The sequence below is a fragment of the Ovis aries genome, chromosome 1 (assembly GCF_016772045.2).
Source record: "Ovis aries strain OAR_USU_Benz2616 breed Rambouillet chromosome 1, ARS-UI_Ramb_v3.0, whole genome shotgun sequence".
Classification (NCBI taxonomy): Eukaryota; Metazoa; Chordata; class Mammalia; order Artiodactyla; family Bovidae; genus Ovis; species Ovis aries.
The window spans coordinates 248,800,910-249,954,342 of record NC_056054.1 but is presented as its reverse complement, the minus strand read 5'-3'; the positions used below and the strand labels follow the sequence as shown (position 1 = coordinate 249,954,342).

The 1,153,433-nt window shown below is 43.5% G+C and overlaps 3 protein-coding genes and 1 pseudogene across 4 annotated transcripts; 3 read left to right on the top strand and 1 right to left on the bottom strand.

The window, feature by feature from the left end:
• The first annotated feature begins 78,683 nt into the window (after positions 1 to 78,683).
• On the top strand, positions 78,684 to 83,822 carry LOC132657625 (uncharacterized). The gene is given in 4 exon segments (XM_060397452.1): positions 78,684 to 78,836; positions 79,026 to 79,397; positions 79,399 to 82,341; positions 82,597 to 83,822. Coding segments are annotated over 4 exon segments (4,521 nt in total). The 3' UTR covers positions 83,650 to 83,822.
• A 91,514-nt stretch (positions 83,823 to 175,336) lies between these two features.
• LOC121818565 (ragulator complex protein LAMTOR5-like) lies at positions 175,337 to 175,619 on the bottom strand (annotated as a pseudogene).
• Positions 175,620 to 250,641: 75,022 nt separating this feature from the next.
• On the top strand, positions 250,642 to 996,021 carry CLSTN2 (calsyntenin 2). Of its 2 annotated transcripts, none has more exons than XM_042236283.2 (17): positions 250,642 to 250,932; positions 527,609 to 527,731; positions 814,036 to 814,231; positions 815,594 to 815,802; positions 822,545 to 822,694; positions 868,782 to 868,967; positions 882,258 to 882,506; positions 890,119 to 890,240; positions 945,162 to 945,324; positions 960,943 to 961,109; positions 970,321 to 970,469; positions 974,816 to 975,033; positions 979,455 to 979,625; positions 980,116 to 980,261; positions 980,390 to 980,513; positions 981,795 to 981,979; positions 984,256 to 996,021. In XM_042236283.2, the coding sequence occupies exons 1-17, from the start codon at positions 250,827 to 250,829 to the stop codon at positions 984,454 to 984,456; spliced, it is 2,865 nt and encodes a 954-aa protein (XP_042092217.1). In that variant the 5' UTR covers positions 250,642 to 250,826; the 3' UTR covers positions 984,457 to 996,021. The 2 variants fall into 2 exon arrangements, with proteins under 2 accessions (XP_042092217.1, XP_060251229.1); XM_060395246.1 differs by having other exon boundaries at positions 974,816 to 975,039.
• An 89,113-nt stretch (positions 996,022 to 1,085,134) lies between these two features.
• TRIM42 (tripartite motif containing 42) lies at positions 1,085,135 to 1,111,477 on the top strand. Its single transcript, XM_004003296.4, has 5 exons — positions 1,085,135 to 1,085,475; positions 1,090,464 to 1,091,164; positions 1,096,119 to 1,096,942; positions 1,101,026 to 1,101,250; positions 1,111,391 to 1,111,477. Exons 1-5 carry the CDS (start codon positions 1,085,135 to 1,085,137, stop codon positions 1,111,475 to 1,111,477), a joined length of 2,178 nt encoding a protein of 725 aa, XP_004003345.2.
• Positions 1,111,478 to 1,153,433: the final 41,956 nt, after the last annotated feature.

The following is a 1,153,433-nucleotide window of genomic DNA, read 5'->3' as shown; positions in this document are numbered from 1 at the left end:
GAAGAATTGATGCTTTTGAACTGTGGTGTTGGAGAAGACTCTTGAGAGTTTCTTGGACTGCTCAGAGATCCAACCAGTCCATCCTAAAGATCAGTCCTGGGTGTTCATTGGAAGGACTGATGCTAAAGCTGAAACTCCAATATTTTGGCCACCTCATGCGAGGAGTTGACTCATTGGAAAAGACTCTAATGCTAGGAGGGATTGGGAGCAGGAGGAGAAGGGGATGACAGAGGATGAGATGTCTTGATGGCATCACCAACTCAATGGACATGACTTTGTGTGAACTCTGGGAGTTGGTGATGGACAGGGAGACCTGGCGTGCTGCGATTCATGGGGCTGCAAAGAGTTGGGCATGACTGAATGATTGAAATGAACTGAACTGAACTGATATAGTAAAAGCAGCACTGAATCAGCCAACCAATCAATGAAAATTTTATGTGCTGACTAAGGGACCAGCCTGTGCAAAGATTTATAGGTCTTGGTATAGTATAAAACATAGAACTCTCTATAATGCTTTATTGGTGTTTATTATAATTATAATTGATAAATTTCAAACTCAATAGTCTAGCATAGAGTAGGAAACTTAGTAGACATTTTGGTAAATGTCTAGTGAATCAAATTGCCTTCCTAGAGTTTGAATTAAAAAGATCAGCTTATGAAAAACCTAAATCACCAAAGTCCACTCAAGAAACCCTTCCCTGGGGCAAGTGGAGATAGCCTTTTCTCATCATATGCCATTTACCAAGCAGCCTAGAATGCACTCTTCAAAACCTAGTGTCTCCTTTTGAATTTGTTTAATGTAAAAATAATTACAGTAAGTCCCCTACATATGAAAGAGTTCTGTTGCAACAACATGTTCGTAAGTCCAATTTGTTCATAAGTCCAACAAAGTTAGCCTAGGAACCCAACTAACAATTGGCTATATAGTACTGTAATGGGTTTATAATACTTTTTGCACAAGTAATACATAAAAAAACAACAAACACAAAAAATAAAGAAAACGTAAAGTACAGTTCCTTGAAAAGTACAGTAGTACAGTATAACAGCTGGCATACAGGGGTTGGCATCAGGTGGAAAGGCAAGAAGAGTTCCTGACTAGATGAGAGAGAGAAGTGGGAGATGGCAGAGTTGAAGTATCGTTAGCAATAGGAGACAGAGGGCAAGAAACAATTTCATTCATGCCTGAGGTTCACATCTTTGAAAGTTTGCAAGGGTAGGGGACTTACTGTGTAGGTTGACAGGAAGTTGCAAAGAGTACAGAGAAGTCTGACATCCTCTTCACTCAATTTCTCCCCATAATTACATTTTATGTCATTGTAGTATTGATATAATATAAAAACCAAGAAAGAACATTGGTACAATGTGTGTGTGTGTGTGTGTGTGTGTGTGTGTGTGTGTGTGTAAGTCTTCCTTTGAACTGTAACTTTATTTTATCTGAGAAAGCATGGCAAAAGGTGTCACTGGACACAGCCCAAAGGCCCCTTGTAGGTCTTGGGATGGGGTGCTTCAGCCCCTCACATCCACACGAGGCCCCAGCAGAAGGAATGTAGGGAAGTTTCCAGACCAACCGGCCCTCACTAGCAGACAAGCAGATAAATGGATATAAAGTCAGAAAGACATTTCAGACCTTGAGATTGATGTGCTGCTTTTCCTAAACCCTGTCTCAGTTTGCTTTTCCCCTCCGCTTAGAGATTACCAGTGTCCCAGGACATAATTCTTGAATGGATCCTCAACCCTAGGCTGGGCGTGGTGCCTTCAGCCAGGCTCATAAACACAGCATTCCAAGGGTCCATCCACATTTATGAGAATGAACTGGGGTAGAGCCAGGCGCAGCTGAGACACCCACTACTTGCCCTGTTTATGATGCTGCAAATAACCCGCTTGCTGAGGTGTCGGTGATGGTATTTTATAGGGGTTTAGAACACCTCATAAAGGACTTTTATTCAGCATGCTTAATTTTAAATAGATCCTTAAATTGTAGGGCATCTAAATGCCAGTGTTCTCTGAATATTTATATACCTTCTTCAAAGAGAAAACAGCCAAGAAATGGCCAAGAAATGGGGACAATCCAGACTCCATCCCCAGCTACTTTACAGGGAAAAGTTGGGGAATGATGGGAGTCTGTTTCTCTCTTTGTAGTGGGGCTTTGAGAGAGATGTGGTAATCAAGAGCCAGAGAGAAATGATAGAGGAACCTCATCCTGCAAATAACATCACAGCTGGGGGTGAGCAGGACCCACAGAAGGCCACAGAACACGTGTTACTGCTAAAGAGCTGGGTATGATAAGGGCCTACTATGTACCAGGTTCATTTCAGAACTTAATTTAGTTCTCATCACAACCAAATTAGGCAAATGTTTTCATCTCCTCTCCTTGCTCAGTCATGTCTGACTCTGTGAGACCCCATGGACTATACAGTCCATGGAATTCTTCAGGCCAGAATATTGGAGTGAGTAGCCTTTCTCTTCTCCAGGGGATCTTCGCAACCCAGGAATGGAACTGGGGTCTCCTGCATTGTGAGCAGATTCTTTACCAACTGAGCTATCAGGGAAGCCCCCCATCTCCTCTCCAGAGAGGACCAAAGTGAACCTCAGTGTCACGGGGCCAGGAAGCAGTGGACCTACTTTCTGTTGGCCCTGGGGACTCACTCCCTAAGCTTCTTTTATTGCAAAATAGAATGAGAAGAGAAGTAACAACCTGGGTGAGAATCAAATGAAATTATCACCAAAGGTAGAGCCCAGTGCCAGGCTCCATTTGTCCATGTACCCTCATGCATCACTTACAATGCAGGTTCAAAAATTGATTATTATGAATTTCACAGAGCATTAAGCCCCAAGTGTGGGACCCTCCTAAATGCAGGGTGCATTTAGCTCTTGCCTCCATTTCACTTGGAGATTTTGTCACCCATTAATTAGCTCATTTTAAAACAAGGTAGTGGTGGAGGGGAGGCCCAAACTATTGGCATAAAATAGGCTCAAGGATGTGTTGTACAACACAGGGAATATAGCCCATATATTGTAATAATTGTAAAAGTTGTATAAAAATTAAAAATAAAAAGTTAAGTTTAAAAAATAAAAATTAAAACAGTGTAGTGATCACCTACAGGTGTGTCCATGCATCTTAGCAGCACCAGGGACACTGGCAGGCTGTGAGCTCTTCCCTGCCTGCGGAGCTCCTGCTCCGGTGGGGCGACAGAGACCCACGGCTGTGCAGCATTTCATGTGCTCAGCTTGAAGTCTGCCTAGAGAAATGGTGGGGAGGGAAACAGAGAAGTTCTGGCAGAGTAAACAGGATTTAGAAGAGACCTCAGAGAGGAGAGGAAGCAGGAACTGAATCCTGAGAGATGAGAGTCTGGTATGGAGGCATCAAACTTTTAAAATCATAGAGTTTGTGGTGAAAGAGATATCAAGCCAAAATCCTAGCCCTGCCTCTTGCTAGCTTAGTGACCATGGACAAGTTACTCAACTTTCCTATACCTCAGTTTTTTCATCTGTAGAATGGATATGATAAACCATACTTGTAGTAACAAAACAGTTCCCATCTGTGGGATCACATATGATCCCATATGGGGCAGAGCAGGAAAGGCTTTCCAGGTGTGAGAAGCAGAGAGAGCATAGGTGAGGGTACTTCAGCATCGGGGGAGAGCTGAGTGTGGAGGTAAGTGCAGGATAGTGCTGGAATGCAATGGATTTGGATGAAGGGTGCTTCTGAAGTTCCATGTAGAACAAGGGGGCTCTTTGAGAGGTTTTGAACAAAGGGGTGGCAGAGTCACATGAAGCACTGCCACCTGCATGTGTTGAAAGGCCCCTAAAAACATCCTTTAGGATACCCTATGTCCTACCAACTGTGGCTGTAGAGAGGGGTTGAAGTGAGGGGAAGCGTGGCACCTTGTCCTCTCTGCTGCTGTGGACTTGGCATCCCCCCTCTCTGGGTAGTATGTGGCAGCTGGCCGGCACATCCTTGGAAGGGCAAATGCTATCACAGCATTGATAATGCATCCCCGGAAAAGCCTCTAATAGAACCATTCACTGAGAAGTGAGCCAAGAGCTGGCACAGAGAGAGAAGTCGAGCCCAGTTCACTAATTACACTAACTTCAAAACAAACAGAAGATACGGGTGCAGCACACAGCATGGGGAAACATCAACATGCATAAACAGGAAGGCATAGGAGCCATATGTTGGCCACACTCCACCCACGCAGCTTCTCCAGAAGCCGGCCGTTCATCCAGCGCCGTCTGCAGATGACTGGCAGGAAAGCCCACATACAGATCAGAAATGAACAGACGCATCAACTCTACAGTGACTGCTGCCACAGGCCCCCATCTCTCCCGTCTGTGCTGCCTTGGGTGGTGGTGTGCAGGGCAGCCTCTTGGCCAGGTGGGAGGCTAACCCATCCGGGGGGCATTTGCTGGCTCCTCTCTTGACAATCTTAAGGTCTGAAGAGTGTCAATACTGGGATCAGGAGTGGTAGGTTTAGGGATTTGTTCTGCCTTTCACTGGAAGGGGAGCCTTAGACAGTTCTATCAGTTACTCTGACCTGATTTCCCTTAACTAAATGGAGAAAATAATGCCCACCTGATAAGTAAGTCTGAGTCACTTATCCTCTTAGCAAACATGTAGGCAGTTACTCTGGTCTAGATTACATACTGAGCCCAGGGGACTGGGAAGAGATAAGACAGGCCCTCAAGGAATGTCCAATCTAGCAGGAAAATGTTGCTATTTGCAACTACATAAATGGATCTTGAGGGCATTATGTTAGGTGAAATAAATCAGAGAAAGACAAATACCATATGATCTCACCTATGGTGGTTTAGTCGCTCATTCGTGTCCAACTCTTATGCGACCGCATGGACCATAGTCCATCAGGCTTCTCTGTCCATGGGATTTCCCAGGCAAGAATACTAGATTGGGTTGCTATTTCCTTCTCCCAGGAAGCTTCCTGACCCAGGGATCACACCCAGGTCTCTTGTATTGCAGGCAGATTCTTTACTGATTGAGCCACCAGGGAAGCCAGCTAGCAGGAAAGTGAAAGTGAAGTCGCTCAGTTGTTTCCGACTCTTTGTGACCCTGTGAACTGTAGCCTACCAGGCTCCTCCATCCTTGGGATTCTCCAGGCAAGAATACTGGAGTGGGTTGCCATTTCCTTCTCCGTGGGAACTTCCCAACCCAGGGATCAAACCCAGATCTCCCGCATTGGAGGCAGACACTTTAACCTCTGAGCCACCACGGAAGCAGCCCATCAACAGGCATTCATGCTGGGACTTCAGGCAGCCAGCAGTGAATGTCTAACTTAGCTCGAGAGGCTACAAAGGAAACTTCCTAGAAGGTCTCCATTTCTGTGTGAGGCAGGACACAGATCATGTGCTAAAAGCAAGGGCCATGAGGAGACGGTAGGAATAAGGGAAGGGTGTGAAATGACTGGGTGGAGGATGGGAGAAGCCATTGATCAGAGGCGGCTAAGAGGATCGTTGGAACAATTGAAGGAAGCCATGCATGAGACAGCAGGTGATAAACAGCTAAGGGTGATGGCACTGTCAGTTTTAAAAGAATTTACTTTAAAATGACGTAGGGTGCAGCATGCTTGGGGCTGGTGCATGGGGATGACCCAGAGAGATGTTGTGGGGAGGGAGGTGGGAGGGTGGGTCATGTTTGGGAACGCATGTAAGAATTAAAGATTTTAAAATTAAAAAAAATTTTTTTATATTTTATTATAATTTTTTAATTTCATTGAAAGAAGTAGAGTTGATTTGCAATGTTATATTAATTTCAGGTATATAGCAAAGTGATTCAGTATATTCTTTTTCAGAGTCTTTTCCATTATAGGTTACTTCAGAATATTGGATGTAGTTCCCTGTGCTATACAGTAGGTCCCTGTTGCTTAAGCATCTATGATATACATACACACGCACACACTAATGATTTTCTACAAGGAAGCTCCCTGGTAGCTCAGCTGGTTAAGAATTTGCCTGCAATGAAGGAGACCCCAGTTAGATTCCTGGGTCAGGAAGATCCCCTGGAGAAGGGATAGGCTACCCTCTCCAGTATTCTTGGGCTTCCCTGGTGGCTCAGATGGTAAAGAATTTGCCTGCAGTGCCGGAGTCCTGGGATCGATCCCTAGGTCAGGAAATCTTGTGGAGAAGGGAACAGCTACCCTCTCCAATATCCTTTGCCTGGAGAATTCCATGGACCGAGGAGCCTGGCAGTCTACAGTCCATGGCGTTACAGAGTCAGACACGACTGAGTGACTCTCATAAGGAAGCTCCACTTGGTATATTTGTTGCCTAACTTCTCACTCTGCATCCTATGTCGCTCTTGTGTGTATTCCTGCCCTGTCCATTTGCTCACATGCTCCTCTTCTTCCCTCTCCATTTAGGTAGACCAACCCTATGCTTCCAGTCTCTGCTCCATGTCTTCCTCCTCCAGGAAGCCACCTGGGATGTCACTGTATCTGCTGTGTGAGTATCTTCCCTTCCATCTGGGGGTGCAAGAGCCCTGGATGTCAAGTCCTTACACTTGGCTGCTTTTATATTTCCTTGGGTCTCTCTTAGGTGGCCTTCTGATGCCGAGGGGCACTCATGGCCCCACTTGAGAAGAATCAACAGGAGGGTCTGTTCTCAACAGCCAAGCAACAAGTTGGGAGAGAGACCATCTCAAAGACTGTCCTGTCTGAGCAATCAGGATGCTTCAAGTCTTGCAGGGCCAGGAAACTTCCCTGTCCATCTCTGGATCCCAGATGCTGGCACACACACAGGAACTTTGCTTCCTGCTTCCTCTTTTCCTGCCTTTCCCCTCTGATTCCCCCAGCCTTTGCAGGCATAGTCACTACGCAAAGACCAGAGGATGCATAGCTGAAGAGACAGTGTTCTCAAAATCTCACCATCTTGGTTCTTCTAGTTCCTGGTGTATGGTAGCTGCTCCCTAACTATTTGGTGATCTAAACTGAGGCTTCTACTGAGGAGATACTTCTGACTTCCTGGGAGATGAACCTCCCACATCTTTTCATTTCCATCATCCCTTGGTTCACAGACACATTCAAGCTTCTGTTCTGTGCTCTGAGACCTCAGCCCTCAGGGCTGATCTGCCCGTGGGGAGATGGACCAAGGGATCAGAATTCCAGAGGGTCAAGCTGCAAGCAACTTTTCCAAAGCACAGATGCTTCTAGAATGCCTGAGTTGCTCCACCAAGGTTTCATTTTTCACTCTCCATACTCTAATCTTCAGGGCATGAGCCTATTGTTGAGTTGTTGGGCTGGGTGGGGAGGGGGGCATCTGACTGTTTTCCTGCTAAGTGTCCAGTGCTGAGCAGAAATGGGGGACAGGTAGGGGGGACCAGTTCAGAAGGAGAAAAACTGCCCAGTCAGTAGGTGGTCTGGGGTACCCACCACAGCCCTTGTCATATCGAAGTGGGTCTGTAGGGCACACAGAGAAGTGCAGACTCTCCCCTAGGGGCAGGAGGGCTGTTGCAGAGTTCACAGGAGGTCCAGCTAAAATGATAATTTCAGAAAGACCACTGGATGGAAGAAGGGTCAAGGCTGTACGCTATCAGTTAGGGCTCTATTCCATGGAAGGTTCTATGCCAGGTGCTATGGGGAAAAAGGCTTGGAATATATTGGTCCCATCCTTACAGACCTGGGGACCAGGTCTGGGCAAATCCTTCATAGATGTTCAAATATTGTAGGTGAGATAGATCAAGGGAGGGGCAGAAGAGACCTCAAGATCAGAGGAGAGAGTGTATAAGCAGTGTGGGGGCTGTGCTTCCTGATGGAGGGGGCATTCACATGGAAGGAAGGAGAAGGTTCTGATAAGTCAATACAGTTAAGGTGAAGTGGCTGGGATAAGACACCTGGAAGGACTAGGACTAGGGCACAAGATGAGGCTCAGACTGGCAAGGTTTTCTCTTTGGCCAGAGGAGTGTATGAGACAAAGCTGGAGCAGACGGGAGGAGGAGGTCTGGGGCCTGCCAAGGAATCTGGGCCTTTGTAGAACTGAGAGCCCCAGGAGAGATATGAACACGGGAGGATGGACTTCAAAGGTGGCCAGGGTGTGTGGGCACTGGGTCAGATGGTCCAAGGGAGAATGAGAGCTCACACCATGCAGTTTGGTGGGGCAAATTGGATATGGTTATACCACTGGCTGCGGGCACTGGTGAGGTAAGAGTGGGGACACAAGGAAGAAGCTTGCCAGCCCATGATGGGGCTGCACGGGTGCTGAGACCATGGCGACTAAGGCTGGCCATTCCCTTGCAGGAGAGAGAGCAGGGGATAAACACCAGGCTTCTCTCTTCTTCCTGCCTTGCTCATGAGCTGAGCCACCTGGAAGTGAGCGGATCTCAGAGCCTGGGAATTGCAGCCTAAGGGGTCAGCCTCTCTGTCCCACAGAGCAGAGTCAGGGAAGAGAAAGTAATGGGTCTGAGGGAAACCAGCAAGACCAGTGTGGGCCTGTTCTGTGAGTGCTCCCCACACCCCACCCCAGTCCACGCCTGTCCATCTGACAGATCCTCTGTGGATACACTGCCGTGGGCTGATGGATAGCTTGCCTCTTGTGCTCTGGTCCTTGAGTGCCATATTTGGGGGCTCTGGGTCCTGGGGGCTGGTGGCAACTGAGGACATGGGGAGTGACCCCAGGGACAGGATGATCAATGAAGACCTGCCCGTGCTCCAGGACTCACCTCCCCACCCGCTCTGGACTCCTCGCTGCTGACACCTCTCACTCCCATTTGCCCAGTCTGCATTTCCCTGCCTCTTCACAATAATCACCATTGACAGCTATTGACTGGTGATGACAGGGCTGAAATCTGAGGGTGAGGGAATGAACACTTCCCTTATGTCTGGCTGTGCTGCTCCAGATGCAGCAAGGTGAGGCGTCCATCTCTTGTCTGAGTCTAAAGGCCAACCAATGCTCCCTCACCTCCGCCGCACTGCTTCTCCTTCCAAAAGGAACAACTTTGAGCTCTAGGTAAGAATCACCTCCTCTGGAAAGGCTGTACTGATTGCACCAGCCCCACAGTGGCTTTTCCCCCTTCAGTTGGACATCAGGTGTGTTTGGCATCAACCCTTTAATCGCAGGACTAAGATATTTAAAGTGTAGTTTCCCAAACTCGGTGTGTGTCACACCACCCAGAGGGCATGTTGAATCACAGACAGCTGGGTCCCAAGCCAATGTTTCTGATTTAATATGTCTGAGATGGGGCTTAAGAATTTCCATTTCTAACAAGTTCCCAGATACTGCTGATGATTCCAGTCTAAAGTGATGGTTACTGCTCAGTGGCCTCGTGACATTTCCTTGATGACTGAGTGAGAGTCTGTGGGGATGAGAGACCCTTTTTATCAGGAACGTTGCCCAGTGCTTTTTTGTTAAAAGCAGATGCTTAAGAAGTCATAGCTCATTTATTACCTGGAAAAGATTTTTTTTTTTCCTCGTGAGTGGCAGGGGAAGGAAAGAGACGTGTTTAATCTTATTGGCTGAATTTTATGACACTATAAAATCTTGAAATTTACCCTATAAAATGGCTCTTTCTCCTGCTGTTAAATGAGTTAATAGGAGAAGTGTTTACAGTAATATCTGCAAGATGGTAAGTGCTATATAAATGCTTATTATTATTATTGCTGTCAGAAGGAGGGGGCCATTGGAATTCTTCTGAACCCCCTTGACTTAAGTGTTATTGGTAAAAATGTGGAGACCACAAGGGCTGCCTCAGGCCTTGCACTATTAAAGATTTTCTTTTCCTGGAGTGAAATATGCCCAAATGTCAACAGTACTTACCTTTCCAGGGGTGGATTATGGATGAGTTTTATTTTCTTCTTTACACTTCTCTGCACTTCCCTAATTTTCTACTGCAAATATGTATTATTGCCATTATAGGTAGAAAAATGTATTTACAAAACCCTGGGCATCTCCAACACAGCAGTTCCCAAGACACAAATTCAGTGTACTGGGCTGAACAATCTTTTCCCCACCAGCATGAACATCATTCTCTCTGGGGGTTACTAATCATTCATTCTTTCATTTATTCATTTAAAGTGTTAATTGGGCATTTAGCATATGATGGATGAGTCATGGTGGAGAGGTCTGACAGAATGTGGTCCTCTGGAGAAGGAAATGGCAAACCACTTCAGTATTCTTGCCTTGAGAACCCCATGAACAGTATGAAAAGGCAAAATGATAGGATACTGAAAGAGGAACTCCCCAGGTCAGTAGGTGCCCAACACGCTACTGGAGATCAGTGGAGAAGTAACTCCAGAAAGAATGAAGGGTTGGAGCCAAAGCAAAAACAACACACAGTTGTGGATGTGACTGGTGATAGAAGCAAGGTCTGATGCTGTAAAGAGCAATATTGCATAGGAACCTGGAATGTTAGGTCCATGAATCAAGGCAAATTGAAAGTGGTCAAACAAGAGATGGAAAGAGTGAACGTCGACATTATAGGAATCAGCGGACTAAAATGGACTGGAATGGGTGAATTTAACTCAGATGACCATTATATCTACTACTGCGGGCAGGAATCCCTTAGAAGAAATGGAGTAGCCATCATGGTCAACAAAAGAGTCCGAAATGCAGTATTTGGATGCAGTCTCAAAAACAACAGAATGATCTCTGTTTGTTACCAAGGCAAACCATTCAATATCACAGTAATCCAAGCCTATGCTCCAACCAGTAACGCTGAAGAAGCTGAAGTTGAATGGTTCTATGAAGACCTACAAGACCTTTTAGAACTAACACCTCCAAAAGATGTCCTTTTCATTATAGGGGACTGGAATGCAAAAGTAGGAAGTCAAGAAACACCTGGAGAAATAGGTAAATTTGGCCTTGGAATGCGGAATGAAGCAGGGCAAAGGCTAACAGAGTTTTGCCAAGAGAATGCACTGGTCATAGCAAACACCCTCTTCCAATAACACAAGAGAAGACTCTACACATGGACATCACTAGATGGTCAACACCGAAATCAGATTGATTATATTCTCTGCAGCAAAAGATGGAGAAGCTCTATACAGTCAGCAAAAACAAGACTGGGAGCTGACTATGGCTCAGATCATGAACTCCTTATTGCCAAATTCAGGCTGAAATTGAAGAAAGTAGGGAAAACCATTAGACCATTCAGGTATGACCTAAATCAAATCCCTTATGATTATACAGTGGAAGTGAGAAATATATTTAAAGGACTAGATCTGATAGATAGAGTGCATGGTGAACTATGGAATGAGGTTAGTGATATTGTACAGGAGACAGGGATCAAGACCATCCCCATGGAAAAGAAATGCAAAAAAGCAAAACGGTTGGCTGAGGAGGCCTTACAAATAGCTGCGAAAACAAGACAAGCCAAAAGTAAAGGAGAAAGGAATGATATAAGCCTCTGAATGCAGGATTCCAAAGAATAGCAAGGAGAGATAAGAAAGCCTTCCTCAGTGATCAGTGCAAAGAAATAGAGGAAAACAACAGAATAGGAAAGACTAGAGATCTCTTCAAGAAAATTAGAGATACCAAGGGAACATTTCATGCAAAGATGGGCTCAATAAAGGACAGAAATGGTCTGGACCTAACAGAAGCAGAAGATATTAAGAAGAGGTGGTAAAAATACACAGAAGAACTGTACAAAAAAGATCTTCATGACCTAGATATTCACAATGGTGTGATCACTCACCTAGAGCCAGACATCCTCTAATGAGAAGTCAAGTGGGCCTTAGAAAGCATCCCTATGAATAAAGCTAGTGGAGGTGATGGAATTCCAGTAGAGCTATTTCAAATCCTGGAAGATGATGCTGTGAAAGTGCTGCACTCAGTATGCCAGCAAATTTGGAAAACTCAGCAGTGGCCACAGGACTGGAAAAGGTCAGTTTTCATTCCAATCCCAAAGAATGGCAATGCCAAAGAATGCTCAAACTACCACACAATTGCACTCATCTCACATGCTAGTAAAGTAATGCTCAAAATTCTCCAAGCCAGGTTTCAACAATATGTGAACTGTGTACTTCCTGATGTTCAAGCTAGCTTTAGAAAAGGCAGAGGAACAAGAGATCAAATTGCCAACATCCACTGGATCATGGAAAAGCAAGAGAGTTCCAAAAAAACATCTATTTCTGCTTTATTGACTACACCAAAGCCTTTGACTGTGTGCATCACAATAAACTGTGGAAAATTCTGAAAGAGATGGGAATACCAGACCACCTCACTTGCCTCTTGAGAAACCTGTATGCAGGTCAGGAAGCAATAGTTAGAACTGGACATGGAACAACAGACCGGTTCCAAATAGGAAAAGGAGTATGTCAAGGCTGTATATTGTCACCCTGCTATGTAACTTATATGCAGAGTACATCATGAGAAACACTGGGCTGGAAGAAGCACAAGCTGGAATCAAGATTGCCGGGAGAAATATCAATCACCTAGATATGCAGATGACACCACCCTTATGGCAGAAAGTGAAGAACTAAAAAGCCTCTTGATGAAAGTGAAAGAGGAGAGTGAAAAAGTTGGCTTAAAGCTCAACATTCAGAAAATGAAGATCATGGCATCCGGTCCCATTACTTCATGGGAAATAGATGGGGAAACAGTGGAAACAGTGTCAGACTTTATTTTTTGGGCTCCAAAATCACTGCAGATGGTGACTGTAGCCATGAAATTAAAAGATGCTTACTCCTTCGAAGGAAAGTTATGACCAACCTAGATAGCATATTCAAAAGCAGAGACATTACTTTGCCGACTAAACCCCATCTAGTCAAGGCTATGGTTTTTCCAGTGGTCATGTATGGATGTGAGAGTTGGACTCTGAAGAAAGCCGAACATCGAAGAATTGATGCTTTTGAACTGTGGTGTTGGAGAAGATTCTTGAGAGTCCCTTGGACTGGAAGGAGATCCAACCAATCCATCCTGAAGGAGATCAACCCTGGGTGTTCACTGGAAGGACTGATGCTAAAGCTGAAACTCCAAAACTTTGGCCACTTCATCCGAAGAGTTGACTCATTGGAAAAGACCCTGATGCTGGGAGGGATTGGGGGCAGGAGGAGAAGGGGACGACAGAGGATGAGATGGCTGGATGGCATCACTGACTCGATGGTCATGAGTTTGAGTGAACTCCGGCAGTTGGTGATGGACAGGGAGGCCTGGCGTGCTGCAATTCATGGCGTTGCAAGGAGTCAGACACGACTGAGCGACTGAACTGAACTGAACTGAACTGAACCCTTATTCTAGGATTCAAAGGGATAAAGTCAGTGTAGCAGGAAGTTAAGGACATGGCTTTGACATCAATGAGACGTGGTCTAACCCTAACTCTACCACCCACTCATGGGGTGACTGAAAAATTTATTTCCCTTTTGTGTCTCAGTGTGGTCATCTGTAATTGGGATCACAGTGCTCCCTTCTTTATTGGGTCTCTGTGAGGATGAACTGTGGGAAGTGCATGCCCAGAAGGCAACTGGCTATTGCAGGCCGACATTACTGGAGTCCCTGCTCCAAGAGCTAGCAGATCCAAGATATCCATGTTGGTGGTGACATCAGTGATCCCAGGTCACCCGCATGGTTTTCTCTGTTCCCATAGGGTTAGGTTTGGTGGGGATTGCCACCTGTATCTTTGAGATGGAAGCGGTGAAGTCTAGAGGATGAAGGGACTGGCTCAGAGGGCCACATAAACCCCCTACCTCCTGACCTGATGGGATGGACCTCTGTGTGTTCCTGGGCATGTAGGGTGATATAGCATCACCAACCTTCTCAGTGGATGGCTTTGCTTTTCACTCTGCATCAAGTTACTGAATCAGTTTAGCTGCCTTTATTGCAAATTCTCCAGCTCCAGTGTCCACTAAATCAAGGGAAGACTTTCTTCTCAGAGTGAAGGCCAGAAGTGGGACTAGAGCATGTGGCATCTCACACTTGCCACCACAGAAACGAGGCCCCACGGCACCATGTTAAGTGTGCTGAACTGCAGCCACCTTCCTTAGAAGCTGACAGCTGCCACCTGCAAGTGAGTATTTCTGTCTAATGAGCCCATGAAGCTTCAAATGCTAATGAAAACATCCTTCAACATTAATAATGTGATTAGGTGAAATTGGACAGTGATGGCACACTGAATGAAAAAGGGGTTCCTTGGGAATGTGAGAGTCAGTGGATTGTAGGAGGTTTGCTTATTTCAGGCAGGATATGCTATTTTGGGGAGCAGGGTGTCACTTCTCCAAGGGAGAGACTTGTTGGGTTTATCAAAGGGTGCTGGTGTCCTTCCCAGAGAGGAACCAATGTGGAGAGGGGGAAACTCAAGGTTTCTGCAGGGAAGGTGAACTCCGGTCTCAGCATTCTCGTCTGTGAAATAAGAGGAAAAATGACATCACCAGGGAGATATCATTATGTTATATATATATATATATATATATATATATATATATATATATATATACACACACACACACACACACACACATACATATATATACCACACACACATATATGCTATGTATAGACCACACATATATATGCAGCATTTTTGTAATAAATAAAAATGATGGGATGGAGAGGAAGGTGGGAGGGGGGTATTCGGGATGGGGGACACATGTACACCTGTGGCTGATTCATGTCAATGTATGGCAAAAACCACCACAATATTGTAAATTAATTAGCCTCTAATTAAAATTAATTAATTAATTAATTTAAAAAATTTGGTGGAGCTCCGTTTATGGCCATTGTTAGAGTAAAGTCCTCCTTGAATGAAATTTTTCAGGTGGGTGGAACTTGTGTGGGTTTTCTGGTTCCTTCTTTTACTGAGAAGGCTCTTTGCAGTCTATTCCATGCTTCTGCCTTCTTAGACACTGCTTACTGTTTATTGCTTTTTTGTTGTTTTATTTATCTTTTTGTTTCTCTTCACTATGAGGCTGTCAGTTGCTTTTTTTCTTTTATTTTTCATTATGGAAAATCTCAAACATATACAGAAGTAGAGAACATAGTATAATGAGCTCCCATTTATCCAACACCCAGCTTCAATAGTTATCAATTCAGAGCTCGTCTTTTTTTCTTTATCCTCTCTACCCACTTCCTTTCCACCCTGCTCCAAGTTATTTTAGAGTGAACTCCAGCTATTGTATCATTTCCTTGCTAAATATTTCAGGTTATACCTCTGTAAGATAAGGAATAAAAAAAAAAAGACACAGTACCATTATCACATCAAAAAATTAGCAATAATTCCTTGACTTCATCAAATGACCAATCTGTGTTCAAATTTCCCTGAATGCTTCATATATATTTTTAATACTTTGTTTGCATCAAGATTGAAGTAAGTGATGAGCTGACATAAATTTTTAAGTCTCTTTTAATCTACAGATTTCCTTATAAATTTTTTCTCTTGTGATTTATTTGTGAGAAAGGATGGTCTGGATCTTTTGTCTTGAAAAGTTTATCACACTGTGAATTTTGCTGATTGTATTTGTGTGGTCCAGTTTAATAGTTCATCTGTTACCTGTATTTCTTGTAAATTGGAAGTTAGATCTAGAGGCTTGATATATTCAAGTTCAGCTTATAGGACCACTTCACAGGTAGTGCTGTGCTTTATCAGAAAGTATGCAGTGCCTGACTGTCTCTCTGGGACAGTGACGCTCATTGCTTACACTATTAACTCATTGATAGTGGCAAAATGTTGATATACCAATTCGATGATGCCATCTTTGTTTATTAGCTGGAAATATCTGCAAATAGATGCCTCTCTTTGTGAACTCTACAGTTACTCAAGGGATAGTTCATTTAAGACAAGCAAATTAATGCTTGATTTTTACCCCCTCTCTTCACCAGTTTTTAAGATATTAGTTTGTCATTTGTATCTTCCAGTGATGACTAGTTTATTTTTGATTTTTATGAACTTGTGGATTGAAATGTATCTGATGATGAAATGTATCTGATAATGAAATCTATTCCAGTTATTATCATTATTGAAGTTCAAATTGCCTCCCCTTGGCCAGCTGGAGCCTCTTTGAGTTTGCTCCTGAGTTCTTTTGACCTGACCCTTCGAGAGTTACATAGTTTCCCTAAAGACTTTGTAGACTTATGAAATCTTTGCCCCAGACCTTTAATCAAGCATTTCTCTAAAGATTCTTGAACTTCCCTAGTAGCTCATATGGTAAAGAATTTGTATAGGAAAAATGCATATATATGTATATATATTTAAGATGTACTAGAAGTTGATATTGCAGCTACCAATTCAGTTATAGGACTATAGAACTACTTAACCTCATTAATCTTTTTAAAAAATTAATTTATTTTAATTGGAGGCTAATTACAATATTGTAGTGGTTTTTGCCATACGTTGACATGAATCTGCCATGGGCATACATGTGTTCCCCATCTGAACCCCCTCCCACCTCCCTCCCCATCCCATCCTTCAGGGCCATCCCAGTGCACCAGCCCTGAGCACTCTTTCTCATGCATTGAACATGGATTGGTGATCTATTTCACATAATAATATACATGTTTCAATGCTATTCTCTCAAACCATCCTATCCTCGCCTTCTCCCACAGAGTCCAAAAGTCTGTTCTTTACATCTGTGTCTCTTTTGCTGTCTTGCATATAGAGTCATTGTTACCATCTTTCTAAATTCCATATATATGCATTAATATACTGTATTTGCGTTTTTCTTTCTGACTTACTTCACTCTGTATAATAGGCTCCAGTTTCATCCACCTCATTACCACTGATTCAAATGCATTCTTTTTAATAGCTGAGTAATATTTCATTGTGTATATGTACCACAACTTTCTTATCCATTTGTCTGCTGGTGGACATCTAGATTGCTTCCATGTCCTGGCTATTGTAAACAGTGCTGCAATGAACATTGGAGTACATGTGTCTCTTTCAATTCTGGTTTCCTCGGTATGAATGCCCAGCAGTGGGATTGCAGGGTTGTATGGCAGTTCTATTTCCAGTTTTTAAAGGAATCTCCACACTGTTCTCCATAGTGGCTGTACTAGTTTGCATTCCCACCAACAGTGTAAGAGGGTTCCCTTTTCTCCACACTCTCTCCAGCATTTGTTGTTTGTAGACTTTTGGATAGCAGCCATTCTGACTGGCATGAAATGGTATACCTCATTGTGGTTTTGATTTGCATTTCTCTGATAATGAGTGATGTTGAGCATCTTTTCATGCATCTGTTAGCCATCTGTATGTCTTCTTTGGAGAAATGTCTGTTTTGTTCTTTGGCCCATTTTTTGATTGGGTCATTTATTTTTCTGGAATTGAGCTGCAGGAGCTGCTTCTATATTTTTGAGATTAGTTGTTTGTCAGTTGCTTCACTTGCTATTATTTTCTCCCATTCTGAAGGCTGTCTTTTCACCTTGCTTATAGTTTCCTTTGTTGTGCAGAAACTTTTAGGTTTAATTAGGTCCCATTTGTTTATTTTTGCTTTTATTTCCAATATTCTGGGAGATGGGTCATAGAGGATCCTGCTGTGATGTATGTCGGAGAGTGTTTTGCCTATGTTCTCCTCTAGGAGTTTTATAGTTTCTGGTCTTACATTTAGATCTTTAATCCATTTTGAGTTTATTTTAGTGTATGGTGTTAGAAAGTGTTCTAGATTCATTCTTTTACAAGTGGTTGACCAGTTTTCCCAGCACCACTTGTTAAAGAGATTGTCTTTAATCCATTGTATATTTTTGCTTCCTTTGTCAAAGATAAGGTGTCCATAGGTGTGTGGATTTATCTCTGGGCTTTCTATTTTGTTCCATTGCTCTATATTTCTGTCTCTGTGCCAGTACCATACTGTCTTGATGACTGTGGTTTTGTAGTAGAGCCTGAAGTCAGGCAGGTTGATTCCTCCAGTTCCATTCTTCTTTCTCAAGATTGCTTTGGCTATTCGAGGTTTTTTGTATTTCCATACAAATTGTGAAATTATTTGTTCTAGTTCTCTGAAAAATACTGCTGGTAGCTTGATAGGGATTGCATTGAATCTGTAGATTGCTTTGGGTAGTATGCTCATTTTCACTATACTGATTCTTCTGATCTACGAACATGGTATATTTCTCCATCTACCTGTGTCATCTTTGATTTCTTTCACCAGTGTTTTACAGTTTTCTATATATAGGTCTTTTGTTTCTTTAGATAGATTTATTCCTAAGTATTTTTTATTCTTTTTGTTGCAATGGTGAATGGAATCGTTTCCTTAATTTCTCTTTCTGTTTTCTCATTGTTAGTGTACAGGAATGCAAGGGATTTCTGTGTGTTGATTTTATATCCTGCAACTTTACTATATTCATTGATTAGCTCTAGTTGGGAAATAGACGGGGAAACAGTGGAAACAGTGTCAGACTTTATTTTTTGGGGCTCCCAAATCACTGCAGATGGTGATTGCAGCCATGAAATTAAAAGACGCTTACTCCTTGGAAGAAAAGTTATGACCAACCTAGATAGCATATTGAAAAGCAGAGACATTACTTTGCCGACTAAGGTCCGTCTAGTCAAGGCTATGGTTTTTCTAGTGGTCATGTATGGATGTGAGAGTTGGACTGTGAAGAAGGCTGAGCACCGAAGAATTGGTGCTTTTGAACTGTGGTGTTGGAGAAGACTCTTGAGAGTCCCTTGGACTGCAAGGAGATCCAACCAGTCCATTCTGAAGGAGATCAGCCCTGGTATTTCTTTGGAAGGAATGATGCTAAAGCTGAAACTCCAGTACTTTGGCCACCTCATGCGAATAGCTGACTCATTGGAAAAGACTCTGATGCTGGGAGGGATTGGGGGCAGGAGGAGAAGGGGACGACAGAGGATGAGATGTCTGGATGGCATCACTGACTCGCTGGACATGAGTCTGAGTGAACTCCAGGAGTTGGTGATGGACAGGGAGGCCTGGCGTGCTGCGATTCATGGGGTCACAAAGAGTTGGACGTGACTGAGCAACTGAACTGAACTGATGTTGCAGTTGCCATTTGCTTTGCTGTTTTGAGTTCGAGTTTATAAACCTTTTCTGTGTTTCCTGTCTAGAGAACATCCTTTAGCACATGTTGAAGAGCTGGTTTGGTGGTGCTGAATTCTCTCAGCTTTTGCTGTCTGTAAAGCTTTTGATTTCTCCTTCATAATTGAATTAGATCCTTGCTGGGTACAGTAATCTGGGTTGTAGGTTTTTCTCTTTCATCACTTTAAGTATTTCCTGCCACTTCCTTCTGGCCTGAAGAGTTTCTATTGAAAGGTCAGGTGTTATCTTTATGGGAATCCCCTTGTGTGTTACTTGTTGTTTTTCCCTTGCTGCTTTTAATATTTTTCCTTTGTGTTTGACCTTCATTAATTTAATTAATATGTGTCTTAAGGTGTTTTGCCTTGGGTTTATCCTGTTTGGGACTCTCTGGGTTTCTTGGACTTGGGTGGCTATTTCCTTCCCCATTTTAGGAAAATTATCGACTATTGTCTTCTCAAGTATTTTCTCATGGCCTTTCTTTTTGTGTTCTTCTTCTGGGACTCCCATGTTTTGAATGTTGAGGTGTTTGACATTGTCCCAGATGTCTCTGAGGTTGTCCTCATTTCTTTTAATTCTTTTTTTCTTTTTTCCTGTCTGCTTCATTTGCTTCCACCATTCTATCTTCCGCCTCACTTATCCTATCTTCTGCCTCAGTTATTCTACTGTTGGTTCCCTCCAGAGTGTTTTTAATCTCAGTTATTGCGTTATTCATTATTGATTGACTCTTTTTTATTTCTTCTAGGTCCTTGTTAAACATTTCTTGCATTTTCTCAATCCTTGTCTCCAGACTATTTGTCTGTAATTCCATTTTGTTTTCAAGATTTTGGATCATTTTTACTATTATAATTCTGAATTCTTTTTCAGGTAGACTCCTTACTTGCTCTTCTTTTGTTTGGTATGTTGGGTATTTATCATGTTCCTTAACCTGCTGAATATTTCTCTGCCTTTTCACATTGATTATATTGCTGTTCTTGGGGTGGCCTTTCTGTATGCTGGAAGTTTGTGGTTCGTCTTTATTGTGGAGGTTCCTTCCTGTAGATAGGGTTGGACGAGTGGCTTGCCAAGGTTTCCTGGTTAGGGAAGCTTGTGTGGGTGTTCTGGTGAGTGGAGCTGGATCTCTTCTCTCTGGAGTGCAATGAAGTGTCCAGTAGTGAGTTTTGAACCTTATTGATCTTACATGTGTATGTTTTTTCCTCTCATATTGCAAATACTATTTCTCAAAGTCACCAGATCATGACTCATTTGCTCTACTGCACAACACATACACAACAGTCCGAGAATAGCAATACAAATCTTTTGCAGTTCTTTTTGTCCTTAAGATATATTTCACTAAGGATGGATATAGAGTCAAATTGCTGTGTTTTAAAATCACTGGGAATAATCCCTCTCTGTGTGGTTATGCTAACAACTGAGTACAGAGTTAGATTCACTTATTTCATTTTGATTTTAAGGGATTGCTTTTCTAAAATTCAATTTTATTTCATACTTAGGCAAAATATTTACATGGTTTCAAAATTAAATCTCTAAAGCAAGGTATATTTAAGGATAGCTAGCTCTTAATATAAGTAAATCTGTTTTGTGTATTTATAAACCCTCCTTTTGTAGATATTGGTAGTGTACTACACATTTTTTCTACCTGGCCTTTTGCATTAATACATCTTAGAGATTTCCCCATTGACTCACTTCTTCTTCCTTTTAATGTATGATACCATATCTTGTCAGTTTCACTCCGCCTATCTCTATCAATCTACCTTCTACCTTGAAGTGATGAACCTCTGCCCTGGAGTGCAGATCTCCCAGATTACAAAGATTGTGTGTTAATAGGTTCTGAGTAAGGACCCATGGAGCTCTACAGTAGGGAATGGATCTTGTCTTTCTGCTAGGTATTATGGCTGCTGAGCCCCCAGCACACTTGTTGCTCAACAAAAAGTAGTTGAATTGTATCAAAATGTTTTAGATATCTTTACAACAAGCAGTCACTGTGCAATAGAAAACAGCATTATTCATAGTATTTGGTCCCTTTGGCAGGAAAGACATTGGTACTTGAAAATCATTATTTTGTTATTAGAATTTCTTCTGGAAAAACCTATCATTTCTGGGATCATGCAGGCTTAAGGATAAAAGCATCATGTGGCAAGACTCATTTTAATAAAAGTATTCCATAAACCAGGATGGGATTCATTGTTTTTCTTCCTTAACAGCATTTGATTGATTGATTCATCTAATCATGTGTTCACTTAATTTATAAAAGCTTTTGTGCATCTGCTACATCCAGACACCAAGATGGAAGCTGGAACTGAGGAGGTTTTGCTTCGTATTCTCAGTCCACGGACATCATTCCTCATCTTCATGGAACATTCATACACGGCCTGTCCATTCTCAGTCTCAGATGGTGATTCCTTCTTTGATAAGGGCTTGTTTTCATTCAAAAACAGGAGGATAAGGGGATGACAGAATGAGATGGTTGGATGGCATCATCCACTCTGTGGACATGAGTTTGAGCAAGATCTGGGAGTTGATGATGGACAGGGAAGCCTGGGGTGCTGCAGTCTATGGAGTCACAAAGAGTCAGACATGACTGAGTGACTGAACTGAACTGAAGGGCCTATTGAGACCCTGGGGGTGTTGAAGACTGCTACTGTCTGCAAACAGTTGTTTGGGTGTAAGGATGTCTTCAGCCTCAGTTCATCCTGCTGAAAGCATCTGTTCACATCTCATAGTTAAATCTTGAATGGACTCAGGTCCAATATATTCAGATCTTCATAAAATACTTGGGCATTTTTTTAAAGTGAAAACTTTTATTGGCTAAGCATTAATAATGTAGCTGTTTGTGGCCTGGAAATAATTGGCCCTTTTGTAAGCATAAAACTTCTCTGTTTTCTCCAGCTGACAGGGTCTTCAGTTTTGGGCCACAGCTTGCCTTGACCTCTGCAGAATCAACAACATAAGAACAGACTGGACATAGTATTGCTTTTATAATGCTGCAGTCTTCTGCCTCAAACAATTTGCTTTGAAAGGCTGTTACAAATTGCTGCGCACACACACCTCAGCCTGCGTTTTTTTTTTAAAATTTTACTGAAGTATATTTGATTTATAGTGTTAATTTCTACTGTACAACAAACTGATTTAGTTATACATATACATATGTTCTTTTTCATATTCTTTTCCATTATGTTTTATCAGAGGATATTGAATATGGTTCCCTGCACTTCCAGTAGTCATGTATGGATGTGAGAGTTGGACTATAAAGAAAGCTGAGCACCAAAGAATTGATGCTTTAGAACTGTGGTGTTGAAGAAGACTCTTAAGAGTCCCTTGGACTGCAAGGAGATACAACCAGTCCATCCTAAAAGAGATCAGTCCTGGGTGTTCATTGGAAGGACTGATGTTGAGGCTGAAACTCCAATACTTTGGCCACCTGATGTGAAGAGCTGACTCACTTGAAAAGACCCTGATGCTGGGAAAGACTGAAGGAAGAAGGAGAAGGATACAACAGAGGATGAGATGGTTGGATATCATCACCGACTCAATGGACATGAGTTTGGGTAGGCTCTGGGAGTTGGTGATGGACAGGGAGGCCTGGCATGCTGCAGTTCATGGAGTTGCAAAGAGTCAGACATGACTGAGCGACTGAACTGAACTGAACTATACAGTAGGACCTTGTTATTTATTCATTCAATATGTAATAGTTTACATCTGCTAACCCCAAACTCCTAATTAATCCTTTCCCTACTTTTTTCCCCTTTGGTAACCATAGTTTGGTTTTTATGTCTGTTAGTCTGTCTGGGTTTCATAAATAAGTTCATTTATTTCATACTTTAGATTCCACATATAATAGATATCATGTGGTATTGATATATCATATGGTTCCATATCAGAGAAGGCAATGGCAACCCACTCCAGTACTCTTGCCTGAAAAAATCCCATGGACGGAGGAGGCTGCAGTCCATGGGATCGCTGAGGGTCGGACATGACTAAGCGACTTCACTTTCACTTTTCACTTTCATGCATTGGAGAAGGAAACGGCAACCCACTCCAATGTTCTTGCCTGGAGAATCCCAGGGACCGGGGAGCCTGGTGGGCTGCTGTCTATGGGGTCACACAGAGTCGGGCATGACTGAAGTGACTTAGCATGGTTCCATATATCGTGGGCTTCCCGGGTGGCACTAGTGATAAAGAAGCCACCTGCCAATGCAGAAGACATAAGAGATGCAGGTTCGATCTAGGGTCTGGAAGATCCCCTGGAGGAGGGCCTGGCAACCAACTCCAGTATTCCTGTCTGGGAAATCCCATGAACACAGGAACCTGGTGGGCTACAGTCCATGGGGTCGCAAAGAGTTAGACACGACTGAAGCAACTTAGCATGCAAGTGTGTAACAGATATCATACAGTGTTTTTCTCTGCTTGATTTACTTCCCTTTGTATGATAATCTCTAGGTTCATTTCATTCTTTATTATGGTTGAGTACTATTCCATTGTATATATGTTCCACATCTTGTCTATCTATTCATCTGCCAGTGGATATTTAGGTTGTTTCTGTGTCTTTCAGCTTGCATTATTGAACTGCCTCTTGGGGCTACTGTGAGGATAATCCAAGGAGATAAAGACAAGCAGGAGGCAAGCCCACTAAGAAAGGGTAAAAGTCAGGACACCTCAAAACTGGTACACACACAGATGCAGGTAAACACACACTCACAGACACACTCAGATTCCTAATTAATACAAGTATACACAGATACACACACACACACATACACGCCCACATCCATACTCTCACATACTCATGCACATTCACCATAAACACTCATGAAACACACATTCATATGCACATCCACACACTCCCACCTAGGCTCAAATACATACATGCACTCATACCGTTCTTCATCATTATGGAGTTTGAAATTCTTATTTGAGATGGAAGTGCTTCTATTTCCCCACTGCTCTCATCTCCACTATGTTGAGAAACAAAACAACTGGATAGAAAGTCAGTTATTGCCACTAACTTGATCCTGAGCAGTCCACTGGGTAGCAGGCCCTCTATGGCTCCAACCCAAGGGATCTGTTTTGCAGCAAACTCTAGGCCCAGAGGGCTTCCCTCATAGCTCAGTTGGTAAATCATCTGCCTGCAGCACAGGAGACCCGGGTTCAATTCCTGGGTTGCGAAGATCCTTAGGAGAAGGAAATGGCAACCCATTCCAGTATTCTTGCCTGGAGAAATCCCATGGACAGAGAAGCCTGGCAGCTACAGTCCATGGATTGCAAGAGTTGGACATGAGTTAGCAACTAAACCACCACCACCACCTAGGCCCAGAACTAGTATCTGAGAATCAAGAGGGAAATGTGATTCTCTCCTCTCCTGCTGGAGAAAGTGAGGCAGAAAAAGTGTCTGGGAATTACCCAAGGTCATCCAGGAAGGTCAGAGGTCCAGAACAGAGTCCAGAAGCCAGTTACACTGAAACCATGGCCAGTCAGGCTTTGAACTGATGTGGCTTGCTCAATGCCCCCAGGACGAGTGGCTTATTTTTAGTTTCTTAACATTCACTACCATTAATGAATCCTGTAATCAAACTCATTAGTTGTGGTTTTCATTATTGAAAATGACCCTTGGAATAAGGCCTCTTACTCTGTTCAGAGGCAGTAGCTGTATATTTTGTGTCTCATTTATCAAACTTTTATGAAGTAGCAATTATGTGCATGCTTCATGATCCAGGCACACTCTGAAATTGCTGGGAATGTAATTTTTCTGAGCACTATTTCATTGCTGCCTCTCTGAGTGACAGAAAATCAAGCTGAGGGTACAAGGGAGATTCTGCCTTCAGAGAGGAAATTAAAGAACTGCCTGCTTCATGCAGGTTCTCTCCCTAGAAGACCAGTTGCATGGACACTTTCGTCTGGACAAAAGGGATCTAAAATTCAGAACCCCACACCCTGCAGGGATGCCTCCCTGTGTCACAACACAGGGAGCCATGAATTATGGCCAAATCAGACCTTCCCTGACCAGCCATCCCTCACTCAGCCCCTCTTTCAGTCTCTCCTTCTCATGAATTTTGAAGGAGCTGGAAAGATGAGGTTTCTAATCACTAAGGATCAATTTCTTCCTCAAAAAACTAAAAATAGACTTACCATATGACCCAGCAATCCCACTCCTGGGCATATATCTGGATAAAACTATAATTTTAAAGGATACATGCACCCCAATTTTCATAGAAGCACTACTTACAATAGCCAAGGCATGGAAGTAAACTAAATGTCCATCAAGAGAGGTATGGATAAAGAAAATGTGGTACGTATATACAATGGAATATTCAGTTCAGTTCAGTCGCTCATTCATGTCCGACTCTTTGCAGCCCTATGGACTGCAGCATGCCAGGCTTCCCTGTCCATCACCAACTCCCGGAGCTTGCTCAAACTCGTGTCTATTGAGTCTGTGATGCCATCCAACCATCTCATCCTCTGTTTTCCCTTTCTCCTCCTGCCTTCAATCTTTCCCAGCATCAGGGTCTTTTCAAATGAGTCAACTCTTCACATCAGGTGGCCAAAGAATTGAAATTTCAGCTTCAGCATCAGTCTTTCCAATGAATATTCAGGACTGATATCCTTTAGAATGAACTGGTTGGATCTCCTTGCAGTCCAATGGACTCTCAAGAGTCTTCTCCAACACCGCAGTTTGAAAGCATCAGTTCTTCAGTGCTCAGCTTTCTTTATAGTCCAACTTCACATCCATACATGACTACTGGAAAAACCATAGCTTTTGACTAGACGGACCTTTGTTGGCAAAGTAATGCCTCTGCTTTTTAATATACTGTCTAGTTTGGTCATAGCTTTTCTTCCAAGGAGCAAGAGTCTTTTAATTTCATGGCTGTAGTTGCCATCCGGAGTGATTTTGGAGCTCCCAAAAATAAAGTCTGTCACTGTTTCCATTGTTTCCCCATCTATTTGCCATGACGTGATGGAACCTGATGCCATGATCTTAGTTTTCTGAATGTTGAGTTTTAAGCCAACTTTTTCACTCCCCTCTTTTACTTTCATCAAGAGGCTCTTTAGTTCTTTGATTTCTTCCATAAGAGTGGTGTCATCTGCATATCTGAGGTTATTGATATTTCTCCTGGCAGTCTTGATTCCACCTTGTGCTTCATCCAACACAGCATTTCTTATGATGTACTCTGCATATAAGTAAGCAGGGTGACAATATACAGCCTTGATGTACTCCTTTCCCGATTTGGAACCAGTCTGTTGTTCCATGTCCAGTTCTAATTGTTGCTTTTTGACTTGCATACAGATTTCTCAAGAGGCAGGTGATGGTCTGGTATTCTCATCTCTTTAAGAATTTTCCACAGTTTGTTGTGATCCACACAGTCAAGGGCTTTGGTGTAGTCAATAAAGCAGAAGTAGATGTTTTTCTGGAACACTCTTGCTTTTTTGATGATCCTACTCAGTCATAAAAAGGAATGGCATGCCATTTGCAGAGACACTGATGAACCTACAGATTGTCATACAGAGTGAAGTAAGTCAGAAAGAGAGAAACAAGCATTGTATTGTATAACATTGCTTACATGTGGAATCTAGGAAAATAGTACTGATAAATTTATTTGCAAAGCAGATATAGCATCACAATAGCAAAGAACAAACATGGTTATTTATGGCGGGTGTGGGAGGAATTGGAAAATTGGGATTGACATGTATACTACTATGTATAAAATGAGCTTCCCAGGTGGTGCTAGTGGTAAAGAATCTGCCTACTAGTGCAGGAGACATAAGAGACATGGGTTTGATCCCTGGTTCAGGAAGATTCCCTGGAGGGAGTAGCAATCCACTCCAGGAGTTTTGCCTAGAGAATCCCATGGACAGAGGAGCCTGGCAGGCTATAGTCCATAGCGTTGCAAAGAGTCAGAAATGACTGAAGCAACCTCACATATGCATGCATGCGTAAAATAGATAACTAACGAGAATATCCTGTATAACTCCGCAAAGTCTACTCAATGGTCTATGGTGACCTACATGGGAAGGAAATCTAAAAAATAGTGGATATATGTATATGTACAACATATGATTGTACATATAAAGTGTATATGATTCACTTTATAGCAGAATCTAACACAATATTGCAAAGCAACTATATTCCAATAAAAATTAATTTATAAAATAATAATTCTGCATTTTTTTCTGAGCACCCCTGGGGTCTCCTATGTCAAGCCTCTGCCAACTACTGTTAACTTTTTTGAGAACCCATTTTGTTTCTTTTCCTCTGACCAATCATTCTCCATGTGTGATCCTTCAATGACCAGCAGCATCAGTACCTTCTGGGAGGTTTTAGATATGAAAATCCTCAGGCCCCAGCACAAGACACACTGAACCAGAAACTCTAGAGGGTGGGGGCCAGGGACCTGGCTTTAATAAGCCCTCTAGGGGATTCTGATACTTGATCCCAGTTTGAAAAGCAAACTGCAGATGAAGGGAGAAAGAAACAGCCAGGGAGTTAGCCCAGGGAGCATTTTTTCAGAGCTGGTCTCAGCTCTGTGATGAGGGATAAAACTGCGCTATGAGCAGCCTTCCTGGGCAGGAGGGAAGAGAACTGAGCACCTGGATCACATTGGAACCTGGGAGGGAGTGGGAGTGGTGGTGGTGGGGGGTCAGGTAGGCAGTGATGGGTCCCCTGTTCTTGGCACTATGTGAGGTGCTGACTAAGAACAGTGCCTGACCCAGTGGGTCTCCAACTTTGCCACATGTTTTAATATTGTGGAGACCTTTAAAAATTCCTGAGGCCTGACTCTCATCTTCAGATGTTCTGATTTAATTAATACAGGGGTGACCTGAAGATCGAGACTTTTAAAAGTTCCCCAAGACTTCTTGTTGTTGTTCAGTCTCTCAGTTGTGTCTGACTTTTTGCGACCCCATAGACTGCAGCGTGCTAGGATTTTCTGTCCCCCATCCTCTCCCAGAGTTTGCTCAAACTCATGTCCGTTGAGTCTATGATGCCATCTAACCATCTCATCCTCTGTCGCCCACTTCTACTCTTGCCCTCAATCTTTCCCAGCATCAGGGTGTTTTCCAGTGAATCTGCTCTTTGCATCAGATGGTTGGAGCTTTGGCTTCAGCATCAGTCTTCCAATGAATATTCAGTGTTGATTTCCTTCAGGATTGACTGGTTTAATCTCCTTGCTGTCCAAGGGACTCTCAAGAGTCTTCTCCAGAGCCACAGTTTGAAAGCATCAATTCTTTGGTGCTCTGCTTTCTCGGTGGTCCAACTCACATTTATACAAGACTACTAGAAAAACCATAGCTTTGACCATACAGACCTTTGTCTGCGAAGTAATATCTCAGCTTTTTAATATGCTGCCTAGGTTTATCATAGCTTTCCTTCCAAGGAGCAAGCGTCCTTTAATTTCGTGACTGCAGCCAAGTGCTTCTAATGTTTAGAAAGCTTGGGAACCAGGGGTTTAACTAGGAAGATCAGGTGCTCTAGTGGTGGGGCTGCAGGCGGTGGGGAAGGTGGGTGTAGCAGGCATTTAGCTATCTTTCTTGTGCCTGTCAGATTTTTATGAAATTTGGAAGGTTACCTACTCTGTTTAAAAGCTGGTCTTGGGACCTCCCTGACAGTCCAATGGTTAAAAATCTACCTTCTAATGCAGGGGGCACAGCTTTGATTCTTGGTCAGAGGACTAAGATCCCACTTGCCAGGGAGCAACTAAGCCAGCATGCCATAACTAGAGAGTCCCAGCCAGAGTAAGCCTGCAAGCTGCAATGAAGATCCTGTGTGTCACAACAAAGACTCAGTGTAGCTAAAATAAATAAATAAATAAATAAATAAATAAATAAATAATAAATGATCTTTGTGGTCAGAGTTGCCCAAGATAAATGCATGGGCACACAGAGAGGAGATTCCAGACAAATCATGACTTTTCCAAGGCAAAAAAAAAAAACAACAAAAAACAAAAAACAAAAAAACAAACAAAAAAAAACACACCGCTGCTCTGCTGGTTCACTGGGTTGTAAAAGTGCCACACCCATTCGGACCAGGTTCCCTCGGGAGCACACCTGTACTGGAGCTACCCTGAAAGCAGGACAGCTGCAGTGTCCCCAGGTGTCCCCAGTGACTTGGTGGTTACTGTCCACCCTCCTCAGTGGCAGGGCAGAACCCTGAGAAGAATGAAGGCTCCAGGGAACCACTGGCCTGGCTTGTGCCACATCCCTTCACTTCCTCAGCTCTGGACCTCTCTTTGTGGACATGAGAGTGATAATGCCTCCCCCATGTGTCTGGTGTGGGGATGATAAATTTGGCACCCAGTACCTGGTCTGTTCCTCCACATCTGTGTGCCATCCCCTTGCTCTCAGACTGGTCTTACCTGAGAAGCTCATCCCCACCAAAGTGTGGGTAGTGAGGTCTCACCTGAGCATACATTGAAAACACCTAGGGAGTTAAAACACTCATGCTTGAGTTCTTATCCAGGGACACTGATGTCATTGACCCGGTGTTGTCTGGGTCTTGGACTTTAAGAATCTTCCTAGGTATTACTGCTGTACAGTTAGGGCACATTCCAGTTTACAGAATAAATGATGACTGTCCAGGGTAGGCTTCATGATGCTTTGATGTTTGAATCAGGACCCAGGGAACCCTGGCCCAGAGGGGCATGTAAGGGCAGTGTGGGCTCTGAGGCAGGCCAGAGAGACAGGTGTTTGAAAAGAGAGTGCCTCATGGCACTCCATCCCACCTCCTCTGCCTTCCTAGAAGGCCAGCCTTGGCCAAGGCATCTGAGACCTGTTGGATGCCCGACTCCCTGCCTGCTCTCTTCAGCAGCCTCAGCAGTCAGCTTTGCTCGGGACTGGTCCAGAAAGGTGGGAGGTGCTCACACACCTACATCCATCAGAGTTCCCCTTGCCCTGCCAAGTCTCCTCTTCCCAGCTGCCATCACCACCCTTCCCCGGGGAGAGAGGCACTGCTTCCTTTGCTTCTCCATATCAGACTTATCGCTGATGCTTCATTTCTGGCTCTAGAAGAACTGAACTTACTTAGACAGGTGGTCCAAAGCCACAGGGTGACATGAGGAACGCCTCCCAATAGTAAGGTGATATGGCTAGGCCACACCATGGGATACCACATGTACCTTGTGGGTGGTGGAAGTCGAGAGCAGTTTAAAGTGAGAATGAACTGCTGTGAAGGAAGTAGCAGCTTGGGAAAAATTCTCAGCACTGAGTGTTGGATGGGACACAGGTGTCAAGGAAGCCATCCAAACCTGACAGAGAGAAAGAGAGAGAGGGCATTTTACCAAAGTGGCTGGTTCTCTCCCATTCATTGTCTTCCCAGAGAAACCACTGCTCAGCTCTAACCCCTGGAGAAGGAAATGGCAAACCACTCCAGTATTCTTGCCTGGGAAATCCCATGGATAGAGGAGGCTGGCAGGCTGCAGTCCATGGTCTCAAAGAGTTGGACACGACTGAGCGGCAGAGCACATGGGCAAGCACCCCTACCTTGTGCTGTGCACCGGGCTAAGATAGTGAACAAAAGCAGACTATTTATGAATTGATAAATCCTCCTCTACAGATAACTAGTAGCATAATATACATGTTCTCTACCTCGATGAAGGAAATTGAAGAGAATACAAAGAAATGTATCCTGTGCTCATAGATTGAAAGAGTTAATATTATTAAAATGTCCACACTATCCAAAGCAATTTGTCCAAACAGATTTAATGCAATTCCTATCAAAATACTCATGACATTTTTCACAGAACTAGAACAAGTAATTCTAAACTTTGTATTAAACTACAAAAGATCATGAGGGGGAGGCGAGCAGTAGGTGATAACCATGCAGTGCAGTTTTTTTTTTGGGTGGGGTCAAGTCTGGAATTAGGGAAGGCTCTGAGGAAGGGATTTTTTAACTGAGATATGAAGTACGAATTAACTGGGTCGACAGTGGGGTCCGAGTTTTCCTGCAGCTTCTGTGAAGGCTCTGAGATGGGAAGAAGCATGGTTCACTTCTGTTATGTGGCTGGAGCACAGACAGTGGAGGAAAGAGTTGGGAAGGACACTGTCAGAGGTGGGGACCACACCTGGAATAGTCTGTAAGGCCATGGGTTAGGAGTTGGGTCTTTATCACTTCTATTGTGGAGGTGTTCCTGTGCTAGGCTAGACTGTTTGCTCTCACTACAATTCCTCAGTCTCCTGGTACAGGAGGCAGGTCAATTTGTAAAATTACTGACCCCCAGGTGATTCTTCTGTACTCTCGATTTGAGAACCAGGGATTAAATAAGTGTGAGGTTGCAAGTGAACATAATTGAGTGACCTAATTCCTTTTAGGCTCTATCCACGTCAGTGCTGCACCCATCTCCCAGCAGAGGGTGGGGCTGTAGCCTCCGGGACCCAGCCAAGGATGGTTCTCTGGAGAGAGGATTCAGTTCAGTTTAGTTGCTCAGTCAGGTCTGACTCTTTGTGACCCCATGGACAGCAGCACGCCAGGCTTCCCTGTCCATCAACAACTCCTGGAGCTTGCTCAAACTCATGTCGATTGAGTCTGTGATGCCATCCAACCATCTCATCCTCTGTAGTCCACTTCTCCTGCCTTCAGTCTTTCCCAGCATCAGGGTCTTTTCCAATGACTCAGTTCTTTGCATCAGCTGGCCAAAGTATTGGAGTTTCAGCTTCAGCATCAGTCCTTCCAATGAAAATTCAGGACTGATCTCCTTTAGGATGGACTGGTTGGATCTCCTTGCTGTCCAAAGTACTCTCGAGTCCCTGGTAGCTACCATTTGTTTTAAGCCAACTGTTTCACTCTCCTTTTTCACTTTCATCAAGAGGCTCTTTAGTGCTTTGCTTTCTGCCCTAAGAGTGGTATCATCTGTGTATCTGAGGTTATTGATATTTCTCCTGGCAATCTTGATTCCAGTGTGTGCTTCATCAAGCTCAACATTTTGCATGATGTACTCTGCAGATAAGTTGAAGAAGCAGGGTGACAATATACAGCCTTGATGTACTCCTTTCCAGATTTGGAACCAGTCTGTTGTTCCATGTCTGGTTCTCACTGTTGCTTCTTGACTTGCATACATTTCTCAGGAGGCCAGTCAGGGGGTCTGGTACTCCCATCTCTTTAAGAATTTTCCACAATTTGTTGTGATCCACACAGTTAAAGGCTTTGGAATATTCAATAATGCAGAAGTAGATGTTTTTCTTTCCAGTTGAGCTATTTCAAATCCTGAAAGATGATGCTGTGAAAGTGCTGCACTCAATATGCCAGCAAATTTGGAAAACTCAGCAGTGGCCACAGCACTGGAAAAGGTCAGTTTTCATTCCAATCCCAAAGAAAGGCAATGCCAAAGAACGCTCAAACTACCACACAGTTGCACTCATCTCACATGCTAGTAATGCTCAAAATTCTCCAAGCCAGGCTTCAGCAATATGTGAACCGTGAACTTCCAGATGTTCAAGCGGGTTTTAGAAAAGGCAGAGGAACCAGAGATCAAATTGCCAACATCTGCTGGATCATCAAAAAAGCAAGAGAGTTCCAGAAAAAAACATCTATTTCTGCTTTATTGACTATGCCAAAGCCTTTGACTGTGTGGATCACAATAAACTGCGGAAAATTCTGAAAGAGATGGGAATACCAGACCACCTCACTTGCCTCTTGTGAGGCAAACCTATATGAAACCTATATGCAGGTCAGGAAGCAACAGTTAGAACTGGACATGGAACAACAGACTGGTTCCAAACAGAAAAAGGAGTACATCAAGGCTGTATATTGTTACCCTGCTTATGTAACTTATATGCAGAGCACATCATGAGAAACACTGGGCTGGAAGAAGCACACGCTGGAATCAAGATTGCTGGGAGAAATATCAATAACCTCAGATATGCAGATGACACCACCCTTATGGCAGAAAGTGAAGAGGAACTAAAAGCCTCTTGATGAGAGTGAAAGAGGAAAGTGAAAAAGTTGGCTTCAAGCTCAACATTCAGAAAATGAAGATCATGGCATCCAGTCCCATCATTTCATGGGAAATAGATGGGAAAATAGTGGAAACAGTGTCAGACTTTATTTTTGGGGGCTCCAAAATCACTGCAGATGGTGACTGCAGCCATGAAATTAAAAGATGCTTACTCCTTGGAAAGAAAGTTATGACCAACCTGATAGTATATTCAAAAGCAGAGACATTACTTTGCCAATAAAGGTCTGTCTAGTCAAGGCTGTGGTTTTTCCAGTGGTCATGTATGAATGTGAGAGTTGGACTGTGAAGAAGGCTGAGCACTGAAGAATTGATGCTTTTGAACTGTGGTGTTGGAGAAGACTCTTGAGAGTCCCTTGGACTGCAAGGAGATCCAACCAGTCCATTCTGAAGGAGATCAACCCTGGGATTTCTTTGGAAGGAATGACGCTAAAGCTGAAACTCCAGTACTTTGGCCACCTCATGTGAAGAGTTGACTCATTGGAAAAGACCCTGATGCTGGGAAGGATTGGGGGCAGAAGGAGAAGGGGACGATCCAGGATGAGATGGCTGGATTGCATCACTGACTTGATGGACATGAGCCTGAGTGAACTCCAGGATTTGGTGATGGACAGGGAGGCCTGGCATGCTGCGATTCATGGGGTTGCAAAGAGTCGGACACGACTGAGTGACTGAACTGAACTAAACTTTTTGATAATCCAGCGGAGTTGGCAATTTGATATCTAGTCCTCTGCCTTTTCTAAAGCCATCTTGAACATCTGGAAGTTCACGGTTCATGTACTGTTGAAACCTGGCTTGGAGAATTTTGAACATTAATTTGCTAGCCTGTGAGATGAGTGCAATTGTGCGGTAGTTTGAGCATTGTTTGGCATTGCCTTTCTTTGGGACTGGAATGAAAACTGACCTTTTCTAGTCCTGTGGCCATTGCTGAGTTTTCCAAATTTGCTGGCATATTGAGTGCAACACTTTCACAGCATCATCTTTCAGGATTTGAAATAGCTCAACTGGAATTCCATTACCTCTACTAACTTTGTTCATAGTGATGTTTCCTAAGGCCCACTTGACTTCTCATTAGAGGATGTCTAGCTCTAGGTGAGTGATCACATCATCATGGTTGTCTGGGTCCTGGCGATCTTTTCTGTACAGTTCTTCTGTGTATTCTTGCTACCTCTTCTTAATATCTTCTGCTTCTTTTAGGTCCATACCATTTTGCCCATCATCTTTGCATGAAATGTTCCCTTTGTATCTCTCATTTTCCTGAAGAGATCTCGAGAGAGAAGGTTGTCCTGAGCCATTAGCAGTCTACACTCACCACAGCAGGGATGGGTACAACGTCCCACCTCCTGGGCTGATTTCAATCCTATATTCTAGAGCCAGATGGAGCTGTGTTCCCTTTCATAAGCCATACCTTTATCCTCTCAGAAAGGAGGGACTACTTCCTGCGGGACCACAGGCATTACTTGGGGTGGTCTTGGAATGGGGGTGGTCACCCTTGAGGAAGGGTCCTTTGTGGTTCCTGAGAACTAGGCTGGGACAGCTCAGCATCTACGTTTCTGTAAAGGAAGAAACCTAGTGCAGCAGGAAAAGAAATAATGCTGGGGAACCTGGGGCTCCCAGCACATGACACACACTAGGCAGTGCCTCTGCTTAGGGCCAGGGAAAGACCAGGATGCAGAGACAGGGCCTTGGGCTCTAGTCTGGGCCCACCTGTTGGCTCCCCTGGATGAGGCCTCCATCATGGAACTTGCTGTGCGGTCTTCTCTATTGTTACTGGCTGTTATTAAATCTTTGCCATTTTTGTCAATTGACTGTGCTTTCTTCTGATTGGTCGCTGTGATTTGGAGCAGTACGCTTCTGGGATCTGTTGAAAATAGTCCCATGGTTGCTTCGTGTTGCCACCATGGCCAATAGAGAGGCTCACATCTGATAATTATATTCTTGGCTGGATGGTCTTGAAGATCCCCAGTTCAGGCCTACAGAGAACTCTCCATGAAATGTTCCCAGACCTGGCCCAAACACATTCTTCTTCCCTTTCTTTCAGCTCAGGAAGTTTTTTAGTTTTGCTTCTTCTTTCCTATTCAGGTCCACTGGCAAGTACAAAATATTATGTAATGATAGTTATGTTTTATTTTAATATACTATTGGTGGATCAATTTCTCACATAACCACTTGACTCCTTATGTAAATTATAAGCTCCTCAAGTGCAAGTTCTCTGGTTGCCCTATGTTCCCTAGGAGGCTTCCTACCCAAATGCCCTTTAATATAAGTCTGTTGAAGAGGATGTAGACAGGCCTCTATAATTTGATTGTTTTCTCCAATCACTGTTAATTTTGAAGCACTTGGCACCCAGTTGGTTCTGGCCTGCAAAGTTAATTTGTAACTTGGACAGTCATGATGGATGCTCTTGGTGCTCTGACAAGCTCCCCTTCACCAGGCAGGTACTCACCCTAACTTGGCCCCCCAGCACTGTGAGTGTTGGCTGCCCATGTGTCATAACCACTGTTCTTCAGGGAATTGTCCTCAGCTTAAAGGGAACCACACTGTCTGGGCGGTCCCACCAGGACTGTCTACCAAAGACTGACAGACTCTGGTTTAGGGAGTGAGTATACAAAAGGCCTGGAGAAGGCAATGGCACCCTACTTCAGTGTTCTTGCCTGGAGAATCCCAGGAATGGGGGAGCCTGGTGGGCTGCTGTCTATGGGGTTTCACAGAGTTGGACACGACTGAAGTGACTTAGCAGCAGCAGCAGCATACAAAAGGCCTACCCCTTGGCTCAAGGAGGGACTGGCTCTATGAAACAATCTGTGCTCCAGTGTGCTCCACGGGATCAGGTTGAAGCCAGACCCCACAGCTTGCTGGGTCTTCCCCTGCCCTGTGTGCCTCCCTCACTCCTCTCCCCCTGAGAATACAGCCCAGCAAAGACTCCATCTCAGAGTTCTGCTTCTAGGGAGCATAATCCCAAACAATGATGTTTGCATTTTATTCTAGTTTGGCTTAATTTAATCCATCAGGGAAAAAATGATCTATTCAGTCAACCTTCTATGTTGCTAGTTCTGGGCCAGGATCTTTGGAAGATTTAATAAAAAAAGGTCTTATCAACCCATGTACAGATCTTTCAGCAGCATCTTATTTTAGATGACTTGTAGTGTAGTCTCTTTTCATTCTGGAGGTGATCCAGGAAGTTCAATATTTCTGCATTTTCCAACGTGAACCTCCCAGGCAGCCTCCTCTGTATAGATCTGACTCCCTGGTTCTTGGGGCACCAAACTTATTTTCCCCAATATGGTCACTTTTGTGCATTTTCTGAGTTGTAAATTAGGACTCATGGTAAAAATGGAGCAGAATATTTTGAATCTGGATTTTCCAGGCAAATCCAGGTTATGCTGTCATGATGAGCTCTGCTCCTCAGTGCAGACAAGCTAGTGATGAATGGGCTCAGGTGGGGGTCCCCTAAAGAAGTGACAGGTGTCCAGTTCTGGGCAGAAGTATGGGGCTGATTTCTTGGGGAGCTGGGTCCTTTGGGTCCCCCTATCTGTAGGAACTGAAACCAGATTGTTTGGGTCGAAGTTACACATTAGAAAAGAAGTGGGTTTAGAGCATGGCATAGTGGCGAGGTCGTGGGACCCTTAAGGAGGTTGTGTTAGCTATGTGAACAGGATCAACTACTTAATCTTCTTGAGCTCCGGTCCTTCTCTGTAAGAATGGGCATGATGACAGTACCTAACTCAGTGGGTCATTGGGAAGATGAAATGTGATAATGTGTGCAAATTATTTTCCAGCAAATACCAAGAAAATGTTCCCATTGTTATAAGGCATACCCAGGCATGTTGAGCATCAGCCCTGCCACTTGGTAAGGGCTACCCTGATGACTCTCAGAGCTTTTGTTTTCCACTAATTTCTTATACTGGTCCTTGTGAGGTCTGTAAATGGGAATCACAGATCTTGGGGAGACCTCACATACTATAAATCTGACCATCACTACCAGCCTTTCCAAGGGCAGGCATGGCTTAGATGGTGTAGGTAGGAATGAGTAGAGATGGGGAACACCTCCAACCCAACCGAGAAGCAGTCAGGTTTAGAAGCTGGAGAGGACGAGGAAGATTGGCACCTTGGGGTAACCAATGGGGTCACACGGTCTGGGGTCAGATCCTAGTCCACCCCTCTCCCTAACTCTGGTAACTTGGACAACTCACAGATGTTTTCTGAGCCTCCGTTTTCTACTGTAAGATAGGGTAATATGGACCCTGCAGATAAGAATCTATGCTGCTATAAATAAGACACCTGATGTTAGAAGATTCATGGTAGTGAGCCACTGCTGTGTTTCTGGGTCAAACTCTCTACCCTGGTTTTGTCCTCAGCCATACTCCTCCCTGTCCAGCCCCACATGCTGCTCACAAAGCCCTTGATCCTGAATGACGAAGCTATGAAGTTCCCTCCATGGTGGGTTGGAAGATGAGGATCCAGTTTACAGAGAATGGGCCTTGCTTTGTGTCTCTGAAGCCTGTTGAGCCCACATGGCCCACCGCCTGGGGGTTGGCATTGCCGACAGTGATCACATTCCCTGTGCATTCCTCCATAGCCAGCCCAGCAGGGGAAAAGCCCTGTGGAATGCAGGCAGACACTCAGCCTTGCTCTCTTGCCCTGAGGGCTGAGCAGCTGCTCTCCAATTAAGCATCCTGGTTCAGATGAGGCCACTGACCCTGAGTTCACCTACACAAATATACCTCTTCAGGAATGCTGGGGACTTCACACAGGCCTCACATGGTTTCTCTTGGAGCTGCTGAGTTTCAGAAGCTTTCTCTGATCCCACAGTGGTAGCACCGGGTGCTGGAGTACTGGCTGTGCCCTCCGAGCTGAAAGGGCATACAGTGTTTCCCCATCAGTTAAACTGTGGCTGGCTTCCTCACTGGGGAGTGGGTTATCTTCTGGAAAGCTGTCATGACTTTGTCCTTTCCAACTTGCTTCTTCACTCTCAATATCCAGTGGCCCCTTTCCCTGGTCCGAGTTCCGTTACACCAAGGGTCAGAAAATTATGGTCCATGGGCCAAATATGGCCCACCACCTGTTTTGTTTGTTTTTTTTTTTTTTTTTTCCCATTAAGAATTAGTGCTTTATTTCTTTGTAAAATTATTTATTAAAAATATCTTGATCAATGTTTGCATTTTCTTATCATCATGTAATGCACAATACCAGGAAAGTATATCCTCAAGGCCTTGAATGGTTTTTATACTCCTTTCCAAAAATTTGGATCAATTTCTACCATTTTATTCTTCGAGATTTCAAATGCCATGAAAAATCCCCATGAGTTTCTTTAATGCCACCACCTGGTTTTTTAAATAAAGTTTTATTAGAACATGACTGTGCCCATTTGTGTACAAATTGTCTATGGCTGCTTTCCTACTATGCCAGCAGAGCAGAGTAGTTGTAACAGATACCATATGGCTGTAAAACCTAAACATTGACAGTCTAGCTCTTTACAGAAAATATTTGCCTACCTCTTCCCTATAGTATCTAGGCAGACTAGTACCAGATCCTATGCTGGCACTGGTTGGAGATGGAATTGGTTCAGGGAGTGAATGAGTCAGAACTTCCCTTCAGACAAAAAAGTCCCTTCTCCTGGGAAATATCATAAACATCTGACAGAGGCACCCCCAAGGTTGTGTAACACAGGTTTTCCAAGGCATGTTCTACAGAACTTTAGTTCTATAAGAGGCCCCCAGACAGAAGATTTAGAGGTCAAAGATGTTTGAGAAACACAATCCTTAAATTAACATCTTCTTAAAGAGGTACAATGTATCAGTTGAGTTCAGTTCAGTCTCAGTCCTGTCTGACTCTTGGCTACCCCATGGACTGTAGCATGCCAGGCCTCCCTGTCCATCAGCAATTCCCGGAGTTTACTCAAATTCATCTCCATTGAGTTGGTGATGCCATCCAACCATCTCATCCTCTGTTGTACCCTTCTCCTTCCTTCAATCTTTCCCAGCATCAGGGTCTTTTCAAATGAGTCAGCTTTTTGCATCAGGTAGCCAAAGTATTGGAGCTTCAGCTTCAATATCAGTCCTTCCAATGAATATTCAGGAATGACTTCTTTAGAATGAACTGGTTGGATCTCCTTGCAGTCCAAGGGACTCTCAAGAGTCTTCTCCAACACCACAGTTCAAAAGCATCAATTCTTTGGCTCTCAGTTTTCTTTATAGTCCAACTCTCATATCCATACATGACTACTGGAAAAACCATAGCCTTGACTAGACAGACCTTTGTTGGCAAAGTAATGTCTCTGCTTTTTAATATGCTCCCTAGGTTGGTCATAACTTTTCTTCCAAGGAGTAAGCGTCTTTTAATTTCATGGCTGCAGTCACCATCTGCAGTGATTTTGGGGCCCAAAAAAGTAAAATCTGCCACTGTTTCCACTGTTGCTCCATCTATTTGCCCTGAAGTGATGGGACCAGATGCCATGATCTTAGTTTTCTGAATGTTGAGTTTTAAGCCAACTTTTTCACTCTCCTCTTTCACTTTCATCAAGAGGCTCTTTAGTTCTTCTTCACTTTCTGCCATAAGGGTGGTGTCATCTGCATATCTGAGGTTATTGATATTTCTCCCAGCTATCTTGATTCCAGCTTGTTCTTCATTCAGCCTAGCGTTTCTCATGATGTACTCTGCATATAAGTTAAATAAGCAGCCTTGATGTATACTAGTATATTAAAGGCTATGAGGAGTCCTATGGATGACAGTCCTATTTACTTTATTCTACCATGTGTCTCTAATGGAAACTGGTCAGAGAATATATTTTATATGTGTACCCCAATTATAGCCATAGAATCTAGAAACAGATTTGGGAAACAATGGTTGAAGAGAAAAAGTCAACTTCATAGATTTGGGAAATTATTTATTTGTTAATTCCAGCAGCCTCTCATCTCACTCTAGAAAAGGATGGAAAGACCATTGGTGTAGGCTTTACTGATACTAAATCACTTTTGTGGGTGTTGCAGAATCTGGGGTGTCCAGAGTTTAGGGAGGGGCATAAACATCAGCATTATGGATGATGAGGTTAAATGACAGAAAGAAATCATTTTGCATCAGAAATCATTTGGGGCCTTATTGCTCCTCATCTCTCTCGTACTGGGCCAAAGTCAGTACCATCCACAGGGAAGAAGCCTGCCTGTGTCAGATTATCTCATATTCCAGGTGTGGAGAAGCATGGGCATCTGGAGGGCAGGCAGCCCCACCAGAGATCTGAGAGTATGGCCTGAGCCACGCACATGTGCAGCCATTCTTACCCATCTCCCCAGCTCACAGACTAGCAGGAGTGACTAGGAATGGGGAGGAATATTCACATCTGAGTGGTACTTCTGGCTGGAGTTTAGCGTTGGAGTTCCTACTTTGGGCCAAGGATACAGAGTCCCTCAAGGAGCTTACATCTAGTGGGAGAGGAAGACCCATAAGCCACTGCAGCATTCCATCATGGCTTCCAGACCCTGATGTGTGATGCTCTCCAGGAGACCTGTTAAGATCCTGAGTCAGTAAAATGAGAAGCCACCCTCTCAGAAGGCAGAGAGAGTGGGACCAAGGTAGGAAAATGACAGAAACATACTGAAACATTCAAACAAGGTCTGGAGAAGGAATTTCAGTTCAATTCAAGACTTTGGAGTGAGACCTTGTCTCTTAGGATGTTAGATGTAAGCTACAGGTTTATGCAGTAGAAAATTAACAAATCTGCAGAGCAGAATTAAATCCACTCAGAAAAAGAACAGACCACCTAACAAGTAATTCTAAACATCTGAATGAAGCAGCAATTTCTTGTTGATCTGATCAGAACAGAAAGACTTTTTAAAGGGAAAATAATTAAATGATGGAAGGGCTGTGGGAGCTTGGCCGTGTCCCACTCTGCCGATGGGTATGAACATTGCTGTGACATTCTGCATGCCACATGATCCTCCAGAATGCTGTTACCTTTTGACCAGATGGTGTCATTTCTCGAAATCTGTCTAAGGGAATGATCAGAAGTGGAGAAGAAAAAGCTTTATGAACAAAGATATTCATGCAATATAATTTATAATACTGAAACAATGGAAGCCATCTAAATGTTCAACAAGGTGGGTAGTAGATTGACCCCCCTCATACAATAGAGTATTTTACAGAATGTAAAACGATACTTACAAAGGTGTTTTTTAGTAATAAAATTCTTTTGATACAGAATTAAATGAAAAATGCATAAGTGTTTGTAGAGAATTATCTTTACCACTTATATATATGTATGATGTTTTAATGTTACAAATATATGTGTATGCATGGTGGGATGATGAGTAATTTTAAGGGTTTTTTTCTAGTATGCATTTTCCAGATTTTCTACAATGATCATATACCATATTTTTAATCAGCTTATTTGAGCCACTTTAGCATTCCAGAGAAGGGAAAGAACATTAGCCTGGAGTAATTGGAAGATGCTTCCTGAGAGAGCAGAACGCTAAGACAGGCTCTCTGTGAAATGCCCAGCGCTACTGTTAGAGGTAGATCAGGTAGGCTTACTCTTCCCACTTGACAGCTGGGGAGTCTAAGACCTGTGGATATGGCCTCACTCAAGGTCACTTCTGGAATTAGCAGTCAGGATGAGAACCCACCGCCCAATTCCAGGCACGTGGGTTTTTCATTAGGCCCAGCTGCCTGGTAATAGGAGGAGCCTGTGGGCATCTGCTCATTATCTCTCAGCCCTCGCCCTGTGATTATCAGAAGTGAATTTTTTATCTCGTATGACTCTTCGGAAGCGAGCCCGGGCCAGCTGCCCCTGGCCAGGCTGCCTTGCTCACTCGCATCTCTGAAATGGAGATGCAGTTTGGAGCTGTCAGCCTTTGGGGGTGCACTCCTCTGGGTTCACTGAGACTGTCACCTCCAGTTTAGTGAACACAGAACAGGTAACATGCTCTGCCTGTCAGCAGTGTCCCAAGCTTGGGGGACTCTGCAGGCCTGAAGGGTCTTCCAAAAGCAGTTACCATTGGAGCAACACTTAATGAGAACATGCAGACATGCAGTCTGAGTTCCTTGCAGGTTTCCTGAGGAAAAGCAGCAACAGAGGCTGGTACCAGGAAGCAGAATGTGGAGTGAAACAGCCTACAGAGAAAGAGTGGTGACTCGGTGTCAAGAACAGGAAATTCAGTGTCAGACAGACTTGGCTTTGAGTCTTACCTCAGCCTCCCAGCTGAGGTTCCTCGACCAAGTCACTGAATCTCAGCCTCAGTTTTCCTCATCTGTCAAGTGGGCATGATGATACCAACTTCACAGGGATTATTAAACAATCTGGCAATGATGTTCCACACATGTGTTATTATGACTAGTGACAATGATGATTTTAAAATAAACTTGACTATTTACCTTTAAATTCCCAAGTGGCATTAGTGGTAAAGAACCCACCTGCTAATGCAGGAGACATAAGAGATTCAGGTTCGATCCCTATGAGAGAGTCAATTCCTAGGCAGATTGATAAGAAGTCCAGGGGTCCCCAAGGAGAGCGGGGTCTGGAATTCTCAATGAGGAAGAAAGGACAAACGTTTTCTTCCCTCTACATTCTTAGGATTATATAACAATAATGTATCCTACTTGAGGACAGTCTCTGGAAAAAACCTTCTGGCTAATCCTGTTATCTTAAAATGTAAATTATGGGAATAGGTCTAGTGAGGTCTTTACAACCTCCAGACATTCTTTTGATTCATTGTAATAACTAATTGGAGAGTATATAACTCCATTGCTAACACTAGCAAGGGGGTACTCTTTCTGCCCCCTTCTGATGTCTATGTCGGAAGCTTTCTCTATCCCTTTTATACTTTAATAAAACTCTATTGCACAAAAGCTCTGAGTGATCAAGCCTCGTCTCTGGCCCCAGATTGAATTCTTCTCCTCCGGAGGCCAAGAATCCCTATGTCTTTTCATGGTTCAGCAACAGCCTTTCATCTTGGGGGCTCATCCAGGATTCTTTAGGACAAGGTAAGGATGCTTGGAGCTCTAGTTCTTTGTTCTCCTAGCGAACATGTTTTCTGCTGTACTTTACTAACTCTACGGTGTGCTTGTGTGATTGAATGACACGCCCTTCACGAAGCAAGTGAGGAGCCCTGCTCTGCGGTTCCGCGGTGACCTCATATGGCTTATGGCAGAAACCTGTCGGGGGTTTATATCGACCTGCCAATGCCAAGAGGCACCCAACGTCTGCTCTGGGGACCAACCAGAAATGGGAAAAGCATGTGGACTGAACTCTCCTTTCTCGGTCAAACTTTTCAGTCTCTTTGACCATTTCATAACTCCTTGGGAATTAGAAGTACTATCCTAATCTGTTGGATCATAGACTTTCAGGGGACTTGTGATCTACGCTGTTACTGTGTTCTATGATTTAGGTCCAAAACTTAGATTGGTAGTCAGGAAGTGCCTAACCTCTCTAGGAATTGAAAGTTCAGAAGTTAGACAGAGCTCTAGCTACAAGAGCATCTCTGAGGTTAAAGGTTACTCAGATTGGAACTGCAATGGTTCCCCCCCCCCCACCCCTTTGGTAGCACTAGCTCTTAGTGGACCAGAGGAGGCTCTTATACTGGTGCGGTGATGCTTGGAAGGAACATCTCAGTTTCATGTTTGTATCGGTCTTATTGTGGTCAGGAGTATACTCAGGGTCGTGCATAGGCACTCAGGTGACAAATGTTTCCCCCAGCAGTCTTAGCTTGGGAAGCATTCCGGAAGGTTACTCTAATTGCATCCTGGGTGGCATCAGAGGCAAGCAAGGTTTTAATGGTGAGGAGCCGGACGTCAGTCAGGGAAGCCATCAGGTCTACCCCTGGAGCTTCCCGCCACTCCCCTTCTCGATGGTAGAACCGGGAGGGACGAGTACGGCACCTGCGTCAGTAAAGGACAGACTAAGTCCGAGCAGGAAACAAAAGCTTTGGTATAAAGTCTGTCTACACCCCCATCTAGAGCAAGGAGGGATGCCCCCAGTGGGAAAATGGCGCTGGTCGCTTTTTTTCTCTCTTACAGATACGAGCTAACAATTACAGCCTCACTCCTTTAAACTGTATCCTGAAAAACGGATATATTTTATCCCCAGGGCTTAAAGAAGACACACCTGGTCTTCCTATGTGATACTGCATGGCCACGGTACCCACTGGAGGATGGCAAATGATAGCTGGTTAGAGGGTCTCTTAAGTATAATACTGTTTTACAATTAGACCGGTTCTGTAGAAAACAAAGGAAATGGGTAGAAGTAGCATATATGTTGCCCTTTTTCTCTCTGGGAAATATGCCAGACTTATGTCCTAAGGGTATAGATTTTGGTGTGACACCTTCAGCTTCCTCCTGTCCTCCTACTTTGCCCCTGTACCAGGGGCTCCAAACTGTGCAAACTGGAAGTCAGAGAATGCCCCCAAGAAAGGTTGCCTTGGTCTCAGTAAAAACCCAAACTGAGATTCAAACTGCCCAAGTAGAGGTCCAAACAACTCCTGTCTCAGTACGACCTCAGACTACTCTGGTTTCAATAGAAACTCAGACCATCGAAGTAAGAGATGCGATGGAGGACAGGAAACAAAGAGATAAAGTAAAGCAGGTTTCTCCAAACTATCCCTGGGATCATATGTGCAGAGCAGCCAGAGAGACTGAGGACCAGCCACACTTGCCTCTTCATGAAGCATCCACTGGGAGAAATTATCAGTCTATGAGAGTTAATAAGCCTTTTTCTTATCAAGAAATACAAAGAATCAAGGAGGATCTGGGAGACTATTTAGGGGACCCAGAAAAATATATTAGAGCTTTTAAAGGTGTTACTCTGCTTTATGACCTTATTTGGAAGGACCAACATTCAGAAAACAAAGATCATGGCATCCAGGCCCATCACTTCATGGGAAATAGATGGGAAACAGTGGAAACAGTGTCAGACTTTATTTTGGGGGGCTCCAAAATCACAGCAGATGGTGATTGCAGCCATGAAATTAAAAGATGCTTACTCCTTGGAAGAAAAGTTATGACCAACCTAGATAGTATATTCAAAAGCAGAGACATTACTTTGCTAGTAATGTCAAGGCTAGTCAAGGCTATGGTTTTTCCTATGGTCATGTAAGGCTGTGAGAGTTGGACTGTGAAGAAGGCTGAGCACTGAAAAATTGATGCTTTTGAACTGTGGTGTTGGAGAAGACTCTTGAGAGTCCCTTGGAATGCAAGGAGATCCAACCAGTCCATTCTGAACGAGATAAGCCCTGGGATTTCTTTGGAAGGAATGATGCTAAAGCTGAAGCTCCAGTACTTTGGCCACCTCATGCGAAGAGTTGACTCATTGGAAAAGACTCTGATGCTGGGAGGGATTGGGGGCAGGAGGAGAAGGGGACAACAGAGGATGAGATGGCTGGATGGCATCACGGACTCGATAGACGTGAGTCTGAGTGAACTCCGGGAGTTGGTGATGGACACGGAGGCCTGGCGTGCTGCGATTTATGGGGTCGCAAAGAGTTGGGCACGACTGAGCGACTGAACTGAACTGATGTATATCTTGGGACAAACGCTGACTCCCAACTCAGAAAGGTGTTTTGGGAAAAGTGGTTGCTTATGGAAATGAATGGCTTGGTAATGAATCAGCAGGGAAGAGGGAGGACAAGATAGCCACCCTCCCCACTGGGAATCAGGTGTCTCCAACTATAGAACCAGACTGGGACTACAATACCGTTAAAGGAAGATGGGATCAGAGACATTTTGTCAGATGTATTCTTGAAGGACTCAGGCAGGTGTGTGCTAAGCCTTTTAAACTATGGCAAATTGGCAAACATAGAACAGGAGAAGGAAGCTCCTGGTAAATTCCTAGAGAGACTGAGAGAAGTCCTTTGCAGATTCACTGAGATTGATCCCAAAAGTGAAGAGGGAAAAGTGATCTTAAAAGATAGATTTCTCACTCAGTCAGCTCCAGATATCCACTGTAAGCTATTAAAACGGGCGTATGGACCAAATCAGTCTTTAGATACCAGTCTGTTACAACTGGCTCAGACAGTAGGGAATATGAGGGAAAGAAAGAAAGGCAGAAAAAGACAAAGGAATAGGCAGAAGCCCTCACAATGGCTCAAGAACCATTCTTAAAAAGCCTGAGAAAAATGTCCAGGGGGACCTAGGTGGAAAGGGATGGGCTTGCTATTACTGTGGAAAGGAGGGGCACCTCAAGCGGGATTGCCCTCAGGCATCTAAGCCGCCCCCGGCTCTATGTCTGGTCTGCAAAGGACCACACCGGAAGAGAGACTGCCTCCAGAGGCATAGGTTTCAGGGGTTGGACTCTCAAGACAATCAGGACTGAAGGTGCCTGGGGGTCCCCACACAAGCTCCCATCCCAATTACACCTGAGGAACCCCAGATATTAATAACTGTGGGGGGGACCAATCCGCCGATTTCCTTTTAGACACTAGTGCAAGTTACTCTGTGCTTACTGAAGCCCCTGGCCCACTTTCTTCCTGATCCACTCCCGTAATGAGATTGTCTGGATGAGCCAAAAGGTATTATTTCAGTTCTTTTGTAAGTTGTGACTTACTCCGTGCTATTTTCACACGAGTTTCTGATCGTGCCAGAGTCTTCCTCAAGGCTTTTGGAAAGGGATATACTGAGCAAGGTCTATGCCTCTGTTTTCATGAATATGGAGCCTTCGCTTTCTCTCCCTTTAATTGAACAAAATGTAAATCCTAGAGTATGGGCTGATGGAAAATCTGTGGGTTGAGCACAAAATGCTATTCCTGTAGTTGTCAAGCTCAAAGACCCCCACTTATTTCCACAGAAGAAGCAGTAACCACTGAAACCTGAGGTTAAGGAAGGGTTAAAACCCATCATCCAAAATTTAAAGGAGCAGGGACTATTAATTCCCTGTAACAGTCCATACAACACTCCTATTTTGGGTATAAAGAAATCAAATGGTAAATGGAGACTAGTTCAAGATTTACAAATAATAAATGAGGCTGTAGTTCCTTTACACCCCACGGTGCCTAATCCTTATACTCTATTGTCTGAAATTCCTGAACAAGCCAAATATTTCTCAGTAATTCATTTAAAAGATGCCTTCTATTCTGTGCCTTTGGCAGAGGAAAGTCAATTTCCATTTGCCTTTGGGGACCCTACGCAGCCAGCTTCTCAGTTAACCTGGACAGTTTTGCCCCAGGGATTTTGTGACAGTCCTCGCTTATTTGGACAAAGTTTGTCACAGGGTTTACAAAACTTTAATAACTCCCAAGCAGTGGTATTACAATATGTAGATGATATTTTGCTCTGTGCTGAGACAGAGGAAGCTTGTTCATGAACCTCAGATTTCTTAAACTTTCTGGCAGGATGTGTTTACAAGGCATCAAGAGAAAAGGCTCAGCTGTGTAAACAATCTGTTCGGTATCTGGGCCTAATCATCTCAGAAGGGACTAGGACCATAGGCCCCGAGAGAATTAAACCTATAATAAATCATCCCTTACCTATGATTTTAAGGCAATTGAGAGGATTTTTGGGAATCATGGGCCACTGTTGCATTTGGATTCTGGGTTATGGGGAACTTGCTCAGCCTTTCTATACACTTATAGCTGAGACTCATCACCAGATGATCAACATCAAAATCAGATTGATTATATTCTTTGCAGCCAAAAATGGAGAAGCTCTATACAGTCAGCAAAAACAAGACAGGGAGCTGACTGTGGCTCAGATCATGAACTACTTATTGCCAAATTCAGACTTATATTGAAGAGAGTAGGGAAAACCACTAGACCATTCAGGTATGACCTAAATCAAATCCCTTATGATTATACAGTGGAAGTGAGAAATAGATTTAAAGGACTAGATCTGATAGATAGAGTGCCTGATGAACGATGGAATGAGGTTCGTGACATTGTACAGGAGACAGGGATCAAGACTATCCCCATGGAAAAGAAATGCAAAAGAGCAAAATGGCTGCCTGGGGAGGCCTTACAAAAAACTGTGAAACAAAGAGAAGTGAAAAGCAAAGGAGAAAAGGAAAGATATAAGCATCTGAATGCAGAGTTCCAAAGAATAGCAAGAAGAGATAAAAAAGTCTTCCTCAGCAATCAATGCAAGTTCAGTTCAGTTTAGTCGCTCAGTCGTGTCTGACTCTTTGCGACCCCATGAATCGCAGCACCCCAAGCATCCCTGTCCATTACCAACTCCCGGAGTTCACTCAGAGTCATGTCCATCGAGTCAGTGATGCCATCCAGCCATCTCATCCTCGGTCGTCCCCTTCTCCCCCTGCCCCCAATCTCTCCCAGCATCAGAGTCTTTTCCAATGAGTCAACTCTTCGCATGAGGTGGCCAAAGTACTAGAGCTTCAGCTTTAGCATCATTCCTTCCAAAGAAATCCCAGGGTTGATCTCCTTCAGAGTGGATTGCTTGATGCTAGTAAATGCCAATCCTCAGGAAAGATTGAAAAGGCTAATGACATTATCAAAAGATATCTGCGCAAATTAACTCAAGAGATGCAGGACAATTGGATTAAAGTTCTACCTATAGCTTTAATGTGGGCTAGGACTGTCTCCAAAAAGGAGGGACTGTCCCTCTTTGAATGTATTTATGGAAGGCCTTTCTTATGCACAGACATTGTTTTAGACCCTGACGCCTTGACATTAACTCATTATGTAACTCAGCTCTCAGCTTTTCAACAGGCATTAATGGAACTCCGGGAGATGACTCCTGACCCAGACTTTGAGTTAATCAAGCCTCTATTTGAGCCAGGAACTGAAGTCCTCATAAAAACATTGGGATCTGGGGGCCAATCCCTCGAGCCCCTCTGGGAAGGCCCTTACCAGGTTATTCTTTCTTCTCCCACGGCAGTCAAAGTGCCAGGAATTGATTTGTGGGTACATCACACTTGAGTTAAGAGGTGGCACCCTGACCAGAACTAAGTGGCATCATTTTATGTCTTTACTTTCTATGCTCTGACTTTGTACTTTTCAAATGGGACTGATAATCTGTGTGAGCCTACTTCTGCTGACTCCAAAAATCCGTTTGATCCTCAAAACAGTGCCTTCCTGTCCTGGGCTCACTCCTACTGCTGCTGCCCAGCAGTTAGACCGATGGTGGAATGCAGCGTAGGAGCGCTACCCTCTTTATCATTAGAAGGCTTCCCGAGGTGGACATCTCTACTTCAAGGAAAAAAGACTTTCCAAGTCTGCAAATACCTTCAACAACAATCGCATGTGATGCCTCTTAAACTGATGACATCTAACAACCCTAAGATGGACTGGTGCAACACTTTGTACTTTAACTATGGATATAATGTGACTTTTAATTTTGATTATACATTGTCTCAGTTTAACGACTATTTCACTACACATAAGGTAAATGGGTCTAGATCTAATGGTTTTTTACATGATGTTTATCAAATATGGGATGGGGTTATATGGTTAACTCCTGAAAAAGGAGGTCTAATATCTACTGCCACTATATGCTGGGAACAAATAGAGCCATCCCCAGAAGTTAGTCAAGAACTTAATTATAATGATTGGAAACACTTGGGATTTTTGCCTCAGGAAATATGTAATGTAATCATTCCCATGTTTTCCAACCTCAATTCAGGTCCTGCCTTTGCCTGGCCAGGCACTGATTGGGACTGGATATCTCAGTCACTCTGGCTTGCTCCAAAAGGGACCTATTGGATATGTGGCTCTTACCTATGGGCATGGCTTCCCCCTGGTTGGATAGGGAGATGCACCCTAGGTCTAGCTTTTACTCATGGCTTTATATTTTCAGTTGAGCTATTTCAAATCCTGAAAGATGATGCTGTGAAAGTGCTGCACTCAATATGCCAGCAAATTTGGAAAACTCAGCAGCGGCCACACGACTGGAAAAGGTCAGTTTACATTCCAATCCCAAAGAAAGGCAGTGCCAAAGAATGCTCAAACTACCACACAATTGTACTCATCTCACATGCTAGTAAAGTAATGCTCAAAATTCTCCAAGCCAGGCTTCAGCAATACGTGAACCATGAACTTCCTGATGTTCAAGCTGGTTTTAGAAAAGGCAGAGGAACCAGAGATCACATTGCCAATATCCAATGGATCATGAAAAAAGCAAGAGAGTTCCAGGAAAACATCTATTTCTGCTTTATTGACTATGCCAAAGCCTTTGACTGTGTGGATCACAATAAACTGTGGAAAATTCTGAAAGAGATGGGAATACCAGGCCACCTGACCTGCCTGTTGAGAAATCTGTATGCAGGTCAGGAAGCAACAGTTAGAACTGGACATGGAACACCAGACTGGTTCCAAATAGGAAAAGGAGTGTGTCAAGGCTGTATATTGTCACCCTGCTTATTTAACTTCTATGCAGAGTACATCATGAGAAACGCTGGACTGGAAGAAGCACAAGCTGGATTCAAGATTGCTGGGAGAAATAGCAATCACCTCAGATATGCAGATGACACCACCCTTATGGCAGAAAGTGAAGAGGAACTAAAAAGCCTCTTGATGAAAGTGAAAGAGGAGAGTGAAAAAGTTGGCTTAAAACTCACCATTCAGAAAACTAAGATCATGGCATCTGGTCCCATCACTTCATGGGAAATAGATGGGGAAACAGTGGAAACAGTGCCAGCCTTTATTTTTTGGGCTCCAAAATCACTGCAGATGGTGATTGCAGCCATGAAATTAAAAGACACTTACTCCTTGGAAGAAAAGTTATGACCAGCCTAGATAGCATATTCAAAAGCAGAGACATTACTTTGCCTACTAAGGTCCGTCTAGCCAAGGCTATGGTTTTTCCTGTGGTCATGTATGGATGTGAGAGTTGGACTGCGTAAAGGCTGAGCACTGAAGAATTGATGCTTTTGAACTGTGGTGTTGGAGAAGACTCTTGAGAGTCCCTTGGACTGCAAGGAGATCCAACCAGTCCATTCTGAAGGAGATTAGCCCTGGGATTTCTATGGAAGGAATGATGCTAAAGCTGAAACTCCAGTACTTTGGCCACCTCATGCGAAGAGTTGACTCATTGGAAAAGACTCTGATGCTGGGAGGGATTGGGGGCAGAAGGAGAAGGGGACGACCCAGGATGAGATGGCTGGATTGCATCACTGACTTGATGGACATGAGCCTGAGTGAACTCCAGGATTTGGTGATGGACAGGGAGGCCTGGCGTGCTGCAATTCATGGGGTCGCAGAGTCGGACACGACTGAGCGACTGAACTGAACTTATATTTTCAGAGCTTCCAAAGAAAAGCCTGCTAATTTACCACACCTTAAAACTGTATTTTCACTGGTATGATTATTTCGCTGCAGTATTTGTTCCCTCTCTGGGAACTACAGATGTTACGGTACGAGGGGATGCTTTGACTAGTTTTTCTCAACAAGCATTATAAGATTCTCAAAAAGTCTTAAAAATCTTTCAGCTCTTAATGCCAAATAAGCACAAATTAGAAAGGTGGTTTTACAAAACAGATTGGCTTTAGATATTCTGACAGCTGCACAAGGAGAAACTTGTGCCATTATTCATACCGAATGCTATACATATATACCTGATATGAGCACTAATGTTACTCATTTTACTAAACATATGAACAAGATGATTGAGGCTGTGGATACTCCTGAAGCCTCAATTGCCTCATTTTGGTAGACGTTAACTAGTTCCTCATGGTGGAAAACTATCTTAATTATAATAATTCTGATTTTCTGTTTTTTTTTTCTGTTTTCTTCCTGGATGTGTAACTGTGTAATTGGATTTGCTTCTAGTCTCATGAATGTTTTTAAGTTACAAATAGTTGTCCAAGCTCCTACGAGTGCCACAGCCTCCTCCAACTATTACTTGGGGCCCCTGGATCAGAAACCCTCAATATGAGGGTTAGGAGAATATGTTCCCTCAACAATTTAGGGACCATGCCCCTCAGTAGCAGGAAGTAGTTACGGAATGAAAACCATGCCCCTTTCCCTTGGCAACATAATTCTCCTAAAAGAGAAGGGGGGAATGAGAGAGTCATTTCCTAGGCAGGTTGATAAATCCAGGGGTCCCCAAGGAGAGAGGGATCTGGAATTCTCAAGGAGGAAGAAAGGACAAACTTTTTTCCATCTACATTCCTTAGGATTATATAACAATATTGTATCCTGCTTGAGGACAGTCTCTGGAAAAAACCTTCTGGCTAATCCTGTTATCTTAAGATGTAAATTATGGGAGTAGGTCTAGTGAGGTCTTTACAACCTCCAGACATTCTTTTGATTCATTGTAATAATAATTGGAGAATATATGACTCCATTGCTAACACTAGCAAGGGGGTACTCTTTCTGCCCCCTTCTGATGTCTGTCAGAAGCTTTCTCTATCCCTTTTATACTTTAATAAAACTCAATTGCACAAAAGCTCTGAGTGATCAGCCTTGTCTCTGGCCCTGGATTGAATTCTTCTCCTCCAGAGGCCAAGAATCCCAACGTCTTTTCGTGGTTCAGCAACAACCTGTCACTATCTTCCAGGACTGCTGAACTGGTGGGATGAAAGCCTGGGGTTCTCAGGGTGCACTTTGTAGAGCATCTGAGTGAATGGCAGCTCAGAGGAAGGCTTTTCAGTGTGACAGAGAGCCTGGGGCCTGCCGGCCTAGGTTGAGCTCTGAGTCTGGGTGGGTCTGCAGGCAGACCTACCACTAGATTTTGCAGTTTTGTGAGCCCATGAAGTCCTTGTCATACTTCAGGCAATTTAAGTTGGGTTCCTGACACTTATATCCATTTGGATGGTGACACATAGGGTAGCAAGCACACCAAAGGCCCACATCTAGCCTTCCCATGACTCCAAGTTCAGGGTTTATTTATAACAAGACTCTGTTCATAAAGGTTTGTCCAAAAGCTTTGATTCTGTGGGTCATGACCCCAGGAGTCAGCCCCGCCCCTGGCCAGGTTCATCATGAGATAATTCTGGTGGCATATACTTAGCACAGCTGCTGTGAGGTTTCTTTACTATTTATTAATGCATTTGTAGGGAACATCTACCCAGAGACACAGCAAGAAGCAAGTCTCATAAATCTTTTAAACTGACTTGAAAGTAAGGCTTTGATTTTTTCCAAATCCAGGGTAGAAAGGGTAGCTTCTCTGTTTCAAAAATATTTATCTTTTAAGCATCTTCAGGACCCTAGTTCATCAAGTGAATCTTCCTTTTAGCCATTAAAGTGAGCTGTTAAAAGCAGACAGAACGGAGATCTATTTCTCTTTCATTTTGCTACCGCACGGCTCCAGTTCCTTCAATGGGGTCCCTCTGCGGTGAGCCCAGACTGCTCTGACCTGCACTCTGGGTTACACATACTCTGTCTGGTCCCAGAGCAGCTCATATCTAGTTGGGTAGACAGAGTAAGTGGGAAATTGAACCACAGGAGACTAAGTGTGTTATACAGGGGAGCATGGGAGCTGTGTGAGCACAGTGGTGGGGTGTCCAGTCCAACCTGGGGATCAAGAAAGACATCCTGACACAGAACGGAAGAAATATAATGTGACAACCCTTATATGTGGAACCAAAAAGAAATGATACAAATGAACTTACAAAACAGACAAAAACAGACTCACAGACTTAAAGAAAAACTTATGATTGCCAGAGGTCGGAGGTGGGGATGGACATGTACACACTGCTATATCTAAAATGGATAACCAACAAGGAGCTACTGTATAGTGCATGGGACTCTGCTCAGTGTTATGTGGCAGCTTGTATGGGAGGAGAGTTTGGGGGAGAATGGATACATGTATATGTATGGCTGAGTCTCTTCACTGTTCATCTGAAACTATCACAGCATTATTAATCGGCTATATTCCAATACAAAATGAAAGTTTTTAAAAAAAGACTTCTTGGCAGAGGTGACAACTTACTTGAGTCTTGGAGGATGATAGGGATTAGGTAGCTGGAAAAGAGGAGGCATTCCAGGCAAAACAAATGGATGTCTGGTGGGGGAATGAGGAAGGAGAGCTTTGTTTATTCAGCCCCTTCCTGAAAATTCCCCATGTCCAACAGCCTTTGGAGCCCAGTGATATTTGTATCTTTGAAATAGACTCAGGCAAGCAGGGGTTATAGCCTCAGGCCCTGGTCAGAAATAGCAGAGCAAAGTCTTAAATCCGACGGGGTGGATGTACAGACACAGTGGACATGTGACAGCTGGTGGTGTAGGCGAGTGGCAGGTGATTCATTTGTTGTGTTCACTGCCAGCCCACATTTGTCACTGTTTGGTGTGAACCAGGCCCTAGCTGGACCCTGGGGACACAGACCTTGCCTTTGAGGAATTCACAGGCCAGATGGAACAGATGAAGCTGGTACCATGTGATCAGGACTCAGGAGATGCTGGCCCTGTGTGATGATATCTCTGTCTCTGGTAGAGATGGTACAAGGGGGTATGGGAACCCCAAAGGGAGCAGCTTCATCTGCCTGGAGAAGTCCCAGAAGGCTTCCTGGAGGAGGAGACATCTAAGTGGAGTCCTGAATGACAAAAAAATTAGTCAAAGAAGACGATACAGTGGGAGATTTATGGGGTGGAGGGGGTACAGGGGGTGAAATCCCGGAGGGGAGAGAAAAATCATTCCTTTAGGAAATTGAAAATGGCTCACTGTAGCCAGAGGACAAAGCTCTGGGGCAAGTGCGGGAAGGAGTGTGGCAAGATATGCCAGTCAGCAGTAGACTCAGACAGATCATGAAGGATAGTGTGAGGCAGAGAGGGAGAGTAGGACGAGAAATGTTACATAGGTAGAATCAGCAAGATGAGGCATGGGGAGAGGGTGTGAAAGGGAGAGCGGTGTCTGAGTGCTGCTATCAGGAGGGGGATGAAGGAGGCACAGTTCTCCATTCTGGATGTGAGAGCTTCAGTGGAGAAAAACTTGGTGCCTGGAGTAGGCGTCACATCTGAGTAGGCGTCACATCTCCTCTGGCCTTGAGAGGAGAAGCCACATCAGAGAAGTTACAGAAGCACTCTGAGTAGAGAATGACTGTAGAGAGTGGATGCTGTCTGGAGGGCAGGCACCCTGGTCTGTGCTATTGGTACTGTTGGTGCCAGACCAGCTTGGCACTGAGGTGTTTTTCCCGGGATGTGAGCTATTATCTCCACAGCCTTCCTGGAACCCACAGGGCAAGAGGTGACTCTGTTCAGCTGGAGGCTGAAATATTACCTGTAGAGTTCTCAGACCACCTATGGATGGTCCTTCCGTTCAGAGCCTTGGCTACAGCCAATGTATTCTGGAGTTTGCTTGATCACTGGAGAAAATGCTTTTGCTCTGCACCACAGAGGAGGGAGGAGATAGTTCAGAGCAACCTAGAGGAGGTGACACTAGCTCCTCTCTCCAGCAACAGAGAGGCCACGAGACCTCACCCTGTCTCTCCCATCAGATATCCAGAAATGCAGAAATGAGGCAAGTATTTCCAGGCAGGCACACAGTCTAACTTTTGAACTCAGCTTTTCTTCTCGATCTGGAGCCTCTCTGCTCAAAAGAAACCCTGACGCTGTGTCTCATATGCACCATCTCTGATTTCTCCTACAAGGAAGCATTTTGCTTCTTTTCAGGACAGGAATGGAGCAGGGGCAAGGCTTCACTGGAAGGAGGTGACTGCGGGCTCTGAACCCAGATCAGATGCCTCCCTCTTGCGTCTCCTAGCTGGCAGCTGTGCCTGGCAGGGTCTGGAGGATCAGCAACCCCTGGAATGCATGCAGAGGGTCTGGGAGAATGGCCGTGGTCTCGTCAGCCCTGAGACCGACAGATAGTTGTTATTTTCCTTTGGAAGTCTCAGTGCTGGGAGACTCGTGTTGCCTGCCTCCCATCTCAGTGGGAGCTTGGGAATCACAGGCTTAGTGGCAGCTGTGTTGCTATAGACGTGACTGTAAATATCCAGAGAATTATGTGGTTTCTGGTCCTCAGTTTAAGAAGTCATTTGCTGGATGATACTAATTAAGAACAGTCATTATACTTGAGAAAGCACCTTTTGGCCTCTCGTCTTAATTAAGTAGGAGAGAAACAAAAACGTGGCTTTGGGAAGCCTCCAGTCTCTCAATGGAAATGCCCAAGAGAGAGGAGACTCAGACGTGGTCTGGATGCTATTTCTCTTACACACGTGACTGAGTGTGGGGGGTGAGTATGCGTGCATCTTGTCTTCAGAGACCTGAATCCTGTATTACCTCCCAGCTGGAATAAAGACGTAACTGATAAGCACTGGATTATGTTCCCTCAAAACTCATGCAGAAGCCCTAACCTCTAGTGTCACTGTATTTGGAAATTTGGCCTTTGAAGAAGCAATTAAGGTGAAGTGCGTTCATAAAGATGGGCCCTAATCCCAAGCTGGTGTCTTAAGAAGAAGAGGAAGAGACCCCGAGGTGTGTGTGCATGGATGAGAGACCCTGTGAGGATCCAAAGAAGATGGTCACCTACCAGTCAAAGAGAGAGGCCACGGGAGAAACCCAAACTTCCAGCACCTTGATCTTGGGCTTCCAGGCTCCAGAGCTGTAAGAACAGTCATTTCTGTTCTGGAAGTACCCAAACTGTGGTGTTTTGTTATGGCAACTGGAGCTGACTGATACAGGGGGCTCCATCCCTTTAGCTCACAACAGGACACGGGCAAAAGGGCTCAGTCAGGAGGGTCAGACAGGCCCCAGAGGCCAAGGCAAGTGAGGCCCCCTCACTCTCTCGCTCCACCCAGAGGATGGCGGTAAGGACTTAGGTACCAGGGATGGAGCTTTGTGGTGATGGACACAGGTTTTTAGGCTCTGGTTTGCTTTCTCTCAGCTGCAGTAAGTACTCTTTTGAGAACTACCTATGCTGGATGCTCTTCTTTGGTTTGACTAGTGGGATCAGAGGAGCCCAGAGTCCCCTGTTACATCTTTCCTGACTTCTATCTCTCCCCATTCCCATCTTGCCCTGCCCTTGGACTCCAGCTGGGAGGTAATACAGGATTCAGGTCTCTGAAGACAAGATGCACACACACTCACTCCCCACACTCAGTCACGTGTGTAAGAGAAATAGCATCCAGACCATGTCTGAGTCTCCTCTCTCTTGGGCATTTCCGCTGAGAGCCTGGAGGCTTCCAAAGCCAGGTTTTTGTTTCTCACACCTCTATGTGGGAGTATGCACCTCTCTTTGCCTCCCTGGGAAAAGCCAAGCAGAAACCAACTAAGAGATAACTCATGCAGGGGACTCTGTAGTACCTGGTTTAGGCCAGCAACTCTGGCTAGTCGGGGAGTAAGAAGACCCTGCAGGTCAGTACTGGGCCGTGGGCCTGGGGAATGGGGCGCTGAAGCTGCTGGGGCTGCTTGTCAGTTTAGACTGGTCTCTGCTGCTGCTGTTTAGTTGATTGTTTTTTTCTGACTCTTTGCAACCCTATGGACTCTAGCCTGCCAGGCTTCTCTGTCCATGGGATTCTCTAGGCAAAAATACTGAAGTGGGTTGCCACGTCTTCTTCCAGGGGATCTTTCTGACCCAGGGGTCGAAGCCAGGTCTCCTACATTACAGGAAGATCCTTTACCTCTGAGCCACCAGGGAAGCCCAGATGAGTCTCTATCCTTGGCAAAAGGATTCGCCCTGCTCCACGAGGCTGCCTGTGCAGGGCTTGGGGCTGAGCTAGAGGGATGGTGTCATTGGACTGGAGTAGCCCCTAGGCCTAGTTCTCAGTGACCTTGCAAAGTGGTGGGGAGCTGGGGGAGGACCCAAGCCAGGGTTCTAGCCATGTCTATTTCTTTCTAATACAGAGCTGAACTCAAGAGTCTGGCGGGGGTTTAGGGGTGACTCAAACACTGCCAGGGGCTTCCAAGAAGATTGTTATGGCTAACGGTCTTTGCTCCAAGGCTGAAGCACTAGCCGAGAAGATGCTACCCACCCATCTCAGCAGAAGATTCTTGAAAAGCACCAGTCCCCCCAGCAGGAAGATATTTAGAGCCTGATGGTCTGACCTAGGTCCTCCAACACTCCTGGTTGTGATACTGACTAGGGATCTTGACCTTCTCCAATCAAGAGAAATTGACTAGAAACCAGACAAGAAATTCAGGCCAGGCTTTATTGGGCCCCCTACTCTTATACCCAGAAGGAATGAAAACAAGTAACATGTTCTCTTGCTCACTCCTCCAAGGTTAGGGCAAGCTCCGTCCATATATGGGGTGAGGGTGGGGTTGTGTCCAGGGGTTGGGCCAGAGGGGTGGCTTAGATAATTTGCTCACCCTTTTGTGATGTTAAGTTTAGGGGTCAGGAACAGAACCCTGCATTTGCTTCAGACACATTGTTTTTGCTCCTAGCTCTTCAGAAATGGCAGTTAGGGTTTTTTGTTTGTTTGTTTTGTTTTATCTTTTTGTATCTTCTGGTCCAAAATTTGCCCCAACTGCACATGCACACAGTTATTTTTAGTCCCATGTAGTCTGTATTTTGTGGCTCAAGGAGAGGCATGTCCAGGTCCACGCTTTGCAGTACTGCAGCAAAGGCTCCCGGGTCCCAGGTCTGTCTCAAGTCCTCGGCCCCTCCTTTCTTGAACCCAGGTATAGTCCCTACAAGCCTTCCTGAGACTGGTTGTCTGATCCCTGCCTACCTACACCCACGGTGGGTCTCCAACTCTGCTGTGGGGCTCCAGAAGGAGCACAAGATGAAACACCTCAGCCTGGCCCTGTGGTAGGGCATGGCCCAAACCCCATGTGAGGCAATACAAACTGGTTTGAGAATAGCTCCTGTCAGATGTCATCCTGACAAACACCGTGAATTTGAAAAATTTCTAACTTTGTCTTGCCCTCGAGGACAATACAAATTATCTCAGGAGATATATGGAAAAGGAAATGGCAACCCACTCCAGTATTCTTGCCTGGGAAATCTCATGGACAGAGAAGACTGGCGGGCTATAGTCCATGGGGTTGCAAAGAGATGGACATAACTTCAAGACTAGATAACAACAGCAACAGGAGACACAGCAGGGATCAAGCAAACTGGAGTGTGGACGGTCTGGAGTCAGCCCCTGGGGCATATTAAGTGTTCAAGGAGTGATGCCAGCATAATTATTAATAATGCAATAGCATCCTCAGCATCCCATGAGTGTTTAGTCCCTTCTCTTGGTTTTCTCATCTCTCTGGTCTTTGTCATCAGTCTCTGCATTGGTTCTCCCCTCCACTTACTGCACCCCTGTCCTCATGGCATCACCTACACAGAGAAGACATGCAGGTTGCTGGGAGTTGGGCCACTGCTTTTCTCCTATTCCACTGCCCACGTCTCTCACCCTATCCATGTCTCTCACTCTGTCCTCCCACTGCATCTCAGAGGGGCTGAGATGACTCCACCTGATGCCATCCCACATTTTAAGGCTTGATAATGTAGACACTTGAGTATGTTCTTTCTGCAGAGAATTGTGTAAAAAGATTAAGTGTTCTGTTTCCAATTGCATTTTGTGGGAAGTTGTTAGACAATAATCCGTGCATCGAAGAACATAACGTACTGGCATGAAGTCTTTATCAATGAGTTTCACATTCCTTAATGATAAGCTTTGGTAATAAAAAATAAGCTTTAAAAAAATTACAGCAAGCATTATCCTCAATGGTGAAAAATTGAAAGCATTTCCCCTAAAGTCAGGAACAAGACAAGAGTGCCCACTCTCACCACTACTATTCAACATAGTTTCAGAAGTTTTGGCCACAGCAATCAGATAAGAAAAAGATATATAAAAGGAATCCAGATAGGAAAAGAAGAAGTAAAACTCACTGTTTGCACATAACATGATCCTCTACATAGAGAACCCTAAAGACTCCACCAGAAAATTACTAGAGCTAATCAATGAATATAGTCAAGTTGCAGGATATAAAATCAACAAACAGAAATCCTTTGCATTCCTATACACTAACAATGAGAAAACAGAAAGAGAAACTAAGGAAACAATTCCATTCACCGTTGCTACGAAAAGAATAAAATACTTAGGAATATATCTACCTAAAGAAACAAAAGACCTATATATAGAAAACTATAAAACACTGGTGAAAGAAATCAAAGATGACACAGTTCAGTTCAGTTCAGTCGCTCAGTTGTGTCCGACTCTGTGACCCATGAATCACAGCACACCAAGCCTCCCTGTTCATCACCATCTTCCGGAGTTCACTCTGACTCACGTCCATCGAGTCCATGATGCCATCCAGCCATCTCATCCTGGGTCGTCCCCTTCTCCTCCTGCCCCCAATCCCTCCCAGCATCAGAGTCTTTTCCAATGAGTCAACTCTTCGCATGAGGTGGCCAAAGTACTGGAGTTTCAGCTTTAGCATCATTCCTTCCAGAGAAATCCCAGGGTTGATCTCCTTCAGAATGCACTGGTTGGATCTCCTTGCAGTCCAAGGGACTCTCAAGAATCTTCTCCAACACCACTGTTCAAAAGCATCAATTCTTCAGCGCTCAGCCTTCTTCACAGTCCAACTCTCACATCCATACATGACCACAGGAAAACCATAGCCTTGACTAGATGGACCTTAGTCGGCAAAGTAATGTCTCTGCTTTTGAATATGCTATCTAGGTTGGTCATAACTTTTCTTCCAAGGAGTAAGAGTCTTTTAATTTCATGGCTGCAATCACCATCTGCAGTGATTTTGGAGCCCCCAAAAGTAAAGTCTGACACTGTTTCCACTGTTTCCCATCTATTTCCCATGAAGTGATGGGGCTGGATGCCATAATCTTCGTTTTCTGAATGTTGAGCTTTAGGCCAACTTTTTCACTCTCCTCTTTCACTTTCATCAAGATGACACAAGTAGATGGGAAAATATACCGTGTCCGTGGATCAGAAGAATCAATATAGTGAAAATGAGTATACTATCCAAAGCAATCTATAGATTCAATGCAATCCCTATCAAGCTACCAGCAGTATTTTTCACAGAGCTAGAACAAAAAATTTCACAATTTGTATGGAAATACAGAAAAACCTGAAATAGCCAAAGCAATCTTGAGAAAGAAGAATGGACCTGGAGGAATCAACCTGCCTGACTTCAGGCTCTACTACAAAACCATAGTCATCAAGAGAGTATGGTACTGGCACAAAGACAGAAATATAGATCAATGGAACAAAATAGAAAGCCCAGAGATAAATCCATGCACCTACAGACACCTTATCCTTGACAAAGGAAGCAAAAATATACAATGGAGTAAAGACAATCTCTTTAACAAGTGATGCTGGGAAAACTGGTCAACCACTTGCAAAAGAATGAAACTAGAACACTTTCTAACACCACACACAAAAATAAACTCAAAATGGATTAAAGATCTAAATGTAAGACCAGAAACTGTAAAACTCCTAGAGGAGAACACAGGCAAAACACTCTCCGACATAAACCACAGCAGGATCCTCTATGTCCCACCTCCCAGAGTATTGGAAGTTAAAGCAAAAATAAACAAATGGGACCTAATTAAACTTAAAAGCTTCTGCACAACAAACTATAAGCAAGGTGAAAAGACAGCCTTCAGAATGGGAGAAAATAATAGCAAACGAATCAACTGACAAAGAATTGATCTGAAAAATATACAAGCAGCTCCTGCAGCTCAATTCCAGAAAAATAAACGACCCAATCAAACAAATGGGCCAAAGAACTAAACAGACATTTCTCCAAAGAAGACATACAGATGACTAACAGACACATGAAAAGATGCTTAACATCACTCATTATCAGAGAAATGCAAATCAAAACCACAACAAGGTATACCATTTCATGCCAGTCAGAATGGCTGCTATCCAAACGTCTGCTGCTGCTGCTGCTGCTGCTAAGTCGCTTCAGTCGTGTCTGACTCTGTGCGACCCCATAAATGGCAGCCCACCAGGCTCCACTGTCCCTGGAATTCTCCAGGCAAGAACACTGGAGTGGGTTGCCATTTTTTTCTCCAATGCATGAAAGTGAAAAGTGAAAGTGAAGTCGCTCAGTCGTGCCTGACTCTTAGCGACCCCATGGACTGCAGCCCACCAGGCCCCTCTGTCCATGGATTTTCCAGGCAAGAGTACTGGAGTGGGGTGCCATTGCCTATTCCGATCCAAAAGTCTACAAACAACAAATGCTGGAGAGGGTGTGAAGAAAGGGAACCCTCTTACACTGGAGAACAGTGTGGAGATTTCTTAAAAATCTGGAAATAGAACTGCCTTATGACCCAGCAAACCCACTTCTGGGCATATATACTGAGGAAACCAGAATCGAAAGAGACACATGTGCCCCAGTGTTCACTGCAGCACTGTTTATAATAGCCAGGACATGGAAGCAATCTAGATGTCCATCAGCAGACGAATGGATAAGAAAGTTGTGGTACATATACACAATGGAATATTACTCAGCCATTAAAAAGAATACATTTGAATCAGTTCTAATGAGGTGGATGAAACTGGAGCCTATTATACAAAGTGAAGTAAGTCAGAAAGAAAAACACCAATACAGTATACTAATACTGTATATGGAATTTAGAAATATGGTAATGATAACCCTGTATGCAAGATAGCAAAAGAGACACAGATGTATAGATCAGTCTTTTGGACTCTGTGGGAGAGGACGAGGGTGGGATGATTTGGGAGAATGGCATTGAAACATGTATATTATCATATGTGAAATGAATTGCCAGTCCAGGTTCGATGTATGATATAGGATGCTCAGGGCTGGTGCACTGGGATGACCCAGAGGGATGGGATGGGGAGGGAGGTGGGAGGGGGGTTCAGGATGGGGAACATATGTACACCTGTGGCGGATTCATGTCAACGTATGGCAAAACCACTACAATATTGTAACTTCAATATTGTAGCCTCCAATTAAAATAAATTTATATTTAAAAAATAGATATGTATTTTTTGATGAATTGTCCTAATATCTGTGCCTTACTTTATTATTTAAAATTTATTCCTATATCAGGTATATAGCATTAATTTAATGTCTGTACACTACAGTGTAATCCCCACCACAAGTCTAGTTACCATGCATCTCCAGTCAATTGGCCGCTACTACTCATCTTGCCTACCTCCAATCCCTTTTCACTCTGGTAACAACTGATCTGTTCTCTATCTATCAGTTGTTTTTTTGTCTTTGTTTTATTTTGTTTTCTCTCCTCTCACTCCTTCTTTCAGACCCACATATGAGTGAAATCATATGGTAATTAAACTTTCTCTGTCTGATCTATTTCACTTAGCATAATACACTCAAGGTCCATCCATGTTGTCACAAATGGCAGAATTTAATACTTTTTGTTGTTGTTGTTATACTCATTTGTTTTATTTTTAGATTTCACCTATAGATGAAAACATACAATATTTGTCTTTACCCGACTTACTCCACTAAGCATAATTTCCCCCAAGTCTATCTACATTGCTACAAGAGGCTACATTTCATTTGTTTCTGTGGTTGAGTAATATTTCATTATATATGTGTGTATATATATATATATATATATATACACACACACACGTATATATATATGTACATATATATTTTATATACATATATACACATAAAATACATATATATATTATATATATATATATATATATATATATATATATATATATAAAATCCATTCATCTGTTGATGGACACTTAGGTTGCTTCCATATCTTAGTGGTTGTAAATAGTGTTGCTATGAACATTGGGGTGGATGTATCTTTTGTATCTTTTCAAATCAGTTTTTTGTTTTCTTAGGATATATATCCAGGAATGGATTTGCTGGATCATATGGTAGTTCTAGTTTTAATTTTTTGAGAAACCTCCACACTGTTTTCCATAATTGCTGCACCAGTTTACATCTCCACCAACAGTATACATGGGTTTCCCTTTCTCGACATCACTGCCAAAATTTGTTGTGTGTTGTCTTTTTAACAATACCTGTTCTGACAGGTGTGAGGTGATATCTCATTGTAGTTTTGATTCACGTTTCCCTAAAGATCAGTGATGTTGAGCATTTTTTCATGTTCCTGTTGGCCATCTGTATGGCTTCTTTGGAGAAATGTCAGTTCAGGTCTTCTGCTCATTTTTTCCTTTTAATTTATTTTTAATTGGAGGATAATTGCTTTACAATATTGTGTTGGTTTCTCATATATCAACATGAGTCAGCCAGAGGTATATGTATGTCCCTTCCCACTTGAACCTCCTTCCCACCTCCCACCCCAGCCCACCCCTCTAGGTTGCCTCAGAGCACTGGAAGTGAACTCCCTGTAGCATTCAGGAAATCTCCACTGTCTATCTAATTTTTACATATGGTAATGTATATGTTTCAATGCTACTCTCTCAATTCATCCCACCCTCTCCTTCCCCTGGTGTGTCCACAACTCTGTTCTTTAATTCTGAGTTTTGCTCATTTTTAAGTTGGGTTTTTAATATGAATTCTATGAACTGTTTGTATATTTTCGGTTAACCCATGATCAGATATATCATTTGCAAGCATTTTTTCTCCCATTAAGTAGGTTGTCTTTGCAATTTGTTGATGGTTTCCTTTGCTGTGCAAAGGCTTTTAAGTATAATTATGTCTCATTAGTTTATTTTTGCTTTTGTTTCCCTTGCCTGAAGAGAGACAAAAAAAATATTGCTACAATATCAAAGTGTTCTATTTATATTTCCTTCTAGTTTTATACTTTCTGGTCTTACATTTAGGTTTTTAATCCATTTCAAGTTTATTTATTTATTTTTTAAATTTTATTTTTACTTTATTTTACTTTACAATACTGTATTGGTTTTGCCATACATTAACATGAATCCACCACGGGTGTATACAAGCTCCCAATCCTGAATCCCCCTCCCACCTCCCACCCCATATCATCTCTCTCGATCATCCCTATGCACCAGCCCCAAGCATCCTGTATCCTGTATCGAACATAGACTGGCACTTCGTTTCTTACATGATAGTATACATGTTTCAATGCCATTCTCCCAAATCATCCCACCCTCTCCCTCTCCCTCAGAGTCCAAAAGTGCCTTCTATGCATCTGTGTCTCTTTTTCTGTCTCACATACAGGGTCATCATTACCATCTTTCTAAATTCCATGTATATGTGTCAGTATACTGTATTGGTGTTTTTCTTTCTGGCTTACTTCACTCTGTAAAATTGGCTCCAGTTTCATCCATCTCATTAGAACTGATTCAAATGTATTCTTTTTAATGGCTGAGTAATACTCCATTGTGTATATGTACCACAGCTTTCTTATCCATTCATCTGCTGATGGACATCTAGGTTGTTTCCATGTCCTGGCTATTATAAACAGGGCTGCAATGAACATTGGGGTACATGTGTCTCTTTCCATTCTGGTTTCCTTGGTGTGTATGTCCAGCAGTGGGATTGCTGGGTCATAAGGCAGCTCTATTTGCAATTTTTTAAGGAATCTCCACACTGTTCTTTATAGTGGCTGTACTAGTTTGCATTCCCACCAACAGTGTAAGAGGGTTCCCTTTTCTCCACATCCTCTCCAGCATTTATTGCTTGTAGACTTTTGGATCACAGCCATTCTGACTGGTGTGAAATGGTACCTCATAGTGGTCTTGATTTGCATTTCTCTGATAATGAGTGATGTTGAGCATCTTTTCATGTGTTTGTTAGCCATTCGTATGTCTTCTTTGGAGAAATGCCTATTTAGTTCTTTGGCCCATTTTTTGATTGGGTCGTTTATTTTTCTGGAGTTGAGCTGCATAAGTTGGTTGTATATTTTTGAGATTAGTTGTTTGTCAGTTGCTTCATTTGCTATTATTTTCTCCCATTCAGAAGGCTTTCTTTTCACCTTGCTTATAGTTTCCTTTGTTGTGCAGAAGCTTTTAATTTTAATTAGATCCCATTTGTTTATTTTTGCTTTTATTTCCAGAATTCTGGGAGGTGGATCATAGAGGATCCTGCTGTGATTTATGTCAGAGAGTGTTTTGCCTATGTCCTCCTCTAGGATTTTTATAGTTTCTGGTCTTACATTCAGATCTTTAATCCATTTTGAGTTTATTTTTGTGTGTGGTGTTAGAAAGTGATCTAGTTTCATTCTTTTGCAAGTGGTGGACCAGTTTTCCCAGCACCACTTGTTAAAAAGATTGTCTTTACTCCATTGTATATTCTTGCCTCCTTTGTCAAAGATAAGGTGTCCATAGGTGTGTGGATTTATCTCTGGGCTTTCTATTTTGTTCCATTGATCTATATTTCTGTCTTTGTGCCAGTACCATACTGTCTTGATGACTGTGGCTTTGTAGTAGAGCCTGAAGTCAGGCAAGTTGATTCCTCCAGTTCCATTCTTCTTTCTCAAGATTGCTTTGGCTATTTGAGGTTTTTGTATTTCCATACAAATCTTGAAATTATTTGTTCTAGTTCTGTGAAAAATACTGCTGGTAGCTTGATAGGGATTGCATTGAATCTGTAGATTGCTTTGGGTAGTATACTCATTTTCACTATATTGATTCTTCCGATCCATGAACATGGTATTTTTTTCCATCTATTAGTATCCTCTTTGATTTCCTTCATCAGTGTTTTATAGTTTTCAATATATAGGTCTTTAGTTTCTTTAGTTAGGTATATTCCTAAGTATTTTATTCTTTCTGTTGCAATGGTGAATGGAATTGTTTCCTTAATTTCTTTTTCTACCTCCTCATTATTAGTGAACAGCAATGCAAGGGATTTCTGAGTGTTGATTTTATATCCTACAACTTTACTATATTCATTGATTAGCTCTAGTAATTTTCTGGTGGAGTCTTTAGGATTTTCTATGTAGAAGATCATGTCATCTGCAAACAGTGAGAGTTTTACTTCTTGTTTTCCAATTTGGATTCCTTTTATTTCTTTTTCTGCTCTGATTGCTGTGGCCAAAACTTCCAGAACTATGTTGAATAGTAGCGGTGAAAGTGGGCACCCTTGTCTTGTTCCTGACTTTAGGGGAAATGCTTTCAATTTTTCACCATTGAGGATAATGTTTGCTGTGGGTTTGTGATATATAGCTTTTTTTATGTTGAGGTACGTTCCTTCTATTCCTGCTTTCTGAAGAGTTTTTATCATAAATGGATGTTGAATTTTGTCAAAGGCCTTCTCTGCATCAATTGAGATAATCATATGGCTTTTATTTTTCAATTTGTTAATGTGGTGAATTACATTGATTGATTTGTGGATATTGAAGAATCCTTGCCTCCCTGGGATAAAGCCCACTTGGTCATGGTGTATGATCTTTTTAATGTGTTGTTGGATTCTGATTGCTAGAATTTTGTTGAGGATTTTTGCATCTATGTTCATCAGTGATATCAGCCTGTAGTTTTCTTTTTTGGTGGCGTCTTTGTCAGGTTTTTATATTAGGGTGATGGTGGCCTCATAGAATGAGTTTGGAAATTTACCTTACTCTGCAATTTTCTGGAAGAGTTTGAGTAGGATAGGTGTTAGCTCTTCTTGAAATTTTTGGTAGACTTCAGCTGTGAAGCTGTCTGGACCTGGGCTTTTGTTTGCTGGAAGATTTCTGGTTACAGTTTCAATTTCCATGCTTGTGATGGGTCTGTTAAGATTTCTATTTCTTCCTGGTTCAGTTTTGGAAAGTTGTACTTTTCTAAGAATTTGTCCATTTCTTCCACATTGTCCATTTTATTGGCATGTAATTGCTGATAGTAGTCTCTTAGGATCCTTCGTATTTCTGTGTTGTCTGTTGTGATCTCTCCATTTTCATTTCTAATTTTATTGATTTTATTCTTCTCCCTTTGTTTCTTGATAAGTCTAGCTAATGGTTTGTCAACTTTATTTATCCTTTCAAAGAACCAGCTTTTGGCTTTGTTGATTTTTGCTATGGTCTCTTTTGTTTCTTTTGCATTTATTTCTGCCCTAATTTAAAAATTTCTTTCCTTCTACTAACTCTGGGGTTCTCCATTTCTTCCTTTTCTAGTTGCTTTAGGTGTAGAGTTATGTTATTTATTTGACTTTTCTCTTGTTTCTTGAGGTATGCCTGTAATGCTATGAACTTTCCTCTTAGCACTGCTTTTATAGTGTCCCACAGGTTTTGGGTTGTTGTGTTTTCATTTTCATTCGTTTCTATGCAAAATTTGATTTCTTTCTTGATTTCTTCTGTGATTTGTTGGTTATTCAGAAGCGTGTTGTTCAGCCTCCATATGTTGGGATTTTTAATAGTTTTTCTCCTGTAATTGAGATCTAATCTTAGTGCATTATGGTCAGAAAAGATGCTTGGAATGATTTCGATTTTTTTGAATTTATCAAGGTTAGATTTATGGCCCAGGATGTGATCTATCCTGGAAAAGGTTCCATGAGCACTTGAGAAAAAGGTGAAATTCATTGTTTTGGGGTGAAATGTCCTATAGATATCAATTAGGTCTAACTGGTCTATTGTATCATTTAAAGTTTGCATTTCTTTGTTAATTTTCTGTTTAGTTGATCTGTCCATAGGTGTGAGTGGGGTATTAAAGTCTCCCACTATTATTGTGTTATTGTTAATTTCCCATTTCATGCTTGTTAGCATTTGTCTTACATATTGTGGTGCTCCTATGTTGGGTGCATATATATTTATAATTGTTATATCTTCTTCTTGGATTGATCCTTTGATCATTATGTAGTGGCCTTCTTTGTCTCTTTTCACAGCCTTTGTTTTAAAGTCTATTTTATCGGAGATGAGTATAGCTACTCCTGCTTTCTTTTAGTCTCTGTTTGTGTGGAATATCTTTTCCAGCCCTTCACTTTCAGTCTGTATGTGTCCCTTGTTTTGAGGTGGGTCTCTTGTAGGCACCATATATAGGGCTCTTGTTTTTGTATCCATTCAGCCAGTCTTTGCCTTTTGGTTGGGGCATTCAACCCATTTATGTTTAAGGTAATTATTGATAAGTGTGATCCCATGGCCATTTACTTTATTGTTTTGGGTTCGGGTTTATATGCCCTTTTTGTGTTTCCTGTCTAGAGAATATCCTTTAGTATTTGTTGGAGAGCTGGTTTGGTGGTGCTGAATTCTCTCAGCTTTTGCTTGTCTGTAAAGCTTTTTATTTCTCCTTCATATTTGAATGAGATCTTTGCTGGGTACAGTAATCTGGGCTGTAGGTTATTTTCTTTCATCACTTTAAGTGTGTCTTGCCATTCCCTCCTGGCCTGAAGAGTTTCTATTAAAAGATCTTATGGGCAGTTATCCTTATGGGAATCCCCTTGTGTGTTATTTGTTGTTTTTCCCTTGCTGCTTTTAATATTTGTTCTTTGTGTTTTGTCTTTGTTAATTTGATTAATATACGTCTTGGGGTGTTTTGCCTTGGATTTATCCTATTTGGAACTCTCTGGGTTTCTTGGACTTGGGTGATTATTTCCTTCCCCATTTTAGGGAAATTTTCAACTATTATCTCCTCAATAATTTTCTCATGGTCTTTCTTTTTGTCTTCTTCTTCGGGGACTCCTATAATTCGAATGTTGGAACGTTTCATATTGTCCTGGAGGTCTCTGAGGTTGTCCTCACTTCTTTTAATTAGTTTTTCTTTTTTCTTCGCTGATTCATTTATTTCTACCATTCTATCTTCTATTTCACTAATCCTATCTTCTGCCTCCGTTATTCTACTATTTGTTGCCTCCAGAGTGTTTCTGATCTCATTTATTGCATTATTCATTATATATTGACTCTTTTTTATTTCTTCTAGGTCCTTGTTAAACCTTCTTGCATCTTCTCAATCCTTGTCTCCAGGCTATTTATCTGTGATTCCATTTTGATTTCAAGATTTTGGATCATTTTCACTATCAATATTTGGAATTCTTTCTCAGGTAGATTCCCTATCTCCTCCTCTTTGGTTTGGTTTGGTAGGCATTTCTCCTGTTCCTTTACCTGCTGGGTATTCCTCTGTGTCTTCATCTTTGTTATATTGCTGCGTTTGGGGTGGCCTTTCTATATTCTGGGAATTTGTGGAGTTCTCTTTATTATGGAGTTTCCTCACTGTGGGTGGTGTTGTATCAGTGGCTTGTCATGGTTTCTTGTTTAGGGAGGCTTGTGTTGGAGTTCTGGTGGGTGGAGTTCTTCTCTCTGGAGTGCTATGAATTGTCCAGTAATGGGTTGTGAGACATCAATGGTTTTGGAGTAGTTTTGAGCTGCCTGTATATTGAAGCTCAGGGGTGTGTTCCTGTGTTGCTGGAGAATTTGCGTGGTATGTCTTGCTCTGGAACTTGTTGGCTCTTGGGTGGTGCTTGGTTTCAGTGTAGGTATGGAGGCGTTTGATGAGCTCCTATTGATTAATGTTCCCTGGATTCAGGATTTCTCTGATGTTCTTAGAATTTGGACTTAAGCCTCTTGTTTCTGGTTTTCAGTTTTATTTTTACCCTAGCCTCAGGTCTTCTCCATCTATACAGCACTGATGATAAAGCATCTAGGTTAAGGATGAAAGGTTTCTCCACATTGAGGGTCACCCATAGAGGTTCACTGAGTTACACGGAGAAGAGAAGAGGGAGGGGGTAGTTAGAGGTGACTGGAATGAGATGAGGTGGGATCAAAAGAGGAGAGAGCAAGCTAACCGGTAATCACTTCCTTATGTACGCTCCACAGTCTGGACCACTCAGAGGTGTTCACGGAGTTATACAGGGAAGAGGAGAGGGAGGAAGTAGACAGAGGTGGCCAGGAGGATAAAAGAGGGAAATGAAAGGGAGAGAGAGAGATCCGGCCAGTAACCAGTTCCCTGAGTGTTCTCCACCATCTGGAACACACAGAGATTCACAGGGTTGGGTAGAGAAGAGAAGGGGGAGGGAGGAGACAGAGGCCACCTGGTGGAGAAAAAGGAGAATCCAAAGGAGGGGAGAGTGGTCAAGCCAGTAATCTCGCTCTCAGGTAAAATTGGGTACTGAGGATTGGGTTTTTACATGTACAAAGTTGACAACAAATACCAAAAAGCAAAAATTAAAAATCTGGAGCAGAGATTAAAGAAAAGAAGAACAGGAAAAAAAGAAAGAAAAAACATGCAAACAAACAAAACAAATAAAAAAACAACAAAAAAAAGAAAGCCACAAGAATTATTAAAAATAATAATTAGAGAAATAGAGTACTTAAAAATCTAAGAAAGTTAAAAAAAAAAGAAAAACAAAAAAAGAAGAAAAAACAATCACGCAACCCCATCAACTCAAAAACAAAAACAAAAACAAGATTGTAAAAGTAGTAAGGGTATACTGGCCCTTTCTCTGGTGTTGTGGGTTGTGTGGGGTCAATTCCAAGGCAGTTCCCTCTGTTTAACTAACTCTGTTTGCTGGTTTCTTCTGTGTCTGATTTCCATCTTGACACAGGGAGGGCGGTGGTGGACACACTAGGCTCACTATTCAGTCGCGCTGTGGGGAAGGAGGGATGCTGCAAACAAATATTACTGGCGTGTGCTTGCAGTGTCTCATCCACTCTGGGCTTGCCCCTGCTCGCCACGCACACCACTCAGGCTCTACGTAGCTCTGCCGGGGAATCGTCTGAGGCTGGCCCTAGGCTTCATGCACCTCCCTGGTCTAAGCCGCTCAGGCTCAGCGCTCAGGAAGCCCTCAGAGGCGCAGATTTGGTTGGGCCTGCATCTTGTGCCCTTCCCAGGTCCAAGTAGCTCAGGAGTTTGGCGAGTGCCATCGCTGTGACTATGGCCTTTCCCTGCTGCTCAGTTTTCTGGGTGTACTGCTGGCGTTCCTTCTCAGGTGGATGATGACTGTCCAGAACCCCCAGAAGTCTTAGTTAACAAAGAAGCTTGCTTGCATTTTGGTAGGTAATGTCTCTCTTGGGCTGCGATTGCCCCCTTCCAGCCCTTAAGGCTCTGGCTGCCTGTCACCGGAGGGGGATGGTCTGCAGCCGGCTATTTCCGATCCGTCCTTTGTTCTGTGCGTGGTCCTGGCAGTGTCTTATGTTTGAGCGTTTCGCATGGTAGCTATCCGCAGTCTGGTTTGCTAGCCCAAGTTAGTTCTCTCTCTTCACGCGTGGGGTGTTCTGGCCCGATTCTCAAAAAAGCACTGCAGCCCGCACCTCCCGCGGCCCGATTCTTTAAAAGCACTGCTGGCTGCGCCTCCCGCTCCTCCTTGCCCAGCCCCCACTCGCTAGTAGTGGATGCAGGCAGTGGCGGATGCAGGCATCTGCGCTGCTTTTCTGCTGGGGGAGCTACTGTTGGGCTCGTAATCTGTTGGTTTTAATTATTTATTTATTTTTCCTTCCTGTTATGTTGCCCTCTGTGCTTCCAAAGCTCGCCACAGACTCGGCTGCGAGAATGTTTCCTGGTGTTTGGAAATCTCTCTTTTTAAGTCTCTTCCCGGGATGGGATTCCTTTCTGGGACGGAGCTCCCTCCCTACCTCTTTTGTCTCTTTTTTCGTCTTACTATATTTTTTCCTACCTGTTTTTGAAGCCAATGATCTGCTTTGCTGGGTGCCTGATGTCCTCTGCCAGCATTCAGAAGTTGTTTTGTGGAATTTACTCAGTGCTGAAATGTTCTTTTGATGAATTTTTGAGGGAGAAAGTGGTCTCCCCGGCCTATTCCTCCGCCATCTTAGGACCGCCCCTCAAGTTTATTTTTGCATACAGTATGAGAAAATGTTCTAATTTAATTCTTTTACATGTATCGGTCCAATTTTCTGAGCACCACATATTGAAGAGCCTATCTCTTCCCCATTTTATATTTTTGTCCCTTTTGTCATAGATTAATTGACCATAAGTATGTGGGTTATTTCTGGGGTCTGTAGTTTTGCTCTATGGATCTATGTCTGTTTTGTGTGACTACCACACTGTTGTGATTACTATAGATTTGTATTATCTTATGAAGTCAGAGAATGTTATAACTCCAGTTTTGTTCTGTTTTCTTCAGATTGATCTGGCTATTCATGGTCTTTCATGGTTCCATACAAAGTTTAGAATTACTTGGTCTAGTTCTGTGAACAATATCATGAGTATTTTGATAGCAATTGCATAAAATTCATAGATTGTTTTGGGTAGTACAGACATTTTAACAACATTAATTCTTCCAATCCATGAAAGTATATCTTTCCATTTCTTTGTACTCTCTCATTTTTCTTTCATTAAAGTTTTATAGTTTTCAGAATGCAGGTCTTTTACCTCCCTGATTAATTCTTATTTTATTCTTTTGATGTGATTGTAAATAAGATTTGTTTTCTTGTTTTTTCTTTCTGATAGCTCATTGTTAATGTATAGAAAAGCAACAGATTCCTACATAATAATTTTGTATCCTGCAACTTTACTGAATTAACTTATTACTAATAGTTATTTTGGTGGAGTCTTTAGGGTTTTCTATATATCATACCATGTCATCTGTAAATAGTGACTGTTTTACTTCTTCCCTTCCAATTTGGATGCTTTTGTTTCTTTTGTTTATATTTCTGTGGCTAGGACTTCCAGTACTGTGTTATAGAAGTGGCAAGAGTGAGCATCATTGCTTTGTTCCTGATTTTAGAGAAAAGGCTTACTCATTATTGAATATGATGTTTGTTGTGGGTTTGTCATAAATGGCCTTTATTATATTGAGATATGCTCCCTCTATTCCAAGTTTGATGAGAATTTTAAAACAACAAATGAATGTTGAATTTTGTCAAATGCTTTTTCCTGCATCTATTGAGATGATCATGATTTTTGTCTTTCCTCAGTTAATGTAGTATATCACATTGATTGATTTGTGAATATTGGACCATCTTTGCATCCCTGGACTAAATCTCACTTAATTATGCTGTGTTATCCTTTTTACATATTGTTGAATTTGGTTTGCTAATATTTCCTTAAGGATTTTTGCATTCACGTTCATCAGAGATGTTGGCTCCTAATTTCCTTTCTTATATGGTGCCCTTGTCTTGTTTAGGTATCAATGCTGACTTTATAAAACCTGCTTAGAAGGTTTCCCTTCTCTTTAATTTTTGAAAAAGTTTGAGAAGGACTGATATTAAAACTTTTTTGACTGTTTTGTAGAATTCACCAGTGAAATTATTTAGCTCTGGGGTTTTGTTAGTTGGGAGCTTTTAAAATTACTACTTCAATTTCCTTATTAATAATTGGTCTATTCAGAATTTTTAAGGCCTTTATTCATTTTTGGAAGATTGTATATCTCTAAAATTTTAATCTATTTCTTCTAGGTTGTCCAAGTTATTTGTTGGTAGTAGACTCTTATGATGCTTTGTATTTCTGTGGCATTAGTTGTAACTTCTCCTCTTTTATTAAAGATTTTATTTATTTGTTCCATCTCTTCTTTTCTTGGTTAGTCTACTGAGGGCTTGTCAATGTCATTTATTCTTTCAAGGAACCAAGTTTTAGTTTCATTGATCTTTTTATTGCTTTAGTCTCTATTTCATTTGTTTCTGTTTCTGTTCTTTATTATTTCCTTCCTTTGGCTAATTCAGGGGTTTATTTGCTCATTTATATGTAAAGTTAGATTGTTTATTTGAAATTTTTGTTTCTTGATGTAGGACTGTATTGGTATGAACTTCCTCTCAGAAATGCTTTTGCTGCACCCAGTAGATTTTGGTATGTCATATTCTGTACTTAAGCACAGGCGGCAGTGGCGGTGGGCCGGTGCACTAAGCGCGGCTGAGAGCTACCCCACGTCCGAAGTCAGGGACAGCGGCCCAGAGTGCCTAGCTGTGACGGTGCAGGAATGGCCGGAAGGAGCCACCCCACATCCAAGGTCAGGGGTGGTGGCTGAGAGGAGCTACCCAGCGTCCGAGGTCAGTGGCAGCTGGGAGGAGACACCCCACGTCCGAGGTCAGGGGTGGACGGGAGAAGCCACCTTGCGCCTGAGGCCAGGGGTGGTGACTCTGAGGAGCCACCCTGAGCCCAAGGCGAGGGGCAGCAGCTGGGAGGAGCCACCCACGCCCCAGGCCAGGGCCGGTGGCTGGGAGGAGCAGCTGAGCAGGCAGAGGAGGGCCTAGAGGAGCTATCCAACGTTAAAGGTCAGGAATGGTGGTGGTGAGGAGATACCCCTTGTCCAAGGTAAGGAGCAGTGGCTGTGCTTTGCTGGAGCAGCTGTGAAGAGATACCCCACGCCCAAGGTAAGAGAAACCCAAGTAAGATGGTAGGTGTTGCAAGAGGGCATCAGAGGACAGACACACTGAAACCATACTCACAGAAAACTAGTCAATCTAATCACACTAGGACCACAGCCTCGTCCAACTCAATGAAACCAAGTCGTGTCTGCGGGGCAACCCAAGACGGGCGGGTCATGGTGGAGAGGTCTGATAGAATGTGGTCCACTGGAGAAGGGAATGGCAAGCCACTTCAGTATTCTTGCCTTGAGAACCCCATGAACAGTACGAAAAGGCAAAATGATAGGATACTGAAAGAGGAACTCCCCAGGTCAGTAGGTGCCCAATATGCTACTGGAGATCAGTGGAGAAATAACTGCAGAAAGAATGAAGGGAGGGAGCCAAAGCAAAAACAATACACAGTTGCAGATGTGACTGGTCATAGAAGCAAGATCCGATGCTATAAAGAGCAATATTGCATAGGAACCTGAAATGTCAGGTCCATGAATCAAGGCAAATTGGAAGGGTCAAACAAGAGATGGCAAGGGTGAATGTCGACATTCTAGGAATCAGCAAACTAAAATGGACTGGAATGGGGGAATTTAACTCACATGACCATTATATCTACTACTGTGGGCAGGAATCTCTCAGCAGAAATGGAGTAGCCATCATGGTCAACAAAAGAGTCTGAAATGCAGTACTTGGATGCAGTCTAAAAAATGACAGAATGATCTCTGTTTGTTTCCAAGGCAAACCATTCAGTATCACAGTTATCCAAGTCTATACCCCAACCAGTAACACTGAAGAAACTGAAGTTCAACGGTTTTATGAAGACCTACAAGACCTTTTAGAACTAACACCCAAAAAAGATGTCCTTTTCATTATAGGAGACTGGAATGCAAAAGTAGGAAGTCAAGAAACACCTGGAGTAACAGGCAAATTTGGCCTTGGAATGTGGAATGAAGCAGGACAAAGACTAATAGAGTTTTGCCAAGAAAATGCACTGGTCATAGCAAACACCCTCTTCTAAAAACACAAGAGAAGACTCTACACATGGACATCACCAGATGGTGAACACCAAAATCAGATTGATTATATTCTTTGTAGCCAAAGATGGAGAAGCTCTATACAGTCAACAAGAACAAGACCAGGAGCTGACTGTGGCTCAGATCATGAACTCCTTATTACCAAATTCAGACTCAAACTGAAGAAAGTAGAGAGAACCGCTAGACCATTCAGGTATGACCTAAATCAAATCCCTTATACAGTGGAAGTGAGAAATAGATTTAAGGGCCCAGATCTGATAGATAGAGTGCCTGAGGAACTATGGACTGAGGTTCATGACATTGTACAGGAGACAGGGATCAAGACCATCCCCATGGAAAAAAAAATGCAAAAAAGCAAAATGGCTGTCTGAGGAGGCCTTACAAATAGCTGTGAAAAGAAGAGAGGTGAAAAGCCAAGGAGAAAAGGAAAGACATAAGCATCTGAATGCAGAGTTCCAAAGAATAGCAAGAAGAGATAAGAAAGCCTTTTTCAGCGATCAAAGAAATAGAGGAAAAGAACAGAATGGGAAAGACTAGAGATCTCTTCAAGAAAGTTAGAGATACCAAGGGAACATTTCATGCAAAGATGGGCTCGATCAAGGACAGAAATGGTCTGGACCTAACAGAAGCAGAAGATATTAAGAAGAGGTGGCAAGAATACACGGAAGAACTGCACAAAAAAGATCTTCACGACCCAGATAACCATGATGATGTGATCACTCACCTAGATCCAGACATCTTGGAATGTGAAGTCAAGTGGGCCTTAGAAAGCATCACTACGAACAAAGCTAGTGGAGGTGATGGAATTCTAGTGGATCTGTTTCAAATCCTGAAAGATGATGCTGTGAAAGTGCTGCACTCAATATGCCAGCAAATTTGGAAAACTCAGCAGTGGCCACAGGACTGGAAAAGGTCAGTTTTCATTCCAATTCCAAAGAAAGGCATTGCCAAAGAATGCTCAAACTATCTCACAATTGCACTCATCTCACACACTAGTAAAGTAATGCTCAAAATTCTCCAAGCCAGGCTTCAGCAGTATGGGACCTGTGAACTTCCTGCTGTTCAAGCTGATTTTAGAAAAGTCAGAGGAACCAGAGATCAAATTGCCAACATCTGCTGGATCATGGAAAAGCAAGAGAGTTCCAGAAAAACATCTATTTCTGCTTTATTGACTATGCCAGAGCCTTTGACTGTGTGGATCACAAAAAAGTGTGGAAAATTCTGAAAGAGATGGGAATACCAGACCACCTGACCTGCCTGTTGAGAAATCTGTATGCAGGTCAGGAAGCAACAGTTAGAACTGGACATGGAACAACAGACTGGTTCCAAATAGGAAAAGGAATACGTCAACGCTGTATATTGTCACCTTGCTTATTTAACTTCTATGCAAAGTACATCGTGAGAAACACTGTGCTGGAAAAAGCACAAGCTGGAATTAAGACTGCTGGAAGAAATATCAATAAACTCAGATATGAAGACGATGCCACCCTTATGGCAGAAAGTGAAGAGGAGTAAAAAAGCCTCTTGATGAAAGTGAAAGAGGTGAATGAAAAAGTTGCCTTAAAATTCAACATTCAGAAAACGAAGATCATGACATCCAGTCCCATCGCTTCATGGGAAATAGATGGAGAAACAGTGGAAACAGTGTCAGACTTCATTTTGGGGGGCTCCAAAATCACTGCAGATGGTTGTTTCAGCCATGAAATTAAAAGATGCTTACTCCTTTGAAGAAAAGTTATGACCAACCTAGATAGCATATTCAAAAGCAGAGACATTACTTTGCCAACTAAGGTCTGTCTATTCAAGGCTATGGTTTTTTCTGTGGTCATGGATGGATGTGAGAGTTGGACTGTGAAGAAGGCTGAGCACCGAAGTATTGATGCTTTGAACTGTGGTATTGGAGAATGTTAGGGATCAAACGACGGGCTCTAGGACCTGAGTCATGTTTACCAGAAAGAGACAGGACATGGGCTCATCCTGCCTGGCCAATCATGTAATGCCAGCTACTCCTGTAACTGAGACAAAGAACTGCCTGTATATAAGCCTCCATACTCCTTTGTTCGGGGCTCTTGTCGGGTTCCACTGTGTTGGATGAGACTTGGGCCCTAGCGCGCTAGAAATAAACTCCCTTCTTGCCTTTGCATTTCTGTGGTGGACTTGCTCTCTCGGTCAGTTCGGAGATATGGGCTCGGTGCATAACATTTGGGGGCTCGTCCAGGATCTCCATCCCACCAGGGAGGAGAACTCTCCTGGCAGAAGGGAGTAACCTTGCTAGGAGATGAGAGCTCTGAGCACCAGTGCTAACGTTGCAGAAGCCCAGATTAAGTCCGGGGCCCAGTATCATATTGGGGAGGCATCTGGGTGTAAAGTGCAGAGGCAAGTCCAGCGTAAGGCTGAGGCCCGGTATCGTGCCGGGGAGGTGGCTGGCCTTGGTTACTAGATCAAGTCTGGCATAAGGCCAAGGCCCAGTATTGTGCTGGGGAGGTGGCTGGCTCTGTGAACACCCTGCAGATAAGATTGAGTGCATTGTTGGTGGCCACCTTGCTTTTGTTATCTGTTTGTCTATTTGTGGTGTCTGCGTTGCTCTTTGTGTGCTCTGTTGGCTCCCAGTGTACTTTTCTGTGATCATGGGACAAACAACTTCTACTCCTTTATCTCTTATGATTAACTACTTCTCTGATTTCAAGTCTAGAGCTCAGAATCTTTCGTTACTGATGAAGAAGAGTGAACTGGTGACTTTCTGTTCCGCCAAGTGGCCCACCTTTGATGTCGGATGGCCACAAGAGGGAACCTTCAATCCCCAAATTATCCAGGCAGTTAAAGAGAGGGTGCTTACTCCTAGTCCTGCTGGGCACCCAGATCAGACTCCCTACATTCTGGTCTGGTAGGATCTAGTGAGAAACCCTCCAGAATGGCTTAAACCCTTTGTTCTCACTCCTTCTAAACCTCCTAAACCTCCCCATTCTTCTTCCCCAACTCTAACCTCGCCAAGCCCACAGGTGCTAGTCATGAAGGCTTCTGAAGAAAAAGAAGGAAAAAAGGACGAGAATCGACCAAAGCCGGTCTTCCAGGAATCTTCTCTGTATCCTAATCTGATAGATCTGGAGACCGAATTGTTCCCACCCCCATATGCGGATCCACATACGCCCTTGCTTCCACAGGTTCCACAGGTTTCATCGGGAGAAGCCAGGAGGAGAACCGAGCCTTCAGCTCCTCCCAGAGAAGGGGGCCCCGCCCAGGGAACTCAGGGAAGAACAAGGGAAATGGCCAGCGTAGCGGAAGAAGAAGACCCAGAAGTCCCCTCCTCCACTGTTCACGCGTTTCCGGTCCGGGCGGGGCCAGCCAGATAGGGTGGAGAGCGGACATATCAGTATTGGCCCTTCTCTACTAGTGATTTGTACAATTGGAAAACCCACACTCCCTCCTTCTCTGAAAAACCTCAGGGTCTTATTGATTTTTTAGAGACTATCCTTTTTACTCACAATCCCACTTAGGATGATTGTCAGCAACTGTTACAGGTGCTTTTCACTACAGAGGAGCGTGAGCGGATCCTGTCAGAAGCTCGGAAGAATGTGCCAGGGGTGGATGGGAGGCCCATAATACAGCCTAATTTCATTGAGGAGGGGTTCCCCTTGGTGCGACCCAACTGGGACTTCGAATGCGCTGAAGGTAGGGAGCGTCTCCGAGTGTACCGCCAGACTCTTATGGCCGGCCTTAGAGCGGGCCGCCAGGAAGCCAACTAATTTGGCCAAAATAAATTCAGTGGGGCAGGAGCCAAATGAGAGCCCAGCAGGCTTCCTTGAAAGGATAATGGAAGCTTTTAGACAGTATACCCCTATGGACCCACAGGCAGATGAGTCACGAGCGGCAGTTATGTTAGTATTTGTAAATCAAGTAGCCCCCGATATTAGAATACAGTTACAAAAGATAGAGAGGTTAAGTGAACAATCCTTGCAAGATCTAGTGAGGGCAGCCGAGAGAGTTTTTAATCATAGAGAGACCCCAGAAGAGAGAGAGGACCGCATTAGAAGAGAAGAAAGAGAATTTAGAGCTGAAGAAAACCATAAAAATCAAAAAGAGCTGGCCCAGATATTTTTTGCTGGGGTTGAAAACAAAAACAGGTTCCAAAAAGGGAAAACATTGGACTCAAAAACTGAAGAAAAAATGACAAGGCGTAAGCTTGAGAAAAACCAATGTGCGTTTTGTAAAGAGTTTGGACATTGGAAAGATAAATGCCCCAAGAAAAATCTAAAAGAGGGGCCCAAGAACCCCAAGAACGAGACTCTCTCTCCAGACAGTCATATCCTCTTTGCGGGTGAAGATAGCGACTAGGGGGGTCAGGGCTCGAAGCCCCTCCCCAAGTCCTGGGTAACTATAAATGTGGAGGGGAAACCGGTTGGCTTCATGGTGGACACGGGAGCCCAATACTCAGTCTTAAACCAAAAAGACGGACCCATGTCTAAGAAAAGTAGCTGGGTGCAGGGAGCAACTGGGACTAAACGATATGGATGGACTACAAAACGGCATGTGAACTTGGGGGCCCACCAGGTAACCCATTTTTTTCTGGTGATACCTGAGTGTCCAGCGCCCTTGTTGGGAAGGGATTTACTGTCTAAAGTAAATGCCCAAATTCATTTCGACCACGGACAAGTGTCGATTTTAGATGGGACCTGGCATCCTCTTCAGGTACTGTCTCTGGCATTAAAAGATGAATACAGACTCTACTTGCCAGAGGCCCCAGCGACAATAAGCCCCGAAGTACAACCATGGATTCAAAGATACCCTCAGGCCTGGGCTGAAACAGCAGGAATGGGACTGGTCAAACAGAGGCCCCCTATCATTGTGGAACTGAAAGCCAATGCTTCCCCGATGAGGGTACAGCAGTATCCCATGAGTCAAGAGGTTCGACAAGGAATTACTCCTCATATACAATGCCTCATAGACACTGGGGTCCTGAAAAGGTGCCGGTCCCCATGGAACACTCCCCTGTTGCCTGTAAAAAAGCCTGGGGAAACTGATTTTAGACCGGTTCAAGATCTATGAGAAGTCAACAAACGGGTGAGGGATATTCATCCTATGGTTCCTAACCCTTATACATTGCTAAGCAACTTGCCTCCAAACTACATTTGGTATACTGTTTTAGATTTAAAAGATGCCTTTTTCAGTTTGCCTCTTGCCCCCGCAAGCCAAGAGATCTTTGCCTTCGAATGGCAGAAAGACGGTGGTCAGACCCCTGTGCAGCTGACATGGACTCGCTTACCACAGGGTTTCAAAAACTCACCCATGTTATTTAATGAGGCCCTGGATGAAGACCTCCATGAGTATCAGGTTGAACACCCTACCATTGTTTTATTACAATATGTTGATGACCTTATGCTGGCAGCGGCTACAGAGAAAGAGTGCCAAGAGGCAACAGGTGAACTTCTCCAAACCTTGGGGACTTTAGGTTACAGGGCCAGTGCCAAAAAGGCCCAGATTGCCAAGCAAGAGGTTACATACCTCGGTTATAAAATAAAACAGGGCCAGAGGTGGCTAACACAGGCTATGAAAGAAACCATCCTCCAGATCCCTGAGCCGGCTAACCCTAGACAAGTGAAAAAATTTCTGGGAACTGTGGGATATTGCCAGTTATGGATCTTGGGGTTTGCAGAAAAGGCCAGGCCCCTATATGAAGGGACCAAAGAAAACAAGGACTGGAAATGGACTGAGCCAATGAAAGAGGCCTTCCAAGAGCTCAGGCGAGCCTTGCTAGAAGCTCCTGCCCTTGTCCTCCCTGATCCATCTAAGCCTTTCCAATTATTTGTAGATGAAAAGCGGGGGATAGAAAAAGGGGTACTAACACAGAGATGGGGACCATGGAAGCAACCTGCAGCTTACCTTTCCAAGAGACTGGACCCAGTGGCAGCCGGATGGCCACCTTGCCTCCGCATCATCACGGCCACCGCGGTCTTAGTCCACGATGCTGATAAACTGACTTATGGACAGAGACTCTTGGTCTACACTCCTCATGCCATAGAGAGAGTTTTAAAGCAACCCCCAGGTAAATGGATTTCTAATGCCCGCTTGACGCACTACCAGGCCTTGCTACTTGACACCCCACGGATTCATTTCCAAACGCCCTGCATTCTAAATCCTGCCACTCTTTTGCCCAATCCAGAGGAAAATAGCCCCCTCCATGATTGTGATGAGATACTGGCCGGGGTAACAGCAATACGAAAGGACTTAACCGATACTCCACTGGATAACAGTGAGCTAAGATGGTTCACAGATGGCAGCAGTTATGTGAAAGATGGACAGAGACGGGCGGGAGCCGCAGTAGTAGATGACTCTGGACAGACGATATGGGCAGAGGCCCTTCCCCAGGATACCTTAGCACAAAAGGCAGAGTTAATTGCCCTGATTCAAGCATTAGAGAGAGCCAAAGGAAAAAGAATAACTATTTTCACTGACAGTCGCTATGCTTTTGGCACGGTACACATCCAGGGCCCGATATATCGGAAACGGGGGTTTTTGACAGCTGAAGGAAAAGAAATTAAAAATTTGCCTAAAATCCATAGACTTTTAGAGGCTGTACAGATGCCTCGGGCTGTGTCAATAGTACACGTACCTGGACATCAGAAGGGTGACAGCCCCACGGCACGAGGGAATCATGCCACAGACCTGGCAGCTTGAAAAGTAGCTGATGAAGATTTCATCACCCCTGTGTTGGCGATCGGACTTCCACCTCCAGGTATGGGAACTCTGCCCCCAATCCCTGAGTATTCATCCACAGACCTTGCTTGGATCCAAGAACACACCAACCTTCAAAAAGGTGAAGATGGATGGTACCGAGACTCAGACGGCTACTTGATACTCCCTGCTCAGTTGGGACGGCAACTATGTGAGCATTTACACTTGTCTACTCATCTGGGAGAAAAGAAGATTCTGATGCTCTTTCAAACTGCGTGCCTGCAATTTCCCCAGCACCAGACAACTGTAAAGAACATAGTGCATGCTTGTAAGGCATGTCAACAGATGAGGCCAGGAAAAGGACAACATGCAGGACTGAGGTATCGGGGAGAAGGACCAGGGCAACACTGGGAAATAGATTTCACCAAGGTAAGGCCAGGCAAGTATGGTTACTGGTACTTGTAAGTGTTGGTGGATACCTTCTCAGGGTGGGTGGAGGCTTTTCCTACAAAGGGAGAAACCGCGATGATAGTGGCGAAAAAGATTTTAGAAGAAATAGTTCCCAGGTTTGGCTTGCCAGTGACCATCTGCTCTGATAATGGACCTGCTTTTGTGAGTCAAATAGTTCAGAGCCTTGCCCTAGCCCTGGGGACTAAATGGAAGTTACATTGTGAATACAGTGCACAGAGCTCAGGGCAAGTAGAAAGAATGAATCAGACCCTAAAAGAAACTTTAACTAAATTGGCTATAGAGACTGGCGGGGACTGGGTGACCCTCCTTCCCTTCGCCCTCTTCTGTGTGCCTAATACTCCTTATCAACTTAATCTGACCGCATTTGAAATTCTGTATGGGAGACCTCCCCCTGTATGTCCAATATTTGAAGGGAAGAAACTACCGCCTCCCTCATTGGGACAATTCCAAGAGGCCTTGATGGCCTTAAGCAAGGTGCACTCTCATGTCTGGAAACTGCTCCGGGAAATACATGTGGGTCAAAATAAGGGAACTATTCCCTCACATGACATTGGCCCAGGAGATTGGGTATGGGTCAAAAGGCACCAAACCAAGGCACTAGAACACAAATGGAAGGGTCCTTATGTTGTTCTTCTTACCAACCCAACTGCCCTAAAGGTCGACGGTATCGGGCCTTGGGTGCATTGCAACCACGTACGCCCAGCTACTTCAGCAGAGCAGGAAGATGCTAAAAAAGAATGGGAAGCGTCTCTGCACCCGTCCAACCCCCTGAGGCTGAAGCTCTGGCATCGTCGACAGGACCAAGACAACTCGTCTGGACCATCTTATGGATGACCATGTTACTCTGCTCCGAAGCTGCCAGCGTGAACCCGCACCAACCCATCAGAATCACCTGGAAACTGCAAAATGGACTAACATGTGAGATGCTTAACTCCACCACCACAATACATCCACCAAATACTTGGTGGCCAGACTTATACTTTGACCTGAAGCCGGTGGTGAATGTACCCTGGAAGAGGGGCAAGCTCCAGAATCATGCATTCTGGGCATGTCCAGGTGCACCCAGGCACAACTGGAAGATCTGTGGGGGGATACAAGACTCTTATTGTAAATCTTGGGACTGTGTAACTTCCAATGATGGGTCGGAGACTCCAGGGTATAGACGGTGGGATGTAGGAAATCGGGACTTGCTTAACTTCTCATTTGTAGGACCCGTACCTCCGTACTCCGATTGGGAAAAGGACCATAACTTTGCCCAGGTAAAAATAAGGTTTAACATTGACAAAGCAAAAAAAGAAAAGGCCTGGGTCAACGGGATATCACGGGGGCTTCAGACCAGAACTGACGGGTTGCCATACCGGGAGTATTATAATGGGATCATTGTTGTGAGTCAAGTTTTAGAACCGGTACAAATGTATAGTATCAGTCCAAACCCCGTTGAACATGTCCATGCAACTCTCTACCCAACAACCTCCCTACCTACATCCCAGGGACCAACAAAAGACCCAGAGGCGGGCCCCCTTGCTAAACTTGGACAAACAGATCCACTATGGAAATTAGTAAAGGCAGCTTATGCTACCTTAAATCAAACCCATCCTGAGGCAACTAAATCCTGTTGGTTATGTTACAACTTAATTCCCCCTTATGACGAGGCAGTAGGCCTCAACGCCTCTTACGACCTGGCCAACAGCACCAATCCTCCTCACTGTCAATGGGGAGACCGAAAAGTAGGCCTTACAATGAGAGAGGTATGGGGAAAAGGGTTATGTATGGGCAAGGTATTATCAGAGAGGTCTCTACTGTGTGCACATGTTGTTGAGCCTACGGACTTGCCCGTAGCCAGGTGGCTAATACCACGGATGGGAAGATGGTGGGTCTGTTCACACACGGGGCTGACTCCATGCTTACACAGCTGAATCTTTGACCCCAAAGAAAAATTCTGTGTTATGGTAGCAGTCGTGCCGACTGCTGTACCGACCAGAGGAAACAATATATGATTACTGGGCCCCAAAATTGACCCTAAATCCTCAAGAAAGAACTTACAAAGTCAAGAGGGAACCTCTTACTGCCATAACCATAGCAACTATGTTTGGTCTTAGAATAGCTGGGGCCGGAACAGGAATAACAGCTTTGTCCCTGCAAAGCCAAGGATTTAACTCCCTGAGAGCGGCCATAGATGAGGACATCACCCGTATAGAGCAATCTATTAGTCATTTGGAATCGTCTTTAACTTCCCTATCTGAAGTAGTTCTGCAAAACAGAAGAGGATTAGATCTGCTCTTTCTGCAACAGGGGGGACTCTGTGCTGCCCTAGGAGAAGAGTGTTGTTTTTATGCTGATCACACAGGAATAGTTAGAGAATCTATGGCCAAAGTAAGAGAGGGACTAGCCCAACGTAAATGAGATCGTGAGGCTCAACAAGGATGGTTTGAGTCTTGGTTTCAACAATCCCCTTGGTTGACCACCCTAATCTCCACCTTGCTGGAACCCCTGCTAGTACTTCTACTGATGCTTACCTTTGGCCCATGTATTATCAATAGACTTGTAGCCTTTGTAAAGGAACGCATAAATAAATACAGTACAGCTGTTTGTGCTTCGGCAACAATATCAAACTGTGTCTCAGGACCAAGAGGAAGATTCCTCTATATGATCTAAGGACAGGGGGGAATGTTAGGGACCAAACGACGGGCTCTAGGACCTGAGTCATGTTTACCAGAAAGAGACAAGACATGCGCTCATCCTGCCTGGCCAATCATGTAACTCCAGCTACTCCTGTAACTGAGACAAAGAACTGCCTGTATATAAGCCTCCATACTCCTTTGTTTGGGGCTCTTGTCGGATTCCACTGTGCTGGATGAGACTTGGGCCCTAGCGTGCTAGAAATAAACTCCCTTCTTGCCTTTGCATTACTGTGGTGGACTTGCTCTCTCAGTTGGTTCGGAGATACAGGTTTGGTGCATAACAGAGAAGACTCTTGAGAGTCCCTTGGACTGCAAGGAGATCCAACCAGTCCATTCTGAAGGAGATCAACCCTGGGATTTCTTTGGAAGGAATGATGCTAAAGCTGAAACTCCAGTACTTTGGCCACCTCATGAGAAGAGTTGACTCATTGGAAAAGACTCTGATGCTGTGAGGGATTGGGGGCAGGAGGAGAAGGGGACGACAGAGGATGAGATGGCTGGATGGCATCACTGACTCGATGGACATGAGTCAGAGTGAACTCCGGGAGATGGTGATGGACAGGGAGGCCTGGCGTGCTGTGATTCATGGGGTTGCAAAGAGTCGGACACGACTGAGCGACTGAACTGAACTGAACTGAACTATTCTGTACTTATTGTTTCTAGGTTTTTTTTTCATTTCATCTTTGATTACTCATTGCTTATTCAGTAACATGTTGTTTAATATCCATGCTTTTATGATTTTTCCCCTTGGGATTGATGTTTTGTTTTATACCATTGTGTTCAGAGAAGATGCTTAACATGATTTTAATCCTCTTGAATTTATTGAGATGTTCTTTGTGACTTAACATATAATCTATCCATATGCACTTGAGAAGAATGTGTATTCTGCTGGTTTTTGAATGAAATCTCAAGTGAGTTTATTTGATGTCAGTGGTGTATTAAAGTCCACTAATATTACTGTCTTGCTCTAGGTGAGTGATCACACCATCGTGATTATCTTGGTCGTGAAGATCTCTTTTGTACAGTTCTTCTGTGTATTCTTGCCACCTCTTATTAATATCTTCTGCTTCTGTTAAGTCCAGACCATTTCTGTCCTTTATTGAGCCCATCTTTGCATGAAATGTTTCCTTGGTGTCTCTATTTTTCTTGAAGAGATCTCTAGTCTTTCCCATTCTGTTGTTTTCCTCTATTTCTTTGCATTGATCGCTGAGGGAGGCTTTCTTATCTCTTCTTGCTATTCTTTGGAACTCTGCATTCAGATGCTTATATCTTTCCTTTTCTCCTTGGCTCACCTCTCTTCTTTTCACAGCTATTTGTAAGGCCTCCCCAGACAGCCATTTTGCTTTTTTGAATTTCTTTTCCATGGGGATTGTCTTGATCCCTGTCTCCTGTACAATGTCACGAACCTCCGTCCATAGTTCATCAGGCACTCTATCTATCAGATCTAGTCCTGAACTATGGTGTTGGAGAAGACTCTTGAGGGTCCCTTGGACTGCAAAGAGATCCAACCAGTCCATTCTGAAGGAGATCAACCCTGGGATTTCTTTGAAAGGAATCATGCTGAAGCTGAAACTCCATACTTTGGCCACCTCATGCAAAGAGTTGACTCATTGAGAAAGACTCTGATGCTGGGAGGGATTGGGAGCAGGAGGAGAAGGGGACGACCGAGAATGAGATGGCTGGATGGCATCACGGACTAGATGGATGTGAGTCTGAGTGAACTCCGGGAGATGGTGATGAACAGGGAGGCCTGGCGTGCTGCAATTCATGGGGTCGCAAAGAGTTGGACATGACTGAGTGACTGAACTGAACTGAACTGAACTGAAATGAATATTATTGTAATGCTTTCAATTTTCCCTTTAAGTTCAATAATATTTACTTTATAAAACTTGGTGCTCTTATATTGGGTGCATATATGTTTATAATTGTTATATCTTCTTCCTGGATTGATCCCTTAATTAGGTACTGCCCTTCTTTGTCCTTTATTGCAGTCTCTGTTTTAAATTCTATTTTGTCTGATATGAAAATAGGCATGCCAGTTTTCTTTTCATTTTCATATTCATGGAATATCTTTTTCTATACCTTAACTTTCAGTCTATTTGGGTCTTTACTTCTGAAGTGAGTCTCTTGTAGGCAGCATACAATTAGTTCTTACTATTATTTGTTAAATCCATTCAGATACTCTGTGTCTTTTGATAAGTGAATTCAACCCACTTACATTTAAAGTAGTTATTGACAGGTATATAATTATCACCACTTTGTTGTTTTCTGACTCTTCTTTATTTCCTTCTTTTTTCTCTTTTCCTTCAGGTTTTGGTGGTTTTCTTTAGTCCTATGTTGGCTTAGTGGTGAAAGAATCTGCCTACCAATGCAGGAGACACAGGAGACACCCATTTGATCCCTGAGTCAGGAAGATCCGCTGGAGAAGGAAATGACAACTGAATCCATTATTCTTGCTGAGAAACCCAAGGACAAAGGAGTCTTGCAGGCTACAGTCAATGGAGTCACAAAGAGTCACATGCTTGAATGACTGAGCACATTTAGATTTCTTTCTCATTTTCTTTGCATACTTAGTCTAAGTACTTTTCCTTGTGATTATCCTGAGGTTCACATCTAACCTCCTGTATAAATAGCAGTCTGTTTTAAGTTGACAGCAAGTTCAGTTTGAAGATGTTCCAAAGCTTTGTCTTTATTCCTCTCTGTTTTATTATTTTTTCTTAATATGTACATTTTATTGAAGGATAGTTGACTTACAATGTTTTAGGAGCACAGCAAGGTGAATCAGTTGTACATATATACATGTATTATTTTTGAAATTATTTTCCATTATATTTATTAAAAGATATTGACTATAGTTCCCTGTGCTATACAGTAGTCCTTTGTTGCATATCTATTTTTAAATTAGAAATCTAGCATTCTATTCATACTAAGTCAAATAAGTGGAATCAAGGTGTCATAAAAATTTTCAGTTAGGCAAAAATTCATAAGATTTCTAAAATACATAATTATACATATTATTTACATATATATGTATATAAAAGCTTTTCTACTAACCTTGATAATGGCTTGAGAAAGAACATAAAGAAAAAGCAGAGATGGAGAAATTGGAAAACATAACCTAAATGAAAGAGGAGCACTCAATATGAAATAGAAAAATTGAAAGTAAAAGATCATGACATAGTCCAGTTGTTTTTAAACATGACTGCTCACTAGAAGATCTTCCAAGATGGCTCAGTGGTAAAGAAAGAACCTGCCTGCCAATGCAGGAGATATAAGGGACACAGGTTTGATCCCTGGGTCAGGAAGATCGCCTGGAGGAGGGCATGGCAACCCACTCCAGTATTCTTGCCTGGAGAATCCCATGGACAGAGGAGCCTGGCGGGCTACAGTCCATAGGGTTGCACAGAGTTGGACACAGCTGAAACAACTTAGTTTGCACACTCTCATTAAAAACATGTTTGGAGCTCTGGAGGGGGTGGGGGGGGGAAGCAATACCTGGGCATTTGTGTTTTTCAAAAAATTCCAAAATATTTCTGATATGCATCTAGATTTTAAAAAGTGATTACAGGTTTTTCTATTAAACTATAGTTTTGGTGATACAGAGTTCTGTTATTTTCCTGTTGACCAATCATGATACCATGGTATTAAGTGAGTAATAGTTACAAAATCACAATAGTAAAAGATGTTTATCAGTTTTCCCAGTCCATTGCCAGTCAAAAAATAAAAGATAATCACAGTTTCCAGCCATAATGGGAACATGGTTAACCTAACAATATAAAATAGTTACATACAATCTAGCGGTCAAGCAGAGTGATGTGGTAAGTGGAAGTGTGTACACGCACATGTTTTCTTCCACTCGCCAGTCTATGTCTTTTGGTGGTGCATTTGACCATATTACCATTTTCTTAATTGTTTGGGGTTTATTTTCTGTAGATCTTTTCCTTCTCTGTGTCTCCTGCCTAGAGAAGTTCCTTTAGCATTTGTTGTAAAGCTGGCTTAGTGGTGCTGAATTCTCTTAACTTTTGCTTGTCTGGAAAAATTTGATTTCTCCACCAAATCTGAATGAGAGTCTTATTGGGTAGATTATTCTTGGTTTAAGCTCTTCTCTTTCATCACTTTAAATATATTGTGCCATTCTTTTCTGGCTTGTAGAACTTCTGTTGAGAAATTAGTTGATAGTCTGATGATAGTTCCCTTTTATGTTATTTGTTGTTTTTCCCTTGTTGCTTTTAATAGTTTATCCTTGTCTTTAATTTTTGTCAGTTTGAATACTATGTGTCTCAATGCGTTCCTCTTTGGGTTTATCCTACCTGGGACTCTGTGCTTCCTGGACTTGGTCTACTATTTCCTTTCCCATGTGGTCAACTATTTCCTTTCCCATGTTAGGGGAGTTTTCAGCTATTATCTCTTCAAATGTTTTTGCAGGTCATTTTCCTCTCTCTTATCCTCCTGGGACCCCTATAATGTGAATGTTCATGCATTTAATGTTGTTCCAGAGGTCTCTTAGGCTGTTTCTTTTCATTCTTTTTTCTACATTCTGCTCTGTGGCAGTGATGTCCACCATTCTGTCTTCCAGGTCATTTATCCATTCTTCTGCCTCAGTTAATCTGCTATTAATTCCCTCTAGTGTATTATTCATGTCTGTTTTTTTGGTCTTTAGTTCTTCTAGGTCTTGGTAAACACTTCTTTCATCTTCTTCATTGTTTGCCCAAGATCCTAGATCATCTTCACTATCATTATTCTGAACTCTTTTTCTGGAAATTTGCCTATCTCCACTTCATTGGGTTGTTTTTCTGGGGTTTTATTTTGTCACTTCATCTGGGACATAATTTTCTGCTTTTTCATCTTGATTAACTTTCTGTAATGTGGTTTTTGTTTTAGCCCTGTGAGATTGTGGTTCTTCTAGCTTTGTCTGTCTGCCCTCTGATGGAGGCAACTAAGAGGCTTGTGTAAGCTTCCTGATGGGAGGGACTGGCAGTGGGAAAAACTGGGTCTTGCTCTGTTGGGCAGAGCCTGTCTCAGAAAAGCTTTAATCCAATTATCTGCTGATGGGTGAGATTGCACTCTCTGCCTGGTAGTTGTTTGGCCTGAAGCAAACCAGCCCTGAGGTCTAAGGGCTCTATGGTAGGGTTAATGGTGATTTCCAAGAGGGCTTACTCCAAGGGGGAGCTTCCCAGACTGCTGCTGCCAGTGCCCCCATCTCTGTACCAATCCCCTGCTAATGCATGCCTCCAGAGGAGAACCTCCAATATTAGCAGGTAGTTTTGATTCAGTCTCCTGTGAGGTCACTGCTCTTTTCTTCTGGATCTTGGTGCATGCACGATTTTGTTTGTGACTTCCAGAGTCTCTGTTTCCTCCAGTCCTGTGAAAGGCCTATAATCAAATTCTGGTGGCCTTCAGGTCAGACTCCTTGAGATTCCCAGTCCCTTTGTTGGATCCCTAGGCTGGGAAGATTGGCATGGGGTTCAGAATGTTGACAATAATGGAGGAATTTATTTGGTATTATTGTTCTCCAGTTTATGGGTCACTCACTCGGTGGGTATGGGATTTGATCTTATTGTGATTATGCCCCTTGCACCGTCTTGCTGTAGCTTGTTTTTTGTCTTGGACATGGGGTATCTTTTTTTGGTGGGTTCCAGCCTCCTCTTGTCAATGGTTGTTCAACAGCTAGTTGCAATTTTGGTGCTCATGCTGGAGGAGATGAACACATGCCCTTCTCCTCTGCCATCTTGAACTGGAAGCAATCTACATTTCATTCTTTGATAACACATTTAATGTGTTAAGAGATATACATGTTATGTACTTATTTAAATTATGTGTCTATTTTATGTATTTATTTTATGTATCTCTCAGCTAATTTATTCAGTTACTTTTACTACTTTTGTTTTTTAATCATGTTTGCTTTGCAAGTGATAGATTCACTACCTTTATTATATATTTACCTTTTACAGTGAAATTTTACCTTTATGTGTCTTATTATTATTAATTAGTGCCATTTCTTTTGAGCTGCAAAGAGTTTCTTTGACATTTCTTATAAAGCCAATTAGGTGGTGTTAAATTCCTTTAGCTTTTGCTTATCTGAGAAAGTCTTAATCTCTTCTTCGTCTTGTTAGTGATAATCTTGCTGGGTAGAGAATTAAGGAACAGCCAAGAGGAGCTACTCCATGTCCGAAGTCATGGGTGGTGGCCGGGAGGATCTACCCTGCTTCCGAGGCCAGGGGAAGTGGCCAAGAGGAGCCACCCCGCAGCCCAGGTCAGGGGTGGCGGCCAGGAGGAGCAACCCCATGCCCAAGGAGTGGTGGCGCAGGAGGGCCTAAAGGAGCTATCCCACGTTGAAGGTCAGGAAGGGTGGTGGTGAGGAGATACCCTTCGTCCAAGGTAAGGAGCAGCAGCTGTGCTTTGCTGGAGCAGCTGTGAAGAGATACCCCATGCCCAGGGTAAGAGAAACCCAAGTAAGATGGTAGGTGTTGAAAGAGGGCATCAGAGGGCAGACACATTGAAACCATACTCACAGAAAACTAGTCAGTCTAATCACACTAGGACCACAGCCTTATCTAACTCGATGAAACTAAGCCATGCCTGCGGGGCAACCCAAGACAGGCAGGTCATGGTGGAGAGGTCTGACAGAATGTGGCCCACAGGAGAAGGGAATGGCAAACCACTTCAGTATTCTTGCCTTGAGAACCCCATGAACAGCATGAAAAGGCAAAATGATAGGATACTGAAAGAGGAACTCCCCAGGTCAGTAGGTGCCCAATATGCTACTGGAGATCAGTGGAGAAATAACTGCAGAAAGAATGAAGGGAGGGAGCCAAAGCAAAAACAACAGCCAGCTGTGGATGTGACTGGTGATAGAAGCAAGGTCCAAAGCTGTAAATATTGCATAGGAACCTGGAATGTCAGGTCCATGAATCAAGGCAAATTGGAAGTGGTCAAACAAGAGATGGCAAGAGTGAATGTTGACATTCTAGGAATCAGCGAACTAAAATGGACTGGAATGGATGAATTTAACTCAGATGACCATTATATCTACTACTGTGGGCAGGAATCTCTCAGCAGAAATGGAGTAGCCATCATAGTCAACAAAAGAGTCCAAAATGCAGTACTTGGATGTAATCTCAAAAATGACAGAATGTTCTCTGTTTGTTTCCAGGGCAAACCATTCAGTATCACAGTAATCCAAGTCTATGTCCCAACCAGTAACTCTGAAGAAGCTGAACGGTTCTATGAAGACCTACAAGACCTTTTAGAACTAACACCCAAAAAAGGTATCATTTTCATTATAGGGGACTGGAATGCAAAAGTAGGAAGTCAAGAAACACCTGGAGTAACAGGCAAATTTGGCCTTGGAATGTGGAATGAAGCAGGGCAAAGACTAATAGAGTTTTGCCAAGAAAATGCACTGGTCAGAGCAAACATTCTCTTCCAACAACACAAGAGAAGACTCTACACATGGACATCACCAGATGGTCAACACCAAAATCAGATTGATTATATTCTTTGTAGCCAAAGATGGAGAAGCTCTATACAGTCAACAAGAACAAGACCAGGAGCTGACTGTGGCTCAGATCATGAACTCCTTATTACCGAATTCAGACTCAAACTGAAGAAAGTAGGGAGAACCGCTAGACCATCCAGGTATGACCTAAATCAAATCCTTTGTGATTATATAGTGGAAGTGAGAAATAGATTTAAGAGCCTAGATCTGATAGATGGAGTGCCTGATGAACTATGGACTGAGGTTCGTGACATTGCACAGGTGACAGGGATCAAGACAATCCCCATGGAAAAGAAATGCAAAAAAGCAAAATGGCTGTCTGAGGAGGCCTTACAAATAGCTGTGAAAAGAAGAGAGGCGAAAATCAAAGGAGAAAAGATATAAGCATCTGAATGCGGAGTTCCAAAGAAGAGCAAGAAGAAGGAAGAAAGCCTTCCTCAGCGATCAATGCAAAGAAATAGAGGAAAAGAACAGAATGGGAAAGACTAGAGATCTCTTCAAGAAAATTAGAGATACCAAGGGAACATTTCATGCAAAGATGGGCTCGATCAAGGACAGAAATGGTCTGGACCTAACAGAAGCAGAAGATATTAAGAAGAGGTGGCAAGAATACACAAAAGAACTGTGCAAAAAAGATCTTCACGACCCAGATAATCATGATGATGTGATCACTAATCTAGAGCCAGACATCTTGGAATGTGAAGTCAAGTGGGCCTTAGAAAACATCACTACGAACAAAGCTAGTGGAGGTGATGGAATTCTAGTGGAACTGTTTCAAATCCTAAAAGATGATGCTGTGAAAGTGCTGCACTCAATATGCCAGCAAATTTGGAAAACTCAGCAGTAGCCACAGGACTGGAAAAGGTCAGTTTTCATTCCAATTCCAAAGAAAGGCAATGCCAAAGAATGCTCAAACTACCGCACAATTGCGCTCATCTCACACGCTAGTAAATTAATGCTCAAAATTCTCCAAGCCAGGCTTCAGCAATACGTGAACCGTGAACTCCCTGATGTTCAAGCTGGTTTTAGAAAAGTCAGAGGAACCAGAGCTCAAATTGCCAATATCCGCTGGATCATGGAAAAAGCAAGAGAGTTCCAGAAAAACATCTATTTCTGCTTTATTGACTATGCCAACCCCTTTGACTGTGTGGATCACAAGAAACTGTGGAAAATTCTGAGAGAGATGGGAATACCAGACCACCTAACCTGCCTCTTGAGAAATCTGTATGCAGGTCAGGAAGCAATAGTTAGAACTGGACATGGAACAACAGACTGGTTCCAAATAGGAAAAGGAGTGTGTCAAGGCTGTATATTGTCACCTTGCTTATTTAACTTCTATGCAGAGTACATCATGAGAAACGCTGGACTGGAAGAAACACAAGCTGGAATCAATTTTGCTGGGAGCAATATCAATCACCTCAGATATGCAGATGACACCACCCTTATGGCAGAAAGTGAAGAGGAGCTAAAAAGCCTCTTGATGAAAGTGAAAGAGGAGAGTGAAAAAGTTGACTTAAAACTCACCATTCAGAAAACGAAGATCATGGCATCCAGTCCCATCACTTCATGGGAAATAGATGGGAAACAGTGGAAACAGTGTCAGACTTTATTTTTTGGACTCCAAAATCACTGCAGATGGTGATTGCAGCCATGAAATTAAAAGACGCTTACTCCTTGGAAGAAAAGTTATGACCAACCTAGATAGCATATTCAAAAGCAGACATTACTTTGCCTACTAAGGTCCGTCTAGTCAAGGCTATGGTTTTCCTGTGGTCATGTATGGATGTGAGAGTTGGACTGTGAAAAAGGCTGAGCACCGAAGAATTGATGCTTTTGAACTGTGGTGTTGGAGAAGACTTTTGGGAGTCCCTTGAACTGCAAGGAGATCCAACCAGTCCATTCTGAAGGAGATCAGCCCTGGGATTTCTTTGGAAAGAATGATGCTAAAGCTGAAACTCCAGTATTTTGGCCCCCTCATGCGAAGAGTTGACTTATTGGAAAAGACTCTGATGCTGGGAGGGATTGGGGGCAGGAGGAGAAGGGGACGACAGAGGATGAGATGGCTGGATGGCATCACTGACTCGATCGACGTGAGTGAGAGTGAACTCCTGGAGATGGTGATGGATCGGGAGGCCTGGCATGCTGCAATTCATGGGGTTGCAAAGAATCGGACACGACTGAGCGACTGAAATGAACTGAACTTAGTCCTTTCAGCACTTAGAATATGTCATGCCGCTTCTTTCTGGCTGGTAAAGTTTCTGCTGAAAAATCTGCTAAGAGTATTATGTGGTTTCCTTTGTACATAGCTGTTTTTCTCTTGCTGCTTTTAGGATTCTGTCTTTATCCTTAGCTTTAACCATTTTAATTTTAAAGTGTCTTCGTGTGTATCTCTTTGAATTCATCTTCTTTTAAATTATCTGGAATTTCTGGACCTAGACATCTTTTCCTTGCCAAGGTTAGAGCATTTTATAACCCTTATTTATTCAAATAATTTTTCTGGCCCTTATCTCCCTCTTCTCTTTCTAGGACCCCTATAATACAAAAGTTATTCTGCTTGATATTGTCCCAAAGTTCAATTAAGGTTTCTTCACTATTTGATTTTTTTTTTTTTTTTTCAATTTGCTGCTCTGTCTGGGTGAGTTCCATTGCTTTGTCTTGTAGCTTACTGGTTTGTTCTTCTACCTCATCCAATCTGCTGTTGAACCCTTCTACTGTGTTTTTCAGGACCATTATAACTTCTGTTTGATATTTTTCTATATTTTTCACCACTTTGTTGAAATTCTCACTGTGAGTATTTTTATAATCATTATTTTGAACTCTTTCTCAGGTAGATTGTTTATGTCTGTTTTGTTTAGGTCTTTATCTTGTTCTTTTGATTGTAATATATTCCTCTCTCTCTCCATTTTGCCTAATTCTCTGTGCTTGTTTCTATATATTTGTTGTTAGTTACCTCTCCTAATCTTGAGGGAATGGCCTATGTAGATGTCTTGTGGGGCTTAGAAGCAGAATCCCACCAGGGCACCAGAGCCAGGCATTCATGGGTATCCCTTATTCAGGCTGCATGCAATGTCTTGTTGTGGTGGGGGCCATGGCTGCTGCAGCAGTGTCCTGCAGTGGTATGCTGGTGGGCAGGGCTGCCCTCCAGAACAGCTGTTAGCTCAGTCATGGCTGCTGCCAGGTGCAGGTGGGCAATCCCAGTGGAGGCACAGGGGTGATTCAGGCTCTCAGCAGAGTGTTTCTATTGATGCTAACAGGTTAGTGGGAATTCCCAAATGACACCCACTGGTTTCTTGTATTAGCATGGTAGCCTAAGATTGCAAAGATGGTTCCCATCAGTGTCTCAGTATCTTAACTGGATACTGAGTATCTTAACTGGTTCCTGCTACTCTGGCAGACATTTCAAGGTTAGTAAGTGGGCTCCTTTCTATAATCTATGAGCCTTTCAACCCAGAGTTTTTGTACTGTTTTTCTGATTCAGTGAGTCTGTACACAAGCCCTTTAAGAGTGAAGTTTTCATCCCCTATAGTTCTATAATTTTTCTGGAGGTATTCCCCACTGGTTTTCAAAGCCAGTTGTTTTCGGGCTTGTCTTCCCTGTGCTGAATGTAGGGGTTTGGACATCTGATGTGGAGCTCAGGTCTCTTACTCCTCAGGGGAAGGGCCACACGTTTGAGTTCCTTCCTGATTGTGGATTACCATGACTGGAGTGTAGTTTTTCCCTTGGTGAGTCTGTGTCTATGTTTCTTCCACCCATCTTAATGCTATCCTTTTACTCTTTGTTGTGGAAACTCTTTTCATACAGCTTTTCAGGTCCTTTTCAAAAGGATTTATTCCATATGCAGCTGTGGGTTTGTTTTACCCATGGGAGGAGATGAATTGAGGATCTTATGCCGCTATCTCAAACCCTCACTCTTCACCTGATTTCAGACAGTCAAACTATTAGAGAGAGAGAGAGTGGGTACATATGATGCAATTATGTGGTAAAAATATAATTTGATTATAGGTTAATGTTATATGGGTCTTCCTAATACAATTTGTTTTATATTCTTTAGATGAATGTTTTCTAGGCAGAATGAAAAACAAAGAATGGTTAAAAGCCATTTGATGCTATATAAAGTAAAAATAGGTAATGCTAATTGTCAACAAACATCCTAAATCAGGTATACATATATTTTGAAACTGACACATTTTTTATTAGGCATTTCAGGTATTTTTGTTGAGCCATCTGGCATCGAGTCACATTCTCAGCATTCATAGCTTTAGTTCTGAACAGTTTGCCCCAACCTATTTCTCATACCTGCTGTTTTCTGCCTCCTCATACTCTTGGCTGTGACTTGTAAGTTCATTCTCCTCATTCTACCCTTTCTTTCCCTGGCTTTGAAGGTAGGTCCTTGGGAGAGCAGATCTAGCTCTTGGAGCTGACCATGTTGTCTCTGGTGGCCTTGGTAAACACCCTCCAATTTCCTTGGTGAAAATTCTCTGATTCCAAGGAGGGTTCCTGATGCTCAGACAGAATTTGTATAAATGAAACAAAGTTTTCATGTGCTTATCTGTTATTTAAAACATAAAATTGGTAGGTCTGATCTTTTACCAAACTTACAGTTCTAGGATGGACTGCCTTAAAATACAGACCATGTGGCCCCAGTAAAAACCTCGGGGGTCCTGGGGGGCACCTCAAGGTAGAATGCAGACTGCTCTACAATAGCTGGAAAAATATACAAGGAGAGGCCCAGGGGCTGCCAGCTGGAGGACACATGGCCTGTCTAATAACACACTGCAGTCCCAGAAAGCAGACATAAGTTCCCAATACACACTCTCAAATCAAAAATCCCCAGTGCAGGTCTTTCCAAGTATACATGTTGATTTGTGACTAAGCTGCTTCCCACACAGGTAATGTCATATAGCATGCTTCTGGGTCAGCAGCAGTAGGAATTTCATTGTTTAAAAACTATGGACTGTCACAAGCAACTCAAGGCAGAAGCTAATGAGAAACCAGATGGTGAGTCCAGATATCTGACAGAGCTTCCTCTCAAACAGTTCAGTATTCATGTCCAACTGAGGCCCCCCCTGTTCCCAGAAACCTTTCCTGTCTTCTTTGGTGACAAGGAGCCATGCTCAGGGCTTTTTGTCCCTCTTACACCCTGCCACCCTTCCCTATGTCATGTCTTGCCCAGAGTGACCATTTTGTGATTTTTTTATCAGTTCAGTGAGCTGTCCTGGCTGTCCAAAACAGGACCTTCACCTTGCACAACCTCAGGGAATTCTATGAACTCAGAATACAAAGTTGGGAGAAAAAAGAGTGGCTAAAATCCACATCAGTATGGTAGCCCTGCCCCTTGAGGGGTAACATCTCACTTCCTGAATCTTATGAGCAATAATGAAGTCTTTTACTCAATCAGTGGAGATCTCTCATTGGTTGACTAAAATGTCTTAATATCTATCCATCAGCTAAGTCTAAACTAAATTAGACAAACACAATCTTCAAATGGACCCTAGGACAGGGACAGCTGTTGAGAGGTCAAGAAGCCTGGCCCTGCAGTATTCTGTTCTTTTTTCCTGGCTGTGGCTGGCTGCGACCCTGCTGACGGGGGCCACTGCCCTCCCAGAGACAGGAAGTCTTGTGTGAGACTCATCTAGTGCTATGTTACATGACCATGTATCCACACAGGTGGGTACTCACTTCCTTCACCAGAGGTTCTAAGATGAGAAAACTCACAGGTTGGTGACCCTTTGGGGAGACAGTATAAATGGTGTCCAAGATTGAGATTGTTCTCATAATAGCTGCATTTTGGAGAAAACCATGAGCCCCTGCTTAGAATGCAAGGCCTGGGAGAGGATTCCTTCCCTCTCAGTTCAGTTCAGTCGCTCAGTGGTGTCCAATTCTTTGCGACTACATGAATTGCAGCACTCCAGGCCTCCCTGTCCATCACCAACTCCCAGAGTTCCCTCAAACTCATGTCCATCAAGTCGGTGATGCCATCCAGCCATCTCATCCTGTTTTCCTCTTCTCCTCCCAGCATCAGAGTCTTTTCCAGTGAGTCAACTCTTCGCATGAGGTGGCCAAACTATTGGAGTTTCAGCCTCAGCATCAGTCCTTCCAATGAACACCCAGGACTGATCTCCCTTAGGATGGACTGGTTGGATCTCCTTGCAGTCCAAGAGACTCTCAAGAGTCTTCTCCAACACCACAGTTCAAAAGCATCAATTCTTTGGCACTCAGCTTTCTTCACTGTCCAACTCTCATATCCACACATGACCACAGGAAAAACCATAGCCTTGACTAGATGGACTTTAGTTGGCAATGTAATGTCTCTGCTTTTGAATATGCTATCTAGGTTGGTCATAACTTTCCTTCCAAGGAGTAAGCATCTTTTCATCTCATGGCTATAATCACCATCTGCAGTGATTTTGGAGCCCCCAAAAATTAAGTCTGACACTGTTTCCACTGTTTCCCCATCTATTTCCCATGAAGTGATGGGACCGGATGCCATGTTCTTAGTTTTCTGAATGTTGAGCTTTAAGCCAACTTTTTTGCTCTCCTCTTTCACTTTCATCAAGAGGCTTTTAGCTCCTCTTCACTTTCTGCCTTAAGGGTGGTGTCAGCTGCATATCTGAGGTGATTGCTATTTCTCCCGGCAATCTTGATTCCAGCTTGTGTTTCTTCCAGTCCAGCGTTTCTCATGATGTACTCTACATAGAAGTTAAATAAGCAGGGTGACAATATACAGCCTTGACGAACTTCTTTTCCTAGGTTAGGAAAGCTAATTCGGGCTCCCTTTGTGTGGTCATTCTGGGCTGCTATGTGTAATCTATCATGGGATTCCCAGATTTGCTGTGGGGCCTCCTGAGACCTGAACAGGGAGCAGGACAAAGGCCCCTCTACCTTAGTTTCCCCTTAGCTTATGTATAGTCCTCCCCACCTGGAGGGGAATTTCCGAACAAGCGTCTCACATCTTCTTCTACTTGTTTCACTTTCCCTTTCTCTTATTCACTAAGGGTGGGATTTCTGCTTTCAGTTCCTGTTTAAAGGGAGTTTCCCATACACCATTTCTGTTCCCTCCCTTTCTTCCACAACAGTGGCTGACTGGAGGCTGAGAAACATGGCGAGAAGTACATTAGCTTAATGTTTTCTGAATTCTATCTTTGACTATTTAAAACATTTATGTATTTATTTTTGGCTTCTCTTGGTCTTAGTTGCTCTGTAGACTTTCTGTAGTGGCAGTAATCGAGGGCTACTTCTAGTTTCGGTGCACAGGCTTGTCATTATGTTCGCTTCTCTTGTTGTAGAGCAGGGGCTCTAGGGTGTGAAGGTTTGGTAGTTGTGGTGCGTGGATTTTGTTGCCTCCTGGCATGTGGGATATTCCTGGACCAAGGATCAAGCCTGTGTCCTTCATATTGGCAGGTAGATTCTTAACCACTGGACCACTAGGGAAGTCCTTGAATTCTTATTTTGTCTATGAGTGTGTGTGATTATGCAACATGCATAGAATTGTGTCAACAATGTTTTCTTTCCTTGAGGAGCTCACCATTAACAAAAGAAGAAATAATCTAAAATTTTTTTTTTTAAATCACCAAACCTGTAAGGGAAACCAACAGCCAAAGCTAGTCATTCTAATCAAGCAGGAGAGCAGAGTTCTGGAGAACCTGTCTCACTTCTTTGGAGCATGGGAATCTCCAGCATGGAATGGAGCTTGGAGATGAAGACTCAAAAAAGAACAGTTGCTTCAGTGTCCTGGCTAAAGACCATATATTTGTAATATTGAAGTACATATAATAAGCAAAATTGTTTATTGGGGTTTCCTTGGTAAACCCCTTGTCAAGGGAATCATTTGCCTCCCTTGTATTAGAATCATTATTACTACTATTCACTGTATATTGTATAATGTATACTGTCTTGCCTTTCTTAGCAAAGATTCTGGTTCTGCCTGTGTTTCCCAATGGCTCAAAATTTGAAGCCTCACTTAAGCTAAAAAATATCTGACATTTCCAAGGAAAATATAATCAAAACTCTGATTTCCAGTTACTGTAATTATTTCTGCTGAGGACATGCATTGACTCATCCTCCCAATCTTGAACTCTTTGATCCTTATGGTGTACCAGATTAGCTGGTTTGCAGTTAAGTCAACCAGTTATGTATTCTTCACAGGCAAGGCTTTAGCTTTTAATCTGATGACAGATCCATCTCATGAAGTTTTAAGATGGTCCAGTGAATTCACTACCAATTTAACTCAGATGACCATTATATCTACTATTGCGGGCAGGAATCCCTCAGAAGAAATGGAGTAGCCATCACGGTCAACAAAAGAGTCCAAAATGCAGTACTTGGATGCAATCTCAAAACGACAGAATGATCTCTGTTCGTCTCCAAGTCAAACCATTCAATATCACAGTTATCCAAGTCTATGCCCCAACCAGCAATGCTGAGGAAGCTGAATTTCAATGGTTTTATGAACACATACAAGACCTTTTATAACTAACACCCAAAAAAGATATCCTTTTCATTATAGGGGACTGGAATGCAAGGAAGTCAAGAAACACCTGGAGTAACAGGCAAATTTGGCCTTGGAATGTGGAATGAAGCAGGGCAAAGACTAATAGAGTTTTGCCAAGAAAATTCACTGGTCATAGCAAACACCCTCTTCCAACAACACAAGAGAAGACTCTACACATGGACATCACCAGATGGTCAACACCAAAATCAGATTGATTATATTCTATGCAGCCAAAGATGGAGAAGTTCTATACAATCAACAAAAACAAGACCAGGAGCTGACTGTGGCTCAGATCATGAATTCCTTATTGCCAAATTCAGACTTAAATTGAAGAAAGTAGGGACCACCACTAGACCATTCAGGTATGACCTAAATCAAATCCTTTGTGATTATACAGTGGAGGTGAGAAATAGATTTAAGGGCCTAGATCTGATAGATAGAGTGCCTGATGAACTATGGAATGAGGTTCGTGACATTTTATAGGAGACAGGGATCAATACCATTCCCATGGAAAAATGCAAAAAAGCAAAATGGCTGTCTGGGGAGGCCTTACAAATAGCTGTGAAAAGAAGAGAGGTGAAAAGCAAAGGAGAAAAGGAAAGATATAGGCATCTGAATGCAGAGTTCCAAAGAATAGCAAGAAGAGATAAGAAAGCCTTCTTCAGTGATCAATGCAAAGAAACAGAGGAAAACAACAGAATGGGAAAGACTAGAGATCTCTTCAAGAAAATTAGAGATACCAAGGGAACATTTCATGCAAGGATGGGCTCGATAAAGGACAGAAATGATATGTACCTAACAGATGCAGAAGATATTAAGAAGAGGTGGCAAGAATACATGGAAGAACTGTACAAAAAAGATCTTCACGACCCGGATAATCACGATAGTGTGATCACTAATCTAGAGCCAGACATCTTGGAAAGTGAAGTCAAGTGGGGCTTAGAAAGCATCACTACGAACAAAGCTAATGGAGGTGATGGAATTCCAGTGGAGCTGTTTCAAATCCTGAAAGATGATGCTGTGAAAGTGCTACACTCAATATGCCAGCAAATTTGGAAAACTCAGCAGTGGCCACAGGACTGGAAAAGGTCAGTTTTCATTCCAATTCCAAAGAAAGGCAATGCCAAAGAATGCTCAAACTACCACACAATTGCACACATCTCACATGCTAGTAAAGTAATGTTCAAAATTCTCCAAGCCAGGCTTCAGCAATACGTGAACCGTGAACTCCCTGATGTTCAAGCTGGTTTTAGAAAAGGCAGAGGAAACAGAGATCAAATTGCCAATATCCACTGGATCATGAAAAAAGCAAGAGAGTTCCAGAAAAACATCTATTTCTGCTTTATTGACTATGCTAATGCCTTTGACTGTGTGGATCACAATAAACTGTGGAAAATTCTGAAAGAGATGGGAATACCAGACCACCTAACCTGCCTCTTGAGAAATTTGTATGCAGGTCAGGAAGCAATAGTTAGAACTGGACATGGAACAACAGACTGGTTCCAAATAGGAAAAGGAGTGTGTCAAGGCTGTATATTGTCACCCTGCTTATTTAACTTCTATGCAGAGTACATCATGAGAAACGCTGGACTGGAAGAAACACAAGCTGGAATCAAGATTACCGGGAGAAATAGCAATCACCTCAGATATGCAGCTGACACCACCCTTAAGGCAGAAAGTGAAGAGGAGCTAAAAAGCCTCTTGATGAAAGTGAAAGAGGAGAGCAAAAAAGTTGGCTTAAAGCTCACCATTCAGAAAACAAAGATCATGGCATCCAGTCCCATCACTTCATGGGAAATAGATGGGGAAACAGTGGAAACAGTGTCAGACTTTATTTTTTGGGGCTCCAAAATCACTGCAGATGGTGATTGCAGCCATGAAATTAAAAGACGCTTACTCCTTGGAAGAAAAGTTATGACCAACCTAGATAGCATATTCAAAAGCAGAGACATTACTTTGCCGACTAAGGTCCATCTAGTCAAGGCTATGGTTTTTCCTGTGGTCATGTATGGATGTGAGAGTTGGACTGTGAAGAAGGCTGAGCACCAAAGAATTGATGCTTTTGAACTGTGGTGTTGGAGAAGATTCTTGAGAGTCCCTTGGACTGCAAGGAGATCCAACCAGTCCATTCTGAAGGAGATCAATCTGGGATTTCTTTGGAAGGAATGATGCTGAAGCTGAAACTCCAGTACTTTGGCCACCTCATGAGAAGAGTTGACTCATTGGAAAAGACTCTGATGCTAGGAGGGATTGGGAGCAGGAGGAGAAGGGGACGACCGAGGATGAGATGGCTGGATGGCATCACGGACTCGATGGATGTGAGTCTGAGTGAACTCCGCGAGATGGTGATGGACAGGGAGGCCTGGCATGCTGCGATTGATGGGGTCGCAAAGAGTTGGACACAACTGAGCGACTGAACTGACTGAACTGAAAGCTTGCATATAATTTGATTGATAACCTAGAGCTCAAATATTGTCAATAGGGGAAATAAAGTCATTTGACAAATCAATTTCACCACTTGTTCAACTTTCTTATCATGAGTTCTCAACTTAACCACTGGAACTGGATCACTAAAAAAAAAACCAAAAATCTATTCTTAGATCATAACATCTGAGAGACCTAGCATACTCCTTCAAAATCAGTGTTGAATAATCTTTTAATATCTCTGATTATTTGCATTTATTTTAATATATTTTTGTGATCAAGAGCAATGCATGCATATTGTGGATGAAATGTATCTATAAAAGAGCACAAACAATGTAAAACCCATTTGAAAGCACCAAAAAGAGACCCACAATGAGCATTTTGGTGAATGTCCTTCATATTTTTTTTCTATTAGGTTGAACTGTGTGAAATTGTCGATAGTCGATCATTGTTTGTTTACAAAATGGCAGTTTCAATGGTTCCACCTCATACAGACATATGCATAAAAGCCTCCATACTTATTTCAAAACTTGATTATATCTGCCTAATATCTCTGGAATAATTATCTATGTTTAAGTATATCCTTAATGAAAGTATTGCATAGATTTTATTAAATGAGTCCCACCATTTATTTAGTTTAGTTTTTATTTGATATTTGTGTATTTCCTCTCTTCACTTTTAAAATTTGCTATTGTAAACAAGACTGCAATAAACATTCTTATTCTTATCTGACTGTTTTCTAAGAACAGAATTTTTAGAAGTGGATTTTCTGGGGTAAAAGAATCGAATGTTTGAAATAATAGTGATCATCGTTGTTCAGTTGCTAAATTGTTTCTGACTTTTTGCACCCCCATGGACTGCAACACACCAGGCTTTCCTGTCCTTCACAATTTCCCAGAGGTTGCTCAAATGCATGTTCATTGAGTCGTGATGCTATCCAACCATCTCATCCTCTGTCATCCCCTTCTCCTATCTTCAGTCTTCCCTAGCCTCAGGGTCTTTTCTAATGAGTCAGCTGTTTGCATCAGGTAGCCAGAGTATTGGAGCTTCGGCTTCAGCATCAATTTTTCCAATGACTACTCAGGGTTGATTTCTTTTAGGATTGACTGATTTGATCTCCTTGCTGTCCAAGGGACTCTAAAGAGTCTTCTCCAACACCACAGTTCAAAACCATCAATTCTTCAGAGCTTAGCTTTCCTTATGGTCCAACTCTCACATCCATACATGACTACTGGAAAAACCATAGCTTTGATTATATGGGTCTTTGTTGGCAAAGGGCTGTCTCTGCTTTTTAATATGCTGTCTGGGTTTGTCATAGTTTTTCTTCCAAGGAGCAAGCATCTTTTAATTTTGTGGCTGCAGTCCAAATATTGATGGTGGAGACTAAAAAAGGGAGGTGTAGGTCTTGGAAAGTACATTAGAGAGGGCTTTCCACAGGCCTCAGTTTGAAACCTCACTCATCCAATAGGCTAACTTGATTTTCTCCTTTGGTGAATTGTGTTATATTGACCTTAAAGGTTGATAAAAAGATTAAATAAAATATATTATACTAAGTGCTGCCTTCTTGGCCTCTGAAAGCTCAGAGGACATTAGGTTCATTCATACCAAGACTACTTAATGTAGACCATGATGATGTTTTGTCTAGAGTAACATAAACTTCAATGATGGCATGTCAGGCTTCATGGAGACCCATAAGGAGCCTAATACCTTCTCTTCTTCTTACTTATTTTCAGCTTCTTTTGTCCTAAAATCCCAGAGGCCATAGAATCTTTCTCTCTCTCTGCACTATTTGGAGGATAAAACTTTTTCCTAAATTCTCCACCTCTAACATGAGAAGAAAGAACCAGGAAGTAGTTAAGTGTAGGATTCATAGCACGGGGTTGCCTGGGACCAAGTCCCAACTTGTCCTCTCTGATGCTTTATTATCTCAGGCAGGTTAATCGACTGTTCTGTGTTCAGTTTCCTTCTTTGTTAGCAGGACTAACAATAACAACCCCTAGATCACCAGGAGGAATTAACACAGGTAAAACACTTAGAACAGTGCCCGGCACACAGTTTACATCCAATAAATATCAGTTATTACCAGAAAGCAAGCTCTGGAAGTGCAGAGATATTGACTACCTTGTTCACTGCCAATCCCCCAGTATCTGCAACAGTGCCTGGTATGCAGGAGGCTCTCATTCACCTGTTGAACAAATGAATGGTTCTCTGAACCCCGTCATTGACAAAGTATGGCTGTGGATATTGTTTATACCACTTTTGTTGTTTAGGATACAGCCATTCTAGAGTTTGCTCCTGACTTCTTTCTCTTTGGGAGAAAACACAAGTTTCTCAGGCATAAGTGTTTCATGTGACTTTAGCTTCAGAAGCACATTTCTTTAGTGCAGAGTCCCTCTGTGTCTGCAGGATCAGGCAGGTGCTTCCTCTATGCCGCAAGTATTTATGGATCTGAATCACATACCACAATGGCCAGATGTTTTGCTGTGGAGCATCACATGGGAGAGGGATCTCCAGCCATCAGAAACCTGGCTCTGAGTAGAGAGAACACACCACACACACACACACACTCCAGGTTCCCTGCCCTCAGCAGGGGCTCCAGTCTAGTGAGAGGCACTTCTCACCGTGAACCATGAATGATGATGAAAGAGTAAGAGAGTGGCAGAGAGAAATTATGGGAGAATGATGATGCTGAGTGACATCTCAGATCACTCAGCTCAACAGACTTTGCCAAGCATGTGCCATACTCCAGGGACTGGTCTCAGAAAAAAGCTTTGAACAAGACACAGGGAAAATGAGAAGACCATAAGCCACTCGAGGGCAGGGTCCCTCTTTCTTGTTAATCTCTGTATCCCAGGGTTGTCACAGGGTCCAGCTCAGAGAACTCAGTAAATGTTGAGTAAAGGTACCAATGGAAAATGAGTGCTCAGTTGTTGATGGATTGCACGAGCCCTTCAAGTTGTCTGAGTAGAAGAAAACAGCTGTTTCTAAGGGGTTAGAACTTGAGCATACCCGTGAGATGCCTGAAATGCAGGGCTCTAGAAGAAAAGTGACCTTGAATTACAATAAGTAATTTTTCTTCACCAAAATAATTTGGATGAATATCTTCTGAGAATAGAAGAATTTGAACTGGGGCTGTATGGCAGTCAGAAGAATAGCTGATGTGGACATGTAATGCCTGGAATCTGAAAATATTTTAGTTAGTATCTGCAAAGGGATTTTGCAGATGTGATTAAATTAAGGATCTTGATATAAGGAGATTCAGTTCAGTTTAGTTAAGTCACTCAGTTCAGTTCAGTCGTCTGAATCTTTGCAAACCTATGGACTGCAGCATGCCAGGCTTCCCTGTCCATCACCAACTCCCAGAGCTTGCTCAAAGTCATGTTCATTGAGTCGATGATGCCATCCAACCATTTCATCCTCTGTCTTCCCCTTCTCTTTCTTCCTTCAATCTTTCCCAGCACCAGGGTCTTTTCCAATGAGTCAGTTCTTTGCATCAGGTGGCCAAAGTATTGGAGCTTAAGCATCAGTCCTTCCAATGAGTATTCAGGGTTGATTTCTTTTAGGATTGATTTGTTTGAGCTCCTTACTGTCCAAGGGACTCTCAAGAGCCTTCTACAGCACCACAACTCAAAAATATCGATTCTTTAGTGCTCAGCTTTCTTTCTGGTCCAACTCTCACATCTATATATGACTACCAGAAAAACCTTAGCTTTGATTATATGCACCTTTGTTGGCAAAGTGATGTCTCCACTTTTTAATACACTGTTAGGTTTATTATAGCTTTCCTCCCAAGGAGCAAGCATCTTGGTGGTAATTTGTTACAAAAGTAATAGACAAAAGCAGAACATGGAGAAGCATAGGCTCTGAAGCTCAAGGAAGGAAGGAGATTGGAGAGGCTTTGAGGCTTATCAGTGCATTGGGCAGAAGTAAGTGCCAAGGGATGATTAGAAATGGGTAACAGGAGATATGGGTGAAGCAATCAGTCCAGCCAGACTATAGTGATTATCCTCATGATCAAGAATTTGGGCTTCAATCCTAAACCATTAGAGGGTTAGAAACAATGCTTCTCTGCATGCTGGGGAAGGGGTGGGGTGTGAGAGGAATGGCCAAGGTCAGCAAGGATGCTACTGTGGAGACCCAAACCATGGGGGTGCAGAGAGGAAGCCACTGGAAGGAGCAAACAAAAGTGATTTACTTTCAGATCCATCCTCCAGATGTATGAACACCAATTTTGAACAACCTCCCTGTGAGCATTATAATTAACAAGTCTTCTTAACTGATGCTGTGTAGGCTGCCTCTACCAGCCAGGGAAGAGTCTGATAGCATCTAAGGGTCTGATGGGACTCCAGGACCCAAAGCCCACATTGGGCTCTGCTGTTTCTGGATGCCTGTGTGGGACACTTGGGCTCCACATGTGATGATGGGCTCTGTCCTACATCTGGCCATCTCCTTATCTGCATCTTTAAGCCACAGAGCCAGAAGAAGGTGAGCTAAGGGTCATTTCAGAGTCAAGCAGAGGGGTGGAGTGTTTCTGTAAAAATGTCTTCCCACACTGGCCCATCCGTGGATGGTGAAGAAAAGAGATGAGAGGAAGAGAGAAGGAAGAATTTAGCAAACATCCCACGAAAGGGCTGGGCCACAGGTGAGGGTGTGCTAAGGAGGAGATTCTCATTGGGTCAAACAGAGTCTGAATGATGATGGTCAAATGCAATCCCTACAATGATAGAAGAAGAATTTTCCACAAGCACCTCATTGCTGAAAAAGAAGAGAATCACTGATGGTAGAAGAAAGACTACAGGGCATGGAATAACAAACTTTCATTCCACTCCTGGCTCCTTTATTAATATGATATCCTCCACTCATTCATTCATCAAAATAAATGAATGACTCACAGCATGTTGAAAAATGAAGAGGGGTAAAGGCAAGGTCTAGATACTGCTCTGAAGCATCCAAAGTCTGGTGGGGAAGAAAAGAGAAAACTGCGTTTTGGCAGAAGTGCTCCAAGGACAAGTGAGGATGCCTACTCAATAAAGGACAGCCAGGAATAGCTTCCTGCAAGAGCTCATGGTTGACCAGTGTCCGAAGGATGTGTAAGAATCAGGCAGGCAGAGAAGAGGAGAAAGGATATACTAGATATCTCTGGTTATGCAACATATTACCCCAAAACTTAGTGGAGTGAAACAACAATGAACATTTGTGAACTTAAATATCAATAACCTCAGATATGCAGATGACACCACCCTCATGGCAGAAAGTGAAGAGGAACTAAAAAGCCTCTTGATGAAAGTGAAAGAGGAGAGTGAAAAAGTTGGTTTAAAGCTCAATGTTCAGAAAACTAAGATCATGGCATCTGTTCCCATCACTTCATGGGAAATAGATGGGGAAACAGTGGAAACAGTGCCTGACTTTATTTTGGGGGGATCCAAAATCACTGCAGATGGTGACTGCAGCCATGAAATTAAAAGACACTCCTTGGAAGCAAAGTTATGAGCAACCTAGATAGCATATTCGAAAGCAGAGACATTACTTTGCCGACTAAGGTCTGTCTAGTCAAGGCTATGGTTTTTTCAGTGGTCATGTATGGATGTGAGAGTTGGACTGTGAAGAAAGCTGAGCGCTGGAGAATTGATGCTTTTGAACTGTGGTGTTGGAGAAGACTCTTGAGAGTCCCTTGGACTGCAAGGAGATCCAACCAGTCCATTCTGAAGGAGATCAACTGTGGAATTTCTTTGGAAGGAATGATGCTGAAGCTGAAACTCCAGTACTTTGGCCACCTCATCAGAAGAGTTGACTCACTGGAAAAGACTCTGATGCTGGGAGGGATTGGGGGCAGGAGGAGAAGGGGACGACTGAGGATGAGATGGCTGGATGGCATCACCGACTTGATGGATGTGAGTTTGAGTGAACTCCTGGAGATGGTGATGAACAGGGAGACCTGGTGTGTTGCAATTCATGGGGTCACAAATAATCGGACACAACTGAGCGACTGAACTGTACTGAACAGTTTCTGTGGGTCAGAAATTTAAGAGCAGCTTAGCTGGATTGTTCTGACTTGTGGATTCTCATGAGGTTGCAGTCTTCAGAAAGGCTTTGTCTGGGGCTGGAGGATCTGCTTTCAAGATGGGTCCTTCACATGGCTGTTGGCAGGAGGTTTCTGTGGCTTGAGAGTCCTCCTAATGTGGCTTCACTGAGCACGAGTGATATGAGAGTGAGTCAGAATCTGCGATGTCTCTTATGACCTAGCTTCAAAATCTCCCTACTGTCATTTCTGTTTTATCCTGTTGGTTATACAATCAGCATTTTCAATATGGGAGGAGATTACATGAGGGCATAACTGTCAGGGTGTGGGACTCTTTGGGGTAGGCTGCCATGACGGGCATTCCAGGTTAGAGGACTAGCATGAGGAAAGCCATGGGGCTGAGATCAGCATGGAGTAGTTAAGGAACTAGAAGCTGTTTGCTTTAGGGACAAAAAGTATAATTCACCTGGGTGGAGAAGCACAGGCCAGACCAAGGAGGATATTGACTGCACAGCCATTGAGAGCTTGGACTGTATTCTGTAGGTGGTGGGGATGGTCAGCAGGAGCTCATGTGGGAACTGGGAAGGTCATTCTAGTGGTCACGTAAAGGCAACAAGTTCAGAGACAGGGAGAAGAGCCAGAAAGTGACTGTGGTCATCCGTGTTAGAGCTGAAGGGACTCTCCCTGGGGACTATGGGTGGACATGTGTGTCATATCTAAAACACGGCAAGATTTGGAGAGTAGCTGAACATATAATGGGAAGGATGGGTGAAGTCAAGGTTTTTTCCCCCTCTTTCTGGTTGTCTAGGTAGATGGAAATGGCATTAACTGAGACTGGGGTCCCAGGGTGGGGTAGCAGAAGGGTCTGCTTTGAGGGTATGGATTTTAAGAGGCTTCTGGGGGTATTCAATGGTTTTTCCTAGAAGATATTTTGAGGCCAAAGAAAGCTTTCTGCATTGAATATACAGAGTGAAGTAAGCCAGAAAGAAAACCACCAATACAGTATACTAACGCATATATATGGAATTTAGAAACATGGTAACGATAACCTGATATGTGAGACAGCAAAAGAGACACAGATGTATAGAATAGTCTTTTGGACTCTGTGGGAGAGGGCGAGGGTGGGATGATTTGGGAGAATACATATTGAAACATGTATAATATCATATATGAAACGAATTGCCAGTCCAGGTTTGAAGCATGATACTGGATGCTTGGGGCTGGTGCACTGAGATGACCCAGAGAGATGGTACAGGGAGGGAGGAGGGAGGGGGATTCAGGATGGGGAACATGTGTACACCTGTGGTGGATTAATGTTGATGTATGGCAAAACCAACACAATATTGTAAAGTAATTAACCTCCAATTAAAATAAATAAATTTATATTTTAAAAAATAAATAAAAGCAAAGGAAAAAAATGAAAGACAAAAAAATTTTAGAAGAAGTGGCAAACCCTGGCCGTAGAATGTAGAACTTTTAATTGCAACTTAATTAAAGTCACTTTGGTTATTAATGGTTTGGACTTTGCTTGCTCAGGGTCTATACCCTATTCTAGGATTCACTGGAAAGCAGGGAGGGAGAGAAAGAGAGAAACAGAGAAGAAACAGCTTTTGCTGTGCACTTACAATGTATTCAGCACTGTCTGGAGTGCTTTCATGTGTATCATCTAATTCAAAATCATTGCAGCAGTATTGAGAGCTTATGCTTGGTCAGACACTCTCTGAAGAATTTTATGTGTATTCAAACATTGAATTCTCAGAGTGAAACTGTGAAGGAGGTACTGTTATATATAAAGGAACTGAGGTACAGAGAGGTTCAACAACTTGTCCTAGGTTTTCATTAGGCAATTTTTACAAATAACGAACTAGAGTCTGAGAGTTTGAGTACTGTGGCCCAGGTCACACTGTGATAAATAATAGAGCTAGGATGTGAGTGAGTGAATCCATGGTTTAACATCTACTCAACAAAGAGCTGAGGTCTGAGGCAACGGCTTTCTGGTTTTGCCCATGGCATCAAGGGAAAAAGAAAAGAGGAGTGAAGAAAGACCATGTACACACACACACAGACACACACACACACACACAGCCAAACAAATAAACCAAAAAACCTATTAGAACTAATAACAGAATTTGGTAAAGTAGTAAGATAAAAAACCAATACACAGAAACCTGTTGTGTGTCTTTCCATATACTAGTAATGAGCTAATGGAAAGAGAAAATAAAAAAAGTAAAGCTGTTTACAATTGCATCAAACACAAAAGATCTAGGAATAAACTTAACTAAGGAGGCAAAAACTTATACACTAAAAACTATAAGATACTCATGACAGAAATGAAGAAGACACAAAAAAACTGAATAATATTGTCAAAATGACCATACTACCCAAACCAATCTACAAGTTCCATACAATCTTAATGTAAATACCAATGGCATTTTTCACAGAAATAGAAAAAAACAAAACCCTAAAATTTGTATGAAACTTTAAAAGACCCCCAAATAGCCAAAACAATCTTGAGAAAAAAAAAAAACACAAAGCTTGAAACATTAAGCTCTTTGATTTCAAATGACATTGTGAATATATAGTAATTAAAACGGGATGGACTGGCATAAAAACAGACACATAGATCAATGGAATAGAACAGAGCCCAGAAATAAATCCACACGTGTAAGGTCAATTAATTTATAACCGAGGAATCAAATATATATAATGGGGAAGAACAATTAACTGCGCTGGGAAAACGGAACAGCTACATGCAAAAGATGACCACCATCCTATACCATATGACTTCCCTGTGGCTCAGATGGCGAAGCGTCTGTCGGCAGCGTGGTAAACTTGGGTTTGATCCTCGGGTTGGGAAGATCCCCTGGAGAAGGAAATGGCAACCCACTTCAGTACTCTTGCCTGGAAAATCCCATGGACGGAGGAGCCTGGTAGGCAAAGAGCTGGACACAACTGAGCAACTTTACTTTCACTTTCTTCTATACCATACACAAAAATTAACTTGAAATATTTCAAATTAAAGACTTGACTATATGACCTGAAAGCATAAAACTCCTAGAAGAAAACATAGGCAGTAAAGCTCTTCAACATCAGTCTTAGTGATGATTTTTTGGATTTGAATACCAAAAGCAAAAACAACAAAGGCAAAAATAAACAAGTGGCACTACAACAAAATCAAAAGCTCCTGCATAGCAAAGGAAACCATCAACAAAATGAAAAGGCAACTGGTGGAACCGGAGAAAATATTTGCAAACCATATACCTGATAAAAGGTTCATATCCAAAATATATAAAGAACTTATGCAACTCAATAGTTTAAAAAGAAAAAGAAGCAGTCTGATTTAAAAATGGGCAGAATTGACATTTTTCTGAAGATGACATACAGATAAGCAACAAGTATATGAAAAGATGCTCAGCATCACTAATCACCAGGGAAATGTAAATGAAAACCATAGCAAGGTACCGCCCAAGATACCATCTCACATTTAATTATTATCAAAGAGACAAAAAAATACAAGCATTGGAGTGGATGTGGGGAAAATGGAACTCTTGTGCACTGTTAACAGAATGCAAAGTAGCAAATTCACTATGGAAAATGGTATAGAAGTTCCTCAGAAAAAATTAACAGGAGAACTACCACATGATCCAACAATTCCACTTCTGGGTATTTATATGAAGAAAATGAAAATACAAACTGTGAAAGATACGTGCATCCACATATTCATTTGTAACAGACAAGCTACAGAAAAAAATTAGGTGTCCATCAATGGAAGAATGGATAAAGAAATTGCGATATAGATACACTGTTTTTCAGCCATAGAAAAGGTGAAATTTTGTCATTTTTGACAACATGGATGGAACTCCAAGGCATCATGCTAAGTGAAATGTCACAACCTCACTTATATGTGGTCTCTAAAAACAAAAACAAAAGGCCAAAATAAACAAACAACTTCCCCCATCATAGATGCAGAGAACAGGTTGGTGTTTGCCAGAGTTGGGTGTGGAAGGGGGTGAAATGGCTGAAGGGGATTAAAAGGTACAAATATCCAGTTAGACGATAAGTCCTAGAGATGTAATGTGCATCACAGTGACTATAGTCAATGCTACTATATTGCATATTTAAAATACATGCAATATATATATATATATATACACACATATATATATGCAAGTCAAATATATATATATAAGCCAAAGGCACATAAAATACTTTTTAATTTAAAAAATAATTTGCTTACATCAATATTGTAAATAAAATAAATAAATAAATAAAATAAAACAAAACCAAACAAAAATAATAATTTGTATATAGTAAAACTTTGCTTGTGTCTGTCAACATGTAGCTCACAGTTAAAATTTCACAATATTGATATAAGACATAGGAATATAGAAGAGCTACAAGAAAAACCCATGAATCCAAAACCAATGAGGCACAATGAAGATGATGGGAAGCTCAAACTCACCTGGGAAAGGTAGGTAGTATAGGTCCAGTGGACTATGCCATGTGGGAACATGGTCTTGTTGTTGCTGGATCTTTCAGATTTTCATCTAAAAGTCTAGGTATTAAAGTGAAAAACAAATTAGTTGCTAACACTGCAGGCAGGAAAAATATGTTTGTGATTTCACTGGATTCTCAGACCACCAGTATGTCATCTCCACAAAGACCCCTTGGGCTACGTTATGTGACAAGCCACTGGATAACTCCTATAAAATTAGATTTTCCCTCAAACCAGCTCCACCCACTCTGGGGAGTTTTGGGGTGGTCCTTGCTGCAGTGCTTGGACCCCGAGGGGGTTTTTCTGCTGGCTGCTTCTGATCTCGGAGGTCATTTTGGTTTTATTCATTCAACCAGTATTTATGGAGCTGAGGTCAGCACAGAAGACACAATGGGAAATAGGACAGACACGCTCTATGGTTTTAGGAGCTTGGAGTGTACTGGGAGGTGTGCACAACAGACAGCTAATTACATTAATAAATGCAAGATAACTCATGATAAGTGCCAAGAATGAGAGGCAGAGGCAGGAGGGAGGAAATGTAATGGGGGTTCAATTTAGACTGAAGAGAGTGGTCAGAGAAGGTCTGAGGAGACCCACGTGCTGAGGAGGGAGAGCCTTCTGGGCAGAGGAGCATGTGTACAGGACCACACAAGGCTGAGGAACCTGATGATGGAGCGAAGGGCTGCACAGCAGGAGCCTGAAGAGAGAGCAGGAGAGAAAACGACTGACCTGGGGGGCAGGGACCTGGTGCCCTGCCCTTGGAAGGCAAGGCGGGATTCCAGCAGGAGATACCTGATCTGATGAATGTGTCTCGAGGGCCCACCCCGACCCTCCCCGAATGCTGACTGTCACAGGTGAATGAAGACGACATGGAGACCATGGCACAGATAAGATAGGATGGAAGAAGGACATGGGTGGGGCAGTAGAGAAGGATAAGAGTAGTCAGAGACATGCTTGGACGCAGAGCCAACTGGGCACAATGATTACAATATATTTCAATCGCATATTGCTGCCTGAGATAAGCCGAGTCCCTGGTGGAGAGCGACATTTGCTCTTCCTTTCTTAAATGTTCTGGATCACTCCCCTTCCCAGAGAGAAGCCCTCTGACCCTGCTGCACCCACAAGCCTCATCAAATAAGGAGTCAGTGTCTGCAGACTAACATTTGCCTTCTGGATTTGGCTTTAAGCAACCAAGTGGTTTCCAAATACTTAACCGTTCTCCCCTTTAGGCTGAGTTCTGGGTGTGGGGAAAACCCCAGAATTTTCCACTCAGGAAATTTGCCTCCAAAGAGAGTAGTGATAGTAGTTATGTCACTAAGTGTCTGGCACTATTTTAAGTGTTTTACATGTGGTTGATCAATGGAATCAGGTTCATTGCTATCCCTGTTTTGCAGATGAGAAGACTGAGGTACAGAGAGGTGAAGTAACTTACTCAAGGATGCAGCTGAACCCAGACAGTCCATTGCAAAGTCTATGTACTTAAGCCCTAGTCTGCAAGTGTGAGCAAACACAGATGTTTTCAGAGGGTTGTCACATGTAGTTTCATTCTGTGTTGCTGTGAAAGACTCAGGAGGTGGTTCTGCCTGCATCTCCCTGACTGGTTCAGTGGGCAGTGCTGCCAGAAAGGATTTGTCCTGGGCATGCCCATCATGGCATCTGTGTGGCCAGAGTCCTTCTCCAGCCAGTGGGGCTCTGCCCTACTTCTGGTGGAAGAAGCAAGGTGGTGTGGCACCTCCTGCAGAGAGAGGGGAGGGGTGTGCTATTGACTGGACCACCTTTCAGCCCTTGATCCAGGAGAAATCTGTTTACAAAGTGCCAAGAGCCCAGAGGTGATCAGAAATGAAGGGCTGGCCTAGCAATGGGGATGGTTGTGAGCTGAGCCCATCAGCAGCTTTGCCCGGAGCTTTACCTGGAGGATACAAATGCATTTGGCCCATAAGTGACAAGAGGCCACAGGGGAATGTGCAGAGCACAGTGGGGAAGATGGACAAGATAGAAGGAATGACGGCAGAGACACCACAACCACACCTCCACACATGAGTTTTCCTTCCCAAACATCCCCTCTGAACAGCAATGCATTTTTCTGACAAGGAGTTTTCTTAGAAGGCTTAAATGCCTTCAGAAGCATTTTCCTGGTAAGGAGACTATAGGGGAACTAGGTTGTCCAGCTGTTAATGGGGACTTGCCAGCTGCTCTCAATTTGCATTTCCAGGGAAGCTGGTGCAGATGAAACCCCAGTTTTGTAAGCAGAAGAAACCCAGCTCTCTGGTTATGGGCTTCTGTGACAGTGACCTGTGTTTCCTCATTCCAATAAAGGAGGGACGGTTGGGACGCTTGGCCCATCTCTTCAAGCTCCCCAAATGCCATCTCTCCTGAGGACAGCATGCTTTGCTTTCTCTTTCAGATTCTTAAATTTCTGAGATACAACCCAGTCTAAGACAGTGTTTTTTGACGTTTGTTCCAAAGAACCCTAGACATCTGAGGTTCTCCCTCTTCTTCCTCAGTGCCCCCGCCCCCGCCCCGCCCCATCCTGGCCTGCACCGACTTGGTGTCCCAAGTTTAAACAAATTTGACGGGCCTTGATGTTGGTTTGTCCTCAGAAATTCACAGGGCACATAAGCATGGCATATAGTTCTCAGAATTCCATAACAAAGAAACTTCTTTAAGGTTGCAATTTCTCAAACTTCAGTGACAACAAAAATCTTTTTTCATATCATAGCTAGTAATAACCCATGGAACCAGGATTCTATGGAATAGACTTTGAATATTTTTAAACTAGGAGATCTCACGCATGTTCATTCAACATTCAACAGACTGCTTGCTGCTGAATTCCTTCTCAGGCTTTGTGCCAGACACTGGAGCCAAAAAAATGTCAGACTCAGATCCTGTTCTTAGGGAGCTTGGTTGGGTGAAGGAGACAAGGGGGACACAGAGAGCGGCCTCAGGTCACCTTGAGGCAGTGAAGGCTCCCTGGCGGAGGACGTAATACCTGAGATGAGTCTCTGAGAACAAGGGGTATACCACCAGACAAAGACCCAAGGCCAGAAGGAGCTGTGCTTGGCACAGAGCAGGCAATTAAAGCCACTCCAGTATTCTGGCCTGAATTCCATGGACGGTATAGTCTGTGGGGCTGCAAAGAGTTGGACATGACGGAGTGACTTTCAATTTCTTTCACTTTCAATCCAGAATGAACTAACACTCAGTGTAGTTCAGTGTAGCATAATACTCAGTGTAGTAAATGCTAAGCCATCACTTTCTAGTTAAGGGAAGAACACTATGGATTTTGGTTCTCAGCTAAAGCACCTTTAATGATTAAGCTATAGATATTTTTCAGGCTCATTTCCTTTGTAATTGAGAAACTGGTGATTTGGAAGAACCATCTTGGACCCCTATGCAAACTTACTGACCTGTTTCTGACTTCACTGGAGCATGTGGAGTTGATGGTGCCAAGGGTCAGTTTAGATAAGACTGGCCTGAGAACCTGGCACAAACCTGTCTGCCTGCCTTTGCAGAAAGTCAGCAGATGGAAGGAGAGGCTTATGCTTTCTGAACAGTCATTAATAAGCCACTTAGAAACCATATCAACAAACTCTGAAGAGAAACAATGTCTTCCAAGTGTGGAGGATATAATGTAATACTTCTGGTGCCTACTTATGCACCTAGCCCTGTCCTGGATGATTTCACACCCGTTTTCTCATTTCATCCTCCTATGATCCTGAAGGAAGGGAGATACTGTGGTCATTTTACCTAAGAAAGGAAAAACAAAAACAAAAAAATGAAAAACAGAACCTGTGGTTGGGGAATTAAAGTGACCAGCCAAGGGTGTGGCCAGGATATTGAGGAATGTTGGAGGCCAGATCTAGGTGTCCATCACACTGTTTTATAGTGTCTCCTTCTTACACTGTGGGGGTAAACTTTCACCTTGACCTGTGAGGTGATTCTTTTTGCAGAACTCCCCCTTTACTTGCAAAACTCCAGCATCTCTAACTGTGGTTTATTGGCTGCTTTATTAGCATTTAGTAGAGAACACAGAAAATATTAGGGTCCTTCAGCTCTCTTTTCATTTATCATGTCCTGGAGGTGAGTGGCTTTATATTTAGCATGTTATTAAGGCCAATTTTACCTCTGAATCAAAGGAGGACGTTCAAATTAGATGGGGAATGATTAAATGTGGCAGAGTCTGATTTTCTAGTAAGATGGGGACCCAAAGAAGCCTAGATGTAGAATTGGGATTTTCATCAACTGAACAGATGTAGGTACAGCTTTCACACGGGTGAGGGGCATGAAGCTGATTTCTCTTGCTGAGTCTCCCCTTGAAGAACAGTCCAGAGTTGAAACATTCTGGCACTGTCCTTGGTGCTGAAACTGTTTTTCTCTCCAAAGAGGTGAGGAAGGACTCAGAAAATCACATCTTGGCTTAGCACCTTGGGTAAGTTGGGCCCTCGTTTCTCTTCTAAAGCCACAGGCACCCTCTGGAAAAAGAAATTAAATCAATCCCTCCTGACCTCACCGCATCATTCCTGCACACATCAGCATGGCTGAATGGCAGAAACAAGACCCTGGTTGAGTCTGGGGCTCCATGGGGCCTCTCCCCATCATAAACTGCCTCCATACGTCCAATATGAACCCACAAGCTCATGAAGCTTGCTTCAAGTTGGGAGGCACAGACTCTGGGATATGGTTTACTGGTTTAATGTTTTTGGTTTTAGATGCAAAATATTTGGTTGAAAATCTTAAGATAGTTCCCAGGATATAAAATAGATTTAAATCCCCTGCTTTTGTTGAAGTAGAGGAGGTGTCTGAAACTCTGGCCATATGGTCCTACTCCAGTGAAGTCCCTTTTTTACATTAGATTACTTTGGATTAGAATGAAAAAGCAGGACCCTTGAGGCAGGGTATCCTCAGTACATGGAAGAATGTTTGGTATATCTTAGGTGCTCGAGGAATATTTGTTCATAATTGGAACATGTAAGACTAGTGGTGGCATTCCCTGGACCTGGACACAGTAAAGATGACACCAGAACCCATGTCAGAAGAATTAACTGATTATCACTTGAGAGTCCTCATGCTTCAATATACATACAATATAAGATTCCCGCTCATTCCTTGCTCAACTCTGTAGGTGATGACAGGGACAGGGCTAGTTTATTTCCAGAAATGGTACCTATTAACAGGAAAATCAAATGGAGCCTTATGATAGGAAGTAAAGAGTGGAGATATTGATAAAAATACCAGTGATTTTCATATCTGTTGGGGTCTTCTTAGGTACTTAGGTGTGGAAAATGCTCTCCACATGCATTTTCTCAGTTGAATCCTCAAAGTATCCCTACTATTTTAGAAGGACAACATAATTCACAAACCTACTGCCTATCAGTAGCATAGATCCCCTTGAGGCCTGCCAAGCTGTGAGTTTCCTGAGGGCAGGACTTAACTCTGACTTTGGTTGAGTTATTGCTATGTCTTTGCACAAAATTGAGCTTAGGGAACATCCACTTGCCTGAGATGAAAGAGATGGGTGAGAGCAAGGGCAACTAGAGACAGGGAGCCCAGGGGAGAAGCTGTTCTTATTCCCAACATTGAGGATGCTATGGTAACATGGTAGCATGAGAAGAAAAAGAATGTGTATATGTGAACATACATATGTACATATACATGTATGTATTAAGTACATACATATATATTAATAATAAATATTGTGTTTTTAAATAACAATTATTTAATAATAAATAATGTGTTTTTTAAAGCTAGTTTTAAATAAATTGAAATTAATGCTTTGAAAGTTAGGATTTCCTTTTTTAAAGTCAGTATATTCCAGGTATAATTTAATACATTGAAATCCACCCATTTTAAGCGTACACCTCAATTTTGACAAATGTATACGGTCATAGCCGCACTACAATCATTATATTGAGTCACTCCATCACCTCAAAAGGTTCTGTGTGCCTCTTTGCATCCATCTCCTCCTCCCACCTCCAGCCTCTGGAAACCACAGATCTCTACCTCTCCCTATAATTTTGTCTTTTTCAGAACGTTGAATAAATTGGATCATACACTATGAAGTCTTTTGTGCCTGGCTTTTAAACTCACCATAATGCTTTCCAGATGCATCCATGTTTTTACACGTGTCAGTAGTTTGTTCCTTTTTATTGCTGCCATTTCTATTTTCTTTTAGAATTTGTGTAATTGGTATTATTTCTTCCTAAATCCTTTGGTAGAGTTTTCCAGCGAAACCACCTAGGCCAAAACAGTATATTTTGAGAACAGGAGCTCATTGGCTATTTTGGATACCTTGGCTTTGGTGCATGTTCACTTTGCCCTTTCTTCCCTTACCTAGGAGGGGCTAGGTTGTCCACATATTCCCAGGAGACCGCCTCCTCCTACCCTCCCACCCTGCTGCTGCCACTAACTGCTGCTGGCTGGGTTGCAGATCAGAGCGTGCAGGTGGGGGCAGGAGAAGAGGGAAAGATGAAGATTCATCAGTGACTCAGGGCAAAAACTGGTGGGAGGAGTGAAATGTCAGGGAAACAGCATCCAGGGTTTCCAGAACAGAGATCAGAAAACAGGAAAACAACATGCCAACCTCCTTCCAGCCTGATTACTGGGGAGAAAATCACTTTATCAAGGTCACATTGCTGTTTACTATTTTCATCCTCCCTAGAAAGAGAAAAAGCAAACTTTAGAAAGAGACTGCTTCTCCAGGAGATTTCCAACCTTGTGTCCAGACCAAAGTGGTTTGGACAAGCTTTAGAGAAATACCTGATTAGTTTTAAGGGTTTAGTGGGCAAAACTTCCAGCTGCTTTGAAGTGTTCCTTGTGCTACAGGAAACGTCTCTGTATTTAACCCCCCAGGCTCTTCCCAATGGAAACAGTATGGATTTGACCAACTCTGGTCTCATGTCCTGAGGACAATTCTCTGTAGCTTCTTCCTGGAAAGTGTGCTGAGATTCAGTCCATTCTAAAGAAGCTCAGCCCTGGGATTTCTTTGGAAGGAATGATGCTAAAGCTGAAACTCCAGTACTTTGGCCACCTCATGCGAAGAGTTGACTCATTGGAAAAGACTCCGATGCTGGGAGGGATTGGGGGCAGGAGGAGAGGGGGATGACAGAGGATGAGATGGCTGGATGGCATCACTGACTCGATGGACATGAGTCTGAGTGAACTCCAGGAGTTGGTGATGGACAGGGAGGCCTGGCGTGCTGCAATTCATGGGGTCTCAAAGAGTCGGACACGACTGAGCGACTGAACTGAACTTAACTGAGGCCCCTATAGAACCTTTCTCCAGCTAATGCTGGAGAAGATACAGATTGAAAAAGAGACATACTCACAACAAAACTTAAACAACTTTCCAGATGGCTCAGATGGTAAAAAATCTGCCTACCAATGCAGGACGTGTGGGTTCAGTCTCTGGGTTGGGAATATCCCCTGGAGGAAGAAATAACAATCCACTCCAATATTATTGCATGAAAAATTTCATGGACAGAGGAGCCTGGCAGCCTATAGTCCATGGGGTTTCAGAGGGTTGGATGTGACTGAGCAACTGAACACACACACAACACGTAGGGCTGGTGTCACTGATGTTCTGATTATAATATACTACTCTGGAAGACAGGGGCTTGAAAATATCAAAAGGAGGGTGCTAGACATAGATAAAGGCATACCACTAGGGCAAACATTTCAGAGTGCCCGGACCAGATGTCTTTAGAAAGTTTTCTGAGAAGCTTGGCCTCACCCCCGATTCTTACCCTCATCCCTCACTTTGGTGCCCACATTATAACTTCTGCCATTAGCCTACCACCCATTCTACTTTCCCAGCCCTGCAGTAGAGTATTCTGGGGATTTTTTAGTGGGGAATTCATTCAAGTAAGCTGCTTATCCACTCACACTTTTGACAGTTGTCTATAGAGCAGCTCCAGTTTGTCTGATCCATGCTCAGTTAGGTGTCCTAGCTTTGTGCACCCATAACTCCATAGCACTGCCGCCCCTGCTGCTGCTGCTGAGTCGCTTCAGTCGTGTCCGACTCTGTGTGGCTCCATAGACGGCAGCCTGCCAGGCTCCCCTGTCCCTGGGATTCTCCAGGCAAGAACACAGGAGTGGTATGACATCTCCTAGGTGCATGTGCCTGGCCGATGGGTGGGCTACTAATGATAAAAAGCAGCTCACAGTTCATACCCATTAGGATGGCTATTATAAAACAAACAAAGCAAAACAAAATACATGTTATCAAGGATGTGGAGAAATCGCAACACGTGTGCACTTCTGGTGGGAAGGTAGAATGGTGAGCTACTGCGGAGCATATTACGTCAGTTCCCTCACCCCAAATTTGATGTAGAATTACTATATGATGCAGCATATCCATGTCTGGATATATACTCAAAGGACTTGAAAACAGCAACTCAAACTGATATTTGTACATCCATGTTCATAGCAGCTTTTTCACAATAGCTAAAAGGTGGAAACAACTGTCTTTCAGCAAATGCACAGATAAACATTGGAATGTTAAAAGTGAGAGTGTTAGTTGCTCAGTCCTACACAACTGTTTGCACCCCCACGACTTTAACCTGCAAATCTCCTCTGTCCATGGAATTCTCCAGGCAAGAATACTGGAGTGAATAGCCATTTCCTTATCCAGGGGATTTTCTGACCCAGGGACTGAACCTGAATCTCCTGAATTGCCATGTGAGCCACCAGGGAAGCCCAGTGGAATGTTAGGCATTCTTTAAAAGGAAGGAAATTCTGACATGTGATACACCATAGATGACCATTGAAGACATTCTGTTGAGTGGAAGTAGTCAGTCACAAAAGGTTATATATTGTATGATTCCAATTATATCTGGTGATTAGAGGGGTCAAATTCATAGAGACAGAAAATAGAGCAATAGTTGCCAGGCGCGGAGGCGAGAGGCAAATGGGGAGTTTTAGTTTAATGAGTACAGTGTCGGTTGGAAAGGTGAAAGAGTTCTGGGGATATTTGGTAGTGATGGTTGTGCAACAATGTGAATGTACTCACTGCCACTTCAAAATGGTGCATTTCACCACAATAATTAAAAAAACCAATCAAATCAATCCTCCTTCCTCCTGAACACAGGAGAGTGTAAAGACAAAGTTGCCAAGCTGCTTCTACACACTTGTTGGGAGGACACAGGAGATAAGAACTGCGAGAGTTCTTCGACTTTAGGTGCTGTCCAGATGTAAGGAAATAATAAAATTTCCTTGTGGACAGTGTTCTTTGGGTACTGTAATTAATGAGAAAGCTGACATAAACTGGATTATTAAAGAAAGAGAGGATTTCTTGGGTCATATAAGTAAAAATATCCCCTGGCAGGAGCAGTTCATCAGGGCTCTGACTCTGTTTCTGCAGAATTTTCTTCTACTCTCATTCATTGTCGGCTTCTCCAACTTCAAGGTTACCCTCTTGTAGCTAAATGACAGTTTTCTGAGAAACGATGTCCCCTGTGAGCTGAGAGAAGCAGAGAAGACAGATGCAGAAACACGGCTTTGGGACTCCTGCTAGTTTTCCATTTCTGGTTATAGACTTTTCTGGTTTCCAGTTGCTTCTGACCCTTGAGTGTTGAGAACTGACCCATGCCTTTAAGACAAATTCTCATTTTCTGTTTAAGCCAGCCTCAGTGAGTTTCTGTTACTTGCAACCAAAGAGTGCTAATGAACATGGTATTTGTTGTTGTTCAGTCACTCAGTTGTGTCTGACTCTTTGTGGCCCCATGGACTGTAGTTCACCAGGCTTCTCTGTCCATGGGATTTGCCAGACAAGAATACTGGAGTGGGTTGCCTTGCCCTCCTACAGGAGATCTTCCTGACCCAGGGATAGAACCCACATCTTCTGTGTTGGCAGGCAGATTCTTTACCACTGAGCCACCAGGGAAGCCTGGACATGGTATTACTAATTAATTTATACCTTGCCTTTTTTCCATCCCTCTCTTCCCAGGCTTTCAAATGAGTTATCTCTATGACAGGAACCATGCTCAGGAGTCAGGCTACACTCAGGATCCCTCATTAACTCTACCCCAGTGTCAAATCAGCTCATTATCCACAGGCAAACTTGGGTGCTTTGCCACGGTTACTAGGAGCTTTCACATCCCTCCTGAGCACAGCCCAACTGCCCTCCTGACTACTTTAAAGGGAGTACATTTGGAGATCAAGATGTGACCCTTACTAACCATGTCTCCCCAGACTTATGGTAAATCCAGAGAGTACAAGGGCTGGGTCAGCCACTTTGTGCCTGCTCCCAAGGCCCAGCAGGCAGTTGAGCTCACACTTGACTTTCAAGATGGATTGATTGAGTGATGGTGAAGAGATGGCCTTACATTTCTGATTTTTTACTAACAACTGTCCTCCATTACAAAATAGATCCCTTGACATGATAAGAATTTACATTAGTTTAGAGTAATTGCTTACAATGTTCAATTTTCTCTGCTTAATTGCATCTAAAAGGGAACAGAACTCAAGAAGGGACAAGTCTTAAAAGTTGAGTCTGTTCTCCAACTGGATCCTCTTATAAGAGCAGACATGAGTGACTTCTAGTTTATAAGAAGCTGAATGACATAGAGCCACACTTAGTTTCCATTTGGCCCCAAGGGTATGAAAAAAGGAGATGTCTGTTCTGAACAGAAGATAAACTTTTGGTTGCTTGCTGTGCTGTGCTTAGTCACTTAGTCATGTCCCCACTTTGTGACCCCACGGACTGTAGCTTTCCAGGCTCCTCCGTCCATGGGGATTCTCCAGGCAAGAATACTGGATTGGGTTGCCATGCTCTCATCCAGAGGATCTTCCCAACCCAGGAACCGAACCCAGGTCTCCCGCATTGTAGGCAGATTCTTTAACATCTGAGCCACCAGGGGAAGCCCTTTGGTTACTTAACCTCTTATTATTAAACCAAATTGTAGAACACATTGGGGACCTTTTTCCCTCAGGAGACAAAACAAAATAAATTCAAAACAAACAAACAAAAAATAACAGGCTCACCCTGCTGTTGTTCTGTTGATTATATTCTCTGCAACTGAAGTTCTCCAAGGAAAGTGGTCCTCAGAAACACTCTCTATCTGTCTATCTACCATCAATCATCTATCTGTCTTTTTAATGTGTAATCAGTTGAAGTGAATTAAGTGCTTCCACTAAGCAGATTAGGCATGGAGTTCTCTAGAAGGGAATAGGCATATGTATTAGGAAAAGAGTGTCATGAATTTTTGCATGTTGAGTCCAAGAACTCTTGATCTCAAGATGTGATAAAGAGATGTGTCTAGCAGCACAGGGGAAATTGTAAGTGCCTTCCTTAAATTGGAAGAAGAGAGCTGAGGCAGAGAGAAGATCTCCCAGAAGTCAGCCTCCATGGGCTTTCAATGTTGTTACCTTGGGAAGATAATTAAAATAATAGGTGTGGTGATGGCAGGGGGTGGGGTGAGATGGGAAGGGAGTGATAGGGAAATATAGTGTTTTTGAGAAGCATTAGGACAAGAAGAGCAATTTACAGCCTTTTTTTTTTTGTGCAGTCTGAATAACACCTCCTATTTTCTCTGCAAAAATGATAAAAGACAAGATTTAGGAAGTAAAAGGCCCAACCAGCCTAACCTTCTGCAAAGGTTCTGAGCTGTTGAAAAAAGATTCCACAGTTGGAAATGGCTGAGGTGTCAGCATGAGCCCTCTCCCTCAAAGCCACCACACAGACGTTTGTTAGAAGAGGACAGGGGACCATCTGCTGCTCATGGCCATGCTTTCCTATGCAGAGAGGAAATAGATGAAAATGTCACTGGCCAGAGTTAGTGCCCACTTCAGCTGATGAAGTAGCCAGAGGGTGTCTGCAGGCCCACACAGAGGCTCCAGAAGGGCTGCAATTTAGGATGAGGGCTTGGAAGGGGGCACGTGCCACCACAGAGCCTCCTGAAACATGAAAGACAGTGTTATGAGCTACAGGGATTTGTGGGTTGACTCAGATCTCTCCTCTTTCAAAATTAGCTAGCCATTCACAGGTAAGTATTTCCTGAGGAAGACAAGACTTCAACTTTGAATATAGGTCTGTTTGTATAATCTGTAATATCAGGGTGAAAAGGAGCCTATTTCATGGGGTTGATATGAGGAATGAATAAAACAATCTCAAGACACAACACTTGGCATTTATAGAGACTCAGTAACTTTGAGGTTACTGTTGGTATTAATGTTAGTGTAAGTAAGTATCTAATATTTTCTCCAAGACAGGAGAAACAGAAATCACTTGGAATCTTATTGAGCACAGGGAATTAACTCGGGGAACTGGCCATGCAAATAATAGAAGAGTTGAGGAGCCAAACAATGGGACAGTGAGGAGTCCCAGGGTTTAGCAACACCTGTCAGTGTTGCTGTCAGTGACGTCTCGTACAGTGAGCAATGAGACAATAAAGGAAGAGTCCGTGTCTCTGGAGCTGGGATAATAGGAAAAAGCTGTCAAGGTTGGTAACCCTTGCTGAGATGCCACCAGAGGTGAGGCAAGACATTCTTGCCACCCTCGAGTCTTCCGCTCATGCCTCCCATTATCTGAACCTACCTGGGAATCGGCTGGCAGGAAGGCCTGGGAAAAGCAATTCTGGATGTGCCAAGCAGAGAAGGCGAAGCAACGGGAATGGATAGGAGGGCAAACAAGCCCATGACCACTATTCTTCATAATGTCTGAAGAGCTGACTTGCTGTAGTCCTTGGAAGGTGGTCAAGGTGGTCTTTAGTCTTTGAAGCTTTCTTTTCCCCTGGGCTTGTCCTCTGCTGGTTATTTCATGCCTGTCTTTCTCATTTGAGCCTACTCCCAGAGCATTCTTTTTCTCTAGATGTCCATGATTGGCCATAGTTTCTTTAAACTGCTTCTCAGGGAATCTACACTGTAACATAGACCAAGACCATGAAATAAAGGAAGATACTCTAATGGCGACCTTTCAGGCTTTAGATGAATGAGGCATTTTTATTTTTGTTTGATTTTGTTTAATTTTGGGGCCTTCATTTCTAGAATCCTGAGGATTACAACACAGAAACTCTGTTTATGTACACACATTGTTTCATTTGTCATCACAATCCTGTTATGTGGGTGGATAGGAATTGACTTCTCTGTTTTTTCCAAAGAAAGCTCAGAGAGTTGAAGAAATATGTTCAGTGTGATACAGCTTTAACTGGTAGAGCGAGGATTCACATCTAGGTTCCTCTGATTCCCAAGCTAGGAGCCTCCCAGCTCTGCACAATGTCTTTCTCAAGGAAAAAAAATGGACTCAAGGACAATGTCATTCACGGGAGTATCTAATTCTTTCTCTTAGTGAAATGTCTACTTTATCACATGTTAAATTCTCATACACATGGGATGTGTTTCTGGGATTTTTTTCCCTCGCCAATATAAACTACTCGTCTAACCCTGCATGAATATCATGCTGCTTTAATTACTTTAGCTTTAGAGGCTATTATAATATATGGTGAAGAAGTTCCCCTCTCCCTTTTTCTCTTCTTCCTCTCTCTTTTTCTTTGTTATTTTATTTTATTTTACTTTACAATACTGTATTGGTTTTGCCATTCATCAACATGAATCCGCCATGGGTGTACACGTGTTCCCAATCCTGAACCCCCCTCCCACCTTTCTTAACATTATTTTTTGGGGGGCAGTTCTTGCATATTTTCTTTTCTAGGATGAACTTGAAATCTACTCATCAAATTCCAAAAAGAAATCTATTTGGGTTTTTGATTGGACTGCATTGAATAGCGAATTAATTTGAGAAGAATTTTCATCTTTGCAATAACAAATCTTTCTATGTAACAACTTGGGATATCTCTGCATTTACTCAATTCTTTTTCATGTCCTTTGATAAAGTTTTATGACTTTCTTTAAGCAAGTCTTGCACATTTCCTGTTAGATTTATTCCTGGATGTATTACAGTTTTGGTTGTGGATGTAAATAAGGTATTTCCTTCCATGACATTTGGTAATTGGCTATTACTAGTGTCAAGGAAGCTTCTGGCTGTTGTATGGTCTTGTATCCAATCACCTTCCTACACTCACTTGGTTTTTATGGCTCTTCAGTGCAATAACCTGAGTTTTCTATATAAAGAATCAGATTGTCTTCCCTGTTGTATTTAAGCTGTTCTTCTTTTTATGCCTAATAACCCCACCAAACACTTTGTAATTTATCCATTGCCTTTATATCCTGTCTTGAATTATTATAATGTCTATGTATTTTATTGCATGTAGTAGATTGTCTAAGAATAAAGATTGTCTTATTTATCTTTATGCCATCGCTCCCCATTCCAAGACCTTTGCATATTGCTTGGCATAAAGTATATAGTACATGCTCAATAAATGTTTCTGTAATAATTAGTCATGCCTTGTAATGTAGTGAGTTATTCATATTAACTTCAGATTGGATCATGTGTTAAAATAACATTTTGTTTCAACTAACTTCATCTAACATGACTTCCTTGTATTCTGAGGTTTTCTTCCTAATTCAGGAAATCAAATTGGAATCTCATTGCCCTTGGGAAGGGGGACCTCAGAGAACAACAGGGAATAGAGATGTCAAATTCTTGGACCTGGAATTGAAAATTCAAGCCCCCACAAAAAAGCAAGCTTTGTGGTTCTTTGAAGTTTCATTCCCCTTCCTACTCAATCCAATACACACACACACACACACACACACACACACACACACACACACTCACACAGACCCTAAAACTAGACAAAGGCTCTGAAGGGCAGGCTCTGTGAAGTTGCCCCCAAGCCAACCAGAAGAACCCTGAGCCTGGAGCCCTATCTGAGCAGGGCCATCAGTGACCGCAGTGAGGCCATGAGGCCTTTTGTGAATGAACAGAGGATGCTGCCCAGCCAAGGAGCTGTGCTGGTTGTCCTCTCAGATGTGGCCAGAGATATCACCCTTCAGTGTCAGTCAGCAGGTCAGTGTTGGCAAACTAGAAGGAGTGATGCTGTCCTGGGCCCCAAGACTTTGCTAAGTCTCCATGCTACCCACCTGAAGTCAGCACTCTGCTTCCCACAGGCCAGAGGGGAGAGAGGAGCTGGACACCTAGAGGGCTGACTGTGACCCAGAAAGAAAAGCCCTCTTCCTCTCCACCCAGCCAGCTCTTGGCAAGTGGCCTAAAGAAACTTGCTCCATGTCTCCCACTTGGTAGAAGCAGAGGGGAACAATTGTGTTAAAATATACGTCTTGAGGGCAGACATTGACTGAGTCCATGAAGGATGTTTTGAAAGATGGAAGACAAGAGGAGAAGGGGATGACAGAGGACAAGATGATTGGATGGCATCACCAAATTGATGGACATGAGTTTGAACAAGCTCTGGGAATTGCTGATGGATAGGGAAGCCTGGCATGCTGCAGTTCATGGGGTCACAAGGAGCCAGACACGACTGAGCAACTGAACAACAACAAATGAAGGATATGTATATGCTGGGTGAAGGTGTGGAGCAGAGCCTGCCCTGGAGATGCCAGTGGAGTGATGGCTTAGAGCCGCAGGACCAGGAGAAGCTCCTTCCTCCCCTCCACCTCAGAATGGCCACCTGTCTCACTTCTCCTTCCTGTGAGGTACCAGTTGGGAAATGGGGCTCTCAGCTGTCCTGCAAGCACATTCGTGGGAGCCTACTGCACTAGTGGTCCCAGAGCTTCAGCCTAACTAGCTCCTCACAATTCCTCTGGTGGAGAAATTAGTCATAGGGACCTGGACTCGGGTTTCAATGATCCTGGGAGCCCCCTTCTGTGTACAGTCACATGGAAATTCAGAAATGGGGCTGGGACTACTTGTGTAGTCTGGGGAGGTGAGGTGAGCACCATTAGCGTGTTTCAAGCTGGACCACAGCCCAGACTATGGTGACTGTAGAAAACCAGAGAATGTCTAAACTGGGAAGGCATTAGAGATGTTAAATCCAACTTGATTTTTGTACTGCTGGGGCTCCAAGAGAAGTCGTGGCAGGCCAGTGGCCCCAGAGATGATCAACGTCACCTTACAAGCCACCCCTCCCCACCCAGCCACTATGTCTTCCCACTCCTCTAGTCCACACCTCTAGGAAGCAGTTTAGGGAAAGGTGGGAAATTTCTGGGGAACACTGAGGGCAGGCATGGGGCCTTTGGAGGACAGGAAAGCTGCAGGCATGGAAAAGAGGGGCCCAGAATCAGGAAATTGGGAGGGGGAAGAGCAAGTGTCACCAACTTGATGGTGGCAACAATGGCAGCCTAAGCCAGGGGGTCAGAAACTGGGAGGGTGAGAGCAGGCTGGAGGTGGGGGAGGGGCAGAGGGGTCAAGAGGAGAGAACTAACCCTGCGGCACTAGTGAGACAAGGGTGTTTTTAGGGGTGACACTGGCAGATGACGCGGTGCAGGCAGGCTGCCCCGGTGTCACATTCAGGGCAGCCTCATCCCCTGTAAACCATGACCTTGCCCCCAAAGATGATCTGATTAACAGAGGAGCGCCAAGGCGGCCATGCCTGAAACCAGCTCGCAGGCAACCCTTCTTGCCACTGTTGGGACCTAACAAACGCCATGATAGGCTTCAGGGACTAAGGCAGGACTCACGGGAAAGGCTGAGTCATTGCCCAGTGAGATCATCCCCGCGGATGCCAGGACTTGTCTAATCAGCATACTCCTGGTAACCTGGTTTGAGTTTATCAGGACGTAAAAGACATCCCCCTGCAGCCAACAGCCAATTAGTAAATACCAGGAAACCCCTGCAGCCAATAAAGATTAGCCAATTAGTAAATACTAGGAAACTCCTGCAGCCAATCAGCTCTTGCCAACTCTCTGTTCTAAAACCTATAAATACTGCTGTAAATCTCGGCTTGGGGCTCCTTGCTCCACTCCACTGCGTTGGATGTGGCGGGAGCCCTAGCTCGAGCTAGAAATAAAACCCCTTCCTGCTTTTGCATTGCTGTGGGCGTCTTATTCTCTCAGTTTTGGGGACTCGGACTCTGGGCATAACAGCCACCTTCCATATTTCCCGAGGGATTTCAAAACGGTTAGCCGGAGGATGAAATTCCCACTCTGGTGTATTGGGTGTCAGCCAGGAGTGGGAAAGTATTATCCCCTACACATGCAGCCTCTACACACCCCTTACATCACACCAGGGGAGCTGCCAGCCTCCTGCTCCACTTGTGAGTAGGGTTTGCCCATCTCCATCCATCAATCTCCTAGTCCTCAGAACATCTCATTTCCCAGACACATTTTCTGTATCAGAGGGTCATGTAGACACTATGTTTAAATGTAAACATTTGAAATTTGTTATTTATCCTATACCTATTCCCAATAGGGATCTGAGCAGCTTACCCATGCGTTAGGGCAGTTAAGAAAAAGATTTTATAAAGAGCTTGGTGCAAATACATCAAAGAAGGAAAGGAAAAACTTGCATCAGGAAATCAAAATAAAAGATAGGGTTCTCTAAATGTAGCTCAAACTCATGGCATCCCTAGGCAAAAGGGGAGCACTATTGTTTATTTAATTCTATGTACCTGAGAAAAGCAAGCCCCCCGGAAGTAAACATCTCCTGCAGTGGGGTGACATGCCATATGGGAGGGGACAAACAAAGGCCTGAGATCCAGGTGTGACACTGGGCAAGGTCTTAGCTTCTTTGAGTCTAAGGTTTCTTATCTGGAAAATGAAGGCAATTATTGTAAACAGGGTGCCTGGTCGGCACACTCGCCTTTCCTGGCTCATAATCCTGGGAGGAAATGTGCTGGGGGGACCTTATTATATAAGAACCGGCGGGTGGCAGAAGAGACAGTGCCATCTGGGCAACTCCGCCTCCTCTCTGGCCTCATGGCCCAACCATCTCTTGGAAGAACATTCCTCCCAAAGGAAAGAAAAACATCCTCCTGAGCCCTGGACGTGGGAACAGAAGAGAGTTCTCTGCCTAGGACTGCTGTTTCAGACCCCGGTGCTGCTGAAGTGGGGTGATTCTGTCTGCCTCTGCAGCTTGTCTGGGAGCAAAAAGCTGGCAGCACCAGAACTGTGGAAGGTGCCTCTGCTGCTTCAAAAGCCCAGACATGACTGCACACCTCTGCGTCTGGCCACACTTTCCTGTCTGGACCATCCCACCATGTTCCGTGGGCTCCTGCTCCCTCTGGTGCCTCTGCTGTGGGACCTGTGTCCTCATGAGACCTGCTTTCTCATTCTCCTTTTCATACCAGGCCTCCTGGGGCACAAATTAAGATGGTGAGATGATTTCTGCCTGCTCATCTCTCCTTAAAACTGTCTCCCTCCTAGCCTGGCAAGACTTTACTAAAGGAACAGAAAAACAGATTCTCAGTAATGTAACACCAGTATTCATAATAATGACAGGGGCCAGCATTTGCTGAATGGTCAGGTGTTCTAAGCGTTATTTAGGGATTGTCTCATTTTATTCTTGAGAAGAATAAAACTCAAATCTCTCTTCATTTTGCATAAAGAAAAAATTGAGGCTCAGAGAACTTCAGCAACTTGTCCAGGGTCACACAGCTGGTACAAGATAGGAAAGGAAACAAATTTATGAACCTAAAGTATTAACCACTTCTCTCATCAATGTAGTGGTTACTCTAGGCTTCTTCTTTTGAGAACATTGCAAAAGAGCTCTCCTCTTTATTCTGCAAAGGAATGTATTAATCTTAAAAGTGGCTACTAGTGGACAAGGAATTTTGTGTTGAGTAACTTCCTAGGGCCCTTGGATGACTGTGTGGATATTTAGCCTCTCTGTACTTCAGTTTCCTCATCTATAAAATGAGTATAGTAACACATACATACTTCAGGGGTTGTTGTGAGATTTAGATTAGCTGCTGTGTGTAAAATGCTTAGAACAGTGCCTGGGACAGGGTAGGTGTGACGTGAATATGACTCTTACCCCAGTCATTATTGTCTGGGTGGTGGTGTCCATCTCTAGCCATGTTTGGAGGAGCAAGTCTTATAGGGGAAGCAGATGGACTCTCAAGAGGAGAGCAGCTGGTGTCATATGCATTCTGCTGTTCTGATTCCTCGGGAAACCCGACCTTGGCTGTCATAGAGAGGAGCAGCCAGGGAGCCCTGGCCAGCCATGGGTGAGATGACTCCTCCCTGCCGGGTTACTTCCGGTGATTTCCAACATCCTGGGATACAGGTGTCTTGTGGTTCTGATGCTGGGCCAGGCTGGATGCTATTTTCAGTAGCAAGAGAAGTATCCTCTGGCGTTCTTTGTGTCTGAGGGAGAAGGAGTGAATGGTTTACAGAACTGTCTGTTAGGTGTCACTTCTCATGTTCCCATGCTCTGTCTTGTCCGAACCTTGGGTTCTAAGTTGGATGATGTGGGGCCCTATGGACAAGGCATGCCCTATGGACAAGGAAACATGGGGAAAGGAGAACCGCCATTGATGTAGACCGTGAACACCCATCGTCACTGATTAGGTCCTTAGTGCCCTGAGTTGGGCTGCCACACAGATCTGGTGCTTCTGGGACATTCTCTCAGTGGTACTTATATTTTCATAAATTTACAACCCAATTGGCAGCTTCTGGGGGTAGTTGTTGGACCCCTGACTCCCACTGTGCACACGGCCTTGGGCATCTCAGGGCACTGAGGACCCTCAGGAGGTTGAGGCTTCAGTGGCCATTGGCATTCCTGCTCCTGGGGAGTCTGGGCCCTTCTCACAGATTTGTAATACCTCAGGACACTAAGGAAATGCAGATTGAGTCGGTAGATATGGATTCAGGCCCGTTGGTTTCCCGCTACTCCTAATTAACCTAGTTGTTGCTGTTCAGTGGCTCAGTGGTGTCTGACTCTTTGCGACCCCATGGACTGCAGCACCCCAGTCTTTTCTGTCCATCACTGTCTCCCTGAGTTTGTGCAAAGGCATGTCCATTAAGCCAGTGATGCCATCCAACCTTCTCATCCTCGGCCGCCCCCTTCTCCTCCTAGTTAACCTAATTAGTGAGATTAGTTTGAGTCCAGCTACCATGGTGTCAGCTCTTTACCTATTTTATTATTTGATTCAAGAAATGCTTTCTGCGCATCTACTACATGCCAAGTACTGGTAGGGCTTAGCCTGTGGAGGAGAATCAAAGAGACACAGATCCTGTCTCCTGGGAGCTGAGACCTGGAGGAGTGGGAGCCACGGGGGGGACACCCTATCACTATGTGAAGACAGAGACGTGAGGGGCGGGAAGGATAGCACCATGTGCCAGGCACAGCACAGAGACTAGTGCTGACAGTCACTGCTGCTATGCTTATTCTTATTTTTATTGTTATTGAAGTTGTTCAGATTAAGGAGTGACTAATTCTGTTGGCAGGAGTCGGGAAAGAGGCTCAGTGTGGAGCGGTCAGAGAGTCCAGCAGCCCCATGCTAGCCTGACCAGCTGCTCTCTGGACATCTTAGTCCTTCCCCTCCTCAGGCTTGCGGGTGGGGAAATGGAAAGAGCTTCCTGCCTGCTTCCCTAGGAGATGCTGACATCCAGCCAGTCCCATGCCGGCCCCAGCACAGGTGAGCTGATGGGTCCCTATGCTGGGGCTTTTCTGTTCCATCCATGGTTCTGGCCAGCCAAGCCTGCAGCCCACACTCAGCCAGACTGGGGAGAGCTAATTGGCAGGTGAGGCATTGCAGGAGGCCAGGTATCCTCGCCCCTGGCTGTCTCCAACGCAGCAGCAGATGGCCTGCCTTCTCCAGTCCTTCAGAGACACCCCCTCGCAATTACCACTCCACAGCTGCCATGCGCGAGGGTTAGCTTGGTGCTTCAAATGTGTGCCTGGAAGATTATGTAACCTGCTGGCAGAAGAAAGCCGCCACACTTGGAGAGTTTAGCAAGATTAAATGTGTCAACAGTCGGCTTTGAATATGAAATAATGCAAATGTCTCCTTAGTCTCGTTTGAATTTTAAAAAGTCAAGATTGGTTCATGTTCTGTCTAAAATCCTATAGATCGAGAGCACATTTAACCCATTCATTCATTCCACAAATGTAGACTGAGGGCTTACAATGTTCCGGACAAATGTGACACATGGAGAATCAAATATCACAAAGGATTCCTGCCCTCAAGGAGTTTGCATTCTAGCAGGTGAGACAGACAATAAGCACAATAATTATATACATAGTCTAGTAGGACAGAAGCTGGAAAATGCCATGGAATAAATTTAAAAATGAAAGCGGGGGAAAGGAGCTGGAGAGTTGGGGATTAGGAACGGTGCTGCACAACAGTAAGACAGTCAAGCAAGTTTTCCCTGGGAAAGTGAACTTGACATAGAGTGTTGAGGTGACTTTTCACTCTCCTAGTTGCCAGGCATAGTAGGTCTGAGGGAAGTGGCTAAAACTGCCCCAGGATGTCTTGAGACCTCTATCCCAGTCTTCCTGGGGAACCTCAACTCAATGAGATGCACCTGATCCCCACGTAAGGTGACCAAATGTCCCAGGTTATCGGGGATGGAGGGATTCCCAGGGCATGGGAAATTCAGAGCTAAAACCTAGGGAAATGGGGGTAAAGGGTGTCCCTAGCCCATGCCAGTGCTTCAGTAGAATCTTATTTGTAATTCAGCCCCAGTGAGCCCTCAGCCAGCCATACTGGACTAGCTGTCCAGGGCTCCAGCTTTGTCTTGGTGGTGGTGGTTTAGTCACTTTAGTCATTTCTGACTTTTGAAACCCCATGGACTGTGGCCCTCCAGGTTCTTCTGTCCATGGAATGTCCCAGGCAAGGATACTGGAGGGGGTTGTCATTCCCCTCTACAGGGGATCTTCCCAACCCAGGGACTGAACCCTGGTTTCCTGCATTGAAGGCAGATTCTTTACCACTGAGCCACCAGGGAAGCTCTTTAAATCACCCTGTGCCTACTTAAAAACGTTTCAAGTCCGATCATTTTATTTGATAGATAAACTAGAACTCAGAGAGGCTGGGAATTTAATCAAGACCAAATGGCAGAAAAGCATTCTCCTTCCCTCCTATGATTTCTAACCCACCGTTGGTGGGGCCCAGAGGAAGGAAAATGAACACTCATTTCCTATATGTTTTTAAGTGTCTCTAGGATAGTTTTCCTAGATAGGGGTTCCCTGGTGGCTCAGACGGTTAAGCATCTGCCTGCAATGTGGGAAACCTGGGTTCGATACCTGGGTCGGGAAGATCCCCTGGAGAAGGAAATGGCAACCCACTCCAGTATTATTGCCTGGAAAATTCCATGGATGGAGGAGCCTGGTAGGCTATACTCCATGTGGTCACAAAGAGTCAGACATGACTGAGCAACTTCACTTTCAGGATAGTTTTACTTGCAGGCATTGTAGAATAGAAAACATTTGCCTCAAGTGAAGTTTGAATATTCCCCAAGGATTTCCATTGTTGAGTATCCTCAGGGTGGACTGAGTTCAGAGCTCCTCCAAGACAGGTATTGCTATGTGCTCCTGGCACAGAGCAGATGGCCTGGCTTCTGGTTAGGATGTCAGCTCACACCATACTGGTGTTAACATCATTTCCATCACCCAGGCACTTCAAACTCAGCTTGAGCAGAACCAGACTCAGCAACCCCCATCTCCCTCACCTTCTAAACATGACCCTTCTCGCAAGCTCCCACTTCAGTGAAAGGTCTCAGCATCCTCTAATCACCCAAACTGGAAGCATGGCTGACTCTTCCTTCTTTCTTATACCCACAGTCCATGAATCACTCAGTCTTACCCCTGCCACCTCCCAAACCAGCCCCTGGTCCTCCTCCCCATGGCCACTGCTCCAGTCCACAATCATCTGGCACTTGGCAAAGCCTTCTCATTGGTCTCCCTGTCTAGGGCTTCCCTGATGGCTCACATGGTAAAGACTTCCCCTGCAGTGTGGGATACCTGGGTTCCATCCCTAGATTGGGAAGATCCCCTATAGAAGGAAATGGCAACCCATTTTCGTATTCTTGCCTGGAGAATTCCATGGACACAGGAGCCTGGCAGGCTACGGTCCATGGGGTCACACAGAGTTGGACACGATTTAGTGGCTAACACACACACTTGTTTTAACTGGACTCATTAACTTAACATTCCTTAGGAGACTCTGCCATTCTGTTTTCACTCATATCACTCCCTCTGGTGGACCCACCTTCTCATATTTCAAGGCTTAGTTGATGTCACCCTACAAGAGACTTTTCTTGACCCTTCTAGTTAGAACTAGTGTGCTGTGCTACCAAATGTCCACTAGCTTTCAACACCACCCCTAGCTTTCAAAGCTTGTCCTTGTATCATAGACGCTGGAAGCCTGGAAACTATATTATCCAGGTTCCTTTGCCAGCAGAGTTCTCGTTTAAATTCTTCAAATAAAAGGCTGGTGCATGGGATTTGGAAGTTAAAAGAAGAGGACAAGTCATTACTTACTTCCAGAAATGGCAGACCCATGCATGAGCAGATGGTGGCTTTGGGCCATTCTTTCTCTTCCTCATTTCTTGAAAGCTAGCATTAATTTTCCATTATCATGACTTCTCCAGATCTCCCATCAGTTTCATAAATATTGAATCTCTTGCAATAAATCTCTCCCTCTTGAAATAGGGAGAGTGATTTCTGTTTCCCTAATGGACATGTGTGGCTCAGGTGGTGAAGAATCTGCCTGCCAATGCAGGAGATGCAGTTTCAATCTAAGGTTTGGGAAGATTACCCTGGAGAAGGAAACGGCAACCCACTCCAGTATTCTTGCCTGGGAAATCCCATGAACAGAAGAGCCTGGTGGGCTACAATCTATGGGGTTGCAAAGAGTTGGAAACAATTTAATGACTAAACAGCAGCAATGGATATGTGTCCTCCTTACTTTCTTAGGTGCAATTAATCTTTACATATCCAACACCTGGTCCAGGATCTGGCAGTTAGGATTCTGGATTCAGGCACGTGAAAGGTGGGGTTTTCCTTCGAGAAAATAGAAGTTTATTTATTTATTTACTTATTTGGTCACACCACAAGGTTTGTGGGATCTTAGTTCCCTGATCAGGGATTGAAACTGATCCCTCGGCAGTGAGAGCAGGGAGTTCTAACCAGGAATGCCAAGGCATTCCATGAAATAGAAGATTTTTATCTGTAAATAGATAAAGAGGATTAAGGATTCAAAGTGTGACATAGCCTGGTTGGCTACAGTCCATGGGGTTGCACAGAGTCAGACATGATTTAGTGACTAAACACACATGTTAACTTCTGATATATGTTGTCTGAATCAGTCCTCATATAGTCCCTGAATTGTAGGTATAAAGATTGTAGAGGCATAAGGATTCAGATATACAAGGATTCAGATGGTCTTCTCCAGATGATGCTTCATTTTTTTGGACTGAGATGCCAACAAACTAAATGGAATTATTACAAACCTCATGCCTAAGAAAGGAATTGGAGGCTTTAGCTAGAAAGAATTTGTTCTAAAAGCAGTTGGGGAATTCCTGCCTGAAGACCAGGATGAATTAAAGAAAGCTTGCATAGATTTGAGAGGGAAAATGAGAATGACCTCAGAAGAATGATTCCAGCATGTTAAGGCAGATTTCAAGATGAGATATTTTTTGCAAGCAAGAAAGTGGGCTTGGCACAGGTTTTTTAAGAAATGGGTCAGATAGCTTGTGGAGTATGGCTGGACGGGAAGCCAAGGATAGGAGACTCATGGCTGAGAGAGGTCCAACTAGATCCTGGACTGGTGTCCTGAGTAAGAGCCGTGGTAGGGCCTGCTCACTACCATGTTCTAGCATCCAGGGTGGTTCCTGGCACACAAGAGATCCTTTGCAGATATTTGTTGGATGAGTGACTGTTGAGAAGTTGCATCCTGGTGGACATGAACTTCTCGGAGGGGAAGTGACACAGATAGGCAGGATATGTTTGGGTAATGGGTACTTTTGCCTCTGACTCTGGCTTCCCCTTGCTCTGAGGGACCACACATGACAACTCAGGAGAAGGCCATGACTACAAACATCTGGCCCTGAAAACAAAGAAATAGGGAAATAAAGCAAAGCACCAGGACCCAGAGCAATGTTAATCCTACCCATGGCAAAGAAGGAAAAGCGCAAGCTGAAGTGGCAGGGTATACACTGTAAAACTCAGCCTGAAAAGTGTCAGGGAAGCCCAGAAGGAGATGAGATTCCAGAGGGCTATCCCACTGCCACAGGAAACGAGACAGTAGGAAGAAAACCTTGGAAGATGAGGAAGGGCAAAGGTTTGCAGAGGAAACTATGACAGGAAGAGATGGTCTTCTCCAGATGTCTTAACAGCAGCTTCGGTTCCTAGTATTTCTGCAACTGAGTCAGAAACTAGGGAGATGGAAAGGGCCACAGTAGGCTTTACAAGGCCGGCAAGGGGACAGAAGCAGCAGGGAATACAGGGAAGGACTGGAAATACTCAGGTACAGGTGACAGTCCCATAGAGGAGTGTCAGGAAAGCAGAGGTACACACACCTGGCTTGGGCAAGTTCCTGCTCACAAGAAGGAAGGGGCAGGCAGGACTGATCACCTGTAGCAGCCTCAGGGCTGCCGGGAACAGAAGGCTCAAAGGGCCAACAGGAATTTGTGCGGGCATGCCCAGTCACTTCAGGCATGTCCAACTCTTTGTGACTGCATGGTCGGTAGCCAGCCAGGCTCCTCTGTCCATGGAATTCTCCAGGTAATACTGGAGTGGCTTTTGGAGGTTTTGTAAATATGGGCTAGATACGGAGGTGATGGCACCTCAAAGAAGACCTGGAGCCAGGGGGGTTGCACATGCCAGTCTTCCTGGCAATTCTAATGAGTCTGAGATGCAGAATATATTCTTTCTATGTCTCCATTTGTTTGCTCTAACTCCTTTCCCCCAGATGTCTGGCCTGCAGCAGAAACATGGGTTCTGAGAACATCGCATGGCTTGGCTAAATTTAGTGGGTGTATGGCTGGGGCTGGTTTATTCTTGTGTGCCCTATTGACTTTCAAACTCTTTGAAAAGTGCAATACATGAGTAATTTGGGGATTGAATAAATCCCATCTCCTTGTTGGGGGGTGGGAGGACACACCCATTCTGGATACACTAGGCGAAGAGCAGCTGCTCTGGGGGAGGGGGCGAGACACTCAGACTCCAGCTGGGGGAGCTCCACTGACCAAGACTCCAGGAATTCAAATTTCGGAGGAAAGGTGTTGATTTGCTGGGATTTTAATTTGCAAAAGGACGAGAACTACAATTTTGAACTCCAGTTTCTCTGCTAGAATTTAATAGTGGAGAGGGCTCCACAGTGCTCGAGTTCAGGGTATTTTTAAATTGCTCCTTTGGGTATTTTTATGCTATCATGTGGTGTTTGTGGTTGGGCTTCCTCTACCGAGCTATATCTGACAGCATGGCTTGAAATTTGAGATGGGAAATATAACTGGGGTGAATTTTTGGCCTTGACTGCAGTGGGGCCTTGGAGTGATTTTATTTAATACCCTGTTCTGACCATTTTGGAAGCTTCTGGGGGTAACAGCTGACTGCCCATTCCATGAGCCCTTGGTGAGTGATGCGTGGCATGTCCGGAAGTTGTGAAGGTCCTGCTCCTCTGCTGGCCTCCCTCCCTGCAAGGACAGGTGTCTCTGGGTTGACTGTAGACTTGACTGTTTAGCCTATTCAGATAAGTGGGCAAACTCAAGGTGGAGTTAGCCCAGAACCCTGATCCTGCCTGCCTCCTGTTTCCACAAAGAAGAGGCTTCCTCCTGCCATCTGCTAACTCTGTCGCATCAAGGACAGTGGAGCCGCTAACATTCAGAAGGACATGCATGGACCAGGAAGCAAAGTGGGAGTGTTCAGAAACTGCAGACTAATGCTTACAGCAAGAGACTAGCTCAAAGTGCCTCTGTGTGAATTTGAAAATGACGCTCCGTTTAGGCAGGCAGGACCAACAGAAACAGAGGTTGGTGAATAGATAACAGGTCGCAAAGACAAGCAACAAACATGCCCTTTCCACTTCCATAGAAAGCTTGGCGAGCAGGACTGGGCCTGGACTTCAGTTCCCACCTGCCCTGGCAGGGAGCACTTGTGTGCAGTGCACAACCTGTACAGCCTACACAACCACACACAGCTGCCCTGATGCCCTTTCCTGTTCTTGCACTGCCCAACCTCCAGTCACTAGGGTGCTTGCATTTGAAAGTCTCTACTTGGGAAGGGGTCCCTAGCCAAGGTCTGTCCCTGGCTCATACTGCTCTCTCTGTTCAACATCTTGGGGCTTGTGCTTTTCAAATCACAGAAGGGCAGTGAAGAAAGCAGCCTCTCTAATCCAGTCTGTTCAGGGGGCTCTTGTGCTTTTGGGGTGAGTGGGCTCCTCTCTGACCCAAGAGTATAACCTCAGCAAGTCCCTTCCTAGCTAGCATCTCTTGTGACTGTCTGGCTGCCAGAAAGGGCAGGAGGTGTGAGAGGAATAATGTATCAAACTTTTCTCTAATATCTAATGATAATGCTAGCTAATAATAATTGTCTCTTATATAATGCTTCCCAGGTGACTCAGTGGTAAAGAATCCACCTGTCAATGCAGGAGATGCAGGTTTGATCCCTGGTTCAGGAAGATCCCCTGGAGAAGGAAATGGCAACTGACTCCAGTGTTCTTGCCTGGGAAATCCTATGGACAGAGAAGTCCATGGGGTTGCAAAGAGTCAGATATGACTTAGTGACTAAACAGCAGCAGCAGCAGTCCCTTATATAATACCAACATAGAGTCTCATGATGTTCAAAGCCTTTTTTAAAGATAATTTTATATCATGGCTTCTGTCAGGAATGAACAACATGTAAACCCTCCCTTGGATCCATGAGAGAAACCACTCTGTTCTCTGCCTGAACCCTATCACTGTCTGGGCTGTGAAGTCCTATTTACATAACAGGGACAGCTCCATCAGGGTGATGTGGAGGTGGGGACAGACCAATGGAGATTAAAGCAGAATTGGAACCAGAATGTCATTCCAATGGTTAAACCAAGCCTGCTCACATGTGACATGATCCCAGAAAGGTTCTTTAATTAAGGGCTTTGTGAGATGGACAGGAAAGTGTATTGAACACGATGGAGCATGGTCACCACACAGAGGGGAGAAAGAAGTATTCGTCACATACATAAGCTATGAGAGATACGTGGTGATCTCTGATCACCATTTCTAAGCCTTGAAAGAAATGTTCAGAGAACCCAGGGGCCAGCCTGGACTGGTTCTTCTCCAGAGGTCCTATTGATAACTGTGTGTCCCTGGGTTCCAGAGCTGCCCGCACTTTTCCCCTCCAGACATTCAGTGCCAAGCTGTTGGGTTTTCTTTCAGCCAGCCTTCTGCATCCATCATGAGCACAGGCTCTAAAGAGGCTTTGCAATCCTCCCTTGAGCTTTGCATGATTCATCTTGGGTTTCATTTAGCAATCACTGCTAAGGCTGCAGCTTCTGCTTCTCTCTATGCATGGTGCCCTGCTGCCTGAGAGGTTTCCTGAGACCAGAACATTCGGTGCTAGAACAGGGAAGGTTCTGAGCAATTGGAGGTGGGTTGGTCACTCCACCTAATGCTGTGACTCTCCTTTCATTTCAGCATCTGTGTTCTCTGCTCCCTGATGAGAGTTCTTTGCTCACTCTAATGCCACCTTTGTACTTTCTAGCCCTCTCCACCAGCCAGCAGCTAAGACCTGAGTGGGCTGTGTTACAGTGCTTCCCTGGAGATATTGAATATAAGTTACCATAGATCATGAGACTGAGCTTTTCCCTTTCCATGTGTCCAGAGTCTACGGGGACACAAAGCCTTGCAAACTAAGGTTCTCCCTAGGGTCTGCAGGGTCCTCACATTTATTCCAGGTCAAACATCCCAAGGTCAGCCTAAGAGTTACATCACTTTCCTCAGTTTCTCTCGTTTCCATGGTGCTCACATGGCCAACTCCCAAACCTCTAGGATGTTTTGGTTATTTTTTAATATAAGTGAAATGACAAAAGTCTGATCTGTTGCTGTGGCACCTACAGCCATAAAGAACCATCCAGCTGTCACCATGTCACTTGACAAGGTGACTAAAATGCAATGTACATGATCTGCCAGGAATCAAGTGGCAAATCCATGTGTGTGGATTTAGCTGGGGGCTGGCGGGGGGTGGAATGTGTGGATACCATCAACTCCAGGGAAAAGCTAATCTGCTTGCAATTCCAGTCTCATTATTTCTTTATTTGCATTCAGTATCACAAAGTCATTCATGAGAAACACATTTTTAAAGCACCATTACTATAAAATTTGCTAAACTGACTGCAAACATCTTATCAGCAATGTATCCTGGAGGGTTTTTATTTTTTTCCTTTCTTCCTTTCTTCTTTTTTGTTTTCTAACTGAAACATTTCACAGCTGCCTGGGTCCTAGGCTAGGTCAGGAGTTAATAATGTCTCTACCTTGAAATGAACTTGGGCTGTTGCTGCCTGTCTCGTGAGTCAGGCAGCAGTGAGCTTTTCCTTCCTTATGGCTGAGGCAGGAAGCAGTGCATCATCATTACGGAGCTTTCGTTTTTACTTGATCTTGTGTCATCAAGTGTAATCAGAGGACCAGGGGTGCCTCAGCTCCTTGGAAGGAGATTTGAGGCGCATAAACATTTGGTTTACTGGTCTTGGGAGAGCCCTGGTACTCCTTACGTGAGGGAGTCGTCCAGGTAGCAAAGATGCTCTTGGAAAGAGAGACTTAAAAGGGGGAGAAACAGATTCCTGTTCAGCAGACAGTGTCCTGGAGTTAAAATAGCTTTGACCCTTGCCCTATTCTGATAGTACCACTGTTTTTAGTTTAGTTTTATAAGCGTAGAATTCAAAATTGTGTTTGCCTCTTCCCAGGCACGTGGTTTGCAAGCAGAGTCCAAAGCACCCCAGAGGATGAGGAGTGACTTGTGCCTGAAACAGTTGCTTTCACATTAGAGAAAATAATCCTCAGATTAGTACGTCCATCAGATTCATGAGTTTGAACCCTAGCTACATGTCACTGTGTGATCTTAGACAACTTACTGAGCCTCTCAGCTCCAATCTCCGTACCTCCAAAATGGAGATAATAAGTCTCAATCTTGAGGCTCATTGTGAAGATGAAAGACTAAGCTGTATAAAAATCTGAGTAGTGGTTATTTACTAGCATTATTAGTTTCCACTGTTTTTAAAGCTGCCATCTGAGAAGATGCTCATGCTGTTAGGAATCAATGCACTGGGGCTTTAAGAGCTAGGGCCACCACTTCCCTGGTGGTCCAGAGGTTAAGACCCCCTTCCAGTGCAGGGGGATGCAGGTTCAATTTCTGGTCTGGCAGTTGAGATGCTGTAGGCTGCAGGGCCACAAAACCAAAACACAAAACAGAATTAACATTGTAAAAAATTCAATAAAGGCTTTAAAAATAGTCTACATCAAAAAAAAAAAAAGGTTGGGGCTTGAAGAGCATCTTAGATTCGCTCACTATTGATGGGAACAGCCTCATCTATTCTGGTCTATGTGACAATCACAGAAGAGTGTTAGCTGCTCCTTATGTTTGTATAATCACTCCAAATAAACTTTTCTAAACTCACATTTCTTACTCCAGTTTGTGGGTAGGACAAAACTGATTAGGCACTTAGGTTTTAAGAGAAAAGATCACTTTGGGGAAGAACATAGATGTTTATAGGCCATTTGGAAAGCAGTCACAGCCGGAGAACAGCTAGCTTTACTCTTTGCCTGTGGTTTGAAGACAGGCCCTTGGGGATTGTGTTCCTTACACTCACGACCTTCATGGGGTTTGGAAATGGAACACTGGTGTTTAGCTGTCCTTGGGTTGGTGTGAAGGGTTGTGGGGCCCCAGAGGCTCTGGGCTTGATTGTAATTACCAGCTCTCCATGGAGACTGATCTCACCCCAGGAACCCTTGTGGGTGGAGGCAAACAGCTACAGTCTCAAGGTCATTGTTTGGGTCCTAGTTGAGCTCATTGGTGGGCTGAATCTTTTTTAAAAATATGCTGAATCTTTGTTCTCAGGACCCTGGTTGCAATGCCATCTCCCAGGGCAAGTGCTATCCTATAATATGTGAGCTGTTGTGCAAACTCTCAGACGCCGCAGTTCCTGCCATCAAAGAATTTTATGGGGGAGATGTATGTGTAGATATTTAATTACCTTATAGCATGATAAATGCTCTGAAAAAGGACATGTTATGTTAGAAGAGAGGGTTAAAGAGGTCCTGAGGACTCAGAGAGAGCCTCTTGGAAGACAAAGTTTTTGAAAGGTGGGTAGAATTTGCTAAGTGAAGAGAAAGAAAACATGTCGCAAAAAGGAAACAGTATACACACTTTTCAGGAGGTGGAGAAAGCACAGTACATTTGATGACTGAAATTAACTTACTGTAGTTGAAGGACAAGTGTTTGCTAAGGTTTGGGGTGTTGAAGAAGCAAGATGCATACTAGAGAGTGTAGACTTAAAAAATATTCACAACCCGAAAGTTGAGAGGCATGCTTTATTCCGTGGAAATTTTTAGGACTTAAGCCCAGGAGGCAGCATCTCAAGTAGCCCCAGGAAAACTTCTTTGAGGAGGTGAGGGGATGAGCTAGGTTATATAAAATTTTTGCAACAAAGGGCAGGTGGTCTTAATGTCAAAAGATTATTGTTAATTAGAGAAAACCAGATCTCCCCAGTTAAGGAATTTAGTGCTTTTCTACATATGGGAAGATGCAGGAGTCTGGGCTCACTGATATCATTCCTTTGATATACACCTCACCCATCTGGGGCCAGTGTTTCCACATCCTGCGCTTCCTTGAGGCTCACCGTAGGGAGTGGACGCAGTCTGATGACTGCTAAATGGCAGGTATTCTTTTCCTTCATTTGCTCCCTTAGGGCTCATTGGCTCACATTCAGTTCAGTTCAGTTCAGTCACTCAGTCATGTCCGACTCTTTGCGACCCCATGAATCGCAGCCCGCCAGGCCTCCCTGTCCATCACCAACTCCCGGAGTTCACTTAGACTCATGTCCATTGAGTCAGTGAGAGGACAGCAATTGCTGCTGATGGTGACATCCTTGTTTACTGATATGGCAGAAGATATTCTATTTCTCAAGAGGAAAACCAGAGCCAAGTAGCCCACAGGAAAGGGCTTGGAGCTTATTCTGAAGAGCAGAGCCACTAAATGAGTTTATGAAGAATGATCAGATTTATAGTAGAGAAAGTTCATTCTGTGGAATGGAATGTGGGTGTAGGTGAGACATGAGGTTGCCCTTAATTAGGGAAGTGACATTAGCAATGGATAGTGAAGCAGAGGTGTACTCATAGGATGAAGATGAAAGAATCAAAAATAAGACCTAAGTTTCTAGACTAAAGAATAGCTTAGAGAGGTTGATGACCTGGGATTCCTATTTGATTTTTTTTTTTTTTTGACTACAATTCTCTGGTAAAATGGTCTATAATTTTATTACATTCTTGAACATGATATAGTTATTTTAAAGCATATATTTGATTAGTTCACTATCCAGAGCATCTGTGGGGCTATTGATATGGACTATTTTTCTCTTGGATTTCACTGATTTGGTCTTGTTTCCTAGCATAATTGGTAATTTTCCTTATCTAATTCTGGACATTGTGTTTAAAAAGTTTTAGAGACTTGAGATGATGTTTTCTGCCTCCGAAGAATATGTTATTGTCATCATCACCATCTCTTTTTTTTGAAACTTTAATGAGAATCTATATCTATATCTATAACTATATATATATATATATATATATATATATATATATATACACACTAAGCTAAAGAAAATGTTGTTTCAGGTATTATGGGGCCAAGGGTTGGGATGTATATGATAGAACCAGAAAACACGATACATATAAGTAAAGATACATATGGTCACAGAACAAAAATTTTGTGCCTGGTAGTTGAATCTCAGTCTCCTCATCACTCAGCAAGCATGCTGGTAATCCCACTGCTGATGGGGAAGAGATGAACAGGCTCTGGGCGTGGCGGAGTTCCCTGTAATATATTTGCAGTTTGTAGTATATCTTCCTCTGAAATTTCTCATCACACTTACACTGCAGATTGGCTCTCTGGACAGCTCGACCAGCTGCAGGGTATCAGCCACCTCCAGATGGCCACCCACTCTACCTTGGGTATCAAATGTGCCACAAAGCCAGGGTTAAACTCCTCAGGGTTGGTGTGGACCTTGGTGGACTGGAGGTGGGGGGAGAAGCCATGGGGTCCCAACCTCCCATATGTGAGCTCAGCAGGCTGTGGGGGAGCAGCTCCATGTGACCGCAACCTGCTCTTGCCGGATTGGAAACAGAAAGAGAATAAATCTTCCTGCAAACAGATAAGATATGGCAAGATCACTTTGATTCAGTGCAGGACTTTCTGCTTCTGTTTGTCCTTAATTGTGAGACATAGCTTTTATGGGATCTCAACTGAAGCCCTGAATGTTTACCAGGGCCTCACTTATTACAGGCCCCAAACCTCAATTTTTGTCTTGCAAACACCATGAGGCTCCAGCACTCCATGCTTAGATTTTTACTGTCTTGGCAACTTCTTTCCACTTGGTTTCTCTGTGTCTCATAGCTTGGAAATTGTAAAAGGATTCAAGGAGAAATTCAGATTTAATGTCAGCTTTATCTCTTTGTGGTTCTTTTTCTCCAGGATCTTGGGTTGCAAGCCCTGGATTTTGTGTGGTTTCCTTGTGGCAAATTCAACTCCAGTTTGTATCCATCCAGCCCAGTGAAGCTACTGGATCCTTTAGATCCCTGATTTTTTTCCCTGACTCTATAGTCCCAGCTAGGAATTGATAAATGACTAAAAAAACTGTTGAATGCAGGACTCACCACAAAGCATTTCCCTCAAGTACTGAATATTTTATCTATTCTCTGATGCCATCAAACACGATTTTTGGATTTTTATCTTCCTCTTGCATTTTTTTCTTAGCTGGAGAATTAGTCTGATACAATCTATTCAGTCTCAACTAGAAGTATGAGTCTGGACTTAGATTCAATATATTTCTTTTTTTAAATTTTATTTATTTTTTGTTCATTTTATTTTATTTTAAATATAAATTTATCTATTTTAATTGGAAGTTAATTACTTTACAATATTGTATTGGTTTTGCCATACTTCAACATGAATCCACCACAGGTGTACATGTGTTCCCCATCCTGAACCCCGCTGCCTCCTCCCTCCCCATACCATCCCTCTGGATCTAAATGTGTATCAATATAAAGCTAGATTCCAATTCTTATAGTAATAGGCTATGCAAACAAAATTCAAAACTAGTTAAGAAATTTAAACCTACTAAAATCTTGGCTAACAAATTTAACCAGTTTTAAAAAGTGATTGCAAATAAAACTAGCAACATTAATTAGTTAATATTATAAGTGAATGGATTAAGGTATGTGATTACCTGCGAATGTCAGATTTTAATTGTGCTGTGGGATGATTCAATTTTCCTCTTTTCTCTGTTCTAGCAACTAAATAACTTAAACTCCAGTTTATACTATGAGCTGTGCCATTATTTGGCCTTCACTTTGCAAAAACATTATAATTATGCATAGATTCAAATATGTTCTTTTCTTTTGGGCTCTGAGCATTTAGAATAGTGTTCTTTGGCACTAACACAGAGATAGAAAAGAGCACAAATGTAGGCACTGAAATGGCAGCTCTGGCATCTGGGTGGTCATTTTAATATTTCAGGATGTATTTATGTTAATTTCTTAGATGATCATTCAAATGAAAATAGGAATTTGAAAAATTATCCTTGCTGAGGATTTGAAAACTATGAAAGTGGCCATGGACTCCAGCTATTGAAAATGCTCATCCGTGGGTCCCAATTCTCCTATCCTGGTTTGGTTTTTTTTTTTCATTCTTTTCACACTCACAAGTCGGAAATGCACCTGGCCCAAGAGTCCCTCCCTGAAATCTCCAGCATCCTTTGCAAGTACTCCGCACTCATGGAAACCTTCCCCACCACCAGCCCTTGGCCAGCACCCATCACTCCTCCTTCTTAGTAATAAGGAAACAGTGACTAAGGCACTGGTTTTTCTTCCTGAGAAAACTTGGGACTCAGGAATCTCCAGTGAGACAGATCCAGCCTCAGTCTCAAGTATTAATAGGTGTGTGTATGCGTATGTGTCTGAAAGAGAGTGTGTGTGTAATGAGTTGTTTGTTTTTAAAATTCTTCTGTTGAAGTCCTAACTCCCAGCACCCCAGAATATGACTATATTAGGAGATAGGGTCTTTATTTATTTATTTAATTTTTATTTTTACTTTATTTTACTTTACAATACTGTATTGGTTTTGCCATACATTGACATGAATCCACCACTGGTGTACATGAGTTCCCAAACATGAACCCCCGTCCCATCTCCCACCCCATATCATCTCTCTGGATCATCCCCTTACACCAGCCCCAAGCATCCTGTATCCTGCATCAAACATAGACTGGTGATTCATTTCTTACATGATAGTATACATGTTTCAATGCCATTCTCCCAAATCATCCCACCCTCTCCCGCTCCCTCAGAGTCCAAAATTCTGCTCTACACATCTGTGTCTCTTTTGCTGTCTCGCATACAGGGTCATCATTACCATCTTTCTAAATTCCATATATATGTGTTAGTATACTGTATTGGTGTTTTTCTTTCTGGCTTACTTCAAGAAGTGAGTAGATTAAATGAGGTCATTGAGATGGCCCTTATCCAATGTGGCTGGTTAATGATCTTTCTTTACATAGAAAGATATAGATATAGATATTTGGCTGTGCCAGGTTTGAGTTGCAAAATGCAGGATCTTTGATCTTCGTTGTAGCATGAGGGTTCTTAGTAGCAGCATGTGAGATCTAGTTCTCTGACCAGGGATCAAACGTGGGCCCCATGCCTTGGGAGCATGGAGTCTTAGTCACTGGAGCACCAGGGAAGTTTCTGGCTTAATGATCTTATAAGAAGAGATTAGGAGAGACACACAGAGTGTCACTTGTGACTCTTGACACTACAAGCCAAGGAGTGAAGCCTCGGAAGAAACAACTCCTCTGACACCTTGATCTTGGACTTTCAGCCCCTGGAATTGTGGGGAAAAAATTAATTCCTGTTGTTTAAGCCAATTAGTCTATGGCACTTTGTTATGGCAGTCCTAGAAACTACTAGAAAAGATGGAGAGGGAAGATGGGAGAGAAACAAAATGAAAGAGGAGACAAGCTCGGGGTCTGCCCAGCGTGTGGACATGGCCTGGCAGTGACAGGTGCATCCCAGCCTGGCTGCTCCCCACTCAGCAAGGGTCTGTGCTTTCAGCCAAGACATTGTCTGGGGATCAGGCTTTTATTATGGGATCTGCTTCACCACGGCAGCGAGAGGCAGTGGCCACCTTACTTTCCCTTAGCTCACGCCGTGCTTTCTGAACTAGCTGACCATGGAGACTGAATAGATAGGAAGGCAAAGCCACAGGCCCACAAACAAGAGCAGGAAGGAGACCAGGAGGCCAGAAAAACCAGAACTGACTCAGATCTAGGTACATTTTAAAAACCTTAACACACACACACACACACACACACACACACACACACACACACACACACACACATTTGTTGAAGCAAATTTTCCACAGCTGGCAATCAGTGTGGGGTCTTGGAAAAGGTGGAGTCATCATCTCAGAGTCAAGGAGACTTGAATTTAAATTCCAGTTCGGCCACTGACTTGTGGGTAACCTTGGACTAGACAGAAACTCTCTGAATCTGTGCTTTTGAATTAGTAGAATGGAGACACTGACACCTCTTTCACGACATTATTCAAGAATTAAATGAGAAAAGTATGTGATCAGAGGCTTAGCCTAGTGTCTGGCGCATAGTAGGAACTCAGCTGCTGTAGAAATAAAGCCTTTCTTCCTACAGTCCTTAATGCAGTGGTCTCATTGTTTAGCAGCCACTGTAAAGTGTAAATAAAAGACATCGGAGGAAGGTAATACCATCTGCTGCGGAGAGCAGAAGCAGGGGCCAGCAGGCTGGAAGCAGATGGGGCTAAGGATGTGGGGACACTTCTTCCTCAGAGCTGGCCCCAAAGGACTCTGCAGCCCAGAGACTCAGACGAAGGCAAGCAGACCCTTCCTACCCTTGCAGAATGCCTCAGGGTAAGATGGAACTCGGGGGAGGGGGAGGCTGGGGGCAGGCACCTGGGAAGCTGAAGGAGAAAGGTGGGGAGGCACTAAGGTGGGCTCAAAGGGCAAGGGGTCCCCTAGGGGAGGGGGTGAGAGGCGGAGCAGCAGCTGGTGTTCTGCATCTGGTTTCAGAGACCTGACCGCCAGGGGAAATGGAACAACCACAGCAGACAGAAGCAGAGACTAGGCAAAGTGTTTCTGTCTCAGGTACTGTTTCTCAGCAGGAAAGAGCACACGTGAAAATTCACTCCAGGGAAAAACCTACGCAAGCAAAGGCACCCAAGGCTTGACACCCACCACAGTGCTTTCAGTGGAAGAAAAAGCAAATGGTCTCTGAGGCATGATGGATCCTTACATACATTTATTCTTTTTCAAATGCCTGTTTGACATGAGAGAGACTGGAAGAGTCAAGTTATCTCAACAAGGCCACAAGTTGCTGACTCTGAAGTGGGAAAAGCTCCAACTTATGAATGGGAATCCTGATACAGAACACATATGTTGTTTATAAGAAATTCATATTTAACTCGTTGTACTGTAGTTTTATTTGCTAAATCTGACCACTATACTAATGTGACATGGCCAGTAAGAGGCAGAGCAAGGAAGAATACACAGCCTTTACTGCACTGTGAATTATCAATGTGCCAAGCATTTTTCTCTCTCTCTCTTTTTTTTTTTGTAAGGTACAGGAAATATTCTGTGTTTGCTTTTGTTTTTATTGAGTTAACATCAGGTATATAACCTTACATAAGTTTAAGTGTTCAACATTATATTTCTACTTCTGTATATAAGCATTTTTTAGAGACATATCTTTGGCAACCTAACTTTTTCTGGACTGTTTAGGATTTCTACTTTTTGAGTCAGTTTTGATAATTTATATTTTCTTAGGAAATCATCCACCTTTGGCTTGGTTAAGTAATTACAGTGCATTGACTTAAACTCCTTAAGCCTTCTTATTGTTTGCAATTTTATCTTTTTTGATCATTCCTGGTGGATCTACTGCCTTTTTTCTTGCCAAAGGCATAACCTCTCAATTAGCTGAAACTTTTTCCTAAGAAAAAACTTTTTATCTTATGATTTTTGACCATAGGGTTTTCTTCTTTTTTTCTCTATTTTGGTAATTACTTTTAAAATTTTATTATTTTCTTCTATCTCATTTTGTTTTATTCTGAATTCTTTTTATTTTCTTGAATTAGGTTTTAGTTCATTACTTAAACATATCCTTCTTTCCTAACATAACAGTAGGGTTACACATTTTCTATTAAGTATCACTATTTGGCTTATTCCCACAGGGTTTTAGCATATAATTTCTCACTTATTTCTAAATAAGATCCAAGTTTTTATTTCTTCTTTAATTCAAGATGATTTAGAAAAGAAACTTCAAAATTTCCAAGTGTATTTTTGTTTTTTTACATTTTATGGGCTAAGTTTTTCTTGACATTTGCTAGTTTTATTTTATGATTTCTATTTATTTTGTAAGCAACTGATGTTTACCTTGGGTGTTAATATACAAAGTTCTAAGGTATTTGAAAAGAATCTACATTTTCTATTTGTTGAGGATTAAGCTCCATGTCTGTGTGTATTAAGTCATTTGTTAATTGTTATTCAAGTCCTCTATAGATTTATTTCATATTTATCTACTAGATTTTATAAGTTCTGAGAGAAGTATATTAAGATTTGTTCAGGTCAGTTCAGTTCAGTAGCTCAGTCGTGTGCGACTTTTTGCGACACCATGGACTGCAGCACACCAAGTTTCCCTGTCCATCACCAGCTCCTGGAGCCTGCTCAAACTCATGTCCATCAAGTCGGTATGCCATCCAACCATTTCATCCTCTGTCATCCCCTCTTCTTCCTTCAGTCTTTCCCAGCATCAAGGTCTTTTCCAATGAGTCAGCTCTTTGAATCAGGTGGCCAAAATATTGGAGTTTCTGCTTCAGCATCAGTCTTCTAATGAGCCTTCAGGTCTGATCTCCCTTAGGATGGACTGGTTGGATCTCCTTGTAGTCCAAGGAACTCTCAAGAATCTTCTCCAGCACCACAGTTCAACGGCACTAATTCTTAGGTGCTCAACTTTTTTTATGGTTCAACGCTCACATTCATACACGACTACTGGAACAATCATAGCTTTGACTAGATGGACCTTTGTCGGCAAAGTAATGTCTCTGCTTTTTAATATGCTGTTTAGGTTGGTCATAGCTTTTCCTCCAAGGAGCAATTATCTTTTAATTTCACGGTTGCAGTCGCCATCTGAAGTGATTTTGGAGCCCAAGAAAAGAAAGTCTGTCACTGTTTCCATTTTTCCCCTATCTGTTTGCCATAAAGTAATGGGACTGGATGCCATGATCTTCGTTTTCTGAATGTTGAGCTTTAAGCCAACTTTTTCACTCTCCTCTTTCACTGTCATCAAGAGGATCATTAGTTCCTCTTCACTTTCTGCCATAAGGGTAGTGTTATCTGCATATCTGAGGTTATTGATATTTCTCCCGGCAATCTTGATTCCAGCTTGTGCTTCATCCAGCCTGGGATTTCTCATAATGTACTTTGAATATAAATTAAATAAGCAGGGTGACAATATACAGCCTTGATGTACTCCTATCCCAATTTGGAACCAGTCTGTTGTTCCATGTCTGGTTCTAACTGTTACTTCTTGACCTGCATACAGGTTTCTCAGAAGACAGGTTAAGGTGGTCTGGTATTCCCAGCTCTTTAAGTCTTTTCCACAGTTTGTTGTGATCCACACACAGGGACTTCCCTGATAGCTCAGTTGGTAAAGAATCCACTTGTAATGTGGGAGACCTGGGTTTGATCTGTGGTTTGGGAAAATCCCCTGGAGAATGGAAAGATTACCCACTCCAGTATTCTGGCCTGGAGAATTTCAGGTCAAAAAGAGTCAGACACGACTGAGCAACTTTCACTTCACTCACACAGTCAAAGGCTTTAGTGTAGTCAATGAAGCAGAAGTAGTTGTTTTTCTGGAATTCTCTTGCTTTTTCTGTGATCCAACAGATGTTGGCAAATTGTTCTCTGGTTCCTCTGCCTCTTCTAAATCCAGCTTGCGTATCTGGAAGTCTCGGTTCACAAACTATTGAAACCTAGCTTGGAGTTTCTTAATATGATTGCAGATTTGCCTATCTGTTGTATCTCTAGGAGTTAGTTCACACATATATGTATATACTTCATAAACATATATGTAACAAGTATATATATATATATACATATATATTAATATTTATATTTGGCTGTGCCAGGTCTTAGTTGTAGCACACATGTGATCTTCATTGCAGCATGCAAACTCTTAGTTGTTGCATGTGGGATCCAGTTCCCTGACCAGAGATCAAACCTGGGCCCCCTATATTGGAAATGCAGAGTCTTACCCACTGGACCACCAGGGAAGACTCTGTGCTTTGCATATTTTAAAATTATGTCATTGGTGCATGAAAGCTTTTTGTGTCTGTAGAATATCCTGTGGATGTTACTTTTTATCATTAAAATATACTTGCATTGTTTTACAGTAATTTTAGCCTCAAAATCTACTTTGTGTGATGTAAATATTGCCGTGCCTGCTTTCTATTTGTTTGCATTCACCACTCCTCTTTTCAACCTTTCTCTGTCTTTTTTAGGTATATGTATAAAACATAAAATTAGAATTTTATTTTTCATTCACTCAGAGTCTTCATTGTTTCTTTCAAAAAGCAGCCTCATTGAAGTATAATTGATATAAAATAGACTATACATATTTAAAGTGCGCAGTGTACATACATGAAATAATCACCAAAATAATTATTTTAAATAACTGCCTAATGATGTTTTAATAGGGACATTAAATACAATGACCATGATTGAAAAAGGACATGTTTCGCCTTATTTTCTTATTGTGTGCTTTTGTGCTATGATATATTATTTGTTCTGTTGTTCCCTAACCAATTTTTAATTCATTGAGACAGTTTTAATTTTTATCTAATATTTTACTTTCTGGTGATTTGGATGCCTTTCTACATGTGTCTCTCTTTTAATGGGTATATGTGTATGTGTGTGTGTGTGTGTTTTGTGTGTGTGTGTGTGTTAGTTCTTCAATTGTGTCTGATTCTTTACAACCCCATGGACTGCAGCCTGCCAGGCTCTTCTGTTCATGGAATTCTCCAGGCAAGAATACTGGAGTGGGTTGTTGTTCCTTTCTCCAGTGAATCTTCCTGACCCAGAGATCAAATCCAGGTCTCCTGCATTGAAGGCAGATTCTTTACCATCTGAGCCACCAGGGAATATATATATATATACATATAAATACATACATAAAGTGTATATTCAAATCTGTACTTCTCTATCAATATACTAACTGTCCCCAGTTTTTAAGAGAAGACTTTTTAGTATAGTTTCATTGAACCCAATTCCAGCCACATATTCCACATCAAAATGAAGCTGTTAGTATGTGTTTACTTCACCATTGTCTCTGTTCCTCCCCCACCAACTGGGTTTTGTTGGAATTGTTTGGAATTTGATTCCCAGCTTTTAGTTTTTAGTTTGATAGAATATCTTGTATCTTTCAATCCCTTACATTTTTCTATTCTGACTTAACCATCACTATCACTTTCTCAGTCCTCCTGGCTGCTGTCCTTACTCCTTGTCTATCCCTTGCTCATCCCCCTACTCCACTCTCATCATCATTCTGAGGGCTTCATCATCCACATTGGTGACCCAGACTATATTCTCAGGGCCTCACACCCTCCTTTCCTCCAATGGAGTGTTCTCAGATGCCATCACTGTCACCGTCTCAGGTGCCCATTCCCCAGACTGTCTTAATCAGTAACTGAACTCCATCTGCCGTGGTGATGTCAACCCTCCTTTCACCCCACTTCCTCATCTTCCATGTCTGGTTCTTCTGCTCAACCACTCCCCTTTCTGATCTCAGCAGTCTCTATCTTTCCATGACTGCCTCCTATCCTTCTTTCCCTCCCCATCCAGCTTGGATTCCATGATTCAGCTCTATAGCCCCTTTGCACATCTTTTTAACCAACTTGCCCCTCCCTCATGGTATTGAGTTGAATAATAGCCCTCTCCTAGGCACACCTACTTAGAATCTTTAAATGTGACCTTATTTGGAAAAAAGAATCTTGGCTGATGTAATAAAATATCTTGCATTAAGGCAGGTTTAAATCCAATGGCAAGCACTATTTATAAGAGAAAAGGAGCCACACAGAGTTAGAAGAGGGAGGCAGAAATCAGAGAGGGTGCTGTGTCTACAAACCAAAGAAAACCAAGAATTGCCAAGGATCTGTGGCAGTCACCAGAACCTAGGAGAGAGGCATAGGGTGAATTCTCCTTCAGAGCCTCCAGAAGCATGTAACCCTGCCAACCCCTTGATTTCAGTCCTCTAGCCTATGGAACTGAAAGAAAGTAAATTTCTAGTGCTCTAAACTACCATATCATTATGGCAACCTTAGGAAATTCACCCATTCTGCTTAAGTAGTTGATTGGAAAAATCCTGAATTGCTTAAAACTGACTACAGTAAGCCCCCTACACAGTGAGTGAGCTCCATTCTGAGAGTGCATTCATAAGTCCAAATTGTTTATATAAGTCCAACAAAGTTAGCCTAGTTACCCAACTAACACAATTGGCTGTATAGTACTGTACTCTAGTTCAGTTCAGTTCATTCCAGTTCATTTCAGTTCAGTTGCTCAGTTGTGTCCGACTCTTTGTGACCCTATGGACTGCAGCATGCCAGGCCTCCCTGTCCATGACCAGCTCCCGGAATTTACCCAAACTCATGTCCATTGAGATGGTGATGCCATCCAACCATCTTATCCTCTGTCATCCTTTTCTCCTTCTGCCTTCAATCTTTCCCAGCATCAGAGTCTTTTCCAATGAGTCAGCTTTTCACATTAGGTGGCCAAAATATTGGAGTTTCAGCTTTAGCATCATTCCTTCCAAAGAACACCCAGGACTGATCTCCTTTAGGATGGGCTGGTTGGGTCTCCTTGCAGTCCAAGGGACTCTCAAGGGTCTTCTCCAACACAACAGTTCAAAAGCATCAATTCTTTGGCGCTCAGCTTTCTTTACAGTCTTTACCATACTCTAAGAGGTTTTAGGAAAGGCAGAGGAACCAGAGATAAAATTGCCAACATCCGCTGAATCATGGAAAAAGGAGGAGAGTTCCAGAAAAACATCTGTTTCTGCTTTATTGACTATGACAAAGCCTTTGACTGTGTGGATCACAATAAATTGTGGGAAATTTTGAAAGAGATGGGAATACCAGACTACCTGACCTGCCTCTTGAGAAACCTATACGCAGGTCAGGAAACAACAGTTAGAGCTGGACATGGAACAACAGACTGGTTCCAAATAGGAAAAAGAACACGTCAAGGCTGTATATTGTCACCCTGCTTATTTAACTTCTATGCAGAGTACATCATGAGAAACACTGGGTTGGAAGAAGCAGAAGCTGGAATCAAGATTGCCGGGAGAAATATCAATCACCTCAGATATGCAGATGATACCACCCTTATGGCAGAAAGTGAAGAGGAACTAAAAAGCCTCTTGAGGAAAGTGAAAGAGGAGAGTGAAAAAGTTGGCTTAAAGCTCAGCATTCAGAAAACGAAGATCATGACATTTGGTCCCATCACTTCATGGGAAATAGATGGGGAAACAGTGGAAACAGTGTCAGACTTTATTTTTGGGGGCTCCAAAATCACTGCAGATGGTGACTGCAGCCATGAAATGAAAAGACACTTACTCCTTGGAAGAAAAGTTATGACCAACCTAGATAGCATATTCAGAAGCAGAGACATTACTTTGCCAACAAAGGTCCATCTAGTCAAGGCTATGGTTTTTCCAGTGGTCATGTATGGATGTGAGAGTTGGACTATGAGGAAAGCTGAGCACCAAAGAATTGATGCTTTCGAACTGTGGTGTTGGAGAAGACTCTTGAGAGTCCCTTGGACTGCAAGGAGATCCAATCAGTCCATTCTAAAGGAGATCAGTCCTGGGTGTTCTTTGGAAGGACTGATGTTGAAGCTGAAACTCCAATACTTTGGCCACCTCATGAGAAGAGTTGACTCATTGGAAAAGACTCTGATGCTGTGAGGGATTGGGGGCAGGAGGAGAAGGGGACGACAGAGGATGAGATGGCTAGATGGCATCACCAACTCAATGGACATGAGTTTGGGTGAACTCCGGGAGTTGGTGATGACAGGGAGGCCTGGTGTGCTGCAGTTCATGGGGTCGAAAAGAGTCGGACACAACTGAGTGACTGAACTGAACTGAACTGAAGAGGCTTATAATACTTTTCACACAAATAATACATTAAAAAAACAGACAAAATAAAGAAAACATTTTTAATCTTACGGTACCTTGAAAAGTACAGTACAACAGCTGGCACACAGGAACTGGCATTGAGTGAGCAGGCAAGAAGAGTCACTGACTGGAGGAAAGAGAGGAGGTGGGAGATGGTAGAGATGAAAGGTCATTAGCAATAGGAGATGGAGGGCAAGCTTCAATTTCATTCATGCCTGATGTGATTAGGTATAAGAACGCACATTCACATCTTTAAAAGTTCGCAACCTGAAGGTTCCTCACTTACATCAGTGCAGTCGGACAGTGCTGGGAAAACCTCATCAAGTTTCTGGAAATCCACACTTCGTAGGCTCTCCTCCTACCCTCTTGGCATACCTCAGTCCCCATTGCTGGCTCCTCCTAGCCAACAAAACCGAAGTGCCAGACTCCTTTCTACCAACACTCTCTCCTAGAGGTCCCAGTCACAGGTGTGAGAAAAACAGTCACTGAGGGTTCCCATTTATTGTGTGAGATGCCAGATTCATATATCTAAAGTCTCCCTTGGATATCTAGTAGACATCTCAGATTTAACAGGAATAAACAGAAATCTGAATTTTCTATTCCTCAAAGTTGCTTTCAACTAACTGTCCTCAACTCAGTAAAATACCTCAAACTCATGAATCATCCTTTATTCTTCTTTCTCACATATCCTGCATTCAAAATATCAACTTTAACTCCAAAATTTCTCCTAACTGAATCACATCATGGCCTCTCAATTTCTAAATCTCTGCTTCAAGACACAGCAATCTCTCCCCAAGACCATGGCAATGGTCTCTTGATTGATCCCTGGCCTTAGAACTTAGAAGTTTGATCATGATACTTCCTTCTCAAATTTCCTACCCCTCCCATTTCCATGATACCTCTGGCCTTTCTGATTATATGTGGTGAGAAAATTCAGCTCTGGACTATGATCTCATAGGATCCTGCCTGCCTGTGGTGGTCAGAGTGTGCTAACTGCTGAAACAAATTAACCCCAGTTCTCAACAATGGCTCAGACTGAAGCACAGCAGGATCCTATGATCCTTGTCCCACGTGTCCTCTGTATTTTGTCTGTGGAAAAACTTTAGCCAAAGAATAAGTTTAATGAAAGAAGTGAAAACATGCAGAAACAAAACAAAACAGTCAAAGGAGAACAAATAGCAGTTTAACATAGTCAAGGACCTTTTAGTTCCTTCTCAGGAGCTATAGGCAATATTCTGAGCTATAGGTAGTATCCTGTGAACTATATCATAGACACTGAAACCTCCACCATGTTTAAGAAGTTAATTACATCATGATCAGACTATAGCCATGGCATAAGCTGCTACAGTTCCAAGAACTGACCTCAAGGAAATGGTAACAAACTGACCCTGGAACTGAAGAATAACTGTACTTATAACAATCAAGATGACACTGGTCAGGGGCTTCCCTGGTGGTCTAGTAGATAAGGACCCACCTTCCAAGGCAGGCCACATGGGTTCTATCCCTAGTCTGGTAAGATTCCACATGTCTCAGAGCAACTAAGTCCATATGCTGCAACTACTGAAGCCCAAGCACCTAGAGCCTATTCTTTGCAACAAAGAAGCCACTGAAGTGAGAATCCCCTGTACCACAACTAGAAAGCAGCCCCCAGCTCACTGCAACTAGAAAACGCCCATCCTCAGCAATGAAAACCCAGTGCAGCCAAAAAAAAAAAAAAAGATGACACTGGTCACACAAACAGTGACCAATTTCAAGATGTCTTGGTACTGTTTCTGCTTATAACTCCCTTTCTCAGCCTGTAAAAGCTCTTGCCCATTGATTCCATTGATTGTCAATGGCAGGTGTCAGCCTTTGAACAGACGTCTGCCCTTCCCACTGGTTGCCAGCATTCAAAATAAAGCAAACTTTCCTTTTCGCCAAGCTTGCCTTTTTGTTGGCTTTTGAGTGGCGTGCAGCCAGACAGACCCCACTTTCAGTTACAAAACTATGGAGATGTTTGTTTCTTGCTCATATACCAGCACTGATTGGTAAACTTCAAGGATACAGGCTGCTGTCATCTTCAACTTTACGTCTCTTTGAAAGTCAGCCTGGGGGTCATTTTCATTCTAATTAGCTGGAAAAGGGGAAAAAAGCAGGGAGGAGTGCATATGGGTGGCATTGATGGGGCAGAATTGAGTGTCACTTCTGTTCGTGTTGCGCTTGCTAAAACTCTCATGATCACACATACTTTGATCTACCTTGTCCTGGAATAAGAACAACCTAGATTTCAGCGAGTTGGTAGTGGTCTCTGCTCCATTGCCTCCCTGACTTTCTCTTCCTCCATTCCTGCCCATGTTCCCTATGCCCAGCCACCCACTCTGTCTGAATGAGCAGAACATACCATCATTATTTTCATCACAAAGACTGTGTTTTTTTTCTGCTCAGAATGTTCTTCTCCTATAAGTATGCAAGATTGTCTCCTCCTTAGAAGGGGTTTCCCTGGTAGCTCAGCTGGTAAAGAATCCGCCTGCCATGCAGGATTCTATTCTGGGTTGGGAAGATCCGCTGGAGAAGGGATAGGCTACCCACTCCAGTATTCTTGGGCTTCCCTGGTGGCTCAGCTGGTAAAGAATCTACTTGCAATGTGGGAGACCTGGGTTCAGTTAACTCAAATGCCATCCCCAATTCTGCCAAAGCAGCGCCAGCATATCAGTTCCTTCTCCCGCAGATCACCCCCATCAAATCTTCACAACACTGAGCATCTGATTAGCAGCTTCTGGAGGGCAGAGCCCTGTCTTGCTCGCCACTTTATGCTGGAACAAAATGAGGGCTTAACTTTTTTTTTTTTTTTACTAACTCCTACTCTTTGAATATTTCATCCTGAGAGTTTTTGTTCTAATTAAAAAAAAAAAATTAGAGCACTCCCTCAAGTAATTTACTTAGAAATGTACTTGGGTGGCATCCATTATGAGTCTTCTTAAGCTGAAAAAATTCTTCCTCTTCCCACATGAATGTGTGTGTGCTTAGTCGCTCAGTCATGTCCGACTCTTTGCAACCCCGTGCACTATAGCCTTCCAGGTTCCTCTGTCCATGGGATTTTCTAGGCAAGAATACTGGAGTGGGTAGCCATACCCTTCTCCAGAGGATCTTCCCCAGCCAGGGATCGAACCCAGGTCTTCCACATTGCAGGTCGATTCCTTACCATCTGAGCCACTAAGGAATACTTTATTGAACAGTGTAAGATTCTTGGATCACAATGCTTTCCTTGAAAAACTAAACATACATTTTCCCACTGTCTTCTAGTGTCTAAAGTTGCAGATGAGAAATCTGTTGTGCTCTGATTCTCTTGCCTTTGAAATGAAACTTCTTGCCATGTTTGGAAGCCTGTAAGCCAATCTCTTTATTTTCAAAGTTTAGAATTTTTTTCAAGTGTATCTTTAAAAATTTGTATTGTTTTCAACTCAGAGTTTTTCCTTTTTTTAACCTTTTTGCTTCTCTTAGTTCTGTTCATTTATCTCTTTCTGAAACTATGCATTTTGCATCTTGAGTCTCCTGGATCTATCCTCCACATCTCTCATTCTTTCCACTCTTTTTTCTTTATATTTTCTGCTTTTGTGTAGTGAGATCATTCTTCTATTTCATGTTTTTTATTACTAATTTAGTTTTCAGTTGAATCAGTTCTACTCTTTAGTTCTTTTTTAAAGCTTGACATCTTTACTATAAATATATAGAAATACAACGCAAAAATTAAAATGTTACTGGCATCATATGACTGTGACCTTGTGAGATCTCTTAATTTTCCTTCAGCTTATTTTTTTAGAATTTTCTACACTTTTTAAAATCTATTTTTATTGTCACATAGTTGTTTACAATATTTTTTAGTTCTGCAACTGCATTTTTGAATTCAGATGTTTTTTTTGAACACTTACACAAATTCCTTTTGGTTTTCTAGTTGTATAGTTTTCTGCAGTTTCTATGAAATTCTCTTTAATATTTGTTTTGTTTCTTTCACTAAAGTTCCTCATTGGGAAGAAGTCTGGCTCTTTGCTTGGCTCCTCTTCATGCTCTTCACTTGGACTCATTCATTCCATATCCTTGTCTGTGGGTGTGGCTCCCACCAGCACATGAGCAGGTCAGGCTGATGGTCTTATATCAGTGCAGGATGGAAGAGCAAGGCAGAGGACAGGAAGGACTGGTTTTCGCTCAGTACTGAAGGCAGTGGCCTTTCTCTCTATGCCTTTGGTAGCTCACGGTCGATGTCTTGGGCCAATGCCTCCTGCTGGGTGGTCAGATGTCTTCACCCAGATTTGGCCAGAAAGGACTCCACTTTCCTTCCACTGGATCCTACCTCCTCCAGGTGGTTGAAGCAGGTCCCACAGAGCAGAAGTTGACCACCATACAGTCCCTGGCGACCTGAAAACTCAGACATGTGTTGGCTCCTCTTTAGGACTTGGACCTAAAGAGGATTAGGACCTCTCCCACCTAAGCATCATTTCTGTTTCCTTGTTGAGTTCCTGCAGGGGATGTGGTGAGAGAGGGCATCAGAAATAAGGGCTCGAGCTGCCATTCCTCACATCTCCTCCGTCACCTTGATTTATGTGTAACTGTGATCACCCTCTCTCTGTTGGCCTCACCCCTGCCCCCAGCTTCATTCCTGGGGCCGATGAGCTCAGGTCTGAGCAAAACCCAATGAGAACAAGGGCCCTCAGGGAACATCACCTTCTCACCTGGGGAGTGGGGTGGGATAAAGGGATTAGGGCCAGAAATGAAAGGGAGGAAAGATGGACACCGTGCACTATCTACCTCTTAGGAGCACTGTGGTCTGACAAGTATGAGAACGCCTCCTGCTCAGTGGACAGTATCCCAGCAGGAACTTGAGGGAATTAAGTCAGGACTAGGACACTTGGTTGGGCTTCTGCAGAGACCTCAGATCAGAGAGGTAGGAGGGTTCCCACATGATTCTCACTCTCTAGCCTACTCCCCAGGCAGGAAAGTAGGTGGGGAACAGCATTTTTCAGAAGAAAACTTTGCTGGAGTGATCATTCTCCTATTCTGCATGGAGACCTATCACGTACCATGTGGGAAGAAGATTGGCCAGGGACTCGGGATGTGAATCTCAGCCATCTCTCTCTTCAAGGAATGTAATGCACATAGCTTTCTGGTTGCTGGGTAGGAAATGTAATATATTTGGAAGGCAGGTTAGAGTTCATCTGGGAAGAATAAGTTGATTCTTCTTTAGCATTTATATGTCTTTAAGGCTTAGACATTCTTTAAAGTTTATCAAAAACAGGGTCATTGCTTCCTTCCAAACCACACTGATAAAAATCAAAAGTCAAGGAACCACATTTGTAATGCAAGCTGAAACAAACAGATGGTCTCCAGGACCTACCAACTCAGGCCCTGCTGGTATCACTGCTCTAAGTTAAATTAGCTGTTTAGCTGTTTGTCTTCTATGTGCCTGGATCTATGTTGTGTACTGAGAATACAGAGATGTTTAATACACAAATTCCTTTTCTCCAGAGTCTCTCAAATTGGAAAAGGGATATGAATTGGGGAAAGGCAAGAAAATAAAAAGAAAAGCAAGTAAATGAAATTATAAAGGGAAACATGAGATCTTCAAGGAGAAAAGGGGCCCCCAACCTAGCCTGGGATGGGGGTCAGGAGTGTTTCCATGGAGATGCTCTGAGCCACTTGTGTAAACTTAGCTGAAGGAACCTGTGATACTATCTGCAGGTCAGAGGACAATCCAGCCAAAGAGAATCTGAACAACTTCCCCACAATTCTGCCCTTAACCCCTCCGCAGAGGCACCGGATGTGTCTGGTCAGTGTTTGAATTCTGTATAACCATAACTAGGGCCAAGGATCTGCATGGGTGACCAGTATGAGTGAGCCAGAGGACAAAGCAGAGAGTAGAGATGAAAAGCCAAGTGCTTAGAAGGCAGGAGCAGGTCAAGAATGGCAGGCAGAGATAAGATTTGGGGGTTAGAAACTTGAAGGGAGCAGGCTGGAGTGGGAGCAGGTGTGTCTGCAATGCCAACCACCAGGAAGCTGAGATGCCACACTTGCTATACAAGTAGCAAGGTGACTAGGAAACTGACTGGAACCTGGAAAAGATGGAGGCGGGTGGTACCTGAATGATAGTTCCACCAAAAACTCCAAAACCTGGGTAACAGCTTCATGTAAAAAAAAAAACACCTTTAAGCATCAAGTTTCAAAAACTCCTTAAACTTGTAAAGACCCTGAAAGACCCTATGTGATCTTGAGTTTCCAGTATGAATTTCCAAATTTGAAAGATATTCCCATATTTTGGAACTTTTGCTAGTGTCTTGGAGGGACCAGTCAACAGCTAAGAATCACAGGACTCAGGGCTCCTTCTCCTCCTTTTCCCTTCTCTTAATGGCTTTATTGAGATGTAGTTGATGTACAATAATCTGCATATATCTAAAGTGTAAACTTTGGTAAGCCTTGCCATATGTACGCACCCATGAAAGCATCACCACAATAAACCACAAAAGCTTCATTCTGCATTTTCCTGCCTGCCAGCGCCAGGCAACCACTAGTCTACATTCTGTTATTATGTGTTAATTTACTAGAATTTTATATAAATAGAGTCATACAACATACACTCTTTTTTTTCTGTATGGCTTTTTTTGCTCAGCAAAACTATTTTGAGAGTCTTCCATATTGTATGTATCAAAAGTTCATTCTGTTTTATTGCTAAGTAGTATTCCACTGTATGGATATACCATAATTTGTTATCTGTTCACCTGATAACAAAGGCATCTGTTAAAGGACATTTAGGTCACTTTTACTTTGAGGCTATTAAAAATCAAGTTACTATGACGCACATAGTAGGTTTATTGTAAAGCTAGGAGCACACGTAAGAGCTCTTGGATAAATCCTTAAGAGTCCAATGACTGGATTACATGGTAAGTTAAGTTTTACTTATTGCCAAAGTGTTTTCCAAAATGATTCTTCTATTTACATTCCCACCAGCAGTGTATGAAACTTCTAGTTCCTTACCAATGCTTGCCATAGTGTATATATTTCATTTTAGTTATTTTAACAGCTTTGTGGTAGTATTTCAGTGTGCGTTTGATATGCATTTCCTCAGTGACAAATGTTGTTGAGTTCCTTTTCATGTGTTTCTTAGCTGCCCGTATATCTTTTATGGTGAAGTGCCTGTTAAAACTTCTGTCCCTTTAAAATGTTATGTTGTTTATTTTCTTATTTAATATATTGTAGATACATGTCCTTTATCAGACATATGATTTGCTTCTTTTAATCCTGTTAACAATGTCAGCAGAAGCTTTTATCTTGATGAAGTCCAATTTGTTAATTTTTTCTCTTATAGACAGTGCTTTTGCTGTCATTATTTAAGAAATATTTGTCTCATCCAAGGCATAAGTCTTATTTTAAGAAGGTTATAGTGTTCAAGTCTGCTCAAAATTGAAGCTCAGATGCATTATTCACAGAAAATCCCAAGTCTCTGATTTACTCCTATTTTCTTTGAAACAAAAGCATCCTCTGGAGACTTGCTTCATAGTCTGTATCAGCCTATGGAGCTGTCACCCAGAATTATCACCTCCCAGAGGCTCTGTTCTATTCCAGGTTATCAAGGGAAAGTGTTCTTTCTTAAGGACTAGAATGGGAGCCTTCAGGAGTCGCTTTCATATGCCACAAAGGCCATAAACTCAGCCTCTGTGCACCGTTGCTGAATCAAATCTCAGAGACAGAGTTCTGGGTGAAGTAAAAAGAAGAGCTTTATTGCTTTGCCAGGCAAAGGGGGAACACAGAGGACTCCTGCCTCAAATACTCTGTGTCCCAACCTGGAAAGATTTGGTGAGGAGTTTTATAGCAATGGTTCAAGGGTGGGATTGCTGATAAGATTAACATATATGTAGGGCAGCATGCTTTTAATCTAGTTTCTAGTTGTAGGGTAGTCTCTTGATGAGTTTCTCTGGTTTCCTTAATCTGGTCTCAGATGGTCTTCTCTGGAAGGAAGAATGCAGCATCTTCCATTTGTTTGGGGATTTTAATTCTATAAAGAGCTTAAAGATATTGTGTGTATCCCTTCAGGTGAACCATGACTTTACCTCAAGGCTGCACTATTTTTTCTCGGCTGCTCCTCCAACTGTCTCTTCATCCTCTCCTTTCCCTGACTGGCAGCTGTTCTAAGCATCTGCCCTTTGGAACTCAGAAAAGGTAGTGGGGGCTGAAACATTCTTCCTACTAACAAGAAATGGGAGACATAGAAAGGCTTCCATGCCCAGGAGTCACAGGATCTTGTTGGTTTCACTGCCGCCTCCTGCCCATCTCATGGTCTTGGCCAGTAGGGAAATGTATCTCATAGCAGGGAGTGTGATATAGTCTGCTGCACTGTGCCTTAGATTTTCCTTGTGTGTGTGTGTGTGTGTGTGTGTGTGTGTGTTTTCCAGAGTCTAGGCATAGGAGGAGAAGAAGCATGCTCCCAGCAATACTCAGGCCCCTATGTGAAACTGACTATGTCCGTAGAAAGGGAAAGGTGAACCACTATGACAGTACTGTTTTGCGAGTCTTCTCACAGAATCCTTCTTATGACCTGTGAAGATAAGTGTTACTGTCCCCATTTCATAACCTAGGGCATAGAGTCAGAGATGTAACATAACCTAAGTTACTCTGAAAGTAACTGGCAGAGTTGGGACTGGAGCTTGCGTTGAAACAGAAGGGAAGGGAGCAGGGCACAACATTTAAAAGAATGACATAGCCCTAGGACATGACATAAACTGAATAGAACCAAATAGATCCAAGATGGAGGAAGAGTTGACTTCCACTAGACCTTGAGCCTCAGTAAAAGTGTTAATGAAAGTGTTAGTTGCTCAGTCGTGTCTGACTCTTAGCAATGCTATAAACTATAGCCTGCCAAGCTCCTCTGTCCATGGAATTCTCCAGGCAAGAATACTGAAGTAGATTGCCATTCCCTTCTCCAGGGTATCTTCCCAACCCAGGGATCTAACCCAAGTCTCCTGCATTGCTCATTGTAGCAAGCTAAATGACACACCCACAGATGCCATGACAGTTCTAAGTCCATAAAGGTTAAAAAGTGGGCAGTGGCCCAATTCCTGGAAATCTCCACCCCTTTCCCCAAAAGCCTTTTCTGGATCATCAAAAAAGCAAGAGTTCCAGAAAAACATCTACTTCTGCTTTATTGACTAGGCCAAAGCCTTTGACTGTGTGGATCACAATAAACTGTGGAAAATTCTGAAAGAGATGGGAAAAGCAAACCACCTTACCTGCCTCCTGAGAAATCTGTATGCAGCTCAAGAAGCAACAGTTAGAACCAGACATGGAACAACAGACTGGTTCAAATCAGGAAAGGAGTATGTCAAGGCTGCATATTGTCACCCTGCTTCTTTAAATTATATGCAGAATACATCATGGGAAATGTCGGGCTGGATGAAGCACAAGCTGGAATCAAGATTCCTGGGTGAAATCTCAACAACCTCAGATACACAGATGACACCACACTTAGGGCAGAAAGCGAGGAAGAACTAAAGAGCCTGTTGATGAAAGTGAAAAGTTGGCTTAAAACTCAACATTCAGAAAACAAAGATCATGTTATCTAGTCCCATCACTTCATGGGAAATAGATAGGGAAACAGTGGAAACAGTGAGAGATTTTATTTTCTTGGGCTCCAAAATCACTGCAGATGGTGACTGCAGCCATGAAATTAAAAGATGCTTCCTCCTTGGAAGAAAAGCTATGACCAACCTAGGCAGTATATTAAAAAGCAGAAACATTACTTTGCTGACAAAGGTCCGTCTAGTCAAGATATGGTTTTTCCAGTAGTCATGTATGGATGTGAGAGTTGGACTATGAAGAAAGCTGAGCACCGAAGAACTGATGCTTTTGAACTGTGTTGGAGAAGACTCTTGAGAGTTCCTTGGTCTGCAAGGAGATTCAACTAGTCAACCCTAAAGGAAATCAACCCTGAGTATTCATTGGAAGGACTGATGCTGAAGCTGAAACTTCAATACTATGGCCATTTGAAAAGGCCCTGATGCTGGGAAAGATTTAAGGCAGGAGGAGAGGGGGACGACAGAGGATAAAGTGGTTGGATGGCATCACTAACTCTATGGACATGAGTTTGAGCAAGCTGAATTTGTGATGGACAGGGAAGCCTGGCATGCTGCAGTCCATGGGGTCGCAAAGAGTCGGACATGACTGAGCAACTGAACTGAACTTCCCTGAATGGCTGGAATACTCCTCCCACTCATTAGCATATGAAATTACCCACCCCTATAAAAACTGACAACCCCATATCCTGGGACCGCTCTCGCCTACTGAGATGGTCCATTGTCTGTGGAGCGTGTTTCTAAGTAAACTCACTTCTTATGTATCACTTTATCTCTCACCGAATTGTTTCTATGATAAGACAGTCAGAACCTGGGCTTCATTAAGTCCTGAAACCAGGTGTGTGACCTCAGCTGAAAGACCATGGGTTCAGCTCTCAATTTGAGTTGCACAGTTTCAGAGTCATTCACCCACTCCCTCCAAAGTCTCCTTCTGGGCATGGTTTACCTGCTCAAGGGAATGGAACCAATTTGCAGGCAATTCATTCAAAGGAAGGAATATTTATGTGCAACAGCTTCATAGGCAGGCCTCTGTTTCCTCAGTTCATGAGAGTTTCTCTGATTGGGACCCTAGGGGCTGTGTGAAGATGACTTGTTGCCACCCTCCTTCAGCATACTGGGCTTTGGAGTCAGAGAACTAGGTTTAAATCCCAGTATCATAATTTGTTAGCTGAGTTAACTTCACAATGTCTCTGATTGTTAACAGATAACAAATATTGTGAGGATATCTCTGAACCTGAGTTTTCTAGTCATTTAGAAAGAAATTTGATATATAAAGTTCTGCTGCCTGGAGTAATGACTGATGAAAAGGTGTCATGCCCTGCCAGTGAGGCCCAGGGATGCAGGCCCAGGTTGGTCCCGGCCATGCTGACATTTGCTGCCTGACTGGAAATATCCAAAATATCACCATTGGAGAGGGACTGTGAACAATTATTATAAGTTTTGAGTTCAGAGACAGAGGTTGAGAAAAATAAACCTCCTCACTCAAGGTGAGATTGTAAATTAAAATTCCCAAACCTAAGAGAAAATAAGAGAAAGGTGGATAATTGTGAGCTGAATTTACTCCAGGTGAAATCAATCTGACCATGGGAAAATTAATTTTTAAAAGGCATATTTAGAATCCTCAAAGAGATAAAGAAAAGACCTCCATGAATAAAAGACATTTAGAACTGAACATGGAACAACAGACTGGTTCCAAATAGGAAAAGGAGTACGTCAAGGCTGATTATTGTCATCCTGCTTGTTTAACTTCTATGCAGAGTACATCATGAGAAACACTGGGCTGGACAAAGCACAAGCTGGAATCAAGATTGCCGGGAGAAATATCAATAACCTCAGATATACAGATGACACCACCCTTATGGCAGAAAGTGAAGAGGAACTAAAAAGCCTTTTGATGAAAGTGAAAGAGGAAAGTGAAAAAGTTGCCTTAAAGCTCAACATTCAGAAAATGAGGATCACGGCATCCAGTCCCATCACTTCATGGGAAATAGATGGGGAAACAGTGGAAACAGCATCCGACTTTATTTTGGGGGGCTCCAAAATCACTACAGATGGTGACTGCAGCCATGAAATTAAAAGACTTTCCTTGGAAGGAAAGTTATGACCAACCTAGATAGCATATTCAAAAGCAGAGATATTACTTTGCCAACAAAGGTCCGTCTAGTCAAGGCTATGGTTTTCCCAGTGGTCATGTATGGATGTGAGAGTTGGACTGTGAAGAAAGCTAGTGCCGAAGAATTGATGCTTTTGATCTGTGGTGTTGGAGAAGACTCCTGAGAGTCCCTTGGACTGCAAGGAGATCCAACCAGTCCATCCTAAAAGAGATCAGTCCTGGGTGTTCTTTGGAAGGAATGATGCTAAAACTGAAACTCCAATACGTTGGCCACCTCAAGTGAAGAGTTGACTCATTGGAAAAGACTCTGATGCTGGGAGGGATTGGGGGCAGGAGGAGAAGGGGATGACAGAGGATGAGATGGCTGGATGGCATCACCGATTTGATGGACATGAGTTTGAGTGAACTCGGGGAGTTGGTGATGGACAGGGAGGCCTGGCATGCGGCAATTCATGGGGTCGCAAATAGTTGGACACGTCTGAGCAAGTGAACTGAACTGATGGAATTAAATAGGCAAAATGAAACAGGACCAGTGGATATAAAAAAAACCAAAACCTATTTGAAACCCTGGAAAAATAAACAAATGGAATATTAAAATGTAGTAGATTGGAAAAAATTAGAAGAGTAGACTAATTCAGAATATGGCATAAAAATATTAAAATAAAAAATCAGTTAGGAGACATGGAGAAACTGTAAAGTGAGTTATATTTTCAGAAAAAAGAATAAAGGAAATGATGGCATAATGAAGTATGCATCTTAAAAATTAAAAGAATAAAACATAGATGTAAATCTTTATGACCTTGGATTAGGAAATATTTTCTTTTATGACACCAAAAGCACAAGCAACAAAAGAAAATAATTGATAATCTAGAAATCAACAAACTTAAACTTCTTTGTTCTGCAAAGGACACCATCAGGAGAATGAAAAGACAGTATTTTTTCCAATTATATATCTGACAAGGGACTTGTATCTTGAGTTTATAAAGAACCTCTACAACTCAATGATATAAGGACAAATTGTTGTCATTTTTGTTCAGTTGTGTTCAACTCTTTTGTGACCCCGTGGAGTGTAGTCCACCAGGCTCCTCTACCTATGGGACTTCCCAGACAAGAATACTGGATGAGTTGCCATTTTCTTCTTCAGGGGATCTTCCTGACCCAGGAATTGAACCCACATCTCCTACATTTCCAGGATTCTTTACAGTGAGTGACCAGGGAAACCCCATAAGGACAAATAACCCAATTTAAATTGGGCAAAGACTCTAAACAGACATTTGTCCAAAGAAGATATGCAAATGACCAAAAGCACTTAAAAAGGTGCTTGACATCCTTAGCCATTAGGGAAATGGAACTCAAAACCACAACGAGATACCACTTCACATCCACTAGCATGGCTAGGATTAAAAAATCAGACAACAAATATTGTGAGAATGTGAAGAAATTGGAGCCCTCCTACACTGCTAGTGGCAATGCAAAATACCACTTTGGGAAATAGTCCAAAGATCCTCAACAGGGTAAATATAAAATTACCACATGATCTAGAAATTCTTCTCCTAGAAATACTCCACTAATAAAAGCTTTTGTCCATCCAATAACTTGTACTTGTTTATAGTAGCATTACTCATAATGGCACCAAAATGGAAACAACTCAAAAGTACATCATTGATCAAATAATAAATAAAATGTGGCATATCCATACAATGAAATATTACCTGGCACTAAAGAGAAATGAAGTGTTAACATGCTATAGCATCAGTGAACCACACGAATATTATACAAAGTAAAGGAAGCCAGTCACAAAAGACCACATATTGTATGATTCCATTATAAGAAATGTCCAGGACAGGCAAATCCATAGAGACAGAAAATTGATTGGGATGGCTTGGGGCTGGGAAGGAGGGTTCTGGGGAAAATCGAGAGTGGCTGCTATGGACGTGAGTCTGAGTGAACTCTGGGAGTTGGTGATGGACAGGGAGGCCAGGCGTGCTGTGATTCATGGGGTATCAAAGAGTCTGACATGACTGAGTGACTGAACTGAACTGAACTGAACTGAAATAAATTAGATCCATTCATTCTAAATCTCACCATTCATAAGTTTTGCCTATCAAAAGAAAAAACAATGGATTGATTACAAATAGTAATAATCAAACTTTTTTTCATTAAAGCATCCCAAATATAAAATCATAGTGAATATCTACAAATAAAAAGGGCAAGGTATACTTGAAAATACAAATAGAAAGAAAGCAAGCTATGTGGCATTTCCAATATAAGATAAAATCTAATTTCATGGAAACAGTGTTGTTATTAGAAATAAAAAGAAAACCCCCATATAGGTCAAATATTCTAGCAAGAAAGTATAACAATCATGAACACATATGCCATGATATATCATCCAATGGAATATATCACAGAAATGAAAATGAATGAGCTAGACCTTAAATGTATCAACATTCATCAATTTAAAAATGCATTGAGTGAAAAAACAAGGTATATCTCAAAACATGGAGAATGACTCCTTTATGTAAGTTCTAGAACATAGAACAATATAATATTGCAGATGAATAAACACACAGTCCATGATTTCATAATTTAATGACCTATTTGAATCAATGCTTCAATTCAACCACTGCTGCTTTAATACAGGAATTGCAGGGGTTGAAGGAAGTGATCCCCACCCCTACAGAATCTGAATTTGTACAACTTTTACCAATAACTTAATCAAACTGACAATCGGATTCAAATTTAAGAAGATGCACAGGATGCCTCCAACACGCCTTGGCTGCTGCTCCTCTGTGCTGGGAGTAGAAAGATGAATGAGCCCTAGCTTTTGTCATGAGGGACCTCTCAGCTCTCGGTGCTGAAGGAAAGGTCAACAAACGATGGAACAGATAGGTTGGAAAACTCTGAGAAAGCACACTGATTCCTCTCTGTGAGCTCAGGGAAGACCTTCTGGAGAAAATGCCTTCTGCACAGTCTTAAAGGATGAGTGTAGCTGTCTAGGTGAAGGTGGTGGGTGATGTTGACAGGAACAAAAACATGCAACCAGAGCAACAGGGGGTGCATGGAACCCTCCACCGTGCATGCCATACCAAAGTTTGGTATTTCTGGTTTGGGCAGGAAGTACAAGGTGCACATAACAAAGGAGGAGGGGGCATCTGTTCAGAGGAATGGATAGAGCAGATCACCAAGCACCATATACGCACGCCAAAGAACTAGAACCTCCACCTAGAAGGCAAGGGGACTACTGCAGTTTTTCCAGCAAGGTGTGGTTAGATTTGCCTTTTGGGATACCTCACTCAGGCAGCCAGATGGGGCTCAGGCCGGGACACAGGAGGTGACTTCAGAAGAGGGGGGAGATCTGAGGGAGAACCTGGTACTGGAGAAGTATGTGTAAGATTGTTAGGATTTGGTGAGACTGGCATGAGGCAAAGAAGAACCTGGAAATATAGCCCCCTTGGGTGACAGCTAGTGGGTCACCAACAGCCTCTAGGGATGGGTGACAGGATGAAGAACATCACGAGCTCATTCTCTGATGTTTCACAGTCTCGAAGGCCATGAGGAGATCCATCAACTCCCCTCATTCTCCTGACTACTAATTGTGCAATTTATGGAGGTCAGTGACAAGAAGCAGGGGTGTGTGGGGGGGGCGGGGGGGGTGGAGTGATTTGTTAATGATGTCAGCTTGTTGCTTTTTGATATTTCCTTGTAATAATTATTTTGATTTCACATAATCTATGACAAGGAACACTGACACAAGAATTGCAGTGGGAAGTTAGGCATCACTGAATTGTATAGAAATAAGAGAATTGCTAACATGTAGCCCTGACATTTTAGCAGTATCAAATCTGATTGTGTCACATTTACAAGGCACCGTGAGCTGCGATCCAGAGGCGGTGTGTTATCATTGCCTAACATAGTGTTCCTTAATTATCAGCACTCTCACACTTCCTGCACAGCAGATTGGAATCGCTAGAAATAGCACAAACTTGAAAATTAGCGTTTTTCTCTTAAATAATCAGGATGCTATATTTATAATTTTCATGGGATTGGAGTCTTAACGAAGGTAAACTAATTTCACACTCGAAGGTGAGATAGTATTTTTTTTTCTCTCTTCTTATTGTGTGATTTCCCCCACCCCTTTCCAGGGTCTATTTTTTCAGTTTTTAAAAATTTCCATAGCAAGAATAATCCTATTCATTTTCCCCTCCCCCAAAGGGTGTTTCTGCACTTGGCTTACCCTTGTGATAATTCACTGTGATGGCAAAGAACCCATGATGGAATGGAAGATTTGGTTTTTCTTTATAGTTACTCACCAGCCTGTGACATTAGCAACTAGTGATCACAGGGACTGCACAATTTTTAAACATCAACAGAAGTCAAAATGCTTTGTCTAGATCCCTGAGCTTTAAATTACATACAAACTACTGCCCACCAACTGGCAATTGAGTGGGAAAGGAACAGAAAAGAGGAAGAAAATTAAACAAAGGATAATGGATGGGATTCTGAGTGGTCCTTGGCACAGAAGTGAAGTATATAGAATCAACACTTGGAGGTTCCCTCTTTCTATGGGTCCCCTTGCTTCCTCTGTACCTACCTTATCCTGCATCACAGGCACACGATACCCTCGGGCAGCCCCATGCAAGCCCACCACCCCAGCATGTATCCTTGCTCCAGAATCCTTCCCCCACCACATCAAAACTGCCATCTTTTTTTTTTTTCCTCAAACCAGGTTTATTAAACTTAACAAAATTCTATATACAAGGTGACTTAAACCTGCTGCTTCAAAACATGATCCTTTCCTAACTAAATCCACAGAGTGTCAAAATGCAACCTACTCTAAAATTAACAGAAAAGTGCCCAATGCATATTACAAGAATGGTTTAATAGTTCTATGAGATAATTCACATAAGGTACGACTGAGTCACGTGACAGGCTGCAGAAGAACTGATATGCAAGAGAACTGATACGAGAGGTCAAGAGGCCATTTAGTGCACTGCCACTGTGATGCCATCGCGTTTCTGGATCATAATGTTCCCATTATCTGATTCTAAACACACCACAGGAATGTCAGTGGGGTCCAAGGTTAGCTAAGCTGCTTGCTGGGCTAGAACAGATATCACCCCAGCATGCTCATCTGACAGGGTTCCGCGGTACCCTAGATTGAGTCCTTGTGAATCTGTGCACAGGACTCCAACAATGGATGGATTCTTCATTGTGCCCTCCAAGTGCTGCTCTAAGGTAGCCTCCATCTCATCGCGGGTCGCCTCTTTCTTCACCCTGCCATCTTTATTTAAGGTGATACTTTCTGTCTTAAGAAGCAACCTACCTTTTGGAATGAATTTGTCTTTCCTTACAAATGCCTGGTGTCCAGCATCCTAGTAATTCTCGAGTTACTGGCATTTTTCGAAAGCGTAAAGAAATAAAGTGTGTTATTTCAAGTCCTGGGAAGAGGAAGGTGTCCTGGAGCTTAGATGCCTTCCTGTGGTTACAGAAGCTTTCTGGTAATCTGTCTGTGTGCAAGGCCAGCTTTGGAAGAATGCAAGGACTGCACTGTCAGCATCCTTCATGTCGCACTTACATGTTATACTTTTGGGTTAAGCTTCGCCACGAATGACAGGTTCTCCCTGGCAAAGACATTGTAAACTTGAGGCAAAGGATTGTAACTAATACATCTTTGTTTTTACACCATTGTTGCTGTGCACACTGCCTGACTGTTGTGGGTGTTCAATATATAGATGTTGATAATGAAAGAGAGAGAGTGAGAAAGAGAGCAAGACAAAGCAGCAGAGAATGCCAGACAAAAAACAGAGTTTTTAGGATGGGAAGGTATAGGATGTTTAAACAGAACATTGTTGAATAGAAGGCATAAGACACTAAGAGGAAATTTGAGAAAAAATGCAATGTAAAACAAAAGAGAAATATAGAACTCTAGGTTCTTAGGTTCAGGGTAGGAGGAGATCTTAGAGGGCACTGAAATCTACTCACATCCTAAACCAGAATTCTGTGCCTGTACTGTAGAAGGCTCTGTCTGTCTTGGGGGCTTTCCTTCTGGCTCAGATGGTAAAGGATCTGCCTGCAGTGCAGGTGATTGGGGTTTGATCCCTGGGTTGGGAAGAGCCCATGGAGAAGGAAATGGCTACCCACTTCAATATTCTTGCCTAGAGAATTCCATGGACAGAGGAACCTAGCAGGCTACATACAGTCCATGGGGTCGCAAAGTCAGACATGACTGAGCAGCTAACACACACACACACACACACACACACACACACACACACACATCTGAATGTCTGGATCATTCAGAACTCAGCAAGGTGAATGGTCAAGGAGGGTCTCTATGAGGCTGGTAGACATTGTAGGTTCTGGTTCTTAGCCTGTGATGTACGAGCTTCACCCTGGGGAATCACAAGTCTGAAGAGAGCCTGTAGGAAAAATTACCCCAGCTCACTTCTGGATGATCAACCTTTTCCACTCTCACGCTAGGTGCTGTGGGAATTCATTCCCTCCGAGATTCTGGGAGTGGGTGGGGCACTCAAGTGTGACCAGCCATAACACTGCATTTCCCTGGCCATTGTGAATGGTCCAGGGATGGGTGCAGGACCCAATCCCAATTCCAGAAAATAGAACAGAGCATTGGCACTTGTTGGGGCTGTTGAGAAAGAAACCCAACTCCAAATCATGATATACATAACAAGGGCTGCCTAGCAACTTTCATCATAGAGTGAACAGATTGGTGAATCCTCTCCTCAAAACACAACTAACAATGTGGCCCAAACAATGATTTGAGACTTCTTAAAATTGACCAGAGATAAACAGCATATTGAGAAGTGTTTATTCATGCAAAACCAACTGACCTTCAGGTATGAAGGCATCTTGTCTGGGACTGTTCTTATACCTTATTATTTCCTTCTGTCTTAATTTGGTTGCCTAGGTGGTTCTACCAGGATAAGATGGGGTGTCAGCACCAACAACTTAATCACAGCTGGGAGAAATATCTGTAAATCATATATATGTAAATAATTTATGTTAAGATATATAAAGAAGTCATAACTCAATAATAAGAAGATAAGAAAGCCAACTTAGAGACAGGTAAAAGGTTTTAAGTATACATTTTACCAAAGGAAATATACAAATGGCTAATGAGCACAGGAAAATGTGCGCAACATCATTAATCATTAGTGAAGCAGAATTTAAAATCACAGTGGGACCTGATTAAACTTGAAAGCTTTTGCACAGCAAAGGAAACTATAAGCAAGGTGAAAAGACAACCTTCAGAATAGAAGAAAATAATAGCAAACAACTGACAAAGGATTAATTTCCAGAATATACAAGCAGCCCATACAACTCAATGCCAGAAAAACAAACAGCCCAATCAAAAAGTGGAAAAAAGACCTAAACACACATTTTTCCAAAGACATACAGATAGCTAACAAACACATGAAGAGATGCTCAATATCACTCATTATTCAGTTCAGTTCAGTTCAATTGAGTCACTCAGTCCGACTCTTTGTGATACCATGAATCGCAGCACGCTAGGCTTCCCTGTCCATCACCAACTCCCGGAGTCCACTCAGACTCACGTCCATCGAGTCCGTGATGCCATCCAGCCATCTCATCCTCTGTCATCCCCTTCTTCTCCTGCCCCCAATCCCTCCCGGCATCAGAGTCTTTTCCAATGAGTCAACTCTTCGCATGAGGTGGCCAAAGTACTGGAGTTTCAGCTTCAGCATCAATCACTCATTATTAGAGAAATGCAAATCAAGACTACAATGAGATATCACCTCACACTGGTCCAAAAGGCCATCATCAAAAAGTTTACAAACAATAAATGCTGGAGAGGGTGTGGAGAAAAGGGAATGCTCTTGCACTGTTGGTGGGAATGTAAATTGATAGAGCCACTATGGAAGATGGTATGGAGATTCCTTAAAAAAAACTGGGAATAAAACCACCATATGACCCAGCAATCCCACTCCTAGGCATATACCTGGAGGAAACCAAAATTGAAAAAGACATGTGCATCCCATCACTCATTGCAGCACTATTTACAATAGTTAGAACATGGAAGCAACTTAGATGTCCATCGACAGATGAATGGATAAAGAAGCTGTGGTACGTATACACAATGGAATGTTACTCAGCCATAAAAAGGAACGCATTTGAGGCAATTCTGATGAGGTGGATGAACCTAGAACCTCTTGTACAGGGTGAAGTAAGTCAGAAACAGAAAGAAATATTGTATTCTAATGCATATATACGGAATCTAGAAAAATGGTAATGAGAAATTTATTTACAGGGCAGCACCGGAGAAACAGACATAGAGAATACTTATGCACGTGGGGAGAGGAGAGAGGGTGAGATGTATGGAAAGAGTAACATGGAAACTTACATTACCATATGTAAAATAGATAGCAAACAGGAATTTGCTGTATAGCTCAAGAGTCTCAAACAGGGGCTTTGTATCAACCTAGAGGGGTGGGATGGGGAAGGAGATGGGAGGGAGGTTCAAAAGAGAGGGGATATATGTATATCTATGGAGGATTCATGTTGAGGTTTGACAGAAGAAAACAAAATTCTGTAAAGCAATTATCCTTCAATTAAAAAAAATGAAAAAAAACCCACAGTGGGATATCATTGCCTATCCACCAGAATGTCTCTAATCAAAAGTTGTGGAAAGAGCCTCATACATCTCTGGAGGAAGAATGGATGTGTATAGCCATTTTTGGAAAAGTTTGACACTTTAAAAAAAGTTAAACATAAGTTTATCATATCTGCACTTCCACTCAAATATCTGACCAAGAGAAACACAAATGTATATCCACAGAAAGACTTGTACCCAGGGTTTCATACCAGCATTAGTTACAATGGGGCTTTCCCAGGTGGTTCAGTGGTAAAGAATCCACCTGCCAATGCATGAGCTGCAGGAAACTCAGGTTCAGTGCCTGGGTTGGGAAGGTCCCCTGGAAGAGGAAATGGCAACCAACTCCAGTATTCTTGCCAGGATAATCCCACAGACAGAGGAGTCTGGTGGGCTATAGTCCATAGGGTAGCAAAGGGTCTGACATAACAGAGCCACTGAACATGCACATTGATTGTACAACTCAACAAATTTACTAAAAAATCATTCAATTGTACAATTGTAATAGGTGAATCTTATGCTGTCTGAAAGTGAAAGTCGCTGTGCTAATTCTAAGTCGCTTCAGTAGTGTCCGACTCTGTGTGACCCCATAGATGGCAGCCCACCAGGCTCCCCGTCCCTGGGATTCTCCAGGCAAGAACACTGGAGTGGGTTGCCATTTCCTTGTCCAATGCATGAAAGTGAAAAGTGAAAGTGAAGTCGCTCAGTCGTGTCCGACTCGTAGCGACCCTATGGGCTGCAGCCCACCAGGCTCCTCCATCCATGGGATTTGCCAGGCAAGAGTACTGAAATGGGGTGCCATTGCCTTCGTTTCCAATTCTTTGTGACAGTCCATGGAATTCTCCAGGCCAGAATACTGAAGTAGGTAGCCTTTTCCTTCTCCCAGGGATCTTCCCAATCCAGGGATCAAACACTGCAGGTGAATTCTTTACCAAGGAAGCCCAAGAATACTGGAGTGGGTAGCCTATCCCTTCTCCAGTGAATCTTCCTCACCCAGGAATCAAATGCAGGGGTCTCATGCATTGCAGGCAGATAATTTACCAACAGAACTACCAGGGAAGCCTTGTATGTTATCTACACCTTAATAAATATGTTTAAAAAAAAATAAAAAGAAAAATGCCTAGCTTCACTAGTGTTCAGAGACATGCTAATTAAGGGGCCTAACAAATAACTTTGTAATCTATCATATGGCAAAATATTAAAGAGTTAAATTACATACCCCCCTGGTAAAGACTTAAGAAGAAAGTTGGAATAATTATTTTAGCTTTTGTACAAAGAAAAGTGAAAAACTATTACAATTAAAATGATCTATATTTTCTGGCTCTGTAATCCCACACCTAAAAAGATATTCCAAAGGAATAAAGATACAGCATTCAAGTATATATTTTAAAGGATTTTGTTACAGCTTTATATTTAGTAGCAAATTCTTTTATAAAAAAAACCTTGAAAAAAATGATTAATTATCAATGTGGAATGAGTAAGTTGTGATGCATCCATACTGTGTCTGTAGAGTTCAATTACAGCTAATTTGAAGATAAAGTGGGTTGATGTGCGGGATGAGGTAGGCACACAATGCTTGGAAGCTTGGAGGAGTGAAACCTTGAGTTTTCACAGATGACTCGCAGGACACCAGCGCAGAGCTGGCCCACCAAGGTTGCTGCTCTCTTTGTCACATCAGACAGTGACAGTGACTGACTGTACTATTCTCCATTATTTGCTCCCCTTCCTACTAAGAGAATTATACAGCTCCACCCAATTAACATAAAATTTGGTCACATGACTTGCTTTAACCAATGAAATGTCAGTTGGAGTGATGCATGTCGGTTCTTTATTCAAAAACTAGCCGTTTAAAAGGGAGGAAGGGGAAACTGTTATGAATTAAAAGTGACTTGAAATATCAGTGAAATATAACTCAAGGACCTTATTTATAACCTGATTAAACAAAGTATAAAAAAGCCTTTTTTAGAAATCAAAAAGGAAAATCTGAATACAAATTGGATGGTATTCAACAAATGTTTATTTTGTAAGATGAATTAAGTATTGTGATTATTTTTTAAAATCCTCATCTGATAAAAATATATGGTAAAGTATTTGTAGGCAAAATGTGATGATATTTGGAATTTACTAAAAAGAAAAAATATTGCAGCCCTCACTAGAAAGAAAGGAAGAATGGAAGGAAAGAGGGAAGGAGGGAGAGAGGAAGGAGGCAGAGGGGCGTCAGGTTTTTGTTGTTGCCATACAATTTATCACAAAGTCTTTACTGAATTTGTTACAATATTGCTTGTTTTATGTGGTTGTTTTTTGGTTTTGTTGTTTTTTTTTTTTTTTGGCCATCAGGCATAAGATCCCCAAGGGATCTTGTCTCTCCAACCAGGAATCAAACCCACTCCCCCTGCACTGGAAGGGGAATTCGTAACCATTGGACTACCAGTGAATCCCTTTGCCTCTATACTAAAGCCAGCAAAGTTGCATTTCTCAGGTCATTCTTTCCTAGTTACATCTCTTTTTTTAACTACAGTCAAGTAAGTTTCTCTGATTTTAAGAATTCACGTGACTAGGTTTGGCACATCAATATTATTCAGGAAAATCTCCTCATTTCAGTGTACTTAACTTAGTCACACCCTCAAAATCCCTTTTGCCTTGGAAGGTAACATAGTCCTAGAGGATAGAATGTGAACATCTTTGGGGGCATTTTTCTACCTACAGCAGGAAGGATTAATGAAAGAAGATTGGTGAAATGTAAATATTGATCATTGTTGAAGCTGGGTGATGGAAATATGAGAGTTCATTATATTTTTCTCACTTCTTTTGTGTATGTATGAAAATTCCCATAGTAAAAGTCTACAAAGAATGAGTTAAGTCTGTTGGGGCTGACTGCAGAGGATTTACATGATGAATTATAAGGTGGGAGAAGCAAACTTCAGAGAAGTGTAAGTAATATAACCCTAGTTTTATAAAATACACAGTGACTGAAATTTTATATATTTGTCTGCTTGCCCATCTTCTCTTTCTCCCTCTCTCCCTTTCTCCCCTTCATCTTATTAATCTCTAATTAAATGAACCTGGAAAAAGCTCAGATAGGATATTTAGGTAAGCTGTTAATATAGTTATAGAAGTTGTGTATATTAGATTAAGAGAGAGGCAAGCAAAACTCAAAAGTGGAGCCTATTATACAGAGTGAAATAAGTCCTTTGATTTTAAAAGTGAATATATAAATCCACTTATGAAAATGTTATATATGAAAATGTACATATGTATATAAAGATATGAGTGGTTGGTTATCAAAATCTAGTCATGACGTGGTAGAGGGATGTAACTTTTATTTTGCCCTTGTACTTTTCTGCACAGTTTTGAAAATATTTCACAATAAACATATATTCTAAAAAGTCAAAAGATACAGCCAAATGATTTTAATTGTGTTAAATAAAGAGATGTGAATGAGCATTGTCATCATTATTCAGCCAGGGCAACTCATCCATGTCTGCATCACTCTCCTGGCTCTAGAAGGCTCTGGAGTCTGCAAATGCATAGTCTATGTAAGGATGTGCCCCCCAAGTGAGGCCAGCTTGGCCACTTTGGCAAGCATATGCTGCCAACTTATTGAGAAATCTCATTACTTAGGGGATCAAGATGAAATTCCTTGTTCCCCAGTAAGTGCCTTCTACCTGGGTTATGTTGAATCCTTTTCCACTGGGAAACAGTTCTTTTAATTACAAGTTGGCTGCATGTATTTCTTTATTTTCAAAGGTTAAAAAGAATGGGCATTATTAATATTCCTAGTATAAGGGGCTTGCCCTCTACCTCCTACTTGTTCTTCTCTCCTACCTCCTCAACAGAGGTAGAGCTGAAATTCTAAACAGCATCACCAATGAAGATGATTTCATGTGGTCTAGAGGAAGGAGTAGGGTATAATACCCCCAAACTTTAGACTGTGTTGTTGGTGGTGGTTTAGTCGCTAAGTCATGTCCAACTCTTGCTACCCCATGGACTGTAGCCTGCCAGCCTCCTCTGTCCATGGGATTCTCCAGGCAAGAATACTGGAGTGGGTTGCCATTTCCTTCTGCAAGGGATCTTCCCGACCCAGGATCGAATCCAGGTCTCCTGTATTGCAGGCAGATTATTTACCAACTGAATATGAGGGAAGCCCTTAGACAGTGTTAGAAATATATAAAATTCAGTTCAGTTCAGTTCAGTCACTCAGTCATGTCCGATTCTTTGCAACCCCATGAACCTCAGTATGCTAGACCTCCCTGTCCATCACCAACTCCCGGAGTCCATCCAAACCCATGTCCATTGACTCGGTGATGCCATCCAACCATCTCATATTCTGTCGTCCCCTTCTCCTCCTGCCCTCAATCTTTCCCAGCATCAGGGTCTTTTCCAAGGAGTCAGCTCTTCACATCAGGTGGCCAAAGTATTGGAGTTTCAGCTTCAACATCAGTCCTTCCAATGAACACCCGGGACTGATCTCCTTTAGGATGTACTGGTTGGATTAAAGATACATATTAAATTTTTTGAACAACCTTTAAAATAATAAAAACAGATATTGTAACCATTAAGGAATAAAGGAGGATTAAGAGAAGTAAAACATAATCAAATCAATGGGAAAAGAGAAGTTTGGAAAGAGGAAAAAATTGACAAAAAACCCAAGGGAAACAATTAAAAAATTAGAAATCCAGATGTAAATTTATTTGGCTAACCTATTAAAATGCAAGGACTATCTACTATCATGTTGACTAAAAATCAAAGCCGTGTTTTAAAATCCATTTATCTGCTGCTTCTAAGAGTCATAAATAAAATGAATATAGAAAGTGTAAAAATAAAGGATGGAAATAGCACATCATGCAAATGCTAGCCCAAAAAAAGATGTTCTATCAGACAAAATAGATTTTAAGGTGAAAGCATTAAGATGCTGCATGACAAATGGTGTAATTCATCAAGATATAATAATTATGACCTCACGCTTCTAATAACAAGGCCTAAAAATAGGCAGGATTACAAGGAGAAATGGATAGTCCCAAGTCCTAGTGGGAGGTATTAATACAGAGTTGTCACAGACTGACGGATCAAGAAAACAAAATTTAGAGGCTTTAGGGCCCTTGAATCCAATGCACAGTGGTGCAATGCTTTAGACTAAATGTTTATGTCCTTCCAAATTTGCATACTGAAACCTAATTCCCAATATAATCATATAGAGAGGTGGGGTTTTGGGGAGGTGATTATGTCATGAGGATAGAGCCTTCATGAAAGTAAGTGATGCCCTTATAATATAGACCCAGAGATTCCTGTCTCCTTCCTTGCCTTGATCTTGGATATTGGACTTGGACTTTCCAGGCTGGAGAACAAATGAGAAATAAATGTGAATTTGTTTCTATGGTTTGTGTCTATGGTAGTTTCCTAATAGTAGATTAATGGATTAAATCTCATGGAGATAGAAGGGGAGGGAACATAGAGGTCCAGTCACCACCAGGGACATCTCAGTGAAGATCATATAAGCCTTAAATTTGATCTTTGCTCTCAGTTCATCCTAGTTGTGTTTCTGAAAAAATCTTTCACCCCACTGTCTTGAAAGGTCAGCCAAGTCTTTAAGGCCAAATCAAAGCCAATACAGACATTGGAATACAAATTGGAAAACACTATTTGCTAACCAGGTACATTTTCTTCAATATATATAAGCTTTGCATCTGCGACAGATGAAAGAAATGTTTCATCTGAAAATGAAGGATTGAAAAAAACAATATTAACATGAATAATGTTTACAATGTGCTGTTAACATTCCTTGTGAGTGAATCTCAAATGCTAGAGTGATTATTCACTCTACAAACAGCTTGCTTGCTTTGCAAATGGTTTGCCACCAGGCATATTTGAGTAATGAGCTCCTCAGTGCATTCTGCACAGGGCTCCTGTTCCCAAGAGTACTCAGTGGCAACTCTGGGGCTGGAAAGGCACTCCTTATCTGGGATACTCTGCTTCCTGCAGAAAGAATAGGTTAGTTTCCTGCAGCTGGGAATGGAACCATAGCCTGGGGTGAGCCTTTTCACCAGGCCACCCATTCCATGTGGTGCTAGGGATCCAGGAGCCACTGGCACTGCAGTTTATTTTCCTGAATCAGATGATTTTTGTTGTTTAGTTGCTAAATTGTCCCTGACTCTTTGTGATCCTATGGAATGTAGCCCACCAGCCTCCTCTGTCCATGGGCTTTCCCAGCCAAGAATACTGGAGTGAGTTACCATTTCCTTTTCCAAGGGATCTTCCTGATCCAGGGATTGAACTCAAGTCTCCTGCATTGGAAGGTAGGATTCTTTACCACTGAGCTACCTGGGAAGCCCTACAGGGCTATAAACCCACTGCAGTAAAGAAACTGGAGAAGGTTACGGTTATGATGCCAGCCTTGATGAGCAGAGCCAGGTCAAGGGGACAGGGGAGTTTGGAGTCTACTTTTGGCAAAACTCCCCTGAAAAAGTTGCAAACTAGAGAGATTTTCAAGAGGATGGACAACCCTACACATTTTGTTACTGATTCAAGCTCACTCTGCTAGTCACGTGACAGGTCAATTAACTGAGACAAGATGTTGAGGCAAGGAATATGACTTTACAGAAAGCCCACTGACAAAGAAGATGGCAGACTAATGTCTCAAAATAACCATCTTACTGGGGTCTGGATACCAGGTTCCTTCATAGAACAGAGAGGAAGGGCTGTGAGGAGGTAAAATACAAAAGGCCATTAATCTTACAAATATCTCCTGGAATAGCAAGCCTTGGGGAGGGGATGTGTTAATTTCTTCCTTTCTGCAGCCATCTACAAGCAGGCAGGGTCTTGAACAAAGGCATTTTGGTTTAACATGCAGACAGAGGGATGGGGGTTTCCTGAGGCAGGCCATTATGTATGGACAGTATGCTTTTAGAAGACAAAAGCAATGGGAAGCAAAAGTTAAAGTAAAATAAACAGACCCAGCATGGAGTCAGTTCTTCCCTGTAAAAATTTTAAAGATTTAAATTAAATCCCTAATACAGGCCTACTGTGGAAAAATGAGATAACACAGACAAGCGAAAAGAAATAAAATATCTTATAATTCTCTACCTAGAGACAGATATTTGCAATGAACATTTTGGACTCTTTAAACTTTTTTTTCAATGACTATATATCTACATATGTGTGTGGTTTCTTAACAAAAGTAGGAGCAGTCAACATTTTATACTTATCCTATATATAATGCCATATGTAATATATGATACTTCATTTCATGTAAGTACTATACTTCATCCATCTCCTAATATTGGACATTTAATTTGTCCCAATTTTTACCTATTATACTAAATGCACTTGTATACCCATCTTGGTACATTTCTCTGCTTAGAATAAACACTGAGAAGTGTTGTGTCCAGATCAAAGGGACAAGTCACCATAGAGGAGATTTACCAACTAATTCTTTCTCTACCAAGAATGGGATGATTCGGTTCCATTTCACCGATTCTGTGCCTCAACATTTTTTCATCTTTCCAGTTTGATTAGTGCAAAAGGTACCTTGTCTTTGTTTAAGTTTGCATTTATTCAATAGCTGGTAAGATTGTACCATTTCTGAGCCAAGGTCTCAGGAGACCTTGAATGTTTAGCATGCTCTCTTGTACCTCTGTCATCAACAGAAGACTGTATCCATGCATATGAGAAACACATGGAACAGAGTCAAATCACTCTAATTACCTGGGAATAGCAAACAGCTAGGTGGTCCCCAGAAGTGTGAGCAAGCCAATACAAAATAAAATTGCAGTTATTGCAGACATATGAGCAATGGATGCTTGTTTCTGTGAACACTTAGGTTTGTGATTGTTTGTTATGCAGCATTATTATAGCAAAAAATAACTGATACAACTGACGATGGTTGCTGCAAGAAAATTGAGATGGGTGTATGAGATGGGTGTGGCTATGAGAAGGATGACTGAAGAATGCAGCAGAAGCAACACATGCCTGTTACACTGAGACATTAAGGACTTGTCTCTCTCGTCTTCAATTGTTGAGATTTTAGATGCAGAACATGAAGGGGGCAAGGCTTCATTCTAAAGGAATGAATCCATAGGATGGCATTTCAGGTGATGCTGGAGGGAGACTAGTCTGGTCTTTTTTTGCAAACCAGACAGATTTTGTAGCCAGATTAGAGTTCTCCCAGGGCTCCTAAGAACATCATTGAGTGTGGATAAAAATGAATATTGAATGTGCTTTTAGCAGAAGGTCAATGAATTGTTTGGGGAAAGAGTTTTCTCTCCTCCCACCAAGGAATCTATCCTCTTAATGGTTCTATCAATAGTGCCCCTTAAGAAAGACACACACTAAGTGACATCTTTATGGAAGCTGATTGCCAAGCTCAGTCCCAAGAGCTAGGTTCTGAGAGCTCGCTGGGATTAACAAGAAACATAATTACAATCCAGGGGAAAATCTCTTATTTGATTGTGTAAATGATGTTAGATTTCCATAGAAATTTACCTCTTTATTTATTTCTCAATTACACAATACATTTCTTGGAAGAAATGGGGCAAGAGACATTAATACCTGTAATATGGCCAGATTTCTTATTGTGATGGTCTTATGGTGAAAGGAATTTTGTACCGCCTTGGTGAAGTCTTTCTCCCCTGAGGTTCATAGTTCAGGCGTTGCTCATGTGTTAGATCATGTTCAGGCATTGATCTAAGGCTGGGGCAACTGATTGGTCAGTTTGGTTTTCATCTTTTTTGGAAACAGAAAGATCAGAGAGGCTAAAATCCTAAAATCTCAACGCCTGCTGGTTCTCCCTCCTATCTGTGCTTTGTTCAGCTGCATCAGGTTCTGGGTTTTCCTCTCTCTGACCCACACACCTGTCACCTAGACCTTTGTTGTTGTCCCTATTTTTACCATACTCCCTTCCCCAAGCCCTGTTTGGGAGCTGTGAGTGGCACAGTGGAAAGAACATGGGTCTAGGCTCACACATCTAAACACCCATCCACACACACTGGATCTGAGTTTTCCTTGGGGCAGGGATTGTACAAAGTACATGATTCAGAGCAGTATTTTGCCCTCATCCTAATGTGGGAGATAAATATAAACCAACCAATAAAAATAGAGATAATGTGCTGTCAGGTAGCGATAAATGGTAGAAGCCAAGCAGAGTAAGGTATTAAAAATGAAGAATAGAAGATGGTACATGACTGATAAGGTAGTCAGAGAAGGTCTTTCTTAGCAGGTAATATTTGAGCAGAGACCAGAGTGAAGGGATTGATAATATGATGTGAGAATGAAGGAAAAGTTTAGGCTAGTGCCAAGTCCTGAGGTTGGACTGTCCTTGGAGTGTTTTAAAAAACAGCAAGAAGGTCAATGTGATAGCTGAAAGAGTCAGATGGAGAGTGATCAGAGATGAGCCTGGAAAGCTAGGCAGGGGCCAGGCCATCCAGGGCCTTGTAGGATACAGGCATTTCAGATGTCATTCTGAATGATGTGGGACTGGGACAGCCTGGCAGCATTCTGAGATGGAAGTTTATATGATCTGACTTACATTTGCAGGGATTTGCAGTGATGCTCTAGCTGCTGTGCAGAGTAGATTATAGGGCATGGCTGGGAGCAGGGAGAATGATGAGGAGGCTAGGGTAGCAGTCCTGGTGAGCAACTATGTTGGCTTGGTCAAGGCAGTAACAGTCAAGTGATGACTCATTTTGATACTGAGTCTGAAATCAGGCACAGCTTCTTACAAGTTGTTTAACTTCCCTGAACTTCAATTCTTTCTTCTAAAAATATTGAAGATGAAGACACTTCCTTTGTCATCATTTGGTTCATGGTGGGCTCTTGGTAACCTCTTGACTCTATAGCCCTCACTCTCCCTTCCAGATAATTGTCCTTTCCCCAAGAAGGAATGCTTACAGCTAGCTTGAAGTTGTAGGTGTAGAGGCTTGAGTTAGTCTTCTTTAGTTGTGAGTCAAAATCAACATGGTCCTTACAAGGTCTCTCTGTTGTTTAATTTTCTTCTTTATTCTCCATTTTTCTTTCCTTTCAACCAATCATTCATTCTTCATTGTTTAATGCAAAGTGAAAGTGAAAGTCGCTCATTCGAGTCCAACTCTTTGCAACCCCATGGACTGTACAGTCCGTGGAATTCTCCAGGCCAGAATACTGGAGTGGGTAGCCTTTCCCTTCTCCAGGGGATCTTCCCAACCCAGGGATTGAACCTAGGCCTCCCACACTGCAGGCAGATTCTTTACCAGCTGAGCCCACATTGCAGGTGGATTCTTCACCAGCTGAGCCACAAGGGAAGCTTGTTTAATGCAATAGCTTTTACAAATGGCATATTATCATTTTGTGTGCCTGTATTTTAAATTTACTTAAGTGGTAGTGTTTCATATATTTCAATTCTCCTTATTTTAGTGAGTTCTGTGTTTTCCAGATCCATCCTTGTTGCCATGTACATAAGTTGATCCATTGCTACTAACAGCTAACTGGTACATATGTCAGGATGTGCATACGCTATGATATACCTAACCACTCTTTCAACCCCCTGGCAACAACTCAGCATCCTCATACTTGCGCACCTTGGATTGTGTGAGAATTTCTTGAGATATATACTGAAGAAACAGGGTAGCTGGGCAATAGGTATTTCAACATCTAATTTAAATTAATATTACTAGACTTTTCCAGAATGGCTGCACCCCTCCCACCAGCAGTACACAGACATTTCCATACCCCATTCCCCTCCAGTACTTAGCATTATCCAGCTTTTCAATTTTACCAGTCACTAAGTATAAAGAGATAGTTCTTTGTTAATCAGTATTTCCCTAATAACTAATGAGTTTGAGCATTTTGAGTTTTCTTTCCTATAAATTGCTAAATTGTATCTTTGAACATTTTTAATAGGGGATTGCTATCTATATTCCTTTTGATTTATAGGAGTTTCTTGTGTTCTATAAATAATTAATTCCTTTTTGATATTAAATGCCATAAATATGTGCTTTCATTCTGTCATCTAATAACTTTCCAAAACGTCTTTCACTGAATTGAAAAATACGTAATTTTGATATGATCAAATCCAGCTAATTTTGCTGCATGGTTTGTGTTTTTGAAGCGTTATTTAGGAATTGTTATCCTATTTCTATGTCATAACAGTGTTCTAGATGCTTAGATCTTTTATCTATGTGGAATAAAGTGACATTTAAACAGAGATCCAGCTTTAATTTTCTTATATTCCATTTTTTAACACTGTTATTAAACCAACATTTTCTTTCATTTATAGTGTTATTTTGTTATGCAAAAGGTATGATAATGGTCTATCCTGGCTGTTTATTCTGTTCTATTGATCCATAATCTATTTGTAGAACAATGCCAGGCTGTTTTTATTACTATGTTTTTATAGTATATTTCATTATCTGATAAAGAACTTTTTTTGTTGTTATACTTCTTTATTAATATTATCCTATTTAACTATAGGTTTTTATTCTTCAGTAAGATTTATTGAGCTGTAATGTGTATACATCAACATTTACATATACCTTTCAAAATTTAACATTTAACTGAATACTTGAGATTTTTCTATGTAACATAATATCTCAATAATTTATGTGGAAGAATAAAATTCCAGAATTAGTTCAGACAACTTTAATATGTAGAGTATATTTTAGTGCCCCAGAAAATTTCCCTGAGCTCTTCTGTTAATTCCACCCCAACCCTGATTGTTTTCTGTTTTGTACTATTATCATTAGTTTTATGTGATTTAGAACTTTATATAAATGGAGTTAGCCTGAATTCTTTTATATCTAGTGTTTTTTATTCATTGATGTAAATATTAGCATTTCATTCCTTTTTGCTGAGTTGATTTGTTTTTCATTTGTCTCTTGATAAACATTTGGATTGCCTCTATTTTTATATATTATGTAAAAGTTTTTATAAAAATTAACGTTGAAGTCTTTTTGTAGACATAGGTTTTCGTTTTTTTTTTTTTTTTTTTTTTGATAGATACCTAGGAGAAGAATTGCTGGATCACAACAACAACAGCAGTGTAGGCTTATGTCTAACTTTATAAGACATTGCCAAACTATCCTTTAAAATTGAGGTAGGATTTTACATTCCACCAATAGTGTCTGAGAGTTCCAGTTGCTCCACACCCTCACTGACATTTGTTTTTATCAGTTTTAGACAGAAGCTATACTAGCGGATACGAAATGTGTCTCATTGTGATTTTTAATTTGCATTTCCTTGATGACTAATGATGTTGAGCACCCTTGCATGTGCTTATTGCCTAATTTTTTGTGAAGTGACTTTTCATATCCTTTGCCAATCTTTCTTCTTGAATTATCTTTTCATTGTTGACTTGTAGAAATTCTCAGCACATCTTCCCCACTTTGATCTGTTAGATATGAACCTTTTGTCAGATAAATATATTATGAAATTTTTTCCAGTTTGTATTTTGCATTTTCATTTTCTTAATGGTTACTTTTAATGAGCAAAAAAAAAAAACTTTTGTGGAAGCCTGATTTATCTTTTTTCCTTTTATGGTTGGTTCATTTTGAGTTTCAATTTTAAAATCTTTACTTACTCATGGTCACAAAGATATTACTGTATGTTTTATCTTATTCAAGAAAATTTATGTTTCTAGCTTTGGATCTAAATTCTCTTAAATTATTTTTTGTGTATAAGGATTTGCAGTAAAACATACAAAATTGGTGAGAGGAGAAATCTTTGAACTATTCCCAATCTTCAGAAAAACATTCAGTGTTTCACCATCAAAAGTAATTATTAACTGTATGCTTTTTTAAAAATTATATTTTTTAAAAAATTACATTTGCTAATTGGTTATCACTGGCATAAAGAAACATGTAAAGAAATGATCCCGACTTTTAGGGTTTAATTACTGGATTGCCTTTAATCCAGCATTTTGCCAAGCCTCCCTATACTGTTTGATCCTGCTAGTGTTTCTAGTTAGATGTTTCTAATATTTCTAAATAGTGATCATTTTATCTTTTTTTCAAAGTCTTTTATCCTCTTTCTCTTTTCCATTGGCCAGGACCTTTGTGCTCTGCTCATCAGTAGTACACAGTCATTTTATGTTACCTGACATTTCCTTGCCCCAGCTTCATGCTTTCCTGTCCATGGATAGACTGAACAAGACATTAACACTTGAGCCAAGCTGGGCCAATCAGATCCTATTTCCCAGGAATTTGGAACCGGAATTCAGAGTTGGTGGTCAGTCTCAGTTAGGGCAGGCAAATCAGAAAATGGTATAAACATTGTATGGAGGCAGAGACCAAAGTCACCTTCACACAGAACAGAGAGAGAAGGGAAAAGAAAGCAGTTTAAGAGACAGTACTGCTGGAGAGACAGACCAGCAGAGACAGACAGGACAGGGACAGAAGCACACAAATACTCTTGAACACATGAAGAGAAGAAAGGAGAGAACTAATCCTGGAGACCAAATACCCAAGGAGAAGCACACACCCACTCCCATAGACTCCCATAGACACACAGTCAGAGGGACAGACATACAGAGGCAAACAGAGATGTGGAGAAAAATGAAGAAACACACACAGCAGACATCGAGAAAGAGGGACACAGACAGACCGGAGTCCCAGACTTAGCGAGTCCATAGGCATCCATCAAGTCACAGAGGCAGAGATCCTGCAGGTTCCTGGCCTCTGTCCTCAGGGTTTGCTGGCTGCAGCTCCCTGGGAGGCCTGTCTGCAATCTGTGCCCTCAGGTTTGGTGAGAGTCCTCTGAATCCTCTTAACAAAGCCCACTTTATGGAAGCTTGCTTTAGAGGCTTCTCCCTGCAATGAAATGTACAATTCAGCCCAGAGGTCTCCTTGGCACTCCAGTTTTGCACAAACCTGATTGTACCTAAAAAGTTCAAAGACGTGACAAACTTAACCCTTCCAAATTGGAACTCTCAATTATTCCCTGCAGAACACAGTGCCTCCCTGCCTTCCCAGAAACCTAGGAGCCCCTTAGCCTCTACAGCCAACCAGCACACAGCACTGTCTTGTCATCTGCACCTCTAATCTGTCCACATTTCTCCGTCTCCACAGTCCTCCTCCTGATCTAGTACCATTTCCCTCACCCAGAGACACCATGGAAGCCTCCCCACTGATCTTCCTGTGTTCACTTTGCTCTCTCTCATCCACTCTTCACACAGCTGCTGAAACCTTCTTCTTAATGTTTAAATTGTCTGGTAACATACGTCTGCTTAAAACCCTTTAAAGGCTTCCCATTTCATGTTGCACAAAATTCAGCACCATGGTTTCAGGCCTCCATGACCTGCCCCTGTCCATTTCTGTTCTCACCTCACATGGCCCTCCCTCAGTCACTGGACTCCACCCTGACCCACCAATCTCACATTGACCTCAGGGCCTTTGCGCATGCTGTGTCTAGCCTGAAATGACTAGGGCCAGCTTACCAGGGCCAGCTTCTTATCATTTAGGTCTTAAGTGTCCTCTCCTTAGAGAGATTGGTGAGATGATTTACCATCTATGTAAGATCATCTAAAATAGCCCGTAGCCCCTTTCTTCTACAGTTTGATATTTTCCTTCGTGAGACTGATCTTTACCTTTGCTGTGCTGTGCTTAGTCGCTCAGTCGTGTCTGACTCTTTGTGACACCATGGACTGTAGCCCCCCAGCCTCCTCTGTCCATGGGGATTCTCCAAGCAAGAATACTAGAGTGGATTGCCATGCCCTGCTCCAAGGGATCTTCCCAACCCAGGGATAGAACCAAGGTCTCCAGCATTGCAGGTGGATTCTTTACCATCTGAGCCACTAGGGAAGCATCTTTACCTTTGCAGGTCTATTTATTCCGTGTGTGCGAGTTTCTTTCTGCTCTCATCATCTAAAAGAAGTCCATGAAGAGAGGGACTGCGTTTCTCAATCATATGGTCCTCACACAGTGCCTGACACATAGGAGTTTTATACCAAGTATTTGATGAATGAATAAGTGAAGGAGGGAAGAAAAAAAAAAGTAATGAAGGAAGAAGCCCTAAGATGGAAAGTGTGACAGCGAATGAGGAGTGAGTGGTTGTTAAGTTGGTCCTGGCCAACACCAAGTACCTGCGACACTATAGAAGGTCAGCTCCAGCGAGGCTGGGTCATGGAGGCAGTGAGCACAGCAGAAGCAGCACTCGATAAGGAGTCTGGAAGACCCCCCTCTAGGCCCACCTAGTTTCTGTGTTTGCGCTGGATGATGCCTGTGGTCACTGCTAGGTCCCAGCCCTGAACCTCCTCTATGGTGCCTTCAGGTCTGAAAGAAAATGTTGTATCTTTTAGAATTACACACTGTGTGGAGATGGTGCTTGACACTCGGCTTCCTCATCTCTGTGCTGGGACCTCCCCCGGGCAAAGCAGAGTCTACCACTGCCACCCCTCCCATCCCACAAAGGCCTTAGAGCCCCAGCTGCCCCTGTGGGGCCCTCTCTGCTGCCAGTTTGGGTACCTGCATGGTCATCTCTGAGGATCCCACCATGGCTGGCCATCTTGTGCCACAAAGTCTCTCAGACTCTCTCCTTGAGACATGTATCTTACCTCCTGGGGCAAAGATGCAAAGAGGCTGGTGTCGAGACCGTCAGTGATGAGGTCATTTTCTGTTTTCCATCTCTTTTAATTTGACTCTATTTGCAGACTTCATGTGAACAGAACAGTATTCAATCCTTCATGAAGAGATAAAGCTGCACCCACTGGATGTGGTGTGAGCTCCCTCCTCCCAAGTCTGTCTTGCCAGTGGGCTCTTCCCCTCCTGCAGGTCCTTGATCTTGAGGGCAGGAAGGTTCCAAGTACCCCTCAGCTGGGAGTGATTTATCCTCCTCTGAACCCCAGACGACTTGCCCTCTGAAGTCCTGAGATCACACTGGCAAGGGTGGAGTGTTAGGGGATGTCTGTCCACCCCACAATGGCCTCCTGTTTGGACAGAGTGCTACCCACTGCCACAGGGGAGAGGGTCATGGTTACATCAGGTGACCCGTCTCCACCCCACAGCTGATTGGACCAGGCTGGACACCTGACCCAAATCAGGCCGACTGGGTTCTGTGTCCTGGAAATCCTACTTTGGGTCTGAAAGGCATTGACTTCAAGTGGCAGCCATCTGTGCTGCAGTGTGGTGGCCACAGGTGAAGGATGAGGGGGTGGTGGGGCAGGGTGAGCTGACCCTAGTCTCTCCTGTCAGCCCTCGGGGAGGATCAGTGGCTCTGCCCTTTCCTGGGTCCTTGTATCTTTACAAGGACCTCTATATCTTTTTTTTTTTTTTCTACTGACTGTTTCTTTTTTTGTTTGTTTGGTTTTTGTTTTTACTTTATTTTACTTTACAATACTGTATTGGTTTTGCCATACATTGACATGAATCCACCTCTACAAGGACCTCTGTATCTTTATCATGAACACTTCCACAGCTTAAGTCTGTTACCAGTTGTAGCTAACTTGGGTAGGTTTCTGCTACTTCTGATCACACAGATATTTGTGTTATGATAGTCGCCTCGTCTTTCCTCTGAGTGTTAAGCCTCCAGAGGGCAGAAATCTGCTTCTAGACATCTTTGCGCCCTCATAATGCCTGCTTCAGTGTGATGTGTGCAGTAGGGATTCAATTAAAAATTTGTCAGATAAATGACCTTGTGTGTACTACCTATGAAAGAGAGCCACATGCCTCAATTTCAAGAAATAGTGACTATTCCTTAAAGCGCTTAGTATTTAAACAATGGATGCTTAAGAAAGTTATCCTTTTAATGCAAATTCGGGCAACCTTGTCTTGTAAGTAACAGTTTTTGTCAGAAACCTCTGCTTCAGAGGGCTTCCCTGGTGGCTCAGAAAACCAATACAATATTGTAATTATCCTCCAATTAAAATAAATAAATTTATATTTAAAAAAAAGAATCTGCCTGCAATGCAGGAGAACTGTGTTCAATCCATGGGTCAGAAAGATCCCCTGGAGAAGGGAATGGCAACCCACTCCAGTATTCTTGCCTGGATAATCCCAGGGACAGAGGAGCCTGGTGGGCTACAGTCCATGGAGTTGCAAAGAGTCAGACACAACTGAGTGACTAACACTTTCACTTTTTCCCCTTCAGAACCTTCCTTGGCTCTCACTGCCTGCTAAATTATATTCGCAGTCCTGGCGCTGCACTCCAGACCCCTCAGAACGTGGTCGGTGGTTCACACACACACCCTGTCCTGCCTCGTGCTGCAGTCACATCAGAGCTCTCCCGAGTCCCTCTGCTCTCCACTGTGCTCAGGCCTCTTACTACTTACAATGTTTTTCCCTCGATTTTATTCTAAAAACTTTTAACTTTTTATTGGAGACCAGTCTAGAACCTCAGTACCTCTTTTTAAGGCCTTTTCTGATTGATACTAATTCAACCTGCTCTGTCTCCCTCGAGAGCTTCTCAAAGCAACAGACAAAAGACCACAGCAGAGAGGGAAATATAAGCGCTGGGATATGAGTTCAAAGAACTGAAGGACAAGAGGTGATTCAGACCACAAACGAAACATTCCATCAATTACATAATTTCAACAAACTCTTCCTGAGAACTTGGAATATGCAGGCATGTGCCAGTTGGAGGCTTTTCTTAATGTTCCAGTGGCCCATCCCCCTACAACTGTTGACATGGACAATTGGTCTTTCCTCAATCTTATGTAAAAGGATAGGGAACTACAGCTCCAAGTGGCCTTTGCTCACCAGATTGAAGCACACTCATCCATTTTTGTAAAGCTATTCTGGAACTTTCAATAAATAAGAGCTTTGAGAGTTTAAGCAGGGGAGACCATGGGGACACAGAGCTGACCTCCTAAGCCTATCAGGGAGGACTTCCTGGAGGAGGTAAACTGAGTTAACTTTGAAAATTCTGGTCGAGTTGGTTTCCTGACAATCTACAAGCTGCTTTTGTAGCCTTCTGATCTCACCTTCCTCCTCCCCCCAGGCCTGGAGAGGTGACTGAAGTTTGGATGGTTCTCCTGCAGACCCTTTGGAGACCAATAATACCCTGGTGACTCTGATATGAACTATTAACTCTTTTGTACTTTATTTGCTAAAGAGTAGCATCGTCTCCTCATTTATTCCTGGTGCTAATTCAGACTTTCAGCAATTGAAGTTGTTATGGGTGAGGGGTCACTGGACCCAGGGTGACAGCTGGCAAGGACCAGCATTTGCTGTTTTCTCTATTCAGCACCTGAATGCAGCTGGCAAAAATCCATGCCACATGGCTTATGCCTGCTCCACAAGTCTCTCTGGGCCATATAAAGCTCTATAATATTCACTTTTTAGAAATCAAAGATTTCTTTTCAGGTAACGCATCAAGATTTACAGTACCGTGGACAAAATTAGACATCTGGTTAGGAATTCAATGCATGACAATCTGTCTTCCTCCCAGAGAGATGTTGTTGCACAAATCAGAAAATCATAGCCTGGCTGTATAATCAGCAACATTCCATTCTAGGAAGCATATTCTAGCTGGAATGATAAGATCTATTGAAGCTATGGATGACATTTCCCAAGGTTTCCGAACAGCTACACTTTCTGGGAACCTTGGTGGCTTTTCCAAATGTATCTGAAAATTTTCTAGTCAGCTCTGCTCCTCACTATGGAGCTAATACAGCCAAGGTCATGGGTTCATTTCAACAAGGGACAGTTTTCTTTATTTTCTACAGCTATATTTTCTATCTCTAAACATGCTTCAGTGAATAGATTCACTGAATCTATTCCATGTTAAAGACAAAGAAAAATTTATGAAACATACATTCTGGCTCCAATCTTATTTCTCAGATCCTTTATAGCCAAGCAGCAGTAATAAATTCTTATAGTGTTTACCATAATTACTGTTTATTGCACACCTACGCTTTGTCCTGTTTACCATAACTACTGTTTATTCCATATTTGCTCTTTGCCAAACACATTTTTACCTGATTTTACTTAATCACAACCCCATATGATTGGGATCAGTGCCCCTATTTCCAGGTTAAAAAATGAAGGTTCAGAAGTCAAGAAGATTTTTTAAGGTGCTGCTGCAAGGGGTGGGGGTAGGGGTGGGGAATTTCCAGCCCAGTCTGTTGCTTCATGGAGCCACTGCAATGGTTCTCTCCAAGGGCACCAGTGACTGTAGCTAAATGCGATGGAAAGTTTTCCTTCCTTACCTCATCTGACCTCTCTGCAGCATTTCCAACAGGCAACATTTCCGTGGCCCCACAGCTTTTGCGTTTTCCTCCATCTCCTCTGGGTGCTCCTTCTGTCTCCTGAGTGACACTCCTAATCTCTCCACCTCTTAATGCTGGTGTTCCCAGGAACTTTGTACTGGGTCCGCTTCTCTTCTCACAGTGTTCACACCTGGGGATGGTCTGACACATTCCTGTGGCTTCAACTGACACCTGCCAGCAGCCCACTCTTCAGAAATACTCCGTCTCTAGCTTGGTGCTCTCTTTTCTGTCTCAGACCTGTAGCTGCCACCACCCACTGGACATCAATGGGTCCTGGATGCCCTGCAGGCACCTCAAATTCAGTATACCCCAAAGAGGACTTGTGACACAGAAATCCAAAAGGACAATCAGGATCAATCTCATCACTGGGGACCCCAGGCACTGGGTCTCTTTCCTCATCCACACAGCTCTGGGTGGCCCACTCCCTACTGGCTAACCCCCTCTACATGTGCCTTGAGCCGCTGAGAAAGACCTTGTCTCTGAATGGTCCCTTCACTTCCTTTCTTGTGCCAATAGCTGACTTTCCCCCAAGGACCTGGTTTCCTCAGAAGCCTTTTCAAGTAGAGGCTGTCTTTTCTCTGTCAGAGCCTAGATTTGAGTCAGATGCCCTCCTCGCTCCTGACTGACGTATCCTAATGATCCTTCCTTCCTTCTTCTGGTTTCCCTTGCCTATCATCTGATTTGTTGCAATTATATACTGTCCTTTTACTCTTCTTCAGATATAAGTCATCCTTCTGGCCCACAATATTTATCTTCTTCACTTGCCATCATTTTTGGTAACTTTGACTTTTGTGCAATGAGGCATCCAATTTCATGAACTCTGTTGCTTACGTGCCTCATCTCCACTGAGATCGTCATCCACTCCACCTCTTCATCCACTCTCATGGACACACTGAAGACCTTCTTGTGAGTAATGACCATAGCCTCAAAGTCTTAGCCTAAAGCTTAGCAAACTCTGAACCCTGCCAACTTTCCCATCCGTTTCCTTTCCTGACTTCACTCCAGCAATTCCTTGACTCCCTGGGATCCTAACATGGAGCCCAGACAATTTCACTATCTGTCACCCCTGTTTCCCTTATTTTCAAATTTAAATTTCATCACTATTTATTCTTGGATACACCCTTGCTTCTCATTCTTCTCATTGCACTTCCCTGAAAAGAATCTGATTCCTGTTGGATAAAGTCAACTTTCTACCCATTCTACAGCTGCATCTTAGAAGCTAAACACAGCTGGAGGGAAAAACATCAGGTCTCATTTTGAATTCATCATCACAGATCACGATTAAGTCCCCAGATATACACAATGTTTCACACATTTCCTCTGTTCTCAAACTTCTGACATCTCCTTACTTTCAGTCTGTAATTTTGCTTCTTCTTTCACTGATAAAACAGAAAAGATGAGAAGACAACTCCAAATTTCCATCGGAACATCCAGCAACCTTTTGCCTCTAAAGACTCGGCCATTCCACGTAGGACAATGGAGGCATTCCTTTTGCTCCTGTCTGAAGCTGACCATTCCACCTGAATCTGAGGTTTTCTCCTAGACTTTTCCAGTCTCTCTCTCTTAAAATATCAAAGTTCCCTTCCCTATTGGCTCATTCTTAATAGCATGCAAGCATGCGTTGTTTTAACAACAAAACATTCTCTCTTCTGCCCAGTTGATCCCTTTAGTAGCAAAGCTCTTTGAAAATGTGTATAGTAACTGTCTCCATGACCCTACCTTCCATTTTTATTTTTGAGCCCACTTCAAAGAGCTTTTGTCTTCACTTATCCTAATTCCACTCTTGCTGAGATCCATGACATCCATATTCCCGAATTTAAGATCCAGTCTCTGTCTTGACATTCATCTCTTAGTAGCATTTGCATTGTCAATCACTCCCTCTTTCTTGAAGCCCTTTCTCCTCTTGACATCCAGGATACTGGAGTGGACTTCTCTCCTGAAATCTGGGCTCTGACTATCTATCTGATAGCTCCATTTGTGTGTCTAATTAGCATTCAAAACTGAACAGGATTGTTGATTTCCACCCAATCCTATGTCTGAATCTTGGCTCAGTCACTTAGGAGTTGTGAAATATTGGAAAAAAGTATTTAGTACCTCTGTGCTGCAGTATCTTGTTTGTAAACTAGGCAGAAAATATCACCTACTTGATAACATTTGCAGTAATGGCTCAGATAGTATATAATCTACCTGCAGTGTAGGAGACCCGAGTTCAATCCCTGGGTCAGGAAGATCTGCTTGAGAAAGACATGGCTACCCACTCCAGTATTTTTGCCTGAAGAATTCCATGGACAGAGGAGCCTGGCAGGCTATAGTCCATAGGGTCACCAAGAGTTGGACACAACTGAGTGACTAATACTTTCACTACTTTTCATGGATTACATTAGGTAATAACATGAAAAGCATTGATCTTCATCCTGGCCTATAGTAAGTGCTCACTAAATGATAGTTCTTATGTCTTGATCCCATCCTGGTGTCTCCTCTTGGGTGTTCTTCATTCACAGAATTGACATCAACCACTCAACTCAGAACCTGATAACACCCTTGATTGCTTCCTAGTCCTAACCTCTCACATCAATTAATAACCAAGAACTTTCAAGTCTACTTTTTAAATGTTTCTCAATGCCCCCTTCCTCCATTCCTGCCGCCCCATCTCAGCTCCTCTCTCGTCTGGCTATGGCTTCCTATTGGTTCTCAAGTCCTTTCCCCCCCTGCAGCCAGACTGAAGTGATTTAAAATGCTTCTCTGCTCGTATCACTCCTCTTTAATTTCTCCCCATTGACTGTAGAAAAAAGGTCTCAATTGCTCAGCATCACTATGTCTTTCTTACCAGTATAATACAAGTCATTTCAGTTTGGCCTAGGCTCCCTTTTCAAGCTTTCTGGCTCATCCCTCCTTACTTAATCTCTGAATCCAAGGTTCAGTTTTTCTGAACCATTTGTTAGCTTCAAAACTTGCCATGATTTCTTATCTCAAGGCTTTTGTAATACATGCAGTACCTTTTTTTCTAGGACACTGTGCTGCCCATTCACCCTACCTCTTTACCTGGCTACACATACACGAGGGCTCAGTCCAGATATTTCCAATTACAAGAGGCTAGCATGATTTTCCTGTTCTAAGTTGACTGCCCACTCTTGCTAGTGCTTACACTAATTCCTGTACATTGCTTATGATTTCCTGTTTCAATTATCTGTTTCCTCACCAGACTTTGAGCTCCTGGAGGGAGGGTCCTCATACTCAAAACCCTTAAAGGAATACATCTTTAATCCTTTGACCTTGAAATATTGTCAAGTTTCTTGATATTTTAGGTGTGCTCTTGATTGGATGGAGTGTGCTCAGTTGTGTCTGACACTTTGCAGCCTCATGGACTGCAGCCCTCCAGGCTCCTCTGTCCATGGGGTTTCACAGGCAAGAATACTGGAGTGGGTTTGCCATTTCCTATTCTAATTGGATGGAATACACATGTACTTTAAAGTGGGCCTGAGCATTAGTTCTTTTGATATTTGTAATGAGACTGTAGGATTCTATGGTCTCGAAGATTCTTTAGTAATTCTAAAATGCCAGGAGGGACTCCCTGGAGTACTGGGCTGTGTGCGGCCAGGGGGTGTCACCCACCAGAATGAAAAGGTTGAAGATGCTGGGGGATTCTGAGACCATACCTACTCAGTCTAAGATAGCTGAGCAAGGGACTTTCTTTACAGTTTTCCATCTACTTTAGAAACCATGCAGACACTGTCTAAATGGAAAGTTATTAACATATTTTCTTTGGAGAATGTCTAATATTCATTTTCCACCCCAATTTCTCAGAATAATGGAGAGGACAAGATAAAACAGTTAAATGGTGCCGCTCCCAAAAGACCACTTGCTCCACTTCATAATCCTGCTTCTGCCACCCTTTAGCAACAGTACTTCCTACAGCAAAGCCCCCCTTGGTGTGTTAACAAGGCCTCATGCTCAGCAATGGATGCTACTGCTGGCCTTACTGACTGTTACAACTGTTGAGCAGCTGTCTGGCATTTAGATGAACCTCATGCCAGGGAAACACACTCCATCACGAGTTTTTAGAGAAATTAGTTTATCTATTCTGGATGCCTCTGTGGACAAAAACTGTTGCCTGCCATATCAGTAAACAAAGGATGTTGTAGCCATCAAGCTAGCAGTCACTGCAGACATGACCTGTGCCCACTGAGGGGATTCAGGATGGACAAAAACAGGATACGAAGGTTCCTATCAAAAGAATGATTTCATTGAGCCTAGACTCTTGCATTTTCCCACGCAGAGAAGAGCACTTAATTTGTTAACTTGGGATGTCTGGTCTCTTTAATTAATGATAATCTTTGATGTTGCAACTACGTGGTTTTTGTGCAAAACTCTTGTGTATCCTGGCTCCTCCCTTTCCTCTTGGAAGCAGTCACTCAGAGCTATTTGAGAGGCTGCCTCCTGGGCTTGAGTCCTCAAAAAGTCCACCAAACAAAATAAAATGTAATTCTCAACTTTAGGTGGTGCATTTATTTTAGCTACTACGCCTTACTGGGTCAACACTACTCCATGCTGGGTCTCTGTGCTAAGCAGCAGTGACACAAAGAGGGACAGGACGCAGCCTCTGGCCTTAAGGAACTCACCAGCTAGAGGAGGAGACAGCATGGACAACAGTGTGGGATGTGACATGGTGGAGGGAAGGAAGCCCAGGTGTAGGAGTAGAGAAGCAAGATGCCTAATTGACCTGAAGCATCAGAGATTTCTGGAAGAATCTGAAGGAGGTGAATTTCAAGATGTCTTAAATAGCCTGGCAAAAAAAAAAAAAAAAGTGACAGGGGAGTTGATGATAGAGCATTAGGGTTAGAGAAAAAAAGTAAAGGCATGTGTGGATGTCTGACATAAGAAGGGACGGCATCAGAGATGTGCAGCTCCTATGCATTTTCCTGGGGTATGGCAGTGGGCGTGAAGAGGGAGAAAGGGAGAAAGAGTGGTGGCAAGGGCCACAACATGAAGACCTTGCATAAGGCAGGGAGTCCTCTGGCATTTGAGCCTTCCCTTTACTGAAATTCTAGAACACACAGGTGCCTTGCAATGTTGGGGGCTGGAATATTGCTCAATGTGATAAAGGGGCTGAAGATACTAAAGGATTCTGAAACCATCTCTACCTGTTCTAAAGTATCCAGGTAGCTGATTACACTTGTTCCTTTTTCCGCTGAGTTGTTTGAACATCATGTAGACACTATTTGAACAGAAAGTTATGGAATCTCCATTCTGTACAGATTTGCTTGAATTGTGAAGGCACTGGGCGCCATTGAAGATTACTAAGCAAGGAAGTAAACTGATTTATGTAGTCTTGTAAAGAGGTCAGTCTGCAGGGGTAGAGAGGATGTATTTGAGGGCAGGGGCAGGAGGCAAGAGAACCAGTGTCTTCATGGACCATCTGCAAGTAATGGAAAAGTCATGATGCCTTCACGTTTCTTCAGCAGGCTTGTGCAGGATGTTCAGCAGCCACATCCGGCATCACAGCTGGAGCCAGTGCTGGATGGCAGAGGGTGAGGGATCCCTCTAGAGTTCCCACAGAAGCAAACTGCAGCCCTTCCTGCTTGGGCACTCTGTCTGCCCAGTCACCCACTTCAGCCCCCGTCATCATAGTCACCTTGCCCTGCATCCTGACTGCCCCACCTCTGGCCCAATCCAACTTGCTCCAGACCCAAGCTCCTTACCCTCCTGCCCTTGCTTTCTCTGCTTCTGACACCAGCACCAATCTCCACTCATCTTCCCACACTAGAAGCCCGGTCTTGATTTTTCCCTCCAACCTTGGCCGGTCTACATCCCACCAACCTTGGAGTTCTGCCAATTTTACTTCCTAAATATTTCTGGACTCCATTGCCCTCAGTCCCAGCATTTGTTTCCCATGGACTGAGTTACCGCCAGAGATTCCTATTCAGCTTCTGTCTGTTGGGAGCTTGTCAATAATGCCTTTCTGAGGTGCCCTTCTGATTCCTCTTATTTCTCTACACCAAGTGAGTTCTATTCCCCTTTTAAGGCAAACTAGATATTGAGCCCTACAAGAAACCTAACTGGGCCAGGGGACTGTCATGTTCCAACAGCCTCCTGGCTTCCTTTCTCATAGCACTCTTCAGTGGCAGTGTAATTGGCTTCACTCCTCTCTTCATACGCTCCCACAGAATAGGATTCGGTTGCATTTGTTTCTGTGAGGTCTAAAGAACATGGAGGCTTGACACCAGTCCTAGTAGATACTGACATATTTGCTGAAGAAATAAATGAAACAGTAGGCAACATAACCGAACCCTGGTGCCTGGTCCTGTGCTTACTTGACTTAAATGGTCTCTTTGGGCTTCATATTATCCTATCAGGAAGGTGTTATTACTCTTATCCTTCTTTATAGGTGGGAAAATAGAGGTTTACAAGTGTCAGAGCCAGCATTTAATCCCAAGAAGACTTACCCTGGAGACTGTGTTCTTTATCATAATTGAAATCATCCAATACCATTTTGAAGAGAGCTGAGATCCCTAGGGCCATCACTGCGGAGCAATTGCCCTCTGGAAATGAAATTTGGGGGATCCAATGGATTCAGGGGATTTTCTTGGTTGGCCTTCAACAGCTGGGGAACTGAGTGGATTTTTAATCCATTCTCTGCTTTACTCCTGGGCCACAAGTCCGACTGCACTTCATACCATAGCCATCCACGCGTCTCACCTTTCCTCTTCCCTCTGCCTCTGGTCTGGCGATGGGAGTGTTGAATTACCTTTTCCTTCCAAGCTGCCTCAAATGTAACTTGCTGGGGACTTGGGGTGAATAGTGTGGAAACAAACCCTAAAACCTGACTCTTCCCAAAGCCTGATCTTGCTGAGGTCAGGGAGCTTCTCCCCACAGCCTGGCTCACCCTGCTTTCCAGCTAGAGCCATCAATCCACCCTGCCCCAAGGCAAGGGAGGTGGAGGTACTTCTCCATCTTTCATCCTGCTCACAGCTTAGCTTAGCTCAGGCCTGGGACACAGCAAGGAGCTCGATAAATACTTGCTGAATTCAATTGAAAACCATCCTGCAAGCAGAGACCAGTGATTTACCGTCTAGCCTGCTGGGGGATGTTCCAGCCATTCCCAAAAGGGGGGTTTTGTGTGAGATGTCCACTGCCTTTGCCTCCTAGAGTCCAGGAAGGGTAAACTCCCCGTGAGACTCAGAAGATTAATACAAGAAAAAAGTCGTCATAATACCTTTATTGTTCCCATTGAAGCCATTTTCACACATGGTAGTCTGTTAAGAAGCAGGATTGACTCATGTTTATTTCTACATCAAAGAATCAAATCTCAGTTTTTGTAAAGGTTTGGGTATCCGGAAAAAAAAATTGTGTGTGTGTGTTTGTGTGTGTGTGTGCATGTTGATTATTTCAGGGCATAAGGGATTAACTTCTCTGAGAGCACACAATTCTTAGTGGGGTTTGTGGATATAAGTTTAAGACTGTAATATCTGAAATATGATTCTCTGTTCAAGATCTAACTGATGGTCATCTTACAGACACTTGTAATTTCAGTCCCCTTAATTGTAATTTTTTTTTTTGAAAACCAATAAAAAGAATAATTTCCAAGAAGAGGAAACATTCCCAATATATGTCCTCTTTAGCTTCCTCTGGAGTGAACTGCATTAGCCATGACCTTGTCTGCAGGTAGAAGAAGAGGCCAGCTGCTCACACTGCCAATTTGTGGACTTCCATTTATTTCCAAGCTACCAAGTGGCTTGGGTAGAGCACTGGACTCAAAGGGAGGCAGGACTTTACAGTTGGGAGGGCGGAGAGCCTAGAGCTTGGCAAAGAGTACTCTGCTGAACTAAGCCAGGAGGAACTTGGCAAATAAAAGGATCTGATGGCCAGCAAAGCACATCATGGTCTGAGGACAGAGGCACAGTGTGGATTCCAAACTGCTTACCACCAAGGACTTGGGTGGAAATGGCCAAATCAGACACCTGTCAAGCACAGCCAGCATGTAAGCAATTTAATTTGGAGATCTCTGTCCAGGCGATAGGAGCATAGCTTGTCCAGAATTCCCATCTCTCTCTCTCTCCTTTTTTTTTTTTTTTTGAGTTATCAGTTTTTATAGGATATGTGCCCCAGTCTATGAAATCCAGAAGACTATGTTTCATTGCTCAGAACCACCAATGTATCTCTTTTCAGAAGTCCATTTTCATTTCCCTCAACACAGTATCCAGTTTTATTTTTATTAAAAGTAAAAATTTTGTCCCTCTCTCCAGTGCCTTTGCCATCTATGGAAGCATATTTTCCTCCTTAGTCTTTGAACAGGTGAGAGATTTAGAGTTTCTCACCAGCTGGGGCCATCTCCATTCCACAGGAGTGGAGGTCATCTGGAGGGAAAGGTCTTGGTATGATTTAAGTCAAGTTGCCTTGTGGATTTTCTCAGCACCCACTCCATTCTATTCTTCTCTCATCTCAACAGTGCCTGGAGAGGCTTCCACCTACTCCCCACCAATATAATATCACCCTGTGCAAAAATCCCAGGTGGAAATAAACTAAGAGTTTCAGCAGAACTGCAATGATATGACTCAAAATAGTGTGCTGCTTTGGCTATTTTCAGGTGTATAAGACTGTTTGTTTTCCTAAGACCCCGCTTTGTAGCTTAGGAGATGTATTTGGAGAGGCAGCACTTGCAGGGATAATCCAGAACTGGAATCCCAATGCCTCTCAGTCCTTTCCTGGATTGAAAACCAACTGGCAGGAGGAAATCTTGGATCTGTAGATGCGAGCTACATGTGAGATGCCTTTGCTGTTCCTGTGACCACAGTAGCAGTACACGTCGGAATGGTATGTGGCTGCTATGGTATGTGGCTGCTCTCCTTGGTATTTTAAGAAACTGTCTGTCACGGGCTCTAGTTAATTGTCATTTTCCCCACAATTTAGTGAAAACTGGCAGGCAAAGATGGTCTCCTTTTTCATAGCCTTGCTTACATGTTGAGCCCGATTCTAGGACGTTAGACACTGGGGTATGGAATCTTGGATTCTAGAAGGGAATTCTCTTCTGAGTCAGCCTCAGTTGCAAATGGTCCTGCCCCAGTTATTTGTTTTTGCCTCTAAAACCTCATCCAGCACTCAGCTTGCTCTCAGCTCAACCAGGAGTCCTGTCTTTGCTGGAAGTCTCTCTTCCATGAGCTGGTGACAGCAACACAGCACACAGCTGTGAAAACACAACGGTGGGGCATGGGGTGGGGGTGGAGATCTGCTGGACTCGGGAAATCTCTCCCTCGGAAAGTGACAAAACAGAGACTAAATCAAGAACATGCCCATGCTTGTCCCCGACCTCAGTGTGACAAATTAGGCCTCGGAGAGCAGTGGGCTTTTTAGACAGCACTCCACACCCGCGTCCTGGGAAGCCACCAACAGTTGTCTCAAATACCCTTTGAGATATATTTGGAAGGCAGATTTTCGCAAGTCCCATGTGTCCTGCTTTGTGAGCACCCACTGTGCCACTTACTCCAACGTCCTCCTGGTCCTCCTGCTTCCTGGGGAAATGGAGACTGCTGGTGAGACAGAGAGTCCCTCTGCCACCCTGCACTGGCCCAAAGCCAGCTGCCCTGACAACGCAAAACCTGCCAACTCCCTTCATACAACTAACTCGGGGAGGGGGTAGTATCTGTCATGTGGGCATAGCTGAGGGGGGAAGGCAGGGTTTAGCAGCCTTGATTCCTGTCTTCTGATGCTCAGCTTCTCCCTGGGGGCTCCTGGCAAGTCACTGCTGCAATCACCACGGTGGCCTCAGGTGGTGCCACTCCCTGTCTAAATTTTAATGACTTGCAGCTTTTCGCTTATTTCCCTGTGGGCAGCACCTGGTAACAGGCAGGAATATTTAACCAAGACTCCACTACAAGCTTCTGAATAAGGCTAGGGAAATAAGCACACCCAGTCACTCGCAGCGCAATCCATCTAGGTGTCCCGCGAGATGCCTCCTGAACAACCTCCCATAGCCAGAGGCCACCTCCACCTCCCACCCTGGTCAGCACACCCAAATCCCTCCTCTTCAGGCTCTTGTATGGACACTGCCCCTCTTCAGTCCCTGGTTCTTTTTCTAAGATACAGTATCCTGTCAGAAGAGCATCTGTTTCCAAGGGGAATGCCCTTCACTCTCAGGTTTCCTGGTCCCTCTCGTTATCAAAATCCAACACACATTCCCACCCTCTCCTGCAAACACCCAGTAGTGGGGTGGAGGGGGGGAGGAGGTAGAGACGAGAGGTAGGTGAAATCAGCACTTGTCATGCCCTCCTCCAAGTGGTCGAACCAAATAGAAGTATTGGTCTGGCCAAAAAGTTCGTTTGTGTTTGTCAGCCGCTGATATGGAAAAACCCAAACACCCTTTTTTGGGGAGGGGGGGGCAGGGGTGTGCAATCCAGTGGTAAGCAGCAAGTAGTGTGGTAAACAGAAGTGCAAAGATTTGGCATACCAGCCCATCTCTCCTCTCCTCCCTGGTTGAATTATCACATACTAACCTCCTTTGGGGGAGTGCCTGGATAAAGGATGGAAGAATCCTGGTGAAAGCCAAACATTTCCACACGGGATGTGTCATGTATGTATTTAATCATTAGCAATGCTTTTATGTCTTACACTCTTTTGTCATGATGTGAACCTTGTAGGGAAGAGTCATGAGTCATTTAAATTTTATTTTTGATTTTTGGAGGACAGAGGAGCCTGGCATGCTGCAGTCCATGGGGTCGCAAAGAGTTAGACACAACCTAGTGACTGAAAACCAGCAACAAATTGAAAGAGCTCTTGACAAACACTGCCGAGGGAGTCGAGACCAGAAGGCATAGTTCTGTGATGTTCTGTCTGGGACCTGCGGCCTGGAAAGAAGACACGTTTAGACCACAGAGATGTTTAACAATTACACTTTAATAATTTAAATTGCAGATACCACCCACAGTATCTAATGAAAGGAATAATGTCTTGAGTGCCATCTGTGTGTCTGGCTTGTGTTAGATGCTGGGGATAAAGATGAAAAGACTTGGCTCCTGGCTTCAGGGGGCTTCTAGCTCCAAAGGAAAGCCAATCCTGGTTTTCATCACAATCACTTCTGTGCTTTGCATTGTAGTTTTGTCATATATGAATCCATTCTTAAGACATATAATTTTCCTTGTTGCCTAGGTTTGAAGTTTTATATGAACTGAATAATGCCACGTATAGTCAGTCCTGTGTGCCTGACTTTTCTTGCTTGGCATGATATCTTGGAGATTTATCCATGTTTTTCAAGAGTATAGCAGTGGTTTGTTCCTTTTCATTGTCTTACTATATTCCACTGAATGAAGAGTCACAATGTATTTATCCTTTCTACTGTGCATTGATGTTTGGAATATTTCCAGTTTGGAACTATCACAGAGTGATAATAAACACACTCTTGGGTTCTATGTGCACAAGAGTTTCTCTAGGCTAAATATCTGGGAGTGGTTCTCCTAGGTCATGGGATATATATCTTAAATTTTATACCTAACGCTTTGTCAAATAATTGTGACACTTTCTACCTCCACCAATAGGATAAGATAGTTCCCATTGCTGTACATTGTCATCAGTGTTAGGTACTATCAGGCTTTTAATCTTGGACAATCTGGATTTGTAATTCTCATAATAAATAAGGATCTATATATATCTGGGATTTTAGACCTTAGTCACTAAGAAATACCTCAAATATCTTCTTAAAGCTAAGGCTCCTATTTTCACTCTCTTTATGGTACTAGATGAATACTTGCTTTTAATTTAATATAATCACACTTATTAATCATTTCCTTTGTGGTTAGTACTTCCTATGTATTGTTTAAAAAATAACAAAAAAACCTCCTCTAACTCAAAATCATGAAGCCAGTCTCCCATCAGTTCAGTTCAGTTCAGTCACTCAGTCGTGTCCGACTCTTTGCGACCCCATGAATTGCAGCACTCCAGGCCTCCTTGTCCATCACCAACTCCTGGAGTTTACTCAGAGTCGCTTCCATCGAGTCAGTGATGCCATCCAGCCATCTCATCCTCTGTCGTCCCCTTCTCTTCCTGCCCCCAATCCCTCCCAGCATCAGAGTCTTTTCCAATGAGTCAACTCTTCGCATGAGGTGGCCAAAGTACTGGAGTTTCAGCTTTAGCATCATTCCTTCCAAAGGAATCCCAGGGTTGATCTCCTTCAGAATGGACTGGTTGGATCTCCTTGCAGTCCAAGGGACCCTCAAGAGTCTTCTCCAACACCACAGTTTGAAAGCATCAATTCTTCGGCGCTCAGTCCATCTCTCACATCCATACATGACTACTGGAAAAACCATAGCCTTGACTAGACGGACCTTAGTCGGCAAAGTAAGGTATCTGTTTTTGAATACGCTACCTAGGTTGCTCATAACTTTTCTTCCAAGGAGTAAGCATCTTTTAATTTCATGGCTGCAATCACCATCTGCTGTGATTTTGGAGCCCAAAATAATAAAGTCTGACACTGTTTCCACAGCTTCCCCATCTATTTCCCATGAAGTGATGGGACTGGATGCCATGATCTTTGTTTTCTGAATGTTGAGCTTTAAGCCAACTTTTTCACTCTCCACTTTCACTTTCATCAAGAGGCTTTTTAGTTCCTCTTCACTTTCTGTCATAAGGGTGGTGTTATCTGCATATCTGAGGTGATTGATATTTCTCCCGGCAATCTAGATTCCAGCTTGTGCTTCTTCCAGTCCAGCGTTTCTCATGATGTACTCTGCATAGAAATTAAATAAGCAGGGTGACAATATACAGCCTTGACGTACTTCTTTTCCTATTTGGAACCAGTCTGGTGTTCCATGTCCAGTTCTAACTATTGCTTCCTGACTTGCATACAGATTTCTCAAGAGGCAGGTCAGGTGGTCTGGTATTCCCATCTCTTTCACAGTTTTCCACAGTTTATTGTGATCCACACACTCAAAAGCTTTGGCATAGTCAATGAAGCAGAAATAGATGTTTTTCTGGAACTCTCTTGCTTTTTCCATGATCCAGCGGATGTTGGCAATTTGATCTCTGGTTCCTCTGCCTTTTCTAAAACCAGCTTGAACATCAGGGAGTTCACGGTTCACGTATTGCTGAAGTCTGGCTCGGAGAATTTTGAGCATTACTTTACTAGCATGTGAGATGAGTGCAGCTGTGCAGTAGTTTGAGCATTCTTTGGCATTGCCTTTCTTTGGGATTGGAATGACAACTGACCTTTTCCAGTCCTGTGGCCACTGCTGAGTTTTCCAAATTTGCTGGCATAGTGAGTGCAACACTTTCAGAGCATCATCTTTCAGGATTTGAAACAGTTCAATGGGAATTCCATCACCTCCACTAGCTTTGTTCATAGTGATGCTTTCTAAGGCCCACTTGACTTCACATTCCAGTATGTCTGGCTCTAGATGAGTGATTACACCATCATGATTATCTGGGTCATGAAGATCCTTTTGTACAATTCTTCTGTGTATTCTTGCCAGCTCTTCTTAATATCTTCTACTTCTGTGAGGTCCAGACCATTTCTGTCCTTGATCGAGCCCATCTTTGCATGAAATGTTCCCTTGGTATCTCTAATTTTCTTGATGAGATCTCTAGTCTTTCCCATTCTGTTCTTTTCTTCTATTTTTTGCACTGATCACTGAAGAAGGCTTTCTAATCTCTTCTTGCTATTCTTTGGAACTCTGCATTCAGTTGCTTATATCTTTCCTTTTCCCCTTGGCTTTTCACTTCTCTTCTTTTCACAGCTATTTGTAAGGCTTCCCCAGACAGCCATTTTGCTTTTTTGCATTTTTTTTCCATGGGGATGGTCTTGATCCCTGTCTCCTGTACAATGTCACGAACTTCATTCCATAGTTCATCAGGCACTCGATCTATCAGATCTAGGCCCTTAAATCTATTTCTCACTTCCACTGTATAATCATAAGGGATATGATTTAGGTCATACCTGAGTGGTCTAGCGGTTTTCCCTGCTTTCTTCAATTTAAGTCTGAAATTGGTAATCAGGAGTTCATGATCTGAGCCACAGTCAGCTCCTGGTCTTGTTTTTGTTGACTGTATAGAGTTTCTCCATCTTTTGCTGCAGAGAATATAATCAATCTGATTTTGGTGTTGACCATCTGGTGATGTCCATGTGTAGAGTCTTCTCTTGTGTTGTTGTAAGAGGGTGTTTGCTATGACCAGCGCATTTTCTTGGCAAAAGTCTATTAGCCTTTGCCCTGCTTCATTCTGCATTCCAAGGCCAAATTTGCCTGTTACTCCAGATGTTTCTTGACTTCCTACTTTTGCATTCCAGTTCCCCTATACTGAAAAGTCTCCCATAGTATCTTTTAAATATAATTTTGCCTTTCATGTAGTTTTTTTTTTATGTGCTTGGAGTTGGTGTGTCCCATTACAATTTATGGAAAGGCATTATGTCCTCATTGGTATCCAATATTGTTTTAACCATATTTACATGGGTGTGTTTGTGCATGCTAAGTCACTTCAGTCCTGTCCAGCTCTTTGTAACCCTTTGGACTGTAGCCCACTAGGCTCCACTGTCCATGGGATTCTCCAGGAAGAATACGAGTAGTTTATCATGCCCTACTCCAAGTCGTCTTCCTGAGCCAGGGATCAAACCCACATGTCTTATGTCTCACTAGGCAGGTTCTTTATCACTAGCACCACCTGGGAAGCCCATTTGCATGGATATGTTTCTTTATAGGCAATTCTACTCCACTAGACTGTTTGTCTCTATCTTAATTACTATAGCTTTGCAATACATTTTGATACAAGATAAGGCAAGATCTACCAACAAGTTATGCAATTGTCTTGGGCTTTTTTGGCCATTCTTACGAATATATTTTAGATTAGCTTGTAAAGCTCCATAAAATCAAGAGATAAATAATTCTTTTTGGATTTTTAAACTTAGATATAATTAACATGTGAAAGTGAAAGTGAAGTTGCTCAGTTGTGTCCGACTCTTTGCGACCCCATGGACTGTAGCCCACCACGCTTCTCCGGCCATGGGATTTTCCAGGCAAGAGTACTGAAATGGGTTGCCATTTCCTTCTCCAGAGGATCTTCCCCACCCAGGGATCGAACCCAGGTCTCCCGCATTGTAAGCAAGACACTTTACCGTCTGAGCCACCAGGGAAGTAATACTGTGTAAGTTTAAGGTGTACAACCTGTTGGTTTGATACATTTATATATTGTAATCTGATTACCATAATAATGCTAGCTAACACCTCTCTCGGAGAAGGCAATGGCACCCCACTCCAGTACTCTTGCCTGGAAAATCCCATGGACGGAGGAGCCTGGCGGGCTGCAGTCCACGGGGTCGCTAAGAGTCGGACAGGACTGAGCGGCTTCACTTTCACTTTTCACTTTCACGCATTGGAGAAGGAAATGGCAACCCACTCCAGTGTTCTTGCCTGGAGAATCTCAGGAACGGGGGAGCCTGGTGGGGTCGCACAGAGTCGGACATGACTGAAGCGACTTAGCAGCAGCAGCAGCAGCAGCAGCAGCAGCAGCAGCAGCAGCGGCGGCGGCGGCGGCGGCGGCGGCAGCAGCAGCAGCAGCAGCAGCAGCGGCAGCAGCAGCAGCAGCAGCACCTCTCTGGCATCACATACTCATCATTTTTTCTTGTATTGAGAACAATTAAAATCTAGTCTCTTAGCAGCTTTGAAGTTTGTATCACAGTACTGTCGATTGTAATTGGTACACTGTGCGTTAGATCTACAGAACTAATTCATCTACTAGTTGCAAGTCTGTAGCCTTAAACCACATCTTCCCAGTTTCCCCACTTCCTTGTCCCTGGCAATCACCATTCCACTTTGTCTTTATGAGCCTGGCTTTTGTTTTCAGTCCCACATATAAATTGTATCATATGACATTTGTCTTTCTCTGTCTGAATTAACTCACCTACATGATGCCCTTATGGTTCATGTTGTTGCTAATGTCAGGATTTCCTTTTTTGTCATGGCTGAGTAATATTTCTTTGTATATAGTATACAGCATATCTTTAAAAAAAATTGATACTTGAATCACCGTATAATCTAGGAGTTCCACTCCTGGGTATATATTGAAGGACTAGAAATCGGTATTTTGAAGAGATATTTAAATCCCCATGTTCATTGTAGCAGGGCTTAACAGGTGGCCCAGTGGTAAAAAAGTCCTTCTGCCAATGGAGGAGACACAGGAGACAAGGGTTTGATCCTTGGGTTGGGAAGATCCCCTGGAATAGGAAATGGCAACCTGCTTCAATATTCTTGAGTGGAAAATTCCATGGACAGGGAAGCCTGGCAAACTACAGTCTATGAAGTCACAGAGTCAGATACAACTGAGCATACAAACATGCACGTTCATTATAGCATTATTTGACAAAATTTAAGAGTTCATTAATGGATAAATGGAGAAAGATAAAGTGAGATATATATATATTATATTGATATATTATCAGCACTTCTGAGTTCTTATGGGGATTGCATTGAATTGGTGTGTTCTTTTCAAGAGAAATATCTTTAAAATAAAAAAAAATACTTTTATGTCATAACTTGCTATCTCCAGACATTTATTTAGGTCCGTTTAATGTTTCTTGGTAATGTTTTATCATATTATCTGTAGAGGTCTTTTACTGTAATTATTTTTGAGGGTTTTTTTTTGATGTTTCTATTTAAAAATGATTATTTGTGGCTGCTATATAGCAAGGTAAATGATTTGTGCATATTATTTTTATATCCCATAACCTTGCTAGAAGCTCTTAATGGTTCTAATGATTTTTCTATAGAGTCTTTTACTTTCCGCATTCACAGTCTTATAATCCGCAAATAGTAAGAGTTTGTTTCTTTTTATTCTCAATCTTTTTAGCATCTTTTTCTTCTTTCTTTTTAAATCATGTTCACTAAATCCTCCAATGCAAAACTGGACAAAAGAGATAAAACTAGCATCCTTGCCTCATTCGCAGTCACAGAATAAAAAGCTTTCAAAGTTTAACAATTAAATATGACTTTTAACATGACTAATATGTATATTACTATATAACATATAGATTTATATATAATACACATATAGAGATATTTACACAGATATATATACATTCATATTAAAAGATGAGGAAGCTTCCATCTATTCATAGTTTCTGAGATTTTTTAAAAATCATGAATATATATTGAATCTTAAAAATACTTTTCTGCATCTTTTAAATTAGCATCTATTTATTTCTTTAAATATGTTAATGTGTGAATTACACTACTCTATTTTCCAAAATTAAATGAACTTTGTGTTTCCGAAATAAGTCCCAATTTTTAATACTGTTAGGTCAGCTTGATTATTCTCTTTTCTGGGGAAGGAAACTATTTGCATCTATGTTCATGAAGGGGTTTATCTTATAATTTTCTTTTCTTCTAGACTGCCAGTTTTGGTTATCTAGATGGTGTAAACTCACAAAGAAACTTGGAGCCATTCTTGCCTTTTTTAAAATTTAGGAAATTTTATTTAAAGTTGGAATTATGGGTTTCTTAAATGTTTATTAAAATGTTAACCTAGTGTTTTTATGAGAGGTTTAAATTACTGGATCACTTCCTATATTGTTTAAGTCAATATTCTTGTGTTTTTATTGTATTGGTACTTTATTGGTATTGGTATTTTATTGTATTGGTATAACAGATAGTATTTATATTGTTAATGTGTATTTAAATTATTACGAAGCCTTTCAAACCTTTTGAAAGAGTCTACAATACCTCAATGAGAATTCATGTATTAATATTTCACCTAGATTCACGGTCAACATTTTGACTCATTTGTGCTTTCCTGCTTCCTTTTTCTGTCTCACTGTCTCCATCTCTCCTTCACACACAGATACATAATGCTATAGATATACGTAATCATATCTTTTTTCTGTGCCATTTAAGAGTTAGTTGTATTATAGCTATATTTCACCCCTAAGTATTTCACTGAGTAGTGTTTTCTTATTACCACTCTTAGGTAATTTGCAATTGATATTACTCTCTTAACTGACATGCAATCTATATTCATATTTCCCCTAAAGTTCCAATTGCGTCATTTATAGGCTTTAAAGAAATGTTTATTGACCTATAATCCAGGAAAATATCACATTATACTTTTCATTTCTCATTCATTTATTTTAGTCACCTATGCCAGTTGGAATAATTCCCAAACCTGTTAAAAAACATATCTATCATAACATTGACATTTTGAAGACAACTCTTAATTTTTTAAGGATGTATTTATTCACCAAAGTTTTAAAATGTATCAGCATCAGTTTAGTGCAGTACAGTTCAGTCGCTCAGTCGTGTCGGACTCTTTGCGACCCCATGGACTGCAGCACATCAGGCCTACCTGTCCATCACCAAGTCCCGGAGTTTACCCAAACTCGTGTCCATCGAGTCAGTAATGCCATCCAACAATCTCATCCTCTGTCGTCCGCTTCTTCTCCCGCTTTCAATCTTTCCCAGTATCAGGGTCTTTTCCAAAAAGTCAATTCTTCGCATCAGGTGGCCAAAGTGGCCAAAGTATTAGAGTTTCAGCCACAGCATCAATCCTTCCAATGAATATTCAGGACCGATTTCCTTTAGGATTGACTGGTTGGATTTCCTTGCAGTCCAACGGACTCTCAAGAGTTTTCTCCAATACCACAGTTCAAAAGCATCAATTCTTCTGTGCTCAGCTTTCTTTACAGTCCAATTCTCACATCCATACATGACCCCTGGAAAAACCATAGCTTTGACTAGACAGACCTTTTTTGGCAAAGTAACGTCCCTGCTTTTGAATACGTTATCAGGTTGGTCATAGCTTTTCTTCCAAGGAGTAAGCGTCTTTTAATTTCATGGCTGCAGTCACCATCTGTAGTGATTTTGGAGCCCCCCAAAATAAAGTCTGACACTGTTTCCCCATCTACTTGCCATGAAGTGATGGGACCAGATGCCATGATCTTAGTTTTCTGACTGTTGAGCTTTAAGCCAATTTTTTCACTCTCCTCTTTCACTTTCATCAAGAGGCTCTTTAGTTCTTCTTCACTTTCTGCCATAAGGGTGGTGTCATCTGCATATCTGAAGTTATTGATATTTCTTCCAGCAATCTTGATTCCAGCTTGTGCTTCATCCAGACCAGCATTTCTAATAATGTACTCTGCATATAAATAAGCTGGGTGACAGTATACAGTCTTGACATACTTTTTTACCTATTTGAAACCAGTCTGTTGTTCTATGTCCTGTTCTAACTATTGCTTCCTGACTTGCATACAGATTTCTCAAGAGGCAGGTCAAGTGGTCTGATATTCCCATGTCTTTCAGAATTTTCCACAGCTCGTTGTGATCCACAGTCAAAAGGTTTGGCATAGTCAATAAAGCAGAAATAGATGTTTTCCTGGAACTCTCTTGCTTCTTTGATGATCCAAAGGATGGTGGCAATTTGATTTCTGGTTCCTCTGCCTTTTCTAAATCCAGCTTGAACATCTGGAAGTTCACGGTTCACATATTGTTGAGGCCTGGCTTGAAGTATTTTGAGCACTACTTTGCTATCGTGTGAGATGAGTGCAATTGTGAGGTAGTTTGAGCATTCTTTAGCATTGCCTTTCTTTTGGGATTGGAATGAAAACTGACCTTTTCCAGTCCTGTGGCCACTGCTGAGTTTTCCAAATTTGTTAGCATAGTGAGTGCAGCACTTTCACAGCATCACCTTTTAGGATTTGAAACAGCTCAACGGGAATTCCATCACCTCCACTAGCTTTGTTTGTAGTGATGCTTTCTAAGGCCCACTTGACTTCACATTCCAGAATGTTTGGCTCTAGATCAGTGATCATTCCATTGTGATTATCTGGGTCATGAAGATCTTTTTTGTATAGTTCTGTATGTTCTTGCCACCTTTTCTTAATATCTTCTGCTTCTGTTAGGTCCATATCACTTCTGTCCTTTATTGTGCCTCTTTGCATGTCTCAGAGACTGAGACAGAACTGTACTTGAGTGTCTCCTGTGGAGGTATGGGTCAGCAGTGGACTGCTGCAGAGGCAGGGGCTCTTGGGTATGACTAGGTGCAGCAAACTTGGGTATGGCATAAGCCATCTTGGAGGAGGTCGCGATTAACCCCACCAACGAAATGGCAACCCACTCCAGTACCCTTGCCTGGAAAATCCCATGGACGGAGGAGCCTGGTAGGCTACAGTCTATGGGGTCGCAAAGAGTCGGACATGACTGAGCAACTTCACTCACGTATAGAGCTGCCAGAACTTACACAGGACTGGGGAAATAGACTCTTGGAGGGCACAAACAGAACCTTGTGCACACCAGGACCCAGGAGAAAGGAGCAGTGATCTCACAAGAGACTGACCCAGACTTGCCCCTGATGGTCCAGGAGTCTCTGGCAGAGAGGTGTGGGTCAGTGGTGGCCTGCTGCAGGATTGGGGGTACTGAGTATAGCAGTGGGTGCATGGGAGCTTTTGAAGGTCACCCTTACCTTCATTACCTCCACCATAGTTTGGCCCCAGGTAAATAACAGGGAGGGAACACAGCTCCACCCATCAACAGAAAATTGGATTAAAGATTTACTGAGCATGGCCCTGCCCATCAGAACAAGACCCAGTTTCCCCCTCAGTCAGTCTCTGCCATCCAGAAGCTTCCATCAGCCTCTTATTCTTCTCCATCAGAGGGCAGACAGACAGAAAACCACAATCACAGAAAACTAACCAATCTGATCACATGGACCACAGCCTTGTCTAACTCAATAAAACTATGTATCAGCATAAATAATTCAGAATATCATCTTATTGTCTTTTTAAATGTCTAATAGCACATGTGGTTTTGCCCTCATTTTCATTTTTCATATTGTTCATATGTGTTTTTCTTTCTTTGTTTCCTGGATTAATCAGGGCAGGGTTTTGCCTATTTCAGTAATTTTTAATTTTGTTTTTGAAAATTGAAATATAGTTAAATATGTTAGTTTCAAGTATACTTCATAGTGATTTGGTATCTGCATAGAATAAGTCTAGTACCTGTACACATAATTATTACGATACTATTGACAATACCATTTATTACATCCCTGTCTTATCTATTGTATAACTGTAAGTTTGTAACTCTTAATCCCCTTTACTTGTTTCACCCACTACCTTTACCACCACCTTCCCTTCTGTGAACAACACATTTGTTCTCTGTGTGTTTGTTTTTTAGATTCCACATATAAGTGAGATCATATGGTATTTTTTTTTTATCTGTATGACTTATTTCACTGAGCTTGGCATCCTCTAGATCCATCCTTATTGTCACAAATGGCAAGGTTCCATACATATAGAGAGAGAAAGAGAGGGTCTGATCTAACCTGTTATTTTGGGCCAGTGTTTCCTCATTAATACTGTTTGGTTGATCTGTCCATTGATGGATGCTGCTGTGCTGTGCTCAGTCATGTCTGACTCTTTGAGACCCCATGGACTGTAGCCCACATCTGTCCATGGGATTTTCCAGGCCAGAAAACTGGGGTGGCTTGCCATTTCCTACTCCAGAGGAATCTTCCTGATCCAAGGATCAAAACCAAGTCTTCTGGGTCTCTTGCATTGGCAGGTGGATTCTTTATCACTGAGTCACCTGAGAAGGCCCTCTGTTCATGTATCAGTTCAGTTCAGTTCAGTCACTCAGTCATACCTGACTCTTGGTGACCCCATGAATAGCAGTACACCAGGCCTCCCTGTCCATCACCAACTCCCGGAGTTCACTCAGACTCACATCCATCAAGTCCATGATGCCATCCAGCCATCTCATCCTAGGTTGTCCCCTTCTCCTGCCCTCAATCCCTCCCAGCATCAGAGTCTTTTCCAATGAGTCAACTCTTCACATGACGTGGCCAAAGTACTGGAGTTTCAGCTTAAGCATCATTCCTTCCAAAGAACACCCAGGACTGATATTTAGAATGGACTGGTTGGATCTCCTTGCAGTCCAAGGGACTCTCAAGAGTCTTCTCCAACACCACAGTTCAAAAGCATCAATTCTTCGGCGCTCAGCCTTCTTCACAGTCCAACTCTCACATCCATACATGACCACTGGAAAAACCATAGCCTTGACTAGAAAGACCTTAGTCGGCAAAGTAATGTCTCTGCTTTTGAATATGCTATCTAGGTTGGTCATAACTTTTCTTCCAAGGAGTAAGCGTCTTTTAATTTCATGGCTGCAGTCATCATCTGCAGTGATTTTGGACCCCCCAAAAATAAAGTCTGACACTGTTTCCAGTGTTTCTCCATCTATTTACCATGAAATGATGGGACTGGATGCCATGATCTTTGTTTTCTGAATGTTGAGCTTTAAGCCAACTTTTTCACTTTCCTCTTTCACTTTCACCAAGAGGCTTTTTAGTTCCTCTTCAGTCTTATCTATTGCTCTTCCTCTTATCTATTGTATAACTGTAAGTTTGTAACTCTTAATCCCCTTTACTTGTTTCACCCACTACCTTTACCCCCTTCCCTTCTGTGAACAACACATTTGTTCTCTGTGTGTTTGTTTTTTAGATTCCACATATAAGTGAGATCATATGGTATTTTTTTTTGTCTGTATGACTTATTTCACTGAGCTTGGCATCCTCTAGATCCATCCTTATTGTCATAAATGGCAAGGTTCCATATATATATAGAGAGAAAGATGCCGTAAGGGTGGTATCATCTGCATATCTGAGGTTATTGGTATTTCTCCCGGCAATCTTGATTCCAGCTTTTGTTTATTCCAGTGCAGTGTTTCTCATGATGTACTCTGCATAGAAGTTAAATAAGCAGGGTGACAATATACAGCCTTGACGTACTTCTTTTCCTATTTGGAACCAGTCTGTTGTCCCATGTCCAGTTCTAACTGTTGCTTCCTGACCTGCATACAGATTTCTCAAGAGGCAGGTCAGGTGGTCTGGTATTCCCATCTCTTTCAGAATTTTCCACAGCTTATTGTGATCCACACAGTCAAAGGCTTTGGCATAGTCAATAAAGAAGAAATAGATGTTTTTCTGGAACTCTCTTGCTTTTCCATGATCCAGCGGATGTTGGCAATTTGATCTCTGGTTCCTCTGCCTTTTCTAAAACCAATTTGAACCTCAGGGAGTTCACAGTTCATGTATTGCTGAAGCCTGGCTTGGAGAATTTTGAGCATTGCTTTACTAGCATGTGAGATGAGTGCAATTGTGTGGTAGTTTGAGCATTCTTTGGCATTGCCTTTCTTTGGGATTGGAATGAAAACTGACCTTTTCCAGTCCTGTGGCCACTGCTGAGTTTTCCAAATTTGCTGGCATATTGAGTGCAGCACTTTCACAGCATCATCTTTTAGGATTTGAAATAGCTCAACTGGAATTCCATCACCTCCACTAGCATTGTTCGTAGTGATGCTTTCTAAGGCCCATTTGACTTCACATTCCAGGATGTCTGGCTTTAGATGAGTGATCACACCATCGTGATTATTTGGGTCTTGAAGATCTTTTTTCTTCATGTATATGAGGTGTTAAAAATGCCTGCTGTTATTATGTTACTGTCAATTTCTCTTTTTATCTTTGTTAACATGTGCTTTATGTATTTAGATACTCCTAAATGTGTCCATATATGTTTAAAATGGTTAACTCTTGTTGGATTGTTCTCCTTATCACTATGTAATGTCCTTCTTTGTCCAATCTTTGTTTAAAGGTATATTTTGGGTAATTCCTTGGTGGTACAGAACTTGGTGCTTTCCCTTGTTGTGGAACTAAAATCCCACAAGCTACACAGCATAGCCAAAAACTTAAGAAAAATAAAAAGATAAAAATAAATAAGAGACAAATATCATATGATATCATTTATATGTAGTATCTTAAAAAAGAGAGATATAAAAATTAAAAAAACTAGTCTATTTTATCTTATGTAAGTGTTGCTACCCAGCTTTCTTTTTGTTTCCATTTGCATGGAATGTTATTTTGTTTTACTTTAATTTATCCCTCACTTTCAACTTGTGAGGGTTTTTAGGTCTGAAATAATTCTCCTGTAGGCAGCATATATATGGGTTTTGTTTTCTTCACTCACCCTATGTCTTTTGATTGGAACATTTAGTTTTTCAATATTCAAAGCAATTATTGATGAGTATGAACTTATTACCATTTTGTTCACTGTTCATTGGTTATATCTGTAGATTTTTGTTCCTATCTTCTTTTCCTGTTTGGATTCCTTCTTGATTTTTTTTTTGTATGCATATCTATTACAGTTTTTTGGGGGGTTTTGGTCATCATGAGGTTCATCTTTAACAACATATATGTCACTGTGTGTATGATTATTTTAAGTTGATGCTCTCCTAAGTTCTTCAGGAGAAAAGGAAAGATGTACCTATTTGAATGCAGAGTTCCAAAGAATAGCAAGGAGAGATAAGAAAGCCTTCCTTGGTGGTCAGTGCAAAGAAATAGAGGAAAATAATAGAATGGGAAACACTAGAGATCTCTTCAGGAAAATTAGAGATACTAAGGGAACATTTCGTGCAAAGATGGGTTCCATAAAGGACAGAAATGGTATGGACCTAACAGAATCAGAAGATATTAAGAAAAGGTGGCATGAATACATAGAATAATTGTATAAAAAAAGATCTTCATGATGCAGAAAATCACAATGCTGTGATCATTGACCTACAGCCAGGCTTTCTGGAATGTGAAGTCAAGTAAGCCTTAGGAAGCATCACTACAAACAAAGCTAGTGGAGGTGATGAAATTCCAGTTGAGCTACTTCAAATCCTAAAAGATGATGCTGTGAAAGTGCTGCACTCACTATGCCAGCAAATTTGGAAAACTCAGCAGTGGCCACAGGACTGGAAAAGGTCAGTTTTCATTCCAATCCCAAAGAATGGCAATGCCAAAGAATGCTCAAACTACTGCACAATTGTACTCATCTCACATGCTAGTAAAGTAATGCTCAAAATTCTCCAAACCAGGCTTCCACAGTACATGAACTGTGAACTTCCAGATATTCAAGCTGGATGTAGAGAAGGCAGAGAAACCAGAAATCACATTGCCAACATCTGTTGGATCATTGAAAAAGCAAGAGAGTTCCAGAAAAACATCTATTTCTGCTTTATTGACTATGCCAACGCCTTTGACTATGTGGATCACAATAAACTGTGGAAATTCTGAAAGAGATGGGAATACCAGACCACCTAACCTGCCTCTTGAGAAATCTGTATGCAGGTCAGGAAGCAACAGTTAGAACTGGACATGGGACAACAGACTGGCTCCAAATAGGAAAAGGAGTACGTCAAGGCTATGTATTGTCACCCTGCTTATTTAACTTCTATGCAGAGTACATCATGAGAAACGCTGGACTGGAAGAAGCACAAGCTGGAATCCAGATTGCCAGGAGAAATAGCAATCACCTCAGATATGCAGATGACACCATCCTTATGGCAGAAAGTGAAGAGGAGCTAAAAAGCCTCTTGATGAAAGTGAAAGAGGAGAGGGAAAAAGTTGGCTTAAAGCTCAACATTCAGAAAACGAAGATAATGGCATCCGGTACCATCACTTCATGGGAAATAGATGGGGAAACAGTGTCAGACTTTATTCTGGGGGGGACCAAAATCACTGCAGATGGTGAGTGCAGCCATAAAATTAAAAGACACTTACTCCTTAGAAGAAAAGTTATGACCAACCTAGAGAGTATATTCAAAAGCAGAGACATTACCTTGCCAAGTAAGGTCTTTCTAGTCAAGGCTATGATTTTTCCTGTGGTCATGTATGGATGTGAAAGTTTGACTGTGAAGAAGGCTGAGTGCCAAAGAATTGATGCTTTTGAACTGTGGTTTTGGAGAAGACTCTTGAGAGTCCCTTGGACTGCAAGGAGATCCAACCAGTGCATTCTGAAGGAGATCAACCCTGGGATTTCTTTGGAAAGAATGATGCTAAAGCTGAAACTCCAGTACTTTGGCCACATCATGTGAAGAGTTGACTCATTGGAAAAGACTCTGATGCTGGGAGGGATTGGGGGCAGGAGGAGAAGGGGACGACCAAGGATGCGATGGCTGGATGGCTGGATGGCATCACGGACTCGATGGACGTGAGTCTGAGTGAACTCCGGGAGTTGGTGATGGACAGGTAGGCCTGGCGTGCTGTGATTCATGGGGTCACAAAGAGTCGGACACGACTGAGTGACTGAATTGAACTGAACTGATTTCTTTCACCAGTGTTTTATAGTTTTCTGTTTATATGTCTTTTGTTTCTTTAGGTAGATATATTCCTAAGTATTTTATTCTTTTCATTGCAATGGTGAATGTTATTGTTTCCTTAATTTCTCTTTCTGTTTTCTCACTGTTAGTGTATAGGAGAAGGCAATGGCACCCCACTCCAGTACTCTTGCCTGGAAAATCCCATGGATGGAGGAGCCTGGTAGGCTGCAGTCCATGGGGTCTCGAAGAGCTGGACATGGCTGAGCGACTTCCCTTTCACTTTTCACTTTCATGCATTGGAGAAGAAAATGGCAACCCACTCCAGTGTTCTTGCCTGGAAAGTCCCAGGGATGGGGGAGCCTTGTGGGCTGCCGTCTATGGGGTCCCACAGAGTCGGACACGACTGCAGTGTATAGGAATGCAAGGGATTTCTGTGTGTTGATTTTATATCCTGCAACTTTACTATATTCATTAATTACCTCTAGTAATTTTCTGGTGGAGTCTTTAGGGTTTTCCATGTAGAGGATCATGTCATCTGCAAACAGTGAGAGTTTTGCTTCCTCTTTTCCTATCTGGTTTCCTTTTATTTCTTTTTCTCCTCTGACTGCTGTGGCCAAAACTTCCAAAACTATGAATAGTAGTGGTGAGAGTGGGCCCCCCTGTCTTGTTCCTGACTTCAAGGGAAATGCTTTCAATTTTTTACCATTGAGGATAATGTTTGCTGTGGGTTTGTCATATATAGCTTTTATTATGTTGAGGTATGTTCCTTCTATTCCTGCTTTCTGGAGGGTTTTTTTTTTTTTAATCATAAATGGATGTTGAATTTTGTCAGAGGCTTTCTCTGTGTCTATTGAGATAATCATATGGTTTTTATCTTTCAATTTTTTAATGTGGTGTATTACATTGATTGATTTGTGGATATTGAAGAATCCTTGCATCCCTGGGTTAAAGCCCACTTGGTCATGGTGTATGATCTTTTTAATATGTTGTTGGATTCTGTTTGCTAGAATTTTGTTAAGGATTGTTGCATCTATGTTCATCAGTGATATTGGCCTGTAGTTTTCTTTTTTCTGTGGCATCTTTGTCAGGTTTTGGTATTAGGGTGATGGTGGACTCATAGAATGAGTTTGGAAGTTTACCTTCCTCTGCAATTTTCTGGAAGAGTTTGAGTAGGATAGATGTTAGCTCTTCTCTAAATTTTTGGTAGAATTCAGCTGTGAAGCCTTCTGGTCCTGGGCTTTTGTTTGTTGGAAGATTTCTGATTACAGTTTCAATTTCTGTGCTTGTGATGGGTCTGTTAAGATTTTCTATTTCTTCCTGGTTCAGTTTTGGAAAGTTGTACTTTTCTAAGAATTTGTCCATTTCTTCCAAGTTGTCCATTTTATTGGCATATAGTTGCTGATGGTAGTCTCTTATGATCCTTTGTATTTCTGTGTTGTCTGTTGTGCTCTCTTCATTTTAATTTCTTATTTTATTGATTTGATTCTTCTCCCTTTGTTTCTTGATGTGTCTGGCTAATTGTTTGTCAATTTTATTTATCTTCTCAAAGAACCAGCTTTTGGCTTTGTTGATTTTTGCTATGGTCTCTTTTGTTTCTTTTGCATTTCTTCCTGCCCTAATTTTTAAGATTTCTTTTCTTTCCCTGGGGTTCTTCATTTCTTCCTTTTCTAGTTGCTTTAGTTGTAGAGTTAGGTTATTTATTTGACTTTTTTCTTGTTTCTTGAGGTAAGCCTGTAATGCTATGAACCTTCCCCTTAACACTGCTTTTACAGTGTCCCATAGGTTTTAGGTTGTTGTGTTTTCGTTTCATTCATTTCTTTGCATATTTTGATTTCTTTTGTGATTTGTTGGTTATTCAGCAGCATGTTGTTCAGCCTCCATATGTTGGAATTTTTAATTGTTTTTCTCCTGTAATTGACATCTAATGTTACTACATTGCAATCAGAAAAGATGCTTGGAATGATTTCAATTTTCTTTTAATTTACTAAGGCTAGATTTATGGCCCAGGATGTGATCTATCCTGGAGAAGTTTCCATCTGTACTTGAGAAAAAGGTGAAATTCATTGTTTTGTGGTGAAATGTCCTATAGATATCAATTAGGTCTAACTGGTCTATTGTATCATTTAAAGTTTGTGTTTCCTTGTTAATTTTCTGTTTAGTCGATCTATCCATAGGTGTGAGTGGGGTATTATGCTGCTGCTGCTGCTTCTTAAGTCACTTCAGTCATGACCGACTCTATGTGACCCCATAGACAGCAGCCCACCAGGCTCCCCTATCACTGGGATTCTCCAGGCAAGAACACTGGAGTGGGTTGCCATTTTCTTCTCCAATGGATGAAAGTGTAAAGTGAAAGAGACATCTCTCGGTCGTGTCTGACCCTCAGCAACCCCATGGACTGCAGCCTTCCAGGCTTCTCTATCCATGGGATTTTCCAGGCAAGAGTACTGGAGTGGGGTGCCATTGCCTTCTCCGGGGCTATTATAGTCTCCCACTATTATTGTGTTATAGTTAATTTCCCCTCTCACACTTGTTAGCATTTGTCATATATTGCAGTGCTCCTATGTTGGGTGCATATGTATTTATAATTGTTATATTCTTCTTGGATTGACCCTTTGATTATTATGTAGTGTCCTTCTTTGTCTCTTTACAAGGCCTTTATTTTAAAGTTTATTTTATCTGATATGAGTATTGCTACTCCTACTTTCTTTTGGTCTCTGTTTGCATGGAATATCTTTTCCCAGCCCTTCACTTTCAGTCTGTATGTGTCCCTAGGTTTGATGTGGGTCTCTTGTAGACAACATATATAGTGGCTTTGTTTTTGTATCCATTCAGCCAGTCTTTGTCTTTTGGTGGGGCATTCAACCCATTTACATTTAAGGTAATTATTGATAAGTATGATCCCATTGCCATTTACTTTGTTGTTTTGGCTTCAAGTTTATACACCCTTTCTGTGTTTTCTGTCTAGAGAAGATCCTTTAGCATTTGTTGGAGAGCTGGTTTGGTGGTGCTGAATTCTCTCAGCTTTTGCTTGTCTGTAAAGCTTTTGATTTCTCCTTCATATTTGAATGAGATCCTTGCTGGGTAAAGTAATTTGGGCTGTAGACTTTTCACTTTCATCACGTTAAGTATGTCCTGCCATTCCCTTCTGGCCTGAAGAGTTTCTACTGAAAGATCAGCTGTTATCTTTCTGGGAATCCCCTTGTGTGTTATTTGTTGTTTTTCCCTTGCTGCTTTTAATATATGTTCTTTGTGTTTGATCTTTGTTAACTTCATTAATATGTGTCTTGGGGTGTCTCGCCTTGGGTTTATCCTGTTTGGGACTCTCTGGGTTTCTTGGACGTGGGTGACTATTTCCTTCCCCATTTTAGGGAAGTTTTCAACTATTATGTCAAGTATTTTCTCACGGTCTTTCTTTTTGTCTTCTTCTTCTGGGACTCCTATGATTCGAATGTTGGGGCGTTTAACATTGTCCCGGAGGTCTCTGAGGTTGTCCTCATTTCTTTTAATTCTTTTTTATTTTTTCCTCTCTGTTTCATTTATTTCTACCATTCTATCTTCTACCTCACTTATCCTATCTTCTGCCTCCATTATTCTACTCTTGGTTCCCTCCAGAGTGTTTTTTTATCTCATTTATTGCATTATTCATTGTATATTGACTCTTTTTTATTCCTTCTAGGTCCTTGTTAAACATTTCTTGCATCTTTTCAATCCTTGTCTCCAGACTATTTATCTGTAACTCCATTTTGTTTTCAAGATTTTGGATCATTTTCACTATCATTATTCGGAATTCTTTATCAGGTAGATTCCTTATCTCTTCCTCTTTTGTTTGGTTTGGTGGGCAGTTATCCTATTCCTTTATCTGCGGAGTATTTCTCTTCATTTTCATCTTGCTTATATTACTATGTTTGGGGTGGCCTTTCCATATTCTGGCAGTTTGTGATTCCTCTTTATTGTGGAGTTTCCTCTCTGTGGGTGGGGTTGGATGGGTGGTTTGTCAAGGTTTCCTGGTTAGGGAAGCTTGTGTCAGTGTTCTGGTGGGCGGAGCTGGATTTCTTCTCTTTGGAGTGCAATGAAGTGTCCAGTAGTGAGTTTTGAGATGTCAGTGGGTTTGGTGTGACTTTGGGCAGCCTGTATATTGAGTCTCAGGGCTATGTTCCTGTGTTGCTGGAGAATTTGTGTGGTATGTCTTACTCTGGAACTTGTTGGCCCTTGGGTGGTGCTTTGTTTCAGTGTAGGTATGGAAGCATTTGATGAGCTCCTATCGATTAATATTCCCTAGGGTCAGGAGCTCTCTGGTGTTCTCAGGATTTGGACTGCCTCTGGTTTTCAGTCTTATTCTTACAGTAGCCTCAAGACTTCTCCATCTATACAGCACCAATGATAAAACATCTAGGTTAATGATGGAAAGTTTCTCCAAAGTGAGGGACACCCAGAGAGGTATGCAGAGTTACATGGAGAAGAGAAGAGGGAGGAGGGAGATAAAGGTGACTAGGAGGAGAAGAGGGGGAATCAAAAGGGGAGAGAACAAGCTAGCCAGTAATCACTTCCCTATGTGCTCTCCACAGTCTGCATCCCTCAGAGATGTTCACGGATTTACACAGAGAAGAGAAGAGGAAGGAAGGAGACAGAAGTGGCCAGGAGGATAAAAGGGGGAATCAAAAGGAGAGAGACAGATCCAGCCGGTAATCAGTTCCCTGTGTTCTCCACAGCCTGGAACACACAAAGAGACTCACAGAGTTGGGTAGAGAAGAGAAAGGGGAGGGAGGAGATAGAGGCGACCTGGTGGAGAAAAGGAGAGTCCAAAGTGGGAGAGAGCAGTCAATCCAGTAATCTCGCTCCCAGGTAAAAATGGGTACTGAAGATTGGGTTCTTAAAGGTACAAAATTGACAACAAATACCAAAAAACAAAGATTGAAAATATAGAGTAGAGGTTAGATTCTCAAAAATACAATATTAAAAAAATGAAAACAAAGTCACAAAAACTATAAAAAATATATACATGAAGTTTGCTTTAAAAATAGGGTCTTTTTTTTTTTTTGCAAGGTAATAGTAGGTTATTGGAGATAGCAATGGCAACCCACTCCAGTACTCTTGCCTGGAAAATCCCATGGACAGAGGAGCCTGGTAGGCTGCAGTCGGTGGGGTTGCTGGGGGTCAGACACGACTTAGCGACTTCACTTTCACTTTTCACTTTCATACATTGGAGAAGGAAATGGCAACCCACTCCAGTGTCCTTGCCTGGAGAATCCCAGGGATGGGGGAGCCTGGTGGGCTGCTGTCCATGGGGTCGCACAGAGTTGAACACGACTGAAGTGACTTAGCAGCAGCAGTAGGTTATAAAAATTTAAATTAAAGGAGTACTAGAGCCATGAAATTAAAAGACGCTTACTCCTTGGAAGAAAAGTTATGACCAACCTAGAGAATATATTCAAAACCAGAGACATTACTTTGCCGACTAAGGTCCATCTAGTCAAGGCTATGGTTTTTCCTGTGGTCATGTACGGATGTGACAGTTGGACTGTGAAGAAGGCTGAGCACCAAAGAATTGATGCTTTTGAACTGTAGTGTTGGAGAAGACTCTTGAGGGTCCCTTGGACTGCAAGGAGATCCAACCAGTCCATTCTGAAGGAGATCAACCCTGGGATTTCTTTGGAAGGAATGATGCTAAAGCTGAAACTCCAGTACTTTGGCCACCTCATGCGAAGAGTTGACTCATTGGAAAAGACTCTGATGCTGGGAGGGATTGGGGGCAGGAGGAGAAGGGGATGACCGAGGATGAGATGGCTGGATGGCATCACGGACTTGATGGACGTGAGTCTGAGTGAACTCCGGGAGATGGTGATGGATAGGGAGGCCTGGTGTGCTGCAATTCATGGGGTCGCAAAGAGGCAGACACGACTGAGCGACTGAACTGAAGAGGACTTAAAAGTAAAAAACATTTAAAAATTAAAAAAATGATAATAGTAAAAATATATCTAGGACTTTCCTTGAAGCTGTTGTGGACAGAGTGGGGTCAGTTCATTTTCAGATAGTTCCTTGATCCAGCTTGTACTTCTCAAAATCTATAGGCCCCTTCCTATGTAGTCGGTGCTAACTACAGGGTTTTAATCTATTGCACCTGTCTCTTCCAAAGCGGTTCCCTCTGTTTATTTTAGCTTCTTCTGTTTGCTGGTCTCTTCAGTATCTAATTTCTGCCCTGACACAAGGGGGCGATGGTGGTCACTTTTTTAAGGCTCACTTGTTCACTCGTGCTGTGGGGAGGGAGGAACACTGAAAACAAATATCATTGGCATTTGTGGAGTGCTCTCAGTGTCTCGGCCACACTGCGTTTGCCCCTCCTCACAGCATGTGTGCTTTCCCAGTCTACACTGCTCAGGCTCTAGGTTGCTCTGCTGGGAACTGTGTGATGTTGGCCCTGGGTTGCAGGCACTTCCCAGGTCTAAGCCACTCAGGTTCAGGTTCTCAGGTACTCCACAAAGGCGCAGACTTGGTTGGGCCTGCACTTTGTGCCCTTCCCAGGTCTGAGCAGCTCAGGTGACCAGGTGCTTGGTGAGTGCAGTTGCCCCCAGTTGGAGGCTGCGTCTTATCACCTCACCCATCCCAGCCACTTGGTTTTCTGGGTGTATAAACAGGCACACCTTCTCAGGTGTGCTGTGTGTCTCTTCTGGGGAGCTGAACTCTGGCTGCGACCCTCCTGGTGGATGTCAACCATCTAGAATCCCAAGAAGTCTTGGTTAGAAATGAAGCCTGCTTGCAGTTTGGTAGAGGATGCCTCTCTAGGGCCATGATTGCCTCCTTCCAGCTCTGGCAGCCCTCGCCTGCCTGTCTCTGGCGGGGGATGGGCAGGTCCACAGCCGGCTGACTCTGCTCAGTCCTTTGTTCTGTGAACATGTCTGGCAGTGTCTTAGGTTAGGGCTTTTTGCGGGATAGCTATCCCATAGTCTGGGTTGCTATCTCAAGTTAGTTCCCTCAGATTGCCGGCATTCAGGCCAGGTCCTTACCCTAAGCAATGCAGCCCACGCCTCCCTGTCCAGCCCCTGCTTGCTAGTGGCGGATGTGAGCGTCTGGGCTGCTTCTCCACTGGGAGTTGCCATTAGGCACATAATCTGTAGGTTTTAATTATTTATTTATTTTTCTTCCCAGTTATGTTGCCCTCTGAGATTCCAAGGCTCACCACAGACCTGCTGGTGAGAGTGTTTCCTGGTGTTTGGAAACTTCTCTCTTTTTAAAGACTCCCTTCCTGGGATGGATCTCCATCCCTACCTCTTTTGTCTCTCTTTTCATCTTTTATATTTTGTCCTACCTCCTTTTGAAGACAATGGGCTGCCTTTCTGGGTACCTGATGTCCTCTGCCAGCATTCAGAAGTTGTTTTGTGGAATTTGCTCAGCGTTCAAATGGTCTTTCGATGAATTTGTGGGGGAGAAAGTAGTCTCCCTGTCCTATTTCTCTGCCATCTTAGGAACGCCCCCCTTATTGTCCAGTATTTTGGTCCTATCCTATTTCCTTCAAATTTAGCACTGCACTTGTTACTTTACCATGTGAATTTTGGTTTATATTTAAACATTTATTAACACCTTTCTTCCCCATTTGTCTTAGTTTCCTGTTGCTGATGTAACAAACTCCACAAACTTAGTGGCTTAGAACAAGACAAATTCATTATGTTATAGCTCTGTAGTTCAGAAGTACAAAATGGTTCTCAACTGGATCCACACCAAGGTTTTTGTAGACCTGCATTCCCATCTAGAAGCCCTAGGGAGAATCCTGTTTTTCCTTGTCCTTCCTGGCTTCTAAAAGGTGCCCACATTCCTTGACGAGTGGCTCTCTTCCTTTATTTTCAGTGTTAGTATGTTACGCCATCTTTGCATGAAATGTTCCCTTGGTATCTCTAATTTTCTTGAAGAGATATCTAGTCTTTCCCATTCTGTTGTTTTCCTCTATTTCTTTGCACTGATCGCTGAAGAAGGCTTCCTTATCTCTTCTTGCTATTCTTTGGAACTCTGCATTCAGATGCTTATATCTTTCCTTTCTCCTTTGCTTTTCACCTCTCTTCTTTTCACAGCTATTTGTAAGGCTTCCCCAGACAGCCATTTTGCTTTTCTGCATTTCTTTTCCATGGGGATGGTCTTGATCCCTGTCTCCTGTACAATGTCACGAACCTCATTCCATAGTTCATCAGGCACTCGGTCTATCAGATCTAGGCCCTTAAATCTATTTCTCACTTCCACTGTATAATCATAAGGGATATGATTTAGGTCATACCTGAGTGGTCTAGCGGTTTTCCCTACTTTCTTCAATTTGAGTCTGAATTTGGCAATATGGAGTTCATAATCTGAGCCACAGTCAGCTCCTGGTCTTGTTTTTGTTGACTATATAGAGCTTCTCCATCTTTGGCTGCAAAGAATATAATCAATCTAAAGGACAGAAATGTTCTGGACTAACAGAAGCAGAAGATATTAAGAAGAGGTGGCAAGAATACACAAAAGAACTATACAAAAAAAATCTTCACGACCCAGATAATCATGATGATGTGATCACTAATCTAGAGCCAGACATCTTGGAATGTGAAGTCAAGTGGGCCTTAGAAAGCATCACTATGAACAAAGCTAGTGGAGGTGATGGAATTCCCATTGAGCTGTTTCAAATCCTGAAAGATGATGCTGTGAAAGTGCTACACTCAATATGCCAGCACATTTGGAAAACTCAGCAGTGGCCACAGGACTGGAAAAGGTCAGTTTTCATTCCAATCCCAAAGAAAGGCAATGCCAAAGAATGCTCAAACTACCACACAATTGCACTCATCTCACATGCTAGTAAAGTAATGCTCAAAACTCTCCAAGCCAGGCTTCAGCAATACGTGAACTGTGAACTCCCTGATGTTCAAGCTGGTTTTAGAAAAGGCAGAGGAACCAGAGATCAAATTGCCAACATCCGCTGGATCATGGAAAAAGCAAGAGAGTTCCAGAAAAACATCTATTTCTTTTTTATTGACTATGCCAACGCCTTTGACTGTGTGGATCACAATAAACTGTAGAAAATTCTGAAAGAGATGGGAATACCAGACCACCTAACCTGCCTCTTGAGAAATCTGTATGCAGGTCAGGAAGCAACAGTTAGAACTGGACATAGAACAACAGACTGGTTCCAAATAGGAAAAGGAGTGTGTCAAGGCTGTATATTGTCACCCTGCTTATTTAACTTCTATGCAGAGTACATCATGAGAAATGCTGGATGGGAAGAAACACAAGCTGGAATCAAGATTACCGGGAGAAATATCAATAACCTCAGATATGCAGATGACACCACCCTTATGGCAGAAAGCGAAGAGGAGCTAAAAAGCCTCTTGATGAAAGTGAAAGAGGAGAATGAAAATTTGGCTTAAAGCTCAACGTTCAGAAAATGAAGATCATGGCATCCGGTCCCATCACTTCATGGGAAATAGATGGGGAAACAGTGGAAACAGTGTCAGACTTTATTTTTTGGGGCTCTAAAATCACTGCAGATGGTGACTGCAGCCATGAAATTAAAAGACGCTTACTCCTTGGAAGAAAAGTTATGACCAACCTAGATAGCATATTCAAAAGCAGAGACATTACTTTGCCGACTAAGGTCCGTCAAGTCAAGGCTATGGTTTTTCCTGTGGTCATGTATGGATGTGAGAGTTGGACTATGAAGAAGGCTGAGCGCTGAAGAATTGATGCTTTTGAACTGTGGTGTTGGAGAAGACTCTTGAGGGTCCCTTGGACTGCAAGGAGATCCAACCAGTCCATTCTGAAGGAGATCAACCCTGGGATTTCTTTGGAAGGAATGATGCTGAAGCCGAAGCTCCAGTACTTTGGCCACCTCATGCGAAGAGTTGACTCATTGGAAAAGACTCTGATGCTGGGAGAGATTGGGGGCAGGAGGAGAAAGGGACGACCGAGGATGAGATGGCTGGATGGCATCACGGACTAGATGGATGTGAGTCTGAGTGAACTCCGGGAGATGGTGATGAACAGGGAGGCCTGGCGTGCTGAGATTTATGGGGTCGCAAAGAGTCAGACAAGACTGAGCGAATGAACTGAACTGAACTGAACTGATGTTGGGCCAAGTCTTTACCATGCTCTCATTCCTCTGATCTCCTCTTCTGTCTTCTTCTTCCACATTTAAGGATGATTTTGATTACAGTGGGCCCACTCAGATAATCCTGTGCAGTTTCCCTATTTTAAGATCTGCTTATTGGCATCTACTACCACCTACTACCTTAATTCCCCTTTGCCATGTAAGGTAATATATTTGCAGATTCCAAGGAGTAGGATGTGGTCATCCTTGAGGCCATTATTCTGCCTACCACACCATTTCTTTTTATAACTCAGTGTTTCCATTTTGGATTATTTCCCTGTTCCTTTGCGACTTTATGTTCATGAGAATAATTTTGGTGATAAATTAATTTTTGTCTGAAAAAACATTGTTTTATCTTCATTTTTTGAATAACAATTTTGACAGTACTCTTCTTTCAGCATTGTGTGTCCCGGCTCCCACTATTGCTACAGAAAGGTCAGCATCAAATTGCTGTTTATTTGTAGGTAATCTCTCTTTGTGTATAGTGTTTTCAAGTTTCACTTTGATGTATTTTGGTATAGATTTTTAAAGGTACTTATCCTTTTTAAAATTTATTAGAATTTCTGAGCTAAAAACTTGATGACTCTCAACAATTCTGGAATGTTTTTAGAAACTTTTTTTTTATGGTCTCTTCCTTTTTTCTCTCTTGGCCTCTTCTGGAACTCTGCATCTATCTCTCATGTCTTTTGACCTTTCTTTTATGTTTTTTACTCATAATCTCGCTGGCCTGAATTTTGAGTAATTATTTGCATCTATTTTGGAGTTCCAAATTTCTCTCTTCAGATACATATAATTTGTTGTTTAATTTGTTCATTTTGTTTTATATCTCAATAATCACACATTTTTATTTCTAAAGGTGTATTTTTTTCTTTATAAAAGAAAGATTATTCATTAGTGGTTTCCTCTCTGTTCTTTCCAAGCTTTTCAAAACATTTCTTTAGGTATACTAAATGTATTTAGATTTTTATGTCTCTAAATTTCAATATTTGATTTCTGTGTATTTGCTTTTCCTACCTATATACTGGTTTGTAATCATATAGGTATACATAGTTTTTTTTTATCTTGTGCTGTTCATTTTATTCCAGACTTTACCTGTGGTAATTCTTTGAGGGCTACACAAAATTTTATTCCTCAATATATTTTTCCCACCAGTTATAGGTGATACTGGGCCTTCCCTGCTGGCTCAGAGGTTAAAAAAAATCTGTGATGCAGGAGACTGCCTGCAATGCAAGAGATGAGGTTTAATTCCTGGGTCAAGAAGATTTCCTGGAGAAAGAAATGGCAGCACACTCTATTCTTATCTAGGAAATCCCATAGACAGAGGAGTTTTGAAAACAAATCAAACATTAAACAGAAAACCTTTTTTAATAATACAAATACATGCAAGGGATGGTTTATATCTATGGATGCTCAGGAGAGATTTTTTTTTTTCACTTACCCTGGGCTAGGGTTTAGTCAGATAGGTGTCCTTGCTGTCCCTTTCTGTGAGGTTTATTCCTCAGCCTCATAGTAAAGGTGTAGCCTCTTAAAGTGGAATATAGACTTAAGGTTCTGAACATCACAGGACAGGCAGACATTAAAGGTCTACAAGATTGGCAAAATCACCAGGGCAGAGCCAGATCTGTGGCTCACATACTTCCTAGGGTTTCACGTTTCACTGAATTTTTTATTTTGCAGAATCCTTATTTTTGTGTCAGCTCAGTAGTGTATTTAAAACTTTTCTGATTTGCCTATTATTTTATATCTAATTATCATATTGTTGAAAACAGAAACTTACAACTTGTATTTTATTCTTGCCATGATATATTTGGTTTTCCCATTTGTTATTTCTATTTAATTTAATTGCTGATTAATAGTCTATTGAATGAATATATCATAATTGAACACATTTTCTGTTGAAGGATATTTCTAGTTTTTTGTTTTCATAATCTTGAAAAATACTTCAATGAATATATATATATGGACGTGAGTGTTGGACTGTGAAGAAGGCTGAGCACCAAAGAATTGATGCTTTTGAACTGTGGTGTTGAGAAGACTCTTGAGAGTCCCTTGGGCTGCAAGGAGATCCAACCAATCCATTCTGAAGGAGATCAGCCCTGGGATTTCTTTGGAAGGAATGATGCTGAAGCTGAAACTCCAGTACTTTGGCCACCTCATGCAAAGAGTTGACTCATTGGAAAAGACTTTGATGCTGGGAGGGATTGGGGGCAGGAAGAGAAGGGGACGAAAGAGGATGAAATGGCTGGATGGTCTCATTGATTCGATGGACGTGAGTCTGAGTGAACTCAGGGAGTTGGTGATGGACAGGGAGGCCTGGCGTGCTGCGATTCATGGGATCGCAAAGAGTCAGACACGACTGAGCGACTGAAATGAACTGAACTGAACTGATATACATGTTTTCATGTGCATGTGTGTATTTTTAAAATATATAATTAATAGTGATGGCTAAATGTTATGGGTAGAATTGTATTCTTCTCCCCCACCCCCCCGCCTCCCCAACGCCCCCGCCCCACAAAAGTCTCCCTTACTCTCAGTACTCAGAATCTGAACTTACTTGGAACTAGTGTCCTTGCAGATACAATTAGTTCAGTTAGGATGAAGTTATGCTGGGGTAGGGTGGGCTCCTAATCCACTATGACTGGTATCCTCGTAAGTAAACAACCATGTGAAGACACAGAGACACAGGAAGGCGGCCGGACGAGAGAGGAAAAGATTACAGTGATGCTGCCACAGGCAAGGAACAGGGTTACCAGAAACTGAAAGAGACAAGTGGAGGGCCTTCCCCTAAAGGCATTAGAGAGAACATAACTGACACCTTGATTTCAGATTCTAGCCTCCAGAAGAGTGATGGAATAAATTTGCTTAAGCCAGCCAGCTTGTGGGACTTTGCTACAGTAGCCCTCTGAAACTAACCCAGATCTCAGGGTATGTTTGAGTATTTAGTTTTAGTAGGTTCTGCCCAGTGCTTTCTAATGTGCAATTACACTTCCACTATCAGGGTATACGTATTACCATCACTCTTCAATCTCACTAGTATATGGTTTTATTGGACTTTAATGACTTTTCTAAATTGGAAAGTGTGAAATAGTGTCTGCTTTAGTCCGCTCAGTCTGCTATAACAAAACACCACATCTGGGTAGCATCTAAACAAGAGAAACTTATTTTTGCCAGTTCTGGAAGCCAAAAGTCCAAGGTCAGGGTGCCAGCATGGTTGGGTGAGGGCCTTCTGCTGGGTTGCCATCTTCTCTCTGTATCCTCAATGGCCCAAAGAGCCAGGGGTGTCTGTGGGATCTCTTTTCTAAGGGCATCAATTGCACTTATGAGGATGGAGTCTAATCACCTAATAATAATCTAACCACCTCCCAAAGACCCAAATCCTAAAATCATAATCTTTGAAGTTAGTACTAATTCGGGGGGGAGGAAAACATTCAGATCACAGCAGTATCTTTTATCATTTTTAATTTCTCTTTCCTAATGACCTGTGGTATTGAGCATCTTTAGTGTGTTAATTTGCCTTTCAGATTTATTTTTCTATAAATTACCAGTTTATAAATTCACCCTCATTTCTTAATTGCTTAATTTATTCTTATTGATTTCTGGAAATTCTTCATATATTCTGATACCAATCTTTTGTTAGTAATAAGGATTGCAAATATCAATTTTCACCTCATGGTTTCACATTTCATTTTACTTAGGGTGTCTTTTAATGAACAAAGGTTCCTAATTTCAAAGTACTGAATATGTCAATACCTTTCTTCATGATTTGTGCTTTTTGTTTTGTGCTTAGGAAATTCTTCCCTACTTTTAAGCTATAAAAATACTCTCCTAAACTTTCTTTTAAAATTTATAATTTTGCATTTTTCAGATGAAGCCTTTGTTCCATCTGAAGATCTTTCATTGCTGCTGCTTGACTCATCATCTCTCCTTTCCCCCACTAACCTTAAATAATATATTGTTTTTTACATATGTGTTGAACTTTCTTTTTTAAGTTTTTTTTTTTTTTGATGTGGACCATTTTCAAAGTTTTCCTTGAATTCATTCCAATACAGCTTCTGCTCTATGTTTTGGTTTTTGATTTTTGGCTGTAAGGCATGTGGGATCCCATTCCCCACTCCACTCCATGACCAGGGATCAAACCTGAACTCCACCCTCCACAGTGGCAAGTGAAGTCCAAACCACTGGAAAAGGAGTATGTCAAGGCTGTATATTGTCACTCTGCTTTTGTAACTTGTATGCAGAGTATATCATGAGAAACACTGGGCTGGAAGAAGCACCAGCTGGAATCAAGATTGCTGGGAGAAATATCAATAACCTCAGACAGGCAGATGACACCATCCTTATGGCAGAAAGTGAAGAAGAATTAAAGAGCCTCTTGATGAAAGTGAAAGTGGAGAGTGAAAAAGTTGGCTTAAAGCTCAACATTCAGAAAACAAAGATCATGGCATCCAGTCCCATCACTTCATGGGAAATAGATGGGGAAACAGTGCCAGTATCAGACTTTACTTTTCTGGGCTCCAAAATCACTGCAGATTGTGATTGCAGCCATGAAATTAAAAGACACTTACTCCTTGGAAGAAAAGTTATAACCAACCTAGACAGCATATTAAAAAGCAGAGACATTACTTTGCCAACAAAGGTCTAGTTAAGGCTATGGTTTTTCCAATAGTCATGTATGGATGTGAGAGTTGGGCTATAAAGAAAACTGAGTGCCGAAGAATTGATGCTTTTGAACTGTGGTGTTGGAGAAGACTCTTGAGAGTCCCTTGGACTGCAAGGAGATCCAACCAGTCCATGCTAAAGGAGATCAGTCCTGGGTGTTCATTGGAAGGACTGATGCTGAAGCTGAAACTCCAATACTTTGGCCACCTGATGTGAAGAGCTGACTCATTGGAAAAGACCCTGATGCTGGGAAAGATTGAGGGCAGGAGGAGAAGGGGACGACAGAGGATGAGATGGTTGGATGGCATCACTGGCTCGATGGACATGGGTTTGGGTGGACTCCGAGAGTTGGTGATGGACAGGGAGGCCTGGGTGCTGTGGTTCATGGGGTCGCAAAGAGCTGGACATGACTGAGTGACTGAACTGAACTGAACTGATCTGCATATCTGAGGCTGTTGATAATCTTGATTCCAGTTTGTGATTCATCCAGCCGACATATTGAATGATGTACTCTGCATATAAGTTAAATAAGCAGGGTGATAATATACAACCTAGACATGCTCCTTTCCCAAGTTTGAACCAGCCTGTTGCTCCATGTCTAGTTCTAACTATTGCTTCTTGGTCTGCACACGGGTTTCTCAGGAGACAGGTAAGATGGTCTGATAGGGATTTAACCTCTTTAGGGATTTAACAAGCATACTTGTGGGCAAAAAAATTTTAATTCTGAACTTTCTATTCTGATTTGTATGTTATTTTTACCTAGTATTTTGCTGCTATTTTGTTTTTAGGTCATGCAAATTACTCATTATTTTAACTTTTTTTGTTTGTTTCATTCCTTAGATCTTATTTAGATATATCCACATGTTTTTTATTGTACACACATCCTTCTTCTGTCTTAGAGTTTCCTTCTGTGAGAGACAGCTGATAAACTAGCAGTGGGTGCCTGAAAGCATCTTTGTTTCATATTTATTCTTCAACAACAGCTCAGTTATTTAAAGAATTTATTAATTAGAGGCATGTTTTCAGCACTTTGAAGATACAGGCATCTGATCAGTTTCTATGAAGAGTTAAAGGAAGCCTTAATCTCTGTTTGTAAAATACAATTTCATATTCGTGTATATGAATCATGTTACATAAATCTTCAAAATCCTTAATCATTGTTTGCACATTTGCTCTTTGTAAAGCTCTCTCTCTTTTTCCTGCCCTCCCTTCCTCCCTCTTTCCCTCCCCTGCTCCAGGTAGCTGCAGTATTAAATCAACCTTTAGACCAATTTTAGTAAAATGAATTTACTTTGGATTTTAGTAGTCTGATTTAAGAGTATTCATCTCCAAACTCTAAATCCCAAAAACAGCTTGATATTTTTTACAATAAAGTCAGCTTCCAACATTCAGCTGCTCATGGATAAAAGCAGGAAGGGAACCACACTTTGCCATTTAGGAAAAGCATCGGGTTTTTAATGTCCTTCAATTCCTCTGCTGGCAAATATATACCGTTTATCATGTGCCTCCACATGACACTGCTTTTTGACATTCCCAGATGCTGTAGAACATCATGTGAAGGTGCTATAATATATCCTGTCCCCTTTGGACACATGATTCACTACACATTACCATGCCAACCTGGAAAAGAATTTCTTAAATATTGAGAAATATGAAAGACATAAAACTTTAAAATTACTTAGGTGAAATGATTTCCTTGGAGCAGTCTAGCAAGCTTGGATGGCTGTGAATGAGAAAGAGAAGGCATGGGTAGCCTCTTTCTCTGAACCAGGAAAGTAAAGAAGTGTTTACCCTTTCACTTCTCTCTTACTAGGACCTCTCCAGTGGGCTGTTGGTGTGGAAGGCACTTCCTGGTTCCCGGTATGGTTGGCTCCAGGCATTTTAAGCACCGATGTTTTTATACTTATTAACTCCCATGTAACGGGACATGGTCTATATGAAGCTCTGGATCAGGAATCAAGAAAATTAGAATCTACCCCAGGCTGTGTGACTTTAAGCCAACAGTGTAACCTCTCTGGGCTTCCATTACCTTCTGTATAAAATGAAAATAAAACTTTCACCACATACCCATTAGCATACTCTCTTACTCTTTACCAACATCCCCACCAGTAACAATGTTTTGAGTTTTCCAGCATGAGGCTGACAGAGCAGGTAGATTTAGATATCAGTTAAGTTCAATTCAGTCGCTCAGTCGTGTCTGACTCTTTGCGACCCCGTGAATCACAGCACGCGAGGCCTCCCTGTTCATCACCATCTCCTGGAGTTCACTCAGACTCACATCCATCGAGTCCATGATGCCATCCAGCCATCTCATCCTAGGTTGTCCCCTTCTCCTCCTGCCCCCAATCCCTCCCAGCATCAGACTCTTTTCCAATGAGTCAACTCTTCGCATGAGGTGGCCAAAGTACTGGAGTTTCAGCTTTAGCATCATTCCTTCCAAAGAAATCCCAGGGCTGATCTCCTTCAGAATGGACTGGTTGGATCTCCTTGCAGTCCAAGGGACCCTCAAGAGTCTTCTCCAACACCACAGTTCAAAAGCATCAATTCTTCAGCGCTCAGCCTTCTTCATAGTCCAACTCTCACATCCATACATGACCACTGGAAAAACCATAGTCTTGACTAGACAGACCTTAGTCAACAAAGTAATGTCTCTGCTTTTGAATATACTGTCTAGGTTGGTCATAACTTTTCTTCCAAGGAGTAAGCGTCTTTTAATTTCATGGCTGCAGTCACCATCTGAAGTGATTTTGGAGCCCCCCCAAAATAAAGTCTGACACTGTTTCCACTGGTTCCCCATCTATTTCCCATGAAGTGATGGGACCGGATGCCATGATCTTTGTTTTCTGAATGTTGAGCTTTAAGCCAAATTTTCACTCTCCTCTTTCACTTTCATCAAGAGGCTTTTTAGCTCCTCTTCGCTTTCTGCCATAAGGGTGGTGTCATCTGCATATATGAGGTGATTGATATTTCTCCCAGCAGTCTTGATTCCAGATTGTGTTTCTTTCAGTCCAGCATTTCTCATGATGTACTCTGCATAGAAGTTGAATAAGCAGGGTGACAATATACAGCCTTGACGTACTCCTTTTCCTATTTGGAACCAGTCTGGTGTTCCATGTCCAGTTCTAACTGTTGCTTCCTGACCTGCATACAGATTTCTCAAGAGGCAGGTCAGGTGGTCTGTATTCCCATCTCTTTCAAAATTCTCCACAGTTTATTGTGATCCACACAATCAAAGGCTTTGGCATAGTCAATAAGGCAGAAATAGATGTTTTTCTGGAACTCTCTTGCTTTTCCATGATCCAGCGGATGTTGGCAATTTGATCTCTGGTTCCTCTGCCTTTTCTAAAACCAGCTTGAACATCAGGGAGTTCATGGTTCACGTATTGCTGAAGCCTGGCTTGGAGAGTTTTGAGCATTACTTTACTAGCATGTGAGATGAGTGCAGTTGTGTGGTAGTTTGAGCATTCTTTGGTATTGCCTTTCTTTGGGATTGGAATGAAGACTGACCTTTTCCAGTCCTGTGGCCACTGCTGAGTTTTCCAAATGTGCTGGCAATTTGAGTGCAGCACTTTCACAGCATCATCTTTCAGGATTTGAATCAGCTCAACAGGAATTCCATCACCTCCACTAGCTTTGTTCGTAGTGATACTTTCTAAAGCCCACTTGACTTCACATTCCAAGATGTCTGGCTCTAGATTAGTGAGCACATCATCATGATTATCTGTGTCATGAAGATTTTTTTGTACAGTTCTTCCGTGTATTCTTGCCACCTCTTCTTAATATCTTCTGCTTCTGTTAGGTCCATACTACTTCTGTCCTTTATCAAGCCCATCTTTGCATGAAATGTTCCCTTGGTATCTCTAATTTTCTTGAAGAGATCTCTAGTCTTTCCATTCTGTTCTTGTCCTCTATTTCTTTGCATTGATAGCTGAAGTAGGCTTTAGGGAATGGCAAGCCACTTCAGTATTCTTGTCTTGAGAACCACATGAAAAGTATGAAAAAGCAAAACGATAGGATACCAAAAGAGGAACTCCCCAGGTCATTAGGTGCCAAATATGCTACTGGAGATCAGTGGAGAAATAACTCCAGAAAGAATGAAGGGATGGAGCCAAAGCAAAAACAATACCCAGTTGTGGATGTGACTGGTGATAGAAGCAAGATCCGATGCTGTAAAGAACAATATTGTATAGGAACCTGGAATGTCAGGTCCATGAATCAAGGCAAATTGGAAGTGGTCAAACAAGAGATGGCAAGGGTGAACATCGACATTCTAGGAATCAGTGAACTAAAATGGACTGGAATGGGTGAATTTAACTCAGATGACCATTATATCTACTACTGCAGGCAGGAATCCCTCAGAAGAAATGGAGTAGCCATGATGGTCAACAAAAGAGTCCGAAATGCAGTACTTGGATGCAGTCTCAAAAGTGACAGAATGATCTCTGTTCATCTCCAAGGCTAAACCATTCAATATCACAGTTATCTAAGTCTATGCCCCAACCAGTAACGCTGAAGAGGCTGAAGTTGAATGGTTTTATGAAGACCTACAAGACCTTTTAGAACTAACATCCAAAAAAGATGTCCTTTTCATTATAGGGGACTGGAATGCAAAAGTAGGAAGTCAAGAAACATCTGGAGTAACAGGCAAATTTGGCCTTGGAATGCAGAATGAAGCAGGGCAAAGACTAATAGAGTTTTGCCAAGAAAATGCACTGGTCATAGAAAACATCCTTTTCCAACAACACAAGAGAAGACTCTACACATGGACATTACCAGATGGTCAACACCAAAATCAGATTCATTATATTCTCTGCAGCCAAAGATGGAGAAGCTCTATACAGCCAAGAAAAACAAGACCAGGAGCTGACTGTGGCTCAGATCATGAACTCCTGATTACCAAATTCAGACTTAAATTGAAGAAAGCAGGGAAAACCACTAGACCATTTAGGTATGACCTAAATCAAATCCCTTATGATTATACAGTGGAAGTGAGAAATAGATTTAAGGGCCCAGATCTGATAGATAGAGTGCCTGATGAACTATGGAATGAGGTTCGTGACATTGTACAGGAGACAGGGATCAAGACCATCCCCATGGAAAATAAAAGCAAAATGGCTGTCTGGGGAAGCCTTACAAATAGCTGTGAAAAGAAGAGAAGCGAAATGCAAAGGAGAAAAGGAACGATAAAAGCATCTGAATGCAGAGTTCCAAAAAATAGCAAGAAGAGATAAGAAAGCCTTCTTCAGTGACCAATGCAAAGATTTAGATATAGCACACCTGAATTGGTCTGGCAGGGCATGTGAACTGGTGCTTCCTGTGCCAGTGGGTCTTGTGCCAGTGGGTCTGGTGGGTCTGGCAGTGATGTGGTCTCATAGGTGCCCATATCTGTTAAATTTTTCCTGCATAGATAACACTAAATACAGAAGAGTCAGAAAAAAGCAGGAGTGGTTCTAGGTGAGGACGCACTCTCACTAGGGATGGTTTCATTTACTGCATCTCTACCATTTGGGAGGGAACGGATTCGCCTCTTTACAATTCATTTAACCCTAAAAATAGTCTTGTTACATTAAGTTACATGTTGCACCTCCATCTGTAGATGAGGAAACTAGGCTTAAACAGAATAAGCAGTTTTCTTGAGTCATATTTAGGTAGATAATAGTAGAGGTGGGTTTGGAATATAGGCTTGTGCAATTCTAGAAATCATTCTTTTTCCATTAAGCCCCATTGTTTCTTTTTCTTGGCCATACAAATCTCAACATTTAAGCTACAGAATGGGACTAATTGCACATTACTCACAAACTTATCTCACCACATTTCCCTTCTCCCAGTCTTTGTTGTAGGGACCAAGTTAGAATAAGTATGATTTAGTTACTCTTGATGCATTACAACCCACCTCAAAACTTAGTGGCATAAGCAACTGTTACAAAGCAAAGATGCACTGCCTAATAGGCATAGAATATGGCATCAGCTTTTGAGAAAAGAACTTTTAGTGAGAGATCAACCAGCAAGGAGACAGAAGACAAGGCTCTCAAATATGTCCTGATGTGGGGTTCAAGGGTGAAATTTAAGGAGTTAGGGGAATTTCAAACTAGGATTCTGTTTGGTTCATCTTGAATTAATCCCTACAAGCTACTTGCTGTTTGGTACCTGGATTTTCCTTATGTTTGGATTTTGAAGGACTTCCTGCTTCATACAGAGCTTTGGTAGCAACATTTCTATTCTTTGAGTTCTGCAGATGGAAGTTTCTTGGTTTGGGGCTAATCCTGGAGACAGGGGTTTCTGTCTTGCACATTCACAGTTCCGTCTATATAAAATAAGTCAAGATTTGATTAATCAGCAACCTATTTAAGGAGGCAAAACCAGTGTAAGCTGGGCAATGTTTTACATGCTGTTTCACAACAATTTTGTTACATACACTATTGGTTTCTGTGCGTCAGGAATACAGACAGGGTATAGTGGAAATGACTCTGTTTCATGATGTCCCAGGCTTTAGGTGGAAAGATTCAAACAGCTGAAGGTGACTCAGCACCTAGGAAGTGGGATTACCTGGAGATTCTGGGATGATGCAAATGTTGGACTCAGCTGGAGCTGTCAGTGCACTTACACATGGCCTCCTCACGTGGCCTGGTACCTTCACAACATGGCTGGCAGCCTCAGGTCATTGGACCTGCCAATGGAGACTCTAGGTTCCAAAAGTGAGCATCCCAGTGAATAAGGCAGAAGGTTCACTGCCCTTATGATCTAGTCGGGGAAGTCACAGAGCATCGCTTTTGCCAAATTCTATCTGAGGAAGCAATCGCAAGCCTGTTCAGGTTCAAGACGGGAAAAGATAGATCCATCTGTCAATGGGAGAAGTCACTGAATTTTCTGGCCTTTTTTTTTTTTTTTTTTAAACACTGCAGGGTATAAAGGTCCAAGGAAAGTATAGGAGAGTGTGCTGGAATAATTCCCTGGTATAATCAATGACACCTTTGTTTTCAGTCAGGCACTCTGCCTCGCCAAGCATAGAACATTCATGTCTAAACAATGTTGAACATGAACTGGATTTGGTCGTGAACAAGCTTGTCTCGCTTTCTCTTGAAGATAAATGCGTAAACTCTAAAAAGCTCCTTTGGCAGAGGCAGCGTCTGCAGGAGCACTAAAACATCTGAGAGATGTTGAAAATTCAGTAACCTGTCCAGCTGCTTGTGGGTCATGAAGGCTCAGCCTTGCCTGCCCAGATGGGGGAGGGGAGCAATAAATGACTCCAGTTCTTTAAGAAGCAGGTTTTTGACCTTTCTTTTAAAGTTAAGTATTTTTAGTTAAATTCAATTTGGGTCATGTAGAAAGCCGCAGTTTAATTTTCTTTTTAAAAATAAGTTTCCATAGCTGGTATAATTTATTTTCCTCAATCATCCAGTTTAAACTATTCAGGGGCTGTGTTTTGGTACTTAATTGGGCAAAGCATTAATGACCCTGGTGAAAATGAGAGGGAATTGGCTGTGTTTATGTCAGGCATGTTCCCATTAGATTCTATTTTCTGAAACAGTAGAGTTATTTATTTATTAAAAACTATTGACCCAAATAAATTGTCTGAGATTCAATACCACTTTGCCAGGTGGGGCCCTGGGCTTGGAGCTTAAAGTGAGCAAAGCCTTACATCATCTGCTTACCATTTTTGAGAAAGATCTGTAAAAGAACACGCCGCAGTAGCTAGTCAAGAGTAAAGGGGGCAGCCTCAACAAATTCAGAGATTTGTACTACTACTTTGGTTTCAGTTGGTTATTAAATAATTGTTTAATATTCAGAAATGATGGTGGATAAGGATATTTTTGAAAGCTGAATTCCCAAAGCTACCTCTTCTGACTTGAAACTACTTTTAAAAATAATTCATTTTATTGATATACAGTTGATTTACAATGTGTTAATTTCTGCTGTACAGCAAAGTGATTCAAATATATATATATATATATATTTCATATATGGTTTATCACAATCTTTTCCATTATGGCTTATCAGAGGATATTGAATACAGTTCTTTGTGCTATAGAGTAGGACCTTGTTGTTCATCCATTCTACATACAATATTTTGCATCTACTAACCCTAAACTCCCAATCCTTCCCCCTTGGGAATGCAAGCCTGTTCTCTATGTTTGTGAGTCTGTGAAATTACTTTTTGTTGCTTACTTATCCTACATGCTTCTCTCAAAATGATAATGTGTGAGAGAAAGAATTTCTATTAGGCAGACATTAATTCATATCCTGCACAATTAAGTTAATGTAGATAAATTACTCAAACTTTCTTAGACAGTAACCTGGTCAGAACAAAGTAGGAAAATAACAACTGTTGTTGAGAGGATTAAATTAAGTATGGGATGCAAAACCCCTATTGCAAAGCCTGGCACAGAGTGAATTGGAACATATTAACTGTTGGGTTATATTATCCACTTTTTGTATCTGCAATGGCCTAGCACAGGCAGAGGGCATAGCTGTGCTCCATGTGGATGATGTGGGCTCAAGGCTCTTGTGGCCCGAGAATTTCCAAGGCTGAACTTACTCATTTTCATCCCCTCCATGCCAGGTTGTTGGTGCCTTTCTTGCAGAAGACATAACTCAGGTTTATGACTGGCATTTCAGAGACTTGGGAAGTAAGGATGAAATGGAGACATTTTTACAATTATTGAATGTTGACTATGTGCCAACATGTAGTCAACATACTAAGAGTTCTACATATATTTTATCATTTACTTCTTGTAATGACTTACTTATGAAGTAGGTGTGAAAGTGAAAGTCACTCAGTTGTGTCCAACTCTTTGTGACCCATGGAGTTCTCCAGGCCACAATACTGGAGAGGGTAGCCTTTCCTTTCTCCAGGGGATCTTCCCAACCCAGGGATTGAGCACAGGTCTCCCACATTGCAGGTGGATTCTTTACCAGCTGAGCTACAAGGGAAATGCTCCTTAATCAACCACCCCAAAACGTAGTGGCTGAATGCAACCACTGATTACTTTTCATAAGTCGGTTGGGCAGCTCTGATGTGGGTCAGAATCGGCTGGTCTTGGCTGGGCTTGCTCGTGTTGTCTGCGTTCAGCTTGTGGGTCAGTTGGTGCTGATGACCTTGGCTGAATGGATAGCTCAGCTTCACTCTGTGTGGTCTCTCACCCTTCAGCAGGTCACCTCTTGGTTGACCTGGAAGAGGAAGAGAAAACATGCATGGCTGCTGTCTTACTGGCCAAAGCAAATCATATGGAGAATATATCCAAAGGGAATGAATTCAGGGGGGTATAAACAAACAGGAGCCATTAGTGTGCTTGATTTTTTACAACAGGCATAAATTATCCACCCTATTCATAGAGGAGAAAATAGAGGTTAGCAATGTTGTTAGCAACTGGCCTACCTCCTGGTATCTTTCTCTGCTGTGTTCTTTCTGGTGATCTGCTGCATGGGGGTGGGGATGCTTCCCCATCAGCTATATGTTCTCTTCTTTCTCATTATTTGGTCTGATTTGAAAGTCCATGCAAAATTTTGGAAACTAGCCAACTGTTCTTAAAAAACTCAACAGAATGACATCAAAAGACAGCACAGGTAAGTCAGTAAATAAGTTTATTTATTAGAAAATGAAGGGGAGGCTGATATATAATTGGATGGAGCATGAAGTTGTTGTTTAGTTGCTAAGTTGTATCAGACTCTTTTGTGACCCCACAGACTGTAGCCTGCTAGGCTCCTCTGAACATGAGATTTCCCAGGCAAGAATACTGGAGTTGTTTGCCATTCCCTTCTCCAGGAGATCTTCTCCACCCAGGGATAGAACTGGCATCTCCTGCACCGCCAGGTGGATTCTTTACCACTGAGCCAACCTGGGAAGCCCTGGGTGTAGCATAAATAGAAGAAAATGAGACACGTCTATATTCTTCCTCTATTTGCTGGCCTCCCTGATTTTGCTTGGGTCAAATTTCCTTCTTCTCCATGCCATTTTTTCTGGACCCCAACACCAAGTCTGGAAAGGGCAAGAACCTGGTGTGGGCCTGAGGCATTGTTTAGCCCTTTGACCTTGGACAAGGAAGTTTGCTCCATTTACTCCTGTGTGAAAGGAGAGTAACAGCACAGACGTGGGTTGTGCAGGTTAAAGGAGATGTGCAGGTGAAGCACCCTTCCTGGGTTGAGGCTTTCTGCAGCCAATGTGATTCATGGCTGCACTCCAAGCACCTCTCAGTGACTGGAAATGCAGAAGAGTCCACCTGAGCAATGGCAGTAGCTCTGGGTGAGCTGCCAGGCTGGGTGCAGAGTGACTGAGCAGCAGGAGGGCTGTTAATGGATTTTATGGCTTTGTTGAGTACTCCAAACTACAGTTATTAATTATAGGATGCTGTTTAGACACCGTTGCAGCATATACATTTTGTTAATTGATTTGTATAGGCTCATATCTAGCAACATAAAGAATGTGCCTACCACACACAAAAAGGCATTGTAATTGCCTTTTACTGCCTTCTTTGGCTTCTCACACAGGAACAAACACTTTAAAGAGAGGACGGACAACCCTCCTGGGTCTTTGGATGGTCTAATGTCTAATTTAGTGTCCAGTGGCAGGGTGACATTATCTGTCTAGGTGCTCAGTAAAAGGGATGAATCAATGAATAAATAACTTGGTTCTCTCTGGATTTCTCTACGTCCTTATTTGAACCCTGACTTGTGTGTGATATTGGCACTGCATACATGTACGCGAATATGGTCAAGGATTTCTTGTGAGCCATTAATTAGTGTTTATGGAGTACCTCTTTGAAACCTCTATGGCCTGGGGTTGGGGAGGGTCGTCCGGAGTGCATGGCCCTTGTACTCTGGGAACTGACAATTACGAGGTGTTACAAAGCATGACGTCAGGTGGCCAGGTCTTAAGATACGTGGAGTGACACAGAAAGGTGGTAACTTCCTGCCTGGGCACCATACTGCAGCGAAGTTTCTGTCCCACTGTAGCCTCGGCAGGCCCAGCGCCCCAAGTCTGCCTTCTGTGATCTGGTCCATCAGCCTCCGGGAGCCTCGGCTGTCCCTGCATCTCCAAGATGGTGCGGACTCCGGCCACTGCCCTTCCGGTCCGCGGTGATGCACACGGCTCGGCAACTCCGACCAGCGCTCGCAGCACTAGCGCTCTCCAACTCTAGCGTGGGCCGGGCGCCCTCCCCAGACCCGGCGGCATAGAACGCCCAGAGTCCCGGCCAAGGGCGGGACTGGCAGCAACGCCCCCGCTGCTCTCGGCGCGGATGTCAGCTTCAAGGGCGTGGCGGGGCCCGGCGCCCTGACTCCCCGCGGGCGACGCTCAGGCTCCCGGGAACCACGTCCGAGGGAGCCGGTCATCCCTTGAGGCAGTTATTCGCGAGCCGGAGCGAGAAGGGAGCGGGGCCGGAGGGCTCCCCGCAGCCGCCCACCCGGCCCTCTGGGAGCCGAGTCCTGCCTGGACCAGGAAAACTGGAGCAGGAGCGCCCCGAGAGCTCGAGGACGGCGGGGAAAGTTGGGGGCCGGTGCCGCGGAGCCGCGAGCTCACGGCCGCCACCGGTGTCCGCGCCTCATGAATATGCAGGAGCCGCCTCCCCCCGTCCGTGACGTCACGGGCCGTCCCGGGGTGAGCGCCGGAGCCGCTCCAGGTCCGCGCCAGTGAGCGCGGCTGCTGCCGGCGAGCGGGCGGCGCGGCGGCGGACGCCGGAGACCGAGCGCGGCGGCTCCCGAAGCGCACCCAGCGGCAGGGCGAGGCGGCTGGCGGCCCGGCGCGCACCGGGAGGGGAGAGCCGGCGCGGGCCTAGGCGGCGGCGGCGGCTCTGAGGCGGCGGCGGCGGCGAGCATGCTGACTGGGAGGCTGTGCTGGGTGCCGCTCCTGCTGGCGCTGGGCGTGGGGAGCGGCAGCGGCGGCGGGGACAGCGGGCGGCGCCGCCTCCTCGCGGCTAAAGGTGGGTGCTGGGGAACTTTCTTCGTCTTCGAGGAGGGAAGCAGGGCGGGCTTGAGCGTGTAAGCAGCGGGCACCCGGGCTCACGCTGGGTTTGCACACCCTTCCTTGCCGCAGCTTCCCAGCGCCCGTGCGCCCAGGTTGCCCGAAGTGAGCGCCCTGCGTCGGGGACTAGATAGATTTCACTTGCGGACGCCGACCCAACCCCTGGGTGGGGCCTAGGGACCCTGGGGAAGGCGAGGTCTGGGGAGTCGGGATAAGTTTCGGGGCTGTCTGCCCCGGGGTGGGGGCGTAGTGGCTGAGTCGCGGGCTGGTGCGGCGCGGAGAGGCAGTTGTCTGCTCCAGCCCAGAGGGAGTACTCAGCGGCAGTGCCTCTAAGGAGAGAGCAGGGCTCGTCTCCCAGCTCGGGGATGGGGTGGAAACTTGTGGCCTCCAGAGAAGGCTCCCCTTGGCTGGCCTCAGGCTCCCCCAGGGCGGCTCTGGCTCCCCTGGGAACGCGCGCCCTCGGGGTGGGCCGCCGAGTCCAGGAGAAGTGCGGGATGTGATGTTGCCCACAGCCTCTGCGACTGTGCTTCGGCACCCGAGCGCAGAACCTGGTGACCTCCCTCCCCGCTACTCTGGTTCGCTTGGAGTTTTGACCTCTCGGCCCTTCGCGCCTCGGAGGAAGCAAGATCCGGGCGAACGCCTGGCGCGGTCGAGAGGCTGGCGAACGGCGGAATTTGCTGCCTTGGAGTGTGGGGAGGAGCGCTGGGGTGGGGGCGACCAGAGGGTGAACTGAAAACGGAAGGTCACATGCTTGCTGGACGATGGTGGGAGAGGCAAGGGAGGAGCAGAGCGAGAGGTTGGCGGCGGTGGGCGCCGGAGAGGCAGTTCTGGGCTGGGGCGCCCAGGTTTGTGCTAACTTGTTGATTCTCTGCGCTTTAACTGGGAGAGCGTACGCTTGGTTTAATGGTTGTGGTAAAATTTGCCCGTTAACCAGCTCCGGGAGGACCGTGGTCATTGACCATTGTCAGAGGAAGGAGGAGTTTGCTCTAGAAGATAAAGAGACGCCCTACTAGAGGCAATCTGATTTGCAAGCTGGCTTTACACTGTAGCTTCCATTTGACCCAGGAGGGAATGTTTTCTGTGTTTAATTACCCTTGGAGGGTGGGGAGAGTACGAGGCAGACAGTTCGCCTCCTGAGAACCTCGGAAATGCCTCTTCCGCAACTTGAGAGTGATACAATTGAGGATAGTAGAGTTTCTGTTCATCGTGTAACCTTTTAGTTTTGTGGTGACATGGTTTTTGGTGACATGATTTTATAAGCCGGCATCCTATTTCTTTTCGTCCCATCCCCCCACCCCCATCCTTGAGAAGTAGTTTCGTTTGGTGGAAGACAGCGGAAAACTGATGATGAAAATTTCTCAAACATGTGGCAAAGGTAAAGGAATGTGTAAAGAAGTCGCCCATCACCCCGAGAGACTGTTGTTTTTGTGAAAACGGAATTAATGAAGTTCCAAAGCTTTTGCTCTCCTTCCCCAATATAAAAACTTTGTTAAACAGGCGAGTGATGTCTATTTAATTTTTTTGTCACTTTGTAGCAGAGCAAATTGTGTCTGTATGAGCAGATGTCTGCAAACAGGGGGTCTCACAGCAAGTGAAGAAAGAAGGGAAAACTTGTTTGCGAAGAAGACCTGGTATGCTAATGCATTGCGGGGTTCCCAGGTTAGAATGGAAAACGGTACAGATAAAAGAGAACGATTGAAAAGAAAAAAAAAAATCTAGGCTCTCAATGATTCACGCTCATATGAATAATTATGTGCATTTTAACCAACACTTTTCATCTTCCTCTCTTAGAACATATTCATTTCGTGCTGAAAACAAGCCATTTGTCTTTCTGGAGTGAAAAGTTGATTGGTCTGCTGAGTGAGTTGCTTTCTGAATCCCCCGTCTTCCTTCTTTCTCTTTCCTACCACTGGGGGGCTGCAAAGGGCGTTGTTAGCTGCATTTTTTTTTTTTTTTTAAAGACAAATGAGTAATACTTGATCAAAACAGAGACATTTACTATGACACTTCAGTTGGGAAGTACAGAGCTGAATTTCCTTATCACAATGTACATGCATTTTACGTTTCCAAATTTCAAATTATCTCTGAAGAATGTGTGAGACACTGAAGGTTATGCTTTGTATATGATGCATCCTGCCACTGACTTTGCAGTTTCTAACGTTCATGTTGTTGTTATTCCCATACTACTAAGGAGGAGAAAAGTCAGGGAGGCATGTGAAGAAGATTGAATGAAAAATACCCTTCTTTTCCCATACAGTTCCGAATTCATGTGTAGAGGAAGATTGGGAGTGGGGTGTCAGGCTTCCTGGCAGACTTGAATACATCCTCTGGACAACTGTCTGCAAGCACATCTTCCTGGCGTGGGCTCCTATATGATGTTGTGTTTGAGGTGCACAGCTGGTTCTGCCTTTGTGTTTCTTGCTTCTTGCCTGTAGCAAATTGAGCAGCTAAGCCCTGAGAACTGTTTTTGCAGGATCTCTGCAATTTCAGTGCAGACGTATTCCCGACTTCAGAAATAATACAGTGGCCAGGGAGCTATTATAACCCCTTCCTTTTACTCTTCTGTATCTTGGCTATTCAAAATAGGCAAACACTTCCAGGATGCCTTGAAAGAACCAGATCCTATGCGAAGCTGAGAGGGCATTGTGGACCCAAGGAGCCTCTGGGGCAGAGAAAGACATGTCTTATCCAGGGAAAAAAGACAATACAATAAACATCTTAAGATTTGTGTCAAATTTGGTGATATATCAGTGGTCTCAGGTCTCATGAGCCTGGTACGAAAACCCTTTTCAGTTCTCAAGATCTAGGCATTGATTGTTCAGGACAATACCTGAGTATGTGCTTTGCTTAGTTGCTCAGTTGTGTCTGACTCTGTGACCCCATGGACTGCAGCCCACCAGGCTCCTCTGTCCATGGGGATTCTCAAAAAAAAAAAAAAAAAAAAAAAGAAGGCTATTTTTCATTTTCCAAGAATACTGGAGTGTGTTGCCATGCCCTCCTCCAGGGGATCTTCCTAACCCAGGGGTCTCCTGCATTTCAGGTGGATTCTTTACCGTCTGAGCCACTAGGGAATCCTAAGAATTCTGGAGACAGTAGCCTATCCCTTGTCCAGGTGATCTTCCCAACTCAGAAATTGAACCAGGGTCTCCTGCATTACAGGAAGATTCTTTACAAGCTGAGCCACTAGGGAAACCCATACTTGAGTATAGACCATCAGTAATAACTGATGTTGTGTCTGCCTATGTTCCAGAGCCTGGCTCAGTGCTTTGGAGGGTTCTTAGAAAATATAAGAAGACCACCCCCATTCCCATCTCACTACTGCCTTGCTTTGAGAGCTTTGATCTGGTTGAAGAGACAAGATGTTTATGTGAAAACTTTAAGAGAATAAGAGTAGGCTGCATTTGTACCAAGTGTAGTACCATATGATGGGGACGCAGACAAGGGAGATGGGGGTGGGAAGGGGCTTGCAAGTACAGCATTTGGTAATAAGGAGGGGAGAGGACAGAGCGGAGTTGTAGCAGGAGTTGTATAATTGTAGTAATTGCAGTTTGTGGAACCTCTCCTTAGTGTAACAGGCACTCTGCTAATCTCTTTACTTGGACTGTCTCATATTTACAAGCCATGCAGGGCTGATGTTGGTAGCCAACTTCACAGAGAAGAAACTAAGTCTGAATGAGGACAAATGACTTGCCAGGACTACCAGTGAAGGTTGTGACACTGGGGTGAGAATGAGAAGGCTCATCACACCCAGTGCCCCCTGACTATTCATCATGGGTTCTCCCCTTTGGGTTTAAAGGCAGATCTGGCGGCCATGAGGAAGCTGACTATATCTCTGAGATCCCTAGGGGCCCTATGGTCCTGCTCACAGTGCGAGAGTCCAAGGCTGTTGTCTCGAGGGGCCGGTCAAGAGGTGAAGGGAGTGGGCCTTGTTCTTATCCATAGAAACCTTCTTCAAGCAGCAGCCTCACCCTCCCTCTCACAGATTCAGAAACCATCCCTGTCTATTCCAAAGTGCACGTGCAGAACCTCCTACAGGGGCGAAAGTGGTGTGGGATTTTTGTGGTGAATTGTCCTGTATCATCTCTGGGAAAGTAGCATGTGACTTCTAGTGATGTGACAGTAGTTTCCCCAACAACTGAAGCACAGTGACAAAATGTCCCCAGCAGTGCATCAGAGGGCACATGCTGACTTGCACTCATCCCAGAGTACCTGTGCTTCTTGGGCCAGGATGGGCTCATTCCTGCCCTGGGCCCTTTGGACTATGTCTTTGGGCTGTAAGGTCACTTTCCTCATCCTGATTCCTTCTGTGACTCAAGACATGGCCAGGGCTGGACATGGTCTCCCCTGGGAGCCTCCTCTGACTGGTCCCCCAGACTGCAGCTCTCCCTCTGGAGTACCTGTGCTCCTCGTCTGGTCCATCACCACCCTGTAAGCCCCCGAGCTGGAATCTCATCCTGATTCTCCCTGCGTCTCCAACGTTATCCTTCTGCCTGGCCTCTGGAATATCAGCTGAACAATCAGCAGTGATTGGTTTAGTGAAGCCACCTGTTTGCAGTTGCGGTGGTATTGTTTCACAGATATTTTGGATATTTTCATTTTTCTTCTGTCCTCTAGGAAGGAAAATTTGGGCTCGGTAACCAGAGAAACCTGGGTTCTAATCTTGGCCCTACCGCTTCCCAGTTAGATAATCTTGGGCAAATCAGTTTATCCCTTTGAACCTCAGTTTCTTTATCTATAAAATGGGGATACAAAGATCTGCCTTGCCAAGTAGTTGGCAGTATAGTGTTTAGAAATCACTTAGTGCAGTTCATGGCATGTAAACAGAATTAAATATATGGCGACTGTAATTTCTGATCATTTAAACACTGGGTTCTAGCATCTGAGATTCTCTCTGACCTCTTGATAGTTCAGTAGCTTTGTTCATACCTTCCCTCCATTCAAACTCTGTTTTCTCTCTCTCTGTATACATGTACACAGAGACATTTGACTTGAATTGTGAAAATACTACTCTATGAATGCCTTTGAGTCTGGGACCCATATCTCATCTCATTAATCTCTAAAGCCCTGGCACTTAATGTAGGGTGAGCTCTGAGGAAGGACTTGGCAATGTATGTTATCTAAATAAATAAACATCTCTCAATGCTGGTGCTGAAGGTATGGGATTCTGGTCTTTGGTGTGATTTGGGTTGTTAAGAGAAGTCCCTTGACCAGTAAATATTTTCCTCCCAGCCTTGCTGTCCCAGGAAACAGAGAAGCATTCTTTTGTTTGTTTAAGACATTGACAATTTCTGTGATGATGCATGTTTATGTGGAAAGGGGTAGCTGAAGCTGTGATAACCAAATGACAGTTTGAGACAGATTATTATTTTATAATTTATTATTTAGCCCACCACTAATTGGAGCCTGTGGAAATTGGAATGGTGGGTTTGTGGATGGATCATGAGAAGACTGATCTGGGGGAAGTATGCTGAACTGAAGACACAGGCACTGAATAGAACAGAAGTTTGCTATCTTAGTCAGCTAGAGCTCCTGTAAAAACAAACAAACAAACAAACAAAACCAATAGTACAATAGATTGGGTGGCTTATAAACAACAGAAATTGATTTCTATGGTTCTGAAGGAAGGCAGTCCAAGACCAGGGTGCTGGTATGATTGGGTTCTGGTGAGAGTTCTCTTCTGGGTTGCAAACTGCCAACTTCTCATTGTGTCTGATGTGTGGAATGCAGAGAAAGGAAGCAAGTTTTCTCATGACTCTTATAGGGGCACTAATCCCATTCATGAGGGCCCCACCCTCAAGACCTCTTCTAATCCTAGTATGCAAGGATTTGGGTTTTAAGGAGAGGGTCTCCCAAAGACCCTCTCTCCTAATACCATCACATTGAGGGGTAGGGTTTCAACAGGTGAATTTTGGGAGAACACTGACATTCATCCATACTATTCCATCAGGGAGCAATAGGCAGAAGAGGGCAGTCATCAGAGGAGAATGCCTGGGAGAGTGAGACCAACTCAAACATGCAGTGGGCCCCATTTTTAGCCATATCAGCCAACAGCTAGCCATTTCTGTCTCCTGTTATTCTGTGGGGGGAACAAAAAGATAAAGCAAGTTTCAGATGTCAGAGAGCTCACACTCTGTCTAGGGCAAACATCACACATGACACAAACTTTTGAAGAACTCTGTAGCTTCTGGGGAGAGGTCAGACTGTGCATGAAAGACCTTGAAAAAGTCTTTCAGGAAAGACAGAAATTGGCAAGGATAGGAGAAACTAGGAAAGATTTATGGAGTACATGAAAGTGGTCTTAACGGGTGAGTAGGCATTTATAAGAAGATGGGGTTGAGGGGTAGGGCATGTAGATGCAAAGTAAGAATGCCCATGTCGGTGCATGGGCAGGAGCGAGGAGGGAGCCCAGCCACGGAAAAATGTATTTCTGCACAGAGATTACAGAGCTAATAAAGGAATGAGTGTTTATTGAATGCATACCCTGTGCCAGGCACTGTTTTAAGCACTTTGCATGTGACTGTTGGTTTGATCTTAACCCCAATTGGATTGATGCACTGATTATGTAGTTTGAATTACTATCCTGTATATACAGAGGAGAAAACTGAGACTCAGAGAAGGGAAGTAACTTGCCCAAGGCCCCACAGCTTAGTGGTCATGGGACTGAGATGTAAACCCAGAACAGTGTGGCAGACGTGGACTTCCCATGTCACATGAGCGTACCTAGTAGCATGATGTGTCTTCAGTCTGAGGAAAGCTCTGAGTGGGGCCAGAGGGGCTCTGCTGCCCTGGAAGGCATCTCCTCACAGTCCGAGAGCATTTGGGTTTCACTACAAAATTGCTGAAAGAATTGTTTTTCTGGAAGCCTCACTCTCTGATTGACTTCCCCATCAAGAGTGAACTTAGCCTCTCGTCACCCGGGCAGCTGGAGGCCTTCCTCCATCCTCCCCACCCACCCCCATCATGCTTGGCCTCAAGCAGAGAAGGCAGCTGTCTGCATTGCGTGGTCCATTGGCCGGGTCCCTTGGGCCAGGAAGGCCTCCCAGGAGTCGTTCATTTGGGTTAATCATGGTCCTCCTCTGACTCCCTTTTTTTTTTTTTTTTTTTTAAACAGCCAGGGTCAAAGAAAGCTACCATAGACATTTTCAAGTGTATTAGATATGGCTGAAGCCTGGACTCGGTAGAATGAGGAGGTGAGTGTGGCAAGGGTGGGAGAGATGGTGTAGATGGAGCAGCAGGTACCCCGACTGCTCCTAAGGCCGCCCTTCCTTCTGCTGTCATGGCTGGATTTGACACATGTCAGCTGTCTTTTTCACAAGTACCCATTTTACATACTGGCAAATGAACATCATAGAATACGTTGGTTCATCCCAGCCCTCCAGGTCATCACAGAACACTGGGCTGAGCTCCCTGTACTGTATATAGAGCGGCCTCCCACTAGCTGTTTTACACATGGTATTGAAGACACTCTGTTCTACAGATGAATCAGGGGAATTCTAACCACACCAAGATGTGTGAGGGAATCAGGTGCGGCAGATGCTGTTGGAATTCTCACTGAGAAAGCATGTGAACGCTACTCTCATTGCTTCTAAAAATGCTTAATTGGCTGAAATTTAACTTAAGTTTTGCTGCCTTTTTTTTTTTTTAAAAAAAGCCCACAACACATCATTTTTGGTGACTTCTGCCACTTTGCATTTCCATGCTGTCTGTTGTATTATAGAGTTAAACCAATCTGCAGTCTTCCAAGTAAGTGCTACAAGGAAATCATTGTGGAGAAGGTAGGAAAGGCATTTTCTCCCAGTCTCCTGACTTGGATTCACTGATCAGTGTGAGGATCAGGATGCATCACACAGCCCTCTGATAGCTGCTTCTTCCTGTGCCAAAAGGACACTATGGCATCTCCCTCCTCTACTCAAGAAAGTTCTGAGTATCCACTTGCTAAGGGCTCTGAATGCCCTTTGGAAGGATAAAGTGTCTAAGCAAATAAGGTGATCAGATTTAAGAAATTGCCTGTGAGACTTCAGGGCTCAAACTCCCCTCAAACATAGCCCTACATCTTTCTGCCCTTATACTGTCTTATCAATTCAATTAATGATATTTTCAGAAGTCTGAATTTAGCATTAAGGCTCTTCCTTGTTCTTTCATGTTTGGGCTGCATATGGTGCACAGCGGGTGGTCACCGTGGTTATGCAGCAGTTGCAGGCCCATAAATTTTTAGGGTAGAACCAGTCAAAACTGTTAATGTGATGTCAAGTTGATGTGTCATTTTCCAATTTGCATGGATAACTGCATTGCAGCAAATTAATTAAAACAGATAAATGTTAATCTAATGCATGTCTCCTTGTAATTAATGAAATATAACCATTATAGGGGTATATGATTTATTATTTTAATTTATAAAATGCTGAATTCTCCTATAAAGTTAGATACAGTAAGAGAAGAAGCTGACCCATATAGAGCGTTAGGAAAAATAATCACATTTCTATAAATTAATCACTCTCTAAAAGGATATAGTTCATTAACACCATGAACTGAAAGTGTTAGATGTAAATTAGATTAACCTTTTTAGTGACACTTCCATTTATATTGCATATTCTCTTCAAACCCCGAGCACTTTACATATATTAATTCAATTAACCCTCCCCAGGCCCTTTTTAAGTAAGTATGTATATCAAAGTTGGAACGGAGGAGAAATGAAGCCCTTCAAAAATATTGGCGTTCTGGCCTTAAAGTGCATTGTTTGTGATTTCCTCTGCATCAGTACGGTTGGCACTAGACTTCTGTAGCTTGAGAACATGGCTAGGTATTCAGGTTCTCTTGGGCTGTCAGGAAACACTTAGCATGTCAATCCTCACCTGAAGCCAGAGATGCTTCTACCTGATGCTCAGGCTAGGTGCTCTGAGGAAGCTTCTGCCTATTTCACAGAAGGCAGCCCAGCTTTGGGTGTTGACAGGGCAGCCTCAAGTGGGTGTGCGTAATGGGAAGTTAGTGCCCCACTGGGGCATCAAGGGTCATCTTGCCCTGGGCCCCTGCAGCTCCTCCTTTTCATTCTGCCTTTGACCGTCTGATTGCTGAGGACAGGCTGGTGAACAAAACCTTGGGAGGTGATCAGAAGAAGAAAGGAGGAGGGTCACTGGATGGGAATGGACCCAGACTCTTCATCTGGAATCTCTACTCAGACCTGTCAGGTTGGGGGCCAAGATCGCTGTCCTTTTACCTGCTGGGGTGCAGAGTGAGAGTGTGAGAGAAGAGGAGTCCCTAGCCATCCAGATAAAAGCCTGCTTTTCAAGGAAAGTTTGCTGAGTGAGGACTGGGGTCTCTGTAGCAGCTTGTCACCTGCTCTGTCCCTCTCTCATGGGACCATGGAGACTGCACAAAGGAGAGAGGGAGCAGAGCTTGTAGTATTAACACGAAGAATCAGGGGAAGGACTTCCCTGGTGGTCTAGTGGTGAAGACTTCACCTTCCGATGCAGAGGGTTCAGTTTGGTCCCTGGCTGGGGAGCTAAGATCCTGCACACCCTGCCGCCAAAAAACCGAAACATCAAACAGAAGCAATGTTGCAACAAATTCGATAAAGACTTTAAAAATGGTCCATGTCAAAAAAAAAAAAAAAGAAAGAAAGAAAGAAAAAAGGAATCGGGGAGGAGGCTCTGTATGCATTTCCTTAACTTGATTGACTGTGTGTTTGGATGTGTTTGGTGGTTTGTGCTTCTGAATGTTTGTTTATCCAACCCTTTCTGCTTCTGAGTTCTCCAACCTGCAAGTGCTCTCCTAGGGACAGATTTTCATTCTGTTCCACAAACCCTTTGAAAGACAGTGTGTTTCAATTAACCACAGCCTCCCCTGGAGCTAGCGGTTCCAGACCTACCAAGTTCAGTTCAGTTCAGTCGCTCAGTCGTGTCCGACTCTTTGTGACCCATGAATCGCATCACGCCAGGCCTCCCTGTCCATCACCAACTCCCGGAGTTCACTCAGACTCACGTCTATCAAGTCAGTGATGCCATCCAGCCATCTCATCCTCTGTCGTCCCCTTCTCCTCCTGCCTCCAATCCCTCCCAGCATCAGAGTCTTTTCCAGTGAGTCAACTCTTCGCATGAGGTGGCCAAAGTACTGGAGTTTCAGCTTTAGCATCAGTCCCTCCAAAGAAATCCCAGGGTTGATCTCCTTCAGAATGCACTGGTTGGATCTCCTTGCAGTCCAAGGGACTCTCAAGAGTCTTCTCCAACACCACAGTTCAAAAGCATCAATTCTTCAGCGCTCAGCCTTCTTCACAGTCCAACTCTCACATCCATACAGGACCACTGGAAAAACCATAGCCTTGACTAGATGGACCTTTGTTGGCAAAGTAATGTCTTTGCTTTTCAATATGCTATCTAGGTTGCTCATAACTTTTCTTCCAAGGAGCAAGTGTCTTTTAATTTCATGGCTGCAATCACCATCCACAGTGATTTTGGACCCCAGAAAAATAAAGTCTGACACTGTTTCCCCATCTATTTCCCATGAAGTGATGGGACCAGATGCCATGATCTTTGTTTTCTGAATGTTGAGCTTTAAGCCAACTTTTTCACTCTCCTCTTTCACGTTCATCAAGAGGCTTTTTAATTCGTCTTCACTTTCTGCCATAAGGGTGGTGTCATCTGCATATTTGAGGTTATTGATATTTCTACTGGCAGTCTTGATTCCTGCTTGTGCTTCCTCCAGCCCAGTGTTTCTCATGATGTACTCTGTATATAAGTTAAATAAGCACGGTGACAATATACAGCCTTGACGTACTCCCTTTCCTATTTGGAACCAGTCTGTTCCCTGTCCAGTTCTAACTATTGCTTCCTGACCTGAATACAGGTTTCTCAAGAGGCAGGTCAGGTGGTCTGGTATTCCCATCTCTTTCAGAATTTTCCACAGTTTATTGTGATCCACACAGTCAAAGGCTTTGGCATAGTCAGTGAAGCAGAAATAGATGTTTTTCTGGAACTCTCTTGCTTTTTCCATGATCCAGTGGATGTTGGCAATTTGATCTCTGGTTCCTCTGCCTTTTCTAAAACCAGCTTGTACATCTTAAAGTTCATGGTTCACGTATTGCTGAAGCCTGGCTTGGAGAATTTTGAGCATTACTTTAGTAGCGTGTGAGATGAATGCAGTTGTGTGGTAGTTTGGATATTAATTCGAAGGAATGTATCACTAATGATTAGATGTCACATAGAATGTGAGAGAGCAATGTTGGCGTGTGCGACTGTTCTGGAATTAACATACTCTGGTCCTCACACAAGGACAGAACCCACCCAGTCCTTGAATCTCAGTTCATAGTGCTCTGCCAGCACTTCTTGGCACACTTATCTGCTGTAAAATGCTTGAAATTCTCTCCTCCATACCCTTTATGGGAGGATTTAAGAATCAGGACTCTCAGCCAAGAGCTAAAAGACAAGCCATCACTCAGGAAATTCACAGAAATGTTAGGCAATGAGAGAAGATACTGAGTTTGCGGTTTATTGTATTAAGTTTCCTTCTTTCATTCCTTCCTACTTCCCTTTCTTCCTTCCTTCATCTTCATTTCTTCCTTTCTTGTGTATTTTTGTTTGTTTGTGGGAGCGTATGTTGTCATTTGGTACAAGGAAGGAGGCTAATCAGAGATTTATAGAGTTGAAAATAATTTTACATTGAAGACCTAGATTTCCCTTTCTTTTTATTGGCTTTTTTTTCCCCACAAGCAAACCAGTGATTTTAGCTTTATTGCACCATCATCAGAATTATCAAGATGGTTGTTTCTTGTGTATTAATTTTAAAATGACATTTAAGTCTTTTAAGTAGTCTGTTCCTCTTTTGACTAGAGATCATGAATAAAATATTTTCTTCTTGAAGAGCCCCCTGCCTCCCCTCTACCCATCTGCCAGTACTTAAATTCCAGCCCTCTTTTGTGGAGGAATTCAAGCCAGACACTAGCCAAGAATCTTTGCTTGAAGGTGTTTTCCTGGAGTTTTGCCTTCAGATGCATCCCACCTCTTGTCTCAGAGCCCGTGAGGGAGAAGGGGAGGGCTGATGGAATTGTTGGGTCACCTTCAGCACCCTTCTCATCTACCATTTTCCCTCCTGAGATATCTCTTCCTGCTCCCCGGTTTCCACCGGGATCTCTCTCTTCAAGACCTTGGAGGACCAAGGGCTGCTTTTGGAGGTAAGATTTGGCTGCTCCCTGGGAGCCACTCCTTAAAATACCACCAATATTAATGAGAATCATCTTCCTCCTAATCTTACAGTCCGTTTTCTCAGTCCAATGGGAAATGTTAATAGAAGTATCTTTAAAAGACTTGGCTACTTCTGTAGATTAGAACCATCTAATCTTACTAAAGATAGAGGGCTCACTATGCAGTCACAGCTTCAAAACAAGTCACCTGTTCATACTCCCAACCAAATGGGCCCTGATAGAGGGAATTTGGAGGTGCCACTGCCCCTGTCTCAAGTCTCCTAGACCTGATGCCTTAATGCTCTATTTACATCATCTTATCAGAGAGGAAACACTCTGACTTTCCTGTAAGCTAAGGTAATGGGACATGATGCATGATCTCACTTGGTGATGTATGCATTTAGAAAGAGGGAACACAGCTCCACCCGTAGGGATAAGCATTTGCACGCTGGTGGCATTTGGGGCAGCATGGCAGGCTGCCTGGAGGCTGTGGGGGATGTGTGAGACAGATGGGTCTCTGCCATGGCACTCAAACTGTATTAGAGCGATTTAGCTCCTGTGCTCAAATTGTGGAAGCCCTCCAGGGATGAGTCTATTTGACCCACCTTATGTCATCCAAAAGCTGGCAGTGGCAGCTACAGATCCTTAAAAATCTGGGCTCCTGCCCATGCTGACTGCCAGCTCTACTGGGTCTTGATAGCTTTTCACTCTTAGGTCCTGGCATGGAGACACCATGGTGCTTAGTGTGTGTGGTTTCCATGGCTGTGGGTGAAAACATGCACTTGAACATCCTTTCTCCCCAGAACTAAGGCAACCGTGATTTCTGGGAAATTCAAGCCCTACCAATCTCCAGCCAACCCACCTGAACACTTAAGTAAGTACCCCAGGAGGCATGGGAGGAAGTCAACATCCATTGAAATGCAAGAGCCTCAGGTGTGCAGATAGGGGTGCTCAGACTCAACCACAGAAGCACTGCCTGAATATGCTCATCCAGCCCAGCATCTCCCCTCCATTAGCTGCAACGACTCAACCTAGTTCTCTAGCTTGATTGCATCTGCTGAAAGGCAGGAGAGGGTATCTCCTGAGCAGCGGCCAGCACACCTCACTCAGCAGTCTGTAGCACCCTGATCCTTCTCTGTCTGTTGTTCTCCATGTGTTCTTCAGTGCCCTGGACTGTTTTTTCCTCTGTTCCTTGCTTCTTGTGACAGGCACCATCTATACCCCTGACTCTTTCTACTGCAGCCAGCTCAGGATGGAGGGTGAGGCTGGAGGGTGATGGGGAGGCAGGGCATCACTGCTCAGAGAGTACTTGGTAATTTGGATTCTCCTGGCCTGACTACTTCTCTATGCCTCCACCTCGTGGACTGATTCCTCTTCAATCCAATTCTATGCAGCCCTTGTCACACCCAGTCCATCACCCCCGGGTCAGAATTCCTCTGTCTCATATCATCAATTTCAGGATAATGTCTGCTCCTTGTGTGCACCCAGATGTTCAGTCATCTCTGACTCTGTGCGACCCCATGGACATGTCTCCTCTGTCCATGAGATTCTCCAGGCAAGAATACTGGAGTGGGTAGCCATTTTTTTCCTCCAGGGGATCTTTCCTACCCAGGGACTGAGTTTGTATCTCTTGTGTCTTCTGCATTGGCAGACAGATTCTTTACCATTAGTGCCAGCTGGGAAGCCCTACTTTCCTTGGCTTATCCCAGAAGGCCTTTCTTTAGTGGGTGCCCACCTGTTCCTGGGCTAGAAGGTGTGCTTATGTGCACAGGGCCCAGCTCCTAGCACAGTGCCTAAGCAAGCGGATGAGTGAATCTTCTCTTCTCCTCATGCTTCAGCCTGACGCAAGGAAGGAACTCAGTTCCCTGCCTCCTGGGCCTTCTTGTGCCTCTGTCAGTGCGCACACCCTACTCTATCTGCTTTTGCCTTGCCTGGCAGCCTGGTGCCTCCTCTAGGATGCATCTCTGGGCTCTCCCGGAAGGTATTCTTACCACTCTCCACCCCCGCCTCCATTGCATAGCTCCCATATGTACTTTCACTGCAGCACTTAGCAGCTTGCCCACCTGCTTGCTCCTAAACTGCCTGATTCTTGAAGTCAGAGTCTGTGGCATCCTCATGCTGTGTCTGCAGAGGTTTAGAGTCTAGCACAGGTCAGTTTTCATTCCAATTCCAAAGAAAGATAATACCAAAGAATGTTCAAACTACCACACAATTGCACTCATTTCACCTGCTAGTAAAGTAATGCTCAAAATTCTTCAAGCCAGGCTTCAGCAATACGTGAACTGTGAACTCCCTGATGTTCAAGCTGGTTTTAGAAAAGGCAGAGGAACCAGAGATTAAATTGCCAACATCTGCTGGATCATGGAAAAAGCAAGAGAGTTCCAGAAAAACATCTATTTCTGCTTTATTGACTATGCCAAAGCCTTTGACTGTGTGGATCACAATGAACTGTGGAAAATTCTGAAAGAGATGGGAATACAGACCACCTGACCTGCCTCTTGAGAAACCTATATGCAGGTCAGGAAGCAACAGTTAGAACTGGACATGGAACAACAGACTGGTTCCAAATAGGAAAGGGAGTACGTCAAGGCTGTATACTGTCACCCTGCTTATTTAACTTATATGCAGAGTACATCATGAGAAATGCTGGGCTGGAGGAAACACAAGCTGGAATCAAGACTGCCAGGAGAAATATCAATATGCAGATGACACCACCCTTATGGCAGAAAGTGAAGACGAATTAAAAAGCCTCTTAATGAAAGTGAAAGAGGAGAGTGAAAAAGTTGGTTTAAAGCTCAATGTTCAGAAAAATAAGATCATGGCATCCGGTCCCATCACTTCATGGGAAATAGATGGGAAACAGTGGAAACAGTGGCTGACTTTATTTTTCTGGGGTCCAAAATCACTGTGGATGGTGATTGCAGCCATGAAATTAAAAGACGCTTGCTCCTTGGAAGAAAAGTTATGAGCAACCTAGATAGCATATTCAAAAGCAGAGACATTACTTTGCCAACAAAGGTCCATCTAGTCAAGGCTATGGTTTTTCCAGTGGTCACGTATGGATGTGAGAGTTGGACTATGAAGAAAGCTGAGTGCTAAAGAATTGATGCTTTTGAACTGTGGTGTCGGAGAAGACTCTTGAGAGTCCTTTGGACTGCAAGGAGATCCAACCATTCCATTCTAAAGGAGATCAGTCCTGGATGTTCATTGGAAGGACTGATGTTGAAGCTGAAACTCCAATACTTTGGCCACCTGATGTGAAGAGCTGACTCACTTGAAAAGACCGTGATTGTGGGAAAGATTGAGGGCAGGAGGAGAAGGGGATGGCAGAGAATGAGATGGTTGATGGCATACATAACCGACACAATGGACATGGGTTTGGGTGGACTCCAAGAGTTGGTGATGGACAGGGAGGCCTGGAGTGCTGCGGTTCACGGGCTTGCAAAGAGTTGGACATGACTGAATGACTGAAGTGACTGACAGGTAGGTGGGTGGGTGATGGCTGGAGTTCCCTAGAACCTAGCTCATTGCTTTGTGGGGATATAGGACTGGGATAGAGTTTCCCTTAACTCATTTTTCTTCTTCATTCCTGGGCCTCCAGTCCCCATCTTCCCAGTGCAAGCCCACCTGAGTAGGGCTGATGGAGTATGAGGATTTGGTTAGGAAGTCAGTATAGTCTAGGTACTGCTGTCACTGGCCTGAACTGGTGCATTCAGGGATGGGGAGCTGGAGCCACACTGGGTCAGATGACATGTTGGGGATGAGACAGGTTTGGGCTTGGGAAGCTAGATGGCTTAGGGCCTTGAACCTCTGAGGCTGATGCTTCAAGGGGCCATTTCCAGAGTGTATATGCTTCTGGGATAATTAAATTAAGGTTCCCATCAGTGAAAAGGCTTAGTCATGAGGCTCACTCTAATCTGTAGCACTGAATGCAGCCTGTCTGGGAGAGCATCTTCTGTCCTTGCATTGATGAGAATTAAGTTGTAACCATCAGCTGTGTGTGTGCATGCTAACTCACTTCAGTCATGTCCTGACTCTTTGGGTCCCTATGGACAGCAGCCTGCCGGGCTTCTCTGTCCATGGGATTCTCCAGGCAAGAATACTGGAGTGGGATGCCATACTCTTCTCCAAGGGATCTTCTCCACCCAAGGATTGAACCTGAGTCTCCTGCGGCTCCTGCAGTGCAGACAGATTCTTTACCACTGAGCCACCCGGGATGCCCAGCCATCAGCTACTGCAGGTCTGATGCTCTGCCCAGCGCACTCTCCTGTGTTTCTCAGTGGATCCTCCTTACTCCTGTCAGTATCCTCTTAAGCCCTAGAATGCAGAAGTCCTACGTGTATAAAGCATGCCTCCTTTTCCAAAACAAGTAATTAAAAGTGATTTACAGTTGATGATATCAAATGCATATGTATTGAGAGGCAAGGATGAGTTTTTAGTTGGAAAAGCTTTGTCATCAATGAGAGTGAGATGGCTCCATGTGATAAGGCCCTTGGAGTTCTGCCCCCAACAGGGAAGTGGGCAAGCAGGAAGAGATGCTGACTTCTGGCTGGGCTGAGATTCCCAGGCTGCTAACATAGTTCACCAAAAATGAGCAAGTGGGAATCTATCAAAGTCAAAACATTTACTTCTGGATCTAAGGATATGCTGGTTCAGTTCTGAGCATTAAGGCCTTGATACTCTGCATAGGGAAACACCCAAATCCAGTGCTTCTGAGGCTGGTGTTGGGAGGGGAAGCTCCTGAGGTTCTTCCTGGTGATGTGGACTGTGCAGGGGGAGGGTGGGGTGGTCAGGAGGCTAATAGCCCTGCCTCTGACACTGAAACCCCCTTTCTCCTTGTGTGCTCTGTCACTCAGTCAGGTCTGACTCTGCGACCCCCCACTTCCCATCCCCCTCACCCATGGACTGTAGCCTGCTAGTCTCCTCTGACCGAAAGAGTCCCTAGTCAAGAATGGCATTGAAACATGTATAATATTATATAAGAAACTAATCGCCAGTCCAGGTTCTATGCAGGATACAGGATGCTTGGGGCTGGTGGACTGGGATAACCCAGAGGGATGGTACGGGGAGGGAGGTGGGAGAGGGGTTCAGGATGGGGAACACGTGTATACCTGTGGTGGATTAATGTTGATGTATGGCAAAACCAATACAATATTGTAAAGTAATTAGCCTCCAATTAAAATAAATAAATTTAAATTAAACAAACAAACAAACAAACAAAAGAATACTGGACTATGTTGCCATTTCCTTCTCCAGGGGCTCTTCCTGACCCAAGAATCCAACCTGTGTCTCCTGCCTTGGCAGGAGGATTCCTTACCAACTGTTCCACCTGGGGAGCCCCAAGTTTTTCTGTCAATTGTGCTGCTTGGGCAGGGACCTGGACAGGAAAGAGCTGCCCCCTTCCCATGACTCTGGCTCAAGGGAAAACAACATTACCCTCGAGCTTGGACCCAGCTGAGTTCGACAAAGGGTCAGGGCACATAACAGGGAAATAAGCAGAAAGAAACATGAATCTAAACCACTGGTTTGCATTGCTTCAGAACCAATGGCTCCTTTTTACAACGCATATTTTGTAGTTCTCCCATTATTATCCTGAAATGAAATCTGCTGATATCATTGCTTGCTTGTATATATAATTTAACAAATCAGTGTAATGCCTTAACTGAAATATAAAGAAACTAAAAGGAAAATAATGTGTTATAAAATAACATATGATGCTTGCACCCAGCTTACACTAGAGGAGATAGTGAATTAGATGCTTGCTGTGAATTCCACAGTTACAAATGCAGATAGATCCAGGTGTGTTATATCGGCAAGTCAGATACTGTGGTCAGTGTTGAGGGAATGCGCTGTTAAGAAATGGTGACGTTCTTGTGGTGAAGTTCTGAACAAGACAGTATGCTGCTGCTGCTAAGTCGCTTCAGTCATGTCCGACTCTGTGCGACCCCATAGACAGCAGCCCACCAGGCTCCCCTGTCCCTGGGATTCTCCAGGCAAGAGCACTGGAGTGGGTTGCCATTTCCTTCTCCAATGCATGAAAGTGAAAAGTGAAAGTGAAGTCACTTAGTCGTGTCCAACTCTCAGCGACCCCATGGACTGCAGCCTACCAGACTCCTCCGTCCATGGGATTTTCCAGGCGAGAGTACTGGAGTGGGTTGCCATTGCCTTTTCCGACAAGACAGTATACTCTGGTCTTAATTCATAGGATGGTTATATTCCTGAGAAACTTAGAGTTTATTAAAGCTACACAAAGAATTTTTAGCTGACTCATTCTAGTGCCCTTTAGTATAAAGAAGAGAACAGTGGAGCTCTAAATGGCATGCTGGGGGATGTTCAGGCCAAGAGGTGCCTGGAATATACACGCCCCCCACCCCTACCCCGCAATACACATACACACACAGACTTGTAAGTTTCTGCTTCTAAGCTGGATTCCATATATGCTTGCAGGTGAAATTACCTTCAAGCATAGACAACTTCTGAAACTATAGTCTTTCTGGGGACCTTTTGGGACATAGGGGAAAATATTACCAACTGGTAGACAACTGAAAGAGGTTGTCCCATTTCACAGGAAGACTTTCTGAAGCATAAGGTCTTTCCAGGGGGCATGTTGAAAGACCACATCAACCGTGTGCTGGAGCATCATTTAAGGGGATAGACTAGTGGCAGAGAGGACCGCCACATTGCCCAAGATGGAGACAGGCTGGGAGCAGGTGACATGTTGGGGTGACATGGGTTGCATACGAGATGGTTCAGAGCCTTGGACCTCTGAAGCTGATGATTTTGGGGGCCATTTCCAGAATGTACATCTTTCTGGGATAATTAATGTAAATTAACTTTCCCAACAGTGAGAAACCTTAGTCATGGGCTCCCTCTGGCATCCATAGCACTGAATACCAGCTATTTGGGAGAACGTATTTTGCTTTAAGTATGGAGACATGTCTTTTTCTTTTGCTTCTCCTGCTTCTCTTTCTCACAAGCAGAAGAGTAGGGGAAATGAGGAGGACAGGGGAGCAAACCACACTGGGCCCCTTCTTCAGGAGACTAGAATGCCTTGCCTTTTCAGGGGGAGCAGGAGGTCTGTGAAAGGAGATTGGAGTTTCAAAATGCATTGGACTAAGTCTTATTAATTGAATGAAAAGCTATAGAACTGGGCTAGAGTCTCTTTAAGGCAGTTGCAATCCAGTGGGAGGGAGGAGCTTGACAGTACTGTTGGGGGCAAAAATAACAGCATTTCATGTTCACATCCAGATGGATTAAATGCTAACAAACTGCCTAGAGTATTTATTATGGTCAGTGCTGATATTTCAGAGATAAAACGCTGTCCTCTTGGGTGGAAGATTCTTCCTTAGTGTTTTCATTGATAATTTAGAGGGAAGAGAGTTTTTATTTTGTTTTTAATCCCTAGGTATCTGTTTATTTTTTCTCCCTTCCTTCACATAAGCTTGAAGGTGCTCCTAAGAGAGAAGCTGAATTGCCAAAGAGAGTTTCAGTAACTTTGAGATGAAAGTGCGTTTTAATATTTTGATTTAATGGGAAATGGTATATCCCCATAATAAGTAGTTCAGTGACATTTGGTAGTTCTGTAATATTTGACTTTGAGTTGAGTTTATAAAAATTTCAGCCCAACAGTAACTTCAGGGCACTAAGGGCTGTATGTCTTTCTGAAATGAGAAGACCTGGTTGACATTCTGATTCTAAAATCAACATCATCTCTTATGCATCACCATATTTTCAATCATAATGGACCATGGGCCTTGCATTTAAAAGCCTTTTCCCTGCAAGCTCCCAGCATTGACTGGGAAGGGCGAGTTCTCACGCTCACTCTTCCAACTTAACTTATTAAAATGCTCCCTTCTCCAAGGCTCTTTGATTTTTTTTTTCTCTCCATATTGGCTCCTTGGAGATTTTTTGAGAAAGTGGAGTCTTTTTTAACTTCATGGAGAGTTTACATCCTGAGTCACCTGAAATGGCTGAACTTGGAAAAAGTTCAGGCAGGAAGAGCCTGAGGTTGTATGAAATTGCTCTGACAGCCAGACAAAAGTATTTCTAACAAAATTTGGGGAGTAAAAGAGATGTCTAGGGCATGGTGTTCTGGTATTTCTTGGGCACTTCAGGATAATTCAGACCCTCTCTACGTTTGTTTCTGATTTCAGCATTAGCTCAATCTTGAAGGAAAGCAATGCTCTAAATAGATTATATCAAGAATCCGATATATCACTTGTAGGCAGCAATTCAAGTCAAGGGTTGCACTCAGGTAGTTCTAGGATGCAATGGTTTTGTGGAGTATTGTGGGGTTTTGCTTTTAATTTTTTTAATTAAAAAAATTTATTTTTGTAACTTTGTTGTTGTTTAGTTGCTAAGTCATGTCTGACTCTTTGTGACCCCATAGACTGTAGCCTGCCAGGCTCCTCTGTCCATGGAATTTTCCAGGCAAGAATATTGGAGTAGGTTGCATTTTGTTCTCCAGGGGACCTTTCCCACCCAAGGATCAAACCCACATTCCCTACATTGGCAAGCGAAAGCATACTGGTTCTTTACCACTGAGACATCAGGGAAGCCCCTCCCCCCTCTTTCTTTTTCTTTTTTAGTGGAGGAAAATTTTATTTATTACATAAATCATCTGTTTTGAGTGTATATTTCAATGATTGCTTAAATAAATTTACCAAGTGGTGCAGCTGTCATCATCAATCCATTTTGAAACATTCCTGTGACCCCAATAAGATCCCTCATGCCTATTTACTCTGTGTTGTTTCTGTTGTTATTTCTTTGTTTTGCCAGGAGGCTCAGGAGCAGACCTCCTTCTATCAGAGGGTAGTCACAAAACCAGGTCTATGATGGCCCTGTATTCTACCCATAGTCAGCCCAGGATGGGGAAAGGCTGGCTCTTTCACCCTGTCCCCACCACCCAGCTGGGCTGGAGGAATAGAATAGCTGTCGGGTTCAGTGGGGCCTGCTGCCAGTGACTTAGACTTAGGGACCTCCTGCCCAGAGGGGATGTGAACTCCAGGCTGGACCACACAGCAGATCTCAACCCTACCCACTTCCAAGCGTCCACTGGCAACAGACTCTGCAACAGGCAGGTTGGGTAGAGACTAGTCAGTAGCCACAAGGTGTATGTGGCCACTGAGGGCGCCCTGCCCACAGTCCCTCTGCTCCTGCTCTTTTCATGGATTCAGGCCCAGCTTTCAGCACTAATGGCCCTATGCCTGTGTGCTCTCACTGGCCAGAAGACCCTGCTCTGCCCTTGTGTGGGCTAGATCAGAAGACTCAAGGAATTAACACCCCCAGGAATGGTCCTCTGCCAGTGACTGACAAGAGGTAGGGGATCTATAACCCTACTCCCTGGTCCCTCAGATGGGAGACCATCACAGCCTCTCACATGGTGTCTCAGGGGTCCTTATGAGATCTGGGTTCCACTTGTCCAGTTTCCACTCTCTCTTCCTGAGTCACTTCTCCTCTCCTCTACCAGTCTTTCTGAAATCATCTCCAGATAAACTGTGCATGCGTGCTCCGTCACTTCAGTCGAGTCCCACTCTGTGACCCCATGGACTGTAGCCCACCAAGCTCGTCTGTCCATGAGATTCTCCAGTCAGGAATACTCGAGGGACTTGCCATGCCTTCCTCCAGGGGATCTTCCCAACCCAGGGATTGAACCCAAGTCTCTTATGTCTCCTGAATTGACAGGTGGGTTCTTTACCACTAGCGCCATCGGAGAAGTCTCCAGATAAACTACCTGCACTCAAATCCTGAGGGAACCCAAATAGATAGAAGGAGTGAACCAGAGAAGGCATTTTATAGGGAGCACTTGCTGCTCTCTGTGGACTTCCCTGCTGTTCTCTGTAATAAATCTGACAGGTTCTGAAAGCTGGAATTCCTTTGCAAATTTAGTCAGACTCGCTTGGTAGCTGTGAGGTCTCCTGGGCCATTTGGAGGCCTATGTGATCCCTGACTGGTATTTCCCCTTACTGAAGTTGGGGCATTCCCATGCTGTACTTCACCTGGTCTTCGATCCAACCCAGGGTGAGGAGGTTTCCATGTAGCGAGGCTGTGTGCTGGGCTCTGCAGCCCAACAACCCTGGACCTGGTTGAGGTGGGTGGCTCTTCCTTGGGGAGCAGAGGCCCAGGACTCTGGAGGTCCCTTGAGGGCAAGGTTGCCCCAGCTCCTTAAGATCTGGGCTAAGGTAGATTCTCCCTGCCCCCACCCTGGGGGGAATGAGTTAAATTAGGCTGATGCCCGCAGCACACATCATCCCTGAGTCTGGGGCAACATCTGGTGCCTCTGATCGCAGCCAGATTTCTCAAGAGTCTATTTTCAGCATTCTCCCAGAGCACCTATGAGTGAATTTGCAAAGCAGGTACCTCTGTCTGCCGCACTTCCTTCACTGATGTGGAGCAGCTGGCAGAGCTGAAAATCTCTCCTCTCCACCCACCCTGGCTTGCCTTTGTGTCTAAATGACTATGGTCATTCTGTCATTTCAGGGAAGGCAGAGAAAAATCCAGTGGCTGCAAATGCTGCCCTTTCTCTGAGAGACTGAGTGCACTGAGGCACTGTTGGCTGAGCGGGTTGACAGGAATTAGTCCATCCGCTTAGCTTCAGTCACATGGGTCATCTCAAAGGTATGCGATTTGGTGTTTTTTTATTTTTTTGACAGCCAAATGACTTTATTTCAGGGTGAGTGTTCTCAGCATATAAATATATGTAAATAGGCCATTTCAGGTACTGAGGACAACACCTGATTTATTTTAAAAGTTGTCTTAACTCTGGGTGATTGACTGTTTCATGGTGTGTGAATGGTGTGTAAATCTTGATTTGGTGTATTGGTCCAATGTTATGTTACTTAGAAACAATGGGATCTTGGAAACTTCTCTGAGGGTCAGATTTCTCATCTTTACAATGCCTATATTAAATCCTACCTTGAGACACCGTTAGTAAATAATGTAAGCCAAGAACATAAAAACCTTGGCGTAGAAGAGGCTGGTGTCTGATTATCTATTGCTACCTAGCAAACTGCTGTGCTTAGTCGCTCAGTTGTGTCCAACTCTTTGCAACCCTGTGGACTGTAGCCCACCAGGCTCCTCTGTCCATGGGGATTCTCCAGGCAAGAATACTGAAGTGGGTTGCCTTGCCCTCCTCCAGGGTCTCTTTCCAACCTAGGGATTGAACCTAAGTCTCCCGCATTGCAGGCAGATTCTTTACCCTCTGAGCCACCAGGAAAGTCTACCTAGCAAACTACTCCTAAATAATCCATATAAAGCAGAAACCATTTTTAAAAACTGTTTTGGGAGTATAGTTGATTTACAATACTGTGTTACTTTCAAGTGTAGAGCAAAGTGAATGTTATACATATATCCATCTCTTTCAGATACATTTCCCATATAGGTTGTTAAGAATAAGAACATTGAATAACGTTCCCTGTGCTCTATAGTAGGTCCTTGTTAGTTATCTGTTTTATGTATAGTAGTGTATATATGTGAGTTCCAATTTATTCTCATAGAGCCTGTGCCTTAGGAATTTACACGTTGGGTGGGGGTGGGGGGTTAACTTGTCAGTGCTGTGTGATGCCGGTGGCTTTGAATGACCAGGTCTGAGTTGGGATCACCTGGAGGTTTCTTAACTCCCGGGCCTGGTGCCTAGTCTGGGATGACTCTGGACTGAATTTAGCTAGAGCTACTGACCAGAGAAGGCAATGGCACCCCACTCTAGTACTCTTGCCTGGAAAATCCCATGGATGGAGGAGCCTGGTAGGCTGCAGTCCATGGGGTTGTGAAGAGTCGGACATGACTGAGTGACTTCATTTTCACTTTTCCCTTTCATGCATTGGAGAAGGAAATGGCAACCCACTCCAGTGTTCTTGCCTGGAGAATCCCAGAGATGGAGGAGCCTGGTGGGCTGCCATCCACTTGCTGCGGTCCAGCCCCGGTGGATCCAGGGTAATTTGAAGGGGAGACGGAATCAGCGTCCTAGGAAAAAACTTATTTAATTACAGATATAAAGAGAGATTAGAAAAGAGTAGTGTAGTAGGAAAATTAGTGGAGAATAAGAGGCTGAATGACTTGGTTTACGTGGAATACCAATAAAACTCCAAGACCAGGAATTTGCACCACCTACGTAGGCCACAGGCGTCTTTCCGTTCTCCCGAAGGAGAGGAGGCACTGAGGCCTCCCCGGTCAGATCTTAGAAGCCCAGGCAAAATTAGCAGGCTTGGTGAGTACCCATGCTCCAGATAGGAATTCAGCCAGAAAAACGGAAAACAAGAAAGAAATGACATGGGGGAATCAGTCTTTCCAGAAACTGATCCATTTTCTTTATTTTCAGGTTCGCTTATATACTTTTTATTATACATAGGGATGAATACAGAGTCACACGGGGTCAGCAGACCTGACCCTTGTCAAAATCAGCTGCTTCATATAAAATTATACAAAGGTCTTAGGGGTTTTACATCAGCTTCTGGCCATGAGGCCTGCTGACATTTTATGGCCCTTTCTGATACTGGTCAGTCAACCAGAAAACTTATTTTTTCCAGGGGTGATTTTTTCTTAAACTAGGTGCCACCCTCTGAAGGTACCAAATAAAGTTGCATTCCTATAGGGTGAGGGTGCAGGGGGTTATAATCAAGAAAAGGAATTTACTTAGCCTAAGGTTTAACATGATTAATATCAAAGGTTAATACTTATTTCTCCCATATGCTAGTTATATTCATTATAAGGGCAGGGAATATGGAGATTTAGCAGCAAATATTGGCTCAACAAATGAAAAACCCTTCACCAGTATAATTTCTAATCAACCCACTATACTATACTAATAATTTTCTAACTTCTCAAAAGAGTCTGTATATAGAAAGTTTAAAGCATCTCATGCCTCTCACGGTTGGGAGGCTGTAAACAATCACATGTGGCCGGACGAACCTGCTCAGGCAGGCTAGAGAACCCTCAGAGGAGTTTGTAAGTTGAAACACTCTTGTCACGCCTGGAGCTGCAAGTTAACTCCTTCTCCGAGAGAGGTGGTGGGGGGTCAGCCCCCCGTAAAGTCAGAGGTATAGGTGAGAGCATAAAACAGTAAAGTAGGCACTCTGGTTTTGGGGGTAGATGCTCGGGAACAGGGTGTCTCCTGAGGCTCGATCTCGCCTTTGCATAATGTCGAGCCTCCTTCCTTATGACCTTTGCCACGGGTGGAGTTCCTCACGCTGGCTCCCGGCAGTCGCACAGAGTTGGACATGACTGAAGCGACTTAGCAGCAGCAGCAGCAACTGACCAGAGGCTGCACATGGTTCAGCTTGCTCCCTGCAGGAAGCATAGGCACACTTCTTACCAGTATACAGAGTAGAAGCTGCAGGACCTCCTGTGGACCGGCTGCATCCCTTTCCTACGTCATCTGGAAATAGGCCCTGCTCCCCTCAGGGGTTCTCTCAGTAGATAATGACTTGCTTTTCCAACTTCACTCTGTGTCCTTGACCTTGGCTTTAGCTAGAGTCGCCTCTACTCTCTCACGCCTGGAGACAGAGGATGGAGGACACTCATTTCCCAGGCATAAGGTCCTGAGCCCACAGTACGAGGTGGTCGGCGTGCACAGTGGGGTCTCTGGAGGGAAGATGGGGCTCCGAAGGAGGTGCTCCCCAAAGGCTAGAGGGAAGGAGGTGATGGGGTAGCCAGGCCTTGAACATAGTTGCACCCATCAACTCAGGTCAGCTCTTCCTCCAGGGACTCTGTGAGGTAGATCTGATAACCCCCTGCTTTATAGTTGAAGAAGCGGAGTCTCTGATAACTCTCAACAAGTTCCCTAAACTATGGTGTTCGGATCGTAAACTGGATCTGTGACTTCTGAGTCTAGGCTCTCAGTATCACTCAGGTGGCAGATCTGTGACTCCTGAGTCTCGGCTCTCAGTGTCACTTAGTAGCAGCCTCCCACTTGGGGACACTCTCCATGTTCTCTCTATTTATTGTGCGCTCACCCTTTTCCCTGACTCCATTCTCTAATCACCGAGGGCAAAAGCATGTCTTCTCCTCTTACATCCTCCTCCTGTACGCTCGGGAGTGCCTCCGAAAATTGCACTGGGGCCAGGCAGAGAGGCAACCATGACTTCCAGGAGCCCCTCTGGCGATCCTCTGTCTTATGAGCCCCATCAGCTGGCCACCGGTGGACTGAGCGCAGCGAAGGCATTGTTGTTTATGCTCTAATCTTGAAAGGAAATTTTCTTCTCATTTATTGTTGAAGCATTGATTTTGAAATTGAAACACAGAAGGTCTACTAAAGGGATGTCCCATTTGGAATGCGCTCCCCCCCCCCCCCCCCGCCCCGCGTTTTCAGGTTAAAAGCAATAACCAGGAAGCAAATAGAAAGGAAACCCTCCAAAGAATTTGTGAATGGCTCTGACAGGTTAAAGCTGCTGGATAAATGTGGAATTTACATGACAAAAACCTGAGCACAATGCTGATTGTCAATCACCAGTAATAAGATTCCCTGAAAAGCTTAAGATCTTAATTAAAAAAAAAATCACTTAATTTATTTTTGCTGGTAAGTGTCCTTTTGCCTTAGGAACTTCTCAGGCTGGAATAGTGCTCTCTGTAAACTTCACTTCACCAAGGCTGGGTCTGTTTCAGCCCTGACCCTGAAACACCAGCTCCTCTTCCTGGTTGAGCAGGCTGTTTGGAGTACAGAAGTCTTGGGTGAGGGACTTCCCTTGTGGTCTAGTGGGGTCTCCACACTCCCAGTGCAGGGGGCACAGGTTCAATCCCTGGTCAGGGAACTAGATCCCACCTGCTGCAACTGAAAGCTCTCTTGTGCTGCAGCGAAGACCTGGTATAGGCAAATAAATAAATATTAAAAAGAAAAAGTCTTGGGTGAATGTCTTTGATTGGAGAGACATAAGAAGATCTAAGTTTTGATGGGGGAAACCAACAAGCTGAGAGATAAAAATAGATGATTCTGGGGACAAAGGCAACACAGACATTGAAATATACTGGTGAGTCAGGCTGGTGGAGGTGATGGGGGGCGGTGATGAATGCTCTGGAGGCCCTTCCTGCCTTGGGGCTGCCCAGCTGTCCAGCCTCATCGCTGGTCAGGGCCTGGTACTTTGAGGTCAGGGATGGAACCAGGTGTTTACCCCTCCAGGCACCACTACTTCCTCCCCTGAAGGGCATGGGATGCTCTCACCTCCTCCCCACGCACAGCCTCCAGCCCAGACTTCCACGGAGGAGAGAGATCAAGTCTCCTCATTGGGGACTTTTCTTTGACACTGCCTTTCTCCCACAGTCATGTCCTAGCTCTAGGAGTGAGAAGTGTTAGTCACTCAGTCTTGTCTGGCTCTTTGTGAGCCGATGGACTGTAGCCCCCAGGCTCCTCTGTCGATGGATTTCTCCAGGGAAGAATACTGGAGTGGGTAGCCATTCCCTTTTCCAGGGGATCTTCCCCATCCAGGGATCGAACCTAGATCTCCAGCATTGCAGGCAGATTCTTTACCGTCTGAGCAGAAAAAAGCCCATCCTGACTCTAATCTGTACTCAAATAGAAACTTGCTATTTGTGTGTTTAAATTTGAAAATCTGGATTTGCCTACCAGATAGTGAAGCCCATAAAGGAGCACTGCTCATCTCGTAGTATATCCCTGTTCCCCAGTACCTGGTAACTGACAAACTGTTGACTGGGTGGGTGAGTGGACAAAGGAGTGAGTGACTTGTTGATTCAATGAGATGCTTTGGTGTGGGGCCTCTGAGAGTTCTGGAGAGGGCAAATGATGTCAGGGAAAGACCCAAAGTCAGCAGAGTGTGTGTGCTGTGTCAGACACAAGCTGAGACCGGGCTATCTGCCACTGCTGCTATCTGAAGGCCTGGAGAGTACAGGACCCCCTTTCCAATGGTGAACCTTGCTGCTCTGGGCTAGAGGGGCTGGGCTAGCACAGGAAACATCCTCAGGTGCTCAGGGTCTCAGGAACCCTATGGGAGCCCATTTGTCAGACTCTTCAGTTATGGACTTTCCTTGTTTTTCTGGTTCTTTTCACCTGCTGAGTCACCTGCCAATGGGGAACCCCGTGATTGATATTGATCTACACTACAGATGCAGCCAGGGCCATATGGAAATAGGGCTTAGCCAGAGTGCCCAGGCTGCTTGCGCTCCTTCACAGGGAGCATCTGGGGCCAACTGTCACTCAGAAGGCTGGTCAGAGCCAGTGCCCACTCCTGTCTGATCTGGAGTCTGGATGCAGCACTTCACCGGGACAGGATCGTGGCCTCTGGAACCCTTGCTGCTTAGTGATGTCTCCTGGGAGGCTAGGGGGTGGGGACTGTCAGTGAGGACCGAGAATGTTGCTGGTCCACTCTTGGGAGGGCTTATTGGCCATGTGAGGTATTTGCTCCTCCTCCAGTGCTTGTCTAGGAGGTGTGGAAGCAAGTGATGTGTGCTTACACTGTCCTAGCTTTCTCTTTCTGCTGTCCCTGTGGTCTCTTCTTCTGGCTCAGTCATTACTTTTCTCCTTTGGCACAGTATGCATTTCTGTACAAAAGACTGAAATCCACTGTAGAACGAGGTGGGGCAATCACACCACCTTGTTAAAATAATCACCCCACCTAGATAAAATAATACATGTGAATTCTGCCCAAGTGGTCATGATGAACTTGAAGACATGATATATAATATTTATATATATACATAATAAATGCATATATATTTATGTATACTAAATATATGAAAATATATAATAAAAATATATATAAATTGTACACACACACACACACACACTTAGGTCATAATTTACTTGGTGGGGTTTGGAAATGGCATTAGGAAAGGGAGATACCACTAAGAACCTGTAGAAATGCACACTTGGCAACTCTGTGCTCCTCCTAAGGGATCAGCATGTGTCCCCGTAGAGTGAGGATTAGACAATAATGTCACACAAACCCAGCACATCTGGGAAAATAGATACTCCATGGAGCATTGTGACCTCATGCCGTGTCTGCACAGGTATACCATGTCTCATCAATTCCAAGCTGACGATTGTTCTTTCCAGTGTTAACACCTCTGAAATCAAGACGGGTCTTCTGATGGATGGCGATGATGAAATGTGGTAAGTGACTGTGACATTCCTTTGCCTGTTTGCTGTCAGATCTGTCCTTGCCTTTCTGTTGCTGGACTCTGTAGGGAGGACACCATTATCCCCAGTGGCCTTGCCAATTGCTTCTGCCTCAGGACAATCCATGGGAGACCTTAGTGGAAGACTGGAGAATGTGGAAAAGGGAGAAGCCAGAGAGTTCCTCCCTCTGCTTATTGTCCTGGGCAGTCTCCCCGCTGCCACACAGCTCCTGTCCCTGCCGATGGCCCCACCAAGATTCCCTGTTCTGTCATGTGGCTCCAGACCCTCGGCTCTGGTGACCTTGGCACTTCTGTTTGCCCCTTCCAGACCTGGGTGGTAGTGGCTTCCTGTCTTGCCACTTGCTATTTAGGTTCTTTGTTCTCTGTCACTTGGGTAACTGATTCTCTGCATGAAATTTCCTCTTTTTGAAGTATCTAGTTGTTGTTTTCCTGGTTAGACCCTGACTGACACAAAGATGCAACGTCACATGATTAAACATCGAGGAGTCTTGATTACTCTTCCCCAGATCCCCACATTCTCTTGAATCTGGTCAAGTTCAAGTCACCAGAGGCCCCTCTGATGCCAATCTCAGAAGATACTTGGAGATCTGCAGTAGCTGGCAGTATAGCATCCCCCTTTATTGAATCTCCCCTTTTCCCATGACTTAGGACATCCCCCCTCCTTCTCTTTGCCTTCTGAATTTCCTCAGTATTCTTTGCCCAGTCATCTCTTTTGCAAGTCGTGTATTGTTAGGTACTGTAAGGTCCAGGGTCATCCTCGGCCCTTTACTTGCCCACACCTGTGGCTTAAGATACACTCTCTCCACAGCATGGAACTGTCTCCCAAGCTGCAGACACAGAATTCCACTCTCCTCTAGCCACACGCTTTGGGGTGTCTTCACATCCTTCAAAGTTGAAGTGTTCTTGGCTGCACTCACCTTCTTCACCCCTGACCCCATGCCAGCTCATCTTCCTGTGTTCACTGTCTCAAGGGATATAGCCTCATTCATCCTGAAATCTGTACTGGAATCATCAGGGGGTTATTGTGGACCCTTCTCTTCACTTTACCTCCTCAGTCCGGCTGGTTTCCAAACTCTGTATCTGGTGGTGTGTATAATTGTTTAACTAGCAATCTTGGATGTGGGTAGGTAGCTTCTCTGATTTGTAGCATTTGCTGATATTCCCATCGTGGCTGTAATTGCAGGCTACCACTGTGACATCACTGAATGTGGACTTGGAAAGGGATGTGCACAGTCAGTTTTTGCAAGCTATTCTGAGCCAGCTCTGCATCTACCCTCTTATCCCCATCTTCTTTGTCAGCCTCATCAAGCCCCTATTGATGTATCTTCCCCCTTGCAGGCATCCTTCACCCGATTGGAGTATATCAACCCCCAAGTAAAAAGCTTTGAGAGTTTCCCATGGCTTAGAAAAATATCAGAGGCAGAGTCTGCTTGGCCTTGATTCTGGAGGACATGGCAATCTCTCCACCCTTAGGTCTCCTCCCAGCCTTAACACTGTCCTTGAGCCCTCAAGGAGCCAGGATACACCTGCTGACTCTCTTGACATTTTGCCTTCCTTTTCCTTACCATCCATCATTTTACCTGTTTTGGGTGTTCAGTCATTTTATTTTTTTTTAATATAAATTTATTTATTTTAATTGGAGGTTAATTACTTTACAATATTATACTGGTTTTGCCATACATCAACATGAATCTACCACAGGTATACACATGTTCCCCATCCTGAACCCCCCACCCTCCTCCCTCCCTGTACCATCCCTCTGGGTCATCTCAGTGCACCAGCCCCGAGCATCCAGTATCATGCATCGATCCTGGACTGGCGACTCATTTCATATATGATATTATACATGTTTCAATGCCATTCTCCCAAATCATCCCACCCTCGCCCTCTCCCACAGAGTCCAAAAGACTGTTCTATACAGCTGTGTCTCTTTTCCTGTCTCACATTTTAGAATATTTGCTTGGGCTCTGTGTGACAGTGAGCATGGAAGAAGCCATGAGATGAGCAGTTTTGTATCTGGGGCTCTCAGTTTTGTATAAGGGGTAGAGCTCAGTGTGTCAATCACTTTAGGCACCTGCAAAGATGCTTATGAAATAAATGACAGTTTAGAGGGTTGCATCTTTGGGAAATTATTAAAGAAGTCTTAAAAACCTGAAGATTCTTTTGGATGTATTGGGTTGGCCAACCCAGGATATTACATTAGAGAAAATAGGTTCAAACACATAGCTCTCCCTTTCTCCAATGGATAACCCTTTCTTCTAGAAATAACATGAATTGGCTGAATATCTCCCTGGGCTGGACAGTGGCAATACAGGGAAGAGCAGGACCTGGCTGACCCTCACAGACTCATGAATGACCATGGAGTCCCAGTACGTCTCTCTACTGTCCATTTAGAGGGGTCAGGGAAAGGCTTCCAGAATTGATCTCAGCCAAGGGTAGTTAGTGCTTTGGTCTCATCTTTCTCTTTAAAAATGGAACCTAAATCCCCCCCAACCTTACCACCCACCTCTTGTTTTGTTCTTGCTCAGTCGTGTCCAACTCTTTGCAACACCATAGGGTTCTTGTTTTGTTGGCATTTTGGTTAAATTAGATGACTCTGAAAAGCTGACTGCATAAGAACATGATATGACATTACTGTTCATTGATGTCATTATGGTGTGTGTGTGTCCTTGCTCTCTCCCTCGTTCCTGGATGTTATGGTCCAGTGGGTGGGAGAGACGGGGAGGTATAAACAAAGGGAAAGACCCCACCTCTGTCTTCACATGGCTTACACTCAAAATGTGGATAGAAGTGGAGCGCTAACAAAATAGAAAATGCAAGTAGGTGACAACATATGGTGTTCTTCGGTTGGTTCTCTAGGTTTCCTAAAAGGAAGGAACATGGATTCAAGTTACAGAATGGCAATTTGCCTTAAAGACACATCTACATTTTCACAGATGGGAGGATTAGAGAAATGCAATCTGGTTCTTATCCTCATAGCAGGGTTTGCTTTTTCAAGGAATAGGAGAGACTAGATGTTTCCTTGAATGTTATTTTCTTTTATAATTAAAAAAATACATTCTTCTTTTAGACAATTAAGGAAAAGCATAAAAAATAGTAACAACATTTATAATTTTACATACAAAGTTTAAAAATTACCATATTTCCTATCACTCAGAGATAATCCCCAAGGTATTTCTGAGATTTTTCTGTGTATAATTTTCTTTTGCATAGTTTAATTTATATCATATATACCACTTATATCTTACATTTTTAACTTAATATTATCACATAAGTATATTTCCAGGTTATTAAAAATGCCTCATGAACATTGCCTTTAATGGCTACATAGTGTTTCAGTATGTGAGTATACAGTAATTTATTTGAGCAGTCATTTTGTCAGATATATTAGTAGTTTCTATTTTTTTTTGTTGTTTAAAATAATTCTGTAGTGGAAATTTTGTATCTCTTTTTGTGTCCTTAAGGTACAATTCTAGAAGAGGTATCCAAGGATAAGGACATATTAAGGTCCCTGATACATTTAGCCAAAATGCTTTCCAAGAGGGGCTCATGGTTTATCTTCCTATTTATATCACTTTATTTCCCTAGCCTCTATTATCATTTTCTTAACAGGTATAAAAACTGCACATACTTCAAGTGTACAGTTTGGTCAGTTTTGACATACATAGGCACCCATGAAACCATCCCCACAACCAAGACAATGAACAAATCTATCACTTTCAAAATTTTCTTTTTGCCCCTGCAAACTTCTCCTCTGTTTGCCCTTCCCTACCTTGCTCCCACCCCACGTGTGTGCATGCATGCTAAGTCACTTCAGGCATGTCTGACTCTGCAATGCTATGGGCTGTAGCTTGCCAGGCTCCTATGTCCATGGAATTCTCCAGGCAAGGATACTGGAGCGGGTAGCCATGCCCTCCTTCAGGGGATCCTCCCAATCCAGGAATCAAACCCGTATCTTTTAATGTCTCCTGAATTGGCAGGCAGGTCTTTACCACTAGCACCACCTGGGAAGCCTTCCCACCCCACAAACAACCACTATTCTGCTTCCTATCATTCCAGGTTAGTTAGCATTTTTTATTTTATATACATGGAATTATGCAAAATCTACTCTTCTTTTTGTCTGGCTGTTTTTAGTTGGCATAATGATTCTGAGATTATTCTATTGTAGCATGTGTTAATAGTTCATTGCTTTTTATTGCTGAATAGTATTCCATTGTATGGATAGACCAACATTAGTTTATCTATTCAACTGATGGACATCTGGGTTGTTTCCAAATAAAGCTGCTGTGAACATTCATATATCAGCTACTAGTGAACATGTGTTTTTCTTTTTGTTGGGCAAATACCTGGAAATGGAATAGATGAGGTGTATGGTAGTTATATGTTTAACTAATTGGTGTCTTTCATTAGTAGCAATTATCTCTTAGGGTAAAACATTGATGCATTAAAATGATAATAATGATAATACTTATGATTATGATTATTATTTATTGTTGTCCAGTCACTAAGTCATGTCCAACTCTTTGTGACTCCATGGACTGTAGCCCCCAGGATACCCTGTCCTTCACTATCTCCTGGGAATTTGCTCAAACTCATGTTCTTTGAGTGATGATGCTATCCATTTATCTCATCCTCTGTTGTCCCCTTCTCTTCCTGCCTTCAATCTTTCTCAGCATCAGGGTCTTTTCCAGTGAGTCAGCTCTTTGCTTCAGGTGGCCAAAGTATTGGAGCCTCAGCTTCAGCATTAGTCCTTCCAATGAATATTCAGAATTCATTTCCTTTAGGATGGACTGGTTTGATCTCCTTGCTGTCCAAGGGGCTCTCAAGAGTCTTCTCCAGTATCACAATTTGAAAACATCAATTCCTTGGTACTCAGCCTTCTTTATGGTCCAACTGTCACATCCATACATGACTACTGGAAAAACCATAGCTTTGATTAGATGGGTCTGTGTCAGCAAAATGATGTCTCTGCTTTTTAAGATGCTATCTAGGTTTGTCATAGCTTTTCTTCCAAGGAGCAAGCGTCTTTTAATATCATGGCTGCAATCACTGTAGTGATTTTGGAGCCCAAGAAAATAAAATCTGTCACTGTTTTAACTGTCTCATTGAACACTGCACTTGTTCCCTGATCAAAGTTGAGGTTGAGGAGTGGAAATGAGAGTGACAGAGACCTTCTTCTTGTCACTCTTTTGGGTGTTGAGCAGAGTGACTAAGGGGGATCCTCTGTGCACAAAGTGGTTTCTAAACCCCTGCTTCTCACACTGGGTCTGTAGTTCTGTCTCTGCTCATTATACCCCAGCCCCCTCCCCTTTTCCTCAGAAAAATAGACTCGTGTCCTTCCTGCCTTTGATTGGCATGTTCTGCTTAGATTCAACTTTCTCTCTCTTTACAGTACTTTGTGCTGAAATGACATAGTCCTCTTCCAATCACATCACCTCCTTTCCCTCTTCTGCACTCACTACCCTTCCTTGTATTAAGTGGAGAATAGAAGTGGTAGGTGAGGGACTGTGGAAGAACCGCACTGCAGGAGTGACTGGGAATTCCATGAAGCCAGTCTGGTCTTTCCTGCTTGCTGTCCTTGGCTCGGAGAGACAAGATATTCAATAAAGAATTGTTGAACAAATGAATACATGAATTTACATAAGGGGAAAACTAAGTGTCATCAATGATCACAGGACAGAATGATCAAGTCTACTTATTTGGGGCAGTCAGAGAGGGTTTCTGGAAGCATATGGTACACAGAATGCAATACAAGATAAAATATGAAATGTTAGATTGTGTGCTTCAGAAAGCATTAGTAGAGGTGGGGAATTGCACACGCCATGACATTGAAAGCTTATATAAACATATGGGCCAGAATTATATCCATTTTTCTGGTGAGCCACCAAGACTTGGAGATTAGGGGAAACCTGCCCAAGGTCTCAGCTAATGTAAGTGAGTTGACAGTGTACACAGCCTTGAGGGGCTGGGATGGGCCTTGAAACAGCAAGAGAAAGGATGAGATTGTTTTCATCCTGTAAGTGGTATGAGATACTTGCTTTTAGTCCACTGATCCTGCAGATGTGAACCCCTGTCCTCTGCTGGCTGTGGCCAGAGGGCCTGCTCTGCCCTTCCTCCCAGGAGCACAGTATGTAGTGAGGTGTGGCCTGAGACTGTCCCCTTTGCCCATTGTGGCAGCCCCAGGATGCCAACTTTTGCATGGCCTGTCTTGGGGCCCTGCACCCCAGCATCTCTGGGTTTACTTATGAGCCAGGAAGATGGACAGAGATGTCTCCATGCTCGTCTATCCTCATCTTTCTCTGAGCCGCTCGCCACGTTGATCCTAGAGAGAGAAGATCATAGGGAGAAGTTCTGATGCATCTGATAAGGACTCCTGTTGAGTCCCATCTACTATTGTTTTAGGGTTTGTTTCTTTAGGGTTTGTAGTCAGATCCAGAAGACCTTTGCTTTCTGCTTTGCATTCTGGCCTGTGGGAAGGACATTGTCTGTGGTGCATGAGTCTCTCAACAAAAGGTTGAGACTCAGCTTGTCAAGGAGCTCTTTCTGGATAGTGTCTTGGGCTGGGAACTGGAGCAGGCTCACCCTTAAGAAGCCTGTCCCAGGCTGATGCAATGTTTGGCACATGGTAGCAGCTCAATGGCTATGGGAGTGAATAGTCTTATATGCTGGCTTGGATGACATCACCAGGGCAGAGGTTACCCAACTTTCTCAGCTCAGGATTTTTCTCCACAGCACCCCCTGCCCAAAAAAACACTGACCAGTGCTGCTTATTAAATTGATTTGTCCCCCAAATTTAATAACTATTTATGCCCTAACAATGTAGTGCCTGCAAGGTGCCACACGATGTCTCAGGCCATAGGCTCACACTGGACACTGCCATCCTTGTATCTTGTTCCACATTAATTTTTACACAGTTTCTGCCTTTTATCATAATAATCCTGAAATTCTTAGTTCACAAAGATGGCATCGTGAACAGAAGGCAGCCATCTAACGTTGAAACTGAAATGCCTCAAGCTGGTTGTTTGCATGGCACCTGGCAGATGTCGCATATTTAGAAAAATCCAAAACATCGAGGGGCATCTCTGGGAGGTTGTGGTGGCTCCCCAGGGTGTCTTTGCACATGGTTTGGGAACCATAGCCGCAGCATTGCTGTCCTCCCCCAGCTCACCCTGGTGTCGGGTGGATGCTAACAGTGTCCTTTGTCTCAGGGCTGGAGCCCTGCAGGAAGTGCTCTCAAGTGCCTCCTGGTCTAAGAGGAGGAAGATCCTCATAGAATCTAATCTGGACCAGGTTGGGGGTCAGGGCAGTTGTTCTCCATGGCAGAGGAAGAGCCCGTTTCATTTAAGAAAGTGCGTGATTACAGGATGAGGAAGGGTGGTGTGGGACTTGGTGTGAGCACGTGTTCTAACGAACCCGGAGAGCCAGAGGACACTTGGGTGGGGGTGATATTGGAGCTTGGGCTCAAAGCAGGAGCTGGAGGAGGCATTCCAGGAGAAGGGGCTGCTGCCTTGAAGCAGACTCGAGGGCAGAGCCACCCAGAAGGGGCTCCAGGGGGGTGGTGGGGAGGGATGGTCTGGTCTACATTTCCTGGCCAGGATGCCGTCGGAGGGGCAGTGAGACAGGCTCATGCCTTGAAGGGCAGACTCCTGTGTCTTCTCCCCTGTCCTGCAGGCTGTGTGGCCCTAAACCTTTCCTGGGATGCTTTGTCTTCTCTCTTTCTCCCTTTTCTTTAAACAAATGAGAAAGGCATTTTAACAAATGTTAGCAACTGCTTTTTCCAGGAGGGTTGACTCCACCTCACAGCCACACGTCTCTGGCCCATGGCAGCTGCCTGCCTTCTCTTCTCTCGGGAACAACCTGCTTTGTCCTTCAGAACCACCAGCTGACAAATGCCATCTGATGCCTCTCTTGGGCACCTCCATTCATCTTGATGGCAGGCTTCAGACGACACCACCACTGTGGGTATTTTTTACTTTGAGACTTTCTTCAGTGATTTTATTTTGCGTGCTTCTGCTTTTACTGCCACCTTATCTAGGTCTCTGGCAAGTTTACGTGGTATCATTTAGTAAAGAAAATATTCTTCTGCAGTTTGGTTCAATGGCTGCTTAAAAGAATGAATGAAATGAATGAATGAAAGGCTCTATCATTTGCTCATGTGGTTCTGCAGGTGAGGCAACGATTGACCCTCTGACACGAGCACTGTCTGAACCCACCTCTCTGCCTTTGTATCTGGGGCAGTACCTTTCTCAAACTTGTCTGTGACCTGGAAAGGAGGGGCATTTGGGTTTGTGAGCGAGCCGTGGGTCCTTTGCAGCTCTGAGCAGAAGCCAGGCTGATCTGCCTCTCCTCTCATCGGGGGTGGGAGCAGCCCACATCACACCTGGGGCTGGGGCTTCTGCTCATGGTCTTGGGGCCTCTGCTTTTCTGAGCGCTGAGGAATAGGGTGGGTGGGTACAGGGCAGTGCTTCATCCAGATTGGAGGCAGAGTGGCCTGTTCTGGTTAATAGTATCAAGACAGGGAGGCAAACACATGCCTTTCTCAGAGCTGGCCCAGCCCTCTTGAGAACTAGATAAGGCACCAGATTTCCAGCTTTCTTCCATCCAGGGACCTGCCTGCCCTCTGGCAGGGAGGGTAGAGCCCTCCCATAGTCTGGTGCTCTTTCCACATGCCACCACCCCATACCCCACCCCCCACCCCCACATCCCACTGAAGCCCCCGGATGGTCCTACAGTATTCTTCAACGTGCCCTTCTCTTGCTGCCTCTGTAAATCCCATGTCCTGCTCACGCTGCTGCTCTCTTTCATAATCAACTTGCCCTGACAACCTGCTGGATGATGGTATGATGGCTGACCCACTGTTCTGCTGTTTATTTCCTCTGGAAGGTGCTGGCACTTTATCTGCACTGGCTCCTGAAGGACAGGAAGTGCTGGGGGAACTCGCACCAGGAGCATGGACCAGGTAGTGGGAGGGGTGCCCTGGGCTCTGACTTCCCGTGACCAAAAGACAGAGGGAGACCTGGGCTCTGGGGGGCCAGCGTTGCCATCCGAATCGGTCTTGGCTCTGGGTAGGGATGACATAAAATTCCAGTCTTAGCCCTTCTGTGCCTGGGGGGACTGCAGCAGCCTCCTACTCAGGCCATAGCACTATTATCCCCTCACAGTCTATAACCCCCTTCACCTTCTCTGCAGCTGTAAACTTGGTCCTCAAACCCAGATCCCAGTGTGCTGTTCTTTGTTTGCATCCCTTCAGCTCTTCTAATCATATGAGGTTGCAGTCAAAGCTCTTTAATTGCGTTTCTAGTCCTTTATGAAGTAGCCCCAGCCCAACACTGGACCCTGTGAGTGTCATTCCCACACATACACCATGACTGCTATTACCTCCTACTCTGCTGATGCTGTTCCCTCTGTCTGGGATGGCCGTTTGTCCCCTCCCCACTCACATAGCCTGCTAATTCCAATTCATCTATTCAGATTTACCAGGCGAAGCCTCACTCCTTCTGGAAAGCCCTCCCGGGGTGCTGCAGCTTGGTGTGGGGGGGCCTTCTCTCTGAGCTGGCACAGAACACTGCAATTCCTTGGAGCACAGACCACACTGCATGCTCATAGTTTATTTATTAATTTGTCTAGGTTTTACTAGAGCATGGGATCCTTGAATCAGTGACTACAATCCTCAAAGGTATATGTGTGTTTGTTGATAGACTGAATGAGTGAAGGGAAGATGCCCAGAGTCAGGCATGTGGTTTGACTTTTGGGTGTCTGTTTGTGCTTGGGGCCTGCCAGAAGCAAAGGATTGAGAGAGGTTACTAGTTATAGTGAGATAAGGAGTCTGCCCCCAAGTCAGATTCCCAGACTGTCTGCACTGGGAATCCAGACTATAAATCAGGAGAGGAGAATGTGAAGAGGCACAGATGTGTTGCAAGTACATTGAGGGTGGAGGAAACTTGTAGCTCTTTAAGCTTCAGCCTGATAATTGCCACCATCCCTGGTAATGGCCTTGGCAGGGCTTGTTTCAGGCCAGTGCTCCTGAACACCTGCCCCTGATCATGGCGGGAGTCAGGGACTGGCTGGATTACGCAGGGATGTTGGGTGAAGGGGATGGATTTCTGGAAGAGAAGAACAAGGACTACTTCTGAGGGATCTTGTGAGTGGGAGGCCTCCTGTCATTCCTCTCCCTTCTTCTGTGACTGGTCCAACGGCAACCTGCAAGATGGCCTTGTCTTCTGAAGCTTCGAAATCACACCCATTAGGGTGTGGATAATTTTTCAGTTGGTTATGCCTCTACCTGAGCTCTTAGGTACTGAGGTCAGATCAGCTGTCAGCAGTGACCACTGTCATCTCCCATCTGCATCACAACACCCAGGCATCCAAGGAAGGACCACCAGAGGGTGGTCACAGCTGTCACCCACATGTCCTTCAGGAACAAGCCAAGGGAATTTGGCCTGTGAGACTCAAGGTGGCTACAGGACAAAACCTCATACATTCTCTGGAAGCCTAAGTGTGTTTCCTTTGTATAATTATGTTTCCAAAATTGTGAATGTCTTTCTCTCTTCCCTCTGCGTTAGTAAAAGCTGTTTTGTTATTAAAAGTGGCTGCCAATTTATTCTTTGCCTAAAAATGAGAACTCCCAGTTTGCCAGGAATATTATACTCCAATTGTGTTTTGGATATTTTGAAGTTGTAGCAAAGAGCTGTTTAAAAATGATGAAATCACTCCATGTTTTTACACATCAGACTAATATTAACACGTGAGAACACGCATGTAGTCACTACCAGTTTGTCTTACGGTCCATTTGTCAAGTGGGCCTGCTAGTTCTGTGAAAGTGAAGCGAATCACATGAGATGATTCACACCTCTTAGGGTCTCACATTCCGGTTCTCTAGAAATGGGGGCGTGAACAGAGGGTGTTGGGTGTGCCGAAATGTTGTGTAACATAAAAGCCATACTGTTGTTATCCTTGGCAAGTGTATAATCTCTTCTCCAGTAAAGTGGTCAACAAAAAGCCTAGTTTGTTGTGAAAATAAAATGATGTCTATGTCTATGTAGGTATCACACATATATACATATATCTTTGTATATATGTATATACATAAAGACTTATAAACACACATATATCTGTATAGCAGCAAATGTTATTAAATATTTAGTATAATCAAAGAACTTAATGATTGGTTATTTGATTTAAAATAGGTTGAGAAACCTAAATGGGTCTCTCTACTTGGGTGGCATTGTATGCCTTCTTGAACATATGAAGTCTTCGAAGAATTTAGCACTCACATTGGAGGCCATGGGGACCAAAGAATTAACTGGAGGCCACAAAGTAAAACTGGAGGTTAGCATTAACCAGAAATCCACACTTGTAAGAACTGGGTTCCTTGGAACTATGGAATATTAGTTAATGAAATTCTGGGGACAATAGAGGGTTAATCTTCAAACATGTTCTCTTCTACAGTCCCTTTAGGATGTTAGCAAAGTTTCAAGAAAAATAATCCATTGAGGACCCTTGGCATAAATATGGTCCTCGTGACCACAATCTTCTGAGAGCTCCATTAATTTATTTCTTTATTCTTCTTCTTAAATGGAAGACAGAAGGTAACATTTTTATGACTTTGTGTTCTGGTTAGTTTGAATCTTGAAGTAGTCCAGAAACTCAATATGTGGAATATATGGCTGTATAAAGTCAGGGAAAAGTATAAAAAGAAATTAAATATATTTTAAGAAACTCCAATGAAAAATTATTGACATTTTAATTCAAATTCATGTTGGTAAGTCTGTTCTGTAGCAGCAGCAAAAGACATAAACTCTTTTTATTTGTTCATAACTTTGAGCTATAAAAAAAGATCATTATTAACATTTTTTTCTCATATGGTAGCATAGCCTTTAAGTTTAAGAGCTTGGAAAAGTGAGAACATGCTGAGTATTAAAGTCATCATGAAATTGTATAGAGCTTTGTATATAATGCTCTTTTTACTCCTTCAAACACGTTCTTATGCATTTTCTTATGTGAGACTCTCACAACCTGCCTGTGAGATGGGCAGGGAGGGTTTGTATATTCCCATTCATCAGAGCTGGATACCAAGCCATGAGAGTTAAATGACTTGCCCAAAGTCACCTAACTAGTAAATGTCAGTTTTTTGTTTAGTTGCTCAGTCGTGTCCAACTCTTGGCAACCCCATGGACTGTAGCCTACCAGGCTCCTCTGTCCATGGGATTTTCCAGGCAACAGTACTGGAGTGGGTTGCCATTTCCTTCTCCAGAGGATCTTCTCCACCTAGGGGTCGAACCTGGGTCTCCACATTGTAGGCAGATGCTTTACCGTCTGAGCCACCAGGGAAGTAAATGTCAGGGCCACTATTAAAAACAAGGCCTCTCGAGTTGTCAGTCACTGCCAAGTCCTATCTATTCTGCCATCAGATAGCTCTTACTCCTTCTAGTCTCATTGTCCTAGTTCAGTTCAGTCGCTCAGTAGTGTCTGACTCTTTGCGACCCGATGAATTGCAGCACGCCAGGCCTTCCTGTTCATCATCATCTCCCAGAGTTCACTCAGACTCACATCCATCGAGTCTGTGATGCCATCCAGCCATCTCATCCTCTGTCGTCCCCTTCTCCTCCTGCCCCCAATCCCTCCCAGCATCAGAGTCTTTTCCAATGAGTCAACTCTTCTCATGAGGTGGCCAAAGTACTGGAGTTTCAGCTTCAGCATCATTCCTTCCAAAGAAATCCCAGGGTTGATCTCCTTCAGAATGGACTGGTTGGATCTCCTTGCAGTCCAAGGGACTCTCAAGAGTCTTCTCCAACACCACAGTTCAAAAGCATCAATTCTTCGGCGCTCAGCCTTCTTCACAGTCCAACTTTCACATCCATACATGACCACAGGAAAAACCATAGCCTTGACTAGACGGACCTTAGTCGGCAAAGTAATGTCTCTGCTTTTGAATATGCTATCTAGGTTGGTCATAACTTTTCTTCCAAGGAGTAAGTGTCTTTTAATTTCATGGCTGCAGTCACCATCTGCAGTGATTTTGGAGCTCCAAAAAATAAAGTCTGACACTGTTTCCACTAGTTCCCCATCTATTTCCCATGAAGTGATGGGACCGGATGCCATGATCTTTGTTTTCTGAATGTTGAGCTTTAAGCCAACTTTTTCACTCTCCTCTTTGACTTTCATCAAGAGGCTTTTTAGCTCCTCTTCACTTTCTGCCATAAGGGTGGTATCATCTGCATATCTGAGGTGATTGCTATTTCTCCCAGCAATCTTGATTCCAGCTTGCGTTTCTTCCAGTCCAGCGTTTCTCATGATGTATTCTGCATAGAAGTTAAATAAGCAGGGTGACAATATACAGCCTTGACGTACTCCTTTTCCTATTTGGAACCAGTCAGTTGTTCTATGTCCAGTTCTAACTGTTGTTTCCTGACCTGCATACAGGTTTCTCAAGAGGCAGGTCAGGTGGTCTGGTATTCCCATCTCTTTCAGAATTTTCCACAGTTTATTGTGATCCACACAGTCAAAGGCTTTGGCATAGTCAGTGAAGCAGAAATAGATGTTTTCCTGGAACTCTCTTGCTTTTTCGATGATCCAGCAGATGTTGGCAATTTGATCTCTGGTTCCTCTGCCTTTTCTAAAACCAGCTTGAACATCAGGGAGTTCCCAGTTCATGTACTATGGAAGCCTGGCTTCGAGAATTTTGAGTGTTACTTTACTAGCGTGTGAGATGAGTGCAATTGTGCGGTAGTTTGAGCATTCTTTGGCATTGCCTTTCTTTGGGATTGGAATAAAAACTGACCTTTTCCAGTCCTGTGGCCACTGCTGAGTTTTCCAAATTTGCTGGCATATTGAGTGCAGCACTTTCACAGCATCATCTTTCAGGATTTGAGACAGCTCAATGGGAATTCCATCACCTCCACTAGCTTTGTTCATAGTGATGCTTTCTAAGGCCCACTTGACTTCACTTTCCAAGATGTCTGGCTCTAGATTAGTGATCACATCATCATGATTATTTGAGTCATGAAGATCTTTTTTGTACAGTTCTTCCGTGTATTCTTGCCACTTCTTAATATCTTCTGCTTCTGTAAGGTCCATACCATTTCTGTCCTTTATCAAGCCCATCTTTGCATGAAATGTTCCCTTGGTATTTCTTGAAGAGATCTCTAGTCTTTCCCATTCTGTTGTTTTCCTCTATTTCTTTGCATTGACCGCTGAAGAAGGCTTTCTTATCTCTTCTTGCTATTCTTTGGAACTCTGCATTCAGATGCTTATATGTTTCCTTTTCTCCTTTGCTTTTTGCTTCTCTTCTTTCACAGCTATTTGTAAGGCCTCCCCAGACAGCCATTTTGCTTTTTTGCATTTCTTTCCTTCATCCTAGCCTGGCTGTTATTTATTCTTGGGAAGGCTGCATCTCCCCCCTAGTTAAACTACATCCCAACCCACCCGATCTGTTGGTCATTTTCTTATTCCGTGTTAGACCTTGAGGACCTCCCCTGTGCCCCAGCCAGATTTCTTTTACAAGAGCATCTTCATGGCCACTGGAGAGTCTTCCGGGGCTTCCTGTTGCCAAGCATATAATCATATCCTCCTGCCCCCACCTGTCTTCCTGCCCTGCTTCGCCTTCTCTGTTAGGCCTCTCAGCTGCAGCCTGCCTGAGCAATCGTCCTCTCTTGGGTCCTGCCTGCTCTGCTCTCCTGTGTCATATGTGACATACAGTCCCCCTGCACCACCACTCCATGCATCTGTGCCTGTGGGCATAGCGGCAAACAAGACTTTCCCAGACAAACCATTATCCACTTGCCCCAGATTCAAGGATCTCTCCTCCCTTGATCTCTTTGTAACCACATTGTAGAATTGATTGCCTGTCTCCTGCAATGCTGTAGACTGGCTTTGTTCCCCTTATAGAGCAGCCAAAAGGCAAGAACCTAGGTACAGATTACCTAAAACATGGGATGCCAGCCTTTGAGTCAGACCAAGTCACTCAGCCCCTCTACAGCCACGGGAATTTCAGGCAGTCATTAGGTCTTTACTGGAGTCACCTGTATGGCTTCTAGAAAAAGAGGTCTACATCCCACTCTGAGATTGTCCTGTAGGTTGGGCTGGAGTGTGGCCCGGGCATCAGGATCCAAAGAGGCCCTCGGACGATTCTGATGAACAGCGTGGGTTGAGAGTCACTGATTAACTCTGCCTGAGCAGATAGACTGGGGTTTCCCTGGTGGGTCAGATGATAAAGAATCTGCCTACTACACAGGAGACCAGGGTTCAATCCCTGGGTCAGGAAGACCCCCTGGAGAAGGGAATGGCTACCCACTCCAGTATACTTGCCTAGAGAATTCCATGGACGGAGGAGCCATGGAATGGCTGTAGCCATGGCTACAGTCTGTGAAGTCACAAAGAGTCAGACATGACTGAGTGCCTGACACACACACACAGATACAGACACAGACAGACAGACACACACAAGCAGATAGGTTAGAACTTCCTCTTGGATAAAATGGCTCTTGCCCAGAGTTCCTGGCATTGCAGGCAGCCGCATGTGTAAAGCATCTGGTGTGAGGTGCTCTCTTTATTGGAGAAGGAAATGGCAACCTCCTCCAGTATTCTGCCTGGAGAATCCCAGGGACAGAGGAGCCTGGTGGGCTGCCGTCTGTGGGGTCACACAGAGTCGCACACGACTGCAGCGGCTCAGCAGCAGCAGCAGCAGCTCTGTTTATGCTGCACATGAAGGTTATAATGACAATGATTCAACATTGCAGCCTCCACAGCACCTCACACCCTGGCCCAAACAAGGCAGGTGCTCAAAGCCCAGTTCTAAAGTATGAAACGTGAGAACAGTGTGTGTTTGTGACAGCGGTGTGATGTGTCAGTAACCTCTGGTGACCATTTTGGTGACGGCGCTTGTCGCAAGTGGCCTGTGAACTGCCCAGCGAGGCTCATCCTGAACACAGATACACTTGGCCCCTGTTGGTGGCACCTGCAGCATTTGCACACAGTCCCTCCCCTCGAAAGCTTCAATCTTTCAGCAAGAGCTGAAATCTTGCAATCCTACTGGGCAGGCAGGAGTTTAGGTGCTGATGCTGTGGCCTCTCTTTACCATGTCATGATGGGCCAGTGGCTGAGGAGGATGCTCATTTTAGAAATAGTTCTTAAACATAATGATGGGGAAAAGCTTTCCGGAAAAGCTCAAAGAACAACGACAAGATCCATCGAACCCCTGCCCCTTGCCCTGTGTCAGATGCGTTGCACAACATTATAGAGGGCCAGTGGACTCTGTAAAAACCTTGAGCAGTCAACACTGCCTTTAATGGTAAATTCTTGCCTTGAGGACATCAATCAAGGGGAAGATTATGGTTTAGAATTATCAGGCTTTCTTCCTGGCATGCATATGCTCTTCTCAGGGCTGGATAGCTATTAGGAGTCCTTCCTGAAGCCAGAGAAAAGGAATGACCGCTGAAGATTTGGGCTCTCACTAAATGAAATGCTTATAGAATAAATACACCCCTGATTAGGAGGGGTGCTGAGGAGCCTCAGTACTCTGCAGGGCTGGAGAGGAATGAGATGAGAGGCCTCATAAAAGAGCAGTCAATTATTTTAAAGATGAGTTGGCATCTTTTAATTCCTCACCAGATAATGAAATATCTATTTGAGCCTGAGGCCATTGTATCATTTCTGGTGTGTTCAACAAAATTTATTCAACAGTCATTTATCGAGTGCTGCTCTGTGCCAGGCCCTGGGCTGGGGCTTGGAGACACTCAGAGGAATGAGCTACAGTTGCTGGCTGTGGAGAGATCTCCTGGGGGTGAAGAGCAGCACCGGCTGCCTGGAGGAGGTTGTGGCCTCAGCCAGGCTTGAAGGTAGGGGAGAGGTTACACCTAGTGAAGGAGTAAGAAGCCTCTGTCTTGGTGTGCTGGGCTCACCCAAGGACACAGCCGTGCCTTCACAGGCGGGCAGGTGCTCTGGGTTCTGAGCCCACCTGTGGCTGCAGAGTGCAGACCTGGCCCACTGTTAGCAGCCTGGACAGGACTGAGCCTCCTCCATCACTAGGCAGTGGACCAGGAGGACAGGAGACACACATCCCAGCCCCAGCTCTGCTTCATGCCTGCATATGACCTCAGCCAATGAGGCTCTAGTGTCACCATCACCATCTGTGCAGCCTCTGACCATCTCCTAATCGCTGACCTTGGGGGCTGAAGAGGGTCAGAGACCTTCTGCGTCTGCAGGGGCTTCCTGAAGGAAAAGGTCTAATGTGCCCTGAGGGATGCAGGTGGCACAGGTTGGAAGGTCCTCATTTATTTGGAGTCATGTGATTATGAGCATCTTTCTGAGGATTTGAGTTCCCCATAAGTGCTAAGTCTAATGAGAGGAAAGAGTGCAGCCATGGATCCCAACAGTGGGCTGCACGGTCAGCTCTGTCAGTTGCTGACAGCGCCACCCAGCTCCTTTTCAGAGCCCAGCTTTCTTCTCAGTAAAATGAGCTCAATCCCAGTTACTCTAGGGTTTATGAAGATTTCTTAAGACTATCAATACAAGCCCTTAGCAGAAGGTCCCCCAACCCTTGCCATCTCTCAGTAAATTGTGGTTCAGTTCAGTTCAGTCGCTCAGTTGTGTCCAACTCTTTGCGACCCCATGAATTGCAGCACACCAGGCCTCCCTGTCTATCACCAACTCCTGGAGTTCACTCAAACTCATGTCCATCGACCCATCCAGCCATCTCATCCTCTGTCATCCCCTTCTCCTCCTGCTGCCAATCCCTCCCAGCATCAGAGTCTTTCCCAATGAGTCAACTCTTCGCATGAGGTGGCCAAAGTACTGGAGTTTCAGCTTTAGCATCATTCCTTCCAAAGAACACCCAAGACCAATCTCTAGTAGCATCCATTACCCTGTGCAAATCCCATGGTACAAGGGGTGCCTGATGGGGAACTTGGAGGTGATGCTGGCAGTGCCCCCAACTGCCTCCATCAGGGACAGTGTGAGGTTTGTAGGTTTGTAGCAGGTTTCTCCTGCTTCAGCCCTCAGTTAGCTCCCAGCAGTGGTTATTAAATGAATGACTGGATGAATGAATGAATGAGTAAAAGTCCAGAACTGGCCATCTGGTATTTTTCTCTAGGAAACATTGCTAGCACATCTGTCTTTATTGTTAGAAATCAGCAGTTTCTTTCTTCTACCTTGAAAAAGGAAAAGGATTCCTGCAGAGTTTTGTCTATGAGTGAGATGTTGGATAGTTGGATTCTTGATTGGATTGGTAGGAAAGGGAACCTACGCTTATTCAGTGTTTGCTGTGAGCTGGGCATTGGAGACTTTCCTGATGGATGCCAGGGGCGGGTCCTTGAATGCAGGGTCCCTTGATTCTGAGGCTGCAGCCCTGAGTTGGGTGCTCTGGTGGGGCGTGGTCTGCCTGGAACCACGCCCACACTGCTGCCAGGTATCCACATCAGACTCTGAGGACTGGTGGCCTCCTCTTAGGTGATGATTTTAGGAGGGGATGTCTGTCCTACCTAAAGACATGGTGTTGGGGGCAACAAGATGAAGGACTTGTCCTCAGGAGCAAAGGGTTATCAGACAGCCTGTGACACCTGAAATTGAGCTGTGGGCAGGGGGAGACCAGGAACTTGGAGTTCCCAGCCTTGCTTGGCTGGGAAAGTAACATTTCCAGGAAGCTGATATTACTCACTGGCAGGTTTCTGGGAAAGGATGGAGCCTGTGGTTATGTTGGGAGGAAGAGCTCAGCTTGGAATATGTGTGATCAGGTGCTGGGACTGGGCAGAAAGCGGCTGGATTGTCCAAGACACTCAGTTTTTGTTGTTCCTGTCACAAGTGGCTGATTTTGTGGCTCAACCCAAACCAAGGTGCTTATTTTGTTGTTGTTCAGTTGCTTAGTCATGTCCAACTCTTTGTGACCCCATGAGCTTCCCCATGGGGAAGCTATACTAAGCTTCCCTATCCTTCACTATCTCCTGGAGTTTGCTCAAATTCATGTCCACTGAGTCGATGATGCCATCCAGCCATCTCATCCTCTATTGCTCCCTTCTCCTCCTGCCCTCAATCTTTCCCAGCATCAGGGTCTTTTCCAGTGAGCAGGCTCTTTGCATCAGGTGGACAAAGTATTGGAGCTTCAGCTTCAGCATCAGTCCTTCCAATAAACATTCATGGTTGATTTCCTTTAAGATTGACTGGTTTGATCTCCTTGCAGTCCAAGGGACTCTCGAGAGTCTTCTCCAACACCACAGTTTGAAAGCATTATTTCTTCGGCTCTTAGCCTTCTTTATGGTCCAACTCTCACATCCATCCATGACTACTGGAGATACTTGAGAGAAAGCAATTTGATATAAACATTTCAGGGAAGCTTTGCAAAGCCACATGAAGCTGCAGGTTTGGGGCCTGAAGATGATGCTGTCTATTCTATGAGAACTGGTTTGGGAAGGGGAGTCACAGGTCAAGGACTCAAATTTCTGGTCCTCTGGATGAAACCAAGATACTTTCAGCCACAGGACTTTCCCTCTGCCCTCCTGCCCCCACTAGACAAGGTCCCAAAGACATTGTCAGCTGTCCTGCTCGGGTTGGGGAGAGGTGACGTACCCAGGCTGTTTCCTGCTTCCCCGGAGGTCACTGGGTGATCTCCACAGAGCCCCCCGAGGCAGAGAGGAGGTTTCCGGGGAAGAACAGCAGCATCCTGCAGTGACAGCATTTATGCTTTTGCTAAATGTTTTACAGCATGTATTGCACTGAATAAATTGAATTGGGCAGAAAGGCTTTTAGCCTATTCATCAGTCCAAGTGAACCCCTGTTAAGAGGTAGAAATGAGCTCTTATGGGGATAATAGTCAAAAGAAAACAAAGTACAATAATATTCTTCTCTTTCCAAATGATATATAAAATCAGTTGCTCATGAGCCCAGCTTCTCCTCCTATAATTTATTCTGGGAGATCAGGCCTGGCAGGGAGGCAGGGGGCAGGTTGCATGCTGGCCGCCCTGGTAGAGAGACTCCAGATATTTATCTTAGAGAGGCGAACTGAGGAGGAGAGCTTAGAGGGTGTGCTGGGCACGGGTTCAGTAGGCCCAAGAGTGCGGAGCTCTAAGAAGAAGGTGGGGCTCTGCCTCCTCTGAGCAGCGGCCTAGTTCATGCTGTGTCTCATTAAATCCCCAGGCTCCTGAGTCTGTAGAGGAGGAAGCTGAGACTCTAGGTGAGCAAGTATCTCCTGAAAAGCTTCTCAGCTGCTTAGAAACAGGCTGGAAGTGATCACTTGGCCCCTGGGCCTGGAACTAGAGCTTTTAGGAGCCGTAATGAGGGTGGGGGACAGACAGAGCTCCCAGTGTAGAAAGTGCAGGAGTTGGGGGTGGGGCTGAGGAAGTCTGCTAGGCTGCACTTGGCAACAGGGAGTTGGTGGGGAGAGAGACTCAGAGGGAGCCAGGCACTAGGGTGGGGAGAGGGGAGGGCTGTGCTTGACTGTGAACTCCCTCAGGCAGAAACCACAGCTGTGGTGGGCCCCCTGGCCCTGGAGAGCACAGAGTGGGCACTCATTAAGTGTTCATGAGCTGAAGAGTGATACTATTATTCTCAGTATTAATTGCAAATATGAAATAGCACCCTGGTAGAGGTCATTCAACTGAATTAGAACTAAGCGACTGATGGAGACTTTCCAAAGTAACACTCGTGAGATCTTGATTCTAAGAAAGGACCTGTGGGATCTGACCCTTGGGTGTAATGATGGGAGTGAAAAGCTTCAGACTTAAACGCAAGGTCATGCAGACCAGGTACTGCATCTTGGTCATCCATGGGTTCCAGCATCCAGGCCAGACACAGAGCATGGGGCTCTGTGAGTGCTCGTCCAGTGAGTGGATGAATGAATGGACCGTTCCCTCATCACTCTTCCATAGTGGGCGCATCCTCGGTGAGTCAGAAGGCCTTGTATCACATGTGTGGACTCTCCTCCCTGGTCTCTGGGAAGCCAGCTGAATCATTGCTACAGTCTTTGCAACATGCACAGCCAGAAGTCTTCATCAAGCTCTCATAGGGTATCAGGCACTTGCTGAGGGCTTTGGACATCTGGCACCATGTAATCCTCACGACTCAGTTAGGAGGCGGCGGTTAGGATGCAGAGACTGAGACTTAGGGTAACGTTAAGCTGACTTTTCCATGGAGCCATGGTATGAGTTCACATCAAAAGGCTGAGGAATACATGACAGTACATGGAATAAATGACCGTGACCGCTCCATGTACATTATGGATGTTTCATAATTTATCCCAGACTGTCGTCAAATATTTCTGCAGAGCAGTCAGAGCTGACAGCTCCACCTGGAAGCTGCAGTGAAAGTGTGTGCTGCTACTGCTGGGTCAAGAGCCTTTCCAGTGACAGTGCCATTAGCTGCCTCCCTCTCTGGAACCACCCAGAGACGAAGGCTCAGCCAGGATGGACCACACCATCTAAATTTGCCACAAATCTGAATATTAGGTGAGAATTACTAACAGCTACCACTTAAAGGAACAGGTGCTGTGCTTGGGGTGCTGGGCCAAGTGCACAGACGTGGAATCCCACAGAATCCTTGTAATGATGCAGGGAGGAGGCGATACTGTCCTCAGCGTATGGAGGCTTGGGAAGCATCAACAACTCGTCCAAGGCCACTCAGCCAGTGGTGACAGAGCCAGGATTCCAGTGGAGTCTGTCTGAGCCTAAAGTCCCTGCCTTTTCCACCTGCCCCCACCCTGGTGTGCCCACCAGCAGGCCTGTGATAGATTCACCCAGCAGGCAGATGGCTGGGGCGGGAGAAAGAGACATATGGTCTCAGGTCCTGTCTAGCATGCAGCCTGCCGTGAATAGGTCACCTCACCTCATAGGCCTCTTTTTCCACATCTGGAGTATGGGTACATGCAGGCATGCTAAGTCGTGTCTGAGTCTCTGTAACCCCATGGACCATAGCCTGTCAGGCTCCTCTGTACATGGGATTTTTCAGGCAAGAATATTGCAGCGGGGGGTTGCCATTTCCTTCTCCAGGGGATCTTCCTGACCGGGGAATTGAACCCTCATCTTTTGCATTTTCAGGTGAGTTCTTTACCACTGCGCCACCTGGGAAGCCCATATTTGTAGTATTCAGTTCAGTTCAGTTCAGTCGCTCAGTCGTGTCTGACTCTTTGTGACCCCATGAATCGCAGCCCGCCAGGCCTCCCTGTCTATCACCAACCCCCGGAGTTCACTTAGACTCATGTCCATCGAGTCCGTGATGCCATCCAGCCATCTCATCCTCTGTTGTCCCCTTCTCCTCCTGGCACCAATCCCTCCCAGCATCAGAGTCTTTTCCAATGAGTCAACTCTTCGCATGAGGTGGCCAAAGTACTGGAGTTTCAGCTTTATAAAGGGAGCTAAATACACTTTGGTTGATGACTCTGGGGGTGCGCGTCTGTAGCTATATGTCTGTTGAAGCGCCTGCATATGTCTTGGCGAGTTAGAGGCTTAAAACCCTCCCCAGCAGACATTCTTCCTAGAATGCAAATATGCAGTCTGCTCCTTTGGAGACCTCCAGTAATGAAATGCCCGCCCCCTCCATCTGCCTCTTCTTCCTGCTCCAGCCTCTTGCTGCCTGGGCGTGGGGCCTGGGAAGGAGCAGCAGTTGCTTGCAAATAGGAATCAGTGGGAGAGAAAGGACAAAACCTTCCACCTCCAGGGCCTGACTGGCAGCACTAACACTGATTTGTAGGTGAGAATGGGAGTTGGTATGTTTCCTGCTGTTTTCTCTCTTTTTCCTGCATCTACCTGATCTATTATTCACACCACACTTCCTTAAAAATGAAGGGCTGGGCAGTGCTTCAGAGCCCCTTGGGCAAGCCCACAGGAGGTTGGGCAGGGGTGGGACAGGGACTGAAGAAAGAAGGGACCACTGAGGAAACCAGCTCCCAGTGGGCACTGCTGACAACACTGGGGCCCCAGCCACCACAAAACCTGAGACTCACCATCTGCCCTCTTTTCACTTGTTCCCTTCAGAATCCCACAGTGGTCTTGAGCAAAATGATGGTGTTAGTCATAAGCAATGTCAACTGGTGTGGATTTTTATACCTGTGCCTTTTTCCCTCACCTGTGACTCTCCAAGGCACCTGCTAGATTAATATTCTGGTATTAGGATTACCAAACTCCAAGGGCATCCTTCTAAGTCACAGGCTTTGCAGCCTTTAGGGGACTGTCCTTCCCTTGTGCTGACTTTTTACCAGGTCTGTTTGGCCTGGAGACTGGGAGCCATGCACCCGACCAGGCAGCCTGGGCACTGCAGGAAAGCCACCACCCAGCAAAGAACAGACTTGTAGTTGCTTCTGTGTACTGGCCAGGGAAGAGGCCAATCATATTATTTTTAATTCTTCACCTGCTGAGAAAAATAAAGCTTTGGATTGGAGGTGATGTTCCCATGCTCTTTGCTCAGCGTGGTCCCAGTGTTTCCCTGGCTGACCTGTTTCCATGACATGCGGTGACCCAAAGGGCAGTGGCACTGATAGTTCTCCTTTTGACAGTGGGAGGGGCTGGTTCTGAGGAAGACCCCCAGACATAGCATCAGCTCTATGTGGAGTTCAAACAGCAAAGGAAGGGCTGGTGCCAAGTTGAAGGAGTACTGAGAGGGACCCTTTTCTCAACAGAGCAGAAAAGCAGAAAAAAGCAAGGGACCCTCTGAGCTCATCTATTCAGTTGTTTTGAAAACTAGAATCCAATGAAATGCAATACCTGCTGTTGCCAGGTACTCAGCTGGGTCTTTTCCACACGACTGGGGAAAGCTGTTTTCTCAGGAGCTATTTGTGAATTTGTTTTTGAGATGTTGCTCTGGGGCTACTGTCTCCTTTCCTACTAAAAACTCCCTGAGTGCAGGAGCCAGAGAGAGTCAGAGAGAGAATGAACTTATGAACTTAAAGATTACAGGTTTAGATTCTGCTTAATAACTTACTGAAACTGGGTAGAAAACAAGAAAGGCAGAAATCAAGATAGTTACTATGTTTGGAAAATACAAAATATTGTACAGAAAAAGAAAAGTGAGGCATCTGTATGATTTAGCTGGGAATGACATTTGCACAGTCATAATCATGTAAACACTGAATAGAGGGCAGCAGAGGACGAGATGGTTGGATGGCATCACCGACTCAATGGACCTGAGTTTGAGCAAGCTCCGGGAGATGGTGAAGGACAGGGAAGCCTGGTGTGCTGCAGACCATGGGGTTGCAGAGTCAGACATGACTTAGTGACTGAACAACAACAACTTTGGGCCAAATAGAGTGTAACATAGCCAGCTCTGCTGGGAAGATTGGGGATGATGTTTATGTGTGTATATGTATGTGTACACATGTATGTATGTGTTGAGTCTATGCATGTGTGTGTGTGTGTGTGTGTCCATATTTAGGTGTATGGTGGAGAGAGAACATGAGATAAATTCTCTTCTTCCAAGGTGGAAAGATGTTGCCTAGAGATGAAAAATGAAGTAGCAACCTAAACACGTTTGTTTGGAGGTATGGAGGTAAATAATGAAAGAAGCAGTTGCTTTTGGGAAATAGGCAGTGGGGCTAAGGGAAGATTAGAGGTGACTGCTGTTTTGTTAAAGCCTTGTAGGACAATTTGATTCTTAACTCCGTGTATTTTGGATTTTGATAAAAGGTAATCATACATTTAAAAAAAGAAAACATTTAAAAATGGATACACAACACCTAGTGGATCCCACCTGTTCACGCCCCAGGATGTGAACACCCACTTAGGAGGAGCAAGCTTTGCAGCTTGGTCCCCTGACTTCTGAGGCCTGTTTAGCAGTGGCCTCTGATCCATGATAAATAACCAGGGCTCCAGACCAGGCTATGGTGCCTGCCGGCTCTCCCTGCCTCCTCTGTGAGGGCCTTGTTAGCAATAACCACTGCCCAGCCCAGCAGAGCCCTGAAGATTTCTCACTTGTTCTCTGAGGGTGTGCAGGGCAAATATGGGCAGTGTTGTTGTCCTCTGTCATTTACGTTTCCTTGTTCATGGAACTCAAGATAACTGGTTCTGGTCTTTTGCATCGAGCAAGTAGCTGAAGACCAGGTTCATACAGAGAGCTCCATATGGGTTTCTTGCTCAATTCTGTGAGCACTAATTTTAACTTTGGAGAACTGAGATGAACTCTTCATTTTAGTACTCCATCACCATCATTGTCATCACAATCATCAAGTCATCAGATGGTATTTCCATTTACCCACTTGTCCAAGCCATCTTTTAGTCATATTCTTTTACTCTTGTCTGTTCCTCTCACTCTACATCCCACCCATCAGGAAATTCTGTGAATTCTGCTTTGAAAATGCATTCACAATCCATCCAGTTCTCTACCCCACCAGTCACTACCTTGGTCCAGGCCATCATCATCCTTCTCCTGGATCACTTTAGTAGTCTCCTGACATTTCCCTGCTCCCACCTGGGACCTACAGTGTGCAAAAGGAAATCTTAAAACTCAAATGCCTTCTAGGGGTGCCGAGAGCAGAACCTAAAGTCCTCGCAATGATTAGCAAGGTTCTGTGTGACCTGCCCACCTGTCTGGCTTCATTGCCTGCCATTCTGTTCCTAGCTCACTGTTCTTCAACCACCCTGCCCTTCTTAAAGCTCCTGACCCCTTTAAGCTTGCTCCTGCCTCAGGCCCTTTGCACTTGCAGTTCTCTGCTAGAATCATCCTCTAGGTAATCATGTGCTTTTTTTCAGATAGATCTCCGCTTCCATGGAAGCTCATCGGACAGGCTTTCCATGATGATCATGTGTAAAATGGCAATGCTTCTCCCCCACATCATGGTCTCGCCCCTTCTACTTTATATTTCTTGAGAATGGTTTCCATTTCTATGCTATATTATAAATGTGTTTATCTTCCTCTTTGACAATAATCTCCATGAGAGCATTTGTCATCTTAACCCCCGATACAGCCACAGTGCCAGCACACACTAGGCACTTGGTAGATATTTGTTGACTATCCCATTGAGTAAATTGTGCACCCACTGTGGGAAGAGCACTTCCAGGCACTATAGGATATAAAGGCATTGGGCTTGTGCCATGCAAATGATTCATAACACCCAGTGACCACGGGGAGTGACCCTTACTAATTTCCAGCAGCAGTTGTGGATGTAGAGTAGCCTTCTTAGTTTTCTTGTGTAACTCTCACCTGGATTTCTGGAATGAACAGTGTATGGTATTATGGAGGGTGGGGCAGAAAATAGAGCCAAGAATATCCTGCCATTGAGAAACCTTTATGTTATTTGATTGGGCAGATCAAAGTGATCTCTGTCTATGGGTCATCTGCACATATTGGAGTCTTACTGTTGTTTCTCTGTGGCCTCATCGCTTTTCTTTCAAGCTTGTTGGAAAATGTCATATTTTCAACTGACTTTCTGAGACAATTTGGCTGTGTGCACGTAAGTGATACAGCTCCCACTCCAAGACTGACCTCTTTGTGAAAATGTAGTGATATTTAACAAATATTTTTGAGCATCTGCTGCATTCATAGTTCTGTTCTAGGAAATAGAGGTGTGGATGGAATTAGCCTCTTTATAGGGGCTAAAATGACCCATGGAAAAGAGTATACATCTATGTGGGTTTAATGCCCTTTGAAAGTATAGTCCTCCCCCATAACTTTTATCATTGCCCATGCTTCAGGGTGACTATGTTAAGTTCCCATTAATTGGAGTTTCTTCTTCAACAAATGGAATACTAGACATTAATTCATGGTCACTGACTATTCCTCAGCTCAATTTTCTGGCTATATATAATTAGAATTAAATGGTGAAAAAGATTAGGCAGACTAAATTAAAAGAACAAAAGAGTCTGGGCTTCCAACTTGTGTCCCTGCATTTGCTAAATCAACTTCAATTTGTTGCATGGAGATGTTTAGCTGCTTTGTGAAGGAAGATAGTTGCCTTTTCAGAGAGAATCTTTGCTTTTCCCAGTCATCCATGTTGACTTTGGACATTTTCATGGACAAATGGACAAGACATTTCCATGTCTTGCCTGGGCTCATGCTGCAAGGTAAGCAGATAAAAAGTATGTTTCTAAGGAATGGCTTCCCTGGTGGCTCAGATGGTAAAGAATCTGCCTGCAGTACAGAAGACCCAGGTTCAATCCCTGGGTTGGAAAGATCCTCTGCAGAAGGAAATAGCAACACACTCCAGTATTCTTGCCTGGGGAATTCCATGGACAGAGGAGCCTGGTGGGCTACAGTCCATGGGATCACAAAGAATCAGACATGACTGAGTGACTAACGCTTACTTACTTAGGCTGGGGCTCACAGGTGGAGATGGCAATTCTGTCTCCAAGGCTGCCGTACGCTGGCCCCTCCCTCTCTTGCTGGTCAATATCTGTCCTCAGTATTCAAACATGGCCTGTAGGAGAGTTGTCATGATTTGTGTAATCCTTTCCTGCTATTGGCAGAACAAAGAAGAATAGGCCCTGAGTGATAAGGAGCTTGCTAATTTAGCCAATAATAACTTGGTTTCTATTTAGGAGAAGTTGAGTATACTGTGGGCAGCTTCTCCTAACCAAATTTTAAGTGTTCATCAGTAAATTAAAATACACGGCTAATATCTTATCTCTTTGTGTGTTTGTTTCTGGTTGAGTTCTCTTTTTGGGGGGGAGGGGATATTATTGTTTTAATTTTTATTTATTTGTTTTAATTTTTGTTGAAATATACTTGATTTGCAGTGTTGTAGTACTTTCAGGTATACAGTAAAGTGATTCAGTTATATATACAGGGAGTCTTTTCAACCCATGGATTGAACCCAGGTCTCCTACATACATTGCAGACAGATTCTTTTAACATCTGTTCCACCAGGGAAGCCCGTGTATATACGTATATACATATGCATATATACACACTCACACGTATATACGTGCATATTCTTTTTTTTTACATTCTCTTCCATTATAGGTTAGTACAAGATGTTGAGTATAGTTTGCTATGAGGTCTAGGGACCTACAGCATAGCATAGCAAACTATACTCAGCATCTTGTTCTAACCTATAATGGAAGAGAATGTTAAAAAAAAAAGAATATGCATGTATATACGTGTGAGTGTATATATATGCATATGTATATATGTATATACACAGGCTTCCCTGGTGGAACAGATGTTAAAAGAATCTGTCTGCAATGTATGTATATCAGTTAATCCCAAACTCCTAATTTATCCCTCTCCCCTTCTGCTTTGGCAACCCTGAATATGTTTTTGTGTCTGTGTGTCTACTTCTGTTCTGTAAATAAGTTCATTTGTGTCCTTTTTCTAGATCCCACATCTAAGCGATGTCATACGGTATCTGTCTTTCTGTCTTACTACACTTAGTATGATAATCTCAAGGTCCATCCATGTTGCTGCAAATGGCATCATTTCATTCTTTTTTTATGAATGAGTAATAGTTCATTGTATATATGTACCACATCTTCTTTATCCATTCATCTGTCAGTGGACATTTAGGTGGTTTCCATGTCTTGCCTATTGTAAATAGTGCTGCTGTTATTAATATTGAAGTGCGTGTATCTTTTTGAATTATGGTTTCCTCTGTATGTATGCCCAGGAATTGGATTGTAGGTTCATATGGTATACAAACAGAAGTCCAGGACCAGATGGCTTCACAGCTGAATTCTGTCAAACATTCAGATAAGAGTTAACACCTATCCTTCCAAAACTATTCAAAAAAAATTGCAGAAGAAGAAACACTTCCAAACTCGTTCTATGAGACCACTATCACCCTGATACCATAAGCAGACAAAGATACCACACAAAAGAGAAAATTACAGGCCAATATCTCTGATGAATGTAGACACGGAAATCTTCAGCAGAATACTAGCAAACTGAACCCAACAATACATTAAGAGGATCATACACCACGATCAAGTGGGGTTTATCCCTGGGATACAAGGATTTTTCAATAGCTGCAAATCAATCAGTGTGATACACCACATTAACAGAAGAATAAAAGCCGTATAATCATCTCAATAGATGCAGAAAAGGCTTTTGATAAAATGCAACATCCATTTATGATAAAAACTCTCCAGAAAGTGGGCATAGAAAGAACATACCTCAAAACATTTGTTGTTATTATTGCCATATATGACAAAACTCTAGCCAACATCATACTCAACAGTGAAAAGCTGAAAGCATTCCTTCTAAGATCAGGAACAATGCAAGAATGTCCACTCTTGCCACTTCTATTCAGCATAGTTTTGGAAGTCCTAGCCACATCAATTAGAGAAGAAAAAGAAATAAGAGGAATCCACATTGGAAAAGAAGAAGTACAACTGTCACTGTTTATAGATGACATGATGCTTTACATAGTAAATCCTAAAGGTGCCACCAGAAAACTACTAACTATGAAAAAAAACTACTCATCAATGAATTTGATAAAGTTGTAGGATACAGAATTAATACACAGAAATCTGTTATGTTTCTACTCTAACAATGAAAGATCAGAAAGAGAAATTAAAGAAATAATCCCATGTACCACTGCACCAAAAAGAATTAAATAACTAGAACTAAACCTATCTAAGGAGGCAAAAGACCTACAAAAACTCTGATTATTTTATTTTTAGATTATGAGTAGCCTAGTGAACTTATCATATGCTCCAGTTATACTTCAGAGAAGTCGTTTGGTCTTGGTTTTTATGTTTATACTTGTGAATGACAGTTTATCATAGTAATATTAAAACATTTTAATATTTTTTCAATTTAAAAGCTTTCATAGGTTCCTAAGTGCTTCCCTGGTGGCTCAGACAGTACATCATCTGCCTGTAATGCAGGAGACCTGGGTTTTATTCCTGCGTTGAGAAGATCCCCTGGAGAAGGAAATGGCAACCTGCTCCAGTATTTTTGTTTGGAAAATTCCATGGATGGAGGAGCCTGGTAGCCTACAGTCCATGAGGTAGCAAAGAGTTGGACATGACTGAGCGACTTCACTTCACTCACTGAATGAATGCACTATCCTTAGTATTTAAATACTTATGTGGGGACTTATTTCTGCTGAAAGAATATTGTTGAGAGTTAGATCTTTTAATAATGCTTGGAAGGGCTTCCTTATTTGATATCTGCAACCTAACAAGCTGTCATAGATCTGAGAAATAGCTGTGCACCAGGGCAAAGACTGCCAACCCTGCCCCACCATTGAGTGATGGGATCTCAAATGTAATCCGTTTGTGAGTAGTCATCCATCTATAGTTCATTGAGTTGCTACTAAAGTCCTCCTGTGACTTTATTAGCAATGTAATGTAATTAAATCATTGCATTTAATGTATTGTAATTACACCACAGATAAAGATTAAAGTAGATTTTGCTGCATCCTATGAAGAAGAAATGTACCTACAACAAAGGCCCAAGAGAGAAAAATCTTTAAGGGTTCAATAAAAATTAATAGGAACTAGACATAACCAGATACTATTGAGATAACTTGACTAATGTTATTAGGCAGATACCAGATTTTGGTTCAAAGAAAAATATGTATTTCCCTGGTTTCCTAGTGAACAATACACTCAGTTCAGTTGAGTTACTCAGTTGTGTCCGACTCTTTGTGACCCCATGAACCACAGCACGCCAGGCCTCCCTATTCATCACCATCTCCCAGAGTTCACTCAGACTCACATCCTTCGAGTCCGTGATGCCATCCAGCTATCTCATCCTCTGTCGTCCCCTTCTCTTCCTGCCCTCAATCTTTCCCAGTATCAGGGTCTTTTCAAATGAGTCAGCTCTTCGCATCACGTGGCCAAAGTATTGGAGTTTCAGTTTCAACATCCATTCTTCCAATGAACACCCAGGACTGATCTCCTTTAGGATGGACTGGTTGGATCTCCTTGCAGTCCAAGGGACTCTCAAGAGTCTTCTCCAACACCACAGTTCAAAAGCATCAATTCTTTGGTGCTCAGCTTTCTTTATAGTCCAACTCTCACATCCATACATGACCACTGGAAAACCAATAGCCTTGACTAGATGGACATTTGTTGACAAAGTAATGTCTCTGCTTTTTAATATGCTATCTAGATTGGTCATAACTTTTCTTCCAAGGAGTAAGCGTCTTTTAATTTCATGGCTGCAGTCACCATCTGCAGTGATTTTGGAGCCCCCCAAAATAAAGTCTGACACTGTTTCCACTCTTTCCCCTCTATTTCCCATGAAGTGATGGGACCAGATGCCATAATCTTAGTTTTCTGAATGTTGAGCTTTAAGCCAACTTTTTCACTCTCCTCTTTCACTTTCATCAAGAGGCTCTTTAGTTCTTCACTTTCTGCCATAAGGGTGGTATCATCTGCATATCTGAGGTGATTGATATTTCTCCCAGCAATCTTGATTCCAGCTTGTGCTTCCTCCAGCCCAGTGTTTCTCATGATATACTCTGCATAGAAGTTAAATAAGCAGGGTGGCAATATACAGCTTTGACGTACTCCTTTTCCTATTTGGAACCAGTCTGTTGTCCCATGTCCAGTTCTAACTGTTGCTTCCTGACCTGAATACAGGTTTCTCAAGAGGTAGGTCAGGTGGTCTGGTATTCACATCTCTTTCAGAATTTTCCACAGTTTATTGTGATCCACACAGTCAAAGGCTTTGGCATAATCAATAAAGCAGAAATAGATGTTTTTCTGGAACTCTCTTGCTTTTCCATGATCCAGCAGATGTTGGCAATTTGATCTCTGGTTCCTCTGCCTTTTCTAAAACCAGCTTGAACATCAGAGAGTTCACGGTTCACGTATTGCTGAAGCCTGGCTTGGAGAAATTTAAGCATTACTTTACTAGCGTGTGAGATGAGTGCAATTATGTGGTAGTTTGAGCATTCTTTGGCATTGCCTTTCTTTGGGATTGGAATGAAAACTGACCTTTTCCAGTCCTGTGGCCACTGCTGAGTTTTCCAAATTTGTTGGCATATTCAGTGCAGCACTTTCACTGTGTCATGTTTCAGGATTTGAAACAGCTCAACTGGAATTCCATCACCTCCACTAGCTTTGTTGTAGAGCATCATGAAAACTTAAGAAACAAAAGCAGCCGATAAAAACCTCAGAGGTGAGCTCTTTCTAATGTAAAGTCTGCCTCTAATCTATTTTTTCCTCTGATATTACTGAAAGGGCTTGGGGTTGGTTATGACATGATCTGTTTTGATCAGTGAAACCTGAGTATGTGTATGTTATTCGCCTTTCATAAGCAGCCACTCATGTGGAAATCTGTTTATAAAAAAGAGTGGTCTGAAAAAAAAAAAAGATGGGAAGGGTGGTTTTCATCTGATTTAATATAATCTAACCACATTAAAATCTTAATTAGGGAAGAAGTTTTAAGCTGTGGGTCTCATCTGGAGAAATATGCCTTAAAGCACTCCTAAGAGAGAAATGAGCTTTTCCCTTAATTCAGTATCATAACTTGGTTGGCTCACATATTCATTCCAAGGCCTTGAAATAATCCCCTGTTTTAACCCTACAGCCACAAAAATCCACATGTGATTATATTATGAATTTGAGGGACAGGAGAAATTATTGCATATTACTGAGACTATTTTCCTTTGGATTTCTAAAAATACAGAATTTTAGATGTAGAGTTCATTTTTACTAAATCTTCAAATGCCTGTGTGACTTAAATTTCTTGCAGAGTCAAAGTGCCACTTTTCTTTTGCTGCATTATAGTATTAAATGGTAATAATTGAGTATATAATTTTTAATGTATTTTACAATCAAATCCCAAATTACTTAGAAGATACTGTGTATCCTGTTTTGTTTTGTGTAAAGTGCTTCACATTTTAAAATGGGAGCTTATCCAATCAATAGCATGTTATTAACTTTGCATATTTGTAATAATATGAAATTCAGATCCAGCAGTCTAATGTTTCTGAAAATGAATATATAAAGCAATATTATTTCTTAATCATTTGTAATTTGATTCAGTCTTCCCAAATGGTCTCCCTTCATTACATTTCTTTTTTTCCTCTCTGGGTTCTCTCTCAGAGCCAAAAGTAAAACTTACTAGAGTCACTCCATAAATTAATCTGTCTCTTTAATGAGCCAAGTGATGGTTATTGATGACAATGGCGTGGTCAAAAATCCTAGTCATGAGATTGAGCAGAGAGCAGGAGGGACCTGGTGGGGAAATGTGTTTGAGGATGTAGTTGGCAGGTATCCAGTACAAGGCAACCAAGGAGACTAATACACTGTGATCTTGCCCGATAGCACAGATTCTTACCCTGGGACTCTTCTCCAGGACAATCTGTGGTTATGGAGGCTACGGATGGTCAGAGTCCCTCACAAATGAGGAGTAGCATCAAAGATGCTGTTCCAAGACGGTAGAGTGTCATCTGCCAAAAGAGACACAAAGACATGTGTCTGGTCACTCTGCTTGCATTTCCCCTTCAGCCATTCCAGTCTCAGTTCTGTAGTCATGCTGGGCTTCCCTGGTGGCTCAGAGGTAAAGAATCAGCCTGCAATGCAGGAGTTGCAGGAGATGCACATTTGATCGCTGGGTCAGGAAGATTCCCTGGAGAAGGGCATGGCAACCCACTCTAGTATTTTTGCTTAGAGAATACCATGGAGAAAGGAGCACATCAGGCCATAGTCCATAGGGTCACAAAGAGTCAAACATGACCGAAATGACTGAGTATGCATCTACCACCAGCTCACTCCAGTGGGCCCTTCTCCTTTCTTGTACTGCTGGACCTCACAGCAGTGTTTAAATATAGGTGTCCACCTCTTCTTCCCTGAAATGCTGCCTGCTGGGGCCCCAGACTTTGCATTCCTCTTCCTTCTCACACTCCTCCATGCTGTAAGCTTTCCCCTTTCCAACTCCTCTGACCATTTCACGTGGCATTTCCTTAGGTTCTCTCCATGGTGCTCTTCTCAGCCCTCCCTGTACCACCTCATCCCATCCATTCCTCTGATAAGACATCAATATAATCATTACATGAAAGTTTCCAAAAGCTGCACTTCTAACTCCAGCCTTCCATCTCTAATTGTGTGCTTGATATTTCCACCTGGGTCCCAGCTGAATATCTCAAAGGTGAACAGAGCTCATGTTCACCTATTTTCCATCCTCAGCCTCAAGCATTTTCCTTTTCGTATTTGCACCATATCCTTGCTCTAGTCAAAAATCTTTTCAAAAAATATTCCAAATCAGCAACAGTGCCATCAGCTTTGCCTCTAAAATGTGTGTGCCCACTTCTCATCACCTCCACTGCCACAACCAAGTACAAATCACTGTATTCTGCCTCTTTCACCTGCATCACCTGTTACCTGGTCTCCTGCTTCTGATTTCCTCACCCACCCAACAGTTCATTATTGTTGAGTCACTAAATCATGTCTGACTCTTTGCAATCCCATGGACTGTAGTCTGCCAGGCTCCTCTGTCTATAGGATTTCCCAGGCAAGGATACTGGGGTGGGTTGCTATTTCCTGCTCCAGGGGATCTTCCCAGGTGAGGGATTGAACTGTGTCTCCTGCATTGGCAGGTGGATTCTTTACCAGTGAGCCACCAGAGAAGCCCCTGACAACCATAGGTGATTGTCCATAGGTGATTATCCATAGGTGATTGTCCTCTCAACAGTGGATCCCCTATGCTCAGTGGCATGTGGGATCTTAGTTCCCTGACCAGGGATCGGACCCGTGCCTCCTGAAGTGGAAGTGTGGAATCTTAATCGCTGGACCAACAGGGTAGTCCCACAGCAGAAACCCAGGCAAATCACACAAATATGAGTGTGTTTCCTTGATAACCAGAGAGGAACACATGTCTAATCTACCTCCCAGGGTGAGGATGACACGAGAGGAGAGGTGTTGAGGAGCTGGAGGGGCTGCAGTGCTACATGACACCCAGGTGGTTCATTTATCCTCTACTACACTTGGATGACCAGGCTTGAGGTTGCACTGTCCAGTGTACTAGCCACTGGTCATGTGTGGGTATCGTAATTTTTTTCTAAAGAAGAATAAGATCATCTCACATTACTGCTTTAAACTCTCTAGTGGCTGCCTACTGTACTCTGCCTAAAGTCCAAACTCGGCCGAGATAAATGAGGCTCACAAGGGCAGAGTGGAGTAGACTGAGCTTAGCATGAGGAACTGACCATTCTGTCTAAATAAGGACAAAGTAAGAAACATCCCAAATAAAGTGGTATGGAACAGAAATAGAGTTTTTTGAGCTTTATTTCTTGTAAAAACCTTCCCAGATGGTAAAGAATCTGCCTGCAATGCAGAAGACCCGGTTTTGATTCCTGGATTGGGAAGGTCCCCTGGAGAAGAGAATAGCTGGCTGCCCACTCCAGTATTCTTGCCTAGAGAATTCCATGGACAGAGGAGCCTACTGGGCTATAGTCCATGCAGTAGCAAAGAGTTGGATACGACTGAGTAACTAACACTTTCTTAGGTATTCTTCCCAGCCTTACATCAGTCAATCATTAGATAAACAGGCCTTCTGTGTTGTTCTCTAGATTGAGGTTTCTAATCAGGAGTCCATGGGTGTGTACCTCCTGAAACTCTTGACAGTGTTTGCAAAATTGTGTGTGTGCGTATGTGATTGTGTTTGTGTTCTCCTGTGCATTTGTTTTCCTGGAGGGAGAATCCCCTACTTTCATCAGCTTCTGCAAGAGGTCTATAGCTGTCAGTAAAAGTAGCTGATTTAAATGTAGTGACCTGGGGATATTGTTGTTGTTGTTTAGTTGCTAAGTTGTGTCCCACTCTTTGTGACCCCATGGACTGCAGGCAATCAGGCTCCTCTGTCCATGGAATTCTCCAGGCAAGAATACTGGAGTGGGTTGCTGTTTCTTTCTCCAGGGGATCTTCTTGACCCAGGGATCGATCCTGTGTCTCTTGCATTGGAAGACAGATTCTTTACCACCAGGGAAGCCAACTTAGGGATAAAGTTAAGGAAAAATGGTAGTAGAATCTTGGTTGCCCTGAGGTTCATTTAGGTGTCTGTGTTTGGGGCCTGATTGCCCTAAGGTCAAGCTTGTGTCATCCAGTAGGACTTCCTGTGATGAAGTCGGTATGACAGCTCCTATGTTCCTTTGAAATTGACTGGTGCATCTGAGGAACTGAACTTTTATGTTTATCTAATTTTAATTAATTTAAATTAAGAGAGCCACATGTGACTAGTGGCTAGCACATTAGACAGTGCCACCTCAAGCCTGATTGTTCAAGTGTAGTAGACACGAATGAATCACCCTGGTGTCATGTAGCACTTCAGCCCTTCCCACTCCTCAACATCTCTCCTCTCATGTCATCCTCACTCTGGGAGGTAGATGTGTTCCTCTCTGGTATTATTGAGGGAACACACTGACATCTGCATGATTTGCCTGGGTTTCTAGGAGATGACTGAATTTTTATAGAATAAGTCCCAGAATGTATTGAAAAATTTACAGTAAGTTATTACATGTGCATAAAGGTTTCTGTCCTGAATCATTACTATAATTATTAAGAATAACAACTACCTTTTATTACATGTCTTTATTGGATAGTTACATATTCCTGGGCACTATGTTGTGCTAATTAGTTTTCACCCACCTCTTTGATGAGGCCCAGAGAGGTTCAGATCTTGCCCACTGTAAGTGGCAGAGCTGAGCATCTAACCTTGGGTTGTCACACTCCTGTAGGCAGACTCAGGCCCCTTGCTCCCCTTCACTTGACCCTGGGTCTAGCAGACTATGGGGAGGTTCTGTTCACCCTGCTGCCCTGTTTGTGGAGCACATGGCGCTTTCTGTCAAGTCTGGTAGTGGAGACTGGTTTCCCTCCCCTTTAGCCCAGACTGTTTAGAGCCTGATAAACTTGCTCTGTTGCTCTGGGCAGGGCTCCCTCTCCCTGTGTTTCTTTATGAAGTTGTGCGTTCCTGTGCCGCTTGATTGTGCTCAGCTCTGCCCTTAGCAGCAGGCCAGTGTTGAGGCGTTCTTGTCTGGGTGTAAGGAATGATTCTCTTGTGATTAACACAACTCTGGCATCAGAACATGGAGCACCAGAGAGCTGGGTTTGTCAGCAGCATCCGTTGCACACTTAGGGGCTGGCTATGGGCTGGTGTTCCTGGACCATATTTGAAAGGTGGCAGAGATACCAGAGAAACAGAGTTGCTTTGAGAGATGGGTATCTGCCAGGAAAAAAAAAAAAAAAAAAAGATGCATCTGGTTATCCTCAGTGACTGTACTTATGTACCCTCCTTGACTTGAGGATAGATCATTCATGCCTATTATCTAGCTTGAAGTTGTTGAAAAGACCCCCTTTGGCATAGCAGTCCTAAGAAGAGCAGTCACCTTTAGTGATGTCAGTTCCTCTATCTTTTGGAGAGTCAAGTGTTTTTTAAAAATCCAGCAATCTGAAAGTATAGCTGCCTTTTCTTTTCTTCTTATAACATTTGCAAAGATCTTAACCAATTGCTGTGCCTAGTGCCGGGCCCTTACAAACTGTTGGTGGTGGGTGCTTTGGCAGTATGGATTAACTGGTTCTTAAAATGTTGCTACCCCTCACTCAGTAACTGAAGCCATAAAAATTTACCCTAAGGAATGAATATGAGACATGGGCGTAAACTTATGTTTAAAATGTTAATTATGGCATTATCTAGTAACAGCAAACCACTAAAAATAGTCAATAAAATTCATTATTCCCATATTTTAGCTCGCCTCCTGTGTAATTCCACCTTTCTCACCCTCTAGGGTCTCTATCCAAGGGCTGTGTGTCATTTTGTCATTGGATTGGAACTTATATTTTATAGATAGCTGAGACAGAAAAGGAAAAGCACTTCTTTAATACAATTTTTCTGCAAACCAGCAAACAGGATGGAGATGTTGCTGCTGGTGGTGGAATTTATCCACCTTGAGCGGTAGAAAGTTAGCAGGTATCCTGCCTCTAGCACCCTTGATCCTCCTGGTGAGGCTTGTTGAGGTGCCAGACACATACGCAAAAAGCAAATTGCACACCTTGAGGGCAGCACGAAAGTCATCAAACCCTTCTAAGTTCAGCGTTTGAGCTGCAGAAACTGGAATTAATTAAGGTTTTTATTTCGTCCTGGGAAATCTGTCCTACCTGTGTGGCAGCTACAATTGTTCCTGGACTTGTACTGCACTAATAATCTATAATATACTCTACCTGAGTCGGTTCAGTCCAGTCACTCAGTCATGTCCAAATCTTTGCGACCCCATGGACTGCGGCACAGCAGGCTTCCCAGTCCATCACCAACTCCCAAAGCTTACTCAAACTCATATCCATCCAGTCGGTGATGCCATCCGACCTTCTCATCCTCTATTGTCCCCCTCTTTTCCTGCCTTCAATCTTTCCCAGCATCAGGGTCTTTTCAAATGAGTCAGTTCTTACCATCAGGTGGCCAAAGTATTGAAGTTCCAGCTTCAGCATCAGTCCTTCCAGTGAATATTCAGAACTGATCTCCTTTAGGATGGACTGGTTGGATCTCCTTGTGGTCCAAGGGACTTTCAAGAGTCTTCTCCAACACCACAGTTCAAAAGCATCAATTCTTGGGCACTCAGCTTTCTTCACAGTCCAACTCTCACATCTGTACACGACCATTGGAAAAACCATAGCCTTGACTAGACGGACCTTTGTTGGCAAAGTAATAACTGTGCTTTTCAATATGCTATCTAAGTTGGTCATAACTTTCCTTCCAAGGAGTAAGCATCTTTTAATTTCATGGCTGCAGTCACCATCTGCAGTGATTTTGGAGCCCCCCGAAAGAAAGTCTGACACTGTTTCCACTGTTTCCCCATCTATTTCCCATGAAGTGATGGGACCAGATGCCATGATCTTTGTTTCCTGAATGTTGAGCTTTAAGCCAACTTTTTCACTCTCCTCTTTCACTTTCATCAAGAGGTTCTTCTTCACTTTCTTCCATAAGGGTGGAGTCTTGATTCTCTTTTCTCTAAGTTGGGTTAGATTCCATCTTAGCACTGGGAGGGTGATACTAGCCAGCCCCCAGCTCTTCTAGCTGTATTAACATTGTAGAGCTGGCATTTTTCTACAGACATATGAATAGGAGTGCTGTTTGGTTTACTGAGGAGGATGGAACTGCTGTAGCTCCTGCCCTTGCCACCCTGCTCCGCTTTCCTCTCAAGGAAGCACTGACTTAGAGCCACCAGCTGGTGTGAGAAGCATTCCCTTCATCTTATTTGTCCCAGTTAGACTCTGCCTTTCATTAAAAATGGGCTTCCCTGGTGGCTCAGCTGGTAAAGAATCCACCTGTAGTGCGGGAGACCTGGTTTGATCCCTGGGTTGGGAAAACCACCTGGAGAAGGGAATGGCTACCCACACCAGTATTCTGGCCTGGAGAATTCCCTGGACTGTATAGTCCATGGGGTCACAAAGAGTTGGACTTGGCAGAGTGACTTTCACTTTCATTAAAAACAAGTAACAAAGAAACAAGAGGGGAAAAAAAGAAAAACAAATCATGCTAGTCTTCAAAAAGATGAGCAGTCTTCAGCTGGGTGGAATTTTAAAGTACATTACAGTGTTGACAGCAAAGTCCCAACATAATGAAAGGAACCTCCAAATATCATGACTCCATGCAAGGTCCATATCCCATAGTAGTTGTGGGGCTTCAGTACATGGTCAGTTTTCACTTCTCATGAAAACTGATCGTGGTCAGTTTCACTTCTCTTAATAAACTCAAAAATTTATTAAGCACAGATACACACTACTGTATTTAAGGTAATAGGACCTCTATATAGCACAGAGAATTATATTTAATATCTTGTAATAACCTGTAATGTGAAGAATCTGAAATCCAGTTATATATATATAATATATAAACTTGACAGGGAGGCCTGGCGTGCTGCGATTCATGGGGTCGCAGAGTCAGACACAACCTGAGTGACTGAACTGAACTGATATATATATAAAATTGAATCACTTTGCTGTACACCTAAAGCACTGTAAATCAACTATACTTCAATAATAAATAAAATATTAAAAAATAAATAAAACATAAAACCTTCCTCCCATAGGTTTATTAAGCATCTACTATATGTTGATTGCTCTGCTAGATCATGAGATACAAGGATGAATAAGATGTAGTCCTTTCCACAAGGATTTCATAGTTCCACCAAACTGTGGAAGCATGGGGGAGGAGCAGCTAAGCTGGCCTGTTTGTGGGATTTGACAGGTTTCCTAGAGAGGCAAGGTGATCCTGTAATAGGGGCCTGGGCATGGAAAAAATGTCCAAGCACCATCAGAGAGCGTGGTGGGGCTCTCTGGACACTAAATATTATCCCTGTGCAAATGGAAGTCTGCTGCTGTTTGGTGGGAACTTGCCTGGATTTGGAGATTTTCATATGAATAAAGATCATGAATAAACATCTACTTCTGCTTTATTGTCTATGCCAAAGCCTTTGACTGTGTGGATCACAACAAACTGTGGAAAATTCTTAAAGATACGGAAATACCAGACCACCTTACCTGCCTCCTGAGAAATCTGTATGCAGGTGAAGAAGGAACAGTTAGAACTGGACATGGGATGGTGGACTCGTTCAAAATTGGGAAAGGAATATGTCAAGGCTGTATATTGTCACCCTGATTTTCTAACTTATATGCAGAGTACATCATGAGAAATGCTTGGCTGGATGAATCCAAAGCTGGAATCAAGATTGTTGGGAGAAATATCAATAACCTCAGATATGCAGATGACACCGTCCTTATGGCAGAGAGCGAAGAGGAGCTGAAGAGTCTCTTGATGAAAGTAAAAGAGGAGAGGGAAAAGGCTGGCTTAAAACTCAGCATTCAGAAAACTAAGATCATGGCATCTGGTCCCATCTCTTCATGGCAAATAGATGGTGAAACAATGAAAGCAGTGATAGACTTTATTTTCTTGGGCTCCAAAATCACTGTAGTTGGTGACTACAGCCATGAAATTAAAAGATATTTGCTCGTTGGAAGAAAAGCTATGACCAACCTAGACAGCATACTAAAAAGCAGAGACATTACTTTGCAAACAAAGGTCCATGTAGTCAAAGCTACGGTTTTTCCAGTAGTCATGTATAGATGTGAGTTGGATTGTAAAGAAGGCTGAGTGCTAAAGAATTGATGATTTTGAACTGTGATATTGGAGAAGACTCTTGAGAGTCTCTTGGACTGCAAGGAGATCCAAGCAGTCAATCCTAAGGGAAATCAATCGTGAATATTCATTGGAAGGACTGGTGCTGAAGCTGAAACTCCAATACTTTGGCCACCTGATATGAAGAACTGACTTATTGGGAAAGACCCTGATGCTGGGAAAGAGTGAAGCAGGAGGGGAAGGAGATGGCAGAGAATGAGAAGGTTGGATGGCATCACTGACTGGATGGACATGAACAAGCTCTGGTAGTTGGTGATAGACAAGGAAGCCTGGCCTGCTGCAGTCCATGGGGTCACAAAGAGTTGGACATGACTGAGTGACTGAACTGAACTGAATGGTTACTGTAAGGCCGGACCCCCAGGGCCATGATGGGCCGCCCTTCCTCTCCCTCCCACCCTCAAGAAGGTCCCTAAAGGAAGGATCCTCCCAGATCCCGGGGACCAATGACAGCACACTTTGCCAGCTAAAGCCGCCTCACCCCAGCCATGTAGAAGGACCTGTCAGCCCGCAATGCCACGGCCTGGTGGCCTATCCAAACCCCTGTCCATCTAGCCTGACCATCCTTCGCAACGAACGTAAAAAAGCCACCCCCAACATGGTCCGGGTGCGGACTTCCTCGACCTGCCTCGTTCTTGTCCGGGAACCCGTCTGGGAGCGCGTCCCCATTAAAAGCCTGTGAGACACTCTTTTCGGTGTCCTGGTCGTCTTTACCTAACAGTTACAATGCTGCTTTTCCGTGTAACATCACAGACCCATGCTTCCTCTTCTGCTCAGTTTTCTCCCATGCTCTGGGGCTGTGGTTTTCCTCTCTTCCTCCCTTTTTGATGGTATTTGCTCCTGTGTGGTTCTCTGCTCCCCACTTGCAGAATGCCTCTGTGTAATCCTTGTGCTCCTTCCCTCCATATTGCCTGTTACTGAGCTCTCTTACTCTCCATGCTCTGAATCTCTCTCTGCTCTGTCTGCTCTCATTTCTACTGCCTGAAGTAAAGGCTGCTTTCTGCAGGAACCAGAGTTCTTAGGACCTATGCAGGTGAACATGTCCCTGAACCTCCTGAGCCTTCTGGTTTCTTAGCTCTAAAAGGGGGAAGTGAGAATCAGTTGGGATCATGTACTCACCAGTTCTGCATGGAGCCTTACTACATCTGAGGGGCCATCAAGTGACAATCTCTCTCTCCTTTTTGTCCTGTTTTTAAGAGAAAAAAGTCAGACCTTTAATAATTATAATTAAAAAATAATAACAAAAGCTTACAAACAGCAATACCACATTTTGTCCCCACTTCATAGTGATGGGATAATAGCTGGTACAGGATACAATGATTCAGAATCAAAAATGAAAACAAAAACCAAGTCAACCCCTGGAACAACCCACACTGCCAATGACTTTCCATATGGAATTCAAACAAGTAGTCAAATGACCACTTGTGGAGTTCCTTGGGTTTTCATAGTGGTTTTCTTTTGAAGGTAAAATAAAATAGGGCACAGATAAAGTTGTACTGGACCAAGTTTCCACTGTAAAGTACCACCACAAAGCTTTTCCCATCCACCCTGCAGCTGCTGCTGCTGCTTAGTTGCTTCAGTCGTGTCTGACTCTGTGCGACCCCATAGCCCACCAGGCTCCCTCATCCCTGGGATTCTCCAGGCAAGAACACTGGAGTCAGTTGCCATTTGCTTCTCCAATGCATAAAAGTGAAAAGTGAAAGTGAAGTCACTCAGTCATGTCTGACTCTTCGTGACCCCATGGACTGCAGCCGACCAGGCTCCTCCATCCTTGGGGTTTTCCAGGCAAGAGTACTGGAGTGGGGTGCCATCACCTTCTCTGTACCCACCCTGCAGTCCATAGTTTTTCCCATTTTTCTCCTTTTTGAAAGGTTCCTGCCAGTAACAGTGTAATCCATGTGCCGGGCAATGAGGAGATATTGAATGAGATATAAAGATATATAAAGCAGATATAAAGAATGAGTTTTAAAAGTGTCACTTTATATACAAATTCGGAAATCATTTTGCCCTTCCATATTTCTTTTTCCTTACAAATTGCTTGATTTCCCAGCCAGATGGCCGAAATATAAACTGTGTTCACCCTTGAATTGGTAAGCAGAAATGTCTACATCCTGGGAATCCTCCCGTTGGTTGCAGGCTGCAAGGCATTTTCGGTAAGCCTTGTTCTGTTACTTTAACTTTCACTGTTATTGTCATTGGAATCCTTTTTTAAAATGCCCCGAGGGAGTATAAATGTCATGGATGTGTTCATTAAGAAGCATTGTTTGTCCTGAAAGTCGCATTTGAATATCAATAGGTTTGGGCCTGATAAAATACCAGGAGAAGGCCAAGCTACTGCCATAATACGTTGCATGGTAAAAGAAGGGTGACCACTCCACGGAATATTATAGCCATGCTGAGAAAAAAAAAAAAACTGCCCCAAAATAAGATATGCAAGAGTGTTTGCAGATTTATGTGCTCCTACGATTCATCCCCCTTACTTTGTATTTATCCATAGGTCTGGAAATGTGCCTGATTTAAATTGTCTGAAACCTTCAGAATTATACCCTTTGCAATTGTCCTGCTAAATGAAAGAAGTTACCCACCATGTAAAAGATGAGCCTTTTACTGCCAAGTTCCTGGTCTATCAGTAAATAATGAAATGCTTCATAAAGAGAAGGAGGCTCACTACCGGGAGGTCCAAGCTGAAGGCCCTACCTGGATGAGTTAAAGGCAAACAGGTAGCTGCTGTGTGAAACAGGTGAGCTGAGGAAGGTGCCAGACAGAATGCCCTTGGAATTCTCACTGGAATGGTTTAACTCATATTTCCCCCAGACATGCCACGATGACCATTGTTGGCACACAGAATGACTTTAAATGAGTGTAGCGATAAACTGGCTTTATGTTAATAGCTGTGTCTTTATTTAATATTGTCTGAAAGCATAGCTAGCATATCAAACTTATGATATAAAGTTCCCTTTTAAAATAAAATTATTTAAATGAACAATTTGGCTCCATTTAAAGAAATATTTGGACTTCCCTGGTGGCTCAGAGGTTAAAGTGTCTGCCTGGAATGCAGGAGACCTGGGTTTGATCCCTGGGTTGGGAAGATCCCCTGGAGAAGGAAATGGCAATCCACTTCAGTACTCTTGCCTGGGGAATCCCATGGAGGGAGGAGCCTCATAGGCTACAGTCCATGGGGTCACAAAGAGTCGGACACGACTGAGAACTACACACACACGCAAAGAAATATTTTAAGTAAATACTGCTACAGGTGGCACATGGCTATAGTAGAAATCATGAGAGTGTTATGCAAATAATGGTATTCTGGAAAATGTTGGTTTTAGCTTGTTTGGGTAAATATGGATGTCATGTTGATGGAAATCCTTGCAAGCACATATTGTCCTTTCGGGGCAATATATTGCATAATTGGATGTACTGCTATTTTATATGTGGCTAATTTCAGAAGCTAAAACAACCATATCTATTAAATGCTATTTTATTTGATTAATAAAAATGCTAGATTGTTTTGGGATTAAATAAATATAAAATGCTAATTGGATATAAAATGCTTATTTATGTGATCATAGGCATTGCCATAAAATTATAAGACAGTTATTACTGTTTAATATTGCCTTAATTAGAAGTGTTCTTCCAAAAGTTAGAAGACAATAAGCTTCTCCCCATAGCAGTTCCTGAGGAATCAATGATGCTGCAATGAGATTAGAAATCAAAATAAAACAGGGGGAATTTCTTTTTCCTGAGAGGGCATAGGGAGATGTTAAGCTGTATTTTTGGAGGCCAGTGTTTAAATAGACTGCCACAGAGTTGTTAAATTTCACTTAATTTATAGAATGTCCACTATGTGCCATGCTGTTAGGTCTCCAGGGAAGTGATGTTCATGTGAGGCAGAATTGTTTCAGGAGCAAATAATTAAAAAAAAAATCTCAAACTGGCTCAAATAGACAAAAGATTGATAATTTCACGCAATGAAAAGCCTAAGGGTAGACTTCAGGCATGACAGTATTCAGGTGCTCAGGAAATGTTATTGGGACATGGCTTCCTCCATCTCTCTGCTCTAATTTCGTCTTATCTCTCCAAGATTCTGTCCACTGTGGTGGCCCCTAACAATATGAGCTCCACTTGAGAGCAGACTCTCAGAGCACACTAGCATCCATCAGGGCTCAAGACCACATGCAGCGCAGAAGAGTCATTGCTTCTCTCGCACTTCCACTGTTGCTTGTCGCTCTACCTCAGGGTGCTCACGTACCCTTTAAGGTCTCTGCTCTTGCATCTTCTCTTCTTACAGTATTGCTTCTCTTCCCAAGCCCATCTTCAAGTCCTCTGTCAGGGAGGAAGGCTGATGGCCTATGCCTGAGATCTTAATTGGGGAACAGTTCCTGATCTTTGTGTGGTTGGGCACGGTTTGGCAGCAAAACTGGTGAAAGGCTGTGGTGCAGGCCTTCTTTCTATCTTTTTCTCCCATAGAGAGATCTAGTCTAGTCTCTTTTCCTTTTCCAAGAATACCTCATGGATAATTTAAGCCAAATCCTTCTTCTAGGCCTGGGGGTCTCCCTTCCTTTTTTTGTTTCTATCTGCAGAGAGGTTCTGGAACATACTCGTCCCAAGATTCTGATCCATGTGACTCTATAGCCATGTGGCCTCTGCCTTACATCCCAGCTCAGCCTGTACCACAGACCTCTGCACTGGGGGATCCTGGGGGATCCTGTGCTTCCCACTACCGTGGCTTCCTCTCCTGACCTGAAAACAATAAGAGGGGTAAGTAATGCTCAGTTCAGTTCAGTCGCTCAGTCGTGTCCGACTTTTTGTGACCCCATGAGTTGCAGCACTCCAGGCCTCCCTGTCCATCACCAACTCCTGGAGTTCACCCAAACTCATGTCCATAGAGCTGGTGATGCTTTCCAGCCATCTCATCCTCTGTCGTCCCCTTCTCCTCCTGCCCCCAATTCCTCCCAGCTTCAGAGTCTTTTCCAATGAGTCAGCTCTTCACATGAGGTGGCCAAAGTATTGGAGTTTCAGCTTTAGCATCATTCCTTCCAAAGAAATCCCAGGACTGATCTCCTTTAGAATGGGCTAGTACCCAGCTAATCCTGAGTCTGTGGATAATGAGCAATTGGGCACCAAAACCTCACTTTAACCCCCAACATGCCCTCTACTGAAGGGCCTTTTGCCCGAATATGTCCCTAGTTCTCCCACTCCACCAAAAACACAAAAGAAACTCATATACTGTGCCTGCACCTTCCTGAGTGTTATTTATTCACACTGATTGATTTTTTAACACAAATTCCCTAAACAGTGGGCAAATTGTGGGCTTTACTGAACAAGCGTATCTTGGTTTAAATCCTGACTTTGCAACAAACCAATTATGTGGTTTTGGACCAATTTGTATCTTAGTTTCCTTATCTGTTAAATGAGGCTAAAAATACTGGCCTGGTGGTCTTGGGATAAATTGACAAAAGTGTGTGACAAGTGAATGGTAAATGCAGGCTGCAGCAGAAAGAGACTTGTGGCTGGTGCTGGGAACCTATAGAAGGAGGACTTGTCCCCACAGGCTGCTTGCTGGGGCTTCCTGGGCAACCGAGGACGTCTATGGTAAGATCTTCCCTGGGATTTCAGGAAGGTCTCCCAGTGGAATGCTGGCTTAGCCTGGCTCAGTCCCCAGGGATGCTGGCCCATCTGACCTTTGTACCTGCCAGGGTCCAGATGAAGAGCAAAGCTCACTCACAGATGTTTGGGCAGACTCAGAACTTTTGTGCTATTCCTGAAACCATCCAAGTCTTAGGACTGGACTCTGTGTCTTCCTATAGAGAAGTGCATTTGCCTCCCAGAAGTTTCAGCTTGCTTTTACCCAGTCCCACCTAAAGGGCTTCCCTGGTGGCTCAGATAGTGAAGAATCTACCTGCAATGCGCGAGATCTGGCTTTGTTCCCTGGATCAGGAAGATAGTCTGGAAAGGAAGGCAACCCACTCCAGTATTCTTGCCTGGAGAATCCCATGGACAGAGGAGCCTGGCAGGCTATGGTCCACCGGGTCACAAAGAGTCAGACATGACTGAGCAACTAAATACTTTCACTTTCTTTTTCATCTTTGATTTGGCTTAGAAACTGCCAGTAACCTCTCCTTGTGTTTCTGTAATGTTCCATCCTTTTCATCATACTTTCACATCTGCATTACCTGATCCTTACACCACCTTGGTCGATACTATCCCATTTGACAGCTGAGGAAATTGAAACGTGATGTCTTACTTTAGATCTCCTAATTTCTGATCTCATGTTTACTGTATTACTCTGAGTCACATATCTTGTATTCTGTCTTTATTATTCTCACATGGAGACGATGTTTTATGAGGCCTTAACACTTATTATTCTGCCCTAGTTGAGATCCTGGACTGTAAGCAAACCTTCCAGAACGTGCAGTGCTCTTGAGAGGACTAGTTCTCCTTGTCTCCCCCTTGCTAACCACTCTTCCCCCCAGCCTCTGCTCCTATTCAATGCTTATATGATATTAACACCAGGTGCATCCTTTCTGCATTTTTTTTTTTTTTTTTGCTTACTTGAGACTTTGGGATTAGAGAAGTTAATTAGGCAGTCAACAGCATTTAGTGAAAATATACTCTGTCCCATACTCTGCTAGGAAGTGAAGGTGTTATAAGAATTACGAGATGTTTTCTTTGCCACTGGGGAGTTTACAAGAGAGAGAGAGAGAGATGGTCCCTTCCATATGGTTTCTTCCTCTTCTTTCCTTCTTTTAGATCCTGATATCTTTCCTAAATGACTGTGGTCTTGGGCTCAAGACTTTGGCTTGGAACCAGAAGAACACCGTTCATTACTGGTGTCCTGACCTTTGGTTTTTCTGATTTGTGGGGTGCCTGTTCTTAGCTGTGTCTCTGACTTTGAGGAGCTTTTGGGGGGCATTTGGAGACTTGAATGCCGATACTCCACCTATCCAGGCTGAGGTCTTGCTTGCAGCAAGCATTCAGGGATGGGTTAGAGGGATTACATTTCTTTCCATAATTGCTGCTTCCTCTCCTGACCTGCAAGGAAGAAGAGGGGTAAGTGATGTTAGTAGCCAGCTAACCCTGAGTTTATAGATAATGAGCAAATGGGTACCAAAACCTCTGGGACCCCAAATTACCCAGTCACCCATGAACAGAGATATTTCTTTGGGAAATTGGTTGTCATTTCCAGCCTCCACACCTCACAGAATAGCATATTTCCCACATGTCAAGTTAAATATGCTGTTGTTTATTCTGATTTTCCCTTTCTCTTGGGAACCAAGCAGGGAGGGGCTTGTGCCCAGGGCTTTGTCAACCAGGGAGCCACATGGCAGTTTTATGGACTTTGCATCTTGCTACATCAGCTGACTTTTCTCCTTGTGTATGATCCCTTGAATTTTTCTTCTCTGAATTGTCAGTGGTTCAGACAATTTTTTTTTTCAAGCCCATTTGTGGTTCAAGACCATCCTGATTGGGCTTCTTTGTACAGAACTTGGCCACTTTTCCACATGCTTCATCCCAGATGACTATAGGAAGAGCTGTGTGAAGAAGGAGCTTGAAGTCTTAGCAAACCACTGATGTCTGTCATGGGCAAAACAAGGAAAAGTAGCCATACGTGCTATTGTGTTAAGGTATGAAGGGGGATGGAAAATCTCTGCCTACAGTTTTCTAATCTGTAGCAGTGTGGGTGGTAGGTTGGCACTTTTTATAGATGGCAGTGTCTGGCAGTCATCAATATTCCATTGCACTTGCAACCCAGATTTTTACAACTGGACCTTAGATATACAGAACTGGATTAGTCATAGTTCTTTTCATGACACACTGTTATCATTCACCCTCTTTTATTTATTAAAAATATAATAAACAGTGTGAACTTACAACTCTAACTAAGAATTGTATATTACCAATAACTTACGCCTGTCCACGTGTTCCTCCCCTACCTCAGCTGTATGCCTCCATTACTCTGGAAAGGTGACCATGATTCTGAAGGTTGAGTTTATTAAACTTCCTTGTTTATTTTTTTTAAGTTTTTAAAATCACACATGATGTCTAAACTCCAAACTGTTTGGTTTTACTTGTATTGAACTTTGTAAAAAAAGCATCTTACTGTATATTGTCTTCTGGGACTTTTTATTATGGCCAACTTTAAGATGTTACTGTTTGTATCTATATTTCAGTGTGACATATGCGTACTTTATTTGTCCATTTTGCTGTTGATGGCCTTTGGGTGGGTGACTATCCAAATTTACAAGATGATTCCAGACTGCTTTTCAAAATACTTGTATCATTTTATAACCCTACTGACAACGTGTAAAATGGCCACATTACACTGCATTTTCTTGAACACTGAATATTGGCTACTTTCTTTTTTTTTTTTTTTTGTTGGACTACTTTCTTATTTTTCCATTGAACAAATGTCAAATGAAATCTCATGACCTTGATTTCCAATTTCTTGATTGCTACTAAGGCCTAGCATTTCTTCATATGTTATTAGCTGTAAGTGTTTTTGCTTCTGTGAAAATGCCTGTTAACATTTGTTGTTCATTCTCCTATTGGGTTGTTTGTATTTTTAAAATTTTTTGTGGATATTTTTATAATGACACTAGCCCTTTGTTGGTTGTCTATTCCACTGATACGTTCTCTGGGTTGTAATTTGTCCTTTTTATTTCTTTGAGTTATCTTTTGCTGAACAAAAGCTTTTCATTTTGATGAAGTCATATATATCAATTTTTCTTTTATTGTTCAGTTCAGTTCAGTCACTCAGTCGTGTCTGACTCTTTGCGACCCCATGAATCGCAGCACGCCAGGCCTCCCTGTTCATCACCATCTCCCGGAGTTCACTCAGACTCACGTCCATTGAGTCCGTGATGCCATCCAGCCATCTCATCCTTGGTTGTCCCCTTCTCCTCCTGCCCCCAATCCCTCCCAGCATCAGAGTCGTTTCCAATGAGTCAACTCTTCTCATGAGGTGCCCAAAGTACTGGAGTTTCAGCTTTAGCATCATTCCTTCCAAAGAAATCCCAGGGTTGATCTCCTTCAGAACGGACTGGTTGGATCTCCTTGCAGTCCAAGGGACTCTCAAGAGTCTTCTCAAACACCACAGTTCAAAAGCATCAATTGTTCGGTGCTCAGCCTTCTTCACAGTCCAACTATAACATCCATACATGACCACAGGAAAAACCATAGCCTTGACTAGATGGACCTTAGTCAGCAATGTAGTGTCTCTGCTTTTGAATATGCTATCTAGGTTGGTCATAACTTTTCTTCTAGGGAGTAAGTGTCTTTTCATTTCATGGCTGCAGTCACCATCTGCAGTGATTTTGGAGCCCCCCAAAATAAAGTCTGACACTGTTTCCTCTGTTTCCCCATCTATTTTCCATGAAATGATGGGACCGGATGCCATGATCTTCGTTTTCTGAATGTTGAGCTTTAAGCCAACTTTTTCGCTCTCCTCTTTCACTTTCATCAAGAGGTTTTTTAGCTCCTCTTCACTTTCTGCCATAAGGGTGGTGTCATCTGCATATCTGAGGTGATTGATATTTCTCCCAGTAGTCTTGATTCCAGCTTGTGTTTCTTCCAGTCCAGCGTTTCTCATGATGTACTCTGCATAGAAGTTAGATAAGCAAGGTGACAATATACAGCCTTGATGCACTCCTTTTCCTATTTGGAAACAGTGTGTTGTTCCATGTCCAGTTCTAACTGTTGCTTCCTGACCTGCATACAGATTTCTCAAGAGGCAGGTTAGGTGGTCTGGTATTCCCATCTCTTTCAGAATTTTCCACAGTTTATTGTGATCCACACAGTCAAAGGCTTTGGCATAGTCAGTGAAGCAGAAATAGATGTTTTTCTGGAACTCTCTTGCTTTTTCCATGATCCAGCGGATGTTGGCAATTTGATCTCTGGTTCCTCTGCCTTTTCTAAAACCAGCTTGAACATCAGGGAGTTCACGGTTCACGTATTGCTGAAGCCTGGCTTGGAGAATTTTGAGCATTACTTTACTAGCATGTGAGATGAGTGCAATTGTGCGGTAGTTTGAGCATTCTTTTGCATTGCCTTTCTTTGGAATTCGAATGAAGACTGACCTTTTCCAGTCCTGTGACCACTGCTGAGTTTTCCAAATTTGCTGGCATATTGAGTGCAGCACTTTCACAGCATCATCTTTCAGGATTAGAAATAGCTCAACTGGAATTCCATCACCTCCACTGGCTTTTATTGTTAGAACTTTCTTAATCTAGTTTAAGAAATCATTTTCTGTTCCCCAAACAGAAAGATAGCTAAACACACATGTGCACAGTGTTGGTTTTGTGAATGATGAGTTAGAGATCCAGTTTTTACAAATACAGAACTACATTTTCCAGCTCTGTTGACTGAATTATACCCTCCTTTCCCCTTATGTTCATGCTGTCTCTTTTATACATTAAAGTATAAGTTCCATGTATGTGAGGATCTCTTCCTGAGCCCTCTGTTCTGGTTTATTGGTCATTCTTCTAGTCTTTATCAATGCCCGTCTGTCTTAGAGATCACACCTCTATATTTAATCTCTGTGGTCTTTGTATGTGGTACATTCCTTCACTGTATCCTTTTGCAATTGTGGTGGAGGCTGTACCTTGTCTATTTCTCCTTAATATACATTTAGAGTCAGTTTGTCAAATCCCTTAAAAAAGTTTGCTATTGTTTTCGAATGGAGTTGCATCAAATTTATAGGCCATTTTGGAGAATACTGACATCTCCCTAATGATGAAAATGTCCTTTCCATGAATGTGGTATATGTCTCAAAGAAGGAGCAGCCTGGAGATAATAGTTTTCTCAGGATCCTGGAAGTACAGGGCACATGTTTAGACCGCAGTAACCCCTTCTTTCTTCTTGCCAGTTAGAGGTTTTTATGGTCTTATATTGAAAAAAACATTTATGGCCGTCTGGTTTAAAGTTTTCTCTCCTGTTCCCAGGGAGATAGATTCTGAAAATTAAGATGAAACCATGTCTATAGAGTGCCTGGTGCATTTCTGGCCCAGGGCGATATCTCAGTAATGGGAACAGGGTATACTGCCAGGAAATGGGGCTCCCTGCGCTTAGGAATCATGTGGACCTGGCTTTGCATCTTTGCACCTACCAGCTAAAAGACCTGGGTCAGGGACCTCATGTCTCCTAGCATCAGTTTCCTTTGTGGAAACTGGGGTAGTAGAGTTCATAACACAAGGCTCTGGGAAAGTTCTGTAACGTGTGCAGTTCAGTGTTTGGCACTTGGCAAAGATGGGAGGTCAATAAAAAATGCTTCCCTCCCCTGAATTATGGTCAGACTAGTGGCTCAGATGGTAAAGAATCTGCCTGCAATTCAGGAGACCAGGGTTTGACCCCTGGGTTGGGAAGATCCCCTGGAGAAGGGAACGGCTACCCAATCCAGTATTCTTGCCTGGAGAATTCCATGGACAGAGGAGCCTGGTGGGCTGCAGTCCATGGGGTTGCAAGAATCAGACAAGACTGAGCGACTAACACTTTCACTTTCAGGACATTGACCATCCTCCTTCTGCTTCGGGAACTGCAGGGTCCCTTCCCATTAGGGTCCTGCCATCAGCCCTGCCCTGGCCCAGAGGGGTCTCAGAAGCTGGAAGCCGTATTTTCTCAACTGATGTTTTGATTTATATTCTGGTCACATACAGAGGCGACACCAGATCTAAATAGGTTTCTAGAAACCTTGAGGCTAAGTTTCAAATGAAATTGCCTCTGATAGGAAGAGCAGGAGCTTCAGACTCAGCTTTCCTCTCCCCCTGGACCTTGTGGTTTTGTGTTCTGAGGCCTCCAGTGGCCCCATTACTTGCCTGTCCCCATGGCCTGCCCGGCCTGGGGCAGACGTGCTGCTGTGCCTGCCCTTTGGAGAGGAGCTGTCTCCACGCAGCCACCTGGGGCAGTCTCCATGGTGATGGCCTGAGGAGCCCAGACGTTTTCTGATCCTGACTCCTGGGGAACCTGGGCATGGGGAATAGATCTGCACCCTGTACCTGCCCACCTCAGGCCCCAGGGCTGTTCCCCGAACTGTGCAGCTCTATAAGGAGGAAGCTGAGTCTTGACTGGGGCCTCTGTGGTTATCAGCTTGCTCAGAGAAAAGCAGCCGTTCTGGGCACCTGAAATGGACCTCAAATGTGCTGGCCAGGATGGGATGAGCTAAGATAGTGTGTCTGATATATCCTGGTGAGCTCTGATGCTGTTGCTGACAACCCTTAGCCAAGTCAGAGATAGACACGTTTGTTATTTATTTCACTTTCATTAAATAGAGGAAAAAGTGCAACCAGAAAAGTAGATGTTTGCAACTTTCATTTTCAACTTACCATGAGAATTCTATGGATGGAACTTTAAAAATTCTAGATCTTCCCTTTTCTCTGAGCTCTCTGTTATTGCACAAATGGAAGGAAACAGACAGCACATCTAATGAGAGTTGACAACGTGTTGATCACTGTGATGAGCACTTTATATAATCATTTCCTTAAAGCTTCACTGCAGTGCTGCAGGGGCAGCGATGGTTAACAACAGAACTGCATTGCAGAAAAGGGGCTGAGCCCCTGATGTTGCTGTTTGGATTCAGTCAGCCCAAGTAGAGAAAGTTGCTGATATACAGTGGTACTCATCAGATAGTACCCATCCCTTGGGTAGTGTTGAAGATTTGACACCTTGTTAGCTTGGGTGACCTTGAGGAAGCGATTTAGTGAGTACTTACCTTAGAAGGGGCTTCCCTGGTGGCTCAGTTGGTAAAGAATCTGCAATGCAGAAGACCCGGGTTTGATCCCTGGGTCAGGAGGATACCTAGGAGAAGGAAATGGCAACCCACTCTAGTATTCTTGCCTGGAAAATCTCATGGACAGAGGAGCCTGATGGACTATGGTCCGTGGGGCCTTAAAAGAGTCGGACATGACTGAGTGACTAAACCAACTCAGATGAGATCATATGATATACCTTGGAAGGCTGTTGTGATAAATAAATATAATGAATTAATGAAATTAGTAAATATATGAAATGTTAAGATAGTGCCTGGCACATAGTATACATTCATTTAACACTAGCTATAAATTAAATAATATGTAGTAAGTCATAATCATCAGTAATTAATACAGTTGTGAATAATGTTATCAGATATTGAAATTGTTGTCTCATTTTATCTATGTCTCAAACCGTAAAACAGAGGTTGACCAAATGGAGAGGATCAGATAAGAGACTTAACAGAGCGTCAGGGTCCAGATGAGTTTGTTCTTTCTGGAGTCTGTAGATGGTCCTGTTTCAGCTGTCGTCACTGGATAATGGCAGTGCAAAGCATCTCTAAGACCAAGCTGTTTTTGTGTGATCTCTGGGTCCTAGAAGGGATGACACTTGCTCTGGTGGAGCAGCCTGGGCTTCTCATCTTGCTCTTCCCTGACCAACATTATCTCTTCTTTCTTCGCTTTCCCATCCTGTGCTCTCTCATCATGCCTGGGAGATAGAAAAAGCCACTTCATGAGTCCTCATCCTTCTCTTTCCATCTTCCACGCTGACCGAGGTCTTGTGAGCTTAAGAGTTCAGTATTAGGACCTTTATACCAGGGTTCTGCAGTTGTTGGCATGTTTCTTGATTCTGGGGCAGAGATGGTTGGGAGAAGCACACAGGTGAATACTTCAGACTATCCTCCTGACTCACTTTAAAAAAGCATACAGGGACTTCCCAGGCAGTCGAGTGGTTAAGACTTCGCCGTCCAATGCAGGAGGTGCAGGTTCAATCCCTGACTGGGGAACTAAGATCCCACATGTCTTGTGGCCAAAAATCAAAACATAAAACAGAAGCATTATTGTAACAAGTTCAGTGAAGACTTTAAAAATGGTCCACATCAAAAAGAAATCTTAAAAAGCATACAGTGTTGGCTTATTTGTTCCTGTTTTGTACATGGAGAAACTGAAGCTCAAAGTTTTAGGTCACTTACTAAGCACACTATACACTCATCTGGTAAGTGACCCAGTAAGTAACCTCAGAGGAAGGTGAGGTTCAACCCAGGTCTCTTGAAGGTCAAAGCATAGTTCAACTTTACGTGTGTGCTAGACCTGTTCGATGTTTCCCACATGTTTTTCCCGTGATTCTTTTTTCTCTCTGCATGTTAGTGTGACTGCCTACTCATCTTGTCTTCTGCTTGTGTCCAGTTTGTTGTGAAATACACCCGATGAATTCTTGATACATTGCATATTTTGGTTCTAAAATACCTTTAAATTTTTTTTTTTATTACACATTCCAATTTCGGTTGCAATTCTTCATTTTTTCATTCATTTTGTTTATCTTTTCTTCTATTTTCAACATGTTAATCACAACTATTTTTAAAGTCCTTATCTGCTAACTCAATATTGGGATAGTACATGGGTCTGTTTCTGTGATCTGTCTTCCCTTGATTGTTGGTCAATTTTTCTTGCCTCTTCGTATGTTGTGTAATTTTTTATTGTATGCTGGTCATTGAATGTAGAAAACTGTAGAAGCTCTAAAATTATTTTCTACCAGAGAGCACTTCCCTTTCTTTGTTAGGTAGATAAGGGGAGAAAATGATGACTTCAATCCAATAAAACATATACATTCATATACAATGCATCCGTCAGTGCTTGGTGACTCTTTGATGTTTCCATAGTCAGGCAGCTTCCCTCATGGTAAAGAGGAAGCTACAGTTTCTCTTATGCCAAATAATTAAACAAGTACCTTCAATAATATGCAGTCTTCTTGTTTATTCACATAATTAAAGACAAAGAAAAGAGATAGTCAATCAGTTGGAAGGTGGCTTTCTTAATGTAAGCAGATGACTGATCTGACCTTGATTTCCATTTATGACAAGTGCCATCTGGAGAGCCCTCCAGGGGAGGGCAGACACAGATAGGGTGGGATGTGGGAGAAGTCAGTAGAAATTCACCTCTGGCCATCTGGATCCCAACAGGGAAACCCCATCTAGCAGTCAGTGTTAAGAGCCAGTCATAGAGGCAGCAGGAAGGGTGAACCTTTAGAATTATTTGGGAGGTCTTTCTCTAGAGTCTTTCTCTAAGGTTGGGGCCCTCTCAGGGACCAAGTTTCTTGCCTTCATGTGCTTTCAGTAATTGACTAGCATGATGAAGCTCTTCATCTGGGAATGAGCACTTCAGGAAGATGTCCAAACGGGAAAAAAAAAAAAAAAGAAATTTTTTAGGCAGGAAGAACTGGTTTGTAGCCTCTCCAATTAATACAAGTAAAACACAATGTGATGTGCTTCTTGTAATAATTTGGTTACGAAGTGAAAAGAAGAAGTGAAAGTGTTAGTCACTCAGTCGTGTCTGACTCTTTGCAACCCCATGAACTGTAGTCTGCCAGACTCCTCTGTCCATGGAATTCTCCAGGCAAGAATACTGAAGTGGGTAGCCCTTCCCTTCACCAGGGGATCTTCCCAACCAAGGAACTGAACCCAAGGTTTCTTGCATTGAAGGCAGATTCTTTACTGTCTGAGCCACCAGGGAAGCTGACCTTTGGTCATTTCACGAAAGACCCATTCGATTTATTTGTGGGGACTCCATAGTTTCTTTTTGGGTGCTGAGCAAAGTATTGAAATCCAAAACTCTTCTCCATCCCGGAGCAGACACTGTTGTTCAGTCTCCACAACATGGCCATCTAACATGCCCCTTCTCTTGGCGCACTGGAACCAAAGGTTGTGATTCACAAATGAGTATGATTACATCAGGCAGCCCCCACATCCTAAGGGCATTGGAGAAGGCTGTGGAGGAGAGAATGGTAACCAGTAGCCATCCCTGGGTATTACCACAACTGGGAAAGGTGGCCCCAAGAACCCAAGAGTAGGGGAGCTAAACCCTACAGACATTGGCCTGGGGATGGCAGTAGCTCTGGGTAGAATAGTTTTGAGCAGGACAGTGCCCCATAATTCCATGGCTATCACTGTGACCACCAATACCCTCATGTCAGACAGGGCCTTGGTCTTAAACTACATGCATGGGCTGGCTTTTGTCCCCCTCCTCACTCCAGATCCTCCCAGCGTGTGTTGTGATTATTGGTTCCCCTGTTCACAGTGTTTCCTATCTGTTCTCTAGCTTCTCTCCCTGTCTTTTGTGTTAGTCCAGCCTCTGGCTACATATTCTCTGGGTCCCCACATAGTCCTGCCAGGCTCCTGACCTCCTCTCACCCTTTGCCCAGTAGGATTCATGCACGGAGCCCCCCATCTGCCCTTTTTTGTGTCTCCTTTTCATCCCAGTAAACCTTTGAACTGACAGCCTAATACATGCTTCTCCTACACTCTGTGCTGTGTAAGTAAAACAAGATGCTGAAATTCTAAAATTCAAAATGCTGCTGTACAGCTACATTCTACCTGAGGAGACACAAGTTTCTCAGTTCGTAAAAAGATGGGGCTTTATTTATTTATTTATTGTTTATATAGAATTTTTAAAAAAATGTTATTATTGGAGTATAAGTGCTTTAAAATGTTGTTAGTTTCTAATGCACAGCACAACATGTCGGATATATGTATGCATATATCCCCTCCCTCTGATTCTCTCTCCCATCCCTCCCTTCTAGGTCATCACGAAGCACTGAGCTGAGCTCTCCGTGCTATACAGCAGTTTTCCACCAGCGATTTTACACATGGTCGTGTATATGGGGCTTCTTAGTGGCTCAGTAGCAAAGAATCTGCCTGCCAATGCAAGAGTTGTAGGTTCTATCCCTGAGTTGCAAAGGTCCCCTGGAGGAGGAAATGGCAACCCACCCCAGTATTCTTGCCTGGGAAATCCCATGGACAGAGGAGCTTGGTGGGCTGTAGTTCATGGGGTCACAGAGAGTCAGGCACGACTTAGTGACTAAACAACAACAAAGTGTATGTTTATCAACACTACTCTTCCAGTTTGTCCCACCCTTCCCTTCCCTGCCTATGTTCACATGTCCATTCTGTATATCTGTGACTCTCTTTCTGCTCTGCAAATAGGTTCATCTATACCATTTTCTAGATATCATACATATGCATTAATATGAGAAATTTGTTTTTCTTTTTCTGATTTAATTCACTTTATATGACAAACTCTAGGTCCATCCACATCACTCCAAATGACCCAATTTTGTTCTTTTTTATGGCTGAGTAATATTACATTGTATGTAAGTACCATATCTTATTTATCCATTCAGCTGTTCTTGGACATTTAGGTTGCTTCCATGTCCTAGCTATTGTAAATAGTGCTACAGTAAACACTGGGGCTGTTGTTTAGTCTCTAAGTCATGCCCAACTCTTTTGTGACCTATGAACTATAGCCTGCCAGGCTCCTCTGTCCATGGGATTTCCCAGGCAAGAATTCTGAGATGGGTTGCCATTTCCTTCTCCAGGGAATCTTCCCAATCCAGGGATTGAAACCATGTCTCCTGCTTGGCAGGTGGATTCTTAACCACTGAGCCACCAGGGAGTGAACACTGGGGTACATGTGTATTTTTGAATTACAGTTTTCTCAGGGTTTATGGAGCTATATTTAATTATGTGCTAAATGATGTGGTGCTGATAAGTGCTGGAGAAAATATGATGAGGGAAAATTAAATACAGTTTGAAATGGGAGAAGTAGATCTTGATCTGGCGGGTGTGTTTTCCCTGAGTGTTGGACTTTGACCAATGTCACCAACTGGCAAGGTGGCTGGCGAACAGCTATAGTAAAAGAAATGACATGATAAACAGAGTTGTAGGTATGCCAACTGACACATACCAGAATGGTGATCACTCACAGCCTCTGTTGTTGACAGCTTCGTTGGAGCAATATTGTATATTTGATTTAGCCTGGAGTTAACAATATTTAAGTTCATTCAAGCTACTGCTACTAACATTAGCAAAATGATGGTTCAGGAGCCAGAGTTGATATATTGATATTCAATATAACAGACACATTCTCGGAAAAGCGGCTCCTAGTGCAATCCCTGTGGAGCTTTCACAGTTTCTCAGTAGGGTTTCCATGGATCCCTGGGTCTTAATGAGAATGTGGTATTCATGAGCAGATAAAGAAGGCTGACCGATGGCTTTAAATCAAATCAGATAGTTTTCTTGTGAGATATTTTGTGTTCTTCTTTCTGAAAAAATTAAATTGCAAGAAAAACCTCTTGGCCACAGATTTTATAATAATCTTTGTCCCACAAATCTAAAATAATCTTATGAAAAATTCAAAACCTGGTTTCTTAAAAACCTACCAGGCTTTCTTCAGTATGTGGATCTTCTAGCTGGGAAGAATTTCCTTTGTCCCTATGCAAATGTCCATGGAAGAAGTTGTTCTCCAAGTCTCTGGAGCCTTAGCACACATCATGCTGCTGCTGCTGCTGCTGCTGCTGCTGCTGCTGCTGCTGCTGCTGCTGCTACTGGTGCTGCTGCTGCTGCTGCTGGTGCTGCTGCTGCTGCTGCTGCTCCTGCTGCTGCTTAGTCGCTCAGTTGTGTCTTATTCTTTGCAACCCCATGGACTGCAGCCTGCCAGGTTCCTCTGTCCATGGGGTTTCCCAGGCAAGAATCTAGAGTGGGTTGCCATTTCCCTCTCCAGGGGTTCTTCCTGACCCAGGGATCTAACCCACGTCTCCTGCTTGGCTGGTGAATTCTTTACCACTGAGCCACCTGGGAAGCCTGCAGGCACCATGGGATCCATTTGAATCTCTCTTTCTGGCTGTAGAGCACCTCACCATGTTTGCTGCATGCCATTTCTCCCCTGAATAAGATACACAATAGGCTGATGTTTTCTAATCAAGCATGGTCCACTTGATTGCCTCTTGAATTTATATCTTCACTACCTCTTCCCAGATGTGTGACATTTTCTATTCTGTGAACATTTTGTGCCTCAGTTTCCCCATTTGTCACATGGGAATGATAGGAGTATTGTGAGGCTGATAAGCACTGATAGGAGTATTGTGAGGATTGTATTTAATTTTTAAGCACAGTGTCTGGTTAGGAATGATAATAAATAATAGCCATATCTGGAGAAGGAAATGGCAACCCACTCCAGTACTCTTGCCTGGAAAATCCCATGGATGGAGGAGCCTGGTAGGCTGCAGTCCATGGGGTCTTGAAGAGTTGGACACAACTGAGCAACTTCACTTTCATGCATTGGAGAAGGAAATGGCAACCCACTCCAGTGTTCTTGCCTGGAGAATCCCGGGGATGGGGGAGCCTGGTGGGCTGCTGTCTATGGGGTTGCACAGTCACACAGGACTGAAGCGACTTAGCAGCAGCAGCAGCAGCAGCAGTAGCCATATCATAAGGACTAGGGTGAGATGAATAAAGGATCATCTGAGGGGTACAACTTATGGAGACACACACACACACACACACTAATCCTTGGGAATAAAGCTTAATACTATTTCAATGCTACATTTTAGAAAATCAAAATTAATTCTAAAATCCAGGATTTAAAATGTCAAATGTTTAAATAGATATAAGATTGGTGTTACTGATTTTTCCTTTTGACTCCAGTACAGCTGGGCATGACACTGGTATGTAATTATACATCTATATATCTATGCCTGTTCCTGTCCTTTTTTTCCTGTTTGGCCCACCATGAAGCCTCTCTTCCTCCATCATCCACTAGGGGATCTGAAAGTGAAATAGAATGGGGTGGAGGGATTGTTCATCTTGCAGGATGGTTCCCCCAAGCCATTGGGCTTGCTGAAGAAATAGCATTCAGAAAAGCATATGTGTGTCCAGGAGGATGCAGGGCTGAGTTGGGACTGAACAGTGCAAAGTGTAAGCCCTGGCCAGGGTGCGGGGTGGGAACAAGACACAAGGAAGCAGGAGAGGTAGGTGTTTTGGAAGCTGGTGTGGTTAGCACAGCATGAGTGGTACCCAGAGGGTCGCTGGGCCTGGTTGCCCTCTCAGAGAGTAGCCTTTTCCCTCCCGCATCCCATCCCATCCCATCTTCTTTTTGAGTTTACGGTAGTCCAAGTAGAGGCGTATGGTATCCCTTCATATATGAATTTAATTCCTTCATTTATTCATGCTTCCAGCAATTTTGAAAAAGCACAGAAAGAGATCAGTTGAGTTAGTGCTGGGGATTCCACCATTCCACTCCAAGTAGGTGGGCTACAGAGCGAGCAGATCTGGGGGCAGTAGGAGGCTCAGCCTAGCCTAGGTTCCCAAGTACCCCCCATGGTGTGAGAACCTTGCAGAGCCGGATGCGTCCTTGTGTTTGTGCACCTGTGTGTGTATATGGGAGGCTGTACACTGTGGTAACTCTCAGTGAACCGGTAACCACTCCCTTTGGCTTCAAGGCAAGCACCAGTGACCTTGCCCAGGAGTGGAGGAAGGATGCTAGCTGGTTCTCTGTGCCATCTGGACAGGTTAAGGAAATTCCTGTTAATCCAGCTTCTGGTTCATTTCCTCATGCTTCCTAAATTATCCAACCACTCTCCTAGATCTTCTTTCACCCTCGGCACATGAGGAATCACACACAGAACCTTACTTGCCTGACCATCCATGAGTTTCATAGCATATGCTGTATGCTTAGAACCTAGCATTGGGGGAGATGCAAGTTTTGTTGTAAGCATTCATCTACTCATTACCTGCTGATAGTTAGTGAAGACTCTTGGTCAGAGACTATGTCAGCTTCAAGGATGCCAAGCCTAGTGGGATACTATCTGACCTTTAGGAGCTCATGTTTCAGTGGAGAATGACCACATGTAAATAGCTGCTTCTGGCATAGGGCAGGTAGTGTTAGAGGCATGATTCTGTGGGGTGATGGCCCTTCTTCTTTCCCAGGTCCTTGCGTTTGCCCCATGAGTGTCCCATGCTTCTTTAAGGGAGCAGTTATGAGCCATCCAGCTGTCCCAAGAGCTACAACCTTGTCTTGGCAGTGGCCAATTTATCATGCCCCTGGCATCCTTTTCCCTTCAGCTGGTGTTCCAAGGCTCAGCTCACTTTCCGCTCCTGCAGTGTGCATCTCATGACATTTTCAGCCTCCTGTGAGCTCCTTCCATGCTTTTCTGAGTGAGGAGGTGCAGCCTGGTGGGTGAGGAACCCCAAGAAGTTTGTGGGACCTGGAAGGCCATGTAATATATAGATAGCTGTTCTTATAACTTATAGGGGTCCCCAGGGCTCAGGGGCTTCTCTGGTGGCTCAGACAGCAAAGAATCCACCTGCAATGCAGGAGACCTGGGTTTGATCCCTGGGTTGGGAAGATCCCCTGGAGAAGGGCATGGCTACCCTCTCCAGTATTCTTGCCTGGAGAATCCCCATGGACAGAGGAGCCAGGTGGGCTGCAGTCCATGAGATCACAAAGAGTCGAATATGACTGAGTAACTAAGCACAGCACAGGGTTCTGGGCCAAATTTGGCAGGCTGTCCATAGCACTTGCTGTTGGCTTTCTTCAAATCTGCCAGGATCAGAGCCAGTGCTTTGCCTCCATCAGGACCTCCAGAGTTTCAAAGTTAACAGAATTTTCCCAAAGATATGAACAATCAGTGGATTACAGTTTGGCTGCAAAAGACATCAGAGAGTGGGTAGTGTTAATTGCCTAGCCATGCTATTAGTAATGGTGACAGCGTAGCTGCCCAGCCACTGGCTTGGTTATCTAAGGCCATATTCTGTGTTCTCCTGAAACATCTGGGAGAAAAATGGATGATGCAATCAGTCACCACAGAAACTGATTCAAATGACATTTGTTTGCAGATTTGCCCAAATATTTAATTTTTTGGCATACATAAACTTTTTTTAAATTACTTTGTTGGCATTGTACAAATACAAGCCTGTTGACCTAATTTTTGCATCAATGTAAATATTTTCCTTTACCAATATTTAACTAATGTGCTGTGTTACAGATAGCTGAACAAATATGAAATATGTCATGGACTTCTGCTAAACAAATTGTAGCTGTGACATTGAAGAAAGGTTCATTTCTCTCCAATGTTTAGAGGAGGAATATGTTCTTATCTACTATGCTTATCCAGCTACACTGTTTTCTCTGTCTTAAGGTTCTGTTTCCTAATTATCCATCTTGATCTTAAAACTGACCTTGTTGAGTCATTGCTTGCTTTAGAAAGATTTCTTTTTATTCCTTTTTATAGTGTATGTAATTCATGTGCACGGTACAAAAATAGTTCAGATAAACAGATCTAAAAAACAATTTAAATGCATCAATAATCCCATCACCCAGAAATAATGACTGCAAACATCTTGTTTGGTGTTTATCTGTTCAGAGGTATTTATTTGCCATTCACTCAGTAAATATTTATTGAATTCCTATTTTGTACTCAATACACATGAAATCATCCTCAATATATTTTTTGAGGCCCACTTATTTCTCCTAAGCATGTACATCTTCTCAAGTCAATAAATGTGTGTTTGCATCATCTTTTAAAATATCTTTCAAGTCTAAGTGCATATTGATATATTCTGTAATTTTAAAATTTCAGTTATTGTAAGTTTCTATTGTTATAAACATTGCTGCCACAAAGATTCATGTTATTATTTCTTGGCACACTTATCTGTTTATTTTGGAAAGATTTTCATATTTGTATTTACATCCAAATTGTAAAAGAAGGTGTAGAATCTGCCCTGCATGCTTGAGTCCCTGGTAGTGACATTGCTGTCTCAGCAATGCAGTCTCGCTTGTGCTGTTGTGCCTGCCCAGCCTCAGCTTCCTGAGGTTTCCATTTGATCATCCTTCAGTTTCTATTTAAATGTGACATTCTCAGAAAATCTTTGCTGACTCCCCATTAGGTTAGTTCTGTATTGTTATTGCAACCACCCCCAGCCCTTCCAGAGTGTCTGTACTTCTCCTGTCTTATTAAGATCCCTGAAGACAGGGATCCTGTTGTTGGGCTGTCTTTCTAACCAATTAGTATGGCGCTTGGTTGGATTCAAGTATTTGTTGGATGAGTGAAAGTACTTCTCTGTGCTTGTCTTATGTTTTTGTTTGATTTTCGCTTCCGTCTTTCAGGAGATTTCTGTGCTCTGCCCCCAGTTAGGAGGTCTTGCTCTTCTTCTTTGTGTTGGTGTAGAGACTTTTTCTAAGATGGGAAGATATTGGTTCACATGCATGAAAATTCTAGCGGTGGGATGGGCTTCAGGTATGGCTGGATTTCTGTGCTCCATGATAGTTCCCAGATACTCATCTCCCCATTTCCAGGCCTGTAACCTGGCCTCATTCTCTGGGAGGTATTCTGGGGAGGGCAGTGACTCTCAGTTGCTCTTTTGCTCTTTCCTGAGAAGTCCGTCAAACATGGGTAGAGGATTCTGAGTGGCCTGACTAGGGTCCCAAGCCCTTCCCTGAACTGTCTGTTGGGCCCAAGGAGGTGAGATCCTGTGAGCTTGGGGTCCCATTGGGAAATGGAAGGAAAGTCAGGATGATAAAGCTGCCCATTATCACTGTCCACTCCACCACACTCTTAAGATATCATGCGGTCCTCAGCATGTCCGACTTCTCAGGACCTTGCTTTGCGGCTATTGTTGACACTTTTCATGCAGAACATTAGAAAAATAGTGCTGGTTTGATTGTTGTGAAGACCTGATGAAATAGTGGATATGGATATGGAAAGTGGATATGAAAGCACTTCAATGTTTATAAAACAATTTGAAAAAGGAAGGGGCTCTAAAAACATTGTAGATTTGGACATCCCTTTGGCTTTGCCCCAGAGGTGCAGAGGGGTGGCCTGTGTGTCCCAGAGGTGTCCCCTGGGGGAGGGACATTCGCTCAGAGAACCTGGTCCCTTCCCCATCTCCCCACAGTTAGAGTCTGAGCTCTAGCCCAGGCCTCCTCAGGCCCTCTTGGACAGAGTCAGGGACCCTGTCTGGGCTGGAGCCCCAGCACTGCTAAAAGGGCAGCAGGTTAGAGTATAACATTTCCAGGGATCAGTTGTCCCCTGATTGGTGGGATGGTTGTATTAGAGTTAGGTCTGTTACAGCTACTCTGCTGGCGTTTTAGTGGGTGTCTGGTGTCAGGAAGGGGGTCCCAGCAGAGCTGAGGAGCTGGTGATAGAGCATGAGGAAAGGTCCGTCCTCCACCCCCAGGTGTGCCTCCCTGCAGCCTTGACCCGCAGACCACCTGTTCCTCCAACTCCATTTCACTTTTCCTCAGACCATGAATCTGCCCATTACTTGCTATGTGACTTCAGACTCACTGCTGAATCTCTCTGAACCTTGGAATCCATCCTCTGTAAAGCCATCCCAATGGTGTACTTTAAAATGAGATAGAATGTGGATGCCACCTGGCTCCAGGCTTAGCATAGACTGTACGTTTGCTTATCACTCATGATCTCCCTGGCTTGGTCCTTCCGATGACTCCCATAGGACTGCTTGGCTGCAGATGGTGTGCCAGAATGTAACCCTGGTCCTTCCTGAACCCCTGAACCATGGGGGCCCCTTTCTCTGGCCACCGCCACCCTCACACCAGGGTTTCACAGAGTCCCTCCAGGAGGGGTAAGTGTCTAGGGAAGTGGGATCTAAGGGCTCAGGTGGCCAGGGCAGTTGGGGTGGCCTGAGAGGGGACTATGAGGGAGAGGACTCTAGAACTGGGATGCAGAACCATCCTGGCCAAGAGAGTGAGGCCAGAAACGCCTCTGGGGGAGCTGAGGGGCACTGCTGTCCATCAACGGAGGAAACCCGAGGTGCTACTTTGGCTGGGGGTGTGCAGGAAGCTGTTGAACAGATGGAACCACAACAGGAGATGTGACAACACTCAGCCCAGCAGAAGATGTGCCAGGGCACCTAGCCCATCACATTGCCTCTATGTACCATCTGCACTAAGAATGCCACAGCCTCCTGTGTTCTCATAGTACAGGGACTGTCCAGAATGGGAGCTCAGAAAGCAAGTGCTTACAGAAACAATGATGAGAGATAGGAGGGAGGAAGAGAGAGAAACAAAGGAGAGAACAACTGAATGAGAAGGTCTGCTGAGAGCAAGGGGGTGGAGTCAGAGGGAGAAGAGGTAAGAACCAACTAAGTGTATCAATAAAACCATAAAGAAGGCTGAGCCCCAAAGAATTGATGCTTTTGAACTGTGGTGCTGGAGAAGATTCTTGAGAGTCCCTTGGACAGCACAGAGATCAAACCAGTCTATCCTAAAGGAAATCAGTCCTGAATATTCATTGGAAGGACTGATGCTGAAGCTCCAATACTTTGGCCACCTGATGCAAAGAGTCGACTCATTAGAAAAAGACCCTGATGCTGGGAAAGATTGAACACAGGAGGAGAAGGGGACAGTAAAGGATGAGATGGTTGAATGGCATAACTGACTCGATGGACATGAGTTTGAGCAAGCTGTGGGGGATGGTGATAGACAGAGAAGCCTGGTGTGCTGCAGTCCATGGGGTCATAAAGAGTTGGACATGACTGAGCAACTGAACAGCAAAAGGATGCATCAGAAAACACAATGCACACATCTTTTTCTCTTTCAGGACAAGCTCTCTGAGGCAGGCTGTCCAGAGCTTGAGGGACCACTCAGCTATGCCACTGAAGTCCCCGGTGTTCTCTTTCTCCCTTCAACTGCTGACCGTGTATTTGCTGTCCCTGGGGCCTCAAGGCTGCTGCCTCGGCTCCAGATACTCATCAGGGTTGGGGGGATGTAGAGGGAAGGGGAAGCTGAAAGGAGGGGTCCAGCTGCACTGGTCCATATTTTCAGGAAAGTAAAAACTTTTTTGGACACCTAAGCAGACATCTGTTTCTAACTCATTGGATGGAACCGTGTCTCCTGACAATCTCCAGCTGCAAGAAAGGCAAGTCACTAGCTTTTGCTGCCTCTCTGATGAGACAGTTGAGTCAGAAGGGTTGGAACAAGTGTAGGGTGAGCGACAGCCAGTGCCCTTGATCCCACGCGCTTACCCCAGATGACTGAGTTGGCTGCAGGCTGAATTAATCCAGTGAAGGAGGTTAGGAGGCAAGAGGCACTTTAGAGGGAAACTGATGAGCCTGAAATTCCAAAGTGCATCTCTACAGAATCAAAGCTGGCCCTGGAAATGCAGCCTGGAGGTGAGACTGGGCATAGAGTCTTGGAGGTGGCCGTCATAATTGCACAACCATTGGTGAACATGTAAAGATTGCTGTCCTGATCAAGGTGTCAGGAGGGTGACAAACCGGGGTTATCAGGGCAGGAGCCAAGTGGATGGATAGTTCAGGCATGGCTGTGGGAGGGGAGCCATGTCAGGAGAGCATAACTGGGGAGTGTGGCGGGCCCTGAGTCAGGAGGCAAGCCATGTCACTTCAGGCAGCCTCCTTGGAGGCTAATTGATGAATCTAATTCTGGGTGAGGGAAAACAGCTGAAGGGGCTCTGGGCCTTGGGGCTGAGGCTAGAGTCTGCAGGCTGTGCTGTCCATGGACCCAGACTATGGGAGGTGCTGAGATGGTGGGTAAAGGCAGCTGAGCTCGGATGGCTTTGAGTGAGAGACCTAGATGCTTCACCCAGCTTTGTGTTTGGGCTCACAAGGATCCGGAGGGTATCACTGAGTGTGGGAATAGAGAGAAGCGCATGGAAATGGGTGGGTGATATGGAAATAAGTGCTTTGGGTGCCAACTATTGAAATATCTTCTTTTCCTGAGGCTTTTGCAACCCAAATATATATAAACTGCCTATATGAACACACCGTGGCATGTGACAGACAATATGATTCTTGGATCTTAAGTTTTAATTTAAGAAAATTTAATTGCAAAACACTAAAAATAATCGGAAACATAAATAGCAGAGCAGGCCTGTCATCATCACCAAACTCAAAATTGTGAACTGGAAAGAGTATGCGGTACTGTAGAAAATGAACCAGTTGGGAAGATAAGCTGAGTATCCCAGACATCCCCAACCTGTGCTGGGGGTCAGGGGGTTGGGGCAGGGTCCATGTGTGCCTGAATCACTACAGCCTCCTTCCAGATGCCCGGCTAGAGCTCAACCCTGGGCCTCATCGCCCTCCTCAAGTATTCCTTGATGCTTCTGTGATGCAGATGTTTATACCAGCCAGTGCCCGTCACCCCTTGCTCCCTCCACCAGCATCCAGGACCAGCCAGTGCACTGCCCTTTTGCTGAGAGGGGAGCTGCTTCCTTCTGTCTGCTGTTATGTCCCTGGTGGCCTTTCCCTCCCCCACAGCTGAGAGAACCTCGGATGCCCTCCTGAATCATCTGGACGTTATCAGGATGGGGCTGTGACCAGGGCAGTGTTGCAGGGAGGGGGGGCAGGGCTGGTGGTGAGACTTGTAAATTGCTGCAGGAGGGACCTGCGCAGGTAGGAGGCGGATGGTCCACTGGGGATCCAGGGCTTAGGGAGGTAGCCTTGGGTGAGGGATGGCAGGGAGGATGTGGTTTTAAATAGGGGTTCAGGATGGTCTCAGTGAGAAGCTGACATTGAGCAAAGACATGAAGCAGGTGAGGGAGGGAGGGAGCTACATGGGTGTGGGAGAAGAGCATCGGGCTGTATAAAGGCCACAGTAGAACATGTGCCTGGCATGTGTCTGAGGGACAGTGAGGAGGCTGCTGGGACTAGAGGAGAGTGAAAGATGGGGGAAGAGAGGAAATGAAGTCAGAGGTCTGATGGGGATGGAGGGTGGGCTTCTGCAGGGCTGTGCAGTCATTGTGCAGGGACTTTGCATTTCCCTCTGAGTGAGATGAAGGTCATTGCAGGAGTTTGAGTAGAGGAATGACATGACCTGATTTAGATAGCAAATGAACACTTGGGCTGCTGTGTGTCAAAAATCATGAAGGGTCCACTTCCAAGCTAACAGATTTACCTGCCACAGTCTCATAGATGTTGGCAGACACAAGCCTCCCGATCAGAGATAAAGGGTTTTTATTACTTACAGGATAGCAGGCAGCATGGCTCCTGCCTCTTGTTCACATGTGCTCCCTGAGTCATACTGGGGCCATTTGGTGGACGCCGTGCACACAGTGTGTCTGCGTCACAACTGAGGAATCCCACCTTTAGGAACATATAGTCTTATGAGGGGTTCCCACATTTAGGAACATATAGTCTTACGAGGGGTTCCCACCTTTAGGAACATATAGTCTTATGAGGGGTTGTTGGGCAAAGCGGCCCCAAGTTTGTCCTGGAGTGAGACAGCATCTTTATTATCTTGTTCAAAAGACAATCTGCCCTCTGTCTAGGGAGGAGGTACTGTCTCTCTCCTCTGAAGTCTGTTTCTATAACCATCCTTGAAAAGATAGTCCAGGACAAACAGTGTCACAAAACACATGGAATTAGCATGAAAAATTACCACCTTCCCCCGCTGTCTGGTGGCAGTAAACTAAGAGGTGGGAAAGCCGGAGGACCCAGCAAGAGGATGTTGCTTGGAAAAACATGATGGTGTTTGGACAGGGTCATAGCAGTGCAGGTTGTGAGAAATAAAAGCCAGATTCCGGGTATATAGTGCAGGTAAAGTCACAAGATTTCTTGACAGGTCTGATGAGGTCTGTGAGAGAATAAAGAGATGAGGAGGACTCCATGGTTTGGGGGTGGAGCAATGAAAGGATGAAATTTCTATCAACCCAGCAGGGAACATGGTGGGAGGAACCTGGTGGGAGGACCAGACGTTCTGGTCATGTTGTGTGTGATTTGCCTATCTGGTCCCGTCACTTCATGGGGAGTAGATGGGGAAACAGTGGAAACAGTGTCAGACTTTCTTTTTTGGGGGCTCCAAAATCACTGCAGATGGTGATTGCAGCCATGAAATTAAAAGATGCTTACTCCTTGGAAAGTTATGACCGACCTAGATAGCATATTAAAAAGCAGAGACATTACTTTGCCAACAAAGGTCCATCTAGTCAAGGCTATTGTTTTTCCAGTGGTCATGTATGGATGTGAGAGTTGGACTGTGAAGAAAGCTGAGTGCCAAAGAATTGATGCTTTTGAACTGTGGTGTTGGAGAAGACTCTTGAGAGTCCCTTGGACTGCAAGGAGATCCAATCAGTTTATCCTAAAGGAGACCAGTCCTGGGTGTTCACTGGAAGGACTGATGGTGAGGCTGAAACTGCAATACTTTGGCCACCTCATGCAAAGAGTTGACTCATTGGAAAAGACCCCGATGCTGGGAGGGATTGAGGGCAGGAAGAGAAGGGGACGACAGAGGATGAGATGGCTGGATGGCATCACCGACTTGATGCACATGAGCTTGGGTGAACTCCAGGAGTTGGTGATGGACAGGGAGGCCTGGCGTGCTGCAATTCATGGGGTCACAGAGTTGGACATGATTCAGTGACTGAACTGAACTGAACTGAAATAGCTCAGAGAGCAAGACTATAGACTGAGCCCAGAGACCATTGAGCTGACCTGTCTGCCTTGCTGTTCTGATCAGGGGGAAGGACTCCAGGCAGAAGATGCTCTCAGTGGCTGTTTCAACTTTCTGGTCACCTGTCCTCTTGAGCCTTGGAGTAGACGTCCCCTTTCAGTTCCCTGTCTGACCCCTGCAGGGCTGTGCCAGGAGGTGCAGAGCAGGGTACCACATCAGTCTAGGAGGAAGGGTGTCTGGGAAGGTGTGCTGATGCTGTGTAGGGTCTGGAGGATGTGGGCTGTTATCTGGGGGCAGCAGAGGGGAGGGCTCCCTGGACAGGGAGTGACATGGACAGAGGCTTGGAGGGGAATGAGAGCTTGAGTCTTCCAACAGCTTCAGGATCTAGAGACTTCCCCCAACCCCCAGGCATACATGGAGGGCTGTGCACGCGCCAGAAGCCCATAGAGACTCAGGACATAGGGTCAGGAGTGGGAAGTGCAGTCCCATCAGCCCCTGGAGTTAAATGTCAAGTGATGCCTTTCCAGGAAGGAGGAGGATGGCAGTGTTCCAGAGGCAGCCAAGTGGAGAGGAGACCTGGAATGTGATGTTCTTCATTGCTAAAGCCGATTGCACAAGCACAGCTGGCCACAGCACTGAGTCGGGCCTTTCCTTCTACCTGCAAGTGATGCAGACAAGTGTCCCTCCAAGGGAGCCTGTTCCAGGGCCTAGGAGTACTTTTATTGTCTCATCCTTTTTACAAACATGAGACCTAAGCCTGAGCCCAACTGTGGGGGGAGAGGCTCATCTTGGTACCTTTGCAGACCAACCAGTCTATGTATATATGCTTCTCGGATGGCTCAAGCAGTAAAGAATCTGCCTCAGTGCAGGAGATTCAGGAGACACAGATTCAATCCCTGGATCAGAAAGATCCCCTGGAGGAGGAAATGGCAACCCACTCCAGTATTCTTGCCTGGAGAATCCTATGAATAGAGAACCTTGGCAGGCTGTAGTCCATGGGGTTGCAAAGAGTCGGATACGACTGAGCACAAAACTTGTGTATATATGTAAAATATGTGGTGGCTCAGTGGTAAAGAATTTGCCTGCCAATGCTAGAGATGTGACTTTGATCCCTGGGTTGGGAAGATATGCTGGAGAAAGAAGTGGCAACCCACTCCAGTGTTCTTGCCTGGGAAATTCCGTGGACAGAGGAGCCTGGTGGGCTGTAGTCCATGGGGTCAAAAGAGTTAGACACGGCTAATCAACTGAGCAAACACACATATATATCATACACCCACACATATATACACACAGGATATATATATGATATATATACACAGTGTTTATATTTGTTTTTGTGTTTGTTTTCTTCCCTAAGAAAGGAAGGAATGGAGTGGTTTGTCCTTTCAGGTTGATCTACAATTATAACTTATAATCACAGGATACTCCTTTCCCTGCATTTTTAAAGAAAAACATTTCCTGATATTCCACTGTAGCTGCCGAGCGATCAGCTGTGGTCACATCAGATGTGTGTCTGGAAGATGCTCTAATCTGGTGTGATGCATCCATTCATAGGTGTCTAATCCCAGAGGAAAACCCACTTGCAGCTGTGACATGATGCTTCCCTCCCGGAGCCCGCAGTCTGAGGGGGTGTGTTTTGTGGTAATTGTGGGAATTTTAATATTTATAGGAGACTTTGCTGAAGATCCTGGGAGGGGATGGGGGTTGACTGTGATAAGAAACTTTTATGAAGCTGGGAGGCATTTGATTGGAGTCAGTTAAAGGAGTGCCCTTTTCTAGGGCTGCAGCCTGCTCTGTGGGCAGAGTGAAGGATGCCTTGGGGAGCTGTGGGTCCCTACGAATCAGTATGCTCTGGTGGCTTTCTGGGTAAGAATGTGGAGGGGAATAGGAAGAAGAAAGAGGAGAGTCTGAGGCCAGCTAAGGGTCAAGGCTGAGCTCCTCACTTCCCACCTGCGTGGCTTCAGTGGCTATTTCCATCTGTGTCTGGAGTTCTTCCCCAGTTTGTGTGTCAGCAGTGATCCTTCCAAGTTGGGAAGGTGTCATTGGGGCTCATTCTTGTCTTAACATTCTTTGGTCAGCTGTACATCACTCCAGGTAAGGAGTCACCTGAGCAGAAAGTGTGTGTTGGTGACGGAGACACAGCTTGAGGGCAGGTTCTGCTGCCTGTACCGTCCCCTTCCCGCTGGATGGCTACCCTTAGCCCTGCCTTAAAGGAACTCTCATCCCCACTGTGCACACCCTGTGCCACATGTACCTCACACAGTCTGGCACTTGGTAGGTAATGCTTAATGATGAGTACTCAGTGATAAGTACCACATCGTATGGGACCCTCAGCTTTCAGGTTCTTTTCTGTTCTGTATTTTTCAAGTGCTTATTGCACTGATGTACAAGGTGCCGCATCTTCCCAGTTAATGAATTGTTACATGTCTGTGAAACCTTGAGCCTCTCTGGCTCCTCTCTTCCTGTTGCTTCATGAGGGAGACATTCTGATGATCCTGGAGGGTCTCTCCATCTTTGATGGTTTGGTGTGTAGAGCCACTCAGAGGACTCTTCCCTGGTCATGCAGGAGAAAGGTCAGTCCTGCTTGCTTTCTGAGCCTCAACCCATCGATGTAGAAGAGAGACTACTGATAGTTAATTTTATATTTCAACTTGGTGGAGCCACAATGCCCAGATTTTTGATCCAATATTAATTCGGATATTTCTCTGAGGGTGTTTTCAATGAGATTAATGTACAAGTTGGTGGACTTTGAGTAAAGTAGATTGCTCTCCTTAGTGTGCTGGGCCTCATCCAATCAGTTGAAGGCCTACCTAGAACAAAAGACCAACCTCCCCTGAGCAAGAAGGAATTCTGCACAAATGGCCTTCAAACCTGAACTGGCTCTTCCCTGGGGACTTCAGCCTGCCATCTCACCCCCAGACTTTGGACTTGTCAGTCTCCATAATCCCGTGAACCAATTCTGTATCTATCTATATTTATCTGTATCTGTCTACATCTATCTGTGTGTGTGTGTGTGTGTGTGTGTGTGTGTGTGTGTGTGTGTTAGTCACTCAGTTGTGTCTGACTCTTTGAGAACCCATGGACTGTAGCCTGCCGGGCTTGTCTGTCCATGGGATTCTCCAAGCAGGAATACTGGAGTGGAGAGCCATTCCCTTCTCCAGGGGATCTTCCCAACCCAAGAATTAAGCCCAGGTCTCTTACATTGCTGGCAGATTCTTTACCATCTGAGCCACGAGGGAAGTCCCTATCTGTTTACACACACACACACACACACATACACCTTATTTATTCTGGAGAAATCTGTTTAATATAGATGGCTTGGCTGGGTCTTAAAAAAAAAAAAAAAAAAAGACATTTCTTAAATACGTATTCCCAGGCAAAGCAGTTTGAGCTTCATCTTGTTTTTACTGCAAGTCACTAAAGAGTTTAAAACAAAAGAAGGTCTTGATTGGATTTATATATTAGAAGGAAGCTCAGCCTTCTAAGTGGGTGGGGAACCTAGGGGCTGGGGAACCAATGTATTTATCCAGGTAGGAAATGACAAATTTGGTAGCAGATATGGGAATGGAGAGGAGGTCTGGAGTGGGGAGATATTTAGCCAGAGGAACTAATAGAGATTAGTTCATCCCCCCATTGCATGGGGAATGAAGAGAAAGTCAGGATGAATCTGGTTCCTGGGTATCTTGGGGATGCCACTGCCTGATGGTACGGAAGGAGGAGGATTGGGCTGGGATAGTAGGTGGAGGAAGGTGATGGGTTTTCTGGGGGGCATGTCAAATTGTGCTCCTTTATCCTGAGGGACATGCCCATGGAGCATGGGTTTGGGAGATGTCACAGCTGAGGGGGGGCTGAAACCCTGCGGAGGATGTAGACCTTGTCTGTGTTGCTTCCAGAGCATCATTTGCATGGGACACCTGTCTGAGCGCCTTGCCTGCCTCGCTCAGTCTAGTTCTCCCAAGGGCCAAACACAAAGAGCCAGTTAATGCTGAGGGGGAAATTCAATACCTGTCATCAGAACTCAGCAAAGGCATTAAACACCGCCTGATGCCAGCCAAGTAAAACAAATGAAAAAAGACTCTGAGACAACCCCACCCTAGAGGGAGACAGTGCCTTGCTTGTGCTGGAAGGAGTAGGGGAAGGGTTTTCTGTGTGTGTACACGTGTGTACTCAGGTAGAACCCTCATTTGTGTACACACATCATTTATGAATAACTGAGTCTCTGTAAACTAGCCATCAAGTAGCTCATTTTAGCTTCACAGACCCCCCTCTCTCTGCTGCCTTTGACAGCTGTTTTGTTCCACTGACACACGAGGAGAGTGAGGGCCCCCTGCCTGTAGACAGGCTCAGAGTGCTGTGATGGGGGTTGGGAGGCAGCATTTCTGGCTGGAGTCTTCCCCTTTGGGTGCCCTGTGGGCTGCATTCCTCCCAGATGTCAGGTCCAAGGCCAGCAGGCTTTCTGTTGTGACTGGGAGCCGCGTCCCTCCTCCCTCAGGCTGGCCGGCCTCTGAGGCAGGACTCTGACACTGGGGTTATAAATGTTTCTGTCTGGGTGCATTATCTAAATTGTTATGTATCACCCTGGGTAATGGCAAAAGTAAAAACCGCTGTTAGCTCAGTGAATAAATCCTCGATGTTGATCAATCATCGCGTGGCGTCGACTCTTTTAATAGGCACAATTTACACGGAGACTTGGCAGCCTGCTCCGTCTTCTAATTGCAGATGGAAAACGGATGCCGATCTCTGCTGTGCCGTAAAAATGTAAACTATAAATGACTTAAATGCTTGCATGCTCCCTTCTCCACCCAGCACTCATTTCTACCTCGTATTTTGATACAAATTGGAGGAAGAAACTACTCTCCTGTGAGATAATAACTTTTATGACGTGGGGCTCCCGGCTTCTCCCATCTGATGCCCTCAATCCTTCTTGGAGCCACGGTTTTACCAGGTCTCTCTCCGCGGGGAAAGCATCCTTTGCAGCTACACGGGCAGTCCCCTGCCTCTTAAGTGCTTTGATGCTGTTACATAGTGTTAAGTACTCTGAGTTACTGCCCCTGTGCTCATTAATGTTCCTGAGGGCTGAAGGGATTGGAATCTTCCAGAAGAACTGAACTCCAGCACAGAGCCCTGAGAAGAAGTGGATTCTAATGGTGGCTGTGGTGATGATGGGCTGGAAGCGAGTCAGGAGAGCCAGGTCCACACAGGTGACTCAGTGAGACAGTGCACCTGCAGCCTCACCAGGAGCCAGGCTTCTTTCTTTCTACACTTGGCCCTGGGACACCTGCATGCCCTATTCTGTTAGAAAATTCCTCGTCAGAGGTATATACTTATTGTTTTAGTAGAGGCTGTGTGGGCTGTGTGTACATGAATGTGTCTCTGTGTTTTAGGGCTAGTTTCTGTATTCCAAGAGCACTAAGGGAGTCCATGGGACTTTCCTGGGATGATTTGAGGGAGCCCCATGAAGTCCCCTCTCCTTATGGATCTAAATACTTTCTCTCACCCACATGCCACTGTACCTGCTATTCTACCCATAAGGGGTGCATTTTAAGGCAAGAAGACCCCCTTTCACGTCCAGAATGGAGTTCTCCCTTGTTCATACATTCAAGTTCAGGGAATTCCCTGGTGGTCCAGTGGTAAGGAATCCGCCTGCCAATGCAGGGGACACAGGTTCAATCCCTGGTTCGGGGACGATCCTTCATGCCTCAGGGTAGTGAAGCCCCGGCACCACAACTACTGAAGCCCCGGTACCTAGGGCCTGTGCTGTGCAATGAGAGAAGCCACTGCGATGAGCAGTCCGCAAGCTGCAATGAAGAGTAGCCCCTGCTCGCTGCGGCTAGAGAAGGCCTGTGCACAGCAACAAAGACCCAGTGCAGCCAGAAATAATAAATAAAATTTTAAACAGAAACAGATTAGTTCAGATTACAGTGTGGAGCCGTTGATCGTTAAAACCATTTTTAAAAGGCCATCCAACACACTTCTGGGGAGAAGCACAAAACCAGAGCCAGAGTGCAGTGTAGCCAGCCAAGCAGTGGGCGGAGCTGGGACCCAGGCACTGAGCTTCTGAAGCGTTAGCCTGACAAGATGCTAAGGGAACGTGGTGCATGCTGGTCTGTAATGATGGATGAGGATCCAGAGCAAGGCTCAACAAGGATCACACCCCCGGCCTGAAAACTGGGCTGCCTCTGGTCCTTCCTTCTTGGCTTGGGTCTGGTTCTGTTCCTGAAATGCAACTGCATTGAAGATCAGATGGAAATCTCTCTAACACAGGAAACTTGGTGTTGTTTTCTTGGGTCTGAAAGAAAAATTGCTGTTTGGCTCTGGACCAGCCCTTGCTTTCTCCGAGCCTGTGTCACCTTTTGTAATATGGAGAGCAGGCTAGATGGTCCTCTGAGGGTGGGGCTGCTCTGGGTCCCTGATACTCTGGAGCATTGGCCTCCCCCCACCTCGAGCCCTCAGCAAGTCCCGGGCCCACATGCGACTTTGTGGGGGGCACTGCCCTGGCTTCACGGGGCAAAGGAGCCTGCTGGTACAGCTTTCAGTGGCATGAACTGCATCTGCTGCCCTGGAGGTGCTCAAGCTGGGCACCAGGGCACCCTCCTGGGGGCAGGGTTCCCAGGGAAGTGCTGACTCCTTGTTTACCTGGCGGCTCTCCAGGGATGTTGTGTCTCACCCCGCCCTGCTCCTCTTAGGCACCACTACTTCTTGGCAGTAGTCTGGTCCCAAGTGAAGAGAGCTCAGACTGGAATTGCTGACCCTGGGTGTGGCCTCCACCTAGCCCTAGACTTAGGGTTCTGGGCCCTGCTCGGGGCTTTGGTGCTACCCTCCTCCCTGACTCACAGTGACAGGGAGGGTCTTCTGGAGATTGATGGGGGTTGGAGGCCATCAGCAGAGGTTAAGCACTCAGCCTCTGAAGCCAAACTACCTGGGTTCCAACCCTGGCTCCATTCATTGTAGACTATAGCCAGTCTGGGACTCAGTTTCCTCATCTGCAAAATGGGGATAAGTAAGGATACCTACTATGATGAAGATGATTCAGTGAGGGAGTCCACGCAAAGCTGTCAGCACACATCCTCACTCAGCATTAGCATTCATTAAACTCCAGCTACTTTCTGGCTGTTTACTAATAAGATGTGTAAAGGCTGAGCATGGAGATGGCGTCCATGCTCTGTTTCACATGTGAGCGTCCCACAGCACTAGGGGCCTCCTACCCAGGGGCCTACCCTTTCTCCTCCCCTATGTCAGTCCCTCACACATGTGGGCAGCCTGGGAGTCTTGCCCCGGGAGATGTGGACAGAGCTGCAGGCAGGGCCCACCTCAGCCATGTATCCTTTTCCCCGTGCAACAAGGTTTTCTTTTCCTGGAGATCACAGATGGGTTGAATAACTTTTCTGCAGCTCTCTGGCATCTTCAGCCTGGCCCCAGTGGAGGGTTGGTCACCAGCAGATGCTCTGTGGTGTAGAGAGCAGGCTAGAGGGTACCCATACCTCACATAGCTGGGTCTGTGTAATGGCTTCTTGTCACTACCCGGCTGTTCATTTTAAGTCTCACAGTGGTGCTGTGGGTGAAGGAGACACAAACATTGCACGTAGAGATGCACAGATCCGAATCTCAGCTCTGTGGACTCGAACCAGTTACTTGGGCTTTCTGGGACTCAGTTTTGTCATCTATAAAATGGGGATGATAACCCTTATCTTGCATGATCATTTTTTTGTCTCAAGATGCTATATGTAAAGCATCTGACCCATATTTGTTGCTCAATAAATAGTGGTTGCTATTTTTGTTAAATGAATATACCCAAGGCTAGGGATTTGGCCCTTTAGAATATACTCTTGTGATCACTTACAAAATTATTTGAATTAGGATTTTAATGCTGGAAGAAACCTACTCAACTGCTTGCAGTTGGCAGATGAGAAATGAACCTAGGATCTACCCGGTCAGGAACCTTGCTGTTTTTGGAATTCTTTCCCTTTAGCTGTGTATTATTTGTCAGTAAACAGGATCTTTGAAACTGACCACAGTGTTGTTCCTCAAGTCATGTAGTTTTGTTTCCATTTGCTATGTGGGGTACATAAGAATTTTGATCAGCAAAATTTTATTCATGGAGATGCTGACCCAAACTAAAGCTGTGTCCATCCAGCACTAGGTCTTAAAGTACACCCACAATGATGAGGGTGTGTGTGCAGAGAGAGGATTCACTTTTTTCCAAGTGTTTGCTTTGTAAGGAGGAGGTCGGGGGTTCGGCTCCGCCTCTGCACCTTCTCCAGCCGTGTGACTGCGGCAAGGTGCTCATTCCATCTGAGCCTCAGCTTCCCCAATGGAGATGAAAACAAACAAATAGCACATCTGTGCAGGGTTTTGTTATCCTTGATATTACAGATGGTTATTTCTGACCTCACACTGCCTCCCAATGGATGTCGGTGGATGATGACGAGGAGGGGTTAAATCATTCTTCATGAGCACAGCAAGAGGAGGAGGAGGAGGGGGCGACGAGAGCTGTGCGAGGAAGAGGTAGAGGATGTGTTCAGTGTGATGTATGATGCAGGCCTCTCTGAGATCTTCAGTAATGTCCGTCTTGCTGGGTGTCCTTCCTGAGAATGGGTTTGCTTAAAGATGGAGTTGATTGTGAGATGGGTGTGGAAGCAACTCACGGGTCATGCAGGAGGGAAAGGATGCATGGCTCAGAGCCGGGTGCTCATGGGAACAGAGGCGGTACCGCTGTGGAGTTTAGTGAAGGGTGGCCTTCCCTGGTGGTACAGTGGGTATCAGTGCAGCGGACATGGGTTCAATCCCTGGTTTGAGAAGATCCCATATGCCGTGGAGCAACTGAGCTCGTCAGTCACAACTATCGAAATCCACGCGCCCTAGTGTCCGCAAGCCTCAGCTACTGAGCCCACGTGCCGTAGAGCCTGTGCTCCACAATAAGAGACGCCATCAAAATGAGAAGCCCACGCACTACAGTTAGAGAAGTCCCTTCTCTCCGGAACTAGAGAAAGACCTTAGGCAGCAACGAAGACCCAGTGCACCCTAAATAAATATTTTTAAAAAATTAGTGAAGGGCATCCCTCTCCCTCCCTGCTCCAGGCAGCCCATCCTGCTTCCTGGGCGGGAGTGGTGGGCAGTGTCTGTGGACCACCTCCTCTCCAGCATCTCCCCTCACCTCCTGCATCTCTGGCAAGGGGTGGGAGGAGATTGAGTCCCTCACCCCACTGGAAGGGTGTTGATGAGCCCTCTTGGATGAATTCAAGCCTCGGCATTTCAGTATTCTTGACATGAGGATATATCGCTATGGAAAATATTGGAGTTGGAAACTATTAAAGTGTTTTCTGAAGTCAGGCTGCGGACCACAGATTTATAGGGAAGGGTTTTGTTAGGGGGGAAAGTGCCGAGAGCATAAAAGCCAACCATACCCAATATCTTTCCCAGACAGAAATGATATTTCAGTAGGTAAAATAAATAGTATATGGAAGTGCTTGCAAATACATCACCGCGCCCTTTATGTCCTGTGCAGGGTGTGTATGTGCAAAATGTGTCCCCAGGCCCAGAAAGCAGAAAAAGAACTAAACAGACAAAAAAATGTGCCTTCCCATAAAGGGCCATCTTTCCTCTGCTTCGTCTCTGTGTCACAGAGTGTTAGCAGCTTTGAGGAATGGAACTGCCGCTTGTTTCTTGTTGGATTGGTCGCTGAGACAGGAGGAAGGTGGCTGGAAATGAAGCTCCCGCCCCTTAGGGCCCCGCGCCCTACTGCAAGGTGACACTCGGAGGCTGAGTGGGACCTCTGTCCCTATGGTTCCCCTTCCTTCACTCACTCACTGTTCCCCCCGGAGTGTCTGAGATCCAGAGCCGGCTCATTGTTTTACAGATGGGTACCAGGGACCCACAGAGACGTGGGGAGGTCCCCATCTCATTCCCTACTCCACACCGCCCTGCTTGGGGCGCCTCCCTGCCTCCTGGCCGAGAGCCCAGATTCCTGAGTCAGACCTGTGACAGTGACCTTGGGAGCCCCAGCACACAAGCACCCACAGGGATAACCTCCCCTTGATGGACGGAGGCCCAGGCATCACAGGTTAGATTCGGGAGCACAGTGAGGCTTCCTGTTCAGCTGCATGTTTCAGGAGAACCTGGAAAAACATGTTGGTCCTTCTCCTGCAGCTTTCGGCATAGGGGCTTCATCAGAGCCCTCCTGAGCCCGCAGGCCGAGTGGAGGAGCCCGAGACACAGCTTTGCCTTAGATGTAGCAGTGGATTGCCTAATGTCCACCCAGAACTCCAGAAAAGAAAGTGAAAGTGTAGTTGCTCAATCATGTCTGATTCTTTGTGACCCCATGGACTGTAGCCCGCCAGGCTCCTCTCTCCATGGGATTCTCCAGGCAAGAATACTGGAATTGCTTGCCATTCCCTTCTCCAGGGGATCTTCCTGACCCAGGGATTGAACCCAGTTCTCCCGCATTGCAGGTGGATTCTTTACTGTCTGAGCCACCAGGGAAGTCCCCCAAAATGGCTTTAATTGGAAATGGGATTATTGCAGGTATACCTCGTTAAGGTGAGGTTCTGCTGTGTTACACTGGGGCCTAAATCCACCCACTGACATCTTAATTAGGAGAGGATGTAGAGATGCAGGGCAGGCAGCCCAAGTTGAGGAAACGGGGAGCCCCCAGAAGCTGGAAGAGGCAAGGAAGGGCCCTTCCCTAGGGTCTTCGGCATTCAGAAGCCCCAGGCAACGCCTCGATCTGGGGCTTCTAGCCTCTAAAACTGTGAGAGAATGAGTTTCTAACGCACCCAGTGTCTGGCAGTTTGTTCCCACAACCCTGGAATCTCTGCAGGTAGAGGGGCTGCTCCTGGATCTGCCTCTTTGAAGAAAGCAGATGGGGTGTGGGGGTTTAGCTGAGGGGTAGAATTTGAGGAAATGAGAATGTTTCAAACTGAGTTTTCTATCTCAGAGGTTGTGTTAGTCAGGGTTCTCCAAAGAAACAGAACTGATAGGATGTGTTTACACACACACCCCACACATGAAAAGATTTGTTTTGAGGGATTGGCTCATGCAAAGATGGAGACTGAAAAGTCCCACAGTCTACTGTTTGCAAGCAGAGGACCCAAGAAAGCCAGGGGTATAGTTGAGTCTGAATCTGAAGCCTGGGAACCAGGAGCTCAGATTGCAAAACTTCCATGTTGCAGCTCTAGCAACCAGGTGGGACGGAATGCCTCCTTTCTTTCTCTGCTTTTTTTTTTTTTAAATAAAGTCTGTATATTTTTCTTTCTTTTTTTTTCCTATTTTGTTCTATCCAGGCCCTCAGTTGAGTGATTGATGCCCACTTGTGTGTGTGCTATGTCAATTCAGTCGTGTCTGACTCTCTGCCAACCTATGGACTATATAACCCACTAGGCTCTTCTGTCCATGGGATTCTCCAGGCAAGAATACTAGAGTGGGTTGCCATTCCATCCTCCAACGAATCTTCCCAAGGAGGGATGAAACCCATTCTCTTAGGTCTGCCTGTACTTGGTAGGTGGGTTCTTTAACACTAGTGCCACCTGGGAAGCCCACCTGCACTGATGGGCAAATGACTTCTCAGTCCATTGATTTAATGCTAATTTCCTCTAAAAACACCCTCCCAGACACACTCAGAAATAATGTTTGAAAGCTTTCTGGGCACCCTGAGGTCCAGTCAAGCTGACACATTGAATTAGCCATTTTAGAAGCTGCGTCTAAGTTGAGCATGGGCCCTGCAGAGTGAGTGGTGGTGCTCCCATGTTACATTTTAAAAAGCCCCACTGGCAGTTATGGGGCAGCAGACTATTCAGGATGTCTTCCTTCTGAAACTGTGCAATGAGTTCAGTGGATCACTTCCATATTCATGCTGTTCCATCTTAAAATTGTTTCCATCTCCTCTTTTCTCTGCCTCCTCCCCAAACTTCCAGGATCTGGAACATTCTCATTCTGAGACTCCAGTACATTCTCTCAGGCTTTTCTAGAGGTTTCTCTCCATCTGTCTGGAGTGAGAGTGGAGGTGGTCTATAGTAAATATAGCAAGGAAATGTTAATTTTTGAAGATAAATGAATTCTCTCCTTTGTTGTTTTTTCCCCTGCATTTTTACATTTTAAGTATGGCAGAAATAATGAGTTTTGTGATTCAAAGTCTGGTGTCCATATGGTATATAAGTGTTCTTAACATTCACAGCTGAATTTAGGTCTGTAAATGATGCCGAGGGGAAAGAGAGCACCCGTGACGATGTCAGGCCCACACATGCAAGGCCTGTGCCCCACATGTTGACTTTTAACTTTCTTGTTTGAAATTTGAAGTCATCCTCATAAAAACATCATCAGGCCTTTAGAATAGTCTTCCCCAAGGTACCTGACTCAATGAATTAAGAACTCGGTAGGGAATTTAGGGCTTGGATAATACCTGTATGTAAGAAATGCACAGATACAAAACACACAGATGAGACGTGCTATAATGCCGATGTCTAAGTATTGTCAATTTTGAAATTAAATTTCCCCCAAAGCTTTGGCATTTGTGTTATTCTTGTCTCTTCTGTTGGGATCATTACCATTTGATTCTTTAAGGATTCCCCTTATTTCTGCTCCCCATCTGCTGCTCCCTCTGTATCACCTGGTTAGTCTAATACTGAGTTCTCCAAAGACTCAGGTTGGAGACCTCAATGAATTTCAAAGTTGCCACAATGCAGCAGATAGAGTTCCCGAAGGCCAAGTTCAGAGAAGCCAAAGCTATTTCCGAGAGGTCACAGTCTCAACTGCTTCTCTTAGCACTTCACCTTGGCCCTGCATTTTCTGTTTTTTTGTGCAGTGATAAAACATACCGTCCATCACTGCATCTGGCACCAAGAATTGTCAGGAGCTATGTGCTGGCAAAAACAGTAGAGTGGGGTGCAGCAACAGAGCTGGGCTGAAGTCACCCTTTCCTGTCTGGAGGGCTTGCTGAGTACCAGGCACATACTAGCTGCATGCTATACCCTATGTCACCTCATCCACTTGGAAGGTAGATAATATTACAGAGATGGGACTGGAGAGTTAGGTCACTTCCCCAGTGTTAGGCCTCTGGTTAGAGGTACCATTGGAGAAGGCAATGGCAACCCACTCCAGTACTCTTGCCTGGAAAATTCTATGGACGGAGGAGCCTGGTAGGCTGCAGTCCATGGAGTCGTGAAGAGTTGGACATGATTGAGTGACTTCACTTTCACTTTCACTTTCATGCATTGGAGAAGGAAATGGAAACCCACTCCAGTGTTCTTGTCTGGAGAATCCCATGGACAGCGGAGCCTGGTGGGCTGCCATCTATGGGGTTGCACAGAGTCGGAAACGACTGAAGTGACTTAGCTTAGCTTAGAGGTACCGTATATGCCCCGCAATGACTGCTCACAGAGTCCCCGTGCTTTCTTCTTTCCCTCATACTCTCTTTTAAAATTTTTAAAATTAATTTTTTATTGGAGTAGACTTAATTTACAATGTTGTGTTCCTTTCTGCTATATAGCAAAGTGAATCACCCATACATATGTAAATATCCCCTCTCTTCTAGACTCCATTCCCATATAAATCATTACGGAGCACAGAACAGTATTCTTTGTGCTATACAGTAGGTCCTTATTAGTTAGCTATTAGTTTACATATGAAGTGAAGTGAAGTAAAGTCGCTCAGTCGTGTCCAACTCTTTGCGACCATGGAGTGTAGCCCACCAAGCTCCTCCGTCCATGGGATTCTCCAGGCAAGAATACTGGACTGGGTTGCCATTTCCTTCTCCAGGGGATCTTCCCAACCCAGGGATCGAACCCAGTTCTCTCATATTGCAGGCAGACGCTTCAACCTCTGCACCACCAGGGAAGCCCATATAGTAGTGTGTATATGTCAATCTCAGTCTCCCACTTTATCCCTTCCCCCTTTGCCATAAGTTTTTTTCCCTACATCCGTGACTCAGTATCTGTTGTGGTTCATTTGTACCAATTTTTTAGGTTCCACATGTAGATGATAGAGTATGATATGTGTCTTTGTTTGTCTGACTTGTTTCACTCAGTATGACAATCTCTAGATCCATCCATGTGACTGCAAGTGGCATTAATTCATTCTTTTTTAAAGGCTGAGTAATATTCCATGGTGTGTCTACTCTTTATTCATTCCTCTGTTGATGGATATTTAGGTTGCTTCTATGTCCTGGCTATTTTTTTTCTGGCTATTTTAAATAGTATCTTTTCGATTTATGGTTTTCTCCAGATATGTGCCTAGGAGTGACATTGCTGGTATGGTAACTCTATTTATAGTTTTTTAAGGACCATCCATACTGATTTCCATAGTGGCTTTACCAATTTGCATTCCCACCAACAGTGTAGGGGGCATTACCGTTTCTCCACACCCTCTCCAGCATTTGTTTTTTATAGATTTTTAGGTAATGGCCATTCTAACTGGTGTGAGGTGATAATCTCACTGTAGTTTTCATTTGCATTTCTCACCAATGCTGACTCTTGAAATCTGGGTGTATGCTGAGCTGCGTCATTGGGGAACTAAGAAGTAGTCAGAAGTGGGGAGTGCGGGGCACACTTGCAGCCTCCATTTTCCCTGTCTTCTAATGGATCCAGGAGATCTCCTCTCAGCAGGCGGGTGGAAGACTCAGAGAATATGAGGCTGAAGGGGCGGTGGAGACTCACCCCCTACATTCGTCTGTTGAGGCAACGGCCCCAGGGTGGGAGGACACAGGGCTAGACGGGTGTCTGACACTCAGTGTTCCTTCCTACCCCTTTTCAGAAAAATAGTGTTGTCCCCTCACTGGAGATGATGTAACTGAAATCTGCACTCCTGAATGCACTTTTGGAATTGTTCATTAAAACTGCATGCCAACAACGTTTTCTCTAAGGACCCTGAATGGCAGATAAATGGCATCTTCCGCCCACGTCCCCTTGGTGGGACACAAGATTACAGTCAGAGAAACAGGGTTAAGGGCTCTGCAGCATAAATTAGGCTCAGGATGAGCAGCCCTGGACGAATGGTGGGTGCATTTCCTTCCGTTCCCTTCCTTTTTCATGTCAGCCCTTCTGCTGTGGAGATGTCAGCTTGACACTGCCTCTTCTAGCTTTTATTCATCTTGGAACAACTTGACAGCCCCATGTCAAAAGGTTAGGACACCCTTCTGCCAAAGACCTCAACAGCTATGCCTGATGTTTTTGAAGGCCTCAAATAAATCCAGGTAAAAGACTGATATTCTTAGGAAGCCAGTGGGGGCGGTGGGAGGGGGTCATGCTTTGCTTCAGTTTCATTTTGCTACAAATCAAACTGAATTTTATATGTGGTATCTGAAGGGAAGACAGTCTTGTACTAGGAAGATGGGCAGAGCCTTGTTCTGTCCTTTTTGGCTATTTGCTGATAAGCAACATACAGTTCTCAATGGATTGGGCTGGGGTATACCACCATTTCTTTGGGGCGGTGGAGGTGTGGGCTATCCAAGTCCTGGTGGCCACCTGGAAGGGTCCTGGGGAGGAGTCCCTACTACATCTACTCTTGTTGTCCTAAGTGAGGAGATTAATCATTTGGATAAAAGTTCTGAGTTAGGACAGATATCTTTTGCTATCCGACGCCTTGATACTTTGCTGTCTAACTTTCAGGAACCAAATCAGTTCAGATAATTAAGTGTGCATCTATATTTGAGAGAAGCATCTAAGTAGATGGGAGAAATATCTAAGTGTGGGGGTTCGAAGATCAAGGGATATTTGTAGTTTCCTAATTCCAGGCAGCTCATGACACCAAGGATGGCATCCATAGGTTGGAACTTGTTGTAACGGAGAGGACACAGACTCAAGAAGCTGTTTGTTAGAGCTGGGTCTTCACTACTACTACACAGTGGAGTGGTGTCATCCAAAGCTGACCTTGGGAAGAAATCAGGTGGCTGGCAGCTTGCATGATTTGAGATTGCCCTGGGGAAGATTCCTATGTCTTCAAGTAATTCTCTGCTCAGCCTGAATGATCTGTCTAAACAGTCAGAGAGGCAAAGCTGGCTTTCAATCCAGGCAGTCTGCTTCTACTCTCTGTGCCCACGGCCACTGCACAATTGACTGGGGACCTTGGATGAATTCCTCCTCTTTCTGGGTCTCAAGAGCCCTCTGGGAAATGCAGAGGTTAGATTCCAGGAGCTCCAGACTTCTCAACTGTCCTTGTGCTCTGTAGCTGAGGGGACAATGTGGCACGCCTCCCTGAGCCCAAAGCAAGCGCAAGTAGGTGGGAGGGATCCTCTGACCTCATTCTCCCCCACCCCAGAGAAAAGGAGAGTGCTGCCCCTGGAAATACTGTGTGGGGCTTGTCCTGAAAATTATGTCTGTGCAAAATGAACAGGCTTGCTGGGGCAAATGGGCCCATAAATATACTCAGGGGAAAAATTAATTTGTGAAACATCTATTTCCCATGTAGCCTTTTTATGAGTCTGTGTCAGATTTATTCTTGTTCTCCTGCTCTGTCTTTGCTCCCACCAAGCTTAGGTTCCAGGGCCAGTAAGTACCATTTCTGGGTGGTTCACAGGGGGTGCAGGTGGCAGAAGTTTGGGCACACCTGTCTGCCTCCTGCCAGCTGGGCATCAGGTGTGGTCTAGGGTCTGCGGTGGCCCAGGGCCCAGAAGACCTGGTCTCCAGCCCCACATCTACATATGTATGATGCTGGGCCAGTGGTTTGGTCTCCTTGCCCCTCATGTCCCCCATTTACCAAATCAAAGGTAATGGAATACTCCTCTGGGTTAGTTTTTGAGAATGAGTTGGTGTGTGTGTATGTGTGAGCAAAGTGAAAAGTGCTGTTAAGATGGGAGAGACAGCCTGGCCCTGGGTCCAGTGGAATCTGGCTGCAACACTTACTAGCCTGTAAGCCAGCAGGAGTCCTTTTACCTCCCTGAGCCTTGGTTTCTTTATTTGTACGATTGGAATCATGACCTCTACTCTAGAGAGCTATTTCAATATTAAAAAAGAAACAGGCCTGGCACATGGCAGATAGCATATAGAAATTATAATATGCTCTGGGACACAGATGAAGAGAACACTGAGGCTGCACAGACCTCCTTTGTAGACCAAAGGGACATAGTGTGGTGGCGGGGTCAGCCTAACCGCATCAGGGACCAGGCAGCAGTCTATAGCTGTGCTCTCAAAGACAGTGGCTTCACAGTGATAGCCAGAGCAGCTTTATTCAATACCCACCTTGGGCCAGGTGCTGGGCTTCAGAAAAGAGCCTTCCTTTTCTGCTGTAACTTTCCTGGGATGTCAGGCATGCTATTCCCCACCCCCAGCCCCCATTTCAGTGATGCATTTGTCTGTCTTCTCCAGAGGCCATGAGCATATTCTTAAGGTGCATGCAAAACGCCCGATAATTTAGTGTGAGAGCAGAAAATAAACACAAATATTGCTTATCATTCTGCACGCCTCCTTTGCTCACTCTAATACCACTGATGAAACAGGCAGCCATCAGTTTAATAAACAGTAGACTGAAAAAAAAAAAAAGAGAGAGAGAGAGACAGAATATTCCTCAGGGCTCTTGGGATCTTGGATGAGCCAGGAAATATCTGAAATTGTGTTTTATGTCTGTGCAAAATTCCCTTCTTATGTGTGTGCATGTGTATACTCGGTGAAATGCTGAGTTTTACCAGGGAGAGGGTTCATAGCACTCTTCATATTCTTAAAGGGCTGAAGCTCAAAAGGTTGCAGCCTATTAACCTACTGAGTCACTGTTTTTTTAAGACAGGAGGAGGTTGAAGTAATTAGTTGTATCATAATGAACGGAAGAAAATGTCTCTCATTGCCCTTTAACAACTTGAAAGGGTGCAAACTTTCAAGACTTCAGTGAAGGTTTTCAATTAATGTTGAGTAAATTTGCATTTTGTAAATGTGATCAAATGTGTATTACTCTATATTATAACATTTTGAGATGCTGACAGAAAGCACAAAGGCAGAACATGGGGGTTAATGCTGACAGTCTTAAGTCAACTTTCTGTTTGTTTTAGAGATGGCTTTTCAGCACATAGAAATTAATAAGTAATTTTTTTGGTGACAGCCTGAGGCAGCTGACTGAATGCTTAAATCCAAGTCTCTGCCATTTGGAAAGGAGCAAATGATTTTTGTAGAGGTTGTCTCTAGCAGTGGGGAAGAGGGAGTTGCTATGGGGGAGCATCTAATGGGAATTCTTATATTTTAGTCATTAACCTAGAATCAGGATGTCACCATCCTGTCAGAGAAGGAGGAAGTAAAAATCTCAGAGACCACAGGAGTCTTAAATGCCAAATTGAGATCAAAGTTTGAAATAAGGCTGGTCATCCCTACAGAGGTTCCCAGTGCTGTTTCCTTGGGAATGATCCCCGTCCTGCCATAAGGCATCCCATGTGGATAGTATGTCTTCAGATGCTGACTCCAGGGGCCTTTCAGGCTTAGGGAAGCCTGCTCTGCCTTCCTCTCCTTCATCAAAACATTTCCTTCAGCTAGAATTCTAGCCTCTGGAGGTCCAAGAGAGTGAGGGGTATGGAGGAAGGGCAAGGGAATGTTTTTAGAGTTTAATATCCATTGATATCAATCAACTCCCCTCTCCCTCTTCATTTAGTAATTCATTTATTCTAGGGGTAGAGACATACATGAAATTAAAGGATGCTTTCTCCTTGGAAGAAAAGCTAGGACAAATCTAGGTAGCAAATTATAAAGCAGAGATGTCACTTTGTCACAAAAGTTCATATAGTCAAAGCTATGATTTTTTCAGTAATCATGTGCAGATGTGAGAGTTGGACCATGGTCTGAGCACTGAAGAACTTGTGCTTTCAAACTGTGGTGCTGAAGAAGACTCTTGAGAGTCCCTTGGACAGTAAGGAGATCAAGCTAGTCAGACCTAAAGGAAATCAACTCTGAATATTCATTGGAAGAACTGATGCTGAAGCTGGAGCTCCGATACTTTGGCTGCCTGATGCGAGGAGCCTACTCGTTGGAAAAGACTCTGATGCTGGGGAAAGATTGAGGGCAGGAGGAGAAAGGGTCAACAGAGAGTGAGATGGTTTGATGGCATTACCAAATCAATGGACATGAGTTTAAGCAAACTCCGGGAAATGGTGAAGGACAGGGAAGCCTGACGTGCTGTAGTCCGGGCAGAGCTGGGCAGAATCAGACATGACTTAGTGACTGAACAACAATTATTACCTGGTTTAGGAATTAATTGACACATGAAAGATATCATTTTTTTTCTTAATCATACATGTTGGAAGTTTTTTATGAAAAAAAAAAAAAATTCCTTGAGGAATTTTCAATTCTGGCCAGCTTAGATGCTAGTCCTATGGCCTATGTCAGCTAAGGAACTTACACTGAATCTCTGCCTCCTTTGTGATTCTAATCTATCTCAAGACTAGAAGAGGAGAAAAAAAAAAAAGACAGGAAGAGGGCTTATAGATCTCAGTGGCACTTTTTCAAGGGAATCACTAAGTCCGTAGGATGGCCCATTAGTTGGAATGGCTTTCTTTCATGATACTGTAAGCTTTTTGTGACGCATACAGGGTGAGAGCCTCCTAGAAGACCTTCCTTCCCCCCGCCCTCTGCCCCTGCCAGTCATTCCCAACACAGCAGCACTGTGAACACAGAGGAGACAGCATGGGCGAGAGGGCGGACTTTGGATTTGGGGTTTGAGTCCCAGCTCTAAATCTTACTAGCTGGGAGATTGCTCCATCTTGGATAATAATAGAACCTGCCTCCCAGGGCTGTTCTGTGGCTTAAGTGAGAGAGGATCCACCACCCTCTGCCTGCCTCCTCAGCCTCCTCCTGAGCTCCCTGCCTGGCGTCCAGTCATATCTGTGTCCTCTTCATCCCTGGGAAGTACCACCTTAAGACAGCTCCTTTCTGCTTCGTCCATCTTCTCCCCAGCTCACCTCTCCAACTGTGTGGGTGCCACACGCTTTTACATCTTTTGCGTCTCAGCTGGACGGCCCCTGCCCTGAGCCACGGTGTTGGACCAGGCCCCCATCCTAGATTCACAAAGTAGCTTGGTCTTTGGTCTTGGTACATTTATCACCACTTGTAATTATACATTTGTGTTTTCTTTGATCGAAATCTGTCTCTCCCAGTAAACTGTGAGCTTCACAAGGCTGGGGACAGCTTTTTTCGCCTGTTTTGCTTCCTAGTGCCTGGCCTGGGGCTCAACACCAACTATATGCTGGATAGTATCTACTGAATGAGTGGCTGAACATTTACCTTCTGAAGCCCTGGCAAGCATATTACATTCTACTTAAGTTTTGTTTCACTTTTCAGAAAGGTTTCCATTCCATTACAGGCATAAGTCTTTTTATTACATTTTGCTTTATTGCACTTTGCAGATAGATATTTCTTTTTTTTTTCCTTTTACAAATTAAAAGGTTTCTGGAAGTTCTTTGTTGAGCAAGTCCATGGGCGCCATTTTTCCAACAGCATCTGCTCATGTCATATCTCTGTGTTGCCTTTTGGTAATTCTCAAAGTATTTCAAACTTCTTCATTGTTATTATACTGGTACAGTGATCTGTGATCACTGATCTTCGGATGTTGCTATTGTAACTTGCTGAATGCTCAGATGATGGGTAGAATATTTTAGCAATAAAATATTTTTAATCAAGGTATATGGATTTTTAAAGACATACTTAATAGACTTCAGAATAGTATAAATATAACTTTTATATGCACTGAGAAACCAAAATATTTGTATGCTTCCCTTTATTGAGATATTTGCTTTATTGCAGCAGTCTGAAGCTGAACCTTCAGTATCTCTGAGGTATGTTGTATCTAAAACCTTCTCAGTCCAGCCCCAAATCCATAGAGTGATTTACACTGCCTTTAATTAGTATCTGCTCTGGGACAGCTTGGCTCAAGTCTAGAAGAATCCCATGGCCTTGTCAAGTGTTTGCCTTGAAGATTCAGATGGTATTATACATCGCTGCCTTTCCTTATTGATACATCTGTTTGAAGTAAGTGGGAATTAATGATATCCTGGGATACACATAAAAATACAGGTATGTAGGTAAAAATTCCAACCTGCTGTAGAGCACAGGGAACTCTACTCAATACTCTGTAATGACCTATATGGGAAAAAAATCTGAAAAAGAGTAGATATACGTATATGTATAACTGATCCACTTTGCTGTGCAGCAGAAACTAACACAACATCATAAATCAACTATACTCCAATAAAAATTAATTTTTATAAAAGTCCAAATCTGGACACAACTAAGACATTTGGAAATATTTGGATTTCTACTTTGAAATTCTACTTTCCTTCCCCTATTGTGCATGAAGTAGACATAGTATTAATGTCCAAACTGCAATATCACATCAAATGCTCTGTCCACCTCCATTATCCTTTTTTTTTTTAAGTTTTTATTGAATTTGCTACAATATTGTTTCTGTTTTATATTTTGGATCTTTGGCCATGAGGCATGTGTAATCCTAGCTCCCTAGCAGGGATCAAACCTGCACCTCTTCACTGGAAGGTGAAGTCTTAACCACTGCACCACCAGAGAAGTCCCTCACCCCCGTTATTCTAATCATGTCAACAAGGACACTAGGTCTGTTTTTACAGGAGGTTGAAGATCAGATAAAATGTAAGACATTCTGTCACTCATTTCACTCATCAGAATGTTTCCAGCATTTAGCATGGTGTCGTTAATTTTGACCTACATTTTAGATCATATTTATTTATAAATGAGAGTATATTTAGTCTAATTCCTAAACAGTATGCACACTGTGAGAGGTAAAGAGAGATAATATTTTTGGATTAAAATGTATATGATAACTGTAAAGAAGTAAAACATACAGAAATGTATATAGAAAATAAAAGTCTTACATAATCCCTGCACCCTAAGATAATTACAGCTTACATTTTGGAGCATATAATTTTAGCTTTTCTCTTGTGTTATATGTACATACTTATATACCAATTTGGAATTATACAATACATACAATTTTATAACTTCTTTTTGTCTGAAAATAAATATTTTAGGGACATATTTTACCAATCTCAATTATATTTTCACACTTTTAAAAAACTTTTTGAGATTGGAAAATGTCAAACAGATATGACCAGAAACACACCACTGTTGTGAACCTTCACATACCTGTTTCTTGGGTTCAACACTTTTGATTCATCTACCATGGAGGTATTTTTAAGGAGCTCTTAACCATCGTACCCTTTCTTTCGTGACGATGTGAACCTAGATCTCTAAGAGATAAAGGCTTGTCTTATTAAATGCATACCCACAGTGTCATTATCTCACTTAAAAATTAATAGTAATTCCTTATTACCATGAAACATTCATTTACTGTTCAAATTTCCCCAATTGACTTATAAAAGATTTTTACAGTTCATTTTGTTTGAATAAGGTCCAAATAAAGTCCATACATTGCATTTGGCTGATATGTCTCAAAGTGTCTTTTAATTTAAAAGTTCCCCTGCGTACACATGTGCCCTCCTGGCTTTTTCCTTGCAGTTTATATGTTAATTTTTTTTTTCTGTAGAGTTTCCCACAGTCTGAAATTATGTCCCTATGGTATCCTTGTAACATATTCTTTTCTCCTCTTTATTTCTTGTAAATTGCTAGTTAGCTCTAGAACTTGGCTAGGTTCTGGCTTGAAGTTTTGGCAAGATACCCTCGTGTGGCATAGCAAACATCCATCAGATGGTATGTAATGTCTGATTGTCCTTAATTCTGTGGTGTTGGTAGTCATTAATGATTATTGCTAAGTAATTATTTCAGTAGAGCCTGTGGAACAGTGATATTCCAGTTTTATCATTTCTTCTGCACTTATCAGCCAAAATACTTTTATTAAGATAAGTTTCCCTTTAGTAACTGTTTGGCAGATTTAAAGTAAGGAGCTGGTTCCTTAATCTTCCTTACTCGAAGGTAGCTAATATGTGTTTTATGTTCTGTGAACACATGATTGAGGCACATTTGATGTGCTTTTCAGTTATAATTCAGATAATAATGTTTCAGTTAGCATGATTATTAATACTCAAATTGTCCTATCTGTGGTCAGTACATCACCCTCCCTTCCCTCTCCTAGTCTCCCAGCTTCTCTGGAGACATTTCTAGAATAGGGACTGTTTTTCATCTGTAAGCCAAGCACCTTCCAATGTAACACCCCTTACCTCTTATATCCATGATGTTCCAATTCCAGGCCTCCCTCCAGACTCACTTCCTTCTCCTCCCACGGCAACACAGAGATGGTAGGCAGCAGCAGAACAGCCAGAAAGACGAAATCCAGATACGTGTATTCTCTGCTTGGGAGAAAGTCTCACCATGACTGAAATGAGGAGCAAGATACAGGCTCTGCCAGACAGAAAGTCGTATTAACTAAGAGAACCAAAAGCCACCTGGACCTGACCACATCAGGTGAGCGATTGCCTCCAGGTCACACCTTCAGTCAGACCTTATTTCCTTAGGGAACAGATACTCCCCCAAGATTACTTTTCTTTTTGCAAAGAAGATACAAGAATCTGGATTTTCAGCATAGCACTTTTAGGCTGGCGCTGCATTCCCTGCCAAGAAGGTGTCTTCACAGCCAAAAAGCCTCTGCTTAATGTCCTTGCCCATCAGGCAAGCAGGGGAAGGGATGACTGAGGCGGTCTTCAATGCCAGTTCCTACCTGAGGAGGCTCCATGAGTAGGAGTCTTAGCAAGTTGGCACCTGGGCTGGCTTTCAGCACTGGTTTCTCTCTCCCAGAGGAACTATGTAAATGGAAATCATACCCACTGCCACTGAAAAGACAGCATCAGGCTGGTGCCTGGGTTCCCTGAGACACAATTCCATAGACTTTGATGACATCCTTGCTTTTTGTCCTGGCAATATACATAGGCTGCATGTGGCTCCTCTGTTCATCTCCTGTCCCAGACCTAGAATTAGACATTTCTCGAAAGCGTCTTTTTTGGAAAATGTTTTTTAGGTAGTAGGGATGCCATTGCTGCTGGGTTTTTCACTGTTTCTCATCTTTTCATTAGCTAGAGCTTGAGGAAATGTATTTAGTTAAGCTCTCTGAAATTGTCATGTTATTGGTTAAAGTGATCCAATATTGGCAATTTCACATGGCTTAACCTATTTTTAGAGGAAACACATTATGAGTCCAAACTGATCTGTTCCAGTGAATTTGTCTTTACTTAACTTCATTGATTCTGACAGTCTGAGCCACTTATCCCCAGATATCTGGTGAGGCTAGTTCCTACTAACTGCTCTTCTTCTCTTAAGGGTTTCTGGGCTAGTGTTGATTTTGAACTCCCTCCCTCCCTCCCTTCCTTCTTTCCTTCCATCCTTGTGTAATGGCTGCAAATCTGTCCCTTGCATCCACCATAATTTATTTGATCCATTTCCTTGTCCTGAATATTTTGATTCTATTTTTTCTCATTATAAATATGGCTGTGATGAATATGTTTGAATATAAATCCTTCCTGGGTATTTCTTTCTTTTTAAAAAGAATAATTTGTTGATTTATGACTGCGTTGACTCTTGATCGCTTCTTAAGGCCTTTCTCTAGTTGCAGAGAGCAGGTGCTACATTCTGGTTGTGGTGCATGGGCTTCTCACTGTGGCGGCTTCTCTTGTTGTGGAGTGTGGGCCTTAGGGTGTGACGGCTCAGTAGTTGTGGCACATGAGCTTAGTTGCTCTGTGGCGTATGGAATCTTCCCAGACCGGAGATCGAACCCATGTCCCCTGCATTGGCAGGTGGATTCTTAACCACTGGACCACCAGGGAAGTACTCTTGTGTATTTCTGATTATATCCTTAAAATGAACTCTTTTGTCCATGGGATTATCCAGGCAAGAATACTGACGTGGGTTGCCATTTCCTTCCCCATCTAGGGGTCAAACCCACATCTCTTCTGTCTCCTGCTTTGGCAGGCAGGTTCTTTGCCACTCTCGCTGGCAGGCTACAGTCTATGGGGCAGCAAAGAGTTGGACATGACTCAAGCGACTTAGCACACATACAAGATAAGCTCTTAGAATGTGGAATTTCTGGGTCAAGAGGCAGAGGCCTTTTAAGGCTCTTGGGTACATTTTGCCAACTTACTTTGCTCTTCTGCTTCCACCACTGGAAGGTTTTTGGTCCAGATTTTCATTCCTAGTAGCATGTCTATTTCTAGTTTGTATGTCCATCTTTTGCACATGAATACCTGTGTTATTTACTACTGTACTAACAATAGTAAAAAAAAAAAAAAAAAAGGAAAGGAAAAAGCATGTGACTCTATTTGTAAATAAATTAGTGTTTTAGTTTATAACCATGCATGGCCTTCCTATAGCTAATTCAGATTTAGGGCCTATCTTAGAAACACTATTGATTTCTTTCTCCACAACATGCCCTATATCTCTCCGCTGCCACCAGGTAATTTGTGGGGTTGAAAACAACTTGAGAACTGGGACTCTAAGGGGGAGGAAAATTCTGTTTTATGTGTGTAGATGTATATTACATGTGTTTGGACATATATAGAAAGTAAATGCATATGTATGTTATAAAGTATTTAATTTATTAAATAAGTAGGAACAGATAAATAATACCAACTAGATTAAAAGATAACAGTAAAAACTTCTAAATGTCAAAAATATCAAACTATGCCTAAATTATTTGGAGTTAGATAAATTAGAGCTTTCCTTCTTTTATTTTAAGCTGTTTAAAGAAATCAAAGCTCCAGTATTCAATCAATATTCCTTTGTCCACTAAAATTCATTATTTGTCTGCTGTAAGCCAGGCATTGTAGGTGAGGTTACACACTTCATACACACTCAGCTTGATTTCTGAGCTGCTAAATCTGCTGGATTTTGCACTTGCCTGGTCAGTTTCTCCTGTGCCTTGCACACAAACTGTTTTCCATAGCTGTGCCTTCCTCACCTCATTCCCTTTAGTATCTTTTTTATGCTTTGCTCTCCTGAGCACAGCTGAGGCAGTCCTGGCCTGAGGCAGGCTGTAGTCCTCAATCTAACTTCTCTGTACCGTTTGTCATAGAAACACAAGAGAAGTTGTAGTCTACATCCTTGGGTGCCGGTGTGCAAAGAAAAGAACAGTCTGAACTCTTTCAAGGTGCCAGACCATACATTGCGTATGTTAAATAGAGTCAGCTCATCCAACAGAACTGTTGCAAGGTGCAGATTTCCACCCCTGGTATTATTTTCATATGCTGTCTCTCTGCCTGGAAGGTGGGAAGAGGAAGGCCAGTGACTAATGTGCCCATGCTTGCCCATGTTAGTATTCCTCCCCGAGCAACCCAGTCTGACCTTATGCGGATGCTGCCAGGGCTCTGGATGTTTTATTCAGCGCTGATGTCTTTTCCCATTGGCAAAAAGAAAGTTCGAGTGGCCAAGCAGTTTGAAGAGATTAAAGAAAATGGACCCCTTCTTTAGAAACGTGCTTTTACTTCTCATTTAGTGTGAACCCAGTGGCGAAAGGAAAAGAATCAAGTCTTGCCTTGGAGGCTGTTGATAATGCAGTGCAGGTGACAGTCCCGATGAGGGGCAGAGGGCATTTTTCATGATTACAAGGTGGAGCGTGCAGGATCTGGCTGTTAGGCAGGCCTAGCCATGAATCAGTCATGTCTGGCGTGATAGGGGGGATGAGGAAGAAAATGCGGCTTTGTCATCCAACTCCTATTGCCAATAGCAGTGATAAATGAAGGAACTGAGCCCCCTCCAAGGCAGGCAGCCCATGTGGAGAAGAGGCAATGTAATGAATATTGGAGATACCTTCCTTTGTGCTTCCGTGAGCTCTCCATGTGATACATCAGCCCTACCATTCATCACGTTACATCTGTAGAGCAGTGGGGTGACATAAGAGCTCATTTTTATCATCTTGAGATAGACAAGATGTGGTTGTGACTTTAATTAACAGACTCACCGCAAGTTTATTTAGAGTCTCTTCCCAAGGCTGTGTAAGTACTGTCTGTGAGGGTCACTAGGCCACGTGGGGCTAGCTGTGGCTGAGAAGGCCATCTACTTTGCATGAAGGACTGTCTGGTTCATATATGATATGCTCAGTCACTTCAGTCAAGTCTGACTCACTGTGACCCTATACACTGTTACCCACCAGGGTCCTTTGTCCATGGGATTCTCCAGGCAAGAATACTGGAATGGGTTGCCATTTCCTTCTCCAGGGGATCTTCCCGACGCAGGGATCAAATCCACATCTCCTGTGTCTCCTGCACTGCAGGAGGATTCTTTACCCACTGAGACACCTGGGAACTGAACTCTCTGGAAAATGAACTCTCATATATAGAGTTCATTTTACAGGAAAAAGACTCCAGGAAGGTTCTGGTCTCTCCAGGAGGTCTGGAGCCTACAAAAACTCAGTTCAATTTTAGACAAGATCTTTGTAGAGGGCAGTCCTGGAGGAAATACAGCTTTCCTTTTATACTTTGTGGGGAAGGGTAGGTGATGCAGGAGGAAAGATGGGAAGCGAGGTCTTGTTTGAGGTTTCATCACGTGTGAGTCCCTGGCTCTTCTGGCCCTGGCCTGTCTCTTTACAGCCAGCTCCTTTCAGTGCTTATATTTTGCCTAAAATCCTTGCAAAGCCTCAGTCTCTCTTGCTTCCACACTTTTGTACACATTATCCCTCTGCCTGACAATGTTTCTTCTACCTTCTGGGTCTGACCATCTCCCACAAAGTTTTTAAAGCATCTCTGTGTCATTATAGACAATCAATGCCATTGCTTCTCTCTATTCACCAGGCAAGCACCAGCTCAGTGGCAGGGGTCCTGTCTGTCTGGGTGTCTGTTGTGTCTTAGCATTCCCAGCCTAGATTATGCAGAGCCGGACAGAAAAACCTTTGCTAAAGAAGGAAGACAGACTGAGCTGTTTGGTCATGATCCCTCCTGCTCCACCACACCCTAGTCCTGAGTCTTTATTCTATTTTAACATAAAAGCTTTATTGAAATAGAATTCAGAAGTCATAGAATTCACCCATTTAAAAAGTGCTATTAAGTAATTTTTATTATACTCACCGAGTTGTGCAGTCATCACTGCAATCAATTTTAGAACATTTTCATCAACAGAACCCTGTGCATATTAGCAGTCAATACACAGTTAAGTTCATTTGCTTCATTATACATTTGAAACTAAAAAGAATCACATACCCATTAGCAGCCCCCCTGCTACTTCCCCAGCCACCCGCCACCCCCCCCAACCCCTGCAAACACTAACCCAGTTTCTTTCTTTGTGGATTTGCCTATTTTGGCCATTTCATAAAAATTGAATGATACTGTCTATGGCCTTTTGTGTCTGTGTCTTTCATTTAGCACAACATCATTCAGGTTCATCTGTGTTGTGGGATGTCTCAGGACTTCATTCCTTTTATTACCAGGTAACATTCCATTGTGTAGATATATCACCTCTTATTTACCCGTTCACCAGTCCATGCACCACCAGTCCCAGCTGCAATTCTTAATGATAGCTCTGCTGTCACCTCCTCCAGGAAGCCTTTCCTGGCTCGTCTCTGACTCAGTTCTGGGACAGTTTGCTTTCTGCATCTACCACTCGAGGAGGTCACTGTAACAGGACTCATCTATCATTTCTGCATGCTTAGCAACCAGCCGCCCTTGGTGTTGCCTCCTCCAGCTGTCCCTTCTGAGTGATTTTTTTTCACAAATGCCTACCTTCTATGTTATTTATATTGAGAAATTTATAAAATAAAGGAAAAGGCAAGAATATTTGGTAAATGTCTGTGTTGCTTCCATCCAGATTGCTGCATCATCTCATATTTCCTTCAAGTCACTTTGTCTCTCCTGAATTAAAAAAAAAAAAAGGATTTAAAACTTTGAGTAATTTATATCCCCTTTGACCATCAGTCTTGGCCATACTCTTCCCTCTCTCTCCCTTTCCGTGGGAAACATTATCCTGTCAATTTTGTGTGTCTATTCAGTTATATACATGTAGTCATGAAAAAATCAGTAGTCATCTTTAGGGTATATTTTAAGTTTTTTTTTTTAAATGATGCCACAAAGTGTATATTGAATCTATAACATTCTTTTCATGTTAGCCTAACTCTCTGTGTTGATATATAGATTCATAGTTCCTTCTTTCTAACTGCCATACAGTATTCCACCTGTACTTTTCATTTACATAATATTTTCTGTTAACAATTTCATTTCTTATGGAAATTAATCTAAGAAGGAAACTGTGTCACCTCTATAAATGGAAAATGATTATTGCTTGCCTTAAATAAAGTTACCAGGAAATGAAGAAAATTAAAATTGAAGTATGAAGTATAAAAAATTGACCAGAAGACTATTGTTCCCATGATGACTGCACAGGAGCAGGAAGGGAATAAAGCTAAGAATCATGATCTAAAAGGACACATATTTGTCTGAAATACTAGCATTATTTATTTAAATGAAAGCTGATAGGGCTTGCTTTAAATATTGATATAAGGAAATTAAAAGTATACATAGCCTTTAAAATTAAAATAACACTGTCCGGGCTAACCCCTGCTGTCAGCTTGTATGCCATGGTTGTACATGGAAATTGCTTTGGGAAAGACGGTTTAGTTTAGAGTTAAATGATCAAATGAATGAATACATCCAAGAATGAATGGTCTGCAGTGGAATTTCAGGCGTCATGCCCACAACCCACGGGTGATCAGTGGTGAGCTCGAAGGCTTCCTCAAGCTCCGCACAGAATGGCCCTCAGACTTGGCTAGTGTCCTGCTGACAGGAGTGGCAGCCAACCCGAAGTAGCACTTACAGGAGCTTCTCAAATATCAGCTTATTTCTCACGACAACCCTAACAGATAGATACTCTCAGGATCCTCCTCGTTGTATGAATAAGGAAACAGATAAAGAGAGGTTAAATAGATTGCCGCAGATTACATAGCTAGGGAGTAGCAGAGCTGGCTGTGGACTTGGGAAAGGGGACACTGGGTTCTGGATCCTTCCGTCTGCTCCACTGGGCTTCTGTCCTGTTAGTGGAGCCATGTGAGCCCCTCTTCTGGGGTGGTCCTGTGTTTAATGCCTCAGTGCAGGTTGGAGAGGGTGCTGGCAGATTTAGCGTCCACTCTTGCTGGGGCCAACGCCCTCCAGCGACCTCAGCCCTGCCAGCCTGGGACAATGACCAGACTCAGCTCCCACCCACCACTCCGGCTCTCCCAGATACTCATCTCCTGATCTCTGGCCCCACCTAATTCAAGTCTCTGTTCCCTCCTAGTCTGACCAGCTGCACCTCTCTGGCCAGCACTGCCCCATCTCTTGGGGAACCCCAGACAGGTGCTACTGGCTGGAACTCGAGTCTGAGCCAGAGAAACAATCAAAGGGACATGGCAACATGGAGAGCAGGAAGTTAATTCTGACCGAGGCACAGAAGGCATCTCCACGGAGGACACAGTGACCAGCAGGCCCTGCAGAGGGCCATCTCTGAAGAGGAATAAATCTCCTTCAACTCACCCCTCTCTGGGTGGCCTTTGACTGACTTCTTTGTCTTCCTGAAGGCCGTTGCTAAGGAAATTCTGAAGTTTCACAGTAAAACCAAGAAAACCATCTTTTAAGGCAAGTTTTCAAATCCCAGGTGCATAAAATCAATGTGTGATAAACAGTTTTAGCCTCTCTTTTTAAACCATCATTTATAATCTCCAGAATAGAGTGATTATTTCCAGAAGGAGAGACCAAAACCAGCCCCTTATCAAATGCTTGTAGGGACTGCATGTTTTACCTTTGTTATCTTATTTCACTGTTTCAGTCTAAGGGGGGCGCCTCACCTCCCTGAAGGGGTGGATGCTGCATGTAGGGGGCCAGGTGAGGGGCTCATGGCACAGAGCTAAGAGAACCCTGGGCCGTGGTCTCCATGACTCCAAAGCTTCCTGACAATTACATTGGTTTGGGAGGAGCCCAGTGGGATCCCAGGGGCTAGATGTGAGCTTAAAAGGGTCATGAGGGGACTTCCCTAATAGTCCAGTGGTTTAGACTCCATGTTCCCAATGCAAGGGACATGGTTTCAATGCCTGGAAGGGTAACAAAGATTCCACATGCTGTACAGCGAGGCAAAAAAAAAAAAAAAAAAAGTCTTGGGAAGGCAGGCAGGCTGTGCCCCAGCTCAGAGTCTCAAGAGAGTGCTAACAGTAGTGACCCTGGGATGGTGAGCCACCCACTTGGCACTCTCTAGGTTCAAACACTCTTACTTGTGGTCCAATCACCTGCTAAAGCTGTTATTACTTACTGAGTCTTGTACTAAATATGTCAGGGGCCTCTGCTGGGAGGGAGCAGGCAGAAAGAAGAGAGTGCAGTGCAAAGAGAGGAACGGCAGGAGCAGCACAGGCTTGAAGGTTACAGCTGGGCTTGATTAAGGGTCTGTGGTAAGGCGACCACCCAGAGCTGGGCCCGCAAGGTTTCTCCTTCTATCTGAACTCAAAGCATGGGAGCTTGTTAGCCCCTTCCTTTCCCTTCAGGCCTGTCTCCACTGTCTCTGTCCCATCCTGAGCCCTGGGGGACCGACCTCTGGAGGTTGTTCCTCCAAGTGCCCTTCCCTCTGGCTTCTGGCCAAGTCTGACCGGAAGAAGTTACCTGCTCGTAACTTACCCAGGCCTCCATGTCCCCATTGGTCAAAGGGAGAGGATACCAGTCTCTATCTCAGAGTTTTGAGGGTTAAATGAGATCACCTGTATGCACTGTTAGCACAGTGACTGACCCACAGTAAAGTCTTAACTGTATGGTTTTCTCAGCCTTAGACTAGATGACCTGGGATGAGTCAGTGAAGACCTTAGCGCCTCTGTTCTCAACCTGTGCATGGAGGCTAATAGTATCTCCCAGACTTGAGTAGGACACGGGGACCCACTTGAAGGATTAACTGAAAAGAGTTAAGGAAAGGGCTCTTTATTACATGAACCATATGGAATCGCCAGTGATTTGGCCATTTCTGACCTACAGACACAGCAGTTTCACATGGTTCCTAAGTGTGAGCAGTGTTAAAGGGGTGTCACTATTGAGGAAGGGCGAAGCACCCAGGCCTCGCAACATGGCAGCCATAGCGCCCCAGCTGGAGGGGTCAGGGGAGAGTGGTTAGCAGCAGCAGTTACTGGGCCCTGCCCAGAGCTGTGACTGTTGAGACAGGCCAGCCCCCAGCAGCTGAGACCCTCTGTAAAGGAGCAGGGACCACAGTGGGACCAACAAAGGGACAGAGAAATGAACACCCCTGCCACTCACTCCTGCTGCCATTTCTGAACTCTCCTGGCACCTCCCTCTGGTTAAACCCAACCAGACAAAGGGCACCGGGGGCATGAATGAATCAAACCATAGACGTCAGCCTCCCAGACATGAAGGAGAGGTGGAGAATGGGTCTGCGGGCAGCAGAGGGGAGTCACCAGCTCCTGTACTTCTGTTCAGAAGAGACCCTGACAATGGGTGGCTGCTTCCTTATCATCCTTATCCCTACTAATGTTGGGGGGATTGAAGATCAATTACGGTGAACAGGGATGCAGAGGTTCAGAGAAAGAAAGAAACGGCACTGGACCAACCACAAGAAAAATCCACACAGAGAGGCCTTTAGAGATCGTCTTGGATTTAACACAGGCTTTGGCACTCCCTGACTAGGACCCAAGGCCAAGGGAGGCAGGAAACAGCATCTAATCCTCATTCAAAGTCCAGGCCCAGCTGATGGTGTGAACAGTTTCAAGGTCTTCAGTAGAACTGGGCTTTAAATGGCAAATTGCTCCAGAGAGAGGCTATCAAGAAAAGCCATCAGTCTTAGGGCCTCTGCAGTTTGCACAAGTTTGCAGACCTTCCGGACTTTTTCTGATGAATGGAAAACAGTTGGACCTAGATAAAATATCACAGACTTTTATGTGCATGTGCACTCAGTCACATCCGACCCTTTGCAACCCCATGAACTGCAGCCAGCCAGGCTCCTCTGTCCATGGAATTTTCCAGGCAAGAGTACCAGAGTAGGTTGCCATTTCCTCCTCCAGGAGATATTCCTGACCCAGCGGTTGAATACGCGTCTCTTGTGTTTCCTGCATTGGCAGGTTGATTCTTTACCAATGTGCCACCTGGGAGGTCAACACTACAGGCTTTTATGAAGCCCCATTACAATCAAACTTGAAAACCCTTCCTGCCTTTGGTCAGTGTCTGATCCGTCCTTGGCATGGCCCCTGGGACTCTTCCTAAAAGTGCTCTCATCATTCATCCATACCCTACCTGCACAGTCGCTGGGCCCTGACCAACAGGCAGGGGAAGAGGGAGGAGCAGTGAGCTGTCTGCGGGCTGCAGGGGCCATTGGAGGGCTTCATTCACACTTGTGTTTCTCCATCTATACTCTTAGATGTGGCACTCCCTTCCTGCAAGAACCGTGTGATCATTTCCAGAGAACAGTATACCTGGCATAACCTGAAAAGTTTCAAGAGTATTGAGGCCCAGGTCTCACCTCATTTACATCAGAGATGGTGATGCCATTGGCTGGAGGGTGACTTGAGTTCTGGGACTGTTGTAGACACTCCCCAGGTGACTCTAGTGTGTACCCAGCATGAGGATCATGGTCTTCAAGCAGGGATACTCTTGAGCTGCATTAGAAACCCCTGCAGGGCTTGGAAACCTGGATTGTGGGGCCCCATACCCAGAGTTGCTGGTTCAGTAAATCTGAGGTGGAGACTGAGAATTTCTCTAAAGTTCCAGGCAAAGCTGATGCTGCTTGTCTGGGGACCACACAGACAAGAACCACACAGTAGAACTACTACCTTAGTTGAAACTGAGGTTCTGAGAGTTTAAAGGATTTGCTTGAAGTCAAACGATGCTCAGTGGACAGAGAACTGAAGTCTGTCTGTCCATTTTCGGGCCTGGCTGGTTGAGCCTGTGCAGTGGGCCAATATTTTCTTCAAATATTTCTGATGTCAGATTATCACAGGAGCCAAACCTGCTCCCATCCCATTCTAAATTTAGTCTTTTAAGTCTGTGTTTGCTAGACTTAACAGATCATAAGAATCCCGGTGTGGGGGAGAGTGGGAAGGGAAGCACTTGTTTATTTATTTCCAGCCAGTTGTGTCTCCCACCACCATGAAGTGGATTTGGAAACATCCCCTAAGGGATGCATTGGCCTTCCTGAACTTCTCTTTGAAAGTGTCTCATTTCCCTTCTCCTGCTTGGAAGATCCTTGACATGGGCTTGGAGCCTAGCAAACCTGGGTTCCAAGCACAGCTTGTCAATTCACAGGCTGTGTGGTCCAAGACAGGTGACCTAACCTCTCTGAGCTTGCTTTCTTTCTCTGACAGCCCCACTTCTGCTGCAGGATATGGGGAAGATAAAATAGCATGCCCTGGGTGTGAGCACAGCACCTCATTTCTGTCCCCCATCCCAGGCTGTGTGGTAGGGACAGACATAGCTGTCCAGGAAAGCACAGCCAACTATGGGCCTGCAAGAGTGAGCACTGACCCCTCCTACAGGTGGGGCGCACAGTCAGGTCTCCCAGTACATCCATATGGGCTCCCTGTCACTCCTGGGTGCAGGGAAGATGGGCACTGAACAGAGCAGGCCTTGCCCCAGAGGTTGACCCTCCCAGTCAGCAGCCCCGCTGTGCCCTCACTGTGCCTCTGCCATCCTCTGGGCCCTGGATAGGAGAGAATTTCATGCCCCTGACTCTGCACCTTGGTGATGGATGTGTGTAAGTGACCTTGGCCCCTCAGCCACCGTTGGCGCACACAATGATATAATTGAATTTGTATACACTGTAAATTTTATTAGAGGAAAGCAATCTAGTTCCGATTCTGATTCTCTAGAGTTACTGGATTGTATCGAGGATAAACTAGCTGCTCAGCTGGACAGGGACAGAGGTCGGGGCCGTGGTTACTCTCTCATTGGCTTTCACTGGGTGTGATAAGCACAAGTGTAAGCCAGTGCCAAGAACACTAGACGCCTCTAATGTGGCAGGGAGCCCAAAGGGAAGGGGCCATCTGAGAGCTGCTCATAACAGGGTCTCCACAGGGAGGAGTCCTCTCTCCTGTCTGACCCTCTGCCTCTGTCTGCCCTATTCACCATGGCCCATCTCTCTTCCCCTTACTCCTCATGGTTCTGCCTCAATTCCTGTCCCTCAGAGCCTCACAGCTTTGTGCAAACAACTAGCCTACCTCCATGAGCCTCAATTTCTTCATCTGTAAAATGGATTCAATAATACTTGTCTCAGAGGGATGTGGTAGAATAGAGTGAGATGATTGCTTTCAAGTGCTTGGACACAGTCAGAGTTAATGAATGTGAGGAACTTCTGCATCATGGAAACCCTTCTTGGGTGATTGAATGTCTTCTCTGCAGACACAAGTGTTCTACCTATCTTCTCAGAAGGAGGATTGAGACTGATCCCAGTGGATGGCCACAGTTGGTTCTCTGTCTGGTTGGAAATTCCCGGAACACAGGACAGGGTGGTGAGTGACCACAAGGGACTGATGGTAACCAACAGTACCATAGTGCTTATGGGAAGAAGAGATCCTTGGGGACCCATAGAGTCAGCACAGGCTTCCTGGAAGAGTTGCGGGTAAGCAGGGCCCTTGTGTAGAAAATAAATTTATGGTTACCAGAAGGTAAGGGATGGGGAGGGATAAACTGGGATATTGGGATTGATTTTAACACAATCAGTTCAGTTCAGTCGCTCAGCTGTGTCTGACTCTTTGCGACCCCATGAATTGCAGTACGCCAGACCTCCCTGTCCGTCACCAACTCCTGGAGTTCACCCAAACTCAGGTGCATTGAGTTGGTGATGCCATCCAGACATCTCATCCTCTGTCATCCCCTTCTCCTCCTGCCCCCAATCCCTCCCAGCATCAAGGTCTTTTCCAATGAGTCAACTCTTCTCATGAGGTGGCCAAAGTACTGGAGTTTCAGCTTTAGCATCATTCCTTCCAATGAACACCCAGGACTGATCTCCTTTAGAATAGACTGGTTGGATCTCCTTGCAGTCCAAGGGACTCTCAAGAGTCTTCTCCAGCACTACAGTTCAAAAGCATCAATTCTGTGAAGTGCTCAGCTTTCTTCACAGTCCAACTCTCACATCCATACATAACCAATGGAAAAACCATAGCCTTGACTAGATGGACTTTTGTTGGCAGAGTAATGTCTCTGCTTTTGAATATGCTATCTAGGTTGGTCATTACTTTTCTTCCAAGGAGTAAGCGTATTTTAATTTCATGGCTGCAGTCACCATCTGCAGTGATTTTGGAGCCCAGAAAAATAAAGTCTGACACTGTTTCCACTGTTTCCCCATCTATTTCTCATAAAGTGATGGGACTGGATGCCATGATCTTCATTTTCTCAATGTTGAGCTTTAAGCCAACTTTTTCACTCTCCTCTTTCACTTTCATCAAGAGGCTTTTTAGTTCCTCTTCACTTTCTGCCATAAGGGTGGTGTCATCTGCATATCTGAGGTGATTGCGATTTCTCCCGGCAATCTTGATTCCAGCTTGTGCTTCTTCCAGCCCAGTGTTTCTCATGATGTGCTCTGCATAGAAGTTAAATAAGCAGGGTGACAATATACAGCCTTGACGTACTCCTTTTCCTGTTGGAACCAGTCTGTTGTTCCATGTCCAGTTCTAACTGTTGCTTCCTGACCTGCATATAGGTTTCTCAAGAGGCAGGTCAGGTGCTCTCATATTCCCATCTCTTTCAGAATTTTCCACAGTTTATTGTGATCCACACAGTCAAAGGCTTTGGCATAGTCAATAAAGCAGAAATAGATATTTTTTCTGGAACTCTCTTGTTTTTACGATGATCCAGTGGATGTTGGCAATTTGATCTCTGGTTCCTCTGCCTTTTCTAAAACCAGCTTGAACATCTGGAAGTTCATGGTTCACATATTGCTGAAGCCTGGCTTAGAGAATTTTGGGCATTACTTTACTAGCATGTGAGATGAGTGCAATTGTGTGGTAGTTTGAGCATTCTTTGGCATTGCCTTTCTTTGGGATTGGAATGAAAACTGACCTTTTCCAGGCCTGTGGCCACTGCTGAATTTTCCAAATTTGCTGGCATATTGAGTGCAGCACTTTCACAGCATCCTCTTTCAGTATTTTAAATAGCTCAACTGGAATTCCGTCACCTCCACTAGCTTTGTTCTTAGTGATGCTTCCTAAAGCCCACTTGACCTCACATTCCAGGATGTCTGGCTCTAGATAAGTGATCACACCATCATGATTATCTGGATTGTGAAGATGTTTTTTGTACAGTTCTTCCGTGTATTCTTGCCACCTCTTCTTAATATCTTCTGTATGTAAAAGGTTAACTAATAAGGACCTACCTGCTGTATAGCACAGGGAACTGTAGTCTTACTCTGTAATGACCTATATGGGGGAAGAATCTAAAAGAGTGGATATCCCCAGATGGCCCTAGTGGTAAAGAATCCATCTGCCAATGCAGGAGATGAGGGAGATGCGATACCTGGGTTGGGAAGATCCCCTGGTGTAGGAAATGGCAACCCACTCCAGCATTCTTGCCTGGAAAGTCCCATGGACAGAGAAGACTGGTGGTTATAGTCCATGGGGTTTCAAGCAGTTAGACATGACTTAGTGACTGAGTGTGCACACCCACATGGGTCTGTCTGTAGGAGACCCTGAACACTCTGTGTGTGTGTGTGTGTGTGTGTGTGTGTGTGTGTGTGTTTGCGTGCACACAAATGTTCATCATGGACAAATTTATTGGCAGAGCTTGATTCACAGAATTCTTGAGTAGCAGAGACTAAGCTCACCCTGAATTTGATTTCCACTCAACTTCTCAGAAACCTGGCTATTTCTGGAACACACCTGGGAAATGCCTGTAGGTTTATGGACTGTTGTTTCTGAACTTGACAGAAAAATTGGCTTTGATTTTGTTGAAGGTTTTCTATTTTATTAATGTTGGGTTTTCCCTCTAGATAGGAAGGCAGTGCACTGATGTGTAAACCTCCATTTTCACCTTTTTTTTTTTCCTCTCAGATTTCATTCTACTTCATCACCTGATGCCTGCTATCTCAGGCTTCACAGAGATGAATGGCAGTGTCCAGAAACCATTTTCTTATTCTTCTTATCTTGTTTGCTTAAACCTTGGCTCAGGGGGCCTTCGTCTCCCTTCAGGAGGCCTTGGGTTTTCACCTGATTTCGAGCCACCATCACACAGCAAACAAGTTCTATGTATCTTTTCAGATTGCAGCATTGAAGCAGGCCTTTGGAATTAGAAAAAGGTATGTGTTCATGAGGAAAGGCTTGGTGGAGGAAGAGGAGCTTAAATTTCAGAAACACAGAGCTGTGTTAAAATCTTGTATTGCTTCTTCCTAGTGGTGAGACCCTGGGCAGGTTAACCTACCCCCTAAGCCTTGGTTTTTGTATTTGCAATGAGGAAATAAAAATGCTTGCCTGCATGCTTATAAGGGGAAAGATTAAAATGAATAGTAAAACAAAAATATCCAGGATAGTACCTGACACATAGTAGATGCTCAGTAAATGATGCCTTTTCCCTTTTGATACCTTAGATAAGAAAACATAAACTGCAGACAGAAATGGCAACCCACTCCAGTATTTTTGCCTGGGAAATCCCATAGACAGAAGAGCTTGGCGGGCTATAGTCCATGGGGTTGCAGAAAAGTCAAATATGACTTAATGACTAAGCAACAATGCCCCCTTTTCCTTTTTGTAACCATAAGTTTGTTTTCTATGTCTGTGAGTCTGTCCTCTGTTTGGTAAATAAGTTCATTTGTGTTGTATTTTAGATTCTACATACAAATGATATCACATGGTATTTATCTTTCTCTGGCTGACTTACTTCATTTAGTATGATGATTTCTCGGTCCATTCATGTTGCTACAAATGGCATTATTCATTCTTTTTTATGGCTGAGTAATATTTTATAGCATACATGTATATATGCCACATCTTTATCAATTCATCTGTTGGGAACAGTGACTGAGATCATGAACTCCTTATTGCCAAATTCAGACTTAAGTTGAAGAAAGTAGGGAAAACCACTAGACCATTCAGTTCAGTTCAGTTCAGCCACTCAGTTGTGTCCGACTCTTTGCGAACCCATGAATCACAACACACCAGGCCTCCCTGTTCATCACCAACTCCTGGAGTTCACCCAAACTCATGTCCATCGAGTCCGTGATACCATCCAGACATCTCATCCTCTGTCATCCCCTTCTTCTCCTGCCCCCAATCCCTCCCAGCATCAAGGTCTTTTCCAATGACTCAACTCTTCTCATGAGGTGGCCAAAGTACTGGAGCTTCAGCTTTAGTATCATTCCTTCCAATGAACACCCAGGACTGATCTCCTTTAGGATGGACTGGTTGGATCTCCTTGCAGTCCAAGGGACTCTCAAGTGTCTTCTCCAGCACCATAGTTCAAAAGCATCAATTCTTTGAAGCGCTCAGCTTTCTTCACAGTCCAACTCTCACATCCATACATGACCACTGGAAAAACCATAGCCTTGACTAGATGGACTTTTGTTGGCAAAGTAATGTCTCTGCTTTTGAATATGCTATCTAGGTTGGTCATTACTTTTCTTCCAAGGAGTAAGCATCTTTTAATTTCATGGCTGCAGTCACCATCTGCAGTGATTTTGGAGCCCAGAAAAATAAAATCTGACACTGTTTCCACTGTTTCCCCATCTATTTCTCATAAAGTGATGGGACTGGATGCCATGATCTTCATTTTCTGAATGTTGAGCTTTAAGCCAACTTTTTCACTCTCCTCTTTCACTTTCATCAAGAGGCTTTTTAGTTCCTCTTCTCTTTCTGCCATAAGGGTGGTGTCATCTGCATATCTGAGGTGATTGCGATTTCTCCCGGCAATCTTGATTCCAGCTTGTGCTTCTTCCAGCCCAGTGTTTCTCATGATGTACTCTGCATAGAAGTTAAATAGCAGGGTGACAATATACAGCCTTGACGTACTCCTTTTCCTGTTGGAACCAGTCTGTTGTTCCATGTCCAGTTCTAACTGTTGCTTCCTGACCTGCATATAGGTTTCTCAAGAGGCAGGTCAGGTGCTCTCATATTCCCATCTCTTTCAGAATTTTCCACAGTTTATTGTGATCCACACAGTCAAAGGCTTTGGCATAGTCAATAAAGCAGAAATAGATATTTTTTCTGGAACTCTCTTGCCTTTTCGATGATCCAGCGGATGTTGGCAATTTGATCTCTGGTTCCTCTGCCTTTTCTAAAACCGGCTTGAATATCTGAAAGTTCACAGTTCACGTATTGCTGAAGCCTGGCTTGGAGAATTTTGGGCATTACTTTACTAGCATGTGAGATGAGTGCAATTGTGCGGTAGTTTGAGCATTCTTTGGCATTGCCTTTCTTTGGGATTGGAATGAAAACTTTCCTATTCCAGTCCTGTGGCCACTGCTGAGTTTTCCAAATGGAGTTCCTTAAGAGCTACTAATAGGACTATTTAATTGCAGTGTAATTACTGGCAACTAAGCTGTGGACTGAAACCCAAAACGTTGGGAATGGTCATATTTGGAGAAATTCAGGCTAGTTAGTAACGACCTATTCATAAAAAAAAAAAAATGTGAACTATTCTGTAGCCTTGAACAGTGCTGGATTCTTAGGACAGCTCCTTGGAAATCACTTAGGGAAGTGCTGCTGCTTTATGGATGTTGAAAGCATGATACCAAAACCCAAAATCACTTGGCTGGAACATGAAACACAGAGTAGGCCCTAAGATCCTAACTCTTGAATCCTCCTTCCTAGAATCCCCCCACATGCCAGAGCCTCTTCCTGGAACAAGGGGTTTCCATGCACTGCCCCCTAATTCTGCAGCTTCAACAACAATTTCTCTAGGACACACCAGCCTGCTCATCTCCATATGATGCACTTTATATGCATTGACTCATGGAGCCTCATGACTCATGAGACAGGTGTCACCATTTCAAAGAGGAAGAAATTGAGGCCCACAACCATAATATGGACCATTCAAGGTCACTTAGCTGTAGCTGGTGGTGCTGAGATTTGAGCTAAGGGCTTCTGACTCCTGAATTAATTCCATTCACATGGTGCCGTATTGAAAAGAATTGCTGGAAGCAGCCCACATGTAGGAGCCACATGGGAGCATTTGCAACAGCATCTGTTCCACAGCTGAGTTGATCAAGTTAGAAAGAAATGGGTACTTTTCGTGCCCTCCCCAGCCTTCCCTGACAGTAGCAATGCCTTTTCTTCCCAGATCCCTTTGGTCACTGATGCCATCAAACTGAATTTTTTAGTGTAGAAATGTTACATCCTACTCTTGCATAATATTTCTAGAAAAGTTAATTGTCTCATTAGTCATATTTGCATTCTGTTTTAATTGCATCTTGAGAGCAAATGTATTCATTTTCCCCCTATGTTATAGTTTTCTCTTTAATAGCCTTTTAGCAAAGCAGAGTTCAGAACACACAAAGAATATCTTGCTTTCTTAAAATATTCCACCTTCTGAAAATGTAGGGCCCAATTTTCACTGCAGCTGTAAGCTAATTATCAGATACAAAATATGGATCACAACTAATTAATCAGGATCTGACCTTCTTTAGAAGGCATAGATTCCTATAAACTAGGTTACCATTACTAAAGACATGGAGATTTAAATAGGAATTCAAGAACTGTGGTAACAAGTGGGTATGAAATGTTTATATTTCTAACAAATGACAAAGGCAAGAGATCATTTTCCTAGGCTTATGTCTGGTGAAACCCACCATCCACAGAGCCTCATTAGTGGGACACATAATGAAACATCCATTTCATTAGCATTCTAGAATCTTATATTTGAAAATAAGGATGGGTGCTTTCAGTTTTCAGTTTTTCAAAAAATAGACACTGTATACCTGCTGTTTACAAGAGCTCTGTGCTGCACAAGGTGAAAGATTGTTAAGTAGCTAAGCCAGCCTCCTTGCCCTAGAGGGGTCCTTTTAAGTAGGTGGAAATGAGATGTGGTCCCAAATTTCAGGCAGGGATCACTGAAATCCTATGAGGGCAGCTGGCTGTGAAAGCATCAAGGAAGCGCACTAACAATGGAGCTGGGTTTTGATGGGTCATGAGGATTTCGTTAGACAAAAGAGAGGATGGAGGAAGCGTCTCGGGTGGGAGAAGATGTTGAGAGGGAGATGGAAAGACACATGTTTAAGGAATAGAGGAACAGTATTAAGATTCGAGTGTCTATTACCAAGGTCTTCATGGTGGCATTGTGATTGTGCAGAACACAGATGCAAATTTCAAGAAACGTTCACACAAGTTTATTCTCCTGGGGAAGGACGCTGTAACTTGTGGTTTTCTTCACAAGAAGGCCAGTGATTCCCCTAAAGTTTAGGCTCTCTGGCCTGGAGGACAGTTTTTGTGAACTGAGCATTCAGGGAGCAGGAAGAAAAATGCCAAAATGCATGTTAGGGACTTCCCTGGTGGTCCAGTGATTAAAACTTTGCCTTCCGATGCAGGGGGTGCAGATTAGGTTTCTGGTGGGGGAGCTAAGATCCCACATGCCTCAAGGCCAAAACCCGAAACATAAAACAGAAGCAATATTATAACAGATTCAATAAAGACTTTAAAAATGGCCCATATCACAGGCACGGAAATTGAAACTGTGATCAGAAATCTTCCAGCAAACAAAAGCCCAAGACCAGATGGCTTCACAGCTGAATTCTACCAAAAATTTAGGGAAGAACTAACACCTATCCTACACAAACTCTTCCAGAAAATTGCAGAGGAAGGTAAACTTCCAAACTCATTCTATGAGGCCACCATCACCCTAATACCAAAACCTGACAAAGATGCCACAAAAAAGAAAACTACAGCCCAATATCACTGATGAACATAGATGCAACAATCCTTAACAAAATTCTAGCAAACAGAATCCAACAGCATATTAAAAAGATCATACATCATGACCAAGTGGGATTTATCCCAGGGATGCAAGGATTCTTCAATATCCACAAATCAATCAGTGTAATACACTGCATTAACAAATTGAAAAATAAAAACTATATGATTATCTCAGTAGATGCAGAGAAAGCCTTTGACAAAATTCAACATCTATTTATGATGAAAACCCTCCAGAAAGCAGGCATAGAAGGAACATACCTCAACATAATAAAAGCTATATATGACAAACCCTCAGCAAACATTATCCTCAATGGGGAAAAATTGAAATCATTTCCCCTAAAGTCAGGAACAAGACAAGGATGCCCACTCTCACCACTACTATTCAGCATAGTTCTGGGAGTTTTGGCCGCAGCAATCAGAGTAGAAAAAGAAATAAAAGGAATCCAGATAGGAAAAGAAGAAGTAAAACTCTCACTGTTTGCAGATGGCATGATCCTTAACATAGAAAACCCTAAAGACTCCACCAGAAAATTACTAGAGCTAATTAATGAATATAGTAAAGTTGCAGGATATAAAATTAACATACAGAAATCCCTTGCATTCCTATACACTAACAATGAGAAAACAGAAAGAGATATTAAGGAAACAATTCCATTCACCATTGCAATGAAAAGAATGAAATTATTAGGAATATATCTACCTGAAGAAACTAAAGACCTATATATAGAAAACTATAAAACACTGATGAAAGAAATCAAAGAGGACACTAATAGATGGAGAAATATACCATGTTCATGGATCGGAAGAATCAATATAGTGAAAATGAAGGCCAATATCACTGATGAACATAGATGCAAAAATCCTCAGTAAAATTCTAGCAATCAGAATCCAACAACACATTAAAAAGACCATACACCATGACCAAGTGGGCTTTATCCCAGGGATGCAAGGATTCTTCAATATCCACAAATCAATCAATATAATTCACCACATTAACAAATTGAAAAATAAAAGCCATATGATTATCTCAATAGATGCAGAGAAGGCCTTTGACAAAATTCAACATGCATTTATGATAAAAACTCTCCAGAAAGCAGGAATAGAAGGAACATACCTCAACATAATAAAAGCTATATATGACAAACCCTCAGCAAACATTATCCTCAATGGGGAAAAATTGAAAGCATTTCCCCTAAAGTCAGGAACAAGACAAGGGTGCCCACTTTCACCACTACTATTCAACATAGTTCTGGAAGTTTTGGCCACAGCAATCAGAGCAGAAAAAGAAATAAAAGGAATCCAAATTGGAAAAGAAGAAGTAAAACTCTCACTGTTTGCAGATGACATGATCCTCTACATAGACAACCCTAAAGACTCCACCAGAAAATTACTAGAGCTCATCAATGAATATAGTAAAGTTGCAGGATATAAAATCAACATACAGAAATCCCTTGCATTCCTATACAATAATAATGAGAAGGTAGAAAAAGAAATTAAGGAAACAATTCCATTCACCATTGCAACAAAAAGAATAAAATACTTAGGAATATATCTACCTAAAGAAACTAAAGACCTATATATCAAAAACTATAAAACACTGATGAAAGAAATCAAAGAGGACACTAATAGATGGAGAAACATACCATGTTCATGGATCGGAAGAATCAATATAGTGAAAATGAGTATACTACCCAAAGCAATTTGCAAATTCAATGCAATTCCTATCAAGCTACCAGCGATATTTTTCACAGAACTAGAACAAATAATTTCAAGATTTGTATGGAAATACAAAAAACCTCGAATAGCCAAAGCAATCTTGAGAAAGAAGAATGGAACTGGAGGAATCAACATGCCTGACTTCAGGCTCTACTACAAAGCCACAGTCATCAAGACAGTATGGAACTGGCACAAAGACAGAAATATAGATCAACGGAACAAAATAGAAAGCCCAGAGATAAATCCACACACATATGGACACCTTATCTTTGACAAAGGAGGCAAGAATATACAATGGAGAAAAGACAATGTCTTTAACAAGTGGTGCTGGGAAGAGTGGTCAACCACTTGTAAAAGAATGAAACTAGAACACTTTCTAACACCATACACTAAAATAAACTCAAAATGGATTAAAGATCTAAATGTAAGACCAGAAACTATTAAACTCTTAGAGGAAAACATAGGCAAAACACTCTCCGACATAAACCACAGCAGGATCCTCTATGACCCACTTCCCAGAATATTGGAAATAAAAGCTAAAATAAACAAATGGGACCTAATTAAAATTAAAAGCTTCTGCACAACAAAGGAAACTGTAAGCAAGGTGAAAAGACAGCCTTCAAAATGGGAGAAAATAATAGCAAACAAAGCAACAGACAAAGAATTAATCTCAAAAATATACAAGCAACTTATGCAGCTCAATTCCAGAAAAATAAAAGACCCAATCAAAAAGTGAGCCAAAGAACTAAATAGACATTTCTCCAAAGAAGACATACAGATGGCTAACAAACACATGAAAAGATGCTCAGCATCACTCATTATCAGAGAAATGCAAATCAACACCACAATGAGGTACCATTTCACACCAGTCAGAATGGCTGCAATCCAAAAGTCTACAAGCAATAAATGCTGGAGAGAGTGTGGAGAAAAGGGAACCCTCTTACACTGTTGGTGGGAATGCAAACTAGTACAGCCACTATGGAGAACAGTGTGGAGATTCCTTAAAAAATTGCAAATAGAACTGCCATATAACCCAGCAATCCCACTGCTGGGCATACACAACGAGGAAACCAGAACTGAAAGAGACACATGTACCCCAATGTTCATCTCAGCACTGTTTATAATAGCCAGGACATGGAAACAACCTAGATGTCCATCAGCAGATGAATGGATAAGAAAGCTGTGGTACATATACACAATGGAATATTACTCAGCCGTTAAAAAGAATACATTTGAATCAGTCCTAATGAGGTGGATGAAACTGGAGCCGATTATACAGAGTGAAGTAAGCCAGAAAGAAAAACACCAATACAGTATACTAACACATATATATGGAATTTAGAAAGATGGTAATGGTAACCCTGTATTTGAGACAGCAAAAGAGACACAGATGTATTGAACAGCTTTTAGACTCTGTGGGAGAGGGCGAGGGTGGGATGATATGGGAGAATGGCATTGAAACTTGTAAAATATCATATGTGAAGTGAATAGCCAGTCCAGGTTTGATACATGATATTGGGTGCTCGGGGCTGGTGCACTGGGATGACCCAGAGGGATGGGATGGGGAGGGTAATAGGAGGGGGCTTCAACACATGTACACTCATGGCAGATTCAAGTCAATGTATGGCAAAACCAATACAATATTGTAAAATTAATTAATTAAAAAATAAATAAAATGGCCCATATCAAAAAGAAAAAGAAGGGGGAAAAAAAAAAAGAAATGCATGTTTCAGCAGAGTTTGGTGGGCCTTGCAGCCATGGTTCCACAGCTGGACTTTTGGGGACTCAGCTGGAGTAGGAGGCAGGATGGGGTAGAGGTGAGAGAAGCAGGAGCTGAGCAGAGGCTGGAAGAAGCAGAGAGGCCAGAGGGAGGTTGCTGTGCTTCTAGACAGATAAACAAGGATCTGGGCCAGGGAGAGGAAGCTACCAGAAAGTAGATCTGAAGAGTGGACAAGCTGTGGAGGACAAGGTGAAAGGCTTTGGTGTCAGAGGAAAAGCAGGTAGACATGCAGAAGCAGAGAATGATGGTGGCGTGTGAGCTCTGGGGCCAGACGCCAAGTTCCAACTAAGTCCTGCTGCTTTTCACTCCTGCAACTTGGGGCAGCTTACCTAACCTTCCATACCTCGGTTCCCTTAGCTGTGATACTGACTCCTCCCTCAGAATTGTCCAGTAAGCATCAAATGGACAGAGAAGCACCATGTACCTGGACCAGCCATGACGAGAGCTCAAGGAGCCTGCACTCTCATCCCTTGGATGCCAGCAGCTCCATGTGGGCAGGGCTTCAGTGCTCTTGCACTGTAGTCATCCTAGTACCTGAAACCATGCCTGGGACACAGATGTGTGTCCAAAAAGTGTGTTCAGTGAATAGATGACTCATGGTGATGTGCCAGGAGCTGGGACACAGGCATTCTCTTCCTGGAGGTAAGTGTGATTCTGAGCAGGGGGTAAGTGAAAGCCACACGAGAGGGTCCTAGGGGACCATGTGACCCCATCCCAGCCTCCTCCTCAGGACTGTGTGTTGAGCCCTTGCACACTTACCATCGTGTCCAGTCTTCCCGGTGGCCTCCTCTGAGCATGACAGGATAGATATGATCATCCCCATTTTTCAGAGGAGAGGCTGAGGTCTGGGCAGTGAAGGAACTGGCTTGGAGGCCAGCTGGGTGGGCTGCTCCTTGGCCCTGGGTCTTCCCATCCCATGCTGCTTTTTGGATCCTCAATCTGTGATTTCCCAAGTTGCAACAGAAGCATTTAGTTTACTAAAAAAGCAAAATGTCTGAAGAGAGTACCGATAGTAAACAACAAAAATTAGGGACTCATAGTAATGCAGAAAGCTTATTCAGTATCTAAATGTTTCACAGAATTATGGGGTTAAAAATAACATTGTTAGAGGCAGAACTCAAGAGGAGCTGACATCATGCCTCAGCCCTGCCCGAGCAGCTCTGTGACTTTTGACAAACTGCTTCATCTCGCTGAGCCTCGGTCTCCTCATCCATAAAATGAGGATAATGAGACTCCTTCACGGCTGTTAGGAGAACTAAATAACATGTTTATAAATAACTCGGCAAGGTTCTTGGCATATAGGAAGAGCTCAATAAAGGGTTGTTATCTTTCTTTCTTCTATTATTATGCCTTATTTGTGCAGATAGCCTGGCTTTGAGGGGATAATATATGTACTGTTGTGAAAGCAGAAAGGCTAGTCCTCCAGCTGTAGGAGAAGAAACATGGCAGTGAGGGTGTGATATTCCTGAGGAGGTGGGGTGTGAGGATGAAGGAACCTGGGTCAGTAGAGGAAGGCTTTTTAGGACTATAACCAGGGCTGCCCGGCTGCTTACCTGCTAAGTTGCTGAGGGCTTACCTTGATAAAATCCCCAAAGTCCTTTCAGAAGTGAACTCAGCAAGGGCAGCCTGGGCTTTCCCAGACATGGGGAAACCCTGGATCTCAGGGGTCTTGGCTCTGGCTGTTTGAGTCACTGAGCCTTGCAATGGCAGGGCCAGATGAGATAGCTAATGTGATGGGGCCTCACGGATGCCTGGTCCAGAGGAAATGCTTCCCATTTGGCTGTTAAAGCGAGCCCTTTAGAGCCTGAGCCCATCACCAGTGGGCTGCCCTCTGTGGGTAATGAGATTTGTTGTTGCCCTGGGTAACTGTTAACCACAGTGGTGAGCAACACAGGGAAACATTTGGGTGTGACAGGCATACATACTGAGTTCTGGGTGTGAGTTTCATAGTGTGCCATTCCTGTCACTCATTCAACATTTTCTGAGCATCTCTTAGGGCCAAATCTGTGCCAAGGGAACCTGGAAAAGATGAACCTTGATATCTGCCTTCAGTGAATTTCCAGCCTAGAGGACAGAGGAGGAAACAGACTAGGACTGGACACTGACACTAGACTAGTGCTTTGGCAAAAGGAAGCTCTGAGCAGAGGGGAACAGGAGGCGACACCCCCTTACTCTGCCTGGGGGCCAAGAAGCCTTCCCTGAGGGAATCCCAAGCTTTTCCCCAAGATTTCAACCTTCTCAATTCACATGAAAATAGTAAGGCGGATCATTTTCTCAAAGTGAACTTTTCTGGATGAAATTCTATTTTGTAAGCAATGAACAGTTAAACCTTCAAAGGAGAAGAATTAAAAGGCAGGAAGATAAATGTATGTGAACGGACAGTTTCCTTTATCTGGAGCATCAGTCAGTTGCTAACACAGGTTCACAAATCCACTCAGCACCCATGCTCTGTAACATGGAAATGAGAAGCTCACTGCAGAGAATCAGTTTGCACACTCCCTTTTGGATGTTCTTGAGTTAATAAGCAGTGGATCTCTCCAGATCTCCCTGGAGGGCCCAGGAGGTGTGGGATTCCATGGCTGTGGATAGCACACAGGAACCTGGCTACCCTCACCCCAGCCCAGTTTCTCTCCAGATCTGGGGCAGGTGTTCTTCTAGAGCAGGAGGTGGGAAGTCCCCTGTACCACTCTTCTGGGCTGGAACCCCCTCCAAGAGTACTTGCACCACCCTTCCTCTAAGACCTGAATAAAGCCCACCTTTCCAAGAAATCCCATCCAGACTGTTGTAGCCTACTGGGATTTGACACAGCTCTATTCTGCACCAGTCAGATGGGAAGTCCTGCCAAGGACTGAATGGACCATGCTGTGTCTTGCCCCATTATTTTGCATGTGCAGTTCTCTCTGCCTGAAACTTCATTGGCACCCATGATGCTTTTTCAAGACTCATCAATGTGCCCAGAAGCCTGTGCTCACTGGTCCTGACATTGATCACACAGTATTTATAAATGATTGTGTATGCAGCAGCTTCCCTTACAGACTGAGACTTCTTGCCTATTAGCAGTCCTCAAGCTGTAGGAATTGCTACCCCATAATTATAACAAGTGGCAAAGAACCTGCCTGCAAATGCAGGAGATGTTAAGAGACATGGTTTTGATCCCTGGGTCAGGAAGATCCCCTGGTGAAGGAAATGACAACCCACTCCAGTATTTGCCTGAAGAATCCCATGGACAGAGGAGCCTGTCAGGCTACAGTCCATGGGGTCACAAAGAGTTGGACACAACTGGAGCAACTTATCATGCATGCAATTATAACAACAGCAACAACAACAATAATAGTTGTTATTATTATTAATAATGGTGGTGATGAAGTGTAGAGAAGGAATTCCAAATGAGGGCTCATCAAGAGATGAGTCCAGCATTTGGGAAAAGCCAAGAGAATGGTGAGTGTGTACTGGGAGGCCCAGGCACCCAGTTTCCAAAATGCTGGGTGCAATGACCTAGTCCCCTCTAAACATGTGAACACTCTTCTTTGAGAAGCACCTTCTATCTGATTCTAAGTTACCAACCTCAGCAAGTCGCAGGTAGCCGGGAAAAGGCGCATTCTCCAAGCAGAAAACTTCTACTCTATAGACAAGCATGCCTCTCACCCCCTGCCACGTATTATACTGAGGGATTAAATTCTCTCCCTAAGCTGCTCAAATACAGTTATAAAGAACACATGCACGTGATGTGGGCTTTAATTGCAAAGACAAATCAAGCCCCACCATCTTCTCATGTGGCCACTGAAAGATCATTTAATCTATTGCTTGGTTCCATGTGAGCAGACTTCAGGAAAACAAATAATAAATACTTGTAATTGCTGCTTTGAGGGCCTCCCTGGCTGAGCAGGCAGGACTGCAGACTGTGCAGTCTTCCTTTTCCCTTGCCCTGCCTTGGCTCAGCCTCACCTTTCCTCCCACAGCTGTCACAAGTCATCAGAGGACTAAGCTCTGTGCATACCACCCTCGCCCCCAGGTTCCCCTCACTGTAAAGTCATCCTGTGCTAGTAGGATTGGAGATGGTGTCTGGTCCCAACTCTGCCATGACCTTGGCTGGATCACTTCTTCTCTCTGGGCCTATTTCCTAGTCTATAACCTCATCTATAAGGCTTTCTTTTTTTATTTTTAAATTGAACTTTAGTTGATTTACAATATTATGGTAGTTTCAGGTATGCAGCTGTAAATGGGAATCTCTCATTCTTTATATGGCTGAGTAATATTCCATTGTATATGTACTATATCTTTATGCATTCGTCAATGGACCCTTAGGTTGCTTCCATGTCTTGGCTATTGTAAATAATGCTGCTTTGAACATTGGGGTGCATGTGTCTTTTTGAATTAGAGTTTTCATCTTTTGGGGGTATATGCTTAGGAGTTGAATTTCTGGATCATATGGTAACTCTAGTGTTTTAAAGAACCTCCATACTGTTCTCCATAGTGGCTGCACCAACTTACTTATCTGCTGCTGCTGCTAAGTTGCTTCAGTTGTGTCTGACTCTGTGCGACCTCATAGATGACAGCCCACCAGGCTCCTCCATCCCTGGGATTCTCCAGGCAAGAACACTGGAGTGGGTTGCCATTTCCTTCACCAGTGCATGCATGCATGCTAAGTCGCTTCAGTCATGTCCAACTTTGTGCGACCCCATAGACGGCAGCCCACCAGGCTCCTCTGCCCACAGGATTCTCTAGGCAAGAATACTGGAGTGGGTTGTCATTTCTTTCTCCAAACGTACACGTCTACTAACAGTGTAGGAGGGTTCCCTTCCCTCCACACCCTCTCCAGCATTTATACTTGTAGACTTCTTGATCCTGGCCATTCTGACCAGTGTGAGGTCATACCTCAGTGTGTTTTTGATTTACATTTCTCTAATAATTATACTGCCAGAGTTTTTAAACATGTTTTTGTACCATAGACCTCTTGAGGAGTCTGATGAAATATATAAACCCTTTCTCAGAGTCATGGTTTTTAATTAGCAAAGTAAAATATATTGGATTATAAAGGGAACTAATATTGAAATAGCTATCAAAGATTTATAAATTATCATGGTGTAATATATATGCTTATTTATTAACACATTAAGCAACAAAATCTAGTTGTGAGTATAATACCTATCCTAATTCTCAAGTAGCAATGGATGTAAATGATATTCTGAGATGTCCATGATAACTGTGATGGGACACAAAAGCACCTGTGATTTCTAATAGTCACAAAGTCGCTTCTATTAGTCCACAGCTAGGACTGCTGGGGTCTGCTGCCTACATGCACAATGAGGAAAATCCTGAACTGCTGTGAGATTAGTGAGGATAAAGATGTAAATATTCCCCCATTCAAATTTTAGGCACCCCCTGAATTGTACCCACAAATGCCAGTAGTGGCCCCTGGACTTCACTGTTTCTTTGGGCTCTTCCAATCGTAGCACTTTACTGGTGTCAGACTCTGCCACAGGTAGGCTATGTCCTTCCAGCTTGAGCCCCAAGCTAGAGGAGAAAAGGACTGATGGACCCTCCTGACCCCATGTTGACTGAGCACCTGCCACTTACCGGGTGTCACCCTAAACCTATCACTAGGGCTGGGTAAAGTCCTCCTTCATCTTAGGAGAAGAGTGTTAAAATGAATCATACAACAGATAAATACATGAACAAAGGTTCAAAATCCCGACTAAACTTCTACCAGAAGCCTGCTCTACAACAGGAATATCTCAGCCACCACCATGTTCTGCCATGTCTAGTCACCCTCTGAAGAAGTGCCATCCTGCACCATCAACCCTGCCCTGGATATGTTCCCTCTCTGAACTCGGATTCTTTATCAGTGAAGGGGGCTGCGAACTACTCCATAGGATCAAATGACAAACACAATCAGGCAGAACCACCTGCAGTGATACGGGCACTGGCCCCGTGTGGACGAGTCTAGCTGTGGCCTCTGGGTGCTGGAAGTCTTGCATCTGGAACATGGGTGTCCTGAGACTCTCCAGGGCCTTTGCTCCTGCTGCTCTGGATCTGGTCTGGAAGATGGAGCACCACCATTCACCACCTTGCACTCTGAGCAGCGATGGAGCATGAACAAGACACACAGCACTCTGGGAGGTGTCCTTCTGATATCGCTAAGGGAGGACTTCCAAGGCCCTGTTAGTAAAGGCCTTATCTCTAGCTGTTAGAAACTCTTCACTTCCCTCCCCAGCCCTAAAAAAGTCCACTGATGATTGTACGCATTCCCTGTTACTAATAAAGATTTTGGGAATTATCTTTCTTATGCAAAACATTTTGGATATCGTTTCTGATTTTATTGTTTATCATCTTAGAAGCTTCAGGCTGGTTGCTTAACCTCACCGTGCTTCCAGTTATTCCTCTCTGAAAAGTGAAATAAAATGTCTTTTCCTGCTAATGGAGCTATAAATGGGAATCTCTCATTCTTTTTATGGCTGAGTAATATTTCATTGTAAATGTATTATATCTCTCTGGAGGTGGGAGGGGGGTTCATGTTTGGGAACGCATGTAAGAATTAAAGATATTAAAATTTAAAAAATAAAAAGCTAAAAAAAAATAAATGTATTATATCTTTGTAGTACAAAGATATGTTGTAAAAAATGTACTATGTTGCAGGATTAACCAGGAAAATCAAAGCAAAATGAAACCTAATCACATGGAAAGAAAAAAAAAAAAAACCTGACACTTTCTTAAACAACTTTTGGGTACAAATGAAAATTAAAATCACAATTACAAGCTATTAATAGAGCAACACTATATACCAAAACTTATGGAATGTGACCAAAGCTATCCTTCAAAGCAAATCTATAGCCTTAAATGCTTAATAATAAATGAGAAAAAATGAAAATAGATAAAGCATTCAGTACAAGTTAAAAAGAAGAAATCTAAGGAAATTAGGGAGCAATAAACCATAAATATAGTAGAAATTAATATATTAGAAAAACTGAAAAACATTAGAATTTATAAGTGAAGTTAAAAGCTGATTATTTGAAGAAACCAATAATATAGACATGTTCTTCTTAGATATAATCAAGAAAATAAGACAGAAAGCACAGATACAGAAGATTTAAGATGAGAAATGGAATATAACCATGGTTATAAAATTGGGCCAGAGCTTCCCTGATAGCACAGTTTACTAACTGAGAATCTGCCTGCAATGAAGGAGACCCCAGTTCAATTCCTGGGTTGGGAAGATCTGCTGGAGAAGGGATAGGCTACCCACTCCAGTATTCTTGGGCTTCCCTTGTGGCTCACTTGGTAAAGAATTTGCCTGCAATGCAGGAGACATGGGTTCAATTCCTGGGTTGGGAAGATCCCCTGGAGAAGGGAAAGGCTCCCCACTCCAGTATCCTGGCCTGGAGAATTCCATGGGCTGTGTAGTCCATGGAGTCGCAAAGGGTCGGGCACAACTGAGCAACTTTCACTTAATATATTAGAAACATCGAAAAACCTTAGAATTTATAAGTGAATCTAGAAGCTGATTCTTTGGAGAAACCAATAAAACAGACATACTCTTCTTAGATATAATCAATAAAATAAGAGAGCAAGTACAAGTATAGAAGATTTAAGATGAGAAATGGAATATAACCATGATTATAGAATAGATTAAATTAGAAGGTCATAAAACTTGCAGCTCTAAGCTAAATTATAGGGAAGATTCTGAAATATTTGGCATTCTGAGAAAATGTATATGATCATATTTGACTCAAAAAGTTAACTTGGCTAATAGCCATGGAAGCAATTTTAAATGATGTTTAATGAATTATCAAGAAAAATACAGAAGTTTTCAGAGAAGGGTCAGAACAGACTGAGTCAGGGTTTTACTGGAGCAGGTACATGGATTGGCAAGACAAGGAGCAGGACATGATTCAGGGGCACAAAGATCAGAATGAAGTCTGGTGGTCAAGGCCAAGGGCAGGTATGTGGGAGGTGAGGGCAGGTGAGACAGGGTCTGGGACAGATTGGATCTAGAGACCCATCCAAAGTGTGCTACTTTTGAGGCTCAGATCTGGCCATCTGGATCCTACCCTTATCTTCATGGTCATCCTGAGAGAGAGCCCTCACCACCTCTTCACCCTTGAGTTTTGTGACTATCGATGGGAAAGGGTTTTGCAAAGCTTGAGTGCTTGTACTGATGGAATTTTAACAGTAATTTGAGGGAAAGGCCTACTCTCATCACGGTCAAGAAATTGATTCCTACAAAGCTATTGTGTTGATAACTTCAAGACTTTCAGGTGCTTCCCATGGACTTGAATATTTTATCCTGAGAGGCAATGCCAAGAGGGCTGGGGACAGAGGGAGATGTTCTGGGAAGCAAGTCTTTTTCTAAGTCACTATCTAAACTTAACTGGCCTCCCAAACTCAGAAGATGTGGGGATTTTAAAGGTTCAGTTCCCAGAGACCATTAAATGCATCATCATGCTTTGCTTCATTCATGTAAAGCATGATGTTGGCAAAAACAGCCTTGGGAGTGAGGGGCACCAGACCCATGTGTGACAAAATGCTGTGGGGGAATGTTAGATCTTAACTGACTACTTTTACTGTCCCGTGGAAGAATTAATGTTAAATGATCTGCCCAGCCATGGTGGAGAAAGAAAGTTAACCCTCATACGTTAACTTAATGTTTTTTAAGTTCCCATGATTTGCCACCCATGTTACACTCACTGTTCTACATAACACTCGCCATCACCAACTGATATGCAAATATTCTTATCCCCACTCAACAGAATGGGTCAATGAAGGAATGAAATAACTTGCCAGTGCTCTTTGAGCTAGAAAGTACTGGAGATGAGACTTACACCTTGATTTTAATATCCTTGGCTTTTCTTCTCCATCATCCAATGATTTTTCAGATAGACACATGCCCAGAAAGAATCTACTCTAAAATGCTCCATGCTGTTCTTCACAGCACCTGTCAGGAGTCCCAGAGCAGCCTGTTTGTCTGCACAAACAGATGGGAGCTGGAGAAGCAGTCTCCCACTTTCTGCTTCTGCAAGGAGGCTACACAGCCTCTGTCCTAATGCGTTTCCAGGGCTGTCTCTCTAATCTTTTTCGGATGCCTTAAGTATTGTTTGCAGGCACCACACTTTTGTTCCATAATGAGAGAAAAGGCTAAGAGAGGATATGATCTTTTGAAAGAAGATAAGCAGATGCATCTTAACATAGAAGTGTGGCTGATTTCGGAGATATTTTCGGGGAAGAAGGGCTAGACAGGAAAGTCAATAGGGCTGAATGCACCAAAACTTTTGTGCAGGAATGTTTCCATCAGAAAGGAAGAAACAGAAACAGGAGAGGCTGAAGATTGTCAAGACGGACTCTCCAGACTCTTGCTACCTGCAGGAAACAACCCTCTGCTTAGGCTTCTGGTACATTAAACCAAAGCAGTAGGTTGTTGGTTTATGCTAATCCGTGACCACTATGACCTCCATATCCTCTTCTAATGCATCAGTTCATCACATTCATTGTCCTTTGCCCACAGGCACTCACAGATGCATAGGAGTCAGAAAAGAATGGCAAGGAGGTAGGTTGTGCATGGCTATTCTTTCTCTTTCTGTGACAACCACCCTGGACCGGTTGTTAGCAGCACTCCTATTACTCATATTTCCACATAAAGGAGTTTGGTAATTTATCATCTGTGTATTTTAAGCAGAGCAAGAGATGTCTGGAGTGGATTTCATCAATCTTGAGGGACAAGAGGTTTGACCCCGACTCTCCCTGTACCCCCAGCCTCTGTGACTCCATGAGGGATTAAACAGGGTAGTGTAGGGTAATGGGAAGGTGTCTTACTAGCTCAGAGCAGGCGCAGTGATGCTTTACAAGCTCAACGGTCTTGGCCTCCTCCTCTCTAAACTGGGGACTTAGTCGCCAGGTTGTAGGATGGTTCTGAAGATCAGAACCAACTGTGTAAAGCTCCCAGTTCAGAGCCATCACATGATTGGGGCTGAATGGCCATGGGTTCCTTATTTCTCTTGGTTTTTGGTTTTAGAAGTGACTACTGTCATTCCCTGTAGCTAGCAAATTTTTTTCTAATTTATTTTTATTGAACTAGTTTCAGATGTATAGCAAAGTGATTCAGTTATACATGTGTATATTTTTTTTCAGGTTCTTTTCCCTTATAGATTACTACAAAATATTGGGTATAGTCTCCTGTGCTATACAGTAGATCCTTGTTGGTTATCTGTTTTTATATAGTAGTGTGTATATGTTAATCCCAAACTCCTAATCAAATTTTCACTCATCCGGATGTTGATGAGTGATGCTCACCACTCTGTTGATGGAGTGATGCTTAACTTTCATCTGCTTCCCATAATTTCAGACAGATGTCCCTGGGGTCTCTGCCGTCCTACATAGCTGAGGCTGCTTCAGTCTGGAGGAAGAAATTGCCACATCGAGAACCTCTTTGTGGCAAGCATGTTACATAAATGATTGTATTTGAATCTCCAGAAAGTCCAGGAAAGTAGGCATCACGTTTATTTAAGAGAGGAAAAGATGGAGTCTCAGAAAGTTAAATGGTTTCCCAGTGATCACACAGAGCACAAAGGATGGATGTAAATTTTAGTGTGCCTGACATTTAAATGCCTGGATCTCAGGTCCTGTCATCCCCTCTGATCACAAGCGCTCCCCTGTAGGTAGCCATTTGAGGAAGGACATTTCCCTGGGAGAAATGGGGCTGCTTCCATTGTTTTGATGTTGGTATCTTTGCCTCATTGGCTTCAGGAAATGGAATTCTTGAAATAATGAATCTCTTCACCTCGTCCCACCACTGCACTAAAAAGGATGAAAATTAGTGATGTTTGTTATCTTCTCTCTGACATGAATGCTCTGCCCTCTTGGCAGAGGTTGTATCTGTGCAATCTGGACACTATTTGTATGAGACTTTGGTTCAATTCCAGGCTCTGGGCACTGTGGACCAGCTCTGTCTCTCTCAGACTCCCAAGCCCAGGGTAGTGGCAGACGTGTACAACCAGCTACTCCTGGGAAGACGATTTAAAGTGAGGCAGAGAGTCTGGTTCAGAGCAGGGCCAGCCTTGTTTAGTCATGCAGGAGGCAGGGTTTGTCCTGGGCATATGCACTGTTTTTGCAGGATCCGTTTCAGCCAAGTGGACAGTGGTCCTGAAATTTGGAAGAAAATGCCTGGGGTTGCCTTTGTTTTTGACTATTCTTATAAGGGCTTCCCCGGTGGCTCAGCTGGTAAAGAATCCATCTGCAATGCAGAAGACCTGGGTTCAATCCCAGGGTTGTGAAGATCTCCTAGAGAAGGGAACGGCTCCCCCTCCAGTATTCTGACCTGGAGAACTGCATGGACTGTATAGACCATGGGGTCGCAAAGAGTCAGACACAACCAAGCAACTCTATAAGCACCAAGAATCCAGACAATACCTCTCTGGGTCTTGGGATCTTCATCTACAAATAAATAGACTCAAGGAAGCCTTTCAGAGTTAAGCCCCGATAAACTGATACCGGGAGCTTCTTGGCGCTGTGGCTGGCACATGGTTGACTGCCCTCAGGTTCCATATGGACTGTTCATGTCAAGTTTATGTCTCTTTGTTCTTCTTTGCATCCAGATGGACTTTCAGATTCCCTGAGTACTTGGATTTTAAATGCATTTGGGAGCAGTATGCTTCATTTCTCTTTCCACTGAGGAACCATGCATATTTGTTGAATTGAAGGCTACCTTGTGATATGTTGCTTTCTGGGCAGACTTCAGCTAGAACATGACCTTTTTAAGTTATCCTGATGGAATGACTGATTTCTGATGATGACCAGTTCTGATGGGATGTCTAATTCCTAATGGAGCTGTTAAGGAAATGTAAGGTAGCTAGGAGAAAAACTTCATGGTCAAAGGAAGACAAAAATGAACCTGCAAATAAAAGAAAGGAAAACGATTATTCTTGGATGATAAGAGTCAACATTTAAAAACGTAAATTCTTCCACTGTTAATCATTAAATTCTAAACAATCCCAACCAATAGTCTAAAATTGGTTTGGTTGCTTAGGTGGGAAAACTTTCAGCAATGATACAAGAGTTTATTTAGAACAGAGATTGGCAAACCAGGGCTCACTGAATCTAGCCCACTGCTGTTTTTGTAAATAAAGTTTTATTAGAACACTGCTGCTGCTGCTGCTAAGTCGCTTCAGTTGTGTCCGACTTTGTGCAACCCCATAGACAGCAGCCCACCAGGCTCCCCCATCCCTGGGATTCTCCAGGTAAGAACACTGGAGTGGGTTGCCATTTCCTTTTCCAATGCATGAAAGTGAAAAGTGAAAGTGAAGTCACTCAGTCGTGTCCGACTCTTAACGGCGCCATGGACTGCAGCCTATCAGGCTCCTCCGTCCATGGGATTTTCCAGGCAAGAGTACTGAAGTGGGGTGCCATTGTCTTCTCCGTTATTAGAACACAGCCTCACTCAAAACTTGTTTCCATACGGCCTGTGACTGCTTTCCAGCTACAAAGGCAGAGTTGAGTAGTTACTATACAAAGACTGTATAGCCCACAAAATGCCTAAAATATTTACTGTCTGTTTAAGAAAAAGTTTGCAAACACTTGATCCAGTAAATTAAACACATAAAAATAACTATTTAAACATAAGAAAAGATGGATATGGGCAGACCAACCTTACCAAATTTCAGAGTGCTTGATAAATAGTTAAATCAGTTTGGTAATGACATATGAATAGAAAATTGCTCAGTGTTATGAAGGAGTGCAGAAATAGGTCCAAATATTGGTAGAACTTACATTGAGTGTAAGATGACATTTAAAATCAGCAGGAAAAGATGAACTATTCAATAAACTATTTTGTATCTAGAAAAAAGAAAAAATCTCAATAATTTGTTTATGCCTTATATTAAAGAAATTGTAGATGAATGCAATGTTTAATAATAATCAGTGGGATCATTTAAAGCTAAAAGGAAACAATGGTACAAAAGAAAGTAAGTTGATGTATTTACTTAAAAATTTTTTTAAAGCCTTCCCAGTAAATTTACTAGAGCAAAGCCAAAAAACACTTGAAAAACAAGGCAAAATATCCTCACTATGACCGAAAGAGGTTGTAAGCAAAGAGTGCCAACAAATCAATGAGAAAATAATAAGACTCTAATCAACAAAGAGCATCAACAGGCAGTTCCTACACAGACGATGAAGAAATGAAAAAATTCAAATAAACAGATGGAAAAATGCTCATTCTTCTCCTGATTGAAGATGTATAAAGTACAACAACTCTGATGTATCTTAATTTACCTGTCAGATTAGCAGCTTGGCAAAGACATAAGAAGTGTCAAGGGTGTCTGGAAGCAGATATTTGCATACAGAGTTTGGAAAGAGCAATTGCAATCTCACTCTAGGGTAATTTGACTGCTCTTATGAGCATTGTAAATTCATCTACACTTTGACCTGTGTCGCCACATTTAGACGCTTATACTGCAGATATCGTCAAACATACAAAGCTACTTGGAAAAGGAGATTCATTGCACATTGTTTCTATCAGAAAAAACAAACAAACAAACCGGGAAACGACCTAAATATCCATCATTAAGGTTTCATTGTGTCAGTGTTTCTCAAACTAAGTAATGCATCCATTCCGTTTAAGGTAAAAATAAATTCTCAGAAACTTGTTCTATTGAATTTAATTATTTGGTTGTTGTTCAGTCGCTAAGTCTTGTCCAACTCTTTGTGATCCCATGGACTGTAGCCTGCCAGGCTGCTCTGTCCTCCACTATCTCCTGCTGCTGCTGCTGCTGCTAAGTCGCTTCAGTTGTGTCCGACTCTGTGCGACCCCAGAGATGGCAGCCCACCAGGCTCCCCTGTCCCTAGGATGGAGTTTGCTCAAATTCATGTCCATTGAGTGGGTGATGCCATCCAACCGTCTCATCCTCTGCCATCCCTTCTTTTGCTTTCAATCTTTCCCAGCATCATGGTCTTTTCCAAGGAGTTGACTCTTCCAATCAGGTGGCCAAAGTATTAGAGCTTCAGTTTCAGCAAGTCCTTCTGACAAATATTAAGGGTTGATTTCCTTTAGGATTGACTGGTTTGATTTTTTCTTGCAGACCAAGGTACTGTCAAATCTTCCTCAGTACCACAATTCTAAAGCATCAATGCTTTGGTGCTCAGCCTTCTTTATGGTCCAACTCTCACATCCATACATGACTACTGGAAAAACCATAGCTTTGAATATGCTGCTGCTGTTGCTGCTTTAGTTGTTTCAGACATGTCAGACTCTGTGTGACTCAGTGGATTGCAGCCTGCAATCTATGGCTTGCAGCTCCTCTGTCTATGGGATTCTCTATCAAGAGCACTAGCGTGGTTGCCATGCCCTTCTCCAGGGTATCTTCTTGACCTGGTGATCAAACCTGAGTCTCCTGCATTGCAGGCAGATTCTTAACTGCTGAGCTACCAGGGAAGCCCCAACTTTGACTACACAGACCTTAATTATGAGGTTTCTCTAAAATGTGAAACTATTGAACTAAGTATAAACCTCATACATTTATAGTTCTTATTATCATATAAATTAATAATGTTTATGAGTTTTATTAATTTTATAAGATGTCTGTATTCTCCTAAAACTGAATGTTGAGTGTATTAACAATGGGTTGTATACATACACATTCAGTTTTATATATAAAATCTATACTTTCAGTTTAATAATACTAATAAAAGAAAGGCCTGTTTACATAAATAGGTTTTTAAATTATATAAATACATTTTGGTTTTGCTTGTAAGTTCAAGCTACTCAGATCCATGATTAATCAAAACCTTCAAATGCCAATTTTAATGAGCTGTTGGTGATAATACTGTGAAGCTATCCAGTTTATTTGAAGATAAGGTTAGCATCCTGGCTTATTGAAATGTGTGTTAAATAGTAATAAATCTAATTATCACTGGAACTGAGACCATAAACATTCTTCCTGGGGTATTTATTGCCACACTCACTGTTAATGAGTGGGAGGCTGGGCTGTGCACACTTGTACACACGCAGACTTCTGCGGCCCATGTGAATTGCAATTTTGTGTGTTCTACATGCAGAAGGACTCAATTTCCCCACCATTTTTCTCTTTTTGACTTACTTTGACATCCTTATTTCCACTGACTGCTATAATGTCATTTGACCTTCATTTGCAATGACCCTGTGACTCAAACAACGGGGCTGCCTCTTTGGGCAGTTTTTGGTTAAAAGATGGCCATCCAGATGATCCCAAACATGGGTTTGACTCCTTGACTTCGGAGATTCCATAAAAATGAAAATGCATAATCCCCAAAGTCTGGGGATGCTCCTACCCACCAGGCTCACTGTAAGGTGGTGAAATCTAAGAGTTACAGAGAAGTTGCTGGAGAAGGTGGTAAGAGGATAAGTAGTAGTCCCAGCTCCAAAGTTGTAGTCATGGTTACCATCTGGGATGTCTCTCCTGGGAGCTGTGGTGTGCATGTTGAAACTGTGCCTGAGCTTTGGAGCAGGGACAACATAGGCTTGGATCTGGGCTCAGCCACTTACTCACCAGCCGACTGATTTGGGGCTTGCAGAATGGTGAGTGCCAGAGCTGGCACTGGGGCACCTGGACCCACAGCTGAGGGTTACCCACTTCCTTCTGCCAGGCCCTAATTGACCCCTCCTCCTCACCCATGATGCTACCCAGCACCCCACCAGTCAGAGTACCCTGAGGCAGTGGTCAGGGCCATGGAGGGAGAGATATGCCAGGCTCACTTCAAAGATCTGGACCAGGCATCTTTGGATGGTCAAGTAGATGTTGGCAGAGAGCAGTTAAGCATTTAAAATCTTTACATCAGATGTTTTCATGCACTTCCCTGCCGAGACGTGCAAGGGTTGCTTGGTTTAACTGTGGTTATTTACGGCCCGAAGCAAGTGGCTGGCTGTTCGCTAGAAGCCAAGGGTTTTATTTCTTACTCCTGTTTTCCATTTCTGGGATTTATGGTCCTTGGGTCTGGCAGAACTCGCCTGAAAAGCTGTGAACTCAGGCCACCCCTGCCTGGCCCTGCTCTCTGGAGGCTCTCTGAAGGTACAGGCATGAAGTCCCAGTGCTGGTGATGCTGCTGGCGATGGCTGGTCAGGCAGCTTATCCTCCTCTATGTTTGGCACAGGAAACACCAGCCCCAAAGTTCTTGGCATAAAAACTGAGGTCAAAGCTGCAACTTGCTGGTTTTTTTTTTTTCTTTATTCATCTATCATATGACCTTTGATTTTCCTTAGGTAAAATGTGTAATTTCGAAAGAATTGCCCACTTCTGCTCAGGACTATTATCACTCATTTTTGTCTCAATTCTTTGGCCCTTTAGCATCTGAGAGAGATTTTGTCACCTGGCTTACCTACCCCCTGCTTATGAGGGTGTTGTACAGCAGGCCCAGTTGGGAGTGTGCCTTGGCCTGGGCAGTCACTACAGATGTTCTTCCCTTCTGGGAAGCTCCTGGACCACCTGGTAGAAATGATAACTGTTACTGGGACATTGAAGGTGCTTCATAGGTAACTGCTCAGGGCATGGAGGGTAAGTGGTCCCTGGTTGTCTGGGTTTGTCCACAGAAATGCAGTTCTGCCTCCCTGCCCGAATTGGTACATTAAGCTCTGTTCATAGAGGTGTAAATACAGTAATAATAACGTAGTAATACTTAGTACAACTGAGCATGTTCTCTGTACCAACTTATAAGGCTCACAACAGCCTTGTAAGAGAGGTCCTCTTATTACTTCCATTTTACAGATGAAGAACTAAGAGGCCCAGAGTGGTTAAGTGATTTGCATAAGGTCACAACTAGTTAGTTGCAGATGAAGACTCAGTTCCAGTTGACTCTCGAGCCTGCACTTGTGTCCCATATGAGATGTAGTCTTATTGCAGGAAGTAGTAGGGGTTCTGCTCTCACCCTTGTTGAGGTCCCTTCTCTGGCTTCCCAGTCAGAGGCTCTCTCTGCCCTGACCCTCCTGCCCGGAGCCCTCACTTGCCCCAAATCTCATCCTGGTGCTTTTTCATGGAACATGCTTTGTCTCTCCCCTGCACAGTCCCCATCCTGAGGCAGAGGCCAACTCTAGGAGAAGCAGTCACACTCAGCAAAATGCCTTCACTAGTATCCTGGTGCTGGTTACTTCCTCCTCCTTTTTATCAGCAACAACAGACAGAAGTTGATCATTTTTATCTGCCTTTTCTTGATCCCCTCTACGTTATGCTGATTATTTTATAAGCTGTGGCTTTCATCTTTTTTTTTTTCCTTCTACTTTCTTTGGGTTCAGTTTACTCCTCTTGTACCTGTTTTAAGAAGGGTATTTTAATGTATTTATGTTTGTCCTTTCTTCACTTAGGGCTGTGTATTTTCATCTAAATATTCCTTCCGCTGAATGCTGCATGGGTTGATATGTACTTTTTATGTCCTTGAATTTGGAGTATTTTCTCTTTGTATCATGTTTTCTTTTTTGACTCATAGGTTATTTAGACGTGTATGTCTTAACTTCCAAATAAGTGGGTGATTTTTTTCGGGTTTATCTTTTGATGATTGATTTCTGCTTAAAGGCTAATACTCTCATATCCAAACAGAAACACCCTCCCATTTATCACGCCTGACCCTAGGGTGGGATCCTCCTCTCAGCTCCTACCCCTAACCTGCTCAGGGAGTGTCAGTGTCTCCATTTCACAGATGAAGACACTTGAAGTCACACAGTTATGTGTGAGCTGGAATTGTGGGCAGAGAGAGGAAGGCAGTCCACTGAAACCCAGTTCTTCCTGGTTTTGAAGTTCAGTTCTGCCACCATCTCCTCTCCAGTTCACAGTCACAGGGAATGTGAACAAATAAGGGCTTTGGCCTTGGCAGAGGGGTTGGGGGTCCATGTCATCATCCCTCGGATGGGCACCAGCTGCTTCTGCCCTGCACTTATTCTATGTCCTGCCTTGCACTCATTTTCACTAATTAAAGTTCTCCCTTCAGATTGCCGGGGTGACTTTTGAAAACTCATGTTCTGGTCACCCAGTCAGGCTCCTAACCATCAGAGTAGCAAAAAACGAGTTATAAAAATGCAAAAATAGCTTGGAAGGAAGGGCCTGCCTCAGGATGTGAGTGACATGTCATTTGAGCAGCCGATAGATGTCAGCGCCTGCCTCCCACACCCCACCTGATGAGCAGGCCTGCTGGCAAGCAGCTCCTTTATGATTTCATCATAAAGGAAGTCCATCACAGTGGTTCATCCTTAGTAAATATTAAGGGGAAAATGAGGACTCCGGTCATTATTTGGCACACAGGCTTTCATTATTGTATTGTCCCCTGGCCTGTTTTTTCTCTGCCCTCCTGAAGGTAATCTCTTTGCTGTCAGATTATCCAAGGCAGCTGAGGAGAGAATTTGCTTCTTCACATGTCCTTTGCAGAGATCATCAACAAATAATAAACAAACTCTGGAGTTTCTGGAGCCTTCTGTTCTATAATGAGGTCATTTGAGCTCCAAGTAGTGAAAAGGTAAGTTCTTTAAGGAGAAATGCAAAGAGGATATGGTCCAGATATTCTGAGTGTTAGGGATCTAACCTGCTTGTTGTCAGTTCTTTAAAACTTGTAAATGAAGGAGTTCAATGTTGTATTCACAAATTGGCCAGGAGCTGGGGCAGTCTTGGGGCAGTTGATCCCAGCCACAGGGCTGTCCCCGGGGAAGACAGCCCTGAACACTGTGGAATCTTCACTCTCTTGACATGAGCTAGAAGGTGAGGTTAGTTTGTGGTGAGTGTATATGGGATGGGAAGGACTGTTCATTTTTATTAAAATAACATATTTCCCTTATACAAAAATAATGCATATTCACTCTGGATAACCCTGTTATAATCTCATCATTTATAATCACTTTAACTTTCTTGAGTATATTTTTTCAAATATTTCTCAAAGATAACCTATACTTGTAAAAATAAAAACAGATCTTAACAGTATGCATTTTCTTTGAATCTTACATTTTCAAGTAAGTGTATACGGAAGACATATTTCTGTGTCAGTGAATATTCTGGCATAGTGGTTAATGGTTGCATTGTATTTCATTGTCTGATGGTACCACAGTTTGTGTAACCAATATTGTTGTTTGGCTCCTTTTCTTTCTTTTTGTTTTGCTGTATACAGTGCTACAATTAACAACCTCTGAGTTAATTTGATATGCACACCTTTAATGTTTCTAGCCCTGGGATAAATTCCTAGAAGGACTGTTGGGCCCATCGCTAGGCCTTCCTTTCTAATGATTTTGATCTGCAGTGCGTAAGAGCATTGCACTAGAACCGAACCCATTATGTTCTCACTCCCATAGTGGAGACAATTCCAGCCTCTGTACCCCAACACCAAATTGAATCTCGGAGACAGAGTTTTGGGTGAAGTAGAAAAGAATAGCTTTATTGCTTTGCCAGGCAAAGGGGACCACAGCAGGCTAATGCCTTCAAAATGTGTGTCCCAACCTGAAGGGTGTGGTGAGGACTTTCATAGTAATGGTTCAAACAGGGCATGATTAGCTTGTGGACATTCTTCTGATTGATTGGTAGTGAGGTTAGTCAGAATCAGCATCATCAACCTACTGGTTTCAAGCAGTTTGGGGTCTGAGTGCTTGTGGGCAGCATATGGTTAACTTCTCCCACCTGGTGGGGGTTTCGGTATCTGGATGCATGCTAAGTTGCTTTCAGTCTTGTTGGACTCTTTGAGACCCTATGGACTGTAGCCTATCAGGCTCCTCTGTCCATGGGCTTCTTCAGGCAATAATACTGGAGTGGGTCACCATGCCCTCCTCCAGGGGATCTTTCTGACCTGGGGATCGAACATGTGTCTTCGTCTCCTGCATTCGCAGGAGGACTCTTTACCACTAGCGCCACCTGGGAAGCCCAACTTCTCAAAGATATTGTTGTATATCCCTTGGGGTGGAACCAGGACCTGCCCCAAGGCTTCACTACTGTTTCTTTTTACTATTCCTCCCTTGTCCTCACATCCCCTCCCTTCTCTAATTAGCAACTGTTTCAACTTGCCGATTGGAACTCAGGGAAGGTTATCAAGGCTGAATGAGGTCTTTTTCCTATAACCAAGAAATAGGGAGGTACAGAAAGGCTTTTGTGCCCAGGAACCCCACAGGGTTCTGCTCGGTATCAATAGTTTAAACATGAGGACTCTCTATGTCTTTTATTCTCAATAGAGGACAACAGACAAACTAGGTGAATATTCCCTGGACTGGAGGTTTGTGTGGCCTGAGCACAGCTTCATGATAGCACCTAACACTCTAAATGAGAATCATTTGCTTACTCTTTTGTCTCTTCCACTGGACTAAAAGCCCCTGGAGTGAAAGATTCTTAATTCTTGCAACCCCAACCCCTAGTACCTAGTGGGAGCTCAGTAAATATTATTTCATTCATTCACTTAATAAATATTTGTTGAGTACCGACTCTCCTCTGGGTGCTCTTCTAGGCCCTAGGGGAACCTCAGTGAGTGAAGCAGATTAACATCCCTGTTACTATGGAGTATTTGTAGACCTGAGCTGTGTGGTCCATGAGTGCCTGCTTGCCACCAATGGTTTCTCTGCCCTTTCAGGCCCAACTTCTCTCTGAAGTCTTCTCTGACCCTGCTGTGCTTCCTGTGAACGCAACAGCAGTGAATGCCTGCATGATTTATTTGACATTATGTTTGTGCAGTGTGAATTGTTTTCTATATTTTTACAGCTCATAGCCTCCCTGGCCAAACTGAGGACACCTTGAAGGGTAAGGATGCTGTGAAAATGGAGGCCACAGCTTCTGCATCCATGGGTTCATCGCGCCAAATGCTGCCATGCCCAGAGCTGATTTACAGGGTGATGCTCTGCCCTCCCAGCCAGGCACTGTGCTTTGAAGCTGCTGGTTACACCTCTTCTCTACTCCGGCTCCCCAGGACTGACACTTGAATTTGCATTTTTCTGCTCTGAACTTTAAGGACAACTAACTCAAAGATGACTAGGAAAGGGAAAATTCTCTCAATGAAATAGGAGAATCTACATTGTCAGTTCAAAGTTCTCTTATAGACAGTCATGGTTGGAGCTGGATGCCTGGTCCTAGTTGGGTTCTGGCTCTGTTCTGTCCTAATTGTTATCTGCTAACTGCTGACTTTTCCTTCATTCTTTGCCAAGATGTCCTCTCCTCTGATCTGTTTCAGGCCATCCCAGGCTGGCTGACTGGTTTCCTCACAGAGAGCTCTCATACATATCGTCAAGTTCTCCATCTTTCTGTGAACACCTGGCAAATGTTCCTTCCTTAAAGCAAGGTTCTTAAAGAGCCTAAGGGTTCCACCAGTATTTCTATGCACTAGTTATTTCTATGTCTATTGGTACCATGCAGAAGTTTTCAAATGTAAGAGATAGGGGAAGCTCCCTCTTCTCAGGGGAAGCAGGCCCTGCTAATGCCCTGAGTAGAAGGCCTGCCCTGCACAGCTGGTGTGGCCTTCCTACAAAATCCCATCAGGCTTGCAGTGGGAGGGGTTTTGTCAGCATCCCCTTCATTGGGAGGTGAGAAAAAAACTGCTCAACTCCTAAGACTTGAAAATACTCAACCCTAGAACCTCCTCCACCCACTGCCCACGCAGCCCTTTCTTCCCATGCCCTTTCATCTAACATCAAATGTCCACCTGCTGTCTCTGCCAGTGTTTGGTATGGCTGACTCACTCCTCTGCTGGAATTTAACTCATTGACAGTTTATGTGTGGTGCCTCCTAGAATCCAGTCCAGATTGTGATATGAAAGCCTATAGCTCCATTTCAGGGGAAGTGGTTGAAACTAGAGGGAAATGAATCAAATATGAGAAGTCACTGGCATTGGTGAAGAAATTCCCCTGGAAAAGGTCAATTGAGAAGCTTGACTGGGGGAAGCAAGGGAGGAGAGGAAGGACAGAAGACCAAAAGGGAACCCATCTCCCCTCCACACACCCCGTCCTCCTTCGGATAAATGTGAGGAAATGCTCAGAGAAGCTCTCCAGTGATAGGCTTTGCATCTGTGCTTGAGGTATTTTCTCCATGAGGTGGTAAGTGCAGAGGCACTAAACTAGCTTCTGCTGGTGGACTGTTTATGATTACAGAATTGGGAATTTGACCCTGAAGCTGTCTAATGCACAGTGTGTGTCACTGAGGTCTGGGGGAGATGGTTGAGGCAGAGCTGACCCATTTTTTTGCCAATATGGAGCCAAGTGTGATACAATATACTGCTGGTAGTATTAGAAAATTAAAGGTGACTTTTCAGTCCAGGATTGCGAGCCGACAGCAGCTTGGGGAGCATCATGTAATGCATATATTGCCTCCAACAGGGGGCCTTGATGACTGATAGGTGAAAAGCTGTGCCGCAGCCTAGAATTATTATGCTCAATCACAAAAGAGGGTGGGGGTGACAACATAGTGATGGATTAGTGCTGTCTGTGGGGTTAATGGTGAGTTTTCCTCCTGCTAGTGGTCTGTAAAGAGAGCAAAGGAAAGGGGAATGATGCAGGGGGAGAAATCAATAGTATTAGCAGGGTCATGATAATAAATGCAGTCATTTATTTCTGGGGTGGTTTTTATTGAACTGATTATGAACTTGATACTTTTTCCTTTCAGTTTATAACTTGGTTGGAGAAAATGAGAATTGGTGGGGAAAGAAATCTAATTTCCTGATAGACAGCAGCTATGTTGGGTTGAATAAGTCTGCAGTTTTTGTAGTCTTTGAAAAGGAGAACTGAGGAATGAATGTTTGTGTGGATGGAGGAGCTCTGGGGATGCTTGGGGGAAGAGGGCTATCTTTGATGTTAGACCTGTTTTTGCATCCTGGTTCTGCCTGTTGACTTCCCTGGTGGCTCAGATGGTAAAGCGTCTGCCTACAATGCGGGAGACCCGGGTTCAATCCCTGGGTCGGGAAGATTTCCTGGAGAAGGAAATGGCAACCCACTCCAGTATTCTTGCCTGGAAAATTCCATGGACAGAGAAGCCTGGTAGGCTACAGTCCATGGGGTCGCAAAGAGTCGGACACAACTGAGCAACTTCATTTCGCTTCACTTCACTTCTGCCTGTTAGTAGCTGCATGACTATTGGCCAGTTACTTCATCTGTAAAAAGCGATAAGTATATCTCCCTAGCCACGTGGTTATGAGGCTCAAATAGCATCATGTGTATTTGTAAAGGTGTCTCAGCTGCTGGTAGGAAACAGCTACACTCAGTAAATAAACCATGGCTCTGGTTTGCTAATAACATCACCAATTTGGTATTCTTATTTTGTTACAGTCACACAGTTTAATGGTCTCAGCCACAGGCCAAGAAGGAAATGTGTGGCGTAATTGATTTTTGCGTCTCTTGATTAACAGTAATCACATTAGTCTCCATTTGAAGGAACAAGCTCAAGTCTCTAAAAGATATAGAAACCTCATCCAAAAGATAATAATAAGCCTTGGAAATACACAGAAATGGAAGGCTTAGCTATCATGGGTACTATAGAAAACATTACCTGGGTGAATGAAAAGGAAGAATGAGTCTATAAATAGATATTTTTTCTCCAAAATGAAGTTCAAAAAGTTATTTTTAAAAAGCTAGGAAGAAATCTGAGGAAGAATACATTGGTTTTCATGTTTAGCCTTTTGGACCAAGGCATATAAGTTTAATTATTCTTCATTATTTGGTAGGGAGGAATTAATATATACCTACTTTGTGGCAGATGTATTCACATACATTATTTTCACAATTCAATGATAGGAGGTATTTTATCCACATCTTACAGATGAGGAGGTTGAAAATAAAAATTTTAGCATAGACTCAAATTGTGTTGCCGGAGTGAGGCCAGGGTTCACACTCCACACGATCCTCCTGCTGCCTTATGAAAGGGAGAAGATGTTGGCACCTGGAAAATCTTCTTGAAACTTCTTCCCCTCCCAGGCCCAGTGGGTGCCCTTCCTTATGCTCTGATAGTAGTTGGGTCTCTGCCATCACCCTGAGGTAGGAAGACGGCAGGGGACAGCTTTAAATGAATGACAGCCATTGAGGATATTACATAAACTGGTTTAAACCACCTAGGTCCAAGATGGTAGGTGACTGACTTCCACTAGACCTTGAACCTCAGTGTATGCTCACTGAAATACATCAGCAAGCTAAATGACACATCCATAGCCACCATGACAGTTCTAAGGCTGACCATAGCAGGCTAAAAAGTGAGCAGTGGCTCAATTACAAGAAATCCCCTCTCCTTCTTCAAAATAGTTGGAATAGTCCTCCCCCTCATTTACCTTTGAAATTACCCACCCCATAAACATATGACAACCCTGTACCCTGGTGCCTCTTGCCTCTGAGCTGGCCCACAGTCTGTCTATGCTGTGTGCATCTCCCTGAATAAACCTCCTTTCACTTTACTGTGGCTCGCTCTTGAATTCTTTCCTGTGTGAAGCCAAGAACTCACTCCTGATGGCCGTTCCAGGGACTTGAGACCTGGGTGGTGACCATCCTCTCCTCTATCACCCTTCCTTTCTTTCCTGCAACAACCCCACTTAACTCACTGTACTGTGCTCATTTCTTCACTAGACTTTATCTCTAGAGTGAATTCCAAAATTTCAAAAAACTGGGTACTCTTCAACTCTGAACCTCCAGGACCTTCCTGTAGATGGCTGGCCCATCATGGGTGCCTAAGAAATGTTTGAATGCTGTTAGAAGATAATCCCCATGTGCCTGGGTCTCAGCCTTTTCCTTTGAGCCACAGTGACTCTTGCCTCATCTGTTCAGGGTCCTGTTTGGGCTCATGCTTTTCCCAATTCCACCTTCTTTCCCTGGCCCATGGGGTTTTCTCATCAAGACTAAAGTTCTCCCAGACTGAGTCCTGAGGTCTCCCAGGATCCTCCACTTCTCCAAACCCAGCTTTCCTCTGATTGTTTCCGTCCACAGTGCTGCTCCCTTCTTCGAATTCCACAACTCCACCTGTAGCTAGAATTCTTGGCTGTGTTTGTTCATCCCTCACTAATGATGGTACTGCCCCAGACAGCTTCAAATCAGTGTTCGCCCAGGGGCTGGAGCTCTGTGAACCACCTGGATGAGGCAACCCAAGGTTTGCCATAAGAATGAGATGGTTACAGGGTGCATAACAAGGGTAAGTGCAGTTATTGTCGAACTTGAGATTTTGTGCCCCAGTGCAGTCAAGCCAAATAAACAGAAACATCAAAGTTTGGAGCAGAGAATGGTTTATTGCAAGGGCAAAGCAAGGAGTCTGAGTGGCTCATGTGCAAAAGGTACAAACTTCCATGATGGTTTTCAGTTCAGTTCAGTCGCTCAGTCATGTCCGACTCTTTGCGACCCCATGAATCGCAGCACGCCAGGCCTCCCTGTCCATCACCAACTCCCGGAGTTCACTCAGACTCACGTCCATCGAGTCAGTGATGCCATCCAGCCATCTCATCCTCTGTCGTCCCCTTCTCCTCCTGCCCCCAATCCCTCCCAGCATCAAAGTCTTCTCCAGTGAGTCAACTCTTTGCATGAGGTGGCCAAAGTACTGGAGTTTCAGCTTTAGCATCATTCCTTCCAAAGAAATCCCAGGGCTGATCTCCTTTAGAATGGACTGGTCGGATCTCCTTGCAGTCCAAGGGACTCTCAAGAGTCTTCTCCAACATCACAGTTCAAACGCATCAATTCTTCAGTGCTCAGCCTTCTTCACAGTCCAACTCTCACATCCATACATGACTACTGGAAAAACCATAGCCTTGACTAGACTGACCTTAGTCGGCAAAGTAATGTCTCTGCTTTTGAATATGCTGTCTAGGTTGGTCATAACTTTTCTTCCAAGGAGTAAGCGTCTTTTAATTTCATGGCTGCAATCACCATCTGCAGTGATTTTGGAGCCCCCCAAAATAAAGTCTGACACTGTTTCCACTGTTTCTCCATCTGTTTCCCATGGAGTGATGGGACTGGATGCAATGATCTTCATTTTCTGAATGTTGAGCTTGAAACCAACTTTTTTTGCTCTCCTCTTTCACTTTCATCAAGAGGCTTTTTAGTTCCTCTTCACTTTCTGCCATGAGGGTGGTGTCATCTGCATATCTGAGGTGACTGATATTTCTCCCAGCAGTCTTGATTCCAGCTTGTGTTTCTACCAGTCCAGCGTTTCTCATGATGTACTCTGCATAGAAGTTAAATAAGCAGGGTGACAATATACAGCCTTGACACACTCCTTTTCCTATTTGGAACCAGTCTGTTGTTCCATGTCCAGTTCTCAATGTTGCTTCCTGGCCTGCATACAGATTTTTCAAGAGGCAGGTTAGGTGGTCTGGTATTCCCATCTCTTTCAGAATTTTCCATAGTTTATTGTGATCCACACAGTCAAAGGCTTTGGCATAGTCAATAAAGCAGAAATAGATGTTTTTCTGGAACTCTCTTGCTTTTTCCATGATCCAGTGGATGTTGGCAATTTGATCTCTGGTTCCTTTGCCTTTCAGGGAAGAGTTTTTATAGGGCGAATTTGGGGGAGGAAGGAGGCTGCAAGTGTGTGACTTTTCTGATTGGTAGAGGAATTAAAAAATACATTGTTACATATATCCCTTGTAAAAGTATTAGGAGTCGGCTTTATTGCTGCACTATTGTTTGCTGATTTCTTTTCCTTTGTTTCTGCATTCCCTCACCTCCCTAATGAGGAGCTGTTTAAATCTGCCCTTTGAAATTCCAGGAAGGGACAGGAGTCTGAAGCCTTTTTCCTACAAACAAGAAACAAGAGATAAGGAAAGACTTTTATACCTCGGAGGGCTCCTCAAGATCCTGCTAGTAATGGGGGAAGTTTCAGTTTACTTCTGTCACTTATCAGCTATGGGACCCCTAATTCTCTTAGCCTCTTTCCCCTCGTCTCTACAACAGGGCTAAAGATACATATTTTGCAGTTAAGTTTATCAAAGCACAGGCTGGTTTCTGGCATTGTGAGGAGGCTGTGTGTAGAAGAGAGTGACTAAAGTGGAGATGGAGGCTGACTTACCTCCCGTGTCCTCAACTTCACAACATACACAGCGATTCTCAAGATGTCTTTAACATGCTATTTCTTTGTGGATTGTGGATCTCTAAGAGAAAAGAAGATGCTTCTGTTGATGACAGCCTAGGACAAGAGGTGAAGCTGTGTGAGAAGCTTCACCATTCTCTGTGAAAAAAGACACCCTGAGTGGGGGTTCTCTGTGAAAAAAGACACCCTGAGTGGGGGAGTTTTGTCCTATACCAACATTTTCCAGTTGGGTTTGTTTCCTCCTCTTAGGGCAAATCCCTCACAGCTGTCAAGATACTGCTAAAAATGAAGGACAAAGAAAAGAGAATACCAAAGTATTGAAAGCATGGGTCAATTCCATGTGTTCTTTTGTTTTGAAAGATTAATTTCTTGGCACTGGGTTGATGTTCCTCCTTTCTCAAGTTTGCTATTAGTATTCTGTGTGAAAAGTTAAACACTTAAAATGGATAAAGATTACCTGCCAATGCTTTCCCTGTGAATCAGATTGAAAATGCAAACTGTGACAGGAGGCAGAGACATTGATTTTATTTAGTAGGGAATGGGGAGAGGAAATTGCTGGCTTTGTGGCTGCAGCCCTAGGCGCTGGTAGGTCATCCAACCTCCTTAGCTCCCTTACCCTGACCCCACCCTGGCTCCTGTCCTCCCCTTCCAGCCACTTCTTTCTTTCTCCTTCCCATTTCCAAGCTGCCCCAGCCACCTCTGTCTCCTTTAGCAGCACTTCTTCTTTTTTTAAAAAAAATTTTTAGTTGGGGGATAATTGCTTTACAATGTTATGTTGGTTTCTGCTGTTCAACATGAATCAGTGTAAGTGTGCATATATCCCCTCCTTCCTGAATCTCCCTGCCACCCCTCTACCCCTACCACCGTGCCGCATCGAGATCATCACCAAGCACGGAGCAGCACTTCTGAACACTTCGGAGAGGAAATCTTCAAGACTGCCCAGTGAGAGGTAGAACTTTGTTCATTTTCATCTACTAGGTTTAGCCTGTATTCTGCTCTAGAGATCAGAGACAGCTTGGAGGTAAAATATCAAGCCCTGCAGTTAATAGCTGTTTGGCCTTCGGCAAGTTGCTAAACCCCTCTGGAGTTGGCTTGCTTGTTATTATTTTTATATAAAATGGAGATATACCTACCTGTTGGCTGATGCATTTAACTAAGTGTAAGCCCTTCTGTTGGATTTAGTGTCAGGCAGGACATTTCTCCCCAGCTGTTGGTGGATAACAAGCCTCTTAGGAGCACTGCAATGACCAGACACCTTAACTGGAGCCACTGGTGAGGGGCAAGTACAGTCCAGACTCCCAGCAGGTGGGTGTCCAAGGAGAGGATTTAGGAGCATTGTTCTGGGCCTAAGGCTTGGGGAGTAATGCCGGAATGTTAATTCTTTCCTGTGATCTTTCTTCTGACCTTATTTGAGGGCTCTAGGAGTCTCTCCTTTGGCTGTTTTTTTTTCCCCCCTCCTTTTCTCCTACTCCTTGACTTCAGAGAATTGTGTGCTGTATCTGGAGGGCTGGAAGGGGAAATAATGGAAATGCATATTGCTTTTTGCACTTGGCTTTTTCTATTGAGAAGTTTCAGAGTGGACCATGCTTTCAGGCTTTGCTATGCAGGTGGCAAGCAGAGTCTGGGAAATGCATCCTTGAAATATATGTCTCCATTCTGCCTCATTTTTGGGATCAGAGTGAGTTAGGTTCACTCTGGATTTTAAGATCCTCCAGAACTTGACCTCTGTTTACTTCTCCAAACCACTCATTATAGTTGTAATGTTTCTACACAACCACTCTAAAGAAAGAAGTGGCTTTCTGGTCCCTATCATGCCCTGTGTGTGACTGCTTTCTAGTCTTGCTACATTCCCTTTCTGGGGTGCTCTTGTTGCTTTTCTGTACTACTTCCAATTGTTTCAACTTATCCGTGAACCTTCTCATGATCTACTGTAGTTTCCTACAATAAGTAATGAGTAAGTAAGTAATAAACTCATGCTGGGGCCTGACTCTTGCCAGAGGCTATTGTTAGGTGCTGGAGGTATATGGGGGAATTGAACATGGTTCCTGATTATGGTGAACTTACATCCAGGCTGTATCTTTTGTACATCCACCATGTTTGTCTCAGTAACAAGCACAGGGCTTTCCATCAGGGGATCATGCAGAAAATGTACAAACTCCCAGGGCCTTATGCTATTTCTTCTTCCTTGGACTAATAAACTCCCTTACATTTCAGCTGAAATGTTATGTCCCATAGAATCCTTTTTATCACTGAATACTGTATCAGGGTCATTTTTATAAGCACTTGTGACTTCTTGAACTCTTCTCTCACAGCATTTATCACAGTTTTTACTGATCTGCTTGTGTGATGTTTTGACTATTTTATGTCTCCTTTTCAAGATGGTAAGCTATGTGTTGAATGTGATCTATTTTGTTTACCACTCTATGCTTAGGACCTGGCACAGTGATAAATCCACTATGTTGCAATTTGATTAATTTGTATCAAATAAATGGCAGAAGAAATGGATAGAGGGATGGATGGATGGATGGATGAATGAATGGATGGTTGGTTGGTTGAATGAATGATTGAAAGAATAAAATTAAGCCTTCACAAACAGCAACCACGGTCATTCAGTGACATCTACATATCTGCCTTTCTTTTCCTCTCCAACCAAGCTTTGTCCTCCAGTCTTTCATCACTTTTGGACTCTTTGATCCTGACTGTCTTTGTAATTCCAGGGGCAGAAACCTGATTCTTGTGTTGAGGGGTACATGATGAGTCTGTGTTTTCAGTGTAGGGTTTTTAGCGCAGCTGTCCTAAGGAGTTCTTGCTCAGTACAGAGATGCTACCCAATTCTAGTGGTAACACTGGCTAATAGGCCTCTGTGTGCAGGACGCAGCCATGGGTGATGAACAAGACGAAGAATATCAGCATTCATGTGTCCTAAGCTCTGTGATCTTTGTTGAGGATTTCTTTCTTTCTCCCTTCTTCTTTCTTCCCGTCTTTCTTTCTTTCTCTCCCTTCCTTCCCTCTCTCCTTCACACTTCCTTCTTTCCCTTTTTTCTTTCTTTCTTCCTTTCTTACCTTGACCCTCTGCCTCCATTCAGTACTCTTCAAAGGTGAACTTGATACTTATATTTTTGATGTGTCACATAAGCTAGAGGTCAATGGAAGTCATCCTTCATTACATTTAGAAAGTTCTTACCAAAGGGAAGTAATAAATTCTCTTGGTGTGGAAGTGTAGATGTTTCCTGATGTTGTGTATGACCCCAGAGGAATGGGAGGCCGAATCCCAATGAGTCAGCATTTCTACTATGCTCTCTGCTTTTCTTGTGGCAAACTGGGCGCATATACATCTCCCATCTGCCTTCCAAGAGGCACCAACGCATGCTTGCAGCCCACTGCCTTGTGTTGGTATCCAAAAGACAGAGAGGTATGTGTGTTAAGTAAATAAGCACATCCTTCTTTCTTATCAGCCCACGGAAGTAGCTGCAGTATTGGGCAGGGAATGGGAAGATAAGGTTCCTGCTCAGCAAAGCCCTTAACCAGCCTTGTGAACTTGGGCAAGTCCTTTAGTATCTGTGGGCTTTTGCTAAAGTAAGGAGCAGGGGTGTGTATTGATGAATGTGCATTCATATGTATTCCAGCTGCCTGACAAAATCTTATTTCCTACAGTAGCTGAGAGTCTGCCAACATCTGTCAGAAACCAAGCCTGCAGACAACTGTAACAGAGGACGCTGCTGTTTTTAAGGCTATTTGACTCAATTCTCAGGTTCAAGGAGACCATATTTGAAGGTTCTCTGATGTACTATACAGTGCAGGGTGCACTGATGTAGGATACAGTCTATTGCTAACTTGAACAAGTTCCAGAAACAGAGTTTTTAGGGGCTTGAGGGAAGCCTAAAGGCAGTGCTCCCATCAAACCTTTGACTCCCCCTCAAACATCTGCAATAAGTGTTTTCCATCTCTGCCTACCACCTTCCAATGACAGGGAATGCAATGCCTTCCTAATGAAGCCCTATTGCTGTTGGAATTAGGTAGGACTCAGTCAATGTGTATATGTGAGTGAGTGTAAGTGTGTAGATGTGAGTGTAAGTGCACTTATACACACTTTGTGTAATTCATGAGTTTGTTTCCAGCATGTATGGCTGAATCTCCCACCATTTCCCCACATGCCCCCCACCATTTGCCCACATGGCCCCCACCATTTCCAAAGAAACAGAATCTTTCTAGGATTTCCAGATATTTTGGATTCTTATAACCTCCCTCCACCAGTACAGTTGAATGAGGGCTGATTCTGTTGGCAAATGTTATGCATTCTTCATCCAGAGTCTCTGTGGACACCTTATTTCCTGCATCATAGAAAAGAAATCAACAAACATATGGGTGTCATTCTGTTACATTATTGTGCTGAAAGAAAATGATGGATCAAAGCATTTTGTTCTACTCGTAGCACAAGAAGTCTTTTCCTACCAGTAACTGGAAAATATTTCTGTCTCCCATGCATAGTCCTTCTGACCAGCATTCACTCCACTTACTTTCTTCCTTACATCAGTGCAGATAGGGCCATGATATGAGCTGTATTCAACACTCTAGAGACATTGCTCACTATGCTACCTACTGGGACCACCCTGGCTTGACATGGGGAGCAGTCAGTGGGCTGTGGGCATCTTTCATGAGAGTCCAAATCCTCTGGGGTCAGCTACTCTCCCCAGAGAGTTGATATGACCAATGGTCTGTGGCTGGGTGCTGGGGTCCATCTGATGAGAGACTCAGGTGTCACTGTGATATACCTGCCTCCCAGCATCTTGACTGCTTCCTTTTGTGCTTTCTCCATCCTTTGCTGTACCCAGGATCTCACACAAGCTTGAGTGGCTATAGGCTTAATAGAAGTTGGTCTAGAGACTGAAAACTTGGCCCCTGCAGATACCCTAGAATTTGTAGCCTCAAAGGAGCTTTTGAAATTTGATCTCCTTTGTAACTCAGTTGTGTATCTTCCAGATCCTGTGCTTGTACAAGTCCACAAACAATCACATTGGATAGAACCAGCTACAGTACAGATCATTTGGGGTAACTCCTAGAGATCCTCTCAGATGAGCATTGAGCCCTCAGTGAGATGTATGAAGTTTTTAAATATGTTCATCCAACTGTAAATCTACTTTGGGGCTTCCTCCTCCCCACCTAGTTCATAAAAATATCATAATAGACTTTGCTGATGACCCTGTTGACATTTGCACATGTTATGCCAATGGCAGGAATGGCAAAAGGATTTCCTCTGGTATGACCAGGCCACAGAGTAGGCGTGGTCCCTCTGAAGTACTGTCTGGTGAAGATTGTTGAATGCTGGCATTGATTAGCAATGTCTGCTGTGGGTGTGTGGTAGCCGAGTGGTAGTATGTGTGCTCATGCTCATGCCCAGTTGCTTCAGTCTTGTCTGACTCTTTGCCACCCTATGGACTGTAGCCTACCAGGCTCCGCTGTCCATGGGATTCTCCCGGCAAGAATACTGGAGTGGGTTGCCATGCCCTCCTCCAGGGGATCATCCCAACCCAGGGATCAAACCCACGTCTCTTGTGTCTCCTGCATCTCCTGCACTGCAGGAGGATTCCTTACTGCTGAGCCATCCCAGAAGCCCAGCATGTGTGCTGAATTTAGTGTAATGCATGGAACATAGGCTCTGGAGCTACACTTCTTTCACTCACATCCTAGCTCAGATACTTCCTACAGTTGTATGATCTTAAGCAAATCACTTAAACCTTCTGTGCTTCAGTATCTTCATCTGTAAATTGAAGATATTGGCAGTACTTACCTCACAGGGTTTTACCATCAATTGAATCAAATGTGTCAAGTACTTAGTTCCTGGGCACAGTTCCTGGGCACAGAGTAAGTGCAAACTAAGTATTTGATTTTATTGTAATTATTAACACATATCCATGACCATCTATCCAATAAAAAATTAAGGTTAGCCTGATGTATTTATCATCAAAAGTCCATCTGGGGTCCTTAGGATTTCTGTTTTGTGTTTTTCAGTGCTTATAAATCTCTATAAGATATTTTCTACAATCTTCTTGGACATTACTATGTACTTCATTATGTGTATTTTTGGATTCATGCTTTCTCATTTCTTAAAAATTAAGACTTTCACCATTACTTGATCTTTAGGCATTGCTTTCACTCTGTTACTGCACAGCTGTCTTTGACAGATCCTGGTGACATATGCCGTGTCACTGTATATCATGAACAGTTTTAAGAGCTTCTCTTTTGTTGTCTTATTTACTTCTCACAACAGTCTTTTCAAGTTGACACTGTGATCATCTCCATTTTACAAATGAGAACACTTAAATGGCTTGGAGATTTTTAAATGTATCTACGGTTTAGGGAACTTCAATGTCTTGCCTAAGACTGTTCAGCTGGCAAATGGCAAAGCTGAATTCAAACTCAGATCAGTGGCTCATGTGAAAGGTGAATTGAAGACCTTTTGTTTGGTGGAGATTTTTGAAGTGGAAGGAAGAGGGTCCTAGTTGATATCTGAAACAGGATTTGGAAGCTAGGGGTGAATTTTTGGATTAGGAGCCAGTGTCATTGAAGACGAATCAGATAGGAGTTGTGGTATGCTCATTCTCTCTTTGTTGAGTTTAAGGGAAGGGGGTAGAAAGAAGACCTTTATTTAAGTTTCTTCGATAGGTCAAGGGACAGGTCATTGAGATTAAGAGAGAGTCCAGGTAGATGGATGGTCAAGTTACCAAGCAAGCCCTAATAAGCCAATTAGAAATTAAAAGTATGAATTGTGGCCATGCTTTTAAATGAATTTATATTTTTTATATCCTCGTTCAATTTATGGGCTTCCTGGTAGCTCAGTAGTAAAGATTCCTCCTGCAATGCAGGAGACACAGGAGATGTGGGTTTGATCCCTGGGTCAGAATATCCCCTGGAGGAGGGTCTGGCAACCCACTCCAGTATTCTTGTGGGGAAAATCCCATGGACAAGAGCATTTATATTATCTCCTGCCTTTATAGCTCTTAGTGTCCTGCATCAGAAGGGTCCATTTCTCTACCTCCCAGAATCATTCTGTCAGGATGAGTTCACTCTTTTACCCATCCGAGACTTCATTCATCCAGGCATCTCTGAGTTGGTAGTTGTGTTGTGGATAAAGAGGTGAAGAAGATAGACTTGCTGTTTGAAGAATGCATGTTCAAAGTTAAGAAAGAAAAGAGAATAGGTAAACATACCTGCACAGTAAGGTGAGGCTTATATGGAGACCACCATTAATTTATGTAAGGTTCCCAAGCAAACACCTAACCCATCCAGAAATGGGGGGAAGAAAGTCACTGAAGGTGTCTCAGAAGAGGTGAGTTTTGAGTTAACCAGGTAAGGTTAAGTTCTTTGTAGGTGGCAAGGCAGGGAGGTATGGAGATGTGTGAAATATTTGGAAATTTCAAAATGCTCGTATAGTTAGAGTGTAAATTTCAACAGTGGCAGGACCACGGGGTAAGACTCAGACCATACCCCTGTAAGTCTCAGAGTCCAGGTTAAGAAGTCTAGATTTTAAGGAGTTTGGAGCTATTGATCTCCATGGATTGGAGGAAAGGCTGAAGGCAAGAGAGCTTGTTTTCTCATCAGCCCTTCATATTGCTCTGACATCTCAGACACACTGGGTTTTGGGGCCCATTATTCTTTTTCTCCTAAGAAAATCAGATGCAAATAGAATCTCTTGGTTAAAATAAGATTTAGAACAATTTTATCACAGAAGAGATGGTGCGACCATAAACGTCTTGGTCCCACAGGCAACATTTTCTATTAGCAGCAGCAGATTTAACAGATGTCCATTATCTGAGGATGGGATTTGTTCTGATAATGGCCAGACAATGAGTTCAAGGCACAGTTTATAATTCTAGAGTCTCCTTTATTCTTGTGCCGAGCACATAGATCAAGGTTCACTTTTATGGGACACCTGGACATGACATAACTTGTTGGGGGAGACACTTTTCTCAGAATCTTATATTTTTTAATCTAGAATACAGCTGAGCCCACACCCCCATCCCATTTCCCATTTATGTCCACCAAGTCTACATTGACATTCAAGGTAATTTGAACTGACCTTCCCAGAATTATAACTGCAGAAAAACAAAAGAAGCCAGCTCTCCAGGGCAGCTGTCACTTGGCCCCTTCTTATCACTCCCCCAACACCAAATCTTCCACCCAATGTCTCTGAGGTGCCAGGGAGAACTTCATTACCAGGGTGATGTGGTCTGCCACAATGGATGTGGTGATATCATGCCTCATCCCTGGGGCTCCCCCTGGGCTGCTGGAGAGGCCCTCACACCTTGCAACAGGTTATCCGAGGCGGGACAAAATGGGGAATTCATGGACACTTGCCCATTCTCCTATTTTCTCAGCCTTTTTAGTCTGTGTCCAAGCTCCCTGAGGCCTGTCAGCTTAGAGGCTACTCACGTACCACTCAGTCTGAACTCAGCGGTCCCCTCTTACCCCCTTACTTTCTGTTCCACTTGCTGAGACCTCTTGGGAGTTTTCCCTGGGACTTGTTTTCCTACATATGACCTTGTGCACCCTTCAGAAATAAAGCACAGTCCTTCTGTTCTTTTGGGGTTTACCTCTGGCTTCCCTTCTTGGCCAAGGTTCAGATTTGAACTTGGACTATGAGGTCCCAGGGCTTTCCTGATAGCTCAGTTGGTAAAGAATCCACCTGCAATGCAGGAGACCTGGGTTCGATCCCTGGGTTGGGAAGATCCCCTGGAGAAGGGAATGGTTACCCACTCCAGTATTCTGGCCTGGAGAATTCCATGGACTGTATAGTCTATGGGGTCACAAAGAGTTGGACACGACTAAGTGACTTTCACTTTATGTGGTCTCTGGGAGTCCCGATTAAACACTTAGGTGGTTCCCCTAAGTGCAGTCCTTTGAATCTAGGCCCCAACCCTGGCATCTCCAGGAATACTCTTTCCCAGGCCAGCCCTCTGCTGTGCCCAGTGGAGAATGGGACATATTCATAAAGCAAGCTCAAAACACCCAAGACATTGAGAGAGCAGTGAAGAAGGTTACTCGGTTCTGGCAGTCTTCCTTTTCATCTTCTTTATATCACTGTGGTGTTGGAGAAGACTTGAGAGTCCCTTGGACTGCAAGGAGATCCAACCAGTCCATTCTGAAGGAGATCAACCCTGGGATTTCTTTGGAGGGATGATGCTGAAGCTGAAACTCCAGTACTTTGGCCACCTCATTGTGAAGAGTTGACTCACTGGAAAAAGACTCTGATGCTGGGAGGGATTGGGGGCAGGAGGAGAAGGGGATGACAGAGGATGAGATGGCTGTATGGCATCACTGACTCGATGGATGTGAGTCTGAGTGAACTCCAGGAGATGGTGATGGACAGGGAGGCCTGGCGTGCTGCGATTCATGGAGTCGCAAAGAGTCGGACACGACTGTGCGAAGGTATTGAACTGAACTTATATCAATCAATCTACTCCATCCAGGATCAATGAGGAAAAACAGGGATGTTATCAGAGAATGAGCAAATGCAGGTCATATGCTTCCTGGTGTCTAGTGTAGTATCAGGAGATATGAGGGAAGAATGAGGTCAAGTCCTGACACCTTTGCTCTGGGAACTTGGCCCCTGTTGGAGACATAGCACAAACACACAGACCATAAGTAGGGCACAGTGAATTCTCTTGGGAGGACAAGGCAAGATCAGCAGAGAAGTCTTCTTGAAGGACCCCTGGATGAATATGACCCTTGGAGGGCAAGGCAAGGGGCAAATTAGCCTAGGGAGAGGAGAGAATTTTAGAATTCTAGAATTTTAGAATGCTCCCCTTAAGGGGAGCAGTTTGGGCTCTATGGCTCTAGACATAATACGGGTAAGAAAGGCAGGAAAAGAGGTGGGAGAGCAGAGGTTCAGGGGGTGTGGAACCGAGCTTTTTAGTAGGAAGTTGGAGGCTCTCATGTGCCAGGTTGGGAGTGTGAACCAATTGGGAGCATTGAAGGATGGAGGCCGAGCAAGCTGGTGGAGGAATCTCCATGATGCTGGACTCTTCCTGGTGGGTTATAGTGGGTTTGTCATCAGCTCTGGTGCCTTGGGCAAGTTTTTCGCTCAGAACCAGTCATTGTTTCTTGATTTTAAAGATGGGCTGATGATAGTGACCCATTGTGGCAATTGTGAGGATTGCTGTGGATGAACTTTAGGAACAGCCCGGTGCCCAGCAGATGGTTGTTGTTCAGTCACTAAGTTGTGTCGACTCTTTGTGACCCTATGGACTGCAGCACACCAGGTTTCCCTGTCCTTCACTATTTCTTGGAGTTTGCTCAAATTCATGTCCATTGAGTTGGTAATGTCATCCAACCATCTCATCCTCTGTTACACTTTTTTCCTCTTTCCCTCAGTCTTTCCCAGCTTTAGGGTCTTTTCCAATGAGTCAGCTCTTTGCATCCGGTAGCCAAGGTATTAGAGCTTCAACTTCAGCATTACTCCTTCCAATGAATATGCAAGATTGATTTCCCTTAGGATTGACTGATTTGATCTTCTTGCTGTCCAACAGATTCTCAAGAGTCTTCTCCAGCACCACAGTTTAAAAGCATGAATTCTTCAGCACTCAACCTTCTCTATGGTCCAGCTTTCACATCTGTACATGACTAATGGAAAAACCATAGCTTTGACTAGACAGACCTTTGTTGGCAAAGTGATGTCTCTGCTTTATAATATGCTGTCTAAGTTGTCAGAGTTTATCTTCCGAGGAGCAAGTGTCTTAACTTCATGGCTGCAGTCACCATCCATAGTGATTTTAGAGCCCAAGAAAATAAAATCTGCCACTGTTTCCATTTTTTTCCCCATCTATTTGTCATGAAGTAATGGGACTGGATGCTGTGATCTTCATTTTTTGAGTGTTGAGTTTCAAGCCAGCTTTTTCACTCTCCTCTTTCACCTTCATCAAGAGGCTTTTTAGTCCTTCTTCACTTTCTGCTTTTAGGGTGGTGTCATCTGCATATCTGAGGTTATTGATATTTCCCCTGGCAATCTTGATTGCAGCTTGTGCTTCATCCAGCATGACATTTCACATGATGTACTCTGCATATAAGTTAAATAAACAGATTGACAGTATACAGCTTTGGCATGCTCTTTACCCCATTTGGAACCAGTCTGTTGTTTCATGTCTGGTTCTAGCTGTTGCTTCTTGACGTACATGCAGGTTTCTCAGGAGACAGGTAAGGTGGTCTGGTATTCCCATCTCTTTAATAACTAACAGATAGTTAGTGCTCCATAAACACTGGGTGTGAAATAGACTGTATACAGAGTGGCTGGCAGGGACCAGACATACCCAGGGCACCACCAGGCTGGATTGAAGAAGACACCTTCATGATGAGACTTCAACAGACAGTTTGAAAAAATGGGCTAGAATCTAGAGACAAAAGAAAATCTGAAAGATGTGGTATACTTATGCAATGGAATATTACTCAGTCATAAAAAGAATGTAATAATGTCATTTGCAGCAACATGGATGGACCTAGAGATTATCAGACTATGTGAAGTAAGTCAGACAGACAAAGACAAATATCATCTGATATCGCTTATACATGGAATCTGAAATATGACATACATGGATTTATTTATCAACAGAAAAAGACTCACAGACATAGAAAACAAACTTACACTTATCTAAAGGGACAAGGGAATAGTGGAGGGATAGATTAGGAGTTTGGGATTAGAAGATACAAACTACTAGATATAAAATAAAGTTCTATTGTATAGCACAGAGGAGTATACTATATTCAATATATTTTAATGAACCATAATGGAAAAGAATATGAAAAAAAGATTTGTATGTATGTTGTGTTGTGCCATGCTTAGTCGCTCAGTCATGTTCGCCTCTTTGCAACCCCATGGACTACAGCCTGCCAGGCTCCTCTGTCTATGGGGATTCTCCAGGCAAGAATACTGTCACTTTGCTGTATATGGAAAACTGATACAATATTGTAAATAAACTATACTTCAAAAAAATAGAAAAGGAAATCTCCTTGACTGTACTCTCAGGAGGCTGGCTTCCCAGGAGCTGGAGCGGTGAGCAGGTTTTTCCCTGTTTCACCTGCTGTCTGTGTTAGTCCCTAGCTGTCCTTGAGGGAAGGCATTCCTGGTGAACACCCTGGCCTGCTGGGCAGTATGTGGCAATCAGAGAAGGAAACAGAGTATTTCATTTCCAAAATCTGTTTACAGTTTAAAGACATTTTGAAACTGTTTCTGGTGACTTGCTGCACCTCCCTATGAAATCGTTTTCCTAAATCACTCTGTGAATGGGAGCATTTTCCTCCTTTTTATTGTGGAAATGTAACATACATGGTTCCCTCCATGACTCCAAGTCTTCTGTGGTTCCTCTGAGCCAAGCACAAAGCCTCAGAAACAAACACAAAAAGAAAAATATCTTATGAGAGATTCTGTTGATTATGTGTTTAAAAGTTTTGTTTCAAGAACACTCATGGTCCATCATGACTCCAGGTCTTCTGTGGTTCCTCTGAGCCAAGCACAAAGCCTCGGAAACAAACACAAAAGGAAAAATATCCCATGAGAGATTCTGTTGATTATGTGCTTAAAATTTCTGTTACACTTTCAAGTTCTGTTATGAATGGGAACAAGAGCCCCTGTTCAGCTTTCCTTTATGCCTCATCACACAATCCTGTGATTTCCATTTGTTTTGTCTATTCCCAGTTCTCAGTCAGTGCCCAGCACATAGTAGGTGCTCAGTAAATGTTGGGTAAATAAATAGTGATGCAGTCGTTCCAGGCTGGCAGTGCCTCGCTATCACCCATGGAACATTTAAAGACAGCATGCCCTGGGCTTCCTTCCTGACCCCTGATCACCCTGCTGGGGGACTGATTCACATTCTGTCACGGGGGAGACTTTGAGGCTCCTGAGAGCACAGTGTGCCTCTCAACCCTCCTGGCCTTATTTAGCAATGTTTAGAGCTGAGGTGTAGTTTTGCTGTCTGGTTCACTGAGGAATCTTCCCAGAACCAATCCCTCTATGAACATACTTTTAGACAAGCTGGTAATCCCACTGGGAAAAGCATGCACCTTGATAAGAGGATAAAGATGACATGATGCCCTGTGTTCCTCGAGCCCAGGGCAGTAGTTCATGACAAGAAACTGATGTTCACTGAGCATGTGCTTGGTATTTACACACATTATTCCTTTCTTCCTGGCAGGAACCTTAATGGGAAGTGTCATTGTTTTTCTTATGGGGAATCATGCCTTTAAGAAGCTGAGGGTCTTGCCTAAGGTCTCAGAGCTGGAAGGCAGAGTGGGCTCCCCCTACACCCCTGACCAGGATGTCTCATCTGGGGCCAGTGCTTATAGGCACTGCAGTGCTCCAGGCTGGCCGGGCTGGATGACAGAGGCAGAGATGAATTCACTTTGCAGAGAGCAGTGGGCTGAGAGTCAGATGACCTATGTCTATTCCAGTCTCTATAGCATCAAGCAAGTTAATTACTACACAAGGGGATTGCACATACAGTGAAAGCTCTGCTCGCTGTCAGCTCACTGTGTGTTTACTGTCCCTGGGGTACAGAGACGGGACTGTGCACCAGAGAAAAGATAATCCTGAGACAGCCTCCACCAACCCCTTTGCCCCCATGCAGCTCCACATTGTGTCTCTGAACATCACCTGGGAAGGGTGAGTTGGGCACTGCCTGGTGGGTGGATGCTCCTCCTAGCAGGGGTCCTCCTCTCTGAGCAGGCTGGAGGGGGCCAAGAGCCAGGAATGAGGGATAACTGGACACCACTCTGCCTTTCTAGAGGCCACCAGATCCATCTGTCCTCCCCATGGTGTGTCTATACTATCAGGACCGCTGGGAGGATTTAAGCCCTTTGTTACCCAAAGTGTTCAGATGGGAGCTTCAGAACCAGAAAGAGAGAGAGAGGGAGAATGTATACAGGTCACAGCTATGTGTCCATTCTGCCACCTGACTCCCTCAACCACAGCCTAGCCAGACCTCTTCAGTGAAGGGCTGCAGGGGCGTTGCCCCCCGTGGTTGCTCCCTGAACCATTGTTTCACAGAGGCTGTTATTACTTCAGTTCAGTTCAGTTGCTCAGTTGTGTCCAGCTCTTTGCGACCCCATTAACTGCAACACACCAGGCCTCCCTGTCCATCACCAACTTCTGGAGTTTACCCAAACTCATGTCCATTGAGTCGGTGATGCCATCCATCCATCTCATCCTCTGTCATCCCCTTCTCCTCCTGCCTTCAACCTTTCCCAGCATCAGGGTCTTTTCAAATGAGTCAGCTCTTTGCATCAGGTGGCCAAAATATTGGAGTTTCAGCTTCAACATCAGTCCTTCCAATGAACACCCAGGACCGATTTCCTTTAGGATGGATTGGTTGGATCTCCTTGCGGTCCAAGGGACTCTCAAGAGTCTTCTCCAACACCACAGTTCTAAAGCATCAATTCTTCAGCACTCAGCTTTCTTTATAGTCCAATTCTCACATCCATACATGACCACTGGAAAAACCATAGCCTTGACTAGATGGACCTTTGTTGACAAAGTAATGTCTCTGCTTTTTAATATGCTGTCTAGGTTGGCCCTAACTTTTCTTCCAAGGAGTAAGTGTCTTTTAATTTCATGGCTGCAGTCACCATCTGCAGGGATTTATGAGCTGCCAAAAATAAAGTCTGCCACTGTTTCCACTGTTTCCCCATCTATTTGCCATGAAGTCATGGGACCAGATGCCATGATCTTAGTTTTCTGAATGCTGAGCATTAAGCCAGCTTTTTCATTTTCCTCTTTCACTTTCATCAAGAGGCTCTTTAGTTCTTCTTCACTTTCTGCTATAAGGGTGGTATCATCTGCATATCTGAGGTTATTGATATTTCTCCCAGTAATCTTGATTCTAGCTTGTGCTTCATCCAGCCCAGCATTTCTCATGATGTACTCTGCATATAAGTTAAATAAGCAGGGTGACAATATACAGCCTTGACATACTCCTTTTCCTATTTGGAACCAGTCTGTTGTTCCAAGGCAGATGGGTTATGGTGGAGAGGTCTGACAGAATGTGGTCCACTGGAGAAAGGAATGGCAAACCAGTTCAGTATTCTTGCCTTGAGAACCCCATGAACAGTATGAAAAGGCAAAAGGTAGGACACTGAAAGATGAACTCCCCAGATCGGTAGGTGCCCAATATGCTACTGGAGATCAGTAGAGAAATATCTCCAGAAAGAATGAAGGGATGGAGCCAAAGCAAAAACAACACCCAGTTGTGGATATGACTGGTGGTAGAAGCAAGGTCCAATGCTGTAAAGAGCACTATTGCATAGGAATGTAGAATATTAGGTCCATGAATCAAGGCAAATTGGAATTCGTCAAAAAGGAGATGGCAAGAGTGAACGTCAACATTTTAGGAATCAGCAAACTAAGATGGACTGTAATGGGTGAATTTAACTCAAATGACCATTATATCTACTACTGCGGGCAGGAATCCCTTAGAAGAAATGGAGTAGCCATCATGGTCAACAAAAGAGTCCCAAATGCAGTACTTGGATGCAATCTCAAAGACAACAGAATGACCTCTGTTCATTTCCAAGGCAAACCATTCAATATCGTGGTAATCCAAGTCTATTCCCCAACCAGTAAAGCTGAAGAAGCTGAAGTTGAACAGGTCTATGAAGACCTATAAGACCTTTTAGAACTAACACCCCCAAAAGATGTCCTTTTCATTATAGGGGACTGGAATGCAAAAGTGGAAAGTCAAGAAATACCTGGAGCAACAGGTAAAATTTGGCCTTGGACAGAATGAAGCAGGGCAAAGGCTAATAGAGTTTTGCCAAGAGAACACACTGATCATAGCAAACACCTTCTTCCAACAACACAAGAGAAGACTCTACACATGGACATCACCAGATGGTCAACACCGAAATCAGATTGATTACATTATTACTTAAGTCTAGGTAAAAGCCAGTCGAGTAAGTGACAGTAGAAACACTAAGTAGCAGTGCCAGGCCAGCCAGCCGTGGGAACCCAGCTCCAGTCCATACCCTCTTTGGCCCGAAGATGTCCTCTCTGGCCCCTCTTTTCAGTCTCTTCTTTTAACCTCTCTGACACTGACCCCCAGGCTCTCTTCCCACCTCCTTCCCTCTTATCCTCAAACAACAGAGTCCAGTGAAGTTCCCACTGATTCTCTGGATTGTGCACATCTCATATCCTTAGATGTTGAGTCTTATTGTCTCCCAAGGCCAATAACTGAGGGTCTGCGGTGCAGGGTGGTCTCTGACTCAGCATCCACAGAGGCCAAGGGGAGGGGCACAGATGTGGTCATTTTAAGGATTGACTGGGAAGAAACCATGATAATCTTCCATTCTCACTCTCCCCTTGAGAAGTGTTTCCGAACAAGCAGTGTGCAAAAGCATTTGGAATAGTACAGCCTGAATGTGACTGATTTATAGCTCTGTGTTGATTTCATTGAATATTAAAATACATGCAATGAACATGCCAAGTCAATTATTTCTCAGATACAAGTAATAATATCTTAAGGATAACTCAATAAAGTGAGTTGATAAGTCAATAATAAAAACAAGGAGCAAATAGAAATACAAAGAGTGTCCAGACACAGCAAGCACCTGAGAAGGGAATCTGAGTGGAGCTCAAGTGTTGGGGACAGTGCCCAGGGGGACCCACTACAGAGTGTGTAGTTCCTTCTGAAGCCAGCCCATCTGCTCCATAGGAGAAATTCAAACAATTACCTGAGCTTGGACTGCATTTTCCATCGCTAATATTACTCTTCTTATAAGAGAGACACCAGCTCTCAACCCCCAACACCAGGACAGAGGAGAAGCAGAAGCATCTGCTGCATGAACTTGACAGTCACTCCTAAAAGCTCTTCCCAGTCCAGTGGGGTAGAGAACGGAGGACCTTGTTCAAGGTCACAGAATCAGGCAGACCCAGAGTCAAGCATCAAACCTGCATATATCTGACTTCAGAGTGCATGTTCTTTCTCTTACTTTCCAAGAAGAGCTTCAGACTCTATGAAGTCTATGACTTGAATTAAGGGTATTTTAATTTCTCTCCATGCCCTTTGAAAAATAAAACTGACCTATTTTCCTGTGGCTGGCTGATTCCTTTAACTCTCCCAGACATTTTAATTAGCATCAATTCCATGTATTCAAGGAAATGAGTTTTTATTTCAAATGGTGCAGGAGCCTCTGCAGGGAAGAAGGGGAAAACACGTTAGCAAATGAACTGTTCGGCGCTCAAAACTCTAATTTAAAAAGGCAACATCTTAAGTGCTGAAATTAAGGGACTGGAGTGCTGTGCAGTATCAAACTATATCCTTCAGTCTGCAGCAGCAAAGACAACAAACATTGGAAAAAGTTGGCAAAAACTCCCCATTGTAAGGTCTGTGTCCCCAAGTTATAATGTCCAGATGCTCCCTTTGAGTAGGGAAATTGGCCATGTTCTGAGATCTTGTGAGCACACTGTCTTTTCCTTGTGGCAGGTTTCATGTGTAGCAAACTAACTTTGCATGAATGATGGTCTAATACATCAGTGATTTGACTGCAGCCAGGACTCCAGAGTCATTGCCAGGACTGGTGTGACTTTCAGTGCCCTTCTGAGGTCTTGAAGTTCCTTCAGTTAAGACCAAGATGGTTTCTAAAAACTAAAGCAGATTTTATTGACTGCATGAGGTCACCACATTGTGGGAGGCAGGTGGTGTCCTCAATCCTATAGGAACCTTGCACAAAGATTTTGTGAGATTGTATGAGCCCAGTTTCTCTGTCCCTTTCCAATTGAGTTCTGTCCCTTCTCCAAACACCACATCAAAGCTGCTTGCATATTAGGAGTATTTGGGATTTGGAGCAGTCATGGAATTAATGGAATACATGGAATTTGCAACATTGCCTTTTGTTCTGAAGGTTCTCCATGAATGACCACCACCCAGGGAGGACGGTCTCTGGAACTGTCTTGTCATGTGGCCCTGCTTCTTAATTTGGTGCTGCAGGGTGCTTGATTGTGCTCCCAGATGTTCTTAAGTCAAACATGAAACATTCTTTAGATATCACAGTTGAGGGCAGGAGGAGACAGAGGATGAGTTGGTGGCATCATTTACTCAGTGGGTGAGTTTAAGCAAACTCAAGGTGAAGGTCAGGAAAGCCTGGCATGCTGCAGTCCCTGAGGTCGCAAAAACTGGACACAACTGAGTGACTAAACAATAATTATAATGTCCTTCTAACAGGGACAGTGTGTGTAGACGGGGAAGCCCAGTGTCACTAGAGAATGGACAAAACCAGTGGGCTGTTAACAACTATTCTACTCCTGAAAGTGTTACCTGATGGAGAGCAAGTGAAAAGTGTCAGCTGATGGAGAGCAAGTGACATGCATTTTCTGCCTTTTATGACCAACCTAGACAGCGTATTGAAAAGCAGAGGCATTACTTTGCCAACAAAGGTCTATCTAGCCAAGGCTATGGTTTTTCCAGTGGTCATGTATGGATGTGAGAATTGGACTATAAAGAAAGCTGAGGGCCAAAGAATTGATGCTTTAGAACTGTGGTGTTGGAGAAGACTCTTGAGGGTCCCTTGGACTGCAAGGAGATCCAACCAATCCATCCTAAAGGAGATCAGTCCTGGGTGTTCATTGAAAGGACTGATGCTGAAGCTGAAACTCCAATATTTGGCCACCTGATGCAAAGAGCTGACTCATTTGAAAAGACCCTGATGTTGGGAAAGATTGAAGGCAGGAGGAGAAGAGGATGGCAGAGGATGAGATGGTTGGATGGCATCACTGACTTAGTGGACATAGGTTTGGTTGGACTCCAGAAGTTGGTGATGGACAGGGAGGCCTGGCATGCTGTGATTCATGGGGTTGCAAAGAGTCGGATACGACTGAGTAACTGAACTGAACTGAACTCCTGAAAGTGTCAGCTGATGGAGAGCAAGTGACATGCATTTTCTGCCTTACACAATAATTAGCATCAAGCCTTGTTATGATTATTAATAGTTTTCCTCTTCAGCTACAAACACCCCCCCACCCCCCCCGTTCTCAGAAAGAAGACAGAGACGTTGTCTGGTGTTGGGAGGTACTGGTCATGCTAGCCTCAAATTTCTGCAGAAATAGGGGAGAAAGAGTGAGTGGGAAGGAACACCTGGTGCCTGGAGACCATGGCAGTGATTGGTGACCAACATCTGTGTCTCTTTAGTGCTCTGTGTTTTCCAAGGGCAGCGACAGCCACTCAAAACCCTGTAAATTAGCTTTAGGACTTGGAAATAATTGAGCTACGTGCTGGCACCCACTCTGTCGGTGAGTGGGTTGCTGTTGATTTGTCTGCAATGGCTCTTGTTTCTAACGCTTGTGCAGTTGTGTCAAGCTGCTCTCCTAGGAGATAAAGCACAATGGGTAGATGAGGAAATTTAAGGACGCTGGATGACAATTTAGTCAACTTCTTGAAAAAATGAAAGAGACTTTCCCAGAGAATAGATTCCAAGAGAAAGCCATTTGATTTTACCAAATGACTCCAAAGTGTAGTTTCAGAGTTCTCAGAGCGTATCATATTTCCTCCTGCCTTCCTGCTTCTGAAATCTCATTTTCTCTCTGCTGTCCAGTGGTTTCCCTCCATCTCCAGCTCCCTAAATAGCTCCAGGCATAACCAGTTCTGCTGCCCCTCCTGCCCCTTTCAAGCTGGTGCTATCTAATGAACATGCTGTTTTACTTAGAAGTTTCCCAGCTTTTTGGTGAAGGTTTCTGATATCCCAGTTGACATTAATGGCTTACAGGACATTGTGTGTGCACACGCGCATGCTCAGTTGCTTCAGTCGTGTCCGACTCCTTGCAACCCTATGGACTGTAGCCCACCAGGCTCCTTTGTCCATGGGTTTCTCCAGGCAAGAATACTGGAGTGGGTTGACATGCCCTCCTCCAGGGGATCTTCCTGACCCAGGCATCAGACCCGCATCTCTTGCATTGCAGGCAGATTCTTTACCCACTGTGCCACCTGGGAAGCCCTGCAGGACATTTCATCTTCTCAAAACTTTTGTGATGTGCCTGAGGATAAATGGCATAAGGAAAGGGATGAAGCTCTGCTGGTAGACTGTGACATTGGTGGTAGGGTGCTGGGAGAGGCTCTTAGGCAGAAATACCTTCCTGGTATTCTCCTCTTCTGATGAATGACTGGTTCCCATCCCATGGCTTCTTCTAGGGTGATAGGTTGTGGAAAGTCTTCTAAGTCTTGACCCAGGACCATATTAGTTAGGATCATTAGCTGATGTGTGCCTCAGTGCTGATGGAGATCCATCAAAGCCTCCTTTGAAAATGCCCAGAGATAGATATGGCCCATGTTGGACACTGGGCAGGGGACTCAGGCCCTTTACTTGGAATTGGTCTTGTTTCCATCTTATAAGAGATCTGTGGTCTCTTAGCCTAGACTGGTGTGCTGTGCTATGGGGAAAACAAAAGAAGGGCAGTTCTAATTCTCCTGGACTTGGTGTTCTGTTGGAAGAGGCATGAAGTGAGAAGGGTAATGGGCAGGGTAAACAGAGCCAGGGTGTGACTGCAGGACACTGAGGTTCTAGCCCTTGCTCTGCCGTTAACCCTGAGCAGTCTAGTTCCTGGTTAAACTAGGGCAGTTCATCTTCCTTCTCTGAGCCATGCTTTCTTCATTTATTAGAGGGGAGTTTGTATCAGCTGAGGTCTCAGATTTCTTCCAGCCCCAATATTGGGTATATTATAGCTTTATCATCTCAAATGAATGGATACTTTTTGAGTACCTATAATGTGCCAGGGACTCTGTGCATATTTTTCTAATATAAATAACAACTATGCTATTAAATAGAGTATTGCATATACATTATTACATATAATAACAACTTTATTATCACATTCCCTTTATACATAAAGGTGACAAGTTTCAAAAGGTTTGGGTGGTTGCATTTACAATGAATGAAAGTCACTCCAAACTTTGGGTTTAAATGACTTTTCTAAGATTAGAGTGACTTCCTGTTTCCAAGCCCAGTAGTCCTTTTTTCTCTCTACTCCATCTTTAAACTGGACAGATATACCCACCGTCTGATCTAAACTTTTTCCTTTTCTGCTTAGGGACTTCTTTGCCCAGCCTGACTTAGGGGACTTCCATTTCTCTTAGAATTACAAGTGTCATAATAATGATTATAGCAGCTAATATTCTTCAGGCTTTACTATGTGCCCTTGAGCAGCTTACAGTCAAATTGGGGAGATAAGACATGCTAATGTGAAATATGTAGGTAAAACCACACAAATTCTTCAAAACAATACATAGTTGTACATACACTTTCAAATTCTTGAAAAGAACTAGATGGGGTGGGCCAGAGGGTCCACACAGACCCCCTATTCCCATCTATCCTCAATTCCAGTGCAGTTACAGGGCTGGAAGGCACTGTATTTAAAGTCCACAGATGGGATTCACTGACTACTTTGTGTGGTTGTACATTTTCATTGTCACAGGTGTTGGAGGTTTTCAGGAAGTGATTTAAGATCAGGAAATAAAGAATGTAATTATGTCCCCCAAATGCAAATAGGCAGCTTTGATTACATTGGATGGGAGTTCTAGTATTTTTATTCTTCATGTAAAATACAATGAAACTTTATTTCCTGCTATTCCTCTTAGAGAAATGAATTTCCCAAATGCTTTGCACAAGGCAATGATATAAGATATTGGGAGGACTTTTTCTGAAAACACCATTGGGAAGAGAATATAAACTGAATAAATTTGCCTATTCAGCTTAAAGGCCAATAATGGTGATGAGCATAGGGAGAAGAAGTAGAGACCAGTGGAAACTTTATTTTGTGCAAGGGTGAGAGCCAATGGGAAGTTTTAAGAACTTCACAAACCAAACCACAGTCAGGTTTACAGCTTGGTGGATACAGACTTCTGCAAACCCCTGTTGTTTTTACAACCACACTTGGCCTTCCATAATCCAAACTGGTATTTTATACCAACTTCCAAAAATATGGTACAATCTGCAAAGTTAGAATAAGCCTTTTCTGCACCATTAAATTTTAACATTTCACATTTCCGAGTATTTGGCTACTAACACAGCATTACTTTTAATGAGAAAATCTCAAAGCTGATTTCTCGCCAGCTGTCACTGTTGAATTGCTTGATGTTAAATCCTTCAGCAGGACATAGGGAGAGAGAATGAGCTATTACGTGACATTAACGATTTAATCAAAATGTTTGTTTGGAAATGTATTGACACTGCATATTTACTATTTTGAAGGCAATAAATTTTTTTTTCTCCTGGAGATTCTAGTCATTCCTCTGGCTTTGGAGAAAATTACAAAATACTAAAAAACATATAATCCTCTTTGGATGTAGTTCACTGTTTCATAGTAGACATGAAGTCCCTTGATTTTTTTCTATCTGGCTTCCAAAGAACTTATTCCATGGTCCTAAATTACTTAGCTGTAAACTCTTTGCTCCTAAAAGTATTATGATTTATTATTTTATTTTATACAGAAACTTTAGGAAAACCCACTCAGTAGCAGGGGGAGAGGTGAAATTCACTGGACTGCCATGACAAAAAGAAAAGAGCAAACACTTTCTGGGGCAGATCACAAACCTAGGATTAAACCAGATTCAAGTGATACTTAGAGCTGAGATCGTATGTAGCCACTTGAGGCAAGAAGAGTCTAATGTTGGGACAATTAGCTGAGTGAGAGGTGAGCCAGATGCCAGAGCCCAAAGAAGGACATTAGAACTTCTGGTCCATGCATGGCTCAGACAGTCTCATCCAATAGCAGCTTTCTTCCCTTGGGCAGATATGGATGATCTGTGCTACCTTTTAAGGAGCTCTCCTGAAAGTCCCAGGCTTGCCTGGTGGCTCAGTGGTAAATAATCCACCTGCCACTGCAGGAGACACAGGTTCGATCCATGGGTCAGGAAGATCCCTTAGAGGAGAAAATGACAACCCACTCCAGTATTCTTGCCTGGAAGATTCCATGGACAGAGGAGCCTGGTGGGCTACAGTCCATGGGGTTGCAAAGAAACAGACATGACTTAGCAACTGAACAACAGCAAAAGCAGCAACCTGCAAGTCCCACTGCATTTGTTTTCCAGGACTGCAGTAACAAATTACCGTGAACTTGATGGCTTGAAACAACCGAGATTTCTTCTCTCATACCCTGGAGGCTGGAAGTCTATAATCAAAGTGTCTGTAGATCTGGGGTCCTTCAAGGCTCTAGGGAACAATCCTTTCTCGCTTCTGGTTGCTCCAGGCAGTCCTTGGTTTGTGGCTCCATCACTCTCATCTCTGACTCCATGTCCGCCTGGCCTTTTCTTCTCTGTGTGCCTCTCCTCGGTGTGTCCTTATAAGGACACTTGCCATTAGGTTTAGGGTCAATTTGGATAATTCAGGATTGTCTTATGTCTAGATCCTTAATGCAAGTACATGGCAAAGACCCCATCTCCAAATAAGGTCACAGTCACAGGGTCCTGAAAGTGTGAGAGTGTTAGTTGCTCAGTCGTGTCTGACTCTGCGACTGCAGGGACTGTAGCCCGCCAGTCTCCTCTGTCCCTGGAATTCTCTAGACAAGAATATTGGAGTGGGTTGACATTCCCTTCTCCAAGGGATCTTCCTGACCCAAGGATCGAACTCGGGTTTCCTGCATTGCAGACAGATTCTTTACCATCTGAGCCACCAGGGATTCCTCACAGGGTCCTAGACATGGCCATATCTTTGAGGACGTATTCAATCCACTATACTCACCAGATTGCTGCTTCCATTTCTACTGTAAGAACTGGGCCCACGGCCATCCCTGCCTGCAAGGGAGGGTGAGAGATGCACATTTTTAGCTGTCTACAGCATTTCTGTCATGAATTCTTCACAGTGTGATGCTGCAGGTTCAATTAGAGCTGGCAGAGTAGATGAAATCTGTTTGCCAACCTTGAATAAAATGACTGTCTCGGGTTAGGGGTGAGGTGAGCACAGGAACCACAGGTGGATTGAGGATACTGGGGAGTTCTGTTGGCAGGGCTCTGGGACACCCTGTGAAGAGATGTCGCTGAGGCAGAGCATGCTGCTCTTGCTCCTAATTTCTTTGGCAGTCAGATCTTGCAGGGACCTGTCTAAAGGCTGAAAGTGTTGGACTTTCCCCTCAGGTGTCCTTTCAGCCAACCCAAAGCTTCCATGGGCACTGCTCTTTTGTTGGTCATTTCAAGCCAGGCCACATATGTCACATAGAGGTCTCTGAGGAGACTAAGTAGCCTACTTCAGGACCTAGGAAAGTAAGGCAAGGTGCAGATCGAGAGACATATTGCAGAGAATCTTGCCTCTAATTCTAAGCAGAAACATTAATAATCACACTGTGCATTGCCTAGCAAGATTTCCTGTAAGTGGGAGGTAATTTCCTTGTAAAGAAAACAAAATCTCCACCAGAAGCCAGTGTCTTCCCATGACCCAGATGGCTCCTTTGTTATTTCATGTTCTTAATGATACTGGTGTTAGAAGCTGGGAAATAGAAACCTGAGCTCCACCCAGCTGAAGGTGGAGAACTTGGAAAGAGAACTCTAAAGATAGGATTCAGAACTGAGGTACATGCAATAAATGAAGAATTAATAGGTATAATTGTTACAGAACAACCAGTCATTGAAAAGAGCAGTGGAGTCAAATTGGGGTTCTGAATCTAAGGTCTAAGACATACTGTATGATCAGCAATTTACTCAGTTCTTTTGACTCTCAGATTTCTTACCTATCAGATAGGGATATTACTATCTTTGTTGTGAATATTTGAAATAAAGTATGAAAATCACGTAACTCATTACCTGAAAGAGAATAGATGCTCCGTTAAAGGTGTCAGCTGACATTGTGATTTCACAGTCCTTTGAAGGCAGACCTCTCCTGGGCCTTACCGTGCTCACAGAGTCCAGACATGAGTTGTAGCTCAGTTTGGGGTCTGCAGCAGCTGGATGGAATGCCTGGAGAAATCTTCTTTTGACAAGATCCTGGCTGTCCCTTTAGTCAAGCGAGGGGTTGCTAATTTCTGCATTGCCTTCACGCTGCCTTCACACACGTGCTGCAGAACTGAGTAAATGAGGCACAGCTGGCTTACTGTGAGTAGGGGGGAGGCAGCCACATCCTCCGCAGTGAGCTCTCAGGGGAAACAGAAGTCTCTGTTCACAATTTTCCCTCAACCTCCCCCTCCTGCTGCAGTGCCTCTAGCTCCATCATCACAGGCTCTTTGTGGTATTATTTAGACATTATACATTTATCTTTCCATCAGCTGCATGGATAAGTGACTTATACATTCACCTCCTTTTGAAGACAGCATTTTAGCTGTGATCTCAGAATCTTGGTTATGAGACATCAAATGAAGTCTGAACCAGGAAGTATACTCAGACATGTCTAGTTTGTCAAAAATAAAATATAGTGTCATATTCTGGGGAGGGTGGGGGAGATGTTTTCTCCTCTTGTTTTCCATGGCTTTGCTGAAGTCTTTGAGAATCATAGTCAATGGGGTAGGCCTTTTTAGAGGATATACTGTGTACTCAGTCCCAGTTGGACTCTCAAGAAGTTTTTGAACTCGTTGGGGAGGGAAGATAAAGACAAGCAAAAAAGCCTTCACAATACCAAGACCTTGCAGCCATAGAGAACAGAACACCTGCCAGCCCTTGAAAAACTTTGGTACAAACAGTATTCTGCTCTCCCGGGAGCTGGAGCATGACGGATGGAGATGGTGGCAGGAACCGTGGAAGCCTATTAGAGCTTTATCTTCACCTTGTTCTTATCAGGGAACAAGGCGATACTTGTTCACAGTAAAGATTGGTCATTTTAGCCAGAATGGAAGGAAGTGTACGACTTTAATCAGGATATTGCCAACTTGTGCAGTTCACTCTCATGTGGTTGGTAAGGATATCTGTCACCCTGCTGACTCCAATCGAGATAAGGGTCGAATGGCCCCCTTCAAAGGATAACCTGGCTTCTTCCAGAGATAGTCCCTCCCTCCTGCCCTTTTTTTTAAAAAAAAAAAAAAAAAAAAACAGAACCACAAGCTGAGGGCATGGGAGAAAGAGAAACACCCTGCAGTGTACCACCCACACTTGCAGGGTCATTGTTCTCCAGTGGAGAGCTGCCAGCTGTAAACGTTTCTCTCCTGTTCCTAGCACAAATGTGAGAAAAGACCTAGGATTATTTCATTGTTGCCAACTAAGGGATGTCTGGCAGAGAGGAGTCCTCCACTTTTCTTGCTTCCTACCCCAAGCTTGCTGGCTTCACAGTAGAGCAGGGTCCTTTTGGCTGATCTTACAGCCACATCAATTACACAACGTGTAATAATTCTGCTAATACCAAAATACACATTGATTGATCACCGAATTATTTTCATAATTTGGAAAAGCCCAAAGCCAGGATAAAAAAAGAAGCTGTTGCTCAAACAGAAAACAAAAGGCAAAACCTGAATTTTTGTTGTTAACATGGAAGGAATCTTTTCCCAGGACAAGGACTTGGGTGACTTAGAAAGAGGTACTCTGTTCAAAGCTTGAGATAGTTCCAGGTTTAAGTTAAGCAGTGAATAAGAGCAGTTAAGAATTAGTGAAATAAGTAACACTTTTATTCAGAGACTTATTTCTTTAAACTCATCCTCTTAAGATGCATCATCTTTAAATACTCGGATCTCTCTGTCTTAGCTATTTTACTAAAGTTCTTGATGAAGTGCATTCAGGCACCTGTTAATAACCGTGCTCATGACACACCCTGGTTGAATGTCAGGTTTTTGTCAAAGTTCATGCCCCAAGTATGAACAGAGTTCCTGGAATGAAGGCATAGTATCCTAAGTCAGCTGGAAACTGTCTCAAGCCAAACATTTGAAGGTCCCACACATGACGCACATTTTGGTACTTTTTTGGTGGTCATGGATGGTAACTGCCTTTCCTCATCATCCAGGCCTGCAGTCCCCTAGTCCAGGAGGGAATATGTTATGTTTCTCCCATGCCACTGAGCTTCGTGCTCTCCTGTCCTCAGAGCACAGTGAAAGGTTTGAGCCCTGGCATCAACACTAGGCTGATTTCATAGTCACTCATCAGACAATATTTGCTGAGCATCTTTTCTGTGCCAGGCTTCTTCCATGAAACGGGAGCCTTCCCCAGGAATGTGAGGCTGTGTCGATGCTGTCTGACCAGACCCCTGGTACCCTGGCTTCCTGCTAGCCCAAGACTGGAGGATGTAGCAGGCCTCGTATACTCCTGGCATTGACTTCTGTGTCTGGGGACAAGACCTGCTTTCCCTCATTCTTTGACATCTGTACCACCCCCGAGAGAAGGCTGCTGTGGGTCCGTCTGTTGCCATGAAGCACACAGGGTTCTCCTTGAACACAGATCCTGCTCTGTGATCTAAGAGATGGTGGGGCCTGAGTGGGCCTGAGTCCCATCTCCTTCTGTGTAACCCCCAGCACCCTCCGCCCCACTCAGTCTGTGGGGGCCAAGGTGGCAGGCCTGGGGTCACCTACGGAGCACCTGCAGAGCATGGTCACTTCCTTGGGGAAAACCAGCAGGGGTTCCTGCCTTTTCATGTGTATGGCAGGCATTTGAGGCTGCCTTCGCATGTCAGATCTGGCCTCTAGAGCCTCCACCTATTCTTTCTCATAACATGATCCAACCCTGAGCAACACACCTTGCAGATGGACAGGTTCTCCAAGTGGTAGATGACCAGGCCCATTTCTGCTCGGGAGAGAGGTCCCCCTGGGACCCATATCATCACTGGCATGCACTTCTCCCAGTGAGTCCATTCCAGGAAACCTCTTCAAAGCCTGCTGGAACTCCCACAGGAAAGGGCAGATTTGATCTGAAAGAGCTTTATTCCCATGGCAAAGAGAGCCCAGAATTGTGTCCTGGTCCTCCACTTGGACCGTGCCAGCTGGACACCTGTCATTCTGGAGGGCTGCCTCCCTGACACCCAGGATGGAGCAGGAGGTCTGGCCTTAGTTGTCCTGGTGTCCTATGTCCTGGGCATGGCACCACATTCTAGTTTCTGCCTGGAATTCTAAAAACCAAAGTCCCTCTCCAGGATGGCCCACAAGGAGATGGGAGGGTCAGTTAAGTCTCCCCAAACCATCACACTGTGGTGGACAGTGCACAAGACCCTGTATAATTTATATGGAAGAAAGGCCACTTTCAAAATGGACTTTTGTAAAAACAAGATAGCAAAATTTCAGAATGAGCATTTAGAATGCTGTCATGAAAAATAGAATTAAAAAGTATAGAAGCATGCTCATTTTCTCTTATATTTAATAAAAATGGTGTTATGACTGTGCCTGTGTGCTAAGGCAAGTGTTGAGTATTTTTCCCCAACTCTCTTGCTAAGTGGGGAGGGTGGGGGTCGGGGAGGGTAGGCTTTTAAGTGGAAACTCACTTTGTTCAATTAGTGATGTGACAACTTTGCTTTTTTTACACTTTTACTTTCTCAGTGTCGTGAAGTGATGAGAAAAGATCTGTCTAAAAGGACTAGCACTCTAGATGGAGTCTTTTGCTGAGTCCTGAAACAGCTGGGAAAAGTCAGGCGAGAGAACAACTAGAATTTCTGCATGGTCCACAGGGCACTTTGGCAGTGATGTGGTTTCTGGTAAAGGCATCTGTCTGGAGGGTCCCCACATCCCGCCATGGCTCCCCCAAAGTAGCCTGTACTTTGGACTCTGTGGTTTTGACTCTCCACTTTCTTATCAGAGTCTTCCCTACCCTTTTCCTCTAACACAGGAAGTGGCTCTTTCCCTGGACCCTCTTCCCCAGCTCTCCTGAAGTCTCCCTCCTTCAGAGGGGAGGAGCTCTGGGTGTCCCTGTTGTTCTGGGACATCTGAGGACAGCTCCAGGGAAGAGTCTCCTAAGGCCAGATTTCAGGGGAGCGTTCCCTGTGCCCAGTGTGAGTGCAGACTCGCCTGGTGCCTTAAGCAAGGACTCTTGGATCAGACATCTGCATATTCATCTCTCCAGGGTGGCAGGAATATTCTGAGTACACCTCTATCTAAACCCTCCAGCAGAAGGAAACTTCCTTGCTTGTCTAATTAGCCAGTGGCTCTTCTTTTCTCTGAAGTCCTCAGGCAGGGGAGGGTTTGGGTCCTCACCCCTTCACCTTGGAGCGGAACCCAAGGAAGGATGCAGGAGCTAGAACACTCTCTAAGGTTGCTCCCCTTGTTACCCTGAGAGGAAAGAGTTCATCATTCTATTGGGAATTAATAAAATGATTTCTTTTCTCCTTGTTCTTTTAATACAAAAATGCAGGAACATGGGCATTCTTCTCCCAATTCCATACCTCAGAAAAAGGAAATTCAAAAAGGTTAAGGAACTTCTCTAAGGAGAGACAACTGAGCTGAGCCCACCATTCCCGTTACACTGCTCTACTGGAGCAGTGGAGGATAGATAAGGGTGCCCAGGGAGAAGACAGTGTGCGTGTATGTTGTGTTCCAGGCACTGGGTGTTTCTCTCCACTTTGTAGAAAATACAGAACTGGATTCTCCACGTGGGATCTTCTTCTGAAATGTTAATGTTGACTCTTTCAGTAATTATGCTCATATGAGTAGAACTACCATATCAGCAAGTCAGGAAGTTGACATGGGCCATGTCAAACCTTCCATCCTAGCTCTCACGGAGAAATTGGAGGGTGTTTGGCATCAACTATGTTTGCTCTTTAAAGTTTTAAACTTCAGTACTTAATATCATATTATGTGTGATTATTTAAAAATCACAGCCTCCATCATACCTGCCCAAGTCTTACAGAGAAAGCTCTTTAGGGATTCTTGGAGCCAATGGAACCTGGGCAGCTGCCACAGTGGCAGTGAGGCTAAGCCACCCTCCACCCCCCACCTTTCTCCAGCATCCCTTTTCCAGAAAGTTATCTCTCCTGCCAGCCCAATGCTGCCCCTAAGATTGGAGTCCAATCTCTTCTTGCAAGGAACCCTCACCTGAATACACTTACCATGTATCACCCTCTTTGGACATAAACACTTTAAAAGATAGACCCAGAAAGGGAAGCACTTCAGCCAAAGGGAAAAGGAAGGGACCAGCATTGGTTGTATTCCTACTGGATGCCAGGGAGCTCTCCCCTCATGCCTCTCATCCTGGGGACAGCTCTATGAGCTGGGGATCATGATATCATGATCCCATTTTAAAGGTGGGGAAAGTGTGCCTCAGAGGGGTCCAGTAACTTACTCAAGCCAGGCAACTGTGAAGTGGTAAAACTCAGATTTGAACACAAAAGATGAGGACAGGTGGAATCCCAGGCATTGTGGTTCATGGCTAAGGGCATTGGTTCTGAGCACGTGGACCTTTCTTGGCTCTCGGCACATTATGTATGGACATGACTGCTGTCTCTTCCTTACCCAAATAGGACAGCAAACCATGGCACCATTGTCTCGTCCCTGCTGTGTGCTTGCTAGCCTCAGGGGTGGGGCGCTCTCTGCGGCCCCAGAAAGTCAGGTGTTTCTGAGACAACTGATCTCCTGGCAGGCTGTCTCTTCTTCCCAGGAAAGTCTAGTGCTCCTACTTGGCGGAAGCCTTAGAGAGACCTGTGCCCTGAGGAGCCTTGATTTGTTCTCATGAGAGAAGTGCTCCTGCCTGTCCGAGGGGATATTTGGCTCCAGATTAGGAAGACGTGGGTGGAGAGGCTCCTTCTTACTGGCTCTGGAGGTGAGTGATGAGTGTGATGGGGCCAGGAGCCTTTTCTGAAAAGATGGCTCCTTGGTCTTTCCAAGGCTATTGAAATTTAGGGAATTCCCCATGGTGGCTCTGCTCTATTAAAACACTGGCTTCTGGGTAGCTCTTCAGAAGGGCTGGGAAAATTCTGAGGCAACTGAGGAAGTTCCCGGGGTGGTGGAAAGGCCCCCTATTTCCAGAAGAAGAATTTCTGGCAGCATAGAGACAGGAACCAAAGGCTCAGCCTAGAGCAAAAGTGACAGTGAAGACTTGGGTTTCATGTGACCTAGTCATGAGGCCATGCTTGGTTCTGACTTTGCAGTCAACACCCACGGGATCTAGGAAGCCATGCTTTTCTCTGGGCTCCTTTTCCTCTGTAATAACTGAAAGGAATTTTTTAAAGCTTTTCAGGCTTCCTCCCAGTTTGGCCATTTGATCACAATAATCCCTCTAACTCCCTTGTTTTGCTAACCCCCATCTGCTTCCCAGAACAGTGACTTTCAGACTTGTGTATGCCAATTTTATGTCCAGGTTTTCTAAAATATTTCTTTATGTTCAAGGGCTAGAGATTTTAAGTCATGCTCACCACTCATCTTCCAATCTGCAAATATCAAAATAATTCCACTTTAATATTCATGTTTTACCTTGAATTTCTCAATTCTTTTATTTTGAAAAGCATGGCACTTAGATGAGTCTGTGCTTCCTTGGGCTTTTTAATCACGATGAACTTCTTGAGTTCCAAATGGATGTTAAGATGATTAGCCTCCTCTAAAGAGTTGCCCACTTCTGACCACTCATACAGGAAGTGGAAAAGATCAGGGAATGGGCCATTTTGCAAGAGTAACCTCAGAGCATATTTGCACAGTAATATCTTGGCAATAAGCAAAGAGGGGAATGTAAACATTAAACACAATGGTGCACCATGTTACTGAATAAAGAACTTAATTTCTACACTTCAGTAGAGAGAAGAGAGCTTTAATTCTAAGGTCAGGACTTTTCATTTTGCTCTTCCTCTGAATGCTTTTTTTCTTCTTATTAAAGAAAAATTAAAAAGCTAACTATGAATGTTCTAAAATTATCCCCTTGAAAGGTAAGTGTATTGCTGCAACCACTGGGATGATGATAATATGATGATCATGGTTTCTATCATAAATATAGGAAAATCAGCATTCCTCAAGGTTCACCAACCTCAGTCATGCAGGCTGGAGGGACTTGACTCACTCTCAGTCCTGAGTTCTCTCTGATGCCCCTCAGCCTCTGATAACACTGGCTTCCCAGCCAGACAATAACCCTCTGGAAGGCCAGGTGATGGCTTCATACTTTGCTCCCCTGCTAACTCCTAGACCAGGATAGAATTATAGACTGTACTCTCAGAAGGTCCTGGGATCCTCAACCCCGTTCTTCTCAAGGGATTAAGTTGCATCTTCAAGGCTCAGCCTGTGTCACTTCCCATCTCATGGGCTTTCTTTCTGAGTTCCATGGAGGGACAGTAATTCTGCTGGATAGTCTGAAATAGTCTTGTGCCCAGAGATGACATCTCTCTTTTTCTGCCTTATAATATCCCTGTCCCCACAGACACAGACCCATGTCCTGTCCCATGTGTCAGTTCTTGCTCTGCCCTCCCCGTTGGAGACTGTGTTTTGTTGTTCATCTCCTCCTGACAGATCCCCCCAGCCCACGGGGATGAGCTCATGGATGTGGGCTCAGAAAGACTCCATCTTTGTTAGCCAAGTCAGAGAGATGATCTCTCCAGTGAAAACATGGGTCACCAGGGACTTGGGGAGGCCCCTTAAGCAGAGATTGCCTTGAGACAAGTCTAAAGCCATGTGATAGAGGAAGGGAGTCCCTGTTTAGGTCTGAACCAGGATGTCTTAGCATGGAAAGTGCCACCACCTCTGCAGGGAAGACACCCCCTTCCCTCCCCGAGGGCTTCCTTCTTACCTAGGCTCAGCTTTCTTTCTTCTTTCCCCCACCTCCTGATTCAACAACACATCAGTCTACAAGACCTTGCTTAGCACCTATACTCATGTGTTCCTGGATCTACGAGATGAGAAAAATGGCCCATCCCTTCAAGTAGTCAAAATAAGGTTTAAAGACAAGGTACATGTATGGGAGCAGCTAGCCAGAAGCAGCATCATAGTTTATGGAGTTCTCGCTCTCTACCAGCAGCCACTGTGCTAAGGGCTTTATATGCACTCTCTTTATTTGCTTAATCCTTAGCACATCCCTTGGAGAAGGAAATGGCAACCCATTCCAGTATTCTTGCCTAGAGAATCCTGTGGTCAGAGGAGCCTGGTGGGCTGCTGTCCATAGGATCACACAGAGTCAGATACGACTGAAGCGACTTAGCATGCATGCTTGCATTGGGGAAGGAAATGGCAACCCACTCCAGTGTTCTTGCCTGGAGAATCCCAGGGACAGAGGAGTCTGGTGGGCTGCCGTCTATGGGGTCTCACAGAGTGGGACACGACTGAAGTGACTTAGTATACATGCATACATAGAACATCCCTGGAATGATCCCATACAGATGAGGAAACGAACTGAGGTTTAGAGAGTGCAAGTGAGTTACTCATGGCCATATAGCTCGTGAGTTGCAAAATTTGGCTTCAAACCCAAAGCCTGACCCCCAGGCCTCTGCCCTTTTCTTCGTAAGTGTCTTATTAGATTGAAGTACAGTTGCTGTATTGGAGAAGGAAATGGCAACCCACTCCAGTATTCTTGCCTGGAGAATCCTGCGGACAGAGGATCCTGGTGGGCTGCTGTCCATGGAGTCACAGAGTCGGACACATCTGAAGCGACTTAGCAGCAGCAGCAGCATAGTTGCTGTATAATATTATATAAGTTACAGGTATAAAATAGTGTTGCACAGTTTTTAAAGGTTATACTCCATTTATAGTTATTATAGAATATTGGCTATATTCCCTGGATTGTACAAAAGCACTTACAGCTTATTTTATACCTAATAATTTGTACCTCTAACTTCCCTACCCATATGTTGTCTTCTTACTGGTAACCACAAGTTTGTTCTCTATATTTGTTAGTTGGATTCTTTTTTGTTATATTCACTAGTCTGTTGTACTTTTTAGATTCCAAATATAAGTGATATCATGCAGTATTTGTCTTTCTTTGCATGACTTATTTCACTTAGCATAGTGCCCTCCAAGTCCTCTAATTTGCTGCAAGTGAGAAACTTTCACTCTTTTTTTGTGGCTGAGACCACCTGACCTGCCTCCTGAGAAACCTATGTGCAGGTCAGGAAGCAACAGTTAGAACTGGACATGGAACAACAGACTGGTTCCAAATAGGAAAAGGAGTATGTCAAGGCTGTACATTGTCACCCTGCTTATTTAACTTATATGCAGAGTACATCATGAGAAACGCTGGGCTAGAAGAAGCACAAGCTGGAATCAAGATTGCCAGGAGAAATATCAATCACCTCAGATACGCAGATGACATCACCCTTATGGCAGAAAGTGAAGAGGAACTAAAAAGCCTCTTGATGAGAGTGAAAAAGGAGAGTGAAAAAGTTGGCTTCAAGCTCAACATTCAGAAAACGAAGATCATGGCATCTGGTCCCATCACTTCATGGGAAATAGATGGGGAGACAGTGGAAACAGTGTCAGACTTTATTTTGGGGGGCTCCAAAATCACTGCAGATGGTGACTGCAGCCATGAAATTAAAAGACACTTACTCCTCGGAAGAAAAGTTAGGGCCAACCTAGACAGCATATTCAAAAGCAGAGACATTACTTTGCCAACAAAGGTCTGTCTAGTCAAGGCTATTGTTTTTCCAGTGGTCATGTATGGATGTGAGAGTTGGACTGTGAAGAAAGCTGAGTGCCAAAGAATTGATGCTTTAGAACTGTGGTGTTGGAGAAGACTCTTGAGAGTCCCTTGGACTGCAAGGAGAGTCAACCAGTCCATCCTAAAGGAGATCAACCCTGGGATTTCTTTGGAAGGAATGATGCTAAAGCTGAAACTCCAGTACTTTGGCCACCTCATGCGAACACTTGACTCATTGGAAAAGACTCTGATGCTGGGAGGGATTAGGGGCAGGAGGAGAAGGGGACGACAGAGGATGAGATGGCTGGATGGCATCACTGACTCGATGGACGTTGAGTCTGAGTGACCTCCGGGAGTTGGTGATGGACAGGGAGGCCTGGCGTGCTGCGATTCGTGGGGTCGCACAGAGTCGGACACGACTGAGTGGCTGAACTGAACTGAAGTGAACTGACGTGTTCCATTGTACACGTGTACCACACCTTCTTTGTCCATTCACCTGTCGATGGGCAGAAAGGGTGCTTCCATATCTTGGCTGTTGTAAATAGTGCAGCCGTGTACACTGGCGTGCATGTGGTTCTTTGATTTAGTGTTTTTGTTTTTTCAGATATATACCCAAGAGCGGTATTGCCGAGTCATATGGTAGCTCTACTTCTAGTGTTTTGAGGAACCTCCATAATGTTTTCTGCAGTGGCTTCGCCAATTTACATTCCCGCCAGCAGCATACAGGGAATCCCTTTCCTCCACATCCTCTCTGAGGCCTGTGTGGATTAACCCTGACCATACAAAAGTGTGTGCAAAATTACTAAAATGCCGAGCGTCACTGGCCTGGCTCAGCTCAAAGCTCCAGTCAAAGAAATGGGGGGAATTCTTAGTTTGTTGAATCCATTGTCTTTCTTGAAAACAGAATCTGCTTCCCTTTCCTGCCTGAGAAGAAGATAAAGCACCATTTTGATGGGATGTTCACCTCTGTTCTGAGAGCAGTGGCAAAGAAAAGAGAAAGTTTACTCTAATGGCTTATCTTCTAAGGGATTTCAGGAATACTTGTATTTTTGAAGGTTATTTTGCTTTTGAAATCACTGATGAAGTGAAGTAACAGGGAAGAGGAGCAAATATGAAAAGCATGTTTTTCACTATGTTCCAAATAATTGCTTTTCCCCTAAATTTCTTGGTGTAATATACACATCTTTGAAACCTGCAATAATAAAGAGTCTTATAAATCACAGGAATACATCTTCATGGAGAAATTTCAAGGAGAATGTGGTAGAGATGCAGGCAGCCACATACTGTATACTATGTACAGTGCCATAACTTCCTTTGTAAACTCAATCATTGGGAGTCTTTCATCCCTCTATTAAGTAGAGCTTCTCATGGATGCATATAGACCTGGGCAAGTGCTGGGTTCTGAGCAAAGGCAAGAGGAACTTGGGCTAAGATTGAATGTCTTACTGAGCAAGCATCATGAGAAAAAGGCAGCTGTCTGCTCTTTAGGGCTCTGGGCAGAGCCTACTTATTGATGCTATGGAAAAATCATGGTAGAAAGTTTCTCTTTGCAAACATGCTTTTGAAGCCAGAACATGAGAAAAACAGACCATAAAAAAAAAAAAAATCCCTTTGAACCTACTGTATAGACAAGGAACACTGCTCAATGATATGCGGCAGTCTGGATAGGAGGAGAGTTTGGGGGAGAACGGATATTTGTATATGTATGGCTGAGTCACTTTGTCTGTCCATCTGAAACTATCACAACATTGTTAATGGGCTATACTCCAGTATAAAATAAAAAGTGAAAAGTATCCCTTTGAGGCCGATTTTCGCTTAACCAAAGTGAAGTACAATGCTTATCACAAAAAATGGCTCATAATCTGCTGGTGGTGATTTTCTGGAGAGGCCATGAGATGCCAGCTCCATCCTTCTGATGTCTGCCTCAGAGTCCTGCTGGAGCTGGCTATGCCAGCGTGGGGAATCCAGTTGTTAAGCAGTCTGAATTTTGGGAGTCAGTTCTTAAACCACTGGTGGTTTGAAACTGGCCAAGTTTGGAGTGTTTATACTGTGGAAATAGGTACACTACAGATGGAGAGTTTTGCTCTTGTTTTCTGGAGGGCTGTTTCCTAGCACACCCATGTGCCAGCTGACATCAGATTCAGAGCACCCAGCAGCACGCCGACTGTGCTCCTCAGAGGTCTGTGGAGACCCTGTGAACCTGGGGGTCCAGCCGCAGAGAGCCTGCAGGCTGGCTGCAGACCCTGACTGTCTCCCTCAGTGATACAGGCTAGGTCTTCACTCTAGCTGCTGGTGGGAGCTGCCCCTCGGTCAGCATGGCCAGCGGTCATGCGTTCACCTGAGCTCCTGTCTCAGGGCAGGGCATGTTGGTGCCCTGATTCCAGCCCACAATGCTGCACCCTTCACACAGGTAGGAGTGGAACTGCAGGGGTTAGAGTTTCAGTCATACACTTCCACTAACCTGGGGTCAGATTTGTCAGAGTTTCCTGCTGGTGGTGGTTTAGTCGCTAAGTTGTGTCCGACTCTTGCGACCCCGTGCACTGTAACCTACCAGGCTCCTCTGTCCCTGTGATTCTCCAGGCAAGAATACTGGAGTGGGTAGCCATTTCCTTTTCCAGGGGATCTTCCTGACCCAGGAATCAAGCCCAGGTCTCCTCATTTCAGGCAGATTCCTAAAAGTTTCCTGAAAAACATCTTATTTCCCTTTATAATAACCCTCCAAGTTAAGTTGGACATGACCATGCCTCTCTTTCAGTTAAGAACAATAAGGCAAAGAGTGAATGGATGGAGAGATTGTGCAAAATTATACTACTCATTGGTGGTAATGCAGGACTCAGAGATTGAGCCAAGAGTTTAAAAATAAAGTGAATGAAATTGTGTGTTTATCATATACGAATCATGACATAAAATTTGGGAAGTTATTTACAACCCTGGGAAGGTACCAGCTGAATGGGATAGCTATGGAAGGTCCTGCCAGTGAATGGGGGATGTTCTGGGCCCCTGCTCTTGGGCCCCATGATGGCCTGTAGTCACTTACATCTGCCTCTGAGCAGATGTTGCTAGTTACAGTCTGTCCAGTTCTCCTTGCTGGCCTTCAGGATAAAGCCCAGATTCCTTGCCCCTGTCCACGAGGCTCCACATATACCCTCTCTGGCAGATCTCATGTCAATTTTCCTTGCCTTGGGAGTCCCTGTCTCAGTGGCTGTACTCGTCACTTCTGCCCCGTCCCCAGCTCTGCTGAACTGCTTTAGAACTTGGCATCTGTTGGTTCTTTGGTAAAGAAACTCCCTACTAGACTTGTCCTCATCTGTGTGCTGGGTTAGGTCTGCTCCAAGGTGGCTCAGTGGTAATGTATCTGCCTGCCAATGGAGGAGATATGGCTTCAATCCCTAGGTCTGGAAGATCCCCTGGAGGAGGAAATTGGGAAGTCCCATGGACAGAGGAGCCTGGTAGGCTGCGGCCCATGGGATCGCAGAGTCAGACATGACTAAGCATGAACAATACTATGTTGTAAGGACGGTGCACTCTTAAGTGTCTAACTTATGGTGCTCCCACCGCCCCCTGCATCTGTCATGACCCTCATGACGTAGCACCCTGTCTTCTCTCTCATCTGTTCGTGTCCATCCTGTAAGCTCGGGGGAACAGGCTTGAATGAGTCTAGTCTCTAAAGCTGCATCTCCCAGCCCAAGCTACTCAGTACATGTTGTGTTGGGATAATAAAGAGATGATCTTGGACAAAAGGGTAATAACTCTTAAAATAAGATCCATCTGATTTCCATGACAGAGCTTGTGCAGTCAAGTGAATACATCCCTCCGTAGGTCTACCAGATTATAAGGATCTTGAAGGTAGGATATCATATGTCTATTATTTCTATTCCTGGTGCCTGGCACACAGTAGGTGTACCATTCAAGTATTTGTTGAATGAACCAAAACAGTGAATGAATAACAAATAGGCTGCTATTGTTCACCATCCTGGCAGCACAAAGACCATCCCCCTCTGCCCACAGTTCCTCCATCTAATATTAACATGTTTAATTTTCCCTGGTGCCAGATGCCAGCTTTTCCAGGAGCCATCCCTGGAACCTTCTCAGTGAAAACAGCTGCAGTTTCCTCTCACTTGCCCTGATGGAACTTATACTTTGACTTTTCCAGACCCACTCCTGGGCCTGCATTCTATTTGTTTTCTTTCTTTATAATAAGGAAAGTGTTAACTGGTTTGGCCAACACATCTTCGTTTCCAGTAGGCTTTCTGAGGATGATATCAGTTGTTCCCAGAAGGGAGGAAGCACCAGCCCATTTTACAGTTGAGGAAACTGAGGCTCCTAGAGCCTCAGTATGTGATTTGAAATCACATACTGTGAGCAAGTAAGAGGTGGATCTGGGAACATCACTCTGTTGTTCAGCCCCTAAGCCTATTCCTTTTCTTTTTTAAAAAATTATTTTATATTGAAGTATAGGTGGTTTACAATGTTGTTTAATTTCAAGTGTACAGCAGAATGAATCAGTTATACATATACATATAGCTGCTCTTCTTAGATTCTTTGCTTATATAGGTTATTACAGAATATTGAGTAGTGTTTCCTGTGCTATACAGTAAATCCTTGTGCCTATTTATTTTCTTTCTGAAATTCTGTTTTTGTCTTCCCAGTTACAGGGATTCTGTAGTGGGGTGCAGGACATTTCCCTAAAACATGCGTGACTTTTTTCTGTGTGTGTTTACAATTTTCAAAGGTATGAAGTCATGACTGCTGGGCAGTTTCATCCCTTGCTTCTTAGGGGGTATCACATATTTCCTGGACCCCCAACCCTTCCTCTGTTCACCAGTCTAGAAAGAGAGCTCATTCTTCACTCCACTGGTGCAGAGATGGAGGAGGAAAGTGTGAATAGATGGTCATCCATAAAGAGCAAGCAGAAAAAGTCCTGCTTCTGATTAGATTTTGCTCCCCAAACCAGCTTGTCCTCTTCTATCTCTGCACCTTGGCAGGACAGCCTGGGACAAAAGATTTTTGTGTTTTGGATTCTTTTCAAGGGAAGACACTGGTGTCATACCCTCTTTGGTCCCCAGGGTGTCATTTCCCAAGAGATGGGTTGAAACAATAAAGACATCTTTACCAAGAAGCTGTTCCCATCTCATTCTCAGTGAACGGTCACTTGTCAGAGATGCTCACTCTTCAGGAAAGATAAAGTAGCTTTGCAGATTTGATCAGAAATCTGCATGGAGGAACTTGCTAAAGTGACTAAGACTGGTCTTATTGGTTACACTGACAAGGTCTAGAAGCAGCCAGCTTCCTGCATTGTTTCTGTGGGATATGTAAACCCAGTGTCATCACTGGACCGGAAGCCTGCGTTCCCGTCATGGGCAGTCATGCCTTTTAGTTCAGTGGACAGAGTGATGTGTGGGTGCTTAATGCCAGAGATGTGAGCTTTCCTTGCCCCTGAAAGACCAAACTGTTCCATTGGAAGAACAACTGGGTGGGAAATCCTAGTGTTTGCCAGCCCCAGCCCCAGAGTCCCCACCTCCTGAGACTTCTCATCTGCAGATTCACTGATCTATTATTGACTTAATACTGGCTTGGCCAGAAACTTTGTTCAGGTTTTTCCATATTATTGTAAGAAAAACCTGAACAAAGTTTCTGGCCAACCCCAAATTTTTCTTCAGAGGCACTTTTTTTTAAAATTCAAATTTATTATGTATTTTTTTTTCCAAGCAAGGATAATGAAACTGATTGCCATTTCCCTCTGCAGGGGATCTTCCCAACCCAGGGATTGAACAGGAGTCTCCTACATGTGTCTTCTGCATTGCAGGTGGATTCTTTACCACTGAGCCACCAGGGAAGCCTTTTTCTATTCAAAGTTATTTTGAAAAGGAACTTCTTGTTTTGGCCATGAGTGGAAAATTAATACCACTCGCTATAAATCTATGAAAGTAAGTATGGTGAAATCAAAGCAATAGTATTAAATTCTAGCCAGACACTGGTGTGCAAGAGGTTGAAAGTATTAGGACCGCTCAAAGCCAAAGAGAGGGCAGACAGATTTTCAGACATGTGACCATCAGACAGACTTGATTCTGCAGTGAAAAAAGACCAATTTTCTCCCTTCCAGCTGGGCCAAGCATAGGGTGAGATCAGTGTATTTCCTGAGCACATAATTAAGGAGGCACTTGATCCCAGGGATGGCCCTGTACTTACACCAATGCAGGGAGGGAGGATCTCCTTAAATTTTGCCCCTTGGCTCCCTCTCTTTGTCTTACTCTGGTCCCAGCCCTCTGTGGGTGGGCATCATTCATCATCTGGACCCCTTACCACTTAAATTTGTTCATGGAGAACCAGCCACAGAGGTGGGAAACACTGACTTCTTCCAACCTCCTGCGCTATCAGAAGAGAGTTGGGATGAGTGTGTTAGTACTCAGGTAACTCTTAGCTGTGATTAAGCCCTTTGCTAAGACCTCACTCGTGTGCCTGCCAGATGCACAGAGTGATTTCATCAGGTTTTCCAGCATCTATCATTTTGCTCCTTTTGGAACCTGAGTGCTGTTTGCTTTTGGTCCTTCTGGCATCACTCCTATGCCCTTGACTCCCTCCGCCCTTCCTCCCACTCTGGAGTCCCATGCAGGTCAGAGGATGGTGCTGCTAGGATGGTCCTGAGTACACACTATGCTGTTCCTGTGTCTGAAATGCCTTTCTCAGTCTTCTTCCTTCTCAGCCCTCAAAGCCCTGCTCAGGGGTCCCCACTCCCTGACTTGGTGTTCCTCTGCCATCACACGATGAAAAGTGACCCTTGCTCAGTCCACTTCTTTTCTTCTGTACTGGGTGTTACATCATGGGGGCCTTTGCAGCCTGGAAGTCCTTGAATGTGGAGATGTGTCTTACACAGTGCCAATAACCAGGGCTCAGTCCAGCACAGGAACTGGGGCATAGGCTCTAAATCAGACAGTGGGGGTTCTGCATGCTCACCCCACCTACACCCCCCTGAAGCCTGATTTTCCCCTCCTGTAACACAGAGCTAGTAGTGCCTCTGCCAGGGAAGTGATGAAGGTGTCATGAGGCAGAACAGGCAGAATCCCTTGACCCAGAGCCTGCCCATGATAGCACCCTTGACTGCTAGTTCCCCCAGAAAGGGGCTCGTTGAAGAAGTGGGACTCTGGTTAGTTGTAGGGAGAGGCTGCAGAGACCCACATTCTGTGAACCACACTTATCACTGCTCCTTCTCCTTTTGATGGGAATTTTATTGTCAACTCCATAGGTCCATGCTTCTAACTCCTCACAGAACTTTCATAGACATAGATTCATAGGATGAGCAGAGCAGCTCTGGGACAGGAAAAGAAGGTGGGACATAACCATGTTACAAAAGAAAAAATTAGGGAGGTGAGGCGACTTGCCCAAAATCACAAAGAGAGCTGGGGCAGAGTCAGGCCTGGCTCTTCTGTTCTCCTAACGAGGTTCCGTATTCCTTGCATTTGGTCCCTTTGCCTCTAGGAAACCTTATTATTGAGATGTCCTGCTGCTGATTGCCTCCTTCTTAGGCCATGTTAGGGGCTCAATTGGTGGTGGTTTAGTCTCTAAGTCGTGTCTGACTCTTTGTGACCCCATGGATTGTAGCCTACCAGGCTCCTCTGTCCATGGGATTCCCCAGGCAAGAATACTGGAGTGGGTTGTCATTTCCTTCTCCAGGGAATCTTCCTGACCCAGGGAATGAACCTGCTTCTCCTGCATTGCAGGCAAGTTTTTTACGGCTGAGCCACCAAGGAATCCCATGGGCTGAATTGTTTCCCCCCAAATTCATGTGTTGAAGTCCTAACCTCCAGTAGCACCATCTTTGCATGCTTTGACTGCATTAAAAGTTTGGGCCTTTAAATTGGTATGAAGGTAAACTGAAGTCATATGGGTGGGCTGTAATCCAGTGTTAATGGTGTTCTACAAAGAGGAGATTAGGACACAGACAGAGGGACAACCATGAGGAGATACAGCAAAAGGATGTCCGTTTGTAAGCCAAGGAGATAAGCCTTGGAAGAAACCAAAACTGCCAGCACCTTGATCCTAGGACTTCAAGCCTCCAGAATTGTTAGATTTCTGTTGTTTAAGCCACCATGTTTTGTTATGGCATCCCAAGCTAACTAATACAGTCATGTTGGAACTGAAAGACAATAAATAAATATTTATTTATGTTACCCCCCCTGGGCAAGGGGAGTCATAGAAAAACTCTGAAGAGCTTCCCAGTTCCAGAGAAGACCCTTGAGTCATCATTTGGTCTCACCACTGCTGGAACCTTCTGGTGTTGTTCCAAAGCTAAATGCTCTGGAGCACTTGGCGATGCTGAGACCTGGAGAGGACACTGTAGGTTTTCTCTCAGAGTCGACAGTGGGTAGAAGAGGCAAAATGGACCTAATTCAGTGGAGTAGTCTGGATCTTGTCTTGGAACTCAGGCCAGGTAAAAGGATGGAGGGGTGGTGGGCCTCAGAATGAGGTCTGTTGGGAAGTGTGAATGAGGATGCACACGGCTCAATTTCAGATACGCCCAGGCTAGGATTCAGACACTGCAAGTTACTCAACCTCTTCAAGGCTCAGGTTCCTATCTTTAGAAGATGGACAGTATGTTCTCTCCTAAGACAGAAATAGGGGTCATATCTGGGGTAGAGAAGAGGCAGTGGTGCAGTTGTTATCATCACTTCATTTGCTGAGTTCCTCTGGTGGTCCCCTTGCATTCCCGGGACACTGAGTAGGAGCGCTGGGGCTGAAGGTAGAGAAACAGACCCACAGCAGAGCCACAGGTGGCCACAGCAGAGAAGACAGTAGGGAGCCACAAAAGGCATAAGGAAGGGAGAGGCGGGACCTAGCTTTCCACTAGTTGTGGGGCCAGAGGGGGTCAGATGTTGGCTCAGGAAGTAGGATGGGCATGTCACAGCTCAGTTGTCACAGCTCATGCTCACGTTCCTTCCCTTCCCACTGCCTGTCTCTCTGTACTGCTTCCTCCTGGATCAGGAGAAGAAAACTCACGCTAGGATTCCCTGGCCCATACTCAGGAGAACCCCAGGATCAAGTCAACCCAGGTCAGTTAGTCCTTAGTAATGAGCACCATTGTGTGCCTCGAGCTCTCTTTGTGATTTTGGGCAAGTCCTTTCACCTCCGTGATTTTCCCGTTTGTAAAATGGGTATGTCTCCACCTTCTTCTCCTGTCCCAGAGCTGCTCTGCTCATCCTGTAAATCCATGATTATCAAAACTCTTTGAGAAGCTAAAAGCATTGGACCTATGTGGTTGATAATAAATTTTTCACTAAAAGGAGAAGGGGTGATGATAAGTGTAGTTTACAGGAAACTGGTCTCTGCTGCCTCTCCCTACTCTAAGCAGATAGCAGCTCTTCAGTGAGCCCCTTTCCAGGGGAGCGAGCAGTTGTGGGAGCTGTCATGGACAGGCTCAGGCTCTGTTTTGCTTCATGACATCTTTTTTTTTTTTTTTTTTTGGAAATTGAGGTATCTTTGCTTTACAGTGTTGTGTTTCTGCTATACAGCAAAGTGAATCAGCTATACATATCGTATATCTCCTCCTTTTTTGGATTTCCTTCCCATTTAGGTTATCAGAGCGCATTAAGTATAGAGTTCCCTGTGTTATGCAGTAGGTTTTCATTAGTTATCTGTTTTATACATAATAGTGTATATGTGTCAATCCCAATCTCCCATTTCATCCTACCTCCCCTTTCCCCTTGGTATCCATACATTTGTTCTCTATGTCTGTGTCTGTCATACATAATGAAGTAAGTCAGGAAGAGAAAAGCAAGTATCATATATTAGTGCATATATGTGGTCCAGATGAACTTATTAGCAAAGCTTCATGACATTGTCATCATTTCCCTGGCAGAGGCACTGCTAGCTCTGTGTTACAGGTGGGGATAAGAAGGCTTTGTGGGTGTGGTATAGAGGTGGGCGGGGCATGTCTAGCTCTAGACACCAAGGAGTGGGAGGAGCGAGAAACCTGGGTCCCTCCTGTCACCCCAGAGAGATGGGTGAGGTGTCCAGACAGGACACAGTTCAGTGAAGCAGTGGGTGCCCCAGACAGCACATAGTAAATGTTGGGTTTACATAAGCCACGTGAGTGCAGTCAGTTGCTGGAACGCATAGGCAGCAGGCAGCCTGCATCTCAGAGAGAATGTTGCCTTTGGAGCTTTCAGACACCACGTGGTGCTGAGTGGAAGGATGGTCCCGTAGCCTCGATTTGCTGGTACATAAAATGGATGCCTTCAGGGCTTTTTCTCTACACTTCCACACGTTCTCAGGGGAAGTGCTCTTTCCCCTTCAGGGTTGGAGAATTCCTTGGTAGGAGGACTGTCCCCAGCAGGGGAAGGCCCAGCCCTTCAAATCAGCCCTGGAAGAGTGAAACCTGGGCATTCAGGGAAAGGACGATGCTGCCAGCCCAAGTGGGCCAGCACAGTAATCCTGTGTCTCATCTCACCTTCCCTCCTGAGGAAATGAATTGGTGGGAAAATATACAGGTCTGCTGTTTGAAGTTAATACCAACTTTAGAGAGAGTAAACACAGCTGTAATGACACAATAACACAACCATAATGTAGTTGTTCAGTCAGTAAGTTGTGTCTGACTCTTAGTGATCCCATGGACTGCAGCATACCAGACTCTACTGTCCTCCACTATCTCCCAGAGTTTGCTCAAGTTCAATTCCATTGAGTCGGTGATTCTATCTAACTGAGAACACAAACATAATAGGGGGTCATTAATTGTAGTTTTGTTTCATTCAGGAGCATTATTAAAGCTGAGCATGAGGCACCTCCCAATGGCTCTCTTTCTTGCTGTCTTGCAGAGGACACTTCTTCATACCCCTCAGAATGTTAGGTGTGATTACAATGCTGATGTCTATGGGTGTGCACTCCCCTTCAGCGTGGGTTTTGTGGCCGGAGGATGCTTCTCCCCACTGCATCAGCTTGTCAATACATCCTTAACAGAATGAATCTATTAGCTGTACAGGGCTGGACAGCTTTATGAGGAGGCAAGCCTGGACAGCTCCTCTTCACTTCAAAACCAGCAAAACACACTGGATGGGTGTGAGGGGCAGAACGTTGGGTCCAGAACAGAAACTGGGCTCCTGATTGATTCACAACGTAACTGTGATATTACATGATAAAGAATGCCTTTACTCCCAAGAAAGGGCTTCCTTGGAAATTCCCATGAAGAGCCCTCTTGAGCACTCCGCCCTGCACCACGTTAGCTCCCCAATGGTCTGAAAGCATGAATTAATGGTGCAAGGAGAGTGTGCATCACTTGGGGTCATTGGGAAGCGAGGGTCTATCTGAAGTGTGTAAAGCCATTGGCACAGCATGCTCTGCAGAGGGCCCCAGAGAGAAAGGTGCAGACACCACTCACATTTGGTCTCCTAGTACAGCGTCCACATACTTTTTCTGTAAATAGCCAGATGTTTTAGGCTTTGTGACCCTTAGTTCTATCACATATTATTTTTAAACGATGACCACAGTAGGTTTACTGAACGTCCATTATTTTATATAGATAAAAAATTTAAGAAATAGAGAAAAATTTCCTTGTGATAAGAACTCTTAGGACTTACTTTCTTAACAGCTTTCATATGCAACATACAACAGAGTTAATTATATTTATCATGTTGTACATCATGGTACTTATTTTTATCTTAAAGCAGAAAGTTTGTATTTTCTGACCATCTTTATCCTTTTCCATGTCCCCTCATCCCCTGCCTCTGGTAATCACAAATCTGATCCCTTTTTCTTATGAGTTTGTTTGCCTTTGAGGAACAATTGACCTATGACCATATGTTAGTTCCTGTTTCAGGACATAGTAATTGGATATTTCTTGTGGTTGGTTGCTGTTGCTCCTGCTGCTGCTTTTTCTTCTCCTTCTATTTTACTTCATCATCTCTTCCTCTTTCTCTTGTTCTTTTACAATTCATTGAAAATGCAGATACTATTATTATTAGCTTATAGGCTGCGAAAAACCAGGCCACAGACTGAGTATGACCATTGGGAGGTAGTTTGCCCATCCTTGTCATAGAGGTTGGTGAGCCAGTCAGTTCAGGAGCCTCAGAGGTGGGGGACACAGCCCAGATGGAGCCTGTGTGGGAGCCACTCAGGCAGTGCATTGCTGAGCACCTTCTGCATGCCAGGCACTGTTGTAGGACACCTGGGATATGCCAGTGGGCAAAGTAAACAAGGACCCCTGCCCTGTGAGGTCACACTGTAGTGGGGAGAGAGAGACAATGAAAAAACATAAGTATGTAGGAGGGTGATAAGTGCTAAGAAGTAAATATAAATAGAAATGTAGGAACTGCTAGAGGAAGGAGGTAGGGGAAGAGAGGGGTTGGGTCTCCCTTCTTTCAAAATCCTTCTTGACCAGTTCTTAGTTTTATGGTTTGGGGTGATTTTGTTCACCTCTCTGAGTCTCAAATTGTCTTTTCTAGAAAATGAGGGTAACCTTCAAGGGCACTTGCGGAGACTAGATGAACCTATGAAGCACAGAACCACAGCAGGAGACATTCAATACAAAGTTCCAGATACCATCATCATCCTCATGATATTATAAGTTGTATTAGTAGTCATAGTAACAGTGGTATTAGTAGTGCCTAGATGGGCTCTTCCTTGGTGGCTCAGGCAGTAAAGCATCTGCCTACAATGCAGGAGACCTGGGATCGATCCCTGGGATGGGAAGATCCCCTGGAGAAGGAAATGGCAAACCACTCTAGAACTCTTGTCTGGAAAACCCCATGGACAGAGGAGCCTGGTAGGCTACAGTCCATGAGGTTGCAAAGAGTCGGACACGGCTGAGCAACTTCACTTTCACTTTCAGAGCACTAGTTGCTAAGATCCCAGAACATCTGTCCATTATGTCAAGGCTGCCAAACAATCATTGTTACTGTTGGGAGGCCCATGAAGTCATCAAGTCCAAAGTCCTCATTTTACTGATGAAGACCCTTCGAGAGAAAGGTCACCCAATAAATCTTAGAGCTCTTTCTACGCCTAGCCCAGGGCACATCTGACCACTTCACTCTTATGCTAATGACCTCTCTTCAGAGTTATCCCCCACCAGGCAGGGTCTCTGGAAGTCATACACTCCAATGCCTTCACCTCAGTGGTAATCCTGACCATGACATGTGCCAGATATAAGACCCTGGACAAGTAACTTAGTTTCTTTGTGCTTCATTTTCTTCATCGTAGAAGGGGGATAATAATATAACAAATAGCATGTGGTTAGTGGGAAGTTTAAATGTGTTGCTGTTTGTAACACTCTTAAAGCAGTGCCTAGAGCATAGTAAGTGCATTGTACGTATTTGTTAAGTGCTATATAGAAAATAAATAAGATGAATAACACTAGGGGTGAATGGTCAGGGATGGCTTCTTTAAGGAGATGGCACTTGAGCTGAAATCTGAATGCTAAGATACTATGAAAAGATAGAGGGAATAGCATCCCAGGAAGAAGGAACAGCACATTAAAAAAGAACCCAGGTAAAAACTGTTCAGTGTATTGAAAAATAAGCCTACTCATATTTGGGGTTGGGTGGAGAATGAGACAGAGGGAAACAGGGTAAAATCAGGGAGTGCTTCATAACAGCTGATCTTTAATGTTACTGTATGAAGCTAGCAGGGTTCTAAGCAAACTACTACAAAGGTGTTGAAATGTAGTGGGCAGTAATGAATGCAGGGAGGTCAGATTCTCTCTACTGCAGTAGCCCAGGCATGAGGATGCTAGTTGTTGTTTAGTTGCAAAGTCATGTCCGACTCTTTGTGACCCCTGGAATTGTAGCCCAGCAGGTACCTCTGCTGTGGTGTTTCTGAGGCAGGAATATTGGAGTGGATTGCCATTTCCTACGCCAGGGGATCTTCCTGACCCAGGGATGAAACCCGTGTCTCCTGCTTTGTAGGCAGATTCTTTATCACTGAGCCATTTGGGAAGCCCCATGCAAGTGACTTACAGTACAGTAAAAGCAGTAAGAGATAATAAAAAATGGGTGGATTTATGGAAATTTTTGAGGGTAGAGCCACAGGGCTTACCTGTGAATGAGGGCTTACAGATGAATGAGATATTCAGGCAACCTGAAAAGAGAAGTAAAGTATGACTTCCTAGTGTTTCCTGCATCTCGTGCATTGGGATCAGGAAGATCCCCTAGTGGAGGAAATGGCAACCCACTCCAGTATTTTTGCCTGGGAAATCCCTTGGACAGAAGAACCTGGCAGACCATAGTTCATAGAGTCACAAAGAGTCAGATACAGCCAAACAACTGAGCATGCATGCATGCACCCCAGTGGTGTTTGGTGTGAACAACTGAATGGATAGTGTTGCGAGTAAGTGGCGTAGAGAAGACTAGGGAAGGAGCAGATCTGATAGAGGCCATCAGGACATCACTCAGGCCGTCTAATCCTGAGCATGTTGAGATGACATTGGTACATCCGAGTGGAGCCATTGGCAGTGTTGGGGGTTCAATATTCAAGTCTGAAGGTCAGGCCTGGGGATGAAATGTTAGCATCACCAGCACATAGGAGGTGAAGTTCCCTGCAAGGTGGGAACGTGCAGGAAGTGGGTGCATATAGAGAAGAGGGCCAAGGACAACCCTGAATCCAGGAGAGAGGACTCACCCAAGGAGGAGGGAGCAGCAGCCATAAAGTAGGAGGAATCCCAAGAGCATGTGGTGACCTACAGGAGACCATGATTCAGCGTGATCTTTTCTGATGCTGAATAAGGTGAGGCTCAAGAACTATTCAGTTTAGCAGGACAGAGGTAACTCGTGACTGTGGAGGAATGGCCTCAGTAGAGCAGTGGAGACAGCCCAACTGGAGTGGGTTTGAGGTCAGATGAAGGGGAAGATGTGAGAACCATGAGCACTGTCAACTCCTTTGAGAAAGTTTGCATGAACAGACACATGAAAATGAGGCAGTATCTGAAGTGGGGAGTGGAATTGTAGGGTCCGGAATGTTTCAGAGAGTCAATGTCAAGGCATGGTGAGAACAAAGTTGACTATTTGGGAGAAAGAGGACACTTGGAGGAGCAAAGACCTCCTCCAAGACAAGGAGGGACAAGAGGGATATGTCTAAGGTCTACAGAGAGAGCTTGCTCTTAGGAACAGGGAGGTTTCTACTGTTATAGGAGGGAAAGCAGAGTATGTGAGAACAGATGCCAGTGAGCTAGAGTTTAGGAGTGGGAATATGAGGTAGTTCTTTGATTTAATCTGTTTTCTTCACGAAATATGAGACAGGCTTAACAGCCGAGAGTTAGGAGCAGGGAGAGAGTGTTGACGTTTTTAAGTAGAGAGAGGAAGGTGTGAAATAATCAGAAGGGGAACTAGACAGTGAATTTACTGGGTAAAGGCTGTAGCACTGTCCATGGTTCTGACTACCTACTGGAAATTTGGACTCATAGTCTAAGCTAGAGCTGTTTACTTGTTCTTCTCTAAACACTTCTAAGTGGGTACACGATCTGAGAAGGGGATATTTGGGTTAAACTAGGATTGGCTTGAGAACCCTGTGAACAGTATGAAAAGCAAAAAGATAGGACACTGAAAGAAGAACTCCCTTCTTATTGGGTCAGTAGGTGCCCAATATGCTACTGGAGATCAGTGAAGAAATAACTCCAGAAAGAATGAAGAGATAGAGCCAAAGCAAAAACAACACCCACTTGTGGATGTGACTGGTGATAGAAAGAAGGTACGATGCTGTAAAGAGCAATATTGCATAGGAACCTGGAATGTCAGATCCATGAATGAAGGCAAATTGGAAGTGGTCAAACAGGAGATGGCAAGAGTGAACATTGACATTTTAGGAATCAGTGAACTAAAATGGACTGGAATGGGAGAATTTAACTCAAATGACCATTATATCTACTACTGTGGACAAGAATCCTATAGAAGAAATGGGGTAGCCATCATGGTCAACAAAAGAGTCCAAAGTGCAGTACTTGGATGCAATTTCAAAAATGACAGAATGATCTCTGTTCATTTTCAAGGCAAACCATTCAATATCACAGTAATCCAAGCCTATGCCCCAAACAGTAATACTGAGGAACCTGGAGCTGGACATTTCTATGAAGACCTACAAGACCTTCTAGAACTAACACCCGGAAAAGATGTCCTTTTCATTATAGGGGACTGGAATGCAAAAGTAGGAAGTCAAGAAACACCTGGAGTAACAGGTAAATTTGGCCTTAGAGTACAGAATGAAGCAGGGCAAAGGCTAACAGAGTTTTTCCAAGAGAACTCACTGTTCACAGCAAATACCCTCTTTCAGCAACACAAGAGAAGACTACACAGGGGCCTCACCAGATGGTCAACACTGAAATCAGATTGATTATATTCTTTGCAGCCAAAGATGGAGAAGCTCTCTATACAGTCAGCAAAAACAAGACTGGGAGCTGACTGTGGCTCAGATCATGAACTCCTTATTGCCAAATTCAGACTTAAATTGAAGAAAGTAGGGAAAACCAATATACCATTCAAGTATGATCTAAATCAAATCCCTTATGATTATACAGTGGAAGTGACAAATAGATTTAAGGGATTATATCTGATAGGCAGAGTGCCTAAAGAACCATGGACAGAGGCTGGTGACATTGTACAGGAGGCAGTGATCAAGACCATCCTCAAGAAAAAGAAATGCAAAATGGTTGTCTGAGGAGGCCTTACAAATAGCTGTGAAAATAAGGGAAGTGAAAGGCAAAGAATAAAAGGAAAGATATACCCATTTGAATGCAGACTTCCAAAGAATAGCAAGGAGAGATAAGAAAGCCTTCTTCAGTGATCAATGCAAAGAAATACAGGAAAACAACAGAATGAGAAAGACTAGAGATCTCCTCAAGAAAATAAGTGATACCAAGGGAACATTTCATAGAAAAATGGGCACAGTAAAGGACAGAAATGATATGGACCTAACAGAAGCAGAAGTTATTAAGAAGAGACGGCAAGAATACACAGAAGAACTATACAAAAAAGATCTTCATGACCCAGAAAATCATGATGGTGTGATCACTCACCTAGAGCCAGACATCCTGGAATGTGAAGTCAAGTGGACCTTAGGAAGCATCACTACGAACAAAGCCAGTGGAGGTGATGGAATTACAGTTGAGCTATTTCAGATCCTAAAAGATGATGCTGTTGAAGTGTAGCACTAAATACACCAGCAAATTTTTAAAACTCAGCAGTGGCCACAGGACTGGAAGAGGTCAGTTTTCATTTCTTTCCAAAGAAAGGCAATGCCAAAGAATGCTCAAACTACTGCACAATTCACTCATCTCACATGCTAGCAAAGTAATGCTCAAAATTCTCCAAGCCAGGCTTCAACAGTACATGAACTGTGAAATTCCAGATGTTCAAGCTGAATTTACAAAAGGCAGAGGAACCAGAGATCAAATTGCTAACATCCTTTGGATCATCAACAAAACTAGAGAGTTCCAGAGAAACATCTGCTTTATTGACTATGCCAAAGCCTTTGACTGTGTGGATCACAACAAACTGTGGAAAATTCTTAAAGAGGTAAGAATACGAGACCACCTGATCTGCTTCCTGAGAAATCTGTAATGCAGGTCAGGAAGCAACAGTTAGACCTGGACATGGAACAACAGACTGATTCCAAATCGGGAAAGGAGTACATCGAGGCTGTATTTTGTCACCCCATTTATTTAACTTATATGCAGAGTACATCAGAGAAGATAATGGCACCCCACTCCAGTACTCTTGCCTGGAAAATCCCATGGACGGAGGAGCCTGAAAGGCTGAAGTCCATGGGGTCGCTAAGAGTTGGACACAACTGTGCGACTTCACTTTCACTTTTCACTTTCATGCATTGGAGAAGGAAATGGCAACCCACTCCAATGTTCTTGCCTGGAGAATCCCAGGGACGGGGAGCCTGGTTGGCTGCTGTCTATGGAGTTGCACAGAGCTAGACACGACTGAAGCGACTTAGCAGCAACAGCAGCAGCAGAGTCCATCATGAGAAATCCTGGACTGGATGAAGCACAAGCTGGAATCAAGATTGCTGGGAGAAATATCAATAACCTCAGATATGCAGATGACACCACCCTTATGGTAGAAAGCAAAGAAGAACTAAGAGCCTCTTGATGAAAGTGAAAGAGGAGAGTGAAAAAGTTGGCTTAAAACTCAGCATTCAGAAAACTAAGATCATAGCATCCGGTCCCATCACTTCATGGCAAATAGATGGGGAAACAATGGAAACAGTGACAGACTTTATTTTTGGGTGCACCATCTCCACTGCAGATGGTGATGGCAACCATTAAATTAAAAGATGCTTGTTTCTTTGAAGAAAAGCTATGACCAACCTAGACAGCATATTAAAAAGCAGAGACATTGCTCTGCCAGCAAATTTCCGTCTAGTCAAAGCTATGGTTTTTCCAGTCATCATGTATGAATGTAAGACTTGGACTATAAAGAAAGCTGATCACTGAAGAATTGATGCTTTTGAACTGTGATGTTGGAGAAGATTCTTGAGAGTCCCTCGGACGGCAAGGAGATCCAACCAGTCCAATCCAGTCCAGTCTCTCAGTCGTGTCCAACTCTTTGTGACCCCATGAACCGCAGCACGCCAGGCCTCCCTGTCCATCACCAACTTCCGGAGTCCACCCAAACCCATGTCCATTGAGTTGGTGATGTCATCCAACCGTCTTATCCTCTGTCGTCCCCTTCTCCTCCTGCCCTCAATCTTTCCCAGCATCAGGGTCTTTTCAAATGAGTCAGCTCTTCGCATCAGGTGGCCAAAGTATTGGAGTTTCAGCTTCAACATCATTACTTCCAATGAACACCCAGGATTGATCTCCTTTAGGATGGACTTGTTAGATCTCCTCACAGTCCAAGGGACTCTCAAGAGTCTTCTCTAACCAGTCCATCCTAAAGGAAATCAGTCCTGAGTATTCATTGGAATATTTCCATTGGAAGTAGGAGGGGTAGGAGGTGGTGGTCAGGAATGGATGATAAATAGAAATGTTGTAGTTAATTAAGTGATTGATGATGATGCATGACCTTAGGGTTGGGTGCCCGAGGTGTGAGGAGACAAAAGATTGAGTCAAGGAGGTCAAGGAACTCAGAGGCCCTTGTAATGGACAGGCCACTCCCATAGATGTTCAGGTCCACCCACATAAAGACAGGGAAGCCGGTCTGAAGTCATTGGTGGGTGAAAGGGCACAGGATGACTGGGGCCTTGGCTGACGACAGCAGTGTGATGATATGCTTCAAAAGAGCTGGCGGTTTCGAATGAGGAATTCTGTGACAGAGTTTGAAAGTGGCAATGAGGAACCAAAAAGCAGCTTCCCTCTTCCAGACTCTGGGCTGTGAACAATTAACCTCTACCACTAGGAAGTTCTGTAGGAAGACCCTAAGGCCTTCTGGGTTTCCATTAGAAGAAGTAGTTGAAGAACTGTCTAAAGCTGAGGATTGAAGTGGGTTTGCTTTCGATATCATCTGAGTTCTACAGGGACTGGCCAATGTGTTTGAGGATTAGGATGGGACTCTGGATGGAATAAGGGGAGCAATGGGCTAGTACGGTCTCTTCATCACTTATTTCTCCTTCTAATCCTTTTGCAATTTTTTTTCTTATCACCTGGCTTCTGAAAATTGAGGACCTGATTTTTAATTTCATTCATCCATTCATGCATCATTGTTCCTGTTTTTTTTTTTTTTTTCAGTCACTAAGTCGTGTCTGACTCTTTGCAACCCCTTGGAGTGTAGCCCACCAGACTCCTCTATCCATGGGATTTTCCAGGCAAAAATACTGGAGTGGTTTTCCATGCCCTCTTCCAGGGGATCTTCCCAACCCAGGGATCGAATCCATGTCTCTGTGTCTCCTGCATTGGCAAGCAGGTTCTTTACCCCTAGTGCCACCTGGAAGGTCCTTCATGTACGCTTGCATGCATTCATTTTAATGAGAGCCTCAGCTGCGCTGGGGTCACAGAAATGGTCTTATCTGGATCCTACCCAATATGGTGGATCCCTGGCATTGTGTACAGATACACAAGTAGGCTGGCATTTGTCAGGAGGTACAAGTGCTGTGTTCCTGGAAATGGTTAAAATAGTGCCATTAGCAAATTGTTGAATTTTTAAAAATTCAGAGCAGGTTCAGAGTTATCATGATAGCGTCCCTCTTCTTCACTTGCATACCAGGATGCATTCTTGAGTGGGGGAAATCAGGGTGATGTTAGGGGCAGAGGGCTGGGATATATGGGAGTGCCCCACAGTAGTATTTCAACCATGGAAGGCAGTAATCATGTGAGGAAACCTACTAGGGTTCAGATCCCAGGTCTCATACTTTCTAGTCATTTGACCTACTCCAGATTGCTTAACCTGTCTAAGCCTCTGCTTCCTCATCTGTAACATGGGAAAAGTAATATTCCTAATGATAGACTTGTCATGAGGACTAACTAGGTGGTAATGTCTATAAAACTCTAATGATGGGATTAGTCCTGTACAAAGGAAGGTCTCAAAACATGGTAGGTTTAATTATTATTGTTACTAACATGCTGCAGTCTATATTCTGAGTCAGGTGCATGACTGTGGGAAAGATTTTGAAAACCACTGGTGTGATGGCAAGGGCAGTGTACAAACAGATGACTGTAATGCAAATGACTGAACAAAATGTCAGAGGAATGAAGTAGGATGAGCAGACTCTCAGGAATCATGGCTCTCAGATCCCTCCTGAGTCTAATTCCCTAGTCGAGAAGTGATTTCCCTGACACTTATGAATGAAGAGAGCCAGGATAATATCAAGGGCTTGAGGAGACTAGAGACAGATAAGAATAGGCAACTGTTGGGTTATTGTGAGCATTAAATGAGTGAATATTCATAAAGCAGTTAGGAGAGTCCCGGGCACAGAGTAAGGGCTATCTAAGTGTTCCTGTTGTTATTTTTCTTTTTGGTCCATTTATGAATCTAGAAATTTTGTGTTGCATCTCAGATCCTGGGAATACCACACTGACTTGTAAATCCAAGCACCATTTCCATTTAATAGTAATAGTAATAATAATAAATAATTATCAAAAAACATTTAAAACTGATTATACCTTAGAATTAGGAAGCAAATACATTATAAAAGAATCTTTGTTTAATAAATAATGGATCAATTGCAGGGGTTCTTAGTTTATGCTTTATGAACTGTCTGAAAATTTATGCAAACATTTGCAAAAACATGCATTTGTATGTTTTGGTAGGTTGAAGGTCTATAGCTTTCATCAGATAGTTTAAAAAGATCCATGTCCCCAAAATAGATTAGGAAACATTGAGCTCTCCCAATTAAAATAGAATTTCATTTGCAAAAAAAAAAAAAAACCAAGAAAATCAATTTAAGTAGATTTGCCACAAGTCCAACTGTTGGGCAAGTGAGGAGATGTATAGTCAGGCAATTCCCACCAACTGTGGGCCTGACTGCTCTGCAGTTGATACTGTAGGTGATGAAACAATGCATTAAATATGGTTTCTGCTTCCAAAGTGACATCAGACAGCATCCTGATAGTAAACAGATGGCACGTTCAAATTAGGTAGTTAGAAGAAAGGCTAACAGAGGGATTATTTACAAGCATGTAGTCAGGATGGTGTGAACAAAAAGAGATAGTGTGGTGCCCTGGTCTAGACATGGTGGGGTAGGTGGCCACCTTCAGACTTGAAGGAGAGGGACTCACTTCTGACCCTGAAGATAAAGTTGGGCAGGGAGGATCTCCTAAAAGCTGTGACCTTCCTTTCAGTGGAAGGACTTGGCCACATTTCAGGGACCTAGGGGGTGATTGCTAGGACAGTAAATATACCAACCTCTCCCCTCCCTTCTTCAATCCCTGCAGCAACCTCTATGGCTGCACCCAACCACAAGTAGACAGGCAGGGAAGCTCTCTGATATGATCTATTTATTATTATTTATAAATTTATTCATTTTAATTGGAGGCTAATTACTTTACAATATTGTAGTGGTTTTGCCATACATTAACATGAGTCAGCCACGGGTGTACATGTGTTCCCCATCCTGATATGATCTATTGTCTCACAGAGCACAGAACTGGGCAGAGAAAGAAAGGTCCATCTGGAGGGGAAGCTGAAGATGTCCACAGGGAACTTGTTGGGAAGACGGGACAGGCTGAGTGGATCATGTGAGATTATTGAGTAGATCATGTGAGATTAACACATAAAATCATCAGAAATGCAGACACCGTACATAATTAAATTATCAGCAGGAAAAGTATTAATAGTGTCTCCACCGTCAGAAGATATGAGAACATGAAGTCATCATATTTTGTGGAATGTAGATCCTATATCTAAATACTGTGATCCTAGAAAAAGAGTAGCCATGTCATTTTTCCCTGACAGCAGCACAGAGCTGATCCAATTTGAGTGTTCAGTGTTTGTCAAATTGAATTGATTCCTATGACTTTAAAGGGCTTCCCAGGTGGCCTGCTGGTACAGAATCTGCCTGCCAGTGCAGGAGATGCAGGTTCAATCCCTGAGTTGGGAAGATCCCCTGGAGAAGGAAGGCAACCCACTCCAGTGTTCTTGACTGGGGGAAACCCCATGGACAGAGGAGCCTGGCAGGCCACAGTCCATGGAGTCACAAAGGAATTCGACACGGGCTTCAGTAGTTGTGGCTACCTGGACTCTAGAGCACAGGCTTAATAGTTGTGGTACACAGGCTTAGTTGCTCCCCAGCATTTGGGATCTTCCCGGACCAGGGATCGAACCTATGCCTCCTGCATTGGCATGCAGATTCTTTACCACTGAGCCACCAGGGAATCCTGGTTTTTCTGCTTTTTAAGCAAGGATTTTACCTACCTCATAGGGAAGTGATGAAGATTCAAGGAGACGAAGCCCATATAGGGTCTGATAAACAATAAATGCTCAATAACTGATGCTCTCATTACTGGATGGTAGGGAAGGACCATACCTTCCTTCTCTATCTGCAGCATCTGGCCAGCATTGGCTCAGACAAGGTGTTCAGTCAATTGTTGACAAGAGGAAAGGTATATGAATGACTGGGTCTTGAGTGGGTTGGTGTTCTGGAACCCCTAAACAGGTACCACATCAGCTGAGCCTGGTGTGCTGAAGCTCAGCCCTGCTTGTCCATGAGCCCCATTCATCACTTCTGACTTGCGCACGCTGGCACAGTGAGTGATGCATCACCCAGCCCCTTATCACGTCTGGGAAGCCCACACTCATGTAAATGCAACATGGACCCCATTCATCAAGGGGATGGCGTGTTCTCCCGGTAAACTCGGCTGCCTAATGTACAGTGAGCACAAGTTCTGAAGCATACTGAGCAGCCTGAGCCAGGTGCCCATTGGGATGGATGCTGAGTGTGGCCTGACATCCAGGAGATAAAAGTCCTGTGTGTCATAATGTGATCATCTCTCACACGGGTTTCCAGACGAGGACCAGGGTGAGAAAATAGAGGCAGAGCGAAGATTTCACAGCCAGAGAGATGCAGTCAGCTTTCATGCTCCCGTCACAACATACACTTGGGAATGTATGAGGCTCACACAACCTTAGTGAGCCTCAGTTGCCACCTTTACCTCCTGGGAGTAGCAATACCAGACTTTCTGTGTAAGGAGCACCCCCCTGCATTTTTTAGAAAGATGTTGAGGGAAATTCCGCTGATGCTCAGACAAAGTATTAGACGCACATGCCATGAAACCCTCCCTGAAGCCCTGCCAGAAATCAGAGATTCCTTTACAGAAGGTTGCCTCGGGGTATAATAAAGGAACATTGTGTTTTTCCTTATTCATTCCTTCAATAAGCATTTACAATTGCAATCTATATGCCACGTTTTCAGGCAGGGGTGGGAGACACAAATGAAATAATGCCTGCTCATAGGGGCTCACGTTCTAATGATAAAGAAACAAGCACGAAACACACGTGTTGCGATGAGTGTTATGATGGAGGGAAGCAGGGGGACAGGGAGGAGGGGGTCCTGATCCAGCCAGCGAAGCTGGAGGGGGAGATCCTTTTCTAGATGCTGATTTTATATTTTGTATCTTTATTTTCAAGAAGTTTTGGCACTTGCAGTATTGTGGCCCAATTCAAGGCAATGTTTGAATTCTGTGATTAACTGTTTTCAGCATGGACAGTCCTTTTATACCTTGTCTAGGCTCTTAATTTTATGCCTGTTGATTTGATTGGATGAATTCATCCCCATAGACGTACTTTGATATTGCATCCCCCAGGAAATGCACATCAAGGGCAGGCTTTCTGAACTAAAGCTCATCTTGCCACTTCCTTCCTCCATGAAGGAAAACGTGGCTTCTGTTCCTCTGTTGAGTCACAACCACTTTGTCCCTCACAGCTTGATAGATCTGGGACTGGCAGTTAGTGAATCAAAGATGAAGTCGAAGGGTGCCTGGCTCTATTTCTTTGGCAGCATATCATAATTTTTTGCTCAGGTACTTATTAGACCATATTTTGTTCTTTCAAATCCAAATTTCCCAGGTTACTAAGTTTCTTCAAGGAATTTTTTTTTTTTTTTTAATGCAGTGATCCTCTTAGGTAATTTTTTTGGCTCAGCAAATGTTTTCTTTTTTTATATCTATTTGTTGCTTCTATACTGTGTACTCTCTGGTGTTTTCTTTTGGAATGCAAGTTACATGTGTTTGATGATTGCAGTTGTCTATATTTATCATTTTCTCCATCTTAACTTTTATCTTTTTGTCTTTTCTTCCTGTATTCTAAGGGAAGTTGTCAAGTTTGTGGTTTACATCCCGAGTTGTCACAGCTTCTTAGAGGCAACAGGCTGTCTTGGCTCTTTTTGACAATTTTTAGCCTGATGTTAACTAGCCTGATGTTCCGGTGTTGTCTTTAATTCTGCTTCTGTCTGGAAATAGAGGTATGAGATGACGGGGAGAGGTGTAGGTGATGTCTGGATGGTGAGAGGTCTTGTGTCCTGTCGATGATGGGGAATCATCCAAGGGTTTTGTACAGGGCATGGCCCAGCAATTTTGCCTTCTCGTAAGCTCACTCTGGCATTTGTGTAGAGGAAGATGGACTGGAAGGGGAAAGACAGAGGTAAGAACAAAGCACAGAGAAGGCCCTAAAATTGCTCTTCGGGGGACCAGTGTCTTCTGAACTGGCTGCAAGATGGGGAATTAATGTAGACACAGGTAGTGGTGTTTAAAACATTGACGGACTAAATAGATCATTGAGGCTATGTGTGTGATTTAAAAGCAGGTGATACAACACCCCCAAAGTAATAAGCTTCTCTTGGAGATGAATTAAGATTCAGTCTGGCAATTACATTAAGTTTTCTGATAGATAGCTCACAGGGAGAGCTGCAATTTTGATACATATTGCTCTTCTGCATGGCAGGCTCTTGTAACTTATCATGTTGGTTGAAGTTTAACAGGAGGAAAGAGTGTAAAAGACACTTCACTTTAAGGGGAAATGCCTTCCTTTGATTTCTATGATTTTTACTGGTAGCACTTAAAGAATTCTTTTTTCTTCTGCGTTTTAAGTTGAATAATAAATATATCCATATATCACTTTCCTCTTAGTTTCTCAAGCTAATACAGGTAACCTCACTTAGAATGTATAAATCTAAAAGTACCTTTTAGGGACATCCCTGGTGGCCCAGTGGTTAAGAATCTACCTTGCAATGCAAGGGACGTGGTTTCATTCCTGGGGAACTAAAGTCACACATGCATGGAGCAGCTAAGCCTGCTCACTGCAGCTACTGAACCCACGTACTCTGGAGCCGATGTGCCATAACTAGAGAGCCTGAGGATCACAGTGAGTTTCAACATGCTGTAACGAAGATCACATATGCCACAATTCAGACCGGAAACAGCCAAATAAATAAATAAATAAAAGTACCCTGTAAACCAACTTCATATCACACTACGCAGGAAAAGAAAAGAAAGTAATTCTCCTATGCTGTGAAATTCAGAGGAGAGGGCATGGAAAGGAAAAATGCCTGGACCTTGGGCTTTGGTAGACCCAACTTCTGACCTCGGTTCTCTTTCTCTCTAAGTGTGGGAAGTTGTTTAGTGTGTCTGAAGTTCAGTTTCCTGGCTGGATATTGAGCACCTTAGGCTGCCTTGAGGATTGAAAGAGATGACATGTGAAAGTACAGCACAAAATAGGTGCTCCAGTTAAGTGAGCTCTTCTAAAACATTTTTATATTTCTTCAAGTTGAAATACATGATTGATACCAATGGGCATCTCAGACAGTTCTTATAAGAGCAACTCAGCTCAACAGCTAGAAAATGATTAGTCCCTTGTAATTGCATCTGTGTCCCTGTGGAGATAGCTACAGCCCCTCGTCCTTCCCAGGGAAGTCTCATTTTGAAGATACTGTAGTGAAAAGTATATTCAGTGTCTTTGGAAAATGATAGATATTTTGTCATCATTTTAAAGGATTTTAAAATGAAGATTTGGAATAACTTCTTAAAATGTTTGCTTAATTGAGCAAGTTGTTGACCTGGAGACCGCACAGAAGTCTTATTTTTCAGTGCAATCATAGACAAGGTCTTGGTCCACACCTCATCTACTGTGTTTATAGCCAAGGTATTTCTAGAGAGACCTGGGGTCAGCTGACACTTGGCAAATCAATAATTGGTTAGAAGTGTGGCCAAGATTATGTTTGGAAAGACCCAGGTCACTCCCATATCTGAAGGTTGACTCCTAGAGAGGGGCAAAGGTGGGGTAACCAGGAGTTTATTGCCAGATTCAAGCACATACACAGATGCTGCTAGGAGATCAATCAGATTACACAGTACTGAAGAAACCCTGGGAGGTTGGAAGCCAGGTACTCCACGCATGGCATTCAACAAAGCATAGAAAACCTGGGTTATTCTCCCTGGAAATGTGGGAATCGTATCTGTTCTCACTAGAAGAGCCACAGCCCACCATGGAGGCAATAGGATACTTAAGGCTGCAATTTGGACCTCAGGTGGTCAGAGCTTTGATGGGATGTCCTCCTCCCCATGTCCCTTGGGTAACTGGTTGCAGTTAGAGTGGAAAGAGCAACTGACTTGAAATTAAAGCTCTCACCTGGCCTGGAGCCCCGTGTCCATCATATAGCTTCAGTGCCTCTGAATCTGTTTCCTCAATTAAGCATATAGTGGTGAGCACAGAAGATACCTTTATTTTCCCCTCTTGCTTGTATTCACGTACTCGGAAGGTGTTTTCCTTCTGGAAGTAGAGGTCTTTCCCCTAGAGCCCCAGAGCTGTCACAGCCCGTCTGTCTCAGTCTCCTGTTTGGATGGCTGTCTGCTCCCTGGCCAATATCAGACTGGATTGCTCTTCTCCAGTCAGGACAGTTCAGCTCCACCCCAGACAACATGGTTGCTTGGGAAAAGCAACCATGCACGAATGAGGCTCATCAGTCAGTCAGTCAGTCAGTCAGTTCAGTCGCTCAGTCGTGTCTGACTCTTTGCGACCCCATGAATCGCAGCACGCCAGGCCTCCCTGTCCATCACCAACTCCCGGAGTTCACTCAGATTCACGTTCCTCAAGTCAGTGATGCCATCCAGCCATCTCATCCTCTGTCATCCCCTTCTCCTCCTGCCCCCAATCCCTCCCAGCATCAGAGTCTTTTCCAATGAGGCAACTCTTCACATGAGGTGGCCAAAGTACTGGAGTTTCAGCTTTAGCATCATTCTTTCCAAAGAAATCCCAGGGCTGATCTCCTTTAGAATAGACTGGTTCGATCTCCTTGCAGTCCAAGGGACTCTCAAGAATCTTCTCCAACACCACAGTTCAAAAGCATCAATTCTTCGGTGCTCATAAGCCCCTCCAAAAGGTCTGGAGAGCTGACTCAAGACATACTTCTTAAAATAAGATTTTCATAGAAACCTGAACTGTGCTCAAACTGAGAAAGGTTAGGGCTCTAATCAGACCTCTTGGTCAGAGGGAGTTATCACTTGGGCATCAGCATAGGAGAAGATAGTTTGACCCTTGTGAACATCATCTTTATGGATTTCTCCCAAAGTAGTACAAAGGGCACCAGACAACACATCGTGTGATGCAGGTCATCAGTGCCAAGCGGACCTAGGGCAAAGATGGGAGGGCGGGGAGCAGCTGTCATTTAGTGCCCAAGATGCATGCACTGTCGTTCCACTAACCCATCAGGAAACATTTGTCAAAGCTCCAAAATACCTAAATGCCTGCAGCAAACCCTAGATAATGGCTTGTGAAAAGTTTCCCAAGCTAGGTTGCAAAAAAAGGTTGGAAGGTACATTTAAGAACATTTTAGAATGGAGAACATGTGGGATTTCTCGTGCCAGGTGTGATCCCTTTGCAAACAAGAATGGATTCAAGAAAGGCTTAGATAGCATTTTCATGAGGGTGTGGCAGTAATCCTCATAATAACAGTCCAACGTGATGCTTTTAGAAACATATATCAGGGATATACTTCCTTGGAGTTATACAATGCCTATTTGCATATAGAAGAACTCTGAGACCTGTAGTAAAGATACCTGTTTAATTTTGTTTCATGCGGAGTTTCCTGAACTTATTGATTCTGAAACCTTTCTGATGTCCTTAATCACACTCCTCCCCTCTTTGGGGTCGCGTAGTTGGGAAACCTGGAGAGTTTTCACTACAGTTTTCTTCTGTGTTGTCTTTGTGGCCATACTCAGAGGTGGGGCTTAGAGCTGAATGGAGAATGAGGTTGATATGATGTATCCTTCTGGTGTGTTTTCCAGTCTCACATTCTCTAAACGTAGGTGAGTTTGGGTAGGAGAAATTCATGAGCACCTAAACTTCTAGGAACATCAAAGAAAAGCATCTTGGAGGGGGGATGAAAGCAGATGTTACAGGACTGTGGGATAGCCCATGGCATTGTCTTCTCCTGCCCTGAGAGCAGAGCCATAGCAGGGTAACCAAGATCATACTTGGAGCAGGAAGATTTAGCTTTTTGACAAATGGACTTGTTAATCTGGTGGTGTATGTATCTCAGAGTTTCTCTTCTTGCTTCCTTCCTTTCTTCTTCTTCTTTTTTATTTGATAACTTAAGTCAGTTTATAAAAGAAATGACCTGTGTTGTATGAGCCTCTTTCTCTCCAGAGCCCCTCCGTTTTAGGAACCTGGCTTAAATCCTAATCTTTAAAATTGTATAACCCGAAATCAAATTATATTTCTGTTCTTCCCCTTGAGAGCACTGGTGAATGCAGGCATGCATGCAGGAGATTTATGTCTCTATCTTGGAGCATTAATATGGGTAAGTCATTTATTTACCTTGAACTTAAGAAGATTCGAAGATTTTAGATCCAGAGAGGCAGAGTGAGGGTAACTGTCATTCTTAATGAACAATTCCTTCAAAGCTTATCAAATAGAGTGAGGCTGATTATGTCTATAAGCTGAGCTTCCCTGAAATGATTTTGATGGATAACAGTGCTCTAGTAATTAAAAATATATATCACTATTCATCATCAGCCCCCAATAGGATCTTGAATTCCTATTGAAAATAGACAAATCTCCCCCTCGAGTCTTGCTGTGCTTGTAGCTGGCACTGAAGTGATATCGTGGGAAGAAGACAGGCTTTGGAATTCCACAGAATTAGTGTCACAACTGGAGAAGGCAATGGCACCCCACTCCAGTACTCTTGCCTGGAAAATCCCATGGGAGGAGCCTGGTGGGCTGCAGTCCACAGTGTCGCTAAGAGTCGGACACGACTGAGCAGCTTCACTTTCACTTTTCACTTTCAGGCGTTGGAGAAAGAGATGGCAATCCACTCCAGTGTTCTTGCCTAGAGAATCCCAGGGATGGGGGAGCCTGGTGGGCTGCCATCTATGGGGTCGCACAGAGTTGGACACAACTGAAGTGACTTAGCAGAGTGTCATGACTTAATTGTTGTGCTTTAGAAAAAGTTACTTAGCACATGTGCAAAATGGGGACAGTGGTATTTATTTTGAGGGAATTGTATGGATTAAGTAAGATGACAATTAGTACCTTGCTTTGTCGATGAGAGGTGTGAGATTCAAAATATACTAGTTATTTTTGTTGCTACTGCCATGATCATTATTTGGTCCCTTGGCCACACCTCCTAACTTTAGCCCAGGTGGAAACTTGACCATGGATGTGGCAAAAAAACACAGGTTTTAGGGGTGAAAGCTGTGTGACTTTGGGAAAAATCTCTTGGCCTCTCTGAGCTTTAGCTTGTCCATCTAGACGACATAGTGACTCTAAACCTTTCAACTGCTCTGCAAAGTTTTTGGAAGAATTGGATGGAAAAACTTAGGGAACCCCATGAGCGTAGTCCTGGCTGACAAACAACTACTCTTCTTACTCTGCACTTGGAGAAGAGGGAGTTGTGGGCAGATAGAGCCAGGGTACCTGGGTTTAATGTCAGATGCAAACTGTGGAGATTGAATAGCAGAAAATATGGCAGGTCACTGAAAAGATAGCTGAATTCAGGTTCTAAATGATATGGCTATAAAAATGTAGAGCTGTTTGATACTCTGTAGTTACTTTTCTTTTTATCATAACCATAGCCTGCTACTTCTACCTTATTTTGAAGGCTGAAAATGCAATTTACTCAATAAATACTTATTTAGAACCAACAGTGTGCCAGGATTTGGGCTAGGTACTGAGGGTACATTGATTTATTCTGAAGAAATCATTGATGAGGTGGTGGTTGTTGTTCAGTTACTACGGTGTGTCTGATTCTTTGCAACCCCATGAACTGTAGCATGCCAGGCTTCCCTTTCCTTCACCCTCTCCCAGAATTTGTTCAAACTCATGTCCATTGAGTCTGTAATGCCATTCAACCATCTCATCCTCTGTCGCCCTCCTCTCCTCCTGCCCTCAATTTTTCCCAGCATCAGGATCTTTTTCAAAGAGTTGGCTCTTCACATCAGGTGGCCAAAGTATTGGAGCTTCCACTTTATTATCAGTCCTTCTGATGAATATTCAGGGTTGATTTCCTTTAGGATTGACTGGCTTGATCTCCTTGCTGTCCAAGGGACTGTCAAGAGTCTTCTCCAGCATCACAGTTTGAAAGCATCAATTCTTTGGTGCTCAGCTTTCTTTATGGTCCAACTCTCATTTCCATACGTGACTACTGGAAAAATAATAGCTTTGACTATATGGGTCTTTGTCAGCAATGTGATGTTTCTGCTTTTTAGTACACTGTCTAGGTTTGCCATAGCTTTTCTTCCAAGGAGCAAGCATCTTTGAATTGCATGGCTGTAGTCACAGTCTGCAGTGATTTTGGAGCCCAAGAAAATAGATGTCTGTCACTGTTACCACTTTTCCCCATCTATTTGCCATGAAGTGTTGGGGCCAGATGCCATGATCTTTGTTTTTACAATGCCGAGTTTTAAGCCAGCTTTTTCACTCTCCTCTTGCACCTCCATCAAGAAGCTCTTTAGTTCCTCTTTGCTTTCTGCCCTAAGGGTGGTGTCATCTGCATATCAGAGGATGAGGGCTAGCTGTCTAATCAGGGGCAAGGGGAAATTCATCTTCCTTCTGTCCTAGGCCTCAACAGGGCTCATGAGCCTAGTGATATGAAATCACTTAGATAAGAGCTGGCGTCCTTTGCAGATATCAAATTACTGTAGTATACTTGGTCTTTTTTCTAATTCGTATACGTGCTATCTGGTTGCCTGAAGAGTTCCCAGCATCCCCAGCCTCCCAAGCTGTATCACACTTATACATCCTCTTGGGTGCAGCTCAAGGGTCACTGCCTCCATGAAGCCTTCTTGGACCACAGTCTAGGTCAGGTGTCCCTCTACCAGAACCTGAATTCCTTCCCTGTTCTCCCTTCTAACATTTTTAGTGCCCACTACTCTATGCCCTCTGGCAAGGGACCCTTTTTCTCCTAGACTATAAGCTCTTGATAACAAAGACTGTCCCTAGCCCAAGAACTGTAATGTGTTAGGGGCAGTACTGATGTGATCTGAATGTGTGTGGCATAATGTACCTGCAAATCACAAAGAGATGTATGGAATAATGGTAGCTGTTATTACAACTATGCTAATATTTACATAAAGCTTTGCAGTTCACAAAGCACTGCCTCGGTCCTTCTTCACTGAGTTCTCACCCAACACCATCAGGCAGACAACTTGAGGAGAACAGAATAACCTGCTTGTCTGTCCCCTGCCCTGCAGACAAGCAGTTGAGGAAAGACTGGTGGGGTGGGCTCTGGTGTGTCAGGGCTGGAATTCAAATTCACTTCTGTGTGGTTCCAAATCCTTTTGTCTCCTCTTGTTGTTCAGTCGCTCAGTTGTGTCCGGCTCTTTGTGACCCCATGGACTGCAGCATGCCAGGCTTCCCTGTCCTTAGCTATCTCCTGTCTCCCAGAGTTTGCTCAAAGTCATGTCCACTGAGTCGGTGATGCCACCCAGCCACCTCATCCTCTGTCGCCCTGTTTCCTCTCGCCCTCAGTCTTTCCCAGCATCAGAGTATTATATCAAGTCAGCTCTTTGCATCAGGTGGCCAAAGTACTGAAGCTTCACTATTGCCATTTGCTTGTTAATTTTCTTGCTTAACAGAAGTCCTAAGAAAAGGACACACAGGACATATGCACCTGGAAACACAAATTCCAGCAGACAGTGCAGCAAGTGCCGGACCCACCAGTAAAGGCTCCACTAACTGGCAGCTCTCCTTCCCTTAAATTACTTACCTTTGTCTAATTTCCTGAGACCTGGCATCTCTCCACTGGGACCAAAGTATAACATAATACAATAGTGTTTGGCTTGTGAATATTGCAAGTACCCAAAATGCAGAGAGCAGATTTCTCTGGAGACTCTGTGCTTGAAGGGAGGACAGAGTGCCGTGTGACAAGGGACAGGACAGAAGAGGAAACCAGCTTTACTGTCTCCACAGTGCTGCTTCCCACGCATGGGTCCTTTGCTCGGTTAGACCACCTATCTGGTCCTGTCCAGCAAATGAGGACCCCATGGAGCAACTGGGCCAGTGTATAAGGATGTGCTCATCTGACCTTCCTGGGTCAGACTCACCTGAGGTAGGTGCATTGTCCAGGTGCCCTGAGGCAGCGTGGCTGGCGATGTGCTGAGATCAAGGCTCCGTGAAGCCAGGTAGACTTGAGAACTTCAGTCTGAGTTTCAGCTCTGAATGACAAGTTCATTTTGGGAGGCCCTGGAAGATATATCAACACTACTCCTGGGGCCTAGCAGCCCCTGGACGCATATGAATGGCTTGCTCTTTGAACCCTTCAATCCCTGGTCTATCCTCTACTCTCACCCTGGTCAGTATGGCCATATGAGGTCCTTCTCTGCTCCTGGTTCACCCAGGACTTGTAGAAAAGGTAGAAGAATGGGCAAAATTAAAAAGACTGATGGGCCTCTTTCTGGTTCTGAGTGACTTTTTTGTGATGGCTCCAAATCAAAGTCCATTTTGAGAGGTCTTGTTGGAGTTTTCTCAAGTCCTCCCACCCAGACATGGAAAGAGCTCTAAGGACACAGAAGATCCAGGTCCAATCTCAGCTCTGTCATTTACTATCAGTGTGAGATTGGGCAAGTTAATTGCTTTTCTTCTGCACTTGGGTTTTCTCTTTATAGAATATGAATCACCATAGTTGCCTGGATTAGAGATGAGTCAAGTGCCTGCCACATGGTAGGCGCTCAGTATATGGCTGCTTTCTAGATGAAAGGAGAGCATGTCAGGATAGAGCAGAGTCTGGGGATATAGAGAACCATGGCCAGGGGTCGAGTCTCAGCTCAGTTCTGACCACCCCACAACTCAGGCAAAGTACTGAACACATCTCAGAATCTCACAAGGGCAGTGTTGTTGTTGTTATTTTTATCCACAACATTGAAATAACATTTGACCTTCCTTTCTCCAAAGATTTCTCTGAAGTCCAAATGACTTCTTCCAACTCATGAGCCAACTTTCTGCCTCCACAGGGAGAATGGCTGAGTCTATGACCGGAGAGTGGGGACCAAGAGAACGGAGGGGTGGGGATGAAGAAGACAAGGGGCTGCCCTCTGCTTCCTACCTGCCTTCAGCTTGCCAGCATTGCATACTGACCTATCTGGTTCAGTAGTTTGTAGCCCTGTATTGCACATTGTAGTCGCCTTGGGAGTTTTAAAAACTACTCAGGCCTGGTCTCACCTTCTCTCAGAGATGCTGATGTGAGTGGTCTGGGGTGCAGCCTGGGCATCCAGATTTTTCAAAACTCCCCAGGTGATGCTAATGTGTAGTGAGGGATGAAAGCCTTTGCTTTGAGGGGAAACAGATCTAAAGAAATATAAGTGGCAGCCCATATTTAACTGGCTCTAACTCTGTCTGAGTGTATGGAATACTTGCTTTAAGGTGAGTTCATTATTCTGTGTAATAGCAACCACTCAAAAATCATACAGGATTAGATTGAGTTGAATGTACTCTTGACTCATGTTCAAGTCATTAGAACCAGACTCTCATCCTGTAGCCAATGACTTGTCCCAAATGATCACCATTATATCATGACTGGTCTGGCCACTGGCCACTTCCTTCCTTCAATTCTGTATCTGAAAGTCAGTACAGAAGAAGGTCTGGCTGAGGACAAACTATTTACTGAGTACCTACAAAAGTTATTAAACCTTCAGGTGTATCGAAATCACCCATAGGTCTTGTTAACAAATGCTAGGCACCATCTTAGAGTTTTTGATTCAGTGGATTTGAAGTAGAGTCAAGAATGTGCATTTCTAACAAGTTCCCAGGTGATGCTCGTTGATGATGTCATCAGGACTGTGGAAGCAGTTGTTGGGAACGTGGGACACCTAAGAACATGAAGGCTGCTCACAGAGGACCCCCACCCACGGGTGAGGTGCCTGAGGACCACATTACTATCCAGGCTGCCCAGTCTGGGGGACCTCTCAGCCTGAAGTGTCTGCCCCAGGGGTTTGAGGGAGCTGGATGACCGTGACAGAAGCCGAGGAGTTGTCCTGAACCTAGCCCCCAGCTAAACCCACACCAGATGCCAGAGACCCCTAGGTTCCATCTCCATGAATTACAGAAAGTTTCAGGAGTGACCAAGTGATACACTTGGATTTCTGTGATTCTTTTTCTTCTTATTTTCAAACTTCTTTTCATGTGCTAAGAATTGCCATCATCCAGTCTTTGTCTCTGGATATTCCTGCTCAAGTAATAAATGCTCTAATGCTGTGGGGCCCTTGTGTGACCTGGAGAGAAGTCCTGAGAGGCAGGGAGTAGCATTCTGGTTTCACCTGTTGTGATCTCAGGTAATAAGTACCTTATCTCTTTGGGCCTCAGTTTCCCCAACTGTAATATGAGAATAATACCTTCCCCACTCACTTCATGGGAAGCCAAAGGTGATGATGCCTTTGAAAGGGAACTGGAATCTTGCAGGCAACTTTAAACTCTACAAATGTAAGGAGCAGCTGATCAACCTGGACTTAAATGCACTTCCACTTTTTGCTAGTGTTAGTTGCTCAGTCGTGTCCAGGTCTTTGCGACCCCATGGACTATAGCCCACCAAGCTCCTCCTTCCATGGAATTCTCCAGGCACGAATATTGGAGTGACTAGCCATTCTCTTCTCTAGGGCATCTTCCTGATCCAGGGATCCTACCTGGGTCTTCTGTATTGCAGGCAGATTCTTTGCCATTTGAGCCACCAGGGAAGCCCTCACTTTTTGCTAATATTATGACAAATGTGCTCCCAGAGTCCTATTTTCTCATCGGTCTGATAAAGATAATTATTCCCTCATCACAACAGGAGTGTTAGGCCACTATGAATTGAGATAATGTGCGTATAGGCTCTAACAAGTGCCTGGCATATAAGTTACAAACCCAGAACAGCAGCAGCTGTTATAATGATTGTCATCATTAGACTGATTATAATCTTCATAGATAGGAATTCAGGTATTTTTGCCAGGTAGACTCAATTCTTTCATGGAATTCCCTCCCTTCCCCTTTCAGTATAATGGTTCTTAGTTCTGGTTCTGGAGAAGACTCTTGAGAGTCCCTTGAACAGCAAGGAGATCAAACCAGTCAATTCTAAAGGAAATCAATCCTGAATATTCATTGGAAGGACTGATGTCAAAACTCCAATTATTTGGCCACTTGATGCTAAGCACCGACTCATTGGAAAAGACCCTGATGCTGGGAAAGACTGAGGGTAGGAGGAGAAGTGGATGACAGAGGATGAGATGGTTGGATGACATCATCTACCCAATGGACATGAGTTTGAACAAACTCTGGGAGATAATGAAGGACAGGGAGTCCTGGCATGCTGCAGTCCATGGGGTCACAAAGAGTCAGACATGACTGAGCAACTAAGCAACAACAACAAAGTGTATCTGTTTAAATCTAGAATCAGCCTTGTTAAGCCTTCCTGGGCCCTGGATGAAGAGCATCTTCTAGAGGTCCACAGCTCACTCTCTCTGAATTTCACCCTATTCTGTTATGTAGGGGAAGATGTTTCTGCATGCTGGCTGAGCCCATCACCCCACGAGGCAGGACAAGCTCTGGTCAGAAAGCGTAATGATTTGTGTAGGAACTTAAGATACTCTGATAGCAAACTTTCAATCAGTTCTTTACCTGAGCTCTTTGAGGGAAGTGAGCAGAAAGAGTTGTTATGATTCCAGCTCTCCTAACTCCTGAAGGCACATGGGGAGTGCTGTGCTCATTAGCATGCCTGCCGGCTGCCTCCCAGAGTGCCTTTGTGCTGCCTGTCAGCTTCTGCTTGGTAGATACTAAACACCGTGAAGGCAAATGATATCATGACTGACAACTTAATAGATGTCTTTTTGAGCTGGACGTGCTCCCCAGCGCTCTAGCCAGATAAAATTAACAGAAGCCTTCAAGACCATTTTTTTGAGGCTGAGACTTGGGAGAGGGTCTTGCTAGCAAGAGCCTCCTCATTCACCTGAAAGGCAAAGAACTCAGTCTGATTAAGATTAGGGGCTTGGATGCTTGTCAACAGGGCTGCTGGCTGACTTGCAGGAGAATCGACATTTTCCCAGGTGTTTCCAACAATAGGTAAAAATTATGAGGGTTGGAGAGAAATATGACCCTTGTTAATGTGAGCAGGCCCCCAAATGAGGGTTTATGTTAAAAGTCATCCCCTTAGTGGATGGTTCACTTATTCTGATTACATTGAACGTACTTAAAATGTCTTTTCTTTCTTTTTTTTTTTAAGATTATTTTCAGAGTCCATAAAACCAAAAATCCCAAAGTAGTACAGTTCAGATTTACCAGATTAGCTCAAAGTGTTATTTGTTCTTGAAGATAGTGATGCTGGGCTCTTTCTTTTTTTAACTTTATTGGAGCATATCTTTTTAAAAGCTTTATTGGTTTATTTATTTATTTTTGCTTCCTACTTTATTTTTTTTTTAATTTTTATTTTTACTTTATTTTACTTTACAATACTGTATTGGTTTTGCCATACATTGACATGAATCCACCACGGGTGCGCATGTGTTCCCAAACATGAACCCCCCTCCCACCTCCCTCCCCATAACATCCCTCTGGGTCATCCCCATGCATCAGCCCCAAGCATGCTGTATCCTGCATCGGACATAGACTGGTGATTCGATTCTTACATGATAGTATACATGTTTCAATGCCATTCTCCCAAATCATCCCACCCTCTCCCTCTCCCTCTGAGTCCAAAAGTCCGTTATACACATCTGTGTCTTTTTTGCTGTCTTGCATACAGGGTCGTCATTGGTTTAGAAATATGCACACGCTCATAATACCAGCATCACAGCCAAGGTACTGAATATATCCATCATCTCCAAAAACTTCCTTCTGTTCTTTTGTGGGGGGTTGTTTTTTTTGTAAGAACATTTAAATCAATATCTATCATATAAGCATGTTTTAAAATGCACAGTACTGTACTGTTAACTACTGGTACTATGTTACACAGCCAATCTCGAGTTCTAGAGATTAGTCATCTTGCATAATAGAAACTTTCTACCCATTGAAACACAAATCCCCCTCCCTGCTCCCTGCAGCTCCTGGCACTCCCCATTCTGTTTTCTCCTTCCATGTGTTTGACTAATTTAGACACTTAGAGTAAGTAATAATCACACAGTATTTGTCCTCTGTAACTGGCTAATTTCACTTAGCATAATGTCCTCTAGGTTCATTCACGGTGTCACAAATAGCAAGATTGCCTTCCTTTTAAAGGTTGCATCTCAAGGGATAAAGAGGATGCACTATGCTCCTCTTTTACATCCCCAGCCCCATGCTAGCCTGCATCATGCTAAACCATTTTTATTCACCAAATAGGCTGTGAATTCACCTTCTCTGGGTTTTTACTTGTGACTTTTTTTTTGGCCTGAAACAGCTTTCCTTTCTGTGGGGACTTGATAACTCCTTGTCATCTTTGAAGAGTCATTTCAACTCATTTCTCCCATGAATGAGGTTCACAACTCCAGTTTTCCCCCGAGAAAAATATTTCCTGCCCTTGTACCCTGACTGCTCCATGTCTACTCCTTGGCAGCTTTGTCATCTCAGAAGAGTTGCACTATGGCATTGTTCCTTCCACTGTGCTTTCTTTTAGATCAGAGAGCAGATCTTTACTAAACCTCTTAATCCAGCTTCCAGTGGAGCATCCAACACATGATGTCAGCTCAGTAAATGTTTATTCGAAACTCTAGACCTTTAGAAGGATGGGTAAATCGGAAGAGTTTCGGCTCTGACATGAGACAGCCTTGATTCTGAAGCTGTACAAATCAGATTGGGACTTTAATCTACTGTCTTTTAATTAAGATCACACACCTGGTCTCAGGACTTAATGAGACTCAGGTGCTTTATGTCTTATGGCAGAAAGAACTCAGAAACAATTTAGTTAGAGAGATACACATTCCATAGACAGAGTATAGTCGGTTTCAAAGGTGAGAGTGGCCGTATGGTGTGGGATCATCTCAGAGGGTGAAAGCAGCTCTGAGAGAAGCACTTCCATAGACAGAGCGTGGGCCATCTCAGAAGGTGAGAGGCTCCGAAATATGGCCTGGCTGGTTTTTACGGGCTGGGTAATTCTTGGCTAATGAATGGGAAGAATATTCCAACTACTTCTGGGAAGGGGCAGAGATTTCCAGGAGTTGGGCCTCTGCTCACATTTTACTTCTTATGGTCAGCCTTGGAACTGTCATGGCACTGGTGGGCATGTCATTTAGCATACACTAATGTTCCCTCATAGCTCAGTTGGTAAAGAATCTGCCTGCAGTGCAGGAGACCCAGGTTCGATTCTTGGGTCAGGAAGATCCCCTGGAGAAGGAAATGGCAACCCACTCCAGTATTCTTCCCATGGAAGGGGGAGCCTGGCAAGCTACACTCCATGGGGTCACAAGAGTCGGACACGACTTAGTGACTACACCACCACCACCACCAATGTATTACGATAAGTGCATAATGAGGCTCAAGGTCTAGTGAAAGTTGAATCTTACGCCATCTTGGACCTAGTTGATTCTAACCAGCTTATGTCATATCCTCAAGGGCTATTCTCTTTTAGAGCTTGTGCCCTGCCCTCTTCTCTCCTGTTTCAATTTCACCTTCCTTCCTGGCCCATAAGAATGGGGCAGGGGGCACAGGGAAAGACTCAGCATTTCTGAGCCTAATACCTCTTGATCAGTAGAAGGCAGAAAATGATTGCTAAAGGTGTGGGGTTTCTCGGAGGAATGAATGGCATGGGTCAGGTGCCCTGCACAGCACATACAGGCTGTGTAAAACATTTGCTGGAAGGATCATAGCTTCTCAAGGCAGTTCTTAGAGAGAAGCTCTCCAAATGGTCCAGCAAGGCTGAATCTCTGGAATAAGTACATAGGCTCTCAAGGGACTACTTAGAAGAAATCTCTCTGAAAGGTCTGAGCAGATGCTAGTGTGTGGTGGGAAATACAGCTTTCCTTTCCACTAGCTGAGGCTGATGATCAAACAGCCTGCTCAGGGTTGCTCCAGCCCCCTATCCAAGAGCCCCAGTGGCAAATTCTAACACATTTTCAACTTTGTCTGCATGCTCTGTTCAGCCTTCTGCAGTTAAACGAGTTCCAGGCAAGATTCCAGTGCCTCTTCCAAGCATAGGAGGGTTTCTTAGGTTCAAAGAATATCGTTCCTGGAGCTGGCAGGATGATCTTTCTGACGCATCTCGCCCATGTGGGACAGATAGCATTGCAGAACAGTCTATCTGATGAAAACCATTCCCCATTAGTGAGATGGTACAGCTTTCACAATGGCCTGCCATTTCAAAACACTTTGTTACAAGAAGCCTGCTTTGTTTCTGGGAACTGGTTAGAGGGACTTGGATGTGTGGGGAAGATCCCCTGGAGAAGGGAATGGCAGCCCACTCCAGTACTCTTGCCTGGAAAATTCCATGGATGGAGGAGCCTGGTGGGCTACAGTCCATGGGGTTGCAAAGAGTTGGACACAACTGAGCGACTTCACTTTCTTTCACTTTCTTCCTTAAGTTGATAACTTACAATAACTGGGATGCCCAAAAGGTGCTGAACACACAATAAGGGGAGAGGAATTTAACTGTAGTTAAATGCAGTGTGCGATGCAGGTTGGTTTTATTAGGAAAGGGGTGTTATAGAAATATCAAAAACTCAGCAGAGCGTTGTCAGGATGGTGCTGAAAAGCCGAAGGGTGAGATCACTCGAACAAAGCAAGAGAGTGAGTCGCAGCACCGGAAAAGTGAAATGTAAGGGTTTCGCCAAGCAGGCAGTGCCGTGGAGACAAATGGGCCAGCATTTCTCTTCGAAAGCCCCTTGAGGTTTTGCTAAATAAAGCAGGTGGGTAATTCAGAGGAAGTTCAACTGGGGGAAAAGAAAATTCAAAAGAAATTGTGTTGCACCTACAAAGTGGCAGCGGTAATCTGGTAAACATTTTACTGGCAACACACAGAAGAAAATTTCTTAATCCACAAGAGTGATGGTGCTGAGAGTAAAAGAGTCTCTGTGTGCTGGGAGGAACAGCAAGAGAGACACTGCCGGTCAGCTGGGATGTTTATGTCGGTCTTGAGTCTCAGGCTTTAGCCATAGTAACATCCTTTTCGGCCATTTTCTCCATCCCCTCAGCAATAGGATCACCTGGGGGTGCAGAACAAGTCCTCAGGCACCTGTGTATTTATTCATCAACATTTCCCTCGACCCTAGTATGTGCCAAGCTCTGTCTCCAGTGCTGGAGGCGCAGAGACAGACACCCGGCACTGTGGAAGGAACTTGTTGATTGCCAGTCTGCTGAGGGAATGAATGACTGAATGAGTGAATGGATGGAGGGATGGATGGAAGAGTGAGAGTGTATGATACTCCCCGACCCTAGCAGAGGCCAGGGTCTAATAGCCGGGAACAAGGAAGTTCAACTAAACTATTTCCAGGCAACTCAGATAAGAGTCTGTGTAGGACCCCGTGAGTGCCCTAGGGCGGTGGCTGCTCACCTTGGGAAGTCAATGAGTGTGTCCCTGAAATGGATGGAAGGCGTCCTGAGGCACCGCCTTCCAAAAGGACCCTCCTGTCCCCAGGCCCCCCTTCAGTGAGCGTTAGCAACCAGGAATGGTTCTCCACTGGCCTGTTGGCCTGACAGTTTGCATGGTTTACTCCTTTCTCACTCATTCAGTCTCTTTCTGGCCACTCCCAAGTAAACTGGCCCTGGTGTCTGCCCATGGGGTTGACCCACACTTCCCATGGATGTGACAGAGTCCCCAGCAAGATGACAAGGGGGTAATGTGCTCACTTTACAATCATCCTGTGTCGACTTCCCTGGTGGTCCAGTGACTAAGACTCTCCCCTCCCAATGCAGGGGACGTAGATTCAGTCCCCAGTCAGGGAACAAGATCCCACGTGCAGCAGCTATGAGTTTGAATGCTGTAATTAACAATCCTGTCTGCCGCTTGACCTGGTACAGCCAAATAAATAAATAGATACAAGTAAATATTTTTTAAAAAATCATCCTGTGTTAGGGGACAGTGAATGTGGCTCATTCTAGAATCACCTCAAACTCACAAAGGGGATCACAGTAGAAACAAACCTATGAGTGATAAAGGACAGCATTAAAGGGGACTGACGGTCCATCACACTGCTCATGTCCACTACATGAGCAGTAGCTCCTTACTACCCACTCTGGTCCTCTGAGAGTTGCCAGGCTGCCTGGAACCCTGTGAGGACCACATAGGGTCTGCTCCTTCCAGCTGGAGGCTGAATAGGAAGGTAAAGACAGTGAGTATTGTCACAGGCCAGTGAGGAGTGCTGAGAGAACTCTCACTTAGCTGGAGAGGTGGGGGTGGACGTCTCCTTTTGCCTAAAGCCTTTAATTGCTAACGACTTTGAATGGGATTTGTTAAAGTGATTCTTTGTGTTCAAGCCTCCTTTTGTTCAGTCATTACTCACTGTGGTTCGTCTGGATACTTGAGACAGCCCAGCCTGGCATATTCCTCACCATGGCACTTTATAAATGTTCATGCTGATTAGAACTTTTATTTTTCATAATGACCCTCTAATGTAATGATAACACAAGTAATAGTCCATATCTAATGGCTTCTTGTCCAAGGGCTGAGGGAATTCATTTCATGTATTTAGTGCCAAAACTCCTAAAAGAAAACTGTTTAAGCTGTTGCTTTCACTTACGTGTTTTTATGAATCTCTCGATATAAAAGGAATGGCTTATCTGGAAAGCTGGGAGAAAAGAAAGACGTTCAGGTCACTTCTGATGCTTTTTGGATGATCTACACACTGTTTACTTATCACAGAGTTGCTAAGAAATATTAGGCCAATGACTGGACAGGGAGACTCTGAGCAGAAAGCTGGGAGGTTTGCAATACTTGGGTCTATTTCAGACACAGTGGCGCTAGGCCGCTGGACCCTTGGTGGTCCATAAACAGGCCATGGGTACAGCTGGTTGCTAGTGGGCAGGAGTTTATTGTGGGGGAGGGAATAGAGTCTTCTCTAAGTAGAGAGAGAAGAGCTCAGAAACCCACTGAGCAATTCTAGAAGACTAAGACCCCCCTCTCGGCAGTCTGACTGAGAAAATGGAGGCTTCCCATTTCTCACCAGGCTGTCCCACACCCCATCAGCCTTTTCTTTCATCCTGAGTCCTTTACCCCTTAGGGATGCATACTCCTGGTATTCCTCCTCCCTATCTGTGTTTTCTGTGTGTAGTCCCCAAAATCTGCTCTTAGTAATATCTTGAGAGTGAATAAGTGTAGCTCAGGGGTCCCCTCTTCCACGGTACATTCACTTTAAGTGTGCAATGAAACACTTTGGATGCAGGAAAATGGATTGCAGACTAGGAGAGAGCTTGGTCTGAGGAAGCTTTCGTGTCACTGAAATCATCTTGCAGATAAGGATGCAGGCCTTCTACTTCACCCATGACAAAGCTTGACAAATATAATACTAGGCACCCACTTAATTTAGTGTCAGATAAGCAACAGATGATTTTTTTTTTAGCAGAAATGTGTCCCAAAGACTGCATGGCACAATGATACTAAATTAATCATTTGCTGTCTATTTGAAGTTCAAATTTAACTGGACTTCCTGGTATTTTTATTTAAGTTAGAAAACCTCATCCATGAGTCCTGGGAAGTTCAGTATCACAGTAATCCAAGTCTATGCCCCAACCACTTATGCCAGAGAAGCTGAAGTTGAATGGTTCTATGAAGACCTACTTGACCTTCTAGAACTAACACCAAAAACATTATTTTCATCATAGGGGATTGGAATGCAAAAGTAGGAAGTCAAGAGATAGCTGGAATAACAGGCAAGTTTGTCCTTGGAGTACAAAATGAAGTAGGGCAAAGGCTAACAGAGTTTTGCCAAGAGAACGCACTGGTCATAGCAAATACCGTCTTCCAAAAATACAGGAGATGACTCTGCACATGGACATTACCAGATGGTCAATACCAAAATTGGATTGATTATATTCTTTGCAGCCGAAGGTGGAGAAGCTCTACACAATCAGCTAAAACAAGACCGGGAGCTGACTATGGCTTAGATCATGAACTCCTAATTGCAAAATTCAGACTTAAATTGAAGAAAGTAGGGAAAACCACTAGGCCATTCAAGTATGACCTAAATCAAGTCCCTTACAATTATACAGTGGAAGTGACAAATAGATTCAAGGGATTAGATCTGATAGAGTGCCTAAAGAACTATGGATGGAAGTTCATAACATTGTGCATGAAGCAGTGATCAAAACCATCCCCAAGAAAAAGAAATGCAAAAAGGCAAAATGGCTGTCTAAGGAGGCCTTATGAATAGCTGAGAAAAGAAGAGAAGTGAAAGGCAAAGGAGAAAAGGAAAGGTATACTCATTTGAATTCAGAGTTCCAAAGAATAGCAAGGAGAGATAAGAAAGCCTTCCTAACTGACCAATGCAAAGAATTAGAGGAAAACAATAGAATAGGAAAGACTAGAGATTTCTTCAAGAAAATTAGAGATACTAAGGGAACATTTCACGCAAAGATGGTCACAATAAAGGACAGAAAAGGTATGGTCCTAACAGAAACAGAAGATATCAAGAAGAGGTGGCAAGAATACACAGAACTATACAAAAGAGATCTTAATGACCCAGATAACCACAATGGTGTGATCACTCACCTAGAGCCAGACACCCTGGAATGCGAGGTCAAGTGGGCCTCAGGAAGCATCACTACGAACAAAGTTAGTGGAGGTGATGGAATTCCAGCTGAGCTATTTCAAATCCTGAAAGATGATGCTGTGAAAGTGCTGCACTCAATATGCCAGCAAGTTTTTAAAACTCAGCAGTGGCCACAGGACTGGAAAAGGTCAGTTTTCATTCCAATTCCAAAGAAAGGCAATGCCAAAAAACTGTTAAAACTACCACACAATTGCTTTCATTTCACACACTAGCAAAATCATGCTGAAAATTCTCCAAGCAAGGCTTCAACAGTACGTGAACTAAAAACTTCTAGATGTTCAAGCTGGATTTAGAAAAGGCAGAGGAACCAGAGATCAAGTTCCCAATATCTGTTGGATCATACAAAAAGGAAGAGAATTCCAGAAAAAAAATATATTTCTGCTTCATTGACTATGCTAAAGCCTTTGACTGTGTGGATTACCAAAAACTGTGGAAAATTCTTCAAAAGATGGGAATACAAGACCACCTTACCTGCCTCCTGTATGCAGGTCAAGAAGGAATAGAACTGGACATGGAACAATGGACTGCTTCCAAATTGGGAAAGGAGTACATCAAGGCTGTATATTGTCACCCTGCTTATTTAACTTATATGCAGAGTACATCATGTGAAATGCCAGGCTGGATGAAGCACGAACCAGAATCAAGATTGCAGGGAGAAATATCAATAACCTCAGATATGCAGATGACACCACCCTTATGGCAGTAAGTGAAGAGGAGCTAAAGAACCTCTTGATGAAGATGAAAGAGGAGAGTGAAAAACCTGGCTTAAAACTCAGCATTCAATAAATGAAGACCATGGCATCCGGTCCCAACAGTTAATGGCAAATAGATGGGGAATTTTCTTGGGCTCCAAAATCACTGCAGATAGTGACTGCAGCCATGAAATTTAAAAACTCTTGCTCCTTGGAAGAAAAGTTGTGACAAACCTAGACAGCGTATGAAAAAGCAGAGACATCCCTTTGCCAGCAAAGGTCCATATCATCAAAGCTATGATGTTTCGAGTAGTCATGTACAGATATGAGGATTGGACCATAAAGAAGGCTGAACACAGAAGAATTGATGCTTTTGAACTGTGGTGTTGGAGATGACTCTTGAGAGTCCCTTGGACTATAAGAAGATCCAACCAGTCAATCCTAACGGAAATCAATCCTGGATATTCATTGGAAGGACTGATGCTGAAGCCTAAGTGCCAGTACTTTGGCCACCTGATACAAAGAGCTGACTCATTAGTAAAGACCCTGATGCTGGGAAAGACTGAAGGCAGGAGGAGAAGGGGACGACAGAGGGTGAGGGTTGGATGACATCACCGAGTCAACGCACATGCGTTTGAGCAACCTCCAGGAGATGGCCAAGGACAGGGAAGCCTAGAGTGCTGCAGTCCACGGGGTCACAAAGAGTTGGACACAACTGAGTGACTGAACAGCAATGAGTCCTAGACTTGGTACCATCCCCTGGGGTCCTGACTGTGGCTTAGATGAGACCCCATCCTAGCAACACAGGTACGGGTGAGTAGACATAGTGGTCCAGCCCACTTGTGCCTGGGCTGATCTGAACATGTTGCTTCTGCCTTCATCCACATGGTTATCTCAGTGAAGAGGAGGTCTTCCTGGTCTATTGTAAGCCCAGGCTCTGATCAGGGAGGGGCACTTGCTTGGTAGGAATGAACATGGCATTGAGCATGCATAAGCTGTAAAATCAGAACTGAGTTCAAATCCAACTGTAGAACTTTGGTCGTGGGATACTCTCTCCATGTCTCATTTTCTCGTCTGTGAAACGGAGATAGTATCTACCTCTCAGGTAGTCATAAGTTTCCAAAGTGAAATATGGAAAGCAGCCCATGTTGTGTCATCCAGACTCCTCTTCAGTAAAGTACCAGTTGCCCCAACTGCTGCAAGAACTATTGACAGAAACAGCTTCCAGCTTTCAGCCCCTTCAGGCCCTGCCTTAGCTACAAAGAATCATGTTCCTTCCTGGAAATGTCCCCCACCGGGTGACTGATGGATGCACGAGTGGAGTGTGAAGGCCTGTCTATTTCAGCTCAACCCAGGACAATGCAGAAAGGGCCCTTAAAGCTCTAGAGCATCACCAAGGGGGGTCACCGAGCCTGCATTACTTTCCCCTCTGCCCTTCCTGCTTATCTTCCTTCTCTTCCACATCTGTGACCCTGGGGCCACTGCTAAGGAAATATGCTGCACAGTAAACTGTCTTTGAGTCTGCTTCCCAGGAAACCCCTCCCGCCTCAGCCTAGTACCATTCCTGGCACATAGCATAGGTGCTCAACTCATGGAAACATGGCCGACAACAGCCCAAGAATGGCAACAGCAGAGTCAGACATACAACTGCATACATGGATCTGATTTCACATGGCAGCTCCTGCACCTTCGTAGAAAGAGCTTTCTTGCTGGTGGTGATGTCATTTGACATTAGATTGTGATCAGTGCAAGGCCCATGACTCCCTCCTTGCCTTTCTTGGTGGCTGACATGGGCTTGGAAACACAGAGGTGCTCAATAAATGTTTGGGCAACATTTAGCTGCTTGGCTTCAGAAGATTCGAAGGAATAGTCATCTTTTTTGGGAAAGTCATTTACAGATATAAATAGCTTTAGGAAAGTGTGTGGAAGAGATACATGAGTGGGTGTGGCATGGGAGTATGGGGTTTGAGGATACCTTTGGTCCACAAAACAAGGTCATAAGGCAAGAGTGATGGATTCCCCAGAGACTCGGGAATTGATGGAAGAGAGGCTCTGGGCTACAGGGAGGCCTGGAGAGAGAGCAGAAGTCAGAGGCATACAGAGATTATAGAATGAGAAGCCCTGGGCCAGGCTAAGGAGTGTGATCTTTATTTACAGGGTGAGCTACTAGAAGGAGGGGAGCTCCTTCATTTACAGGAGCTGCTAGAAGAAGGGGAGCAGGGGATGGCGTGGACCAACCTGCATTTTACAGGTCACTCTGCCCGCAGTAGGGAGACTGCTTAAGGGACCAGTGTTTGGCCTAGGTGGTGGGGGTGGAATGCAGACACACAGGAAGTCACTTCTGTGGGGGACATGATATATAATATGTACAGTAAAAGCTGAATCAACAGATGAAAGAGAAGGGAGCTATGGAGGTAGGTATGCAGGGTTTTGACCTTCCATCACCACTCTACCTACCCAGCTCATCATGTAAGACCCAGCTGAGCTCCAGCCTCCATCTCCTGAGGGTCATTATGGAGCTCCCCTTCTGCTGAATTTCTACAAAATTACATTTGAGTCTCCCAAACACATAGTTAGTTTTGACCCTGTTCTCATTTTCTTATGCCATTGGGAACTTCTCCAGGAAGAAGCCACCCTTATCATCCTAAGCACACCTGATTGTCTCTTTGTGATTCTTTCTCACATTGACCAGCTATGCTTCTCTCAGTTTTTCCCTGTGTGATTCTCTTTTCTTGGAATGTTCTGTCTCTCTTAACTGTCAGATCTTAGCTCACCTGTCTCTGTTGAAGAGTGGTCCCTCCAACAACTTCAAATAGGTCACTTCCCTTAACACGTATCCACGTGGGATCCTGTATTTGTCCTTCTCGGCACTGATCCCAATTTAATTACTAGTGTATTTCCTTAGTTTTGTCTCTCTAATACCTAGCATCGTCCCTCCCACATACAATAGTTACTCATTAAGCAGATATTTGTTGAATGAAAACTGTTACTTATTGCTTCCGCCATGTTCATGGGCAATCGGTGTTCACATTCCATTAGTCCAGCCCCCATGTGTGGCTGGAAACCATTTTAAAAGTTATTTTCAAGGGGATGACTCTACGGTCTCTTTCAGCCCCCAGGATTAAGCAGCCGCATATCATAAAGCTACGCTTCAGACCTAGGTCTCTTTCCTTGTGCTATAGGAAATCCCATTTTCTCCCACTCCATGCTCAGAGTTAGAGGCAATCTACGCACCCAACATACATTCATAAATGCTTCATGAATCCAGCAGGTATTGAAAGAGAGCCTGGTAGGTACAACCCCTGGAGACAGTCCCTGGAGCCAAGGAGTGTCCCCATCAGCATTGACTCCAGCTCAGATGTTCCTGAAGGAATCTGGATCCACCTGTGACTGGGGCCATGCAGGCTGTGGAGCTTGGGTGCCTGCCTGGTATATGTGGCATGTCCAAGAGCTTGGTTTATGAGGATTTCACAACTGCATGCCAGCGCAAGGGGTGGGGCTTATTAAACTCCTGCAGAGGAAGATACGAGGTCTCAGCCTTCACTGCTGGGTGGCGGGGGGGGGGGGGTGCGGGCAGGTCCTGACACCTTGTTACCTCCATGGCCCCTCTCACCTTTGTTTCTGGATCCTGTCCCTCAGCCTGTGTAGACAGAGCTGCTTTATAAAGCTGTAGGGGTGGAGGAGCAGATGTGTCCATTGGCACAGGAAAGACAAGGGGCTGCCAGGCTCTTATAAATCACCCTACACAAAAGCTTGGGGATGCTCTGCCTTTGGTTGTATCACTCTTCAGGCCTGGAGCCACCTCCCTGTGGAGGGAAAATGGCCAGAGCTCTGGCCTGGGGCTTTAGCAGTCTGCTTAGCAGCCATGTGAAGCAGGCCTGCCCTCTCCAGTGCTGGGGTGAGCCCTGTTTCCTGGCCTCTGCCAGCTCAGGCTGTGGATACTGTGGAAAGAGCTTGTGAGGGTTGGGCATACCTGTGTGTATTTGGGATTAGGGGTTAAAGAGGAAGTCAAGGGCCTTCCTGGTGGTCCAGTGGTCCTCAGTTCCACTGCAGGGAGCACAGGTTTAATCCCTGGTCCAGGAACTAAGATCCCACAAGCTGTGCAGCACAGCCAAATGAATAAATAAATATAAATGAAAAACAAAAAAGTCAAAGCGCAGGTGAATCTGAGAAGTCATTCTCAAAATCACCACCTCGCCCCTGAATTCCTCCTCTGAGAGCCATATCCTCTGGTGTTTAAAAGGCCTTTGGAGTTCTCAGATTCCCTCTGGATGAAAATGAGAGCCTGAAGATGGAGAAAGTCTTAGCATCACCCACCAATGGGGCCAGGTGATGGTGGAGGCGGGGCAGCAGGGAGGGCAAGCAGAGTGCTGGGATGCCAGCAGGGGGTGGGGGGTGTGGGGAAAGAGCACTGTGTGGGGGCGGGGCTTCTGGAGGGAGCTGAGCTGAGCCAGGAAAGGGCTCGACAGGAGGGGGCTCCCGTCAGAAACCCCCCTCACTGTGTCTGCAAGTCTGTTCTCTACATCTGTCTCCATTCCTTCCCTGCAAACAGGTTCATCAGCACCATTTTTCTAGACTCCATATTTATGCATTAATAGAAGGAGAGGGTGGAACAAATTGAGAGAGTAGCATTGACATATACATGCTGCCATGTGTGAAATAGATGGCGAGTGGAAAACTGTGCTGTGTAGCAGAGAGCTCACCCTGCGCTCTGCGATGACCTAGAAGGGTGGGATGGGGGAGCTGGGGGCTTCACAGGCAGGGTGTGCATATAAATATATGGTTATGACTGTTGTACAGCAGAACCCAGCATGGCGTTGTAAAGCTATTTTCCTCCAGTTAAAAAATTAATTAAAAAAGATACTTCCTCGACATCACTGCCAGTCCTGATGGTTCCAGTTTATTCACTGGCTGAGCATGTGTTTATCAGATTCTATCCTGGGCCAGACACGGTCTCAGCTCAGAAGAAACAGTGAAGGACAAAACAGACAGGGCGCCCTCTCTGGGGAGGGCAGACAGTCACAGAGTCTTGCAGAAGATGATGCTGGGTGTGGTTTCTGTGATGGAGAGACTAAAGGATGGGTTGTGGGGACAGGGAGAGAGAGCTGGGATGAAGTCATTAGGAAGGGGCTCTTTGAGGTGATGGGAAGGAGCTAATCATGCTGTTGGGGCCAGGTATTCCACACAGTGGGAAGAGCAAGTACGACAGGTAGGACTCAGTTTGGTAAGTATAAGTAATAAAAAGGAAACCACTGTGGGTGGGGCATCGAGGGGGAGAAAAGGTTATGGGAGATGAGTCAGGGCTGGCCCTAATAGGTTATGGGAGGAAACTGGAACTTTATTCCAAGTATGATGGGCCGCTTTGAGAGGATCTCAGCAGAAATAGCCATGGCCTGCTTTATTATCAGGTTTTCTTTTTGAAACCATCACTCCAGAAGCTCTGTGGAAAAGGATTTATAGGGGAGAAGAGTGAAAACACAAAAATAGAGTTGAGAGTTCTTGCAGAGTCTCAGGCAAAGGATGGTATTGGCTGGGGACAGGATCATGGCAGGTAGAAGAAAGAGAGGTTCCATCCACATTGTAATATGTTGATGTAGAAAAGGCAGAACCTGCGGAGAAGGCAATGGCACCCCACTCCAGTACTCTTGCCTGGAAAATTCCATGGACAGAGGAGCCTGGTAGGCTGCAGTCCATGACGTTGCTGAGAGTCAGACATGTCTGAGCGACTTCACTTTCACTTTTCACTTTCATGCATTGGAGAAGGAAAGGGCAACCCACTCCAGTGTTCTTGCTTGGAGAATCCCAGGGGCAGGGGAGCCTGGTGGGCTGCCGTCTAAGGGCTCGCACAGAGTCTAACACGACTGAAGCAACTTAGCAGCAGCAGCAGCTGCTGATGGATTCTGTGTGTATATGAAAGGACTGTTGGTTAGGAAAAGGCGGGAATCAAGGCACCTCCTGGGGTTTTAGCCTGAGCATCTATAATGGTGCTGTTTTCTGAGATGGTGCCCATTCCGTGAAAAGCATGTCTGGGGAAGAAATTAAAAGTTGTTCCCCGTTTTCAAGTGGCAACCAGAGGGAAGGGCTTCCTGGACATCTGAATGGGAATGGACAATTATACCTGGTAAGAGGCTAATCTTTAAGACATGAGCAAGTGACAGATTCAGAAGCTGAACATCCTTGCCCTTCCTTTCTCACAAACCAGGGGCTAGGAATTGATTATCTGGCCACATCTGCCATCAGTTGTTCCTATGGAGTGTGGGGCCACAGGGGGACACTATGTGTCCTGGGAGACGTGGGTCTGCTCTCACTGCCCACTTTGGCTTGAGGAGGAAGCCCAAAGGCTTTGGCTTTGTATAGTCCCACACAGACTGCAGGACGGTATGAGATACTTTCATCTGACCATTTCTTTCCTTTCTCCTCCACTGGGAGGTCAAATCTACACTAAGGTCAAATCTACACGTACCCTTATAAAATTCTTGCACACTGAGTCCCATCTTGGGTCTTGGTATCTGTTTCTTGGAGAGCCTGGACCAGCACACCTTGCTGACTTCAGAAGAGACAAAGGTCATATGCCAGCAGGGGAGCAGACGAGAGCTTGCCCATGCCCTTTGTGAAGTGGATTGAGTTCTTGGAAATGAACAATGGAAGGAAGCATCACTGTTGAGAAATTCAATCCTCATTTTTAAAAAAGGATATGAGAAAATGATATTGGGAATTAGTGTGTAACTTTTAAAAATAAATCTCTCCATTTTCACTAATATGCAACACTGCAAATAATCCACTATCAATAGCATGATAGCCATCTTAAATTCTGTATAATGAACTCTGCACAATTAATTCCATTTATCATTCTGTACTCATAAGAATCCTGTAGACGTTCCCAACCCTAAATCAGTTCATTGCCCATACATTTACGTGCTTTGGTACAGATAATATGTGTGTCTTTTTTCCCACCAAATGTTCTGTGACAATTAGATTTCATAAGTCAGAGATCCTCCTGGGAACTTCCATTCTCAATTCCACTGAATTCTCTTTCCATACTGAACTGTTCTAGGCTGATGTTTGTCTTCTGCCAATTTCCTTTATCTACCTGTCCATCTGCTTTCTTTTTTTCTTTATTTCTTCCTTGCTTAGTTGTCCCCAGAAGTAATGTCAGTATACGTGGAAATCAACATTCTCTTGATCAACCAGTTATTCAGAAGTTGTTGTTGTTCAGTTGCCCAGTCACGTTCAACTCTTTGTGACCCTGTGGACTGCAGCACACTAGGTCTCCCTATCCCTCACCATCTCCTGAAATTTTCCCAAGTTCATGTCCATTGCATCGGTGATACCATCCAGCCATCTCATCCTCTGATACCCTCTTCTCCTTCTGCCCTCACTATTTCCAAGCAGCGGGGACTTTTCCAAGGAGTTGACTATTCACATCAGGTGATCAAAATACTGGAGCTTCAGCTTCAGCATCGGCCCTTCCAATATGTATTCAGAGTTGATTTCTTTTCATATTGGCTGGTTTGATCTCCTTGCTGTCCAGGGGACTCTCGGGAGTCTTCTGCAGCACCACAGTGTGAAGGCATCAATTCCTTGGTGCCCTGCCTTCTTTATGGTCCAGCTCTCACAACCATATGTGATCACTGGGAAGACCATAGCCTTGACTGTATAGACCTTTGTCAGCAGAGTGATGTCTCTGCTTTTCAACACGTTGCCTAGGTTTTTCATAGCTTTCCTGCCATGAACCAATCATCTTCTGATTTCATGGCTGCAATCATTTCAGAGCCCAAGAAGAGGAAGTCTGTCACTGCTCCCACTTTGCCCCCTCTGTTTGCCATGAAGCAATGGGGCTGGCTGTCATGATCTTAGCTTTTTTAATAGTTTTAACCTGGCTTTTTTTTCACTCTCCTTCTTCACCCTCATCAAGAAGTTCTTCAGTTCTTCTTCACTTTCTGCCATTAGGGTGGTATCATCTGCATATCTGAAGTTGTTGATATTTCCCCACCTATCTTGATCCAGCTTGCAACAGACCCAGCCCAGCATCTCTCATGATGTGCTCAGCATATAGGTTAAACAAACAAGGTGACAACAGGCAGCCTTGTCGTGCTCCTTTCTCAATCCTAAACCAATCAGTTGTTCCATACAGGATTCTACTGTTTCTTCTTGACCCACATACAGGTTTCTCAGGAGAAAAGTAAGATGGTCTGATATTCCTCTCTCTTTAAGAGATTTCCAGAGTTTGTTATGATCCACACAGTCAAAGGCTTTAGCATAGTCAGTGACACAAAGGTAGATGTTTTCCTGGAATTCCGTTGCTTTCTCTGTGATCCAGCAAATGTTGGCAATTTGATCTCTGGTTCCTCTGCCTTTTCTAAACCCATCTTGGATGTGTAGAAGTTCTTGGTTCAGGTAATACTGAAGCCTAGCATGCAAGTGTAAACATGACCTTACTAGTATGAGAGATTAGTGCAGTTGTTTTGGTTTTTAAATGTTTGGTTTGAACATTCTTTGGATGAGGATCAACCTTTGCCAGTCCTGTGGTCACAGCTAGGTCTTCTAGATTTGCTGACATATTGAGTGCAACACTTTGATAGCATCAGCTTTTAGAGTTTTGAATAGCTCTACTGGAATTCCATTGCATCCACTAGCTTTATTGACAGCAGTGTTTCTTAAGGCCCACTTAACTTCACAGTCCAGAATATCTGGCTCTGCATAACTGACCACACCATCATGGTTATCCACTTCATTAAGATCTTTTCTGTACAGTTCTTCTGTGTATTCTCTCTATCTCTTCTTGGTCTCATCTATATCTGCTAGGTTTCTACCATTTCTGTCTTTTATTGTACCCATCTTTTGGTGGAATGTTCCCTTGATATTTCCAATTTTCCTGAGGAAATCTCTAGTTTTTCCCCTTCTGTTGTTTTCACCTATTTCTATGCATTGTTCATCAAAGAAGTAAATTGTTCATATTCTGAAGTAAATATGTTCAAACTAGAAATCTTGGTTAAGAAAATTTATAATTGTGAAGGAATAATGATTCCATGTAGAGTGCTACATGGGTTTTTGTGCAGATAATTGACACTAAGAACATATTCATTCATTGATCTTTTAATTATATTTGTTGCGTACCTGCCACATATCAGGTCCTCAGGGTACTTGGAAATCGTCAGATCAGAAATCCCTTACATTTCTTTTGAGAAGGGTGCCTTAAACATTGCGAGACTCTTCCAGTTACCAAAGACCTGCTCTACCTACCTCCAGGAGAAATTGATACCTTAGTAGTGAAGTTACCCTCTAAAATTGCTGAGATCATGATTTCTCTATTGAGGTGCAATGATTTCCTCCCCAACTCTCTGAAAATTCAGAGTCCAGATTTATTTCAGAAATTCATCATGATGTGTTTAACCTTTGATGCCTTTTGCAGGAATGATTTATGAAGTTTGTTTCTTTTTATGGCAGTTTCTCCAACCATGTTGCAGGTGATATAAACATTGTAATTTCAGACAGTTATTCTCTTGACAGCATGTGCTCAAGTTCATACAGCAAGAAAGGATGCTCCTCTTTCTTTTTTTCCAGAAAAGTCAGAGGCTCTGTTACCTCCATTGCATTGCAACAATTGGTGTGCAAACTGCTGAGTCAACCCATGGCTTGTCTTTCAGAACCAAAGAAAAGATTGATCTTGTCACCATGTTAATGGACTTTTGCCCAACTAAGTTGAATCTAAGAATTGATTATGTGGCTCTGTCCTTGACAACTTTAGGTATTCTTTCTTCTTTCCCTCAACTTTGTCTCTTTCTTCTCTCTCCCCTCAGTTCCTCTGCTCATACCTTTTATTCTTATATGAATAGTAGGTTCTATGTTTTAAATCCACTGCCAGGTCTCACAGCCAACTCTTTGGTCTCAGAACACTGCAACATTATTATTTTTTTATTTATTATTTTTAAATTTAAACTGCACTGTGTCTTCACTGCAGCACATGGGTTTTCTCTAGGTGGGGTGTGCTGCTGACTTAGTTGCCCTGTGGCATGTGGATCTTGGTTCCTCCACCAGGGATCAAACCACTGTCACCTGCATTGGAAAGCAGATTCTTAACCATTGGACAACCCAAGGAAGCCTCCACTGTAACATTCTTAAATATCATTAACAGCCCCTAAGCTTTAGTTTTTGTGGATCACACCTATTACTTACTATGTATTTCATTAGTAGAGGTAATAAAATCTAACATATATATCTTTATTAGTTGAGTTAAAATAATTTAAAACCTATCATATATTGATGAAAATGGCATACTTTTTATTAAAAAGAATGACATTATCCAAAATTTTAAAATAATGAGGAATGTACCATTGTTTTACATTTTTGCAAATCTCTGGCTTTTTAGAAAACAGCTTAATTCTCATATCTGTTTCTGGATTTAATCTGTTATGCTAGTGAGTAAAGTTGCTCAGTCGTGTCTGACTCTTGGTGACCCCATAGACTGTAGCCTACCAGGCTCCTCTATCCATGGGATTTATGGTACCTCTTATATAGCCTCTGGAAAACTGCAGAGAGTGAAAGAAAAGACAGCAAATAGTATCTTAGTACTGCATGACAATAGGTTTGACCTTGTGAATCTCAAAAAGAGTCTCAGGGACCCCTCAGGGTTCTTGGGCTATACTTCAAGAACTGATGTACTAGGGTTAGAGATACAGGCATCTTTCCTCACCATTTGATAGTGGAAAGACACAAAATGGTATTTACTGCCTGGTTTAGTCGTTGTTATGCTAGGGATAGGCCGGGGGCTATGGGAGGACAAGGAGAGAGCTAATTCAGTTTGGTGGTGTTTTTCAAGTTGGAGAGGAATAGGGAGTCAGAAAATGCTTTCCTGAGTCAGCGGTGCCTGAGCTGAGCAGATAATTAAATTTGAATGCAAATAGACCACCTTGTCTGATACCTTGATATTCAGGGCTGATCATGAGAGTGACCTAGGGCATTTGACTTGTGGCATTATGGTGATTGTGTGTTTGGTGGTGGTAGAAAGGAGGCATTTTTTTGCCTATCTTCTACTTCTGGTATTTCACAACTTCCTGGGAAGGAGCCAGAGCTGGAGAAATGCAGACAACAATCCACATAAATAAGAAGTGAAATTGACCTGTGAGTGCTTTCTTTCAGAAGCACTGAGAAGCAGGTGAGCATTTTGCAGTGAATATACTGTAAACCAGATAATTGCCATTCGTTGTTCTGAACATCTTGGGATCAAAGGCATGAAATGGAATTTGCAATAAAAATGTATCACACATTTGCTACCCTCTAGAACGAAGTTGATAGCAAAAGCCACAAAGGTTTTATTTATTAGTTTGCCAGTAGAGAAACAAGAATTTGGTGTTTCTATCTGAGGTTAAAAGGAATTTGCACTGCTACATCCAATCTTCTCACTCATTTTGAATGTAACATTTTAAAAGATTCTTCAGTGAGTATGATGGTTGTTTTATGTTTCCATTTGGCTGGGTGATAATACCTAGTTATTCAATGAAACACTCATCTAGGTGTTGCTGTGAAGGCATTTTGGAGATGTGGTTAATGTCTCCAGGCAGAGGAGATGATCCTCAATAATATGAGTGGGCCTCATCCAATCAGATGAAAGGCTTTAAGAGCATTCTGCCTCAGGTGTGTGTGTGTGTGCGTGTTAGTTGCCCAGTCATGTCCGATTCTTTGGGACCCATGGACTGTAGCTTGCCAGGCTCCTCTGTCCATGGAATTCTCCAGGCAAGAATACTGGAGTGGGTAGCTATTTCCTTCTCCAGAGGATCTTCCCAACCCAGGGATTGAACCCAGGTCTCCTACACTGCAGGCAGATTCTTTACCATCTGAGCCACCAGGGAAGCCCAAGACTGCCTCAAGACTGTAGCATTAACTCCTGATTGAGCTTCCAGCCTGCAGGCCTACCTCATGAATTTCAGACTTTCCAGTTCCCACAATTGTGTGAGCCAATTCCTTTATATGTATATATATATATACACACACACACACACACACACACACACACACACACACACACACACACACACACACACACACACACACACACACACACACACACACACACAGGCTTCCCTTGTGGCTCAGCTGGTAAAGAATCTGCCCGCAATCTGGGAGACCTGGGTTTGATCCCTAGATTGGAAAGATCTCCTGGAGAAGGGAAAGGCTATCCACTCTAGTATTCTAGCCTGGAGAATTCAATGAACTATATAATCCATTGGTCACAAAGAGTCAGACGTGACTGAGCAACTTTCACTTCACTTCCATATACATACATACATGCATCTGTATATGCACATGTGCATATATCTGTATATGTATGTGTATACTCTACCTCTTTATCTATCTCTCTCTCTCCGTCTCCCGCTGGTTCTGTGTCTCTGGAGAACTCTGGCTGTTCTAGAGAACTCTGTGTTCTGGAGAACTCTGTGTCCACTCAGAGCACTTGGTCCAAGACTCAACCCCCAGGGTTGGAATGGAAACAGATATGTGCTGCACTGACCTCTGGTTGGAAGAGGAATGACCCAAGGAATGGGAACCTCAGTTCTTCCATTAGAGACCATGGCCTTGTATGATTTCCTGAAGCTTCCTGAGCCTCCATAACATCATCTATGAAATGGTGTCCTTGTAGCCCTCACAGGCGCAGTTGGAAGGATTTAATGAGATCACAACTATAAAGTCTGGCACACAGTAGGCCCTCCAGAATGGCCATTCCTGATTGGTTACATGGTGGTTGTGGTTGAACAATGGCTATTACAGAAAGAGTTGTAGACAGTTATATTTAGTAGCATCAATTCTAAAGTAAGTTACAGGCTAGTTTTAGGGGTTAGAGATGCTTAAAATGCAGTGAAGGATGAGATATTGAAGTAATAACAATCTTGGGGAATTATAGATATAACAATTTAGTGCACACTTCAGTCCGATAATGTTGTTCAGTAGGTAAGACATTTTGTGTGGAAAAGCGAGTTGGCTCTAGCAATTGATGGGAACATTAAACCTTCACAGTCTCTTCCCCCCATCTTCTTGATCTGGGGTGGCCTCAGCCTGCAGTGGCTTGAAGCAGGGTTTTGGTTCTCAGCTAGAGACTGAGGTCAGGTTGGGGGGATCAGGGCACCAAATCTTAGCCATTAGACCAGAGATCAGTGAAAAGGCCCTGGTCCTTCAGTTTTGCAGAAAAGAATTCTCATGAGGATGGAAAGCAGTGAAACAAGTAAAGTGTTTATTAGGAGGAAAAAAATGTAGTACATGTGGATAGACATATGGTGGACTCAGAGTCTCACCCTTGTGGTGACTTAGTTCACTTATATGGAGCATTTCGTCTGGGTTTTCTCTGACTAATCATTTTTATTTTCCTAGTTCTGAGTCCATATATGGTATATCTCAGGATCCTCCCATGTATACCAGAGCATCTCTCAGCCAAGATGGAGTCCACCAAAGAGGCCTATGGGTTGGTAGGCTTAGCATCATTCCCCTTTTGACCTCCAAGGAACTTTCTAGTTGGGAGGGTTTCCTTGACTTTGAGACTTAGAAATTTGTGGTCTTTTATCTCTTATCTGAGCAGGGCCCAGCCTTCTCCCTCAATTGTCCTGCTCTTGATATTTTGGAGTTTCTGTCCATAGTGAATGAACTCCAGCCACTTACCCCTGGGTTGTTGGTGGGGCATCTTCCTCCTACCACATTCCTATTCTAAAAGATTTTTTTTTTCTTGATTGGGCTCCCAATCTTCTTCTGAGACTTAATCTAATCTTCCTAGCCCACCACTAGACTTATTGGGTATTTAGGGCATTGCCTGTCTGGGGGCATGCTGGGTCCCATGTGGGTCTTGACAGGCTGTGGGTGTTGAGATTCAGAATCAAAAGGGCCTCTGCTGGGGACATTTAAGATGCTCATCTCCACTGAGTCAGCTCTGATCTGGCACCTTGTTTTATCTTCCTCCTGGTAAATGGAATATTGCCTGCCATAACAGTAAACAAAGGATGTCATAGCCATCAGCGATTGCAGCCCTCCAACTTGAGCCAGCAAGCCCTAAGGAAGAGTACGTGCCATCTAGCAGCTATCAGACTGTAGCCACCTCCCTAAGGTGCTAGCTCCCTGAGGAAACTCAGGATGAGAAAGCACAGGACACTGGCCCCAGATAGCTGAGGTACATATCAAGGGAATGATGTCAGTGAGTCAAGACTCTTGCGCTCCTCTATACATAGAAGAGCACTAAATTCCTTAACTTGAGACCTGTGGTTTAACTAATCATCTTTAATTGAGAGTAATCTTCTGATGCTCTGACTACCTGCCCTTCGTTGCAAACCTCCTGTTTCCTGGCTTTCCCCCTTGCCTCCTAGGAATAATTCTCTCAGGGTGACTTGACTGGATAGTATTTTTTTTTTTTTTTTGGCTATACCACACAGCATGTGGGATCTTAGTTCCCCAACCAGGAGTTGAAGCCTTGTCCCTTACATTGAAAGTGCAGAGTCTTAACCACTGGACCACGAGGGAAGTCCCTTTCAGGGTTACTTGAGATGCTGCCTCCTGGGCTTGATGTCCTAAAAATTCCTGCAGAATAAAACATAATTCTGAACTTTTAAGTTGTGAATAAGTTTTTAGTCAACATTCCCAATAACCCTGTGAGATTGGTATTACCTCCATTTTTATAAAGGAGGGCAAGCAGAGGTCTAGGAAGATTGAAAGAATTGACTAAGATAATCTATTGGCTACATAGTGTCAGGACCATGGCATTAAGCCCAGAACCCCTTGAACCCAATCTCAAGGTCTGTCTTAGGGCAAGCTTTGGGTAATTGGCTTTATTTGGATGGCTTCTTTAGAGGCAACTGAAAAATCTCACTTTTGTGAGATTCTACAATTCTGTACGCACACAGAGCTTGCTAGCCTTTCTCCTGATCCACATGCCAGTATGCACTGGAATAGTGGCATATATGTCATCCTCAGGCTGGGGCAATTTAGTTCATGACTTTGAGATAACCCACACTCTAAACAATTGAGTATTTATGGATAGCAAATGACAGATGGAAAGAAAGAAAAAATAGGAACGGTGGATATATGTATGGAAAGATGGACAGAAGGAAAGTGAAACCATCAGGTGGCATTTTCAGGGGTGGGGGGACTATAAGGAGCTCCAGTCCTTTATGTCTCAGCACAGAAAGAGTTCAGTGAGAGGCAAGGTGATAGATAAGAAGTGATTTATTAGAGTATGATGCTTGTGAGGCTTACAGGTAGGTGAGCAAGAGGGTGCCATGCCCTGAGAACTTAGTGGGCTACAGTTTTATGATTAAAGGAAGAGTGGGGAGAGGGAAGAAACCACCTTCTTCCCCATTCTTGAGTAGATGTCGTGCTTCCATCATCAGCTCCTCTCCCAGGCTGGATAAAGGGGTTGTTTTGTCCCTGGTCCATGATCAAGCTAGGACTGTCATGGCACCGTGGAAAAATTATTTCAGGTCTCAGTACAATGAGGGTCTTTGACTTTGAAACATCGCCTTTCCCTAAATTATTGGTTTTTTATGTGTGCAGAGAGCATGTCCTAGGGGTCATTAACTTATCTTACTGGGCAGGATGTGGGTCTCTTGCCACTGCTGTTTTGCTATTTGGGGCCTCTTGTTCTATTGCAGAGTTTTGTTGCTAAGCAAGCCTGCTTGGTTTTGTGGTTAAGCAAACCTGCTTTCTTGAATAATCATTAACTTACAGGGGTTTCCCATACTTTTTTTTTTTTTCTACTTATAACTTCTAATGAGATTAACTATTAAATGATCTGCTTTGTCCCTTTACTCTGTCCCTATCAAAAGGAGAGAGGAAGGGAAGGAAAGCACGGGTCCACTCTCACTGACTGCAGCCATCAAGTAGATAAGGATTAATGACTCAACCATCTCTTCCTCACTTTTTCAACCCAATTAAAACAGTGTAACTTAAGATTCATCTTTTGTGAATCTTTGCATGTGTGAGTCACACACATGGGATTTGCATTTAAAACTCTCTAATTGGTACCTCTAGCAAAAGATATATATTGCCACTAATTAAGTGATGGCAAATGCCACCCTGTTTTGAGAGACACACCCTCTTTCTATTTGGGTGATGTCAGAATACCTGCTCATTGGAACTAAAGTGCTGCTAATTGCTTTAGGCATTGGAGGTGCTGGGAATGCAAAGGAATGCTGACTTCATTTGTCAAGGTGCTGGGCACTGTGCCAGGACCTGTGGACATCATTGTGACTAGGATGCTCCCTCTCCATGAATTGGGGGAAGGAGAGGCAAGAAACCAGCTAACGGCAATGCAGCAGTCCTATAACCTGAGAGTAGGCAGTGCAGGAGGATGAGGGGCTCAGAGGAGGGTCACTGGAGGAAGTGGGGCTGGTATTACACCTGGGAGGTTGAACAGACAGGAGGCAGGAAGAAAGGAGTGTGAGGAGAGGGGTAGTCAACACCATGAGGGCAAAGCCATGGGTCATGGAGGGAGCCAGAGTCTCTGGGCGGCTTCCGTGATGTTGTGGTTAAGAGACCCGCTGATGGACCCGAGGCAGGGAAGCACAGGACCAGATTTGCCCTTAGGCAGGCTTACCTCCACCGAGACAGAGATCCTATCCCACCCTCACTCCCAAGCAAGGAATAAAAATACTTTTTGAAATGCTATGCCATTTATTGTAGTTAGGAACCATTTTATTGTTAAGAACGGACACACACTCAAACGAGTACAAATTTTCCAAAATGATGGTTGGGGGAAGAATTACGGAAAGGCTTCACTTGGCAGCCTCAGATACCCTGCAGCAGGCTGGCAAGTTAGTGAGCAGGTCCTGGACTGGAGAACAGGAGTGGGGAGCAGCCTGTATGTCCCCAGCAGCCTCTTAGGGTGCTTCTCTTCTCTCTGTATTTAGCTCCCAGATCCTCTGTCTCCTGGCTGATTAGCTTACTTGGATTTTAATAGCTTGCTGCTGCTGCTGCTAAGTCGCGACCCCATAGACGGCAGCCCACCAGGCTCCTAGCTCCTTCTAAATGTTGGGTTGGGTGATCACTACATGAACACCAGCCCCAACTCCTTATGAACTTTCACCTCAAGTACCCATTACCAAACACATTATAGTTTCTCAGCCTCTTAAATGAAAGTTTAAAGATCCAATTAATTGGCCCAGCCTACTCCACCCACAGATTCCCTGGTCTAGGCAGCTCTACCAGGGGATGAAGTCAGAGGGGAAATTGGACATAACAAGCAAAAGAACAGTCTGTCATCAGAGTGACCTATTTACTAGAATGTAGTTAACCTCACTGGAGCATTTTGCAAGCAGTATGGTATGTTTTTACTCACAATTCACTTTTACCCAGGGAAAGTATTGTAGTTCTGAGGTTCAATGTGCCTAGCAATGGCCAGAGGGTCAACTGTAGGGTATAAATAGGAAGATTCAAAGGATGAATCATCAGCCACTTGGTGCTGAGGCTTGGATTGAGTGTTAATGCAGTGTTTCAGAGGTGGAAGCAGAGACAAGAGCCAAGAAGTATTCTCAGGGTGCATCTGTGCTCTAGTTAAAGGCACATGGGGGGAGGGGGGGCAAGACCTAATTTCTGTGTAAATGGAGCAGAAATATCACACTGGTGTTTCCTCTATATAGATGCAAAGATGCAGGCGTTTTCCAGAGGCTGAAACTTTGTGGAAAGGACAGGGTTCAACCTCGAGAGGAGTTGTAATGCCAACAGGGACGTTGTCTTATGAACTGATAAGAAGTCAGTTCTGAAGTTACAACCAAATGGAGCAAAGTGTGTGCTGACTGGCCTTGGTCTGTTGAAACACAAAGCAAAACATTTGTCAGGGAAGGGAAGAGATTAAATAGGAAATTATGGCCAAGCCACCAGTGTCAGTATCTATTATGTCTTTCTGGAAAAGAGATGGTTCTCCAGTGTAACTTGAAGACAGAGTTTGGAGGTAGTTCCTGGATGATTGTGTGCAAGACAGTAATCCCTAGTTGATGTAGATGATATCCATCAGTCCTACCTCTTGGCTGGCCTCGCCCGTCAAACTATAGTCTCCAAACAAATATAACTATTCATATTCCTCCCTCCACCCACTCCCCATGGTGTAACAGGTGCTTTCCTATGGAGTCCTTGCCCATGCAATGTTCTTTTGCTTGGGACCCTCCATATCCTGTATCCCTGCTTAATTCCTCCTGCTTTTGACTTCGGATCTGCTTTCTCCAGGAGTTAATTCTGGATTACCATGGTTGGATGAGTGCTTCTCCTCTCTTTTTCCATAGCACTCTTCTTTCCCTCTTCCTATGTATCTCTTACTATCCTGGTTTCGCGGATCCTTTTCTACTCTGAAAGTCCCTTGAGAATAAGGACTTAATTGTTGTCCCATATTTATTGAAGTATAATTTACACACAATATAATTCACTCTTTTAAAATAGGCATATTGGTAAGTTTCAACAAGGCACAGAGAGGTGTAACCATCACCACAATTGAGATACAGAATAGTTCCCTCATCCCAGAAAGTTCCTTGTTCTCCTTGGCAAGCGGACTCTAGCAATTACCGATCTGTTGTCTGTCCCAATACTTTGGCATTTTCTGTCCTCTTGCCTGGAAAATCCCATGGGCCGAGGAGCCGGGTGGGCTGCAGTCTATGGGGTCACACAAAGTCGGACACGACTGAAGTGACTTAGCAGCAGCATGGGCTGCTACTGGAGAAGGCAATGGCACCCCACTCCAATACTCTTGCCTGGAAAATCCCATGGGCGGAGGAGCCTGGTGGACTGCAGTCCATGGGGTCACGAAGAGTCGGACACGACTGAGCGACTTCACTTTCACTTTTCATTTTCACGCATTGGAGAAGGAAATGGTAACCCACTCCAGTGTTCTTGCCTGGAGAATCCCAGGGACAGCAGAGCCTGGTGGGCTGCCATCAGTGGGGTCGCACAGAGTCAGACACGACTGAAGCGACTCAGCAGCAGCAGCAGTAGCAGCAGCAGCAGAATATCATATGAATGGCATCACACCGCATGTAGTCTTTTGTGTCTGACTTCTTTCATTTCACCAGTGAAATACTTAGGAAATTCACCCATTTTTTTCATCTGGATCAGTTGTTGATGTCTTTTCATTGCTGAGTAGGTGTCCATTATATGGATATATTGCAATTTGTTTATCCATTTGCTAGTTGATGGCCACTTTAGTTTCCACTTTGGCATGATTCTGAACAAAAAAGTCTATGAAAGTTTACCTGCAAGGGTTTTTATGTAATTTGTCTTTTCATTTCTCTTGGGTAAATACTAGGAATGGAGTCGCTGAGCCATTTTATAAGAAATTGCTAAACTATTTTCGAAGTGATTTTATTATTTTACATTCTTACCAGCAATGGGTGAGTTTCAATTGCTTTACATCTTCATCACAACTTGGTATTGTCAGTCTCATTTTAACCATTCTAGCAGTGACATGGTGATATCCCACAGTGGCTTTAGCTTACATATCTCAGATAACTATTAATGCTGAATATCTCTTCTCACTCTTATTTGCTGTTTATGTATTTGCTCTGGTGATAAGTGTGTTTAAATTTTGCCCCTTTGAAAGCAGATTATTTGTCTTTGTTTTGTATGAGTTCTTTTTAAATTTTGGATACAAGCCCTTTATGAGATGTGCTTATTTAATGTTTTCTTCTATTTCTTTTAGAAAGTTGAATGAATCAATTTTATCTTTTATAATTCATACTTGCTTTTGTCCCTTCTAATAAATCTTCGCCTACCCTAAGGACTCTCAGGTTTTTTTTTTTTCAAGGTTTTGTAGTTTTATCTCCTACATTTAAGACCATGATCTATTTAGAGACACTTTTTGTGTATGATGTGTAGTACGTAGGATTGAAGGGTTTTGTTTTGTTTTGTTTTTTTGCTTGTGGATATCCAAAGCAACATTTAATGAAAGGACTATCTTCTGCCCATTGAGTTATCTTGGAACCTTTGTCAGAAGTTAACTGACCATATGTATGTATATCTGTTTCTATACTCTTCAGTCTTTCTTTTGATCTATATGTCTATCTTTATGTTAGTATTACACTGTCTTGATTAGAGTAGCTTTATAAGAAGTTTTAAAATCAAGTACTTTTCTAAGAATTTGTCCATTTCTTCCACGTTGTCCATTTTATTGGCATACAGCTGCTGATAGTAGTCTCTTATGATCCTTTGTATTTCTGTGTTGTCTGTTGTGATCTCTCCATTTTCATTTCTAATTTTATTGATTCAAAAAATGGGCCAAAGAACTAAATAGACATTTCTCCAAAGAAGACATACGGATGGCTAACAAACACATGAAAAGATGCTCAACATCACTCATTATTAGAGAAATGCAAATCAAAACCACAATGAGGTACCACTTCACACCAGTCAGAATGGCTGCGATCCAAAAATCTGCAAGCAATAAATGCTGGAGAGGGTGTGGAGAAAAGGGAACCCTCCTACACTGTTGGTGGGAATGCAAACTAGTACAGCCACTATGGAGAACAGTGTGGAGATTCCTTAAAAAATTGCAAATAGAACTACCTTATGACCCAGCAATCCCACTTCTGGGCATACACACCGAGGAAACCAGAATGGAAAGAGACACATGTACCCCAATGTTCATCGCAGCACTGTTTATAATAGCCAGGACATGGAAACAACCTAGATGTCCATCAGCAGATGAATGGATAAGAAAGCTGTGGTACATATACACAATGGAGTATTACTCAGCAGTTAAAAAGAATTCATTTGAATCAGTTCTGATGAGATGGATGAAACTGGAGCCGATTATACAGAGTGAAGTAAGCCAGAAAGAAAAACACCAATACAGTATACTAACACATATATATGGAATTTAGGAAGATAGCAATGACGACCCTGTATGCAAGACAGGGAAAGAGACACAGATGTGTATAACGGACTTTTGGACTCAGAGGGAGAGGGAGAGGGTGGGATGATTTGGGAGAATGACATTCTAACATGTATACTATCATGTGAATTGAATCGCCAGTCTATGTCTGACGCAGGATGCAGCATGCTTGGGGCTGGTGCATGGGGATGACCCAGAAAGATGTTATGGGGAGGGAGGTGGGAGGGGGGTTCATGTTTGGGAATGCATGTAAGAATTAAAGATTTTAAAATTTAAAAAATAAAAAACTAAAATTAAAAAAAAATAAAATAAAATCAAGTAGTTCAAGTCCTCTAACATTACTCTTCTTTTCAAAATTGTTTTGACTTATATCAGGTCTTTTTCATATAAATTTTAGGACTAGCTGCTTATCCGTTTTAAAAATTCTGCTATTATTTTGACTTGGGTTGCACTGACACAGATCAAGTAGGACAAAGTTTACATCTTAACTATATCAAGTTTACTAAATTGGGAACATTGAACATTGCCTATCATACGACTAAGACCTCTCCAGGTCTTCATTAAATTCTTTCAGCAATATCTTTGTGTTTTCAATTTATAGATCTTGCATGTATTTTGTGAAAGCTTTTTAGTATTTTGTGAAAGTTATTTCTAAATGTTTGTGGTTTTGATGCTATAATATTCATATTTTTAAATTCAAACTTCTGTTTATTTCTAATACATAGATATATAACTGATTTTTATAGATCAACTTTCTAACCTGTGACTTTCATAAACTCATATATTAGTTCTAGTGGCACTTTCGTAGATTCCATAGAATATGCTTCACTGATAAGGATGTTCTCTGAGAATAAAAACAATTTAAACTTTTCATTTCCAAACCAAGTGGGTAAACATTCACTCTTTAATCATTATGTTAGCTATAGGTTTTTATACAAATTCTTTAGCTGAGTAAGTTTCTTTCTGCTTTTTATTTGCCAGTGGCTTTAGTTATAGATGGATGTTGAATTTTGTCAAATGCTTTTTTCAGTGACATTTTCCCCCATTTTACTGCCAATATTTAGACTCTTTTTGCACATTTTAAGTACTCCATAGATATTTGTTGAATGAATGAAGCTGAATTAAATACCTCCGAAGTGTTAGGTACATCTGAACCACCGAGAGCATGAGATGAGCCAGGGGGACTTAAGAGTATTAAAATGCCTTGTTGTACCAGGGGTACTAGATTTGACTAAATGATCATGCAGTTTTTCACACTATTCCAATGAAGTGTCTCTATTTTACAAATGAGGGATAAGTAATATATGGAAAGATTAAAATCTATAGTATTGTCAGGATATGGGGAAGAATTCCTGTGTTTTATTACTTGACAAAAATTTAAAAAAAGACAGTCATTAAGTTCAGAACACCAAAAATATACAAAGGAGGCTGGCTCCAAATATGATGCAAGTTAAAATGGAGGACAACTCAGCCATTTGATGGAATAAATGAATCAGGAATCCAACTGATCTGGATACAAGGAATGGTGTTCTTGAATCGACAGTTAGACCTCCAAGAAGGAAAAGTAATCCATGCCCAATACTTGGATTAGCCATGAACTGTATCCTCATAATCAAAATAATGTCAATTTTACGTACTGATTTGCAACCCTGGGGATGTGATCTATACACAAAACAAAGATTTCATTTGGGTTACTCATCAAGATGCAAATGTTTATCAATGTTGACAAAACAGAAGTTGAGATAGATCTGAAGGAAGTTAGAAAGTAGGAGAGGGATGAAGAAATTTTAGGACAATGAACGTTCTTATTTTCTAAAAATGGAACGTTTAAACCCCTCTGAGACTCAGTTCCTCACCTGTACATGATATGAAGGGGTATCTCGAGGGGTTGCTGGGAAGATTGAAGAATGTATCTTAAATGCCTAATGTGTGGTAGGTACTCAACTAACAGTAGTAGTGATAAAGAGGAAAATCCTCACTAATGGGGAAGAGGTGTCAACTTCTCAACATTAGGGTCTATAAAGCACCTTTCCTGTAGGCATTGTCACTGCCCAAAGAGCAGCAGTGAATCTGAGTGATGAAAAGTCAGGGGCTATGTATTCAGCCCAGGACACCTGAATGACACGACAACCCTATGGGTGGCGTCATCATCCCCATTTTACAACTGAGGGAGTTGAGATACTGAGTGGCCAATGGACTTGCAGGGGATCAGCCCTCAAGTGACTGAGCCAGGGCTGAAACCCAGCAACTATGCCTCTAGATTCTGTTGTCTGCCACTGAGCCGAGTGGCACATGAATCTGAAGCACTGGGTGAGCTCCTGGCGTATCTTTTGTACACATTTCTAATAAATAGGCCCCTGGGTTTAATTAAAGGAAAAAAAAAAGATTAATTTTTCCCAACAGTTGCAAATTATTTACATTTCATTTGTGTTGGTGGCTAATAAAAGAGCAGAGGAGCATGGGGACAGCCCAGAGTGGCTGTAACTCTTCCAGAGTCCATAAGGAAGCACTGGTTTGAATGCCAACATGTGAGCATGGATGAGCCCGCTGCCACATTAAAAAGACCTGTTCTAGGCAGAGGGGCTCTCTTCCCTGGGCCTGATTCAACCTTCAGAAATAGGTTTCAGGGATTTATTGTCTCACAGTGCTAGGCCAAAAGTCTGAAATCAGATTGTCAGGACCATGATTGCTCTGAAAGTCTCCCTGATAGCTTTCGGTAGTTCCTCGTGTGTGGAAGCACAGCTTCAGTCTTCATATGGTGATCTCCCTGTGTGTATGTCTGTCCCTCTCTGTGTGCACATTTCCCCCTTTCATAAGGACACCAGTCATTTTGGATTAGGGCCCACCCTAATAACCTCGTTTTACTTGATTACCTCTATATAAAGACCCTATCTTCAAATAAGGCCACATTCCAAGGTACTGGAGGTTAAGAATACAATGTGCTGGGAGGATATACCTTAACTACTAACATATTTTAAGTGTATTAATTGTATATTATGTGGTGTATCATTCAACTGGTCAAATTATTGAAGAGCATTTGCAAATGCTAGGTGATTTAGACAATCTAGATAGACTCAATCTTTCATTGATCAGAAAATATTAAAATGTGTGCTATATCTTCACATATATTTTGGTAATTATCCATATGTATGTATATAAATGTCAATAATAACTCCTAATGATGGATCGGATAAGGTTGAGGTAAAAAAAAATCCCCGTACGCAGTTGTAATCTGCTATTTTGTTGATTGATAACAAGCTTTCACTCTGAAACATCTATGAATAGTAGCATTTGAGAAATAAAGCTTTGGATTAATTATTTAAAATATCTACACTAGGCATCTGCATGCTTCCCTGGTGGCTCAGACGGTAAAGAATCTGCCTGCAATGTGGGAGATCCAGGTTCGATCCTTGGGTTGGGAAGATCCCCTGGGAAGAAAATGGCAACCCACTCCAGTATTCTTGCCTGGAGAATTCCATGGACATAGGAGCCCAGCAGGCTATAGTCCACGGGTTGGATAGTCGCAAAGAGTTGAATATGCCTGAGTGACTAACACACATACATACACATGCTAGGCATCTAGAAATAGAAATAATGGGATTTTAGCAAATTCATAATATTATTATGGATTGGTTATTCAAATGATGATATTAAAAGTCAGTCTTTATTCTATTGTTTCCATTGTTTTCCAGTGAACAAGCACAAACCATGGATTGAGACTTCGTATCATGGAGTCGTAACAGAGAACAATGACACAGTCATTTTGGACCCACCATTGGTCGCCCTGGATAAAGATGCACCGGTTCCTTTTGCAGGTGAGATGATGGCTTTGCATGGTCGGGCTGCACTCACTTGAGAGATGTGTCGAGAAACCTCCACGATTTTTTTGCTGTTGTCACCACCTGTGCCTTTCACAGATGAGTCTGTGCTTTCAAAACTGGGTTTCTTCTGAGTCCTTGTAAATTCTATACCTCCTTATGGTCTTTCTCCTTGGTGTTGCCTCCAATGCAAGACCCTTATATGTTCTTCTGAGAGATGGTGTATGATATATTGCTAAAGTAGTCCCTGAAGTTGGAATAGTTGGGCCAGCAAGGTCCATAGGGGATTTTCCCTCTAGAAAGTTGACTCATACACATGAGAAGATGTGTGACCCACTGTCCCCACTACTCACGATCATGGGCAGATGAAGACTTGTAACTTGGTGGATTGACAAGAGAAAAAGGAAAGAAAAAAGTATCAGGAGTTATTTGTTAAGGGTCATGTCCTTGAGCTTCAAAATGGGTGTCCCATTTAGAGAAGGAATCTGGAGGCAGGGCCATTTTGTCCTTGCAGCTTGTAACTAAAGAGCCTTCTCAGTGTCACCAAGATGACCGCTGCTTCCTCCTCTAACCTCCTGCAAGGGCCAAGTCCCCAGGAGGGTGTGTAAAGAAGATGGTTATGTCTCATGTTTCCATAGATTTTGGCAAAGAAAAGGGGATGGGTGATGGCAAGGGGAGGAGGGGTTGGACAAAGAATTTCTGAAGATGCCTACATCATGAGTGATATTGTTAACATTTTATAACTGTCAGGAGGAAGACAGGAAATTTAATGAAGGTTTTCAAGATTTCTGGAAGATTGCTTTATGATAGATGGGTGCCAAGCTGAGGTTTTCACCGTGATGAAGTCTATTTTTTCTGACAGTTTGCCTGTTACTTTATGAGCTGCTTGGGCAGAAAAAATTGGCTCTTTCACACTTCTAAGAGATAAGCTTTGTGAAGGCCTTTTTTTCATTACAGAACATTTTATAAAGTAAGGAATGAAGGGTGAGTAAAATAGGGAAGTTCAGCCTTATGTGAAGATAAACCCATAAGTATTCTTGCAGAGCATGGGGGAGACTCTCAGAAGAAGGTCTCATCTTTATTTTATGCAGAATGATAGCCACAAAGAGTACCTAACTGTGACTTCCATGGTGTTTAGAATTGGGGCATTTCCATATATTTTCCATCCATCCTCAGAGGTCCCAACTCAACAAAACGCCACTTGGCAGTGTAAATCTCATGCTGTCTTTTCCACAAAACATGAAATGTCTTCCCCCAGACCTTCTTTGTCAGTTCCAGGAATATTCCAACTCATCCCTTTCTTGGACATAACTAAACTGTATTGGGGTTAATCAGCAATTCTCACCAACCCTCTGGAAACAAACACTAGCAAAATTGTTTGGGTTATGGAAATGTTTGAATTGGCCTGTGATGTGTGCTTTAAAAAATTAAGTAGAGACAACATTTAGAAGCTGAGATATTTTGCATAAAACTGCAGGATTCTGCTTTATCTTGATGAGTCAGATCTGAAGTATCTGAAGTACTGAGTTGTGGCTTCCCTGGTTAGATGGAATATGTACAAGTCCTTTATTTATCTTTCCATTCAAGTGTGTGAACCCTGTTTAAGACATAGAGAGAAAACTAATGACATATTAAATGAGAAGTATATGGATGCTGTTAAGTCGCTGTAGTGTAGTGAGGCTAACACTTTAAAAATGAAGGATGTGTCTGAGTAGTCATTGTGTCTGCATCTGTGTAACCCTGTTCTCATCCAGTAGTGAACTAGGAAACTGAGGTTGTTGATTAAGCTGTTTTACAGTTAAGTTATAGACTCTGTAATGTAAAGACCAAAGTGGGGAAAAAAAAGTTTTTTAAGCAAATCTGGTATTGGGGAGTTTGGATTTACAATGACTTACCTTCCTTGGTTGTTGACCTGAAGGACACTTAATCATTTCACCTGAAGACTGACCAAAGGATTTTCTTCAATTCTAAATCCATCAAATACTCTAAACTTGGAGTTGAATTCTAACCATTAAATGTGACCACAGGTTTTCTGACACTTGAAAGTAAGGTTGGCTTCTAAGTGAAGCCCTGAGTAGTCTCTCTGAAGACAATCTCTACACTCCTCTTGATAGTTACAGCTGAATTTTTAAAAACTCTAGCTTAACGCATCAAAAATATAATCTTTCAAGCTCTTAAGAGTGAAAAATAAAGGTGCTTTTGAGAATGGTCAAAGCTATTTTTCTCAGCATTATTTATGATCGGCTCTAAGACAGGACATAGACACTAGTCATCCATCCATGCTGCAGGCGTTTATTTTAAAACATTTATCTTAAAAAGAAAATACTGAAGATTTATTTCAGATTCCTATCATTCTCATAAAATTGAAAAATTCATATCTACCAGCTGCATCACTTCCCGAAGTCAACTGCAGCTTTTGGTGCCCCTTATCAACTGCTCTGGTATTGTGTGTCAGGCTTTCCACCCTCATCCCAGTGGTCTTTATTTCCACTTAGCCGGTGAGATGAGCTATAAGCTCATGGGGGGATGGTTCCAACCACGTCACTTTTGCTCTGTCTTGTTTCTCTTGAGATGTCCCCTCTTTAACATAAGTTTTTTAATAAAAATTTCCTGTGTAAGGTATCATTCATTTAAATAAAAATCATGATTGCATTTTGTGGATAAATGCAAAATCCAGGGATATAAAATAGCTTTCATTGTGTATCTCCTGATTATGACAATCATGTTTATTATAGAATATGTGAACATTTCTTACTCCCAGAGAGAGCCTCTGTAACATTATAGTGTATTTCCTTCCAGTCGTTGTTCTACTTTGTTTTAATCTAAAAATTTTGATCACACTTCATAGTCAATATTATAACTAATTTTTCCTGCTAAACTAAGAAATATATATCATTTTACTAAGTACTCTTCTGCAACTCATTAAATGGCTGCATGATTTCTGACTCAATGAATATTCTATAGTTTACTGTTATTTTATTTTTTTTCCAACTTTATTGAGATATAATTGACATATAATGTGTAAGTTTAAGGCATACAACGTGTTGCCTTGATACAGTTACATGTTACAAAATGATTATCCCCACGGTCCATGGGGTCACGAAGAATTGGACACGACTGAGCTTCTTCCCTTTCACTTTCACTTTCATGCATTGGAGAAGGAAAGGGCAACCCACTCCAGTGTTCTTGCCTGGAGAATCCCAGGGATAGGGGAGCCTGGTGGGCTGCCATCTATGGGGTCACACAGAGTCAGACACGACCGAAGTGACTTAGCAGCAGCAGCAGCAGCAGCAGCAGCAGTGTTAACTAACATCTCTACCACCTCACATAATAGCCACTTATTTTTGTGGTGGGAATATTTAAGATCTACGGTCTTCTCAATTTTCAAGTATATAGTACAGTATTGTTAACTTTAATCACCATGCTGTGATCCATTAGATCCCCCAAGTTTATGACTGGAAGTTTGTACGCTTTGACTGACATCTCCCTATTTCCTCACTTCTGACCCCTTTTAACCACCATTCTGCTGTTTCTATGAGTTCAGCTTTTTTAGGTTCCACATATAAGTGACATCTCAGTGTTTGTCATTCTGTCTGACTTATTTCACTGAGCGTTCCTGCCCTCCAGGTCCATCCATATTGTCACAAATGGAAGGATTTCCTTCTTTCCTTCATGGCTGAATGATGTTTGTATATATTTCTTTATTCATCCAGACAGGTAGTTTCTATATCTTGGCTATTGTGAATAAAGCTGCAATGAACCTGGGAGTACAGATACCTCTTCAAGACTCTGATTTCATTTCCTTAGGATATATAACCATACGTGAGATTACTAGATCATATGGTAGTTCGGGTTTTTAATTTTTTGAGGAGCCTCCATGCTGTTTTCTGTGATGGTTATACCAATTTTCATTCCTATCAACTGTACTTTAGGGTTTCTTTTTCTCCACATCCTCACCAACACTCATTAACTCTTGTCTTCTTGATGATGGTCATTCTAACTGGTATGAGATGATGGACAATTTGTCTATTTCTGGTCTTTCTTATTACAACCTGTGTCTATATTTCTGATTCTATCACTTGGATGGATTTCAGGATTAGAATTAATTGGTCAAGTATTTTAAAGTTCTGAAACATATTAAATTGCTTTCCAGAAAATTTGAATGTACTTGCAGTCACATTCACACAAATCTCTCATTCCCTGACCCTATATGGCTCATTCTAATGGTGTGGAATCTTATTTAATGACAATAAGATGCAATCACCAATTACGTAGTCTCAGTCTTGTTTTTTTTTTTTTTTTGGATTGTTTATTTATTTGGCTGCTTCCGGCCTTAGTTGCTGCACATAGGACCTTTTGTTGTGGTATGTGTGATCTAGTTCCCTGACCAAGGTTCAAACCCAGGCCCCCTGCATTGGGAGCATGAAGTCCTAGCAATGGGCCACCAGGGCAGTCCCAGTAGTCTCACTGTTTTCATTCATTGGATAAATATATAAGCTTCCCAGGATTGTTTTGTTGGTTAAATTTAAAGAATGCTGCAATAGTTCAAAATATAGTAAAACTTTTGTTGATTTGAGTTGCCTTTTCACAATGCTTGTCTTCCTTTCATAGAGGAGATCACTAACTCACAGGGAGCCCGAGAAAATTGCTCAGTGTCCCAGAGGAGGACAGCTGTGGGTCTGGGAGTGGAGCACGGGGCTCTCATCCTTGCTGTGAGTTCCCGTTCCCTGTGATATTTGTTTGATTCCTGCCCCAGCTGATTAGCAGAGACACTGTCTCTCAGTCAATGAAACCTCTCTCAGACCTCAGTCAAGTCCATTAGACCTGACTCAGTTCTCAACCTGGTGTCTAAGCTCAGCGGACACAATCTTAGAGAATCAGATACAGAAGAATCCTTGAGTCATAATGAAAATTCTGTCCACTGCATGGCAAAAAAATGATAATGAAAGCAAGCTGGGCACACCGTGAACTTATTAAATTCTGCACGATCCCCACTGAGGCCTGTTAGGAAACTGTGGAGACTTTTAAATTTGAAGGGAATTAGATTACCTTTCAGAGATAATAGAACTGCTCATTTGTCTACATTGGGCCAGTCTGGACCTGTCTTTTGTGAGGATAGGGCTGCAGAGAATGATCAGGCATAATTGGCTGGCTTCTCAGCCTGGGTGACTCTCTGAAGGCTGCCCAGAAAATTGCCTGGGATATGATTTGGCCTGGTTTGATTCACTGGTTATAGCAGAAGGCACATTTTCCTCCATGTTTATTTCTCTGGGTCCTCCTTGTTCTGCTCAGCATCTACCAATCTGTCTCCCTCCTTGTCTTTGTATCCACCCAGGGCCTTTGTTCAGGCTTGGACTCCACAGCTGCCTGATGGCAGAGACCCTCCTCGGGGGTCTGTACAGTAGTGGTGTCTTATGATGATAAAAGAATCCTACTTGTGAGCAGTCCCAGGCTCTGATCAGACACACATGGATTCACAGTTTGGCTCTGCCATTAACAAGGTGTATGGTCTCAGATAAGGAACTGAACTCCTCTGAGGGGTTGCTAAGTCACTTCAGTCGTGTCCGACTCTGTGTGACCCCACAGATGGAAGCTCACCAGGCTCCCCCGTCCCTGGGATCCTCCAGGCAAGAACACTGGGGTGGGTTGCCATTTCCTTCTCCAATTCACTCCCTCATCCCTGGGATCCTCCAGGCAAGAACACTGGAGTGGGTTGCCATTTCCTTCAATGCATGAAAGCGAAAAGTGAAAGTGAAGTCGCTCAGTCATGCCCGACGTAGCGACCCCATGGACTGCAGCCCACCAGGCTCCTCTGTCCATGGGATTTTCCAGCCAAGAGTACTGGAGTGCATTGTCCTTGCCTTCTCCGCTCTGAGGGGTAACTTATTTATATTTAATGAAATAGGGGTAAACACTGTACCTGGAGCTTCCCAGGTGTCTCGGTGGTAAAGAATCTGCCTGCCAATGCAGGAGATGCAGGTTTGATGTGCTGGGTTGGGAACATCCCCTGGATAAGGAAATGCCAACCCCCTCCATTATTCTGGCCTGGGAAACCCCATGGACAGAGGAGCCTGGCGGGCTACAGTTCATTGGGTTACAAGAATCAGACACGACTTAGCGACTGAACGACAACAAACATAGTACCTACTCCTGGGTTAATATGTGGATTAAATAAGATACTAATACCAAGTGCCAAGAGCACTAGCAGCCAAAGGATGCCCAGTGTATCATGGTTCTGATGATCCTAGCAATGGTAGTAATGAGAGTAATCAAGAGTAACAATAATTCTCACGATCATCAATAAGCCGTGTTTTATTCATTTTAGCTTGATTATAATGAAGTGATATAATCTGTGGTGCTGATATTAAGGAAAGAAGAAAAGCAAGTTCAGGGATTTTTGGAAGGCTTGATGTAGTCACCCACTTGTACCATCAAGGTATGCTGCCTGGATTTTCTGCTTATATGTTGACTAACGCTGGGGAAAATCATTTATGAATTGTGTGGAACTCTGGAAATTTTAGTTGAAATGTTCTACCTATCATTTATCCCTGTGGAATAACCTATCAGGTGCGAACCATGTGCTCTTTTGCTATAAATGCATACACGCACACACACACAGGTGTGTGTGTAAGATGTTAGATGCACAGAATTACATCCAAGCCTTTCACCAACCTTGTGGAACAAGTGGGTCAGCTATTATGATTTTGTTTGCAAATAAGGACATTGAGACTTGGAAAAATTAAGTAACTGTTCTAGGTTGCCAAACTAAGCCCTGTCACTCAATTCCAGACCCCCAGACTCCAAGTGCTGCCTCCTTTCCCCTCTACCAATTTTCCAATGTGTGAGGCATATCTCAGTGGCAGTACAAGATTCCCATGGTACCTGGACATACTGTTAAAGAAAGTTGAATTCCATGTTAAGTCATTTCCATTTAAGTTCTTTTTCGAATCTTTCTGAATCTATCAAGGAGAATGTGCAGTTGGGAGGATCAAAATGTCTTTAGCACCCTCAAATACTTGCTAATATGTCTTTTTTGACAAAGACAGAGCAAGCTCCATCCCATAGCACTCCATGGGCAACCATGTTATGCTAGAATTTTAATAACATTCTGTTGTATTTTATTTAGATTATGCTCTATTTGGGGCACATATTGCTGGCTTTTTACTTTTCTTTCTGAATACATTTACTGAAGTTTTAAAACCCCAATTTAAAGAAAAAGTTAAGTAAGTATTTAGGTAGTTTATGGCAGCAGCAAAAACTGTGAAAGAAGTCTTGAGTACCACATGGGATACTGTGAAACATCCACATCTGGGCATCACTGCCCCATCCAGCAACCTCAGGACCACCTGCACTGGACACAGCCATCTTCAGTCTGTCCCACCCCACAACTCTCTGAGCTCTTGTCCAAGCAGCAGAGGGGCCATCTATGTCAGCCTCACTGTGGATGTGCCTTTGTGTTCCAAGTTGGTTGGTGTACGGGGTTATCCCTGAGGACCAGAGGCTGATGTCCCATCCTGTTCTCTGAGCATCAGTTGGTCTCAACCAAAGTTCAGTGCAGAGTAGGCCAGGCAGAGAATTGGGTTCAGACTTAGCTCTGGAATCTACAATGTGGGCTGTTGCCTTGGACTTCACAGACTTGGAATCTAGCATAAACAGGAAACAGAAGAATATGGACCAGCATCTATGCATTCAAGTACTGAACATCTTAGGCTTCCCTGGTAGCTCAGCTGGTAGAGAATCTGCCTGCAATGCAGACGACCCCCAGGTTGATTCCTGGGTCAGGAAGATCCACTGGAGAAGGGATAGGCTACCCACTCCAGTATTCCCAGGCTTCCCTGGTGGCTAAGCTCGTAAAGAATCTGCCTGCAATGCAGAAGACCTGGGTTTGATCCCTGGGTTGGGAAGATTCCCTGGAGAAGGAGGTGTCATTGGGCTTCCCTGGTGACTCAGATGGTGAAGAGTCCACCTGCAATGTGGGAGACCCAGGTTCAGTCCCTGGGTCGGGAAGATCCCCTGGAGAAAAGAATGGCTACCCACTCTAGTATTCTTGTCTGGAGAATCTCATAGACAGAGAAGCCTGACAGGCTACAGGAATAACCTGAACAGACGTTTTGGCCAACCCAATACATGTGAATAGAATAAAAATAAAGAACAAAAGAAAAAGAAAACAGTATACCCATACTTCTAAAACCCTGCCAGACCATTTTTATTCATGTCTGGATACATAGTTCTTATTCATCTGGAGTATATATGGGTCAGTCTTTGTGTTTTTTTCTTTTCACAGAACGGTTTTCCAAGCAGATTGAAACATATTCAAAAATACTAACATGTAGGCATAATTATATATCATATGGCCATATCATGGTTTACTTCACCTTTCTACTATGTTTTGTATATTTGAATTGTTTACACGATTTTTCCATTAAAAAAAAATAATACTGCCATGGGCAAGTTTGTTTAAAACAACTTTCTTATATAAACATAGGAGTCAGGATTTTATGTTTATGGTTTAGTTCATAAATAGCAAAAAACAGATGTGTTCTCTTTTCAGTGACAGATTTGAGCTTGTGTTGTCAAATGTTTTTGCTGATATAATCTGTGTTTGCGCAATTTCCAAGCAGATGGCAGGGTTCAGATTAGACATAGACAGGGAAGTAAGGGCTAGACAGGAGTCCCATACCTGTCTGCAGCCTGTGGCAGAGTCCTTGGTCCCATCTCCATAGTCTTCAGGCCTCCATCCCTATGGTAAAGTCTCCCCCTCACTATGGTGACCGTGATGTGAAAGTTTCCAGCTGTAGGTCAGCTGTGATTTGAGAACAATACAGGAGTTATTTGAAAGCTGAAAAAAATGGGGGTACAACAACCAGTCAGTAAACCAGAAGATCTGGTCAAGTTGATGCTTGTGATCACGAGGGAGATGGGGTGGGAGGTGACTATGAAAAGTTTCATGTGTAGTCCCCAGAAGCAGAAAGGCTTATCAGATTGCATCTGTGCTCCCAATTCTGCTGCTGCTGGAGGGGTTTCCTGGGCAGACTGGGAGAAAGAAAGACCTGATGCATCCATCCCTCTGGAATTAAAGTGTTGCTTATCTCTGCTCCTTTGTTCTCTTTGTTCTACCCACTTGGTAGCTGCCAGCCTTGACAGTGATTGATGCGGAATTGGGGGCATAATGGGGGTCCTTTCTTGGTCATCTCTTCACAGGCACTGCATTCATTCCAGTTTTCTCCTCTCACTCATTTTCTGTCTCCCTTCTTTCTGCTGAGGGCTGAGCGCTTCAGGAGGCAGATCTTAGCTCCAAGGGGGTGGACAGGGGCCATCATATCATCCTCAGATGCCAGGAGACTGGGGCACGAAGCCTTCACCTCACTGAGCAGAGAACACAGCACTCCTTCTGCCGTACTGTGTAGGGTGAAGCCACTCTGCCCAAGGGAGACTAAGGAACTTCCCTTGGATCTCTGTTGCCCATGACTTTGGGGTCTTTGCCTTGAATTGTTTCTCTCAGTTATGACAAAGCCTTCCACTTTTTTCTTCTTATTAATTATTCTCTTTCTTTGTCTACCTGAAACTGAAGCTGTCTGTGTGTCCCCTGCCATGTGGCCTTTTGTGGTTTTTGGTTTTAACTTGTTTCATGTTGCAGGCTATGTATCTCCTCAGCCTTGGTAAGTTTCAGATGGCCCATCTCTTAAAGATTCTACTGGTCAGTTCTCCTCCATCACACTCTATGCTTAATCCTGGTATCCCAGGCCTCTCCACAGGAGCCTGGTTGGACTAGGTTCTTGGGCAGCAGCTGGAGACCCTATGGATGGTCACACAAGCTGTCTTGGTGTTGGAGGGTAAAGGATGGCTGAACTCGAGCCAGATACAGGGGAAGGAGCACAGGAGCAAGGGGTGGTCAGTTAAGGAGGAAGGGGGTGACAACAGGGAATGGACTTCATGGTCTGACTGGAGGTAGGAAACAATTCACCAGTGACCGTGACCTTCTAGATGAGAAAACTGGCGAGGTCATGTTCCAGGTAAAACTAACACTTAAGGGGGAACCAGTGGATACTGTGGGTGTTCTCCATCAATAAGACTGAAGAGTAAGGGACATTCAGGGAGAAAAACGATGCTGGCTTGCCTAGGACCACAAGTTTCCTAGGTTGTGGGACTTTTGATGCCAAAACTGAGAAGGTCCTGATAAACTAGAGTGAGTTAGTCACCCTAATAGGAGGGAGGTCGAGTCCCGGGTTGGAAAACTTGCATGCTGGCCCTAGAAGAGATCTTGAGAGAAGCCCTTGGATGTGAGAATTTCAAGTCTCCTGGATTCTGAATTATTGACAATATACTAAAACAAGATGAAAAGTGCATAATAAAATCAGTACTAATAGCAGAGCTGTTGCTAGCCATATGGCAACTGTGCCAGTTAGAAATAGGTGCCCCTTCTTTCAGATAGACACTGCCCTGCCGTGGTCCAACCCTGGTGGATTCAGGGTAATTCAAAGGGGAGATGGGATCGGTGTCCTAGGAAAAACTTATTTAATTACAGATAGAGAGAGAGATTGGAAATGGATAGTGTAGTAGGAAATATTAGTGGAAAAAAAGAGGCTGAATAACTTGGTTTACGAAGGATACCAATAAAATTCCAAGACAAGGAATTTGCACCATCTACGTTGGGCCACTGGTGCCACTTGAATATCGGAAGGTGCCCCTCCTTGGGCTCCTTCTCGCATGGAACTTAAAAGCCGGGGCAAGTAAGTAGACATGGTGGGTACCCACGCTCCAGATGGGAATTCAGCCAGAAAAACGGGGAGCAAGAAAGAAACAACACGGGGGAATCAGTCTTTCCAGAAACTGATCCCATTTCTTTATTTTTTAGGTTTGCTTATATACCTTTTGTTATACATAGGGATGAATACAGAGTCATGCGGGGGTCAGCAGTCCTGACCTTCATCAAAATTAGGTGCTTCACATAAATGTATAAAGAAAGGTCTTAGGGGTTTTACATCATCTTCTGGCCATGAGACCTGGTGACATTTTATGACCCTTTCTTTCTGATAACCAAAAAACTTATTTTTCCAAGGGTGTTTTTTCTTAAACCAGGCGCCACCCTCTGAAGGTAGCAGATAAAGTTGCATTCCTATAGGCTGAGGGTGTAGTGGGTTACAACTAAGAAAGGAATTTATTTAACCTAAGGTTAACATGATTAATCTTAAAGGTTAATAATTACTTCTCCTATATTCTAGTTATATTCATTATAAGGGCAGGAAACATGGAGATTTAGCAGCAAACATCAACCCAGCAAATGAAAACCCTTCACCAAGTGATCTATAACAAAAGAGAAAATTCATTAACTCAAAAGGTCTAGTATTGCTAACATCAAAAACTACTATATTTCCTTTTCTGTATTCCAAATACATTAATATATTCCCAGGTGCCTAAGGATATGGAGGCCTGGTAGCAATCATTGACTCAACAATGAGAGAAGAATTAAGATTTTCAAAATACTCCAAACTCTCTGTGCTGTTTATGGTTGAGAGGTAGTAAACAATCATGTGCGTAGTGGCAGGAGTATGGATAATCCTGTCACACAAGCTAGTCTGCCAGCAGAGAGGTATGACCCGAGACACCCTTGTCACACCCAGGGAAGGGAATTAGCAGCAATTATTGGCACAACAAATGAAAAACCCTTCACCAATATAATTCCTAACCAACGCACTATACTAATAATTTCTAACTTCCCCAAAGAATCTGCCTTTAGTAAGTCTAAAACATCTCGTGCCTTTCACGATTGGGAGGCTGTAAACAATCACATGTGGCCGGACGAACCTGTACAGGCAGGCTAGATAATCTTCAGAGGAGTTCGTAAGTTGAAACACTCTTGTCATGCCCGGGAATTTTTATTGACTTGGAGCTGTAAGTTAACTCCTTCTCCGAGAGAGGTAATGGGGGTCAGCCCCCCGTAAAGTCAGAGGTATAGGTGAGAGCATAAAACAGTAAAGTAGGCAGACCCTGGTTTTGGGGGTAGATGCTTGGGAACAGGGGGTTTCCTGAGGCTCGATCCTGTCTTTGCATTTGCCAAAGCCTCCTTCCTTATGACCTTTGCCATGGGCGGAGTTCCTCACACTGGCTCCCGGCACTGTCCTGCACCAGAGCACATGACTTGGCAAGGAGAAGAAGAGGTAGATTTTAACCCTAAATTGTCCCCTTGATCATACATCCTCATATAGGAAACAGCTTGCACACAGCACTGAAAGTTAAGTAACATTTATTTATTTATTTTATGGGGAGGTTTTGGATATTTTGAGGAGTTGGGGACTGCATCGGGTCTTAGTTGCAGCATGAGGGATCTTTCATTGCAGTGTGAAGACTCCTCTATAGTTGAAGCATGCAGGCTCAGTGGTAGTGGCAGGCTGTGGGCTTAGTTGCCCTGTGGCGTGTGGGATCTTAGTTCCCCAATCAGGTTTCTAACCCATGTCCCCTGCATTGGCAGGCAGATTCTTAACCACTGGACCACCATGGAAGTCCCTTAACTAACACTTACTGAGCCCACACTACATATCAGGCACTGCAGTAGGTATTTTACATACACTGCATTATTTACTTTTTACAGCAATTCTCTGAAATACGCATTCTCCTTATCCCTATTTTATAGAAGAAGAGACTGAATTTGAATCAGATTGTATGATTTGCTCAGACCCGGTAATAAAGGAGAAGTTGTAATTCCAAATGGTGAAGTTGATGCCTCATTTAAGTATTGCTGTCCAATAGCCGCTACAAAACTTCGGAGCATTGAACAAGAGCCATTAACTCTTTCTCATGGGTCTACTTATTGATTGGGGAGCTCTGCTTATCTGAGTCAAACTCAGCTGATCCCAGCTGGGCTCACTTGGGTATCTGTGGACAGCTGGTGGGTAGATTGTAGGCTGGCTGGGCTAGGATGGCCTTGGCTGGGATGACACCATTGTCTGCCATGTAATCTTCCAGCACACTGGCTTAGCATGTCCACAGGCTGGCCAGAGCATATATACTCCTGTGCTGATTGCAGAAACTTTTGACAGTTTGTTACTGTCCCACTAGCTAAACAAGTCACATGGTTAAGCCCAGAGTAAGAGCAGACTACCATAGGGCCTGGAGAGGTGACAATTTAGGGACACCGGTGCAGTCATTCTCTCCCTACCCTTAGGCTACAATTATTCACATCCCTTCTTCATGCAAAATATGCTCACTGCATCCCGGAACTCCCCAAAGTGGAATCCAATCAGGCATCTGGCTTGAAGCCCAAGATTTTGTGATCCTCATCAAGTCTGGATGTAGCTCCTCTTGATCCAGAAACTTGTGAATGAGAAAGATCTCTTCCCTCACAAAGCCTCCAGGGAAAGGCAAACTTCAGTAAACTTCTCATCAAAAGAGGGAGAAACAGAGGCACACAGCCATCACTTGACTTACCTGTAGCAATCTTGATATTCCTGCCAGAAAAATACAGCCAGGTTCCCCCATTCTGAGGGTGATTCTTTTCTGTAGGAGGGCTCACCATTTCACTGTTCTCTACTGCTCCCTGCGAACCACTCTTCTCTTTCACCGTCATTTAGTTGAACCTCTATGAAGGTCAGGAAGCAACAGTTAGAACTGAACACGGAACAACAGACTGGTTCCAAACAGGAAAAGGAGAACGTCAAGGCTGTATATTGTCACCTTGCTTATTTAACTTCTATGCAGAGTACATCATGAGAAACGCTGGGCTGGAAGAAGCACAAGCTGGAATCAAGACTGCCGGGAGAAATATCAATCACCTCAGATATGCAGATGACACCACCCTTATGGCAGAAAGTGAAGAAGAACTAAAGAGCCTCTTGATGAAAGTGAAAGTGGAGAGTGAAAAAGTTGGTTTAAAGCTCAACATTCAGAAAACTAAGATCACAGCATCCGGTCCCATCACTTCATGGGAAATAGATGGGAAACAGTGGAAACAGTGTCAGACTTTATTTTGGGGGGCTCCAAAATCACTGCAGATGGTGATTGCCACCATGAAATTAAAAGACGCTTACTCCTTGGAAGGAAAGTTATGACCAACCTACACAGCATATTCAAAAGCAGAGACATTACTTTGCCAACAAAGGTCCATCTAGTCAAGGCTATGGTTTTTCCAGTGGTCATGTATGGATGTGAGAGTTGGACTGTGAAGAAAGTTGAGTGCTGAAGAATTGATGCTTTTGAACTGTGGTGTTGGAGAAGACTCTTGAGAGTCCCTTGGATTGCAAGGAGATTCAACCAGTCCATCCTAAAGGACATCAATCCTGGGTGTTCATTGGAAGGACTGATGTTGAAGCTGAAACTCCAATACTTTGGCCACCTGATGCGAAGAGCTGACTCATTGGAAAAGACCCTGATGCTGGGAGGGATTCAGGGCAGGAAGAGAAGGGGATGACAGAGGATGAGATGGTTGGATGCCATCACCGACTCAATGGACATGGGTTTGGGTGGATTCCTGGAGTTGGTGATGGACAGGGAGGTCTGGCGTGCTGCAGTTCATGAGGTCTCAGAGAGTTGGACACGACTGAGTGACTGAACTAATCTGAACTGATCCCATGACTAGTGGACTCAGTGGAAGTGGACACAGTGCCCCTGAGGTCAAGGTCCTGGCCTCAGGCCCTGGGGACACTCTAAGCTTCATTCATCTCCATGTAAGTGTCCATGACTCTGTCCAGCTCAACCAAAGACGATGGGCCAAACCTAACTCCCAAGTTAGGGTCTCCTTATATAACAAATCAGGAAACACATAAAATAAAAACAAAGCTTTTTTTCTCTACTGGAGAACCAATTCAGAAGGCACAGGTATCCACCAAGCTTCAAGCCCAGAGATATCTGAACATAAAGGACTCCCAATCTATGGCCTTATTGACAAGTGTGATATCACAAGTTTATGGTACTTTCACACTCACTGCCCCTGGTGGCTAGATTCCAGGCCCCATGACCCAACCCCCTTACCTGGCTGTGATTGGACACGGGGTGGACACTTGACTGTAGTTGTCCAATGAATCAGCTAGTTCCATCCTGTGACCTGCTACCTGGATAGAAAAGACCACGTGGGCCAGTTGGCTTCTGTTTGCATGCTGAAGTGCCATGCTAGAGGGTGGGGGTTGCAGCTAAGCCTTCTGTGACACATGGAAATCACAGTATAAGAGCTTGGTCAGCAGACTGAGAGGAGGCAGCTGTCCCAGAGAGAAACAGATGTGACCAGAGGGAATGGAGTCTAAGTGGTCCATCATGGCAACTGTGGCCTCATTTCCCGAGTGGTCCTGCCTGCTGTCTTGCTGTACTTGTATTTCCAATCTCTACCCTGAAATTACTGAGTATGTCTCTGTCTTTGAAAACCAGAGGCCACATAAAAACCACCTGTCAATGTGCTTTTCTATGTTGAGGGCATGGGGCATTGTTTGAGCTACAGGAGAGAAAAGAGCCCAAGACAGTTAGGATAAAGGAAAAGCATAGAGAGGAATGAACTGGGAATTTGAAGACACTAAAGAAATCCTCTTAAAAAGCTGTAACCAGCGATCATCATGGTGAAATCAATGATGATTGAAAACTAGCTCCATCTGTAATTGGACCATTTAATAGCCAAGCTTAGACAAGTTAATACTGATTCTAATCCCTTCTCTAGAAGCTATTTCTGCAGCTATGACAGCGGCCATATTGAATAGGCCTGGAATTGAGCCCCATCACAAATATTAATTCAGAACATGGATTTGTAAGGTCAGTGGTTTGACTTTAACAGGAATCAGGGGCCTATGAATGCAAATCCTTAATGTCTTAGCTTGTTTTGAGATTCCAAATCAAAGAACAGGAGCACAAGCAGGCATTTATAGTTCAGTTTTTTTGCGTTGGCACAGTGTCCAGCGTGTGATCACGGAATACCTTGGCATGAGTTCAGAGCTCGGTTTTATGATCTTGTAGCTGCCTGTAATCACAGATGAGGCATCAAAGGCCAGCTGTCCTCCATGAACCTTGACAGTCTGTATAAACTAATTAGTTTTTTATGAGCCATCCTTTCAGAGGTTTGGAGAGAGGGCCTATTAAGTCAAGTCCAATATGATCTACAAACTTAAAAAATTATCATTATTTATCTAAGTTCCAGCTGAGTGCCATGGTAAATGACAGCCCTGGCAATGGTCAGCTTGGGTGGCTGTTGACTTTATTAAAATACAAATACTTTTTTTTTTTTAATAGAAAGGAGAATCTCAGTGTGGCAGGAGTTCTTTTTGCTCATTAATGATACTAATAGCAAAATTTCAAGGTCAGGGAAGAGTTAAAAACAACAACAACAACAACAACAACAACCCTATTTGAAGAGTGTGGGCATATTTGCAAAGCCACTCCCTGGCTTATTTTGCTGAAAGTTGAAAGGGTCAAAACATGACACTCTTTGGACCCAAGTTCAGTGTCCAGGAACACCCCTTGGCCCGTTCCCTTTTTTCGTGTCTCTCCTAGGGTCCTTAAGATGCCAAATGTCACTGCTCCCTGCCCCTCTGCCCTGTCTCTGTCTGGCCTATCTTTGGGCCTTCCTTCTTAGTGCTGTTCCCTGTTCCTATGGTGTCTGCCCTGGGCTGGCCATACCATTTGGGGTGTATTCTACCTTGGCCTCCACCAGTGGGTGCTCCATCATCCCCCACCTATGGATGCCTGCTACTCTAGCACTGTCCTCAGGTGGTCCACTATATTGCTGATGGGCCCATGCAATAGGGCTTCATCACCTCCCCTCATCACCTCTTTCTCAGCCCAGGAAGAAGTAGCATGTCTCCTCTTCTGGTCCACTTGTGCTCAGGCTTCCCACAGAAACAGTGTTTGGACTCCCAATGTTGGTATCTTTTTCTGTTTTGCTACAAAATCTTCCCTTCTCAGAGATGGAGGGTTCACATGCAGGCCAGAGATGTGCTGTGGTACATAACCTTCCACTCCAGTCTGCCACTGATTCTGCCCTCTGCCATCTGACTTCTATCTCATGTATAGTGAGTTTTGCTTCCCTCACAAGCTCAGATATTCCTGCCTGCTGTCTGGTTTCCACTCAGTGTCTCCAGTCACCCCCCTTCTCATGTCCACATCTAATCCATCAGACATGACTTTCAATGTCTGAACTTAATTTACAAAGAGGGTCCTGGGCCAAATGCAGCCCAGTGTGTATAGGCAGAGAGCAGGGGAATGCTTAGAGGGGCCTTGTAATTCTGAATGCCCGTATCAGGATCACCCCTCTGTCAGGGCTTCCAGAAATAGACTTTTTTTTCTTCTGAGTGGTGTCCTCATGGCCCCAGGCTCATGCAGTTCTCTCCTCTGCCATGGTACTTGCCACACTGGGCTGATTGTACTCATGAGCCTGCTTGGTCTTGAGCAGCTTTGTCTCAATCCATTCTGTGTCCTTAGCACCTGACACTGAGTAGGTGTTCGGTGAAAGTCTGTGGAATGAATGAATGGCAGAGTCATATTACATCACATGCTTAAATTGATCTAACATCCTCTCTTATTGCTTTGGACACATTTGCTCCTAGGTTCATCCTGGGCTCTGCTGTGTTTTCAATGCAATCTCTTCCATTGTCTGCTCCTTATACCAGAGCTTCTGTTAGGTCCATGCCATTTCTGTCCTTTATTGTGGACAGGAGCAGAAGATTTTAAGAAGAGGTGGCGAGAATATACAGAAGAACTATACAAAAAAAGATCTTCATGACTCAGATAACCACAATGGTGTGATTATTCACCTAGAGCCAGACATCCTGGAATGAGAAGTCAAGTGGGCCTTAGGAAGCATCACTATGGACAAAACCAATGGAGGTGATGAAATGCCAGTTGAGCTATTTCAAATCCTAAAAGATGACGCTGTGAAAGTGCTGCACTCAATATGTCAGCAAATATGGAAAACTCAGCAGTGGCCACAGGACTGGAAAAGGTCAGTTTTCATTCCAATCCCAAAGAAAGGCAATGCCAAAGAATGTTCAAACTGCTGCACAATTACACTCATCTTACATGCTAGCAAAGTTAATGCTCAAAATTCTCCAAGCCAGGCTTCCACAGTACGTGAACCGTGAACTTCCAAATGTTCAAGCTGGTTTTAGAAAAGGCAGAGGAACTGGAGATCAAATTGCCAGCATGTGTTGGATCATCAAAAAAGCAAGAGAGTTCCAGAAAAACATCTACTTCTGCTTTATTGACCATGCCAAAGCCTTTGTGTGGATCACAAGAAACTGTGGAAAATGCTGAAAGAGATGGGAATACCAGACAACCTCACCTGCCTCCTGAGAAACCTGTATGCAGGTCAAGAAGCAACAGTTAGAACTAGACATGAAACAACAGACTGGCTCCAAATCGGAAAGGAGTACTTCAAGGCTGTATATTGTCACCCTGCTTATTTAACTTATATGCAGAGTACATCATGAGAAATGCTGGGCTGGATGAAGCACAAGCTGAAATCAGGATTGCCGGGAGAAATATCAATCACCTCAGATATGCAGATGACACCACCATCATGGCAGAAAGTGAAGAACTAAAGAGCCTCTTGATGAAAGTGAAAGAGGAGAGTGAAAAAGGTGGTTTAAAACTCAACATTCAGAAAACTAAGATCATGGCATGCAGTGCCATCACCTTATAGCAAATAGATGGGGAAACAGTGGAAACAGTGGGGCTCCAAAATCACTGCCGATGGTGACTGCAGCCATGAAATTAAAAGACGCTTCCTCCTTGGAAGAAAAGTTATGACCAAACTAGACAGCATATTAAAAAGCAGAGACATTAACTTTGCCAACAAAGGTCTATCTAGTCAAAGCTATGGTTTTTCCAGTAGTCATGTATGGATGTGAGAATTGGACTATAAAGAAAGGTGAGCACTGAATAATTGATACTTTTGAACTGTGGTGTTGGAGAAGACTCTTGAGAGTCCCTTGGACTGCAAGGAGATCCAACCAATCCGTCCTAAAGGAAATCAGTCCTGAATATTCATTGGAAGGACTGATGCTGAAGCTGAAACTCCAATACACCTGATATGAAGAACTGACTTATTGGAAAAGACTCTGATGCTGGGAGAGATTGAAGGCAGGAGGAGAAGGGGACAACAGAGGATGAGATGGTTGGATGGCATCATCAACTCAATGGACATGAGTTTGAATAAACTCCAGGAGTGGGTGATGGACAGGGAAGCCTGGCGTGCTGCAGTCCATGGGGCTGAAAGAGTCAGACGTGAATGAACTACTTAACTATACCAGAGCAGGCTTGTTTATCTCTATGTTCTGGCACATAATCTAACTTAGAGGTTCTTGGGAAATGTTTGCTGATTTGAGTTGAAAGGATCAAGCGGCTTGCAACCTACTGCTAAGCAGCATCGGGGTAGGGATATAGTATCATCATTTTGCCACTAAAGAGGCTAAAGCTGACTCCTGGTGGCCCTCTGGTTTACTTTGGAGAAAAGTCACCCCACCTTGTGTGTTGCACTGATCGCCACACCCACACCCATGGAACCAGTGAAGGAAGAGCCCTGGCTCAGGTGAGTCTGGACTAGAGGGAACTGTGGTGACCAGAGAGATCCTTTGTGCCAGTGGAGGGTTACCTTGCCTAAGGGAAGATGTAGCTGCTACTCAGACCTGGCTCATTTATTTTAAGTTGATTGTAAATGAAATGCTTTATTTTGAGGTAAAGGTAGTTTTACATGCAGTTGTAAAGAATAACACAGGAAGATCCTGTGAACACCACCCAGTTTCCCACAGTGATAACTTCATGGAACGATAACACAATATCACAACCAAGGGATTGGCATTGGTAATCAAGATACAAAACAGTTCGTTCATCACAAGGATCTTTCATGTTGTCCATCTATAACCACACTGACTTTCCTCCACCCATTTCCTCCTTAACTCCAGGCAACACGTTCCCATTTCAATAGTTTTGTTATTTTGAGTATATTGTATATATTGAATAACCAAGTAGGCAACCTTTTAGAGTTGATGCTTTTTTCACTCAACATTATTCTCCAGAAGTCCATCTAGGTTGTTGCCTGTATCAGTAATCTATCCTTCCTTTTCATTGTCAGGTGGAATTCAATGAGATACATGTACCAGTTTGGGTCATACTCATTGTTTGTTTAACTGTTCACCCACTGAAGGACATCTGGGTTGTTTCCAGTGTTGAACTATTATAAATATAAAGCTGCTATAAACATTTGTATATAAATTTTTGTGTGAACATGAGTCATCACTTCTCTGGGATAAATGTCAGGGAGTGTAATTACCAGGTGGTATGGTAGTCACATGTTTAGTTTCTTAAGAAACTGCCAAAGCATCTTCCAAAGTGGCTGGACCTTTTTATTTTCTACCAGCAATGTATGAGTGGTCCAGTTTCTCTGTGTTTTCACTGACACTGGATATTATCACTGTTATGTTATTATAGTCATTCAGATAGACTGTGCAGTGTTACTTCATTGTGGTTTTAATTTGCATTTCTCTAATGGCTATTGATGTTAAACATCTTTTCACATCCTTATTTGCAGTGTGTATGTGTGTATGTCCTCCATGAATTGTCTCTTCATATCTTTTGTCCATTTTCTAACTGGATTGTTTGTGTTTTTACTATTGAGCTTTTTTTTTTTTAACATTGAGCTTTGAAAATTCTTTACATATTCTAAAAACAAGTCTTTTGTCAGATATCTGATTTGTAAATATTTTTTCTCATTATGTAGTTTGCCTTTTCATCCTCTTAACAAGGTCTTTCTCTGAGCAAAAGCTTTAAATTTTTATGAAGTCCAGTTTTCATTCTAGGGATTGTGTTTTGGGTGTCCAGGTTAAGAACTGTTTGCATAGCCCTAGATTCTAAAGATATTTGCTGATGTGTTTTCCTAAAAGTTTTATAGCTGTACATTTTATATTTAAATGCATAATCCATTATGAGTTAATTTTTGTGTAAAATGAAACACTTAGGTTGAAATTCCTGCCACCCCCGCCCCAACAATGTACACTTGCTCTTACATCATCTGTTGAAAAGTTTTTTTCCTCCATTGAATTCTTCTTGCACATTTGTCAAAAATCAGGTAGGCGTGGTTGTATGTATCTGTTTCTGGGTTTTCTCTTCTATTTCATTAATTTGTATGTTGTTCCATAACAATTATGCAGTCTTGAGTATTGTAAATATATAGTAAGTCTTAAAATTGGGTATAGTCCCTGTTTATTTATTTATTTTTTCCTGTTCAAAGGGATTTTATTAACTTCAGTTCCTTAGTTTTCCATATAAACTTTATTTTTTAATCAGGAAAATTGTTTTACAATGTTGTATTGGTTTCTGTTGCACAACAATGTGAATCAGTCATAAATATATATTTATGTCAAATATATATTTCTGTCAATTTGCATTTTGTGTGTATATCAGTTCAGTTCAGTCACTCGGTTATGTCCGACTTTTTGAGATTCCGTGGACTGCAGCACGCCAGGCTTCCCTGTCCATCATCAATTCCTGGAGCTTACTCAGACTCATGTCCATTGAGTCGGTGATGCCATCCAACCATCTCATTCTCTGTCATCCCCTTCTCCCACCTCCAATCTTTCCCAGCATCAGGGTCTTTTCCAATGAATCACTTCTTCCCATCAGGTGGCCAAAGTATTGGAGTGTGTGTGTGTGTGTGTGTGTGTATCCCCTCCATCTTGAGCTTCCTGCACTGTCCATATAAACATAAAATAATTCTGTCTACATCTACAAAAAAATCCTGCTGATACTTGATAGGCATTGAGTTAAACCTGCATATCAATTTGGGGAAAATTGACATCTTTACTAAGTTGAGTCTTCCAATCCGTGAACTTGGTATATATCTCCATTTGTTTAACTTTCCCTTGATTTCCTTCAGCAGTGTGGTGTAGTTTTTAGCATGCAAATCCTATACATGTTTAGTTAGATTTAAACCCAAATATTTCATTTTTGCAGTGACTGTCAATGGTATTCTGTTATTCATTGTGCTGTTTATGTATCATTGCTATTGTGTAGAAATTCAGTGACTTTCATATGTTCATTTTGATGCTTTGTGTCCTTCAACTTTGATGAACTCCTACACAGACAAACATGTAATCTGTAATTAAAAACAGATCTGTTCCCTTTTATTGCCTTACTGCACTGACTAGAGATGAGAGATTTTCTTGCCTTCTTCCAGATCTTAGGGGAAAACATTCACTCTTTGACCAATAAGTATAGTATAACCTATAGGGTTTTTGTAGATTCTCCTTATCAAGTTGAGGCAGGTTTTTATTCCAAGGTTTCTGAGAGTTTTTTGCTTTATCATAAATGGGTTTTGATTTTTGTCCATTTTTTTCTAATGTGGATTGCTATGACTGTGTGCTCTTTCTTCTTCAGTTTGTTAATATGGTGATGATGTTGATTGATTTTCATATATGACTCTACTTTGCATCTGTAAAGTAAACCCGGTTTTCTTATAGTGTATAATTCTACTTGTGTGCTGCTGTACTGTACTTGCTAATACTTTATTAAGGATTTTTTCATCCACATTCATGAGGGATATAAGTCTATCATCTTCCTTATTTGTATTGCCATTATCTGGTTTTATATCAGGGTAATATCAGTTTCATAAAATGAGTTCAGAAATGTTTTCTCCCTTCTGTTTTCTGGAGGAGACTGTGTCGCATTGGTGTTAATTCTTTTGTAAATATTTGGTAGAGTCCTCCAGTGAAAATGCTTTCTAGAGAGTTTTACAATTATAAGTTGTTTTCTAAGTAGTTATAAAGCTATTCAAATAATCTATTTTATATTGTGTGACTAGTTAGAGATTATGTTTTTCAAGGAATTGGTTTATTTTATTAAGTTGGCAGATGTATGTGTGTGGAGTATTGTTTTTAGTATCCTGTTATCTAATTCATACTCATATTTCTCTTCAAGTTGAATCTTTTGCTTTTTCTTATCTATTGATATCTATGTGACACTGTAATTATATATACTAATTCATTCTTGATATTGAAAATTTATGTCTTCACTCTTTTTTTCTTTGTCAGACTTGCTAGAAGTTTATCGTTTCTTGATCCTTTTGAAGAACTAACTCCTTATTTCACTGATTTTTCTCTATAGTTTTTCTATTTTTATTTCATTGACTTTGTTCCTGTCTTAATATTTCCTTTATCTGCTTGTTTGGGTTTATTTTTCTGTTCTTTAGCGAGACTTTTGAGGTGAGAGTGTACTTTATTGGTTTTAGATTGTTTCTCTTATCTAAAGTATGCGTTAAGTATTATCTGTTTTCCTCTCAGCACTGCTTTGCCTGTGCCTTGCAAGTTTTGATGTATTTTTATTCAGTTTGATGTATTAGTTTTATTTACATTGAGACCTCCTCTTTGAGCCATAAGTTATTTAGAAGTGTGCTGCTAAGCTTCCAAATGTTTGGAGATTTTTCTGTTACATTTCTGTTGTTGATTTCTTCTTTGGTTCCTTTTTGATCAGAGAGCATACTATGTATGATTTTAATTTAAAAAAAACTTAAGGCTAGTTTTATGGCTCAGGATATATCTCTGTATATGTTCTCTGGGCAATTGAAAAGAACATATATTTTGCTCTTGTTGGGTGAAGTGTTCTAAAAAATGTAAATTGGATCCTATTGGTTGATAGTGTTGCTGATTTTTTTCTATATCCCAACTGATTTTCTGTCCAGTTCTATTAGTTGTTGAGATAGGACTGTAGAGAGCTTTAGCTTCTTCATTTTTCCTGTCAGTTTTATCACTTTTTGTTCAATAGATTTTGCATCTCTGTTGTCTATTGAATACATGTTTAGAATTGCTATGTCTTCATCCTAGGTTGCCCCTTTAATCATTATATAGTGTTACTCTCTGCCTCTAGCATTTCTTTCCCTCTTAAGTTTACTCTGTCTGATATTAATACTGCCACTCTGGTTTGCTTTGATGAATGTTTGCATGCAACATCTTTTTCTACTGTTTTACTTTCAATCTGCCTCTTTCATTATATTTAAAGTAAATTTCTCATAGACAATGTATTGGGCATTTATTCATCCAATTTGTTTAATTTACTCTCCCAATCTCTGTCTTTTAATTGATGTATTCACACCATTTATATTTAGCATAATTATTGACATTTTAAGTTTTGAGTCTGCCATTTTATTTGCTGTTTTCTGTGTATTCTTTTTATATTTCTGTTTGCTTTGTCCTCCTTCCGGTTAATTATTTGTATATGTTTCAAATTTCATCTTGATATATTTATAGTATTTTGAGTGTATCCTTTGGTATAGTTTTTGTTGTTGGTGGTTGCTCTGGCTAATATATATATATATATATATATATATATATATATATATATATACACACACACACATATATATACATATATACATACATATATATACATATATATACACACACAATATATATATTTTATATATATATATATATATATATACATAATTTGTCCCAAGTCCACTGGTGTCGTTATTTTATCAGTTCAAATGGCATACAAAAACCTTATCTCCACTTATGTCTCTACTCTCCCCTGTTTATAATTGCCTTAAATATTTTACATGCATTTAGAATCACATCAGATAATGTTATGATTTTTGCTTAACTGTCCAATATAATTTAGAAATTTCAGGAAAGGCTATTATATTTACCTAGATTTTTGTTCATCACGTTATTTGTTTTTTTTCTCTTTTTTTCAAAAACTTCCTTTAGCCAGTTTTTCAGAATAGGTGTTCTGATGACCAGTTCTCATAGTTTTTCTTCCTCTTAGAGTATCTTTATTTCCCCTGCATTCCTGAAGCATATTTTCATTGAATATCAAATTCCAGTTTGACAAATAGTTTCTTTCAGCACGTGAATAACACTGTGCTTCTTCCTTCTGACTTGCTTGGTCACTCTAACTGCTTTTCCCTTGTAAGTAAAGTGTTGTGCTAGCTGCTTTCCATATTTTTTTCTGTCTTATATTTTCAGAAGTTTAGTTATATCACCTTGGATTGGACTTCTTTGAGTTTATCTTGTTTAACATTCACTCAACTTCTGTAGGTTTGTGTCTCTTGTACAAAAGGGGAGTTTTTCAGCCCCCCGCTGTTTTGGGGGCCACACTGCGTGGCATGCAGGATCTTAGTTTCCCAACCAGGGATCAAATCCATGCCCCCTGGAGTGGAAGCATGGAGTCTTAACCACTGGAGTGCCAGGGAAATTCCAAGCCATTATTTTTGTGAATGTTTTTTCACCACTGCTCTCTTTTTCCAGAACTCCAGTGACATGAATGTTAGATCTTCCATTGCAGTGCCCCACAGGCCCCTGAAGCTCTTTCTCTCTCTCTTTTTTAAGTGCATTTTCCTCTGTTGCTCAGGTTAGGCATTTCTATTTTCCTCTCTTCCGGTGCATTGATTTCTTCCTCCATTCCTGATAAGCCCATCCAGTGAACTTTTTAATTCACTGGGTTTTTCCATTCTAAAATTTCCATTTGGTCCTTTATATCTACTGTTTTTTTAACTGAGGTTTTCTAATTCCTTGCTTAGGCTTTCTACTTTATTTTGATTCTTGCATGTCTATAATTGACCTTTCAATTATTTCCATCATGCCTGCTCTAAAATCTTTGTCAGATAAATCTCACAGATCTTTTTTCTCAGCAGTACTATCTATCGATGTTCTATTTTTCATTTGGTTTGGGATTTTCTTAGTTTTTTCCTAATGAAACCTTAAACATTTTAAATTATTCTCTGAAACTCTAGATCTTATATATACCATTTGTTTTAATTGGCTTTTTCTGACAGTGAGCAAGGGAGGAGGGTGGGCCCTATGTCTTTAGTGTCATCCAGAGGTAAGAGTCTAAAGAATCTTGGCTTTCACTGATACCTGAGGGGGCTATCTCATTACTGCCAAGTTGAGGTGGGAGCTCCAGCTTCCCACATCATCTCCAGTGATACTGAAATGGAGATTGCCTCATTACAGTGGGGCAATGATGAAAGATCTCGCTTTTTCCTAAGTTTATTCTGGCAATGGGAGCTGGGAGGGCTCCTCATTACTGCCAGGTGAGGGTAGACACCCAGGGTCCCCACATGGTCTTCACTGACGCTATAGGATAGTCCTCGTTACTGGCTGTGGAAGATGGAAGTCCCAGCTCCCTACTTGATCTTCTCTGACAATGTTTCCGCCAGGATGTTGGGTACCTCAGTATAGCCTCATGAGAGTGGAGGTCTAAGATGCCTACTGAGCCTTTTTTGGCATAGGTAGAGGTGAGGTCACAGTTTTAAATGTAGCATTTATTGTAGAGTAATGTAGAGTAGAGTGGTAATTGTTCAAAGCTTATCTATTTTGCTAGGCAGCTCTTTTTTCTGGTCCTTTGGCTAGAGAAAGTAAACTTTTGTTTGGAGGTTCCCCCACCCCACCCCGCCCCTGCCACTGTGTCTATTGGCATTTCTGAATTGCAGCCTTCTTCAGCTCCAGTTTTGGGGTATATGAGGTGAAATGAAAACCCAGGAAACTCATTATCATGCTGTTTCTCTGCTCCTGAGCTCCCTAACTGACTGGTTTGTCTTCTTCTCTCCAACTTTCAGAATCTTCCTATGTTTTATATATATACACACATATGTATACATGTATATATCTCTATTTATATATATTCTAGGATCTTTATTCTTAGTGGGAAAAACAGGAAAAAGTCTAGTATTTTTCATCTACAAATGTAACCTCAAGTCTACCAAGTCGTACCATTTTCCAAAAGAAGCCAGAAATCCAGAATTTTGTGTGAAATTTCCAAAACGGTTTTTAAAAAGTAAATAATTCAATTTTGTCTATAGAGCACTGTGTGGATACACAACCTACAGATGAAACATCACTGCTAGCTAAATTTTTCCCAAGACCACCAGCTTGTGACCTCTGGTTTTAGGCTACCCAGGCAATGAGGGATGACGGACTGTGAGTTTGGTACACCTGGAGGTCTGCACACTGCCAAAGAGGGATGCTTGCCCTATCTCACATTTGTTACTTGATTCATTCATAAAAAAAATTTGAGTGTCTATTGCACATGAATTACAGTGGTGAATGAGCCAGTCAAGGGCTTCTCACCATGGAGCTTACATGAGCAAACAAAACACACCCTCCTATAGTGGACATCATGATGGAGAAAATATTTTCTTACAGAGATGTGACTCTGTGGGCAGCTTCTTAGGTGAACCATCTCGCTAATAGTTAATCCTAGTGAATTTCCTCAGGAATCCAAAGTCATCTTTCTTGTTGTTCAAGAGAAATACTTGGGGGCAGCCCCACTGGCTCCAGTGACAGTAAAAAGAGAGGGAACAAGTGTCTCCTACCTATTAGGGCAGAGAAGGCAATGGCACCCCACTCCAGTACTCTTACCTGGAAAATCCTGTGGACGGAGGAGCCTGGAAGGCTGCAGTCCATGGGGTCGCTAAGAATCGGACAAGACTGAGCGACTTCACTTTCACTTTTCACTTTCATGCATTGGAGAAGGAAATGGCCACCCACTCCAGTGTTCTTGCCTGGAGAATCCCAGGGACGGGGGAGCTTGGTGAGTTGCCATCTATGGGGTCGCACAGAGTTGGACACAACTGAAGTGACTTAGCAGTAGCAGCAGCTATTAGGGTGCCCTGCCCTGGAAACTGGCCATAGTCAGAGATAGATAGCAGAGCTTTCCCAAACGTCATGGTGGTTTGGGGAAATATATCCAGTCACACTAATGAAAGTCAAGGAAACAGGAGGGCTGACTTCTGGATGTAGGGCATGAGTTACACTGCATGAATAGGGAGGGGCTAGAGATAGAAGTGAAAATTAAGAACAGCTGTCTCAGCATGGACTTGTCTGGTCAAACCCGGGGCTGGAATGGAGTAGGTACCACTTGCCATTTCCAGGGTAGAAAGGAGAGAGGGCTGAACCCAAGAAGGCACCATTCCAAACTCTTTCGACCTTTTTTGGTCATTAGGGTGGATGCAAGATTAGTCTTGCTTCTGAAGATGCTTATGTGTCTTCAAGTCCCTTAAAATCCCAAACAGCATAAATACCCATGGTGGGGTGGAAACAGAGAGGCAGCCTGAACAGCGCAAGCTGTCCCATCACATGTATTGTACAGTATTATATTTCCGCACATGCAGATTTCGTGGTGAAGCCGAAGTTTAAAAACCTCAGCATTGAACTTTCTGTTTACATTCATGTCTGAACATTATCTGTGATCCCAATGACAGCGTGGTTATTTTCTTATGAAAAAAATTGCTTCTCTCCTCTTACACTTGGGGCTTTCCATCTCAAAACCTTGAAATCTTCAGAGCTCTTTGGCAATTCCACATTTTTTATGAGTTTCAGCCATAAAAGAAGTTGACTTACTCAGCTAGGAAAAGGATGATAAATACTAATTGAATTTTATTTTGCAGAATCCTGCAGCTGGAGATAAGGAAGCTTAAAGACATGATGAAAACAAACAAAGAGCTCATAGTTTGTCTTCCTGCACAGCAAATACAACCCCACCTGACTCACAAGCACTCTCCCTTTCCTCTGAATGTGAAGAGTCCCCAGCCTTAGTCTCAGCCAAGGCAGCTGTCTCCGCTAGGGAATGATTGTTCATTGCCATTTACAGCAGACTGCAGAGAGGAGAAACCTTGATGGAAATAGACTGGCATCATATAGTCAGGTCTCATAAAATCATAGCAATCGCCTGCCTACTATGTGCTTGGTACTTTACTGACAAACTTACATACATGATTTCATTTACATTTTCCAGTCAAGTGAACTTATAAATCTGGCACTATTTTTACTTTAAACATAAGGAAACTCAGTCTGAGAAAGATTATGTGACTTGTTGAGATCACACAGCCAGGTACATCTTAGAGCCAGAAATCACATAAGCTGGCATCATTTGTTCAGGTCATTGGTTCTTAACTGGGGCAATTTTTGCCCCCCACAGGAGACACTCAGCAACATTCAGAGACATTCTTTGGTTTTCTTAATGGGATGGAGGGTTGCTATGGCATCTAGTGGATAGAGACCAAGGATGCTGCTTAACATCCTACAGTAAACATGAAAGCTCCCCACACCAAAGAATTATCTGACCCAAAGCATCAGGTCATAGTGTTGAGATTGAGAAACCCTGGTCTGGAAGGCAGGAAGCTTCAGTGTTAGTTTCTATTCTGCATCTAGCTCAGAATTTAACTTTGGAAAAGTTGCTTCCTCTCTTTGAGCCTCAGTTTTCTTGTGTGCAAATCAAGGGAATAGACTGTTAGACTGAATTACCTCTAAGATATTTCCAACTTTCACACACTACAGATCCTGAAAAACTTTAGAATTTTATTTGTGATTCTTGAAGTCGTCTTAAAAATGCCTGTCAAATGGACTGAGGCTTTAAGCAAAAGTAAGGAGAGTTTTTTATGGCCTCAATACATTATATAGTGTGGGCGTTTTATGCATTCTGCAGTAGAAAAATCTGTCTTCACCTCCTTGTATCTGGGTCTTCATTGAGGATCCTGTTAAATTTTGACTTCTTGCCATAATTAAGTTGCCCATTCTATGCCAGCCAGTGATCGTGTCACCATGGCTGGCCCAGCTTTGTGTTTCATGGTATGTTGGTGCCTTTGGGGAAGACAAAGCAGCTAACAGTGGGACTAAGGTATTCATGCTACCAACAACTGCCTGTATTATGTACACACACGCTGTGGCAACCACAAGAATGGCTGAGCCCTTAACATGAACAGACCGCATAAGCCCTACCATGACCCTGACTGGCCCAGCTGGCCAGTGGAGGTCAGAGGAAAAACTTACTCCAGGGCCAAAAAATTACTGCTTTGCCAGCATGCTATACACGTATACACCTACATATGCACAGCTTAACCCACACATTTGGCAAAGGATTAAACCTTTCAACCACTTCACTTGTGTTTATTTTATGAGGATTTATCTTCAGTGTTTTGTAATCGTGGAGAGCAGACCTTCAGTGTTTTAAAGATTCATTGTTAATGCTTTTGTGAAGGTCAGTGAAAGAAAGACAGGTAGGGATTTGTTTAAATTTTAGAGAAGAGGGCGTTTGAGAATTGGTAAATTAAATTCTAAACTCTCTCTCTCTGTGTCATAGGTTAGGATGGAGGTATAGGCATGATTCTGTTACTGCCTTCAAGGACCTGGTCATGTCCTGATAAGGAGGCATGTTAGAGCTGGGTTGGAGGTAAGTGACACTGCTATAGCCATTGAGGATGTGGGGTTGGGCCAGAGTCACGAGACTGGGTGAGTTTTTGCAGGCTGAATTACTTCTCCATCATCATGGCTGAGTGGAGTGACAGGCAGATAGAGACTTCAGTGAACATTGCTGAACATAATAATAGACCCAGCACAGTTCTTGCTCCTGCTCCAAGTATGTTGCTTTACCACACCCTGCTCTACCTGAGCTAGCAACTCCTTGAGGGAAGACCCTTGGCTAGCTTGTGTCAGTATCCCCTGCACCTGGCCCAGGGACTCCCTGAAGAATGGATGAAGTCGTGCACGGCCGAGTGGCATGCCCAAGAGCCTGTAGAGCGAGGGTGGCAAACTCCCTGAGGGTGAGGGAGAGTCAAGTGTGGCTCCACACATGGCAGGGAACCTGAAAGATGAGGCAGAGAGAGGTAGGTGGGAGACTTCTAGAGAGTGAAGGGGAAGTCAGAGTGCCTTTATCTGGTGAGAAAAGTCAGAGTTTTGGTGTCTAGAAGCTTATCTGAGTTTTCACCTGCTGCTTAACAGAGCATCACAAATTAGTGCCTTAAAACAATGTCTACTTATAATCTGAGTTTCCTAGAGTCAGCACTCTGGACATGGTGTGGCTGGGTCCTCTGTTCAGGATCTCACCCAGCTGAGGCCAAGGTGTCAGTTTGACTGTATTCTCACCCAGAGACAGGGTCTTCCTCCAGGCTCCCTGGTTGTTGGCAGAATTCAGCTTCTTGTGGCTGAAGGACTGATGTCCCTGCTTTCTTGCTGGCTGCCAGCCAGGAGATGGTCTCAGCTCTTAAAAGTTGTTGTTAAGTAATGTAATATGTGCCAGGCTTTTCACATTGATTATTTCACTTAACCCTCTAAACCAGAGGTCAGCAAACTTTCTTACAGAGCCCAGTAGTAAATATTTTAGGCATTGCAGATCAACAAGCAACATCAAGCCTATTAGTTAGGTACTTAATATAACTATTTAAAATGTAACTATTTAAAGATATAAGAGCCATTCTTAGCCTGTGGGCTATAAAAAGCAAGCTGGCTGAATTTACTAGTGTGCCTGCTCCTTGCTCTTAATAGTCTCATTAGGCTGAAGTTAATACTCATCCCCCAGACGAGTAAATGGAGACACAGGGGCTTTAGATTATTGCCTGACTGTCAGCTTCCAGGTAGGTCTGGTTCTGGTTCCCAGACCTAATCAATCCATCCGGTTCTCCAAGAGCTAATCAAAAGCCGCATGTGCAACGATTTATCTTCTGCTCATCTTCCATCTGGATGCTAACTCCCTCCCTTTCTCTGAATCCCCACAAGGCCAGCAGGGCCAGAGGTGGAGAATCCACCTCACACATACAGGGCGTGTGGTCTTTGTGCCTGACCAGGCTTAGTTCGAGTAACTCTTTATCTGATCATCTGTTCCCTTACTTGAACATCAGAATCAACTACAAATCTAAAACTCACATTTCATGGGTTTCATCCCTAAAGAGTTCAACTCAGTAGGTCTGAAGTGGCCCTGGGGATCAAAATTGTCTCGAGACCTTCCAGGAAGTTTGATGCAGAGTCAGATTTAAAAATCACCAAATAGATCAGTGCTTCCGATCAGCCGAGTGCTTTTCAAACTTGAAGCCACTCAGGCCCCAGGTGGTTATTGTGATCAGGGATAATGGGGACACACTGACATCTTTTCTCTCAAACTCCTTCCATCCCAGAGTCCCCACACGTGCCTGAAGCTGGCCTTCCCAGAGATATTGTCAGTGGGCTGGCCGAGCTCTGGACAGACAGATGGCTGACAAGCACTGCAGGTGAATCTGATGGTCTCCAAAGTTGTTCTCCAGAGACCTGCCAGGATGAATTAACGAAACACGTGTACCTGGCCATTAGGTGGATGTAGCAGAGCTCACCTCCAGCAATCACTTAGTTAGACTTAAAAGACATTGCATCCAGCTCAGACAATGACTGTTAGAAATTGCAAAGGTCTTTTAAATTTAGTGCCACTGAACCCAAACACAGTGCATAAATAGAGTTCAAATTCTGGCTGAAGGCATTATGCATGTTAGGATTGGACCAGTGGGTGGTTCATTCTGGGTACTTCCTAGGAGACCTGTAGTGTAGGCACAAAGGCAGTTCAGCACCAAGGAGTCTATTTTCTACGTGTAGCCTAGTGCTTCTTCACCTGGAGCTTCATTCTAAGTATGAGCTGTACAAACCAATCCCAGGTTTGTCCTTGGGAAAGGTCATCATGAAAGCCAAGATGTCCATGTTCTTTCTAAAGAGAACTTGGTTGTAGTATGGTGCAGAAGTTTGTACATATTTTAAAATCACAGTCCCTGTGAAATCTAATGAATGATAGAGAATTTAGTACCCTGAAAAATGCTGAGAAAATTTCACATAAGTTTTCATTGACTCATGAAACCTCTAAACCACTCCATCCTTAGACTCCAGACAATAACCCCCAAACATAGCAGAGAGTCTTCGGAGGGAAGAGAGTGGACCCTTATTTAAAGCAATTAGCTCGTCAGCATTAGCATGCCATACATTTCCAAGTTTATTTCTAATTCTGTGAAATGGGAGTGTTCTTAATATCTACAGAATAATGGTGAAAAATAAAAATCAAAATGCATCATGAATGTGAAAGCATCTAAAAGCATTAAAGAGGCTATTTTGAAATGCAAGATCCTGTTATTTGCTTTAAAAAAAAAGAAGCGTGTCTGGTTCTAAGGCAACTAAGTTATTCTCCAATCTCATTAAGGCATTGTATGAATATGTGCAAACGTTTGAAAAAGCATCAAAGACAGAACATTTTTCAAAGAATGAATTGAACAAATACTAGTATTATTTTAAATATTTTTATTTATTTATTTGGCTGCACTGTGTCTTAGATGTAGTGTGCGAGATCTTTTAGTTGTGGCACGTGTGATCTAGATCCTTGATTGAGAATTTAACCTGGGTCCCTTGCATTGGGAGCGTGGAGTCTGAGCCATTGAACCAAGAAGGAAATCCAGAACAAATATTATTGCGTCCCTCTCTGGTCTCTAGTCTAGAATGCCTGCTCCTCTACCACCTGGCTCTTCTTTTCAGCACCTCTACTATCTTCAGGCCATAACTGAGGCATCATTTCCTCTGCTAAGCCCTCCCAGCCCTTCCCCCCCACCCCATTCCCCCATCACCCGATACTTCCCTCTACAGGACCTTGGCAATATGACCTTGGAACTGCTTGTTCATCCAGTTCTCTCCTCTCCCGACAGGGACCACCCTGAAGTCGGGGAGGATGACCTGCTTGCCTCTAGGTCCCCTGTACCTGCACAGAGCAAAAAATGTTTGTTGAATCAAAGGGAAATAAATGAGTTTAAAGTCCTGTCCTTGTTCCTTGAGGAACAAAAGCCCTGCCCTCTAAACATTTACTCAGAGAGAAAGCTGACATGAGAGATGCTGTCAATTCCACGTGGCCTATAAAGAGTGATATGGCCTCAGTTCGGCTTCATCATGGAAGGTAATTCTTGAAATGGCCATTGAAAAACAACTGAGTCCCAGAGGCTCATTCAAAAGGAGACTGGAAGCCAGGAGCAGAGACACAGGGGGAGAAAGATGTGGTCTTTACTTTGCCTGGCGCACAGGCTTCGCATACAGTGGAAGTGGGAGCCACAGCCAGGAAAGAACAACAGAACAAAGATGTGGAGCACAGCCACCGCCAGCCAGGGAGTTTGTACTCAGTGCGGAGCCAGGAAGGTTTTTGATTAACAGGACTGGAATAGAAGCTTGGGAAGTCAAAATCTTGGCCACTACAAGAGTTGCTGTGAATACTTTATACATTTTGGTGTTGCAAAACTAATTGTTTATGCAAAAAAACTATTTATTCAGTACTACTATGTGGTCAGCTCTCTTCTAGAAACTTAGGATTCATATTAGTGAACCACATAGAGTTCTGTGCCCCTGTAAGGCTCACATCGTAGCAAAGGTAAGAAAAAGACCACCACCAACAACAGATAAAGCAAATATGTAAATTATACAATGTTGTTGTTTAGTTGCTAAGTCATGTCCGACGCTTTTACAACCCCATGGACTGAAGCCCGCCAGGCTCCTCTGACCATGGGATTTCCCAGGCAAGAACACTGGGGTGGATTGATATCTCCCTTTCCAGGGGATCTTCCCAACCAGGGATCAAACTCACATCTCCTGCATTTACTGAGTCACCAGGGAAGCCCGAATTATACAGTAGGTTGGATAGAAAAATGAAACGGGAAAGAATCCTGAGAAAGCAGAGCAGGGAGGAGATCGGGAGTGTCAGGTGGCCTCACTGTGAGAGTGATATTAAAGAAGGAGGGGCTATGCCCTGTGTCATGAATTGGGGTGTATTTCAGGCAGAGAGAATTGTTAGTACAGAGCCCTGGAGATGGGAGCATGCCTGACTATTTAAGGAAAGGCTGGAGGTCAGAAAGATGATGAGGGTGAGGAAGATCAAGCATGGCTTGTAGACCATGGTGAGAACTTTGGCTTTTTTTTTTTTTGAGTGAAGTGGGAGCCATTTCAGGCTTTGGAGCAGAGGAATAGAATGAACTGATATACCTCCTGGTAAGATCCCTTTGGCTGCTGCATTGAGAACAGATTGTAGGAGGACATGGGTAGTATCTGGAAGGCCAGGCAGGAGGCCACTGCTATAACCCAGCTGGGAATGCTGGTGGTTTCTAACAGGAGGTAAGAAATAGTGGGATTTATCTTTGCAGGGTGGGTATGCTTTGAATGTAGAGCTAACAGGATTTCCTGATGTGTTATATGACAAGTGAGAGAAACAAAGGAATCTAAGATGGCACCAAGTTTTCAGGCCCAAACTGGAAGGATGGAGGTGCCATTGCCTGAGCTGGGAAAGACTGTGGGTGGAGTGGATTTGGGAAGCAATACTGGGCATTCGCTTTAGAATATTCCATTGCTGTATCTTCTAGCCACCAAGTGGAGATGTGAAGTAAGCAATTGGATACCCAAATGTGGGGTTTGGGAGAAAGGTCTGACTGGGGAAATAAATTAAGAATTGTTGGTATACAGCTAGTCTTTTAAGCCATGGGCTATTAAGATGTTCAAGAGAAGACATGGAATAAGCACAGGAGACTAAGAAGAAATGGCCAGTGCATTAGGAAAAGAGAATAAAGTATCTGGAGATAAAGTGAAGAAAGTGTGGAGGAGCATGGATGAGACTGGGGAGACGCTCCCAAACCAGCTCCTTTTGTTTCTGGGCACAGAATGGGATTATATTTCCCACACTCCCCTGAAATTAGATGCACCCACATGACTGAGTTCTGGATAGTGAAATGTGGGTGGAAATGATGTATTCTACCACCAGGCCTGGCCACTAACATCTCCTGCTCCCTTGGAGCAGCAGAGGACCATGGCCTCGGGGGAGAGTAGAGACTGTGGATGGGAGCATCTAGGCCCCTAATGACTCTGTGGAACAGCATCCCCAGCCCTGAACACATACAAGCCACACCCTTTGGGATCTATCACTGGTGAGAAATGACCCTTTATGAGTTTTAGCCACGGAGATTTAGGAATTGGTTGTTACAGCATTTAGTATCTCTGACAAAGATAGAGACTGATCACATGGTCAAGGAAGATGAGTGAGGACTGAAGCAACGTGGAGGTCTTTGATGACCTTGAGAAGGGTAGTCTCGGGGGGAGAGTGAAGGACAGTCTGATTGGAGTTGGTCCAGTCGAAAAGAAAAGGAAAGAAATTGATGACCATGAGTCCAGACCTGATCTCTGTTGGAGAAAGAGGGGTCAGGAAAAGGATGGTTTTAATATGGGAGAAATAAGCACACCCTGTGCCATTTGTTGGTGGAAAATGTCAGCTCTTTGCTGAGATGGTGGTGCAATTTGGCCCTTGGCCCGTGCCTCTGCCGCTTACCTGGGAGAGTTATTTGTTTCCGCCTGAATAGCAAATGATATCGTTTTGAAAGGCCTCGTGGTGCCTGATTGATTTGTTAGGGAACCTGACAGCCTTAATGGACTTTTCTGACAAGACAATGGCTTCTCCTGGCAATGCTTATCTTGGAGAGGTTCCAGGGATGGTAATGAACAGCATTATGCTCAAAGACAGAGGATGAAGGGGAGGAGGAGAAGGAGGAAGAGGAGGAGGAGGGAGGAAGAGGGAGGAGAAGGGAGAAGGAGGAAGAGGGAAACAATGAAAAGATTTTACTTAACACGGAACCTGAACTTAGCGTGGGAAGGAAATAAGCTCCCAATTTCGGCCTAACTGGTAGAAGCTGGCGGAGGGAACAAAGACATGAAAGAACAGTTTTGGTTAGTAGGAGGCAGCCAGGACCACCCTATGAGAATGGAGGATACTTCCTTTTGCGGTTAATCTCCATGGATCTCCCCTTGCTCTCCATTTACCAAAAGAAGGTGTCCTTCGGAATGCAGTGTGGCATGTTAGAAAGGCTTGACTTTAAATTCCCGCTTCATCACTTTCTTCCTGTCTGATCTTGAGTAAGTCACTTAATTTTTCAGATCTTCAATTTCCCCTTCTGAAGTATAGAGATTGTAATATCTGAAATAACTTCTGGCATGAGGCAGGAATCTATAAGTAGGGGATCTACGTGATGGTCCAGAAAAGATGATCTAATGGGTTATCATCCTATCCTTTCTCTCCAACCTTGCCCAGGTTACTGAGCCCTCTGTACCTCCCTCTCCTAATCCATACGTGGAGGTTGTCACCTATGCCCCAGATTGGAGGGGTTTATTAATGAGTGAATACATTGGAAAGAGTATCTGGTGCATCATAACTTCTTAATGAATTAGTTTTTAGAATTATTTGCACATGTATGTGGTTTTGTGTTAATTTGGGAAAAGACACATTCCTTGTCTGGTTGGTTGTGCTTAACATGGCACCTGGGCAGAACCTGGGAATGTGGCAAAGGATCTGAAACTTGCAGATTTGTTACTTCTGAATAACAGTGCCTGTCACTCGAGGTACGTCCAAATGTCCTTTCCTGGGGAAAGGATATGCTGATGGGTCTCCCCGTCATCTGAGGGGCCACATGAGCCACCATGAGGTTATTGCAGCACCTGGGGTCTTATTATCCTGGTCACTGCCCCACAGATGCTGTAGTAGTGTTCCTGATGGGCCAGTCCTGCTTGTCCCCAGTTCTGGCTCTATGAGGCATTGGAAGGGACTGATAATACCTACTGACAGTGCATTGATCATGATATTATTGACCTGCTAATGATTCTTGGGGACTTCCCTGGTGGCTCAGATGGTAAAGCGTCTGCCTGCAATGCATGAGACCAGGGTTCGATCCCTGGGTTGGGAAGATTCCCCTGGAAAAGGAAATGGCAACCCATTCCAGTACTCTTGCCTGGAAAATTCCATGGACAGAGGAGCCTGGAAGGCTGCAGTCCACGGGGTCGCAAAGAGTCGGACATGACTAAGCGACTTCACTTCACTCAGTGATTCTTGGAGGCTCAGAATATGGTGGGGATGGGGGAGTCAGGAGGCATGTGAGAAAAGGGCAAAGGTTTTCTATAAGATGTGACTTCTGTCCTTCCCATGACAGGGTAAACATTATCATGTGCATCTTAAAAGCTGAGAAAAGTGGGAACTTCCCTGGTAGTCTAGTGGTAAAGAAACCACCTTCCAATGCAGGGGTCGTGGGTTTGATCCCTGTCAAGGAACTAAGATCCTGCATGCTGCGGGGCAACTTAGCCTTTGTGCCACAGCTACTGAACCCATGCACTGCAACAAAAAGCTCACATGCTGCAGCTAAGACCTGGCCCAGCCAAATAAATAAATAAAATAAAATTGGGCTCTTAAAAAAAAGTTAAGAAAAATGAAAGTCAGAGAGCCTGTAAAGTGCCCAAGATCACGCTGGGCTCTGAACCCAAGTCCCGCTGACAGCCAAATATTGTTTTTTAAATTTCTTTTTCATTATTCTATTTCTATTTCATTATTAACCATGTGTGGTTAAACTCCGTTCAAATGCTTATGGAGCTCACATTGAGTCCTTGATGCTGGAAGGCAGAACATATGTGAATGCAGAAGACATTATGCCCACCATGAGGCATGCTAAGTGTAGGCCAAGAAGGCAGGTTGTACTCAGGGAGCCCCTGAGCACACAATGAATGGTCAGGTGAGCCAAGCCATAAAGCAGTGTGTGCTTGTGGGCTTTTGTGCTGGTGCTTAGTCAGTCAGTTGTCTCTGACTATTTTTGACCCCATGGACTGTAGTCCACCAGGATCCTCTGTCCATGAGAGTTTTCCAGGCAAGAATACTGGAATGGGTTGCCATGCCTTCCTCCAGGGGATCTTCCCAACCCAGGGATCAAACCTAGGTCTCCTTCATTGCAGGCAGATTCTTTATTGTCCGAGGCACTAAGGAAGCCATAGAGCAGAGATTCCGAGAAAGGCGATTATAGGTACCTCCTGGGTCACAAAGATGGGGGTATCAGAGCCATATTAAACTGAGTTTAGAAAGCAGATAAGGTGAGGAAGTCCACAGAAGGAGGGAGGGGGAGACTGAAGATTGGGCGTCCTTGCTGTTGAGACTTGACTGCACCTAGCTGTGTTCTGTGCATGCTCAGACACAGGGCGTGGTCAGTACAGGAGCTCACCAGTCAAAGCACTGCCTCTGACACTCCATGATGACCAGCACCCACTGCATGCAGGCACCGGGTCTGGGGCTGGAGCCCAGAGGACAATGAGGCAAGGTCCCTGACCTAAGGAGCTCTTACTCTCCGATCAATGCAAACAGCCAGGCCTCGCAAAGCTCCAGACCAGCAGTGCTCACGAGTCAGCCCAAGGGGGTGGATGGAGTGTGTGCTATGCCCCTGGGGGCTGGGAGCTCTATCTTCTTTCCCAGAAAAAAAATGCACCAGAATGCACAGGAGTAAGAGATTTTACAATCGATACAACTTTGAATCTGCTCCTACTTAAAAGAAAAATAGAAAGGAAATCATTTGCAAACTAAAGAACATTTGCTTTTATTAGTAACAAATCACTGTCTGTAGAAATACTGCTGCTGGAGTTCACAGCTGTAAACAACTCCAAATTAGTCTGTTCACAGGAGTAGGAAGTGTGGGGGCAGGGTGGGTTATCCATAGTGGAGTCAGGGAGTTGAGGGAGACAGGGAGGGAACCCACAGGACAGCTTCTGCAGGTGGAAACCTGGGCTCAGCAGGAGTGTATGTCTGGAGGGAAGGGCACTCTCTGGGGGATGGGGCCACCCTTCCCCAGCTTGGGAGCAGAGGCTAAGTGGGAGGCTAAGGCTGAGTGGCAGGGCAGGGATTTCAGCAAAGTATCCATAAAGGAACTGCCAGAGGAATTGCTGCCCCAGCCATCAGGAAATGAGCTTGAAGCACTCCAGGCGGGATCTGGCTTCGTGAATATCCATCTGCTCTTATCAAAGAGGAGGACACCTGACAGTAAAAGCCAAACCTGACTCATCTTCCAGACCCGAATTAGCTCCCCAAACCAATTCTTCAGGGCTTTTTCTTTTAAATAATGAAGGATCCCATAAATGTACTACCAAGTGGATTCTGAGCAGCCCGGGAGAGAAGCTGAGATCAGGTTTATTTACTTATTTTTTTAACTTTTATTTTTACTTTATTTTACTTTACAATACTGTATTGGTTTTGCCATACATTGACATGAATCTGCCATGGGTGTACATGAGTTCCCAATCCTGAACCCCCCTCCCACCTCCCACCCCATATCATCTCTCTGGATCATCCCCGTGAACCAGCCCCAAGCATCCTGTATCCTGTATCGAACATAGACTGGTGATTCGTTTCTTACATGATAGTATACATGTTTCAGTGCCATTCTCCCAAATCATCCCACCCTCTCCCTCTCCCTCAGAGTCCAAAAGTCCGTTCTATACATCTGTGTCTCTTTTGCTGTCTTGCATACAGGGTTATCATTACCATCTTTCTAAATTCCATATATATGTGTTAGTATACTGTGTGTGTTTCTCTTTCTGGCTTACTTCACTCTGTATAATCGGCTCCAGTTTCATCCATCTCATCAGAACTGATTCAAATGAATTCTTTTTAACAGCTGAGTAATACTCCATTGTGTGTATGTACCACAGCTTTCTTATCCATTCATCTGCTGATGGACATCTAGGTTGTTTCCATGTCCTGGCTATTGTAAACAGTGCTGCAATGAACATTTGGGTACACGTGTCTCTTTCACTTCTGGTTTCCTCAGTGTATATGCCCAGCAGTGGGATTGCTGGATCATATGGCAGTTCTATTTGCAATTTTTTAAGGAATCTCCACACTGTTCTCCATAGTGGCTGTACTAGTTTGCATTCCCACCCACCAACAGTGTAAGAGGGTTCCCTTTTCTCCACACCCTCTCCAGCATTTATTGCTTGCAGACTTTTGGATAGCAGCCATTCTGACTGGTGTGAAATGGTACCTCATTGTGGTCTTGATTTGCATTTCTCTGATAATGAGTGATGTTGAGCATCTTTTCATGTGTTTGTTAGCCATCTGTATGTCTTCTTTGGAGAAATGTCTGTTTAGTTCTTTGGCCCATTTTTTGATTGGGTCGTTTATTTTTCTGGAATTGAGCTGCAGAAGTTGCTTGTATATTTTTGAGATTAGTTGTTTGTCAGTTGCTTCATTTGCTATTATTTTCTCCCATTCAGAAGGCTGTCTTTTCACCTTGCTTATAGTTTCCTTTGTTGTGCAGAAGCTTTTAATTTTAATTAGATCCTTTTTTTTTTTTTGCTTTTATTTCCAGTATTCTGGGAGGTGGATCATAGAGGATCCTGCTGTGATTTATGTCTGAGAGTGTTTTGCCTATGTTCTCCTCTAGGAGTTTTATAGTTTCTGGTCTTACGTTTAGATCTTCAATCCATTTTGAGTTTATTTTTGTGTGTGGTGTTAGAAAGTGATCTAGTTTCTCTCTTTTACAAGTGGTTGACCAGTTTTCCCAGCACCACTTGTTAAAGAGATTGTCTTTACTCCATTGTATATTCTTGCCTCCTTTGTCGAAGATAAGGTGTCCATAGGTGTGTGGATTTATCTCTGGGCTTTCTATTTTGTTCCATTGATCTATATGTCTGTCTTTGTGCCAGTACCATACTGTCTTGATGACTGTGGCTTTGTAGTAGAGCCTGAAGTCAGGCAAGTTGATTCCTCCAGTTCCATTCTTCTTTCCCAAGATTGCTTTGGCTATTTGAGGTTTTTTTTGTATTTCCATACACATCTTGAAATTATTTGTTCTAGTTCTGTGAAAAATGTGGCTGGTAGCTTGATAGGGTTTGCATTGAATCTGTAGATTGCTTTGGGTAGTATACTCATTTTCACTATATTGATTCTTCCAATCCATGAACATGGTATATTTCTCCATCTATTAGTGTCCTCTTTGATTTCTTTCATAGTGTTTTATAATTTTCTATATATAGGTCTTTAGTTTCTTTAGGTTGATATATTCCTAAGTATTTTATTCTTTTCGTTGCAATGGTGAATGGAATTGTTTCCTTAATTTCTTTTTCTACTTTCTCATTATTAGTGTATAGGAATGCAAGGGATTTCTGTGTGTTGATTTTATATCCTGCAACTTTACTATATTCATTGATTAGCTCTAGTAATTTTCTGGTGGAGTCTTTAGGGTTTTTTATGTAGAGGATCATGTCATCTGCAAACAGTGAGAGTTTTACTTCTTCTTTTCCAATTTGGATTCCATTTATTTCTTTTTCTGCTCTGATTCCTGTGGCCAAAACTTCCAGAACTATGTTGAATAGTAGTGGTGAAAGTGGGCACCCTTGTCTTGTTCCTGACTTTAGGGAAAATGCTTTCAATTTTTCACCATTGAGGATAATGTTTGCTGCGGGTTTGTCATGTATAGCTTTTATTATGTTGAGGTATGTTCCTTCTATTCCTGCTTTCTGGAGAGTTTTTAAATCTCCCAGGGAACCTCCCCACAGACTTGCCAAGGAGACATCCCTACTTGCCCTGTTAGCATCTCTGGTCAGGGAGGGCCTGATGGGTTTTTCTCTTTGGAATGCTGGTGGAGCGCTGTCCAGGGTCCTTCCAGGCAAATCTCAGGGCTCAGCAGGCACTGGTTAGCCTGAAATGGCAGATGTGGGTCCACAACACAGCTGCCTGAAGCAGGAATTCCTAGTCCTGGGAGATGTCAGAGCCTGCCCTGGCCTGAGCCATGCCATGAGCAGCTGAGATTGGTTCTCTCTTTCTTCTGTTCCTCCTTCTTTATCCATCCCCAGGATCACTGAGTGACCAGAGCCCTCCTGAGTGGAGATGAAAGGTTGGGAGATTCCCAGATCTTTTCTCAGACTTTCCTTAACTTCCTTTTTCTCTTTGTCCTATTTCCAACTTCTCGGATGTCTGCGTTTTAACTAATAATCTAGCAAACAGTAAAGAGAAGGGTTTGAGAGCAGGTCCTCCTCTCCAGGAATGTTTGTGCTTTTCAAAGAGTTAGTGTTCCAGAATCACCAGGTGAATCTCAGTAAGAACCTTCCCCTCTCTAAATGCCAGTTGTTAATTTGTGAGAGAAAGGATTTGGTCTATGTCCCCATGCTTCCCATTCTGTCATTATATTTTCATATCTTGGTTGCATGATTTCAGCCAGCAGAGAAAACTTTCTGTGACCTTTAATTCAGACTAAATTGACCTCTCCTTTTTGTCTTTAAGTGGGGATAATGATAATGTCTTCCTCGGTGAGTTGTTTCAAAAATTAAAGAAGATGACATTGGGAGCATGATCTGTAAACTCAGAAGGTCAAAACACCTGTGAGGACTGAGGTTGATGGTAGTTTTAAAAATAATCTAGAACAGAGTAGATCAAGCATCCTGGGATTGAAGAAATCTTCCTGGACACCCCTTAATGCACTTGCTTTTTGTTTAAATATTTATTTGTTTGGTTGTGCCAGGTCTCAGTTTTGGCACTCAGGATCCTCGATCTTCATTGTGGTATGTGGGATCTTTAGCTGCAGCATGCAAATCCTTAGGGATCTAATTCCATGACCAGGAGTCAGACCCAGGCCTCCTGCATTGGTAGCGTGGAATCTTAGCCATTGGACCACCAAAGAAGTCCTGATGCACTTGTTTTTGTTTAAATATGTATTTGTTTATTGGTTGCACTGGGTCTGAGTTGTGGCACTCGGGACCTTTGATCTTTGTTATAGAATGAGAGATCTTTACTTGCAGCATGTGAATTCTCAGTTGCAGCATGTGGGATCTAGTTCCCTGACCAACGATCAAACCCAGGCCCCCTGCATTGGGACCTCAGAGTCTTGGCCACTGGACCATCCGGGAAGTCCCGATGCACTTGTTTTATTGGTGCATTGGATACATTTCTAGGAGTCGAATTTGTGGGTCAAATGTGTACACTGTTCGTATTCTTGGTACCCAGTACACAGAAGTGGCTTCCAGAAAGGAACTGACTTACCAACAGTTAAGAAACAAACTACTATCTCTTCTGTTTTGCCCCTCTAATAAGCAAAACTGCAGTTTTGTTTTGCATTTTGTTGATTACTGAGGAATTTGAACATTTACAAAATGTTTATGGGTATATTTTTTTTGTCTTATAAGTTTTATATTCATATATATTTGTAAATGAAGTGATTATTGCTTCCCTATTAAAATGCAAAATATCTAGCTCTAATTTCCTCTTTTTAATAGTAATCCACTGTTATATTTTTTGTAAGAAATATTACTCTTTTGTGCTTTTAAATCTTGATTAGTTTGTTTTGGATATACATTTTAAACTGTGTTAGTCAATTCCATTGATGTTTGCTTCTGTGATTTTTTTTCCCATTACTTTTTGCTCTAAGCAAAAAGAAAAAAAAAAAAGGTTCTTCATCCAAATATCCGAACAATACTAATACATTTTCCCCCCAAGGTCATACATGGCTCATTTTTAAATTAACTCTTTAAACTACAGGTTTCCCCCACTATCCAAAGGTAGAGCATTTCTTTGAAGCCTTTCATGAGCCAAAATTGCATAATGCAAAGAGCAATTCTTAGGACTTATCTTGCTAATAGATGTGCAAAATAAATCAAGATAAAGCACAGATGCTCATTGACATGGCTGAAAGTTATGGTGCCTTGATGTTGAGGCACTGAGTCTAGTTTCCTGGGAAAGAGCTTGGTGGTGTCATTCTGGTCCAAGTGCATAAAGGCTCCTTGCAAAACAAACCCTAGACACTATTTTCACTTTTCACTCTTTTTTGTTGTTGTTGCAAAAGTGAAAACCCTCTTTGGATTTCTTTCAGTTAGCAAATCAGGTACTAATGTAGGTCTTTCAAAAAAGCAAAGTGGCATAAAGCAAACTTTTGAAAAGCAGAGATACCTGTATTTGAAATTTGTTTTGATGTAGGATTGATGAGGTTCTAACTTAATTCTTTATGAAATGGGGACTTTCCTGGTGGTCCAGTGGTTAAGAATCTGCCTTGCAATGCAGGAGATGTGGGTTCCATCATTCATCAGGGAACTAAGGTCCCACATGCTGCAAGACAGCTAAGCCCATGTGCCACAACTACTGAGTCTGCACACAGAAACTAGAGAGAAGCCCATGGTTTGCAAGATCCCCATGTCACAAATAAGACCCAATACAGCCAAAGAAATATATAAATACTATTTAAAAGGTTTCTTATGGGTAAAAGTACTTTCCTGTTTTAAAAATAATTTTATTAATTATTTATTAATAATAATGTTATTAATCCCCAACTTAGTAAATTTAGCTGGCTGTATCCAGAAAAAGTTTTTTTACTGATTATGGAATTAAATAAGATCTTTTAACCTTAAAACTATGGTGAATCGTTTTGTTTATTTGTTTCAGCTTTTTTTTCTCATCTTAGCCAGGAAGAATTTACAATATGTTTGTTTACTGATTCTGTTTCTCTCAAATACAGATAATTCTTAGGACTTCTGCCCTCTATATGTTTTGTGTTCTGATATTGTCGTATGTTGCTTTGGCATTTACCTGCCTTCTTAGACAGCTTCCTGTTTTATTTATTTTTTTCATCACTGACAGTTTTCCAGTGTTCATTTTGCTTTTCTGCACTATGAATACAAATTTTCATTGTCACCCTGCATTTTGGGGTTCTGTTGCAATTCTTTTATATTTTATTCATCTTGTTTTAATGAACTCTGCTGGGTTTTCACATTATTCGTTATTTTTTAACCCAGCTCTGCAACTAAAGACCGTGTGACTTCAAGTGAGCTGTGTAACTTCTCTTTGCTTCTCAGCGGGTGATTAGGAGAATAAAATGAATCAATATTCATAAAAAGGTTGTAACCATGCCAGGCACACAGAAAGGGTTCAATTAATCATACCTATTATTATCAATACCCACCACCACTTTCTGGTTATTTTACACTCTGAAAGGCTGCAATGGATAGAAAATGACAATTCCCCGTGTGAACTGCCCCCAAGTTTTTTCGTATCATTGTGACCATCACAGCACCTTCCTAGGAGAACCGTTTATTTAGAAAAGTATAACACTGTGATTTCATCTACTCCACACCTGTTTCTTGCTCTCAGATTTTTCAAACTCTGGGACTTCAACTATCTATTGATTAAAAACCATGATGTATGTCTCTTGGTGGCTGTCAGCAGGAGTGGGGGTGGAGAGTTGAGGGTGTTGCTTGGAGGAGAACATTCTGCTTCTCAAACCAAGAACTATATAGTAAAACAAAGATGGCTCAGTCTTTGGGTAGGTACTGACTTTGCACTTCTGGATGAGAACTACATGGGGGGCTGAGTGGACTCTTGGGTCAATAGGTCACTTCCTTTCATCCACAAAGCTTTGGTGGCCATTAATGGATCTTTTTTCATGTTCATTTTATTGGTGAGCAAGAGGACTTTCCTCTCAATTCTGGCAGGAGGTTAACTGCCAGAGCCAGATTTGGGTGCTTTTATGAGGGGTGGTCCTTGCTGTGTCTTCGTACATACTTCCGTGAGGGTACCGAGGGAGACTGCACCAGCTGCTGCGAATCAGGGACCCTTCCAGAAGGTAGATGCCTGAAGTACAGCAACATCTGTGTTGCTGTGTGAACCTGAAGCTCCTCAGGCTGAGCTATCAGAGCACCCTGGCATTTAGTGGCTGAGAAGGTAGCCAGGCCCCTGCACACCACTCACTCCTGGGGGCTAGAAGCTGGAAAGGAGCAGTGGCATAAAGAGGCCAGCATGATAAGAGGCAGTGGACTCTTAGTTCAAGTGGTGGAGAAAGAGGGCTTTTCAGTGGTTCAACTTTGAAGTTGTTCTAACTTTTTAATTATAAGTTGGAGCCTTAATGAATGGAGTTCGCACATAGATTTCAAGGGTTTTCTAAGTACCTGCTGCTGCTGCTGCTGCTGCTGCTGCTGCTAAGTCACTTCAGTAGTGTCTGACTCTGTGCAATCCCATAGACGGAAGCCAACTAGGCTCCCCTATCCCTGGGATTCTCCAGGCAAGAGTACTGGAGTGCAGGGCTGCAAATCAGAGGCCATTCAGGTACTCATTCATTTCCTCCTTTTTTCATATTTATTAAGCTTCTGCCATGTGCTAAGTGCTGGGGATACAGTGGTGAACAAGACAGAACCTTCTCTGTCTCCTGTGAGAAAATTTGTTTTGGCTTTGCTGGGTCTTTATTACAGCACATGGACTTTCCTTCTCTAGCTGTGGCACTCGGGCTTAGTTGTCCCACAGCATGTGAGATCTTAGTTCCCTGACCAGGGATCGAACCTGCACCACCTGCATTGCAAGGTGAAATCTTACCCACTGGACTATCAGGGAAGTCCCTCATCCTCTATTAGGAGCCTTACATGTATCACCACTGCATCTGTGTAATGACTCTGGGAGGTTGCTACCATGTCTCCATTTCAAATGAAGACCTGGGACAAAGGAACTTGCTGGTTGTGTCAGTGGAGAAACAGGATTTGACCTTTATTTGTCTGACTCTAAAGCCCTTACCTCATGCTCCCTAAATCCACCAATCCCCAAATCCAGAGAATGATGAGAATATATTTGCAAGGATGTGACTTGAGACAGAGCCATGATATTCACATTGATAGAAGCAGCAGTAGCTGGAGGATGCTGTACAGCTGGATGTGAAGAAACATCTGGAAATATTACTCACTCTCAGGCAGGTGTTTGGCATCAAGGAGCCAGTCACCTGACATGACACATGCCCAGCAGGAAAGAGGCTGTCTCGCCTGGAGGATAGACTCCTGAAATCTGAGAGAAGTGTTCAGTTTTGCTCTTTTGATCCTCAGGGAAATTGTGCAGTAGCCTGAGCTGAGCTCATAGAGGATGTAGAAGACATCAAGCTGCTTCTCTTCTGGATAATTCATCGCAGTGAAGCCATCCATGTCCTGACCTGTCTTTGCCCCATTCCCAAGGAAAAGTGTCATTTTCCTGGATATTTCTTTTCGAGTAGATCTTGGTATGGGCCCTGTCCATGCAGTGGGCTCAATGGAGACAGGTAGTTATAGAAATCTGCAGAATAAACCTATTTATTGATATAACAGTTGGGGTGAGAATGGTGGAAAAGGGAGGGTTTTATGAGAAAAAAAGATACTTAAGATATCTATGAAGCTAAGAATACCACAGCATCCTAGGAAGCTTCAGGTCTCCAAATTCATAATACCCTTCTCTTCCCCCATTCCCAAGTACTTCATCAACAGTAACCAGAGCCTCTGCTGTCTATATTAACATGCTGCTGCTGCTGCTGCTAAGTCGCTTCAGTCATGCCCGACTCTGTGCGACCCCATAGATGGCAGCCCACCAGGCTCCGCCGTCCCTGGGATTCTCCAGGCAAGAACACTAGAGTGGGTTGCCATTTCCTTCTCCATATCAATATAAGCATAACTTTTAAGAAGAGTTGAAAGAGGTTGCCTCATTCCCTGATCAGACAGAGCCAGGCTCCTGTGCAGGCTCTGCCTGGTGGAACAAGAATCTGACTGTCAGCAAGTCTGGGCCTCATCTCAGGCCTGTTACTCACCAGCAGGGTGGCTCTGGTACATCAGTCCTCTCCCTGGCCTCAGTTTCCTCCTCTATAAATTCAGCAATTCAGTTTAGATTATTTTAAAGAAACTTCCAGCTCTTTTATTTAAGATCCATTCTAGAGTGGTTGTTTTGCAGGGATAAGCAATCTGTTCTCAATTATCTGTGACCAGTAGAGAAAAGGAGAGGTCCCAAACCACATAAGATATGCTAGATAATTCATATATATCCATTTAACCCTCACAACAAAAAATTTCTGTTATAATACCTACAGTGGTACAGTGGAGCTGAGTCATCATACACATTTAATTTACTTGAATGAAAGCAGACATGAATTGTGAGAGAGAACCTGCCTTTATCTCACCTCTGCATCCTCTGCCCCTCACCCCGTTCACCAGCTCTCCCTCAGCCTTTCAGACTGGATGGACCTTCACCTCCAGTAATCAAGAATACATGGGAAAAGAAAAAGAAAAAATATGAGATCTTTTGGGTTTCCAAGTGCCTAATGTTCATAATCCAAAGAGGATGTAAGGTTTTGTTGTTTTATTTTTCAAGTAATTTTGATTGTGTTTAATTTTCAGTTCTCAGCATGCCTGTTGACTTTTGACTCTAAATTTGCATAGATTTCCCCTGCATCACCCTTATTAGCTATCAGATGAAAAGACTGATGCCAGGGGTTAAGGATCTAGTGAGCAGCCAGGACTCAAGTGCAGTGACACCAATGATGAAACCCCTTTCCTATCCCCAGCTTTCTGCATGGCTGAGCAGAATCAACCATGGACATTGAACTCCTCAGAAACGTGATGGGTATGTGCTGTGGGCATTCCTCTGAATAATCAGTCAGTTATGCTTAGCTTTCTTATGCATTATTTTAATCATTTTCAGCAGATATTCTCTTTCTGCATATGGGTTAGCTCCATCCAGCATTAAAATGAGTTTGCAGGCCTAGGGGAGTTGAAGAAAAGCAGCCATCGGTGTCCTGTGCAAGAATGGAACGTGAGTTACAGGTTAATGTTTTTCATTTGCCACTGGTAATCTACAAAGTAATTAATCTGCATACAGATAATTACAGGTTGATTTGGTTGTACCTCTTTGAAATCCAGACTGTGATGTATATAAATAGAAAGCTTATGTGTTGTGTTCTGAGGACCACCCAGCCCGGAAACCACCTTTATCTAGCTGGAAGTTCCACCTCTTATCTGCTTATAATTCTTCAGTGAATCCCTGCTGACTTCGGCTGAAGTCCAAGCTCTTTAACATGACCCAAAAGTCCTTCTAATATCTGCATTCTCTCTGTATCTTTACCTTCATCTCCCTCTGTTCCCCTTAGCTCCCAGCAGCCTAACAAACTTATTTCACATCCACAAATAGACTGCCCTTCTGTTCACTCTAGACTTTGCCACATAATATTGCTTATGCCAAGGATCCACGTACACCACTCTCTGATCCCCCACCCCACACCTCAGCCCTCAGTCTTTGGGAAGCTAGTTTTGATGCCTTCTGCCTGGGCTTTGTGCTCTCCACACTCTCTGTTGTAGTCCCTGGTTCCTCTACTATAATAAGCTCCTTGAGGGTAGAACCTTGTCTGTCTTTCCACCATGCTCTGTCTCCCCACACTGCCAGTGCGCAGGGGTACTCAATGGCTACTGATGAATGAATGAACCATCCAACCAACCAACCATCATCACCCAAGGCTAAACTGCAAATTCCCTAACTGGAAGAAATTAGTTTCATAGTCATCGGCATGAAAAAAAATGTTTCCTTTCATTTTTATAACCTCATAGCCATCAGCAATTTTCCTTTCATTTTTAATACCAGAAAGAGTGTATTAATATATGCTCCTTTTTAAAAAACTAAAAAGAAGAAAGAAGAGAAACATTGCAAATGAGGCTAAACTCCTCTTACATGCCATTTCCAGTCCCAGATTCCTCAACTATTTTTCGTATTATTTTTCCTGACCTGTGTGTGTGTGTTTGCAGGTTTGTATTTGTGCACCCCCATACCCTCCAAAATGTACAGTATTAAATGGAAACATCTCTTTGCAGCTTGCTTTTGGAAATGTATATATGTTGTAAATTTGGCTTTAGCACCCTTAGCTCTGATTCATTCATTTTAGAGGCTATCAGGATTTTCCAACAAGAAAAGTTTATTTAGTTACTCCCCTATTGTCCATCAACATCTAAGTATGTTGTAATCCTGGGATCTCTAAGAGAGAAGGACATCAGGGATCATATGATCAGATCTTCTCTAGAACCTGGAGTCCCTCCAGTAGATCCCTGGTCAGACATCTCCTGCTGTTGCTCAGATACTGTAAGAAACAGAATGCTCGGTATTAGAGAAGGCAACCCTAACTAGAACATTTGTTCCTGCAGTAAACAAAGATCTTCCCCCTTGTAATTCCCACCCTTCTTTCTCAGTTCTGTGCTCTGGAACCTCAACCACTAAGCGTACCTCTTCCCCATCGCCATACTTGCCCTCTGAATGTGTGATGGGAGCTGATGTGTCTCCCACTAACAGTTCGTCTTAAACTTTTGCCAAATCCTCTGTCCTTTGATTTCTAGACTCATTGAACATCAGGCAGCCTCCTAAATGCAGACAGTTTGGAAAATCCTCTCTCAAAGTGTCACTCTTAGGAGGGAAGGCAGCATGCTAGATAAAGCCAAACCAGCTCTCAGTTCTTTGGGATTATCCTCTCCCTTCATCTCACCACTAGATTTGTGTTCTGTCACCTGGTATCTGCATAGCTTCAGGCCCCAAAGAATGAGGAGGCAGGATGAGCAGGTGGTCTTGAGAATGGGTACCTGATGACCTTGGGTGAGACCTGTTCCCCTGGAATGCAGGCCTGGGGGAGTGGGGAGGGACAAGAAGATGCTGATTGGCCGTAGAAAATGCCAGTGAGCAAAGGGGACAGAGAGCATGATCTCTCCCACAGATCATTTTACTTGGCATGAGTCATGGGGCAAGTCAGCTCCAAGACAGTAGTGATGCCTATTGATTCTTATCAGAGTAAAATGAGGAGCACCTGCCCCCTGGTGCCCAGAGATGCCCAGAATACCAGGCAGGAGCACTGTCCTGGGTGGTAACTGTTTGTGCCCAGTTACTCCTCTCTGTTTGGTCCAGGAGAACATCTAGTCTAAGGTCTGACCTTGTAATGTGAAAGAAGAGCCCCTGGTAGAATGGGCAGGAGGAGGAGTTTCATTTCTTTCACAGAGAGTTAGTATTGGCTTCACGAAGATCAGATCTCAAATCCAGCTGTGCTCTCTTATCACCCAGCTCACTTTGGTTGCAAGCAACAGAAACAGACCCTGCTGGCTGAAGCAGAACAGGATTTACTGGAAGAATATGAGAGTAGAAGGAACTCACACGCCCTCCCTGAGTTCTCAGAGAGAAGGTTGAGGGTCCAAATTTAACTCCCATCCTTGAGATAATCTATTCAAGATTTGGTGATCCAGAAAGTTCAGTTGGCCTGGCATTTTGGTTTATAGTTCCAATCTAAAATAAAGAACAGTGACTATAGGACATCCCAAGAGAGCCTTTCTAGGCCTATCTTAGATAATGTTATCCAAGCCCCAGCTTTCTTATCTATTATATATATATTTTTTAAAAGAAAGAGATGAACATGCCCACCTACTTTCAAAGGGCTTTCAAAGTGCCCAGCACAGAGTAGGTGGTCAACATTCTTTAACTTCAAGATATCCCAGGGGTAGAGTCAGAGCTTGCATCCTTTCCAAATAGCCTGGGCACAACACTTTCCATCTTGTCTGACCTCTTTCTGACACATCCTCACTGCTTGCAGGTATTTAGTAAAGAATTCCCCAATTATTTAAATGTTATTTTCAAGGATCCCATCCAGAGATCGAGGGAAAATTCCCACCCCAAGTGATTGCTCATGTGGCAGACAGCTTTGAGACCAGGGAGAGTATAGCATAGGAGAGAAATTCAATAACTGCATAATTTAATGAAAGCAATCTTTCTTTGTCTGAAGCCTTATCTGTTTTCTTACACTTTGGAAAATCACAGACACCATATATTTTGGAAGTCTTTATACAGCATAATAAAATTAGACTATTTATTTTATGTGCATTAATCCAAATGTATCAAATTTTTATCAAGCAACCAAAATAACAAACACTTATGGATTGTGCATTATGATGTAAATCTAGGGCAGAGGGATGAATATTTTAGTAACTGCACTTAGTCTTTGCAATGACAGGGACCTGGATCCCCTGGTAGAAATAAGAGGTAGGAAGATTCTCATTCCACCCTTGCTCTTCTGCGCCACTGTTAGCTTTGATGATCAGAAAAGCTGCCCCTCACTTTGCCTTCCTTCTCCCTCCCTCCTCCTCCTCTGGCCTCATCCTTTTCCTTTACTCTTTCCTTCACTCCTCTTACACCGTTCACCTCCCGTCCTCTTCATTCCCTTTCCCTTTCCCTGTTTCCCCCAACTTCTTTCTATGCCAATCACAAACTCTCCCTGGCCCTCAAGTCCCACCACTACAGGCTTGTTCTTTGGGATAAAACAGTTTCCTCTGTAAAATACACAGAACAGGAGGAGGACAACTAGTTCTTAGCCAGACACCCTTTAAGCATAACAGTTTGACTGTCTTTATCTCCATGATGGGCTTCCCAGCTGGGGCTAGTGGTAAAGAATCTGCCTACCAGTGCAGGAAATGCAAGAGACTTGGGTTTGATCCCTGGGTCGGGTAGATCCCTGGAGAAGGAAATGACTACCCACTCCGGTATGCTTGCCTGGAAAATTCCATGGACAGAGGATCCTGAAAGGCTATAGTACATGGGGTGTAAAGAGTAGGACATGACTGAGCACGCACAGATACACATCCCTGGAAAGGCTGTCTCTATGCAAGAGGTATCAGTGGTCTGAGAGAAAGAAACCCTGGATGTAGATTTGGGGAGGGATGGGGATCCTTGCTTGGCTCTTAACCACCTGTGTTAGCTCAGGAAACCTGAGACTCATTGTTCATGTTGGCATTTAGTACAAGGCCAGGCATAGAACAAACACGCCATCAATTAAGAGTCAGGAGCGTCCAGTGATAATCAGGCCCAAGTAACATAACCTCTCTGTGCCCCACTTTTTAAATGTGAAATATCAAGATAACAGTGCTGCTTCTCAAACTGCATTATTGGTAGATTTAATAAGTACTTTGTATGAAAAGCTTAAAACAGTGCTTGGTATAAAACAATGGGAATTATAACAATGTGTAGCACCCAATATAAAGTAAGTGTATCAGTCTGGGTTTGGTCAGGGAAATGGCAAATACTTCTAGTGTTTCCAACAGGAAGGGATTTCATAGAGGGGATTAGAAGATATAAAGTCTTTAGAGGAACTGTGGGGTGAAAGAAAGGGAAAGCCACCATGAGGATTTTGGAACTCAGGGATTGCAGCACCAGCAGAGGTGACTTGCAGGAGGATGCCCAATGCTCCTGGCATCAGTCCATCCATCTCTGCTAGAAAGCCTGTATGTCTGCCCACCCGCCATGGCTTCAGGAGCAATAAGGTTCTGCTCCTCCTCTACCTTCAAATTTTCCAACATATGCCTCTCTGCTTTTACAAAGATAGAAATCTGTTACCTGCTGGTTAAGATTCAAGGAAATCTACTTCTCAGAACTCTAGACCTGTGATGCAGGACAAAACTCGAGGAGAAAAGTGATGTTAAGTTGTTCATAACACTCAGGCAGAATGGGGATGATACCTAGAGTTGATATAAGGAGCACATGAGGTTTAGAGTGTAAGAGCATTTTGTCAACTTCAAACTTCCATGCAGGTATTAGATTTTGATGGTGATGGGAGTGAAGTGGGAGGCATATGCCCTGGCAATGAATCCAAGCCCAGATAAGAAAACCTAGGAAACCAACAGACAGTGGAGTGTAAGTATGTCCATAGATAATTTGACACATTCAAGACTTTACCATGTGCCAGGCTCTAGTATAAAGGCTTTACAGGCACTAACTTACTTAATCCTACAAAAGCCCATGTGGGAGGTACTATTATTACATTTTACAGATGAGGAACTATGGTCCAGAGAAGTAACTTGCAAGCAAGTAACTTGCCCAGTGTCATATTGCTAGTAAATAGGATTTGAATCCCAACTGGGACGATCTCCCGGAGGAGGAAATGGCAGCCCATCCAGTATTCTTGCCTGGGAAATCTCATGGACAGAGGAGCCTGGAGGGCTACAGTTCATTGCAAAGAATCAGATACGACTTAGCAACTAAACAACAATGTGATTCCAGGGGTCAGTTTCTTAACTGCCAGGTAACAGAGAAAGGAGAGGATGTCAAGTTGGAGTTGGCTGACTTCATAATTACCCAGGAGCTGGTTCTGGTTGGAGCTGAGGGTCTATTATGCACCAGTTTGGTTTCTATATCCTTACAGAAAAGGTAATTTTAAAAAGCACAGGTTGTTATTTTGCTCTTCTAAAAGCAATTTGGCACCAAGGTTGGGGATGTTTTCTCTGATCAAAAATACTTTGACAAGCCAAACTAAGCCACTTTGTCCCAGGACAGCTGTCCATGGAGCAGAGTTATAATTTGCCCTGAGAATTGACTTTTCCTGTTAGAACTCATCCCCATTCAGCCCCCAGTGGCACCTCCCCTATGGTTTGCTGAGATCCAGGAAAAATTGATCATCATTAAATAGTCACCATTAAAATACAGTTTTGTTAATTACTTTGCGCCTGACAAAAATTAAAAAATAGTAAAATGCAAAAAGCATAATAAATCTTGCTCTACAATATTTTCTGTACCTTTTCAAGATCTGAAAGGAATAGAAATGGTTGCCGTCTTGAGAGAAGGTTTTGGTCCTAGGACTTGAATGTAGCATGTTTCTTCTAATCGCCTCCCCTCACCTTTGGTTTTCTCCCAGTCAGATGCTTCTAAAGCAAATTTAAAAAAATCCATATTTGCCTTAGAAAGCAAGAACGCTCTTGTTGGGCTAGGAAATGAAACTTATTTAAGAAATGTCAAGTACAGAGGAAGCTTGGAAATTATGCTTTAAATTTTAAATGTCTCTAAAGCAGAAAGGAAGGAAGAAACCAAATCATGTTTTGCTTTAGCTCCAAAGCGTATTAGCAACTCACGTGGCCCTGGAATGAACCAGACCCTTCTCGAAGTCTTAATTAATGACTCAGCGTAGAAAAATGGATCCATTTTCTGTCTGCCTCAAGCAGAGAAATGACCATTTATAGGACGCGTGGTCATTTTTCAAGAGCTCATCAAGGAGCTGGAACTCAGGAAATGAAAACAAAACTAAATAAATGTTGATAAGAAACATAACAGTTATTATTTTGTAAAAATGGAAGGTCTGCATAACTAAACTTTTCTCATCAGCAGAAATTTCCCAGTTCTTGTCGGAAAAATGACCACCCCTGTTAGCTGAGAGAGTTCAGTACCATCTGAGCCACTAGGACTTCCCAGGCTCAGATGGTAAAGGTTCCACCTGCGATGCAGGAGACCCACGTCCAATCCCTGGGTCTGGAAGAGCCCCTGGAGAAGGGAATGGTTACTGACTCCAGTATTCTTGTCTGAGAATTCCATGGACAGAGGAGCCTGGCAGGCTACAGTCAACTGGGTCACAAAGAGTCAAATGGGACTGATCGACTAACACTCTCCAGTATTTGGGAACAAAACACTTCGGAATCACTAAAATTGCTATTTCTCTGCCTGCATTCATCCATGCTGTGTAAGCAAAGAAGCAACCTCACACATTCCCTTAGTTGCAAAGCTGTCAGAGACCTGGGGGTGGTGCTCTTGATGCCATCCAGGCATTCATAAATATTTGTTCACTTATTTATTGTTCCAACTTTTAAAAAATAGTTATTTACTTACTTGGTTGCTTTGGGCCTTAGTTGTAGCCCACAGGATTTTCACTGTGTCATGGGGACTCTTTCGTTGAAGCCCACAGACTCTCTAGTTGAGGCTCAGGTTTAGCTGCTCCGTGGCTTGTGAAATCTCATTTCCCCAGACAGTGATCAAACCACATACCCTACATTGCAAGGTGGATTCTTAATCACTGGACCACCAGGGAAGTCCGTTTGCTCATTATTTAGTTCTTACTTTGCAGGTTGGAAAGACCTACCCCAGGTCCAAATAGGATGCAAATTCAAGTGAGGCAGCAGTGTATAAGACAGAGGGGCCCTGCGATTGTGGTGAGCTGAAGACAGTCTGCTCTTAGGGAAAGTGGACCCAACATTTGTTGCCTTGTTGGCCCAGATTGCTAGCTCTCCTGATTTTTGAGGTGAATCTGAGTTGATGCATATAAACTTCCTGAATTTTACAGATCAGCAAGTAGTTCACATTTTTTGAAATACCAAGCAGGTCAAGCAAGCATGTCTTCAGGCCAAATTTAGCCCACAGGAGCTTTCTCCCTGGAAATCTTTCAAGGTGGGTGGCAGTTTTGCCAAATAGCCTAAGCCCCATGACACCTGGAACAAAGACAGTATTTTGGGGTGAATCTGTTGTGGGAAATGATGACTTGTATTTGCTCCTAAAAACAGAGTATGTGGAGTCCCTTGGTGGCTGAGGCTATAGTAACAGGCTTCACCAACACGATCATATGCAGCAGGATTAAATGTTGCAATCATCTGAGCCATCTCTGTGAACCACAGGAGCAGAGTGGTGACAGATGGGGACCCAACCTGGGTGGAGCAGGAGGCCCCAGTTGGCAGCATTTGGTTCACACACAGGATTTTCGTAGATGGTGCCTGAACCTATTTTTTATTTTATTTTAATAATTGAGAGTTTAAAAAAATTACCACCGATGCATCGACTTCAGCCACACTGTGGTCCGTTTGGGTAGCACCACAGCAACCATCACACACAAGTTGCAGGAATGATGGACACTTGGATGGCCGGGTGCATTCACCTCTAAAGAGTGGAGAGTACAGCCTTTCCTGGAGTGCAAACGGGAACAGGGGCACACAGGTCTCATATGCGTGCCAAGGACTCGGGAGTTTCTCATCTCATGAAAGCCCTTATCTAGCCTGCCTTCCAGAAGAGCACTCAGGGGACCTCTGGGCTCACACATGAGTTGTGCATGAGTGAGCTTTAATTAAAGCTCAGGGCTTTAAAAGCTCCAGGTTTCCCGAAGGTAACCTTTCAAACCACAGTTCCTTCATTCTGAGAATTCTGCGCTCCTGAAGAAAACAGGGTGGCTTTTTATCTAGGAGCAATCTTGTTTTTAGAGTTCTTTTTCTTGGTGTATTTTATTTAATGTTTTATGGATGCTGCTCACTTTTCACTCAGAGCAAGTCTTCTCATGGTGTCCTGGATGCTGGTAAATACAGTGAGAAGGAGTCCATGGTGCCTTGATGGAGGGACAGTGCCCAGTCCTTCTAGACTGGCCAGTGGATTCATCTCAGGCATCAGGACAGCGGGGATCCTGCATACCTGCTTGGTAAAGTGACTCACCTGCTTGACTGTCAGTGGGAATGCAAATTGATACTGCTACTATGGAGAGCAATATGGAGATTCCTTAAACAATTGGGAATAAAACTACCATATGACCCAGTAATCCCACTACTGGGCATATACCCTGAGAAAACCATAATTGAAAAAAACGCATGTACCCCAATATTCACTGCAGCACTATTTATAACAGCTAGGACATGGAATCAACCTGGATGTCTTGTTGACAGATGAATGGATAAAGTAGTTGCAGTACATATACACAGTGGAATATTACTCAGCTTTAGAAAGGAATGCATTTGAATTGGTTCTAATGAGGTGGATGAACTTAGAGCCTATTATACAAAATGAAGAGTAAGCCAGAAGGAGAAAGACAAATATTATATATTAATGCATATGTATGGAATTGAGAAAGATGGTACTGATGAACCTATCTACAGGGCAGCAGTGGAGATGCAGACATAGAGAACAGAGTTTTGGACACAGTCGGGGAGAAAGAAGGTAGAATGATTTATGAGAACAGCATTGAAACATATATATTACTGTATGTAAAGAAGATAGCCAGTGGGAATTTGCTGTATGACACAGGGAACCCAAAGCCAGTGCCCTGTGACAACCGAGAGTGGGGTGGGGAGGGAGATGGGAGGCAGGTTCAGTAAGGGGGGGACACGTGTATACCTATGGCTGATTCATGTTGATGTATAGCGGAAAACATCACAATATTGTAATTATCCTCCAATTAAAAATTAAATTAAACAAAAAGAAAATACCTGGAAACCTGGCTTTATAAAAGCTTCTTGGCGGACCTTGGCTCCTCCCTGGGAATGTTCCATGTCAGGTAGGCAGCACTGTCTCTGAAATATGGCATTGTCACTGTCACATCTGCTGCTAACCTATGGCATCGTTTTGTTTTTCATGCCTATAAATTTTATTTTTATTTATTTTTTAATTAAAAATTTTACTTTATATTGGAATACAGTTGATTTACAATGTTGTGTTAGTTTCAAGTATACAGGAAAGTTGTTCAGCTATTCATATACATATATCCATTCTTTTTCACAAGATTATTACAGGATATTGAGTAAAGTCCCTGTGCTATACAGTAGGTCCTTGTTGCTTATCTCTCTTGTAGTATTGTGTGTTTGTTCATCCCCAGCTCCTGATTTATCCATCTCTACTTGCCCCCTGCCACAGCATTTTCCTTTTGGTAATTGTAAGTTTGTTTTCTAAGCCTGTGAATCTGTTTCTGTTTTGTAAGTAAGTTCATTTGTATCATATTTTTAGATTCACATGTAAGTGGTATCATATGGTGTTTGTCTTTCTGTCTGGCTTACTTCACTTTTTGATAATCTCTACGTCCATTCATGCTGCTGCAGAAGGCTTTCTTTCATTCTCTTTTATGGCTGAGTACTATTCCATTGTATATATGTATTGTTTCTTCTTTATCCATTCATCTGTTGATAGACCTAGATAGGTTGCTTCCACGTCCTAGCTGTTGTAAATAGTGCTGCAATGAACATTGCGGGGGCGGGGCATGTATCTTTTTGAATTATGGTTTTCTCTGGATATATGTCCAAGACTGGGATTGTGAGATCATATGGTAGCTCTATTTTTAGTTTTTAAGGAACCTCCATACTGTTCTCCATAGTGGTTGTACCAATCTACATTCCCATCAACAGTGTAGGAGGGTTCCCTTTTCTCTACATCCTCTCCAGCATTTCTCGTTTGTAGACATTTTTGAAGATGGCCATTCTGATTGGTGTGAGATGACACCTCATTGTAGTTTTAATTTGCATTTCTCTAAAATTAGTGATACTAAGCATCGTCTCATGTGCTTTTGGCCATGTATATATCTCCTTTAGAGGAATATCTATTTTGATCTTCTGTCCATCTTTTGATTGAATTGCAGGTTTTGTGCTCCATGCTGTTGTGAGAGCTTTGGCCATATTTACTCATTCCACATCACTGTAACCTCGGGCAGTGGGCACTTTAATTGACCTTATTTTATAGGTTTGGGGATGGAAGACATGAGTACTCAGGTATGTTGTGAACATCTGTGTCAGAGTCAGGTAGTTTGGCTCCAGATGCTATGCTATGCTGCCTCTCATGGTTTCCCTGCTATTAAGAAGATAACACCCAGATGAAAGCAAACAAATGCATCAGTTCAGCTTTAAGCATCTGAAGGGGCACAGACTGCTGTGTCACCTGTTGCAGGAGTCCTGAGAGACCCACAGGCTAGTCTGCCCACAGCGCCCTCTGGCGGAGCTGGCTCACCTTCCAAGTATCATCTTCCTATGCTCATCATGCCATTTGGTCGCCACTCTCGTCATACTGGAGGGAGCAGGGAGCCCAGGTTCCCTGGGAGAATAGAATTGTGGACATTAGCAGGACCACATGTGGGATTTGGCCTCTTGTCTTCTTACTTGGGCCCCATGGTTAGTCAACAGACAGCTTTCAATTTTAGCCTTAAATTGGTCTAGATGTCTTTAGCTTTGAAACCAAGCATTCTTGCCTGGACGGCATAGCAAGTGTCCCTCCCCGCTATGTCTATGACTATTAACTCCGTTAGTCATGAAGAAGATTCTGGGTGCATTCAGAGACAAATTTGCCAAGAGCCATTTCCATTCAACTCAGTAGAAATGCCTTCAGTAGAAATACATCATGGAGATACATGAGCAGAGTTGGTGTCTGCTTCCGTAATGTTTTCCATCTAATTGAAAATCCAAAAGCAAAAGCCAATGCATGAACTCATAGGAGAGAAAGAACAGAACAAGACCAAATATCATTTTGTGCTCATCTGTAATAGAGACAAGGCAATTTCCATCCAGGGAAAGACAGGAGGATGATATTTGCAGATTCCTCTGTGTGCCCAGGACTGCCTGCCCAGCACATTCACCTACGTGGTGTCCTTGGATCCGCACAACCAGCTGGTGAGGTCAATATTATCTACATTAATATATTTGGCCTCTGGGGCCAGGAAGGGCAGAGGTGCTGGCTCTGTGGGACTATGGGTTTGGGACTGTAAGGAAACCAGATTGAGAGCAGGTGGAGCACAGGGGACAGGTAAGGAGTTAGCCGGGCTCTGGACACACATGAACCCAGTCCCGTACTGGGTCTGACATCAAATGTACCACCAATCAAAGCAGACATCAAGAGCCAAACCTATTCTTTACCAGTTAGGCCTTTACCAGTTGCTGAGAAAATGTTTTATATTATTGAAAGAATGAATTAACAATATCATTTGAGGGCTCTTCTGTCTTGAAACATGAAGGATACTCAGAAAGATATTGTTATCCTGATTTAAACTCCTGATTGCTGTCCTCAAGTCTTTGCCTATGACTTTAACTCTCAATTATTACTCTAGACACTCCTCAGATTATGCCTGCTGCTGCTGCTAAGTTGCTTCAGTCGTGTCCGACTCTGTGTGACCCCATAGATGGCAGCCCACCAGGCTCCACCATCCCTGGAATTCTCCAGGCAAGAACATTGGAGTGGGTTGCCATTTTCTTCTCCAATGCATGAAAGTGAAAAGTGAAAGTGAAGTGGCTTAGTCGTGTCCGACTCTTCATGACCCCCTGTAGCTAAGAACTAAACATCTCATCAGAATGTGGGGCAAATGCTTGAGACCTGGAATGTTGGGAGGCAGGAGGACAGGCTAGATTTGTAGCCCCTGAGGGTCTCATTCTGATGCCAGCACACCTTGGGAATTCTTCCCAGGTGGTGCTAGTGGTAAAGAATCTGCCTGTAAGTGCAGAAGACGGAAGAGACCCAGGTTCAATCCCTGGCTCGGGAAAAATTACCTGGAGGAAGGCATGGCAACCCACTCCAGTATTCTTGCCTGAGATATCTCACTGACAGGGGAGCTTCATGGGCTGCAGTCCATGGAGTCGCAGAGTTGGACATGACTAAAGTGACTTAGCGTGCACTATATCCTTAGGGGGTTGATGAGAAATTGTGTTGAAGGTTGGCTGGTACCTGTGTTGAGACCCAGGATCAAGGGTCCACAAGACTCAAAAGGCAGCCAGAACTGGAACCCCAGCACTGCAGCTCCCCAAACCAGAATTTATCAGTGCTTTGGAGCTGATCCAACACCAAGAAACTGCCTCTCCACCCTAAACACACCAAGGCTGATTTGAAAACCAGAGGGCCAGCAAGACTTATAGTCATGCAGAAGATGAGCCTTCACATGTAAATATCTTACATCTCTTGTATCTTTTAATCCTTGCTATAATCTTAAGAGGTGCTGTCATTTTTATCCCAAGGCCCAGAGAAATAAAATAACTTGCTCAAAGCAGACCCGCTTAGAAGGTGAAAGGGTTAAGAATCAAGCCCAGGCAATCTGGCTTTAAAATCTTTCTTCTTAACCACTGGCCTCTGCTGAGTTGCAGTCATGTTGACCAAGAAATGTCCTATTCACTCTGGGTCAGAAGTGACTTACATGTGGATCTGACACTGGATGCATGGAGAAATCACCAATAGGATGAAGCAAAGGTGAGCTCCCAGTATCAGAGCTGGCCTCTTTTGCCAGTCTTTGGACAAAACTCAAGAGACCCCTGAGTGTTGGCGTACTAACTCATCACTTTCTGAGAAACTTCCTCTTTCCAAAGAGGGATCCTCAACAGGTCTCTCTGCACTGGGCATTTTACCTTATTGCCATCATCTTTCCTGGGCAGGTATTGCTATTTCCTGTCTACCACAGTGCAGGTAGAATCATCCTGTGGACTCACGAGGAACATTGAGAGGCTGAGATGCCCTCTCTCTTGTCTGGAGAGTTCCATGGGCAGAGGAGCCTGGCAGGCTACAGTTCATGGGGTCTCCAGAGTAGGACACAACTTAGCGACTAAACCACCACCAATTCCTGATTGGAAGCTTTAGTGGTTGCTTCCAAGGCTTTCATCCACCCCCCATCCCCCCACCTCATAACACCTGTTGTTGTGGCTGTTTTATTCCAAATGCCACCATGTTCAGTGTGGACTCTTTGAAAGAGACCTGCCAACCTCTGCTGTCAGGAAGGTTCTGGAAGTGTATGTTATCCCTGAGCATTCTGTAAGGTCATGTCCAAGGATCCATTAGCTTAGAGGAGTGGGGTGATTGGGTGGGGCCCCTTGGGCTGGCTTCCTTACTGTGAGTGATTCCTACATGGGCTCTGGATTCGTTTATCTATGTATCTGTTCCTTCCTAGAAGAAGCATAGAGAACCAGTTACCAGTCTGGGCTTGAAAAAATCGTATAATCTGAATTCAAGCATCAACCTGCCCCTTCCTATCTAGGTGAATTTGGGAAAATTATTAAACCATGATAACTCTCAATATTCTCATCTATGGAAGGAAGTAACCATGAGACCTAGTTTTCTGTATTGTTTTGAGGGTTAAATGAGATAATACCCAAAAATATTCACCATTCCTAGACCCCAAGCAATAGTAGTTACTATTTTTAATCATCAACCTGCATTCAGTGAGCACTTACTATGTAGAGGGTGGAGATACATCAGGGAACACAGTGGGAAGCCCCCAGGCAGGGATCAAGGAAGTCAGCTTTCCAAGTCAGCTTTCCTCAGAGTGGGACTTAGAGCGCTTTTATCTGGTTCAAGCTTTGCAAGAAAATGAGGTCTCCTGGTCCAATAGGCTAAAACAAAACAAAACAAAAAATCCTGATTATAATGGTATAATCAGTCATTGTAACTGTATAATCTTATAATAATCTGTAGATCTCCCATACCCAGCCTCTTATCAAAGGATATGAGTGATCCTGTGATAAAGATGCCTGCTTAACTTTGATTAAATCAGCATTCCCCAAACTCACATGACCACGAAACCTTTGTTTGCTAATTCCTATTAGACTGACTGTGTTCTATGTTCTGAGGAAGACAAAAAGGAAAATACTGGCTAGAGATGACTGAAAAAGCAATGCTAACATATAATGAGAAATAACAGAGTTTGTTCTTCCACCAAGAAGAACAAACCCCTTCCCAAGCAAGGGGCTACTTGCAAAGCAGGACACCTCTCCTTGTGGCCTCACCATTTCCTTCCCTGACAGACTCAATCCTGTGGAGATCTATGAGCAACACTTGCGCTCTAAATGCTAGACTACCCTCCTCTTATAGAGGAGTCTGTAAATCTTTGACTGGTGTTTGCCCTCTTTGGAATAAATTCCTAATTGATTTCTAAAGATTGCTGTTTGCAAATTAAATTACACTTCCCTTATACATTATATAAAGAAGCATAAACCAGTCGCCTCTCCTGGGCATACACCCCCCCTCCTTGAGTTCCTAGGGTGTGATTACATTACTTCAATTGCACTGCTTCTGTTCAAATCAAGCTACATGAATTGTTTCTCTTGCTTGTTTAATTGCCCATGTCTTATTACAGAGAGAATTTATTGTTTTAGTGCAGCGTAAAGTTCAAATATTTTATGCAAGATGGATATGGCCACTGACATTTTTATTCCCTTTTCAAGTTCACACGCACAGAAATCATATTGGAAACTTTTCAAAACATTTGTGACCAATACCACAAAGTGTCAAAACCTCCAGAAGGTGTTTTAAAAAAGGAAAGACTCTAGAGCATATGTTTCCTTCTTTAACATCACAAGGGATTCCATTAACTGACATTGACACAAGCTCATGAAAAAGTTCCCCTAGGTATGCAAAATCATTTGAAAGCACATTGGGATTGAACTGTTGCTATTTACCTGAGTCTCCAGAGCATGATGCTAAGTGAAAAAGCCAATCCCAAGAGGCTACACTGCATGATTCCATTTTGTAACATTTTTGTTGAATATTTATTTATTGTGGCTGTGACGGGTCTTAGTAGAAGCACGCAGGATCTTTAGTTGTGGCTTGTGACTTCTGAGTTGTGACATGTGGGATCTAGTTCCCTGACAGGGATCGAACCTGGGCCCCCTGCAATGGGAGCTCAGAGTCTTAACCAGTGGACCACCAGGGAGGTCCTATTTCATAAGATTTTTGGGTTGCAAAATTATTGAAATGGAAAAGAGCTTAGTGGTTGGCAAGATTAAGGAGAGAGTGGAAAAGGAGGATAGTAGGTTGCTTCCACCTCTTAGCCATTGTGAGTAGTGCGGCAGTGAACGTAAGAGTGCAAATATCTCTCGGAGATCCTGATTTCAATTCTTTGAATAAATATCCAGAAGTAGAATGGCTAAATCACATAGTCGTTCTATTTTTAATGTTTCGAGGAGCCTCCACACTATTTTCCCTAACACCTGAACCATTTTACATTCTCATCAACAGTGCACAAGCTGCATTTCTCTACATCCTTGCTGACACTTACTATTTTGTCTGTTGATTGTTTTGGTTTTTCTGATAGTGGCTATCCTAACAGGTGTAAAGTGATAATTGTCATGATTTTAATTTGCATTTCCCTTATGATTAATGATGTTGAGCATCTTTTCATATACTTATTGGCAATTTGTCTTCTTTGCAGAAATATCCTTTGCCTATTTCTTAATCAAGTTATATTAATTTTTGCTGTTGAGTTGTCAGAGTTCCTTATATTTTTTGGATATTAACCCCTTAGCAGATATATAATTTGCAGATACTTACTCTCATTCCATAGGTTACCTTTTCACTCTGCCAATTGTCTCCTTTTCTATACATGTTTTTAGTTTGAGGTAGTCTCACTTGTCTGATTTTTCTTTTGGTGTTGTATCTGAGAAATCACTGTGAACACCAATCTTGTAAAGCTCTTGCCCTACATTTTTTTCTAGGAATTTTAGAAGTTTCAGATCATATACTTAAGTCCAATCCATTTTGAGTTGATTCTTATTTGTAATGTAAGATAAAGGTTCAATTTTATTTTTGTGCATATAGATATTCAGTTTTCCCAGCACCGTTTGCTCAACGGACTATTCTTTCCCTATTGTGTAGTCTTGGCACCCTTGTCAAAGATTTTTTGATTATATGTGCATAGAATAGTTCTGGGCTCTCTATTTTGTTTCACTGCTATGTGTGTATGTAAATATATATATATATATATATAATATACATGTCAGTACAATTCTATTTTGATTACTGTAGCTTTATAATGTTTTAAAGTCAGACAATTTGAATCCTCTAGCTTTTTTTCCTTCTTTCTCAAGATTATTTTGGCTGTTTGGGGTATTTTTGTGATTCCATATAAATTTTTGGATTTTTTTCCTATTGCTGCAAAAAGTAACATTGAAATTTTACTAGAGATTACATTGAATCTATAGATTGCTTTGAATAGTATGGACATTTTAATATTAAATTTTCCAATTCATGAACATAGGACATCTTCTGGAGAAGGCAATGGCACCCCACTCCAGTACTCTTGCCTGGAGAATCCCATGGACGGAGGAGCCTGGTGGGCCGCAGTCCATGGGGTCGCTAAGAGTCGGACATGACTGAGCGACTTCACTTTCACTTTTCACTTTCATGCATTGGAGAAGGAAATGGCAACCCACTCCAGTGTTCTTGCCTGGAGAATCCCAAGGACGGGGGAGCCTGGTGGGCTGCCGTCTCTGGGGTCGCACAGAGTCGGACACGACTGAAGTGACTCAGCAGCAGCAGGACATCTTCTCATTCGTTTGTATCTTCTTTAATTTCTCTCATCGGTGGTTACAGTTTTTCATGTACTAGTCTTTCCCCTCCTCAGTGAATTCCTAAGCATTTTATTATTTTGGTGCTATTGTAAATGGGATTGTTTTCTAATTTCCTTTATAGATAGTTTGTTGTTAGTGTATGGAAACATGTATGATTTTTACATGTTGGTTTTGTAACCTGCAACTTTACTGAATTTGTTTATTAATTCTAACTTTTTTAATGTAGAATAATTAGGCTTTTCTACATATAAGACCATGTTGTCTGCAAATAGGGGCAGTTTTATTTCTTTTTATTATTTATATCCATCTATTTGTTTTTCTTGCCTGTTTGCCCTGGGTAGAACTTCCAAGACTGTTGAATAGAAATGATGAGAGTGGACATCCTTTTCTTGTTCCTGATCTTAGATAAGAAGCTTTCAGATTGTTTTTGTTTTTTTTTGTTTGTTTGTTTGTTTTTTTTGCCTTTGATTATAATGTCAATTGTGGTCTTTTCACATATCTTTATTATGTTGAGGCAATTTCCTTCTATTCCTAGTTCTGTGTTTTATCATGAAGTGTTGAATTAAAAAAAAATTCTTACATCTATCAAGATGATCATGTGATATTTTATTCTTCATTCTGTTTAAGTGGTACATCACATCAACTGATTTTTTCATATATTGAAGCATCCCTTCATCCCAGGGATATACCCCTCTTGGTCTTGGTGTATGATCCTTTTAATATATTATTGAACTCAATTTGCTAGTATAATGTTGACAATTTTTGCATCTGTATTCATCAGAGATACCAGCCTGTAGTTTTCTTGTAATGTCTTTTTCGGGCTTTAGTATCAGGATAATGCTGGCCTCAAAATATTAGTGTTCCCTCTTTGTCAATTTTTTGGAAAAATTTGAGAACAATTGGTGTAAATTTGGGAGAATTCTCGTGGGAAGCCATCCTGGGCTTTTCTTTGTTGGAGGTGTTTGATTACTGGCTCAATCTCCTTACTAGTCATAGGTATGTTGATATTTTCTAGTTCTTCATAATGTAGTCTTGGTAAATTGTATGTTTCCATGAATCTGTCCATTTTTAATATGCTCTCCATTTTTTTTGTTGTTGTATAATTGCTCATAGCAGTCTTTTGTAATTCTTTTTCTTTCTGTGGCATCTGTTGAAATGTCTCCGCTTTCCAATTTTATTTATTTGAGTCTTTTCTTCTTAGTTAGTATAGCTAAAGATTTGTCGATTTTGTTGATACTTTAAAAAATCCAACTCTGAGTTTTATTGATTTTTTCCTATTGCCTTTCTATTTTCTATTTCATTTATTTCTATACTAATCGCTATCATTTCTTTCTTTCTCCCCACTTTGGGCTTATTCTCATTTTTATAGCTTCTTGAAGTGTAAATTTATGTTGTTTAGTTGAGATTTTCTTCTTTTTTAACATAGGTGTTTATCACGAACCTTCTCTATTAATCCTGCTTCTGCTACATCTCTTAGTTTTCATATGTTGCATTTTTATTTTCATTTGTCTCAGGATATTTTCTAATTTCCCTTTTGATTTTTTTCTGACCCATTGGTTGTTCAAGTGTGTGTTGTTTAATTTCCACATATGTGTGAATTTTTAATCTTCTGCCTTTGATTTCTACTTTTATTCCATGGTGGTCAGAAAATATTTCAATCTTATTAAATTTATTGAGACTTTTTTGTGATCTAAAACAATGATATCCCCTGGAGAATGTCCAGTGTGCACTTGAGAAGAATATGTATTCTGCCTCTATTGGGGGAAATATTCTTTATATGTCTGTTAAGTCTACTTGGTCTTTAGTGTTGTTCAAGTCTTTTGTTTTTTTTTTTTTTTTTAATTTTAGTTTTTTATTTTTTAAATTTTAAAATCTTTAATTCTTATATGCATTCCCAAACATGAACCCCCCTCCCACCTCCCTCCCCATAACAACTTTCTGGGTCATCCCCATGCACCAGCCCCAAGCATGCTGCATCCTGCGTCAGACATAGACTGGCGATTCAATTCACATGATAGTATACATGTTAGAATGTCATTCTCCCAAATCATCCCACCCTCTCCCTCTCCCTCTGAGTCCAAAAGTCCATTATACACATCTGTGTCTCTTTCCCTGTCTTGCATACAGGGTCGTCATTGCCATCTTCCTAAATTCCATATATATGTGTTAGTATACTGTATTGGTGTTTTTCTTTCTGGCTTACTTCACTCTGTATAATCGGCTCCAGTTTCATCCATCTCATCAGAACTGATTCAAATGAATTTTTTTTATTGATCTTCTGTCTGGATGTTCCATCCATTATCAAAAGTGCGGTATTGAAGTCTCCTACTGTTATTGATTACTATCTACTTCTTCCTTCAATTCTGTCTTAGTTTATTTCATATATTTGGGTGCTCTGAGTTGGGTTCATATATATTTATAATTGTTATATCTTCTTGATGAACTGTCCTTTTATCATTATATAGTGTCCTTCTCTATCTCTTGTGACAGTTTTGACTTAAAGTTTGTTTTATCTAAGTATGGCCATCCCTGCTCTCTTTTGTTTGACATTTATGTCAAATGTCTTTTACCTCCTTTTATTTTCATTATGAAAAGTGAAAGTATTAGTCACTCAGTCGTGTCTGACTCTTTGTGACCCCATGGACTGTAGCCCACCAGGCTCCTCTGTCCATGGAATTCTCCAGGCAAGAATACTGGAGTGGGTAGCCATTCCCTTCTCCACGGTATCTTCCCAATCCAGGGATTGAACCTGGGTCTCTCACATTGCAGGTAGATTCTGAGCCACCAGGGAAGCCTTCATTTTTATTATATGGGTTCTTAATCCTATACTAAATCTCTTATAGACAGCATGTAGTTGGATCTTGTTTTGTTTAATTCATTCAGCCAATCTATGTCTTTTGATTAGAAGTTTAAACTATATCTGAAGTAGTTACTGATAGGGAAGTACTTACTTTGCCATCTTGTTCATTGTTTTCTGTCTGTCTTATAGCAATTTTGTCCCCCCTTTCCTCTCTTGCTATCTTCCTTTGTATTCTGCTGATTTTTTGTGCAGACATGCTTTGATTCCTTTCTCATTTTCTTTTGTGTATCATCTATAGGTATTTTTCTTTGTGGTTACCATGGGTCATACATAAAACATTTTATAGTCATAACAGCTGGTTTTGCACTCACTTTTGGTTTTCTCACAAAGGGGATTCATTCATACATTGTTGCTGGGTCAGTGTCTCCATGGGAGAAGAAGGCTCTGAGGGTTCCCATTCCACAGCCTTTTCCCCTAGCATCCTAAGTTGTTTTCTTTTGATAAAACAAAACACATACTGATGCTAATTCTGTGGTTATTCAAGAGAGCTAAAAATTGTCCAGGTGTCTAAGGAAGTAAGTAAACACGGAAGCGAAGGAGGAAGTGGGGAAACTGCCATGCTCACTCTGAAAGCCTTAAAATACTGTACCTACTTTTGCCTTCTCCAGAAACTCCTCCAGAGCTCCTCTAGACCCAGCTTTCCAGCTTACTCTTTATCAATATCTTCTCTTACAAAAGCAAACTAAGATCTTGCTCTGTAAGAAGTAAAGCTCTAATAAGGAAGAATTTCTTTTTTGCACTATGTGTACACAGACAGAAACTTCTGGGGACGAGTTCTCTCACACCTGTTCCCTCTCCCATGATTGTCACTCTAAGCAGGATGTGAGACGGGAGCTCAACCTATTTTTTTTGTTTTTGATGTTGTTGTTGTTCAGTTGCTCAGTTGTATCTAACTCTTTACAGCCCCATGGATTACAGCATGCCAGGCTTCCCTTCACCATCTCTTGGAGCTTGCCCAAACTCATTTCCATCGAGTTGGTGATGCCATCCAACCATTTCATCCTCTGTTGTCCCCTTCTCCTCCCGCCTTCAATCCTTCCCAGCATCAGAGTCTTTTTTAATGAGTTGGCTCTTCACATCAGGTGGCCAAAGTATTGGAGGTTCAGCAGCAGTCCTTCCAATGAATATTCAGGGTTGATTTGCTTTAGGGTTGACTGGATGGATCTCCTTGCAGTCCAAGGGACTCTCAAGAATCTTCTCCAACACCACAGTTCAAAAGCATCAATTCTTCAGCCCTTAGCTTTCTTTATAGTCCAACTCTCACATCCACACGTGACTACTGGAAAAACCATAGCTTCAACTAGACGGACATTTGTTGGCAAAGTATTATCACTGCTTTTTAATATGCTGTCTAGGTTTGTTTTTGATACACAGCTATTATAGAATCTATTGCACTGGAGTGAAATTATTGCTTTTCTATCTTCTTTAATAGTCTCTGAGCAGCTTGGAGGATGTGTCTGATTCATCTCCCTGCCCCCATAGTAAAGCTCAATAAATTAAATGCTCATCCAGTGTTTTCTGGATCAATGAGATGGATGGATGGATGGATGGGACACTGATGAAATATCAGGCCTCAGTGAGCAGGGGCAGGGGTAGTTTTGACATTGATTTCTGATGTATGGAACAATACATCCTGACAGCACTGACATGAGGCAACTGTATTTGCTGAGACGGTTGCACACAGTAATATTGTGTGCTCTAATACGTAGCAAGCCTAAGTGCAAAGAAAGAGATCAAACCTGTGGGTACTTTAGACTTACCTGTAATACCCTGAATAAATAGTTCAGCCCTTAAAGTATATCTCAAGTAGTAAATACAGCCATTTCAGAAACCACCTTTGGTCATTTGTAGAGGAAACTCCTCCCAAACCACCCTTAGGATATTGTGGTCTCCCCGAGGTCTCTCCTATTTATATAAGAACAAAAAGCCTTATGGGTTCTCAAGAGACTTCATTACCAGGACAGCCTGGAAGTTCCTAAAGGCAAAGAGATAGCTGAAACTTGGCTTTTAATAGAGGAATCATTTTCTAATTTTTTAGAAGTCAAATACTATTTATCTGCAATGAAATATATATTTTAGATCCTTCCTAATTCAGACCTTGCTCATCTCCATAACAATGGAATCCCATGGTGAGCACTGGGGAAAAGAACTATTATCCAGAGATAGAGGAGGCCATTACTAACAAGAAACAATGATCTTAACTTCTTTGGGGGGAGACCCTCACTGTCCCTGGTGATATCACCCAAGAGTCCTTTCCACCTGAAGTAGACACCCTTCCTCTTCCTGGCTCCAGAATTGCTAATATCCTCCCAGTCCCCATCAGCCCTGGATGGGTTCCAGTTCAGTTCGGCTCAGTCGTTCAGTCATGTCCGACTCTTTGCGACCCCATGAATCGCAGCACGCCAGGCCTCCCTGTCCATCACCAACTCCCCGGAGTTCACTCAGACTCACCTCCATCGAGTCAGTGATGCCATCCAGCCATCTCATCCTCTGTCGTCCCCTTCTCCTCCTGCCCCCAATCCCACCAAGCATCAGAGTCTTTTCCAATGAGTCAACTCTTCGCATGAGGTGGCCAAAGTACTGGAGTTTCAGCTTTAGCATCAGTACTTCCAAAGAAATCCCAGGGTTGATCTCCTTCAGAATGGACTGGTTGGATCTCCTTGCAGTCCAAGGGACTCTCAAGAGTCTTCTCCAACACCACAGTTCAACGGCATCAATTCTTTGGCGCTCAGCTTTCTTCACAGTCCAACTCTCACATCCCTACATGACCACAGGAAAAACCATAGCCTTGACTAGACGGACCTTAGTCGGCAAAGTAATGTCTCTGCTTTTGAATATGCTATCTAGGTTGGTCATAACTTTTCTTCAAAGGAGTAAGCATCTTTTAATTTCATGGCTGAAATCACCATCTGCAGTGATTTGGGAGCCCCCCAGAATAAAGTCAGCCACTGTTTCCACTGTTTCTCCATCTATTTCCCATGAAGTGATGGGACCAGATGCCATGATCTTCGTTTTCTGAATGTTGAGCTTTAAGCCAACTTTTTCACTCTCCACTTTCACTTTCACCAAGAGGCTTTTTAGTTCCTCTTCACTTTCTGCCATAAGGGTGGTGTCATCTGCGTATCTGAGGTTATTGATATTTCTCCTGGCAATCTTGATTCCAGCTTGTGTTTCTTCCAGTCCAGTGTTTCTCATGATGTACTCTGCATATGAGTTAAATAAGCAAGGTGACAATATACAGCCTTGACGTACTCCTTTTCCTATTTGGAACCAGTCTGTTGTTCCATGTCCAGTTCTAACTGTTGCTTCCTGACCTGCATATAGATTTCTCAAGAGGCAGGTCAGGTGGTCTGTATTCCCATCTCTTTCAGAATTTTTCCACAGTTTCTTGTGATCCACACAGTCAAAGGCTTTGGCATAGTCAATAAAGCAGAAATAGATGTTTTTCTGGAACTCTGTTGATTTATCCATGATTCAGCGGATGTTGGCAATTTGATCTCTGGTTCCTCTGCCTTTTCTAAAGCCAGTTTGGACATCAGGAAGTTCATGATTCACGTATTGCTGAAGCCTGGCTTGGAGAATTTTGAGCATTGCTTTACTAGCATGTGAGATGAGTGCAATTGTGCGGTAATTTGAGCATTCTTTGGCATTGCCTTTCTTAGGAATTGGAATGAAAACTGACCTTTTTCAGTCCTGTGGCCACTGTTGAGTTTTCCAAATTTGCTGGCATCTTGAGTGCAGCACTTTCACAGCATCATCTTTCAGGATTTGAAATAGCTCAACTGGAATTCCATCACCTCCACTAGCTTTGTTCACAGCGATGCTTTCCAAGGCCCACTTGACTTCACATTCCAGGATGTCTGGCTCTAGATTAGTGATCACACCATCATGATTATCTGGGTCATGAAGATCTTTTTTGTACAGTTCTTCTGTGTATTCTTGCCACCTCTTCCATAAATCCCATCTTTCTAAATTCTAAACATCTACATCTATTCTCATCATAAAAAGGATAATAAAAAAAGGTTTGAAAGTGAAAGTGAAGTCACTCAGTCATATCCGACTCTTTGTGACCCCGTGGACTGTAGCCCACCAGGCTCCTCCGTCCATGGGATTCTCCAGGCAATAATACTGGAGTGGGTTGCCATTTCCTTCTCCAGGGGATCTTCCTGACCCAGGGATCAAACCCAGGTCTCCTGCATTGCAGGGAGACACTTTAACCTCTGTGCCACCACTTTTTAAAAAGTGCAGATTGTCTCATGAACAGTGAATTAACTATCAGAAACCATCACATCTACTGGAAGACACAAGGAGAGAAAAATTCAGGTCAAAACTAGTTTACCCAGGATAGCTCCTTTCAAGTCTAGAAAAGTACTGCACACTGAGGTATTCAATAAAAGCCTGATTTCTCTCAACAGTCCTGAGTTCAAGTTTTGTCCACATTCTGTCACTCAACTCTATTGTCTCTTCATTGTTTATCTTGTCTAAATATGATTGAGAATCAGTTCTAGGAAATACGGGATTGCAAGATCTATTTAAGTAGGAATTTTAACATTTAGCACCTTTTTGAATTGCTAATTTGGACATGCTGCCTGGAATGTAATTCTCACTCCATTGTGCTTAGTCACTCAATCGTGTCTGACTCTTTGCAACCCCATGGACTGTAGCCCACCAGGCTCCTCTGTCCATGAGGATTCTTTAGGCAAGAATACTGGAGTGGGTTGCCATGCTCTTCTTCAGGGGATCTTCCCAACTCAGGGATCAAACCCAGGTCTCCCGCATTGCAAGCAGATTCTTTACCATCTAAGCCACCTCGTTAGCCTGAAGTGGCTTAGATGAACCAAAATGAAAGGTTTTGGATTAATTCAAGTTCTATAGTATAGCGGGAAAGGCAATGGCACTCCACTCCAGTACTCTTGCCTGGAAAATCCCATGGATGGAGGAGCCTGGTAGGCTGTAATCCATGGGGCCCCCAAGAGTCGGGCACGACTAAGCAACTTCACTTTCACTTTTCATTTTCATGCATTGGAGAAGGAAATGGATACGCACTCCAGTATTCTTGGCCTGGAGAATCCTAGGGACAGGGAGCCTGATGGGCTGCCATCTATGGGGTTGCACAAAGTCGGACACAACTGAAGCGACTTAGCAGCAGCAGCAGTATAGTGGTTAGGTACGCAGATTTGAAAGGTAGACTTCCTATGTTCAAATCCAAGATCTGCCTTTTTTTAGCTGTGTGGTCTTAAACAACTTTGTGCCAGGGTTTTCTCCTTTGAAAAGTAAGGAAAATTATGGTACTGGATTATTGGTACTGTATATAATTGGATTACTGTGAGAGTTGAATGTGTGAATATGTCGCAAGTGTCTATAACAGTGTCTAGAGCCAAGTACATATTTACAAACAAATATCATTCATTTTATTATTGAAAGTTGTGATGTAGCTTGTGGGATAGAAATACATAGACCTTTTCAATCCCACCTCCAAATGTTACTGGCACTACAAACCTAGTCAAGTTACATTCCCTCTTTGATTCCTAGTTCTCTTATCTGTAAAATAAGAACAATCAGGTCTAGCCATACAGCTGTTGGAAATATTACAGAAGACAATACAAGTGCCATTCTTGACAATTATGTTATGCTAGTCTCTCTTGGTCCTCCTTCCCTCATCATGGGTGCCCTTTCCCTTCTCCCTTGTGGTCTCCCTACTCTGACCATCTCTCCCCTTAGAGTCTTCCTAAGCCTTCTTGTTCTTACTGTCTGCACTCCCCGTGTGTGGTCTCCTCTCTGCCATCCCTTTGATCACATTTCCTATAGGATGATGTTCCAAATTCCTATCTTCTGCCCAGATCTCTCCATAAATTCCAGTCCATATACCTACCTACTAAACATCTTCACTGGTCTGTTCCACAGGCACTTAGAGTCAAAGACCAACCTCACTTTGTCTCCACTAAACCTGAAGTTAAGTTAGTTAAGTTGCTCAGTCGTATCCAACTCTTTGCAACCCCATGGACTGTAGCCCACCAGGCTGCTCCGTCCATGGGATTCTCCAGGCAAGAATCCTGGAGTGGGTTGCCATTTCCTTCTCCAGGGGATCTTCCTGACCCAGGGATTGAACCCAGGTCTTCCGCATTAGAGGCAGACACTTTAACCTCTGATCCACCAGGGAAGCCCCCTTAAACCTGAATGTTGCTATAAATGGCACAAACACTCACCCTGTCACTCAGCTGGAAGCTTGAGTGTCTTTACTCTCCCTCACCACTGACATTTCAACATCCTCCAAGCCCCATCAGCTCTTCTTCTGTAATTCTTCCCTCTAGCACTACTTCCTCTCGCTGACCACTGTGACCAGAGCTTCCTGATCGGCCTCTCCTTTGTATTGCACCCCACCCTCCGCATCTCCAGTCGATCCATTTTCCATAGTGAATCCTTAGTAAAATTTCTTTCGATTCTTAAAAATCCATGCATTATTTCTTTCTGATTTAAAAGGCTTCAGTGAAACCCATTGCCCTAAGGATTGAGCCCACCTCCTTTAGAGGTTGCAAAGGTCTTTGATAATCTAGCTCTGGATTCTCCCTCACCCATTACTTACCATTTGCTTTTCAGACTAATTTTTTGGTTTGGCAGTCAGATTGCTTTAGCCTCCTGCCCCTAACCTTTGAATATTGTTCACTCTGCCGCTCTTCACTTTGTTGATTCTACATTCTCCAAGACTTCAAGTATCAATAAAGGCTTATCTTCTTCCAGAAAGTTGCTCTGACCCCCTTCTCCTGGTGTGTGTAAGGTGCCCTGCTCCAAGCTCACACCATGCCCCATGGTATCTCTGTGCTAGCATGCATATAGGTAGGCTGCCTGTTTACATCTTCCTCCCCACTGGATTATGAGCTCTCTGAGAAAAGGAATGCTGCATAATTTATCCTCTGTTTATTTATATGCTGCTGCTGCTTAGGCACTTCACTAATGTCTGACTCTGTGTGACCCTATGTACTGTAGCCTGCGAACCTCATCTGTCTATGGAAATCTCCAGGCAAGAGTACTGGAGTGGATTGCCTTGCCCTCTTCCAGGGAATATCCCCAACTCAGGGACCAAACCCAGGTCTCCTGCATTGCAGGCAGATTCTTTACCACCGAGTCACAGGGAAGTCCATGTTTATTTATACTACATGGTATGGGGTAGTCATTCGGTAAACATAAATGAATAAAAAGAACTGGCAGATGTTAGTTGACATTTCCCTCTACAGAGCTCATCTAACAAAGAGTTGGATATGAAAGGGCAAAAAGTCTCACTGCCATAAATAGTCTGAAACTCTTCTTCACCCTTTTAGTAGCTGTGATATTCATCCCAGATACCCAGAATCCAAAGATTTTTTTGTCCCTCATGGAAATGTTCTGCATCCAGGTGGCTAGTAGAAAGTCCATTAGCTTGAAGCATCCTTTCTTACCTTCCCCTCCCTTCCACATTCCCTCTTTCAGAGGGTAATATTTGATGCTCTAGAATAGGAAGGACAAGCTGTAGCCTGAGGGCCAAATTCAGCTCACCACCTGTTTTTGTAAATAAAGTTTTATTGCAACTCAGCCACCCTCGTCCATTCATGTGCTGTTTATGACTGCTTTAATGCCACTGTGGCAGAGTTGAGTAGTCATAACAGAGACCATATGGCCTGCAAAGTCTAGAACATTTATTCCTTGGACCTTTACAAAAAACAGAAAAAAGGGTTTGCCTTAGAGTTTTGCTTAAATCCAGTTTCCATGACTGAGCAGCATTCCTAATACTTTTCCTATGATAAAGCTTTTTGTTTGTCTAAATACTTTCATATTCATTGAGGAAAAGATCTTCAAATCCAAGTGTTACTGCTCCCAGGTGAGGCCCCTGTGCCTGCTCTGAGGCCCACACTTTGAGTTGTGAGGAGGTGGCGCATAGTCTCTGCCTGTGCCTACAGCTGGCTCACTATTCAATGGTGTAAACTGAAGCAAATAAGGTACTTAACTCCCTGGACCTTGGTTTCCTCCTCTGTGAAATGTGTTTAATGAAAGTAACATCGATTGCCAAGGTTATAGTGGAGAGTAGATGGGACAAAGGAAACTGTTACTGCAGTGTGTTTTTTTTTTAAATTTAAAATGCTTAATAAATGTTAACTATTATGATTTTCTTCAGTTGTATTCTAGGACTATAGCAAAAAATTCCAAGGAGATCTCCTGAATATTGGACTTCCCTCCTCAAAAGGAATAGCTTAGCTCTCTAGGAACAAGCAGATTTCCTAAAACTTTCTTGTTTGCGTGAAATTGGCTATGTATCTCAGGACTCATATGAGAAGATCAAAACTGGCCCATCCATCCGTTATCCATTCTGATGTCATTCAGCCTCTGTCCCCAGCAGTGGGCCTTTCCCCTGCCCTGATCCTTCTTGCTCTTTTGTTTAGCATAGTGTTCCCCTAAGTTTACATTTTTCCATCCCACCTCTCAGCCTGCTTCTCAAAGACCAGCTGCCATGCCACTTACTACAGGAAGCCATCCTGGACTGTGGTCCCCACCCAGAGTGTTGTCCTCTTTCTCAAAGTTCATACAACCCCAGGGCAAACAATTGCTCTGTCTGTGAGAATTGTCTCCTCAGCCTTTATTTAGCTGTATGACTCATTCAATAGCCCTGGAGGCTCAATTTTATCAACTATGAAATAGGAAGAATATTTATCTTTTAAATTTGTTGTGAGGATTAACTATAATTTATGTTTCTTGTACATGGTATGCTTTTAGCGCATGACTCTTTGCACACAGCTGGGCACATGAGCTGATAAGTGTGAATTGCCCCAGAAAGCAGTGCTGCCCCCAATGAATGGCCTCAGGGGGCTGGCTGGGAGTCCTGACAGTCCCCTATCTGTTCTTTCCATACTTTCCTTTCCCTAAAGACTTTCTGGGTTAGCATGTAATCCCACCCTCACCCTCAAGAAGAAGGGTGGTGGTAAAGGAGAGTCTCAGTGCTTCTAGGAGCAGAAATGGATCATTCTGTTTGGAGAGACATGTAAATCCATGCTCAGGAACACAGTAGAAACAATAAATCAGGACTGAGATGTGTCCAGTGCCATGCATGTCTACGGACCCACCTATTGGTTTGTGTGGCTTTAATCTTCTGATCTGCTGTGACTGGCAGAGGGCTAGTCTTACCTTTCTGCTGCACTCTCATGAGGAGTCTCTGCTGCCTACCTAGTCTGTGCCAGCAAATTCCAGAGGTGGGAGAGGGAAAGGCCCCAAGGGGAAGAGTCAGACCATCCTTAGGGTTTCTAAGCCTCCTCCTAAGTGTGTAGACTAATGCATTCCCAATCTATGAGTGAATGGGAGGTTTGTCTTCATCCAAGGTTTAAACCTTGCTTAGAGCTAGGTGGTTAAAGAAGGTGAAGACACTTTACTTGCTGGAAGGAAGGGAATGGAGAAGAATAAAATACTTGGGAAAATTGTGAGAAAAGGAGTTTTTAGAGAAAAGCCACAGATAATGAAGAGGAGATAGCAGTGAAGAGTAATATCTATCTATCTACCCTCTACCTAATTTTCCATCTCTTTTCTTATCTGCCCATGCTTTCTTTTCTTTACTTGTTACACATCTGAAACATATTTATATTTGTTTTAATGTTCATGACTATTAATTTTCTGTTTCTATTAGTAACCTGTTTCTATCAACAGATTATTCACCATATATCTTTTTCTGCTTCTTTTGCATGCCTGGTAAATTTTTATTGGATACTGGACATTGTGAATTTTATGGTGTTGAGCTGTGACATGTTTTTGATACCTTTAAATATATTCAGACTTCATTCTGAAATGCAGTTAAGTTTCTCGGAATCACTTTTAGCTTTTCAAGCCTAGCTTTTCAGCCTCATTAGGTGGGACCAGATCAGCTGTTCGTCTAGGGATAATTTGTCCTCATTACCGAGGCATTAGTCCATGCCTCGTGCATGACAAGGTTTTCCCTCACTGGGTGGCAGGAACACAAGCTATTCCTAGCACTGAGCTCCAGGGATTATTCTGTCTGCATTATTATTATTATTTTTTTTAGTACTTCCCCATCCCCCAGCCTTGGTAGTTTTCTCATGCTTCTCTTCCCTCAGAAATCACTATGCAGTGTTGTCTGTTGTACAATATCTGAAAACCACTGTGTTTTATATCTTTTCCCAGTGTTCTGGTTTTTTAAGGCTGTAGGTTCTTATTATTCCATCATGGTGGGAAGTGGAATTTCTATTAGATACTATTTTTATCCTTGTTTTACGGATGGTGAATCTGAGGCAAGAAGAGTCTGAGTAATTTGCCCAAGCTGGCATGGTTAACTGTTGGAGTAGACAAGAGATTTGAAGTGATGTTCTTAAATCTGAGGCACTGCTGTCTCAAAAGTATTTCTGTAAATCAAGTCAAAATTCTTGCCAATTATAATTTGTATTTCCCTATTACAGAAGAATGAAATAAGCATGTGTTTTCACATAAATCATCCAGCATTCAAAGAGACCGGCCCATTCTTTTCATCCATGTGCTCAGAGCTACTAAGCATGGTGCTTCTTCAGGCATCAACCCCAATGTTGTATTTGCATCCTGTTTCAGTTCTGTGGACAGAAGACATTTCTCTTGACCCTTTGGGGCCACAGGATAGATTGCCAGAGCCTCCACTGGTGACAGATTCTTATATTGAAGAGAAATATAATCTGACTTTTCGCTGCTATCTGGAAAATTCCTGTTTTCAGAGCACAAACCATTTAACCAAACAGTAAAGAGATTATGGTTCACTCTCTATGCTGAATTATGCATGGTTTTCAGCTAGGTAAAGTTCTCTGTGTTCTATTTTAAGAATATTTTCTGCACAGAGTAGAAAAAAAACCTATACTCTCCAGAAGCAACTATTTTTGATGTATTTTACTTCTACTAGGGAAAAGAAATAATAAGTCTGAACTCCATCCATTTTTCTTGCATCGTGTTTTGTAATTGGTAATAAGAGATTTCTCTTCATTTTAAAAGTGGAACTTTCCCTTCATGTTCCAAGACATTAAAAGAAAAAAAAATAGAAGCAAATTTGGCCCAAGTTTTAAAACATCTACTGCAGCATACTCATTATGACATTTTTTAGAATTAGGCTGACTAATCTTGCTTAATACATGAGAAGTGTTTGCTGTTAAGCACTGTGCCTTCTCAGAACACCATGTCAAAACCATTTTAATTTGAGTTAGGGGTGATTAAAAAATGTCAGCTTTAAAAGGACTATTTCAAGAATGCCTCAGAGCCTTGGATTCAGCTACAAAGAAATTTGTGATGCATTGAAATAATAGAATGACTAAGGCAAGGACTTAAATTCCAGATTTTTAATTCCGCATTCATGGTGTAAAGTACAATGGATGTGAATCTAAAAGGGAAATCAGATTCCCTAGCTGAATTGAAGACATTCATTGGAGGGGGAGTGAAATCAAAGTGGGGAAAAAAATCTGTACATTTCTCAAAAGTACTCTGCCTCTCATCGTTGATCCCAGCAATCTTTGTCACATTTAGATTGCAGGAATGCCTTCATAATTGTAGTTTTTGCTGCCAGTCTCTTCAAATACTGACTGTAAGGATGGGGTAGGGTGGTTGGTGGCATGAAAAGCAAAATAAGATAACTTCACAGTTTTGATTTAACCCAAACCTGCTACTCAGTCTTTCTTCAGTGGCTTTCAGATATTGTAAGAGGTTGGAGAATAGACACACCCACATACTAATACACACTATATATATATGTGTTAGCTCTATTTATCAATGTTAAGGTGCCATCAGATGTGAAATGCACCATTATTGGTACTACTAATAAAGGAAAAACACTGCTAACTAAACTATGGCATATTTTCCTAACAAATCAGAAAAAATTTTATTTCATATGTATTGAAAAACTTATTAAAACAAACAATAGACTGTTATCCCTCCTATGCATACTTCAAAATGATAATATAGGTAAAATTGATTGAAGAGCCTTCAAATCATCTTCATATGTAGAGGCTGAGTTTTCTAATGACATGTCATTTAGAGTTGTCCAATCCAGTTTTTCCATACAATATTATCCTTCATGCCATTAGAGCGTTGCTCACTCAGCATTTTTTAAAAGTGCCTCATTATTATATCTAGCACATTCTCCAAGTGCTACAAGCCATTCTGCAAATTTTGATATGTATATGCTGGCAATGAAAACTACTTTACTACAGCCTGGCCAGAAATTGTGAGATGCCACTGATTCACTGATTTTAAAATTCATTGAGATTTCAATGATGATAAAATATGAAAACTATGCATCCTAGAAAACATGAAATGCTATATATGTTTATATGTATTTCTATATACACATATATATTATGTATATATAATACACACATAGATATATAAACATTTATAAAAGAAACACAAGATTTCCTGTTTTCTAGGATCTCACACCAGAGAAAAAGTCACCTTTATTTCTTTCCTGGGCAGAACATTCCATCGGTGCACTTACCTCTGGCCTTGGCATTTCTCCAAGCCCTGGCCCCAGCTTCAGCCATAGTTCTATCTTAATTACATCTGGATACCTTGCTGTTTTTCTGGTAGTACTAACAGAGAAAGTTTTCATAACAAAAATAAACATGACTGTATACATGACATTTTGGGGAAAGAATGAAGTTTAGAAACAAAACAACAAGATTTGAGCCCCACTGAGCTATAGTGTTTACCGCTGAGACCTTAGCTAAGTTACATATCCTCCTTGAACCTCATTTCCTCATCTGCAAATGATGGTGCTATCATTACCAACTTGACAGGTTTGATGAGAATGCAGATAAGATAACATTGATAGAAATGTGAAATGATACACACATGTACTTACTTATACATGTCCTGTGGATCAAGAGGTGAAGACTGCTGATGGTAGATGACCCTTAACTTCACTTCTAGAAAAGCAACAGAATAGAGAGCTAGAGAGCCAGCTTTGAGAGATTGAAGCAATAGGACTGAACAGGGCATAAGGGCTGTTTTGAAGCTGGAATAGAGAAGGAGGGCAAAGTTCTTTTGTAGCACTAAGGTTCCCTTACTCTATACTCACCCTCTCCAACAGAGAACCCTCCTCCTCATAGATGACATACTGACCATCATCTTGGAGCCTCAGAGTGGAGGAAGTGGTATGTGTCCCCGGTCATCAGGTGTAATGTACCAATATTCCAGGAGATGGGGAGTTGTAACTGTTGACAATGTGACAAAACATGAAAATGATAATGCATGAAATCAGCTGTAGAAATGATTTGTAAGTTATTATTCTTGTGTTCTGTTTCTCAGAATTTTTAACAAAGTAGTTTTTAAAAAGCAATGTTAAGAGTGCCGTCTCATGGTTGCGATTTATATCCATTTTGTCTAGTTGTGCCTGCCTGTCCCTGTCACCTATACTCAGGATAGTAAGTAGGTTTTATATCTACTGTCATCTGCTAGCAAGTGGCAGTGACTTCTGGGAGTAGAATATTCTCAGGCCATGTCCATGTTCAGCAAGTAAGTGTTCTGTAAGGACTTAAATTTTAGTATCTGTCCTAGATGAGGAAGAGGAGAATGGAGTCAGTGTTCCATGAATCCATTTTTCAAATCTGTAGGTTGGAATAAACATTTAAGAGTCAACTGAGGAAGAAGTTAATCCTGCAGTTAATTCTCATCCTTGTATTAATGTCCTGTAACTGTTCCTAGGCATCTTGCCCTGATTCTTCTGGCACAAGTGATTAGACTATGTCTTCATTCATTCATTGAACAAATTTTGTTTGGGTGCTTATTGTGATCAGATCCTACTGTGCTAGGATCTGGGGATAGATCAGTGAATAAGACAGATGGAATCCTGTTGTAAGAAAGAAGGCATTCAACAAGCACGCATGCTATTTAATACTGCTCCCTTGGGAATTCTCTGACAGTCTAGTGGTTATTACTCTGAGCTTCTACTTCAGGGGGCATGGGTTTGATCCCTGGTCAAGGAACTAAGATTCCGCATGCCATGCACAGCCCCACCCCCAAAATACTGCTCTCTTACATGCTACAGAGGAGGAAACTTATATAGTATATTATGAATATATAAAAATAGGCAAAACTTACCTATTCCAGGAAGCAGTGAAAGTTTCCTTGAAAAAAATGTTGTCCTTTATAAATACATCTTTAATATTTTAAAAACCTGTCTGTGAGACATATGAGCAGAGGATGCTTGGGGCTGGTACATTGGGATGACCCAGAGGGATGGTATGGGGAGAGAGGTGGGAGGGGGCCTCAGGATTGGGAACACGTGTACATCCGTGGCAGATTCATGTTGATGTATGGCAAAACCAATACAATATTTTAAAGTAATTAGCCTCCAATTAAAACAAATCAATTTAAATTTAAAAAAAAAAGAATGTTTGAAATACAGTATTGGTAAAGGTGGCCTTGGGGCTATCATGGGCCAACTTCTGAGAGTATTTTTTACTGTAGCTGACTTTACATTTTGGGCCTGGTGTTCCTTATTCCAAATGTCCATTCTCTGTGCTCTGACCTCCAGGAGACCAGAGAAGTTAACTTTTCCCTACATGATATAGGAATACAACCCCCACCACAGTGTCCTCCCACTTGGCTGGACACCAAGGGTTTTCATGGACCTTACGGGATTTTAACACTCAGCCATCACCTTCCCATGGGGAAACTTACAAGCAGTGCGTACTCACGGGACCCTGAGCTTTATGAGAGGACATGACTCTCATTCCCCAGGCTGCCATGTCTGGCATTCACAGGGGCAATGGGGCCTGTCGGAGTCCTTACTGCCCAACAGCCTGTGGACGAAAAACACTCCTTTCCCAAATGATTCTCTCCCAGAGGACCACTGTAGTGCCAGCACGTTCATCCCGGATGAAAGACCTAGGCTCGCCCAGGGAGCCCTCATTCTGGACTCACATTTGGGAACACACAATCACTGCCAGGGTTATCTGTACTTTTTATGTGCTTGATTTTATCAACACCCACTTCTTTCTTTTCTCCCTGACTCATTGTTAAGCTCTGATTCTCCTAGAACCCTTGCCAAGCCAGTGCAGCCCGTTGCACTTTTTCCTTCCTTGATCCTCAAAAGCACATGTTTGCTTATTGCATAGATTCTGTTTTCCAAAATACACCCTCGGGGCAGAGATCTTCTTGATTCCCATTGTTCCCCATCACCCTAGACTGTAGCGCGGAGCCAGCAACACATGAGGTGTATGTGACAGAGCCCTCTGGGAATAGATAGAAACAGCAGTGTGCTTTGGCCTTCGCTTCCCAAGTCGGGGGCGGGGGGGTTGCTCACTACCAAAGGCACAATGTTTTGATCCAGACTTTAGGAGGAAAGCCCTTGGTGAGTGAATGATCAGCTAGTGCTGTGCTTCCCGAAAGTGGGTCATGAATGGTGTCAGTGTCCCAAGGCATCCTGGGTTACAGTGCCCTCATGTGTCTGTGATTAAAGGGTGGAGGAAGGTTTCGGTGAACAGGGGGTGGAGAAGACAGAGGACCTGTGGCACGTACATACATGTGAATGATTGAAAAGAAGTGCTCTGTGGATACCTACTTGTTTCCCATGTCAGTCCAGAGTGAAAGTGCCCCATATGGGTTGTGTGTGGCTGAGACACACAGGTAATCTCTACTGTGTACATGCAGAGCTCCCACAGATTCCATGGTCTCCACCTTCACAGGGAGTGCTGAGAAACTGCACTGTAGATTCTGGGAGAGGGAAGGGAGTTTTCCTTTTTTTAGTTGTGTTTATGTTTCATTAGTCTTACAGTTCTAAGTTGATGTAAATTGTAATTGGTTTTCTGTAACACTTACTCCTATAGAATGTTCACTTTATATTATATTTTGAAAAGTTCTGTAGCCCAATAAATTCTGAAGCATCAGGTTCAAAAACATGATGGTGTGGCATGCTGCAGGACTGCTGAGCTGCGCTCCCAGGAAGCAGGGGTGGGAGCATCTCCACACTGACCTCACCGTGGACCCTCTTCCTCAGTGTCTTGGGTTCTCGACAGCTACCTTGGGAAGCCCTGATCTATTTGGCCTACTATGCATGTCATTTGTCTCCTAACTTGACAAGCACACGTTACAGGAGTGGCAAAGTGTTGTGTACTTGGCTTTTAGTCCTCAAGACAGAGGGCACAGTAGGTATTTAGAGATTGTTGGTCTTTCTTTTCTTTAAAAAAATTTTTTTTATCAGAGTATAGTTGCTTAACAATGTTGTGTTATTTTCTGCTTTACAGAAAAGTGAATCAGCTATACATATACATATGTCCCTCTTTTTTGAATTTCCTTCCCATTTAGGTAACCACAGAGCACTGAGTAGAGTCCCCTGTGTAGGTCTCATTAGTTATCTATTTTATATGTGTATCAGTAGTGTGTATATGTCAATCCCAATCTCCCAATTCATCCCATTTCTCCGTTTCTCCCATGGTATCCATACATTTGTTCTATATGTCTGTCTCTATTTCTGCTTTGTGAATAAGCTTGTTTATACAAATTTAGAGAGTGTCTATTGAATGGATAAGTAACTTGATAAAAATATGCCTTTGAGAAAGTCAAATAGATGTAAGTTCCAGGGTAAAACATTCCGTCAGTGTGGTTCTAATCCAGTGCAGCGCGCTTGTGCAGCTCACTGCTTCTGTGCCAGGCACTGTGCTAGGCATGGTGAATATAAACCTGAAGGACTCAGCCATGTCCCTGAGCGGCTCAAAGCCTTGAAGGAGAGACAGGTATTTAAATAAAGAAATCACCCAACTGTGGATAAATGGGACAGATGATGGATGTATGAGGCTTGGAGATTGCAAAGGAAAAGGAATATTTAACCCTTTACCTTCATGATAACTAAAGTGGATTTTGGAAGTATAACAGTGAGATTACCAGGTTGACAAGAAGAGGGGTGGGTAATGCAGGGAGAGGGTTCATGCTGGTCCAGGGCTTCCAAAATCTAATGACTGACAGGTATTGGAGTTGAGATTATCCTCAGTCACAGTGTGTACTTCCTTGCTTCTCTAGAGGCAGTGCAGCTCTACAGAGACATGGTTTCACCCTGATTGTGGAAGGTGCCACACTCCCTGACTCCAGGGATCCTTGGTGGCTTTGAACAGTGGCCTCACCGTTTGTGAACTCTCACTCAACTGCTGTCCTTCTGGGGCTGAGGGAGGCTGCTGTAGAGTGTGGGCCCTGCTCTAGCACGTGGCTGATGGCATCTATTGAGGGATGTATATATCCACGACATACATATTTGCTTAAAATCTTATTATGCAGTACAGATATGTGTATCTTTTTTTTCAGCTTACAATCAATAAACTGTGAATCTGTGACTGTAAATAAGACAACTTGTAAAAATGCATTTACATTGATACTTCCAACTTAAAATTTATTTTGCTTTTACTTTAGTTTATTTATGAGCCAGGAACAGCACTGATGGAGAATCTGTTTCCACACTAATAACACTAAAATAGATTTAGATGCCTATCACATGGAAGTTGAGTATCATTTTTAATTATGATTAAGGTGACGTTCTATTATTTTCCCCAGGAGAGTCATGAATTTTGACTTTGCATGAAATGTGAATTGAATTCACCTCCTGCCCCTTCAATCAGAGGATATCCCTGCTAAATAATTGTGGTTCTGGGTGGCCAGTTGCTAATGGGGGAACTTTCACTGCCATGAGTTCAAAGCATCATTCCAGATGCCGTTCCCCAACACAGCCTTTCTGAGCCAGAAGGAAGAATCAGAACTATGTGGTTTTGATTAGGTAGCTGTGCACACCTTGATGATTCACTTCATCTTTGTAAGCCTGGGTCTTCTCAACTCAACATTGGCCACGGTACCCACATCCCCAGATGAGGATTTCATGAAACATGTTATAAAATGCATTGCAAAATGCCTGATACATAGTAAATGCACTTAACACTGGAGTTCATAGTATTCTTATGATAATGATGATATTATTATTATGGAACCCACATCTCCTGCATTGGCAGGTGGATTCTTTACCACTAGCACCACCTGGGAAACCCCGTATTATAGTATAGCAAAGAATACACTTGCATTGCAGGAGACCTGGGTTTGATCCCTGAGTCAGGAAGATCCTTTGGAGAAGGGGATGGCTACCAACTCCAGTATTCTTGCCTGGAGAATTCCATGGACAGAGGAGCCTGGTGGTCTACAGTCCATGGGGTCACAAGTCAGACACGACTGAGCTTTCACACTTTCACTTTTTTCTCCATAGATATTATATTGCATTATACATATTATTGAGCATCCCAGGTGGTGCTAGTGGTAAAGAACCCACCTGCCAGTGTAGGAGACACAAGAGATGTGGGTTCAGTCCCTGGGTCAGGAAGATCGCCTGAAGAAGGGCATGGAAACCTACTCTTGCCTGGAGAATCCCATGGACAGAGGAGACTGGTGGGCTACAGTCCATGGGGGTAGAGAGTGACAGGGGCATCTCAGGGCAGGGAGGATGGTGAATTTAGGAAATTCCAGGAGGGGGTGTTGGGCTCCTTAGCAGTCATACAGGGGGATTGCTTATGTCCTAGGGACACTCACTTGTTTCTGAGAGGCAGTAAACGTAGTAAGCAGGGCATGGGCTGTGAATTCAGATAGACTTAGGATCCAATCCTAGGGTTATTATTAAAATGGGAATAATATTGCTATTTCCAGTTACTGAGGGACTGTGAATAATGAATGAAAGCATCATGAACATTTTTGGCACCTAAGAGTTCCATAGTGGTGGTTAGGACTCAGTGCTTTCACTGCCAGGGCTTGAGTTCAACCCCTGGTCAGAGAACTAAGATCCTGCAAGCTGTATGATGCTGAAGACAAACAAACAAACAAACAACAAATTCTTGGCACCAAATACCTTGGGACTGTACTTATAAAATGATACCAGGAAATGTAGAGTGGTGAACTCATCCACCATGACAGGCTTTTGAAGATTCCCCTTCTAATCAGGAATGAATGCCCTTGAGATTTTGATTGGTTTTCAGAAAAGTGAGTTGATGATCATGAAAGGCCTTGGACTGTGACCTTGGGTTGTGACTTGGCTGTCAGTAATATCTGCTCTGTGCATGCTCAGTCATTTTAGCCATGTCCGACTCTTTGTGACTCCATGAAGTATAGCCCACCAGGCTCCTCCATCTATGGAATTCTCCAGACAAGAATATTGGAGTGGGTTGTCATGCCCTTCTGCAAGGAATCTTCCTGACCCAGGGATCGAGCCCACATCTCTTACGTCTCCTGCACTGCAGGTGATTCTTTACCCACTAAGCCACCTGGGAGGCCCGATATCTGCCCCACAGGGGCCTATTTTTAACCACATGTCTCCTTTGTGGTCATGTTGAGAACCCAGCCACTCAGCAATTAGGACTTCACTCTTAACAGGGTAACCAACTTATTAGATTTTCTTGGGACTTTCCCAGTTTCTTCTTCCTTAGTTGTAAGTAAGTTTACTTACTTACTTGTAATTAAGTTTCCCGCTTACTCCTTGGGAGAAAATTTATGACCAACATAGACAGTATATTAAAAAGCAGAGACGTTACTGTGCCAACAAACGTCCGTCTAGTCAAAGCTATAGTTTTTCCAGTAGTCATGTATGGATGTGAGAGTTGAACTATAAAGAAATCTGAGCACCGAAGAACTGATGCTTTTGAACTGTCGAGCTAGAGAAGACTCTTGAGAGTCCCTTGGACTGCAAGGAGATCCAACCAGTCCATCCTAAAGGAAATCAGTCCTGAATATTCGTTGGAAGGACTTATGCTGAAGTTGAACCTCCAATACTTTGGCTACCTGATGCGAAGAACTGACTCATTGGAAAAGACCCTGATGCTGGGAAAGATTGAAGGCAGGAGGAGAAGGGGACGACAGAGGATGAGATGGCTGGATGGCATCACTGGCTCAATGGACATGAGTTTGAGTAAGCTCCAGGAATTGATGATGAACAGGGAAGCCTGGCATACTGTGGTCCTTGGGGTCACAAAGAGTCAGAAACGACTGAGCAACTGAACTGAACTTCCCAGTTTTAGCACAAAAAGTCCTGCGTACTGGGAAATTATGTAGTTCCAGGCAAACTAGATGGCTCATGCCCCTACTTGTCACCCTACAGATGACAGGTGACCTTTGGAAAGCCCTGGTATCCTTGTAGTGCTCAGAACTACACTTGTGTTAAGCTACCTTTCTCCTAAACCTAAAAAATCAATGTCAAACCTGTATATTAGACAGATTTCTTTCATTTAAAAAATAAGCAGAAGAACATAGAACACCTGGGTCTCAAGAGTAAAACAAAACGATGTGATTTATGTCCTCTGCTGCTGTTCTCCCCTCCTAATGGTTTCTGGTGTGCGTGCTGGTTTTTTTTTTTTTTTTTTTGGAATGGGTATCATTTAAGTGGAAAATGCAGGCATTTGAGTGTGTGGAGGGCCATGGAGCACATGGGCAGTGGGACACCTCCTCTCCTCAAACCCTCTGCAGACAAAACCTTTGCCCCCTTGTGTGACAGATGAAGATACAGTCCCACCACCCTGGCCGGCTTCCCACACCCCAGCTGGGCCCCACAGGACCCACCATCCCTGCATTCAGAACTTGGCAAACACACTGACTCCTAGGCCACACCCACAGAGACTCTGTTTTAATGAAGCCCAGTTTGGGCCAGGCCTCAGGATTCCTTCTAAGTCCCCTGCAGTGATTCTAACATGTTGCCAGTACTGCCAGGACACGTTTCTGATCAAACAGGATGTACGAGCAGCAGAGGTTCCAGACATCAGCACATTTCAAACCCTCTACTTTCCAAGCATCTAAGGCACAAATTGATGGTTATGTGAGAGGCGAACCTCAGAGACCTGTCTGCAAGTGTCTGAGAGGAGATGAGAAGTAGTGATGTCCATCCCCTGGGCAGAACAAAGCATCTGATTTGATATACCCAGAAAACTTGGGTATATGTTAAACTGAAGGGGCCATTTTGAAGTGAAGACACAAATGGGGACTTCCTTGATGGTCTAGATGGTAACGATAACCATGTATGCGAGACAGCAAAAGAGACACAGATGTATAGAACAGACTTTTGGACTCTGTGGGAGAAGGAGAGGGTGGGATAATTTGGGAGATTGGCATTGAAACATGTATAATAGCATGTGAGAAACGAATCGCCAGTCTAGGTTCGATGCAGGATACAGGATGCTTGGGGCTGTGCACTGGGATGACCCAGAGAGATGGTATGGGAGGGAGGTGGGAGGGGGTTTCAGGATTGGGAACTCATGTACGCCCGTGGTGGATTCATGTTGATGTATGGCAAAACCAATACAGTATTGTGAAGTAAAATAAAGTAAAATATAAAAAAATAAATAAATAAAATAAAGAATCTGCCTTGCAGTGTAGGGGACACGGGTTTAATTCCTGGTCAGGGAAAAAAGATCCCACATGCCTCGAGGCAACTAAGTCCAAGCATCGCAACTACTGAGATAGTGTGCTCCAGAGCCCGGCCCCACAACTAGAGAGTCCCTGCACTGCAGTGAAAGATCCTGCATGCTGTAACTAAGACCCCACACAACCAAATAATTTGATCTTTAAATAGACATAAACTGTACTTGCCCGGGGGCTCTGTGGGGGAGTGCCACCAGTTAAGAACAAGGCACCTTGTCCTGATTCCTACAGGCAGCAATGGCTGGGTCTGCAGAGCAGCAGTGGACCCAAGCCCAGAGAGGAGGAGAGGGTGGCCAGTTTGGGCAGAGATGGAGGAGACTAAGACTTTTCCTGAAATGCTGCGTTAAGTGGCCTTGCTCTCCAGCGCATGTGAGGCTCACTCTGAGAACTTCAGCAATAGTGCCTGAGAAGACAGTCAGAAGAGGGACTGCTGAAACGCTGGGATGCAAAGGAACAGCTGAGGCACCTGGGACACTCGGGTATCACTTCAACTCCCATCTGGCAACAGCAGTTCCACCTGTGCACACTACTGTAGGCTCTGCACATGAACAAAAGAAGTCCATAGAAAACCTTCAACTGAGGGTTTCCATAACGCATTTGAAGATTAGTTTATGATCATTGGTCTACACACAGGAGAGAGAAGGAGCTACATTGCACAGATTTGGAGGGCAGGTTTCAACTTTGGTTTCCCACTCCCACCAAGTAACTGTATGACCCTGGACAGGTCACTTTCCCTCCCTGGGCCTCTACTGAGCCAATTTTGAAATGAGAGATGTGGATCAGATGATTTCTAGGAGATAGCTTAGTGCTGACTCTTTAAGTATTCATGCTTTTTTTTAGCTCAATGTCTGTATTCATCAGGGTTGTCCAGAGAAACAGAACCTGTGTAGATGTGGGTGTGTGTGTGAGTGTGAGTGTGAGTGTGAGTGCATTGATCCATGCAGTCATGGAGGCTGAGAAGTCTTATGATCTGCTGTTTTCAAGCTGAAGATTCAGAAAGGCTAGAAGGTTAATTCAGTTCAAGTCTGAAGGCCTGAGAACCAGAGGAGCTGGTGGTGTAAACGCCAGTCCAAGAGTCAAAGAGGATGAGAAGAAATGTCCCAGCTTAATCAGCAATGCAGGAAAACAGGGACAAATTCATCCTTCTTCTGCCTTTCAGCCTAAACAGTTCTCCTAAAGTGTTGTGTGAGACCCACCTGGTTTGGGGAAGGCAATCTACTTTACTGAGTCCTCCACCAATTCAAATAACCATCTCCTCTGAAAACATGCCCACAGAAACACCCAGAAATAATTAATCTGGGTACCCCATAGCCCATCAAGATGACACATGAAATTAACTACCACAGGCAATTCCCTGGTAGGGGAATTAAGGGTAGTTAAGGGAAATGGGTTGAAACTAAGATCCCACAAACCACAGGGCAATAAGGCCAAAAAAGAGAAATTAACCATGGACCACGCAGTAAATATGGAAAGAGAGAGAGGTCCTGAAGATGGGTTTACCCATGAGGTCTTTGATTCCTCTTTGCCAGCCACAGTCGTGCGCCCACCTCCACCCTCACCCCCCACACTTCCACTCTCCTAAGCACGTCCCTACAACTCTGGGAGCCAGAGAAGGGCTGAGATACCAGCCAGCTTGTGCAAGTCCAGCCCTATCTCTGTTAAGATGTCACTTCCATGGACAGAACCTTAAGAGAGAGAGACTGTCCTGCCTCCTAAGTTATTTCTTTGTTCAAACAAGTCCAGCTGAAAGTCTGAGCTCCAGTGAAGATAAATTGACACAGACAAATGTTCCAGCCAGAACAATTGCCCTGCAGCTCACATAAGAAATTTAGTTGACGTGCCCAGCCTTTAGTCTGAGAAGTCTGACAAGGCCAAGGGTTGAGCAGAGGGCTTATCAGGCACCGTATTGCTTTGGGGGCTGGGATTCTCAGGAGGGAATGGTCAAGGGCTATGTGTTCTGGTCTAACTAGCTGACATGACCTGGTGGCAGATAATAGCACATGATTTCCATATTGGGTACCTGTAATGTCCCAGGTACAGTACTAGTACTTTGTGGATTTTTTCCAATGTCTTCCAAACCTTAGAACATTATTATCTCCATTTTACAGATGAGAAAATTAAGATTTGGTGGTTTAGTTGCTAAGTCCTGACTGACTCTTGTGACCCCATGGACTGTAGCCTACTAGGTTTCTCTGTCCATGGGATTCTCCAGGCAAGAATACTGGAGTGAGTTTCCAATGGGTTCTAAAGGCAGAGTTCCTTTGTGCCCCAAATGGTCTGGCAGGAAAGCCTATTTTCTTTTCTGTCTTACGTGCTAAATGCTAGGTATGCTTATCACGCACCATTCTTGGAAACTACTGTAACTCATGAGTCCCAGCTAAGATAACTTGGGAGTACAGGAGGTTAGAGATGTCAGGGAGCAGTGTGAAAAGGCCTAAGTTTAGGACAGTCACCAGAGAGCCTCATCCAGCAGGGCAACAGGCTGGCAGCAGCATCAGTACCAACCGAGCCCGGGCTCCTAGCTTATGGCCTGTGGCTGGCAGGGAGAGCCCAGAACAATAGCAGTGTGACCTCAGATGCTAGCTGAGAATCAGGTCAATTTAAGAAATAGCAAGAACTCCTTTCAAAAGGTGCCTGCTTAATGTGAAAAAAAAAAAAAACCACTTTTATTTGCTTTTATTTTATGCTGAATTTATTCCTGAGCCATAAGTTTTTCTTTCTGCACATTCTTTTGGGGTTGTTGTTATCATTTACTTGCTAAGTTGTGTCTGACTCTTTTGTGACCCCATGGACTTTAGCTGGACAGGCTCCTCTGTCCATGGGATTTTCTAAGCAAGAATACTAGAATGGCTTGCCATTTCCTTCTCCAGGGGATCTTCCTAACCTAGGGATTGAACTTTCATCTTCTGCATTGGCAGGTGGATTCTTTACCACTGAACCATGAGGGAAGCCCTCTTTGGGGGTATCTTTTTCATATTACTTTTTTTTTTTTTTTGGCTGTGTCACACTGCATGTGGGGTCTTAGTTCCCCAACCAGAGACAGAACCTGCACTTCCTGCGTTGGAAGCTGAGTCTTAACCACTGGACTGCTAGGAAAGTCCCAAGGTATTTTTTCTTCCATGCAGCCTCCTCTTGAGGTTTAGGGACAATCTGTTCTTCTTTAATAAAGAGCATCTCAGTGTGGTGGCAGAGCTCATGTAGACCTAATCCAACCATGAGCTTTATAGATACGGTAGGTTCAGTCACCTGAATGTTCTCAATGACCAGAGAATCTACCTTCAAACCTTTAAGTTTATCATCATTCTTTGTACTTTTAAGCTTGTGTAGCAAAGAGCACTCTTTTGGGGCCACTGACCCTGTGTCTGATCCCACTGTTTCACCTGGACACATCTGCCAGATCCACCATTGTAAGGACAGAATAGCATCCATTGCTCTTGTAAAGTGACGTCTTATAGATACTTGATGGCTTACTGGATATGCAAACCTGACGGCCTGGTCAGTCACATGGGTTTTCATAAAGTGGACATAAAATTTTGAATCTCTTGATTGACATGATTTTGTAAGATGTTCTGGATTAAGCGAATACCAATCCAGTTTCAGAGATCAACTCAGTTGGCTTACACAAAAAGCCTGCTTCATTTTCTATTGGACACTTGGAACTAATCTGTGCTGTGGTGGGATATATTAAAATACAACTGACAACATACCAGGAAGACAGACATTATTCAAGAAGCAAACACTCAGGGCCGGCAGCAAGCAAGTCTGTGCTGTGTGCTTAGCCTCTTAGTCGTGTCCAACTCTTTGTGACACCCTGGACTGTAGCCCACCAGGCTCCTCTGTCCATGGGGATTCTCCAGGCAAGAATACTAGAGGGGGTTACCATACCCTCCTCCAGGGGTCTTCTCAACCCAGGGATTGAACCCAGGTCTCCAGCATTGCAGGCAGATCCTTTACTGTCCAAACCACCAGGGAAGTGTCTGACCATCCTGTATTCTCTCAGAGCAGTTCACTGGTGCCTGTGCTATGCCAGGATCTTGGAATACTGAGAAAGCTGGATCTGCTTCATCTTTCCAGGAGCCCACACTCCTCCAGGGCCCTCCAAAGAATGTGGCAAACTGACAGAGGAAGGGAAGTCCATTATTGGAGAATATACTAGAGATTTCCACGTCAGAAGGTTTCAACTGAGAGTCACAACTACTTGGCTGTGACTTTCTGGGTAGCTGAGACTTAGGCTCCATGAATTTTTCATAGAGAAAAAAATGAGGAAAATCTATTTTAATTACATTTTAGAAGTCAAATTTACATAATCATTTGATGTAATATCATTTGTTTCAGGCTTCCCTGGAGTGGCATGGAGCCGCTGTCCCTGTAAGGGACTCAGCCCCTGGGATTGTGGCCAGACTTTTCTCTGCGCTGGGGAGGGGTGGGTAGAGCCAGGCTGTGCTCAGCTGCAATGGGATGGGCCCCTGGCCAGGGATAATTAGGCCGAATGGTTGTGAAAACCCACCCAGGGGGAGAAAAGAAAGGAAAGCCGTCTCTTTAATTAATCACTCTTTTCCCCAAACTTGTGAGTAAAACACTAAAATTAAAATCCATTTTCATAATATAGTCTTCATTAATGTGAAATGTGATTTTAGGCAGGCCTTAATTCAAAGCCTGGTTTTTCAATGGAAAAGAATATTGCTTTTGGGTGCCCTTTAATAAATCCAGAGCTGACGATATGGAATTATAAAAGATTTCTTAAGAATTCCGAGAAGAGCCTTTTCTCCCACGGGCTTGGTTCTTCATGTGGCAGGTGTGTTCACACTGTGACATTGCGTCAAGCATATGTTGACTATAACTCCTGCAGGCTGCACACGTGTGGGGACGCCTGGGTGCTTGGTCCCCTCCATGAGTGCCAGTACCACGTCCTTCCTGGCTGGCTTTCTCTGAGTCCTGACTGCTGGGCATTCAGGCACTGTCTGTGGAAGGAGGGAGGGAAGGAAGAAGAAGGAAAGAGTGACATTACTAAAAGTTAACTTCATTGTTCCCAGTACTAAAATTTGGCATCTCCTTTGGGGCAAGGCCATTGAGTTTGACATTTTTTAAATTTTTTGAGCAAGAATCATCATAAGTACCTTCTTCCATTAAAGTTTGCTCTGGCCTATGTTATTTATTCAGCATCTGTTTCTATACTTTTTTAGTTTGCCGAGTTATTAAATGAATGTTTTGTGACTAAGAGTCTGAAGAGCTAATTTGCGTTCTTCAAAATGTTGGCAGGTAAAGCTAAAAATGTTTCATGGAATTAGGAGACATCTTTGCACTAGCTTGGTGCTGGACACCTGGTTCCTTGACGAGGGTGGCAAGGGGAGAGGAAGGTCACCAAGAGCAGCTGCTGACTCCCTCCCCATCTCCCACCTGCCTCCCTCTCCTTTCTTCCCTCCCCCTCCATCCCTCCTCCCTTCCCCTCTATACCTCTCTCCTTCTTCCCTCTTCCCTCAAGAGTTACTGAGCACCCTCCTTGAGCCAAGCGCCTGATCTGTGCTGTCAACAGTACACTGCATACACAATGAAAAGCTCCCAGCTCCCACCTTCTCAAAGCTCTGTCAAGTGAGGAAAACAAAGAAGTAAACCAACAGCACAAAGGCAGGAGCCTAGTATCCGGAGGCAGTGGCCTCTGTGCCATGCCTGGGAGAAAGAGAAAGAGTGGCCCTGGTGGAGAAGGGGCAGGTGGGAAGGAGGTGGTTTCAGCGCAGGGTACCACACTCAAAGCCTAGAGGCAGGCAGCCACGACACTCCTGGGACTGCAGTGTGCTTGCTTTGGCATCTGCTCAAGGTATGAAGACAGCAGTGGGGAGACAGGGCTAGGTTCTAACTAGTCACAGATGCCCCATGAAGAAATTCACACCCAAGCACTGTGGAGAGGCTCTGAAGAATGATGAGCAAGGGAGTGACACAATGAGACATGGGTTTTGTTTGTAGAGAAGACCTTGGAAACAGAACTGAGAGGAGCAGGGACAGATGAGGGTCGAGCTGAGATGAGATTAAGAGTCAGGTTCAGTGGACAGTGAGGGAAAAAGAAGGAGCAGATTCTAGAATAAAGCCCAAGGTTTGAAATCCAATCCTGTATAAAAGATGTGAGCTCTCATGTCTACCCTTATCAGAGGTCCTGTGGTAGCACTCAGAGACCCTCACTGCTTGAACCATGGTCCACAGACCACCAGCATGGGCCTCCAATGGGGGACCTCAGTCCCCAGCAATTCTGCATTTGAACAAGTTCTGGGTCATCAGGATTATGTGAAAACTGGAGATTCATGTCTGCAGAGGATTGTGGGAAGGAGGAGGGCAACTCTGTAAGGCACAGGCATTTAGGAAAGTGTAGTGTACAGATGCACCCTGTAGAGCTGATTATGTTGTTCCGGGAAGTAGCAGCTTAGGCTCAGAGACTTGAAGAGAGCAGCTGAGGGAGGTCAGACTTGATCTAGGCCATTTTATGAAAGCCAGTGATGGCTGGATCTGCTGGCCTGTGTGTCTCCAGAGGCCAGGGAGATCCAGCCAGCATGCTAACATCAATCCCTTGATCTCCCCTGCCCCCAGACCCTGTTGTTCAGTCGCTCAGTCATGGCCAACTCTTTTTGACCCCATGCTCTACAGCACGCCAGGCTTCCCTGTCTTTCACTATCTCCCAGAGTTTGCTCAAACTCATGAATTGGTGATGCCATCCAACCATCTCATTCTCTGTCATCCCCTTCTCCTCTTGCCTTCAGTCTTTCCCAGCATCAAGGTCTTTTTCCAGTGATTTGGCTCTTTGCCTTATGTAGCCAAAGTATTGGAACTTCAGCTTCAGCAACAGTCCTTCCAATGAATATTCAGGGTTGATTTCCTTTAGGATTGGCTGGTTTGATCTCCTTGCAGTCCAAAGGAGTCTCAAGAGTCTTCTCCAACACCACAGTTCAAAAGCATCAATTCTTCAGCACTCAGACTTCTTTATGGTCCAACTCTCACATCTATATATGACCACTGGAAAAACCATAGCTTTGACTAAACAGACCTTTGTTGTCAAAGTGATGTCTCTGCTAAACTATCTCATTGTCCACCAAATGTGTGTTCCCGCCTAAGACTGTTTTCATGTGTGTGAGTCTGATCACCAGGAACCTTTTGACTCCTGGTATAGTCCAGGTACATCAGGCAAGGGATAGGGAAAACCCTACCCTAGGTCAAGGCAGAGGGATGGATGGAGAGCAAAAGGCCATTTCGAGATCACAGAGTTACAGTTGCAAAGACAGAATCAGAGAATCTTGGGCATGGGCAAGATGTAGGTGTAAGAAGGGGGCTCACCAAAGTTAGCACCTGAGCTCTGCCAAGGTCACTGCCAGGCCCTTCACTGGCTGGGAGCGTGCCGCATGGGAGTTACCTCCATGGGGACTTGCTGGAGTTGTCTCCATACCCAGGAAAGCTGTCTTCAGCTGCTCTGAGCTCAAGGGCACCATGCATGTGGTATCCAAGGAGTTGATGCCCCTAATTAGTGTCAATGATTGGCATCACTAATTTGTTTATGACATTACATAATCAAATTTATGTAATTGCTCTTTTATAACTCACTTTAAAAATTCAAAGCAGCACAGTGCAGGGAGGGAGAGGATGAGCAGGGGTGTCTGACAGGTTGGCATTCCCGCCTTTCCTCCCAGGACAAGATCGTGTACTCTGAGAGAGAACACAGGAGGAACAGGAAGCAGAAGGGCTATTTCCAGATCTGCCAGAATCAGGGATGGCCTTAGTTGAATTCTTTTCATTACAAGGAGATAGGACATTCAGGATCCCGGGAGACAGTGTCCCACCAAGAGTTTCAGTCTTTGCTTTTTTCTCGCATCCTCCAGACATGACCATTGCCATCACCCCCTCACAGATGTGGGAGTCTTTGATTGAATGACTCCTGGAATTGGAATCCCCACGCTTGATCACAGGAGGCAGGGGCTATCAGTTCTGCTCAGAGCTACGAGCAGGCGTTTGTTGAAGGTAGTTGGGTAACTCTTCACCACCATCAGGGAGCCTCAGTCTGCCTCCTTTGGAACTATCCTTGGGGCAGAAATTGTGGGTCCCTTGCTTCATTTGGGCACATCTCTCCCCAGGCTTCTCTAAAAATCATAACATAGGTAAGGAAGGGTTCTTTACAAGATATTTGCAGACTTCCTATGTTCTCACCTCTCATTGCAAATGCGTGACAGATCTAAGAAGAGGTGCAGATCCTTGCAAACCTCATGCAAGAGATGGAAATAATCTTCTCGGCTTCCTGCAAGAAGGAAAAATTATTGCATATAGGGGTGAGGAGGTCTTTGGCCCCATGGGGAGGAATTTTATGAGTTTCCCATAACTAATTTATAAGAGAGTTTCTTTTTTTTTTTTTTTATTTTATTTTATTTTATTTTTTAGTTTTTTATTTTTTAAATTTTACAATCTTTAATTCTTACATGCATTCCCAAACATGAACCCCCCTCCCACCTCCCCTCCCCATAACATCTTTCTGGGTCATCCCCATGCACCAGCCCCAAGCATGCTGCATCCTGCGTCAGACATAGACTGGCGATTCAATTCACATGATAGTATACATGTTAGAATGGCATTCAAAGTTTCTGAATCTAGGACTCACTGTGGCTTCAGGAATTCCATGAACTGTCTGAAATAATTGTGGGTACATTTTTTGTATGTGTACATTTGTATATTTTTATGAGAATCAGATCAGGTAATTCATAAAATTGTAAAGGCTATGATTTAAAGTAGCTTAAGAACCTGGAGGTTTGGGGGTTTTGTGTGTGTGTGTTTGAGTTTAAGAAAATCCTTCAGATATGGCCCATGTGGGCCTCATGTCATCCTTGTGATGATGCAGAGCGGAGACCATTATCTTCAGCTTATCACGAGGAAACTGAGGCATAGAGATGTTCAGTGCTCACTGGCCACATGCCTCTTGGTTTTTGGAAACTGTACACATAACCAAAGTTCTGACTCCTGTTCCTTCAACTCCAGCATAAACTTTAAGAACAGAAATTATCAACTCCAAATAACTCAGGACACTTGGACATTTGGAAACTTAAGATTGTTAAAGTCTGAAAAACTGTGTGTTCAAGTCAGATCTCTGCCAACCCAAATATTCCCTTTCCCCACATTTTGCTGATATGAGGTTATGTGCAATGACAAAGCTTTCTAGGTCATAGTTAACCATGGGTATAACAGCTAAAGATAAGAGAGACCTTCTTGCCAAAATGTCCCCAAAAGCCTCCTTGCCACAGTCCTCTGCTGGGTTTTGGGACTCTTATCTCAAAATGTGGATACTTACTTCTCTTTTGATGCAGGTAAACATTAAGGTTCATTTTGAGCCACACTTCTCCAAAAAGCAACCTTAAGCATACTTTGTTTTTGGACATGGAGAACAGACTAGTGACTGCTAAGAGGGAGGGGGTTACGGGAGAGATGGAGTGGGAGGCTGGGGTCAGCAGATGTAATCTTTTATATAGAGAATGGATAAACAATGAGGTCCTACTGTATGGCACAGGGAACTATATTCAATATCCTGTGGTAAACCTGAATATGAAAAATATAATTATCTATGTGTAACTGAATCACTTTGCTATATACCAGTAATTAACACAACATTGTGAATCAACTAGACTTCAATTTAAAAAAAAAGAATGCTGCATTTTAAATTCATGAGCAAACTAATTCCTAGAGGAAAATGTGTATTTGAATGGTTGCAACCTGTTCCAGTATGTGAATGGAAATCTGATACTGCACCTTTCCAAGCTCTATGGGATAAGTATCATCACATCAGTCTCACTGGGTTATTTACACAGACTGAGTGCCATGAAATGAGAGCGTGCCATCACTCTGAGTAGTGGTCATTTGCACTGCTATTCTTCAGAATAAGTTTCAGGTTGGTAGTTCCATTCTCTGTCTTCCTTGCTTGACATCCTAGAAGAGCATGTGCTGGACCTCACATCCTATGAAAGGCGTGTTTCTCCAGGCTTTGCAGTACTTATCTTTTCAACTTGGTTTTCCTCGGGTTAAATTTTTTTTTCTTTTTATATTTATAAATAGATTTTTTCCTGAATGTTAGAAAGTAGCCAATATAACAATAATTATATTTTCTTCTTCTTTCAGATCGTAATTTTCCAACTTAATTAAAACAGCAACTTTATCAACTAGTCAGTTTCCAAATAAAAGTGGAATTTTTTTTCTTGAGACTATATCAATATTCACTTTGATGAGATATTTTCCAATAACGACTTTTAAGAATGTTTTAGTATATTGCTTTCTTTCCATATCCTTCTCATGTTTTTCCACCCAATAAAAGTTCTTATTTCTCTTTGAATAAATTCCTTTTCTTGTGGATTGAGAATCTAAATCTTTACTTCCCCCAAATTATACTATTGTTCTAACTTTATTATACTTAATCACTTCCTCTGGATGGAAATGAACTCATTAAAATGTTTTAATCATTAATAAAGATGATATTCTTCTATTTAATCAGAATTTTATTTCCTCTCAGTGCTTTAGAGTTTTTTTTTTTTCCTCTATTGCATTTGTTTTAGAAGTCATTGACTTGTCATTATTTTCATTATTACTTTTTCTACCCGTTGGAGACTTCCATTTGATTCAGTCCAACAGGAAGCCAAAGAAATATCAATAACTAAAATATCATCAGTACTATTGCATGACATTTGTAATGCGCTGCTTGTTTGTTTTAAATTTGCATGCTGATGGGAGAAGTGGGTATCTTTCCAAGCAAGGCCACACCAGATGTGTAACTCCATGCTGCATACTTGGAAGTTGGACATCACACTCCCAGGTGTGGCAGGCTTGATGCATTGGGGGCTTTTGAGAGCAATATATGTAATGTAGAAGGGGATCTTCCCAACCCAGGAAACGAACCCGGGTCTCCCACATTGCAGGCAGACGCCTTACCTTGGGAGCCCGCAGGGAAGCCCAGAAAGGCATATAGTAGATCCTTAAAGAATGAATGTAGTCATGAAACTGAATTCTGTGTTCACTGGAACTGTTGAAGAAGTGTGTAGAGGATCAATTTCAAACTTTGAAAGCAAACATTCACCAGACTAAGGAAAGGCTCCATAAGAACTGAGTGTGTGCTCCATAAATAGCCCTTCATGCGCAGCTGCAAGCAGGAAAGTCTCTGGGGATCACGTAAGAGATTAAAATGGCTTAATAAGGGAAAGTGTTAAGTGATAAGTAGAAACCCATGATCTGGTGGTCAAGACATAATCAACAGTAATACAGTCTGCCTGTGGAATGAGGAAGGTCCTGTTTACTTAGAGAAAAGATGAGAAGGATTTATAGTAGCTCATAAGTGTCATGAAAGTAACTTGTATTTTAACTTTGTTATTACTCAGTTGTTAATAAAGAAGAAAATTAAAATAGCTGGTAGTCTCACTGGCAAGGGATGGCAAGCATTGTTGTTATTCCAGCGCTCTCTGTGTGTAGCAGTGCCTATGTGTGTGTTTGTTATAAGATCACATTCTATGTATAATTATTTTTCTGTATATTAAATATTCCCATGGCATTAAAACTGTCTTGAAAATATGTTTTTAAATGGCTGCAAGCTGTCCTGGCATATAGATGTGTCACAGCTTAATTAACAATTCTCCTGCTCCTGGGCATGTAGGTTGTTTCCAAACCTTTGCAGATAGAAACATAAATATTTTAAAAAGTATTGCAGTCATCACTCTTGTGCCAAAATATCACTCTCTATTTTAAATTCTTTCCCTCGGATGAAGTCCCCATAGACAAATGGCTAGGTCAAAGGTTATAAACATTTCTAAAACTCTCCACATCTATTCTTTTCAGGTTTGTCATTTTATTTTTCCGCTAACAGTATCCAGGTGTTCTCCCTTTCATAGATTCTGCCAGCACTGACTGTTAGTTGTTATGTATATTTTTCCTATGTTGGTCACAAAATGATCTCATCTTTAATTTGTTTTTGTTTCATTATTGATTGAGCACTTTCCCCACTGCTTAATCACATTTTTAATTTCCTCTTTTACACATGCTCTGTTTCTAACTTTTCATTGTGTTATGCCTTTGTGTTAGGCTGGCTTTAGTCAAGTTATTTAAGCAAACCTTGAGATTAGAAAAAGAAAGCCCAGTGTGGAGACCTTTATCTCTCCTCTTGCTAATTTCACCTAGTAGGGACTTCCTCACTGATGTTTGTAGCTGAAATTATTATTTCAGTACTTTGTGCTTAGGTCAAATATTTATACATAAGGTTTTTATTTGACAGCTAATCCATGGCTCAGCTTTGGGAAAGCATGATTTCTTCCATGTGGCCATAGATAATATTAATAGATGAGGTCATTTCCAATTCATTTGTCTTTTCCTTTTTTCTTCTTCTGGCTCTCTTTAGTCAAATCCTTGGAAAAGCTGTAAATGCACACAGTGAGAATGAAAAGTCCTGTTTCTGATGGGAAGTTTGTCATTTCCCATTTGCTGCTGAGATATGTATTCTTTTCAAACCTGAAGTGAGGATGAATTTTTCTGCTTACTAAATTCCATTACTTCCTCCCTACATAGTGAGATACATAGTGAAGTCGCTCAGTCGTGTCCGACTCTTTGCGACCCCATGGACAGTAAGTAGCCAACCAAGCTCCTCCTTCCATGGGATTTTCCCGGCAAGAATACTGGAGTGGGTTGCCGTTTTCTTCCTCTTTTAATGTCTTTTGTGGAAACGTCCATCTTAATATCTTTGAGCTTTGAGTTTTCTATGGGGTGCAAGACCTCTTTGGGTTTTAACAAAATATTGGAAAATTCCATTCTTTTGACATTTGCCGTGTGATTACCAGAGGCTGTCTGATGACAAGGAGTGCTTAAGAAGGGTCTTCTGTTGTTTATCCATCCAATATGTCATCGTTTACATAAGGTCCTACTGTATAGCACAGGGAACTATATTCAATATCCTGTGATAGGCCATAATAGAAAAGAATATTTTAAAAAGAATGTCTATATGTGTATAACTGAGTCACTTTGCTATACAGCAGAGATTGACACAGTATAAATCAGCTATATTTCGATTAAAATATAGATAAAATTTTTAAAAACTAACAAAAAAGAAGGGTGTTCTGTATAACTAATTATCTTTCTTTTCAAAAGAAAGAAAGCAAGTGAAGTCGCTCAGTCATGTCCAACTCTTTGCGACCCCATGGACTGTAGCCTACCAGGCTTCTCCATCCATGGGGTTTTCCAGGCAAGGGTACTGGAGTGGGTTGCTATAACTGGTCCACAATATCAGCTTTCTCACTGATGAAAATCATGATATGTATATAATGTCATTACTGTCTCTGTAGGGAGATGTAAGCTGCTGTGGACATGTCTTTGGCAGTAAATGGATAACCTCACACATGTGACGTCTATATCATACTATTAACACACATTTGGGTCAGCCCCTTTGGTAATTATGTAATAGCTTCATGTATCGTTATAGCTTACCTTAGCCAATGGAATGTCTTCAGAGCTTGCTCGCTAGTTATCATTGGTATTGGAGGTTATCTCAAGAACAACCATATACTCAAGCTAATTAGGATAATGCTATAAAAATGATAGGTTTTAGAGTTGCTCTGTTCTGCCTGATAAGCTGTGTGACCTCAGTAAGTGTCTTAACCTCTCTGAGGCATGGTTTTGAAAAAAGAGATTAAAAACTTTGCAGGATAATTGTGTTTATATATACTGTATTTCTGTGCATGATTATTTGCAGATGAAAATGATACAGCAAAGTATGAAAAATGTGTGTGTATGTGTTTGGAAAAGATGTTGTGGACTATGAAAAATGTAGTGTGGCACCAAGAGGGGCTGATGGCTGGGATGAAGGCAAATGGTGATCAGATGCAGCCTGGGAGTGCTGAGGCTAGTCTTTGAGAAAAAGAAAGACACATTTTTCCATCCCTCTTTCAGACAATGAGACATTTAGATTAACTGTTCATTTATGGCTCCAAGAAAGAGAAACTTACCTGAAGGAAAGTTTAAAGCTGAGCTTGATAGTCTGAGAACATTCAACGCTACAGTTTATAGGCATTCATTACAAATGCCACACTGAGTATTTTCCTTCCATATTTCATGTTCATACATACTCCGTATTTATCTTTTACGGATTCCATTTATGCAAGTTCACCTATTTGCTAAAAATTATTCATAATCCCAATAAGCAATAGTCACAATGCCTTTAAAGTCATTTGTGGGTATGTGCAAAGTGGCAAAAACTTGAGTTGCCCAGTGCACCAGTTTCCAGCTGAGGCGGAACAACATGACGCTTTGCCTTTGTGTTTCAGCTCATCTTGTTAACAAATGTCCTTTCCATGGTCGATTTAGTGCTGAGTGTTATTGCATTTTTGTGCTTTTTTGTTGGCAATTTTGCTATTTAAAATGGCCTCTGGAACTTCCCTGGTAGTCCAGTGATTAAGACTGTGCTTCTACGGCAAGGGGCATGGGTTCAATCCCTGGTGGGGGAACTAAGATCCCACATGCAGTGCAGCATGGCCAAAAAAAAAGAAAATGAACATGGCCTCTTCCATAGTGTTGAAGTTCTGTCTAGTGTCCCTGAGCACAAAGTGTCAGTGATGTGCTTTATGAAGAAAATATACTTGGGTTAGATGAGCTTCGTTCAGGCGTGAGTTCTAGGGCTGCTGGTCATGAGTTCAGTGTTAATGAATCAATGATGTATATTAAATACGGTATCTTTAAACAGAAACAGTTTAAAATAAGTTTACATGTTTATCAGTTGAAAATGTTATGACCAGAGGATCTCGGGAAACTAATCCTGTATTTCTCCCCTAGGGCAATGATTCAGTGTTCCCTGCTTAGCATTTTTGGTGGCTTCATGGGCTGTAACGATACAGCAGATGACAAGAATCAACTATGGTTGGTGATGATTCTCCTTGAGGGTGATCCCCTTGCACTGCCTTCCCCTGACTTGCCAGCAAGAGATCTGTCATCTCTAGCCTGTGAGGGAAGTGCCCCAGGAGCCTCGGACAGAGGGAGAAGAAAGTGAGAACTGCTCAGGGGTTTCTAGGCACCTAGGAACCTGGCAGTTCTCCTTGAACAATGGCTATTAATTGGGAACTAAGCCAGTAGGGGAGATCCGAGTGAACAGGCCAGCTTCCACATGCATTTGTGGGAAGCCCTCTCTGTGTCAGACCAAATGCTGAGAGGACAGAGGTGACTTAGAGCCCTGCTCCTGAGGAGCTGACTATCTTTGGTCCCTGCCTCTCCATCCCAACGCTGATCAAAGAATTGGGGGTGTGTGCTGACCTGCCATGTAATCGATCACCGTTGTAGTCTAGTTAATCTTCGTCTCCACCATAACTGTATGAGGAGATACTATTATTTAATACTACTGTCCCTTTTTAGAGTGGGTACCTGAGGTCAGATAACTTGCCTAAGTGTTTTTTAATTAATTTTATTGGATTATAGATAGTAAAGAAACTGCGTACAATGTAGGAGACTTGAATCTGATCCCTGGGTCAGGGAATTTGATCTCCCCTGGAGAAAGGAATTACAACGCACTCCGGTATTCTTGCCTGGGAAATCTCATAGACAGAGGAGCCTGGTGGGCCGCAGTCCAAGGGGTCACAAAGAGTGGGACACAGCTAAGTGACTGACGTGTTCACTCTTTGTACTTGCTTTATAATGTTGTGTTGGTTTCTACTGTAGAGCAAAGTGAATCAGCTATATATATATACATATATCCCCTTTTTATTCTGGATTTCTTTCTCATCTAGGTCACCACTGAGCATCGAGTAGAGTTTCCTATGCTATACAGTAGATTATCATTGGTTATCTATTTTATATACAGTATCAGTTGTGTTTATATGTCTATCCCAATCTCCCAATTTATCCTACTCCCTCCTTATCCCTTGATATCCATCTTGTTCTTTATGTCTCTATTTCTGCTTTGCAAATAAGATCATATATACCATCTTTCTAGATTCTACATATATGCATTAATATACAATATTTGTTTTTCTCTTTCTGACTTACTACACTCTGTATGACAGTCTCTGGTATGGAGCTTCCTTAAAAAACTAAAGATAGAACTACCATATGACACAGCAATCCCACTGCTGGGCATATATCAAGAGAAAAACATAATTCAAAAAGACGTGTATACCCCATTGTTCATTGCAGCAACATTTACAATAGCCAGGATGTGGACGCAACCTAAATGTCCATCAACAGAGGAATGAATAAAGAGGACATGTTACAAACATATGATGTAATACTGTTGCTGTTTGCTGTTTAGTCACTAAGTCATGTCTGGCTCTTTGCAACCTCCTGGACTGTAGCCCACCAGGCTCCTCTGTCCATAGCGTTGTCCAGGCAAGAATACTAGAGTGGATTGCCTTCTCCAAGGGATCTTCCTAACCCAGGGATCGAACTTACATCTCCTGCACTGGCAGGAGGATTGTTTACCACTGAGCCACCAGGGGAAGCCCAATTTAATACTACTCAGCCATAAAAAGGAATTAAGTTGGGTCATTTGTAGAGATATGGATGGAACTTGCCTGAATTTACACAGTACATGACAGCGCCAGGAATTGGGTCCAAATGGTGGAGATGCAGACACCCAGGTCTTCAAATGCTGGTCTGTACTACCCTTCCTGCTTAGAGGATGGATGTGGAAACAAAGACAGTTCCAGGTAAAGGTGCTCCCTACTGGGGGTGCTCCCAGGGGCTGTGGGAACCCTAGGCCAGTGTTACCTCTGGAGTCTCAGATAGCAGTAAGAGAAAGTGTGAACTCACAACTTCTCAACAGAGCAGAGAGGGCTTAGAGACTCAGTGCCACTGCACAGCCTCCATGAGGTCGAACTCTAAAAGAGGCTCCTTGAGGCCAGCCAGCAAGAAAACAAGCTTTCATCAAAAAAGAGGCAATCACTCCGGCTAACCTGTCTCCACTGAGTGTGATTAAGTGCCGTTTGAATGCACTTTCCATCGACATTGACTTTTAAGAGTGATTCTCCTGCTGCAGATAGGAAATAAAAGCTGGTTTTATCTGAAAGAAAAAGAAAGCCATCAGTGCTTTTAGTTTTCTTCCATAAGGGCTAGATTTTCTTCCTTCTTCCCACTCCCACACAGAGCTCCTGAAGTGGGAAGCAAGTCAGCAAGATTGTTACACATTAAAGAGATGTCAGGGCTAGAGGCCCAGGAAAATTAGGCAGATAGAGGCATCTGTGCAGGTCTGTTTTCCCTCCTGTGAGCCTCAGCGGTAAATTCAGAAAGCTCTCCTGCATCAGGAAAGCTAGGCTCTAGGGATCTCGGGCCCCTGGCTCGGTGGGCATAGCTGGCGCAGATACCAATACTGCATTGTCTCTGCTCAGCCATCTGCAACAGATCCCCTCGACTCATGGGTGTTCCTGACAAATCTTCCAGTGCTGCACCTGACACCCTTCAACAGCCTAATGCCAGAAACAGGGGCACTGGACTTCCGAGGGTGACTTAAGCCATCACCCAACTGTCTGCTCCCCTCTCTGCACTCAGTGTTGGCTTGCTGACCCCACAAACCTTTTGACCTTTCATTTTCCCGGTTTCCAGAGGGAACACAGAGAAAATATGGTTCCCTGAGTAGATGCTCCTCAACTTTTAATCTTGTAAGTGAATGGAACTGATAAGACATGTAAAGGAAAAGCACTAGAAATCATGCCCCAACAGTGAGATCCAAAATAACCACAGAAAACTTGAAAAAGTATTAAGTGTGTTTATAAAGTAGTTTTGATGTTCTTATAAAACAAAGAGAGGATCTTTCAACATTCTTCCACTTAAACTATAAGACATGATTGCCTTCGCCCACACATGCATGCCTAAAGAACAATTCCTATTCACAGATCTTAGAGAACAATTGGAAGATGTATCCATTGGTATCCTGTTTACATGCTGCTGTTACTGCTGCTGCTAAGTCACTTCAGTCGTGTCCAACTCTGTGCGACCCCATAGACGGCAGCCCACCAGGCTCCTCTGTCCCTGGGATTCTCCAGGCAAGAATACTGGATTAGGTTGCCATTTCCTTCTCCAATGCATATACACATGCTAAGTCGCTTCAGTCATGTCTGACTCTGTGTGACCCCATGGACAACAGCCCACCAGGCTCCTCTGTCCACAGGATTCTCTAAGCAAGAATACTGGAGTGGGTTGCCATTTCCTTCTCCTTCCTGTTTACATACTGGTTGCTTAAACCCATCATTTGATTTAAGTAGGTTGTTCTGCTTCAAGTAGAGGCTGAATAAATGAAAATGCATCTGAATATCCATTGCTCAGTTTTGTTTCATTATCTTGTTTGTGCTGGCACTGAAGACAGTGCCTGACAGTTTTTTGTGGGGCTGATGGTCACCGTATAGGATGTTGATTAGTCTGACAAGTGAACATCCTTCATAGTAAGTTTAAATAGACCCATTTCCCAGGGCCACTGGTTGTCCGTCTGACTGTGGATGCTATGGCCTATTCATTTTGATGTATGGCAAAAACCATCACAATATTGTAATTATCCTCCAATTAAAATTAATTTATTAAAAAAACAATGATTTGTCTTTAGCTCTATGGAAGCAAAAAGAGAACTGTGGCTTTTTATATGCCATCTCTGATTATTAGTTATTGTCTGGATCATTGTGCTGGAAAGAATTCCAAGTCTGAAACTGGCTCAGTAGGGAGCAGTATCATGATCAATTAGTGATGTTTACCATGAGTGCATGTAGAGATAACTGGGACAGCAGACACCCATGTTTTGCATCCCTGGGTTAGAGCTGCAACATTTGAAACCAACCATAACGGGAAATGCTAGGAGGATGGAAGATCGACCAGTTACCTCTCAGGGCATCAGGTTGAGTAGGGAGGAGATAGTGTATCTTTTTGTCTGTTACAACACTGGGATCCCCTTTCAAGATTCCAAAGCTCTTCTGAGCATCTGTCAGTCTCCAGAAGTCTCTGATCCTTCATTAGCAAGGAGGATGAGAATACAGCCTAAGGAGCAAATATAGATAAATGAGATTTGGAGCACACCCAGCTCCATGTTGATCCTCTGTGTAAGTATTTTCGGATGTTATAGAATGCCTCTGCCCTGGCCTAAGGGTCTCTGTCCACAGGTTGCAATACCCAGGTCTGCTGCACATGTCTGTGTCTCAGAACAAGACGAAAGCCTATGGGTATTGAGGAAACACTGTAGGTCAGGGAGAAAAGGTGAACCTGGCTGAAGCAGGAAAAGTCAAGCAATGACAATCACCTAAAGAAGCTGAGAGTGTGTGGATGCATCCTTTGATCGATAGGACCATACCTACATTCTCCAGGTTCAAGCTGCTTAAAAGTCCAGGTGGCCTGCCACACCCCACGCTAGCAGACATGTAAGCCTGTGAAACTACAAGGGAAAGCTTCAGTGATTGCTAGCTTGCTTGGTCTGAGAGAAGTTGTTGCCATCTTTTTGATACCTCAGCTTCATACTGCACTGAGCTTTGGAGGCATGGGAATTCTGGTTTGGCTCAGAAGCCCCAGCATAGGAACAGTATAGTGTGGATAAAGGCTTTGGAAAACAGCAGAGAAGATGGAGTTCCTGGAAGGTGTAGTTTTTCTTGGACTCTGATTGATTCTGTGAAATGAAATTACACCAAACTGACATCCATTAGCTCCTGTCATATACACATATCATTTGTCCTTGAGAAACATACAACATAAAAACGGGGAATGAACTGGAGGCAGAGGGAAGGAGAAGGAAGTGATATGTGATGTCAAGCTTGGAACTTGGTGGTGTAAAGGTTCACTGGCATGCCCTGTGGAAGCCTTCCAGACCTAAGACCCAACTGGGAGGGACTGAGGTCTCTGGGTCTTCAGAGGAGGGGGTCTTACCCAGCAGAGGGCTAGGCCAAGAATGTACAGTGAAAGAAGCACTGGTTATGCTTTTAGGCATTTATTCCTCAGCCCTTTAACCCACCTTTCATTCAAGGGGTTTAGAAAACCCATGGGCATTGGGGTCACAGAGATGAACAGAGGTCAGTTCTCCCCATCAGGGAAGTCAGGGAGTGCCTGTAGTCAGACACATGATCGTGTTATGGGGCCTAGGATGGATCTGATGGGCCAGACTCGACTGGCTGCTCAGTGAGGCACTTCAGGGCACACTGGAGAATGGCACCTCTTCTGGACAGACATCACCCACAGGCATGTGGCTTGACAAGCAGAAGCTTCATTGTGAAAATTAGGAAGAGCCCCAGTCTTCCGACTGACTCTGTAGCCAGCCAGAGTGTTGACTTAGCCTGTGAACCATGGGAGCACTCAGGAACTCTTTGTGCAGTGTGCAACCCGTGCAACTGTATATAGTGTCCCAGGGGCAGTGGGCTAGAAGCACACTGCCTATGTCTTGACTTGATGTTGTGTAACCATAAGAAGCACACTTGAGCTCTCAAAGTCTCCTTGTCTGTGAGCACAGAATGGAAACCGTAATAAGCACCTACGTTGATTACTGTGTGTATATTAGTGTATACGCTGGTCCTCTGGGCCCTGGAAGGCTCTACACAGATGTTAAATATTATTAATCAGTTGAGATCTGCCTACTGATGAATGGACCAGGGGAATCTTTACTAAATCTGCTGGTGGATAAACCTTATATTCACTACCTCTTCTTGTTTCTCTCCTCTCTCTTTCCCTACCCCTATCTCTGTCTCTCCCTCACACTCACACCTACCTCCCACCATCAGTTCTGCAAATTCACAGGCTTATTGTCTGCTTGCTGAGAGACCCATAGCTTTGTTTTCAGAGTTTCAGTCAAGAGGCAGGTTTTCTATGGAGTCATAGAGCTGCATACAACTTAACAGTGTCCTTCAGTCCCTAGCTTCCTTAGTTTTTACAGAAAGAATTTTTTAAGAGGACATACAAAATAAACAGTCAGGAAGGGTTGGTTTCCAATAGCGAGATTGGAAAGCATTATTGGGACAAATGAACCGAGCTGTGCATTTGCATTAATTAAATTGACCATAAACCCAGCTTAATGTTTTATTTCACCTTTCTCCTGGCATGATGGTGCCAGAGTGTTTTGGAACTCAGATACATACCCGCTGGCAGGGATGCTGAAAGATCAGCAATAATCAATGTTTGTAATCAAAGAAGATTAAACTCTGTACTAATTAACGGGAATCTAACGATGGACACCCTTGTGGGGCAGAGTGGCCCAAGCCTGCAGTGTGTTCACAGACATGGAGGTAATTAAACAGTGGACCCTTCTAGAAGGAAAAGGTTTCATTGTTATTGAGTTCAACACTTTGCATAGCGCAGTTTTCTTACCAATAGGGAATCAAACCAGGTGATGTAGGAAATTGAGACCTGCTGACAGGCAGTTCCTGACCTGCATCACCAGTGTGCTTCTGGCCCCATGAGAACATGGGGCAGTATTAAGAGAAGGGGTTTACTCCTGAGTTCAAATCCCAGCTGTGTGATCCCAGGAAAATTACTCAACTTCTCTGTTTCCTCATTTGTAAAATGGTAATAGTAATGATAATAGTAATTATACATGTGTCAGACAGGTTTTGTGAGGATTTGAGGAGTTCAAAGTGGTGAAGATAGATGGAACACAAAGGGGAGGAAGTGCCGGATGGTTTCTTGAGCAAGTGCTCATTACCAGACCCTGAGCTTTACAGACAGGGGCATGTTTAAGCTCAAAGCCAATATATGAAGTACGTGTTATTAAGCCCATCTTCACTGATGAACATGCCAAGGAAACTGGAAAACAGTGAACACCAGAGCTGCTTGCATGCCCTAGTGAGTGAGGATTGTTGGCTCCCATTTGGAGAGTCATGTCATAGAGAGGACTGACCACATATTCTCCACAAGGCGCTGTTCATTCATTGCCTGGATCCTTTACTTACAGTACTTGGGACCTTCTGACACAGGTCAGATGGAGACTCAAGAAGGTCAGGTAAGAGTTTGTGCCAGAGCTGGGACCAAAGCTACCCAGCTTCCCTCTGCCAGGGGGTGTCCTCAGAAGGGAGTAGGCTGAAGGGAAGATGACTGGCACCTACTTTCTGTGTCAGCTGCCCTTGTGACAAAATGAGACAGGACCCTTGCTTGGGTGTGTCCATGGTCTGGTTGTGAGGATGGAATTCAAAGTCAGAGAACGGAAGAACATGTGTGACCCACTATCAGTTTCATGTCAACCCCTGTGCCCCCCACCCGAGCAATGCACACTCTGGAATATGAAGAACAGGATCCTCTACTGTGAGGCCCAGGCTGTGTGGGTGCAGAAGGGGCAGAGGTACTGGGGTGCAAGGGACCCGCCGGGTCCACCTTGAGTGTCTGTGGTTGGACATCCTGCTCCAGAAGGTGGCAAGTGCTACAGGGACCCAGCATTTCCAGATGACTTTATTATAGCCTACACAAAATCTTCATTTTACTTTAAAATCACATTCATGTGGTCCAGTGGCTAAGATTCCATCCTCCCAATGCAAGGGGTCCAGGTTCGATCCCTGGTCAGGAAACTAAATCCAACTTGCTACAACTAAAAAGAAAAAAAAAAAAAATCCAAGCGCTGCAACCTGGAGCAGCTAAATAAATGAATATTTTTTAAGAAAGGGAAAGAAAAGCACATTCATTATCTGGCTGCTGCTAGCAGAATCTAGAACCTGCAGTTCTGTGTGGTCCCAAGGGAGGGTTTACAGCTCCTTCCTCAACATTACTCATCTCCAACAGACCCCGTAAGACATCTGCCTTTGACCTCTCATCCTAGCACAGAGAAAATTTAGCACCCTTGCAACAAAGTCATAATTTAAGAGAAATTACTCCCTGATATCCTCGTGCCAGATAATTCTTTCCCAGCATCTCTGGGTGATTTCCTTCCCAGGGAGCAGCATAATCACTTTGTACTGGCTCACCAAACAGCCAATGGCTCGGTGCATCATTGCTGCCAATTGTATGGATTTAGAGTGCCTTTGCATTCTGTAATCATTTACCCCCAAATCTCTTGGAGGTCACCTCCGCTCATGCGGGCCCTGACACCCAAAAAAAGCATAAGCCCTAATGCCAGCTAAGTCCCAGCAGGGAAGGGCAAGTGGCAGGAGAGTCAGGGTGCTTCTGTCTGCTCACCTCCCTTCCCGTTAGCCCACTGATTTCATCCAAGGATCTGCCAGTTTTATAGTGTGTGAAGCTGCTCACTAGGTCTGACTCATTTCAAAAGAAAATCTCGTGACGTTGGAACTAATGTGCTGATGTAATATAGACTCACAAATGTGTGTGGGTTCCTAGCTGAGGCAAGACATGTTTACTCAAACCAGTAAACCCTTAGCTTCTAGAATCAAAGTACACACAGAAACCAACTCTGCATTCTGCAGTCTCCTTTGCTGCTCATCATGATAATAGCATGGTGTTTAATGTAGCTATCCTGCTTTGGTTTTGCTTACACCTCGATCCATAAAAGCCTGTGGAGTGATGCAGGATAAGAAAACTTAAGAGGTTTTTGAACAAGTTAAACCCAGAGCCACAACCCAGCTCCCCCAAGTCTAGTTGAGAGATCTTGGGAAAGTTATTTCATGTTGCTGGCTTCAGTTTCTTCTCCTCCCTTAGCAAACAGAGTGACAATTTAATCAATATGCATAGGAGATGTGAAAGGTCAGCAATTAAGACCTCACAGGGTGTGTGAAAAGAAATAAAATCCTGAAAGGGTGTGCACAGTGTCCAGAACACGAGAGCCACTCAGTACGATTAGTATAATTGGCATGACTATTTAAAATGTAATATTCTGTATTTTACGTTTCACTGTATTGATCGCGAGATGGGAGAATCATAGAATGTTTAAGGAAGGTTGTGATTGGCAACGTTCCTTCCTTGAAGGAAAAGCTCTTACACACATGGACCCAGTTATTTTGGGGTTCAGACCCCCACCGCATGTCCCCCTTGCCTCTCTCGCTCCCCAGTCATGAATGGCATATTCAGGTAAAGATAGAAAGCACTCAAGATGAAGGAATGAGCTCACATTTTGAGGGCAAACTTCCTATAAAATGACTACACCACTGAAATCAGGCTTCTGATCTTTGAATTCCTTCTGGTTGGAGAATATACTCACTTCTCTCTTTTTCTTAAAAATCTTGATCGTCCGTGATGCTGCAACTTGTGTTCATTCATGTAATCTTCACAACAATATTATAGCTAAGGCAACTGAAGTCTCACAGGTATATATAGCCTCAGGATGACTCCTAAATGCGTATTTTTCCTGTGCTAAGTCACTTCAGTCATGTCTCACTCTTTGCAGACCTATAGACTGTAGCCTGCCAGGCTCCTCTGTCTATGGGATTCTCCAGGCAAGAATACTGGAGTGAGTCTCCATTTCCTTCTCCAGGGCATCTTCCCAACCCAGGGATCAAACCCACGTCTCATGTCTCCTGCATCAGCACTCCAGTTCTTCACCACTAGCACCACTTGGGAAGTCCATATTTCCCATAGTACATAGAAAAAGGATAATATTTTTATAAATTTATAAAAATTGTAGGGCTAACAGTATCAAGGTGCAGAGGAAAAATCTGTGCAGGCTGTTGGGAGAAAGTGAAACAGCTGCCGTTTCAGAGCCCTGGGCCTGGTATAAAGTCAGTTCCTAACAGATGCTCACTCTTGGTTTCCCATACCGCCAGCCTGGGCCCTCCTCACAAAGCCCCAGAAGCGATCGCTCTGGATAACTCACCTGCTCTACTGACTCCTGGTGGTGCAGTCAGAGCACTGGCTCTGAACAAATGTTGACTATTGATAATTTAGTTGTAGGAAGGTGTTTTACTTTTTAATTTAAATTATAGCTGATTCACAGTGTTGTGTTCATTTCTACTGTGCAGCAGTGATTCAGTTATGCATATATACATTCTTTTTTCTATTATTTTCCATTAGGAAGATGTTTTGTAGGTATGTAGTCACCTCACTCTCTCCTTGCAACATTTGTGACTTGGATGGGGGGTAGGGGTGGGTCTGAATTAATTCCAAAAGGGAGGCAGAGCGAGAGCAGCTCACGAAGACTCAAAGGATGTCTGACAGTTAAACTCACAATGCCGTGGCCATGCAGCATGCTCAGGGGACAGGTGTGAAGCAAAGGTTACAGTGCAGCCCCACCCACTTCCGGGTCATAGCCACCGGAAGTCTGCACACTTCCCCTCAGAGACCTCTGTCCTGTTGGCACATGCTGGTTGACACTGAGCTGAACACACAGGGCTTGGGGGCCTTTAGGCCCCTCCCACAGAGGAACAAACCACGCATGCACTAAGGAGAGGCCATGCAGGTTAATATAGGCTCTCTTCCTAGATAACGAATGTCAGGGAATAGGGGGCCTTGGTCCTGATTCTCCTAAGCAATGAAAACTCTGACCGAGGGCAACTTAGATCCAGACCCTGTGGCTCATCGGAGAGGCTGGGGCAATCTCCCAGGGTCTGCCTGATGCAATAGTAATTTCAATAGTAATCATTCGTGTAAATTTGCCTTATTAGGACTTACTCTGTAAAATTACCAAGCATGGGCCACATCTTCATACAGTAATAGGAGAGAAAGGCAGACAGTTGTATTCACAGGCTTTGAAACACCTGGATGGCCAGGATGTCGGGAGAGTTGAGACAGGACGGGTCTGTCAGACATGTCTGCCCCAGGTCCTGGGATGCGATGCAGTGTGGATGGTTCCCAGGGCTACTGGAAGTAACTTATTCAGAGGGTGAGTGTGGCCTTCTTTAAGAAGGCAAGTCAAAGATTCGGGCCTGTGAGACAGTGGTCTCATCAGATCTGGGGAACGAGGCAAAGTTGTTGGGGATCAGGGGGCAAAGGACAGATGTGGATAGCAAAAGAGAGGGTAAGATAAGCTAGGGGAGGTGAATCAGAATTTAGGCTGGAAACCGGGTAAGTTTCAGATACTTGCCTTTATGAGGCAGTGACTTTAGTAGAGCGTGGAGTTTGGTGTGCCCAGGTAGCCAGAGCGGGCAGCAGGTACCTTCCTTGGCTTTGTCTCTCGGTGGCCAGCAGCTGAGTCTCTTCTTGGAAGGATTGCCTTTGGGCTCCTGAAGTGCTTTGCCTGTTGATACAGAGATGGAGGTGCCTGGAGATCTGTGCATCTCCCCCCCAGGGCACCCTGTACCAGTGACTGTCTAGAGAAGTATGAAAGTCCAGCCCCCTTGCCTCAGATCAGGGCAATTCTGAGCTATATCTTATACTCCAGAGACCCCTGCCAGATCCGAGTGAAGTCACCCTCCGTGGGCCTCTGCCTGAAGTCACATCCTCACCTGACTTCCTCCTTTCTCTGCCAGCCAGCCGACTTTCTTGTAGGTCTCCCTTGGGAGGATTTCTTAATGGACCACTTACACAAGAACCTCTGTCTCAGGGTCTGCTTCTCAGGAGCCCCCTTAGGAGGTATCTGACTAGTGTGCATGATGGCACATCTCTTCCCAGCAGGTTCTGGGCTCCCCCGTGTGTCCTGTGCAGTTCACACCTCTGTGCTCAGATTCTATCCCCTTGGCACTCACTTCCAGCAGGGGGTGCAGCGGAGTAGCCCATAAGACTCAATGAGTACCTACTAAGTGGTACAGGTTTGTAGAGAGATAATGGTCAAGGTAGATTGTGATCGTTTGAAGGGAACTTCCTGGATGATATGGGCTGACACTTAGTCTTAAAAGGTAGGGGTTAGAGAGGCCCTGGGAAGATGTGAGCAGGGGGACGCGTAAGCAAAGATGCTGAGGCAGCTGACAGCACTTGGGGGGTCTAGAGACTGAAGAGAAAAGAAGCTCAGTTGTCTAGGCTCTCATGTGGGTTGGGCAGAAAACCTAGACACAAACCAGAGACCTGCCTTTCTTATTCTACCTGGAAAGCAAAGAATGCACCTCTCTCGTCCTCAGCCAGGTAGCCCCCACCACGGGTGTGGGAACAGTGGAGAAGGTCCAAGCTGGTCCTAGCATCTGCAGGACGAGCCAGCTGGCAGCACCCTAACCACTCACAGGCGCCTGAGGATGAGGTATGATGTGTGTCCCCTCAGCCTCCCGATGCGAAAGCTCTGGGACTCCCCTTGACTTCTAGCGGGTGGCCTTCCCTTCCTGGTCCTGCTCACCTCACCAGCCCACACTCAGCCTAGGTATGAGCAGGGTCTGCGGTGGGGCAAAGACCAGGAATGGGAAGAGAACCACCTTGTAGCTGAGTGCTACCTCAGTCTGGGCTTCCCCTGACACAAGGATGGAGGTGGTTTATTGGAGGGGAGGAAGTGATCCCAGGAAGCTCAAGTTTGGGAGTAGGGGACCTAGGACAGAGGGAAGAAAGCCACTGAATGGAGGCTCCTGTGGCAGGTTCTAACCTGCTGGTGACCCTCATAGATACTGATTTGGCCAAAAAATTTATTCAGGTTTTCCCATAACATCACTGAACAAACTTTTTGGCCAACCCAATATAATGAGAATGACCAACTACCCAAGTCTGCCAGACTGACCCAGTGTTAGCACTGAAAGTCTCACATCCTGAGAATCTCCTCAGCTCCTTGCAGTCCAGGATGGCCACTGATATCATGGGAATATGCACCAAAGAATGCAGAGATTGAAGCATTTATTGACATAAGTCCATCACTGGTTGAGCATTGCCTTTGGGGATAGGCACTTCCGGGCTGCCCCACATAAACAATTGAGCAAGCTAGCGATATTGTGACACTGGAGAAATCCCTGAGGCAGAGAAGCTGGGCGATGCAGGCTGTTGAGGTAAGAAGCCATCTGCATACACTGAACAGTCCGTGGAGCTGCAGGTGGATTTAAATGTGGGCCAGGAGGATGTGAGTGGAAACATCAGTAAAGTCAGTTATCAGTACCTGTGCTCTTAGGTGTGAGACTCTGCAAGGTAGGAGCAACGAGGTAACTTGCAGGTCTTAGGAGTTAAGTTGCTTCCCCTGAGGTCACTGGCTTTGTTCCAGTGGCAAGAGGTGTCCAACCTCAGAGCCTACTCACCTTGCCTTTCACCTGTTGTTTCCAGTCATCTAGTTATCCTCCGTCCATCTCCAGCGGCATCTAGCCTGAGATACATCCCTTCTAAATAGCTCTGCAGGCAGCTGCTACGAAGAGAGGCTACTGAACGCCATCCTAGAATTGAGTTAGTAATAACTCACCTTGAAAAATAACAAGGTTAAGGCTGAAGAATGCTCTATTTAATTATGTTGTAATTAAGAGAACTTTTCTGCATTGCATGCTGCATAATTGAATTATACCACTGATTAATTTTTTTAAATAATTATTTGTAGATTTGTTTCGCTTACCAGCTCACTTTTTTTTTTTTAACTAATATACTTTGCCACTTAATAAAGCAGATAGATGCTGGGGGAGAGATGGTAGAGGAGATATTGTTTGTGTTCACTGGTTCCATCATTACTATTGATTGCCCAGCCTTATTATTCACCTCAAAGACATGGCAATTAATAAAAATGGAAATGAAGGAATATCCGTGTTCCATGAGGCTTTATTGAAAGAGGAAATAAACAATACATGTAGACAAGGAATAATTCGTTGCTGGCCGTGACAACGATGCTTGCAGAGGAAGAATGAACCTGCATCTTAAGCAGCTGAGCCTCTCTCTTCAGGTGCTGGTAAAATATCAGGTCTGAGGCCTGCCCCACTGGAAACCAGGCCCTCCTGACTAGTCTGCAGCTGGCTGAAATAAGGCAGAGGTTGAAATAAGGTGGAGGGCGTGATCTGGGTGGTCTGAGATGGCCCTTCCCTGAGCTCCTGCATCTACTTAGTATTCAGGATGGGTGGCTCTAAACTGGATTGTAATAAGTCATCCTTGAGATCCCTGGAGGGTCTTGGCCTGAATAATGAGGTGAGATGAGTGGGAGCTGCCCCAGGTACTCTTAGACATTACCCTGAAGTCTGGCCCTGCTCTCCCTGCCCTCCTTGCCTTCATGCAAATGCCACTGCTCCCAGTGGCTTCTCAGCTGCTCCTCATCCAGGAAGCCTGCCTCTACTGCATCCAGACCCATGGCTACTCACCCTCCAGGCCTGGCATGCAGCTGCCTCCTCTCTGCATGGCCCATGGCTGTCTCCCAGTCAGTCATGAACTTTGTGAGCATCAGCCCGAGGCCTCTTCACTGCCATGCTGGGCCCCAGTGCAGTGCCAAGAGCAGCCTGCTGGCTCCAAGGAGGTTATCTGTGCATATTTACAATGACCTCTTTGGCAATGCCTCCAAAAGTGTATTTTTTGTTTTCCAATGGAGGTATAATTTACATAAAGTTCACTAATCTTGCAGGCACAGAAGGATTATGTTTTCCATGTCTATGCCAGCATGTAGCTACTGTACAGATAAAGGTATGGAACCCTTCTAGCACCCCAGAAAGTCCCCTCTTGCCTCCCAGCCCCAGGGTAACCATGCTTGTGATTTTATCACCACTGATCAGCTTTGCCTGTTGCAACCTTTGTAGAAGCAGAATCACACAGCAGGGACTCGTGTCTGGCTTCTTTCCCTCCGTTATATCTGTGAGGCTCATCTTGATGGCATTTAGTGTACCCTGAGCTCATCCCCTGCAGGGCTTCCCTGTTGATCCTGCTGGGGACCCCTAATTGTGGAAGACAGGGACAAGCCCAGGGCTGCAGACAGAGCTCCCACTAGCTGCTGTGGGCACAGCACCAGAGCTCAGGGCGTGGGGACAATGGCCAGGTCACTGCTGGGTGACCAGCCTGTGGGCTAAGCTGCCACAAGCCCTGGCTCTTTGGGAAGAGGCTGTTCAGTGTATCCTCCCAGGAGCTGGGCAGGGAGATAAACAGGAGGATGGAACCATCGTGATGAATATGGGCAGATGGCTGTGCCCTGAGGAAACCTCTGATTTGCTCTGCCGATCAGATCACTGCCTCTGAAGGAACCTGCCTTCCTGTTCACTGTAGCAAAGCAACTGTCTTCACTCAGGTCCAGCTGAGTGAATTTGGGAAAGCAGGTGACCATCTGCTTATTTGAAGTGGACATGAGCCTCTCAAAGCCAGCAGACTGCCTTATTTGTCCCTGTGTCCCCAGCGCCTGGCAGATGCCTGGTACATGGCATATGCTTAGTTAACATTGGTGCCAAATGACCAAAGGAGGGGAAATAGACAGACCATCCCACTTTAGGGTGATGATCAGTCCTCCTTCCTCACACTGCCATGGGGGATCCACACCCATCAAGCCTTGTGGCCCTGTTCCAGAGGTGAGCAGGCCTTTCTAGAGCAAGGAAGGCCATGACCTGACGGTGAACCCAGTGCCAGCCTTGCTCCACATTCGTGTCAGCCCCCCGGCAGTCTGTTTTCTCCCAGAGCCATGGTCCTGCTCTAATCATTTCTGTGCCTGCAGACCCAGCACAGGGTCAGGCCAGAGAAGGGAGCTCAGGAAATTGTGTGGGCCTCAAACTAAAATATTCATGTCTTCTCTTAAATAAAAGAAAGTTTTAGCAAGGAAAAAGGCATGTCCAAAGTAGGTGACATTCTGAGATTCCGGAATCTTACATAATCATATATGTGCAAAAATAAATAAATATTATCATTTATTATAAAGGTCCTGGGCTTTTTGGTACAGAATCACAATAATAGGTAAGCAGGAAAATTGAGGGACTGGATTTATTTGCAATGACAGAGGCATAAAGTGACTGGTGGAATGAGGAGATATCCGAAAGTTATAAGAAAAAGGGACAGCCAGAGGTAGGGGGCAACTGAGAGGAGAATTTGGGAGTTAGGAGGGTGAGGAAAGTAACTAGGAAGTGCCTACCATGTCTGTGGGGAGCTGAGAAGGAGAATGTTCAGAATGTTTTGCGGTACGTTATGGAGGAACTCTCCTTGGATGACTTCTGAGACAGCTCAGAAGAGACTTGCTTTTCTGTTCAGTTTTTCTGGGCATCTTCCAGTGTGCCATAATGAAATGTGTGCCAGTGGGGGGGCATGGGCATCGACGTGGGGTGGGGAGCAGGTGGCTTTATGTAGATATGACATACCTGGAGATCATAGCTGAGGTGCCCCAGGAGTCAGGAGACCCTGGGCTACATCGAGAGACTTTGAGAATGGTTGCTAGTGACTGAACATGTCCAGGGTTGGCTCCAGTCTTCATAAAAATGAGGGCTTTGGTGCACTGAACTTGATTTGTGATGGTGAATAACTTTCATGCATTCAAAAGCCAGTTAGGCTTAATTGGTGGAGTCCTCTGGGGAATGTATGCAGAAGGATTTTGAGGCAGAATCTGAACTCAGTAAGAAAGAGTGTCGTGATTGATATAATTGACTAGCATCTGTCCTGAATGCCATGGAGAGCACAGTGGCCTGGGTTTAGAGTTTCCCTAAGGCTCAAGGTCAAATTGTGAGTGTAAGTTCATGTGCGGTGGATATAACCTCACAAGGGGTGGGGCGGTGTCATGAAATATTTGAAATCTCATTCAAAGAGTCTGTTGTATGCAGTAGGAATTCTGCAAATGCTTTTGAGTGAATTCTTAAATGCATGTGGGTGCCTGGAAGGTTGTTGCCATTTAGTCGCTAAGTTGTGTCTGACTCTTTTCCACCCCATGGACTGTCAGGCTCCACTGTCCATGGGATTCTGCAGGCAAGAATACTGGAGTGGGTTACCATTTCCTTCTCTAGGGGATCATCCCAACCCAGGGATTGAGCCTGTTTCTCTTGCGCTGGTAGGCAGCTTCTTTATCACTGAGCCACCTGGAAACCCTTGATGCTTCAAATACTAGAGCATAGTAGGAATAAATTCTTTTCATTTTAACAAATATTGATTTGGTGCCAATAAAGTGTCAGGTACAGTGACAGACAGCAGGAAGGAGAGTGTTCCTGCCCTCAGCAAGCTCTTGGACTTTGACGGCCTTTCAGAAGTGAAAACATAAAACAGACATGAAGCTCACCTTGATCACATCAGCCGCAGGGCAAGTGGTGCTGAGAAAATGTATCTTGGTAGCTGCTCACTGCAGGTGGAGCAGGTTTGGCGTTCTGTGATCATCACTCTTTTCTGTCCATATCTCTAATTCCAGAAACATGGGCAGATACTTCCTGGTACCTGCTTAGTTTGCTCTGAGAAATACTCCCTTTCACAGTCCACTCATCGGGCTTTTATAGAAAAAAGATCTTTGATTTTAAAATCTTGACAGTCTGATTCCTCAACCCACAACTGAGTAGAAGCACAAGTTTTGAGGTTGGGAGTAAGGAGTGGAGAATTTCAGAGGAAGCCCTCCAATCAAGGTCAGAAAAGAAACTCAAAAGAGACAGCCAGAGACAAGCCTGGGAACCACAGACAGAAAAGAGGACATGAAACCAAATGAAAGCCCAACTTTTGGGGAATTGCCCACCCCTCTCAGCCACCGGCCTTCCAGGCATCAGATTGGCTAACTGGTCCAAGGAGGACATGGGCGTGAGGACAGGGATGCTTCTTACAGGAGGCGAGCAACTGGCCATGTCAGTCTCAGAGAAACAAAGCTCAACAGTGGTATTATTTAGGCAGTAAGCACACCAGCCAGAAACTCTGTCCTAGTTGACAAGGGATGATGGAGATGCAATGCAAAGTTAGATCCTTCATACACATTCCCCCAAGCATCATGGAGAGGGCCTCGCCCCCGAGTGGGCAGGTGCAGACAGGCGGCATAATGGCTGCAGTGGGCCCACAGGGTCTGGGTGGGCCAGAGAGCATGTGGTGCCCACAGGACTGCAGACTTCCGTGTGTTGAGGAGGAGGGCTAGGTGAGGAAGAACTTCTGATTCTCCAAGAAGCCAGACATCAGGGCTTCTTGGGAAATCTCCCAAGTTTAAAATATTAGCCACTAATTCAGTTTTTTAAAACCACTCTATGGACCAATGAGAAGGGAATGGCAACGCACTCCAGTATTCTTGTGAGCCTGGGAAATACCATGGACATAGGATCCTGGTGGGCTGTAGTCCATGGGGTCACAAAGACTTAGACATGACTTAGCAACTAAACAACAACAAGAACATGGACCAAAGAACCTTGCCTGTGATCTTTTGTTTTCTTTTTTCCCAAATTCCTTCTCCCCCATCTCCTTTCCCATGTGTGATCTCCATATGATTGGAGGGGTATTATTCTGTGTATACCAAAGAAACCAAATTATAGAGTGGTGGGGTGATTTGCTGAAGTTCCCAGAGCTGGTGGGCAGAGGAACTGAAAATTGCAACTAGGTTTGTGTTAAAAGGGGTTTACTTTATTTTCTTGGGCTCCCAAATCACTGCAGATGGTGACTGCAGTCATGAAATTAAAAGACGCTTGTTCCTTGGAAAAAAAAGCTGTGACAAACCTAGACAGCATATTAAAAAGCAGAGATGTTACTTTACCAACAAAGGTCTGTATAGTCAAAGCTATGGTTTTTCCAGTAGTCATGTATAGATATGAGAATTGGACCATAAAGAAAGCTCAGTGCCAAAGAATTGATGCTTTTGAACTGTGGTGTTGGAGAAAATTCTTGAGATTCCCTTGGACAGCAAGGAGATCAAGCAAGTTAATCCTAAAGGAAATCAGTCCTGAATATTCATTGGAAGGACTGATACTGAAACTGAAGGTCCAATAATTTGGCTATCTAGTGCCAAGAATTGACTTGTTGCAAAAGACCCTGATGCTGGGAAAGATTGAAGGCAGGAGGAGAAGGGGACGGCAGAGGATGAGATGGTTGGATGGCATCACTGACTCAATGGACATGAGTTTGACCAAGCTCCAGGAGTTGGTGATGGACAGGGAGGCCTGGCGTGTTGCAGTCCATAGTGTTGCAAAGAGTTGGATATGACTGAGTGCTTGAATTGAGTGACGCCTCTTTTACTGTGCTGTTTGTACAGTGTGTGCACTGCTTTAAAGGGTCAGGCATCTTGACTTTATCATTTGCAGCCCATCCTCACCAAGCCGAGGATGGGTTCCGTTGCAAGTCTCTGAGCTGCTGTTTCCAGAGAGGAAATGATGATCACTCCTCAAAATGGCTTCCCTGCTAAAACCGGGCTGTCGTCTCCCAGAGAAATGACGTAAAGAGACTCTCAGCTGGGGATGAGGTACAGTCCCAAAGTAGTGGTGTCAGACCTCTGACTTTCCTATCAAGTGGATACTTGTCCCTTTGTTCTTTAGATAGACAGATGATAGATAGAGAGATGGATAGAGAGATAGATATGGATACAGAGTAGAAAGATGGATCTAAATAGATAGATTTCAAAATACAGAAGGTTCTAAAGACTAACACAGCTAAATCCTGTTTTCCTACTAACCAACTTAAGAAATAAAACATCACCAATTCAGGTGAAGCCCTACGTGCCTCTCTCTGACCAAACCTTTCTGATTTAGTCAGCAGAAAGTCGGTGTTCATCATTTCCATGCATCCTCCTCTTTCTGAGAGCCGAAGTCTATGTACGTTTTTAGGTTACACACATGTTCATGCAGATAATGGTACACATGTATACTCACACATGTATACCACATATATACGCATGTGTGCATGCACCCACACCCACATATAGAGTTTCTACTTTTCCTTACAGAAGATTCATGCTTCACTTTCTCCCTCAGATCTTGTCTGGTCTCTTCAGTGAGCCTGTGGGGTTAGTGGGCAGATTGCATTACCCTCACTTTTCGGAGGAGAAATAAGGACTTCAAGAGGGGGTAGGAGATGAGCAGGAGCTCACACATGGCAGAAGCAGACTTGTACCTGGGCTTCTTCTGCCTAGCTCTAGAGCACCCCCCAACTCTAGCACCCACTGCAGGGTCTCTGCCTTGCTCTGGGTCACTCAGTCACAGGCAAAGTTGGATGAGTCCGAACAGAAAAGTGATTTCTCCACCAACTGAAAATAGCAAACCTCAGTTGAAATTTGTGTTTCCAATTTATGTTGTACATTCTTTTCCCCTTTTAACTTCTCTCATTAATTGATAATGTTCCCTGCCCAATCAGTTTCTTTGATTACTCCCTTGTTTTAAACCTTAGAGCTGGGAGCTGGATGAGTTGCATTGAGTTATGACTTATTTAGGAAATTGATATTGGCATTTTCTGCATGACTTGCCTTTCTTCAGTGAGTTACTTTGCTCTAATTCTCTGTGAGAAGCTCCAACTGTAAAGGAGATACAGGCTAATTAAAAATTGGAAGTTGGTAAATTTCACCTTGGGCAGCTCGTATGTGCTTTTGGCAGGAGTTGATGCAATTATTGATCAAATAAAATTGTCATCCTAAAGAACATATCTTTTTTTGCTTTAAAAGAGAAAGGAGCGAGATAGTTATTATTGAAATCAAGGTTTCACCAAAGATGCAATAATGACAGATAAAAACCAGGTAGGCTTTTGTCAAAATGCGTTACATATATTTTAAAATTTAAATGCTATTAGTTTTTTTAAGTGAAAGAATAGACTGGGCTTCTAATATATTGTTCGGCTAAAAAGCACCATACTGGGCCCACCATAATCACTCAGTAAATGCTTGTCAAGTTGAACTGAATTGAAAAGACCTCAAGACACAATTACCCTTAACCAGCCTTTTAAGATAACAGAAATTGTAGGCCTATTCCTCCTATATAATATTAATGGAGTCCTAAAGAAAATACGACTGATTTTTTTCCTAAGAAAATCACATTATTTATGCACTGCAGGGGACTGTGGGGATCAAGTTATCAAATCAGGGGTATGTGTTACCAACTGTGGATTTCTTACCTCAGGAGTCACTTTGCCCTGGGTGCTCCTGCCTGAGTGCAGGTGGACCTGCACACTTTCTGTGCAAAGACAGGCTCCAGCAGCACAAGTCTTCTCAAAGCCAGTGCAAACCTCTGCCCGAAACAGTTCATGCCGAAGGCTTTGTTCTCCAGTAAGCTGCAGATCCCATTTCTCAGTGTAGAGATACCTCTGCCAAAAGCCTGTGTTTGCTGGGCTGGTGGCAGAACCTGTCCAAGCTCAGCTGGCTCAGCCTGACATCCAGGACAGAGGGATGGACAGAGCTAGGGGCCAGCAGAGGGTGAAGGCAGGAAGAGCTTTGTCCTCGAAGCTGCCAATCCTGACCAGCCACCCCCACCTCCCTCCCTTCCTGGAGAAAGCCCAGTGAGACTAAGGTTTGCTGATTCCAGGTGACAAGATGGGGGCTGAGTGGAGTGCAAGAGGGAAGGGAAGAAAAGTCCATACAAGGAACACCCTCCAGATGGTCACCACTGTGTACAAACTGGGGCCCAGGTATACTTCCTGTGATATTGAGAATGCTCTCATATTGTCCCGTATTGCATCTACTCAGTTCAGTTCAGTTCAGTCTCTCAGTTGTGTCTGACTCCTTGTGACCCCATGAATCACAGAATGCCAGGCCTCCCTGTCCATCACCAACTCCCGGAGTTCACTCAGACTCACGTCCATCGAGTCCGTGATGCCATCCAGCCATCTCATCCTTGGTCGTCCCCTTCTCCTCCTGCCCCGAATCCCTCCCAGCATCAGAGTCTTTTCCAATGAGTCAACTCTTCGCATGAGGTGGCCAAAGTACTGGAGTTTCAGCTTTAGCATCGTTCCCGCCAAAGAAATCCCAGGGCTGATCTCCTTCAGAACTGCTTGCAGTCCAAGGGACTCTCAAGAGTCTTCTCCAACACCACAGTTCAAAAGCATCAATTCTTCAGCACTCAGCTTTCTACACAGTCCAACTTACACATCCATACATGACCATTGGAAAAATGATAGTCTTGACTAGACGGACCTTAGTCAGCAAAGTAATGTCTCTCTGCTTTTCAATATGCTATCTAGGTTAGTCATAACTTTTCTTCCAAGGAGTAAGCGTCTTTTAATTTCATGGCTGCAATCACCATCTGCAGTGATTTTGGAGCTCCCCAAAATAAAGTCTGACACTGTTTCCACTGTTTCCCCATCTATTTCCCATGAAGTGATGGGACCAGATGCCATGATCTTCGTCTTCTGAATGTTGAGCTTTAAGCCAACTTTGTCACTCTCCTCTTTCACTTTCATCAGGAGGCTTTATAGTTCCTCTTCACTTTCTGCCATAAGGGTGGTGTCATCTGCATATCTGAGGTTATTGATATTTCTCCCGGCAATCTTGATTCCAGCTTGTGCTTCTCCAGCCCAGCGTTTCTCATGATGTACTCTGCATATAAGTTAAATAAGCAGGATGACAATATACAGCCTTGACGTACTCCTTTTCCTATTTGGAACCAGTCTGTTATTCCATGTCCAGTTCTAACTGTTGCTTCCTGACCTGCATATACGTTTCTCAAGAGGCAGGTCAGGTGGTCTGGTATTCCCATCTCTTTCAGAATTTTCCACAGTTTATTGTGATCCACACAGTCAAAGGCTTTGGCATAGTCAAAAATAGATGTTTTTCTGGAACTCTCTTGCTTTTTCCATGATCCAGTGGATGTTGGCAATTTGATTTCTGGTTCCTCTGCCTTTTCTAACACCACCTTGAACATCTGGAAGTTCATGGACAGTAGGTACCCAATATGCTACTGGCGATCAGTGGAGAAATAACTCCAGAAAGAATAAAGGGATGGAGCCAAAGCAGAAACAATACCCAGTTGTGGATGTGACTGGTGATAGAAGCAAGGTCCGATGCTGTAAAGGGCAATATTGCATAGGAACCTGGAATGTCAGGTCCATGAATTAGGGCAAATTGGAAGTGGTCAATCAAGATGGCAAGAGTGAACGTCGACATTCTAGGAATCAGTGAACTAAAATGGATCTGGAATGGGTGAATTTAACTCAGATGACCATTATATGTACCACTGCAGGCAGGAATCCCTCAGAAGAAATGGAGTAGCCATCATGGTCAACAAAAGAGTCCAAAATGCAGTACTTGGATGCAATCTCAAAAACGACAGAATGATCTCTGTTCGTTTCCAAGGCAAACCATTCAATATCACAGTAATCCAAGTCTATGCCCCAACCAGTAACACTGAAGAAGCTGATGTCGAATGGTTCTATGAAGACCTACAAGACCTTTTAGAGCTAACACCCAAAAAAGATGTCCTTTCCATTATAGGGGACTGGAATGCAAAAGTAGGAAGTCAAGAAACACCTGGAGTAACAGGCAAATTTGGCCTTGGAATATGGAATGAAGCAGGGCAAAGACTAATAGAGTTTTGCCAAGAAAATGCACTGGTCATAGCAAACACCCTCTTCCAACAACACAAGAGAAGACTCTACACATGGACATCACCAGATCGTCAACACCGAAATCAGATTGATTATATTCTTTGCCGCCAAAGATGGAGAAGCTCTATGTAGTGAACAAAAACAAGACCAGGAGCTGACTGTGGCTCAGATCATGAACTCCTTATTGCCAAATTCAGACTCAAATGGAAGAAAGTAGGGAAAACCGCTGGACCATTCAGGTATGACCTAAATCAAATCCCTTATGATTATACAGTGGAAGTGAGAAATACTTTAAAGGACTAGATGTGAGAGATAGAGTACCTGAAGATCTATGGACGGAGGTTCATGACATTGTACAGGAGACAGGGATTAAGACCATCCCCATGGAAAAGAAATGCAAAAAAGCAAAATGGCTGTCTGAGGAGGCTTTACAAATAGTTGTGAAAAGAAGAGAAGTGAAAAGCAAAGGAGAAAAGGAAAGATATAAGCATCTGAATGCAAAGTTCCAAAGAATAGCAAGGAGAGATAAGAAAGACTTCTTCAGCGATCAATGCAAAGAAATAGAGGAAAACAAAAGAATGGGAAAGACTAGAGATCTCTTCAAGAAAATTAGAGATACCAAGGGAACATTTCATGCAAAGATGGGCTCGATAAAGGACGAAAATGGTATGGACCTCACAGAAGCAGAAGATATTAAGAGGAGGTGGCAAGAATACACAGAAGAACTGTACAAAAAAGATCTTCACAACCAAGATAATCACGATAGTGTGATCACTCACCTAGAGCCAGACATCCTGGAATGTGAAGTCAAGGGGGCCTTAGAAAGGCCTCACTACGAACAAAGTTAGTGGAGGTGATGGAATTCCAGTTGAGCTTTTTCAAATCCTGAGAGAGAATGCTGTGAAAGTGCTGCACTCCATATGCCAGCAAAATTGCATTCACTAGGTACATATAACTGGTGAGCACTTGAAATGTGGCCCATGAGATTGAGAAACTGATTTTTTTTAACGTTTATTTCTTTTTATTTAATTTTTATTATTGACTATGTGTTGGCTCAGTGGTAACGAATCTGCCTGCCAACACAGGAGACGAAAATTTGATCCCTGGGTTGGGAAGATCCCCTGGAGAAGGAAATGACAACCCACTCCAGTATTCTCACCTGGCAAATCCCATGGACAGAGGAGCCTGGTTGGGCTATAGTCCATGGGGTCACAAAGAGTCAGACACGAGTAAGCGACTAAACAACAACGTGTGCTTTCAAGTTGCCAGCCCAGAGGGTGGAAGACGGTATCATTTCCTCAGTGGCTCTGTCTCTTGTCGCCTCAGCAGGTATTACATCCCAGAGGATCCGTCAGCCTACGTGGGTGCAGGAGGTTCATAAAGGGATCTCCCACCCGCCTACCCAGCTCTACTGCTCCATCAGAAGAGCTGGAGGTACAAAGGAGGGGCTCTGGCCAGTGTAGCTGAGCCAGGAGCTGCTTGAGGCTATTTACAGCAGACTGCCAGGCTCCTCTGTCCATGGAATTCTCCAGGCAAGAATACTGAAGTGGGTTGCCATTCCCTTCTCCAGGGGATCTTCCTGACCCAGGGATCAAACTTGGATCTCCTGCATTGTAGGCAGATTTTTTACCATCTGAGCCACTTAGGAAGCCCAGTGCCTACAGCAGTAGTTCCCAAATCAGTTTGAGCACCAGGAGCTCCAGGAAGCCTTGTTAAAAGAGATTGCTGGTGGCCAGCCTGGCCCTAGGATGTCCCTTACCAACTGGCAAGGAAAAAATGGTTTGAAGACACCCATTCCCAGTTCCCAACAGCCAGGCCACCAACCCATGCTGCTGGCCAGGTGACCACATTACCAGATCCCTGGGCTCAAGTCAAGGTGGACCAGAGTTGGAACTGAGATGACCAGCCACCCAGTTTGCCTGGCACCATGAACTAGAGACGTTTAGTGTTCAAATCAGAACAGTCCTTGAGAAGCCAGACAGGGTGATAACCCTCATTGGAGGCGTCTTGGCACTTGGCCACCTGTTCCTCAGTGACTTTGCCAAGTGGGGAGTTTAAACCCAGTCCTGCTTACCTCTCAGGGCGGCTGTGGTGTGTGATGCCTGGGAAGTTGTAGCACTGGGCTTTAAGATATGCTGCTTCTCCAGTGGCAGAGGATGCAGGGAGCCTCTAGAGCAAGAGACTTGATCTGATCCCCAGCCTGTGAGCAGCATCCAGAAGTGCAGCCCTGGCAAAGAAATGAGCCCCACTGTCTAGGTCCTGATTCTCCTGGGTAAGGCTGGGAACCTGTGGGATGAAACAGAGGGAGGGAGCTCTGCTCAGAGCCTTTGATTCCCACCTGGTGGTAGGTTTATTTCCTTGTTAGGTGTGATGTTTTCAAGGAGAGGCTCTCTGGACCATTCCTCCTTCCAAATCAATTAAATATTAATTGTCATCTCTGTTCAATCCTGTATAGATGTTTGATTAGAAGGGCGTGAAAAGGATCAGCAAAGCTTGCTCCCTGCTCTAGGATGTCCCTTACCAACTGGCAAGGAAAGAATGGTTTGAAGACACCCATTCCCAGTTCCCAATCACAGACAGACAGATGTATGCACCGCCTCTCCCTCATTCTATATTCCGTCTACCCTTGGGCTTGATGGAGTGTTTGTCTGCCTCCCTGCCCAGCTGTAGACTGTGAGCACCATGAGGGCAGGGACCATCTTATCTCTCTCCCAGATTCCCAGGCTCAGGTCAGAGCCTGACAGGGAGCTGCCAATTGGAGGCCGTTTGCTGGAGGAAGGAGAAGCCTGCTTCCCTGTATGTGTTCAGCCAGAAGAGGGACTGAATGGTAGTCAGGGAGGCTGCAGGGGCCAGAAAGAGGTGAGGCAGGCCCTGGAGCATTGGGAAGGGTAGGCTTTTTAGAGGTAAGTGGGTGAGAGACTGCCCTTGACTGTGAAACAGCATCATCAGGGCACAGACACTGGAGAGACCCTAGAAAGTATGGGTGACAGGGAGGGGCCCAGCCTAGCTGGAGTGAGGGATCAGACTGGTCAGCAGAGCAGAAAGAGATTGGCCCAATCCAGGAGCAGATAATGAAGGGCCTTAACAGCCCAGCTGAGAAGTGGGCTGTTATATCATGTATTCAACTGGAATATAATAGTAAGCAAAGTTTTCTGAGAATTAAGGACAATACGATCTTTCTGACTTCCTGATTTTTCCAGGATGTTGTGTTATTTGTTAAGGTGGCCTTAGTAGCTAAATAGTACAGTTAATGAAACATTACTCGGCAGTACAAAGCAGTGAGTTGATTTTTAATATTTACTGATTTATCTGGCCATGTCAGGTCTTAGGTGTAGCACCTGGAATCTTCACTGTATCATGCAGGGTCTTTCACTGTGGCACATGGACTTCCTAGTTCTGTCTCAGGCTCAGCAGTTGTAGTGTGTGGGCTTGGGCTCAGTAGTGGCAGCCCATGAGCTTAGTTGCTACACAGCATGTGGGATCTTAGTTCCCCCACCAGGGATTGAACCTGAGTCCCTTGCATGCACAGGGGATTCTTAACCACTGGACCACACGGAAGTCTCCAAAGCAGTGAGTCATTGATAGACCCAACAACATGGATGGATCTCAAAATCATTGATATACTGAGTCAAAGAAGCTAGGCCATAAAAAAAGAGGAAGGCATCCTGTAAGATTCCATTTTTATCATTTATACACAATTCTAGAAAACAAAAACTAATCTCTGAGGACAGGAAGCAGATCAGTGTTTCCCTGGGATGGGAGCAGAGGGCTGGGTTAATTACAAACGGACATGAAGAAATGTGGAGAGCTGATGAGATGCTTGTTATCTTGTTTGCAATGATGGTTTCACAGTATATACACATACACTTTAAATGTGTGCAGTTTCTTGCACTTTAATTATGTCTCACTGAGTTTTTTAAAAAAAAAGTTATCCACTACAACAGTGTAAGTGGGGAAAACATAGTATAATTCCTTAAGTAAAATGGAATACTTTATATATGTCAATTCTTGCAATTCTCTCAAGCAACCCAGTGATGTAGGTATTAAATTCCCATTTCACAAATTCTGAACTGAGGCGCAGAGATGTTCAGTGACTTACTCAAGGTCACACAGCTTGTGAGTAATGGGCGGAGCCAGAATTCCAACACTAGCCTATCTGATCTCCAGATCACTATGCCATGTAGTGTATCTGTGCCTCTTAAACTAGATTCTCCATCTGAAAGCTTCCCCAGTTGCTCAGGAGGAGAGGGATGAACTGATAAATCAAGCAGCGCTTCCAAAACCTCTGAGGACACTGCATCTCATCTTTCAGAAAGGGTTTGGTTTGGGGGTGGGGGAATCTTACATAATGATTATCACAGTGATTTTAGCTCAGATTTTTAACCCAACCACTGATTGCTAGTCATTTCCTGTTCTAAATAGACAAGGCATGGGCTTCATGTGAAAAGCAATCAGCATAACAGAAACAAAGAGAGCCAGAGATGGGTGTGGGCCACTTTCGTTTCAGATATAACCCCACTGTAATCTTTGCATGATTAATCATGAACATGTATCATATAAAAATAGAAGTGAAATGTTGAGGACAGTGAGAAAGGGGAGTAGAAAGAAATGCAGAAGGAAGAAGGAAGGGGGGAGAGAAAAGAGGAGGAAGAGATGGAGGAAAAGTTCTCTACTTGGGGACGTACGTCTAGATCAGTGCATAGTCAGCTCATTCTCCTGGCCCTTCTGCTCTCACCCAAGATGCTTGGCACTAAGAAGGGATGATCACACCGACTTCCTGGGATCCTCAGAGACCCAGCTCTGTGGAGAAAAATTCTATTGCAATCACTGAACACCATTTCCTGGATCCATAGGGAAGAGTCTTCAGTGGTGCCTAAGAAAAAAATGCAGCTGATTGGGACTCTTTGATTCCCTGAGTTTTTTTTTTTTTTTTTTTTCATGGCATTCAGCCTCCTCAGTCCAAGACATAATTTCTGAGGTTTGTATATTAGACTGAGGAAATGCTGATCGATTGTTTTGATTTTCTTTCTCACTGGGCTCCAGTTAGCAGCCCCTGCTTACACCAACACCACTAACTAATTTGTGCTCACAATGCCATCATCAATGCTTTGGAAGGTCCCATTAGCACCTTCTGAGGGATTTACATGAAAATGACTGTGAGCCAGACTTGGACACTAATGAATTAATCTATTATTGAGGAAACCTCAATCTCTTCTGAGCAGGTAGGAGCATTCTCCACAGCCCCCTGAATGAGCTGGATTCTTTCCATCCATCCTTCATACCCACCTCTCCCAACCCTGACAGCCTCCCCAGAAACTTCTCCCCCACCCTGTTCTTCCTCATTTGGGTCAATGCTGCTGCTACTGCATTACTGCCCTGAGCACAGTGTGCTGAAGTCCCCTGGAATCTCCACTGGTTGCTCCTTGAGAAAGACCATAGTTACTTCCTTTGTATCCACAGGACCCAAGAAAAAGTAGCCCCAAGATAGTCAGTATAAGTGTTTACTGTGGGCCAGGTAGGTCCCAAGGACTTTACCTGTATCCAGTCCTCTAATCTTCAGAATTCTATGAGATGAGTTGTGGTATTATTACTTTATGCATAGTAATGTGTATATGGGGCTTCCCAGGTGGCTCAGTGGTGAAGAATCTGCCTGCCAAGCAGGAGACACGGATTCAATCCCTGGGTCAGGAATATCCCCTGGAGAAGCAAATGGCAACCCCCTCCAGTATTCTTGCTGGAGAATTCCCATGGGACAGAGGGGCCTGGCGGGCTACAGTCCATGGGGTTGCAAAGAATTGGACATGGCTGAGCGGCTAAACAGCAGCACAGATATGGTGACAGGTGAACTGAGGCACAGAACAATTCAGTTACTTGTCAAGAGTCACACAGCTAGGAAACGGAGGTGCTGGGGTCCAAACCCAGAGAGTCTGCTATAGAATCCAATTTCAAAAAGTTTATTGGCATAGCTTGACTTGTATTTTTAGAAACAGAGATCTTTTTTTTCAGGTACCTATTCATAGTTAATATCTGGACCAAAAACTTAAGCTGAAGGAATGGCACCTATGGGGGCCATAACCTAATTCTATAGCCCAGTCCCAGCTGTGGCCAACCAGACCTCTGTCCTATTTCAGACCCTTTCCTCATGGTCTTCAGAGTCAAGGTCAAACACTTGAGTAAACCTGTACCCTCTCTTCAATGACTGGCACATCATAAGTGACTTTACTGACACTTGTTAAATGAAGAATGAATGAATGAATGAAGAAATGAGCACATGCACGCACCGAAACATATACCCATAAAAGGAGAGAATTTAGCAATTGTTGCCTTTCTAAAATCACAGCCCTGCCAACTCGCTCTTGAACTAAAAATATAACCCTGTCAATAGTCTCAATATGTGTTTCTTACACATCAGACAAGATTTAAGGACCTAAAGCATAGGATTTTATCAAGATCTCATATATGCTAAATGATGACAAATTTTCATACTGAGTCAGGCAAAATTGTGTTTTCAGGTGGAAACAGGGCTTGAGAGGCATGTAAAATAGTCTCTGAAGCCTCTTTGACCAGACTACTAGATGCTGAACAGACATTTTTAAGGCTTTTAAAACCAGACTTTATGTAAAAGGTGGAGAAATAAAGATCAAAAGTCCCTTTAGTGCTCTAATTTTGCTAATAGGCATCAAAAAAGACTTTCATTATCTTTTTGCATGTTTAAGATAATGAAGGATTCTGGAACTGGCCACAAACTCCCATTTTATGAGTTTTTTTAAGCCTGGTTTGGTGTGGGGTTGAGTTCATCTTGCAGTCATTTACAGAGCCATAAAGCATCTACCTGCAATGTGGGAGACCTGGGTTTGATCCCTGGGCTGGGAAGATCCCCTGGAGAAGGAAATGGCAACCCACTCCAGTATTCTTGCCTGGAGAATCCTATGGACAGAGGATCTTGGTGGGCTACAGTCCATGAGTCGCAAAGAGTGGGACATGACTGAGCGACTTCACTTTCACTTTCACTTTCCCATGAGTCAGGCACTGCAGTCAGTCCTGGGTGGGGATTAAGGTTGGGGGAGGGGGTCAGGGAGGTGTGGAGCTGGTCATAGAGTGAGCTTTAGAGGTGGCTAAGAGAACAGACTAAGGTCCGTCTAGTCAAGGCTATGGTTTTTCCAGTAGTCATGTATGAATGTGAGAGTTGGACTGTGAAGAAGGCTGAGTGCCGAAGAATTGATGCTTTTGAACTGTGGTGTTGGAGAAGACTCTTGAGAGTCCCTTGGACTGCAAGGATATCCAACCAGTCCACTCTGAAGGAGATCAGCCCTGGGATTTCTTTGGAAGGGATGATGCTAAAGCTGAAACTCCAGTACTTTGGCCACCTCATGCGAAGAGTTGACTCATTGGAAAAGACTCTGATACTGGGAGGGATTGGGGGCAGGAGGAGAAGGGGATGACAGAGGATGAGATGGCTGGATGGCATCTCTGACTCGATGGACATGAGTCTGAGTGAACTCCGGGAGTTGGTGATGGACAGGGAGGCCTGGCGTGCTGCGATTCATGGGGTCGCAAAGTCGGACACAACTGAGTGACTGAACTGAACTGAACTGAAGAGAACAGAGTCCTGCCCTAAGGGAGCTTCCTGTCACTGGGAGGGAGCGTTAATATAGCAGGAGAAGACTAGAAGGTGTCTCTCCGGAGAGTGTTTTTTGGTGTAGACACAGAAGGCCCAGTTTAGTCCTCTCAGAGGGGTGGTCTTCCAGGTGAGGCTGAGGGACAGGTGGAGAGATTGTTGCAAATGAAGAGAAAGGGAAGGGAAGAAAGGGGCATCCCCATGTCTTTTGAGAAATTCATTGTCCACTGGGGAAAACAGACCCTAATGCAACCAACCGTGCAACGAACAGATAACACAGGGAAGGTTCTTCCCTGATTGAGATTCTGGTAGGGTCCTGGCTTCCTGGCTCCCCTCCCACTTGAGAGTGTGATACGGATAATGCAATGTATAGTCATAAAGAGTCTGATTCACACTTCCTCCTCTGTCATCAAACCACCTTTAGCCTCTACTCCTCTAGCTGATGACCCCCACTCCATACCTTACTGTGAAATAGAAGCCATTGGAAGATAGCTTCCACATTTTCCTACCCTTCAGTGAAGGCAAGTCCTTCCTCCTCTTGGGGTCATTCCATCACCAGACCTGCAATGATACCCTTTTTCATACCCATCAGTAAGGTACCACTCCCATCAGCATACAAAAAAGCTCAAGCAAGTATTTGATATTGAAGGAAAAAATTAAATCCCTCTTTTTTCTTCACTTTCAGCTGCATCCAAAGATCTCTGCTACCCTCCCCAGGAAACCACTGCTCATTTCTCTGCACCCCAGTTTCCACATCTGTAAAAAGAGGCTATCATAATCATCCCGTAGGATCACTGAAACATTAAATCAGTAAATCCATATGAAGTATATAGAAAGGGCCCAGCCTGGAATGAGCTTTCACTGTTAACAGTTATTAATCTCCAACAAGTTGCCTGCTCTAATTTATTGACCTCCTCATTTTATTAGTCTTCACTCCCCTCCTAATGTGCAGCTGAAGTTGCTTTTGTCAAGGTCACCAGTAGATGAGATGAAGCTCAATCATATGACCACTCCCCTGCCTGCTCCCTGTTGGACCCCACATCATTCCACAATGCCTACTGCTCTCTCCTGTTGGAAACACTTCTCCCGTGGACTTTGGGACTCCATGGCTCTGCTGGAAGCTCCTGCTCCGTTGCTTTGCTGCCTCCTTTCACTAGGTAGACAAATATTTGAGTCTTTGACATACTGTTTTGACCTGTCCACACTCTCCAGGTCAGACCTCTCATGAACTCTAGACCCACACAGTCCCCTGCTCACTGGTCTCTGCTCCTCTGTGTCCCAGTCACCTTGAATCCCCTGTCAAAAGCAGAGCTCTGCCGGCCCCCCACCTCAGATAGTCATCCCTCCATCCTCTCGATCTCAACACAAGCTCCAGCCACTCAGACTCACAGCCATGGCTGAGTCCTCCATGCCCATCCACATCCACGGCCACGTCGACCCCACCGGGAGGACCCCATGAACCTCGCCGCTGGTCTCTCTGCTCCAGTGCTTGTCCCTCCTGAGTACATTCTCCTTTCAAAGCTGGGGGGTCTTCTTAAAGCAAATTCCAGATCATGTTTCTCTCTGGTTTAGTTCAACTCAAAGACTTCCCAGTGCCCTATCCCTTCTCCCATGGCCTGTGAAGCCCCCAGGGACTGCCAGAGTCCTGCCTCCCATGCCCTACCCCTGCTGATTTTGCCTTTACCCAGAACACTCAGGCCCTGTGGCCTCTCTCTGTTCCTCCAGCATGGGGTCTTTGGCCTTGCTGCTCCCTCCCTGGGATGCTGTTGCTCTGTCCATCAGCTCTCAGCTGCTTCCTTCCTGTTATGAACATCTTAGCCTAAATATCTCTTCCTCAGTTAAGCCTTCTAGGTGGTACACCTAGTTAGCCATGCCATTGATGTTAATTTCTTTTCTATCTGCCCTGCTGAAATAGAGCCCCACACACAACATGAAGAACAATATCTGCCTCGAACACAACTGTGTCCTGAGCATCTTACATCACACTGGCTACGCACTAACTCCTTCACATGTCTTTTGAAGAATGAACCGATTAACAACCCTGCCCACCTGCTACAGCATCTGTCTCAACTTACCCCAGCATTCCTGAGTGCCGATTAGAACAAGTGCTACACAGAAAAGAGAATCATACAGGAGGCAGAGTCCAAAGACTTGGGTGTACAGTATGAGTTCATTTCCCAACTTTTATTAGTCAAGTGACATTAAGCAAGTTACTTAACCTCTCTCAGGTTCAATTTCATCATCTGCCAAATGAAGGTGAGGATAACGATATATCACTCACAGTGTTGCTGACAGAACTGCACACGGTAAGGTGCGCGACTGTGCTTTATAAAATTATAGACTGCTTTCAATACTGTGAATTTCGACTAGTAACAGAGCTTGCAGGTAGCTATTGTCATTTTCATTTTTAGCTGATGGGGAAGGAGGGACATGAGTCTGAGGACCAATTTTCATCCCCACCCACGATGTGTGAGTGTATCAAACCCTATCATCAATGAGCTTTCATTTTCTCTCTCCTTCCCTTGTTTCTCTCTGAAACTTTTTATCAACACATAGCTTTATATGTATGATTTTGCTAGTTTTCTAGGAAAAAAACATACCTTGTTTTTCTTTATATTTATTTTGTCATAAGCAAAGATGTACATATGTTTATTGACTGTTTATAGTTCTACTATAAATTGCCTATTTGTTTTATTTGTCCATTTAGGGAGAAGGATATTGAACTTTTCTTTATGAATCTGGAATCAGTTTGTATATTAGGGATTTTAGCATTTTATCAATCACACTTGTTAAAATATTTCCCCTATCTTTTAAATTTGTCTTTTAACTTTGTTTAAAAGTTGTTTAAAAGCATAGTTGTTCCTTTACAGAAAGACTTGTAAAACATTATAAAAGGGTTTACCCTTGTTTTTGTCCAATATTTAGGTACTTGTGTTATTTCCATATAAATCTTTGATCTATCTGAATTTTATTTTGGTTTGAAAAGTAATATAAAGATCTGGCTTTTTTTGGCCACACTATATGATATCTGTGAAATTTTATTTTATTTTTTACACCACTATACATACTCATTTATTTTTAAAAAAGAAACATGGGAAAGATAAACTAGCAATTAATGAAGATAATTACCTAAAGGAGTTGGTTCAGAATGGGATGGAAGCATAGGCATGAAAGCTAGGCTAATCTGAGTATATTTTTTATGTAGTTTTGGATTCTAGCCCATTAGGCTCCTCTGTCCATGGAATTCTCCAGGCAAGAATACTGGAGGGGGTAACCATTCCCTTCTCCAGGGGATCTTTCCGACCCAGGAATCAAACCTGGGCCTCCAGCATTTCAGGCAGATTCTTTGCCATCTGAGCCATCAAGTCAGTTCAGCTCAGTTCAGTCACTCAGTCATGTCTGACTCTTTGAGACCCCCATATACTGCAGCATGCAAGGCCTCCCTGTCCATCACCAACTCCTGGAAATTGCTCAAACTCATGTCCATTGGGTCAGTGATGCCATCCAACCATCTCATCCTCTGTCATCCCCCTTCTCCTCCCACCTTCAATCTTTCCCAGCATCAGGGTCTTTCCCAATGAGTCAGTTCTTTGCACTAGGTAGCCAAAGTATTGAAGCTTCAGGTTCATCATCAGTCCTTCAAATGAATATTCAGGACTGATTTCCTTTAGAATTGACTGGTTTAATCTCCTTGCAGTCCAAGGGACTCTCAACAGTCTTCTCCAACACCACAGTTCAAAAGCACCAATTCTTCAGCGCTCAGCTTTCTTTATGGTCCAACTCTCACATCCATAAATGACTACTAGAAAAAGCATAGCTTTGACCAGATGGACCTTTGTGGGCAAATTAATGTCTCTGCTTTTTAATAAGCTGTCTATATTTGTCATAGCTTTTCTTCCAAGGAGCAAGTGTCTTTTAATTTCATGGCTGCAGTCACTGTCCACAGTGACTTTGGAGCCCAAGAAAATAAAGTTTCTCACTCTTTCCATTATTTCCCCATCTATTTGCCATGAAGTGATGGGACCGGATGCCATGATCTTAGTTTTTTGAATGATGAGCTTTAGGCCAGCTTTTTCACTCTCCTCTTTCACTTTCATCAAAAGGCTTTTTAGTTCTTCTCTTTCTGCCATAAGGGTGGTGTCATCCGTGTATCTGAGGTTATTGATATTTCTCCTGGCAATCTTGATTCCACCTTGTGCTTCATCCAGCCCAGCATTTCACATGATGTACTCTGCATAGAAGTTAAATAAGCAGGATGACAATATATAGCCTTGACATCCTGCCTTCCCAATTTGGAACTAATCCTTTGTTCCATGTCCAGTTCTAACTGTTGTTTCTTGATTTGCACACAAATTTCTCAGGAGGCAGTTAAGGTGGTCTGGTATTCCCATCTCTTGAATTTTCCACAGTTTTTTATGATCCACATAGTCAACGGCTTTGGCCTAGTCAGTAGAGCAGAAGTAGATGTTTTTCTGGAACTCTCTTGCTTTTTCAATAATCCAGCAGATGCTGGCAATTTGATCTCTGGTTCCTCTGCCTTTTCTAAATCTGGCTTGAACATCTGGAAATTCTTGGTTCACATACTGTTGAAAGCAGAGCTGAGGGGTATTCTTGGACAGGACCCCCGCATGTTCTTTGTTGTCTGGACCTCTTTACAGTCTTTAAAAATTATTGAGGACCATGAAGCACTTATTTATGTAGATTCTATTAGCACTTACATTATTAGAATGAAAATTGACCTATTTTAGTTATACTTATTTATTCATTCCCAGTGGCTCAATGGTAAAGAATCTGCCTCCAACGCAGGAGACACAGGAGACATGGGTTTGATCTCTGGGTCGGGAAGATTCCTTGAAGGAGGAATTGGCAACCCATGCCAATATCCTTGCCTGGAGAATCCCATAGACAGAGGAGCCCTTGGGGTCTGAAAGAGTTGGGCATGACTGGGCTACTGAGTACACTTATTCATTCATCAATAATTAACCCATTAAATGTGAACATAAATAACATCTTTTCTGAAAACTAACTAGATGATCCCAACAAAGTGAATCCAGTGAGAATAGTGGCATTGATTTTGATTTACCTGATGGTGAATCTATTTGGGATCTAGCTTAGTAGAAGACAGTAGAATTCTCATTGCTACTTTTCCATTTGATGTGTTATAATATAACTTGTGTAGCTTTTGTAAAACTCCACTGTATATTCATGAGTTATAAAAAGTAAAAAAGACAAAAACATCTTCATGAAATTATGAAAACAGTTTTGAATTCACAGGTTCTTCCTCCAAGGGGCCACAGGCAAACCCAGGGGCCCTTGATTGCACTTGGAGAATTTCTCTTTTGGAAACAAGAAGGTCAAGGATGTGGGACTGGCTAACTTGCTAGGTGTTGGACTTCTGTTCTGCAAGCAGGGGACCTACTCCTTTTCCTGGAGGATACCCCCTACCTTCTGGCCAACAGGGCAAATGGGGAATGTATAGACACAGTCCCAGTACAGAGGTGGAATTTCCTCCAGCTCTTATAGGGGTTGTTTTGGCATAGAGCCTTTGCTGTCAATGTACTCAGATTCCTGAAAAATAGGCCTGTTTTAAAAGCAAATACATTTTTAAGAAGGAATATGTGAAAATACTCCGTGCATGGACTGGCCTTTGCTTTCCATCAACAATAGAGTTTCTATGCTATTATAAAGAACAGCATTAACATTTATTTGATTAAAAAGCCAGTAGGCCCACATCTTAATATTTGGAACATTGTGATCATTTAAGGCTTGGTTGGTTTTTGCTAGCTTTTGTAGTTTTTGTTTTTCCTCTCTGAAAGCAAAAAGAGAAAAAGACTTCCATACTTACAGCCATGACTCATTGCAAGGTTGGGTGATCTGTCAGAAGGCCCCTGACATTGGAGACCACTTGTTAGCTGTGCTGACATACGGGGGCCATATTTATAAGCTACATAATTGAATAAAGATGGGTTTAGAGATGGAAAAAAAGAACGCCAGTGAAAATGGTGAATAACTGTATTCATTTGGCTCCCTTGGGATTGGGCTTGTTTTCTGCTTCCTTGCTATTAATGAAAAGAAATCCAATTTGTTCTACATGATGAGGTTTGTAATTTAGATGCTTATTAATTCTGGCTTCGCATAGGAGCTCTTTGAAAAATATGGTCTTCAAAGCATTTACCCTCAAAGGCCAACAAACCTTCACTGAAAACAAGCCAAACACGTGTGGCTAAAATGTTTTCTGTGTTTAACACAAACTTCTGAGTACTTGTCATGTGAAAAATCCTGATCTAGGTGTTGGGGTGGTTGTAGATGTAGGTGTTGAGGTGGTCATAGATATAGAAAGAGTGTCCCACAGTCCAGATGGGGAGTGAGGCAAGGGTACAGAGCAGACAAGGGAGGGTTCCTCTCTGGGAGCCTGGGTGATGAGGTGGGGTGGGAATGGTGGCTTAAGGGAGGATGGTTTGGGCCCAGTGTGGAACCAGGAGGGCTAAGGTGCCAAATGCAGATGTCAGCATTCTGGCATGGGCCAAGGGTGTGCCTGCCTTAATGAAGCTGTCAGTCTCAGAAGTGATGTAGAATTGTGATTCCTTGGCCACTGCTGAGTCCCCAGGCTTTGTCCACGTCTGTGATGCACACAGCAGGGGAGGCTGAAGCAAGAGGATGGTATCTATCATCAAAAGGTATGTAATCTTGTTGAGGCTACTGATGAGCACAGGGAACATGAAGACAGGAAAGCCTGGGGCCTTCTTGGATAAATTCAGGCCTCAGGTAGGCAGTTTATGCTCTAAGTGTTCATAAGAGGAAACAAGAGTGTGATCATGCACAGGACTTCCCTGGTGGTCCAGTGGCTAAGACTCTGTGGTCCCAGTGCAGAGGCCCTGATTCAATCCCTGGTCAGGGAATTAGATCCCACACACCACAGCTAGGGGTGGTGTGTGGGATCTAATAAAAACAAATCTAATAAAAATAAATAAATATTTCAAAAAGAGTGTGAGCGTGTATGAGTTCAGCCATTCATATGGCAGTATTTCTTGAGTGCATGCGTGCCGGGGTCCAGCCCTGGTGGATCCAGGGAATTCGAAGGTGGGGACGGCATCAGCGTCTTTGGAAAAATACATATTTAATTACAGATATAGAGAGAGATTAGAAACGGATAGTGTAGTAGGAGATAGTGTAGTGGAGAAAAGGAGGCTGAATCCAGATGGGAATTCAGCCAGAGAAATGGGAGCAAGAAAGAACGACATGGGGGAGTCAGTCTTTCCAGAAACTGATCTGATTTCTTTATTTTGGGGTTTGCTTATATACCTTTTGTTACACATAGGGATGAATACAGAGTCACATGGGGGTCAGCAGTCCTGACCTTTATCAAAATCAGGTGCTTCACATAAAAAGGTCTTAGGGATTTTATGATCCTTTCTTTCTGATAACCAAAAAACTTATTTTTTCCAAAGGTGTTTTTTCTTAAACCAGGCACCACCTTCCAAATACAGTTACATTCCTATAGGGTGAGGGTGTAGTGAGTTACAATCAAGAAAGGAATTTATTTAACCCAAGGTTAACATGATTAAACTTAAAGGTTAATACTTATTTCTCCTATATGCTTAAAGGTTAATACTTATTTCTCCTATATGTTAGTTATATTCATTATAAGGGTAGAGAACATGGAGATTTAGCAGCAAACATCAGCCCAACAAATGAAAATCCTTTCACCAATGCTCCCCTTAAGATCTATTTAGACTTAAGATAGTGATAAAGTTACATTTTTACATAGCAAGGACACAGTGATTTATAACAAAGTACAGTGATCTATTACAAAAGAGAAAATCCATTAACTCAAAAAGTCTAGTATTGCTAACATCAAAAACTACCTTTTCTATATTCCAAATACATTGATTAATATATTCCCAGGTGCCTAAGGATATGGAGGCCTGGCGGCAATCATTGACTCAACAAGAAGAAAAAGCCCTATGCTAATTAAGACTCTCAAAATACTCCAAAACTCTCTGTGCTGTTTATGGTTAAGAGGTGGTAAACAATCATGTGGCAGGAGTATGGATAATCCTGTCACACAAGCTAGTCTGTCAGCAGAGATGTTTGACCTGAGACATCCTTGTCCCACCCAGAGCAGGGAATTAGCAGGAATTATTGACACAACAAATGAAAAACCCTTCACCAATATAATTCCTAACCAACCCACTATACTAATAATTTCTAACTCCCCAGAAGAATTTGCCTTTAGTAAGTCTAAAACATCTCGTGCCTCTCAGATTGGGAGGCTATAAACAATCACATGTGGCCAGACGAACCTATACAGGTGGGCTAGATAACCTTCAGAGGAGTCCATAAGCTGAAACACTCTTGTCACACCCAAGAATTTTTATTGTCTTGGAGCTGCACGTTTACTCCTTCTCCGAGAGAAATGGTTATGGGGGAGAGCCCCCGTAAAGTCAGAGGTGTAGGTGAGAGCACAAAACAGACTCTGGTTTTGGGGTTAGATGCTCGGGAACAGGGGGTTTCCTGAGGCTTGATCACGCCTTTGCGTATGCCAAGCCTCCTTCCTCATGACCTTTGCCATGGGCGGAGTTCCTCACGCTGGCCCCTGGCACATGCGTGTGGCGTGCTAAGTCGCTTCAGTGGTTTCCAACTCTCTGCGACCCAATAGACTGTAGCCCACCAGGCTCCTCTGTCCATGGCATTCTCCAGGCAAAAGTACTGGAGTTGCCATGCCCTCCTCCAGGGGATCTTCCCAACCCAGGGATTGAACCCGTGTCTCTTACGTCTCCGGCATTCACAGGTGGATTCTTTACCACTAGCTCTTGAGGGCATAGTTGGTGCCCAGCCTACCACTAGGCTTGGGGAACCAGAAGAGGTTACCTGTGCACCCCCTCCTTCAGGGACAGACATCTTCTTCTCCTATGTGCCTAGGAGGATGCTGTGTGCACAGTAGGTGTTCAATTAGTATTTCACTGACCTGAATCCAAAAGAAAGGTCAGGCTCTGGTCTCAGCTATCCCATTGCCCAACCTCGCCATCTTTGACAAGTCATTTAGCTCCTTTGGACAATTTTCCATTTATAAAAGAGGGATAATCTCTATAAATGATCCTTCCAGGATTTTTCCCAAGTTTAAGTATAATAACATCCTCCAAGCATAGAGCTTCCTGCACTTTACAAAATACGCTTACTTCCAATTTTTTTATATAATGGCATAAATTTGTGGGTTTAAAAATTTTTTTCCTAAGAATAAGCACTTACTTATTCATTTATTTTGGCTGTGCCACACAGCTTGCAGGATCCTAGTTCCCCAGCTAGGAATCGAACCTGGGTCCCTGGAATGGAAGCACAGAATCCTAACCACTGGACTGCCAGGGAATCACCTTGCAAATTTTAGAGTGAATCGAGTTGGACGTCAATTGGTGCAGACAAGATAGGTGTCTAGGGATCTCTGCAAAAGCCATCAGAGAAAACTTGAGCCTGAAGGGACCATTCAGTGTCCCAACCTGGCCCTGGGTCATTGTAACCTATAACTATCTTACAATGGCCCTGGGCCATATTTCGAACATATCGTAGATGTTCTAAAGGAGGGAACACTGACCTGCGTGCTAGGAAGTGTCAGCTGTCTCTGGCTGGATGTGTGAGGAGACCAGCCACCATCAAGAACCCCATTCTGGCCTTATATGAGTCACTGTCACAGGGCAGGGCCTGTGGCTCTGACACTGAGGATCCACAATCTCAGGGAAAACATAGTCTACAGCAGTGCATGCTATTCTTCCTCTTTGATTTGAAATGAGTTACTTCTTTCTCTGAGTTTCTTTTTCTTTATCTTTGAAATGATCAGAAACACTTCTCATTAGGGGAATTGTGTGGATTAAATGGCCAATATATGTAAAATTCAGAAAAGGATATATGCAAGCTAAGTGGTTACCTTGGAAATTGACAGGGAGAAGATTAAATGGCTCCCGACTGTAACTGCATAAAACTTCAATTTTGGGGGGAATTTTCTAACTGTGGCCAACCTCAAAGCCCTTCATGCTTCTTTCTTCATCTCTAATAATCTTCCAAAATGCCAAGTTCAGTTCCAAATGGAGTCCTTTGCTGACAGTGGGACTCTGACTTGAGCTGCAGTTGACAGTCTGGCTGCTCCCACTGGCTCTATGTGGCCATGGTGATGGAGAGAGAGGATGCCTCTAATCTCCTTGAGCCAGCGCAGGGGTAGGGGGTGGTAGTGGGTGGTGTGGGAAGAAAGCCAACTTTGCATCCAGGCAGACCCAAATCCTCATCCCAACCCCACCACTTGGTAGCTGTGTCATCTATGTATGTGGGCAAGAGGCTAAGCTCCGTATTTCCTCAGGTAAGAAGAGCTGGCAATGTTATTTTAATGCCTATTGTTATAAATCCAAGGAAAAATTATCTCTATCAAGTGCCTGATGCCCCACATTGTGTGCAATGCTCCCTCCCTCCCCATTTCTGATACCCATCAAGGGGCAGCCTCTGCTTTGTGCTGAGAACCCTATAGACAGATCCAAGCTGTCACCACAAAAACCAGGGTCAGAAGGGGCTTCATGTGTATAGTAATAGCTTGTTACGCTCATTTCCAACAGGAGTTGAATTAGAAATCACATCTCTTATTACTTCCAGAAACCTGAAACAGGTTCATTTTTTAAACTTTTTATTTTATATTGGAGTGTAGTCAATTAACAATGTTGTGATAGGTTCAGGTGGTCAGCAAAGTGACCCAGCCGTACATATACATGTATCCATTCTCCCCCCAAACTCCCCTCCCATCCCAGCTGCCATATAACTTTGAGCAGAGTTCCCTGTGCTATACAGTAAGTCCTTGTTGGTTACCCATTTTAAATACAGCAGTGTGTGTGTACATGTCCATCCCAAACTCCCCAACTACCCGTTCTCCCTATCCTTCCCCGCCGGCAACCCTAGGTTCGTTCTCTAAGTCTGTGAGTCTGTTTTGGACACAGATTCCTTTAAACTGTGTTGTCTCTAGAAAATATACAACTAAAACCAACATAACATTGTAAGTCAACTATGCTCCAATAGATTTTTTTTTAATATCAAAAAAATAAAAATAAAATCCTTTAGTCACTGTGTTTGCAAGTGTGGTGGGGTGAAGGCATTTTGGGACCCTTGCTTCCAAAGAGGAAGAAGACTGTTCCTCTTGCTTCCTTTACATCAGTGGTCCCCAACCTTTTTGGCACCAGGGACAGGTTTCCGGAGAGAAAATTTTTCAACGGACCAGGGGGTGGGGGGTGGGTTTCCGCATGATTCAGGTGTTAGTACATTTACCGTGCCCTTTATTTCTATTACCTTTACATCAACGCCACCTCGGATAATTGGACATTAGATTCCAGAGGTTGGGGACCCCTGCTTTACTTCACCCCAAGCTTGGCCAGATGCCGTGGGAGGAGAGGGGGAGGGGAGCTCAGTACAGTCAGGGCACGGGGAAGAGATGAATGGACCCTCAAGCCGTGCCCAGAGGAGGCCAAGAGGGCCTTGGTGAGCCAGCCTCACCGTTCCAGAAAGCCACATGTATATCAGCCAGTGCAGGGTAACACACTCTCAGGGCCAAAGAAGAACTCGGCAGGCTTTCAACCAAGCCCGTGCAGCCGTGGCTACCAGATTCTTGAAAAATATTTTAGGAGAATGAAATCCTTCCAATATTTTGATAAGTTTAAAAAAAAAAAAAAAAAGGCAAGCCAGGGAAATGTCTGTATAGTCTGATCATGGATTAGTTTTTTCTTTTTTTTTTTTTTTTTTAATGCACAGAACAAAGCCTGCCAGGATAGACACCATAGACTGAGGGATGACTGTTTAGTTATTCCTTTATACTTTTCTGTCTTTCCAAGGATATTTGCAGTGAACATATGTTACTTTTACAATCAGGCAGGGAATGGTGCTTTGAAGCATCCATCTCTCGGCTTTGACTAGAGCTGATGGTGTAGACAGTAGTCGTCCCTGCCCCCACCGGTGACTCATGCTGTGCCCCTCCCTACTACAGAAAGTTCTCCTTTTTACGCAAATCCAGGGCCTATTCATCTTTCACCCAGTCTCCGCCAGACTGCCCTTGCCGAATAGACTCACAGCACGCCATCTGTGCACGGCCTTGATTTCACAGGCATCCCAGCGTGTTGGGGATCAACGCAAAGTGCCCAGGATAGTTCTGCGCACCCAGCCGGTGCTCATCAATACTCTGAATCAATGACCCACCTGCCATGGAGAATCTCTCCTGTTCTAATTGTTTCCCTTTGTTACAAACACCCGCCATGACCTCCCCAATTAGAAGATACATTCTTCCCTACAGCATCATCCCTCTAAGAGGATGGCAGCATGTTCCTGCTTTAGTACCATGGACTTGTGGCTACATTGACCACTCATCCTGGCTCTTTGCGGTCTTGGGCAAATTGCTAAACCTCCTGAGTTTCTATTTCCACCTCTGTCAAGTGGAAGCAAAATACAGTCTAATTTGCAGGACTTCAGAATGAGAGAAAAATGAATGTTATGAGAGCACGCCAGCCCCACACATTTTTGTCTCCCACCCCGGTGGGCTTTGCTTAGATTGACGGGTTACCCCCATTTCTTCGCCTGCTCTAGACCCACAGCCCTATTGCCACTTGGCCTCTGGTCTCAGCACCCACAGAAAGTGGTTCTTCCAGCAAATTGATGTCTCTGTTGCAGAACTGGTTTTCTGCCTATTCAAGGCAGTTTCATCCCCACCAGATTTCTGGTGCTTTGGGATCCATTTTTGTTTTTCTTTTTTTGAGAATTTATTTTCTCATTGGTGTTGTTTCTACATGAGTAACGCTGAGTACTCAGAGTCCCTCGTCTGCGGGGCATCTCCCCAGTCTTCTCCCACGAGCCAGTGTGAACCTTCCCACAGGATCCATTACATCTTCCCTCTCGCCCTCGTTGCTCTTCTTTTTGGGGACTCCTGGCTCCTGTGTTTCCCTGATCCCTTCAGCAGGGCATATAGACTGTGCCTCTGACAACCCCACATCCATGCCTCACTTCTTCGTGCTGTGCAAACAGAAGGGTGATGCTGATCATCTCTAAACAGCCCCCTCAGGACTAGGCATAGAACTGTGAGGTTATACAGTAAGCGCTCACCTCTGCTTAGTCACGTCCATGGAACCATGCCTGATTCAGGGAAAAGCACAGAGTGAGTGCCCATTAACTGTTTGTTGACTGAATATTTGTTTTTTTTAATGGGTTCATTGTGTCTTGCTCCTTCATCCTTCCCAGTATTCACTCTGTCTTATTGAAACCAACGTCTCTAAAATGGCCAGACCCTAGTTTGGGGATGTTATGCTTTCCTCCATCACTCATGGGAGCAAAGGTGTCTCAACCACTTCTACTTTGTGAAGCTTCTGATATATTGAAAACTAGAGCAATGACAAACCCATTAGAAACACCGTGATACAGTGCTGTTTGGCAGAGTGCTATGTGCTAAGTCACTTCAGTCGGGTCTGACTCTTTGTGACCCCATGGACTGTAATCCTCTAGACTCCTCTGTCTATGGGATATTCTAAGCAAGAAAACTGGAGTGGGTTGCCATTTCCTTCCCCAGAGGATTTTCCCAATCCAGGGATTGAACCCTCATCTCTTAAGTCTCCTGCATTAGAGGTGGGTTCTTTACCACTTGTGCCACCCGGGAAGCCCCCTGTCAAAGATTACATTGAACGATCAGAGTTATGTAGTGACTCCTTCCTGTGAAGTCTCTCAAGGTGTCCCTTTAACATGGTCCACAGGTATAACCATACAGAACAGACATCAAGTCTCTTCATGAGGCTCTTCTTGAAGGTGAGGAGTGGACCAAAGGACCCCCCTGCAGAGCCCATCATAAACCTCCCCTCCCACACTTGGCTAAACTTTGGGCCTGTCAACTCCATCTTGAGCCTCCTGGCATCACTGGAAGGCTACAGAACCCTCAGTTCTGGAACACTGATGGTACCAATACCAACCCAGGAGCCAACAAAATACAACTGGTGGATAAGCACAGGCTTCAGGGCCAGAGGGCCTCAGGTGCCCAGGCCTGCTCCGCTCCGGTAGGTGTCAGGACTCGGGCAAGTAACTCACTACAGCAAAGGTGTAAGAATCACCCACTCAGAGACAGCTGGTCAACATGGATGAGGACACAACGAGCTGGCTCATAGTAGGCTCGTCATATAAGATCCTATGGTTAATTAATCCTTTGCAGGCCCTCCTGGAATGCATGCCGGATCCTGATAGATGAATGTGGTCCTTATGGGGGAGCCTGCATCTCCTCTGGGAAAGCCTACCTAGTTAATTTTGGCAAGCACATTTTTGCAGTGAATGAACGCAATCCAAATCATTGTGCGAGGTGCTAAAATCAGATCAGTCGGCCTTTCCCAAGGGAACTGGTGAATTTTTCTAAACCACCCTGCTCATTTCTCAGCCAGCCAGAGTGCCACGTGTTCCATGTTGACAGAAACCTCTCATCATATGGCGCCAAATTATTAAACAGTGTTTAACATTTCAGAAGCATAACCCTCACTCCAGTTTTGTGCTAAGCCATTCAGGATTCTCAGAAAATCAATATGCATGTCATATCCCTTCTCGCCCTCCCCCATCTCGCTGCTTCCCTAAGAACCACCCTAACATAGATGTAAAAGCAAATTCTCTGCTAAAAATTGGTTCTTAACTGAATTGGCCCAAAGCCTATGCAGAATAGGCGATTTGCATCCTGATTTAACTTTTACTGGCTATGTGATCTTTGAGCCATGGTTGCATTTGGTATTCATTCATGTATATTCAGTAAATATTAATTAAGCACATGCTATGTATTTGGCTATTTCAAGTACTGGATAGAGCAGCCTGGCCACTGCCCTCACAGAACTTAGAGTCAGGTGAGAGAGTCAGACACTAAATACATGATTAAGGAGCTGGTTATTTGAATTGTCATCTTGACAAGTGAGGCAAAGCAGAAGTAGTGGGTACAGGGGAGTGCCTACCTGGGGCTCCAAGGGAAGGCTTATCTGAGGGAGGCCTGCTTAGGCCCAAACTGAAGGTTGAATAGGAGGTGGGGGCAAAGTGGCCATGCACATACCTGTGAAGGGTCAGAGGCAATGAGATGCCTAGGACACATGGGCACTGGGAAGATGTCTGGGCCACCTGCTGCTCCCGTGGGCAGTGGTGCCAGGTGAGGCTAGTGAGAGGCGGCCTCAGGTTACTCAGGCCTGGCAGACCCTAAGCAGGACTTGGTGTGCACTGGTGGATTACCTCTGGTGCTGAGACAGGAGAAGGTGGGAAAGACCCTGCGCACTGGGTGTCTGAAGAGGGCGAGGAGGCAAGTGGTCCAGATGGCTTAGGGATGGAGTGGGATGAGGGGGAGCTCTGGGTGCTAGTCTTACCATAGATGTCACAATACTCTGGAGGGCTGCTCTTCTGAGTAGGACATAGCCAGTGTTAAGGTAGACAGGCCAGAGGGTGCAGGACCTGGACACACTAACAGACCTGTTGGGCATAGTAGGATCCCTCTGTGATCAGAGCATTCAGTCAAGGATTTCAAGTCACAGCTATAAGAGCTGGCAGCCACAAGAATCTCCCCCCAGGCCCAGGTGGAAATTATCCCCCGGGGACTAAGTCTTTCCTCAGCCCCTCTGCTCCTTCCCTGTCCCTTGAATGTCTGCACCATGCCCTGGCACTTGGCCCTGTCCTCCCACTTCTTTAGGCCTGGGTTCTGCCCCCTTGCCCCTCCCACCATGCACATGCAAACACACAAGCCTGGGTGTTGGAGTAGGACTGATGCCTCCGAGTGTGGCTGTTTGTGGCATGGTCATTTTGCTGGGCCCCTCAGCCCTGACTTGCCGTTATCACCTCCAGGGAAGATCTAACCTTGGGGCTCTGAACCTCTATGCTCTCTCCCCCTCCTCCTCCTGCTCCACCTTCCTCTCCTTCCAACTTGGCCTTCCTCCCCTTACTGCTACAGCTGCAGAAGCTCAGGTCTGAACATCTGTCCCCTGAGCTACTAGAGGGGTCTCCCTACTCTTCACCTCTCTCCTGCCTGGTCCATTCCCATCTAAATTCAGTCCTGCAGCCAGAAATGTGTTTCTGTTTGGTCGTTGACCCTTAAAGACTTCTGTGAGCGCTCAGGTTGGCCTGTAGGCCTGAGCAGGTCTTGCTGGCCCCCAGCTCCCTAGCCCCTTTCCACCTGTCCCTGGAACTACCATGCCTTGTTTCACACACTGGTTAGTTTCCCAGGCTCTGGTGAGCCTTCATGCTACTGTAGCTGCTGTTCTTTCTGGAAAGACCCCACCTACTTCCTATAGAAGCAGGCTCCCCTACTTGTCCTTCAGCACTCTTTTCAGGATTTGGTCCCCTCTGTGAGGTCATCCTCAGTGTCTGCAGACACAGTTGAGGGGCCATTTCTGGGCTTCTGCCATGCCCTCTGCCCTCCCTAACTGTGGGGCGAACTCACTGATTCCAGTGGCCTTTTTCCAGCTGTCCTTCCCTTATTGGCTTAGCCTGGGATCTCCTCTCCTGCCCAGTGCTATTCCAGTACTTTGTTCTCCAACTATTCTATGACCTGCTATTCAAGCTGCAATGGACATGAGATTATACAAGGAAAGCATTTAGAACATTGTCTTTCACAGAGCAAGCACTAAATAAATGTGAGCTAGTACATCATGCCTTAGCACTGTCTTATGTATTGTTATTTAATCTTTAATTCATTGATCCATTAGTTCAATGACTGTTAATTGAACAGCTGGTACAAACCAGCCTCTATGTTAGTTACTATGGATTCAGGGAAAAAACAAAAACAGATGAAGATTCTGCCCTCCTGAAGCATCCCAGGCTGAGAGGAGAGTCTGAGCAATGGCTCTCGGAAGCAGGGAGCATGGCTGATCAGAGCTTGGAGGGAGGCCAGTCCTGCCAGAGCACAGACGGGAAGGAACAGGTGAGCAAGATGCGGTCGCAGGTCAATAGCGTCTTCATTTTAAAAATAGTTACCATATGACCCAGCAATCCCATTCCTGGGCATATATCTGGAAAAGATGAAAACTCTAATTCAAAAAGAAGCCTGCGCCCCAGTGTTCATAGAAGTACTATTCAGAATAGCCAGGACATGGAAGTGTCCTAAGTATCTATCAACAGATGAATGGATAAAGAAGATGCATATATATTCAGTCATAAAAAAGAATGAAATAAGTCAAAGACAAATATCAAATGATATCACATATATGGAATCTAAAAAAAAATACAAATGAACTTATTTACAAAACAGAAACAGATTCACAGACATAGAAGACAAACATAGATGTGCTGTGCTTAGTTGCTCAGTTGTGTCTCTTTGTGAGAGCCCATGGACTGTAGCCGGGCAGGCTCCTCTGTCCATGGGGATTCTCCAGACAAGCGTACTGGAGTGCATTGCCGTGTTCTCCTATAGGGATCTTCCCAACCCAGGGATAGAACCCAGGTCTCCCGCATTGCAGGCGGATTCTTTACCATCTGAGCTACCAGGAAAGCCCAAACTTACAGTTATCAAAGGGGAAAGGTGAGGCAGAGGGTTAAATTAGGAGTTTGGGATTAACATACACACTATTATATATAAAATAGATAACAAGAACCTACCGCATAGCACAGGGAACTATATTCAATATCTTGTGATAACATATAATGAAAAAGAATCCATATATATATGAATATAAACATGTATATTCATATATTTGTGTAGAATTACTGTACATCTGAAACTAACACAATGCTGTAAATCCACCATAGGTGGAAACGTGCACCATAGCCAGCCAGTATGTGCTCAGTTGTGTCTGACTCTTTGAGACTCCACGAACTGTAACCTCCACCAGGCTCCTCTGTCCATGGAATTTTCCAGGCAAGAATACTGGAGTATTGCCATTCCCTACTCCAGGGAATCTTCCCCACTCAGAGATCAAACCCACATCTCTTGCATCTCCTGCACTGGCAGGCAGATTCTTTACCAACTGCTCCACTTGTGAAATCCACTATACTTCAATCAAAAAAAAAAAAAAAAAAGATTGGGGGAAGCTGTTTAATTAGGGTTGATGTGACCAGACTTGCTTATCCCAGAACTAGGGACCTTGAAAATACCTAACAAAATTGAGTAAATAGATGATAACATCTAGAGTGCATGAATACAGACTATGTTCTAGATGCTATCCTAAGGGCTTTAAATGTAATAACACATATTATCCCCACTAGAGCCCTATGAAGTAAGTGCTATTTTAATCATTTGTGTTCAGTGCATGAGGAGAGATAGAGACACAGAGTTCAGTGACTTGCCCGAGTCCCACAGCTAGTGAGAGTGGGCCAGGATTTCTACCCAGGCACAGGACCCAGACCCTGGGCTCTGTGGACAGGAAGATGGAGGAGCAAGCTTGTACTAGCAAACCACCCAGGAAATGAAAAGCCTTATCTAAAGTTGCATCTCTAATACTGAAGATTATTCCAGTTATTTTTCTACACGTGCATCCAATGTTCTCCGTTCTCATTAGCGGCACCTAATTAGCAGTAATCCAATTAAGCCTGGTTCTGCTTTCTGTGGTTTATCTGGACCCACAGGGCTTTCCTTTCTTCCCTGCAGTCTGTGCCTGTCGTCTCCAAATGCTGAGAAGCAAGGTAGACATTTATTTTTAATGAGAGGGCCAAGAGTTTCATTAGGACATGAATCTGAGCTCTCCTCCCAGTCGCTGTTTGCTCTGTGCTAGTTTTGCTAACAAGTAATTGGTTTCAGATCACTAGGTGGGCATTACTTTACAAATTGGGATCCCAGTTACCCAGAAATAAATGATTTCCTGCTTCCAGTGGGGCCATGTGCTCTGTATGGTGGCCTTTCTCCAACAGGCTGCCTGAGGAACCGTCACTCAGCGATTCACCCCGGCACTGGGCCCCTGACCTGCTCTTTCATGGTCGCGGGTGAGGAGTTTGACTTTCCTTCTCTTTATTTGTCTTTAAAGTCTTTCTCCCTGGGGGAAATAGACACTGTTTTGACAGCCGTGCTATCCCCTTCAGTCTGCAGTGCTTTCTGGGTTTGAACTGTGAGCTGGTTTGAGGCTATCACTTTGCCTTGGGAACATGCAAGCCAACCCTAAGCCCTCTTTTAAAATAACGAGATCTGTGGAAACTGACCACCTTTGGGTCCCATCTCCTCTCAGATGGGCTTTGTCAAGAGTCAGGACAAGCCAGCCAGTTGTAGTCAGCAATGAAGTCACCTCTAAAATGACAATGAAATTGTAATTACTTGAGGTCAAGGGGAAAACAGATTGGAGGGGGGGCATTGTTTCAGAGGAACACTGGTTTGCCTTGGTTTTAGAGCCTGACAACAAGTATGTGAGAGAAATAGAGCTGGGAATTTGCATTTGTTTTAAAAATTGAGAGCAAAACCTCTTAAAGTGTGACATTTTCAGCAATTGGATTCTTTGTTAGCTTGTCTCCAAAGGTCTCCACCCTAATCCTGGGCAATTTCTATTTCCTGTTATTGGTTTATGTGTTAATTCTTTTAACATAAACATTGGAAGAAGTAATGCAAGGCCTCTGGTGGGAATGGGGGTGGAGGGAGGGAGAAGTTCAGGCAATGACATTGAATGAATGAAACAATGTGCCAGTTGTGGTGCTAGGTGCTGGGGTTATAAAGATGGATGAACCAGATACCATCACCATCTGGAAACTGGTTCTTTAGCAGAAGAGACAGAAAAACAAGTGCAACATGTCATTTTGCGGCTCTTCATTGAATCCCTTTATGTGTCAGATGCTGTGTGTTGTGCATGTCTCATTGCTTGATCTTCATGATCACCCTGAAAATAAAGGACTACTAGTTCTTTTTACAGTGTTCTTGCCTGGAGAATTCTAGGGTCGGGGGAGTCTGGTGGGCTGCCGTCTATGGGGTCACACAGAGTCGGACACGACTGAAGTGACTTAGCAGCAGCAGCAGCAGACTAGAGCTCAGAGAGATCGGCCAGGGTTACTGATTGCAGGGCTTTCTAACTCTAAGGTCCATTGCTCTTTCCTCATTCCAGTGTAAACTCCATGCCCTAAGGGGGGGACACATCTTCTCTGTCAGTGGAGAGTTCTCCTGAAAACTCCATAGAAGAGATGGCAGTTCAGTGGAGCAGAGTGTCATTTTGAATTATATGACAAATTACTGCTGAGAGAGGCTGAGAGCAGAGGCGAGCAGCGGAGAATGCCTTGAGGAGGCAGCAGCTATGGTCAATGCTTTAGAAGAAGCGCAAATGGGTTATAAAGTTGTAGCAAAGGGGCATAATGATTCCAGGAGTGGGACAACTCAGAGATTGACAGGGTAGCTTTCACAATTTTCAGGTCCATCAGTACCAGCTACTCAGGGACTCTCTGTATACTCACAATGTGAAGTGTGTCATTGGTAAAGAGTCTAGAGCTCAAAATGGCTTTGTGATACAAAGCACAATGCTCCCATCTCCAGATCCCAGCAAACACACCAGCAGCTTCCTCAGTAAGGTCGTCAGCCCTTTGGGAAGTTGCCTCTGCCAGTTTGGGAATGTCAAGGGCAGCTCAAAGTGGGAATAGAAACAGGCCCTGCCTTCTGAGGTTGGCTCCTTCGATTTACCTCCATCCCAGTCCTTGGGTAACCACAGGACCAAGGAACTAGAGAATGCAGTACAGACAACCTGGTTCAACAGAAGGGAATGCTTTGGGCCACACCATGACCTGTAGGGCACACATTACATCGGCAAGTGACAGGCTCTGGACATTTCCCGAGTGTGGTCTCATGGGATCCCTACAACCACGTTGTGAAGTGAGATTTTTTTTTTTTCCTTGCTTCCATCTTCCCTTTAAATTAAATAGCTATCCCCAAGGCCAAGCTTTTAGGAAGAATTTGGGTAAGAAGGAAATCTTATGATGTTAATTCAAAGCCCCTAAATTATTCATGATACGTGAAAAACCCCAGGCTTCCTGACATGGAGGTTCCCTTAGCTGTTGCCCTGGCATTCCTCATGGGATGGCTGTTCACCTGTAAGACTCCTGGGATGGAGAAGAGGTCAGGTTATCCCTTGGAACCATGACTTTGCACATATTCTTTCTTATGCCTCCTACCTGTCCTTATCTCCTTAATTTGGAGATTTGTCTGTTGTTAAGCCTAATCCTTACGGCTGTTCCCCTGGAGATCTCAGAGGACTCTCCATGTTTCTAAGTTCCTGTATTGTTGCTTTTTTTAATAAGCCAGTTTAGGAAAACTAAATGAGCAACAACAAAAATGGGGCTTTTTCTATAAAAATCTGGATTTCTAACCTTTGGGTAACCCTAGAACTTCTAGGAACTGGTGCATGAATCCCTGATAGGAAACCATCATGGTGAGTTAGTAATGGTTACCTCCTTACGAAGGAGCTTACAGTCTCCCATTTAGTCCCACCTCTCCCTGTCTTTCTTACATGAGGCCCACTGGTTTTGTTCCAGGCCTGGCCCTTGAGGACATTGGAATAACTATTAATATCTCTGTAAAATGCCTGTCTTCCCAAAGGAAATACATCTGTTTTCCTTGGGGCAAGACCTCTGCTCACTCATGGACACTCTCTAGCACAAAGCCAGCACCAAGAAATATCCTTCAGGGAAAGTGAGCTTGAACCAAGCTTCTCTTTATCTCAGTCAGATGAGAGCATTCCATCCCTTTCTAGCCTCAGCCAAGGAGCTACTAGTACAGTGACCCAGAAGTTGTGGATACTTCCTGGTGAGGGCAGGATGTGGAAAGCAGAGAGCACTGCTGATAAGGGAAGGGGTGAAGACCCAGGGGACCAGCCTTTACTCACATCCCTGATCCTGCCTTGAACTCCAGGAACCACCAGTTGCACCAACCAAGTTCAGAAATATGGAAAGCCTTCCCTGAATGAAACAAATGAAAGCCTTGAAACAGGCCCCTGCCAGAGTCCAGTTCTGAATGGCACCTGTGATTTCTCAGCTGATCATGAACCCCGTTATTGGAAAAGGTGTACACCAACAGGATTTGCTTGGAAGAAATCACGTCAGACCTAATTAATGACTCCAGAGTCATCAACCGGACTCCTCTGATTTAAAGCCCCATAGACCAATCCACGTTAATTGGATTTGATTGTATTTGCTATTTTAATTAGTAGGCAATTATGAAAATGTTTATTTGTTCATGTAGATGCTGTTATCCCTCACTACTTGGGCTTTTTTGCCTTCCCCATGTGCCAAATGTGAGATTGTCCATTGTTCCCTTGCTCAAGTCCTTTAGTTATTAAACTGGTTTTCAATTAGCAAAGGGCAATTAAAAGGTTCCAGTGTCCTGGGGGGTACTCCAGGGAGTGGTTGTTTCCTGAAAATGAAGCATCCTCCTTGCAACTTGGCTTCTGAAGGACCCAGGGACCACATCTGTCTGAGCAAAAGTCTCAAGTCAGAGCTGACATCTTTCATCAATGTCACAACCCAAGCCAGTTTTCTAAGTCTGTGCAATGGGCTCAGTGTGGTACAGAGTCTGGGGTAGAAGGTAGAGAGGATAAAAAGTGGAGAATGTTTGGTCACACTACCTCCATGATGACTTCTGTCTCACTGAGGTGTAGGAGGGGAGCTTGGCAGAGGGAGAAAGAGGTAGATTGGCTTTGCAAAGGAGCATTCAACTACCCCAGCCCTGGAGGAATTAGAAGATTTTAGACTCACTCGTTTCATGGGCATTTTCTATGTTCCAGCTGTGTGTCAGGCTCTGTTGAGTTGTCACCAGTGTGATAGTATTAATAAATGAAACCCAGCTATGAGCTTCACAGCCTGGTCTGGAGGTAGACAAATTAACATATGATTACAATTCCGTGTGAGCAGTAGTGTCGAGGAGAGAAGCCCTTTCTAGAAGATAGCACAGGGAATGGGATCTCACCTGGCCTTATTCATGACCCCAGATCTTAGGTCCTAAAGGAGAACCGCAACCCTGCCAGTTGCAATGATGATAGCTGTTGGAGCCTGGATGAACTTCAGACTCATAGAAATTGTGATCAAGTCTGAATTCAGCAGCATATGTCAGATGCCAAGCATGGTGTTGGCGCAAGTAGCATTTGTGAAATGGTGCCTGTACTTTTACAAATTTTTAATGTCTTTTAAAAAGACATTAAAAGACCATGGATCCACTTCTTCGACCTGCACTGTCTTCTCCTCTCAACATCTCCTGGTGTCTGTGTCACCCATTTTGCCTCTCGATCACATGCCATTGTAATCATTGGTTAGTTCCACTGGTGTGTCAGCTCCCTGATGCCGGGGACTATATCTCAGGTTTCCCAGAGCTGCGTGGGACAAAAGCAGGTGTTCACTGAATGCCAGCTAGGGAGTGATTGACAGGGGCACACACATTTCCCTGGGGTGGTGGTGACATGTGATCAGAAGCCATAATTGCCTTGGAGGCAAATGATATTCTAATCTGTCACTGTGTTTGTGAAGTTAATATTTCATTTCACATAGTTAGTGGAGGCATCGTGAAATTGTTATACCACTCAACTTTTGAAGAGACACCTCATATTAATCTCATCAAACTACTCCAAGTTTTAAACTCACTGTGAATGCAAATAAAGACTTCCATGGAAAAATGCAGAGTAGGCTGTCAGCACGATGATGGGAAAATTGTCTCACTTTGGGGATAACTTGAGGAAATCAAGAAAATAAGTTCTTAGTGCCAGTCAGAGTCATAATAAAGTGAATTATTAGAGGCATTTCCATTTGAGAGTTTCGATGATTTCCCTGATTAGTGGATCCTCTGGGAAGAATGAATCCTTGTAATGAAGCTGAGCCTTTAAAAAATAAACAAACAACCAAAGAAAACATTCCATGAGTTATATCCAAGAAGTGGTGAGTAGACCAGATGGCTCAATTACCAATAGGATTGTTGCCTTTTGCATCATCCTGGGAAAGTGCAGGTGGTAAAGTTTAAGGAATCTTCTGGGAGGGCACATCTAATAAGCCACCTCAGTGTTTGGAAGCAGAAGTTTTATGGCTTTCTGATGCAACTGGGCTTCCCAGGTGGCTCGGTAGTAAAGAATCCACCTGCCAGTGCAGGAGACACAGGTTAGATCACTGGGTCAGGAAGATCCCCTGGAGGAGAAAATGGCAATACACTCCAGTATTCTTGACTGGGAAATCCCATTGACAGAGGACCCTGGCAGGCTACCATCCATGGAGTCTCAAGAGAGTCAGATATGACTGAGCAACTAAACAACAATGATACAGCCAAAACTAAGAGGTGGGGCATCAGAGGCCAGAGACCTCTGCTGGCACATTCGCATCCAGGCCTGCCCTACAGCCCAGTGGCCACGGGCCCCCAGTTCAAGTATCAGACTTACAAGTGCCTCACTGTGTCAGGAGTCACCACTTCTTCAGAGTTTTTCTTTTCCTCACATCAAAATATGGAATCCCTATGCTCTCATTTTCTTTCAAGGACACAAGGAGGTTCACCTGAGACAGTTGTAGGTGACACCTTGGGAAATATATTAGTCTCTCAATACTCAAAAGGCTTGTTAAGGAAGAACTTATTTACAAAACAGAAATAGACTTGCAGACATAGAAAACAAACTCATGCTTACCAAAGAGGAAAGACAGTGGGGGTGGGATAAATTAGGACTTTGGGATTAGCAGATACAAATTACTGTATATAAAACATTAAACGACATGGCCCTACCATGTAGCACAGAGAAATGGTCAATGTCATATCATAGACCATAGTGGAAAAGAATATGAAAAAGAATATATGTATTCTTCAGTTAGTCAGTTCAGTCGCTCAGTTGTGACCTACTATTTGTGACCCCATCAACCGCAGCATGCCAGGCCTCCCTGTCAATCACCAACTCCAGGAGTTTACCCAAACTCGTGTCCATTGAGTCAGTGATGCCATCCAACCATCTCTTCCTCTGACATCCCCTTCTCCTCCTGCCCTCAATCTTTCCCACCATCAGGGTCTTTTCAATGAGTCAGCTCTTCACAGGTGGCCAAAATGTTGGAGTTTCAGCTTTAATATCAGTCCTTCCAATGAACACCCAGGACTAATCTGCTTTAGGATGGACTGGTTGGATCTCCTTGTAGTCCAAGGGGCTTTCAAGAGTCTTCAACACCACAGTTCAAAAGCATTAATTCCTTGGCACTCAACCTTCTTTATAGTCCAACTCTCACATCCATACATGACTACTGGAAAAACCACAGCCTTGATTAGATGGACTTTTGTTGACAAAGTAATGTCTCTACTTTTGAATATGTTCTCTAGGTTGGTCATAACTTTCCTTCCAAGGAGTAAGTGTCTTTTAATTTCATGGCTGCAATCACCATCTTCAGTAATTTTGGTGCCCCAAAAAATAAAGTCTGACACTGCTTCCAATGGTTCCCCATCTATTTGCCATGAAGTGATGGGACCGGATGCCATGATCTTAATTTTCTGAGTGTTGAGCTTTAAGCCAACTTTTTCACTCTCCACTTTCACTTTCATTAAAAGGCTTTTTAGTTCCTCTTCACTTTCTGCCACAAGGGTGGTGTCATCTGCATATCTGAGGTTATTGATATTTCTCCCGTCAATCTTCATTCCAGCTTGTGCTTTTTCCAGTCCAGCATTTCTCATGATGTACTCTGCATAGAAGTTAAATAAGCAGGGTGACAATATACAGCCTTGACGTACTCCTTTTCCTATTTGGAACCAGTCTGTTGTTCCATGTCCAGTTCTAACTGTTACTTCCTGACCTGCATATAGGTTTCTCAAGAGGCAGGTGAGGTGGTCTGGTATTCCCATCTCTTTCAGAATTTTCCACAGTTTATTGTGATCCACACAGTCAAAGGCTTTGGCATAGTCAATAAAGCAGAAATAGATGTTTTTCTGGAACTCTCTTGCTCTTTCGATGATCCAGTGGATGTTGGCAATTTGATCTCTGGTTCCTCTGCCTTTTCTCAAACCACCTTGAACATCTGAAAGTTCATAGTTCACATATTGCTGAAGCCTGGCTTGGAGAATTTTGAGCATTACTTTACTAGTGTGTGAGATGAGTGCAATTGTGCGGTAGTTTGAGCATTCTTTGGCATTGCCTTTCTTTGGGATTGGAATGAAAATGGACATTTTCCAGTCCTGTGGCCACTGCTGAATTTTCCAAATTTGCTGGCATATTGAGTGCAGCACTTTCACAGCATCATGTTTTAGGATTTGAAGTAGCTCACCTGGAATTCCATCACCTCCACCAGCTTTGTTCATAGTGATGCTTTCTAAGGCCCACTTGACTTCACATTCCAGGATATCTGGCTCTAGGTAAGTGATCACACCATTGTGATTATCTGGACCGTGAAGATCTTTTTTGTACAGTTCTTCTTTGTATTCTTGTACCTCTTCTTAATGTCTTCTGCTTCTGCTAGTTTCATACCATTTCTGTCCTTTATTGAGCCCATCTTTGCATTAAATGTTCCCTTGGTATCTAATTTTCTTGAAGAAATCTCTAGTCTTTCCCATTCTTTTGTTTTCCTCTATTTCTTTGCATTGATCACTGAGGAAGGCTTTCTTATCTCTTCTTGCTATTCTTTGGAACTCTTCATTCAGATGCTTATATCTTTCCTTTTCTTCTTTGCTTTTCACTTCTCTTCTTTTCACAGCTATTTGTAAGGCCTCAGTCAGCCATTTTGCTTTTTTGTATTTCTTTTTCTTGAGGATGGTCTTGATCCCTTTCTCCTGTACAGTGTCACAAACCTCCATTCATAGTTCATCAGGCACTCTGTCTATCAGATCTATTCCTTTAAATCTGTTTTTCACTTCCACTGTACATTCTTATATATACATACATATATATACACCTTGTATATATCACACAATGTGATATAGCTGTATCACCTTGCTATATACCTGAAAATAACACATATTATGAATCAACTACACTTCTATTAAATGAATAAATAAGAGCTTGTTAAAGGTTACTTGGGAGAAGGCAATGGCACCCCACTCCAGTACTCTTCCCTGGAAAATCCCATGGACGGAGGAGCCTGGTGGGCTGCAGTCCATGGGGTCACTAAGAGTCGGACATGACTGAGCGACTTCAGTTTTACTTTTCACTTTCATGCATTGGAGAAGGAAATGGCAACCCACTCCAGTGTTCTTGCCTGGAGAATCCCAAGGATGGGGGAGCCTGGTGGGCTGCCGTCTATGGGGTCGCACAGAGTCGGACATGACTGAAGCGACTTAGCAGCAGTAGCAGCAAGGTTACCCGACTCATTTTCCAGTTGTTAGAGAAGTAGGAATACCAAAATTCGTATTAAAGATGCAGCTAGGTCTTCCCTCACATTTCATGACAGGCTTGTTAGTTTCCTAGGAAGCCTCACAGTTTTGAACTTCTTGTTATTAAGGCTCCTAGAAACTGCAACTGCACCCCACCCCAGTTATAGTAGTATTCATGCCAAACATAGCACTGAGGGAGTCTAACCCACTTGGTCCCCTTCTGTAAGGACATAAAGGCTAGGGGCCAGCTGGGATGGCATAGATGGCTGGGAGGATCCCAGAGAATTTAGTCAGGAAAAGTAATAATAATAACAATAATAATAACAATAATAATACCTAACATGAAATATGGATTCATTGCTTACTGTATGCAATTCAGGGCCACCTTGCTGTGCAGACTGTGCACACACCCTCCAGGGCTATGCTGCTCATTACTCTGTGACTGTGGGGCAATGAATATTAGCAACAGGGGGCAAGGACTGTTGCAGTCCCTGTGTTAGATGAGGACCATGAGGCACAGGAAAATGAAGTGACCTCTCTAAAGTCACTAACCTTGTGAGTGATGGAGCTTTGTGCACTGACTCTGGAGGCCATGCTCTTGGCATCTATGCTATGACATCACTCAGGAGATTTCACAGGAATAGTGCTATCATGGCAAATCTCAGGTGCCTTGGGCAGAGACAGTCATTTGGCCCAGTGACCAGCCAATGCCATTTGACAGAAAAAGGGGGTAAGGAGGGTGCTTGGGAGGTTAAGTTGTGAGATGAACCCCAAGGGTGATAGAGCAGAGGGCAGAGTCAGATTCAGCAAAGACAAAGCAGGTGCATCAGGAATCCCATTTCCTAACAAAGGATGGGGTCAGGATGCTTGGTTTCCGCAGAAGCTGACTCATGGTACCCAGCAGGGCAGAGCAGTTACTGAAGAACCTCTCTGGGATGCTCATTCCTAGGAGATTAACAACGGCCCCTCAGGTCTCAGGCTGTGACCTGAAAGTGATTAATTGTAAAAACTTTGCTACTGCTGAAAGCTGATTAATTTCTTCATGCTGGCATGACCGTCTTAATGTGCTGGAGTTCCAGAGAATTATTGTGATGCAAAAAAAGAGTCCAAGGACCTGAGGCCCCTCTCAGAGCCACCGTTACCTGCTCGGGGAGCTGAGGCATGTCATTTAATAAAAACAGACTGAGTGTCTACTCTGCATCTAGCTGAGGAGGAAATGAAAGAAAAACTAAAGTGGAAGATTTGAACCTGTCCCTTTGCTCTGCTGTCCTCAGCATGGGTACTAGGCTAAGGGCAGTTTGCTGAGATCCCAAGGTGGCACTTGGGTCTGTGTGCTACCCAAGGGAGACTGAGAGAGAGAATCAGGTCCCCAGCCATGCCACATGTGTATTTATCCTCAGGGCCATGGTCTTGAGTCCCCTCCTAGTTGAGCTACAATGGCCAGAGAAACGCCGTACACTGATTTATTTAAGTCACTAGGCTACCCCTGTGGGGCTGGGGCTGGGGCTGGGCTGGCTGTACATCAAATTGTGATCTAATTAGGAAGAAGAGTGGGGACACAGATACTGGGAAGGCAGCCAACAACAGTGTCCAGCACAAGTACTGTGACTGAGGTTTGTCACAAAGAATAAAGGGATGACACGTGAAAAGTTCTGAGCTTGCACCTTAGCGTGACTGTAGATCACTTTAATAATAAGCACAGGCGCGAACTCTTCTAGGAATTTCTGTCTCCTCTTCAAGTAATAATCGCTTTGCTCTTTTGAAACACGCCCCAGGCACAGCACTATGCTGACGCTTTGGAGAAGTGGCACCTGAGCCACTTCCCCTCAGAGAAAAGGCCATTCTCACTGCAAACACTTTGCAGCTGCTTTATGGCTTTTATACTTTATTGCAAGTGTGTTCCCAATAGTCTCTGAATGCTGTGTTCCAGTGTCCTAAACAGGCGTCCTTGGCCTGCCGTGAGATGCCTTCTCACGTGAAGTGTCATCTCAGGCTGTGATGTGCGTCCAGGGTCTGACCACAGGCAACCATGCATTGCATCTTCCCTCAGCCCAGCTGCTCTGACAGCCCCTGTTATTAGGTTCCCTGCAGGAACTCTGCATGCTGCAAGCCAGCCAGAAGATCCTGAGGACGGGTGGAGGAACAGGGTTACCAGGAAGCTCTCACTGGGAGTGCATCACAGATTGGGGGACCTTGTCAGAACTCACTCCCATTTATAATTTCCAGGTAGGGGGTAGGGAAACCAGATAAGAAGAAACATGGAAAAGGGAGTCCCAGCCACGGGTTCAAAACTGAAAGTGATGGCCCTATTGCCTTCTTTCAAAGGAAAGAGGGTATGATAGAGTTGCTGGAAAATGATGGAGTGATAAATGACATGGTCTTAATTTGATGCTTTTAGATGTAGGCATCACGTGCTTCAAGGTACACTGTCGGCACTGAGTAGACACCTCAGGCCTAACCATGCAAAGTCAGGCTGGCAGTGGTCCTAAGAGAGATGGGTGCCCACCAGACCCTTCTTCCACATAAGCAATACCCACACTTCATTTTTATTTGAGAAGACTCAATTTATGTATCTTCTAGATTATACCAGATTCAGAAGCATCTCATTGTTAGCTAGAGCTCTGAACCAGGTCAAGTAGGAAAAAGCCATTTGGGGGGATGCAATTGTAGCCTTAAGTCACTTCAGAAATGCAAGAATAGATGGCAGGCATGCAAGAAGGCAGAAACAGAAGGTAAATGCAGTCACTAAGAAACTGAGTTGCTTACATTTGCTTTTCTGTTTCATGGGAGGTTACCAGGGACAATGGAGAAATCATATCTACTGAATGCCAAGAGCAAGGCTTCATCAAATAGCCCCATACAAAGGATGCTGGGAAATTGCAGGTTGTCCCCTTATCTTCTGGGGGCTGTGAAGTTGAAATTAATGGGCTTAGTTACAACAGGTAAAGGGAAAGGGGGTCTAGATGACTGATGGTAAGTGATTGTGGTGAGTGATTATGGGAAAGCCTGGCTTCCCTGACTGTATGGTATACCTTGGGCAGAGCACAGCTTATTCCTGGAATGGGGGCCTTGGGGTCTTCAAGATGAGTCTAGAAAGGACATATCCTGAGACCCTCCATAGCCTTGGACCTGAGGTCAGCCCAGACTCATGCTCAAGCCTCCACATCCTGCCTGTCTCCTCTCTTCCAATACCTTCAACACCTCTTACCCAGTGAGGTCAACCTCCTACATAATTACCTGCAAAGCCATTTGGGGGTGGGGGTCTGGCCAAGCTAGTTGGTAATCATTTGCACCTCAGCCCCAAGCTTGCCTCCCATTCCTTCTCTCTCGACCTAGGCAGCTCCCAACAGTGGCCTGTGCCATCCAGCCTGTGCCACCTCCTCTCTGCTGGCTTCCTCCACCCTTAGGTGTGGACTCCACTCAGTACCTCTGGGACCCTTAAAGCTAATAACTTAGCATCCCTTCAAACCAATACTCCTTAAAATGCTACACTTTTAATAAAGAGTGAGGCAGTGGGAGAGATGCACATCCCCCTGAGAAACCGAGCTTTCGGATAACCAGAGCCTTCAGGTAACGAGAGCCTTCAGGTAACGAGAGCCTTTAGATAATCAACAGTTCCTTCCAAGAAGGTGGTTAGGAGATAGTGGTGCTCCCTCAGCTGCATACCACCCCCAGAGCTGATCAGGTTGTTTTCCCTGGAGAGAGTTCTGGAAAATACATATTTTTCCCACTTCTGCTACGTCAGTATCCAATTCAGACTGGCTTTCAAGGGGCCATTACTGCTCCCAGCTTCTGGGGGAATCTAGGGATTATGCAGGGGCTGCAGGCTTGTCCAGCACAGAATCAGCACCTGGAGTAGAGGGGCTCAGTTCAGTTCAGTCGCTCAGTTGTGTCCGACTCTTTGCGTCCCCATGAACTGCAGCACGCCAGGCCTCCCTGTCCATCACCAACTCTGAGAGTTCACTCAGACTCACATCCATTGAGTCGGTGATGCCATCCAAACATCTCATCCTCTGTTGTCCTCTTCTCCTCTTGCCCCCAATCCCTCCCAGCATCGGAGTCTTTTCCAATGAGTCAGCTCTTCACATGAGGTGGCCAAAGTATTGGAGTTTCAGCTTTAGCATCAGTCCTTCCAAAGAGCACCCAGGACTGATCTCCTTTAGAATGGATTGGTTAGATCTCCTTGCAGTCCAAGGGACTCTCAAGAATCTTCTCCAACACCACAGTTCAAAAGCATCAATTCTTCGGCGCTCAGCTTTCTTCACAGTCCAACTCTCACATCCATACATGACCACTGGAAAAACCATAGCCTTGACTAGACGGACCTCTGTTGGCAAAGTAATGTCTCTGCTTTTGAGTATGCTCTCTAGGTTGGTCATAACTTTCCTTCCAAGGAGTAAGCGGCTTTTAATTTCCTGGCTGCAGTCACCATCTGCAGTGATTTTGGAGCCCCAAAAAATAAAGTCTGACACTGTTTCCACTGTTTCCCCATCTATTTGCCATGAAGTGATGGGACCGGATGCCATGATCTTCGTTTTCTGAATGTTGAGCTTTAAGCCAACTTTTTGACTCTCTTCTTTCACTTTCATCAAGAGGCTTTTTAGCTCCTCTTCACTTTCTGCCATAAGGGTGGTGTCATCTGCACATCTGAGGTTACTGATATTTCTCCTGGAAATCTTGATTCCAGCTTGTGTTTCCCCCAGTCCAGCGTTTCTCATGATGTACTCTGCATAGAAGTTAAATAAGCAGGGTGACAATATACAGCCTTGATGTACTCCTTTTCCTATTTCGAACCAGTCTGTTGTTTCATGTCCAGTTCTAACTGTTGCTTCCTGACCTGCATACAGATTTCTCAAGAGGCAGATCAGGTGGTCTGGTATTCCCATCTTCAGAATTTTCCACAGTTCATTGTGATTCACACAGTCAAAGGCTTTGGCATAGTCAATAAAGCAGAAATAGATGTTTTTCTTGAACTCTCTTCCTTTTTCCATGATCCAACAGATGTTGGAAATTTGATCTCTGTTTCCTCTGCTAGCTTTTCTAAAACCAGCTTGAACATCTGTAAGTTCATGGTTCACGTATTGCTGAAGCCTGGCTTGGAGAATTTTGAGCATTACTTTACTAGCAGAGGGGCTCAACTAGCATCTAACTCTAGAGCAGACCTAAGGGCCCTGGCCAGCACCTTCCATCACTTCTGTGCATCTATCTCTCCAGGCTGTAGCAGCCCCCTACTCCCTTCCAGGAGAAAGGAAGCACTCAGACAGGGATAATTCACAGGGTAGTGTCTTAGTCATAAATAAGTTCCCAGAACAGGGACTTTGTTATTGAAGAGAAAGAGACCGAAGTTCAATTTTGGGTAGAGGCAGGACTTCCTTTGGTCTGTTTTACATATCTGGTTTCCATCAGGCTGGAATAGCCCAGCTACAAATTCTCAGCCAAATACTGAGATGTGAACACACACTAAGTCGTGTTCTGTGTACCACTTAGGAACGATGGAATGAAGAACATGCTGAGCACTTATCCCCATGGCAAGGTCCATGCTAAGGGTTGGAATACAGATACAAGCATAATACGGTTTCTGATTAAAGAACTTGAGTCTAATGGAGGACATGAACAAGAAAACAGTCAGTGAGATGCAGAGTGATAAATTCCAAGATCATCTCCAGGGACTGTAGTAATGTAGAGGAGAAACCGCAAGCCAGCCTGAGGATGGAGGGAGTCAGGGGAATTTTCTAGAGCAGATGGCAGTAAACCAAGTCTTGTCTTTTAAAAGGAACCCTTGTTATTTCTTGTTGAACCTTAAACAAATTTTTTTTATTAAAAATAAGTCAAGAAAAAGATTTGTCCAAATGCATATTTTGAAAGACTCAGAGTGAGTGAGAGAGAAGGTGAGGTGTGTCTCAGACTCACACACCCACCAGGATGCTGTTATCACTCTTGGAATCTCTTAAGTCCCAGGTGGAAAACCGCTAAGGGATGTCTGGGTTACAAAGTTCCAATGGAATCAGTGAATCAAAACTAAATCCCTTATTTGCAAACCAGTATCCCTGTCATGCAAAGTCCTGTTTCCCAGAGCCAAAGTTTCTCACTCTCAGAAAACCATGTACGTTATGTGAATTAAATTAGAAGGGAGAAATAAAAAGCGCACTTCATGCTGGGTTGATTTTCTCTAATCTGATCCCTGCCCCTTTGGAGTGGGAAGTTATTGCAGCCATAAATATTTGTAATTTTTTTATCTGATGTATTATATTTGTTAACATCACCACAGGGTAGATGCTGCGCTTGAAAAAATAAGAATATCGAATGGTGGGACTAAAGAGAAAAAACCAGGAAGGAGGATGGGAATCTTCTCTTGAGCGGACTTCCCGAGCAGTGGGCTGTAGTGGAAGAAAGTATGGACCGTTGGTCGGGGAACTTAGTTTCCGGTTCTGATGCCAGTTAACACTGTGCCTGGGGATAGGAGCACTTAAATCTCTATGGTAGACCTGTCTCCTCTTCCACAAGATGTTTGGGGGAGACTATAATAGACTGGTAGATGTCAAAAGATTTCAGAAAACATGAGTTCCACACATGCACATTTCAACAAAGGGCACAGATGCTAAGAAAGCTGTCGGCTTCCTCTTCAGCCTCATGAACAATATTCTCGACACTGTTCTCTCTCTGATCTCCCCATCAACAAGGCTCCAACAAATATGGATTCAAATCCCACAACCATGATTTGGGGCAAGTTGCTTGGCTTCCCTTATATTCAGTCCCTTTATCTGTTCAATGAAGAGAATCACTGTCCAATTAAAGATAGTCTGTAGAATGAAACCAGAAGTGGAGAGTACAAAGTGGCAGTTATGTGCTCAGAGGTAGACCTCTAAAGACTCATGATACCTAAGGAAGAAGCCCAAAAGATGAGAAAGAGGAAAGAAAAGGAATCAGGAATGACTCTTTCTCAAGCACAACAGGAGTTGTGTCCAGCGCATGTTGATGTACACAGTGACCAAACTGAAGTGTTAATCTGAGTACCCTGTACTGCATTCATTCAATATTTGTTCCGGAAGATACATACAAGAATGTTCTTCATGGAACCTAAAATAACCTGGAGAATAAATGAATTCCCTCTGTATAAAAACACATGTGAATGCAATAAAACCCATTCAGGGGTCCAGCAATGCAGGGTGATCTTGGTTGCTGGATGATATTCTTCTGACAACAAAGATTGACTGGTAGAAACAAAGTTAGCAGGAAGCTTTTATCCAAAGCTTAAACTCTCCGTGGATGTGATTATATTTGATAAGAATAGCTTTTCAGGACTTCCCTGGTGGTCCAATGGCTGAGACTCTGCACTCCCAATGCAGGTGGCCCAGGTTTGACCCCTGGTTGGAGAACTAGATCCCACATGCTGCAACTCAAGAGTTTGCGTGCTGCAACTAAGACCTGGTACAGACAAGTGAATAAATAAAAATAAATATTTTTTTAAAAAAGAATAACTTTTAAACTACATCATACATTTTTTTATTTATTTATTTTACTTTACAATATTGTATTGGTTTTGCCATACATCAACATGAATCTGCCACGGGTGTACACGTGTTCCCAATCCAATGGTAGTCATCATTATGACATGTGGATTTTACTCTAATAGGATACTTTCAGCAAATAATAAACCCAACTCAACTGGAAAAAAACTAGAAGGAGAAAAATGTATTTCTCATGTAATAAGAAGTCTGAGGTCAGGACATAACCAGGATGAATTGAGTATTAACTCAGTGACATCACCAAAGATCCAAATTCCAATGTTGGCTTCCTAAGGCTGGTCCCTTGCTTTTCTTCAGAGATGCCTGCAACAGTTCCCAGAATCGCATGCCCACTCAACAGTGTTCATAGGCCATACCCAGAAGTGGATGTCCTCCTGATATCAATAGACTAAGAAATCTACCCATAAGGAAAATAGGTGGACCTCTAAGGAAAAGCCAGATAAGACCTTGTGCCCTATCCTCTTGAATAAGGCTCAAGGCTAAAGATATGATCGCATAGACTTCAAATCTCTCTTATACTACTTAGAAAAGGACTGTGCACACATTAGGCCTTCACTAAAGTGCTGCTTCTAATTAAAAACAATTAATGAAACAATCCATTATTTAAAAACTATTGTGCTTGCAGTATTTATTCTTTATGTAGAAAGGTGTCACCTATGGTACAATTTCTAAAAGCAAGAAAGAAAAGGAAACAAGTTAATTGTTTAATAGAGGAATGGTTTGATAATCAATAATGCACCCCTCTAATTCTGAAGTGTTAAAAATGATTTTAGATAACATAACAATTCTCTATAATGTATAAAAGTGAAAGTGAAGTCCCTCAGTCATGTCTGACTCTTTGTGTCCCCATGGACTGTAGCCTACCATGCTCCTCCGTCCATAGGATTGTCCAGGCAAGAGTATTGGAGTGGGTTGCCATTTCCTTCTCCAGAGGATCTTCCCAACCCAGGGATCGAACCTGGGTCTCCCGCATTGTAGACAGACACTTTACCATCTGAACCACCAGTAAAGCCCCTATAATGTATAGTGAGTAAATAAAAATGCATATACACAACATTGTTTGCACTAAAGAAACAAACATAGCTGTAAAATAAAAGTATATATAGGAAAAAATAAACTCCACTAGAAGAAATCAGACCAAAATATTGGCAGTGATTTTTATAGCATATGGGAACCTGAAGAACTGGTTTTCTTTTTTCCCTGCAATGTTCAAAATTTCCATAATTCATGTCTTTACTCTTTTAACAGGGAGAAAAATAATTTTAAAAAATAATGGTGCTTAGCCTGACCACAGAGAATGCCTTCTTAACATGGATCTGCACATATATTTACATCTCTCTATTCTGTCAAAATCAATGTGAAAAGGCAACTCAGACTATGTGGGAAAGTCTCTGCATCTCATGCATTTTTAACAGATTTATTGAAACAAGTGAGAGATGAGGGAGAGGACCTCTTGCCCTGAGAACAGGTTATATAAACTAGAAGTGATATTGTGACAGTGACCACAGGAATGCAGGTTAGGAAACCCTTCTGAGACTTCAAACATGTCGTGAAAATGCTGAACACTTGGGAAACCACAGTTATTATCTGTGATAAATTAAAGAGGATTGACATGCATCTTTATTATGACATTTATTTCGATTACAAAGAGATTAAAGAACTAGACTGCCTCCAAGACAAGAAGTTTGATGAGATGGATCAGAAAGCATGAGATGAGGTTTCCAGAGAACCAGTTTGATGTCTAAATGGACCCTGCAGTTCACTTCACAATGGATGAGTTGTTCATGAAAAACCCCCTCCCTTCTCCAAATGGCTCATCTATAACTTCTTACTGAATCAGTTTTTAAGAAGCCAAATGTGTACTTTCACTCCTTACAGTCCTACCCGACAATGACATGTTAGTCACAGAAAGAAGTACCCTTTTAATGCATTGTAACAAATGCTGTGTTTGTCAGAATTTCATCCTGCACATTTCATATCCAAAGTCTCCCCTGCTCCTTGGCATCATACCTGAAATGCCACCACTATCACTTTACTCTTTGACCCTTGAATAACCACTCATTTCTTAAGATTTCTCAAACAATGCTCTCCTTCTGGGATGTAAAGCTTTATGTGACTATCAGAGCAGCTCATAGCTTAGGAGCTGACCATCAGTAACAACAATAATCAATAAGGAAAGCATCTAGATATGAAGTTGGAGAGGCAAAACAAGAGGAGGAAGTAGACCCCAAAAGGCAAGATCGTCACAACACTGCATGTCTTGTGCTTGAAGCATCCAAATATTGTGTCCTCATTGATTGTTGCTGTGAATTACCTAAACCTTCCATGAAACTGAGGAACAGGGAACTTTGTATGTTGAGCATTTCCCATATGTCATTGCATCATCCCAGCTTTTCTTCATCTTCAAAATAAAATCAGCTCTAATTAGTTAAGGAACTTAGAAGTTTCCATGTTAATACATAGCAGATTTTGGCAAGAACTCGAGAACCTGGGAGACAGAATTCTCCAAAAGCTACCACCGGACTCTGACCAGTTGCCAGTTTTATCCAGACAAGTCTTGCCGTGGTGCTGGCCATGGTGCTGAATGCTGTGAATTTACACCAATTATGAAGCACCAAAGGAACCATAGTTTTGGTCCTCCTTAGAAGGACAGTAGCTTTCTTTTTGCCTCTGCACCTTCAGACAAAACTCTCTCTTTGACCTGTGCAATTTGTTGTGACATTTTCCCGAAGTGCTCTCTACAACCACATTTGCTTTAGACATCAATTTAAAGAGGGAAAGGTCGACTTTTTGGATGTGAAATATTTTATATGTGACCTTTTATCTGTCATTGCTATTAATACAGAGTGTTTGCCCTGAAGAGTAACTAAAAATACAGTCAAATAAGATTATCTATTGCATAGAAAAAATAACACCTCATTAAAGAGACAGTGTATATAGCTCTTGGCAAACAAGTCAGTATCATTAAAGCAATGCCAGAAAGCACACAGCAAAGAGGATGAGTTTATCTTGTCTCATTCCTGAATGAGCCAGGACTCATTCTTTTTTTTTTTAATAAATTTGTTTATTTTAATTGGAAATATTGTATTGGTTTTGCCACACATCAACATGAATCCACCACAGGTAAACACGTGTTCCCCATCCTGAACCCCCCTCCCACCTCCCTCCCCATACCATCTCTCTGGGTTATCCCAGTGCACCAGCCCCAAGCATCCAGTATTATGCATCAAACCTGGACTGGCTGTTCATTTCATATATGATATTATACATGTTTCAATGCCATTCTCCCAAATCATCCCCCCCTCGCCCGCTCCCACAGAGTCTGAAAGACTGTTCTATACATCTGTGTCTCTTGTGTTGGCTCGCATACAGGGTTGTCATTACCATCTTTCTAAATTCCGTATATATGTGTTAGTATACTGTATTGGTGTTTTTCTTTCTGGCTTGCTTCACTCTGTATAATAGGCTCCAGTTTCATCCACCTCATTAGAAGTGATTCAAATGTATTCCTTTTAATGGCTGAGTAATACTCCATTGTGTATATGTACCACAGCTTTCTTATCCATTCATTTGCTGATGGACATATAGGTTGCTTCCATGTCCTGGCTATTATAAACAGTGCTGCGATGAACATTGGGGTACACGTGTCTCTTTCAATTCTGGTTTGCTCAGCGTATATGCCCAGCAGTGGAATTGCTGGGTCATAAGGCAGTTCTATTTCCAGTTTCTTAAGGAATCTCCACACTGTTCTCCATAGTGGCTGTACTAGTTTGCATTCCCACCAATAGTGTAAGAAGGTTTCCTTTTCTCCACACCCTCTCCAGCATTTATTGCTTGTGGACTTTTGGATCACAGCCATTCTGACTGATGTGAAATGGTACCTCATTGTGGTTTTGATTTGTATTTCTCTAATAATGAGTGATGTTGAGCATCTTTTCATGTGTTTGTTAGCCATCTGTATGTCTTCTTTGGAGAAATGTCTATTTAGCCCATTTTTTGATTGGGTCTTTTATTTTTCTGGAATTGAGCTGCAGGAGTTGCTTGTATATTTTTGAGATTAGTTGTTTGTCAGTTGCTTCATTTGCTATTATTTTCTCCCATTCAGAAGGCTGTCTTTTCACCTTGCTTATAGTTTCCTTTGTCATGCAGAAGCTTTTAAGTTTAATTAGGTCCCATTTGTTTATTTTTGCTTTTATTTCCAGTATTCTGGGAGGTGGATCATAGAGGATCCTGCTGTGATTTATGTCGGAGAGTGTTTTGCCTATGTTCTCCTCTAGGAGTTTTATAGTTTCTGATCTTACATTTAGATCTTTAATCCATTTTGACTTTATTTTAGTGTATGGTGTTAGAAAGTGATCTAGTTTCATTCTTTTACAAGTGGTTGACCAGTTTTCCCAGCACCACTTGTTAAAGAGATTGTCTTTAATCCATTGTATATTCTTGCCTCCTTTGTCGAAGATAAGGTGTCCATATGTGTGTGGATTTAACTCTGGGCTTTCTATTTTGTTCCATTGATCTATATTTCTGTCTTTGTGCCAGTACCATACTGTCTTGATGACTGTGGCTTTGTAGTAGAGCCTGAAGTCAGGCAGGTTGATTCCTCCAGTTCCATTCCTCTTTCTCAAGATTGCTTTGGCTATTTGAGGTTTTTTGTATTTCCCTACAAATTGTGAAATTATTTGTTCTACTTCTCTGAAAAATGCCATTGGTAGCTTGATAGGGATTGCATTGAATCTGTAGATTGCTTTGGGTAGTATACTCATTTTCACTATATCGATTCTTCTGATCCAAGAACATGGTATATTTCTCCATCTATTAGTGTCCTCTTTGATTTCTTTCACCAGTGTTTTATAGTTTTCTATATATAGGTCTTTAGTTTCTTTAGGTAGATATATTCCTAAGTATTTTATTCTTTCCGTTGCAATGGTGAATGGAATTGTTTCCTTAATTTCTTTTTCTACTTTTTCATTATTAGTGTATAGGACTGCAAGGGATTTCTGTGTGTTGATTTTATATCCTGCAACTTTACTATATTCATTGATTAGCTCTAGTAATTTTCTGGTGGAGTCTTTAGGGTTTTAGTATGTAGAGGATCATGTCATCTGCAAACAGTGAGAGTTTTACTTCTTCTTTTCCAATTTGGATTCCTTTTATTTCTTTTTTCTGCTCTGATTGCCGTGGCCAAAACTTCCAAAACTATGTTGAATAGTAATGGTGAAAGTGGGAACCCTTGTCTCGTTCCTGGCTTTAGGAGAAATGCTTTCAATTTTTCACCATTGAGGATAATGTTTGCTGTGGGTTTGTCATATGTAGCTTTTATTATGTTGAGGTATGTTCCTTCTAGTCCTGCTTCCTGGAGAGTTTTTATCACAAATGGATGTTGAATTTTTTCAAAGGCTTTCTCTACATCTATTGAGATAATCATATGGTTTTTATTTTTCAGTTTGTTAATGTGATAGATTACATTGATTGATTTGCAGATATTGAGGAATTCTTGCATCCCTGGCATAAAGCCCACTTGGTCATGGTGTATGATCTTTTTAATGTGTTGTTGCATTCTGATTGCTAAATTTTGTTAAGGATTTTTGCATCTATGTTCATCAGTGATATTGGCCTGTAGTTTTCTTTTTTTGTGATATCTTTGTCAGGTTTTGGTACTAGGGTGATGGTGGCCTCATAGAGTGAGTTTGGAAGTTTACCTTCCACTGCAATTTTCTGGAAGAGTTTGAGTAGGATAGGTGTTAGCTCTCCTCTGAATTTTTGGTAGAATTCAGCTGTGGAGCCGTCTGGACCTGGGCTTTTGTTTGCTCGAAGATTTCTGATTACAGTTTCAATTTCTGTGCTTGTGATGGGCCTGTTAAGATTTCCTATTTCTTCCTGGTTCAGTTTTGGAAAGTTGTACTTTTCTAGGAATTTGTCCATTTCTTCTACATTGTCCATTTTATTGGCATATAATTGCTGATAGTAGTCTCTTATGATCCTTTGTATTTCTGTGTTGTCTGTTGTGATCTCTCCATTTTCATTTCTAATTTTATTGATTTGATTTTTCTCCCTTTGTTTCTTGATGAGCAGGACTCATTCTTATGGTAAAAACTGAGAATCATTAGAATTGAAGTCAGGCTTACTCATATCCAATCAAAATCTGATATTCTATCATTCACTGTGGTACAAAGGCTCTTTTTACTCTTCCCAACGTAGCCATCATTCTGCCCTGCAGAGGGTCAATAGCAGGTATGGTAACTTCTGACATTCACAACCTGCCCCTGTTGCTGGGGCAACAGGTGCAACTTATGAAATGCCTTCATGCAGAAGAACTGAAAGCCTCTTTGATCTCATGTAGGATCCGTGCACTGCTGGGCTCAAATTTGGGGTGTAGGTCTTCTGTAGTCAAACTCCCTCATACTTCTCCCCAATTTTAGAAGATGGAGTCTGTGAAAACTCTGTACACACTGCTTAGTGTACTCAAGAGAATATGGGTTTCTGAGTCTAACAGATTTCTGTTCGTGTACTGGCTCCACTGACAAATAGCTGTGCCACCTTTGGCAAGTTACTCTACCTTCATTCAATTCAGATTTCTAATCTATAAAGTGGACATAACTGCAAATCCTACCATCTAGTGTTTCTGTGGGATTAATAGAAATTAGTAATCATGCACTCAATAAATGTTGGTTTGCTTGCCAGTCCACAGAATACTATGTGATCTGAGAATTCAGTGTAGCACGTTAACTTCTTTCTATAGTGTTCAGACATATTTAGTCACAGGCCCATTTGTTTAGTGAAACTGTCCAAGTGGGAGACCTGGAGTTCCAGCACCTCCGGCCAATTGGCCCTCAATCTCAGTTCTCTGAGATGATCCCACAAGACAGTGGGAATCATGGGTTTCTGAAGGATGGTTTATCAATTGTTCTCACTGTGCCTTCTTTCCACCCATACTGGCCTTGTGACTGGTTTAGATTCTTCAGAAAGAAACTAGGTGTCTTCTATAGTTTTTAGCCCTAAACTATAAAATTCCAGGAGGTGGACCCTATTTCCAACCAAATGAGTGCAGACAGACTTTTCCTAGCTTCCTGGAAAGTAAATAAATGGCATCTGTATTTTGATCTTCTGCACAGTTCCCAGGGTGGGACTGCACATCCCATATTCAGGGCATAGGCCATACCTTTAAACCAAGTCCTGTTTATTCTTCAAAACCCAGGGCAGACTGACCCTCCAAAGAGAAGTTTCACTGAGCTTCCCAGTCCACACAAGCTCTTCTTTCAGTGAGCTTCTCACTGGATTGTAAAATATCTGGGATTTGGGGGACATCATATCTTTGGCTGTTTCTCCACAGTTCTCAACTCCTCTATTTTTCATTTTGCCTGCACTAGAAATCCTTAGGGAGCTCAGTATATACATGATGGACAGAGGAGAGCTAAGACATTTCCTCACAGTGCTGTTCATTATATTTGTATTTGGGAAGGCTCCCCTGAAACATGGGATGCTAAAAACTCTGTTTAGAAAATAGAACAGTGGATTGGTTAAGACAGTGGACTCTGCAGTTGAATTCTCTAGGTTCAGCCTCTGGCTCTGTCACTGAGTGGCTTGGCACAAGTTATCTAACGTCTCCCTGCCTCAGTTTTCTCATGTGTAAAATTGGAATAATAGTATCAATAGTTCTTTCATCACAGGGTCATTATGAGCATTCAATAAATTAGTATATGTAAAGACCTCAGAACAGTGCCTTGCATGCATCAAGTGTTCCATAAACTTTTCACTGACATTTTGTACAGTGTTTTATAATGAAATGAGTTAGTATGGGATTATCAAAAGAACACCGGACTGAGAGTCAGGACCTGTATTCTAGTCTTAGGTCTCCCATCCACTTGATGTGTGATTTTAGTCAAGTTACCATTGCTTTTTGGGCCTTTCTCACAATTATATTATCAGTGGGTTGAAGAAGATCATCTATAAGGCCTCCTGTCATCTATATCTTTTATTTATTTATGTTTTTGTTAAAGTAAAATTGATTTAAAGTATTATATAAATTTCAGGAATACAACATAGTGATTGAATATTTTTGTAGGTTATACCCCATTTAAAATTATTATAAAATATTGGCTCTGTGCTGTATAATAAATCCTTATATCTTATTTATTTTATACATACTAATAGTTGGAACTTCCTAATCCTTTATCCCTGTCTTTCCCTTTCCCCTTACTCCTTCCCCACTTGTAACCACTAGTTTGTTTCCTATATCTATGAATCTGTATCTGTTTTGTTATATTTATTCATTTGTTTTGGTTTTTTTTTAGATTCCACCTATAAGTGATATTATACAGCACTTGTCTTCTCTGTCTGATATCTATATATACCATAACCTTGTGATCCATTCATCTATTTATGAACACTTAGCTTGCTTCCACATTTTAGCTTTATTTAAATAAGCTAAGTAAGCTATGAGCATCGGGGTTCATATATCTCTATGAGTTATTGTTATTGTTTTCATCAGATACATATCCAGAAGTAGAACTGATAGATCGTGTTGTTGTTGTTCAGTTGCGCAGTCGTGTCCAATTCTTTGCAACCCCATGGATTGCAGCACGCCAGGCTTCCCTGTACTTCACCATCTCCCAGAGCTTGATCAAACTCATGTCCATTGAGTCAGTGATGCCATCCAACCCTCTCATCCTCTTTCATCCCCTTCTTCTCCTGCCTTAAATCTTTCCCAGCACCAGGGTCTTTTCTAGTGAGTCAGCTCTTCACATCAGGTGGCTAAAGTATTGGAGCTTCAGCTTTAGCATTAGTCCTTCTAATGACTGTTCAGGATTGATTTCCATTAGGATTGACTGGTTTGATCTCCTTGCAGTCCAAGGGACTCAAGCATCTTCTCCAACACTGCAGCTCAAAAGCATCAATTCTTCAGCGTTCAGCCTTCTTTATGGTCCAACTCTCACATCCATACCTGACTATTGGAAAAACCATAGTTTTGACTATATAGACCTTTGTCAGCAAAGTAATAGTCCTATTTTTGCTTTTAGAGGAACTTCTATACCATTTGCCATAATGCTGCACCAGTTTATATTCTCACCAATAGTGTACTAGTATTCCATTTCTCTATATCCTTGCCAACATTTGTTATTTGTGGTCTTTTTGAGAATAGCCATTCTGACAGGTGTGAGATGATATCTCATAATGGTTTTGATTTTAATTTCTTTAATGATTAGTAATGTTGAGCATCTGTTCATGAGCCTATTGACAATCTGTCTTATTTGGAAAAATATCTATTCAGGTATTCTGAATTCTGTTTTCAATTGGGTTGTTTTGGTTTCTTTTTATATTTATTTGTATGAGCTGTTTACATATTTTGGATTCATAGGACATATCATTTGCAAATATTTTCTCCTATGCAGTAGGCTGTATTTTCATTTTATCAATGGTTTTCTTTGCTGTGCAAAAGCTTTTAAGTTCAATTAGGTCCCATTTGTTTATTTATGCTTTTGTTTCCTTTGTCTGAAGAGACTGATCTAAAAAAATGTTGCTACAATTATGTGAAAGAGTGTTCTGCCTGTATTTTCTTCTATAAGTTTATAGTTTTCAGTCTTACATTTAGGCCTTAAATCCACTTTGGCTTATTTTTGTATATAGTGTGAGAAAATATTCTAATGTAATTCTTTTACATTTAACTGCCCAGTTTTCCCAGCATCACTTATTGAAGAGACTATCTATTCTGCATTGTATATATTTGCCTCTTATGTTATACTTTATTTGACCGTGTGTATATGGGTTTATTTCTGGGTTCTCTATTCTGTTCTATTGATCTATATGCCAGTTTTTGTTTCAGACCCATACTAGTTTGATGACTATAGCTTTGTAGTGTAGTCTGAAGTCAGGGAGCATGGTAACTCCAGCTTTGTTCTTTTTTTTCCAAGACTGCTCTTCAGATCTCTTATGTTTTCATACAAATTTTAGGACTATATGTCATGAGTATTTTGATAGAGATTGTATTAAATATATAGATTGCTTTGAGTAGCATGGGCATTTTAACAACATTAATTCTTCCAATCCATGAACATGGGATACCTTGAAAGATCTTAGTTTTATTGAACTTTTCTATTATTTTGTGTTCTATTCTTTATTTCCTCTCTGATATTTATTACTTCCTTTTGCTGCTGATTTGGGGCTTTATTTGTCCTTCTTTTTCTAAATCCTTTAGATAGTAAGTAAGGTTGCTATTTGAGATGTTTCTTATCTCAAATAAGAAAAGATAGACCTATCTCAAGGTATTTTTTGATTCCCCCATAATTTATTCACTGGCCTTTTTTTTTTTTTTAGTAGCATGCTGTGTAGTCTCCAGTGTTTTTCCAGTTTTTCTTCCTGTAATTTATTTCTAGTTTCATAATTTTGTAGTCAGAAAAAACAAATGGTTGACATGATTTTTGTCCTTCTAAATATGCTGAGACTTGCTTTGTGGCCTAGCATCTGATCTATCCTGGAGAACATTCTGTGAGTACTTGAAAATAATGTGTGTTCTGCTTTTCTGGGATGGAATGTCCTATAGAAGGATATCTATAAGTCTACCTGGTCTAAAATGTCATTTAAGGCCACAGGTTCCTTAAGTTCTGTGAGGATCATTTGTCCATTGATGTAAGTATTAAGAGTCCCCTGCTATTATTTTATTATGGTCAATTTCTCCATTTATGTCTATGAATATTTGCTTTATATATTTAGGTGCTCCTATATTGGGTGCATATATTTTAATGAGTGTTACATCCTCTTCTTGTATTGATCCCTTTATCATTATATAATACTCTTCTTTATATTTCACTATAGACAATTTTAAAGTCTATCTGATGTGAGTATTGCTACATCAGTTTTCTTTTCTGTTTGCAGGAAATGTCTTTTTCTGTCCCTTCATTTTCAGCTTGTGTGCCTCTTTAGATATAAACTGAGTCTGTCGTAGGAGCATATACTTTGGTTTTGGTTTTGTGATTCAATCACCCATCCTATGTTTTTTGGTTGAAGCAATTAGTCCATTGACATGTCAAATGATTATTGATAGGTATGTAGTTATTGCTTTTGTTGCTTATTTTTTGGGTGTTTTCTAGTTCTTCTCTGTTCTTTTCTTCTTTTAATTTTGTGATTTGATGATTTTCTTTAATGGTATGCTTGTGTTTGTTTCTCTCTGGTTTGTGTTTATATTATATGTTTTTGATTTGTGGCCACTCTTGAGAAACCTATATGCAGGTCAGGGAGCAACAGTTAGAACTGGACATGGAACAACAGACTGGTTCCAAATAGGAAAAGGAGTATGTCAAGGCTGTATATTGTCACCCTGCTTATTTAATTTATATGCAGAGTAAATCATGAGAAACGCTGGGCTGGAAGAAGCACAAGCTGGAATCAAGATTGCCAGGAGAAATATCAATCACCTCAGATATGCAGATGACACCACCCTTAAGGCAGAAAGTGAAGAGGAACTAAAAGCCTCTTGATGAAAGTGAAAGAGGAGAGTGAAAAAGTTGGCTTAAAGGTCAACATTCAGAACACGAAGATCATGGCATCTAGTCCCATCACTTCATGGCAAATAGATGGGGAAACAGTGGAAACCGTGTCAGATTTTATTTTGGGGGGCTCCAAAATCACTGCAGATGGTGACTGCAGCCATGAGATTAAAAGACGCTTACTGCTTGGAAGGAAAGTTATGACCAACCTAGATAGCATATTGAAAAGCAGAGACATTACTTTGCCAACAAATGTCCGTCTGGTCAAGGCTATGGTTTTTCCAGTGGTCATGTATGGATGTGAGAGTTGGACTGTGAAGAAAGGTGAGCACCAAAGAATTGATGCTTTTGAACTGTGGTGTTGGAGAAGATTCTTGAGAGTCCCTTGGACTGCAAAGAAATCTAACCAGTCCATTCTGAAGGAGATCAACCCTGGGATTTCTTTGGAAGTACTGATGCTAAAGCTGAAACTCCAGTACTTTGGCCACCTCATGCAAAAAGTTGACTCATTAGAAAAGACTGATGCTGGGAGGGATTGGGGGCAGGAGGAGAAGGGGACGACAGAGGATGAGATGGCTGGATGGCATCACTGACTCGATGGACATGAGTCTGCGTGGACTCCGGGAGTTGGTGATGGACAGGGAGGCCTGGTGTGCTGCAGTTCATGGGGTCGCAAAGAGTCGGACACGACTGAGAGACTGAACTGAACTGAACTGATTGGGGGCGGTGTTCAGATATGAGCTTCCCTGGTGGCTCAGACAGTAAAGAATGTGCCTGCAATAAAGGAGATCTGGGTTCACTCCCTGGGTTGGGAAGATACCCTGGAGATGGAAATGGCAACCCACTCCAGTATTCTTGCCTGGAGAAGTCCATGGACATAAAAGTTGAGCTATAACTGTATCTACTTGTTTTAAACCAATAATCATTTTAAGTTCAAAGACATTCTAGAAGATGTACATAAGACACACATATTTTTATTCCTCTTGTCCACCTTTTACGTTTTTGATGTCATGTTTTACATCTTCTTATCTGGCCCTTAACTGTTTGTTGTGGTTTATAATATATTTTATATATTTTTTTGTTTTTTAATCTTTATACTTGCCTATTTAAGTGGTTAATCCATAGCCTTTCCTATGTATTTGCCCTTACTAGTGGCAAATTTGTATAGATTTTTACTTCTTGTTGTAGCCTTTTTCTTTTCCACTTAGAGAAGACCCTTTAACACTTTTTTAAAGGTTAGTTTAGTATTGATATACACTTTCAGTTTTTCCTTATCTGAGAAGTTCTTTTTGTCTCCTTCAAATCTGAATGCTAACCTTGCTGTACAGAGTATCCTAAGTTGTAGCTTTTCCCCTTCAGCACTTTAAATGTATATTCCACTCCCTTATGGTGTGCAGTTTCTCCAGAATCAGTTGATAGCCTTATAGGGGTCCTTTGAGTATGACTCTGTTTTTTTCTTGCTACTTTACAATTCTCTCTTCCTCTTTAAATTTGCCATTCTATTTATGATATGTCTTGGTGTGACTTGCTTGGATTAATCTTGTTTGAGACTTTCTGCGTTCTGAATGTGGAAATCTGTTTTTTCTTCAGGTTCAGGAATTTTCCAGCCATAATTTCATCAACTACACTTTCTACTCCTTTCCCTCTGTTCTCTCTCCATATAGCCTACAATGAAAATATTAGTATGCTTGATGTTATCCCAGAGGTCCCTTAAACTGTTCTTTCTGTTATAATTTGTTTTCCTTTTTGCTGTTCTGAGTGGGTGATTTCCATTATTCTATCTTGCATATTTCTTATGCATTCTATTTTATCAATCATTCTGCTGATGATTCCTTCTAGTGTGTTTTCATTTCAGTTTATTGTATTCTTCATTTCTGACTGATTCTTTTTATATTTTCTAGTTCCTTGTTAAAATTTTTGCTGTGTTCATTTATTCTTTTCCAAAGTTCAGTTAGCCTTCTTATTACTAATGTTTGAATTCTTTACCTGTTAAATTATTTATCTGTTTCACTTTATTTCTTTTCAGGTTTTTTCTTGTTCTTTCATTTGAAACAAACTCTTCTCATTTTGTTTGACTTTCTCTGTCTTTATGAATTTATGTGAAATAGTTACCTATCTTGGTCTTGAAGCGGTATCCTTATGTGGGATTATCAATATACAGTATATATGTGCCCAGTGGCTTTGCTGGGAGAGCTTGATCTGAAGTGAGTATGTATCACGTCTTCCCTCTGAGGATGCTGACAGCTACCACCTAGGTAGGAAGTGGGGCTGGAGATAGAAGGGCTAGAGCCAGTACAAGGTGTGATCCAGGGCTTCTATGCTCAGTGACTGTCACTGCTCTACTGGGGGCAGGGGCAGCATCCAAAGTGCTGGAGCAGAAGCCCTGAGCGTCAGATCCAAGGTGGTTCCATTCCTTCTAACTGTATTCTCCCACCACCGCCAGCACTGGCACCTCCACTGTAGTGGAGATCAGTGCCAGAGCAAGAGGAGCTGGAGTGGGCACCTAGTGCATGCTGAAGTGTTGGCTGGCACGGTCCTAGAGAGCCAACCAGAGCCCCAGGCTATTTCCAGTTCTCTGCTTCTGTGTACTTGCCAGAAACAGCTGCCCTCACCCCATTCAGATGCAGGGCCAGGTCCAAGCCAGCTCTGACCCCCAAGTGCATACTCTCCTTGGCAGTGGCAGTCTTCTCCATTCGTGTGGTACTGTACCAAAGCAATAGGGGCTGGAGCAGGAACTTAGTGCTGTCTGGGGTGCATGCTGGTGATGTTTCAGACTGACCAGAACCCCAAGTCATTTTTCATCTGCTTCCTCCACCTTACTTCCAGGAATAAGCTAGTGTATATGCATATCTTCCTAAGCAGAGTCTTGGTTCTTACAGCTGTCCAGTAAGACCCACTGGTTTTCAAGCCAGCAAAAGGGACTTATCTGCCCAGTTTCAGACCCAGGGCTGAGTTCCAAATATATGGTTTGAACTTCTCACTCTCCAAGGAGGATCTCCAAGTCTGTGATATCCCTCCATCCCCTCTGTGTCCCCTAGGAGCCCCAGGTCCTGACCTGATCACTGCTCCCTTAGTACCCAGCTCCCAATAGATCTTTCTCTAAAGTCTTAGTTGTAGAGGAGACTTTCTGACAGTCTCAATTTTGTTTTCTACAAGAATTGCTCCACTTGTATATGTATTTTAGATGTATTCATGCAAGGAGGTGAGCTCTGTCTGCATTCTTCTTCTTGGTTGTGTTGACCTCTCCAGCTGTATCTATCTTTTTAAAAATTGTAACTATGGTCAGACATATGTAACATAATATTTACCATCTTAACCATTTTAAGTGCACAGCACAATGGCATTAACATTCTTATTGTTTACAGCCATCACACCATCCATCTCCAAAATTCTAAATCTTGAAAAATTGAAACTCTGTTGCCATTGATCAATTATTCCTCATTCCCTACTTCTGCCAGGCCTGAGTAACCACCATTCTACTTTCTTGAATCTAGGATTTTAAATACTCTAGATACCGCATGTATGTGTAATAATACAATATTTGTCCTTTTTTGAATAGCTTATTTTATTTAATAGTCCTACACAATGGGCATGGGTTTGGGTGGACTCCGGGAGTTGGCAATGGACAGGGAGGCCTGGCGTGCTGCAGTTCATGGGGTCGCAAAGAGTCAGACACAACTGAGCGACTGAACTGAACTGGAGGTTAATCCACATTGTATCACATGTCAAAATTTTCTTCTCAGTTAAGGCTGCATAATATTCCACTGTGTGTATGCACCACATTTTGTTTATCCATTCATCCACTGATAAACATTTGGGTTACTTTCACCTTTTGGCTGCCTATGAATAATGCTACTGCTGCTGCTAAGTCACTTCAGTCGTGTCCGACTCTGTGCAATCCCATAGACGGCAGTCCACCAGGCTCCCCTGTCCTTGGGATTCTCCAGGCAAGACAGTGGAGTGGGTTGCCATTTCCTTCTCCAATGCATGAAAGTGAAAAGTGAAAGTGAAGCCGCTCAGTCGTGTCTGACCCTCAGCGACCCCATTGACTGCAGCCTTCCAGGCTCCTCTGTCCATGGGATTTTCCAGGCAAGAGTACTGGAGTGGGGTGCCATTGCCTTCTCCAGTGGACATTAATGCATAATTATCTCTTTGATTTCCAACTTTCAATAATTTTTGGCATATACCCCAAAATGCAATTGCTGGATCATATGGTAATTCTATTTTGAGTTTTTTGAAGACCTACAATATTGTTTTCACTAGCAACTATACCATTTTATATTACCACAAAACAGTACTTGAGAGTTCCAATTTCTTCATCTCCTCAAAGCATTTGTTATTTTCTGGGTTAGAATTTTTTTTTAAGTGGCTACCCTAAAGAGTGTGAGGTGTCTTCTATATCTTCTGACTTTGTGACTTTCATATGGCAGAAATGGACTGGTCACAGGTTCTTCTGCCCAGCACATTGCTTGGGTCCTTCTTCCCATGTCAGTTTCCTATGCTAGGTACTCTGTATTCACAGAGCAATCTCCCAATCTTCCCTGAAAGGATTGTGATTGGGGCTTATAAATATACGTGACACACTTTGAATTAAAAAAAGAAATTGAGCCCAACCTCATAAAAAATCAGCCTCTTCCTTTGATTTCATAGGCATAAGCACTTTGGGTCATATTTATGGGGTTAAAATCCAAGCTCTGATCGATGGTTTCTCATCTGCTTCCTGTATTCATGGCATGGCCCCAGAAAAGCCAGCATGGGGAAATCTATAGCTGGATGCCATTAAAATATAAATGTTCCTTCATTTCTAATGGATGCTGAAGAATGAAGTTTATATCATTACACCTACCATAAAATATTAAATGTAAGTAATTCAATGTTACCCAGAGGCCAGAGCCGAGCTGGAGCATTTTCCTTCCCCTGTTCAGGGAGGAATGGCCCTGAGTACCCTGCCTGGCTCCCAAATACTGATGAGTTCCTGCACCTTTACTGTCCACAGCTAGAAGCTGCATTTCTTAGGGTGCCATGATGCTTGGTGCTACAGGGAATGATTGATAGACAGCCAGGTCTGCACCCAACATTTTTGGCTTCTGGGAGAAAGCCAAAGTGGCTGCTCCTCTTCCTGACCTCTTCAACTAAAAAGAAGATTCCCAGTGTCTGATGAGACCTAAGGATAGGCTGTGTCATATGCTCTTTGCACCCCCAAATCCTGCCCCCTCAACCCGCCTCATCTCATTGCAACCACAGTGGACAGGTTAGTGCACACTGTCAGAATCCCTACATCCACTGCAGCACCCACCTCATGCTCAGACACAGCCCAGAAATGTGGGAAAGATCCTGTTCCCAGTAACAACTCCCCACTAATGGAGCAGAGGGTGGAATGGTTTAACCTCTCAGCCGCTCCTCCTTTAGAGGGACAGTCTTGATGTGCGTTCTACATGATTCTCAAAGGGTCCCCAAAGGATTGAGTCTTATTTTGCCCACAGCAGTAACTTGCCCAGTTCTGACCCTTTCCGAGATTCCTTATCTTGTTTTCCTTGCCCCATCACTCCACCTTCCTGGGAAACCTCCCGAGTAAATTACCCGGTCCAAGTTCTTGTCTCAGGTTCTGCTTTCTGGGGACCCATTCAAGATACAATATGAGAAAGATTTATGGAAGAAGTGAACTTTGAGGTTTAGGAGCTGATGAAAATCCCAAATATCTCTAAAAGTCAGAGTCTATGAAAAGAACTGGGCTTCAGTTGTGCATCTTGTTCTCTATACATCTTCCCCAGACTGTCAAGGTCAGGCCACAGTTGTGCAGGTCAGATATTGCACAAGAGCACTTAACACAGGAGTTTGAAAGTTGGCACTTGTTCTGCTCTGCCCCAGACTGGGAAAGGGACCCTCATGCTTACAGAGCCCTTGTCCTGTGAGCATCAACCTCCCCACCCTCTGCTCACAGGGCCCGGTGAACACTTCTGCTCACCAGGCCATACCCTCAAGTACTGGGCTGCATCCAGCAGAATAAAAGTTTCCTATTTCTTAACAGGATACTGATCACTCATTCTCTAGGCCTTGTGGCTTCAGGTTGGCATCTGCACCAAGAAGGTGCCTTTTTCCATTTCACACAAGGTTCTGCCCTGTGTCTGACTACTTTTATTCACACACCTAACACTGTAAGCAAGGCAGTCTCTCCCCATGTTCCATATGACATTTTATTTCTGCATCCACCCTCGGCTAGTACTGACTTTCTCCCTCACTCTTCTCCCAAAAGGTACTCCCATGTTCTGTAGTGTTTGTCTTCAAGTCTCTGCTTGTTCTATAAGCTTCCAAGCAGACTTGGGTCACTACAGTGCTTATTAGGATTCATCCATTTGTTTATATGTTTATTCTTCAAGAATGTATTAGTGTTTTTAAATAAACACTTGGCTCTGGGTCTGCGGACATGAAGCAATCTAACACCTGTTCTGGGGAAAGACAAACAGACAGACAGGAACAGAACAGTTGACAGTGCAGGGACAGAAGTGCAGAGAGGCTCATGAGCATGAGGGTCCCTTTCCCAGCCTGGGGCAGAGCAGTGACTGATAGCTGTCCTCACATGAGGCAGAGGCGGAGGGTGGGAGATGCGGAGGACATTCCAAGAGAGAATAGCAAGTTCAAGGACAAGGAGAAAAGAAAAGTCCACAAGGGCCTTTGTTGGAGTATAAACTGGAGACAGAGAAAACAGAGAGATGAGGCTGAACTGGGGTGGGGGCATGGTAGGTGCAGGTGGTAAGCAATGTCCTGCCCAACAGGGTAAACCCGGTAAGGTGCTTATAGTAATCAACCCTGTAAGGTATAGGGAGACACCCCAGGTGCTCAGCAAGAGCTTCACACTTGCTTCTATTTTACAAATAGTAAAACTTCAATTGATTTTCCCCCCAAATCTACCTGTGTTCCTAGATGGTAAGCATGAGAGTTGGAGTTCACTGGACTGGGATGAACACTTGGCCATAATGAGTGGATGAGAAATGTCATGGATGTGGACTTGGTCTTCTCAACTTGGAAGATGCTGAGTCATGAGGATTGGAGGCTGTGATTATCACTGTTGATCCCTATCCCTTTCACACAGTGGATTTTTCTGGTCTACAGTCCTAGATGAATTCCATTGTCTTTTCTGCTGTGAAAGTCTATAGGAAGAGACTCCTTTCCCTCCTGGACACAGGCATGAGACAGGAGCCAGAAGAGAGGCAGGCAGGGGGTTAGCAGTGGGCTAGGAGGAGGGACATCTATTCCTATTTGTTTGCTCAAGATCTTAGAATGACCTTGTAAAATGTAGGGAGGCTCAGAGCCGAAAAAACATGAGGTCATTGTGTCTTACTGACCTTTATTCAAAGCCAGATTCAAGCTCAGGTAAGTTATCAATCTTCTCTGAACCACAGATCTCCTTCTCAAGGGAGTTCATGGTCCTTGCCTCCCTGAGCCGTTTAGACAATGAAAAGGACAAAACAGAGTGCCTGACCCAGAGCCTGGTTCTGATGGTGACCCCTGTTGAAGTTTATTAGATGTTGGCTCCTTCCTCTCCACCCACCCTCCTTTAGGGATCTCTTTCCACTTTTCTCAGCCTCCTTTTCTTTTTCTATTCTTTTTATCTATTTATTTATTTTTTGAACTCATCAAGCAGCATGCAGGATCTTAGTTCCCCAACAAAGGGTCTAACCCATGCCCCCTTTTAGTGGAAGTGCAGAGTCTTCACCACTGGACCACCAGGGAAGGCCCTCACCCTCCCTTTGTAAATATACAAGCTCTATGCCAAGATATGTCCACATCATCCTATTCATTCATCTCTCTACAGGTTAATCTACCGTGTCACCACAGGTGAGGATATCCTGAATCAGCACTCTGATTGTGCACTATTTTTGCTAGTAATTTGCCATGTGATTGTTGCCAAGTCACATGTCTTGCCTGGGCCCCAGCATGTCCATCTGTAGAATGGATGAGTGGATCAGATAGTTTCTGAGAGTCCTCTCAGCTCCAACATTATATGACATTATGATTCCATGGCTATACACTGTCCTGGAACTAGAGTTCAAATGCTTTATTTAGCATAGCATGTGAGCTCTCACCAGGGCCCTTGCCCCATGGTTTGACTACAGTCTTACTCATATCATCCCTGGTTTTCTCTTTTCCACTATCCAATCCCTTGCTTTCTAACCCCAGTAGGACTACCTACCACTTAGGACCCCTATCACACTAGGTATTTCCTCCTCACTCATTCTGTTTCATTGCAGCAATTAACAGTGTTGAGTAGAGAGGAGACATGCAGTATTTTTTTTCTGTTGTGTTAATTTGGAATTTTATTCTGAATATTACTGAGGGAAAGACAAAGAAAGTCTAAGCTTATAATTAGAGATATGGTTGCTGGGTTCACTAGATCAGGCCATCTACACAGCTGTTAGGGCAGAAACACTGACCCCAGAAGTACCTACAGCTCCACATTCAACCTGCTGTAGAGACTGTTATGAGCAGATGACATGAAACTCACACGTGGATTCTAGGTCTGGATATGTCACTTTGATCAAGAATGGGCAGACTGGAGTTGTGGACAGCGTAACAGAAGAAGGCAGAGGTAGAAGCCTCATTTCAAGCTTATCTTAAGTCACCATATGCCCTTGAGTCCCATTGCTTAACTTCTTGGATCTCAGTTTCCTCATCTGCAAAGTGAAGGTGCTCTTATCTCTGGGGGGGGGGGTGCCCTGATTGAGACATTGCACACAAAAGGTCCTTTGGGAAAAACAGCCAAGTGCTACCCCCAAAGAGGAACAAACAGTATCTGAAGTCACTGCTTATCCCCTGTTACAGAAAGGCTTTATATAATGAGCAAAACCCATCACCCACCTCAGCCACTGAGAAATGACTCATTCTCATGGATGTCCTGAGTAAATGGAGGAAGTATAGCAGCTCTAAAATATTAAAATGCAGAAGCAGGCTGGTGGCCTCATTTGTCACTGCCCACCTGCAAGTTTCCACTCTGTGTTACTCATGCTTTTACTACCCTATGTTCATTCACTGAGTGCATCACAACATTTGCTGAAGCCCTGCTTTGTGTCAGGCCCTGGACTAGGCAGTGTAGGCATGAATGGAAGGCCAAGGTCCTACCTTAGACCATCTCCCAGCCATGTGGGGAGGCCCACCCAAAGCATGTGCAATGTGTTCTGATCAGTGACAGAATGAAGGGGTGGGAGACCAACAGAAGGATCACTAAATCACTTAGAGGAATCCAGAGAGGCTCACAGAGGAGATAGAAGGTAAGAGGAGTCTTACAGGTTGGGTGAGGCACTTGCAGAACGGGACAGGGAGCCGGCAGGTGGCAGGGGAGATGAGCCTTGAGCTTGGGCTGAATGTCAACAATAGGCAGAAGGTGTAGGGAAAGTGTAGGAATGGACCAGCATGCAAGTGTAAAGCCAAGCCAGCAGTCTACCAGTTGACCCCGGAAGTCAACCTCTCCTTTAGCCCAGAGCTTCAGGGATGTGCCATCATTGTTACTACTTGGTGCTACCTTGTGGGCAGGTGGGCACAGGGCCTGGGTGTCCAGGAAAGTTGCTTGTGTTCAGGAGGGAATTAAAGGCTAGTAGAGGAGTGGCCGCAGGAGCTTCTTTTTCATTTATTTAGTTATTTATGTAGGCTGTGCTGGGTCTTCATTGCTGTACACAGGCTTTCTCTAGTTGGGGTGTGTGGACTTCTCACTGTGACTTCTCCTGTTGCAGAGCATGGGTTCTAGGGCATGTCGGCTCAGTAATTGGGGTGCACAGGTTTAGTTGCCCAGAGGCAAGTGGAATCTTCCCAGACCTTCTGTATGGAACTGTTGTTGAGTGTCTTGCCCTGTGGGTAGTAACTTGCATCCTAGCTTTGATCAAAATCCAAGTGTTGGCTAGGCAGCCTGCCTCTGGCCACCTAGGACCTTTGGACCTGGTGACCCATTTGGTGGCTACAGCTGGAAATGGAGCAAGACACATGGCAGACTCATCTGTTAAAGACCGACAACTATGAGGTTGGTGGTAAAGAGAGAATAAACTTCACAACCTTCCAATTCTTAAAAAGGATCAATTACCACAGGTAGCAGGTGGCGAGAAGTTGTCAAGGGAACTCAGAGCAGTGTGTCCTTGCTCAGAAGACAAGGAAGACAAAGAAAGCCCCATTGAGACTTGAAGTGGCTTTTTTTTTCTGACATAATTAAAGAACTCCATGCATTCTCCTGTTCTGAGGCCCTCTCTTCTTCTGCAGGCCTGGGTCCACTGTGCTCGAATACAGAAGCCTGGGGACTGCCCTGGTGGTCCAGTGCAAGGGGTATGGGTTTGATCCCTGATCAGGGAAATAAGATCCCACATGCCATGTGGTATGGCCAAATAATAATAATAATTTTAAAAGCTACCTTTAAAAAAACAAAGAAACTCTATCTGCTTACCCCTGACTGAGACAGTCTCAGAGAGAGTTAAAAACAGGATAAATCAGATCAGAAATCTTCGAGACTGCATTTCTGACTGGTTATCATTATGTGTAATAAAGACAGAAGGGAGAATAAATACTGTTATGTCAAAAGTTCTTTTTAAATGGCTATTGATTCCCACCCTGCTGACATTAACTCAATCAGACACCTAAAACTGGGGGACCATGAACTTCAGGAAGTCAGTTCTTCCAGGAAGAGGGAGAAAATGAACTTGCAAAAGGCTTGACTATGATTCTGTGTGTCTGTTTGTGTCTGTGTGTGATTTGTATATGTGTCTCTGTGTGTCTGTATACGTGTGTATGGGTGTCTGTGTGTGTGATTATATGTGCCTGTGTGTCTGTGTGTGTGTGGTTTGTATGTGTGTCTGTGTGTATGATGTATATGTGTGTCTCCCTATGTGTGTCTCTGTGTATCTGTGTGTGTATCTGCGTATGTGTGTCTGTATGTATGTGAAGAGCAAGGAACGGGAGGCTCAGACTGGCCTCCTCTTCTCTGACTTTAACAGCGCTCAAAACTGGGGCTCCAGGCCACACCATAGTCTAAGATAAACTAGACTCTAGATAGCAAAACACTGCTCTTTCATCCTTTCCAGAGTCACGGTTGGGCCTTTGGAAGCAACAGGGGAGCAAGATTCAAGGATTCGATGACTTTTTTGATTCTGATGATTCTGTTGTCAATCAGCGGAGTTGTCTGTAGGTGAAATATTGTTGAATTAACCAACGCAAGAGTTACTGATGACCAATAATAGCTTCTCCCACATGCTAACTGTGCACTGGGAATCGTGGAGGCCCTTTGAACATTTTACCTCATATAATCCTTATAAATAACTAAAAAGAATAGACATTTGTTTCCCCATTTTACACAGTTTCTATCTTTGTAAACTAGCAAAGCAGATATGTGGTAGAGACTGGATTTGAATTCAAGAATAATCCCTTGCTCAGCTTTTTTGGAGCCTGGTGTGTGAGAGGAGGAAGTAGATGGGAGGTGGCCTGCAGCTGCAAATGATTCATGAGGGGTTATTCTAGAGGGATCATTCTAGGGGGCTTGGCCTTCCTTCTTTCTAGTTTCCAGAAAGAAAACTAGAAAGTGGGCTGGCCCCTCCCGGGCATCCCCTGAAGCGTGTACAAGTCCATGGAATGGCAGAGCTCTCCCACTGCTCGGGACTCATAGGCATAGAGTCCCCCCCTAACAAGGCAGAGCTAGGAACTGACCCTCTGCCAATTGCACAGTCCCCCCAGCTTTCAACAGCCTGTCAGAGCCAGTGTACGCATGCCAAGATTTCGCTGAAAACCACCTGCTCTTAATGTATTAAAAGCTGAAGTACTGAGGAGTGGGATGTCTTTTGTGGTTTCTTTATGAAGCCATTTGCTGCTGTTCTCTGTGAATTGTGCTGTAGAAAATCGGCTGCCAGAGGCTTTGATTGGCAGCTTTCACTGTTTATTGACTATGCCAAAGCCTTTGACTGTGTGGATCACAATAAACTGTGGAAAATTCTGAAAGAGATGGGAATACCAGACCACTCAACTTGCTTCTTGAGAAACCTGTATGCAGGTCAGGAAGCAACAGTTAGAACTGGACATGAAACAACCGACTGGTTCCAAATAGGAAAAGGAGTACGTCAAGGCTATATATTGTCATCCTGCATATTTAACTTATATGCGAGTACATCATGAGAAACGCTGGGCTGGAAGAAGCATAAGCTGGAATCAGGATTGCCAGGAGAAATATTAATAACCTCAGATATGCAGATGACACCACCCTTATGGCAGAAAGTGAAGAGGAACTAAAAAACCTCTTGATGAAAGTGAAAGAGGAGAGTGACAAAGTTGGCTTAAAGCTCAACATTCAGAAAACGAAGATCATGGCATCTGGTCCCATCACTTCATGGCAAATAGAAGGGGAAACAGTGTCAGACTTTATTTTGGGGGGCTCCAAAATCACTGCAGATGGTGATTGCAACCAGGAAATTAAAAGACACTCCTTGGAAGGAAAGTCATGACCAACCTAGACAGCATGTTAAAAAGCAGAGACATTACTTTGCCAACAAAGGTCCATCTAGTCAAGGCTGTGGTTTTTCCAGTAGTCATGTATGGATATGAGAGTTGGACTGTGTAGAAAGCTGAGCACCAAAGAATTGATGTTTTTGAACTGTGGTGTTGGAGAAGACTCTTGAGAGTCCCTTGGACTGCAAGGAGATCCAACCAGTCCATCCTAAAGGAGATCAGTCCTGAGTGTTCATTGGAAGGACTGATATTGAAGCTGAAACTCCAATACTTTGGCCACCTGATGCGAAGAGTTGACTCATTGGAAAAGACCCTGATGCTGGGAGGGATTGAGGGCAGGAGGAGAAGGGGATGACAGAGGATGGCATCACTGACTCAATGGACATGAGGTTGGGTAAACTCTGGGAGTTGGTGATAGACAGGCAGGCCTGGCGTGCTGTGGTTCATGGGGTCGCAAAGAGTCAGACACGACTGAGCGAGTGAACTGAACTGAATGATGGGCTGATGGGGCTTCTGTTATTGTTCAGTTGCTAAGTCATGTCAGTCTCATTGTGACCCCAATGAGCACACTCATTTGGAGCACATAAGTACATCCCATTATCATGAACCAGATTGCACAGCTTCACAAGTGAGGACCAGGCCTGGCAATATCTCCCTTCACCACCTCCTGGATGAACAGTTGAGGAAAGTATGGAGCAGCTGTCTTTTTCCAATTAGCAGCCATGTTACAGTCTCCAAAAGAGCTGCTGCCCCTTGGGGCTCAGCTGCCCAGATCCTGGGTCCAAATTTAGGGATGTAGGGCTTCCTTCTGGGGAGCTGCCGTTCATCTCTGTCTACTCCAGGGCACAGTTACTGCCCTTTCTGTACTGGCAGATGTATTAATGTCCAAGGGCTACTGTAACAAACACAAACCAAATGGCATAAATGACAGAAATGTATTGTCTCCCAGTTCTAGAAACTGGAACCCTGATATCAAGGGGTTGTTTGTTCCTCCTGAGAACTGTGTGGGAAGATCTAAGTCTTCCCCATGGTTTTTGGTGGTCTCCTTGGTTTATAGACGATGTTCTCCCTGGGTCTTCATATCATTTTCCCTCTGTACATGTCCCATCTGTGTCCATTTTCCTGTTTTATTAAAGATGTGGTCTTCTTTGGAGAAATGTCTATTTAGTTCTTTGGCCCATTTTTTGATTGGGTCGTTAATTTTTCGGGAATTGAGCTGCAGAAGTTGCTTGTATATTTTTGAGATTAGTTGTTTGTCAGTTGCTTCATTTGCTATTATTTTCTCACATTCAGAAGGCTGTCTTTTCACCTTGCTTATATTTTCCTTTGCTGTGCAGAAGCTTTTAATTTTAATTAGATCCCATATGTTTATTTTTGCTTTTATTTCCAGAATTCTGGGAGGTGGATCATAGAGGATCCTGCTGTGATTTATGTCGGAGAGTGTTTTGCCTATGTTCTCCTCTAGGAGTTTTATAGTTTCTGATCTTACATTTAGATCTTTAATCCATTTTGAGTTTATTTTTGTGTGCGGTGTTAGGAAGTGATCTAGTTTCATTCTTTTACAAGTGGTTGACCAGTTTTCCCAGCACCACTTGTTAAAGAGATTGTCTTTATTCCATTGTATATTCTTGCCTCCTTTGTCAAAGATAACGTGTCCATATGTGTGTGGATTTATCTCTGGGCTTTCTATTTTGTTCCATTGATCTATATGTCTGTCTTTGTGCCAGCACCATACTGTCTTGATGACTGTGGCTTTGTAGTAGAGCCTGAAGTCAGGCAAGTTGATTCCTCCAGTTCCATTCTTCTTTCTCAAGATTGCTTTGGCTATTCGAGGTTTTTTGTATTTCCATACAAAGCTTGAAATTATTTGTTCTAGTTCTGTGAAAAATGTGGCTGGTAGCTTGATAGGGATTGCATTGAATTTGTAAATTGCTTTGGGTAGTATACTCATTTTCACTATATTGATTCTTCCGATCCATGAACATGGTATATTTCTCCATCTATTAGTGTCCTCTTTGATTTCTTTCATCAGTGTTTTATAGTTTTCTATATATAGGTCTTTAGTTTCTTTAGGTAGATATATTCCTGAGTATTTTATTCTTTTCGTTGCAATGGTGAATGGAATTGTTTCCTTAATTTCTTTTTCTACTTTCTCATTATTCGTGTATAGGAATGCAAGGGATTTCTGTGTGTTGATTTTATATCCTGCAACTTTACTATATTCATTGATTAGCTCTAGTAATTTTCTGGTGGAGTCTTTAGGGTTTTCCATGTAGAGGATCATGTCATCTGCAAACAGTGAGAGTTTTACTTCTTCTTTTCCAATTTGGATTCCTTTTATTTCTTTTTCTGCTCTGATTGCTGTGGCCCAAACTTCCAGAACTATGTTGAATAGTAGTGGTGAAAGTGGACACCCTTGTCTTGTTCCTGACTTTAGGGGAAATGCTTTCAATTTTTCACCATTGAGGATAATGTTTGCTGTGGGTTTGTCATAGATAGCTTTTATTATGTTGAGGTATGTTCCTTCTATTCCTGCTTTCTGGAGAGTTTTTATCATAAATGGATATTGAATTTTGTCAAAGGCCTTCTCTGCATCTATTGAGATAATCATATGGTTTTTATTGTTCAATTTGTTAATGTGGTGAATTACATTGATTGATTTGCAGATATTGAAGAATCCTTGCATCCCTGGGATAAAGCCCACTTGGTCATGGTGTATGATCTTTTTAATGTGTTGTTGGATTCTGATTGCTAGAATTTTGTTGAGGATTTTTGCATCTATGTTCATCAGTGATATTGGCCTGTAGTTTTCTTTTTTTGTGACATCTTTGTCAGGTTTTGGTATTAGGGTGATGGTGGCCTCATAGAATGAGTTTGGAAGTTTACCTTCCTCTGCAATTTTCTGGAAGAGTTTGAGTAGGATAGGTGTTAGCTCTCCTCTAAATTTTTGGTAGAATTCAGCTGTGAAGTCGTCTGGACCTGGGCTTTTGTTTGCTGGAAGATTTCTGATTACAGTTTCAATTTCTGTGCTTGTGATGGGTCTGTTAAGATTTTCTATTTCTTCCTGGTTCAGTTTTGGAAAGTTGTACTTTTCTAAGAATTTGTCCATTTCTTCCACGTTGTCCATTTTATTGGCATACAACTGCTGATAGTAGTCTCTTATGATCCTTTGTATTTCTGTGTTGTCTGTTGTGATCTCTCCATTTTCATTTCTAATTTTATTGATTTGATTTTTCTCCCTTTGTTTCTTGATGAGTCTGGCTAATGGTTTGTCAATTTTATTTATCCTTTCAAAGAACCAGGTGGGAATGCAAACTAGTACAGCCACTATGGAGAACAGTGTGGAGATTTCTTAAAAAATTGCAAATAGAACTACCTTATGACCCAGCAATCCCACTTCTGGGCATACACACCGAGGAAACCAGAATTGAAAGAGACACATGTACCCCAATGTTCATCGCAGCACTGTTTATAATAGCCAGGACATGGAAACAACCTAGATGTCCATCAGCAGATGAATGGATAAGAAAGCTGTGCTACATATACACAATGGAGTATTACTCAGCCGTAAAAAAGAATTCATTTGAATCAGTTCTGATGAGATGGATGAAACTGGAGCCGATTATACAGAGTGAAGTAAGCCAGAAAGAAAAACACCAATACAGTATACTAACACATATATATGGAATTTAGGAAGATGGCAATGACGACCCTGTATGCAAGACAGGGAAAGAGACACAGATGTGTATAATGGACTTTTGGACTCAGAGGGAGAGGGAGAGGGTGGGATGATTTGGGAGAATGACATTCTAACAAGTATACTATCATATAAGAATTGAATCGCCAGTCTATGTCTGACACAGGATGCAGCATGCTTGGGGCTGGTGCATGGGGATGACCCACAGAGATGTTATGGGGAGGGAGGTGGGAGGGGGTTCATGTTTGGGAATGCATGTAAGAATTAAAGATTTTAAAATTTAAAAAATAAAAAAAGAAAAAAAGAAAAAATAATAATAAAGATGTGGTCTTGTTGGATTGGGCTCCCCAGGTGGCACTAGTGTTAAAGACCCTGCCTGCCAGTGTAGAAAAATATTGGAGACATGGATGTTGAATTTTGTCAAAGGCCTTCTCTGCATCTATTGAGATAATCATATGGCTTTTATTTTTCAATTTGTTAATGTGGTGAATTACATTGATTGATTTGTGGATATTGAAGAATCCTTGCATCCCTGGGATAAAGCCCACTTGGTCATGGTGTATGATCTTTTTAATGTGTTGTTGGATTCTGATTGCTAGAATTTTGTTAAGCATTTTTGCATCTACATTCAAAATGAAACAAATGTACTATGTAATATTGGCCTGTAGTTTTCTTTTTTTGTGGCATCTTTGTCAGGTTTTTGTATTAGGGTGATGGTGGCCTCATAGAATGAGTTTGGAAGTTTACCTTCCTCTGCAATTTTCTGGAAGAGTTTGAATAGAATAGGTGTTAGCTCTTCTCTAAATTTTTGGTAGAATTCAGCTGTGAAGCTGTCTGGACCTGGGCTTTTGTTTGCTGGAAGATTTCTGATTACAGTTTCAATTTCTGTGCTTGTGATGGGTCTGTTAAGATTTTCTATTTCTTCCTGGTTCAGTTTTGGAAAGTTGTACTTTTCTAAGAATTTGTCCATTTCTTCCACGTTGTCCATTTTATTGGCATACAACTGCTGATAGTAGTCTCTTATGATCCTTTGTATTTCTGTGTTGTCTGTTGTGATCTCTCCATTTTCATTTCTAATTTTATTGATTTGATTTTTCTCCCTTTGTTTCTTGATGAGTCTGGCTAATGGTTTGTCAATTTTATTTATCCTTTCAAAGAACCAGCTTTTGGCTTTGTTGATTTTTGCTCTGGTCTCTTTTGTTTCTTTTGCATTTATTTCTGCCCTAATTTTTTAGATTTCTTTCCTTCTACTAACTCTAGGGTTCTCAGGAATCTGAATTTTAAGAGTATCTGTAGTGATCCTGCTGCAGAGTCTACAGTTTATACGGGGATTAACAGTGTCCTCCTGTTTCCATGGAAATGACTTTGTCAGAAAAGGTCTACAGACCTTGGAGTAGCAAGTGTAAGCACCATCGTTTTCCTCTCTCTTCTCTGCTGTCTCTCTCCTCTCAGGCACATGGTAACGGGTCTCCACACGCCACCACTCCCCCCTCCTCCACACAGCAGCCCAAGGAATCTACTTGCAAGGCAAACGTGAGGTCACAGATCTGTCTGTGACCCAGTAGCTCCTAGAATAAAACCTGCATCCACAACACTGCCACAGGCCCTCCAGGAGCCATTCCTGTTTGTGCCTGGATTTAAGTTCCAGCTCTGCAAATGGAACAAGTATTTTAAGCCCTCTATGCCTCATCTATAAAGCAGAAATAGTTAATAACATCACTTCACAAGGGTGGCAGCCAGAATGGAACATGTCCAGTTCCACTCCTAGCCTCTAGGTGGCAAGCAGTCAGAGGCAATTTTCTGGGTAAGAGCACCCTTGGAATGTTCAGCACAGTATGACTCTGAACTCAGAGTTCTTAACTTGTGGGACTCTAGAAGGATGTGCAATAATTGTGCAAAGACTAGTGTTCTTTACTGCACAGACCTGGGACTATATCCAGAGGGGCTTTTGATATCCGAGACACGGGAGGACACACACCTAGTAGAACAGATGAGGGAAGGGTGGACCATCCTTCCCTCAGGCCTAAAGGTTCTTAGCATACAGATGCCCCTTCCTCCCCATCCTCAACTTGGTCAGCTGCTCTGTTAATCTGATGTGCACAGTGCTTGTCTGCTTTTCCCAAATGGATAGTGGGGCATATGGGCTCTTAGCTAACGTGATGGGGGCAGAGATGAGGGTTCTGGCCTCCTGACACAGACCCGTATGCACAGCTTTGTTAGGAGGGAATGGGGATATGTCACCCTATGCAGTGGCTTCTCTTGGCAAAGCTGCCCTGTATCAGCGGCCATGACTAGCAGCACCATGCCATCTGCTTCTCGGACAGTGGCTTGTGGGTTTGAGGAGGACAGTCCACATTTGAATGCGGCCCTCGGAACATTAGTACCTTGTTTGTACCGTAAGGGGCCAGACTGAAGCATCTCAAGAATTTTTTTCCATTTGGATTATTTTTGAAACCTGAGGAAGAGCCCTGGCCCTAGGATCAATGTTCTGTGCTGGCCAACTATGCCACTTTCTCACTTTCTCCTTCTCTCTTTCTCCAAACCCCCTACCACCTCACTATTCAGGGAAAATGTATTAGGAAGACCAGAAGAGACCCTTTGAAATTATGGTGAGGTCTATAAAGAGTAATTACAGGCATTTAGTTTGCTAGTTAATAGCTCTTAGATTCTTAAAGCTAGAAGGACCATCTAGCTCAATGGTTTCCAAAACTCATTTGCATGAGCATCACCTGGGGAACTTTGAAAAGATGCCAGTTTCCAGGTCACAAACTAGACCTACCAAATGAGGTCCCTGGGATTGGAGGCTGCGAATCTGCACTCAGCCTGGCATCGTGCTTCCACAGAGCCTTGGGGGCCTTGAAATGCAGCTGAGAAGTTTTCATCATTAGCTGAACTGCACATGCCCTGTGGTTCCCTTACACAGAGTAGAAGCCCTAGACCAGTCAGATACTCAAACTACACAAGTACTTGGGGCATATGTTACTTAACAAATGTTATTTTAGCATCTGCACTGAGGTTGATTATACACCCATCTGGCCGTGGTTTCCTCCCCTCTGGACATTAGCCCTGGTCTAAGCAACAGCACTGCATTTAGGAGAAAGAGCCGAAGTTTTGGAGGTTGGACTTGGTTCAGACACTGGCTCCATCACTTACTAATTGTCTGGGCAAGGTACATATGTCCCCCAGTTTCCTTTCCTGAAAATAAGGATAAACAGGTCCAACCTTGAAGGATTTCTGTAATAATTAAAAGAAATGGTGGTTATGAAGTGTTGTTGTTATTCAGTTGCCAAGTCGTGTCCAACTCTTTGTGACCCCATGGACTGCAGCACGCCAGGCCTCCCTGTCCCTCACCATCTCTCAGAGTTTGCCCAAGTTTGTGTCCATTGAATCAGTGATACCATCCAACCATCTCATCCTCCATCACCCCCTTCTCCTCCTGCCCTCAGTCTTTCCCAGCATCAGGGTCTTTTCCAATGAATCAGTTCATCGCATCAGGTGGCCAAAGTATTGGAGTTTCAGCTTCAGTATCTGTCCTTCCAATGAATATTCAGAATTGATTTCCTTTAGGATAGACTGGTTTGATCTCCTTGCTGTCCAAGGAATTCTTCCAGCACCACAGTTCGAAAGCATCAGTTCTTCAGTGCTCTGCTTTCCTTATGGGCCAACTCTCACATACATACATGACTACTGGAAAGACTGTAGCTTTGACTATATGGACCTTTGTCCATAAGGTGATGTCTTTGCTTTTTAATATTCTGTCTAGGTTTGTTATAGCTATTATGAAGTGAGTAGTATGTAAAATAGCATCAGGATTCAAGTCTCACTCCCCTGGTTATGGCTTGAACGTGTCCCTTTAAGATCTTGTTGAAACTAGTACTTGCCTAGCAGATGTCTTCCTAAAGCATGCTTTTCATCATAGTCCAGACTACCTTGTAAAGTACACCTGACTTTCAGGAGCTCTAATTTACTTCTGTATAATACACATATTTCACCTTCCCCTGTATGTGGAACATTGTAATAATCTATGCTTAATAGATTTGGAAATGAGTGAATTAAAACAGTTAAAAATTTATAGAATATTCCTAATTTTTAATTTTTAAAAATGTAAAAAGAAAATATTAAAAGTATGTATACAATAGAATGATTGTATATGCAAAGAGAAGGTTGTACAGCATGGTATTCACAGTAGCCTGGTGGGTGCAATTATAGAGGATTCTCATTTCCTTTTTGCTTCTTAATAAACTTAATTTTTTGAGTAGTTTTAGATTTACAGAAAATTTTCACACGATAGTACAGAGAATTCCCATAAACCCCACTCTCAGTCTGCCTCATTATCAACATCTCACATTAAGATGGTACATTTGTTAGAATTAATGAACCGGCATTGATAGATTCTTATTAACTAAAGTCCATGCTTTATTCAGATTTTCTTACTTTTTTATTGAATGTTCTTTTTTGCTCCAGGATCGCATCCAGCACATCACATTACATTCAGTCATCCTGTCTCCTCGGGCTCCCCTTGGCTGAGACAGTTTCTCAGACTGTCCTTGTTTTTGGTGACCTTGACACTTTCGAGGTAGACTGATCAGATATACGGAAGAATGCCCCTTGATGGGTCTTTGTATCATGTTTTTCTCATGATTAGACTGAGGCTATGGGTTTTGTGGAAGAAGATCTCAGTGGTCCAGAGCCATTTTCATCACATTGTATCATGGGCGCATACTGTCAACCTGACTCACCACTGTAGATGTTGACCTTGATCACCCGACTGAGGTTGTGTTTGTCAGGTTTCTCCACCATAAATGCAATTGTACCCACACTTTCTATACTATACTCTTTTGTCTACTGTTCCATATACTATGAAGTTTTTTGCTTTCAATGAACATATCAGTAATTACTTTGATAATCAGGGAGAAAAAATATATGTTTGTTTTGGAAAAAAAATGACAAAGTCTCATCAAACTTTCATCCTTTCTCTATATATTGTTATGGCTTAATTTTCACACTATTGCTCATGGCTCCTCCAGAAGACCCTGCAGGGAGTAGTCTGGTCACAGCCTCGGTTCCTCCTGAGTATGACCCTGACCTTGACCCTGGCTGATTACCTCATGGAGAGTGTATCGTGCAATGTGACTTCTGATGATGCCATGTGAGCAGCCCCATGAATCAACCAGGAACCTTGCCCTCACTGTAAAATTAAAGGGGACTTTCAGCTGTACTTTCTCCTTGCTGCCCAAGGTAAACAGGGCGTAAATCTTGCTGAAGGAGAAGTTCTTATCCAGCCACCTGAAAACATCCCAGGAGCTTGGAGGACAACCTGCTTCTCAACTCTGTCCTTTGAGAACATGCATTCCCTGCCCCAGGCCAGGTATATTGTGTTCAATTTTCAGTGGGATAAATGAGTGAATTATAGCAGTTTCTTCCCTCCTCTCATCCCTGGCTTTTTGTCAAAGAAGCGAACAAGAGTGATGCATGAAAATGAGACAGATTTTCCTATGGTACCAGTTTCCTGGCTACCTGCAGCAGCCACGCTGTCCTGAAATTTACTATTCTCGTTTTTTTTGTTTGTTTGTTTTGTGAAGGAAACAGTTCTCCAGAGTGAGTCTGAGAGCAGGTGACTAATTTCTCTGCTTTAAAAGGAGCCTGATACAGAAGGCAAGGTTCAGAAAGGACACTGTTGGGGCTGGGTTCCCCGGGATGGATGACCAGTGGGCTGAACTTTGCTTATTTAACACCTAAAAGAGAAGAAAAGAGTCTTCAGTCATACCTTGTCCTGGCCTGTCTTCCTGGACCAGGTAGCATTTCTTTGGGAATATGGAAAATTCTCAGCAAATTTCACAGCTCTGGGTGGTTGCTATCTTCTCACGTAGAGGTTCTCAACCTTGGCACTACTGACACTGTGGACAGAATAATTCTTTGTTGTAGATGACTGTCCTGTGCATTTAGGATGTGGCAGCATCCTTGGTTGCCACCCACAAGAGGACAGTAGCACCATTCTCCCAAGTCGTGACAAACAAAACTGTCTTCAGACATGGCCAAATGTCCCCTGAGGGGAAATCACCCTCCACAAAGAACCACTATTGTAAAGGGCTGGGTATCTGTCTAGGTCCTGCACAGTGGAATGCATTTGCACCTCTTGGTTATGCTTGTGTTTCTGCTTGAGGACTAGGAGATACAGGTACTTCCTGCCTGTATAGGGCAAACGACTTGCTAACCATTAACTGCAGAAAGTACAAGGGTTTGAAACCAGGAAGGTAGTCCCCATCATGGTTCCTGTTCTAGTTATCTACTGCCATGTAACAAAGCACCCTAACCTTAGTGCAATAAAACAACAACCATTTCTGGATGCTATGGTCTTTAAGAGGGGACTTTTTGTCCCTGCTCTTGATGTCTGGGGCCTTCAGCAGGAAGATTCGAAGGCTATGAGGGGCTTGACACCTGGGACCTAGAATCATCCAAGGCTGTCTTCACTCACATGACTTTTAATTGATGCTGGCTGTCATCTGGAACTAAGCTGGGACTATAGCCAGTTTATGTACTTGTGACCTCTCCATGTGATCTAGGTTTCCTTACAACATGGCGGCCTCAGGGCCCTCAGATGGTTATATGATGTCTTGGGGTTCCAAAAGTGACTATCAAAAGTGGAGCAGGGGGAAATTGTCTTGCCTTTTATGACCAGGCTTTGGAACTCACATGCCGCAGCTTCCACTGTGAACAGAAGCACTCCCAGATTGCAGGTGTGTCAAAGTCACATTGTATGAAAAGCATATGGGCGGGGTATATTATTATAGCTATCTGCCCAAGTTCCCTCCCTGACTTTATCTTCCTAAAAGAGGGTGTTTCCCTTACCCCATCCCATAGGCCCTGACTCCTGACTCTCTTCTCTCCCCTGGGCCCTGACTCTTTTCTCTCAGGCTTTCTCTTCTCTTTTATTTCATCATAGAGGCTCCCCTATAACCAAAGAGATTGAGTTTAAATTATCCTCCAGATCAGCTAGAAAGGATAATATTGGGGTTTTGTTTGGTTTATTTCCTCTCAATATCTCCAGTGGTTCTGAGAACCTTTTGATTCTCAATTCTAGAGATCCTAAGAATAGCTAACTCCATTTCACCTTGAAAAAGCTCATTTTAAGGCAAAAGCCACAGCATTGGTTACTATGAGGTTAGCTCAATAAAGAATTATGAGACTGGTGTACTTGAAATAAGATTTCACACAAATCTTTGCATTTAAGAGACTGTTCTAAAGAGTGAATTTATGTCTTCCAGAGTCCAGCAATGCACAGTGCACACGCTGGGTTCTTAGTGTTTACTGAATAACTATTTCTGACCTCAGTGACCAGGCATTTTATTATATTTAGTATTGTCTATATCAGAAGCTTGCGATATTTTCCTTAAGCCTGGAAGATCTAGACAAAAAAGAAACAGAATATAAAATTTTACTTTCCTTTAATCCTCATGCAAATCCTAGTTGCACTGAGTAATTCACATAATTATTCTGAAATAATATAACTTGAAAGTGTTTCTAAGCTGTGCTGTACTTAGTCACTTAGTCATGTTCGACCCTTTGAGACCCCATGGACTATAGCTCACCAGGCTCCTCTGCCCATGGGATTCTCCAGGCCAGAAAACAGGAGTGGGTAGCCATTCCCTTCTCCAGGGTATCTTCGAGACCCAGGAATTGAACCCAGGTCTCCTGCATTGCAGGTGGATTCTTTACCATCTGAGTTGCCAGGTGGCCATAGCTAAATTTTTGCCTGTGGTACTTTTGAGCTGATTCTACAAATAGTCTGGCATTGCTGATGCACATGCAGCCCATTGTTTGTTCCTGGCTGAGGACTCCCTGGTTTGATCGTTCAACTGTCCTTTACTGACTGCTGTGTGCTTAGACTCATTCTAAGTGGCAGACATGGGTGGCTATCCAAAAGAAGCAGACATCAAGTCTTAGGGCTGCTTTTAGCTTTGTTTATCTTCTATATTTATTTACAGTTGGTTAAGATTAGCATAGTCTTCCTTTTCCAGCCTCCTCTGTTCACATTCTTTGCCTTGCCTGGTTTATCAGTCTGCTATATTTTTGGTAATCCTGCATAACAAGCCACCTCACTTCTTGTTGGCTTACAAAAGTAAGCATTTACCATTATCTGGAGTTTGGCTGATTTAAGCTGAGTTCAGTTAAGATAGGGTTCAAGTTTGCTTTACACATATTTCATGGCCGGGCCTAAAGCTAGCTAAGACAGATTCTCATGACAAAGGCAAGAGCACAGAATACAAATCTCCCTCTGCAAAAGTATGTTAAGCCTCTGCTCATATCATGTCTACTAACTTGTGTGTATGTGTGCTAAGTTGCTTCACTCACATCCAGCTCTGTGACCCTGTGGACAGTAGCCTACCAGGGTCCTCTGTCCATGGGATTCTCCAGGCAAGAATACTGGAGTGGATTGCCATGCCCTCCTCCAGGGGATCTTCCTGACCCAGGGATTCAATCTTTATGTCTCCTTCATTGACAGGTGGGTTCTTTATCACCAGTACCACCTGGGAAACCTGTCTACTAACTTGCCAGTGACCAAAACAAGTCATATTCTCAGCCCAAAGTCAAGTTGCATACCAGTAGACTCCTCCCAGAAGATAGGAGGAAAGTGCTTGAATATTTATTAAGCAGTAATCTAATCTAGCACACCCAGTACTTCTTCTACAAGAGCTATGCTCTTTTTGGCCTCTGGACCTTAGTATGCTATCCCCTGGACCTGAATACTCTTCCATTGGTGGTCTAAATATCTGATTCCCTAACTCATCTTTTGAGATTCCAGGCCAGAGCCACCTCCTCTAGGACACCTTCCCTGATAACACACTTGGGTTCCTGGACTCTTCTCCAGGTCCCCATAACATCCTGCATGTCCTGAACCAAGTGGATGTATCTGTTGGTCTCTGTCACCCCCACCATTCCATTCGTGAGTGTTAAACCACATCTGAGTCACCATTCTTTCCCCAGCATACAGCACAGACTCAGGAGTTGTTCCTGTTTTTTGTTTGTTCTTAAGTTTTATGTATTTATTCATTTCTTTCTTTCTTTCTTTGTTTTTGACTGTGTTGGTTCTTCACTGATGCAAGGGCTTTTTTTCTAGTTGTGGAGAGTCGGGGCTACTTTTCATTGTGGTGCTCAGGCTTCTCATTGCAGTGGCTTCTCTTGTGAGGAGCATGGGCTCTAGAGCACACAGGCTTCGGTAGTTGTGGCACGTGGGCTCAGTAGTTGCAGCTCCTGTGCTCTAGATACAGGCTCAGTAGTTGTGGACACAGGCTTCGTTGCTCCATGGCCTGTGGGATCTTCCCGAGCCAGGGATTGAACCCATGTCTTCTACATTGGAAGACTGATCTGTTACTACTGAGGCACCAGGGAAACCGAAGCTCAGGATTTAAAAACAAAAGGCACACTGTGCTGTGGCATTGGGTGAAGGGTTGTGGTCTTTCTATACTGACCGCTCTCAGGAAGAAGCACAGATAGAACTGCGGTTTCAACATTTCCAAGGGAGAGGGCCATTTGGAGTGAGCTATCCAAGCTATCTGGGCACATCTAACTGTCCAACAAATGCCATCTGCTTTGGAGGCATGTGGAGACTGGGAAATCAGTGTAGATTGTGTGGCTTAGGTTCTGTTCTGGAGGGCATTAGATCCTCACTTGCCTGTTTTGAATGTTGTTCTTCCTATCCTGACTTAGATGGGGAGCAGGTCTGATTAGCTGCCAGTTTGCTCCCCAAGGAGTAGGCTTGGAGAACTCGAGGCCAAGAGGCATTGGGTAGATACAAGCTGTTTTATGCAGGATCTGTCATCAATTTGCCATTGATGTTCCTGTGTTGATTTTTTTGTTGTTGTTGGTAAAGTTTGTGGGGCTGGGAATGTGGAGCAGAAGGCTATGCATGTGGTTAAAGGCAGTAACATATGTGACTACCTCTCATCTCTGTTTGGAATTTTCCAGAGGCAGTAAGGAGGGTGAAGGGGACAGACTAACAGGCTTTCAACCCTCTTCAACTTCTTCAGAATGAGGTTAGAAATGGGAATTTCTATGTTTCCCAGGTGGTGCTTTAAAGTCACAGCTGTTCTTCATTTAAAGAAATCAAAAGTCTTTCACTGTGAATGATCAATTTGAAGGCAACTCAATTATCTGCATTTGCCAGTTCAATATGGTGCTCTTAGATGTAATAACCCATCATCTCAGCTTTCTGAAACAACGCATGGCTTCCCAGGCTAGATCTTCATCCACAGAAGTGAGTGGAGACATTCAAAAGCCTCTTCCAAATCAATACACAAAATATGAGTGATCAGAGGGAATGACAGAGCCCCAAACCCTGCCACCTCCTCTTGTGTCATTTTTCATCCCCCTAGGCATGCAAATGTTCAGATGAGTCTCACCATCTCAAAGGTGTTTTTTCCATGCCAGTTGAATTGCCATGAAATTCATCAGACAGATATTGCATTGTTTTTTCAAGTTTATAATTTCTTGGTAGCCACGTCCATGCAGCTACCCTGCATGTAATGGCGCAAACAAGTTCTTTTGGGTATTCTTATTTAGCAACAGGCCTCAGAGAGCTATTCTAAGAACATAGGGGATAGAGGTACAGGGCCTGTCTGGCACCTTCATTTCATTTTCAGTGACCCACTCTATTCATTGCTCCCATTCGACTCACTCTGTATCCACAGCCCTGGCCTGTGCTTTACCCGCCCACCTTCCCAGTTCTGCCCATTCAGATCTGGGCAGCATCCCCTGCTAGTCCAAGGGCATTGCACAGAGAAGTTATTCAAAAAACATGTAAGATTGAATTATGAGAATTAAGTACATTTAGGAACAAAAGTCCAATATGCAAAAACTCTGAACTGAGCCATTTTCAATCCTATTTACCCAAAATTGTGGTTGAAAACTCTTTGAATCTGTTTGTATAGTCAGCCTTTCACTTTCTGTAATGACTCTTAGCCACTGACTTTATCCTCCAGCATTTTACAGTACTCACCAGCAAAAAGTGAGATAATGACAACCTTCATTGTGGCTGTGAGGGTTATGGGTAATAGAGAGTGAAAAGCATGCAACCCTCATTATATGATCTGGAATCTGAAATAAAGGTTAGAATTATCTATCTACCAATCTATCTTTATCTACCAATCCACTGAACCTGCCTCAACTAATATCAGACTTCCCTATACTAGTCCCTAGGTTATCATATTTTTATTTTCTTCTAATACATAAATAGTAAACACTGAAAGAATATCTTTTCTAACATTTTTTAAATAACTTTTCTCTCCTGAGAGAGATTTCACAGCTCTACCAAAGTTTTGATTTATTTTCTTTCAAGGGGCCCAGATTCTGTTTTCTTCTGCGAATGATACACACATTTTGAACAGAGTCATTTTCTTGATGCTTTTCTCACAACGTACCAGTGAGTAAAATGTGTTACTTGAAGTCTCTTAATAGACCAAAAAGCAAAAACAAAACAAAAAAAAAACAAAATAAACACACAAAAATATTTTGCTATTGAACTTGTCCTTGTTGAACAGGAGAGATTGAATCATTACAATGACGTGAAATCTGAGTGAACTGGAGATTCCAGGCAGGTTTGGCTTAATCTTGAGTCCACTGTGGCTTTATTCAATAGATATTTACAGGATGATACCACAGAATCTACCATATTGGTGAGCTGGCATTTTTCTGCTGTCCTGAATCAGAGAGTAAACAAAGGTGAGTCACTTGTGAAGCAAACATCTGATTAATCACTAAAACACAGACTACAGCACTTCTTTATTGCTGCTTATCTCCATGAATCATTTCTTCTCTCAAAGCAAGAGAGAGTTAGCAATCATAGCAAGTATAATTTTATGATCTCCAAGTAATGCTTCATTCAATCCGCCTCTCAGCAATCGTGATTAAAAGGGTCAGTGGTGTGTGTTTATTTTCATATGAGTTTTTATCAAATGCTCATAGACCTGCATATCTACTAAGGTGCTCTCTCCTGAATTTCTTCTTCAGGGAAAAATAGCATAGAGATGGAACCTTTGGAGAATTTATATGTAGAATCTCTTCATTGCACTTGATGGAGAAAAAAATATTAGATTTTGACCCAAGAGCCTAGTCCCATCAACTAATTCTGGCAGCACAAAGAGGTGGGTTGAGAAGGATCTGATGCTTAATATTGACTCAGTGTAGAGTCAATACTGCAATGAACTGGGATTGACTATCACTTGGTTGAAAATTTTCACTTATGAGCAAAATTTGCAGCTACTACAATTCTCACTTCATACTGTTTCACTGTTTTAAATGTTAAACACAAATTAAAAGTTGTTCAACAAGTTGTCTCATGGAAGATAGAATTGAAGTAATTAAAATTATCCTTGTTCATCTTTGCAATCACTGGGTTATTGTTGCTGGGTTTCTGTTTTGTTTTTTCTTTTTTTTTACTCTTTCACATACATGTAGGACTCTAGAGTAACTCTGCACTTGAGGGACGCTCACTGCTCTAACCAAGTTTGGACTGTTTTGTATCACTTAGAGGGCTTCCCAGGTGTCTCAGTGGTAAAGAGTCCACCTGCCAATGCAGGAGATAGGTTCGATCCCTGAGCCAAGAAGATCCCCTGGAGAAGGAAATGACAATCCTCTCTAGTATTCTTTCCTGGGAAAGCCTATGAACAGAGAAGCCTGTGGGCTACAGTCCATGGGGTTACAAAGAGTTGGCCATGACTGAGCAACTGAGCTCACACTCATTGGGTAGAGAGAATCATGGCGCAGGTATTGGGTATTGGATCTGTCTCTTAGACTTGCACACCTAGCCAGTTGTAGTCAAGTTCTCAAGCTTTGGCCCCTGGAAAAGTTCCTCTAGAAATGGTTGTAACCAAGATGAGATGTGACTGTAATTCTTTGTCTTCAAACTCTCAGATAGAAACTAATTCATTCAGTCTTATCCCACTGGCCTGAACAGGCTGAACTTCTGAATAAAATGAACCCTGGGGCCCCAAACCACGTTTTTTAACTTTTAAAATTAAATTTAAATCTGTTTCAAGTTATTAGGGCATTGTCTTTCTCTGACCGCCTTTGTATCCATGCCCCAAATTAGGGTCAATCAGTGAAGACTGTCTTACTTGCCTTGCATTCTCACTTTTCTGTGTCTGGGTCCCTGTCAGTCAGGGCACTTTTCCTGCCAACCAGGCTTCAGCACCAGCCTGCTCTCAAGAAAGGATGTGTTGTTAGTCTTTACATCTCAGCTTGAGTTTCACTGTTTTTCTTTCTCTCGGAAAATAAACTTTGAGATTTCTGTAAGGAATGAAAGACCCTTATTACAGGAAGGGCACCCATGTACTCTTGCTAGATTTCCTCCCACGGCTGTGTTTCTTTCTCTAGCAGGACTCTAAAGATACATGGGTTCTGGAGGATGAGCAGCCACATGTATCCCCGTCTATCACTCTGCACTGCTGGCTGGCTTGCAAACCGAGGGCAAGCATTTTGCATCCCAAGATCTCTCTCCAAAGCTTTCTCTGATTCTCCCCACCTCTCGCTTTCCTGACATCTCTCATAAGACTGAGGGGTTCATTTCAATGACAGTTTTTGAAATTTTGCCAGAAGTATGGGAAGGCGAGCCAAGAGTCAGGCAGTGGCTGAGGGCTAATGAACCTCTTTCTGCACACAGGCACCCTGCCATCCCCAGGGAAAATGAGCTGGCTGCAGCGGCAAGTGAGGTCCTCCCTCTTGGCTTGGCGGCAGCTAAAGAAAAAAGATAATAACTTTGGAAAGCTGAAAGGAGCACATCCAAGAAAAGCAAATCTTTCTTAAATGATGCCGAGAACACTCACATTAATCTCAGAAGGTAATAACAGTCAGAGAAGTGTCACTCATATAAAATGGATTTGAAGGAACTTCCCTGGCCATCCAGTGGTTAAGACATGGCACTTCCAGTGTAGAGGGTGTTGATCCTTGGTTGGGGAACTAAGATCCCCCATAGCTAGCTATAGATTTCCACCTTCAACACAAAGCTTTGGGTTTCTGAAAGTCCGGTGGTGAGGGACCAGATCTCATACCAAAAATAGCATACAGGGTAGGGATGCAATAACTTGTGAGAGCCCCTCTTGTGTTATAAGTTTCCAAAAGTAAAACATTGAAGGACACATTAAGTAATGAGTGTATAAGTGACATAGTGCCATCTCAAAGTCTTAACAGTGGGTGCTCTGTACGATTCTGTTCCGTTTACTCATTTACTGCTTGCTTGCTAGCAACTTCTTGGGTTCTCTCGTCCCAGCTGTTTTCACAAGATGCTTTTAAGTTCATGTTAGCCTTCTGCAAGTGGTATGTACAGAATAAGGCACTTATTTTGGTTTCTTCCTTCATCTAAGTAATCCATGACTTTGTGCCTTAGACTCCAGGTTATTGAAGCCTGGGGCTCTCTGTAGTTCTAAAGAGTGAGTGATTAGCTGTTCAAAATGGAAAAAATCATTGAGTAAAGTTATCATAAGGCTGATTAGGTGTTTGACAAACCCTGAACCCATTAACTAATCCCTACCCGCCTTCTCCTGCCAACACTTGAGCAGTTTATTTTCTCAGATCCCACAGAAAGTTTAGTCTTTATTGACCCAGAATTCCTTGCTTTACCCCTAACCTAAGAGAATTAGTGCTGGTGGAAAAAGAGTTCGCAGGATGCTTCAGGGGCAGAGAGAGGGGCCAGTAACCAGAATAAGGGAAAACTGCCCAGAGAGTGGGGCAACATAGATAAGTATGAAAGTATGATTAGAAGAGGCTAGACAAGCTTGTCAAAAACATTTCTCAGTATGGCGGGTGGAGAGAGAAAGAGAATGTATCAGAGTTTTATTTAACTTTTCAAAGCGGGAACCCCCAAGATGAGAAAATCGGTACAAAAGAAAAATGAGAACTGGGATTTTATATAACTTGTGAAATGAAAAGGAATGCTGAAAAGAATAGATAAATTAGATGCAAAGCCAGGTAATTCCTGCAGGGCAGTGAAACTATAACATAATTTTTCAGTTTCTTTTCTACCAGCATCTCTTCCTTATCAGAAAACTGATGTGTTCTATATGTTAACCTTTATCCTTTGTAGAATACAAAATACTCTGTCCAAATCAATAGTAATCAGTATGAAAAACAGCCAAGTCCTCCTAAAGCAAAGGTTCAGTTCAGTTCAGTTGCTCAGCTGTGTCCAACTCTTTGCAACCCCATGAATCGCAGCACGCCAGGCCTCTCTATCCATCACCAACTCCCAGAGTTCACTCAAACTCATGTCCACTGAGTCGGTGATACCATCCAGCCATCTCGTTCTCTGTCATCCCCTTCTCCTCCTGCCCTCAATCCCTCCCAGCATCAGAGTCTTTTCGAGGTAGCCAAAGTATTAGAGTCATAGCTTTAGCATCAGTCCTCCAATGAAAACCCAGGACTGATATCCTTTAGAATGGACTGGTTGGATCTCCTTGCAGTCCAAGGGACTCTCAAGAGTCTTCTCCAACACCACAGTTCAAACGCATCAACTCTTCAGTGCTCAGCTTTCTTCACAGTCCAATTCTCACATCCATACATGACCACAGGAAAAACCATAGCCTTGACTAGACGGATCTTTGTTGGCAAAGTAATGTCTCTGCTTTTGAATATGCTATCTAGTTTGGTCATAACTTCCCTTCCAAGGAGTAAGTGTCTTTTAATTTCCTGGCTGCAGTCACCATCGGCAGTGATTTTGGAGACCAGAAAATAAAGTCTGACACTGTTTCCCCATCTATTTCACATGAGATGATGGGACCAGATGCCATGATCTTCGTTTTCTGAATGTTGAGCTTTAAGCCAACTTTTTCACTCTCCTCTTTCACTTTCATCAAGAGGCTTTTTAGTTCCTCTTCACTTTCTGCCATAAGGGTGGTGTCATCTGCATATCTGAGGTGATTGATATTTCTCCTGGCAATCTTGATTCCAGCTTGTGCTTCTTCCAGCCCAGAATTTCTCATGATATACTCTGCATATAAGTTAAATAAGTAGGGTGACAATATATAGCCTTGACGTACTCCTTTTCCTATTTAGAACCAATCTGTTTTTCCATGTCCAGTTCCAACTGTTGCTTCCTGACCTGCATAAAGGTTTCTCAGGAGGCAGGTCAGGTGGTCTGGTATTCCCATCTCTTTCAGAATTTTCCACAGTTTATTGTGATCCACACAGTCAAAAGCTTTGGCACAGTCAATAAAGCAGAAATAGATGTTTTTCTGCAAATCTCTTGCTTTTTCGATGATCCAGTGGATGTTGGCAATTTGATCTCTGGTTCTTCTGCATTTTCTAAAACCAGCTTGAACATCTTAGCAAACTATGTTTATAAAGGCCCAGAGAGTAAATATTCTAGACTTTGTAACTATTGTAACCACTCAGTTCTGCTCTCAAAGCACAATATTTAGATAAATAGTTTAACTAGGCAGTAGTTAAATAAATGGGCATGGATGGGTTTCAATAAAATTTTATTTGTAAAACCAAGTAGTTATCTAGATCTGGCCCATAAGCCATGGAATCTGCTCCATGATGACCTGAAAAGATCACATAATCATCGGTGAACTTACTTTCAATCAGAAAACTGATGTTTTGATGTGTTTTTCTTAACAGGTTTCAAGTAAAAGAAATAACAAATGCAAAGGCATAGGGCATGAGCTCACAGATTGTATTGGGAACTATAACCAAGTTAAAATTCCTGGAGTATTGATAGGGTATATATTAGGAATTGTTGTTGTTTTAATCACTAAGTCATATCCAACTCTTTGCGACCTCATGGACTGTAGTCCACCAGGCTCATCTGTCCATGGGATTTCCCAGGAGAGAATACTGGAGTGGGTTACGATTTCCTTCACCAGGAGATCTTCCCAACGTGTGGATCAAACCCCAGTCTTCTGCATTGGCAGGCAGATTATTTACCTCTGAGTAACCTGGGAAGCCCATATTAAAAGCTGGATTATTTAGGGAAAAAAAATCTGCCGTCATTTTACCTGTAGTTATAAGTGTACCTGAGTAATACACCTGGGCAAGGAAGAGAGCCAGACCTGTTCTAATCCCAATGAGTGACCTGTGAAGGTTGAGTGAATCTTACTAAATCTCAGTTTTCCTGCTTCAAAAATAAGGATAATATTGGGGCCACCAGAGGTTGCTGTGACAGTTAAAAGAAACAATGCATTTCCTAATACTCAACAAATGATAGGTTTTTTTTTTGTTTTTTGTTTTTTTTTTATTTTTTTAATTCTTACATGTGTTTCCAAACATGAACCCCCTCCCACCTCCCCTCCCCATAACATCTCTGTGGGTCATCCCCATGCACCAGCCCCAAGCATGCTGTATCCTGCGTCAGACATAGACTGGAGATTCAATTCTTACATGATAGTATACATGTTAGAATGCCATTCTCCCAAATCATCCCACCCTCTCCCTCTCCCTCTGAGACCAAAAGTCCGTTATACACAGCTGTGTCTTTTTTCCTGTCTTGCATACAGGGTCGTCATTGCCATCTTTCTAAATTCCATATATATGTGTTAGTATACTGTATTGGTGGTTTTCTTTCTGGCTTACTTCACTCTGTATAATTGGCTCCAGTTTTAATTATAAAATCATTATTGATGTCCTTTATTAATCAAAGCCAAGGGGATGTCCTAGGCTACAGTTGAATCATTTGTTGGAAAGGATAGGTGCTGGGCTCATGAAGAAGGAATAGAAAGTCCTATTGCTCCCTTCCTGGCCATTTAAGGTCTTTGGTATTTGAGGCTTTGTCCTAAGACCAACTCAATCTATCCCTTCAATACCCCTTTCCTGGAATTCCTATAAAGAATCTCCTTACACCCATTCCCCACCGGTTGTAGCAATTCATAAGCAACAGCGCTCTGGGGACAATAACTTTATAAACAAGCACAATGAATGTACTTTGAGTAATGCTGCTGGGTTAGCAGCCACATTTGCATTCAGACAATGGATGTGCTAATTAAAAATGATTCCAACTCATTTGTTAAAGCCCGAAGAGGGTCTCTAAGAAATATAGCAGCCATTTTTGCTCGTGGGCCTGTCAACAGTATCCTGTACTTACTCAAAGCCACTCTTTAAAACTACATATTATTAGTTAGTTTGTTTATTTGTTTGCTAATTGGGACCAGTTATCTCCTTCATTTTTTTTTTAACTAATAAACAATTTATTTTTTTACTATTATTATTTTTTTTTACTTTACAATACTGTATTGGTTTTGCCATACATCAGTTATCTCCTTCAAAGCAGAGGAGTTCATGTCTCCCCACCCAACCTCCTGGCAACCTCATCCCCACCTCCTCTTTTCAGGGAACTACCTCTGTCTTGAGGTTGCTAGTAATATCTGCCTTCTGTTTGCTCTGAGTAAGCTCTAATGCTTACTCAGATGCCTACAATGAAATATTAACAAATAATGATGATAAAGTATGTGCTCCAGACCAATTATGTATTTCTTTGAAATGTCTAAGTAGTAATGTGCGTGTGTGTACGATAAATCATGTCAGACTCTTTGCGGCTTTTAGCCCACCAGGCTCCTCTGTCCATGGGATTCTCCAGGCAAGAATACTGGAGTGAGTTGCCATGCCCTCCTCCAGGGGATGTTCCCGACCCAGGGATTGAACTGTCATCTCCTGTGTCTCATGCATTGGTAGGTGGGTTCTTTACAACTAGTGCCACCTGGGAAGCCCCCACTGTTAGACTAATGATACAAATGCCACACAGTGCTGTCCATCTTTGCCGAGGTTCAAGCCAACAGGCTCCCTAGTGATTCAGGGCAGAAGAACAGCCCCAGTGCTGAGTCCATATCCAACTGTAGACTCTGAGCCACAGAGTAGACCTAAGGCAGTTCTAACGATAAGCCCACTGGAAAATGGTCAGCCTGGGCCACCAGCCTCCTATTCATCCATCACACTTGACCACTCAGGAATATGCTGGCTTGTTTTGAAATGGCTCCTTGTATTTGGAGAATAGCACATAGCCTTACTATCTAGTAGAGAGGGGAAGCGGAGAGGGTGAGGCTGAAAACAGTTAGGAAAGACCATCCTGAAAATGGAGATGGAAGCTCATACCTGACTGCATCTAGTCTCCAGACCATGGTGTCATCCTAGTTCCGTGGATCAGGGCAGAACTTTGAGCCACAGGTGGATGCTGGGCTTCCATCTGGGAGTGTTTATGTACCTAGCTTTGTAAGATTACTTATCATGTGTGATTAAAGACACTTTATGCCCTTTAATTGTACAGAAACTTTACAGCCTTTGTAGTCAATGGTACCCACCACAGTGCCATCTTTGTGACAACATGTAAACTTCATTTTCACATCATTCTGTGTGACTGCCCCCACATCAGCTCACCCTGCCCGGTGTTCTAGCACTTTGGATGGCGCTGTTGAGGGAAGAGGATTTCTGCCTTCTTTGCATCCTCCCTGAGTTCCCCACCGTCCCCCAGCCCCTTTGGCATCTCCTGAGAATCTGTGAGGGTCCACTTTCAAAGCAAGCTGTCCCAACCTGCGTTGTAGCTCCAGGCGCGTCGTGTTTTAATGTGGATGGGGTGAATCTGGAGTAGCCCATGGTTGGTAGGAATCAAGTACAAAAAGTTACCCCTTTTAACTTTCTTCTGCAAGAGAGTCTTGAAGAGAGACTTTGCTTTCTCACTCACTTCCCTTTGCATGTCTTCCTCACCATCTTCACATTTACCTTTGCTAGGCTGCACCTCAGGTGGGGGGCTGCCCACTGCACAGGTGTACTGCTAATGGGCAGATGCTCTTCAGCGTGGGCATCCCTTCAAACCCCGTTACATGCTCAAGCCTGTGCCACACTCTGAGGTGTCTGAGGTTGTGTACACCTCAGTTCAGTTCAGTCGTGTCCAACTCCTTGCGGCCCCATGAATCGCAGCACACCAGGCCTCCCTGTCCATCACCAACTCCCGGAGTTCACTCAGACTCACGTCCATCGAGTCAGTGATGCCATCCAGCCATCTTATCCTCTGTCATCCCCTTCTCCTCCTGCCCCCAATGCCTCCCAGCATCAGTCTTTTCCAATGAGTCAACTCTTCGCATGTGGTGGCCAAAGTGTTGGAGTTTCAGCTTTAGCATCATTCCTTCCAAAGAAATCCCAGGGCTGATCTCCTTCAGAATGGACTGGTTGGATCTCCTTGCAGTCCAAGGAACTCTCAAGAGTCTTCTCCAACACCACAGTTCAAAAGCATCAATTCTTTGGCACTTAGCCTTCTTCACAGTCCAACTCTCACATCCATACATGACCACAGGAAAGACCATAGCCTTGACTAGACGGACCTTAGTTGGCAAAGTAATGTCTCTGCTTTTGAATATGCTATCTAGGTTGATCATAGCTTTCCTTCCAAGGAGTAAGCGTCTTTTAATTTCCTGGCTGCAGTCACCATCTGCAGTGATTTTGGAGCCCCCCAAAATAAAGTCTGACACTGTTTCCACTGTTTCCCCATCTGTTTGCCATGAAGTGATGGGACCGGATGCCATGATCTTTGTTTTCTGAATGTTGAGCTTTAGGCCAACTTTTTGACTCTCCTCTTTCACTTTCATCAAGAGGCTTTTTAGTTCCTCTTCACTTTCTGCCATAAGGGTGGTGTCCTCTGCATATCTGAGGTGATTGATATTTCTCCCTGCAATCTTGATTCCAGCTTGTGTTTCTTCCAGTCCAGCATTTCTCATGATATACTCTGCATAGAAGTTAAATAAGCAGGGTGACAATATACAGCCTTGACATACTCCTTTTCCTATTTGGAACCAGTCTGTTGTTCCATGTCCAGTTACAACTGTTGCTTCCTGACCTGCATACAGATTTCTCAAGAGGCAGGTGAGGTGGTCTGGTATTCCCATCTCTTTCAGAATTTTCCACAGTTTATTGTGATCCACACAGTCAAAGGCTTTGGCATAGTCAATAAAGCAGAAATAGATGTTTTTCTGGAACTCTCTTACTTTTTCCATAATCCAGCAGATGTTTGCAACTTGATCTCTGGTTCCTCTGCCTTTTCAAAAACGAGCTTGAACATCAGGAAGTTCACGGTTCACATATTGCTGAAGCCTGGCTTGGAGAATTTTCAGCATTACCTTACTAGCATGTGAGATGAGTGCAATTGTGCAGTAGTTTGAGCATTCTTTGGCATTGCCTTTCTTTGGGATTGGAATGAAAACTGACCTTTTCCAGTCCTGTGGCCACTGCTGAGTATTCCAAATTTGCTGGCATATTGAGTGCAGCACATTCACAGCATCATCTTTCAGGATTTGAAAGAGCTCAACTGGAATTCCATCACCTCCACTAGCTTTGTTTGTAGTCATGCTTTCCATGGCCCACTTGACTTCACATTCCAGGATGTCTGGGTCTAGATTAGCGATCACACCATCATGATTATCTTGGTCATGAAGATCTTTTTGTACAGTTCTTCTGTGTATTCTTGCCACCTCTTCTTAATATCTTTTGCCTCTGTTAGGTCCATACCATTTCTGTCCTTTATAAAGCCCATCTTTGCATGAAGTGTTCCCTTGGTATCTCTAATTTTCTTGAAGAGATCTCTAGTCTTTCCCATTCTGTTCTTTTCCTCTATTTCTTTGCATTGATCGCTGAAGAAGGCTTTCCCCACAAATTCTGGTGAGGTCCAGAGTGAATTAGTAAGGAGAGGCCACACACCTTTCTCTGTGTTATCGGAAGAACACCTAAGCTATCATGTAGGTCTGAGGAGTTTTACAGAAAGAAGGGGCTTTGCTACCCAATTGTGTGTGGACATAAGAACTACCCATCTTAGAATGGCATTTTTTATTTCAAAATGGCACCTCTTATGTTCTTTCTTTAAACTTAAGTATGAACCTTCACTCTCCTGAATAAGTAGTTTGATTCAGGGAACGCATCTCTTTTCACAAGCTTTTTCTGATTCTTTAGGCCTCTCTTTGTTGATCTGTAAAATGGGCATATTAATATTAGTCACAGAGGATTGTTGTGAAGCTAAAATGAGAAAATACCCCTCTCATCCCCACCTCAAATGGTAAAGAATCTGCCTGCAGTGTAGGAGACCCAGATTCGATCCCTGGGTCAGGAAGATACCCTGGAGGAGGAAATGGCAAGCCACTCCAGTATTCTTGCCTGGGAAATTCCAGGAACAGGGAAGCCTAGTGGGCTACAGTCCATGGGGTCACAAAGAGTCAGACTGATTGACTTTCTCTTTGACACATCCCACCAGGGGTCATGGAGCACCAGTTGTGTATTCTTCCTGCCACTTGGGTACCTCCTCCAGGAAGCCTTCCAGGCCTCAAGCTAGGCTGGGAGCCTTGAGTATGTGGCCCTTTTGCACAGAGATTTTTATTAGTGTTGTCACTTGCCATTTGCCTAGTTGTCCCAGAATGGTCCCTTCATGTGAGGGAGGCAGGCACAGACAGGGATGCGGAGCCTGGGCAGAGAAGAGGCAGCGGGAGATGCTGCTTGCAGGGGTCATAGCTCACCTGAGGCTCGATGGTCCACCTCATCCTGTCCTTTCTTCACTTGCTTTTAGGATGAGATTCTGGGAAGGGATATTTGGGACTCAGACTGTGTTATTCAGGGCACAGAGGACTGTGGTTCAGGGACATGTAGGTACCATCATTTCCAGCCCAGCTAAGGATCACCAGGGTACTCTAGGGGCTCAGGCTTCTCCATCTGAGCCGTTAAATGCAGTGCTGAGCCAACTAGTCTTGTCAACTTAATACTGAGGAAAGTATGACGTGTTTCTGGATTGCATGGCAGAAATGCAGGCTTTTTTATGGATTCTGACAGTCCATTAGCCAATAGCGAGGAGTGAAGTATGAAGTGCCCTCGAGAGAATGTCTCTTCCTGTTACAGCATGAGCCAGGCTGATGCTGAGGGAGCCTGCTCTCACAACACCCACATGGGGCTAAGATGTCTTTGATCTTCCACTAGACCAAGGGCAGGCTAGGGCTCCCCATGCTGTGTCAGGAGGTGGCCCATCAGTGGGTCTCCTCTGCTGAGTATTCTGTGAAGCCTGGGTCCTTGCTCTCTCACAGTGTCAAGGAGACATGGCCAACCCCACACCACCTCCCCTTGGAAAAACTTCCCAGAAGTTTCCTGGCCTTAGGAAGCAGTGAGAGCTCCTGGAAGGGGTTCTGGGCTGAAAGTCCACAGCCTGGCTGGACTCTGGTCCTAGTTTGTGGCTGAATAGTTGGTGACCCTGAGAGAGACTCTGGACTGTTCTTTTGAGGAGAATTTTTCATCTATTTGGGAGAATGACATTCTAACATGTATACTATCATGTGAATTGAATCGCCAGTCTATGTCTGACGCAGGATGCAGCATGCTTGGGGCTGGTGCATGGGGATGACCCAGAAAGATGTTATGGGGAGGGAGGTGGGAGGGGGGTTCATGTTTGGGAATGCATGTAAGAATTAAAGATTTTAAAATTTAAAAAATAAAAAACTAAAAAAAAAAATAAATAAATAAAAAATAAAAAAAAAATAAAACTCTTTAAAACTAGAAAAAAAAATTGTCACCTATAAAATGGTGAAAATAGCCTATCTTTCTATAATATTAGTATTTAAAGATCATTCCCTTAATGAATATGAAAGCACTTAGAAAAGCATAAGCCAATATCAAAAGTAAGGCATTAAGAATGCCTTTTGGCCATGGAAATGATTTGAGACTGTGACCCTTTCTTGAATCATGTGTTGCATATTTGAACCTCTGCACAGAGCTGGAAGCTACCCAGAAGATTATTTTAGATTAATATTATTCTAGTTCCCAACCCTGACAGCTCTTGGGAACTTTTCAAAAGTACCATTCCTCTACCCCACCTCCCATCCCATTACTCCAACCCTCCAACTCTCACATTTTGATCCTATTAGTCTGGAGGTGGGATAACAGCATGAGTGGTTTTTAAATGCCACAGATGTTGTGCACCTGGAGAGGGAAAGACTGGCTTTGTTCAGCCCCTGGTTTTGGAGGTACTGATGCAGTGAATTTGGGAGCAGTGGGACCCCCTGCACAGGAACACAGGAGGCAGTCACCAGGAGGCCAAAAAATAGAAAATACAAGCCCTCCCAGGCAGGCCAGAAACCAAACCCTCTGACATCTGGGCATCTACATCTAGAAGCAGAAATCCTGTCAATCAAATGCAACATCTTCAAGTCTGCAGTCACCCTACCACCACCCACCTCAACAACATCTGCCACAAATATTGCTCTGGGAATCAGTGCCAAAGCAGGAGATGGTGGTTTATTTGCTGGTGTTTGTGGGTAAAGCAGCCTGTTGTCCTGTTCTCACTCTGGACTCAGCTCTTCAGGGCCGGGGCTGAATGTCCTCATCTCTGCATCCCCCAGCAGAGGAAATCAAACCAGAAAAAACATTTGGTGGGCAAGTGAGTGAGAGATTAAGTGGATGAATAAAAGCATCTGAAGTGCTCAAACACGAGGTTTAAATTTAAACCTTGAACATCATATAATGAAACCATTTCCACACTCAACTAGCTCTTCTGTCCTAAATTTTAATTAAGTCAGCATAAAAATCATTTTGATAGTTAGCCAGGGATGCACTGATGCTAAACACTATGTGTACTCACATTAAGGAAAGCAAAGGAAAAAGAAATGATGTTTTTGATTCCCTGCCTAACTCGCAATAAACCATTTATGGTGTTAATTGTTTATAATAACTTAATGGCATAATTACTCCCATGTAGATTGCCAGGAATAATGAAAACACAGAAAGATCACAAATCTTCTGAATCAGGTTTAAAAAGAAGGCTAGCTTCACGTCTTATCAGTTGGGTGAGATTGGTCATCTTGCTTATTAACCTCTGACCCTCAGCAGCCGCATCTCTAAATATCTATCTTGCTGAATTAGTGCAGTCAAGACATAATAGGCTTACTTCTGGTTAAATTCTACCAGTCACTTAGCCCCAACCTAACAGCAAAGGAGGGTTAGAAATGTGCAGTAAATATCTGCTACCACCCTTGGGCAGTAAAGCTCGATGTATATTAGTTTTCCCTCATTATGCTCCTGGGAACACATTCATAATTTAGAAAGGAGGAACAGAGGATGGGAAAACCACTGATCTGGAAATCAAGGCCTTACTCCTCCTATAACCCTTTCTTTCTTTTTTCCTCCATTCCCTCATTCTTCAGAAAATATTTATCTGGCTCCTCAAGGTGCCAGGCAGCTGTAGATAGAGCTGAAGGCAGCCTCTACCTTCATGGTGCTAATACTCTGGCAGAGAGGCTTAAGGGAGGCATGGAGCAAGAAACAGGCAAACAAGTGAAAAACTAGAATAGACCCATGTATATGTATGGCCAAGTCCCTTCACTGTCTACCTGAAACTGTCACAACATCGTTAATAGGCTCTTGTTGTTGTTCAGTTGCTAAGTTGGGTCCAAGTCTTTTGCGACCCCATGGACTGCAGCACACTGGGCTTCCCTTCCTCCACTATCTCCTGGAGCTTGCTCAAATTCACATCCATTTAGTCAGTGATGCCATCCAACCATCTCATCCTCTGTTGTCCCCTTTTCCTCTTGGTCTCAATCTTTCCCAGCTTCAGTCTTTTCCAATGAGTTGGCTCTTGGCATCAGGTGGCCAAATTATTGGAGCTTCAGCTTCAGCACGAATATTCAAAGTTAATAGGCTATACTCCAGTGTAATTTAAAAAGTTTAAAGAAAATAAGTGAAAAACTGACTGACTAAATTGAGTAAATTCCACTAGTGATCAGTGCTATGATACATTACAACTGACTGATGTGATCATAAGTCCCTGGGAAGAAGAGAAGTAAGGAGGCTTTTGAGAGGAGAGTGACCAAGAAATGCCTCTCAGAGGAGTTGTCATTTGAACAGAAACCCAAACATCTGACTAGTCATCCACACTAAGTCCTTCACTGGACTTAGTGAAGTGTCCAGTGGAGCTTGGCAAATACTCTCACTCTTCTCAAAAAGGAGCATAAGGAAAATAATAATAAAAAGTTTTAATTTTAATTTGAAAAGTAAAAATGATGATAAAAAATTTAAAGACAATAAAACTAAAAAAATTATAACTAACAATCATTTCTGGACTCTAGAAATTGACCAAAGGTAAACAAAAGGCTGGGGAACTATCATGAACAAGTTTATGTCAATAAGTTAGATAACTTCAGTGATGGAAAAATCTCTAAAAAGACACAAATAATTAAAACAGACTCAAAAAGAAATATAAGATCTTAATAAACGTATAGCAAGCATATATTGAGTTAGTAATGAAATATCTTCCCACAAAGAAAGCCCAGGCCCAGTTGATTTCACTGGTGAATCCCATCACATATTTAAAGAAGGTAACACCAGACCTTCACAAATGCTTCAGGAACTGAAGGAGGAGGAAGCACTTCTCACCTTATTTTATGGGGCCAAAGCCAGACAAAGACATAAGAAAACCGCAGACCAATATCTCTCATGAACTTAAGGAAGTGTTAGTCACTCAGTCCTGTCTGACTCTTTGCAACCCCATGGACTGTAGCCCACCCGGCTCCTCTGTCCATGAAATTCTCCAGGCAAGAATGCTGGAATGGGTTCCCAAAACATGGATGCAAACATTCTCAAAATATGGCAAATCAAATCCAGCAACACATAAAAAAGATTATACATCATGACTAAGTGGAATTTATCCTGGGAATCAAAGGCTGAGTTAGTGTCCAAAAACCAAGCCAATTAATATACTACATCATCTTACTAGGACAGGAAAAAATGGCAAGGACAAAGGCCACATGATCATCTTAATAGATACAATAAAAGCATGTGAAAAAATTCAACATCCACTCAAACTAAAAATAGAGAAACTTCTCTAACCTAATAAAGAGAATTTACAAAATATTACAACTATTATTGTGTTTTGTGATGAAAGACTGAAAGCTTTTCCCACAAAGTGGAAACAAGGTAAGAATGTCTACTCTCAACACATCTATTAATATTCAGCATTGAGCTGATGCTTGTAAGTCAGTGAAATAAAATAAGAATAATACAAAAGATATTAAAGACATTCAGATTGGAAAGGAAGAAGTAAAAATTGTCCCTAATCACAAACAGCATGAACCTAGATGTAGAAAATCCTACAAAATCAATAAAATTCTACTAGAACTAATGAATGAGTTTGGCAAGTCACAGATACAAGATCAATATAAAAAAATCAATTGTATTTTCATATACCAATGATGAACACTACAAAAGTGAAAATAAGAAAATGATTCCACTCAAAATAACATCAAAATTGATAAAATATCTAGGAGCAAATTTAACAAAAGAAGTATAAGACTTGCACACTGAAAATTATTTTTAAAATTGATGAGAAAAAATTAAATATCAAAATAAAGAGAGGGATATTCCAAGTTGATGAATTGGGAGATTAACTATTATTATGTGGCATGTGTGTGTGCTGTCGCTTCAGTCATGTCTGACTCTGTGACACTATGGATTGCAGCCCAGCAGGCTGCTCTGTCCATGGGTCTTCAGGGGATCTTCTCAACCCAGGGGTCAAACCCACATCTCTTACATTTCCTGCATTAGTAGGCGTGTTCTTTACCACTAGCACCACCTGGGAAGCCCTACTACAGTGGCAGTTCTCCATGAATGAATCTATATATTCAATGCAATCCCTATCAAAATCTCAGCAGGCTTATTTTTGCAGAAATTGAAAAGCTGATCAAAGGACTCAGAATAGCCAAAACAACTTTGAAAAGGATGAACAAAGTTGGGAGAGTTAGACTTTATGACTTCAAAACTTACTATAAATCTCATTATCTTAAATTAGGCAAGGAATTCTGACATATGACACCAAAGGTATGACCCATAAAAACATCGATAAATTAGACTTTATCAAAATTTTAAAAATTTTGTGCTTCATGAGACACTGCAAAGAATATGAAAAGATAAGCCATAGACTTGGAAAAAAATTGCAAATCATGTATGTGATAAAGGATTGGAATACAGAATATATAAAATTTGATTTATGAGTTGTCATAGTAAGAGATTAACAACAATAACTAATAATAAAATGGAGCAATGAGGGCAGACAGAATGAAAACCACAATCACAGAAAACTAACCAAACAGATCACATGGATCGCAGCCTTGTATAGCTCAATGAAACTATGAGCCATGTTGTGTAGGGCCACTCAAGTTGGACAGGACTTGGTGAAGAGTTCTGACAAAACATGGTCCACTGGAGAAGTGAATGGCAAACCACTTCAGTATTCTTGCCTTGAGAACCCCATGAACAGAATGAAAAGGCAAAAAGATAGGACACTGAAAAATGAACTCCCTAGGTCTGTAGGTACCCAATATGCTACTGGAGAACTGTGGAGAAATAACTCCAGAAAGAATGAAGAGATGGAGCCAAAGCAAAAACAACACCCAGTTGTGGTGTGACTGGTGATGGAAGTAAAGTCCAATGCTGTAAAGTGCAATATTGCATAGCAACCTGGAATGTTATGTCCATGAATCAAGGCAAATTGGAAATGGTCAAACAGGAATCAGCGATTCCTAAAATGGACTGGAATCGGTTAATTTAACTCAGATGACCATTATTATCTACTACTGTGGGGAAGAATGCCTTAGAAGAAATGGAGTAGCCATCATAGTCAACAAAAGAGTCCAAAATGCAGTACTTGGATGCAATCTCAAAAACAACAGAAAAACCTCTGTTCATTTCCAAGGCAAACCATTCAATATCACAGTAATCCAAGTCTATGACCCGACTAGTAATGCTGAAGAAGCTGAAGTTGAACGGTTCTACAAAGACCTACAAGACCTTTTAGAACTAACACCAAAAAAAAAAAAAAAAAAAGTCCTTTTCATTATAGGGGGCTGGAATGCAAAAGTAGGAAGTGAAGATATACCTGGATTAACAGGCAAATTTGGTCTTGGAGTACAAAACGAAGCAGGTCAAAGGCTAACAGAGTTTTGCCAAGAAAATGCACTGGTCAGAGCAAACACCCTCTTCCACCAACACAAGAGAATACTCTACACGTGGACATCACTAGATGGTCAATACCAAAATCAGATTGATTCTATTCTTTGCAGCGAAAGATGGAGAAACTCTATTCAGTCAGCAAAAACAAGACCAGGAGCTGACTATGGCTCAGATCATTCAGACTTAAATTGAAGTGAGTAGGGGAAACCACTAGACCATTCAGGTATGACCTAAATCAAACCGCTTACAATTATACAGTGGAAGTGACAAATGGATTCAAGGGATTACATCTGATAGGCAGAATACCTGAAGAACTATGGATGGAGATTCATAACATTGTACAGGAGGTGGTGATCAAAACCATCCCCAAGAAAAAGAAATGCAAAAAGGCAAAATGGTTGTCTGAGAAGGACTTACAAGTAGCTGAGGATAGAAGAAAAGCTAAAGGCAAAGGAGAAAAGGAAAGATATATCCATCTGAATGGATATATCAGTGGTCAGTGCAAAGAAATAGAGGAAAATAAGAGAATGGAAAAGACTAGAGATCTCTTCAAGAAAATTTGAGATACCAAGGGAACATTTCATGCAAAGATGGGCACAATTAAGGACAGAAACAGTTTGGAACTAACAGAAGGAGAAGATATTAAGAAGAGGTGACAGGAATCCACAGAAGAACTATACAAAAAAGATCTTCATGACCCAGATAACCACGATGGTGTAATCACTCACCTAGAGCCAGACACCCTGGAATGAGATGTCAAGTAGATCTTAGGAAGCATCACAACAAATACAGCTAGTGGAGGTGATGAAATTCCAGTTGAGGTTTTTCAAATCCTAAAAGATGACACTGTGAAAGTGCTGCACTCAGTATGCTAGCAAATTTGGAAAACTCAGCAGTGGCCATAGGACTGGAAAATGTCAGTTTTCATTCCAATCCCAAAGAAAGGCAATGGGATAGAATGTTCAAACTACCACACAATCGCACTCATCTCACACGCTAGTAAAGTAATGCTCAAAATTCTCCAAGCCAGGCTTCAACAGTACGTGAACTGTGAACTCCAGATGTTCAAGCTGGATTCAGAAAAGGCAGAGGAACCAGAGATCAAATTGCCAACATCCACTGGATCATCAAAAAAGCAAGAGAGTTCCAGAGAAACATCTACTTCTGCTTTATTGATAACACCAAAGCCTTTGTGTGGATCACAACAAACTATGTAAAATTCTGAAACAGATGGGAATACCAGACCACCTGACCTGCCTCCTGAGAAACTTGTATGCAGATCAGGAAGCAACAGTTAGAGCTGGACATGGAACAACAGACGAGTTCCAAATCGGGAAAGGAGTATGTCCAGGCTGTCTATTGCTTATTTAACTTATATGCAGAGTACATCATGTGAAATGCCAGGCTGAATGAAGCACGAGCTGGAATCAAGGTTGCTGGGAAAAGTATCAATAACCTCAGATATGCAGATGACACCACCCTTACGGCAGAAAGTGAAGAAAAACTAAAGAGCCTCTTGATGAAAGTGAAAGAGGAGAGTGAAAACATTGGCTTAAAGCTAAACATTCAGAAAACTAAGATCATGACATCCAGTCCCGTCACTTCATGGCAAATAGATGGGAAAACAATGAAAACAGTGTGAGACTTTATTTCCTTGGGCTCCAAAATCACTGTAGATGATGACCACAGCCATGAAATTAAAAGATGCTTGCTCCTTGGAAGAAAAGGTATGAAAAACCTAGACAGCATATGAAAAAGCAGATACATTACTTTGCCATCAAAGGTCCATCTAGTCAAAGCTATGGTTTTCCCAGTAGTCATGTGTGGTTGTGAGAGTTGGACTATAAAGAAAGCTGAGTGCTGAAGAATTGACACTTTTAAACTGTGGTGTTGGAGAAGACTCTTGAGAGTCCCTTGGACTGCAAGGAGATCCAGTCAGTCAATCCTAGAGGAAATAAGTCCTGAATAATCATTGGAAGGACTGATGCTGAAGCTGAAACTCCAATACTCTGGCTACCTGATGCCAAAAACTGACTCACTGGAAAAGACCCTGACGCTGGGAAAGATTAAAGACGGGAGGAGAAGGGGATGACAAAGGATGAAATGGTTGGATGGCATCACTGACTCAATGGATATGAGTTTGAGTAAGCTCCAGGAGTTGGTGATGGACCAATAAGCCTGATGTGCTGCAGTCCTTAGGTCACAAAGCGTCGGACACAACTGAGCAACTGAACTGATTCTAATAAAGGCTGTATACGTGGTCCCTCTCAAAATACCTTCTTTTGGGGGTGGGGGGACCCCACACAGTTTGTAGGATTCCAGTTCTTAGACCAGGAATCGAACCCGCATCCTAAACAGTGAAAGTAGGGAGTCCTAACCACTGGACTGCGAGGGAATCTGCTCAAAATATCTTACTGTAGTGAACTCTCCCTCTTCTTGTGATAATGTGATATGATAAGATGCCCACATGATGAGAGGAAGTGAGGTGGATGATATAGGCACTCTGGCGGAGTGTTAGGTTGCTATTAACCTTCTGATGTTACATCAGAAAGAGGATTATCTGCTTAGGGTGATCCTGAATAATCGAGTCATGATGATGTCCATGGTTGGGTGTCTGGAACAGAGAATGTCAATGGAGATCCCAGACAGAGTGGGATGCATGAGATATTATCATGCTACTCAAAATCGTGCATAATTTTCAATGTTTCAATTGTTCATTTCTGGATTTTTTCCATCTAACATTTTCAAGCCATGGTTGACAGCAGGTAACTGAAACCATAGATAAGTGAGGACTACTGTATTTGAGTTTTCCCCTTCCAGCCTCTGGGACCAGCTGGCACCTGGGAACAGTGGAAGATGCCATGACCTGATTGCTAGGAATGACCCTGGCGCTCACACTGACCAAGCCAGAGCAGAGGCAGTACTGTGTTGGGGCTGGGCAGCAGGTGCAGGCTGGCAGGGAGAGCCAAACTCATAAGACTGGTGTGACCACATGCAGCCAGAAAGAAATATTCTAGGTCACTCTACACTCTAAACAGTGCTGGCCAGGGTGGCCTGGCAGTGGGCCTGGTGGTTAAGAACTTGGATGCTGAGCCCACCACCCAGATTCCAGCCCTCTCATTCAGGGCCACGTTACCCAGGAGGGATACCAAGGGGTGCTTCAGGTACCAGCAAAAGAGGGGAACACACAAAAGGGAGAGCAGTCCAGCTCTAGAGATGTGTATCTAGAACTTAAAATTCTAAAACTCCATCATCTACATTGGTTTTGTGTCAATGTCTTATTTATATTTTGAATTGGGAAGATTGCGGCTGTGGAGCATTTTTAATGCATGAAGCTCCAAAAGTGCTCACCCCAGTCCTGGCTCTACCACCTAGTAAATGTGTAGCACTGGGTATGGTGGGGAACTTCCGCTTCCTCATTTGTCAAACAGGAATGGTATCACTACCTCCTAGGATGTGTGATGAATTTGGTAAGCCTATAAGTTCTGAGCATGGGAACTGGAGAAAACCAGTGCTCAGAACTGTCATTACTCCTGTCTGGGCACAGGGGGAAGTTGTCATGGTTACTTGTGGCATCACTAGGATGAAGGAGGGAATTAAGTAAGATCTAAGACTCTCCAGCATCTAAAAATCTCCAGAACCTGAAATCTAAACCATGGAGGGCTTTGGACACCCTTTTGACATAGAAAATTGTAAATATGTGAAGCTCATTACCCAAGTTGAAGGTGAGAAGGGCCACCAGTGGAATGTAAATGCTTACATTCATTTGTGTGCTCAGTGTGGCTTCTCTGAGTCCCCAAGCTGAGCCAGTCATGGAGCCCTGAGAGCACAGAGGAGGGACCCCTGAGTTAGCTGAGGATGGAGGATGGGCTGGTCAAGAGGGCCTCCTAGGCCAGGTTGCCTGGCGGGGTTAATGGCTGAGTAGAGGGCTGGGTACAGGGGCTCTTGCTCTCCAGAGTTCTCCTCTCCTGCCTTGCTCTGTGCCCTGCCCTCTGGCTTCCAGCTGGTTCAGTCACTGGGGCCATGCAGGAGCTCAGGGGAAGGAAAGAGAGATACCAGGCTATTCATTGCCCAGACACCCTCCCTGCTTGGCCACTGCTGGCGGATGTGCACTTGATCAAGGACCAGAGGTCCTGTCAGTTGGCCTGAGCATCACAGCCTCTGGTTTCAGACCTCTAGACCGCTTCCTCACCCTGACCCAGGCCCCTGGCTTCTGCTCCCGTCTCTGTGGTTTCTCACCATCTGAACATCATCTCCCTGGTCAATAGTCCCTTTGCCCACTTCTCCTCTTTCCTCCTGGGACCGTGGCTATTAGGTAGAGATGAGATGAAGACGGAGGTTAAGAGAAACCTATCCCATGTGAAAAGACAAAAGCTGGCCTTGGGCCCTGCAAAGCCCTCTGCACGGGAGGCTGGTGGGTGGTTACACTGGAAAAGAAAGCAGGAACCCCATACAGAGAAGCTAACTGTATGAAGAAAAGTTTATACAGTTATGAAATTTTGAGGTGCTAAAGCTAAGGAAGTTGGAGTATATTTGAAGGTAATGCTAACTGCTAAAGGGTTTTCCACACTGGGGTAGAATGATCAGCTTAGCTTTATAGAAAGAACTTTCTGGTGGCCTTATGAAGGTTGGACTGGAGGGGAGACAGTTAGGAGGCTACTGCAATAGTCCAGATAAACTATAAGATGAGACAAAGTCACTTTTATGAGATAAGGAGGAGGTGGGAGTACAGGGATTAATTACATGTGAAGTGTGAAGGATACAAGAAAGGGGAAAACCTCGGAAACTTTCTGAATTTCTGGATCAAAACACTTGGTAGATGGTAATTGCATTTATCAAGATATTAACAATAAAAGAATTTATTTATTTATTTATTTATTTATTTATTTTTGGCTGTGCTGAGTCTATTGCTGCACACAGATTTTCTCTAGTTGTGGCAAGCAGGGGCTATTCTTCACTGCAGTGGCTTCTCGAGGGTGTGCCAGCTCAGTAGTTGTGGAACGTGGGCTCAGCTGCCCCATGACATGTGGAATCTTCCTGATGTGGGTGTGTGCTCAGTTGCTTCAGTCATGTCCAACTCTTGGCAACCCTATGGACTGAAGCCCACCAGTGTCCTCTGTCCGTGGAGTTCTTCAGGCAGGAATACTGGACTGAGGATCCATGCCTCCTCTCTTCTCCAGAGGATCTTCCCAACCCAGGGATCAAACATTTCTTGCATCTTCTGCACTGCATGCGGATTCTTTTTTTTTTTTTTTTTAATTGGAGGCTAATTAATTTACAACATTGTAGTGGTTTTTGCCATATACTGAAATCAATCAACCTTGAGTATACATGTGTCCCCCGTCCTGAATCTCCCTCCCACCTCCCTCCCCATCCCATCCCTCTGGGTTGTCCCAGTGCACCGGCTTTTCATGCCCTGTTTCATGCATCGAACTTGGACTGGTGATCTATTTCACATATGGTAATACACATCTTTCAATGCTATTCTTTCAAATCATCCCTCCCTTGCCTTCTCCCACAGAGTCCAAAAGTCTGTTTTTTACATATGTGTCTCTTTTGCTGTCTCACATGTAGAGTCATCATTACCTAAGAGATGTTATGGGGAGGGAGGTGGGAGGGGGGTTCATGTTTGGGAACGCATGTAAGAATTAAAGATATTAAAATTTAAAAAATAAAAAAATAAAATAAAAAAATAAAATGTGTAAAAAAAATAAAATAAAATAAAATAGTTATAGCACAGTGCTATAAGAAAGAATCACTTGTGTATTTGAAAATAGTATGGAAAAATAAGATATTATTATTAACATAAAAAAAATAAATTCCATATATATGCATTGATATACTGTACTGGTGTTTTTCTTTCTGACTTACTTTACTCTGTATAATAGGCTCTAGTTTCATCCACCTCATTAGAACTGACTCAAATGTGTTCTTTTTAATAGCTGAGTAATATTTCATTGTGTATATGTACCACAGCTTTCTATCAATTGGTCTGCTGATAGACATCTAGATTGCTTCCATGTCCTAGCTATTGGAAACAGTGCTGCAATAAACTTTGGGGTTCACGTATCTCTTTCAATTCTGGTTTCCTCGGTGTATATGCCCAGCAGTAGGATTTCAGGGTCATATGGCAGTTCTATTTCCAGTTTTTAAAGGAATGTCCACACTGTTCTCCATAGTGGCTGTACTAGTTTTCATTCCACCAACAGTGTAAGAGGGTTCCCTTTACTCCACACCCTCTCCAGCATTTATTGTTTGTAGACTTTTGGAAAGCAGCCATTCTGACTGGCATGAGATGGTACCTCACTGTGGTTTTGATTTGCATTTCTCTGATAATGAGTGATGTTGAGCATCTTTTCATGTGTTTCTTAGCCATCTGTGTGTCTTCTTTGGAGAAATGTCTGTTTAGTTCCTTGGCCCACTTTTTGATGGGCTCATTTGTTTTTCTGGTAGTGAGCTGTGTGAGCTACTTATATATTTTTGATACTAATTCTTTATCAGTTGCTTTGTTTGCTATTATTTTCTCCCATTCTGAAGGCTGTCTTTTCACCTTGCTTATAGTTTCCTTCGTTGTGCAAGGAAATTTAATTAGGTTCCATTTGTTTGTTTTTGCTTTTATTTCCATTACTCTGGGAGGTGGGTCATAGAGGATCCTGCAGGTAAATTCTTTACCACTGAGTCACTGGGGAAGCCCGAAATCTTCCTGGGTCAGGGATCAAGCCAGCGTCCCTTGCTTTAGCAGGCAGACTCTTAACCACTGGACCACCAGGGAAGTCCCAAAGAAGCTTTAAGTGAAAGAGAACACCTTAAAAATTATTTAAACGATAACTGAGTTGTTGTTGTTGTTTTTTGTACATGGTATAGTTGTTCCTGAAGGAAAGGCTGAAAGAAGCACCATATAGAAAATGAATGACTTCTATCCCAAAGGGAAAAAAGTATGAGGTCAAACTCCATACATACCACTTAGCAGCTGGGTAGTCCCATCCCTTGTGGTGAACTTCTCTGACCCTCCATGTTCTCTTCTGTGAACCTTCTGTGCTGGCTGGTGGTGAGAGTGAGTTCAGTTCAGTTCAGTCGTGTCTGACTCTTTGCGACCCCGTGGATTGCAGCATGCCAGGCCTCCTTGTCCATCACCAACTCCCGTAGTTTACTCAAACTCATATCCATTGAGTCAGTGATGCCATCCAGCCATATCATCCTCTATCATCCCCTTCTCCTCCTGCTTTCAATCTTTTCTGGCATCAGGGTCTTTTCAAATGAGTCAGTTCTTCACAGCAGGTGGCCAAAGCAGGTGAGAGTGAAAGAGGCTAATTTATAGATAAAACACCTTCTATGTGGTAGACACTCAGTAAATACATGTATACAGGAGCTTCCACCAGGGAACTGAAGTAGACAGGAAGGGCTCCTGAAGGAGAAGGCTCCATGGGACTAAAACTGGCCTTGGAGGTAGATGACTTTGGGAGATGTGCAGAAAAATAGGCAGGGCCTCTGTGGTTCCATGAGGAGAGGCTCAAATGTTCAAATAAGCCACTAGAAGGACACAAGCCAGCCTGGCTGGAGGAGACAGTGTCGCCAGAAAGAAGGATGGAACACAGAGCTATCCAGACCCTACTGGAAGATCCAATTTTTGGGCTGAATCAAGCCCCATCCCTCAATGGGTCAGAGCCAGAGTCTTATCTTTCCTGCTGGTTCCAAGTGGCCTTTAATTCTCAATCTGTGCTTCTCTCTACCTGTGCTTGAAGGCCCTCAAGATGACCCATGTTAGTTGCCAAAAAGCTTTTTCAACACCCAGCTTGGACTCAGGTCACTAAATTTCACCTCCACCCTCCTTCTGCCTCAGTCTCACCTACAGTCAGAGAGCAGAGGAATTGCCATCTTTCTCCACAGTGCCCACCACCTGCTATTCGTTCACCGGGAAAATTTAAGATGTGGTACATATATACAGTGGAATATTACTCAGCATGAAAAGGAACGATATTGGGTCATTTGTAGAGATATGAGTGGACCTAGAGACTCTTGCAGAGTGATGTAAGTCAGAAAGAGAAACACAAAGACTGTATATTATGGCATATATGTGAAATTCAGAAAAATGCTACAGCTGCAGGGCAGAACTAGAGTCACAGACGTAGAGAGTGGACGTGTGGATGTGGAGGGGGACGGGGTTGGGGTGAATGGGGAGAATGGGGTGGATCTATACACACTACTCTGTGTAAAGTGGATAGCTAATGGGAACCTGCTATACAGAGCAGGAGACTCAGCTCAGTGCTCTGTGATGAACAGGAGCAGTCGGAGCGAGGTTCAGGAGGAAGGGGATATATGTATACAAAAGCTGATTCACTTTGTTGTACAGCAGAAACTAACACAATGTTGAAAAGCAACTATACCCCAATTTTTAAAAAAATTATGTTTTATAGCTTTAGCATTAATTGATTATCTTACAGTGGAAAAGAACAGTCTGGAAAGCAGAAAGAAAGGTAGGTGACTCCTTTTAAAAAAAAAAATGAAGTACAACATGACCTTTATTAAACACTTGGATATTCTTAAATACATTTAAGATATTTAAAAGACAATGATGACCATGTATGCAAGACAGTAAAAAAGACACAGATGTGTATCACGGACTTTTAGACTCAGAGGGAGAGGGAGAGGGTGGGATGATTTGGGAGAATGGCATTGAAACATGTATACTATCATGTAAGAATTGAATCGCCAGTCTATGTCCGATGCAGGATACAGCATGCTTGGGGCTGGTGCACGGGGATGACCCAGAGAGATGTTATGGGGAGGGAGGTGGGAGGGGGGTTCATGTTTGGGAACGCATGTACACCTGTGGTGGATTCATGTCAATGTATGGCAAAACCAATACAGTATTGTAAAGTAAAATAAAGTAAAAATAAAAATTAAAAAAAAAGATATTTAAAAGATTAAATTTTCCATGCTTATTACAGTTCCTTAAAAAACAAATTAAGATTAATATATTCCTTAGAACCAAGGTGCTGCAGATTTCTCACACCAGATCTGGTTTTGTCCATTGAATTTCTGTGGCATGGAGGATCAATCTAGAAAACCCAGCATTTACTTCCAGTGATTCCTTAAAAAACTGGGAATAAAATATGACCCAGTAATCCCACTGCTGAGAATACACCCTGAGGAAGCCAGAATCAAAAGAGACACATGTATCTCAATGTTGATTGCAACACTATTTACAGTAGCTAGGACATGGAAGCAAACTAGATGTCTATCGGCAGATGAATAGGTAAGGTAGTTGTGGTACATATACAAAATAGAATATTACTCAGCTATGAAAAGGAATGCATTTGAGTCAGTTCTAATGAGGTAGACGAACCAGGAGCCTGTTATATGGAGTGAAGTGAGAAAGACAAATACTGCATATTAACGCATATATATAGAATTTAGAAAGACAGTGCTGACTGTCCTACCTGAAGGGCAGCAGAGGAGACGCAGACGTAAAGGACAAACTTTTGGACTAGCAGAGAAGGAAAGAGTGGGACGATTTGAGAGAATAGCACTGAAACATATATAATAGTTCAGTTCAGTTCAGTTCAGTCACTCAGTCATGTCCGACACTTTGTGACACCATGAATCGCAGCACGCCAGGCCTCCCAGTCCATCACCAACTCCCCGGAGTTCACTCAAACTCACCTCCATCGAGTCAGTGATGCCATCCAGCCATCTCATCCTCGGTCATCCCCTTTTCCTCCTGCCCCTAATCCCTCCCAGCATCAAAGTCTTTTCCAATGAGTCAACTCTTCGCATGAGATGCCCAAAGTACTGGAGTTTCAGTTTTAGCATCATTTCTTCCAAAGAAATCCCAGGGCTGATCTCCTTCAGAATGGACTGGTTGGATCTGTTGCAGTCCAAGGGACTCTCAAGAGTCTTCTCCAACACCACAGTTCAAAAGCATCAATTCTTTGGCACTTAGCCTTCTTCACAGTCCAACTCTCACATCCATACATGACTACTGGAAGAACCATAGACTTGACTAGACGGACCTTAGTTGGCAAAGTAATGTCTCTGCTTTTGAAAATGCTATCTAGGTTGATCATAGCTTTCCTTCCAAGGAGTAAGTGTCTTTTAATTTCATGGCTGCAATCACCATCGGCAGTGATTTTGGAGCCCCCAAAAATGAAGTCTGACACTGTTTCCACTGTTTCTCCATCTATTTCCCATGGAGTGATAGGACCGGATGCCATAATCTTCGTTTTCTGAATCTTGAGCTTTAAGCCAACTTTTTCACTCTCCTCTTTCACTCTCATCAAGAGGCTTTTTAGTTCCTCTTCACTTTCTGCCATAAGGGTGGTGTCATCTGCATATCTGAGGTGATTGATATTTCTCCCTGCAATCTTGATTCTAGCTTGTATTTCTTCTAGTCCAGCGTTTCTCATGATTTACTCTGCATAGAAGTTAAATAAGCAGGGTGACAATATACAGCCTTGACGTACTCCTTTTCTTATTTGGAACCAGACTCTTGTTCCATGTCCAGTTCTAATTGTTGCTTTCTGACCTGCATACAGATTTCTCAGGAGGCAGGTCAGGTGGTCTGGTATTCCCTTTTCTCTCAGAATTTTCCACAGTTTCTTGTGATCCACACAATCAAAGGCTTTGGCATAGTCAATAAAGCAGAAATAGATGTTTTTCTGGAACTCTCTTGCTCTTTCCATGATCCAACAGATGTTGGCAATGTGATCTCTGGTTCCTCTGCCTTTTCTAAAACCAGCTTGAACATCAGGAAGTTCACAGTTCACGTATTGCTGAAGCCTGGCCTGGAGAATTTTGAGCATTACTTTACTAGCATGTGAGATGAGTGCAATTGTGCGGTAGTTTGAGCATTCTTTGGCATTGCCTTTCTTTGGGATTGGAATGAAAACTGACCTTTTCCAGTCCTGTTTCCATTGCTGAGTTTTCCAAATGTGCTGGCATAGTGAGTGCAGTACTTTCACAGCATCATCTTTCAGGATTTGAAACAGCTCAACTGGAATTCCATCACCTCCACTAGCTTTGTTCATAGTGATGCTTTCTAAGGCCCACTTGACTTCACATTCCAGGATGTCTGGCTCTAGATGAGTGATCACACCGTCGTGATTATCCAGGTCGTGAAGATCCTTTTTGTACAGTTCTTCTTTGTATTCTTGCCATCTCTTCTTAATATCTTCTGCTTCTGTTAGGTCCAGACCATTTGTGTCCTTTACCGAGCCCATCTTTGCATGAAATGTTCCCTTGGTATCTCTAATTTTCTTGAAGAGATCTCTAGTCTTTCCCATTCTGTTGTTTTCCTCTATTTCTTTGCATTGATCGCTGAAGAAGGCTTTCTTATCTCTTCTTGCTGTTCTTTGGAACTCTGCATTCAGATGCTTATATCTTTCCTTTTCTTCTTGGCTTTTCACTTCTCTTCTTTTCACAGCTATTTGTAAGGCTTCCCTAGACAGCCATTTTGCTTTTTTGCCTTTCTTTTCCATGGGGATGGTCTTGATCCCTGTCTCCTGTACAATGTCACGAACCTCATTCCATAGTTCATCAGGCACTCTATCTATCAGATCTAGGCCCTTAAATCTATTTCTCACTTCCACTTTATAATCATAAGGGATTTGATTTAGGACCATTCATACTTGAATGGTCTAGCGGTTTTCCCTGCTTTCTTCAGTTTAAGTCTGAATTTGGTAATAAGGAGTTCATGATCTGAGCCACAGTCAGCTCCTGGTCTTGTTTTTGTTGACTGTATAGAGCTTCTCCATCTTTGGCTGCAGAGAATATAATCAATCTGATTTCGGTGTTGACCATCTGGTGATGTCCATGTGTAGAGTCTTCTCTTGTGTTGTTGGAAGAGGGTGTTTGCTATGACCAGTGCATTTTCTTGGCAAAACTCTATTAGCCTTTACCCTGCTTCATTCCTCATTCCAAGGCCAAATTTGCCTGTTACTCCAGGTGTTTCTTAACTTCCTACTTTTGCATTCCAGTCCCCTATAATGAAAAGGACATCTTTTTTGGGTGGTAGCTCTAAAAGGTCTTGTAGGTCTTCATAGAACCGTTCAACTTCAGCTTCTTCAGCGTTACTGGTTGGGGCATAAACTTGGATTACGGTGATATTGAATAGTTTGCCTTGGAAATGAACAGAGATCATTCTGTCATTTTTGAAATTGCATCCAAGGGCCTTGGATGCGGGGTAGCTCCTCTTGGCCGTTCCTGCACCATCGCAGCCTGGCACTCTACGCTGCTGCCCCTGACCTCGGACGTGGGGTAGCTCTCGGCCATGCTTAGTGCGCAGGCTGCCACCGCCTCCTGCGCTTAGTGCGCTGGCCACCGCCGCCACCTGCGCTTAAGATACCCCATGCCCAAAGTAAGAGAAACCCAAGTAAGATGGTAGGTGTTGCAAGAGGGCATCAGAGGGCAGACACACTGAAACCATACTCACAGAAATCTAGTCAATCTAATCACACTAAGACCACAGCCTTGTCTAACGCAGTGAAACTAAGCCATTCCCCTGGGGCCACCCAAGACGGGTGGGTCATGGTGGAGAGGTCTGACAGAATGTGGTCCACTGGAGAAGGGAATGGCAAGCCACTTCAGTATTCTTGCCTTGAGAACCTCATGAACAGTATGAAAAGGCAAAATGATACAATACTGAAAGAGGTACTCTCCAGGTCAGTAGGTGCCCAATATGCTACTGGAGGTCAATGGAGAAATAACTCCAGAAAGAATGGAGGGATGGAGCCAAAGCAAAAACAATACCCAGCTGTGGATGTGACTGGTGATAGAAGCAAGATCCGATGCTGTAAAGAGCAATATTGCATAGGAACCTGGAAGGCAAATTGGAAGTGGTCAAACAGGAGATGGCAAGAGTGAACGTCGACATTCTAGGAATCAGTGAACTAAAATGGACTGGAATGGGTGAATTTAACTCAGATGACCATTAACATGTACATTACTATATGTAAAACAGATAAACCAATGTGAGTTCAGTGCATGAAGCAGGGTACCCAAAGCCGGTACCCTGGGACAACCCAGAGGGATAGGGTGGGGAAGGAGCTAGAAGGGGGTTAGGCAATTCATGTTAATGTATGGCAAAAACTACCACAATATTGTAAAGCAATTATCCTCCAATTAAAATAAATTAGTTAAAAAAAGAAATATAAGCCACATACTAAACCTCTTGACCCATAAAAGAATGTAACTTATTGTATAGATTTCCAGAGTTAGCCTGCCCCTCACACAGCACGATTGAGACATTTTGATTGACAGTTGTCTCCTTTTCTCCAGGAGAGTGTTGACCTTGCCATCCCATGTGGGTTACAGTACCCCTTCCCCATCTTAAGCGGAGGTTCAGTAGTAGTTTTTCAGTAAATGAATGAATTTCTGGCTAGATCGTGGCTCCAGTGCTACCCAGCAATACTTAAGACCCATCGCTGAGATGAGAAACAGTAACTGGCAAATTCATCCATTGGATTCTAGGCGCCTCCATTGTTACAGCTTCCTATTTAGCTGTCTTGTATAAAATTCATCAGTAACCATTGTAAGTCCATACCGAGTCAGTGAGAGAGATTTTCACGTCATGGATATTTATGAACTTCATACTTGTATTTTGCATCAGGCAGCAGAGGAATGCTAGCTATGGGGCTTTCCTCCCTCTAACGTCAAGTAATTAACCCTAGGATCCAGCAGAAGTCACCAGCAATGATCCATCACGGAAGATCTGTACATAGTTAGAGCCCTGCCTGGCCAATGTACTTTCCATCCTTTTGGTCCAGAACTTGAATCAGATCAGTTGACATGTCTGACTTTCATTGCTCAGTGTGTTTTTTGCTCGTTTGTTTTAAAAAACTAATTGATTAATTAATTTTGGCTGCACTGGGTCTTCGTCACTGCATGAAGGCTTCTCATTACAGTGGCTTCTCTTGGCCCAGAGCACAGGCTCAGTTGTTGTGGTGCACGGGCTTAGTTGCTCTGAGGCATGTTGGATCTTCTCAGACCAAGGGTCCAACCCACATCTCCAATGTTGGCAGACGGATTCTTAACCATCTGACCACCAAGGAAGCCCCTGCTTGTTTGTTTTTAATTAAAAAAAAAATGATTGTTTTTTAATATTTAAAAATCAGGAGATGTCTTATAAAAATCTGCAAAGCATCTGTAGATGTCAACATCTACAGTTGACATCTCAGTTTTGGCTTGACCGGAACCAATGGAAGGTAAATACAGTCCAACCACTGTGGACCCAGCATCAGCACTCCTGTGGCCAACCTCCCACTTGTCATCCTTAACTCAGCCTGCCTCACTCACTTCTGTTACCCAGCCTCGTACTACTACCACCAGGAGTTGAAATCCCTAATGGCAGATGGTTGAGGATCAAGGCTGGAGATGGACACGCAGGCCTCGCCATGGGAAGCACGACATGGAGCTGCAAGTAGGGCCCATGTAAGTTGTTTCTAGGGGTCACTTTTTGTTACAGACATATACGGTATGTTAAAAGCTGAAACTACATGTTTATCCTGGGAGTGAATAAGGACTACTGCCATAGGATTGTGAGAATGTGTCTTCAGTCTGAGAGTCCCCTGCTCTAGGGAGGGTTGATTTCCATGTCTTGTCTAGAAACACCCCATCAATCATGAGAACGAACCAGGGTGACTGAACTAACAGGGGACAGGAATGTGTTTGGATTGTCTAAAGAAGCCCTGGGGTGGTCCAGGGCAGGCTTCTCCACCCTGGCTCTGTATTAGAATGCCTAGTCTGACTCAGATGTTCTCAGGGGAGGCCTGGGACCCACATATGTATTGATAAAAAGTCCCCTAGTAATTCTTATGGGCAGTCATGGTAGAGGATCTCTGATCCCAAGGAAGTCTGTCTTCTTAAGGTCAGTAAGCATGGGACTGAAACACAGTCTTGGGTTGAAAGCTTGGGGGTTTTGCCTGCCCCACCAGACCAAAGACCCAGGATGGCTTGGTGTTATAGCCTTCTCCTAGCACAGTGCCTGGCATGTGGAAGATACTCAGTTTATACTTATGGAAGGAAGAAAAAAAGGGAGGGAAACAAGCTGTTATCATGGAATGCTTATGATCCAGCTTGGCTCTGATTTTGTGGTTCTAGAATATGGTTGTCATGTCAGGTTTGAGGAGGAAGGAGGAGACCCTGATATGACTACACTAGCTTGAGAGAACTGTGTTTACTCAGGGTGATCTCACCCTGGGCAGTTTGGAGTCAAGCTTACGTGGGAAGAACATGTAGTTGAAAAAAGAGAATCCTTCATATTGACAGAAGAATAAATACGTGTTTTAGAGATGAGCTGACTTCTGATACTCAGCTCCACAGGGACCACGCTGGACCCATGAGCACACGATGTTTCTTCCATGAGAAGAAACAACCTAGTACCACCCCTCCCCAAGCAAACACACAGCCCACACCACCTCCAGTGACTTGGCTGGGAAACCATGGTGACTCTAGATACCAAACACCCATCTGAAAGTCTGCGATTTCCACACTTGTGCACCTCATAAAAATTTAAACACCTGCTAAGTGAAAACAACACCTTTTGCAGGAATTTTCTCACTTCTCAGAGGTGACATGTTTCACCCAGCAATTCCCCTGGTACCGAGGCTGCTAAAAGACAAAGGGGGCCCAGTACGATGTGCTCTCTACAAGTCCTGGCAGGGACCTCTGGAGCCAGGGGTCTGCCAGGGCTTTGGGAAGCAGAGAGCCCCAGCAACAGGAAGCATGTAGGTTGATCTTTGAAGTCAGAAGTGGCTGGGCCTGGAAGACGTGGCCCTGGAAAATGGTAGGGCAAAAAAAAAAAAAAAAAAAGAAAATTGACAAGAAGATTAAGGAGAAAACATGCTCAGCTGGAACATAGGGAGTTAGGGGGTGGCTGACAAGGCGCTGTCATAGACTAAGGACCAGATACATGCTAGGCATTCTGAGCACAGCTGGTTTCATAGACCGCACCAATCTTTGGTGTCAGTGGAGCCTCCAGACCAGTAACGAATAACATACTGTCAACATACCATCTGATGTGAAGAGCCAACTCATTGGAAAAGATCTTGATGCTGGGAAATATTGAGGGTAGGAGGAGAGGATGGCAACAGAGGATGAGATGGTTGGATGGCATCACCGATTCGATAGACATAAGCTTGAGCAACATGATATTTAGGCTGTTCAAGACACTGGCACAATGCAGGCTTCAGACCATGTACAGTCCTGCAGTTTCCAGGTCTCATATGAATTTTCTGGGTCATCCCACATTCCTCCCTGATGTGGGTTGAATTGTGTCCCTTCAAAATTCTTTCACTGAAGTCCTATGCCCCAGTACCTCAGACTGTGACCTTATGTAGGAGGAGGATATTTGCCAATATGATTAAGTATGATGAGGTCATCCTGGGGTAGGTAGGCCCCTAGTCCAATGTGACTGCTCTCCTAATAAAAAAGGGGAATTTGGACATGGACACACAGAAGTGAAAGTGGAGGTTGTGGTGAAGCCAGCAGTTCACAGAAAGCTGAGAGACAGATGTGGACAAATTCTCCCTCACAGCCTTCAGAAAAAAAACAACTCTGCCAACACCTTACTCTCAGACTTCCAGCTTCCAGATCTGTGAGGCAATGAATTTTTGTTGTTGAAGCCACCCAGTTTGTGGAGCAACTTGGCCCAATGAATACACTCTCCAACCCTTGCTTTCATCGGGGACACCAAGTGGTTGCCCTGGAACCTTCCTGTAAATCATCCTGATGCCTGCCCTCCAGTGAGTCACCTATGTCCAGGTATATTGAGTCCAGTCTCGGCTTGGACTAGAGCCTCAATGTCCATCATCCAATATAATCCATCCTAAAGAAAGCCTGAGAAAGAACTTGAATCTTTACTTTCAGCTGAGTAACTGCACATCAGCTGAGTAATGGGACCATAAAGAAGGCTGAGCACCAAAGAACTGATGTTTTTGAACTGTGGTGTTGGAGAAGACTCTTGACAGTTGCTTGGACATTAAGAAGATCAAACCAGTTATTCCTAAAGGAAATCAACCCTGAATATTCATTGAAAGGACTGATGCTGAAGGTGAAGCTCCAATACTTTGACCATCTGATGCAATGAGCTGACTCATTGGAAAAGACCCTGATGCTGGGCAAGATTGAAGGCAAAAGGAGAAGGGGATGGCAGAGGATGAGATAGTTGAATGGCATCACTGACTCAATGGACAAGAATTTGAGCAAACTCTGGGAGATAGTGAAGGACAGGGGAGCCTGGCATGCAAGGACAGGGGAGCCTGGCATGCTACAGTTCCTGGAGTTGCAAAGAGTCAGACTCAACTTAGTGACTGAACAATTAGCAACTACATCTCAGGAAAAGTATAAGACTCAGGTAGGACCACACATTTTCATCAATTTCAGGATTTCTCCATCAAACCAGTTGGAGTACAATGGCTGAGTAGCATGTGCTCAGCAAATCTGTGGCCAGGGAACTTCACATTAAACAGTAGTACTGCCACTAAGTGGGCAGACTGTCCTCATCAACCCTAACCCTAAAGGGACACCCACAATGTCCACCTCACCCTTTCAGGAGTGCTTGTACTACATTGATGCTTCAGGATGGGCCTTGTGGGGTGGAGACCAGAGAGACCAAGCCAGTAACAGCTGCATGGCAAGGGGGTTTGTAACTGAGGGATCTGGGTGGAGCAAGGGCATAGGATGAATCTGGAGAAAGATGTACAGCAGGTGGAGATATACCCAGCCTGGGAAATCCAGCTTGGGGAGGGAGGAACAGGAGCTCAGTTTACTACTGTTCCTCCTGGAATCCCACACTTTAACATGCATGCCTGTGTCCCTGGCCATAACGCTTTCATAATTTCCAGGATGAAATCCAATCTTCCTTAAAGGTACCCTTTGAAGTGCTAGCTGCAGGAGATGCTCTACAAAAAGATATTAATAGTTCCAAGGATGCATAGTCTTAGGAACACCATTTCTCTTGGAAATCCCCAGTACAAATTAGCATATTAAAGTCTCTGAGAAGCCTTGGAGTGAAGAACCTGTTTTAACTCAACAATTTCCAACCATAGGTCGTAGCATAAAGGAAACTATAAGTGTGTGTAATATCCATTTTAAAAAGGCAGAATATATTCTAGCAAACATGATCATAAGACTACTTTAATATTGATAATATGAGAGAGAATTTCACTGAAACATTGAGGACAGTTTGCTTTTTATTCTTGGGAGAAGCTCAGCTCAGTCATAGGGAAATATGACCTCTTCCCCTGCAACTGCTCTGTGAGTGCCCACCAGGCATTAAACATGCCCAATGTGAGCAGCTACACTTGGAAAGCGATCAGCTTTCTGCTTCACTGCGCTGCCACATGAGGTCCATTCTGCACCCTATGTGCTGTCTAATGAAAGGAGACTCAGAGACTGACAGACCAACAGCTCAGAGGGAATCTCTCCAGCTTTTTCTCTTTTGAGCCATGAGGCTCCTCATCCAGGGTGTGCAGCCGTCTTTAGTGGGAAGAGCTCTGGGTGTGCGGAGTGTGCACAGTGCTGGCAGTCAGGACTGTTGGCTCAGGAAGGAGCCAGCTGTTGCCTGTTTAGGGCACTAGGAGCAGTCTCTCTGACCTATACACACTGTCATGCGTGCGCTCTGACAGTGGCAAAGGTAGGGGTGTGATCATGTCTTTGAAGAGTGAAGTGGAGCCTCACTCCCCAGTCTGCCCAAGGGAAAGGGGTCAAATCGAAGAGGCTGAGGCTCCTGTCAGCACTGGGGCACTAAATGAGCCACTCTCTGGAGCCCTCCCTCTGGACCGGACATCTCACGTGCCCCCAGCTAGTTTCTTTCCCAGTTGCTCAGGCTCTAGACCCTTCTCTCCATCTTCTCTACAGGCTTCCTGCAGCCGGACCCCATCCCTGGGCCCGGACAGCCTTCACTGCCACTGGCAACCTCCCTGTCCAGCTGCTTGCCCCTCTGCTCCTCTGCAAAGAGGTCCTTCAGGGCAACATCCTTCATCCATCAGACTCCTTCAAGGCCCACTAATTGTAGGATGTGCCACAGCCCCTGCCCACTGGCTCTCAAATCGCAGCCCTTTGTGACCTGGCCTTTAGTTGCTGTGTAATTCTGTGCCTTAAATCCTAGCAGAGGAACCAGGTCAGTCAACTTGTCTGTTCTATGCCTTCCCGTGCTCCCCCTCCTCCTCTTCCTCTTCATCCTCCCCCACCCCTCCTCTTCCTCCTCCTCTCAGACTGTGCACATCCTATCCTTCTCCACAGCCCACCTGAAGTTCCACATCCTGCCTGGCGTGTCTTTAGAGTGAACTCTGATAGGACCCATTACTAAACACTCCTATAGCATTCGCCTTCCTGTCTGTGTTGTTAATAGTGCTTTACAGATCTCCTCCCTCGCCTCCCTCAAGTAAGCCTCTCTATTGTAAGTTTCTTTGCTGTTTCCTTTATTTTTATTCTTTGGATTTGCTGGTTCTTTGAAAACACTGATCAAATGGATAAACCTCTGCTAATGATGAGCAGGTTAAAAGGAAGACATAACCTATAGCAAGAAGAAAAGAGGGAACAGCAGATAGTACATGATAATCCAATGTATTAAAAATGACTATGACAATAAATTTGAAAATATAACCAATATAAACAAATTTCTAATATGGCTTTTCGAATTGATAAAAAATAAATGGACAATAATCATATAACTCTTAAATAAATGGAGCCAATAATTTTCATAGTCAGATGCCTGTTTCCTACCAGCTTTGCTGTCAGCTCCCTGGGAACTTCTTGATTGTATCAGAATGTATATTGATATCACCTGACTGAGGTTGGCCGTCTTATCCTTCCCAGTACTCCAGGGAGGGTTGGGAGAAGGCCAGCTGTTCCCAGACAACTCTGTTGCTCTGATGGTGTCCTCTGGCCACCTCAGCCCAACCTAAAGCTTCTGTGTCTTTTGCAGAATTTCAGTAAGGCCTTTAACCTTCCAATTGCGTTTGCCCATCTAGGAGCAGGATGACCATTCTGAATCATTTTTTTTTAATTGAATTATAATTGACTTACTCCACTATGTTAGCTCCAGGTACACAACATAACGATTCAATATTTCTATACATCACAAAATGATCTATCCCCACCATAAGTTTGATTTCCATCTGTTTTCAAACAAAGAGATTATGCAGTTATTGACTATATTCCCCACACTGTACATTTCATCCCTGTGACTCATTTATTTTGTGACTGGAAATGTGTATCTTTTAATCTCCCTCACTTCTTTCACTCATCTTCCCACCCCCTTCCCTTCTGGCAACCACCTGTCTGTTTCCTTATCTATGAGTCTGTTTCTGCTTTGTTATGGTTGATAATTTGTTTTGCTTCTTAGATTCCACAAACAAGAAACATCACATGGTATTTGTCATCCTTTGACTTATTTCACCCTCCAGGTTCATCCATGTTGTCACAAATGGCAATATTTCATTCTTTTACATGGCTGAGTAGTATTCCGTTATAGATATACATGCATGCCTTCATCCATTCATCTATTGATGGACACTTAGGTGGCTTCCATATCTTGGATATTACAAATAATATTGCAAAGGGTACAGTGTTTGTGTTTTTCAACAGAAAACAGAAATGAGTCTTTCTGTTTTCAAATGAGTGTTTCTGTTTCCTTCAGAAAAGTAGAAGTGAAGTTGCTAGTTCATATGGAATTTCTATTTTATGTTTTTGGTAAATAGCCATATTGTTTTCCATAGTGGCTGCACCAGTTGACATGACCACCAACAGTTCCCTTTCCCCTATTTCTGGTGGTTCTGAATCTTGACATCTGGACTACCTAGTGAACTGAATGAATGAGCTCTAGTCCTTGCTGCTCACAATGCAGCTGAGGGACCGATGGAGAGCAGCTGCCTTGGTGCAGGTTTCACTGTGGTGCATTAGAGAAGCCAGCCTGGGGAGGAGGCACAAATTGAGGGAGAGAGGAAAGAAAGGGCAAAAGGGAGGACAGAGGCCTGCTGTCTGATCCCAGGGCATTCTAGGCAGAGAAATTTGCTTGGGAGCTGGTTGCCATGGGGCGACAGTCTTGGGAACTTGTGCCCCAGCAGTGACTAATGTGGCTGGAGAGGCCCTGATGGTCTTTGTTCTTAGAGACTCAAGACTTTGGCATATGCACTGGAGACAAATGAGCTCTGTCTTCTTATCCATTTTGTTTTATTGCCTGATTATCCTAGTTTTATAGTTTGTAGATTATATTCTTCATCTTCACTTTGCTCTTCAGTTTCTTATATTTTAATTGTTCTCAACTGATGTAGGATTTAATGACTCTCTTTCATCTTGCTTATACTTTTATCCCTGGCTTATATTTTATCTACCAGTTCTCTCATCATATTCAACTTTCATTTTGAGTTTTATCTTTATGTTGTTCGTTTTTATTTTAGCCTTGTTATTTGCCTTTCATGCTGTTTTAAAATGTCTTTTGCCTTGATTCATCTCTTTTGTTGATAGCATACTGTTACTTTATGTCTTATATGCTCTTTAATTACCAAACGGTAAGTTTGAGAGAAGTCTTGGAGGAACCAGATGTGAGGGTTTGCCCGGTGTCTCAGAAAGGACACCTTGAGTGGTTAGAAACAGCAAGCCACTCATGCTGTCTCCAGTACAAAGAAGGCTTATTGAAAGGATACAGGCTCATACCAAAGAAACAAAGTGCAGTAAGGATATTCAAGCCTCATTAGAAATGGAAAATTGTCATCAATAGCTATCTTCTCTGCGTGGCTCTCATTCTGGGGTCCCTTGTTCCTCCCTCTCTGCTCCTCTCTTTCATGTTTCCTCTTCAAACAGTTCAGATCTGCTTTCCCAAAGGCCCAACCCCAGCCCCAAGTCTGCACGCCTTATTGTCCAGAACCTATTACCATAGAACTGACTCAGTCACTGTCAGTCAATTCCAAACACCCGGAAGAGACACTCTGATTGGGCAGTTCAGCTTGGCTAAGTTTTCAACTTTTGTCTCTTGCCCCACCCCCACATGCATCAGCCATCAGGATGGTGGCAAGTAGTACTCAAGACTGTACTTTCTATGCTGTAGCAGGCAGGTTGCCTGCCCAAAGGCCATGATGGACAAGGAAGGGAGAGAGCCTGGATGCTTTTTTCCATGTAAATGATTCCGCAGAGGGACGTCTTTGGTTGTCCAGTGGTTACGACTTTGCCTTCCAGTGCAGGGGATAAGGGTTCGATCCTTGGTTGGGGACCTAAGATCCACTTTCCTCGCAGCCAAAATATAAAACAGAAGCACTGCTATAACAAATTCAGTAAAGACTTTTAAAATGGTCCACATCGAAAAAAAAAAAAAAAACTTTTAAAATAAATAAGTAAATGATTCCACTGAAACACCACAACCTCACCCCAAAAGTGCCCCCCCACCCCCATTCTGCATCATCCCTCTATTTCTTCTTGTCTGGCCAGCTGTAAACTGGAATGCCTACCAGAATGACCACCTTGAGGAACATCACATAACAATGAAGTAATAATGGTTTATGTATAGTCCTTTTATGGAAGTTCTTGACAATTTATATTTAAGTCAGCAATTCCTCCAAATCTTGGAAACATGGACAAGGATTATTTTCATTTCCTCTTGAAAGAAATCTAGTCAGAGGCACAAAACCTAGTTAAGCACCGTCAACCGACTCTGGAGGGCTTTTTATGGTGACCCTAGCCTCCTGCCCAGCCCCCTCAAGACACCCCTTGGCTGGGCTCCCCTGCCTGGGCCCCTTCAGCCACCCCTGTGGCTGACTCCTCATCTATTTAACAAACGTACTCTGAGCACACTGTGTGCTGGATTCCCATCTGCTCACACAGGGCTTGTGACACTGAACAGGACACATACATGACAGTCATGGCTGGACTGCCTGTCCTTCAAGGCCATTCTCTCCCTCTGCCTCCTTAGGGCCCCTACACAGGACCAAGTGGACCTGAAGGGCAGCCAAGCAAAAGCATGTTTGTGGGCTTTGCAGCTCAGAAAGCAGAGAGTACCAGTCTCCTGGTTTTATTTCTGTATCAATTTCCAAGGACTGCTATAGCTAAATGCCATGAGCTGGGTGGCTTAAACCAAGAGAAACTTACTGTCTCAGGGTTCCAGAAGCTGGAAGTCCAAAATCTGGTGTCAGCAGGGCCTACTTGCTCCAGTCTCTAGACAAGGTTCCTCCTTTGTCTTTTGCAGCTGCTGGTGTTTGCTGGCGGTCCACCTGTTCCTTGGCTATGGCTGCATCACTCTAGTCACGTGGTCCTCTTCTTCTGTGTGTTCGCATCATCTTTCTGTGCATGTCTGCCTCTGCCTTCTAATTTCCCCCTTTCTAAGCACTCCATCATTTTGGACTGGAACCCACCCTAATGACCTCATTTCAACTTGATTACATCTGTAAAGACCCTAATCATAGATACAGTCCCATTCTGAAGTTAAGACTTCAACATGCTTTCTAGTGGAGGGACACAATTCAGTCATCATTCGTTTCTATGGCTGGTTCTGTCACCCACTAAGTGTACAGCCTTGGAAATCACTCAGTCTCTCTTCACCTCAACTACCCCCTACTATGTGTGTGTGTGTGTGTGTGTGTGTGTGTGTGTGTGTGTGTGTGTGTGTATAAGCCTAACACCAAGGTCATTGCAAGGTCTAAATGAAATTCTGTGTGTAAAGCACATAGCGTGATGCCTGGCTCATCCTAGGTGGGACTTCTCATTGGTATCAAGTTACACTTACTGACCACACAGTTCCTCCACTCAGAGCTGATACTGTAGTTTTGATTCCAGTGTGGAGTCTGAGAGTGACAGGCCATCGGGAGCCTCCCAGATTGTCCGGCTAGGTGTCCCCAGCAAGAGCACAGTGCCGACCCAAGGTTGGTAATGTATCAGACTTTGTTGAATTGAACATCTGGACCTTGCCATTTTAAAACAACATCACCGAGGCCACCTTTGCCACAAGGCCTACTGAATAACAGAAAACAAGAGGCCTTTAAAGAATAAATCTGGGGTCAGACCAGAAAGCCTTGAATTAGAAAACACGTCTATACTTACCTCTCTGACTCTTCTTGCACTACTGATCACATCCTCACTGTATTCAGACTCCCTTTCTCTTCCTTAAGAAGAGGCTAGCACACTCCTACCTCAGGGCCTTTGCACTGCTGTTTCTTCTACCTCAAATGCCCTGTGCATCTACCGTCTACTCTTCTTCCCTGTCTCCCAATATGTCTGACAAATTTCTTCTCATTTTTTACTCACCTAGCATCCTCCCTATGTGCAGTTATTTTCTTGTTCATTCCCATCCTAACATCCAATGTGTAACCACATCATCAGTCTTGTACTCATTTAATACCTGTCTTTTCCATTGTTTTCCATTGTTCCAAGTTCATATGCCGGACACACAGTAAGACCAAACAAACCAAAGGAGAAAGAAGTTTACTGAATGAGAAGGCACTAGCTGAGAGGACGGGAAACTTCAGTTTGTCTCAGAGCCATCTTACTGGCTGGCTGGGGCGTGAGCTTTTTAAAAACAAAAGGGAGAAAATGGAGTGGGGATCTTGGGCTGTGTGACTAGCTGGTACACAGCTCTCTGATTTGTGCATGGTGAGGTAACCAGGTGATATTTCGGGAGTCAACATCATCAACCTTCTGGTTCTGACTGGTCTGGGGTCTACGTGCTTGTGGTCAGCAGTTTCCATCTGGTGGGAGTCTGACTTCTGTAAAAAACAAATCAGGAATGCATGTGAGAGACTGTTATTATGTCCATCAAGGAGGAAGTGAAGATTCTGTGAGTCAGCAGTATGGCTGATCTGAGGTTTAAGTTGTTGCCCATTCTTCTGGCCCAACTGCTATTTTTTGTTACTGCGTGTTCACATGCTTACGATCACTAACTCTTAAAAAAAAAGAACAACTAGAGTATAGCAGCTTTACAATGCTAGCTTAGCTTCTGCTGTACAACAAAGTGAGTCAGCTACGTTTACACATCCCTCTTAGACCTCCCTGCCACCCTACCCCAGTTCCACCCTTCTAGGTCACCACAGAGCACCAAGCTGAGCTCCCTGTGCGATGCAGCAAGTTCCCACTAGCTATCTATTTTACACCTGGTAGTGTATACAGGTCAATTCCAATCCTTCAGTTCACTCCACCCCCATTCCCCTGTCTCATGTCCACACATCCGTTCTCAAATCTGCATCTCTATTCCTGCCCTGCAAGTAGGTTCATCTGTAGGATTTTTCTAGCTTCCATATATGTGCGTTAATATCTGATACTTGTTTCTTTCTTTCTGACTTCATTCTGTATGACAGCCTATAGGTTCATCCACATCACTACAGCTGAGTCAAATCCATCCCTTTTTATGGCTGAGTAATATTCCATTGTATATATGTATCATATCTTCTTTATCCATTCATCTGCCGATGGATATCTAGGTTGCTTCCTTGTCCTGGCTATTGCAAATAAGTAAAGTCACTCAGTCGTGTCCGACTCTTTGTGACCCCGTGGACTGCAGCCCACCAGGCTCCTCAGTCCATGGGATTCTCCAGGCAAGAATACTGGAGTGGGTTGCCATTTCCTTCTCCAGGGGATCTTCCCGACCCAGGGATCGAACCCGGGTCTCCCGCATTGGAGGCAGACGCTTTAACCTCTGAGCCACCAGGGAAGCTCTATTGCAAATAGTGCTGCTATGAACCTTGGGGTACATGTGTCTTTTTGAATTACAATTTTCTTTTTTTTAATTTAAAATTATTTATTTTAATTGGGGCTAATTACTTTACAACATTGTATTGGTTTTGCCATACATCAACATGAATTACAGTTTTCTCAGGATATATGTCCAGTAGTGGGACTGCTGGGTCACATGGTAGTTCTATTTTTAGTTTTTAAAGGAGCCTCCATACTGTTATTCATAGCCTTTAGCCAGTCTTTTGAGACTCAGGAGAGGCCTGGGAAACAAAAGCTTTTCAACAAACAAGAGGTGGGGTGCACGGTGTTGGGTGTGAGTGGAGATCTGGCCCTGGGAAGCCTCCAGAGGGTCCTGCTAGATTTCAGTCACCCCTTTTCTTTGATACTCTTTGTTCCTGGGGGAAATAGGTTGAGGACAAGGAGAGACGGAATAACATATTTAATAGAGAGGTTAATCGTAAATTTGGCAGAGAAATTTGGTTTCAAGGAGACTTAGTTTTACCATTAGACCAGATCTGAGATTACAAGGTCCTGCCCAGTTTATTATCCATGGGTTACTGCCACCTAGCTCAGGCAGTAACCCACTCATAATGGGTTACTGGGGACTGTTTTGTGGGTCTCTAACAGGTGGAAGAGTTGACTCATTGGAAAAGACCGTGATGCTGGGAAGGATTGGGGATGGGAGGAGAAAGGATGACAGAGGATGAGATGGCTGGATGGCATCACCGACTCGATGGACATGAGTTTGGATGAACTCCAGGAGTTGGTGATGGACAGGGAGGCCTGGCGTGCTGCGATTCATGAGGTCGCAAAGAGTCGGACACGACTGAGCGACTGAACTGAACTGACTGAACAGATAGAAACAGTATTTCCTCTAGATAACGTGTGGCCCCATAAGGCCAAGGGATGCTGATCATCCAGGGAAAATGAGAAACTCATAGTCTCTACTTTCAACTGAGTGATTCAATCAATATGATTTGCCAAGGAAGTCTGCCTGTTTTCATGGAAGTTAACAAGCACCCCTGCAACCAGCACCATCTTTGTCAATATCCATGGACTATGCTCTACTTCATTCCTTTTGGGGCCCAATTTACTGGGATAACCCTCTAAAAACCTCCTGCTACAGAAAAGTAATATCAAAAACAGGAAGTGGCAGAGGCTGTTATTCTTTGCATAAACTTCAAACATGCTTCACATAGGCTCTGTGAGAAATGAGATGATTCTATGCCCTCAGGAGGAGAAATGGAGGGGCTCCAACTAAAAGGTTTCGGGGGTTTTCCCCTATATGACAATCAGATGACCAGGAAATGGGTTCTTAAGCTCCAGGAGGAAGGTCACCACAACCAAGTCTCCAGGCATCATTGCACTTCATGTACTTTGAAAACTGGGATGTTCGTGGCAAGCTAGAGAGACTGAGCTTCTGATCCTAGCAGAGGATCAGAACCTGGGAAAAGTGGGAATAGCCAATAATGTGGTCATTAAATCATAACAATCAAAACATATGAGAGATGCTGTGTGTGAAAAGAGACATTTTTGAGTTGTTTCACAAAAGAACTGATCAGATCACATGACCGTAACTGCTTAAGCAGTTTGAAAGGCGCTGGTGCAAATCAATTTTGATGTCCATGATGGCTGCTGCTGCTGCTGCTAAGTCACTTCAGTCGTGTCCAACTCTGTGCGACCCCATAGACGGCAGCCCACCAGGCTCCCCGTCCCTGGGATTCTCCAGGCAAGAACACTGGAGTGGGTTGCCATTTCCTTCTCCAATGCATGAAAGTGAAAAGTGAAAGGGAAGTCGCTCAGTCGTATCCGACTCTTAGCGACCCCATGGACTGCAGCCTACCAGGCTCCTCCATCCATGGGATTTTCCAGGCAAGAGTACTGGAGTGGGGTGCCATTGCCTTCTCCGCCATGATGGATAGTCAGTAATTTATTTCTCTGCATTATTCCAGAAAGGATGACAGGTAAATTAACACCAAGACATCTTGGCTGGTGCCAGAGACACAAGGAAAACCGCAAGGGAATATGGAAGTTTTTCTTGTCTTCCTGATGAACTCCTAATCATCCTTCTAGCCCAACTTAGATGTCCCCTCCTCCAAGAAGCCTTCCCCATCCTTAAAACTGTTGACCAGCTTGTCTCTGTTGTACTTCTCAGATGCTATATTAAATGGGTGGGCGTGTGTCTGTTCCCTCACTATGCGGGTAACGCTGTCAAAGTGGAAATCATTCCTAAACAGCACCTCCTCTTTATGAATTATTGTGTTGCTTATCAAACTGTAGTAATAGTTAAAATCTTCTTTATAAATAAATGTAGTCACTAAGTCTTTTCCAGTTTTTTGCAACCCTGTGGACTATATAGCCCACCAGGCTCCTCTGTCCATGGGATTTTCCAGGTAAGAATACTGGAGTGGGTTGCTATTTTCTTTTCCAGGAGATCTTCCCAACCCAGAGATTGAACCCTCATCTCCCTCTTTGGCAGGCATATTTGTTTTATGCTGAGCCACCAGTGTGTTCTCCTTATAAATAAATTTAAATAAAAGTGAGCAAATCCAATTGAAATTATGAAGTAAAAATGTTATAAGTCTTTGTGGATTATAGACAAAATCACAAAGGTGATCCTTGGCAAACTGAGGTTGAGAAACATTAGAATAATGGCCTGAATCTTTCTTTGGTCTAAAACTTCACACTGCTATATGCATACAGCTCCTCTTCCTAAGATGTTGTCAGCTGGTATTCTATTTTTTTGCCTCTTCTGCAGTGTCTGGAATATAACAGGTGCTTGTTAATTATTCCTAATGTCCCATGCATGAGTGTGATTGGCTAGGAGAGTAACAAGTGACAAAAGATGTAAGTAGTTGTTCCCTAAGCTTATCCCGGAAGTTTAAGCCAAATGCCACTCACCAAGCAGGAGGAGGACGAAAAACTAGGGCTGATAATTTTGTGCAGAAATGTGTGATGCAGACTTCCTAATCGATAAAAACAAAGGTAATTCTGAGTAGCTGCAGAAATGACTCCTTCTGTCAATTTTATTTTACTGGGGTGTGCAGAATTTTGGATCTCATTGGAGATAGTATAATTATGTGACCTTTGCTGCTGGCAGCAAGGGAATTAAATTCTCCTGGGTCTTCTATAAATAACTCCTACCTAGAGAAGGAGGAATTCCATTTCTCTTTCCATTTCTCTGTAGCTTAAAAAAGTGAACTACATCCACATATGTTTTGCATGGAAAGTATGAAGAAGGAAAGGGGTATTTACTGTACAATGAGATGGATCATGAAGCTGTAATTTATCTTGCATTGGCCCAAGGGGGAAATGAAGCATCCTGTTAGCATTGCTGGTCCGTGTGAATCACAATCGGCAAATTAGAGCCAGAGCAAAGCACCAATAATACAAATATCTGTGTGCAGCAAAGGAAAATGTCAAAGCAGAGTTTGGCTCTGCTGGAAATGGGTTGCATTTAGAATGCATTAGCTCCTGACACCCAGGGCCTGGGCAATCTACAACTCTCTCAAGTTATTTACTGTAAACTTGGAAGCAGCCAACCTTTCACATTTGCATTGGCTTGCTGTTGCCAGAAAAAAAAAAAAAAAAAAAAACACAGTACATGAAAAGAAAATGAGAGAGATGTTTCGAGTTAGTTCACTGAAAGCCTGGTTTATTGGAGTGCACGTCCTGTCTGTGAACTTGGAATGCCTTGGCCATGGTGGCTGCCAGCCTGCAGAGCATGCTCAGACCTCCCATTGCATCGCTGCTCCCTCTGATTCCTTGGGGAGTGATGATTTTATTTTGCTCCAGAATTAGAAAATGAAGCAGCTGAATCTGGGAGTTAACAAGCTTTAATTATCTTTCCTGGCCTTTTCTTCAGGAACCTCAAATTGATTTTCAAATTTTTCTTCTGAGTTTGATTTAACATTTTAATCTGCCTGCCTTCTGTGGGGGCTTTGTCAGCACCATCAATGACAAGGAAATGAAGAATTAGCCAACCACACTGGAAGCACTTGTTATCAGCCAGGCAGCCCTGGTCTTGATGAGCAGTGTCCATGGGGTCATCGGGTCCTTGTGTAAGAAGGTCCTTCATCACCCAGCCACCTTGATCAGAATGAAAGTCATGCCTGACAGGCAGTGGCCTCTGAACTTTGGTTTTAAACTGTGAAGCTGTCCCCTGGGAGGGTAACTTATTAGCTCCCAGAATTGATAGAACAGTAAAAAGAGTCCATATACTTCTGTAATATTGATTGGGCTGCCATTTCTCTTTCTTCTGCAGCTGGAAATATGGATTTTCCTGACACTTGCCTTAATTTGAATTAAACATTTAAAATATGCCTATGCCCCTTTGGGTTTCCCCACCTGGACACTTGGGAACTTCAGTACCAGATATGGATTATGGGCAGAACTTGTCAAGAAGTGAAAATGTGAGGTCTTGTATACCTGCAGTAGTTTGTCAGTTTCAGAGGCCTTGCTATACAAGGAAGCAGCTTGATCTGAAGACTGAGCACCAGAGCTAGAAATCACGTGGGATCAGATCCCACAGTGACTTGAACAGGTCATCCAGTTGCTCTGTGCCTCAGCTGACTCATCCATCAAGTGGGATGAATACCTACAGACAGTGGGGTTGCTGGTAAGGTGATAGTTCCTACTGGCAGTATGCCCATTGACTAGAACTGAATTTGGAAAGGATGCAACGGTGTATCCAGCTCAGAAGAAGCAAGCCATCGGGCAAGCCTATTGATAGCATCAGGTGTTAGAGGAGCCTGGCACCTGGAATGACAGCCCACCAGAGATGTGTTATAGGACAGAGCCCCAGACACAAACTGGATCTGAGGTAGGGGCTAAACAGACTTTGAAATGACCAGGTAAAAGAGAAAGGGGCTTGGTAACTAGCAAAGAGAAACCTAGAGGCAGGATCCTAGTGATGACCTTGCTGGGATCTTTCTGACACCAGATGGTGACTTCTGAGGCTCTTTCTCTCCTGGGAGGACAAAATCCAAAGAAAATTATTTTGCCAGCTTTAGTACAAAGGGACCACCACGGATGTGAGCAATTGCCAGCACCTACTGTATACTTTTCCCATGCCAGCATCCTGTAAAGTGCTTCCTGTACTTTGCTTTGTAGATTTATAGTTTACAAAGCCCAATATAGTAGGTTCTGTTATTATTCCCAATGTATAGATGAGATTGAGGTTTAGAAAAGTCCATGTGTTTTGGCCATGTTCACAGAGTTAGGAACGTTGGAGCTGGTACTTGAAGCCAAGTCATCCTGATTCCAAATGATTCTTAACCATCATCCCATTTTTCCTATGAGTTGATCAAAACTTTGACATCCAATAGATATTCCCTGAACACCTATATTAAGCCAGGTCTTAAGCTAGGCAGTAAAATCAGGAAGATAAGTATAGATTCTTACTTCCAGAAGCTCCAAAAGGGAAAAAAAAAAAAAAAGATGTGTGGAAGCAATTCATAATCAGAAAGTGCAGGGAGCCTGGGAAGCGTGGGGCATGGAGTAGGGGCACCAAGGAGGTGATGCCCATCTCAGCTTGAGAAGTCAGAGCAGGCTCCTCAAAGGAGATGACTGGGTTTTGAAGCTTGTGTAGGAGTTATCCCAGTAGATACTTATGAGGGAGAGTTCTCTGTTGGTTGACCAAGAGCAACTTGGATGGCCCTTTTTCTTAGGAATAAAGGCTGCTACTAACCTCTCAAATGGGCAGCTTGCAAGCCTTTTTGTTTCCACAGGTTTCTGTTTGCAGATAATCTGCAAAAGCCTGCTTGTTGGGATATTTTTGCTCCTTGATTTCCAGATTAAAACGCTTGTGCATTAGTTGCCATTTGGCTTTCTGATATCCTAACCTTCAACCAGCAATTTCCGAGCAGAGCTTCTCTCTACTTGAAGTGGCCCTTGCCAAGCAAATCTGGAGTTGCCAGATAAGCATGACACATTTTCTCAGAATGTCAGTTCTACTCAAAGAGGCAAGGATAAACAACATTAATTTTATAGTCAAAGGTATTTATTTATTTACTGTGCCAGGTCTTAGCTGTGGCACAGAAGATCTTTCTTGTGCCATGCAGAATCTTTTTAGTTGCATCATGCATGCCATAACAAAGATCTTGAGTACCACAGTTAAGATCTGGTTCAGGGAAATAATAAATAAATACCTTTGACTAAGAATAAATATCTTTGACTGTGTGGCATCTTGAGTTTGTGGCATGCGGGATCTAGTTCCCTGACCAGGGATCGAACCCAGGCCCCCTGCATTGGGAGCATGGAGGCTTAACCACTTGACCACCAGAGAAGTCTTAAAGACATTTAGATATTTTACAGAATGAGTTGCAGAATTAGCATGACTCTTAGGAAATAATACATTAGCTTTGGCAGAAACATCACAGTTAACACAGGCCACTGTTTGGCATAACAGTTCCTTCTCCATCATTAAGTGAAGTGAAGTCGCTCAGTCATGTCCAGCTCTTTGTGAACCCATGGACTGTAGCCTATCAGCCTCCTCCATCCATGGGATTTTCCAGGCAAGAATACTGGAATGGGTTGCCATTTCCTTCTCCAGGAGATCTCCCCCATGCAGGGATCGAACCTGGGTCTCCCGCATTGTAGACAGACGATTTACCATCTGAGCCACCAGGGAAGTCTCCATCGTTAGGTGATAGAGAAATGGCTGGATGGAATTAGGATTAAGTTTGTCAGTTTCTGGCTGGTATAATCTTGTAATCAATCCTTTACTAGTCCCAAAGCCTCCCTTCTTCTTGTAGAAATGAGGTGTCCATACCCTACTATAAAACCCAGTAGGGCCTTCTCTTTCATTAAGATGAGCACCATGGTTGTTCCTCATGCTTCACCAGCAATGGCTGAATTCTTACAGCAATTTAATGTCTTGCTTGAAATTAAAATAATGGGAGACAAAACCATAAGAAACCCACGATAGGCTGCGTCAAGTCATAAACCTGTAATGCTACAAAAGCATAGCAGCAAGAAATCACTGGTGATGTGAAGGGAGCAAAATAAATATCAGCTGAGTTTTTAATTAACTGCCTCTAAATAATGAAAATGAGCAAATTAGACTCACTTTGAATAGCAAAATACCACTGTAATATGAAAATTGCTTTGATGGAGAGCATGGCGTCTTTGATGGAGAGGTGTAAATCAGGCGGCAGTTCTCACTAGCATCTCCTAAGAACCATGTGCCTTTCAGCCTGTATTAGCTTTGTCCCCAGTGGATAAGTGTCAGCAGTCATTTTTGCCTCTGGGCCTGTTGTGGGGAAGGGAAAAGGAAGGAGCCGGATACAGAGGCTTTTCCCCACCTCTAGGTTCTATCAGTTCAGTTCAGTCACTCAGTCGTGTCCAACTCTTTGCGACCCCATGAATCGCAGCACGCCAGGCCTCCCTGTCCATCACCAACTCCCAGAGTTCACTCAGATTCACATCCATTGAGTCAGTGATGCCATCCAGCCATCTCATCCTCTGTCGTCCCCTTCTCCTCCTGCTCCCAATCCCTCCCAGCATCAGAGTCTTTTCAAATGAGTCAACTCTTCGCATGAGGTGGCCAAAGTATTGGAGTTTCAGCTTTAGCATCACTCCTTCCAAAGAGCACTCAGGAGTGATCTCCTTCAGAATGGACTGGCTAGATCTCCTTGCAGTCCAAAGGACTCTCAAGAGTCTTCTCCAACACCACAGCTCAAAAGTTCAATTCTTTGGCACTAAGCTTTCTTCACAGTCCAACTCTCACATACATACATGACCACAGGAAAAACCATAGCCTTGACTAGGTGGACCTTTGTTGGCAAAGTAATGTCTCTTCTTTTGAATATGCTATCTAGGTTACTCATAACTTTTCTTCCAAGGAGTAAGCGTCTTTTAAATTCATGGCTGCAGTCACCATCTGCAGTGATTTTGGAGCCCCAAAAAATAAAGTCTGACACTGTTTCCACTGTTTCCCCATCTATTTCTCATGAAGTGATGGGACCAGATGCCATGATCTTCGTTTTCTGAATGTTGAGCTTTAAGCCAACTTTTTCACTCTCCTCTTTCACTCACATCAAGAGGCTTTTTAGTTCCTCTTCACTTTCTGCCATAAGGGTGGTGTCATCTGCATATCTGAGGTGATTGATATTTCTCCCTGCAATCTTGATTCCAGTTTGTGTTTCTTCCAGTCCAGCATTCCTCATGATGTACTCTACATAGAAGTTAAATAAGCAGGGTGACAATATACAGCCTTGACATACTCCTTTTCTTATTTGGAACCAGTGTCCATGTCCAGTTCTAACTGTTGCTTCCTGACCTGCATATAGGTTTTTCAAGAGGCAGGTCAGGTGATCTGGATTTCCCATCTCTTTCAGAATTTTCCACAGTTTATTGTGATCCACACAGTCAAAGGCGTTGGCATAGTCAATAAAGCAGAAATAGATGTTTTTCTAGAACTCTCTTGCTTTTTCCATGATCTAGCAGATGTTGGCAATTTGATCTCTGGTTCCTCTGCCTTTTTGAAAACCAGCTTGAACATCAGGAAGTTCACGGTTCACGTATTGCTGAAGCCTGGCCTGGAGAATTTTGAGCATTACTTTACTAGCATGTGAAATGAGTGCAATTGTGCGGTAGTTTGAGCGTTCTTTGGCATTGCCTTTCTTTGAAATTGGAATGAAAACTGACCTTTTCCAGTCCTGTGGCCACTGCTGAGTTTTCCAAATGTGGTGGCACATTGAGTGCAGCACTTTCACAGCATCATCTTTCAGGATTTGAAATAGCTCAACTTGAATTCTATCACTTCCACTAGCTTTGTTCATAGTGATGCTTTCTAAGGCCCACTTGACTTCACATTCCAGGATGTCTGGCTCTAGATGAGTGATCACACCATCGTGATTATCTTGGTCATGAAGATCTTTTTTGTACAGTTCTTCTGTGTATTCTTGCCACGTCTTCTTAATATCTTCTGCTTCTGTTAGGTCCATACCATTTCTGTCCTTTATCAAGCCCATCTTTGCATGAAATGTTCCCTTGGTGTCTCTAATTTTCTTGAAGAGATCTCTAGTCTTTCCCATTTTGTTCTTTTCCTCTATATCTTTTCAATGATCGCTGAAGAAGGCTTTCTTATCTCTTCTTGCTATTCTTTGGAACTCTGCATTCAGTCGCTTATATCTTACCTTTTCTCCTTTGCTTTTCACTTCTCTTCTTTTCACAGCTATTTGTAAGGCCTCCCCAGACAGCCATTTTGCTTTTTTGCATTTCTTTTCCATGGGGATGGTCTCGATCACTGTCCCCTGTACAATGTCATGAACCTCTGTCCATAGTTCATCAGGCACTCTATCTATCAGATCTAGGCCCTTAAATTTATTTCTCACTTCCACTGTATAATCATAAGGGATTTGATTTAGGTCATACCTGAATGTTCTGGAAGGTTTCCCTACTTTCTTCCATTTAAGTCTGAGTTTGGCAATAAGGACTTCACGATCTGAGTCACAGTCAGCTCCTGGTCTTGTTTTTGCTGACTGTATAGAGTTTCTCCATCTTTGGCTGCAAAGAGTATAATAGGTTCTATTATATAGGTTCTATACAGGTTTCTAGGTTCTATAATAATAATTATTGCTATACTATTAAGAAGACAGTGTGATAAGAGGTGAACTCTGAAGTATCTGAATGTAAATGTTGGCTTATGATTACTCTGTGCTGTTGGGGGAGTTTCTTAACCTCTCTGTGCTACAGTCTTCTCATTTCTGCTGGCACAGAGTTGCTCTAAAGTGACTGGCGCTGTACCTGCCACAAAATAAGCACCCAAGAATGACTGAGTAGCAAGAGTAGACCTCCCACCTTGTTCCTGATTTCAGGAAGAAAGGACTTGTTATTTCACCATTAGCATGATTTATCATAGGTGCCCATTATCAGTTTGAAAAAGTTTCTTCTATTTCTAATTTACTGGGAGACTATATTTCCTGTGGGTGCTGAATTTTGGAAAATTGTTTTGTCTATTAAAAAATGACCATGATATTTTTCTCCTTTATCCTGTTAATAAGTTTGAGTGAATTACATTGACTGAATCTTGAATTTCTAGGAGAAGTTCTGCTTAGTCATAATCTTTTTATAGAGTTGGATGAAATTTGCTAGGATATTGTTAAGGATTTTTGTGTCTGTGTTCATGACAGAGATCTGTCATTTCCTTTACTTATACTATCTGTCAATGTATGTTTCAGGTTTTGGTATTGGGATAACATCAATCTCTTAAAAAGAGACAGTGTTCCCTCCTCCTTTACTTTAGAAAAGCAAGCCGTGAATAATTGGTGTTATTTCTTATTTGGATATATGATAGAACTTATTAATGAAACAATCCAGGCCTGGAATTTTCTTTGTGGAAAGTCGCTTTTATAAAAATTACAAATTACTTAACATTAATTAAATGTGGCAATAATAGGGATTTTAAAATACACTTACTATGGATAATTTTACTCTTCTTTTCCTGGCTTCTTGATATCAGATCTTTTTCTTTTATTGTATATGCACTTAAAGTTATGTTTCTCTCTGAGCACAGATTTATCTGCATACCTGCACATTCTGATATATTGTTTTTATATTATCTTCAGTTTCAATTATTTACTAATATTCCTTTCAATTTCTTCTTTGATTCATGTACTGCTTAATTGTGTATTGTTCAATTTCCACATATGTGGGGTTTCTCTAGATCTGTTATTATTAAATGTTAGTGGTTTCCAGTTTAGTGCCATTGTGATCAGAGAACAGACTCTAGGATTTCAACCTTTTTGTTTGACTGGGTCATTTTATGGCCCAGAGTATACTCTTTGTCAGCATAACTTGTGAGGTTGAACTTGTGAGGTTGAACAGTTGGATGCAGTTCTGAAAATATCAGCTGGGACAAAGCAGTTGGTAGTATTATTTAGATTACCTATGACTTTATTCATCATATTTGTTTTGTTGTTATGTCAATTACTAAAACTCTCCAATTTGCTGTGAAATTGTCCATTTCTCCCTTTAATTCTGTCCATTTTTGCTTCATGTGTTTTGAGGATAATAATTTGGTGCATATGTTTTGTTATCATTGTCTGTTCCTTTTAAAATTATAAAGTGTCCTTCTTTAGCACTAATCTCTGTTTGCCATCAGTTTCATATACTATTTATTTAGCTGCTTCAGCCTTCCTATGCTTGCTATTTTTACTGAATTCTTTCTCAGTCATCTCTTTTGGCCTATCTGGGTTTTTATATTTGGAGCACATCTCTTATAGATAGCATGCCTATTGTTGAATCTTGCATTTTTATCCATTCTGATAACCTCTTTTTATTGGAATAGTTAACATAATTATTGATATGATTAGAGTCAAATCTACCATTTTATTACTTTTCTTCTGTTTAGCCTCTGATGTTTGTTTCTCTATTGCTCCTTTTCTGTCTTTGGGATTATTTTAATGTTCTTATAATTTCATTTATCTATTGAGTTTTCTGCAATGTCTTTTTTCTTTCTTTTAGTGATTACTTTCTCTTTATATATATATATCTCTATAAATTTTCACAGTCTTCCTACAATTATATTTTATAACTTTGTGCAAATTTCAGAAAGCCTGCAACCATATAGGTTCATTCACAAGGCCTTTCCTGCTATCCTTATAAACCCTAGAAACAATGTTATAATTTTACTTTAAACAATAGTGCAGTACATGAACTGTGAACTTCCAGATGTTCAAGCTGGATAATTTAGAAAAGGCACAGGAACCAGAGATCAAATTGCCAGCATCCATTGGATCATTGAAAAAGCAGGAGAGTTGCAGAAAAACATCTACTTCTCCTTTATTGACTATGGCAAAGCCTTTGACTGTGTAGATCACAACAAACTGGAAAATTCTTCAAGAGATGGGAATACCAGACCACCTGACCTGCCTCTGAGGAATCTGTATGCAGGTCAGGAAGCAACAGTTATAATTGGACATGGAACAACAGACTGGTTCCAAGTCAGGAGAGGAGTACATCAAGGCTGCATATTGTCACCCTGCTCATTTAATTTATATGCAGAGTAAATCAAGAGAAATGCTGGACTGGATGAAGCACAAGCTGGAATCAAGATTGCTGGGAGAAATATCAGTCACCACAGATATGCAGATGACACCACACTTATAGCAGCAAGTGAAGAACTAAAGAGCCTCTTGATGAAAGTGAAAGAAGAGAGTGAAAAATTTGGCTTAAAACTCAACATTCAGAAAACTAAGATCACAGCATCTGGTCCCATCACTATATGGCAAATAGATGGGGAAACAGTGGAAACAGTGAGAGACTTTATATTCCTGGGCTCCAAAATCACTGTAGATGGTGACTGCAGCCATGAAATTAAAAGGTGCTTGCTCCTTGGAAGAAAAGTTATGACCAACCTAGACAGCATATTAAAAAGCAGATGCATTATTTTGCCAACAAAGATCCATCTAGTCAAAGCTATGATTTTTCCAGTAGTCATGTATGGATGTGAGAGTTGGACTCTAAAGAAAGCTGACCACCAAAGAATTGATGCTTTTGGACTGTGGTGTTGGAGAACACTCTTGGGAGTCCCTTGAACTGCAAGGAGATACAACCAGTCCATCCTAAAGGAGATCAGTCCTGAGTGTTCATTGGAAGAATTGATATTGAAGCTGAAACTCCAATACTTGGGCCACATGATACGAAGACCTGACTCATCTGAAAATACCCTGATGCTGGGAAAGATTGAAGGCAGGAGGAGAAGGGGATGACAGAGGATGAGACAGTTGGATGGCATCACCGACACAATGGACATGAGTTTGAGTAAACTCCAGTAACTGGTGATGAGCAGGGGGGCCTGGCGTACTGTAGTCCATAGTGTGGCAAAGAGTCAGACACGGCTGAGCAAATGAGCTGAACTGAAGCTAATTAAGAAGAAATAATTGTCTTTTAGATACTAACAATTCCTATAGATCGTCCTTTATCCCTGAAGACCCATAATTCCCTAGTATCATTTCTCTTTTGCCAGAAAAAAAATTCCTTCAATATTTTTAGGAGGTCCAGTCTAGTGGAGAACAACTAATGTGTTTTCATTTCACCTTCTCTCTTGAAGGCTATTTTTGTTTGCTATTAAATTAGAGACTGATAAATCCTTTTTCTCTAGTTTTTTAAAGATGTTGTAGTTCTGTATTCTAGTTTCCATGGTTTATGATCAGCCCACAAACATTCTAATTATTGTTCCCTTATATATAATGTCATTCATCTGTGGCTGCTTTCTCTCTGTCTTTGGCTTTGATGTACACAGGTGTGATTTCACACATATTTAGTCCTCTAGGGATTTATTGGCCTCTTTAACATGTAAATATATGCCATTCACCAAATGTGGAAAGTTTTTCAGCCATTATTTCTTAGAGTATTATTTTTGCCTCATTCTCCCTCTCCTCTCTTTTTGAGACCTCAACTACCTGTTATGTTAGCTTTTTTTATATCAATCCATATATCCCTGAGGTTCTATTTTTCTCCAATATTTTTTTCTTTTCTACTTGAGATTTCCCACAGGTCACCAAAGCACCATTCCTTTCCTTTCAAGCTTTGTTCTCTCTTTCCTTCAGATTGGCTACTTTTATATTGATCAGTCATGCACCTACTGACCTGTCCTTCTGTCATCCGCATTCTGCCATGAAATCCATCCAATGAATATTTTATTTCAAATATTATCTCTTCTAGTTATATAATTTGTTTTTTTAATTTTTTTCTATATTTGTCTTTTCATTCGTTACAAGCATGTTTTCGTTTATAGTCTTATACACCTTATAAGAACTCGATGTACTTGTTTGAAAATACAAATATCTGAGTCATCTAGAGGTTGGCCCCTGTTTTTGAGAAAGGGTCACATCTTCCTAGCTATTCGTGTGTCAAGTAAGTTTGGATTGCATCCTAGATGTTTTGAATGTTATTTCAAGGAGACTCTAGATCGTGTTATCCCTTCAAAACATGATGATATTTTGTTCAATAGACAATTTACTTAGTTCAGGCCAAAGTGTGAACTCTCTTTTGCTGTGGGCAGCAGTTCAGATCTCATTGCAGATGGCTTTCAGTCTCTCCCAGATGGCTTTCAGTCTGTCCCCAACATGTATCATTCTGGGGTGGAGTTTAAGTCTAGAATTTGGGTTTCCCCTTCCCTGGCTTGCTCCTCTAGGATTCTCACTCCTACTCCAGCAGGTCTGTGTACTTGACCAGACTTTCTATTAGAGTTTCAGCACCCCCTGCTCCGCCAGGGCCACACTTGCTTTCAAGGCACAGGATCAAAATAGAAAACTCATGAACACATTTAGTAATGCAGAAATACACACTGAAAAGTGGTTAAGATTAAATTTTAGGTTATATGTGCTTTATACCAATTTTTTTAAATGATTTTATTTATTTATTTTTAATGATTTTAAAACAGGAAAAAAAAATCACACAATGTGTGTAGCTTCCTCTAAATTCTACTCCCCTCCAGTATCTACCTGTTTTGAATCACTCTCCAGACCATTAGGTTTTGACAGGGGCAGGGGGAAGGGGGAGTTCAACCTAGATAGCATATTCAAAAGCAGAGACATTACTTTGCCAACAAAGGTCCATCTAGTCAAGTTTATGGTTTTTCCACTGGTCATGTGTGGATGTGAGAGTTGGACTGTGAAGAAGGCTGATAGCCAAAGCTATCTGTGGTGTTGGAGAAGACTCTTGAGAGTCCCTTGGACTGCAAGGAGATCCAACCAGTCCATTCTGAAGGAGATCAGTCCTGGGTGTTCTTTGGAAGGAATGATGCTAAAGCTGAAACTCCAGTACTTTGGCCACCTCATGCGAAGAGTTGACTCATTGGAAAAGATTCTGATGCTGGGAGGGATTGGGGGCAGGAGGAGAAGGAGACGACAGAGGATGAGATGGCTGGATGGCATCACGGACTCGATGGACGTGAGTCTGAGTGAACTCTGGGAGTTAGTGATGGACAGGGAGGCCTGGTGTGCTGCAATTCATGGGATCGCAAAGAGTCAGACACGACTGAGCAACTGAGTTGAACTGGGGAGAAGGGGTGGTATTTTCCAAGGATTGTGGATGTTTCTGTGAGATAGTCTGTGTTCGGAGTCTTCTCATCTCCCTTTAAGTCCCTTTACTTGTACCTTTTACAATCTCAAGTGTTCTATCCTTTTACTCACAGGGAAAGGAGCACAGCGCATTAAATTTGTGTGAATCTGAATGATTCTAACTAGGAAAAGTACAATAAGAATATAGATATAGTATGACTTTTGCAATATATATTCATTATTTTATAAAAATATTACTTAGTATTAATGTGAATAGTGTAATATTAAATTCATTTTATAAAAGTAAATTTTTCTTTATAAAAAGCTATACATTTTGATTTCTAGTGATTAAATGAATTGTAAACTAGAACCTTATTGTCAGACTACTACTTTAGCTGGTAATTAGTATTAAAACCATCTGTCAGTACATACATCTGAATTTACAAAAGTGACCACTGTGCTATTATTTAAATTTTTGCTGTCATTAAAATATCAAATATTTTTTGTCCTATAACAATGCCATCCAAGCAGTCATTAAGATGCAATGCTAATGCAAAGCCTGACAATGAACACTTTGGGAACTTGAGCTAAATTTGGATTTATCATCTGAAGAAGGCCAAATGGGCTGTTTTTTTTAAGAGGGAGCATTCTCCTAAATGTTAGGAATCATGCTAAGAAATAAAAATCAGTGTTAAAGCAGAACAGTTCTACAGTTACTGTAGAGTGAATCTCTCTACATTTATTTTTATGGGAAAATTAGCCTTTAATGGTGTATATTATGAATAATGTAGAGCAGCATTGTCCAACAGAAGCATAATTCAAGCAGATACATGATATATGTTTTCTAGTAGCCTCACTAAAACAGTAAAGAGAAACGGGTGAAATTGCTTTTACTAATGTATGTTATATAACCCAAAATATCTAATATAATCATTTTGATATGTTAGCAAATAGAAACTTATTGAGAAATTTTACATTCTATTTTTCATTAAAAAGGTCTTTTTCCACAGTGAAAAATATAAAACATTTAAGAAGTCATTCTTCAAAGAGAAACTTTCTTCCTGTGTCTGTCCAAGTTCCAAAAGACACTGCGGAGGAAAAAAAACTCAGAATAAAGGAGGCGGAGAAAATGAAAACTGAGCTTGAACCTCTCACTGGTTCAATCTTGAGGCCATGTCTGAGCCCTCTGTCTGGACACTGAGGAAAATGGGGACAGAGAGAAATTCCAAAGATTTTAGCTGTCAGCATGATTCTACCAATTCTATTTGAATATTAGGTCTTCCTCTGATTAATTGATGAGGCTGCAATATTCAGCTCTTATATCTTGAGAACTCATTAGCACTTATTAACCTCAAACATCTTTAATTATTTGGTCTGATATACAGCTTCTATTTCTGAAACTCAGTTGGGAGCCCCAGGAGAGTAAGGACAGACTCTTGGGTTTCTGGGGACCTCAGCACCTAGTAAGATTCACTTCTGACAGTAAGTAGGTGCTTACAAAAATTTTGTTGATGGAGATAATTGGACAGTAGTGAAAGGCCATTATATTTGTATGTGACTTTTTCACTTTCCGGGGTGCTTCAACATCCATTTTATTTTCTCTAAGGGAAAAGAAGGGAGTTAGCAACACCTTGAGATAAGGCTCAAGGTGATGACTGTGGAGTGCATCTGACTCACGTGTCAGTTCAGTTCAGTCTCTCAGTCATGTCCGACTCTTTGTGACCCCATGGACTGCAGCACACCAGGCTTCCCTATCCATCACTAACTCCCGGAACTTGCTCAGACTTACAACCATTGAGTCAGTGATGCCATCCAACCATCTCATCCTGTCATCCCTTTCTCCTCTACCTTCAGTCTTTTCCACCATCAGAGTATTTTCCAATGAGTCGGCTCTTCGTATCAGGTGACCAAAGTATTGAAGTTTCAGCTTCAGCATCAGTCCTTCCAATGAATATTCAGGGCGGATTTACTTTAGGATGGACTGGTTGGATCTCCTTGCAGTCCAAGGGACTCTCAAGAGTCTTCTGCAACACCACAGTTCAAAAGCATCAGTTCTTTGGTGCTCAGCTTTCTTTATGGTTCAACTCTCACATCCATACATGACCACTGGAAAAACCATAGCTTTGACTATATGGATCTTTGTCGGCAAAGTAATGTCTCTGTTTTTTAATATGCTGTCTAAGTTTGTCATAGCTTTCTTCCAAGAAGCAAGAGTCTTTTATTTCATGGCTGCAGTCACTATCTGCAGTAATTTTGGAGCCCAAGAATATAAAGTCTCTCACTGTTTCCATTGTTTCCCCATCTATTTGCCATGAAGTGATGGGACTGGATGCCATGATCTTAGTTTTTTGAATGTTGAGTTTTAAGCCTACTTTTTCACTCTCCTCTTTCACTTTCATCAAGAGACTCCTTAGTTACCCTTCGCTTTCTGCCATAAGAGTGGTGTCATCTGCATACCTGAGTTCACTGATATATCTCCCAGAAATCTTGATTCCAACTTGTGCTTCACCCTGTCAGCATTTTGCATGATGTACTCTGCATAGAAGTTAATAAGCAAAGTGACAATAAATAGCCTTGACATACTCTTTTCCCAGTTTGGAACCAGTCTGTTGTTCCATGCCTGGTTGCTTCTTTTTTTTTTTTTAATTTTAATATCTTTAATTCTTACATGCGTTCCCAAACATGAACCCCCCTCCCACCTCCCTCCCCATAACATCTCTCTGGGTCATCCCCATGCACCAGCCCCAAGCATGCTGCATCCTGCATCAGACATAGACTGGCGATTCAATTCTTACATGATAGTATACATGTTAGAATGTCATTCTCCCAAATCATCCCACCCTCTACTCTCCAGAGAGCAGGAATAGAAGGAACATACCTCAACATAATAAAAGCTATCTATGACAAACCCACAGCAAACATTATCCTCAATGGGGAAAAATTGAAAGCATTTCCCTAAAGTCAGGAACAAGACAAGGGTGTCCACTTTCACCGCTACTATTCAACATAGTTCTGGAAGTTTTGGCCACAGCAATCAGAGCAGAAAAAGAAATAAAAGGAATCCAAATTGGAAAAGAAGAAGTAAAACTCTCACTGTTTGCAGATGACATGATCCTCTACATGGAAAACCCTAAAGACTCCACCAGAAAATTACTAGAGTTAATCAATGAATATAGTAAAGTTGCAGGATATAAAATCAACACACAGAAATCCCTTGCATTCCTATACACGAATAATGAGAAAGTAGAAAAAGAAATTAAGGAAACAATTCCATTCACCATTGCAACGAAAAGAATAAAATACTTAGGAATATATCTACCTAAAGAAACTAAAGACCTATATATAGAAAACTATAAAACACTGATGAAAGAAATCAAAGAGGACACTAATAGATGGAGAAATATACCATGTTCATGGATCGGAAGAATCAATATAGTGAAAATGAGTATACTACCCAAAGCAATTTACAAATTCAATGCAATCCCTATCAAGCTACCAGCCACATTTTTCACAGAACTAGAACAAATAATTTCAAGATTTGTATGGAAATACAAAAAACCTCGAATAGCCAAAGCAATCTTGAGAAAGAAGAATGGAACTGGAGGAATCAACTTGCCTGACTTCAGGCTCTACTACAAAGCCACAGTCATCAAGACAGTATGGTGCTGGCACAAAGACAGACATATAGATCAATGGAACAAAATAGAAAGCCCAGAGATAAATCCACACACATATGGACACCTTATCTTCGACAAAGGAGGCAAGAATATACAATGGAGTAAAGACAATCTCTTTAACAAGTGGTGCTGGGAAATCTGGTCAACCACTTGTAAAAGAATGAAACTAGATCACTTTCTAACACCGCACACAAAAATAAACTCAAAATGGATTAAAGATCTAAATGTAAGATCAGAAACTATAAAACTCCTAGAGGAGAACATAGGCAAAACTCTCAGACATAAATCACAGCAGGATCCTCTATGATCCACCTCCCAGAATTCTGGAAATAAAAGCAAAAATAAACAAATGGGATCTAATTAAAATTAAAAGCTTCTGCACAACAAAGGAAAATATAAGCAAGGTGAAAAGACAGCCTTCTGAATGGGAGAAAATAATAGCAAATGAAGCAACTGACAAACAACTAATCTCAAAAATATACAAGCAACTTATGCAGCTCAATTCCAGAAAATAAACGACCCAATCAAAAAATGGGCCAAAGAACTAAATAGACATTTCTCCAAAGAAGACATACGGATGGCTAACAAACACATGAAAAGATGCTCAACATCACTCATTATCAGAGAAATGCAAATCAAAACCACAATGAGGTACCACTTCACACCAGTCAGAATGGCTGCGATCCAAAAATCTGCAAGCAATAAATGTTGGAGAGGGTGTGGAGAAAAGGGAACCCTCCTACACTGTTGGTGGGAATGCAAACTAGTACAGCCACTATGGAGAACAGTGTGGAGATTCCTTAAAAAATTGCAAATAGAACTACCTTATGACCCAGCAATCCCACTTCTGGGCATACACACTGAGGAAACCAGAATTGAAAGAGACACATGTACCCCAATGTTCATCGCAGCACTGTTTATAATAGCCAGGACATGGAAACAACCTAGATGTCCATCAGCAGATGAATGGATAAGAAAGCTGTGGTACATATACACAATGGAGTATTACTCAGCCGTTAAAAAGAATTCATTTGAATCAGTTCTGATGAGATGGATGAAACTGGAGCCAATTATACAGAGTGAAGTAAGCCAGAAAGAAAAACACCAATACAGTATACTAACACATATATATGGAATTTAGGAAGATGGCAATGACGACCCTGTATGCAAAACTGGTTGCTTCTTGATCTGCATACAGATTTCTCAGGAGGCAGGTCAGGTGGTCTGGTATTCCCATCTCTTTAAGAATTTTCCACAGTTTGTTGTGATCCACACAGTCAAAGGCTTTGGCATAGTCAATAAAGCAGAAGTAGATGGGTTTTTTTTTTTCTGGAATTCTCTTGCTTTTTCTATGATCTAACAATGTTGGCAATTTGATCTCTGGTTCCTCTGCCTTCTCTACATCCAGCTTGAACATCTGGAAGTTCTTAGTTCACATACTGTTGAAGCCTAGCTTAGAGAATTTTGAGCATTACTTTGTTAGCATGCAAGATGAGAGAAATTTGTGTGGTAGTTTGAGCATTCTTTGGCATTGCCTTTCTTTGGGATTGGAATGAAAACTAACCTTTTCCAGTCCTGTGGCCACTGCTGAATTTTCCAAATTTGCTGTCATATTGAGGGCAGCACTTTTGAAGCATCATCTTTTAGGATTTGAAGTAGCTCAACTGGAATTCCATCACCTCCACTGGCTTTGTTCATAGCAATTCTTCCTAAGGCCCACTTGAGTTCGCATTCCATGATGTCTGGCTCTAGATGAGTGATCACACTGTCGTAGTTATCTGGGTTATGAAGATCTTTTTTGTATAGTTCTTCTGTGTATTCTTGTCAACTTTCCTTACATCTTCTGCTTCTGTTAGGTCCATACCATTTCTGTCCTTTATTGAGCCCATCTTTGCATGAAATGTTCCCTTGATATGTCTAATTTTCTTGAAGAGATCTCTAGTCTTTCCCATTCTGTTATTTTCCTCTATTTCTTTGCATTGATCACTGAGAAAAGCTTTCTTTTCTCTCCTTGCTTTTCTTTGGAAGTCTGCACTCAGATGGGTATGTCTTTCCTTTTCTCCTTTGCATTTAGCTTCTCTGCTTTTCTCAGCTATTTGTAAGGCCTCCTCAGACAACCATTTTGCCTTTTTGCATTTCTTTTGATGATGGTTTTGATCACCACCTCCTGTAAAATGTTACAAACCTCCATCCACAGTTCTTTAGGCACTCTGTCTTTCAGATCTAATCCCTTGGATCTATTTGTCACTTTACACTGTATAGTCGTAAGGGATTTGATTTAGGTCATACCTGAATGGTCTAGTGGTTTCCCCTACTTTGTTCAATTTAAGTCTGAATTTGCCAATAAGGAGTTCATGATCTGAGCCACAGTCAGCTCCTGGCCTTGTTTTTGCTGGCTATATAGAGCGTCTCCATATTCAGCTGCAAAGAATATAATCAATTTGATTTCAGTATTGACCATCTGATGATGTCTATGTGTGGTCATTTCTTGTGTTGTTGGAAGAGGGTATTTGCTATGACCAGTGCATTCTCTTGGGAAAACTCTGTTAGCCTTTGTCCTGCTTCATTTTGTACTCCAAGGCCTAATTTACCTATTACTCTAGGTATCTCTTGACTTCCTACTTTTGCCTCCCAGTCCCCTATGATGAAAAGGATATCATTTTTTGATGTTAGTTCTAGAAGGTTTTGTAGGTCTTCACCTGTATCCAACAGCTATGTGCAAACAAGATCCCTTCATTTTTTTTCTTCTTTTTATTTTAATTGGAGGTGAATTACTTTACAATATTGTGGTAGTTTTGCCATACATGCACTTGAATCAGCCATGGGTGTACATGTGTTCCCCATCCTGACCCTCCCTTCCACCTCCTCCCCATCCCATCTCTCAGGGTCATCCCGGTGCACCAACCCTGAGCACCCTGCCTCATGCATTGAACCTGGACTGGTGATCTATTTCACATATGATAACATACATGTTTCAATGCTACTCGCTCAAATCATCCCACCCTTGCCTTCTCCCACAGAGTCCAAAAGTCTGTTCTTTACATCTGTGTCTCTTTTGCTGTCTCACATATAGGGTCATCATTACCCTCTTTCTAAATTCCATATATATGGCATTAATATACCGCATTGGTGTTTTTCTTTGTGACTTACTTCACTCTGCATAATAGGCTCTAATTTCATCCACCTCATTAGAACTGATTCAAGTGCATTCTTTTTAATAGCTGCATCATACTCCACTGTGTATATGTACCACAACTTTCTTATCCATTCGTCTGCTGATAGACATCTAGATTGCTTCCATGTCCTGGCTATTGTAACATTTAAAAATAAGATTCTCTACCCTTATTTTACAGTCTTCATTCCCACTGGCAGTGGTAAAGGTACTTATCCCCATCCTGTAATTGCATCCAGTAATTTTTGATACACTCAAAAATTAAACACTCTCTTGTCAAATATTAAAAATCCAGCCACTATAAACAGTCACTGTCCTGGTCAATGAGGTATTCTTGCTCATTCCCTCCTTCTGCCGTCTGTCCACACCTTATCTGAATTGTGGACACCTCAGGATCAACCAGTGAGATCAGCAGAAGGACTGGGAATTATTAACACTGGTAAGATCACACAGCAGAACTAGGAAAGAGCCCATCTGATATGGCCTGCCATCCCTTTCTGTTGCCTGCCTCATTCAGCTGTAATGAGAATTCCATTGTATAGCTTTTCACGAATCACTTAACCCAGTTGATGCCATTGTAAATTCTCAGCTTCAGAAAGAAAAAAGTACTATTCTGATTATAATATGGTGGCCATTGGAGGGAGATTGCTGTATTCCCATTTCATAAATGGAGAGCTGGAAGTGTAGAAAAGTTTAACTTTTTATAAATTTTAGAGAAGACAAGTGAAGAGTCAGGGTTTGAATCTAGGTTTGCCTTACTCTTAGGCACTGATCCTTCTACTGGGAAAAGCAGCACCAAAACCTTTGCAAAGAGAAAGACATGGCTGTGTCCACAGAACAGGGTCTTGTCTCAGCAGAGGCTGAAAGGTTTTCCTTCTTGCAGTTATGGTGGTGGCCGCATGACAACCACCACTAATTCTAGAAGTATTTAAGAGAGAGATTGACTCATCATCATTTATGTTCTCACAACACCCAGAACAGACACCTACTGCAGCCTCAACAGTACACTGTCGCACTCATCTCTTTGTATGTCTGCCTCCTTCTCCTGTCCTCAAAGACAGAGCTAGTCTCTGGTTCATCTAAACCTCCCATCCCTGGCCAGGCTGGTCAGCACACAGAGAGAAGCGGGCTACTTGTTTTCACTGTGAAGTGAAAGTCGCTCAGACGTGTCCGACTCTTTGTGACCCCATGAACTATACACTGCATGGAATTCTCCAGGCCAGAATACTGGAGTGAGTAGCCTTTCCCTTCTCCAGGGGATCTGCCCAACCCAGGTCTCCCTCATTGCAAGCAGATTCTTTACCAGCTGAACCACCAGGGAAGCCCAAGGATGTTGGAGTGGGTAGCCTATCCCTTCTCCAGTGGATCTTCCTGACCCAGGAATCGAACCAGGGTCTCCTGCATTGCAGGTGGATTCTTTACCAACTGAGCCACTAGGGAAGCTGTAGCCCTAAACAAATGTCTGGCTCACTATAAATACCCAATAAATGTGAGCTAGAGTAAATTTTATAAATTATTATTATTCATTTTCTTATTATATTTTTTTATGCCTGGGGAAGATTTAATGAGTGAATGATAACCACAACATGTTTTTGTACTTGAGAGTCCTTCACCTCCAGACCATGGGCTCCAACCAGACAAATGGTTGCCTGACATCTCTCCAAGCTCTTTGTGACCCAGTTGTGACTCACTGAACCCTGGGGATCACTCCAAATCTCTTAGCATATACATTGGTTTCTACACCATTTATTCTTTCAACAGTATTGTTGAAGAAGGAAAAAATGCATTAACTTCATTGGTTTTTCAGCAAAAACGTAACCGCTGTGTTAATCTTCCAAAAAGAGGGGGATTTTTATTTAGTACAAAGCTTTAGGAAAATGAAAATGACTTTTGAAATAAGAGAGTATATTTATTTTTGCTCAATACTGAGTAGATAACTGTAAAGGGTGACATTCCCCCACCGCCACCTTTGGTTTCTAATAGAAACAAGGTAAGTTGCCAATATGCTTTTAGCTGCTGCAGGTCTTCAGGCAGGATTTATTATAATTTTAATAATAAAAAGTAGATAGACTTTTATGCTTTCCAATATTCTTTCACATTTAGGGTGTCAGTGCAGCCTCACTGAACGTTCAGGATTAGGCATGGCTATATCCTCAGCTGTGAAGAGGAACTTGGGATACACTCAAGGTCTTAAAGCTGAGAAGAGCAGAGCTGGGGCTTAGTGCAAGGCCAGCTGCCTGTGTTGGTTGATCTGAGATCTTCCTGCCACCTAGATACATGAGGGGGTAGTCAAGTTCAGGGACACTCCATTGAACCTTTCCCTTCAACTTTTCACTTTTGGAAATTTCAAGTTTTTATTGAAGTGGAAGGGCTTGAAACCAACCTTTTTTTTAAAGTATAAGTTCAGCCTTAATTGATGTTCTGTGCATGACTACCACCTGGTGTGAGTAGCATTTGTCCTGTCTTTTTTTATTACACCTTATGTGACTACAGGTGGCTCCACATAGAGGTGTGGAGTACACTTTAAAAAACCCTTCTGCCCAGCCCTCAGGTGGTGTGGTCAGTATTCCCTGCCTGCCGAGTGTGTGTGCTGGAAGGACAGAGCATGCAGCTCAGAGCAGATGGTTCCATCCTCCATTGGCAGGGACCTCACCAATCTGAAGCGGAAGCCTTGACAAGATCTATCATTTTCCTCAAACCTGGGGTCATGAACCTGGCCTGATGTTTGTTCCAACAATTCTATCTGCATGCTTGGGGTGCAGTGTTTCTCAAGGAGATCCTATGGCCATTTCAGGTGAGACTGTTCTCAGTGGTATAAGACTGGCACGCTCAGGACAGGACGCTCAGCACCTTTACGTGTGTACATGCTCAGTCGCTCAGTCATGTCCGACTCTTTGGGACCCCATGGACTGGAGCCTGCTAGGCTCCACCGTTCATGGGATTTTCCAGGCAAGAATACTACAGCTAGTTGCCATTCCTTATTCAGGAGATCTTCCAAATCCAGGGATCAAACTTCTGTCTTTTGTGTCTCCTGCATTGGCAGGCAGGTTCTTTACCAAATAAGCCACCAGGAAAGCCCTTGGCACCCTTGACTCCTGCCCAGTAAAGGCCATTAGCAACTTCCTGTCACCATGATGAGCAAAATCAGATGGACACAAAAACCCCACCCCTCAGAATCTCTCCCCATGAAGCAGGACTGGCCCTGGACGAGATTTTGCAGATTCACAGGATGCAGTCATTGGCCAACAATATCCAGGAAAGTTGTCAAGCTGTGACTGATAAGTGTAAAGTACTTCAAGGAGCCACCAGACTGTTTGTTTGTTAGGCAAATGCTCTTTTTTTTTTTTTTAACTTTTATTTGTTTCTGGCTGTGCTGGGTCTTCATTACTGCACATGGGGCTTTCTCAAATTTCAGCAAGCAGAGGCTGCTCTCCAGCTGTGGTGTGCAGGCTTCTCATTGCAGTGGCTCCTCTTGTTGTGGAGCACAGACACTGGTGCATTCGAGCTTCGGTAGTTGTGGCCCACAGGCTTAGTTGCTGCATGGCATGTGGAATATTCCCGGACCAAGGATCAAACCCGTGTCCCCGGCACTGGCAGGTGGATTCTTAACCCCTAGACCATAAGGAAGCCCTCAGACTGTTTTCAATGACACATGTGACACACATTGGGAATATTTCTGATGGTGAAATGAACTCCACATTTGGCCTCTTCCATTCTCAACATGAACAGGGACTTTGCCAGAAGTGTGTGGCTTTTCTTCAATATAATAACAATGGTAAGCACTAACATATATATAGTACTTACTTCATGGCAAGCACTGTTAAGTGCTTTGCATGTATTAACTCATTTAATCCTTCCAACAACCAAGAATGCTATGAATAACTGTTACTAATATCATGCCAGTTCATAGATGAGAAAGCAGTCGCAGAGAGATAAGTGACTTGCCCAAGGTCACACATGTAGATAATGGAGGATTCAAGTCCAGCCTGGCTGGCTCCAGAGCCAGAGGTTATCCATCCATGTTTGAATGAAGATGTGGAAATGAAGTCCCACCCTCAGCACCTTGTTGATAACAAGCTCTGCCTGGTTCTTCTTATTACAAATGCCTCAGCAGTGCAAGGCAGAGAAAACTGAGTTGCTCTGAGATCAAGAGATTTCTGACAGGTGATGGGTCATGTTGCAAGTACCAGGAATAGAATATGGAATCCTGGCTGGCAACTATGGTTGGTAAATGACAAACTTTTTGGTTTCATGACAACTTTATACTCTTAAACATTGCTAATAACAGTTTAGGTTATATCTACTGATATTTACTGCATTCAAAACAAAAATTGAGAAGATTCCAAATGCTAATTTACTAACTTTAAAAAAAAAATCACAATAATAAACTCATTACAGGTCAACATATATAACTGATTTGACCCAAAAAATAAATTTTCCAAAACCAAATTAGTGTGAAGAGTGGCACCATGCACATTTTTGAAGTCTCTTCAATGTCTGCTTTAATAGAGGACAGCCAATGGCACCCCACTCCAGTACTCTTGCCTGGAAAATCCCATGGACAGAGGAGCCTGGTAGGCTGCAGTCCATGGGGTCACTAAGGGTCGGACATGACTGAGCGACTTCACTTTCACTTTTCACTTTCATGCATTGGAGAAGGAAATCCAACCCACTCCAGTGTTCTTGCCTGGAGAATCCCAGGGACAGGGGAGCCTGGTGGGCTGCCATCTATGGGGTCGTACAGAGTCAGACACGACTGAAGTGACTTAGCAGCAGTAGCAGCAGACCCTCATAACTTCTCTCCCTTCAATCTGTTGTGATATGCTGTGTAGGTTAAAGTATGTGAAGAAAAAATAGGGCCTCACTCAGGTATATAGTTGGAAAAGGGAGGAGTATTTTAATCTTTTCAGATAATCGTAGCTATTCTTCTCTGATACTGCACCAGAACGCTGTAAGTAATAGCTTCTTTTTTTATTTATTTATTTCGGCTGCCCTGGGTCTTCATTGCTGCAAGCAGGCTTTCTCTAATTGTGGCGTTCAGGGTCTACTTTCTAGTTGTGGTATGAGCTTCTCATTGTGGTGTCTTCTCTTATTGTGCCCCGAAGTCTCTAGAGTGTGGGCTCAGTAGTTGTGGTACATGGGCTTAGTTGCTCTGGGGCATATGAGATCGTCCCAGACCAGGGATCGAACCCATACCCCCTTACATTGACAGGCAGACTCTCAACCACTGGACCACCAGGGAAGTCCCAGTAATAGTTTCTTTAAGTTTAGCTACCATAACGAATCTGAAATCACATCGATAAACTTATTCTACACTATTGTATTAAAATCCGTTGGTCCATTTCACACTTTGAATGAATCTTTTACTCATACATTCTGCATAACAATATGCATTGGTCATTTAGGAGATATTGATTTCAGGTTAAGTAGATCTTTCAAAAGTTGACATATTTCATTATACCCTATCAACATTTACATTCCTTAATACCACTACTCATTTCATCAGAAAAGTATTAAAGCATTGGCAAACTGTCACACTGTCTGTGGCAGACACAGATTTTCCAAAATTGAAGTCTCAAATTTATCATTGGTTAACCACTATGATGAGTTCTTTTCCTTGAAGTGACAGACTTACTTTAAAAGAAAGCCTGCCACACACTCATTTAAATAAACATAGCTTGTCTGTCAGTCATTCTTTCAAGTAAAGGTAGCATCTCCTATGAAAACATCCTAGTTTAGCTCCCACTCAAGTTAAATCACACAGATGCTTTTCCTACCATTCTTTGTTCTACAAAGGTGCTTTATGAGTACTTTCCATTTTGTTATGCAGAATATTAAAATACATGTACCCAAGGATTGAGATTTATGAAAATTGGTAATATTTACTGCATCGTTAAAGACATTCTTAAGTGAAACTGGACTTCTTCCTTTGTTTTTACAGTTGACTACCTGTCACATAGAATGCAGTCAGGCGCTACTAAGGCATCAGCACTTCTATTCACCATTGCTTTTATACCGTCAGTGCAAATATCAACAGGGTAAAAATCACGTAACATCTTAGTGTTAATATGATGGTTTTGACTTTGAGGACCTCGCAGAAAGGTCCTTAGGGACCCAAGGGGTATACAGATCACACTTTGAAAACTGCTCTCCTAGAACATCATACCCACCCAGTGATAAGCAACATGAAAGGACAGATGGCACAAGATTTACATTCAAAGGGTCTAGATCTCAGTTCTTGATCCACTCCTTACTATCAAAGAGACCTTGGGTCAACCACTTAATCTCTCTGAGGCTGTTTTTGCACCTGAAAAATAAAGTCAACCCAATCTGTTGGTCAAGGGTATTCAAGGGTATGAAGAAAATATATTCTAAAAATCAGTTTCATTCATTCATTCATTCATCAATTTCATCTATTTTTTCATTCATTCATTTTCCCCAGAATCTTATGGGAGGAATTAAGAGAGTTTTTGTTTTCAAGAGATAACTGCACCAATTTCTGCTGATGTGTCTGTCATATGGTGTGTTACTGCAGAGGAAAATGTATTTGTGAGAAAGAGGGAGGTGATGAGGGGCTGAAGCCACATGACGACCTCCCCCTCCAGACACTGCAGAGGCTGCTCTACTGGTCTGGCCCCTCCGGGGGCTCTCGGTGAAGCAGAGTTCAACCACCTTAGGCCACAGTTAATGCCCGATGCTGCTGGCTCCATTTCACCAGAGTCCGTTGCTGATCCCAAGTGCGTGTGCATCTGTGCTTTGAATTCCCACACACAGGTCACACACCAACTGTCCCACCCAGGAGAGCAGATGGGAAAGCAAGATTTTAAAAGTGATATTTTTTATATGGAAGCCATTAGGTCTGATCTTTTAAATACATCACCCTCCTACTACTGTGCTTTATTAGTAATAACACATTCTGGTGACAGGCCTCACAAAAGATCAAGACAGCCCAATGTGTCACTCACAGATATTGGGAACTGCAATTTTAAATATCCCTCTTCCTCAGGACTCTGTCCAGCACATTCCTGTCTTTTAGTCTTTCAACTTGCTGTGTTTTTAATTTGCTATTTGATGTGATTCTAAGTTAAAAAAAATTTTTTAATTTCAGTTATTAGCATAATTTCTACCATTTGTCTTTATACTATGCAATGGCAGTTTCAAATGCAAATAGAAGAGCAGTTAACGGCTATGCAGCATCTCTGAAAATTACAAAATCTGCGTGTCCTAGCTCAGGTATGCATGCATATTTTATTCTTCACCAGAGCAGTGTAAATGCTACACTAGCAATACTCAGCTGTTTTCATTTCACTTCTTCATATGCATATACTCTACCAACGTTCTGTACCTTTGGCTTGCTGGTAGTAAGGATGGTATAAAAAGAAAAGGAATAATGGACGGTTTTATCTTTATCTCTCTGTCGTCCTTTTCAGCCTAAGTGATTGGCTACTGCAGGGAAGAACATAGTAAGAGAGGATATGACAAGGTTCTTTGGTCACTTGCCGTCATTCTGTGTTCAATTTTGGTTTAAACAGAAAGGGTAGCCTCATGGGATTATCAGCTCCCTGCCTAGTGGATTACTCAGTTGTAGATGTCACATGCTCACCTTGCTCTCGCTGAGGTTCCTGAATCTCCTTCTCCACATCATGGGTCCACTAGAATACTCTGCTCATGGCATATCCTGACCACTAGATACGAATGGAGAGCAATGAATAGGGACCACCTCCATTGCTCAAGAAAGACTCCATTGTTCCATCAGATTTCGTTTACAAAACCCAAGTTTAAAGATAACATTATTAAGAATTTCAGTGTGGCAATAGCAGAGACTTCAACCATGCTTAGGGCCCTCTTGAGCACACAGCCCCTGAGTGCCTCTGCGGTTGCAAATCCATGAAGCTGGCCCTGCCCCATTGCTTCTACTCGGGTCTCTGCAGTCCCTTGTCCCTTCCTGCTGAAGGGCACTCCCATGTGTTCCCCCCCTGCTTGAAACTAAGTTCACTTTCCTGTGGCCTGGCTGTCTCCCTTTTTCTCTTCCTGTGATCTCAGCTCATCCATCACATCTAGCTTAGACCTCCCTGCCCAGTCTGCCCAGGTCAGGACTCTTAGTACCTCCTTCAATGCACATATCACCATCACCATCCTTGCTGACAGCAGGTGATTACCCAATTCCTTAACTTCCTCCTACACTGGACTGCTATCACCCCAGGACTAGGTAGGGTTTGATCATCACTATTTCATCAGTGCTGGGAGCATAGTTCCTAACAAATATTTATGAGATGGATGAATGGATGAATAAATGAATGAATGTTTTTGCAGCCAGAACACACGAGTCAGATGAAGAGGTGAGATCAATGAGGGTGATGTATTTCACTAGGGTGGATTCTAGTTTTTGTTCAAAGGAGGCTAAGTCCCATCTCAGTATGAGTTGGTGCAGACTAAGTGAGCATGGCATAGCCCTTGTGAACTTCACTGTCTCTTCGAGGAGGTAATGGGAACTTGAGGATTGGGTATCTTTCTGCCTTAAGGGAGGGATCCCCAACCTCTGGGCCACAGACCAATTGCCTCTTGTCAGATCAGTGGTGACACTGGATTAGAAATGGGGTGCACAATAAATGTAATGACTTGAAACATCTCCAATCTGTGGAAAAAAATCATCTTCCACGAAATCAATTCCTGGTACCAGAACCATTGGGGACCACTGCCTTAAGGTATCCAAGTTGTTTTCTTTGTGTCTCCAGGTCCAGCACAGTGCCTTGCACTTACTCAAAAAATACTGGCTCTATTGAGTTGAATTGGGCTGCATTTAGTTCCATGAAAATATGTGGCCCTGAGGTTTACTTTTCTCAGCCTCCCCTGTGTCTAGATCTCCCCCTCCTCCTTTGCCTTTTCCTCCTTCCTCTCCTTTCTTCTGGTTCAGGATTTCTGAGCCTTGAGGACTACTCTAGATGAGATCAAGTGTCTCTAACAGAGAATTGCCCTCATTTACATTCAGTTTAATTGGACTTTTCAAAGAGAAAGGATCCAATGACTCTTAGAATTGTGGCAATAGTTGGGAACTTCAGAGAATACCCTAGAACTAATCTAGGCACATTTACTGCTAGTATTCCCGTAACTGGCGTTGATCTTGAGATAGAATCTCAAGGCAGGCATGTCAGAAGTCCATCTCTTCAAACCCAGCCAATTCAGAGCAGAAATGAAACTTGAGGATGGGATGAAACCCCTTTCCCACCTTGAAGGCCGTAGGCCTAGTCTTGTCCAAGAGGCAGTGCAGTGACAGAATGGGAAGCGGTGTTCTTGTTAGAGCCTGGCCCACAAACTGTCTGTCTTGTTCATTATTCCATGACTACATTTGAGAAATGGCCAGGAGGGAATGTAGTGAAAATGGAGTGTTCATAATGAAATTGAGGATCGATAAAATAGTAAAAAACAAAAGCCTAAAGGTAAAATTGGTATTGATTAACCATCTCAGGAAACATTGTTAGTAAGAGATCAGGGCATGCTTCCTCTATGTAAAATGGGGGCTTTTTCTCCTGAGTGAGGCTTGAACAGGATTTTAGAATGTTACCGGAAGCAATTCCTGCAGTGGTCCTCTGAGAAGGCCGGCTTGGAGATGGTGCAGTGAAACAGAAAGGGTGTGGAGACAGGACTCAGCCATACCCAGGGTTTATACCAACTTTCACTGTGTGACCTTGAGCAAGCAATAGCTTCTCTGATCCTTTTTGTTGTTAATTTGTACTAATTGGTATACAATGTCTGCCTTGCAGGTTTGCTGAGATGATTAAACCAGATCACCTGGGTGGGGGCACAAAGCTGGATGCCTGGGCAGAGCAGACATGCAGTCATGTTATCCCTTCTCATGCTGTCTTCTTTGGAGCAGCTGGACAGGTGCCTGGTCACTCTGAATGTGAGGACCCCATTAAAGTATATACAGTAGGCACCTCACCCTGGTCCCAGCAGTGCAGCTGGGACAATGTCAGATCAGGGTTGGGGCATGCCAGGTAGATGCTCTCCCTACGACATCGTCTCCTGGGTGCTTTGACTGACGACACAGTTGAAACCCAGCGAGTCAACATAATTTGACTAAATCAGCTAGTAAGTAGCAAACCTGGAACATGACTCAGGCCCTTGGGCTCAAGCCTACATTTTCTTCACCAGCAGCCTGGACCCCTTGACGCCCATGTCACATGATGCTCACCCAGCTCTTTGCACTATGAATGGTCCTTCTGGACATCAACACATTGTCTCCCCAACAAGTCTGTAAGCTCCCTCAACACAGGGAGAGAATGTGTCTCAAACCTTTAGGACTTTCCAGAACACTTACTACAGGGCTCACAGTCAGGGTTCAAGAAATCAATATTTGCCAATTGAGGTAAAGAAGATATTTTCATTGCTTTATCATTTTAATGCAGAGAAAAAGGTATAATACGCATGAACCCAGCTGAGGGAGAAAAAGGCATTCATTTTACAGCGTGGTCAGTTCTTTAAGCAGATGGTTTCTCAGGCTCCACGGGGATTCTGAAATTCACATAGACTCACCTCCACTGTTGGGAGAGAAAATGGCAAGCTTGGAGTGGTGTCTGTCCCAGGCCCCAAGGAGAAGTAGTGGATGAGAGACATGAATGGGGATGCAGCAATGTGGGGTCCTTAAACCAGGAGTAAAGGACAGAGCAGAGCAGCGCTGCTCACACTGACTGAGCAAAGAGGTCACCTGGGGACCCTAATTAAGTTAGCAGAGGCAAACTGTTGTATATAGGATAAAAAACAAGGTCCTACTATAGTACAGGGAACTATATTCAATATCCTGTGATAAACTGTAATGCAAAAGAATGTATATACATATATACTTATGTATAACCAAGTCACTTGGCTATACAGCAGAAATTAACACAATATTATAAATCAACTATACTTTTAGAAAAAAGATATAATGGACATATTAAAAAAATAAAAATAAAAAAATACAGCTCCTGACTCAGGAGGTCCAGGGTCCAGGTCCTAGGAGGCTGTAATCCTAACAAGCTCCCCAGGGATGCCCAGGTCACTGCTTCACAGAGCACACTTTCAAGAATCGAGGATGTTGTCACAGAACAAAAGACAGTGAAAGCTTTGGCCTTTTTCTCCTTTCCTCTGTAGTCATTTGTCTTTTGACTGTGGTCAAATTCCTTAATCTCATACTGGGCAGAGGGCAGGCAAGAAACCTGCTAGGAAAATTGGCAAACTGGGATGAACAGCCAGCTCCCCTGCGTGATGACCACCCTCCCCACCCCCTTGCTTTTTCTGCCGGCTGCACTGGATGGGGGACATTCCGGTGTTACCATCCCGGAAAGGAACAAGCTGGACTGGCTCCCTAAAGACTGCTTCCAGCTTGACAGTTATCTGCGTGGAGGAAAATGGCCTAGGGCTTTTGGGTTTGTAAATCTGGTCCAGTCAAAGCTCTGTGTGCAGTCTGGCTGTTCTTAAGACACTTGCTGTCTCCTTCTGTCCTCCTGCAGGAGAAATCTGTGCATTCAAGATACACGGCCAGGAGTTGCCCTTTGAGGCTGTGGTGCTCAACAAGACGTCTGGAGAAGGCCGGCTCCGTGCCAAGAGCCCCATCGACTGTGAGCTGCAGAAGGAGTACACGTTCATCATCCAGGCGTATGACTGTGGCACGGGGCCCCGGGAGACAGCCTGGAAGAAATCTCACAAGTGAGTGACCTGACGGAGCTCCCTGCCTCCCTCCCCTGCCTGCCTGTCTGTTTCGATACGCATGCGCATCACTCCTTGAAGCTCCATCCTGCCAGACCAGTGGCTAGGTCCACAGGCCCCTGCAGGCATCAGCACGGGTCACTTTCTACCCCTGGAATACTCTACCCCTCTGCTTCACATGCAGACACCACGATTTTACTATCGTACTATCGGGACTAAGGTCAGTTGTCACTTCCTCTAGGAAGCTTTCTATGATCCAACCTATCCCTGCAGAACTGGTTGGGACCTTTCCCTGGATTTCTGCCAGGCCATATGCTTCTGTCTGTCACAGTGTCCTTCATTTGGGGGTTATAGAGTGTGAAAGTGGTAGTCACTCAGTTGTGTCCAACTCTTTGCAACCCCGTGGACAGGCTCCTCTGTCCATAAAATTCTCCAGGCAAGAATACTGGAGTGCATTGCTATTTTATTCTCCAGGATATCTTCCTGACCCAGGGATCAAACCCTGGCCTCCTGCATTGCAGGCAGATTCTTTAACATCTGAGCCACCAAGGAAGCCTCATTTGGGATTATAACTCTCTCAAATTGAGTCAGAGTAAGAGTGACTCAATACTTTGGCCACCTGATGCAAAGAACTGACTCATTGGAAAAGACCCTGATTCTGGGAAAGATTGAAGGCAGGAGGAAAAGGGGACAATAGGGGATGAGATGATTGGATGGCATCACCAACTTGATGAACACGAGTTTGAGCAAGGTATGGGAGTTGGTGATGGACAGGGAAGCCTGGCGTGCTACAGTCCATGGGGTCGCAAAGAGTTGGATGCAACTGAACTGAACTCAATTCTTACTGAGTGGGGTGTGAATAGACAAATGAGCTGGAGAGATGCAGGGATTCCTAACCTCCAGGATCTAATGCCTGGTGATCTGAGGTGGAGCTGATGTAATAATAATAGAAATAAAGTGCACAATAAATATAATGTGATTGAATCATCCTGAAACCATCCCCTCCCCACCCCCAGTCCATGGAAAACCTATCTTCCACGAAATTGGTCCCTGGTGCCAAAAAGCTTGGAAACCACTGAATTCTAGAGGAAATGTGTTGCCTGAAGCTGGGTAACAAGGAAGGTCAAAGAATCTGGGTCGGGGTATCTCTCTGGGGTGAATTCATCTCAAAGGATTGGGGCATGACAGGCAGAGGCATCTCAGTGGAGGCGGGGACAGGGCCTTCAGACAACAGCCACCCCAATTGTCATGATTTCTCCACTCTCTTGGCCTTGGGACCTGAGTCAGTGCCCTTGGGAAGTGCAGAAGTCTGGTGCAATTCTTTCATTACTGGCATCTCTTCCCTCCCGTGTGTTGTCCTAGGGCCGTGGTCCATATCCAGGTGAAGGACGTCAATGAGTTTGCTCCCACCTTCAAAGAGCCAGCCTACAAGGCTATCGTGACGGAGGGCAAGATCTATGACAGCATCCTGCAAGTGGAGGCCATCGACGAAGACTGCTCCCCCCAGTACAGCCAGATTTGCAACTATGAAATCGTCACAACTGATGTGCCTTTTGCCATCGACAGGAATGGTGAGTGTTCTTAGAGGACCCCAGTGGATGGGAGCAGGGAACAGCTCCACCCCTCACCCCTCTGAAAGGCTAAGTTCAGGCTCTGAATGTACTTGGCCAGATGATGCCTCCCTGCCACCCCTGATCTAGGCTCTGTACCCAGTGCTTGGATACATTCCCTGCACTAAAAGGGATGACTTCACATAATTATCAGCCCAGTCAGGTCTAAAGTAAAAGTGTTAGTCGCTCAGTTGTGTCCGACTCTTTGTGACCCAATGGACTGTAGCCTGGCAGGCTCCTCTATCCATGGAATTCTGCAGGTAAGAATATTGGAGTGGGTTCCCATTCCCAAGACCCCTTGTAAACCTCTTTAGTGAATAGTCTATAGAACTCACGATGCCGTATATCTGGATGCCGAAGACAGGTTGGTTTTCTGGTAGAATTTTCCTATTGTCATTCAAGCGTGAGCCATACCATCAACTCAGCCACATCTTAGTTTTCCATATAACAAACTGTAACATCACTTCTGCACCAAAACAGTTTGCTCCCAAAGAGACGCTAAAAAAACAGGTGGAGATTTTGGAAACACCTTCTAAGCTGTAGATTTTCTAATCTATAGGAATCTTTAAAGTTCTTGCCAATTTTGTTTGGTTTTTGTTTTGTTTTTTAATTTTTATTATGGTTGCTTTATGATGTTGCATTAGTCTCTGCTGTACAGCAAAGTGAATCCCCTGCCCGTGTACATACATCCCCTCTTTTTTAGATTTCCTTCTCGTTTAGGTCAGAGCGTTGAGCAGAGTCCCCTGTGCTATACAGCAGGCTCTCATCAGTTATCTGTTTTATACATAGTGGTGTAAATATATCAATCCCAATCTCCCAGTATATCCCACCCTCCCTTCCCCCCTTGGTATCCATACATTTGTTCTCTGCATTTGTGCCTCTATTTCTGCTTTGCAAATAGTTTATCTGTGTCATTTTTCTAGGTTCCGCATATATGAATTAATATGCAGTATTTGTTTTTCTCTTTCTGACTTACTTCACTCTGTATAACAGTCTCTAGGTCCATCCGTGTCTTTGCAAACAGCGCAGTTCCGTCACTTTTGTGGTTGAGTAATATTCCATCGTATATAGTGCCACATCATCTATATCCATTCTTGCCAATGTTTTTTTTACAATTTCCACCCTAGTTGGAATGAGGAATGAAAGACATGTCCCACTATACCCCAATCTCAAACTAAACTTAGAAAGCCATTTGAATATTTCCCCATCAGCATTATTTTAAAAACTCATTCCAGTATAAACACCATAAGCAGAGGCCCAGGCAGCTCAGCCTACTTCAACTCTCAATAATTTGATGTCAATCAAATGATAATTATTTGCCAACTACATTGTTTCATTATTAGCACGAGTGTGTGGTTATATGTATATTATCCTCATTTTATTTCAAACAGGATTTAACTGCTCAAAGATGTAAACTTTGTATAACCTGAGGTTCATCCACTCTGTCAGTGTTTATTAAGTGCCAGGCATAGTTTGGAAACTGGGAATAGAGAGAGTAGGGAAGTCATAGCATAAGCGGGCCTGCTCACATGGAGCTTACCATGTAGCAAAAAAAAAAAAACCCAACTAGAAAGGCAGCATCAGGGATGAAGGTGGTGCACAAAGCTTGCCCTGAACCGGACCGAGGGGTAGGCAGTGACTTAGCCCTGAGCCTCCTGGTAGCCAGTGCCTAGAGGGAAATACCATCACCTGCTTGCAAATCTTCGGCACTTCCCAGGCTTCCTGATGTTGAGACCAGGGAGAAACATACCCTGTAACAGAGTGCTCTGCATCCTGGGAACTGTTACAGATTCCCTCATCCTTGGCATCCTGGAATTTATCATCTGTCTCGAAAGATGAAACCAATATTCATAAAGCAGATAACGTGATAATAGAGACGTTTCCTTATAAGATGCTCAAAAACATGGCCAGTGTCCATCACACACCTGGGCATCACTCACTAGAGGTTAATTCTGTGGGACACAAAATCAGTGCATGAGAAAATGAAGGAGAAACTACTGTACTGTAATTAAAGTTTGGCTCAGGTTTAAGAAGCAGGTAATTTAATGAAATGTAGAGCCTGCCAGAACTGCTCTGGATAGCTTTTCCTACAAGGCCCTGTGGCGTAGCTGATCTGTCCCCACCGCACACACACGCAGGCACTCGCACCCCACTGTATAAAATATAGAGTAACGCTTTGTATTTTTCTGGTCTCCTGTGGTCAGCTGTGCAGTCTATGACTCTGAGAGCTCTGGAACTGGGGGAGTGACGAGTCCTTGCTATAGAGCTGGACTGGATGGGAGGAGGACATCCAGAATGAGTGGTCAAGCTGCCCTTGGCCTCCTGCCTTAGTTCTGGAGAGCCGCAGCCCTGGGAGAGAGGAGATGCTAATTCCTTTATCAGAGGGTAAACTGCCCCAGCCACGAAGATAATTACTCACCTTGATGAGCCATTTCACTAACATATGCCAATTTATTTCCCTGGCTGTCTCATTAAAAGTGAGTAATGGTCCTTCGCCAGGCCTCTGCCTCCAACGTTGGTTTACAGCCTGAGATGTAGAGGAAAGCGGGCACTCCCAGGGATTGTGGGCCCTTGATGGTAAGGTTTACAAAAGCAGTTCTCCAGTAATGAAGGCAGGACCTCAGGGCAGACGGAGAAGCAGCTCCCATTCTAATGAGCTTTCCAGTTGGCCCTTATCCATCATTTCTCCCAGCGACCTTCCCAGCTCCTTGAAGAAGTTCTTCACATGCACATTAGAAAAAGTACTGCTGAATTGGGGTCCACTCATTCAGGCCCCAGGACTTTAGGGAGATGGTTCTGGGGCCCTCCCACCTGCCAGACTCTTTGCTTGTGGGGGAAAGAAGGGAAACAAGGCATCAGGGAGGACAGATGACATTACATGGAAGTGATTTGACCAGTCTGAAAGCAAGAATCAACCTCTTCCACCCAGGGGTCCTCGGCCTCCCTTCCCTTGAACTCTTCCCCTGAGAGATCATGGCAGTAGCAGTGAGGCCTCGAGGAGAGGCAGTGCCTGTGGATGGTGTTAACAGGGTACCTGGCATGGAGAGTGTTCCACTCCTAACACCATGACTATCAGATACTTGCCTGGGTGACTCGGACATGAAGGTTACTCACTCCCCATGGATTTTCAAGCTGAAATTATGAGCAGGTAACCAAGTTGGTGGCACTGCCACCTCTTGGGATATTCTGGATCCATTTCAGATGCCTTCCGGGCCCCCTGTATCTTCTAGTACTTGACTAGTCTCTCTCAGATTGGTAGGTCCTAGAGCCTCACTTTTGTTGAACTGATGGAAAAACTGATTCCTAAAGAGTAAAGAGCTGGCAGAATGGGGACTGGAGCCAGGTCCCCTGAATGTTGATCCCAAAGCTTTTTCACCAGTGATATTATCACTGTCCTCAGTGATATTTGACTGGAATGTATGACAATGGTATTTAAGTTCAAAAATACCAAGGTTCGTCTCAATCCTCTGCCCACCACTGTGAGAGAGAGGGGAAGAAGGAGATCCTTGATGAATTACTTAAACTTGATATCAGATCTTCATTGTAAAATGGGAATTAAATACTGTGCCTGAAGGACTTCCCTGGTGGTCTAGTTATTTAAAGAATCAGCCTTCCAGTGCCGGAGACACAGGTTCAATCCCTGATCAGGGAACTAAGATCCCACATGTTGTGGGGCAGCTAATCCTGCATAGCGCAACTGGAGAAGCCCACATCAGCCACAAGTAGAGAAAGCCTGAGCACCACAGTAAAGACCCAGCACAGCCGAAATAGACAAACAAATACTGTGCCTGTGTGAGAGGGCGGATCTCACAAGGCATTCCTCAGACTCGACACAGAGCAAGCACTCAACCAGGGTTGGGGAGGACCGCACGGGGAGGACCGCACAGGGAGGTGCAGGGCTCACCAGGACACCCGCCTCAACTCAGCAGGCTTTCGTACCTTTCAAGCGGTGGTTGGTTTCATACAGCCTCCACTGAGCCCTCCACAGGCTGCCCTGGAGAGTCAGGGCCCTTGGCCATCTAAGAGTGAGGTGTGAGCCCAAGTCTGCTTACCTTCAAGTACGTGGACATACTTCCCTTCCACCTGAATAGAAGAGGAGGAACTGCAAGCCCCTGGTGGGAAACTGGGCAGCCTAGAAAAGTATGAAGTCACTTTTGTAATCCCACCAAAGAGAACTACCACTGACATTTTGCCAGCACTTTTTCCATGAAGTTTTGAAACAAAAGTAAGGCCACACTTTCCCTTTTTCACTTATCATTTAATTGCATGGATTTTCTCTATCCATAAAGCAGTTAATAATTAATACTTTACTGTGAAAAGCAGTCCATCTAAGCAGCTATTCAGGCTTAGCTTGTCTCCTGACAATTGGGCATCCAGTTTTTTTATTCTTTTTCAATGTTTTAATAATAAATAATGCTTAGATGAACATATTTGTTGGTTTGCAATTTGTATCATTTTCCTGGAGTAAGTTTTTAGATGTGAAATTGCTTGGCCAAAAGGTATGAGCAGTTGCAAAGTGACCAACCTGTGTAGCTTTCCAAAATGGCTGCCCCAGTTTAAATTCCGACAGAAGGAGGGTGTAGATCAGTGCGCTTGTCTCACTGAATCCACTGCCCCAGCTGAGTTTTCAAAAAATACTTTCGCTGTGACACATGGTAGATACTGATAGTTCTTTGAGAGTTAGCTTCCCAGGTTCATTTGGAACAGAGAAATACACACAGAGATCAGTGCTCACCTAGGGTAGCTGTGGACTCAGGTCTCCTGAGAAGATGCCACTAGGAGAAATCATTAACAAGTTGGGAGAATAATAACAACTGTCACAAAAGCAAAAGGATGGTTTTTTGTGATCTTAAAAAAAAATTTTTTTTAAGTGTGACTTAGCCAAATACAACCCTTCCCCCACAACCATTGGCAACATTATTATACTCTCATGTTTATCTAATGCTCCAAATCCTATCCTCTGAAACCCATTCTCCCTTGTGTGAAACTGGTGGTGGTGGAGAAAGTGAGTTGGTTTCTCAGACAGTTTCATTAAGACTTCTTACTCAAGTGGAGCTGCGGTAAATTGAGCCAAATATTGTGATCTTGAGTGTTTATTTTTCTCCCACAATCAATAGTGTTGGTCTGCTGAATGTCACACGGCCTATAAACCCTGAGCCTTCCCCTTCTACGAGGTGTATCTTTTGAGAGCCATTTAACTTTAAAGAAAGAGAAAGTTAAAACATTTTGTTCAAAATTCAATTTGATGTTGCTGAAGCATATTCTCATGGTCCTATTACAGTGCTTCCACCTGGCAGAAGTACTCCCTTGTGATGCCTATAACCATGAACTAGTTTGTTAACAGAAGCCACAGAGAATGTTACCAACCCCACACTGAGCCGTTTCACGCATGTGCAGGGCCCCAAGCTGAGACTGAAATAAATATATACCTGAGTCACACAGTCAGAGAGAACAGTCTAGTAGTTGCCAAGGGGGAAGGGGTGTGGGGGAGGAAAGGACTGGGAGTTCAGGATGAGCAGATGCAAACCCGGACATGTAGGATAGATAACAACACGGTCCTAGTGTATAGCATGGGGAACTATATTCAATATCCTTGATAAGCCATAATGGAAAAGAGCATGCAAAAGAATATGTATGTATAACTAAGTCACTTTGCTGAACAGCAGAAATTAACACAACATTACAAATCAACTATACTTTAATAATTTTTTTAATTCAACAAAGTTACACAGAAATTGTGTACCTGAGTCAGTGATTCCATGTTTGTGTATTTGCTTGTTGATTTGTTTTTTAATTTTCATCTTCTTGATTTTGCGTCTAGCAAAGGATGATGGTATCATTTGAGTTCTAATTTGCTGTCAACTCTAATTTTCATTGGAAAAGAAAAGCCAGAATGAAATTATTCTTCTGAAAGAAAGACTTTAATCTCTGGGAATCAAACAGTTAAAAGAATTAAATGCACATCAGGCCTTGATTCATTTTTGAAACCAAAATTGTATTTCAGCAAAAATAATCAAATAAAAGTTTGCTCATTAATTGTCAAATATTTCTGAACCATTGTATCTAACCCACGGGAACAAAAACACACAAATGGCTCAGAAACAATATCTGATCTCTCTTGGAGAAGAAAAATGTCTTTGCCACCGGGGCAAGGAATCTATTATTCTGTGTAGCTTTCAGAAGAGAGGTCACACGTCTTCTCTTATTGATTTTACTTCCTATTTGGTAGCAAAATAATGTGAGAAGAGGCAGCGCATGTTCCTGGCGAAGAGCCCAGATGTTAAAAAATAAATACATGTTGAGAAGTTTCTGAATTCCATCTTTTTCCCAGAGATTTCCTGTAACATAAGCACACGACACCCTGTATCGGGGACGTAGCCATGTGGGCGCAGTTTTGGGTGGTATTTTGACAACCCCATACTGAATACAACCAGCTGGGTTCCAGATGTGTGCACAGAATTCCCTGCCAGTTCTGTCCCACAGCTGGAGTGGCTCCAGCCAGCAGTTCCTAGGCCTCTGCCACTAAGGCTCAAGCAGGCCACATGTGGAAGCCACGCTCCTTACGTGTCCTGGCTTTTATAAAGAGATAGGAAAAGGGGACATTTTATTCTGGTGAAGGCTGGAGGAGGGCAGAAGGGATTTTGAAGAACTGCAACGTGGTTCACTTGATCTGAAATTATTTTCAATGTCTCTGTGTCCTCAGGCAACGTCAGAAACACGGAGAAGCTGAGCTATGACAAGCAGCACCAGTATGAGATCCTAGTAACCGCCTATGACTGTGGACAGAAGCCCGCAGCGCAGGACACCCTGGTGCAGGTGGACGTCAAGCCAGTTTGCAAGCCTGGCTGGCAAGGTGGGCCTGCTCTTGTCAGTCTTGTCGGCTGAAGGCAGCTTTGCCATGTGTCTCGGAGGGGCTGCACCTGCCTTCTGATCATCACAGTGTATCACTAGAGGAGTTTGTAAAGCATAGGCACTCTGCTGTGAGAAATGGAGTAGCCTATTTGTTCTCGCAAATCCTGGGTGATATATTACCCACATTGTACAGCTCAGAATGTCCAAGGCAACTCGTCTAACTCATGTGCCCAGTTTGTCCAGGGTGCCCTTTCTCAAGTCTTATGACATCTTCCAATCAATAGTAATTATCCCACAGTGCTCAGGAGAAAGTGCTGGAAAGCCTACATGCTGCTAGGGCATTTCAAGTTTTGATCATCACTCAGCAGCCGGGGAAGGTTGTGTGTTCCTTGGGCTTGCACGGAGGGCATACAGGCAGAGGTTGGAGAGCCAGAATACAGCCTCTGCGTTAGCAGGTTTCTAAACATTCAGAAAACGAAGATCATAGCATCCAGCCCCATCACTTCATGGGAAATAGATGGGGAAACAGTAGAAACAGTGTCAGACTTTATTTTGGGGGGCTCCAAAATCACTGCAGATGGTGATTGCAGCCATGAAATTAAAAGATGCTTACTCCTTGGAAGAAAGGTTATGAGCAACCTAGACAGTATGTTCAAAAGCAGAGACATTACTTTGCCGACTAAAGTCCATCTAGTCAAGGCTACGGTTTTTCCTGTGGTCATGTATGAATGTGAGAGTTGGACTGTGAAGAAGGCTGAGTGCCAAAGAATTGATGCTTTTGAACTGTGGTGTTGGAGAAGACTCTTGAGGGTCCCTTGGACTGCAAGGAGATCTAACCAGTCCATTCTGAAGGAGATCAGCCCTGGAATTTCTTTGGAGGGAATGATGCTAAAGCTGAAACTCCAGTACTTTGGCCACCTGATGTGAAGAGTTGACTCATTGGAAAAGACTCTGGTGCTGGGAGAGATTGAGGGCAGGAGGAGAAGGGGACAACAGAGGATGAGATGGCTGGATCACATCACCTACTCAATGGACGTGAGTCTGAGTGAACTCCAGGCGTTAGTGATGGACAGGGAGATCTGGTGTGCTGCGATTCATGGGGTCGCAGAGTCAGACACAACTGAGCGACTGAACTGAACTGAACTGAAACTATTGGCTCTGGCAGTGGAGACACAATGGCCTTAGATGGATGTGGATTTTTGTTTACCTCTTTTAGGATGCAAAGATAGAAGGTTCAGCTTACTCTTAGGTGATGGAGATATAGCAATGAACTAAGGAGAAATAAGGATGGGAAGGCCAGCACAGAGAAGGCGCTCACAGAGGACTGAACAGTGTATGGAGTAGCAAGAGTTCTAGTGGTAACATCAGTAGTTCTACTGCCTGGGCAGGGATGCTGGAGTCATCTCTGTGCTGCCATTTGGTCGCTGCTGCTGCTGCAGCTTCTGCTTGCTGATAACTCATGGTGTTCCATGGACTTCTCTGCCTTTGTCTGTTGCCTTCCCTTCATATGTCTTTAAAGTCCCTGTTACATACTACCTCTTTCTCTATCTATGTTCTCTGTATCTTTCATTGTTCAGCTTCCTGGTCCCATCAGTTAGTCAGTTCAGTCACTCAGTCATGTCTGACTCTTTGCAACCCCATGGACTGCAGCATGCCAGCCTTCCCTGTCCATCACCATCTCCCAGAGTTTACTCAAACATCACCGTCCATGGAGCCAGTGATGCCATCCAACCATCTCATCCTCTGTCAGCCCCTTCTCCTCCCACTTTCAATCTTTCCCAGCATCGGGTCTTTTGCAATGAGTCAGTTCTTCACATCAGGTGGCCAGAATATTGGAGTTTCAGCTTCATTATCAGTTGTTTCAATGAATATTGAGGACTGATCTTTAGGATGGACTGGTTGGATCTCCTTGCAGTCCGAGGGACACTCAAGAGTCTCTCCAACACCACAGTTCAAAAGCATCAGTTCTTCTGTGCGCAGCTTTCTTTAGAGTCCAACTCTCACATACATACATGACTACTGGAAAAACCATAGCTTTGACTAGATGGACTTTTGTCAGTAAAGTAATAGCTCTGCATTTTAATATGCTATCTAGGTTTGTCATAGCTTCTCTTCCAAGGAGCAAGTGCCTTTTAATTTCATGGCTGCAGTCACCATCTGCAGTGATTTTGGAGCCCAAGAATATAATGTATCTCACTGTTTCCGTTATTTCCCCATCTACTTGCCATGGAGTGATGGGACCGGATGCCATGATCTTCATTTTCTGAATGTTGAGTTTTAAGCCAACTTTCTCACTCTCCTCCTTCACTTTCATCAAGAGGCTCTTTAGAAGAAACAAAAAAAGAGGTTCTTTAGTTCCTCTTCACTTTCTTCCATGAGGGTAATATCATCTGCATATCTAAAGTTATTGATATTTCTCCAAGCAATCTTGATTCCAGCTTGTGCTTCATCCAGCCTGGCATTTCACTGATATACTCTGCATATAAGTGAATTAAGCAGGGTGACAATATACAGCCTTGACGTACTTCTTTCCCAATTTGGAACCAATCTGTTGTTCCATGTCCAGTTCTAACTGTTGCTTCTTGACCTGCATACAGATTTCTCAGGAGTCAGGTGAGGTGGTCTGGTATTCCCATCTCTTTAAGAATTTTTCATAGTTTTTTGTGATGCACACAGTCAAAGGCTTTGGTGTAGTCAATAAAGCAGAAATAGATGTTTTATTGGAATTTTCTTGCTTTTTTGATGATCCAACGGATGTTGGCAATTTGATCTCTGGTTTCTCTGCCTTTTCGAAATCCAGCTTGAACATCAAGAAGTTCACAGTTCATGTACTATGGAAGCCTGGCTTGGAGAATTTTGAGCATTACTTTGCTAGTGTGTGAGATGAGTGCAATTGTGCATTAATCTGAGCATTCTTTGGCATTGCCTTTCTTTGGGATTGGAATGAAAACTGACCTTTTCCAATCCTGTGGCCACTGCTGTGTTTTCCATATTTTCTGGCATATTGACTGCAGCACTTTAACAACATCATCTCTTAGGATTTGAAATAGCTCAAGTGGAATTCCATCACCTCCTCTAGTTTTGTTCATAGTGATGCTTCCTAAGGCCCACTTGACTTCACATTCCAGTATGTCTGGCTCTAGGTAAGTGATCACACCATCATGGTTACCTCGGTCATGAAGATCTTTTTTGTACAGTTCTATGTATTCTTGCCTCCTTTCCTTAACATCTTCTGTTTCTGTTAGATCTGTACCATTTCTGTCCTTTATTGTGCCCATCTTTGCATGAAATGTTCCCTTGGTGTCTCTAATTTTCTTGAAGAGATCTCTAGTCTTTCCCATTCTATTATTTTCCTCTATTGCTTTGCACTGATCACTGAGGAAGGCTTTCTTATCTCCTATTGCTATTCTTTGGAACTCTGCATTCAAATGGATATATCTTTCCTTTCCTCCTTTGCATTTAGCTTCTCTTCTTTTCTCAGCCATTTGTAAGGCCTTCTCAAACAACCATTTTGCCTTTTTGAATTTCTTTTTCTTGGAGATGGTCTTGATCACTGCCTCCTGTACAATGTCATGAACCTCTGTCCCTAGTTCTTCAGGCACACAGTCTATCAGATCTAATCCGTTGAATCTATTTGTCACTTCCACTCTGTAATCCTAAGAGATTTGATTTAGGTCATACCTGAATGGTCTAGTGGTTTTCCCTACTTTCTTCAATTTAAGTCTGAATTTCGCAATAAGGAGTTCATGATCTGAGCCACAGTCACTATTCTATCCACAGTAGATAGGATGCTGAATGATGAACTCCCCAGGTTGGTAGGTGCCCAATATGCTATGGGAGATCAGTGGAGAAATAACTCCTGAAAGAATGGAGACAGAGCCAAAGCAAAAACAACATCCAGTTTTGGATGTGAATGGTGATAGAAGTAATGTCTAATGCTGTACAGAGCAGTACTGCATAGGAATCTGGAATGTTAGGTCTGTGAATCAAGGCAAATTGGAAGTGGTCAAACAGGAGATGGCAAGAGTGAACATCAACATTTTAGGAAACAGTGAACTAAAATGGACTGGAATGGGTGAATTGAACTAGATGACCATTATACCTACTACTGTGGGCAAGAATCCCTTATAAGAAATGGAGTAGCCTTCATAGTCAACAAAAGAATCCAAAATGCAGTACTTGGATGCAGTTTCAAAAATGACAAAATGATCTCTTCATTTCCAAGGCAAACTATTCAATATCACAGTAATCTAAGTCTATGCCCCAGCCAGTAATACTGAATAAGCTGAAGTCCAACGGTTCTATGAAGACCTATAAGACCTTCTAGAACTAACACCCAAAACAGATGTCCTTTGTCCTTTTCATTATAGGGGACTAGAATGCAAAAGTAGGAAGTCAAGAGATAACCTGGAGTAACAGAAAAATTTGGCCTTGGCATACAAAACAAAGCAGGTCAAAGGTTAATAGAGTTTTTCCAAGAGAATGCACTAGTCCCATCACTTCATGGCAAATTGATGGGGGAAAATGGAAACAGTGGCAGATTTTATTTTCTTATGCTACAAAATCACTAAGGACAGTGCCTGCAGCCATGAAATTAAAAGATGCTTGCTCCTTGGTAGAAAAGCTATGACAAACCTAGACAACACATTATAAAGCACTTTGCCAACAAAGATTCATATAGTCAAACTATGGTTTTTCCAGTAATCATGTATGGATGTGAAAGTTGGACCATAAAGAAGGCTGAGCCACTGAAGAATTGATGCTTTTGAACTGTGGTGCTAGAGAAGACTCTGAAAGTCTCTTGGACTCCAAGTAGATGAAACCAGTCAATCCTAAAGGACGGCAACCATGAATATTCATTGGAAGGACTGATGCTGAAACTGAAGCTCCAATCCTTTGGCCACCTGATGCAAAGAGCCGACTTGCTGGGAAAGACCCTGATGCTGGGAAAGATTGAGGGCAAGAGGAGAAGGGGACAACAGAGGATGAGATGGTTGGATGGCATCACTGACTCAATAGACATGAGTTTGAGCAAGCTCTAGGAGATGATGAAGGACAGGGAAGTCTGGTGTGCTGTAGTCCATGGGGTTGCAAAGAGTCAGACATGACCTGGTAACTGAACAACAACGGAAAGGGTGTGATTAGCTGTGTTTTTCATTCATGTCCCTATCAGGCAGGCTGATGCCAGACCACTGGTCAGACTTTGAATGGCTGCCTTTTAGTCAGGCATTCAGTCTTAATCCAGTTCAGCTGCCCAGACTGGCAGGACCTCTGATTGTCCCCTGCACAACTTTGTCTCCCTTAATCTTGAAGCTAGAAAGATGGGAGGGGTAATTAAATCCACCCTTAGAGAAAGCCAGAATAATTAGCTCTTGAACAAAGTTTGTTGTTTTTTAGTTACTCACTTGTGTCTGACTCTTTTGCGACCCCACAGATTGTAGCCCCAGAGAAGGCGATGGCACCCCACTCCAGTACTTGCCTGGAAAATCCCATGGGCAGAGGAGCCTGGTAGGCTGCTGTCCATGGGGTCGCAAAGAGTCAGACACGATGGAGCAACTTCACTTTCACTTTTCACTCTCATGCATTGGAGAAGGCAATGGCAACCCACTCCAGTGTTCTTGCTTGGAGAATCCCAGGGACGGGGGAGCCTGATGGGCTGCCGTCTATGGGGTCGCACAGAGCCAGACACTACTGAAGTGACTTAGCAGCAGCAGCAGACTGTTGCCCACCAGGCTCTTCTGTCTGTAGGGTTTCCCAGGCAAGAATACTGGATTGGGTGGCCATTTCCTTCTCCAGGGGGTCTTCCCGACCCAGAGATCGAACCCCCACGCCTCCTGCATTGGCAGGCGGATTCTTTGCCACTGAGCCCCAAGGGCAGCCTTTTTGAACAAAGTGAAAAAGATGAAATGCTGAGTAAGAGGAGACACAGGTGAGATATATGAGATGTAAAGAGCACGGTGGGTCATCTCAGTGTCCATCTAGTTAGGATCAAGCCAGAGGCAGAGAAAAGCGTAGAAACTAGAGTGGGAAACTGTGTTCCCAACCTCAGGAGGCCTGAGCTCTGGTTGAGTGTAATTCACCAGACCATTAGGATCCTGAGGACAGGATTCTGTCGCTCCTGTTCACAGTAGAATTTCTCAGGTTTAACACATGTCTGGCCCCAGTGGTAGGTAATTAAGAAATAGGCCTTGAATGAATGAATGAGTGAATGGAAAGCTATTTGAGTAAAGAATTTGCCTTGTTTTGTTCTGACATGTAATAACTGGCCCCAGTGAAAGTCTTGCTTTTGAAAAGAAAGCCTAGAGAGAATATAAAAGCTTTCTAAGCCTGGACCACGTTCCCAATGGGATTTTAAGAGAGGAAAGCAAAACCCAAAGCCATATCTGGAGAATGATCCCAATCTGTTTTGTCTTTGATAAATGAGATACCTACAGATTTGGACCACATTTTTGTACTTAAATTTAAATGTAATTTCCAAACAGAGTTTGTACTTATTTCAGTGTTCAATGTATGCAAAGTAAAACATGTTGATAATGTTTGTTCTGTATATGAAAAATGCGTGGGGCCCCTACCTTGGGGCACAAGGCTATTTTCCACTCTTGACAATGAGGCCAAGAAGGCAAGGATGCCGTCCATTTGTTGGTGTGTCTGCAGCGCCCAGCACAGGGCCAGGCACAAGGCAGGTGATTGGCAAGTGTTGAGCGGATGAATGAATGATGGAAAATGTGACTTTGTGTGGAACAAAGACAAGAAGGAAGCAGCACCTCCCTGTATCACTTCACCATGCCAGGCAAAGTGATGTAAACAGGTGTAACATTAGGACCAATGACCTGATGATGGCTCCCTGCCTGAGTCTGCCAGCTGTGGGTGGCTGATGATGATTCTGCATCATTCCCCTCTTCCCTCAAGCTTACTTGCTGTAGACAGCATTTAGTCTGTCTCCCCAGTCATCACCCCAGCAGGCTAACAGATCACAGATAGGCGCTCCTGGTTCTCTGATATGCGTGGCAGTGGTCAAAGTCAAAATGCTTTCCTGGAATTCCTAAACCAGCTCCCAGACCGAGAGCAGAATCTTCCCTCCTTCCACCGTACTGGCCCACTTTACTCCTCCACGGGGGCAAACTCCACCCTCCACTTGGGGCCAGTTCTCGCTTCTACTGGCTAGGACTGCCTGGGAACTGGAAGTGCTCCTTCCTCCAGGGAAGAGCATCACCACTAGTCCCAGATATGTCTCTTGTCTAGCCCCTTCTCCCAGCTTTGTAGAGCAAACTGGAGTGAGCCGTGTTTTACTGGGTTGGTTTTGTTTTGTTTTACTGATCGCAGATGAAGCAGGCTGTCCCTCACTGGGGGAGGCCTTCAGTTCTTAGGGGGGAGGGCTGACTCTTCCTGAGGCAGATGTAAGGGTGAAGGCTGCACTGTAGGAGGCTATTCAGGGCACAGTGGGCAGTATCAGGAAGCCAGTCTGGCTTGTGGAGTGGGTAGGGACTAGGGAGAAATGGGGAATGAGTTTGGAGAGATCAGGCGAAGGGGAGGGTTGACAGTCAAGATTTTGGATGCTGTGATCGTGAGGAGCTGCGATGATCCCCAAGCCCTTGGGGCCCAGTTCTGAGTGAGGTTTCTCCAGATATGTGCCAGGCGTAACTGCCCAGTAGAACAGGCTCCTTCCTGGACTGGCTTCTGGCAAGCAGCAAGAGCCACCAAACAAACACAGTTTCAGTTCAGTTCAGTTGCTCAGTCGTGTCTAACTCTTTGCGACCCCATGAATCGCAGCACGCCAGGCCTCCCTGTTCATCACCAACTCCTGGAGTTCACTCAAATTCACGTCCATCGAGTCAGTGATGCCATCCAGCCATCTCATCCTCTGTCGTCCCCTTCTCCTCCTGCCCCCAATCCCTCCCAGCATCAGAGTCTTTTCCAATGAGTCAACTCTTCGCATGAGGTGGCCAAAGTGCTGGATTTCAGCTTTAGCATCATTCCTTCCAAAGAAATCCCAGGGCTGATCTCCTTCAGAATGGACTGGTTGGATCTCCTTGCAGTCCAAGGGACTCTCAAGAGTCTGTTCCAACACCACAGTTTAAAAGCATCGATACTTTGGTGCTCAGCTTTCTTCATAGTCCAACTCTCACATCCATACATGACCACAGGAAAAACCATAGCCTTGACTAGATGGACCTTAGTCGGCAAAGTAATGTCTCTGCTTTTGAATATGCTATCTAGGTTGATCATAGCTTTCCTTCCAAGGAGTAAGCGTCTTTTAATTTCATGGCTGCAGTCACCATCTGCAGTGATTTTGGAGCCCCCAAAAATAAAGCCTGACACTGTTTCCACTGTTTCCCCATCTATTTCCCATGAAGTGATGGGACCGGATGCCATGATCTTCGTTTTCTGAATGTTGAGCTTTAAGCCAACTTTTTCACTCTCCTCTTTCACTCTCATCAAGAGGCTTTTTAGTTCCTCTTCACTTTCTGCCATAAGGGTGGTGTCATCTGCATATCTGAGGTGATTGATATTTCTCCCAGCAATCTTGATTCCAGCTTGTATTTCTTCCAGTCCAACGTTTCTCATGATGTACTCTGCATATAAGTTAAATAAGCAGGGTGACAATATACAGCCTTGATGTACTCCTTTTCCTATTTGGAACCAGTCTGTTGTTCCATTTCCAGTTCTAACTGTTCCTTTCTGACCTGCATACAGATTTCTCAGGAGGCAGGTCAGGTGGTCTGGTATTCCCATCTCTCTCAGAATTTTCCACAGTTTATTGTGATCCACACAGTCAAAGGCTTTGGCATAGTCAATAAAGCAGAAATAGATGTTTTTCTGGAACTCTCTTGCGTTTTCCATGATCCAGCGGATGTTGGCAATTTGATCTCTGGTTCCTCTGCCTTTTCTAAAACCAGCTTGAACATCAGGGAGTTCACAGTTCACGTATTGCTGAAGGCTGGCTTGGAGAATTCTGAGCATTACTTTACTAGCATGTGAGATGAGTGCAATTGTGTGGTAGTTAGAGCCTTCTTTGGCATTGCCTTTCTTTGGGATTGGAATGAAAACTGACCTTTTCCAGTCCTGTGGCCACTGCTGAGTTTTCCAAATTTGCTGGCATATTGAGTGCAGCACTTTCACAGCATCATCCTTCAGGATTTGAAACAGCTAACTGGAATGCCATCACCTCTACTAGCTTTGTTCGTAGTGATGCCTTCTAAGGCCCACTTGACTTCACATTCCAGGATGTCTGGCTCTAGGTGAGTGATCACACCATCATGATTATCCAGGTCGTGAAGATCTTTTTTGTACAGTTCTGTGTATTCTTGCCACCTCTTCTTAATATCTGTTGCTTCTGTTAGGTCCATACCATTTCTGTCCTTTATTGAGCCCATCTTTGCATGAAATGTTCCCTTGGTATCTCTAATTTTCTTGAAGAGATCTCTAGTCTTTCTCATTCTGTTATTTTCCTCTATTTCTTTGCATTGATCGCTGAAGAAGGCTTTCTTATCTCTTGCTATTCTGTGGAATTCTGCATTCAGATGCTTATATCTTTCTTTTTCTCCCTTGCTTTTCGCTTCTCTTCTTTTCACAGCTATTTTTATTTGGCAGTTCAAATTCTTGTACCTGTTCTAAGTCATTTCCCTCCAGGCAGGAGGGGACTACAGCATAGTGAAAGCAATCCATCATGCTCAGAGCCCTCTGTCTCCCCTGGACCACTCTCTCCCAATCAGCCCTTGAAGCCTTGCTGTACTTAGCGTCTCCCCAGGAGCTATCCTGGGGAAGCCAGGGACCTGCTCACAGTTAGAGCCCTCCCTTCCTCCCAGAGCCCAGTGATGCCCTAGGGCACTGGACCATTTATCCATCACCATAACCCCTTCTGGGAATGTAGTGCTGCAACTTTCCCCAGGTGACGCTGGACTTAGCCAGCTGTGTATGAAGGACCTCCCACCCCCGGCTTTGCTGCCACCTACCTTATAGACTTTGGCTGAGGCATCATCTGCTTGGGCTACCGTATTCCATTCTCTGACTTTCTTCTGTGGGTGAATCTTGTCTTCCCAGAAATGATATGGGTTCTGTCTGTGGGACTTCCCACAGACACTCACTGGATTTTCCAGCCATCACCTAAATGTAAACTGGCTTACCACCATCACTCACCAGTGGCAGAGCGAGACTTATCAGAGGCTCAGTTGACAGCAAGGGAGGAAGGCTTGGCATCCAGAAATGACCCTAGGATACCAGGGGCATGTGTCTTGCTCTTTTTTGTCTGTTCTGCTGTATTCTGAGATTGTAATTCTGAAAAGCTGTTAGGGGTCAGCTCGCTCTGCAGGGATAGGTGGAGATTGGCCTGAGGTTGTGTTACTCCCATTTCTCAGCTACCCAGGGAAAAAGAGGGTCCTCAAAGCATCACTTAGACTAGTGCAGGTGGAAGGGAAAAACTAAATCTCAATGCTTTTTCCTGAGCTCCGAGAACGCATAGGGGCCTGATAGCAGCTCTTATTCATGGAGATGATCGATTCTAATAGGAACCAGGAAAACAGTATGCCTGCCACACATGTACTGTAGACGAGCTTGTGCCTTTCATGCCAAGCAGCTGGACTTGCAGTCTTCTTAGGGTCTCTTTCCCTTCTGCCAAGCAGTTGTGCGTGCCCACTCCTGAGGACTTCAGGAAGAATCTGCATCTATCCATGGGCCAGAGCACCACAGAGGATGCAGTGCCCTCAGAGGCTCTCAGGGTGATGGGGGCAGTAACAGCAACGGACATTGAGAAGGTGCTGCTGACCTCCCCTATAGGAGCCACAGACTGTGTCCTGAGGAGCATTTGCAGTTCAGTTGCTGGTTGAGGGTTTTGTCTGTTTAACTTCTACATTATGTGATGGACTATCATCTCTTCCTTTTTATTGTTAACGATTTATTTATTTTTGGGCATGCTGGGTCTTCATTGTTGTGCAGAGGTTTTCTCTAGTTGTGGAGACTGGGGGGCTACTGTTTGTTGCAGTGCTTGGGCTTCTCATTACGGTGGCTTCTCTTGTTGTGGAGCACAGGTTCTAGGGACGTAGACTTCAGTTGTCGCAGCTTTCAGACTCAGTTGCTCCACCGCACGTGGGATCTTCCTGGACCAGGGATCGAACCCATGTACCCTGCACCAGCAGGCAGATTCTTAACCACTAGGCCACCAGTGAAGCCCCACATCCCTTCTCTATCCCTCCCTTTATTGTTCTTTATAATCCCTTGGCCCATGTCTCTCTCTGTTTCAAGCCAAAAGTATCATCCACACAGCACTTACTTAGGACATTTTCCTTTTTATTATTGCAAGTCAGATTTTGTATTTATTACTTGCTCCTGCCAGCTGAGACCCAAAGTTCAGTCTGTTACTGTCCCCTTTATGCAAAATTGTGGCTTTCCTGATGACTCAGACAGTAAAGAATCTATCTGCCTGCCATGCAGGAGACTCAAGTTTAATCCCTGGGTTGGAAAGATCCCCTGGAGAAGGGAATGGCAACCCACTCCAGTATTCTTGCCTGGAGAATCCCATGGACAGAGGAGCCTGGCGGGCTGCAGTCCATGGGGTCATGAAGAGTCAGACACAACTGAACAACTAACATTTTCATTTTTTCACTTTATGCAAAACAGCTCCCCTCTGAAGAGAACTGTTGTACCCTTCCCTTCTAAGCCTTCACCCTTTCTTCCCAGGCATGTTGCCGACCAGACATCCAGCCATTCTGTGTCTGAAGTTCCCACATCAAATCAGCTTTCCAGACTCCAGCCCCCCCAAGAATTTGCCTGCTTCATGCCTGAGCACCATCCCATGGCAGCCAATTACACCTCGCCCAGTATCAGTTCAGCCAGCGCTGGCAGTTCCTAGAGCTTCTCCCTCGGGCCCAATTCTGGCTCCTTTGACCTTCACAGTAAGCTGTCCTGTCTAATACAGAAAGAAAAGGAGGTGCAACCATGTAATGGCCACCTCTTCTCTGTTCTTTTCGGATTGGCTAATTCTACAGGTGCGTCAAACTGTCGAGGTGTTTCTACCATTCCACAAATCAGGCTTTCGTTAGGAAGGAGATGGATGTCTTTTAGAGAAGTGCTTCTCACGTCTGAGTGTGCACATGAGCACCTGGGGCTGGGCGCAGTCCAGATTCTGACTCAGTAAGTCTGGGGTAGACCTGGATGCTCCTGGTCCATGGCTTTCGCTTGGACTCAGATGGTCAGGCAGAAAATATTACCAAACACCCAGAGGTTGTCTAAGATTTTTATGTTGAAAAGATAGCAGCCTGAAAGCTGTTGGATGAAACTAATTTTCCCTTCAGTTGAATTCAGTTCAGTCACTCAGTCATGTCCAACTCTTTGTGACCCCATGAATCACAGTACGCCAGGCCTCCCTGTCCATCACCAACTCCCAGAATTCACCCACACTCATGTCCATCGAGTCGGTGATGCCATCCAGCCATCTCATCCTCTGTCGTCCCCTTCTCCTCCTGCCCCCAATCTCTCCCAGCATTAGGGTCTTTTCCAATGAGTCAACTCTTCACATGAGGTGGCCAAAGTTTTGGAGTTTTAGCTTCAGCATCAGTCCTTCCAATGAACACCCAGGACTGATCTCCTTTAGGATGGACTGGTTGGATCTCCTTGTAGTCCAAGGGACTCTCAAGAGTCTTCTCCAACACCACAGTTCAAAAGCATCAATTCTTCGGCGCTCAGCTTTCTTCACAGTCCAGCTCTCACATCCATACATGTTATTTGCATTGTGAGACAACTGAAATTGACACACACATGGCACAGTGGGAGATATTCTGGAATGAATTCAGTCCCCCTTTATTGAAGGCCCATGGTGTGCTGAAGGCTGGGGACACAGAGGAAAGAGACCTACTAGGATTCATAGTATAGAAGGCAATAAGAAGTTCTGCTGGAGGGAGCACTAGGGACATAAAGGAGAGGCACTTAACTTTGCAGAGGCTGTGGAGGAGATGTACCTGGGGTAGATCTTGAAGGATAATAGTTTCAGCACAGAGAAGAGAATGTTCAAGACTAGGGGTCAGGTGTCAGGAAGGTGGGGGAGAGCATGATATGGCCTGGGCATGGGGGAGAAGACTGGACAGGCCAGTGGGGACCAGATCCAGAGGGGGACCTCCTATGTTACCCCAAGGGCAATGGGAAGCCTAGAGACTCCACCAGACATGATGAAGGGGATACTGAAGCAGAAGCACTGCTTGCCTGACCATATAGATGGTGGCTGGGATGCAGAAATTGGGGCAGGGAGACCACCTGAAAAGATTATTATTCCTAAGTATACTAAGTGGAACACTTCTAGAAAAATATCTGAAGTCATGCCTTTATTCCAAAACCAAAGTACTGAGCAGCAAAGGAGGTTCGATTTTCAGGCAAATCCCATGAGACTCCATAGGCAGAGGGACAAGGCTGCCAGTCAGGCATGTCTAGGGTAGAAAAGATGCCTGCTAAGCCTTGTCAAGTATATATTCTGTCCCCTCTGCAGCTGTCCACTTCCCTGCCACCCTACCATGTAGAAAAATACCTGGGTCCCAGGGGTCAGCTGGCTTCACCCTCTGCCTTGCAAAAGTCAGATCAGTTATTGATCAAGCATAACAAAGAGCTGACTTAGATTTTACCAGTTGAGAGGCATTGATTTTGAATCATAAAATGATAAGCTCACAAAGGTACCCAGATTTGTTGAGAGAAACAGAAATAGATAGGGTTCGGAAGTTGGAGATGTGTCCATTGAAGGATTTATGGCAATGTCAGCCTTGTTGCAGGCTGATGCAAGAGGGCATTTCCAGAAAGACAGGAAAGGACAGCTCCTTGCCTTCTGTTCTCTCCTTCATTGTCCTGCCAGGCGGTCCAACATTCCACTATGGGGAATTCCACTTTTTGTTCTAAAAGATTGTCAAAAGACAAAACTGCATGTAGTAAATATGAAGATCTAGTTGTTTATTCAACAGTTTATGTGTCAGGCAGCACCTCAACTACTGTTCTCAGAGGTCACACAAAATGGAGAGTTTTTATAGAAGGAGGGAGGGGCGAGGAAGTTATGAGCACATAAAAAGAAAGAATTGTTTCAGGCCAGGTCACCTTCTTTGGGGGGAAAGGCAAGGGTCTATTATTCAGATTCTCTCTTCTTCCTTTGGGGGATGAAAAGGGTCCCTCTGGCAAATCACTGGTGCTGATCAGAAAATTCCAGGTTGGCCAATTAAGGTTATATCCCTGTATATAGGTTGTGCACCTGAAACTAATATAATATTGTAAATCAACTATACTTCAGGAGAAAGAAAGGAAGAGGGAGAGAGGGAGGAAGGAAGAAAGGAAAGAAGGAATGAAGAAAAAGGAAGAAAGAAAGGATTACATGCCTGGAGAAGGTGAAAACCTCAGTCAGGTCAAGTATTAAATCTAGGTTTGGTATCGGGGCTTTAGCACAAGCAGTGCCCTTTTGAGCCTGTGGTTTTCCCTTTAATAATTCCCCCTTTTTGGCCAAATGCTCAGTCTGAGAGATGAAAAGTTCAGGCATAAATACTGCTCTCACCTACTGCTCTGCAGTCCCCACAGCCCTGTTGATCCTTGGTGTGCTGTCCATAGCTCATGAGGTCTTTGTTTAGTCCCTGTGACATTCACAGGCCACGGTTCTAGGTTCATAATCCTTAAGTTGATCAGTCTCCTCATCTTCCTTTTTATGATGTTCTAGTCTTAGGGAGATCATCTGCTTGGTGGTTAGCAACTGCAAACACGCATTTAAGACTTTCAGGAAAATAAAACACACTCAGGGTATTACTATGATTATAATAAGCAGGATAATTCACAATGTTTGGAGTGCACTTTAGAGCCATGGTCCCCGAGACCCAAACCAATCAAAGAAAGACCCCACTGAAGCAGTCACCCTTTTAAGCCAAGTGGTTTGTTCAGTAATTTTATGTAACTGAGTTTCAACTTCCCTGAAGTGTCAATCCAGGTATAGCGCAGACAATTTGCTCAGCTATTTGAATAAAATAGGATAAAAGCCTATTCTATTATTAAGAACGATCTTGACCAGAGAGTCTAAGGATCTTTGCTGGGCAGCTAGTGCTTTTGCAACAGAATCTACAATGTCTCCAAGAGTTAAGGAGAGATTTATTATTATATCTCATTTGTATTTATTCCTAACCAGTAGATGGATTTATTCTCTGCCTTTATCTGCTCCATCCAGTGGTCAGTGAGGTTTTTAGTGCATGTGGAAAGAGAATCTCCTTTGTCACTTTAGCAGATGAAAGAAAACCAAGTTTTAGTTTTAGGTAAATATTAAAGCATATTTTAAAATCCATATAATATCAATTCAATTTTAGCCAGCTTGATTGATGATAAAAGGTAAAATTCCTGCTTTTTCTCTTTCTCTTCAACTTTTTGTATGCATTTAATTTGTCTTTCATAACCAGAAGTTCTAGTTTAGGCAAAATTACTTTCACTTCCCTTAACAGGTATGCATTTCCATACCTCATATCTTTTCTTAACCAAGAAACACATCCTGCTTTCCTTGCATATAAAATTGTGTCCCTTATTATTACTAACAACTTTACATATATTGATTAGAATTCTTAACCCTGAGAAATCTTAATTTTTAGTGAAAACTAAAGAAGTAAGTGATTGTAAACCACATGTCAGACAAGCATTTTATTTTAGATTAGCAAATTTATAACTATATTTCATAATTTCTAGAAACATGTCTTTCTTCACGGTACAGTCTTTCAGTGTGATACAGAACATGTTAACTAATAGAACCAAATTTATCTTGAGTTTCTCTGCAATCGGAAGCCAAAAGTAGATAAACATGTTCAGTAATATTTCATGACTCTCTTATTTTAAATGACCTAGATATTTAACAAATTTCTATCATTTAACTTAATAATATTCAAGTTTCAAGATACCAAGAAGATTTTGGAGGCTATTAAGTACATATACAATAAAATATAACTGTTGCTAAAAAATTGATGTATAAATTCTTATCCTATTTGCACTTATGTAACTTATTTGCTGGGCTTCTCTGGTGGCTCAGCTGGTAAAGAATTCACCTGCAATGCAGGAGACCTGGGTTTGATTCCTGGGTCAGGAAGTTCCCTGGAGAAGGGAAAGGGGATTCTCCAGTATTCTGGTCTGGAGAATTCCATGGACTGTATAGTCCATGGTGTCGCAAATAGTCAGACACAACTGAGCAACTTTCACTTTCGCTTCAACTCGTTTGCTGCCGTCAGTTATGTCTAAATCAACCACCAAAAACTTCATGACAAAATCAGCCATTGTCCTGAGTTATTTTAATTTTTGCTGACAAATTTTGTGACCAAGAAACATGAATTTGACTAGTAAACCTGGGTAGAATAAGTTATCTGTATTATAGTCACTGTTGTTGACTTTAAAGACAGATTTGTTTAAATTAAACCAACCAACTTAAAATAGCTTTTATTTGCTGAAGATTATCCCAAATCATGTGAACTTGAAAAATTATTTGAGTTTCTGTTATATTTCTGAGAACTTCAGAATGACCAATTCATACAAGCACTTGCCTTCAAATCAACTAAATGGCTCTCTTTTACAGATTAATTTTGGTGATACCCCCCAAAGGTAGGGAAACATAACATAATCTGCAACATACATATAATGTAAACACACAAACATATAGCTGCAGAAAGCTCATAGCCCAGTTTCCAAATATGTGTTCTCTCTGTTTCTGTCTCTCTCCCTTTTTGTCTCATTTATTTCTTCTGGTGAGAAACTCTCTATTAAGTTTGCATTTCAAAGAATGGCTCTTAGGTCCTAAAGAAGATAGGGGTAGGAAATTTACATCACAAACGCACAGATTAAGCGCAGGACAAGTCTGTGTCTAATGTCCTAATTTTTAAAAGCATTTTGAGAGGAATAGGTGAGGTTTGGGGGTTGACACGACAAAAGAAAAGAGTCCTGCAGTGATTTGCAACTTATAAACAATTGTTTCCAATTCCTTGAAGAATTGGGATGTAGCTTTTGTTTTAGATACCACTTATGTCTTTAATTTTTTCGCAGGTTTTGCAATAAGTCTTTTAATGAAGCTATTTTGGAATTTCAAAAATTTTTGAAGACTTCTGCATACCTATCAAAATAGATATCCCATTCTGTTTGTATGATTTGGGAGCCCTAGCTTTTATGTAGGGTTTTTAAATGATCTATCTATCCCTCATAACAGCCATTGTAATTCCTCTGAGAGTTGACAGCAATCTGGTAGATTCCTGGCTACACATGGATTTTAGCCCACATTTCTATCCAGCTATCTCTAGTCACAAATGGAGCATAACCCACATTTCCATTTGGTCATATTTTGGAACCCCCAACCTGATGGCTACTGAGCCCAGCTCTCAGGACAAAAAACAAGCTTAGCAAGATTTTGCCACTTTTGAAAATATCTACAGCTTCTGGAATCACAGTTCTCAGATATAAAATTAGAAGTATGCCAGAAGGTGGCATACTCAAGTTTTGGGTATAAAGGAACTCATTAGCAACTAGCCTTTATCTACACAATCAATACAAAACAAGACAAACATGTTCATATTAGCATACAGGCAGTAACCAAGAGATGATTCTGCATCCTGCCTACAAGAAGGCCCTGTATGCAACACCAACAATTAATTCCCCTGGAGGCTTGTGGAAAGGACTGAACCAGCAGACCCCAAGGACTGAGGCATCAAGGATTGATTCCAAACAAAATGGAGAACTGCAACTGCCACCAACAGTTCCCAGCACGGAATTTGGAGAAGAATTCCAAGCAAATGTGGAATTGCACACTAAACCTTCATCAGTTCCCAATGTGGAATCTGGGAACAGAATCAAGGGCTGGGGTTTTCCACTCAAAAATCTGAAAACTGTAGTCTGAAAGGCTAAGGGCTTGGCTCCAGGCAGAGTCATCTGCCAGCTCTATTGGCTCCAGGCAGAATCATTTACCAGCACAAACTGACCTGCCTTATAAAGGAAAGCCAATTATACTGGGAGAGTGAGAGCAAATTGAATGGAGTTCAGACTGAGAGGAACTTACCAATGGCTCTCCTAAATGGTGAGAAAGACGGTGAACTTGAAAGCGTTCATGGGGCACCATACCTGTGTTTCCTGCCGTCCCCAGATGCCATCAGAAGTTTGCTTCAGTCCCACTACTGCCATCAAATCTGTTGAAAAACAGAATGCCACCAAGTAAATGTGAAAATCTAATTGGCTTTATTCAATAATTCATGAATCAAACAGCATCTCCTCTAGTACCTAGACAGATGCTCCAAGAAGTTGTACAAAATGGAAGGTTTTGAATAGAGGAGGGTGGAACAAGGACGCTATTAGCAGAAAAAATGAGAGAGAATAGTTTCAGACCAGCCCACTTTCTTGGGGGGAAAGGGCAAGAGTCTACCATGAAGTTTGCTTCTTCCTATGGGGGATGGAGAGATCTCACATAACAGAGTATAGTGCTGAGAATAAAATTCCAGACTGCCCGATTAAGATTGCATTTCTTGACAAGGTTGGAACTGCAGTTAGGTCAAGTATTAAATCTAGGTTTGATATCATGGGGCCTTAGCCTAGTGATGCCATTTAGATCCTGTGGTTTTCTTCTTTAACAGAATAATCCCCACTTAAATTGCAAATGCCAAATGTCACTATTAAGCCAGGATTCACCAAATCTAGTTGATCTGATTTTGTGAAATGGTGAGCTACAAAATGGTAGCACATCTTAAATGGTTGAAAAAAATCAAGAGATGAATAATATTTTGTGGCACATGAAAATTACATGAAATTCAAATTATAGTGCCCATAAATAAAGTTTTTGGCATACAGTACACTCATTCATTTACGTATTACCTCATGGCAGCTTTTGCACCACAACAGCAGAGCTGAGGAGCTTCATGGGGGCCAGATGGCCCGCAAAGCCAAAATATTTACTACCTGGCCGTTTCCATAAAATGTTTGCTGACACTTGCAGGAAGCTATTATTGTCCGTTGACACCTTAGTGAGTAGTAGTTTATCAGAGTATCTAGGACAGCCTAGAAAAAAAAATAGAGCAACAGGGGAGGGAGGTGGGAGGGGAGTTCAGGATTGGGAACACATGTACACCCATGGCAGATTCATGTTGATGTATGGCAAAACCAATACAATATTGTAAAGTAATTAGCCTCTAATTTAAATAAATAAATTTAAAAAAATAGAGCGACAAATGAACACATTTAGACAGAGGCAAAGAAGTATTGATACAGAAGTACAAAGCAAGGGTCACCACACAGAAGACCGAGAAGCAATTCTAGTCCATTTTACAGATGAGGAAAACTTGGGGTAAGAGAGATTGAGTGACTTGCCCAGAACCTCACAGCTGATAGATCTGATAGATCACAGAGATGGAATTCACATTCATGTCAGTTTATCCCAAAGGGACTAAGGTGTCGGGAGGAAGGGGGAGAATAAAACAAGAAGGTTGGGAATTTCCAACAAAGCAGCTTTATACAAAAGGCATCTGAGGAAGCTGTTCAAGAGACGCATATGTCCTTTGGGAATATATGTAATCTCTTTAGGAGAATGCAATGGCACCCCACTCCAGTACTCTTGCCTGGAAAATCCCATGGATGGAGGAGCCTGGTAGGCTGCAGTCCATGGGGTCGCTAAGAGTCGGACACAACTGAGTGACTTCACTTTCACTTTTCACTTTCATGCATTGGAGAAGGAAATGGCAACCCACTCCACTGTTCTTGCCTGGAGAATCCCAGGGACGGGGGAGCCTGGTGGGCTGCCGTCTATGGGGTCACACAGAGTCGGACACAACTGAAGCGACTTAGCAAGCAGCAGCAGTAATCTCTTTATCACCTTATCTACAAAATGGTGATGAGACTTACCTTGAAGGAGTAGTTAGAGTTCAATGAAGCAATATATAGGTTACATCTCAATGGTGCCCAGTATTCTTTTCTTCCCTTCTCTATGCCTGACCCTTTTTCGCATTTCCTTAATTGAGCCTCATCCAATGCCCTGTTCCCTTGTGCTTACAGTTCATTTGAGAATAAGCCCACAAATAGATACCATTTGTCTGAGCCTCAGGTTGCCTCTGATCTTATGGGCCAGAGAAACCCAGTGTGAGCCTAAGAGCTGGGTGTTAAGTTTCAAACCAAAAGATGTCAGACCCAAGATCAGCTTCTCACACCAGAGCAGGATGACACCTTCTCCTGTCAGAGACATAAGCCTGAAGATTATCCATCATCTACCCTTCCGCTCAACAGGACAGAACTTGGCTTTATTTGAGGTTCACCCCAGGGGCTCAGCTCCTTCGTCCCTGTGCCACCCCCCTTCATTGTCCTACTGACTCTCCTCTTTATCAGGATTCTCTACCACCCCTCACCCCATATCCCCACAGAGGGGAAGGTGATGGGGGCCCAGGGATGCAGAAGTCAGGTACAAAATCAGTGTAGATAGTTAGATGGTGGTGGAGGGTTTCATCAACACTTAGCTCCATCATAATTTTCAGGCTTTGCTGAAGCCCCTTCCCTGGCTAACTTGGGTTTCCTCAACTATAAATTAAGAATCATGACCCTTGGCTCAATTATTCTGTATGATTTAGGAAGACCACAAGAGGCTTTGTGTGTGGAAGTACTTTGCAAAATTTAAATCATCAGGCAAATAATGTTGTGATCAAAATTGATAAAATAGATACTATCATACAAATGGGCACGGACACATACACACAGTGAAATCCATAGAGTTGGGTAAAGCTGTGTGGCTTAAGCACCATGTCCTTGATTTTGGAGGCTAAGACTGGCACCAAAGGGAGACAGGGAGGTAGGGTGGGAAGAGCACAGTCTAGGGGGCTGAGAAACCAGGTCTCAGTCCCAGCTCAGCTCCAAACTAGCCTTCAGCCTTGAGAAAGTCACTCCTGCCTGGCTGGGCTTTCCCCAAGTGTAAAGGGCACAACAATGCCTTCTTGTGAGGATGAGACGAAAGGTTATGGGTGCAGTACCATGCTCAGAACCACACGTGATGGGGCTTAATGAGTTTCCTTTACTTCAGTTCTTAAGATCATAATGGAACATTTTGCCCCCAACCCCAGTACTTAGAATTCTACTAACTCCAGTGGCCGTGACCCCAGGACTGTGGTTGTTGAGTCATCTCAGATCTGCCAGGTGCGCCTCTGTGCTCCCAGAGAGGCTTCATGGGGCTCTCCTGCGCTGTGAATAATGACCTGTTGGGACACCGCTGACACAGTCAGTCCTTAAGGTGCAACAGATGGTTCTGAACAGGGTGTTGATTTACCTACTCAGTGACATCTTCTTCATTGGCTGGGCTGTGCAGCCTGCATGTGGCATCTTAGGTTTCCAACCAGGGATAGAACACTAGCCCACTGCAGAGAAAGTGCAGAGTCTTCACCACTAGACCACCACGAAAGTCCCTCCATGAGTTTTTAAAGCACTTAAAGACTAGCTGGATAAATGTGCCCACCCGAAAACCCGGCTCCCCCAGGCTCCATGTGAGCCTTGGGGGAAATGAGCCCCAAGGTTTCTGGGTCCATAATCTCAATCCTGAGGGGGAGGGGGGAGAGGACTGCACTCACCACAAGCAGCACTCAGCCACAATAATAGTCACTGCTGGCTGAGCACTTCCTGTGTGCCATGCCACGTGTGTGGCTGAGGCAGGTACTCATGTACCCAGTCACTCTTCATCACACCCTTAAAGCTGTGTTCTTCCCATTTTGCAGATGAGGACTTGGTGGTTGAGACTCTTGCTAGCCAGCTACTAATATCCAGGACCAGCCTGCAAACCCAGTCCTGTCTGCCTGCAGACACAGGACCACTGCTCATTCAGCTGCAGTGTCTCAAAGCAAAGGAGGACACTGGCCTCCTTGGGAGATCTTTGGAAGAAAGCTCTCTTGGGGACAGTCCCATAGTTGGAACCCTTTCCTCATGTTATAAAGAAAACGTGTTGTTGGACAGTAGGGCACCATGAGAGAGGACAATGGCTTGCCAGATAGTGGTGGGGAGAGTGCCACTCCTGCCATACAAGCCCACAGATGATGCCTGCCTTTGTTCAGGAGAGCAGGGTATCTCTCAGCCTTCTTGGATGACCCCTTGGACCCTGGGAAGGGGATGGACTTGCCAAAGGACATCCAGATGCTGAGAGGTGGAACCAGGGCTGGTATAGGTTTCCTGACTCAGTGCCCCACCCCACCACCCCATCTCTCCATGGACCTGGGTCTGCCCCAAAGCCACTTGTAGTCAGCCAACTCCCTCTTCCACGGACAGTTCTTTTAAATACTTGCAGGCAACTTGAATTTCTCCCTGGAGGGAGTCAATAGAGGATGGGGCTTGGGAGGGCTGCTCCAAAGCCAGAAAGATCTGTGTTCAAATCCAGGTTCCATCACATCTTGGCTCAGGGACATTGGGCAGGTCACTTACTTCTTTGAGCCTTTGGATGTGGTGTCTGCAAGAAGAGACTAAGAACAGCACTTGTCTCAGAGGGTGGTCCCAAGGCAGAATGGTGCCCAGCTCACAGGAGCATCTCCGTGGACCATAGGGAGATGAAGAAACAGAGGTCTCTAAAGTGGTCTTAGAAGTCAGGCCAGCTAGTCAGTGCCTTTTGCTGAGGATGTGCTCTCAGGCAGGTCATTTCACATCTCAGCCTCGGTTAAACCATCGGTGAAATGGCCCTCCTCCTTTTGGAGGGCCTGCTCCCTTTCTCAGTTGGATGCCAGGCAGATTGATACCACATATAAAAGGCCCAGCCAAGAGTTTACTAAGTGGTGGTTTCCTTCTTGCTCTGCATTACTGAAAGGCATCATCAGCCTAGACACTGATATTTGTCATCTGAATATCAACCAGACACTTGGTTCTCATGATGAATGTGAGCACAGCCAGCCACTCACCTCTGCTTGCCACGCTCATCCTCATCTCTAACGGGGGCAGAATAATGCCAGCAACCCCTCTCTACATCCTCATTATGTGGCTCTTGGTGGACTGAGCAATAGACTGGAGAGCTAGGAGTCTACCCTGGACTCACGGATAGAAGCGTGTAGTGACCCTGGAGATGCCAGGACGGTGGCCTAGAGCACTAAGTCCACTGTAACCACGCAGAGGGGTAGCTGAGGTCCCAGCACAAAAGAGATGCTCTCAATGCTTCCATTCAACACAAGAAACTTCCCCCAGGGCCCACCCTGAGCCAGGTGGGCGGGGCACCCTGAGGTTGGGAGCTGGAAGAGGGATGAGAACAAGCAGGTGACCAGATCCTGAATATATGATTCCAATCCAGGGAAGTCGGAGCAGGGATGAGGGCCCAGGGCCTGGAAGAGCAGACAGCAGGGGTGCCTAAGCCTTTCTAAAGGGATGAAGGGGCACTAAAGCTGTACTGAGGGGCAGTACAATTTGCCAGGTGCCCTGAGGGTGTAGGGATGGGCTCTGTGATGGGAAGAGGCAGGGAGGAATGTTCCAGCAGAGCCTGGCCCTTCAGTTCTGCACCTGCCAGCCATGGGTTCTCGTCCATGTCCAACTCAACATTTCTTGCTCTGTGAGTGAGGGGAGACAAGAGTTTGAGTTGCAGATAAGAGTATGGAGAAAACTGGGCACAAGTGGATGAACCAGTATTTATTTCCCTGTTTGTTTTCATGACGGATGCACTCAGATTTCCAAAGTGGACAGTGAATGAAGTAGACAGAACTTTCCAGAGAGATTCTGTTGGGCTGTGGGTGTACCAGCCAGGCTTCACTGGAGCCCAAAGGAGCATGGTGGGCCTCAGCAGGTGGGAGGGGTTTCCCTTCTCCCTCCTTTCTCATGGAACTGAGTCAGCTGCTGAGGTCTAGGGGCCTTCAGAGCATCCTCAGTCGGGGTCCTCAGCAGAAGGCTGATCACCCTGGTCAGGAGGGCATGCGCACAAGGAGGGCATGCGCACATGGGCCCAGAGCAATGTGGAAGCTCAAGGGGTCTGGAGAGGCTTGGAGCTCCCCTGTCAGACTGTGGGCCTATGTGGGGTATCTGTATCTGAGAAACTATTACACTCTGAGGATAACGAACTTCTGATAACCTGGTTGATGGAAATTAGCATCTAGAGTGCAATGTGACCTCATTTTCAGCCTGAGACACATGGGTTGTTCAGCCTTATTTCAGCAATGAGTCATTTCTGGGAGGCCAGAAGCCCCTCTCTCTCTCCCAGTGCCAGGTCTGCCTCTGACCTGCATCCCTAGGTGACAGCAGCCAGTGATACTTGGCAGCACCCATTGGCAAGGAGCACAGCAGGCCCCATCTACCCACTGAGGTCTCGTGAATGGCAGCCACATGTGGACTGACTCACCCACCTTCTTCCAGGCTACAGGCCCAGAAGCAAACAGTGACAGCATGTCACTCCCTGCCAACCTCCAAGGCTTTTGCTCTTCGGGCTCTCAGCCCCCCATGGACTTGTAACACCCTTCATGACTGAATGCAAGACAAAGCACCCCATGCCTAGTGTGTGGGTGGCACTCAGACCTGCCAACAGGAGCTCTGTGGCAAAGGGAAGCGGCAGGTTGTCTGTCTGCCCAAGTGGCCGAGGGAGAGGGACGATTTTCAAGCAGCATTTACAAGTTCTGTATGATAAGTAGCAACTGGACCACTGCAACTTTTTAATATAAACATATTTTAAATTATAAAGTGTTTCCTGCTCATTTGAAAAGAATTTTTTAATATATATATTTAAATTTTATTTATTTATTTATGGCTGTGCTGGGTCTTGTTTGCTGAGCGGGCTTTTTTCTAGCTGCAGTGAGTAGAGGCTCCGCTTTGTTGCAGTCTTCTCGTTACGGTGGCTTCATTTGCTGTGGAGCCTAGGCTCTAGAGTGCGCCAGCTTCAGCAGTCGCAGCTCCCAGGCTCTAGAGCTGTGGTACACGGGCTTAACTGCTCCATGGCATGTGGGATCTTCCTGGCCCAGGGATTGGACTTGTGTCTCTTACATTGGGAGGCAGATTCTTTACCATTAGCACCACCTGGGAAGCCTTTGAAAAGAAATTTTTTTAAGATGATAATTACAATAAAAGTTCGCCATGATCCAATGAATTCAGTATTACCAATATTACAGTATACTTTTCTCCCTTCATACATAGTCATTTGAACTTTGTGTGTTGACCACTTAACTTAGTGCCACATGTATTATCCCACTTCATGAAACCATACCACCCTCTCATCAGCTGCATAATATTCTTTCAAAGAAGGTCAAGTGTGCCTGATGGGGTTCTTGAAGTCAAATGGGGCAATGTGATTGTCCAGCTTTAGCTCGGTTCTACTTTTCTGTGCATCAGTGAATATCTGTGCAAAAATCTTTGTCTGCATTTTGGATTACTTTCTCAGGAGTATTATCACCTGGGCCAAAGCATATGGTCATTTTGAGGCCCAAGATATGTTTTGCCAAGCATCAGTCTAATCATCTGTGATGACTCCCACTGCCCATCCATGTGAGGGACACCTCTCCTCATTCCTGGGCACTTGGACTCTGATTTCCAATGTATTTGATGGACTCTGCAGCTTTGTACCATATTTTTCAAAGAAATGATAATTTGGTCCCAATTTTAGAAAGTCACTCAGTGAAATGAAAAACACTGCAGTCCTCTAATATCACCTGGAGTTGTGGTCCTTTTGTTTAAAAAAATTAATTCTGCAACCATGTGCCACTGATCTATCGACTAAAGAGATTTACGTGACTGGAGTCTGAAAAGTTTATATAAGCCATCTTTACAAAAAGACTGAAAGTGTGTGCTTGAAAAACCATATGCTTGCATTGTAAATGCTTTTCAAGGCTATAAAAGCAAAGATTCTTGAAGAATAGCTACTGCATCTTGTACCAATAATGCATTCATCCCAAGATAAGAAAATTGCCTGGAAAATGCTCATGTTTATTGGACATAAGAGAGAAAAGCTTCTATAAATCCGAGAGAAAGTACCCTGGTTGGTTGAGTTAATGATTTCCCCCTTGGGAGACTTGTCTTCCGGAATGGCTGCTCTTAAATTGCCTGCTTTCTGCACCTTTCCAGCATCAACTCTACTGGACATGTTTCTACATGTGAGCTGAGAATCTCTGGGAATGAAAAGGGTGGGGAGTAAGAGTAGCCAAATTTGGCATGGGGCCCTGGTTTTTGAACACCCTGTGGTTCACTTCGATGGCAGCACTGACAATCCCGGAGAATGTGGAGCCAGGGTGAAAGGGGGAGGACCCAAACTTTAAAGAAGTGGTGCCCACATCAGCAAGTTCAAAGGCTTGTTGGAAAACTAAGGTGCTCCCAAGGGCATCAGAGGACCAGTGATTCCCTCCTAGCATGCAAACAGCCAGGGGCTGACCAGATTGGGGTGCAGTGCCAAGGGGGCCTGTGTGAGGCATGGGAGCAGGACAGACCTCGCCCCCCTCTGCGGGCAGATCTGGAGACGCAGTGCACGGAGTGAACCCTAAACCCAGCCCAGCAGAACAGCAGCAGCATCCTCAGTTCAGACAGGCTGGAAGGAGAGAATCCAAGAATAAAGACAGCAGGAAGAAAGTCCGACCAGAGCAAAGGGCCAGGAGGATTCCCAGAACCCAGACATGAGCACAGACACCTTCCACGAAGCAGCCGTATCGTTCATTCCCCAGATATTTAGTGAGAACCAGCCATGTTCCAGGAACTGCACCAACCACTGGAGATTTCAAATCTAAGCAAAGGAGACAGACCCGCTCTTGTGGAACTCATGATGGTAGATGGAGATGGAGGTGAGGGGTGAGAGTTTCAGGTGGAAAACAATCACAGAAGCAAACGAACAGCTTAGTCTACTGTTCACAACCAGTCACGTGGCCAACCCCAAAAGCACCAGGGAAGGAAAGTGTACTCCTTCCACCGGAGGAGGGTGTCAATGAAAATAATCAATAAACAATCAATAATCAGGATAGAAAACAGTTTTATTTGAGTCAAACTGGTCTAAACCAGAAGCCGGCTTCCTAGATTACTCTGAGAAACTGCTCCAGAGAAGCGGAGTTTTCCTCACAGTTTTGTATCTTGTCAGAACAAAGACTATTAAACAAGTCATGGTTACATTTCTTTAAGGTTTCAAAAAAAAAAAAAAAAGAACAGACCAGCATGTACACAGCGAGGCAGTATGGCTTTGGCACCTGGGAAGGGAGTCTTATCATCAGAGGAGTACCAGCATTGATGTACCAGGTAGAGGGGCATTTAATCCTTATTTTTAACATGGACATTGTTTGCTTCTGGCCAGTGTGCCTTTTTCTTTCATAATTAAAGCAGATGTATACTGTGTGTTTGATAGGCCACAAACAGGCTATTTTAGTTAGCATAAACTTCAAGTTACCTCACATGTAAACCAAAGTGACTTCCCTATATCTCAATATATGAAAAAAATGTTTTATCAATCACATGGTCAGGAGGTATAATCTAATGCCTCACAACTGGAAGTGGTTCTCTTCACTAAGAGCCCTCGTCCTGCATCTGCAGATCTTTTCGAATTGGAACCCACACAATGTGAAGAAAGAAAAGAATACTTGTTCAAAGCTCATTCAGTGTGAAGTCCTACTCGGCTGGGTCAGCTTTCAGGCAGCAAATAGATCTCCCTGTGGGCATGCTGCATAGGGAACAGAAATCCCTTCCCAGGCCCCTCCCCAACTGTTGGCAGTCATGAATCTGGTGAGAGATGGAGTGGGAGTTTAAAGCCCAATATGTTTGGCTGAAGCTCCAATACTCTGGCCACCTGATGTGAAGAGCTGACTCAGTGGAAAAGACCCTGTTGCTGGGAAAGATTGAAAGCAGAAGGAGAAGGGGACATCAGAGGATGAACGTGGTTGGATGGCATCACTGACTCAGTGGACATGAGTGTGAGCAAGGCCTTTACCAGGAGATGGTGATGGACAGGGAAGGCTGATGTGCTACAGTCCATGGGGTTGCAAACAGCTGGACACAACTTAGCAACTAAACAGCAAATTGTTTTGGCTGGTCATTTCCAAGTCTGTCTCTGCATCCAGATCACTTTGTGGAGGGGCATTGATTAAAATCACAGATTCCAGGGCTTCTTCCTCAAAACCTTCTACTGGAATCTCCCAAGGTGAGACCCAAAAGGCTGTCTTGAGAACTTTTACAGGTGATTCTCCTGAAGCCAGCCCTGCCCCTGAATCTGTATATAGACAAGAATTTGGGTAGCACAGTGTGAGCTCCATGTAGATGAGGTAAACTGCAAGGCCTGTGAATTGAGGAGGAGAGAGCACAGTCTAGATTGGAGCAATCATGGAGGATTTCCTAGAAGAATAATTGGATATATTGTGGTTAGGCAATGTTAAGCACTGTAGATTCAGTTCAGTTCAGTCGCTCAGTCGTGTCCGACTCTTTGCAACCCAAAGAATTGCAGCACGCCAACTTCCCTGTCCATCACCAACTCCTGGAGTACACTCAGACTCACGTCCATCGAGTCCGTGATGCCATCCAGCCATCTCATCCTCTGTCGACCCCTTCTCCTTCTGCCCCCAATCCCTCCCAGCATCAGAGTCTTTTCCAATGTGTCACCTCTTCGCATGAGGTGGCCAAAGTACTGGAGTTTCAGCTTTAGCATCATTCCTTCCAAAGAAATCCCAGGGTTGATCTCCCTCAGAATGGACTGGTTGGATCTCCTTGCAGTCCAAGGGACTCTCAAGAGTCTTCTCCAACACCACAGTTCAAAAGCATCAATTCTTCGATGCTCAGCCTTCTTCACAGTCCAACTCTCACATCCATACATGATCACTGGAAAAACCATAGCCTTGACTAGACGGACCTTAGTCAGCAAAGTAATGTCTCTGCTTTTGAATATGCTATCTAGGTTGATAATAGCTTTCCTTCCAAGGAGTAAGTGTCTTTTAATTTCATGGCTGCACTCACCATCTGCAGTGAGTTTGGAGCCCCCAAAAATAAAGTCTGACACTGTTTCCACTGTTTCCCCATCTATTTCCCATGAAGTGATGGGACCAGATGCCATGATCTTCGTTTTCTGAATGTTGAACTTTAAGCCAACTTTTTCACTCTTCTCTTTCACTTTCATCAAAAGGCTTTTAAGTTCCTCTTCACTTTCTGCCATAAGGGTGGTGTCATCTGCATATCTGAGGTGATTGATATTTCTCCCGGCAATCTCGATTCCAGTTTGTGTTTCTTCCAGTCCAGCGTTTCTCATGATGTACTCTGCATAGAAGTTAAATAAGCAGGGTGACAATATACAGCCTTGATGTACTCCTTTTCCTATTTGGAACCAGTCTGTTGTTCCATGTCCAGTTCTAACTGTTGCTTCCTGACCTGCATACACATTTCTCAAGAGGCAGGTGAGGTAGTCTGGTATTCCCATCTCTCTCAGAATTTTCCACAGTTTATTGTGATCCACACAGTCAAAGGCTTTGGCATAGTCAATAAAGCAGAAATAGATGTTTTTCTGGAACTCTCTTGCTTTTTCCATGATCCAGCAGATGTTGGCAATTTGATCTCTGGTTCCTTTGCCTTTTCTAAAACCAGCTAGAACATCAGGAAGTTCACGGTTCATGAATTGTTAAAGCCTGGCTTGGAGAATTTTGAGCATTACTTTACTAGCATGTGAGATGAGTGCAATTGTGCGGAAGTTTGAGCCTTCTTTGGCATTGCCTTTCTTTGGAATTGGAATGAAAACTGACCTTTTCCAGTCCTATTTTCCATTGCTGAGTTTTCCAAATGTGCTGGCATATTGAGTGCAGCACTTTCACAGCATCATCTTTCAGGATTTAAAATAGCTCAACTGGAATGCCATCACCTCCACTAGCTTTGTTCATAGTGATGCTTTCTAAGGCCCCCTTGACTTCACATTCCAGGATGTCTGGCTCTAGATGAGTGATCACACTATCATGATTATCCAGGTCATGAAGATCATTTTTGTATAGTTCTTCTGTGTATTCTTGCCACGTCTTCTTAATATCTTCTGCTTCTGTTAGGTCCATACCATTTCTGTCTTTTATCGAGCCCATCTTTGCATGAAATGTTCCCTTGGTGTCTCTAATTTTCTTGAAGAGATTCAGTCTTTCCCATTCTGTTCTTTTCCTCTATTTCTTTGCACTGATTGCTGAAGAAGGCTTTCTTATCTCTCCTTGCTATTCTTTGGAACTCTGCATTCAGATGCTTGTATCTTTCATTTTCTCCTTTGCTTTTCGCTTCTCTTCTTTTTACAGCTATTTGTAATGCCTCCTCAGACAGCCATTTTGCTTTTTTGCATTTATTTTCCATGGGGTTGGTTTGATCCCTGTCTCCTGTACAATGTCATGAACCTTATTCCATAGTTCATCAGGCACTCTATCATCAGATCTAGGCCCTTAAATCTATTTCTCACTTCCACTGTATCATCATAAGGGATTTGATTTAGGTCATACCTGAATGGTCTAGCTGTTTTCCCTGCTTTCTTCAATTTAAGTCTGAATTTGGCAATAAGGAGTTCATGATATGAGCCACAGTCAGCTCCCGGTGGTTTGTTTTGTTTTGTTTTGTTTTGTTTTGCTGACTGTATAGAGCTTCTCCATCTTTGGCTGCAAAGAATATAATCAATCTGATTTCGGTGTTGACCATCTGGTGATGTCCATGTGTAGAGTCTTCTCTTGTGTTGTTGGAAGAGTGTGTTTGCTATGACCAGTGCATTTTCTTAGCAAAAGTCTTAGTCTTTGCCCTGCTTCATTCCGCATTCCAAGGCCAAATTTGCCTGTTACTCCAGATGTTTCTTGACTTCCTACTTTTGCATTCCGGTCCCCTATAATGAAAAGGACATCTTTTTTGGGTGTTAGTTCTACGAGGTCTTGTAGGTCTCCATAGAATCGTTCAACTTCAGCTTCTTCAGCATTACTGGTTGGGGCATAGACTTGGATTACAGTGATATTGAATGGTTTCCCTTGGAAATGAACAGAGATCATTCTGTCGTTTTTGAGATTGCATCCAAGTACTGCATTTCAGACTCTTTTGTTGACCATGATGGCTACTCCATTACTCCTGTAGATTAGAAAGTCAAAAAGAGAGGTAAAGTAGGAAGTTGTTGCAGTGATTGGTCCAGGTGAGAAGCAATGATGGCTGTAAAACTGCAGTGGACTACAACATGGAAGCAACCTAGATGTCCATAGGCAGATGAATGGATAAGACAGCTGTGGTACATAAACACAATGGAGTATTACTCAGCTGTTTAAAAGAACATATTTGAGTCAGTTCTAATGAGGTGGATGTAACTGGAGCCTATTATACAGAGTGAAGTAAGTCAGAAAGGAAAACACCAATACAGTATATTAATGCATATATATGGAATTTAGTCTATACAGTCAACAAAAACAAGACCAGGAGTTGACTGTGGCTCATATCATGAACTCCTTATTGCCAAATTCAAACTTAAATTGAAGAAAGTAGGGAAAACCACTAGACCATTCAGGGATGACCTAAATCAAATACCTTATGATTATACAGTGGAAGTGAGAAATAGATTTAAGGGACTAGATCTGATAGATAGAGTGTCTGATGAACTATGGAATGAGGTTCATGACATTGCACAGGAGACAGGGATCAAGACCATCCCCATGGAAAAGAAGTGCAAAAAAGCAAAATGGCTGTCTGAGGAGGCATTACAAATAGCTGTGAAAAGAAAAAAAGTGAAAAGCAAAGGAGAAAAGGAAAGATACAAGCATCTGAATGCAGAGTTCCAAAGAATAGCAAGGAGAGATAAGAAAGCCTTCTTCAGCGATCAATGCAAAGAAATAGAGGAAAAGAACAGAATGGGAAAGACTGAATCTCCTCAAGAAAATTAGAGACACCAAGGGAACGTTTCATGCAAAGATGGGCTCGATAAAAGACAGAAATGGTATGGACCTAACAGAAGCAGAAGATATTAAGAAGACGTGGCAAGAATACACAGAAGAACTGTACAAAAAAGATCTTCACGACCAAGATAATCATGATGGTGTGATCACTCATCTAGAGCCAGACATCCTGGAATGTGAAGTCAAGGGGGCCTTAGAAAGCATCACTATGAACAAAGCTAGTGGAGGTGATGGCATTCCAGTTGAGCTATTTTAAATCCTGAAAGATGATGCTGTGAAAGTGCTGCACTCAATATGCCAGCACATTTGGAAAACTCAGCAATGGAAAATAGGACTGGAAAAGGTCAGTTTTCATTCCAATTCCAAAGAAAGGCAATGCCAAAGAATGCTTAAACTACCACACAATTGCGCTCATCTCACACACTAGTAAAGTAATGCTCAAAATTCTCCAAGCCAAGCTTCAGCAGTATGTGAACCATGAGCTTCCAGATGTTCAAGCTGGTTTTTGAAAAGACAGAGTAACCAGAGATCAAATTGCCAACATCTGCTGGATCATGGAAAAAGCAAGAGAGTTCCAGAGAAACATCTATTTCTGCTTTATTGACTATGCCAAAGCCTTTGACTGTGTGGATCACAATAAACTGTGGAAAATTTCATGGGAATACCAGACCACCTGACCTGCCTCTTGAGAAACCTATATGCAGGTCAGGAAGCAACAGTTAGAACAGGACATGGAACAGGCTGGTTCCAAATAGGAAAAGGAGTATGTCAAGGCTGTATATTGTCACCCTGCTTATTTAACTTCTATGCAGAGTACATCATGAGAAACGCTGGACTGGAAGAAGCACAATCTGGAATCAAGATTGCCAGGAGAATATCAATCACCTCAGATATGCAGATGACACCACTCTTATGGCAGAAAGTGAAGAGGAACTAAAAGCCTCTTGATGAAAGTGAAAGAGGAGAGTGAAAAAGTTGGCTTAAAGCTCAACATTCAGAAAATGAAGATCATGGCATCCGGTCCCATCACTTCATGGGAAATAGATGGGGAAACAGTGGAAACAGTGTCAGACTTTATTTTGGGGGGCTCCAAAATCACTGCAGATGGTGAGTGCAGCCATGAAATTAAAAGAGGCTTACTCCTTGGGGACTTCCCTGGTGGCTCAGATGGTTAAGCTTCTGTCTACAATGTGGGAGACCCAGGTTCGATCCCTGGGTCAGGAAGATCCTCTGGAGAAGGAAATGGCAATCCACTCCAGTACTATTGCCTGGAAAATCCCATGGACAGTGGAGCCTGATAGGTTATAGTCCATGGGGTCGCAAAGAGTCGGACATGACTGAGCGACTTCACTTACTCCTTGGAAGAAAAGTTATGATCAACCTAGATAGCATATTCAAAAGTAGAGACATTACTTTGCCAACAAAGGTCCATCTAGTCAAGGCTATGGTTTTTCCTGTGGTCTTGTATGGATGTGAGAGTTGGACTGTGAAGAAGGCTGAGCACCGAAGAATTGATGCTTTTGAACTGTGGTGTTGCAGAAGACTCTTGACAGTCCCTTGGACTGCAAGGAGATCCAACCAGTCCATTCTGAAGGAGATCAACCCTGGGATTTCTTTGGAGGGAATGATGCTGAAGCTGAAACTCCAATACTTTGGCCACCTCATGCGAAGAGTTGACTCACTGGGAAAGACTCTGATGCTGGGAGGGATTGGGGCAGGAGAAGAGGGTGACATAGGATGAGAAGGCTGGATGGCATCACTGATTCAATGGACGTGAGTCTGAGTGAACTTTGGGTGTTGGTGATGGACAGGGAGGCCTGGTGTGCTGCAATTCATGGGGTCACGAAGAGTCGGACACAACTGAGCAACTGAACTGAACTGATGGAATTTAGAAAGATGGTAACAATGACCCTATATGCAAAACTGCAAAAGAGACACAGATATAAAGAACAGACTTCTGGACTCTGTGGGAAAAGTTGAGGGTGGGATGATTTGAGAGAATAACATTGAAACATGTGTATTACCATTTGTGAAATAGATCTCCAGTCTAAGTTCAATGCATGAAACAGCATGCAAAGCTGGTACACTGGGACAACCCAGAGGGATGGGATGGGATGGGGAGGGAGGTGAGAGGGGGGTTCAGGATGGGGCACACATGTATACCCTTGGCTGATTTATGTCAACTTATGGCAAAAGCCAGCACAATATTGTAAAGTAATTAGCCTCAATTAAGATAAATAAATTAATGTTTAAAAAGGAGTTTTAAAAAACCTGGAGTGGAAAGAGTTTGATCTCAGGAATCCTCTAAAATTCAGAAGCAGAAGGTCATTAGTAGCCCTGTAGATATATAGGGTAAAATGTTACAGTGCTCTGAAGTATTGCCTTCTAGATTTGAAGTCTATGGATGTAAGTTTTAGGAAATAGATAGGATATTATCTAGAGTAGTTCTTCTGAACTGAATCTAAGCTTATGTTGCTCACTGCCTGACAGGTCAATAAATCAAGGGACAAGTTGTTGGGGCAAGGAATAGCGACTTTATCAGAAAGTCAGCAGACCAAGAAGATGGTCGACTGGTGTCCCAAACAACTATTTTATCAGAGTTAGAATTCAGGCTGCTCTTATACTAAAAGGAGATGGGGTGTGGTTGGTTGTTGCAAACATCTTGGTGTTGGAATCCTTTGTCCTTGCAACTATGCATGTAGGTCAGGTCATGATGCTTCTACAGACCTCCAATAAGACAAATGTTATTCTCTATTCTGTAATTTCTTATCTCTATATAAGCGGAAAACGGTTATACTTTTAAAGGTTAGAGCATTGAGAATAGGTTATCATGTATATTTCAGGGTATTAGCAACATTCTTGTAGCCAAAAAATAGAATACAAAGCCTAAATTAAAAGAAACAGATCTAATAGACAGTCAGGTTTGTTCTGCCCTATTGTACTTCTCAAATCCCTATGATGAAGGATTGGGGTTTTTTCCCAATCATCATGGACCTTAATTCTTTAAAAACAATAAGAGACAAATTTCTAGAAAAATAAATAGCAAAGACATTCAAAATGTAAGCCAATTTTTAAAGTATTATTAGATTTGATAAACATAAAATCACCCTGTCAAATTGCTATAAAATGTTTTTTAATGTTACCCTGGATTTCTATGGCAGACCTATAAAAGCACTCCAAGGCCACACCCATCTATGGACCACAATGAGTAGCATTGTCCCAGAATCTGTTGTTTCCTTTGCCCTCCACAAAATCAGAAATGTTTTAGGCTTGGGATTCTCAGATGGTGCAGTGGTAAAGAATCTGCCTGGCAAAGCAGGAGACCCTAGAGATGTGGGTTTGATTCCTGGGTCAGGAAGATCCCTTGGAGTAGGAAATGGCAACCGATGCCAGTACTCTTGCCTGAGAAATCCCCTGCACAGGGGAGCCTGGTGGGCTGCAGTCCATGGGGCTGCCAAGAGTTGGACACAAATGAGCATGCCCATGCGCCATGCAGATCTCCACAACTTAATCTGATATAAGCGTCTTTATATGATCCTTACTTACCTCATGGTACTGGTTCTCCTGGCTGACAATAATAGGCCAGGGAAGAGGCTATGATAGAAGCCCCAGATTTTGTCAAGGAGCTATTGGGCAGGAAACTATCTGCAGTTGCCCAGATGCTTCCAGAATAAGGCCTGAAAGTGTCCACCCACATGCCTGACTTTGAAATCGCCCAGGTGACGATGTGAGGATTTTCTCAGACCGAGGATTTGGTAATCAAGGTGGTGACTTGGGATGAAATTAAACCCCTTCTATCATCAGGAAATTAGAGAGAACTTCACAGGCAGAACAAAATTTGAGGACAAATTACTGGTTGTCTCATCTGACATTTATTGAGACGTCTTGGGGGACTAAAAAGGTTGCAAATACATGAGGGTTTCCAAAATTGGAGTCGCATGTAAGTGCAGTTTCGTCATCATACACACTCGTCCACAGATGCTCAGGCTGAAGTGTGTATGTATGTGTGTACACACAAACGCACACGCACGCACGCACACACACACACACACACACACACACACACACACACAGCAGCTACATCTAGGATCCTTCCCATTTTAATGCCTGGCAGTCTAGCTTCCCTGCATTAGGCAGCCAAATTAGAATGTGTGAGTGTGTGTGTGAGTCTGTGTGTGAGTGTGTGTGTTTTGATTTTCATATATGTAATCATTCACTCATTTCTTAGATATTTGTTGAACACCAGTTATGCGCCAGGCCCTGCAGAGTGATGTACAAGTTATGCTCCAGTACATGAATAGATGATACCTGAGTCAATAATTCTCAGTGGGGAAGGCCAGGCAGGAGTTGGGTGGAGGTAGGGGTCATCACCAAGATGAGACCCAGACAACCTCCTTTTCAAGGTCACACGTGATTTGGGACCTGGAGGAAGAGAAGGACCAGCCACCGGGATGGCAGGGACTGAGCACCAGGCAAAGGGCTGCTCTGAGTTGTACCTCCTGATCTGAACCATGGGTATTTTTTTCTCTTCCTTCCTTCTTTTTTTGTAGTTAATTAAGATCTCTCTTTTTAGTAAGAATTAAAAACTAATAAAATGCTCTTGTGAAGATACGTATAGTAAATGGAAAGGGGTCAGTAATGAAGGAAGGGAGAGGATTCCTTATATTTGTAATTGAGTTCAGAGAGTTTGTGTTTTCTTTCTTTTGAAAGTGTGCCTCGGTGTAATTATTTTTAATTGGGGCAGGGAAAATCACATAATTTAATGCTTAAAAAGAGATGTATGTCTTATGTATTGGGCCCAGGCTAAGTAGTTTGCATGTATCATCCGATATAAACCCTTTCAACAGCTCTGAAATAGGTGATAATATCACCAGTGTTAGCATGAGTAAACTTAGGCAGGAAAGGAGCTGACAGGCCCCCCAGTACATGGTACCAATAGGTAGACCTAGGACTTACACCTAGTCTGAACCCAAAGCCTGGGCTCCTCTCTTTGGATTAGTTAATTAATATTCCCATTCTATAGATGAAGAAACTGAGGCTCAGAAACACGAAGGGACATGCCCAAGGTTATTCAGCTGGAAAGGCAGCTATTGGGGTCAAAATTATTTTCAAGACAGTGACAGCAGTGTGTTACACCAAGCATGGGGCCCTTCTGTACATGAAGCTGGTCTTGGAGGCAGGACTGGATGCCCAGCCTCTGACCCCTTCCAGCTAAATGTCCCATCTCATGCTTATAGACCCACAACAGCAGTAGAGAAAATGTTAAAAGAAAATGAACTCAGAAAAGCCAGGATTCCTTTTAGAGGTTGAGTTTTGGAGTCCTATAGGCCTGGCACAAGTCCTGGCTTTACCACATATATGATCTAACCTTATCTCCACACCAGTTCCATGAGGCATAGTTGTAATTTCTCCCCATTTTACAGACAAGGAGCGTCTTGCACATGGTGCAGTAGCTGGCAGGCAGAGGAGGCAGGCATCTGACTCCTCCTCCCTCACGTCTGTACTCCGTTGTCTAAGCATCACCACGGCTCTAACCAAAGTCAGGCTGGGATTCTGAGGACTTCGCTCCAGAAGCCCTGCGGGGAGAGGAGACATGAAGAGGGTCTCAGAAGCTGGCTCTTGTCACTCTTTTACCAAAAAGCTCACTTCCTGGCCCAGCACTCAAGTCCCTTGTAATCTGGCCCAAAGTTGCTTAGGCCTGCTAGATGCCCACTCTTGACCTTACATTTGTCTACACTTGCTGAGTCCCACCAGACAGCTGAGTAGGGAGCACCATTCATATCGTTTTCCATCTAAGCAGCACTGCTTGTTATTGTACAGCCCCAAGGCCACGGTGGGGACCCCCTCCAATTCTCCCTGCCCACCATGTGCCCCGCATCCTGCACTGCTGTGCTAACCATGCCTTCTACTGCCTGCATCCTGGTGCTTGGACAACCAGGGCCTGGCTGAGCCTGGAGAGACTGCCCCCTCAACCAGCGAATTCCTAGAGAGAACGAACAGCTTACCCTTTTGCTTTTCAGGCACTGACCGACAAACCCAGAACCTACATCCCACCTACCTCTTTTATCAGGGTCTCACGTTCCAGCCAACATTTACCTGCACTAATCACCCCAGGGCCAGGTACCAGACAGCTAGGACCAGCTCCATGCCCCAGAGGCCACTGAAGTTATACAAACCAGGTGACTCTAAGGCTGCCTACCTTGCCTGACCTCTTCCTTCCATGCAAACCATAGCACAGACTCTTGCCCACAGATTTTTCCTCTCCGTCTACCTCTTAACTATCCCTGGTGATTCTCCATGCATGCCCAGTGGTGGGGGACCCCCCTCTACTGGGGACTTGTGAGTATAACAAACTCTCTTTTCAATGGCAGTTATATCCTGATCTGTTGGCCTTATCACACTTAAATAATAATACAACCTATGCTGAAAGAAAGTCCAGGTCACTTCCTCCAGGAAGCCTCCTTTGTTCACGCTAGTCAGTATGGTTACCTCTTCTTTGTTCTCTGGAGTCTGCTTTTTGTCCCTCTGTCTGCCTTAAAGCTGGCTGTGTGCCTGTCACTGCCCTCACCTGCCTGTCAGTGCCTCTGAGTTAGGGCTCATGAGTTACGCTTTTCTGTCTCCCATGCCTGGGGCTCTGCTTGGCCCATAGGAGGTGCTCAGTAAATGCCAAGCATCAGAATAGTGATAAGAATGATACAAGACTGATGATAGGAGTAGCAGTAGCTGTCTGTTCCTGGTGCTTTGCATTTGTTGGTATTGTTGTTTTGTTGCTAAGTCATGCCAGACTCTGCAACTCCATGGATTGTAGCCTCCAGGCTCCTCTGTCCATGGGATTTCCTGTGTGTCTTGATCTTGAGGTGGCAATCGGAGATATTTTAGTGTTCTGAACACCAGACCTAATCTAGCTGCTAAGTGACATTTCCAAAGAACAGTCTGCATTCTTCATACCCGCACTAAACACCCAGTTATAGCTCTTCACTGGTCCTAAGATGAAACCCAAACCTCTTAGCCAGCATTTATCATCTGACCTCCACTTACCTCTCCAGCCCATCTCTACCTCTTCACTCACCCCCAGCTCAGGTGCACTGGATGCCAGTGAAGATAAAGATGCTCCCTGTAAGCATGTATACCTCCTGAGCTTCTCCCAGTAGGAAAGGAAGTCCCTGAGTACCAAATCAAAGTCACCCATCCCTGGAAGAAAGACTTGAAAGATGCCAGGTGGTTGACACCTACAGAGTTTGGTTAGAATATCAGCTGCCTAAACAGTCCCTGATCAGGACAACCCCTTTCCTATCCCTCCCCCTCCCCAGCATCCCCACATCCAGCCATTTATTTTGTATGAATGCAGCAATTTCCAGGACAACCTGATGCTTCTTCCTCTTCTAGGAACTGAGACTAGGAAGAGCTGGAGGCCCTTGAACTTGCACAGTTAAGGAAAAAGAAGCATCAGACACACCTGTGTCTTTCCCTTCCCTCCTCCTGTGTCACTTTTGAGTATAGAGTTGGAACGATTTACTGAGTGTCTTGAATTACAAGAGCCCATAAAGCCTGTGCTTTCCAGAAGTCTCAGCTTAGCTTTTTTCCACCTCCAGGCATCTAATAAGAGAGTTCTAAGTAGTTAATCTTTTCCTAATGAGAAAATATATGATCCCCAAATTCAGCAGGAGTTATAATACATTCATCCCATTTCTAAATCTTTAATCCCCTGAGAGGGAATTTAATTCCTGAAGACACTCCAGGGTAACCTTTCCAAGAATGTTTATGATGTCATTGAGCCTGAGTTTTAAAACAATAGGTGGCCTACTTCTTTTCTCTTTATTTAAGAAAAACAATGAACAATAGTTCATTAACTAGTCTCTAGATCTTTCATGAATTGAAATGATTTTCTTTCCAAAAAGATTTTGTTTCCAAGTGGGATAGTTCAGAGAAGTTTAGGAAGCTTGTGAACCAAAGTGGGATGTTTCGATCATGAGGTATCAAGGGGAAGGTCGCTCTGTTGGGCCCTTAGCCTTCAATGCATACATCAAGCCCATGAGGAGGTATAAGTATCTCAGATCTACAGGTGAGGCCACAGAGGCCCAAAGATAACTGCTTCGCAAAGGTCACATGACCCGAATTTGGGTGAGATGACGTTCAAACCCAGATTTCTTCAAGTCTTCAGTATCAAAGCAGCCCCTCGACCCCTGCAACTGCCCCCAAGGTCAAGCATTGATGAAACTGACAATATTCCTTGATCCTTTACCATCATCAGAAATTGTCATTAAAAAAAATTTATCCGTGTAAACTGAATATTCAAAGATGAATCTGTAAAAATCGCCATTCTCCGTCCCAGCAAATCCTCAGAATCGTAGAGGAGTTCTTGTAAAAGAACTATGTAGCCTTGAGCAAGTCACACCAACTCTCAGCCACAGTTTCGCCATATGCGCTATTCAGATAGTAACACCCACTCACTGGGTCGCTGGGAGGATTAAATGAAAGAACAGATGTCACAGCACTTAGCATCTTGTAGCTGCTAATAATTGTATGTCCTCTTATTTCCTGTAATAAATGTTACTGAATACATAATCAATTAACAACATTAATACTATATCTGATGAATGTGTCCATTGTGTTTGAGGCTGAAACGATTCAGCATTTAATCTCCCCAGATCCTGGGTGGTAGGTGCTACTTTTATTCAGGCTCAAGGTGGGTAGGTGGTTTACTCGGAGTCCACACAGGAAGTGAGAAGGTTGGAATCTGAATCCAGGCACCCTGAATTTAGAGGTCATACTCTTAGTCATCCGGCCATCTATCCTCCGGAAAGTGAAAATGAATAGATACTTCATGTGGCAAACACTAAGTTTGATGACTTGCCTTTTGCTCTCTTCAACCCCCGCCCTTTCTTGGAAAATGAGAGATGTTTGTGTGAGCTTCCCACTATCTGAAGGATGCGACACTCGGAAAGCTTCACTGATTTCTTTTATGGATGGTTGCAATTTGTCTGTTCTCCATAAGCCCTCAAAAACACGCCTCATGAGATCACAAAAGCTACTAGCAGGTGTGATGTTCTTAAAATTCTTTTCTGCCTGATTTCTCCTTGGAGAGGGCCTTGCCCCCTTAACCAAAGGCACCAAAAGGACTGAAAACTTTGCTAGGACTCTGTCTCCACTGTTCAGTTCACTTCAGTCGCTTAGTCGTGTCTGACTTTTTGTGATCCCATGGACTGCAGCACGCCAGGCTTCCCTTCACCAACTCCTGAAGCTTGCTCAAACTAATGTCCATTGAGTCGGTGATGCCATCCAACCATCTCGTCCTCTGTCATCCCCTTCTCCTCCTGCCTTCAATCTTTCTCAGCATCAGGATATTTTCCAATGAGTCAGTTCTTTGCATTAGGGAGCCAAAGTATTGGCATTTCAGCTTCAGCATCAGTCCTTCCAGTGAATATTCAGGACTGATTTCCTTTAAGATTGACTGGTTTGATCTCCTTGCTGTCCAGGGACTTTCAAGAGTCTTCTCCAACACCATAGTTCAAAAGCATTAATTCTTTGGCACTCAGCTTTCCTTATGGTCCAACTCTCACATCCATACATGACTACTGGAAAAACCATAGGTTTGACTAGATGGGCTTTGTTGGCAAAATAATGTCTCTGCTTTTTAATATGCTTTCTAGGTTTGTTATACCTTTTCTTCCAAGAAGCAAGCATTTTTTAATTTTATGGCTGCAGTCACTATCTGCAATGATTTTGGAACCCAAGAAAATAAAGTCTGTCACTATTTCCATGGTTTCCCCATCTATTTGTCATGACATAATGGGACTGGATGCCATGATCTTAGTTTTTTTAATGTTGGGCTTTAAGCCAGCTTTTTCACTCTCCTCTTTCACTTTCATCAAGAGGCTCTTTAGTTCCTCTTCTCTTTCTGCCATAAGGGTGGTGTCATCTGCATATCTGAGGTCATTGATATTTCTCCCAGCAAACTTCATTCCAATTTGTGCTTCATCCAGCCTGACATTTCACATGATGTACTCTGCATGTAAGTTAAATAAGCAGGGTGACAATATACAGCCTTGTTATTTATTTGCTCTGATACTTACACTCCTAAAAAGACTTGAGCTGGAATTTCTCATCAAAGATAACCACTAAAATACCTGGATGAGAAAGAGATGCCCACGGCCCTCACAGAACACCAATACCAGGAATGTCTTGGGCTTCTCAACAGAAGAGGCTTCCAGAAGTAGATGTTGTGAGAAATCTCTCACCCACTAGCAAGAGACTCAAGAACTGGGCCATACCATGGGCACCCTGCACAGAACAATTTCTCTGATCTTTTTTAATTGCATCTCTAAAGAGAAGGATGATGCAGAGAGAGAGGAGTGAGGAAGGGAAGGAGAGCAGCCTCTTCCTTGTTACCATGTCTTATTACTGGGAAAATATTCTTCCATTATCATTTATGGACCAATTGCCTTACTGAGAACAAAGAGAAGCAAACATGTGATGGCTTCTGTTGGGATGGTTGTTTCTGTAGAGTGAGAGTGGGGGCAGACAGAGAAAGTACCAGAGGAGCTACAAATAGGCTATGGGTTCTGTCTGTGGCTCAAGAAAGGCTGCCATGGCTGAAGTCAAGGTTACGTCTCTGGGGCTCCCCAGATCCACCTGGAAACTGTTTCCTGGGCTCAGAGCATGGTGTGGAGGGATCAAAAATAAACTCACAATTCCTGCCTTTAAAGAGTTCCTAGTTACAAGAAGGGGAAGGCACATAAATGGATCATTCCAATGATATCCTACAAGACCCATTCATGCTTCCTACCACTGTCTAGTGAGTATCTGCCCTGTGCAGAGCATTGTGAAGCATGATGGGGATTCAGAGTTGCCATCAGCTTGGACTCTACTGTTGAGAATGCTGTAAGGGCACAGAGGAGGGTTTCTATCGAGACTGGAGATATCCTGAAAGTTATGTGGTAGAGGTAACAGATGGAAAGGAATAGAAAGGGAGCTCCATGCAGAAGAAACTGCGTGACCGAATGCACAAAGATATGCAACATTTTGAACCTAGGTTGAGACGAGCCTGGTCATGTGTGGACTGCTGCTTCCAGCACTGTGACTTTCAGATATATCAGACAAAAAGCCCTCCTGTCTGCCAGTGATTTGTCCTTTAGATTGACCTGGGGCCACATGGGCTATAGCAACTCCATGGTCTTATCCTCCAGGGGGTAATGGGCCATTCCAGACACAGCTCCTGGGGGCGCTGAGGAAAGACATATGATAGGGTGTATTCTCTTTTACCTATAGTCATTGTCATCTAAACATCCTTTCAATGGGAAGAAAATCCAGAAAGGAGTGAATATGTGTATATGTACGGCTGCTTCACTTTGCTGTACAGTGGACCGTTGCAAAGCAAGGATACGCCAATAAAATTTCATTTAAAAACAAACAAAAATCATCCCATAGCAGGTTGCCTGGTGATAAACCTCACAATGTGGTGTTAAATCTTTGCTCATGACTCCAAAATATACATTAAAGGGTGGTTGGTTAACATGGGGGTTCAGAGCTAAACCCAGATTGCCGGGTTATGTGGAATGTGCAGGGGATGTGAGCATCTCCTTTCCTCCCTGGGGAAGGAATAACAAGGATTGGAGCCCTACTGCCTGCCAGGCCCACATGGTTGCCCCTATCCTCAGTCCCACACTGTGCTCCCCACTTCACTGATAAGGTGCCTGAGGTTTGGAGACCTTCAATAACTTGCCCAAGAACTTCCTGACCTGATGGAGTCAAGCCAAGATGGTTTCTGCCTTTACTTCAAACAAGCTTCTCTGAGGCTCCCCATGGGCTTTGATCCTTGATATTCAGGCGTCAGCTCAGACAGGAACTCTCTCCATCTAAAGAAGCTCCTCTCTGTCACCACTTTTCCTTTCATAGCACTTACTGTTATGCCTGCAGTCCAAGTCCCCACAGCTGAGAAAACAAGACATCCAAGGCAATGTAAACGCAAAAAGGGAATTTATTGCTAGCTCGAGCCAGGGCTCAAGTTACATCCAGCGCAGTGGAGTGGAGCAAGGGCCCCAAGCCCTGAATTACAGCAGTATTTATAGGTTTAAGACAAAGACAGGGAGTTTGCAGGGGCGGATTGGTTGCAAGGGTTCCTTAGCATCTACTAATTGGCTAGATTTTCGCATGCACGGGCTTTCTTAGGGGGTTTTCATCCTTGTCCTGATAAGCTTGAACCAGGCTACAGGGAGTATACTGATTGGTCGAGTCCTGGCGCCGGCAGAGGATGATCTCAGCTCCTCCTTGGCAATAACTCAGCCCCGCTGTAAAGGAGCCTTAGGCCTACCTTGGCCCCCTGAAGCCTGTCATGGCGCCTGTTTGGTCCTAACACTTACCCTCCGCAATAGGACAGCATGGGGTATTCATTGCTTGTCTCTCTCTCAGCTCCACAACGCAGGGACCCTTTCAGACTCCTTGCAAAGCTGGGTACATAAGAAGCTCAAACACATGTTTGCTCACTGAACAAAGCCATCTGTCCCTAAGCCCAGCCCTTTCACTCCGCTGGTTTCCTCAAGATGGCGGCCAGCAGCCAATGGGTATTTTCAGGGAGCCCCTTGGTGGCTGATGAATGATCCTAAATGCAAGACTTTCTGAGTTTCCCAAGGGTGAGGCAGGCAATCCATAGATTTTCATTTTTACCTTGGCGTAAAGACACCATCCGGGGACTTCCCTGGTTGTTCTGTGGTTGAGACTTTGCCTTCCAATGAGTGGGGTACAGGTTCAATCCCTGGTCCAGGAGCTAAAATCCTACATGCCTCCAGACCAAAAAAAAAAAAAAAAACAAAACATAAAATAGAAGCAATATTGTAACGAATTCAACAGAAACTTTTTAAAAATGGTTCACATAAAAAAACTTCTTAAAAAGAGATACCACCTAGCAAAGTGACAAACGGTTTGAGAGTCATACATAATAGTATCCACAACTCATGTACTGGCAGCAAGTGCTGTTGCCATTCACCATGAGCATGGCCTTGCCTAGACTCTGACTCTCCACTATTGTTTCAATCAGTTCTTGTGTACACTCACTCTCAGTGTTTATTTTTGTTGATTGCTCTTTTTTGTGTGGTGTCATTTTGATTGTGATTTTGTTCCTCTCCCACACTTTGATGTCTCCAAGTTATTTTTCCACTAAAATGCAGGGATAAGACCATCAGCCCTACTTAAGTCACAGTCCTGAAAGGGAAGGAATCATTGTGCTTAACCCCATGGCCTCATGGAATCCTGAATTACCTTGGTTTCTTTTTTTTGTTTGTTTGCTTGTGGCAAGGTGTATGCATTTCTGAAAATCACCTTGCTGGGAAAAATGGGACAAGGGACTCAACAGTCAGAAACATCATCGGTGATGCATAAGAAAAGACAAAGGGACTTCCCTGGAGGTCCAGTGGTTGGGAACTCACCTGCCAAGGCAGGGGACACGAGTTCAATCCCTGGTCCTAGAAGATCCCACATGCCCCAGGGCAGCAAGCCAGTGCACCACTATTGAGCCAAAGTTCTAGAGTCTGTGCTGGGCAACAAGGGAAGCCCCTGCTGTGAGAGGCCTGCACATGGCAACCAGAGAGTACACACCACCCCTTGACCACAGCTAGAGAAAGCCCATGCACAGGAAGAAAGGCCCAGCATAGTCAGAAATAATAACAAAGAAAATTAGAAGCCAACCTTATTTTCAAAAAAGACACACACACACAAACAACACCAGCAGTTTTACACAGGTTAAATGATTAACAAATATGTAAGTACTACAATAAATACGGTACCTTACCTTGAAGAGACCTGAGGGTTGCTTGTGGTGGTGGCTATAGGAAGGGTTGAAGCTGATGCATTATTGTGAAGAGGGTTTTCTGAATGACACGGAAAGTTGTAACTGCATTGCAGGCAGGTGTGGCTCATTATACATGGCGAGTGGAGTAGCTGGTAGATGTTTTGAGGTCTGTACATGGGCCTGTTTTGTGCCTTCCTATGTGGCTTAGCTCAGTCAGGCATGGATTTCTGAATTCACCTAGCATTTCTTGGGGACAAAATCTTGCATAAGCAAATGTGAAAATCCCCGTTATCCTCGAATCATTTCCTAATGTATCGATTGTGGTGGTTTAGTCGCTAAGTCTGCCCGACTCTTGTGAACCCATGGACTGTAGCCTGCTAGGCCTATCCTTTGTCCATGGGATTCTCCAGGCAAGAAGAATGAAGTGGGTTGCCATTTCCTTCTCCCAAGGTATCAACTGTGTTGGAACAAATGTACATTTTCAAAGCACATATTGCAGCAGAACTGTCTGCACGTGACTGACGGTAACTCTTTCCTTGTTTTCTCAGACTGGACCAAGAGGATTGAGTACCAGCCTGGCTCAGGGAGCGTGCCCCTGTTCCCCAGCATCCATCTGGAGACGTGCGATGGGGCCGTGTCCTCCATCCAGATCACCACGGAGCTGCAGACCAACTACATTGGGAAGGGCTGTGACCGGGAGACCTACTCTGAGAAGTCCCTTCAGAAATTATGTGGTAGGCTTCCCTGTTTGGGTTATTTTTTAATTCATTGTTTTAAACAATATATACAAAACATATCTTACTATATTATGAAGAAATCAGCCGCCCCCCACTGCACTGGTATATGTGACCCCTGGATGAATATTAAGTTTACTTATTATGCTTAAATCAGCAATGCCCAACCTTTTGGCACTAGGGACCGGTTTCATGGAAGACAGTTTTTTAAAGTTTTTTATTTTGTATTGCTGCTGCTGTCACTTCAGTGGTGTCCAACTCTGTGCGACCCCATAGACGACAGCCCACCAGGCTCCCCCATCCCTGGGATTCTCCAGGCAAGAACACTGGAGTGGGTTGCCATTTCCTTCTCCAATGCATGAAAGTGAAAAGTTAAAGTGAGGTCGCTCAGTCATGTCCGACTCTTAGTGACCCCATGGACTGCAGCCGACCAGGCTCCTCTGTCCATGGGATTTTCCAGGCAAGAGTACTGGAGTGGGTTGCCATTGCCTTCTCCAATTTTGTACTGGAGGTAGCCAATTAACAGGCTTCCCAGGTGGTGCTAGTGGTAAGAACCCACCTGCCAATGCAGGATACCTAAGAGAGGGCGGTTTGGTCCTTGGGTCAGAAAGATCCCCTGGAGGAGGGTGTGGCAAGTTACTCCAGTATTCTTGCCTGGAAAATCCCATGGACAGAAGCTGGTGGGCTATGGTCCACAGGGTTGCGAAGAGTCAGACACGACTAAAGCAACTGTGTACACATGCACACACACACAGCTGATTAACAAGCAATGTTGTGATAGTTTCTGGTGGACAGCAAAGGGACTCAGCCATACATATATACATACCCCTTCTCCTCCAAACGCCCCGCCCATCATGGCTGCCGCATAACACTGAGCAGAGCCCCCTGAGCTATACAGTAGGCCCTTGCTGGTTGTCCATTTTAAATATAGCAGTGTGTACATATCCATCCCAAACTCTCTAACTATCCATTTGCCCCTTTCCTCCCCTCTGGCAACCATGAGTTTGTTCTCTAAGACTGTGAACCTCTTTCTGTTTTCTTAGTAACCTCATTTGTATCATGCCTTTTTAGATTCGTGGAAGACAATTTTTCCACAGACTGGAGGTGGTTTCAGGATGATTCAAGCACACTTTATTTCTGTTATTATTACATCAGCTCCACCCCTAGATCATCAGGCATTAGATCCCAGAGGTTGGGGACCCTGGGTTAAAGGATTGGAAGGCTCAGCTTTCAGCACCGACCGTACCTGATCAGACCCCACCATGTACCAACTCTTAGGCTGTGGGCAAGTGCTGTGACAAAGCCTCTATTCTTCATCAGTAACTTAGAGATGTTATGTTCCTGTGTACACACACAGGCACACACATGTAGACACAGCACCAGGTGTGGAAGAGCACCTAGCATGGGGCCTGAAGGAACATGGCTCCCTTGTACTGTATTGATTTCAGAGAGGTGCCTTCCCAGGGGCCAATGTGAAAGGTGGTGCCAGCCTCTCAGGGAGAGGTGGGTCTCCTCCTCCAGGACCAGCTATGGCACACAAGGGCTTACTGCAAATGAAAGTGCTGGACTTTTGTTCCAAAATTATGGAGAATTTTAAGGCAGAAACAGCAAAGCATGAAACCAACCTGGGGGCCCCGTGTGACTGTTCAGGACACATGCTGGTGAAGCTGGGCCTGGATGTCCACGTTGGAGAAGAGCTAGGCTGGGAGGAGAGATGGGGAATGTGAAGGATCCAAGTGTGGAGGACAGAGGGCTGGCTGTCAGTGGGCTGAGAGATGGTACCCCAAGGAGAAAGCAGGCTGGAACTGGGAGCCAGGCTGATGCAGGTTCTACCCGATGAAGCTTAGCTTAATTGAGTACCTGCTGTGTGCACCTCACGTGTGTGTGTGTGTTAGTTGTTCAGTCGTGTCCAACTCTTTGCGACACTATGGACTATAGCCCACCAGGCTCCTCTGTCCATGGGATTCTCCAGGGAAGAAATCTGGAGTGGGTTGTCAATCCCTTCTCCAGTGTGCTTCACATGCCCTACCCTAATTCACACTGAGGAGGGGCTTATTCATCCAGTTTTACACATGGACAATTAGACACCCAGAGAGGAAAAATTATTTTTAAGATCACGCAGGGAGTGACAGAGCGAGACTTTGAAAGTAGGTCTATGGGAGGGAAGGGCTCTTTGGCTCTGGGTCTGTGATGCTGGGCCAGGCCTCTGGAGCTGGAATGTAAATCTCTCAAGTCAACTGCAGGATGACCCAGAAAGATGTTATGGGGAGGGAGGTGGGAGGGGGGTTCATGTTTGGGAATGCATGTAAGAATTAAAGATTTTAAAATTTAAAAAATAAAAAACTAAAAATAAAAAAAATAAAAAATAAAAAAAAAGACACAGTACGGTGGGAATGGTCCCGCGTGCTTAGTAAACCAGATGGTGGGTATGTTGATGGGCCTCTTTCCTCCCCACCATGTATATTTCATTTCTTTCTTGTTCTCTCCAAGACTATTCAGGCCCTCACACAGCCTCTCCAGCCGGACTGTGGGCAGCTCCAGAAAGAGCTTAGTCTTAAGACGAGGCCTGCACTTGGGGGTGACTCCATCTCCCATGGAAGGTGTGACTTTCTGAACACAGCCTGCAGCCCCTCCTGGGGACCCCTCCACTACTGTCTTTGCAGCAGTTTTCCTCCTTCACCATTGACACACAGCACATGCACACACACTTATGTGCACACACACACAAGGTGCAAATACATATGTGTACACACACAGGTGCACACAGGCACACAGGCACACAAAGTGTACACGTGCACACAAGGTACACACATGCACACAAGGACACACATTCGCACACAGATGCACACACAGGCACACAAGTAGGCACAGGCACACACACATGCACACTCACGTGCACAATGCACACAGGCACACACGTGCACACAGAGGTACACACATACACAACACACAGGTGCACATGTGCACACACAGTTACATGCACACAATGAAAACACAGGTACATACACAGGCACACACTCACACCTTCATGCACGCAGCTCTTGCCCAAGGACCAGGTGACAATTTGAGAACTGGATGTGCAGTATGCCCTGCTTGGGTAGCACAGCGCCCCATTTATCATGTTGCCAGGCTGGAAGGAGGGCCCATGGGAATGCAGGTTTTTCTAGAATGATGCAGGAGATTGGGCAAAACAGCATAACCTAAGTATTCCGAACTGCTCTTGTAAAAATGCCCATCAGCAGCCTGCAGTACTGAGAAAGCTGCCTCCGGTCCTCTTTACTCCACGCACAGAGAAGCCGTCTCCGCCAACATCTCATTTTGAATGAATATCCCATCTTTCTCCCTGTGCACCTGAATTATAAGTCAGCTCAACCCCACGCCACCGCAGGTTACAGTCATTTCCTCAACTCCTCCAGGTTAGGAGATGATAGAGTCAACTTGTTAAAGATCAGATGAGCCCAAGGGCATGCACGGGTGATTTGATTCTGTATGTTGCTGGGAGGAGAACAGGAGATGGAGAGAAGGAGAGGATTTTTCAAGGGAAGAAAATTGCATCTGGTTGTTAATATAGCTCACTCCTCTGGGCTGCCAGCCTCACCTGGCAGGAAGGCAGGTTAAATAAGACAGGAAAGCACTTTACCCTGAGATGCAAGCTTACCTAGTACTGGGAGCGACCCTTTGTCAAGCTCAGCTAGAAAGAATCTGCCTGCCATGTGGGAGACCTGGGTTCGATCCCTGGGTTGAGACGATCCCCTGGAGAAGGGAAAGGCTACCCACTCCAGTATTCTGGCCTGGAGAATTCCATGGACTGTATAGTCCTCACTTTCACTTCCTGGTGTGCACTTCTGAGAACCCCTAGTGAGCCTGATGGTGCGGGTCCATTCTTGCCTCCAGATCAGGAGTCTGCCTCTTGAATCTACAGAGGAGAAAAGGCAGAAGCAAATGAGTGAGACACATGCCCATCCGCATTAGATCTGCTTCCCCGGGCCCCACGCTCTCTCCAGACCGTGAGGGAAAGGCAGACCAGGTCTCTTCTAAAGCGGAGCCTGGGTTGCGATTCCTAACTCAGGTGGGGCTCCTTAGGTTCTGAAGACAAGCTTCTCTGTGTTTTCCCTAGCTTGTCGACAAGCTGCTGGCAGGGTTTCCCAGCCAGAGGGCTACCGTGACACTTTAAGCCCCAGTGTTCATGCATTTTGTCATTCTACATATCTTCACTGACTTTGGATAGCAACAGGGAGACCAATTAGGATGTTATGGCCCTAGTCTAAGCAAGAGATAATGATTTCTGAACTGGGGGAGTGGCGGTAGGGATGAACCTAAGACAGATTTAGGAGGCAAAATCAGTAAGGGTCAACCATTGACTGAACTGGATGTGCAGTATGCCCTGCTTGGGTAGCACAGTGCCCCATTCATCATGTTGCCAGGCTGGAAGGAGGGCCCATGGGAAGGCAGGTTTTTCTAGAATGATGCAGGAGATTGGGGAAAACAGCACAGCCTAAGTATTCCAAACAGCTCTTGTAAAAATGCCCTTTACAAGCAGTGAAAAACGAGGAGTCTTAGAAGATTCTAAGGTGAGCATCTAACTGGATGAGAGTGCCACCAACCAGAACTAGAAATTCCAGGCAAGGGTGGATTTAGGGGACAGTGATGACAAATACCTGTGGAACAGCCAGGTGTGGGTTCCCGGCTCTAGAATGACTCCCCACCCTCCCGAGCTCCCGAGGACCTGCCACCATCCCACTGGTCCATCGTTAGAGCCCATTTCTCCCCATTGTGCTGCGTCTTCCGGGCCAGAGTACCCCATTTGTCCCCATCCCCAGCTCATTCCCATCCCTATGCCTTTGTTCATGATTTTTTTTTTTCCTGCTAAAACCTCTCTCTCCTTTACCGTTCTGAACCCTTTCCTTAAGTCAATATTTGCCTGCCATCTCTGCTACCAGAAGCAGTGCTGGAGGGCTCCCGGGTGCTTTTGAGTTCTGGCATTGCTTCTGTGACACGGTCCTTGTGCAGTAGCCCAGGCAAGGCTGTCTCCCGCTCTGAGAGAGGTCTGACCAGTGCCCACCTGCTTCCTCTTCCCGAAGCGTCATTCACAAGAAGCAGTGATGGCATCCCTGAATAAGGAGCCATCAGACAGCAGCTGGGCAGAGCCACTGTCAGGAAGTACCTGGCAGGTGCGGCAGCACCAGAAGAAAGCCTCTTTGTGTCCAAGGGAGCACCAGACGTCAGCCATATTGCTGCCTGCGGTTTGCACGCTGAGACTTTGAAAAACACGATGCAAGGTCCTGCACCTGTGTCCCTTTCCACTTGCAGGAACAAATTTAGCCTAACACGGTCCCCCAGTGACCTTCCTGTATGTGAAGCCAGGCCTCGCGGGGAAGTTGGACAAGCTGCTTATCACTTCCTCTGGATTCAGAAATTCGAGATGAAGGACTCTGCCATCTCAGTCCCAGGTTTTCCCAAGGTGAAGTGTCATACAACTGCCTTGAGAATGAAATGTACGATGAGGCCCCAGTGAGGCTTCCTGACCAAATTCAGTTCAACATTAACCCGAGCCTAAGAAAAGGCCTGTTTCCATGGCCCTGAGCCACTGCATATTACATTAAGCAGCAAAGCAGTTTGTGACACACTCGTCTCTTGGAGCCCTGAGGCCAGGACTGCTCCTTCCTGAAACCACAGGCTCCTGGCATCTGTCCAGCACCTCCCCATATGACACCTGGGGTCAGCTGCTCTGTGTGTGCAGTCAAGAGCTCTGAGGACAGGTCCTGTTGAAGGAAAGGCTACAGTGTGAGAGCCTGCTGTTAAATTAAGAAATGGATCCATCAGACCAGCTCAGAGCATCAGGCAGTGAGCTGTTCTCAGAGTTCATACACTTGTGAGAACAGGAGATTTTCATAGAGGATCTATTCATTCATTCATTCATTTTTTTAAGGCAGGTTCAGCTTTCTTGCTTATTTAATTGATTTACTTATTTTGACTGCACTGTATCTTTCTTGCCGCATAGGCTTTCTCTAGTTGTGGCAAGCGGGGGCTACTGTTTAGCTGCGGTTCATGGGCTTGTCCTTTGTGGTGGCTTCTCGCTGAAGAGCACAGGCTGTAGAGCATGCGGGCTTCAGTGGTTGTAGCACACGGCCTTAGTTGACTCGCAGCAGTATGATGTTCCCAGACCTGGGATCAAACCCATGTCCCCTACATCGACAGGCAGATTCTTAACTACTGGACCACCAGGGAAGTCCTCATTTGCTTATTTTTTAATTCAGCAAATATTTGTTCAGTGTCCAAATGCTTTCATTTGTGAGATTATCTAGAAGTTAATAAGACCACTTAACAGTTCAAGGCGAAGACAGTCATGTGAAAAATTTAGTTCATGGCTTTCTACTACACTGGGCAGCTTAACAGAGCTTGTCCTCACTAAGAATCACAATTCAAGGTTTTACACCTTCAGGATAGCCCAACTATGGGAAACCATTGTCAATTCCTCCAAGATTCTACTAAAGAGCCAGAGCTTCCAAGGAGGACAGCACCAGTCCCCCAGTCATAACCGGTTCTTCCATTTTCAGAGCTGAATTGGGTCTTTGATTATAAGGGAAACTGATGCACACATGTTGGGAATCCAGTTAAATCACTATTCATACATGAGTGAGGGTTGCACACACTGAGCAATGGGTAATGACAATAGGCAATGGGCTTCTCTCTGGTTATGACTTCTTTAAAGTCAGTGAAGTAGCTACCATCTAGCATGCCCTTCTATTCTGGGGAAAAGGTTTTTGCCTTGCCCAGGCTGATCAGCAACTGGGTATCCGTGGCCCTGCCCAGTAGTCTGGCTGACCACCTTCGTCCAAAGCTCAGTTTGCTTCACCTGGAGATTTCAAGGCCTTTGAAGAAGCCCTGTTGTCTAGGATTCCAGAGGTGGAAGGATAATCTGATGGTAGGATCAACAGTCTGTGAGCTTTGGAGAGGACATCAAGAAGTCCTCCGCCTCCATCCTGAAGGTATGCAGATAGAAAGTAGTTATGGTAGCCACTGATGTCAGTCACTTATGCACATTATCAGTCAGGACAGGGCAAGTTAGGCTGCAATAACAAGTGATCCCAAAGTCTATAGGCTTAAAATAACAAAAGTTAATTTGCGTTCCTATCACATGTCCTTCTTGGGTTGACTGTGGCTCTGTTCCATGTTGGTTTCCCACCAGGATCCAGGCTAACAGAATAGTCTCTATCTAGAATATTGTTGATCTCATGGCAGATGGAAAAAATACATGTGGTGAACCTTGGACTGGCTCATAACGTTTCTGCCCTAAAGTGGCCCATGTTATTTGCACTCACATTTTCTTGGTCAGAGCAAGTCGCACAGCCAACTGTGATCAGCGGGTCACTGAAGTATGTTAGGAACAGAAGAATGCATTCTACCATCATGCAGTTCATGCAGTTCAAGTATGGCCTTTGTCAAGAGGGCCTCTCTGGCTCCCCCTGAGACTCTATACCAATGAACTATTCTACCCACCAAAAATAAAAGACTTTCCATTGGGTCTCTAGAGGTAGGGCCCATTGCTGCATGGTACATTGCTGCATTCCCACCACAGTGCCTGGCTTAACTAAAACATAATATAAGCATGGAGTTGATATTGCTGATCATGGAAGATGCTACAGAATGAGGCCTGTGTCCTTGATGACAATGGTTCCTCTCCCGTGAGGTCCTCCCCTTCTCCCCATCCCTTTCTGCATCCCATTGTGGACCATAAGGAGGCATGACTGAGGCTCCATGTCTGTCACCATGGCCGCAGGCCCACTGTGAACTGCTGAGAGCACTCTGCCTTCACTGAGGCCATCCAGAACAGCAGCCAAACCCTACAGTTAGGAGGTCCAGGGACTTCCCTGGTGGTCCAGTGGCTAAGACTCCCTGTTCCCAATGCAGGGGCTCTGGCTTCGATTCCTGGTCAGGGAACTAGATCCCACATGCCACAACTGAAGACCTCATGTGCCAGAGCTAAGACCCAGGGCAGCCAAATAAATAAGTAAACATTTAAAAAGAAAAGACCCAGATGGTGACCCCTGCCCCCAGGCTCCATGTGGGCTCTCACTCCACTGTGTGTCCTGAAATCTGCCTAATTCACCCCTGTCTTTATCTACTTGCTGGCTCAGCTAGGCTTCTCCATCTTGATAGGTCTCAGAGACCCCAAAGCAGACTTCATTTCTGGTTACAAGCCCCTTACACTCAGGCCACAGTTTCTGTGCACCAGACCAGTATGAACCCTCAGCAGCCCAGTGGGTCCCAGAGACCTTTGCATCTAAAATACACCCTGAGATGCAGACAATGCCACACTATCTTTGCAAGTTATGCATCCTGTTTACCCACTGCTTTCCATGGGATACCTTGGGGAGAGGAGAGAGAACTTTAGGAGAAAGGAAATCTCTCTCATTTTATTTAAGTGCACCAGAAAATGAAATTGTTGCTCAGTCACCAAGTCATGTCTGACTCTGAAGTCCCATGGACTATAGCCCACTAGACTCTGCCCATGGAGTCTCCAGGCAAGGATACTGGAATGGGTTACCATGTCCTCCTCCAGTGGATTTTCCTGACCCAGGGATCGAACCCGAGCCTCTTGCATTGGCAGGTGGATTCCTTACCACTGAGCTATCTGGGAAGCCCCTAGAAAATGAAATATAATCAGTTAGGTCTGTGGAGGTCTGCACCATCTAGTGAAACACAGTGGCATGCTTTCCTGGAGGCAACATCTGTGGGCTGGGCAGAGTGACATGCTATTTCCCTCATCAAGGATGACATCAATGGCCTTGCCAGGGCACATGCCTCTCTGTGGGCAGCCACCTGTGCAGGGAGATGGGGTCCTTGGCTCTGGGCTGAGCTTGGCAGGACGCTGTGCTGTATGGTAGAAAGAATATCACCAGGTGTCTGACAGCTGGGCCTGCCTCTAACTAGCTATGTGGCTGTGTGATCCTGGTCAAGTCATTTCCCCATGGGCCTCAGTTTCCATGTTTGTAAATGCACAGGAGTTTGGGAGTGGATAATTGGGGGAAATGGAATTAACAGATGTATACTGCCGTATATGAAATAGATAACAGCGGGGTTTTACAGTATAGCAAAGGGAGCTATATTCACTATCTTGTAAGAAACTAAAATGGAGAAGAATCAAAAAAAAGTATATAGATACGTACATATATATGTGTAACCAAATCACTTTGCTATACACCTGACACTAACACAATATTATAAATCACTATAGTTCCATTTTGTTTTTAATGTGCAGGAGATGATAAGATCTTCCTCCAGGTTGATTGAGGTGGTACAGTGGGGAGTGTGGGCTTTGGGGCTGGCAAGTTCTGATGACAGGTCCACTCACTCGCTGGCTGTGATCCTGGGCTTGCTGAGCCTCGGATTTCTTACTTGGAAACATAATAATATCCACCACTTAGATGAGTGACTAAGAAAAAGCATTGGCATACTCAAGTCTAGACCCACTCAGTGTCCAATAAAATGTTCCAAAGGAAATAAGAATAAATGTCTGTTGAAAGTATAATTCAAAAGATATATGCACCCCTATATTCATAGAAGCATTATAGCCATTTGCAGGAACATGTATGGACCTAGAGATTGTCACACTAAGTGAAGTAAGTCAGACAGAGAAGGACACATACCAGATGATATCACTTATATGTGGAATCTAACACAAAGAAACTTATCTACAAAACAGAAACAGACTCACAGACATAGAGAACAGACTTGCGCTTGCCAAGGAGTAGAGGGTGTGGAGAAGGGATAGAGTGGGGGTTTGGGTTTAGCCAAAATAAACTGCTACATATAGGATGGATGCAAGATCCTACTGTGTAGCACAGGGAACTATATTCAATATCTTGTGATAAACCATAATGGAAAAGAATACAAAAAATAATGTACACATATGGATAACTGAATCATTTTGCTGTACAGCAGAAACTAACATAATGTTGTAAGTCAATGTCAAAAAAATAATAAAGGTCTGTAACTATGAAAAGTAAAGTTCCCTAAATACATAAATTGACATGTAACCAATTGTTCCTCCTAACCTTCTCTTTCTGTTTACTCTCCATCATCCTCCACCTCATCCTTGCTCTAAACCTCCCTCCCTCTATCCAACCTTGCTTTGGGGAAAATTAGCACTCAGCTCCTTCACTAGCCTAAATGACTAGTGAATTCTGCAGGAACATTGGCTCCTTAACAACAGCAAGGTCCTCAATCAAAAGGGAAGCTCAAGAGGTGGAGGTTTGAGCTATGTCAATGTCATCCTGGCTCCCTGGTGTGCAAGTCTCTGGCTCTGTGTGATGGTGAAGCTGACCTTGATAATGGCCAAACACACATCCCTGTATTGGGCCCTGCCAGATTGTATTGGGGGCACTGGCTTCAGCTAGAAGTCAGGAGCCCTGCATGGTCAGCCTGCATCTCCCTGGCCACCTGAAGTTTCAGGAACAACACACATTCTTTGTGAGCCCTAGTCACCAGCTGTTATCCTGGACAAATCCAACTCACTTATGGGACAGAGAAGCTGTTACCAGGTTGCATTACTCTGGGAGATTCTAGGAAAATGAACTTATTCTAAAGACCACGTATGTCCCACTCCCCAGCTAAGTCACTTCAGTCATGTCCGACTCTGTGCGACCCCACACAGAGCAGCCCACCAGGCTCCCACATCCCTGGGATTCTCCAGGCAATAACACTGGAGTGGGTTGCCATTTCCTTCTCCAATGCACAAAATGAAAAGTGAAAGGGAAGTCGCTCAGTCGTGTCCAACTCTTAGCAACCCCATGGACTACAGCCCACCAGGCTCCGCCGTCCATGGGATTTTCCAGGCAAGAGTACTGGAGTGGGTTGCCATTGCCTTCTCCAGTCCCACTCCCCAACTACCCCCAAATCTTTACCTACCACTACATTGGTAGTTTTTTTCCTTTCAAATACCTAGGGAGATTCATAGCCCTGAAGGCTTTGCTAGTCATTAAAATGTTAGTGTGAACTAGCTTATCAGATAAGTAAAATGGACATCAAATAAGGCTCTAGGAGTATGGATGGAGACAAGTAAAATTTCTTTTTTAATATTTATTTACTTGGCTGGATAACTAGTAACTAGTAACTTAGCTTTACTAACTATTTACTTAGTTGTGTCATGCGAGTTTAGTTGTGGCATGTGGGATCTAGTCCCCTGACCAGAGACTGAACCCTGGTCCCCTTGCACTGTGATCACTGAGTCTTAGCCTCTGGTCCACCGGGGAAATCCCAACAAGTAAATATTGATGAGAGATGCAGGGTGTGGACTAGAGGCTGGGTGAATAAGCTCAGTGGGTTTTGGGCAGGGGCCAGAAGCATCTCACAGAGGTACTTTGCAGAAGGAAAGGCAGTTATGAACATTAATGGGGCACCTACTATGTGTCAGGCATGCTACCAGGCAAAAGCCCTAAGAAACATGCTTGTTAATAACGCAGTCAACGCTGCCCACAGTTCCGCTTAATAAGCATAGCTACAGGGTGATTGTGAATTAAGAGACAGGAATCTCCACCCCCTACATCTCAGACACTGCAGTTCCCCAGAGGCCTTTCCCAAGGTGAGCTTCTCACCAGCTAAGCAGAGCAGCTGGCTCTAAGGAAACAAATGTTTCATGCAGCCAACCTTCAATTGCAAACCAATAGGTATCTGTTCCAAGGCTACAGGGAAAACTGGCTGGGTGAAACATTTTCAAAGTACATTAGTTTCTAATATTGCACCTTTCTGAGGAATTTTCAAGGGTCATTTCAACTCTAGGGGATGTTTGTGGTGGCCGAGGGTGAAACACAGTCCCCAGGTGAGAGGAGTCTCTGATAAACAGAATTCAGAAGCCCAGTGATCCCTGACAAATGGCAGTTTATATACACATAACTGCTGTCCATTAAACCCATTTATGACTGCCTGGTCAGTACTGTGTCAAGAGGGAGCCCCACACACCTGGTCCCTTGCACCAGGCATACCATGGACTCCCTGGTTCTTTTTCCCTGGTATTAGGAAGCCCTCCACCTTCCTCATCCCCTGAGTAGCTGAGCTTTGCTCCTCTGCAGAGCATAAGGATGCCAAGAACACTGCTGGCAGCACCTGAGCTTCAGTGAAAAGGCCACGGCAGACCAGCTACCCTCCTGGCTGTGCCATCCTACCTCTGGGCCAGCTCCTCTGGCTCACTCAGACCCCCCCTCCACAAAGCTGTTGGTGTAATTATTCCAAAACACAAATCTGCCTATGGGCACTCCCACTGCCTCAGGTTATCCTTAGCCTAGAATCATAGTGGTAGCAAAAATCATAGCAACTCTAATAATAATGGCAGAGTTATAGCTAATGCAGACTGAGCTCCATTCATGGAGCGCCAAGCACACTGTCCAAGCCAGGATGCAGTCTCTCATCCAGTCCCCACAACACCTGGGAGGGCAAGTGGCAGAGAAGGGGGTGGAGCGTCAGAAAGGTGAAGTCTCTGCTCACAGTCACGAGGCTAGAAATCAGACCACCACCAGGCGTCAGATTTAAGTCCTGCCAACTTCGGAACCCGTGTTCTCAACCACTGTACCATGTAGCCTAAACAAATGATTGGAAAAAAGTGTGATGAGTGCAGAGTGATTCACACTCCTCTTGGAATCAGGCTGTGTGTCCTCTATCACAACCCTGGTCTCACTGCATCCCAGATATCCATCGATTTGTGGGGACTGAGCTCTTCCAGGTCAGGACCTAGAACTTTCCCCATCACAGCCCTGGTCTCACTGCACCCCGGGTGTCCATCAATTTGTGGGGACTGAGCTCCTCCAGGTCAGGGACTGTGCTGATTCACTTTTACATTGCCAGCACCCAGGAGGGGTCTTGGCACCTGCTAGGTGCTCCATACATGGCTGACAGGTTAATGAATGGATAAGTGCGTGAATTAATCCATTGATGGGAATCAAGCCCTGGCCTTCTCCAGGAACCTTGCCTGCTTATAGAAGCCCCCAGGGTAATCTCATTTCTCTAAATTCCTTCAGCACTTTTTTTCTTGTATAATGGTTAATTGCACTGTTTTCCCACATGCAATACTTTTGTCTGTAAGTTACTGATGCCTCCCCAAGCCACCATAGGCAACTTGGGCAAGGATGACATTTAACCCTTCTTTCCCCAAGTCACCCAGCTCAGGGCAGAGCTCTTAGCTCTGGGTGAGTACGCAAATTAGTTCATTGTGTCCCTGAGAGCAGAAAACAGAGCATGAGGACACCCGGCCTGGGAGGAATGACCCTGTGCTCTTTCTGTCCCCACCCCCTGCAGGAGCCTCCTCTGGCATCATTGACCTCTTGCCATCCCCCAGTGCTGCCACCAACTGGACCACAGGACTGCTGGTGGATAGCAGTGAAATGATCTTCAAGTTCGATGGCAGGCAGGGTGCCAAGATCCCTGATGGAGTTGTGCCCAAGAACCTGACCGACCAGTTCACCATCACCATGTGGATGAAGCACGGCCCCAGCCCTGGCGTGAGAGCCGAGAAGGAAACCATCCTCTGCAACTCAGATAAGACCGGTGAGCCTCGCGTCCAGCTCTCCTAGCAGCTGCCCGTTATGTCCCAGCTGGTCAGGCACGGCCACAGCCGCCGAGAGTGGGAGAAAAAGAGGAGTATGAGAGGAGAACTGGGAAAATATTCTGGTCTTTGGTTTTCTGCCTGCTGACTTCCTGGGCTTGGGGTAGGGCAAGACCACAAGTGGGAGGTAGTGTACAGACACAAAAGAATCGAAAATTTGGCATTGGTGGTTTTCAGACTGGGTTATTCAGAACCTCAGCCTCCCCAGAAGTAACATAGGGCTGCTATACCAGGGGTTGGGGGGTGAGGAAGGAGATTTCATCTTTACCTCAAGCAAAGCCACGCCACCTTCACTGTATTATATATATATATATATATGTGTGTATATATATATATATATATATAGGCATATACATATATATATATATATATAGGCATATATACATATATATATATATATATAGGCATATTTCCATTAAGATCATTTTCAATGAAAGGGTCCTGCTAACTTCCAACAGTAGTTTGAAAATCACTGCTGTGCATAATAATGAGGGCTAAGTCTTGTTAGCTATTTTTCAGCATGCTAAGTGTGTATAAGGGGGTTCACAGCTTGGTGGTTAAAAATGCTCCACCACTTACTGGCTGTGTAATCTTGAGCAAGTTGTTTAACTTCTCTGTGCCTCAATTTCCCAGTCTATAAAACATGCATTGTATTAATAGTATTATCTACCTCATAAAGTTTTTATCAGAATTAAGTGATTTGATATACATATAGAGCTTTAGAACAGTAGCTGGCACACAGGAAGTGCAATCTGTATTTATTAGCTCTTCCTGTTCCAAACAGTGTCTCACATCTCTACAATTGATTTTATGAAAGCAATATTGTGTTTTCTATTTTAAGGATAAGGAAATATCCCTGAGAGGTTAAATAGCTTGTCCCAAATTATACAGCCAGTAGGTATCAGACCTAGAAGGTAAGCTTAGCTCCAGCTAACTCCAACCCCATGTTCTGCTCATCACAGCCCACATGTAAAGACATACACACACAAATACTCTGATATCTTATGAAAATTTGATGCCCACAGTTTTCCCTTTCAAATGCTACTCTTGTTAAAATACTTCAAATAAATAACAGCAGCCCATGGTGCAGTGAGAAGATGGGGGAGAGGGAAGCCTGCACGCTCAGCTCCGCCGCTGGACAGCCGCGGTTCACATGGAAGCTTTCCCACTATTTAACACATGGCCTTTGAGGGCTTGCTACTCAGCTTCAGCCCAGTTTCCCCATATGTAAAATGGGGGAGATAACATGAGATAATGTATGAAATCACTAGCAGATCCAGACATAAAATCAGTGCCAATTTGCTCAATGTGGTTGTCATTGTGGTATCTCTGGTTTTATTCCACATTCTATTATTATCAGGACCCCACATTTCCTATTTCACCTAATCTTTGCAATACATGTTAAAGTGTTTTTTGGATGCAGAAACTGAGACAAATGAAGTTGCCCAGTTTTCTAGGCGTATGGTGTCAGAGCCAGGGCCAAGGATTGGTTTTTCTGGGATCTTCCTCTAGGAAGGGCCCCGCAAACATGCTTAAGGTGCCACTGGGGATTGGGAGTGGGTTCAGAGCTCAGCCCAGGAGCCCAGGAACCCCGCTGTGGCCCCATCTTCGCAATGCCTGGCAGGGTGCTTCCATCATGAACCCAGGAGCCCAAATGCAAAGCATCCCCAGCTGGGGTTAGCGGCCACACACATGGAGTCCTTTCTAAAATGTTATCAAATGCCCTTGGGAGGAAGGTCAGACAGATAGAGACCTTTGGGCATCCAGAGAAGGAAACTGGAATTTGAAAGGCTGAGCAACTAACTTAAGATACACAACTGATTGCCAAAGAAACAGGCTTGGCCCTAGTTCCTCTGGCTCAGGTTTCAGCTCAGTTCAGTTCCTCAATCATATCTGACTCTTTGCGACCCCATGGACTGCAACATGCCAGGCCTCCCTGTCCATCAGCAACTGCCAGAGTTTACTCAAACTCACGTCCATTGAGTTGGTGATGCCATCCAACCATCTCATTCTCTGTCATCCCCTTCTCCTCCCGCCTTCAATCTTTCCCATCATCAGGATCTTTTCCAATGAGTCAGTTCTTTGCATCAGGTGGCCAAAGTATTGGAGTTTCAGCTTCAGCATCAGTCCTTCCAATGAATATTCAGGGCTGATTTCACGTTTCAGGACCATGCTATTGGAACAGCGGCTCTCAACCCTGCTGTGCACTGGAATAACCTGGTGACCTGTAAAAATACCTAGATGCCAGGGCCCTGCCCAGGCCCAGTGAGTCAGCGTCTGGGGGATTCTTTCATGCAGCCATGGCTGAAAACTCTGTGTTAGATGATGATGCCTCACTTTCATCAGAGTAGCGCCCCCAGTAGGCATTTCAGCCCCTTCAACCAGCAAGTTATGACATTGCTCAGCTTTGGCCTCAGCATGAAATAACACTGGGCCAATCAGCTCAACACTGGCACAGAAAAGATGGGGAAGATTTTCTCATTTCTTTGACTTGAGTATAAACATATATATATATATATATATATATATCTTCTGCCCTAAATTAAAAAGTTTGTCAAGATCAACTAAAGGTTGATTAGGGCTTTTATGTATCAGGAAAAGAATTGTCAAGTTATAAAAGCAACACATGTTTATAGCAGGTAACCTAAAATCACATAAAAGTAGGAAAAATATACAAGTCACCTAAAATTCTAATGATTGGAGGTATTTTCTGATAACAGTTGTCATATTTCACTATGAAATGAAACCTTATTTTTATTTATATGTATATATAGAGTATTCTTACAATTTTCAATCTATTTTTATAATTCCTGTGATACTGTTATGTTTCTCTTAAATAATATTACATGTATCCAGGTCATTTCTCTATGTGATAAAATACTCTTTAAAAATATGAATTACATGACAGTCCTGAGGCTTTATTATACTTCATTTAACTGGCTCCCTTTTGTTAGACATTTAGATTGTTTCCTTTTAAATTCAGCTGAAACAGTGTTGTAATAGGCATCATTGCAATATATAATAAGCATTCTTGTATATACCTGTATGCATAGTTCTGGTTATTTCCTGACCAGAAGCTGAATTATTGAGTTAAAGAATGTATTGGGTTGACCAAAAAGTTCATTAGGATTTTAAAACCAAACAAACTTTTTGGTCAACCCAATAAATGTTAGAAGGCTGTTGATATAAATTACAAAATCACCCTTCATGAAAATTGCACTAGTTTCTGTCTTACCCACTAAATAAAACTCACCAATGCTAGCCTATGATGAAATAGTTCATTAATAGTTGGACAATAGAACTGATTAGTCATCAAGGGTTAATTGCAGTTTTATAAAAGAAAGAAAACCACAACCACCAAGAAGCCTCACAATGACTGACACCTTTTCATTAGTTTTCCCTCCTGTCACTGTCCAGCAGCCGGAGATGGAGCTGCGAGGTGAGGCTCAGCTTTGCCCAGATATTCAGGGACTCCAGATCCTTCCATCATTTGTCACTGCCATTTTCAGCCATGGAACAGAAAGTTAGAATAGAGGGTTTAACACAGAAGGGTTTTATTAGCTAGACCAGCAAGCCACATACTCTCAGTTTTCTGGTGAGAATTTGGTCTCAGTGTTCCATCTGACCTCGAGAGAAGCAGCAAGGCTGACTGAGGCTATGTTTCTAAGAGCAAGGATACAAGGTTAGGTGAATACACAGCAACGGCTCTACCACATGGGATTGTGAGGGGCACTTGTGCTTCCTCCAGCCCCACCTTTGTTGGCCCTATCTCTTCATTTGCAGTGTGAGCAATGTCCTTTCCTGGCCTATCTTAGAAACTCCTCTCCCTCTTCACACCCGCTCCTCCTGTGGGACCCTTTCTTCCTGGCATCAGCCCTCTCGCTGCCTCTGAGTTTCATTTGAATACGATGTGCCACTTGCAGTGCCAGCTGCTTTCATGCAGGGCTTTCCAAGACAGAGGGGCCAGCCAGTCCAGAAATCACCAAGTGATGGGGGCAGAGGTGCCAGCCTGGTTAGAGAGTCCTAGGATGGTCCCTCAGCCTGCTGGACAAGGAAGGGATGCTCTCACGTGAGATGCCCATAAAACCTCTCAGAGGGACCAAGGTTGTCTAAAGTAGAGAGGAGGTGGGAATCTCAATCCCACCTCCCTGTTGGTTGAGCTGCAAACACTCTTACATCTGTTCCAGGCTGCTGTCGGAGCAGAGCCCAGGGGAGCTCTGGGCAAGTGTGACTCGTGTCCTAGGAGTTGAGCGTACAGGAAAGGTGGGCCTGGCTCTGACTCTTGCCCAGATGGTCTGAAGGCAAGAGGCTAATGGGGGCCACCTCTTAGTGGGGAGCAGTGAGGACAGAGGGGCAGCAGGGGGAAGGGCTGCCCTACTACAAGTTAGCAGAACATCAGTGTTTTTATTCTTATTCTTGGGAACCAAATGGACATCCAGAATTGGTTGAGACTGGAGCCAAGAGGGCTGAGTGCCAGGAAGTGGGAATCCAGTAGGAGAAGCAGATTGGCAAGGGGGCAGGGATAAGCAACCAAGGGCAGGAGCCAAGACCACGAGAGCTGTCGTGAAAATCATGAAAGGAATCATGAAAAGCAGGGCTTAGAGAAGTAAAGGAGAGGTGGTGGTGGTGGTGGTGGTTTAGTTGCTAAGTCCTGTCTGACTCTTGCGACCCCATGCACTGTAGCCTGCCAGGCTCCTCTGCCCATGGGATTCTCCAGGCAGGAATACTGGAGTGAGTTGCCATTTCCTTCTCCAAATGAAGAGGTAAGAGCCCACATAGGTGGGACTGGAAGCGGTGTGAATATCCCTTCTGTCCAGATTGGGACAGTGCCACGTATCAGGTCAATGCCTACGTGAAGACTGTAACAGGCCCTTTCTTATTGAGGGTGTGGGGATTGAAGGGGTGGTGTGGGGAGAAGGGCTGAAAACATTTTTTAACCAGGGCCCAGTTTCATGGCTACAGGTGATCCCTGCAAAGCCTCTCCAAAAACCAGCCAATGCACCCAGGAAGGAACCCATATGTAGACCCACGTGACAGAGGACACTGGATATCCCTGGGAAAATAACAAAGTCCACTGCCTCTTTAAAGAGACTCCACTTCTCTCCTTTGTATCAGCCTTCCCTGCCCCTGACCAAGACTGGAGCTGGGAGGAGTTTGGGGGAGGAGGCAGTGGGACAAGAAGAGTCCTTTCGCCACTGGTGGCCAGTGAGCCATGGACAAGGCTGAGTGGGGAAGATCTTTCAACTAATGACATGCTGGTATTTTATTTGGAGACTTTCTGGACTATTTTAATATCTGACAGTGGCCAGAAGACTTTAGGATATGCCAGAGATGTGGGCAAGGAAGAGGAGGGGGCCACCAGGACAGCAGAAGCGGAGCTGAATTCCGAGTGTATCTTGTCGCTGATGTTCCCCATGTCATCGAGGAACCAGTTACCCTGGTGTGGGTGGTGACTCCAGGGATCCAGATAACAGAGGGTGGGGGAGGGAGGGACCACTGGAGGGTGGCCAGGAGATGCTGTAAACCTCCCATGAGGTCTGTCCTTTCATTCTTCTTTTACCTCTTCACCACAACCTCTCCTGATGCCAAATGAAGCTAAAGGGGCAAAATCTTTCTGTATCTTCCTGACAGTTATCTATAGAAACTACAGGAAATCAGTTAGGCAATAGTGCGGGAGACAAGAACTGGTTAGTAAAATTCCTATAAGCAGGCCTGGGTATTTCATCAATGTAAAGACCAAGTAGTCACCTGAACATTGGGCTTGACCAATACTGCCGTACTTGGCAACTGACCACTCTCCGTCTGTCCATCTTTTGGTTGCATCTGGAAGAATGGTAATGCTTCTGTGAAAACAGCATCTGACACTACTCTGTTATGTTGTCACGGTCACGAGGCAGTGTAGTAGTCCTTATAATAACCAACAGCCACTGAACATCTGTTCTGGGCAGATGGTTTATACACATTTCCTCATTGTATCAATTAAGATGCTTTCAGTTACAAGGAATGGGAAACACAGAGCAAACTGATATCGAATGATTAAAAATCAAAATTATTAAGGGCATGTGGGGTTCTTGTAACTAAAAGTGGCTAGAGCTAAGACAAACAGCTTCTGATAAAGTGTGATCAAGGTCCTGGCTCCTTTTCTCTATAATTTTTCAGATCTGCCACCTTATATGTATCAATTTTGCGTTAGCAAACATGGCTGCAGCAGCTCCAAGCCTCCCAGTATATACTGCAACTTCTTGAAAGAAATGGGGGTCTCTTCTTGCTAGCTGCTAAAAGAGGGAGACAGTTCTTTCCTAGACTACTTATAACAGCTCCAGAATCACTGGCCTGACTCGAGTCACTTTCCTGACAGAAGCCGTACGGCCAGGAGAATGGCCTGCAATGCTGGACATGGACCTGGGTTCTGAACCAAACACTGTGGTGGGGGGTGTTTCACGAGCCCCTCTGGCTTAAACCAACTCGGAGCTCATGCCTTGAAGCGGGAATTGGTGTTGATTCCTCCCACTTATACCTCCATAAGCAAGGTGTGTACAGGATATGCAAAAATCAGTCAATCACAACATCCTATTCTCGTGACACATTAGGATAATCCAGCATCCCTGTCATGATACAGCTAAGGAAGTCGAGGCTCTAAGAGGTTGAATTACTTTTCCAGCATCATCCAGAGGCATGGCTTCACTCCGAGTCTATCTGAATCCAGGGCCTATGTCCTTCTTGCTGCATCTGCTCATTCGCGCAGCACGCACAGAACCTGTGCATCATACTTGACTTCCGTGTGTGCTGCTTTGTAGTATAGTGTGAGTTCTCTGAGTATTGGTCAAAGAACAGCTCCTCCCCTCCCGATGGCAGTTATATTGTGATTACAGGATATCATGGCTGGGACCCAGTTGATTTTTTTTTTTAATCAGAAAAGGAAGTTTTAGCAGGAAGAGAAAGGCCCATCTGTTGTCTGTGTATGGGGAAAGAGGTATTTAATCATTGCTTTGGAAATTCAGAGAACTGTGTCTAGTGCTGGAAAATCGACCTGCCGCCTCCTCTCAGCAGCCAGAAGCGAGGCAGCTCTCCTTAACTGCACACAAATGAAGGTGTGCTCTGTGGTTACTGTTGTCAAGCCTGATGAAATAAAATAAGAGCCCAGAGCTCTGGGAGGATCCAGCTGTGTTAAAGGAACCTAGAGTGGCTGATGTGATTGTTAGAGAGTGTCCTCGGCACTCTCAGAAATCTACGTACAAAAAAAAAACAAAAACAACAACTTATGAACATATGTAATTTTATCCAGGCACTAATGCAGTAAATGTTGGTATTTAAGGCCCAAATGGCTTCTTGGCAGAAGTTTTTTGTGGGCTTTCTGAAATCTACCTCTTCCATTTCAGAGAGCTCCAGACGTGTGTTCTAGAACTATTCATTAGATCAGTTGGAAAACAAAAAAACTAGAATGCCCATTTCTTTGTTTTTGGGGTTGTGCTGAGTGATGAACTTGGAAGACTCCCCTAGGGGTGATGGGCTTAGGCATTCTGGCACCCCTCAAATCCTCTTTCTGCTTTTCAGAAATGAACCGGCATCACTACGCCCTGTATGTGCACAACTGCCGCCTCGTCTTCCTCTTGCGCAAGGATTTTGACCAGGCAGACACCTTCCGCCCAGCGGAGTTCCACTGGAAGCTGGACCAGGTATGGGTCTCACCTCGCACCTTCCCACCCCTCACCCCTCTGCCGGGATGGTTGATGTGGTCCAGGGATGATGGCAATGGGTAGGTACTTCACGGTTCTGGTCACTTGCTGAATTGGAGGAAAACCAACTCTGGGAGACACACAGCATCTTGAAGTCAGGATGGAAACTTCCGCCTTAAAGACCAGTAGGAAGTGGGGAGGACCCCCCTTCCTGGCTGGGACCTTCACCCATCAGTGGACTTGCCAGTGTGCATCTTGTCGACTTGCTCTGTGTGGAGCTCCTGGGAAGCTGATCCTCTTGATCCCCAGGCCCAGTTTCTGATATTTGTTAGCACATCTTTTTGTCATAAATGCTCTGTGTCTCCTCTTTGATGCTCTCCTTTGGGTGATGGTGCAGCCTTGCCTTTGGTGACACAGGTTGAGAGCAGGGACCTGAGGACTTTGAAGTCATCAGTGACACAGTGCCCTGTGAGCAGTTCATGTTCTCTTCTGAAGCAGGAAAGTCTCTGACTCCTGACTTGTGATCATAAGGGCTGCAGTGTCAGACTTGTCAATGACAAATGAAGTGTCTGGTTGGAATGAAATACTTTGAAGTGACTGTTTCTGAGGGCTGTGCGGTGATGAGATTGTGGAGGTGGCATTTCTCTGGGTGGTCATGTTGCTGAAGAAGTATCAGTACAGCAAACCTAGAGTTGTCCTCTGCTTAGATCGGGCAGCGGGGGGGGGGGGGGGGTGCGTAAATTTTTGTTCAATGGTTTTACATTGTCAAGAGGGAGCGTGGCGGTCAGCAGAGAAGAGGGTCATAGCATGGATGCTGCTTAATAAAACAGATGAAATGATGCTTATCCTACTGCATCTCTTGTTTGCTTTCCTTCTGCCCAACCCATATTCTGAGAGCTTCTGGGGCCCTCGACCTTCTTTTCTCCCTCCAGATGGATGCCACCTGCCTCACCGTGCCTAGGGCTGAATGTTTCATAATCCTCTCCTTTCTCTTTCCTTATTACCTGTGTCTGCCACTCCCCACTCCCTTTTCTGCTGAAGCCCCAGGCACCCAATGGGGCTGATCTCAGAGTGTGTCACTGGAAAGCATGCCAGAAGGAACTCATTTCCACCGAGATGAGAAGGAATGCTACCTCTCTTCCTCTATATGGAAGTACTGACATATGCTCTTTAGGAGAGAGATTCATTAATCTGAGGGAATGTCTCAATGGTGGGACATCAGGCAGCGTGACAAGGTCAAGGATGCAAGGCTGATGGGAAAGATGTTTGAGGGAGCCCTGGGGCAACTGCCTAATCCATTCTCAATAAATCCCATCCTGCTGGACCCTAGGGTTTTGGAAATATGGCATTTGGATTAATATATGTTTTTCTGGATTAGGAATTCTGGGCCTTACAGAAATTATACTATCTTGACATTGTTTATATGATTTCCCAGCAACCTCTTGGCTACCTTGTAAAATGCCATATGGTTTATATGGGATGTTTTTATACACACATAATATGAATTGAGGTGAATTAGAATAAATTCCATATTGTGAGGGGCTTTAATAAAAACATTTCTATACTGGCTGAGATCATTATAGATGCCCTTCAGTATTTGCTAAGATGGGGTTGAAAGGCACTATTATAGGTGAATGAAAAGCACAGGCTTTGGAATTTAAACTAGGTGAGGAAGAAATTCTGGCAAGAATACTGGAGCATGTAGTCATTCCCTTCTCCAAGGGATTTTCCCAACCGACGGATCGAACCCAGGTCTCCTGCATTACAGGTGGATTCCTTATCATCTGAGTCATAAGGAAGCCTTATAGTGAATCTAGGAATTCTGAAATCTGTTCCCAAACTGATGACTTTAAGGAGGAGCTGAGAGCCACTGAATATCTTCCAAATTTCTCTGGTCTCATTTACTACCATCCACGTGTGCCTGCTCTGTGCCAGGTGCTCTATGTGCAGAGCTCATTCCCTCTCTCCCCAAGCCCTGCTGGGTGGATAATATGGAACAGGAGACCGTGATCCAGCAACCTGGCCAAGGTCACACAGTAAACGTGGCTAGGACCTGCTTGTTCCGGATGCTCTAGTGCTCTTTGGTGAGCGTGCTAATTAAAATGTAAAATGTTTACATTTTTAAATTTCAAATAATTTTTATTTGGAGATCGGAATTATGCAAAGTGCAAAATGTTTATCCTGATGAAACCCTATGAAACTGTCAAATCTTCACTTTGTTCAAGCTCTGTCTTCCTTGTCTTAGTCAGCTTGGGTTGCCATAACCGAATACTGCAGCCTGGGTGGCCAGAACAACAGAGATTTATTCCTCACAGTTCTTGAAGCTGAAAAGTCCAAGCTCAAGGTGCTAGCCAGTTCCATTCTCCCCATGAGGACCCTCTTCCTGGCTATAGGCAGCACCCTTCTCACTGTGTCCTCACCTGGTGGAGAGAGCTTAGGTACCTTTCCTTTTCCTTATCAGGCAGGAGCCTTATTAGACTAGGGTCCCATCCTTATGACCTCATTTAACCTTCATTACTCCTAATGAAAATTAGACCCTTTCTTCTGATACAGCCATGTTTGGGGTTAGAGCTTCAACATATGAATTTGCAAGGATGCAGTTCAGCTTATGGGGCTTCCCTGGTGGCTCAGTGGTAAAGAATCCACCTGCCAATACAGGAAACGTGGTTTCAGTCTCTGGGTTGGGAAGATCCCCTGGAGAAGGAAATGGCAACCTACTCCTGTATTTTTGCATGGAAAATCCCATGGACAGAGGAGCCTGGAGGGTTACAATCCATGGGATTGCAAAAGAGTTGGACACAACTTAACGACTAAACAAAAACAACAGACAACAATTTAGCTACAGCATATTTCTACTAAAGAAATTAACATAAAAAATGTGAAGCCTGCCTATTGATGATCAGAAGCCCCAGCTCACTTGAACAGTTGCCCGCACCTGAGAGGAGCTACAATGGTTGGGAATAGGGAACCTCCACCATACTCATACTAGCAATCCAGTGGTATGTACAGACTAGCCCAGATTCCTCTGTCCACTGTTGAGCTCTCTAGCTTCTTTCTGTATACAAAAACATATCAGAAGTTTCTTGGATGTAAATCATTTGATGCCAAACGGTGTATATCTGATAAAGTCACCTCCCTCAGGAAGCCATTCTGGGTCACCTGTTGTATAGCTTGCCTCTTCACAATGCTCCCCAGACTCCATGCAGAATCCATCCCAATACTTACTCTACCTTAGTTACCCATTTATTTGTCCTGCCTTTCTTCCCACTTTGTGCTGAGATCCTGGAGGGCAGGTCTGTGCCTTCCTCTCGCCAAATTCTCAGTGCAGATTGTAGCCTTGAGCACACAGTTGGTGTCCAGTAAATGTTTGCATAAAAATGAATGGATGTTGAGATCAAAAGAAAGGAGAGACAAAATGAGGGAGGAAGAGAGGGAAGTAGAGAAGAAAAATCGAGATCTTTTAAAACCTCCTGGTGATTAATTGATCTTTTGATCCATTTTTATGGAACATTTTAAAATTCTAAAATTTTGCCCTTTTTCACTCTCTGGATCTCAAAGGTTCAGCTTTGATCTTGATAATTTTACTGTTTCAAAGATCTCACTGATTTTACCCCCAGTGTTCTATAACTGTTATAAAACTTTCTGGCCTTGAACATGTATACTATCATGTAAGAATCGAATCGCCAGTCTATGTCTGATGCAGGATACAGCATGCTTGGGGCTGGTGCACGGTGATGACCCAGAGAGATGTTATGGGGAGGGAGGTGGGAGGGGGTTCATGTTTGGGAACGCATGTACACCCGCGGTGGATTCATGTCAATGTATGGCAAAACCAATACAGGATTGTAAAGTAAAAAAAAAAAAAAAAAAACACACACACAAAAAACTTTCTGGCCTTGAGTGGAAAACGCTCAAGCCAGTCTAATGTGCTGTGTGTATTCAAATTGCTGGCCCACCTTAGGGGTTCTAAAAGCATAATAAATGTCCTACTGCCTGATGAGACCTCATTTATTCTGAGCATAAACTTTGTGCCAAACTCTTTGTTAGGTACCAAAGATCAACTAAAATAAAGCCTCTGCTCTCTGGAAGTATCCATGATAATGGGGCAGACAAACACATAAACAGACAGTGTACAATCCTATGTGATATGTGAAGAAGGCAGGGAACCAGGTAGGGGGAGTCCGTGGGGACCAGTCTGAAGGATCCTGCCATGTCCCTGGGTATAAGGGCCTGGGAAAGCTTCTGGGAGGGGTGGGAGAGTTCAGAGGAGGTAGAGCCAGGTAGCCAAGCCAGGAGGGAATGAGAAGGAGGGCCGTCTTCAGGGGACTGTAAGCTTTCTGTGTGTCAGGGCACAAGGACGGGGTGGAAGGGGAAGACGTTGACAGTTATTGAACCTGGACTTGGGTCCATTCATCCAGCTGACACAGGTTATGGTGAAAGAAAGTACAGCATTTATTCTAAGGCTCCAAGCAATGAGAATGGGCAGCTCATGCTCAAAAAACTATGAACTCCCCATGGCTTTCAGGGGAGAGTGTTTTTAAAGGTGGTGTGAGGGAGCAGGCCTCAGGGTACGTGATCAGCTCATGCAGAGTTCTAATTGATTGGCATCAGGGTGAAGTTTTAAGCATCACCAATCTTCTGGTTTCAACCTGTCTGGAGTCTCTGTGCTTTTAGTCAGCAATTTGCATCTGATGGGGGTCTGCAGCCTGTACAACAACTTAGGAATGTGTGTCAGACCTTTATCTGTATTTTTCAGGGACCTGGGAGTTTAGTGACATTGCTTTGTGGATGACTTATTGTCTAAATTGTTACCAGTTTGTTGGCTCAACAGCTAGTCTTTGCTTCTACACTTTCACATTTCCTAGTCATTTACCCTTTGAAGCCAGTCTGATGTGTTGTGTGGGCGTCCCTGGTGGCTCAGTAGTAAAGAATTCGCCTGCCAGTGCAGGAGATGGGTTCAGTCCCTGGGTCAGGAAGATCCCCTGGAGAATGCTCCAGTATTCTTGCCTGGCAAACCTCATGAACAGAGGAGCCTGGTGGGCTACAGTCCATGAGGTTGCAAAAGAGCTGGACAGGACTTAGCAACTAAACAAAAATAGTAATGTATTATGTGCACTCAAATTCCTAGCCCACCTTAGGAATTCTTTTGAGACTGAGAGGTGACCTGGGAGACTAGAAAAAAATAGTTTTACTTCAAAAGACATGGACATAGGGACTTGAGTACAGTTTCAACAGGTATTAGGACCCAGTTTGGAGGAGCAGGTGGGAATTAAATATCCATGCCCACAAGCAGCATCTGTCACACACTTAGTCTCCTGGCTGCAGAGAAAGGAAGAGGGAGACCCTGATTCTATCATGTCCCTTGCTACTGACCCCAGTGAATAACCTGGCCTGAGTTACATTTGCTAGCAATTTGTTACATTTATAGCATATTATTGAGTTGGTAATTTATTCCCAAAGAATGGGCCACAATCAAAGCATTTTGTTATTCAAAAGAAGACTGATAATTTGGAGGATACAACTGTGAGGAATGCTAGTATGACATTCATAAAATATCACATTCATGCAAATGTGCTGAATAGATAAATCCATTACCAGGCAACCCCAAGAAGTGCCCCAACTACCCAGTGTACCTCTTGAAAATGAATCTACAATGAGGAGACTCATTTTAATGGGATTTTTTACTTATGATCTGCTAATACAAATCCCTCAAGCCTGCACTTAGTCATGTGCAAACTCAGACAAGAGGAGAGGAGAAGGCCAGTTGCCAGTTCACATGGGAAAGGTTTATTAATTTACAGCCCTCCCAGCTTTTGTGTTATTTGGATATGGTTGACTCAGCATCACACATTCTAATGATCTTCCCTGTGGACTTACTGGTGCTTGGAGGGAGACAGCACATTCACTTATTGGAAGACACAGCTTGAGTGACGCCCTGAATGAACCAATAAGAGGACAGGCACCCCAGGCTCAGACAAGGAAAAAAAATGCATCTCTGAAAAATCGCAAGGAAGTGAAATCCATTCTGTTGGCCCTCACCTTCTCTGTGCCAGAAATTGAAACAAGCACCAGGGGGAGAGATGCAGGACACGAAGGATCCTGCCTTAGGAGCCCACAGCCCTGACTAGATTACACCCAGTTTTAGAGACCTGAGGATTATTCTCCTGCAAGTGTCCCAAATTCTAATAGTCACGGACAGGAGAAGCAGTCAAAGTGAGTGCAGATGCCTGGCTGGGTGACTGTGGGTCCTCCTTCAGACTCACCTATCACACAGATCCAGGCCACACAAGAATCCGAGCCTGATGCTGCGCTTCCAGTCGTTCACAAATGGAGAGTCAGATTGCCATAGAAAACCTTCCAAATTGAGTATTTTCTCATTAAAAACATATCATCAAACCAGATGTTCCACAGTATACTTTATAATCTGGTCACTGAGAAAAACAAACAAAAGATCAGTCACCAAAAAACCCACTGTCATTTGGACACAGGAAAACCACACCATAACGTGACTGTTTGAGACGTTTGATCATCGCCAGTAAGGCCCACTTGTCCTTTCTGAGCACCTCCTGTCCTAGTCCCATGCCCCACCCTCCATGAAGAATGCTGGATTCCCAGTGCCAAGTGGGGAGGGGGCATGTTGTGTCCCCAGGGGCCCCTTCACTACACCCAGGAAGAAGGGGCAGCTGTGAGTGGGGCAGGGTCCCTTAGACCCAGGTAGTCTTCTTTCTTCCCACATAAAGGAGAGAAGAAGCACAGGCCCAAGTTCCTTGGGAAAAAAATGACAGAGCCGGGATTTGAGTCTGATACATTTGTCAGACTAGCGCCTTTGCCCATTAAGTCCATTCTACTTGCTTAGAAATCCAAAGCTCCTGGGAGAGGAGAAATCTTTTATTCTTGGTGAGGAAAGTGTGTTTGAATGATGTAGAATGAGTTTACTCACATCTGCTCTTTCAGCCACACTAGGAGTCAAATGAGTTAGTTCAATCATTATTACAGCCAAGTGCCAGGGAGTTAATTGGAGAATGGTCAATCCAGTCCAGACCAGCCGTCTTAATGAGCAAAATAATTGGGCATTGTCAGTGCTCTAATTCCACAGTTAAAGACTGATTCCTGGGTGCGTTGGCCATGCTTCCTTTAATGCAGTGACAGCCCACTCAACACCCGACTCAGCACACTGGCCTTTGGTGAGACCGGCTTCCCTCTAGGAACATGTGTCCTAATCAGATGGGGAGGAAGAATGTCCAGAACCTCTTTTGTCTCTCCTTTAGGCAGAATCCCAAATGACTTCCCTTAAGATGCCAACTTGCAGGGTTGTTCAGAATGGATAAGGAGATGGGGAGAGTCACAAACACAGTGACTCTTACTTCTTTATTTTTCTGTAATACATAAGGTCCCTTTATAAGCCCTCACTTTTTCTCAGTGTCCCTCTCCCTGCCTCTTCGCATCTCCAAGAACTTCTAGAAACATTTTAGGAGAGGGGGCATCTGTGACTTCATGGTGCTGGCAGAGAACAGTCCTCAGACGCCCTTGGTCCTCTTGGGTCAGGACTGTGCAGTGACTGCATCTCCTGCTGTCTGGAAAGTGACTGCTGACATGGCTATCCCAGTCATTCTGTTTTCTTTAGAGATGGTACTAGCATCCTGGAAATCCATCACCCATTGCCTGAGCCATGTTTTCTCCACCTTGAAGCTCCTTTCCTGGCAGCCTTTCATCCTGCCCATCTCTGCTGCACTGGTTACCTCCATCCCACAACACCTCACCTGGGCTCCTCAGGGTCCCCAGCGAGCCACCTAAGGTGCATGTTGTGTCCCGAGTGGCCCCCTCACCACACCCAGGAAGAAGGAGCAGCTGTGAGTGGGGCAGGGTCCCTTAGACCCAGGTGGTCTTCTTTCCTCCCACATAAAGGAGAGAATACATCACAGGCCCAAGTTCCTCCAGAAAAAAATGACAGAGCCGGGATTTGAGTCAAATACTCACATTTGTCAGACCGGCGCCTTTGCCCATTAAGTCCATTCTACTTGCTTAGAAATCCAAAGCTCCTGGGAGAAGAGAAATCTTTTATTCTTGGCGAGCAAATGTGTCTACCTTCGGTAGACAGAATAATGGCTCCAAAGGTGTCCACCTCCTAATCCCTGAAATCTGTAAATATTTTACCTTACATGGCAAATGGTCTTTATAGATGTGATTAAAGATCCTGAGCTAGGGAGATTATCTTGGGTTAGTCAAGTGGATCCAATGTAATCCAAGGATTCTTACAGGAGGGAGGCAGAAGTGTTAGAATCAGAAAAGATGTGACAGGAAGCAGAGGTCAGAGTGATGTGAGCCAAAGAATGCACCCACCTCTATGAGCTGGTGGTTAAAAAAGAAAGAAAGAAAGAAAGAAAGAAAGAAAGAAAGAAAGAAAGAAAGAAAGAAAGAAAGAAAGAGATTGTCTCTTACAGTCTCCAGAAGGCACCTTGATTGAAGCCCAGAGAGACTCATTTCAGATTTTTTTTTTTTACCTCCAAAGCTGTAATATAATAAATCTGTGTTGTTTTAACAGAAAGGCTGAGGTTATTTTTTTTTTATAGCAGCAATAGGAAACACATATATTGTTCATGAGCCTTTGGGAGATCACCTCCCATCTTCCCACACTTTATTGAGGTGACCCTGGGCCCAGCTTTCCACGTAGGTTCAGAGACTCCTCTGTACCCCCAGTGTGGGGCCTTTGTCCAGGGTCTCTGTAGAACCCGTCCCCTTGCAGGCATGGCCCTAGGAGGGAGGGATGAAGAGCCACAGCATTTAACATCCCCCATTCACCACCTGCTGTTCACCAAGTGTGCTTCCTCACAAGCCTCTGGACTAGGATCCCCAAGGTGCAGATTGAGCCTTTCCTTCTGCCCTAAGCCATATTTTTCCTCTAGCCTAAGGTGCCGGTCACCTCACCAGCCATGATCAGTGGGAAAGGTACCTCTCTGCCTTTAGGGAAGAAGCATGAGTCCTTTATGCTTGGTTCTGAAAAATGCTAAGACAAACTTAGAAAATCCTCCTCCTCTTGACAGAGGCTCACTTGGAACCTTAAGAATGCCAGAGCTGATACCTGAATGAGATCCTCTAGATAATACCTGTCATTCCCCTGAAGGACAGAAACCTGTGTCGCTGGAAGATCTCTACCGGAGTTCACTCCTCACCCTGCTGTGCTCTCAGCTTGGTGCCGCAGGGCTTGCTCCCAGGGGAGAGAAGCCCGCTGGCTCCAAGGGACCACAATCCAGGAGTAGCAGCCTTACTGCCCTGGGAGCGCCCCTCACTCAGAGGGCATGGGAGCAGCCAGGCGTGAAGGTGGAGTGCATTTCTCGGTGGCCTCTTTCACTCTTCTCAGGAGTCCCAGTGATAGCCAACCCCCTAACCCACCAGCCACAGCCGTGACCTTGTCTGTGCCCCCTGAGTTGTTCTCTGTCCCTGACTTGCTCTCCAACTTCCTCTTTCTTCCTCCCTGGAATCAGCTCCCAAATGAACTCTCTGCACTGATTTGGCCAGCCAGCATGCACAGGTAAAGTTTTGATCTACAGTGGGCTGTTAGCAAATAGCCACTACTATTATTATTGGAAAGAAAGGGACTTCTGCAGAGTTTCAGGGGCAGAACCATGACTAAAAGGAAGAAATTACCAAGAGACCAAAATGAAGTGAGCCAAAGGAAGGAAAGGAAGGTTAGCAAGGTTCAAATGAAGGCTTTCAGGGCTGTAGTGGAATTGATTGCAAGCCTAACCTGCAGTACGATCTGATGACAGATAATTCCATCTGTCGTACTGGGCACATAGTCTCCACAAACCTGCTGAGGGTCCCCTAGCCTTGCTCATCAGTACATCCTGAGTCATTGCTTAAAGAGGGGGTTTTGCAAGGCTTTCTGGGATTTCCATTATTCAAAGGATTTTCTTTAATTTTTCTTCTGAAGAGCCTGTGCTAAAGGAGAATCCAGACTCTTGGTGAATTAAGAGCTTCAGGAATGTAATTATGTTACCAAATGAAACTTGGGTCCATTTGTCTGCATGCAGTGAAGCCAATTTACTGACACTGGGTTGTGGTGAAAGAAAGTGCAGCATTCATTGCAGGGTGCTAAGCAAGGAGTCCAGGCAGCTTGTGCCCAAGAGACCTGGATTCCCTAATGGCTTTCAAAGAAACGTTTTTAAAACCAAGGGGATGGAAGGGGGTTATGAGGTGCTTGATCAGCTTTCGGACATGTTCTGATTAGTTGGTGGTGAGGTAATTGGGAGTCAATATCATTGGGCCCCTAGTGTCAACTCATCTGGGGTCCATGTGCTTATGGGTAACATACAGTTAACTTCTTCCACCTGGTGGAGGTTTCACTACCTGCAAAACATCTCAAAGGATATTTCTCACAATATTATCTATGGCCCTTGAGGAGGCTTTAAAGGCCCTTGGCTTTGTTTAATGGCTAAACTATTATTTTGTCTTGCTTGACTGTTTTCCTTTCTTTCTGCATTTTCTCATGTCTCTGATTAATTTTATTCTTTGGAACTCAAGGAAAGCCTAGGAGGCAAAAGTTTTTCTTCAGATAAGAGGCAAACAAAGGACTTGGGAGAGGTGGGGAGAGGGAAGTTTGTTCCAGAAAGGTCTCATAGGGTCCTGCTCAGTTATAATTCTCTTTGCTGCGATCTCACCTGGCTTCTCCCATTCTTTTATTCCATCTTGAAGTAGAAGGCTATACCAAAAAATTTAAACAAATCAAAGATGCTAATTATCCTATACCTTCTCCCTCTGCTGGCAGGCATGGCTCCTCTCTGGCCTCTTTTCCCCAGATGAGCATCTGCTCAGTAATTCCTTTTGCTCCTGTGAAATCATTATTTGTGTCTTAGCCTGTACCTCTGCCCAGAGGCAACAATTGCATTTTCTGTTCAGTAGGCATCCTGTAATACATATTTAAAATCAGTCTTATTTTACTGTTAAAAAGACAAAAACAATGTCAACATAATTACACATGATTAGTAAATCAAATCACCGTTCCAATAATAAGATGCTCAGGCCTTGGGGTGGTCCAGTGGAAGCAGCTTTGAATCAGTCACCACGCTGACTGTGGCTTGCTCCTATCTTTCTAGACTGCTTTGGGGATTAGGTACCAGGGAGAGGGGAGAGAGCCTTCTCCTTGCCATCAAACCCAAGCGTCTACATTTGTTGTATGAAAGATATTTTTCTCTGTGTGTCACTTCCACAGTATAGAAAGCAAGAAATTGGCATAACTGAAACCTAACATAAAATGACACATTCTAATGCTAACACCCTCATTTAGGAGACATGAGGCAGAGGCACTGATGACCACGAAATTGTTGTATAGTGAGAAGGAGAATTGGATTAAACATTATTTCTATTCTTACTTTGCTCCAGACACTTTCTTTTTTATTCTAACAAAAACCTTGCAATTTAGGCAAAACACCCAGGTTAAGGATGAAGAATGGGAGACATAATAGGGTGCTTTCCACATCTCTTATCTAATAAATGTGCCCAGTCACTTCAGTCATGTCCAACTCTTTGCAACCCCATGGGCTGCAGCCCGCCAGGCTCCTCTGTCCATGGAGTTCTCCAGGCAAGAATACTGTAGTGGGTTGCCATGCCCTCCTCTAATAAATGGAAGAACCTTGAATATGACCTTAACACACATGTGCCAAGAGGGTAAAATGCACTATTATTGACTTGGGAGAATTTACAACCTTAGTGAATACACAGCATGAGAAGAATGAATCAGTATCTCTGCTGATACATAAGTGTTTAGAACAGGGCATGGATGTCCAGTGAGAAACAGATTCCAAGATCAGCTTATCAAGAATCATGTTTTAGCATCTTTTGCAGTAAAGCTCAGCTTTCTCCTGAGGTACAGGGGTGAGAGGGCTGTTCATCCAATAAAACAAGAAAAGCCAGTGAAGCTGACTTCTTAGGGAAGATCACTCCTCCGGGGATGTCCTGCAATGCAATAACCCTGGAGGTCCTAGGCAGTGAGATTAATTTTCCCTACCTTCCCTGCTTCCTCCCATTCTCCTATGAGTCATCTGTTTCCATCCTTAATGTCTAAACATGCAAATATTGCTGCACTTTCTGCTCATTAGTTTAGCTAAAGGAAGTGCCCTTTAATTATGCTTTTAAATAATGAACCTCCTCCATCACCTTGACAATTAGTGCATATTTAGAAGGAAGCAAGGCCTCATTATGAAACAGCTATTGCACCCCTTGGTTACTAGGAAGAAGGTACTGTTCTTGAGACAATAGAAATAGGAACCAAAAGACAAATAAGCCTTGTGATTGCATTAACTTCTTGTAGCCCTTATGTGCAAGAATGGCAAATAGCCAATGTGTTGGGGAAAGAAGGAAAATTGGCATTTTTTGAGAGGCTGTTATGTGCCAAGCCCTAAATACATTGATTTGCATACATTAAGTCTAATCTGTTCAGTTACTTTTGAAGCTATTTCTTAATTCAGTTTTTTAGATGCTGAAAATGAGGCTCTGAAAGATTAAGCAGTTTGCCCAAGGTATTGGACCAAGTCCACTATTCTCCAAAAGAACACGGTTATTTTCCATCGTGTGTTTATCTTGTTGAGAATTATTTACATAGCTTGGCATAATGGAGTATCTGCCAAGTTTTCACCATATTTCTCCATCCATTGATCTCAGCAGACACTCACAGGAATAATTTGTTTCCATAAAATTCCAAGGAAAAGACAGTTTGGACAATACTATGTTTACACCTATCTGCATAGCTTTTAAAAATAAAACAGTTTGCCATGGCAAAGCAAGTTATTTCCACTGTCTTACTGACCAATTACTTGTTCATCTTTTAAGACCATCTTTCAAGACTCAAGGATCACATCCTTTATAAGACTTTTCTGTAATTCTCTCTCCCATAAAAAATTAGCCTTAACTCCATGGGGGCTCCAGAATTTTATCACACCATTTTTCACGCTTCATTACATTCTTTGTTTGTTGGTCATTTCTTCCACTGTGCTAGGATATCATGTCTTATTCAACTTTTTAACTTTTAACACAGCATCTAACACAAATATGTGTCCAAAATATGCTTCTTAAATTTAAAAAGATGAGTCTTTATCTGAATGTCATGATTTGATTTTCTACACCATGATTCCCAAACATTGGTCCATAGACCTATAAGTACCAGTTGGGCTATATAAGTATTATCTGAGGAACATTGAAAAAAGCTTCCAAAAGCAAAACAAAACAAAACGAATATGTCCTCTAAGAGGTGAATGAATAAGTAGCCTATTGTATATCCATACATGAAATGCTGTTCAGCATAAAAAGGAACAACATATTGACTTACACAACATAGATTAATTTGAAAAACATTATGCTAAGTGATGAAAACTAGACAAAAAAGACTAGATAGTCCATGACTTCATTTACATGAAATGTCCACAAAACACAGTTTTAAGATGAAAAATATTATAGATCAATGGTTGCTTGGGACTCAAAGTCAGAGGAGGCGTAAACTATAAATGAGCACAGTCACTTTTAGGTGTCAGAAATGTTCTAAAACTGGCTTGTGATGGTTGTTATACAACTTAATAAATTTACTTAAAATTATTGAATTGTACAATTACAGTGAATGAATTGAAGATGTAAAGATAGCTTTTATCTATGTAGCTATTTAGTAAAATTATTAAAAGTAAGAATTTTTAAAAGTGAAGAAGAATGAAAAGAAGGAAGGAAGGAACTAAGAAATCAATTTCAATCATCAATTTCAGAATTCCTGAAAATTTAGGGAGTTAACACCAGAAAGGCTTTGATGACTCAGATGGTAAGAATCCACCTGCTGTGCAGGAGACCCAGGTTCAATCCCTGGGTCTGGAAGATCCCCTGGAGAAGACCATGGCTACCCACTCCAGTATTCTTGCTTGGAGAATCCCAACAGAGGAGCCTGGGGGGCTCCAGTCCATAGGGTCGCAAAGAGTCAGACATGATGGAGTGACTAAGCATACATACAGCACACTGCTACTGCTGCTAAGTCTCTTCAGTCGTGTCCAACTCTGTGCAACCCCGTAGACGGCAGCCCACCAGGCTCCCCCATCCCTGGGATTCTCCAGGCACAAATACTGGAGTGGGTTGCCATTTCCTTTTCCAATGCATGAAAGTGAAAAGTGAAAGTAAAGTCACTCAGTCATGTCTGACTCTTAGCAACCCCATGGACTGCAGCCTACCAGGCTCCCCCTGTCCATGGGATTTTCCAGGCAAGAGTACTGGAGTGGGGTGCCATTGCCATACATAACACCAGAAAAGAGGGCTATATAGGAAGAGACCTCAAACTCTGAAAGCGAATTTACTTCAGATCCTTGACTGACCCCTGGACTGTGGACATACAGAGGAGATTTTGGAAACCCATTGAAAAGAGATAGCACGAAAGATGAAAATAATGATCAGAGATTTTAGTTACTGTCTGCTTCAAATGAGACAAATTTTAGAATTCCTCCAAGTTATAAGGGCTAAATAAACACTTGGAGTTTTCTAATAAAATGACAGGATGAACATATATTAGAAGTAAAGTTCATATGTCAGGATTATGGGACTTGTTCAAGAATAAGAGTAAACCTAAACGCTAATACCCTTATATAGTATAAAATCAAAGTCTATAGGTACAAAGTGATCTTTAAATAATTTAATAAAAATCAACAGTCTCAGAGAAAGATAACAAGAATCCAGAGTTTCTACTATGTACAATTCTCAGTCCCCAGTATGAGATACAAATTACTAGACATATGAGGAAACAGGAAAAAATGTGACCTAAGGTTCAGAGTTGGAAAAGACCCTGATCCTGGGAAAGATTGAATGAGGAAGAAGAAGGGGACGACAGAGGATGAGATGGTAGGATGGCATCACTGACTCGGTGGACATGAGTTTGAGCAGGCTTTGGGAGTGGTGATGGGCAGGGAAGCCTGGCATGCCCCAGTCCATGAGGTCACAAAGAGTCAGACATGACTGGGTGACTGAACTGACTGACTGAAAGTTCAGAGTAAAATCATTCAGAAGAAACAGTTCCTGAGATGACACAGATATTGGAATTTTCAGAAAGCAAGTTTAAAGCAGTTATTTCAAAATGTTTTAAAGTTTTAAAGTAAGTATTGTCACGATGAATGAATAGATAGGAAATATCAGCAATGAAATGGGAACTATGCATACATGTAAATCTAAAGTGGAAAATACGATATCTAAAATGAAAGAAAGGATTTAGTGGCAGATTGGAGATAGAAGAGTCAGTAAACTGGAAGAGAAATCAAAAGCAATAGTACAATATGAAGAGAGAAGGAGAGTGGAGATAGATTCTTTAAAGTCAGTGAGGGGGAAGGGCAAGAGAAGGAAAAAAGAGCAGAGAACAGAGAAAAGTCTCAAAAGGACCAAAGGACAAAAATAAGTGGAGCATCAAAGAATTAACTGAAAACATAATGGTTGAAAAGTTTTCCAAACTTGGTACAAAACATCATTTTAAAATTTAAATAAGGTAAGCATGCTCCGAACTGGATAAATACAAAGAAGACCACACCTAAACACATTATCCTCAACAAGTTGAAAACCCAAAATAAAGACAAAATTTTGAAAGCACTCAGAGAAAGAGAAAAAAAAAAACCTTTTTTTTTTCATGTGGGAGAACAATAATTTGAATTACAGCTAACATTTCACTAGAAATGATGGAAACCAAAAGACGATGGGATGACAAAGTCTTCACGATAGAAAGGCAGTAGTATCAGATGGAAAAACCAAATCTATAGGAAGGAGGGAAGAGAACTGGAAATGGTAATATGTGAGTGAACATAAAAGACTATCTTTATTTCTTTCCTTATTTCTTTAAATGACAACTTTTACTGCAACAGTTACAAGTGGGCTGTGGGCATAAAATGTACATAGATTTAAAATACATAAATGCTGCAGACCAAATGATGAGTGTGGGAAATGGAGTTACGCTGTTGCACGCTTCTTACATTTTATGTAAAGTATTTTAATGTTAGCTCTAAGTATACTATGATAAGCTAACGGTGCATGTGAAAGAAGGCCTACTTCAGAGTAGAGACCATGAAATTAAAGGGATGCTCAGAAAAAAGAAAAAAAAAAAGCTCAGAATGTTGTAGATTTCTTAAAACAGACAAAATTGGGTGATGGTGGTGACAATGGAAAAGAACAATTGATATGCATGGGTCACAAAAGGAGTGGAAAAATTGAGCCTGGGCTTTTTAAGTAATGCTTAAAAAGAGTGCTCAAGGGATGGTATGAATGATGAAGGAGGACCTGATTTTACCTCCCAATCTTGGAATTGGGCACAATATTTAAGAATGGATGGTTGTCTGTTTGCCATGAAACAGAGTTGTCATGTTTTAGAGGGCCTAGCAAGAAAATTCTGAGGTTTGGGTTTCAGAAAGTAAGCAAGACAAGCAACAAGTATAAGTTGAAGGGATTTGGAAAATGACCTAGAAGTGTAGGAATAGAAAGAACGGTGAAATTTGCTGCTCTTATGGCTGCAAGAAGTTGTGTCAATCTTGTCCCTTTGTGTATCAGTCATGGGGTTTTTCCCCTATATTTTGATGCTTTGACATTTGGGGGCTTTGTGAACCCATGAAGGAAGTGCCCCTCTCAGAGCTAGTTTATTTCTGGAGATAGTAAATGACTTGTCTGCCAGCACTCCTTTGTTATGAAAAATGTGCCTAGTTCCTACCCCATCTGCCTCCTTTGATTGGACTTCTGCAGATCAGGACACTATACACCTGCCCTAAAGCATTCCAGAACCAAGTACTGGACAACTAGGGACCACATTTATAGCCTAGAGCCCATTGGAATTATTCAGCTAATTTCTCCTCTCACCCCCTCTGCCTCCTGAGCAACCCTAATGCTTCCCTGTGTAGCCCCTCATGGTATGCCACGTCTCCTGTTTCTAGGGATCTATGAGTATAAGAACTTCTTTCATAGGTGTATCTTACCATACCTGATTAAAACTAACCTTAGGTTCCATTTACACCCGTTGCTGATTCATGTCAATGTATGGCAAAAACCACCACAGTATTGTAAAGTAATTAGCCTCCAATTAAAATAAATTAATTTTAAAAAAACAAACAAAAATCATGTACCACAGAGGCCTTGAGGACTGTGTGTGTCGTCTTAATCAGCATACCTAAGATGGAGTAAGTGTCCTTCAGTATCACTCTTTATTTAAATAAAGAATAAGTGAAGAGGGCTACAAAAGCAATGATTTTAGCCATAAGCTAGAGGTAAAGGAGGAAATTATAAATAGTATTTATGAATTAAGGTATTCACAAAGGTCTCAGAAATAATCCCTCATTTACATCAGGAGTCTCCCATATTCACTTGGCATTTCCCTAAATCCTCATCTCTCACCCCCAGACTTTGTGGCCATTTTGTCTTCAAAAGCCATACTAGCCTCTATGAACAGTCCAATGGAGGCTCTGCAGTCAATTTCCTCATACTCTTCTAGGCTAAAAAAAGGTACAAACATGTTATGATGCTCCTTCATCTTTATCAGGGGGGATAAGTTATTCTTCCTAAAATCACTGTCCTGATTTCATTGTCCAAGACGAAAACAGGACAGTGCTGGAGCCAGCCACCCCAGTGCTTGACCCTGTGGATTCATTGTCTTCTTCTCTTTAGTGGGTAGGTGGTAACTTTCCACGTGCTCATGGGGAAGAGAACTCTTTCCTATCCCAATACGAAAGTCTAATACCTGCCTTCGTGACATTACATGAAATGTTAGACACCAAGTACCCCTCATCATTCTATTTAGGTTTCCCAGGAAACAGAGCTTTCTATCAGCTTTGTAATGTGGTCTGCTTCTATTAAAAGGGTCACACACCCTTCCATCAAACAACCTTCTCAAAAGGTTTCATTACCATCACAAATATAAGGGGACAGTGAGGCTTTGGCTATGTGGACACAAAGCAAAGAGAACCTCTTATAACTATTATTTAGACTCAAATAAAAAGTGAGCCCATAAATGGTGCGTACATGAGAATTGAGACATGAATGACTTAAAGATATCATTCACTTATTTTTTTATCTGTAAATATATGAATAAAATGAGCCTCACAAGCCAAGAGTGAAAAATATACTTTCAGGTGCTGGGGTCCAGCCCCAGTGGATCCAGGGTAATTCGAAGGTGGGGACAGAATCAGCGTCCTAGGAAAAAACTTATTTAATTACAGATATAGAGAGAGATTAGAAACAGATAGTGTAGTAGGAAATATTAGTGGAGAAAAAGAGACTGAATAACTTGGTTTACATGGGATACCAATAAAATTCCAAGACAAGGAATTTGCACCATCTACCTTGGGCCACCGGTGCCACTTGAATACCGGAAGGTGCCCCTCCTTGGGCTCCTTCTCGTATGGAACTTAAAAACCAGGGCAAGTAAGTAGACATGGCAAGCACCCATGCTCCAGGTGGGAATTCAGCCAGAAAAATGGGGAGCAAGAAAGAAACGACATGGGGAAATCAGTCTTTCCAGAAACTGATCCCATTTCTTTATTTTTCAGGTTTGCTTATATACTTTTTGTTATACATAGGGATGAATACAGAGTCACGTGGGGGTCAGCAGTCCTGACCTTTATCAAAATTAGGTGCTTCATAATAGCATTAAAAAAGGTCTTAGCGGTTTTACATCATCTTCTGGCCATGAGGCCTGCTGACATTTTATGATCCTTTCTTTCTGATAACCAAAAAGCTTATTTTTTCCAAGGGTGTTTTTTCTTAAACCAGGCACCACCCTCTGAAGGTACCAGATAAAGTTGCATTCCTATAGGGTGAGGGTGTAGTGGGTTACAACTAAGAAAGGAATTTATTTAACCTAAGGTTAACATGATTAATCTTAAAAGTTAATACTTATTTCTCCTATATGCTAGTTATATTCATTATAAGCACAGGGAATATGGAGATTTAGCAGCAAAACATCAGCCCAACAAAAGAAAATCCTTTCACCAATGTTCCCCTTAAGATCTCTTTAGTCTTAAGATAGTGGTAAAGTTACATTTTTGCATAGCAAGGACGCAGTGATTTATAACAAAGTACAGTGATCTATTACAAAAGAGAAAATTCATTAACTCAAAAAGTCTAGTATTGCTAACATCAAAAACTACTGTATTTCCTTTTCTATATTCCAAATACATTGATTAATATATTCCCAGGTGCCTAAGGATATGGAGGCCTGGTGGCAATCATTGACTCAACAATGAGAAAAGCCCTATGCTAATTAAGACTTTCAAAATACTCTAAGCTCTCTGTGCTGTTTATGGTTGAGAGGTAGTAAACAATCTTGTGCTTGGCAGGAGTATGGATAACCCTGTTACACAAGCTAGTCTGCCAGCAGAGAGGTTTGACCTGAAATGCCCTTGTCACACCCAGGGCAGGAAATTAGCAGCAATTATTAGCACAACAAATGAAAAACCCTTCACCAATACAATTCCTAACCAACCCACTATACTAATAATTTCTAACTTCCCAGAAGAATCTGCCTTTAGTAAGTCTAAAACATCTCATGCCTCTCATGATTGGGAGGCTGTAAACAATCACATGTGGCCAGACGAACCTGTACAGGCAGGCTAGATAACCTTCAGAGGAGTTCGTAAGTTGAAACACTCTTGTCACGCCCAGGAATTTTTATTGACTTGAAGCTGTAAGCTAACTCCTTCTCCGAGAGAGGTAATGGGGGTCAGCCCCCGTAAAGTCAGAGGTATAGGTGAGAGCATGAAAAAGTAAAGTAGGTAGACTCTGGTTTGGGGGGTAGATGCTCAGGAACAGGGGGTTTCCTGAGGCTTGATCACGCCTTTGCGTATGCCAAAGCCTCCTTCCTCATGACCTTTGCCGTGGGTGGAGTTCCTCACGCTGGCTCCCGGCATTCAGATTTATTCCAGAATACTAAAAATATACCTCTGCCACATCCAGCCAAAATATGTCACAATGAGAACTAAAAATAAAATAAGGAAGGAAAGATTCTTTCATGGACCGAGTGCAAAGCTTGACTGTCTGTACTTGGCCCCATGAAGTTAGGCTTATTCAATCACCCATTTATAACAAATTTCAATTGAGATTAAATTTTCAAATGAACATACAAAATATTTCAGGGGCAAATGCTCATGAAGGAGCAGTGGAAAGCAGGCAGGCTTTGGAGTCTGTCAGACTTGAGTTTGTGGTCGAGTTCTGTTCTTATTAGCTGTGAGATCTGGATGAGGCACTTCAGCTCTCTGAGCCTTAGTTTCCTTATCTGTGAAATGAGGTTAGTTGTAAACACCTTGAGGTTGTTTGTGAATATTAAATGATATAATGACTGTAAAAGAAAGTCAATGAAGGAGTGGCAGCAGAACATTCAGATCAGATCCATGTAAGTGTGGTATAGGGCCAGCACTGCCATAATATGTACATACATGGATAAATAGGTAGATAGATGCAAGCATGTTAAGCTATGTCTGATTCTTTTTTGACCCCATGGACTGTAGCCCACCAGACTCCTCTGTCCATAGGATTTCCCAGGCAAGAATACTGGAGTGGGTTGCATTTCCTTCTCTGGAGGGTCTTCCCAATCCAGGGATCAAACCCACATCTTCTGCACAGGCAGGCAGGTCTTTTACTATTGAGTAACCTGGGAAGGGAGATAGATGAATAAATAGATAGATAAATGGATGATAAATGATGATGGTGTAGAACAAGCACTCTCCTACTTCTAAATACACAGGCATTTAACACATGCTCTTTTAGCAGCTTCTCCACGCCAGGCACTGTCTGGTGAAAACAGCTTTGATAGGTCTCTGCTCTCATTATCCAGATTATGGTCTTAGCATATCATTTGTGACAAAAGAAACTAGCTTTTCTTGAAGAAATAGCTAATTCCAGGCTTGGGGCAGAAAATGAGCAATACAAATCTGGATCCAGTCGCCTGTTTGCAGGAAATACTAGGACAGAGCTGAATGTGAGTGCACAGTTATTGAAATCCAAACTGGGAAACTTGACAGGTCACTGTCCTGTGTTCTTTTGTTTCTTGTGGTGGGGGGGGGGGGGGAGTGACTTTTTAAAAATGTATTTATTTGTTTTAATTGGGCTACTTACTTTACAATATTGTGGTGGTTTTGGCCATACATAGGCATGAATCAGCCATGGGTGCACGTGTCCCCCCATCCAGAAACCCCTCCCTCCTCCCTCCCCACCCCATCCCTCTGGGTTGTCCCAGGGCACCAGCTTTGAGTGCCCTGCTTCATGCATTGAACTTGCACTGGTGATCTATTTTACATATGGTAATATGCATGTTTCAATGCTATTCTCTCAAGTTGTCCCACCCTCGCCTTCTCCCACATAGTCCAAAAGTCTGTTCTTAACATCTGTGTCTGTTTTGCTCTCTTGCATATAGGGTCACTGTTACTGTCTTTCTAAATTCCATATATATGCATTAAAATGCTGTATTGGTGTTTCTCTTTCTGACTTACTTCACTCTGTCTAATAGGCTCCAGTTTCATCCATCTCATTGGAACTGACTCAAATGCATTCTTTTTTATAGCTGAGTAATATTCCATTGTGTATATGTACCACAACTTCCTTACCCATTCGACTGCTAATGGACACATAGATTGCTTCCATGTCCTAGATATTGTAAACAGTTCTGCGATGAACATGGGGTACATGTGTTGTTTCAATTCTGATTTCCTTGGTGTGTATGCCCAGCAGTGGGATTGCTGGGTCATATGGCAGTTTTATTTCAAGTTTTTAAGGAATCTTCACAGTGTTCTCCATAGTGGCTGTACTAGTTTGCACTCCCACCAACAGTGTAAGAGGATTCCCTTTTCTCCACACTCTCTCCAGCTTTTATTGTTTGTAGACTTTGTAATGGCAGCCATTCTGACTGGTGTGAGGTGGTAGTTTTGATTTGCATTTCTCTGATAATGAATGATGTTGAATATCTTTTCGTGTGTTTGTTAGCCATCTGTACGTCTTCTTTGGAGAAATGTCTGTTTAGTTCTTTGACCCACTTTTTGATTGTGTAGTTTATTTTTCTGGTATTGAGCTGCATGAGCTGCTTGTATATTTTAGAGATTAATTCTTTGTCAGTTGTTTCATTTGCTATTATTTTCTCCCATACTGATAGCTGCCTTTCTTTTCACCTTGCTTATAGTTTCCTTCATTGTGCAGAAGCTTTTAAGTTTAATTAGGTCCCATTTGTTTATTTTTATTTTTATTTCCAATACTCTAGGAGGTGGGTCATAGAGGATCTTGCTTTGATTTATGTCAGAGAGTGTTTTGCCTATGTTTTCCTCTAAGAATTTTATAGTTTCTTGTCTTACATTTAGATCTTTAATCCATTCTGAGTTTATTTTTGTGTATGGTATTAGAAAGTGTTATAGTTTTATTCTTTTACAGATGATTGATCAGTTTTCCCAGCACTACTTGTTAAAGAGATTGTTTTTTCTCCATTGTATATTTTTGCCTCCTTTGTCAAATGTCCTACTTTCTTCAGCAAATACATTCTGAAGAAAAGAGCAATAGAGGAGGAATCTTTAGATTAAAAAAACCTTAAAAGCATAACAAATTAGTTTTTTAATGGGAAAAACTAAACCATAGTATCTAGGGATACAAATTTGAATGATAATACATGTGCCACCATGCATGCTAATTTACTCAGTTGTGTCCAACTCTTTGCAGTCCTATAGACTGTAGCCCACCAGGCTTTTCTGTCCATGGAATTCTCCAGGCAAGAATACTGGAGTGGGTTGCCATGCCCTGCTCCAAGGGATCTTCCTAACCCAGGGATCCAACCCGAGTTTCTTAGGTCTCTTGCATTGGCAGGCGGGTTCTTTACCACTAGCACCATCTAGGAAGCCCCACGTGAATGATAATTCTGTGTGAGTAAAGACTTTAAAAGTCAGGACACCATACTCTTGAGAGGAGGAAGGGGATTCTGACAGGTGGGATCTACCGGTCAGAAGGGATCACCAGAAGGGTGAGCTTTAGGGAGATTGTAACTGGTAAAGTTCTTTGTCAGCCTAAACAGTGGCTGGAAGGATGTTTGCTCAATAATGTAAATAGTTCAGTAGGTTCTACACTTGATCTATGTGGCTCTTGGCATCTTATTTCAAGTTATGATAAAAACGTATTTAGGGGCTTCCCTAGTGGTCCAGTGGTTAAGACTCTACACTTTTAATGCAGGGGGTACTGATTGAATCCTGGTTGGGAAACTAAGATCTCACATGCTACACAACTAGGCCCCCAATTTTTTAAAAACGAAATTTAAAGGTAACTTAGGATGCAGCATGTGTTGGTGTAGGGCTGCTGTGCACTGGAGACTCTGCCATGTGCTCTGGCAATGAGGGGAGCTCTAGCCTGGCCCTGAAGGAGGTTAGAGTTGAGTGAGAGAGAAGGTAGTTGATTGCCATGATCAGAACTAGGAGAGAGGGAGAGGTGGGCAGGGAGGGGCATCTAGCCAGCTCTGAGGGGCAGCTGAGGCTTGTCGTGAACAGCAAGGACAGGACCTAACAACTGTGAATACCCACCACACACTGGTCCAGGGTGAGCACACAGGGTGATGGTAACTCTGTCTTGGCTCTAAAGGAACTTGAGTGTGGTCTCACTGTGGTGCTGCGGGCAGATGATCTGCCCATAGACAGGGAACCCTGCCCTGAACTTCACACCATTTCTCCTCTGTCTCGTGAATTCCTGCCAGACATTATTGCCCCATTACTCAGATGGGAGGTAACTGAACAATTTGCCCTCGATCAACTGGTCAGTGACTAGAAGGGCTGAGAGTTGAACCCAAACCTACACTCTTGCACCAATGACATTACCAGGAAGGCTGAGACAGGTGCCCTGACAGGTCCAGCTCGTGTGTCTGTGGGAGTGGGCTGACCAGGACTTGAAGGGATTGGCAACAGAAAAGGACAAATGATAAAAGTGAAAAAGTCATCATTACCAAGGAAAACAACAAAGTAATACGATTTTTTGTTTTAACGGGAGCACCAAGCGCAATCAGGGTACCTTACATGTGTGCTGACAGGGCACCTGTGAATCGGTGCAAGCTTCCCAGGGTTATCCTGGGGACTCAGCCACCTTCCCAGGTGACAGATGACACTTTACCATTCAAATACCCATGGCAGAAGAAGGATAGATGTGTGTACACTGTACTTGGAGAAAATATACAGCTGCAGAAGAAATCATATAGGAGCGAGGGTGTAATTTTTGAACAGGAAATCTCAAGTTCACATTGTACCATGGCCACCCTCTAGCAGTGGGAACTTAGGAATGTTACTTAATCCCTCCAAGTCCCCATGTCCTCAGCTTAAACGTGGGTTAATGAATATTAGCTGTGTGCATATAAAGCACCTGATTCATGCTGCTGCTACTGCTGCTGCTTAGTCGCTTCAGTCGTGTCCGACTCTGTGCGACCCCAAAGACGGTAGCCCACCAGGCTTCCCCGTCCCTGGGATTCTCCAGGCAAGAACACTGGAGTGGGCTGCCATTTCCTTCTCCAAAGCATGAAAGTAAAAAGTGAAAGTGAAGTCTCTCAGTCGTGTCCAACTCTTAGCAACCCCGTGGACTGCAGCCTACCAGGCTCCTCCGTCCATGGATTTTCCAGGCAAGAGTACTGGAGTGGGGTGCCACTGCCTTCTCCTGATTCATGCTGGATGATAATAAATTACATTGTTTTATCTTCGTCCTTGTTTTTACTTGGTCTTGTCCATCCTAGAGATCAAAGTCTTGGCTTAGCCAGTTTGAATCTGTTCTGGAGAATTCTAGAATTCTGGGCTCAATAGGAACAAGAAGTCATGCCCTCTGGTGTACCTGGCAAGTGGATGGTAGCCTGGCTTAGTGGTGAAGTGCACAGATTTCTGAACCTGATTTTCTGGGCTTGAATCTGTGCTCTGCCATATGTAAACTTCAGAAAGTAAGTTCACTGTATCTCCGTTTCCCAATTTCACCTCATAGGATTGGGAGGATTAAACATGGTAATACAGTGCATTGTACCCTCTGTAGCTTTCTGACTCCAGGCTTTCTGCATCCCTATCAATCTGACTGGCACCTTCCCTGGGCATCACTGTCTCCTCTGGGGCGTCTCAACTCCTGTTTCCATAGCAGAGGTTCAGACTTTGCTAAGCAGTGGCTCAGTGAAGGCTAAAGACATGAAAGACTTGAGTCTTTGCTTCCTGCTATTGCTCAGCCCATTGGACAAGCATGGCAGCCTAGGTCTCTGCTCTGTGGATCCTGTGGGCTCCACACCAATCACTTCTCTGTGCATGTTTACACCCCCATTGAGGTGGGAAAGGGAAGGGAATGGCAACCCACTCCAGTATTCTTGCCTGAAGAATTTCATGGACAGAGGAGCCTGACCTGCTATAGTCCATGGGGTCACAATGAGTCGACTAACAGTAACTAACATGAAGGAAGGGTACCTTCCTGCTGGAGCCAGGGCTGTTCCTACTGGAGTGCCCCTTGGGGCCTGTGTGCTAGACACCCATTCCCAGAAAAAAAAAAAAAAAAACAAACAGTTAATAGGCATCACTGAAGAATCATTTGCCCCCAGAGTAGGGGCTCCACTGACTTTCATTCTAGAACCCTAAGCCTGAGCCACAGAGGCTTTTATCCAGTCTGCCTGAACTGCCCTGGACCACTTCAGAATGTGGCCCATCCCCTGGGAGTATGTTCTGAACAGACAGGATTCTGTGACTCACCACCTTTCAGCTATGTGCGGTCTGCTCACCTGGAAGTGTCGTAGGCTGAACACTGACCCCATCATCAGCTCAGTCACCATGTTCAGACCCCACACCTTGCAAAGGTCCCACAGACCAGCCTTCCTGGCTGTGATGTCAGGGCAGGGTCACATGTGGTCAATTAAAGAAGCCCAGGAGGCCTCCTCATTACACTTTATTACTGGAGACTGCTCCGTTTCTTCATTTCATCTAACAGCCGCTTATCTAGGGAGAGAGAGGCTGAACATTTAAACGCTGTTCATTTAATAAGATTTTAGCATAGTCTCAATCCCCTGCAAGTCATTTGTCTCTAATAGATTTCAGACTTTTTATCCTGGGGTGAAGCCGCGACTGGTCACTTAACATCTTGGAAAACATATTTTACATCACAAGCACGTGAAGTGAAGTCGCTCAGTCATGTCCAACTCTCTGCGACCCCATAGACTGTAGCCTATCAGGCTCCTCCATCCACGGGATTTTCCAGGCAAGAGTGCTGGAGTGGATTGCCATTTCCTTCTCCAGGGGATCTTCCCAACCCAGGAATCGAACCCAGGTCTCCCGCATTGCAGGCAGATGCTTTACCATCTGAGCCACCAGGGAAGCATAGTCATGTTAATTTGTCTTCCCATGTCTCCATGTGGCTCACCCGCCCACCCCCCTGCCCCCAGCCTTTTGTCCACTTGACTACCTTGCTTTGGCAATTTTTCTAAACATGTTGCAGGAGCTGCAGCACCACTGTCTGACCTATACACGTTTCCTGAGCCCACTTCACCCTGTCCTGAGTGCTGGTGTGGTTCATATACCACTGGTATACAGGGAAGCTGGGCTTCCCTGCTGGCTCAGATGGTTAAGAATCTGCCTGCAATGCAGGAGACCTAGATTCAGTCCCTGGGTTGGGATGATCCCCTAAAGAAGGAAACGGCAACCCACGCCAGTATTCTTGCCTGGAGAATTTCGTGGACAGAGGATTCTGATGGGCTAAAGTCCATGGGGTTGCAAGGAGTCGGACACGACTGAACAATGAGCACAAACAGGAAAGCTAGTCATACCCAACCCATAAGAGCACTTAAATATTCATGGGGATCAAATCACTTAATTTGGGCCATATTAGTCTATCACCAGTGGCATTATGGGAGAGAAATTAGAAATAACATGAGTGGATTTTAAAAAAATTTGTTGCCCATCTATTTTAATGTGTAAGAGGAAAAGTGTAACTTTTATATTACAGCCATGATTTCAGAGCTATGAAATGATATTAAATTACTTTTTAAGTCAGTTATTTAAGTAAAAGTGAGTTGACTTAAGGGGCTTCCCTTAAGTTGGTAAAAAAAATCTGTCTGCAATGCAGGAGACCTGGGTTCAATCCCTGGGTCAGGAAGATTCCCTCGGGAAAGGAAATGGCAAGCCACTCCAGTATTCTTGCCTGGAGAATCCCATGGACAGAGGAGCCTGGCAGGCTATAGTCCATGGGGTCACAAGAGTTGCACATGACTTTGAAACTAAATCACTACCACCACCACTACAAGTTAACTTATAGAAAAAATATTAGGGAAATGATGGTAGAAAAGGTATGTGAATTTGCACGTTTACTTAACAAGTACTTCCTACGAGCACCTAGTACATGGCTTGAGTTGCTCTGGTCCCTGAGAATGCACAGTAAGCCAAGCAGACAGAAATCCTGAGGCTTCAAAACTCCCAAGCAAGTACCGCACCAAGGTTCTCTGAATGGCCAGTAAATGCTTTAAAAAGGGCTTAAGTTTATTAGACATCATGGAAATGCAAACTAAGTCCACAGTGAGGTGCTCTAAACAGCCACCAGAATGGTTAAGGAAAAGAGGAGAGAAAAGAACAAAAGTCAACACTAAGACTTGGCAGGAGTGCAGAACAACGAGAACTCTTGTATGTTGCTTACGGGAATGTAAACTGGTGCAACCACTTTGGAAAACTGCTTGGCAGGATCTCCTAGTAATTCTCCTAGCAGTCCCAGCAGTTTCACTCCTAGTAGTCTACCCAGCAAAAGCACATACATATGTTCACTGAACAACATGTACAATATTTGGGAAATGAACGGGTCTCAGGAAATGCTAGTAGAATTAAAACCTATCTGCACTGCTTTGTGCAGAGGCAAATAAGACAGTATCCTGGTCCTTGAGTAGCCCCAGAGTAGATTCTCTTCACTAAACACTTTTCCTGAGTGTGTACTGTCCTGGGTCTCATGCTAGTCACTAGTAATGCAAAGCTATATCAGAGATGGGCTGTACTCTCTTGGGAAAACACAGTCACTTCCTCAACAATCAGATATCTTGGCCTTTTGCATTTATCTCAAGGAAATTTGGTTGCATGAGTGTCAGTATGGACAATCCTGGTTTATATTCTGTAACTATTTGTTTATGAAATTTTGTCGTCTCTCTCCATGAGAGCAGGAACCCCACCAGTCTTTTTTCCTGTTGGAAAAAAGTCCCCCTGGACTTTAGCAGTGCCTGGCTCACAACAGGGACTCATGGGGGCACATGCTAGAGGCATCATGGATGGATGGTTGAGTGGGTAGATGGGCAAGGAGGTGGATGGATGGAAGTGAGTGGGTGGGTGAGTGAAAATGACCATAAATGGGAAGAGGTTAGTAGTATGTATTAATTCTGCTCCCACTGGAGATAGAAATCTCTCACCACATCAGGAATATTCCACAAAGAGTTTGATAAACTCGCTCATCTCTACCAAGAACACTCATCAGTAGTTTGTATTGTTACAATCAACCATGGACTTTTTTTTTTTTACTTACAACATAGATTAATATTTTAGGAGAGCACTGTTCTATTACAGTAAAGAACTTTGGTTTAATCAGCAAAAGAAAAAAAAGTCTGTAAAGATCACTGGCCCTCTTATGTTTTCCCATTGCACTCCTAGCTGGGTTTACCTCTTTGGCCTTTAATTATTTTATTCTCTTGCATGACTTTATCTCTGACACTCTGGGATGAAAATGTGATTTGCCATACAGAGGTTTCAGCAAAAATCACACTCTAGTCAGCAAATTGAGAGGCTGATAAAGGAACAGGGGGATGGACTGAGGCTTTGAAAGGATGTCTTTAAAGTGTTTTTAATTAAATCTGTGTTATTATCTAGGATGTTGGAAAATCATTTACATGCATTACAGGGTTTGTTTAGAATCTCAGTCATGCTGTTCTTATAACTAAAGCATTTAGTCATGGAACCTAAGGGCAATGTGACAAGTTTGCTTCTTCAGTCGGATATGTTGTGAGCAGCACCTCCTGTGCATGCCTGCTGTATACTAGTCATTAAGCTAGGTTCTGAGGGGGTCACAAAGAAATTCTTGGCAAAACTGCTGCCTATCATACCAGGAGCTGGATGACATTGCCAGATATAATTCAGCAGAAGGGAGGACGATGAAGGACTGAACACTACTGAGATTTCCCATACTGTAATCTGCTGTAGGCACTTTACCTGCTTTCTTTCTTTTAGTCATCACAGCAGTCTGCACAGGAGAACCATTACCCCCATTTCACAGACAGAAGACTTGAGGCTCGGAGCACTGAAGCAGCTGGTCTTAAGCCACACAACTCTGTAGTTGAGCTCTCTAAAAACCTGTGTTCTTTCAGCATACTGCCTCCTAGAGAGGATGAAGGGCTACCATTCGTGAAGGCTGGCCTTTTCCACACTTGTGAATCACATTGCCCATCATGCTAGTCTGAGGAGGGAGGCATGGCCCTAGGCTTTTCCAGCAAGCCTTCTCCAATCCCTAGACTACAGGGCTCTTTCTTCAAAGCATTTGTCACAATTTAAAATATATTGTTGTTTGTGTGATTGTTTGAAAAAATATGGGAGCTACAACATAAAATATTCTACACTTAATCCTTGAATTAAGACAGACTATCTGAGAACCACATTGTTCTTAGATTTCATCCCAGGGCCCCTCTCAGGACAGTTTCATCAATAGCAATTTCTCCTGAGTACTCACTGTGTGCTGAGTGTCATACTGAAAACATTTTGTGTATTATCTTATTTGTCCTTTCCACAACCTGTCTTATAGATGAAGAATACTGAGACTTAGGGGATTTAATTTGCCCAAAGTCACAGAGGTGGTCAGTGGCGGAACTGGAAATCACACTAAGCTACTTCAAAGCCCTATTCTTTTTTTTTTCCATTATTATAAGATTTTTATTTATTATTATTTTAATATAAATTTATTTATTTTAATTGGATGTTAATTACTTTACAATATTATATTGGTTTTGCCATACATCAACAAGAATCTGCCACATGTATGAAATGAATCACCAGTCCAAACCCCTATTCTTAATCTTATACTGCACTATCTTTTCTGTTATGTATTCTTATTGGAGTATACCTTGATATTAAACTTTCAGACCACACTGAAGTGTGTTATAAGAACCAGTCTCCAAAACTCATTATCCGATTTTAAAGGGTGATGTTGAATACAGTAGTGTCTACATCACGCAGTATCTCCTTTTGAGAACCACAAGAGAGAGCTCTGTCTGGACTCAGTACAAGGAAGAGCTCTGCTTCTCTTTGACAAAAGCTGCCTCTTCATTGCATGGGTGTGGTTCAGCAATAGGATTCGGCAGGTTTCCTCTGTGCATTGGCTTCTTTAGCTTGTAAAACAAACTGGTGGCCCCTTCGCTAAAGAATGTAGACCCTTTCAGCACACATTTAGGGGCAAACCACACATACTCCCTCCAAAGCTTCATCTTAACTTTCTGTTTTCACCCGAGTCCTGGAAAGCAAAGTCCAAAGTGAAAACGTATGAGTTTCTCCTTTACAAGAAGGAGGATAAGCTCAGGGAGATGAGAGTGAGGGAGAAAGGAGTGAGGCACAAATAAAAAGGAGATAAATAAAGAGGGTGTGTTCTAGTGAAGACGTGGAAACAACCTGAATATCTTATCGACAGATGAATGGATAAAGAAGATGCACTATATTTATACAGTGAAATACTACTCAGCCATAAAAAGAACAAAATAATGCTATTTGCAACAACATGGATGCAACTACAGGTTATCGTACTAACTTAAGTAAGACAGAAAAAGAAAGACAAATACCATATGATATCACTTATATGTGGAATATAAAATATGACACAAATGATCTATCAATGAAACAGAAACAGACTCACAGAAAACAGACGAGTGATTGCCAAGGGGGAGAGGGTTGTGGGAGGCATGATCTGGGAGGTCGGGGTTAGCAGATATAAGCTTTTATATAAGGCTTCCCTGGTGGCTCAGATGGTAAAGAATCTGCTTGCAATGCAAGAGACCTGGGTCACCTACATTTATATATAACTTTTATATATCAATATGTAAAAAATCCAGCTTCTATGTATAGGATGGATAAAAACAAGGTCCTTGTATATAGCATGGGCTTCCCAGGTGGCAGTAGTTGTAAAGAAACTGCTTGCCAATGCAGAAAACGTAAGAGACATGGGTTCTACTCCTAGGTTGGGAGGGTACCCTGGAGGAGGGTATGGCAACCCACTCCAGTAATCTTGCCTGGAGAATCCCATGGGCAGAGGGGCCTGGTGGGCTCTAGTCCATGGGGTCACAAAGAATCAGACATCACTGAAGCAACTTAGCATGCATGCACATACTATATAACACAGAGAACTATATTCAATATCCTGTGATAAACCATAATGGAAAAGAGTATTAAAAAGAATGTATATGTATACACTGGATCACTTTGCTGTACAGCAGAAATTAACACAACATTATAAATCAACTATACTTTAATTAAAAAATATTAAAACAATGAAAAAGAGAGTATGTAACAGGCTTGGACACTGCTTACTATCAAGTTCAGGTGATGGCTCTTCCAAAGCAGTTATTAACTTTGAATAATAAAGTACGGTGTCTTAGGTGAAGAGAGAAAGGAAGAATTTGCCCACAGGCGCGTGCCTCCTATTTGCCCCAGGAGCGTTCACCGCTCTGTATGTCTGGGTAGTATGAGTCCTGCTGTGTCTCATGGCTCAGAGATAGCTGGGGAGCCTATAGTAGGGGCAGGGCTGCGGGTTGTGCCCTTGAGAAGCTCACCACTGGTCAGCAGCTGGGTGGACCATGCAGAGATAGTTGCCATATAGCTGGAGCCAAGGTGTGGCTATGCCCCTCCCCATCACCCACAGAGAGATGGTACCAAGACCCAAGGTGGGTCTCACCAACTGTTCTTCCCACATCTTCCCTTCCGTGGCTTCTTCCTATTTTCTGACCTGCTTTCTTAACCTGTATTGATTTTATCCTCATAAGCCACATGCAGTCTGCTTTTGGATGGGCTGAGGTATAAATAAATCCCCAAATCTTTGCTGTGTGCTAATCCAGCCTCTCCAGTAACAGTCATATCCTCAAGGCAGCCCTTCTCTTTCATCCTTGAAGGTGGCTAAAGTTGGTGCTTGAGGCTAAATTGATGCAACCACTAGCCATTGTCATCACCTCTCTACACAACTTGGTAGCCTTGAACTCTCATGCCAAGTGTAAGGCTTGGTTTCCTGAAGTGTTTCCTCTAAACCTTGCTTACATCTGTTATTGGAAACCCCAAGAACCTGCAAGAACAATATTCCTTGGAGTCCCCAACACTGAGCCCTTGATGAATGTTTTTGTACTAACTCAAATAAGTAACAATAATTATGTACTAATAAGAACCATTTACTGAGTATTTACTATATGCCCAACCCTGCCCTGGAACATTTTTATGTCATTGAATTTCACAGAACTCAGCTCCTGCCATCTGTGGCTCAGCCGTATAACCTAATGGCAAAACCAGATTTATATGATGATGGATTTTGCTAGAAAAAAATTTATATACTACCTCCCTGACTCTGAAAATGCCAATGCAAGGTTGAGTCCTTAGAGAGTCTGTCGTCCCAGATGCTTCTCTTTCTCCAGTTGCCTTGGTCTCTAGGTTTCCTTTGCACTGAGTGACTTACAGCCCCACCTACCACCTGCACTAAAAACCGTCTACCTTTTAGAACTCAGCAGTGAGGCAGCCTTTAATTACCTAAGGTCTTCAATGTGCCAAAAGTGTAATTAGTTTGACTGGACCTTGTAATTAAATGGTCAGACAAACACGTGGGGGGACATCATTCACTTGGGATTCTTTTCTGTCTTTTTCTGGGCTGAGGCCCTGAGAACTGCAGCCCCACAAACAAAGACTTAGCTGAATGCTGAGATGCCCTAAGGCCTGGATGCTTAGGGCAGCATTTAGAGATGGAGGGGCTGGTCTTTGTGCCAGACAGCCGGGTTACTGGCAGAAGTGCCCTTGGTGGAGTGAGGGGGTACAATTCCTCCGTCCCTAAACATTTCTTGTGGATTGCCTTTCACTGGCCTGCCTGGGTGTCTGAGGTTCACCCCTTGCTTTCCATGGGGTACAGATATTTAAGACCCCTGTAAAAAAAAAAAAAGACACATGTTCTTACCAAAGGGAGGGCAGGGTGTGGATATCAGGCATTTCATAGGGAGCTAGGAAGGTCCAGGTTGTGCTGTGTGCATGCTCAGTAACTTCAGTCATGTCTGACTCTCTGTGACCCTATGGACCATAGCCTGCCAGGCTCCTCTGTCCACAGGATTCTCCAGGCAAGAATACTACAAAATATACAAGCAGCTCATATAGCTCAATACCAGAAAAATAAATGACCCAATCAAAAAGTGGGCCAAAGAGCTAAACTGACATTTCTCCAAAGAAGACATACAGATGGCTAACAAACACATGAAAAGATGCTCAACATCACTCATTATCAGAGAAATGCAAATCAAAACCACAATGAGGTACCATCTCATGCCGGTCAGAGTGGCTGCTATCCAAAAGTCTACAAACAATAAATGCTGGAGAGGGTGTGGAGAAAAGGGAACCCTCTTACACTGTTGGCGGGAGTGCAAACTAGTACAGCCACTATGGAGAACAGTATGGAGATTCCTTAAAAAACTGGAAATAGAACTGCCACATGATCCAGCCCACCGCTGGGCATACACACAGAGGAAACCAGGATTGAAAGAGAAACATGTACCCCAATGTTTATTGCAGCACTGTTTACAATAGCTAGGACATGGAAGCAACCGAGATGTCCACTGGCAGACAAGTGGATAAGGAACTTGTGATACACAGATGCAATGGAATATTACTCAGCTATGAAAAAATGCATTTGAGTCAGTTCCAGTGAGATGGATGAAACTGAAGCCTGTTATACAGAGTAAATTAAGTCAGAAAGAGAAACATCAATACAGATATTAATGCATATATATGGAATTTAGAAAGACAGTAACCATGACCCTATATGCAAGACAGCAAAAGAGACACAGATGTAAAGAATAGACTTTTGGACTCTGGGAGAAAGCAAGGAAGGGTGTGATGATTTGAGAGAATAGCCTTGAAACACATTCATTGCCATATGTAAAACAGATGGCCAGTCCTGCAACAGAAGCAGGACACTCAAAGCCAGTGTTCTGGGACAACCCAGGGGAAGGGGGTTCAGAGTGGGGGACACATGTAAAACCGTGGCTGACTCATGTCGATGTATGGCAGAAACCACCACAACATTGTAAAGTAATTAGCCTCCAATTAAAATAAATAAATTAATTGAAAAAGAATATACTAGAGTGGGTTGGCATGCCCTCCTCCAGGAGATCTTCCCAACCCAGGGATCAAACCCATGTCTGTTAGGCCCCCTCATTGGCAGCCAGGTTCTTTACCACTAGTGCCACCTACGAAGCCCTAGGTCCAGGTTAGGGGTCCCCACGTCGGGGCACAGGAATTCAGAGTCAGCTTATGACCCTTGAGGATTCTGAACATAAATATCTCCTCCTTCATCCACTTAGCATAAGAGGGAGGCGTTTCTCATAAATATCAGAGGCTGGTCCCCAAACCAGTCTTGCTGATCAGTGTTTAAGGAGACAGAAAATATCCTGGAAATGAGGAAACCAAGCAGCACATACATGTATATGGATGACCACAGAGGAAAAGCATATTTAATGACACAAGTGGGCTTATTTATGAAACAGAAATAGACTCACAGACATGGAAATCAAACTTATGATTAGCAAAGGAGAAGGCAAGGGAGGGATAAATTAGTTGGGATTAACATATACATACTACTATATATAAAATAGATAACCAACAAGATTCTACTATATAGCATAAGGAACTATACTCAGTATTTTGTTGTTGTTCAGTCACTAAGTTGTGTCCAACTCTTTGGGACCCCATGAACTGCAGCATGCCAGGCTTCCCTGTCCTTCACTATCTCCCGGAGTTTGTTGAAACTCATGTCCATTGAGTCAATGATGCCATCCAACCATGTCATCCTCTGTTGCCCCCTTCTCCTCCTGCCCTCAATCTTTACCAGCATCAGGGTATTTTCCAGTGAATAAAAGCCCCTCAGTACCTTGTGATAACCTAGAATAGAAAAGAACCTGAAAAAGAATATATATGTCAAAATATATGTGAATCACTTTGTTGCACACCTGAAACTAACACAATATTGTAAACTATGCTGCTGCTAAGTCACTTCAGTCGTGTACGACTCTGTGCGACCCCATAGACGGGAGCCCACCAGGCTCCACTGTCCCTGGGATTCTCCAGGCAAGAATACCGGAGTGGGTTGCCATTTCCTTCTCCAATGCATGAAAGTGAAAAGTGAAAGTGAAGTCACTCAGTCGTGTCCGACTCTTAGCGACCTCATGGACTGCAGCCTACTAGGCTCCTCACATGGGATTTTCCAGGCAAGAGTACTAGAGTGGGGTGCCATTGCCTTCTCCGATTGTCTATACTTTTATTTAAAATAAAGAAATGTATTTGAAAGTTAGAAATACACCCCTATTGATGACAGAGAGAAGCTTTCTAATAGAGGTGGGCAATCCCACAATGGAACCAAAGCAAAGCATTCAAGCAGGAGCTTGCAGTCGTGAATTGAGAACATGGCATGTGCTCAGATGGGGAACTGGGGAAAGTGTTCCTGAATCGAGGCATGGGAGGTCTGCTGTCTTTTTGCCTGCATTGACCTAGAGTCATGTTGTTTCTGCTGGGTCAGTTTTCATGTGTTCACTGGCTTGAAGAAAATACCAAGGAAGCAGTGTTACCTGGAATCAGGAGCCCCCCCCCCCCCAGCTCCCTAAGCTGCCTCTGATGGAATCATGGCACTTCTGCAGGCTTGTATGGTTCCCATTTGCAGAACACATAGACCACTCACCCTTTCATCCTCCCTGGGACTCTGAGGAGAATGTTGGATAACATGAGGGATACTTTGAAAATAATAAGGTGTTAGTTCATTAATGGAAAATGATGAGTGATGTTGCCATTAATGATGGTTATTAAGTATCCATTATAAATACAAATTAATCCTAAATATGATGAGGAATGAGGTGGGTATAAATAAGTAACAGAGATTCAAGTGAGTGGATTTAAAAAGCAGTAATGATAGCAATTGAGAACCAGCCTGGCTCCTCTCATCTCTAGGTGAGTGTTGTGGGGAGAGGAGACCTCCCTGACCCGCTTAATGGAGGGAGTCTGTTGAGAGAGCCAGCCCTGCACTCAACACTGCTGGTGAACAAGGCATCCTCTTTCCAAAGTGACCCATCCCCTCCCCTGACCTACTCCAATTCTCCCTCTCCTTACTAGCTAGCTTGCCTGAATTTCCATCCCTTTCTCCTTAGGCTAAGGGACTGAAGGTGCAGTCTGGACGGAGGTGTTTGCAAGGGCACTCACTGTCACTCTGACACTCTAACACCCTTTGCAGGTCATCTACCTGCAGCCACCCCACAAGGACCAATACCTGGTATGGTGTCAGTCCTCCAGCAAACCTGTAGGAGCGGCCTCCCCTGCCCGGCCTGAGGGACACCCTGCCACTCAGTGCTTAGGGATGAAACAGAATGCTTTGGAAACCCTCACCTTCTCTCCTAAGGCCCTCCAGCCTCCAACAGTGCCTATGTCCACTTGATTTGCAAGGACCCCTGACAGACACCTCTTCAAATTCTCATCCAACAATGAACTGATCTTTCTTGAGTGAGAACACCACATCTTGGTGTAGAGCAGAGCTTCTCAATTCTCATGTGTAAGCCTATCACCTGGAGATCTTGTTAGAATGTGGATTCTGGTTCAGTGTTAGGGCAGTATCTGAGATTCTCATTTCTGACCAGCTCCCAGGGGACACCTTTGCTGCTAGCAATTACTGTTGCTGATGGATGATTCATGTTTTGCTCAGCATGGACCCCATGGACTGCAGCATGCCAGGCTTCCCTGTCCATCACCAACTCCCAGAGCCTGCTCAAACTCATGTCCATGGAGTCAGTGATGCCATCCAACCATTTCATCCTCTGTCGTCTCCTTCTCCTCCTGCCTTCAATCTTTTCCAGCACCAGGGTCTTTTCCAGTGAGTCAGTTCTTCACATCAGGCGGCCAAAGTATTGAAGTTTCAGCATCAGCATCAGTCCTTCCAATGAATATTCAGGACTCATTTCCTTTAGGATTGACTAGTTTGATCTCCTTGCAGTCCACAGGACCCTCAAGAGTCTTCTCCAACACCACAGTTCAAAAGCATCAATTCTTCAGTGCTCAGCTTTGTTTATAGTCCAACTCTCACATCCAAGCCTACAAGTTGGGGGTGACTTTAATGTGTCTGTCTTCCAGTATTTTCTTAGAAATGCAACTTAATCAAGAAGTTCCTAAAAAAAAAGAAAGAAAAGAAAAGTTTTATCCAAGAGTTTGGGACAGAGGGAAATTTCTTTTTTTCATGACCCAACTATATTACTATATTAGCAGATTTGTAAGGAGAACTTCCCTTTACACAAACACTGAGGACCAAGGTCATACATGGTATTCTAGTAGAGTTGCCTTCATCTGGGATCTCCAAGGAAGAGCCACAGGACAGGAAATGCAGCCTGCAGGCCATGAGGACCTGGGAGAGTCCTTGTCTTGGTCTTCCCTCCCTCTTGTCAGCACTACCCTCCCCTTACCTGATAAATTCAACCCCTCCCCCTAGAATCTCAGTGTATTAAGAAAAACTCACCTGTGTACTTTTCCTTTACTCTCATACTGTGCCGCACTCATAACTCTTCTGATATTAGATGTGTGTTGTTTTTTTTTTTCTTTTACGTACAAAGAAATTCTCCCCAGTATCAGTCGGACATCCTACCATTCGATTCAGTTTCTGTCACTAACTGGAATTAGCACAGACCACAGAGATTAAAGGCTGAGTCACGTGAGACACACCCACTTCAGATGTCAATCATGAGTAGTAAGTCCCCAGGTTACCCACCACTTCTGTACAGCTAGGCTACAAGTTGGAGGTCCCCATGACCCCTTTCTTGTATCTGATCATTTGCTAGAACAGCTCACAGAATTCAGGGGAACATTTACCTGTGTTGATCAGTTTTATGTAATAAAATATACAGATAAAGGATACAGATGAGCAGTCAGATGAAGAGACATATAGGGTGAGATCTGGAAGGGTCCCAAACTCAGGAACTTCTGTCCCTGTGAAACTGAGGTCTGTTATCCAGTGGTCATGTATGGATCTGAGAGTTGGACTATGAAGAAGGTTGAGTGCCGAAGAATTGATGCTTTTGAACTGTGGTGTTGGAGAAGACTCTTGAGAGTCCCTTGGATTGCAAGGAGATCCAACCAGTCCAACCAGTCCATCCTACAGGAGATCAGTCCTGGGTGTCGGAAGGACTGATGCTGAAGCTGAAACTCCAATACTTTGGCCACCTAATGCGAAGAGTTGACTCATTGGAAAAGACCCTGATGCTGGGAGGGATTGGGAGCAGGAGGAGAAGGGGATGACAGAATGAGATGGCTGGATGGCATCACCGACTCAATGGACATGAGTTTGGGTAAACTCGGGGAGTTGATGATGGACAGGGAGGCCTGGTGTGCTGCAATTCATGGGGTCACAAAGAGTCAGACACAATGGAGCGACTGAACTGACCCTTCTAGTACATAGGTGTATCCGCCAACCCAGAAGTTCCCTGAACCCCATACTATGGAGTTTTTATGGAGGCTTTATCATTTAGGCATGATACAAGAGTAACTCTTTCTGCAACCTCTTTCCCCTCTCGCTAGAATAGTGAAGTGAAGTGAAGTCGCTCAGTCGTGTCTGACTCTTTGAGACCCCATGGACTGTAGCCTACCAGGCTCCTCTGTCCATGGGATTTTCCAAGAAATAGTACTGGAGTGGATTGCCATTTCCTTCTCCAGGGGATCTTCCCAACCCAGGGATCGAACCCAAGGCTCCCGCATTGTAGACAGATGCATTACCGTCTGAGCCACCTGGAAGGTAGTCCCTAGAATAGTGGGTAGGACTAAAAGTTCCAAGCTTCCAGTCATGGCTTGGCCTTTCTGGTGACTGATACTCATCCACCAAGAGTAGCCTTGTTTGAACAAATGTCATTTCTACCACACAGGAAGTCCCAAGAGGGTGAGGTGCTTGGTGTCAGATGCTTTTATCATTGAGGAAATCACAAAGGTCTTAGCTCTGTGTCGGGAACTGGGATCAAAGACTAAATGTTAGGACAAAAGATTCTCCTAGCACCCCTATTTACAAGGATTTTTAGGTCAGGAACCAGAGGCAGAGACCAGGATTTTACTATACATACACACACACACACACACACACACACACACACACACACACACACACACACACACACACATATAAAATACTATTATCTTGCTCATAGAAGGGAAGTGAAGTGAAGTCGCTCAGTCGTGTCCGACTCTTTGAGACCCCGTGGACTATAGCCCACCAGGCTCCTCTGTCCATGAGATTCTCCAGGCAAGAATACTGGAGTGGGTTGCTATTTCCTTCTCCAGGGGATCTTCCCGACCCAGGGATCGAACCCGGGTCTCCTGCATTGGAGTCAGACGCTTTAACCTCTGAGCCACCAGGGAAGCCCTTTATTCAGGCATAATAATAAATGCTCTATGAAGTGGTCTTAAGTCTGAGTATCTCCCCCACTTCTGCCAGATCACCAGAGAGAGAAGCTCAGAGTCCTGGCCTGGCAGAGCCAAGGCTCCAGGCTCCCCAGGCAGGACCTCAGCCTCTTCCACACAAGGCAGGGTGCCTAGCACATGGCAGGCTGCATGTGTATTTGCTGGATGAATGAATGAATATAGTGTACAGACCTTTCGATGCGATTCAATTATTTAATTATTGATTCTTTTATGTGCATTTCCAGAACACCTATAACATATCCCAGTTTACCATTCACAGGATTCAAACAGCCTTTCCTCATCCCCAAAACAATGGTGACCTACATGGCCACTTTGCTGTTTCTATCAGGTACACGGTAGGGTAGAATGCTGGGCACAGCCTTGGAGAACTTTCCATTAATAAGTCCCAGCCCTGCATTTTGGGAACATGGCCAGAACACGGCTGTTAGGGGTTGAACTGGATTCCTCCAAAACAGTTGGTAAAGTCCTAACCTCCAATACCCCAGAATGTGACCTTATTTTCAAAGGTTGTTACAAATGGAATTAGCAAGATGAAGTCATACTGGAGTAGGGTGGACCGCAACCCCCCAACCCAATATGACTGGTGTCCTAGGAGCTGACCGTGTGTAGATGGAGGATTGGTAGAATGCGTCTGTGAGCCCAGGAGAGGCCTGTGGCTACCTGGCCCTAGGCGTGGAGCAGACCTTGCCTCAGAACCCCCCAAAGGACCAACCCTGCTGACATCTTGATCTCAGACTTCTAGCCTGCAGAACTGTAAGACCAATAGTTCTTGGTCTTAGGAGACCAGTGGGTGGTCCTTTGGTGTAGCACCCCTGTTGTTGTTTAGTCGCTAGATCATGTCCTACTCTTTTTTGACCCCTGATTGTAGCCCACCAGGATTCTCTGTCCATGGAATTTCTCAGGCAAGAATGCTGGAGCAGGCTGCCATTTCCTCCTCCAGGGGATCTTCCTGACCCTGTGATCAAACCTGTGTCTCTTGCACTGCAGGTGGATTCTTTACCACCATACTACCTCGGGTCCCTAGCAGCCCATGCAAAGGAATACAAAGACTAACACAGAATTGTGCACTTAGGCCTCCTCGGTCTTGTTTGAAGACTATATACAGCCTGGCCCCACACAGTGTAGCTTGGATAGAGGCCAGGGTCAATGAACCACACGTATTTCTCTTAATGTAGTGGCCCATTTGTATTTCCTGACATCTACAGTCAGACCCAAGGTTGAAACCAGCAGGTGCTTTGCACCTGATCAGTGCTTCATCGGTGCCCCAGAGTCCATGCTGAGTGACTGTTCTGGGCATGGAGCTGGTCAGAGCACACCACCTTGTCTCCAAAACAAGAGAAGGTTGATGCTGGCAGGTTCCTGTGTTTCTCTGGGTGTTCCAGTGGAGAAGGAAGAGGAAGTGTGGAGGGGGAAGAGATATTGCTGTATCTTGAAAACTGTTCCCATAGCTTTGTGTGAGACTAAAACCCAAGAGTGAAAATTCCAAGTAGCGAATCTCCCTAACTGACCGGTCTTAAGATCTTGGATGTGCTGATGGACTTAACACTGCAGCTGTTCCCTAAAGATTTCTACACAGTCTCCCAAACTTAATTGGCTGACTTGTAGTTCAGACAGAGCACCCAATTTCTTTGCTGTGGAATTCCTAACAGAGGCAACTTCTTCACAGGCCTTCCCTGGAGGCCCCTGTAAAATGCATATCGGCTCCTCTCTCCAGAAATCACTCTGTGGATGGGGGAGCGGGGAGGAGCAGGTGATCCACGTGTGGCCAGGATGGATCATTTCTGGAGCAGCCATGTGAAGTTTACAGCCAAGGCGCACTGACACTCTGTAATTATAATCAGGCACTTCAGAGGCCACCAGGGCAAAATCAGAGTAGGAAGCCCATGTGGTGGGGTGTCTGTGCTAGAAGTTCAGCTGCTCTGTTTGGAAGGCATGCTTGTCTCAGCCACTCTACTGGAGAGCTGACAGATACATACCAGGTGGGCATGTGACCAAAGATGAAACAGGTTAGCCATGTGGCACCTGATTTGCAGAGCCAATACCTAAGGAAATCCCAGTGAGATTTGAGATACAGGAGGTACTGGCTGACTTGGCATGTGCTATGTCTTTGGAGATGGAAACACTTAAACAATTCCATTCAAGATCAGCTCAATTTTCCAAGGGGGCAGAATTTATTATTTGAATTATTCAGGGGAGTTTTATTAATCTACACCAAGATATTAATAAATGTCAACTAAATTATAATTATGTTTTGCTAAAGATATCTGCTGAGATGCCTCCTCTTTTTTTAACTTGCAAGGAGGAGTCAAACTGTGTGTTTATGGACAGCCAGCCTTAATATTCTAAGTGGCAGGATGAAAAATTAATTTTCTTCAAATGCATACATTACTGAATAGTTAGCTGCATCTGAGCAGCCTGGGGTCCCCCTCAAAGAGCCTATGATTCATTTTTATCTTTGCCGAAGGGTAACATTCAAAGGCACCTGAGGACAGGAAGCAGGAGTTCTGGGCTCCAGCCCTGCCACCTACAAGTTCCTTCACCTTGACTGAGTCCCTGATATTCTCTGGCCCAAAGGCTGGTCAGAGGCTCCAGGGGACCCTCCCACCTACTTTTCTGCAGCTCCTCCAAAACATCTCTTCCTCCCTCTCTTGCTGAAGGCAGGAGGTTGAGGGCTCCAGAGGATGGGGTCTATCCTCCTTGACACAACATAAATCTTCGCCACCCCCCTCTCCTTCTTTGCACATCCCTCCTTATGGTGCTCACCCAATCTCCAGGTCCTTTGTCCTCCAGGCAAAGGGCACTTGGTGCCCAGGACTTGGTCCCCATCATGGCTGAAAGACTGTGTGCCCAGTAACAGAAGACGAGGCCTCAGGGGAGAGCAGACAGGGCTTTGCAGAATATGGTACCTATTCATCCATCCATCCATGCTTTCACTCATGTGATCTGAAGTTACCAAGAACCTACCACATACCTAGAGACAGACATGGTTCTTGCCCTCATGGATCTTGGAGTCAAGGACTGGCTTCACCAATAGGACAGCCACCAGCCACGTGTGACTGTTGAGCCCTTGAAATGCAGCTAGTCTGAACTGAGATGTGCTATTAATGTGACCGACACAAAGACTTCATAAGAAAATCATAATGGAAAGTGTCTGACTAAGTTTTATTATTAATTACATGTTGAAATGATAAATAGATATATCAGATTAAAGTTGACTCACTTTTTTTTCTTTTTATATTTTTAATGGAGCTACTAGAAAATGTGGGATTACATATGTGCTTTAAGTTTTTTTTATGTATTTATTGTAATTGGAGGCTAACTACTTTACAATATTGTATTGTTTAAGTTTTGAGAGGGACTTGAGAGGGTGGAGGTGGGCAGGGATGGTGTGGGCTGATACAGAGTAGCCTGGATAGCCTGAGAGAGTGAGAAGCTGGGCATGTCCTGGACCACCTGCAGGGAAGGCAGAGGAAGTAGTTGAAGGTAATGAGGACCAAGCAAGCACCAAGAGTAGTCCCCTCTATTTTAAGCACTCACTGTGTCTGATCATTTAATTTCATGGCTGCAGTGATTTTAGAGCGCAAAATGATTAAGTCTGTCACTGTTTCCATTGTTTCCCCATTTATTTGCCATGAAGTTATAGGATCGAATGTCATGATCTCAGTTTTCTGAATGTTGAGTTTAAAGGATGCTGCTCCTTGGAAGAAAAGTTATGACCAACCTAGACAGCACATTAAAAAGCAGAGACATTACTTTGCTAACGAAGGTCCATCTAGTCAAAGCTATGATTTTTCCAGTAGTCATGTATGGATGTGAGAGTTGGACTATAAAGAAAGCTGAGTTGTGAAGAATTGATGCTTTTGAACTGTGATGTTCAAAAGACTCTTGAGAGTCCCTTGGACTGCAAGGAGATCCAACCAGTCCATCCTAAAGGAAATCAGTCCTGAATATTCATTGGAAGGACTGATGCTGAAGCTGAAATGCCAATACTTTGGCCACCTGATATGAAGAACTGACTCATTTGAAAGACTCTGATGCTGCGAAAGATTAAAGGTGGGAGGAGAAGGAGATGACAGAGGATGAGATGGTTGGATGGCATCACCGACTCAATGGACATGAGTTTGAGCATGCTCCAAGAGTTGGTGATGGACAGGGAAGCCTGGCATGCATGGGGTCGCAAAGAGTCAGACACAACTGAGTGACTGAACTGAACTGAACTGATGCCAGGTCATATATATGAGGTACTCATGAGGTGGTTACTAATGTTATTATTTCCATTTTATAGATGAAGAAATTGAGGCACAGAGAGGAAATGTGACTTGCCTGTCACCTGTCACATTGTGCCGTGACAGCCAGAAAGTCATCAAATCGGGATTTGAGTGTGGGGGCCAGACTCCAGAGCCTCAGCATTGAACTTGCTACAGCCCCTCTCTGGGGTTGGGCTGAGGAGAGAGCCCCTGGTGGGGAATGGGCACCCCCATAGGTTTGGAGCAGCAAAGAGCCCAGTCTGAGGAGACAGGAAGGCTAATTGGGGGGCAGGGAGTTTGGAGGAGACCCCGTGTGTGCTGGCAGTGGTGGGGCTGAGAGAAAGGCCAGGACTGGCACTTCCATGGCACCTGCTCTGCCAGTCTCTGCCCACCCTGTTATAAGCTGTGCCCTCATCCTTGTGTTCCAGCCACAGGGCCACCACCTGCGCTGTTCCTCTGCCTCCAGCATTCTTACTGACCCCCTCACCTGCCTCCTTCCTTTCACCATCACTTCCAGCCTCCACAACCAGATAAACCTCCCAATTATGGACTCATTTTGCACCTGGTACATCCCCGTCATGGGCTTTCCAGGTGGCGCTAGTGGTAAAGAACCTGCCTGCCAATGTAGGAGACATAAGAGACATGGGTTTGATCCCTGGGTTGGGAAGATCCCCTGGAGGAGGGCATGGAAATCCCATCCAGTATTCTTGCCTGGAGAATCCCTGTAGACAGAGGAGCCTGGTGGGCTATGGTCCATAGGGTCGCAAAGAGTCAGACATGACTTAAGGGATTTAGCGCACATGCGTACACATCCCCTTCTAGTATTTCTTTCAGATATAAAGTTACATTTATTTATGTGTACATTTCACCTTCTGTCTATTCCCTTAGGGAAGAAACTGTGTCTACTTTTGCTCACTTTATGTATCAGTTCAGTTCAGTCACTCAGTCATGTCAGACTCTTTGCCACCCCAGGAATCACAGCACGCCAGGCCTCCCTGTCCATCACCAACTCCCGGAGTTCACTCAGACTCACGTCCATCGAGTCAGTGATGCCATCCAGCCATCTCATCTTCTGTCGTCCCCCTCTCCTCCTGCCCCCAATCCCTCCCAGCATCAGAGTCTTTTCCAATGAGTCAACTCTTCGCATGAGGTGGCCAAAATACTGGAGTTTCAGCTTTCATTCCTTCCAAAGAAACCCCAGGGCTGATCTCCTTCAGAATGGACTGGTTGGATTTCCTTGCAGACCAAGGGACTCTCAAGAGTCTTCTCCAACACCACAGTTCAAAAACATCAATTCTTTGGCGCTCAGCCTTCTTCACAGTCCAAATCTCACATCCATACATGACCACAGGAAAAACCATAGCCTTGACTAGACAGACCTTAGTTGGCAAAGTAATGTCTCTGCTTTTGAATATACTGTCTAGGTTGGTCATAACTTTTCTTCCAAGGAGTAAGCATCTTTTAATTTCATGGCTGCAGTCACCATCTGCAGTGATTTTGGAGCCCCCAAAATAAAAGTCTGACACTGTTTCCACTGTTTCCCCATCTATTTCCCATGAAGTGATGGGACTGGATGCCATGATCTTCGTTTGCTGAATGTTGAGCTTTAAGCCAACTTTGTCACTCTCCTCTTTCACTTTCATCAAGAGGCTTTATAGTTCCTCTTCACTTTCTGCCATAAGGGTGGTGTCATCTGCATATCTGAGGTGATTGATATTTCTCCCGGCAATCTTGATTCCAGCTTGTTTCTTCCAGTCCAGCGTTTCTCATGATGTACTCTGCATAGAAGTTAAATAAGCAGGATGACAATATACAGCCTTGACGTACTCCTTTTCCTATTTGGAACCAGTCTGTTGTTCCATGTCCAGTTCTAACTGTTGCTTCCTGATCTGCATACAGATTTCTCACTTTATATATGCAACACCTAGAATAATTTCTGACCCACTATTGCTATCAGTAATACCCACTGCATACATAATCAGATCTTCCTACAACAGGGATGTTCTATCCACTGTACAGATGAAGAAACTGGCACTTAAAGAAACTTGCCCCAATTGTAACATGTATACTATCATGTAAGAATCGAATCACCAGTCTACGTCTGACGCAGGATACAGCATGCTTGGGGCTGGTGCACAGTGATGACCCAGAGAGATGTTATGGGGAGGGAGGTGGGAGGGGGGTTCATGTTTGGGAACACATATACACCCGTGGTGGATTCATGTCAATGTATGGCAAAACCAATACAGTATTGTAAAGTAAAATAAAGTAAAAATAAAAATTTTAAAAAATAAAAGAAAGAAACTTGCCCCAGGTTCCAGATCAGAAAGGCAATTTCCCCCAACTACAAACCCATTACCTGTCAGTGAGACTGCAAGGAGGCAACCATGCCTCTGGGTGGGATGGGGTGGCGGAAGGCTGCTAAGATGGTCCTGGGTCCTTTCTAGGCCAGGGTCTTTCTGTTACTAGGACTCACTCATATCTGGTGAGCTTCACCCTCCTTCCTTGACCCCATGAGTCTCCAACCTTCCAGAACTCTCCATGTCTGCTGAACTTTTGCAACCCTTCCTCTTAGGCTGCCAGCCTAGTGAGGTCACCAGGATTCCAAGTGTTTGACACAGATATGGCCTCATCCCCATGATCATGATCATGCTCCAGCTTCCTAATCTGGACTCTCATCACCTTTTTCTAGAGGAACAAATTCCACCGTTTGCTGCCTTATACTGTAATCATTCATTCATTCAGTAATTGTAAGTGGCCATTGTTTCCTTTAGACCATACCTTGAGAAACTCACAGTCTTTTATGGGAAGGAGTCTTGCTCATTCGGTGGAACCCTAACTGCCTCAACCCCATCCTAAAGTGATGGGGTTCACTCACTTTCAAGACAGTCCCTTTCTGGAACCAAGTGATCTGTCTTCGTGCAGTCAATTGTGTTCAGGGAAAGAATCCTAGAGGAAGAATAGTCTCTTTCCTAATTGTCAAGTTGAAGACATGTGCTTCCTGGCCTGTTAAAATATTAAACTTACTCTGTACACAGTTACTTACAACCTGCAACAGGCAGACCATGCCTCCAAGGCTCCAATCTGAGCCCCAAGGCCCTGACAGATGTTAGCTGTTGGGGAAATTCAGGATGAGAATACCTGCAGATGAATTCCATGGCATGTCCTGGAAACAAAAAGCAGGGAGGAGGGGGAAAGCCGGGCTTCAGAGGCTTTATGTTTCGGGGGTGTGAGGGAGTACTCAAATGTGTGATCAGAGGCAGGAAAGCTTCCAGGTGGGGCAGGAGGGATGGCCGAAGGGGAGGGTATTCAGAGACAGGAGCATCTGGTGGACAGTGGGAAGGCGCTGGCGGAAAACTTCCTGGTTTGTTTGCTGTCACATTCCCAGTTCCAGGGAAGTGCCTGGGACATACTGGGCACGCGATCAGTCTGTGTTGAATGAACTGAATGAATCTCACAGGCTGTGTCTTCTGAGATTTTTTGTTCCAGGCGATATTCATAGGCACCCCAAGGGCTTCCCAGGTGGTGCAGTGGTAAAGAACCTGCCTGCCAATGCCAGAGATACAAGAGTTATGGTTTCAATCCCTGGATCAGGAAGATCCCCTGAAGTAGGAAATGGCAACCCACTCCAATAATTTTGCCTGGGAAATCCCATGGACAGAGGAGCCTGGGGGGCTACAGTCCACGGGGTCGCAAGGAGTTGGACACAACTGAGCACGCAGCACACACAGGAAAATAAAATAAAGGACTTCAGAAAATTTGGCAAACTGACTGTTTTATTCCCCACAGTAGCACAGCAAGTTCTCTGCAGCAGTGGTTCTCAGACTTATCCTCTCCGAACCACCTGGAGGGCCTGGCCACAGACTGCCAGGCCCACTCCTCCTCAGTGGTCGAGGGTAGGCCTTGAGAATTTGCATGTCTAGAGCTTCAAGTTCTTAAATGTCTCAGCTCAGGCTGCTATAATAAAATACCACAGATTGCCAGGTTAGACAACAGATGTTTCTTGTTGTTGCTGTTGTTGTTGTTGAGTCACTAAGTTATGTCTGCCTCTTTGCAACCCCATGGAATGCAGCATGCCAGGCTTCCCTGTCCTTCAGTATCTCCTGGAGTTTGCTCAAACTCATATCTATTGAGTCGGTGATGCCATCCAACCATTTCATCCTCTGTTGTCCCCTTTTCCTCCTGCCTTCAATCTTTCCCAGCATCAGAAACTTTTCCAATGAGTCAGCTCTTCACATCAGGTGGCCAAAGTATTGGAGCTTCAGCAGCTTCAGCATCAGTCCTTCCAATGAATATTCAGGGTTGATTCACTCCCACTTTACTGAGAGGATGATTTCTGCCCTAACCTCTGACTCTCACTTCAACTCAGCCAACCCTACCTCTGTGGGGCTTTGCAGAATTTTCCAATCAGCCCCAGGCTGGGCAAGAGAAGCTTTGTCCTGGTTGAGGGACTAATTGAAGTGCACCTTTTCATTGCATGGAAATGAGGCCCATCAGTAAGACCTGGAAGTTAAAGGATCTCCCCAGGGTGTCTTGCTGGGGTGACACCAGCTGATCCAGCAAGCTGATCACACAGGCAAAAATCATATCATGGTGCCAGGACACCAGTCTTATCATTGCTGCATAATAAAGGTGTTCCTCTCTCCCCATGGATAAATTTAAATCCTGGGTGCTAGCAATTCTTGATTTATACTCTCTGAGCACAAATTATAAAGACAGCCTTTTGGGATGGTTTTGAGGATTTGCCCAAATGTTCATCAACCAAATTGCAAATGGGAGTAGTTGCTTTGACACAGGCCACCTTTTATGTTTCCTGCTCCCCTGGGCTCCACTGCCCTGAGTCAGCAATTGCTTTTTGACGGAAGACCCAGCAGGTGCTTTGTGAGCTGTCATAAACACCTGCTGCTGAAAAACCACGGAACTTTTCCCTGTCAATTCAGAAGCGCAGGCGACCTCCTGGGCAGATCTTAAATCAATTTGCAAATAAGAGTGGCATCTGTGCCTTGGCTTAAGGTTGATCTTCAGTTCAGTTCAGTTCAGTCACTCAGTCGTGTCCGACTCCTTGCGACCCCATGAATCGCAGCATGCCAGGCCTCCCTGTCCATCACCAGCTCCTGGAGTTCACTCAGACTCACGTCCATCGAGTCAGTGATGCCATCTTAGCACTAACCAAAATCTCATCTTTCTAATGTTCTGAAACAGTGGACTGGGGCCAGGTGGCCTTGCAAGTCCTCAGTGAGAATGCAGTTGGTTTCAATCCTCTTGGTTCATTAGTGTTCCATTTCAGCAACCAAAGTTCAATTTTGACCTACCCTTCAAATATGTCCTGTCGGGCAGGAGCTTGTGAAGCTTATGTATTCACTCTCATCTGAATCTAACACATGAGAAGGCTGCTGCAGTGAAAAGTGGCTTTCTAGAACACAAGGCACTTACTTAAATAAAGTAACACACTCCTTAGCATGGTGCACAAACTTCTCAGGATCCCAACCCCACTGCTTTCCGCCAGCCTCACCTCCAGCCACACATATCTGACAACACTGGTTGGAAAGTATCTTTCTATATGCACAGAATCCATCTCTCTTGATTGCTTTATCAAATGTTGCATTTCACTGTAATCTTTCTTCCAATTCACTAACCCTGTTGTCGGCTTTCTTGATTTATTTCAACCACTATATCTTTTATTTCTGAAATTTCTCTCTGGTTCTTTTTCAAACCTGCCTTCCCCTATCTCCTTTCCAGTTGCTCTATTTTCTCTGGTTCCTGGAATGTTTCATCATCTGTTTTGTCTGCTTTTTCTCATGCATGCAAAGGATTGTTCTCTCTATGTTTTATCAGTTTTTACTCTCAGTTCATCTCCAGCGGGAATTGTCCTGCTCATGCCCTGGGTTCGGAGCACATATCTCTCCAGAGGTTTTGAATATGTCTTTCCTAAAGGCCTAAAGACTTCAAAGATGCATTTTTAAAGTAGAGTCTAAGTTCTGGGTTTCCACGTCAAGTGGGCTGTTTACACTTGAAGCTAATGTGCATGCTCAGGAATGGCTTGGAGGGGTAACATCTCAGAAGAGATGCTTACCAGAGTGATTGGCTGGCTTCCCCCCACATCCCTAGGTAGATGTTGGCAGTTGAACCAAGACCCAGACTTCAGACAGTCCCAGACTTTATGCAGACGTGCCAACTCGAGTTTTCTTTGCACAGAAGACCTGAGTCATTCCTGATTCCTGTGGGCTTTGAAACCGCAGCTTATAGGCTGAGCCTTTCTCTCTTATTTTTGTTTTATATTGTTGATATTGTTGTTATAGTTCATGCAGCATCTCAGTGTATTTGGAAAAGGGAAGGAGTTTCCATATTTGTTCAGGTTGAAAATATGCTCTAAGTATTTTGAGTGCTTTGTTTTAGCTCAGTTCACACAACAACCCCATGATATACATACCATTATTATCCTTACTCTACAGGTGGAGGAATTAAGGATTAGGAAGCTTTAAGTACTTTCCTGAAGTCCAGAACATGGTTCCCCAGAAATTCCTAAAACCAGTGTGATACCCACCCTGTGACCCCTACGCTCACCCTACGTGGACTCCCCGCCCCATCCTTGGTTGCCCTGCCCACTGCACTCTGTGGCTGCCTTCAGCCCCAGGGCAGCCCCTCACTCTGTCCCACCCACACTCATACCAAAGCTTTCTCACGCTTCTCCTGCTACATTTGGTCCTCTCTCCCTGCTAAAATGCCTTCCATCTTACTGTAATGTCAAACACACTTTCTCAACCTTTCCCCTCTCTAGTACATACTGTAAATTCTAAGGAGAAACGGGGGTGAAGTGGTGAGAGCAAATGAGAGAAGCATCTTTGGCATTTGGCAGTAACTTAGCTGGAGGGAGGGACAGAGGGAGGAAGTCAAAAGCAGAGCCCAGTGTACTGGCTTGGATGACAGGTTGGATGAGGGAGCATTCGCTGAGGCAGGGGACACGGGACAAGGAGCAGGCGAGGCTGAGGCACAGCGCTATAGGGCTCAGTTTGGGGCATGGTGAGTTTGAAATGCCTGTGGGACATCTAGCTGACCACTTGGGCAATCTGACATGTGAGTCCATCACTCAAGAGAAAAGTGTCTGGGACTTCCCTGGTGGTCCAGAGGTCGAGAATCCACCTGCAAAGGCAGGGGACATAGATTCGATCCCTGGTCTGGGAGTATCTCACTTGCCAAGGGGGCAGGTAGGCCCATGCACCACAGCTACTGAGCCTGCATGCACCAGAGCCCATGCTTCACAACAAGAGAAGCCTGCACACTACAGCTAAAGAGTGGCCTCCGTTAGCTGCAACTAGAGAAAGCCCACATGCAGCAGTGAAAATACAGGACAATCAAAAAAAAAATTAAAAGTAAAAACTTAAAGAACGATTTTTTTAAAAAATAAGAGATAAGTATCTGCTCAAGACCCTGATTTGGCAGTGAGCATGCCGAAGATGCAGGTTCGATCTTTGGGTTGAGAAGATCCCCTGGAGAAGGAAATGGCATTTCACTCCAGTATTCGTGCCTGGGAAATCGCCTGGCAGAGGAGCCTGGCAGGCTACAGTCCATGGGGTCACAAAGAGTCGGGCATGACTTAGCAAATAAACAACAACAACAAGGGAGGATTAAATGGTACAAGGAAGAGGAAAAGCTGCTTTGACATTGAGAAGCATGTTCCAAGATTGATTGTTGCTATGACTACCATCTTCCTCCGGTCCTCAAAGATTGGTACCTCCTACTGCCTGTAGGAAAAAAAAAAAAAAAAAAAGCTGTCCAAGTCCTAGGACCTCAGTTCCAAGCTATCCTTGTAGCCTCATCTCCCACTCTCACCTTTCCCAAACCGATGTGACTGTGTCTGTGCTCCTTCCCTCCTCACAGGGCAATCAGACACCTACCCGCCTCCACCATGTCACCCTGGTGCCTCACACAATCTGTGGGCATGAGTCACAACTGTTGCAAGCCTTTTGTCAATTCTATGTCTGAACTGGAAGCTCCATGAGGGCAGGTGCTTTCTTTCCTTCACAAAGCAGGATATGCATTTAGTAAATGTCCACAGGACGGAATGAATGAGTGAATCTCCATTCGTCCCAAGCCTAGTATCTTTTTTTTTTTTTTTTTGGCAATAGGATTGATGAATTAAGGATTAAAAGATTGTTGCTCCATTTGCCTGGAATGTTTTCCTTACCATCTATTCTTAACGGAGTCTTAGCAGTTCTAGTCACCCTACATGCCACCTTCTCCCAGCCAGAAGTCTGGATCTCACGGTGCATTGTGTCTTGTCTGTAAGACTAAACTCAATTCCCATTTCATTCAAGTCTCTTGTGTATTTGATACCTAATCACCACCACCACCCCTGCCCCAAATTGAAAATCTGAAGGCAAAGCACATACCTGTTAAGTTCTGCGTTCCACACAGCCTCTAGTACACTCCCTCACACATTGGTTTGTAGGTAAATGCATCACACATTGAATAACTATGTTCAAAAATACCTGATTTCCTAAGAAAGCAAACTCAAGAACTTCCCGTGTGGGCTTTTCTAGGCCATTTAGACCAACTCTTGGCAGCCTAACTTGCTCCCCTCTCATGAGAGGCTTCTCCAGTCCCCAGCTCACCCTGGAGTACCACCCTGCTCCCAGCCCAGACCTCCTTGGCATTGTTCCTGCTACCCACCCTGTAAGTGATGTGAAAGAAAGCAAGCCAGAGGACCCAGCCTCCACCCAGCTTCGGCAGACATGGAGCACTGTAGAGTCAACCAACACGTGGATTCAATGTGGCCATCAGGCCCGAGAGCATGGCCACTGAAAGTGGGGTGGTGGTGACCTGGGCAAGGAGCCCCCTTGTACTGCCCAACCGACTTTTGTGTTCTGTCTACATTTCAAAGGGTATGAGGTGTAGAGAGGGTTACTGCACTTCCACCTGCCCTCTTCCCACCCAGGACTAGTCAGAGGTTTCCTGATGCCTCAGAGAATATCCTGGGGGTGGGGGTATTCTGACTAGCCATCCTTGACTTGCATCCTGGACTGCAAGTCCAGGGTACGTTGGGCCTCCTTGGATTGGAAGCTTCCTCATTTGGAACTCTCCTTAGCTCCTCATTCTGCTGTTGCCCCCAGGCCCTGTCTCCAGGTCTTCCTTTGTACCACACCTATACCCCTAGTCAGCCTCACCTGGGTCCCAGACCTACCCCCAGACTCCTGCACCCAGTGCAGTGTCTGATCACAAGCATCAAGTAGGAGGGGAGTATAAACTGGGTTAGGACCTCTAGTGGGATATACGCGGTACTGAACTGTATACTCATGAAGTGTAACAGGATTTTGGAAATGTGTGCCTGGACCCCTCCTGCTTACCTTCCAAGGGTCCCTGAAATATTCATCAGCCTTTATCAGGTTAATGGACTTCAAAAGGAGTAATTTTCTGAGACATGAGACAAGACAGTATAAAAAGAACATTAAGGGGAAAAAAATCTTACTCTAAAATGAAAGGGAAAAGATCATTTAGCATCCCTGTTGGTGTTATCTATTCATGAGAAACAGCACATTTAATCCAGAGTAGGGTGTAGGGAGGACTTCGATGCCCTCCCTTGGGGTCACCTTCCTGCAGAACTCATCTGTCTCTGCTCCCACAGATAACAGGGGCGATGAAGACAAGAGGATGCAGAAAGATCTGAGGGTGAGGGAGTCGGGGAGAGACAGAGTCTAATGTGACGTCTAAGGCACTTGCTTGGATTGGAGGGAGGGGGTGCCATCCCCCAGCCTTGCCACCTTTTGTTCTTCCTAGCTCCTTTCCAAGACACGCCATGTTGGCTTCTAATTTGGATCATACTGCAAAGAGATCAAACCAGTCAATCCTAAAGGAAATCAACCCTGAATATTCACTGGAAGGACTGCTGCTGAAGCTGAAGCTCCAATACTTTGGTCACCTGATGCAAAGAGCTGGCTCATTGGAAAAGTCCCTGATGCTGGGAAAGATTGAGGGCAGAATGAGAAAAGGGCAACAGAGGATGAGATGGTTAGATAGCATCACCGACTCAATGGACATGAACTTGAGCAAACTCCGGGAGATAGTGAAGGACAGAGGAGTCTGCCATGGAGTCACAGAGTCAGACATGACTTAGAGACTGAACAACAAACGGGATTTGAGTACCTTGAGGTCAGGAATAGTGACTTTATCCTGGCTCCAAATGTCTCTACCCACCCATTAAGGTTAGGTTTTGGTTCCCAGGTCTAAGACCAGAAGTCTTAGGTACTGAAATTATGAGCGGACATGAATGTGGGTGTGGTCTGTACCAAGTTCAGCCAGGAGGACTCATCTGTCATCCCTCTTTGGCTTCCCAGGGACTCTAAGGAAAGATGAAACTGTATCTTCTTGGGAAGACTATCTGTCTCAGAATTTATTTTGCTTCAGTTGAAGGGAGCGTGCCCAAGGGAGCTCCTTGGGCAAGCATTAATATAGACAAAGGAATTGAAGGTTTTCTGTTCTTATGAAACTCCTTCTTCCTTTGTCTGTTGCCTTGTCCTTGCTCATAACTCCTAATTTCTTCCTCTTCTATTTTGTCCTTTCTCTTTCCCTTCCTCTGCCCCTTCTCTATCTTCATCTTCATTTCTACGTCGTCTAGCATCTTTCTTTTTATAGCACCATCCATCCCCAAGCTTCGAAAAACATTTTTGATTTAACTTTTCTCTGTTGCTCATAGAGAGCAAGTTTAAATTGACACCCCCACCTGTCCACCAAGAACTTGCCAACCAAGATAATCTGTCCATAGTCAGATATTTGCTCAATGATTAGTTTCCCAGATGTTCCTCTATCCCATGGTTTGCTCCATCATATTTGATGTGCGTTTCTCTAACCTCAGTGCATATCAGCCATTATGTTCACTGAGTTCTTTGCAATAAACATTGTTAACCTAAAGGTCTCTTCTCCCTCTCTCATAATTAGAATAAATGTCTGTTGGATGTTTCATTGCGTATTCAATTTTAAGTGTTGCTTCTCTTTCTTTTCACTAGATTTGTGACAAAGAATGGCATTACTATGTCATCAATGTGGAGTTTCCTGTGGTCACCTTATACATGGATGGAGCAACGTATGAACCATACCTGGTGACTAACGATTGGCCCATTCATCCATCTCACATTGCCATGCAACTGACAGTCGGCGCTTGTTGGCAAGGTAACCCTTAAGTCCAGCCCTTCTCCCTGGCCCATCTGTGTATAGTCCATCAAAGGCACAGGCAGAGAAAAGGGCAAAGCAAGTGGTATGAGCTTCAGCCAGGAAAATTTACTATCCCCTACTAATAAAACAGGACTTAAAAAGATAAGGATGAATCCAAGCACTAACCTTGTGTAATAATAAAGCACTTGGCTTGAGACCAGATTTTGACTTTAGATCAACATGAGCAATTTCAGGATTGCCTCTGAGTTGCTAATGCATTTTATTGTTCTGGAACTTTATCTGGTTTCAAGCTGGGGCTGTGTAGAGAAAAGCCTGCAAGTGGAATCTGGTATAAAAAATTGCCAGTTGGCTCTGTTGCTCTCTACACTGGTCAGGAGCCAAGGATCTCTCTTTATCCCCACTCAAATTGTGTAAGACCCCGACCCTCTGTTCTGGGAACTCACTTCCTCTGCTGCTGCCTCTCCTCCAGTCCCCAAACCTAGACTCATCACCTCTTTGGAATTAGGAGAGCCAGCTCTCTGAGCATGCATCTAGCCTTTCTGCTCCCCACTCAGATCTGTGGGGATCTTTATCTTTGCTCCCTTTAACAGCTGGGGTTCTTTGAAGTATCAGTGAGAGACCAGAGGAGAAGGAAAATGCTCCTCAAATAAGCAGATCAGTACTTTGAGATGACTCCTCAAACTCCGGATGATGCCTTCTTTGAGGGTTACTAAGATATGAGACCTTGACCATTTACTGTGGTCGGGTGGGGGGGGGGGGGGGGGGGAGGGAAGTGAGTTGTGGTACAAGATTATGACTTGGGAGGACTGGCTCCCTCTAGGGGAGACATAAACCCCTCTGGGTTGGGACAAAGAGTAAGTTCTGGGCAGCTCCATGCAAGAGAAGATGGCAAGAAGGGAACATGGTGCAGCCTTGGGAGCACTAGGGACAAAACCCAGGAAGGAGACAAAGCAGGAATGAGGCAACGGAAGACAATGCATTTCTTTTAATTGAAGTATAGTTGCTTTACATTGTTGTATTAGTTTCAGGCATACAGCAAAGTGATTCAGCTATATATATGTATATATATATATATATATATATATATATGTATATATATATCTTCTTTTTCAAATTCTTTTCCCTTATAGGTTATTGCAAAATCTTGAGTAGACTTCCCTGTGCTGAATAGTAGGTCCTTGATTATCTATTGTGTTTATAGTAGCATGTATATGTTAATCCATATTCCTAATTTATCCATTCCCCTCTTTCCTTTTTTGGTAACCACGGTTGTTTTCTGTCTGTAAGTCTGTATCTGGGGGGCGGGGGGGGGTTCCAGTTTTTTAATATATTTGTTATTTAACAAAAAGAATTTATTTAGCATTAATTTTTTAAATTTTTAATTGGAGGATAATTGCTTTACAATGTTGTGTTGGTTTCTGCAGCGCAACAATATGAATGAGCTATATGTATATGTATATCCCCTCCCTCTTGAGCCTCCCTCCCACCCGACCCCCAGCCCAGCCCTCTAGGTCATCACGGAGCATCAGGCTGGGCTCCCTGTGTTATGAAGCAGCTTCCCACTAGTTATCTGTTTTACACATGGTAGTATATATGTATATATATATGTCAATGCTACTTTCTCATGTCTTTGTTTTGTATATAAGTTCATTTGTATCTCTTTGTTTTTTTAGATTCAACATATAAGCATTATCAGTGATATTTGTCTGGTTTACTTCACCTTGTACGATAATGTTTACATCCATCCATGTTGCTACATATGGCATTATTTCATTCTTTTTTTATGGCTGAGTAAGAGTGTATTTTTGAGTAGAAGTCACCTACTTGAAGTCTTATATACATCACATGACAGTAAAAATCTTCTCAAATGTTTCATAGAATGTGATAAGAGCTCCCCCAGTATTGCAGAATTCCCCAGGATATCAGGAGAGGAAGACTGTGTCATCTGGCACGAGCCCATGAAACTAGTCAATTTAGCAAGGCTATACTATTCAGAGGTTGCCCAAGAATCATACTCAGAGGTTGCCCAGGAATCATTAGTGTTAGAACAACAGCCCTCTCATGTGGCTGCATGCCCCAGCTAGACACCACAGCCAGCCTGTAGATTGGAACATAGATTGGATGCTGCCCATAAGAAAGAGTGCTAAGAATGCACTTGAGTCAGTTCTAATGAGGTGGATGAAACCAGAGCCTATTATACAGAGTGAAGTAAGTCAGAAAGAGAAACACCAATACAGCATTTTAATGCATATGTGTGGAATTTAGAAAGATAGTAACGATGATCCTATACGCAAGACAGCAAAAGAAACACAGATGTAAAGAACAGACTTTTGGATTATGTGGGAGAAGGCGAGGGTGGGATGACATGAGAGAATAGCATTGAAACATGTATATTACCATATGTAAAATAGATGACCAGTACAAGTTTGATGCATGAAGCAGGGCACTCAAACCTGGTGCTCTGGGACCACCCAGAGGGATGGGGTAGGGGAGGGAGGTGGGAGGGGGTTCAGAATGGGGAGACACATGTGCACCCATGACTGACTCATGTCGATGTATGGCAAAAACCACCACAATATTGCAAAGAAATTATTCATTCCCCAATTAAAATAAATGAATTAATTTTAAAAAGAAAGAAAGGACCCTAATCATGTCGTCACTGTGAACCTTACCATGACTTCCCTAGTGGCCCTCAGGGACCACATCTGATCCCCATCCTCCCAGCCTCCAGTGGAAACCTGCAGAATCTCTAACTTCCTTAAGCTCCTATTAATACTTTCTCACCAGTTTCCTTATCTAGAGTAATACCTGTATTGCAAGGTTATTATAAGGACTCGGTGGCATTCACTTGGAGTGTGCTTGGCATGTTTCAGTTGAATGAATGTGTAAATTGGAAACATCTGCTGGTTGCCTCCTCTACCTCCTTCTCTGCTCCTTGCACCTAAACCCTATATGGCAGATTTTCCACAAGACCTTGGTACACTTTGGCTTCTGTGATTCGAGCTTCCCCACGGCTCCCTAAACATACTGACCTTCTCCCCTTCCCCAGGACTACAGGCCCTGGCCAGCCAGGTCCATCTCTAGGTCAGAAAGAAGGTTTCTGAGCCTGGGAAAGAGTCAGAAGACAAGCACGGGAAGATGGGGCTGATGTTGTAGGAGAGAACTCATCATCCAGGCTTCTGAGCGCAGAGACGATTTAGGTATCTTTTCTGAAAGGAAAGATAATCTTTGGTGAATTTTCAGCATGGGAGAAAAATCCCTTAAAGTCTTTAAAAATTGAGCTTTGGGGGATGAGTATGAGTTCCCTAGGATAATAAAGGTAGCAACAGCATACGCCATGGCAGAGCAGTTTGGCATCGGCATGCCCAGGGTGCCCTATCACTGGAATGTGCGTGGATCAGAATGAGTGGGGAGGAGGAGACAGAGCTGAGACCAGACCGTAGGGTGCATCTTGCCTTATTAGGAGCTTGGATTCTCATGAATATTTACACGCTCCCTGGAGCCATATTTTTGTCTTGAGTGGTGGTGTTGCTAAGTCGTGTCCTACTATTGCGACCCCATGGACTGTATAGCCTGCCAGGCTCCTCTGCCCATAGGATTCTCCAGGCAAGAATACTGGAGTGGCTTGCCATTTCCTTCTCCAAGGGATCTTCCCAACTCATGAATCGAACCCAGGTCTCCTGCTTTGCAGGCAGATTCTTTACTGACTGAGCTACGAAGGAAGTCCCCTTTGTCTTGGGAGGAGACATCAAAAGGTCTTTCAATAGGACACAGTGCTGTGAAATTGATGGTCTGTAATACAGCCTTTGCCTTGGCATGCTTCTAAGCCTTCCGAAGTCCACTTATACGCACATTATAAGCCCACTGTGTGAACAGGCGTTTTTGGGACTGTAATTGTGAGGAGTTTTTCAGGTACTTTTGAGGTTGGCAAGGGAACCAGTTCCCATTTGTGAAATTTCCATTCAGGGGGTTAACAATGGGGATGGAAAATAATGTGCTAGCAGCTGCTTACTGGGTGCTCCTGGGAACTCAGAGCTGGCACTCAGAGGCTCCAGCTCAGAGGCTGGGCAGGACTGTGCCGCCCCAGTTAGCCTACTGTGTCCTGTGGTTGAATCGGAAAGCCAGAGTAATCAGTGGAACTTCATTTTCATGGGTATTTTTCCAGTAATTAAAAAAAAATGAGATTTCATTTACACTTAAGAAATATTTCCAGGATGGCCTCAAGCGGGCAGCATATCTTAATTCTAGAGAAGGGCTTTTGAAGTCAGGATGAACCTTGCATCTCAAGAGAGTCCTTCTGTCTCTGTGTGGCTGCTGTGTGCCACCTAGCCATCACCTCTGTGCTCTGCGTCAGCGTTTTCAGGATGGAGTCAGAGCCTCTCTCCTGGCCAAGATCAGTCTGTGCTGACTGAGAAACCACTGCCTTTAGACAAATACCAGGTCCCTTGTCTCTCTCTGGGTCATGCCATGCGGGAAGATTGTTTAAAAGACTAATTAATTTGTCCTTTTCCTTAGAGTCCCTATTCATCCATTTCTAACAACAAAAATTCAAGTTCTACTCATATATGGTAAAAATTATATAATCTCCTTTGAGCCTGGACCTCTACCCTGGGTCCAACCACCCAGGGCCTATAACTCAGTTGTCATGGGAGTGAGTCAGGAAGGGTACTGATGTGCCAGCCACAGAGATGACCCAGCAGGTGACACTCCAGAGCACCTCTCCCCCATCACGACAACCAGAGAAGCTCTGACTTACTTATATAATGATATCAGAGCTAGAGTTGTTTTAATGAAATGGCTAAATGTGTTTGAAGAAGCATAGCTGTAAACATACACTTAAGAAGGTACCACCCTGCCCCCTGCCTGAGCCTTATCTGCTCTTGACACAGCTCATTACTGTCTTCCCTGCTTGTGGCTCTGTCCCCAGTGACCTCTGCCTCTGCTGGGGACTCTCCTCCAGCGCTCTGGACCTTGGCCTTCCTAGAGTGTCCAGCTTTGCCTCTTCCTAACGATGGCACACCCTGGTGTTGGATGAGGAGGGCCTTCTACCCTAGCTCCTGGTCTGGCTGAGTCCTACCCGCTACTTAACAAACAAAGCAGCAGGAGATAGATAGAGAAGGGGATAGTTCTAAAAATTAGAGTCTGTTAAGGAATAGACACAGAACCCCCACTTACTTGTGGCTTTTGGGAGGGGCTGAGGCAAAGAATACGAATGGCCAAAAAAAGGAATAAAAAGGCAGAAATGATGCTGAAAGTTGCAGTAATCAATAGCATCCGTTCCTCAGACAGAGGGGCATTGGAGCCACATGTGGTCCTGAGACCTGGTGTACATTTTCAGGTCATTATTTTTGCCAGACACTAAAATTAGTGCAGACTTGGAGCGCATGTCATCACTTAATAAACTTGGTCTAATTTAATACAAATTCTCTTAATAAAGTCTGTGTTGCAATTATTTCGCATCCCTGGAGGTCTCTGCTGCTGGGAGAGAAGCATGTGCTAGCATAGTCTGCCTTACATTCAAGTGGCATTTGCCAAGGGCTTCCTGAAGCATGGGTCCCCCAGGTTCCACAAGGAGGCCAAGGTCAACCTTGGGGAAACCATATCAGCCATCGCCATAGCCCCACACTGAAGAGTCACAATGCACCTTTGTTTATTCAAAGTTCTCAGAAACTCACCAAGAAACCAATCAGTTTGACATTACCTAACCTATGTTTCTCAGTCTTATTTCACTATGGAACTCACTCTTTGTAGATTAGTGTTCCTGGAGCACTGTTTGGGAACCATCTCATTGGAGTTATTAATGGAGGTCTCTATCTCCCACTAAGGCATGGATTTGCAGAACGCAAGGACTATCTGCTCTCAGAGACTCCCCTTCCCTCCTCTTTCCTCCTATTTTATGTCCTGGAGAAGGTCAAAAATTATTGGTTATTGAATTATATCCCAGTTTTGAGTCTGTTTTGACAAAGGTGTATGGCTCACGTCTGTCACACAGGGGTGACTAACACAGTGTCTCTTAGCATTGTCTGTATTTAAAAATCAAGTAAAGATGATTCTAGGCCCTAGATTTCATTTGGCATAAGGGTATATTAGTCTAAAGACAACACAGATGAAATCAGCTTTAAAATTTGGTGATTTATGTGTGGAAATACAGGATAACTGAGTTACAATTTTAACTTTGAATCTCATTCTGAAAGTTACATGAATTAGAAAATTTTAACAAGGGTCTTAGAGCAAAAAGACCATTTTAATTCTAAGTATCATTTTAACTTCTCTGAGAGACACACTAGGGCAAGGAGAAAAAAAGAGAATGAGACCCCTGAAGAAAAGGAAGACTCCCATGACATCATCTCGTCTCAGAGCTCCTTGGTTCTTGCTGGCACCAAAACTGCTAGTTTTGAGTTCCTGCACTGTGCTCAGCTCTGGCTTGTCTTCTCTTTAATAACCCTGTGTTGTGGATGTAATTATCATCTCCATTTTGCTCATGAGGAAACTGAGACTCAAAGAACATAAGGACCTTGGGAAGGGTCACCTGGAGCCTGGATTTGCACCGAGAACTGTGTCACCCACAGCCTTAATTACACTGCTACACCCTCCTCTGCTTCTAGAGATGTGTAGAACCAGATGACATTTAATAGCCAAGCAAGGAAGGCCAGAAGATTCTGGAATCTGCAGTCAAACCATTTGCCAAGACTCCCCAGGCATTCTGCCCCAGATCAGACAAAGTCAAGCTAAGGCCAAAGATAATGACTGGCCCACTGGGCATCTTGGTTTAATGGGAGGGCTGAATCTGGAGTCAGAAAAGAATTCTAGACCCTCACTGTTGCTGCTTACTTGCTCTGGGTCTTTGAAGACGGTCTTGCCTCTGTGCCCCTGGAGAATAGCAGAGCCATTCTGGTTGATATATGAGGGCCCTTCCAGTTCTGTGAATCTAGGTGCCTAATGCCAGAGTACTGACTTTTGGGGTCATCCCATAAGTCATATGTTTCTTATGAACTTAGAACCCACCATGTACATGTTGACTGAAAATGCTGGAAGGATGGAGACATAGCAACAAAGGGTCAAGAAAGCCCGCTGAGACTGTGTCACGGCCGGCCCTGAGGGCAGGGCATCCCTGGCCACCAGTGCTTACAGCTACAGTTCTAAGGCCAGCCCTGAGGGCAGGGCATCCCTGGCCACCAGTGCTTACAGCTACAGTTCTAAACCCTGGGGTTGTGTGCAGGTTTTGAAGCCACAGTTTATGGGAGTCTATTACACACTTCACTTAGTCTTTGCATTCAGTGGGTATCTCCATCACTGAAATGAGAGAAAGCAAGATTTCGAATGGTCTCACCATTTGCATTGCTCAAAATTGATAGCCAACCATCCGTGAAATTGTGTTCATTGAGAGGCATCCCCATCAACAAGCCATGCACAGAGCAGTATCCAACTCAAGCAGGAGGGAACATGGCCCCCACTCCTTTCTATGTGCTTCTCAGACTAAATAGCTGTGGGAATGACAGCAGGAAAAAAAAAAAAAAGACCAGCAGCATCCCACACATACTTTGCAAAGGGAAGCTACTTTGTCCATTCACACAACACAGGTCTTTTACTCAGAGGAAAGCGAATATTATTGATTCTAAAGCTATGTGTATAGTTGGTGGGCCCACCTCTCAGTGGAAAGAAAGCTGAATGAAAACTCGGGCTCAGAATAACACAAGCTATGTTAAATCACTTTTGCCAAAGACTATTATTTTGCAGGAGAACTATGTTTCCCAGTAAACTTGACACAAATCATTGGGAGTTGCTGCTGAAATCATACACTGTCTACAGAACTCCATGTAATTGGACATTCACCCTCAGCCTTGTATCAATTCCAGCCTGTCCTCATCTTTCTGAAGCAGCCCAATTATGAGATCCTCCAAGAAATTCTGCTCGAACCCTCCCAGCCATATGTCTTGTATGGCACTCAGGTCAAAAGCTTGAGAGCAAGCAAACCCTGAGTCTGAATCAGTTTCACTAACTTCTGCCTGTAGGGCCTGAGGCAAGTTACCTGGCTGCGAAAACATCATCTGTAAAAGAAGGTGTCGTTTAGCGGGTAAAAATCTGAATTCACAAAGAAAAAAGTCATTTTTCCACATCCATCTTGGTGTCACTTCCAGCCCCTCTTCTGTCTGAGTGGGGGGGATTCAACCTTGGCACATTTGGAATTCTCCCATTTCTTCAGTCACTCAGTTGTGTCTGACTCCTGCAACCTCATGGACTGTAGACTGCCAGGCTCCTCTGTCTGTGGGATTCTCCAGGCAAAAATACTGGAGTGGGCTGCCATTTAGGGTGCCAGCTGATTTCAGGGGGATGTATAAGGGGCTAGGGTGTTGAGGGGCCTCCAGTCATCTCTCCATGCAGGTGTCTACTGAAACGGTGTCCATCTCTTTGATCCTCAGTCTTTAGTGGTCCTTCGGGGTCATCAGTGCTCTGGACACAGAAATACCTCTGCTGCCTCTCATATCTCGTAAAACCATGCTTGGTCCCTCTCTCCATCTATCCTGATGTGCCAGGTTCGCTCTCTCTCCCAACATCACACACTGTTTCCAGGTGTTCACCCTCATTCTGCATCTCTGTCATCCTATCCATCCACCCCTCCCCTGCCACCCCCTAGTCTGGGGTATCATCTCCTAGACTGGGGAAAGGCAGGGTTTTTTTCACCCTCCATTTTCCACGGATGTTAAAGATACATCTTCCCCACCCTTCTAAATTTAGGACTTGAGATGAAATTGAGGAAGCGACTCAGCTCCAAGCCCCATCTTCTCTCCCTCCTGTCAACCGTACTTGCAGCAATGAGCACAAGATAGAGATGTGTTTAAACTGAGGGTAAGATGGAAGAAATCAGAAGAGACAGACTGTGATCTCAAAAGTACTATCCTGACACTTAAGCATTATTAAATAAAATACCCTGGGGAAAAAATCGTCATGTTTTAAGGACCCAGTGTGTGTGTGGTAAGTTGCTTCAGTCATGCCCAACTCTTTGCGACCCTATGGACCATATCCTGCCAGGTCCTTCTGTCCATGGTATTCTCCAAGGCAGGAATACTGGAGTGTGTTTCCATTTCCTTCTCCAGGGGATCTTCCCAACCCAGGGATCAAACTGCACCTCTTGAGTCTCCTGCATTGGCAAGTGGATTCTTTACCACTAGCACCACCTGTGTGTGTTAGTAGCTCAGTCATATTCAAGTCTCTGTGACCCCATGGACTGTAGCCCACCAGGCTCATCTGTCCATGGGATTTCCCAGGCAAGAATACTGGAGTGGGTAGCTACTCCCTTCTTCAAGGGATCTTTTGGACCCAGGGATCAAACCCAGGTCTCCTGTATTGCAGGCAGACTCTTTATCATCTGAGCCACCAGGGAAGCCCTGGGGACTTAATAAATCACTGCTATTATTTTTCCCCTCTGATCTGTTAGATGTATTTTCTATATCATGTGTTTGGAAATTAATCATGCACTGCCTTAGGAAATCAACTGAACTGGCAGTTTACTCTTATATTTTTATTTTACTTTTCCAGTGTCTATACTTTATTCTCCCAACTGAATGTGAGCTCCTGGAAAACACAGTCCTATCTTATCATCAGCTGAATCAAACAGAATGCTAGGCAAAGAGCAAACACTTTAAAAATGTATGCAGATCTAGCCTTAGGAATCTGTGTTTGCAAATATTTGGGGAAGGTTCTTTGTGTTGGAAATCAGGTTATTTTCTTTTCTTACAATAATTCATGAGCATGTGTATGTCTAAATGTTAGCAGAGAAGCCATGTGGTGTGTGCAGACACCCTAGATATTAAACAGAAAGATTTTTCAGTATATGTATACACTCTTTTTTTAAATCCTGCATCACAACCACCTCTGAGTGCAAATATATTTCTAGTTTTTGCTAGCCTCCTATTGCACAATGCTAATTGAATTGCTTTCTTGGAGTCGTGTCATTAATAAAGAGTGCACACAGGTCTAGGATCCTTAAGGCAAAAATAGAAAACATGGCTGTTTTGCTGAGTGAAAATAGTGTGTAGGAAGATGTTCTCTCACCCAGGAGAGTGTAAAGGATGGTGAGTGGTGAGTGAGCAGTTGAGGGGCTCTGGGTGGCAGACCACAAGGGCTCTCTCCCAGCCACACTCTATTTTTTCCAATTTAATTTTAATTGGAGGATAACTGATTTAAAATATTGTATTGGATTCTGCCATACATCAACATGAATCAGCCATAAGTATACTTATGTGACCTCCATCTTGAACCTCCCTTCCACCCACCACCCCATCCCACCCCTCTATGTCATCACAAAGCACCAGGTTGAGCTCCTTGTGTTTTATACAGCAACTTCCCAATAGCTATCCATTTCGCACAGGGTAACGTCTGTGTTTCAACGCTACTCTCTCAATTTGTCCCGCCTTCTTCCCCCACTGTGTCCACAAGTCTGCTCTCTATGTCTGTATCTGTATTCTTGCCCTGCAAATAGGTTCATCAGTACCATTTTTCTAGATTCCATATATATGCATTACTATATGGTATTTGTTTTTCTCTTTCTGACTTACTTCACTCTGTATAACAGGCTCTGGGTTCCTCACTACACTGACTTACATCAGTGTAGTCTACATCCACCTCACTACAACTGACTCAAATGTGTCCCTTTTAGGGCTGAGTAATATTCCACTGTGTATATGTACCACAACTTCTTTATCCATTCATCTGTGGATGGACATTTAGGTTGCTTCCACATCCTAGCCATTGTAAATAGAGCTGCAATGAACATTGGGGTATATGTCTTTTTTTCAATTATGGTTTCCTCAGGGTATATGCCCAGTAGTGGGATGGCTGAGTCATATGGTAGTTTTATTCCTAGTTTGTTTTTTTTCCTTTTCTTTTTGAGGAATCTCCATGCTCTCCTCCATAGTACCAGCCACACTCTATAGACTGGGCTGCCTAGTACCACCAGGATGACCAGCTGGTCCTGAGTATGGATGGCTACACTCACTCTCTAGAAGCCTACATTTCACCAATTACTCCTCAGATGACCTTGGCCACTTTCTTCTCTCTAAACCTGAGTTTGTTCCTCTTTAACCATAGAGGAAATGCCTACCTCTCAAGAGCTCTATGAAGGTTCAGTGAGATGATGTATGTTGAGGACTTCACATGGCATTGGGCACAGAGTTCCCGCCTAGTCATTGAGACTTATTGTTGGATCTGCTGCTCCAAGTGGGAGACAAGGCAGGAAAGAGATAACCACCTGCATGCCCTGGAGTGTGGCAGTCTACCAATCAGATCCAGGCTCATACCCTTCTTCCTGCAGCGTAACAGAAGTGTTCTTTCAGTAGGGCAGGAGCATGCTGATGGCTGTGGGGGGCACCTTAACCATGAGGGCCTCAGGGACCTAAATCCAAAGACCCCCAGATTGGCCCCCCTATACCCAAAGCCATGGCCTGAGAGATCATCTCAGGTCATCTCTCAAAGTCAAACCTGTGGACAGAGCACTTGATAGAGCTTTGTCCATTCATTTCCAATGTGAAGATATTCTGGGTAGTGTGAGTCAAAACAGATTAAACCCTTAAAGATGGATGCCCAGCTCCCACAGCTGAAGACATCCTGCAGTAAAGCAGTGAGGAGGTCTACTCAGGATTCGCTCAGCCTGCTGTACCCTCCTGGCTCTGCCCCGGCTCCAGGCATTGCCTTGGTTATCCCTGGTCTGCTTGTGGGATGGCTGCAGCCACTCTCAGCCTTCTATCTTCACAGAATGATCCCCAGGGAAAGAGAGCAAGAGTAGGTTCCAGAAACCTTCTAGAGAGAAGATGGAAGCTCTTGTCCAGAGGCTGCCAGCCAGCTTCTCTGCTCATCTCATTGGCTTAAACTTGATCTCCTGATTACCCCTAGACCAACCCTGTGGCTTTTTGGATGCCAGGTGCTGATTGGCTTCATGTGGTATGGCTAATCCCAAGTCCATGCCTGATTCAGTCACTGGAGCAATGGAGACAAAACAGCCTGATGGACAGTGAAAGTGAAAGTCGCCCAGTCATGACCGATTCTTTGCAACCCCATGGACCATACAGTCCATGGAATTCTCTAGGCCAGAATACTGGAGTGGGTAGCCTTTCCCTTTCCCAGGGGATCTTCCCATCCCAGGGATTGAATCCAGGCCTCCTGCATGGCAGGCAGATTCTTTACCAGCTGAGCTAAAGGGAAACCCAGCTTTGACTAAACAAGGATCTTCCTGACTCAGGGCTCTAACCTGTGTCTCTTGTGCCTCCTGCATTGGCAGGTGAATTATTCACTAGCTTTGAATAAATAGAGTCCAGCCCTGGAACTCAAGTCAACCCCCCAAACTTCAGTGCTGCCATTGCAAGAGGGAAGGAGTGAGGTGGATGCTGGAGAGATGCCACAGATGCTACTCTGCTGAAGCATCTCCTTCAACCCAGCCAACAATTAGGAAGTGTCCACTGTGTGCTAGACAGCATGTAGGAAGCCCAATGACACCAGGACAGGGGCTCGTGTTGTTGAGAGGGATAAATGAGCCAATGTGTGCAAAGTACCTGCGACAGTCCTCAGTTCCCCTACTACCTGCCCAGTATTGTCTTCACTACAATGAATCATGCATGACTGCTCCCTTCCAACCAGGAGACAGACTTAAATAAATTCTAGCAATGTGTGAGGATGGGCAAGAGTAAGCCACCAGGTGGCATAGAGCAGAGAGATCCCTTAGGAGTAAGCAGAAGCCTGGCTTCAAGACGCTTATAGCCCAGTGGTTCTGAACCTTGACTTCATGTTTGATTCACTTAAAGGAGATAGACAAATGAATGGATAAAGGTGAGGTATGTATATAAATACACATATATTAATATAATGTTATATATATATATATATATATATATATATATGACTTTGAATCCACCGGCCAATGCAGAAGACACAAGAGACGCAGTTCAGATCCCAAAGTCAGGAAGATCCCCTAGAACAGGAAATGGCAACCTGCTATAGTATTCTTACGATGAAAATTCCCTAGACAGAGAAGCCTGGTGGGCTACAGTCAGCAGGTCGCAAAGAGTTGAACATGACTGAAGAACTGAACAAACACACACACACACAAACACACACACACACATACACACACATATATATATAATGGAATATTACTCAGCCATAAAAAGAATGAAATAATGCCACTTTGCAGCAACATGGGTGGACTTAGAGATATCATACTGAGTAAAGGAAGTCAGAGAAAGACAAGTATAATATCGTTTATATGTGCAACCTAAAAAACGATACAAATAAGCTTATTTACAAAAGAGAAAGAGACTCATAGACATAGAAAACAAACATGGTTACCAAAGGGGAAAGAGAGGTGCAGGGGAGGGATAATTTAGAAGGTTGGGATTAACATATACCTACTACTGTATATAAAATGAACAACAAGGACCTACTGTATTGCAAAGGGAACTATACTCAATATTTTGTAATAACCTGTAAGGGAAAAGAACTTGAAAAGGAACATATATATATATATATATATATATATATATATATATATATCTGAGTCACTGTGCTGTACACTTGAAACTAACATGGCATTGTAAATCAACTAGACTTCTATAAAAAAAAAAAAGGTCATAACCTCTGTGGGTGGGATACAGCACCAGAAACAGTTTATTCTTTTAAAGATTCCCCAGATGATTAAAATGTGCAGCCAAAATTGACAACCACCCCTTATAGGCTCTTGAAGACATGAAACACACGTGCATTAACTGACAATGCTGAGTTCTTAGAGGGGCACTGAAATGAATTATCTGTGTTCCAAGGCTCAGGGCAGGGAGAAGGCAAGGTGAGCGGAGAGCTTGAGGGGCCTTGGAGAACCAGTGGGATCTTCCTGACCTGAGCACCTTGGAGGTGGTATCTCAGTGTGGGGAGGAATGGGTGAGAGCAAAAGCATGTGTGCAAACATAGAGGGTGTGTCATTCTGGACCCAATCAGAAGAGAGAAACCACACAGTAATTTCAACAAGAAAATATAAAAACTCACTGACTATAACAGACCACTAGAATAATGAAGGATTAGCTGCTAAGAGGGAACTCTGAAGGCTATAAGAATGCAGGTATCAGGATGCCCACTCCCGTAAGACTGAGACAGGGCCCCCAGTGTAGGGTCCTCTGCCACCCAGGCTGAGGTCCAGGCTTTGCTGACACAGCATCGCTCACTCATGGGCAGAGAAGTCACTGTGGTGTTACTCTGGCAGAACCTTCTAGAAACCTGCTCTCCAGGTGCTAGAGAAACTGATGAGGGGGCCACTGAGGCAGCACAGGAGAACCAGGAGGCAAAACCCAGCAGTGTCCCCTACAAGTGAGTGCAGGCTCAGAAAGGCTACAGAACCTCCCACAGGGAATTAGCAAGGCTAGAGTTCTGCCCAGATCCATCTTTCCTGCACGTTTGGCTACCTCTCTGAACGAACTGAAGTACAAGATCAAAGCTCAGGTTGTTGACGTAGGCTGCCCCCGGATGGAACAGTGTTTGTGCTCAATGAAGTCAGTGGGAAGGGGCTCCTGGAGGAGGTGAGGCTTCCACTGGACCTAAAGGGGCATTGATGTTAGGGAACTTTGGGAAATGAGGGAGAGAATGGGAGGAGGCAGCTTCCAGGCTGCCTTTGCAACACAAGCCACACTGAACTATTTCCCCAGCTAAAGAGCTGACCCGGCACAGACAGGAGAAGGACATAAGTGAGGGGAAGAAGGACAGAGGTAGAACAGAATCAAGGAAGCCCCTATATGACAAAGAACTTGGATTTGAGCAGATATGAAATCAACTCCGTGAGAATCAGAGCCCAGGGACTCGGGGTTCTCGGACCCATCAATCGCATGCCAGACTCTCAGTGAAATGAACACAGGGTAGCAGATGCCAGCTCTACAGTCACACAGACCAGAACCAGAGTGCCGGCTCCAGCGTTTAGCCGTGTGTCCTAGGGCAAGTCCCTCCACCTTTCTGAGTCCCAGGGCTCCTTATCTGTCATTTGGAAACAATGACTCCTCTTTGCAGGCTCACCCCAATGAAGTCCCCAGCAGACAGCCTGGCACACAGCACATCTTTCATCACTGGTAGATTCCCGCTCCCCTGCTTTTGCTCTGTAGGCACTTTCTGTCTTCTAAAACAGGAGTCCCCAGCCTCCAAGAATCTAATGCCTGATGATCCAAGGTGGAGCTGACGCAATAACAATAGAGATAAAGTGCACAATAAGCTTAATGTGCTTGAATCATCCTGAAACCACCCCCTCTTCTAGTCCATGGAAAAATTGTCTTCCACGAAACTGGTCCCTGGTGCCAGAAAGCTTGGGGACTGCTGTTTTAAAACGTTCTGTGCCTCTGAAAGTAAATGTTTTAAATTCAAGAGTTCCAGAATCCTAAATAGGTGCAGCTGGGGAGTGCCAAGGTCTTGGCAGCCAATAACATCCTCTTGACATTCTGTGTTCACAACTCTGCACTCTCCACTTGGAAGGAAAAACTCAGGTTTAAGAGACACAACCACTGTGTCCTTGGCTCCATGGCCGGATGGCACCATGAAGCAATGTTGCCTGCCCAGTCTCCACAGGGCAGATAATGGTGCTTCTTTATCTTTTAGGAGGAGAAGTCACCAAGCCACGCTTTGCTCAATTCTTCCACGGCAGCCTGGCCAGTCTCACCATTCGCCCTGGCAAAATGGACAGTCAGAAGGTGATTTCCTGCCTGCAGGCCTGCAAGGAAGGGCTGGATATCAATTCCCTGGAAAGCCTGGGCCAAGGAATAAAGGTAAGAAAGGAGCCAGCCTAGCCCCCGGTCACATGGTGCGTTGTGAGGGGGAGGCACCCAGCACCAGTGCACTCCTGGAAGCTGAGTTGGTCCTCGTCATGTGACACAGGGACGGTGCCACGGCGAAGGTGTAGCCACAATGGGGAGAATCATGACCGTGACTACACAACAGACTTTGTGCTATCTCCTGAAATTCCTTGATGCAGCCTGAGGACAGTCAGTTCGATGCACAAAAGCAGGCACACGTTCAATGTCTGCCTGAAGGGAATTGTCATATTTCACTGTTTACCCTGGTGGTGGGCTGCTTTGTTGTTTATTTGCCCAAAGCAACTGAGGGATCACGCAAGCATACCTTTCAGAAATTTAAAAAAAAAGTAGAATTGAAAGTTTGGACCATGGACAATATGAATTAGCACAGAAGGTCATCCTGGTGTGGGGCGGGATCAGAAAGCAGATGCTGAGGGTCACTGGGTCCTCCATTATTAAGCTGAAGCCCAGATTGGGCTTCAGGCAATGTCTCTCATCAAACAGAATACTAGCAGATTTACGGGGATTTTTGTCACCCATGCACGCTATAACGAAAGTGATCCCAGGGAATCCCAGCTACATTTTGAGAAAAGCTCCCCCTGAGGGGGCAGGATATGGCTGACTGTCCTCATCAAGCCCCTCAGCCCCAATGGGCAGGGATAGCTCTGGCTTCACCTGGACAGGGAGCACGTGCCAGCCTCAGGCCTCAGGGTCCTGAGCAAAGAGGGGGTAAACATCATCACGGCCTGAGCTCCATCATAGCGGATCCCAGTGGGAACAGGCAGTCCCTTGGCCTCCTCTCTGGGAGGGTGGCCCTCCCTCTGCCTCTGGGAACACAGGAGACCCCTGAGAAGTTTTCCCAAGGAGGCAGTGATCAGAGCGGAGGTTTCCCGCTGCTTCCCATCGTCCGCACTCAGCCCTGTCCATGGAGCTGCCCTGCCTTCCTGTCCCCAGCCAGAACCCAAGGAGTCACCCCTCCAACAGAGGAGTCTCTTGCTTACTTTCTTAGTGGCCAGCTGCTTGTGGGGCTGTGACTCAGGCTGGCCTGGAAGGAACCAGTGGTCTGGGTACATCATGCTTCTCCTTCCGTAGCAGTCACTTCAGCAAACATTCCACGGACAACTGCAGAATTCACTTCTAGTCGGAGTAGAGGGACACAGAAGTGAATGGTTCAAGCTTACTGTCTTTGGGAAACTCAGTGGTGCAAGCAGATACCTGCAATTTACAAGCACCAACATTTACTGAGGGTCTCCCAGGTGCCAGGCACTGTTCTAAAAGCTATGTGGATTTAACTCCCTTAAGCCCTTGGGTAACGCTATGATAAAAGAATTATACCATGAATATTCCCATTTTGCACATGAGGAGTGGAGACCTGGAAGAGAAAGTTTCCAAGGATCTCGGAGTGAGTAAAGTGCGGAGCCAGAATGTGAACCCAGGCAGCTCTGACCCAGAGCTTCAGAACTGGGGCATGGGCAGTGAGGGAGGGCTCCTTGGAGGAATTCGATTCCTCAGGCAAATTCTTTCTGAGCACATTGTTAAGATGAGTAAGAACCAGCCAGAAAAAAGGGAGGGAGTGGTGAGGGAGAGGGCAGGGAGGTCACTCTAGAAGGAAGGTCAGTGTTACAAGTACCAAAATTGCAGGAGGAAAGCTAGAAAGAGACCAGAGAGGTAGGCAGAGGCCACATCATGGGGCCTTGTTAATGTCTGATATTTCTTTTTTTGGCAACAGTCATTGAAGGGCTCCATCCATGCAAGGGAACATGGTCTAGACAAGGGTGGGGTTCAGAATGCTCACCCTGGGACCTGGGTCAGCGGGAGATGATGGGAGGAGTACATGGACAGTGTAAAGAATGGCTTTCCAAAACACTGTTTAACATGCATGAAAATACACACTCGGGTGCTCTGGATACACAGCTAATCACCTGTCATCGAAGGAAACTCACAAGACCACATGAATTGCACAGGCCAGCTTTCCACTGGTCAGTTTCCTGGCAGCTGGCCCAGGCCAGGCCCTCATGGCACATTTCAGACGGGTATTCTCATAGGCAGAGCCTGGGGTTTGATCCTTGATCCTCTGTGTGTGTTCTCTCAGTGTCTGGTCAAGCCAGTGAGGCAGAAATCTGTCCTCCAGATTTCTGAATCTGTCCCCTCTCTGACTCTGGATTTGCTCCCTGCCTCTGGGTGGATCTTTTCTGCTCTGGACCATCCCCTGGGGCTACAGTGTCAGGACTCCAAGCGCTGCAGAACAAATCAACCAAAGGTGCTGCACTTAAAAACCACACATTCTCAGAAATATGAATTAAGAACCATAGCAATTCCTACCTAGTGATCATAGCCTGTGAAAGAGGAAGTGCTAAATTCAGTGGCACCCATAGATGTGGGGGGCAGAGGAGGCTAATCCGACATTTTAGGATACCACCTGCTCAGAACCTGCCACGGCAAATGATCCTATTCCATCCCCGGGACGCAGCAGGCAAGAACTAGATCACGTATGAAAAGTTAATGATAACACACATGACTTACGGTGCACTCACTGGGGGCTATTTTAGGTTCATTATCCCTACTTCTCACAACAAATTAAGTATTATGACCCCATTTCAGATATAAGGAGATTGGGGCTCAGGGACTTGTCCAAAATAAGTCTAGGCTCTTTCCTCCACACAGCTCAGATTAGAAGACATTCTTGAAAATGATTAAAATTGCTTCCTACCTGTATTCCCTCTTTTATCCCTCATTTTGTTTTTGAATAATGACTGGTGTTTCCTCTGAGCTTCCCTGGTGGCTCAGGGATAAAGAATCTGCCTGCAATGCAGGAGACAGCAGGAGACTCAGGTCCAAGCCCTGGGTCGGGAAGATCCCCTGGAGAGGGGCGTGACAACCCACTCCAGTATTCCTGCCTGGAGAATCCCATGGACACAGGAGCCTGGTGGGCCATGGCCCACGGGGTCACAAAGAGTGTCAGCATGGCTGAAGCGACTGAGCGCACTGCACGCGTTTTCTCTACTGCCTCCCAGCCTTCTGCTTCCTCTCTGGCTAGGCCAGAAAAGCCAGAGCCTCCCACGAGCCAAGGAAGCATCTTGGTCGCTCACATGGACCCAGACGGGTTCCTCTTCCCACTTGTTTTCCTCTGGAAAATGTGCGTTTCTGTATATTTCACCAGCTTGACTGGAGTGAGTAAATGGCCAAGATGGGTGCTGTTATGTATCCATACAAGACACAGTGGAATCGGCACATTGCTGAGGAAAATCTGCTTTTGATTTTCATAGCCTCATCCCTGCCAATTTGTCATCTCTAGTGTGGAAGGGTGGGAAAGAAGAAGAACTTTGGGACAAAACACTTCTAGGCTCAAAGCACATTATGGCTATTTCTGAGCAGGGTGACCTTGGGCAAGGTACTTTAATCCTTTAAACCCCAATTCCCTCATGTATAAAATGGACTTAATATCATTGTGTAGCAATGTAAGAATTGAAAAATACATATATTTTATATATTCTTACATATATTTATATAGCAGATATAGCAAAGATATCCATATAGATGAGGTATAGATACAAATCTCCCCTAGAAAACCTGATAAATAGGCTTTGAACGAATCAGTTCCCCTCTCCTGCTGGATTGACCTTGCAGTTGGCATTGCTGCTGCCCCAGCTTGTTTTGAAAAGTAAGCCTGGGTCATATTTGCAACAGAATAGCCTCTGTTGTCGGAGAAGGCAATGGTACCCCACTCCAGTACTCTTGCCTGGAAAAATCCCATGGATGGAGGAGCCTGGTGGGCTGCAGTCCATGGGGTCGCTAGGAGTAGGACATGACTGAGCGACTTCACTTTCCCCTTTGACTTTCATACATTGGAGAAGAAAATGGCAACCCACTCCAGTGTTCTTGCCTGGAGAATCCCAGGGACAGGGGAGCCTGATGGGCTGCCATCTTTGGGGTCGCACAGAGTCGGACACAACTGAAGCGACTTAGCAGCAGCAGCAGCAGCCTCTATTGTGGTGAATCTTCCTCTGGCCCAGCACAGAAAAGCTGGCAGGTGCCCAAGGGAAGGGTAACATGCCCAGAGTGCCGTGGCCAGTCTGTTCCCCAAGAACAGGCCAGGGCTTTGGGCAGGGATTTCACTGATCTCCCAGCCTGACCCTCCAGGACAGCTGACCATTCTGCAAAGGTCATCTGTCTAATGACTCCTTGGTTCAAAAAAAAGAACCACTGGCTACAGAGCTGCTTTCCAGGCTGAGTGAGTGCTGATTCCCAAGAACCCATCTCCTGCCCCTGTGGCAATGCCAGTACCATTCTGTGTCCTGTAGTACCAGAGCCTGACCTTTAGTCATGCCACAAAGACAACACAGCATACAAATAAAACCTACTCTAGCGGAGGATTTTATTGATCTTGCAAGAAAATATGTTGGTATCTAGGCCAGCGCCCACCTTATGCCCTGTGGCAGCCTCTGGGATGCTCTGGAAGCCAGAATTGTGTATTCACTAGAGATCCAACACATTCCCTAACCCATCCTCTCTCAAGGAGGCTGCAGTGGGAATGCCTTCTGCTGATGCTGATGCCATGGGTTGCTGCCAATCCATTCCTCTGGAAGCACTGCTTGATTCTCCTATGCAGCCCTCATTCAAGGCTCAGAAATCAGCCTTTTCTGTGGGGGACATCACCTTGTCTCATGTTTATCATGTACTGGACCTTGTGATGCTGAAAAAGTCAGCCAACCCTGTCCTGGAGGTGCTTGCAATCTGCTGGGGGAGGAGACAGACAGCAAAAGCACCAGAAGACTTCTATAGCAGGGATTGTAGAGATGAGGGCAGGGGAAAACATAGAAACTTAGGTGGTATGTTTAGAAGAATGAGCTTGAATCTGCTCAGATCAGAAGTGGGTGATTTGTAAAACACTGAGAACTACTGATGATTCACCAGTGTGTGGCATCTCCACAGCTGAGCACTCTAAGCTAGTGAGTCAGCCCCAGCAAGAGAGAAGCCAGCTGGGGGCCTACTGTAGCATCACCCAGAGGCTGTGCATATGTCCAGAGGCTCCCAAATCCAACACAGGGAACAGTGCTTGGGACCACATGTCACAGCTCAGAGAGGCTCTGCTCAGGGCTTTGAGGATGGGAGAAAACTGGATCATAGGGAATGATGAACAGTGAGGAAAACGGTACCAGCATAGGCAAAGCCTCAGTTACAGTATTAAGAGTTATGATAAAAGTTATTATAGAATGAGTACCTTTTTTTAAGTGCTAGATATTTTATATACTTTATCTTACTTAAGCTCCAGACAGGTAGATATTAATATCCCCATTAATTTCAATGAAGAAATGAAGTCCAGAAAGGGGAAGTGAATAGTCCCAAGCTGTATCCTGTAGCTCATTCTGGACCTGGGGTACAAGGTTTACACAGCCCATGACCTTTCAAAAGTACCACATAGCCTTGGGGACATGACTCATTTCTGGGAAGGAAGGGCTGAATTCTTCCCATGGATCAAACAATTGCAATAGCAAATGACTTCAAAACTCTATCACTTAGTGCTTAAAAGTTTATTTTTCTCCCACACTAAGTCAGGGAAATGAGGTAGGCTTTCTACCTAGAACACCAGAGTTAAGAAAGAAAACAGCTAAGGCATCCAGCAGGGCTCTTCACTACCTCAGCCCAGAGTGCCTGCATCACTTCCTCTCACATGCCATTGGGCAGACACAGTCACATGACCCACCTGCAGGTGGCTTGAGGCAGCTAAGAAGTACAGCCTCCAGGAAGGAAAGGAGAACACAGTTTGGGAAGCACTGATGATGGTTTGCACCAAGGCTTGACTGAAAAGACAAGTGACTGGAAAAAAAGTCCTTTCGGGGAGTAAAAAGAACTGATACTGAGTAAAATATGGGTTGGAAGACCATTCACTCATTCATCTAACAGGGACTTCTGGGCACTCAGGATGAGGTTCTAAGATTCAGGATAAGAGGCACAGCTCCCGTCCTCAGTGAGCTCACGGTCACTGCACTATAACTATACTACCGTTTCATATGAGCTTCCCAAGTGGCTCAGTAGTAAAGAATCCTCCTGACAACGCAGGAGTAGCTGGTTCAATCCTTGGGTCAGGAAGCTCCCCTGGAGAAGGAAATGGCAATGCACTCCAGTATTCTTGTCTGGGAAATCCCACGGACAGAGGATCCTGGGCTACAGTCCAGGTGGGCTACAGTCCATGGGATACCAAAAGAGTCAGACACGACTTAGTGACGAAACAACAACAAACCATTTCATAGGTGCTGTAGGAACCCAGCGGGGACATAAGTGAGGGAAGCCAGGGAGGCTTTAAGGAGAACGTATCAATGAAACACTAGCATGATACTTGAAAAAGAAAGGATTGCGCGTCTGTTGGCTGGGGCCACCATGGGCGTTGCGTGTGCTCAGTTGTGTCCGACTTTGCAACCCCATGGTCTGTAGCCCACCAGGCTCCCCTGACCGTGGAATTTTCCAGGCAAGAATACTGGAGTGGGTTGCCATGTGCAGTGGCTCCACAGTGCTCATGAGACATCCACATGCTAGTGGGGTCCAGACAGAGAATGAGAAGCTCTTGTGAAGACATCCAGGTCATATCAAGGAAAAGCTAAAATAGATGTTTCCCTTAAACCCTTCAGAATATACTGAATCTACCTCATGGAAAGAGCAATGCAAAATAAAACTACAGTAAGATAGTATTTATCACCTATCAGATTGGCAAAAATCCTAAAGTTTGACAGCATGCTCTTTTGTTGAGGTTTTGAGAAAAGAGCATTCTCATACACGGTGAGAGGGAGGGTATAGTGATATAATCCCTAGCAAAGGGAAATTTGGCAACATTGTTAAAAATTAAACTGCATATACCCTTTGACCTAGCAATTTCACTCAGGGATTTATTCTCCAGATATATTTACACACTTAAAAAGCATTATATATAAAAGATTATTCATTATGGCATTATTAGTAGAAGATTGGAAACAACCCAAATGTTCATATTAGAAGACTGGTTAGATAATTTATTTAATATTAAATAATATTATACAACTTAAAAAAAAAGAAAGAAAAGACCTCCAAGACACAGGCTAAGTGAAAAAGAAAAGTACAGTATAGCATGTAACAACCTATCTTTGGTGGAAGAAAGAAGAAAAATGGGAATCTATACTCACTGATTACACATTCATTAAATGCTTAGTCAGGATAGGCTATGTTATGCTGCAGTAACAAATGACTTTAAAATTTCAATATATAGAAATTTTTTAAATTGTGCACACTTCATGTCCACTAAAGATTAGCTGCAACTCTTATCCATACCCCCCTCACTGTGAGACCCAGGCTGTTAGACCATTGGGAAGCTTTTCAGTTTTCATGGCAGAGGAAAAGGGACATGGCACCATGAATTAACTGGCTGTTAAATCTTCTACCCAGGTTGTGAACCAAATAATACATTGGCCCACTCTCTGTTAGCCAGGCAAGTCACATGACCACTATTGAGTGCAACAGGACAAAAATGTATATCCTGTAGAAGGGTACCATAAGTTACGTGATTAAACCTGTTGACAGGCTTGTGTAAGCCTCTCACTGCTGCTGCTGCTGCTAAGTCGCTTCAGTCATGTCCGACTCTGTGCAACCTCATAGACGGCAGCCCACCAGGCTCCCCTGCCCTGGGATTCTCCAGGCAAGAACACTGAAGTGGGTTGCCATTTCCTTCTCCTAGGAGGAGAAATAACTAATTATGAGTAATAATGCAATTTGTACTAAGAAATTAATGGAACAGTTATCACCTGTGGGATGGGGTTGGGGAAATTAGTTTCACAGGAGATAGAAATAAGATGGACAATTTCAGTTAGCACACACACACACATACACACACACAGTTGTTGTTGTCTAGTTGCTCAGTCGTGTCTGACTCTTTGCGATCCCATGGACTGTAGTCTGCCAGTCTTTTCTGTCCATGGGATTTTCCAGGAAGAATATTGGAGCAGGTTGCCATTTCCTTCCTAACCCAGGGGTCAAACCCATGTCTCCTGCATTGACAGGCAAGTTCTTTACCACTGAACCACCAGGGAAGCCCCATATATATATATACATATATATATATATATATATATACACACATATATATATATATATATAATTTATATATATATACACACACACATATATATATATACACATATATTCATATATATATTTGAACCATGTGGATATGTTATCTATTCAAAAATATAAATAATTGTTGGCAAGTAGCTACATTAAAATATATCCATGTCTCTCTCTGACACGAGTACTGGATACAAAATCTGAATCCACAGTTGAGTCCCTGACATATTATTGATAGCCGTTCCTAATAGTTATTACTCAGAAGTGTGTCTAGGTCAGTAACTCAGATTAGTACAAAAGCGGTTCTCCACACTTCATTCAAAAATAAAGTAACTGCTGGAAGATGGAATAATACCATGGAAGAAACAGAAGTTTGGATTGAGTTTATCTGGTTTGAGAACCCAAGTGACTCAGTGGGTAGCATCATAGCCCCTTGACCTTTACTGAATGTGAGATACCAGGGACCCCAAATGGAATGGATAGGCAGGTGACAGGTATGTAAACATCAAGTGCTTAAAAGTCCTGGGAAACCAAAGTTTAGCACTAAGAAGGCAAGATCAAGAATCAGATCTAAGAGAGAGAGAAGGCCATTAACTTAAAAATGAACTTTATGATTGGAAGCTGAAAAGATGGGACATGGGGTGAGGAAGTGGAGTGCAGGGTGAATGAAGGGGCAGTTCAAGGTCAAAGTCAAGACAGCAAAAGGAGCTGAAGCCCCTGGTTTCCAGGCTGTCAGCTGAAAGGGTGGGCAGTCCAGGAGCCGAAAGTTTCTGAGAAGGACCTCACAGTAGCCTCGAGCATGAGCCCACCAAAGGCTGGACCCCAGGAGCATGATGACTAAAAAGGATTCATCCTGTGGCTCAGGGTGGCATTCCCAGGAGTTTATAATCTCAGGCAATCTTACAGAGGAGAGTCCCAAAGTCCACCAGGGGAGAGTAGAGATTGTTTGAGGGATTAAAACAGTCACTGTGCACACAGCTGCTGCACTTCCACAAGCTCTGGAGATGCCTCAGTGGCCTTTGTATGGAGATGGAGGGTCTCCGTGGAACTGTGAACATGCCTGACCATTCTCTCCTGTGATACCCTTGTCTTCCAGTACCATTTCAACCCCTCGCAGTCCGTCCTGGTGATGGAAGGTGATGACATCAGGAATATCAACCGTGCCCTCCAGAAGGTCTCCTACATCAACTCCAGGCAGTTCCCAACTGCGGGTGTGCGGCGCCTGAAAGTCTCTTCCAAAGTCCAGTGAGTGGATGCTAGGCAGCCTGGGGCCCAGCCAAGGCATCAAGGATAGTCCCTGGGATATTCTCTTGCAAAATAGGATTCACCTCTCTTCAGCTGCTGGCAGCTTCTCTGCTGTCTGTCCCTTTGAGGCCACCCCAATGGATTTGTGTTCTCCTTTTGTTTTTTTTTAAGTGAAATATAATTGATGTAAAATATTATGTTAGTTTCAGGTGTACTGCATAGTGATCTGACATTTGCATACATTATGAAATGATAACCATGATAAATCTGGTTACCATATGTCACTATACAAAGTTATTACAATGCTATTGAGCATATTTCTTATGCTGTATGTCACATCCCTGCGGATATTTTATCACTGGAGGTGCGTACCTCTTAACTTGCTTCACCTATTTCACGCCAACCCCAACCCCCACCCTCCTGGCCACCGCCTGTTTGTTCTCTGTATCTGATTTGGTTTTGTTTTTTAGATTCCACATATAAGTGAAATCCTACAGTCTTTCTCTGTCTGACTTATGTCACTTAACATAACATCCTCTATTCATATTGTTGCAAATTGTAAGATTTTATTCTTTCTTATGACTTAGTAATATTCCATTGTGTGTGTATATATATATATAAAACTTATTAGTGCTATAGTATTAATATATGCATTAGATATATACTATATAAATATATACCATAAATATGTCTAATTATATTTTAAATATATATACTACATATATATATACACACACAAATATGTATTTACCATAAATATATAAATCCACACCTTCTTTATCCATCTATCCTTGGAGTGTTAGACTGCTTCCATATCGTAGTTAATGTATGTAAATAATGCTGCAGTTAGCATTAGTGTGTATATATCTTATCAAATTAGCACTGTTCAGGAAAATACTCAGAAATGAAATTGCTGGATTATACAGCAAGTCTATGTTTAGTTTTTATGAGGACCCTCCATACTGCTTACCATAGTGGCAGCATCAATTTGCATTTCCACCAGTAGTGCATAGAGGCTTCTTTTTCTCTACATCCTCACCAACACTTATTATTTATTTTATTTTTTGTATTAGCCATTCTGATAGGGGTGAGGTGGTACCTAGTGGTTTTGATTCACATTTCCCTGATGATTACTGATATTGAACATCTTTTCATGTGTCTGTTGGCCATCTGTAAATCTTTGCAAAAATGCCTGTTCGGGTCCTCTGCCCATCTTTCAGTTGGGTTATCTGTTTTTTGCTGTAGAGTTGTAAGAGTTTCTTGCATATTTGGGATGTTAACCCCTTACTTTATAGTGTATGTGCTCAGTCGTGTCTGACTCTTTGTGACCCCATGGACTACAACCCACCAGGCTCCTACGTCCATGGAATTTTCCAGGCAAGAATACTGGAGTGAGTTGCCATTTTCTATTCCAGAGGATCTTCCCAACCCAGGGATCAAACCCACATCTCCTGTGTCTCCTGCATTGGGAGGCAGATTCTTTACCACTGTACTACCTGGGAAGTCCCCTTTACTATATACATCATTTACAAATATCTTCCCCATTCATTAGGCTGCCTTTTTATATTGTTGAGAGTTTCCTTCACTGTGCAAAAAGCTTTTTAGTTGCATATAGTCCCATGTGTTTATTTTTGCTTTTGTTTCCATTGCCTGACGAGACAGATCCAAAATAATATTGCTGAGACCGATGTCAAAGAGCATACTTTCTGTGTTTTCTTCTAGGAGTTTTACGGTTTCAGGTCTTACTCATTCTGAGTTTATTTTTGTGTATGATGTGAGAAAGTAGTCCAGTTTGTTTCTTTTGCATGTCCAGTTTTTCCATCATTTGTTGAAGAAGCTGTCTTTTCCTCATTTTATATTTTTGCCTCCTTTGTTATTTATTAGTTGGCCATCTCTCATGAGCTCAGTTCTGAGCTCTCTGTTCCGTTGCGTTGGGCTACATGTCTTTCTTTGTGCCAGAACCACGCCTGTTCGGATCACTCTAGATTGGCAGCATGGTCTGAAGTCAGGGAGTGACTTCAGTGACCTTCAGCTTTGTTCCTCTTTGTCAAGACTGTTTTGGCTTTTTGAGAAAGGTTTTATACAAATTTTAGAATTTTTTGATCTAGTTTGGTTAAGAAAAAATACCCTTGGCATTGTGATAGAGATTGCATTGACTCTGTAGATTGACTTGGATGGTCACTTTAATAATATTAATTCTTCGAATCCATGAACATGCCATACATAACTTTCCATTCATTTGTAACATCTTTAATTTCTTTCATCAGTGTCTTGTAGTTTCTGATTATAGACATTCTACCTTCTTAATTAGATTTATCCCTAGGTATTTTATTCTTTCTGATGCAATTATAAATGGTTTTCTTTTTCTTTTTCTGATAGATCATTGTTAGTGTATAGAAATGTAACAGATTTCTGCATATTAATTTTGTATCCTGCAATTTACTGAATTCATTTATTAGTTCTCATAGATTTTGGTAACATCTTTAGGATTTTTCTATGTATAGTATCATGCTTCACAAATGTTTATTAATTGAATTAAATTAACCAACCTAGCCTTGATAGAGTTGCTAAATATAATAAGTATGCAAGAGAAAGAGAAGGCATAGTTCTTGTCCCCAGGGATCAGAGTTAAATTAAGGAGATGAGACTATCACTGTGACATGTAGATAACACCTTTACTGGTCTATCAAATTGTTTCTCAGCCAAACATCTGCCTGGGAGGGCCACTAGGAAAGGGATCCCAGAAAAACTCCTGAGAAGTACAAAGGGAATCACCTGGCACCTGGAGCTATTAGGAGGACCCAGAAAGACAGACAGCAAGAAGGGTGGGAAAGATGGGTCTGCTGCCTACCACGTTGTTGGGCCTGGGACAGATGCCAAGACAGGGCTCACAGATGGCAAGTACATCCAGCAGTTCTAGTGATGGAGAAAGTGTTCCCACCTCCACACTAACGATAATCCCTGGAGGCTACAATAGGGAATAGGTAGCTGACCTCCAGGTCAGCCCTACACTGTAGTGAAGAGAGACCAGATTGCTGGTCTCCAGCTCTAGGACCAGGCTTCCATAAACTGGCAAGGGGAGGGGCTGCTGGGGCCACAAATGCCAAAAAAATGTGGGAGCAAGAGCCCACCACCATGCCCACACCTAGCCCACCCTGGAGAAGATGGAGTGGCTCAGCCTACCCTGCCCCCAGGAACCTTGCCAAAGGATGTAAGCTGATGGCTGCCACCAGCCGGAGTCCACCATCACTCCCAGAGCATCCATCTAGACCCTAGGGTTCTCCAGGTAGCCTGGGTCTTGGTCGCGAGGAGCAGCAAAGTATGCCAGTGACACACAGGCCTGATGAGGTCTGGCGAGAGTGTTAGTCTATCAGCATTTACTGAGCTCCAACCATGATGCAGGCTCTTGGGTGGCTTCCTATCTGCATGTCACCTGCACTCAAGCCTTACTACTATAAGGTAATCATTGTCCCATTGTATAGATAAAGAGACTGAGGTTCACAGAAGTCGTGCTCCCTGCCCAGATCCTCCGAGCCCAGGAGTGGCAGAGTCGGGTGTGGACACTTGCCTGTCTCACTCCCCAGGCTTTGCTCTTGTTGTCACACTACCCTGGCTCCCAGGCATTTTTGTGGCAGTGCCTCAGGACAAAGGAGTGTGGTTACAATAGCAGTCTGCTGATACATCTGAACAGGCATGCATGTGTGTGATACCCTCATAGAGAGAGAACACATACACTGCTCCAGCAGACAGGGGAGACTAGCCCTGGGGTCTCACCTAGTAAGATGGCTGTAACTAACCAGCGAGATGACAACTTGTTTACTAAATCCTTATGCACAGAGCGAGCAGTTGCTGTCTAATTAATGTTGCTGTTGATTACTTTGTTAAAGGATAATTAAAGGTTTAATGGTTACTTGTTGCTGGGTTTAGAAAATTCCCATTTCTCCTAGAAGTCAATCTTTTTTTATGTCCCTAGATTGCTAGGAGTTTTGACTATATATGTGTTCATGCTCAGTCATGTCTGACTCTTTGTGACCCTGTGGACTGTAGCCCACCAGACTCCACTGTCCATGGGATTTCCCAGGCAAGAATACTGGAGTGGGTTGCCATTTCCTACTGCAGGAGATCTTTCTGACCCAGGGATTGAACCCTGTCTCCTATATCTCTTGCACTGCAAGGGGATTCTTTACCACTTGAGCCAATAATGTAACTTTAAATTCAAATGTCTGCTGACATCATCAGAGGCTCTCAAGCAGTCAGGATGTCTCACTGAGGACTAGAGGTGGCTGCAGGTATCCTTGTCCATATTGGATGATGGATGGTTTCAGCAATGACTGCTGTTTCCCCAGGTGCTTTGGAGAAGATGTGTGTATCAGCATCCCCGACATGGATGCCTACGTGATGGTGCTGCAGGCGGTCGAGCCCCAGATCACCCTCCATGGCACAGACCGCTTCTGGAGACCCGCCGCCCAGTTTGAAAGTGCCAGAGGGGTGATCCTCTTCCCTGACATCAAGATTGTGAGCACCTTCACCAAAGCTGAGGCTCCCAGTGACTTGAAGACCACAGGTACAGGTGCATACACTGGGTCGAGGGGTGGTAGACCTTAAATTCTCACATAAAGTATGTTTCTTGTTAAATCACACTTCAGGACAACAGTGTTGTTCACCATAGTGGGGCAATTTATAACAAAACAAAAAATCCTGGAGATAATGCAGATACATAACACGGGGGAGTGAATGCCTTAGCAAATTGTGGTACCCCCACCTAAGAGGTGATGCCGTGGCATCACTGGGTCAATGGACATGAGTTTGAGCAAACTCAGGGAGATGGTGAAAGACATACACGGACTGGTGTGCTGCAGTCCATGGGGTCGCAAAGAGTCGACACACCTTGGTGACTGAACTGCAACCACATACAAGAGGTATGATGCTGGAGGGGCGGCACTTATGCCAAACTGTAAGTTAAAAAAAAAGAAAAAGCAAGAAGTGAATTACAGAGTATCTACACACATACTGATCACAACTATGTCAAGAAAAATAAATACACAGAAAAACGCCCAGAAGGAAACACACCTAGTGCTAACAGTCTCTGGAAAGCAGAATGAGAGCTCATTTCTCTCTACTGTTCACTTTTCTCCAACTGCAAAATGTTCTATAGTAGGCATGTATCATTCTGGCGATCAGAAGAAAAGCTAAAGAAGCATGAAGGAAACAACAGAGCTGCATCTTAATATACACGTTGGCAACCCACCCCAGTGTTCTTGCCTGGAGAATCCCAGGGACGTGGGAGCCTGGTGGGCTGCCACCTCTGGGGTCACACAGAGTCAGACATGACTGCAGCGACTTAGCAGCAGCAGACATGTCCTTCAGTAATATCACTTTCAACTCTCAGGGAACTTTGCAATTATTCTTTCCAGTGGTTTTATTGGTGGGAGGGCTGTTCAGTAAAAGTAATTTGAATTACCTGCTAGGAAGAGACACTACATTGATCTGAAATCTATAGTGTGTTCAGCTTGTAGGGGAAGAAAGATGGAAAGATAAAGAAAGAAGGCGGGAGACCTCTGGGGCCAGAGCTACAGGAAGAATATGTTTGAGAACCATCTTTGCCTCCTCCTCCAAATGAATATTTTCAACTCTCCATCTCTGCCTCCAAAAGCAGCTGCTAATGATGTGCTAGTGCCAGTGGGCCTGAGTCCCTGAAGGACTGGTTCTATGATAATCCTAATTACCCACTGCCTTAATCCATGCTGGTCCCTAGGAATGGGATGCCTGGCAAGGCTGTCCTTCTAAGCTCACAAAAATAGATGGTATTGGGCCAACTGTCCAGGCAGAACCATTTTCCAGTTACACTCCAAGGTGCATTGGGTCATGTGATATTCCCTGTGGTCCTCATTTGTGACTAAAATCAGACAGAAAAAGAAGAGACTCTGATTGCATGGGCTGCAGGCCATAGCTAAGAGTATCTGAATTCTCGAGGCCTGACATCAGCATACAGGTAATCCAGCGACAAGCAATTATATGGGTCTATGTGTTACCTTCTGTTTATGAGAAGTGCATGCAAACCATGTAGGCAAGTGCCTGAGGGCTATTATTAGTACTTTTAAAATTTTACTTTTATGGTTGTAAGAATAATCATTATTGTGGGTGCAGTAAACAAACAGGCTAATGGCACTTCCACCAGTGACCCTCTCCAGCATCCTTCTTCTGCCCCCATGGATTCACTCACTGTGCTGTTTCAGTACCAACGACACACACACCCCTCTTTCCCCGCACACCTCTGTGTTAGTTTACATATCTGCTCATGGTCTGCCCTCGGCCTGGAAGGTCCTTCTCTGTCCTATTCCCTATTATTACTGAAAAAAACAGTCTACCTTCAATGTCTCCTCCAGAGGGCAGCCCCCAACCACTGGTTGACCCAGCCTGACCGCCAACCACTAAGGCTCCCTCTCACACACACTGACAAGCTCATGGTTGGTGATTATCTATTTACTAATAACCAGACAAGGAGCTCCTCCAGGACCAACCATGGCTGATTTTCCAGTAAGTTCCTCAGCCCAGAACAGTCCCTTTAGGGCAGAGGGAATCAGGGAAACTGCCAATGGAACATTTAGCCCATTATGCAAGCATGAGAGAACAAGAAGATTGTGGGGTCAACACACCTCTGCCTAGGGGGAGCAACCACGTGGGGTCCTAGGAGCAAGGATGACCCAACCTGACCTCAGAAGAATATGGCTCCAGAGAAACCCAGAAATGATATGCCATTTGAAAGAGAGATATACATGTACCATTATTAATAACAGACCTTGTTAAGTGTTTATTAATGTGCTTTTAGATTTTGCCAACAATATACAAAGCCATTGACATTGGCAAGCATTTTAAACTTAAGCATATGGAATTATTTATTAACAACATATATCCAGTGAGAATAAAAAATATTTTGGGTATTCCTTAAAAATTAAACGAAATAAAATATTTATTTCAAAATAGCTCTCTCATCTTTTGTGAATCCTTTTAAAATTTCTGTTTTCATAAATGTTTTATCATGCACAAAATAAAACAGTCTGCTTAATGAGTAAATATACTTATTTAAATGATCTCAGTTCACAAAATTTTTAATAAATGCCTGCAACATCAAAAATATTTGAAGAGAAACAGCCCAGAGGCTGAGTGAGACTTTCACAAAGTATGAAATCAGAAAGCCATGGTTGGGGACTTCCCTGGTGGTCCAGTGGGGCTTCCCAGGAGGTAAAGAACCAGCCAATGCAGGGGACATAAAAGACGTGGGTTCCCTGGGTCAGGAAGCTCCCCTGGAGAAGGGCATGGCAGCCCGCTCCAGTATTCTTGCCTGGAGAATCTCACGGATGGAGGAGCCTGGAGGGCTATGGGCCATAGGGTCACAAAGAGTCAGAAATGACTGAAGCGACTTAGCACGCATGCACTGGTGGTCCAGTGGTTAAGACTTTGCCTTCCAGTGCAGGGGGTGCAGGTTTGTTCTCTGCTCAGGGAGCTAAAAGCCCACATACCTCTTAGCAAAAAAAAAAAAAAAAAAAAAAAAAAACCCACATAAAACAGAAGCAATATTGTAACAGCTTCAATAAAGACTTTAAAAATGGTCCACATCAAAAAAATCTTTAAAAAATAAGAAGGTCATGGTTGCCATCCCAGGTCCTCCCCAGCTGTTTGTGTAACCCCAGGCAATCAGGCCCAGTTCATGGACTGTCCATTCCCTGCTCAGGGAAATGGGGATAATGATGGTACCTCCTCTAGTGCCTGTCAGGGTTTCCTCTGCACTGTGCCTAGCATAGAGCAAAGACTCCACAAACACCAATCACTTTTATTTTAAAGTAGGAGTTTAATTTAGGACTACCAACCTGTCTAGCATTCAAGTACTCAGATATCCTCTGGGAAACTTGGGTGTCATAATATCAGTCAAGGACAGCTAGGCTGACTTGCCAACTAAACTAACCAATTTACTTACTTAATTATATCAACAGTGCACCTCCACTTGAGCAATGTGTCATACTATCGCTGTCTGTCAGCCTCTGGGTCAGATACTGAGGAGTCAGTCATGCAAAGTACTTCGGAGAAGCTCAGAGTCTATTGGGAACAGCAGAGACATACACCATAACCACGTGGGGAAAGCTGCGAGAGCCTCATGGAGGGGCACTCACCTCTGGTCCCAAAGGAGACCAGTTCTTCTTGAGCATCTACTCTGTGCCAGACACCATTTTCTTTCTTTTTTTTTCTTTCCTTTTTTCTTTTTCAAATTATGAAAGTATGACAGTACATTTACAGGAGACTTGGAAAATACAGAACAAAGTTACATATAGCTCCACTATATGTTGTTCACCCACTCAGCTGTATCCAACCCTTTGTGACTGCAGCTCCACTATATATTACTTTTTAAGTAGATAAGATTTTTAGTTGGAGTTTCAATATCAAACTCTCAAAAATTAATAGAATGAATAGAAAAGTAGAAGTGATATAGTAGACCTGAAAAGCACTACCAAACAACTCAACATAATTAAGATTTATTCAACTTTCACACAACGGCGGGATACAAATTCTATTCAAGTTCCCATAGACTATAAACCCGGAGACATAGAACATATTAAACAAGATGCAAATTTTCATAGTTTAAAGGTACTGAAATCATACAGAGCTGATTTCCATCCTCTCAATGCCCTTGCCCTCTTTGTGGATGAGGAAATCAATGGGTAAACTAGACAGGTTCTCGGGAGCAGTGCTAGTACTCAGATTCACATCTTCTGACTGCAGTAGTCACGCTCTTCACACAAATTCACGCTGCCCAGCCTCAGGGGCTGCCTGGACATCCATCCGAGCAGAGACGGTGACCTGGCAGGACTTACAGCCTCTCCTCCTGACCCAGCCTGAACCTGCGGTACAGACATGGAGGAGGAGGGGGTGTGTGAGAGCCAATATCTGCACTGTCCTCATGCCTGTATTTTTCATTGTCTCTTCCCACAGCCTCCAAATCGGCAGTTTTAGAAGAAATGCTTCACAACTTAGATTTTTGTGACATTTTAGTGCTGGGAGGGGACCTGGACCCCAGACAGGAGTGCTTGGAGCTCAACCACAGTGAGCTCCACCAGCGACACCTTGACGCCACCAACTCCACAGCGGGTTACTCCATCTACGGTAAGGCGGTGCTCAACCCTGGACCCGGTGGCCCCCTCTCACCTCCAGGGACTTGTGAGTGCAATGGGAGCTCCATCACCTGAGGAGGGGGTCAGGAGGGAACACGAGCTCAAAGTGTGGACTTCTAGCCCCTCTGTCGACAAGCTGCTCCAGCCTCCTCTGGTCCTGGCTTCCATTCCATTCCTGGGGAAGTCTTCTGTAGAAACTAGGCGGAAGCCTGCTCTTATCATATTTGATCTCAGCAAGTATTACAGCAGCATTTGGCGGATTGAGGTCAAACATTCCAGTGAGAGCCAGTCTACATGGAAAATCTGTGCTTCAGCTTAATTGGTTCCTGGGACCTCCGCTTTTGCACACTGTCTGCCCCTAAATACCCCAAGCTCTTAACCCTGGCTGAATTCAGGGAGACCTGCAATCCCTGTAGGCACAGTCTGTCTCCACAGCATCTCCTCTTCCACCTTCTTATGGCCGGTGTGGTCTCTTGGCACAGGTGTGGGCTCCATGAGCCGCTACGAGCAGGTGCTGCGTCACATCCGTTACCGCAACTGGCGTCCAGCTGCCCTGGAGTCCCGGCGCTTCAGGATCAAGTGCTCAGAACTCAACGGGCGCTACACCAGCAATGAGTTCAACCTGGAGGTGAGTGAGTCCTGCGGTGATGAGGGAAGCCCCAGCTCACCCATTCACTCCCTCATTTATTCAGGAAACTGCCACCACTGGTCCACCGGCCACTCCCGGTCAGAGCACCGTCTCCCTGCTCTTGCCAGGTCAGCGTCCTCCATGAGGTCAGAGTCCCGGACAGTGAGCACGTCAACCACCTTATCGCGCAGCCACCATTCCTCCAGTCCGTCCACCACCCGGAGCCCCAGACTAGCATCCAGCACAGTTCAGGTGGGTCACCTGGGGGGAGGGACCTCAGGGTGCCAGGTGGTCATTGCGACTCAACACCTAGGGTGCAGCAGCCAGAACTGAAGGGGGCACCCAGCTATGGAGAAGCTATGAGCCTGGCTCTGAGCTGCTTAAAGCCTGGGGACGGAGCTAGTCAAGTACACAAGTTACAGGCAGTGTATGATAAAAGATGTTCGCACACAGGGCTGGGGTAAAATTTAGCATCTTTTTAAGCCCAACTCAAAGCTATGTGCTGCGTGTAACTTTCCCTGACACCTCACATATGCTCACACACACGTGTGCACCATATTGAAAAGGCTCCTACCTCTTCCTTCTGTTCCAGCACTTAGCATATTTTCTTCCTGTCTGGTGGGCACTTCCCTCTGTCCTGACTGAACTCCACAGTTCCTGGCTCTCAGGGCATCTGCCCTATACTTTGATGGAAAAAGCAAGAGATAAAAGAGAGTGTGCATTTATTAAGCACCTACTGTGTGCCTTTGTGAAAATTCACATAGATGATTTCATTTACTTCTCACAACTACCCATGGGGTAGGAATGATTAAATATATATACATAATCTTATATAGATATATGTATATATAGGATTATAGTTGCTTTACAATCTTGTGTTAGTTTCTACTCTACAGAAAAATGAGTCACCTATACATAGACATATATCCCCTCTCTTTGGATTTCCTTCCCATTTGGATCACCATGGAGCATTGAGCAGAGTTCCCTGTGCTATACAGTTGGTTCTCATCAGTTATCTACTTTGTACATAGTATCAAATTACAGCATTGTTTACAATAATCAGGACACGGAAACAACCTACATGTCTATCAACAGAGGAATGGATAAAGACGTGGCATACATACACGCAATGGAGTATTACTCAGCCATAAAGAGGAGCAAAATTGAGTCATTTGTAGAGATGTGGATGGACCTAGAGATGTCATACAGAGTAAAGTAGGTCAGAAAGATAAAAACAAATATGATATATTAAAGCATATATGTGGAATCTGGAAAAAATGGTATAGATGGTCTTATTTACAAAGCAGAAATAGAGACCTAGATGCAGTCAATAAACATATGATTAAGCCTATTACATTATCGATAGATGACAAAAGTGAAGCCGAGAGAGACTAAGGTGCTGACCCAGAGCCCTCCAGCTGAGGTACATGTAGACAGATTTTAAGCTACACATGAATGTTTCAATCATGTTGCATCCCGAGCGTAAGCTAGTCCTTGGCTCACTATGTCATGTGAATTCCTTCCTCGTTCCAGTGGTCCCAAGCATTGCCACAGTGGTTATCATCATCTCCGTGTGCATGCTAGTGTTTGTCGTGGCCATGGGCGTGTACCGGGTCCGGATCGCCCACCAGCACTTCATCCAAGAGACCGAGGCTGCCAAGGAAGCAGAGATGGACTGGGACGATTCTGCACTCACTATCACGGTCAACCCCATGGAGGTGATCCTCAGGCAGGGACTGGGAGCTTGAAGTGGGATGTCTCTCCTCCACTGGGTTCCATCCATTCTGTGCCAGAAGCCCTGTCCAGCTAGCCTAATCCCACTCATCCTTCCCTTCTCTGGGCTCCTCCAGCCCTCTCAACTTGAATGGTCCACACTTTCCCACCCAATGCATGCACTGCTCAAAAATCTGTGAACTGCTCTCAGCTAACAAACATTTCTTAAGAACCAGACGTTTCTTAAGCCAAGCAGCAAAGTGGTGTCTGTCCCTGGCCTCTCCCATAGTCATTAACTCAGAGCTGACTCATACTCAGGGACTCAGGATTGAATTTTTTATTGGCTACCAGTATAAATTAGGTGGCTATGCTCCATCTGCCTGCAAAGCTCACTTAGAGGCTCAGAGTAGGTAAATACAAAAACACAATGCTAATACCTGCCATTTATTGAGCACCCATCATGTCAGAACTGCCCTGGGTCCTCAGCACACACATCACCTCATTTAATCTTCCCAGCAACCTCTGACGTAGGAGTCCCAATCCTCATTTACCAATGTGGGACCAACTCAGGGAGGCAAAGTAAAGTGTTCAGGTTCCCATAACTGGGAATGTCAGCACCAGTATTCGAACTCAACACTGCCTGATTCTAAAGTTCTTATTGTCCCAATTGGCCATCAGCTCCCCAAATCTACACATGGGCGTCCAGTGCTCCTGATCTGGGCATATGAATACCAACAAAAGCCACTTCCATTGTGCCCTCTGGTCTGCCAAGGGGTGCTGGGTGGAGGGAGAGGCTGGAGCAGGAAAACAAGGTGGCCACTGGCCATCGAGGCGCCACTGAGGAATGAAGTGTCCTAGCCTGTCCCCAGTTTCCCCCTCACCTGGCCTCACGCTTCAGTTTCAGAGCCAGTGGGCTGATGCAGCTTCCTTCATGTGCTGAGGTGTAGTGCTGAGTGCATCAGTGTGGGCCCCCGGCATTCCCACCCTCATAGAACTGAGCCTCGGGTGTGGGATGCAAGATCATTGTGCCTGAAGCTGATTACCTGACCAGAGTGAGCTTGCCAAGGGCTAACCTGGCAGTCAGTGAAGCAGGAGTAGGGCAAGCCTTTGTGGCTGGAGTGTCCAGGGACGACTTCTTGGAGCCTAAGAGAGACCTTGAAGAAGGGGTAGGATTTAGGGGCAGGTAAAGGTAGAAGAGAAAACACTACAGAAAAGGGATGAAGACAAGCATGGGTACCTGTCTTTTATGGCTAGTTCATCAACTCAAAGGATAAATCCAGATATCAGATTTTACTGGAATTCCCGAAAAGCTCAAGGGAGGGGATAAGACTGGAAAAGAGTGGGGTGGAGTTTAGGACACAAGTCAGGTGACGAAGGGCAGGCAGGCAAAATGAGGACCGTGAACTTTGTCCTTCTGGAAGGAGTATTTTTGAGGGGCAGCACACCTGAGTCTTGGCTTAGAAGACTTTCTGCTCCCAGAGACATTATTTTCCCACCTGGAAAAGGGATATAAACTTAAATGTCATTCTCTCACTGAGAAGCAAGTCACTAAAGACTTGGAAAGTTCCATGTAAATAGGTTCCAGAAATGCCAGAAAACAAACCTTAACCCAGGACTTCCTTGGTGGTCCAGTGGCTAAGACTCCACCTTCCAATGCACAGGGGTGCAGATTTGATCCCTGGTCAAGGAACCAAGGTCCCACATGCTGTGGGATTCTGCCAAAAATGTGTGTTAGTGTTAGAAACTCAGTTGTGTCTAACTCATTGCGACCCCATGGACTGTAGCCTACCAGGCTCCTCTGTCTGTGGAATTCTCCAGGCAAGAATATTGGAGTGGGTTCCCTTCTCCAGGGGATCTTCCTGACCCAGGGATCAAACCCAGGTCTCCCACACTGTAGGCAGATTCTTTACCATCTGAGCCACCAGAGATGTCTCACCAAAAATTTAAAGCAAAACAAAACAACAACAACAAAACCTTAGCCCAAAAGGTTCACTGGATGATGGATGGGATCAACTTAAATGTGCAGTACCTAAAACACAACAATTCACTTAAGTCTGGGTCTTGGAATTCACCATTTCTTGCCTTTTCCTTAGTCCTCTGACTGGTCTTTCTCCAGAGGACTTCCCTTCCAAAGTCCATCTCCTGGCCCAAGGGTTTAGCATTAAGGGAAGAAGTTCCAAGGGGCCCTAATTATCTCCTTAATGGAGAGAGAGACATAAGCGCCAACATGGCTTCTGTCTGATCCATGATGAGCATTTCCCTTCTCTCTCCTGACATCCAGAAACACGGAGCCCCAGGGCGTGGGGAAGAGGAGACCGAGGAAGAGGAGGAGGAGGAAGAAGCGGAGGAAGACAGCTCCAGCAGCAGCGAGTCCGAGGGCAGTGAAGAAGAGGAGGAGGAAGGGGCGGGCAAGGGCAGACATGGGCAGAGTGGAGCCAGGCAAGCCCAGCTGGAGTGGGACGACTCCACCCTCCCCTACTAGTGCCCGGGGCCACGCCCACCCACCTGTCCGTTTTGTAAGCCCCGCCCCGATGTACGCCCCAGCCTATCACATGTCGCCTCTGATTTCCATGATGGTCCCAGCAGGCCTTCCCTAGCATTCTGGAACCCACGTTTTACGCCCTGGGCACTGCTCGTGTCCCAGTCCTGGGGCAATTTCCAGAAGCCCAGCGTCAACCTCAGTGGGGATTTCAGGGTGAACTTTTTCCTGTGGTTCCCACTTCTCTGGCCCTGGGCTCACCCAGCATTCTGTTAACCAGATCTGTGGGTTCTGTCTCTGTTTGCTCTTCCCAGTAGGGGAGAAGGTCAGCCTTTATGTTGCTCCCCAACTGGGGCTGGGCTTCCCCAGGGCTCAGTAGGTTCCAGCCCACTGTGCGAGCACGGACTCCATGTTCTCTCCAAACAGTCTGGCCGGTTCTCCTCATCTGACTCTCTAGGCTGCTTCCCACAGGCAGGGTGGTCAGACTCCACACACGGGAGGTCTAAGTCCTCTGCATGTCAGAGGATCATCCTTACCCAGGTGGAATTAAGTTTGCAGGGCAGGTTGGCCTGAGCTCCCCTCACCCCACACACATGTCCGATCTCATTTTGGAGAGCCTTTTCCTTTGTTCTTCTTGAGGCTGTAGAAGCTTATATGAAAAGTCCAAAACCAAGAATAGGTCCTTGGCCACAGCAGGGCCTGGTTCCCGCCAAAGCGCTCTGAGAACCTGCCTTGCTGGCAGCCACTGAGACCTGCAGGGCTGCCCTACTGGCAGCTCCCACCACAGGACACCATGGAGGCCAGAAAGCATTCCACACAGCTACTGCCCCGGCAGCAACTGAGACAAGCCTACAGCTGGGGAGCAGAAGGAAGAGCTGAGGAGATGGTACAACTGGGCTGCATGGTGGACACAGAGCTGGGTGACGAGGGTGGCTGGGCCCTCCCAGGCCAGAAGGTGGCCCCAAAGTGGACAAGGCTCTCACCATCTAGTCTTAGGGTCCTTCATCCCCTAATTCACAGTTCTGCCTCTTGAGAAGATACATTCCTCTTAGATGTATTGGAACAAGCGTGGATTGCGCCGAGTCTAAAGAGTTTGGAGATTAAACTGCTAGGAATTAGAAGCATGTTTGCCATAATAACAGCTTCTTTTTTCTTCTCAGAAAAGGAGCAGTGCTTTAGGTGGATGGCAGATATATCCAAAAACCTAGTTTCTTTCTTTCTGCTTTTTTAAATAAGAAAATCTTTTCCATCTCCATCTTAATGTGGACACTTTTGGAGGAGAGTTGTTGCTATAGTAACTGGTCTGTGGCCAAGAAGATAGCAGGCAAGAACTAGAGCTGTTATAGGAGTTCCACGAGGCTCTGCAAATGTCTTTGTTTCAAATGTCTTGGGCTTTTTTGTCCTTAGTGTGTATGATCTATCGCCAAACTCTCCCCACACCCATCCCCCAACCACCTCATATTGGCTTGGCGCAGCAATAGAGCTGGTCCACAGGCACAGGACATTCAGGTTCAAAAGAAAGTTCAGAATCTATTCACTGTACTTGCTGTGTTACCAACTCAGAGAACTTATGAAGGGGGACTACCGTCAATGTCCTTTAGTCTAACCTCCACCCGGTGAGGATCCATGATGGGTCTTTCTGATTCAAGGAAACCTTCTGATTTGAGGGAACCACCTTAGGCAGCTTTTTCCATCACCTAGAGTGATTTTTGCATCTCTTCTCTCCCTCGACCCTCCAATAATCCCATGAGGTAGTGAGGACATCTATTATTAGACCCATTTTCATGTTTGTAAACTGAGCTTCAGAGATTCAGCATCTTGCTCAGAGCTTTTCTGACGCATCAACTAGATGGGACTCTCCACCATCCACTCCTTGCCTAGGGCCTGCCACTCTGATTCTGCTTATTTGTGTTCATGAACTAAGAGGCATTGCTGGGAATCTGCTGTGTGCTAAGTGCTCTACCAGCAGCTGTGGGAAAGGAAGAAAGCAGACAATAAGCCCCTCCTACCCTTAGAGGACTTGAGAGCTGCAGAGGAGAAATAGGCATAGAAATCATGTAAGAGACGAGTGCAGCGGGAGAGGGAGAAGTCGCAGGAAGAAGAGGGACTCATTCACAAACTCAACCCATGCTCTCATTTTTCCCTTCTTAGAAGAAGCACTGGCAGAAGTTTGGGGTTTTCTATTCGAGGAATGGAAATAGATGCCTCTGTGAATTTCCCCAATAGCCCTTTTCTATCAGGCTGGGTCTATGCATCTACTAGAAGAAAATCTTGGGGTTTTACTCCTTACAATCCCCTTAAATAAAGTTAAAATAAAGTTAAAATAAAGTTAAATAAAGAGATCCTTTAGCTGGGCCTTCGAGAGCTAACAGAATTCTTACAAAATTATAACAGTAAAATGAATACTGTATGGGTATGTTTAAAGACAATTCTTTTGGAATTGGATTTTTGTTTAAAATATTTAAGTCTGGTGTTCAGGAGAGTGCTTTCTTCTGCTAGGTCTTTCAGTTTGGCTGGGATGGGAAAGGTGGTCCCCATGCCCTCCACTGCCTCCAGTGGCTACATCACTTATTTATGGCTGAGTGAGCTGTTTGGGGCACATGAAACCATTATACATTTGGGGGCTTTGGGAGGGGAGGGAGCAGGTGAAAGTGGCACTTGGCTAAGGCAGCGCACTCGATTCACTTGTGACAGGACTCATATGTAGAGAAATAGAGGGGTTCTGTCTACTCCCACTATGGGAGATCAGCCTGCATTGCCAGCCCTGAGGACGAGGCACTTGAGATGCTGCTGCTGGGTCTGTGGGCATTGATAGTGTTCCCAGTACCGAACTCAGCACCACAGGTGAGAGCAAGGGGCAATTATATAAAAGTAGCAGAAGCTTCAGGGAGTATCCAGGTGAGTGGTGAGTAACATAACTTGCCATCTCCCAAGGATTCTAACCACAGGTGGAAAATGCCATTCATCAGCCCAGCGTTTTCCAGTCTCCATCTGCTGGCATCTGGGAACTCAAACTCCCAGATGGCTGGATACCCTGTGGCCTCTCACCAAGACAGCAGCAGCAGCAGATGTCCATCTGGACAGGGAGGAACAGCTGACCAGTTTGTCCACAGGACAGACTTTTGCTCGTCTTGCCAAGCAGATGATCAGATCCTGCTCTCTGGAGGTTGGAAACACATAGGCTGAAACCTCAGGTGACAAGAAGAGAAGGAGGAGGTTGATGGAAAAGGCTGGTACAGAATGAGTTGCCCTAGTGGAGTAAAACAACCAACTAGTTGGCCACCTGCATTAAATAATACTAAGTACACTCTGTTTAATCAAGTGCTGTAAATCTGACCGAGGCCTCAGTTCATCTAGTTACCAAAAATGTGATTTCAGTGGGTTCTGCTTTCACCACCTCTGTCTTAAATATATACAATTATTCTATCAAGCAGGGCTTAGCCCACATAGCTCTGCTTGTAGTACGGGTTGTGGCCTGGCAGACCTGGACCCTGCAGGGAGATGGACTCCTGGAAGGGAAGTAATGTGTCCTGTTCTTATACATATGGCAGGACTGGGAAACTTCACCTGGAAGGAGCCAGTTGGTAGATATTTTGGATTTTTCAGACCATAAGGTCTCTGTTACAAGTATTCTACCCTGACATGGTAGCATGAACCAGCCACAGACAAGACAGTTAAATGGATGAATATGGCTATATTAAAAAAAAAAAAATTAATGAACACTAAAAAAATCAGGCAATTTGAATTCATATTATTGTCAGATGTCACAAAAACTTATTACTTGTTTGACTTTTATTTTCCAGTATTTAAAACCAGAAATAACTTTCTGAGTCCATCAGTTCAGTTCAGTCACTCAGTCGTGTCCGACTCTTTGTGATCCCATGAACCGCAGCAGGCCAGGCCTCCCTGTCCATCACCAACTCCCAGAGTTTACTCAAACTCACGTCCATTGAGTCAGTGATGCCATCTAACCATCTCATCCTCTGTCGTCCTCTTCTCCTCCTGCCTTCAATCTTTCCTAACATCAGGGTCTTTTCAAATAAGTCAGCTCTTGGCATCAGGTGGCCAAGATATTGGAGTTTCAGCTTCAACATCAGTCCTTCCAATGAATACCCAGGACTGATTTCCTTTAGGATAGACTGGTTAGATCTCCTTCCATGGGCCTTACAAAAACTAGCAGCTGGCCAGATTTGGCCCTGGGGCCACAGTTTGCACACCTCAACCACGTGTGTGTGGGAAGCAGCCTTCCAGCCTTTCATTTGCCAAGAAAAAGCAGGTATCTTAGGCCCTCCTATAAACTGCTCAGGGGTCTTTGCCTCCAAAATGAACAGCAAATAATGCATAGTCCTTATCTAAACTGTTTTTAAAATCCATGTTCCAGAGGGAAAAAAAAAATAATAACTTGTTACTTGTTGAATTGACTCAAGCTCAGGCAAACATTTGTCAAGAGCCAAAAGCCTGAGATTCAGGAACCCACTGACCACTGAGCGCGAAGCCTACTGAGCTAAAGTGCTGACTCCCAGGTGCAGGGCCTTCCCCCAACAACTCAGCCTGTAACGATTTCTAAGCAAGAATGTTCATTATCTCAGACTGATTTCCATTCAGCCCTGCTCATGCCATTGCTATAAAAATGATCTTAAAGACTTGTGACTGTTTAAATCAATACAGCATAATCAGTAGAAAGCCCAGCTGGGCACACTTCAAAATTAGCAGTCTTCTTGGCTATATGAGTCAACATTAGCCAAAGGAAGAAAAGGAGAACAGGAGAACTTTCTTCTTAACCATCCCCTTATTTGAATTAACCAAATCAGTTTTACTAAAAAAAAAAAACAAAAAAAACAAACCTAGAGAGCTGGTCTAATCCTTTGAAAAAAATGTACCAGTGCAATATAGATGCTTTTCAGGGAAGACCATCCTGAGGCCTTTGGGGGACCCCGAAGCCTACAGTGATGCACTCTGGCAGGCTGTGGATACTATAGCATTCTCCATTGGCATCAGATGTTTATCAAGGCCAAGAAGCCAAAGCCCTGGGCACAATTTAATTTTCATGTAACCACTCTCCGTTGTCCAACTGTAGGCAAAGGCAATGAGTAATGAAAGCTTTGAAGTCTACTCCAGCACCTTCATTTTCCTGCCCTTATTTGCTTTACTTTATAAATTTATTCTGTACCTGCTTTATAGTTCTTGCTCTGGTTTTCCTTGGGGTGCCAACCAGAAAGAAAAGTTGGCTTGGTAAGAAATGGGTTAGAAGCCAAACTTGACTCTTCCAGGGAGACGAAAAGAGACAGAAGATATTACCTTCATGAGCGCCCCAGAAAGCAATCAGACAACCTCTGTATGCCATGAGCGAACAGATGGGATTCTGTGTTTGCACCTCTGTTCAATGTAATTCAGCAAACCCTTACTCAATCCCTGTGGCATGCCAGGCCCTGTGCCAGGAATGGGGAAGGGAGGATGGATGAGCGGTGGCCCTACCCATGAGGATCTTTCGAGCTGCTGGGATGGTTCCTCTGCCCTGCTGGAGGCTGTCCATGAGCAGTCAGGATGGTGGGGACAGAAGTTGGGATTGGGAGAGGGGGATAAGTTGCTTTGGCAGTTCTCCAACTGTGTCAGGTGGTAGGTGGGAACCCTGCCACACATTGCTGAGGCCAAGTGGGGAACTTTCGAGGGATGTAGGCAGTCCTATCCTACATGTTTCTTAATTCCACCCCAGGTTGATTCAGCTCACCTGTATATGGAAGCCAGTCACCCTTGCCTACAGGGCAGAAATAGCATGGCCAAGAGCTGAGTTTCAGTGAAACCAGCCAAAGGAAGTTCTTATGTAGAAACAGCAGGCAGCCAGACATTGGAAGTTAGGAAGGGTAACCCAGGTCCAGGAGCCAGCATGAGCCTAGATCTAAGGCCATGGAATAGCCTGGGGCTCAGAGGTCCCAGGTTAGAGCTGAAGAAGGAAAAACGGCTGAGTTGGGAGGGCCTCCTGTGGGTTCACACCCTATCCTATGGAATCCAGGCTCTCAAAGTGTCCTTAGGCCAAGGTAGTAGCATCACCTGGGATCAAATGATAAATACAAATTCCTGGGCCCCACCCAAGACCTGCTGAACCAGGTCTGTGTTTTAAGGAGCTCTCTGATTCTGATGCATGCTAAGGTTTCAGAGGCACTGATCCAGAGGATGAGAAGAAAGATTAGAGCTGGCATTGGGAGCCAATGACTATTAACAAGATTTAAAAGAAAAAAAAAATATGTACTGATGAGAATGCTGAAGCAGACTGCCCCACCTCTCTCCTGGGCCCTGCAGGCTCTAATCCACTCTCTCTGAGTCAGTGGTTTCAGGGAACCCTGGTCCTAGCCCCCATTCCACTCCTCCCCTAGGGCATGAACTACTCCCTGCTGGCCTGGCCCCACTCATTCTGGAGAAAGACAGCCCAGGAGAAGCTGCAGTAAGGCCACCCAGCCCCAGGGAGGCCTCCTTCCAGGGTCCTATAAGCTGAGTGGCCTCCTCCATGTGTGTATTTTAAGGGGAAACAATTAAACTGTAGTACGCTGGTGGAGTGGCCCAGGGCCTGGCAGGAGTGGAGCCAGGTCAGTTAAGGACACAGCCAGGTGATTGCAGCATGGCTCCATTTGTAATGAGACAGGGCCATGCAGTGTCACATGCAGCCACTAAATCGGATGGTGAATGAATGGCTTTTCTTGGAAGGGCAGTAACTCACTCTGGATGCTACTGAAAGTAGAAAACAAAACCCCAAAACAAGCCTACAGCCTTCCCTACAGACAATGTCTTGGCCCTCGAATTTCTAAGACCTGCAAATGTGCCAAGCTCCACCAATGCCCTTTTCCCCCATCAGCTGGATCTCTGAGGTCCACCTTTTATTGATTTAGCTTCTTGATTTAGGCTTAAACTGTGAAGGTCCACAAACCTTTGGAAGGAACTAGTTGGTGCCCTATTAGTCATTTACACATAGCTCTGGGGTACTGAGTCTGTCTTCATGTATGGATTTTTGGGCATCAGAGAATGGGGTGCTGGGCCTTGGGGCAGAAGCACAGAGGAGAAACAGGCTGAGAAGGAGCCCAGATACATGACCTCAGAGATCCAGCATCTACTGTTTAACTCCTACAAATCCCCATCCCCTCCTGATCAGACTCATTCCTGGTCCTCTCAGCCATCTCCTTGCTGATACCTCCCAAATGCCACTTCCCCTCCCCAGGACACCTCTATTTCTCCAATCCAGCTTGGAAAAAATCTTCTAATTAAATGTCCAGTGTCCTAAGACCACAGAGATCCTATCGAGAATAACTCATCTCTCATAGATTAGAATATACTAACAAGGACGAATGGGGCTGGCCAGTTGTGTGCTGGGGGAAGAAAAGGGGGAGAACCAGCCAGACCCAAGAGGGGAAGGTAAAGCATTCTTTCATATCACTTAGATCCAGAGAGCCTCTGTTCACAGCTGGCCTCTCTTTGTGAGTTCTCTCATGAAACATTTCTCGCCCATGACCTTAAGGCAATGTTATATGTTTCCCTGAGGTTAGTCACTTATTACAAAGGCTCCCATGGGACCAAAGCTCCCATGGGGGGCAGAAAGAGGATGGAGGGGCCTTCAGTAGTTCCAGGAGGAGGTGGGTTTTGTTCTTGTTTGCAGGCAGGACAGGGACACACCGTGAACTGAGGGTGAGGACTCAGATCCAGCCATGACGTCAGATAGAGTGAGTGAATAAGGGGGAGTGTTCATTGAAGTCCTGGATACAGGTGGGACACACACGGTGTGGCGCTGGGTAGGACATAACAGCCGTTTACATTAACCAGAAACACTAGAGAAAATCGTGTCCCAATATTAGCAATTCCTCCCATCTTGAGGAGCAGGGGGGAGCTGGTGCCTCCGGACCGCTGAGGTACCACATCTCCAGAATCAGGGGCCCACTCCATGAAAACTTTCTATTGAGTGAAAAGGAACCACAGCCCTCGTTTTCCAGGCACCAGATGGGGTGACTAGGACACTAGAAAGCATGCTTGTGTAAAGCTAGTACGGCTGCCTGACTCCGGCCTCCTCTGCTGCCCCAGGCCCGCTCCTCAAAGCAGGAAGAGAAATTTCTCTATTGCAACACCCTGGGTGTCTAGCAAGGCACCTCGGCCACAGTGTGTGCTCCATAAATGCTAAAGTAAACGGAATAGCAGATTTCACTTAACTTCCATGAATTCATGGGGTTTGAAAAATTAAGATACTACAATGGAGGAAGATGGCTCCATTTTTTCTCTCCATATACAAGTTCAGGTCCTTTATAAATTCAGGTGGAGGAGGATAGAAGTGCAGTAGAGGAAGGGGAGCATTCCTGCTTCCCCAGTGGAAAGAGAAGAGAGTGGGGTTTTTTTGGAGAGGGACCCTCTCCCAGCTACAACCAGTAACAGGAGCCCCTAGGCAAGAAGCCGGGGTAGGTGGGCCTTGATGAGCCAACTGGCTTTGCCCCAAAGGTCATGGGCAGCATCCCGACCAAGGAGAGAAAGTCATACTCTGTTAATGCCTGTGCTGCTCTTCAGGCCCTTTTTATCAGATTCACTGCAGAGGAGATTCATCAAGATGAAGCTCAGCTCCCAATAGACTAATGAAAAGAGGGCAACAGACATGAGAAGAGCTGAAAGGCAGACGGTGTGTATTAATCACAGGCAAGAGAAACATGTCAGCTCTAATGTCTGTTTGCTTTTATCTTGAAACAAAAATGCATCTCGGCTGCCAAGACCTTGTTTTCCCGAGCATTTCAGAACAGAAATGGGACACACGCATGCATGCATAGGCACACACACACAAATTGGAGGGTTCTTTTTCCCCAGTGGGAAGAACTATCAGAGAAATGAGCCCACAGGTTGTGTGTATTTGCAGAAGCAGAGAACCAACCATGAGTCTCAGCTACAGGCTCCAGCCCCCATGCAGAAAAGAGAGTGAAGAGGAGGAGGCATCAACCCTGAGAAAGGGTTAATAACTCTTTGATGTGGGGCTCCACCTGTGCCTGAGGGAGGGGATGGGTCACAGATGTGAATGTAACGGTGCACATCCACCTCAGAGACAAAAGTACATCCATCCTGGTGTATAAGGAACGCAAGAATCAGGAGCCCCACCCCTGCCCCCAACTCCCTTACATGGCTGCAGAGGAGGCTCTGACATGTGGGATTCGGGAGAGGTCGTGCCCATTTTCACGAATTTCAAATGCTGGAAATAAAGCAGAAGCATTTAGGAGATCAGGAAGCCAGACTTGCTACCCAGGACTGACTACTCAAAAAACAAAAGAAGAGATTGAGGGGAAAGGTGACTCAGAGTTGGGAGAGGAAACAGGTGAGGCTGAGTGAGAGTGACAGCAAGAGGGACATGGCTCCCTGGGGAAGCCAGAGGATTCCCCTAGACTGAGAGCTTCAGTATCCAAGGTTCGGCCAAGTATGGGTGAGTCTGGTCATGTGACTGCTGAGGCAAGCAAATCAGTTGCTTCCAAACTCTTTCGAGTCATTTGAAGCTGATTTCAGCTCTAGATGAACCAGTTATTATGGATCAATCCACTTGACTGCTTCCAGCCTGACCTCAGTGGCTTCCAAAAGGGGTTGTTGGTGGTCTCTACTGGACAGGCTTGATAAGAGATTGAAGAAAAACAGTTGATGAGTTTAGAAAAGAAACTGCTTGCAGAAATCAGTTGTTTTCAAAGATATCTGTAGGTAGTAGAGTGGATATGTTATATTGGTATGGACATTATAATGTCAGTAAGGTAAGACAATGATTTGTTGGGAGATATGTTTGGAAAATTGATATATTAAATATAAATTTTCAGGCAAGTAGCTAAGGACAGCTAAATATGTGTCATATATATATATATATATATATATATACACACACACACACACACACACACACACACATAAAATAACATAAGTGAGATGTAGAATGAAGATGTCAATGGTTCACAGTTTAAATTCCTTAGAAGCACTGGTTTGGATGTTATGCTTTTTATTACTGCTATTCTTGCTCTCAAAACACTGGCACATAGTAAGAGTTTGGTAAGTGCTTAGAAATTGAAGGTCCAGCTTGTTGCCACTCAGTAGACAGTAGTATCACCATGCTGCTGCTGCTGTCTAGTCACTAAGTCATGTCTGACTCTTTGCGACCCCATGGACTGTAGCCTGCTGGGCTCTTCTGTCCATGGGATTTCCCAGATAGGAACACTGGAGTGAGTTGCCATTTCCTTCTCCAGGGGATCTTCCCAACCCAGGGATGGAACCTGCATCTCCTCCTTGGCAGGTGGACTCTTTACCACTCAGTCACCTGGGAAGCCCTAGAATCAACACACCCCAAGTTAAATGAGTTGCAGAGAAGCAGTTGTAGATCATCACAGCTGCCTGAAGAGAAGCTTTTGTGGTTTCACAGATTCAGATTCGGCATCCTGTCAGCCAGCTGCAGGTCTTGGGTCAGGCTCTCCGGTAGTGATCAGTGACAGAATGTTACAGTAAGTGAGTCAGTACCACTAAAGCCACATCTGCATAACTCCCAGGAAGATATTTCTACAGGGAATAGGGCCAGGGGCTCTCTTCCTATGGTCTCTGCCATTTCCTAAATACTCAATGAAATGCTGTTGAATTTTGCCAACTTCAGTTCTGGAGCTGAATGAAAAGGTTCTGGGCTCAGCTGATCTGAAAGCTCTACAGTTTTCTTCTCCCATATCTGGACCTGCCACCAGCAATTAGAAGCCTTGGATAACTGTTTATTCCAACATGTCCAACCACAGTGGGTGGGGGAAAGGTCCTGCGAGCTTCTCTCCTCAGAACCTCTGTGGTGTTGACACTGCAGACAGAGGAAGGGCCAGCAGCATCATTCTATAGAATCACCTTTGATCACCGTTACTGTCTGGACAGTTTCTGCCAGTGTGGCCAGAGTGCCTCTCGCCGTGGCCATCTGCAGCTCCATGGCTGGGCCAGTGTGTACCTGACACGTGTCAGACTTCTGAGATCTTCCAGCTGTCTCAGTGTGAATGCCTTTAATTTACAAAATGGGTTTATTTACTAAATATTCCGTTGTGTGTGTATGCGTGTGACGCAAGGCAAACTCTGGACTATCTCATTAGAAGGATGCATTTATACTGAATCTAATTTCAGGAGATCACGCTGTCATCTTGCTCACTGAACGAGATTGCCCAGTCACAGAGGAAAATGCCCTTTCGCCTCCCCCCACCCTCTTTCAGCTCCCCTCCCCTGCGTAATTGAGCTGTCAGACCCATTCCAGGCTGTCACACAGTGAGGGCCACCAGGAAGCTTTATGTATATAAAGATATAAGAAGAAATAAGAACCATCATAGGAATCTGTTGGGCTCCTTCCCATGACTGTGATCTTACCAGTGTGTGAATCACAAACTTTAAATTTCTAACAATTCAGATTCTTGCTGTTTCCAAGTAATTTGTTAAATGCCTATTCAACACAGACAGATATTTATTTTCAGCCTTGGCTTGTAAATGCCTACAAACTGATTCATGTTGGTGGTCATTATGACACTTTCTGTGAATTGGTGAATAAATATGATTTTTGAATTTCACAGTAAAGGTGACCTTGGAGAGCTTTTATTCTCAAGACTATCTGATGAGGTGAGATGCTAAGAACAGCTTTGACTGAGTCAGTAGTCTCTGGGGCTCTGTCCTAAATCCATGCCTGGGGGAGAGAGGAACATGGGACTATGTGAGGAATGGTGACATGGCAAACTGGCCCCCATCTGGGCTCTGTCAGGGCACCCTGTTACCCCCAGAGCAGAATTGGGCAGCACTGTTACTGAAGACCAATCCAAAGGCGGTGCTAAGCTATTTACTGAGCAGCTACAAAGCGCTGGAACTCTATGTGTGTGATCTTAATTAAGATGAAGATGAGACCCAAGGGAGCTGGGGGCACTGAATAGAGCAGGTGGGGCTCAGCCCAGCACTCTCCTCTTCTCTCTCTCCCCAGCCCATTGCTTCCTGCTCTTCCATTCCTGCTGACCTTCCCTTACACCTAGGTGCTAGTCAGGGCCACCTTGTTTTGAAACCTGAAGATGGGCTGTCTTCCCATCCAAACCCAGTGGACATCCAGAGGACTGTTATGTGAGTCGAAGGTACAGCTGCCTCTCCCTCCTAATTTATATTGGGCCCGCCCACGAGTTAAGTCTTACCTTTCGCTTCCAGAAAGAAGGAAGGAAAAGTCAGTTTTCTTGGAAGTTTTGAGGTCATGGAGGGGGCATGCAACACAGCAAACATCACCAATAGATACTTTTTTTTTCATTTATTTATTTTAATGGGAGGCTAATTACTTTACAATATTGTAGTGGTTTTTGCCATACATTGACATGAATCAGCCATGGGTGTACATGTGTTCCCCATCCTGAACCCTCCTCGCACCTCCTTCCCCATCCCATCCCTCTGAATCATCCCAGTGCACCAGCCCTGAGCACCCTGTCTTATGCATCGAACCTGGCCTGGCGATCTATTTCACATATGATAATTTACATGTTTCAATGCTATTCTCTCAAAACATCCCACCCTCACCTTCTCCCACAGAGTCCAAAAAACTGTTCTATACAACAGTGACTCTTTTGCTGTCTCACATATAGGGTTATTGTTACCATCTTTCTAAATTCCATATATATGTGTTAGTATACTGTATTGGTGTTTTTCTTTCTGGCTTACTTCACTCTGTATAATAGGCTCCAGTTTCATCCACCTCATTAGAATGGATTCAAGTGTATTCTTTTTAATGGCTGAGTAATACTCCATTGTGTATATGTACCACAGGTTTCTTATCCATTCATCTGCTGATGGACATTTAGATTGCTTCCATGTCCTGGCTATTATAAACAGTGCTGAGATGAACATTGGGGTACATGTGTCTCTTTCAATTCTGGTTTCCTTGGTGTGTATGCCCAGCAGTGGGATTGCTGGGTCATAAGGCAGTTCTATTTCCAGTTTTTTAAGGAATCTCCACACTGTTCTCCATAGTGGCTGTATAGTTTGCATTCCCACCAACAGTGTAAGAGGGTTCCCTTTTCTCCACACCCTCTCCAGCATTTATTGTATGTAAACTTTCAGATAGCAGCCATTCTGACTGGCATGAGATGGTACCTCATTGTGGTTTTGATTTGCATTTCTCTGATAATGAGTGATGTTGAGCATCTTTTCATGTATTTGTTAGCCATCTGTATGAATAGACACCTTTTTTAAAGCAGCTCTGGCTACCCTCCTCCAGCCATATGCCATCTACCTACCCTTGCACACTTTTTCTTTCCTACCCCTGCTCACGTCTCCCCATCTATGATGATCCCCCAAATACAGGCTATTCACACCCTAAGAGGAGCTCTTCTGTTCTATGTGAAGACAGCACATTGATCACAATGAACTATATTTTTTGTATTATGTCTCAGAAAGTCAGCAAGAAGCCTGAGGAGATTTTGTCTGTTTGGGGGTCCTTCCATCTTCACCTGGATAAAACACACACAAATACACATATACACAAGCACACACACACACACACACACACACATACCCCTATCCTTGGGCATGTCTGGAGCCCTCGATATAGAGGGCCCTTGACAGTTCTCATTATTTCTTTGTTCCTGAAACAATCGGGCCCATGTTCTTGCTGTATGATAAACAGACCCTTCATTTTCTTTCCTGCCTATTCCCTCTCACCTCTTTCAGACACATCCCCTCACCCTTCAGCCTCCACAACGGCCTGCTCCTGGCCTCCCTCTCTGACTCTGTGTCCAAGTGAGACTGAAGCTCCGCTGGGTGGTGCCCTCCCAGGCAGACAGGCTACAGAGACTTCCAGGAACTTGCCCTCCATATGGAAGACCCCTGGAGCTCCAGGGCTTTCCTTGTTCCTCAGGTCAAACGAGATAGATTTTTTTCAAACTGAAAATGTTCTGGTCTATCAGGTTCGAATAAAGGGCTTTACGTTAGGTAAACCAGATGAGGGTCCGTGGCAAGCACACATACCAACAAAAACCAGCTTATAAATGACTACACTATGGATAAAAGTCCTGGACAGAGGTTTCACCACAATCAGACCTGTGTTCATGCTCTAGTAGAGAACCTGGGTTAGAAAGGCCTCAGAGAGCATTTATGAAGCTAAACTGAATTAAGCCTCAAATCCAAGGGGCTCTGTGACCTGGCCCACTCTACACTTCCACCCTTGTATCCCAATTGCCCAGCAGGCACCCTAGGTCTTAGAATTCCCAAAGCACATGGGAACATGCTTATCACCACGTTTTCACTCCTGCTGGTCCTACTACCTGGAATGCCATCCACCCTCCTGTAACCAAGATCATGGAAGTCTGACCTCTGATAGAAAGTTCCCCCCAAGCTTCAGGGCTATAGATCAGTAATGCCACTTTGATTCCCCCAGTAGAAGGTGATCCTACCCACCTCTGCACCCTGGAGCATGGCCTACCTTTTTGTAAAGCACCTCAAGCCGCCTGTGGGAGGAACAGAGCGTAGGGCTGACTCTTTGTTATAAGCCAAACTCACGTGCCTGCAGAGGTAAAGGCAGCCAAAGGTAGCACAGTTACCTGGATGGGGCCTTCAGTGTCAAGACAGATGTGTGCAAGTCCACGGGGATGACTGCCTCTCAGCCCCAGCCCCTGTCTCAGTGCAAGGGCATTGCTCATGATTGCCAGAGCTCCTGATTTTCTCTTTCGAGACAATCAGAAACCTGGGTTTTCATGTGAAACAGACCAGATTTTAAATGTTGGCAACTAATTCCTAGGTTTTAACAAATGCTGTATGGGCCATCCCCCCCAAAAAAAATGGACTAGGAGGCTGACTTTAGGACTCAGTTGACCATCTTGTGACCTCTATCCTAGACCATATTAGTGTGGATCTGGTGCATTCAGTTCCTCAGAAGCAAAGAATCATCACACCACCTTGATTCAGATTATTTGGTCCCATGGGTCATGGTCAGCCATGTGGGTACTCAAAGGCATGACCAAGGTGAGCAGGTCTCTGGGCCATAGAGTGCTTGAGGATGGCTATCAAGCAGTTCTTGGGAGAAGAGTTCAAATTTGTAGCATTTGCTGACTCCCATGACATAACTACTCCCTCTTTGACTGATCTGAAGTCACCAACATGACATCACTAAAGTCACAGCTAGAAAGAGGTCCTAATAGTGAGTGTTTTCAAGGCCACTTTCACACACCACTGTTTACAGTTCAGTTATCAAGAGGACCCCAGGAGCACCTGTACCCATAACCTAAGGAGAGAAATTTTCAGAACATGCATTGGGAATCATCTGGAAGAAAATGTAGGAAAGAGAGTTTCTCAAACTGATTGGACTGTGGAATACTTGCCCTCCTAAAGCATCTTTCTGACCAGCATTCACTTTGGGAAATGCTGCCTTTGGCCTGAGATAAGGACCTGGAGCCCAGACCCACAGTTCTTCCCTTTGTTAGTGACTCATCCAAGGGAACCATCCAGAACCAAGCAGTTAATTTCATCCCAAGCATGACACCTCTGAGTCCCTGCTCCACTTCCTTCAATACCTATCTGTTCCAACATCCCACTCAGTATCACACCTTAAATTTCCAGTGTGAATCCTCTTTTTTGGTCATTGTTTTTTCTTTTCTTGGCCATGTGGTGTGTGGGATCTTTGTTCCCTGATGAAGGTCAAATTCACACCTACTGCACTGGAGACGCAGTCTTTAGGGGCCACCAGGGAAGTCCCTTCAGTTTCTATGCTGTTGATCTTGCACATGAAGGCAATATCTCAGGTTCAACTGGCCAAGAAAAGTTGTGGAACCCAAGAATGTACAGATTGGTGCTGATGGTGCCAGTGTTGGGGTGTGATGTCAGCAGTGATGCTTGGCCAGCAGAAGGGTGACACCTACAGGCTGCAGCTGGCTGGTGTCCTGCACACTGAGACGCTGGGCTGCCAAAGGGAAATGGAAAAGATAAAGGGCTCATTGATCTTCAAGACCAGGTACCATGGGTGGCCACAGCACCTGCAGGAAATCTCTTCCTTGCCACTGGTTGGTCACCATATTAACACCCTGGCTTGAAACTCTGGGTCCCACCCAACTGAGACAAGAACATGTTAGCAAAGTAAACCAAGGGACAGGCCTTCAAAGAGCCTCTCTGTGTTTTATAATGATCTTTTTAAAAAATATTTATTTCCTTGACTGTGTCAGGTCTTAATTGTGGAGCACAGGCTCTGTTGCCCCACAGCATGTGGGATCCTGGTTCCCTGACCAGGGATTGAACCTATGTCCCTGCAATGCAAGGCAGATTCTTAACCACTAGACCACCAGCGAAGCCCCTGTAATGATCTTAAAATAAAACCAAATGGACAATGGCTTAGAAGTGCTTTACGTTCTAACAAATTTTGTCATGGGAATCATTATTAATATATTTATTTTATTAAGCACTAACTAGGTACTTGGAACTGTGCTGTGCTTTATATGAATTATTTTATTTTTAACCTCACAAAAATTGTATTAGATTTATATCTCCATTTACAAAGTACAGAGAGGCCAAGTGCATAATCTGAGGCAACATGATGCTAAAGCTCAGGGTCACTCAGGCTCAAACTGATGTTTTTAACTCTCCCAGGTGGCTCATTGGTAAAGAGTGTGCCTGCCAGTGCAGGAGACCCAGGTTCAATTCCTGGTTCAGGAAGATCCCCTGGAGAAGGAAGTGGGAACCCACTCCAGTATTCTTGCCTGGAAAATCCCATGGGCAGATGAGTCTGGTGGGATATAGTCCATGGGGTCGTAAAAGAGCTAGACACAACTTAGTGACTAAACAAAAATAACAAATCAGTCCAAAAGCAGATGCCTATATTCTATGAGCTCCATATTCATGGAGCTACTCGAAAACCTTTAAAAGGAAAAGATCTGGGTGCTCATATACACTGGTCATATTGAAGAGACTTCCACATATGCCAATGAATCTCACCAGGATGCTCACTGGACACAATCCCCCAGCCTTGGCTCTTGGAATCCTCAGGCACAGCCCTCTGACCTTGCTCAGGACCTGCAATCCAGTTTTCTCTTCCCTAAAATACAGGAAGGCAGTCCCTCCATGAGTTGACCTTGAGTTCCCTTCCTCAAGGCCACATTGTCAAAACTATTATTTCTGTTCTACCCGTCCCTTCATCTGCCTTGTCCCTTCTAATTACCACCAACATTTATAGTCATCTAATCACTACACAAGCATGTCATCAGGGCCTACCATTTAAACACCGTCAGTTCAGTTCAGTCATTCAGTCGTGTCCGACTCTTTGCGACCCCATGAACTGTAGCACGCCAGGCCTCCCTGTCCATCACCAACTCCCAGAGTTCACTCAAACTCACATTCATCGAGTCAGTGATGCCATCCAGCCATCCCATCCTCTGTCGTCCCCTTCTCCTCCTGCCCCCAATCCCTCCCAGCATCAAAGTCTTTTCCAATGAGTCAGTTCTTCGCATGAGGTGGCCAAAGTACTGGAGTTTCAGCTTTAGCATCATTCCTTCCAAAGAACACCCAGGACTGATCTTAAACATCATAGGCACATACTTATACCTGAAAATACCCCTATGCACACACATATATATCTAGGGCCTTCCACTTTTGTGATTCCTTAGTAAAACCACTTACTAGACGTGAGTCTGAGTGAACTCCAGGAGTTGGTGATGGACAGGGAGGCCTGGCGTGCTGCGATTCATGGGGTTGCAAAGAGTCGGACACGACTGAGCGACTGAACTGAACTGAACTGAACTGAGTCATGTGCACCACTGTTATGTGACCTTCTCCATGAGCTTTCATTTCCTCATTTACAAAATGGTGATAATGATACCTTTCTTAAAAGAGCCTTGTGATAATTAAATGAGATAATTTCCACTAAGAATATGCCAAACAAAAAGACACATGCACCCCAATGTCATTGCAGCACTATTTACAATAATTAGGACGTGGAAGCAATCTAGATGTCCATCTACAGATGAATGGATAAAGAAGATGACATATACACAGTGGAATATTACTCGGCCATGAAAAGGAATGAAAGTGGGTCATTTGAAGAGATATGGATGGACCTAGAGTCTGTCAAACAGAATGAAGTCAGAAAGAGAAAATATATCAACGCACATATGTGGAATCTAGAAGGATAATACAGACGAACCTGTTTTCAGATGTAGAGAATAGGCATGGGGAGACGGGGTGTGGGGAAGAGGGTTGGGTGAATTGGAAGATTGGAACTGACATGGATACACTACCATGCGCAAAATAGATAGTGAGCAGAACCTGCTGTGAGTCACAGGGAGCTCAGCTCTGTGCCCTGTGATGACCTAGATGGGTGGGATTAGGGAGGTGGAAGGGGATATATGCATACATACGGTTGACTCACTTCACTGGACAGCAGAAACTTGCACAACATTAAAAAGCAATTATACTCCAATTAAAAAGAAAGTCTACCACAAGGGCCAGCTCTACGGGCATTCACTGAGTATTTACATCACAGTTTTGATCTCCAGTCTCCCTCAGTCAGAGATAGTGTGGGTCACACCCTCGCTCATTCGACCGGTCCTTTGTCTGTTCTCTCATCTCTTCATTTAGCGGTCCTGGGGTCTGTCCTGAACACCACTCTCAATAGGTGTCTCCACTTTATCTCCTTGATGTGGAGGTTTTCAGAAAGAGAAGGTGTTTTGCTGTGGATCGGGCACTTCATTGGTATTTTCGAACTGAATCCTTCCAATAGCCTCATGTGGAAAGAACCTTCACCCTCATCCTATACATGAAGGAGCTGGGAGAGGAGGTCTTCTATCAAGGTCACACAGCTGGTGAATGGCAGAATCCAGATTCCCACACAGATGTGGTTTCCAGAATGTGTTTGGGCTGCTGAACCAAGTGTCTGCCCATGCAGCTAAGAAGTAACCAGCCTTGAAGAGTAAAATATTGCCTTTGAGGCTCTGGTGAGCGCTTTCTGAGATGGGCAACCTGGGTGCATGTCCACCATCCCTGCCAGTTGTACTGCCAGACTGTCCCAGTTCCTTCATCCAAGAGGCAATATGGTGTCTAGACTCAAGGATAAAGGTGGTATCAATGAGGTAAATATAAGCCACTTCCAGCTTAGAAATGAATTTAAGATACCAGTTTCATAACTGTGCACTAGGGACTCCCCTGGAGGTCCCGTGGTTAAGACACTGTGCTTTCACTGCATAGGTTCAATTCCTGGTCAGGGAACTAAGATCCCACATGCCATGCAGCTTGGCCCAAAAATAGAGGGGAGGGGGAGAATTTTTTAAATATTGTGCTCTAGCTGGAATAGTTACTCTGAATTTTCCTGGGTGTGAGAGGACACAGTCTGCACTGTCAGCCCATCTTAAAGACAACCCAGGCTTCTGCAGGAAAGACCGCAGGAGGATTTGGTTTGTATTCAGTGAAAATTTTAACCCAAAACAGATGGGTGTGAATAGATTCATCCCCCAACATAAACTTCCCCTGGGGAAAGCTGAAGCAGACCACCCTGAGGGTGTTTCTCCCCCGTGTGGGAGGTGAGCTATGAAAGTGAAGAGAAAGTGTTAGCTGCTCAGTCGTGTCCTGTCCAACTCTTTGCAACCCCATGGACTGTAGCCCACCAGGTTCCTCTGTCCATGGGATTCTCCAGGCAAGAATACTGGAGTGGGTTGCCATTTGAGCTATGAAAGGAGAGTCAAAAGATGAACCTGTTCAGGATCATGGCCCAGCTTGTGTGCACATCACGTGTCTGGAAAGGCTTTGCATATTCTGGGATGAAAAACACTTCCCTCAGCTATAGGATAGTCTGTTTTAGATAAAATCATGTACCTTAAAAACATTCCCAAAATGATAGAATTCAGGGATTCCAAGACCTTATTTTGACCAATATACCAGAGAGAGAAAAGAGGAGATCAGAAGAGGATGCAAGAAAGATAGGAGAAGAAAAACCAGTCTTTCTACCTCCTTCAGCTCCTTTATAGATTCAATTGACTATAAGTTGAGACATTCTAACCCCAAAAATGTTGAAAATAATATAAATTTTTGTAGATTTAGATGTAAAAGGATTACTAATAGGCACAAAGAAAGCAGTGAGAGTTAAACACACTGTCAGCCACTCCAAAGAAATCTTCAGCTAAAATTAACTAGACAATTGTTATATAATCTTCAAAAATACTTCATAATAAACAGCCTTGTGTGTGAGAGAGAAAGAAAGAGAGAGAGAATACTTAGTTAATATTGAAATATTCTGAACAGGAATCCACACTCCAGGGAGGGTTGCTTAAATTCTTTAGAAATCATTATTAAAATCTATACAGGAGGTTTGTTTACCAGCTAAAGAGAGATCAGAAATATTTTTAAGAACCCAAGAGGAAATGGACAAAGAATGTGAACAGACAATTCAAAAAGGAGGAAACTCAGGGGGCTAAATGGCATACAGTGATATTCTCAAACCCATTAAAAATGATAGAAATGCAAATTTAAACCAAATTCAAACATCACAGACCCATCAGAATGGCAGAAATTAGAGACCTATATCACTTCGAGTTGATGAAGCCCAAATGCCCTTGTGCACCCCTGGTGGGAATATAGGCACCCCACACCATCACTTGGGACTCCATTTGACAATCCCCAGGGAAACACCTTGGATCCACCTGGTAAGTAGGGCTGTTTGTTGCAACCTCATTTCTGGTACCAGGGAGTCAAGGCCATCTGAAGCCATGCAAGTAAATACGGTGGGATACGAAGCATGGCTTAGAAAGAACAGCCTGGACTTAGCATGCAGTGTGGCAGATAGCAGAGTGTGCTCTGTGGGCTCTGTCAGAACAGAGGCATTCAGAACTGAACAGGTCCTCCGGCCCCTAGAACTGTTGGCCACTGATACTCTTACCCTCAGACCTCTCTAACAATTGCTGTCAGCCAGTGCAAGCCCCTCTCCCAGTCATGTTCCCAGGGAAGCCCAGGTCCAATAACTGGTTGATGCCTTATGGCTGGACGTCCCAGCTCCAGGGCTCCTCATGAGCTCCCCATCATCTGGGTACAGGTCAGGTCCTCCCCCTGCCCAGTCCTGCTTCTCTCCCTCCGTCCTCCTCTCCACTCTCCCAGGGCTTGATCCTGAAGCACAGAACATTCTAAGTAAACTTCTTTCAGGCTAATCTTCTATCTCATAGTCTGTTTTCTGGGAAATCCAACCCAACATGCTTGGCAGCATGTAAGAACAGTGATAAGGGCAGAAAAAAAACAAACAAACAATAGTAGAATAAGGTCTCTAACCTAATAAATATAAAATTTTTAAAAAGGCATACAAAACTATACATGCTTTCAAGAATACTTACAGATAAAAGAACATTACATGGATTACCTATGCAAGGGAGAAGAGAACAGGAGAGGAACGGGACTTTGAACAGAGAACAATGCTGGTGGCATAACAGGAGCTAAAGGGTGAGCTAGGTCAGCCCTTTTGCACCTGAGGTCCAAATTAGTATTACCGCTACTATTACTCATAACAATAAAGGGACTTGAAGTGATGAAATGAGGGTTGGTTCTGGATATATGGCTGCCTACAGAGATGGTTTGGATCTCCATGGCCTCTGCATTAAAATAGTCAGAGGATTGCCCTGGTTGTCCGGTGGTTAAGAATCCACCTGCCAATGCAGGGGACATGGGTTCAATCCCTGGTACAGAAAGATTCTGCATGCTGCAGGGCAGCTAAGCTCATGCACCACAACTACTGAACCCCTACGTCTAAAGCCCTCACTCCAAAACAAGACAAACCACCACAATGAGGAGTAGCCCCCACTCACCGCAACTAGAGAAAACCCAAGCACAGCAGCAAAGACCCAGCACAGCCAAAAACATAAATAAATAAAATTATTAAAAAAAAAAAAAGTAAGAAAGCAAGCATGGCAGCCCGCTTCCTGCAGACCAGCACTAAGATCTAGAGTTCCCTGGTCCTGGGAGCACCCACTTTACAGAGCACTCCATCCAGGTCCCCAGCGTGATGGCTGGCTGCTCTTGCCATCAGAGTATTTTGAGTATTTGGGGGTCAGTCCAGGAGTGAAACTTTCACTCAAAATATTCATAGCAGTCATTAAGGACAGAGAGTGAGGACTTCCTTTTTTACAAGCAGAGCTCATATGACTGTTTTGTGACTTCTTGTACATTGATCAGAATTGAGTTTAAAACATGTTTCTTTTCTTATGTGATATTATACATGTTTCAATGCCATTCTCCCAAATCATCCCACCCTCTCCCTCACCATTGCCAGTCTAGGTTCGATGCAGGATATAGGATGCTTGGGGCTGGTGCACTGGGATGACCCAGAGGGATGGCATGGGGAGGGAGGTGAGGGGGGTGGGGATTCAGGATTGGGAACATGTGTATACCCATGGTGGATTCATGTTGATATATGGCAAAACAATACAATAGTGTAAAATAAAAAAATAAATAAATAAAAAATAAACGTTTCTGTGGTTATTCTGCAGCAAAATTGTGGAGGAGAGAAATACAGCCCCACCAACCTTGCCAGACTCAACCAGTGTTTACCAAAAGGTAATTGTTGACCAGGCAAATCAGTTATGTGACAGAGCCCAGCTCTCTTTCTGAACCCCTTTGCTCTTCTTCCTGGCAAACAGTTCACAGTGCCCCGTCCTTGCAACAGGGCTCTTAATGGGTCCTAGATGAAATTCTAACCAGTGGCATGTGCATGGACAGGAAGCCAGCCACTGTTAGACACTGGCTGTTAGAAACTGGCTGTGAACAGTCAGTTCTGTAGGTTCTTTCCCTTCTGCCATCAGGTGCAGGTTGACATGCATCCTTGGAAGCAATTGTTGACGATGGTAGAAACAGGAGATGGACCGCTTGAGGCAGAGCTGCCCACTGATCAGGAACACTTGCTTTGGACTTGACATGAGCAAGTCAAAAGAAATTAAAACATATATTATTGAACAAAGCTGGGAAATACAACATTTCAGACTCTGGTAATCATTTGATACACTTGGATCTGTGTTAAGACTTCTGTTATTATTGTTTAGCTGCTTAAGTCGTGTCTGACTCTTTTGTGAACCCATAGACTGTAGCCTGCCAGGCTCCTCTGTTCATGGGACCTTTAAGGCAAGAATCCTGGAGTGGGTTGCCGTTTCCTTCTCCAGGAGATCTTCCTGACCCAGGGATGGAACCCACAGCTCCTGCATCTCCTTTGTTGGCAGGAAGATTCTTTGCCACATTACCACTGAGCCACCTAGGAAGCCCCATTAAGGTTTCTAGCATTTCCTTGTTTAGATCTGTTTATATCTGCCTTGTTATCCTATAGGTTAACCAAAAGTGTCCTTCTCAATCGATTTTAAAAATAACCAAAGATGATTTTATTTAAATGGGGGTAAATACCCAGGTGTCAGATATAGAAAGATATAACACTGGAGCTGAGAAATGCTCCACGATGGCTCTCTACAGGAAGGCCAATTATAAATAACACTAAATGTTATCCACTGATCAAATAAATATGTACTTGTTAATTTTTTAGTTACATAAGTAGCTTAATTTTAACTCAGGTAAGTTCAGCATATGTTACTAGTTGCCTATATGGTTAACACTCTCACTTCCCTGCTTGTGAACAGAACAGTTAAAATTATACAGCCTTCCTGTGTCCCTGCAGCTAAGCATGGCCACTTCACTCAGTTTGAGCAATTAGATGTAGCTGGAAGACCCTGAGGAAGATGTTCTTGCCTGAATTAAAAGGCAAGGCTGAGGTAGCCTTCGACTTAACCCTTCTCTCTTCTTCCTGCCTGGAACAGAGATGAGAGGACTGGAAGGGGTGGCAGGCAAGAATACCAGAGCAAGTCGCCATTTCCTCCTCCAGGGGATCTTCTGGACTAAGGGATTAAATCTCCATCTCTTGTGCCTCTTGCCTTGGCATGTAGATTCTTTACCACTGAGTACTTGGAACGCCCTTTGATAAGTAAAGGTATCTCTTAAATATCCAATATAAAAGCAGTAACTGAATGTCTAAAACCCATTTGTAAAATTATTTTTTACAAATTTCCTTCAAAACAGCATTCTTGAGAAATAAATATGTTTTGACCAGGGGGAAAATGGCCTATATGCAAATACTTTTAAAGAGCTGCAAATCACAGCTTTCAGAAATTTCAAGATTAATTCAAAATCAAAAAATAAGATGCTCCTGTAATTAAGCTCATTTTAATTACTAATTTTAAAGTATGTCATTGTTATTCAGTCACTAAGTTGTGTCTGACTCTATGACCCCGTGGACTGCAGCATGCCAGGCTCCCCTGTCCTCCACTATCTCCCGGAGTTTGCTCAAACTCATGTCCATCGAGTTGGTGATGCCATCAAGCCATCTTATCCTCTGCCGTCCCCTTCCCCTCCTGCTCTCCATCTTTCCCAGTATCAGGGTATTTTCTAGTGAGTCGGCTCCTCGCATCAGGTGGTAAAAGTATTGGAGCTTCAGCTACAGCATCAGTCCTCCCAATTTCCTTTAGGATTGACTGGTTTGATCTCCTTTCAGTCCAAGGGACTCTCAAGAGTCTTCTCTAGCACCACAATTCAAAAGCATCAATTCTTCAGTGCTCAGCCTTCTTTACGGTCCAACTCTCATATCTTTACATGACTACTGAAAAAACCATAGCTTTGGCTATATGACCTTTGTCAACAAAATGATGTCTCTGCTTTTTGATATGCTGTCTAGGTTTGTCATAGATTTCCTTTCAAAGAGTAAATGTCTTTTAATTTCATGGCTGCAGTCACCATCTGCAGTGATTTGGGAGCCCAAGAAAATAAAATCTGTCACTGCTTCCACTTTTTCCCCATCTATTTGCCATGAAGTGATGGGACTGGATGCCATGATCTTAGCTTTTTGAATGTTGAGTTTTAAGCCAGATTTTTCACTCTCTTCTTTCACCCTCTTTATTTCTCCTTGCTTTCTGCCATTAAGTGGTATCATCTACATATCTGAGGTTGCTGACATTTCCTGTAGCAATCTTGATTCCAACTTGAGGGTCTTCCAGTCTGGCATTTCACATGATGTACTCTGCATATAAGTTAAATAAGCTGGGTGCCAATATACAGCCTTGATGCACTCCTTTCCCAATTTGGAATCAGTCCATTGTGCCATGTCCAGTTCTAACTGTTGCTTCTTGACACGCACGCAGGTTTCTCAGGAGGCAGGTCAGGTGGTCTGGTATTCACATCTTTTTAAGAATTTTCCACAGTTCGTTGTCATCCACACAGTCAAAGGCTTTAGCATAGTCAATGAAGCAGAAGTAGATGTTTTTCTGGAATTCCCTTGCTTCCTCCTTTCAATAAGAAATAATAAGCAAAATACTAAGCAATAATTCCCTTGCTTTCTTCTTTCCATATGCTATGGAAACTGGTAACATTCCAAAATTATTCTGTGCCATAGTAATATGAGCTTTAGATAAACATAAAATAACATGAAAATTTCCTCAAGGTGTGAAATAATAGAAAATACATATATTAGTCTCTGCCCGTGGTTCCTGAACAAGGCTCTTAAAATGCTTAGTATTCCCTGGGTGATAGAAGTGTCTTTTGTTCTAATGAGGTGACTCTTGGTGTGCTGCTGGATGAAGGCCAGTCACCAGAAAGAACAAGTTGTGATTAGAAGCTTGGAAAATATATAAATGTAATGTCAGTGTGGTAGTGTTATAGATAATATGTCAGCACCTAAATAACTAGGGTTTTAAAGAAGTGAATTGCTTCTAATGAAACCAGACATAGATGCACTTCCATTTATGTTTGTTTAGATTTTCAATAAAAGCATTTTACTAATACTTGCTAATATTAATTGTAAGGCATTTTATTATTGGTTTTTGCATATATTTTATGATATAAATTGGCTTTGGGGACTTTGGATTTTTACAATATGGAGCATGGCAGAGACTTGTACTGGCCACGGTATATGCCTCCACATTTCCCAACTCCATGCAGTTATATGGGCAGTTATATGGCCAAAGGATGACTTAAAGTGGTTCATACCCCTTCTGGGACAAAGCAAATTAGAGCCAGGACATGACAAAGCCAGGACTTCTCTTCTTCCCTAGTAAAGTGACTGCAGAAGTCAAATGTTCCAAATGGTGTAGCTTCAAGATGGTAGACTTTCTGCCAGCCTGGATCCTGAGTAACCATGTGGGGCCAAGCTCACCTACCATGGTTCAGTTCAGTTCAGTTCAGTCGTTCAGTCGTGTCCGACTCTTTGCGACCCCATGAATCGCAGCACGCCAAGCCTCCTTGTCCATCACCAACTCCCGGAGTTCACTCAGACTCACGCCCATCAAGTCGGTGATGCCATCCAGCCATCTCATCCTCAGCCATCCCCTTTTCCTCCTGCACCCAATCCCTCCCAGCATCAAAATCTTTTCCAATGAGTCAACTCTTCGCATGAGGTGGCCAAAGTACTGGAGTTTCAGCTTTAGCATCATTCCTTCCAAAGAAATCCCAGGGTTGATCTCCAGAATGGACTGGTTGGATCTCCTTGCAGTCCAAGGGACTCTCAAGAGTCTTCGGTAGATACGAACTATGCATGGGAAATAAACCTTCATTGTTTTAAGCTATATAGCATTATTCTGGCTAATTTAAATAGAAGAATGGATAACAGTATTCATCTAAATAGAATGCAATATAAAACTATAATTATCTTGTATTTGTCTAGTTCTCTATTGATTGCATGGATGTCTACCTCAGATATTGACAGTCCTATTGTTTTCTATTTTCTTGAGTCCCCCTGAAGAAAAACACAAATAAAATGGAAATTGTTTTCTCCTTTAAATTACTGGCACAATAAACCAGATGAAACCAACATGGAAAATTAACCTGGAATTCTAAAATGGAAATCATGCTTGCCATTTTTGGGGCTTCCCCAACCATCAGTGGGCTTCCCTGATGGCTAAGATGGTAAAGAATCTGCCTTCCAATGCCTGAGACCTGGGTTTGATCCCTGGGTTGGGAAGATCTCCTGGAGAACGGCATGGCAACCTACTCCAGTATTCTTTCCTGGAAAATTCCCATGGACAGAGCAGCCTGGCAGGCTACAGTCCATGGGGTCGTGAAAGAGTCGGACACAACTAACACTTCCCAGTCATCACTGGTTCCTTGAAAGCTCTGTCGGATTCTAACCTGTCCTAGGATCACACCTAAATTCAAGAAAACTTCCCTGGAGACTGATCTTCCTCCTACGCTTTGACCATTTCTTCACAATCTCCAATGCATATGCCTCCACTTCTTTGCCTTCACTATTACTGTTTCAGGGTTTGGTGCTATGTCCTCGACTCTCACCACGCCACAGACTTTCCTTGGAAGAGTTCGCGCATGCTTGTGGCTTCACTAACTTCCAGGAGTCACTGCAAGTGCCTTCCCAGCACTGCAGATGCAACTGGTTCGTCTTCACTGAGATGCCCTATAAGAATCTCAAGCAGCTCATCCATCTTCCCCAACAAAGCTACTCTCTTCCTCTGCCCATTCTCAACATCACATCAACTTAGACACTTAGATCACTACCCTTGTAAATCCTCAAACATACAAAGTCTCTTTTCTCATATTTTTCTTATTTTTTCCCCTAACATTTGGACCTTTTCTTCTCACACAAAGCTACTCTTATCCATACTACTGCACCAGCCCTGGTTTTAATTACCTCACTTCTATGCAATTCAACATTGCTCTAAGTGAGCTAAGTGCAAATCTCATCCACCTCTTTCAAAGTCTCCCCCAATTACCCAGGGTAGAACCCGCTGAGCATGGTCCTCCAGGCCCTTTGTAACTTCACTCCTGCTCTTTTAGTGAGCTTCTTTCCTGTCCCCTTCTCTCCTGACACTCTGAGTTACAGCACAAGCTATTTGTGCATCCCTGGACTCTGTGGACATCCACACCTCTGGACCCTTGCTCATGCTGTGCCCTCTACCTGAAACATCTGTCTCAGCTGGTTTGTCTAGCTAAGTGCTGGCCATCATTGAGGTTCCGGCTGGGACAGTCTCTTGCAGTGACTCCTGGGAGTTAGTGAAGCTACAAGAATACCTTCCCTGCCACCCACACTGACTCAGGTCCCCTCCTCTCTGATTCCCCACTGCTGCGTCCTTTCTCTGGACATAGAAGGATCAGGTTATCCTGCCATGTCTGTCTACTAGCCTCCCTCTCCTCCTCCCTCCCTCTCTATGGATGGACAGAGCTGGATTCTCCATGAAGCTGAGGATGCTCCAGCCTCAGGTCTCCTCACTCGCCCAGCTCCTTCCCAAGGCTCTGCCAGGGGCCCTAACAACGTATCTTCATGGTCATGCGATTTGCTAAAAATAAGATATTTAAATACAGTGGGTTCACACTGCCATCTTTCTCCATCTGACTTCCCCCTGTGTTACTTCCTTTCCTGCAGATGGCACTGAAGTGGCTGCGGGATAGATTCAATTTGGATTGAGTGGGACACTACAAAAGTGCTACAGCTTCTTCCGTGGGATACTCTTTCACCTATGTGTGCCAACTCCCCCAGCATCAGGGACAAAGGTCCAGAGATGGGGTGACAGTATAAACATGTTCCACTGTGCCTGCAGGTGAACCACAAAAAAAAAAAAAAAAAAAAAAAAAGTTAAAGTGCATGAAGCCAGGGACTTCCCTGGTTTTCTAGTGGTTAAGAATGTCCCTTCTAATGGCACAGGACACGGACTTGATCCCCAACCGGGGAACTGAGATCCCACATGCCACAGGGCAATTAAGCTCCCAGGCTGGAACTAGAGAAGCCCCCACACACTGTGACAAAGACCCAGTACAGCCGAAAAAAAAAAAAAATGCGTGGAGCCAGAGCCAAATGTGTAACACTCTTATCATCATAGGAAGAAACAATTGTAAGCCAAGGCTTTGGAGCTCATCCACACCCAGATAAAAATGTCCCCTTTCTCGGGATTATAATTAATAGTGTTGTATACACAATTATCAACTTGGCCCGCATTTTAAAATTCCTTTTTATGGAATGTAACAGTAAATTTCATCTTGATTCTTGTGTTACAGGGCACAAACCTATAGCAATAATGCAAACAGAGAACATGACTATGTGGGAAATATTGTGTCTTAAACCTCCCCAAACATCAGGTACAGCTTAGTGTAGCTGATGTAATTTGTCCTCCAAAAAGTCTGGAAGTTTCAGATAAAACTGCATACAAAATCGCCACTGACACAAAAAAATAACCTGAAGAAATTTGTCTGGCCAAACTCTTACACAGTCAGTGTACAGAGGATAAAAGTAAGTTTATTTCAAAATTATGCAGTTAAACACAAAGTACTGCCATTCAAACTACTGTACAACTGCGGCCATTTGACATGCTAGGAAGGTAATGCTCAAAATCCTTCAAGCTAGGCTTCAACAGTATGTGAACCAAGGACTTCCAGATGTACAAGCTGGATATAGAAAAGGCAGAGGAACCAGAGATCAAATTGCCGACATCTGCTGGATCATGGAAGAAAACAAGGGAATTCCAGAAAAACATCTACTTCTGCTTTATTGACGATGCTAAAAGCCTTTGACTGTGTGGATCACAACAAATTGGAACATTCTTAAAGAGATGAGAATACCAGACAACCTTATGTGTCTCCTGAGAAACCCGTACGCAATTCAAAAAATAACAGTTGGAACTGGACATGGAAAACAGGACTGCTTCAAAACTGGAAAAGGACCACGTCCAGGCTGTATATTGTCACCCTGTTGATTTAACTTAGCTGCAGATTACATCATGTGAAATGCCAGGCTGGATGAATCACAAGTTGGAACCAAGATTGCTGAGAGAAATATCAATAGCTTCAGATATGCAGATGATACCACCCTGAAGGCAAAAACTGAAGAGGAACTTTAGAGCCTCTTGATGAGGGTGAAAGAGGAGAGTGAAAAAGCTGGCTTAAAACTCAACATTCAGAAAACTAAGATCGTGGCATCCAGCCCCATCACCTCATGGCAAATAGATGGGGGAAAAAAAATGGACACATTGACAGATTTTATTTTCTTGAGTTTTGAAATCACTGCTGACAGTGACTGCAGCCATGAAATTAAGAGAAGCTTGCTCCTTGGAAGGAAATCTATGACAAACCCAGACAGCATATTAAAAATCAGAGACATCACTTGGCTGACAAAGGTCCGTATAACTAAAGCTATGGTTTTTCCAGTAGTCATGTATAGATGGGAGAGTTGGATGATACACTGAAGAATTGGTGCTTTTGAATTGTGGTGTCAGAGAAGACTCTCGAGAGTCCCTTGGACTGCAAGGAGATCAAACCAGTCAATCCTAAAGGAAATCAGTGCTGAATATTCATTGCAGTGACTGATGCTAAAGCTGAAGCTCCAATATTTTGGCCATGTGATATGAAGAGTCAACTCATTGGAAAAGACCTTGACCCTGGGAAAGACTGAAGACAAAAGGAGAAGGGGGTGTCAGAGGATAAGATGGTTAAATGGCATCACTGATTCAATGGACATGAATTTGAGCAAACTCCAGGAGATAGTGGAGGACAGGGGAGCCTGGTGTGCTGCAGCCCATGGGATCACAAAGAGTCAAACAGGACTGAGCGACTGAACTGTAATAACTGGCATCACAGAAGTGGATTTCACTCTCCTTTGTGTAATTCTTAATTATAGATCAATTTTGTATAATTTTCAAAGTTAATGATCAAGCTAAAACAAAAATATGGCAGAAGGAAACTGTCCCAGGGGAAGTCAAAATATCAACTGAAAGACAGACTAACACAGGCTTCAAAACGTCAAAACTTCTTATCTCACTCTAGGCTAAAATACTGATGGTCCAGAGGAAGATGAGGAAAGAAGTATGATATTCAAAAGGTATAGATAAAAAAACAGCAGAAGAGATAAAAGAGATGATGAGAATCAGAACATTACTGAACAAGTGGAAAAAAAAAAAAAAGGCAAGAGAACTAGAATACACAATCCTTACACTGGAGATAGAAGTTTTCCCCTAATTCACAATTCTACTATTTACATGCCATTACTTTGATGATACATGAGGATGAAAGAAAATTCCCTCAGCTACCAATAATATAAAGCAATTTTTGACAAACTAGGCAAAAGGAATGACTGAATCATCTCTTTCTTCCTTAGAAAATAACATTATAAAATTGTTGCACATGAAGAAATGATCAAAGTATATACTATCAAAATGTTTGTGAAAAGCATCATAGAACTGTCTGTTGATTTAAGCTCAATGCCATTTTTCTGATTTTATCAGCTTTTAAATATATGAAATTTGATGTAATTTCTGTCTTATTCTAAATAAATATCCATTTTAATCTAATTTTGTAGTCATAATCAATACAAACCAAGCAAATGCTGGACCCACTCCCTGGAGGGAGAACTTGCAGTTTCCAAGTTTCTATGTTACTGACCTGGGTCCTTGGACTCTTTAATCAATAGATATTGATAAGAGGCCAGATGAGGAATTCAGGTAAGTCTTTACTGGGACTCATGCTGCAGCATACATGAAGTTATTTTTAGTTCCTTGTAGTTTCTTTCTGTTCTGTTGCTCCAAGAGATATTCGTCCAGTTGCAAGCACCGCAGTAAAGGGTCTTAGGTCCCAGGTCCCAGTCTGTCTCATTCGCACTGTCTCAGCTTGTCCCAGCACCTCAGCACTTACCCACTGAAGGAAAGAGGGGCAAGCTTGGGAGCCAGCTGGATTATTTTTGCCCTGTCCCTGTGACTCCCTAAGTCACCTCACAGATTATTCCTCTGCAAACACAGAGTCCTTTCTTGTCCCAAAGGCTAAGTTACCTGGAGCTGGGGGATCCGCCTCAGCTCCTGCCAGGTCATCAACTCTGCAGATGCCTCCTGCCTTCCACAGATGGGCAAATGTTCTGGGAATGCTTGTCTGCATGTACACAGTCCAGCAAAGAGCCCTACCTTATGTTGGCTAAGCCAACATCATGGAAATGAATAATCCCCTGAAATAGAATCCCCTGGAGCATGTGGGTGGAAAGATACAGGTTCATGAGCTTGCTCATGAAACTAAGAGCTTTCTTGCTGACGCAATAAAACAGTGAGCAGTCTCCTCCTCTTCCAACGCTGACTCCTTGGAAAGGGTGGCTCTGTGAAGTTGCTCAGACTTCCAGATTGCCAGGTCTTCACAGTCCGTTTTCCTGTTGGCTGCCTGAGTCCCAGCCCACAGCTGTTATGAATGCTCCCGCTTCAGGGCTTTAACAGACTTTTATAGGCATTCTCTCCTGGGCATGTTTAAATGGCCCTGGGGCATGGTTGCAATGACTTACCTCAAACAGTACTTTCCAAAGGGAGGCTGCAAACTTGATTGTTTCTTTGAAATTTTGTATTCTGTTGCTTTCTCCCCGCTCACCATGTGCTGAGCAGAAGCTGTGCTTGAAACCAGGCCTCCAGCATGGAGACCAATTCCATGGCCCAGGGCAGAAAGGGACATTCACACTGAGGATGCAACTGTCAGAAAACCCTACTGGCTACTCAATGAAGGCTCTTCAGTCTTTTCTGCTCTGATGGAAATAACTACATGGCACTTCCAGTAAAAGTAACCACTAGAGGGCACAAGTCCAATCTAAGTGCTTATCAGTTCAATTAATTTCAGTCGCTCAGTCCTGTCTGACTCTTTGAGACCCCATGAATCCCAGCACGCCAGGCCTCCCTGTCCATCACCAACTCCCAGAGTTCACTCAGACTCACATCCATCGAGTCAGTGAAGCCATCCAGCCATCTCATCCTCTGTCATCCCCTTTTCCTCCTGCCCGCATTCTCTCCCAGCATCAGAGTCTTTTCCAATGAGTCAACTCTTCGCATGAGGTGGCCAAAGTACTGGAGTTCCAGCTTTTAGCATCATTCCTTCCAAAGAAATCCCAGGTCTGATCTCCTTTAGAATGGACTGGTTGGATCTCCTTGCAGTCCAAGAGACTCTCAGGAGTCTTCTCCAACATCACAGTTCAAAAGCATAAGTTCTTTGGCGCTCAGCTTTCTTCACAGTCCAACTCTCGCATCCATACATGACCACTTGACTAGACAGACCTTGTTGGCAAAGTAATGTCTCTGTTTTTCAATATGTTATCTGGGTTGGTCATAACTTTTCTTCCAAGGAGTAAGCGTCTTTTAATTTCATGGCTACAGTCACCATCTGCAATGATTTGGGAGCCCCCCAAAATAAAGTCTGATACAGTTTCCACTGTTTCCCCATCTATTTCCCATGAAGTGATGGGACCATATGCCATGATCTTCATTTTCTGAATGTTGAGCTTTAAGCCAACTTTTTCACTCTCCTCTTTCACTTTCATCAAGAGGCTTTTTAATTTCTCTTCACTTTCTGCCATTAGGGTGGTGTCATCTGCTTATCTGAGGTGATTGATATTTCTCCCAGCAATCTTGATTCCAGCTTGTGCTTCTTCCAGCCCAGAGCCCATGATGTACTCTGCATATAATTTAAATAAGCAGGGTGACAATAGACAGCCTTGACATACTCCTTTTCCTATTTGGAACCAGTCTGTTGTTCCATGTCCAGTTCTAACTGTTGCTTCCCGACCTGCATATAGGTTTCTCAAGAGGCAGGTCAGGTGGTCTGGTATTCCCATCTCTTGAAGAATTTTTCAGTTTATTTCAATCCACACAGTCAAAGGCTTTGGCACAGTCAATAAAGCAGAAATAGATGTTTTGGAAATCTCTTGCTTTTTTGATGATCCAGCGGATGTTGGCAATTTTATATCTGGTTCCTCTGCCTTTTCTAAAACCAGCTTGAACATCTGGAAGTTCACAGTTCACGTACTATTAAAGCCTGGCTTGGAGAATTTTGAACATTACTTTACTAGCATGTGAGATGAGTGCAGTTGTATGGTAGTTTGAGCATTCTTTGGCATTGCCTTTCTTTGGGATTGGAATGAAGACTGATCTTTTCCAGTCCTGTGGCCACTGCTGAGTTTTCCAAATGTGCTGGCATACTGAGTGCAGCACTTTCACAGCATCATCTTTCAGGGTTTGAAAGAGCTCAACTGGAATTCCATCACCTCCACTGGCTTTGTTCATAGTGATGCTTTCTAAGGCCCACTTGACTTCACATTCCAAGATGTCTGGCTCTAGGTGAGTGATCATACCATCGTGATTATCTTGGTCGTGAAGATCTTTTTTGTACAGTTCTTCTATGTATTCTTGCCACCTCTTCTTAATATCTTCTGCTTCTGTTAGGTCCATACCATTTCTGTCCTTTATTGAGCCCAGCTTTGCATGAAATGTTCCCTTGGTATCTCTAATTTTCTTGAAGAGATCTCTAGTCTTTCCCATTCTGTTGTTTTCCTCTTTTTCTTTGCACTGATCGCTGAGGAAGGCTTTCTTATCTCTTCTTGCTATTCTTTGGAACTCTGCATTCAGATGCTTATATCTTTCCTTTTCTCTTTTGCTTTTTGCTTCTATTCTTTTCACAGCTATTTGTAGGGCCTCCACAGACAGCCGTTTTGCCTTTTTACATTTCTTTTCCATGGGGATGGTCTTGATCCCTGTCTCCTGTACAATGTCACGAACCTCTGTCCATAGTTCATCAGGCACTCTATCTATCAGATCTAGTCCCTTAAATCTATTTCTCACTTCCACTGTCGTCTCAACAATCTATGAAGTTGTATTCTTTTTAGCCCCATTTTGCAGATGTGGAAACTGAGGCCCAAATGGACTAAGTGATTTGCCCAAGGGCAAGCAGCTGGAAATATAAAGGAAAATTAGACCCAGTTTTAACACTGTTTTCTTAATTGTACAGTGAGATTGTTGATAGCAACCATACAATCACACACCTACTTAGGATTCTGTGCTAAGACAGGGGAGAGTTCATGATGAGAAGGACCATTTGCATCTCCCACTGCCTTTAAGGAGCTCATGGGGTGGGGGTGGGGACGGGGACAGGGACAGACCTTTGAGCAGAGGATTTACAATAGTGGAAATACAAACACAGCATGTGTTAATGGCAGGAAGCCTGGTCTAGTAAAGAAACGTTTGCTAATGCACAAGTGAAAAGGAGCTCTTTTGCTCATTTTTGCATCATTTTCTACAGAAATCCTGTCATATGACATTTAAAAGGGAGACAGTTTTAAAGAAGGATGAGAAAACAGAGATACAGAACCAGTATCAAATGTTCGTCTTTCCTTGTTATTCTTCACAGAAATTCCCATTATATCATACTATATTATCCATATTTAATTATCTCTATTTCTCAGGTTAAAAAAAAAAAAAACCCTAAGGTTCAGAGACGTTAAGAGAACAGGACCAGCTGACATAGCAGAATCCAAATCTAACGCAAGTCTGTAAATTCATCAAGTCCGCTTGTTGCCCAGCACCCAACACTGCCTTTTCTGTAGCCACTATCTGATGCAGGGACCATGAGTAGGATCTGGGACCTGAGAAAGCCCAAGGCTGGTGGACGGTTTGAGCCCTGCTTCTCCCCTGCTCACCCACAGCTGCCTCACCTCACCAGGCCCAATATTCATCACTGCCACATCCAGGACTGTGCTCAGCTCTCTGGGGACCATGTCTGAGGTGTTTGGTGACTCAGGGCCTCCTCTGTAAATTCCTATTAAGCACTCTAGATTTAATAGCTGCTATTAATACAAATTATGCTTCATTAAGCGTGAAGCTAAGGAGAACTCGGCTCAAAGGCTCCAGTTCAATACAGAGCTGAAGGACAAACAGAACGGCTATTTTTAATCCTGGCAACGTCAGCAGGGAGCCAGCAGCCTGACACCGCATGTGCCTGTCTCTTCTGCTGCAAATGGAGTTTTTCACATTTCAAAGAAATATCTTTTGTTTTCAACTCAAGGTTTATGAGGGAGGAAAATCTTTGAGGGATGTTAAGACCCAGAACATTTTTCCCTTTAGAAAAACTTTTCTCTAGAATGCCTGAAAAGAAACAGGGAAGCAGAAGCTCTCAACAGGTCCCCTAGCAGACTCCTGTTTCCACAGCTCCAAGGAGGCTCTGGTTCTCTGAGATTGGAGGGTTAGCAATGCTCATTCTGCTGCCTTCAATGTCACTTTGCAGTTTATGGTGTATCCAGAGGCAGTTTAAGAATAGACAAAAATCAGACCTGGATTATTTTAGATCGGGGTCAGCAAATGTTTCCTGTAAAGGGCCAAAGGGTAACTATCTTAGATTCTGTGGGCCCTGTGGCTCTGTTGCAAATATTCAGCTGTGCTCTGGTAGCACCAAAGCAGCCATAAAATCACACATAAAGGGATGTGCATCACAGTGTCTCAATAAAACTTTATTTACAAAACTCAAGATGGGCAAGATTTAGTCCCCAAGGCTCCAGTTTCTCACCTCTAATTCAAATTTTCTGCTTCATCTCAGATATTTTGTGAATGGGTGTAACCTTAGTCTTTTATGAGCATGCTTACATCAGCTCTATCTACTTACCTACAAAGTTGTAACAAGTGACATTCTTTAAAATATATATATATATCTGTACCTGATACCAGTGTAGGATTATGAATTGGTTAAATTTACTTATTATTTCCAACTGGTTCTGCCTTGTATCACAAGTCTGTGATATACATTCATGGGGGTGCAATTTATAATCAGCACTTTTGCTAGAAGTCAGTTTGCATGCTTCTATATTTTATATAATACACGATCATTTTTATTTGTCCTAGAAATCTGACTGAGTGCACTGCAGTGAGACCTGCTGATGAAATGCCCCAGTTGATCCACTATGGTTGGTGTATGAGAAAGAGTTCTCCAGATAAACAGAACTAATGGAAGAGGTATAAAGATATATACATAGAGAGATACAGTACAGGTATAGCAAGCCACTTCAGTATTCTTGCCTTGAGAACCCCATGAACAGTATGAAAAGGCAAAATGATAGGATACTGAAAGAGGAACTCCCCGGGTCAGTAGGTGCCCAACACACTGCTGGAGATCAGTGGAGAAATAACTCCAGAAAGAATGAAGGGATGGAGCCAAAGCAAAAACAATACCCAGCTATGGATGTGACTGGTGATAGAAGCAAGGTCCGATGCTGTAAAGAGCAATATTGTATAGGAACCTGGAATGTTAGGTCCATGAATCAGGCAAATTGGAAGTGGTCAAACAGGAGACGGCAAGAGTGAATGTCGACATTCTAGGAATCAGCGAACTAAAATGGACTGGAATGGGTGAATTTCACTCAGATGACTATTATATCTACTACTGCAGGCAGGAATCCCTTAGAAGAAATGGAGTAGCCATCATGGTCAACAAAAGAATCCGAAATTCAGTACTTGGATGCAGTCTCAAAAACGACAGAATGATCTCTGTTCGTTTCCAAGGCAAACCATTCAATATCACAGTAATCCAAGTTTATGCCCCAACCAGTAATGCTGAAGAAGCTGAAGTTGAACGGTTCTGTGAAGACCTACAAGACCTTTTAGAACTAACACCCAAAAAAGATATCCTTTTCATTATAGGGGACTGGAATGCAAAAGTAAGAAGTCAAGAAACACCTGGAGTAACAGGCAAATTTGGCCTTGGAATGCGGAATGAAGCAGGGCAAAGGCTAGTAGAATTTTGCCAAGAGAAGGCACTGGTCATAGCAAACACCCTCTTCCAATAACACAAGAGAAGACTCTACACATGGACATCACCAGATGGTCAACACCGAAATCAGATTGATTATATTCTTTGCAGCCAAAGATGGAGAAACTCTATACAGTCAGCAAAAACAACTGGGAGCTGACTGTGGCTCAGATCATGAGCTCCTTATTGCCAAATTCAGACTGAAACTGAAGAAAGTAGGGAAAACTACTAGACCATTCAGGTATGACCTAAATAAAATCCTTTATGATTATACAGTGGAAGTGAGAAATAGATTTAAGGGACTGATAGAGTGCCTGATGAACTATGGACGGAGGTTCGTGGCATTGTACAAGAGACAGGGATCAAGACCATCCCCATGGAAAAGAAATGCAAAAAGGCAAAACGGCTGTCTGGGGAGGCCTTACAAATAGCTGCGAAAAGAAGAGAGGTGAAAAGCAAAGGAGAAAAGGAAAGATATAAGCATCTGAATGCAGAGTTCCCAGAGAATAGCAAGAAGAGATAAGAAAGCCTTCCTCAGCGATCAATGCAAAGAAAAAGAGGAAAACAACAGAATGGGAAAGACTAGAGATCTCTTCAAGAAAATTAGAGATACCAAGGGAACATTTCATGCAAAGATGGGCCCAATAAAGGACAGAAATGGTATGGACCTAACAGAAGCAGAAGATATTAAGAAGAGGTGGCAAGAATACACAGAAGAACTGTACAAAAAAGATCTTCACGACCAAGATAATCACGATGGTATGATCACTCACCTAGAGCCAGACATCTTGGAATGTGAAGTCAAGTGGGCCTTAGAAAGCATCACTATGAACAAAGCCAGTGGAGGTGATGGAATTCCAGTTGAGCTCTTTCAAACCCTGAAAGATGATGCTGTGAAAGTGCTGCACTCAGTATGCCAGCACATTTGGAAAACTCAGCAGTGGCCACAGGACTGGAAAAGATCAGTCTTCATTCCAATCCCAAAGAAAGGCAATGCCAAAGAATGCTCAAACTACCACACAACTGCACTCATCTCACATGCTAGTAAAGTAATGCTCAAAATTCTCCAAGCCAAGCTTCAGCAATACGTGAACCATGAACTTCCAGATGTTCAAGCTGGTTTTAGAAAAGGCAGAGGAACCAGATATAAAATTGCCAACATCCGCTGGGTAATGGAAAAAGCAAGAGCGTTCCAGGAAAACATCTATTTCTGCTTTATTGACTGTGCCAAAGCCTTTGACTGTGTGGGTCAAAATAAACTGTGAAAAATTCTTCAAGAGATGGGAATACAGACCACCTGACCTGCCTCTTGAGAAACCTATATGCAGGTCAGGAAGCAACAGTTAGAATTGGACATGGAACAACAGACTGGTTCCAAATAGGAAAAGGAGTATGTCAAGGCTGTATATTGTCACCCTGCTTATTTAACTTCTATGCAGAGTACATCATGAGAAACACTGGGCTGGAAGAAACACAAGCTGGAATCCAGATTGCCGGGAGAAATATCAATCACCTCAGATAAGCAGATGACACCACCCTTATGGCAGAAAGTGAAGAGGAACTAAAAAGCCTCTTGATGAAAGTGAAAGAGGAGAGTGAAAAAGTTGGCTTAAAGCTCAACATTCAGAAAACGAAGATCATGGCATCTGGTCCCATCAGTTCATGGGAAATAGATGGGGAAACAATAGAAACAATGTCAGACTTTATTTTGGAGGTCTCCAAAATCACTGCAGATGGTGGCTGTAGCCATGAAATTAAAAGATGCTTATTCCTTGGAAGGAAACTTATGATCAACCCAGATAGCATATTGAAAAGCAGAGACATTACTGTGCTAACAAAGGTCCATCTAGTCAAGGCTATAGTTTTCCAGTGGTCATGTATGGATGCGAGAGTTGGACTGTGAAGAAAGCTGAGTGCTGAAGAATTGATGCTTTTGAACTGTGGTGTTGGAGAAGACTCCTGACAGTCCCTTGGACTGCAAGGAGATCCAACCATTCCATTCTAAAGGAGATCAGCCCTGGGTGTTCTTTGGAAGGAATGATGCTAAAGCTGAAACTCCAGTACTTTGGCCACCTCCTGTGAAGAGATGACTCATTGGAAAAGACTCTGATGCTGGGAGGGATTGGGTGCAGGAGGAAAAGGGAACGACAGAGGATGAGATGGCTGGATGGCATCACTGACTCAATGGATGTGAGTTTGAGTGAACTCCGGGAGTTGGTAATGGACAGGGAGGCCTGGCATGCTGCGATTCATGGGGTCGCAAGGGGTCGGATATGACTGAGTGACTGAAGTGAACTGAACTGACAGCTATAAATGCTGGGATAGATAGATGATATTGGCTCATGGGATACTGGACACTGAGAAGTCCCACAGTCTGCCATCAACAAGCTGGAGAAGCTAGGAAGACCAGAAGTTTAAAGGCCCATGAGCATGAGACCAATGGCGCAGGTTGCACTTCGAGTCTGAAGGCCTCAGAACCAGGAGTGCTGAGGGCAAAGATTGCTGTCAAGCTCTGCAGTCAGGCAGAGTCTATTCTCCCTTATCAACATTTCTGTTCCATTCAGACCCTCAGTAGATTGCATAATGCTTACCCACATTGGTAAGGGATATCTACTTTACTCAAGCCTCCAACCCAAATGCTAATCTCATCCAAAAACATCCTCAAGGACACATCCAGAAATACTGCTTAACCAGCTATCTGAGCACCCCAAGGTGCAATTAAGTTGGCTCCTGAAACTAACCGTGAAAATTGGTTAGATACTTATTGAGCTACTATCCATTCCCACTTCCTTTGCCCTAGCATTTGAGGAGATTTTCTTTGGCCAATGGGACATGAGAGTCCATTAAGGGAGGAGGGGCTTGAGATTACAAGCTGTGGCGTAACTTTCATCATAACTGCTGCTGCTGCTGCTAAGTTGCTTCAGTCATGTCTGACTCTGTGCGACCCCATAGATGGCAGCCCACCAGGCTCCCCCCTCCCCCCGTCCTTGGGATTCTCCAGGCAAGAACACTGGAGTGGGTTGCCATTTCTTTCTCCAATGCAGAAAAGTGAAAAGTCAAAGTGAAGTCACTCAGTCATGTCTGACTTTTAGTGACCCCATGGACTGCGGCCCACCAGGTTCCTCTATCCATGGGGTTTTCCAGGCAAGAGTACTGGAGTGGGGTGCCATTGCCTTCATCCTAACTACAAGCCAGTAAAATGGTACAGCTGCTTCCAAGAGTACGTGGGAGCAGGGTTTGTATCGTCATCGGCAAAATGCTTTCTAAAAAAGAGTGCTCAAATGAAATTTCTGGAGGAAAGGGGGAGGGAGGGGAATTAAAAGACAATTGCTGTGCCAGATATAAAACTAGTTGCTGATTTACAGAGCAATAGAATCACAATTTGAGGGGTGGGGCACAGCAGTGATTATCAAACAGAATTATAAGTCAACATGTAATTTCACAATGTCTCAACTCTAATAAATAACAAATAGCAAAGCCAAATACAGGAACATTCTCATAAATAATTAAGCACTCTTTGGTTGAGCCTGTTAGCCATTGAAAGGACATCTTACATCTTTGCCTTATTTTTAAGCTTCAAGTAAATTTTCTTTCCCATTGTTTGAGGAATATACCACAATCATGGAGAATAATCTTGGGTTGTAAAGATAAAACCATGTCCTGAGTCTGAATACTTTAGAACTTCTCAGGTACAGTACACCTGGTGATGCTCCTGAAGGCACAGTCAATCAGTATAAATAAACCACATGTTTCGTGCACCCTGTGGCCTCATCTGTTCTACCCAGGGCCAGGGATAAATGGGCAGAAACCCAACAAGGAAGGCACCACTTACTTTCCCAATGTGGTTGTTTTGTGGGTTGTCCCAGGCTGTGGCAGCCTACAGCTCTCCTGTGCTCCTTGACCTTGGGGCTACCAAGGGGGTTTGAACTCCTACAAATGGGTTGAGATGGTGGTAGGCGGGTTTGCAGGTGGTTTGACCACCTACAAATGGGTGGTCAAAGGGTTTATGGCCTCATTATGTCTAGTGAGGTGTCATCAAGTAAATAACATCCTAAAACCTTCACAAAGATGCAAATAATCATAACGTTTTTTGTTCCTAATATTATTGCATCATCATCTTTGGTTCTGTCCTTTCTTATGAGCATAGCATCCCTTGGGGGAACAATAGGCACAAGCCAACTAGGAGCCTCCCTCAGGTTCTCATATGCAGGCAAAGTCACGTGCACTTACGTTTCCTTTAGTACATGGCTAAGCATCACTCATATCTCATACTCCCAGAACAGATATTTTAAGGGATGCTGGACAGCCATCAGGAAGCCTTCCTGAATCTCTCCGGGCCTTGCTGGAAGCTTCAATTTCCTCTCCTCAACAGAGTGAAGACAAGGGATTGGCACACTTTTGATGAAAAGATCAGATAGTAAATACTTTGGAATCTATGTCGTGCGATCTCTGTTACAACTCCCTGACTTTGACATGAAAGTAGAGAGAGAATATGTAAACACCTGTGGCGATAGTCTAGTCAGGTATAAGAAGTGGTGGAAAGTTGAATTGGGCCCATGATCTATATTTCCTCAACCTTTGCTCTAGATCATAGCAGGCTTCCCGTTGTGAAAAAACCCTCCCATGTTTGCATGGGTCCTGACAGGCCACTTCCTACGTGCCGTACCTACAACCTTTAAGTGAAGTAAACCATTGATTTGTTTTTCCCAGCACCTGAGTGAGGGTCATCATTTACACGAGCACAACCATTCCTCTCACCGGCAGCAGCTAGGGGGCTGCACACTAAAATAGCTCCTTAAAAGTGGGGAAGGGGAATGTGAAGGCTGAGAGACAGTGTGTAGCTGCAGGAGATAGAATTTTAGAGCTTTTAGTTATAGGTCAACTCATCAGAAAGCATCAGATAGCCAAGTTGTGGTGGTTGTTGTTCATTCAGCGGTGTCCAACTTTTTGCAACCCCATGGACTGCGGCACACCAGGCTTCCCTGTCCTTCACTATCTCCTGGAGTTTGCTGAAACTCATGTCCATTGTGTTGATGATGCCATCCAATCATCTCATCCTCTGTCGTCCCCTTCTCCTCCTGCTTTCAATCTTTCCCAGCATCAGGGTCTTTTCCAGTGAGTTGGCTGCTCACATCAGGTGGCCAAAGTATTGGAGCTTCAGCTTTAGCCATCAGTCCTTCTAATGAATATTCATGGTTGATTTCCTTTAGGATTGACTGGTTTGATCTCCTTGCAGTTCAAGGGATTCTCAAGAGTCTTCCCCAACCCCACAGTTCAAAAGCATCAATTCTTCAATGCTTAGCCTTCTTTATGATCCAACTCTCACATCTGTACATGACTACTGGAAAAATCACAGCTTTGAATACACAGACCTTCGTTGGCAAAGTGATGTCTCTGCTTTTTAATACACCATCTATGTTTTTCATGGCTTTCCTTCCAAGGAGCAGGTGTTTTTTTAATTTAATGGCTGCAGTCACCATCTGCAGTGATTTGGGAGCCCAAGAAAATAAAATCTATCCCTGCTTCTACTTTTTCCACTTCTATTTGTCATGAAGTGATAGGACTAGATGCCATTATCTTAGTTTTTTTAATTTTAAGTTTTTTGAGTTTTAAGTCAGCTTTTTCACTCTCCTCTTTTACCCTCATCAAGAGGCTCTATTGTTCCTCTTCACTTTCGGTCATTAGAGTGGTATCATCTGCATATCTGAGGCTGTTGATATTTCTCTCGGTAATCTTGATTCCAGCTTGTGCTTCATCCAGCCTGGCATCTCACATGATGTATTCTGCATAGAAGTTAAATAAGCAGGGTAACAATATGTACCTTGATGTACCCCTTTCCCAGTTTTGAACCAGTTTGTTGTTCCATGTCCAGTGCTAACTGTTGCTTATTGACTTGCATACAGGTTTCTCAGGAGACAGGTAAGGTGGTCTGGTATTCACATCTCTTGAAGAAAATTCCACAGTTTGTTGTGATCCACACAGTCAAAGGCTTTAGCATAGCCAATAAAGCAGAAGTAGATGTTTTCTTGGAATTCCCTTGCTTTTTCCACGATCCAGCAGATGTTGGCAATTTGATCTCTGGTTCCTCTGCCTTTTCTAAATCCAGTTTGTATATCTGGAAGTCTCAGTTCATGGACTATTGAAGCTTAGCTTGAAAGACTTTGAGCATTACCTTGCTAGCATGTGAAATGAGGGCAATTGTGCAGTAGTTTGAACATTCTTTGGCATTGCCCTTCTTTGGGGTTGGAATGAAAATGATATTTTCCAACCCTATGGCCACTGCTGAGTTTTCTAAATTTGCTGGCATATTGAGTGCAGCACTTCAACAACATAATCTTTTATTTATTTTTTTTTAACAAGTGTCATGAATAATTTTCTTTTTAATAGACTTCAACATAAGAATTTTGGAGTGAGGGGACTCAATTTAGCTGATAATACAGAGCTTTGAAAGTTTTGAGAAAGTATGGTAAGGAAGCTCCAGTGAAGAGCTTGTCCTGAGAGAGACAAAGAGAGAAAGAGGGAGGGAGGAAGAGGAGATTCTTGGTTTTCCTAGAGCTCTGGAAGAAGACATGGATTGACTGGGATAACATCAAGCTCTGTACTGGGGGGTAAGGAGAAGAGAATGAAAAAAGTAGTTGGCATCCTGTAGGATAACACTTCTATGTGGTTTAGGAAAAATAAATCTCAGGAAAACACAAAATCAAACAATGCTCTGACATTTAGCCCTATGTATCTCATGGCAATTGAAATGCCCACTACTATTCCATCACCAAAGAATCATATTTATAATGATTACCAGTTACTGATTGCCTATGAGTTCAGTCCAGCAGAGACATTAAGGGCCCTAGGGTCAGACAACCTTGCATTTGAGTCCCAGCTATGTCACTTAACATGCGGCCTTGAAAAATTCAACTTCTAGGCACCTCATCTTCTCTTCTGGAAACTTTGAATAAATGACTGTGTCTTCCTCAGATAGCTCTAGTTAGGCATATGAGATATGATTTAGTGTTACTATAGTTAGGGACTATATATAAAAGTCCCTGAATTTTTAATATTTTATCTTTTTTTATTTTGGGGGGAATACAATTCAGTCCCTAAAATGCCCAAAATAATTAAAATCAGTGTCTCAAAGAGACATCTGTATATCCATGTTCATAGCAGCATTATTGACATTAGCCTAAAGGTGGAAGCAACTCAGGAGTCCATCAAAAATTAAATAGATAAAATGGGGTATATATAATATATATCAGTTTAGTCACTCTGTCATGTTTGACTCTTTGTGACCCCATGGACTGCAGGACACCAGGCTTCCCTGTCCGTCACCAACTCCCAGAGCTTGCTCAAACTCAAGGAGAAATATCAATGACCTCAGATATGGAGATGACACTACCCTTATGGCAGAAAGTGAAGAGGAACTAAAGAGCCTCTTGATGAATGTGAAAGAGGAGAGCGAAAAAGCTGGCTTAAAACTCAACATTCAAAAAACTAGATCATGGCACCCGGTCCCATCACTTCATGGCAAATAGATGGGGCAACAACAGAAACATCGAGAGACTTTCTTTTCTTGGGCTCCAAAATCACTGCAAATAGTGACTGCCGTCATGAAATTAAAAGACGCTTGTTCCTTGGATGAAAAGCTATGACAAACCTAGATAGCATATTAAAAAGCAGAGACATTACTTTGCTGACAAAGGTTCAAATTGTCAAAGCTATTGTTTTTCCAGTAGTTATGTATGGATGTGAAAGTTGGACCATAAAGAAAGCTGAGTGCTGAAAAATTGATGCTTTTGAACTTTGGTGTATGAGAAGACTCTTGAGAGTCCCTTGGACTGCAAAGCAATTAAACCAGTCAATCCTAAAGTGTATCAGTCCTGAATATTCATTGGAAGGTCTGATGCTGCAGCTGAAGCTTCAATACTTTGGCCACCTGATGTGAAGAACCGACTCCTTAGAAAAGACCCTGATGCTGGGAAAGATTGAAGGCAGGAGGAGAAGGGGACAACAGAGGATGAGACATTTGTAATGTTTATCATTCAGTGAAAGCGAAATAGCGCTGGGACATGAATGGTCGGATGGCATCATTGACTCAATGGACATGAGTTTGAGCATAATCTTTTAGAATTTGAAATAGCCCAACTGGAATTCCATCACCTCCACTAGCTTTGTTCATAGTAACACTTCCTAAGGCCCAGCTGATTTCACACTGCAGGATGTCCGGCTCTAGGTGAGTGACCAGATTGTGGTTAAATTTGGTTTAACCAGATTGTGGTTAACCAGATCATTAAGACTTTTTCTATATAGTTCTTCTGTGTATTCTTGTCACCTTTTCTTAATCTCTTCTGCTTTTGTTAGGTCCTTACCATTTCTGTCCTTTATCATGCCCATCTTTACATGAAATGTTCCCTTGGCATCTCTAATTTTCTTGAAGAGATTGTTAGTCTTTCCCATTCTACTGTTTTCCTTTATTTCTTTGCATTGTTCACTTGAGAGGGCTTTCTTATCTGTCCTTCCTATAATCTGGAACTCTACATTCAGATGGGTGTATCTTTCCCTTTCTCCTTTGCCTTTCACTTCTCCCACAGAGATGACTTCAAAGACGCAGTCTCAGCTGATGAAATGAGAAGGTGGGGCACGGATGCTGCAGGCTGAGGAGCTCATCGAGGAGCTGTGGGGTTGAGGTAGTGCTTGGCCAATCCCAAACCAGGCTAGAGGCCAGGATGGACATGAACATGAAGGTGGATGTTGTCAGAGGCTGAGCTGGGGCCTGGGTAGCAGCCAGAAGCTGAGCAGCTATAAAGCTGGACACCAGACTGTGAGGAGGGGTGATAAGATGGCAGCTACAGCCCCCCACCCCAAAGTCACAGGCTGAAGCCCCGTTCTGCTTGAACCCAGCAGAATAGGAACTGGGGGAAATTTGACAATGAATACTTCTGGCAACCCTGAAAGAACCTGCCCACAAATCCCTATAGAAGAACTTCTTTTGTAAACTGTATAGATCTAAGTTTTATCTCTAAGGGAAAAAAACTGGAAAGAAAAAAGTCCTGAAAACAAAGCCTTTGAAATGCCGAACTTCAATTCCCTTGGAAAAGCTGCTAGTAAATAAACTATACCGAGCTATCATTTTCCCCCCTTTGAGAGTAAGAGGGGGAAATGAGTTCTGAAAACAAAGCTTTGAAAGAAAGTCTTTGAAATAACCCCACCTCTGCTCCAAAACTGGTCCAGCCAGTCTAGAAAAGCCAGTTATAAACAAATAGGTGCACAGGAAACTGAAAGTGTTATTTGCTTGCTGTGTGATAACTTAATCTGCAAAAGATGTCCTCTGGTGATGGGGGTGAGGGGGAGGTATGAATTGGGAGTTTGGGATTAACAGATGCAAACTAGTATACAGAGAGTGAATAGGGAATTCCCTGGCAGTCCATGGATTAGGACTCTGTGCTACCACTGCAGGAGGCACAGGTTCAAATCCTTGGTGGGGAAACTAAGATTTTTCACGCTATGTGGCACAGCCAAAAATAAAACAAAGAAGGGATAAACAACAAAGTCCTACTATATAGGACAGGGAACTATATTCAATACTCTGTGATAAACCATTATGACAAAGGATATGAAAAACAACATACATATGCATAACTGAATCACTTTGCTGTGCGACAGAAATTAACACAAAACGGTAAGTCAACTGCACTTCAATAAAGTTAATTTTTAAAAAACTGTCCTCCCACAGGAAAGCTACAGAAAAAGCCCTCCAATTCCCTCCACCTGACAACCCCCTCCCCATCCCAGGCCGTGTAGAGTAGACATAAAAAACTACTAGGCAGGAAAAAAAAGAATTTTTGGGTCAAAAGGTTGACATCCTACCCCTTGTTGCTGTTCAGTCACTCAGTCATGTCTGACTCGTTGCAATCCCATGGACTGCAGCATGCCAGGCTTCCCTGTCCTTCACTACCTCTTAGAGTTTGCTCAAATTCTTGTCTTTTGAATCATTGGTGCCATCCAACTATTTCATCCTCTGTCAACCCCTTCACCTCCTGCCTTCAATCTTTCCCAGCATTAGGGTCTTGTCTAATGAAATGACTCTTCACATCAGGTGGCCAAAATACCATCAGTTTCAGTATCAGTCCTTCCAGTAAATATGCAGGGTTGATTTCCTTTAGGATTGACTGGATTGAGCTCCTTGCTGTCCAAGGTATTCTCAAGAGTCATTTCCAAATAGTAAGTCACATTCCAAGTAATTAAAGTGAAAATTAAATAATGTGAAATATTGATACTCGCCACAACCACCATAGCATAACTAATTCAGGGTTTAAGTAACAAAACTTCTGGCTTTGGCAGTTGACTTTGGAGCTCAGGTTCACATGGAAAGTATATCTGGGCTTAAACTCTGCTCTTAAGTGTTAGTAAGCTTAATTAACAGGTGTGTCCTTTCCAGGTAGTTTTGTATCTTGTGCAGGGTGTATATGTCTTATTCTGAGCTTCACCTGTGCCTCACACATGCACAAGGGTTGTACAAGCTGGCCCTCTCCCTACCATTCCCCTCCAGTCCACATCCTTCAAACCAAGTGAACTTTATTTCCATGAGTTGTGTGTTTGATCATTGACCCACCATGTGTTCACATCCCATAATTTAAAACAGAAAGGAGAGTGGGACTTGGGTCAATGTAGCACTGTAAGTACATAATTTGAAGCCCTCTTTCTCTCCTCCAATCTGAGTACATAGTAACAGGTGAAATATAAAAGAAACCTGCTAAAATCATTGTTGTTTGGTCGCTAACTCATGTCTTGCTCTTTTGTGACCCCATGGACTAGCCCACCAGGCTCCTCTGTCCATGGGATTTCCCAAGCAAGAATACTAGAGTAGGTTGCCATTTCCTACTCCAGGGAATCTTCTTGACCCAGGGATAGAACTCGTGTCTCTTTGTCTCCTGCATTGGCAGGTGGATTCTTTACCACTAGCGCCGCCCCACCTGGTAAGCCCAATGTAGTCTGTACGGCTCCTTTAAAGCATTTTAAAATTCTCATTAATTTTTCTCTTTTGCCTAGTGTTAAGCATTTCAAGGATGCTTTAGTCCAGGGGTCCCCAACCTCTGAGATCTAATGCCTGATGATATGAGGTAGAGTTGATGTAATAATAAAAGAAATAAAGTGCACAATAAACATAATAAGCTTGAATCATCATGAAACCATCCTCCCGCCCCGGTCCATGGAAAAACTAACTTCCGTGAAACTGGTCCCTGGTGCTGGAAAGATTGGAAAATACTGCCTTACTCAATTCCTCTAAGGGCATATCAATTTGATTTGTTAAAATTCCTAGAAATATTAAAACAAGGTAGAAAAAGATGCCTCAAAGAATGGAGAAATTATATAAAAGGCCAAACTATTCAATTTTATGATATCTTACACAAATATTTAAGCAAATATATCATTGGATGAGACAATGTGAAAAAAAAAAAACCTTAAAGGTTTCCAAATGTGATAACCCTAAAAATTTACATGACATGTCCTAAAATAAATTCTTCAACCAAAAGAAATATTTCTAGAACAATCAACATTAAAAAGCAAATTTGGATCCACAATGCTAGAGGAAACCCCGAATTACCACTTATTTAGTCTGTAAGCAATATTACAAAATTATTAACATGTAAAAAGACCATCAAAGAGTGTGTAGTCAAAATTGTACCAACACAAGCTCAGGAAATGTTCTTATTTAGGAGATGAAGATGTCAAGGGTCAAGTGGTTGCTTCATATTCTCCACCCATACCCTCTTGGGAGTGGATCAGTTTCTTAACTGATCAGAGCTGGAAGCTGGACCTCCAGCCCTTGAGCACAGGCCCCTGCCCCAACCTTGCAGAGCACAGTGTGTTCACTGTACATGGGGACATGCTCTGAGCACTAGTGGTTGGGTCCAATTTGGCTCTTCCACTCAGCCTCTTCAGGCAGCTGTTTTTTCCATTTGAAACTTGGTTTAACAAATAAATGATTCTTTGGCTTATAAAATACATGCAAATCAAGGTATTCTGTCCATTGGCCAAGTATGATCAACAGACCTGCAGGCAGGTAAAATCTTCACTCACTGACTCACAAATGCTAGCCTTCAATCTCCAACCTCCTGGCTTTAAGCCCTGAGTTCTATACTGATTAACAAAGTTGTTCTAAGCAGCAACAAACTTCTGACTTCAACCTTTTTCTTGAAAGTTATTATATTAAGGCTGCCGAATCTGAATAACAGGCTGCTGTCCCTGATTTCTAGTTTCCTAGATGAGTTTCTGGTTACATTCTAGAGACAGCTGGTACGGAACACATTCCCAAATGTAAGACTGCTGATCAGAGCCCAGATCAGTCCCTGCTCCAGGCCCTTAAGGAAGCCCAGCCCTACTTGTCAAATCTGCCCCTCCATTATGCATATTACCAACTGGATGGTTAATTTTAGGTGTCAACTTGGCTGGGCCACAGCACACAGATATATTGCCAAACATTGTTCTGGATATTTCTGTAAGGGTTTCTTTCTTTCTTTCTTTTTTGGATGAGATTAACACTTAAATCAGTAAACTTAGAGTGAAGTACAATGTCCTCCATAGAGTGGTGGGCCTCATACAATCAGTTGAAGGCCTAAATGGAAAAAAAAGACTGACCTCCCCTGAACAAGAAGGAGTTTTGCAGCAGAAATTCTGCAGGAATTTGTCAGACTTGAACTGCAACTTTGGCTCTTTCCTGGGTATTCATGATCACATGAAATAATTTCTTAAAATAAATATATATCTCTCATATATGTTGGTTCTTGCTTCTCTGGAAAATTCTGACTAATGCAACTGCCAAGATGGTTTAAAGTAGCATGTCATCCAAAAATTCAATACACTCTTCCAGATCTTTGAATAGAGCATATGGCAAAAAAAAAAAAAAAATTCCTTTTCTTTTTGGTTCTTAGATTCAAAGAAAATTATATTGGACAGATCTTATAAAATTTGGGGCCCAGTCTAACCCATAATGTGTTTAGCTAGGTCCATACAAAATTGTTCTTAATTTTCAAGCTATAAATTAGAACTCAGGATATTTCACTTTAAAGATTACTTTTAAATTCAGATTTGTGCTTCTCCTGAAAAGCAAGAGCTGGCCACATGGAGCTGGCATTCCTGCTTGGCAGAACTTGGCCGGAGCTGACAAGCTGCTGGCTCTTTAGAGGGGGCATATTCCTCACAACTCCACCCTTTAAGCAGTCTGATACCCAGACCCCACACCCCGCTCTTCCACATGACTTACCTACCTGGCTCCTAAAGGCATTTGGGTTTGCTGTTCTTGATAACAATAACAAAGCCAGCATAAGACTAAAAGGGAAAAAGAGAGCGTGTCCTGCTTTCGTAATCATCCTTCACTCCAGTCAGAGCTCACTGTCCAGGTGACTTGACAGGTCTATAACTATCAGGAGCTTCATTTTTTTCCTGAGAAAAATAAGGCTAATGGTACAGACCCCACATGATGTATATGAGGATTAAATTGTATAATGTTTGCACAGCATACATGTGTGCTAAATCACTTCAGTCGTGTCCAACTCTTTATGACCCTATGGACCATAGCCCACCGGGCTCCTTTGTCCATAGGATTCTCCAGGCGAGAATACTGGAGTGGGTTGCCATTTCCTACTCCAGGGGATCTTCCTGACCCAAGGATCGAACCTGTGTCTCTTATGTCTCCTGCATTGGCATGTGGATTTTTTACCACTAGCACCACCTGGGAGGCCTGATAGTTATTGCTATGATTAGTTTATTTAGACAGAAGCCATACTGCATTTGGTAATGATAGGCCTGATGTCAGAGGCTTCCCTAAAGCTGTGGACACCTTTCCAACCCAAGCTGCTTCCCTTTCTTCAAAGTACTCCCCCTATCCCAAGCCCTCCAGTATTCTGATGCTGGATCCACTGTCCAACAATATGGAAACATTACAACACAGCAAACACTACAACAGTTGAAAAATCAGATTTATTAAAGTCTGACTTTGATCATGTCACCTGTTTTAAGTGCACAGTGTGAGAAGTTTCAACAGAAGTATACTATCTTGTAACAACCACCACAGTGAAGATATAGAATATTTTCATCATCCCCAAAAGTTCCCTGTGGCACCCCTCAAAGTTCCTGGCTTCAGGCCACCACAATCTGCATCCTGTCACTACAGTTTAGCTCTTTCTAGAATGTTCTAAAATGGAAGAATAGGGTATATGTTCTTTGGAGTCTTCTTTCATTTAGCACAATGCTTTTAAGATTTGGGGCCTTCCCTTGTGGTCCAGTGGCTAAGACTCCACATTCCTAATGCAGAGGGGGCTCCGATTTGATCAGGGACCTAGATCCCACGTGCTGCAACTAAGAGTTCACGCACCACAACTAAAGATTCTGCCTGCCACAACAAAGACGGAAGGCCCCACATGCTGCAACTAAGATCTGGCACTGTCAAATACATAAAATATTGATAAATAAATATTTAAAAAGCATCAACTCTGTTGTTGCATCTATCATCAGACCGTTTCTTTTTATTACTGAGTAGAATTCCATTGCACACACATATCACCATTTGTCCATTCACCTGTTGAGGGACATTCACATTGTTCTTAGTTTTTGTCGATTTTGAATAAAGTTGCTATGAACTTTATGTACAGATACTTACGTGGAATGTACTTTAATTCTGCTAGGATAAAAATCTAGAATTGGAATCATTGAGTCTGTGGTACATATATATTTAACTTTGTCCAAAAGCACCAAACTATTTTCCATAGTGGCTATGCCTCTCCCATAATTTGTGTGTTCCAGTTCTACATCCACTCTAACAGTTGGTATTATTAATATCAGCTTTTCAATCCAGCTATGCTAAATTGTGTGTAGTGATATTTCGTTGAGGTTTTAATTTGAATTTATCTTCTGACAAATGATATTAAGTACCTTTTTATATGCTTATTTGCCATTTCTTTATCTTCTTTGGTAAAGGGTCATCAAATATTTGTTCATTTTTTAAAAAATTGGGTTCTTTGAACTCTGAAAACTAAGTTTTGTTTTGTTTTGTTTTATATATTTATATATTTATTTTTAATCTTTTTTTTTATTGGTTTTGCCATACATTGACATGAATCCACCACGGGTGTACATGCGTTCCCAAACATGAACCCCAAGCATGCTGTATCCTGCGTTGGACATAAAGTTGCAGGATATAAAATCAACACACAGGATACAGCATGCTTGGGGCTGATGCATGGGGATGACCCAGAGAGATGTTATGGGGAGGGAGGGGGGAGGGAGGTGGGAGGGGGTTCATGTTTGGGAACGCATGTAAGAATTAAAGATTTTAAAATTTAAAAAATTAAAAAATAAAGAAAAATTAAAAATTAAAAAAAAATACTAAAAAAAAAAATCAACACACAGAAATCCCTTGCATTCCTATACACTAATAATGAGAAAGTAGAAAAAGAAATTAAGGAAACAATTCCATTCACCATTGCAACGAAAAGAATAAAATACTTAGGAATATATCTACCTAAAGAAACTAAAGACCTATATATAGAAAACTATAAAACACTGATGAAAGAAATCAAAGAGGACACTAATAGATGGAGAAACATACCATGAAAACTAAGTTTTAAGAGTTCTTAATATATTCTGGATGCAAGTCCTTTACCCAATACATGGCTGACAAAGTTTTTCTTCCGGCCTGAGACTTGCATTTTTATTTTCTTAAAAGGGCTGCCAAAGGGCAAATCCTTAATTTTCATGAAGTCCAACTGATCAAATTTTTTCTTTCATAGTTTCTGCTTTTTGCATTTTATCTAGGAAATCTTTATCTCAGCCATGGTCATAAACATTTTCTCCTATATTTACTTCTGGAAAAGATATGGTTTTAGCTTTTAGATTATAATATGTTCTGTTAGAGTTTAATTTTTACAGATAGTATGAAAGGAGGATCAAGGTTCATTTGTTTCTCCAAATGACTAGCTAATTGGTTCCACTCCATTTGTTGGAAAGACTAGCTTTCCTTCATTGAATTATCATCGCACCTTTGTTGAAAATCAATTGACCATATACACAGTGGTCCATTTCTGGACTCTTCATACTATTTCATTAAGTTACATGTCTACCTTTATACCAAATCCAAACTACCCTGATTATTGTAGCTTTGTGTAATAAATCTGGAAAGTAAGTACTCTGTGTCCTCCCTTGTTATTCTACTCTATAAAACTGGCTTTGGCTATTCTAAGTTCCTTGCATTTCTATAAAAATCATAGAATCTGCTTCTTAAAGAAGCTATAAAGAACCTTCTAGGATCTCAGTTGGAATTGCTTTGGATCTATAGATCAATTTCTGGAGAACTGGCCTCTTAATATCGAGTCTTCAAATTGATATAGTATATTATTCCATTTCTTATGTCTTTTAAAAGTATATATAAGCATATATATACAAATAAGTTAATATACACATAAGCAAATACATATATATATACATAATCAAATACATTGTGGGTGTTATTTCAAATATACCTGTCATATATTCAATCAATTAAGAATAAGAAAAACTTAAGTTTTTATTTCATCTTCATATATTTCTTCTTCAGTGTGCTTCCTTACTTTATGTAGACCCAAGTTACTGATTTTTGTTGTTCCTTTTCTCCAAAGAACTTCTTGTAAGTAAGACTACTGCTGGCCACAAGTTCTCTTAATTTTTATTTGTCTGAGAAATGAATTTTTGTTTGTCTTAATTTCTCCTTAATTCGTGAAGGTTAATTCCACAGAGTATAAATTCTAGTTTGATGGGTTTTTCTTCCAGTACTTTAAATATTTCTCTCCACCCTTATTACTTTCATGGTTTCTGAGAAGTTAGATGTAATTCCTTGTCTTTGTTCCTCTATAGATAACATTTTCCCCCCTCTGGCTTCCTTTGGGATTTTATTTATTCTCTCTTAATTTCTGTAGTTTGAAAATGATATGCCTATGTATAATTTTGTTCTCTGAGCTTCCTGGATCTGTGGTTTGGTGTCTGACATTAACTTGGGGCAAGTCTAGTCATTATCGTTTCAGATATCTCTTTGGTTCCCTCCTTTTTTCTCCTTCATGTATTCCCATTTCATAGATGCTCATCCTTCTGTAGTTGTCCCACAGTCCATGGATAGTCTGTTCTTTTTTTTTTTTCCAGCCTTTGTTCTCTTTGCCTTTCAGTTCTCAAAGCTTCTATTGTTATATCCTCTAGCTCAGAGATTCTTCCCTCAATCATGTCCAGTCTACTAATAAGCCCATCAAAGTCATTCTTCATTTCTGTTACAGGGGGTTTTATCTGTAGCATTTATCTTTGGTTCTAACTTATGATTTCCATCTCTCTGGACTTCCCTGGTGGTCCAGTGGTGAAGATTCTGAGCTCCCAGTGAATACAGGAGCATGAGTTCAATCCCTGGTCAGGGAAGATCTCACTGGCCATGTGGCCAAAAAAAAAAAAAAAAGATTTCCATCTCTCTGCATACATTGCTCATTGTTCTTTAATTCTGGCTACTTTATCCACAGGACCCATACATTATTGATCATATTTGTTTTAAATTCTTGGTCTGATAATTCCAACATCCCTGCCATGCCTGGTTCTGCTGCTTGCTCTGTCTCTTCAAATTGTGTTTTTTGCCAAAAAGGCAAAGGCATGCAAAAAGTATGCTTTGTGATTTTTTTCCCTGACAGCTGCACATGATTTACAGTGTGAAAGAAACTCTAATAAATAGGCCCTTAGAGATGTAGTGGGAAGGTATGGGGGAGGGGAAGTGTTCAACTGTACAATGTTCCTGGTCTGTGGACTTCATAAGAGTTTCTCGTTTTTTCCTCCTCCATTAGGTGGGACAGGATAGGCTAGAGCTAGCCTGATTTGTTTGTTTTTTCTCTCCCTAAGTCAGCTGGGCTCTGAAAACACCACAGGCAGGTTAAGCTCTTATTAACTAGTTTCCCATGAATGTAAGCTTTGTTAGGAAGAACAAAGTGATCTGCAGATTTCAAAATGACTCCTTTCCCCTGCTCCTCTGGGAATTTTCTCTACTTACTGTGGGAAGCTGGTCAAGCTCCTGGAGGAGCTCTCACATTACCCTATGACTGCGTTCTTTTAGAGATTTTAACTTTCAGGTTTGTCCACAGGAAGCCTCCGACAATTAGTCAATTACAGTTCAAGTTTTCCTACTCCCAAGCACTGGTTCCCTTGGCAATTTCCATGAGTTGAGTCTCTGCTGCAGTGAGCCCTGACCCTCTGCATTCCTGTGTCTTCAGTCTTGGGGGCAGCAGTTTTCCTTGTCTCCTCTCCTCTTTTACAGATTCAAGAAGAGTTGTTTTTCAGTCTGGTCAGTTTTTTACCTGTTGTTATGACAGAGTGATGACTTCCTTTATGATTTTGTTTATTTAATTTTTGGTGGTACTAGGCCTTGGTTGCTTCAAGGGCTTTTATCTAGTTGCAGGGAGCAGGGGCTACTCTCTAGTTGCGGTGTGCAGGCTTCTCATTGTGGTGGCTTCTCTTGTGGAGCGTAGGCTTTAGGGCATGTGGGCTTCAGTAGTCATGGCCCATGTGCTCATTAGTTGCAGCTCCTGGGCTCTAGAGCATAGGCTCAGCAGTTGTGGTGCATAGGCTTATTTGCCCTGTGGCAAATAAGAGTTTCTTAAGAGTTTCCTCTTCTCGACCAGGGATGGAACTCATGTCTTCTGAATTGGCAGACGGAGTGTCTACTACAGAGTCACCAGGGAAACCCTGGAACGATTATGTCTAAGCTCCTTACATGCAGAACCAGAAACTAGAAGTCTCATAAGTCTTCTAAATTTTTTCCCAGCAATAATTTTCCAGTATACTAAATATATATTCAGCATACACAGACTTTATGTGTATTTTAAAATTTTCCCCCAGTGTTCTATATTTTCCCTAAATACTGTTGTGTTTTCAATACTATTTTAAATAACATTTTTAATTTTAATCCTGATGTGTTCATTGCTAGTATAAGTGTTAGTTGCTTAGTCATGTCTGACTCTTTGTGACCCTATGGACTCTTGCCTACCAGGCTCCTCTGTCTATGGAATTCTTCCAGGCAAGAGTGCTGGAGTGGGTTGCCATTCCCTTCTCCAGGGTATCTTCACATCCCAGGGATCAAACCCAGGTCTCTTGCATTGCAGGTAGATTCTTTACCGTCTGAACCACTAGGAAAGCTAGTATATAGAAATATAATTTACTTTTGTGCATTGACATTCTGTCCTGCAAGCCTATAAATTCTTTTAGTTTAATAGCTTTTTAATAGGTTTATTAAGATTTTCTATGGCAACAATAATGTTATCCCTGAATAAAATCAATTTTACTTGTTCTTTCCCAATTTAAATTCTTCTTCTTTTTTCTGCCTTATTGCGCTGGCTATGGCTTCCAGTACAATGTTAAAGAGATGTGGTGAGAGGGGTCATGCTTCCCTTGCTTCCTAAACTTAGGGGAAATCATTCAATCTTTCAACACTGAGTATGATGTTAACTGTAGGTTTTTTGTAAGTGCTCTATCAGGTTTAGGAAATTCCATTTATTCCTAATTTTCTTTGTTCTTTTTCTTTTGGCTGTGCTGGCTCTTCTTTGTAGCATGTGGGCTTTCTTTAGTTGCAGTGTGCTGGCTTAGCTGCCCTGTGGCATGTGGGATCTTAGTTCTCCAACAAGGGATCAAACCTACATACCCTGCATTGGAAGGCAGATTCTTAACCACTGGACCACCAGGGAACACCCTTATTCCTAATTTTCTGAGTGTTTTCATCATGTGCCACTATAATTTTGTCAAATATGTTTTCTGTGTCTATTAAGAGAAATATTTTTTTTTCTGTGCTAGTCTGTTACTAATGTGTGAACTACGCTGAAAGATTTTAAATAAACCAACTTGCTGCTTTATCCTAAGCTGGAAATGACCACATGTCAATAGTATAATGGTTAAACACATGGTAGTTTGCACATACCCTTCCCCCTTATTTTCCCTACCATATCAGTGATAAAAAGGTAAGAAACCTAAGAACAAATGTAGACAAATGATGTGGGAAAACCACAAGAAGGGAACCACAAATTGCTGATGAAGAAATTCTCAATCTCACTGGTAATCAGAGAATTGCACATTAAAATAAGAAAACACTAGACTTCCCTGGTGGTCCAGTGGTTAAACATTGGATTTTCCTGGTGATCCACTTCCCAGTGCAGGCGTGCAGGTTCAATCTCTGGTCAGGGAACTAAGATCCCACAAGCCACAGGGCAACTAAGCCTGCCCACTGCAACTAGAGAATCTCACCCACCACAGCTGCTGAGCTTGCACAGGCATTCTAGAGACTGTGCTCCATAACTAAAGAAGCCCGCCCACCAAGACAAGAGAAGCCCATGAGTGCCTCAATGAAGTACCCTCTCAGCCAAATGAAAAAGAAAGAAAACACCATGTTTTACCCAATGAGCTCAATAGCCACAAGCTTCTGATTGCCTCCCTCTCAGTGGAACACAAGAGTTCTTGCTGTGATAAAACACCCAATTATTGACATAAATTAAACCACTACTACCTAGTGCCTGGCTGGGAAGAGTAACTGGTGTTGTCGTGTTTGAGGACAATCTGGAAGGTCTGAATGATGAGAAGTACCCCATATCTTGATGCTTATCTGGGAGAAACTCTTATATAAATCCAAGCATAAAGAGAAACATGCAAAAGTCTTTGTCACTATATTGTTTATGATAACAAAGAGGAGAAAGCAACCCAGTTGTCCCTCTGGGGTAAATAGTTGTGGAATTTGCCTATGATAGAATGTTCTAAAGGAGGAGAAAGGAATAGATTTGATTTTAACACAGCAACATGGATAAGTCTAAACAACATATTGAGTGGAAAAAGTAAACAACAAAAGGAGATCTACAGCACAGAACCAATCACATAAATAAAAAGAAACTGCATTATAGATCTTTAAGAACAGACTTATCCGAATACACACATGGAAGGTGGATTGAATGGATGGACATAAAATATTCTAGAATGCGCTCCTACAGAATAAGGGAAATGAAGTGGGCTTGTGGGATAAAAGGGGAAAACGGAGATAAAATAAATGAAAGAGAGTTTTCACCAAACAGGGGATGATAATGTGCCTTGAGCTGAAGGGTGTAATCAACAAAGTCTGAGTACATGGGTCTCAAGGACCAAAAAAAAAAAAAAGCTATTTTAAATGAAATTTCAGCTCCTGAGACAGACTAGTAGGGGACAGATTTGGGATCCCAGGTGCTCTATGGAGCTCTTCCACAGATGAGAAAGAAAAAAGCCATGTCCTTGACAACCTAAAGCTACAAACTGTCAAACTCTCATCTAGGTGATTTGTTGCACTGTTCTGTCCCCAGCGCATGGCTCAGTCCCATCTCTTTAGAGGTGCTATTTTGCTGATGTTGATGATTATATCCCAACATTATGGAACAGCACATTCCAAAAGAGCTTAAAAATCCAACACCATGGCAAACTCCTCTCATTTTGATTTCCTTGAGCACATAAAGGAAGCCTCTCCACACCTAAAACAGGAAAGATCCACCTTGAGTTTCTTCATCCCCTGAAGAAGTGAGGGACCTGTGGGTCTTCTGTTGCACCTGCTGGGCCTATTGCAATGACTTTCTCTACCTGTATCAAATCACCTTAAAGGCAGAGAGAGCAAGGAAAACATGTGTACATGTGTGCTAAATAAAACATGTGTACATGTGTGCTAGATAAAACATTGTGTACGTTTGTTCGACTCTTTTTGACCTCATGGAGTGTAGCCCGCCAGGCCCCTCTGTCCAGGGAATTCTCTAGGCAAGAATATTGGAGTGGGTTGCCAGGCCCAACTCCAGTGTATCTTCCCGACCCAGGATTGAACCCGCATCGCTTATGTCTCTTGAATTGGCAGATGGGTTCTTTACCACTAGTACCACCTGGGAAGCCCAAGGGAAATATGAAGTGAAGTGAAGTGAAAGTCGCTCAGTTGTGTCTGATCTTTGCAACCCCATGGACTGCATAGTCCATGGAATTTTCCAGGCTAGAATATTGCAGTGGGTAGCCTTTCTCTTCTCCAGGGGATCTTCCCAACCCGGGGATTTAACCCAGGTCTCCTGTATTGCAGGCAGACTCTTTACCAGCTGAGCCACAAGGGAAGCCCAAGAATACTGGAGTGGGTAGTCTATCCCTTCTCCAGTGGTTCTTCCCAACCAAGGAATAGAACCAGGGTCCCCTGCATCGCAGGCAGATTCTTTACTAACTGAGCTTTGAGGGAAGCCCCAAGGAAAACATACTAGTTTTCAAATTAATTTTACATAGAGAGATGCTGTGCTCTAGCTTGGGTGGGTGAACAGCTGTCATCAACTTTTATGTGTCTCATCAAAAGGGAAGCAACCAGAAGCCTATGTGTATCGAGATCTTTAGGAAAAACATGGTAAAGAGAGATAATTCACCTTATCCACCAATTTATCTATCTCTGTAACAAGGGTATGGCAGTGTCATAGAGCAGATAATTCTGTATCATTGCTTTTGCTGTAAATGATATATTTTGGGGGGGGGAAAGAAAATATTATTTATTTAGACACTTCATTTTCATAGTAAATTTTTGTTACTCACTTTAAGTATTCAATGACTTGGCAAATACCATTATATACTCAAGTAATAACTTATGTTGAGCAAATAGCTCATCTGTAAATGGCACATCTAGACCAACTATTTAATATGAATTCCACTGACTCAGATGGTAAAAAATCTGCCTGCAATGCAGGAGACCTGGATTTGAGCCTTGGGTCAGAAAGATCCCCTGGAGAAGAGAATGGCTATCCACTCCAGTATTCTTGTCTGGAGAATTCCAGGGACAGAGGAGCCTGGCGGGCTCCAGTGTATGGAGTTGCAAAGAGTTGGACTTGACTGAGGGACTAACACTTTTGCTTTCACTATGTTTATAAGGCAGTTCATTAGTTTCAAAAAAGAATGATGCATTGTGAACTGTATGGCATTTTCATTGCAATGCATACCCATTCCACCCGTGGTCCTGGATCTGTATTGGTATAAACATGGGGGGTTTTGTTTTTGTTTTTAATTTTTATAATCTCTTCCACACATTCGCCATAAAATGGATGTACTTGTCCTCTACCCTAATGAGAAAGTGACCATCCTTGCACAGGACATTGTTAGTTGCCCCCTCCACCCACAATATCTATCGCTCACCATCCCATTGTATTAGTAGGCATAGGGTCTGACTAAGGTTGACCTACCACTCTCATTCCTGGTGTGTGTGTGTGTGTCTGTGTGCACACTAAGTCACATCAGTCGTGCCCAAGTCTTTGCAACCCAATGGACCATAGCCTGTCAGGCTCCTCTGTCCGTGGGATTCTCCAGGCAAGAATATTGGAGTGGATTGCTGTGCCCTCTGGGGGATCTTCCCAACCCAGGGATCCAACCTGGGTCTGTTATATCTGCTGTGTTGGCAGGCCACCTAGAGTCACTTGGGAAGCCCCTCATTCCTGATATCGGCCCCAAATGTCCTAAATCTATCAGGATAACTCCCTCCTCGTCACTACAGTAACTGATCCAATTAAGATACAACTCAGGACTTTGGATGATTTGGAAAAGAACAGCTCTTTTTCTCTGGATGGAGTCGCGTATGGATATGAAGCCTACAACTGCTGCTGCCAGGCTGAACTCAAGCAAGCCAGTCTGGGAATGCAGTTGAGGCACAGCAGAGCAGAAGAAATGCTGGAGAGATGCAGCCAGCACCCTGGTCAGACTGAGCCTGAAAATGGAGTTTTCTACCTCTAGACATTTCCGTCATGCAAGTCACTATTTGCTAAAGCCAGTCTTTTTTTTTCCCACATTACTTGAAACCAAATGTATCTTTGCCACACTAGTCCCAAAGTGCTAAAAATAAGTAGGAAGTGAGGTGGAGGCAATTTATGTCTTGGAAGCCATCTTCCCCATTTGTTTATCCAGAATGCCATCCTACCTCCAGGAACTGTCTTTGCACATTTGCAGTAGACAAGGCAATGGCACCCCACTCCAGCACTCCTGCCTGGAAAATCCATGGACGGAGAAGCCTGGTGGGCTGCAGTCCATGGGGTCGCTAAGAGTCGGACACAACTGAGCAACTTCCCTTTCACTTTTCACTTTCCTGCATTGGAGAATGAAATGGCAACCCACTCCACTACTCCTGCCTGGAAAATCCATGGACGGAGGAGCCTGGTGGGCTGCAGTCCATGGGGTCGCTAAGAGTTGGACACAACTGAGCAATTTCACTTTCACTGTTCACTTTCATGCATTGGAGAAGGAAATGGCAACCCACTCCAGTGTTCTTGCCTGGAGAATCCCAGGTATGGAGGAGCCTGGTGGGCTGCCGTCTATGGGGTCGCACGGAGGCAGACATGACTGAAGCGACTTAGCAGCAGCAGCAGCAGCTAATAAAGAACCTTTTTTTTTCCTTTCTAAACCCTTTCTTCTATTTTCAAGATCTCTTCCACACTTAAGATTCAAGTAAATCTAGCCATAACATGACTGTAGGGGCTCTGGAACATCCACCAAGAGCCCTGGGACTCTCAGCTTCCTCTGACTGACAGTGCTGAGGGCAGGCCGGGAGCTGCGTCTCCTCAGGCATGGGCCCACAGGTCCCCAAGGCAGCAGAGAGTCAACAGCACAGCCTTCTCTGGGGCAATAATGGAAATGGAGCCCAGTGGATAGGCTTCTTGTCTGTAAAGGCGTCCACCACTGTGGTTAGTAAGCTGCTGCCCCTGACCTGTTCCATCACATCCCCCATCTGTTCAAAGCTCCCAGACTATCCATCTGCTTCCTAAAATAGAGTCCCATCCTGCCACCTTTTCTCCACCATGCCTTTTCACTTCTACTGCTCATGGGCCTCCTGCCCCAGCACTGACGTCCTCCTCAATCAGCCTCTACCTTTCACCCTTAGCACACCCAGGCCTTCTCATCCTTCTGCCTGTTCTTGCTCCTCTGCCCTCTGATGGATCTTCTTTCCCCATCCCTCTGCTTTTCTAAATTCTGCCTGTACTTCAAGGCCTTACTCCTGAGCAGCAAAGGAAAAGGGCATGAGTTTGACATCGGACTGACTTGGGTTTAAATTCAACTTAGGGTAATTATGAATGATGCAAAGAGGCTGAATGAGTACAAGATATTCAGGATCCATTTCTGCATATTCATCTGTCTCAGTTTCCCCTCCTGCCTACATATATCCCAGGAGTCATATTCCCAGGAGCAACCTCCTATAGAGACATGTTAGGCGTAATCATGAGACTATGGCCCCAAATTTCATTCAGTAAACTAGGCTGAGCCATGGAGAGGACTTCTGTCACCTGAGGAAGATGCAGTTGTAACTGAAACCATCTGAGATGCTTCTTTTTAGGGTCTTACCTCTCTCCAAAGGGGAGGAAGGGTATTCTCAAAAGAAGCCACCCCAAAAATAGCTGGAAAGAAATTTCTAACATGGAGAGTAGAACTGCCCTTCTCAGGTCACCACCCAGGCCTTTTCTAGGTGAGGCCCTTTCCAGACAGAAGGTGCCCTGACCTTTACATGTAGGGACATGAGAGAAGAGGGAAAGGAGAGAGAAAACTTGACTAGTTCTTTAGGACTTACAGCTCTAGATCAGATAAGGCCACTAGCATCTTCTGCTTTTAATTTTTTTTTCTTGCCCACCTAAGTCCCTAAATTTGTCCTTTAGAAGACCTCAGGACCATAGGAATGACCTTTGGCCTTTTGACATAAAACTTTTCCAAAAAGTAATACATTATGTTAATTTAATTTATAAAAACAAAATGAAAAATAAAAACCACCCAGCTCAGTGTTTGTGCCACCCAAGGCCCCAAGAGACAAATCCTCACGAAGTTTATGGGCCTACGATTCTCTAGGAACTACCAAGGTTTTTAGGTAATGAATTTGCCCAAACACTTCCTTTGGTGGCAGGGAGACCCTTCCTCTAGTGGAATGGAAGTTTCTCAGGGAGACTCCTGAATTAAATGGCTTCCACTCACCTGTATCCATTCCTCTGCTACCCTGATTTCTGGTCTATGCAGCCTGGTTCTCTCTCCCCAACACTATCAGATCACTATGGAACAAATTCACTGTTCTGTGTTCACTCTAAAATATGTGCCATGATTAATAATTTTTCTTGCCTACTTAGAAATCTGATGAGCTTTGGAGGAAATCACTTGGTTAGCTTGAGTTTACTTATAAAAGATGTCCCCTCTGCCCCAACCCAAAATTTGTGCTGAGATCTCTTTTTCACACTGTAAAGTCCTGTTCTGCAAGCAGAGACACTCCAAAGTCTTTGAAACCATGAGCGCTTCCCTTAGAATTATAATGATGAAGGTGGCATCTCTCCCTTTGAAACTATTGGTAAAGGGCTTATTCAGCATTCCATGCCTTTCTTCTCTCTCTTTCCTTCCTCAGGTCACCTGCTTAGATTCAGATGAAATGAAAGCTAATGGGAAACAATAATGTCTTTTCCAAAGGTTTCTCTACCTTTCTCTGGCTGACTTAACATTTTGTTGACAGCCTTCAGGGCACTTCACACTTCTCTGGAAAATACTGAGAGCAATTTATAGGTTCTCAGCTCATACAACAAATAGGTTTTCAAAACAATCTCTCTTAAAATTCCCAACATTATCTAGACTGGGTGAAATTCGGTTTTTTTCTCTGTTGGTTTCCCCTGGGAGATATTACCAAATAAGTATAAAGACCAGAGGGGCTGAGGTAACAGTTCAGTGACCATAAATCACTGATACTCTGTGATAGGCTTGTCACTGAACGAAAAATATGTTCCAGAAATGACAATACACTGGCATCATATCACTTCTCTCAATCTGGCTTTAAGTCTGGAAGTTCAAAATTCTTGGTCAGTTCAGGTGTGATATCTGTATTTTGCTCCTTACTATCTACCTCCGATGGTACTGGTAACCCCACCCCATCCCTGTATTTCTCTGGGAAACCACCCCCTCCCACACTCAGTTCACGTGCCCTTGGTAGGTTCAGCCCATGCTCACCTTCAGAAGTGAACATGTAAGTTGGAAGTTGGGTCTAAGTCCGTCAGCACAGTGCATTCCTCTGGCCACAGCAATTGGCTTAGGAATGGTCACATGACCCAACCCAAGCCAATAAGATGCTGCTAGGGCTTGCCAGGGAGCGCTAGAGGTAAAGAACCTGCCTGCCAATACAGGAGACATAAGAGAAGCAGGTTCGGTGCCGGGGTCAGGAAGATCCCCTGGAAGAGGGCATGGCAACCCACTCCTGTATTCTTGAGAATTGCCCATAGAGGAACTCGGTGGGCTGTAGTTCATGGATGGGGTTGCAACAGTCAGACACAACTGAAATGACTTAGCACACACAAGCACGGGCAGGTCTTCTAGGAGAGACACAAGTGTCTTCGTTTCTGGATTTAAACTGTAAGGAGGAAAGAGTTTGAGACTTGTTGCCACCGTCATGTTACCATATGGAACCTGAGACTGTCAGCCAAGTCAGAGCTGAAACGCAGAGCTGAGACGTGGAGAGAAACTGAGTCTGATATAACACTGTTTGAATCTTTAAATCCATCTATAACTCTGAAATAAATCCATCTATAGATGTCTGAAACCATCTGGGTGGTTCAGTTAACAGTTAAATGAGTCAAAATTTCCTTTTCTCTGATTAAGCAGGTTTTGACTGGGTATTATTTTACTTCAAACTAAACAAAAAATCCTGAGTGCCCCACCATGTTCACTGATTTTAAGTTTGAAAAATACGTTCAGCGACGGTAAAAGTGTAAACTGAGTAACGAAGTGCTTACATTTCTGTATTTCCTGTGCTCTCACTGGCCAGACTCTTGACAAGGCCAAAGAGAGAAGAGCAAAGCCTAAGGGAAGGCTTCCTTCTCAAGACAGGCTGGGACTGGGACTGTGTTGTGGCGCTTGCACCTGGACAAATGTCTCTGTGGGCAACAAAATACGAAGAAACTACAAGAGACTAAAAATAACTGCATACATGTGCAATTGGAGTGAATTCTGGACAAGATACAAAAATCCCCCCTAAAACCCAGCTACCACTTATGAAGAGCCAGGAGCAAAAATAGGGTACTGTGCATGTCCATTGCACTCAACACCACCAAAGGGGTGGGCAAACCAGCTAAGCCACCCTCCAACCTGACCCCCTGGACACACCCCTACCCTAACCCTACATAAGGAACCAACTAACACCCTACTCAGGGAGCTAGCAAAGGAATCTGTTGTTTGTTCTCATTCCTTCCTATAGCTGCAGGAGTCCAAATAAAACCCTGCCTGAACGTCGTGTCTGGCATCTTATCAATTTCTGTAGACTGGGGAGGACCAAGAGTCCTGATAGGTATCACTCTCACTTCCCCATTGCAGATGGGCCTCTGGAGCAGGGAACAACCAGATTCAGGACCTCAGAGTGCCTCCTACCTCAAAGGGGTGTGCGAATGCGGGGTGAAAGAAGCAGCATGAATTTATGGAAGAAACTCATTCAGAGCCAGAGGTCCATGGCAGGAAGAAGCTGGCTTCCTCCTGACAAAGGTCAGGTAAGTATTCCTGGCAATTCAAAATACCTTGCCGAGCTGGAAGGCCTTGGACTCCAAGAGAAGAGAGTCCTCACAAGACCTGTAAATGAAGGAAGAACCTGTACATAAGCTGGAACAGCTTTAGAAAACTGTAAACTGAGCAAAGTTTGGCTCTCACTCACTGAAGCCTGTGTCCCCCCTCTCAGCACCTTTCTCCCAGAGGTCCAAGGTTCCAGTGTGGATTCAATCACAAGAGATGGGTTAGGATTCTTCAGCACAAAGGAGCTGGGGATTTATGTGAATGAAGGAACAACAGGAACAGAAAACCAAAGAAAAACAAAGATGATGAGAGGGAGGCCAGCCATCAGTTCAGCTCCAGAGGTGAAACTTCTCAAGCGTTGCTAGACTCCCGTCTCTAAACAAGGAACAGAATTCCACCACTAGAGTTGCATTCTTTTAGCCTCTGACTTTAATCTCATTAAAATCCACATCTCCTTGGAGAGAAAATGACTCAGACTTTAAACTGTTGTCAATCATTTGCTCTTCTTTGTGAAAGCTTTGTTACTAGAGAAGAAAGTGTGGTAACTAAGAACATAAATACATGAAGAGGATGAGGAAATGGAACATTGTTGAGGGGAAATGGCATTTAGGCAAGGCACAAGAAAGAGAGCAGAGCATAGACTTCTGAGTCAGAAGGACCTGGATTCAAATCTTGATTCTATCACTAACTGTTCAGTTCAGTTCAGTTCAGTCGCTCAGTCGTGTCCGACTCTTTGCAACCCCATGAATCACAGCACGCCAGGCCTCCCTGTCCATCACCAACTCCCAGAGTTCACTCAAACTCATGTCCATCGAGTCAGTTATGCCATCCAGCCATCTCATCCTTTGTCATCCCCTTTTCCTCCTGCCCCGAATCCCTCCCAGCATCAGAGTCTTTTCCAATGAGTCAACTCTTCACATGAGGTGGCCAAAATACTGGAGTTTCAGCTTTAGCATGAGTACTTCCAATGAACACCCAGGACTTATCTCCTTTAGAATGGACTGGTTGGATCTCCTTGCAATCCAAGGGACTCTCAGGAGTCTTCTCCAACACCACAGTTCAAAAGCATCAATTCTTCTGTGCTCAGCTTTCTTCACAGTCCAACTCTCACATCCATACATGACTACTGGAAAAACCATAGCCCTGAGTAGATGGACCTTTGTTGGCAAAGTAATGTCTCTGCTTTTGAATATGCTATCTAGGTTGGTCATAACTTTCCCTCTAAGGAGTAAGTGTCTTTTAATTTCATGGCTGGAATCACCATCTGCAGTGATTTTGGAGCCCCCAAAAATGGAGTGCAAACAAAGCTAGTGGAGGTGATGGAATTCCAGTTGAGCTATTTCAGATCCTAAAGGATGATGCTGTGGGAGTGCTGCACTCAATATGCCAGCAAATTTGGAAAACTCAGCAGTGGCCACAGGACTGGAAAAGGTCAGTTTTCATTCCAGCCCTAAAGAAAGGCAATGCTAAAGAATGCTCAAACTACCACACAACTGCACTCATCTCACATGCTAGTAAAGTAATGATCAAAATTCTCCAAGCTGGCTTCAGCAATACATGAACCATGAACTTCAAGATGTTCAAGCTGGTTTTAGAAAAGGCAGAGGAACCAGAGATCAAATTGCCAACATCCACTGGATCATCAAAAAACAAGAGAGTTCCAGAAAACATCTATTTCTGCTTTATTGACTATGCCAAAGCCTTTGACTGTGTGGATCACAATAAACTGTGAAAAATTCTGAAAGAGATGGGAATACAGACCACCTGACCTGCCTCTTGAGAAACCTATATGCAGGTCAGGAAGCAACAGTTAGAACTGGACATGGAACAACAGACTGGTTCCAAATAGGAAAAGGAGTATGTCAAGGCTGTATATTGTCACCCTGCTTACTTAACTTATATGCAAAGTACATTATGAGAAACGCTGGGCTGGAAGAAGCACAAGCTGGAATCAAGATTGCTGGGAGAAATATCAGTCACCTCAGATATGCAGATGACACCACCCTTATGGCAGAAAGTGAAGAGGAACTAAAAGCCTCTTGATGAAAGTGAAAGAGGAAAGTGAAAAAGTTGGCTTAAAGCTCAACATTCAGAAAACAAAGATCATGGCATCTGGTCCCATCACTTCATGGGAAATAGATGGGGAAACAGTGGAAACAGTGTCACTAACTGTTAGCTTGGGCTGATTATTTCATTTCTTTGAAATTCAACTACCTTCTTTGTGACACAAGTATATAAATACCTATCTCCTTGCCTTTGATCAGTACACCCTCTCTGTCCTGAAAGTGCACAGATTCCTTGCCACTTGCCTGGCTATCTTCTATGGAGGCTGTATGTCACCTGTGTCACCTCCTCGGGAAGACTGGATTGGGGAGGTGCCCTGTGTCCTACAGCACCCACCCACACAGAACAGAGGCTGCATCAGAGGTAACTCTTGCTATTCTCTACGTGACTTCTCCCTGTGAATGTCTCCCAGGGTCTATGTCTTATTCACCAGTGAATACCCAGTGCATGGTAAACTTGAGAAGATCAGGGAAGGGGACCTGAAAAGCCCTCACCTAGGAGAGATGGGGACACTGGGCTTTAATGGGCCAGGGGGGAAAGCAGGGCCCTCTGTGGGATGTCGTCCTTCCAGCACACAGAGAGGCAATGTAGGCAGGGCAGAGGGTGTGAGATGGGCAGCAACACCACTTCTGTTCCCAAACCAGCTTCCTAACCTGGAGCAAAAGCCTAAATGGAGTCAAGGCAGGAGCTGTGACTCTGCTGTTAGATAAAGTTAAATTCAAGGTCAAAAGCATTGTGTGAGGGCAGAAGCAGTCACTTCATAATGATGAAGGCTGCAATCCACAGTACAGATAATACTGTCATGAACCACTGGGAATCAAATAACAAAGCATCAACGTTTGTAAAGTAAAACTATAGAAAATACAAAGAGAAACTGACAAAATATAAAACTAATAGATTTTTATATACCTCTTTAGATCTGTGATAGATCAAGCAGATGCAAACGAGGATATAAATTACATGAACTATATAATTAAATTTATGTTTTTTTCAGGAAGCTATGGTACATTTATAAAAATTACCACCTTTTAGACATAAATTCCAAGAAGCTGTTATAATGTAAACTACATTCTAAGAATGTAATACAATAAAATACTAATAAGTAGCAAACAAAAACAAAGAAATGCCAAACACTTGGAAATTAAGGGGGAAACATCTCTCTTAATTAACCACAGGGTCAAAGATAATAGATAAATTACAATTGTCAAATATCTTAAAAATAAAATAATATCATCACAAATTAGAACTGGGAGACATTCAAACTGTACCAACAAGGAAATTCATAACTTTAAACTCATATTACAACAATAAACAAGAATGAATATAAATTAAATTAGCATGAAACATAAAATGTTTAAAAAGAAAGAAAAAAGTTCAAAGAAAACAATTAATTTATGCTCAACAAATAATAGAATTAAAGATTTTCAAGATCAGGTCCTTTAGAGGAATAAAATGAACACAACTGTGGCTACCCACTCCAGTATTCTTACCTGGAGAATTCCATGGACAGAGGAGCTTGGCAGGCTATGGTCCATGGGGTCACAAAGAGTAAGACACAACTGAATGACTTCCACTTTCACAATATATTATTGCATAGCCTAATCAGGGATGAAAGAAAGTGCAAAAATATAAAAATTAGAAATGAATAAAGAAGAAAACACAAATGCAGAGAAAAATTCAAAGGTGTATTTTGCCCAATACTGAATTAGTAACTTTGAAGATGCAAATGGAAAATATGATTTTTTAAAGAAAATATAAATTACCAAAACTTTCAAATTGAGGAGAAAATCATGGTAGAAATTAAGAAATATGTCAAAGAGTCACCCTGTCAAGATTTCACATCTGCCCAGAATACTATAGCCTGGTGATTTTACTAATGAATATTTGAGGGGTAGATAATTTTCATATTTTTTCAAAATTGTTCTAAAGTAGGTCCAAAGTAAGGGAATAAATTCTCTACCACTAGGTGACAGAAATCACAGGTTCACATTTTAAGAAGAGCATATAAGATGAGAGATACTGTCCTGTCCATAACTGGAAAATATGTCTCACTTCCATACCACAATTCTGGTGTTTGCAGAATCTGAGCTGTCCTTCAAAGCACTAAAAAATAGACTTTTGATTAGTGTGAGAACACCGTGGACAAAAGCATACCTGACGCTGTCCTGATGTATTTACTGTCCTACATCCTTCTAGTCAAGGACTTTCCAGGTGGCTCGGTGGTAAGGAATCCATCTGCAAATGCAAGAGACGCAAGTTCAGTCCCTGAGTTGGGAAGACCCTTTGGAGAACGAAATGGCTACACACTCTGGTATTCTTTCTTGGAGAATTCCATGGACAGAGGAGCCAAGCGGGCTACAGTCCATGGGATCCCAGAGTAGGACACAACTGAGCAACTAAGCAACAACAATCCTTCTAGTTGAACCTGAAGCCAGCTGTGCCTGTTGAAATCAGGTGAGTACAACTGTCAGTTTGAGCCTAAGACCACGAAGAAAGGCTTTGTCCTTCACAAGGGTTTTTAAGTTCTTGTTTTACTCTTGAAGAAATCCAAGTTGGAAGCTGTGGGCATACATACTCAAAAAAGGAACATACTTGAAGAAAATGCAATGGCCTCACTGAAAAACTTAGTGAATTTGTGTGCAAGTATATATTTTATAGTAAAATTTAAAGTTACAGGAATTCTGCTTCTGTAACAAAAGTAGCTACTATCAGATAAACTGTCCCACGGATATCAATTATAAACTCTGAACAAACTTGAGGAAAATCTAGTCTACCTGAAAGCATTAAAAAGCAATCAATACAGGCAGATACTGGAGGAGGTTGTTAAAAGAGGACAGCACTGGATAATGTTTTGTGCATATTTTCACCTTCAGGCTTTCCCCAGTCCGTACAAAGCGGGGCTGGAAATCTAGCAAACATCCACCGTCCTGCAGACTTACTGACTCAGAGGATGGAGTTCATGGCTGCCAGGGTGCCTGGAAAGTAAGAAGGCCACAGAGATTAAGCCTACAATCTACAAGTAAAGCCTACTCAAATCCTCAGTTGACCCATGAAATACACACATCTGAGGGAAAATACCTGGAGCTTTGGCAGGACTTCCCTTGTGGCTCAGCTGGTAAAGAATCCACCTGCAATGCGAGAGACCTGGGTTTGATCCCTGGGTTGGGGAGATCCCCTGGAGAAGGGAAAGGCTACCCGCTCCAGTAAGTTGGACACAACTGAGCAACTTTCACTTCACTTAATAGTCAAAAGGCAGAAAGAACTGAATGCATATTTCAGCTGTTGCCAATCATAGAAGAGATAGAGTTCGGAATTTGAGTTCAAATAAGAAAACTGCTTCCTTAAATTAAAAAGCACCAACCTTTGGAGGAAAATAAGAAAATCTACAGTTTCAATAATGTCTCATCCTAATGTTCAGTATATGGTCTTTTTAATATTTGTTTATTTATTTGAATGTATCACTGTGGTTCATGGTCTTGAATCCAGGGATTGAATCCACATCCCTGGCAATGGAAGGTGGATTCCTAACCACTAGACCATCAGGGAAGTTCCTACAATTATATCTTACTAGACAATATGAGGAAACAGAAAAATGTGAGTCATAGCTAAGAAAAAATTGTCAATCAATATCAACTGATGAGATGATATTGGAATTACCAGATAAGGATTTTAAAGTTGCTATTATATTTTCAAACTCTTAAAGGTAAATATAAAAATGGATGGACAGAACAGGATCTGCAGAGAAATTTAAAAGAACCAAATAGAAAATTAAAAACTAAAACAGTAGAATCTCTGACATAAAAATTTACTGGATAGGCTTAACAGAAAATTGAGAATAGCAGAAGAGTCATTGAACTTGAAAGAGATCAATATCAGTTTTCCAAAGTGAAGATCAGAGAGAACAAGAATTTTTGTTTGACAAAAGGGTCACAGTGTCCTATTCCTATGGGACAATAACAAGCAACTGCAGTCCCAGAAGGAGAAGAGATGGACAACAGGGGAAGAAAGAAACATCTGAAAATATGATGGATGAAATTTTTTCAAATTTTTTAAATGTCAACTTATAAATTCATGAAGGCTTCCCAGGTGCCACTAGTGGTAAAGGACCCACCCGCCAATGCAGGAGACATAAGAGATGAGGGTTCGGTCTCTGGGTTGGGAAGATCCCCTGGAGAAGGCATGGCAACCCACTCCAATATCCTTGCCTAGAGAATCCCATGGACAGAGGAGCCTGGCGAGCTACAGTCCAAGGGGTTGTACAGAGTCAGACACAACTGAAGTGACTTAGCACGCATAGATTCATGAAGCTCAGAGAAACAAAAAAAAAAAACAAAAAACTAAGAAAAGCAGAGCTAGGTATCCTGTGGTCAAATTGCTTAATCCAAAGATAAGTGAAAAATCTCAAAAGCAGCCAAGAAAACAGCACACTAGATAAAGGGAAAAAATATATGAATAATGACCAGTTCTCTTTAAAAACAACCAAGATCAAAGTACAAAGAAGTGACATCTGTAGAGTGCTGAAAGAAAAATTCATAGTTCTATATCCTGTGGAAAATATTCCTCAAAAAATAAAAATGAATAAAGACTTTTTTAGATAAAATAAGATTGAGAACATCTGTTGTCATGAGAATAATAGTTCAAGAAATGCTAAATGAAGTTCCTTTCAGATGGAAAGGAACTGATATCAGATAGAAATTCAAATCCGCACAAAAAGACTGAAGAGAACTGAAGTAAAGATATGTGTAAATACAAGATATTATACAAATCTTAATTCCTCTAAAAGACATACTACTATTTAAAACAAAAATTAGAACACTGCTTTGCAGGCTTTTAACATATGTAAATACAATATATGTTAAAAGAATAGGCACAGAGGACTTGGGTAAAAAAGGAACCAAACTGTTAGAAAAATCTTATTAAGAACTTAAGTATAATACTAAAAAAATTTGATCAACCCAAAAAAAGACAAGAAAGAGAGAAAGAAAAACAATAACTGGGGCAACTAAAAACAGTAAGATAATATAGTTGAATCCAACATCAATAACTGCATTAAATATAAATTAATCATATTTATATTTAATAAAAAATTAAATAGAAATGGACTAGGAAAATAAGAAAATATGTATTAAAGAGCAGAGATATCATTTTGCTGACAAAGGTCTGTATAGTCAACGCTGTGGTTTTTCTAGTAGTAACATACAGATATAAGAGCTGGACTATAAACAAGGCTGAGTGCTGGAGAATTGATGCCTTCACATTGTGGTGCTGGAGAAGACTCTTGAGAGTCCCTTGGACTACAGAGAGATCAAACCAATCAATCCTAAAGGAAATTAGTCCTGAATATTCATTGGAAGGACTGATGCTGATGCTGAAGCTCAATACTTTGGCCACCTGATGTGAAGAGCCGACTCATTGGAAAAGACCCTGATGATGGGAAAGACTGAAAGGCAAAACAAGAAGAGGGTGACAGAGGATGAGATGTTTAGATAGCATCACTGACTCAATGGTCATGAATTTGAGCAAACTCTGGGAAATAGTAGAGGACAAAGGAGCCTCACAAGCTGCAGTCCATGGAGCTGCAGAGTCAGACATGACCGAGAGACTGAACAACAACAACAAAATAAATACAACAAGAAACACAGGGAGCTCTGCTCAGTATTATTATCAGCTTAAATGGGAAAAGAAGGTGGAAAAGAAAAGATACATGTGCATGAGTAGCTGAATTAACTGAATTACTTTGCTGTCCACCTGAAGGTATTAAAACATTGTTAATTGACTATGTAAAATAAAAAGTTAAAAAAAAGGAAAGTACGGCAAACGAGTGGATATAACAAAGAAGAAACAGAGCCAAAAGTGTAGAGACCAAACTAGTGGTTACCAGTGGGGAGAGGTAAGGTGGGAGGGGCAATAAAGGGGTAGGAGATTAAGAGGCAAAACTTTAGGTGTAAAATAAGCTACAAAGATATATTGTATAGCACTGGGAATACAGAAAATATTTTATAATAACTATAAATGGAGTATAATCTTTAAAGCTGTGAATCACTATATTGTATACCTGTAACATATAACATTACACATCACCTATATTTCAATTTTTAAAAAGTCAGAGTTTGTCAAACTGAATAAAAAAGCAAGAACCAATAATATACTGTCAACATGAGATGCGCTTTAAATATAAAGGGAAAATAAGTTAAAGGCAAAAAGATTTTGTATTTGTCCATCAAATATTGAACATTAAAAAATTGGTGATTAATTAATATAATGCATATAGTGGATTCAGTCTGTTGTACAGCAGAAATTAATACAACATTATGAAGCAATTATACTCCATTAAAAATTAAATTAATACCTACTATAGAAAAAAAGATGGCCATTATTATGATTTAAAAAATCAACTCATTTGGAACTAATAACCACCATATATGCTTATGTGCATAATATCTGAGCTTCCAAAATAAAGCAAAATCTGACAGAACTAAAGAAATAAATAGATAAAACCACCATCATTGTTGAAGACTTTCAACATACTTCTCTGAGGAGTTTATAGAACAGTCAAAAAAGTCACTAAAAATACAGATGATAATATTGTCAAGAGCCTTGGACTAATTAATATTTATAAGACAACTGAAGAACGCATGAGTGTGATGTTCTTCAATCTAGACCATATGTTGGGTAATATAAGGCTTAAGACATTTCAAAAAATTGTAATTGCAGAGTATATTCTTGACCACAATACAATTAAATTAAAATCTATGGCAATATATATCTAGAAAAATCTTAAATATTTGAAATTAAACAACAGATTTTAATAACTTTTAAGCCAAAATGAAATTAAGGGATTATAAGAAAAATTAAAAATACTAAAAACTGAGTAGTAATGAAAATCAAAAGATAACATTTATGGGATATAGCTAAAGAAGTGAGTGGGAAGTTTATAGCTTCAAATGCTATTATTAGAAATAGAAGTTTAAATGAATACTCTAATTTTCCCTAAGAATCTAGAAAATGATGAGCAAATTAAGCCAAAGCAACTGGAAGGAAAGATACAGCAAAAAAACAAGAATAGAAATCAATAAAATGGAAAACAAATAGCATCAATAAAACAAAGGTTTTTAACTAATAACTTTAAAAATCGCTAGTAAGAATGACAAGAAAAAAAGAGACAAATACAAATTACCAATTTCAGAAATTGAAACATGAATATCATTGTAGATCTTGTAAATACTAAAAAAGAAAAGATTGTGTACATTATGCCAATGCATTCAAATCAGAAAAAATAGATAAGTTCCTTTATAACCACAACCTACCAAAACTGACAAAATTTAATACATAATATGAATAGCCCTATAACTATTAGAGACATTGAATTCATAGTAAAAACAAAAAAAGTTCCTGTAGTGAAGGACAGATGGTCTCATTCATGAATTAAAAACATTTTTAATACCATTTATTGTCTCAATAAAAGCAGGAAATTGTTTGATAAAATAACATCCATTAACAACTTTAAAACTTGGAATAGAATAAACTTGTAAAAGTAATATAATTTTAAAACTACAGGCAATATCAACAGAACTACAGTCAATATCACTGTCAGGTGTAAAAGAATACTTTCTCCCTAAGATTGGGAACAAGGAAAGCAGGTTCACTATCACCACCTCTGTTCAGCATCGTACTGGAAGTTCCAGTCAGTGCAATAAGAAAGAAAAGAATGAGATGGAAAAAGTAAAATGTTTATGTACAGATGACATGATAGCACAGAAAATCTTAAGAAATCTACCATGAAATTTATTAGGGCTAGTAAGTGAGTTTAGTGAGTTCATAGGAAACAAATTCAACATACTGAAATCAGGCTCAGCAGAAAATAATTGGAAAATGAAATTAAAGTTTTTGATTACAATGCAGTCCACAAACTTATTCCTTTAGGAATATATTTAATAACATATGTGGACTACCACTGCCATTTTAATGATTCCATTATTTTAATGGAAATAATGGTATCTGGAAGAGGCAGAGGGGCCAGGTGGTAGAAATTAATCACCAGAAACAAAGTTGGTGTAACCACTTTGAGGGGAAACAGAGATAAAGGGACTACCAATGTCTTGACTCCATGGGACTTTTGGCAATGGATAATTGATCACAGCATTCCTTGGAATGAAAGAGTTTGACAACCTACTGAGGGAATAATGTTATCTACATAGCTGTAAATACTCTAGTTCAGGCAAAAACAAGCCTGATGAATCCCATTACAGGAAGTTAAAGCCTACATTGATTCAGAAGCAGTGGCTATAAGTCTGGCTATAAGGTCAGTGTTGGGAAAGAACAGGATTGGTGACCAGGAGGTCTGCAGGGATAGTATATGAATGGTCCTCTCAAAATGGGTACATGTTGGAGATTACAAGTGAAATGACATAAAACAAGACACACACAAAAGACAGATGCACACTCCGGCCGGAGGAACAGAACTGGGCAAAAAACTAATTGCCGTTTATTATAAAAGCCCCCTAGGCAGAATTCCAGACTGCATGAATAAGCCTTTTCAGCACAGTGCAGGTGCATACATGTTATCATTTAGCAAAGGGGAGTGAAATCCCTGTCTACTGCAGAGTCTGCCCAAAGCCCTCATCTCCTTCTTATCTCAAGAAGGGAATGCTCCCTCATTTGCAAGGGACCATTAAACTCAAGGCTGTGTCCAGACTCTTTGGCAGAACACCTCATTTGCAAGGACTCTCAGCCCGAGCAGAGAAACCCGTTTGCAGGCACATCTCTGCTAGCCTATTAACCCTTCAGTACAAAATTTGGATATTTATGTCCTATGTGATTGCTCATTCAAAGGTGGTTGTTATAATCAAGTGGACAAAATATTGGGTTGGCCAAAATATTCATTCAGGCTTTTCAGGAAGACGTTACAGAAAAACTCTAAATGAATTTGTAGCCAACCCAATAGAATCTGTTGATTTTCAACCTCTTTCCCCAGCCACTTCAGTGCTTGCTCAATGGGCTCCTGAATACAGTGGCAAGGATGGAGGCTATATGTAAGCTCCAAATGGACCTTCCCTACCAATCCTAACCCACCTAAACTACTGCTGAGAGTGACCTGAACAACAGCAGAGATCAGTGCTGAAACCGCAACATGGCACTGTTCCCTGAAGAGTCATCCAGTCACCCAGTGGTGCGGGGATTGCCATGCTGCCCTTCCATCATAGAGGGGCAACAATGTGACCTCACTGAAACAGGTCCTTCTACTGAATCCAGGTCAGCCCTGCTGAGCACACAGCCATCTGTGGACTTAAATGTTTATTCACTCTCTCTTAACCATCACCACATTGTTTCTGGCCAAATAACTCATTTTCATGGCCAAGAAGTACAATTGGCTCATGCTCACAGAATTCCCACACATCCTAGCACCTACCCCATCACCTAGAAGCAACTGGACTCATAGAATCATGGAACAGCTTGCTGCAGACTCACCACAGAGCCAGCTGGGAAACAATACATTACAAGATTGGGGTACCCTCCTAAAGGATGTTTTAGGAGGGTGAACATCTGATAGATGGCAGTGTACGTCCACCTGAGAATCATACGGTGAAATAGGAGTACTCCTTCTCATTAGTATACCTGATAATCCACTTAAGAGAATTTTTGCTTGCTGTCCTTACACCTTTGGGCTCTACTAGCTTAAATAGTCTTAGATTTAAGAGGGAAATCTTGCTGCTATGTGACACCACATTTCCTTTGACTTAGAAGTCAAGATGGAGATCTAATTGGGTTGGACTCTGCATGCCGGTGATCCAATAGGTGAAGAAATGGATCTCAATTCTGCCTGGAATGATTAATCCTATCTATTGAGGAGAAATCTGGTTGCCACAAGGAGTGTCAATGCCTGGAACCCAAGTACTAAACCTTGTCTACCCAGTAAAGACAGGGTTTGCAGTACTGGCAAGGATTCAGATTGTTCCAGTAAACGATATTGACCAGTTACTGTTAAGCTAAGTCAGGGCTGTCATAAAATGAGGGCTCTGAATAATAAGGCTAATAATGTTCCCTTTCATATAATCAGCACAAGAGAAATTTGAGGTTTTGAGAGTAGCTTGGGGCTAATACAAAGTAAACAGTTCATTTACTTAATTCAATCAAGAAAGTGCTTATTTTCCTGTGGAATTCTAAACCTTTCCTTGCAAATTAAACATATGAATATGTCATAAAAAATGTGGCTCACCTTTTGAGAGTATAAATGTCCCCCAAGATTGGTTAATGAATAAAAATCACACTAGAATGATTTCATAAGAAGGAAACATCACCCTGGAAAACCTGGTTCCCAGCCCTGAGACATAGTCCCTGTCTTAGTCCATTCACACTGCTATAACCAAAAATACCATAGATGGAGTGGCTTAAATAACAAACATTTATCTGTCGCAGTTCTGGAGGCTGGGCAGTCCAAGATCAAGGCCCAGATGTGGGATCTGGTGAGGACCCATTCCTGCCTTGTTGAGGACAGCAGTCTTTGCTGTGTTCTCAACATGGCAGGAGGGGCAAAGGGTTGTTTGGTCTCTTTTTAAGGGTACTAATCCCACTTGTGAACTCTCTGCTCTCATGACCTGATCTCCTCCCAAGACACCATCTCCAAATACCATCCCACTAGAGATTAGCTCTTAATGTATGAATTTTGGTGGTGACACAAACAGTCTACAGCAATTCCAAACTGACTCAATGTTTCTTTGAGCCTTACTACATCTTAACTTACTACATCTTAACTGGGAAAAATTGAAGGCAGGAGGAGAAGGGGATGATAGAGGATTAGATGGTTGGATGCCATCACTGACTTGATGGACATGAGTTTGAGCTAGCTCTGGGAGTTAGTGATGGACAGAAAAGCCTGGTGTGCTGCAGTCCATGGGATTGCAAAGAGTTGAATGTGACTGAGCAACTGAACTGAACTGAACATCTTAACTTAAAATAAATTCCCAACCAGAGACCTCGCAAATTGAACAAAAATGGACCTTTTTTGGCGGAAGGAAGAAGCTCAAGGAGTACAAGGAGAAACTGAGGGTTCATGAGTCAGGGATGCTGGGAGAGGGTTCCCATATCAAGAGGGCCTGGAGCAGATGACCATTGAGGTCTATTCCAGTCTTGCTAGTACAAGCCTCTTGTTATCAGCTTGAGCCAACTTCCAGCCCTCTCACCCCCTTACCTCCTCTGCAACTGCTCCAAAAGTGCACTAATCACTGTTAAGACTTAGTGCTAACACAAACGTGGTAGATTGTGGTTTGGAAACCAAAGATCCATCTCATACTTTGATTTAAAACAGGAACACAGAAATAGCTTTCCTTTCCCCTAACTGTCACATTAGTTTTATTTACCACAGGCCAGCACCCTTGCCTAGAAAATCCCATGGACGGAGGAGCCTGGTGTCCATGGGGTCGCAAAGAGTCGGACACGACTGAGCGACTTCACTTTCACTTTCTTTCACCACAGGCTTACTGCTTCTAGACAGCAGGCTCTAGAAAATTCTAACAGTGATTCCTCAAATGCCAGCCAGGGTGAGAGACTGCAACATCTCACTGGTCAGTAAAAATGACCCACAAAATAGGTACTCCTATGGCCATCCTTCCCATTTCATAGGTGAGTCACTTAAGAAAGTGATTTCACCCAAAGCTACGTAGCTAATTACTAACCACACTGAAGCTTGAATCCAACCAGACTGATGCCAAAGCCCCCAAACTGGAACTGCTGGTCCAGGGGCTATACTTGGCCTGTAAGTCACATCTCTATTCTGCCTCCCAACAGAGCAGTTCACTATTTATCACCTACCATAACCAGCCATGGCTTTTCTTGTGGCTCAGTCAGTAAAGAATGTGTCTGCAATGCAGGAGACTGCCTGCAACAAAGGAAACTTGGGTTCAATCCCTGGGTTGAGAAGATCCCCTGCAGAAGAGAATGGCAACCCACTCCAGTATGCTTGCCTGGGAAGTCCCATGGACAGAGGAGCCTAGTGGGCTGCAGTCCATGGGATTGCAAGAGTTGGACACAACTTAGCAACTGAACCACCACCATAGCCAGCCATGGCACAAGTTGGCCTACAGCCTTCATTCCCTTAATCCCCACAACCATCCTATGAGGCAGATATTATAATTCCCATTTTACCAAAGAGAAAATTAAGGCATCCAGAACTAAAGCACTCACCCCAAGTAAGAGAGATCTAAGAGGCAGAGGTAGAATCCACAGCCACATCTGGCCAACCCCCAAATTGTCTTCTTTACCCTTCATCAGGTTGCTCTGACTCACATGTCCTCATGGGAGCTGGCAGGTTTATTTACAGTGCAGTCGTTCATGGAGTAAGAAATGAAATATTTCCCCAAGAAAATTAGGAGGCCACAGCCAATAATGATTCCAAAAGAAATATGACTACAAATGGTGGTATAATCCTGTGCTTTTGGTAATTCTCTCAAGGGAAGATGTATTATGCTAGTTTATCACTTTAAATAAATTCTAAACAACCTATTTACCTGCCAGTTTGTATCTGTGGAGACTGTTTTTGCAACATCAGATAAATGAGCAATTAGAGACTTTAAGAGGCTCTTAAATGTGGTGGAGCTTATAAACGTGAACTCCCAGGGACGGTAAATGTCACATCAAATGTCTTCAGTATTCATTTCATGTCTACCCCTTGTTTCAACAGCTGTGATATGGCACTCCTTATCCTAATCTGAGGACATCTGCCTTCTAGCAGGATATAATGAGAAAATTGGGGACCTGGGACATAGGTTGCTTGGATTCTAGACCCAGCCACCCTTAGATGAACTTGATCAAATCAACATTTCTCTCAGTTATTTGTTAATAAAATGAAAGGGTTGAAACTAGAGTATTGTTAAGAGCTCTCTAAGCTCTAACATAATGGCTTCACAAATCTATGCTTTGACTATAAATAGCTTTGTTCTTTATAATTCCTTGGCAGGATCCTAAACAAGGGCAAGTTTAGCCCTAAATTAATATTGGTTATCATTGTCATCATCATCATTATTGGGTGAAGTCAGAAAAAATCTGTTTGCCACAAAATAAGTAGAACCATGATCTAAAATTCTACCATTAGAGATTTATTTCTTTTGAGTTAGAGGGCTTTAAAATATCTCAGACAAAAAAAATGCTCTGAGGCAATGGGTTACTTTTAAAAAGCAGAAATCTTCTTGCTTTTAAATGGAATTCTTAAATGTGCCCCTCAATACAAACCATGGGGCTTCCTTGGTGGCTGTAAAGAATCTGGCTGCAATGCATAAGACCCAGTTTTGATCCCTGAGTCAGGAAGATATCCTGGAGAAAAGAATGACTACCCATTCCAGTATTCTTGCCTGGAGAATTCCATGGACAGAGGAGCCTGGCGAACTAGAGTCCATGGGGTCACAAAGAATTGGATACAACTGAGCAACTAATACTTTCATACAAACCATAGATATTGAATTTTCTGGATAAAGTGAGAAATGGAGTAGGCATGGGAATGGGCAGGAATCCCTGGAGTTCCTCCATTTAGGATTTCCTAAACTCTTACATGGTCCCAAGGTACTACTCCAAAACCTAGGATTCATTGAGCAACCATTCAAAACATTTCTATAAGCCACTACCAGCTCACATTCTTTAAGGACTAAAGAACTAACAGAGCAAGTTGAGCGATGGGAATGGAGAATGATGGGTGGGTGCTGAGGAGACCAGATTCTGGGATGGAAGGGAGAGGAAAGAAAAACTAACCTGTACTGAGAATCTTCTGTCCACCACATACTTTGCTAGATTCTTTAAATATGCAATAAGGGGAAAGTATTTAAATCAAATATATTCACCAAGGCCCAGGACCCATACCAATCCTTCTGCTTATGCACTGGACCAATTCTCCTTCTCTACTCAGGAGGTTGCTCCAGCAATTCTCCCCTCTCTCCTAAGTCAGTCATTTCCCACATGGATCACAGACATGGCTTCCTAACTGCTTCCCTACCCATCTACTGTGTCTATCAACATAGCCACTCTGCCCAGAACCACTGATCGTTACACTCCAAGTAAAAGCCAAAGTCCTTCACGAGTGTCCAAGGGCCGCATGCTTAGGGTCTGATCCCATCTGACATCTCCTGTTCACTCTTTCTCTGCTGCAGCACAGAGTCTTCCTGCTGCTCCTAGAAAATCTCAAGCACACGCCTGCCAAGATGTCTTTGCATTGGTTGTCTTCTCTACCTGGGATAGTCTTCAGTTCCCCAGATAGCCATATGGCCCATTCCCTACCTTCTTCAAACATTCTCTCCAATGTCCCCCTCTTACCAAGTTTCCCAGTTTAATACTGCAGGCTGCCCACTATCTTGGGCACTTCACGTCCCTTCCTGTTCCGTAAATTTGTTTGTTGAAGTCTCAACCCCTAATAACTCCAAATGGGACCTTTTTTTGGAAATAGGGTCATTGTCAATGTAATTAAGATGAGGTCACACTGGAGTAGAGTGACCCCTAATCTGACTGGCATCCTTAGAAAAAGATAAAATTTGGACACTGAGACACACATGCATAGAGGAAGAATGCCAGGTGAGGACTGCAGTTAAGCTGCCACAAGCCAGGAACTACCAGAAGCTAGAAGAGGTCCCTGGAACAGATCCTTCTCTAGATTTGGCAGAGGAAGCACGGTCTTGATCCCACACCTCCAGGCTCCAGACCAGTGAGACAACACATTTCTGTTGTTTATGTCACCTGGTCTGTGACACTTTGTTACAGCAGCCCTAGCTAACTAATATACTTCCTCTGCTCTGCTTTTCCTCTTTCCCATGAAACTTCAATGAATCATCAGATTTACTCACTTCTTCCTTTTAATGTCTAGAATCTGTCTCCCCTTTTTGGACCATCACTTCTGAAGGGGCACAGGTCTTCGTCTACTTTGTTCACTTGTGTATAAGGTGTTAATATAAAGAATTAAGTGAATGGGCCTCCCTGGTGGCTCAGATGGTAAACAACCTGTCCACAATGCAGGAGACCTGGGTTCAATCCCTGAGTCAGGAAAATCCCCTGGAGAAGTGAATGGCACCCCATTCCAGTATTCTAGCCTGGAGAATCCAATGAGCAGAGAAGCCTGGCGAGCTACAGTCTACAGGGTCACAAAGAGTCGGACATGACTGAGTGACTAACACACACACTTTCAGTTATTGAGTGTTAGTCCCTTAGTCATGTCCAACTACTTGCGGCCCCATGGATTGTAGCCTGCCAGGCTCTCTGTCCATGGGATTCTCCAGGCAAGAATACCGGACTGGGTTCCCATTTCTTTCTTGAGGGGATCTTCCCAACCCAGGGATTGAAACTGGGTCTCTCATATTGCAGGCAGACTCTTTACTGTCTGCACCACTGAGGAAGCCCCCGCACACAGATTAAGTGAATGCTTTCAAATGAAGGATAATTGCACACATTTGCCTCCTTTCTTCTATGCTCTCAAGAAACCATAATACAGTTCTACCTCACTCTTCTGTCTTAGCTCTCAGACTGACTGCCTGACCAACACCCTCCCTCACCTTACAGTCTCTCAGCGTCCATCTTTCTGCCCCTGGGGACAATACTAGCAAGTTGCTAGGGCCTTACAATGAGAAGATTGTGGCCCAAGATGGTGCAATTAGATTCATGTTGCACATATTTAAATCTCGAAATTGCCCTATGAAGCATATGTCATGATCCCATTTCACAAATAAGAAAACTGAGGTTCATAAAAGTTAAGCAATATGCCCACAGCACCCTGCAATTTATGCATGTTGACCTTTCAACCTTCCCTCCTCAACATGGCAGCTTCCCAGAGATAAGAACAGCATTTTATCTTTTTTTTTCCGGCTAAGCTGGATCTTCATGGAGGCATGCAGGCTTGGTTATTTTCAACATGGGCTTAGTTGCTCCAAGGCATGTTGGATCTTAGTTCCTTGACCAGGGGTGAATATGCGTCCCCTACACTGGATGGTGGATTCTTAACTACTAGACCTCCAGGGAAGTCACAGGAACAGCATCTATATTGCTGTATCATCAGCTGCTAGGCCAGCTGGGCACACAGGAAATGCTCCATGAACACTGCTGAACTCTCCGTAGTGACGCCACTGGTGACAAAGTTGGACCAGAACACAGTCTGACCCCACAACCGGGGCTCATACTTTCTCACTCCCCAATCCCAAGGAAACCGTGTGAACACCTCTCTGGACACCCTCTAATATACACTACGCATAGTAGACAAATAGGCACAAGTCTTTTTTTTTTCTTTCAAAAAATGAGGTTTTATATACTCCTGTGTGCATCTTGCTTTTCTCATTCAACATTATTCCCCAAAACCCCTCCAGGTGAACTGGGTTGGCTCTAAATTATTCTCTTTAATGACAGTACACTATCACAATTCATTCAACCATATGTCATTTTTGGGTATTCATTTTATTTCCAGAGTTTCTTTTCTTTTTGTTAGTGTTGCTCCATTAAGAATACTTGGACCTATGGAAGATTTCCAGGAGTGAGATGATTATATTAAAAAGTAAATGCGTATATGCTTCTATTTGTTATAATTAAAATTTTCAAACATATAAAAGTCATGGAAATAGTATAAAGAACCCCCATAAACCTAATGGCCAGCTTCAGCAGTTATCAGGGCATGACCAGCCTGTAATCTCTCACCCACTTTCATCTCTTTCATGTAATCTCTTACCCACTTTGCTACAGTCTAGATTATTTGGGGAAAGGGGAACGGATATTTTATCACTTAATCTATAAATTTATCTGTCTTTACCTGTAAAAGTTAAGGACTCTTCTAAATAACATAACCACAATACCATTATCAAATCTGAAAAATTAATAATCACTTCTTCCTATCATCCAATCTTCCAGCAGTATTCAAATCCCTCAGTTGAATCATGAATAATAAATAGTTTTACAACTTGTTCAAATCAGGATTGTAGACTCAAGAATTACAATTGGTTTATATGTCTCTTGTGTCTTAGGTCTCTTTTAAATCAGAAATTTTCACCTTTATATCTGTAATGTGTGTGTCTCCCTTGCAAAGTCTCTGTTGAAGAAACTAGGTCATTGTGTTTTCCACAACCTGCTTTTTGCAAACTGTTTCACCTTGATATCAACTGTCCTGAACAACTGGCAGTTAGATCTAGGAGTCTGGTCAAATTCAGGTGAGAACTTTTTGCAACACATTATAGATTCTGCTGTGTACGTACATCCAGGGGGTGCACAAACTCTGATGGACTTTGGAACTATTAGCTGCCTCTGGTGATATTGTCTAGATCAGTAGTCCCCAAATTTTTTGACACCAGGGACCGGTTTCATGGAAGACAATTTTTCCATAGACCAGGAGGGTGGGGGGTGGTTTGGGGATGATTCAAGGGCATTACGTTTATTGTGCACTTTATTTATACTATCATTACATCAGCTCTATCTCTAATGATCAGGCGTTAGATCCTGGAGGCTGGGGACCACTGTCTAGAGTCACCTTTTCAGTAGGAGTTGCAATGGATGATATCACAATTCAATCCCTCTTCGATCCTCACAAAAGGCCAGGATACTTCTGTGAAGAGAAAATTCCCCTTATACAGTTCATATAACAATATCTAGACAAATTATTCTCTCCCTTTATTTACCAGGTCTCAAAATAAGTTAGTTTCCTAGTATCATCCAAGTGAGGGTTGTTGGGATTTTTTTCTTTTGTTTCAGTTATCTTTGTGGTTATCTTTAAATGTGAATGGTTAACAAACTCGCTCTTTTTCTCTCCAGAAAAATGACCTTGAGTTAACTTCCTAGCTCTGTTCCCCTGGAAACATAATAAAGGTGGAAGTTGTCTATGTTACCAGGCAACATGGCTTATAAAATTACTCCTAATTAGTAAACTACACCTGGCCTTGGAGGATTGTGAATTAACTACAAATATCTAAACGGGATCCATAGTTTGAGCTTCTCTGAATGCAGTGCATTCTTGTAACTGCTAAGACCCCTGGAAACTATTCCCCGGGAGGAAGTAAAACATATTGTTTCATAAGGGAAATGGCACTCATAAGCCGGGATGGCTCCCATACCCATCAGTTAGGCTGGGTTCCCCAAGAAACAGACTATGAGATGGAAATTTATGCACTAAAGGTGTACTAGAGAGGGCTCATGGGTAGTGAGGGGAACAGGATTGTACAGCGGGACAAGTTAAACTGTATCATAATTGAAACTGGAAACCTCAGCCAATCCAATTGGACTTCCTCAGTGTAGCTGGTGACTGAAAGTCGCTCAGTCGTGTCCAACTCTTTGCGACCCCATGGACTATACAGTCCATCATATTCTCCAGGGCAGAATACTGGAGTGGGTAGCCTTTCCCTTCTCCAGGGCATCTTCCCAACCCAGGGATTGAACCCAGGTCTCCCACATTGCAGGTGGATTCTTTACCAGCTGAGCCACAAGGGGAAGCCCAAAAATGCTGGAGTGGGTAGCCTATCCCTTCTCCAGAGGATCTTCCTGACCCAGGAATCAAACCAGGGTCTCCTGCATTGCAGGTGGATTCTTTAGCAACTGAGCTACCAGGGAAGCCTCAGTAACTGTGGTGGCTCCAATTTAGGCAGAACTGCTCCCTGAATTGGAGCTTAATCTTGGGCAAGGCAGCGCTCCTCCACTGAAAGCAATTCCCAAAGAAAGGCTCAGGTGTGGACTGCAAGCAGCCAACAAGAGGAGTGAGTACCTCAGTCTTAACAAGGATACATGGATAGTGCATTACAGCATCATTGTACCCATTCATTTGGTCTCATTCCTTTGTACATGAGCTGTCATACCAGCCCCTGCCCCTGACATTCTGTTCTTCTTGCCCTGTATCCTCTGCTGCTGCTGCTAAGTCACTTCAGTCATGTCAGACTCTGTGCGACCCCATAGATGGCAGCCCACCAGGCTCCCCCATCCCTGGGATTCTCCAGGCAAGAACAGTGGAGTGGGTTGCCATTTCCTTCTCCAATAGCAAGGCTAAATGAGCTAGTGCCAAAAGAGGACTTGTTGACTTTTGTGAAATGTATATCCAAATCCACATTTGTTTTATGCATTTCCTGCCCTAGACCTAGGACCATCCATTTGTCCAAAAAGTCTTAGTTCATTTTGCTGAAATTCAGAGACAATAATCTAGGAGACAAGAGGATTCATTAACCTGGAATGTTAGGTCCATGAATCAAGGCAAATTGGAAGTGGTCAAACAAGAGATGGCAAGAGTGAACGTCAACATTTTACGAATCAATGAACTGAAACGGACAGAAATGGGTGCATTTAACTCAGATGACCATAACATCTACTACTGTGGGCAAGAATCCCTTAGAAGAAATGGAGTAGTCCTCATAGTCAACAAAAGAATCCAAACTGCAGTACTTGGATGCAATCTCAAAAATAACAGAATGATCTCTGTTCGCTTCCAAGCCAAACCATTCAATATCGCAGTAATCCAAGTCTATGCCCCAACTAGTAATGCTGAAGAAGCTGAAGCTGAACAGTTTTACGAAGACCTATAAGACCTTCTAGAACTAATACCCCAAAAAGATGTCCTTTTCATTATAGGGGATTGGAATGCAAAAGTAGGAAGTCAAGAGATATCTGGAGTAACAGACAAGTTTGAAGTACAGAATGAAGCAGGGCAAAGGCTAATAGAGTTTTGCCAAGAGAACGCACAGGTTATAGCAAACACCCTCTTCCAACAACACAGGAGAATACTCTACACATGAACATCACCAGATGGTCAATACCCAAATCAGATTGATTCTATTCTTTGCAGCCAAAGATGGAGAAGCTCTATACAGTCAGCAAAAACAAGACCAGGAGCTGACTGTGGCTCAGATCACGAACTCCTTATTGCAAAATTCAGACTGAAATTTAAGAAAATAGGGAAAACCACTAGATCATTCAGGTATGACCTAAATATAGTGGAAGTGATAAACAGATTCAAGGGATTAGATCTGACAGACAGAGTGCCTGAAGAACTATGGATGGAGGTTTGTGACGTTGTACAGTAGGCAATCATCAAGACCATCTCCAAGGAAAAGAAAGGCAAAAAGGCAAATGGTTGTCTGAGGAGGCCTTACGAATAGCTGAGAAAAGAAGAGAAGCTAAAGGCAAAGGAGAAAAGGAAAGATATACCCATTTGAATGCAGAGTTCCAAAGAATAGCAAGGAGAGATAAGAAAGCCTTCCTCAGTGATCATTGCAAAGAAATGGAGGAAAACAATAGAATGGCAAAGACTAGAGATCTCAAGAAAATTGGAGATAACAAGGGAACATTTCATGAAAAAATGGTCACAATAAAGGACAGAAATGGTATGGACCTAACAGAAGCAGAAGATATTAAGAAGAGGTGGTAAGAATACACAGAAGAACTGTAAAAGAAAGATCTTCATGACCCAGATAACCATTATGATGTGATCACTCACTTAGAGCCAGATCAAAGTCAAGTGGGTCTTAGGAAGTATCACTACGAACAAAGCTAGTGGAAGTGATGCAATTCCAGTTGAGCTATTTCAAATCCTAAAAGATGATGCTGTGAAAGCGCTGCACTCAATATGCCAGCAAATTTGGAAACGCAGCAGTGGCCACAGGACTGGAAAAGGTCAGTTTTCATTCCAGTCCCTAAGAAAGGCAATGCCAAAGAATGTTCAAATTTATACACAATTGCACTCATCTCACATGCTAGCAAAGTAATGATCAAAATTCTCCAACCTAGGCTTCAACAGTACATGAACCGTGAACTTCCAGATGTTCAAGCTGGGATTTAGAAAAGGCAGAGGAACCAGAGATCAAATTGCCAACATCCACTGGATCATAGAAAAAGCAAGAGAATTTTAGAAAAACATTTATTTTCTTCATTTACTACACCAAAGCCTTTGACTGTGTGGATCACAACAAACTGTGGAAAATTCTTCAAGAGATGGGAATACCAGACCACTTTACCTGCTTCCTGAGAAATCTGTATGCAGGTAAAGCAGCATCAGTTAGAACTGGACATGGAATAACAGACTGGTTCCAAATCGGGAAAGGAGTACATCAAGGCTGCATATTGTCACCCTGCTTATTTAACTTATATGCAGAGTATATCATGCAAAATGCCAGACTCGATGAAGCACAAGCTGGAATCAAGATTTCCAGGAGAAATATCAATACCCTCAGATATGCAGATGGCATCACCCTAATGGCAGAAAGCTAAGAACTAAAGAGCCTCTTGATGAAAGTGAGAGAGGAGAGTGAAAAAGTTGGCTTAAAACTCAACATTCAGAAAACTAAGATCATGGCATCCAGTCCCATCACTTCATGGCAAACAGATGGGGAAACAATGGAAACAGTGACAAACTTTATTTTCTTGGGCTCAGAAATCACTGCAGATGGTGATTGCAGCCATGAAATTAAAAGACACTTGCTCCTTGGAAGAAAAGCTATGAACAACCTAGACAGCATATCAAAATGCAGAGACATTACTTTGCCAACAAAGGTCCATCAAGTCAGAGCTGTGGCTTTTCCAGTAGTCATGTATGGATGTGAGAGCTGGACTATAAAGAAAGCTGAGCACTGAAGAATTGATGCTTTTGAATTGTGGTGTTGAAGAAGACTCTTGAGAGTCCCTTGGACTGCAAGGAAATCCAACCAGTCAATCCTAAAGGAAGTCAGTCCTGAATATTAATTTGAAGGACTGATGCTGAAGTTGAAACTCCAATACTTTGGCCACCTGATGCAAAGAACTGACTCATTGGAAAAGACCCTGATGCTGGGAAAGATTGAAGGTTGGGGAGAAGGGGCTGACAGAGGATGAGATGGTTGGATGGTATCACCGACTCTATGGATATGAGTTTGAGTAAGCTCTGGGAGTTGGTGATGGACAGAGAAGCCTGGCATGCTGCAGTCCATGGAATCACAAAGAGTCAGACACCACCGAGTGACTGAAATGACTAAACTGAGTCATGGTTTCAAGGCCTTTTCAGAGGACAGAATTAAGAAATTTTCTTCAGGTAAAATACATCATGAGTTGACATTGATATTTTTAATTCATATCAGGACTACCTGATGTTCTTAACTTCAGCAGTCATTTATGTTTTTTCTTTTTTTTTGATTTTTTATTTTTTATTTTTTATTTATTTTTATTTTTATTTATTTTTATTATTTTTTTATTTTTTTCTTTTTTTTTTTTTTTTTTTTTTTAAATTTTTAAATCTTTAATTCTTACATGCATTCCCAGACATGAACCCCCCTCCCACCTCCCTCCCCATAACATCTTTCTGGGTCATCCCCATGCACCAGCCCCAAGCATGCTGCATCCTGCGTCAGACATAGACTGGCGATTCAATTCACATGATAGTATACATGTTAGAATGTCATTCTCCCAAATCATCCCACCCTCTCCCTCTCCCTCTGAGTCCAAAAGTCCGTTATACACATCTGTGTCTCTTTCCCTGTCTTGCATACAGGGTCGTCATTGCCATCTTCCTAAATTCCATATATATATGTTAGTATACTGTATTGGTGTTTTTCTTTCTGGCTTATTTCACTCTGTATAATCGGCTCCAGTTTCATCCATCTCAACAGAACTGATTCAAATGAATTCTTTTTAACGGCTGAGTAATACTCCATTGTGTATATGTACCACACCTTTCTTATCCATTCATCTGCTGATGGACATCTAGGTTGTTTCCATGTCCTGGCTATTATAAACAGTGCTGCGATGAACATTGGGGTACATGTGTCTCTTTCAATTCTGGTTTCCTCGGTGTGTATGCCCAGAAGTGGGATTGCTGGGTCATAAGGTAGTTCTATTTGCAATTTTTTAAGGAATCTCCACACTGTTCTCCATAGTGGCTGTACTAGTTTGCATTCCCACCAACAGTGTAGGAGGGTTCCCTTTTCTCCACACCCTCTCCAGCATTTATTGCTTGCAGATTTTTGGATCGCAGCCATTCTGACTGGTGTGAAGTGGTACCTCATTGTGGTTTTGATTTGCATTTCTCTAATAATGAGTGATGTTGAGCATCTTTTCATGTGTTTGTTAGCCATCCGTATGTCTTCTTTGGAGAAATGTCTATTTAGTTCTTTGGCCCATTTTTTGATTGGGTCATTTATTTTTCTGGAGTTGAGCTGCATAAGTTGCTTGTATATTTTTGAGATGAGTTGTTTGTCAGTTGCTTCATTTGCTATTATTTTCTCCCATTCAGAAGGCTGTCTTTTCACCTTGCTTATATTTTCCTTTGTTGTGCAGAAGCTTTTAATTTTAATTAGATCCCATTTGTTTATTTTTGCTTTTATTTCCAGAATTCTGGGAGGTGGATCATAGAGGATCCTGCTGTGATTTATGTCAGAGAGTGTTTTGCCTATGTTCTCCTCTAGGAGTTTTATAGTTTCTGATCTTACATTTAGATCTTTAATCCATTTTGAGTTTATTTTTGTGTGCAGTGTTAGAAAGTGATCTAGTTTCATTCTTTTACAAGTGGTTGACCAGTTTTCCCAGCACCACTTGTTAAAGAGATTGTCTTTACTCCATTGTATATTCTTGCCTCCTTTGTCAAAGATAAGGTGTCCATATGTGTGTGGATTTATCTCTGGGCTTTCTATTTTGTTCCATTGATCTATATGTCTGTCTTTGTGCCAGTACCATACTGTCTTGATGACTGTGGCTTTGTAGTAGAGCCTGAAGTCAGGCAAGTTGATTCCTCCAGTTCCATTCTTCTTTCTCAAGATTGCTTTGGCTATTCGAGGTTTTTTGTATTTCCATACAAATCTTGAAATTATTTGTTCTAGTTCTGGGAAAAATGTGGCTGGTAGCTTGATAGGGATTGCATTGAATTTGTAAATTGCTTTGGGTAGTATACTCATTTTCACTATATTGATTCTTCCAATCCATGAACATGGTATATTTCTCCATCTATTAGTGTCCTCTTTGATTTCTTTCATCAGTGTTTTATAGTTTTCTATATATAGGTCTTTAGTTTCTTTAGGAAGATATATTCCTAAGTATTTTATTCTTTTCGTTGCAATGGTGAATGGAATTGTTTCCTTAATTTCTTTTTCTACTTTCTCATTATTAGTGTATAGGAATGCAAGGGATTTCTGTGTGTTGATTTTATATCCTGCAACTTTACTATATTCATTGATGAGCTCTAGTAATTTTCTGGTGGAGTCTTTAGGGTTTTCCATGTAGAGGATCATGTCATCTGCAAACAGTGAGAGTTTTACTTCTTCTTTTCCAATTTGGATTCCTTTATTTCTTTTTCTGCTCTGATCAGCAGTCATCTATGTTTTTTCTCCCATGCCTTAGATTGTGATACTCATTGACATCAACAAAATTCCTCATTTATTGAAAAATACACACACAATCCTTTCCGATGAACAATACTAACACTACCATTAACAGCACGGTTAGTAAAAGAACATAAGCTTTCTCCTTGCTTTATTTTGCCTCTACTTAGGGATCAATCTCACTAGGTAAAATCAAATTACTATGTTTTAAACTAACTGAAAATAATTCCTCTTGGTATGATTGTACCATCAACTCAAGTCACAGGCTCACTTTTTTTTCTCATTTTGCTTCAAGTTTTAGGATTGTTCTTTTAGCTTAATTTTGCATTTTAATTATACAAAATATTTAAGTGGTTTCTAAAGATATATTCCCCTCCACCTTACTCTTGCACTCCCTTATAAATCTAAATTTTTGCTTTATCTTTCTATCTCATGCGTCAAGTTAAACCAATAACTTAAGACCTTTTCTGAGATGAATGGCCACATGTTATATACACATTGCTACACATTTTTGCACTCAGCAACATATTTTAGAAATCATTTTAAAACAGTCACCTGAAGTCTTTCTCACTCTTTTATGTAACAGCATTAAGCACCATTGTGTGCTTTAGCTTATTTTATCAGTTCCCTGATGATGGACATTTGAATTGTTTCCAGTTTTGTGCTATTACAAATAGTGCTGTAATAAATAACACCATGAATGAATCTTGTTTGTAATTTTGTCAGTGTATCCTTAGGAGAAATTCTTAGAACTAAAACAGCTGAGTCAACAGGTAGATGAGATTTTGAGAGTTATGTCAAACTGTCCTCCCCAGTGTAACATTCCCATCAGTAACATAATACATGAGAACTTTTGTTCATCTAGAGCTTTGCCAAGAGAATATGTTCTCAATTTTCTTTGTTTTTAATTTTGGTAGTATAATGGGTAGAAAATGTTGATTTTTCAGTGTTGATTTATTTTGCATTTCACTTATGATGAGCAAAGGTAAGAAACTTTATTTATCATTAAAGGCTACTAAGGGCTTCTCTGGGCTTCCCTGATAGCTCAGTTGTTAAAGAATCCACCTGCAATGCAGGAGACCCCAGTTCAATTCCTGGGTTGGGAAGATCTGCTGGAGAAGGGATAGGCTATCCATTCTAGTATTCTTGGGCTTTGCTTGTGGCTCAACTGATAAAGAATCTGCCTACAATGTGGGAGACCTGGGTTCAATCCCTGGGTTGGGAAGATCCCCTGGAGAAGGGAAAGACTACCCACTCCAGTGTTCTGGCCCGGAGAATTCCATGGACTATAGGCCATGGAGTCTCAAAGAGTTGGACACAACTGAGCAACGTTCACTTTCACTTTCAAGGGCTTCTCTGGTGGTTCAGTCAGTGAAGAATCTGTCCGGAATGTAGGAGACTTGGGTTCAGTCCCTGGGTCAGGAGGATCCTCTGGAGAAGGGCACAGCAACCCACTCCAGGATTCTTGCCTGGAGAATCCTGTGGATAGAGGAACCTGGTGGGCTACAGTTCATAGGTTCACAAAGAGTGGGATGTGACTGAAGCAACTGAACACAAGCATGCCAAGGCTAATAACATTTTTTCTATCACCTTTATATTTTTAGGTCATTTTTCCAAAGGAAACTTGATATTTTTTATACAAATTTTTAGAAGTTCCTTAGATGTTAAAGATATCAAATCTTTGCCCATAGGCTACCATTGTTTTCAATTTTTCATCATCTTTCTACTTTGTCAATGTGAGTGGGTTTGGTAGTTTTGGGGGAGGGGGGTTGATTCACTTTTTTGTTTATGTTTCATTTCACTCCTTTAAAATATTCTTATTTATGTAATCAAATTTGTCAATCTCTTTTCTTTATTGTGTTTGCATTTTTGTCACAATTAGGAAGGTTTATCCCACTCCCAAGTTAAAAAGCAATTAGTCCATGTTCCCTTTTTTGCATAATTTCATTTTTTACCACATGTAAAATTCTGATCCATTCAGGATTTATCTTGGTGTGAAGAATGGATTCAATTTTATTTTTTACAGAAGGCTATCCAGTCCTCCTAACCATATACTTTAAATATCTTGTCTTTTCCTCCATTGACCTGAGATGATGCCTTTATACATATGTTAAATTTCCATGTCCAATTTTGTCTACTAGGATTTTTATATTTCTCTTTCAGGGTCAGTCTATTTCTTCACCAACACCAGTACTGTTCAATTATAGAGGCACAAAAAATTTTTAATATTTAGTACAAGTGAAAAGTGAAAGTGTTAGTTGTTTGGTCGTATCTGACTGTTTGCAACCCCAATGACTGTAGCCGACCAGGCTCGTCTGCCCATGGGATTCTCTAGGCAAGTATACTGCTGTGGGTTCCCGGGCCCTTCCCCAGGGGATCCCAGAGATAAAACTGATGTCTACTGCATTGCAGGCAGATTCTTTACCACCTGAGTTGACAGGGAAGTACAATACACCCCTTTATTTCTATTCCCCATCAGAATTTTCCTGGCTATTCTTGCTTATTTGTTCTTTAAGTAAACATTATAAGCAACATCTCTACCTTCAGAAAAAAAAAATTCTATTCTTATTAGAATTACATTGGATGTGTTAATCTAGGGAGACCAACATCTTTAGGATGTTGAGTTTTGCTGTCCATAAATATGGTACATCTTTCCTTTCGTTCAAGCCCATATTTAAGTCTTTCAAGGGTCTTTTAGAACTTATCCAATATAGATTTTGAACTTTCTGGTCAAGTTTATACCTATTTACTTCTTGTTTTTTGCTTTTGTTTTGTTTGTGAATGTGAATGGACAGTCTTTCTTTTTATATCTTCTGGTTTTTGTTTGTGTATATGAAGTTCATTGATTTTTGAATGTTACTTTTGTTTTCCCCCTTGCTTTATTGAGGAATAATTGGGTGCCAAAATTGTATACATATATAAAGGATACAATATGATGACTTGATACACATCTAAGCTGTAAAATGATTACTACAATCATGTTAATCAATGTATCCATAGTCTTTAGTGTGATAAACAAGTGCATAATATTAACTATCGTCACCACGCTGTACATTAGATCTCCAGAACTTATGAATCTTTTAAATGGAGGTTGTACTCCCTAACCCACATCTGCCCATGTCCCTACCCCCAACTCCTGGAAACCATCATTCTACTCTCTGTTTCTCTGAGTCTGACTTGTTTTTTCCAGATCATATGATAGCTGTCTTTCTCCTTCTGACTTATTTCATGCAGCAGTACATCCTGCAGGCTCATCCATGTTGTCACACAAATGGCAGGATTTCCTTTTTTATGACTGAATATTCCAGCGTGAGTATGTATGTGTGTGTATCCCATTTTCTTTCTCCATTCATCTACTGATGGACACTTAATTTGTTTCCATATGTTGACTATTGTAAATAATGCTGCAATGAGTGCAGGAGTACAGACGTCTCTTCAAGATCCTGACTTCTTTTCCTTTAGTTATATAACCAGAAGCGGGATTTCTGGGATTTCTTACATTAGTTCTATTTTTAATTTTTCAAGAAACCTCCGTACTGTTTCTACAGTAGTTATATCATTTTACATCCCCACCAACAGAGTACTAGGGTTCCCTTTTCTCCACACCCTCAACAACACTTATTATTTCTTGTCTTTTCAACAATAGCCACCCTAACTGATGTGAGGCAATATCTCACTGTGGATTTAACTTGCATTTTTCTAATGATTAGTGATGTTGAGCACTTTTTATGTACTTGTTAGCCATTTGCATGTCTTCTTTGGAAAAAAAATTTGTTTAAGTCTTCTGCCCATTTTTAGTTGGATTATCTGGGATTTCTTTCTTTCTTTCTTTCTTTTCTTTCTTTCTTTTTTTTTTTTTTTTTTTTTTTGCTCTTAAGTTGTATGAGTCCTTCACATATTTTAGAAATTTACCACTTATCAAATATATGATTTGAAAATACTTTCTTCCATTTCTTTTTCTTTTTTGACTTTCTCGCATCATTTCATTGATTGCCTCTTCACTCTCCTGATTGTTTCCTTTGCTGTGCAGAACCTTTTTAGTTTGGCATAGTCCCACCTGTTGATTTTTGCTTTTGTTGCCTATGTTTCTGTTGTCATATCCAAAAAATCATGTAAAAGTATATTTATTCACAGGTGACATGAAGTTTAAAAAACTTTTTTTAATATAAATTCATCTATTTTAATTGGAGGCTAATTACTTTACAATATTGTATTGGTTTTGCCATATATCAGCATGAATCCACCACAGGTGTACACATGTTCCTCATCCTGATCCCCTCTCCCACCTCCCTCTCTAATAATGAATTCATCAAAGTTACAGGACACAGGACCAGTATATAAAGATCTGCTACATTTCTATAGCCTAACAATGAACAATCCAAAAGTAAAATTAAGAAAAAATTTTATTTATAGTAGTATCCAAAAAATATGCTTAGGAATAAACTTAACCATATAAGTGTCAGATTTATACACTGAAAACTAAACAACATTGTTAACAGAAATCTTTGAAGACCTAAATAAATGGAAAAGTATCTTGTGTTCATGGATTGGAAAATTTAATTTTAATATGAAAATACTTCTGCAAATGATTTACAGATTAAATACAGTCCCTATCAAGATTCTAGTAGCCTTTTATAAAAAAAAAAAAAGCTGATCCTAAAATTTATATTGAAATATACCAGGCTTAGAATACCCTAAATAAGTTCTACAAGGGAAAAAAATATGGAAAGCTTACATTTCCCCATTTTAAAACTTTCTACAAAGCTGCCATGTCAAAACAGTGTAGTTGATATAAAGATAGACACTTAGAACAAAGAAACATAATAAAGTCCAGTAGTAAACCATCTATGGTAAATTGATTTTCTCAAATCAAATTTAAAAAATAATTCAAAATGAATCAAAGACCTAAGTGTGATAATTCAAATTATAAAGTATTAGGAGAAAATGTAGGTGTAAGTCTTCATGATCTTATATTACGCAAAAGTTTCTTAAATGACGCAAAAAGGGCAAGCAATAATAACAAAAATATAAATAAGTTAGACTTCATCAAAATTAAAACTTTTGTGCTTCAAAGGACACTATGAAAAAAAATTTAAACTTAAAAACAGAATGGAAAAAATATTTACAAATCTTTCGGTGGTAAAGGTGTAGTCTCTATATTATTCAAAGAACTCCTACAACCCAACAATAAAAAAGACAAATAGCTCAATTTTTTTAATTGGGCAAAGGATTTAAATAGACATTTCTCCAAAGTGTCATGTTAGCTGCTCAGTCCTGTCTTACTCTTTGCAATACCACAGAGGTTCCTCTGTCCATGGAATTCTCCAGGCAAGAATACTGGAGTGAGTTGCCATTTCCTTGTCCAGGGGGTCTTCTCAACCCTGGGACTGAACCCCGGTCTCCAGCACTGCAAGCAGATTCTTCACCATCTGAGCCACCAGGGAAGCCCAGAGAAGATATACAGATCAATATCATTAGTCATAAGGAAACTTCAAGTTTAACCACAAGAAGAGCCCACTTCTTAACCCACCATGATGGCTATAATAATAATTTTTGAAAAAAAAATAATATGTTTTGATAAGGATGTACAGGAATTGCAACCCTCATAACATTGTTGGTAAGAATGTAAAATGTTAAATGACGTAGCTGTTTTGGGAACAGTTTGGCGTTTCCTCAAAAAGTTAAACAGAGTTACCATATAAGTCAGCAATTCCATTCCTGGGTACAAACTCAAAAGAACTGAAAACACATGTTCCTATTTAGATGATTAATCCCTTTTCTAATGCCTACATGCCTAAATCATCATAGTGGAGATGAATGATAGTCATGCAATAAGAATTATGTTATCATTTTACCTATGTTATTTTTTAATATTTTAGAACAACAATCCTGCAATAGAATAGTACTTTTTCCCATTTGGGAGCTTAGGAAACTAATGCTCAAAGATTACACTAAGTTCAGGCAGTAGTGGGGCAACGGTTACCACCAGAAAGTCCATGGGATTTCCTTTGCAAGCATATGGAGTGAGCTGCCATTTCCTTCTCCAGGGGATCTTCCTGATCCAGGGATTGAATCCATGTCTCCTGTATTAGCAGATGGATTCTTTACCACTGAGCCACAAGGGAAGCCCCTCATATAATATTATTCAGTCATAAAAAGGGAAATACTGATACATGTATGAACCTTCAAAACATTATGTGAAGTGAAAGAAATCAAATTCAAACGACCACATATTATATGATTACATTTATATGAAATGTCCAGAGTAGACAAATATATATACACATAAAATAGATTAATAGTTGCCAGGAGCTATGGGGATGACAACTAATGAGTACAGGGTGCCTTTGGGGGTGGTGAAAATGTTCTGGAATTAGACAGTGGTGGTAGTTACACAACATTGTGAATATATTAGAAACCGTTGAACTATCCACTCTAAAACAATGAGTTTAGGGCTTCCCTGGTGGCTCAGTGGTAAAGAATCTGCCTGCCAAAGCAGAAGACAAGTGTTCGAACACTGATCCAGGAAGACACCACATGCTGCAGAGCAACAAAGGCCCATGCGGCACAACCGCTAAGCCTGTGCTCTAGAGCCTGGGAGCCTCAAACACGGAGCCCACGTGCTGTAACTGCTGTAGCCCGTGTGCCTGGAGCCTGTGCTCTGCAACAAGAGAAGCCACCACAGCGAGACGCTCACGCACTGCAATGAAGAGTGGCCCCCACTCACCCCAACAGAGAAAAGCCCACACAGCAATGAAGACCCAGCACGGCCAATAAATAAGTAAATGAAACAGTGAGTTCAGTGGTCAGTGAATCATATCTTAATAAAAATTTTAAAAACATTTTTCTAAAAAAGAGGAAGTCTTGCCGAGAGCAATGATGAAAGTAAATTCAGGGATGAAATGCAAACCTCTGTGCTTGGAGAACAGATAAGAATACTGACAAAACTGAGTTCGGGAAACTACGTGGGGGAGAGTGTCTCATACACTGCTGCTATCAGTATGAACTGGCATATTCATTTAAGTAAACAATTTATTAATTTCAAATAAATACATAAAGCACATAGCCTATGATCCAAAATTTTCATCTGTAGGAACCTAAAATCACAGTGTGGATGGAACAGCTAGCACTCAGTGAATGTTCTTTCTTATTATAAAGGTGATAATCGTAGGGAGAGATAATATATTATGCAATAAATTCCTGCAGCCAAATTGGCTCTCACTTCTGTTTCTTTTTGGACAAAAAATAAGACAGTGTTCATACCATATATATGGTATGATCATGAAATTTCTGCTCCTTTAATCTTTGTAAGCTGCGTAAAGTGGAAAGCAAAATTCTCCCCTAAAATAGAAGGTCATTTCTAGAGATACTGAGCATATATTAATGATAAAAGCAGAGATAAAGAGTCTTGTGTAGAATTCCAGCCTCCTGATAAAAGGGATACAGTAGGATGGGACTGGGGAGGAGGGCAGGGGCATAGAAAATAGAACCTGAGTCTCAGCCAAACTCCGTGAGCCTGCAAAAAAAAAAAACAAAATGCCAAGAAATATTCAGAGTGACTTATGCCTGAAGCCTCGTGAAAATCAGCAGTGACTATGCAGTGACTAACAAACTCAGTGACTACAGAAAGAAGTGCCTTAAAGAACCTATCTTGTTTTTCCTTTAATTCTTTCTACAAATGGTAATTCCCTTTATATATGGCATTATTATTTGTAAGCATTTCACTTTGTTCATCAAATAAAGAGTTCTAGCAATGCAAAAACAGCCCAAGGAGAGGAATATCATGTCTGCTTTTCCAGTGCCCCATACCCAGGCCTTTCGGCCCATGAAGACATACCCTTGCCTCAACTTGCCCAAGTTCCAAGGAAAGAGAAATAGCTTCTGAAATCCAGCTCATAACCCCAAAGGTGCCAAGCCACAGCTAAACCTCCAGGATGCTCTCTGCGTTGACACTCTTCTGGAGCTGGCCCTCTGGAAGCAGGGAGTGTCCCCCAGCCTTCCTGCCACTACCCCCCAGATCCCACCCTCCCGCCTCCCCTTTATGGTGAGACATGGTGGGGAGACAGGGATTATGACATAAGCAAATGGCCTGGGGCTGATCTATGTAAATGCCAGCCCGCGGGCTTCCTAGCAGGGACACCACCTGTGAAGGCCTCATAACAGCCAACCTCTTGCCACCTCCAAGCTGACGGGCCTCATCCGGGGGAGGAGGGACCCCCTGCACAGAATTCTGGTAGAGGAGGCGTCAAAGCGTGCAAGGAGCGGGCGGCCGTCATGTAGGAGCCATGGATACCGCTATGTGCGTTTGCTCTCCATGTTGTACATGGCAGAGATGTTGTCCGCGGCTGTGCTCCTGCCTGTGCTGCAAGTTCCTCTTCACCTCGGAGCGGAACTGCACGTGCTTCCCCTGCCCTTACAAGGACGAGCGCAACTGCCAGTGCTGCCACTGCACCTGCTCCGAGAACCCCAACTGCCACTGGTGCTGCTGCTCCTGGGCCAACGACCCCAACTGCAAGTGCTGCTGCACGGCCAGCAGCAACCTCAAGTGCTACTACTATGAGAGCCGCTGCTGCCGCAATGCCACCATCACCTTCCACAAGGGACGCCTCCGGAGCATCCGCACCTCGTAAGTGCTGCACGCCCGACACGGGCCACCGTGACTCCGGACACCTGGGGAGTGCCCCACCAACTGGGGGCACAGGGCAGGCCAGCCACCCCGCCCCAAGTCCACCTCCTTATCTGAAAAGGAGAGGCCAGCAACTTGCTAGCGATCAACTCTAGTTTAGCTGCTCAGTCATGCCCAGCTCTTTGAAACCCCATGGACTGTAGTCCCAGGCTTCTCTGTCCATGGGATTTCCCAGACAAGAATACTGGAGTGGGTTGCCATTTCTAGGGGATCTTCTCCACCTAGGGATCCAACCCATGTCTCCTGCATTGGCAGGTGGATTCTTTACCATCTAGTCACGAGGGAAGTCCTAGTTACACTTTGTCATGGTACAAATATATCACATGTCTTTGTATGGTGACAGATGGTAGCTAGATGTCGGCGGTGATCATTTGGAAATGTACAGAAATATCAAATCACTATGTTGTGTAACAGGATCTAACATAGTGTTGTGGGTCAGTTACACTTCAAAAAGAAACAAACGCAGGAAAAGAGTAGATGTGTGGTTATCAGAGGCAGAAGGTGGGGCTGTGGCATTGGATGAAGGCAGTCATAATATAGATAGGTACCATATGTAAAATAGATCACCAGTGGGAGTTTGGCGTATGATGCAGGGAACCCAAAGCCGGTGCTCTGTGACAACCCGGATGGATGGGGCGGGGAGAGAAGTGGAAGTGGGGGTTCAGGAGGGAGGGGCACATCTATACCTATGGCTGATTCATGTTGATGTATGGCAGAGGCCATCACAATACTGTAAAGTTATTATCCTCCAATTAAAATAAAATAAAATTTTAAAGAAGATACGTACTAGGGATATCACATACAAGAGGAGGAACATAATCAATGCTTCTGTCAGTTATATATGAAAGTTGTTAGGAGACTAACTCCTAAGAGTTCTTAGCACAAGAAAAATTTTTAATTTTTTTTCCATTTGTTTAATTTTTATCTGTTGGAGAAGATGGAGAGTCACTAAATTTACTGTGATAATCTCTTCCTGATGTTTGTAAATCAAATCATTATGCTCTACACCTTAAACTTATACATTGTTAAATGCAACTACATTTCAATAAAACTAGAAGGTGAAAGAGCTAAAAAATACTACAGATAATCTGTTTTGTATTTAATGTAACAATAAAAATATATATTGAATGATTTTATTATTTTAAATACTTTTGTTTGCATTTCAAAATGTAGCAATAAAAATGACTTACACTTCAAAAAAGAATTTTGTAGCAATGAAGTGTAGGTGTCCCTAAACAGTCACTAACCAGTATAGACCTGAGTTCCAAACCAAGCCCCACCCCGTATGAGTGCTGAGCTCTTCTGAACTCCACCTCTCTCACCTTTACAACATAATAATAGCTGATGCTTAGTGCAAAAACAACTTTCCAGGACCCATGTGCATGACCCCAGATAATCCCTGCCCCATGGCCACTCACCTATGAGGAAACTGAGCATTTAAGACATTGAATGACCCAAGATCACACCACTAGTAAGATGTAGTCAGAATTTGAACCCAGAGCTTGTGTGCTTAAACTAAAATTAAATTGAAATGCTGTCTTTCAAAATGCAGAGTATGGTACCTGCAGTGATTCAGGGGGTATGAGGATTAATATCGATTTGAAATCTATCTTGTGATATAAAAATATAAATTGCTCTTCCTCTTCCTCCTCTGAATCCTTCATATCTGCAACACTTCTTGGAAAATCAGTAGCTCCCACAGGCTGCTTTTGACCCTGTGGCCTGAGTAAATACCCCAAATGGCTATGAACTCCTGCCAGCCTTCTCTTTGTTCCTAACCAGATGTCATAGCATTAAGAGTCTCAATTACTCACTTAGAGCATTAACACGCTGTGTCAGGCACTGAACATCCTCTTCCTGCTCTGACCACAGCAGTCTATGTCACTTTGTCTGGGGTGGCAGAGACAAACTTCTTACAGGAGAAAGACCAAAACTCAGCCCTTTAGGACAACAGCATTCGGAAAGGCAGAAAGATGGGAGGCAGGCTGGAAGCCTTTCAAGGCTGGAAGCACAATCCTGTGAGCAAAAGTTCAGTGAATTCAGGGAAGGATATGCTCTCTCTCACAGGTCAGCACTTAGTAGATGCTTTGTAAAGGTTACTCTCAACTCACCTCTTGTGATTTTTGCATGAGTAGAGAACCCAGGGGTTCTCAACGCAAGTCCCGAAGGTCTAAGGAACAGGAAGTAGCTTCCACCCCCTCTCTCCTCTCAACTGCCCCATTTTCTGCAAATCAGCAATGGAGCATCTTGGAGCCATTCCAACAAGAGGGGGATGACATTGGTCTTTTGGGGGATGCTTAGACCAGGAACTCCCGAACTTTGTTTTGTATGAGAGTCACTTGGGGATCTTTACAAACGACTGATACCTGGCCCCCACCCCCAGACATTCTGATTTCATTGGCTTGGGCTAGGACCTGGACATCAGGATTTGAAAAGCCCCACCCCTACCCCCAGATGATGCTACATTGCAGAATGGCCTGGAGGGAACAAGAAGGGAAGCCAGGAGACTTGCAGGTGATATGATGGGAACCCAAGTACAAAAGGAACAGGCCTAAATCTGGGAGCAGGCAGTCATTGTACAGAGGAGCAGAGGCCATTATCTCAACAAGAAGACAAGTGCTTGGCTTGGTAACTGTTTTGGCAGGAATGATGGTCACCGAATGCCCGAGTCCAGGCCTGAGGCTTTCTGATGATGGTCAGAGATGCAACCACAAGTATCAGGCAGCTTGTGCTGGGTACACTGAGACATATTCCTTCCATTTGGCCTCCCTCCTGGTGTCTGATCCCTGCCTCCCCTGTTCTTCATCACTGCTTCCTGCTCAGCATCTTCCTCATCCCACCTCACTCTGAGCTCATTCATCCCTCCTTGCCTTACTCATCTCCTTTTCCCACTTTCATTTTCACCTCCATGCCAGCTCCCTGGGCCATTAACACCTGTCTCCTCACCGTGTTCTCTTTCCCTCTTCCACCAACACCCTTGTCTCTCCCTCTCTCTTTCTGAATTCTCTTGCTATTTTTCTTTATATTACACCCTGATTCTCAGAGTCCCACCTTATCAAACTGGAGTAGTCTATCCAACTGCCATTTGTAAAACTAGCCTGCTTCTCCAGGTGACCCCTTCAGGACCTGGGCAGGAGAAAGAGAGGCTGAGAAAGCAGAGAGGCTGGGAAAGCAGAGAAGGAATGAGACTGAAAATATTGAGGCTAGCAGCCTTGGACACCAGCATCCAAATCTCCAAGAGAGAACTTCCCAGGTGCCCAAGTCTCCATAAGGACACTGTCACCAAAAGGCCACTCCATTCCAGCGTGTTTGGGCATCACACTTGACTGGGCTCTGAGACCTAAGGGAAGGGGGAAGGGGGAAGAAGCCAGGGACATATAAGGACTGCAAGAAGGCAAAAGTTAAAAAAAAAAAAAAAAAACAGGCACAATGTCAAACTCAACTCCCAGGCATCACTAATACAGAGGATAAGAGAGATAGGAATAGTCACAAATTAAGTATCTTATCATACTTCCATCTAATTCACTTATTCTCACAAACTGCTTCTGCCCTGATTGTAGTTTCTTAGAATAGGCACTTGAGTTTTACAAGTATGCACTTACTTCATCCACAGTTCTTCCAATATGTGAAATCAGCCTCTGATATTAGATAAAGGTTCAACAGACACATACAGTAGAAATGTACACTTCTCACAGACTTGACCATTGTCTTTCTCTGCTGTGGACATGGGCTGGCTAGGAGCAGAATGAAGTCACTACAGAGCACATTTATTGAATGCTTACTGTGTCCGGGCAGTTAAGCACTTATCCTGGATTATCCCATGGAGACTTTAAAATCCTCATGAAGGAAGTAGTGCTGTGAGCTTTGATTTATAGAGGAGGAAGCTGAGGATGAGAGAGGTGATGACACATCTCAGTGGTGCAACTCTAAAGCAGTGCATTCCATCATGTGCGACCTTAAGGGGGCTTCTACCCCCTTAAGTCACAGTTGTGGTCTGATCATTAGAACACTCAAGTTCTGGGCTTGGCTGGGAGACTGACCGCCTGGTGTCCTGGGAAGAACACTTTGCCCATCTCTGTGTTCCCTCTCACACATAACGATAATAATGATGCCAGTGCCCTCTAGGTAACACCCATGAAGAACGCACCTGTAGCTGAAGGAGACTGAATTTACTGTCCCACTGAAACAAGAGAGAGATACACCATGAGCAAGTGTGAGTTGTCTCAGTAGGAAGGCATCACTAAGTTATTACAGGATTTATGCTCACGGTAGGTGAGGACACAGGGGTAAATCTCTGACTGGGTATCTTAATAAACCTTGCATAGAACATGGAAATAACTGGGTTGAACCTGTTATTGGTTTAAAAAACAAAAGCAGCAGTCACTGCTTTTAATCAGGACAGGGGATGTTTGGTGATTTTTGTGGTTTGGACAATGTTCTTGCTTCTGAATTCAAATATGAGGAAGTGATTTGTTTCTGCTTTGCTTCACCACAGTCCCAGAATGGCCTTGTCTGCCGAGGGTGTTTGTGATATTGTCTACGGCCAACAGAATCCCAATACCCAGCTGAAAGTGCCTGCCCCTCTGGGCTGTTTTTCTCTTGCTCAAAAGTAACAACAAGCAGTTGCGTATCAGGTACAGCCTTCCAGGGACTGCTGAAAGGCCATCCAGGTTTTCAGTTCCATTTTAAGTTTCTCAAGAAGCCCCATCAAGTGATTCTATAATGAGGAAACAGGCAGACAGAGGTTAATTAACTTAAATGCGTGAACCCAGCTAAAGGATAGTGGAGGCGGCTATAGAACCAGGTTTGCCGGACAACCCATGCTCCTCCCCATCACACCGCGCTGCGACTCAGCGATGCACCTGTTCCTTCCGAGAGGGAGAAACGGAGGCCGCCTCCTGAGTTGGCACGTTTGCTTCTCCTTGCAGCTCCAAAACGGCGCTGCGCATCGGGAGCAGCGACACGCAGCTGGAGGAGGTGAAGATGATGCCGACGGCCAACAGCAATCTGGTCGGCCACCTGTCGTGCCCCATCTGCGGCCGCCTGCGCCTGCACTCCTTCATGCTGCCCTGCCACCACAGCCTGTGTGAGAAGTGCCTGCGGCGGCTGCAGAAGCAGGCCGAGGTCACCGAGAACTTCTTCATCCTCATCTGCCCGGTGTGCAACCGCTCGCACTGCATGCCCTACAGCCACAAGATGCAGCTGCCCGAGAACTATCTGCGCGGCCGCCTCACCAAGCGCTACATGCAGCAGCATGGCTACCTCAAGTGGCGCTTCGACCGCTCCAGCGGGCCCATCGTCTGCCAGGTCTGCCGCAGCCAGCGCGTTGCCTACAAGCGCTGCCTCACCTGCCGCCTCAATCTGTGCAACGAATGCCTCAAGACTTTCCATTCGGACGCGGCCATGCAGGACCACGTGTTCGTGGATACCAGCACGGAGGACCAGGACGAGAAGATCTGCATCCACCACCCGTCCAGCCGCATCATAGAGTACTGCCGCAACGACAACGAGCTGCTCTGCGGCTTCTGTAAGACCGCCCTCCACAACGGCCACGACACCATCAGCCTCATCGACGCCTGCTCGGAGAGGGCTGCCGCGCTCTTCAGCGCCATCGCCAAGTTCAAAGCAGGTCCTGATCCCTGTTTCTCCCTCCACTACTCCTAGTCCAGGAACTGATGGGGAGGGTGATTTGGGAGGATCTGTTTAACAGAGGCTTAGCTCCACCTGGTGGACGGGTCCAAGCCCTGGGAGACACTGAGCCAGTCGGCACATCAGTGGCCTGGTATTCACATCTGGCAACTACTGCCGGCCATTTAACTCCCTGTGCCTTGGTTTTCTCAGCTGGAAAATGGGGATAATAGTGTTACCCAATGCAAGCTCATGTGCCCAGCGCACAGTGAGGCTAAACAAACCAATGAAATGTTGGAGTTTGGAACAGAGAAAGGTTTATTGAAGGGTCATGCAAGGAGACAGGTGGCTCCTGCCCCACCCAACTCCTGAGTTCTCCAAAGGGTTTCAGCAAAGCACTTTTCTAAAGGAAGAGTAAGGGAGGGGCAAGGTTGGGTGCTGCAAACTTCTCTGTGTCTATATCCTTTGTTCTTGCAACTGTCCACCTAGATCAGGTCACCATGTTCTTGCAAACCTGCAACCAAACAAATGTTATTCTCTGTTCCGCAACTTTTAATCTCTATATGAATGGACTCTTGAAGATCCCAGTCTTCAGAATAGGCTGTCATGTATATTTCAGGCTACAGGCACTATTCTTTTACAAAATGTGCAGAGTCATCAGGACTAAACACAGGTTAACAAAACACAAAACAAAAGGAACAGATCTAATATGGAGGCAGATTTGTTCTTCCCTGTTACAATAGTAATAACACCTTGCGAGGATTAAATGAATTACTCTATCTAAAACATGTAAAAACAGATCTCACACATAGTAAATGCATTAAGATTCTATAATCTTGCTTATAATTTTCATGACCTTGGGTTTCATATTGCTCTTTGGAGAATGAAGGAACTTCATCCTATAGTATTCCGAAGTTCTGTGAGCCTGTCTAATATGTTTTGTCCTTAAGGATGGATTTCTTGCAGTATTTTCCCAATTTGAAGGGGAAAAGAATTAAGTGATGTTGAGAGTAACTTCGATTTTCAATTTCCCCCAAGCTGCAAGCAGTAAAGTAAATGAACTGGTAGCAAATACCCAGAAATAGCCAATAATATTCTAGTCCACAGCTTGCTTCCTCTGCATACCTGCTCATGGTATATGTAAATACTACACATACCATAGTTATAGTTTCTATAAGGGAAACTGACTCAAGTTCTCATGATGGAATCTGGTACAACAGATATCAGCAAAGAGCCCAATAATTTCCGTGTGTATATCCACCAGTGTAGACAAGAGGATCTCACTGACTCTTTTAGGCCCTTTTATCAGTGGGAATAGCTTCCTTGAACAGAAGCCAACTTTACCCAAGCCTTTCAGAATAATTGTCTAATCTTTTCAATAATCTTATAGTACAGGCATTAAAATTCCCTCCATGAATAAGACAATTGGGATTCCAAGAAGTAATTGACACAAGGCCCCTCATAAATGGTGACCTAGTCTCTCTGAGTCCAAAGCTTGTGTTAATTCCACAGCACTCATTTGACAACCTACTCTGCTAAACAGTGGCCAGAATCTAAAGACAGAGAGGCTGAAAAACAACAGTGACCACCGCCACCACCTGCGGCCTTTTCCTCTAAGTGGTGGCCTAGAGTCAAGTGACCAGGATGCCCCAGATCAGCCTAGCTCCTCCCCTAGCGTCCATAGAAGCATGTCTGATCAGAGGACAAGGGGGCAGCTTTCCCCTGAACTGCACAGAAAGGTTCCATTGGACAGAGAGGTGGGTCAGAGACAGACTTTGCTAATTATGCCTCTCAGGACCTCTCACCATCTTATTTGAGGAACACCTTGATTTCTCAATTGCTCCATGCCTAGAAACATGGTTTGTCAATGGACATTTATTAAGTTTGGGGACAGCACCAGGGAAGCCCTTATATTAAAGAAATCCTACAGGAGCCATGCTGCCAGGCCAATGGAAGCCCCACTTGTTCCTACAGGGATTTTTTTCAGGTGGGACTCATGGCCTGAGCTTGACTGGATTCTCCAGAGCCTCGGTTTAGGGAAGGGGATGCTGCATGTAGCCTGCTACGGGCCTCATGCAATCATAGAAAGCCTGGGTCTTTAACAAAGTCATGCTGGGATCATTTTCTCAAAGTCCAGGACACCTGGAAAACAAGACAATGAGGGGACATCGCTACAAATTCCAGTGAGCCCAGCCATTGGGAAAGGGCCACCTTTGTGGCATATCCATTCAGATATAGGGGAAAAATTGAGCCTGTCCATCCTTGTTTAAAAAAAAATTTTTTTAAACCAGGGCTCAAACTTATTCTTAAGGACTCAATTCATTTTCAGGGAGGTGCTATAAGTCTGCATTGTTAACAGATCTCCACATAATTTAAAATCAGATGATCTGAAAACACACTTTGAGAAGCTCTGGGCTCTGAAGAGAAGGTTCAGTTTGGGTTGATGCTGTGCAGTGTCCGGCTGCTCACTGGCACCGGGGGAAGCTTTACTAACATCTGATATATGTATCCTGTCCCCATAGAGGTATAAGCTAAACAATAAGGATTTTTCAAAACTCCCATGTAATTCTAATGTGACACCAGTGTTGCAAACCACTGGCTTAAAGGCAGCTCAGAAGTTTAGTGCCTTGCCGCTCAAAGTGTGATCCAAGTCCAGCAGCATGGGAATCACTTGGGATCCTATTAGAAATGCAGAGCCTCAGGTCCCACCCTCATCAGAATCTGCAGTTTTAATAAGACCCCCTGAAGGTTCCCTGGATTAGATTCTAAATCTAGCTGCAGACAGTCTCACCTGGATTCCTAAGCCTCAGTTCAGCCTGATTCACTGAGCAGGTAAAGTTAAGAGATTTCTTTCTTTTTTTTTAAGTTTCCCAGGTGATTCTGGTGCTCACAGAGTGCTGAGAAGGGCAACTGTGGCAATTAAAAACATAAGGCTCTGGAGTTAGGCAAATAGAATTAGGGACAGGCCCTGGTTTCTACTTGCTGTGTGACACTGGACAGCCGTTTAACCTCTCTGAGCCTTAGTGGCCTCTATAAATGGAAATGATGTCTTCCTCATAGGAAGATATATGCAATGTATAATAATATATGGATATGATTCAAGGTGTGATACACAATAATGTATGGATTGGATCTATAGTAAATGTTTAATAAATAGTAGTTAATTAAATACAGTGCCTGAAAGAGACCTTGCTCTGAATTTGTTCTAAGAAGAGCTCTTGCAAAACCGCATTTGGTTGGGAGGTGGGGGTGGGGGCGGGTAGTGCTTCTGGTCTCTCCTCTCTTTTCTCCTCTCCTGATAACCCCCCTTCCCCCTCATCAGGACATTTTTATCTTGCCTGTCTGGACTCCGCTCTACAGATACCTAACTAATCCCTAATAAAGCAAGGAATTTCCTATTCAAATATCTTTAACAGTGAGTAACTGCTGAAGAGTCAAAGGAATCAGTGCATCATTAAGTGGAATTTCTGGGGCCCTAAGTCACAAGCAGGGCTTGTGTGTGGGGAGGGCAGGGAGCATTTCTCAGCACCACTGCAATCACATCCTGACAGTCCCCTGTTCAGCCCCTATCTGTATTGCCTCTCCATCCACCCTTCTGGGCCAGTGTGAGGAAGGAGGTGGGCAGAGGAAATGAGGGCTTCAGAAAGTAGACCAGAAAGCAACACTGTTGACATTCACCCTGAAGAGGTTAGAAAACACAACAGAATGGCTTACACTCAACAAATACCTTTCCAGCACCTCTACATATCCTAGTCATGGTGGTAACCAAGACAGTCGTCATCCTGTTCTCACAGTCTGCCAGAATCCTAGGGTTTAATGCACATCATTGTCACAAAGGCCACCACCCACAGAGATCCAACTTACTGTGGATCCAGGACCATGTCACCAACCAAGATTTGGTCACCCTCATGGCTGAGTAAAATCTGGAAAGGATTATAGCCCATCAATTCACTGCAGAGTCAGCCTTTCCTGGAGAGGACCTTACCTCTAGAATAGGCCACAGAAGGCTGACCTGTATTCAAATTGTTGTCTAACGCCTAAAACCCTGTAAAGACAATGAAGTTGCCATTTCACAGACAGAGGTGGGCCACATGCTCACCCTGCCCTGGCATCCTCCCCACTGCAGTATCATTGGGTTTGTGCATTCCTAGAGCATCAGTGGCCTCTCATACTCATATCTGTATCCCTAGAGCTTAGAAAAGTATATGATGTGGAATAGGTGTCCCATAAATGGTTGTTGAATGGTTGAGAGGACTTAAAATCCAAATGCCATGTCAAGGCTGCAGGATGAACTTGGTTTTCCTTGACTTGTAACAGCAGACCCTTTCTGGAAAGGAAGTGGGAAGTGGGGTAGGCAAGACAGGGAGTCCAGCTGAACCCAAGGGAGTCAAAGCCCCCGGCAAAGGAAAAGGACATGTCAGAGAAGCCACAGTGAAGGGGAACTTTGCTGGTTTGCCACTATTGTCTAGGGCTGGGTTTTGGTGAACGAGACAAAGCAATATTTAGAAGTAGTCATCAGAAATTTATTTCTTCTCCCACCCCTGCAAAAGCTTAGGCTTTCACATAGGGAAAATCCATCACTTTGTGACATCACCTCTTCTCACGTCCAACTTGCTAACAGGTAAAGTTGAGTGAAAACTAATATCAAGGGTGGCCTTGAACTTCCACCTTTAGACCCAAGGCTGTAAGAATTATTAGATAGAAGTATGCCAGGGAAGGCTGGCTGTCATACCTAAAGGAAATATTAGACAAAGAGGAAGAGAAGGGTGTGTGGAGAGGGGCCAGAGTCACTTTACAAACCTATGCTAGCATCTTTAAGCCCAGCAACAAGTGGTTTTCCTCCCTTTCCACCCACTTCTTTGGAGCCCAAGTTAATATGCTCCAGTTTGCCACTGGCTTTGATATCTGGGGAACTGAAAATTTTAACTGAAGTAACTAACTTGATTGTTTTGCAGTCCGCTATGAAATTGATAATGACCTCATGGAATTCAATATTTTAAAAAACAGCTTTAAAGCTGACAAGGAGGTAAAGCGGAAAGAGATCAGAAATGGATTTCTCAAGCTGCGCAGCATTCTCCAGGAGAAAGAGAAAACCATCATGGAGCAGATAGAGAATCTGGAGGTGTCCAGGCAAAAGGAAATTGAAAAGTATGTGTACGTCACTACCATGAAGGTGAACGAAATGGATGGCCTGATTGCCTACTCCAAGGAGGCGCTCAAGGAGACAGGCCAAGTGGCATTCCTGCAGTCAGCCAAGATCCTGGTGGACCAGATCGAGGATGGCATCCAGAGCACTTATAGGCCCGACCCACAGCTCCGGCTACACTCCTTGAACTGCATGCCCTTGGACTTTGCTGAGCTCTCCAGTGCCATTCACGAGCTCTTCCCCACAGGACCCAAGAAGGTGTGTTCCTCTGGGGACTCCCTGCCGTCCTCCTACCCCCTGCAGTCAGAAATGATGATCGCCAGGAAGGTCACTTTCAGCACCCACAGCTTCAATAACCAGCAGATATACCAGCGAAGCTCCTCCTTATTGTCCTTCAATGCCCCTGCCTGTGAGAAAACCAAGATAGGTCTGGAAGCCTATGGGCGAGCCCAGTCAGCTGCACCTGCCAAGCCCACAGACGGCCTCTACACCTACTGGAGCACCGGGGTAGAAAACCAGCCTGTGCAGAATAGCAATAGCTTCCACAACTGGTACTCATTCAACGATAGCTCTGTGAAGACTCCAGGCCCAATTGTTATCTACCAGACTCTGGTGTATCCAAGAGCTGCCAAGGTAAGAAAGGCTCTGGGCCCTGTAGGAAAGATGGGAGGGTGTGAGCTATGGCATGGAGGTGGGTAGTCGGGAAAGTTTGCACTTAGTTCATTGACCACTAGGATCTGGTCACTCAGATCTGTTCCTCTGGACTCTGTGTGGTTGGCCCATTCAAAAGGGATAAGTTCCTGAAATCTTAAGAGCCCGAGATTGGCTTAAACCAAACATATATTTAACTCATAGCCAGAAATGCATCTGAAAGCCCCAATTCCACTTCAAAGGCAGCTTCTCTATTGAAAGAGACTGCAATTTTGGAACCAAAGTAATTTGAAGAGACTGCTTGAAGAGAATAATATTTCCCAAAGGAAAGCCTGTAACAGTAGAAAGAGAACAGAAATTGGAATTAGAAAAGCAGCCTCCGTGATCTATCAGCTGTGATTCCTCTAAATTGCTACTTTTTCTAAAGAAAATATCTAGACTCTTCATGATTTGGAAAGATTAGAAGGTAATCCCCAGTGGAATTCCAGTTCTTATCTCCTGAGATTCAGCTTTTAGTGAGGGGAGGGTATGTATCTCTCACAGACCTCTACAACTGCCATCACTCAGCGTCAAGGGATATGACTCTTCCTTGACCTTCTTGGCCTAACATGAACAGAACAAATAGCCCATCTCTTAACATTCCTTTCAAATCTAGCTGATTGAATCTAAATTGAATAGTTTATATAATGTTCTATTAGCATCCAGGAAGGAAAAAAATGTATTCTATGAGAGCATATCTTGCCTCCTCTTGGGACCACTAGAGGGACAATTCCCAAGCCAACCCATGACTTGCTTCCATGTAGCAGAATCCACCTTCTGTCCTCATGATCTGAGCACTCACAAAGACACTTAACGTCCTTGAAGCCTAAACTAGTGGTTCTCAAACCTTAACGTGCACCCGGGAATCTTGTTAAATACAGAGTCTGCTTCAGTGGGTCTCAGCGGGGCCTGAGATTCTGCACTTCTAACAGACTTCCAGATGTTGGCATTGCTGCCAATTAGCAGACCACACTTCAGTATCAAAGGATCTAGAAACAAGAAAATTAAAGGGAGACACTGACCAAGCCTTACCTTTTTATTCTCCTGAAACATCTTAATCTATGTTTTGGCATTTATAATTGACTCCAAGAATGACCTTATGTTGCAAGGTAGAACATACAGAACCTATCCTCCCATGGGCTGTCAGACACAGCAAATGTATCTCTGCCCTTCACATAGCAGGTACCCACAACTAAGCAGCTGAAGCTGCACTTCCAAGTGATGCTAGATCAGCAACACCTGCAATGTACGTGACACTGCATCAGGGACTGCATTAGTTCTCATCTCCATGCAACTCAGACCACTTGAGAGGTTGGCAAGATCTAGCTTCTGAATGGGAGAAGACAATGGCACCCCACTCCAGTACTCTTGCCTGGAAAATCCCATGGATGGAGGAGCCTGGTGGGCTGCAGTCCATGGGGTTACTAGGAGTCGGACATGACTGAGCGACTTCCCTTTCACTTTTCACTTTCATGCATCAGAGAAGGAAATGGCAACCCACTCCAGTGTTCTTGCCTGGAGAATCCCAGGAATGGTGGAGCCTGATGGGCTGCCGTCTATGGGGTCGCACGGAGTCGGACACGACTGAAGCGACTTAGTAGTAGTAGTAGTAGTAGCTCTGGATGGGAACGACTGGTGATGTCTGCTCTATTCTTGGGCTTGAAGAACAGTCTCCCTGGGCCCCCTGGGCTTAACACACCCTTGATGAATTCAAGAAAGGAACGTATATAGGAAAACTCAGTGAAGTCACTGACTCTCAAAATAGGACACCTAAACCTACTGCCAGACAGTGGCATTTGGTGTAAAAATATCATTTTTTTAAAATATTTTCACCTGAATAGGTGAAGTACACCTATTTCAGGATCATGGGGTATAGTTCACACAGGAATCATAGTGCTCAGTGATAACAGAAGTTGAAACCAGTGTTGGCATCTCTCTTAAGTGATGATTGACTAACAGTTCTCTTTTATTTGGGGATATTTGTTTTTATTTTTTTGAATTTAACTGGACTATAGTTGATTTACAATGATTTTTTAGTTTCAGATGTACAGCAGAGTGATTCTGTTACAAATATACATATATTCATTCTTTGTCAGATTCTTTTTCATATAGCTTATTATAGAATATTGAATACAGTTCCCTGTGCTATATAGTAGGTCCTTATTGGTTATCTATTTTATATACAGTAGTGTGTGTGTGCTAATCCCAAGCTCCTAATTTATACCTCCAACCGTACACATTTCTCCTTTGGTAACCTTAAATTTGTTGTCTCCTTTTGGCACAGGAAATACTCTTTAAGTTAGTCTTATGGGTTGTCACTATGTATCTTAAAAGTCTTAAAAGATTTTTTTATAAAAACTCCATTTTATTTCTAGAAATCCCCCCTGAGGAAATGATTAAAAATGTGATGAAGATCCATGCCCCAAAGCGTTCAATGCATCATTATTAGAGTATAAAATTAGAGCCAACCTAACTGTTCAACTATAGAAGGACCAAATCATTTATGGGGCAATTATTAAAATGGTGCTTTACTGAATTTTTAATGATATAGGGACATATATAAAATGCAATAAGTGGAAAAAAGCAGGAATTCAAGCAATATAATCCAAATTACATACATTTTTGTGTTCGTGTGTATTCTGAAATTGGAAAGAAATAATAATGAATTATTAACTGAACTCTGAGATTATAAGAGATGTTTATTTTCTTTCTTTCTTATACTTTTTATGTGTTTTCCAAGTTTGTATTTAAAACAAGTACATTTTGATAATCAAAAAAATGTTTAAAAACTTTATACATTTATATGACTTATTAATAAGTCAGGCTTTTATACTTTTAAAAGTGTAAATATATAAAAATAATTATAAAGTAATCATGCAAATTCAGAGCAACTTTAAAATGTGTATACTTATAAGAAATTTATTTTATACACAACAACATTTTTATATTTTTAATTGATAGATATTTGCTTTACAATGTTGGTTGATTTCTGCCATACAGCAGCGTAAATCAGCTATAAGTATACATACATCTCCTCCCTCTTGAACCCCCCTCCCACCCCAACCTCCATCCTACCCCTCTAGGTCATCACAGAGCAGCTGGGCTGAGCTCCCTGTACACACAATAACACTTAATTTTATGAAAATTTAAATAAAGTATGCAATGTCTGTTTAAAAATACAGCTATTATAAAATATTTATATGTCAGACACAATCTACTAATTAACATTTGTTAATATTTCTCTTCCCAAGAGTTGACATTTTATGCTTTGAGTATGAAAATATGTTCTCCATTACTTGGATGAGTCATTTCACCTCTTTGGGACTCTTTTGTGTATAAATGAAGGGTTGAAATATATACACTTTTCAACTTCTAGTTGAAATTGCTAAATGTAACCTTTCTGAGCTCCTCTGTAAAATGCCTGCATACATGGTCAGTCACTCAGTTGTGTCCGACTCTGCAACCCCATGGGCTATATCCCTCCAGGCTCCTCTGTCCATGGAATTTTCCAGGCAAGAATACTGGAGTGGGTTGCCATTTCCTACTCCAGGGGTTCTTCCTGACTCAGGGATTGAACGCACATCTCTTGTGTCTCCTGCATTGGCAGGCAGGCTTTTTACCACAGCAGCACCTGGGAAGCCCCCCACTGTAAACTGGGATAATAAAATCTCCCTCCAAGGAAGTTGTGAGGACCACATGAGTCAGGCCATGTCTGACACAGACATGATGCATAACAGGTGTTCAGTAAATGGTAGACACTTTGGTTAGTGGTGTTCAGAGGGCAAGATCACCTTCACGTTGACTGACAGGAACAGAAGCCAGAGGAGCATCCATCTGTTCTTAAAATGCATGATAAACATCATGTCAGGACTCATCACCCAGACCCTCAAGACTGTTGCACAAGGTCTTCAGCAGCTAGAGGGGCTGAGTCAGTTTAAACTTACCCCATGGGGTCAATAACACAGATCTTCAAGGAAAAGCATGGTGTCTGCTAATACCCCCACTAACACATCCACTTCTTCCTAGGTTTATTGGACATGCCCAACAGAAGACGTGGACTCTTTTGAGATGGAATTCTATGAACTCATTACTTCCCCTCCTAACAACGTGCGGACAGAGCTCTGTGGACAAATTCGGGACATAATGCAGCAGAATCTGGAGCTACACAACCTGACCCCCAACACCGAGTACCTGTTTAAAGTGCGAGCCATCAATGATAACGGTCCCGGGCAGTGGAGTGACATTTGCAAGGTACTGTACACGTTACTTCTCAGACAGATGTTCTTGATCCACTTTGGATGCAGCTGTCAGGATGATCGTGAGATCATGGAACTCACCCTGTGACAGGCCCCTCTACTCCCAGAAAACTTGCTACTCAAGGACACAGAGAGGGCCCCTGGCCTCAACCAACTTTGCCAATGAGGCCTGAGAATCGTCACTTCCATCTGATTCAGAAAACATTCGTGCCAGGTATCAGGTTAGGATGTAGAGATTCCAAGGAAAATAAGACATAATTCTTGCCTTCAAGGAGCTCAAGGTCTAGAAAAAATAATCTTGGTGTAAAAAGGACCAAAAAAGTGACACATTAGCCCCAGTGGTGATTCAAGCAAAGATAGTGTATCAGATTTAACCAATATAAATACAGGACGCATGCAATGAAGAAATTTTTTAGTGTTAGTGTATCCTATGCCGTATTTAGGAAATAGTTATACTAAAAAATGTATTTGTTGTGTATCTGGAAGTCAAGGAGTTGCCAGTGAGCAAGCCAGGAAGGACTCCCAAAAAGGAAGGGATAAGATTATTTCTATCTTTTTTTTGTGATGCAAGGCTGGTTCTTCCTTGTATCTCCAGGGGCAATACATTCAGGGGCATAATTTTATTGATATTCAAAAGAGAAAGGGAAGAAATATGCCAAGACTGCCTAGAACTATCTTACTGTACAACCATGATGGTGCTCTTAGGAATCAGAGTAAATTATATCTTAATCAGAGATTCTTTAGAAGTAAAGAGAATAAATCCATTCCTTTTGACTTTTGAAAAGAGAAATTTATAGTACAGAGAGAGAGGACTTTCATGAGACCACTTCCACATGAGACACACACCTGATACGCAAGAAAACCGGCAAGTCATCAGTTTTTCTCAGTCTCCCCATCAATATCTCTCATTCTACTCCCTCCACACGCACCCTTCTTCCATCTCTGCTTCTGTCCAAATCTGCACCACAGTTAGCTAGCCCATCATTTCTCCTCCCCTAAATTCAGCTTGCATATGGTTTTGGAGGTTTGTCATGCAATCTGTGTGTGACCAACACAGTCTGACTAGCTCCATGCCCTTGGACTCTGGTCAAACGTTTGCAGAAGAGAATCTGACTGGTTGCTACCTCTAGTGATAAAAGGAAGTGGGAGGTAGGGTGGGGCAGGATTGCGCTGTTGCTTATTACACTAGAAGCAAGTCTCCTGGGGGGTGGGGGCCCTCTACTCCACCCCGATGTGCTATTTCTGGAGCACAGCACCCCTGTGCATCCCCTGCCCCTCCACGGAGGTCAGATACTCACATGGGAAGGCAGAGTGAGGGATGAGAAAGTCACCTGCTTGCTCCCCTTGTTAGACCCCAGCCAGGTATCCTGTGAGTCAGTTGCCCCACAGCCCAGTTCTTGCTGGTACCCTTCTCTCCAGAGCAAAGAACACCCTCTGCTGCTGCCACATTTGACAGCATGTCCTTTTGACTATGGATTTTTCCTTCAATCTAATTCCATCTGCCTTCTCATTTTTTAGAAATTCCTCTGAAATGTCTTGCCCATGAAGGGCACTCAGTGCTGTTACACGTTTTCTGGGTTTTTTTTTTTTAATACATGTATCTTAAGTCATTTTTAGATGCAAGGGACAAAGATGTGGGTGGAGAGACCAAAGAGTGTCAGCCTTCCTTAGGCAGATATTTTGTCATCCCTCTTACAGTCTGAACTGCTTGAAAACAAAATTCACATTTAATTCATCTTTCTTTCTCCCACAATGCTTACCAAAGCACTGTGCATAGAGCAGGTTCTCAATGGTTATTGAATGAATACACAAGTGAAAATGTGACCAACCAAATAAATATATGAACAAATGTCTACATCAAAGAGCAAGGAAAGAAACTGCTATGTAAAATTAATAATTGCAAACTACTGTAAAAGGCCTGAAAGTTGTTATGTGCTATTTTACAATCAATTGAGAAGCAACATCCCCCTGAAACTGTTTATGTCAAGCATTTGCACTCCCTGTAAAGGAAGAAAACTCATTCCAGTTTCTTTTCTTTTTAACACAACTTCTAAATAAGCAGAGCACTAATTAATGAGCTTTTCTAGAAGCTTCATTTTTATCTGACTCACAGAGCTGCAATATAGATTTTTCCTTCAGAAGTAATTCTTCCTCCTTCTTTGTGATTATATTAGCATTCCAGGGGAAACTCAGCTTTCCTTAACATTTGTCATGATTTGCATAAGTAAAGGCTTCAATAGCAAATGAAAATAAGATGGTGTGTTTGAATGACATTTATAAAGCTTCATAAAAGTAATGACTTCAGCTCTTTCCTATAAAATCGAAATATTTTTCCTTCGGCATCAGTACTTTGCAGGTATTCCTGAAAGGTTTCATTTAAAATGCCATAACGAGGCAGCAGAATCATTTCTTATCCAAAATGCAATATTCCCATCCTTTTGTTAAGGAAGTGAAATAACACCTTTTATATTTGATTTTCATAGTCTGTGGCTTGTTGATTTTATTTTTTAGGGATTTTATTTGCAGCCTAATACATGAAGCATGAAAATTAACTTTAACACTTTTTAAAGGTCTCATTCATTGCAGGCTGACTCTGTGTCCAACACTGTATATTCATTATCAGTGATCATCCCAACCGCTCAAAGGCAGGGAGTTACTGCCTCCAGTTTACAGAAGAGGAAACTGAGGCTCAGACAGGGAAATTGACTGGCCTCATGTAACTTGAAGGAGTTGAGTGGGAACCTAGGTTTCATCCAAGGCAGGAGTTCTTCGTCCCATGCAGTGAAGTCTGGGCAGGGTGGGCTCAGCCTTGGGGACCTGGCCTCACACTCTGGAAGGATGCCATCCAAACAACAGCAGTGAGTGGGACTTTTTTTTACGAAGCAAAATCATACATCGGAAAGAGTTCTGGGCTTGAGCAGTGTACCTGGGTCCAAGCCCCAAGTCCACTAGGCAGCCCATTCAGTGAGGACAGACATCATGCTGGCCTTGCTCACCCCTCTTGGCCCCTAGTTCCCAGGTGAGAGTTCCTACCATCCAAGAGCTTCACTGATGTTTGAGAAGGAATGGAGACGTGGTTTTGGATCAATCATGTACTCTGTGGGCTCCGTCCCTCCTCCTGCTCTTCCTCTAGACCTCAGTGCACCTAAAGACCACTGCCCCCATTCTCACCCCATTGTCTCCCTCTGACTTCAGATCTCCAGGGAAGTCTTCAAACTTCTGGGAAGTCTTTCCATGACAAATCTAACTTTTCCCCTGTGCCTTGGTTTCCTATTGCTGCTGTAACAAATTGGCAGCTTAAACAATACAAATTTCCCTCTTAACTCATGGTTCTGGGGATCAGATACCTAAGGTGTGAGCAGGGCTATGTGATTTCTAGAGGCTCCAGGGGAAAATTCATTTCCTTGCCTTTCTGGGCTTCAAGCAGCTGCCATGTTCTTCGGCTCATGGCCTCTTCCTCTATTTTCAACGCCAGCAACTTTAGGCTGAGTCCTCCTGTCATCCTCTTTCTGGTTCCCTTCTGCCTCCCCCTCTTCAACTCTGAAGGACTCTTGTGGCCACACTGGATCCGCTTGATGATTCAGTATAATCCCTCTATCTTTTTTTTTTTTTTTTGATAGTTCTTTGGCTGCACTGGGTCTTAGCAGCTGCACATGAGCTCTTCAGTCTTTGCTGCGGTACACAGGCTCTTTAGTTGCAACATGTGGGATCTCGTTTCCTGGCCAGGGATCGAACCCAGGCCCCTGCATTGACAGCATGGAGTCTTAGCCACTGGACCACCAGGAAGTCCTTAATCTCCCTATCTTAAAACCAGCTGACTAGCAACCTTAGTCCCCTTTTGCCATGTAACAGGGCTTTCCTGGTGGCTCAGACAGTAAAGAACCTGTCTGGATTGTGGGAGACCTGGCTTCGATCCCTGGGTTGGGAAGATCCCCTGGAGGAGGGCACGGCAACCCACTCCAGTGTTCTTGCCTGGAGAATCCCAGGGACAGAGGAGCCTGGCGGGCTACAGTCCATGGGGTCACAGAGAGTCGGACATGACTGAGCAACTAAGCACACACAGCAGAGCCATGTAACATGATGTTCATAGGCTCCTGGGATTTGGACGTGGGCATCTTTGCAGGGAGCTTTATTCTGCCTGGGCTTCCCTGGGGGCTCAGAGGTTAAAGCATCTGCCTGGAATGTGGGAGACCCGGGTTCGATCCCTGGGTCGAGAAGATTCCCTGGAAAAGGAAATGGCAATCATCTCCAGTACTCTTGCCTGGAGAATCCCATGGAGGGAGGAGCCTGGTGGGCTACAGTCCATGGGGTCACAGAGTCGGACGCAACTGAGCGACTTCACTTTCACTTTATTCTGCCTACCACAATCTGACATAAACCAGATGTCCCAGATGACATCAAGTCTGAGGACAGATATTCAGGCCCCAGAATAATCACAAACCGGTACTGTTCTGTGTCATTCCCTATAGTTCTCAAGGAAATGCAGCAATCCCTGTCCGCACCCATACTCTCAAATTCCTTCTCAGGCTGTACTGGGTCCCGCCCCTCACTGTGCCTCATGTGTGCTCAGGAAGTGGTCCTGCCAGCTACCCTGAGTATCCGCAGCGCTGCTTCCTTCCTGCTCAGGCTGCTCTTAGGCTGGAAGTCCAGCCGCAGACCAGGGCTACCTCGCCTTCCTGGACATGCTGAGTTTCACAAAAGCCTCCTTCTGGTTTTCCTTCCGTCCCTACCCTTCCTGCCTTAGGGTAACACATACATATTCAGGGGCTGGGTTTAGAGGATAATTTGAGTGACCAACACTAGTACACATTCGAAATAACTACCCCGAAGCTACCCTCTCACTCACCCACGTGCTCACAGTGACTCCATGCTCTGAAATGAAGTTGAAGTGGTTTACATGCTCTGTCTCCTTAGAATTCATTATTCAAAGGGCCCCTTGATGGTTCATGTAAATAGAACCTTATTGGTCCCTTCCTATTTTCCCTGCCAATGAGTTAGAACCCTGGAATGAGTATAATTTAGGCTCAGACCTGATCTATCATTTTTTAACCTCACACACAGAAGGTGGAATTAGTCAGACACCTCAATCAATGGTCCATTACCAACATGGGTCTATTTAAGGCCCTTTTCTTTCTGTTTGTTTGACTTTTTTGTATTAGGGGGTGCTTTTGTTCTTGAGAGTTATGTTTTATTGGGCAAAAAATCATAGGACTTCAAGCCCTTTCTTATTTATGTATTTAATTCCTTTTGCGACTATTCCTCCCTAAATATCCATTCCAGTATGTTTTCTGTGCATCTTGTTGCTTTTATGTATGCTTACATGGTGTGTATCATTTTGAATGTCTTATTAATTTGAGCAAACATCATGGTGTTACATAACTTACTGTGTCTTACCTTTTTACTCTGAACACTGATTTTATGAACCACCCATGTTGTTGGGCACATTTAGCCCCTAACTCCTAACACTGCCCCATCCTTTATAGTGAGCTGGTGTTCACCCCATTATACCTGTTTACTCAGCAGAATAGACACTCCGGTGACCTCCAATAATGCTCGGTGAACAGCCTTATTCATGGGTGGGATGGGGAAGTGAGACTTCCTCTGGGACATTTTATTAGTTTACTAGGGTCAGACTCGACTGAGCGACTTCACTTTCGCTTTTCACTTTCATGCATTGGAGAAGGAAATGGCAACCCACTCCAGGGTTCTTGCCTGGAGAATCCCAGGGACGGCGGAGCCTGGTGGGCTGCTGTCTATGGGGTCGCACAGAGTCGGACACGACTGAAGCGACTTAGCAGCAGCAGCAGCAGGTTGCCACATTAAATGTTACTGACTAGTTGGCTTAAACAACAGAAATGTATTGTCTCACTGTTCTGGAAGCCGAGAGTCCAAGATCAAGGTATCGGAGGGTCTGGCTTCTTCCGAGACCCTTCCCCATGGTTTAAGATGTCTACTTTCTCCCCACCTTCTCCCTGTGAGAAAAGACAGGGTCTTTTCTCATGCAAGTGCACCTCAGGTGTGTCTCTGTGTGTCCAGACTTCCTCTTCTTACAAGGACAGTCACGTTGGATTTGTTGTGGTTCAGTCGCTAAGCCGTGTCTGACTCTCTGTGACCCCAAGGACTGTGGCACACCAGGCTTCCCTGTCCTTCACTGTCTACTGCAATGTGCTCAAACTCATGTCCATTGATTCAGTGATGCTATGTAACCGTCTCATCCTCTGCCTTCTCTTCTCCACCCCCTTCTCCTCCTGCCTTCAGTCTCTGCCAGCATCAGGGTCTTTTCCAGTGAGTCAGCTCTTCGCATCAGGTACCCAAAGTATCGGAGCTTCAGCTTCAGCATCAGTACTTCCAATGAGTATTCAGAGTTGATTTCCCTCAGGATTGACTGGTTTGATCTCCTTGCTGTCCAAGGAACTCTCAAGAGTCTTTTCCAGCACCACAATTCAAAAGTATCAATTATTTGGCATTCAACCTTCTTTATGGCCCAACTCTCAATGTCTGAACATGACTACTGGAAAAACAATAGTTTTGACTATATGGACCTTTGTCAGCAAAGTGATGTCTTTGCTTTTTAATACACTGTCTAGGTTTGTTAAGACCCTCCATAATGACGTCATTTTAACTTAATCAACTATTTGAAAGCCCTGTCTCTAAATGCATCACATTCTGAAATACTGGGAATAGAACTTCAACATAAAAATTTTCGAAAGACACAATTCAGCCCTTATCAGACGTATACCATGAGTGAAATTGCTGGGGATAGAGTGTGTGTGTACTTGATCTGACTGGATGCACGTACATTCCATAAGGAGTGAACGAGGGTCCCTATATTCTAGACCCCACCTAACCCATTACCATTTTGCTAGCCCAATAGGTAGAAAGTGCTGTCTCCTTATTATTTAAAATTTCATTTCATATGCTTGTTTTCAGGATTCCTTCTTCTGCAGATAGTCTGCTAAATATCATGTACTCATTCTTCCATTGCATTTTTCTTTTTCTAGATGATTTGCAGTATGACCTTATATATTCTAGATCATGGTTTTAGATACTGCCAATATCTTCTCAGTTCTGACATTTGTCTACTAACTTTGTTCATTGTGTATTTCATGAAACAACAGAAATCTTCCGTTCTGATGTGGTCAGTGTCACCAGTTATTTTTTTCATGGTTCGACCTTTCGAAGTTCTATTTAAAAAGTCCTTAAGAAGGCTTATATCACAAAGGTAGTCTTCCACATATTTTATTAACTTTAGTTTCACCTTTGAAATTTAGGACTTTAATCCATCCAGAGTTCACCTTTGCGTGTAGTGCTAGGTATGTATGTTCGACTTTTTTGGGCATTGAATGGGCCAGTTTTCCCAATATCATCTACCTAGCAATATCCTCTCCATTAGAATACAAAAAGGATGCCACTTTGATCTGGTATTAAATTGCCATATATTCAGAGGCATTTCTCTGAGCCCTCTGTTGTATTCCATTGGTCTGTTTGCTCTTATGTCAATACCACACTACTTTATTGTTGATTTCAGTTTTGTGTTATGTCTTAATGAACTGCTAAGGTAAGTCTCCCTATTGTCCTTCTTTTTTAAGGTCTACTTGGTTAATCATAGAAATGTGTTCCTTTACATGAAGCATGAAAACTAATGCTTTTTAAAGGTCTCATTTATTGAAGGCCAACTCCATTTTGGAGTAAGTACATTGAATTCCTAAAAAAAAGAAAGAAAGAAAAGATAAAACAAGTAGAATTCAGTTGGCGAGGCATTGAGTCTCTACTTTGGAGACAATATTTTTGTAATAGTTCTGATTTTTGTTCAAATCACCTCCTGCGTGCTGTACTAAGCTTTAAAAATTCTTCTTGTAGAGGTACTACATGTTTCTGGTTAAACTACATATTTTACAGACTTAGTTTATATTATTAACATTATTTTTATTTAGTTATATTTTCTAATGTATTGCTGGCTTAGAAAAAAAAACTACTGTGTTGATAGGTTAATCATGATTCCAGCAATCTCAATAATCTCTCATTATTCTGAGAGTCTATCTGTTGATTCTGCTTTTTTTCCCAAGCATAAGATCATATCACCTATAAATAATGATAGTTTTATCTCTTTCCTTGCAATTCTTGAACATTCATTGATTTCTTTTTCTTTCCTTATACCTTTGGCCAGGGCTAGGAGTCCTGTAGAAATGGCAACTGTAAGAGTTGATGTCCTTGTCTTATTCTTAATCTTAATGTTTTTGCATTGAACCCTGATGGTTTTTTTATTTAGTTTTTGTGATGTATAATCTTTATTAAGTTAAGGAAAGTTCTTTTTACTTTTAAATTTTTGAGAGCTTATGCAACTTTATAATTTTATATCATTTAAGATAATCATGTGATTTTTCTCCTTTAGGCATTAATGAAATAAATCACGTTAATTTTTCTGATGTTAAACTCTAATTCATGAAATAAACCCTCTATGATCATGATGCATTGTTTTTATAATATACTTGGTTTTAGTTAGCTCATATTTTGCCTTGGAGTATTGCATCTATGATCATATACAAACTGGACCTATACTGTTTTGCTTATGTGGTTTTATCTGCTTCTGGAACCAATATTTTACTAGCTTGATAAAATGAGCTAGGAAACTATTGTTCTTTTTCTATTTTCTAAAAGTACTCTTTTTCAAAAGTTTGATAGAATTGATTTGAAAGCCATCTGAGGTTTTGGGTCAGGGGAAGGCCTATCAGCTATCATTTCAGTGTCTTTAGTATCTCAAGTTCTCTTCTCTGTTGCTTCTGTCCTGTTTCATCTGATCCTCTTGTTCACAGACACACCTCAGTCCCCACTGCCCCATTCACATGTCATACTCAGGCTTTGTCTCTGAAGATCCTGTCCTTTAAGATAGAGCTTAAATCCCCTATTTTTATGAGTCAATTCTCAACCTGTCACAACACTGTTATTTCTTCCTCATTGCCCCCAATAGCTCTGTGTGTGTATCTTACACATTTATATAACCCTTATCAGGGTTATCTCCACGTATTATTTCCATTTTTATCTAGGAGTGGGTAATCTAACACCATACATATAATCTTTATCTTGCATGAAGCCCTGTTTTCTCTAAAACTAAAAATAAATTTTGTAAAACTAGAGAGCATAATGGTAATAGTGTCTATTTTTTGTCCTTTCCCCTTGAATACAAACATAAAAATCTTTATATAGACAGACTTTGTGCTTTGTACAAACATTGCTCTTCACAATCCAAACTGCACCCTCACTCTACCTCCCCCATGAGTCCTGATCCATCGAGACTAAGCTCATTGATCCCGTGTGCTGTCTATCACACCCGGATTTTGACCTCACTCCCTAAATGCCTTCTCAGTAAATGTGTATTGGGAAGGAACAAAAATGCCACCAGGGCAAGATTGGGGTAAGTCCATCATGCTCAAGGTAAGGCATGGAGCTCCACATCTAAGCTGAGTCAGTGAGACTTCTAGGAAAGCCCTGCTACCCAATGCAAGCTGCCTCTTCTAGGGAGCACTGACTATGCACTGTGGTCAGGGATGGTATGAAGCATCAAAGAGAAGCAGTTGGCAGATGTACAAATTATGGTTCTATTCACCTTTCATTCAATTTTCTAAGACACTTCTCTGTACCATATCCAATGTTGGCAATACAGAGATGAAAGACTGTCATTGCCTCCACATCCCAATCAAGGTGCCCACACTCTGGTAAGAAAATGAAACACACTCACTGAAATGTACAAATGATAAGAGCTGCAACAGAAACAATTTCCATGGGTTGGGTGGGGAGCACTCTGGGTCTACTTTCTGGTGAAGCCCACCTGGGTCACAACCTCAACACAATAATCAGCACTCAGTCCCATGAGCTGCCTTAAAGAAGTGGGACCTTCTCTGTGAAATTCCAAACCCACCACATACTAGCTCTGAGACTTTAGGAAATCCTGGTTCTTCTGAGCCTCAGTTTTTTTTCATCTTTGAAATGGAATCAATGGTACCTGCCTCACGTGATTGTTGGCATGAGGAGCTAATCAGATAATGTGTGTAGTGTCTGGCCCACTGCAGAGGCCAGGCTTCTGGGAGCTGCTGTGCCCCTCGTGGTTGGTGCCAGGGCTCTCTGCTTCTGATTGCAGGTGGTAACACCAGATGGGCGTGGAAAGAACCGAGCTAAGTGGGGCCTGCTGAAGAATATCCAGACTGCCCTCCAGAAACGCTTCTGAGCAGCCCCGCAGAGCAGGCAGCAACCAGAGATGCAACACAAAATAGACACACAGAGACACACACATATGTAAAAATATTTTTCTCACCACATTCTTCAGTGAGGTTGTAGACAATATTCCCTGGACTTCTGAGCCATTTCAGCAGGAGTCTACTAAGAGCTAATAAAAGGAAATGCCTGATGTCTTGGCCTGCTGTTTGCTCATTAAACTGAAACTAAGATACAAAACAGTCAGCAAGTCAGCATGTTTTATTATCTCAGGTCTAACCCTAGGCTCAGAATTCTGTAGTGTTTCGTGGGAGGCAGCATTGGTTAAAACAAAAAAAGTCACTCTCTTTGAAGTCAGGTCCCTGGGTGAGCATTCTGATCCTGGCCTAAGTAGTTCTAGTTACTAGAACTAATGTTTGGGCAAATCACTGATGGATGGGAAGGCAGAAGACGTAGGAGACACAGATTTGATCTTGGGTAGGGAAGATTCCCTGGAATAGGAAATGGCAACCCACTGCAGTATTCTTGCCTGGAAAATTTCATGGACAGAGGAGCCTGGCAGGCTACAGTCTATGGGGTCACAAAGAGTCAGACATGACTAAGCACACGACACATACGAACATATGCCTATCACTCCCTTCCGATTCAGTCTGTTTTAATATGAAAAAGCCAATATTGTTAGAATGCACTTCCTAATTATTGGGCCTGGACTTGCCTTCCCATAACTTTAACCCTATGGCATGCCTCGGAACCAAAAGAATGCGAGTGCTCCCTCTTCTCTTCACTCCTTCTGGTCCCCAGAGCAAAGGAGGAGCAGTAGAATGCCTGGTGGAAGGCCCCCTACAGTTCTTTGAAGTAAGGCAGTAAAGAATGGCAGAGTTATGTGTCAGCTCCAACCTCACTGAACTTGGCCAGGCCCTTCAGACAACGTGAAGCCTCCAGAGCTTCTTGCCTGACAAGGACCCATGCCTGGAATGACCCTCTCCTGAACTGCACCCAATTGCTGGTTAGAAGACAGCACCAGTCTTATAGGCCCCAGCTCAACCACTTCCTTCAGGAAGTCTTTGCTGAATCTCCAGGTGGTCTAATTTGGGATGATACCTCCTTTTTTTCCCTGGGTTCTCACTAAACACAGAGCACGTCTTCCCCACCCCCTCCCCCACAGAGTCATCTATTTCAGTCCATGATGCTCAGAAGCACTCATTGGTCCCTAGTCTCTAGGGCAGGGACAGCATCTCATTTATTCTGTTCCAATGACTGATTTAGTGAAGCTCACATTAGTACCAGGGACAGAGGAACTAGTGTTGGAAGACAGGTGCACAGAATGAGCCTCCTGTGAACCCCACCCCCCGCACGTTAAATTGCACTGTGAGGGTCTATACACAGAAGTGGGAGGGGGCATGGAAAGGGACAGGTGGTCAGCGGTCTCCCCTTTCTCTAATCCCATCCTATTCATGAGCTGTCCCATGGGCATATATGGCCAGCCAACCTAGCTTCACCCATAGGACCATGGTATTTGCAACCCATAATTTAGCCCAGAGGCTCAATATCAGAGCCAGAAAAGGGCCTTTTCCTGTGAGAAGTCCCTGGTGATGATCTTCTAATAATGTGAGATGAAGCTCAGCTGATTCCTGCCCTGCCCCCAACAGTATTAGAAGAAGCAGTACCGCAGGGAGCTTCGTCATGATCCTATTACTATAAATGATGGCTTGAATCCACCATCAGATTTGGTATTACCATATAATCATTTCTGTAAAAGACTTCAGAATCATCATTAGCACAGGGAGCAAATTAAATGGCATGCCAGCAGGGATTTTACTACTGATAAACTAAAATGAAATTAGATGAAAAAAAAAAATAGAACGATACCAATTTTGTATTACAAAGATCACACCTACTCAGAGCCGAGAAGAATGACCAGAATCAGATAAGCCTCAACATCCCATCTTGCCTCTCTAGAGAACATGTAAATTTGCGTTCAGCAACCAAGACAGTCAGTGGGAGTCTCTGAGAAGCCCACTTCGCTGGTAGCTGAACTATTCTCCCAAATGCAAGATGGAGTCTCCTAATGGTGCAGAAATCTTTGTGCATCACTGGGTCCCTGGGTTATGGTTTACACAGAGTGCAGGTTCCCAGGACTCTTCCTGTGGTATAAAAAGGGAGGCAAGGATCTAGTGTAAAACCAGCACTTCCCTAACCTGCCGTGTGACCTTGAATGAGCTCCTCTCTCACCATGCCTGAGTCCCTCTCATCTTATAAAGCTGAATGTCAGCTTTATTGTCTATATGATGATGTGGTTTGTTTAGGTATTTTACAGCTAATCTTTAATAAAATAAGAATAATGTTCCTTTTCCTGCTTCTTAGGACTGTTGTCAAATGCCAATGAGTAATAAACATGAAAGCATGAAACAAAGTAGAAAATGCTATTAAAGAGGAAGTTTTTGTTAGTTTCTTCTTAAAATTGGAGAATGATTGCTTTACAATGTTGTGCTGGTTTCAGCCTTACAACGTAAATCAACCATAAGTACACACATGTCTCCTCCCTTTTGAACTCCCCTCCCACCCCCCAAACCCAACCCACTCCTGTAGGTTGTCACAGAGCACTGGGGCGAGCTCCGTGTGCTCTACAGCCCCTTCCCACTAGCTATTTCACATACAGTAATGTGGCACTCTCTCAAGTCCCACCCTCTTCATCCCCCACCGTGTCTACAAGTCTGTTCTAAAGAGGAAAGCTTTTTTAATTGACGTATATTTGATGCACAGTATTTCATAAGTTATAGCCATAAAATACAGTGATTTATAATTCTGCATGTGCATGGTAGTACATATATGTGTGTGCTACTAATGTAACCAAGAGATTCATAAATATACACCACTGTGTTGAGCAATAATCTCACTGTATATCTGCATATTTCAACATCCCTATTCAGTCTTTCTTTAGAGAACAGTGAGTTCAGGAACAGATAATTAGTGGCTATGTTTACTTGAAAAGACTTTGTAGTATATTACTCTATTTGCTAGCTAAGAAAATGGCAGTTTTCTAGCACTTCTCTTCTTTCTTTTTTCTTTTTCTTTTCACTCTAAACTCATTCATTCATTTAACACATCTGTAATGAGACCTAGGTACAAGGAACACAGTGGGGAATTAAACAGGCATGGTCATGCCACACATATTTTACAGTCTAATGAGGAAGACAAAGATATAAGTATGCTGATGACTAGAAATGATGAAAAGTGCTAGGGAGGAAAGGAGCATGGAGCTGGGAGGTATCAATTCAAAAGAGGGTGAAATGGCCTGAATGTTGCATTCTCCAAAATTCATCTGTTGAAACCCTAATGGTGTTTGGAGGTGGAGCCTTGGGAGGTAATTAGATCATGAGGATGGGACCCTCAAGAATGGAGTTAGTGCCTTTATAAGATGAAGCCGGAGAACTAACTCACTGTCTTTCTATCACTTGAGGGAACAAGAAGACAACCATCTACACCCACAGAAGAAGGGTCCTCACCAGAACCTGATTATGCTGGTACCCCGATCTTGGACTTCCAGCCTCTAGAACTGTGAGAAGTAAATTTCTGTTATTATAAGACATTCAGTCTATGATACTTGGTTAGTAAAGGGCTCCCCAAGAAGTGAATTTAAAGCTATCTCCTTAAGAAAGGGAAGAAACCAGCCATGTGACAAGCAGAAGAGAAAAACATCCCAGATAGAGTGGCAGCAGTACTAAGGCCCTGAGGCAGGAAGAAAACAGGAACACAGCAGGAAATCAGGAGAAAAGAGGGGTGGTAAATGGCCTTGGCAGAACTTAAAGGCCGTCACAGAGGGTGTGCATGTAAGGAAGCTGTAACCCAGGCAATGTCACAACCCTGTTTATGTATTGGCAGTGTTACTTTCTGTTCTGTGTGGAGAGTGAGTTGCAAGGAGCCAAGAGAAAAGGCAGGAGGACTGTTAGCACCAGCGTGGCTACCTGGGCTGAAGGGACAGACTCAAGGTGGAACAAGAGCCTTTTCTGACCAGTGGTGCATATGGGTGAGCAGGCGAAAGTAACCAAGGACGGTGTCAAAGATTCCAGATTAAACATTGGGTGGATGACAGATCCAGAAAGGGAAGAGACAAGTTTCAGTTTTAGGGAAACATTACAGTTCTGCCTTGAGTGGAAGAGGGTGCTTGAAGGATTCGTGGAATCAGCGGCATCTGGGTGTTGCGTCAATCTAATTCAGTCCCTAAAACAGAAACTACACCAGCCCTTTTAACAGAGTGAACTGAGTACAGGAATTGGTCAACAGATATTGGAAGACTCAGGAGAGAAAAGAGCCACTGGGATAACACAGAGGTGGCAACTGTCATCCCTAGGTGCCATCGTCACCCCCACGGCCAGGGAAATGGAGGGAAGAAGGTGTGGTTACTAGAACCAGAGGCTGGAGGAGGAGCCCTGCTGAGCTGGGACTCAGATCTCTGAGCAAGGGTCAGGACCAGTGGTGCTGGTGCTGGTATCTCTGGGGGAGTTCCGGGAGGCCCGTTCCAGGGTGTGGGGAGAAAAGCTGGAAACTGTCAGTGACAGCTGAGCTGCCACAACCTGGGAGGTGACGCTGCCCCGAAGAGGAGGCAAGACCGGAAGAAACTTTTTCCTACACCCCCTCCCAGGAGCCCAATCTTCCTCTGGCGTCCCCTAGTAGCAGAGCATCATTGAGTCAGCTGGCAAAAAAATTTAAAAAAAGCTATCTGCAGAGCCACAGCCTCAGCATCAGAGACCAAGTCCAGAAAGGTGGAGTAGAAGCTGAGAGACATCAGCTTAATAATTGACACAATTATGTGAGCTGCTGCTGCTGCTAAGTCACTTCAGTCATGTCCAACTCTGCGCGACCCCATAGACAGCAGCCCAGCAGGCTCTCCTGACCCTGGGATTCTCCAGTCAAGAACACTGGAGTGGGTTGCCATGTCCTTCTCCAACGCATGAAAGTGAAAAGTGAAAGTGAAGTAGATCAGTCATGTCCGACTCTTAGCGACCCCATGGACTGCAGCCTACCAGTCTCCTCCCTCCTTGGGATTTTCCAAGCAAGAGTACTGGAGTGGGTTGCCATTGCCTTCTCTGCAATTATGTGAGACTGGGACCCAAAGGATAGGCCTGGACTGGGGACACAAACTCCAGTCATCAGTGAATGTGATTCAGTGATTTGCTAGAATACTAATGGTATCAACTGTCTCCAACTCAGATAGGCTCTGCAGGAGAGACCAGAGAGACAAGAAGCTAGTTCCTGTCTTCAGGTTGCTTAGTAACCACCAGGCCACCTGGAAAGCACATGGGTGTTGAATCTGTTGTGAGGCCTCTGGAGCTATGGGGCCCCATCCCAAGTAAGCATTGGAATCACCTATGGAGCTTTTTAAAAATAAAGATGCCAGGGTCCACCCCAGAGCCACTGATCACATTATAGGGCCCAGAGACCTTGGTTTTGGTGTTTTTTTAAAAGCCTCTGAGTGATTGTGAGGAATGGCCCTTTCCCAGACCAGCAAGCATGTGGAACCCACTAGATTTGCTGAGTTGCTGGAAGATGCTTCCAGGCTGCAGGAGGACCAGAGTTAGCCTTTGAGGGATGAACAGGAATGATAAGGCACAGGCCAGAGGAGAGGCCAGCAGGAAGATAGCTTGCAGAAGGGCATGGCAGCAGGAGTGAATGGAAGCTGGGCACAAAAATTTCTCAGAAAAGGTTCATTGATTTGAGTTGTTAAAGTCTGAATTTACCCTGTGCTGTTTATCTTTATCTCTCATTTTGCTCTGAGAGATAATGAGAAACAGGGTATTGGGGAAAGGTTGATATCATTTCAACAGTTGCTTTGCTCCAAAATAAATAAAGGTGTATATGCAGGGGGGGAAAAGAGATAATATGAACCAAAAATGGCAGGAGCAATGTTATATACAAGTGCTCCTATTTCTGCCCACTGATATGTCTTCCTGGTAAAAGCCATCAGTAGCACCCAGCCACACACACTCAGCTGTGCACCCCCCCACACACACACACACATATACACGTATAAACACATACACTTGTATGAACGAATGTATGTGCACACAAACACACATATATGCACACATGCACTCCAGATTCACTGCCTTTGAACCATATCATCTCTCCCAAAAAACTTGAACCAATAGGAACTTGTCTTAGTCGCTCAGATGGTAAAGAATCCACCTGCAATACAGGAGACCTGGTGTTCAACCCCTGGGTAGGGCAAGATGCTCTAAAGAAGGGAATGGCTACCCACTCCAGTATTCTTGCCTGGAGAATTCCATGGACAGAGGAACCTGGTGGGCTCCAGTCCATGGGGTCGCAGAGTCAGACAGGACTGAGCAACTGCCACCTTCACTTTTCACTTTCACTTGGATTTGAAGGATTAGAAGATCAAAGAGGCATGGTTCTTAAAATGTCCATCAACAGATGAACGGATACAGAAAATGTGGTACATACATATAATGGAATGTATGCCACAAAAAATGTGAAACATTGCCATTTGCAGAAACACGGATAGACCTAGAGATTAACATACTAAGTGAAGTAAGGCAGACAGAGAAAATCAAATGTATAATGACCCTTATATATGGAATCTAAAATATGACACAAATGAACCTATATACAAAACAGAAATAGACTTACAGACACAGAGAATAGATGTGTGGTTGCCAAAGGAGAAGACGGGGGATAATTAGGAGTTTGGGATTAGTAGATGCACGCTATATAAAATAGATAAACAGCAAGGATCCACTGTATGGCACAGGGAAGTATCTTCAATATCTTATAGTAACTTATAAGGAAAAGAATCTGAAAATATATATATAACTGAATCACTTTGCTGTGCACCGGAAACTAACACAGCATTGTAAATCAACTATTTGTTGTTGTTGTTTAGTCACTAAGTTGTAGTCAACACTTTTGCGATCCCATGGATTGCAGCCTGCCAGGCTCCTTTGCCTTGGGATCTTCCAGGCAAGAATACAGGAGTGAGTTGCCATTTTCTTATCCAGGGGATTGTCTTGACCTAGGGGTCAAACCCTGGGTTCAGGGTTCAATTAATGCATCTCCTGCGTGAGCAGGTAGATTCTTTACCACTGAGACACCAGGGAAGCCCAAATCAATTATACTCCAATGTAACTCCAGTTCTGCAACGGGAAGGGGACAGGGAGGAAGGGAAGGTCTGACATGATGGAGGGATGATGGTAGACCTCTCCCTGTCACCCTGTTTTCCGGAGGATTCACAAGGACATTTTGGTTTTAAATCAAATGATTTCTTTGCCAGAAAAACAACCAGAAGTCGGGTTGTGTAGAAGCTCTCAGAAAAGCCAATATGCTCCAAGGCAAATAATTGACTGAATCTAGGGAAAAAACGCAATTTAGGGAGAAGCCCAAGGGACAAGGGTTACTGCAAAACTGAACCGGGCCCAGAAGCTTGATTTTTTTACAGCAAATTGTAGAAGTTAGCAAAATAGAGTCCCGAACAGAGTTCTTCAGCTGCTGTGAATCTATGCATGACTTCATTTTCATTCCTTTAATTCCACTAGGAGCTACAATTTCTAAATTTTCCTTCAGGAAAAAAAAAATCATTTAGCTCAGAAATAATGCTTTCTATATAAAAACGTAGATGTTTCAGGGTTTATTTCTTTGATTTTTTTTTTTTTTGCCTTCCAAGAAAATCAAGATAAAGAGAGTCTTTCTTCTTAATAAAGCCAGGCATAGCAAGTTTCTTTCTGAGCCCCGAAGTAGACAACAAAGTCACTCCATAAAAAGTGATCAAGGGCTTTCCTGGTGGTCAGTGGTTAAGAATCTGCCTGCCAATGCAAGGGGTATGGGTTCGATCCCTGCTCCAGGAGGATTCCACATGCTGCAAAGCAACTAAGCCTCTGCCCCCCAGCTACTGAGCAGGTGCTCTAGAGCCCGAGAGCCACAACTACTGGGCCTGCATGCTGCAACTACCGGAGCCTAGAGCCCGTGTTCCACAACAAGGGAAGTCATCACAATGAGAAGCCTGTGCCCCACACCTAGAGAGCAGACCCCACCTGTCACAGCTAGAGAAAGCTCCTGCACAGCAACCAAGACCCAGAGCAGCCAAAACTGAAATTAAATAATTACTTTAAAAATTAAAACTGCACCAGCCAAATAGAGGAGCTGATAGAGGAAGCTCTACCCTCCATGGGTTTCCACACCGGAAGCAACAGGAGACAGTCAAGCCACCCTCACTGGGCTCTGCGTCCAGACCAGGTTTGGTTGAAGGCATGGAACGTTTCCAGGGCCATGAAAGTTGAAGGAAATTAAAGGAGCAGAGAAACAAGCAGTAGGCAGAGCAGGTAGGGGAACTGCGCGGAGAAAGAGGTAGAAGCTAGGTTAGTGTATCAAATGCATGAATGTGAAACCAAAAGAAATACATACATTGGTCTCTGCCCTCAGTTCCTGACACAGAGCTTCTAAAACTCTTGTAAATAGGAGTGCTGGGAGGATCTTCTAGTCTGACATTTAACCTTTGACCCATCTCTGATGCACAGCTCCTAAAATCCTCGTAATTTCCTAAGTGATGAGAGCATCTTTTGTTCTATTGAGACAACTCTGGGTGGGCTTCTGGGTGGCTCCCGACAGGGGTTGATCACCAGAAAGACCACACCAAGTTTGGAAGCTGGGAATTTTTCAGCCCAACCCCTCCCTATCCTCCAGAGAGGGGAGAGGGTCTGGAAATGGAGTTAACAAGCAAACATGCTTTCATGATAATGCCCCATAAAAATCCCAATAGTACATGTTCTAGGAGCTTCCAAGCTAGTGAATAATGTGCTTGGAGGGTGATGAACCCCAACTCTACAGACAGAAGCACCTAAACTCGGGACCCACCCAGACCTCTCTACTGTATCTCAATCTGGTTGTTCATCTGTACCCTTTATGATAGCCTTTGCTGCTGCTGCTGCTGCTAAGTCGCTTCAGTCGTGTCAGACTCTGTGCGACCCCATAGACGGCAGCCCACCAGGCTCCCCCATCCCTGGGATTCTCCAGGCAAGAACACTGAAGTGGGTTGCCACTTCCTTCACTGCATGAAAGTGAAAAGTGAAAGTGAAGTCACTCAGTTGTATCCGACTCTTCGTGATCCCATGGACTGCAGCCTACCAGCCTCCTCCGTCCATGGGATTTTCCAGACAAGAGACAGGCTTTATCCTATACTAAACTAGTAAACATAGGGGATTGTTTCCCTGAGTTCTGTGAGCTGTTTTAGCAAATGATCAAGCCCAAGGAGGAGTTGTGGGCACCCTAATGGTTGGCCAGTGGCTCAAAAATGCAGGTGACCACCTGAGAACTGCGAAGGCAGTCTGGTGGGACTGAGCCCCTCACTGCTGGGATCTGAAGGGAGACAGGGTCAGATCTGAAGTGAATTAGAGGACACCCAGCTGATGTCATAGAGGATTACTTGGTGTTGGGAAACCCTCACGCCGAAGGAAAAAATACACAGGAATGTGTTTTTCCTCTCCAAGGATGGAGAGGAAAGCCTAGATGGGGCATTTGTGGCCAGGTAAGAGGACTGTGAAGAAAGCTGAGCACTGAAGAATTCATGCTTTTGAACTGTGGTGTTGGAGAAGACTCTTGAGAGTCCCTTGGACTGCAAGGAGATCTAACCAGTCCATCCTAAAGGAGATCAGTCCTGGGTATTCATTGGAAGGACTGATGCTGAGGCTGAAACTCCAGTACTTTGGCCACCTAATGCTAAGATTTGACTCATTGGAAAAGATCCTGATTATGGGAGGGATTGGGGGCAGGAGGAGAAGGGGACGACAGAGGATGAAATGGCTGGATGGCATCACCGACTCGATGGTCATGAGTTTGGGTGAACTCCGGGAGCTGGTGAGGGACAGGCAGGCCTGATGTGCTGTGGTTCTTGGGGTCGCAAAGAGTCGGACACAACTGAGGGACTGAACTGAGCTGAACTGAAGAGAGGTCAGTGAAAAACAAATTTCAAGTTTATCCTATGGCTGATGAGGTTGTTAAGCTGGAAATGAACAATAGTAGTAATTATAACTGAAAGAGTTGATACTTACGATTCTTTCCAGGCACTGTACCAAGCATCTTACAGGTATGGGATCATTTAATTTTCACATAATTCTATGAAGTAGGCCCTATTATTAATATTAGGGCTTTCCAGCTGGCACTACTGGTAAAGAACCCACCTGCCAAATAAAGGAGACATAAGAGATGCAGGTTCAATCCCTGGGGCAGGAAGATGACCTGGAGAAGGAAATGGCAATCCACTCCAGTATGCTTGCCTGGGAAATCCCATGGACAGAGAAGCCTGGTGGACTACAGTCCATGGGGCCGCAAAGAGTCAGACACAACTGAAGCAACTTAGCACAGCAGGAACTATTATTATCATCTGCATTTCACCGATGAGGAACTGAGCCACAGGAGAGGTTTAAATAACTTACCCAAGGTGACACAGAGAAGTTGAGACAGAATGCAGCCTGGCCCTGGAGACTTGATGGGTGAGGGGTCTGCCCTGCCTTCACCCTGTACCCTGTCTCATGCACAGCCATTCTGAAAATGAAGCTGAAAATGGGAAATAGACAGGTGCCTGGGGATGCTTCTGGGTCTGATCAGGATCCACAGCACCCTCTTAAATCCTCTGGTTGGAGTAGCAGTCCTGCCACTTACATAAGCTCTCACTTCATTGTTTACTATTTTCAGATTGGGGCTCTCCAAGTGCAAGCCTGGGCAGGTCATGATCTAAGCAGGTCCAAGATGCCCTGGGAGTAGGGAAAGGCTCTTAGAGAAGGCAGGTGGGGAGGGTGGGTGGAGTCTGCCAGGTGGCCCTGGGGGAACAGGGACACTGGGAGAGGGGCCCAGGTCCTTGCCTGGACCCAGAGACACCCACTAACATCTCACGACCAAATTCAGACAGGCTCTTCCCCTGCATTCTTGTCTCATCTCAGCAGAGGCTTTGGGCGTGGCCCCCCACAAGGGACACTGAAAGAAGGACCACTGAGGTCCAATGTCACACATTAGGGCCCCGAGCTCAAGTGTGTGTTTTCCACTTTAAAATCAGCTGAGGTCTTATGTGGGCAAAATTGAAGGACTAAGCTGTAGAGAAATGGTCTCTTGGGACCAGCCCAGTGCTCTGTGGGTTTAAAGGTGAGAACCCACCTGCTGATTGGACCTCGCCTGTGACATGTGGATTGTCTCAGGGGATTGATCCCAACTCCAAAAACATGATCTCCCTCCCAGCTCTCCAGGAAGAGCTAGGACAGGAAGGGGAGGTCCCTCACACATATGCAGAGATTCCCAGGAGGACACTTCATTTAAACAATTGTCACCTTCCCTGGGTGATTCCCCAGAGAGGCACAGCCTAGAAGGCACCAGAGCTGGGCCCCTGCGCTGTCTCGGCCACTCTCTGTCTGCAGGACCCTGTCAGGGTGTTGACATTCTCTGATCCTCAGGAGTTCACTGTTAGAGTGGAGAGTAACACTGGAAAGAACTCTCATGAAGACCATGGGGTATAAGGAGAATACGTCCCCATAACCTCAAATGAAGTGCTGACCTGTGATGGATGCCCAGTAACCGGGATGTGTTGCTACAGTTGCAATAATAATCCACACAATTGCCATCATTCCATTCAGCCATGTCTGGATGAAAACTGCCTCTTTTAAGGCAGAGCAGTTCTGAATTTTTTCAAAATTCCTAGACTTAGGCACACTTTAGCAACTGAACAACAACAACTTTGAGAATATGGAGAAATGACAGACCCTGGCATAAAGCACATACCCACAAAATTTCGAACAGGATATCAATAGAATCCAGAAGCCCATAATCCCACCTTTGTGCCCTGTGGGAGTCTGGGGGCTTCAAGTTCAAAGGCTCTGCATTCAGGAGAATTTGCCTATCCCTGAGCTCCTTCATTTTGCCCTGAGATGAGGGTAAGGATGCCTCTTGGCACTTTTTTCCCAGGGCAGTTTTAGGAGGCCCGTCACCATCACTGCCATGAAGCCCCCTGTTGGGCCACCTAGCAACAAAAAATCCCTGGAATCAGCATGCTCACCAAGCAGTGAGTGCAGCCTGAAAAAATAGCAGCCACCTGTTCCACAAGCAAGCTTGCATTTTTCAAACTTGAAGCTGCCGTGGCAATGAACAAATGCAAGATACAAAGAGCTTCTGAAATCACAGGCAACAGCCTGTGCAGGTACCAGAAACAGCTTGACGTTTAGGGAAACCCACAAACTTGACAAGGTCAGAAATCTCTGCTACAGTCCAGCTGCCCTTCCACCGCCCCCCAGCCCAGCATCAGCATCTGTGACGGAGGGTTGCCTAGCAATGCCTGGGTATTGGGCCTCCTGTGGCCACTAACCTAATTAAAGTGGAAATCTTTTAGAGCATGGTTTAAATGGAAGAAAATCATGCCCCTTTATTTAGGCCCTGCAAATAAATCCCATTTCCAGGACCCCCCGGTCATGGATTCTCCTCATAACCACTTTGCCAGTTCCCCATAACTAGACTCTCATACACAAAGAAGAAGGTTGCGGTTGGGTTGGTTTGTCTTTGTTTCTTTTTCTTTCATCTTGCTCTCTTGAAGTCATAGAAACTAAAGTTAGAATGATTAAATAGTTTTGCCTGATTTTCAAATGTGGAAAGCCTATGATTCAATTTTCTTACAAAGAACTACTCAATCAAACCAGTAGGTTTACACTGTCTCCAACTTACTATATTGTAGCCAATGAAAATAGGGAGAAAGTTAATAATAATAAAAAGCAAAGATGCCTAGGGCAAGGGAGTTGAATAAATGAAGCTTTTTTCTAAAGCCCTCTCCATCACCTCTGTGTTCCTCCTCTGATTCCGCACCTGTGCTTCTTCCAGCCACTCTCCCCAGCTCTTATTGGATCTTCCAAACAAAGGTGAACAAAAGAGTCTTGAGGCAAAGGTGAACAAAACTTGGTCCACTGGACCTGATCTAAATCAAATTCCTTATGATTTTACAGTGAAAGTGACAAACAGATTTAAGGGATTAGATCTGATAGACAGAGTCCCTGAAGAACTATGGATAGAGGTTCATGACATTGTACAGGAGGCAGTGATCAAGACCATCCCCCAAGAAGCAAAATGGTTGTCTGAGACGGCCTTACAAATAGCTGTGAAAAGAAGAGAAGCTAAAGGCAAAGGAGAAAAGGAAAGATATACCCATTTGAATGCAGAGTTCCAAAGAATAGCAAGGAGAGATAAGAAAGCCTTCCTCAGTGATCAATGCAAAGAGATAGAGGAAAACAACAGACTGCGAAAGACTAGAGATCTCTTCAAGAAAATTAGAGATACCAAGGGAACATTTCATGCAAAGATGGGCCCAATAAAGGACAGAAATGGAATGGACCTAATAGAAGCAGAAGATGTTAAGAAGAAGTGACAAGAATACACAGAAGAACTGTACAAAAAAAGATCTTCACGACCGAGATAACCACAATGGTGTAATCACTCACCTAGAGCCAGACATCCTGAAATGTGAAGTCAAGTGGTCCTTAGGAAACATCACTAAGAACAAAGCAAGTAGGGCTGATGGAATTCCAGTTAAGCTATTTCAAATCCTAAAAGATGATGCTGTTAAAGTGCTACACTCAATATGCCAGCAAATTTGGAAAACTCAGCCATGGCCACAGGACTGGAAATGGTCAGTTTTCATTCCAATCCCAAAGAAAGGCAATGCCAAAGAATGTTCAGACTTATGCACAATCTCGCATGCTAGTAAAGTAATGCTCAAAATTCTCCAAGCCAGGCTTCAACAGTGAGGAACTGAGAACTTCCAGATGTTCAAGCTGAATTTAGAAAAGCCAGAGGAACCAGTGACCAAATTGCCAACATCCATTGGATCATTAAAAAAGAAAGAGCATTCCAGAAAAACATGTTTTATTGACTTCATCAAAGACTTTGACTGTGTAGATCACAACAAACCATGGAAAATTCTTAAAGAGATGGGAATACCAGACCACCTGACCTGCCTCCTGAGAAATCTGTATGCATGTCAAGAAGCAACAGTTAGAACTGGACATGGAACAACAGGCTTGTTCCAAATAGGGAAAGGTGTACATCAAGATTGTATATTGTCACCGTGCTTATTTAACTTTTACACAGAGTATATCATGCAAAATCCCTGGCTGGATGAAGCACAAGCTGGAATCAAGATTGCCAGGAGAATTAGCAATAACTTCAGATACACATATGACAACACACTTATGGCAGAAACTGAAGAAGAGCTAAAGAGCCTCTTGATGAAAGTGAAAGAGGAGAGTGAAAAAGTTGGCTTTAAACTCAACATTCGGAAAACTAAGATCATGGCATCTGGTCCCATCACTTCATGGCAAATAGATGGAGAAACAATGAAAACAGTGAGAGATTTTATTTTGGGGGGCTCCAAAATCACTGAAGATGGTGACTGGAGTCATGAAATTAAAAGATACTTGCTCCTTGGAAGAAAAGCTATGACCAACCTAGACAGCATATCAAAAAGCAGAGACATTACTTTGCCAACAAAGGTCCATCAAGTCAAAGCTATGGCTTTTCCAGTAGTCATGCATGGATGTGAGAGCTGGACTATAAAGAAAGCTGAGCACTGAAGAATTGATGCTTCTGAACTGCGGTGTTGGAGAAGACTCTTGAGAGTCCCTTGGACAGTAAGGAGATCCAACCAGTCAATCCTAAAGGAAATCAGTCCTGAATATTCATTGGAAGGACAGATGCTGAAGCTGAAACTCCAATACTTTGGCCACCTGATGCAAAGAACTGACTCATTTCCCACCTGATGCTGGGAAAGATTGAAGGGAGGAGGAGAAGGGGACAACAGAGGATGAGATAGTTGGATGGCATCACCGAATCGATGGACATGAGTTTGAGCAAGCTTCAGGAGCTTGTGATGGATGGGGAAGCCTGGCATGCTGCAGTTCATGGGGCTGCAAAGAGTTGGATACGACTGAGTGACTAAAATGAACTGAACTGAAAGGTGAACTGAGATCTATTACTTCTTTTTTCCTTTTTTACATTTACATTTAAAGTTGCTCAGTCATGTCCAATTCTCTGTAACCCCATGGACATTCTCCAGGCCAGAATACTGGGGTGGATAGCCTTTCCCTTCTCCAGGGGATCTTCCCAATCAAGGGATCAAACACAGGTCTCCCTCATTGTGGGTGGATTCTTTCCCAGCTAAGCCATAAGGGAAGTCCAAGAATACTGGGGTGGGTAGCCTATCCCTTCTCCAGGGGATCTTCCCAACCCAGGAATCAAACTGCAGTCTCCTGCATTGCAGGGGGATTCTTTACCATCTGAGCTATCAGGGAAGCCAAAAATCTGACACATGTAGTTTGTTTCCTCCTGCTGCTTAAGAGAGAGAGAAAAAATGTCTGACATTTGCAGCCTATTTCCTCCATTTGGAGACCCCTAGCCTTCCTGCCTGTTACTCTCTCACCCCCCACCCCCCACCTTTTCTTTTAGGAGACTTATGTTGCCAAGGGAAAGGGGCATCGTTTCCATCCCAGAACTGCTTCCTAGCTGATAAACTTCTTGTTTCTCTCTTAGTAAATGATTGGTCATCTGCATTACCTGCAAGTCAGGAAGCTTCCACCAGGGGGTGATACCCCATTTTGCAGACTCAGCAATAATATTAGTGTAAATCAGGGCCAAGATACCAATATTTATTCTATAAACCTGTAAGTGGTGCAATTATGGGGGTAAATCTTTTCTTGCATCTTTGTACATTTCTTCTACTTTCAGAAGAGAATATGTTTCTTTGATAACCAGAAAAGAAACAAATTGAAAATATTTTAAAGTTATTACAATGTAATAATATTACTCAAAGAACAAACACAGAAAAATAGTTGCTGGGATATTACCTTTTATTACCATTCAATATAAGAGTTTATGTTCCATGGTGTGCATGATGAATTCATGAAATCTGGATGCAATCATGATATATAGCTTGCCTATCCCATTAAGAGGCCATTTATTATTTGAACAGTCATCCTTGTCACTCCTGCATTCAGCATGTTAGTCTGGCTCAGAAGACACCAAATGCTGCTGCTGCAAAGAATCTGGAGACCCTGAAGGAAACAGAAACTCCAATGTCTGGTCTCTCCTTTGATCGTAACACATCTTTCAACCTGGCTCTATTGGTCAGCACATGTAGAACAAATTTAGAGGAAAGAAAAGGAGCAACTGAAGTGTTTTTCTTTTCTGTGTCTTCTCAACTGTAAATCAGATTTTCCTTTGGGACTTTCTACTTTCACATCAGAATTAGCCAGTCTACAAAAATGTAAAAAAGTGATGCCCTTAGCAATAGCTGTTGTGAAGAAATGTTGTATGGAAATATTATGTTAGGTTTTAATTTCTCCATAAAAAAAAAAATTTTTTTTGGAATTTATTGCAAATTCAGCAATCCCACCATTCGAAATATATCCTATGGGAAACAAACGAGTGTATAAAGATGTATGTCAGGAATACTTATTGCAAAGTTGTTCAAAATAACAAAACAATAAAGACAAGCTAAAAACCTACCATTTAAGAGCTTGAGTATCTAAATAATGATATCTCCATACTTTCAAATACTCTAAAATCGTTATAAGGAATGTTGGCAAGGAAAGGTGTCCATTGATAGGTGTTAAAGGAGGTAGGGGAGAAACAGACAATCTGAGAGGAATTATAGCATAATCATTTTGAAAGAGACTGGTTAACTGGACTTTTCTTCTGGGTGGCTGAAGCTCCAAAGCTGAGAACCAAAGATGATATGTATTCACCCGTTTTAAAGAGAATCTCTAGATACATCCATATAGGTCTTGCTAAAAGACAGTGACCCATTCAGTGACCACTACTCCATCCAAATTATAAATCAGAAGATGAATCAAGCAAAGAGAGCTCACTGAATGTAAAGTAGAATTAGAGAATTGGTCTCCTCCCTTCCTCTGCCCTGGAGCAGAATGTGTGTGCCGCCTCAGGGCAGGAGGAGGAGAACTTCCTGGAGAGACTGAAGGAGGGCTGGCAGTTTTCTCTCCAACTAGAAGCTGAGTTCCAGGAACAAAATCCTGTCTTACTGACTGTAGTAAACTAGATTTTTATTGAGCAAATATTCCCTCCAATCAGCCATTCCCATGAGAGTGTTCTTTCCCACACCATGGAGTTTGAACTTGGTCATGTGACTTGTTTTGACACCATAGTGAGCAGAGTATGCCTCCCTCCTTATCTCTGGATTTGCATTCAGTCATGGGGCTTGTTCTGACCAATGATACATTAGCAAACATCATAATTAGCAGATTACCATGTGTGTAGGCATGATTTGATTTTTTCTCTTGTACTTCTGTCATCTCTTGGGCTTAACTTCCCAGGGAACCTGCTCCCCCTTTAGTTTTGGCCTTGAAGGAACACACATAAAATAAACCTGAGCCCAATCAGCTGCAAGGAGCCAAGACCACCTGGAACCATCACTTGAAGCTGAGCTGCCAGACATGCCAAACTTGTATCAGTTGAACAGAAGTCCTGTGATTGTGAAAATAAATGCTTAATAAATGTAGTAATCTACATGTTGCTCAGTTTGGAGGTGAGTTGTCACACAGACTTATTGTACATCTAGCTGACTGATACAATGGTGAGAGTTCTTCAGACACCTTGATAATTTACTCTGGGGTTTGAGCCTAGAGATTCACACCTGGAAAATTGTGAAGGCAGCACCTGGCAAAAGCTGCCCATAATGCCAGGACAAGGAAAGATAGGACACAGCTGGTGGCTGCACTGCCACCATCTGGTGGGGCAAGGATGTATGAGATTCCCATACATTCCCACACAACTCCATGGACACGAGTTAGAAGTCTTGAGGCAGCCTGATGGAATCTCATTCAAAAGCAGTGTCTTCCAGGTGAGTTAGAGGCTGTGGGTGCACCTTTGGAGGACAAAGCAGTGGGAGCAGGAACCAGTGGCAAGGATATGAATGAACGGCAAGGAAATGTGACAAGGTCACCATGCCCTCCTTTCCCATTACAGAGCTCTCAGCTTGGCTCATTCTAACCTGGAAGGAGATGTGAAATTAGAGTCTTTATTTAGATTTGACTAGACCTTTTAACACCTGGAAGCAGGGTTCTTGTAACCAAGAAGTGTCTAGAAAGCTATAAAATCTTCTTGAGGTAACATTAGGGAGGGAGAAAGAGATGAGACAGAACAATTTGGAAGACAATGATGGGGCTTTAAACAATTTATAAACTATGTAATTTATGTTATAATATATAACTATTAAATAGCATCTATTAAGCATGTCACTTGAGATTTATATTTTTATTTCTATTTTGAGAAAACCAACAGCCAGAGGTGGGTCTGGGCAGGGTGTCTGAGAGAGGGGTCTCTGGCTGTGGGAACAGACTGCTGCCTTCTCTCTGCAGTACCCTTGGCTCTAACAACATGGCTCATGCTCAGCAAATTTCCCTTCAAATGTTCAGCCTCTGGCAATGAGATACTTTTATAGCTTTTTATTTAACATCCCCCTGAGAATGATCATTTGCTTTTACAGGGTATTACCAAGAAACAAAGGCAACAAAACACATTTTAATTGTTCAAGCAATTTGGCTCTTTTTCTTTCAGATAATAGAGAACTCAGAAGCCTGTAGGGCAGAGAACTGGACCTGGAGTTAAAAGATGGGGATTATTGTCTGTTTAGGGGCCCAGAGTCCCCAGGTGACCTTGAGCTAGGCCCCCGGTCTCTCTGGGCTTCATTTTCTTCTTATGTAGATCCACTTGCAGTATACGCCACAGGCATCCTGTGTGCCCAGATGTCTTTTGTTGTAGAAAAACCTCTGAGCAAGGCTGATAATCAGACGTGTATTCAGCCCTTTCTGTGGCGCCAAGGAGCACTATGATCCCGAGCAAAAGAGTTAGTGTCATTGAGCATCGTTTACTTATCTTTAAAATAATAAAATAAGTCACGCTTTAGCTACCTCCAGGTGTCTGTTGTTTTCATGTATAGTTATCTAGTATTTCCTAACACTACCATGAGACACAGTGGCTAAAAACAACCATCTATTTTTTTTCTTTTTTAATTTAAATTTATTTATTTTAATTGGAGGCTAATTACTTTACAATATTGTATTGGTTTTGCCATACATCAACATGAATCCGCCACGGGTGTACACGTGTTCCCAATCCTGAACCCCCTTCCCACTCCCTCCCCATACCATCCCTCTGGGTCATCCCAGTGCAACAGCCCCAAGCATCCTGTATCCTGCATCGAACCTAGACTGGCGATTCATTTCTGCTCATGATTATATGGGTCATGGATCTGGGAAAAGACCCAGCTGGATGGTTCACCTTAGCCCTATGTGGGATTAATCGGGGCTTCTGGGGCTGGAAAATCCCGTTCCATGATGCTTCTATCACTCACTTATCTGGGACAGTAATACTTCTTAGTCTCTCTCTCTCTCCACATAGTATCTCAGAACCTGAATACAGCAGGCAAAATTCAGTCAATTAAGAGTTACTTTCAGAACTGGCGAAGCACAAATTCCACTGGATTTATTCTCTTGGTCAGAGTACCCAAAGTCCAGACTGGAATCAAGAACTGAGAAATCAACCTCATCTCTTATTGGGGGAAGGGCAAGATCACGTTGCAGAAGAGCAAATGGGATATTAGATACAGAAAAGTAGAATCTGTCTCATATAACCTTTGTCTGGAAAATTGAATTCCCATGTATCTACCAAGTTCCGTTATGATCCTCAATTCAATTTTCGATTTTTTTAAAAAAATCGTTTACTTATTTATTTATTATTGGCTGTGCTAGGTCTTCCTTGCTGCTCAGGCCTTCCTCCAGTTGTGGTGAGTGGGGCTACTCTCTAGTTGCAATGCTGGCCCTCTCATCGCAGTGGCTTCCCTTGCTGGAGCACAGGCTCTAGGGCACTCAGGCTTTAGTAGCTGCGACTCCCAGGCTTTAAAGCTGAGGCTCAACAGCTGTGGTGCACAGGCTTAGTTGCTCCGTGGCATGTGGGGTCTTCCCAGACCAGGGATCAAACCTGTGTCTCCTGAATTTGCATGCAGATTCTCCACCACTGAGCTACCAGGGAAGCCTCTCAATTTCCCATTTTTAATCTACGTGGTTCGGGTGACTTTGAGGTAAACAATGGGTCCGTCCCAAATCCAACTACTGCAGTCTCCTAAGCATGACCTGTCCTCTTGATCAGGTTCAGTTAGAGACGTAAGGTAATTCCTTCATCAGGGAGACAGAGAGATTTGATACATCAGTCATGACTAATCAGTCATAACATCGTGATCCTAGTAACAAAGATTCCAAAATCAATGGCCTAAGAAAAGTATAGCTATCTCTCACTGCATGTGTATCACAGATTGGCTGGGCTCTGCCACTCTGAGACTCAGGCTGACAGCATGCGCCATCTGCAGCCTGGCCAGCCCCAAGGCAAAGGGGCGGAGCATGGCTTCCATCCAGAAATGAGACATGTCACCTCTGCTCACATTCCACCAGCCAACAAAAACCCCATGACCACACCTGACCTCAAAGGGGCAGGTATGTGCAACTTTGACTTTGTCGCACCCCAGATGGAAGAAAATCAGAGGACCGCATTCCTAATGACCACAGAGGGGTTGGCCTTTCCTAGAGTTCAGCTCAGGGGTGCTTTCAGAGCCCCTTATCAATGCAATGTACCTGTATGAACAGGCAGAGAGAAAACGCATTCTGTTATGTTACATTCTCCTGTTCTGATATGTTGCCTTTTTTTTTTTTTTTGGCTAAGCTTTTCTTTGCTATTTCTTGTAAGATATTTCCCAGAGGAGTGACAGTAGTTGAAATCTTAGTCTTGCCTGGAGATTCACAGAGATCAAAATATTCCCCAGTGAGGGTGGGGGAAGGAGGAAGCTCACAGTAGTGAACTGCCAGCTCCACAGAGCACACAGAGATGCCACATGCCACCCACACAGTAAGTCTCCACCCAGAGGGTCATGTCATTGACCTAGGCTGTAGTGTGTTAACCAAAGTCAGGTTGCAGAGTGCAGAGTTGGAATCACATTACCTTGGTTCAAAGCAATCACTTTTTAGCATATGACTGTGAAAAATGGACTCAACCTCAACCTCTCTGAGGTGGTGCTGGCAGTAAAGAATTCGCCTGCCAATGCAAGAGGTGCAAGAGACACAGGTTCGATTCCTGGGTCATGATAATCCCCCAGAGAAGGAAATGGCAACCCACACCAGTATTCTTGCCTGAAAAATCCCATGGACAGAAGAGCCTGGTGAGCTACAGTCCGGGAGGTTGCAAAGAGTTGGATGCAATTGAGTATGCAACCTCTTTGAGCCTATTTTCTCAGTTGCAAAATGACAATAGTACCAGTACTTAACCTTTTGGAACTATAGTGAGAATCACACAAGATAATACATGTAGAACACTTAGAAGAGAGCCTGGGACTTTTAAAATTGCTATCCTTGCTGTTGATGGTGTTGTTATCTGGCCCAGCTTTGCAAGCCTGTAACTGGTGTTGAACACTGTGCATTGATGGCCACACTCATATAGCCAGCCCTTGGTGCTTGGTACAAGGGCATAGCCAGTAAGAGCTATGAGGATGAAAAAAAAAAAAAAAGATATGAAGAGCAGTGGTCCCTAGCATTTAATTATTATGAGATGTAATAGTTTTATGCCTGGAACAAGGACATAGTTATCCTTCTCCCCTCCAAAATATCTCCTCTATCAACCTGCTATGATGCCTGATATTTTATCATTAGAAATTCATTCCTTTGGCTTAATCATTGCCTTGTGTAAGTGCCTTATAAGCACTGATTGAGTAAATGAGGAACAGAGGGAAGGGTTTAACAAGAGTAGCCAAGGCATTTCTGACATGTGTTTTGGTGAAAAGGAAGCAGGAGAAAAAGACTGAGAGTGAGAGAGAAAGATCTTATTCTCATCGTTGAATCCAGTCAAACTCAGTGTGATAAAAGTAAAATATGTCTACAAATTATTTGGCACTCCTCCCTTCAACAGGTGGAGCTAAATCGGGGAGTTGTGTGGTGGGCTGGATTTGGTGAGTCGCTTCTAATATATAGAATGTGGTAGAAATTACAGGGTGAGACTCAAGGGTATGTGGCTTTTATCTTGCTTTCTTTTGGCACCCACCTCATGTTGATGTATGGCAAAACCAATACAGTACTGTAAAGTAAAATAAAGTTAAAAAAAAAAAAAAACACCCACCTAAGCCACTACCAACACTCTGTAATGACCTATATGGGAAAGGAATGGATATATGTACATATATAACTGATTTGATTTGCTGTATAGCAGAAACTAACACAACATTTTAAATCAACTATGCTCTAATGAAAAATGTTTAAAAAGACAGATGAATGGATAAAGAAGTTGTGGTGCATATATACAATGGAATATTACTCAGCTATAAAAAGAAATACAATTGAGTCAGTTCTAATGAGGTAGACAAACCTAGAGCCTATTATACGAAGTGAAGTGAGTCAGAAAGAGAAAAATAAATATTGTATATTAACACATATATATGGAATCTAGAAAGATGGTACTGATAACTGATTTGCAGGGCAGCAATGGAGGGGCAGCAATGGAGAACAGGCTTGTGACACACAGCAGGAAGGAGCGTGTGGGACAAATAGAGAGAGCAGCACAGAAACACATAGACTACCGTATGTAAAATAGATAGCCAAGGGGAATTGGATGTATGACTCAGGGAGCTCTGTGACAACCTGGAGGACTGGAAGGTGGGAGGGGATTTCAAGAAGGAAGGGACATATGTATATTTATGACTAATTCATGTTGAGGTATGGCAGGAATTGACACAATATTGTAAAGCAATTATCCTCCAATTAAAAATAAATTTTATAAAAAAGGAAAAATTAACATTAAAAAATGAATGAATGAATAAACTATGGTTAGCACAACAGCAGATTTTATAGGCATATAAGCAACACCCCAAAAGGCAGTATGGTAGGAAAAAATAGTCTATTCACCTCAGCCAAACATCTGTTTTATGCCTCTACCATCAGAATGATCTTATGGAGTGGAGAAAAGATGGTGTGGCCCAAAGCTGACCACACTCTGCCAAGAGGCCACAGAGAGAGAGGGGGGAAGCCAGGACATGATGGGGAAGTCTGCCTGCAGGCCGAAGGCGTGGTGACCCTGCCCCTATGGTGACCCCATCTGACCCAGAGGCTGTCATTACATTCATAGAGGAAATCAATGCAGAATGAGCAGCAGGTTTTAAATGTGCCACCTAAGCTCCTCCCTAATAACAAAAGCTGAAATACAAGGTGAGGGCCAGAACTTTCTCCAGTCCCTCTGCACGGAAGTGACAGCCAAACCAGGAAGTCCCACAATGCTCTTCTCAAAGGCAGCCCTCCTCCTCAGATGGAGACCATGGGACGTGTGCCCAGCCAGCTGGTCTCCTGCAGGTGTGACGCGATCAGCATCCTCAGCAGTGTCTCTCTCCTTGGGCCTGAATCCATGGCCCGGGTGCCCATGGGAAGGCCCCTCAGGGAAGGAAGGATGTACATCCTCCCATGGGCTTATTTACAATTCTGGCCCAAGGAGTCACTCTGTTTTCCCCAAATTAGGGTACAGAATGCCCTTGCCTCTTGCTCTGGAGTGGGAGGAAGGGACCTGGGGAAGTAAAATCAGTTCTTTCCTCTTTCTTCCAAAAGTACAGACTACCTTCCTAACTATTGCCGCACATGTGCTCATGCTGTCTGTTTCAATAGCTCTAGCCCAATTTCCTTATCTGTTTGATAAACTCAATAAAGCCTCCTTTCAAGTCTTAAATCCATGGTTTTTGTGTCAGAGTGATAGAGTAACATGAAAATGGATTCACCCATAGAGAATTACCTATAATTTCTTCATTAGCATTATTCTCTGCTGCTTTCCATCTCAGGAGTCATTATGTTTTCACTGGTACTGTTTAAATCCCTGTTCTACCACTGCATCACCTTGGGCAAGATACTTAAAGCTCTGAGGCTCTGTCTCCTCCTATGAAAATGGGGTTGACGTTAGCTGGCTCGCAATGTCATCACAAAGATCAAATGAGATCATGTCTGCAAAGCATGGAGCTCAGAAAGTACTCTGGAGATGCTCAGCCAATGTTAATCCATTCTGATTCAGCCAATACTCCCTGCTCGGAAAGAAATCCCCGCAGGAACACTCCTGACCTTGCCAGCCGCAGCCCCTTTGCTATGGGAGTAAGTGTTCTTCTGCTCCATCTATGTTCTTCCTGAGCAGATGGTGGTAGCCCCAGCTGGCTCATACCGGCTTGCAGGCCAGTTCCTACCCACCAGCATCATCTCCTCACAGCTCCACATTCAGGGACCTCATGCTGGCTGTCTGAAATTGGCTATGGTAGGACTGTTTACACTATGGCAATTGGTAATGCTACACATCAAAGCTCCCATCCTGGGACCTGTTTATTTGCTTACCCTGCTGGCAGGCTACACTTCTCCACCAAGCTACTTACCCAGACCCCACCCAGAACCCATGGGCAGGTGACTGGACATTGTGGGGAACTTTGGACCTAAGGCAGAGCTTCTCTCCAAATTATACAGAGCTTTCCCAACAGCTCCCATGCAGCCATCACTGATTCTCCAATGACAGGAAAAGCCAACAAAAAAGAACATGTACCCAGAGGCCAGCCAACTCTTTCTCAGATCAGGTAAACCCAATTGGAAAGCAAATGCTAGGAATTCTCTAGTGGTCCAATGTTGGGGTCCTTTAATGGACCGGGACCCGGCTGTCTGGAGGCAATGATAAGAAAGTGAAAGAGAGAAAGAGGCTGATATTCCCTGGTTCACGCGGAAAACCAATAAAGTCCTTGACACAGGACTTACATCTCTCACGAAGGCACCGGGTGCCCTCTCGAGGAGGGTGAAGGCACAGGGTGCCTTCTTGAGAGAGTCTTAGAAGCCCAGGCAGGAGAGTGAGCAAGATGGGTCTCTGTGTTCCAAGGAATCAGCCAAGGAGAGTGAGAGAGAGAGAGAAAAACCCACGAACCCAAGCTCTGATGGAGCAAAGGTGCTTTAATGATTTTTCTGTGAGTATATATAGGCTGTAGTACAAGGAGTTTCTTTTGTCAATGATAAAGATCAGAAAACCAAATGTACAGTAACCGTTACCAAGGGAACAAGGGATGATGATGGTCATAAGGTCAGGAGACAATCCATATCTCAAGAAAGGGGATCGAGACTAAGCAGTTTTGTCATAAAGCGAATGTTTACTAAAGGAGATTTAAGCCTGTCTCACACAATGACCCCAGTTCCTGGGAGCAGCGTGCTGTTTCACTTAAAAAGAAATGAAGTACTTGTGAGAAACAGCATGTAGGAATCTTCCTGTTAAACATTCCCTGACAGTCCAGTGGTTAGGACCCGGCGCTTTCACCGCCACAGCCCAGATTCAATCCCTGGTTGCCTCGTGGTATGGCAAAAAAAAAAAAAAAAGAAAGGATAAAGAGAAGCAAAGGCCAGAAAAGTTTTGGCCAGGACTGGATGATAGGGGCTGTTTCTGAAATAAAACCACTTTATTGTCTAAATGTACAAAGCTGACAGGTTCTTTTCTCTCCCTGAACAGAAAAGAAGATATTCTAAGGAAAATTTAAAAACAGACAGCTCATCTGTAAAGAAAAATAATCAAATGCCACAGACTGTTCATCACAATATTAATACCTATACTTACACAGCCCTCATGGCTCACCAGGCCCTATTTTAAACACTTTACAAATGTTCACTCATTAAATCCTCACAATACACTAGCATTGGTCTCGTTTTATAGATGAAGGGACTGCGGCAAAGGGAAAAACTCTGTGATGTCAGGGTCTACAACCTTCGACAAGGTCCCTGACAGGCATTTGCTGAAGCAGGTGGAGGTGGGGTGAGAAGGGGTCTCTGGCGAGTTCACGCCTCCCCAAAGTGCTCCTTTGTTCTGATCATCTTCTTTGCCTGGACCACCCACCCTTCTCTTCCATTACACAGTTCTGCTCCTTTTCACGTTACAGCCTCATCGGCTGTGGCAAAAACAGAGGTCTGCTTTTCCTTTCTTGGCCTTCTTTTTTTCCAGCTACCACACTTCCTGGAGAAGACATTAGTATCATGACAGCTGGGAAATGCTATTGATCCTAGGAAAAGAGATGGACTCACTGGTCTTGTGGGGCTCCCTGGAAGAGTCTGGAAACTCTTAAGCTCCCCACCTGGTTGCACAAGACTCCAAGTTCTCCGGCAGGATGTCCAGGAGGGTGTGACCCTAAAAGAGACAGCAAAAAGAAAAGGAAAACTGAGACATCCCTGGTGCTCCAGTGAATGCAGGGACATGGGTTCAATCTCTGGTTGGGGAACTCAGATCCTACATGCTGCAGGGCAACTAAGCCTGTGCACCACAGTGACTGAGCTCACACACTGCAACAAGAGAGCCCACAAGACATAATGAAAATCCTGCATGCTGTAACTAAGACCCAGGAGAGTCAAATAAATATATAAAAGGGAAGACTGAGCACAGGGAGCCCCTGAGCCCCGAACATGACCCACCTGTGAGACCATCGGGGAACCTGTGAGAATAGCTTGCATCCAAGTCCCAAAATCTAGGTGCAGGCTTCATCAGCAGAGACTTCCAGACATCAAGGCCTACTGAAAGTGAAAGTGTTAGTCGCTCAGTCGTGTTTGACTCTTTGTGACTCCATAGACTGTAGCCCATCAGGCTCCTCTGTCCATGGGATTTCCCAGGCAAGAATACTGGAATGGATTGCCACCCCCTTCTCCAGGGGATCTTCCCTACCCAGGTATTGAACCTGGGTCTCCCACATTGCGGCAGATTCTTTACCACTGAGCCACCAGAAAACCCCATGGCCTACCTGCTGCTGCTGCTGCTAAGTCGCTTCAGTTGTGTCCGACTCTGTGCAACCCCAGAGACGGCAGCCCACCAGGCTCCCCCGTCCCTGGGATTCATCAGGCAAGAACACTGGAGTGGGTTGCCATTTCCTATTCCAATGCATGAAAGTGAAAGTGAAGTCGCTCAGTTGAGTCCGACTCTTAGCGACCCCATGGACTGCAACCCACCAGGCTCCTCTGTCCATGGGATTTTTCAGGCAAGAGTACTGGAGTGGGGTGCCATTGCCTTCTCCTACCTAAGAGGTAACAGATTCAACCAGCACGGTGAGCGGCAAGGTGAAACACAAAAATCAAGAGTGTATTCATGGTTGATTTATGTAAAAAGGAAAAAATTTATGGAAGATCAAGGAATAAAAAAGAATGTAAAACTTTAATAAGTTACCCATTGATTTTTACATGAATAGGGAAATTAATCTAGAAGTATAAGAAAATGGAAGAGTCAATATTCAATGATTATGATGAAAAGCTATATTTTAAATACTGAATCATAAGTCAAGAAAAGTAAAAATGAACACTCTCATTTAGGCTTTTACTTGGTGACTAGGCTATTTTCATTAAATTAGGAGTGTCACTTAAGGGTCAAATTTTGGAACAACTATATACCAAAAATGTACTGGGACTATTCTATAAGGAAAATATATCTGTTACTCCTTTTCACCTTTTTTTTTTTACACTAACACAATATTCCTTCACTTGAAAAAATTAAATCTCTCTTGATCTTGTTCCAGTTTCCAGAGAAATTAGTGATGACCCAGGCCAATATTTTCATTTACACACAATTGGAAGCATACTGTACATACTATCTTGTGAATCATTGTCTTAGAAAACTTCCCCGTCAGTACACGCAGATTTTATTTGCCATTACATTGCATTCCATAACATCATAGAATTATGGTATTCTCCAGGCCAGAATATTGGAGTGGGTAGTCTTTCCCTTCTCCAGGGGATCTTCCCAATCCAGGGATGGAATCCAGGTCTCCCACAATGCAGGCAGATTCTTTACCAGCTGAGCCACAAGGGAAGCCTAAGAATACTGGTGTGGGTAGCCTATCCCTTCTCCAGCAGGTCTTCCTGAGCCAGGAATCGAACTGTGGTCTCCTGCACTGCAGGCGGATTCTTTACCAGTTAAGCTACTAGGAAAGCCCCATTGAAGAATGTTAGATGGTTTCCAATTTTCTGCTAACACAAACTATTGTGATGAAAGTTGGACGAGGTCATGCTTATTTAAGTATTGCTAGAGGACAGACTCCTAAAAAAGAAGCTATGACAAACCTAGACAGTGTATTAAAAAGCAGAGATATTACTTTGCCAACAAAGGTCCATCTAGTCAAAGCTATAGTTTTTCCAGCAGCCATGTATGGATGTGAGAGTTGGACCATAAAGAAGGCTGAGCAATGAAGAATTGATGCTTTTGAACTGTGGTGTTGGAGAAGACTCTTGAGAGTCCCTTGGACTGCAAGGAGATTAAACCAGTCAATCCTAAAGACGATCAGTCCTGAATATTCATTGGAAGGACTGATGCTGAAGCTGAAACTCCAATACTTTGGCCACCTGATGCAAAGAACTGACTCCTTAGAAAAGATCCTGATGCTGGGAAAGATTAAAGGCAGGAGGAGAAGACGAAGACACAGGATGGGATGGTTGGATGTTATCACCGACCTGATGGACATGAGTTTGAGCAAGCTCCGGGAGTTGATGAAGGACAGGGAATTCTGGAATACTGCAGTCCATAGGGTTGCAAAGAATCGGACATGACTGAGCAACTGAACAACAGCAAGACTCCTAAAAAACAGAATTGTTGGCTCAAAGGCACAATAGGGTAAATATGACCACATTTCTTTCCAATCATGAAGTAGCAACAAGTCTCATACTAACAATGAACATGAACTATTGAGTCTATACAGTAATTTGAGAAGAACTGCCATCTTTAAAATATCATCTCCTCCCATCTAGAAACAGCTAGTCTGTCTGTTTTCTCTAAACTTCTCTCATTTAACCTCTTGTTTTCTAATCTAAGTATTCAGACTTCTGAACCTGCTACTGGTCCTAGTGGTTTCTCAATTGCCTTGACTGAATTTTACATGAAAATCACCATGTGACATCATCTTTTCTTGTATGATGGTATCAACAATTTTCATCTTTACATAGCCTTCTTTAGGGCTTCCCTGGTGGCTCAGATCACCTGACTCAGTTCCTGGGTCAAGAATATCCCCTGAAAAAGGAAATGGCTACCCACGCCAATATTCTTGCCCGGAGACTTCCAGGGACAGAGGAGCCTGGTGGGCTATAGTCCATGGGGTTGCAAAGAGTTCGACATGACTGAGCAACTTTCACTTCACTTCACTCAGCCTTCATTAACTCCTCATTCTGCTTCCCTCAAATGTAGACAACACTCAGCACATGAACAGGAATTATCCCGTACCAGCATCATCCCACTTACAATCAAGCTTCTTATCAGTACCATTGTGTAACATGCCAGGGACTCAGCTAAGCAGTTTACCTTCATTGCATTATTTCATTTTGATATCCTACCTCTGAAGACATTATTATTATTTCCATCATTGTGGAAACTGAGGCTCAGAAAAGTGGTGTGGGCTTCCCAAGTCCAGCTTCCTAACCAGCTAATGGTTAGGAGCTGAGATTTTCACTCCCATCAGTTGTTAGAAGCCAGCACCACCCCCTCAGCTGCGGCTCCTCCTGAAGGACAGGAACTCATGTTGTATTCATCTCCTCATCGTTTCTTTCAGCACAGGACACGACGTATCCCAGATCCTTGCCCAATGTCATTCCCTTGCTATGTCAATTAGCACAGAAAGGTTCTAAATAGTTTACTGAGCTTGCAGAAAACCCATCAGGTCTCTACCTGCAGACTCCAATACTTGGAAGATGCTTTTAATAACAAGACAGAAGTGAGGTTTCAACACCAACACAAAAGTCCTTCTGGTAGGAGGAAGTAGTGCACACATCTTGAGCCCTGTCTCACATACCCTTTGCCTGCCTTTTCTGCCCCCATTACTGCAGCCACCAGCTGTAAACACCTGCCTCCCGAGCTATGCAACACCTTCTCCTGCCCCCAGATGCCCTGTCCCTGCCTGTGAACCTGCCTGTGAAGAAGCAGTAAGGCCCTTGGTAGCATGAACCAGGTGAGATGGGTGAAGGCTATTGACATTGTCACCAACGATCCTCTCTCCCACCGCCCACAGGGACCAGCCCCAGGCACATCCACCCAGGGGCCCTTGAGGCCACTGCCCAGAGTAGTGACCAGCTCGATGACACACCCTTGGACTGGCTTTCCCACCTTCTCTGTTTCACTTCTCTGAGTTCCCCACTCCTACTCCCTGGAATCACCTGCCAAATTAAGCTACCTGCACGCAAACCTTACCTTGCTTTCCGAGGCTTCCAGTCCAAGCTAACAGAGGATATAGTACTCACGCCAGCTCGCTCAGATGCAGCACACCCGTTCTCACTTGCACCTCCCTTGGTTATGTGTGCACATGTACACTTCACACACTTTCAGATCTTTCAGGGATTTTTATCTGCACAGAGGAACTCAACTGTAGTCAAAAAAAAAAATGAAGCATTTGTCCTTTTCAGCCTCATCAGGGCCTGATTTTAGATGTCATTGTTTCTTATGCTATAGTAGATTACATCACTAAAAATCCGAGTCCACTTCCATGTCATCAGAGCCCATGCAATGCTCATTTAAGAACAACCCTTTTTTCCTTCTCAGTCTATGCCTGTGGAAGGGAGGAGAGCTAAAAGTATGCAAAGTATAGTGGTGGGTTTGGTGATTGACAAGGTAGGAAGGAGCATTTGATCATACCTTACTTACAGATCTTACTATCACTTGACTGGTAGCGCTGAAGATACAGTCAGAAATTTCTCTGAGCCTGTTTCCCCAACTGTAAAATAATGGGTTTCTTTTTTCTTTTTTAACCAAAAGCCTAGAATTCAGATTCTTTTGACTAATTCACAATCACCTCCCCAGTTACTCAGAACATCAATACCTTGTGTGTCTGTGGGGAGAGAGATGAGGGATTTACAATAAGTGGATCAGCCTCTGAGCTCACCATGACTCCATCGCAGCCCTTAGTTCATTTCACGTTCACAGCGGCCTGCACTCTTAGCTGCATTTTCTGCTGCCGGGTTTCAAGGGTTCACATAACACTCTTAAAGTCGATCAGATGACAGATGGCAGCACCAGCCTTGAACTGGCATCTTTGAGCCTAAACCCTTCGCCCTTGAGCCTCAGCCCTGCTCCACTCCACTGCTAAGGGTGATGGGAAACCCCATGGTGCACAGTTAGTATCCAAAGATCCCTGCGGGTTTCATCTCCTCCTAAAGTGGAAGCCCCTCAAGGGCCAGGATCCCAAGGATGGAATTCCCACCTCAGCCCACGTATTAGTTTCCTGTGACACTGTAACAAAATGCCACAAACGTGGTGGCTTAAAGCTTATAGCTCCAGAGGTGAGCAATCCAAAACGATTACACTAGCCAAAATCCAGGTGTTGGCAGGGCCATGAGAATCTAGAGAGGCTCTGCGTGTGTCTTTTCCAGCCTCAACAGCTGCATTCCTTGGCTCGTGGCCCCTCCTCCATCTTCAAGGCAGTACCTTCTCTCTGACTCTCTGACCTGCCTCTTCTGCCTCTGTCACGTGGCCTTCTCCTCTTTGTCTATAGCCAAGTCTCCCCCTCCCTTCACCTTCTAAGGAAACTTGTGACTACATATAGGGGCCACATGACTAATTCAGGATCATCTCCCCATCTTAAGATCCTAAACGGAATCATAACTGCAGAACCCTTTTGCCATTTAAGGTGACATTCACAGATTTCAGGGATTAGGGCTGGATATCTTCTTTTCTAATGACTAATATTTTTGGCTGTGCATCATGGCATGCAGGGTCGTAGTCCCCTGACCAAGGATTGAACCCATGTCCCCTGCAGCAGAAGCACAGTCTTAACCACTGGACTGCCAGGGAAGTCCTCAGGGCTGGATCTCTTTGAGGACTTTCTGAAGTCATCAAAGCCAACCAAGCTTGCAGTCAAGCTATAAAAGTTACTCAGAAAACTACTAAATAGTCAAGGCTACAGCCTCATCCGTCATATGCATCCACTTTTGACCTATGTAAGGAGACCATGGGCTCCCCTGGTGGCTCAGCGGTAAAGAATCTGCCTACCAATATAGGAGATGCAGTTTCCATCCTTGGGTCAGGAAGATCCTTTGGAGAAGGAAATGGCAACCCACTCCAGTTTTCTTGCCTGGGAAATCCCATGGACAGAGGAGCTTGTCAGGCTACAGTACAGGGGGTTGCAAAGAGTCAGACACGACTGTCTGAGCATGCACACAAGGAGGCCAACCGACAGTGCACCATGAAACCAGCAAGTGCAAGGACATCTCTGATAACCTGCCTGCCTTGCCCCACCTGCCCACTCTCCCCAGTTGCTCAGGTCTCTCCTCCATAACAATGGACTTTCAGGGGAAAGTGGTATCAGGAATTTACTCTGCCAGGGGTATGCAGCCTGAGCTTAGTTTTTAATAATAGGATAAAAGGCTTTATCCTCTGCAGAAGGAATTTCCAGAATCAGAAATCAACTGGGGGCTTCCTTCTGTTCATGCAGCCAGCCAGTGAGATCCTTTTAGCTCTTTTTTTCCCCAACAAGGAAACACTCAGTTTTCATCCAGAGACGTCTTTCCCCCAGAAAATGCATTTCCATTGCAGGACCTTCAGCCAATTGAAGATTCTACTGAAGATCTGTCTTCCCTCCTCCAATTCACATTACTAGCAGCATCTGCTCTGCCTGTTTAACAAACCACTGTGTCTGGAACTCCAGCTGCAAGAGTGGCAGCCTCAGGGAATCAGGGCGCCAAGAACAGGTGAAAAGCAAGATCCTGAGAACTCTGGTCCAAATCCAAAGCCAGGATTCTCCCTGCCTTCCAAGGTCCCCTTCTGCCTCCTGTTGGCCTCATCCCTGGCCATGAAGCAGAAGGGAACTAAAGCTGTCCCTAGCCCCCTGCCAATTCCAGGCACTCACCCTCCTCCCAAATGACTCACAGCCATCTGTTGCCAGGTGTGATAGATCATAGAGAATTTAATTAATTAATTATTTGGCTACAATGGGTCTTAGTTGTGGCATGTGGGATCTTAGTTCCCCAACCAGGGATTGAACCCACCTTGCCTGAATTGCAAGACGGTTTCTTAACCACTGGACCACTAGGGAAGTCCTGTCACAGAAAGTGTTGACAGACTGAAAAACATTTCAGACTCAAAGGAAATGAGAATTAATGGTGTTATGGGGCACCATAACAGGCCAGAGAGAGAGATATTTGGAAACAGAGAAGTCCCCCTGGTGACTATGAAATCGCACCAAGTGGGCAATGATACACTTTCTTTGCACAAATTTTACTGGGCAAATACATTCTACTCTGGGCTTTGTCTGGTTCTTATTGAAGGACAATCTGAGGGTTTCACATCAATCGAGGTCCTCAAGATGTACCACTGTGGCCTCTACCAGGCCAGTCCTCCCACTGCAATGCCCTCCATGCTCCAGGGGCCCTTCAGGAGTCAGGTCTGATGAAGTGTAGCCACACATGGCCCCAGCACATGAGTCCCTGTGAGAGTGACTTGAGTTATCCAGTCCCACATTCAACCCCACAGAGCTTGGCCAGCACCAACTTAGAAACTTGAGCAGGTAATTTAATCTTCCTAAGCCTTACTTTTTCTCCTGTGGAAATGGGAAATAATGCCTCCTAGATAGCTGGGGGAACTCCATGAAGTAGGTTGGTAAAAGGCATAGCACAGGGACTACTATATATCAGGAACTCAATAAATGCACCTGTTCTTAATGTTATTTATAACAGTATTAATACAAAGTCATGCTGCTAGTTTATAGATTACAATCTAAGACCATAATCTATAGCTATCTGAGAATAAGAGTAATGACCCACAGAACTCTCCTTTTGTGTTTTGCTATGGAACATCTCCCAGATCCTTGACTATGGAAGCAATGTCTTGCTTTACTCTTCCACATCCACAAATATCGACCCAGTGCTCACTGTGTGCAGGAAAGAACTTCCAAGTACAGGTCTCAAGCGAATTGCCAGCCCGATGCAGAGTCAAGAAGCAAAAGGTACAGAAATGGGCGGGTCCCTGTCCTAGTTGTCAGCGGTCATCCAGTCAGAAGCGCTTCCAGAATTCAGAAAAAGTCTTAGTCCCTGCGGTAGGCGGTGCACAAGGAGCCTCTTTGGGAACTGGGCCTTGAAGAACGTGTACGATGTGAACACGTGAAGAAGAGCAGAGGGGCGTCGGAAGCCAAGGGAAGGAGTGATGGGAATCTAGGTAGGGGACCCTCCCTCCATTTGTCCCCTGCTGCCTGTGTGACGCCCCCCAAGATGGCGCACGGGGGCTGGAGGCAGCGAGCGCTGCGGCTCTGAGGCTACAGCTGTGTGCGCAGCCCAGCCTCCAAGCAGATTCGTGACTCTGCAGAAACTGCTCCCACCTTCTCCTCCAGCTGAGAGAGCGAAGAGGCTTGGAATTCACTCTGTGAAACAGATTTTCTCAGTTCAAATTAGCTACAGTGGTGTTGTTAATCCCCTTGTTATGGGATTAGAATATATCACTGCGTTGAGATTAGAGCCTGACAGGTTGGAGGAGTTTGGAGTCAACTCCAAGTTCCAAGCCATGTGGTCCTGCCCACAGGCTCTGCGGTCTTTGGCCGGAACAATGGCGCCACCGTGTGGACATGAGGATCTCTATTGGGAAGCGTTTCCTCTGGGGCACGTTTTGTTTGTGATGGGGGCAGAAACACAAGGAATACTAAGGCAGGCTAACTCCTCCCTGAAGGCACTCGTGGGCCTCACTAGTCCATGGACTATGGTCCCCGGGGACTGCTTTCCGAACCCCGGAGCCGACCTTGAAGGGGAGTGGGATTTCAGGACCCATCTACTCCCTAGCACCTTAAATCCCTTTCACGATTGACAAAACCCATTCCTGCACTTACTCATCAGCACGCCTTTACCATTTGCCTCTGTGAGCTGTGCTTAGGGCGGAGGCATGGAAATATTCAAGAACCAGCCCCTAAATACCGTGCATGGCCAAAGAGACGAAGGCAAGCTTGTTGTCTTTGCTCCCTGCACACTGTGGCGCCCCCTCCCAGGCAGGTCGAGCCCTGCATCAGCTTCCCTCATTCCCCCAACCCAAGGCTCCTTCTGCCCCACTGCCCACTGCTCCTGGGACGCCCAGGATCCTCCTGCAGGAAAGGAATGCCTTCCGTCTCCCCTCAAGGATGGCTGTTTCTGGAGGCTCCCAGCAGGGACAGCTGAGTTAGTGCCGTGCTGTCGGAGAAAAATGACTTTAAACAGCAGAAACTTGTGGGAGTGGCTGCAAAAGCGTAGCCACAGCTCCAGGTGGACAGACAAGGCTGGACGTGGGAGAACAGAGACAGCAGCCCCAGGGGTGGACAGAGGAGCAGGACTTTGTAAGGGAGAAGCCATGGTTCCACACAAGGACTATGAGAGGGGCAGAAAGTGTGCATCCACGAGCTACTAGGCAAAATAAAATGGAGAAGTGCACGTTTTTTTTGTCTGAAATTCAAGAGAAAGTAGGACAGGGGAGAGGGAAGGTCTGCAGATGGGGAGAGGCAAGGAGACTCTATGGGGTGAGGAGTGCACGGAAATGTCCCTGGGCATGTCACGATACATAATGTAAGCGTGGGAGTGACTCAGACTATCTGAATGGCCAACTGGAATCCATCATCTCCCCACCTCCCAGTGTTAAAGAAAGGATTACATTCCTACGTTCACATTAATGAACACTTTGTGCGAATAGGTTTTACTTAGGCTCAAGGCATTACCTAAGTAAAGAAGTGTGTTTCCACAGCTGGTTTGAGGCTAGGTCACAAGGAGAAAGCACACACAGGCCCAAGAACCTGGGTGATGAGGTGACCTGGAAATTCACAACATCCAGGGCAGGACCATGGCCGTCCACAAGGCATGGAATAGGCTATACGCCCATCTGAGGTCCTAGTGGCCAGAAAGCCTACCTGGTCCACACAAGCATTTCTACATCCTGTCTCATTATGAGCCCACTTTCTTCTCCATCATTTTTGCTTTCTCCTTGCTAACAACCTGGTCTCCAGATATGATGCGGTATACGATGTTCTCAGTGTGTGTTATTAAATAAAGGCTTTAACAAAATAGATAATTAGGCTTCCTTTTGGTCTGGTGGTTAAGAATCCACCTGCCAGTGCAAGGTACACGGGTTCGATCCCTGGCCCAGGGAGATCCCACATGCCCCAGAACAACTAAGCCCGAGTGCCACAACTACTGAAGTCCCAGCGTCCTAGAGCCTGTGCTGGGCAACAAGAGAAGCCACCACGATGAAAAGCCTTTACACGGAAACAAAGAGTAGTCCCTGCTTGCCGCAACTAGAGAAAGCCCACGCACAGCAATGGAGACCCAGCACAGCCAAAAATAAAGCACATAAATAAATCTTAAATAAATAAAACAGGCAATCAACAAGGACCTACAGTATAGCATAGGGAACTCAATGTTTTGTTAATACTAGATAATGGAAAAGAATCTGAAAAAGAATATAAAGAACTGAATTGCTGAACATCTGAAACTAATACAACATTAGAAATCAACTGTACTCCAATATAAAATAAAATTTAAGTTTTAAAAAAAAGGAATACAGGCTTTAAAACCAGAAACAGGTGAGTGCTGGTCCCATCCCCCTTAGTCTATATGACCTTCACAGTTTCCCCAACCTAGAGCCTCAGCTCTATATCTGTAAGATGGGCTGCTGTCTGGCTGAGAGATGGTATGCAGAAGCAATGTTTCTGAGGGACAGCATCAGGTGACTGGGATATTGTGGATATCACCTAAGGAAGAGCCACTCTGAGGAGGGAAAGGGAATCACGTGTGTGGGGAGGGTTGACCCCTCAAGACTAAATCAGCAGCACAAGCTCTCAGAACGAGGTGGCAAAGGTCAGGGACTTAAGGCTTCCCTGATAACTCAGTTGGTAAAGAATCTGCCTGCAATGCAGGAGACCCCAGTTTGACTCCTGGGTCGGGAAGATCCACTGGAGAAGGGATAGGCTACCCACGCCAGTACTCTTGGGCTTCCTTTGTGGCTCAGCTGGTAAAGAATCCACCTGCAATGCAGGAGACCTGGGTTCGATCCCTGGGTTGGGAAGATCCCCTGGAGAAAGGGAAAGCTACCCACTCCAGTATTCTGGCCTGGAGAATTCCCTGGCCTGTACAGTCTCTGGGGTTGCAAAGGATTGGACACGACTGAGAGACTTTCACCTCACCTCACTAGGTCTAGTCACTGTTTCACATGGAAACACAACCCTTTCTTCATAAGCCGATATTTATGGGTTTCCCTGTCAGAACTTGAATCCCAACATGGCAGGAGTCCCTGAGCTTCTTGTCCATTTGAGGGGTGACTCCAGGCTCTTGCTACCAATGTCACGGACACCCCTTAGATTACCTTCTACTGCGACTTTTCTAGGAATTGACCCTCCCCCACTCCAGCCAGGATGCTGCAGAAGCAGCTCTGCGTGATGACGCACCGCACACTCTGCTCACCACGGGTGGTCCAGGGAGAGAGCACAGCATTGCGCACTGGTGGCTGGTGTGCAGTTTGCAAATTTGGGAGCTGGAAGTGGTGACCAGGCCCCATCATGAGAACTGGGGAACAGAAGAAGGCTGGATAACAGCAAGACAGAAGGTCAAAGAGAAGAAACTGAAGATGGACGAGGAATAGAGACTCCTGGGTTGGGACCACATTCAGACCAGCTCTGGTCCTGCTGCCCAGCTTTATCTCTGAGGTTGGACTCAGCAACACACCCACGATGCTTCTAACCAAGTCTTTTTTCACTTGAAGTAGACCGAGTGAAGTTCTCAGAGCTGACATCCAGACTAAGGTTTCATTTGGGGGAGAGGAAAGACATTGATGTTGAGTGCATGTCTCCCCAAGTGATGAACAAATTACCTCCAAGCTTGGCAATTTGGGCAAACCTCCTTCAACATGGACCCCGAGGGGGACTGACGCTTCCCACGGATGATCATTCCAGGCAGGCGAGATAGTTACATTTTACTACTCGATGGGCTGCTTGTAGAGTTTTACCTCCACAATGAGAACGTTTCCTATTACAGGAGCAAAAGGAAAAAGAAGTTATTCACTCCACATGAAAAACAGGCATGTTAAAAAAAAAAAAAAGAGGAAACACTGTCAATCAGGCTGAATCACAAGCTGTAATTAAAGCCTCCAGATTTTTTCCCATTAGTATGACTACATTTGAATTTTAACCCAACACCAAGCCTGTATCATAGAATGTCTGATGCAGTCTGCTTTGAACCTAATGCCAAACAGGTCAGAGAAGTAGAATACTTATTGCCTAAATTCAAGCAAATTGGGGTCTTTTATTCAAAAGACAATCGTGGCATCTCATTTATAACCTGAACTCAGAACTAGGTCTTCCTAATCAAGACACAGAAGACAGAGCTGGGGTCTGTTGTCCTTGTCCTGCTGGGTATGAAAAGAAAACTAAACAGCGCTGGGAAAGGAAGCTGAAAATCTCCCCGGCCCACTGCTGCCGTGGCCAGCGGTGAAGGCATTGTCAGCTTCACTCCAAACCGGGACAATTTCCCCCGGACAGGTGCTGGGAATAGAAAAGAGACATGGTCTCTGCCCTCAAGGCATTCTCCAGCTCAGAAAGGATGACCCTCAAGTAAAGAAACAATTCACTTTAATGTAGAGGCTGTGGGCACTTAGAGGGGAGGCCTGGGATGGGAAGGGCTGGCAGAAGACACTTTGAGGATGAGCAGGATTAGAACCCAGAAGAAGGCCAAGGTCTTCCAGGTATGAACAGGTCCCAGGTGAGAGCCTAGCATGCCGGGAGAAGACCGTGTCCCGTCCACACTCACCCCAAGGCTTGAGATGACCTCTGCCCCACACCCAAGACACCCAGGAACTGAGGAGCCTTCCCACCCTAGGAGGCAGAGCTATTCTGAATGGCAGGTGAGCCTGAAAAGAAAGAAGTAGATGGTAGCCCCGAGTTTCCTTAGTGAGCTGCAGAGGTGACCTTAGCGACCGGCTTCCAGAGGCGGCTCTGGCCGGCTGTTAGGGCAACTAGGAGGACATCAGAGGGCATTACCCCAGTGCTCAGGTGAGATGAAGGGACTGGCCAGGATGGCCTCCGCTCAGAGCTTGCTGGCCTTGACCTCTCTGTGGTGGATGCCATCACTGACTCCAGTCGGGGCCTCTGCTGAACTCAGAGATGGCCAGATCACCACTCCCTAGAAAATCAGGTTCCTCTCTTGAATCTGTCTCTTCTTTTGTACCCCTCCCCCTAATTCATCAGCAACAGCTCCACTGCCTCCAAAATACACCCCACCTACTGACCCTGTCCCTCCTTGCTGCCCCCATCTCAGTCCAGGCCACCCTCAGCTCTCACCTGGATGACAATGACGGAGGGATGTTGTGTTCCATTATGAATCCGATCACAGTGTTCCCTACTCGAGACCCTCCAAAGAATGTTCTTGCCTCTTGGAGTAAGTCTAAGCTCTTTTCCATGGTCTATCTGTCCTATCTGTTGGTGGCCCAGCCCTCCAGCCTCACCAAAGATCACCCTGTCATGCTCACCAGGCCCAGCCCCGTCACCCTCTTTCTGCACCTTCCTCCACCCTGGCTTGGCCCTCTGCTTGGAATGTGCTTCTTACCTAATGTTACTGCCTCAAGAAGCCAACACAATGCCTAATGGTCTTCACACAACATCACTGCTCTTCACTGCCTGCTCTCCCATCCCTGCTGTACCAAAGGCCTGGTAAGAGAGGAGACTTGTACGTCTGCATTATTCACTGTATTCTTATAACGAGGTCCACCCCATAAAGGATGCTTGATGTACATTTGCTAAATGAATGATCCTCTGCACCTGCTGATATCCCCTCAAAGCTTTGGACCCAGTGGAAGCCATGGGCTTGGGAATTTGCCAGGGCAGGGCAGGCTGCATTCTGGGGCATACTCTGATGCTAGGGAGGGTTCCTGTGCCACAAGGACTCCCAAACAGTGGGATCCAAGGCCCGCTTTCCTGTCTTGGTAGAATCTTTGTGACAAAGCACTCAGACCTCCATCACCACGCTGATCACTCTATGACTGTGCTGTATTAGGTTCACCAAAGAAACAGAATCAACTTTGTGTGTGTGTGTGTGTGTGTGTGTGTGTGTGTGTGTGTGTGTGTGTGTGTGTGTGGCTGAGACCCAGGACAGCCAGTGGTATAGCTCTGGTCTGAGTCCGAAAGGCTGAGAACGAGGGGAGCTAATGGGGGAAGTTCCAGTCCAAAAGCCAAAAGCCATCAGGCTTTGGGAGGGGGAGGGATAAATCAGGAACTTGGGACACACTACTAGATATAAACTGGATAACCAGCATGGATCTACTGTATAGCACAGGGAACTCTACTCAATATTCTGTGATAACCTCTGTGGGAAAAGAATCTGAAAAGGAATGAATACACATATGTGTACAACCGAATCACTAAGCTACGCACTGGAAACTATCACAACATTGTGGATCGATACTATTCCAACAAAACTTTTAAAAATAGACCATTAATCCACCATCTTTTTAAAAAAGCCATCAGGCTCAATATCTACAAAGAGTTGATGTTTCAGTTCAAGTCCAAAGGCAGGAAGAAAACAACCTCTCACTCAACATTCGCCAGGAAGCATTCTTCTTCCTCACCCTTTTTTCCATTCAGACCTGCAATTGAGCGATCACAGATCTAGAACTTGGTCCCAGCTCTCTGAATTCCTCTCCTGTTGGCTTCTTTCCACACGATCATTTTTCCTCTCTGGGATTATGAACTGGTGTCTAGGGAATAGCTTGTCAGTGAGTCTTTAACAAGCACCGCCGAGTGCTGGCCTTGCCTTAGAGACCATAAAGGCTCAAAAGAGAAGCCTGTCCACTGAGCCTGAGAAATTCACATCCCAGGGAAGCCTTGCTGCCCAACAGAGGAAAAGGCTATGACTATGCACCCTTGGCTGGAAACCTATCCCCATCTGGAGAGCCAGTGCCAACAGCTTCAGAGGGGCTCCTAGGAGGTGGTCAGGGGGCCCTCCTCAGTCCTCTTAGTCATCATGGCACATTGCATCAAGCTAGGCACAAAGCAATTGCAATTCCAAGTCAGCCCCATCTTCCCAAGGACCCAACAGCTGTTATGTCTGCTCTAAGAAGCCACAGATTCTGCCAAGTCAGGAGGACTACAGAATGCCATCTGCATCTAAGAAAACAAAAGTCACATAGTCACATCTGCTAACATATATAGAGCACTTAATACATGCGAGAACCAGCCCCTCTGTATCACATGTGTCCCAGGAGTAGCTGATGCTTCCTCCTGGTTGATTAATTGCTCATACAGTTGGGTCATTTGGTTGTTTTGTTGCTGTTATTGTTGTTTTTATTGTGGGTTTTGTTTGCTTGGTGGCTGTTATCAAATGTGGTCGTTCTATCTGAAGAAAATATTCAAGACCTTCCTAAAATTAAATAAATTCAAATCTTTGAGCATGAGGAAGTTGCTTGCACTGGAAAAGATAAGACTTTGTTTCTCTAGAAAATGTAAACTTTACCTCACTAATTCCTCTCGCAATATGAAAAGTTCCTTCATTTGATCACTGGGTCTCACCATTGATCACAGCAGGAGATTTTAGGAGTGGGGGAACCCTCTGAATGTCAGCTATGGTTGCCCCCAGTCTCAAGCAACTTCAAGGAAGACAATCAAATTCTTCCCGTAGGGTTTGCCCCACGAAGCCCACCCAACTCCCATCATTCAGTCTCTCAGTCAATCATTCAAATATTTATCCAATGTGTATCTGCTGTGTGCAAGACACTGTGGAAAGCAAAACAGACATGATCTCTGACCCCACATAGTCATAGTTTAGTGAGAATATTAACATTAAACAGATAAGTACATAAAAGCTTTCTTTGGAACTGTGGTGCTTGCTAGGGAGAGAAATACAGTGTGTCTATTCATTTGACCACTAGATATTCACAGAGCACTGAAATAGGCAAAACCCCGC

Bases quoted from the DNA above. Each gene is read 5' to 3' on its own strand.
- CLSTN2 (XM_060395246.1), top strand. From the start codon at position 250,827: ATGCTGACTGGGAGGCTGTGCTGGGTGCCGCTCCTGCTGGCGCTGGGC. The intron at 527,732-814,035 runs GTGAGATGATGG...GTCCTCCTGCAG, and splicing joins TGCACCGGTTCCTTTTGCAG to GAGAAATCTGTGCATTCAAG. The intron at 882,507-890,118 runs GTGAGCCTCGCG...TCTGCTTTTCAG, and splicing joins CTGCAACTCAGATAAGACCG to AAATGAACCGGCATCACTAC.
- TRIM42 (XM_004003296.4), top strand. From the start codon at position 1,085,135: ATGGATACCGCTATGTGCGTTTGCTCTCCATGTTGTACATGGCAGAGA. The intron at 1,085,476-1,090,463 runs GTAAGTGCTGCA...TTCTCCTTGCAG, and splicing joins CTCCGGAGCATCCGCACCTC to CTCCAAAACGGCGCTGCGCA. The intron at 1,091,165-1,096,118 runs GTCCTGATCCCT...ATTGTTTTGCAG, and splicing joins CATCGCCAAGTTCAAAGCAG to TCCGCTATGAAATTGATAAT.